The sequence below is a fragment of the Periplaneta americana genome, chromosome 3 (assembly GCF_040183065.1).
Source record: "Periplaneta americana isolate PAMFEO1 chromosome 3, P.americana_PAMFEO1_priV1, whole genome shotgun sequence".
NCBI lineage: Eukaryota > Metazoa > Arthropoda > Insecta > Blattodea > Blattidae > Periplaneta > Periplaneta americana.
This window is the reverse complement of record NC_091119.1, coordinates 75,920,632-77,051,209: the sequence shown is the minus strand read 5'-3', so window position 1 is coordinate 77,051,209 and position 1,130,578 is coordinate 75,920,632. Positions and strand designations below refer to the sequence as shown.

The following is a 1,130,578-nucleotide window of genomic DNA, read 5'->3' as shown; positions in this document are numbered from 1 at the left end:
TTAAGTTGTAACTGCTTTCTACCTTTAAATTAATTGATTAATTTTCATTGAAACTTTAAATCAATTGATTAACATTCATTAAAACATTGACACACTATTTACCTTGGTTAATATTTTGTAATAAATTAATTTTCATTAATCCACATAGAGGCTTCTTTACTTTATATTTTGCATTTCTTGAGATTACAGCACTCCAAGAGGCTAGCACTCGGAGTACTAGCACAGTCTAGTATATACAGTCACAAAGACTGAGTTTATGAGGGTACTAGGAACAATAGACTGTGCAGATACTATTTCGCATTGTCTGTAATGAGGTGATAGTAGCGATCCTAGTGGTTAGCAACTATCTATGGATGCTATTTACTACGTATTGAGCCTCTTGACTATATATCTTACTAGACTGTGGTACTAGGGACAATAGACTGTGCCAGTAGTATTTAGCGTTATTTCTCTTAAAGACAAGTTGTGTAAACTGTGAAATGTTCGTTACCAGTTTAGATAAATGTTAATAACTAAAATATAATAATTGGAATAATACTATGGGACAAGAAGGAGACGTTTGTAGGGTTGTTTCACATAAAGAAAAGTTGAAGTGTATAGTACAAAAGAGGCCTATTTAACGCCAGATGATTCTCAATGTATTGCTTAACTTTTTAGGTCTTTATGGTTTTTTTTTTTTTTTTTTTTGCAATTTCAGCTTCTTTAGAACTACATTTTTACTTCCATTTTTAATTCACCACGAGATCTTACTTGTTTCAAGTAGGCTATGCACCAATGACATCTGTTCATGTGAAGGGAAGTTTCTCGATGTTTCGTAACGTGCTGTCAGAAAACCGACGATCCTTTACACCTAAGAACCTGGAGAAGACTACTGTGCAATGTTAACTGAGGTAGTCCCCGAAGTCTAATTTCTGTAACCCTAGTGTGGTTAAGCCAGATATTCTAGTTATACTAATTTCGATTTCTTTCTCCAGAATGTCCTTTGTGGGTACGCTGAATTCATTCTAGGTGGCAAAAATCGTTCATTCTAAATCCTCCAAGTACTTTTTTAAGAAACACAGAATTCCTTTTTCAAATAATTATGTTGTTGTTTAGTCAATTGTCCAAAGATAAGTTTGAACCTCAAAAGTAACACCAATAAGGCATCACTCATGAGGTAATTAGGCTAGGAGATAATGAGGTCGGGTGGCCAGTTCATTTCCCCCCTCCAATGCATACATCGCCGATTAGCTACATATTCCACTAATCAGACTTCAGATGCATACAAACAATTGTTTTTCCTCTGACACATATCGTCAAGTGAGATGCACTGCCTGATAATAGAAACATATCAGTCAGAACATCAATCATAGTTAATCTAAAAAATATATATCTGAAAGAAGAAGCATTTCATTCACATAATTTTTTTTCGCACTGTATGTTGCATACCACCAGAATTTTATATTTTTGAAACTTTATATACATTAAATATGTAATTGAAACTAAAATTATTCATTAATTTGGATCAACTTTTTTACGTTCCTTTTTCCAGTCTTTATGCCCTTTTTAGGATATCTTTAGGTCTTTTTAAAGATATTTAGGCAATTTATAGGTCTTCAACTTTCGAGCCCTACTTATTAAACTTGCATAATATGTAATCGCTGACTACCGACCACTGCAGCTTGGGCAGCGGTGCCAAGATTAAATAAGTAAAGGAGAGTAGTGTACGTAGGCCTAATTTCATTACCCACGATCATTCGAGTCTTTTAAATTCGTCACATTTCGTTGCTTTCGTTACCAACTACTTAGTTACTTTTGGTTAGTTTTGTTACCAATAGATGTCCTAAAAAGCATTAAATCTTGCACAGTATGCAAAACTTCCAAAATTTTCGGCTCAAGTCGTCGACCTGTTGCACAATTGCCTCCCTGACAATCGCCATTGGCCGATTCATTCCGTTTTCGATACTTCAGACAGCTTGACGTGAAAGGCAACACTCACCATACATTTCTGTATTTGCTGCCACTTCTTTTGCCCAGAACAATCGCACAAAGGAGCGCTTCTCGACAACGGTACACCTGTGCAGAGGTAATATCTTGCGACTGCTGCTTCTGTGTTTCGTTTGTCACGCTTGCGAGCACATCGATCATCTTGACACCTAAATAATACTGTCATCTAGCGGTGGTGGCTTTAGACGCCTCATTCAAAAATATAGCCGCTACTTCGATTTGTAATTTATTGACTCTCCTGTGTATAAATAAAATTTTCGAAAAAAAAACTGTAGAATACTATGTATATAGAAAGAACAGTATCATGAGAATTTCTGCAAAATTAATTACATATACAAGTGTAAATCATATAATTCATAAATAAAAACAATTATTCTACTTCGCTTTTGGAGCATAAAATGCATAAAAGTAAATAATTTCACTCAAGTAGGTGAAGAGTGTTTCAGTGACAATTTCAATTAGCTATAATTCTGCGTCCATAGGTGCTTTTAAATGGTAAGTATATTGCAATGATGTACGAAATCAGGAGTATCAGTAGATATCGGCAGATTGGCTTCAATTCATCGTTATAACGTTCATTGTTATCAGTTATCATATAACCACAGTCTAGTATATACAGTCACGAAGCTTGAGTTTATGAGGGTACTAGGAATAATAGACTGTGCAGATACTATTTCGCATTGTCTGTAATCAGGCGATAGTAGCGATTCTAGTGGTTAGCAACTATCTATGGATGCATATTTACTACATATTGAGCTTCGTGACTGTAGCCTATATACTAGACTGTGATAAAACCATTCATCTGTCAGGCTATGTGAATTGTCAAAACACAAGTACATGTGCGTCAGAAAGTCCTCATGACTATATACCATGCGACATCACTTCATTCAGAAAAAGTTGGAGTGTCGTGTGCAACATCCGATCATAGGATCACCGGACTAATTTTCTTTGAAGAGACTTAAATACTGATGTATATAAGAACATTTTCACGGACTTCGTGAAGCAGATAAATGACATCGAACTTAGGCAGGAATATTTTCAACAGAATTGCGCCACAAGCCAAAACTCTCATGAATCCATGGTACGCATCAGTAACTTCTTCGAGAACCGTGTTATCTCTAAAAGGTTAGTGGCCTCCAAGGTCACCAGACTTGACGTCAGCGGATTATTTTCTGTGAGGCTATCTCAAGGAAAGACCCTACAGAAACAGATCACGAACCATCCAGATCTCTGGACAAACATCACAGTCAAAACAAACAATATCGACGTAGACATGTTAAGACGCGTGTATCTGACAACATAGTGAAACCGCAAGAATGTGTCTCCAGGAGGAGGGGGAACACCTCCAGCACAACTTGTAACTGTAAGTTATTTTCCTAGAGATAACCTCTCATTTACAATCGGTGACGTTAATGTCTTGTTATTTAGACAAACAATAAACCTATTTAAGAAGTGGAATATCCCAATGAAATATTCTATATTTTAATCTTAATATTATTACAACATGATAAAGGAATTGATTTGTTGCGGAACACGTGAAATGCATAATCTGGAACTTCGAGAAACTGTGTTTTTGTTTTACAACATATTCATTACACTTAAAATTTTACAGTCAATTCTCATCACTTTGCCATGAATTTATGCCTCTTCAAAGTAGTAAAATGTCTGAGTTCAACAGTCTTCGAATGTCTTGGAAGGCTGGCTCGGCTCGACTCGGCTCTTCGAGGGTTCTGTCAGAATAGGACCTTGCACTTGCCTTAGCCCATTGTGCGCCCTGTAAGTTATAGTACATATATGCAATGATTGTCCAAGTCCGTTAGGTGGCATTCGTAAATCCGATGTTTCCAGATGGGCCACCCTGTCTTACCACTAACAGAGTCACGTCCCATCCTCAGACGAGCGCCTAATAAGCCCCAGGGCTGAGTCCAAATCCCATCCTACATCAGCATTGTAAACCCATACTAGCCTCCAGACATAATCCTAGCCTTTTTTTTTTACTATTGCAGATGATAGAGGAAATGAGGATAAGATAGTGCGGTGGAATGATAGAGAGAAACGAGAGTTTTCCGAGAAAAACAATCTGAAATGTCTCTTTTCCTACCTAATGTTCCATCACAATCTGACCGGGCATCGAACCCGAGTCACCTGAATAGAATATCAGCTTTAGCTTCTTTCAAGATGCTCTGTGCTTGTGAGTACTCTATATCAAAATTATCTTTCGTTCTTGTTGGAAAAGAATTGCATGCTAAATCAGGTAAAATTTAATGGTAATGTTTCTGTTCTAATGTAGGCTATATTCAATTATTAGAGAACACTTAAATCCAAGAAAAAAAATGGCGCAACAACATAGCCTACATGAGGTATGCGCGTAATTACAAATACTGTCAGAGAATATAAAAGCGCCAATTAGAGAAAACTCATTAATATCAAGATTAGTAGAAACTAACATACAATTTAATTTTTATCTTATATCAGGTGTTCGGAAAGTCACTGTACACTTGCGTGAGCTTAAAATATCTTGAAAGTGATGTCCACAACATGAATACATACAGTAATTCGAGATAGTTATATTTATAATATACGACGTAACCATATTTATAGTATGAGAGACAGTTACATTTATAATATCCCATGTACTAACCACTATAGTAATCGATATAGTCGCATGTATAGTATTCGATTTAGCCACAATCGTTTAGTCACATTTACAGTAGGCTTATTATAGGAAGTCACATTAATAGTATCCAAGGTTGTCACATTTATGTATATTATCTGAGGAAGTCACTCTTACAATATTCGATGTAGCCGCATTTATAGCATTCGATGTATGAAGACCGTATGTGTATCAAAGACGACCAGCGCTCCGGTCGATCTTTAGAAAAACGTTTATGCCAGGCATAGACCTGCGTTTTTTATTACTGCTTCACCATAAGCTTCTTCAGGCATTCTTAATGTCTCTGAAGGAGATATGTGCAAAAAAACACAAAATTTGATATTTGCGCGATGCTCTATATCCCACATTCTGAAACGCGCCGAACGAATATCACGCAAACAGCAGCCAGTTGTCATACAACAACAACGACGAGTATGATCAAGAAATTTCTACGGAAGTAACGTCATGAATGATTTCAATACCAGAAACAGAAATATACCACATAACATTATTCATTTCGGAGATAAATATATATTATAGAGAATAGCCCAAAAATGTATACACTGTCTGTTCATCAATAACTTTGGAACAAACTTAGATAAAATTCTCATTTTGGGGGAAATTGTAGCTTAATGTTGTTAGTTGGCAGTGACCAGATGAGCGCACAGGTGTAGTGTGAAAACAAAATGACGGATTCAAGGTTGTCGTTCGAACAACGGAATCGATTTGGAAGTGGTATTTTAAGTTTGAAAACATTAGCGAGGTACGGCGACAATGGCGGAACGAGTTTCAAACAATACTGCCTACGCGTCTAACAATTGCGCGAATTCGGCACAAATTCGGAACCAGTGCTACTGTTAATAATGCGCATAAAGGACGTTTCGGGCGACCTGTAACAGCAACAACTGCAGCTACCTCTGCAGCAGTAATAATTTACACGTTCGCCACAGAAGTCTGTGAAACAGTTTGCACGTGAAACCGGAGTAAGTCGATCAAGTGTGCAGGGAGTCTGCAAGTGGAACGTGTACATTCCAAGACTGCTGCATGCAAGGAATGTGGACGACCCTGATCGACGAATTGAATACTGTGAGTGGTTTGAAAACATGAAGAGTTTGCGGGGAACATTGTCTGATCTGAAGAGGCACAATTTAAACTAAATGGTACTGTAAACAGACACAATTATTGCGTGTACTGAACCCCCGAAAATCCGCACATCCATCAGGACAAAGCCGTCAATTTACCGAGATCTAATGTGTGGTGTGGTTTCTCCTCTGGGTTTGATTGGGCCGTTCTTCTTTGAAGGCACAGTTACCGGTGCGGTATATGTCGAGATGCTTCATACAAAAATTGTACCTGCCATCCGAGAGCTGTATCGAGACGAGAGATTTTATCTGCAACAAGATGGAACCTCAGCCCACTACCATCGGCACGTCAAGGTGTATCTGGGTGAAACTCTACCCGGACGATGGATAGGTCGAAGAGGTACTGTCGAGTACCCAGTACGGTCCCCAGAGTTAACACTAATTTCTACCTATGAGGGACACTAAAGGATGTTGTTTATCGGAAAATGTCAGCTGCACTGGATGTGCTACGAGAACAAATCAAAATTTAACGTAATGTGCAGATATCACACTGGACATGTTACAGAACTTAGTTCGTGAAGCATTTCGACGGCATCGACAGTGTTTGGATGTTGATGATGGCCACTTCGAACACCTATATTAAGCTACAATCTCCCCAGAAACGAGAATTTTATCTCAATTTGTTCCAAAGCTATTGATTAACAAACAGTGTATAATTTTTGGGCTACTCTGTATATTCCGGAAACTTTTTGAACCGAGTATGTATGAGAGGGTGATAAGTAGTTTCTGATCACAAATAAGGAATTTAGGGATCTATCTAGCAGAAAATTCTCTCATATTCAAATCATAATGTACGATGTGAAAGACATGTTCGTAGGAATTTTTCAAAGTATCTGAGTTTGAGGTCAATTCGTCGATCGTCCAACATCACGTCATGCACGGCATCGATATTTTCTGCAGTGGTTACAGGAACAGATTTTCCAATATGGCGTTCATCTTCGATTTCGGTTTTCCCTCTCTTAAATTTCACAACTCAGAGGTTTGTGATGGTATACGAAAGACAATAATCCCTCAGTATGCCCACCATATCCGCATGAAAGTTTTCTTGATGGACAACCATTTCAAAAACAGGTACTTTTTCAGATCGCTGGATCTTTCCCCTCTTGATTACTTTCTACTGGGTTATTTGATCTGTATGGTATTTGCTACGAAGTCTGCTGATATTGAGTTGAAAAGAAGAATACGAGTGGACTACAGAAAAATACCACCAGCAGTCATTGAAAATGTTAAACAGAAATTTGTTCTGCGTCTTTCACATTGCCAGATCGTAAATAGGCAACATTTTTAACATTTAATTAATTGAATATTTGCTTCTGTAACACATTTATTTAACTATTTATTTTCTTACTATAGCAACAATTGATACCTTGTGTAACGATGGAGAATAATAAAATCCTTCAGATGGTATACAGAAAAATGCAGGGGTCATTCAAAATGTTTCCGATGACGTCACAACTCGCACAACAATGATATCAAGAATGGTTTGTTTTTATCAAAAAGTGACTTTTCAAATATTCTGCTTAACGTGTTCGACCGTTTTTCGAAAAAATTTTCATTTAGCTGTAGCAGAAAATATGCGTAACTTTTGAAACGCACTGTATAGTATTAATATATATCTGTGTGTATGTATATCACAAATTGACAGCAACATTTCATTTCGTCAAGTATCTCTGTAATAGAATAGACATTTGGAAATAAACTGTGACAAATTACTGTAAAACATACAATAATAGCAATTACGTACAAATGGCTTTCAAGGGACCCGGAGGTTCATTGCCGCCCTCACAAGCCCGTCATCGGTTCCTATCCTGAGCAAGGTTAATCCAGTTCTAGCATCATATCCCACCTCCCTCAAATTCATCTTAATATTATCTTCCCATCTACGTCTTGGTATCCCTGAAGGTTTTTCCCCTCAGGTCTTCCAACTAACACTCTAACTTATGTTGGGGTTTCGCAACAAGTTCTTTTTACAGTGATGGGTTGTTAGCCCTTCGCCCAACTCCCAAGCTGGAGAACCACCTCTTATCGGCTGTCCGCGACTGCTTATTCAATATATTCGCAGCTACCCACCATATCTGGAGGTCGTCTTCTCTATTTGCTGCCTGAAGACGCGCCGCGTGCCGTATGTTAGGAACCCACAATACACTGCAGTAATAGCAATTACGGATATCAAATGCAACAGTTGTAATTTTCCGTTGTTAGTACACATGAAACTTTAAGTGAATAATAATATTCCACACCTTTATGGGTCATTAATACTGGCAAGTGGAAGTATGCACGTCAAGAAACCTTCATATCCACTCTGAGGAACCGTTCTAGAAAGAGTAGAATTTCAATAGAAAGGTGAGAATAAGAAACGAATCAATACAAAAAGCAACCTAACAGCATATTTCCCGTACAGGTTTAATATTCTAATTTCATATTATTATTATTATTATTATTATTATTATTATTATTATTATTATTATTATTATTATTATTATCACCATCATCATCATTATATTTATTGTTATTATCATTTATTATTACAATATATATTTATTATTGTTATTATTATTATTATTATTATTATTATTATTATTATTATTATTTTCTTCCTATCATAAAACTAGCTATCATTATTACTCTCGTTGGCATTATTATCCAACTCAACATTAACTCTTCCTATCAACCACCATAATTCTGTTCACTATTGCTCTTACCACCATTAGATGGCCGGACATAATTACAAAAAACCACTTATTTGTATTTAGTGGATGATTGCGCTAAACTGGAGAATTAGCTACGGTAGCATTCAACCGTGCCGTTACGGTTACGACCAAATAAAATTAAATACACAAAGTCGCCAACGTAAGGGCATGACGTTGGCCTGTGCCATCGTTAGGAGGATAATTTTTTTAACCTCCTTCGTTTTGAACACACTGACAGACAGCACCCCTGTTACGGACAAGGTTAGATGGGGTTTGATGAGCAGATACATATATTAATCTAAATTAAACACAGGGACAGTGATAAGACTTATTAATATTTTGAAATATACTCTCGTTATGATTATGTTGTTCTTTAAAAGTATTTTGAAATATATCATGTTGTTCCTTATCAACATTTTCAAACAGGAATTGACGTTAGCATTACATACTTTTATTTTTTCTTATTTTTTTCTTTCTCTGGTTACACATCTTACATATACGAAGGTTAGATGGTTAGTTTAGGATTGTATTAACTAAGTTCGCGCATGCTCAGTTATTAGCTGGCTGTGCAAAGTATTTGAACAGTGAAATGGTTTTGAAGTGTTAGTGAAATCAGGATAGAATCAGTGCAGTGAGTGAGTTGACAGCGAAATAAGTGTAGTGCCGAAAGGTACTTGTGCAGGTATAAACCTGTCACACTCGTGGGTCTTAGTTCGAACTTAGGGTTAAGATACAAATTAGATTTACTTTAAATGTTATTTTAAGTGATCATGCTTCATTCAATTTAGGATGTTCCTTGTTATTATTATTATTATTATTATTATTATTATTATTATTATCATTATTATTATTTATCATTATTATTGTTTTTATTAGTTGTGTTCATTATTAATTGTCATTATTGAGTGTAATTAGTTACCACTGCCACCAGGTATATACCCATTTGCAGTGTGAATAAATACATACATACATACATACATACATACATACATACATACATACATACATACATACATACATACATACATACATACATACATACATACATACATACATACATACATACATACATACATACATACATACATTATCTCACAGCCAAACTGTTTCTGTCGCGAGTCGTACGTAATAAAACATTCTCGTATGTAAAACAATGATATTCCCTTAACCACACTTTTTTTTTCGTTTATTTCGTTGTGATAACCTACTGTAAGATCTTACTACATTTGCATTTTCTTTCTGTGTATTCAAAGCACCGCCGTTATACTCCGTAAACCTTGAACTTGACTAGTGGAGTGAATTATTTAAGAATATACGGTAGTCGCGAATTTTACTACCACCATTTCGATTGTCTTTTGTTTCACAAAAATCGGTACGGCCCGGTGACTAGTGGCCAGTGTAGTCGGTGTTGCTCTACCGTGCGTATTATCCAGTTGTTACTATTAATAATTTCATACTAATTTAATTTTTTAAAAGCTACAGAGTATCGCGTTGCAAACAGTAGCTTCCTGTCGATACAACAGAAAAACGTCACAAGAAAGCTGGAAGCCATTTGCTGGTTATACTAAATGCTGTCTTCTAAGATTAAGGCGTAATAGACCACATCAAAACATGCATAAATAAGATAGAAACCAATACTCTTTTTTTCAAATGTCTAAGGGGGCAAGAATTATTTCCATGGGAAATGTTTCTGTATGCACGGGTTTAAGCTCAGACTGTAACTCTCACATATTCTCGTCGAACATCCCACACTTTCAAATTGCACTTTTTCACAGGTTTGTTAGGATTTAGTTCAATGCCGGAGTAGCACGGTTTGAAAACCGGCGCCTGCCTGACATACGCAATGTAAACATCACGTGCTTACCTTACTTCACAATGCGAAGCAGATACGTATTGTAACACCAGTTTAAAATGTGACATTGGACAGAGAACTCACAGTACAGTGGGCTACTTGAAAACAAACCAGCTACAGTTATTTTCTTTCAGTTCTTGCGCTGAAGCGAAAAAATCCGACCATCATATTGACAGGCACAAGTCGCACACATCACATCGTTGTTGTGTTGTTGACATTCAACTCCAATTGCTAAGCGCTATGGATCAAAAGTAATTATGACCCCATTTGATTTTTAGATATTGCCTCTAATATCTCATCATACCATGACGGTTCCTATCTCGAATTGCATTGCCACAATATAGGTATTAATATTAAATACTCTATCACAGACCATTCCAACACAGCGTTTGAGGGCTAGGGCGCCCGGACGCTGCCCTGTGTCTGCCTAGGGCGGATCCCCACTCCTCTCTGTCGCTGAGGCTGTGGTGGTGTATGAATGCATGCGATCATCTACTCTTCCCCTCGTCTGTTCAATTGAGACTCGGAATCCAAGAGGGGCCCAATATTTAATCACTTTCAAAATTTATTTCTCATGCAAAATAATTAGTAGTAGCTTGTTGCCATGGTTATATGAAAAGATGTAATGGAGATGTACTTACGAAACAAAAAATAATTAGTCAGAGGCATTTTGTAGGAACAGCAAACATTTTTTTTTTTTCAATTTCCCAAAAGTTGGACGTAATGGACTTGGGCCCCTCTTGGATTCCGGGTCTCAATTATATTCATTCATTCATTCATTCATTCATTCATTCATTCATTCATTCATTCATTCATTCATATGGTTTACTATCGTTTGTGCTTAACTGTTTTGAATAAGACTGAAGAGAAGTACGTCGACAGTCGGTTCAGGATTTAACACCTCTTGGGAGGGCTTGTATCTTGTCTAATCTGAGGACAACAATATTCAAGTTTAATATGTCATATCAATGTACGGGCAAAACGTACAACATTAAGCGTCACTTTGAAGTTAAACATTCTGATACCCACGCTCATATTATCGGCGAAGAGACAAAGGCAATAAATAATAACGAAAATAAAGATCGAAATGCAGTTTCCTTACGACGAGGTAAATTTCATTTCAACTAATGAAGTACTAAGTACTCTAAAGGCAATATTAAACTAATTTTTATAGTAAGTTTATTTTGAACAGTTGTCAACAATGTATGAGAATTATTATAAAAAAGTTTGTTAAACTGTTAAAGGATTTTCTATCCGTTTAATTATGTACAGTATTGTATTTTTTATAGTGACAATGTCATTAAAAATTGATTTTTCCCTTTCTTTCGCAGCACATTGAGCCAAGTTCCGAAAGAGCTGTCCATGCTAGCTATATTGTTGCCCTAAATATCGCCACCAAAAGTAGCCGGCCTTTTATGGATGGAATGTTAGTTAAGGAGTGCATGATTTCAACTTCAGAGATATTATGTGCTTCCCTGGTGACGTTATTCGAGTGAATTAGTCTCTCTCCACAAACAATCTCTCGCCGCGTGCAGGAACTTGTTGAACATTTTTATGACGCCTTTTTCTGTAAATATTGAGCATGCTCCAGTCAAATTCCAAAGAGAACTGATAAGGCTTCAATGTCACACAATTTTGAAAGAAAGATATTACAACATTCCAGGCGGCCTGGCCTCCCTCTCAGCGATAGGTCTCTCGCATCCCGGGGCATCCCGGTTGCTGCCCACTTGGAATTAGAGATGGGATAAACTGTTCTTTTTAAGAAACAGTTTCGTCTGTAACTGTTTCATGAACGAAGCTGTTCCAAAATAACAGTTTCAAAGAAACAGTTTCAGAAGAATATGTTTACAACATCAGTGCCAACTGTTCCAAGTGTTCCAACTGTTTCAACCTCTCATCTGCTTCGGGAACATGTTTCAAGGCCCTTGAATCGTCTTTAAATCACCTGTTCAGTGTATTATGACGACGAAAGATAGTTTTCGTAGGTTACTGTTAAGGGTACAGTAAATAACTACAATTCAAAATGAATCGATTTTAGTAAAAATAACACATATAAACCATAGGAGAGTTTAATAATGATATTAGCCGATGATATTTTTCGCAGTATATTAATAATTAACATTATGTTAGGGCATCATGAACATATTCTCCATCAATGGGCAGCTAATAATTAGGAGATTTATTGGGAAATTTGATTCGTACAATTAAATTTCGCGATCCTGCATAGGCTACTGTTGCACGAAGGCCGTGTGGAACATGGATATTATCACTGCCATCGTGATCTAGACTAGGCCGTAATGCAGGATGTGTGATGTCACTCGATGGGGCGGGCTTTTCTATTTGAGTACACGGAGCTGAGTGAAATATATTACTTTAATGCGTATCGGTGCTCAATTTTATTTAGTGTAATGTGTGTATAAGATACGTTCACTTCTTACTGCATACTATGTTGCAGAAATAATTACATAACTGTGTTATTTTTATGTGAAGAGAATTCACCATGTTAACATAACCTATTTGCGCCAACATTTTAAGTTGAGAACGAAAGCTATTTTGAGATTTAATAAAGAAGAATATATTTAGGATAAACTTGAGAACACGGTTATCTTCCTTACTTGTAGGTAGAAAATTCACCACAGTCCCTCCTATGAAATGTACATACGGTTATATTACTTAACTACGGTTAAACGAGCGCTGAGGTACAATTCCAGTAACTTCTGAACTGAAAACAGTTGAATTTATTTTTTGTGAAGATGCATTTCATCCTCTAAGCAAGGCATAATAAAAGCCTGAACTAACCGAACTAATTAGTATATGCAAGGTGTATGAATACGAAGGGAACTACCTCAGCGCTAGTTTAGCCCTGGTAACATATTAAACTAATTAGACTGGAGTACCGTGTAGACAAATTGCATTTACAGGTTATACGTAGCGTTATGCTTAATTATGGTGAATAATTGCGAATATAGAAATAAGGCAAGTACTGATAGAGTAAACATAACCTATAATGTCAACACATCAAAATATGCGTGCGATGCAACTGAAAATTGTTGAAACGTGCTTAAATGAATGTGCAAGAATTTCGTAATGAAGCGAGCGTGCTTTATTTCAATTAATTACAATACTAGATACTGTAACGGTAATGAAAACTATAAGGTATAATTTTTCATAATATACTATATGTATCTCGCTTTTAGTTCAAATTGTGTATATTATCAAACATCGTATTATTTATAATGTAGATTATTCACACATAATAAGGGCGCAATAATTTAAATTTAATAAAACAAATACGGTAAACTAACAATAATGGATTACACAAGAGAACATCAGTAACGCTGCACTTAGGCCTAATCATAATTTACTTTACATCCCAGTCAATGTTTCACTTTCACGTGTATATTATTACCAAAGCTCGGATCTTGGGGACTTGTGTGTCGTGTGCTTGAGTAAGGTTACAGGCATAACGTATACAAAGCTCACGCTTCTAGTGCTCAGGGACAGTCGTTTGTACTAAGAAAGTGGTCACATCGAATGGCAAGAAGACGAACGAATAAACTGTGTCACGTCGAAGCCAATGACATTAAGAGAATTACAGGTAAACGGTCTGTTTGAGGAATTAGAAAATACGTGTTATTCGAATGGGTGTTATGGAAGTTTGAAAATGCATTTCTTAAATTTTAGGTACAGAATTTCGTGGAGGAATTCTGAGGAGATACATTATTTTCTTCTAATGCAGAGTTTATAATCTTGTAAGTTGTACCACACATAAACTAGAGCTGGAAACGGGCATTCATTGAAAGACATTGCAGTCCTTTAAATTGATGGAGAATTTGTCCATAGCCATGGATCAAGTCGTAGAGGAACCTTCCCTAGTAGTGATACACTAATTGAAAACTATTTGCGAGAAAAATTTAGGATATACTTATCTTTCTCAGATACGAGATCTGCTGAAAATCGAACAGGAAACAGTGACAGTGAAATATTCAGTATTTTATTTAGGCCCAAGACTTTATAATAAAATTTCAAACCATTTTCCAAATTTGAAATTTTTTAAAATTGAAACTTTTAAAAAAGAAATTTGTAAAATTATCCATGATATATAATAGTAACAAATGTACTTTTTTACCTTTTATTTCTATCGACTATATTCATGTTTTTATTGAATATCACTGGCTTCTGTCGGATTGTCAATTTATATTAAATGTGTATTTTTCTCTCGTTTTCCCTTTCTTCTTTATTCTTGCTCTTGTGTTGTACTTATTGGTTTGAATTAAGTTAATTACTGTATTTAGTAAACTGTCCTTGTAAATTTTATGTTATATTATTCACTAAGACCACACCGTACACGAGCCTGACTCTTACGGTAGTGGCTAGAAACATTTTTATTTTATAAATGCAATTTGTACTCACTAGGTAGCTAGTTAAAATAAATGAAATAAAAAAATTAAAGTTTGCTCCCGTCACTTCATGTGACGTGGAAATAAGTTTCCTTCGTTTCAAATCATGTTTAACTAACAGACGAAGAATTTATGGGTTCGAAAATCTTCGAATGCATGTAGTCATACACTGTAATGAAATGTACAGAGCAGAACTGTAAATTTGATGTATTTTGCATGTTTATTTATATATATGCTATAAAATTAGATGTTTCAACCTATCATAATATTATCATTATGTTGTTCCAGCCAGGAACCACTTTTATAGCAGACCTGACAGTACCTCCGTGCTGGAAGCGGGAGTTTGTTGACATTGAAGTCCGGTCGCTTAGCCACGTTCAAAGACACAAGTCCCCAACTTCCGAGCTTTGATTATTACACATATTTACTGTTTATAACACCAAAACTTCACTTAACCACATAAGGGCGCAATATTTAATCTAAATAAAGGCAGGTATTACACATACGAACTTTGCCTGCAACAACGTAATTTTCACACCAAAAATAATATTATACCTTACGTTGTAAGTGAATTGTGTCTCAAGTGTCTCACAATCACTGTTTAAAATTTTACTGACGCGATTACACTGCATTTCAGAGAAATATATGTTATTTTTCATGTACTGCAACTAATTGATATGGTTGAAAGACCGCCCTTCGCGATCAGCTGTTAAGCGAGTCACGTGGTCTGCCTTACGGCCTGTATTAGATCACGATGGCAGTGACATTATCAAGTATTTGATATTATATAATGTACTTTCGATTGGAGGTCAATGATAGCGCTACACGTGGCCTTTGCAGACAACAAAGAAGAGGAAAACTGTTTAGAAACTGAACTGTTTATCTCTTGGAACCATGTGGGACGTTGAAGTGATCACTGGAGCAGTGTAACTCTCTTTGGAACAGTTGGAACAGGTTATATCACGAAACTGTTTCGATACGAAACAGTTTCAATTGTGAAACAGTTTCAAATAAACTGTTCCAGCTATTTTTACCCATCTCTACTTGGAATGGTCTGCTGTATCACACTCCGGACTTCGAAGACGACATATATAGTCCCGTCGCTCGAATTTCCGGCAGCCAATCGCGTTGCAAGTCGGCTACATTTAAACGTGTGCGTCTTGTGATTCGCTGATGAAGACGTTATTCATTTCTTAAGGCTCGATAAATACTTAATATAATCGCCGCCATTTTGGCTCTTTCGTTGGCGTTCGCAGAAAGCACAAGGAGACGTTATTTGCTGCTCAATTATTTGATGAATTACAGTGCGTTTGATTTATTATCATGGGAACTACGACATGATAATGTTTAACGGTGTGGCAAATAGATTCCTCGTATGGTAGCTCGGCAACGAAAGAACAAAAATGGCGAACGATACTACCTACCTAGACTTTATAGAGCCTTCACTTCCTAAGACGTAAGCAAAGGGGAGGAGTCACGCCGGGAATAACAGCGTCGCGACTATAGTATTCAATCTGTATACAGTGATTGGTTTAAAGAGAAAGAAAGCATATGCTTCTGTAGCTCTCTGTTAGCCGGCTGGAACAGCGTTCGTATCTAAAAGTAGCACTGATCCGCGGCAGATACGCGGAGAAATGTCACGCAGAGCCTGTGAAAACTTTAGGTCAATGCTCATGAATGCACACTGTGCTTCGTAAGAGCAGCTGAGTTTAGATGGTTCTGCTCCCCCAGCAGAACTGTCACAAGATGGGCAACAGCATTCCAGTGTGGAATAATCGTTTATGAGGTGGGCGGTACTACAGCACTGACCCTACTCAACGGATATTTAACATTGTGATTATAATTTGATACCAAAATAAAAGCTGCACTGCATGGGAAACGCTTCCGTACATGAAAAGACATTATCAATGCAGTGAAGTGGGGATTGCAGTGGTGAAGCTGATGGTATTTGTCACCGTCCTCATCGTTGGCAGTGAACGATTGAAAGTCTAGATTACTTGGAGGTTGATGTGTGAGCCGAATAGGTCTACTATTCTTAAGGCGAAGGAATAAAGAAATATGCAACAAGTACGAATTGTGTGTTTTTTTCTGTCTTTCCATGCCTAAAACTCTTCATAATCTATAACAAGTTTAATAATCACAATCATATTGATTTATTTTCAGAACCAGATGATATATTTCAGAAACACTTTTATGAAAATTTGGTTAATTAAAAATCTGTCTGTCTATCTACCTATCTATATCTATATATCTATACCTATCTCTATAATTATCTCTCTCTCTCACACACATTATAATAATCAGATTATTCAGTTTACTATTGTATATGTTATAATATTCTGCTGCAAATATAAATTTGTTTTACATTATTAACTATTTTCTTCTTTTTCTTGTAAAATAAAAATGTTAAGAAGATGCTCTTATTATGGGCAGTAACGCCTGTGAACTTTCAAATAAATAAATAATAACTTTCCTAACGGATATTAATCGATAGCGTATATCGTGCCTTTCAATGTGCATATTTCGAGATTTCTTTTCAGAATTTTCTCAAAAGATTGGTTGTCATGACTTGAGTAAACAACTCTCGTATAATAAAAAATCCTCTGAGTGAAGTTCTGACTGATATGTAGACTACATCTATTATCAGGCAGTACATCTCACTTGACGACATGTGTCAGAGGAAGAACAATTGTTTGTATGCATCTGAAATCTGATTAGTGTAATATGTAGCTAGTCGACGATGTATGCAATGGAGGAAAGAAAGAAACTGACCATCCTACCCCATTATCTCCTGGCCTAGTTGCCTCATAAGTAATGCCTTTTTTATATCACTTTGAGGTTCAGACCGTCTTCGGACAGTTCATTAAATAACAAACAATATATGAAAAAATGAACAAAAATTAATTTACCCCTATAAGAACAAAAAATCCTCCCTTAAAAATAAAAGGAAAAACCATGCTTTCACCATATCCATGGATGCTACGCACCTCTTTCATCTTTGGTCTACGCCTATATTCTTGTTTGCTTGTGTTGCAGGTTGGCGATGGAAATATTTTACATCGTATTTATATTGGCAGTAACTGCTACCTGCCAGTTTTATACATTTGGTAAGTTCTTCTTCTATAAGAATATTTATTGAATGAGTTTCAGTTTAAATAACTTGTCAATATTTTTAAAACAACAACAAATATTTATACCTATAAATAATTCATTGAAGATGATAATATGTTGCTAACATTTTCGCCTATTTAGGCATCTTCAGACATATATTCAAAATATCTCATGTGGTACATTAACATTTGACTGATATTGGCATAATCATTAAACAGATAATTAAACACTCTTAAAATAAACACATTAAAACAATGCATAAAGATTATATAAATAAATTATAGTTGTGTTAATTATTCCTTTCTATTTACTTTATTTGTTTAATGGTTAAAACCAAATTAATATTCGAAATCTACTTCAATTTTATAACAATAATTAAAACAACTATTAATACATATAAGAAAATTACAATAATAATGTACATTAAAAGAGGTTCAATTTATATTAATGTGACACTTGTATTTAAGGTTCATTAATTCAGAAATTATATCTTTATTAATGTCTTGCATATGATCGTATAAATCTTCATGTATTTTGCAAATTAATGGTTTTTGTCGTCTTTTGTCATATATGTCAAGTATTTGTTGTTTTATTAAAGTTATAATTGTAACAAAGTAATATGATCTTGATGTTCATCTTCATTCCAATATTAAACCATTACATCATTTATTAATAGACGTCGGAATTGTTTCAAATAGGTCCTTCGACTTGGGTTGTGAATTAGATCGTAGCTATATTTATTAACTGGAAGTTGAGCCTAGTCGTGATGCATTTCATTCTGCAATACATGTTATATCGTAAATATTAATATAAAAAGTGAATGTTGTTGGATAATTTTTGTGAAAAAATACTTACGTTTAAATTCAAGTTACGAAAGTTGTTCGCAGACTTATGGGTTGAACATACCTTGTGTTTAAACGTTGACTCGTGTATGTATCCAGTAATCAATTTAGATTTCTGTAATGAAAGCTGTTACATAGTTCAGGGACATCATTTTATTTTTACTTCAATTTTTATTGTACTTGAGTTTTTTTAATGTACTTCACTGCCATCCCTTCTACTAGTAAACTTCCATACGTCCTCCATACAGAACTAATGCCGCATATGCGAAGTCGCCTTACAGTCACAGTAAACAGTACTGAGTAGTAAGTATAGTACGTTCCAGAAATATGTTCGCGTTTTCCAGTGAAGAAAGAACTTTCAATATTGAATCATATTTTCGCACAGTACTTTCGTCCGTTTGCCTACATCGCATCCCGGTTTCCCCCACCCGCTTCTGCTCGCCCCTCTGTAAAGGCTAGTTACTGGGCTGTCTTTGCTCTTTTCTGAAAACATTAATTTCTGTTAGGAATTGGACGTCTACGTAATATTATACAACTGTTTAAAATAACTTAAACAAAAGGACCTCGTTAAGTAATTAACTGTCGCGTGATTTCCTCCCTTTCTACGACTCTGCGACAAAACCACTTGGACGAACAGTGGATAGCATGTCTGAGTAATTTGATCTTTTCGGATCGGGCAGAAGTGAAGATTGAATTTACAGTACGTAAGATAATCTTTTATAGAGTAGGTACATAATTATTTCAACATGAGCTAGGTACTAGTACGAAAGACGTAACTGGTAATTGGAATTAGGTACAATAGTCTATAGTGCGATAATATGCACATAAGTACTGAAGCCTGTATCGAAATGAACGGCCACCATTTTCAAAACTGTGTTTCAATATCCATATTATGATTATTTTCTAATTTAACTTCATTCTCTATATTGTACGCTAATATGCTGTAGACAGTATAATATAGACCTACATTGCATAATGAATACGTCCGAATGGATAGATCAGTTCGTGAGTAAAAACACTTATTGTTAATACAGTACTGTATTTTAATTAAACAAAAACCTAATGAAAATTATCGAACTCAAAATTGCGATATTGCCTAGTTTACGTAAATAGATTAACTACTTTTCTTCCCTCCTATACCTAGTAAAGTATTTGTTTGTATTTTACGCCAGTATCATCGAACTCCAGTCGTGGAAGGGGGTAGCAAACGGTGCTTCCGGTTCTCAACCGTTAATCCAAAGGTATAGTCAGGTTAATACAGTATTAGAAATGTTAATAAAAAATTATGTCCCTGTATAAGTGGGAATAGTATTTTAGTAACCTATGAAGGATGTGTAGATATACTTACGAGAATGCTCTGGTGATGCATTGACTTCTAAGTATCATGACGACTGTGTCAGTGTGAGTGACCTGAAGTTGATTTCGTCTGTCAATATGTTAAGCGCATGAATATTATGAGGTTTGTAACTTTGATTATTTCCTTAGAGGTTGTAGGGGTTTCGGACATGGATCAAATTTTCATTAAGAATGCAATTACAATGTTTTCTAAGTTCTTATTCTGCTAAATGCAAAATCATGACAATATTCTGTAGTATTTAAATACGTTGCTGAATTGCACGGTTATTCCTCCATTATCTCTGAGGGGTATATGCAAATTTGAAATTATTTTTCATTAAAATAAAAACAACACAGACCACCTCTGTGGTGTAGGGGTCAGCATGCTGGTCTCTTACGCAGAGGGCCCGGGTTCGATTCCCGGTCGGGATGAATTCCTGGTTGAGGTTTTTCAGGGTTTTCCCTCAACCGTAAAGTAAATGCCAGGAAATTCGGGCCACAACATCCCTGAATATCACCGCCCTCATTCATCACCGAAATAATTTTCATAACAAATCAGTAATACATATACAATCGCCATCTAGTTCACAACAATACAACCAGTCTCAACAATAGTACACAGGCTTTCGGATTTCACCCAAAAGATTAACTCGCGATATGACCAAAGGTGTTAAAGCGAGTATAAATAACAGCGAGAAAAAAAAACAACATAAAGAGACGAAAAGATTGCAACTTATTCTAATTATTATTCATTTAACGTCCTATACAAAAACTGTAGTAAATATTCGTAGAAGGTGGAATGAAAACTGTTACTCTATTTTTAATCAGCATCTCTGTAACTATGAAAACTATTCAGAGATAATGGCAATTCTATTTTTAACATAATTATCAAACAACAGAAAATAATCACAGAATGCAATAATTGCAATTTTTATTATTTATTTGAGGCCATTTTAATGTACAGTTACCCTGAAAAAGAATGAGACGATTCTTGGTCGTCGGAAGTTAAAGTTCTACAGCGCGGTTCACTCGATATCGACGTAGGGATACATAACATGACAGATAGTACAAGAATTGTTACAAGGACCACAACAAGGACAAGGACCAGAATAAGGATCACGAATAACACTGCCATTTAAGGCCAGGATTTCACAACATAGCTCGAGTCCCAAAATATCATTGCTTCACTGTACCGAATGGCAAATGCCTGCTAAGGGATCTACATTCTGGACTGCTGCTATCACTGTCTTGTCTCGGTAGCTCATATAGTAGCGTGCCGGTTCCATTGTATGAGCGAAACGTCTCGTGTTCGATCCCAGGTAAAACTTTTTTTTATTGAGGTGTAATTAATTTGTTCAGAGTTCCTCGACTGTCTAATTTGTCGAAAAATATGGAATAATTTATGCCCAATTTCTGGGTCTTACAAGTGGGCTGAACCTCGTCAAAAAAAATAAATCTTACTTGGAAGTTAAAAGTATTCTTCCTCAAACAAAAATCATAAGAAACAAAAAGAGACCTGTTAACTTAAAATATTGTCCACATGCCATCAGCTTCTATTACAGCTCTAAGTCGATCCGGCATGGATGTCACGAGATTGTGGAATAAGTTCTGATCCCCGGCGAGATCTTCCCAGGTGTCAACAACTTGATCCTACAATTCGTCTCGATTTCGAGGGCGTCGGTGGGCGTAGGTGGCTATCCTTCTCTTTTGCAATTCCGCCCATAAATTTTCGATGACATTCAAATCAGGTGACTTCGGAGGCCAATTAATGATTTCGATCTCGGGTCTCCTTTGAAACCATCTTTGAATGCTTGCAGCATAGTGCACGGGATGGTTATCCTGCTGGAACAGCAATGTTCCTTCGGGAAAACGTTCTCGGGCGGAGGGAAGGAATATATTTTCCAGAATGTGCTCGTAAGTTTCCGCATTAAACCGGCCATCGATGCGTTCTATAACGCCAGGTCCATCGTAAGACATCCACCCCCAACACGATATGCTAAAGCGCCCCGATCTTTCACGTCGGTGCATATAGCGCTGATCATGTCGGAGACCATCCTCACGATAGACACGGACAGGACCTTCGTAATCACTCGAGATGGTTGTTTCGTCGGAGAAAATTACATTTCTCCAATCGAAATCCACTCGATTGGTAGCGAAGGCAAGACGGTCGACAGCTTGTGCTTCCCCCAATATTTCCATTTGCGCAGCCCTCCGGCTCCTAATACCGCGGTTCCTCAACCTGCTGATCACAGTCTGTGAAGAGCCGGGAAAGTTAGATGCTGCTCTTATTTCGTTAGCAGTCAGAAAGGGGTCCTGTCGAACTGTCTCGAATAAAAGAGCATCCTCTTCCAATGAAGAAATCCGCGGACGCCCAGGAATAGGGCGATTTTCGACCTCCCCAAAATTTTGGTAACGATGAACCCATCTCGCGGCTGTACTTCCAGGAACACCGACCAAACGGCCTGTCTCATGTCACGTCGGTTCGCCATTACGATGAGAAATGAGAGATGACGATAATACTTTAGTGTAGAGAATGACTATTTAACATGATATAGAATTATTGAAATAAGAGGCATCTTGCATAGTAAGAGTTAATAAATCAACCCTAAATTAAATATCTAAATAACAGGATATAACAGGAAGACCAATTGTTGCGAAACTAATCAAATTAAATCTAATTACATTAAGTAAACAAACCCCAAGTTATGACACCACATTGCTACAGCTAAATTGTTTGTTATTAACATAAGCGTTGAATAGGTCCGTGGTTGTGCGTTGGACGACAAAACCAAACATCGAAAGTTCGAATCTTGCCGAGAAATGTAACTTCTTGCTTTTTATAATGTAAATCAGACTTATAACTACAATCATTCATATTTCTTACATTATTTATTAATATTTATAGCCAACATTGAATTTGTAAAGAAAAGACTTTAGAAATCTGATATGGAATTTGTGATCTGTAGTGACATAAACATAGATTATCTCTCGGAACTTTTCCGTAAAAGTAAATTAAATTCACTCCTTGAAACTGGAAACCTTATCGTAGGGTCATTTTCCCATAGCATACAAGCTGAAGTAACACAGCCATTGATAAACGTTTTGTACACAGAATTAGACTGAATTCCTATTCGACAGAACCTATAATCAATGGCTTGTCTGACCATGATAAACAAATCCTATGTGTTTCCAATGTCACTGAACAATTTCAAAATATTGATTTAAAAACTAAGAAAGGATCGTAATTGCTGTATCTAGTGATTATTTACATTTATGTCTACAAAATGAATCTTGGAAAAACATATATGATACTGGTACTACTGATATTAAGAGTAAATATATTGAATTTTTCACTTAATTTCATAATCACTTCAGTGGATGTTCTCCACTCAATGTTGTGAAAAAATTCAAAAGTTAAAACATGTAGATAACGCAGGGACTTCAAAATCTCATGTATTAAAAAGAAGAATCTATATGTAATGAGTTGCAATGTAATGATCTTCATGTTCTTAAATACTGCAAGAAGTACAGTGTAATTTATCAAAAATTATGAAAGAGGGAAATAGAATATATTTGAGTAGAAAAGTACAAAATTCAGATAATGCAATTAAACCTATTCGTAATATTATTAAATTTAAACTTGTAGATATCCTAAGAAAGAAAATATTTTTTCATTAAAACCAATGATTATAAAGTAGAGGATCCCAAATCTATTGCAAATTCTTTTAACGTATTATAGTATATAGTACAGAAATATTATTGACAACTTAAATATTCAAGATTTTGCAAAAGATACTGCAATTGGTTACTTAACAGATGTATTTAATAATTATTATTAATATATGTAATTAGTCAATAACTGCAACAGTGCTTATACATTCAATCATAACATGAATAAAATTGAATGCAAACACGTAGATAAAATAGTTAAAATTAACTGCAGGGGTGAGAATGAAATAATCCAAAGCCATACTTTTAACAAAAATTGTTTTGTGCGAGTGCATTTCTTACACATATGGGAAAGCTATTAATAAATTATTGTAATAATTACTCAACAAATGACATAGCCTAAGGACTCTAAACCTTTGTAAAAGTTTGTCTATTATTATATATTTTTTTAATTTAATTTTAATTGTCAGTTTTTAATATATATGCATTTACATTGTATATATGTGTGTGTATAAATGCATTCATTAGATTAACGTTGATAATATTATAACTTGTAATTTTGTATTGTTTGCGATCATTAACACTTAATCTCAGGACTTTGTAAAACTATATTTCAACGTGACTTAGCTATTTCAACGTTATTTAGACAAAAAAAAATTGTTGTGTAGACTAAGAATCGAACTCGCACTCTTCTACACAACACGCAGAAGTCTTACCGTCTGAGCTATGGAAACGACATGAAACCTTTCCTTTCTGTGCGGAGTGTCGATCTAGTTATGAAGGTCCATTGTCGATTTAACTACACGATTTATGTATATATTTATCTTTTATTTACGTAATATTATCATATTTTTTGCAGTTTTTTAATTGAATTTCGGAACGATGCTAGTAACAAACCAAATAGCCTGAATTTAAGTAACTCAATATTCGTTATCTTGTGTATCGGTGCTCTGGTCTCCGATCATGCGCAGTGTCTTACATCTGAGACAGGAATATTCAATCGTCTCATCCTTTTCCAGGGAAACTGTACAAAGTTCGATTTAAAAAAAAAAGATAAGATGATCACAATTCGAATTCCTTATTTAACGGATTAAGAGATGATGACACAACAACAGTAATTGTAAACTGTTTATTGTTTCTTGTAAACTAAAGCACATATTATTCGGAGTTGACGAGACAAAAACTGTAATTTTATGCTTTATTTAACATTTAAATTATGAATTTGGGGAGCTACATTCAATGGCGAAATCTGGTTTCGCAAATCAGCTATAACGGCTAGATGGAGAGAGATCATCGCGAAAACTGCATTGTACCCGGATAGTGGTTGGATTATCGTTCACCTCGGTTGAAGCATGAAAAGATGACTTCGTCAGTCGTCCGGTAGGCCTTAACCCTGCGTGAGCTGTCGCGTATAGGATTTGTTTATTTTATTTGTGTCTATCACTTTGTCTCTCTTATCTTCTTTGTTTCTTTGCTTCCCTTACTCATTTAACTACTGTAGTTACTTGCTATACACCTTGTCTCTAAAGTAAGTCCCAATTTAACAATTCTTTCATTCAAATACTATCTTACCATAAGCAATGTTAAATTTCTCATATGATGTACAAGGTACCCAGGTTTTGTTTAATTAGAGTGACTCGATGTGAGCGCCGCGTGTTACGCGACAGACATCTAGGCGATAATCCAACTCCTGCCAGACTCTGGATAATATAGGGTATCACCGTGTCTGCGGCTTCTTCACTCCTCATTCGGAGTTCCAGCAGGTCTCGTGGTTAGAGACACCACAATGACTCTACCCTTTACAAAACCGCACAAGAAAAATCGCAAGAGGTTAAATCGGGGGATCGCGGAGGCCATTTCGTGAAGAATTGTTGATGTTTGCAACTCATCTATACAATGTTCTGGAAGTACAAAATTGAGACAATCACGAACTTCACAGTGATAGTTGAAAGATGCTTATCTTGCTGGTACAGGTAGTCATTAGAATCTTCATTCGATTGCGGGATTAACCACGACTGAAGTGCGACGAAACATATGTCAGTGACTATGTTCTTTGACATGGCACGTCACTGTTGTATTGTTGCGGTAAAGTATAGAAATTACAACCAAAACAAAACCGAAAGGGCTCCTCTTAAACATATAACCTGATTCATCATAGTTTATTCTGCCAATCTATGCGCTGAAAATCGCTGAAAGTAGGACTTACTTTAAAGAGACAGTGTATTTATTCATCGAGAATTATTTAATTGCAGGTGGCAATTCAGAAAGACTTGTCGAAAAAGAAGAAGATACTGACGAAGATTTAGGAGATCTGAACGACTCAGCATGGTGCTCACATAAACTAAATGAATACGCATGCAAGCTTTTTTATTCGAAAAAGATTGACTACGTGGTCCCACTAATCGAAAGCACCACATGCTGTGTTGAAGGTTTCGATGACCGAAACAACTCAATTTGGTTCTTGATGACCAAGCCGAGTTTATACACCTACTTCATGCAGATCACGTCCCACGTCTGTAACTATTTCACCCTCGACATCACCGGCAACAATATATTCCATTCTCTAGTCAACAATTTCAACTTTGAGACCTTGAAGTGGCTGTTAGAGTATATTGGAAGTAGCAAATTGCTTAGCATCACCGACGGGAAGGAAGGAGGTAGAACAGCTCTTGCCGCGTCGCATACCAAGCCCTGGGAAGTCTGCTCGCCGCTGAAAATGGACGCCGACCACGACATGCCAAACAAGTAAGACAGGTTAAGAATGCCTTACCAAAAATAATTAATTAATTGAAGGAGAACGGAGCACAAAACAAATAATATTCCATTCGTCAATTTTGTTTATTTGTAATCAGGAATAATTCACTATGCAAAAACTTCCCGATCATTCTGAATTGATTGGTTCTCATATTACAACACGAAACGGAACTTAAGCATGACGTCATAAGATCCAAACTGCTGTCAGAAAATAAACAACACATGCAATATTATCGGCTTTTAAAAATATACAAGTAAGGGTCACATCTGACTTTAAACATTTCATACAAGTTTAGAGGATGCGAAAGCATTTCTTTCTCCTTCTACTTGTCCCCCCCCCCCGAGTCCGTCAGCGACAGAGATGGTAGCTGTTACCTCTCATACCTGCAAACCCCAAGTTGGTCACACGAGAAAATAAAATATTAAATATCAAATATTAAATATCAGCTTCTTGTCTATGTGGATGACGTGAATATGTTAAGAGAAAATCCACAAACGATTAAGGCTGGTTCACAATAAACCTGAAACGGAAACGACAACTAGAACGAGAACGGAAAATATATTGTTAAAATAAATGTATTTAAATATAAGCATTCACAATTAACTGTTGTGAATGCTCCCGGTTTATTGTGAACCAGCCTTTAGGGAAAACACGGAAATTTTATTTGAAGCAAATAAAGCGATAGGTTTGCAAGTAAACCCCCCCCCCCCAAAAATAATAAAGTATATGATTACGTCTCGTGACCAGAATATAGTACGAAATGGAAACATAAAAATTGGAGATTTATCCTTCGAAGAGGTGGAAAAATTCAAATATCTTGGAGCAACAGTAAAAAACATAAATCACGCTCAGGAGGAAATTAAACGCAGAATAAATATGGGAAATGCCTGTTATTATTCGGTTGAGAAGATTTTGTCATCTACTCTGCTGTCAAAAAATCTGAAAGTTAGAATTTATAAAACAGTTATATTACTGGTTGTTCTGTATGGTTGTGAAACTTGGACTCTCACTTTGCGAGAGGAACAGAGATTAAACATGTTTAAGAATAAGGTTCTTAGGAAACTATTTGGGGCTAAGAGGGATGAAGTTACAGGAGAATGGAAGAAGTTACACAATGCAGAACTGCACGCATTGTATTCTTCACCTAACAATTAGGAACATTAAATCCAGACGTTTGAGATGGGCAGGGCATGTAGCACTTATGGGCGAATCCAGAAATGCATATAAGTGTTAGTTCGGAGACCGGTGGAAAAAAGACCTTTGGGGAGGCCGAGACGTAGATGGGAGGATAATATTAAAATGGATTTGAGGGAGGTGGGATATGATAATAGAGAATGGATTAATCTTGCTCAGGATAGGGACTAATGACGGGCTTATGTGAGGGCGGCAATGAACCTGTGAGTTCCTTAAAAGCCATTTGTAGGTAAGTAATAATAATAATAATAATAATAATAATAATAATAATAATAATAATCATAATGACAGTAATACAATAATAAATTCTTTCTTTTCTTTTTTCTCAATTTCAAATTATGCCATACTAGTGTTTAATCAACATAGATATTATTTATATACTCTACTAGGAATATTTTAATTACATTTCAAAACTCACGATTAGCTCGAAAACCTTAAGCAATGGAAATATTTTGAACATAAATTTCGAATCAGAGCGATGATTTCTATGATTTCTATGAGAATCCGCAGTTCTAACTGATAAAATTTGTCGCTCTGCATAAGAAAGTCCGCCACGCAAACCCCCGCATTAAACTCGCCGTAAGTAGCAAACCGGTACAGGTTTGAATATCAGCCACTTTTAAAAGTAATTTTCATTCTTTCTAAACATTTCTGTCGCTTTGACTCCCCATGTAACGTGAAAAGTTTGTCGCTTATCACTTTTGAAAGTGTCAATGTCTATTTTGAACGAGTGACTTCGAAGTTAGTAATTTTTTTCTCACTGTCCAAAAAAGATTTTGATTCCAAATTATTGCTATGCTTTCCTTAGACATTTATATATGAATCCTAAAAATTACAGTACAATTGATTGTCTCTCATAGCAGCTACGACATGTTAATGTTTAATGGTGCTGCTAGAGTCTAGCTGTCTAGCAGAAAAAACCGTCCACGTACAGGTTCCGTCACGTCAAAACATTCTCCTCGAGAATCCCAGACGGTCCATGACGTTGCCTGTATATGTGAACGCTACCATACAAAACACGTTGTACAATGTTTTGATGTAACGCTGCCGGTCCGTGACGTGACGTTGATGTTCCGTATACTGTGAATCGAGCTTTATGCTTCTAAAAGGCGTATATTTCCTACTTATGTAGTGTTTATTTAATTTGTATATATAATATAATAGTGTATATTAATGTATTCAAATTCTCTCTCCAAATGAATTATTGCGCTAGGCTAAGCATGCCTCTTTCAACTGATATTTTTGTAGTGAGTTGTGGGGAGACAAACGCCACCGCTCTGATTTCATAGACGGAGTTATGGGGGGGGGGGCATGAGGGCACTGCCCCCCCCAAACTTATCTGAACTCTCTTTTTTCTATTAACTTTACAAAATATTGAATTCAAAAGAGCTTTTTTGCTTTCGTTTATGCTTAAGTTTCTGTGCTTAAATTGATGAATTAATGTCTTCAGATCATGTGTCTAGACTATAACATTTATTTTAAATTTCTGAATGTTTAAGAATTTCTATACCTCATTTGAGGAATGGAAGCACTATATTGTTTCTGTACTCAAGTGTTAGAAGTCTGCAGATATTCAGGCCGACACTTGAAGATGTATGAATGACATACTGCACAATAATGCAGAAAAAAGAAAAGTGATCCTGGTATAATGTGTAAACTTAAAGACGAGATTAAATAAAATAGAGTTTACTTTACATATGATAACTTCAGGAAGGTAAGCATCATATAAAAAAAAGTTCCTGTTTGCACTGTTACGTAGTTTTATTGATGTATGCATGTGTTTCTGTAGGAGAGAGAAAAAGAGGGAGATTGTTTTAAGTTATGCCCTATTATAATTTATACTTAGTAGATCTACAGTTCAAGCCCTGCACAACTCGGTCCGAAACATCGCGGATATGAATGTAACACTGTAAGAAACATGCCCCCAGAAAATACCTTTATTGTGTTAAATGATCATATTCCTACATACTATACCACAGTCAAGCTATAACGGGGGGAGGAGATAAATGATATCCCCCATAACCCCGTTATATGGAGATTCTATGGTTTTGCTTTGCCTCTCCCCCCCAAAGCAAACGGTTCTCTCTCCGCCTATGGCTTTGACGTCGACAGATAGCACAGATGAAGGTCAGAAGTTTAATTATAATTAGACTAAGTAGGATATGATTTATCTTTAAACACATATCAGAGATAAAAACCAATTACTCACTTCTAATAATAACCCAGCTAATACTAAACGGTAGTCCACACCTGTGGAGTAACGGTTAGCGCGTCTGACCGCGAAACCAGGTGGCCAGGGGTTCGAATCCCGGTCGGGGAATTTAACCTGGTTGAGGTTTCTTCAGAAGTTATCCCCTCAACCCGCAGCATCTTTGATTTTCAGAAATTCCGGGTCATAAATCCTTGAGCTGTTTATTTTTGCAAAAGTGGTAGCAAATATTTCAGCAATTTCTATGGGACTGGTGGTCGTTACGCCATTGTTCAGAAGACCCGGAATTACAGTACTACGTTTCCCCTTTATTCGACAGACTTTGTCCCATACGATGTTAGCTGAGACATTCTTCTTCAATGAATTGACGTAATTTGTCCAGGACGTCTTCTTAGCATCGCGAAGACGTTAGGCTCGAAGACGTCTAGACAAAATTTTCTTGGGTCGGATGGCGCTCAAATTGGCATAAGGCACGTTTATGGTCTCGGATTGCACCTCTGCAGGCATCCGTCCACCAAGGGACAGGGAAGCGTTTTGGCCTGCAGGACGACCGGGGGATAGATAATTCCGCGGACTTAATAATCAGATTTGAAAAGTGCTCTACTACGGAGTCCTCACTTTCATGTCCGTTATCATCGAATGATATGGACTCCGAAAATCCGACCAAGTCCGTCTTTTTAATAACCCAATTTGTACAGCGAGATTCCGCAGGACTTTAGCGGACATACGCATTCGGATGAGGTAGTGGTCACTACCATGCAGGTCGTGAATCACAGGCCATTCGAAATGCGTGGACAAAACTGGGCTACAAATGGAGATATCTATCATGGAGTATGTACCGTAAGCAAAGGATAGATGTGTTGGTTCCCCTGAATTTTTAATATAATGAGATTTAGACGTGTACATACCTCAGCTATTTTATTTCCTCTGTCATCATCGGAATTTGAGCCATAAGAGTGGTGAGATGTATTGAAATCCCCCACTAACAGATATTGAGCAGATAGCTGTGACAGAATATGTTCAATTTCATTCACTGTGAAAGGAGTTTCTGGGGACATATATAGACATAGACTATTGATAACTGAATGGTGGGTAAATTCATTGTTGCGGCTATGCATTGATGAGGAGTGTTAATATTAATGACAGGAGAAAAGATACTTTGGTGGAGTAAGCTGGCACAACCTCCACTGGCCCGAATACCGACAAGATGATCATACCGGTGAACACTGTATCCTGATATATTCAGGGAATGTTAAGGTCGAAGATGTGTCTCCTGAAGACATAGGCTAAAATAGCAGGGTTCTCATGATAGATCAATTGTTGTAGTTCTGTATATCTGCTGCCAAAACCGTTAACATTCCACTGTACAATATCAGTCATCGCGAGGAGCTAAATCATTATGGTGGCTTTACAGGGGATTTTCTCTTTTTATCTTTTCTATGACTTCCTGCTCTTGTCTGCGACTGCTTAGCCTTCGACTGTAGCGACTCACTTGCAGTTCGTCGCACTCCTGATCGTGATCTTGATCGATAGCGTCATCTCGACCCGCCACCCGAACTAGGAGTGCGACATTCTGGTGTTCTACCAGGCCTAGAATCCTTCTCTGCTGTCACAGCAGCGATCTTCTTAGGGACGTAAGGCCAGGGGCCTGTTTCACAATGTTTACAATCTTTGTACATTGTAAATTATGCTTGTAAATTGTAAACTTCTGATTCACAATCTTTGTTTGTAATGTTGAACTTCACAAAGGAAATCAAATCTTTACAAATTAAATTTTGCTCACTTTACACGTATTCTGTTTCACAATAAAGGGTAATTTTACAAACGTGTAAACTTTACTAGCACATTTTCTACAATACCTCTGAGATGTGTAAAGTTTGTCACTGCAACAAATTATGAATAAATAAAATAAAGAAATATTTATTAAATTAATTTTTTAGTAACTGGATAATATGAAGAATTAAACTGAAGCAGTTTTGATGATATTAAGGTGTTCTAATGACTCAGAAGAAGATATTGAATTTAGGCCTAATGAAATGAAGACGTATATGTAAAATTCTCCGGCCAAGAATTAATAACACGTTCGTATCATTGTAATGAATTTAATGAAAGTTCCCGCGCTAAACTTCAGAATACCGCGTAAGTATTTATGCAGGGTGTTTCAAAAATACGGAGCATAATTTCAGGTATGTATTTCCCACATACAGACAATCAAAATAGTTCATTACAACATGTGTCCGGAAATGCTTTATTTCCGAATTATGGCCTTCACAACATTGAAATTCACCGGAACGTTTTTCTTTCCGCAGGTCGTTACCGTCAAAGGAGACATTAAGAGGGTACTCTGACAGTTCATTCCGAGGTGAAGGTTACATTCAGTGTTGTATAGGCGTTAGACTGTGCGACATGTATTCTAATCAAAAGCTGGCAGAGATACACTTCATGTACGGTAAGGCGGACGGCAATGCTGCGCTGGCTCGTCGTTTGTACCAGGAGAGGTACCCACAGCGACAATGTCCAGATCGGAAGACATTTGTACGTCTCCATTACCGTCTGTGCGAGTATGGAAAATTTAACTCTCCTGGTTTGGGAAGGGGACGACCAAGATCTACAACTCCAGAAGTACAGGAGGAGATTCTGGAGGCTGTGAACATGACTCCTTCTATCAGCACACGAAGGGTAGCGTTGCAAGTCAATGTTCCTCATACGACTGTCTGGAGACTGTTGAAAGAGTATCAATTATTGTATCCTTATCATTTGCAACGTGTACAGGCCCTGTCACCAGCAGATTACCCTGCACGAGTTAGGTTCTGTCAGTGGTTCTTGCAGCAGTGTGGTGTGGGTAAATCCGAACTTTCCTGCCTTAGTATTATTTACAGATGAAGCACAGTTCACACGAGATGGCATAACAAATTTCCACAATCAGCATGTATGTGCGTATGAAAACCCACGTGCAACTGTTCCATCTCATCACCAGGTGCGGTTCTCCCTCAACATATGGGCCGGTATCATTGGTGATCGATTAGTTGGACCCCATGTACTTGTAAACAGACTTACGGGGCAGGCGTACACAAACTTCCTGGAAAACACCATACCTCATGTTTTAGAAGACACTCCACTGATCAATCGTCAAGACATTCACTTCTTGCATGATGGCGCTCCTGCACACTTCAGTCGTACGGCTCGCCGGTACTTGGATCGAAGGTTTCCTGATCGATGGATAGGTAGAGGTGGCCCAATTGCTTGGCCTCCACGCTCACCTTATCTGAACCTTCTCGATTTCTACTTGTGGGGCCATTTAAAATCATTGGTTTATTCGTCTCCGGTGCCTGATTTGGAATCCCTTCGGAATCGAATTGTGGCATGTTCTGAGGACATACGCAATACTCCTGGAGTTTGGGATCGTGTTCGCAGGTCAATGAGACATCGATGTGAGGTCTGTATTAAAGCACGAGGTGGACATTTTGAACATCTTCTGTAATGACAACGACCTGCGGAAAGAAAAACGTTCCGGTGAATTTCAATGTTGTGAAGGCCATAACTCGGAAATGAAGCATTTCCGGACACATGTTGTAATGAACTATTTTGATTGTCTACATGTGGGAAATACATACCTGAAATTATGCCCCGTATTTTAAGCACCCTGTATAATTGTTTTAATATGAGTATACTTTATAAAGTACAGTATATGAAGTAAGCAAAGAAAATGATATTGATGTACTATCATCTCCGGCAAGCTGATAACAATCAGTAATTTAGGAATTACACATCTTATCTGAAGCCTGCTCATGGATATAATTATTATTATGATTAAGATGAAAGACAAGCAACTTTGTGCGACCAAGCGTTGAGCCGTATCGAATGAGGATAATAATAATTTTACGTATTGTATTCTTTATCTAGGATTCTATCCCCCCTCAACAAAAATCTTAATTCACACCCTGACTACCACAGAAAGAAATAATATTATAAAACAGTGCATGCACATAAGAATCTTTAAACGGCTCTTAAGGAAGCGAATGGTGTCAAAAATGTGACTGATTCTTGAATGTACGCTAAAAATTCATCTTGGATGTTCCAACAATTTTACTCGCAATATAAAGTACATTTACTTACACAATAAAGTTACTTTTATTGAATGCACGAACATGGTCTGGTAGGGCAACCTCACGGTTTTAGACTGCTTGTAATTCGAACAAACTCCAATGTGATTGGACTGGACGATCTATGGCATTTCAGTAGCGATGGAGCAGTGGACAGTTCAACAGCGTGCGTTTGTTGTCGAGACGTTTCTTTAGGTACATGTGGGAAATCCATGTCGTGTCGTTCTACAGCCAAGCATGCCATTGCATTAGGAATTTCTGATCGCAGTGCACGAAGAATTTTGTACTGAGACTTATACTCCCATTCTTATAAAATTATGGTCCTAATGATTTTCAATAACGCTATGATATTCTTATGACTGTCAAAGACCGAAATTCCAGCCCTGATCTAGCCTGACAAAGTTCGCTATGACCAGGGCCTGATTTAGGCAGGGCCCTTTGGTGCCTCTGCTCAGGACCTCGTGATCCTGAGGGCCTCAAAATCCAGGAACAAGCTTCTTTAAATGAATTATGCAACAAATCTGCCGACTGAAAATCAGAATTGAGAAAATAAGTAATTACCTACGTTAATTATTTAATATATTAGAAAACGCATCAAAATCACTTCATTCTTTTAAGTTGAGAGTCATAAGTATATTGCAGAGTTTAATGTGTTCAACTTATAAAAGTTGGCTATCATGTAGGCGTACACTTTATTCAAATTGTAACAGTAAGCCTATTTAAATAATTAATAACGAATTCAGCAGCCAAAAGTCAACAACATTGTCACTTCTCATTGTACTGAGTGTTAAATAAAGTGTCTAATGCTTGTGTTCCTTGCAGCTTATCTAATTTCTGTTGGTATAGGAATATTATCGGTGTGTAGCGGTAGCGTTAAAGTGTTTTTGTAGGAATGTTCATAGCTAAAAATAGAATTCCCAAGCAAATTTGAGTTAGGAACCATTAAAATTAAACGGAAAGCTATTGAAATTCAGCAACAGGAAAAATAATGCTGATCACTGAGCAAGTATGTTCGTTCATATGTTGCTAGCAGTAACTCCTTTACCCAGAGACCTCCAGGTTCAAAAAGTTAAGAACGTTTTAACCCAGACTAATGAAGATTTTGGCATACAGAGACAACAATACGCCACAGCTACTAAATTGTGGAGAGCCAAGGTTTTTTTTTTTTTTTTTTTTTTTTTGTATAAGCCTAAGCCATAATTTAGGAAAAATGAACATTTCTTCCAAATTTCTGAATTACTGCACTAGAGGAAACAAGGGATAATACAACCAATGCAATCAGCTTTGACCATAAGGAACCACTTTATTTTTAATTATTCTCCTCAAAATAGAGAATTAATAAAAACCTCTGTGGAATAAATACACGGTGAACGGAGATAGGCGACAGAATTATCATATACAGTATGAAAAGAAGGGGCCTCATAAAGAAAATTAAGCTCCGGGCTTCTGAAATTGTAAATCAGGCCCTGCCCACTATGACAGCCCCTCCGACCCCTTGGAATTTCTGCAGCTTCCTTGGATAGACTGGAAGAAAACCACGCTTCTAAATCCTGCTGTTTCCTATATTGACCTGAACACAGCGTTCCTGCAGGTTCGTAATTCCTATTCAGTCGACTTGAAATTGTTTAAATATGATAGACTACAATGAAATTAATGAAGGCGAAATGAGTCCGTGGTCCATCGCCGAAAGTTGCCCAGCAATAATTCTGCTTCAATTTGTTGAGGGGGAAAATCTCGGAAAAAGCCCAATCAGATTACTTGTCCCAACCAGGATCTAAACGTGGCCTCGTTCGTTTCACAATCAGACATCCTAACCGTTACTCCATTGCTGTGGACTTTGTGATTTGGAGATAATTACCTATTCGCCAACAGACTACAAACAATCAGGAAACTAAAAGACAATATTCGTCAAGAAATCGCAGCAATATCGGAAAGTATGATTAGTGGAGCCGGAATGTTTGGCAAAATGCCTTTTTTACTAGGTAGAAGTAAATCATTATTTGCATAGATATAAACTTGATTTGAAGTAAATCAAAGTGATAGGGCCAATTTTTATTGTGCCTATTTTGCTTTTTTCAGGTGTTTCTTACTAATAAATGCCTTTTTGTCATTTTAAAGCAATATTTCTTGTTTATTTGCAATTTCCTGATTAATTTTAATGTAATGTGTTTGAAATTTTAATATTTGAAACAATGACCAACTTTACTAACAATAGTAAATAAAAGTAATTTATTTCGGTGCTTAATCTGCTAATAATCGTGTTTTAATACTATTGGTGTAATATGAATAATGATCAACAATCCACAGTTACAAATATAATACAATGAAACTTCCCAATAGCGGACACCGCCGGGGAAAAAAATAAATGTCCGTTATTGAGAAGTGTCCGCTATTTAGAAAATCGTTAGTATGTATATAGTACTTTAAAATTTCTCATACATATTCAACACTATATTTTACAGTACAGTAGAGAGTGAGATTGTTTAGCCTACAGTATTCATCCAGAGAGAAATCGTACCAGTAAATGCTTTGTAAATGAAATGAACATCAGTCACTGTACCACTTCAGCTTACACAAAGAAATCTAGAATTGTTGACTTTAAAATAACATCTTTGTCTTTCAAAATTTCACTAACCTGAGTTTTTCCCACGTTAAACTTTGTGGCCAGCTCACGAACACTTAATTTCTCCTTCTCACTATGCTTTGCAATATCCACTTTCTCTTCTACACTAAAAGCCAGGTTATGAACCGACTAAACCGGAAGAAACGTTCTGTTGCTCTCCTTATAAGCTCTGTTGCCACATAGTGGCGCGATATTCAAAGCGTATTCAGCGTTTGTCACTGATATGTTTAAAATAATTACTGTATATTCTTCTCGATAACACTATCAACAATATTAGTAATTAAAATTACTGTTTTTAAGAAAGCACGAGCTAATGACGCTGGTACGAAATGCGACTCGTAATGCACGTGGTACTGCAAGTGGGCTGGGAAGTTTGGCTACATTGTCTCCGTGATTCCGTTGCCAGATTTTCGTTAGCAGACGACATTTCCACGTGAAGTCCAATGAAAAGCTCCGTACTCCTTTCCTCCTCCAACCCCCCACACTCAACGTGTCATCGCTGCAGAGGCTACCCCTCTAACCCGCACTTTCCTCTCGCCCTGCCAATTACTTCCTGTTTAGTCGGTCCATAACCTGGCTTTTAGTATAGTGACAAACGTTTACGTTTTTGTGACATTTTTAATGTGACTCTACTTCTGAACACTCAACTTGACAAACTAAGAAAGTACGGACTGCTCACGTACAGTATCACAACTAAAGTCGCGACGCTGTTATTCCCGGCGTGACTCCTCTTTGCTTACGAATGTTATGTTTTATTTAACGACGCTCGCAACTGCAGAGGTTATATCAGCGTCGCCGGATGTGCCGGAATTTTGTCCCGCAGGAGTTCTTTTACATGCCAGTAAATCTACTGACATGAGCCTGTCGCATTTAAGCACACTTAAATGCCATCGACCTGGCCCGGGATCGAACCCGCAACCTTGGGCACAGAAGGCCAGCGCTATAACAACTCGCCAACCAGGTCGACTCTCTTTGCTTACGTCACAGGAAGTGAAGACTCTATAAAGTCTAGGTAGGTAGTATCGTTCGCCATTTTTGTTCTGTCGTTGCCGAGCTACCATACGAGGAATCTATTTGCCACACCGTTAAACATTATCATGTCGTAGCTCCTATGATAATAAATCAAACGCACTGTAATTCAGCAAATAATTGAGAGGCAAATAATGTCTTCGTGTGCTTTCTGCGAATGCCAACGAAAGAGCCAAAATGGAGGGCGATTATCGGGCCTTAAGAAATGAACATCGTTTTCATCAGCGAATCACAAGACGCACACGTTTAAATGTAGCTGACCTGCAACGCGATTGGCTGCAGGAAATTAGAGCGACGGGACTATAACAACTGTGCTGCTTACCTTCAATAAGTACAAGAACGTTCAATTGCACGATAATGATTGTTGCAAAGAATTACGTTTTAATTCCGTTTAATTTACAACCGTCTTTCTCTTTTTTTTCTTTCACGCTGTCCGTTATTTGGAAGTTTTAATTGTTGTTGGGGGATACATTTCAGTGTCCGCGCCCATTATTGAGAATGTACGCTATTTGGAAGAATTTTATCATCAGGGGCCAATGTTATTTTGCAGGAGAATTTTAAAATGTCCGCTATTGAGAGGAGTCTGCTATTGGGAAGTGTCCGTTAAGGGAAGTTTCACTGTATTGTCATGTTTTCACGATACCAACAATCAGCTTTATAACTTTAAATATTAAGCTCGTTCTTATAGAAGTTGTCACGTAGCATTTCCAATTGTTTGCTTTCATATTTTCAAATCTTAATGTTATAATTCTGTGCTACACGTGTTTATTATTGTAGCAGAAAGAAATTTGAGTGAGGAACAGTCAGTTATTGTCGGGTGACAAGGTATAAGATCGGTTAGCTAAAATGCCTAAATTCAGTAAATCATTGAAAAGTAAACTTCAAGCTTACGTTAGTGAATTTGGTGCCCATGTGTTTTCAACCGATGGAACAGTTTTGTTATGTAAGGTTTGTGAAAAGACAGTTAATTACAAAAAAAAGTCTTTTATACGTTAACATGTGTCACCTACGAAGTAAATATGTGAGTTATGTTGATATAATTTAAATTTATTTCTAATATATATTATGCCTTTTTAAATTTTATAATCCCTTTTTCAAAGATTATTGTTCCACTGTTTACGTTTTTATTGCCTCTTTTGCCTGCCTATTTTAACCAGGGGCGTATTTTGCGTACTACCGGGGCTACCGGCGGTAGCCCAAGGAAATTACAAAATAAAAAGTTTATAATATAACATAATGTAATAATTTTGTATTATTAGTTTTACCATAGTAATTAAAATTAAAATAATTGTTAGATTTATATGCGCTCTCTGCTCTCGAAAAGAAACAAGTTGTCAAGGCGGCATCGCTGGAGAAACCGCTTGCTACGTGAGGTAGCCTGTGACCGTTTCGCTCACGCTGTCCTTCGCACAGCTGCCCGTCCCCCTCGCTCCCTTATGTTTCCATCGCACACTGGAGGCCGGGCGAGTTGCCGCTCTCGTGATCGGTTTCTTCGCAGGCGCGAAGCAGCAATACGCCTAGTACGCTAGCAATTGAATGTGATTGTGTTCTTGCAGTGCATTATTTTAAATCTGTGATTTGTTCGAGTGTCTAAGAGTTATATTAATTGTGAATTATTAAGTTTTCAATTTCCCAATTAAGTGATATTGTGAAAAATATGGCAGAACAAGTTTCTGGAGAGGTTTGTGTTGAAAATGACTGTGTAATAGAAGGTTTATTAAAAGTGCCTTTTAACCGTCGTACATAACAACGAGAAAGTTGAAATTGTGAAAATGGAAAGACCAACTCCTGAGTTAAATTTGTCCATGGACGTAAAAGAAAAACAGCGAGAGTACACACGCCATTTCACTTCAACATCATATGGTAAGTGGAATTGGTTGTGTGGTACTTCTAAACTGTCTAAACTATTTTGCTGGCCATGTTTGTTATTTAGCCGCGAAACTAATGTGTGGTCAAAAGAGGGGTTTTCTAATATGAACTCCCTTCGAACGGCAGTCCTAGAATACGACAAATCAAAAGCTCATATTTGTAGTAGCATGAACTTTGCAAACTTTGGGAAGACAAGAATTGATTTACAGCTAGATAAGCGAAAAGCTCTACACATAAACCAACACAATGCTCTTGTGAAAAAAAAAATCGGGAGATTTTACTGCATCTTATTAACGCAGTCTGCTTTCTAGGAAAACAAGAATTGGCTTTTCGGGGTCATAACGAGAGTGTGGAATCAGACAATATAGGAAATTATATTGAATATTTAAGCTCCTTAAGTGAATTTGACCATTTACTGGCCAATCATCTTGAGAGTTCAACAGTATTTCGTGGTACTTCTCTCGCAATTCAGAATGACTTAATATTTGCTATAAGTGGGATTATGATAAAGAACATAAAACCTTCTGTGGCCATTGTTGTTGATGAAACAAGTTACTGCTCTTATCAGAGTCAATTGTCCACTGTTTTAAGATACGTCGATAGTACTGCCAATGTTCAAGAAAGGTTTATAGGATTCACAAATGTCAGTTCGGACAAAATTGCTGCTGCTTGTTTCAGCATGTGGAAGGTGTTATAGCAGAATACAATGTCGGCAATAAGTTAATTGCACAGACATACGATGGTGCTTCAGTTATGGCGAGAAATATTAATGGCTTAAAAACAAAAGTTCAAGAAAAGTATCCTCAAGCACTATTTGTCCATTGTTACAGCCATGTTCTCAATTTAGTTTTGCAACAAACTACTTCATCCATTCCAGAATGCCGCATTTTTTCAAAACACTGTCGGGTTTAGCTGCATTTTTCTCATCATCTCCTAAAAGATCAGAAAACTCAAGGAATTTATGAACAAGAAACTCCCAAAAGTAGCACCAACTAGATTGAATTTTACATCTCGGCTTGTAAATACAGAGCCACCGGCGTGGCTCAGTCGGTTAAGGCGCTTGCCTGCCGATCTGAAGTTGCGTTCGGGCGCGGGTTCGATCCCCGCTTGGGCTGATTACCTGGTTGGGTTTTTTCCGAGGTTTTCCCCAACCGTAATGTAAATGCAAGGTAGTCTATGGCGAATCCTCGGCCTCATCTCGCCAAATATCATCTCGCTATCACCAATCTCATCGACGCTAAATAACCTAGTAGTTGATACAGCGTCGTTAAATAACCAACTAAAATAAAAAAAATAAATTGTAAATACAGTAAAGGAATACAGAGAAAAACGGACTGCTTTCTTTAGAAATATCATTTGTAATGACTCTGAAGAAAACTGGGATGATGCTGTAAATGTGCAGCCTCAAGGATATTTGAATTTTTTCACACAGTTTCAGAATATATTTCTTCTTGAAGTCTATGCTAGAGTGTTCGCACATACAGATGTGCTCTACAATATTCTTCAGACAAAACGTCTAGACATAGCATACTACTTGCAAGAGGTATCAAAGTTAAAAAAAATACTATATCCGAGTTCAGACGTAGTGGGTTTCCGTCCATATGGAGTAATATGGAAAATGAAAATTCTTCAGCCAATACAATGGAACCACCATTAAAGCGAAGAAAAGGAGATGATGAATTGAAATACAGGCAGCTGTACTACAGCATACTAGATCGTATGCACATGGAAATTACTGACAGATTTTCTGATTATGGAAAGCTTCAGTTCACACATCTTCTAGATTCTCAAAAATTTTCTGCTTATAGAGAAAACTTCCCGAATGAGGCACTAAACAAATTATTTCAGTCCTATAACAGTCACTTTGATCAAGTACGTTTTAAAAATGAATTAAGTGTAATATATTCAGCAGAAGTCTTTGATTTTTCGAACAAACCTATCCATGAAATATTATCTGCCATATATGAAAACCAGCTGAACCAAGTTATTCCTGAAGTCCTTAAATTGGCAACATTAATTGTGACAATACCAGCTACGTCAGCATCGGTAGAAAGAACATTTTCTGCGTTGAAGAGAATAAAATCCTACTGTAGATCAACTCATACACAAGAACGTTTATCCGGCTTGGCACTAATATCCATTGAAAAGTCATTTCTACAGAAACTTTGCAAGTGGCCCAACTGTAATTTCAAGGACGAAGTCATCAACGTATTTTCGTCCCAATCAAGACGTCTGGAATTCACATAAATATGCAAGGAATTTTATTATAGGGATTTTAAAATATATTTTGTGTAATAATAGGGTCAGTGGTAGCCCAAACCCTTTAACCAGTATACGCCACTGATTTTAACTGTTATAAATGCCTAAATATCCGGACTCTAATGATTAGGCACTGGAGAACTTTAAGTCAAGACTGCAAATATGTATTCGAAACCGTGGAAAACCTTTGTGCGATATAATTTTTAAGAAAAAATAATGACGTAACGAGATGTGCAAGGAAATTAAATAGCATAATTTCTAAAATATTCTTCAAAAATGAAGATAAAGTCCACTGTTTTAGTTTCATTTGAAAAACCGTCACGTTTCTCTGCCGGGCCCTATATTTTGGAAAGAATTTCCTTTATTGCCTCCTTTTATTTGTCTATTATTTTCTTCTCATCTTTTTAATACTGACTCATAATCCAATGCGATATAGGACAAAGTATTAGGTCATCCAATTACGAGTATCTTCTGATCAGACCTGCGGTGAGAACTGCCTCAGCCGATAAGATAACGCCTACGGCCGTACGAGCAAGTGGGCGGGCGAGGTAAACAGGTTTTGAATTGACTCTCACGCGACACAGTGTTGTTTGAACAGTGCACGCAACTACAGTACACATGTACAGTCTCCTAAGAATAAATGTCAAATAACAGGTCTAATAAATTATTATTTTCCACATCGAGTGTTTATTTACGATTTCTACGTCGGTACAGAAACCGCTCGTACTGTCAATAGATTATTTCAATAGAAATTCCCAGATGATCGAGTTCCAAGTCGTGATACGATTCATAATTTAGTTAATAAATTTAGAGAAACGGAAGTGTTCAAGATAAGAAGCGAAGACGACGACGACGTACAGAAGAAACTCAATTCAAATTCTCAAAGAGAACTAAGAAAAGTGATGGGTAATTTCCTAAGCAGATGCCAGAAATGTGTGAAAAATGGAGATAGCATCTCCTTGCGTGACATGGATGAGTAGTTACTTTTAAAGTGTATTAGAAATTTATTAGGCATTGTAGCATAATAAGTAACCGCTGAACTACGGACTCATGTATTGCACGGCAGGCGGGAAGCGATAGGTCATCGGCTCACACAATCCCTGTCGCAGTTTTGGTCAGACGATAATTGGATGACCCAGTATATCTCTGTACCAACACTGAAGCCAAGTTCACATTGCGAAACTCTCTGGCCTCGCTGTAAGAACTTAGGACAGATAACAAGAGACAAACAATTGGTTTGTGGGGTTTATTTGCAAGAAACAAACATCCAGTCCCATGGAATGAAGAAAAATCACTTCCATTTTTCATAAAGGAAATTGAATCATGGATTACCTAGATAAGAAACGCGTACGCTATACACAGTCAAGAATTTCTTGTGATGCAATAGGACAGAAATAAGGATCATTTTCAGTGAGCAGTGTTGGGAAAAGTCGAATGAATTCATTTGAATATTAAAACCATTCCAAATAATCGCAATGTTCAAAATAAGATTCGATTATTCAATCACTTTTCCTACAATCACAAGTCATGAAAATTACTATGTTGTACCGAAGTACAGATGATATTTCCATGCAGGAATTATGCAGTACCATGTGGTGAAGAATGGGTAGAATGGAGAAAAATTCTCTCTGGCATCGGGACATACATAGCGTTGGACATTATGTCACTGTCACGTTATTTTGTGACAGTACATGAGGCTAGACCACCAAATGGGAACAGAGAGGTAGAACTTAAACTGAGAAGGATTCAATCCGGCATCGGAACTAGAATCCGATGTGGCTTAGTGGATAAAGCGTCAGCATGTAGAATTTAAAACCCGGGTTCGAGTCCCGGTGCCGGTGAGAATATTTCTGCATTTTACCCATCCTTCACCAAATGGTAATCCAGAATTCCTGCACGGAAATATCACATGTTTTTCGGTACATCATAGTAATATGATTAGCGTAAGTAATCTCTATGTGATTCAAGACAGCGCCATGTTCTGTCGGACCCCGGCCACTTAGTCACTCGTAATGAGTGCACCTCTGTACATAGTGGTGGACAATTATGCCACTGTCACATATTCTGACACACAGTACATGAGGGTAGGCCACTAAAGGGGAACAGAGAGGTAGAACTTAAACTGAGAAGAATTCAATCCGGCATCGAAACTAGAATCCGGTGCGGCTTAGCACATAGAGCTGAAAACCCGTGTTCGAGTCCCGGTGCCGGAGAGTTTTTCTCCGTTCTACTCATACTTCACCAAGTCGTATTAAGTTACAGCGTACAATCGAAATGTTCACATTTATCATTCGATTAGACAATTCATAACGGTTATTTAATGAATTATGATTATATTGATCCTAGAACACAAAATTACAATTTATTCAAAATATATGTTATTAATGATCAGCCCCTAGGCGGAGTTATAGGGGGGCATGGGGGGCACTGCCCCCCCCAACTTGTCCGAACTCCTTTTTTATATTAACATTAGAAAATATTGAATTCAAAAGATTTTTCATGTTTTTGTTTATGATTAAGTTCCTGTGCTTAATTTGACGAATTATTGTCTTCAGACCATGTGTCTGAACTATAATATTTATTTTTTTTTAATTTCTGAATGTATAAGAATTTTTATACCTCATCTGAGGAATGGAAGCACTATAATGTTTTTTTTTTGTAACAGTCTGTACTGATGTGTTGAACTCTGCAGGTGTTCAAGCAGCCACTTGAAGAAATATGAATAACATACTGCATAACAATGCAGAAAAAAGAAAAGCGATTCCCGTTAAAGACGAGATTAAATAAAATAATTAGAATTCACATTTCATATGATATCTCTTGTCCACACGGTGAAGTACTCCGTAACTCACGACACCATAGAATTCGTTCGATGATCGCCGAACAGTTTAGATCAATAAATTTTCAAGTGTTCGAAGAAGTACACGGACTGGCAGACAATGACAGTACAAGAAGAATAGACATGATTGCCATCCCACCAAATAACAACAATGGCTACATCATCGATCCCACCGTTAGATTTGAAAAACAAAGGAGCCAACCTGAAGCTGTAAATAGGGATAAAACGACATCTATGTACCTACCGTTCCGTATTTCATGGACAAATACGGCCTACAACAAATTGAAGTAATAGGCCTTATGGTTGGAGCGCGCGGAACTATTCCCGGTTTCTTCTTCCAGACCTGGCAACGTTTCGGCCTACAGAGGAAGGCGATTGATGACATCGTTCTTGCAGCTCTGAGAGGATCAATATTTATACTCCAAAACCAGCTCTACAGTCTACGGTCAACAGTGATCTTCAGATAATTAAAGGAGCAGTCTGCGATAAAATTCGAAACGTTGATTATATTATAGGATGTTTACCTAAGTAATCCTTAGATTAACGGCGTTTGTCTCATCTCTCTACGCCTTTTAGTTTGTGAAATATTAAAGGTCTTACTGCAAGCTCTGACGTCATAACCACTGATCGCTTCGTAAGACTGCATTGTAGTTCCGTTTGACATATAGTGTAGACCGAGTAAATACAAATTCATGTTACAGTCAGTTATTATTAACTCACTTAGGACCTATCACATGCATATACTGTAATAGTAATAATAATAATAATAATAATAATAATAATAATAATAATAATAATAATAATAATAATAATAATAATAAAACTTAACCAAACTCTATCCCACTTTTATTCCCGTGTACAATGCATTCTGTTCCATTATGTGATTAGAACGACTTGGGTCTGATAAGGACTCAAACTGAAAAGGTTTAATATTTTGATCAATTATAACCTAAGTCAACGTCTTCACTGAGTGAGTGAATGTATGTGAGACGTGAAATATTCGTTATGAAGGGATTACAGATACGTGTTTATCTCACGTCAGCAATAAATTAGTACATGGTTTATATTATTATATTGCACCATAGTTGTTGAGTCACACGGTTTAGGCACCGGGGCTATGTTTGAGAGAACTTTAAAACATGTGCATCATCGAAATGCAGTAGTGGATAACCACGAGCTACTTCCAACACATTTCTCTGTATATCTTCTCTCCACGCGTTTTCCTTCCTGCTGTATGTTTTCTTTTCCACCCATCGTTTAGTGGCTTTACAGTACTGGAGTCTGGAGCCAGTAACATCTCTTTTCACGTTGTAATTATGGCCCACTATCGCAATCATAGTTCTTGTTACTATCCCATCATATGGAAAGTGTTTTCTCTTAGGAATGTAAATCAGTCTCTCGTTATGATATGATTCAAGTTTGCTGGTGTGACAAAACTGATTAGTCTGCTTTAAGTCTTTTAAAGGGCAGGGTTGCATACAACATTTTTCAGAGCATTGTAATCGTTGGGTCCAGGTTCGATCCATTCTCTCTCGCTATTGTATGGGTGAATGTGTGCACATTTTTTATATGTCCCTGTTCGTGTATATTACAAACATGATTTAATATAGAAATTAATATGTCTCCTAAGTCGTCAGAATCACCTTCACATGTAGCACATAACCACCATGAGTGATTTATGATGCTGTCTTTCCACATTTGTATTTTCTCATATGTTTTTTGCAGAGGCTTTAAAGTTTTTAGATAAGCTTTTTTGCAATGTGCCAAATGTCAAATTGATGGTCCACCATTCATATTTGGTCCTCATGAATTTCCTAATTCCTCTTTTGCGTTCCAACAGAGAGAGAGAGTAATGTTCATTTTTTCTTTTAGGCGATCTAGAACTTTTTCGCATGCTGCTTTTTCAAGATTGCCTATAATTAGGCCCTTTTGCAGAACTATGAAGTCTATAAGATTATCTGAATCGAGGTCCATTGCACTGTAAGTCACATATTTTGCACTGTGACCAGGTGAATCAAATTGGTCATCACCGCGATTCGCACGTTTTTATCTTTTAGGGAATTGATAAGTTGTTCATGAATGTGAAAATAACTACGCCTACTGTTGGTTCTACGAATTTTGAAATTATTTTATAAAATGTTGTCTTGCCGATGAAATATAGTTGTAAAGTTTTTGAAAAATTTTCAAACAATTTGTACCTTATACCTGATGAATTAGAATATGAAGTTTCTTCTTCTATTTGAAAAGATCTGTCTAAGTCAGTTTATGGCTCACTCACATCTGATTCACCACACACATTTCTTAGCGTCTCGCACCTTATCTCACACTGCACAGCTTTGTTCATATTAGGTTTCTGTGAATTTTCAGCCTCATCGAGAACTACATATACGTCAATATTTTCAGCTATAGGTGCACCACTGCAACTTTCTATTACTTCTTCGACGATCTTTTTTCATTTATAAGCAGAGGAGCGCTTAGTATTAGAACTATGTTAGGGAGATTCTCCTTTCAAAAATAAGGGCCAGCAGTTTTCTTCATTTTCATAGAAGTTCTATTGTCTTTCATTTGACGTCTTTTTAATAGACACGATTCTTCAAAATTAATTTCATGGAAATGATTGGAACACACAACAGCAGTTTTCGGTGGTGTAAAATCTTTTCTGTTGATTTTCTTCGCCCATGTTTTAAATATTTGCGGTGACTTTTCTTTGCTCGGAAATATATGAAATGATACCCCTTCTCCATGTTCTGCTGTTATTCTTCCCTCTGAACACGAAAAATCATAACACCACGGCATTTTAAACTGTATTACGATACAATTTTTTCTGTTTAGTCTACTGTAGTTCAAAGTCTTTCATATAAAAGAAAATAGCCCTACATAAAACCACGATGTTGGTATGTGCTGTTTTATGATTAAGTGAAAAGCAAAATATAACTTCACTCAATCACAACTAAGTCCGAAATTCTGTTCACGTGTATTACGGCGCGAGAAGATTATTTAATACAAAGCGCTGCACTCGGGATGTTCTCGGCCTACTACGCAATCACACCAGTTCAGTGGCTGTGACGTCATAAGTATTTGAGCGGAGTCAGTAACTCAAGAACCGTGCCTCGCATTGACATGCGGTAAATTGCATTCTACTTGGATTGAAAAATGTGTTTGATTAAAGCCAAATTAATTTTATAGCGGACTGCTCCTTTAATTAGTACCTAATTATTTATTCAACAATTTCTTGTCATTGTTGTGTGATTCCATTAAACTTAAACTATGTATGTTATTTATACTTTCAACTGTCTATTGTACAATATGCTCTGTCTTTGTGGCAGCTTGTTAATACAGGGCGCTGTTATCGTTTAGATAAATATAAAAAATAAATGTAAAATTGGTCCACTGCTGTGAAGTAATGGTTAGCACGTCTCAGAGCACTACACAACGGCCCAGCCCATGGGCTCTTCCGCACTGCACAGCACTGGGCCCCGCAATATCTCACGGAACTAGCTCGTGACGTCACTCAGCATCACCACACGGATCGGAGCGAACTGCTTGCGGAACGGTTTTGCGCTGTGGGGTTGTATTAAGGCATGGGCCAAAGTTTCCGCTTCTATCAGTTACTTATGAATTTATTTTGTGCGGGCTTGTGCTTGTGTGTGATGTTCGATCAACGATTAGCTACTGTTTCAAACATTTTCGTTTTAGTTTTTGATTTCGGTTTTTCAAGATGAGTCCAAATAATCACAAAAAAATACAGTGTCTGTGAGGTTACTATTACACTATCAAAGTTCTTTGACAAAGAATATGATAAAATATTTTATCAAAGAACTTTGGTAAAGAATAGAATTTGGGATATATTACACTACATAAAATCTGTTATAAAAGATTTTATCAAACATAACCTAAAATTAGGAACAAAAGCTCTCCGAACAATTATTGTTCCACAACAGTGAACACGTGTTCCGAGGATTTGTTTATACTAATATTTATGCGTTATGTTTATAACACCATGAATGAAGAACAGCTATAGTAAGTTCAATTATTACAATATGCATTATTATTATTATTATTATTATTATTATTATTATTATTATTATTATTATATTATCATTATTAATATTATATTACAAAAATTATTTATTTACAACATTTCATTTCCTTCATGCTCCGATATCAGAATTTTTGTGGTAACAATAGTCCAGTTACATTTGCATTCCGCCATATTTGTTTCAAAGGCATAGAAATCTTTTATCAAAGATAACAAGCTGAACTTACATTTTATAAAAGATCTTTCATGAAAGAAACGTTTATAAAAGAAAACCCGTTACACTGTCATATATTTCATAATATATATTTTATAAAACATCTTTGTCAAAGAACTTTGATAGTGTAATAGCAGCCCGGAAAACCTTTATCACAGACACCGCCTTGAAAGCATACATGCTAAAATACCGTCTCTCTAGAGAAAAAGTAGTAAAGGAGAAAATCGCTGCTAAAGAGTTTAAAACAACAGAGTAGGATGGAAATTAAAGAAATGTCATAGGGACAGTTTTTAAATCTGTGTTCGACAGCAGTGGAAAATAACTTAATTTTATAACGTGTCCGGTATGCAAGTAAATGTATGCTCATGCCACACACCAAGCGAAGGCACAACCAACGCGTGCAAGCAGGAAATCAGTAGAATGCAATCAACGGTGCAGTGCTGCGGGCTTGGGCTTGGAAGCCCAGTGCACTGGGCTAGGAAGCGGCTGCGTCAAGCAGTGTTGGTCTTGGGTGGGCTAGGCTGCTGATGCATTAGGACTAGCAGTGTTGAGCTGTAGGCCAGCCTGCACGACTCTGGCACATCTGGCCATGAAACGAGCGGCTTGGACAAGTTACTTGTTTGGGGTTTTTCAGGGTTTTTTTCTCAACCAACTGAAGCAGAATTGCTGGGTAATTTTCGATGTTGGACCTCGGACTCATTTCGCCATCATTAATTCACATATCATCCATACAATAGCTGGGTTAAGTTTATAGTGTGACGTCCTATACTTGTACAAGAGGGAGGCCGTTCGGCTACCCAATCATTCACAAAATAGAATTGGTAAGCACAGTAAGCCTCAGGCTGCAATGCAAGCCTTCGAGTCCCTCTTCCACAAGAGGGAAAAAGAAAGTAAAATTGTCTGTATATTTTGTATATTTTACTTTATATTACAATGCCTTTATTAAATAATCATATTCTGATATACTGTACCAACGTCAAGCTATAACGGGGGAAAAAGATAAATGATGTCCCCCATAATCTCGTTATATCGAGATTCTATGGTTTTACTTTGCCCCTCCCCCAACGAAACGGTTCTCTCTCCGCCTATGGATCGGCCACTACGTAGTCTGCAACGTAGTGTCGTATGCTTTGGGGTAACACAGTTAAAGCTACCGGCGTAGTTCACAAGCAAACATTCTCATGGAGGCAGATGAAAAAGTTAATTTTTTCCTTTCACCATGTTAATGATATCAAAACGAGTGCTTATACAAATTTCGGCCACTCTAGCGCGATTACAAGGAACGTCCCGAAAGTAAATTTCCCTGGAACCGTTTACAGAAAAAAACACAATTTCAAATATTTTATAGGAACAGATATAGCAATCGTTGAGCTATTTTTCAACATATTCCCCATCGGAATTGAGATATTTGTTATACCATAGGATGAAGAGAGAGGTGCAGATGGCTGTCACACACTGGGTCCGATCCTAGGCGGCAGACTTCTACGACACAGGGATACAAAAGTTGATCCTATAGTATGAAAAAGTCTCAATCCCGTTGGGAGATATATTGAAAAATAGCTTAAGAATTTCTATATCTATTCCAATAAATCTTTCCATGAAATTGTGTTTTCTTTCTGTAAATGACACCAGGAAAGCTCACTTTCTGCATGACCCTCGTAATTGTGCTCGAGTGGCCAAAATTTGTATAAGCATTTGTTTTGACATTAATAGCATGGTGGAAGAAAAAAATAACTTTTTTAACTGCCCCCACGAAAATGTTTGCTTTTTAATCGGCTAAGGCCTGCCGATCCAGAGTTGCGCTCGGGCGGGGATTCGATTCCCGCTTCTGCTGATTACTTGGATGGTTTTTTTCCGAGTTTTTTCCAACCCTAAGCCGAATGTTAGGTAATCTATGGCGAATCCTCGGCATCATCTCGCCAAATATCATCTCATTATCATAAATCCCATCGACGTTAAATAAATTAGTACCGTGGTAGATACAGCGTCGTTAAATAACCAACTAAAAAACACGGTGAAAATGACGCCCCGCTAGAAGTTCATCATAATCGTCCCCTGCAAGGCAGAGAATCGTAAACACCATTTTGGTAACTTTACAGGAGAGGCAATTACGATACTTATCATGGAAGTGAATACGATAGTCAAAGTTTAAATCAACTCATACGAGTAAAGGCTGATCTACAATAAACCGGGAACGGAAACAACGAGAACGAGAACGGAAATATTGTTAAAATAAATGTAGGCCTATTTACTGTAAATGTGAGCATTCACAATTAACGAGAAGCTTGCCGGAGTCCGTGAGCGGGAACGTGAAAGTTGATTGAGAATGCTCACATTTAAATACATTTATTTTAATAATATTTCCGTTCCTGTTCTCATTGTCGTCTCCGTTCCCGGTTTATTGTGGACCAGCCTTTAGAGCGAAAAAAATGTTTGGAGCTCACGGAACTTTTACAGTCGATGCGCAGTGCTGGGCAATTTCTTCTAAGCACCATAACTCATTTCCAGTAAAAGTGGCGCTTACGATACTTTGCCTTACAGGGGACGATATGCGTCGTGTAGTCTTTTGTGTTTATCTGAAACCGTATTGTAATAAAATTACCTAAATTGGACATTAGATTCTTGTCCTTGTCATAACTTTTATAATACGTGTCAAATGCAGAAACAGATTTAATTCATTAACTGACCAAATTTGTAATTCGTTATGAAACAAATGTATCGGAGTTACTTACCTACATAAGGTATACCCCGATATCAGTCTTAAAATTTTATTTTGAAAAAATTGAACATTTTTTAAATATTTACCTGGCGCGTGTCCCCACGCTGGACAGGCATACATTATAATTGGTCTAATTAGACTTTGGAAAATCAGAGTAAATTCCTCCATTTGAACGTACTATTGTGATTAGATAACTCGGCCGGTCATAACATTATGCGCAGTAAACCAGGCAAGTCCATTTTATAATGATAAAGAAAGAAAGGGGTGTATGGGTTAGCCGCTGTGCAACTCCTGTAGAGTTCACTTCTCTTCCTTGTGCAAGTTCGTAATATACTAACTATTGCAAAAACATTAGTATCGTAACGGAACCAAGTACGAGTGTTTGGATAGCAGTGAGTGGAAAAACTGTGATCGCCCATGGAGTTCAGGTACGTGACCAATGTTTTTCAATATAGCTATAACTTAAGTCAGTATGAATGCTGTTCTCCTCCTTCCCCCTCAATATGCTGAGAAAATGACTCACTCCACATTAGAGATGGGATAAATTTGTTCTTTTTAAGAAACAGTTTCGACTGTAACTGTTTCATGACTGTTTCAAAATAACAGTTTCATAAGAATATGTTTATAATATCAGTGCCAACTGTTCCAAGTGTTCAACTGTTTCAATCTCGTATCTGCTTCAGGAACATGTTTCAAAGCCCTTGAATCGTCTTTAAATCTGCTGTTCAGTGTATTATGACGACGAAAGTCAGTTTTCGTAGGTTACTGTTCAGGGTATAGTATATAACTACAATTCAAAATAAATCGATTTTAGTCAAAATAACGCATATAGCCCTAGGAGAGTTTAATAACGATGACATTAGCCGATTAAATTTTTGGCGGTATATTAAGAATTAGCACTATGTTAGGGCACCATGAACATATTCTCCATCAAAGGACAGCTAATAATTAGTAGATTTGTTAGGGAATTTGATTCATACAATTAATTATTCATAGCACTGTAGTAATTTTTTATCATACTGGTTGAGTGGAAGAGAAGGCCGAATGGCCTTAACTCTGCCAGTTAAAATAAACCATTATTATTATTATTATTATTATTATTATTATTATTATTATTATTATTACTACTACTACTATTAAATTGCGCGATCCTACATAGGCTACTATTGCACGAAGGCAGTGTGGAACATGGATAATATTATATCTACTTTCGAGTGGCGGTCAATGATAGCGCTACATGTGGCCTTTGCAGACAACAAAGAAGAGGAAAACTGTTTATACGAGTAAATTGAACTGTTATCTCTTGGAACCATGCGGAAAGTTGACGTGATCACTGGAGCAGGGTAACACTCTTTGAAACAGTTGGAACAGGTTAGGTTATATCACGAAACTGTTTCAGCTTTTTTTACCTATCTCTACTCCACATCACTCTTACTCAAATGTTTGCGCCTAACACCGTACTAGCTACCTAAACACAACAGTATGTTTCTCCCCAGAAAGAAAACGAATGCTATGACAAGGCAAACAATATAATTGCTGGGTACTCCACAGGAACGGACGAACTGTAAACAAATTCCTGCACCGGTGTAAGAGACGAGGCCCGAGAGCTCACAGACACAGAGGCGGACTCCGCTATAAAGAACGCGAATGGCGGCGAAACATCCCTGCATATTAAGGCCTTGAAGGAGCAGAACGCCGAGCTCGCGATGATGGATCTGAGGACACGACATGGGAAAAACATTCACCCCATGGTCACCATCTGCAGCTGTATAGCCTGACTTGATTTTAAAACTAAAATAAAGCTCTAATTATACTGTAATAAATAGATTCTGGTAAATACATCTCACTGGTCAGCAATGATTTTGTTAAATGTACAATATCTGCTATTTCTTATGTAATGTCATCTGTTGATTCAAAAATAAAGTCAGAATTTTTCTACCACCTAGCATCTTTTTGTAATTTTAGACAAATTGATTTATTTGTATTGTTATATACAATCTTTAACATGCTAATGGAAAGAAAATATTTCAAATATTTAATTTTATTGCTTTAACAGATTGACCTATAACTTTAGATCACTGTTGCCTGTGAGGTCAGAATTCATAAAAATGAATTTTATTTCTCATAAGACTGCGAGAGTTAGTATTAATTCTCAGTTGAGTTGGAACTTACAATCATGAAACAAGTTTCATAACCCGTGCTTTCTTTGTCCTAACTTGAAATGTGGTAAAAGCATCTTATACAATGAAACATACCTCGAAATACTGTGTAAATCACAATTTTTGTTACGTTTGTGGTTAATTTACTTTTAAAGCACACAGGTGAATTTTACTACATTAGTTAAAAGAGCTTACAAGTGTTCTTTTGATTGCAAGATAGATGAGGACAGGAACTGGCCCCTAAATCTGTTGTGTTCCATGTAATTCTATTAGCCTGACTGATTGGCTAAAAGGATCCCGTCATATGCCTTTTCCAGTTCCACTGATATGCTGGGAACCTAAGGATCATTCAACAGGCTGTTACCTTCTAGGAACCACAGATCAGAAGTTTACAGAGAACATGTCAGCAAGCTGATTCAGAACTATAACGTGATGGTGTATCATGTATCTCTCAAAATAACTTCTTGGATTCTCATCTATTTTTTCTTTCCTCAAAACCTTCAAGTAGTGAGTGATGACCATGGAGAGCGTTTTCATCAGGCGCTACCAGGAAAAATGGAGCCCAAATATCCTGTCAGACTACTGCTGGGCACGCAAAAGAGATGTTTCTCAAGCGAAGTATAGTCTAAACCAGTAGTGTCAGAGTTGTAAGCTCCAAAACCGGTTGTGGAGCTAGAAAATGCAGTCAGAGCGTGAACTTGCTTATGTCTGTGGAAACACCGGAGCACGCAACGAGTCATAGTGGAGCGCTCCGCTCCGTTCAGTCTCTGTCTGACAACGCTGGTCTAAACTCTGTTTCACACACATTTTAGGTAAATAAATATGATTTTAGATAAAATGTTACAGGGTATCAATACTAGAAAATTCTGAAGTACATTTCATATAATTACTCAAACACCCTGGGTGATAGAAAATTTTTGAAAACAGGCCTGAAGTCAGCACGAAAAATGCTATAAAAATCACTCATTATTTATCTTTTATAAAAATATATGTTTAATTTTGTTGACCGGCGGAATTTAACAAAATAACATCATAACATAGTACATACACTCGAAGCTCGTTACAACAATTTTCTGGGGACTAGGAAAATTGAATAATTTTATCAGGATTATTATTGCAATGAGGGATTATGAAATTTTACCAATATATGTTCTAAAAGAGAATGTAATAAAAGTATAAAACAACATTGCATACCATGAAATAACATTTACTCACCATTTGATTACCCTACTTTGCGAACGAATTTATTTAACATTCAGGCTTTCTTCTTCTTTAATTAGTAATATTTTTTTCTTCTGGTTTTAAGGCTTTCATCAATAAATGTATTTCTTATTGCTTCGAGTACAATGAGATGGTGGTATATAGAGATATTAAACCACTTTAAAGTAGCAAGGTAGTGGTGAGATGTGATTTGAAGACCTGTAATTTTGTCGCTGTCATAGGTTTGTCACTGATTACGACTGTGACTATAGTTCCAAAATCACAGCTCCGAGAAATCGCCATCTCCGACCGATAAATGTTTCATAGCGATGGCGACTGATTTACGTACATGATAGCTCCAGAGTCCACATAACTGCAAGTCAGAAAAGGACAACATATCTGGATGTAACTACTATCGTTCCACTCTAGAGGTTAACGAGGGCAACTCTCTGATACTGAAGCTATAATGACTCACCTTCGTAAACATTCTCATAACACATCGCGGTAACACAGGTCAGAGTGTGTTTTGTTTTTGGTATACTCGCCACACTAATCACTACTGTTGATATGTGACATGGCAGCGGTATATCAACTGAATTAGCAGAACAACGATAAACATAATTATAACTCGGCTCGTGATGGGAAACAGCGAAATGTTTTTATTAAATATATTGCTAATTTATATACAGTCCATATTGCTAAAGACGATTAATTTAGAAGAATTTAAAAATTTAACACTCATATATAAAATTTCAATAATCGGATGTTATGGAATATGTGAAAGAGAAGACTGAACACATCACTGGTCAGCAGTTAGAAGTAATGTTTTGGGTCTCAAAACGAACATTCGCGTTCTGTACAGTAGTGGCAAAAAAAATCGGACCGAACCTTGTAGCTGATTTCAGAGCCTTGTTCATTCCAGAGCACGATAAACTGGTAACTAAGACTTTCGTGGTTCGAATCCTGCCTGGGAAGGAAACTTTTTTTTGTTCCTTATTCAAATTTATTCCCAATACTTTTCGATTGCAGCGATAGTTTACTACTTAATTAACTTATTATTCCCAGAACATGAATTTTACCAGCAATCGAAAAGTATTGGGAATAAATTTGAATAAGGAACAAAAAAAAGGTTTCCTTCCCAGGCAGGATTCGAACCACGAAAGTCTTAGTTACCAGTCTATCGTGCTCTGGAGTGAACAAGGCTCTGAAATCAGCTACAAGGGTCAGTCCGGTTTTTTTTTGTCACTACTGTACATTACGGGCTGTACTATGTATTTTGATTGTAATGTTCGGATTCATTCTAGTTTTGTTCCGATACAGGTCTACATACCCCTTGCGAAGAACAATTACATTCCTTAAGTTTGTAAAATGACCACGGACTGAAGATTTGAAGAACCCAGACAAGCTGGGATTTGCAGCAACAAGAAAGTTCTAAATTACGACTGATGATATTACCGTTGGAATGCGGCATGTATTGCCAGCCATCATCTTTAATTAAGGATCTGAATTCTAAAACATGCTAACTCCTGGTGCTTTTTAAATTCTATATATACTAATTACACAAATATAGAATGACTCAGAATTCAAGTGGTTTCTCATGAGACCAATAAACTTGACAGAAAACAGTATTGGATTGTTTTTAACATAAGATGATATACGCCGAGACATATTTTCCATTTTTTTTTTTTAAGTTAGCATGTTTTGCAATACAGGTCCTCAATTAATAACTGTGAATGACAGGGCGTTACAACATTCGCAATGCCAAGAATCATCCGAACACAAAAATCAACTGTGACAAAGTCGCTATTATCTATCACAGCAAGTTTCCGGAACTATCACAGTCCGGAGTTGTGACAATGCTGTCACATCCCACCTCTATAGCAAGGTAGGAATGCTGCAGCAGTTTTTAAACGTTTACATTCAGGAGCCTGTTTCACAATGTTTACAAGCTTTGTAAATTGTAAACTTTGCTTGTAAATTGTAAACTTCTGTTTCACAATCTTTGTTTGTAATGTTGAACTTTACAAAGGAAATCAAATCTTTACAAATTACATTTTGCTCACTTTACAAGTATTCTGTTTCACAATGAAGGATAATTTTACAAACGTGTAAACTTTACTTGTAAAATTAGCAAATTTTCTACAATACCTCTGAGATGTGTAAAGTTTGATATTGCAACAAATTATGAATAAATACAATAAAGAAATACTTATTAAATTAATTTTTTAGTAACTGGATAATATTAAAAATTAAACTAACGCAGTTTTGATGTTATTAAGGACTTCTAATGACACAGACGAAGATATTGGATTTAGGACTAATCAAACGAAGACGTATACGTAAAATTCTCCGGCCAAAAATTAATAACATGTTCGTATCATTGTATGAATTTAATGAAAGTTTTCGAATGAGTCCCGCCCGCGCTATACTTCAGAATACCGCGTAAGTATTTATGTACCAAGACTGTATTTAATAAATACTCGCACTTAAAAAAGAAGTTCCCTGCACCAAAAATTAATAATTAAATAATGCAATAACGACACTACTTATGCGGTATTCTGAAGTCGTTTCGAGTCCCGTTTCGCTGGAATCTCTCCTACAAGATATGGGACATCATATCCAACATCCAAAAGGGAAAAGTGATGCCCTAACCTCAAAGCGAGAATTGTATTGTTTTGCATTGGTTGTATAGTAGCTGTCAGTTCCGTGCGTTAGCAGATAAGCACGGAATTTCTAAGATGTCAGTATGCAAAAGTGCCCACAGGGTAGTCGATGTTGTTAAGAGTTAAATTCGAGTTAGGTTTCTGATCACCAAAATTTTATTTACTATAGCACAGAATTTTTATGGTGCTGCTGGGATCACTAATGTTTGTGAGGTTGTGGATGCAACATTAATAAACTGATGGATCAACACAAAAAATGAACCTGATTTTGTAGTTAGACATCGTAATTATTTCATCAATTGAATATTTGTACGTGGAATAAAACTGTTATTTACTTATTTGACTGAATTTGGTGCTAACTTTGGTCATTTAAGTAATAGACGTATTGGTATACTCGACCAATCACATCATGAATTTCCATTGTCGCCAATATATAAAAATCTAAATACTTTTAATTTTCTTTAACAATACTTTATATTTTCTGTTGGTGAAATATGAATCAGCAAGCTTAGAATAATCTATTTAAGTACAAAATATAAACATATGTATCGATTGTAGTAAAAATACAGCGACTTTAGCTCTGCTCCTTAGCGATTTTTTGTAAACTGTCGTTGGCGATATTGTGTAACCAATAATGCGTATTTGTAAATTTCTTTAGCTGATTTTGTAAAGTTCGTCAAACTTTACAAACTAAAATAAGATAGCATTGTGAAACACAATTTACAAGCATTTGTAATCTTTTACTTGTTATTTGTAAATTGTTAATTGTAATTTGTAAGGATTGTCAAACGGGCCCCTCAGGATTAATTTTTCCACTTGCGACACTGTCCTCTACTTCCTTGCGTTGTTTTATGAATGTTGCGAGTATTTACTGCAAATTCATACTGTTTTGCTTCAAACCTCTATCTTAATTACTAAATGCAGCCAATTTGGTCTCCAAACTGATTTGGTTTCGTGTTACACCTGCCATCACTAACAATTACAACTATAACTCGAATGTGAAAGGCGCCAAGCAGGACAGGAACCATAAAGGCAAATCCTGTTGAGGGTCACGTGCCCTCGAAGCAGATAGAGTTCTATTGTAACACACTCATCGCACAGAATGCTAAGATCGGTCAACAAAAGTATCAAAGAGGATAGACGAAATAACGGAAAACATCTTTAAGAGGACGATACCAAGTGAAAAGTGAAATATTGAACACGAAAACCAAGTAAATTAAAAGTATATACAAGATATAACAAAAAAAGTATGTCAAAACTTTAGGGAAATATTTCTCATATGTAGAGGATAAAAATATTTTATATAAACATTGGTCTGGAAACATTTTATTTTCTTGTTAGAGCTCATTTTCTACAACTTGTCCTTCCCCAGTTTACAAACAAGAGGTTGTAAAAAATAACTTGTTTACAAATAGCTTGTAATCTCACTATAATAGAGTTTACGTCTGATTAGTGGTAGTGGGGTCGTGACGTAATTCTTATGTTCATCACCAGTGTCGTTGCAACTGTACCTACAAAGGTCGTGCGACTCCCTTTATTGCTTGACTACATCGATTGCTAAATGAAAGGTTCCGTGACAAATGGATAGGGAGAGGTGGACCAATTCCTTGGCCTCCACGCTCTCCGGACCTAAACCCACTAGAATTTTACATATGGAGGTATTTGAAAAAAAAGCAATTATGGTTTATTTAACGACGCTCGCAAACTGCAGAGGTTATATCAGCGTCGCCGGTGTGCTGGAATTTTGTCCCGCATGATTTTTTTTACATGCCAGTAAATCTACTGACATGAGCCTGTCGCATTTAAACACACTTAAATGCCATCGACCTCGGCCGGGATCGAAGCCGCAACCTCGAGCATAGAAGGCCAGCTCTATACCAACTACGCTACCGAGGGCGACTGGAGGCATTTGAAGAGTCCACTGCAAGAATGATGGATGTCATTTGGAATACATTTTTCAGGAGAAGCAATTGAAAGTTCGAAGTGCTTAGCGCTCAAAGCTTAACTTTGATTTTCCGATCATTACTGGACAATGACTATCAGTGTTAATGCCATGTAACTCTCTATATGTCTTAAGCTATACATTGACAGTCTTGGTTCATTTTCGACAAGAAAGTGACATCCATCATTCTTGCAGTGGACTCTTCATTTGAAAACTCTTGTTTATGAAACCCCTGTTAAAAGATGTAGAGAGTCGTACTGTGGTACATCAGAGTCTCTGGGATGCAATGCGACGGCGAGTTGATGCATGTATCCGTGCTAAAGGAGAACATTTTGTACACTTATTGTAAAGCAGAGTTTCATGTGGTATGTTCCTCTGTGTTTCCCATGATATGTACGCGAAGTTGTAGAAAATGAGCTATTACACGGAAATAAAGCGTTTCAGGACTCATGTTTATATAACATATTTTCATCCTCTACATATGACAAATATTTCCCTTTAGTTTTGTTACACCATGTAGTATACCGTATATTATGTTTTTATTGTTACATCTGGGTTTCTCCAAAATATGACCGTCGTTGTAATGATGGATATAACATATTTAAAACATAAGAAATACGTCCAGACCGATAAAGTTCATTTTACAACACGATTTTATCGTTATATCGTTTTTTGTCGTACGAGGTTCGGCTGTAAAACAATGAATTGGTGATTGCTAGACTGACTGAATAATTCAAAGAAGCTCCACCGACGTCATATAAGTTCGCAGTTCATGCAAGGTCGTGAAAATAGGCGATTGAAAGTAGACATTAAGAGAAATGATTGTAACCATTTTGACATCTCGTAATTATAATTGGTTACGGTACATCGACATATAAAAATGGTATACTTTGTTTCTAGACGTTTGCACGTATTCTGCGTTTGTCCATCATAGGCAGAGATAGAACGATTTCCTTGGGAGGGGGCACAATAGGACGATAAAATAAGATAATTCATAGATAACTTCATACTCTTATCGTGAGCATACAAATACAGTAAAACCTGGTTAATCCGAACACCGATAAGCCTGTCTTAACTTAGCCCGGAAAGGCAAAAAACGATGGATGAGTTTGGAAAAATTAAAGAATCTTGTTTTAAGACTTAATTTTTATACATTAGAGCTATGGAATTACAATAATTACATTCTTACATCTATGGTATTAAAATTAAGAAAAGCCATCAAGTTTGCATTAAAATAATTAAACTATACAATTCTTAACATTTTACTATACTGTATAGTGTATTTTGGCCTATGCCCTTTAAATACATTATAATAAACGTGTTTTGTTGCTATAACCAGAGTTTTAATCCACTTTCTACTGTCTTTTAGGTTATTCAAGTTATATTAATAAAACCTACAAATTCCAACCGATTGTGCTAATTCTTTCAGAAAGATTTTAATATGAATTATTAAACAGTATTCTATCACTCGTTCCGATTTTCCTCTCAAACAAAATTTTTCTAACAATTTAGTTTTTGCGAGATTTTGAGCTATTTAATCATGAATAAAAACTACAAATCCAATCGGATTTGTCTAGTTTCTTAAAAAATTGTTAAATTCGTGTGTACGCACGTATTTGTATCAAAATATTCATGTTCACGTCCAGAGAGATATGTGATTGTTAGTGTAAATCGTAAAAAGTAGAAAAATCGTCGTTTCTCGAGCTACAAATGCGTTTTTTGTTTAAACATTAATAAAACCTACACATTCCAACCGATTGTGTTAAATCTTTCAGAAGGGGTTTAATATGAATTATTAAACAGTATTTTATCACTCGTTTCGATTTTCAAATCAAACAAAATTTTTCTAAAAATTTAGATTTTGTGAGATTTTAAGCATGAATAAAAACTACAAATTCCATCGGATTTCTCTAGTTTCTTTACAAAATGTCAAATTCGTGTATACGCACGCATTCCTATCAAAAGATTCATGTTCGCGTCCAGAGAAATATGTGTTTGTTAGTGTAAATCATAAAAAGTGGAAAATTCGTCGTTTCTCGAGCTAGAAATACGTGTTTTTGTATAAACAATAATAAAACCTACAAATTCAAACCGATTGAGCTATTTCTTTCAGAAAGTGTTTAAAATGCATTATTAAACAGTATTCTAACACTCGTTTCAATATTCCACTCAAACAAAATTTTTCTAAAAATTTAGTTGTTGCGAGATTTTAACCTATATAATCATGAATAAAAACTACAAATCCCATCGGATTTGTCTAGTTTCAAAAAAAATTGTGAAATTCGTGTGTACGCACGTATTTGTGTCATTTAGTCTTGTTCGCGTCCAGGGAAATATTTGTAGTTTAGCTTACATCGTAAAAAGTGGAAAAATCGTCGTTTCTCGAGCTAGCAATGCGTTTTTGGTATAAAAATTAATAAAACCTACAAATTCCAACCGATTGTGCTAATTCTTTCACAAAGTGTTTAAAATACATTATTAAACAGTATTTTATCAATCGCTTGGATTTCCCTCTCAAACAAAATTTTTCTAAAAATTTAGTTTTTGCGAGATTTTAAGCTATATAATCATGAATTAAAACTACAAATTCCATCGGATTTCTCTAGTTTCTTTAAAAAATGTCAAATTCGTGTGTACGCACGTATTCCTATCTAAAGATTCATGTTCGCGTCCAGAGAAATATGTGTTTGTTAGTGTAACTCCTAAAAAATGGAAAATTCGTCGTTTCTCGAGCTAGAAATACGTTTTTTGTATAAACAATAACAAAACCTACAAATTCAAACCGTTTGAGCTAATTCTTTCAGAAAGCGTTTAAAATGCATTATTAAACAGTATTCTATCACTCGTTTCGATTTTCAACTCAAACAAAATTTTTCTAAAAATTTAGTTTTTGTGAGATTTTAAGCTATGTAATCGTGAATAAAAACTACAAATCCAATCGGATTTGTCTCCTTTCTTAAAAAAATTGTTAAGTTCGTTTGTACGCACGTATATGTATCAAAAGATTCATGTTCGCGTCCAGAAAAATATGTGTTTGTTAGTGTAAATCATAAAAAGTGGAAAAATCGTCGTTTCTCAAGCTAGAAATGCGTTTTTGTTTAAACATTAATAAGACCTACAAATTCCAACCGATTATGTTAATTCTTTCAGAAAGAGTTTAATAGTAATTATTAAACAGTATTCTCTCACTCGCTTTGATTTTCCACTCAAAGAAAATTTTTCTAAAAATTTCGTTTTTGCGAGATTTTAAGCTATATAATCATGAATAAAAACTACAAATTCCATCGGATTTCTCTACTTTCTTAAAAGAATGTCAAGTTCTTGTGTACGCACGTATTGATATCAAAAGATTCATGTTCGGGTCCAGAGAAATATGTGTTTCTTAGTGTAAATCTAAAAAGTGGAAAAATCGTCGTTTCTCCAGCTAGAGAAATGCGTTTTTTTGTATTAACAATCATAAAACCTACAAATTCCATGCGATTGAGCTAATTATTTCAGAACGTGTTTTATAAGCATTATTGGACAGTATTCTATCGCTCGTTTCGATTTTCAACTCAAACAAAATTTTTCTAAAAATTTAGTTTTTGTGAGATTTTAAGCTATGTAATCGTGAATAAAAACTACAAATCCAATCGGATTTGTCTCCTTTCTTAAAAAAAATTGTTAAGTTCGTTTGTACGCACGTATTTGTGTCAAATGATTCATGTTCGCTTCCAGAGAAATAGCTATGTTTGTTAGTGTAAATCGTAAAAAGTGGAAAATTCGTCGTTTCTCGTGCTAGAAATTCGTTTTTTGTATAAACAATAATAAAACCTACCAATTCCAACTGATAGTCCTAATTCTTTCAGAAAGTGTTTAAAATGCATTATTAAACAATATTTTATCACTCGCTACGATTTTCCTCTCAAAAAAATTTTTTCTAAAAATTAATTTTTGCGAGATTTTAAGCTATATAGGGGAAACCTGTGTAAAACGGCAGCCTTAATTTTAAGTGTTACTTTACACAACTTTCGGTGTGTTGAAGAGTCTAAATTTAAAGGTGTGAGTTGTATATCATCCAAGGACAGTGATATGGCATTTTTTTAAAATTTGAATAAAATATATATATATATATATATATATATATATATATATATATTGTCGAAATTAAAATTTTTCAGAAGTGTAATATAATGGCCGTTTTACACTGGCATCTGTGTAAAACGGCCCAGTGCATATTATGTTAGAAAAAATATGATAGAAAACATATTCAGTTGAAAAATACATATAGTTACACGATATTATTTATTATCGTGAAAGTGGAACATGTTAATCTAATTAACTAAGATCATATAATTGAAAAGAAAGCATTAATATAGTATCAATTATAACATGAATTAGGACATTTAAATTTAATAGACTAGCGATACAAACCGCAGGTGAAATCACCGTCTGCTATAGGATCAAGTCCAGGAAACTCTTCATGAGCCCATTTCATGCACGACATACAGCGAGCCCATCCTTCACCACTAGCTGAAATGGAGTGGATATTTTCTTGACAAAATATGCATTCAGCATCTTCCTCATCGTCTAAATTCTCTTCGCTACTTGTAATTTCAATGTTCTCAGTATTCTTCTTTTCCAAAATTATTTTATGATACGTTTCTTTTTCTAACTATTTTCTTGAACCTGGCTGCTTCAGCTCTCTCTTTTAGTTTTTCAGCACATGGCACCTATATTCCTTTCCTTGACTCGCCGTCTCAGATTGGTTCTAGACAAATCATACATTTTGCTTGCCTTTGTAGTTCTCATTTTATTTTCCTGAACAGCTTTAATGGCTTCCCTCATATTTTCCCTGCTCCAAGAATTTCTATCAGTGTTCCTAATACGTCTACTTATAGCCTAGTTGATACTAGAAAAGAAACCGAATTACTTGTAGAAGTTCTAGTGTTTCAATGTATTATGTCAGAGATATCAGAGTAAAACCATCAAGCACGGTGTAAAACGGCCAAGCACTGTATAAAACGGCTACCGTGCATGGCAGTTTTACACCGAACACATGCATCTAAACAAACTAGCTTATAGCATAACACCGACATCTTGAAGTAGTTTCGAACACATGCATGTTGAACTTTATAACCTCTATTATATCAAGCAGTAGATAAACATTTAACGTTATGTATATTATGTATGAAATTATATCAAATAATAAGTAGATTCCTTAGATCAGAACCTCCAAAAACAGTTATCACATCGAAATAATAATAAATTGTGAAGAGAGCCATCCACGACTTTACAGACCACTTTCAGAAGTAGTTCTGACGTAGTGCACTACATAATCGGCAATATGGCAATGCTGCTAAAGGTATGCTTACACATGGCCGTTTTACCCAGGTAGGCCGCTTAACACTGGTCTCCCCTAATTAGTAACAGTATCCTATTTATTCTTCTTGGAGCCAAATTTGTATCTTTAAAAGTGTGGTTACTATGTTGAAGTGTATGTGTTGTAACGGATGCTTGATTTGTTATGTATGCGAGTCAGTTATGGGATGCTTGATGTCGTCGCAATGTCGTAATTATAGTTTGATTGTGTTTGAGTGACTATTGTGTATTAATTTATGATGTATGGTACGGAAAGCTGCATATTTGTGTTATAGAAGTGTTACGTATGTATGTTGTTAATGTTTTTGTATGTTTCAAATTGATAACTGATATTTGTTTTGCAATCGCAATGCCTAATTTACGGATTGTTTATGTTTTGTTTACATCGCGTAAGCTAATTTAATTTTCTTTTCCATTTCTCTTTATGCTTATCTTTTTTGTGTATAAAACTATAGCCCTAACATACAATGTAAAATAGGGCTAACCCCCATTGGAGATACAATAATAATAATTATTATTCATATCGTTATAAAACGATAACAGAATACAAATGATGACTTGAATTTTATTTATATCTCTAAAGAACGATAGCAAAATATAAATAACGTGATATCCATAAAGAACGATAACTGGATATAAATGATAATTTTAATATCATTTACATCGCTAAAGAACGATTAAAAAATATAATGAAAACTAGTAGAAGGCCCGAACCCACAACCTTTGAATCATTAAACAAGCAGTCTACCGCTGGTCTACGAGGCGCAGATATGGAACACTTTCATAATTCCGGAATTGCTTGTACAAGCACATGCATCGTGTAACATCGCCGCGACCCGAAATGGACTTTGTTCACGAGTGCGGCCACTTTTCTTTTTTTTTTTTTTTTGACAACTGCACATACGCTACTCCCAATTTTTTATTCTTAGGGATCCCAATAAATTTATTTGAACAGTTTATCAGTTTAACAAATATCTTAATCTTCCTTGATTCATGGGGAAAGAACGAATTGATTACCCGAGCTACATAAATTCCATTTATTCCTAGCTCATCAGGTTCTAACACTGTGTAGGACTCTGCTCTAGTCCTCTCCAATGGGGTTCTCTTATCTGCCCAAGTTTACTCTTTACAATCACCTCGCTCCTCGGAGGGATCTTAACATTCTCGTTACAGTATACAGGAATCGGATCCTCGCTTACTTTTGGGGAGTCGTCTAAACGATCTGTCGTTTCCACCTCTCCTTGTCCTACTTGATGAGAGTCACCGTTCGATTTAATACAAAATCCGGTGAGAGACTGTTTTCGGGTGATCAGGCCGAAGTCTTCGCTCTGCACCCTTTCGCAACAAGTGGGCTGCTGCGACAGAGGTATCTTCCCTCGTTTAGTAAGGAGTTCTCTATTTACAATGTCGACATTGATTTCGTTCGCGCACAAAAAATCAAGATCTAAGATTCCGTCTTGTTTCACACTCAGGGACTCTATGACGAATGCATTCTCCGTTCAGAAATTCAAGGGGTACTTCCTGTGAGCCCTGTGTCAATAATCTGTGTCCCGTTACCCCAATTGCAGCCACTTCTGTTTCCTGTAACTTGCTATTTGAAACGCCTGGTTTCAATACTGATACTGTAGCGCCTGTGTCTACTATAAAATGAAACGGCCTACCTTCAACATTCACTATGACCAGTAACTCCACCGGGCCTTGCAAGTTATTCGGGCATGAAGTGTCTAATTGCGCCGCGTCGGCGGGGCAACCGTTACCGACGTAGCGTTCGCGTTTTCCGGTTCTTGGTTATCCCATTTTTTCTTTCTACAGTCTTTCATCATATGCCCTGGCTTTTTGCAATAAAAACAAGTCTGAACCCTATTGTCTAAAGTTCCGTTCGCAGTGGGGTTTCGCTTAATTTCTGAGGGTGGACCTTGCCCTCGGGGTGTCTTGTACGTACTCCCTGGCACCTTGGTTCTACAATCGCGAGCAATATGACCCTTCCGATTACAAGCATGACACTTAATTTCTCTTTTTAGCATGAAAACATTTTGTCCTTGAAATTCGTGATGACGGTTTCGTCCCTCGCTCTGCTGCTCATTATTTTGCGTCGTAACTTCTACCTGTATTGCTTCATTCATCGTCTTTGGCATACGAAGATGAACCTGGCGACCGAATTCACCCCTAAGTCCTGCTGTATAGGCGGCAAGAAGTCGTCTTTCAGCTTCTTGGCCTAATACGCGTTTCTCAATGGCGTCTTCTATTGGTTTTATTGTTTTCAAAGAAAGAGCTTTTACCCTATCAACGAATGCTTCCGGCGATTCATTTTTCCTTTGAGTTGTCGTTTGCAGTTGTGAATAGTGATAATTTTCCGGTAGTTTTTCTTTAAACCGTTCTTCGAATGCTTCGCGAAATTCTTTGTACGTATTATTAGGATCTGACAAATCGGGACGGCAATGTAGGAATTCAGCGGCCGCGCCTACTACTTTAAGTTTAGCAAAGTGTATTTTATCTCTGTCGTCCAGATTTCCCATTGTAGCGGCTGCGTCTATACTGTTAAAGAATTCTTTTACTGGGAGGCTAGTTGGGGCACCGCTCCATTCTTTTAGAGAACTAGCTATCGTTAAATCTTTTATCTTAGGTGGGGCTTCGATTAGCAATTGATATTGTTGCTGGAGGGTGGCAAGCTGTTGCCGTAACAAATCTATTTCTGCCATAGTTAATATAATAACTATCCAGAAAAATTATCAGCGAGTAACAATTGGACGGGAGGGATACAAAGAAAACAGATTAATTCAATAAACACATAAAAACAAAATCAATACACATGAAATAACTCAGCTGCTGAAAATAAACACTTGATTAACATTAGCCTGACATGTTCCTGTTCCTGATTTTAATTGTCGCGGTTAAAATCCACTTCTGACACCAAATTGTTGTGCTTGTGCCACTTCTGGCACCAAATTGTTGTTGTGCCTGTTTGTTGTTGGGCACAACTTTGTTGTGGCCGATGCTATCGGTCACGGTTATGTTATAATTAAATTCAGACACCAGATTATTATGTTTACGTCAGGATATTTCAGGATGGTAATGGTCGAGCTATTACCTTAACTAGGTACTGCGTATTCAAGAACAGGATCACAGGTTGGATCTGGCTCGAAGAATATCAGCTTAATCAAATCAAATAAATCACTTCACTGGCTATATTATAATATATTGTAAAACTTTCTTATATACATGAGTTATACATTTAGCTATTTAGTTAAGTTATGAAAAGTTGCAGAATGTTTAACAGGTCTAGTGAGTTATGTACGTTTCTTGTTACTTCACTTTTCTTTACTTTACTTTACTTTACTTTATTTTACTTTACTTAAGCAATAAAAGAGAATCTAGGATATACCTACTTGGTATACCTATTCAGTTACATGAGTTTAAATGAAAACAAAATGGTAAAATAAATCATTGATTATATTAGAATGCAATTGATTAAACAATGAAATAATATGGAAACTTCAGTGCGTCAACTTGGTTACGTAAGATGCAATTAGTCGAACAAACTTCGTAAAACAATGCAAAATCATTTAAAGAATTTACCTACAAAGGCGTTTGTTGACTCAGGTGCCATTCGGCTTGGATCCCCCAATACTAATAATAATACTGTCCATCAAAATATCTCGTGAGGTAGTACCATTCAAAAACCTCGGAATAATCCATTATGTCTTAAATAAATGTGATCAAAATATAACTTCGAAATATACACAGTTCACTGAATTTCAAGCACTGATATTTCCTTATAATATTCTATGTGGTATATTACTCTGACACTAGTAACATTTAGTAAATCTCTCTCTCGACATTAGTAGCAATTGGTATATAATAGAATTATTTAGACTTACATAAAAAGAATGTGGTGACGGAGGCAGCCGTGGTTGCCATGACTTCAGCTTCTCTTTGTCGGCTTCTACCGCTCTCCGCTCCTATAGCAGCTAGGCTCGTCTGAACTGACCCTGAATGCGCGTCGGAGGAGATCGTCGATTTTTATCATGTCGTAGCGTCGTGACGCTACCCGGGAAGCGAAAAATAGCGTGAATACTACTGAGATGTACCTCGCATATGCCTGTTTTACTCTCAATGCAAACGCTGGGTTTGCGTTAATTTGCCATACAGAAAGTCATGGGATTTCCTGCGATCAGCTGGTCTTAATATGGGTCTCAAAGCAAGAGAGGGCTATGGAAGAATCAAATCGCGCACGCGACCTAGCGCGTGGGAGATAAAGGTGAAAGAAGCTGACTTCGCGTTCTCCTCGACAATGCGAGACAATATGTTCGCGTCTTATTTGCAACGCGTACATTTCGTGAAGGACTTGCACATACATGGTCCTGTCCGTAAAACTTGCTATGAAATTCATGACAGTTGCTATGTTTAACGTCCGTAATGTATCCCTTAAATTAGCTGGGCATAACAAAGTTTTAAATTAAATTAGAAATATCCGAAGAGATTTGTAGTTTCTATTCATATTAATATAGCTTAATATCTCGCAAAAAAAATATATTTTTTTTTTTTTTAATTTTTGTTAGAGCGGAATATTGAAACGAGTGATAGAATATTGTTCCATCACGTCTATTAAACACTTTCTGAAAGAATTAGCACAATCGGTTGGAACTGATGGGTTTTATTAACGTTTATACAAAAATCGTTTTTTAGCTCGAGTAACGACGAATTTCCCAATTGGACGATTTACACAAATAAACCAATATTTCTCCCCATGCGAACGTGAAACTTTTCATATAAATCGGTGCGTTCAAACGAATTTAACACATTTTTAAGAAATTAGAAAAATTCCACGGGATTTGTAGTTGTTATTCATGTTTATATGGCTTAAAATCTCCCAAAACCTAAATTATCAGTGAAATTTCGGTATGAGCGAAAAATCTCAACGATTGATAGAATACTGTTCCATCACGCATATTAAACACATTCTGTAAGAATTAGCACAATCGTTTGATTTTATAGATTTTATTAACATTTATACAAAAATTGTGTTTTTAGCTCGAGAAACGACGATTTTCACAATTGCACGATCTCCACAAACAAACCTATATTCCTCTGCACGTGAACGTCAATTTTTGATAAAGATCGGTGCGTAAACACGAATTTAATACCTTTTTTAATAAATTAGAAAAATCCGACGGGATTTGTAGTTTTTATTCATGTTTATATAGCTTAAAATTTCGCAAAAACTAAATTATTAGAATACTTTTGGCATGAGCGAAAAATCGAAACGAGTGATAGAATACTGTTCCATCACGCATATTAAACACATTCTGAAACAACAAGCTCAAACGTTCGATTTTGTAGATTTTAATAACGTTTATACATAAATAGTGTTTTTAGTTCCAGAAACGACTATTTTCCGAATTGGACGATTTCCACAAACAAACCCATATTCCTCCGCACGTGAACGTGAATCTTTTGATAAAAATCGGTGAGTACACACGAATTTAACACGTTTTTAAAGAAATTAGACAAATCCCACGGAATTTGTAGTTTTTATTCATGTTCATAGCTTAAAATCTACCGAAAACTAAATTCATAGAAAAATTTTGGTTTGACCGGAAAATCGAAACGAGTGATAGAATACTATTCCATCACGCATATTAACATTTTAGTTTGCAATTTAAAGATTTTATTAACGTTTATACAAAAATTCTGTTTTTGGCTCGAGAAACGACGATTTTCCCAATTGGACGATTTACAGTAACATACCCACATTCCTCTGCATTTGAACGTGAAACTTTCGAAACAAATCGGTGCGTACACTCGAATGTAACATTTTTTTAAGAATTAGAAAAATCCGACGAGATTTGTAGTTTTTATTCATGTCAATATACCTTAAAATCTCGCAAAAACCAAATTTTTAGAAAAATTTTGGTTTGAGCGCAACATCGAAACAAATGTTAGAATTTTGTTCCATCACGTATATTACACACTTTCTGAAAGAATTAGCACAATCGATTGAATTGATAGGTATTATTAAAGTTTATACAAAAATTGTGTTTTTAACTCGAGAAACGACCATTTTCCCAATTGGACGATTTCCACAAACAAACCCATATTCCTACGCATGTGAACGTGAATCTTTTGACAAAAATTGGTGCGTACACACAAATTCAACTTTTTTTTTAAGAAATTAGACAAATCCGACGGCATTTGTACTTTATATTCATGTTTATATAGCTTAAAATTTCGCAAGATCTAAATTATTACAAAAATTTTGGTTTGAGCGGAAAATCGAAACGAGTGATAGAATACTGTTCCTTCACGCATATTAACACTTTCGTTTGGTATTTATAGATTTTAATAACGTTTATACAAAAGTCGTTTTTTTAGCTCTAGAAACGAAGATTTTCCCAATGGGACAATTTACACAAACATACCCACATTCCTCCGCATCCGAACGTGAATCTTTTGATATAAATCGGAGAGCACACACGAATTTAACATTATTTAAGAAATTAGAAAAAACCGACGGGATTTGTAGTTTTTATTCATTTTCATATACAGTAGCCTGAAATCTCGAAAAACTTAATTTTTACAAAAATTTTGGTTTGGGCGGAATATCGAAACAAGTGATAGAATTCTGTTTCATCACGTGTATTAAACACGTTGTGAAAGAATTACCACAGTCGTTTGTAATGGATAGATTTCATCAACGTTTATACAAAACTCGGGTTTCAGCTCGAGACACGATGACTTTCCCATTGGACGATTTACACAAACAAACCCATATTCCTCCGCATGCGAATGTGAATCTTTTGATAAATATCAGTGCGAACACACGAATTGAACACTTTTTTAAGAAATTAAAAAAACCCGACGGCATATGTAGCTTTTATTCACGTTTATATAGCTTAAAATCTCGCAAAAATTGAATTTTTGAAAAATTTTGTTTTGAGCGGAAATATAAACGAGTGATAGAATATTGTACCATCACGCATATTAAACACTTTCTGCAAGAATTAGCACAATCGGTTTGAATTTATGGATTTTATCAACGTTTATACAAAAATGTGTTTTTAGGTCGAGAAACGACGATTTTTCCAATCGGACGATTTACAGTAACAAACCCATATTCCACTGCTTGCGAACATGAATCTTTTGATATAAATCGGTGCCCACACACGATTTTAACAATTTTCAAATAAATTAGAAAAATCCGAAGGCATTTGTAGTTTCTACTCATGTTTACATAGCTTAAACTCTCGCAAAAACTAATTTTCTTTTTAAATTTTCGTTTGAGACGAACACCGAAACGAGTGACAGTATATTGTTCCATCATGTATATTAAACACTTTCTGAAAGAATTAGCACAATCGGTGGGAATTGATAGGTTTTATTAACGTTTATACAAAAATCGTGTTTTTAGTTCGAGTAACGACGAATTTCCCAATTGGACGATTTCCACAAACAACCCCATATTCCTCCGCAAGTGAACGTGAATCTTTCATAAAAATCGGTGCGTACACACGAATTTTAACACTTTTTTTTAAGAAACTAGACAAATCCGACGGGATTTGTAGTTTTTATTCATGTTCATATACTAGCTTACAATTTCGCAAGATCTAAATTATTAGAAAAATTTTGGTTTGAGTGGAAAATCGAAACGAGCGATAGAATGCTGTTCCATCACGCATATTAACATTTTCGTTTGGAATTTATATATTTTATTAAAGTTTATACAAAAGTCGTGTTTTTAGCTCGAGAAACGAAGATTTTCCAAATGGGACAATTTACACAAACATAACCTCATTCCTCCGCATGCGAACGTGAATCTTTCGATAAACATCGGTGCGCACACACGAATTTCACACTTTTTTAAGAACTTAGAAAAATCCGACGGGACTTGCAGTTTTTATACATGTTTATATAGCTTAAAATCTCGCAAAACCCATATTTTTATAAAAATTATGTTTCAGCGGAATTTCGAAACAAGTGAAACAATATTGTTCCATCACATATATTACACACTTTACGAAAGAATTAGCACAATCGGTTGGAATTGATAGATTTCATTAACGTTTATACAAAAATGAGCTTTTAGCTCGAGAAACGACAAACTGCAAAATGGATGATTAACACAAACAAACCGACATTCTTCCGCTTGCGAACATGTAACTTTTGATATAATTCGGAGCGAACACACGATTTAAACATTGTTTTAAGAAATAAGAAAAAACCGACTGGATTTGTAGTTTTTATGCATGTTTATATAGCTTAAAATCTTGCAAAAAATAAATTTCTATAAAAATTTTGGTTTTAGCGCAAAATCGAAAGAAGTGATAGAATTCTGTTTCATCAGCATAGGCCTATTAAACACGTTGTGAAAGAATTAGCACAACCGTTTGTAAAGGATAGATTTTACCAATTTTTATACAAAAATCGTGTTGTCAGCTGGAGGAACAATGAACGATTTACACAAACAAACCCATATTCCACCGCATGCGAATGCGAATCTTTTCATATAAATCGGTGCCCAGACACGATTTTAACAGTTTTGAAATAAATTATAAATATCCGAAGGGATTTGTAGTTTCTATTCATGTTTACAAAGCTTAAAATCCCGCAAAACTATTTTTTTTTTAATTTTGGTTTGAGGGTATTACCGAAAAGAGTGACAGTATATTGTTCCATCTCGTATATTAAACACTTTCTGAAAGAATTAGCACAATCGGTTGGAAATGATAGGATTTATTAACGTTTATACAAAAATCGTATTTTTAGTACGAGTAACGACGAATTTCCCAATCGGAAAATTTACAGAAACAAACCCATACTCCACTGCATGCGAACGTGAATCTTTTGATAAACATCGGTGGGCACACATGAATTTAAAACTTTTATAAGAACTTAGAAAAATCCGACAGGAGTTGCAGTTTTTATTCATGTTTATATAGCTTCAAATCTCGCAAAAACTAAATTTTTAGAAACATTTTCGTTTGAGCGGAATATCGACACAAGTGATAGAATATTGTTCCATCACGTATATTACAAACTTTCCGAATGAATTAGCACAATCGGTTGGAATTGATAGATTTTATTAACGTTTATATACAAATGAGTTTTTAGCTCGAGAAACGACGAATTTCCCTATTGGATAATTAACACAAACAAACCGACATTCTTCCGCATGCGAACATGAAACTTTTGATTTAAATCGGTGCGAACACACGAATTAAACATTGTTTTAAGAAATTAGAAAAAACCGACGGGATTTGTAGTTTTTATTGATGTTTATATAGCTTAAAATCTCGCAAACACGAAATTTTTTAGATAAATTTTGGTTTGAGCGGAAAATCGAAACAAGTGATAGAATTCTCTTTCATCACGCATATTAAACACGTTGTGAAAGAATTAGCATAATCGTTTGTAATGGATTGCTTTTATCAATGTTTATACAAAAATCGTGTTGTCACCTCGAGACACGATGATTTTCCCAATTGGACGATTTACACAAACAAACCCATATTCCACCGCATGCGAATGTGAATCTTTTGATAAAAATCAGTGCGAACACACGAATTGCACACTTTTTTTAAGATATTCGAAAAAACCCGACGGCATTTGCAGTTTTTATTCACGTTTATATAGCTTAAAATCTCGCAAAAATTGAATTTTTTTTTAATTTTGGTTTGAGGGGAAATATAAACGATTGATAGAACACTGTACCATCACGCATTATAACACTTTCTGAAAGAATTAGCACAATCGGTTTGAAGTTACAGATTTTATCAACGTTTATACTAAAATGTGTTCTTAGGTCGAGAAACGACGATTTTCCCAATCGGACGATTTACAGAAACAAACCCATATTCCACTGCATGCGATCATGAATCTTTTGATATTAGTCGGTGCCCACACACGATCTTAACAGTTTTAAAATATATTAGAAATATCCGAAGGGATTTTTAGTTTCTATTCATGTTTACATAGATTAAAATCCCGCAAAAACTAAATTTTTTGAAAAATTTTGGTTTGAGCGGAATATCGAAACGAGTGACAGAATATTGTTCCATCACGTATATTAAACACTTTCTGAAAGAATCAGCACAATCGGTTGGAATTGATAGGTTTTATTAACGTTTATACAAAAATCGTGCTTTTAGTTCGAGTAACGAGAATTTCCCAATTGGACGATTTTTAAAAACAAACCCATATTTCTCCGCATGAGAATTTGAATCTTTTGATATAAGTCGGTCCGTACAAACGAAATTAACATATTTCAAAGAAATTAGAGAAACCCGACGGGATTTGTAGTTTTTATTCATTTTTATTTAGCTTAAAATTTCGCAAAACCTAAATTATTAGAAAAATTTTTGTATGAGCGAAAAATCGAAACGAGTGATAGAATACTGTTCCATCTCGCATATTGAACACTTTCTGAAAGAATTAGCACAATCGTTTGAATTTATAGATTTTATTAACGTTTATACAAAAAATTTGTGTTTTTTGCTCGAGATACGACGATTTTCCCAATTGGACAATTTCCACAAACAAACCCATATTCCTCCGCACGTGAAAGTGATTCTTATGATAAAAATCGTTACGTACACACGAATTAACACTTTTCTTAAGAAATTAAACAAATCCGACGGGATTTGTAGTTTTTATTCAAGTCTATACAGAGTGTTTAAAAAATACGGGGCATAATTTCAGGTATGTATTTCCCACATGTAGACAATCAAAATAGTTCATTACAACATGTGTCCGGAAATGCTTCATTTCCGAGTTATGGCCTTCACAGCATTGAAATTCACCGGAACGTTTTTCTTTCCGCAGGTCGTTGTCATTACAGAAGATGTTCAAAATGTCCACCTCCTGTTTGAATACAGACCTCACATCGATGTCTCATTGACCTGTGAACACGATCCCAAACTCCAGGAGTATTGCGTATGTCCTCAGAACATGCCACAATTCGATTCCGAAGGGATTCCAAATCAGGCACCGGAGACGAATAAACCAATGATTTTAAATGACCCCACAAGTAGAAATCGAGAGGGTTCAGATTAGGTGAGCGTGGAGGCCAAGCAATTGGGCCACCTCTACCTATCCATCGATCAGGAAACCTTCGATCCAAGTACCGGCTAGCCGTACGACTCAAGTGTGCAGGAGCGCCATCATGCAAGAAGTGAATGTGTTGACGATTGATCAGTGGAGAGTCTTCTAAAACATGAAGTATGGTTCCGGTGAATTTCAATGTTGTGAACGCCATAACTCGGAAATAAAGCATTTCCGGATACATGTTGTAATGAACTATTTTGATTGTCTACATGTGGGAAATACATACCTTAAATTATGCCCCGTATATTTTAAACTCCCTGTATAGCTTAAAATTCCTCGAAAACTAAATTATTAGAAATATTTCGGTTTGACAGGAAAATCGAAAACATTGATAGAATACTGTTCCATCACGCATATTAACATTTTCGTTTGCAATTAATAGATTTTATTAACGTTTATACACAAAATGTGTTTTTAGTCTCGGAAACGACGATATTCCCAATTGGACGATTTACACAAACATACCCATATTCCTAAGCATTTGAATGCGAATCTTTTGATAAAAATCGGTGCGTACACGCGAATGTAACACTTTTATAAGAAATTAGAAAAATCCGACGGGATTTGTAATTTCTATTCATGTTTATGTACCTTAAAATCTCGCAAAAACCAAATTTTTAGAAAAATTTTGGTTTGAGCGGAATATCGAAACAAATGATAGAATATTGTTCCATCATGTATATTACAAACTTTCTGAAAGAATTAGCTCAATCGCTTGGAAATGATTGGTTTTATTAAAGTTTATAAAAATTGTGTTTTTAGCTCGAGAAACGACGATTTTCCCTTTTGGACGATTTACACAAACAAACCCATATTACTCCGCTTGCGATCTTGAATCTTTTGATACAAATCGGTGCGTACACACGAATTTAACACTTTTTTTTTAACAAATTTGAAAATTCCGACGGGATTTGTAGTTTATATTCATGTTTATATAGCACAAAATCAGGCAAAAACCTAAATTATTAGAAAAACTTGGTTTCACCGGAAAATCCAAACGAGTGATAGAATACTGTTCCTTCAGGCATATTAATCACTTTCGTTTGGAATTTACAGGTTTGATTAACTTTTAGACAAAAATCGTGTTTTAGCTCGAGAAACGACGTTTTTCCCAATTGGACGATTTTCTCAAACATACCCACACTCCTCCGCATGCGAATATGAATCTTTTGATAAAAATCGGTGCGTACACACGAATTTGACACTTTTTTAGAAATGAGAAAAATCCGACGGGATTTGTAGTTTCTATTCATGTTTACATAGTTTAAAATCTTGCAATAACTATTTTTTTTTTAATTTTGGTTTGAGCGGAATACCGAAACGAGTGACAGTATACTGTTCCAACATGTATATTAAACACTTTCTGAAAGAATTAGCACAATCGGTTGGAATTGATAGATTTATTAACGTTTATACAAAAATCGTCTTTTTAGTTCGAGTAACGACGAATTTCCCAATTGGACGATTTCGACATACAACCCCATATTCCTCCGCACGTGAATGTGAATCTTTTCATAAAAATCGGTGCGTACACACGAATTTAACACTTTTTTTAAGAAACTAGACAAATTCGACTGGATTTGTAGTTTTTATTCATGTTCATAAAGCTTAAAATTTCGCAAGATCTAAATTATTAGAAAAATTTTGGTTTGAGCGGAAAATCGAGACGAGTGATAGAATACTGTTCCATCACGCATATTAACACTTTCGTTTGGAATTTATAGGATTTATTAACCTTTATACAAAAGTCGTATTTTTAGCTCGGGAAACGAAGATTTTCCCAATGGGACTATTTACACAAACATAGCCACATTCCTCCGCATGCGAACGTGAATCTTTTGATAAAAATCGGTGCGCACACACGAATTTATCACTTTTTTTAAGAAAATAGACAAATCCGACGGGATTTGTAGTTTTTATTCATGTTTACATAGCTTAATATTTCGCAAGACTAATTTATTAGAAAAATTTTAGTTTGAGCGGAAAATCGAGACGAGTGATAGAATACTGTTCCATCACGCATATTAACACTTTAGTTTGGAATTTATACATTTTTATTAACCTTTATACAAAAGTCGTGTTTTTAGCTCGAGAAACGAAGATTTTCCCAGTGGGACGATTTACACAAACATAGCCACATTCCTCCGCATGCGACCGTCAATTTTTTGATAAAAATCGGTGCGCACACACGAATTAGTCATTGTTTTAAGAAATTAGAAAAAACCGACGGGATTTGTAGTTTTTATTGATGTTTATATAGGTTAAATCCTCGCAAAAACTAAATTTTTAGAAAAATTTTCGTTTGTGCGGAATATCGAAACAAGTGATAGAATATTGTTCCATCACGTATATTACACACTTCCCGAAAGAATTAGCACAATCTCTTGAAATTGATAGATTTTATTAACGTATATACAATAATGAGATTTAGCTCGAGAAACGACGAATTTCAAATTGGATGATTAACACAAACAAACAGACATTCTTCCGCATGCGAACATGAATCTTTTGATATAAATCGGTGCGAACACACAAATTAAACATTTTTTTCAGAAATTAGAAAAAACCGACGGGATTTGTAGTTTTTATTGATGTTTATATAGCTTAAATTCTCGGAAAAGCTAAATTTTTAGATAAATTTTGGTTTGAGCGGAAAATCGAAACAAGTGATAGAATTCTCTTTCATCACGCATATTAAACACGTTGTGAAAAAATTAGCACAATCGTTTGTAATGGATAGATTTCATCAACGTTTATACAAAACTCGGGTTTCAGCTCGATACACGATGTCTTTCCCAATTGAACGATTTACACAAACAAACCCATATTCCTCCGCATGCGAATGTGAATCTTTTGACAAAAATCAGTGCGAACACACGAATTGAACACTTTTTTAAGAAATTAGAAAAACCCGACGGCATTTGTAGCTTTTATTCACGTTTATATAGCTTAAAATCTCGCAAAAATTGAATTTTTGAAAAATTTTGGTTTGAGCGGAAATTTAAACGAGTGATGGAATACTGTACCATCACGCATATTAAACACTTTCTGCAAGAATTAGCATAGTCGGTTTGAATTTATAGATTTTATCAACGTTTACACAAAAATTGTGTTTTTAGGTAGAGAAACGACGATTTTCCCAATCGGACAATTTACAGAAACAAACCCATATTCCACTGCATGCGAATATGAATCTTTCAATATATATAGGTGCCACACACGATTTTAACAGTTTTAAAATAAATTAGAAAAACCCTAAGGGATTTATAGTTTCTATTCATGTTTACATAGCTTACAATCTCGCAAAAATTATATTTTTTGAAAAATTTTGGTTTGAGCGGAATACCGAAACAAAATATTGTTCCATCACGTATATTAAACATTTTCTGAAAGAATTAGCACAATCGGATGGAATTGATAGGTTTTATTAACGTTTATACAAAAATCGTGTTTTTAGTTCCAGTGACGACCAATTTCCAAATTGGACGATTTACACAAACAAACCCATATCTTTCCGCATGAGAACTTCATTCGTTTGATATAAATCGGTGCGTACAAACGAATTTAACACATTTTTAAGAAATTAGAGAAATCCGACGGGATTTGTAGATTTTATTCATGTTTATATAGCTTAAAATTTCGCAAAAACTAAATAATTAGAATAATTTTGGTATGAGCGAAAAATCGAAACGAGTGATAGAATACTTTTCTATCACACATATTAAATACTTTCTTCTAGAATTAGCACAATCGTTTGAATTTATAGATTTTATTAACGTTTATACAAAAATTGTTTTTTTAGCTCGAGAAACGACGATATTCCCAATTGAACGATTTACACAAACATACCCACATTCATCCGCATGCGAACGTGAATCTTTTGATAAAAATCGGTGCGCACACACGAATGTATCATTTTTTTAAGAAATTAGAAATATCCGACGGGATTTGCAGTTTTAATTCATGTTTATATAGCTTCAAATCTCGCAAAAACTAAATTTTTAGAAACATTTTCGTTTGAGCGGATTATCGAAACAAGTGATAGAATATTGTTCCATCACGTATATTACACACTTTCTGAAAGAATTAGCACAATCGGTTGGAATTGATAGATTGTATTAACGTTTATATAAAAATGATTTTTTACCTCGAGAAACGACGAATTTCCCTATTGGATAATTAACTCAAACAAACCGACATTCTTCCGCATGCGAACATGAAACTTTTGATATAAATCGGTGCGAACACACGAATTAAACATTGTTTTAAGAAATTAGAAAAAACCGACGGGATTTGTAGTTTTTATTGATGTTTATATAGCTTAAAATCTCGCAAACACGAAATTTTTAGATAAATTTTGGTTTGAGCGGAAAATCGAAACAAGTGATAGAATTCTCTTTCATCACGCATACTAAACACGTTGTGAAAGAATTAGCACAATCGTTTGTAATGGATTGCTTTTATCAATGTTTATACAAAAATCGTGTTGTCACTTCGAGACACGATGATTCTCCCAATTGGACGATTTACAAAAAAAACAAACCCATATTCCACCGCATGCGAATGTGAATCTTTTGATAAAAATCAGTGCGAACACACGAATTGCACACTTTTTTTAAGATATTCGAAAAAACCCGACGGCATTTGCAGTTTTTATTCACGTTTATATAGCTTAAAATCTCGCAAAAATTGAATTTTTTTTTAATTTTGGTTTGAGGGGAAATATAAACGATTGATAGAACACTGTACCATCACGCATTATAACACTTTCTGAAAGAATTAGCACAATCGGTTTGAAGTTATAGATTTTATCAACGTTTATACAAAAATGTGTTCTTAGGTCGAGAAACGACGATTTTCCCAATCGGACGATTTACAGAAACAAACCCATATTCCACTGCATGCGATCATGAATCTTTTGATATTAGTCGGTGCCCACACACGATCTTAACAGTTTTAAAATATATTAGAAATATCCGAAGGGATTTTTAGTTTCTATTCATGTTTACATAGATTAAAATCCCGCAAAAACTAAATTTTTTGAAAAATTTTGGTTTGAGCGGAATATCGAAACGAGTGACAGAATATTGTTCCATCACGTATATTAAACACTTTCTGAAAGAATCAGCACAATCGGTTGGAATTGATAGGTTTTATTAACGTTTATACAAAAATCGTGCTTTTAGTTCGAGTAACGAGAATTTCCCAATTGGACGATTTTTAAAAACAAACCCATATTTCTCCGCATGAGAATTTGAATCTTTTGATATAAGTCGGTCCGTACAAACGAAATTAACATATTTCAAAGAAATTAGAGAAACCCGACGGGATTTGTAGTTTTTATTCATTTTTATTTAGCTTAAAATTTCGCAAAACCTAAATTATTAGAAAAATTTTTGTATGAGCGAAAAATCGAAACGAGTGATAGAATACTGTTCCATCTCGCATATTGAACACTTTCTGAAAGAATTAGCACAATCGTTTGAATTTATAGATTTTATTAACGTTTATACAAAAAATTTGTGTTTTTTGTTCGAGATACGACGATTTTCCCAATTGGACAATTTCCACAAACAAACCCATATTCCTCCGCACGTGAAAGTGATTCTTATGATAAAAATCGTTACGTACACACGAATTAACACTTTTCTTAAGAAATTAAACAAATCCGACGGGATTTGTAGTTTTTATTCAAGTCTATACAGAGTGTTTAAAAAATACGGGGCATAATTTCAGGTATGTATTTCCCACATGTAGACAATCAAAATAGTTCATTACAACATGTGTCCGGAAATGCTTCATTTCCGAGTTATGGCCTTCACAGCATTGAAATTCACCGGAACGTTTTTCTTTCCGCAGGTCGTTGTCATTACAGAAGATGTTCAAAATGTCCACCTCCTGTTTGAATACAGACCTCACATCGATGTCTCATTGACCTGTGAACACGATCCCAAACTCCAGGAGTATTGCGTATGTCCTCAGAACATGCCACAATTCGATTCCGAAGGGATTCCAAATCAGGCACCGGAGACGAATAAACCAATGATTTTAAATGACCCCACAAGTAGAAATCGAGAGGGTTCAGATTAGGTGAGCGTGGAGGCCAAGCAATTGGGCCACCTCTACCTATCCATCGATCAGGAAACCTTCGATCCAAGTACCGGCTAGCCGTACGACTCAAGTGTGCAGGAGCGCCATCATGCAAGAAGTGAATGTGTTGACGATTGATCAGTGGAGAGTCTTCTAAAACATGAAGTATGGTTCCGGTGAATTTCAATGTTGTGAACGCCATAACTCGGAAATAAAGCATTTCCGGATACATGTTGTAATGAACTATTTTGATTGTCTACATGTGGGAAATACATACCTTAAATTATGCCCCGTATATTTTAAACTCCCTGTATAGCTTAAAATTCCTCGAAAACTAAATTATTAGAAATATTTCGGTTTGACAGGAAAATCGAAAACATTGATAGAATACTGTTCCATCACGCATATTAACACTTTCGTTTGCAATTAATAGATTTTATTAACGTTTATACACAAAATGTGTTTTTAGTCTCGGAAACGACGATATTCCCAATTGGACGATTTACACAAACATACCCATATTCCTAAGCATTTGAATGCGAATCTTTTGATAAAAATCGGTGCGTACACGCGAATGTAACACTTTTATAAGAAATTAGAAAAATCCGACGGGATTTGTAATTTCTATTCATGTTTATGTACCTTAAAATCTCGCAAAAACCAAATTTTTAGAAAAATTTTGGTTTGAGCGGAATATCGAAACAAATGATAGAATATTGTTCCATCATGTATATTACAAACTTTCTGAAAGAATTAGCTCAATCGCTTGGAAATGATTGGTTTTATTAAAGTTTATAAAAATTGTGTTTTTAGCTCGAGAAACGACGATTTTCCCTTTTGGACGATTTACACAAACAAACCCATATTACTCCGCTTGCGATCTTGAATCTTTTGATACAAATCGGTGCGTACACACGAATTTAACACTTTTTTTTTAACAAATTTGAAAATTCCGACGGGATTTGTAGTTTATATTCATGTTTATATAGCACAAAATCAGGCAAAAACCTAAATTATTAGAAAAACTTGGTTTCACCGGAAAATCCAAACGAGTGATAGAATACTGTTCCTTCAGGCATATTAATCACTTTCGTTTGGAATTTACAGGTTTGATTAACTTTTAGACAAAAATCGTGTTTTAGCTCGAGAAACGACGTTTTTCCCAATTGGACGATTTTCTCAAATATACCCACACTCCTCCGCATGCGAATATGAATCTTTTCATAAAAATCGGTGCGTACACACGAATTTGACACTTTTTTAGAAATGAGTAAAATCCGACGGGATTTGTAGTTTCTATTCATGTTTACATAGTTTAAAATCTTGCAATAACTATTTTTTTTTTAATTTTGGTTTGAGCGGAATACCGAAACGAGTGACAGTATACTGTTCCAACATGTATATTAAACACTTTCTGAAAGAATTAGCACAATCGGTTGGAATTGATAGATTTATTAACGTTTATACAAAAATCGTCTTTTTAGTTCGAGTAACGACGAATTTCCCAATTGGACGATTTCGACATACAACCCCATATTCCTCCGCACGTGAATGTGAATCTTTTCATAAAAATCGGTGCGTACACACGAATTTAACACTTTTTTTAAGAAACTAGACAAATTCGACTGGATTTGTAGTTTTTATTCATGTTCATAAAGCTTAAAATTTCGCAAGATCTAAATTATTAGAAAAATTTTGGTTTGAGCGGAAAATCGAGACGAGTGATAGAATACTGTTCCATCACGCATATTAACACTTTCGTTTGGAATTTATAGGATTTATTAACCTTTATACAAAAGTCGTATTTTTAGCTCGGGAAACGAAGATTTTCCCAATGGGACTATTTACACAAACATAGCCACATTCCTCCGCATGCGAACGTGAATCTTTTGATAAAAATCGGTGCGCACACACGAATTTATCACTTTTTTTAAGAAAATAGACAAATCCGACGGGATTTGTAGTTTTTATTCATGTTTACATAGCTTAATATTTCGCAAGACTAATTTATTAGAAAAATTTTAGTTTGAGCGGAAAATCGAGACGAGTGATAGAATACTGTTCCATCACGCATATTAACACTTTCGTTTGGAATTTATACATTTTTATTAACCTTTATACAAAAGTCGTGTTTTTAGCTCGAGAAACGAAGATTTTCCCAGTGGGACGATTTACACAAACATAGCCACATTCCTCCGCATGCGACCGTCAATTTTTTGATAAAAATCGGTGCGCACACACGAATTAGTCATTGTTTTAAGAAATTAGAAAAAACCGACGGGATTTGTAGTTTTTATTGATGTTTATATAGGTTAAATCCTCGCAAAAACTAAATTTTTAGAAAAATTTTCGTTTGTGCGGAATATCGAAACAAGTGATAGAATATTGTTCCATCACGTATATTACACACTTTCCGAAAGAATTAGCACAATCTCTTGAAATTGATAGATTTTATTAACGTATATACAATAATGAGATTTAGCTCGAGAAACGACGAATTTCAAATTGGATGATTAACACAAACAAACAGACATTCTTCCGCATGCGAACATGAATCTTTTGATATAAATCGGTGCGAACACACAAATTAAACATTTTTTTCAGAAATTAGAAAAAACCGACGGGATTTGTAGTTTTTATTGATGTTTATATAGCTTAAATTCTCGGAAAAGCTAAATTTTTAGATAAATTTTGGTTTGAGCGGAAAATCGAAACAAGTGATAGAATTCTCTTTCATCACGCATATTAAACACGTTGTGAAAAAATTAGCACAATCGTTTGTAATGGATAGATTTCATCAACGTTTATACAAAACTCGGGTTTCAGCTCGATACACGATGTCTTTCCCAATTGAACGATTTACACAAACAAACCCATATTCCTCCGCATGCGAATGTGAATCTTTTGACAAAAATCAGTGCGAACACACGAATTGAACACTTTTTTAAGAAATTAGAAAAACCCGACGGCATTTGTATCTTTTATTCACGTTTATATAGCTTAAAATCTCGCAAAAATTGAATTTTTGAAAAATTTTGGTTTGAGCGGAAATTTAAACGAGTGATGGAATACTGTACCATCACGCATATTAAACACTTTCTGCAAGAATTAGCATAGTCGGTTTGAATTTATAGATTTTATCAACGTTTACACAAAAATTGTGTTTTTAGGTAGAGAAACGACGATTTTCCCAATCGGACAATTTACAGAAACAAACCCATATTCCACTGCATGCGAATATGAATCTTTCAATATATATAGGTGCCACACACGATTTTAACAGTTTTAAAATAAATTAGAAAAACCCGAAGGGATTTATAGTTTCTATTCATGTTTACATAGCTTACAATCTCGCAAAAATTATATTTTTTGAAAAATTTTGGTTTGAGCGGAATACCGAAACAAAATATTGTTCCATCACGTATATTAAACATTTTCTGAAAGAATTAGCACAATCGGATGGAATTGATAGGTTTTATTAACGTTTATACAAAAATCGTGTTTTTAGTTCCAGTGACGACCAATTTCCAAATTGGACGATTTACACAAACAAACCCATATCTTTCCGCATGAGAACTTCATTCGTTTGATATAAATCGGTGCGTACAAACGAATTTAACACATTTTTAAGAAATTAGAGAAATCCGACGGGATTTGTAGATTTTATTCATGTTTATATAGCTTAAAATTTCGCAAAAACTAAATAATTAGAATAATTTTGGTATGAGCGAAAAATCGAAACGAGTGATAGAATACTTTTCTATCACACATATTAAATACTTTCTTCTAGAATTAGCACAATCGTTTGAATTTATAGATTTTATTAACGTTTATACAAAAATTGTTTTTTTTAGCTCGAGAAACGACGATATTCCCAATTGAACGATTTACACAAACATACCCACATTCATCCGCATGCGAACGTGAATCTTTTGATAAAAATCGGTGCGCACACACGAATGTATCATTTTTTTAAGAAATTAGAAATATCCGACGGGATTTGCAGTTTTAATTCATGTTTATATAGCTTCAAATCTCGCAAAAACTAAATTTTTAGAAACATTTTCGTTTGAGCGGATTATCGAAACAAGTGATAGAATATTGTTCCATCACGTATATTACACACTTTCTGAAAGAATTAGCACAATCGGTTGGAATTGATAGATTGTATTAACGTTTATATAAAAATGATTTTTTACCTCGAGAAACGACGAATTTCCCTATTGGATAATTAACTCAAACAAACCGACATTCTTCCGCATGCGAACATGAAACTTTTGATATAAATCGGTGCGAACACACGAATTAAACATTGTTTTAAGAAATTAGAAAAAACCGACGGGATTTGTAGTTTTTATTGATGTTTATATAGCTTAAAATCTCGCAAACACGAAATTTTTAGATAAATTTTGGTTTGAGCGGAAAATCGAAACAAGTGATAGAATTCTCTTTCATCACGCATACTAAACACGTTGTGAAAGAATTAGCACAATCGTTTGTAATGGATTGCTTTTATCAATGTTTATACAAAAATCGTGTTGTCACTTCGAGACACGATGATTCTCCCAATTGGACGATTTACAAAAAAAACAAACCCATATTCCACCGCATGCGAATGTGAATCTTTTGATAAAAATCAGTGCGAACACACGAATTGCACACTTTTTTTAAGATATTCGAAAAAACCCGACGGCATTTGCAGTTTTTATTCACGTTTATATAGCTTAAAATCTCGCAAAAATTGAATTTTTTTTTAATTTTGGTTTGAGGGGAAATATAAACGATTGATAGAACACTGTACCATCACGCATTATAACACTTTCTGAAAGAATTAGCACAATCGGTTTGAAGTTATAGATTTTATCAACGTTTATACAAAAATGTGTTCTTAGGTCGAGAAACGACGATTTTCCCAATCGGACGATTTACAGAAACAAACCCATATTCCACTGCATGCGATCATGAATCTTTTGATATTAGTCGGTGCCCACACACGATCTTAACAGTTTTAAAATATATTAGAAATATCCGAAGGGATTTTTAGTTTCTATTCATGTTTACATAGATTAAAATCCCGCAAAAACTAAATTTTTTGAAAAATTTTGGTTTGAGCGGAATATCGAAACGAGTGACAGAATATTGTTCCATCACGTATATTAAACACTTTCTGAAAGAATCAGCACAATCGGTTGGAATTGATAGGTTTTATTAACGTTTATACAAAAATCGTGCTTTTAGTTCGAGTAACGAGAATTTCCCAATTGGACGATTTTTAAAAACAAACCCATATTTCTCCGCATGAGAATTTGAATCTTTTGATATAAGTCGGTCCGTACAAACGAAATTAACATATTTCAAAGAAATTAGAGAAACCCGACGGGATTTGTAGTTTTTATTCATTTTTATTTAGCTTAAAATTTCGCAAAACCTAAATTATTAGAAAAATTTTTGTATGAGCGAAAAATCGAAACGAGTGATAGAATACTGTTCCATCTCGCATATTGAACACTTTCTGAAAGAATTAGCACAATCGTTTGAATTTATAGATTTTATTAACGTTTATACAAAAAATTTGTGTTTTTTGTTCGAGATACGACGATTTTCCCAATTGGACAATTTCCACAAACAAACCCATATTCCTCCGCACGTGAAAGTGATTCTTATGATAAAAATCGTTACGTACACACGAATTAACACTTTTCTTAAGAAATTAAACAAATCCGACGGGATTTGTAGTTTTTATTCAAGTCTATACAGAGTGTTTAAAAAATACGGGGCATAATTTCAGGTATGTATTTCCCACATGTAGACAATCAAAATAGTTCATTACAACATGTGTCCGGAAATGCTTCATTTCCGAGTTATGGCCTTCACAGCATTGAAATTCACCGGAACGTTTTTCTTTCCGCAGGTCGTTGTCATTACAGAAGATGTTCAAAATGTCCACCTCCTGTTTGAATACAGACCTCACATCGATGTCTCATTGACCTGTGAACACGATCCCAAACTCCAGGAGTATTGCGTATGTCCTCAGAACATGCCACAATTCGATTCCGAAGGGATTCCAAATCAGGCACCGGAGACGAATAAACCAATGATTTTAAATGACCCCACAAGTAGAAATCGAGAGGGTTCAGATTAGGTGAGCGTGGAGGCCAAGCAATTGGGCCACCTCTACCTATCCATCGATCAGGAAACCTTCGATCCAAGTACCGGCTAGCCGTACGACTCAAGTGTGCAGGAGCGCCATCATGCAAGAAGTGAATGTGTTGACGATTGATCAGTGGAGAGTCTTCTAAAACATGAAGTATGGTTCCGGTGAATTTCAATGTTGTGAACGCCATAACTCGGAAATAAAGCATTTCCGGATACATGTTGTAATGAACTATTTTGATTGTCTACATGTGGGAAATACATACCTTAAATTATGCCCCGTATATTTTAAACTCCCTGTATAGCTTAAAATTCCTCGAAAACTAAATTATTAGAAATATTTCGGTTTGACAGGAAAATCGAAAACATTGATAGAATACTGTTCCATCACGCATATTAACACTTTCGTTTGCAATTAATAGATTTTATTAACGTTTATACACAAAATGTGTTTTTAGTCTCGGAAACGACGATATTCCCAATTGGACGATTTACACAAACATACCCATATTCCTAAGCATTTGAATGCGAATCTTTTGATAAAAATCGGTGCGTACACGCGAATGTAACACTTTTATAAGAAATTAGAAAAATCCGACGGGATTTGTAATTTCTATTCATGTTTATGTACCTTAAAATCTCGCAAAAACCAAATTTTTAGAAAAATTTTGGTTTGAGCGGAATATCGAAACAAATGATAGAATATTGTTCCATCATGTATATTACAAACTTTCTGAAAGAATTAGCTCATTCGCTTGGAAATGATTGGTTTTATTAAAGTTTATAAAAATTGTGTTTTTAGCTCGAGAAACGACGATTTTCCCTTTTGGACGATTTACACAAACAAACCCATATTACTCCGCTTGCGATCTTGAATCTTTTGATACAAATCGGTGCGTACACACGAATTTAACACTTTTTTTTTAACAAATTTGAAAATTCCGACGGGATTTGTAGTTTATATTCATGTTTATATAGCACAAAATCAGGCAAAAACCTAAATTATTAGAAAAACTTGGTTTCACCGGAAAATCCAAACGAGTGATAGAATACTGTTCCTTCAGGCATATTAATCACTTTCGTTTGGAATTTACAGGTTTGATTAACTTTTAGACAAAAATCGTGTTTTAGCTCGAGAAACGACGTTTTTCCCAATTGGACGATTTTCTCAAATATACCCACACTCCTCCGCATCCGAATATGAATCTTTTCATAAAAATCGGTGCGTACACACGAATTTGACACTTTTTTAGAAATGAGTAAAATCCGACGGGATTTGTAGTTTCTATTCATGTTTACATAGTTTAAAATCTTGCAATAACTATTTTTTTTTTAATTTTGGTTTGAGCGGAATACCGAAACGAGTGACAGTATACTGTTCCAACATGTATATTAAACACTTTCTGAAAGAATTAGCACAATCGGTTGGAATTGATAGATTTATTAACGTTTATACAAAAATCGTCTTTTTAGTTCGAGTAACGACGAATTTCCCAATTGGACGATTTCGACATACAACCCCATATTCCTCCGCACGTGAATGTGAATCTTTTCATAAAAATCGGTGCGTACACACGAATTTAACACTTTTTTTAAGAAACTAGACAAATTCGACTGGATTTGTAGTTTTTATTCATGTTCATAAAGCTTAAAATTTCGCAAGATCTAAATTATTAGAAAAATTTTGGTTTGAGCGGAAAATCGAGACGAGTGATAGAATACTGTTCCATCACGCATATTAACACTTTCGTTTGGAATTTATAGGATTTATTAACCTTTATACAAAAGTCGTATTTTTAGCTCGGGAAACGAAGATTTTCCCAATGGGACTATTTACACAAACATAGCCACATTCCTCCGCATGCGAACGTGAATCTTTTGATAAAAATCGGTGCGCACACACGAATTTATCACTTTTTTTAAGAAAATAGACAAATCCGACGGGATTTGTAGTTTTATTCATGTTTACATAGCTTAATATTTCGCAAGACTAATTTATTAGAAAAATTTTAGTTTGAGCGGAAAATCGAGACGAGTGATAGAATACTGTTCCATCACGCATATTAACACTTTCGTTTGGAATTTATAGCTTTTATTAACCTTTATACAAAAGTCGTATTTTTAGCTCGAGAAACGAAGATTTTCCCAATGGGACGATTTACACAAACATAGCCACATTCCTCCGCATGCGAACGTGAATCTTTTGATAAAAATCGGTGCGCACACACGAATTTATCACTTTTTTTAAGAAAATAGACAAATCCGACGGGATTTGTAGTTTTTATTCATGTTTACATAGCTTAATATTTCGCAAGACTAATTTATTAGAAAAATTTTAGTTTGAGCGGAAAATCGAGACGAGTGATAGAATACTGTTCCATCACGCATATTAACACTTTCGTTTGGAATTTATACATTTTTATTAACCTTTATACAAAAGTCGTGTTTTTAGCTCGAGAAACGAAGATTTTCCCAGTGGGACGATTTACACAAACATAGCCACATTCCTCCGCATGCGACCGTCAATTTTTTGATAAAAATCGGTGCGCACACACGAATTAGTCATTGTTTTAAGAAATTAGAAAAAACCGACGGGATTTGTAGTTTTTATTGATGTTTATATAGGTTAAATCCTCGCAAAAACTAAATTTTTAGAAAAATTTTCCTTTGTGCGGAATATCGAAACAAGTGATAGAATATTGTTCCATCACGTATATTACACACTTCCCGAAAGAATTAGCACAATCTCTTGAAATTGATAGATTTTATTAACGTATATACAATAATGAGATTTAGCTCGAGAAACGACGAATTTCAAATTGGATGATTAACACAAACAAACCGACATTCTTCCGCATGCGAACATGAATCTTTTGATATAAATCGGTGCGAACACACAAATTAAACATTTTTTTCAGAAATTAGAAAAAACCGACGGGATTTGTAGTTTTTATTGATGTTTATATAGCTTACATTCTCGGAAAAGCTAAATTTTTAGATAAATTTTGGTTTGAGCGGAAAATCGAAACAAGTGATAGAATTCTCTTTCATCACGCATATTAAACACGTTGTGAAAAAATTAGCACAATCGTTTGTAATGGATAGATTTCATCAACGTTTATACAAAACTCGGGTTTCAGCTCGATACACGATGTCTTTCCCAATTGAACGATTTACACAAACAAACCCATATTCCTCCGCATGCGAATGTGAATCTTTTGACAAAAATCAGTGCGAACACACGAATTGAAGACTTTTTTAAGAAATTAGAAAAACCCGACGGCATTTGTAGCTTTTATTCACGTTTATACAGCTTAAAATCTCGCAAAAATTGAATTTTTGAAAAATTTTGGTTTGAGCGGAAATTTAAACGAGTGATGGAATACTGTACCATCACGCATATTAAACACTTTCTGCAAGAATTAGCATAGTCGGTTTGAATTTATAGATTTTATCAATGTTTATACAAAAATTGTGTTTTTAGGTAGAGAAACGACGATTTTCCCAATCGGACAATTTACAGAAACAAACCCATATTCCACTGCATGCGAATATGAATCTTTCGATATATATAGGTGCCCACACACGATTTTAACAGTTTTAAAATAAATTAGAAAAATCCGAAGGGATTTATAGTTTCTATTCATGTTTACATAGCTTACAATCTCGCAAAAATTATATTTTTTTAAAAATTTTGGTTTGAGCGGAATACCGAAACAAAATATTGTTCCATCACGTATATTAAACATTTTCTGAAAGAATTAGCACAATCGGATGGAATTGATAGGTTTTATTAACGTTTATACAAAAATCGTGTCTTTAGTTCCAGTGACGACCAATTTCCAAATTGGACGATTTACACAAACAAACCCATATCTTTCCGCATGAGAACTTCATTCGTTTGATATAAATCGGTGCGTACAAACGAATTTAACACATTTTTAAGAAATTAGAGAAATCCGACGGGATTTGTAGATTTTATTCATGTTTATATAGCTTAAAATTTCGCAAAAACTAAATTATTAGAAAAATTTTGGTATGAGCGAAAAATCGAAACGAGTGATAGAATACTGTTCCATCTCGCATATTGAACACTTTCTGAACGAATTAACACAATCGTTTGAATTTATAGGTTTTATTAACGTTTATACAAAAAATTTGTGTTTTTTGCTCGAGATACGACGATTTTCCCAATTGGACAATTTCCACAAACAAACCCATATTCCTCCGCACGTGAAGGTGATTCTGATGATAAAAATCGTTACGTACACACGAATTTAACACTTTTCTTAAGAAATTAAACAAATCCGACGGGATTTGTAGTTTTTATTCAAGTCTATACAGGATGTTTCAAAAATACGGAGCATAATTTCAGGTATGTATTTCCCACATGTAGACAATCAAAATAGTTCATTACAACATGTGTCCGGAAATGCTTCATTTCCGAGTTATGGCCTTCACAGCATTGAAATTCACCGGAACATTTTTCTTTCCGCAGGTCGTTGTCATTACAGAAGATGTTCAAAATGTCCACCTCCTGTTTGAATACAGACCTCACATCGATGTCTCATTGACCTGTGAACACGATCCCAAACTCCAGGAGTATTGCGTATGTCCTCAGAACATGCCACAATTCGATTCCGAAGGGATTCCAAATCAGGCGCCGGAGACGAATAAACCAATGATTTTAAATGACCCCACAAGTAGAAATCGAGAGGGTTCAGATCAGGTGAGCGTGGAGGCCAAGCAATTGGGCCACCTCTACCTATCCATCGATCAGGAAACCTTCGATCCAAGTACCGGCTAGCCGTACGACTCAAGTGTGCAGGACTGCCATCATGCAAGAAGTGAATGTGTTGACGATTGATCAGTGGAGAGTCTTCTAAAACATGAGGTATGGTTCCGGTGAATTTCAATGTTGTGAAGGCCATAATTCGGAAATAAAGCATTTCCGGATACATGTTGTAATGAACTATTTTGATTGTCTACATGTGGGAAATACATACCTTAAATTATGTCCCGTATATTTTAAACACCCTGTATAGCTTAAAATCCCTCGAAAACTAAATTATTAGAAATATTTCGGTTTGACAGGAAAATCGAAAACATTGATAGAATACTGTTCCATCACGCATATTGACATTTTCGTTTGCAATTAATAGATCTTATTAACGTTTATACACAAAATGTGTTTTTAGTCTCGCAAACGACGATATTTCCAATTGGACGATTTACACAAACATACCCATATTCCTCAGCATTTGAACGCGAATCTTTTGATAAAAATCGGTGCGTACACGCGAATGTAACACTTTTATAAGAAATTAGAAAAATCCGACGGGATTTGTAATTTCTATTCATGTTTATGTACCTTAAAATCTCGCAAAAACCAAATTTTTAGAAAAATTTTGGTTTGAGCGGAATATCGAATCAAATGAAGCGTCTAGAATCAAAACCCACCAAGTCCATCGAAGAAAAAAAATGAGATAATGTTATTTTTCTGTCTATCTTCGCATGGCCAATCCGATGCTGGCATTATTTTTCTGCAATATCCGCTGGATTCCTCTGAAAATGCTGGACAAAAGTTAGGGTTAGTTTCAATATCCGCTAGATCCAACTGAATTTCGGCCATTGTTAGTTTCAAAAACCTCCAAGTCCCTTTCTGCCAATCAGGTTGTGGGACTCCTTTACCCAGCATTCCTCAGCTATTCGATGTTGATTTGTCATTTGTGTGGTTAAGCTTTTGTTAAACCTTATTAAGTTTAATTTCTACTCTAATAATATTCAGTGAAATGGTGGATAGAGTGAGCAGTGAGTTACAAAAATGTTCACAAAGAAAAGCTCGTGTAAAAACACTAAATAGGGAGAAATGGAAAAAAGAAATGAAAAGGAAAGAAAGGTATGCGTGGTTGAAATTATATTTTCATTACATAGAAAACATAGTATGATAAATATAAATATTAAGTACAGTATTAAATTATTACAACATAATATTGTACGCCTATTCTTACCAATTAATAATTAATTACATAATTTTGTAGGTACTCCTCTTGTGGCTCTCCTGCTATACCAGCTTGTAAACATGCTGTTTGCAGTAAATGGAAATCCAACAGTTTAAGTTTGTTGGACATAAAGAAGTTCCATTCCGTTTTCTACTCTTTATCAGATAAACAGCAATAAGACAATTGTATTACTGCACAAAGTAAAAATACAACAATGATTGGAATGTGCTCTAAATGGCTACTCACTGAAGCACCTCTAACTATTAAAAATGGTAAATTACGCTTCATGTGGTTGGGCACATTCATTTCTCCCTCCCGATCGCATATTTGGAGTAATCTAAAAAGAAATAAGGAAGTGATTGTAGATCCTCAAGAATATAAAGATATTACAGGCAAACATGGAACAGTCTTTAATCTTGGAAGTGAAGATGTAGGCCTACCTCTTCAAGACTGGAAGAAAGAGGCAGACATAATTTTAAGATCTCCTGCCATTTTAAGTTCAGTCCCTGTAAAAGATTTATTTTAAGACGCTCTGCATTGAAAGAACAGATAACAGCGCAAGATGAGTTTAACTATAGAACTGACACCGTTGTTGCAAAGGTAGTAACAAGAAAAAACAATAGAATTTCAGAATGATTGATCCTGATATTCTAAGCCTTGGAGTGCCTTTGAACTCACTTAAGGTAAAAGACGAGACCAAATGTTTGGAGAAGCACTTTGGGCCTGATTGGCAAGAGCATTGAAATTTTATGTGGAGATTATACATTCAAGAAATACCATTGAACGTGAAGAAAAAGAAGAAGAAGAAGAAGAAGAAGAAGAAGAAACTGTTAATCTGGAGGAAGAGGAATGTGACAATATTGTGTAAAATATGTGTGAACTTAAAAAGTGCAACATGTATTCAAATTTATACTGCTGTTATGTTTAAAGCATGTGCATAATCATACTTCATTTCTGGTTTTCATTGCCTACATAATTTGTAAGTTTTAAGTTAAAATGTTTTCCTTTTTGACTCATTTTTATGCTTAGAACTAATTCTCTTACTTTCCAAAGCCTCCAAATACACTTTTCAGTTTCAAAATCAGTTAGGTGCTAATTTAATCTTACAAATTTGTTAGTTTCAATGAAGCTACAATCCTGTAATTTGTTTGAATGTATCTAATGATAATAAAATACTTGATAAAAGCATTGTTTATATCCCAAGAATGTTTATTTATATGGAACCAGTTTTTTCCATTTTCCCACAAATTTTGTTTTATGGACTTGGAGTGTTTTGATTCTAGACGCCTCAAACAATAGAATAATGTTCCATCACGTATATTACAAACTTTCTGAAAGAATTAGCACAATTGGTTGGAAATGAATGGTTTTATTAAAGTTTATAAAAAATTGTGTTTTTAGCTCGAGAAACGACGATTTTCCCATTTGGAAAATTTACACAAACAAACCCATATTCCTCCGCATGCGAACGTGAATCTTTAGATACAAATCGGTGCGTAAACACGAATTTAACACTTCTTTTAACAAATTTGAAAATTCCGACGGGATTTGTAGTTTTTATTCATGTTTATATAGCTTAAAATCAGGCAAAACCTAAATTATTAGAAAAATTTGGTGTCATCGGAAAATCGAAACGAGTGATAGAATACTGTTCCTTCAGGCATATTAAACACTTTCGTTTGGAATTTATAGGTTTAATTAACTTTTAGACAAAAATCGTGTTTTAGATCGAGAAACGACGTTTTTCACAATTGGACGATTTTCTCAAACATACCCACACTCCTCCGCATGAGAACGTGAATCTTTGATAAAAATCGGTGCGCACACGAATTTGACACTTTTTAAGAAATGAGAAAAATCCGACGGGATTTGTAGTTTCTATTCATGTTTACACAGGTTAGAATCTCGCAAAAACCAATATATATATATTTTTTTAATTTGGTTTGAGCGGAATACCGAAAAGAGTGACACTACATTGTTCCATCACGTATATTAAACACTTTCTGAAAGAATTAGCACAATCGGATGGAATTGATAGGTTTTATTAACGTTTATACAAAAATCGTCTTTTTAGTTCGAGTAACGACGAATTTCCCAATTGGACGATTTCAACAAACAAAACCCATATTCCTCCGCACGTGAACGTGAATTTTTTTGATAAAAATCGGTGCGTACACACGAATTTAACACTTTTTTTAAGAAGTTAGACAAATCCGACGGGATTTGTAGTTTTTATTCATGTTTATATATCTTCAAATTTCGCTAGATCTAAGTTATTAGAAAAATTTTGGTTTGAGCGGAAAATCGAAACAAGTGATAGAATACTGTTCCATCACGCATATTAACACTTTCGTTTGGAATTTATAGATTTTATTAACGTTTATACAAAAATTGTTTTTTTAGCTCGAGAAACGACGATATTCCCAATTGGACGATTTACACAAACATACCCACATTCATCCGCATGCGAACGTGAATCTTTTGATAAAAATCGGTGCGCACACACGAATGTATCATTTTTTTAAGAAATTAGAAATATCTGACGGGATTTGCAGTTTTAATTCATGTTTATATAGCTTCAAATCTCGCAAAAACTAAATTTTTAGAAACATTTTCGTTTGAGCGGATTATCGAAACAAGTGATAGAATATTGTTCCATCACGTATATTACACACTTTCTGAAAGAATTAGCACAATCGGTTGGAATTGATAGATTGTATTAACGTTTATATAAAAATGATTTTTTACCTCGAGAAACGACGAATTTCCCTATTGATAATTAACTCAAACAAACCGACATTCTTCCACATGCGAACATGAATCTTCTGATATAAATCGGTGCGAACACACGAATTAAACATTGTTTTAAGAAATTAGAAAAAACCGACGGGATTTGTAGTTTTTATTGATGTTTATATAGCTTAAATTCTCGCAAAAACTAAATTTTAGATAAATTTTGGTTTGAGTGGAAAATCGAAACAAGTGATAGATTCTCTTTCATCACGCATATTAACACGTTGTGAAGGAATTAGCACAATCGTTTGTAATGGATAGATTTTATCAATGCTTATACAAAAATCGTTTTGACAGCTCGAGACACGATGATTTACCCAATTGACGATTTACACAAACAAACCATATTCCACCGCATGCGAATGTGAATCTGTTGATAAAAATCAGTGCGAGCACACGAATTGAACACTTTTTTCAAGAAATTCGACAAACCCGACGGCATTTGCAGTTTTTATTCACGTTTATATAGCTTAAAAACTCGCAAAAATGGAATTTTGAAAAATTTTGGTTTGATGGAAAATATAAACGAGTGATAGAACACTGTACCATCACGCATATTAAACACTTTCTGAAAGAATTAGCACAATCTGTTTGAATATATAGATTTCATCAACGTTTATACAAAAATATGTTCTTGGGTCGAGAAACGACGATTTTCACAATCGGACGATTTACAGAAACAAACCCATATTCCACTGCATGCGATCATGAATCTTTCGATATTAATCGGTGCCACACAGGATTTTAACAGTGTTAAATAAATTAGAAATATCCGAAGGGATTTGTAGTTTCTATTCATGTTTACATAGCTTAAAATCTCGCAAAAACTAAATTTTTTGAAAAATTTTGGTTTGAGAGGAATATCGAAACGAGTGACAGAATATTGTTTCATCACGTATATTAAACACTTTCTGAAAGAATCAGCACAATAGATTGGAATTGATAGGTTTTATTAACGTTTATGTAAAAATCGTGTTTTTAGTTCGAGTAACGACGAATTTCCCAATTCGACGATTTTTACAAACAAACCCATATTTCTCCGCAAGAGAACTTGAATCTTTTGATATAAATCGGTCCGTACAACCGAAATTAACACATTTCAAATAAATTAGAGATATCCAACGGGATTTGTAGTTTTTATTCATGTATATATACAGTAGCTTAAAATTTCGCAAAAACTAAATTATAGAAAAATATTGGTATGAGCGAAAAATCGAAACGAGTGTTAGAATACTGTTCCATCACGCATATTAAACACTTTCTGAAAGAATTAGCACAATCGTTTGAATTTATAGATTCTATTAACGTTTATACAAACTTGTGTTTTTAGCTCGAGAAACGACGATTTTCCCAATTGGACAATTTCTTCAAACAAACCCTTATTCCTCCGCACGTGAACGTGAATCTTATGATAAAAATTGGTACGTACACACGAATTTAACACTTTTCTTAAGAAATTAGACAAATCCGACGGGATTTGTAGTTTTTATTCATGTTTATATAGCTTAAAATCCCTCGAAAACTAAATATTACAAATATCTTGTTTGACCGGAAATCGAAACGATTGATAGAATACATACTGTTCCATCACGCATATTAATATTTTCGTTTGCAATTAATAGATCTTATTAATGTTTATACATAAAATGTGTTTTTAGTCTCGACAAACGACGATATTCCCAATTGGACGATTTACACAACCAAACCCATATTCCTCCGCACGTGAACGTGAATCCTTTGATAAAAATCGGTGCGCACAAAGGAATTTAATACTTCTTTTAAAAAATCAGACACATCCGACGGGATTTGTAGCTTTATTCATGTTTATATAGCTTAAAATTTCGCGAAAACTAAATTATTAAAAAATTTTGGCTTTAGCGGTAAATCCAAACGAGTGATAGAATACTGTTCCATCACGCATATTACCACTTTCGTTTGGAATTTATAGATTTTATTAACATTTATACTAAAATCGAGTTCTTATCTCGAGAAACGACGATTTTCCCAATTGGACGACTTGCATAAACATACCCACATTCCCCCGCATGCGGACACGAATCTTTTGACATAGATCGGTGCGTATACGCGAATTTAATATTTTTTTAAGAAATTAGAAAAATCCGACGGGATTTGTAGTTTTTATACACGTCTATATACCTAAAAATTTCGGAAAAACTAAATTTTTAGAAAAATTTTGGTTTCAGCGGAAAATCGAAACGTATATTAAACACTTTCTGAAAGAATTAGCACAATTAGTTGGAATTTATACGTTTTATTAACGATTATACAAAAATATGTTTTTAGCTCGAGAAACGACGATTTTCCCAATTGGACGATTTAGACAAACAAACCCATTTTCTTCCGCATGCGAACGTAAATCTTTTGATATAAATTGGAGCGTACACACGATTTTAACGTTTTGTAATAAAGTAAAGAATAATCCGACGTGATTTCAAGTTTTTATCCATGTTTGTATTGCTTAAAATCTGGCAAAACCTCAATTTTTAGAAAAATTTTGGTTTGAGCGGAATATCGAAACGAATCAAAGAATATTATTCCATCACATATCTTACACACTTTCTGAAAGGTTTAACACAATCGGTTGGAATTTATAGAGCTTATTAACTTTTATACAAAAATCGTTTTTTTACAACGAGAAACGACGATTTTCCGTAATGGACGATTTGCACAAACATACCCACATTCCTCCGCATGCGAACGTGAATCTTTTGATAAAAATCGGTGCGTACACACGCATGTAACACTTTTTTAAGAAATTAGAAAAATCAGACGGGAATTGTAGTTTTTATTCAACTTTATATATCTAAAAATCTCGCAGAAAGTGAATTTTTAGAGAAATTTTGGTTTGAACGCAAAATCGAAACAAGTGACAGAATACTGTTCCATCACGCATATTAAACACTTTCTGAAAGAATTAGCAAAATCGGTTAGAATTGATAGGTTTTATTAACATGTCTACAAAATCGTGTTTTTAGCTCGAGATACGACGATTTTCCCAATTGGACGAATTCCACAAACAGACCCATATTCCTCCGCACGTGAACGTGAATTTTTTTATATAAAAATCGGTGCCTACACACGAATTCAACACTTTTTTTAAGAAATTAGAAAATTCCGACGGGATTTGTAATTTTTATTCATGTTTATATAGCTTAAAATGTCGCAAAAATCTAAATTATTAGATGAAATTTTGGTTTGAGCGCAAAATCGAAACAAGTGATATAATAATATTCCATCTCGCATATTAAACACTTTCTGAAAGAATTAGAAAAATCGGTTGGAATTGATTTAATTTATTAACGTTTATATAAAAATCGTGTTTTTAGCTCGAGAAACAAAGATTTTCCCAATTGGACGATTTACACAAATTCCTCCGCATTCGAACATGAATCTTTTGATAAAAATCTGTCCGTACACACGAATTTAACACTTTTTTTTAAGAAATTAGAAAAATCCGACAGGATTTATAGTTTTTATCCATGTTTATATAGCTTAAAATCTCACAAAACCTAAATTTTTTAGAAAAATTTCGGTTTAAGCGCAAAAACGAAACCAGTGACAGAATACTGTTCCGTCACGCATATTAAACACTTCCTGAAAGAATTAGCACAATCGTTTGTAACTGATAAGTTTTATTAACGTTTATACAAAATTTTGTTTTTAGCTCGAGAAGAGACGAAATTCTGAATTGGACGATTTACATAAACAAACCCATATTCCACCGCATGCGAACGTTAATCTTTCGATATATATCGGTGCGTACAAACGAATTTAACATTTTTTAAAGAAATTAGAAAAATCCGACGGGATTTGTAGTTTTTATTCAAGTTTATATAGCTTAAAATCTCGCAAAAACTAAATTTTTAGAAAAATTTTGGTTTGTGCAGCAAATCGAAAAAGGTGATAGAATTCTGTTTCATCACGCATTTTAAACACGTTATGAAAGAATTAGCACAATTAGTTGGAATTTATAAGTTTTATTAACGTTTATACAAAAATGTGTTTTTAGCTCGAGAAACAACGATTATCCAATTTGGACGATTTACACAAAAAGAAACTCATAATTCTCCGCATTCGAACATGAATCCTTTCATATAATTGGTGCCTACACACGAATTTAACACACTTTTAAGAAATTAGTAAAATCCGACGGGATTTCTAGTTTTTATTCACGTTTATATAGCTTAAAATGTCGCAAAAACTAAATTTTTAGAAAAATTTTGTTTGAGCGGAAAAAAGAAACAAGTGATATGATACTGTTCCATCACGCATATTAAACACTTTCTGAAAGAATTAGCACAATCGTTTGTAACTGATAAGTTTTAATAACGTTTATACAAAAGTCTTGTTTTTAGCTCGAGAAGAGACGAAATTTTGAATTGGACGATTTCCATAAACAAACCCATATTCCTCCGCATGCGAATGTGAATCTTTTGATAAAAATCAGTGCGAACACACGAATTGAACTCTTTTTCAAGAAATTAGAAAAACCCGACAGAATTTGTAATTTTTTATTCTAGTTTATATAGCTTAAAGTCTGGCAAAAATTGAATTTTTGAAAAATTTTGGTTCGAGGGGAAAAATAAACGAGTGATAGAATACTGTACCACCACGCATATTAAACACTCTCTGAAAGAATTAGCACAATCGGTTTGAATTTATAGATTTTATCAACGTTTATACAAAAATGTGTTTTTATGTCGACAAACGACGATTTTTCCAATCGGACGACTTACACAAACAAAGCCATATTCCACCCTCATATCTTTTGATATAAATCGGTGCCCACACACGATTTTAACAGTTTTGAAATAAATTAGAAAAATCCGAAGGGATTTGTAGTTTCTATTCATGTTTACATAGGTTAAAATCTCGCAAAAACTATTTTTTTTTTTTTAATTTTGGTTTGAGCGGAATACCGAAAAGAGTGACAGTATAATGTTCCATCACGTATATTAAACACTTTCTGAAAGAATTAGCACAATCGGATGGAATTGATAGGTTTTATTAACGTTTATACAAAAATCGTGTTTTTACTTCGAGTAACGACAATTTTCCCAATTGGACGATCTCAACAAAAAAGCCCATATTCCCCCGCACGTGAACGTGAATCTTTTGATTAAAAAAATCGGTGCGTACACACGAATTTAACACTTTTTTTAAGAAACTAGACAAATCTGACGGGATTTGTAGTTTTTATTCATGTTTATATAGCTTAAAATTTCGCTAGATCTAAATTATTAGAAAAATTTTTGTTTGAGCGGAAAATCAAAACGAGTGATAGAATACAGTTCCATCACGCATATTAACACTTTCGTTTAGAATTTATAGATTTTATTAACGTTTAAACAAAAGTCGTGTTTTAACTCGAGAAACGATGATTTTCCCACTGGGACGATTTACGCAAACATACCCACATTCCTCTGCATGCGAACGTGAATCTTTTGATAAAAATCGGTGCGTACACACGAATTTAACACTTTTTTTTTAGATATTAGACAAATCCGACGATATTTGTAGTTTTTATTCATTTTTATATAGCTTAAAATTTCCCAAAAACTAACTTATAAGAAAAATTTTGGTATGAGCGAAAAATCGAAACGAGTGATAGAATACTGTTCCTTCAGGCATATTAAACAATTTCGTTTGGAAATTATAGTTTTTATTAACGTTTATACAAAAATCGTGTTTTTAGCTCCAGTAACGATTATTTTCCCAATTGGACCATTTGCTTAAACATACCCACATCCCTTCGCATGCGAACGTGAAGCTTTTGATAAAAAAAATCGCTGCGTACACTCAAATTTAACACTTTTTCAAGAAATTAGAAAAATCCGTCGGGATTTGTAGTTTTTATTCATCTTTACATAGCTAAAAATTTCGCAAAAACTAAATTTTTGGAAATATTTTGGTTTGAGCGGAATATCGAAACAAGGGTTGAAATATTGTTACATCACTTATATTGCAGACTTTCTGAAAGAATTAGCACAATCTCTTGGATTTGATAGGTTTTATTAACGATTATAAAAAATCGTGCTTTTAGCTCGCGAAACGACGATTTTCACAATTGGGCGATTTATATAAACAAACCCATATTCCTCCGCATGCGAACATGAATCATTTGATTTTTTTTTTAAGAAATCGGAAAAGTCTGACTGCATCTGTAGTTTTTATTAATGTGTATATAGCTTAAAATTGAGCAAAAATCAAAATTTTAGAAAAATTTTGTTTAGAGCGGAAAATCGAAATGAGTGATAGGATACTGTTCCATCACGCATATTAAACACTTTCTGGGAGAATTAGCACAATCGTATGAAATTAATAGATTTTATTAGCGTTTGTACAAAAATTGAGTTTTTAGCTCGAGAAACGACGATTTTCCCAATTCGACGATTTACACAACCAAACCCATATTCCTCTGCACGTGAGCGTGAATCCTTTGATAAAAATCAGTGCGCACAAAGGAATTCCATACTTTTTTTTTAAAAATCAGACAAATCCGACGGGATTTGTAGCTTTATTTATGTTTATATAGCTTAAAATTTCGCGAAAACTAAATTATTAAAAAATTTTGGCTTGAGCGGTAAATCCAAACGGTGATAGAATACTGTTCCATCACGCATATTACCACTTTCGTTTGGAATTTATAGATTTTATTAACGTTCATACTAAAATCGTGTTCTTATCTCGAGAAACGACGATTTTCCCAATTGGACGATTTGCACAAACATACCCACATTCCTCCCCATGCGAACACGAATCTTTTGACATAGATCGGTGCGTACACACGAATTTAATATTTTTTTTTAAGAAATTAGAATAATCCGACGGGATTTTTAGTTTTTATTCACGTCTATATACTTAAAAATGTCGTAAAAACTAAATTTTTAGAAAAATTTTGGTTTCAGCGTAAAATCGAAACGTATATTAAACACTTTGTGAAAGAATTAGCACAATTAGTTGGAATTTATACGTTTTATTAACGATTATACAAAAATATGTTTTTAGCTCGAGAAACGACGATTTTTCCAATTGGGCGATTTAGACAAACAAACCCATATTCTTCCGCATGCGAACGTAAATCTTTTGAAATAAACCGGAGTGTACACACGTTTTTAACGTCTTTTAATAAATTAAAGAAAAATCCGACGTGATTTGTAGTTTTTATTCATGTGTGTATTGCTTAAAATCGGGCAAAAACTCAATTTTTAGAAAAAATTTTGGTTTGAGCGGAATCTCGAAACGACTGACAGAACATTGTTCCATCACATATCTTACACACTTTCTGAAAGGTTTAATACAATCGGTTGGTATTTGTAGCTTTTATTAACTTTTCTACAAAAATCGATTTTTTACCACGAGAAACGACGATTTTCCCAAATGGACGATTTGCACGAACATACCCACATTCCTCCGCATGCGTACGTGAATCTTTTAATAAAAATCGGTGCGTACACACAAATGTAACACTTTTTTAAAGAAATTAGAAAAATCAGACGGGATTTGTAGTTTTTATTCATGTTTATATAGCTTAAAATGTCGGAAAAACTAAATTTTTAGAAAAATTTTGTTTAAGCGGAAAATAGAAACAAGTGATATGATACTGTTCCATCACGCATATTAAACACTTTCTGAAAGAATTAACACAATCGTTTGTAATTTATAGGTTTTATTAACGTTTATAAAAATCGTGTTTTTAGCTCGAGAAAAGACGATTTTCCCAATTGGACGATTTACATAAACAAACCCATATTTCTCCGCATGCGAACATGAATCTTTTCATATAAATTGATGTATACACACGATTCTAACACTTTTTTTTTAAGAAATCAGAAAAGTCTGACTGGATTTGTAGTTTTTATTCTTAGTTATACAGCTTAAAATGTCGCACAAAACCAAATTTTTAGATAAAAAATTTCGTTACAGCAGAAAATCGAAACGAGTGATAGAATACTTTTCCATCACGCATATTAAACAGTTTCTCGAATATTTTGCACAATCGTATGATATTAATAGGTTTTATTAACGTTTATACAAAAACTGTATTTTAGCTCGAGAAAAGGCGATTTTCCCAATGGGACGATTTACAAACAAACCCATATTCCTCCGCACGTGAACGTGAATTTTTTCATAAAAATCGATGCGAACACACGAATTTAACACTTTTTTTTTTCAGAAATTAGAAAAATTCCGATGGGATGTGTAGTTTTTATTCATGTTTATACAGCTTAAAATCTCGCAAAAACTAAATTTTAAGAAACCTTTTGTTTTGAGCGGAAAATCGAAACGAGTGATAGAATACTCTTCCATCACGCATATCAAACTCTTTCGTTAGGAATTTGTAGTTTTATTAACTTTTATACAAAAATCGGTTTTTTACCAAGAGAAACGACAATTTGCCCAATTGGACGATTTACACAAACCCATATTCCTCCGCATGAGAACGTGAATCTTTTGATAAAAATCGGTGCGTAAATACGAATTTAACACTTTTTTAAGAAATTAGAAAAATTCGACTGGTTTTGTAGTTCTTATTCATGTTTATATATTTAAAATCTCGCAAAAACTAAATTTTTAGAAATATTTTGTTTTGAGCGGAAAGCCGAAACGAGTGATAGAATACTCTTCCATCACGTATATTAATCACTTTATGAAGGAATTAGCACAATCGTTTTAATGAATAGATTTTATCAACGTTTATACGAAAATCGTGTTTTCAGCTCGAGACACGATGATTTTCCCAATTCGACGATTTACACAAACAAACCTATATTTCTCCGCATGCGAATGTGAATCTTTTGATAAAAATCCGTGCGAACACACGAATTGAACACTTTTTTTAAGGAATTCGTGAAAACCCGACGGCATTTGCAGTTTTTATTCACATTTATATAGCTTAAAATATCGCAAAAATTGAATTTTTGAAAAATTTTGGTTTGAGGGGAAATATAATCGAGTGATAGAACACTGTACCATCACGCATATTAAACACTCTCTGAAATAATTAGCACAATCGGTGTGAATTTATAGATTTTATCAACGTTTACACAAAAATGTGTTTTTAGGACGACAATCGACGATTTTTCCAATCGGACGATTTACAGAAACAAACCCATATTCCACTGCATGCGATCATGAATCTTTTCATATAAATCGGTGCCCACACATGATTTTAACAGTTTTGAAATAAATTAGAAAAATCCGACGGGATTTGTAGTTTTTATTCATCTTTACATAGCTAAAAATCTCGCAAAAACTAATTTTCGTAAATATTTTGGTTTGAGCGGAATATCGAAACAAGGATTGAAATATTGTTGCATCACTTATATTGCACACTTTCTGAAAGAATTAGCACTATCTCTTGGATTTGATAGGTTTTATTAACGATTATATAAAATCGTGTTTTTAGCTCGAGAAACGACGATTTTCACAATTGGGCGATTTACATAAACAAACCCATATTCCTCCGCATGCGAACATGAATCATTTGATTTAAATTGGTGTGTACACACGATTTTAACATTTTTTTTTAAGAAATCAGAAAAGTCTGACTGCATTTGTAGTTTTTATTAATGTATATATAGCTTAAAATTGCGCAAAAATCAAATTATTAGAAAAATTTTGTTTAGAGAGGAATATCGAAATGAGTGATAGAATACTGTTCCATCACGCATATTAAACACTTTCTGGAAGACTTAGCACAATCGTATGAAATTTATAGATTTTATTAACGTTTATACAAAAATTGAGTTTTTAGCTCGAGAAACGACGATTTTCCCAATTGGACAATTTACACAAGCAAACCCATATTCCTCCGCACGTGAACGTGAATCCTTTGATAAAAATCGGTGCGCACAAAGGAATTTAATACTTTTTTTAAAAAATCAGACAAATCCGACGGGATTTGTAGCTTTATTCATGTTTATATAGCTTAAAATTTCGCGAAAACTAAATTATTAAAAAATTTTGGCCTCAGCGGTAAATCCAAACGGTGATAGAATACTGTTCTATCATGCATATTACCACTTTCGTTTGGAATTTATAGATTTTATTAAAGTTTATACTAAAATCGTGTTCTTGTCTCGAGAAACGACGATTTTCCCAATTGGACGATTTGCACAAACATACCCACATTCCTCCGCATGCGGACACGAATCTTTTGACATAGATCGGTGCGTACACACGAATTTAATATTTTTTTTTAAGAAATTAGAAAAATCCGACGGGATTTGTAGTTTTTATTCACGTCTATATACGTAAAAATGTCGTAAAAACTAAATATTTAGAAAAATTTTGGTTTCAGCGGAAAATCGAAACGTATTTTAAACACTTTCTGAAAGAATTAGCACAATTAGTTAGAATTTATACGTTTTATTAACGATTATACAAAAATATTTTTTAGCTCGATAAACGACGATTTTCCCAATTCGACGATTTAGACAAACAAACCCATATTCTTCCGCATGCGAACGTAAATCTTTTGATATAAATCGGAGCGCACACACGATTTTAACGTTTTTTAATCAATTAAAGAAAAATTCGACGTGATTTGTAGTTTTATACAAATTGAGTTTTTGCCAGATTTTAAGCAATACATGTTCGTATTGCTTAAAATCTGGCAAAAACTCAATTTTTAGAAAAATTTTGGTTTGAGCGGAATATCGAAACGACTCACAGAACATTGTTCCATCACATATCTTACACACTTTCTGAAAGGTTTAACACAATCGGTTGGAATTTATAGGTTTTATTAAATTTTGTACAAAAATCGTTTTTTTACCACGAGAAACGACGATTTTCCCAAATGGACGATTTGCAAAAACATACCCACATTCTTCCGCTTGCGAACGTGAATCTTTTGACAAATATCGGTGCGTACACACAAATGCAACACTTTTTTAAGGAAATTAGAAAAATCAGACGGGATTTGTAGTTTTTATTTAACTTTATATATATCTCAAAATCTCGCAGAAAGTGACTCTTTAGAAAAATTTTTGTTTGAGCGGAAAATCAAAACCGAGTGACAAAATACTATTCCATCACGCATATTAAACACTTTCTGAAAGAATTAGCAAAATCGGTTCGAATTGATAGGTTTTATTAACATATCTACAAAATCGTGTTTTTAGCTCGAGAAACGACGATTTACCCAATTGGACGATTTCCACAAACAGACCCATATTCCTCCGCACGTGAACGTGAATTTTTTATAAAAATCGGTGCCTACACACGAATTTAACACTTTTTTTAAGAAATTAGTAAAATCCGACGCGATTTGTAGATTTTATTCATGTTTATATAGATTAAAATCTCGCAAAAATCTAAATTATTAGAAAAATTTTGGTTTGAGCGGAAAATCGAAACAAGTGATATAATAATGACCCATCACGCATATTAAACACTTTCTGAAAGAATTAGTACAATCGGTTGGAATGGATAGATTTTATGAACGTTTATATAAAAATCGTGTTTTTAGCTCGAGAAACAATGATTTTCCCAATTGGACGATTTACACAAACAAACCCTTTTTCCTCCGCATTTTAACGTGAATCTTTTGATAAAAATCTGTCCGTTACACACAAATTTAACACTTTTTTTAAGAAATTAGAAGAATCCGACGGGATTTGTAGTTTTTATTCAGATATATATAGCTTAAAATCTCGGAAAAAACTAAATTCTTTAGAAAAATTTCGGTTTGAGCCAAAAATCGAAACAAGTGATAGAATACTGTTCCGTCACGCATATTAAACACTTCCTGAAAGAATTAGCACAATCGTTTGTAATTGATAAATGTTATTAACGTTTATACAAAAGTCGTGTTTTTAGCTCGAGAAGCGATGTTTTTCCGAATTGGACGATTTACATAAACAAACCCATATTCCTCCGCATGCGAACGTGAATCTTTCGATTTAAATCGGTGCGTACGAACGAATTTAACTTTTTTTTTAAGAAATTAGAAAAATCCGACGGGATTTGCAGTTTTTATTCCTGTTTACATTGCGTAAAATCTCGTAAAATCTAAATTTTTAGAAAAATTTTGGTTTGAGATGAAAATCGAAACGAGAGATATAATACTGTCCCATCACGCATATTAAATATTTTCGTTTGGAATTTACAGATTTTATTAACGTCTATACAAAAATGTGTTTTTAGATCGAGAAACGACGATTTTAACAAAATGGACGTTTTACACAAACAAACCCATATTCTTCCGCATGCGAACATGAATCTATTGATATAAATTGGTGCGTACACAAGAATTAAACATTGTTTTAAGAAATTAGAAAAATCCGACGGGATTTGTAGTTTTTATTCATGTTTATATAGCTTAAAATCTCGCAAAAACTAAATTTTTAGAAAAATTTTGGTCTGAGCGGCAAATCGAAACAGGTGATAGAATTCTGTTTCATCACGCATATTAAACACGTTGTGAAAGAATTAGCACAATCAGTTGGAATTTATAAGTTTTATTAACGTTTATACAAAAATGTGTTTTTAGCTCGAAAAAAACGACGATTTTTCCAATTCGACGATTTACACAAAACGAAACACATAATTCTCCGCATTCGAACATGAATCCTTTGATATAATTCGTGCCTACACACGAATTTAACACACTTTTAAGAAATTAGTAAAATCCGACGGGATTTGTAGTTTTTATTAATCATTATATACCTTAAAATCTAGCTAAAACTAAATTTTTAGAAAAATTTTAGTTAGAGTGGAAAATCGAAACGAGTGATAGAATACTCTTCCATCAGGCATATTAACCACTTTCTGCAAGAATTAGCACAATCGTATGAAATTAATAGGTTTTATTAACGTTTATACAAAAGTTGAGTTTTTAGCACGAGAAAAGACGATTTTCCCACTTGGACTATTTACATAAACTAACCCACATTTCTCCGCATGCGAACATGAATCTTTTAATATAAATTGGTGTGTAGACACGATTTTAACATTTATTTTAAGATATTATATAATTTCCATTGGGATTTGTACTTTTTATTCATGTTTATATAGCTTAAAATCTCGCGAAAACTAAATTTTTAGAAAAATCTTGGTTTGAGAGGAAAATCGAAACGAGTAATAGATTATTGTTCCATCACGTATATGAAACACTTTCTGAAAGAATTAGTACAATTAGGTGGAATTTATAAGCTTTATTAACGTTTATACATAAATGAGTTTTTAGCTCGAGAAACGACGACTCACCCAATTGGATGATTTTCACCATCAAAACGACATTCTTCCGCGTGCGAACATGAATCTTTTGATATAAATCGGTACCCACACACGATTTTCACAGTTTTAAAATAAATTAGAAATATCCGAAGGGTTTTGTAGTTTCTATTATGTTTATTTAGCTTAAAATCTCTCAAAAACTAAATTGTTTTTAATATTTTGGTTTGAGTGGAATATCAAAACTAGGGATAGAATATTGTTCCATTACGTATATTGCACACTTTCTGAAAGAATTAGCACAATCTCTTGGAATTGATAGGTTTTATGAACGTTTATACTAAAATCGTGTTCTTATCTCGAGAAACGACGATTTTCCCAATTGGACAATTTACACAAACAAACCCATATTCCTCCGCATGCGAACGTGAATTTTTTATAAAATCGGTGCCTACACACGAATTTAACATTTTGTTTTAAGAAATTAGAAAAATCCGACGGGATTTCTAGTTTTTATCCATGTTTATATAGCTTAAAATGTCGCAAAAACTAAATTTTTAGTAAAATTTTGGTTTGAGCGGAAAATAGAAACAAGTGATTTCATACTGTTCCATCACGCATTTTAAACACTTTCTGAAAGAATTAGCACAATCGTTTGTAATTTATAGATTTTATTAACGTTTATAAAAAATCGTGTTTTTAGCTCGAGAAAAGACGATTTTCCAAATTGGACGATTTACATAAACAACCCATATTTCTCCGCATGCGAACGTGAATCTTTTCATATAAATTGATGTGTACACACGATTTTAACATATTTTTAAGAAATCAGAAAAGTCTGACTGGATTTGTAGTTTTTATTCATGTTTATATAGCTTAAAATCTCGCACAAAACCAAATTTTTAGATAAAAATTTTCGTTAGAGCTGAATATCGAAACGAGTGATAGAATACTTTTCCCTCGCGCATATTAAACACTTTCTCGAATTTGCACAATCGTAGGATATTAATGGATTTTATTAACGTTTATACAAAAACTGAGTTTTTAGCTTGAGAAAAGGCGATTTTCCCAATTGGTCGATTTACAAAAAAAACCCATATTCCTCCGCACGTGAACGTGTATTTTTTTGATAAAAATCGGTGCGTACACACGAATTTAACAATTTTTTTTAAGAAATTAGAAAAAATCCGACGGGATTTGTAGATTTATTTCTGTTTGTATAGCTTAAAATCTCGCAAAAAATAAATTTTTAGAAAAATTTGGTTTGAGCGGAAAATCGAAACGAGTGAGAGAATACTGTTCCATCACGCATATCAAACACTTTCGTTAGGAATTTGTAGGTTTTATTAACTTTTATACAAAAATCGGTTTTTTACCACGAGAAACGACGATTTTCCCAATTGGACGATTTACACAAACCCATATTCCTCCGAATGCGAACGTGAATCTTTTGATAAAAGTCGGTGCGTAAGTGCGAATTTAACACTTTTTTAAAGAAATTAGAAAAATCCGACGGGATTTGTACTTTTTATTCACGTTTATATAAATAAAAATGTCGTAAAAACTAAATGTTTAGAAAAATTTTGGTTTGAGCGGAAAATCAAAACGAGTAATAGATTATTGTTCCATTTCGTATCTTAAACACTTTCTGAAAGAATTAGCACAATTAGTTGGAATTTATACGTTTAATTAACGTTTATACAAAAAAGTGTTTTTAGCTCGAGAAACGACGATTTTCCCAACTGGACGATTTAGACAAACAAACAAACAAATATTCTTCCGCATGCGAACGTCAATATTTTGATATAAATCGGAGCGTACACACGATTTTAACATTTTTTAATAAATTAAAGAAAAATCCGACGCGATTTGTTTTTTGTATGCATGTTTGTATAGCTCAAAATCTCGCAAAAACTAAATTATTAAAAAAATTTTGGTTTGAGCTGAACATCGAAACGAGTAATAGAATATTGTTCCATCACATATGTTACTCACTTTCTGAAAGATTTAACACAATCGGTTGGAATTGATACGTTTCATTAACGTTTATACAAATGTCTTGTATTTAGCTCGAAAAAACGAAGATTTTCCCAATTGGACGATTTACACGAAAAAACTCATAATCCTCAACATTCGAACATGAATCCTTTGAAATAAATTGGTGCGTACACACGAATTTAACACATTTTTAAGAAATTAGAAAAATCCGACAGGATTTGTAGTTTTTATTCCTGTTTATATAGCTTAAAATCTCGCAAAAACTAAATTCTTAGAAAAATTTTGGTTTGGGCGGAAAATCGAAACGAGTGATAGAATACTATTCCATCAAGCATATTATATACTTTCGTTTGGAATTTATAGATTTTATTAACGTTTATACAACAATCGTGTTTTTACCACGAGAAACGACGATTTTCCCAATTCGACGATTTACATAAACAAACCCATATTCCTCCGCATGAGAATGTTTATCTTTTGATAAAAATCGGTGCGTACACGCCAATTTAACACCTTTTTAAGAAATTAGAAAAATCCGACTGGATTTGTATTTTTATTCATGTTTGTACAGCTTAAAATCTCGCAAAAACTAAATTTTTAGAAAAATTTTGGATCGAGCGGAAAATCGAAACGAGTGATAGAATATTGTTCCAGCACGTATGTTACACACTTTCTGAAGGATTTAACACAATCGGTTGGAATTGATGGGTTTTATTAACGTTTATACAAAAGTCATGTTTTTAGCTCGAGAAACGATGATCTTCCCAATTGGACGAATTACACAAACAAACCCATATTACTCCCCAGGCGAACATGAATTTTTTATATAACTCGGTGCATACACACGAATTTAACATTTTGTAAGATATTAGAAAAAATCCGACGGGATTTGTAGTTTTTATTCATGCTTATGTAGCTTAAGATCTCGCAAAAACTAAATTTTAGAAAAATTTTGGTTTCAGCGGAATATCGAAAGGAGTGATAGAATTTTGTTCCATCACGTATATAATACACATTCTGAAAGAATTAGTACAATCGTTCGTAATTTTAGATTTTAACAACGTTTATACAAAAATCGTGTTTTAGCTCGAGAAACGACGATTTTCCCAATTGGACGATTTACACAAACAAAACCCACATTACACCTGAGGCGAACATGAATTTTTATATAAATCGGTACGTACACACGAATTTAACATTTTGTAAGATACTAGAATAATCCGATGGGATTTGTAGTTTTTATTCATGTTTATATAGCTTAAAATCTCGCAAAAACTAAATTCTTAGAAAAATTTTGGATTGAGTGGAAAATCGAAACGACTGATAGAATGCTGTTCCATCACGCATATTAGCCACTTTCTGAAGGAAATAGCACAATCGGTTGGAATTGGTAGATTTTATTAACGTTTATATAAAAATAGTGATTTTAGCTCGAGAAACGAAGATTTTCCCAATTGGATGATTTGCACAAACAAACCCATATTCCTCCGCATTCGAACGTGAATCTTTTAATAAAAATCGATGCGTACACGCGAATTTAACACTTTTTAAAGAAATTACAAAAATCCGACGGAATTTGTAGTTTTTATTCCTGTTTGTATTGCGTAAAATCTCGCAAAATCTAAATTTTTAGAAAAATTTTGGTTTGAGCGGAAAATCGAAACGAGTGATAGAATACTGTCCCATCCCGCATATTAAACACTTTCGTTTAGAATTTATACATTTTATTAACGGCTATTCAAAAACGTGTTTTTAGATCGAGAAACGACGATTTTAACAAAATGGAATTTTTACACAAACAAACCCATATACTGCCGCATGCGAATATGAATCTTTTGATACAAATCGGTGCGTACACATGAGCTTAACTTTTTTTTTAGAAAGTAGAAAAATCCGACGGGATTTGTAGTTTTTATTCCTGTTTATGTAGCTTAAAACCTCGCAAAACTAAATTTTAAAAAAAATTTGGTTTGAGCGGTAAAATCGAAACAAGTGATAGAATCCTGTTCCATAACGCATATACAACACGTTCTGAAAGAATTAGCACAATCGTTTGTAATTGATAGGTTTTATCAACATTTATACAAAAATCGTGTTTTCAGCTCGAGAAACGACGATTTCCCCAATTGGACGATTTACACAAGCAAACCCATATTCCTCCGCATGCGAACGTGAATCTTTTGATAAATATCGGTGCGTACACACGAATTTAACACTTTTTTAAGAAACTAGAAAACTCCGACGGGATTTCTAGTTTTTATTCATGTTTATATAGCTTAAAACCTCGCAAAAACTAAATTTTTTTTTTTTAATTTTGATATGAGCGAAAAATCGAAACGAGTGAGAGAAGACTTGTCCTTCACGCATATTAAATACTTTCTTAAATAATTAGCACAATCGCTTGGAATTTATAGATTTTTTAACCTTTATACAAAAATTATGTTTTTTTCTCGAGAAACGACTATTTTCCCAATTGGACGATTTACACAAAAAAACTCATATTCCTCCGCAAGCGAACGTGAATCCTTTGATATTAACTGGTGCATACACACGAATTTAACACACTTTTAAGAAATTAGAAAAATCCGACGGGATTTGTAGTTTTTAGTCACTTTTATATACCTTAAAATCTCGCAAAAAGTAATTTTTTGGAAAAATTTTGGTATGAGCGAAAAATCGAAACGAATGATAGAATACTGTTCCATCACGCATATTAAACACTTTCTGAACCAATTAGCACACCCGGTTGGAATTGATTGGTTTTATTAACGTTTCTACAAAAATTGTATTTTTAGCTCGAGAAACGACGATTTCCCCAATTGGACGATTTCCACAAACAAACCCATATTCCTCCGCAAGTGAACGTGAATTTTTTTTTATAAAAATCGGTGCGTACAATCGAATTTAACACTTTTTTAAGAAAATAGAAAAATCCGACGGGATTTGTAGTTTCTAGCTTAAAATCCTGCAAAAACTAAATTATTAGAAAAATTTTCGTTTGACCGGAAAATCGAAACGAATGAGAGAATACTTTTCCATCACGTATATTATACACTTTCTGAAAAAATTAGGACAATCGGTTGGAATTGATAGGCTTTATTAACGTTTATACAAATATCGTGTTTTTAGCTCGAGAAACGACAAATTTCCCAATTGCACGATTTACACAAAAAAAAACTATATTCCTCCCCATGCGAACGTTATTCTTTTGATATAACGCGTGCATACAAACGAATTTAACACATTTTTAAGAAATTAGAAATATCCACGGGATTTGCATTTTTTATTCATGTTTATATAGCTTAAAATATCGCAAAACCTAAATTATTAGAAAAATTTTGGTATGTGCGAAAAATCGAAACGAGAGATAGAATACTGTTCCATCACGCATATTAACACTTCCGTTTGGAATTTATAGGATTATTAACGTTTATATAAAAATCGTGTTTTTAGCTCCAGAAACGACGATTTTCCCAATTGGACGATTTACACAAACATACCCACATTCCTCCACATGCGATCGTGAATCTTTTGATAAAAATCGGTGCGTACACGCGAATTTAACATTTTTTCAAGAAATTAGAAAAATCTGACGGGATTTGTAGTTTTTGTTTTATTGGGTTATTTTACGACGCTGTATCAACATCTAGGTTATTTACCGTCTGAATAATATGGTGATAATGCCGGTGAAATGAGTCCGTGGTCCAGCACCGAAAGTTACCCTGCATTTGCTCGTATTGGGTTGAGGGAAAACCCCGGAAAAAAAACCCAAACAGGTAACTTGCCCCGACCGGGATTCAAACCCGGGCCTCCTTGTTTCGCAGCCAGACGCGCTGACCGTTACTCCACAGGTGTGGACGGATTTGTAGTTTTTATTCATGTTTATATAATTGATAAATGAGTTCTATTCAGTCAATAATTAATATTACTGTGTTTTTATGTTAAGTTACAGGAGAATGGAGAAAGTTACACAACACAGAACTGCACGCATTGTATTCTTCACGTGACATAATATGGAACATTAAATCCAGACGTTTGAGATGGACAGGTCATGTAGCACGTATGGGCGAATCCAGAAATGCATATAGAGTGTTAGTTGGGAGACCGGATGGAAAAAGACCTTTAGGGAGGCCGAGACGTAGATGGGAAGATAATATTAAAATGGATTTGAGGGAGGTGGGATATGATGATAGAGACTGGATTAATCTTGCACAGGATAGGAAACGCTGGCGGCTTATGTGAGGGCGGCAATGAACCTTCGGGTTCCTTAAAAGCCATATGTAAGTAAGTAAGTAAGTAAGTTTTATGTTAAGTATTGAATGAATTGATCAATTAGCATTGAACTTAACGGAACCAATATGCCTTTAAAATTACATGTTTATATAGCTTAAAATCTCGCAAAAACTAAATTTTTAGAAAAATTTTGGTTTAAGCGGAATATTCAAACAAGTGATAGAATATTGTTCCATCACGTATATTACGCACTTTCTGAAAGAATTAGCACAATCGGTTGGAATTGATAGGTTTTATTAACGTTTATACAAAAATCGTGTTTTAACCTCGAGAAAGGACGATTTTCCCAATTGGACGATTTACACAAACAAACCCATACTCTTCCGCATGCGAACGTGAATCTTTTGATAAAAATGGATGCATACACATGAATGTAACACTTTTTTTAATAAAAATTAGAAAAATCCGAAGGGATTTGTAGTTTTTATTCATGTTTATATAGCTTAAAATCTCGCAAAAACTAAATTTTTAGAAACATTTTGGTTTGAGCGGAAACTCGAAACAAGTGATATAATAATGTTCCATCACACATATTAAACACTTTCTGAAAGAATTAGCACAATCGTTTGTAATTGATAGATTTTATTAACGTTTATAAAAAATCGTGCTTTTAGCACGAGAAACGATTTTTCCAATTGGACGATTTACATAATCAAACCCATATTCCACCGCATGCGAACATGAATATTTTGATAAAAATCGGTGCGAACACACGAATTTAACACTTTTTTTAAGAAATTACGAAAAATCCGACGGGATTTGTAGTTTTTATTCATGTTTACATAGCTTAAAATCTCGCAAAAACTAAGTTATTAGAAAAATTTTGGTTTGACCGGATAATCCAAACGAGTAATAGAATACTATTCCATCACGTATAATAAACAATTTCTGAAACAATTAGCACAATCGGTTGGATTTGATAGGTTTTATTAACGTTTATACAAAAATCGTGTTTTCAGCTCGAGAAACGACAAATTTCCCAATTGCACGATTTACACAAAAAAAAAACATATTTCTCCGCATGCGAACATGAATCTTTTGATATAAATCGCTGCATACAAACGAATTTAACACATTTTTAAGAAATTAGAAAAATTCCACGGGACTTGTATTTCTTATTCATGTTTATATAGCTTAAAGTATAGAAAAACCTAAATTATTAGAAAAATTTTGGTATGACCGAAAAATCCAAACGGGTGACAGGATACTGTTCCATCACGGACATTAAACACTTTCTGAAAGAATTAGCACAATCGTTTGAATTTATAGATTTTATTAACGTTTTTGCAGAAATTGTGTTTTCAGCTCGAGAAACGACGATTTTCCCAATTGGACGATTTACACAAACAAACCCATATTCCTCCGCACGTGAACGTCAATCTTTTGACAAAAATCGGTTTGTACACACGAATTTAACACTTCTTTTAAGAAATTAGAAAAATCCGACGGGATTTGTAGTATTTATTCATCTTTATATAATCTAAAATCTCACGAAAACTAAATTATTAGAAAAACTTTGGTTTGACCGGGAAATCGAAACGAGTGATGGAATACTGTACCATCACGCATATTAACACTTTCGTTTGGAATTTATACGTTTTATTAACGTTTATACAAAAATGTGTTTTTAGCTCGCGAAACGACGATTTTCCCAATTGCACGATTTGGACAAACAAACCCATACTTTTCCGCATGCGAACGTGAATCTTTTGATATAAATCGGAGCGTACACACGATTTTAACATTTTTTTAATAAATTTAAGAAAAATCCGACGGGATTGTACTTTTATTCATGTTTGTATAGCTTAAAATCTCGCAAAAACTAAATTTTTAGAAAAAATTTGGTTTGAGCGGAATATCGAAACGAGTGATAGAATATTGTCCCATCACGTATGTTACACACTTTCTGAAAGATTTAACACAATCGGTTGAAATTGATAGGTTTTATTAACGTTTATATAAAAATCGTGTTTTTTGCTCGAGAAACGATGATTTTCCCAATTGGACGAATTACACAAACAAACCCATATTACTCCCCAGGCGAACATGAATTTTTATATAAATCGGTGCGTACACTCGAATTTAACATTTTGTAAGAAATTAGAAAAATCCGACGGGATTTGTAGTTTTTATTCATGTTCATGCAGCTTAAAATATCGCAAAAACTAAATTTTTAGATAAATTTTGGTTTCAGCGGAATATCGAAAGAAGTGATAGAATTTTGTTCGATCACGTATATTATACACATTCTGTAAGAATTAGCACAATAATTTTAGATTTTATCAACGCTTATACAAAAATCGTGTCCTTAGTTCGAGAAACGACGATTTTCCCAATTGGACGATTTACATAAATAAACCCATATTCCTCCGCATGCGTAAGTGAATCTTTTGATAAAATCGGTGCGTACAAGAGAAATTTAACATTTTTTTAAGAAATTAGAATAATCCGACGTGATTTGTAGTTTTTATTCATGTTTATATAGCTCAAAATCTCGCAGAAACTAAATTCTTAGAAAATTTTTGGATTGAGTGGAAAATCGAAACAAGTCATAGAATTCTATTCTATCACGCATATTAACCACTTTCTGAAACAAATAGCACAATCGGTTGGAATTGATAGGTTTTATTACCGTTTATATAAAAACCATGTTTTTAGCTCGAGAAACAAAGATTTTCCCAATTGGACGATTTACACAAACGCATATTTTTCCGCATGCGATCGTGAATCTTTTGATATAAATCGGAGCGTACACACGATTTTAACATTTTTTTTTTTAAATAAATTAAAGAAAAATCCGACGGGATTGTACTTTTATTCATGTTTGTATAGCCTAAAATCTCGCAAAAACTAAAATTTTAGAAAAATTTCAGTTTGAGAGCAAAATCTAAACAAGTGATAGAATACTGTTCCATCTCGCACATTAAACACTTTCTGAAAGAATTAGTACAATCTTTTGTAATTGATAGATTTTATTAACGTTTATACAAAAATCGTGTTTTTAGCTCGAGAAACGACGATTTCCCCAATTGGACGATTTACATAAACAAACCCATATTCCTCCGCATGCGAACGTGAATCTCTTGATATAAATCGGTGCGTACACACGAATTAACATTTTTTTTAAGAAATTAGAAAAATCCGACGGGATTTGTAGTTTTTATTCCTGTTTATATTGCGTAAAATCTCGCAAAAACTAAATTTTTAGAAAAATTTTGGTTTGAGCGGAAAATCGAAAAGAGTGATAGAATACTGTCCCATCACGCTAATTAAACACTTTCGTTTGGAATTTATAGATTTTATTAACGTCTATACAAAAATGTGTTTTTAGATCGAGAAACGACGATTTTAACAAATTGGACGTTTTACACAAACAAACCCATATTCTTCCGCATGCGAACATGAATCTTTTGATATAAATCGGTGCGTACACACGAATTTAACATTTTTTAAAGAAATTAGAAAAATCCGACGGGATTTGTACTTTTTATTCATGTTTATGTAGCTTAAAATCTCGTAAAACTAAATTTTTAGAAAAATTTTGGTTTGAGCGGAAAATCGAAACAAGTGATAGAATACTGTTCCATAACTCATATAATACACGTTCCTAAAGAATTAGCACAATCGTTTGTAATTGATAGATTTGATCAACATTTATACAAAAATCGTGTTTTTATCTCGAGAAACGATGATTTTCCCAATTGGACTATTTACACAAACATACCCACATTCCTCCGCATGCGAACGTGAATATTTTGGTAAAAATCGGTGCGTACACACAAATTTAACACTTTTTTAAGAAATTAAAAAATCCGACGGGATTTTATGTTTTTATTCATGTGTATATACCTTAAAATCTCGCAAAAACTAAATTTTTTTGAAAAATTTTGATATGAGCGAAAAATCGAAACGAGTGATAGAAAGCTACTCCATCACGCATATTAACCACTTTATGAAGGAATTAGCACAATCGGTTGGAAATTATAGATTTTATTAACGTTTATACAAAAATCGTGTTTTTAGCTCGAGAAACGACGATTTTCCCAATTGGACGATTTACACAAACAAACCCATATTCCTCCGCACGTGAACGTGAATCTTGGATAAAAATCGGTGGGTACACATGAATTTAACACTTTTTAAAAAAATTAGAATAATCCGACGGGATTTGTAGTTTTTATTCATGTTTATATAGCTTAAAATCTCGCAAAAACTAAATTTTTAGAAAAATTTTGGTTTGAGCGGAAAATCGAAACGAGTGATAGAGTACAGTATGTCTACTTATAACAGCTGTCTAGGTACCGGTACGATAAAAATGACCATTATAAGTAGTAATTAAATCTACAATGTAAAGTATACACTGTACAGTTTCTCAATCTTATATTTTTATCCAACTTGCATTATATCTCGCATGTTACGTTACAGTTCCGTCTTCTGCTATTTTTTTCTTCTTGATTGCTTTCATTTGGTTGTACCATAGGTTCAAGTTCGGTGACGACTCGAAACGCGAAATAGGGGAAAGAAACGAAGATTATGATGAAAAAGAGGAATCATAGTAATGTTAGCGAAATTAATACGATGTCCAATGCTTAATTGATTGAAAAGAAAACCTCGAAAAAGCCCCAAACAAGTAACTTGTCCATATCAGGATTTGAACTCGGGCCAGTTAGTTTCACGGTCAGACAAGCTGTTACTTCACAGTGGTAATATTTAGGCCTACAAGCTTTTTCGGTATTTTTACTCGGTTATTTACCGACCTAGGTATATCAACTACTAGGTTGTTTAGGGTCGATGTAATTGGATACAGCTTAATGGGGTAATTTTTGGATACACGGCATTCAGATATTTGTTAGTCATTTGTTTTCTTGCCCCATACTTCTTATTTCTACCACCGGACGCCCAAAAGAAGTCTTTTTATTTACCACCAAGGGCGCAAGAGGCATCCACCATAGTCAAATGAACGAATTTGTATTTCTTGTTCCAGGGAAATATTCGTCTTTTATGAAAACACTTATCTAATTTTTAGACGAATATTTTCCCTGGACCAAAATACAATATAAATGGAGTAAAAAGTTAATCAACACTTAGGTTTTAAGTCTACAACGTACTAATACAAAATAATTACCGGTACATTTAAAATAAATCGCTCTTTTAACCCTGGTGGACGCTCCTTGTGCCCTTGGAGGTGAAAGAGCATCTAAACGTTCCTTGCGCCTCTGCCGGTAGCAAAGAGAAAGATTGAAATGAGCAATGGGTATTCACACATTACCGCGAGATGGAATTGGAAAAGATGAGGCCAAGAATTTGCCATGTGGTTACCTAACATTGTCTTTACAGTTGTGGAAAACCTCGGCAAATACACTAGCCCAATTGGGAATCGAACCCATGTCTGAACGCTGCTCCACATTTGTTCACTATTGCTGATTTATGTTACAACTGCTGACTCAATTTTTTTAGCGGTCTCTCTATGGTCTTCTATCGTTGGATCTGTAGTTGTACAGTCTATATGAAATACTGTCACCACACTTCCAGTAGTATCAAGAATAAACAATTAAGTTATTTTGACATTATTATTCCATTTACAACATTAAAAATTTATAGTTATTTCCTTATTTGAAAGCATTAGTGTTTTGAATTAGTAAGTGTATCCTACAAGGGCTCCAACCATCCATCCTACAGCTCCATGTTTTTTCCTCTCTTCTACAGCTGACAGACCCCAAAGACTTACACTCCAGTCAGAGGCTTATTGTGCTTACCACTCCTGTCCTGTGAATGATACTTGTAGCCAAACAGCTGCGCTCTTGTACAGTACCCTGCATCATGAACTTAATCCAGGCTATGGTTTGATGATACGTGAATTAATGATGGAGAAATGAGTCCGAGGTCCAACACCGAAAGTTACCCAGCAATTCTGCTTCAATTGATTGAGGGAAAATACCCCAACCAGGACTTGAACTTGGGTCAGCTCGTTTTACAGTCAAACGTACTAACCGTTAATCCACAGTGGTGGATGTAGCTCAATGTTACAGTTCAGGCTTTCATTTCGCAAAATTAGAAGCTATTCCTGGCGGTAATTATGGTGGACAAGTTCGGAGGAAGTGGGCTATTCCTGGGGTTCTCCCGTTTCACTCACCATTATAAATTAAATTTCACCGATATTAACTATTCATTCTTATCTTCTATTCCTATAATTATAAAAAAAAAGTTTCAGTGTAAAATGTACAAGTTGTGGTGATGCCAGATGGAAAAGACCAGCCAGACTACTGCTGTTTTTTTTTTATATTCTCAACTCTGCATGGTGCCACATGAAGACGCTTATTTGACGATATTCTCTGGCATCTGGACATGTTCCAGGTGCCGGAAGATGAACGTCTTATAGTGACACCAGCTAGCATCCGATGGATAGTCATGGTATCAGTTTAAGGTTATCTAAGTGACGTTCTGCTGGCATTCATATGATGGTATGTGGTATCTAGCGACCAGTAGAAACCTGCGTAAGTCAAAATTACTGCATTTCCAAGGTTGAAAAGTCTCCCATAGGGTTATTAATCCATTTCATCCCTAAATTCTGGAGACTGTGTGTTTAAAAGGACCTACATGATGGTCTGCATCTTCAAGGATTTTCCTCTGTTCTCCATGTAACTTATATGCAATGCTCTTGTGTTCTATCCTCGAGTTTGACTAGAGTAATATTTTTGGTTGAAAAGATCGGAAAATTAGGCTTTTTGGGAGGAGGGTAGGGGGGTTCACTTCTTTTCATGAAAATCATAATTGAAGGGTACACAGGAATAATGAATAATGTCCATCAAAAATCGAAATTATAATAATGCCAACTGATAGTAGAAGGGGAGTACTTTAATGTGACTGCATTGGTTTTATGTAAGAAGAAAAATTGTCCTCAGTATTCTGCGTTAAAATTTCTGTATACTTTGGAAAAATGAACAATGTCACATCCACTCCAAGAAAGAATGAACCAGTGGCGGCAGGTGAGGCATTCTGGTAGTGGTGCCAAAAATGAAAAAAGGTTGCACGCAAATCATCCTAGTGAAAGGTGATAATCGCAGCTCACGTTCACATTATGTTAAATAAAACACATTCATTAAAGCAGCTATTTTACCAGGTGTGCAGTTAATAATGCTCCTAGTAACAGTTACAAGAACATTTCCGAAACTAACAACGAAATTTACAAATACAGATAATGCAAAACTTTCTCAGTACCATACTGTTAAGTCAAATACAAATAACTTTTATGACTAGTAAAATTACTGGCAAAAACACACGAAATAAACAATGATATATATATATATATATATATATATATATATATATATATATATATATATAATAAATGAACACGTCTGCACTTTATTTAAACAGACCGATGAATCCAAGGCAGCAGCCTGAATAACACATATGTTCATATCCTGCATAGATCTCATGTATTGTTAACAAAAGTATCAATATTAGCAACAGTGTACCGATATTTAGTTTCCGCAAAATGAAACAAATATTACACAAAATTAACAAACAGTGTTACATAATATGAAAAAAAAAAAAATCTTTCTAAAAAGAACCATGTCTGACAATCTCTGCATTCAGTATAGTTAAATGGATAATAATTTAGACATTCAAATCCAAGTTGTGTGCATTAGTTTAGAACTGGTAACATTACATTAAGATTTGGCGCGGAATTTTAACTTGTGTTTTTGTGCAAGTCTGCACTTGTCACGCGGATGCTTGTGTAAAGGGGGTTAAGTCAAATTGTAAGATATGTAAACTTTTCTCCTTTGGTAATGAAAACAAAACCCCTTTGTCACAAAATACGTAGGGTTGTAACTGCATCATGGATGAAAGCATGATTTAATCCCTTAACACAAGACAGAAGTAATCGTGGACAGTTCAAAACTTTACTTATCCCGTTTTAGCCAATTCATACTTAATCTCCTTTACACGAGCACCCACGGATTGTTCCCTGCCTAACGTTTCCAACAACCCTGCCATCTAGTGAAATTTCTGCATTACTGCACTCTAGCGGGCAAAATGTTAACTACTGAGTCAAATTGAATTCAGCTCAGTGTCTGCCATAAGAAACGCATATAAACTAGAATCAGTAGCCTTTTGTAAGTGTTATATGGACCCAGGCAGTGCCACACCAAAGTGGCTCCAATATTCGGAAAAACACTGCAAGATTGCATCCTGATCTGTGCGTGCGCTCGTTCAGATGAAATACGAATAAAATGTGTAGAAATAAACAATTACAACTCCTTTTTAGGGTATTATTTTTTGTTTCTTTCATTGGTGGTGCCACGACACACTGGCACTGCACCCAAAAGTCGCCCCTGGAATGAACAATGTCCATTTTAAACAGAGAACCCAATGTAGACATCTGTGACAATATTGATCATACAAATTGTTGGTTAGTTTATTTTTAGATATATCCAGGGTGCGAATTAAGATTTCTGATGAGGAGGATAGAATCCTAAATAGAGAATACCATACATAAAATATTATTATTCTCATTCGATACGGCTCAATACTTGGTCGCACTGAGTTGCTTGTCTTGCATCTTGATCATAATAATAATAATAATAATAATAATTATTATTATTATTATTATTATTATTATTATTATTATTATTATTATTATTATTATATTCATGAGCAGGCTTAAGACGAGATGTGTAATTCCTAAGTTATTGATTAGTGTTAGCTTGTCGGTGATAATAATACATCAATATTATTTTCTTTGCTTACTTTATATTTTATAAACTACATATACTCGTATTAAAACAAGTTATAGGGATAGAGGTTATTCCTGGCAGGGATGTTAATATGAATTTATGAGAGGGGGATAACTTTTCAACAAAGGGGGAAATCCCCCTCATCCTCCCCCCCCATTAATTTGCACCCTGGGTCATTAAGATTCATATTGTACAATAATAATATTATTTTATGATGTTTAGCTGTTATTCCATGTGACAAATTATATTAATTTTAAGTAGAACTTGTGAGCATTTACAAACAGCTGTACTACAGTATTTCAGTGTTCAGATATCTGTGGTAGCGTGTTGATTATTTCCACTATTATACTTTTATAGTACATATTGCAGTGTTTGTGGTTAGTGCTACTTGTTTTTAAAATGTCTGATGTTGTAGATGAATGATCCGGATCCATATCATATTCTTGAATTCAAAGAAGAGAAAAGTTACAGATGCATAAAAAATTTCGTGCTATGAGCCATATTATTGGAGAAGACTGTAAATGTTCTCGTTTTCAGAAAATAAGACAAAGTAGAAGTGATCTATTAAACATTTCAATTAATTAACATTATATGACACTCAAAATGCTCATCTTGCAGGACTAATTTCGGTACTTCCTGTGCAAAGAAGAAGATCCAGAAAAACAGAAGACAAAGCTGATTTTCATAATTTTTCTTACCAATATAAAGTGCGAATAAACAAAGATGGGCAAAATATTGATGTTCCCGTTTGCTATAAAGAATTTATTGCTCTACATGGAATAACAGGCAGACGTTTAGTCACTTTAAAAACGTCATTGGCTACTACTGGAAAAGCTCATAAAGAAACAAGAGGTAAACATCGAAACAGGCCTCACTAACTGAAAGGAGAGACTTTATCTATAATTCATCAGCACATTCAATCATTTAGGGGTCGGAAAGCCCACTACTCTCTTCACAATAGCCGAAGGTTGTATCTTCCAGAGGACTTGAATATTTCTAAGTTGCATAAGTTATACAGAAAAATTTCCTGTGAACCCGGTGTCTGACTAATTTTTGTCACTAAATACAACATCAAGGTTATTTTTTTCAAGAAAATATAATTATTGCTGTGTTAAGGTGTTACGTTTTTAAATTCATAATATTAATTAATGTTGTAAATAATGTCAAAACTGGGAGATTCGTATATTTTTAAACATAAAATTACATACTGGTACATTGTGTATAAAAACATTTGGTGTGTGTATGTATGACAAGTATTTCGCCGAAATGGTGAAACTCTTCTGCTGCTTCCCCTGCTCAGCTGACTTCTGTGGCGAATTACAGTAGATTATCATTCTTCCCATTACCATTCTTTCTTTTTCAAACCAATATCGTTAAAATCAATTTAGTAATTCAATGATCAATGTAATAAATTTTGTAAGTTTTTGGTGCTCAGAAAGGGATAATACGTCAATGAAAATTAGGATAAATTAACTACAACATGCTACAAAATTTCATTAATCAAGTAATTTCATCGATAATAATAATTAATTAAATTACTTGTCAACACATCACACTGTTTTCATAGTGCACCAATACTCTTTATCTAATAAATAAAAAAAAAGAAAAGAAAAGAAAAAGCGCGCGCGCGCACGCACGCACGCACGCACGCACGCGTGTTTTCATAGTGCACCAATACTCTTTATCTAATAAATAAAAGAAAAGAAAAAGCACGCACGCACGCACGCACGCACGCACGCACGCACGCACGCACGCACACACACACACACACACACACACACACACACAAGAACTAGATAATATTCCTGTCTGCTACATGAATACATTTGGTGACCTAGCACATTGATTTTTTATCTTAAATATATTTTTATCAGCAAAATCGTTCTCTTTCATGTCTTTTCAAATAGAAATCTATTTTATTCAGATGTGCCAAGATGAAGAAGCGACAGAGAGAAAAGGGGATTCCTTTAAAACTGTGTATTATGGGGAGTGCAGTGAATGTATTTTCTGGAAAATCTTGTTAGATGTGCTGAACTCTAATATAGTGGGTCAAAATCGGCAGATGTAATTTCTTTCTTATCCCAGATGGAATTCTTAACTTTAATATTCATACATAGAAAGAAAATGAACTACAAAAATATGTTAAGAAAATTTTGATGTGTCATGTTAGGATATTTATTCGTCAATCAACTTTACAATTGATAGTTATGGTGCATCATTACATTTCTGCTTTTCAAACCACCATCATTTTAAAATCTACATACATACCATCCCTGTTCATTGATAAATATTACTAACATTCATAGGCGGAGAGAGAACCCTTTCTTTGGGGGGGCAAGGCAAAACCATAGAACCCTGATACAACGAGATTATGTATGTATGTATTTATTCACACTGCAATGGGTATACACACGGTGGTAGTGGTAACTAATTACACTCAATAATGACAATAATAAACTTATTAATTAAAAATACAATTAATAATAATACTAATAATTAATACTAACAATAATTTATAATAATAATAATAACAACAACAACAACAACAGGGAATATCCTAAATTAAAGGAAACGATCACTTAAAATAACATTTGAAATAAATCTAATTTGTATCTTAAACCTAAGATCGAACTAAAACCCACGAGTATGATATGTTCATATCTGCACAAGTACCTTTCAACATTACACTCATTTCACTGTCAACTCACTTACTGCACTGGAACTATGACACATTTCACTGATTCTATCTTGATTTCACTAACACTTCAAAAACATTTCACTGTTCAAATACTTTGCACTGCCACTATAAACTATAAAGCTTCACTGACAGGAACACGTTTCACTTACACTACACACTTCACTGACACAACATAATTCTTCACTGATACAACACTTCAATAACAACATATCATTTACACCCTTTAAATACTGTGTATAATTACCGTCTATTAGTAAAGTCCTTAAGCCTATTTTTAAATACATTTTTGGTTGTTGGTAAAGCCTTTAGTAAGTCTGCAGGTAAAGCATTCCAGTCCCTGATAGTACGATTGAGAAAAGAAAACTTTCCAGTGTCCGTCCTCTGCCTTCTTTCCCTCAATTTATATGAATGGTCGTTCGTTGAAGAGTAATTTGGCGGCTGCAAACTATTTTTTATTTCTCTCCAGGCAGGCTCACCTCTGTATGTTTTGAACAGTGCGCACAATCGAATTTGCGTTCTCCTGTCTGTGAGTGTGTCCCATTTTAATGGTGAATTTTTCCGACAACACTTGAGAGCCCGTTTTTTAATCTTTTCCAGTGTCTTAATATGTTCTAATATGTAAGGATCCCAACATGCAGCACCATATTCCATTACTGGACGTACTAGTGATTTATATGCAATCTCTTTGGATTTATCAGAACCTTTTCTTAGTACCTTCATCACAAAGAGTAACGCTCTCCATGCTTTTCCCGCTGTGTCTGTAACGTGTTCCCCCCAGCCGAGATTACTGCTAAATGTTATTCCGAGGTATTTACATTTGTTAACTTCCGGAATGGTTTCACCCCCTAACGTATATGATGCGACTATTTTATTTCTTTTCCTTGTAAAGCTGATGGCTTTGCTCTTTCGAGAATTTATTTTCATTTTGTTGGCTATTGCCCAGTCGTTTATTCTATTGAGTTCATTCTGGAGAAGAGTAGTATCTTCATAACGTTTTATTTCCCTGTATACCATACAATCATCCGCGAATAAGCAAACCCTAGACAAGATATTAACTGGCAGATCATTTACAAAAGCCAAGAATAGAAGAGGCCCCAAGACACTCCCCTGCGGGATCCTGGAAGTAATTTCAATTGGGTTCGATAATTCCTCCCCTACCCGTACTTTCTGAGTGCGACAAGTTAAAAATTCCTTGATCCACTGAAGCACTCTGAAGTCAATCCCCGTTGATTGTAGTTTAACCAGCAATATATAGTGTGGAACTATATCGAATGCGCGTGAAAAGTCAATAATCACTGCATCTACTTGGCTACTGGAATCTATTCCATCTTCTAAATCCTGACATACAGTTACTAATTGACTCTCACATGAATAGCCCCCAATTATGGGGGACATCATTTATCTTCTTCCCCCATTATAGCTTGACCTTGGTACAGTTTATCAGAATATGATCATTCAATAAAGATATTGTAAAATGAAGTAAAAATGTAACAAAATATACAGACAATTTTTTTTCTTCTTATACGGAGAAGGGACCCGAAGGCTTCCACTGCAGCCTGAGGCTTATTGTGTTTACCACTCCTATTCTGTGAATGATTGGGAAGCCGAATGACCATGCTCTTGTACAAGTACAGTATGCCGCACTGTGAACTTAACCTGGGCTAATGGTATGGATGATGATATGTGAATTAATGATAGCAAAATGAGTCCAAGGTCCAACACCGAAAATTACCCAGCAATTCTGCTAATTGATTGAGGAAAAACCCCGGAAAACCCCCAACCAAGTAATTTGCCCCAACCATGATTTGAACCTGGACCCGCTCGTTTCATGGCCAAACATGCTAACCATTACTCCACAGCGGTGGACCAATTTTACATTTACTTTATCTGTTTATTTAAAAAAGCAAGGGGTCATATGAAATGTAAACTCTATTTTATTTAATCTCGTCTTTAAGTTTACACATTATACAGGAATCACTTTTCTTTTTTCTACATTGTTGTGCAGTATGTTATTCATATTTCTCCAAATGGCTGCTTGAACACCTATAGAGTTCAAACACATCGGTACAAGCTGTTACAAAAAAAAACATTACAATGCTTCCATTCCTCAAATGAGGTCTAGAAATTCTAATATGTTCAGAAATTTAAAATAAATATTACAATCCAGACACATGGTCCTCAATTTCAGCACAAAACCTTAATCATAAACAAAAGCAAGAAAAATCTTTTGAATTCAAAATTTTCTAATGTTAATAGAAAGAAAAAAAAGAGTTCGGCCAAGTTTGGGGGGGGGGCAGTGCCTCCTCCACCTATGCTAACATTCTATCTCTTTTCTTCACCATCATCTTGTCTTGTTCTTACCATCTATTTGTACCCCATTGTTTTGTGTTAATATATTCATTTATTATTTCCCGTTTAATTCAAATTCTTCTGTTCTAAATGCATTGCTGTCTACCCTTTCCTATCTCTCTCTCCTAACTAGACTATCTCCCTTCCTTTTCCCTCTTTCCTATTACATATTGCATATTCCTTTGATTAATTATTTGCAGTGTTACTACTACTATTATTATTATTTTATTTCCTCAATTCTCAAATCCACCTACTCATTTCTTTTTTCCCAGCTACTATCTCCTAAATATTTTGTACATATTTTCATTTTGTCTATTTTACAATACTTACATAATTTATTACTTCCATACTATTCTCTTCTATATTTATTTACATACTTACTTCTCCCTTTTCATTTCTACTCCCTAATTCCCTCTTTTATTGCGTCTTTCCTTATACTTATATCCAGAGTACTACTACACTTTTAATACACCTGCAGCACAATTCCCAGCTCCACAACAATGCTTCATATTAATTGACAATTCATTTAATTTCAATACTAATTTCTCTCTCTATAAACAATTCTATATAATTACTTTAGTTAATACCTGAGATTTTTGCACCTTTCAAGATGAATTTCCACCAAACATCAGTGCAGTTCTTAATATTTCTTTAGTTGTGCTGCCTGAAGCAACTTTAAGTATAGTGCATCTCATCATTACATTGCAGTACCGTACTGAATTAAATGATTATTATTCTCTATTACATTACATAGCTGGTAAACACTGCCCTTATTTACTGCTGAATTGTTGTACCTATTGCCCAGTGCTGTCAAGGTAATTTTTTTCCTTGACCATACACTCTATCCCATATTTTTCTCCCGTGGAATATGTTTTACCCTCTCTACCCTCCAGTCGTCATTTAATGGATGTTTTTATGTTAAAGAAGTAGGGAAATTGTTTTTCTTCACTTTTTAATTGTAACATAAGGTTGATTTAAAGAAGATCCTACAAAGCTCACCAGGGTCACCGACAGGATTTATGGGCCCCTGTGCAATATGTGCTCGGACTCCGTTGAAAAAAAAAAAGTTAAAAATGACAAGTTACCAATTATTCTGACCATAATAATTACTTGCAAAATAAATAAAAAAATAACCCCATACACAGATACGAATCTAAAAATATACACTTTTATTACATTGAAAAGTTTTAGCAAACTTTCATATTAGCACAATATATTACATTCATCACGCTTCTTTTTCAGTAGGCCCTACATAGTATGTTTTGTGATGAAACGTTCGTCTTTTCATTGTCGTTTCGTTTTCATAAAATACTATTCTTAAACATCTGTAATTTCTGACTTGCAGGCCACCATCAACAAACAACTCTCCTTGACTTCATTGATGCAAAATTATCAATTATATCATCAAAATTTAAAGACCTAGCAAGATCACTCTCCAGACTCAGGAGGCCAAGGTTACTCAGTCTTTCTTGGCACATTGTTACTCTGAATACATTTTTATTTCCTTCATTTTGTTTGAAGTTAGTGTGAAATTGAGTGTTGCTAGTGAAGGTGCAGAAAATGAACTAATCTCAAGCCCGTCTGTTCAGGTTGTCAAAAATGAAGACAGTTCATACTTAGAAGTGAATAGTGATGGTTGTGGCTGTTTAGAAAAAAATTCTGATAACAGTAGTATTGAATCAGAACAAGCAAACAATAATAAAAATGATGTGTTAATATGTGCAAGGGAAACAAATTTACACAAACCAGTTCCTAACTCTTGAGTCATGAGAAGTAACATGCGACCTTGGAAGACTAAAAAGTGGCAGACAAATTGTGTCATTGAATGTGTCGTTCGAAAAAGTACCCCCAACCTGCCTAGTAACCTTCTAAGTGACGGAACGATAGCCTTTACAGTATTATTTTCATAAATCAAGAATGAAGAATGTGTTCCCAGAGACTGGTTAGTGTGAAGTGAAACAAATCAGTCACTGCACTATTTTCCCTGATTTGTTTCACTCCACACTAGCCAGTCTCTGGGAACACATTCTCCATTCTTGAGTTCTAAAAATACTGTAATATTGTTTTTGGAAAGGCTCTTGTTTTCGAATAACACATTCAGTGACACAATTTGTCTGCTACTTTTTAGTTTTCCAAGGTCGCTCAACTTCAGACAAAGTTCTACTCCCTTTCTTAATATCTCCCAATTTTTCTGTCTCTCCTTGTGCTTCTCAGCTCCCGACTTATGCTTCTACTTGTCCACTGTCCACTGGTAACACTAATGAACAGAATTTAATAGAAAAACGACAACGAAAAGACGAAAGTTTCGTCACGAAACATACTATGTAGACCCTACTGAAAAGGAAACGTAATCCTCCGGCTTTGATTTGGGAGAGTCCACTAGCATATTGCGGTGGGCCGGCACGGGTTAGTAATTAAGAGGACAAGCCAATTGAACGTGTTCGATACAAGTGACGGAAACATATTTCAGGCAAATCCCGGAGCCCTCAGGTATCGTGTCGTTGATTGTTAATGTGGGAAATCAATATTCTATTATATAAAAGTTAAACATTTACACAATGAAGTGGTAATTTGTATTAATTCTACTATTGTTGGTTAATATGTCAGATTCATGTAACAAAAATATTCTTACAAAATTTTATAGTACTGGTATGTATCTGTGAATAATTATTCGTGATAATGAAAGTAATCAGACTCACTTAATCTGATGGCCCCTTACTGCTCACGGGCCCATATGCATTTATGCACTTGCCCCCTTTGCCCCCCCCCCCTTTCTCGGCGGCCCTGAACACAGCTATAGGTCTTAAATTCCACTTTAATACTGTAACTGTGAAATGTCTCACAAGATATATACGAAATGAAAATTGTAATTTTAAAAATTCCTGTACATTAGTAAGTTGACTTCTGACATGGTGTCCTTCATAATTGTCAAACTGAAGTACCAAATAACGTGAATGTTAACTTACTATTTATTGTTTAGCAAGCAATTTAAGTAAGAGTAAACAATGGTTTACATTTAACTGCATTTCTTGCATATCTAGCAGATAAGTAACTAAAAGAAATACTATTAAAATTGTCAGAAGTCAGCATTAAGTACAGATCTAATGACGCAAGGAATCAGTTCGTAATTCGTTCTAACCGAAATTCGTATTAACCGATAATACCTTCCATAAGAGATAATATATCCCTGCCAGGACAAATATTTCGACTATGTTAACGGAGTGTTACTGGTAAGCGAGTTCATGTTAACGAGGGTTTACTGTAATATTTCTACTCAAAATACAAGACATCATAGACAATGGTAAAAATACATTTTCATTTAATGATAATAGTATTCTACCATTCCTTAATACCTATCAGTAAAGAAAGAAAAGTATGTACCAATATTTCGCAGTTAGCAATGATCCTAAAATGATTCCTATGCAAATGTACTTTACAACCTCTACAGGAACACTATCTACACTGCATGATGTACTTCCTCTGCAGACTTGGTAATAAAATAAACTGAATGCAAAATGTGAGTACGAACAATGGCTGCAATTTAAAATAAAAAATTAATACTTTAGTACTTTAATTACTCCAAAATAATAAGAGGCACTGCAAACTTCTATTAAATTAGTACCGATTTAAGTAAATCTATATAATAAACTCGTATGTCTTTCAAATAAATGTCATGACCTTCCAAGAGAGATTTATACACTTCAGAAAATGGTAGCTGTTTTTATTTCAGAAGTACATGTGACAGTAAATTAATAATTATTCCATGAATGTCTCTCACAGCTATGGAACATGTTGTAATCTCTTGTAGTCCACTTTCTCGAGTTGAACCAGGGGACGCAGCTGCTCAGCAAAGTTCCGCATGTCCTCAGCAATGGCGTCTTGTCCACTAGGGGCTAATACACTCAGTTCCACCAAGTACGACTGGGACATGGGTTCCACACTTTCTGGAGGTTTTCCTTGCCCCATCTATAGAGAATGACACATTGTAAAATGTGGTGAGAAACAGCAGTTTATTATTCAAAATAGAAGAGAGAGGAGAAAGAGAAAATGTGGCTTGCAAGAATTGATTCGTAAAAGAAGTCATTGCTATCAAATCTTGCAAAAGCATATCATGGTCTACATTTCTGACACAAGTTTAAATTTCCTTCTTTCACAGCTGTTTCGTTACATCTTAACCCATTAACACTGAAATTATTATTTTTTTCCTAATTTTAATTTTGGCTACTTAATTTCTTGCCTAAAGGATGTCCGGAAATAAGAAAACTAGTTTTTATTATTTCTCATGTATACTTCGTGAGAATTTTTCCGTTGCCATATGGCAACGCTAGGCATCTCTGTGATCTTTTTTTAACAATTCTTTATTATGAACTTAATGATGGTTTTGTAAGCTTATAATGGCTGTAAAAAAATAGGTAGAACTTAAAAGTATAATAAATTATGAACCTGTAACACATATTTATTTTAAAGTCATCTATAGATTATACATTCATAATAATGATAAGAATATAACATCAGAATCAAATTAGCAGGAATGGAATGGAATGAAACAGTCAATGCATAAACCAACATTGCATTTTAAACATTGTGTTCTCACAATCGACTTGCATGTATTCCGAGCACATCTCTTTTTCTTCTCTTCTGTGTGTTGCACAAGATAGTCCTATCGATAGAATCTGATACCTGACTGTCTGGTGATGATGCTGGCAAAGCAGCTGGTCTTCCAGCTGTCTTCGGTAGCACTTAATACCTCCGCAGATACACATTAGCCACTTCTCTTCTGAAGTCCAATTGGGAAATTCTCTGATTGTGTGCTTTATTGTACAAGACCCCAATTGTTCTGCATGGCAACATTGAATAACCAGGTAATCAAAAGCCAGTACCATTTTTTCCCCCAGATGCCAATATGGTAGCAGATCAGATTCTGATCCATCTGATCGGTGCTGTCTATGCACGAATTGTACTTCGCTATCAATTTTGGTCTTGGAACCATTACATTTCGCTTTTGTTTTTGCGAAAACCTTTTCACTTGCGTAATTTCTTGGGTGCCGCAAGAGGTGGATATCATAGTAACAATTGTGTTATCCATCCATCGCACATACAGATGTCCGTCATTCATTTCCATAGCGGTCTCAAAATATCCTCGCTCTTTCTTTGAAAAACAATTTTTACTGGTCAGTGGACACTCTTTGAAAATTCGATTTTCACGAATGGTTCCAATTCCCATGGAATGTTAGACATGAAAAGAGATTTGCACCAGAGAACAAATTGTCTGTGTAAAAATTGAACTTCAGGTTCTTCTTTTTATCGGGAAGTTCATCAAGTAGTACAAGTAACGGACTACCAGCCTTGTTGAATACCTTTTCATAGTCCAGGTTAGATTTAGGTCCTTTTCCCTGGTTCAGTTCAAAATTGACCAAATAACTGTCCTTAGTATTTAGGCTCCACATTTTGTAGCCGGATTGAATGGGCTTACTGCAGATAAAATGCTTACAGCTGTGGCACCCGTAATATTTCACCATATTTTCATCATATGACAGGTGTTCTTCGGGTACAAAATTATCAATACATTTTTTTTTTTTCAATATTTCCATCAGAGAATGTATTTTCCAAGCTTTGTCATTTTTATCAATTTCATTGTTGTCTGCACAGTGTAAGAAACGACAGATTTGAAGAAACCTATCTCTTCGCATCGACTGAGATATAGCTGTATTTTTCATGTCATCATTAGTGTCCCAGTAACTTCACTTAGATGGCAAGGTATTGTAACCACTAACATATAAAATCGCAATGAAACACCGCATTTCATCTGCAGTTATCTTCGGATCTGTAAAATTTAGGAATAGTGCATACTTCTAGTTTCCTCAACTAAATATTCAATCAATTCACTGTCAATAAATTGCTCAAAAATTTTAATTATTGACATGTGTTCGTACATAGAATGATCTGAATTTGGAAATGTAGTTGGGTTTTCAATGTCGAAATCTGCTCCTTCTACCCATCAAACATTACAATTATTTAATTTCTCCTGTTCTCTCTCTGCCATCCAATTTACTGTATTTGTAGAGGTTGGAATTTGTCTTACTGCAGGTGATAGCTGAACACATTGTTGACCCGCAACAGACATTGTTATTGGTAGGTCTACCAATGAGTCACGGTAATTGATACCTATTCTCTCATTATTTGGAATCCTTATTTCTGCATTAGTCCATAACTGCCTGGATGATAGATTGTCGACTAGTCTGCGGAAATAAATAGAATTTAATATTACAGCCTTGGAAAAATCAGAATAAGCCTTAATTTTATGGGATAAATTGCAACTTACCCTCCCCCCTCTTCGTCTCCTGAATCCTAGTCTGTATCTACATTTGGTTCTGGAGGCTCAATAAATAAGTCGATATCCCCATCAGTGTTGACATTATAATTATATAATGTCCATTGCTTCAGTGAGAGAGAAGCCTTTTCTAAAAAGTAAAATATTGTAGCCTATATTGTAAATATCTAAATCAGACTATACAGGTGCCTAGTGTTGCCATATGGCAATGCTGAAGTAGAAAAGGGCTCCAGCAAGACCATACAGAGAGTCATATTCCATCATAATGAATAGTATCTGAAAGTTGTAGTTTCGATTTATTTGTTAGGTCATAAATAAAACAGCCATAATCAAGACTTGGTCGAATAAAAACATGGTAAATAAGTAAAACCGCTGTACAGTTTGCACCCCAGCGAGTATCTGACAGAAGATGTAAAATATTTAAAGATTTTTCACAATATCTTTTTAAATCTAGCATATGTGCCTTCCAGGTTAATTTATAATTAAATATAAGGCCCAAAAATCTCGCAATGTCTGTATACTGCAACTCTACTCCATTAATACGCAGCTCAGAATGTGGATGGAGTACATGATGGTTGTAGAAGTGGACACACTACATCTTCAAAGTAGAGAATTTGAAACCATTGTGAGGAACCCATTCAGATAACACACTGATGGCCAGTTGCAATTCTCGACTGATAGATGGAATATATTGAGAACTGTAGTATAAACTGAAGTCATCAACATATATAAGGAAACTCGCCCACTTATACAGTCTCCTATTCCTTTGATAGCAAAAAACAACAAGAACGTTTTTAACACAGAATCCCTGCCCTGCTAAATACCATTGTCTTGTAGATGTTCTCTAGAATATGGTGCCTCTTCGAATTCGGAAATACCACTATACCATGTGCTTCGCAATACATTTTGGGGACTGCCACAAAATCCTCAATTATGCATAGTTCCCAAGATTCCATAATGCCATGTGGTATCGTGAGCCTTTTCTAGACAAAACAAGACTGCCACAAGCTCTCCTTCTTGGGGAAAGCATCTCTAACAGCGGTCTCCAGCCGAACAAAATGGTCCACAGTTGATTTGTGCTTCCAAAAACCACAATGAATGTTAGACAATCAGCTTTCCAATTCGAGTACCCACATCAGATGTTTAGTTATCATTTTTTCCATAACCTTGCATACAAAGCTGGTGAGACAAACTGATCTGTAGCTTGCAAATAAAGATGGATCTTTTCCTACTTTCTGATTGTGATTACAGTGGCAGAATGGCATGTAGATAGAAAAATCAGATCCTGTTGTACATCGTCTGCAGAAAGAACTTTCCAGCTGGTGGTAGATTGTGAAGCATGCAGTTATGGATGTTGTCAGGCCCAGGGGAAGTGTCTAGTGATGCCTCCAACTCCTCGGTAGTGAACAGCGCATTGTAATATTTAGTTACATGATATAAAATTTAGATTTCTATTTTCCGCTGCCTGTTTAATTGTTAAAAATTTCAGGTCATAGTATACTATTTGCATATGCAAAAATATTAGCAAATATCTCAACAATTTCTATAGGACTGGTGGTCGTTACACTTCGTTCAAAAGACCTGGAATGATAGAACTAAGTTTCCCCATTATTCAATGATCATTTTTCCATATGATGTTACCTGAGACATTCTTTTCTAATGAAGTCACATAGTTTGCTCAGGACGTATTCTTATCATCACTAAGTGTGACAAGCTTTGGCTCGAAGATGTTTATACTGGGCAAAATCTCTTGAGTTGAATGGCACTCAAATTGGTGTAAGGTACATTTGCGTTTTCATATTGCATCTCTGCAGGCATCCATCCACCAAGGGAGAGAGAGATGTGTTTTGGCCTGCAGGACGACCAGGGAATAGATGATTCTACTGACTTGATCACCACATTTGAGAATTATTCTACAATAGAGTCCTGGAGTCCACACTATCAAGCCCGCAAGTTCCAAATGAAATGGATTCCAAAAATCTGATGCAGTCTGCCTTATTAATAACAAGGTTTGGAGTCCACACCTGTGGAGTAACGGTCAGCGCGTCTGGCTGCGAAACCAGGTGGCCCGGGTTCGAATCCCGGTCGGGTCAAGTTACCTGGTTGAGGTTTTTTCCGGGGTTTTCCCTCAACCCAATACGAGCAAATGCTGGGTAACTTTCGGTGCTGGACCCCGGACTCATTTCACCGGCATTATCACCTTCATATCATTCAGACGCTAAATAACCTAGATGTTGATACAGAGTCGTAAAATAACCCAATAAAAAAAAAACAAGGTTTGGAGAACGAATTTCCGCAGGACGTAAAACAGAGATACACATTTGAATAGCGTAGTGGTCACTACCTCTGATTATGTATAACAGATTGCTCAACTCCATGTTAAAAACGGTAGCATGTGGGAAATAACGGAAGCTATGCATCGCGTCGCCACAGTCAAGAAATGAACTTCCGATAACCTATGCTAAATGGCAGAGTACCTGGAAGCTACATAGAGTAATACTTTACGGCATTCAGATCTGCGAATTCCTTTCTCATTGTAATGTGAGGTTATGTTACAATGTGACTTTGATGTGTCGCGAAATTGTAGCATACAGAAGCCTGTTTTACCCAAATTTTTCAACACACATAGATGATATTTTGGTATATGGTTGATAAAATGTAATTTCCATTCAATACACAATCTGTCATCATTTGATTTACGATATCTAATTGTTTTATTTTCCTACTTTGTCAGTTCCCTCATATGATCTTACAAATCACTGTTAATCAAATGAAATACAATAGTTGTTTGTAACAACTCTTAGTAAGCAACCTCAATCCCTCCTGACTGCCTCCCTTACAAATTTCTTTCTCACTATCATCAAATTTCCTTTATACTTGTTCTTAAATTGGTAAAACTAGCACTGAGGTAGTTACGGTGATTTCTGAAGTGAAAATCGTTCAATTTATAAGGTTAATACAAAAACCATTTTTGTAGCCTCTCCTTATCCTAAATTGAAAATCTGAGTAACTTCATATCACGACAATCTGCAGTTAACATAATCACAGATGGACATTCTGAATAAATAGTTTGTTACAAAGACACCTTTGAGACAATACTAACACTTGAAGTTCTATATATAATTCATCTATAAGGGCTAAACCAGCGCTGAGGTAGTTTTCTTCGTACTCTGCTGACACATCTTGCATTTATATGAATCTGTGATAGGTTAGGTTTGGTTAGTTTAGGCTTTTGTTAGACCTTGGATATACGACCAACTGCATCTCAACAAAAAAAAAATCCCTTATAAATCGAACGATTTTCACTTCAGAAATCACCGGAACCATCTCAGAGGTAATTTCACCCAGGTAAGTACAGTGCGTTCGTAGCTCAGCCGTTCCGCTCTTATAAATAATAATTCCAGAAGAACAGAAAACCGTTGTCAGAATTGCACATCACATGTACAAGGGGCTAATACTACAGTTATATCAAATGGATAGATTGTGCTATTTTCAATGAATATATTCTTGACTGCTGAACTCCAAGGCTGCTGCGGAATGGTCTGGTCGAACTCCGAACCCACTATAGTTAGCAGTTAATCATTTCAAGGTCTTGTTATATTATTAAATAGCATCACACAATAGTGCCAAATTAAATGTTCCCAGTATTAAGATTACAGAGTGTAAATTTCACTTAGGACAGCTTTTGCTCTGGAAAATTAAAGGAAACAGTATATCAAACCAGTAACTCCGAAACAAAACATCTGAAAGTGGTTAAAAATTTTAATATTTCGTTCTTTCTTATTTAGTGGCATCAAAAGTATCAGATTTTTTGCAGAGCTAATATCAGAGACCCTCCTATTGGTGAATGTTTTGAATATTCTCATTATATTCTGGAAAACTACATTGGAACATCAACCTCCCCCCCCCCCCCCAAGAATTCTGGGGTGAAACACACAATTTCGAAATATACAAACTACAGACGTGGTAGAATGTTACCACAATGGTCTGCAGCAAGAATTTTGTAAGACATATCCAAATATCTACATGGTCATACAAATCTAGCTTTCAGGTAAACCTCCCTGTGAAGCAGACTTGAATAATTTCAAAGAAAAAATTGTTCCAGGGCCGGGTTTCGATCCCAGGACCTTTGGCCGAACACACCAACACTCTTACCAACTGAGATATCCAGGAACTTCACCCGACACTGTCTCAATTTTTCCCATTATGTCCACGTAACTCTAGTGGGCTAAGATGCCAGAAACCCACATCGAGTACACACAAACTCTGCGTGACTTGAAATTGTGGTTTCCTGCTAAGTACCTACAATAACGTACATATTATACAAATCTAGATTTACCTAAAAGCTAGATTTGTATTATATATATATATATATATATATATATATGTTACTGTAGGTACGTTAACAGAAAACCACAATTTCAAGTCACACTGAGTTGTGTGCACTCAATGTGGGTTTCTGGTGTCTTATCAGTCCACTCGAGTTATGTGGACATAAAGGGAAAAGTTGAGACGATGTCAGGTGAAGTTCCTGGGTAACTTAGTTGGTAAGAGCATTGGTGCATTCGGCCAAAGGTCCCAGGATCGATACCTGACCCCAGAACAATTTTTCCTTTGAAATTAATCTTCATATTCATATATGTATTAAAGTAAAAACATATACTACATGTATACATACACTACATAAATATATATACTTTATATTCCGAACTGATAAAGAGTGTTAAAAGTTGTGTAATCAAGAAGTATACAATGGTTGAGGAGCATGGGATATCATAGATTTAAATTTTCATTACTGAGTTATTGTACAATGAAATGGAAAATATTTATATGCAGAAATAAAAAAAATGAAGTGCGACAGACTGATGGCCGTTTTCTTTTGTGACACATTGTATTTCAACCTTTTGCATTTCTTAGCTAGTTCCTTGATCAGATCATTTTAATTGACAGAAAGTTGCTCATGTACAGACATGGAAATAAAATTTGGAGCTCGCTTATTGCATAAGTTTTGCTTACAACACACTGCACATCATCTATATATGCTACTTGTGGACAGTCCTGTGAAATTGTTGCCTACAGAAAGAGGAAAAGGAATTGGTTGTGTCACTGACTGAGAAGAAACAGCCTAATGAAGGATGCACTGGAAGGAAAGGTGAACAGAAGAGTTCGGGACAGAAGATATTAGATGATAGATGACGTTAAGATGGATTATATCGTTGGTGTTCGTGCAAAACGTCATATATCAAAAAATTGAAATTTTTTTTCTCCTCTAGACATGCATTATTTTGGTGCTCGCATGTAATTGCAAAATATCACAAGTTTCTGACCAATAGGAGCCGAGTAATTCAGTATTCATAAAACGTCATATGTTCTTTGTCTGTTCAGTAGTTCTTGCAAATTGTCTCACGTTAAACCAAATACTCTACAATGATAATACCGGAAAGTTCACGGTAAAAGTGGCGAATGACTCACCAGTGCTATCTAGTGGCAGGGATTGTAGGCAGCGAGGATGACGTGAAGAATAGCGCGATGAACTGTGATATGAGTTTTGTTCTTCAACAAACACATGATGTCGTAAGGATTATTCTCATTATAGTTGTACACAATGTCAGTTAAATGTGGAAACGTTTGTTCTATGTGTTGTAAAAACTATTCCTAGCAAAATAATGCTAGATCTTTCTTCAGATTTCCAAAAGATAGAGATTGGGAGTAGTCATGTAAACACCAGTAAAATATTACCGTCAAACCGTCTAGAGTCGACTGCTTTTTTTCGTACTTTTAACGCTACTTCACAGACAAAGCAATCTACTGTTTCACTGAAAATGGTATGTTATAGCACACAACTCAGAGATTTTTTTTTTGTTATTTTCATTATTTTCAGTCACTGAGGAAAACAAATTTTAAACGCCGGTTGACTCAACCCTGTACATGGTGTTAAGTCGACCACCACATTAAAAATACATGTAAATGAACGTGTGCTCTCATTCCGGTCGATATCGACCTCCTTTTGGATGCTTTTATTGTTATTTTCTTTATTATTTTTTATTTTTAAGTTATTTGGTATAGGAAAATGCGAACTTTAATTCAGTTATTTTAATGTGCATACATTAAATAGGTTAAGGCTCATAAATTTAATAGAAAATATTTAATTAATTAGCAGAATAAAATTACGTGTAACTACACACAACATTATCACATTATTAATGTACTAATTAATAAAATAGACCTGAAAAATACAGAAAATACTGTTTCCATCTCCTAATTAATATCATAACCCTGAAAATCAACACCAAATTTTAAGAATCCCTTTTTCTCCATAGGAACAGGAGCACTTAGTTTCCTTTCTACCTGAACATAGTCAATAAGACTCACATCCTCCACCTCAGGATATTTGAACTGGAATCCACCCCAATTTCTAACAAAACGAAGTTCAAGTCCTTCTCCTGGAACCAGTTCCTCAATGCAACCGACATAAAATTTAATTGTATTTTTAGTTGGGAACTTCACTAAAAGCCGATCCCCCAGTTTAGGGTCATCGAAATTTTCATTATCATTGTTATCTTCCTCTTCAACCCACTCATCTGATGAATCCTTAGTGGAATGTCGTCCGTCTTCATCACTATCACTGGACTCCTGGTACCGTATCCTCTCTGTTTTCTTTTCTTGGTGGTTTTCTTGGCTTCTCTTTTTCTGGTCTCCTCAGTTGAGACAGGATGAGAGATTTCTTCATTTGACTGAGATGTTCCGCCTTCAGTAAGCCTACTGATACTCGCAATACTTTTTCCTGATTCAATTTCAATTTTCCTTTTCCTTTTCTTGAAGCCAATTATTTTTCATATCTCATGCCCTGGAGCACTTTGATGACTGCTTCTCCCACCAATGCCTGTGTGGACTATTCTAGAGACTCTGTCAAACCAGATTGTGGTAGTTTATTAAGGACTCTTTGTGGCTCGAATGGATAAATTCCACAGGTCTGCATGGTCGACTCTGTACTGGAATACAACTTCAACTTCTGACATCTCTCAATAATATGGAAAAATATTTTTTGTTGTAAGCTTAAAATTATGATTACAGAAATACAGTTATTTTGTATTGCATTACAGTTAAACAAGGCTAAATTGTTAAAAGTTAGACAGAGTACTTTTTTGTTACTATTTTTGCTATTGGCAACAATGAATTTTACATAATTAAGGACGCACAATACGTTTGGTACTACCTTGCGAGATTGAAAGGGGAAGTGTTATCAGTCAGCTGGAAGCAAGCAGTGGCGGCTAGTAGGCAATTCTATTCGAATAAACACGTGAAATTAGAAAGTGTACACAGTGGTCGAATCTAGACCCCCAGGTCGACTCTAGACGGTTCCACGGTACTTTTCTGTTGCAAGATTATTGTTGTTGTTTTACTACTACTACTGCTTCTACTACTGGTATTACAATTATTTGCTTTTGCCTTTTAGGTGTACTGTGCTCATATAGGTAAATAAACGCAGACAGACGTTGGTTAGTGAGGTTTAATAGAGCGCGTCAGCTACTATCGCTATTTGCGTCCTTATCTAAAATTATTTTAAAAACAAAACACAAACAATATCATAAGCAAAATACGAGCACTAACAAATGCTGTCAACAGTTCTAGACGAAACGTTTAAAACTAGAGGGACAGAATATCTGTACGAAAATCACAGAATATATTCAGATCATTTTTGATTATCGGACTTCAATAACCATAATTCGAAACATTAAGAGTAAGTAAAAATAGGGTGTAATAAATTGGAAAAGAGTACCGAAGTTTCAAATCAGTTGTAGGACTGTTAATGTTTAATACTCTGTTTTTAATAACAGACTGAAGATAACAGCTATTCCTTCACACAATTTAACAGCTCCTTCTTCCGAAAATATGAGTCAAAATCAAAGCACAATGAAAGAACAGCGAGGGTCCCAAATAAACATATTAGATCTTGCATTGAGGAAGCTACAGGTTTTCTGATATCAGACAGAAACAACAGACAATACTCCTCCATCGTGTAATTAGATACTGCTGTTGTGATTCCTTCATTATACTCCTTGCAAGCCTGCCTCGACTTTTCTTTATTCTCTAGTTTCGCCCACCACATGGCAAATCTTAGAGAGCAGATGGTCATCTCCCCCTGCCTTCCATCCTCGGTGCCCTTGTTAAGGGGAATACGGTTGGCCAACCAGGCAGTAGAAACACTTTACTCCCAACGACCGGCTACTTTGCCTTACCGATATTGCATCACTCACCCTGCCAGTGCACCCCACCCAAGTAGTTCACTTTAAATTCCGCAAGAGGGCAGTCAGACGAGACACGCATCGTAAGTGGGGGAATTGCCTCCTCCCCATTGGTCCACGCCAATGTGACGTCACTAGTCACGTGACGGGTGGGGGAACCAGCCTACCCATGCCTTTATAAGCGTGTGTTCAATGCGCTAGAAGGCAGAGTGTCTCTCAACTTCAAACCAACCACTTCTCTTCTCCTCTAAGCACTCCACTCTCTCACCTTCTCTTCCCACATTCACCCCAGCTTGGTTAACCCTAGTCCTTCCTTCAAACCCCCTGCAGTGGTCGGAGTCGCGGGCCATGTTTAGCGAGCTCGATAACTGCATCCCAGCTCTTCATCGGTCAGAGTCGTGGGCCATGTTTGCGAGCTCGATAGGTGAAGGTACCTAGTTCACATCTCCCTCATACTCGCCATAGTCGCCCCCTTTTCTTTCGAGCAAGTTTAGTTTCACCTCTTTCCAGATACTCCCATTACCCCTAATTTCTTATATCTCCCGTCCTAGCTCCGTAGATCAACTAGTCTCAATCAGTCACAGGAACATGTATTTCAATATTAGATATTCTTTTAACGACACTCCCGTTGCCCCTGCCGATGACCCAGTGGAGGAACTAATTATTGAAATATATATCTGTATCTGTAACCAGAGTTTTTCCTTCCAACATCGCAACATCATCCCCCCATACAGTTCGGCCTATCTTGTCCCGTCACTCCCATTTCCCCTCTCTACACCTGCGACTACAGCATTCTGCAGAGGGACGTCCAATGGAGACTGGTGCACGACAGTGCATTAGCAATGACATATTCTCTATGTTAACTGAAACAGTTATTAAACTACATAAATCTACTTTACATTGTTCATATAAAACAACAATATACTAGAAGTAGAGAAGGAATCAAATTCTGTCTCTGAAACAGTTTCCTTTTTAGAATTCACTTTAGATACACTTCAAGACAGTTCTAATCAGAAGTACAAATCAATAACAATAAAAAGCGTAATGAAAGAGAAAAGAGAAGAAGGATACTCTCAAGAATGTGACAGCTTTGAGGAGGAAATCACATCTGTATATAGTGCTGCAAGTGAGTATCTAAAGAAGTGGTGGTTCAGTATCAGCAATTTGAACCATTGAAGTGGATGTAACTGAAAAGAGTGCCAACTTGGGAAGAAGTTGAAAACTGTATTGTTTATCTCCATGAACAAACAAATGTTAAAGTTAATAATGTAAACTGCTTTCATCAGTTCTGTAATTTCACTACATTTTTTAAAACCTATCAAAGGAAACAAAAACAATCAGCTAGTGAAGTGTGGTGTGAATACTTCAATCAGTCTCAAAGTCTTGTGTGCCACTCTGAAATTCAGAAAATTGCTGAATTTTATTTTCCTACCCCTAGTCACAATGCTAATAATACAGAACGCATCTTCTCTCTTGTAAATGCACAGTGGACCAAAGACAGGAACAGGTTTAACACTGAAAATATTAAAGCTATAGTGTGTGCAATACAACCTGTGTGAGTTTCTATGAATATTTATTGGGAAAGAAAAAATTGTTGGGGGAGATTTCACCATCCACCAAGTATTCTTGGCATGATAAAAGTGAAAAAGACGATAATGACAATGAACTATTTTGTGATTGTGAAAGTGATCAAAATGACTAAACTTGACATCTTTTGAGTAATTATCAGAAGTTAATCATATGTAAAGTAAACTGAAAGCATGGAAAATTCAATATTTTAGGGAAGTTTAATTATTGTTATTAGCCTAAATATCCATGTTCATTTTATTTTTAATTGTTGTCGGCTGGTTAACCTGATAGTAATATGATATGCATAATTTAGTTTTGTCTTTAAAAAAGATTATTATATTAGAACTTCTGTCGATAGGAAGTGTCCTCTTTTTTCTTTTTATTAGAAATGTCCTCTTTCTCAGTTACGGATGTATGGTAACGCTGTATGAGAGCTCACAAACTTTTCTATAATAGAGATACAAAATCTCTTTCTCCAGTCTTCAGATGCATTAGAAAAAACATGGTAAAAGGCATGGCTGCGAATTCGATCTATTCAATATATAGAATTAGTTTGTTCATCGCAATGTCATAATAACGGCCTGGATTTGTATATAAAAAAAAAAAATTTCCTAATAAGTACATTCCCAAAACAAAATTTAAATTTATTATCCATATCGAGGTCCAACAAACGCAAATTCCAAATTTTATTTTAGAAAAAAAGTTATCTGAATACATATTTTCGATATTCTCTCCATAAATATATATTTTAGTACTTTTCCTCGTTCTCTTTTCACAAAAATTTGTATCCCGAAAGAATTCAATACGAATGCTTCACTTCCACTTGAGGTGAGAATGATTCACTTGCAAATGCTTAATCGGGGAAGAACAGAATCCATCTCAAGATTACATCATACAGAGACCTCTATGTTAATGTGCGTATTTTTTTCTGCTTCTGTAAACAGTGACTCAATGCAGTGAGTCGGACATTCTTGCCTATTAGTTAGAATCAGATCATTAGAGCAGTTGGTTTATTTTGTGAAGTATAGCTGTGTGAATTAAAAATGCTGAAGTGAAATCATATATACGCGAGCGTCAGTAACAGTACATAACTACTAGAGTTTAAAAACATTTTTACCACCAATGAAAAAATATTATTTTGCCAGCCATGTGCAAAATCAGTAAGTGCAGACCAACGATTCCAGGTAATACAACATAGAAGTATGTCAGGAAGTAAGCACATCGCATCTGCATTGCATGTTTCATTGAGACAATTTCTTATAGGAGAATCAACACCATCCTCATTTTCCAACGTTCCAAATCACTCAGATTATTATTCAGATTTATGTAAAGCCTTTTTTTCAGCTGATATTCCCCTTTATAAACTGAACAATCCCGAGCTCAAAAAGTTTCTTACTAAATGTACGAACATAAGTTCTCCTGACACTAAGGAAAAATTATCTTCCAAAGTGCTATGATGAAACATTACAAAACATTAGGTCTATATGTGAAAATAAAAAAATCTGATTGAGTATTGACGAAACTACCAATGCTAGTGGTCGAAAAGTGCGAAATGTAATAGTAGGCATACTCAAAAATGACGAAATCATTTCCAAGCAATTTTTCTTGCTAGTTTGTAAAAAAAAATGCAAATCATGTAACAATAGCTAAGCTATTTAATCAATCTTTGGAGAACTTGTGGCCAAATGGTGTGAAATATGACAATGTATTACTGACTCCACAGCATATACAAAGAAAATTGCCGAAGGTCTTTGTGTAAGTTACCCTAACATTCATTAACGTGTGTCATTCATGCCCTGCATAGATTGTGTGAAACAATTCGATCCATTTATCCTAATGTGGACAAGTTAGTGTCCAACGGAAAAAAGAAGTCTTTGTAAAATCACCATCACGGATTGATCTTTCCAAAAAAATTAATTCTGATCTTCCATTGCCTCCTACACCTGTAGTCACACATTGGGACACCTGGCTTAATACCGTGTTGTACGGTATTATGCAGATCATTTTGAAGCATTTACATCTGTAGTAAATGAACTGGACAAAGACGATGCTTCTGCAATTGATATTTAGAATTTAATATGTGATACTATTTTAAAATGTGACTTGCCCTTCATATCTTATAAATTTCGGTTTCTTGATTCACTCAATAAAGAAACTAGAAACTTCTGTAGATTTATTGATTTATTCAGTTAAAGAAATACAGTATGTTGAAAGGCAACTTAACACTATCTCAGGTTCGAAAATAGAAGTTCTAAGAAAAAAATTTAAGCGTATGTTTGAGAAAAATAGTGGCTATCAAACCCTTTGCAAAATCGCTCACGTTTTGGAAGGCCAAAAGATAACATTGGTGTCTAATGAAAACCTCGTATGTTACTTTAATCAAAGTTTTCAGAACATTGAGAAAGCTTACTATTTTTCCATTTTGAATCTTGCGTACACTACTTTTAACACTTGAATATAATTAATTGATTAACTAGTGTTAATTATGTAAATCTGTTCACGAGTAAGTCCGCAGTTAATCAATTACTTATATTCAAGTGTTACAAGTAGTGCACACAAGATTCAAAATGGATTATCAAGACAACTCTATAAGTCAACTAGTACACAAATACAGGTCAGCGCGCATCAAGACTATCAAAGCCTCACACAACATCAGATTCAATCACATATGTTTAAACCAGCAGATCACACCAAAATACGCACAAATACACATAAAGCACATCACACATAGCTCAAAAAACTAAAACCCAAGCACAGAAACTACACATACAGAACAACATCAAACACCTACATTACATGAAAAAAAAATAAATAACACAAACGCATACAAAACATATCTACATCTAGCACACATCATTCACCATACAGAACATGAAGAAATCATAACACACACCAACGAAATAATATCGAACATCAGCCACAAAATAAAGAAACGACACAATACCAAGATAGCAAAACTAAAAACACAACAAACAAAAACACACAAATCAGAACATAAAAATTCCACCCAAAAATACAGAACACACCAAACATAACCTTCAACCGCAACGAAACCATTCTACTGGAAAAAGGATTAAAACATAACATACCACACAACAACACAGGACCAAAACAAAAAACACAGACAATCATCAACACGGAAACAGCAATACAAAACACAAAAACAGAACACCAAGAATACATTAGACAAGACATCATAAGACACACAAACAAAATACACGAACCCAACACAAATAAAAGAGAACAGATAACAATAAAAACACTAAAAGCAAAACAACAACAACATAACCTCATTTTCACTAAAGCAGACAAAGGCAATTGCACAGTAATATTACACAAACAAAACCTACACAACAAAATAAAAACTTACTTTAAACAAAACAACATCACAGAACTCGAAAAAGATCCCACCACACAATACCACAACACAGTAAAAAGCACAATCAACAAAAGCAAACATGTAATACCGCACTCAACAAAAGCAAACATGTAATACCACACAACATGAAACAACAACTCAAACCAGCAGCACCTAAACTCAATGCACTACCCAAAATACATAAAGAAAACATACCTATCACACACCTAATCAACTACAAACAGGCACCAGCACACAAACTAGCCACACACATGGACAAAATTATAATAATAATAATAATAATAATAATAATAATAATAATAATAATAATAATAATAATAATAATAGTTTTATTTTCCCTGGCAGAGTTAAGGCCATGAGGCCTTTTCTTCCACTCAACCAGGATCAAATCACATACAGAAAAAATACATACAGGTATACAAATATGAACTTAAAAATAATAATAAACATAATTAAGTAGAAAAGAGAGATTGAATACATATACACAATCAGTATTAACTTTGAAATAACAATAATAAAAAAATATATATGTAATAAAAAAAAAAGACACTGAATACATAATCACAAACAGAAAAATACATTCTAGTATACAAATATTAAGTTAAAAGAAAGAAAAAAAAAAGAAGTAGTACATATGAATATAATCTCACAACTAAAGGAATAGTACAATTAGTATGATCAGCACAGCACGTGTTACATTGAGACAATGACAATTACCTAGATATTAGTGTTAATGGAAAAATAAAGTAATGACTATGTAAAATAATAATAATAATAATAATAATAATAATAATAATAATAATAATAATAATAAATAAAAATTATACCTAAAAACTAGTTCTGTGCATTTAAAATATTTCTAAACAACCTAATTTTAAACAACTGGGGACTAAGACTACCCCTGATTTCCAGCGGCAGCGAATTCCATGAGCGGGCCATGGCTATTGAGAAAGAACTTGAGTACAGAGATGTCTGATGACGTGGTATTGATAGCAATAGATTGTGCTGTGAACGTGTATTACGACTATGATGTGAAGCTAGGAGAAACAGAAACAACATAAAATTCAGAAAACAGACAACAATAAAAAACACTATAGACCTAGTCAAAGTCAACAAAAAAAAACAAAAACACATACCACACAGTGCAACACTAGCATCTTTCGATATCATTAACTATACACTAACATACCAATACAAGACACATTACCGATACTAAAACAAATGCTCATAGACAACAACACACCACAAGAATACATCAAAGAAATCATCCAAATTACAGACATCATAACAAAGCAAAACTATTTCACACACAACAACAAATACTACATCCAAACAGAAGGACTGTCAATGGGATCACCCATATCTAGCATACTAGCAGAGATATTTTTACACAACATAGAACAAACATACATACTCAACAATGAAAACAACAAATATGCAGACAACATAATATATTGGCACAGATACATAGACGACATACTCATACTATACAAAGGAAACAAAAGACAAATACACAAACTACACCAATACATAAACAAATTACACCCAAACTTCAATACACACTGGAACTTGAAAACAACGCCATAAATTTCCTAGACATCACCATAACAAAAATTGGCAACAAACACACCTTCAAAATATACAGAAAACCAACCACCACCATCACACACATACACAACACATCTAACCACCCCATACAACACAAACATGCTGCATTCAGGACAATGGTACACAGATTACTCAACATACCCATGAGCCAACAACACTACAATGAAGAAGTGAACACAATCAAATACATAGCACAAGAAAACGGTTACAACCCAAACATAATAGACATCATAAGAAAGACAAAACAAAAACTTAACAAACACAAAAACACGCAAAACACAACACAAACACAAGAAATACATCACACTAACATATTGTGACGGCCACATGAGATTCATCTCACGATGGACGGAGAAAGGGCTAAGTCGGCCGTGTTTTGGGCGGGTTGCGCGCACATCTGCTGCTTGCCGAGAAGGGAAGGAAGCAAACTGCTACATGCGGAGTGAAGGGGGAGACGGACCCTCCCGAACAGAATCGTCCAGAAGTCCGTCGAAGTGGAAATATCCAGAAGTCGAACTTTCTCGTCTACATCGCTATGGGTATAAATTACGGCACGCGAGTGAACTTGAACAGTCAGTCAGTCAGTTTAGTTAGTTGCAGTGTTGTAGTCAATGAACAGCAAGTCAGCCAGTCTTGTGTAGCAGTGAAGCCAGCTTCGAGACCGGAGTCCGATTTGAGTGTGTCCGCAGCTGTGTGAGCATTTGAAGCCCTGAGTTCGAGTACAGTGGACCGCAGTTGGAGGACCTGAGTTCGAGTACAGTGGACTGTCTCTGAAGGTCTGTGGTTCGAGATACTGTGAACTCGAGTGACTGAGCTAGAAGAACTGTGAACTGACAGTTCTGATTTGTAAATAGTGCTTTGTGAACATTAGTTAGAATTAACAGTTCATTGTTGTTTTCATTAATCCAAGTAAATTGTCATTGTCGTCTGTGGAGTGCAATAACGAATACTGTGTTGCTGTGTGGAGAGCAAATCCTATTGTTGTGAGAATAAAACTATATTGTTTTCTAATTTAAAGTTACAATATGAAAACAAAAGCACACATAAGATCGCATCTTCATTCAGAAAGCAGAAATACAACATAGCATACAGAACAGAAAACACACTACAAAGACATCTCAACACACAAAAAACATAAACAAATAAATACGACCACACAGGTGTATACAAACTCACATGTAATAGTTGCGACAAGTTCTACATTGGACAGACAGGCAGATCATTCCAAACATGCTACAAAGAACACATCAAAGCAATAACCAGAGGACACAATACATCACACCGATCACATAACCAATGCTAACCATACATACAATAACATAAATGCGGACATGGAAATCCTACAGATACAACCCAAGAACCAAAATCTCAACACACTAGAACAATACGAAATATACAAACACACTAAAACACACCCCGATCAAATTCTCAACACACAAATCAATTTCAGTACACACACACTATTTGACTCCACTTTTCAACACTTTTCAACAATGAAACCCACCCACACAACAGGCAGAGAAGTTCGAGATGACGCCAAGATCTAGTAGGCTCTGAGGATGGTGTGATGAAGCACCGAAACAGCTGTAAGCCGCACAGACTTACATAATTAACAGGAGTAAGTCCGCTAGTTAATCAATTACTTAATATTTTTCCTAATTCCAAGTCAATCAGAGTTTTGTTGGACATTAACACATACATCATAAAAATTGTGAAATTCTTTCTGAAGGACAGTCTTCATTTCCTATAGATTTTGAATTTTGTACTTTTAAATTTTAGTCTATTTGGATACATTGCAAACAGTTCATGTCCACTTATTTTTCCCATTCTTCGTGGAAGTTCTTGAAAATCATGTTTAAGTGAGAAAACTTTCTCTTATGCTACCATCAGGGCAGTATTGAATAGCCCTTATATCAATAACATTTGGGTTGCCAGTTCTTGTTCCAGGCCTCAGAGACTTCAGTGCTTTAAGAGAACTGAACTTTTCAAAGTAAGTGTACTCAAGTACAGATTCAGTGAAGGAAATGCTAGAGTCTGGTTGACAAGTAGCATCTGCTATAAATGCATCTGGATCAGAGTCTTCAATGGCATGATCATCTTCCTAAACATTTTTCTCATTGCTACCCACCTCACTGTTAAAACTGTTTTGACATGATTCAGTATTCTCACATAAAGCAGATGCAATAGGAGTTTGAGCATTATCCTCTAGTTGAAGTTCAAGCATAAAAACAGGCACTGAAGTTAAACCAACCTGATAATCAGGACCGACAACATTAGGCAAATCTAAAACAGGAACAAAAGTAAGCCTACGTTCAGTATCAACAGATGATAAAGGAAGAGATGCTTCAAGTTCAATCGTTTCATAAACAGGTAAGTTCTGATGAAAAACATTCACCCTTCATCATATGTTAATGCAGAATTCCTGCATGGAAATATGATATGTACTTCGGTATATTTCAACAATATATGCGTCAATAATCACTTAGTGATTTAAGATGGCACTTATTCAGTCAGATCCCGGCCACTTAGTCACTTTTAATGAGTGCACCTCTGCACATTAGTGTGTTGGACATTGTGCCACTGTCACACATCTATGACACAGTGCATGAGGGTTGGCCATTAAAGGGAAACTAAGAGGATTCAATCCGGCATCAGAACTGGAATCCGGTGTGGCTTAGTGGATAAAGCGTCAACACGCAGAGATGAAAATACGGGTTTAAGTCCTGGTGTCAGAGACAATTTTTCTCCATTCCACCCATCCTTCATCATATGTTAACGCAAATTCCTGCACAGAAATATCATATGTACTTTGGTATATCACAATAATATTAATAATTTCACTATCAGCTGTAGATTCGGAAACATTAGATAATGTTATGGCATTTTCACTCAATTCTTGGACAGAAACATCTTCAGTGACTTTCTGTGCACTCGAATCCTGAAGTGATGTATGATTATCTAATGCCATTTGAACTATTTTCTGTCCACGAGACACCTTTTGCTCCACTTTCATGCTGGAAAGAGAGACAAAATTAATTAAATAACAATGAAACACCGAAACATCTCTTCATATTAACACTAAGCATAAATGAAAAGCTTGTAAATCTGTTGAAAACAATGATGAAACAAGATATGTAAGGTTTCCATTCATAATCTAACTATTCAGTGTAGAATAATTCTTGAAATTTCGTTGGTTATATTATTTATGAATATGGTACAATTATGAACAATATATTACTTCATATTAAAGAAATAATAAGCACTGATAAATCCTTACCAGATTGACCTACATCACCAATAATATCCTCAATATTACACAGCTTCATACGATAATATGTTTGCTCTCAGTGGTGAATAATTCTTACGAGGTTTTCATGACAGGATTAAAGAAAGTCAATATATATGTTTTCCATTTCTTCAACTAGAGTGCAGAAGGTGCATTGTTTCACAATTCTGTCTTCACGGGAAGACGAGATCCGATATTTTCCAATGTATGTTGCGTAAATACATTTTCGTCGAATTTCGACTTACGAGGTTTTCACTAGACACTGACGATAAGTGAACTTGATCGTGTGTATTAGTGATATACTTCTCTTCAAATATCCAAGGTTAACATCGTGTTTTTTTCTCAATATAAGGCATTGTTCTCACACAATAGGCATGGATTTATGATTCAAATCTGGTGATGACATTTGTTGTGCATTCCAACTCCAGTCAGCATTTTACATCTGATATTTAGCTGCAATTGTGAGTTTCAATATAACTTTTTCTAGTAAGTTACGAATATTCTGATGCTTTTGTTTTCATTTTCAGAAAATATGTTTTTTAGTTTCAGCACATATTTTTCCAATTTTTAGCACATAAAAAATACATATTTTTAAGTTGTTAGCAAATAAAAATCTGGTCCCTAGTCATAATCTTGTATTTATTCTGTAAACAATTTCCACTTATATTATTTGTCTTTAGTTAGTCAGTGTTATTTTTCTGATATTTTGTCTCATATATCACTGATAGAATTTACTATTGTTTTATTTACGTAGTATCAATTAATCATTGTAATCATTATTTTTCTACCTATATCGCTGTGTTATTATTGTATTTATTGTGACAGTCTATTATTGAGGAACCACTGTTGACTAGAGGGCAGAAACATGAACATTAAGACAAAGTGAAGAGCAGCAAATAGAAGCATTTGAAATGTGGATATGGAGAAGAATGGAGCATGTGAAATGGACAGACAGAATAAGAAATGAAGCTGTGTTGGAAAGAGTGGGTGAAGAAAGAATAATGCTGAGAATGATCAGGAAGAGGAAAGGGGATTGGCTGGGTCACTGGCTGAGAAGATACTGCCCATTGAAGGGTGCACTGGAAGGAATGGTAAACGGGAGAAGAGTTCAGAATCATAGGCGGAGTTATGCACTGCCCCCCCAAAACTTGTCTGAACTATGTTTTTTTTTTATGTTAAAAAATATTGAATTCAAAGTATCCTTTTTGCTTTTGTTTATGGTTAAGTTTCTATGCTTAAATTGACGAATTAATGTCTTCAGATCATGTGTCTGGACTATAATATTTATTTAAATTTATGAATGTATAAGAATTTCTATACCTCATTTGAGAAATGGAAGCACTGTAATGTTTCTTTTGTAACCGCCTGTACTCATGTGTTGGAAGTCTGCAAGTGTTCAGGACGTCACTTGGAGAAATATGAATAACACCGGTACTGCACAACAATGCAGAAAAAAGAAAAGAGATACCAGTATAATGTGTAAACTTAAAGACGAGATTAAATAAAATAATTAGAGTTTACAATTCATATGATATCATCAGGAAAGCTTGATATAAAAAAGTTTCTGTTAGTGTTACGTAGTTTTATTGATATGTTTCTGTACGAGGGAGAAAAAAAAGAGAGATTGTTTTAAATTATGCCCTATTATAATAAAATTTGTCGTAGATCTACAGTTCAAGCCCATACAATCCGGCCCGAAACATTGTGGATATGAACGTAACACTGTAAGAAACATGTCCCCCCCCCCAACCCGAAAATATCTTCATTAAATGATCATATTCTGATATACTGTACTGAACCACGGTCAAGCTATAATGGGGAAAGGAGGTAAATGGGAATTCTATGGTTTTGCTTTGCCCCCCCAAAGAAACAGTTCTCTCTCCGCCTATGTTCGGAACAGAAGAAAATATGAGATGATAGACAACATTAAGATATATGGATCATATGTGAAGACTAAGAGGAAGGCAGAAAATAGGAAAACATTGGACAATGCTGGGTTTGCAGTGAAAGACCTGCCTTGGGCAGAACACTGTGAATGAATGAATGAATGAATGAATGAATGAATGAATGAATGAATGAACATGTTTTCAGAGAAGGCAATTTCAAATAAAAGCCATCAAAACTCCGAGATACCTATGTTCCGTTTAATAAATTATCAATAACAAGTGAAGTTTACAACCCACTACATATTTAAAGTAGATTATGTTTTCAAGAATGAACGTTTTCAACCTTATTAGCTCATCTTCAGGTTAACATAACATGTATGAACATGGAAACCAGTGAAACATAACATATTTCATGGGAACTGTACAACATACTGGGTGTTTCACACCACCTGTATCAGCCTTTTTCTCATAAACTATATGATACTGGTTGTTCATAAAAAAAAATTTTGATAACCAAAACCTATGTAAAGAATCGATTTGTGGTAGTATACCATTTCACGTAACAAACCAGAAGTAGGGGTACCTGTGGTCAACTTCGAAATTTCAAATGAGAGCATGGGTCATTGAAGGTGTCATTGGAAACTACTTTTAAAAAGAAACAACTTTTACTCAAACTTTTTTTTCTAACTTTTGTTTACTCACAAAGCAACAAAAATGGTATTTCCTGAGAAATTATGTATGTTGTTTATGTACGTCCACTCTTCATAGTAAGTGTTGAAAATGTCCACTTTTCTGTGCTAAACAATGTTGATTGTATATGTTTGTATAGTTTGGCTGATGAATTGTATATGTTCTTAAAATGATTACTAGTCTGTGTAGCTCTACTGAGGAATTGGATATAGACCTACTGTAAATTGAATGGTAATATGTATAGCTCAACTGATGAATTGTTTATGATTATAAATTGAATTAATCTACTTGATATTAATTGCACAAATTTGTATAGCTTAATGAAAGTATGCTACTTTGTATTGTATATATTTGTATAGTCTTGGCCGATGAATTGTATATGCTTTAAATTGAATAGTAATCTATATAGCTCTACTGATAAATTGTTTGTGTTTGTAATTTGAAGTAGTTTGCATGATATGTATTATCAATTTCTGTATATCACAACTGGTTGAATTGTTTACGCCTTAAATTTAATTGAATTGTTTTGTATTATAATATAGCTCAACTTATGAATGATCGTTTGCGTTTGTAAATTTAATAATCTGATTGGCTATGTATTGTATACTTTTAGTAGAGCCATCGATGTAGCTCAGTCGGCAGACTCGCTGGGCTGCTGTTCCGGAGCTGCGTTCGGGCTTGGGTTGGATCCCCCTTTGGACTTTGGTTTCTTCGGAGGTTTTCCACAGCCGTGGGACTGAAGCCGGATGGTCTATGGCGAGTCCTTGGCATCAACACCTTTGATTTGATTACCCCCTTTGATTTGATTACCTGGTTGGGTTTTTCCGAGGTTTCCCCCACCGAAAAGGCAAATGCCGGGTAATATTTTGGCGAATCCTCGGACCTCATCTCATCTCACTACATCTCGCCAAAATGTAAAAAAAAAAAAAAAAAAAAAAAATTGTACAACATTGTAAAAATTGTAATTGTAATATTGTAAAATGTTGACATGTTCCACATCTTAAAGCTTCATTGCTCATGTAAGATCTATGGAATAAAATAAATGAATGAATGAATGAATCTGATCTCCTAACATCTGTGATTGCACGGAAAACTTCAGCACAGCTGAGAGACACACATGGTGTGGATTGTCTAATTCTTTGTTTCACGTCTTCTCTAGTTGTTGGACGCACCTGGTAGATCATGTCTTTAATTCTCCCCCAAAGAAGGACTGCCCATGACTTAGGATTGCACCATAATACAGTGTTTAGAATTCTCCAAGACAACAAATTTCATTCATACCATATTTATCTCGATCAGAAGCTTGGGGAACATGACTTCCAGACTCATGTTATTTTCTGCAACTGGTTTCCAAACATGGACCGTGATTTCGAGCTCAGAATTCTGTGGACTGGTGAGACAACTTTCAAAAGTAATGGTCAGGTGAATCTCTACAATGCCCATTACTGGTCTCCGGTTAATCCACACTGGCTACGTAAAGTGGATTACAAGCATGTGTGGAGCCTCAACAAATGGTGTGGCCTCCTCAGACGCTGAGTCACAGGACCACACTTTTATGAGGAGAGCTTGAATGGTAGAACACACGCTTCCTCCGAAACATTTTGCACCAGTTGCTTCATATTTTCCTTGCGCTTCGGTTAACAATGTGACTTCAGCAGGGCGGCTGTCTGGCCCACTTTCCACGTAGGGCTCGGTGATTTATTAACCGGTTATTCCCCTACTGTGAGTTGGACGAGGAGAATCAGTAGCCTGGCCTGCCCGATCTCCTGACTTCCCTCCAAATGACTTCTTCTTGTGGGGAAGAATTAAAGACATGTTCTACCAGGTGCATCCAACAACAAGAAGATATGAAACAAAGAATTAGAGAAGCCTGTATGTCTCTCACCTGTGCTGAAGGTCTTCGTGCAATCACAGATGTTAGGAGGAGATCAGAACATTGTTTTGCATAGGGTGGCATACATTTTGAACACTTACTATGAAGAGTGTATGTACATAAACAACATACAACATTTCTCAGAAAATACTATTTTTGCTGCTTTGTGAGTAAACAATAAAAGTTAGAAAAAACAGTTTGTGTAAAAGTTGTTTCTTTTTAAAAGTAGTTTCCAATGGCACCTTCAATGACCCATGTTCTCATTTGAAATTTCAAAGTTGGCCACAGGTACACCTACTTCTGGTTTGTTACGGGAAATGGTACTGCCACCAATCGATTCTTTACATAGATTTTGGTTATCAAATTTTTTTTATGAACAACCAGTATCATATAGTTTTCGAGAAAAAGGCTGATACGGGTGGTTTGAAACACCTGATACAATAAAAAAGTAAAATTTAACATAAAACATTAAGCAATTAAAAGTTACCAGGTGAAAACATACAGATTAAAATGACTAGAATTGAGGTTAGGATAATCATTTTCACATTATAAGGCAATTACATAAAGTATGAACGTGGCATTGTTATGTTGGACTATCTCAAGAAGAAGGAAAATTCATGGCTGTTTATTATGCTCAAGTAACTTTGGTGCTACCAGCCAAGGGCATAGATCATCGAGAAGGAGATGTTGTCTGCGAAACAGACATCGAGTGACTGATATACCAATGTAAAACTCTGGCACACAAGGGATAAATGCATAAATAAGAGGTTGCAAATGTTATAATCATTTTAGAAGTAGTCCTGCATTCTCTGTTCGAAACTGCTCTACACTATGCGAAAAAAATATACAGTTTCGACATTCCATCAAAAATTAATTTCTTTGGAATTTCAGCCAGTTGAATGCAACTATCTAAAAACGGATTCAGTATCCATCTGTGACTATTGAACCATAATTGTTCTGAGTTGTTGTTTAAAATTGTGCAAACTTTATTGCATGTCCACAAAACAAACTCAGTATTTGTTGTATCATATGGTATGTAGCTAAATTTTCTAAGAGTTCTTTCATACACAGAAATGAATCAAATTACTTTTTGTCAATTTATGTTGATCAGAAAACAAATTTTCTTATAAATCCGTCCATTTTACTCTCACTGTTATGGTAACATCCTGGTCTTGCGAACTACTATTCCAAGTGTTTAAGTGTTCGAAAAATATATCAGCAAGGAAGGCCAGTTCAAGAAGCCAAAGACAAATGGAAAATAGGTTTGCATCACAGACCGACATTTCTTGCACCACTCACGCCCGTGCTCGGATGCAAAGGCAGCGTGAGTCATTGTGTAGAAAGAGAGTAGTTGAGTGGGAATGCAGCGCAGCAAGTTTCTCATCTAGTTGTTGTAACGGTATGTCTGAATGGTTTGTCTTTGTAATCCGGCAGAATGTAATCATATGTATGAGTGGTCTTTCTTTATGATCTTGGAGCTTGTGCATTAAAAAAATATAAAATAACAACTTTCGATGTGGTAAATTCTGATATTTCCTCCTTTCTACGTATATGTGTCAATGCTCTTTTAGCCGCCAGCTGATGGTGCAGGCTGGAGCAGTTAGTGGTTGTCTAGAGCTCGAGTCATCAATGAAGAAGTGAACACAATCAAATACAAAGCACAAGAAAATGGTTACAACCCAAACATAATAGATTACATCATAAGGAAGACAAAACAAAACTCAACAAACACAAAAACACACAAAACATAATAAGAACACAATACATCACACTAACATACGAAAACAAAATCACACATAAGATCGCATCCTCATTCAAAAAACAGAAATACAACATAGCATACAGAATAGAAAACACATTACAAAGACATCTCAACACACAAACAAATAAATACAACCACACAGGGGCATACAAACTCACATGCAATAGTTGCGACAGTTTCTACATTGGACAGACAGGCAGATCATTCCAAACTCGATACAAAGAACACATTAAAGCAATAACCAGAGGACACAATACATCTACATATGCCGAACACATAACTAATGCTAACCACACATACGATAACATAAATGCGGACATGGAAATCCTACAGATAAACCCAAAAACCAGAAACTCAACACACTAGAACAATATGAAATATACAGACACACTAAAACACACCCTGATCAAATTCTCAACACACAGATCAATTTCAGAACACACACACTATTTGACACCACATTTCAACACTTTTCAACAATCGAACGCACCCACACAACAGGCAGCAAAGTTCGAGATGACACCGAGATCTAGTAGGCTCTGAGGATGATGTGAAGAAGCACCAAAACAGCTGTAAGCCGCACATGCTTACACAATTAACACGAGTAAGATCGCCATTTAATCAATTATTTATATTCAAGTGTTAAAAGTAGTGTACGAAAGATTCAACATGTATAGTTTTTATTTACAGTCCTAAGTTTATTGCATCTATTTATTTATTGTTAGAAATAAAATTATGTTTATTTTATTTTATATTTTTTATTGCTTTATTATTGTATTATTGTAATGGTATTATTCTATATTATATATCACTGCCACCAGGTGTATACCCAATTGTAGTGTTAATACATACATACATACATACATACATACATACATACATACATACATACATACATACATACATACATACATACATACATACATACATACATACATACATACATACATACATACATACATACATACATACATACATACATACATACATACATACATACATACATACATACATACATACATACATACATACATACATACATACATACATACATACATACATACATACATACATACATACATACATACATACATACATACATACATACATACATACATACATACATACATACATACATACATACATACATACATACATACATACATACATACATACATACATACATACATACATACATACATACATACATACATACATACATACATACATACATACATACATACATACATACATACATACATACATACATACATACATACATACATACATACATACATACATACATACATACATACATACATACATACATACATACATACATACATACATACATACATACATACATACATACATACATACATACATACATACATACATACATACATACATACATACATACATACATACATACATACATACATACATACATACATACATACATACATACATACATACATACATACATACATACATACATACATACATACATACATACATACATACATACATACATACATACATACATACATACATACATACATACATACATACATACATACATACATACATACATACATACATACATACATACATACATACATACATACATACATACATACATACATACATACATACATACATACATACATACATACATACATACATACATACATACATACATACATACATACATACATACATACATACATACATACATACATACATACATACATACATACATACATACATACATACATACATACATACATACATACATACATACATACATACATACATACATACATACATACATACATACATACATACATACATACATACATACATACATACATACATACATACATACATACATACATACATACATACATACATACATACATACATACATACATACATACATACATACATACATACATACATACATACATACATACATACATACATACATAACCTGAAATGTTTTTCTTAGAACTTCTATTTTCCAACCTGAGATAGTGTTAAGTTGCCTTTCAACATACTGTATTTCTTTAACTGAATTACTCAATAAATCTAAAGAAGTTTCTAGTTTCTTTATTGAGTGAATCAACAAACCGAAATAACAGATATGAAGGCCAAGTCACATTTAAAATAGTATCACATATTAAATTCTAAATATCAATTGAAGAAGCATCGTCTTTGTCCAGTTCATTTACTACAGATGTAAATGCTTCAAAATGATCTGCATAATACCGTACAACACGGTATTAAGCCAAGTGTCCCAATGTGTGACTATAGGTGTAGGAGGCTATGGAAGATCAGAATTTATCTTCTTGGAAAAATCAATCTGTGATGATGATTTTACAAAGACTTTTTTTTTCCATTGGACAGTAACTTGTCCACATTAGGATAAATGGATCGGACTGTTTCACACAATCTATGCACGGCGTGAATGACACACGTTAATGAATCATGTTAGGGTAACTTACACAAAGACCTTCAGCAGTTTTCTTCGTATATGCTGTGGAGTCAGTAATACATTGTCATATTTCACACCATTTGGCCACAAGTTCTCCAAAGATTGATTAAATAGCCTAGCTATTGTTACATGATTTGCATTTTTTTTTACAAACTAGCAAGAAAAATTGCTTGGAAATGATTTCGTCATTTTTGAGTATGCCTACTATTACATTTCGCACTTTTCGACCACTAGCATTGGTAGTTTCGTAAATACTCAATCAGATTTTTTTGATTTTCACATATAGACCTAATGTTTTGTAATGTTTCATCAAAGCACTTTGGAAGATATTTTTTCCTTAGTTTCAGGAGAACTTATGTTCGTATATTTAGTAAGAAACTTTCTGAGCTCGGGATTGCTCAGCTTATAAAGGGAAATGTCACCTGAAAGAAAGGCTTTACATAAATCTGAATAATAATCTGAGTGATTTGGAATGTTGGAAAGTGAGGATGTGTTGATTCTCCTATAAGAAATTGTCTCAACGAAACATGTGATGCAGTTGCAATGTGCTTACTTCTTGACATACTCTTATGTTGTATTACTTGGAATCGTTGGTCTACTGATTTTGAACATGGCTGACAAATTAATATTTTTTCATTGATGGTAAAAGTGTTTTTAAACTCTAGTAGTTATGTATTGTTGCAGATGCTCGCGTACATATTTCACTTTGGCATTTTTATTTCACACAGCTATACTTCACAAAATAAACTGACTGCTCTAATAATCTGATTCTAACTAATAAGCAAGAATGTCCGACTCACTGCAGTGAGTCACTGTTTACAGAAGCAGAAAAAAACACGCACATTAACATAGAGGTCTCTGTATGATGTAATCTCGAGATTGGATTCTGTTCTTCCCGATTAAGCATGTGCAAGTGAATCGTTCTCACTTCAAGCTGAAGTGAAGCATTCTTATTGGATTCTTCAGAGATACAAATTTTTGTTGTAAAATGTTAAAAGAGAATGAGGAAAAGTACTAAAATATGTTTTTATGGAGAAAATATCGAAAATGTTTATTCACATAACTTTTTTTGTAAAATATGTGTTATGTAAAATAAAATTTGGAATTTGCATTTGTCGGACCTCAATATGGATATTGAACTTTGTAAGTAATGCATACTTACTTACTTACTGGCTTTTAAGGAACCTGCAGGTTCACTGCCGCCCTCACATAAGCCCGCCATTGGTCCCTATCCTGAGCAAGATTAATCCATTCTCTATCATCATATCCCACCTCCCTCAAATCCATTTTAATATTATCTTCCCATCTACGTCTAGGTCTCCCTAAAGGTCTTTTTCCCTCCGGCCTCCCAACTAACACTCTATATGCATTTCTGGATTCGCCCATACATGCTACATGCCCTGCCCATCTCAAACATCTGGATTTAATGTTCCTAATTATGTCAGGTGAAGAATACAATCCGTGCAGTTCTCCTGTAACTTCATCCCTCTTAGCCCCAATATTTTCCTAAGCACCTTATTCTCAAACACCCTTAACCTATGTTCCTCTCTCAAAGTGAGAGTCCAAGTTTCACAACCATAAAGAACAACTGGTAATATAACTGTTTTATAAATTCTAACTTTCAGATTTTTTTGACAGCAGACTGGATGATAAAAGCTTCTCAACGGAATAATAACAGGCATTTCCCATATTTATTCTATGTTTTAATTTCCTCCAGAGTATCATTTATATTTGTTACGGTTGCTCCAAGATATTTGAACTTCTCCACCTCTTCAAAAGATAAATTTCCAATTTTTATATTTCCATTTCGTACAATATTCTCATCATGAGACATAATCATATACTTTGTCTTTTCGGGATTTACTTCCAAACCTATCTCTTCACTTGCTTCAAGTAAAATTCCCGTGTTTTCCCTAATCGTTTGTGGATTTTCTCCTAACATATTCACGTCATCCGCATAGACAAGCAGCTGATGTAACCCGTTCAATTCCAAACCCTCTCTGTTATCCTGGACTTTCCTAATGGCATACTCTAGAGCAAAGTTAAAAAGTAAAGGTGACAGTGCATCTCCTTGCTTCAGCCCACAGTGAATTGGAAACACATCTGACAGAACTGGCCTATACGAACTCTGCTGTATGTTTCACTGAGACAGATTTTAATTAATCGAACTAGTTACATGGGAATACTAAATTCAATAAGAATATCATATAAAACTTCTCTCTTAACCGAGTCATATGCCTTTTCGAAATCCATGAATAACTGATGCACGGTACTCTTATACTCCCATTTTTTCTCCATTATCTGTCAAATACAAAGTATCTGGTCAATAATTGATCTATTACGCCTAAAACCACACTGATGATCCCCAATAATTTCATCTACATATGGAGTAAATCTTCTCAAAAGAATATTTGACAAAATTTTTTTATGACGTCAACAAAAGTGATATTCCTCGAAAGTTACTACTGTTAGTCTTGTCTCCCTTCTTAAAGATAGGTACGATTATGGACTCCTTCCATTGTTCTGGTACAATTTCCTTTTCCCAAATAGCAAGATTAGGAAAAAAAAATTTAGATACAAATCCAGGCCCTAGTAATAAAATGCTTTCTCACAACTCAGGAACATCAAGTCTGACTAGACACAAGTGTTCAGTTCCTCATTCCATTTCTGCAGCAGTCAGTGTTAGTAAACAAGACCGGAAGAATATCACAAAGAGTTATGTACTCATATATGCAAGTAATATCCGTCCATTTGAAACTGTTGCTGGTGAAGGGTTTCATACTATGGCACAGAATCTTGTACACATTGGGGCTAAATACAGATCATAGACATTGATAAAATACTACCAGATTCACGCACTGCATCCTGTTATGTACATATATTGCCAATCGAATAACACAAGACACACTTCTTAGTGTTCTCGAGGTAGCAAGCAAATGTTTGCTGGCATCCACTACGAATATGTGGTCCGATGATTACACTTCGCGTGAAAGATCTGAAAGCTTCGAGACCGTTGAGGTTTAAACAATAGATAACGGTTTCTTGTCAGGCGTATATACAACTTGCAAAACATTTCTTTCTTTGTCAGTCAGTCGCTTGCTGGCTATAATATGCACTTATATTACATTACAGAAGTATTCAGTTGTAGCATTTAAGTGTGTGTAATATTGTACATAAAAATTGTGTATATGGAGTTAAAGTGTGTGCGTGCGTGTATTATTGGTATTTAAATTGTGTATGTAGATTATATAGAGTTATTTAAATCGTGTGTATAGAGTTAAAAGCAAATGACAGTGGCTACAGCCAAAAAATTGTGGCAGAAGCGAAGAAAATAGATATCATAGTGGTAACGGTACGTGTTTCGAAACGCTGGATAAGAAGAGAACAATTAAAAGTAATGTCTTAGAACTAGACGCATTTGATTAAAGTGTAGTGCGTAGGATAGCGTATGACTTACATTACCGAGAAACGCGTTCAAACAGTCAGTGCATTAAGAATGAAACTGAAAGATGTAATTGACTTCGATGGGGGGCAATACTAGTGTTAGAACTCTACTGAAAAAAACTGGGATTTTCTTAGAAGAAAACGAAGACAAATAGATCGTTATTAGTAGAAAAATTCGATATTAGGCAAAAGAGAATAAATTATTTGAGACAAATTTCTAATTATCGAGCTGAGGGAATAAATATTGTGCATCTGGATGAGTCATTCCACCTGCATAGCAAGTCTTGGAGCGACGACTCAGGACACGGTCTTTTAGCACCGGTATCAAAGGGACAGCACCTAATAATGATACATGTCGGAGGTGAGCGAGGGTTCATCCCCAATGCTCTACTAATTTGGAAAGCTCAGCAGAAATCCGGGTATTACCACTCTCAAATGAATCAAATTAATTATGAGAAATGGATTCGAGAGAAGCTGATTCCTAATTTGCGCCCAAATTCTGTTGTTGTATTTAATAATGCCCCTTATCATAATGTTGCATTAAATAGAGCTTCCACTTCAAATTCAACAAAAACTGTAATGAAGGAATGGCTTGAAAAAGAGGGAATTCTTTACAGTGATGACATGTTGAAACCAACTTTATACGAACTTACACAAATACACAAACCTTCGTCTGTAAAATATTCCGTAGACGCCATTCTTGAAAGCGCCGGGCATAGTCCACTTAGACTTCCTCTTATCACCCCGAATTAAGCCCGATCGAGAACATTTGGTCTATAGTGAAGGGATGGGTTGCCTCCAGAAACATAGATTGTAAATTAGATTCAGCAAGAAAACTGTGTGAGCAGAAATTTAACAGTATGACTGAACTCAATTGGCGTGATAAATATCGGTGGTATCAGCGATGATGACGATGACGGTGATTTCAGTTATGACGATGAAATGGAAGGGAAAGCAGAGCTTGAAGACTCCGACTACCAGCTCAAGGTAATATGTCAATGTTTTCAGTTAGATGTTTAGAGCGCATTTGTTGTTGTTTCCACTCTGCCTCCCACTTTTTCCCTGTGACATCAGCCACGCTTTCATATCTTTTGCGCTAGCTATACAAGAAAATTAGCTACACAACTATCACGGGCTACTACATATCAGCAGCAGCAGGTATATATGAAGATTAATTTTATCATTTGTGTTTTTTAATATTGGTGTCGGCAGAGATTGTTGGAGATTGATATTTTGTACTCTTGGCTGAGATTAACGAAAATTTTGGAAAATATAATTATTTTGAAATTGGAGTATAACTCAGTATATTACTTTCCAAATAATTAACATTAAAAGTCCGTTGGATTCTGGTAAAGATCCGGTATGGCCAATAGACAATATTTGTTGGATTGAAACTGTATTTAACATACATTCATTAAAAACGAAAAAAAACTTGCAGCCCTCAAATTAACACTTTCAAATGTATTTACTCGCGTAATTCACGCCATCGCATATTTCACGCACCCAAATTATTTACTATATAATTTAATAAATTAATTTCCTCGTATATTTCACGGATTTAATATTCGTGAAATACTGTAACAAGTATATGCTGAAACTTGAAGTAATGAGGTGTGTTATGTTGAGGAGCCCTGAATGTACGGTATCTTAAATGCCGTAACGAGAGAGTGCATAGCGGTATTTGGGACCGGACAGCTACCTGTTACAGGCGCACCCTTCTCGTCTATGAAAGTCCTTTAAAAATACCGGTATAGGGTATTGACCTCCCCCTACCATTTGAATGGGGGTGGTTTGAAAGCTTTGTGTTGGATCGCATCAGTTGAGTTTGAGATTCGAAAAGGGAAACCTGTCAAAAGCCGTCTGTTAAAACTTTTAACAATGAATTGTAAATCCCGATATTCGAGTCATACTGCGGTTCTGATGGAGAAAGCACTGATGTACAATCCTAATGGATCACTGGAGGATAGCATTTGTAAGTACCGGTAAATAAATTGTAACATTAAAAAAAATTGTAGTTTTGTCATTTTTACCCTTAAAATACCAGCTTGTGAAATTCCTCGCTTAATTCACGCACCCTTAATTTATAGATCGAAATTGCGGGGAAAAAGTGCGTGAAATATTCGAGTAAATACGGTATTAGTGAAATATTGAATTCTCCGTCTTTTGAGTTCACTAATGAAATCAGAATACCTGGATTACCATGTAATGAAGCCTACTTGGATATATAACAAATTCAAGTGAAAAAAAAAAAAAAAAAATCCGAAAAAAACTGATTATAAAATTCGCTAGAAAATGATGCAATAATAATAATTCCTGAATGTGTTCATATTTTGCTATTAGAACTCTATTTCGCGATTTGTCGCGATTGTTTTATCCACATATTATTAATCAGCAAGACTTAATTCGTAAAGATTAGTAAAAATCTATTGTATATATATTATGTTGTGATTTTGCAATCTCCATAAATACCCGGCCGTGCATATCAGAAAATTGGAAATTTGAATCCATGGTTCTTCTGAGAGCAAAATTCCCTGATGAGAACAAATCAGGTGATAACATGAGAAGAGAAATCGAGAACAGAATGATATTGATCAGTGTACCTTCAGACTTGATAAAAATTAAGTTTGTGTCAGATCAGGGCAGTAATATCAAGAAAGCCCTGAAAAATTACCAATGGTTTCCCTGTGTAGCCCATATATTGAACACTATTCTTCGTAATACCTTCAAAGAAGATTTCTTGAAAGAATGCTTACCAAGAATCTGGTCCTCCATATCAACCTACAAGCAAACTACAGCTTACATGAAATGCACTGGGCTTGTAAATAAACTTACCGAATCACTGCAACAAGAGTGAGACGTCCTTTGGAATTCCCGCCTTTTAAATTTAAAATGAGTGCATAGTCAAGATAATGATATTATAAATCAATTACTCCAACACAATGCTGCGAATAAAATGTAGAACTACGACAGAAGTCTTGTAGACAAACTAACTGAATTTTTAGATTCCTTCGAAGAGGGTTGCGAAAACTGGAAGCAGATGAATTGACACTGCCACTAGTTCTGCTGTGGAAATTTAAACTCATTAACCATTGCTCACCACGTGAAGAGGACTCTTGAGGTAAATATTATTGTCGTAAAAAAAGGTAAAGGTATCCCTGTAACATGCCATGAAGGCACTCGGGGGCATGGAGGTAGAGCCCCATGCTTTCCATGACCTCAGCACTAGAATGAGGTGGTGTGGTCAGCACCACGCTCTGACCAACTTTCACCCCCGGGAAAGACCCAGTACTCAATTTTATAGGAGTCTGAATGAACCTCAGGGCCATTCTGAAAGTTTGGCAACGAGAAAAAATCCTGTCACCACCTGGGATCGAACCCCAATATTATTGTCGTACAAAACTTAAACAATAATTTTCACTTTCACTGCTTCAGTCAAATTTTAACATCATTGTTCTATTCTCTCAGGAAATAAAACAAGTGAAAAAACATGCTGGAGAATTCAATGAAGAAGAAATTATGCTACAACTTCTGCATTACATGGTAACCTTTTTTTGTGGACTGCATTCAAACATCTAGCAATGGTATATGAGACAGAGAGGGAGAAAGTTCCCGCAGACACCCGAATGAGATGTGCTATTTATCGAGAATTGTCTGCACAAGTAATTCAGGCAGGACGAGGTATCACTATATCTTGCAACAGGTGATGCAAACTGTGATGATGACATTCTGAAATGGTGGAAAGATCATTCAGAAATATTTTCATTGCTGTCCTCAATTGCCAGGAAAGCGTTTTGTGTACCTGCAACAAGTGCAGCTTGTGAAAGAAATTTCAGTTTAGCAGGATTTCTTGTAATGAACAGACAAATATTTTATCTGAAAATGTAAATGATTTACTGGTCATTAACAACTACATGAGACATGAGTACAGAGAACTCTTGTAACTGAATGTTCCTTTTTGTAATGTTAATTCTTTATAACAATGTTTTTCTCCTATTTGAGGAATGACTAAAAACATTTACCAGTTTTCTTTTTTTACGAATACTTCTACTGTTTACAAATATACTGTTTCAAAGATTTCCAAGGTTTATATTTTTGTTGTACGTAATTTGTAGGCCTACTGAAGTCTTACTGATGTGATTTTTGCTACTGTGATGCTTTTTTTCATGTACTGTCTGTGAATTACAAATATTGTTGGTGTTCGTGCAAAATGTCTTATGTCAAAATTACCAACTATTTCAGGAAAGGGAAAAAAATGAATATTTTTGTTGGTTTCAGATCAATTACTTTGAAACTTAAAATAGGACCATAAAAACAAATCTTTTAAAAGGTGTTATCATTTTGTAACTGGTAACGGCCTCATATTTCTATTTTTGTGAACTTATGGCAATTTGCATTTCATTTGTGCACTGATTTTCACTTATGACATTTTGCAATCGTAAATAGTTGGTAATAAATTAATTTATTGAACTTTCTACCTATTTCTAAAATGAAATAATAACTATTATCAATTATAAAATGAAATTATTAGGTAAATGTGATGAAAGAATGAGTTTATTATTCACAGGTTTTTCTTTTTCCAAATGTTTCTAAAGCCGTGAAGATTCCTTTTCCTTCTGGTGAGCCTGGTACTCCTCAGATGAAACAGTACTTAGATTGTATTTTATGCATAATTGACAGTGATCTTTTCAGGTTGATAAATACCAATGTTCAACTTGTACATCAATCTACAAAACACTGACCAACTTGCTTTTTATTTATTGTTCTTAGAGAAGAAATTTTGAAATTGACTGAAAAGTTTTGCCTTATTTTCCCACATAGGTTCAATATGAAGCTTAGAAAATATCGATCTAAAATAATGTCATTTCATCTTAGGCAAACACTGAAAAAATTCCTCCACAGACATTGATTTTGGATCGACTGGAGTTTTCATTTTTTTACTCTTTCTAGTGAAGAAGGCTGAAGAATCATTCATGGAGTCATCAGCTTCATCAGTTTGTTGATCTGGACCAGAAAGCAGTATAGAAGCTGCTAAATGGTGTCCATCCACGATCTAACACTTCGTTCTCCCACCCTCAAAGTGTTAAGGATCGGAATGTGTTTTAGTACAAGTATGTTCTCCCTCTTTTTGTAGATCATACAGGCAATGATGTTTTTCTTCTCTGACTAACCTCTTTGATATCTACAAGAGTAGTGACATAAACTTTTCTTGCACATCAGTCATCCAAAAATTTTGAAATGCTGGTGTTCGATCTGTTTCAGTAATTGTTGAACATGCTAATGAATTAGTTTACATGAATAACGTGGCTTTAGTAGATTTCTTCAACTATGCTACAGTATATTTGCCATCTACTATCTTTAAACCTTTGTATTTTCCCCCCTCTCATTCTTTTCATTTTGTTTACATGTATTTCTCAGCTCTCTGGATTTGACAACTCTTTCCTGCTCCTCTTCCTCTTAGTCTCTGTTTCTTCCAGTATTCCTTCAGGTTGGCTCTCTCTATCAGCTCCAATGGTTCCTTGTACTTCAGATGCCTGCACGTCTGTTTGTAGTTTCTCTCTTCGGTCAGGTTTCCTTTTCTTCTTGTTTTTTTCTATGTTTTTTATTCATTGATCATCACTTGAAGAATCACCTGAAGCATTTTGCGGTTCATAATCATCTGAACATTCTAGTAAGTGTTGGAATACTGTACTGTTCTCATCACTCAGACATTCATGATATTGATATTTTTTGTCAGTTCTATTTTTTATTCTTTGTGGTTAGTTTTTTATTTCATAATTACTGAATCTAAATCTTGGATTGTTGACCTCTCTTCACCACTTAAAATATATTGGGACTGAGCCCTTCGATTATTTCTTCCTGATATTGTTTGTAGTTTGGTTACTTCTATACCAGATTTTTTAACGTCCTCAATGCCTCAGCCTCCAACAAGAGCTCATCACTATCATTATCAATTTATTAACACATGGTTGCAATAGGGAACGAAATAATGGCAAGATGCACATAACTTAATGAAGAAATTAATTTGCAATTAAAGAATACACTAAGTTATACATATGAAAACAACCTATTGTAAAATAATAATAACACATAACCATTTATTACAGTCAGTTATAATTAAAGAAAATATATTTTACTCGTCAAAATATCTAAGAAATTGTTGCTAGCACATGGACAGAGAGATGAGTTTAACACGACAATTTGCAGGAGCTACTGAACAGACAAAGAACGTATGACATTTTGTAAATACTGAATTACTCGGCTCCTATTGGTCAGAAACTTGTGATATTTTGCAATTAAATGCGAGCACCAAAATAATGCATGTCTAGAGGAGAAAAAAAATTTTCAATTTTTTTACATATGACGTTTTGCATGAACACCGACGGTATATCTTACAAGTTCGAAAGTATTTTTTTTTTAAGAGGCATTCTTTTATTATCGTCATCATTATTCATCACTGAAGTACACACATTATAAAATATATATATATATATATATATATTATCCAATAAACTCCGATATTTACCAGCTGATTCGCTGATGCATAAAAAAGTAGCAAGAAAAGAGAAGCTGGAGCATTCATAGATGCGAATAAGGACTGAGTCACTCACTCACTACTATTAGTGACCTGGTCTTATCAAGACTAAGCAAACTGTGAATTCTGATATCATCCAGTTATGAACAACTCAAGCTCATTGCTGTTAGTGAGTCGAGTGGTCCTGATACACTAATGGCCGTGTGCACCATTCTCGATCATCTAGCCCATTTATCAGCAATCACGGAAACATGGTTAATTCTTGACAATGATCAAGTTACAGATGCGGTGCACCGACATTTTCCCTCGATCAACTCAGTACCGTCAGCTGACGGTACGCTCGCTTGAGAAGAATCATCTGAGCACTAGGTTACCGTGAATAAAACAGCGAACGAACGCACTCTGTCAATTATCGCTTCGTTTTTGTTTGTTGGACTGCTTTCAAACATCCTCGCAATTTTCAAATAGCAAGTTTCAATAATCATGGAAGAAAAAAAGAAAAGAGCACCAAACTTCTCACAGTTCGAAGTGGGAATTCCTTTAGAACTCCTCAGCAATTATGCATCCATATTATAGAATAAAAGTACTGACGGAAGTTCTCTAAGAGAAAAGCAGGCTACCTGGTTGGATTTAACCTCACAATTCAGATGAGTTATACGTGTTTACATAATTCCACATAATTTGTAACACAGTGGTTATTTCATATTATTGATAATAATTGGGAAAATTTCAGTATACGGATATCTCACTGACAATTATCTTGAAATAGGCTACTAAAAAGAGCAGATTTGTATGTGTTTGTCGAATGCTCATCATCTTGCTTACGAAAAGACACATTTCAGTGCCAATAATAATTAATTTGGGAAAATTTCAGTATACGGATACCTCACTGACAATTATCTTGAAATAGGCTACTAAAAAGAGCGGATTTGTGTTTGTCGAATGCTCATCATCTTGCTTACGAAAAGACACATTTCAGTGCCAACAATTTATTTGGGAAAATTTCAGTATACGGATACCTCGCTAACAATTATTTTAAAATTAAAAAAAAACACACACACACAATTCGTCTGTGTATGTCGAATACGCATCATCATGCATACGAAAAGGAAGTTTTTAGTGCCAATTTATTTTGTGTGCACAAGGTTGGAATTTTGGAGTAAGAGGGAAAGGAAAATATCCTTGTTCTGAAATTTATCCATTTATTTTGTGTTCACAAGGTTGGAATTTTGGAGTAAGAGGGAAAGGAAGGTATCCGTGTAATTTCTCTTAATTCAAGCGTAAATAGCCTAATTTTCCAAAACGTCATGTAGGTCCTAATAGTTTCAAACGGCAAAGAGAGAGAGAGAGAAAAACTCATCCGGCCTTAATTAAGGATGACCACGAGGATCCGGAAATGAATAGCAAACAAATACAATTAATTAAATATGAATAGTGTTATAAAAATAAAGTGTAATAACTAAGCACCATTGATTATCAATTGTAAAATAAAATCTTAGAAGATGACTAAATTATACTGATAAAAAAAGATTTTATTTAAAATTAGCATATCCTTAATTAAGGCCTTCTGAGTGGTATAAATGAAATTGTATAATCTGCAGGGAATCTTTGAGAATTTGCGAGATAATTTTTTGAATTTCAAAAGATGATATTGATAATTGTTTTAAAAAATGATAAGTGATAATCTCGCATTCTACAAAATGGTCATTTAGTTTTGCTATATTATAACCGGCATAGAATAACTACCTTAGGTATTATTATGTTAACAAAATTGGACAATTAGGCCTAAATAATATTTTGTTCTCAAGGAAAGTCCCGATCTTCCAAAGCAGAAACATATATAAAACATTAGTCTATTTTGAGAAAAAAGAACATTTTTATTATTCATCTACAAACTTACTCTTTCTACAATAACACCAATTCTGTTATTTCCGCAGTGATTTGCATGTTCAAGATACATCATTTCATCTTCAATTCCATCAAGTACGTCAAATCGTGCCGCCATTTTGGTTTTCTCGACTTGACCATGTTCAATTCAAGATAATCAGTCCCACACCTGTGATCAAATTTGATCATCATCAACTCACTTGTTTAACTTTGATTAAGATTGATACTCTGCAAATTGGCATTGAAGATGGTCAAGTGCCGACTTAACCATGGTCAAATTTTAATCGAGAATGGTGCAGACGGGCATAAATGTCTGTCTCTGGTTTGCATATTCCAATTCCTCGTCTTGTAGGTATTGGTACATAAAAAGTTGGGTAGTATTTAATAGTTTTGAGAAAAATTATCGTTGTTTTCGACTTCATGGGGATCTGTATTTTTCAAATAGGTTTATGTACTAGTATGGTAGTGGGGGGGTCACAAACAAAGTTCCCACCTGAAAGTGAATCATACTTTCAAAAGTTTGGGAATCACTGGCTCAGACAAAAATTCCGACTTTACTGGAAAAAAATTTGAGACTGTCATTATGAGGTATTAAAAAATTATGAAGCGATTATGAAGAGCTGTTTTCCTGTTAACATGTCAAGAAATGATGCTACAAAGTCATGTGATGGTTGCAAGATTATTTAGTAAAGCAATCCAAATGTTGGGGCCAGGTGTGAAGTATGACAATGATTTACTATTACTGATAAATGGTTTAGCATATATGAAGAAGCAGGATTTAAGCCACAGTCGCATTTTACTACTCCACTTCTAAAAATGCAACAAACTTTCAATGAAAGTGTGCAAAAATGCGATAACCACATTGAACTTCAGAAACGAAGATGGTAATGGAGAAAATGAAATCAGGGATGTGTTTGAACTAATCTGAATTTAAAAGAAATGCTAATGGCATGGGCAATGTTCAAAAAGGTATTGAGCAATAAATTTAATAACCATGTTGGGTCCGATAAGTTGGATGAGCAATCAAAGTTTATTTCTAATGGACCATCAAAACTTATCTAATTGTATTATAAAATCACAATGTTTTTACTTTAGCACATTGATTATCGTATTTGGTTTAATTAAACCATCATCAGATCTGTCGCAAACCCCTTAAAATTATGAACAAGTTGTTACATTGTGAACAATCAGTGAAAAACAATGGGTTACATGAAATTCTAGGTCATGCTAATAGATGTAAAACACATGCAAGTTACTATAAAATACATAAAAAAAAATGAAAAATATAAATATCAGAACGACCCTCTATGTAAACATATAAATGGAATTGCATGATGTCTGCATTTACAAATGTCAGGTTGTACTGTTGCAAATAGCTAGAAGAGTAGAAAGGTGAATATGCAGCACCATGTATGGTAAACTATATACACAACGCTCGCAACATGTGTGGTCTTGTAATCTGAATTACATGGAAAATTCTTGTTATATTGGGGAATTTATAATGTAAACTATTATGCTTTTGATAAAGTGAAGCTAATACACAAAACCCCATAAGGAGGTATACCTAGTTAAATAAATTACTTACGGAGAAGGAGTGGAAGAAATGTGTCCAATGCTGCAGGAAGCAATTTCATAAGCAATACATAATGGTATATCTCTCTTCAATGAATATCTTCCAAACTTATATAGTCCGCTTTATAGCTTAAATTCTCCATGCACAGACAGTTTTCGGTATTCCAACACGTCCTCTCCCTCCTCCTCTACTTCTCAATATGATAATACTTAGTTGATTTGTAAATGTAACGCTCCTTCCAATTTGTGGTTCAGCTTCCTATAGCATTGGACACATTTCTTCCACACCATCTCCGTAAGTAATTTATTTAACTTGGTGTACCCACTTATGGGGTTTTGTGTATTAGCTTCACTTTATCAAAAGCATAATAGTTTACATTATCAATTCCTCAATATAACAAGAATTTTCCACGTAATTCAGATTACAAGACCACACATGTTGCGAGCGTTGCATATATACAGTAGTTTACCATACATGGTGCTGCATATTCACCTTTCTACTCTTCTCAGTTATTTGCAACAGTACAACCTGACGTTTGTAAATGCAGACATCATGCAATTCCAATTATATGTTTACATAGAGGATCGTTCTGATATTTATATTTTTCAAATCTCACATCTAATATTAGAGTAATTGTCTGCTTTTTAACATTTTATCATTTATGTACAATTTTTAATATTTTATAGTAACTCGCATGTGTTTCACATCTATTAGCATGACCTAGAATTCATGTAACCCACTGTTTTTCACTGATTGTTCACAATGTAACAACTTGATCATAATTTTAAGGGGTTTACGAAAGATCTGATGATGGTTTAATTAAACCAAAAATGTTTATTGATATGCTAAAATAAAACCATCGTGATTTTGTAATAAAATTAGATAAGTTTTGATGGCCTATTAGAAATAAACTTTGATTATTGAGCAATACATGTTCAGGAATGGATTTTATGTAAGTAAACAATTTCTTCTAATTGATTTATATAATTCCATAGCATACTGTAAATTGTGAGCGAGAATTTAGTTGTATGAATCTTGTAAAAACTGGAATTAGAAACCACCTTTCGATAAAAAGAGTTAGCACTCTGTTAACAATAAATCTTGAGGGGTCTCCTCGTAAAGAATTGCAATGTTTAGAGTGTTCATAAAATAACATGCTTTAATGTGATGTAAATTCAGCAGTAATTCATTCTAAACATACCTACATGTAATGATTTACTTACAAAAGTATATCTAGAGTGTTACACAATACAGAACTGCACGCATTGTATTCTTCACCTGACATAATTAGGAACATTAAATCCAGACGTTTGAGATGGGCAGGGCATGTAGCACGTATGGGTAAATCCAGAAATGCATATAGAGTGTTAGTTGGGAGACCGGAGGGAAAAAGACCTTTGGGGAAGCCGAGACGTAGATGGGAGGATAATATTAAAATGGATTTGAGGGAGGTGGGATATGATGATAGAGACTGGATTAATCTTGCACAGGATAGGGACCGATGGCGGGCTTATGTGAGGGCGGCAATGAACCTTCGGGTTCCTTGAAAGCCATTTGTAAGTAAGTATCTAGAGTGTGATAAGATGAATTGAAAGTAAAAAAATTCCAAGAACAAAATTACATAACTTTTTGTTTTTGCATACTTTATTAATTATATCTTCCTGTTCAATTATTTATATTGCACAAGCTTTTCGCAATTTGCACAAACATAATTTTACGTTTGTGCATTTTTGCGACAATTATTTATTTTCTAGCTTAAACCCTGTGAAGAAGGCAGTGGCAGGTCTCATTGTTAGTTATCCTAAAATGATTCAGGTTAGATGCACTGCACATGGATTACATAAAATATGTAAAGAAATTAGAACAGTATATCCTAATGTGGATAAAGAAGAATTGGTATATTCATGAATGAAAATCCCAATATATTTCTGCCACTCACACTAGTAATAACAAGGTGGGGAACTTGGCTTCCTGCAGTATAGTAGGTATCATGCAGAAAATTGTTACGGTTTTACTTCTGTCATTAATGAACTGGACAAAAATGATGTAGCTTCAATTCAAATTCTTGTTAAACGTCAGTGTTAAAAATGACTGGGCATATATTTAAGTTATGTTTTCTTTGCAGCTGATAAATTTGAAGTAGGAGGGATCCTTCTGTCACAAACAGTTCAGTATGTTCGTGATGTCAAGGAAAAAATTAAAAGTCTTTGTGGATTTACAGCACATATGTTACAAGAAAATACATAAATATGTCATCATTCATTTGTGATGGACAATTTGAGAATGAATCTCATTGTGTATTGTAATTCTTGAGAAACTGGTGAAGTATAACTTAAATTGACTTGAAGTACCACGCCTCCGAGTTAACTCTGCATCTGGAAATAATGCCAACTATGACATTATCAAAGAATGCCCCTTGTGTCTCATTGTCCCTCTCCTAGTGTACCCTTCCACTGTCTACCTAGCAGTGCCATGAGCTCCCCCTCAATGAACTCAGATTTAATTTGGTCGTGTAGTAAATAAGGCTCTAAGTATCATATTTATGAAAATTGTGTTTTTACTCGAATAACAATTTATGTATATTTATTACATAAATGCAGTAAGTATCAAAGTCCAGATTCGTTCCTTTATCGATTTATTAGCTGCTAATTAATATGTCAATAGCTTCAACATATCGATGGCCCAGAACCAGACTGTTTCAAGTCAATTTTACTTTTTTTTTTTTTTTTCAGGAGAGCTATTTTAAGCTCCTGACATTCAAAGCTTCATGAAACAATTTGGAATAGCTTCATAGCAACCTTATGGAGAGCAACAGTTACATTTTTGTTTGATTTATATATGCAGACAAGAACTGGAACACAATGAAACACAGATTTCTTTCTTATAAAAAGTTGGACTTAGAACAGTCTGGTTCTCAGCCATCGATATATTAAAGTTTGAAAATGGAACTTACATCCTTACATATTTCAAGTCTTCAATTATATTGGCGAATACTGTATGTTATTCATTTCCTTTTTTGTCACATATTTCAAGTATTTTTAGCACATAAAACATAAATATTTTCCCAATTTTTGCGCCTAAAAACCTGAGCCCTAGAACCTTATATTACACATTATGTTCGTCAAGACTTATGTAATTTTGTATAATGCAGAAACGTATTCCATTTGGAAAATAAATTAGGTCCCTTGTGATTCTGTTTTGAACAAGTTTTACTGTATCTGTAAGTTACATTAATAATATTGTATTATCTAAGCAATTTGTAGGTATACAGTGACTTCTAGCGCATCCTGAACAAATAAATTAATGATATCAGGGACATATTTAGACATTCTGCCACCCAGAGCAGTTTATATTTTGCTGCCCTGTTCTTTAATCCATTCACTGCAATGCAAACATTCAAAGCATCATTACTTCGAAAATTGCAGCAGTTATATATCATGTGTAGATACATAATTTCAAACAGAGATGTTCTGCTCTTGGAAAAAATCATGAAAAATTGACAGTCATTCAGCATAACTTACAAATGTTTTTAAAAATATTTAAATGATTGTAACAATAAGTTTTAAAAATAATAGTCAAGTTTTTTATACTGCCACAAAAGGACACATAATTTTCAGACAAACAATAAGCTTCGATTTAGCGCATTTAGTTAAGTAATATTTTTGATAAATTAATTTAACATACCTTTTACTATGTTGTTATTATCGGAGGAAATAAATTGTCCCTACCATTTACTGGCAAAGAATAATTATTGTTGTCCTTGTCATCTACTGTACCTATATGAACTGATTCAACAATATTATCACTTAAGTCAGAAGAAGTGGACACAGAAGTATCAGGTATTGGTCAAATTTTTCGAATCGCATTTCTTAAAAAAATAATTCTAGTTGTAGAATTTGTCTGATTAATTCACTGTTCCGAACAGTCTATTCTTTTGATTGTTTTCTGCATTGTGTGCCACGTAATTTAACTCTATGGTCATTCATTTTTTAATAATTAACTAATCACTGAATCACACATCAACTGACCACCCTACTAGGCAGTGGCGGTCGCTCTTTATGTGCTGCAGCACACAGTTAATTTTCTGTCCCTAGCATAATCTTATTTATGTTTTCTTTCTTTCATTCGTGTTACGCGTTCCAATGCACGAAGAATTGGGAAATGCTATTGTCTATAGCTTGTGCATCATCTTAAGTCCCAGTCACCGTTGAACTATTTATGTTAGGTTTGTTTGCAGTTGCTTATGTGGAGTGATTGTAGCCTAGTAGCAGTGGCGGTTCATATGATCGGGTATGCTATATTAAAGCCTAAGTACACAGCTGGTAACTGTTAGTCTGTTAGTCCCTTTCCATCATTGTATTATGATATTAAGTAATCTCAATGTCCTATTTTTTGTGAAACTAGCAACAGTGATTTCGAAAGTGAAAATCGTTGATTGAATTTATTATAAGGGATTGTTTGTGGAGATACAGTTGATCATATGGAAGGCATAACAAAACCTAAATTAACCAAACCTAACCTGTCACAGATTTCTATATGCAAGGTGTATAAGTAAAGTATGAAGGGAACTTACTCAGCACTAGTTTAGCCCATGTCTATTGTTGCTTTAAGAATAAGAACGACATCGTACACCATTTCACAGATGAATTGGTAATTGCTCTTTGTTGTATCAAAAGTACTTTTTCGAATGTTGTATCATGATAGTTTTTCAGAAAGAATTACATGATATAAATGTTCTCCCGATTTTTGAAGTATTTTTTTCCTCACTCATAAAAAAATTCGCTAATGTTTCGCAAAAAATGCTGCCCCAGAGTAGTTGCCCCAGTCTACCCACTGGTAAATATGGGCCTGAATGATATAAACAGCACAGCTAAACTACACCACTAAGAAAATGAAAATTGAACACGTAAGTTAATATCAAGTACCAGTGAACAATAATTAATTAACAAACTAACCATCCAACCAAATTTGGTAGAATTCTTCAATGTTACAATTGTCCTCTATTCTCTTTCCTACATAATTATGTACCTTCCTTGCATTCTAACAGTTAATCTAAAAAATTTAAAGCATACCTTGAATATTTTAGACACTGTGATCTTCATGCGTCCCTTTCGAAACATATAGCCTCTTGCAATGTACTCAAAGTCCATTCTACATCCAAGTTCAGTCAGAAACTCAACTACAGTTGAGCTGGTTCCAATATCAATGCTACTACGGACAATAGTTGGTCTTGATTTGTCACCTGCAGACATATTAAATAAATGTAAGAATAGATATATGTATTTACTTCCCTTCTGATTTCATATTTTTGTAATATTAATTTGTAATGTAAGACAAATAACACAGACTAATAAGAATACATTTTGAAAAAATGTTCGTCAAAGAATAAGCAATGAAGTAATGAAGTAAAAACCTCAAAATTGGAGTTATTTTATTGAACAAACACTGCCACCATCACTGCAACAACCACCACTATTATAACAATCCCCATTTTTTAGAAGATGGCATGGCCATTTTCTGTCAAGTTTGTCAAAAAAAAAGGAGGTGTGACAAGAAATCTACGAACTATATAAAGCAAAAAACATTCATTTAATTGTTTATTTCGTTTGTAAAATGTTCTATAGTGAATTTTTCAATATGTGGCTGTACGAGACAATTGTATCAACAAATGTGCCATGGAACGTATTGAAGAACAAGTTCTCATAGTTTCTTTGTGGATAATTATAGTGGTCGCATAGTTTAAGACCAATCTTCTTTGTGTAAGAAATACAGAGTGTTCACATGAAACCTCCCTGATTTCAAATTCTAATTTTAAGGAAACTATCAGTCTTAGAGATTTGTGATGTCATGTAAAGCAACTCAGAAAGTTTTGTATTTTCTGTTCTGTTTTTTTGTTGCTGGTGTTGATTAATTAGCAAAGATGACAACACAAGAGAGACCTCAGTGCATGCTGTGGTACTCTGAAACGAAATCACCAAATGCTGTAGGTGGCATTTAAGAAGCAGACTGTAGATCTGCCAGTTCTAGTGCCCTAGCCTGGTCAAAATCTGTTTCTGATGAGATCGTCATGTTTTCCAGTAACCTTCATCAGATATGAGGATTTCTCAACCCATATTAATCTGTATACTGGTCAGCAGACACAACCTTAAAATTGCTATTCTTACTCATGAACATCAATATTTGTAAATATTCACTAACAGACTCTCCTGACTGCTGGCAGCGTGATGCTAAGCAATGTCGCATAAAAATTTCACTCCTCTGCTTTAGGAACTATTAATCTAGTAAAGTAATAGCTTCCGTGTAACGAAATGTTGGTAAATATTTGAACCTAAATACTCCCTCTGTCCCATAATAATTGTCCGGTACACCGAAATGGTATTACAGTAATTACAGACAACGGGGCAAATGAGAAGTGCACGCATGAGGAGAAGCGCAGTAGATCAGTGCACAAGGTTATGCAGAGCAATAAAATGATCTTATTGAGACAAGCAACACACACCACCCAGAAGATTACCGAAAGTGGGTATTGGTTTTCAACTCACCGGTATGGCACTATATACAAACTAGTGTAGCAAAGCAAGCTGGAAATCGTTAGTAGAGCATACTCCTGCATTGAGTACGTACGTTTGAAGAGACATGAACATCCTGGGAACAGAACTGGCAGTAGTGAGTAACAGGGGTAGCAAGAACCTTACAGACAGTGAACGGAGGCGGTATAGGAGTTTTTGTTGAAAAACACTAGTCTACAGCTGACGTAGTGAAGAAAGGTGCCATAACAGGTGCGGCCGAGAAATGTCATGCCAGTAAAAGAACAGCACGCTGCATTTGGCAATGGGACGGCAATCTTTGGAAAGTGGATCCATGCTCATCACCAAATTAATCCCTGCAATAAATGCAAAATGGCCTCCTGGACCGCGCACAGGGAGAATTCAGGTGTCAATTCAGCAGGACAATGCGTGTCCGCTTACCACTCCCAATGACCGCACCTGGATGGAACCAGCCAGTGGAACCACTTTGGAACTCGTGTGCCAACCGCCAAACAGTCAGGATATGAATGTTTTAGTTCTGGGTTACTTCCGGGCAATTCAGTCTATCCAGCATCAGTCAGCTCCACAAACTATTGATGAGTTGATCGCCGTCATTGAAACAGCTTTCTCTCAGCTCTCACGTGACAAGCACAACAACGTCTTCAACACTTTGCAGTCCAATCTCATTAAAATAATAAAGGTCAATGACAGGAACAACAACAAGATTCCCCATATGCAAAAGGGGCACCTGGACCACCTCAACATCCTGTCATCTCGCTTGAAGTGTCCTCGGAACATTTACGACGAGGCTATAGTAGCACTGCAGCAATAGGTCTGTGGTTCTAGGAAAACTGTTAGAATGACAACCTTCCCAGTCTAACAGGCAGTTTTTTCGTCTTTACTCGTAGGAGATTGTTTTTCTTTGTTTCACTTCTTGGTCAATTTGTACTAGGCCTACTCCTGGAGTTAATAAAGTTGCATTCCTAGGAGTATTTATTTTCGGCTCAATGACTAGCCAATTTGTACTGATCCTGGAGTCATATAGTTGTACAAGTAGTATTCATGTTCGTTTTTGGCTCAATGATTGGCCAATTTATACAGATCCCGGACTAATAATTTTTTTCTTTTGCTGATTGAGTGACAATTTTGTATTACTCATTCATGTGTTTCATTTTGCTCCTATGTAAACGCTAGTGTAAAATTATGGACATCGGACAATTATTATGGGACAAGAAATAAAAGCGTACCAGACAATTATTATGGGACAGAGGGAGTAATTAACAATTGTAGCTTACTTTCATCTGTTATCTCAGTAATGCTGCTTAAGAAGTTCTGAAAAGTCTGCTTCCAGTGCAACCATCTGTTTTCTGATTCACAGTCCATATTCTCTACTTCAAATCGTTCACGGCATAAATATTTATCTATCCCAGGTTTAGTACATGTACTCCGACTAAATGTATTCTTTATGATTTTTCATATTTATTCTTTGAGGAATAAATTGTAATAAATAACCAGTTATGAAATTAAGGTTTAACACTAGAAAGACTGAACATCGGCTATACTCTAGAACGATGAACGGGGACAATAATGTCCCATGCCAATACAAGAAATATTTATACATCAAATTAAACATATATTATTGCAGATATCAACATATATTGTTGATTATAAATTATATTACAGGGTCTTTCATAAGTAACGAGTCTACTGAAAAATTAACTATTTTGGATAATGTTTTGAAATGATGTTCATCCTCATGAGAAAGAACCCTTCCCAGTGCCATACAGTAGATTTGGAAACAAACATCCTCTCCCTCGTCGCCAGAGCTATTAAACGAAAGAATGGTTAGTGTTTTAAACCTTTACTAAAACACATAAATGTAAAAAGTTTCAATTGTTGACAAATCATGGTGTACAATTTTCAAAATGTCTTCCGTTCTGCTGAATGCACAAATATAAGCAAAGTTTCAACTCTTCATGGACTCTGGTGAGCATGTTAGGCATAACTATTTGTATCGTGTGTTCAATTAGTTCCACTAATTCAGGAATGGTGCGTGACTTAGTTGAATAGACACGATCCTTGATAAATCCCCAGAAAAAGAAGTCCAGAGGAGTCAAATCAGGTGATCAAGGAGGCCAATGACTGAGTCTGTGCGACCAATCCACCTGCCTGGAAACACTTTGTCTATGGAATAAATGCTTAATTTGAATGACACTGTTTCCAAGTTCAAACCAAGCAGCCATTTTTCTCTTCTGCAATAACGTTAAGCAGCTGCGTGGCATCTTATCATTCACGTCTATCACAACAATGTGTATAAGTATGGCCATATGTCATTATCCTTGACGTATAGAAGGCCATGCTCCAGGTCATTTTAAGTCCTTGGCATATAGAAGACCATGCTCCAAGTCATTTTAAGTTAGCATCAAATGCACATTACACATGAATAGGTAGCTTCCTCTGGAGGTAGGGGGAGGGGATGTTTGTTTCCAAATTGACTGTATGACACCGAGAAGGGTTCTTTCTCGTGAGGATGAACATCATTTCAAAAAATTATCCAAAATAGTTGATTTTTCGATAGATCGTTACTTATGAAAGACTCTGTATATTCGTAAAATGCATTATTACCTTTATTTTACTAATACTGATACAATACAAAGTACCGTTATATATTTTGTACAGTTTTACATTTTACTAATATACAGTAGGTATCACATAAATTTATCAAGTTTTACTGGCAAATATATTTTTTCGAAGCTATTTTCTTTATGTGTGAGCAAGCACCATTTACAATACATATGATTATTTATTACAGCTGACACATGTAACCTTTTTTTTTACTTTTTCCCAATGCATTTACTGCATACATCTTTTTGAAGATGTGATATAAAATTGCACTTTTTCCTTCTTTACAATGTTCCCTTATTTGGCAGCATTTCCTTTTATTGTCTTGTTTAGGAAACTCAGTGTCATTGTCACTTTGCATCCCTGATTCTCTTCATTCCTCTTCAAAATGTTTGCCTCAGTTAAGTTCCTCAGACGAATTCAGCAAGAAGTTACACAGTGAATCTATGATTGCTTACTTCTTTGTACAGAACCCAAGCATTGATTACTATGTTACTGAATGTGTGCTAGGGCTACCTATGTGGTGCTGGCTTTACTGACTATTTACTTATGAGACATTTGATCAACTTCAACTCCATACTTTGAATCATAGAATGTTACTCCATCTGGCTTCTTTTTTCAAATTCGTCTTAGTAATGTCACCCTTTTTCAAGATTTAGGATTCATACAAAGAGGAGAAGTTCTGTACGTGAATGGGTATTTCTCTCCTTGCTTGGATTATAGTACCAACCAGACTTGTTCTGTTTGACTTCAGACTCTCAGCTAGTTTCAGCGAGGTGAAAAAATTATCACACGCGACATTTCGACCCTTTTCAGAAAAGGGCTCAGCAATGTTTTGACAACATACTCTGAAAGTCGCTGATTATTGGCTTCATATCATTCTTGTCGAAATAGGGGAATGCATTTACTACATATTCTGCATCTTTGTCCAGAACAACCCAAAACTTCTGCCCATATTTATCGGATTTTATCGCAATAAATTGAAAATGACAGCAAGTTTTATTGGGAGAAAGCTGCTCATCTATAGTCATAATGACTTCTGAGTTATGACAAGTTTGAGAATTCTGAAAGAAACTGTTCCAGACACCAGATAACAGAGCTAACCTGTCTTCATTCAGTTGCTCTGATTCCATTGACTTTAGAATTTCTTTGAATTGATTTTGCGACACACCTTTCATACACAATGACAACTCCTCATTTTTCGGACCATGGGGAATTCAGCTGCAGGACTCCAGATGCTCCCTGTATATACCAAATTCCAATAAAAGGCTCAAGCTCCTTCACAGTCATGGATCAACTGTCATTTTTCATCAGTTCGTGAACTTACACTTTAGTACATTTCTTGATAAATTTTAGAATTTGATCATTTTTTATCAGTTTCCATCACACGCAATACTATTATCAGTTAAATTATGCTTGGCATGAACTGTCAGCCCGAGTTTTTTTCTCGGCATCTTTTAGAATTTGCATAATCTATTATTAGTTCCCATGCATACGTAACACTATAATCAGTTATGTGACACTTGGCATGAAGTGTCGGCTCTGGTTCTTTTCTCAGAATATTTTAGAATTTGATAATCTATTATTAGTTACCATGCACTCACAACACTATCAGTTATGTATGAAGTGTCGGCTCAGATTCTTTTCTCAGAATATTTTAGAATTTGATATTCTATTATCAGTTACCATGCACTCACAATACTATTGTCCGCGCAACTTATCTAGGCACCTGGGTTCCCTAGTGCTCTCTCGCTGCCCCATAGCTATCTGCTGGCTTCTGACCATCTCTGCAGCAGTTGTACGTACAGTTACAAAAACATCATTCGGTATTTAATTTCAGTGCATTCTATTGGATATGGTAGGTGAAAGTATATGGTATCACAAAATAACAAACATAAATAAATTACATTTTTCTTCTTCTGTGTGCTATACAGTATGATCACAACTCCAATTATTACAATATTCGTATCTGGCCATCAGCTACTGATGGTAAGCGATGCATGAAGTCTTTAACTAGAAGCACAGGTCTGTGTTTTTGGGTTTCCAAAAAGTTCACTTTCACATAGTCATTATCAATATTCTTCTTCTTCTTCCTCCTCCTCCTCCCTTCTTCATTATCATCATCATCATCATCATCACTGCTGGTGTCGTCTAGACGTATTATAAAATCCATAAATTATTAGGGAGAACACTTGAAGCAAGTATAGAAATACGATTCCAAGTAAATCCCGAAAAGACGAAGTATATGATTATGTCTCGTGAGTAGAACATAGTACAGCAACAGTAACAAATGTAAATGACACTCGGAGGAAATTGAAAGCAGAATAAATAGGGGAAATACCTGCTATTATTAGGTTGAAAAGCTTTTGTCACCCAGTCAGCTCTCAAAAAAGGTGAAAGTCAGAATATATAAAACAGTATCGGTTGTTCTGTATGGTTGTGAAACTTGGACTCTCACTTTGAGAAACAGAGGTTAAGGGTGTTTGAGAATAAGATGCTTAGGAAAATATTTGGGGCTAACAGGGGTGAAGTTACAGGAGAGTAGAGAAAGTTACACAATGCAGAACTGCACGCATTTTATTCTTCACCTGACATAATTAGAAACATTAAATCCAAACATATGAGATGGGCAGGACATTTAGCACATATGGGCGAATCCAGAAACGTATATAGACTATTAGTTGGGATGCTGGAGGGAAAAAGACCTTTGGGGAAGCCGAGACATTGATGGGAGGGTAATATTAAAATGGATTTGAAGAAGGAGGGATATGATTACTGTAGAGACTGGATTAATCTTGCTCAGGATAGGGACCGATGGCGGGCTTATGTGAGGGCGGCAATGAACCTCTGGGTTTCTTAAAAGTCGTAAGTAAGTAAGACATTCCTCTTTTGCCTCTTGATTGTAACAAATAACCACTGACCTTATTAACTCCCTCTCCTTACTGTGTACGCTATATTAAAATTAATTTATGATTTATTTAACGACGCTCGCAACGGCAGAGGTTATATCAGCGTCGCCGGTGTGCCGGAATTTTGTCCCGCAGGAGTCATTTTACATGCCAGTAAATCTACGGCATGAGCTTGTCGCATTTACACACACTTAAATGCCATCGACCTCAGCCGTGATCGAACCGGCAATCTCGAGTATAGAAGGCGCATATAATCTTGTTGCATCTCGTATTACTACCGGCCTTTGCATAAATATGTCTTCACAGAACGCAAAATTACTGTAAGTACAGATCACACTAAGCAAGCAAATGTATTTTACCCGCCTCGTGGAACATCCTTCCCTCTCCTGCCCCGCTGCCGCTAGAAGCTACCCCGCTACACCCCGCATCCCGCTCTTTTAGCTGCCCAGATAAGTTGCGCGAACAGTATCATCAGTTATGTGACACTTGGCATAAAGTGTCGGCCCTAATTCTTTTCTCAGAATATTTTAGAATTTGATAATCTATTATTAATTCACATGCACTCACAATACTACTGTCAGTCATGGGACACTTGCATTAAGTGTCAGCTCAGGTTCTTTTCTCAGAATATTTTAGAATTTGATAATCTAGTATTACTTACAATGCATTCACAACACTATTATCAGTTATGTGATGCCTGGCATGAAGTGTTTGCTCAGGTTCTTTTCTCAGAATATTTTAGAATTTGATAATCTATTATTAATTCACATGCACTCACAATACTACTGTCAGTCATGTGACACTTGCATTAAGTGTCAGCTCAGGTTCTTTTCTCAGAATATTTTAGAATTTGATAATCTAGTATTACTTACTATGCACTCACAACACTATCATTAGTTATGTGATGCTTGGCACAAAGTTGTCAGTCCGACTTCTTTTCTCAGAATATTTTAGAATTTGATACTCTATTATTAGTTCCCATGCACTTACAATACTATCATCAGTTGTGTGACACTTGTAATGGAATGTCAGCCAGAGTTTTCTCAGAATATTTTAGAATCTTATAATCTATTACGGTTATCATGCACTCATAACACTATCATCAGTTATGTGACAATTGGCATGGTGCGTTGGCTAGGGTTCTTTTCTCAGAATATTTTAGAATTTGATAATCTATTATTAGTAACCATGCATTCACAACACTATCATCAGTTATGTGGCGCTTTGCATGAAGTGTCGGCCTAGGTTCTTTTCACAGAATATTTTAGAATTTGATAATCCATTGTTAGTAGGTTGCGGATTTTGCATATTTGCATGTTCTTTTCCTTAAACTTGACGATATACAGACAAAACACAAACATCTTTCTCATTGTTTGGAATTAGTATGCAGAATTTTATTGTGCATATTTGAGCATATCTGTAACGTTATGGCATGTTATACTTTTAGAGCATATATTTGCATATATATACTAACAATACAGAAATAAATATTTTATTCTGTAAAATATAAACAGTGAGAAAACAATACCCTCTTTCCCCATCTCGCTCGACAAGGTTTACTTTATTAGCACAGACTACATTGTTAAGCAGCACGTCACGTACTCGTTTTTCTTTTTTTCACCTCTTTAAAACTATCGCAGGCTGACAGTATCCCCTTTCAACAATAGAATGAATTGGTTTATATTTTAACAGTAAAATTCAAACTGACCACCAACCTTCCATGCATTCATTCGGCTTGTATGTTTCATGGTGGTTTCTTGCAATATTCATTATGCCTGAAGACAAAAGTTCAAGTAGTACTCTTCTGAAAAGCTGGATTGATGGAGAGAAGACTTTAATATCAGACGGAAAACGTATATTTTCTCAAGTTTGTTCGAAGAAAGTAAACTTTTGCACTTTTTAAAAATATTTATCCACAAACACTTTTAATATTTTATTTACAAAGACACATTATATTACATCTAGTTGCGTATTTTAAAGTTTAATGTTTTAATTAATACGTGAACTGCACAAAAAAGTTACAAGTGGATCAGCATTTGCAGACTGTCTCTCACATAAAAAAATGCAACGAAAAATAATTATCAGCCTTTGCTTAATTTGAATCCAAAACAAAATGAAAATGATACATTTAGTGCGAGGTGGTAGGCAGTGATCCACTGAAGCGGGGCAGATAATAGAGAGAGAGCAGGCGAGCGAGGTGCCAAGCGGCGAGGGTGGGGATAGCTTCCCCTACTGGCGTTCGCTGTTTTACGATTTATCCTTGATGTGTACTTTAAAATAGTTGTTTTCATAACTATTAAAAATAAATTATATTTTAATTCCTCCAAGAAATTAGAAACGACATAGGAGATTCACTTATTTGGGTTTCAGTGGATGAAACTACAGACTCCTGTGGGAGGTATGTAGCTAATGTAGTTGTAGGGAAAATGGACTCCATAGACGCTGGATCTCCTCATCTAATTATGTGCACTGTCTTAGAAAAAAAACCAATCATGCTACCATTGCAAGGACAGTGAGAGATGCATTGCGTAAGTATATTAACCTGAAAATAATTGGAAAAAAAAGAGATATCAGAGAATGACTTGAGTGTAAATTTTAATTTGTTTTTAGGTTTACTCTGGCCAACCAAAGAACATGAAGAGAGATTCCTAGCATTCTTAACTGACAGTGCAGCATATATGCTGAAAGCAAGGGGGGCACTTCAAGTTTTCTAGCCCAAAATGATCCACATTACTTGCATTGTCCACGGCCAATATCATGCTGCTGAAGAGATTCGTTCAAAGGATCCTAAGGTTAACAATTTGATTTCTTCAGTTAAAAAGGTGTTTGTAAAGGCTCTGGCAAGGACTGCACTATTCAAAGAAGAACTACCAGAAATTCTCCTTCCACCAGAGCCTGTATTAACTAGATGGGGAACCTGGATCAATGCTGCACTCTACTACTGTTCGCACATTGAAGATATTAAGAAGGTTGGTATTCTGAGTTATCTAATTTCATCATCATCATCATCATCATCATCATCATCATCCGCCATCATGTATTAGATCCTTGTGTGTCTGTTAAGTCTCGTGCTACCTATTTTTGGGTCTTCCAGTTATCTAATTTAATATATATTATTTTAATGTACCGAAGTACATATGATATTTCCATGCAAATATTCTGCGTCATCATACGATGAAAGAGTAATGGAACGGAGAAAAATTCTCTCCGTTCCATTACTCTTTCATCGTATGATGACGCAAAATATCTGCATAGAAATATCATATGTACTTCGGTACATTAAAATAATATATATATGATATGCGTAAATCACTTCGTGATTTAAGACGGCGCTTATTCCGTCGGATCCCGGCCAACTAGTCACTCATATCGAGTGCACCTCAGCACATGTGTGGACTTCGGTCCTGCGTTCATAGACATCTATGACGTAGTGCAGAGGGCGGCTACTAGAGGGAACCCAAGAGTTGGAGCTTAATCTGAGACGATTCTAACCGGCGTCGGAGTTGTATCCGGTGTGGCTTAGTGGATAAAGCATCAGCACGTAGAGTTGAAAACCCGGGTTCAAATCCCGGCGGCGGAGAGAATTTTTCTGCGTTCCATTACTTTTCCATCGTATCTAATTTAAGTTTAAATATTTGTGTTTTTCATTGATGCATAGATCCAAGTTTCACTGTAAATACATTTCTATAATTTAAATAGATAAATTATATAAACTAAATAGTAAGGGTTTTTATGCACTACACTGTATTAGTTTACATTTTCCTTGTTTACTAGATAAACAGCAATTTATTTTTATTGAATTTCATTAATAAATTTCTTGAATATATTGAAATACTAGATTTTAATACTAGGAGGCAGGCCTACAATGGTCCTTATTTTCTTCGTAATTAATTTATTATATGTTTGTTCTTAGGTGCTTCGTTTATTGAATCCAGAAGATGTAGCCTGTATTAATTCAGCAATATTGGCAGCAGATGATGTAGGAATTCAAAGTGAACTTTCGTACATAGGTGCACACATCAAAACACTTCCTGAAACAATGACCAAACTTGAGGAACGTAGTCTTCAGCTGACTACAGCAGTGAGTTTGTTGAACACTGTCACAACATCTTTCAACAAATTACCAGGATAATTGGGGAGAATTCTAACAGAGAAGATGAAGAAAACTGAGGAACGAAATCCAGGTTTGGAAACAGTGAAAAAGATTAGTGGAATTCTACAAGGTGAGCCCCAGACTGTTCAGAATTACACACCTAAAGAAATAGCAGCTTTTAAGTATTGTCTCCTAAACTCATGTGAAGTTGAAAGAATATTCTCTGTTTATAAGAACATACTTGCTGACAACCGAAAGAGATTTACATCTGAAAATTTGGAGAAATATATTGTAATCTGTTGTAATACCAATAAGCAATGAAGTTTAATGTTAATGCAAATTTACATCCTCCAATATATGGACGAAACTTATTGAGTCATTACTTTATTGTTGTAAAATGAAATACTTTTGACTGCATATTTTCAAGTTTAATGCATAATTTCTTAATTTTTTGAGCAAATTTGCATGCATATTTTCACGATTTTTAGTTCATATAAATCCGCATCCTGTTAGTTACCATGCACTCACAACACTATCATTTTAATCTTTCTACTATGAAGGCTTGTTGTAAGCAAATTTAAGATTATCAACATTAAAAGTATTTACCAGTATATCAAATGTTCGATTAATTTAAGCTTATTAATGTCTGGTGATTTTCTCACTGTGATTTAGAGATAATGTTTCAGAAAAGTTGGCAACGCTATTTCCCATCATTCAAATGCTTCTTCCAGTGTGGAAACCTTGGTGAGCTTGCATAGTGGTAGAGTTATCGTATTTACTTGTATAATTCACGAACCTGAAATTTTACCATAAATTTTTTTTATTATATGTCATCGAATGTTTTACGCATGTGCTGGTAATATTTTGTAATTTTTTCCAAGAAGTATCATATTGAGAGGAATTTCATTTAACGTTTTTTAATGGTCGATTTAGCATTGCTACCTCTTACACTGGAAGATATAAGGTGAGGGTCTTAAACCCAGTGTCCATGCGACAGGCTCCCATCCGATTTTTGTGATAGGTACTTTGTGGACAGTACTTTTACAAAAAAATCCATTTTATCGCTAATAGTATAGAACTCAACTGCATGACAAAATACATTTTCTGTAGGATCTGAATTTTTTCTTGTAAATTGTAGTGCATAACTCATGTACTCCCATTTTAGAACACAAACGTAATATAAAAAAAAAAGTGCGTGAATTACGCAAATAAATATGGTATTCAGAAGAATTACCCCAAAACATTACTTCATGAGTAGGTATGCTATAGAAATATATGGTGTGACAGCCAATACCTAAAAAAAAACCCCATTCTGTGACATAATTGATTATTAGGTTCAGAGAAGACATACATGGACACCAAATTTACCTCATATATAGTAAAATTGCACTAACCAAGTTCTGGCTGCCCGATGTATCTCAGCTGCCATGGCATGTCTTGATAATCAAGTGCTCGCCTCACACGGAGCAACAGGGGTTGGAGGCTATTCCCACCTGCAACATTTTCTTATATAGGATTAGAGTATTATGTTTTATTAGAATTCTGAGCAATGAATGAAAACAGTAGGTATAAATCGCGGTTTTATTTGTTACTGTATGCTTACGAATACTGAAGCACATCTCATGATCATTGAATGTTTCTGGTCCAGAGTCTACATTGTCGCATAAGCCACGGAGCCGATGCAATAACACCTCAACAGCAGAGTCCAACACGCTTCCTTGTAAGAGGTATTCCTGATTTGGAATTATGTTGCTCTTTAGGGCAGCCGTCAGGCTGTCCATCGCTGTACTTACTGGCTGAGACATGCTGAAATGAGATATCACTACTATAATAATCAATATGCTTCTGTCAAATTTACTACACCAGTAATCAATGGCGCCAACTTACATGGGCCCATGAGGCCTGACCCCACCCAATAATTTGTCGTGTTATTATTGGTTTGTAGGCCTACTCGTGATTCAACAATTTTTTTTTTAATTACTAACGTTACATTGTTTGTGTGAACTTTATTCATCTCTTCTCCTGCTAGTCAGATGGCTGTGTTCATAGTTTCTGATAGGTGAGACTGCAGAAGGATCTTTTTCTGCTATGAAAAGACTGAAAATAATTTTGAGTTGAATAATGTCCCAGCAAAGATTTAATCATACTGCTCTTTTAAAATATACAGTAGGTACATATGGGTAGAGCTGAAAAGTACGATTTAGGAGATGTGATATACCTATTTATAGGGAGAAACACCGTCAGGATAAAACACATTTGCAACATGCCGTGCTATACAATGATGAGTCCACAATAGGCCTATATTATCTATTTCTATTTTAGAAAGAAATCAAGTCCCTAAGTTAAAAAAAAAGTTTGCATAATTATTGTTTTGTATTAGCTAATTATGCAGAACAGCTAGGCACAAGATAATGCAGAGATTCTTTTGTACAGTATTAAGTTAATGGAAGATCTTTATATTATGGAGAAGAAATTTTATTTGGACACCGCAATTGTTGAAAAAAAATACAAAATACAAAAAATACGAACTCTTACCTACAAGTGGAATAACCCCTGAACCTTATACTTACTCATATAGTTCAAAATCGTTCTTAGATCTCCATTTTATTATTTTTAGCATCCTATAGTTTATATGCTATCCATAATAGTAATAATCTGTGACACTACAGCCCACACGACCAGTCGCTACTGGCCTCACGTCCACATGCCGAAGAAGAGATGGACGATCATCCAACTTTATACTAACTACATAGGCCTACATTTAAAAAGCGTTCTTACATCTCCATTTTGTTACTGTTAACATTCTATATTTTATACATTATCAGTAGTAATAATAATCCGTGGCACTACAGCCTTTCAAGAACCCACACCGACTAGCCGGCGGGATTCTTAAATTATAGGATATCGCTTAATTTTCGTCAAGTTTGACAAACGATTCTGACGACACAATATGGCCGACGTAAACTAACACAACGAGTAAATAAAACTCACTGAGATATCACCTCAACTAACCCACTAACCTTCTCACATACGTCGACCTCATGTCACTGAGATATCCCTCAACTAACCCACTAACCTTCTCACATAAGTTGACCTCATGTCACTGAGATATCACCTCAACTAACCCACTAACCTTCTCCCATACGTCGACCACATGACATCACCCCATTCTCTAATCTAGCCAACATATATTCTCATAAATACACTACCGATATCCTATAGTCATATAGACCCCCGATGATCCTCCCAGTCGTTATAGCTGGTTTTCATAACCGGATTTCGCTACCTATCGTAGCTCCCCAAGTGCATCATGATGCTGGGTGGGCACCGATCCCATACACTGGCGAAATTTCATGATAAAATTTCTTCCCACATGAACGCGCATTCCAGAACATGTGTTCTAGGCAGGATGCCTTAGACTACGGTACGGGACATAAACTATCCGTAGTCATATCAATATTATGAAAATTAATATTGTGACACGTGGAACCAAGGATTTATGACTGTTTTTTTTCTTTTGCGAACTTGTAACTCGAGTTACAAGTGTTTGGGCCCACCGAGCCTCCACAATGCTTTTCAAAACTTGTCACCACGATCAGCAATGTATGGGTGGCTTGATTGTGTTACGAAGCGAAGGAAAATTCGGTATTTTCGAGTCCAATGATGGTCTAATATATATGATCAGGGCCGCCGACAGGATTTATGGGCCCCTATGCAATATTGTGCTCGGGCCCCGTTGAGAAAAAAAAAAATTAAAATTGACAAGTTACCAATTATTCTGACCATAATAATTATTATTTGCAAAATAAATAAAAGATAACCCATACACAGATACGAATCTAAAATAGGCATACACTTTTGTTACATTGAAAACTTTCAGCAAAACCTCATATTAGCACAATAGGGCCTACATTGTATGTTTCGTGACGAAACTTTCGTCTTTTCGTTGTCGTTTGTTTCGTTTCGTTTTCATAAAACATTATTCTTCAAGCTGTAATTTCTGACTTGCAGACCATCATCAACAAACAATTCTCCTTGACTTCACTGATGTAAAATCATCAATTACATCATCAAAATTTAAAGACCTAGCAAGATCGCTTTCCAGACTAAGGAGGCCAAGGTTACTCAGTCTTTCATGACACCTTGTTACTCTGAATACATTTTTATTTTCTTCATTTTGTTTGAAGTTGTGAAATTGAGCGTTGCTAGTGAAGGTGCAGAAAATGAACCAATCTCAAGTTTGTTTGTTCAGGTTGTCAAAAATGAAGACAGTTCATACTTAGAAGTGAATACTGATGGTTGTGGCTGTCTAGAAAAAAAATTCGGATAACAGTAGTATTGAATCAGAACAAGCAAACAATAGTAAAAATGATGTGATAATATGTGCCAGTGAAACAAATTTACACACACCAGGCCATGGCAGGTAACATGCGACCTTGGAAAACTAAAAAGTGGCAGACAAATTGTGTCATTGAATGTGTCGTTCGAAAAAGTACCCCCAACCTGCCTAATAACCTTCTAAGTGACGGAACAAGAACCTTTCCAGTATTATTTTCAAAACCGAAGAATGGAGAATGTGTTCTCAGAGACTAGCTAGAGTGCAGTGAAACAAATCAGTCACTGTAGTATTTTCCTTGATTTGTTTCACTCCACACTAGCCAGTCTCTGGGAACACATTTTCCATTCTTGAGTTCTGAAAATACTGTAATACTGTTTTCGGAAAAGCGCTTGTTTTCGAACAACACATTCAATGACCCAATTTGTCTGCTACTTTTTAGTTTTCCAAGGTCGCTCAATTTCACACCAACTTCAAACAAAGATCTACTCCCTTTCATAACCTCTTCCAATTTTTCTGTCTCTCCTTGCGCTTCTCAGCTCCCGACTTATGCTTATACTTGTCCATTGTCCACTGGTAACACAGAATTTACTAGAAAAACAACGAAAGGACGAAAGTTAAGTCACGAAACTACTATGTAGGCCCTACTGAAAAGGAAACATAACCTTCCGACTTGAATTCGGGAGTGTCCACTAGCATATTGCAGTGGGAAGGGTTGTTAGTTAACAGGATAAGCCAATTGAACGTGTTCGGTACAAGCGACGGGAACATATTTCAGGCAATTCGATAATTGTTAACGTGGGAAACCGATATTCTATTATGTAAAAGTTAAACATTTACATAATGAAGCGGTAATTTGTATTAATTCTACTATTGTTGGTTAATATGTCAGATTCATGTAACAAATGTTCTTACAAAATGTTATAGTACCGGTATGTATCTGTGAATAATTGTTCGTGATAATAAAAAGTAATCAGACTCAATTAATCTGACGGGCCCATATGCACTTGCCCCCTTTGCCCCCCCTTCTCGGCGGCCCTGTATATGATGTTACAAAATCATTTACAATACAGGCATTACTGTATATATTATGTATTATGTCGGTTTTTGACAGTTTATGCGTAATATAGAAAGCTTGTAGCGAAAGTATAGCGGGAGGTTATGAGGAGGTAGAACAAGTTTAGTGTTTATACAATAAAATTATATATATATATATATATATATATATATATATATATATATATATATATATATATATATATATATATATATAAATTTTAGTACTCACCTTATATCTTATCTCATTCTCTGTCTTCACTCGTACTGTAGTCTATCACTGCTGTCTATTTCTTTAGTTTAAGCCAATTTGACAATAGACACTGTAAATTAGAGAATAGAGGTGGAAGAAAAAATCACTAGCTGCGATTTTTCACCGGTGGTTAAAAAATCACTCATTGCACCCAGAAACAACTGTAACGAATCACTATTTCCTCCGTTGCTTACGAGATTACACACGTGTAATCACGTAAGCAACGATTTCCTCAGTCCGTGAATATACCAGAGTAGCGCAATCACCGAGTCGGCCGCCATTGTTATTCCTTTTCAACACGCGTGGGATAGGAATATTTAAAGTAAAACTAATATATTTTTAATTTGAAGGGCAAAAACTTCTGAAGGATCTTCGGGGACGAGAGGATCGGGCCAGGATCATCAAGCGCCTGAGATTACCAAGAGCCAGGGGCCCGTTTCACAATCCTTACAAATTACAAACTAACAATTTACAAATAATAAGTAAAAGATTACAAATGCTTGTAAATTGTGTTTCACAATGCTATTTTATTAGTTTGTAAAGTCTGACGAACTTTACAAAATCAGCTAAAGAAATTTACAAATACGCATTATTGGTTACACAAGTCGCCAACGACAGTTTACTAAAATCGCTAAGGAGCAGAGCTAAAATCGCTGTATTTTTACTACTGTCGATACATATGTTTATATTTTGTACTAAAATAAATTATTCTAAGCTTGCTGATTCATATTTCACCAACAGAAAATATAAAGTATTGTTAAAAAAATTAAAAGTTTTTAGATTTTTATATATTGGCGACAATGGAGTTTCATGTGATGTGATTGTTCGAGTATACCAATACGTCTATTACTTAAATGACCAAGGTTAGCATAAAATTCAGTTAAATAAGTAAATAACAGGGAGAAACTGCAGTTAGTGTCCCGCAAAAAATTTTTCAAAGTCCAATGATGGGACACTGCGCATGCGCAAGACACAGACAAGTAAAGGAGCTACCACACCATAGATGAAGCTGGTGCTCCAACAGTAACATGTACTTAAACCCTTTTAGCAGGTACGTTTCACAATAGCTGAGACTCAACATAACAAATGGCGGCAGTTATATTGCATCGTTTAGGGCCGTTTTCTCCAAAGATAGTTAAACTTGGGATAAATTAAACCCGTTCAACTTTACTATTCAGTTTAAACATAAATATCTGACAGTCCACCCGTTTAAATTAATGTTGGCACTAGATGCCCATGGCTTCTCATGTGTTGGCTACACTGAATAACTAGCCAATCGGAGCCAAGATTACTGATGGCGCGTCAGATTTTCAATATGTCAGCCACAGATCACGATGTCAGTTGTTTACAGAGAATTAATGCTATAATCAAATCAACGCGAATAAAGAAGGAATGCATCTACTAGTTTCACAAATAAATCAATCATTTATACCCATGTGAAGTGTTGTGTATCATTTAATCAGCTGTTTTCTTGAATTTATTGGAAAGCGTTCTCGATTCCACTTTTCTCTGTTAGGCAAGATCGTACAATAATTTGTGTCTTGTGTTAATGTGCATTATCTGGTGGCATGTGTGGATCCATTTAATATAAAAATTAATTTCCTTTAGTTTATTCCTTTCCCTCCGAAAATCACGATCTTAATTAATTTCAAGAAGACAACTTCCAGCTTTTTAACGTGTTCGGTAACCCACTAAATTAGGCCTAACTGATGTACCCAGGATCTTGATAAATCTAAGGGAAATAGCTTTTATTTTTAACATTGTAGTATGTGACCTTATCTATTTTTGTAATATTCACAGGCCCTAATTTATAATTGGCTAGAATGGGCAAATACCCAGAGCAAGGGAGCAAGAGAAAGTATTTTAAAGTAGGATGTTGAAATAATTGTTAAATACATGCTCAATAAAAATGAATATTTGTAAATAATGTAATAAAAACACCTTTTTGTTTGGTGAATTGGCACAATTATTGTTTCAAATTTTTGTTTGGTAATGGAAGGGATTAAGTTAAAGAAAGAAGTTAGGGTGCCAACATTTACTCTGTCCTGTTTTCCAGTGACCTAAACCCAGGGCCTAAATATTCATAATAGGTGTCATCCTCTTGTATTATTTTTATTTCAGTAAACGGTTGGTTGCACTGTATGATTGCTTCATCGTCCATAATGAATTTTGATCAGATTATCATAAGCTGATTAATGTACACTGCAAGGTCCTGTGTTTAGACATGGAGAATTCAGGGAAGAAAGTAAGAATTTTAGTCCAGTAGAAATTGATTTACTGCTCTCTTTACTTAGTTCAAAGAAAGATATATTAGAGTGTAAGAAAACTGATAGTGTATCTTTAAAAGACAAAGAAAAAGCTTGGCAAGAGCTAGCAGAAAGTTTCAATGAAATTAGTGGAACTGTAGTACTGGTAAGAGATTAAAGGGGGAAGTATGAAAACCTCAAAAAGACCTGTAAAAGGAGATTGTCCGAAGATAAAAAAATACACATCAGGTGCAGGTGGAGGTCCGAATCAACCGAACTTAATAATAACTTATATTAAAATAAAAGAGATTATTGGCACAATACAACTTGAGTTGCTACCATCTGTATGTGACTCAGATTGTCCTGGCCAGTCATCACTACTCGCATCTGTGGAGCATCCATCTGCAAACAGTGGAAAAGCACAATTTCCTCCTCAAATCCAATCAATTCAAAATTCCAATATAATTCCCTTTTCATCTGTGAATCTGTACAAGTCTGTAGCTTCTGAATCCCAAGCATTTGTCGCAGGTGACGATTCAAATCCCACTAATCAGGTAATTGAAGATATATACCAATAGTATCTCAGGATAATATACCAATTAATGAAGTAGAAGCCATTCCATGTAGCAGTCAATTCAGTATTCGGGACCTAAGGAAACCTACTTCCACTCCACTCCTAGTAAAGAAGAAAAGACCATCACTAGACAGTGCATTGACAGGAAAGAAACTTATGGCATTATGACAAGAAAAACAAGTTCTGCAGTTACAAAAACAATCAACAGAGGATCAAATTCAGTTCCAAAGGATGGAGCATGAATTTAAAGTACCGGTAACATAAATATGAAAGAAGAACATAGAGTGAAGATGAAACTCACAGAACTTCATATTAAAAAAAATGAGTTTGATCATGAGATGAAAAGAAGAATTCTTGAACTTGATGTTAGGAATAGGGAATTGGACCTTAAAACAAACAGCTAACTGAAATCACAAGATTTTGAAGTAGTTATGGTGTTTATTTTGTTCAAGTCTATATGTTCTTTTTTATTTAAATTAAAAAATTTAATCTAACATATTAAATCACATTAGGTGCCGGTAACTTATATACTGATAACTTCAGTTTTGTAGTGGTTGTAATATGTTATCATGTCATTTTGATATTTTCATAATGTCATTCGGTTTATATCATTCACTGTATTAATAATACCATATTCAACATATCACATCAGGTTATCATGCTACTTAAAACAGAAGATATTTAAATTTGTGTAGCTTCTTAAATAATTGAATAACAAGTTAATCAGTAGGTAGTTTAACTTAATTCCAATTGAAAAACGAAATTTATTGCATGTTATCACCTATCACATAATTTATATATGGCTTATTTATAATATAGTGATAATACATGAGAAAAAAACAGTAGGCTAGGCCTAATTATAACATGACATCAAAATGTTCATAAATCAATTGTTAGTTTCATTTCTAATTATTTTAATAGACCTGAACATAATGTGACAGTATATTCCCTCCAGCTAATTTCTTATATGTTATAAAATAAACACACTGCATATTTCAAGTAATTAGTTACTTTCTTTCATTGAAATCCGACATTAATATAATTTTGATACAAATGCAGATTTATTTCAACTTGTAACATCACTGCGTAATTAAATAAAGTGGGATTTTTACATAAATTGTGACTACACTATAATGTGTTAAAATATTTATGTATCAGTAGTAATATTATATACAACACAGTTACAGTTAAGTCATGTCATCGTTAGATTCTATATTATGGCGGTTGTGTTGCATCTAAAGCTACACCACACAAGATAATATGTCAGATTTAAAAAAATAACAATTTTAGGCTTAATAATTTATGGTGTAAGTTACTGGTACAGGGTACTGCTTAATTTTCAGTGAAGTAAAGTTATAATACTTTTGAAAATATCCAAGTTTAACATGAATAATAAACAATGTTACATGTATTACAGTGAATGAAACTTACTTTATGTTAATTTCGTCCTTTTGTTTCACTGATTCACAAACAAATTTTAGTCATGAACGTACTGATGGATAAGGTGCTGGTAATGCTTAATTTCCAGTGAAGTAAAGTAAAGTTAAAGTTACTTTTGAAAATATGCAAGTTTAACATGAATAATAAACAATGTTACATATACTGCAGTGAATGAAACTTATTTTATGTTAATTTAATCTCTTCCTTCATTGGTTCACCAACAAATCATGGAAGTACTGATGGATAAGATAGTTTCGCCTGACATTATTTTCTGCTTCATTTGGGTGGTTGTTAGCTGCTTGAGGGAAGTTATGCACAGCGTTAATGGCATCCAGCTGGTCATCAGTAACAGGAGGTAAATTTTCATCCTCATTGCAAGCTATATTGTGTAAAATAGCTGTTGCCACAATTACACTTTGAATTCTGTCCAATTTTAGTCTGATTCCAGTAGCTAAAACAGGAAATCTTTTCTATACCCCATAGTTCCTCTCTACTCGACTTCTAGTCCTTATGATGGCCTCCTGAAAAAGTTGTTCCTCTGGCGTGTGTGTAATTGTCTGTGGTGTAATGAGATAATTTTGTACAGCATATCCACTATCTCCAACTAGAATGGCTGCACCAAATTCTCCATCTTCAAATCGCCTCTTAATTCTTGAAGAATTAAGAATATGTGAGTCATCAGATGAGCCTGGCCACCTAGCCACAATGTCTCGAATCAACAAGGAAGAATCAGACAATTTGCACATTGAAAAAAATTCCTTGCGATTTCTGAAGATTTCTGCATCTCCTCCACTGGTGATTGTATTTTCACATGTGTTCAGTCAATTGCACTTATATAGTTAGGAAAACGCGAAATCGTATAAATTCCGTGCTTTACCCTTGCCGTTCCTTCAGGTGTTGTTGGCATGTTGATACAACGCTGTGACAAATGTCCTATAGCTGTAGAAACTTTTGCAAGGACTGAGAGAACAGAGACTGAAATTAGAGTACAGAGAGTGGACTAAGAGTACAGAGAGTGAACTGAAAGTACAGAGAGTGAACTGAGAGTACAGAGAGTGGACTGAGAGTACAGAGAGTGGACTGAGAGGACAGAGAGGAGCCTGGGAGGATAGATAGAGCACTGAGGGATATGGAGTAAGCTAAGAGAACAGAGACTGAACTGAGTGGCAAGAAGGTGGAGAGCGAGGATGGTGCGTAGACTGAGAGACCAGATAGTGGACGGAGGGGACAGAGAGTAGACTGAGAGGAAAGGAAATGACTGAGAGGACAGAAAGTGGACAGATTACAGAGAGTGAATTGAGAGTACAGAGAGTAAACTGAGGGGCAGAGAATGGAATGAAGGGACAGAGTGGACTGAGACGACAGGGAGAGGACTCAGACAACAGTATGTAGCCTGAGAGGATAGGGAGTGGACTGAGAGGATAGGGAATGAGCAAGAGGAGTGAGAATGAGCTAAGAGAACAGCGAGTGAACTGAGAGAAAAGAGAGTGGACACAGAGAATGTTGAGTATATTGAGAGAACAGAGATTGGACTGAGAGGACAGAGAAGGGGCAGAGATTACAGAGAGTGAATTGAGAGTACATTGTGTGGATTGAAAGGACGGAAAGTGATACAAAGAAAACTGAGAGGATGGAGTGGGCTGAGGAGAAAAAGAGTGAACTGAGAAGATGCAGATTGGACTGAGAGGAGAGAGAGAGAGGACTGAGGTAGTAGAACAGGGAAAGGAAACAGAGTGGACCGATATCAAAGAGAGAGTACTGAAATTACAGTGAGTGAGCACAGAGAGTACTGAGAGGAAAGAATTCTGAATCGCAGTTTCCCCAGTTCACTCTCAGTCCACTCTATCCTCTCAGTTCACTCTCTGTACACTCAATCCACTCTCAGTTTTTCACCCCACTCTGTCCTCTCTATCACCTGAGTCCATATTCTGTACTCTCTGTCCTCTCAGACTACTCTCTGTCCTCTCGATCCACACTGTGTCTCCTCTCTGTTCTCTCAGTCTACTCTCTGTCCCTTCCCTGTTGTCTCAGACACTCTCTGTCCTATCAGTCCACTCTTTGCCTTCTCAGTCCATTCTCAGTCCACTCTCTGTCTTCACTGTCCTGTGAGTCCACATTCTGTCTCTCAGTACACTCTCTGTTCTCTCAGTCAACTCTATCCTCTCTGTCCACTCTCTCTTCTCTCAATTCACTCTCTGGTCCCTCTCTATTCTTTTAGTTCACTCGCTATCCCCACAGTGCTCAATCTATTCTCTCTGTCCTCTCAGTCCACTGCCTGTCCTTTCATTCCACTCTCTGTAGGCCTACTCACAGTCCACTCTCTGTATTTTAGTCCACTCTCTGTACTCTCAGTTCACTCTGTCACTTTTGTGCCTTCTCTGCCCTTTGCCTTCCCTCTGTCCACTCTCTCTCGTCTCAAAGTTCAGTTCATGAAGGAAAGAGGAGACTGAGAATAAAACAATGACTGAGAAGACAGTGATGACTGAAATTTAGTGGAAGGGGTTCAATATGTAAGGTTTTTTTTAGATTTAGATTTTCCAGCAAATCCTTCATACCCACATTAATGAATTTTAATTTTAAGGGGCTCGAACTAAGGAGATAACACGCTCACTAGGTTCAAACTACAGTCCGATATTTAACGGAGGGGGTTCATTATGTATACAAGTTTAGGTTTTTCCTGCAATTCTTTATTCCTACAATAAGAAATTATACATTTTCAGGGCTCGAACTCAGGGCCCGTCATTGGGTTAAAACTACAGACTGTAATGTGGCGGAAGATTTGCATTGTGTATACAAGTTTTTAGTTTTTCCTGAAATGTTTTATTCCTTTAATAAAAAATTATAAATTTTCGAGGCTCGAACTCAGAGAATAATACCGTCATTGGGTTGAAACTACAGGCTGTAATTTGGCGGAAGATGTGCATTGTGTATACAAGTTTTAAATTTTTCCTGCAATTTTTATGTCTTTAATGAAGAATTATAAGTTTAAGGGGCTCAAACCCAGGAAATAATGCCGTCACTGGGTCCAAACTACAGACTGTAATTTGGCGGAAGTCGAGCAGTGTGTATAGGCCTACAAGTTTTGTAGATTTTTCCTGGAAATTTTTATGCCTCTAATAAACAATTATAGCCTACACTTTCGGTATTCGAACTCAGAAAATATTGCCATCACTTTGTCCAAACAAGAGACTGTAATTTGGCGGAAGATGTGCATCGTCTATATCAGTGGCGTGTGGTGATAAATAATCCTGATGGTGCACAAATATTATTACGATTATGATTATCATATTATTATTATTAGTCTATTATTATAGGTACTAACTACTACATAACTATTAACATATGTTACGTAGGTATAGATTTACATAATTTTGTTAGTCAAGAAATTGCAGTTAATCAGTTTCCTATGTAGGTCCAGTAATAGCAAAGTAAAGTGTTCAATTTCTATTGCAGCACACCGTAAATAATATTTTTTTCGCTATATTGCGTTTTATAACACAGTTCACACGTTCACAAGCATTCGATACGTGTGTCGTCTCATCAGCCTTAACTGCTAAAAAGTAAGCAGCTTTCTTTATTTCTTTGAAATCTCATCATGGCATACATCAAAATGGCTTGAAAGATTTCGTTCTGTACAGTGTTTTATGTGCTCTTAAACACTGTTCCTCTTTCCAAATGTTCCTTAAGAGTCCGTCTAATTCAGAACTGAAATTAATGAGGCCAAGAAAAATACTAGCGCTTAAAGGTGAGTTTCCGTCTTCGTGACCTCTTAAAGCCAACTCAAAAGCTCCACAAAACCGCACGCACATATCTGTTCTTGGTAGCTTTATCATTGTGTAGTTCAACAATCCAATTGAATCTAATTGTGTCTGTATGTTTGTTTGACCCAACACTGCTAATTTAACATTATTGTTGATGTGTGCACCTGAAGAATCGTGCTTTTTAATTCTTTTTGTTGTTTTCACTGCTTCAAATCAATCATATCTGCAGAACGATAATCAAAATTATATAGTTACTACGCACAGTCCTAAATTCAAACAAAAAAAATAAATAAAATTCATAAAACATACTTATTTTTGTCAATAAATATTCGCTGTAGAACAATAAGCCAGAAAAACAAAATACAGAGTTTTTCTATTGGAGCCACATATTGCATTTTTTCGTAAGTCCGAATGTTGAATTTTCTTGTCACTTCTCTATTACTGCTCTTCGTCACTTATAATTTTAATTAATGTGTAGGTCTACCCATCTTCTTTATTTTGATCTTTTCGTGTAAAGGTCTAATAGAAAATTACACATTTAAAAGATTTTGCACACTATTCATTGTAACATTTATGATGGAACGAGCTTAAAAACACATCTGAAAGTGCACCTAACCCCTCCTACGCACACTGTACTGGCTCCCTACCATGCTCCAAAGCCTGCCAGTGAAACAGTACTACTGCGCATGCTCGAATGGAACAGTGTGCCGCAAGTGTCGAGCGGTAAACGTAAGTCCCAGGCGTCAATAAGAACAGTACACGTGCAGTGTTATTTTTACATAGTATTATAATAAAGAATTTTGTCGCTCACATAGTCTACTGCAGCTCATTGATATAAATTAAAAAACATGTGTTATTTGAAGATGTGGTGCTCTGCTCCTGTGCTCTTTAAGAGAAATCGCCACTGGTCTATATAAGTTTTTAGATTTTTCTTGCAATTTTTTATGTCTCTAATACAGAATTATAAATTTTCGGAGCTCAAACCCAGGATATAATGCCGTCATTGAATCCAGACTACAGGCTGTAATTTCGCGGAAGTGGAGCATTGCGTGTACATGTTTTTGGACTTTTCCTGTAATTTTTAATACCTATAATGATGAATTATTTATTTTCGGGGCTCGAATTCGGGCTTAATTGGTTCCTATGTTGGCGGTTCCATAGATGAACCGTTCCTACCTACTACAAATATAATCTTTGTAATAAGACAACAGTATTTTACACTCTTTGCGCGTCTTGTACTCTCTGCTCGACCTGCATTAGGTTTTTATCGAGAGGAAGATTGGCATAAGTAACAATTTTCGTTACAGTGGAGGGAGATGAGTTAAGGTTGGTAGCGCAAAAAGCACTAGAAATATGTTGGCACTCCTTCAGATGTTACAGCATAGCGGGACAAATACTGCAGTAGAGCCAATAACAGATTTGGTCCACGTACAAATATGCAATTGATAAAATAATTACGATGTCTAAACACAAAATCAGATTAATTGTTTGCGTTGATCCATCAGTATTTATTAATGTTGCATTCCTAACCTCTCAAACATTAGTGATCCCATCAGCAGCATAAAAATTCTGTGCTATAGTAAATAACATTTTGTGATCAAAAACCTGCCCCGAATTTAACTCTTTTCATTCATTCATTCATTCATTCATTTTATTCCATAGATCTTACATGAGCAATGAAGCTTTAAGATGTGGAACATGTCAACATTTTACAATATTACAATTACAATTTTTACAAATTTTTATAGTTTTACAATTTAGTAATTTTCTACAATTTTTACAATTTTGTACAATTTTTTTACATTTTGGCGAGATGTCGTGAGATGAGATGAGGTCCGAGGATTCGCCAAAATATTACCCGGCATTTGCCTTTACTGTGGGGGAAACCTCGGAAAAACCCAACCAGGTAATCAAATCAAAGGGGGTAATCAAATCAAAGGGGTTGATGCCAAGGACTCGCCATAGACCTCCGGCTTCAGTCCCACGGCTGGGGAAAACCTCCGAAGAAACCAAAGTCCAAAGGGGGATCCAACCCAAGCCCGAACGCAGCTCCGGATCAGCAGCCCAGCGAGTCTGCCGACTGAGCTACATCGATGGCTCTACTAAAAGTATACAATACATAGCCAATCAGATTATTAAATTTACAAACGCAAACGATCATTCATAAGTTGAGCTATATTATAATACAAAACAATTTAATTAAATTTAAGGCATAAACAATTCAACCAGTTGTGATATACAGAAATTGATAATACATATCATGCAAACTACTTCAAATTACAAACACAAACAATTTATCAGTAGAGCTATATAGATTACTATTCAATTTAAAGCATATACAATTCATCGGCCAAAACTATACAAATATATACAATACAAAGTAACATCAACTACCCTGTGGGCACTTTTGCACACTGAAATCTTAGAAATTCCGTGCTTATCTGCTAACCCACGGAACTGACAGCTAGTATGCATCCAATGCAAAATAATACAGTTCTCGCTTTGAGGTTAGGGCATCACTTTTCTCTTTTGGATGTTGGATATGATGTCCCATATCTTGCAGAAGAGATTCCAGCGAAACGGGACTCGAAAAGACTTCAGAATACCGCGTAAGTAGTGTCGCTATTGCATTATTGAATTATTTATTTTTAGTGCAGGGAAATCCTTTATTAAGTTCGAGTATTTATTAAATACAATCTTCGTATATAAATACTTACGCGGTATTCTGAAGTATAGCGCGGGACTCATTCGAATCCTTTCATTAAATTTATACAATGATACGAACGTGTCTTGCCCGGAGAATTTTACGTATACGTCTTCGTTTGATTAGGCCTAAATTCAATATCTTCGTCTGAGTCATTAGAACTCCTTAATAACATCAAAACTGCTTTAGTTTAATTCTTAATATTATCCACTTACTCAAAAATCAATTTAATAAGTATTTATTTATTGTATTTATTATCAAAAACCTGTCTCGAATTTAACTCTTTTAACAACATCAATTACCCTATGGGCACTTTTGCACACATAACTTAGAAATTCCGTGCTTATCTACTAACGCACGGAACTGACAGGACTGACAGCTAGTATATTAAACCAATGCAAAACAATACAGTTCTCGCTTTGAGGTTAGGGCACCACTTTTCCATGTTGGATGTGATGTCCCATATCTTGGAGGAGAGATTCCAGCGAAACGGGACTCGAAACGACTTCAGTGTCGTTATTGTATCATTGAATTAATATATTTTTGGTGCAGGGAACTTCTTTTTTAAGTGCGATTATTTATTAAATACAGTCTTCGTATATAAATACTCATGCGGTATTCTGAAGTATAGCGCGGGACTCATTCGAAATCTTTCATTAAATTCATACAATGATACGAACGTATTATTAATTCTTGGCCGGAAAATTTTACGTATACGTCTTTGTTTGACTAGGCCTAAATTCAATATCTTCGTCTGAATCATTAGAACTACTTAATAACATAAAAACTGCTCTAGTTTAATTCTTAATATTACCCAGTTACTCAAAAATTAATTTAATAAATATATATTTATTGTATTTATTCAGAATTTGTTGCAATATCAAACTTTACACATCTCAGAGCTATTGTATAAAAATGTGCTAACTTTACAAGTAAAGTTTACACGTTTGTAAAATTACCCTTCATTGTGAAACAGAATGCTTGTAAAGTGAGCAGAATTTAATTTGTAAAGATTTTATTTCCTTTGTAAAGTTCAACATTACAAACAAAGATTGTGAAACAGAAGTTCACAATCTACAAGCAAAGTTTACAAATTACAAAGCTTGTAAACATTGTGAAACAGGCCCCAGGTTGTTAACTGCTCATGCTGCGCATGCGCGGCCATCTCATGCACTGCCAGTGAGATCCTTACCGGTATTTACTTCATGCGAGTAGACGGAAGCTTAGTGATGGGCGAAGTTGTTCTTTTCCCGGAACAGTTCCGACGGTTCAGGTTCTGAAAAAATACTATGTTCCAAATAACAGTTCCGAAATAACAGTCACCAGTAGTGATGAGTCGGAGTCGTTCATTTCTCTTTGACTCTTGATCCTTTTGAGGAGTCGTTCAAACGAACGGTACAGTACCCTCCCTCTTCACCATGCAGCTCACATTGGAGCATTCATAGGCATGACATAGTACACATTCTTATCTATAGATGGCACTGCAATGCACATTCGAACAGAGTCCGTGTATATCCAGAGTACCGCAATCGTTTGAGCCGGCAAATGCCGATAAATCCGCCATTGTTAGCCCAGCGCGCGCTATGCAGTATACAGTTGCATAGGGAAAGAATGCAATTTAAGTGCGAAAAAATGCAATGCTGCTGTGTTCAGAAATGTTCACAGAGAACTGAAAAAAGCGTACATTTGTTTTCTCTGTGACAAGGTGAAAGAAATAAGGAAAAAGGAAAGAAGTGACTATAAATATAAAAAGGAACGATCCACTACCTAAGCGAGCATACATTGTGAGATTAATGAATGACTGTATTTTTATATTTATTTTTTCAAAAATTGGGCCCCAAAATATTTTTATTATAACTAATGTAGAATTTAAGTTGTTTCAGCAATGATATTTCTACATAAAACAAATTAAAATCACGTACCAATTAGGATCAATGTCAAATTTTTGCCATCTTCTCCCTTTCAAATCAAGCATTTCTGAATTTAATCCTATTTGCTATTTGCAAGAATGACATAATATATTTGTGAAGTTCTGAATTCATTCTTGAGGCAAGATTGGAAAATGCGGAGACCGTAGAAACTAGAAACCCTGTTAAGGTTAGACTGATGTAAAATTTCAATTTTCTAAACTATTCTAGGTAGATCTCTGAAATTTTGTACTTTTAATTTGTGTAAATTTAGGTTTTCAAAAATTGCTACTATTATGGCCAGAATTTTTGCTTGTCAGACCTTCAGAAACAAAATTTACTATACAATTTTCCTTTTATCTTACTAAAAAAAAATAATTAAAAATATTTAATGCACTAAAAGTGTAAAAACAAAAAAAAAAAAAATCAACTCGAGCGTAAAAAATAGTATTAAAAATACCTTTTATTGATATTCTGGCTGATATGCATATATATTATCAGGCAGTACATCTCACTTGACGATATGTGTCAGAAGAAGAACAATTGTTTGTATGCATCTAAAGTCTGATTAGTGGAATATGTAGCTAATCGGCGAAGTATGCATTGGAGGGAGAAAGGAACTAGCCACCCTACCCCATTATCTCCTGGCCTAGTTGTCTCATGAGTGATGCCTTATTGGTGGTACTTATGAGATTCAAACATGTCTTGGGACATTTGATTAAACAACAGCAACAACAAAAAATATGAGTGTTAGGTATAATCCTGATAGTAAGTTTTGTTAAGAACATATTCAAAAACCTCTAATGATTATTGCAATACAGTAAAGTCTATGTAAACTGTAAGAATTGTTTATGTATTTTCGCGATATGACTTCCTAAGCTAAAACGACATAAAATAAACAAATTAAAAAAACCTCTACAAAAATTCATGCACGTAGTACAAAATCTGTAGAAAGAGTTGAATATTTAGCAATGCAAAATTTATAGTAAATTAAAGTTGAGAAAATTCACTTCAAAGTTTTGGATGATAATAATGAACCAGGTCTCTGTCTTTGTTATGGCTACTAGCAACAAGCGGAATTTTCCTTTAGACAAGAGTTGTGCTCTCCTTTGTAACTGAATGTTTTTAAAGGAATGCAGCCTTTGAAGTAGACCTAACACCTGTTGGATTCTATGAAGAAATATTTCGAGAAGTCGAGAAGCTACACTGGCTCAATCGGAAATCTAATATAATAAATAATGTATGAAATAGAGCGTAATTTCCAAAATGGTCGCAGAATTCAGAGTGGAGGGTGTGGACGGAGCATTTAAATTAACAGTCAGAGCCCGCAGCCTTTTAAAAATGTGACCCTAAATAGCTGATAGACCGGTCTTATGGTCATGAAAATTGGGAGAGGGCATCTTTAGACCAAAAATGAATTTTTAAAGGTAAAAAACAAAGAAACGATTTTTTGACCAAAAATGACAAAACCTCACGTCAGTGTATCCTTGAGGACATTATACTGAAATTACTAACTTCCATATTTTTAAAGCTAAATTCACAAAATGTTTATCACTAGTATATCTGGTTGATAATAACACATGTACAAAATTTCGTCTCTCTCTATGACACTGTAAGTGGTTTGCATTTTATTAATAACTTAATAGAATAATATTGTATTGCTTTATACAAAAAGTCCCTTGCGTCACAGTTTACATTATTTTTAATTGGTATTTACTTACATGATTCTTTATATATACATTGGAACAAACATTACTATTGGAATTTTCTGTACAGCGAATGGGTAAATTACTAGGAAATTTTATGGCTATTAATTTTTTATTTTTTATAATAAAAAATTCTAGTAATTTACTGATTAATTTTACAGCAAACCCTATAGTTTTGATTCCATGTATGTAAGGATATATATATGTGAAAATCACTTAAGAATAATGTCAATTGTAGTGCAAGAGTCTTTTTATATAGTGTTTTAATAAAATAATTAATAAAATGCAAACCACGTATCATAGGCGGATGCAATTTTGTACACTTGTCACTATTAAGCAGATATATCAGTGATGAAAATTTGATGAATCTAGCTTCGTAAGTATGGTAGTTATGGATTTCACTGTTGTGAACTCTTAATACTAATGAACTTCGAGAAATTTCAGTACAGTATAGTGTCCCCTTATATGCGGAAGCCGGAGAGTTCGCACGAGGAGTGTAGTTGCAAATGTTTAGATTTATTGTTATTTTTTGCAACATTGTTGTTTTAATTTGTTACTTGTAATTTATTAAGTTCTTGTTGCTGTAATACCTACAACTGTGACGTTTATGAAGGAGTGTATTGAACACTTAAATGTATATTTATGCTATTATAATTATTAAATGAATTTTTTTACATTAGTATGTTGACTGACAATAATGCTCTATAATGTAAGAAGATCCTTTAGACGTTTTTGCCCTTCAAATAAAAAATATCTGAGTTTTACTTCAAATATTCCTATCCCTAGCGTGTTGAAAAGGACTAACAATGGCGGCCGACTCGGTGATTGCGCTACTCTGGATATCCTCGGACTTTGGCATTCGAATCGATTTTGGAAAATTTTTGTGCATGCGGACCGTTGCTTACTCGTAATCTCGTAAGCAACGATGCGAACAGAACTCAAAAGCTTAATATTTGTAATTAAACAGCTGTTGACTGCAAGGACAGAATACAACACTGGAGAGCTGGCTGGGGTCTTGGAGTGTGCCACTTCCTTTTCTTGGAAGATATTAGGCGATACCATATCGACTGGTGTCTGTACATTTACTCTCTGTGTGATGTCCTGTATTACAGTAGCTGATACTGTTGATGCCTGCTCAACTGGTTCCATTTCAGTTGATGTTGATGGTACCTCATACTGTGTAGTTACTACTGACAAACTACCATCATACAAAACGTCACCCTGATAACTAGTATCAGAGTCAAAGGCATTTTGTAAGGGTCTTACAGAATGGCCCATAATTTCTAGTAGTTTAGGGTCAATGTTTGTGGTTTTAATGTTCTTTTTTCCTCCGCCAGTCTTATATGTCTCTACTTTCTCATCTGCAAGGTCTTTGCGTAGACGTCTTTTTAAATTCTCATAGCATACTTTTAGATTTTGTGTAGACCTTTTTGTTACACCTAAAACATAAAGAAACATAAATATGTAAAAACCATGTTAATAATTATGCTGCTATATAGAAAATGTGGGTTAAATGTATTCACAGTCTCTATTAATGTATAATTTTCAACCATAAGTACAATATACTTCAAACTTTGTAGGGGATCCTGCATAATAAGCTTATTTAATTTTAGAAAGAAAGAAACTTGTGTAATTTTATTTTACTCATCACAGCTTCCAATAACTCCACATTATATTACATATTCATTATTTACAACGAGGTCAGTACTGGATTTCGTAACTTTTTTTTCTGCAAAAACCTCGATTTAATTGCTGTTTTACAAAAAGAATGTGAATTTTTTTTTGGAAATATACTCTCACTGTACAGCAAGCCTGGCTTGTCACTTTAGGTTTGCTCAGCTTAACTTAGGTTTAGTGTATTTTATTAACAGTTTTGCCAAGTGTCAGGTTTTAAAACTGACCAGCATTTTCTAAAGTTTGTCAGCTTGTCAGTTCATATCTGTTGTCAGCTTTTGTCACAATTGCTGTGCCAATGTCTATTTTGTATTAATCGGTTAATTTAAGTTTTCAATACACATTTTTATAGAAACGACAAAATGAAACTCAGAACTCTCTCTTCCATTGCATGTTGCAAATTAAACTATGTTGGAAAGTGCCCTGAACAAGTGTTTGACAAAAAATATTTTAATAAAGTCAGATGTACCACACTGAAGAGTATAATAAAAATAATTCATAGCAATCTGGCTGTATTTGTTGTGTGTTTTACATTTCAAATGCTGAATAGTTTGTTATTTTATGCATAGTAATGTATTTACTTATTTTATCTTATGAAAATAATAATTAATGGTGTCAGCTTATTTTTGTTGTTTTTAACATGAATTTCAGCTTTTTCAGAATTTTAACTCGGCAACCCTTTATTAATAGAAAAAAAGAGAAAATTGTTAAAAAAAAATATGTTTTTTTGTGTGTTTTTGTGAAGTAAAAAGTAGTTCAAAATAGTTTAATACTGACCTCACTGTAAATAGGCTATTTACCTATTACATATTATGTTCAATTGATGTAAATTATTTAATTTATCAGATAACTGTCATGTTCATTTGTATTAATGTAGACCGCTGGAATTTTTAAAAATTATAATACTACTTGATTATGATATTGAACACTGATATAAATTGCAATAAATTCATTTTATTCACTTCTGTCTAATCTTCAATTTCATTTAATCACTCCTTACACTACCCAACAGTTTTCACAGGGAGGTCTAATAATATAACGATGGCTAAAAAGTGATATGTCTCTGCAAGTTTGCAGATGAATAATAAAAATATATATATATTTTTTTGTAAAAATAGACTAATATTTTATATATGTTTCTGGGGACTTTACTTGAGGACAAAATATTATTTAGGCCTAACTGTCCAATTTAATAATAAAGTAGTTATTATATGCTGGTAATAATATAGTAAAACTAAATGACCATTTTGTGGAATGCGAGATTATCACTTATTAGCTATAGATTTGCAGTTTCAAACTATTAGGACCTACATGACGTTTTGGACAATAAGGCTATTGACGCTTGAATTAAGAGAAATTACACGGATACCTTCCTTTCCCTCTTACTCCAAAATTCCAACCTTGTGAATACAAAATAAATGGATAAATTTCAGAACAAGGATACTTTCCTTTCCCTCTTACTCCAAAATTCCAATCTCATGCACACAAAATAAATTGGCACTAAAAACTTCCTTTTCGTATGCATGATGATGCGTATTCGACATACACAGATGAATTGCCTTTTTTTTTTTTTTAATAATTGTTAGTGAGATATCCGTATACTGAAATTTTCCCAAATAAATTATTGGCTCTGCAATGTCTCTTCGTAAGCAAGATGATGAGAATTCGACAAATACATACAAATCTGCTCTTTTTAGTAGCCTATTTCAAGATAATTGTCAGTGAGGTATCCGTATACTAAAATTTTCCCAATTATTATCAAAAGTATGAAATAACCACTGTATAAATTATGTGGATGGGATAAACTCCAGAACACGGATTGCACCCTTTCCCTCTTAGTTTAAAATTCCAACCTTGTGCACACAAAATAAATTATTGGCACTGAAAAGTGCCTTTTCGTAAATATAATGATGCGCATTCGACAAACGCAGACAAATCTGCTCTTTTTAGTATTTTAAGACATAATTTGGTACGTGCAATCCATGTTCTAAAATGTTTCCGAATTATGTAAACACGTATAACTCACCTGGAACAGCGTTGAATTGTGAGGTTAAATCCAACCAGGTAGCCTGCTTTTCTCTTAGAGAACTTCCGTCATTACTTTTATTTTCTAATATAGATGCCGAATTGCCGACGAGTTCTAAAAGAATTCCCACTTCGAACTGTGAGGAGTTCGGTGCTCTTTTCTTTTTTTCTTCCATGAAACTTGTTTTGAAACCTGTGACGATGTTTGAAACAGTCCAACAAGGCGACAAACAAAAACGAAGCGATAATTGACAGAGTGCGTTCGTTCGCTGTTTTATACGCGGTTACCTAGCGCTCAGATGATTCTTCTCAAGCGAGCGTACCGTCAGCTGACGGTAATGAGTTGATCGAGGGAAAATGTCGGTGCACCGCATCTGTAACTTGATCATTGTCAAGAATTGACCATGTTTCCGTGATTGCTGATAAACGGGCTAGATGATCGAGAATGGTGCACACGGCCATTTGTTTTCGTATATAAAGTTATAAAGACATGGTAGCCAACTAAAAAAAATTAACATGACATTTAAAACATATGGTATGTAATTTCTGTTCTATTACATAATAAAAAAAATCATTAATTTTTATTTTTACTTTTCCTAATGCAGAGTTATAATAATAATAATAATAATAATAATAATAATAATAATAATAATAATAATAATAATAATAATAATAATAATAATAAATATTACAATTTCATAAATAATAAAAAAGATATATATTGGCAGTACTGAAACCTGGAAATCCCGCAGTGGGTTAGTAAAATGTTGGAAACGCATCTTTACCGAAGTGTAATTTAAACTTTGCATTAAACCTCGCTCTCCAAATCAGTACTTATATGGGCAGTTTCCAACAAATAATGCTACAACATTTTTGTTGTTCTTTGATAACAGAGAAGATATCACAAAAACTTGTGCTTGTCAGACTTAACCTCAACAAACGACATACACACATTGTAACTGAACCACTCATTACCATTTACGACTTTAAACTTACATGTACAGAATCAGCTGATCAATGAATTAATAATAGTATGCGTACTTTATGACTTTGTAGAATGTTTATAAAACAGAATTAGTCAACTAATGGTGAAATAAACTATAAAGCGTGAATTAACAATTCCCGCTGAATTGAATAGGAATGAATATTACAGATTATTAAATACTTACTATAACATTACAGATGATTGGCCAGTCTTCCAATTGTTGACATTAAAGTTCGCGCCACCGCAAGGATTTCAATTTCCATGTGTCCCCCTCCAACCACGTGAGAGTTTCAAGTACCAACTTCATCCAACGAAGTTCCAAGTACAACATAAAGAACAACGAGAACAGTGTAATCGCAGCTGACATTGGTTCATCGGAACAACCTATACTATTATAACGTCTTTGGGAACAACCAAAGAGTTTGTAACTATAAAACGTCTTTGCATCGGAACGAGCTCCGACGTTCCGACTGTTATTTCGGAGTCGGAACATAACTTGTGCAACGCGGTACTGCGAGCCCGCAATAGCTGGGCAAGTGAGTAGCTCTGAGTCGGAACACTGTTATTTCGGAACATGAGGTTCCGACCTACTGTTCATTTTTGCAACACTTCCGAGACCGGAACAGTTCCAAAATAACTGTTGTGTTATTTTTTACCCATCTCTACCAAGCTTGTTATTCGAATATTTACATGTGAATATACAAATGTGCAACGTAAATATTGCGCACCTGCCTCTAAAGACAATTAAACTGAAATATGTCACACGAATATTGCTACCTACCTCTAAAGGCAATTATTTAACTGGTTCGAAAGTCAGTGTATTTATATTCCTTAACCCAGATAAGCCTGAAACTTTTTTTACTAGAAATTTCAACATACCCTTATAAAATGTACCTAAAATATTCGTTTATATAGTTTTTAACAACCACTGTGTAATCATGGCATTGGTTTTTGAAATAAGTGGCATCCTACATATAGGTCGTTAGGATACAGGAAGAACATATGTGCAATATGCATTAGTTGTCCGAAATGTAGGAGCGAATGCAGATAAAACGAGTTGTGATCCCAATGTGAATCAAAACTACATTAATATAGTGCAACAATGTAATTTTAGACTGAATATTTAACTCATTCTTGTGATAATATGTTATAAACTGTAAACACAAATTGTTTTCTCTTATAGGTATACTCCTGAAGTGAGCAAAGTAATAATATGAACATTTAGTGTTCATTACCGTGAATTGCAACAAAATAAATCCACAAATATAATTCAGTGGTAAATTGTGCAATATTGTAACTAAGTTAATCACAGTGATAACATAAACTGTCACAAACATGGGAAGTTCTGAATATTTGCTACACATTAGTGTGATATACAAGAAAACACTTGACATGTAAGCCAATGCCATACTTCCTTCCCACAGGAAGTCTTCTGATGACACACTCTACGCCAGGGGCGTATTTTGCGGACTACCGGGGCTACCGGCGGTAGCCCAAAGAAATTACAAAAGAAAAAGTTTATAATATAACATAATGTAATAATTTTGTATTATTAGTTTTACCATAGTAATTAAAATTAAAGTAATTGTTAGATTTATATGCGCTCTCTGCTCTCGAAAAGAAACAAGTTGTCAAGGCGGCATCGCTGGAGAAACCGCTTGCTACGTGAGGTAGCCTGTGACCATTTCGCGCACGCTGTACTTCGCACAACTGCCCGTCCCCCCGCTCACTACTGTTTCTATCGTGCAGTGTAGGCCGTGAGTTGCCGCTCTCGTGATCGGTTTCTTCGCAGGCGCTTAGTACGCTAGCTCTGAATGTGATTGTGTTCTTGCAGTGCATTATTTTAAATCTGTGATTTGTTCGAGTGTCTAAGAGTTATATTAATTGTGAATTATTAAGTTTTTAATTTCCCAATTAAGTGATATTGTGAAAAATATGGCAGAACAAGTTTCTGGAGAGGTTTGTGATGAAAATGACTGTGTAATAGAAGGTTTATTAAAAGTGCCTTTTAACCGTCGTACATAACAACGAGAAAGTTGAAATTGTGAAAATGGAAAGACCAACTCCTGAGTTAAATTTGTCCGTGGACGTAAAAGAAAAACAGAGTGAGTACACACGCCATTTCACTTCAACATTATATGGTAAGTGGAATTGGTTGTGTGGTACTTCTAAACTGCCTAAACTATTTTGCTGGCCATGTTTGTTATTTAGCCGCGAAACTAATGTGTGGTCAAAAGAGGGGTTTTCTAATATGAACTCCCTTCGAACGGCAGCCCTAGAATACGACAAATCAAAAGCTCATATTTGTAGTAGCATGAACTTTGCAAACTTTGGAAAGACAAGAATTGATTTACAGCTAGATAAGCAAAAAGCTCTACACATCAACCAACACAATGCTCTTGTGAAAAAAAAAATCGGGAGATTTTACTGCGTCTTATTAACGCAGTCTGCTTTCTAGGAAAACAAGAATTGGCTTTTCGGGGTCATAACGAGAGTGTGAAATCAGACAATATAGGAAATCATATTGAATATTTAAGTTCCTTAAGTGAATTTGACCATTTACTGGCCAATCATCTTTAGAGTTCAACAGTATTTCGTGGTACTTCTCCCGCAATTCAGAATGACTTAATATTTGCTATAAGTGGGGTTATGATAAAGAAAATAAAACCTTTTGTGGCCATTGTTGTTGATGAAACAAGTTACTGCTCTAATCAGAGTCAATTGTCCACTGTTTTAAGATACGTCGACAGTACTGCCAATGTTCAAGAACGGTTTATAGGATTCACAAATGTCAGTTCGGACAAAACTGCTGCTGCTTTGTTTCAGCATGTGGAAGGTGTTACAGCAGAATACAATGTCGGCAATAAGTTAATTGCACAGACATAGGATGGTGCTTCAGTTATGGAGGGAAATATTAATGGCTTGAAAACAAAAGTTCAAGAAAAATATCCTCAAGCACTATTTGTCCATTGTTACAGCCATGTTCTCAATTTAGTTTTGCAACAAACTACTTCATCCATTCCAGAATGCCGAATTTTTTCAAAACACTGTCGGGTTTAGCTGCATTTTTCTCATCATCTCCTAAAAGATCAGAAAACTTAAGGAATTTATGAACAAGAAACTCCCAAAAGTAGCACCAACTACAGTCCATGAGGATTTACTTGTCTAGTCCCTTTTAGAAAGAGAAAGAATACTCACCATCTCTCTCTACCCTCATTTATGGTGACGGCGGTATGGTCGGCACTCCTTCCAGCGACCAGGAGTTAGCAGCGGCGGCACTCTCTTCCTCTTCAAATTCTGACTCCTCTCCGCCAGAAAGTTCCTCGTCCGTGTCCGTGTCATCCAAATTTATTACGAATCGATCGCTAATTTCGTCTACTAGTCCGTCCTTCTCCCAATAAAATTGTTCGACTTTTTCCACGTGTTCACAGGCCTTTCTCCAATTATCTTCCGTCACTTTTGCAAGAGCGCTCTCAAACAACAATTTCACATCTTTACTTTTGAACGAAATATTACGCTTCGCAACGTCATTTTTAATCTGCCCCCATATTAATTCGATCGCGTTTAAATCACAATGGTATGGTGGCTGTCTCACTACAGTATGGGAGTGCATTGTCGCAATTTGGTCGATTTCGTATGTTTTGAAATTATCTTTTTTAGTTTTTACAAGTTCATATAATACAGGTTTCGTGGATCGTAAATCAAATTCAATGTTATTGTTACGAAGCCAGGACTGCATTTCAGATTTCGGTGTTGATGAAATTGGTGCCTTATTGAGTTCTGTTGAATGATAGGGGGCATTGTCCATTACAATGATGCTATTGAGAGGAATGTTTGGTAATAATTGATTAATGAACCAGTTCTTAAATACAGTGCTGTCCATCTCCTCGTGGTAGTCTTTAGTTGATTTAGATTTGAAAGTTAGAAGCGCGTTTGGAATGAAACCTGTCGAACATCCGGCGTGTAAAATAATAAACCGTTGACCTTTTCCTATTGGGGTTTGAAGTGGGAAGTCAATTTCGTGATCATCGCTTTTCCAAACTTTGCTTTTCGTATGGTTCACATTAACCCAAGTTTCGTCTAGATAAACAACGGCGCGTCCAGTGACGCGTAATTCTTTCATTTTTCTTAAGAATTTAAATCTCTTTAAAATAACATCTGACCTTTCCATTAAAAATTTTCTGCCTTGAGTATTTTTAACATACCTAAATTTCATTTTTTTTAAGAATTTCTCTCAAACTCCATATGCTTCCAGTGAATAAGCTTTCCTTAATTAATGCGTCATTTATATCCTTCAAACTAGGCAAAAAATCAGTCCGATACAAAGAATAAATTACTCGTCTTATAGCGGCGGCAGAAAATGAGTCAATTGCAGTTTTCTGAGGGGTCCTGTTTGGGCGTTTCTTTCCTGGAGTTCGCAGATCACTTCCACTTTCTAGTGCCTCCCTTTGTTTTTTTAAAATCCTGCTAACACTACGAGACGATATACCTGTCGCTGCAGCAGTTCTTTCGATAACACTCGACACAGATATTGTTTGCTTTCCGCGTTTCAGTGCCTCATATTCTTCAGTAAAGAATTTGTGTACATTAATAACCATGTTCATACTGTCCGACTTCAAGGCTTTCCCGCGTTTTCCCATATTGCCTACCATGATTATTAAAAACAAGAGCACAACACACATTACAATGTTTAAGATAACAGGGAAACCATGCAATTCCGAAAACATTTTGTTTAAATTGTGAATTATTGTATATTATATTATATTATATTATATTATATTATATTATATTATATTATATTATATTATATTATATTATATTATATTAAATTGACACAACGAGACACACACTTACTTCACTATTCACTAAACACTACTGAATAAATGAACTCGAACAACGCCAAGACGCCACTGAGAGACCCACTAATTGGATTTGCAAAAGTGTGTTCTAGAAGGGCCAAGGGAGAAGGAGGGAAGGGAATTCCAAGAATTCTACAAAAGAAAACCTTTCCCCCCTTACATCTGTTGACAGTCGATAGACAAGGACCGCAGACAAGGATAGTAGAAATCACGCCAACTTAACCCTCATGCACTGTAGATTGAATTTTACATCTCGGCTTGTAAATACAGTAAAGGAATACAGAGAAAAACGGACTGCTTTCTTTAAAAATTTCATTTGTAATGATTCTGAAGAAAACTGGGATGATGCTGTAATTGTGCAGGCTCAAGGATATTAGAATTTTTTCACACAGTTTCAGAATATATTTCTTCTTGAAGTCTATACTAGAGTGTTCGCACATACAGATGTGCTCTACAATATTCTTCAGACAAAAAGTCTAGACATAGCATACTACTTGCAAGAGGTATCAAAGTTAAAAAAAAATACTAAATCCGAATTCAGACGTAGTGGGTTTCCGTCCATACGGAGTAATATGGAAAATGAAAATTCTTCAGCCAATGCAATGGAACCACCATTAAAGCGAAGAAAAGGAGATGATGAATTGAAATACAGGTAGCTGTACTACAGCATACTAGATCGTATGCACATGGAAATTACTGACAGATTTTCTGATTATGGAAAGCTTCAGTTCACACATCTTCTAGATTCTCAAAAATTTTCTGCTTATAGAGAAAACTTCCCGAATGAGGCACTAAACAAATTATTTCAGTCCTATAACAGTCACTTTGATCAAGTACGTTTGAAAAGTGAATTAAGTAATATATTCAGCAGAAGTCTTTGATTTTTCGAACAAACCTATATATGAAATATTATCTGCCATATATGAAAACCAGCTGAACCAAGTTATTCCTGAAGTCCTTAAATTGGCAACATTAATTGTGACAATACCAGCTACGTCAGCATCGGTAGAAAGAACATTTTCTGCGTTGAAGAGAATAAAACCCTACTGTAGATCAACTCATACACAAGAACGTTTATCCGGCTTGGCACTGATGTCCATTGAAAAGTCATTTCTACAGAAACTTTGCAAGTGGCCCAACTCTAATTTCAATGACGAAGTCATCAACGTATTTTCGTCCCAATCAAGGCGTCTGGAATTCACATAAATATGTAAGGAATTTTATTATAGGGATTTTAAAATATATTTTGTGTAATAATAGGGTCAGTGGTAGCCCAAACCCTTTAACCAGTATACGCCACTGCTCTACGCCTGGTTTGACAGTTCTGTTAGATCACCAAATGTTCGAGCCTATCGTATCTCGAATCTGTATGTTCCATTCGCGATACCTTGCTTGGGTCTCTTTTTGTTGAGCGCTTATTTGTCGTCTGAATGCCAGATGATCTAGGTTTCCATCATTATTTTTGTGGAGAAGCCACGCATTTTGCTCAGCCATGTCAATACACTGCATGATTATGGGGAAGTACCATTATTTACCACGAATGACAGTTCTATACAATGATATATTCTGATTTTCATGATCAACGCCACCCATGTGTTTGTTGTAGATAGATATATTTCTGGGCTGAGAAATTTGAATTTTCTTTTTCTCAAGTCTTGAATATCTAGAGACACTTTGCAGTGGGTTCACAGGCACTGCATTTTATGCTACAGTAATGACACTGTTATTGTTGCAAACAACAAATTTTGCTTCAGCTACTTGGAAGGCATAAGATCCTCTCTATCTTTTCTTCATCTCAAGTGTAGTCACCAAGGGGCAGTTTGACTTCCTGTTGTGTCGAATTGTAACAGTAGCTCTGATTTTTCGCTTTCCTAGTTCTACAAATAGAGGAATACTGGTGAAAAATTTGTCGAAGAAAAAGTGATAGGCTGCATCAGGGTGCTCAAACCTTAACGCGTCAGAATACTATAACACGATGCTACCTCCCAAGCTGTATTGTTGATAATCTTCTTTTACTGGGGTCGAAGCCCCTTGATATGGCTCAGACGAATCCATTGTCTGTAGCGCCAAGCCAAAATTTGAAGCCATACCTGATGGGTTTATTCTTGATAAATTGTTTGCAGCCATGGTGCTCTTGAAAATCTGCTCTTTTATTCACTATGTAACATACATATTGCTGGATTACAGAATTTTAAATATTAAAAAGACAAAATTATTTTAACAGAAATGTACGCGGATCATCCTACCGTCCTACATATAGGTCGCTTCAGTTTAGTCTATTATAAACCCGAAGTAATCACAGTAAATCGCAATCTTACTTAATATTACGTTGTATCCATGTCTTATCAGTGTACAAATAAAATTACAAGTTTTAGTTCCACTTAAAAGTAAATAAAATAAATTACACTTACAAAGTGTTTGTCATGGTAAGACACAGACAACTTTCAAACACAAGTATACTAGGATATGAACACTTGCAACATCGGCTGTCTCATCAACAACTAAATAGATGTCTGTAATACTGGTGACAGACTACAGTACTAATCACGATTAGCACTTATCGCGATCAGGCCCGATAGCGATTACCGAAAATGTGGTGGCACACTACGTCCCGTCTGGTCAACAGCTGAATTACCATAGAGGAAAGAATTTTCTCTATGTACAAACGTATATGTTTGTTTCCCTCCTGGACAACACCTAAAGTTCATACTTTTTTATGTTTGTTTATTGTTTTTTTTTCTTGCAGCTTGATGTGGGAATTTATTTGTTGAAATTGTTATATGCTTTACAATATAAACTGATACAATTTAGAAAAGAGATTTTATAACCTATAAAATTTATATCATGCCAAAAATTTATATTATTTTGTAATAAAACATTTTTAAAATCAACCTTAACCTCAACGATAGCGTCGTAATAGAAACTGAAATTGAAAATCTGAAAAAGAAACCAGTTCCAGTTTGTAATCAATTATTTATTGAAATGAAACATCTTTCAGCAGCCTTCTATCTCTCTCTCTCTCTCTCTCTCTCTCTCTCTATATATATATATATATATATATATATATATATATATATATATATATATATATATATATATATATCTGTGTGTGTGTGAATAATTCGTCTGTCATTTGTTAATATATTTATTTTTACTTTTCTCACATCTGCATTAAATTTCTCCACTGCGTCTAATGGTAGCCAAATTCATTTTCTAGCCATTCATTTCATTTTGTATTTCACATAATACAATGGAAGGGGTAACAAAATTTCACAGCAGAAGCTATCACGACTTCCTAAATAATATAAATCAAGGTGATTCGAAACCAAAGTCTACTAAAATGTTACTTTCGTCCACTGGGCCGTGCCTCAGCGCGATTATCTTGTTCTGGAAACAGGATTTAGCTCCTGATCGCGATCGCGATTAGGTCGATAATCGCGATTTGTGACTGTAGTCTGTCACCAGTATAACCACTGCCGTCGTGATCTAATACAGGCCGTAAGGCAGACCACGTGACTCGCTTAACAGCTGATCGCGAAGGGCGGTCTTTCAACCATATCAATTAGTTGCAGTACATGAAAAATAACATATATCTCTCTGAAATGCAGTGTAATCGCGTCAGTAAAATTTTAAACAGTGACTGTGAGACACAATTCACTTGCAACGTAAGGTATAATATTATTTTTGGTGTGAAAATTACTTTGTTGCAGACAAAGTTCCTATGTGTAATACCTGCCTTTATTTCGATTAAATATTGCGCCCTTATGTGGTTAAGTGAATTTTTGGTGTTATAAACAGTAAATATTTGTAATAATATACACGTGAAAGTGAAACAATGACTGGGATGTAAACTAAATTATGATTAGGCCTAAGTGCAGCGTTACTGATGTTACTCTTGTCTAATCCATTTTTTGTTAGTTTACCGTATTTGTTTTATTAAATTTAAATTATTGCGCCCTTCTTATGTGTGAATAATCTACATTATAAATAATACGTTTGATAATATACACAATTTGAACTAAAAGCGAGATACATATAGTATATTATGAAAAATTATACCTTATAGTTTTCATTACTTTTACAGTATCTAGTATTGTAATTAATTGAAATAAAGCACGCTCGCTTCATTACGAAATTCTTGCACATTCATTTAAGCACGTTTCAACAATTTTCAGTTGCATCGCACGCATATTTTGATGTGTTGACATTATAGGTTATGTTTACTCTATCAGTACTTGCCTTATTTCTATATTCGCAATTATGCACAATAATTAAGTATAACGCTACGTATAGCTTGTAAATGCAATTTGTTTACACTTCAATTGTATTTATTCGTTTCATACGGTACTCCAGTCTGATTAGTTTAATATGTTACCAGAACTAAACTAGCGCTGAGGTAGTTCCCTTCGTATTCATACACCTTGCATATACTAATTAGTTCGGTTAGTACAGGCTTTTATTATGCCTTGCTTAGAGGATGAAATGCATCTCCACAAAGGATAAATTCAACTGTTTTCAGTTCAGAAGTTACCGGAATTATACCTCAGCGCTCGTTTAACCCTAGTTAAGTAATATAACCGTATGTACATTTCATAGGAGGGACTGTGGTGAATTTTCTACCTATAAGTAAGGAAGATAACCGTGTTCTGAAGTTTATCCTAAATATATTCTTCTTTATTAAATCTCAAAATAGCTTTCGTTCTCAACTTAAAATGTTGGCGCAAATAGGTTATGTTAACATGGTGAATTCTCTTCACATAAAAATAACACAGTTTTACAATTATTTCTGCCACATTATGCAACAAATAAATGGAACTAGCCGGAACTTATGCACACATTGCATTGAATAACAATTTAATTGTATTATTTATTTGTTCCCTACTATACTGGGTCGTATTTAATTCTATTTATCTAACCTACCAGATGAAGTAACACACAACCGTACATACCTACACTTATTTCATAGGAGGGACTGTGGTAAATTTTCTACCTACAAGTAAGGAAGATAGATGTGCTAAGTTAAAATCACAATATAAATAATTCTTCTTTATTAAATCTCAAAATAGCTTCCATTCCAAACTTAAAATGTTGATGCAAACAGGTTATGTTAACATGTAAAACTCCGTTCACATTAAAATAACACAGTTTTGTAATTATTTCTGCAACATATTATACAGTAAGAAGTGAACCTATCTTATACACACATTACACTAAATAAAATTGAGCACCGACACGCATTGAAGTAATATATTTCACTCAGCTCCGTATACTCAAATAGAAAAGCCCGACCCATCGAGTGACGTCACACATCCTGCATTACGGCCTGGTTTAGATCACGATGGCAGTGAGTATAACATTAGCAACAGGACTGCCAACTTGTAGGAAGTCAAAGAGATAGATTTAAATTGAGAAAATGTATGCTGTCCTTCATATAGGTCAGTAGGTTTATCTGGGTTAAGAAGAAGATTTACGCCGGAAATATAGCATGACGATGCATCGGGATAATTTCGTCCCAACTAATTGTGAGGTAAGTATGACTAGCTGGTAATTAAGGCATATGATATGTATGAATAATGTAAATTGATACTTCATGTTTGAGGTTAGTTCAACATGCGTAGTACTAGTGTGAATAGGCCTATAAATTTGAGATTTTCTGATATTTTTAATAGTTAACTATGGAAGATGGTAATATCGGTGGTGCTGCAAGTTTCTGTCCTTGAGGAGCAGTTGGATGTCATCATATGGCAGCGCTGCTTATACACGCACATCACAATGTGTCGGTGACTGACTAGTCGTGCAGCTGGAGTGTGAGAAAGCAGAAGGAAGATAGTGAAATTAAGACTATTGAACAATTGTTCCCAGCAGAATCCTTTGAATAAGAAGCCTGCAATAGACATAAAAGATTGTGTTTTCTTCATTGAAGGGTCATCATACAGTTGGGTTTACTTCGCTATTAGGTTTAGAACATTGTGTACCTGGAACCATTTCTAGCACCATGTATGGAAAAAGTTATCTTTTCTGAGAACTACAATAGTGCAAAAGATAAAGGGGCTTTCTTAAAGCAACACTGCACCTTGTCAGATGCAGCAATTACTCTGCTGATGAGACTAAGGGGCAGACAGTAAACACTAGATGGACAGAACTCAAAGAAAGTGTAGATTTACTGCAAGTAACTTGGTATCTTACTCAAATCCTGTCAGAGGGATAGATTTCCGCCATTAGTCTTTAAAAAACTTGTTGGTTATGATTAGACATCGGATTTTTAGGCACTAAAAATTGCAGTTTTAGGCGCCTAAAATAAGCTCAAAATTTGTAAAATTAGGCTCTATTTTAATGAAAATAGGCATTTTAGGCACATCAACGTATCATATTTCTTTCACTGAAATTTTTAGTTATACACTAAAATACGCATAAAAAGTATGTTTAAACATGAAAAAAGAATACTATATTATATGCACAAATTTAATATATTGAAACTAATGAAATAATGATTATTGATATCAAGATTACTCATTTTAAGTTATTGAAATTCAGTTCCATGCTCAGACTTTATTATAATTATCTGCACAGTACACCACCAGAATTTTTTCTAAATTCTCCACAGGTAATCTTTGCCTTTTGTCACTGAGAATCATTTTGAAAGCAGAAAAACTTCTTTCAATCGAAACTGATGTGAGAGGCGAAAATTTTAAATTAGGTACAATAGAAACATCAATACTTACTGCAACATTTACACTTTCCCCCGATATCACTCTTGATACTTTTTCCAACAATGAAAATTCTACATTCTTATTTAATACGTTGTCCCACTTATTTTTAACTTTTTTCCCAGTTTCGCCCAAAGCAGAATGTATGTTCACTTGAGCTTCCTTTACTATTGCTATTTGGCTACAAAGAGATTGTTTTTCACGTTCTAATTGTTCAATGCTTGCAGGTATGAAAGAAAAATTTGATGTTATGTAGGCAATATCGTTTTTCACTCGTGAGTCATTCAGACAATCTTTCACTGCTTTCACACACGCTGCACTATCAGTTTCAGGTAATTTATCAATTACTGTGACCACTTCTTTAAAATACTTAGAATAATACACCACTGACTGAATCCAGGTTCCCCATCGTGTAACAACCAGCTGAGGTGGGAGTGGGATATCTGGAAAGTTCTCTCTGAATATTGAAATCCTGGATGGGGCTTTGCAAAAACATTTTTTTGTGTTAGAAATAAACGAATTGACAAGAGGAAATTCATTCCGGATTGTTTCAGAAACCCTGTGAAGGCCATGTGCTAGACAGGTTACATGCGTGAGGTTAGGATAAAATGTTTTAAGAAGTGGAGCTGCAGCAACCATGTATGAGGCAGCATCAGTACAAAACAACAGAACTTTAGAATCGTCTATATTACCTGAGTATAAAGACTGTAGGCCTTTATTTACAAAATAAGCAATGGCTTGGCTATTCACTTTCGAAAGTTCCTTAACACATACGAGGTGTGGAATCGAAGGTCCATCAGGACTAAGTTTTCCTACTACCATATTTGCTATATACCTATTCATAGGATCTGAGGTTTCATCCACAGATACCCATATGTAAGAATCACCTATATCCTCCCGAATGGAAGCTAAAGTTTCATTGTATATTCTAAGTAATTTTTTCTTAGGGTCGACTCAGATGGGATATTTTGTTTGCAGTATTTTTGTAAAAACTGTCTTAAAACCGGATTTTCAATTGCATTCCAGGGAATGTTAGCAGCAACAAACGCTCTGGTTAAATCAGCATAGAAATTGCTGCTGAGATTGGATGAAGTAGGCTGTGTTAGTAAAGTTTGTTGCAGTTGATTTTTCTGCTGAGCTTTAGCCTTATGAGCCGCTCCTTGCACATGCTGCTTTAGGTGGCACTTCTTTTCTTGCGAAATCTAAAAATGTAAAGTAAACTGAATTAAAATAAAATCCTAATTGTTGTATTGCCGTATTTCTATCACAAAGTTAGTGGGTTCGAACAATCAAAATTTTAATGACCTGGAAATACTTTAACTATCGGAATTTAAAAGGTTAAAGTGTAGTGGTCTTAAAAAGAATTATACCTCAGGATAGCTCAGTCAATGTATAAATATTATAGGCCTACTCATTAAAATTAATAGAATTTATATATTTCAACTATTGTTACATACCTGTTTGCTACAAATCTTGCAGAATATTATTTTTCCATCATAAGTGAATTCTGAATATTCTGTTAGCCATTGCCGGATCAATGTAGATTTTGCACTTATATTTTTCGGCATTATCGCGTTAAACTTCACAGGAAAACGTCCTACCGCTCAAAACTTCTCAACACAAATAAGGTGAGGGAAAGAGCAACTGTTAACGAGCATTCAAATGAACCGTTGTTAGTGAGATTCAATTGGACAAAAATACAAAGTTCCACTTATTGTTGCATTTCCTGGTAGTGTTAACACTAGGAGGGCCATTCTTTTAAATATTTTGTAACGGTTTACCCTACTAATTCGCAGTTTTACGACTTTTCATAAATATTTCAAAAACACTCTTTCTCCAAAAATTGTGATTTTATGACACTCTGAAGGGCAGTACAGCTAATCGGTTTCAGACCGAAAACAGTCATTTTTATAGTATAGTATATCTCTGAATCGGTAGCAGCACATGTTGTGATTGTTGCCTGCTTCAAAACTAAGGTTGGTTCTTTGTCGGCATTTATGCCTCCAAACATGTTAAATTCGGTGAAATCTATTGCGAGTGTCATGAGATTCAAAACATTTTGTTTCCTTTATCAGTGGTTTCATGGCCGGTGTGAAGCAAACTTTCCACTTTTTAAATGCCTTAAATTTCGCAGTGAATGCATGTATAAATTATAGAAAAGTAAGAGTAAAATGCGAAACTTTACAGTGAGTTAGGCATTTTTAGGCGAATATTAACAAATTAGGCTCTAATAACCGTTTTAGGGCATTTTAGGGCACTATAAAACTCTTTGAATACCTTTCAATTTCCATGAAACACAAATATTAATAATTATTTTTACTTTTCTCCTAAAGAAACAAAATAGGCATTTGCCCTAGAATCCGATGTCTGGTTATGATATGTCAAGTGTAAAAGCTGTGTAGTGAGGAAAACAGCATGAAGCAGTAGCTGTGTTAGAAGTGTCAGGGTTATTAAAGTCACAGATTCAAGCAACAGGTTTTGTGGCTTCATTCAACAGGCGTACTAGGAGCAAGTCTTGATGGACTTAATGATATTCAGGGGAAAACATGTACATGTGAAATAAAATGTCCCTATAAATACAAAAACACAACATTGACTCAGGCACTGAAAGGGGTAAATGATTATATATTGTTTGTGGATGATGATGTTTTTTTTAAATATGGACCATTATTGCTATAATCAAATCCAAGGTCAGTTGTATATGACAGGTTATGATGTAGGATATTTGGCAGTATGGGCTCCACAGCAGCCTGTTGTGTATTTCGTTGAGAAGGACTCTTCATGGGAAAAAACATGCAAATATTGCAGTCATTTTTCATTCATAAATTCGTGCCATGGTTGCACGAACATAAGAAGTAATAATGTGAATAGACTTACATTAATACCATTAACAGAAAAAAATGTGGTGAACAAATTTTCAAGTCATTGTAGTTTTCCAAATAAGGATCTGTGAAAGAAAAACCAAATTAGGAAAGAAGCTACACGTTTCATTTCACTAGAAACAACACATCCAGGTGTAGACAAATATCTGGCGTCAGGTTGCCATGGCACCAAAAAATTTTTGTATGGTGCCTGAATTTTTTTTATCGAGTTCTAACTTACCAAAATTTCAGTTTCTTTTAGGCTATGTTGTTTCGACCATATATAATGTTCACAAAAACAGTCGTAGGAAGAAGTTTAAGTGCGTAATGTGTTTTATTAATTATAATATTGTTTAATGTATTTGTAGTGAATATAGGGGCATTTTACTTCAAGTGTACATGTTTTCCCCTCAACATCATTAAATCCATCAGGACTTGCTCCTAGTATGCCTGATGAATGAAGCCGTAAACCTATTTCTTGAATATATGGGTAAAATGCAGAGTCTTAAAATTTTGAAGTTTTGTGTATATCTGTAATGTCAAAAATTATTCTTAACAGTACAGGTGAACTGTCAAAACCAAACTGAAAACTGCTGTCAAGGCGTTAACAACATGCTTAACTCCACTGTTCTATAGTGCTGCTTTTCTGTAATGTGCCGTTTTACCCCTCTATTTTGACAGCCTCACACCTACGTGGCACTCAAAAAAATTCTTAATATCATAAAAGTGGGTTTCTATTACCAAATGTTGCAAGATGATTGTAAATGTGTTAAAATGTACAATATATGTATCTGTTGTGACAATTTATTGATTGTAGCAACTGCTATGGAGCTAAAACATTTGTTTGATTTGTTCAGTCTAACATTTGGTTCAGAAAGATAATTATATTTCGTGCTGTAACTGTGAAATTTAGATCTACTAATATAATTGTTGAGGTTTTTGTTAACACCTAATAAACAGGTTAGTATGCATAGATTTACAACAGTTAAAATTTTTTCTCTGATGATTAAAGATCTATAATGTTTGTCATAAGGAAAGTCTGTATACTTTTTTTTTTTTTGAGAATGAGAAATTTGGATACATAGCACTTAAGTTACTTACTGGCTTTTAAGGAACCCGGAGGTTCATTGCCGCCCTCACATAAGCCTGTCATTTGTCCCTATCCAGAGCAAGATTAATCCAGTCTCTATCATCATATCCCACCTCCCTCAAATCCATTTTAATATTATTTTCCCATCTATGTCTCGGCCTCCCAACCAACACTCTATATGCATTTCTGGATTCGCCCATAAGTGCTACTTGCCCTGCCCATCTCAAACGTCACACCCTTAACCTATGTTCCTTTCTCAAAGTGAGAGTCCAAGTTTCACAACCATAAAGAACAACCGGTAATATAACTGTTTTATAAATTCTAACTTTCAGATTTTTTGACAGCAGACTGGATGATAAAAGCTTCTCAACCGAATAATAACAGGCATTTCCCATATTTATTCTGTGTTTAATTTCCTTCCTAGTATCATTTATATTTGTTAATGTTGCTCCCAGGTATTTGAAATTTTCCACCTCGGATACATAGCACTGCTGTACGAATGCATAAGATATTACACCATAGAGAAGTGCATAATATAAGTTTTGAAGATATGTTTGGGGATAAGAGGTTTTAAATGTCTTAATAAATAAATGAATCTTGAAAGTTTAACATATAAGGTGTTACCGTGTCAATTTGGTGTCCAGTATAATCCCTAATGATAAGAATCCCAACAGAGCTGTTCAGTGTGACGTCCATTCATGGCAATGCATTCCTCTGCCCTTCGGCATAAGGAATCACTCACCATTTGAATTTGTCTTAATATGTTAATAAGAAAGTCCTGATAACTATCCCCAGTTAATCTCTGTGGTAGCACGTGTGGCCCTATTAATCTGTCACTAAGAACGCCTGCCCAAACGGCGATTGAGGATCGGTGCTGATGCCTGGTTTCTTCAACTGCATGGGGGTTTTCATCTGCTCACACATGCTGATTATGAAAATTCACAACACCATCTCTGATGAATCCTGCTCAAATCTGCAACCAGACTTTTGTTATCAGTATTTCTTGCGACCTATCATTATTCCATGCCAGGTGTCAACTACAGTAAGATTATCTGATAGTCTACAGTATTGTAGGGCAGAGAAATGCATTGCCATAAATGGACGTCACATTGAGCACCTCCTATGAGCAAGTGTACAGAGCTCCGAAAGTATGTGTTGTAGGACTCATGTTTATTAGACATTATTTTCTTGTTTTGATGCATACTATCACCTTCTAAAATATTGGATACTTTTTTTAACATTCTGTATATTTCAGATTTTACAATGTTTCTTCAATGAAACAGACACTCTCTCTGAAAAAGTCAGAGTTAAACATTCTTTGCACTAAGTTTCAAGATAAAACATATTATGATGAAAAAGTACGAACCAATTCTAAAAAGATACAGGATATTAAAATATTAGTTAAATGTGTGAAACCTAAGGCACTAGTTTTTTTTTTTAATTCTGAAATAGCCTGCAGGAGATACTACTGCCATGGGAGGAGATGATAACAAATCAGTAATGGATAGAAAATATAACAATGTATTTGAATTTTTTTAATATATATATATATATATATATATATTTTAAATAACGACTTGACGACTTTTTATACAAGTAAACCTATTATTATCATCTAGCGAGTATTTGTTATTAATTTAGAATACCTATAGTTTAAAAATTGAATTATTATGTTTTGTATTACTACTACATAAACATAGCAGACCACTTCTCAACACTGTTTAATATTCTATAACCATATTTCAGTGAATAAAAATAAAGATATATAAAATTTCAAATGGATTCCATTGCTGGAAATCAATTTCCGTGCTAAAAGGCATTATGTCAGTTTTATATAATAATTATTTTTAAATGATTAAACAACTCCAAATATTTACCCATTATTGAAAACGTTGTGTCTGTCAGTACTCTACAATACTGAATGAGTGAAAAATGTGTACAAAAAAATCTCTTGAAAATATAACATTTTTTCCTTCTCCTGAAAACTTGTAAAAACTGACAATGCCTTTTAGCTCTGACCGATTCACTTTTACATTGCTTTATGATGTATATTTCACTGTATGAAATTTTATTTCATGATCACATGTTAGCGTCCCAGTTTGATATTCTGGGTAATTATGATTCATTCATTCATTTATTTTATTCCATAGATCTTACATGAGCAATGAAGCTTTAAGATGTGGAACAAGTCAAAATTTTACAATATTACAATTACAATTTTTACAAATTTTTATAGTTTTACAATTTAGTAATTTTCTACAATTTTTTACAATATTTTGGTGAGATGTAGTGAGATGAGGTAAGGTCCGAGGATTCGCCAAAATATTACCCGGCATTTGCCTTTTGGTTGGGGAAACCTCGGAAAAACCCAACCAGGTGATCAAATCAAAAGGGTTGATGCCAAGGACTCGCCATAGACCATCTGGCTTCAGTCCCACAGCTGTGGAAAACCTCGGAAGAAACCAAAGACCAAAGGGGGATCCAACCCAAGCCCGAACGCAGCTCGGATCAGCAGCCCAGCGAGTCTGCTGACTGAGCTACATCAATGGCTCTACTAAAAGTATACAATACATAGCCAATCAGAAATGAAATTAATATTGCTAATTTCTGTGTAATTTTTTCAGAACTTTTTGAGACGACATATTTTGCGTTATTCAAGTTCAAAGGTCAAATTACATGACCTTGCAAACTAAATGATTACAAACACAGTTGTGTTATATATATCATTTGAAAGGTTTTTTCATTAGCTTTCGATTAAGGCCTTTCCCAAGTCTATAAATTAATTAGGCCTATTATTTGAGTTATACCAATAAATAGAGTCATATGCTAGAAAATCCTTTACTTTTTAAATTGTTTGAAGTCCTGTATTCCTTATATAAGATATGAACCTAAAATTTTATATGAATATTTGCTTTAACAAGGTCTGCAAATATGCCAATTTGATGAAGATCAGAGGATGTAAGGTTGTGGGCTGATTGATTTGGCATGGAATGACTCAATACAGGAAAAGTACTCTCATCTAAATCATTTATGTCATCCTCCATTACAGTAACATTAAATTCATGAGGTACATCATTTACCACCTTTCACACTGAATCATTTACATAACTTTCATTTTGTGAAATTAAGATATTTCCTACTTTGTTCGATCTCATAATTAACTGCAAATAAATTTATACTCTTAATTTTGCTTCTGTTTCATAAACCTGTCCAACAGATATGTGGTAATTCCCACCACTCATTTGATGGTCGTTACCAAATCTGATTTCCAGGTCATCTGTTTGTACCCAACAAGTTAAAAAATAGTTCCTATGCATTATGTCGATCCAATGAAAATAAGTCAAGCAAGACAACTGTTGTGTGGTAGAATGACGACTGCCTGCATACTGAAACCTGTCATTCCTTTGCTCAACCACACAGAAAAGCGAGTCATAAATTCTGTAATATTCTGAGAATTTAGTGTATTGGTTCCTGGTACGTGTTTTTAGATGGCTGACTCCAGCAATACAGGCCTACATAGATACCAGACATCAGCAAGAACAACAGCTGATCTGACTCAATAGCTACTGAGGATAGGACAGTACTTAAAGCACTGAAACTTTTAACTTTTTAAGTGTTTTAATAGCCAATTGTAACATTTTAGTATTATGCACATTTTGATGATTTAATGGAAAACACTGTTGAATAACGACTAACAATTTAAGACGTCAGAGTTTTACCATATTTCAATAAATTGTCCTCTAGGGCATGAAGGACTTTAAGAGCAGCAAAAGAAGTCTCTCCTTCTCTGCAGCTATACCATCACAGAAACATTTAAATCTAATAGCCTGATCTGTTTGGTTCAGCCAGTTATTTCTGACATAACTTACTTTAAAATAAGTAGGCCTACACTGTCAAAAATAAAGTATAGGGGTCGCTCTGTGACATTGCTATTGGGGCATTACTAAATTATGAAACAGTATTTCTGTTTATAGCATTGTTAACTGAGACAATGTCAAAAACGTGAAAAGCTATCTCCTCCAGCTTTAAAATAATACCGCTTCCAAACATTTTAATACAAATGTTCGGCTTTTATGGTTGCAACACGCAAGATATGTGCTACATCTAAATAACTTGTGTCCAAACTTTGTGCTATAAAAACTGTGTACTTCCTTCTGCCTGACCAACTATTATTTTCCCACTCTTGTAATCAAACTGGGCTTTTAAATGGATTTCATCCACGAGCAGTAAGACAATTTTATCTTCCTCTTTTAGAAATTATACTTTCTTGGACAAATAATTTAAGAAATTTGAAGACTGTTGATCTATTATTGTATTTGTGGAAAAATTGTTGCAGATCCTACTTAATGTAATTTCAAAAGGCAACAATAAACCTGAATTGCTTCTTATGTATCTGTAACAATGTAGCCTATGGATACAGATTGTACCAGTGACCAGAAAACCATTAACTTCCATGAATATCTCGTGCTGACTTCTTACAATTTAACAGAGAAACTTGTTGAACTATAAAAATAGCAAACTAATTGGCTCTTTTCCTGGCATATCGATACACAAGCTGTAGATATGAAGGACAGTCAGGATGTTTTGAAGGCACGTATCTGAAATAAATTTTACATATGAAAATTATTTTAGATTATGGTGAAGATTTTATGCAATTCTTATTTAATTATGTTTTATAAAATGGAAGCAAAATAAACAATAAATGAAAACAATTAATGTGTCTTATTGGTGTTGAGGTCATAACCTCAAACCTGGAGCAAAATAATAATTCTGAGTCTTTCAGGATGTGAACAAGTCGCAGTACTGTATTAACAAATTACACTAGTGTATAGGAAGCTATTACAGCTTATGTAGCCTAACTAATTTCTCTTTACAAATTGCAACTTACCTTTCTTAAGACGGGGACGTTACATTTGTTGTTCATGATCTCCCAGTCTTCGACTCACACACTGATGCTTCTCTTTCAATATTCTGGGTTTCAAAATGTAACTCGCATACCTGCGAAACAAATTAATACTCATTAATTTTTGTTTCTCAAGTTAAGTTTTACAACATAGGTTACATATCAGTTAATGTTACATAACCTCTTACTCAAATTCTACTAAATACTTACCTCACATTTATTTGAGATAAAATTATCCCGATATATCTCCCTGATATATTTCCAGCGTAAATCTTCATCCTTAGGGAATAAAAATACATTGACTGACAAAATTATCCCGATGCATTACCCTGATGTATTTCCGGCGTAAATCTTCATCCTTAGGGAATAAAAATACACTCACTTTCGAACCATTTAAATAATCGCCTTTGCAGGCAGGCACGCAACATTTACGTGGCCCATTATTTTGTATATTCACATGTAAATATACAAAAAGTACATAAACAGAATTCGAATGGCAAAATTCCGTTTTCTCGCACAAAGTGAATCCCGGTAAGGATCCGCAATATTTACAGTGGGTGATCAAATTATTAGGGACACTACATAGAAAGACGCCAATGAGAGATGCTGGAATCAACATTCTTCTATGACAACCCTTCGGAGGATCAAAGAGTTAGGGTTTTCATGTCGCACTCCAACCAAGAAACCATTCCTGAAACCATACATGGTGAAGAAGCGTCTCTCTTGGGCAAAACAGCATCAGTCTTAGACTGTAAATGATTGGAAAAAAGTGAGTTGTATGTCATTCACATGATTTCTTTGTTAGTCACAATTTTACTTTGTGCAAATGTGTTTTATGAACTGTTTACTTCATTTTTCAGATGAATCTACCATACAGATACTTGGTGACAAATCTGTGTTCGTTAGAAGGCGTAAAGGTGAAAAGTACAATAATGACTGTATTATGAAGACTGTTAAACATTCTCTAAGCCTCATGGTGTGATCTGTGATTAGTGTTCATGGAACTGGTCGCCTGTATTTTGTTCAAGGAATGATGAGGCAATATCAATATATAAAGGTTCTGGAGGAACGGCTTCTTTCACAAGTCCGTGAATGGTTTCCAGATGGTGATTTTGTGTTCATGAACGACTCTGCGCCCTGTCACAAGGCAAATAAGGTGATCAAATTCCTGTCTGACAAGAAAATTAGGGTTCTAAATTTGCATGGTAACTCTCCGGACCTTAATCCGATCGAAAATGTTTGGGAGCTAATGAAGAGGCAAGTTCATTCAGAAATTACTACAAATAAACAATCTTTAATACAAAAATTTATCAATGTGTGGCATCACGGCCAAGAAATTAAAAACACTTGTATTCAATGCATTTCTAGTATGCCAAATAGAGTTAAAGCTGTAATTGCTGCAAAGGGATGTGTGACAAAATATTAGTTTTCTTGTTTATTTCATTCCATATTCGTTACTACATAATTAAATATGTATTAATATTGTTGATAAAACAATATTTTAGAGTAATAAAGCTTTTCCAGTTGAGAAAATCCAAATTACTTTTGTTTTATGTGAATTTGAAGAAGAAATATTCCTACTTTTACCAAGTGTCCCTAATAATTTGATCACCCACTGTACGTGGCACATTTGTATATTCACACGTAAATATTCGAATAACAAGCTTCCGTTTAATTGTCTTTAGAGGTAGGTACGAAATATATTTACGTTGCACATTTGTATATTCACATGTATATTCAAATAACAAGCTTCCGATTACTCGCATGAAGTAAATACCGGTAAGGATCTCACTGGCAGTGCATGAAATGGCCGCGCATGAGCAGTTAACAATCTTACAACCTGCCGTTGGTTGGTTTATTCTTGTGGACGTCCTTGATGCTATACGCATCTACCAACGTCCCTCCGTTTTCTGAATGCATTTCTTTAGTGTGAGTAGAAGACTACAATGGTGCACTGGAATACTACATTTTCATTTTAAATCTAGAGATGTGACGAAATAAACCATTATAATCGGCAGGTGTATATTAGCTAAAATCGTTGTAATAGAAATTGGTAGTGTAAGTTCTAATCTTTTCAAGTCCTGATAAAAATTTAATAATACTATTATCACAGTCTAATATACAGACTGTTTAAAAAATACGGGGCATAATTTCAGGTATGTATTTCCCACATGTAGACAATCAAAATAGTTCATTACAACATGTGTCCGGAAATGCTTCATTTCCGAGTTATAGCCTTCACAACATTGAAATTCACCGGAACGTTTTTCTTTCCGCAGGTCGTTGTCATTACAGAAGATGTTCAAAATGTCCACTTCCTGCTTGAATACAGACCTCACATCGATGTCTCATTGACCTGCGAACACGATCCCAAACTCCAGGAGTATTGCGTATGTCCTCAGAACATGCCACAATTCGATTCCGAAGGGATTCCAAATCAGGCACCGGAGACGAATAAACCAATGATTTTAAATGGCCCCACAAGTAGAAATCGAGAGGGTTCAGATCAGGTGAGCGTGGAGGCCAAGCAATTGGGCCACCTCTACCTAGCATTTCCGGACAAATGTTGTAATTAACTATTTTGATTGTCTACATGTGGGAAATACATACCTGAAATTATGCCGCGTATTTTTTAAACACTCTGTATACAGTCGCGCAACTTCAACACTTTTTTTTTGCCAACATTCACGACACTAGCGCTCAAGCGGACGTATTGTTTTCTATAAAACATTTATTAGTTATCAGTTACCTATTTGTATGTCAGGAAGGAAAGTTTAAATAAAAACCAACGAGTTAGAAAGAGAAAGATATAGAGTGGTCATTGCGCCGCCATGTTTGAAGAAAATTGAACGATCGTCGGTAATGAACTTATGCGCCCAAATCAAAGTGGGCGTGGTGATAACTGACAATAGAATCGTCAGCTGTCTTAATTTCGTTTGCATAAATCAGTTAAACTGAAGTGGAAAAACCTAGTATTTCGTCAAATACGTGCTAGGAACTTAATCTAAACTTATGTACGCTAAATTTAAAACACTTGAGCTATTCCTAGAAGGAATGCTTAAAAGAATAACCTAAGCAAAATTGTCATGTAGTATGACAAGAAGTCCTAGCAAATATACTGAAGAAAATGTTAATATTCCTAGGTTCTTTTAAATGCGACCTGCAAGATTGCCTATAAAATGAACGAGTATGATTCGGATGATTTTATTAAATAGTTTTCCCAGTCTCTACACGTCGCAAAACTATTTACTATACCATAAGATATAGAATGAACGTAGGCCCTATCTGTAGTAAACAACCTTGACCTCCAAGCTTGTAACGTGGGTGAAACATAACAAAACACGCTTTCAGTTTTTTTGTTACAGTAAAGTATAATTTTCTTCTCACAGGAAATATAGAGTTCCAATGGTTCATAAATATATTTAGGAATGAATTGAATTAACCGTCCACGCACAAACAATTATATTATTTCAAACCATGATACGTGATCAGGGCCATGATTCAGTTGTAAGGAGCAAAAAGAATTACGTTTATTCCCAGCTTCTGAAACTTGTAGATTAACTGCGTGTGAAATTCTTCTAGGATTCTAAAGTAAAATTAATAAGAACCATATACACATACTGTATAGCATAAAAATATAAAATAGATTACGCAGAACCCGTTTTCTGATGTGTTATCATATGTCATGTGCACACTTTTAACTTGCTTGCCACTAGAGGGCTGCTGTCGCGCCAGCTGTCAAATGTTGGCATATTTTATACGTATGAGTTGCGCGACTGTATATTTTAGACTGTGATACAACGGAGTCTGGGCTGTATTAAATCTTAACCGAACTATTGTAGTAGTTAATTTTCTCGGGAGATTGAATGTTTGTAACCAGGAATGACTGTAGCGTTTCTTGTATTTGACCATACAACTTAGCATGATTTTTAACGTACGATGACCATAGTTCTTGCCAATCATTCCTAATTTTCTTGTTAATTAGGGGTAAAAAGTCAGAAGTGGGAAGTAAAATATTGCAAAGCGTCCCTTGAACAATAGCATCTTTGGCTAATGAATCTACTACCTCGTTCCCCCAAATTTTACTATGACCCGGAATCCATGTTAAATATACTGTCATGAAATAACTCATAAAGATGACTACGAATATTGGAAATGTACCAACTTTCTCGTATGTTCTAATTTTGACTTAACACGGCACGTAATACACTTTGAGAATCTGAGCAAATCAATACATTATTCAAATTATTTTGTGTGATATATATTAAGACCTGTCTTATTGCAAAGGCTTCCGCCGTAAAAATTGACGTGGGTATTGGAAGCTTGAAAAGTTTGCTTGTTTTTGTTATTTGTTCATACCAAGCAGCTCCTACTCCCACATCATTTTTCGAACCATCAGTAAAGAACCAATGATTAAATTGAATGTCAGAAAATGAACTTTGAAAGATCCCATTCCGAAACCTCAAGACAGGATCAACTCCCATAACATCTATGTTTTCGATTGTAACATTGACTACAGGCCGGGAATTATAACGGAAGTTGAAATAAACTGGAAAATTATGTAATTTAAGGATCTGCGATTCTAGAGGGGTAAAAAGACCATAAGCTTGGAGTAAACCGGATTTAAATTGGCGTCTACTAGAATTTTGCTGTTGCAGTTGAACAAGGAGTTTTAGTTTGGGACTTAAACCATTATTGATGTTGGGAATTACACGTGCCAAAAATTCGCTGCTAACGCCATACATCGAAACCGAAGTGGAGGTATATTAAGTTACGTACTCATAGCCAAGAAGGAAGGATTCCCATTTAAGCCTAAAATTAATTTAAAAATCTTATGGAATTGAGACGAAAGACGGTTAGTTACTTTATGTGTAAGATTACAAAGAAAGGCACCATATTCTATTTTTGAGAGGATAAGACTTTTAAATATCATTATTAATGATTGTGTGTTCGTACCCCACCATCTCCCCGCTAAATAGAGTAATATATTTTTACCTTTCTGGATTTTTGTTAGAATTTCGGAGAAATGGACTGACCAGTTCAAATTCTGATCGAACGTTAAACCCATAGACAAATAAACCTAGAAATTTAACTTTCCGCCCCGAAAAAACTGCCTGATTTTCTATCAAAATACTCTGTCTATGATTTGTGTTTGGAGAAAATATTATATAACTACATTCAGAGGGGTGTAAATCCAGACCTATGAAATGCAAATAATCAGAAAGGTTATTAATAGAGTTTTGCCAGGCTTCGTCTGTCAAACGTTTATTGGTGGTTTTAGTATATAGCACCAAGTCATCCGCATATATCAGCATTCTGGATTGATAAATATTACACGAATTCAATTTTGCTACGTACATTATAAATAATAGTGGCGAGAGAGGCAGACCATGGGATGTAGTTTTACCGAGTATTGGATCGTCGCCTAACTCAGTTACTAACATTCTATTGGACAATAAGGTATTAATAAATTTAATCAGTTTCACCGGAATATTAAAATCATGTAACGTTTACATCAAAGAAGATAAACATACATTATCATAAGCCTGATGAATATCTAAAAAGACCGCTTGAATATATTCCTTTTGTTGAAACGCTATCTGAATGTCCGTAATGAGGGTAGCCAAGTTATAATAAGTGCCATAACCCTTGCGAAAGCCATATTGACCCCGAGGCCAACGTCACGTGTACTCCAAAAAAGTGCGAATTTGTTTGTAATGATTAATTCTAATATTTTTAGACTTGTGGATAGCAACGAAATAGGCCGAAAATGGTGAATACTAGTCATGGGTTTATTAGGTTTAGGGATGGGAATAATTTGTATCCGTTCCCACTGTTGTGGGATGATATTATGATCTATAAAATAATTAAACCAAGTAGTTGAGGCTGTAATACTTATTTCAGGAAGTGAGGCTAGCATATTCAACGAAATGCCATCCAAACCTGCTGCCGACCTAGAATGTTTACTTGATAACACAGACTGAACTTCCGAATCTGAAATTGGTTGGAACAGTTCTGCCACCTGAATATTATCTTGAAAGTCAATATCCATCTTATTTTCTGCTAAATCAGGAGTTAAGGATTTTCAAAACTCATATTTTAATTCTTGGGGAATTGAGATGTTTCTAGCTGGTTTATTATTAAATCGCCTGATTTTATTCCAAAAGTTTTTGCTAGAAGTAGAAGGGTTTAGACAACTGCACATTTCATCCCACGCATCTCTCTTAAACTTACTCAAAATTATCTTCGTAGCTGCAATTTGCCTCTTTGCAGCCAAGAAATTATCTAAAAAATTCCTGTGTTTAAATTTCTTTATGGCCATTCGGCTTTTTGCGACTGCCTCAGAACAACTCGCTGTCCACCACGGGGGTTTATTGCCAAGGCGTGGTGATCTATTTAGAACTTTAAATGGATGGAAAATATCTAGATACAAGGTAATTGAATTAGAAAGGTCCAGATAGGAATTAAGTCCATTATGAATGTCTACTCCCATCATACTATCATTAATAAAATTCCTAAAGAACTCTGAATTGTAATGTGAAATATTACTTCTATATTTTTTCGAAGCCTTTTCTGTCTGGATGCGAATAGAAAGCGTTAGAATAATGGGAAAATGATCACTACCAAGAGTGTCCGAAAATGTTTGCCAAGTAAAATCTGATAGTAAAGATGGAGATATAAATGTTAAGTCTGGAGCTGTATTCTGTTGATGGTAGTGACCTAACCGCGTAGGGGTACCTGGATTATTGACACAGATCAAATGATAACTATCGGTCAAATAAAAAATGGGATGATTAAAGTTAATCAAATTTGAAGTACTGTCCCTGGGGGGAGGAATGTTAAAATATCCTAACACGATTTTCCTAGATTTTGTAAGAAGTTGAAAAATAGACTGATAAACTTGCAGATTTTGAAAACGCCCATCTGGGTTATAATATATAGGAGCCAGTTATAAGTTATAAAAATTCAAAATAATATATTGTAAATTATGCGGAGTATTATCATCGGAATAGAGCACGAATTCAACTACGAGGTCTTTACGAATCCAGGCTAAAAAGCCTCCTCTATGGTCAGACCGGTTTATTTGGTAGGTTTTGAAGCCAGAAAGATTGTAAAAGGAAGATGATGAAGACCACGATTCCAGAATAACAATTACATGACAAGGAAGAGTAGCTAATAAATGTTGAATTTCCACTTCCTTTTGGTTAATACTATGAGCATTCCAGTGCAGTATTTTGAAGTCGTCCAACTTATCAGAGTTTGTTTACAAATTATTAATCTTCATTGATGGCAATTTCTGGAAACTGAGGAAAGGTAATATAATTTCCTTAAGTTGTCGTAAAAGTGTTTTTTGTTCATTATCTTGTGCTAAAGCAAAAATCTCCTCCAGTTGTTGCTTCACGTATTGGTCACAGTTGAACTGGTATGATGCTTTGGACGACGTCGATGAAGTCCCACCTGTAGGACGAGTAGCAGTCCCTACTCTCTCACCTTGAATTTTTTCTTTTTCTACTGGAGATCTTGTAGAAATATTGGAGTTGACTAACTCAGCCTTTTCGGTATTTCTTTCTTTGTCCCCTCTCCCAGTAGGGAAAATTAAAAACTCTTTTAATTCTTCTTTGTGATGGGTTGAGCTGGATGCATCAACTCTTCTTTTTCACGGAAGAGATGGTGTCAGTCTGGACGAAGCAACTGAAACCCAACTTTTTTTGGAGTAGCGTCTACCTGAAACGATTGTAAACCATGTAGTTTACGTTTCTGAGATATATCAGCCAACGAAAGATTTTCTTTATAAACTTCTTCGGCCTCATGATAAGGGATATAGTTCTCGTACATGTCATGAATTTTCTTCTGTGTCTGATAAATTATGCATAATTTGAAACTTGACTTATGCGACTGGAGACAAATAACACATTTGATTTCAACTTTAGTACACTCCACTGTCTGATGATTTTCTGCACAATTGTCACAGGTTGGAGGGTTTGGGCAATATTTAGCCCAGTGACCAAATTTGACACACTTCATACATTGGCGAATAGGTGGTGTATATAACTCGACATTAGACGAAGTATAGAAGACAAAGACTTTCGCTGGTAACTGTTGTGCTGCGAACGTCACTTTGACCGTTTGTGTAGGAACGTATTTCACCGCGCCCGATTCTGTAACCGTGCGTTTGCTAAACCGATACGCCTGAATGATCTTGAAACCTTCCACAGTTTTTCCATGACAGATAATGTCTTCATTAGAAATCTCCACTGGAATACCTCGAATTACTCCAATAACCTGAACATATAGCCGTGGATTGCAATATTTCTGATTTGAGAAATTTTGTTAGCCTCATTCGCAAACTTGAATTCGATTTCCACTTTATTCCTGTTGATTTTCTGAATTTGGTTGATTTGGAACTCTCTGGCCTGATTACAGCTGTTTTCCTAGCTTCATAGGATGAAGATTGCCTATGTTCTTGTTATTTCCTATCACGTCACTATGTAAGGCCCCGAATGCCAACTCGCATATTCTGCCGGAGGAATATCACTTTGTCTTTCTTTTAGAGGGTCAGATTGATTAGAATTGAGTACGGGGAGAGAACTACCGCCGACTTCCCTCAATTCTGTAGTATCCAAGTCCATGTCCTCTTTGTTATAGGAAGGTCCCTGAAACAACACAAAATAAGTCACCAACTAGCAGTATATATGAATCACTTCTCTAATAGAAAAAAAAAATATATATAATAATTATGCATAAATGAGTCAATAGCTCTAAATAGTATCCGATCTAACGTCCATAAGAAGAAACACAACGAAACATTCAAACACAACGAATTACAATAATCTTAGCTCACTACTCAGACTACCACTCCGTACGATGTCTACAGTTGAACTCCGTCGGAATACGTTGGACTGAACCTGCCGTTCCAACAAGCGGTTCATGGCTGTTGGGATGCTTTCGCGGATCGTTATGTACTGAATCCAGAGATGCTATAACTGTGATCATCTTTGCTAAGCACGGGATGCTTATTATTATCGTTTTGCAGCTAATTCTAATTGCAGAAAATAGAATTTCGATCATTTTCCATAAAAAGATGACAAAAAATATGGAAGGCAAGAATTCCGCTAATTCAATGTCGTGTACTGGGGGACTCTCATCTAAAAATAGGCCTAGTACTTTTTTTTAATTATTAATGTATGTACGTTATTTATTATACTTTTAATCAAAGCTGCATGTCAAAATTGTAATTAACTATTTCAATACCCAAATAATTTCCATTACCTTTCTTTTTGGCGAAAATTTAAATTAAATCTCTAGTTTTATTATTCGTCTGTACTGTCACTTTTTATCTTTAACCTCATTGATGTGAACAGCCGATCATGTCTTTCTTCAGTATCCAGGAGACGTTGGTGAGCTTATGCGCATGCGCGTCTCGCGTACTATTCCGTACATGCTTCAATCCACGGACTATTTCTGACCGTTCCGAACCCGTGTCTAAATCTTGTTGGAACGCCCGACAGCAGTACATGTTTCCGGTTCAGGACTGGTTAGGATTGTGTTGGAACGCTTTTTCTGTACTGCGCATTCTCACGATGGTTACGGACGGTTCCTGACTGTTGTTGGAATCTCACACGCTTGATGATCCCGACCCAAGTCTCTCGTTTTTAACTCAGAGGACACTTGAAGCATAAAGAGTCACATGACAAGTACAATAGATTGTCTTCTGTAATATAATATGAAGAAAAATTCGTCGTAGAAATTAAGGATTAACTAATCAGTTAAATATAACATTCATTCCTTCTTTATCTTTATTTCCGTGTGCATTGCTGCAATTAGAAGCAGCACACGAAATTACCATAGTACTTATTTAGCTCTACCAAACAAATGGCCACTCGTCGGGTGTTCAATTTGAGAGGATAGCACTAGCGCCAGTGAGCGGTCTATTTAGTCTATGCTGACGTCAGCGTTAGAATTGTACCTCTGACTGTTTATAGCGCCATATTTCGCCTGATGGCAAGACATAACTAATTTTTATTTGCATAATTATAAAGAATAGAAAGCGCACATTCGTGCAAAGAGGGCTTTGCCCTACGAGCGCTGTCTTCACTGTATGAAATCAATGATTTCTTTATTTCAGTGCACCATAGGATATGGTATCTTTCACAAGATTTCTTGCACAGTAGACACACGCAGCTTCCATCTGGTGAGTGATAGTTTGCACTGTTGCAGACTTTTTTTTTGTGGCACTTTATATGTCTGTTTCAATAAGTTCCAGGTCTCTTATGGACCCTTGCCTTTCGCAGTCGTATGGAGAAATATGATTATGTTACATTGACGTTTTCATCTTCCTGTCATCTTCATCAGTGATGGAGATAGGTGAGCTGAGTGTAGCAAGTGGAGGGTGATCACTGAGTTAATTCGTGCATGAGAGGGTTGATGTGAGAATGTAGCTTTTCCAGATAATTTTTCCGTAACGTTCGAACGTAGTCACTAAATAAACTGATGTTGAGGTCTCTGTACAACTGGGTATTTCGGGTGTGGTAATCTGCTCCAGTGATAGTTCTGCATACTGCACGATGGATACCGTCGAGTCTTCGAAGATGGCGGGGGTGGGCGTGAGACCATGCTTCGCATGCATAACATCATGAGTGATCTGATGACTTGTAATTTGGTTTTTGTTGGTATTGAGCTCTTGAAGATGGGATATAGGAACATGAATCGTTGAAAAGCTCTATTTCTCACGGAATGAATATGGTGTCTGAACGTTAGTCTCTTGTCAAGGAGGACTCCAAGAGATTTTGCTGACGAACTAAAGGGGACGGCTTGATTTTGAATATGAAGTGGCTCATTTATACGGGGGAAACGTCTTGTGAATATGACTACCTCTGATTTGGTGTTATTTATTTTAAGCCGCCATCTCGTTGACCATTGCGTTATTTTATCCAGAGCTTCTTGCATATGTTTGCGGGCATACTGTACATTGAAGTGCTTCGTATATATGACTGTATCATCTGCATAGAGAGCATGTTGGCATTTTGAGTGCGAAGCAATATCTTGAACGTAAGCTGAATGTAGAATTGGACTTAATATGGAACCTTGAGGTACTCCTGCAGGAATTAGTTTGGAAGTGGAAGTTTGTTTGTGATAATGGACTTGAAATGTTCTTCCTTCCAGAAAGTTTGCTATTAGGTGAATGTATACATCAGGGATTGAGAGTTTTTGTAACTTATACAGAATTCCATCATGCCAGATAGTATCGAATGCCTGCTCTATATCTAAAAATGTAGCAACGGTATGTTGTTGAGATAATAATTCTGTTTGTATGAAGTGCGTTAGCCTGACCAATGGTTCCCGAGTGCTATGTTCAGATTTGAATCCAAATTGTTCGTTTTGAATAACATATGGAGCAGTTAAGATTGGACGTAGTCGTGATAGCAGAAATTTTTACAATATCTTTCCTAGGAAGTCAAGTAAACTGAAAGGTCTGTAGCTTGTGGGAAGTGTGGGGTCCTTTCCTGGCTTGTGGATTGCAATAATTATGGCTGCTTTCCATGCTTGTGGGAAGTAAATGAATTTGAAACACGCATTGTAGATCTTCGTTAGGTGTATTATGGAGCGTCGGGGTAATTTCTTCAATGCTTGTGCAGGAATGTTGTCTGGACCAGCTGTTTTCTGAAGTGGGATTTTGCGGATTATGTTATGTACTTCTCGTGGGTTGGTGACTGGTATAGTATGTCTTGGAGGCTGTTGTAGTATGTTCTTCACAATTTGCGTGACTTCCTCTGTGAATTTAGGTTGGGATGGCTCTTCATGTGGTTCAAAACGATGTTGGAACGAATCTGCAAAAATTTCAGCTTGGTTTCGAAGATATATATATATATATATATATATATATATATATCATTTGGTGGTTGGTATTTTGTATAGGTGTGTTATGTGAGGTATTTGTTTTACCTAATAGTCTTTTTGTTAATCTGTTTTAGTTGGTGGAGAATTTTCTATTTTTGTGGCGAAGGCGTTTATTTTGTATGTTTGATGTTTTCTTCGTATGGCCCTTTGGTATCTGTAAAGTGCTCTCTCGGCTCGTGGATCCCGGAATTCCTGCCATCTTTTCCTTGCTTTAGCTTTGGCTGTAAGGAGTGGTTTCAGGTCTGGAAATTCGTTGAGTGATGGAGGCAGGGGCGGACGCAGGATTTTTTTTCGGGGAGGGATTTGAGGAGATTGTTAAACTGGAATAGTGGGAAATAAGTTTATATACTCACAATTTGTTTCCGAGTCACAAACATTTACAAGTTGGCCTGAGTAGCGTAGTATGTATAGGCTTCTGTGTTCGAAGTAGCGGGTTCTACCCCAACCCAGCTGGATGGCATTTAAGTGTGTTTGAATGTGACAGGCCTCATATCAGTTGATTTACTGGCATGTAAAAAAAGTCCAGAGGGAAAAATTCCGGCACACCGCGACGCTGATATAACCTCGGCAATTGCGAGTGTTGTTAAATAAACCATATTTTTTTAATTTTAACATTTACAATGACTCCAATACAAAAAGAATGACATTTACAGAAGAAGGCGACGAGTCTTCTTACACATTTCATCCAGTACTTCATGAACTTTTACTTCTACATTTTTATGTATATACATCAAGGCAGTGCATTTAATCTGTCTGCGCCCATCGTGCTCCTCAAGTAAGTCTTCAAATACCGCAATGTTGAGAACGACCATTCTGGTGTTGCTATAGTTACAGGCAACGTGCAGAAAAGTTTCAGCGCCTTGTGAGTGCAGGGAAAAACAATTTCATTGCACCTGTTCAAAGATGATATGAAATCAGTAGTTATTAGGTGAAGATTTTTCTGATCAAGAAAATTTCTTCTCCACATCATCATTTCATTGAAGAAAGACTCTGGTGATGCATCAACATCATTGGGCCACTGATCACTACAGCCTCAACAGCAGTTTCTAAATCTTCATCTGATGCTCGCACTATGTTTTTAGGCAGCAAAGTTTGTATGGAGTTTAAGATTCCCTTATGATTTAAAAACCTGTCCTTGAGCTGACTAATGAAATAATCTAAGAAGAGAAGGAAAATTAAAAGCCTGAAATACTCTTCATGACTCTCTGTCTTGAAGTAAGAACGCTGTGTTTGTCTCCCTGCAGTTCTTGGAATTTAACACTTTAGCAAAGAGAATTATGTGGAAAACTCTCTAATTCCTATGTACATTCACGAATTAAAATTATTATTATTATTTTTGTTTCTTGTTTCGCATTATTCTCAAAATTTCGGGAGGGGATATATCCCCTTAATCCCCCCTTTGCATCCGCCCCTGGATGGAGGTATTGGTGATGTAGTAGTGACAGAGTTGTAGGTTTCCATAATCGTGTCCGTAGATAATTGTAGTGCTGTATCTATATCCGATGGTTAAAAAATACGGAGATTTACTGGTATTGACTCGTGGAGTTGTTTTGTATATTCGTCCCAATTTGTCGTCTTTGCTATTACATTTTTCATTTCATATTTTGTGACCGATTTGTTTATTGTAATTACGATTGGAATATGATCGGAATCCAACGCTGTGAGACATTGCTGAATGGTTGGGATAGTATTGGTTTTATATAAACAGATGTCTAGAAAATCTGGTTTATGTATTTGTGACCAAGGATATCGGGTTGGCATTAATGGCCTGCAATCGCATAATGATGTTTTATAGAATGGTCCAATAGAAATTGACCTTTTGGCGTAATGATACGGGAATTTCAGGCTGTATTCTTTGCGTTAAAATCACCACAGCAGACGAAATTGTTATGGACAGAAACTAATGAGGTCATATCAGGTTCGTTCATTTGCAGATACGGTGGATGATAAACATATGTCACTAATAATTCAGTATTATCGAAATTAATGTAAACTCCAGTGGCTTCTAATATGTTGAATTGTGGTAATATTGCTCGTCTATGAGGTATATTGGATTTTATAATTATAGCGGTTCCTCCACCATTTCTCTGAAGTCTGTCTGTACGATGGATTTTATAGTTGCAGATTTTAAATTTCGTATTTGGTTCTAAGTGTATTTCAATGATGCATGTTATATCTATGTCATAATTGTTTAGTAGTTGTTGTAGTTCGTAGGTTTGGTTTTTGACTCCATTTGCATTAAAATTAAGTAATAACAGGTTTTTGTGTCCTACTATTGATTTAAGGTCCATCGACAGTGGAATTCATATTTGTGAATAGAGTAAATCCGTCTAGTAGAACCATTATTTTAGACAAAGGGTCTGGTGTTTATTATATTAATTGTACGAATAATTCCCTTTATGTTTATTCCTCGGAGAAGAGCAATAATATCTTTTAATGAATCGGCAAGAGATTCAGGAACAGATTGTGAATGTGCTGAAGATGAGCCGAAAGTGTTTTCGAAAACTGATAAATTTCTCGATCTTGGTTGTCGCAATGTAGGAAAGTCGTCTTGTGTTGGTATTGGTAGATGTTTGTTTGCTGTGGAGTTTATGGTTTGTTTGTTTCTCAGTTTCTGTCGAAGCAATTCTCGTTGTTCTTGTTGAATTGGGCACTGTCCATAACTGGCAGTATGTATTCCTTGGCAGTTGGCGCATTTAGCTGGGTATTGGATTCCTTTCGAGGGGCAGTCTGCAAATAAATGATCGTTTCCACATTTTGCGCAATGAGTTTCTAGATTGCAACGTTTTGATGTGTGTCCAAACCCCTGACATTTGTGATATTGTGTTAGGTGAGGAGTTGGTCGGTAGGCTTCAATAGTTACTAAGTGGTTGTTGATGTCGTGTAATTGATAAATGGTTCTAGAAAATTCAGTGTTTGGAAGTGTTATAACCCAGATTGGAATTGGGCGTCGCTGAGTGGATCCGTCTGGTGTATGACATGGCATCGTCATTTGTCGCACATGTTCTATTGCGTAGCCTAGTTTTTTCTAATTCTTCCTTTACAACAGCTGATTCAACAGATGCGGGGAGTGGTTTTAGTACTACTTGTATGAGTTTGTTTTCTCGTGGTTCATGGGAATAGAATTAAAGTTTTTTCATTTTGTAAGATATTATAGAGTTTGTCATAGCCAGCTCTGCATGAAGTGTAGTATTTTATGCCGTCAGATGTGTAACTAATTTTTTATGGGTTGACTCAGCCTACTTTGTATTGTCCTGTTTTGTTGAAAGAAGTTTCCATCTGGTAATTTTTTTACAACAATTGGTGGCATTCTAATTCTTTTAGTCGTATTATCTGGGGTAGTGGATTGCTTATTGTTGTCATCCATGGGTTCATAAATATGTTCTTGGTCCATTTCTTGTTCGAGAGGAGAAAATGAATTACTTAATGGTATACTTGGGTGTATATTTGACTGCCAGTGTTCGTTTCCCTCTTGGTTTAATTTTTTTTTTCTTTGTGGTTTCCGTTTGTTTAGGTTCTCTCTTTGAAGAGGAAGCTGAAGAATTGTTTATTGTCGGTGTCACTGTTGATGTAATATTTGTACTTACAGTTTTGGTGCTGTTTGTTACTGTTGTTGTTGGCGATGTTTTACTCGCAGTCACGATAGTGAATACTCCTGGTTGACTTTCAATGATGCTCAGGTTTTCCTTTGGTCGTCTGTAGACTCGTACGGGTGTAGAGGCTGTGCCATCGACAGAATCAGATGATTATGTAGTAGATTCGTGTTCCATGTTGACACGTTAAGTCGGATTGGCCATGTTGTGAGAACCTGCTATCGGGTTTCCACTTGTGGTGATGTTGTGCTGATATTCTGCCGACACAAGTTTGACGTTTTATAATCACTAATAGTTTAATTATATATATATATATATATAAATATATATTACACACAAAAGTAACACTATATAACACAACACGAAAATAGTTCTAATACACTAAGTTATCTTCAACGACTTGCTCATAAGAAGTAGCGTCAAAAAACACGTCCTTTCACCAGCAGTGTCTATCGAAGAGTACCTGCTGCAGACTTTGTGATGAAAACCATGTACAGCCATTCTTGTCACTAGATGTCTCAGCTCGTAGTTCCCATGAGTCCAGAGATCAGTTCGGTGCTGTAAAATTCAGGCCAGATATCTTCTATCTTCTCTTTGCACTTCTGTAGAAAGGCTGTGCTCGCTCTGGTAGTTGGTAACAGGTACTGGATTCTTAATTCTTCGACCAGGAAGGGCAAACAGGCACATTTCCACCAAAATGTGTATGTATCAAAACTAGGAACTTATAACCCTCAGTACTACACAAGACATCGTACACCTTTGTTCCTCTTCTCATAGTTATCTGTCAAATTTATTTTCACGCTGTTCATCCTGGTTATGACGGGAGTGCAGCATCAGCAATAATGTAAAAGTAATTAGGAACAGTCGGGAGATCACCCAAGATTTCGATACTGTATCCAAAAGTTGACGAATTAAAAAAAAAAAACAGGAAGGGCTGCCTGGTTAATTCATAAACCAGCCTCGATAGGATTGATGGTGACAGGCATAGTGCGCGTTTTAGGTAGACCCCTTTGACTTTCTCCATTTCTGCTATGTTCCCTTATGTGATGTGTGGCCATGTGAGTTCTATTCCGTAGGACAATATTGGCAGTATATTCATTTTGAAAAGAGCGAGTGCTGTGTTCAAGGACAGTTTATTCAGGCTCCGTATGTCACTCATGGCCACTATAACAGTTCTAGATTTCTCCTTCACATGCTTTGTGAACGTTGTTCCTTGCGGCTGCAGGGTGATGCCGAGGTAGCAAAAGTGACTGACGCATGATAAAGGGGTTTCATTACAATAAATCGTGTCTTTTGGCGTTATTCTGCCTCCCTTCCTGAAAACCATTGTTACCGTTTTGGTCTCATTTATTCTCAGGCCGGTTTCGGTTGCCTACTTTGCAAGATCATTATAGGCTTCTTGGAGGTAACTTTGTGATTCGGAGAGAATTGCCATGTAGTCTGCGTACACAAAGACTTGTACCTTGTCCTTCCTCACAGCCTTGATGGCATAATTCGTGAGCGCATTGCTTAATTATCATACCTACGACGTTTCGCACTCCTTCCAACCAGTTACCGAGTTAAGCCCGGTTCAGACGGTGCGTGTTTCTGTGATGGATTCCAAGGTGGCTCCGCGGATGGGTCGCCTGCGTGGTCACTCACCGGAAGTAATGCGCTCTGGTGGCTCCGTGGATGGCTAGCTTACTGTATTTCGAGGGTAGGTTCCTTGCAAAGACGTTGTAGTTATATATCTAGACACACAATTGGTGATTGTATCGTGTACAAATTTGAAACCTTTCGCGCAGGTTCGCGCGACGCCATGTTTTCGGAGCACAAATGATCGTTTCTGTAAAGAATTTGGAGTTCAGAAAATACCATTGATTATATAGGCGTTTTCTTAGCGAACATACCACTACACTGTAATATAACTAAATTTATTTATGTATTTTCTAACGTATAATAAGTAAATCTAAGTACTGTAACTAAGCATTGCTTTATATATAAAAGCTTTATATTGCTCATAAATATACTTATTAATTTATTTCTATTTCAATGACCGAATACATGGAATATTTTTACTTATGTTATTTCATTTATGTTAGAAAATGAGTAGGCTAAATAACTTATTTAAATTATATTACAAAGAGGGGGATGTCCCCTAAAAGGGTGCCTATATACCCCATTGCATCATTGTATTTTCCAAATACCTAACGCCCTGTAATAATAATTATTCTCAATGTTTTGAGAATCAGGGACGAAATGATTCTTCAGAACTTTCAACTGCAGACATTCATTACAGTTTCCTCATTCTTATAGAATGACAGAATATTGTGAAAATGTGATTCTATGCATTGCTGGCTTTGTTATTAACATTAAGAAAATACGGTGTAATAAATCTAGAGATTCAATTTATGGTACGTACTAGCAGTAAACACAATCTCTTTTCTTTTTCTTTAACGAAAGAATAATGGAAGTCTTGTCATATCATCATCTAAGATTACAGAAATATGCCGCTTAAGTGAAAGAGCGATTACACAGATTTTGACAGAGAATAATGGCATATTACCATCCAAGAATCTCTCTTACATCGTGTAACAATGTGTGAAAAGTAGAACACTTGTACAATCTTTCTACAACTATAGAAACATATTTTAGAAAATGGGTCCTCAGATTCCCCCGAGTATCACATTTTAAACTTATTAAACTGACCATAGAACTAGGCTTACATAAAGAGTTTTCGGCGTAACTCAGTCGACTAAGGTCTGTCGATCCGGAGTTGCGCTCAGGCGCGGGTTCGATTCCCGCTTGGGATGATTACCTGGTTGTGTTTTCTTTCGATATCCCAAACCGTAAGGCGAATGTCAGGTAATGTATGGCGAATCCTTGGCCTCATCTCGCGAAATACCATCTCGCTATCATCAATATCATCAATTCTAAATAATCTAGTAGCTTATATAGCGTCGTTAAATAACCAATTAATAGAAAGTACCGGTACTGCATAAAAAGCAGTCACCACATGGCTTTAAGTTTCCGGTACAACACGACTTTACATAAAAAAAAGTTGTAAGACAACATTTAACGAAGTCACTAATAATAATAATAATAATAATAATAATAATAATAATAATAATAATAATAATAATAATAATGAATCAATAGGCAAGATGTTCTGTAAACTAGACCTGAGTTCTATTGCGACTAATTCATGCATGTGACGTTTATTTCCTATTGTAGCTGTGATAATAAGCTAATGCATGTTAAGCCTATTTATATTTCAAACTAAAAATTAGGTATATGTTTTTATTTTACAGGTATCTATTATGTGAAATGGAAGCAGATAAATATTGTTCGCTTCTCGTCCAAATGAAAGCAAACCTGTGTTAGCAATATAGGCCTAATGTAATACCTTACACAGCTGGCAGTATTTTACTATAACATGCATTTCTGTTCCCTAATAACTAATACACCGTCTTTAGTTACTGTATTAAATTGTTCCAGTCTTCTTTTGTTTAATGTCAGACTAATGGTAACTACTGTAAGCTTGATTATGTCCATAACGTGATTGCTTTAAATGTTAACAGAATCTTTTAAATTTATCCATCAGATTGATTTATAAGATACACAAAACATATGAAATTGCATAGCACAGTCTTCTGCTAGTCGGCGCTTCCCCCAAAACATGGCCATGGATGCAAGCTTCAATTTTTCCCTACTCTAAACTTCTGCGCAGCCTCGGCTGTAGGGGCTTGGTTCCTTGCTATTTTTCGTGATGGTTTGCAGGCTGGAAACCAAAGATGATCATAAAATATCACCACTGAAACCATGTCGCCATGTTCGTTGTTTTCCAACTAAACCTGTTTTTTCTATATTCTTTAGTTTCTAAGAAACAACAATTAAATGTCGGACTTTAGCTGTTTTGCACTTATGGCTTAATTACTTTATTACGACATTTACTGCTATTAATGTAGGACTTTAGTTGTTTTCCACTCACGGTTTAGTTTCTTTCTCACCATGACTGTTGGCAACAGATGAAGCAGCAGATAATTTTCCAATTTGAACTGTGAAAAGAGCCAGCTCCGTGTGAACAACTACCACCACCGTAGGCAACACGGGAGCCAGCCAGTCAGCACGCAGGCTACCCATCCGCGCACCCACTTTGGAATCCATCACAGAAACACGCACCGTCTGAACCAGGCTTTACATTATAACTCGTTGCACCTCAAGGCTTTTCAACTCTCTACAGGTTGCCTCAAAATGGAGCTTGGTGACGAGGGTTATTGAGGGCAGCGGGGATAGTCAATGACGTCACACGTTTCCCGCGTATAGAGGCATTTAAATGTGTTCTGAGTGATCTTGTTGAATTGCTTAATAACATAAATGTTTACACCCAACGAGTTAGATACTATAGAGAGGCTGAATACCTCTGTTAAGCGCTCCCAGCGGAGGCCAACAGTACTATGGATCGTTCCCTACAAAACATTGCGGGACTCTTCGATAGACACTGCTGGTGAAAGGACGTGTTTTTTGACGCTACTTCTTACGAGCAAGTCATTGAAGAAAACTTAGTGTATTAGAATTATTTTCGTGTTGCGTTATTTAGTTCTAATTTTGTGTGTAATATATATATATATATATATATATATATATATATATATATATATATATATATATATATATATATAATTAAACTATTAGTGATTATAAAACATAAAACTTGTGTTGGCAGAATATCAGCACAACATCACCACAAGTGGAAACCCGATAGCGGGCTCTCACAACATGGCCAATTAGAATTAACGTGTCAACATGGAACACGAATCTACTACACAATCATCTGATTCTGTCAACGGCACAGCCTCTACACCCGTACGAGTCTACAGACGACCAAAGGAAAACCTGAGCATCATTGAAAGTCAACCAGGAGTATTCACTATCGTGACTGCGAGTAAAACATCGCCAACAACAACAGTAACAAACAGCACCAAAACTGTAAGTACAAATATCACATCAACAGTGACACCGACAATAAACAATTCTTCAGCTTCCTCTTCAAAGAGAGAACCTAAACAATCGGAAACCACAAAGAAAAAAAAATTAAACCAAGAGGGAAACGAACACTGGCAGTCAAATATACACCCAAGTATACCATTAAGTAATTCATTTTCTCCTCTCGAACAAGAAATGGACCAAGAACATATTTATGAACCCATGGATGACAACAATAAGCAATCCACTACCCCAGATAATACGACTAAAAGAATTAGAATGCCACCAATTGTTGTAAAAAAATTACCAGATGGAAACTTCTTTCAACAAAACAGGACAATACAAAGTAGGCTGAGTCAACCCATAAAAAATTAGTTACACATCTGACGGCATAAAATACTACACTTAATGCAGAGCTGACTATGACAAACTCTATAATATCTTCCAAAATGAAAAACTTCAATTCTATTCCCATGAACCACGGGAAAACAAACTCCTACAAGTAGTACTAAAACCACTCCCCGCATCTGTTGAATCAGCTGTTGTAAAGGAAGAATTAGAAAAACTAGGCTACGCAATAGAACATGTGCGACAAATGACGATGCCATGTCATACACCAGACGGATCCACTCAGCGACGCCCAATTCCAATCTGGGTTATAACACTTCCAAACACTGAATTTTCTAGAACCATTTATCAATTACACGACATCAACAACCACTTAGTAACTATTGAAGCCTACCGACCAACTCCTCACCTAACACAATATCACAAATGTCAGGGGTTTGGACACACATCAAAACGTTGCAATCTAGAAACTCATTGCGCAAAATGTGGAAACGATCATTTATTTGCAGACTGCCCCTCGAAAGGAATCCAATACCCAGCTAAATGCGCCAACTGCCAAGGAATACATACTGCCAGTTATGGACAGTGCCCAATTCAACAAGAACAACGAGAATTGCTTCGACAGAAACTGAGAAACAAACAAACCATAAACTCCACAGCAAACAAACATCTACCAATACCAACACAAGACGACTTTCCTACATTGCGACAACCAAGATCGAGAAATTTATCAGTTTTCGAAAACACTTTCGGCTCATCTTCAGCACATTCACAATCTGTTCCTGAATCTCTTGCCGATTCATTAAAAGATATTATTGCTCTTCTCCGAGGAATAAACATAAAGGGAATTATTCGTACAATTAATATAATAAACACCAGACCCTTTGTCTAAAATAATGGTTCTACTAGATGGATTTACTCTATTCACAAATATGAATTCCACTGTCGATGGACCTTAAATCAATAGTAGGACACAAAAACCTGTTATTACTTAATTTTAATGCAAATGGAGTCAAAAACCAAACCTACGAACTACAACAACTACTAAACAAATATGACATAGATGTAACATGCATCATTGAAACACACTTAGAACCAAATACGAAATTTAAAATCTGCAACTATAAAATCCATCGTACAGACAGACTTCAGAGAAATGGTGGAGGAACCGCTATAATTATAAAATCCAATATACCTCATAGACGAGCAATATTACCACAATTCAACATATTAGAAGCCACTGGAGTTTACATTAATTTCGATAATACTGAATTATTAGTGACATATGTTTATCATCCACCGTATCTGCAAATGAACGAACCTGATATGACCTCATTAGTTTCTGTCCATAACAATTTCGTCTGCTGTGGTGATTTTAACGCAAAGAATACAGCCTGGAATTCCCGTATCACTACGCCAAAAGGTCAATTTCTATTGGAGCATTCTATAAAATATCATTATGCGATTGCAGGACCATTAATGCCAACCCGATATCCTTGGTCACAAATACATAAACCAGATGTTCTAGACATCTGTTTATATAAAACCAATACTATCCCAACCAATCGGCAGTGTCTCACAGCGTTGGATTCCGATCATGTTCCAATCCTAATTACAATAAATAAACCGATCACAAAATATGAACTGGAAAATATAATAGCAAAGACGACAAATTGGGACGAATATACAAAACAACTCCACGAGTCAATACCAGTAAATCTCCGTATTTCTGAACCATCGGATATAGATACAGCACTACAATTATTTACGGACACGATTATTGAAACCTACAACTCTGTCAGTACTACATCACCAGTAACTTCATCCCTCAACGAATTTCCAGACCTGAAACCACTCCTTATAGCCAAAGCTAAAGCAATGAAAAGATGGCAGGAATTCCGGGATCCAGAAGCCAAGAGAGCATTTTACAGATACCAAAGGGCCATACGAAGAAAACATCAAATATACAAAATAAACGCCTTCGCCACAAAAATAGAAAAATCTCCACCAACTAAAAAAGATTTCTGGAAATTAACAAAAAGACTATTAGGTAAAACAAATACCTCACATCACACACCTATACAAAATACCAATCACCAAATGATATATGATCCTCGAAAACAAGCTGAAATTCTTGCAGATTCATTCCAACATCGTTTTGAACCACATGAAGTGCCATCCCAACCTAAATTCACAGAGGAAGTCACGCAAATTGTGAAGAGCATACTACAACAGCCTACAAGACACACTATACCAGTCACCACCCCACGAGAAGTACATAACATAATCCGCAAAATCCCACTTCAGAAAACAGCTGGTCCAGACAACATTCCTGCACAAGCATTGAAGAAATTACCCCGACGCTCCATAATACACCTAACGAAGATCTACAATGCCTGTTTCAAATTCATTTACTTCCCACAAGCATGGAAAGCAGCCGTTATTATTGCAATCCACAAGCCAGGAAACGACCCCACACATTCTACAAGCTACAGACCTATCAGTTTACTTGACTTCCTAGGAAAGATACTGGAAAAACTTCTGCTATCACGACTACGTCCAATCTTAACTGCTCCAGTTGTTATTCAAAACGAACAATTTGGATTCAAATCTGAACATAGCGCTCGGGAACCATTGGTCAGGCTAACGCACTTCATACAAACAGGATTATTATCTCAACAACATACCGTTGCTACATTTTTAGATATAGAGCAGGCATTCGATACTATCTGGCATGATGGAATTCTGTATAAGTTACAAAAACTCTCAATCCCTGATGTATACATTCACCTAATAGCAAACTTTCTGGAAGAAGAACATTTCAAGTCCGTTATCTCAAACAAACTTCCACTTCCAAACTAATTCATTCAGGAGTACCTCAAAGTTCCATATTAAGTCCAATTCTATATTTAGTTTACGTTCAAGATATCCCCTCGCACTCAAAATGTCAACATGCTCTCTATGCAGATGATACAGTCATATATACGAAGCACTTCAATATACAGTATGCCCGCAAACATATGCAAGAAGCTCTAGATAAAATAACGCAATGGTCAATGAGATGGCGGCTTAAAATAAATAACACCAAATCAGAGGTAGTCATATTCACAAGACGTTTCCCCCGTATAAATGAGCCACTTCATATTCAAAACCAAACCATCCCCTTTAGTTCAACAGCAAAATATCTTGGAGTCCTCCTTGACAAGAGACTAACGTTCAAACACCATATTCATTCCGTGAGAAATAGAGCTTTTCAACGATTCATGTTCCTATATCCCATCTTCAAGAGCTCAATACCAACATAAACCAAATTACAACTGTACATATCCGTCATCAGATCACTCATGATGTATGCATGTGAAGCAAAGTCTCACGCCCACCCCCGCCATCTTCGAAGACTCGACGGTATCCAACGTGCAGTATGCAGAACCATCACTGGAGCAGATTACCACATCCGGAATACCCAACTGTACAGAGACCTCATCAGTTTATTTAGTGACTACGTTCGAACGTTACGGAAAAATTATCTGGAAAAGCTACATTCTCACATCAACCCTCTCATGCACGAATTAACTCAGTGATCACCCTCCACCTGCTACACTCAGCTCACCTATCTCCATCACTGATGTAGATAAAAGGAAGATGAAAACGTCAATGTCACATAATCATATTTCTCCATACGATTGCGAAAGGCAAGGGTCCATAAGAGACCTGGAACTTATTGAAACAGGCATATAAAATGCCACCAATTAAAGAAGAAAAAAAACATTGCGGTCTATAGTACCGCCAGCAACCGCAAGGAGTGCTTATCAAAGGTACAATGTCTCTCAGCTGCTTCTCTATACTGAACTATGAAACTGAAACGACAGCGTAGTGTAGTGAAAGTAACTCTTGTTAGTTATGGTTATATGCTTAACTATAGGTTTTGTAAAAATCTGATTTATAAATGAAAAAGTAATGATTAATACTGTAAAATTTCCAAAAATGTCTCATTCCCTCGGATTTAAATGAAATGTACCATAAATCATAATATTCGTTGCTGGATAATTAAACCCTCTCAATATAGGTACCATTGCCCCAGATAATTATAAGATAACACGGACTGAGCATAAGCGAAATATCTGTATTAATAAGTTTGTACCATCAAGAATTTAGTATTTATTGTGTTTATAGGGCCTACTCCAATTTTCTTTTTATTAATGCGTAGGGCTCTTTCTGTTAACAAAGAGGAAAGTTAGCACTTGCATCACACACAATTTGTCATTATTGTTCAAAATAATGTAAGAACAGTTTTATCCTGCAAAAGCCTCTGCCTAGTTGCGAGACACGTGTGAGATCAATATTTGTTTCAAATTATATTAGACACACGATGTCTCCATCACGCGAAAAGAAGTGTAGCTAGCTGTGGCTCCTGTTGTTTCTGATAACAATGTTAATCGTAAGTATCTTATCGTTTCAATAAATGTGGTGAATTATGATCATGAGTAACTTTCTATTAGTGTCATTCTTTAATTATTGTGTTGCATGCTAAGAGGTTATTTGTAGTTTTAGTAATTGCAGTTTTCAAAAGTTCTCTCTGTTAATTCCAATTTCAAATTAATTTTTCTCAATAACTTAATTATTGGACTTTCTTTTAATTTTAGCCACTACCTTTCCTATATTTTACTCCTATTAGTTACATACGTCGTCTCTCTTGAAATCACCTGGTGAGCACTGAATTACATGATTTCTTATTAGGTTAGATTAGCTGTAAGGTAATTAAATTTGTGACGAAGTCAAAAAATTATTTATTTTTCTTCTGCCGAATACATTCATCTGTCTTTACGTGCTTTGCTTTGGTTGCATTGAGTACAGCTTGTCATTTAATATCTGGGCTATATTTAGTGAAATTAATAACACATAGGCTACAGCTGTTATAAAACGTAAAGTTTTGTAAGTATTTCACTTTTTACTTATTAACATAGTCTTAATATGTAACTCCATTCACAATAATACTAACTTCATCGCAGTCATTTCCTACAACATCCGAGCCACGCCTCTTTGTTTTGACTAACCAAAATATGGCGGACCAATGTTCAATCACAGTCTAATATATACAGTCATACGTATCAAATATGCCAACGTTTGACAGCTGGCGCGACAGTAGCCCTCTAGCGGCAGGCAAGTTAAAAGTGTGCACACGACATATGATAACACATTGGAAAACGGGTTTTGCGTAATTTATTTTATATTTTTATGCTATACAGTAAGTGTATATGGCTCTTATTAATTTTACTTTAGAATCCTTGAAGAATTTCACACACAGTTAATCTACAAGTTTCAGAAGCTGGGAATAAACGTAATTCTTTCTGCTCCTTACAACTGAATCATGGCCCTGATCATGTATCGTGGTTTGAAATAATATAATTGTTCGTACGTGGACGGTTAATTCAATTGATTCCTAAATATATTTATGAATCATTGGAACTCTATATCTCCTGTGAGAAGAGTCAAAATTAGTAGCTTCAAAATTGTAGGGTACATCGCGTGGTGAACTCTTCTCCCTTTTTCCTGAGAAATTAACTATTTTCCATACCGCAAATTGGGGTAAACTCGGCCGCTTAAGTAAACTTGAAAATAAAAAAAGGGAGGATTTAAACCTTAATATGACAGACATTGATTTATGAAGTTCATTATTTTTCAATTTCTTAAGAACTGATATTTTCTATATTATTTTGAGTCACAAATAGTGCTGATATTATGGTTTAAATTTTTATTGCAATTTGCCGCATTTTACATTACATTTCCAGTTTTCACACAGAAGTTTAATTTTAACTTATCCTACCTCTATAATACGTAAATTACATGAACTTACTGTTAATATGACGTAGGTGAGAACAAATAAATGAACACACAATTTTGTTGAAAAAATTGTAACTTCAATTAACTCAGAAAATGTAGGCCTAATTTTATTTTCAGAGCAGAAGTGGTGTAAGTAAAAAATGAGCAATGATTCTGTAAATTACAGAGCAGAGTAGCTGTTAATATTGAGTTTATTTAAACTATTAGTAGTCAGTGAATAGCACGAAGGATATATTAATTGCTACTTTGCGCTGTATTTTACAGAATTTTTACTTTAAACCTCATTACCTAATTTTGACTTACACAACTTCTGCTCTGAACGGCTCAAATAATCACTGGAAATGTAAAATAAACACCAATAAGAGTCATGCAAGTTATTACAGAAAAGATTGTTTCTTATATTGAATTAAAAAAGGCTCTTTTATTTCTTGAGAACTTAATACGTCTGCCACATGAATCTACACCAAAAAAATCAGAAATTTATCGACACAGTCTGGATTTATTCAAGAAATGAATATTTTGCAAAAGAATTATAATACGCCATGAATTGTTGAAAAATTAACACCATAATCCCTACTTGAATGCAATATACCATTCAACTTTTGAAAAATATAAAGAAAAAAACACGAATACAAAAATTATGGAATTACTTGTATTAAAAACTGTAGATACATTATCCAAAATCGGAATGGTTACACATTTACACATGATCTCTGCAAAACAATAGTATACTGTAACAGTATTTACTTTGTTTTTGTTTAAACTCTCCTTCCTGACATACAAATAGGTAACTGATAACTAATAAATGTTTTATAAAACACAATACGTAGGCCACCTACAGCGTGGATTATAGGTTATGACTGAGTTATGATTTTCTCTTGGTCTTTAGTGAATCTGAAGAACGACAAATTCGGAGATTTAAACTTATTGTAACTGCAATTTTCGTCATTGCACACATTGCCTTTATTCCGACGCATGATTAAAACGTTATTATAACGTCTCGCATACCTTTAAAGCACGTGCTGGCTGTATCAACACAATGACCAGTGCCTTGCCTGCCGCTTGAGCGCTAGTGTCGTGAATGTTGGCAAAAAAAGTGTTGAAGTTGCGCGACTGTATATATTAGACTGTGATTCAATTGTCTTCAACTTTCAGAGCTGAGAGGATAAAAAGAAAGGAGGGAGCACTCCAAGCAAATATGTTTGATACAAAGAGTTTGTAATACTTACTAGAGACGCATACCCGTGAGTGGCAGGCAAGAAAAATGTCACAAATTGAATCGGCTAGCATCCGCCATTAAAGGGAGTGTTTGCGGCGCGAAATTCGAAAACAGTGCCACAATACATTGATGTAACCTGGTGATAGACACTGTTTTAAACATCTTTTACAAAGGATGAGTCGTGATGAAAGAAACATGAATGGCAGAGGAGTGCTATATTTATTAAAGTATTATAATGATTCAACTTTGGCGATATTCTAAAAAATTAATTAAATCACCATATAAGCTTGGGATAAGTATGTGAAATATTGAATAATGGCATTGCTAACATTAATTTTCAATATTACTAATATTGTTTTAAGGACATAATAATGGATATTTACTGTAATATTTAAAATGAACTATATTTCGGTCCTTTCATGCAAAGAAAGAGGAAGGTACCTATATGGTGCTTAGAAAGTATTTAGCGGTGAAATATGAGATCATAAATATTCTGGAAACTGATTTAAATTATAATGAGAATAAATTTTATCATAAAACAATCTATTCATTGTGTAGTTTATGACCACCAAGTTAGAGGTCAGTACAGACTTTTTAATACAATTAGTAGCGGTAATAGTAGGCCTAGGAGTAGTGGTAATAGTAGGCGTAGTAGTAGTGGTAATAATAGGCCTAGTAGTAGTGGTAATAATAGACCTAGTAGTAGTGGTAATAATAGGCCTTGTAGTAGTGCTAATTGGCCTAGTAGTAATGGTAATAGGAGGGCTAGTTTGGTAGTATTAGTAGACCTAGTAGTAGTGGTAATAGTAGGCCCAGTAGTAGTGGTAATAGTAGGCCTAGTAGTAGTGGTATAAGTAGGCCAAATAGTAGTGGTGATAGTAGGCCTAGTAGTAGTGGTAATAGTAGGCCTAGTAGTAGTGGTACTAGGCCTAGTAGTAATGGTAATAGGAGAGCTAATTTTGGTAGTATTAGTAGGCCTAGTAGTAGTGGTAATAGTAGGCATAGTAGTAGTGTTAATAGTAGGCCTAGTAGTAGTGGTAATAGTAGACTTAGTAGTAGTGGTAATAATAGGTCTAGCAGCAGCAGTAATAATAGACCTAGTAGTGGTGGTAATAATAAGTCTAGTAGTAGTGGTAATATTAGGCGTAGTAGTAGTGATAATAGTAGGCCTATTAGTAGTGATAATAGTAGGCATAGTAGTAGTGGTAATAGTAGGTGTAGTAGTAGTGGTAATAGTAGACCTAGTAGTAGTGGTAATAATAGGTCTAGCAGCAGCAGTAATAATAGACCTAGTAGTGGTGGTAATAATAAGTCTAGTAGTAGTGGTAATATTGGGCCTAATATTAGTGGTAATAATAGACCTAGTAGTAGTGGTAATAATAGGCCTAATAGTAGTGGTAATAGTAGGCCTAGTATTAGTGGTAGTAGTAGGCTTAATTTTTGTGGTAATAGTAGCCTAGTAGTAATGGTAATAATAGGCTTAGTAGTAGTGGTAATAGTAGGTCTAGTTTTGGTGGTATTAGTAGGCCTAGTAGGAGTGAGACCTAGTCAGTGGTAGTGGTAACAATAGACCTAGTATTAGTGGTAATAGTAGGCCTAGTAGTAGTGGTAATAGTAGGCCTAGTAGTAGTGGTCATAGTAGACCGAGTAGCAGTGGTAATAATAGGCCTAGCTAGGCCATCAGCTATATTTTCACTAATTTCTTTGCATTTAATACAACCAAAAACTAGAAGTACATGCTGTACAAAACGGAAATTACATGATTAATTCATTTATTGTGAAACAAAACAGTTTTAGACAGATATAGTCTGCGGATTTTCTTATGCACTCTGCTATTATAATCCACTGTAATGTGATGGCACCTAACCCTTACATACATTGTTGAAATCAACCTTATAAACCTGATTAATGTGTTTCTGGAAAAACTTTATCCAAGAAGAATTCCGACATTCTGTAAATACATTCAAAGGAAGAACTGCATGTGGAACATTCTTCCAAATATTAAGATATGCATCCTTTCCTGGGCATCCTACAATAGTAGCTATGTTCGAACAGTTATTTGCGGCGCAGTATTTCACCATTTTCTTATTATTTCCCTTCAAGTGTACTTATATTTATTCGTACTCCTCAATAAGCATGAACTGCTTGGACTCTGGGCGAAGCATCAACTCCCTTTAATGGCGGCCGAACAGCGGTTCAATTTTGTACGCGAAACTAGCGCCGTTGGTGTCTCTAGTTATATATTACAAACTCTTTGGTTTGATATCAGTGCGACGGATATGACGTCAAACTACACCCGCTATGCCCGAGCCCCTACCACGCCGTAGCGGAGAACTGAGAAATATGTTCCCAAATTGAAGCAGCAGAAGGCCGCCATTTGTTAGGTAGCCGCTATTTGAATACGTGTTGTATTGCGTATCCGAAAGCTAAATGTTTTTGTTTAAAGGAACAATACTTCCTTTGCGATACCTTTAATACCGTGTTTCTAATGTCAGCAGAGTTGCTAGGTTTTCTGCGAGGGAAGTCGGGATATCAGAAGCTAACCTAAGACAGACATGTCAACAACTTAGCCTATCATAAGATTTATAGCAGTTTTCTGCAGAGTGTTCACGTGCTTTTTAATATAATAGGCCTATTCACCTCCGTGAGAAACACTAAAATACGAAGGACACACAGTACAGTGAACACTACAATATTTTTTTCTTTTACTGACCGCGAATAGCCTATGTTTTAACAATTCGCTAATAAATTAATTTTGGAACCGCTACTGCAACAGTTTCACTATCTGACGATGAATCCATGTTTAAACAAAGTTCACTAAACTACAAAACGCAGCGATTGTACGTCTCTGTTATTAGTGTAAAGTACGATATCAAAACGCTATCTTTCTTTCCAGTCAACGCACTTGAAATACACAATGTTTACTAATTGCGAAAACAGCGAATAGGGACCGGAACGGAATAATCAACAATGCGGTAGAACTAGAAGAAGTATTATTTTGCGAGTTTAGTTGCCTTACGGCAATCAGCTGGGCTACCTCATAGACTTCCTAAATATACGCGGATTATATCTAGACCTATGTTTACAAAGATACCATTTGAGTCAATATATAAATAAAATACCGGATAATGGGAAATACAGACTAATTTGCTTAAAATAATATGTTCAAGGCTAATATCTGTAAAATCGGGATTTTGTAAATCCATACTCCCTTTAATCGGGACTCGACCAGGAAATTGGGAGAATCTCGCCTAAATTGCGATACCCGACAATCCTGGCTGTCAGACATAGGTCATGGATAAATATATAATAGGATGCGAAACTCACTGAGTTTCCCGTAACGCATACTAGAGGCGCTGTTGTAGAAATTGATCGTGCTGCCATCTATATGCGGTTAGAGGCGTTATTACATCTAGCAGCGCATCAAGTAGCGAAAAGAGTAACTACTCCATGCATCCAGCAGCGCACCCAAGTTGCAAAAATAATAACTAATTACTCCGCGCATCTAGCAGCGCACCTGGCGGCGAAAAGTTGAACTATATGCAGTAAATATTCCTCCTCCCCCCCCACAAACCCCTCAATTTAAAGAAAAACTTTAAAATTTTTATTCCTCACATCATCTTTCACTGAAAATTGTTATTGGAGCCAATAGTTGGAAGAGACGGTCTATTTTACACTACCTTATAATGTAACTAATTAAAATACAGCCAAACAGGGACAGAAAATAAAAGAAAACAAGGTTAAATAATTGGGATTTTATTCTTTAGGTAATAGTGTATAGTGCACTTTAACTCTGCAAAAACTAGTTACATAATTGAAATTATTATATTACAGTATACTATTTTATAATACATTTAACAACGCAATTTTGACAAGGTCCATCATATCACTGTTTAACATACACTACATGTGCACTAGGGTTACCAGATTGTAACAATTTAAAAGCAGGTCATTTTAAATGAAAAAAAATTTTCCATATAAAAGCAGGGCATAATAGACTAACTTGATACTTGACGTGACGTCTTTTTACATTCTGTTATATAATAAAGTAATTTGTTTGTCTTTGTACAATAAAACTGATACAAAACTATTATCATGAATAGAATTGAAGTATACGGATTCTAAATTAGCTTTTACCTTATTTAATTTTCGGATTGTTAATACTTCTCTGGTGACTCGACTTGTTTGAGCAAGGATTTTACAAACATAATTCCTCTAATGGACCCCAACTCAATAGTTACTCTCTTTTGTCCATTGGGAATTGGCAAGAAAGAAAAGCAGGACAATTTCTGATTTTTACGAACCCTGGCAGGATGCAGGACATGTCAAGCGAAATCCAGAACATCTGGTAATCCTATACACAGATACATTTACATATTTAGTGTGCAGTACATTGGTAAAGTCTATACAACAAATTGAATAATTGAAATTGTGGGGCCCAGTCGGATAAGAGAAAAAGCCACATCTATATATTTATATTTTGGAATGCTCTGCCATCTGTGCTCGTTTACAGATGTAAATGATACCAATTGAATAATGTGTTGTCATATAGTTTAGTCAGAACATATTTCTTCACATTCCAATGAGATATCCTACGTATCGAAATTTATGGTTTGTCCCCTTGTCTGCCTGGACCCATCAACTGTTGTTTAGTCAACTGTCCAAAAACAGGTTTGGACCCTACAAGTAACACTCATGGGGCAATCAGAGCAGGAGGTAATGAGTAAGAGTGGCCAATTCCTTTCTCCCCTTCGTTGCATACATCGCTGACTAGATACATATTACATTAATCAGATTTCAGATACTACAAAAAAATGTTTGATAATTGAAACTGTCATATTACTATCTACTATTTTGCAACACATTTTAGAACACTTTTCTAGGATCACATCTAAGGTTCTTAGACATTGTTGTTTGGCATACACATAAAGGTAACGTATACCAAAATGTTGTATGTACTGAGGGTCGGAGTGAAATACATGAGCTGCATCACTTACTTGCATTATGTTGGGCAAAAAAGTTTACTAGGTGAACTGAAGGTATGTTAACCCCCAACTTCCAAAGTCAAATATCTCTCTTACATACACACACATGTACCACATACTGTAACTTTGCTCCCTACAATTACACAATATATTTAACATTTGCCAAAAATTTTTTTTTTCTGGGGCAAAAAAAAAATAAATAAATAAAAATTTAAAAAAATGATAAAAAAAAAAGCTATGAACTTTCCACCAATATGGTATTATACCTTTTTCTTACACACAATATGAGCTATTTACACTACTTTAAACACACTGCCGAGTTCACAGTATGCAGATGAGAGATGGGTGGGTCACTACTCTAGGTAGCTGCAATCCAAGAAGATAGATGCACAATGATGTACAGCAGTGGCAAAAAGAAAAAACGGACCGACCCTTGTAGCTGATTTCAGAGCCTTGTTCACTCCAGAACACAATAGACTGGTAACTAAGACTTTCGTGGTTCGAATCCTGCCTGGAAAGGAACCTTTTTTTGTTTCGTATTCAAATTTATTCCCAATGCTTTCTGATTGCAGCGATATTATACTACTTAATTAACTTATTATTCCCAGAACATGAATTTTACCATCTTATTTTCTAATGGCTTTCAAAATGGGCTACGTCAGCAGTCGAGACTACAACAATTTCAATAGATTACTCGCTATCTTGTGAATGCGGGGACTTTGATTATTCTGTCGGTCCGGGTTTTCTTGCCACTACTGTACATTGACGTTCAAAATATCTGGCCCTACTAATCGATATTTTTTTTGGTGTAAGTATGGCTTATTTAGTTATTACTTGTATGAATACATGATGATGATAATAGTCAGTGTTGCCAATCATACATAAATATACCCGCATTATAGAATTCAATTTTTCATCCCACACTGCTGATTGTGAAGCAACACTGAATTTAGCGGGAAACCACTGATATTGTCAATTACGAGAATAATTTATGCTCAATCTACATAGTAATTTTTCCTGACACGTTTTTAACTGCTCAAATAATGGTACCACTTATTGAGAACTAGTGGAATTCTTCCAATTTTTGTCAATTTTTAATGTCTTTGGTTCTGACTTATTCCATGATTGGAAAGTTTGCTTACATGGTCATTTAAACATAGGCCGGATATCTCTGAACGCCAGTGTACATGTGATGCTATCAACACTGTACCTACTTTCTTCTCAGAAGAGACTCAGCAATTATTTAATATCCTTAGTTTTCTCTTGAAGTCAGGACCAAAACAATGTGACTGGTTCAAAAACCGAGTCGCCCAATTAATCCTAGATACTATATACATATTAAACAAATTATTGAATTGGTCCTGACTACAAAGAGAAAATTTACAATCATTCAACACATATTTTTTCATCACAGTCCTCAAATTTTTACAATGACAGTTTGCTTTGAAATGTCTGCAGAATCAATTCTCCCATTCTCGGAACTGAGTGAAAACTTCGTTTCTGGGCAATGAAAGACTTCCAAAATCGTCATCAAATGCCTTGAAGTAAGTAAATATTTTATGGCTTTCACTCAGTTCTCTCTGGCTTTCTCCCAGAGTGAGAGTATTTTTACAGTGACCGCATTTATGTTTTTTGAGGAACCTTGAGCAAATGTACCCTGCAATGTAGTACACAGCATTATCGTCCTCAATGCTTCCATTATCACACTCTACATCCATTTCGACTATAATATCAGGAGTACAATCACTGATACAGTTTACATCTGTAACAGATGACGACTCCTGAACAGCCTTGTCACTAACAGAAATACTATTCAATTTCGTCAACACATACTCAACAACTTTTTCGCAGTTACTTCTGTGTGATAACTTGGAAAGAGAAGTAATGAGTATGTGTCGAAGACCACTTTCAAGTTGTTGGACAGATGGATTTACATTGCACCCGTGCTGTTATCTTATGGTAGCAAATGTATTCTCCAATGCATTCTGACTCAGAAATCGAGTCCTTAATTTAGGAATGTTGTACTCAGAACTAAGCTCATCGAACAAACTCAGCAAGCTCTGATTACTAATTCTCCAACCTTCGAGACAAGCTGGCTGACGCTTGCAACCCACGAATTCCAAGGACTGAATGTCGTTCAAAGTTTTTTTCAAAAATTCTACGTGAACGGAGTCAGGGGTTATGGCAAATCTATATTTAAATTTATCTGTTTTCAGTTTCGTGCTGTTGAAAGTGTCAAACAGCTTGTCCATCATCTCAATGAAGTCGGCAGTATGCAGAGCGCTGATAGGTAGCTTTCCCATTCCAACATATGCATGAATTGCAGTAGGTACAGAATAGGAAAACACCTGTGTTGCCAGCTTAACCTTCATACGAGAAAACATTTTAGGGAAAACATGGTCCTTTGTCAGTTTAGGAACTAACTTAAGTTTTAACACATCATCATGCATATCATAGATAGTTCTAATATGTGACCAAGATACAGGTTTTTCCATGTAATGCAAATCATATCGCAATAAGTTGTTCCTAATGGACTTCAAAAGGTGTGGTGGATCATACATGAAATGAATTTTATTCCCATTGACTTCAAAATACGGTCTTACTGCTGAAACCCCCAATTTAGATGCCAAACTTTGATTATTTGTACCTTGATCACATATTAAAACCTTAATATGGAACCCGATTTTGTGAAGTTCACAAACACACAAATTGACAATGTTCAAGAGAGATGTAGCAGATATAGGACCATCAGATATCCAATAACCTATTACCTGTTTCCATCCCTTCTTAATCCCTTTAACCACTGCCATCAAACAATGGTTACCTATTTTCATGGGATATCTTGCTATTCCATCGTCAGCAAAACCCTTAATCATATCAGATTTAGAGTCATAATGCAACTGCTGACGTATGGCAATTTCATCAATGATCAGTGAACATACATTCTCTGATCTGTCAGACAGAGGCCCTGCAGCAAGTGACTTAAGAGTTGTCAAAACAGGCTGCATCAGACCTGGCTCAATGTCTATTTTGTTCTGATAACTTTGAAGTGTCTTGATACTGGGCAATAGGAAAAGTTTTTTCATAAAATTATACCCTTTAGGACTGTGATAAAATAATGACAAAGAAAAATCTTTCATGACGTCACTCCAACTATATCCATGTTTAGGAATTTTTCTCATCTGCACCTGTGCCTCGTATATCTTTTGAACAATTGTTGGCAGTTGGGATGATGTGGCCATTGGCTCCCTTCTCCTTCCAACTTGATCCGAAATTCTGTCTTCTTCGACTTGTTGCAATTTTTTCTCCAGTCTCTTCACCTTTGCTTTCAGAGCTGCCATTTTTAGTTTGTTGCTCCTGGGTGAAGATGAGAAGTGAGGACTGGAGAAAAGTTTTCGTTTTGCAACACCAGAACCTAAAGATTACGAAATTAACTTCAGATTAATCTAATTGCTGGGAACTATTTTAAATAAAAAATGAAACGTGACAACACCTTTAGCCTTATTAAGTTAATGTAGGCCTTACAAAAGGCATGCAAGCTATGGATAGGCTATATAACATACTATAAAATTGACAATACATCAAAATGTGATCAATATTTACCAAGTTTGGAAAGAGGTGTAGCTGAAGCTGAAGGAAACTGTTCCATCATGAATGTATTCATGTCAGTATCTAAGGAAATAAATGATAAATTAAATTGAAGCAAGAATTGAACAGACTTTGTGTTCCATTCATTTCAAACTGCTCTTGACTGTACAAATTATAACTCATATAAATGTTAAGTAATAGTAACAATCCAAAAGTTTAATGCTGCAACAAATTTGATTGTGTTAATCTGAATTGTTCGTTGTAATGTAATATAAAATATTTTTTTGCTAATAGGCTGGGCCATAGAGGACAACTGACACTAACAGAAAGGGATAATCAGCAGAGGTGTTGGGATATTAAAGAGAAGTCAGTAAGAGGGAATGATGGTGTACTTCGTGCCAGGGAGACTTGTCAGGATATCAGTTGCAATATCGATCGTCTGGTTCAAAAGTGCGACAACTCAAAAAAAACAAGTTCAGTTGAAAGTTTCAAATAAATCTCCTAAAAAGGGACAGATTTGTGGTTCATAAACACGACAATTAGAAATGAGTCAGTATTCAGGACGAGTATATCACGATCTTCCAGTTCATTATTAATAGATTTCGAAATGTAGTAATAATGAAGTAATAAAGTCCATAGTTATAATTACTTCTAAAGGAGTTTATTTCGTTTTTATTCTTTTTGGTTGTAAATATGACTTATCTCAATATTGAATCGGAAAGAGCTCCGAAAGGGGCTTTCAGTAGTATAAATAACTAAAAAATGGCAATTTTTGAGTTGTCGCACTTTTGAACTGGACGATCGATATATAACAAGTTAAACGCCTTGCCCTGTAGTTAAGAGGATTTGTTATTATTCGCTACTGTAAAAGAATGAAGTATGAAACTGCAGACATATGGCAGGGGGCAATTAACTTAAATGATTACTAGCACGTTACCAGGCTCACAAGACAGTATTGCTTACCTTCAGCTGTGGGAACCACATTGAATAGGAGCGATGGTTGCTGATAGCCCCTCAGCTGTTCACCAATCATACTGTTCCCTGTAATAATCATAAAAAAAAGAAACATAATTAATTATGTATTTTGAAACATGTAATGTAAGAACAGCTGATGAGAAACTAAGGCATTCCTTGAAATCCACAAACTTGACTAAGTGGAATAATTACCTTGTTGGCATGCATCTTTATTCATCCCGGCATATGCCGTCAAAGCAGTAATCTTTGAAGCTGGAGTACTCATAGGAGCAGGAATTGTTTGAGGCATAGCTACCAAGCCTGCAGCCTGCTCAGTTGCAGCTTGTAAACCTATGAGACTACGCGTACCTGAAAATAAAGAAAAGAGTAATGAAATCGGAAATTTTAAACATGAATGACATAAAAACATTGCTAGTGTACTAATTACCTTCAGCAGCTGCAGAATCAATCTTCGACCTCCTAGCATACGTCCGCAAAGTCTTGTGATGCCTGAAAGTTGGGGTAGACCCCGGTGATAAGCTCGCTCGAGGCATAACTGGGCTAGATGGTGGGCTCCGGATTTTAGGGTTTGATGGCACCACTAATCCATTAGCATGAATAGTGGGCACTGCAGTTTGCTTAAGTATCACTTTTTGTGAAGAGCTATAATAGTCAGACTCAATGAAGTGGTCCATGAAGATTCTCAACCTGTGTGTGGCATCTGCGGCAACTCGATACCGGTCCTCTAGCCCACAAAATCGGAGCCACTTCCAACACCTAAAGCAATGGATTACAATTACTAATGAGATAAAGTAGAAGAAATATTGAATAGAAATCGTGCAAAAATTGGGGAAAAAAATAATAACTTATCTCCTGCATTTGTGTTATTTTAAGAGATGTCTAATGCGCATCACTAGGTGGTGAATGACCATAGGAAAACTGGTAGCAGCAACAGATATTGGGTAAAAACTAAATTAAATATTTGGCCTAAGCTTATTATTATTATTATTATTATTATTATTATTATTATTATTATTATTATTATTATTATTACACATGATTGAGAATTTCTCCAGAATGGCTAACTACATCAAAGAAGGCATAATTTTATTTTCCATAACTGTGAGATGTTTATACCGAAGAGTTTGTAATATTTACTAGAGACACATACCCATGAGTGGTAGGCAAGAAAAATGTCACAAATTGAATCGGCTAGAATCCGCCATTAAAGGGAGTGTTTGCGGCGCGAAATTCGAAAACAGTACCACAATACATTGATGTAGCCTGGTGATAGACACTGTTTTAAACATCTTTTACAAAGGATGAGTCGTGATGAAATAAACATGAATGCAGAGGAGCGCTATATTTATTAAAGTATTATAATGATTCATCTTTGGCGATATTCTAAAAAATAAATTAAATCTCTCATATACACTCGGGGTAAGTATGTGAAATATTGAATAATGGCAATGTCAACATTAATTTTCAGTATTACTAGTATTGTTTTAAAGGACACAATAATGGATATTTACTGTAATATTTAAAATGATCTATATTTCAGTCCTTTCATGCAAAGAAAGAGGAAGGTATATGATGCTTTGAAAATATTTAGTGGTGAAATATGAGATCATAAAAATTCTGGAAACTGATTTAAAATATAATGAGAATAAATTTTATCATAAAACAATCTATTCATTGTGTAGTTAATGACCACCAGGTTTGAGGTCAGTACAGACTTTTTAATACAATTAGTAGCTGTAATAGTAGGCCTAGTAGTAGTGGTAATAGTAGGCCTAGTAGTAGTGGTAATAGTAGGCCTAGTAGTAGTGGTAATAATAGACCTAATAGTAGTGGTAATAATAGACCTAGTAGCAGTGGTAATAATAGGCCTAGTAGTAGTGGTAATAATAGGCCTAGTATTAATGGTAATAGGCCTAGTAGTAATGGTAATAGGAGGCCTAGTTTTGGTAATATTATTAGGCGTAGTAGTAGTGGTAATAGTAGGCCTAGTAGTATTGGTAATAATAGGCTTAGTAATAGTGGTAATAATAGGCTAGTAAAATTGGTACTAATAGACCTAGTAGTAGTGGTAATAATAGGCCTAATAACTTAGTAGTGGTAATGGTAGGCGTAGTAGTATTGGTAATAGGAGTGGTAGTAGTAGTGGTAATAGTAGGTGTAGTAGTAGTGGTAGTAGTAGGTCTAGTTTTTGTGGCAATAGTAGGCCTAGTAGTAGTGGTAATAACAGGCCTAGTAGTAGTGGTAATAGTAGGTCTAGTATTAGTAGTAGTAGTAGTAGTAGTCCTAGTTTTTGTAGTAATAGTAGGCCTAGTAGCAGTGGTAATAGTAGGCCTAGTAGTAGTGGTAATAATAGGCCTAGTAACTTAGTAGTGGTATTGGTAGGCGTAGTAGTATTGGTAATGGGGGTGGTAGTAGTAGTGGTAGTAGTAGGTCTAGTTTTTGTGGCAATAGTAGGCCTAGTAGTAGTGGTAATAATAGGCCTAGTAGTAGTGGTAATAGTAGGTCTAGTATTAGTAGTAGTAGTAGGTCTAGTTTTTGTGGCAATAGTAGGCCTAGTAGTAGTGGTAATAGTAGGCCTAGTAGTAGTGGTAATAATAGACCTAGTAGTAGTGGTAATAATAGGCCTAAGTAGACCATCAGCTATATTTTCACTAATTTCTTTGCATATAATACAACTAAAAACTAGAAGTACATACTTTACAAAACGGAAATTACATGATTAATTCATTTATTGTGAAACAAAACAGTTTTAGACAGATATAGTCTGAGGATTTTCTTATGCACTCTGCTATTATAATCCACTGTAATGTGATGGCACCTAACCCTTACATACATTGTTGAAACCAACCTTATAAACCTGATTAATGTGTTTCTGGAAAAACTTTATCCAAGAAATATTCCGACAATCTGTAAACACATTCAAAGGAGGAACTGCATTTGGAACATTCTTCCAAATATTAAGATATGTATACTTTCCTGAGCATCCTACAATAGTAGCTATGTTCGAACAGTTATTTGCAACGCAGTATTTCACCATTTTCTTATTATTTCCCTTCAAGTGTACTTATATGTATTCGTATTCCTCAATAAGCATGAACTGTTCGCACTCCCGGCGAAGCATCAACTCCCTTTAATGGCGGCCGAACAGCGGTACAATTTTGTACGCGAAACTAGCGCCCTTGGTGTCTCTAGTTATATATTACAAACTCTTTGGTTTATACTAAAAGCCACGTGGTTTTAGTTTGCAGCCATGTGGCCTAATGCTACAATTCAGGTTTACGAGGTTTCATTTTCAGCTTTCTTGCTTTTTTTCGTCAATATTTCACATTTCGTTACAGTTTGACTGAATTTCGGAACCATCTAAATTTATACTCCTACTATAATCTTAAATAAATTAGCAGAAAGCAATGCACAGCTCGTCTAACCTACTTCGCCAAAAAATACATTGTTTTCAAGTGTAAGGTTTAGGCTACACAGGACACAAGAATAATACTAAAGCTTACCTCATAGGTTCCTGAGGAAAATAGAAAAAGTGCTTCCCTCCCACAGTATTAACAGTCTTGCATCCAGGCGCTGAGTATCTTCCTCGAATCTTTTGGATTTTTCTGGCATCCATCTTGCCTTCATAACGCTGTTGGCTGGTCACAAGGCTTTTTAACTCTCTACAGGTTGCCTCAAAATGGAGCTTGGTGACGAGGGTTATTGAAGGGAGCGGGGATCGTCAATGACGTCACAAGTTTCCCGCGTATAGCGGCATTTAAATGTGTTCTAAGTGATCTTTAGGAATTGCTTAATAGCATAAATGTTTTCACCTTATAAATATTGAATAATTGCTTAAAGTCCTGCGTTATAAATGACTTAAACTAATGTTAAATGAATTACGGCTCGTTTGGAAACATTAAACTTACGTTCCCGCGCGATTTTAATTTATAGTATTTTAATCTAATACCATTATTATTTTATCGCTGTTATGTTATGGAAAAATTAGTAAATTAATTATTTTTAAATTTCAATAATTTTGTACACCATGTATTTAATAAAATAATATGTATAACAATAATACCGATAATGATATATAGTATTCTTCCCTCCTAATGTCCTAGTCCATTTTCAGCCATGCCAGGCCAAAGATGTGCTGTTGCTATCTGCAAAAGCTTTTACCACAAAAGCAAAGGTGAACATGTTTTTTTTTTTTTTTTTTTTTTTTGTATACCTAAAAGGGAAGACATCAGGAAACAATGGATAATAGCGTGCAAAAGGCAAGATAAATTTAACCCTGATACCAGCAGAATATGTTCACTACATTTTAAAGAGGAAGATTTTGAATTGGATTTCAGGGCTTTTTACTTGGTATTCAAGTAAAAAGACCAAGGACTTTAAAACCAACTGGTAAGGCTAATAATTTAATTACATTTAAAATTTGTATAAAGAAATTAAAAACAAATATATCAAGTATTATGTCTGTTGTGAAGAAAGTTATCTATAACTTGTGTTCTCCCTGTAATACTTATGAATTTTGAATATTCCTGTTTATTATAAAGTCCCGTTTGTCAAGCTCTGCCTATAAATTATCACATGACTGATTTTTTATACTCTTATTATGATAGGCATTATTATTATTATTAATTATAATTATTAATTCTGTGTTACTTTCAGCTGTTCCAACATTAAATTTAACACCAGAACAGTCTCAGAAGACAGTATCACTTCGAAATATAAGAATGGAGAAGAGAAATCTAAAAACTATTGTTCACAATATGTTAGAAGAGGATGCTGAAATTAATGAAGTGGGTGAGTCAGTACCAGAACCTGAGCCACAGAATGAAGAAGCGAGGTATGAAATTCTACTTAAAAATTATTACACAGTTCTAGAGGAAAATAAGAAACTCAAAGAGCAATGTTTACAAAGTAGATATGAAGTTGAAGGATATAAAAAACAGATTAGCCAATTGGAAAAAAAAATTAAAAAAATATCTGATGAAATGGATGAGAAGAAAGTTCTTGCATTAAATCACAAAATTCAGGAAGTACTTTCAGGGGTTTTTAGTAAAAATCAAATAGACATAATCATGAACAAAAAAAAAAAAAAAACACGTGAAATGGTCACCTGATGATATTTCTAATGCTTTCACTATTAGATACCTTAGTAAAAGGTGCTACATATACCTTAGAGAAAAAATGAATATTCCCTTACCTGGAATTTCATCGCTTCAAAGGTGGGCTTCAAATCTGTCACTGCGACAAGGTGTTTTGCCTGATGTCATATAAATAATGGATGTTGCAGGACAGAATATGAATAACTTTGAAAAAAACAACAGTTCTATCCTATGACGAAATGAAAATAGCCAGTACTCTCGAATATGACCAGAAAGAGGATGAAGTTGTGGGACCTCATTCTTATCTCCAGATTGTAATGCCTAGAGGGCTTTTTGCGAAATGGAAGCAGGCAATATATATTGGCTTTGATTGCAAAATCACTCAGGTCATACTGGATGATATTATCATTAAATTAAATAATATTGGCTATAAAGTAGTTGCCTGTGTTAGTGACTGTGGTGGAGGGAATATGGGTCTCTGGAAGGAGCTGTCAATATCAATTCAGAATACGATCTACAAGCATCCCGTCTCACAGGAACCCATCTACTTTTTTGCTGATGCCCCCCATCTTTTAAAGTTGATTCGTAACTGGTTCCTAGACAACGGATTTACTTTGGAAAATGGAGAACAAATCAGTAGTGTTCCTGTGGAAGAATTGATCAAAAGTACTGCCACAGAAATAACTTCATGCCACAAATTAAGTGCCAGCCATGTGAAATGTGAAAAAACTAAAAGGCAAAATGTTCTGTTAGCTGCACAGTTACTCTCTCACACTACAGCCACTGCTTTGAAACATTACAAACCTGGACCTGACAAAAAGTTAGCTGAAGTAACAGGAGCCTTCATAGAACTGGTAAATGAATGGTATGACATATTTAATTCTTATACCCCTAACCATTCAGTTCCAACTAAAATGCCCTATGGAACATATCTAGAGCAGCAAAATATAATTTTAAATAAAATGGAAACAGTCATGACCACCTCACTCTGCACTGGAAAAAATAGTTTACAGGCCTTTCAGAAAGCTGTAATTGTTTCCATTAAATCCCTTCGCCTCTTGTTTCAAGATATGGTTGAAAAGCACAACATCAAATACATTTTAACACACAGACTAAACCAAGATCTGGTAGAAAATTTCTTTTCTCAAATCCGGACTCGAGGTGGACTACATGATCATCCTTCTCCATTGGACTGTATATACAGAATAAGAATGATTATCTTAGGTAAGAACCCTGGAGTTATTCAGAGGCAAACATATACAACTGATGCTGACCAGGATGAATTTATAGTAGCGAAAGCTCTAAACAAAGCTCAAATAACCATACCTGAATCAAGCTGTCTGCCTGCTGAACTACACATTAAAGATCTTGAAAATGAACAAATTTCCCATGCTGAAATTGTACAACAAAGTGAAGAGGATGGTTTGGAATATATTGCAGGTTACATGGCCAAGAAGTTTAAAGATAAATATCCGTATCTGGGAAACTTCACGCACATTTTCACACAGAACATAACTACACAGTTCCATCCTGGGTTAGACATCTTTCATACAGAGGCCTTACTTCACCTTCTGAAACCTGGCTACAAGAATTAAAAAATATTGTGTCCTCATTCACATTATTCCATAAAGACAATGTTCAACGGGGGAAAAATGTTTTAAAAAGGACCACAGACTTCGTAGCTTCAAGTGTAGGCCTACAACATATCCCTTCAGAGGTACTTGAAGCAGCTGTGAAAACTATATTTTTCGTGAGGATAAAGTATCTGAATTCCAAAACTGAAGCACACAAGAGGAAGAGGTTAGGAGTGCAGGATAATGCAAAAGCGAGACAGATGAATAAAAAGTACAAGAAAATAATTAATTAACAAGTAAGTAATTCACTTGTATGCCGTTTTAATGTATTATTATTTTTAAGTACTATGGTAGTTAAACAAGCATTTTTGTACGACAGAGTAGAAGAAACCGTTCGAAAAATTAATGTTCATATTATATTACAACATTATAAATTGAAGATCACTTTCTTGAATTTCATGATATCACTGAATTTCAGGTTGGCAAAAATATACTAAAAAGGACAGCTGAATATATTCCTATAGGCCTGCATCAAAGATATTCCTACGGATATTTTCGAAGCCACAGTGAAAACAGACAGAGCAAACATACGTATGCACTCGTAAGTATTTTATAACTACGTATAAATATCACACGTTATAATTTGCACTACTTTAAATTTAATTTCAGGGTTTCCTGAACTATCACACGAGCTGATCACTACATACATCGTATTTGTGTTATGCCTATAGGTTATGTTGTCTTTAAACTAAAAAAATAAATTTCCGCAGCTTCATAATAAAATTGCACACGCTCACACGCAATATAGGCAGAACATGGTTATGCCATTACATCATGGTGAAACCACCGTAAAACTCTGACTCGTGAATTAAATGAGGTATAACAAGAATAAAATTGTGAAAACACGAAAACGTCCTGCAGATACAGATGTTGGCCATTACCACTATCAATTCAAAAATAAACAGTGAACAACACAAATCCATAATATGTAAGTATTTTCTATATATTATATATGTATTTTAACGTTTCACGGGTGATATTTTGCATTATTTTCAATTTATTTCAACATTTCTCGGCACAACACAATATTATCAAATGATAGTCGCCATGTGCCAGGAATCGTCATACGTCACACGGGGACTGCGTTCTGATTGGTCAATATATACTGATGCAACCTGGGTAAAGTTAAAAAGCCTTGGGCTGGTCATCGGCCAACGTTCTGGACGCTGGTTCTCACGTAGTTCTATGATTTACCACCTACGACGTCGGGCGCTGATCACCTTATTTCAGAATACCGCATCTAGATCGTGCTGACCGCAGTTTCGCATCCTATTATATATTTATCCATGCATAGGTACTGTGTTCAGACTTGTATCATTTTCATAGGAACTCTGAATGTGAACATTCATAACCACGGTTAATAAAAGAATTAATATGTCAACTTTTTAATTAAATCTGTAGGTTAAACTGCTGCATGAAGTCAAAAAAGTAGTAGCAGCAGTAGCAGGAATAGTAGTAGTAATAATAGCAGTAGCAGCAGCAATAGCATAAGAAAATGTTTCATTAATCCGTAACTAAGACAATCAGTTATATTAAAAAATATATTTTTTATAATTTATGCAGTTTCTGTATGTTTAAGTTCGGTGAATAATTTTATTAGTCATGTATGCACTGAAACAACAGCTGTTTGAAGAAAACGAATGATATAGAGTGAGTGAAGGACAATAACAATGTATAACGTAGTTTGAAAGGCAATTACTATCTTCGAAATGAGTTGAACACACTGAATGATTCAATGTAGGGTAGAAATTCTCTCTGCGGATTGCACCTATCCACTTTCGGTTAAGGGAATTTTTACTCAGAGGAAACTTGAAGCATAAAGAGTCACATGGCAAGTACAATAGTTTGTCTTCTGTAACATAATATGGAGAAAAAATCGTCGTAGAAATTAAGGATTATCTAACCAGTGAAATATAACATTCCTTCCTTCTTTATCGTTACATCCATGTGCATTATTGCAATAAAAAGCAGCACACGAAAGAACCATACTTATTCAGCTCTACGAAACAAATGGCCGCTCGTCGACTGTTCAATTTGGGAACATAACACTAGCGCCAGTGAGCGGTCTAGCGGTTATTTAGTAAGTCTATGGCTATGCCCTATGATCCTCCGCGAAATACTGCCAATCGCCAAATATTCAATTGCTACTATCGGTTTCGGTCATACGCAACGAGCTAGAAGTAGAATATAGAGTGGCGATTGCGCCGCCATCTTTGAAACTTTTGAACCTATGTCCGCCATGCTTTAACTAGTCAAGAAGTGGGCGTGGTTCCTATAGCATAATACAGAAAGTGACTGTATAGAATATGTTACAACTCACGAATCTTATTTTATATCGCATTAACTTATATATTTCATTTTACTAACACTTCTTTATTTTAACAGTTGTCAGAAAACTCATGCAGCAACAATTTATTCCATTCACCTTACGTTAACATCGAAGCTTAAAGATGTGGATACAAGTGGGCATGGTTCCTACAGGACGAGGATGAAAGAGAATGTTTAGAAAATTGCATCTTGTTAATATTAGTTTATATTGCAATAATTCACATATCCCATTTTTACCAGTGGGAAGGAAAAGCCATGCAATATTTTCTTCTACACATCTCACATTGACATTGAAGTTTTAAGATGTGGAACATGTACAGAAGTGGGCGTGGTTTCTATAGGATGAAACGGAAAGGATAGTCCAGGATAGTTGCATCTTATGAATCTTATTTTATATCGCAATAACTCGTATATCTCATTTTTACTAACATTTTATTTTCAATAGTCGTCAGTAAACCTATGCAGAAACATTTTATTCCATACATCTTAGCTCAGCTAGATTAACATTAAAGCTTTTAGATGTGGAACTATAGTTACACAATTTTTGACGAGATGAGATGAGGCCAAGGATTCGCCATAGATTACCTGACATTTGCCATACGGTTAGGGAAAACCTCTGAAATAACCCAACCAGATAATCCAACAAGTCATTTTTCAGTGGGAATCTGTAAAAACAATGAACATGTTACAGAATCTTTCTATCTATTTATAATAACAGTTATATTCTTTGTTTTGTCGCTTCGGTTGCTACAGTTGTAAGACGAGCACACAAGAGGCATCTTAATAGAGAATTTAAAAATCTCCACGTGCTTATACGCCTACTTCTGCTGCAGCGAGATACTAGTTAAAACATGGTGGCCGGTAGTTCAAGCTAGTACCACAAAGAGCGCTGATACAGATGTGAACGCCACTCTATATTCTACTTCTAGCTCGTTGGTCATACGTAAACGGTTTAGAATGGATATGGAGGTAACAGGAGTATTAGCAGATTATTATATCAATGTACATTTCACTGTATATTTATTAAAAGCGTTATGGTTGTGACATGGACTAAACATTTCATTTCCACATTCTTTCTCTTATCAAGAAGGATGTTGGCATGCCTTCACATGTTAAAGCATAGGGGGACATATCAACGGACATATTCTACACTTGAGCCGAACAGAATATTAGCTTATTTACAAAAAAATAACTCCTGCTGAACTTGACTACACTTTTGAAATATTCATAACAACATGAAACAATTTGTAATCGTAATAATATGAACAAAACAGCTGATAAACACACCGGAAAAAGAGATGAACTATGGGTAATTTGACGGCCTAGTACACCTTTTTGGTTCCACCGTTTCAAGCTTATGGCCCAGGGTTGTTTCAGAGGTCTTTAGCCTCTCTATAATATCTAGCTCGTTCTTTTTACCTTATAAATATTGACTAATTGATTGAAGTCCTGCGTTATAAATTACTTAAACTAATGTTACATGAATTACGGCTCGTTTGGAAACATTAAACTTACGTTCCCGCGCGATTTTAATTTATCGTATTTCAATCTAATACCATCATTATTTTATCGCTGTTATGTTATGGAAAATTTAGTAAATTAATTATTTTTAAATTTCAATAATTTTTACACCATGTATTTAATAAAATAATATGTATAACAATAATACCCATAATGATATATTGTTGCCCCCTAATGTCCTAGTCCATTTTCAGCCATGCCAGGCCAAAGATGTGTTGTTGCTATCTGCAAAAGCTTTTACCAAAAAAGCAAAGGTGAAAATGTTTTTTTTTTTTTTACATAAAAGAAAAGACATCAGGAAACAATGGATAATAGCGTGCAAAAGACAGGATAAATTTAACCCTGATACCAGCAAAATATGCTCACTGCATTTTATAAAGAGGAAGATTTTGAATTGGATTTCAGGGTTTCATTACTTGGTGTTCTAGTAAAATGACCAAGCATTTTAAAACCAACTGGATGGTTAATAATTTAATTACATTTAAAATTTGTTTAAAGAAAGTTAAAAAAAATCAAGTATTATGTCTGTTGTGAAGAAAGTTATCATCTATAACTTGTGTTCTCCCTTTTCTACTTATGAATTTTGAATATTCCTGTTTATAATGAAAGTCCCCTTTGTCAAGCTCTGCCTATAAGTCATCACATGACTGATTCTTTATACTCTTATTATAATAGGCATTGTTACTATTATTATTATTATTATTATTATTATTATTATTATTATTACTGTAATGATAATTATTAATTCTGAGTTACTTTCAGTTGTTCCAACATTAAATTTAACAACACAACAGTCTCAGAAGACTATATCACCTCGAAATATAAGAATGGAGAAGAGAAATCTAAAAACTATTGTTCACAATATGTTACAAGAGGATGCTGAAATTAATGAAGTGGGTGAGTCAGTACCAGAACCTGAGCCACAGAATGAAGAAGCGAGGTATGAAATTCTACTTAAAAATTATAACACAGTTCTAGAGGAAAATAAGAAACTCAAAGAGCAATGTTTACAAAGTAGATGTGAAGTTGAAGGATATAAAAACAGATCAGCCAATTGGAAAAAAAAATATATATAAATATCTGCTGAAATGGATGAGAAGAAAGTTCTTGCATTAAAGTACTTTCAGTTTTTTTAGTAAAAATGAAATAGACATAATCATGAAAAAACATGTGAAATGGTCACCTGATCACATTTCTAATGCTTTCACTATTAGATACCTTAGTAAAATGTGTTACATATACCTTAGAGAAAAATGAATATTCTCTTACCTGGAATTTCATCGCTTCAAAGGTGGGCTTCAAAGGGTGTGTCACTGCGTCAAGGTGTTTTGCCTGATGTCATATAAATAATGGATGTTGCAGGACAGAATATGAACGACTTTGAAAAAACAAAAGTTCTATCATATGACGAAATGAAAATAGCCAGTACTCTCGAATATGACCAGAAAGAGGATGAAGTTGTGGGACCTCATTCTCATCTCCAGATTGTAATGGCTAGAGGACTTTTTGCGAAATGGAAGCAGGCAATATATATTGGCTTTGATTACAAAATCACTCAGGTCATACTGGGTGATATTACCATTAAATTAAATAAAAATAAAATTGGCTATAAAGTAGTTGCCTGTGTTAGTGACTGTGGTGGAGGGAATATGGGTCTCTGGAGGGAGCTGTCAATATCAATGCAGAATACAATCTACAGGCATCCCGTCTCACAGGAACCCATCTACTTTTTTGCTTTTTAAAATTGATCCGTAACTGGTTCCTAGACAACGGATTTACTTTGGAAAATGGAGAACAAATCAGTAGTGTTCCTGTGGAAGAATTGATCCAAAGTACTGCCACAGAAATAACTTCATGCCACAAATTAAGTGCCAGCCATGTGAAATGTGAAAAAACTTAAAGGCTGTTAGCTGCACAGTTACTCTCTCACACTATAGCCACTGCTTTGAAACATTACAAACCTGGACCTGACAAAAAGTTAGCTGAAGTAACAGGACCCTTCATAAAACTGGTAAATGAATGGTATGACATATTTAATTGTTATACCCCTAACCATTCAGTTCCAACTAAAATGACCTATGGAACATATCTAGAGCAGCAAAATATAATTTTTAATAAAATGGAAACAGTCATGACCACCTCACTCTGCACTGGAAAAAATAGTTTACAGGCCTTTCAGAAAGCTGTAATTGTTTCCATTAAATCCCTTCGTCTCTTGTTTCAAGATATGGTTGAAAAGCAAAACATCAAATACATTTTAACACACAGACTAAACCAAGACCTGGTAGAAAATTTCTTTTCTCAAATCCGGACTCGAGGTGGACTACATGATCATCCTTCTCCATTGGACTGTATACACAGAATAAGAATGATTATCTTAGGTAAGAACCCTGGAGTTATTCAGAGGCAAACAAATACAACTGATGCTGACCTGGATGAATTTATAGTAGCAAAAGCTCTAAACAAAGCTCAAATAACCATACCTGAATCAAGCTGTGTGCTTCCTGAATTACACATTAAACATCTTGAAAATGAACAACTTTCCCATGCTGAAATTGTACAACAGAGTGAAGAGGATGGTTTAGAATATATTGCAGGTTACATTGCCAAGAAGTTTAAAGATAAATATCCGTATCTGGGAAACTTCGCGCACAAAATTCACACAGAACATAATTACACAGTTCCATCCTGGGTTAGATATCTTTCATACGGAGGCCTTACTTCACCTGTCTACAAGAATTAAAAAATATTGTGTCCTCATTCAAATTATTTCATAAAGAGAATGTTCAACGGGGGAAAAATGTTTTAAAAAGGACCACAGACTTCGTAACTTCAAGTGTACAACATATCCTTTCAGAGGTACTTGAAACAGCTGTGAAAACTATCTTCTCGGTAAGGATCAAATATTTAAATTCCATCACTGAAGCACACAAGAGGAAGAGGTTAGGAGTGCCTTATAATGCAGAAGCGAGACGGATTAATAAAACGTACAAGAAAATAATTAATTAACAAGTAAGTAATTCACTTGTATGCCATTTTAATGTATTATTTTTAAGAACTAACTTATGGTAGTGAAACAAGCATTTTTGTATGACAGAGTAGAAGAAACCGTTTGAAAAATTAATGTTCCCATTATATTACAACATTATAAATTTAAAATCACTTTCTTGAATTTCATGGTATCACTGAATTTCAGGATGGCAAAAATATACTGAAAAGGACAGCTGAATATATTTCCATAGGCCTACATATGCATCAAAGATATTCCTACTGATATTTTCAAAGCCACAGTGAAAACTAGACACAGCAAACATACGTATGCACTCGTAAGTATTTTATAACTACGTATAAATATCACGTTACAAGTTATAATTTACATTACCTTAAATTTAATTTTAGGGTTTCCTGAACTATCATACCAGATGATCACTACATAATATTGCATTTGTATTATGCCTACAGGTTATGTTGTCTTTAAACTAAAAAATGAATTTCCCCAGCTTCGTAATAAAATTGCACACGCTCACACGCAATATAGGCAGAACATGGTTATGCCATTCCATCATGGTGAAACCACCGTGAAACTATGACTCACGAATTAAATGAGGTATAACAAGAATAAAACGAAAACGTCCTGCACATACAGATGTTGGCTATTACCGCTATCAATTGAAAAATAAACAGTGAACAACACAAATTCATAATATGTAAGTGTATTTTCTATATATTATATATGTATTTTAACGTTTCACGGGTGATATTTTGCATTATTTTCAATTTATTTCAACTTTCTCGGCACAACATAAAATTATCAGATGAAAGTCGCCATGTGCCAGGAATCCTCATACGTCATACGGAGACTGCGTTTTGATTGGTCATTACATACTGATGCAACCTGGGTAAAATTAAAAAGCCTTGGTTGTATCTCACATATACAGTATAACAGATTGTTCATCCCTATGTTACAAATGGTAGCACTTTGAAGAGAACCGTCAGAATCGCCACCCGTCCGCCGTAAACAAACACGAGATGGAAATACAGTCACAGTCTATTTATTTGTCTATGGTCACTAATGCAATTCAAATGGGAGTTATGTCGTCACTCGTTATGTAACAATTAGATGGCAGCATAGTAAACCTGACAAAAGCTGTTACCGGTACCATGGCAGCCTATAAGGCCGAGCTATATGGGCAAATACCTTAGCTAGATGTTCGGTATTATTATAGTAAGGTAGTTGATATGGGTATATATGATTCTAGGGTTATAAATATGGCCGTATTCTTCATTCATTCGCGACGATTTTCGTATATAAGTAAGGTATGTATTTAGGGCAGGTTGGACTTACAGCTCTACCAGTGATCACATCAATTTCTACTAATCAATACTATAAATCCAAGGCATCTTATTGTGGCTGGGACATAAGTAATATTCACCCTAAATCGTGTATTGTGTTGTTATAAATTGGTAGCGCGTTTATAGTACTAAAGTAAAGTAGAAAAATAGTTTTAGTAGCTTAAATGCATTTGTTACAAGTTTTGTGAATTTTTTTATGTACGTGTCTATTCAAAGTACACAAGGCTAGTTATTTCAGTATACTATACTTGTTTTTTTTTTTTAAGATAAGACATGACAGTTAAGCGGCCGAGCTCGGAACTATAGTGCCATATTGCCAATATGGACTACTGCGCTGCCAACTGATGGAAGCTAGCAATTGTATTTAAGATGGCTGACGTTAAAACATTCATCGACAATTGACGCGAAGGTAAGAAAACGATATAAAAATCGACAGAGAATCAAAGACGAAACGTACCAATGCTAACATTGTGTGCACAATAAATGTCCCCAAGAGAGCTATTAAGCACTCGCCACGTGGCAACTAAGTTTGGCAACTCAACCGTTGTTACCATAGCAACAGGCCTACCACGCTATGTGACATTCAGTTGTTTTTCCGATCGCAACGCTCCTGTCATGTCATGTCCCATAGTGATGTACCGGCAACGAGTTAGTAACTCGTTGTGTACCGGTATGGTACATCACTATGGTTGTGATTCAGCTGAATGCGAACACAAATGAAAGATTCTTGCATGTTTTTTCACTTTCTTAAAGAGAAGAATAAAGCAATGAAATGGATAAACTATCGGAATATTTATTATGTCTTTCTCGTGTTAAATTTTACCGTACCTGGTTAACATCTTTCGGCCTGCTATTGTCCTTCTTCAGAACTGGTTGTTGCTGGTCTTGGCGCCTTTTGTTTTGTTTCCTGTGTAGTGTAATGTGGAGTCAAAGAGTGTGTGTGTTCTGAAATTGAGTTGTGTGTTGAGAATTTCATTTGGATGTGTTTTTGTGTGTCTGTATATTTCGTATTGTTCGAGTGTGTTTAGTTTCTGGCTTTTTGGTTGGATGTGTAGAATTTCCATGTCTGTATTGATGTCTCTGTATGTGTGATTAGCATTTGTGATGTATTCTGCATATGTGGAAGGGTTTTGTAATTTTGTTATGGCTGTGATGTGTTCTTTGTAACATGTTTGAAATGATCTGCCTGTCTGTCCTATGTAGAAGTTGTTGCAGGTGTTACATTTGAGTTTGTATACGCCTATGTGGTTGTATTTGTTTGTTTATGTGTTGAGATGTTTTTGTAGAGTATTATTTATATTGTAGACCCAGTTTGAAAACCGCTTAAATCCACAAAAAAAAAAAAACGCAAAAGTAGTTTTATGCGGCAGCATGTTCTTTTTGGTGATGCACATAGTCATGAGAATGGAAACTAAAGCCCGGTTCAGACGGTGCGTGTTTCTGTGATGGATTCCAAGGTGACTCCGCGGATGGGTCGCCTGCGTGGTCACTCACCGGAAGTAATCCGCTCTGGTGTCTCCGTGGATGGCTAGCTTGCTGGATTTCGAGGGTAGGTTCCTTGCTATTTTTCGTGATGGTTTGCAGGCTGGAAACCAAATATGATCATATAATATCACCTCTGAAACCATGTCGCCATGTTCGTTGTTTTCCAACTAAACCTGTTTTTTTATATTCTTTAGTTTCTAAGAAACAACAACAATATCGGACTTTAGCTGTTTTGCACTTATGGCTTAATTACTTTATTACGACATTTACTACTGTTAATGTAGGACTTTAGTTGTTTTCCACTCACGGTTTAGTTTCTTTTTGACCATGAGTGTTGGCAACAGATAAAACAGCAGATGATTTACCAATAGGGATATCTTATGCGAAGTTTTACCTTCATATGGCAGGAGCGTTCCATGCGGTGTAACATGTTGTAGGGCTATGTTTTGTCATATGCTACAGTTGATTACGTTTTCCCGCTTGTTGGTTTTCTGTGCGTGTTCAAATTATATTTACAGTTATTTTGTATAACCTAGTATAACTAAATATAATTCAGTACTTTCTTACCTCATAATTTAATTTAATTTACAATAAATAATAACGTAAACCTGTATAAAGCCCGGTTCAGACGGTGCGTGTTTCTGTGATGGATTCCAAGGTGGCTACGCGGATGGGTCGCCTGCGTGGTCACTCACCGTTAATAATGCGCTCTGGTGGCTCCGTGGATGGCTAGCTTGCTGGATTTCGAGGGCAGGTTCCTTGCTATTTTTCCTGCGTCCTTCTGTGCTGGTTCAGTGTTACCAAAATAGTTGTTCTCCAACTAAATCTTTTTTTTTTTCAATGTATTTCTTAGTTTCTAAGGATAGAATAATCAAATATAGACCTTTAGTTGTTTTAAACTTCTTGTTTAATTGCTTTGTTGCAACATTTACTATTGTTAATGTAGAATTTTAGTTGTTTTCCACTTATGGTTAGTTTCTTATTTATCATGAGTGTTATCTAGACTGTTCTGGGACCTTGGGAGCGAGAAAACAACAGTGTTGAACAACCTCGGGAAGGTTGCACAAGCTACTATTTTAAGGGGAGAGGATGGTATTTTTGATGAAAAATTACTAAATTAAAAAAAAAAATTAAAATACTCTGTGATATGTGTGGATCGCCATTTTTAAACTTCCTGCATTATGGATTTTTAAATCACTCGCCCACTTTTATTGTTGTTTCCGGTAAATTAAATTAAAAAAAATGTTTTTTCTTTTCTTTAAAATACCCTTTGATATGTTGGAATACATTGCATAACATTTTGTGGGTATTTGTGCCCTTATCGGATGTTGGACCTCATTTTTAAACTTCCTGCGCTATGGATTTTTAAATTACACGCCCGCTTTTATTGGTTTCCAGTAACTTCATTTTTTTTTTTTTTGCTACGTTGCCAGACAAAATGAATATAATTTCTGAACTATTAAAGTTACATGCATGATATTTAGAGCACACATTCTTTAGACTATTAGGAAACTTTTCTCTGTAACAGAATTTTGTTAATTGATTTCATTTTAAAAATACGTGCGTTTGTTTGCAAGAAAGGAAATCAGAAAATTGTTATTAAATTTTAATTGTTTATTTTACCAACGTAGGGACTAATATCAAAATTCTGTTACAGACAGTTTGTAGAACATACTTTTGCAAATACATTGCAAAAACTGTTTGAATCTATCTTTAAAAACGGTTTAGATATATCGGTTTTAGTACAATCCTGCATTGGGTATTTTTTTTTTCAAATTTGGGCCCGCAAATAATTTTTTTTTTTTTTCAAAATATTTTTATTTGGTTGAGTTGCCACAGCTATGAGCTCTCTACATACAAACAATTAATAATTTACACCAAATAGGAAAAAAAGTTTCGAAAAATACCATCCTCTCCCTTTAAGAGAGCAAGTCGAAAATTTAGATTATGAATTCCTACGGTTGGACCAAAGATCAAGTCAGAACTTTAATTGAGGCGTACAGAGAAGAAACATGTTTATATGCTATACAAACAGCATTGTTAAGACATCTTGGCCCGTATTTCTACGCAGTAACCATTTTCGGCTCCACATTCTACTCTTTTTAATTTGCTCCGACTCCCCAGCGTTCAAAGCTAGCAAAACAGCAAAGGCTGATAAACGTCTTCTTCGTACAGCTTCACATACAGCTTCCATATTTGATGTTTACAAATCGTACCGCGCCAGCATCTCCAACTTCCAAACTGGGATCCAGCCAAAGAGTTTGTAATACTTCAAGCATGCAAGGCAGCTCCGTGTGAACGAAAACCATCACCGCAGCCACCACGGAACCCAGCACCGTAGCCACCACGGAACCCAGCCTGCTAGCCACCTTGGAATCCATCACAGAAACACGCACCGTCTGAACCAACGAGCACAGAATACAATAGAGTAGACACTAGCATCTTAATACCATTGGACGGAGTGAAGCCGGTGTGATGGACCTGACGCCATCTTGTTGCTACCAAAACATTGCAAAATAGCTATTACGTTATAGAAGATCTTATGATAATAAGAATTCCATATGTCCCTAATTTCTTGTAGGACTCACACTTTCTTGTTTGTTTCGTAATACAGAATCGCTATGCACGTATTTTTAGCAAAAATTACGAAACTGTCATCGATAAATCACATATATACAAGTTATTTAAATTGGCAGCTCTTCAAATTGCAGTATGGTATTTAATAGATAATCTGGAAGGTTAAACAAACAATAATGATAAAAAAGGAAAATAACAGTTTGACCTTATTTTGCTACTAGTCCAATAAAAATGCTACCCTATAATAATTACTTTTATAGGTTGATCCATTTGCTTCGATTTAATAATGAAACTTGCTTCTTAACGCAAATTATCATTCTCTTCCTTTTGCCAGTATTTCGTATAGATGTCCCGATTTTGTTTAGAGAAAAAATGGAATGCTCTTAACCATATAATATTTGATAGGCTCTTCGTTTATAGTATATAATTAGATTATAACGGCGAACAAAAGTGAAGTTTTATTACCAAGTCGGTCAAGTCAGTTCACGACCGAGTTAATGAAGCTACTAAGTCTGTAAAGCATAATTCTGATTTCGTGATTATAAAAATTAATTACAATAATATTAATACACTATTTCTTTTTATTCATCAAACGAATACGTGCATTCGGTTTAAGAGAAACCTCGGTACACCAGTTTTCTATAGCGCTCGACACAATCTTCCAACATGGGTTGTTAGGTTAGCTTCGCTCGTAAATGCTAAGTCTGCAAAGCATGTCTGATTTCGTGATTATAAAAATTAATTACAATAATATCAATACACTAATCCTTTCTCTTAATCAAACAAATACGTGAACAATACGAATCTAACCGACTAACTTAGGCTAAATCATTCATTACCGTATCTAGCCTACCGGTAATAAGTACATTTCACACATGCATATTTACCCGTGAAAAGTTATTCCAGGAATTTTTTTTGGAAACCTGTTTGTGCAGCCATACGCAGAACATGTAGGCATATTGAAATTAGTTAATTTATTAATTAAAACAACGATGCAACATCACAATCAACTGCCCATGTGCTAACCGGGAGCGCAATGTTTTGGTAGCATCATAATGGCGACTGTCCACAAAAGCGGCTTCACCTCCAAGCTGTTTATATCTACTCTATGCATTCTGTGCTCGTTGGTCTGAACCAGGCTTAATATTGAGCGATTCCCCGAGATGGGTGGGGAAATCTGCAGTATGCAGAATATAGATACGAGTAAATTGAATGTTCATGAACCTAAATGAGAACTTTGAGAACAATATGCACGAATAAAAAAATAGGAAATATGTCGAAAGTGAATATTCCCATGTTTAATAATTAGTATTTAAGAACCGTACGCTAAAAACAAGATATGCAGCCACCAATGTGTTTTTTTTATAGGGAAGAGACTATCGAGATTGAATTCCTTGTATTTTTTTCTGTAGTTGCAGAAAGATCAAATGCAATTTTTAATAGGATGATATAATATGATCGCAATAGTATCACGATTAGTAGTGTGTTTTGTAGGTTAAGGATATACAGTTTTGAATACTGTGTGGGATGATTTTGAAAATTTGAACTTAAAACATGGCTTTAATAATTAGGGTACAGTACATTAAAAACATAATTCACGAAATGGATTTCACTAGGGATCGTCCTGGATAATAAACATTCCAGTTTATCGAGAGTTTACTGCAGGCGTAAAATTCGGAGACTCCTACAACTACTGCATATAATCTAAGCTAACATAGCTCGCTGTCGAGGTTGCATATGTTTTTATTAATTTTTCTTTTTCCTCTTCCAAAATGAAACTGTAGTCAACAATTCCTTACTTGAAGTAGTTACTTTTATTTAATAGCTAGCACTTTCGTGGCCCAATTTTATTGCTTATATTTTTTAAGGTTTAAAGCATATATTCAGAATATATCGGGACCTGACTGAAGACAAAAAGCGTTCCCTGGTTTTTACATATAGGAACATAACAAAAATTTGCCAATTTTAGTTGTTTTTAAGAGTATTTAATATACTAATACACTACGTATATCCTCAATGTTTATATACCGAAAAACAAATGCACACGCAAAGCGCATCCCTCATAATACACGTGCGCTATCTGTTGGTGCTAGTTCATGATATCCCTATTTGAACTGTGAAAAGAGCCAGCTCCGTGTGAACAACTACTGTCACCGTAGCCAACACGGGAGCCTGCAAGTGACCACCAAAGAGTTTGTAATACTTACTAGAGACACATACCCGTGAGTGGCAGGCAAGAAAAATGTCACAAATTGAATCGGCTAGCATCCGCCATTAAAGGGAGTGTTTGCGGCGCGAAATTCGAAAACAGTACCACAATACATTGATGTAGCCTGGTGATAGACACTATTTTAAACATCTTTTACAAAGGATGAGTCGTGATGAAATAAACATGAATGGCAGAGGTGCGCTATATTTATTAAAGTATTATAATGATTCATCTTTGGTGATATTCTAAAAAATAAATTAGATCACCCATAGGCCTATACACTCGGGATAAGTATGTGAAATATTGAATAATGGGAATGTCAACAGTAATTTTCAGTATTACTAGTATTGTTTCAAGGACATAATAATGGATATTCACTGTAATATATATAAAGATCTATATTTCAGTCCTTTCATGCGAAGGAAGAGGAAGGTAGCCTATATGGTGCTTAGAAAATATTTAGTGGTGAAATATGAGATCATAAAAATTCTGGAAACTGATTTAAAATATAATGAGAATAAATTTTATCATAAAACAATCTATTTATTGTGTAATTCATAGTTGATGACTATACCAAGTTAGAGGTCAGTACAGACTTTTTAATACAATTAGTAACTGTAATAGTAGGCCTAGGAGTAGTGGTAATACTAGGCCTAGTAGTAGTGGTAACTGGTAATAGTAGGCCTAGTAGTAGTGGTAATAATAGTCCTAGTAAGTAGTAGTGGTAATAGGCCTAGTAGTAATGGTAATAGTAGGCCTAGTTTTGGTAGTATTAGTAGGCCTAGTAGTAGTGGTAATAGTAGGCCTAGTAGTAGTGGTAATAATAGGCCTAGTAGTAGTGGTAATAATAGGCCTAGTAATAGTGGTAATAATAGGCCTAGTAATAGTGGTAATAGTAGGCCTAGTATTAGTGGTAATAATAGGCCTAGTAGTAGTGGTAATAATAGGCCTAGTAGTAGTGGTAATAGTAGGCCTAGTTTTGGTGGTATTAGTAGGCCTAGTAGTAGTGGTAATAATAGTCCTAGTAAGTAGTAGTGGTAATAGGCCTAGTAGTAATGGTAATAGTAGGCCTAGTTTTGGTAGTATTAGTAGGCCTAGTAGTAGTGGTAATAGTAGGCCTAGTAGTAGTGGTAATAATAGGCCTAGTAATAGTGGTAATAGTAGGCCTAGTATTAGTGGTAATAATAGGCCTAGTAGTAGTGGTAATAGTAGGCCTAGCTTTGGTGGTATTAGTAGGCCTAGTAGTAGTGGTAATAATAGACCTAGTAGTAGTGGTAATAGTAGGCCTAGTAGTAGTGGTAATAGTAGGCCTAGTATTAGTGGTAGTAGTAGGCCTAGTTTTGTGGTAATAGTAGGCCTATTATTAGTGGTAATAATAGGCCTAGTAGTAGTGGTAATAGTAGGCCTAGTTTTGTTGGTATTAGTAGGTCTAGTAGTAGTGAGACCTAGTTAGTAGTAGTGGTAATAATAGACCTAGTAGTAGTGGTAATAGTAGGCCTAGTAGTAGTGGTACCTAATAGTAGTGGTAATAATATGCCTAGCTAGGCCATCAGCTATATTTTCACTAATTTCTTTGCATTTAATAGCACGAAAAACTAGAAATACATACTGTACAATACAAAAATTACATGATTAATTCATTTATTGTGAAACAAAACTGTTTTAGACAGATATAGTCTGAGGATTTTCTTATGCACTCTGCTATTATAATCCACTGTAATGTGATGGCACCTAACCCTTACATACATTGTTGAAACCAACCTTATAAACCTGATTAATGTGTTTCTGGAAAAACTTTATCCAAGAAATATTCCGACATTCCGTAAACACATTAGGAGGAACTGCATTTGGAACATTCTTCCAAATATTAAGATATGCATGCTTTCCTGAGCATCCTACAATAGTAGCTATGTTCGAACAATTATTTGCGGCGCAGTATTTCACCATTTTCTTATTATTTCTCTTCAAGTGTACTTATATTTATTCGTACTCCTCAATAAGCATGAAATGCTCGCACTCCCGGCGAAGCATCAACTCCCTTTAATGGCGGCCGAACAGCGGTTCAATTTTGTACGCGAAACTAGCGCCGTTGGTGTCTCTAGTTATATATTCCATCTTCTTGGTGACCACACAGGGCAGCCATCAGCGTAGCCACCTTGGAATCCATCACAGAAACTTGCACCGTCTGAACCAGGCTTAAGATAGTTCATCTCCAACCCATGTTTTTAAGCACTGACAATGTGGCCCCAGGAATGAAAAGCGTGGTTGTCCTGAACTTTCTAGATTTTGAAACCTGGTTATTAATCAGGAATGAAGAGCGTGTTTGTCCTAGTCGTGCTGAATGTTCAAACCTGGTTTTTAATATGTAGAAACTTTAATGAAATTTATAATAATAGTAAGAATAGCTAGTGCACACTTTAATTTGTGAAACAGTGCTGCCACCTACTAATAGCTTTTGCTATACTTTAATACAGTCTGGTAGGTTCAACGATGTACTTTATTTAAAAATACGAGGCCACAGTTACCTATCATGTGATCGTTGTTTCTCGGTCATTGAAAGGATGAAGAAAAAGGTTGAGAGAATAGAGGTATCACAAGGATGATATGATATGATCAGTCGAAAATATGATGTAGTCATGAAGAGGGACGATTTTAGGAAACATAAAAGAGTTCGTAAAGGGTCATTTGAAAAAAAAAATGTAACCAACAGTGGCAGAAAGTTCACGGTATCTAAGTATAAGGTACTTAACTAAAGTAATGCACACAACTTTGAGATCAAAACAAAGAGAACATGAATGGTGAGCTGTGTGAGTACTTCCGAATTTGTAAACCTAGAACAGGTGTGATCTCACTACCAAACACTCCATTGTACACAAACAGGCAGTGTGTCAAGTCTTGCAAACTGGATATAAAGAAGTTGTGTAAATATTTAAGCAAGGAAGCACAGAACTTGTACAACTCATTACCGTCACAGGAAGATGAGGATGACTCCAGTAATGGCAGTAATGCCTAACTTACTGATGTAGTGAGCTAATCTGTATTCATTCATTCACATTGTAATAATAAAATACTTCTTTAGACATCAAATGTATATATAAACTTCCCATGATACCCACAGTTCCTACTAATTATGTCCAAGAATCGAAAAGATGCAAGTCCAGGTTATTTAAACCCTCATTAATACATCCTGATTGCACACATCTGCAATAATGTATCCGGTACTGGTATGAAACTCTATAAAATGAATCCACAGTCATTACTTTTTCACAGAAAGTGATGCAGTTACAACATTTTTTGTCTCTCCTGTAAAATTTATTTCTTTGGACTTACTGCATTTTCAATCCTGGTTTTATATATATATATATATATATATATATATATATATATATATATATATATATATATATATCCTTCCCAAGAAAAACTGCAAACATGGCATGATGAGTCATTCCACAGTAAAAGATTCTGGACATAAACTATCCCCCCATTTGGATATCCAGAAGGGGATGCTTGGGAAGGACACATTGCATTAAGATATGTGGATCATATGCGGAGACTAAGAAGGCAGAAAATAGAAAAGATTGGAGAATGCTGGGTTTGCAGTGAAAGACCTGCCCATGAGCATAACATGTATGTATGTAAAGTTTAATGTACCTCTTGTACAAGTTCCTCCACAAGAGTTGACATTATAGCAATGAACAGCAAAAGAAGCACAGTTCTAATTTTAGATGTAATGTTTTCAAACTTGCACTAACCAGGTTAAAGAAGTTAATAAGGGGGGGGAAGGAATTTCAGAACCATGCATTCCCTGATTTAAGCATTTGATAATACGTTCTTCAACCAATTTGACAGTCATGACCGTCATGGGATTACTTAGGGGTAGTGTAACAAAATTTCATGGAACTTAATAAAGACAATTGGTATTAGTCTCTCACCAATGTTGAGAAGTATTATAATTGGTAGGTCTATCATCAAAGATTCTCTTAAGCATTTACAATCATCTTATTCATATTCTGTAATTATTATTTTCTATCAATACAATGACATGTAAAATAATTTTTCCCCACATTTATTCATGCCTTTTTTAGTAATAGAAAGTTATATTATTATTGCCCATAACAGTTTCTTTTAATGTAAGTTTTATGTGTGAAATATATTACTAGTTGTTCTGTATGGTTGTGAAACTTGGACTCTCACTTTGAGAGAGGAACAGAAGTTATGAGTGTTCGAGAATCAGGTGCTTATGAAAATATTTGGGGCTAAGAGGGATGAAATTACAGGAGAATAGAGAAAGTTACACAATGCAGAACTGCACTCATTGCATTCTTCACGTAACATAATTAGGAACATTAAATCCAGACGTTTGAGATGGGCAGGGCATGTAGCACATATGGGTGAATCCAGAAATGCATATAGCGTGTTAGTTAGAAGACCTGAGGGAAAAAGATATTTGGGGAGGCTGAGATATAGATGAGAGGATGATATCAAAATAGATTTGAGGGAGGTGGGATATGATGCTAGGAACTGGATTAATTCTTCCTCAGGATAGGGACCGATGGCAAGCTCATATGATGAACCTCCGGGTCCTCTAAAAATCATTTGCAAGTATTATATTGTGTGAAATTAATTTTGATATATTTTGAAAATTAATATTGTGTTACCATGATGTTAGATATGATGTCATTGTCACAGAGAGATTCAATATGATGCTGGTTTTCAAAATAAAATATTATTTGTAATTATTAATGGCCAAATAATACAAGGCCTACATAAAAAAATAATAGTGACAAATTATACATTTATTACTGTATTTAATAAATCTATACTGTATAATATTGCAGCCACATTTAATCTGAAGAATAGGAATTATGACAAGTGACTGTGAATGAATACATAAAGAAATAATAGTTTTAACGATACATCTATTATGTGTAGTACTGTATTTAATGAATCTTTGCAATATTACCACAATATTGATATTCATACAGAAAGGAAACTTAGACATGCACACACATACAACTAGCGATCCAAGCAGCAAATAACTAACACTATAAGGAAACTCAACTGGTCGACCTGGTCGGCGAGTTGGTATAGCGCTGGCCTTCTATGCCCAAGGTTGCGGGTTCGATCCTGGGCCAGGTCGATGGCATTTAAGTGTACTTAAATGCGACAGGCTCATGTTAGTAGATTTACTGGCATGTAAAAGAACTCCTGCGGGACAAAATTCCGGCACATCTGGCGACGCTGATATAACCTCTGCAGTTGCGAGCGTCGTTAAAAAAAAAACTCAACTGTTTATATGTTATGGTGACATTATAGAAGTGGGGGAAAAAAAAAATCCATACATATTTTAGTGTAGGCCTACTGGTTTCTGCTTGACGTGTGTTCTTAACATGGTTAAGTTTCGGATTTTTATCTTTTTGTTTTGTTCAATCACTAAGTTAAATTCTGCTGTAATAATTTCAGGTGTAAAACATGGCGAGAGAACCTGTTGATATAAAATATTCCAGTGCAAATTGCCGTCCATACATGCAACACTTCCAAAACAGCCAGTTTATGAATTTCAATAAGAACTTATTAATTAAAACTAAACAAGATCACACAGATGGTAACATTTGAGACTTGTATTCAGGATCCCTACTAGGTTTTTTTTATGGTTTTCCTCAAACACTAAGCCAAATATCAGATTGAAAATTTACACACCATTATTTATCACTGCCTTAATCACCAATGTCATACAATTAAAACAAAATCCAAATTAGTTATGGACATGAACACAAGTGATTTGTAACACACGACAATAGAAACAGAATCTCAACAATACTCAATGGGCTACTGATATACCCAAATATCCCACACGCGCAATATGACATTGATGTTAAAGCTTGTATAAATCAATGCTTAAAAAGAACTAGGCTGTTGTACTGACAGTATTCTTCGACGTCTCATATATTCACATTTCCCAATTGGAGCATTGAATATGAGGCTTTTATGAGTTTTTAAAAATCCTAAACTTTTGCTTGCCTAAAGTTATTAAGCTTTCAGGTGCTATTAAAAAGTGTGAATTACAGTTTTCGTCAGTTACCAGTAATCTCACGGTATGTGTATGTACATATTTTTTGTTCATGATTGCTGAATTGAATTTATTGTATGCTAATGATATTTCTATTCTATTTGTCATGTTTCACTTTAATAAAATCAGTGATATTAACCTTCCAATGAATCATTTTGGAGTAACTTGTAATAATAGGGCCTGCAGGATATTAAACCACAGCTTAAGTAACATTTGAAATTAGTGCCAGTTAAAATTCTATGCTTTTCATATTGTTCCTTTGTTTAAATTTAAGATGTCAGATATGCAATAATGTGCATCGTTTTATTTAATATTACATGTTTTGTGATGTGTGTATGTATTTTTCCAAGTTAATAGATATGGTGAGCATATAGTTAGGCCTATAGTCATTCGCCACCAGTTGCGCTTGTGATGCTCAGCTAACATGATGTCATACCCCTATTAACACACAGTTTCCTTATTGTATGAATACTTTTAGGCCTACTAGGATATTACTTCATGACAAAACAGTTGATCCAAAAACTACGAAGAAAATCTGTATACAAGTGTGACGTAATGTTATTGTAGGCCTATAACATAATTATAAGAGATCAATAATATTTATGACAACATTAACTACATATCAATAGGCCTAAGCAATAGGTGATCATTAGACATTTCCTATTCCATTTAATAAATCTATACCGTACCTTATTGCAACCATATTTAATCTGGATAGATGTGAACAACAAATAGACTAAATTCTATTCTACCTTCAATTTCCATTTTAATACTGCATGCCCAGAAATCAATAAATCAATAAAATATATACCTAAAATAATGGACAAACTATGACATTAAATCAGTAAAATAGACGGTAAAATTCTACTATGACAACTATGTGAAGATAAAGAATGTAAAAAATAAGGCATAAAGGGAATCATTTAATTAAAAAATTAATATAAGAAACTGAATAAAAGAAACAAAAGCAAAATACCAGTACTTACACAAAAAATATAAAAAAAATCTAATACATCCAAATCGTTATGGATATTAATTAATAAAGAACAAAATAAATCATAAAAAAGGGTAGGTAATATAGAATAAAAAACAATGTAATAACAAGAGATTCAAAATTAACTGGTGATATTTTCAATAACAAATTTCTAGGCACCATAAATTACACTGATAGACAAATTTAAAATTGAGCCCCACTGAATCCAAATCTGGAATTGGAAATGCTGTGTCACCTCTCATTTTCCCAGGATTTTCATTTTCATTTTTAATAGAAATTTAATTTCCTTTGTAATACTAGGCCTACATCGAAATTTGAAATCATTTTTCTTTCTTTGCTCATGAAATCAAATTTAAATATTGAAGTGAATAAATATGAAATAAAAAAATATATATAGGACTGCTCTAGGAAGAAATTTAATGCAAGGAAAAAAAAGAAAAAAAAAAACACATTTTTTACTCAGATTTTCAAAATTTTTTTCTCGAACTCTTCCGTTTGTAACTGCAACCAGAAACGTCTTCCTTGAGGTTCCAACAATAGTCTGCTAACATGTTCTGTACCGATTTTCCTGCATACCTTCTCTCCATGACAGAAATATCCTGGTGAAATCTCTCGCCGGATTCGTCATAACAGCACCCATGTTAGGGGGAAGAAGTCTAAATGCGAGTGTAAACTGTGCATTTTCAAGGATATATTGCACCCCATACGCTGATAAGACTTCAATAAGTTTCTAATAAGTTCCTTGTAGTTGTCAGCTTTCACATTTTCAAGAAAATTAGAGCATTCTTGTCTGAAAGCTAACCATGCACATTTCTCTTTTTTTTGTTACCAATTCCACAAAGTTGTCATCATGAATGATCTCATGGATTTGTAGTCCAATAAATATACCTTCTTTTATCTTACTATCACCGAGTTTAGAAAAAATTTTTTTCCTCAAGTACCCAAAACCCTGACCATATTTATCTGAAGCCTTGACAAAATTTTTCATCAACTCTAATTTTATATGCAACGGTGGTAACAGAATCTTGTCTTTCTCAATTAAAGGGTTAAGCATGGGTCAATCCTCAATGTTGCAATGTTTATCCTTTGCTCGGCTGTCCCATTTGCAAAGAAAACAACAAAATTTTGTAAACCCAGACTGCATGCCTAAAAGTATACCAATCATTTTGAGGTCTTCACATATCTGCCAACCATATTTTGCATAATTTATTAGTTTTAATATTGCATGCATATTTTCATGTTTCCTTCATGCCGAAAGAATAGGCAAGGGATACTGATGGGTAGATATTCCCAGTATTATAGAATTGGAATATATCAGTCCCCTAACTGCCCATTGTGCAACTCAAACCAAGAAATGGATTCGGAACACCTCAAAATCTGTGCTTCAGTAGCTGACCATGATAATATCTTCGAAAAATATTGGAGTGCAAGAGGTCAAATGACTTTATTGTCAAACGCCTGGCATTAGAAACCAATAACAACAGATATTCCCATTATGCAACAATACTGCTTTTAAACTAATCTTAGATGAATCTAAAAATAGTCTCCACTCGTTAGGTTGTTTGTTACTACTTCCAAGTTCTTGTAGAAGGCCTTGTACATCATTGCAGTAAGTTAACTCATTATTAACAAAAAAAAAAAAATATGTCAGAGATTGCTGGCATTTCCGATATGACACCTTAACATCATTTTATAATAAATTTCACCCTTGAAGACGACAACCTAATAATTCCACTTGAACTTTAGAAAGACTGAGGTCTCAGATTAGATTGTTTAGTTCATATCGGGAAATAGAGTGAGGTATATTTGATTCTGGCTCTGGAAAACCTGGCTCAATGTTTGAATATGAGGGTTCCTCGTCTGGAGAAGGACTGCTTAGTTCTGTTTCATCCACTGTCCATTCTTTAGGAGGCTTAGGAATTGGTAGTAAATCATGACTCATAGGTTTTTTGGTTGAAGGAACATTGGGATAAACTACAGAATGTGTTGATTTAGAACTATATCCCACTATATTCGTTAAAACAGATCTTTCTGTTCTGTCCATATTACAGGGTTTCTGAAGGGCATTGATTTATGAGTGTCATTAAGCCAACTACATAAAGTTCGCGAACAATTACAACAAATTTTACCTGGTGCCCAGCTCTTCCTCTCGTCTACTTTACTTCCGAATTATAACTCATATGCTTCTTTCACTATAGGAGTGATAGTATTTCTCTGTAACTTTGGAGTAAATTCACCGCAAACATAAAAAAACAAGTTCGGGTCATTCACACATCTGCGTGACATGGTGAACTCAATAATTAAAAAAACAGTATTATGATGAATGCTGTTATCGTTTTGTTAAAATACACCTTACACTTCACTTCACAATACGTACTTAGATTCATGAACATTCACAAACATAAAACATGGCTTCTCGCGAAGTGATCAGAAAGAAAGTTACCGCATTACTAAGAAGGCAATTCACAAAAGAACAATTTTAACAGGGAAATAGGACATTAATCTACTGCCAGATGTTTCCTTCACCAAATATTAAGGGCCATTCATAAACATACAGGATCAGTAAAAGCTTCTTATCCATTTGTTTGGAACCAAACGTTAAGCCAGATGCGAAGACCGGAAATCATAAAACTATAAAATGAAGGTGTTTTGTAAAAGATTTAGGTGATACAGCAAAACGGATGTCATATTCGTTATCACCACATCTCAATACATAAAGATCACTTAGATTTATTTAAAGGAGTATTTCATTGTTTATCAGTGTTATCTAATGAACGATATAATGTGATCCTCTATAAACTGCAAAAATATTATGGAAGCAATGTTTATGCAAGTAAAAAAATACACTATTGAAGACCATTACAAAAAATAAAAATTCAGCAGAACCTGGTGAAATATCTTCCATACTCCTCAAACAGTACTGAGTAGTTGAAGTTGACTGTGATTTGCAGTTCTGATTTAGTTAGATGTGTCGTGCTCCTGTTTCGAACATCTGTTCACTTACTGTTCTTAAGAGAAAACATTCTCTGCATGAGCTTTGCTGCTTGATATGCTTACAACATAACTCACTACTTTTTTTTTTTTTTCTAAATTTGTAACTCTCACATTGTTTGATTGTTTGAACCCTGAAACTATTTCTGGCAAGTATTACCTTCTACAGAGATTGCACATTTCTGTGCAGCTCTAGAACAAAAGAATCTGTCATACACATCACCTTTCATCACGGAAAAAATAAATGTTTCATATAAATTTTTACATTATTCAAAAATAAGGGAGAAAAATTCTCGAAGAGAAGTAAAATGCGGGAGTTGGGAGACTGTTAAGAATTAAGATTAAATATGGAAGATCCCAGAAAATACGGAGAATAGGCAACTCTAAATGAAATTCATCTCAAAGAATCTACATGCAAAGCACAAAGTTTCTTGGGTTAGAGTTGAATAATTACTTGAACTGGAAAACACATACACACAGAATATATTATTATTCCTACATTGACCTCTGCCTGTTATACATTAAGATCCTTATCTTCTACTGGTGAAATAAACACACTTAAAATGTTGTATTTTGCATACCGGTACTTTCATTCTATAATGAAATATGGATTAATATTTTGGGGCTACTCATCTGACACTAAACATATTTTTGTTTTTTACAAAAGAAAGCTATAAGAATAATAGCTGGTATGTATAAAAGGACATCATGTAAAATGATTTTCCATAATTTATAAATCTTGACCTTACATTGTGAGCACATTTTTTCCCTGATGATGTTTTATATTAAAAACCAAGATACACTTAGTCCAAATCAAGACATTCATAATTTTAATACAAGACATAAATCAGGTCTCCATCCACCCTCTGTTAGACTAAGCTGTTATAAAAAAGGAGTTCACTATTCACGAATTGCGGTCTTCAATTACTGTCTAATTATCTCAAAGCTTTGAAGGACCATGAGAAAAGGTTCAGAACAGAATATTAACCAAAGTTCTACATACCGGTACTCAAACCTACACAACTGAGGAGTTGTTTATGCTTGTAAATTGATACATACTGTACAATTTTATATAGCTCATCTAAATGGATGGTCTTGGGGTAAAAGGTAATGTCACTTTTTTTCATTTTTCAGTTTATGATAAAATATTGTAGTATTCTGAAAGGTAAATCTGTGGGTAAAAGGGAATAACTGAAAAGTTATACTAAGAGATTGAAAAGAAGCCTGTGAAAAAGGGAATAATTAGCTCATAATAGATTACTGGAGTAAAAGGGAATAAAGTGTCTGGTTTCCTTTTACCCTGAAGAGTTTTATTTTGTAATATGCATATCATATATTATGATTTATTCCCTATGAATTACTTTGAATAATATTTTATACGTTTATGGTCTCTCATCGTTTTATTTTTGTTATCCCAACATGTTTTTCTCTTCATTCTTGTGTTGGCTAAACTGACATAATTATGAACAATGTAAGTAATCTTTAAAATGATAATTCGTTTCTCATTGCTGAGGTACCGGTACTATATTTTGTAGGAGTAGGTAAGTAAGACAGAAGAGGAAAACATGTAGGAACTGAAAGTGGAGAACAGATGAGGGCTAGGTTAACTACTTATCATCTGAACTGTAGAGAGAAAATTAGTGCGGAAAAGCACAAAAGTTTATTTAAGGCCTAATGAAAAATGAGTTCTCAGGATACAAGATCATTTCATCTGTCAGGATTAATAGTTCTTCCAGAGCGGGTAGAAGAGAAAGTGACGATACTTCCACTAGTCCAGCGGTTCGTCGCAGAGCGGCGCTCGCTCTGTTTTCTGTTCTCAGTTTCAGGAGCGCTATTCGAGTCAATGCAGATGTTTTTAAAATACCCACTAGATAAAAGTATATTATAGTTTATCACAATATTTTACTTATTTAAAAAATGTAATACTACTACATTAACTACTCTTGAGTTATATCATACACTTCTGAATCGTAAATACGAGTATAATAATCAACAGTAAACTGGAACATTCTGCCAGCTTCAGAGAGAAGAACGCAAAAAAAAGTACAGCTTCGCAAAACTGAACATTTTTGTGTTGTTGTAAGTACATTTTGACAAAAAAAATTATAGTTTTCGATGTACAAGAAAGTATAATATAATATATCAAATGGGACATTATATTTTCACCAATACTTTTTTACTACTGCTTACCTATTAGTTTCAGTTGTATTTGTATCTGGTTTATTCGCAACCCAAGGGGAAAAATAAATATTACGTGAAATTCAGACTTACAAATCAAGCTTCGATATTATATCCATGTAAATGCAAGTTTTGAACTTTTGAGATACCGTATCTAAGTTTTTTTTGTAAATAAAAGTAATTTAATAGCATTACATTAACTATGTAGTTTTATGTCACTTATTAACTATGTTTGCGTTATTACATCCTCATATGTTTGATTAGAAACATCTTGTATTGTGGAAGTGTAATAAACAAACTTAATATAATTACAAACCAGATTCAACTGTAGGCCGACACATAAAGCAGAATTATACTTGTTCGTTTACTAAAATAAGTTTTACGTTAATTACGACTAAAGTGTTATTAAAAATAAAATACTAATTTTATTAAACATGTACCTTTAATGAAGTAGAATCTAGATGCTTGCGACTTTTGAGAGCTTGCGGGATGATTGCGCCATTTTTGATGACTGAAGTCCCTTCCAAATTTCCTTGGCCCGGAAAAAGAAGGGACACTTCAAATAATGGAAAATAAGTTTAGGAACTATTTCCATGGCATGTTCTTCATTGCATCCTAGCATTGGCACATGAAGTTTATACTCAATAAGGCTGTCTAGTGTATCATAAAAAATATCACCCCACAAACTACTATTTGACGCTATCTTGACAACAACTATTGTCTCAGTTTGCATTAAAACATTCATAACACCTTCAGAAGGATGCGTTAGAAAAGAGTTCGAGCTTCCATAATCTTTAATTTTGATGCGTTAGAAAAGAGTTCGAGCTTCCATAATCTTTAATTTTAGTGAAAGCTGAGACATTATGATATCTTAGTGATGCACTGCGAAGCTTATTTACGCAGAACACACAGTCAATAAATCTGGTTGCTTTATTTACGATATAACCCGCTAAATAATACACAAGGCACTCTTTTGCTAACTTGTCGCTCTGTGTAAGAGACGGCAGATTACTTTCCCAATCGTACATTTCAATTGAATTATCGTCAACCACCAACTTATCACTGATTTTCTTCAAGGCGGCGGCTTTACGCTCCTTATTTGTTTCTTCTGTAGCTCTCGCAAGGGTGCGCATTTGACTCATAAAGGAAATAAGGGGAGGTTCAATTAGGGGTTCACAATTTGCACTTGAAGAGAGCACATTTTTAACTGGAACATAGACAGATTGAAGCATGTGCAGATGTAGAAAGTCTATGGTAGACGGATGATCATCACAAGATAATGATCTTATAATTCCGAAATGTCGCTCTAGACTTCTAGAGGATCTTGGTTAAATTTTGCTGTCAGAATGTATTTAAATCCGCAATTCCATAAGAAGTCGGATATTTCGAGAGTGCTCTGAATTGTACTCTGAGTGATTCAAGGGTTCTTTCTGAGGCGAACATGTTCCTTTTACTATCAATTATGTGTAATATATTTCCTAAAATTTTATGATGGAAGGATCCTTTGTACAGGGCAGAGGAGGGAGTCTTTGAGTTTAGTGCGTCTGCAAGGTCATTCATTTGCCTTGTGAATTCTTCTGTACTTTCACTTCCCTCAAACCCATCACAATTTATGGCCCTAAAAAATTGTATGGACTTTGCCATGCTCGCACTAAACAGCTGGAATGCTAGTCTTGCGTTCATTTGCTGGAAGGAAGTAGGGTCAATGTGACTAGATGTAATTTTGGGGCATGACCTAAGTCCTGAAAATTCAGGAGATGTGTCTTCAAAATATACCCGTCTATAAACATCAAAGTTTATGTCCTGGTTACTAAATTGTACTACACCCTTGTCATGAAAGTTATTTCTGATACATTTTAAAATATGTACCGCATCAGAAGACACCCATAATTTCCTTTTCTGGTCTACGGGGTTAGGGAGAGAACAATTAACTTTTCCATTTTTTCCAGATATGCCAAGACATTTTCAAGCAGCTCTGTTTGTCTGGCTCCCATCAGATGTGAATCCAATCACCTTGACACCAGCTCGTTCTAGCTGAATAATTACTTGCAAAATTATTTTTGACAATGTGTCTCCAGGTGTAGCATTTCTACTTGCGTATACTGCAACAGGTTGTACCCAGCTGTGGAGTAATGGCACATACATGCATACAAGTGCATGATTAGCTAAAGTGTTCTTCTGATTTTCAGGTGTCACATCTCCCAAGTTAAAAAACCCTTCCACCTTAAGTGAAATACTATTAAACGCTACCTCCTCACATAACTTCACCTCATCGTAAATTAGGATTCCCATTTTTTTGTTCTCGTCAGTTTCATCAGCGAAATGCTTTTGTAATGTGATAACTGCCTGTCTATTTACACCATATGAACATTTCATGCCTTTTAAGAGGCGCCTTAAATAATCTTCTGAAGGAAGTGGTAAGAGTTCGTGGTTCAAACAATGCCTGTAAACTTTTGGGGACTTTATTTTGAACAATAAACTTTCTAGAAGAAATTCACTGTCATAACGTATGCCTCTTGCATCCTTGACCTGGCACTTCTTTACCATGGTATCGATTATTAATTTTTGTTTCTTGCTCAGGAACTTGCAATTGCATTTACATTCCGCTTTACTTTTCTTAATTTCATTAACTTCCTTCTCTAAGAGAGTTATTTTAGCCTTGGCTCCACTAAATTGATTTTTAGGCCTAATTCTAGTTAAATTTCTATTGGCTGTTTTCAATTTTCTACTTAATACAATAATTTTCTGTTTTAAATGTTCGCAATTATTGTCGGAAACATGAATGTTTATAAGTTCATCAGGACTTGTCATTGTTGAAGTATGGGCGTTATTGTTACTCACAGGTAAGGGCACATTTCTATGAGAAGGTATTAATGTCCTTTTGGTTGGGGATTTCCTCTTCTTTTCGTTTTTTGTAAGATATCGAGGCAAGTTAGGGAAAATATGTGGTATTGCATAGGGTGTTAGTCGCCAGTTTTTCCGTGGAAGTTCTACCGCCTTGCCATCAATAATAAACTTGTCGGCTTTTACGATCAAATCCTCAGAAAAATGTATATCACAGACATGAGAACGAGCATGCAGTTTTCTGTCTTTTCGTGGAATTGCTTTACACCACTTCTGAAAAACAGCCTTGTCTTCGGGTGGAAAAAAGAAACGTCTTACCTCCTTACAGCTTTTATAACCGGATTTACACCCGGGAACAAAACAACAAGGCATATTTCTACTCTCTTACTCACTCACTAATCACTCACATAAACGGCACAATAAAGATCACTCGAATACAAGAAATGTCTCTTTAACTTCGCAGCACAACGGGTTCTATCAGCTCTGTCCACAGTAAGAAGAGGAAAACTGAGATCTTACGCAGATCGTCACGCCTAAGTTTCGCTCAGTTGCCGCGGCAACAGCAGAGGGTTTAAAAGTCCCATTAGGCTCTAGCAGAGTTACCACACTTTCTCTTCTACCCACTCTGGTTCTTCATTCCCCAAAACTTTGTAGAACTAGAAGAAATACATCAGAAAAGAGAAAAAGATGACAGTGACTTATCAATATCACATTCCTGTAGAAGGAAAAAAAATATCAAAATATGCTAATCTGGTTTCTTACAAAATTTTGAACAAGAGAGCAAAATTTTTGTACAGTCTTTGTCAACAAAAACAAAACTCCCCAAAAAACATGGTAATTACAGATTAGTAAGACAAAAATTCTCCTCCCAATAAAATAGTAAATTCAAAACCAAGAATGTGCATTTTTTTTTTTCAGTTCTCTGCAATTATATGAAAGGCATAAATCTACAAATGACAGCAGTAAAAATCTTTACCATCATATGACAGCAGAATGAAGTGAGATTCTGATCATGGCAAGATCGAAAAATTAAGAAAGATACCGGTGCCACATGCCCATCACTCACTCTCACGACTGGACACAACTAATAAGATTGGCTGCATAGAAATCCCTTTGAAATCATTGAAATAACACAAGAGGATTTTCTAAATTATTCCACAGTGATGAAAACTGAGATGCAATGAAAAAATGAGACAATGTACAAAAATGTTTGTGACTACCGAACCAATGAAACTCTTATACAAAACATCAATAGGAGATGAATAAAGTTTGCTTTCTGAATCTATTACGACAACGCCAAAGAAAGTTTTGCCTAGTGGCTCAAGAGAAAAAGGAAGATTTGAGTTCTCTATAGCTATATAGTGCACCAATATTTCGACTTTCAGTCGGCCTGGATAGTGCAGTCGGTATAGTGCTGGCCTTCTGTGCTCCAGGTTCTGAGTTCAATCCTGGCCCAGGTCAATGGCATTTAAGTGTGCTTAAATGCGATAGGCTCATGTCAGTAGATTTACTGGCATGTAAAATAATTCCTGTGGGACAAAATTCTGGCACACCGGCGATGCTGATATAACCTCGGCAGTTGTGAGTGTCGTTAAATAAACCATAATTTAATTTTTCGACTTTTATAGAAACTTGGATAACTCAGGAAATGTGCATGATCGTTCCATTTATTCTAAAGATGATGATTAAGCAGAGAGAAAAAAAATCCTGAGGTCATTGTTGAAGCTGTTACAGTAAAATTAAATTAAATGATCCAGTTAATTGGTATTAGTTTTTGTACTGATTGTAATAACTAACAGGAGTGTTTTTGTGTATTACAGTCTAGTAGTATGCTGATGCAGTGATAAAAAATTCTTCGACAAAAGGGATAGTAACATTATATTTCTTCTTTCTTAATAAAAAAGGGTTTATAATTTCTATGAGAATTTTGAGATTAAAATGATTATAATTTATCAAAAAACTATTTTTCCTTAGAATAGTTAAATTAACTTCACCATATAATGAATGATCCATAAGAACCAATGACATAGTATTTCATCAATTAGCCTATTATAAAACTTAAGGTGTTACCACCTGTCTCACGTAAGCTGCTGAATAAATTGACATCGTATCAAGATAAAAAATGGAAACAAGGATCAAATTTAAGTGAAACTGTCTTTAAATACAAGTACATACTAATATTTAGCAAGTTCAAAGTTCTTAATATCATCATCAGCTATACAGGTTATAGTCCCAGAAGGACTGTTATGGACCACAAAAGTTTTTAGCCCATCTTTTCATTGGACGTCCAGTTGATCTCCTGCCTCTTGGCTGGTAATGCAGGACTGCATGGGAGATTCCAGTCTAGACATATGCCTCACATGCTGAAGCCAATGATCTTTATAGTAATATTTCATTTCAAGTTCCTTTAAGAAGTTCTTAATAATCTTTCTAAGTGTGAATGTAGAAGTGTATTTTAAGAGAATTACTTCAGATTTCAATTTAGTTTAAGACTATAGTAGTGACTTGTTACCTTTTACCTCATGTGTATCCTGTTGGGCATAAGGAAAGAAGTCAGTTTAAGTCCTTAATTTTGTTAATGGAAAAATCAACACGCATAACTTAAAAATATGTTCAATAAAATAATTTGTCCAAGTTTGAGGGACTCGAAGTAGGCTATTTCTTCATTCCTTTTTTATATGGTTTAGTTTTTTGACTTTCCTGTAATATTGATAAAAATGACTTGTTACCTTTTATCCTGAGACCATCCAAATATGCTTGTAAATTGAATTACTCTGTTTATTATGTACTGTAATTTTTGTAGAATTCAACTGATGAATTGTATTATGTTGTAAATTGGATAGTAATCTGCAGGACCTGGATAATTACGTAATTAAATGTTTTTTTTTTTCTGTTAACATTAAGATACGGGATTTGTGATATGTTGGAGTTTCATGCCAATTAGAGCCTAAAAATGTAAACTTGAAAGTACATATTTTTACATATTTATTAATATTTCCATGCTTAGTTGCAATCAGTGGCGGCTCATGAACTTGTGGATTGGGGGAGCTGCAGTAGATTTTGTTATATACAAACTTCACTTCGATATATCATGACTAATAAATATAGGACAAAAATAAATGCAGTACATGTAGCCTACCTGTATAACTTTACTCCATGCAGTATTAGCAGTAAAGAAATGGAAAAATTACCTGTGAACATTCATTTCTTGTAAGTGAAGTCCATTCTTCTGTTCTTGCACTTTATGAACTCCTCCATTACTTTTTCATTGAAGTCTATTGTCGTCTCAACAAGTTTCCTTTCAATTGTCAATATAGCAAGTGCCGACAGACATTCCTCAGACATTGTGCTACATAAAAATGTCTTAATTCTTTTCAGTGTGGAAAAGCATCTCTCAGCTTCTACCATAGTCATAGGGGTTGTTAGAACAACTTTGAAGAGAGAAACCACTTCACTTATTTTTCGAGCCCACTATCTATCAGGATCTGATACAGTTTCAGCACACCAGATTCTTCATGAAACTCTCTCCTGTCATAACATACGACTAATTCTGTTCGCAAACATTCTTTCTTTAACATTGGATACGTTGCTGCTGTGTTTTCTAACTCCTTCTCTGGAAATTCTTTGCAGCAAAGAGTGAAATGGTTTGTTTGCAAGAGTTTAGCGGCTGCAAGGTGTGCGGTAAAATCAAATCTTTCTCTGGTTTGGACACAAATCGTATCGCAAATTTCTTTTGCAGCTATGGCCGTAGTCTTAGCATCTGTTTTCCTTCTTTTGGCAGAAGTATGTTCTTCATCACAAGATTCATCGCACCACTCACTCCTGATGACCTCATAAGCAATTGTATTCAATTAGAATTAGAGTCTGGCTGGGCGGAAGAGAAGGCCTACTGGCTTTAGCTCTGCCAGATTAAATAAATAAATTATTATTATTATAAAAATATTGCAAAACTCTATTGATATTGGCTGAAGTAGCATTTCGATTTTGAAGCTGATCGTAAAGAACATCTACATGAGGGATCACTAGATGAAAAAACGACAGCCAAAACAAAAAAAATTCGTCTTCTAGTGCCCGTAAATGACCTGTTCTGGTTGATAGGTTGCGCGATATTTTACTTTCTGTAATTCTTGAAAGCATTCTTTAAGCGGCTCCAAGTTTTCATGAACAGTGTTCACAATTCTACTGTTGAAATTCCACCTAGTTGCAGAGGCTTGTGGAAGTTTTCGAGAACATACAGAAGTGCACTATGGTGATCTCGAAAAAAAGGCAGAAATTCCAGAAAGGTCACTGAAAAATATCCGAACCTGGGAGTTTTGGGATGCTCCCTGCTGCATTGTTAAATTTAGCTGATGGGCATAGCAATAATCGAAGTGAGAATTTGGATAATTTTCTTTTACAATTGCTTGGACCCCATTTTTAACCCCACTCATTATGGGCGCTCCGTCATATGCTTGAACTATTAGTTTCTCATTGTTTCCTTTAAGCACCTGTCTTAACTGTTCTAATAGGAAAGAAGATAAACTATTAGCGCCTCGAGATGACGGATTTGTAAACCCCCAAAACCTTTTTTGCACCATACCGTTATGTTCATACCGAAAACCAAAACTTCCTGAGTCTGTTGGGAGACGTCTGTGGTATCATCTGCCATGATCGCTAAAAAACTAGCACCATCAATTTAAGTCTGAATTTCAGAGTGGCAGACACTCAACATGCAATCTAACAGTTCATTTTGAACTGTTTTAGAATTTCCTTTAAAGACAGTGGCATGTTCCAAATGATTTTTGAGAGGCTCATTTAGATTACTCGTGAATTGTAGCAACCCACGAAATACACCAGGGTTCGAATAGTTTTTTTCATCATGTCTCCTAAGGGGAAGTTCATATTGGCAACAATAGCGATGTTCGAGGGAAGGAAAGATCTTCCCTGCCCTGACTCTGCAAGCCACTGCAGCGAACTATGGGTTTTAAACAGTGGCAGTTTCCCTCTGCTTCCCTTCACCTCTCTACCCCCTGACCATGCAAGACGCACTCTCTATGAGCTGCCCCACCTTGCAGATCCCAGGACGACTTTGAATGCAGTGTCAATTCCAATACATTCGATGCACAAAAATATTATGCATCAGATAATAGTACATATTCCCGGCCAGATGAAATATAAAGCAATTTACTTAAGAAAAGCTATAAAAATTCTTCTACAAATTAAAATAAATATTATTTTTATTTTCTTGACAAAGCAGGGAGTGCTGCAGTTCCACAGCTCTTATGAGCAAGCCGCCCCTGGTTGCAATTTTATTCATTTTATAAAATGCCTTTATATCCTAGAAGTGTATGGCCTTATGCAAGATCAAAAAGGTTTTCTGTCTTGAATCTCACTGCACGTCAGTTGGTCACCTTGCCACTGCATGTCCGTTGGTCACATGATGCGCACCTCATCACTGCATGTCCAAGCCATGCCATGTCACCAAGTGAAGCGTCAGTTAGTCGCAGTTAGCCAGCTAGCGCGTGTAGATTGAACAATAACCTTGTGTTGTGTGACCTCAGCATTTAATATTTTTTTAATTTCAAGTTAAATATTGTACTAAAAGATGCCGAAGGAGAAAACCTCAGTCTGTGTAAAGCAGTGGTCGTCAGCACTCACTGAAATGTGCAAAGTGTACGCGGTGCCGTGTTATGCAGCAGGGAGAGATAGAGAGCATACCCACTAGCAGCTACAGAGTGCACCATAGTGCACTGCGTTTTCTGCGGGTAAGAGAGACTAGCCCCAGCGTGCTCTGTGCTGACGACCCCTGGTGTAAAGTTACACAGAGAAATTTGACAATTTTTCCACAGATGGAAAAGTACATTCTTGCCTGGTCTGTGAGAAGAATGTGCCCTGTTCTCAATGTTTTCAATTCCTGCAACACTTATCCACGTCACATCATTGGGCCCATGCTTCAAGACCACAAATCAAAAGCAGTTGTTACTCACTGACCTCAAGCTCAGAAATCTGTTTGCAAGTGATCTGTGCCGTGCTATGGATTGTGCCGATATCCCTATATGGAAATTAAAAAATCCAGTACTGTGCGAGTTTCTTGAGAAATACACATGTGAAACTGTGCCAGATGAATCTACATCAGAAAGAACTATGTACCTGACTTATAAATGGAAACAATCAACTCTATTCATTTGGAAATTAGTGCTGATGATCCCATTTGGGTCTCAATTGAAGAGACAACTGATGTATAGGGAAGACATATTGGAAATGTTATAGTGGATGTGTTGAATGATAATGAAACGAGTAAGTCTGTGTTATTAACTTGTGAGTTGGTACCAAAATACAATCATCAAAATATTGCTAAATTATTTAATGATGCAATGGGACTTTTGTGACCTGATGGGGTGAAACACAGCAATGTCTTCCTTCTTGTGACGGATGCAGCATCATATATGTGCAAAGCTACCACAGCCTTGCAAGTTTTATATCCTAAAATGTTACATCTCACTTGTCTTGTCCACACATTCCATTGCATAGCAGAACTGGTTTGATCTAGATTTTCTAATGTTGACACACTAATTTCGAATACAAAGAAAGAATTTTTAAAGGCTTACATCAAAGTTGATAAATTCAAAGAACTGTTTCCTGAGCTTCCACTCTCTTCTCATCCAATCTTAACGAGGTGTTGAAGTTCGACTGATGCTGTAGGTACTACGTCAAGAATTTTGATCCTGTGAAACAAGTTCTCTAGCATTTTGATTCCCAAGCTGCAGTTTCTGTAGAAACAGCAAAGCAATCATTTAGGGATGAAAAGCTTAAAAATAATATTGCATACATCCAGTAAAATTTTTCGCATTTATGCATTGCCATTAAATCTTTGGAGACATCTTCTTCCAAACTCTCAGGCAGCCTTGATGTTGTTCAGTCTGTAGTCACTTCTCTGGAAAGTTTACAAGGGCCGGTTGGAACTGCGGTGAAGGATAAGCTCTCTTCCAGTTTGAAGAAAAAGCCAGGATTCAAGTACCGAAGTCTTGAAACTGAGTACACACCAGAAGATTTGTGCAAGTTTGCATACGCACCCATTACTTCATGTGAAGGTGAATGATCATTTAGTCAGTACAAACCCATGTTACAGATAACAGGAAAAGTTTTCTATTTGACAATTTGAAACATATGTTTGTTCCTTATTGTTATGGGGATCGTAATTTGAAAAATTAACAGCAATATGTAATTTTCAATTTTTTATAGTTATTTACATACATCTCCAGATTATTATACCTAGTTGTAATATTGGATCCATAATATACTACGTGTTAAGACATGTGATTCTATAGGTAGCCTATCAGCAACATGTTTCAAGAAATTCTGATATTATGTTACATATTTCTTGGTATTTTAATGATTTTATAACATATTTCAAGATTTTAATATATTGTGAAACTCTTAGGACATTTGTGGACCTTCCATCAAAATATTGGGAAGCAAGAAGGATGACTTCATTGTTAAATCCAGAGCATTAGATATACATACACACACACACACATACACATATTTTGATGGAAGGTCCACAAATGTCCTAAGAGTTTCAAAATTAGCCAGGTGCTCCATCTCCATGTCCTCTTCTCTGGTGCACAGTAAGCATTTAGGTGAATTCAGTACTCCCATACGATGGAGGTGTTTACTGAGGCAATCATGACCAGTAATCACTCTAAACATGGCCACGGCAGATTTTCGAGGTAGATCAGGAATTAGTTTTGGATCTTTGAATGATTCTTTCCATTTTGAATTTTGATGTTTTGCCTGTTCGCTGTAACTTATTCTTTTTATGACTCGCTTTATTGATTCATACGGGAACTTGAAATTTGTTTTTAAGTTGATATAAGTTCCTTCCTTTGCTAACATATCTGCTTTCTCATTACCGTTTAGTCCGCAGTGGGCCGGGATCCATTGGAAGACCACTTTTTTATTTAGCATTTGAATTTGTTTCACCATGCAATGAATTTCTTTTACTTTTTCCATTTTAGGGGATGTAGTTGAGCTGATGGACTGGATTGCAGCTTTGGAGTCAGACAGGATGACTATTTTTTTGCACTGGTTTAGCCAAACAAATACATTTTGAAGTGATGTATAAATGGCTTCATCTTCGCCATCAAAATTTGTTGTGTACTTGCCAACATTTTTATAAAGAGAAAAATATTGGCAAGTAGCTCCTGCTCCAGCTCCTTCATTTCGATCCATGAGAGATCCATCAGTGTAAATGTACAACCAGTCCTTTTGTGGATATTTTCTATTAATTGTTTGTAGGGCAATGGCTTTTGCTATTTCTGGATTTATGTATTTTTTGTTGAAGACTTCATCAAGATCAAGGCAGCAATCTACTTTGAAGTTATTAAGTGGATTATATCGAGACATCAAGTTTTCCTTTTCACTTAGTATTTCTAGAATTTGCTTAAGCTTTCCTACCTCTTGTATGTATCCATTTTGGGTCCTCAATGTAAATTTAGAATCTTCTTATTTACTCCATTTATCCCAATTTGGAAGCCTTCTTAATTTTTCATAGGTTAAAAGGGCTTGTGTTTCAAGATCTGTTACAACTGGTTTATTAGATGTGATTATTTGCATGGCTTCAATTGGAGTAGTTTTGATCAGGGGCGTATTTTGCGGACTACAAAAGAAAAAGTTTATAATATAACATAATGTAATAATTTTGTATTATTAGTTTTACCATAGTAATTAAAATTAAAGTAATTGTTAGATTTATATGCGCTCTCTGCTCTCGAAAAGAAACAAGTTGTCAAGGCGGCATCGCTGGAGAAACCGCTTGCTACGTGAGGTAGCCTGTGACCATTTCGCTCATGCTGTCCTGTCGCACAACTGCCTGTCCCCCCCGCTCCTTATGTTTCCATTGTGCACTGTAGGCGGGCGAGTTGCCGCTCTCGTGATCGGTTTCTTCGCAGGCGCGAAGCAGCAATAGCTTAGTACGCTAGCAATTGAATGTGATTGTGTTCTTGCAGTGCATTATTTTAAATCTGTGATTTGTTCGAGTGTCTAAGAGTTATATTAATTGTGAATTATTAAGTTTTTAATTTCCCAATTAAGTGATATTGTGAAAAATATGGCAGAACAAGTTTCTGGAGAGGTTTGTGTTGAAAATGACTGTGTAATAGAAGGTTTATTAAAAGTGCCTTTTAACCGTCGTACATAACAACGAGAAAGTTGAAATTGTGAAAATGGAAAGACCAACTCCTGAGTTAAATTTGTCCATGGACGTAAAAGAAAAACAGCGAGAGTACACACGCCATTTCACTTCAACATCATATGGTAAGTGGAATTGGTTGTGTGGTACTTCTAAACTGTCTAAACTATTTTGCTGGCCATGTTTGTTATTTAGCCGCAAAACTAATGTGTGGTCAAAAGAGGGGTTTTCTAATATGAACTCCCTTCGAACGGCAGTCCTAGAATACGACAAATCAAAAGCTCATATTTGTAGTAGCATGAACTTTGCAAACTTTGGGAAGACAAGAATTGATTTACAGCTAGATAAGCGAAAAGCTCTACACATCAACCAACACAATGCTCTTGTGAAAAAAAAATCGGGAGATTTTACTGCATCTTATTAACGCAGTCTGCTTTCTAGGAAAACAAGAATTGGCTTTTCGGGGTCATAACAAGAGTGTGGAATCAGACAATATAGGAAATTATATTGAATATTTAAGTTCCTTAAGTGAATTTGACCATTTACTGGCCAATCATCTTGAGAGTTCAACAGTATTTCGTGGTACTTCTCTCGCAATTCAGAATGTCTTAATATTTACTATATTTACCTTTTGTGGCCATTGTTGTTGATGAAACAAGTTACTGCTCTGATCAGAGTCAATTGTCCACTGTTTTAAGATATGTAGACAGTACTGCCAATGTTCAAGAACGGTTTATAGGATTCACAAATGTCATTTCGGACAAAACTGCTGCTGCTTTGTTTCAGCATGTGGAAGGTGTTATAGCAGAATACAATGTCGGCAATAAGTTAATTGCACAGACATACGATGGTGCTTCAGTTATGGCGGGAAATATTAATGACTTAAAAACAAAAGTTCAAGAAAAGTATCCTCAAGCACTATTTGTCCATTGTTACAGCCATGTTCTCAATTTAGTTTTGCAACAAACTACTTCATCCATTCCAGAATGCCACATTTTTTTCAAAACACTGTCGGGTTTAGCTGCATTTTTCTCATCATCTCCTAAAAGATCAGAAAACTCAAGGAATTTATGAACAAGAAACTCCCAAAAGTAGCACCAACTAGATTGAATTTTACATCTCGGCTTGTAAATACAGTAAAGGAATACAGAGAAAAACGGACTGCTTTCTTTAAAAATATCATTTGTAATGACTCTGAAGAAAACTGGGATGATGCTGTAAATGTGCAGGCTCAAGGATATTAGAATTTTTTCACACAGTTTCATAATATATTTCTTCTTGAAGTCTATACTAGAGTGTTCGCACATACAGATGTGCTCTACAATATTCTTCAGACAAAAAGTCTAGACATAGCATACTACTTGCAAGAGGTATCAAAGTTAAAAAAAAAATACTATATCCGAATTCAGACGTAGTGGGTTTCCGTCCATATGGAGTAATATGGAAAATGAAAATTCTTCAGCCAATACAATGGAACCACCATTAAAGCGAAGAAAAGGAGATGATGAATTGAAATACAGGCAGCTGTACTACAGCATACTAGATCGTATGCACATGGAAATTACTGACAGATTTTCTGATTATGGAAAGCTTCAGTTCACACATCTTCTAGATTCTCAAAAATTTTCTGCTTATAGAGAAAACTTCCCGAATGAGGCACTAAACAAATTATTTCAGTCCTATAACAGTCACTTTGATCAAGTACGTTTTAAAAGTGAATTAAGTGTAATATATTCAGCAGAAGTCTTTGATTTTTCGAACAAACCTATCCATGAAATATTATCTGCCATATATGAAAACCAGCTGAACCAAGTTATTCCTGAAGTCCTTAAATTGGCAACATTAATTGTGACAATACCAGCTACGTCAGCATTGGTAGAAAGAACATTTTCTGCATTGAAGAGAATAAAATCCTACTGTAGATCAACTCATACACAAGAACGTTTATCTGGCTTGGCACTAATATCCATTGAAAAGTCATTTCTACAGAAACTTTGCAAGTGGCCCAACTGTAATTTCAAGGACGAAGTCATCAACGTATTTTCGTCCCAATCAAGACGTCTGGAATTCACATAAATATGTAAGGAATTTTATTATAGGGATTTTAAAATATATTTTGTGTAATAATAGGGTCAGTGGTAGCCCAAACCCTTTAACCAGTATACGCCACTGGTTTTGATTGCACCAGTGATGAGACGTAAAGCTTGGTTTTGAGTGCGTTTTAATATCTGTTTATTTGTGGTTGATGAGGTTATTAGTGCTTCACCACAGTACGTTAAGATAGGCTTTATGTATGTGTTGTAAGCTGTGTTGAGTGTACTCCTTGAGCTACCCCATTTCGTTCCTGCCAGTCTTTTTAGTAATTTAAAACGATTTGTTGCCTTTGTGCTGATCTGTTCAATGTGATTTCTCCATGTGAGCTTATTGTCGAAATGTATACTCAGGTATTTTGCATTTTCAGTTCTTTGTAACTTATCATCTCTATAGTTCAGATTTATTTTCACTGGTTTCTTTCTTAATGAGAGGATAATAATAATAACGATAACGATATATGCAAAATTTTGCTTACAACAGCAAAGAAATATGTCCCACGAGGAAAGTTAGAATGTACAAACCATTTTGGTCAAAAGAGTTACAAAAACTAAAAGTTGAACGAGAACAGGCTAGGCAGGCGGCAGAAACCAACAAGGATAAGGAAAGCTTTCTTGATTGGAAAAATAAAGTTGCAAGATTTAGGAAAGGTATATTAAATATCAAAAGAAATGCATTTGATAAGTTTGTAGAAAATTTAGATTATAAACAAGATAGTAACAAAGTTTACAAATATATATCTACTGTACGGAAAGAATCTACACATAAACAACCAATAAGATATGGACACAAAAATATAACAGATGATTATAAAATTGCATCAGCTTTTAATACATATTATTCTGCTCCTAAACTCTCAAGACAACATAGAAAGCTACAGAAGTCGATGAAATTAGAAATTAAGAAGAAAATGCAGGTTCAGAATCAAAATGTTACCAGAATTCATCAAACACTTAGGCACTAACGCAAGAAGTGCATTACTTGACTTCTATAACTATGTTTGGAACACTTCCGTACCTGCAAATTGGAAAAAAAGCAATATTATTCCAATATTGAAACCAGGAAAGACAGCAGACAAAATTGAAAGCTATAGACCTATATCACTAACAAGCCATTTAGCTAAAATCATGGAAAGGATGATATCAGAGCGATTAAACTGGTTTTTAGAAACAAACAATCTTCTATCAACACAGCAAGCCGGATTTAGGAGAGACCACTCAACAAGAGAACAAATAATCTTACTAAGTCAAGCTATTAAGGATGGATTTAATAAAAAGAAAGATACATTAGCTGTATTCGTCAATTTGAAATCAGCATATGATAATGTATGGAGATACAATCTGATTACAAAGCTCCAGAAATTAGGCATAAAATCCAATATGTTAAGATGGATATCTGAGTTCATCACCCAAAGATTTTGTTCTACAACTTATGGATCAGCAAGTTCTAAATATAAACAAACTCACTTGGGCTTACCTCAAGGTGCAGTATTAAGCACAACACTATTCAACATATATATATATATATATATATATATATATATATATATATATATAGGCCTACATATTTTACTGATTTTTAGTACATATCTGGGCCCTAGTAATCTGTATAGCTCAACTGATAAACTGTTTATGCTTGTAAACTGAAGTAATCTGCATAATATGTATTATATATTTTTGTACATCTCAACAGATTGAATTGTTTATGTGTTTAAATTGAATTCACTTGCTATGTATTATATTTTTTATAGCTCAACTGATGATTATAGTTTAGGTTTGTAAACTGAATATCAGCTTGCTATATACTGTATATTTTTTATAGAGGCAATAACATAACTCAATTGACAGACTCGCTAGCCTACTGATCTGGAGCTGTGCTCGGGCTTGGGTTAGATTCCATTTAGGATGATTACCTGGTTAGTTTTTTCCCGAGGTTTTCCCCAACCATAAGCCAAATGCCAGGTAATGTATGGCGAATCCTCGACCTCATTTACATCGCGCCAAAAAATTATAATTTGTAAAATGCTGACTTGTTTCACATCTTAAAACTTAAATGCTATCTATGGATCTATGGAATACAATAAATGAAATGAAAATTATAACTTAAATTCACAGAACTTTCGAGATTTAAGATCTGAGTTGAAGTTCTATAGGGAAAGTCACAAGAGAGATTAGTAATTAATTACCAACATTCGTGTGTGTGTGTGTGTGTGTGTGTGTGTGTATTTAATCCCTACCCCACTTCACTTGCATGATTCAGGTTTTAATGAATGCTTTCCATGGGGGAAATGAGTAATGGCTCAGGAATACTCTTCGAAAGAAAGATGGAGCTGTGGAAAGGGTACCTTAGATGGAACATGTGGCTAACCCAGAAAAACTTGGAAGAAAAAAACAGTTTAAGAAAGAAGTTACGAATATTGGGAAAACCTGCAGAAAATAAAGGCTTTGGCAGGGAAGAGGGTAAAATTAAAGTACTCCCATGCCTTGTGCTCCATAAGGAATTAAATGAAATAAATCATAAGTCAAGTTGAAGTTCATCTGTTTTCTGTACGACCTATGACATGGAATGACTGATAACAAGTGAAAATATTTTTAACTACTCTACTTATGAAAGAAACAAAAATTATTCATAAAATGATGATAATGAAAATAGAGTGACTTCCTCTGTATACTGCTTTCAGCTATTGTTGATATAAAAAAGAAAGAATTGCAAGTAGTTATATTCCTGGGTATTAATCATTGCCTATAATAACTGTCATCCAAAAATGACCTGATTTCTGATCCTCTGTTTTACAGATGACTTGTAGCAAAGAGTAAGTACCAAGTAATTCCCATCTTTCTATGGTAAATTTTAATTGCAAAATCCATTATATTCAAATTGCGGATTTACATAGTGTGATATCTAACAGTTTCCCCCCTTTTTTTGTACTTGATTTTTTTTACCTTGTGTCAGCATCATTAAAATGTTACAGATGTTGCATTATATCTCTACCAATGACTGACTGTTGACTTTCAAGTGACTTATCTTGATCGTGGATATCAGAGTACTGAAAGCAAGACAAAAGATATCTGGTTTCCTTCATTCCAATGCTCTGGTCACTGCTTGCTTGAGTAAGGTGACAGTTTAGACATATTTTATCTCACGGATTAGTACAACACTTGCTATCTCTCTTCCTCCTCACCGCAAATTGTGATGTTGCATAGAGGCAGACATTATAAAAGGTTATTATGAGAATATACACACACAAAACACTTACTGAACTCACAACAGTTCTATACACACAAAACATGATTAAATAATAATGCAGCCTATTTTCTTTTGCATATGACGAAATGTACGTGTAAACTAGTTTTGAGAAATAATAACTAAAATTACAATTATTAGAACTATTCATTTGTATTGGTATTCCAGGTAACAAAGTGAAACACTAACCTAGTGATTATATAATTATTACAAAATTTTGTTTTATTAAATTAATTTTTATCATATAAAGATGAGAATTTAATACAAAGGTAAGTAAATGAGTAGGATTAAAACTGAACAAATTATTTAATGTTGAATCACAAATACTGTGTTTATCACCAACAGCTTGCAAGTGAATGCAGTTAACTCTGACATAATATGAGTCAGTTACGAAATATAAGAGATGAATATGAATATCTTCAAGACTGTGAAATGAACTTAACTGTATCACACAATATTTAATAATATACATGACGCATGTTTCTGGTTTAGAGCCTAATAATTAATTACAAATTTTATTATTTACAAAATCTAATACTGTTAGACTTCTTAAATTTATATAAAATTACAATGCATGTGTTGTGTAGCACATAAGTATCTTAAGTGCGAAAGATTACATTTACAATGACATACAATTTTTGTAGCTGATTTCATGTCAGAAAATTATGATGCGATTTTCAGCTGGATATAGGCCTATTACGAGGATCAAGCAGTAAGCCAGTATGTTACCTCACCACTATTGAAATTACTTTCGTGAACACAATATTAGAATGATCTTTAAAGTTATGTACCATGCGCCAATATCAGTAGAACCACAGGTTTTTCATAGCAAAACCATATTGGAACTGGTGACTTAAGAAATATCTGATAGTAATATTCACCAATGAAATAAGTGCCAAACATAACATCAATGACGTCTTCATCTAACAGCAAAGCAGGAATAATGTTAATGGTGGAGACGATTATAGTGTTCAATTATCTGATTATAGGACGAAAAATATTGTATTCTGTCAACCACCTCATTATCGCAACTTTCAAAACAATCTCCACTCATGTTAAATATTCTATGACTTAATGCATTCCTACTTCTCAAGTCTGCAAATTGGATTGTCCTGTACCATCTGTATGTTAACTTTAGGGCCAACAAGATCACGTATATTATTTAAACCATATTTTATCATAGTAGGTCGTTCTAAAGATAGACCCCATGCAATAACATTAGCATCTTCTGGTAGACCCATCGGCAGAAGCATTTCAGGACGGAATACTCCAGAGTTACCCACTTCTATCCATTTCCGTAAACCAGTATGATAGCAGAAAATTTCCATGCTTGGTTCTGTGTATGGATTGTATGCTGGTTTGAAGTTCAGACGAGTGATTCCTAACTTCTTGAAAAACTCATATAATATCCCTATGAGGTTACCCAAAGTGAGGTCCTGATCTACAATTAAACCTTCAACCTGGTGGAACTCGGCCAAATGAGTGGCATCTAGCGTCTCATTCCGGAACACGCGGTCGATACTGAAGTATTTAGCAGGACGGAACTCTTTCTGTGCAAGCTGGTACAGCATACGTGCACTAACAGCTGTTGTATGTGTCCTAAGTAGGTTCTTCTGTGCATCTTCTATCTTCCAATCATAGCCATATCCTTGAGACCCGTAACCACCCTGACTATGTATATTTTTCACGCGCTGGAGATAATCAGAAGGGAATTTTGTGCTCTGTCTAGGTTCTGAAACGAAAAATGTGTCGTGCGCGTCTCGTGCGGGATGTTGCTGAGGTTGAAAAAGGGAATCAAAGTTCCAGAATGAGCTTTCGACGAAATTGTTTGTAGGCATTTCTGTGAAACCCATTTCTAGAAAAATTTGTCTGAATTCATCACGCACTTTCAGTAACGTATGCAAATGTCCACGTTCAGGAGTAATTCCTAGTGCGTCCAAGTTATAAGGCTTGAAGGTTTTTTCCTTCCACGAGCCACTAGCAATCATATCTTGCGTCAACTCAGTTTCAAGTTTTTCCAAAGATGTTGTAAAAGATTTGCCCTTTCCCAGTATGAGGCTTTTTGTAATCACTTCCTGAAGAAGCTTCCTCTTCTTATAATCTTGTTTCTGTTCCTCAGTGATTTCATTGGAAACGTTGTTTACAATTAGCTTAAGATGTTCCTGAACCATGTCTTTTATGTCACTAACATTCTTTGTAACAAATGCCTCACCAGATATTTTTGTAACGGTCACCCAACCGGCAGACATTGCCTTACTGAATCCTATCTTGGCATTCGGTATAGTTTTCATCAAAATTAGCTGTGAAATTCCTCCTGGTGGTATGCTATTGTAGACAACTGCTTCATGACTTCCATTTTCTACAACATGTTTGCCTTCTTCTGTCAGCTCCCATCGCTTATGTATTTGTTGCTGTACTGTTATTAACTCCCCCATTGACTGAAGACTTTTCACAGCACCGATAATTCTCTGATGATCTTCACGTTTATATTCCGCGAATTCTAATGTATCGACACTTCCATGTTCATAGAGATGCTCTAATATTTTTTCACACAAATCTGATGTCATTTTCTGGTATTCGTTTCGAGTTAAATACTGTGTTAATTATAACCCAAATAACATTAACCAAAGAAAGACATTACACTGTACTATAACCTCCCTGCCGACTGCCACACGTCCAAATTACTTTTAGCTCATAATCAGTGTCGCCAACACATGAATTTTTTTCCGCTAAAACTTTGCTAAAATCCATGACCACACATAATAATATCACAGTCTACTATATACAGTCACGAAGCTTGAGTTTTGAGGGTGCTAGAAACAATGGACTGTGACGGTACTATTTTGCATTGCCTGTAATGAGGCGATATTAGCGATCCTAGTGGTGAGCAACTAATAAATGTTTGCATATTTACTACGTACTGAACTTCGCGACTGTATATTCTAGACTGTGATAATATTGAGCTCTATACTAAAAACCAACGAGTTAGGCTGGTTACACACTATACCGAGAAATGTGTAATGTGCAAAGAGTTTGTAATACCCTAGATCATATATAAAACAGACTGACCAAGCTTATATTAAATTTAGACGCAACTGGAAAATAACGGACGCTATGCGTCGCTAGTGTCGAGAAATGAGCTTGCAATAACAAACACTAGATGGCAGAGTACCTGAACAGTACATAGAGTAATACGACTGTGGGATGACTTTTTTACGTCATGCCACCTCCAAATTTCTTTCTCATTGTAATGTGAGGTTATGTTACATTAAGATTTTGATGTGTCGCTAAATTGTAGTATACAGAAGCTTGTTTTACCCAAATTCATCAACACACATAGATGACATTTTGGTACATGGCTGATATAATGTTGTTTGCGTTCAATATATAATCTGTCATTATTTGATGTACGAAATCTAATTGTTTTTAATTTTCAGTATACAATACCTCCCTAGCAACAATTATCACAAAATACTAAAAAGATCAGATTTGTCTGCGTTTGTTGAATGCACATCATGATGCTCACGAAAAGGCACTAATTTATTTTGTGTGAACAAGATTACAATTTTTGAATATGAAGGAAAAGCAGGTATCCCTCTTCTGAAATTTATCCGAAAGGGGAAGAATTACAACTCCCTCCCCCCAAACTTGTTTCCTCTTTTTCTAGGCCTATATGTTTTCATTTTACAGGTGTATTATATGATGCGATATGGAAGCAGATAAATAATAACTGTACGTTTCTCGTCCACATTAAATTCAACGTGTTCATAACGTAGACCTGATATATTGCTTCATGTAGACTACACAGCTGGCAGTGTTCTTTTTACGAATAAGCGGTCGTGCTAATCATTTTATTTTCATCTGAACTATTGCTAGAATATGCGTTTGTGTTTTTATTTGCTCTGTATGTTGTTAAATAACTACTGAACATCGTCTTTGGTTAACAAATTGTTCTAGTATTCGTTTTATATCAGTCTTACGGTATTGAATTATGTCCATAACGTGGGCGAGATATTATCAGGCTGGAAAATTCGCTCTGAATGCATTTTTTACACAATTTTCTAATTTTCAGCAGATTTACGATACCCTGTGCGGTTTCTCTGCCAATGCAGAGTTAATTGCAATATACGGTAATTCTGTTATTTTCCTGACACTTTTATATCCGTTCTCAAACGTACTGATTTAGATTCTTTACCCTACTGTAGGTATTTTGCTCTCTACAAATCATCGTTAGTCAAATGAAATAGCCTATAATAGTTGTTTGCAACGAATTAGTAGACAACCTCAATTCCTCCTGACCGCCTCCCTTACGAATTTCTTTCTCACTTTAATTAAATTTACTTTATACTGGTCCTTAAATTACTGAAACTAGTGCTGAGGTAGTTACGGTGATTTCTGAAGTGAAAATCGTTCAATTTATAAGGGTGAAATCAAAAATAACTTTTGTAGCCTTTCCTTGTCCTTAATTGGATATTTGAGTAACTTCATATGACGACAATATTTCTTCCTTCTTCTACAGTTAACATAATCGCAGATGGGCATTTCTAAATGAAGTTTGTTACACAGAAACCTTTGAGACAATATTGACACTTGAAGTTCTTTATATAGTTCATCTATAAGAGTTAAATTAGCGCTGAGGTAGTTTCCTTCATACTCAGCTTATTCACCTTACATACATGAGTCTGTAACAGGTTAGGTTTGGTCAGTGCTGTCATGGTAATTTTTTTCTTGGCCATACACCCCACCCCTTGTTTTCTCCCTTGAAATATATTTTACTCTCCTCTCTCTATTTCTCCAATTGTCATTTAATTATTTTTTTATACTAAAGAAGAAGTAAAGAAATTGTTTTGCTTTACAATTTAATTGTACAAGTTTGATTTAAAGAATACATCATGTAGCACCACCATAGATGCACACTTGTCTCGATGAATCTTGGAGTGTATATTTGCAGCACTTCTTGTTTTTCAACCATTATTTTATATAATTCTGGATTCCAGTGCTGAAGAGGTGGATAATTTTTGTTTATGAACATCAAACAAAATAGGCGGTAGGTACAGTAGGAACAGGAAGAGATGATCTAAGATCTGTATAGATCTCCACGTACAAAACTTAGGCACCCATGTGCCGTATGGCTCCTTACAGACAAAATTTTCATTTCCCCATACGATTAATTAAAAAAAATTGTAGGTTCCATACGATATATGGCCTCGTGTGGCCTCCATGACAGCACTGGGGTCAGTTAGTTTAGGCACTTTTACACCTTGCATGTACAATCAAATGCATCTCCACAAAAAAATTCCTTATAAATTGAACGGTTTTCACTTCAGAAATCACAGGAACCGCTTCACCCAGGTAAGTAGTTAGCAGTTAATCATTTCAAAGCTCTTGTTATATTATGAAAGAGCATCACACAATGCTGCCAAAATAAATGTTCCCAGTGTTAAAATTACAGAGTGTAAATTTCGCTTAGGACAGTTTTTGCTCTGGAAAATTAAAGGAAACAAACCGTACGTCAAACCAGCAGCTGAGACACAAAGCACCTGAAATTCGAAAGTGGTTAAAAATTTTAATATTTCGTTCTTTCTTATTTACCAGCAACAGAAGTACTGATATCAGATTTTTTGCAGAGCTAATATCAGAGGCCCCTCCTGTAGAGAAACTATTCATCTTGAATCAGTATGAACAATAGGACACTTTTTTTTGGTGTTAGTGGTATAGAATATGAAATTAAGTTGCATCAATAAGTTTTTCGAGTTTAGCATTACTTTAAGTATTTATTGTCCCCCTGTTGGAAAGATGGAATTACTTTGTTTGAAACTTGATGAAATTTTATTGTACCTTAACTCAATTTATTAAGGTACAATAAAATTCAAAATAATAACTGCAGGCCATTTTAAAATAAATCTGTTGGATGTAAATTATTTCTTAATTTATTAGGACCATAAAGGTATTGTTACAAGCGATAGATTGAATAATTTTTATCTTAATAATTTAATGTAGGATGATTATTTCGGGAATTGTTATGCTCTAAATTGTGAGGATATTTTAATACTTTTTTAAAATATAAATTTGGAATATGTTTCCAGTTAGTAAAGAGTAATTCAGAGAGACAGAGGTCTCAAGCATATTTATTGACACATGCCAGAATTATTAAATATGAAAAAAAGAATTCTTGCACTAACATACTGTTTATAAAGTAACCAAATCTTAAGAAATACAGTATATGTACTGGTATTCTATATAAAGGCATAGGAGTGAATATAAATCTGTTTTAAGGAATTCCTATTTAATATTCCTGCTATAGGAACATGACAAAATAAGTACAACGCAGCATGGAAGCTAATTCAACTCTTATCGAGTATTGTTGATGAGATGTGTTATGAAGGTAGACCGAATCATTCAATATAAATGTATAAATAGGACGAATAATAATAGATTAATTTCAGTGTATGTAGTATCAAAACTGAAAGCGGTAACTAGTCTATGAATGATGTCTTAACAAGTATAAATAAAATGGACTCTTGACAAGAGACACACATTTGGCTTCAGTAATAACTAGGACTTCAAGGAATTTATGGTAGCTCACCTGTCAGGCAAAACTCTGAATAGTCAGCATTGTCGAACTATAGAAGCGCAATTAAAAAGTATTTTTTCCCCACCCATTACATATGATTGCTTTTTTCAAGTCCCGGTAATAACATTATTAAATTAATTATCCCACATATTTGGGTGGTGCCTTTCTTTGTTTCTGACATAATTTATGAGAGTTTCTCTTTTACACTTCAATAGAGAAATACAACTTTCAGTGGACAATGAACGTGAAACTCTAATGGAACTCTAAGAACCACAGCATTAATGCATTTATGACATTTGGCACAATAATATGAACATTTTCCATTTTGGTAATAAATTAAGTGGCAAGAAAATGTTCATGTGTCACACCATATAATATTTAATATTTTTTACATTATTAATTATTCCTTTTCATTATGATTTTCTGTTTATATTTTGGAATGCTTACGTTAAAAAACAGTGATGTGTCTTTCATGAACTCCTAAGTATTTGATTAAGTATCCTGTGAAGATCATAGTTACTTCGAAAATGTTATGGAATGACCCATCAGTATTGTTAGTATTGTTACAAATTACAAAACCTGAAACCGTTAGAATGGGATCAGGAGTAGTGACAAAAAATGTAATGTTGTAGGCCTACATCAACATGACTATTTTAATCCAGTTTCTAATAGTTTTTAAGGTTTGAAGGCCTTTTGAGGTAAACAGTATTGAACATGTGAGGGAAGGGCTATTTCTTGGTAATGGATTAGGCCTGTATATTTTATAATATTATTAACTATATATTGTTAAAGTACCTAGTGAATATCGTAATATGTATATTATATAATACTGTAAACGAGACAATATCACAGGCTGCAAACTAGATTATTCTTGTTTTTGAATAATTATACGAATATGTCTGAAATAAACAAGACCACCATTGGTTAGGTTAGGATAGGATTACTTATATGTTGTAATCAGGCTATATGCACAAATTTTCCAATATACTACTATCATAACTAAATAGGTAATGTTAACATTAATTTTCATAAGTTTTTGTGGTGCAAATTAAAATAATTCAAAGTAAAGTATAACAAAACTCCGACAACATTATAATTATGAACGTCAAATTCTCTTATTTTATTTATTTTTCAGTGTTTAGTCCCTTATGTCCCATTGTTCTTTGGATTTATCATTAGTGAAATATCAATTAACGGATAAATTAAGTTATACACTCAGTTGATAATATAAATAATATTCACGACAAATACATAAAAACAGAAGAGATAACGAATCATAATTTAGCCCACCGATAACTTTATAACATGGTCTAAAAATTCTAGGTAGATTGGCTTTGCGCGAGACTCTGCATTGTATTCTATTCAATACAAAGGCGTACTTTATCTTATCTCTCCGCTTCGCCCACGTGACAACTATAATTAGAACTCCCTCGTTCCGAACTTGCCTAGGTCATATAGGCCAATAATATTTATCCATGGTCATCAATTGTCGACAGTACATACCGTTGCTTACGAGAATATCTCGTAAGCAAGAAATAATCGATTTAGACCGACCAGAAAGAAATAATCGATTTAGACCGACCAGACCGGTTCAGAGTTCGTGTCTCGTGATGGTGTTGGTCATTGTGCCATCTGTTGACGAATATTGAACTACATCAAGCCGGCCTCGACTGCAAACCCTAAAGCCTATATAAAAGAGCTATCTGTTAGTATCGTTGCTTACGGGATTATACAAGCTGGCGCATAGCACGATCGAGAGTAGGTCTCTGTGAGTCATGACAATTTCTGCCGCTAGGTTCGCCTCTCTGCCCTATGAAATGATGAATAGTACCATTACAAAGCATTGTGCATCGTGAAAATAGTTCGATTAATTGTGCATTACTGATTGAATACGAATATTATAAATACGCCAAGCATATTACAATGTTATTTGAAGTTTGTTCTGCTAAGTTATATTCGAAAATTGTCTGTGTTTTGCTATGTGAAGAACTCTGTATCAGCAGGTCGTATCTTTATAGGTTAAGGTAAATGTCAAAGTACTCTCATATAACAAGCAATGCTATGTTAAAAGTGGCGAATTGCATTTTCCGACTCTCGAATGATGTGACCCGAAATGTAAAATAATTTCATGCATTGTTTCACTTACCAAGCATTACTGATATAGGCCTAATGAAAATGTGAACGACGTGATGTAAACATTGAAGATAATGTTGTTACTGTTTTCCCTTTCTCTTTTAGAAAATACCGACAAAAGTAATGAATTATCTTCATGCTGTACTTATTAGGTAATTAATGTGTATTTGTCTGTATTTTAGACCTGTGTATTGTTACGTAATTATCAGTGAATTAGGTTAGAGAACTTAACAAGGTTAGTATGAGATTAGGTAATGCACCTCAAACTGTAACTAATAATGGCTGCTGCCGAAATAGGCTGAGGTGGTTATCGTGTGAAACAAATTATATCTGGAATATCTAGTTTTATTATATACGGATACGTAAAGTTTTTTTTTTTTTTTTTTGTTTTAGCATGTGTTTGTAATTTTGTGAGGTTATGTCTAGCCTAATTTCTTTTTATTCTTGTATCATTACCAATACATTCATTTATTTTATATTCATTTCAGGTGTTACATCTATGGTGGCAACTCTACTTATGTTAGGATATGAAGTAACAGTATATATTCAACTTCATCATTTGCTAAAAATTAAAGAAAACTGTGTGTTCGACTCATTCCATCGTCATTTCTTCTTATGTATGTGAACCACATTCGTTCTAAAAGTGCTACAATAAATGAACACTATAGACAACGTGATGGAACAATTTACAAGTTACTGTTAAAATGCTCAACATTTTCAAGTGGTGCTATACCCATTGTTTCAAAATGTACATACATATTTTTACATTTCTATAAGAGGTGTCATAAATTATTTCAGCATATTTGTAAATTCTTCAAAATTAATTCTTCTAATTAATACCATAAAGTAATGAAATAATATAGCCTAGGCCTATATGTGTGATTTTATACTACCGGTATTGATGTTGATCTTGGTAAATTAATCCAACTTCACAGTGTTGTCTTTTGTATTGTGGTTCATAACAATTATAACAGTATGTACGTGGAAATGTTTTTAAAATAATAAATTCTAGCCCATGATTTTAAGGGGTCGTTTCAATGGGAGGTTATATTGGAAAGATGATCACAAATGGATAATTTACTGCAAGATACAAGAACTGAATATAAGTGAGTGTTCCGTTGAAAGTGAAAGTGAAAATTTCGTTTTACAAGAGCTAAGTAGGCGTACACGCACTAAAATACTACAGCGTTTACTATTACTATGCTCAATAGATTAATCAGTAGGCCTTTTTCACCACTGCAAGAAAAAATCGCGCAATAATTATACTTCTCAGTTATTGTGACGTCCGTATTTTTTTTAAAAAGAGAGGGAAAAGTTAGGCCTTCTTGCAAATGCGTAATTATGAATTCAAGGAAATTAAAGATAATGCAGTACCTTAATTAGTTGCAATATCTTATTTAATAACAATATTAATAATATAAGGTGAAAAGGGTAGGCTATAGTGCGTATATGTAAGATGTCAAGTTAATTTATTTCCGGAAATGTTTGGTGTATGAACTGAAGTACAGAGCAGACAGTCCCTCAGTTTATATGTAATATGTTTTAATATCAAGAATGACAGCCTTTTATTGTAATATAATTGAGGAGTAGAAGTTTGCAAATTACGTCTATTGTCCATAAAATATTGTACGAAGCATTTAATAAGCAATGATGAGTCCTTTAAATGTCCCAAATGTCAATGTCTTTTAAGTGTTCTGCTATGAATATATAGGGCAGAACAGCGCTCCGAGCGGCGGAATTGGCATTACGAGGGAACCACTTCAGACTCGTTTTTCAAGCTCTATGCGCCAGCTTGTATAATCTCGTAAGCAACGGTTAGTATATATGATGTAGGGTAATACTTACTAGAGACACATACCCGTGAGTGGCAGGCAAGGAAAATGTCACAAATTGAATCGGCTAGCATCCGCCATTAAAGGGAGTGTTTGCGGCGCGAAATTCGGAAACAGTACCACAATACATTGATGTAGCCTGGTGATAGACACTGTTTTAAACATCTTTTACCAAAGATGGATCGTGATTAAATGAATATGAATGGTAGAGGAGAGATGTATTTATTTAAATATTATATGATTCATCTATGGCGATGTTAAAAAATAAATTATATGACCCATATATACTCGGGATAAGTAAGTGAAATATTGAACAATGGAAATGCCAACATGAATTTTCAATATTACCAGTATTGTGTAAGACCATAATAATAGATATCTACTGTAATAAAATAATCTATACTTTTGTCCTTTCATGCAAAGGAAGAGGAAGGTATATGGTGCTTAGAAAATGTTTAGTGGTGAAATATGAGATCATCAAAATTCTGGAAACAATGATTTAAAACAAAAAAAGGATAAATTTTTATCGTCATAAAACAATCTATTAATTCTACAGTTGACGACCATAGATTAGAGGTCAGTACAGGCTTTTTAATGCAGCAGTAGTAATAGGCCTAGTAGTAGTAGTAATAGTAGTAGTAGGCCTATAGTAACAGTAGGCCTAGTAGTAGAAGTAATAGTAGGCTTAGTATTAGTGATATTAGTAGGTCTAGTAGTAGTAACATAATAGAGGCCTAGTAGTAGTAGTAGTAGTAGTAGTAGTAGTAGTAGTAGTAGTAGTAGTAGTAGTAGTAGGCCTATTAGTAGTAGTAACAGTAGGTCTAGAAATAGCGGTAACAGTAGGCTTAGTAGGTAGTAGTAGTAACAGTAGGCCTAGTAGTAGTGGTAATAGTAGGCCTATGAATAGTGGTAATAGTAGGCCTATGAATAGTGGTAACAGTAGGCTTAGTAGATAGTAGTAGTAACAGTAGGCCTAGTTGTATAGTAGCAGTACGCCTAATAGTATTAACAGTAGACCTAGTAGTAGTGATAATAGTTGACCTAGTACTAGTGATATAATAAAGGCCTAGTAGTAGTAGTAGTAGTAGTAGTAGTAGTAGTAGTAGTAGTAGTAACAGTGGGCTTATTAGGTAGTAATAGTAACAGTAGGCCTAGTAGTAGTGGTAATAGTGGTAACAGTAGGCTTAGGTAGTAGTAATAACAGTAGGCCTAGTAGTATTATTAGCAGTAGGCCTAGCAGCCTATTAGTAGCAGTAGGCCCAGCGGTAGTGGTAATAGTGCCTAGTATTAGTGATGTTAGTAGGCCTAGTAGCAGTAGTAGTAGTAATAGTAATACTAGTCCTAGTAGTAGTAGTAACAGTAGGCTTAGGAATAGTGGTAACAGTAGGCTTAGTAGGTAGTAGTAACAGTAGGCCTAGTATTGGTGCCATTAATAGTGGTAGTGGTGGTACTAGGCCTAGTAGTGGTGGTAATAGTAAGCCTAGTATTAGTGGTAATAGTAGCCCAAGTATTGGTGGTATTAGTATGCCTACTAGTAGTGGTGGTGGTAATAAATTGGTTGCCGTCGGCTATACTTTCAATAATAAACTAGAAGTACATACTGTACTAAACGGGAACATAAATGATTCCATTTATTCTGAAACAAAACAGTTTTATACAGATGCTGTCTGAGGATTTTCTTGTGCACTTTGCTATTACAATCTATTGTAATATGATGGCACCTAACCAATACATACATTGTTGAAATAAACCGTATAAACCTGATTAATGTGTTTCTGGAAAAGCTTTATCCAAGAAATGTTCCGACATTCTGTAAACACATTCAAAGGTGGAACTGCATTTAGAATATTCTTTCAATGCTTTCCTGGGCATCCTACAATAGTAAGTTATGTTAGAACAATTATTTGCGGCGCAGTATTTCACCATTTTCTTATTATTTCCCTTCATGTGTACTTATATACACTCATACTCCTCAAATTAGCATGAACTGCTCGCAATCCCGGCGAAGTATCAACTCCCTTTAATGGCGGCCGAACAGCGGTTCAAATTTGTACGCTACACTAGCGCCGTTGGTGTCTCTAGTTATATATTACAAACTCTTTGTAATGTGAAACGTGTGCCGAGAAATGCGTTTAATCGAAAGCATTGTTTTAAAATGGAACGTCACACACTACAACGAGTTTCTCGCTCACCTCGCGCGAGGTAAACACATTCCTCGCTCTGATCGCTAGCCCAGCGAATTTTTCAAGAGACATTCGACCTCTGTCAGCGATTACGATATCGGAAAAACATTTTTCAGCTGTTTAAATGTTGAAAACTTAGCAAAATTGTTCTAATATATGTCAGATCGGCCATTGAACTTTTTTGGTGGCATACAAGTAAGTATGACTCACGAGACGATAACTATAATAATACTAAATTGAAGACGTCGACGGAAAAAAGGATCGTAACATCAAATTATTAAAATATGTGATGTAGGGAGGAATAGAAATGTTAAAGTATTTATTTATAACAATAAATTGAACTCAATGGTTGAATAAACTTTTATCCCTGTCTAGTGAAATTATTGTGATAGTAAATAAAGCACTAATGAAATATGCTCCTGAAATAATTTTCCTTTCCACTGAAACATGAACTTACAGTTTTGTTCGTTATGCCCTTATGCCGGGGAGGTCTTCAAATAAAAGAAGAAATCTGGAAGCAGATAACCGATTTAATCAGACTAATTAGGTTAGGTTTCTAATTTGCAATGCCAATCAACGTAAGATTGGCTATGAATAAAATTATGACTTTATTATCACACAGTACTTATCGATGAAAAGATATGATTTTATATTAGATGTTACTGTATGTATTACCCTAGATTTAGGGTATTACTTGCTATAGTGGAACACAGACTTCTGAAGTGTTCAAGGTCGTACGTAGTTTCGGCCGCTTACCCAACCTCCTCACGAACTTTTCCCTTTGCAAGTTACACTGCAAAAATAATCTCGTCAGTCTCCTTGTGCTCATCTCGTCAATTCATTCTTGATCGTCTCAGTTCCTTTTAGGCCTATAGGTCGTTTATAATTTACTAGTGAGCGTCTCGTCAATTGTGAAAGAAGGCTTATGAAATAGTGTTGTAATAACACGAGATAATCAGGAGAAAGTAACTGATAAGACGATCAGGAGTTATTAAATAATAAGTAATAAATAAATAAATCAATCAATAAATACATAAATAAGTAAATAAATAAATAAAGCAACCAATCAGTAAATAAATAAATCAGTCAATAAGTAAGTAAATGAATAAATCAGTCAATAAATAAATAAATAAGTAAAGAAAATGATTGGGGCGAAAGTGACAAAAGATGATCAAAAAGATTTAAGGCAATGGGAAGAAAAATAAAATCCGGGACTATTAGGGTAGAACGACTGACGAGACGGCGTGAAATAAAAGATTGCTGAAAAAGAGAAAAATTAATGAAGAAACAACTATAGGTGAAATGAAGGGAAGAAAAAAAAAAGATTGACGAGATTAATAATAGGCCTAGTAAACTGATTGAAGGGACGATCAAGAGGAAAATTAGATGATGGACGAGACTATGAAACGGAAAATGAATCATGAGACGGTTAGGAGAACGGAAAGGTGGGCATGGATCATTTTGTAGGGACTCAATCGCGTCAATACAAACATTTCTTAAAATGTTTAAACTAACACCAAAAGCTGTTCCCATAACTCTGAGTTTTATTGTACATGGAAGAAATAGCGAATGACTCACTGATAGAAAGATATTAAAAATATTTGTAAACATAAAAAATGATCTCTTTTGTCTGGCTATGCATATTTAGACTGTGAAGCATACTCGAAGCATAATAGTATTTATTAAGCACAAGTTATACAACTTTCAGACTTATTTTTATTTGTTCTGGACATCTGGCTTAGGATCTCGCAGAGTGACGGTGATTATGGAACATTGGTGGAATGACAATGATGACAGGAAATGGGAGAACTCCGATTAAAAAAACCCTCGCGCCCATTTTGTTCTCCATCCAGACGGGGATTGAACCCGGGTCGCCACGGTGCAAGGCAGAGAGACTAATCACTCGGCCACAGGTTATTGAATGAGTGAAAAAGTGTCTACATATATAAAACAGAATATCACAGCACTAGTTTAGACAACTCTCAGCTATACACATAACACAGAAGAGCACAGCACAAGCTTAGACAAGATACTGAATTTCGGCTTTGTTTTTGCAGCGTAGGAAGTTCAGATTTTTACAGTAGAACCAGTCCCCAGCCCATTAGGGTGGCAGGAGGGTGAGTAAGTTTGCAGTAAGAAGAAGGGAAAGTGTGTGACCTTGGCAACCATAAATGCTTGTGGACGACTATAGTCAACATGATTTTATTAAGGATTCAGTTATCTTAATTGTACTCGTGATTCAGGGGTTTCATTATTGGACTGAAGAGAATATTGTTCCTGTTCATGAAAAAGTGAACACTATCATTCCGTTTCGCGATAAAGTGAAATACAATTTCCTGCATGCCGTTTAATATAGTGAGGGAATAATGGTATTTCTCCAGAAAAATTACACCAAAGAAAGGCACAATTTTCTTTCGTTTCACTGACTTCTGCGAGTTGTATAATGTGGTAAAAACATGGTTTTGGTTTGCAGCCACAAATATTTTACTTTTAGGATAAAAAATCTTTTGATACTTGTGTATTCTAATACGATGTTGTAGCCCACACTTGTTAAAACTGTACAAATTTGATTCTTCTGTATTTTAATACATTGTTGTGGCCTCCCCCTCACTTGTTACAAATATAACACTCGTTAGGTCCAAGATGCAATACTATGAAATCTGGTCATTTCCCTAGTAATTATGCAGGAACTGTTGCGTCTTATGTTGATAATTTTGCCAAATATTTTATATAATTGGATGCCAAGAAAGAAGCTCTATCACCTCCTATATTATGACCACATTGTCATAGTTTTACTGAAGGCCGTGAAAAAATTGAAAACGCATAGTTCCAGAGCCACTGTCGCATTAAAGAATATATCAAATACACTTATTGCAGTTTTATGCAATATAAATCTTTTTCATGGTAATGGAGTAACAAACTTCTCAAAGAAAATAAAAAGTTACATAATTATGTAAACTACTTACCTTTTTAGTATTTTTAAACTGTTCGTTCTTGGTTTGATCCACTGCTATATTTTTATTAAGAAATTGGATGATTTATAAGGTTCAAACTATAGGCTACAACATAATAAACATAGAAAACACAATTATTTGTATATTAACATTTTATTTATATTATGCTGTGAATATGAATATCTCATTTATTGTACAATGAACTGCATTTACGATACTATACCATTTATATAGAGTCCGAGGATTAGGAAGAGCTGTATCAAATTCTTTAACAAAGTTATATGTGTTAGGGGAAAGAAAATTAATTGTTACCGGTACGTTTTCATCACACTGTTTCTTTTGCTTCTTACCATTAACATTTCATATGTTTCTTGAGAAGAGATAGGCCTACAAAAATCTTTGAAATGGAACGTGACATATCACAAAACTAGTGTTCAAACAAGGTTTTACTGTTTCAGAGTTTCCAACACATCTTTCAAATCATCCACTGATTTCACCACTCGCCATTTATACTGTTGCAATGTCTTATTCTTTTTTAGTACACAAAACGATCCTTTCCTTAACTTCCTTATTCTTCTTCGATAGGACCCGAATTTCATTTTCAGTATCACCTTCCAATGACATAACGGAGGTCCCAACTTCGTCTACAACCGTCACAGTAGAGAGAGGGAGAGAAAGATTTCAGCAAACTTCAGTTTTACTCTTCTTTCCTGAAAATAATAATTCATATAACATAACGAGCCTACTTTATACACAATAGAGAATAGATATACCAATATTATTCTATCAGTGTAATGCTCATATAATTACTGTGGAGGACTAGTAACTGTGTCCGTGTGAGAGGGGTCTGCCGCAACCGCGGGGAAGAGGGTAGGTACTAAAGGTTCGGGATGAGGGTGGCCTTTCTATGACATTGACAGACAACTACCAGTTCTGAATATATATTGCGAGAGTGCAGTCAACTTGAGTTTACAGTATTCTTTACATTGTTCAATTCAGAACTTCCTTATACAGTAATTACAGTAATTCTGTGTAATTCAGTGTAGTGCGTATATCTAGTATAGGATTAGTATAGTGTAGTGTAGTGTAGTGTAGTGTAGTGATAAAATAGTATAGGATGTGTATAGCTATAGTATAGGAATAATAGTGCGAGATTATAGAGCAGTGATATTAGCAAGAACGATAGTCTTAAACACTTTCGTTTAGTATGGCTAATAGAAAGGCAAACACAACTATTCATAGTGAAGCAAGAGAAATAATAGCTAACATCATAGAGAAGTACGATGAGGAAAGAGTGCAAAAACATTTGAGGATTCCCTTAAATAAATCAACTGAAAGAGCGGCCGAATACACTGGAGTAGGGTATAGTACAATAAAGAAGATTAGGAAGGAACATAAGAAAAGAAAACAGTCCGGATAGACTTCTGAAATCGCCAGGAAAGAAGAGTCGAATAATATCTCGTAATATACTGCATGTAGACGACTTCGACAAGTGTGTTATAAGAAATACAATACAAGACTTTTATATTCAAGAAAAGAGAGTGCCGACAATACCTAAACTTTTGACGGTAATTAAAGAATAAATCAATTTTCCTTGGGGCAGAAAATCACTAAACAGAGTCGTGAAAAGCATGGGGTTTAGATGGAGGACATGCCAGTCAAAACGAAAAATCTTGGTAGAAAGACCGGATATTATAGATTGGAGGGCAAACTATCTGCGTAAAATGAAGAAGTATCGAGAAGAAGGACGTGAAATTGTGTAAGTAGACGAGACGTGGGTCGATAGCAATCTAACTCACCGAAGATGTTGGCAAAGTGATGACGTAATGGGAGTTCAGGACAATATGAATTCGGGGAACAGACTGATAATACTACATGCCGGGAGCGCAAGTGGTTTTCTTGCCGGTGCAGAACTAATATACAAAGCTGGCTCTGCAACAGGAGACTACCATGGGCAAATGAATAGCGGCAATTTTCAAAAGTGGGTAGTTAATCAACTTATGCCAAATCTTCAGCCAAATTCTGTTGTCGTTTTAGACAATGCACCATACCATTGTATTCAGGTTGATAAAGCGCCATCACCCTATGCCCTCAAAGGGGACATGATAGAGTGGCTGAGAAAGAAAGGAGTCGAGTGCAATGAGACAATGCGTAAGAACGACCTTTATAAACTGATTCTTCCACTGAAACCAAAGGAGAAGACGTATAGAATAGATAACATGTTGTCAGGAGTGGACATGTTGTGATACGTCTTCCTCTATATATGTGTGATCTAAATGCCATCGAGCTCGCATGGTCGAAAATCAAGAGAATTGTAAGGGACACGAATGTTACAGGAGATTTTTCTTTAACAAAGCTGCGCGAAACTACGAAGAACGCAATACAGGAGGTAACACGACAAGATTGGGCAGGTTTCTGCCACCACGTCGCCAATTTAGAAGCAGAATACTGGGAAAAGGACGGAGTAGTTCCAGATGTAATTGACCAAATATCAATCAACTTGAACACTGATAGTGATAGTGAAGCCGGGGGCAGCGATAGTGAAAATGGCAGTTCATCTTCTGAAGAATCCGAGTGAAACGCGACTCCTTCTGCAACCCACTGCAAGTCTAGGCGAAGACAAGGTAAGAGGAAATGTTTCTTGCACGTATAATAGTACGTTTACCAATAAGCTCAACTCCCCCCTCCCTCTTCGCTTCCCTCAGAAAACCTTTTCCTCACCAACAAGACCGCGGACACAGTTACCAATCCTGTACAGTAACCTTTGGTTCTTCAGCCCCCTTTCTGATACACATATGATAAGGTCGTGGGATCCATATCCTCCTCCCTGAAGTGACTGGAACAAATTCTGCTGCGACAACACGAAGTGTTCGAACAGCTTTATCCTCAGAATCCTTTGGAAAGCTGTAACACAAGTTAAATTTAAACATTAATAAACTACAGACAACAACTCCGGATATTTACATATATAATGTCATTAGTCTCTCATACATACTCACGATAGGTTATTCCAGGTAAGTTCTTGGACACTTTATTTCCTCTGCCATATAGCACACCGGATCGACATATTTCAATTTATCAAAATATTACTAAAAAAAATAAAACAACATGACTACACCAAGAAAATACAATGATAGGTTAAATTAAGATGGCTACCGCGCGACACCTGCAACCATAGCCTGCAACTATTTTATATTCTGTACTCTTGGTTCGATTACACATTTCTCGGCGCTGTGTGTGGACAATGCTGTCTCGCCTCGCTCGCGCATTTCTCGGCACACATTTCACATTACACATCTCTCGGTATAGTGTGTAACCGGCCTTAGAAAGAGAAAGATATAGAGTGGTCATTGCGCCGCCATGTTTGAAGAAAATTGCACGACAGTCCGCCATGAACTATGCGCCCAAAACAAAGTGGGCGTGGCGATAAGTGACATTAGAATCATCTGCTGTCAAAATTTCGGGAGAAACTGCACTTGGTGTCCCGCAAGAAATTTTTCAAAGTCCAATGATGGGACACTGCGCATGCGCAAGACACAGACAAGTAAAGGAGCTACCACACCATAGATAAAGCCAGTGCTCTAATAGTAACATCACAGTCTAATACTTACAGTCACGCAACTCATACGTATAAAATATGCCAACATTTGACAGCTGGCGCGACAGTAGCCCTCTAGCGGCAGGCAAGTTACAAGTGTGCAGACGACATATGATAACACATCAGAAAACGGGTTTTGCGTAATTTGTTTTATATTTTTATGCTATACAGTAAGTGTATATGATTCTTATTAATTTTAATTTAGAATCCTAGAAGAATTTCACACGCAGTTAATCTTCAAGTTTCAGAAGCTGAGAATAAACGTAATTCTTTCTGCTCCTTACAACTGAATCATGGAATTGTTCACGTATCATGGTTTGAAATAATATAATTGTTCGTACGTGGATGGTTAATTAAATTCATTCCTGAATATATTTATGAATCATTAGAACTCTATATTTCCTGTGAGAAGAGTCAAAATTAGTAGCTTCAAAATTGTAGGGTACATTGCGTGGTGAACTCCTCTCCCTATTTCCTGAGAAATTAACTATTTTCCATACCGCAAATTGGGGTAAACTCGGCCGCTGAGGTAAACTTGAAAATAAAAAAGGGGAAGATTTAAACCTTAATATGACAGACATTGATTTATGAAGTTCATTATTTTTCATTTCTTAAGAACCGGTATTTCCTTTATTATTTTGAGTGACAAATAGTGCTGATATTATGGTTTAAATGTTTATGGCAAGTTCACCGCATTTTACATTACATTTCCAGTTTTCACACATAAACTTAATTTTAACTGATCCTACCTATATAATACGTAATTTACATGCCCATACTGTTAATATGACGTAGGTGAGAACAAATAAATGAACACACAATTTTGTTGAAAAAATTGTGACTTTAATTAACTCAGAAAATGTAGGCCTAATTTTATTTTCAGAGCAGAAGTGGTGTAAGTCAAAATGGGTAATGAGGGTTAAAGTAAACATTCTTTAAAATACAGCGCAAATTAGCAATTAATATTGCATTTATTTAAACTATTAGTAGTCAGTGAATAGCACGAAGGATATATTAATTGCTACTTTGCGCTGTATTTTACAGAATATTTACTTTATATCTCATTACCTAATTTTGACTTACACCACTTCTGCTCTGAACAGCTCAAATAATCACTGGGAATGTAAAATCAACACCAATAACAGTCATACAAATTATTACAGAAAAGATTGCTTTTTATATTAAATTTAAAAAGGCTCTTTTATTTCTTGAGAACTTAATACGTCTGCCACATGAATCTACACCAACACATCAGAAATCTATCGACACAGTCTGGATTTATTCAAGAAGTGAATATTTTGCAAAAGGATTAAAATATTCCATGAATTCTTGAAAAATTAACACCATGATCCCTACTTGAATGCAATATAACGTTCAACTTTTGAAAAATATATAGAAAAAAAACACGAATACAAAAAGTATGGAATTACTTGCATTAAAAACTGTAGATACATTATCCAAAATCGGAATGGTTACACATTTACACATATGATTTCTACAAAAAAATAATATACTGTAACATGTATTTACTTTGTTTTTATTTAAACTCTCCTTCCTGACATACAAATAGGTAACTGATAACTAATAGATGTTTTATAGAATACAATACGTAGGCTACCTACAACGTGGATTATTGGTTATTCCTGAGTTATGATTTTCTCTTGGTCTTTAGGGAATCTGAAGAACGACAAATTCGGAGATTTAAACTTGTTACTGCAATTTCCGTTATTGCACACATTGCGTTTATTCCGACGCATGATTAAAACGTTATTATAACATCTCGCATCCCTTTAAAGCACGTGCTGGCTGAACGAGACTATGGCCAGTGCCTTGCCTGCCGCTTGGGCGCTAGTGTCGCGAATGTTGGCAGAAAAAGTGTTGAAGTCTCGTGACTGTATGTCTTAGACTGTGGTAACATGTCAACGAGTTAGAAAGTATCTCTCTCTTTCTATCTCGTTGTAACATGTACTTAAACCACAGTCTACTATATAGTAGACTGTGCTTAAACCGTTTTAGCAGGTACATTTCACAATAGCTGAGACTCAACATAACAAATGGCGGCAGTTATATTGCATCGTTTAGGGCCGTTTTCTCCAAAGTTAGTTAAACTTGGGATAAATTAAACCCGTTCAACTTTACTATTCAGTTTAAACATGCTTCCATTTTCTCCATAAATATCTGGCAGCCCACTCGTTTAAACTAGCGTTGGCACTAGATGCTCATGCCTTCTCATGTGTTGGCTACACTGAACAATAACTTGATTACTAGAGTTGGGCAACGCGATTCTTTTTCAGAAGTCGATTCCAACGATTCAATCACACATTACGAATCGATTCTAACGATTCGTTCACGATTCTTCTCAGTCTGCGATTCCAACTATTCTTTTGAATCGTCAACGAGTTCACGATTCTTCCCAGTCTGCGATTCCAACTATTCTTTTGAATCGTCGCAAGACACTTTCCTTTGCAAACCACGCGTAGAACAAAAACGTTCTACATCTCTCTCATAGATGGCATAAAGGCGAGACATTGGATTGTCTCTTTCTCATTGGCTGGAACCATTCAGTATGACCTCCATTAGTCTACAAAATTACCCAAGATAATGTCTCTAAATTATAATTTATCAACTAAACCTTATTATGAAGTACATTTTTTGCATTACATCTCTATTTAACTATGCAAATTTCAGGTTTGTGTTCATTATTTTCCATACTTAACAAATGCAGTACATATTTTGATTTCACTCTCGCTCGGGAGCATTCGACACGGTTCAGAAATGTCCGTTGACAGGAAGCGGGGTTTTCCTAGCAGCGCACTTTTTATGTCGCGTATAACGTAAAACGCCAACGTAAAACGCATTACTCATTGCGCTGCGTACTGTGTTCTCCTAGAAACTTCGAAAAAACGCAGCAGATGTCGCAGACTCTCAACAGCTGTGATTGTATGAAGAGTATGAACTGAACTTCAAAATGAGTTGTGCATTAAAACGGAAAAAACTGTGTTCGTTATTGGTGTTACTTGACTTTGAGGCTGTAGAAGAAGAAATTGATTACCTGGTTCATCATTATTGCATTAGGAAGTCTGTTAGTGAAGTATTTTTATGTAGAGAAGAGGAGGGAGTTTTCAGAATACTGATCGAAAAACACCTACTAGACGATGAAGTGAAATTTAAAGCATATTTCAGATTCACCCGAGAACAGTTCTATTTCCTTGTGAACCTCATTCAAGATGATTTGTCTACAAAACCATGCAATAGAGTGAAAAGGCCTATCTCACCAGCCGAAAAACTTGCTCTAACTCTGAGGTATGTATTAGGAATGGTGTACATACATAATGATTAATTATTTCACCTCTACAGTACACACACAAAGTATTTACACGTAATAATGAATCAGCCTGTATATTGTATAGCTATAGCTTATATATTTTTAAAATGAATTTTGCATTTTTCGTACAACTACATAGGCCAAGTTTATTTATTAATCTTATACATAACACATTTAAGTTCAAAATTTCCAAAAATATCCACTCATATCTTCAGAACATTCTACATTTGAGTTTGTAAACATTGTATTGTTGTCACATGTAGATGACTCAAAAGTTGTGCTGGGTGAATACTGTGACTGCAAGCCTGCTGCTGACGACTCACCAGTGCTGCAGTTCGAGTTGTAGGATGCGTTTGAGCTTGGCCTGGAGTTCTCCGAATCAAATGTGGAAGCATTTCCCACACGTCTAGATCTGTAACTGCGGACTTCCATTTCAGTCACAAGACTAAAAATTTTCATTTTTGCTTCAGTTCTGACTTCAGGATCAAATTTTTTCACAGTCGCAGCCATGGTTCTGAAGAAGAGATCAGTTTCGTCTTCTGCTTCAGGCTTCATAATTTTTCCCAAGTATTCTCTGGTCTGTAGTCGCTCTTGTTTTCTTTCATTAAGTAAGTTCACAATGTTGTTCTTTCTGACTTTTTTGGTTTTTGTCTCAGGCGTCTGGCAAGTTGAACGTTCTGGTAAATTTTCTTTCTTTCTTTTTTCTTGATTTTCAGATTCATGTCCTGTGCTCGTAGCATACGAATCGTAAGTTAATGGATCATCCGTTGCTTCGGAAGCAAGACCACAAATCGTTTCTTCCAGGGTTTCATTACTGTTTCCGCTTTCAGTTTGCGTATTAGAAAAACTTTCTCGTTCATCTTCCACTGTATCAAGGAATCTTAGTCTATCCCAATATGATGCCCTTTTCTTCGTAGCAGCGGACCCTGTTCCTGTATTCTTTTCTTGTTTCCGCTGTCTCTTGTAATGGTCCCTAATACTTTTCCATCGCATTTTGCATTGTCCATCTAAAAGAAAAAAAAAACAAGTTATATGTACGAGGATTTTCACATAAAATATACGGTACATAAATTAATGCTTTCCATTGGAAAATTTCCTATTTAATTTTTTCTTTCCTTTCCAGATTTCTTGCAACTGGGGAGTCATTTCATTCACTGGCATTTTCATACCGCATATCTCCTTCTAGTATCTCCACATTCGTACCACAAGTACTTCAGGCGCTCAAAAGAAAACTGCTACCAAGATTTTTACCTAACCCTAATAAAATTGATTGGGAGACAAAGGCAGAAGAATTCTGGGATCGCTGGGATTTTCCTAATGTTGTTGCAGCACTCGATGGGAAGCATGTGAGAATTGTAGCACCTAACCAAACAGGGACTTTATTCTACAACTACAAAGGCTACTTCTCAATAGTCCTTCTCGCTATGGTAGATGCTAACTATAAGTTTCTTGTCGTCGATGTCGGTTCCTACGGAAAGGAAGGGGATGCTGGGAGTTTTAATAAATCTGAAATGGGTCAGCTGGTAAAAATGGGGTCAATATTTCCACCACCACGAATTTTACAGCAATCAAACATTTTGTTGCCCCATGTCATACTAGGTGATGAAGCCTTCAGATTAGATAAACATATCATGAAACCTTACTGCAGACGACAAATATTGGAAGATGAAGAGAGCAATCAATTGAGCAAAGCTAGAAGAGTTTCTGAAAACGCATTTGGCATTATGTGTTCTACGTTCAGAAATTTTTTCACGCCTATAAATGTCGAGCCTGAAACTGTAGATTTGATAGTTACAGTCTGCTGCTGTCTGCACAATTTACTGAGGGATGACTATATTGCTAAACCTCCATGTGATGGAGAGACACAAGCCATAATTGATGAACTTCCAGCGGACAACATGATTCCCTTAGCTGGGACTGGCGGTTTCGCAAAATCTGAAGGTTTCAAAGTCAGAAGCAGATTTACTGAATATTTCAACGGTAAATATTTCAAAACTAAAGCCTCGAGTAAAAGAAACAAAAGAAAATGAACATGAATGAGTGCATTGTTTGTAAAAGTAATTTTAAATAATGGCAAATTTAATTTTCTCATGTGTTTCTTTATTTTGTTGTTCATTAATAATGTAATTATTCTAGTTCAAATTTAGATATAAGTTAGCTGTTGAAAGATTGGGTCGTTGATATGTAATAAGATTGCATTCTAGAAATTTCAATTCAATGTACTTCAAAATGTAAGATATTTTCTAAAATTCTAACGACTATAATAATAACTTAAAAATAATACATTCACTCAAAGAGCCGCAAATTATCCAAACTTTTTCTGATTATAATTACATAAAATATATTGATGTGAATTAAAATTATAGGCTACTTCATTCATAAAATAAGTTACCTGACTTATTCACCATGTTTCCAATCTCCTTCCAAATTAAGTCCTTCTTTAAGGTATTCTTGAACTCTACTTCCATCATATTCCATAAAACAGGATGTCCAGCAACCATCTCAATCAGCTGTTTGTCTTCTGCGGCTGAGAATCGAACTGAAGGTGGCGCCATTGTTAAAGAAACAATATGTATGGAACAAAAAACCGAACACAACTTCTCTATTACGCAGCGCACGACGTACTAGACTCCTCTAGTTCGAGTTGGTTTACTGCGCCAAGCGCATTACGCTGGCGCACAACGTACTGCGCATCCTTACAAAACACTTCAATCATTTTTTGTTGTCTGAGTCTGCAGCGTATTACGCTCCACGTGTTACGTCGTACGTAACGCAAAATGTGCGCTGCTAGGAAAATCCGCCTCATCAAACAACGAATAGAATCGTGGGTTACGATACCATGCCGATTCCTTAATATTCTTTTGAATGACGATTCGTTACGATTCTTTTGAACGACGATTCGTTACGATTCTTTTGAACGACGATTCGTTGATACCACGAATCGATTCTTACGATTCTTTATTACAGCGTTGCCAACCGTAGCCGAATTCGGCTAAACGTAGCTTAATTTTTAGTCATGTAGCTTGTAGCAGAATGGTCGTAGCCGAATGTCAAAATGTAGCCGAATTGAGATTCGATGGAGCGACCATCTGTGAATACTCAAATTTTATGTGTAAACACTTTCTTTTAACAAATTTATTTTCTCATACTAATACCCACCAGAATTTCCTCACTTCCTCATTAGAATTACGAAAACATACCGGTAGAAACTTTGTGTCACAGATTGAATTCTGAACAATGCGACCCGCATTTATGGCAAGGATAGCATTGCTATTTTCAGTTTTATTTCCTATTATGTGAATAGCGCCTATTAACCTAACAGACAATTTCTGTACTCGTGAATTTGCAGACACCCGTCAGGGGGTTTATTAGGGGTCGCCTACCCAACAAAAGTAAACCAGTAACCTGACAGTTCCTCTGCTTGTGAACTTCCCGGCACACAGCGGAGTTTTTATTAGGGGTCGCCTACTCCGCAAAAAGAACCGTATTCCGACTTCAAAATAACAATGAAACTTAAGCCTCTTAGATTTTAAAAACTGGCCCTTCCCACGCATATCTATCCCATTGTCCACTTGCTGCGACACGTTGTCTAAAACATTGTAAACATCATAACATTGATCGTCGATTCTATTTATTACTCAATAACTGTAGTATGTACCTATAAATACGTAGACAAATATGTATAAACACATGGGCACTGTGACTTTTTTTGTATACTTATGTTAGCAAGTGTTATCAGAGGGATCAACTGGATTTCATTAGGTGAGTTAATAAATACTTTCCCTTTTTTATATTGCTGCATGGTTTGTAGATTGGGTTGGGCAACGCTTTACTAAATCTATAGAAGTGTGTTGATGCTTAGGCCTATGTATTGATTTTTCGGTTTGTAAGAAATAATAATGATTATTATAAATATTAACATTAACAACCCCATTAATAATAATAATAATAATAATAATAATAATAATAATAATTATTATTATTATTATTATTATTATTATTATTATTATTATTATATTCGTAGTTCTTTCGAATTATTTTTATTAAACTAATATAATGGGCAATGAAATCATCATTAAACGCAGCACATTGAACAACATATACGCAAATTCTCCAAGTTTTGAGCGTAGCTTAATTTCAGTTTTTGTAGCTGAATTTCGGGATGTTTGTAGCCGACTCGCTCGTGTTCAGGTTGGCAACACTGCTTTATTATTAGTCGTTCGAATGAACGATTCGTTCACGAATCGACCCAACTCTATTGATTACTGATGGGGCGTCAACATGTCAGCCACAGAAGACGATGTTATAGCTGTTTACAGAGAATTAATCCTATAATCATATCAACGCAAATAAAGAAGGAATGCATCTGCTAGTTTCACACATAAATAAATCATTTATATCCATGTGAAGTGTTGTCTATCATTTAATCAGTAGTTTTCTTGAATTTATTGGAAAGCATTCTCGATTCCACTTTTCTCTGATAGGCAAGATCGTATAATAACTTGTGTCTTGTGTTAATGTGCATTATCTGATGGCATATGTGGATCCATTTTAATATAAAAATTAATTTCCGTTAGTTTATCCCTTTCCCTCCGAAAATCAATCTTAATTAATTTCAAGAAGACAACTTCCAGCTTTTTAATGTGTTCGATAACCCACTAACTTAGGCCTACCTGATGTACCCAGGATCTTGATAATTCTAAGGGAAATTGCTTTTATTTTTAACATTGTAGTATGTGACCTAATCTATTTATGTAATATTGACAGGCCCTAGTTCATAATTGGCTAGAATGGGCAAATACCCAGAGCAAGAGAAAGTATTTTAAGGTAGGATGTTGAAATAATTGTTAAATACATGCTCAATAAAAATGAATATTTATAAATAATGTAATAAAAACAGCCTTTTGTTTGGTGAATTGGCACAATTATTGTTTCAAATTTTTGTTTGGTGATAGAATGGATGAAGTTAAAGAAAGAGGTTAGGGTGCCAACATTTGCTCTGTCCAGTTTTCCAGTGACCTAAACCCATAAATATTCATAATAGGTGTCATCTTCTTGTATTATTTTTATTTCAGTAAACGGTTGGTTGCACTGTATGATTGGTTCATCGTCCATTATGAATTTTGATCAGATTTTCATAAGCTGATTAATGTACACTGTAAGGTCCTGTGTTCAGAAATGGAGAGTTCAGGAAAAAAAAAGTAAGAATTTTAGTCCAGTAGAAATTGATTTACTGCTCTCTTTAGTTAGTACAAAGAAAGATATATTAGAATGTAAGAAAACCGATAGTATATCTTTAAAAGACAGAAAAAGCTTGGCAAGAGCTAGCAGAAAGTTTCAATGAAATTGTGGAATTGTAGTACGGTAAGAGATTGAAAGATATTAAAGGGGAAGTATGAAAACCTCAAAAACACCTGTAAAAGGAGATTTTCCGAAGATAAAAAATACACATAGGTGCAAGTGGAGACCCAAATCAACCGAACTTAATAATAACTTATATTAAAATAAAAGAGATTATTGGCAGAATAGAACTTGAGGGGCTACCATCTGTATGTGACTCAGATTGTACTGGCCAGTCATCACTACTCGCATCTGTGGAGCACCCATCTGCAAACATTGGAAAAGCACAATTTCCTCCTCAAATCCAATCGATTCAAAATTCCAATGTAATTCCCTTTTCATCTGTGAATCTATACAAGTCTGTAGCTTCTGAATCCCAAGCATTTGTCGCAGGTGACGATTCAAATCCCACTGATCAGGTAACTGAAGATATACCAATATAATAGTATCTCAGGATAATATACAAATTAATGAAGTAGAAGCCATTCCATGTAGCAGTCAATTCAGTATTAGGGATCTAAGGAAACCTACTTCCACTCCACTCCTAGTAAAGAAGAAAAGACCATCACAAGACAGTTCATTGGCAGGAAAGAAACTTATGGCATTATGGCAAGAAAAACAAGTTCTGCAGTTACAAAAACAAGCAATAGAGGATCAAATTCAATTCCAAAGGATGGAGCATGAATTTAAAGTACCGGTAATATATATTATGAAAGAAGAACATACAGTGAAGATGAAACTCACAGAACTTTATATAAAAAATAAGGAGTTTGATCTTGAGATGAAAAGAAGAATTCTTGAACTTGATGTTAGGAATAGGGAATTCGACCTTAAAACAAACAGCTAACTGAAATCACAAGATTTTGATGTAGTTATGGTGTTTATTTTGTTCAAGTCTATATGTTCTTTTTTATTTAAATTAAAAAATTTAATCTAACGTATTAAATCACTTTAGGTACCAGTAACTTATATATTTAAAGACTGTATTGATAACTTCAGTTTTGTAGTGGTTTTTAGTGGTCCTAATATGTTATGATGTCATTTTGATATTTTCATAAAATCATTTGGTTTATATCATTTACTGTATTAATAATACCATAATCAACATATCACGTCAGGTTATCATGCTACTTAAAACAGAAGATATTTAAATTTATGTAGCTTCTTAAGTAATTGAATAACAAGTTAATCAGTAGGTAGTTTAACTTAATTCCAATTGAAAAACGAAATTTATTGCATGTTATCACCTATCACATAATTTATATATGGCTTATTTATAATATAGTAATAATACATAAGAAAAAAACAGTAGGCCTAAGTCTAATTATAACATGACATCAAAATGTTCATAAATCAATTGTTAGTTTCATTTCTAATTATTTTAATAGACCTGAACATAATGTGACAGTATATTCCCTCCAGCTAATTTCTTATATGTTATAAAATAAACACACTGCATATTTCAAGTAATTAGTTACGTTCTGGCATTGAAATCCGACATTCATATAATTTTGATACAAATGCAGGTATATATCAACTTGTAACATCACTGCGTAATTAAAATAAAGTGGAATTTTTACATAAATTGTGACTACACTATAATGTGTTAAAATGTTTGTGTATCAGTAATAATATTTTATACAACACAGTTACAGTTAAATCATCATTAGATTCTATATTATGGAGGCTGTGTTGCATCTAAAGCTACACCACACAAGATAATAAGTCAGATTAAAAAAAAATAACAATTTTAGGCTTAATAATTATGGTGTAAGTTACTGGTACTGCTTAATTTTCAGTAAAGTAAAGTTATAATATGTACTTTTAAAAATATCCAAGTTTAACATGAATAATAAACAATGTTACATGTACTACCGTGAATGAAACTTACTTTATGTTAATTTCATCCCTTTCTTTCACTGATTCACAAACAAATTTTAGTCATGAACGTACTGATGGATAAGGTGCTGGTAATGCTTAATTTCCAGTGAAGTGAAGTTATAATATACTTTTGAAAATAATCAAGTTTAACATGAATAATAAACAATGTTACATGTACTGCAGTGAATGAAACTTATTTTATGTTAATTTAATCTCTTCCTTCACTGGTTCACCAACAAATCATGGAAGTACTGATGGATAAGGTGGTTTCGCCTGACATTATTTTCTGCTACATTTGGGTGGTTGTTAGCTGCTTGAGGGAAGTTATGCACAGCGTTAATGGCATCCAACTGGTCATCAGTAACAGGAGGTATATTTTCATTCTCATTGCAAGCTATATTGTGTAAAATAGCTGTTGCCGCAATTACAATTTGAATTCTGTCCAATTTTAGTCTGATTCCAGTAGCTAAAACAGGAAATCTTCTTTTCTATACCCCATAGCTCTCTCTACTGGATTTCTAGTCCTTATGATGGCCTCCTGAAAAAGTTGTTCCTCTGGCGTGTGTGTAATTGTCAGTGGTGTAATGAGATAATTTTGTACAGCATATCCACTATCTCCAACTAGAATGGCTGCACCAAATTCTCCATCTTTAAATCGCCTCTTAATTATTGAAGAATTAAAAATATGTGAGTCATGAGATGAGCCTGGCCACCTAGCTACAATGTCTCGAATCAACAAGGAAGAATCAGACACAGTTTGCACATTAATTGAAAAAAAAAAAATTCCTTTCGATTTCTGAAGATTTCTGCATCTCCTCCACCTGGTGATTGTATTTTTCACATGTGTTCAGTCAATTGCATTTATATAGGTAGGAAAGCGCCAAATCGTATAAAATCCGTGCTTAACCCTTGCCGTTCCTTTAGGTGTTGTTGGCATGTTGATATAACGTTGTGACAAATGTCCTATAGCTGTAGAAACTTTTGCAAGGACTGAGAGAACAGAGACTGGAATTAGAGTACAGAGAGTGGATTGAGAGGACAGAGAATGATCTGAGAGTACAGAGAGTGAACTGAGAGAAGATAGTGGACTGAGAGGACAGAGAGGAGCCTGGGAGGATAGATAGGGCACTGTGGGATAGGGAGTAAGCTAAGAGAACAGAGGGAACAGAGACTGAACTGAGTGACAAGAAGGTGGAGAGCGAGGATGGTGAGTAGACTGAGAGACCAGAGAGTGGACTGAGAGGATACAGTTCACTCACTGTACACCAGAGTCGTACACATTTGTCCAAATCCACGGGCTTCCCCTCCACTGACCGCAACGGGCTGAGCAGTGTTGCACAGAACTAGCCCGTGCCGTCGCCCTGCACCACCGCACGGTTCGCGGTGGACTGCTTGTGGAGCGGTTTAGTGCGGTGGACTTGTTTGTATCAAAGCATGAGCCCAAGCTTCCGCTATCAGTTACTTATGAATTCAGTTGGCGCGGGTTTGTGCTTGTGTGTATGGTTCGATCAACAATCAGCTACTGTTTCAAACATGATTTCTGTTTTTCAAGATGAGTTCAAATAATGGTGCATCGCAAAGAAAATACAGTCTCTGTGAGGCTGCTATTACACTATCAAAATTCTTTGACAAAGAATATTATGCTAAAATATTACATCAAAGATCTTTGATAAAAGATAGGATTTGGGGTAGGCCTATATTACACTACATGAAATCTTTTCAGAAGATTTTATCAAACATGACCTAAAATTAGGAACAAATCTCTCCTAACATTTGTTCCACAACAATGAACACGCGTTCCGTGGATTTGTTGATACTAATATTTACGCGTTAAGTTTACGATTTGTTTACACTGTTATTTACGCGTTAAGTTTATAACACCATGAATAAATATCTGGCCAGGGCTTAAACCATGGATTGTAAGACGTGATAAGAGGGGTATACATCTAAACTTATTGAAAGAGCTACAATGAGAGGACTTGAAAAGTTATACAAATTATTATAAAATATTATTTACTTACAAATGGTTTTTAACGAACCCGCAGGTTCATTGCCGCCCTACATAACCCCGCCATCGGTCCCTATCCTGTGCAAGATTAATCCAGTCTCTATCATAATATCCCACTTTCCTCAAATCCATTTTAATATTATCCTCCCATCTACGTCTCGGCCTCCCCAAAGATCTTTTTCCCTCCGGCCTCCCAACTAACACTCTATATGCATTTCCGGATTTGCCCTAATAATATTAATATTATATTATAAATATTATTTATTTACATTTTATTTGCTTCATACTCCGATATCAGAATTTTTGTGGTAGCAACAATCTAGTAATATTTGCGTTCCGCCATATTTGTTTCAAGCTATAGAAATCTTTTATCAAAGATAACAAGCTGCACTTACATTTAATAAAAGATCTTTTATCAAAGGAACTTTTACAAAAGAAAACTCATTACACTGTCATACATTGTATAATATATATTTTATGAAAATATCTTTGCAAAAAACTTTGATAGTGTAATAGCAGCCCGGAAAATCATCACAGATACCGGCCGTGAAAGCATACTTTCTAAAATACAATCTCTCTAGATAAAAAGTAGTGAAGGAGAAAATCGCTGCTAGAAAGTTTAAAAATACAAAGTCGGATGAAAATTTCAAAAAGTACCATAGGGACAGTTTTTAAATCTGTGTTCGACAGCAGTGGAAATTTTTTTAATTTTGTACTGTGTCCTGTATGCTTATGCCACACGCCAAGCGCAAGCAGGAAAGGAATAGAATGCAATCAACTGGTGGGATGACGTCACCGCACTGAGGAGTGCGGTGGGCTAAGCTGGGCTGCGTAACCCAGCGTGATGGGCTACGAAGCGGCCGCGCCAAGCAGTGTTGGTCTTGGGTGGGCTGGGCTGCTTAAGCATTAGGACTGACAGTGCTGCGCGGAGGGCCAGTCTGCAGGACTCTGCTGTACACTCATTCCACTCTCAGTTTTTCACCCCACTCTGTTCTCTCAGTCCACTCTCTGTCACCTCAGTCTACTCTCTGTCCCTTCCTTATTCTCTCAGATCACTCTCTGTTCACTCTATGTCCTATCAGTCCACTCTCTGTCTTCACTCTGTCCTCTGAGTCCACACTCTGTGCTCTCAGTACACTCTCTGTTCTCTCAGTCAACTCTATCCTCTCTGTCCACTCTCTCTTCTCTCAGTTCACTCTCTGGTCCCTCTCTTTTCTTTTAGTTCCCTCGCTACCCCACAGTGCTCCATCTATCCTCTCAGTCTACTCTCTTTCCTCTCAGACCACTTTCTGTTCTCTCAGTCCACTGCCTGTCCTTTCATTCCACTCTCTGTAGGCCTACTCACAGTCCACTTTCTGTACTCTCAGTCCACTCTCTGTACACTCAGTTCACTCTGTCATTTTTGTGCCTTCTCTGCCCTCTGCCTTCCCTCTGTCCACTCTGTCTCATCTCAAAGTTCAGTTCATGAAGGAAAGAAAAGAGTGAGTATAAAACAATGACTGAGAAGACAGTGATGAGTGAAATTTAGCGGAAGGGGTTCAATATGTAAGGTTTTTTTAGATTTAGATTTTCCAGCAAATCCTTCATACCCACATTAATGAATTTTAATTTTGAGGGGCTCGAACTAAGGAGATAACACGCTCACTAGGTTCAAACTACAGTCCGATATTAAACGGAGGGGGTTCATTATGTATACAAGTTTAGATTTTTCCTGCAATTCTTTATTCCTACAATAAGCAATTATACATTTTCAGGACTCGAACTCAGGAAGTAATTCCGTCATTGGGTTAAAACTACAGACTGTAATGTGGCGGATGATTTGCATTGTGTATACTAGTTTTTAGTTTTTCCTGAACTGTTTTATTCCTTTAATAAAAAATTATAAGTTTTCGGGGCTCAGACCCAGGAAATAATGCCGTCACTGGGTCCAAACTACAGACTGTAATTTGGTGGAGGTCGAGCAGTGTGTATACAAGTTTTTAGATTTTTCCTGGAAATTTTTATGCCTCTAATAAACAATTATAGCCTACACTTTCGGTATTCGAACTCAGAAAATATTGCCGTCACTTTGTCCAAACAAGAGACTGTAATTTGGCGGAAGATGTGAATTGTCTATACAAGTTTTTAGATTTTTCCTGCAATTTTTTATGTCTCTAATAAAGAATTATACATTTTCGGAGCTCAAACCCAGGATATAATGCCGTCATTGAATCCAGACTACAGACTGTAATTTCGCGGAAGTGGAGCATTGCGTGTACATGTTTTTGGACTTTTCCTGTAATTTTTAATACCTATAATGATGAATTATATATTTTCGGGGCTCGAATTCGGCCTTAATTGGTTCCTATGTTGGCGGTTCCATAGATGAACCGTTCCTACCTACTACAAACATAATCTTTGTAATAAGACAACAGTATTTTACACTCTTTGCGCGTCTTGTACTCTCTGTTCGACCTGCATTAGGTTTTTATCGAGAGGAAGATTGGCATAAGTAACAATTTTCGTTACAGTGGAGGCAGATGAGTTAAGGTTGGTAGCGCAAAAAGCACTAGAAATGTGTTGGCACTCCTTCAGATGTTACAGCATAGCGGGACAAATACTGCAGTAGAGCCAAATTTCGTTTGCATAAATCAGTTAAACTGAAGTGGAAAAACCTAGTATTTCGTCAAATATGTGTTAGGAACTTAATCTAAACTTATGTACGCTAAATTTAAAACACCTGAGCTATTCCTAGAAGGAATGCTTAAAAGAATAACCTAAGCAAAATTGTCATGTAGTATGACAAGAAGTCCTAACAAATATACTGAAGAAAATGTTAATATTCCTAGGTTCTTTTAAATGCGACCTGCAAGATTGCCTATAAAATGAACGAGTATGATACGGATGATTTTATTAAATTGTTTTCCCAGTCTCTACACGTTGCAATACTATTTATTATACCATAAGATATAGAATGAAAGTAGGCCCTAACTGTAGTAAACAACCTTTACCGCCAAGCTTGTAACTTGGGTAAAACATGACCAAACACGCTTTCAGTTTTTTTTGTTACAGTAGAGTATAATTCAGGGTTACCATACGTACGACTATAGTCGTAGGCATACGACTATTTTGACTAATTGTACGAAGTACGACCGCATTCTATGTCGTACGCAATTTTGTACGACTATTTCACTAAAGGGAAAAAATAATTGGGAACTTATAATGTTGGTTTATAATTGAATTAAAATTGATGGTAAATTCGTTCCTTTTAGACAAGTTTTCTTCATTTATTATGTCTGGACTAATATGAAAGAAACATGTTTTAAAGGGGGGAGAAATGCTTTGAAAATCGATCTCGTAACTATGCTTGCCATGCAAGTCATAATTCTTGATTGTATTGGTGAAATTTAATTATACCTGTTAATGTTACTATTGCTGCAATAGCTCCCGTTAATGGCCATGGACTTCGGTAGACCAAATGAAATGGGTGATTTGCCTGTCTTGTCATTAATTTATTTCTCAATTTGTTATCTTGAACTCTAGGTTTCACATATACGGCGCGGTTATAACAAAGTAATAAGAGTTTAATTTTATTAACATCTTTGTTTGTTCTACAAAGCAAGTCTTTTATCAATTAAACAGTACCGCAGTAGCATTAAAAAGTCTAAACGTGCTGACATTATAGAGGTGTTGGGTTTGAGTCGACTGTAGATGAATTAATTTGATATAATTTTTAGCCGCCGCATTTATTGATAATAGAATAGCCTATCTGCCGCCGCGCCGGCCAAAAATCAAATTTCTGCTGACTTTAAAATACTGTATAACCATAGTTTACTATATACAGTCGCGAAGCTTGAGGTGTTTTTTTTTTGCAAATCTCGTGATAAAGCGCTCCAAGCGGTTAGCAACTAGAAACAATAGACTGTCCATGGTCGACTTTGGACTGTGTCGCATTTCTATCGAGTGCTAGCTCGTTGCGTATTTCACATTGATGCTTGTGAAATGTTCGTATTGGTTATAATGAAAATGTTAATGGCTAAAATATAATAATTGGAATAATAATATGGGACAAGGAGGAGACGTTTGTAGTGCTATAAATTGTAGCAACAATAAGAGAAAGAGGCCAGAGTTATCCTTTTCCCGATTTCCGAAAGATTCAGAAAGGTTCCTGGATTTCCACGAAGTTCTTTGTGACTGTTAGAATACATTATATCCTTAAATTTCACAATGAAATGTTTCAGTCTAACCGAAAGGACATTAGATACCGGTTAAAGTTCTGTCACTTAGGCTGCTAAATTTCCAGAGAAATAAAGGTTAGGGCTACTTTTTTTTTCAGGGGATATATTTTTAATTGTAGCTATTAATTTTGTTATTATTTTTATGTGTTATTTTACTAAAGACGTAGAAAAATTAAGTTTGTTTTAATGAAATTTATTGATCACGTTTTACTTTCAATTCTGGTGGGATTATTGTTGCTTAGGCCTACTTTTTTCTTCAAAGGATGTGTTTTTAATTATAGCTGTTAATTTTGTTGTTATTTTTATTTGTTGCTTTACTAGAGAGGTAGAAAAAGTCTGTTACAATAAAATTTATTGATCACGTCTTATTTCCAATTCTGGTATGATTATTATTGCTTAACCTCATCCCACTTTGTTAACTACGTAAGCATACAATACAAGTACCGGTACACGTAAGTTACTCCATTAATTCATATGTCCATTATTATTGTTGCAAAGAGAAATGCAAATTAATATTTATTGGTTTCATAGTTAATTATCGCTATCGCTATAATATTGAATGAGTGAAGCTATTATAGTAAATTTCAGTTCGTTTTGCACAAACAAAAATTATATTAACTTATTTCTTGCAGGTATCTTCGAGTTTATGGTGGAATTTAATATGCATTCATTAAAATAATAAATTAACTTTATGCATTTAATATTTCAGTAATGGAAGGTGTTAATTTTTTCCAAAAGAACACGACAACGAAAGTGTAACATATTTTGTCGGCTGCTAGGAGAGAGATCTGCGATGATGAGGCGATAGTAGCGATTCTAGTGGTGGGCAACTACCCATGTTTGCATTTTTACTACATATTGAGCTTCGCGACTGTATATAGTAGACTGTGGTATAACAAAGTTGTTTCTAACCAAGCGTCATCGTGCACGTCTTACAGCGATAACAGTGTTGATGATGAAGAAATGGGTGGTGATTTGTTTCAATGCTGAATGTCACTGTTGATGTGAACAATAATTAGCAGTATTTTTAATTCGAAATAAAATTTATTGTTATTGTCATCTTGAGCAATAGGTTATTTCACGTATTACGGCGTGGTTATATCAAAGTAATACGAGTTTAATATTATTAACTTCCTTGTTTGTCCGACAAATAGGTTATACATAGGTTTATTTTGCGATTAATTGTCAACTGCGTAATGACATGAAGGTGATAGTGCCAGCGAAATGACTCCAGCGCCGAAAGTTACCTAGTATTTGCTCTTAATGGGTTGAGGGAAAACCCGGAAACAACCTTAACCAAATAACTCGTCTCATCCAGGATTTAAACGCCGGCCCGCTCGTTTCACAGTCAGACATGCTAACCATTACTCCACAGCAGTGGACTAGAAATACATTGGGAAATTGAGAAATGTACGACAATTTTCATTAGTACGACGGTTCCGATTCCTTTATCTGGCAACCCTGGTATAATTATCAAAATGTGAATGTGAGCCCAACAGCCGTCTGGTCTGTCTGAGCCTTTCAAGGGCTGTGGCACCACAGATTATTATTAGTGTATAATTAAGCACCCACGTATAATAATGGGGTAAGTACAGTAGTTACGAAATATACTGTATTCATACTTACCCCATTATTGCACGTGGGTGCTTAATTATGTTCTTTCATGTCTTTCCAGCCAAAATACTAACAACAATATGACCTGCCCCAGAGTTTTGCGTTATTTTGGATGCGAGTGTCGAAATACAATTTTAATATTTGATTGCTATTACTGGGTTTGAAACGGAATTGTAGTGGTTTTATCCGTACTTAGTTTAACTTTATTACTAGTGAACCATTTATTTGATTAATCGTTTGTCTTCGAAATAGGCCTACTTTTTAAAAGCTACAGCTCATTGTCTTCTATAAGCAGTAAGGACAGAAGGTGCAGTAATAAAGGATGCCGGTGTCGAAATACAATTTTAATATTGTATTGGTGTTTGTTTTTCACTGGGTCTGAAACGGAATTGTAGCGGTTTTATCCGTATTTAATTTAAGTACATTACCAGTGAACTATTTATTTTGTTTATGCCGGGAGTTGTTACACATTTATGCATGAAAAAAAAATGCTGCTAATTAACAAAATTATGGACTTAACTTCTTAAAATTTACATGAAATATGATATATCAGTTGTCTTTTTCCTTTTGACATTGCAGTTATATGCAGCACACACAACAGTAATGTTTTTCTTTGTTTTTTTTTTTGTAGTCCTTACCTCCGTTATACAACATTGTAAGCAGACGAATTTTTACAAAGGTGGGCGCTTAGTTCAGACACAGTCTAATACATACAGTCACGCAACTCATACGTATAAAATATGCCAACATTTGACAGCTGGCGCGACAGTAGCCCTCTAGCGGCAGGCAAGTTAAAAGTGTGCACACGACATACGATAAGATATCATAAAACGGGTTTTGCGTAATTTATTTTATATTTTTATGCTATACAGTAAGTGTATATGGTTGTTATTAATTTTACTTATGAATCCTAGAAGAATTTCACACGCAATTAATCTACAAGTTTCAGAAGCTGGGAATAAACGTAATTCTTTCTGCTCCTTACAACTGAATCTTGGCCCTGATCACGTATCATGATTTGAAATAATATAATTGTTCGTACGTGGACGGTTAATTTAAATAATTCCTGAATATATTTATGAATCATTGGAACTCTATATTTCCTGTGAGAAGAGTCAAAATTAATAGCTTCAAAATTGTAGGGCATAGCTCGTAGGGCACATCGCGTGGTGAACTCCTCTCCCTATTTCCTGAGAAATTAACTATTTTCCATACCGCAAACTGAGGTAAACTTGAAAATAAAAAAGGGGAGGATTTAAACCTTAATATGACAGATATTGATATATGAAGTTCATTATTTTTCATTTCTTAAGCACTGGTATTTCCTTTATTATTTTGAGTCACAAATAGTGCTGATATTATGGTTTAAATTTTTATAGCAAGTTTACCGCATTTTACATTACATTTCCAGTTTTCACACATAAGCTTAATTTTAACTTATCCTACCTGTATAATACGTAATTTAGATGCATTTACTGTTAATATGACATAGGTGAGAACAAATAAATGAACACACAATTTTGTTGAAAAAATTGTAACTTATATTAACTCAGAAAATGTAGGCCTAATTTTATTTTCAGAGCAGAAGTGGTGTAAGTCAAAAATGGATAATGAGGGTTAAAGTAAACATTCTGTAAAATACAGCGCAAAGTAGCAGTTAATAGTGAATTTATTTAAACTATTAGTAGTCGGGTGAACAGCACGATGAATATATTAATTGCTACTTTGCGCTGTACTTTACAGAATTTTTACTTTAAACCCCATTACTTAATTTTGACTTACACCACTTCTGCTCTGAATTGGTGTTGATTTTACATTCCCAGTGATTATTTAAGCCGTTAAATAATTACTGGGAATGTAAAATCAACACCAATAACAGTCATGCAAATTATTACAGAAAAGACTGCCTTTATATTAAATTTAAAAACTCTCTTTTATTTCTTGAGAACTTAATACGCCTGCCACATGAATCTACATCAACATATCAGAAATTTATCGACACTGTCTGGATTTATTCAAGAAGTGAATATTTTGCAAAAGGATTACAATAATCCATGAATTCTTGAAAAATTAACACCATGATCCCTACTTGCATGCAATATAATATTCAACTTTTGAAAAATATAAAGAAAAAAAAAACACGAATACAAATATTATGGAATTATTTGCATTAGAAACTGTAGATACATTATCCAAAATCGGAATGGTTACACATTTACACATATGATCTCTGCAGAAGAATAATATACTGTAACAGGTATTTACTTTTTTTTTTTTAAATTAAACTCTCCTTCCTCACATACAAATACGTAACTGATAACTAATAAATGTTTTATAGAACATAATACGTAGGCTACCTACAGCGTGGATTATTGGTTATGACTGATTTTCTCTTGATCTTTAGGGAATCTGAAGAACGACAAATTCGGAGTTCTAAACTTGTTGTTACTGCAATTTTCGGCATTGCAAACATTGCCTTTATTCCGACGCATGATTAAAACGTTATTATAACATCTCGCATCCCTTTAAAGCACGTGCTGGCTGAACGAGATTGTATCAACCCTATGACCAGTGCCTTGCCTGCCGCTTGGGCGCTAGTGTCGCGAATGTTGGCAAAAAATTGTTGAAGTTGCGGGACTGTATGTATTAGACCAAAGACGTTATAATAGTATACTAGACTCACACAGAGCGCTGGTGTGCTGTCTAAAATTGAAACCAGTCTGCGCATGTTTACGCCGCCATGCTACTGGTAGAAATAGAGCGGTAAACACGATTGTCATACTTGTCCTTTGTTTTGTCTCGGGTGTTTTTAGTGAATAGTGTGAAGGTAATGGCAATATAATTTTGAAAGATGATCTATTATCGCCGCGGACTCATGCTTAACATGTCGGCATCATACAATAACGTGCGGTGTGGTTTAAAAAAATAATTTTGCCGACCGAGTGTTGCTCTGTAGGTTTCACTCTAAGCGTCACGTTGTCACGTCTACTTTCTCGATAAGAATAAGCACTAGTTTGTTATATTGTTAAATGGCTATTATTATTATTATTATTATTATTATTATTATTAATATTATTATTATTATTATTATTATTATTATTATTATTACTTCATATACGAGTACGTTGGCTTTCTTAACTCTTAATAATAACTCTTTAATAATAAATTTTAATCGCGTACCTTAATGTTCGTCCTCAGCACAAGACATTGCAACCTCGGGTTTAGTCTACGTGGATTAGACAAGTAAGTGTCATTTAATAATAATTGAAGCAGCTTATTGGTTGCATTGTTGAAATTGAGGCGAGTGATTGGAGCGGCGACACAAGAAATTGAAAACAATAATACAATTAAATTTCAAAGACCTGCCGAACGCATGAGGCCGCCCAAAGACCTGCCGAATGTTAACCATGAGAGCGCGGCGATAATACCATCCCTGTTTAATTTTCCAAGCTATTTGCAAAAGGTACGATATAATATTATCTCTGTTGTTACAATATCAATATCATTAAAAATCAATCAGTAGTTTACGACAATAAAGAATACTTAATTGTTAGTACAGGTATATCAGACTGTAGAGAAATCCCACTGAGTGAATTATTTAGACTTACACATCAGATGTTAAAACATTAGTGGAAAGATAACTTTTTGTTTTTATTATGTAAATGAATTTATCTGCAAGATAATAAACTTTCATTCAAGATCCATATATGGATAAATAAATATACAGATAATAACTAAATAAATAGCTATAATAGCTAAGCCTCCTTTGTGAATTTATGATTCAGAGTTCACCTATAAATAACTCTTTTACATTTTGCCGGATATATTTTATTAACAAAAGCAAGGAATGGTATCTTATTGATATTGCATATGTGCATAAAAATTATGTACCATCACTCCGCAAGCAATGATAATATATCTATTTTATTTATTTAAAATAAAAATACAATATGTAAAAAATCCACACATAAAAAGTATGTGGTTTTTTTTATCTTGCATAAAGTGATTGTTTAGTTTTTAGGTCTTCACGTTACCTATTGTTTGCAATGTATTAGGTACCGATACTTTTTATAATTGATAGCATTCCCTTTATTAATTGAAGAATGAATTCAATGGAATTTGGCTACCTTCGCATATTATATTTTGCCAGATTACCTATGTCCTGTGGTCTAAAAGTATCGGTAATATAATTTATTTTTGATTCTCTAAAACTTAACAAGTCTATACTGATTATCGCATATTTATTTCACTTAGGAATTTGATTATAACAAAAACTTGTGTAATCAAGGTGCATATATTTATGTCTTGTGATCTAAGAGTTAATATGTTAATATAATTTTAGATTCTCTGAAACCTAACAATTTGCTGATTATCGTAAAATTATACAATCTATAATGTGTATTGTGTAGGCTTATTTATGGATGTATCAGTATGTTTTCTATAAATAGCTGCATACGTATTTTCTTTTCTTTAATGTTCTAACACATATCAATGAAACTTTGAATATGTTTATTTCGTCCTAATGTTACGTTAAACGTCGAAAATGGCCATAATATGTCAATTTTAGATCATCACAGCGTTAAATTGCGTGATTTACGCACTGCTATTATTTGTCTGCTCTCCAACAATATGGCGGCAAGCGCAGCGTTCAATTTGCCCCGGTTTCCTCGTTTCGCGCAGCCGAGACTGTAGGGGCTTGTATTAGACTGTGGTTCAGATCTGCCGTGTTTCGCGGTGGCACCGCAAAGAGCGCTGTACAGGACAACATGGCCACTCTACATTCTTCTCTTTCTATCTCGTTGCTAAAAACACAGTCTATACTCGTTTTTCTGAAAGATGGGACATGACCAAGAGGAGTAGAATTTCTACTCCTCTTGGACATGACCAACGAGTTAGAAAGAGAAAGATATAGAGTGGTCATTGCGCCGCCATGTTTGAAGAAAATTGAACTACTGTCGGTAATGAACTTATGCGCCCAAAACAAAGTGGGCGTGGTGATAACTGACATTTGAATCGTCATCTGTCTTAATTTCGTTTGCATAAATCAGTTGAACTGAAGTGGAAAAATCTAGTATTTCGTCAAATACGTGCTAGGAACTTAATCCAAACTTATGTACGCTAAATTTAAAACACTTGAGCTATTCCTAGAAGGAATGCTTAAAAGAATAACCTAAGCAAAATTGTCATGTAGTATGACAAGATGTCCTAGCAAATATACTGAAGAAAATGTTAATATTCCTAGGTTCTTTTAAATGCGACCTGCAAGATTGCCTATAAAAGGAACGAGTATGATTCGGATGATTTTGTTAAGTTGTTTTCCCAGTCTCTACACGTTGCAAAACTATTTACTATAACATAAGATATAGAATGAAAGTAGGCCCTATCTGTAGTAAACAACGTTTACCTCCAAGCTTGTAACGTGGGTGAAACATAACAAAACACGCTTTCAGTTTTTTTGTTACAGTAAAGTATAATTATTATTGAAAAGTGAACGTGAGGCCAACAGCCGGCTGGTCTGTCTGAGCCTTTCAACGGCTGTGGCACCATAGATAATTATTAGTGTATAATTGAGCACCCACGTACAATAATGGGGTAAGTAGTTACGAAATGTATTCATACTTACCCCATTATTGAACGTGGGTGCTCAATTATGTTCTTTCATGTCCTTCCAGTCAAAATACTAACAACAATACGACCTACCCCAGAGTTTTGCGTTATTTTGGATGCGAGTGTCGAAATACAATTTTAATATTTGATTGCTATTACTAGGTTTGAAACGGAATTGTAGCGGTTTTATCCGTATTTAGTTTAACTTTATTACTAGTGAACCATTTATTTGATTAATCGTTTGTCTTCGAAATAGGCCTACTTCTTATAAGCTACAGCTCATCGTCTTCTTGTATAAGCAGTAAGGACAGAAGGAGCAGAAATAAAGGATGCCGGTGTCGAAATACATTTTTAATATTGTATTGCTATTTGTTTTTCACTGGGTCTGAAACGGAATTGTATTGGTTTTATCCGTATTTAGTTTAAGTACATTACCAGTGAACCATTTATTTTGTTTATGCCGGGCGTTGTTACACATTTATGCATGAAAAAAAATGCTGCTAATTAACAAAACTATGGACTTAACTTCATAAAATTTACATGAAATCCTAGATCATATATGTAACAGATATGTCGGGCTTATAGGCACGTCATAATTCCCATTTAAATCGCATTAGCGACTGTGCTGCCATCTCGTGTTCGTTTACGGCGGACGGGTGGCGATCTTGGCGGTTGTTCTCTTCAAAGTGCTGCCGATTTTAACGTAGCGAGGAGTTATCTGTTATATATATGATCTAGGATGAAATATGATATATCAGTTGTCTTTTTCCTTTTGACATTGCAGTTATATGCAGGACACACAACATGCATGTTTTTTCTTCGTTTTTTTGTACTTCTTACCTCCGGTATACAACATTGTAAGCAGACGAATTTTTACAAAGGTGGACGCTTAGCTCAGATCTGCCGTGTTTCGCTGTGGCACCGCAAAGAGCGCTGTACAGGACAACATGACCACTCTATAGTCTCCTATTTCTAACTCGTTGGACATGACAGTTCAGCGGCCGAGCTTGGAACTACAGCGCTATGTTGCAAATATGGACTACCACGCTGTCAGCTGAAGAAATATAGCAATTGACGTTAAGATGACTGATGTTAAAGCACTCATTGACAATTGACGCGAAGGTAAAAAAAAAACAATACAAAAATCGACAGAGAATCAAAGACGAACCGTACCAATGCTAACATTGTGTGGACAATAAATGTCGCCAAGAGAGCTATTAAGCACTCGCCACATGGAAATTGTAAGTTTGGCAACTCAACCGTTGTTAGCATAGCAACAGGCCAAGATTATTACATTCAGGTTACCCACAATGAACGAGTCACTGGTATTGGCTCGGAATGGGTGACGTCTGCTCCCAAAGTATTACAGAGCTATTAAATTTCAACGTAGAAGTTTGTGAAAAATATCTTCCAGTAGTGAGAAAAGCCAGGCAAAATCTACACAAGCGAAGAAACGACTTAGACTGGGTAGATTAATTGACGGTAAAAAAAAAACTCCTAGCTCAGAGCAATGAGACTGGTGAGGATTGTAAATGTGTAAGATATAAGTGCTTTCAAGTTACACCGAAAGTTGACAGAGACCTGATTATTAAAAATTTCAACAAGTGAACACACAATGAACAAAATTCGTATCTTAGTTGACTTATTGCAGTAAACTCAATAAAACGCAGAAGATCTAGGAAACCTGAGGAAGATGCTATATTTCACAATTCTTATGGTTACAAGGTACGGATTAAGAAGGAGGATGCAGTGATTGAAGTCCCTATATGCAGCAATGGAATTACCAAGAAGAGGCGAGAAGTAATTCAGAGGTACTTGAAAGAAGAAGTCTCACCCAAAGATCGCCGAGGTAGCCACAAAAACAGAAAAAATCGTCTAAGTGAGGATACGTTGAAAGCTGTGTGTGTGATCATATTTCATCATATAAAGGGAGAAAGAGTCGTTATAGTTTACATGATTCCAAACGCATATATCTTTCAGAGAATTTGAATGTGACTAAGATGCATAATTACTTCTCCAAATCTGAATGTTTCTTATCAGAAGTTTATTCCAATATTTAATGAAAAATTTAACATAAAGTTTGGTTATCCCAGAACTGACACCTGTAGTGTATGTGATGAGTTTGTAACAGAAGTTGAATCTCTGAAGAAAAAATTACTTAATGTTCCAGTGTCTGATAATGAACTTAAATTAGTTGAGAAGAAAATACAGGATCTTACCACAGCCAACAGAATCCATAAATTGAAGGCTGATGTTTTCTATAAAAGGAAAAGAGCAGCTCGAATAAACAGAGAAAAATGTTCGGAACGGGAGGCAATAGCTATGGACTATCAAAAAAATTTGAATCTACCTAATGTTACGTCGAATGATGCATATTATCGCAGACAGCTTGGATTTTACAGTTTTAACATTCACATTCTATCACTAAATAGTAATTTTTTATGCTTATGACGAAACCATTGCTAATAAAGGTGCAAATGAAGTATGTTCATTTTTGCATCACTTCATCATGTGCCATATGAATCAAAATGTTCGATATCTTGTGATTCAGCTTGTGGCCAAAACAAGAATTGGACACATTCTAGACTAATGCATTACATTGTGCATCACACTAACAGATTACACTCAATCAAAATAACTTTTTCAATACATGGTGACTCATATTTAGAGTGCGATAAAAATTTTAGGCTAGTTAATCAGCATAAAAGAACTGAACTGCCAGACGACTGGATCCAGTAACTACAATCAGCAAGATAAAAACCTTGTCCTTTCACAGTACCTAACACAGGTGGACCAAAGGCTTGTTCGAAACTGGTCAGCACTTCTGGAGAAGAAATATCTTCGCAAGTGTCCTTCGTAACACGATCAGTGAAGGAAATTGTTGCAGACCGACTACATACTAGATTTTTGAAGTATAGGACCACCTGTAATGGAACATGGGAGGAGAGTGTAGTGCAAGTTGCTTCTTCACATTGCAGAGAGTTCATCTTACCAGAAAAAACATACAAAGGTAAATGAAAGTTTTTTGTTGAAATAAAAACGAGAATATTTATTGCAAACATTTCATGCTCTTAATATTTCGTTCTGTTCTTCTCTTTTTAGGTCCATTACTAGTTTCAAAGGAGAAGTACAAGGATCTTCAACAACTGAAAAAATTCTGTGGAGAGGAAGCAAGAGGATTCTATAAGAAATTGCCGAGAAAGGATTGATCCGTGTGAAAAATGTGATGTTAATTCTGTAGTGCTCGGGAAAAGTGACACAAGTCAAAAATGTTAATTTTACATTAGAAGGAAAAAAAACTGTCTTCACACAGTTAATGTCAATTTGGTTTTCTTCTGCATGTATTATTCTAATGGGAAAATACTTATGTATCTTTTCCCAAGCGATCAGATGTTCCGTAAGTTGTCAATAAACTAATAAAAATTTTTGTGGAGATTGACTTATGCCACTTTTCCCAAGCATTACAGAATTGATAAGAAAATTAATTTCATTCCATGCTAAGTTCATATAGTTAATGTGATTTCTAACAATTAAACAACATTCAGTCTTCAATAATGCAATATATACGGACATTCCCCATTTTTAACATAAAAAATGTGAGTTTGGATTCTATTTCTTATTTAACTAATAATGAATGTGTATCAAGACTATAATATACTGTTCCAGATATGTATATTTGATAAAGGTATAAGCTGAAAATAAATTAAAAAATAAAAATTCATTTTATAAAAAAGTACAAAAGATTTCCTATTCATAGACATCACACTAGCCCATGCTACGAGCGTTCTAAACTAGCCCTGGTTATAGCCAGGTTACTTTTACGGGATTCAGAGACGCCGATTAATCAGTGGCTACTTTAGTCGGCAAATTACCTTTGGAAAATGTTACACGATGCTGAAAATGCACCTGGCAATAAGGAGGGCCACCAGGTTGCCGTTATGCTATAAGTAAATCTAGGTGGTTCAACGAAATGATATTTGAAGAGTGGTTCCAAACAATAGCCCTCAGTATTTTAAATAACTGCCAAAAGAAGATGTAAAGATATTAACTGGGGATAATTTAAGTAGCCACATTTCAGTAAGCATACTGCAGGAGTGCAAGAACAACAACATTAGGTTCATCCTGCTACCTCCAAACAGCACCCACTTAACCCAGCCCCTCGATGTGGCCTTTTTTTTAGGCCTTTGAAAGGGAAATGGAGAGAGATTTTAAGTGCCTGGAAGCAGAAGAATAGAGGAACCTTGCCAAAAGACCGATTTCCTACTCTTCTAAGGAAAGTCCTTGAGGAACTGAACCAAGATAATGTTATTTCCTCTAACCTAAAATCAGGGTTTAGGGCTGCGGCATTCATCCCATTGATAGGCAGCAGGTGTTAAAGAGAATTCCTGCCTTGACTTCATGAACTTCGACTCCAGATGAAACTGGAGAACAATGGAGACGAAGTCTTCAGGAATTTCTGTCAGCAACAAGGACCAGTGAAAACACAACGAAAACCAAAAAACGTAGAACTAACGTTGCTGCTGCAAGAAGTTTAGTAGAGGAAGACCTCGCAGCTATTCATCCTGCATGTAGTAAAACCAAGGAAAAGACGCCTGCTAAACGTCCTGTAAGTCTGAATTCAGAATCTGACATAGATGAGTCTTCACTCAGTGAAGCAACATCAAATGTAGACATCAGTGCAGAAGGTAATGATGAACAGATTTGTATTGATGACATAAGAAAAGGAGAATTTGTTAAAGTACAATTGATTTATGATAAAAGCACAAAGAAAGAGCACAAGAAAACTTTCATTGCTAAGGCAGAAGAAATCGCAGAGCCAAATGCCACCCTGAACTTCACGAGAGAGTCGTCAAAAGCAGCGGGAATATTTTTTTTCCCCAACATTCCAGATGTTTCAACAATAGGTCTGGATAACGTACTGGCAATCATCAAACCTACATTCTCAAAAAGAGGTCGCTTTTGCTTTAAAAACTTTTATGATCGATTGTGAAATGTAATCACGTTTGTTTCTTTTCAATAAAAGTAGTGTGAAGGAAATTTTGTGATTTTTCAATTCATTTTCTTTCTTTCTTTACTTTTTTTAAAAACTTATGCTGTGTTCCAAGTAAACTGCAATATTTTTAACTTGGAAAGAGCATTATCAAACATGTGTGTTCCAAGTAACATCCTTATTGTGGGTAACTTGGAACACCCATGAAAATAAATATATCTCTTAAAAAATTGTGTGGAGATACCATTTGGCTTTAGGTGTCTATTCCGTATGTTAATACGGTACTATATAGATAAATGTGTAATACAGAAAATTTTTTGAATACAATAGGCATAGAGGAAGATCAAATTTCAAATGTGTTCCAAGTAACCCCACTTTATGGTAACTAATATTAAGACTATAAAGGTTAGAGATGTGAATGCAGATGCTAATTAGTCAGTGCTGATCCGTTACATCCTGCACTTCAACTCGAGTTATTTTATTCTGCTAATACACAGTTTAATAGGAGTAATCATAACCTAATACCTCTATTTTTTATTTTATTGGGTTATTTTACGACGCTGTATCAACATCTAGGTTATTTAGCGTCTGAATGAAATGAAGGTGATAATGCCGGTGAAATGAATCCGGGGTCCTGCACCGAAAGTTACCCAGCATTTGCTCATATTGGGTTGAGGGAAAACCCCGGAAAAAACCTCAACCAGGTAACTTGCCCCGACTGGGATTCGAACCCGGGCCACCTGGTTTCGCGGCCAGACGCGCTGACAGTTGCGCCACAGATGTGGACTAATACCTCTATCCTACAACTATAAACGTAGGGATTACTTAAAGCTATACAACTTACTTAATAATACTGATTGGTCTTCTGTCACAGAGCAGAATGATGTCAATAACGCAGTGAATAATTTTTATAAATTACTAACTGAAGTAATGGATGATACAATCCCAAAATACAGAGAAGACGTGGCTCGGACATCGGGCGGAGGCATAATGCCTTTTCGAGTCTCTTCCATGTAAACAAATGTATCAATGCACACAGAAAGGACGGGGTGGGGGCGCGCCAATCCGAAGTCTGGGCTGAGTCTTTTTCCAGTCACGAGCGACCTTTCAAAGCGACACATGACGTCTGACTTTATAACAAAATGTGCGACGATTTTGAATTTAATATTCAATTTTATGAAGTGATTAAAAAGTATCCACCATTATAAGACTCAATCACTCAGATTATTGTAACAGAAGTGTACAGGACAAAGCATGGTAAATGATCGCAAGAAAATTAAACGAAGCAGGTAAGTTTATTAACAATGTATTATTAGTTTCATTGCACACAAAGCATGAATTAGTGTTTTTAGCAGAAATATCACAAAATGTGTTTAATCGACGCAATATCTATCTTGTAATGGGATGGGCGTGCGCTCTTTCAAGTATTTGCAAAGATATTCCCTGATGTATTGCAGAGCTAATCTTCTTGGTTGTGGTACGTTCATGGAGTTAGGTACCTATTGTAACATTACACTTCCTTATGACATTGTGCAACACGCACATTGCACATTGATTGAATGATCACATCAATTTTAGAAGGGTGACAACAAATGGAGGTAGTCAGTGCCCTGAATTTCGATGTCAGTATATCGAATGCACATTCTATGGATTTTCGTTCTCTAGACAAACTAGTTTTAAATATTCTCCGTTCGTCCGTCCGAGAGGTTTCATGCACAATGTTTCGTATCGTGGAGTGTCCTTTCATAAAATAGAATGATAGTGTTTTAAATGAACATCCAGTCGCATAGTACCTGCAAAGGAATAAAGAATGCTATTTAATTATTTATTAACATATTTTAAAATTTATTGATGTGTCATTCTGGCAAAATAGTATTTAAATTATTAATTTTTCGATACATAAGTGGATTTCATTTGTTTTCAGTAAGCGACTGCAAGGAGCGCTGGAAAAATATTAAAGGACGATACTTCATAAAATTTATTTAGTCTTACGTAAGACTAAATAAATGTTATGGTTTTAACGAAGTGTTAACGAGAACTTTAATCAACGATACTTCAAGTACAATAAGAAAATAGCTCAGCCCTCAGGTTCTGGAGTTAAACCAGTTAGAGAGTACTATCTGGCACCACATCCACAATATTTGAAAAACTTTTTGAAATCTCGCCCTTCCAAAGGCATCACAATGACAAAACAAATGCAAGAGAAACCAAACGACGATGACGATGATAATGATAATGATGAACATGATCTGTTGCCCCAATCTCTTCTTCCAACAACATCATTTCTTTCTCCTCGTATCGTTCCTCCTAGAAAGCCGTCTCCACCAGTAGCCAGTGATAAGTATAGGAAGAAAAGAACACGAACTTTGAGTGGTGTAAATGATACTGCCTGTAACTACCTTGAAGAAAGAAGAAAAAGTTTGTTGAACAAGAACGTTACCGAACATGATCCAGATATGGCATTCTTGCAAAGTGTTTTACCAGGCATGAAAGCCATGAATTGTCATCAAATACGGAAATTTAAAATGGGAATCCTCAATTAGCAGAACAAATTCTTGAACAAAATGCTTCTAATTATTCCACGGACAACGGTTCTCTTAGCAGGGAAGTGATCGCTCCATCAAGGTGTGACATCATAAGTTTTGAATCAGTCAACGCAACTCCAACATATGCCATTTTATCAACATCGTCTGCAAACAGCACTACTTCAGGTCAGTCATCAAAAGAGACATTGATTTCTATGAGGGAGAATATGACAGAAAATAGTTTCAACTGAAGTGAATTTTTAAGTTATAAACTAGAGTCGGGCAGACTGCCTCATATTATCGCCCGTTCTCGGTTGCGTAATCATCGTAGTCTTGCTCGGTGCGCGAGTACCTAACGTAGCCAAATGACTCATTGATAGAGAACACGAGATTCTCTTGGTCCCGAGATTACCGATACTAGGTCATTCCCGACAGTCTCGGAGGTCTAGGCGGGACTGTAGTACTGATAAGCAAGCGTTATCGCTCGGGCCGTGCTCCTATAAGAAGCAATGGCTTATACATTTCCCGGTTCTTTAAATATATATCATGTCGTAGCTCCTATAATACTTAATCAATCGCGCTGTAATTTTTTGGATTGATAGCTCAATGTCTAAGGAAAACATAGGAATAAAATCGAACTGAAAATATTTTTTGGAAAGTGAGAAAAAAAATATTAACTTCGATGGAGATTGATTTGTTCAGAATAGACATTTGCAACTTCACCTTTGTAGGCTGAAAACTTTTTTGTTTTTCACGTTAGATAGGGGGTCAAAGCGAGAGAAATGTTGAGAAAGGATGGAAATTACTTTTAAAAGTGATGGCCACTCAAAATCTTTACTGGTTCTCGAATAACGGCGAGTTAACCAAAGAGCTGTTTGCGAAAGACTCATGACTCAAACGTTTGTTCCGTAAAATTTGTACGGAACCCTTCAACGCATGAAAACCCGTTATTGTACGGATGGTATTAAATGATATTTTAATATAGGTAGTTGAAAATGAGGCTATATAGTCCAAGATGATTTACACTTTACAGTAATTAGGCTATCTTTTATAGCAACTAAATAAAAAATAGTTTGTAACACAATGATATGAAACATGAAAATATTAAAAGCTGGTTCACAATAAACCGGGAACGGAAATGGCAACGAGAACTAGAACGGAAATATTGTTAAAATAAATGTATTTAAATGTAAGCATTCACAATTAACTATTCTGAATGCTCACATTTAAATACTGTAGGCTACATTTATTTTAACGTTATTTCCGTTCTAGTTTCTGTTCCCGGTTTATTGTGAACCAGCCTATACTATAGAAAACTACACTTTCTACTGGTGTGCACGTTATAAAATATTGTTACAGAACAATCCTTATTGTATTGTAGCCATGTTGCAATATAAAATGATATAGGCCTATATGGTTTACAATAATTATCCTATATGTTATAGGAACGAGAATAACAAATTAAGAATTAATAAGATTTCTAATTCGTTGTACCTAATGGTAACTTACAAGACAATAACAAATAATAACCATCATAATAATCCTGATAATCATATTCTTGATCATCCTAATGATTACGATAATGATAATGATGATAACAGTGATACTAATAATAATAATAATATAATAATAATAAGAATAATAATAATCCATCGCTGTAGAGTAACGGTTAGCACACCTGACTGTGAAACGATCGGGTTCCGGTTCGAATCTTGGTTGGGACAAGTTAACACTGGTTTACAATAATCCGGGAACGGAAACGACAACGATAACGGAAATATTCTTAAAATAAATGCATTTAAATGTGAGCATTCACAATTAAATTTCACGTTCCCGTTCCCGGGCTCCGGCAATATTCTCGTTAATTGTGAATGCTCACATTTAAATACATTTATTTTAACATTATTTCTCGTTGTCGTTTCCGTTCCCGGTTTATTGTGAACCAGCCTTTACTGGCTGAGTCTTCTCGCCTCAACCCATTGAGAGCAAATGCTGGGTAACTTTCGGCGCTGGACCCTGGACTCATTTCACTGGCATTACCATCATCTCATTCAGATGCTAGATAGCGATAGCAGTTGATAAAGCGTCGTAAAGTAACTAATTTAATAATAATAATAATAATAATAACCGTTCCCTCTTTTATACTCTGTTATGATACAGCAAATATAAATGACACTCGGGAGGAAACGCAGAATAAATATGGGGAGAAATGCCTGTTATTATTCGGTCGAGAAGCTTTTGTCATCCACCCTGCTCTCAAAAAACTTGAAAGTTAGAATTTATAAAACAGTTATATTACCGATTGTTCTGTATGGTTGTGAAATTTGGACTCTCACTTTGAGAGAGGAACAGAGCTTAAGGCTGTTCGAGAATAAGATCCTTAGAAATATATTTGGGGCTAAGAGGGATAGAGAATGGATGAAGTTGCACAACGTAGAACTACACGCATTGTACTCCTCACTTGACATTATTAGGAATATTAAATTCAGAGGTATGAGATGGGCAGAACATCTAGCAGGTATGGGCGAATCCAGAAATGCATATAGAGTGTTAGTTGGATAGTCGGAGGGAAAAGACGTTTGGAGAGGCAGAGACGTAGATGGAAAGATAATATAAAAATGGATTGATGGTAGAGATTGGATGAATCTTGCTCAGGGTAGAGACCGATGGCAGGCTTATGTGAGAGCGGCAATGAACCTCTGAGTTCCTTAAAACGCGTTTGTAAGTAATTATGATCAATTTTTGGAAGGATCTACTCTATTTAGTTATTCTGTCCTTCCTCTTGCAAAAGTGTTTCCATTTCACATTCAGCATTTTATCAGTTGGGAAACAGAAATATCTTTTGTCAGAGTCTTTGGTCCCTTATAATAATATAAATAAGTATTAATTATTTTATTTCGTCCTTACACAGCGCAATAACAACGAAACGTCCAGATGTGAACGCGCAATATAATAATAATACAGTCGTGTGATATCCATTACTATAGTGTATACAAAACACTATCGAATGATGAAATATGGAATGTCAACGAAATGCTAATAGCGAGAAAATATATCATAGCTCCAACCATAACTTATTGTTTTAGACTAGCTTAGGATTAGGTAACGACTGAAAGTGCTGCATTATTTTGCTTCTCCAGAAAGGCAATAAATAAATAGTTCATTAAAATAGTGTGACTTCTGTAAGATTGTCGACAATCATAATGTGCTGTATTATTGCATACCACACTGCTGTGCCTTCTTAAATTACTTTATGAACATTAATATTTCAGGAGTGACGAATTGCAGTGATGAGCGGCAATTAAGCCGGCAGTCAGTGTATACATTTCATAACGATAAGTCGGCCGTGCGATAACAGGCCGGGACCCGGTATTCCTCGTTCCCGAGAGTGCCAATCTCGAGAATACGATTCTCGGAACTGGCATTATCGGCCAGCTAGTCTCGCCTACGAGAACGAGCGGGAGTAAGAGGCTGTTTGCCCGACTCTATTATAAACAATAAAACAATCACGATTAAGAGGTGTGAAAGTTAAAACAATCATGATTAAGAGGTGTGAAAGTACTCCTCAGAACACTTTATTTCTTTATAGGAGTTCAGAGATGCTACAGAAATTTGGTATGGGACTTATAATTTGTAGAAAGTGATACATTCTGAAATATCCAACTTTCTTTTGTCAAAAATAGTGGAATAATTAAAAATAAATATTAGGCTGATAGTAACATAAAATGTCGATTCTTATAGTAGTCTAATATGTTTTGTTTACAAATTTACACCTCTAACCAAACAATTCTACAAAATAGGAGTTTCACCATCATCTCCCTGAAATGTATTGTAATGTATTATGTAATATAAAAATAAAATATCTGGAAATTAAGGGTTTCGTTTAACTTAGCTCAATGTTATCAAAATCCTCTCCTCTGGACAGATAGGCTGTCTCCAATTTGTACCTTTTTTTAAGGCTGTCCGTTAATTTGTGTAATGTGGCATAGAAGCATTGATGGGACATTTTATAAAAAGTCTGGAAACGGTCCGGATACATGTTCAATTCTTTCATCACATCGACTATGCATACTTCCTTCCCTTTTTCAACCACAAAGGGTGAATCCAAAATCTTCTCTATGTTTGAATATTATCCAGTTGTACGAGAGCCAGGGCATCCTCATCTTCTGAAGAAGACATTACAGAAGCTGTGTGACGCGCAAGTGTCGCAAGGACTTTTGACTCTTCAGTATGCTTTGCTCACGTCATGTCTCCGCCCGATGTCCGAGCCACGTCTTCTCTGTATGCATTGCGCCTAGGGGAGAGTGGTCCACCATGAGACAGGAAAATTTGTTAATTTTTTTACATTAATGTTTGCAGTAGATATTGACAATTATCTGTGAACAATGTTCGATCATTATTACATTTTTATAATTTATCTTAAACATTTGTGCTAATGATTTTCAGATTACAAGCTGATTTCTAAAAAGTGGCAAAATGTCTCGTAGTGGACCATGGTGTTCCACCTTGAGACAGTGACAGTTCCACAATGAGACACTATTTTATGATGGATTAATATAATTATGATATCAAAGACGTGACATATGAAGGGTACACGGGAATAACGATCAAGGTCCATTTTAGAAAGTTTCGAGAAAAACGAATTAAAGTTTACGCACTTAATACTTAGTTATGTGAGTATTTAATAGAAATTGACGTAGTGGAATGTCAAGAATGATGATTTTTTATTACTAGCTAGACCACATGATAGTACTTTCTTTCCACTATAAGGTAGCATTATTAACTCAATTTAGATTTTTGATGGACTTTGATCGTTTTTCCCGTGTACCCTTCATATATGACTTCTACAAATGAGATGAGTATATATAGGCTACATAGTCAGTTTATGTGTGAGGGAGTCATTGAATGTCACTAGCAAACTCGATGCTGCCTTTCTGTCTGACCACAAGTTGGTGGCTTTGGCAAAATCATTGTAATTTCAATTTTATTAACCAATGCTTCATCTGGCACTTCTGGAAAAATGAAACTGTTTCCTATTTTAGCACTTCTCCTTGGAAATGAAACATTGTAATTTTTAGTGCTACGAGAGAGCACTTTTCCAACCTCATTAACTTGAAATTTTACAAGAACAAAGTCATTCATATCTGCTTCTTGGGTTGTTGGTCCATTGGTGATAGAGAATGTTCAACTTCGAAGTCACTTCCAGAAGATGAATGGTCAGAATTTGCTACATCTATCTCTTCAGAGGGATCAGATATCTTCTGTGTAACTTTTTTTCTTTTTCTGTTTTAATTCTTTCTATGTCTCCTTTCCAGTTCTTGTTTTTATGGGAGTTTTCTTAAGATAGCATGCCTGTGTTTGGAATGACAAGCACATCTAACTGCTGCCGTATAAATGCTGATGTTTTTTTCTAGAAACATTTCACAGCATATTTCACACTTTCGACTGTCAAGGACCCTTTATGTATTTTAATTTTACGATTTTTAGCCGTTTCTGAAACATCAAATACGTAATTATACATAGTTTTACCGTATTAACGTGGTCCACAATGAGATAACAATTTAATAGTATCTCACTTTGCCCCACATTACTTCTTACAATGTAACAGGTCTTAATAAACTTCCTAAGATAAGTTAGGTGCTTCTAGTTACGGTAATTTGTAGTAAATGAATATGTACTTGACCTGAGATAAACCACATTTTTCTTACCTGACTGAACAGACAACTAGACACTTCAATTGCTGAGGTAAAAAATTTACATACACACAGGAAAATGGCGAAATATTTACTAAGACGAGTATGTCGAAGGTGATCGATTCGATATCTTGAAAACTACTGCCTAGTAGTTCATGTAGGCTGCCACAAGTGTGAGACACTTGTCGGCTGAACCATTCATATTTTATAGGGAATTTCTCATTGTGGACCACTCTCCCCTACATGTTTGATACACTGAGAGCTGAGGTCAAAAATGATGTATGTAATGCATTTGAGGAATATACTTTAGATATTGAACTCTATGCTTGATGGAAACTATGAGGCCTTTTGGAAATACACAAAACAGATACGTAAGTCTAACAGCAGCTTGCCATGTAATATCAGATACTTAGATTGCCATTTTGAAACACCTGAAAAAATTGTAAATATTTTTAAGAATTACTTCCAAAGTGTGTAGTATCACTTGTGAAGTTACCATTGAATATGAGTCTCGTGAATATTTTGATTGTATTAACATTAATGTTATTAGCGAAGAAGATATTATTAGTGCAATTAAGAATCTTAGATTGAAGAAATCAGTAGGGCCAGACGAAATCCCACCATATATTGTAAAGGGGTGTAAAGAATGTCTCATGAAACCTTTATTGCATATTTATAACTCATCTTTCAAGACTGAGATTTTTCCTGATAGATGGAAATTCATAAGGGTGGAGACAAGGAACAGGTTAATAATTATAGGCCTATATCGATACTGTCCATCTTTTCAAAACTTTTTGAATCTATTATATATTAAATACATTTATTTCTCAGTCAAAAACATTATTGACGACAAACAACATGGTTTTGTTACTGTAGATCAATTTTATCCAATTTAGTATGGTTTTGTGATTATGTCACTGAAAATATGGACATATGTAATCCAGTTAATGTAATCTACACAGACTTCAAAAAACATTTGATACTGTTGATCACTGCATATTGTTAAAAAATCTTGCCAAATACGGGATTATTAATTCTCTTATAAATCTATTTAGAAGTTACCTATTAAACTGCAAACAGTTTGTTGTCTTCAACAAATGTCGATCTGAAGAATTTACAGTGACATCGGGGGTCCCTCAAGGATTAAATCTGGGTCCACTTTTATTTTTATTATTTATAAATGACCTACCGAACTCGATATCAAACTCACTATGTTTAATATATGCTGATGATGTCAAAATTATTAAATCTTGTCCTATACCTAATGACTGTCACTTGCTTTAGAGAGATCTAAACTAGTTATACAAGTGGTCACTGAAGAATAAACTGTATTACAACTTAAATAAATGTCATTATATGATATATACTAGGAAAAAAACTTATTTTACTTACAGATATTCAATGGGTGAGGAATTACTAGAAATGACCGACATGGTAAAAGATTTAAGATACGATTCACTTATAATATGGATTTTTCCAGCCATATACTTGAACTTATGTCTCAGTCTCTTAAACTTCTAGGATTTATCTATAGACATACCACAAAATTCTCTTCTCAAGATAGTTTAAAAATTCTATTTTGTTTTCACTAGTTAGATCAAAACTTGAATATTGTAGTACTGAACCCCCATCAAATTAAATATATTAACAAAATTGAGAGTGTTTAAAAAAGATTCACTAGATTTTTGTTTCTTAAATTATTTGGTTACTATTCCTCCTGGAATAATGAACGTAGTATTTCGTACTCATCTCTTTCGTCTCTCTTTAATTTTGAAAGTTTGCAACACAGAAGAAATAATGTTGATATAAAATGCCTCCATAATTTATTAACAAGTTCTGTAAATAGTCATCTATTGTCTAGGATAGCAATACAAGTACCACGAGAGAACTGTAGGACCAGTAAAACATTTAATATAAACTATGCTAGGACATGTTATTATAAGTACTCTACACTTCTTAGAATCTGTTCCTTCTATAATAAACTGAGCAATATTGACATCTTTCAGGATAGAACCACACTCTTGAGAGAAATAAATACCAGTAGCTTTCAAAACACTCCATAAGTATTTTGCTAATAAATAGGTCTTAACTGGTTTGCATGTTGTATTTTTGGTCTTCTTTCTCAAATTATTTCATACCAATTATCATTACTAACTCACTCCTAATTCTGTTAACATTGCTGACTTAACATAGGTCTAGTCTCTTATCAGTTATTGTATTATTGTTATTAATCTGTGACTAGTTATTTGCATTTCGTCACTTGCTCTATTACTTTAATATAATCTAAGTTTTCTTTATACTGTAAATACTTTTGTTTTTGTTTACCGAAATTTACATGTAATATTTGCTTGATATCTTTTGTTGAGTAGTAATGGATTGTAACTGTTTAAATTTAAGTTTAAATTACCATTATTATATGTATTACTACTGTTATTTTCACTTTTCTCTACTATGTAATTACATTGTTGAGTTGAATGAATGAATGAATAAATAAATAAATGTAAACTGTATAATGGCTAATCAAATGTTTTCAAATGAACGTGTATATATTTATGATTCATATGTGTTAATCCAGTCTGCCAGCCAAGTACAGGCCAGTTTGAAACACGATTACTGGGTGTAAAAATTCCATCACATAAAACAATCCAAAATCTTCATAATAAATTTCAGGCAATGGGAAACGTTCAGCTAAGAAACAAAACAGACACTGTAGGGTTCCCACAGAAGAAACACTCGATAATACTGATCATTGATTGGAAAACAGTCTCCTAGAAAATCACAGATGCTTTTCAATGGCTCTGTGTAAAAAGCTGCTAAACTGTTAAAGTTGTATGCATATAAAATAACTAAGACACATGCTTTTCAACCGGGTGATTCTGCATGTAGGCGCGCATTTTGTGAGTGAATGCTGAATAATATTCATAACGGACTAATAGACCCATATTAAATAATTTTCTCAGACGAAGCATAGTTCCACCTCCATGTTGTGTATGTTCACAAAACAATCGTTATTGGAGTGCTGAGAAACCTGATATCGTTCATGAAGTACCCCTCCATGGCGAAGTACTCCAAGCACCTTGGAAGAATTGAAAAGTAATTTCTGTCACGAAATTAACAGGATTAATCGACAGTTAAAAAAGGTGCCAAAAATGTGTGTACTACGAAGGCAGCCACTTGGTAAATAAGACACCTTTTAAAATAGTTACGGAAATTAGTATGGTTGTATCACCGCTACTCTGCACTGTTTGCTCCCTGCCGCGAGTGCAGCAGCAGCAGCACACATTGAAAACCCTATCGCTCCTGTCCAGACCTCATCTGATTTCTTTGTATAATGGAATTACGTAATTGTCAGATCATTACAGAATAAGTATCCCCAATAAGCAGCCAGTCACAACCGCACCAATACACGCGTTGATCACACACTCAGTTCGACTACCACTGATCAAGCTCGAACTGTTCTCCGGAGACGTTGAGACTTGGGCACAATTTTGGGAGCAGTTCGAATCATCTATAGATAAGGACCCCTCCCTCTGTACAATAAACAAACATATATCTCTGTGGCTATTTGGAGGGTGAACCGAAACAATTGGTTGACGGAATTCCTGTGATTGCAGAAACATATGAGACAAAGAAAATATTACGGGTGCGCTACGGCGACAAGAGCTGGATAATTCAAGCACACTTAGATTATCTGAAGGATGTAAAACTCTTGAAGCACCGAACACTACATACAAAGAATGTCACCAGCGGGTGCAAGTCCTTTGAGCACTCGAAGATGTCAACGGATATGGAAGGATCCTCGCGCCTAAAATACTGCAAGCGTTCCCAGACGACATCTGTCGCCGGTGGATAATTCACGTGAAGAGGGAAAACTTATCAGAGGGAGATATTCCCAAGCTAATGAAATTTTTGGGCGAGGAAGTGCCCTGACTACTCAGATCTGTGGTGACACCTTCTCTTCTACCTGCATCCCTACAACAGCAACATGCGAGTCGACACCAGACAGGATCCAGATCACGAAAGAGCAGATCAGCACCTGACCCCTTTTGTGTGTTCTGTGAGTCCCGTGGTCACTGAGCTCAAGATTGTAAGATAGTCCCAGATGCCAGTGAGCGAGTGAAGAGACTGAAGAATGCTAACTGCTGTTTTCTTTGTCTGAATCGAAGTCACTCTTTCAGAGACTCCAGCAGAAAGGGCAAGGCATCATGCACTCACTGTAAGATGTCCCACCACAGGTCTACCTGCAGCAACCCCAGATCTACTGAGCCTACAATTCACCAGACAAAATTTACGTCTGTAAACAGGATAAATGCCGAAGCAACAGAATTCACATACCTGCAGACAGCACGTGAATGGGTCACGGGTCCCACTGGTCTAACTAAACTTATGCACTGCGTGTCGGACGGCGAGAGTCAGTCTAGCTTTGTCACCAAATCCATAGCTATTGCATCCTTTGAGTCGTCTCCTATGCTGAGTCCACACAGACTTTTGAGATTTTCAATGAAGAGCATCTGGACCAACTCTACTACGAGTATCACTGGATTTGAAAGCACCCATGCCTTCTCTCCGCAGTCAGCAGTACTTCATCATGTAAAAATGCTAGCACATACTAGGAAACTGGAGCTAGCTGACCCCAAAGATCACACCGAGGATATGACCCTCCTAATCAAGATTCTTATCGGAGGTGGTCACTACTGGAAGGTGGTGAAGGACAGCTCACCCATCTGTATTTCACCAACAGTGATACTTATCCCCTCCAAGTTTGGTTGGATACTAAGTGGGAATCGATCAGCCATCACCGTGGGCTCAGCAATAATTGTGAATTACATCCCCTCATACCCGGATGATGTCCTCAGGAAATTCTGGGGTCTGGAGACCCTGGGGATGAGAAAATCAAGATCGATCCAAGGATTCGGCAATACTTCAGGCTTTCGACGACGCCTACTTTATTGAGAACCAACAGTAGGTAGTCTCCCTTCCCAGGAAGGAGGGTATTATTCCGCTCTTGAATCGCTATAATGCACTGAGACTGTTCCTCAACTCAGAGAAGAGTTTACAAGGAAATGAGCACTATGCTCAGATGATGGACTACATTGCTAAGGGGTACGTGGAACTTGTTGCACTAGAAAGTGAGCCATATGACGAGTTCTACTTACCTCACCAATTAGTAAAGAAAGAGAAACATGGAAAGACGAAATGGAGGATCGGCTTCGAAGAGTCTGTCCTTGAAGGTGATGGTCCCTCACTCAATGATTCACTGGAGATTGGACTAAATTTATTACCAGAGGTTCTTTCGAATCTTACCGTATGGCAATAATTGGGGACATAGCACAAGCATTCTTGCAGCTTAAATTGGATTGGAAAGACAGAGATCTGACCAGATTTTTCTGGTACAACGTAACTCAAGATGATGAAAGAAAATATGAAATGACAAGTGACGTCACTATCTACCATTTAACACGTCTACCTTTTGGCCTTACCTGCAGTCTGTTTCTCCTTTCAGCAGCACTAAGGGAACTTGGTCACCTACACAAGTCAACATTTCTTAGTGCCGCCAGTCTCATCGATAACAGTACTTTCATGGACGACTTTGTGACTGGGAGGCAAAATGACAACCAAGTAATTTCTCTGTACTACGAATTCACAGGACTAATGAATATATTCAGCCTGCCTATGGCAAAATGGGCAACTAACTCCGAGCAGTTAAGATGTATTTGGGAGGCCGAGGATCGAAAAATCGAGACTGAGACACAGATACTGGGAGGAAGGTGGGACACGTCATCTGACACCTTATACATAGATCATCGTGACATCACAGAAACGCTCCTGGAAGGACCCACCAGCAAGAGGCAATTCCTGCGTGTACCATCCAGATTCTACGACATACTTGGACTTTTGACACCTATATCCATCACCGGAAAATTGCTATTTCAGGAAACGTGGCGCAGAGGAATGGAATGGGACGAACTCTTGCCACACGATCTAGGAACTCGTTGGCACATGTGGAACTCCAGCCTTTCAGAGTTGTCGCAAATACGCATTCTCCGATGGCTTGACACTTCCGAACGATGTAACCACCAACTTCACGTCTTTTGTGATGCTAGTGAAAGAGCCTATGGAGCAATCATTTACGTTCGCTCCACCAAGGATGACTACGTCTCAGTCAGTCTAGCCTGTAGCAAGAATAGAATCGCACCAGTAAAGAAGGTAACGCTGCCAAGATTAGAACTACTAGCTGCTCTGGTTGGAGCGCGACTGCTGAATTACTTCGGCAAGGTGACGGGCCATGATACTTCTGAAGCAACTCTACAGACCGATTCGACTGTGATATTGGGCTGGATCCGCAGTGACCCTAATAGGTGAAAGACATTAGTCTCGAACCAAGTCACCGAAATACAGACTCTGATTACTCCCTCCCAATGGAGATATTGTCTTGGTGAGGAGAACCCAGCGGATTACTTATCGAGAGGGGTTCCGGTAAACCAGTTAAAGACACTTGACGCATGGTGGCATGGACCCACATAGCTATCACAGAGCCCATGCTACTGGCCACACCAAAATTCCGCTTGCATTCCACTAACGGAAGAAAAGTCCACTAGCCATGTTCTCAACATTGAGACATCTCCACTTCTTCAGGACCCTTCGCGATTCAGCTCATACTCGAGATTGGTTCGCGTCACAACTTGGGTTCTTCACTTCCTTCACAATGTTAGAGGAAATGAAATGTACACCGGAGAGTTAACAACCACAAAACTGAGAAAATCACGCACATATTGGATTCAAGTAGCGCAGAGGCACTGTTTTCCTGCAGAATTACAAGCACTGGAGATTAGTTTACCATACCTAAGGAGTCTAAAACAGTCCGCTTTAACCCCTTTTTGGAGGACGGTCTTATACACTTGGGTGGCAGCTTACAATTTGCAGACCTCTCTCGAGAGCAGCGACACCCTCTGCTCTCGGATGGATCACATCCCTTTGTGCAGCTACTTATTTGGGAGACGCACATTAGAGTTCACCACCTAGGAGTGCGAATTGTATTGTCGGAGCTGCATTCTGAATTTTGGATACTTTGCACTCTACAAGCAGTTAAGAAGATACTACGTACCTGTCTTCCCTGCAAAATGGCGCACAATAACTTAGGTCAAGCTATAGAAGCCCCACTACCAAGAGACCGAGTAACGACATTGAAACCATTCGAACTTACGGGAATCGATTTCGCAGGACCACTCTATGTAAAGGTGGTCAGAGGGATACAAAATAAATGCTGCATAGCCCTTCACTTGTGCTGTAACATGGGCAATGCATTTGGAACTATGTTCTGATATGTCTGACACATTCCTGCTTGCGCTTCAGAGATTTGCTGGAAGACGAGGCCTACCTCACACCATCTACACTGACAATGCCAGATCCTTCCATGCTGCCAACAAGGAATTAGCTTCTATCAGGACATTTCTCTCAGCATCTTCAACCCATCAATATTTAGCCAAACATAACATCCACTAGAAGTTCATTGCACCTAGGACGGATTGATGGGAGAGAATGGTTGGCACTACTAAGAGATGTTTGCGGAAGGTTCTGGGAAAGACACAGATCAGTGAGGAAGCATTGAATACTACCCTAGTCAACATAGAAGCAGCCATAAATTCCAGGCCCATATCGCAGGACGTAGACAATAGTGATGCACTAACACCAGCCCATTTTCTGACAGGACAGCGACTTACCATAATAACCACAGGACCAGAACCAGAGATGAGGAGAAACCTAACAAAGGAGCTGACAATGCGTCAGAAGTTAGCAGACGACTTCTGTAAGCGTTGGACCAAGGAATATCTGTTGGAGCTCAGACGTTTCCATGAAATTCGGTGTCCACACGGCAGGTCACCATCTCTGAGAGTCAACGACATAGTTCTTCTCCAAGATAATCAGGCGAGGCACATGTGGAAAAGGGCTCGTGTCGAGACCCTACAAACAGGATGAGATGTGGCAATAAGAACTGTCATACTTCGCACCCCTGGTGAAGAGAGGATGGCCAGACCTGTACAGATGGTTGTTCCCCTAGAGATCGACCAGGGTGGGGAGGATGTGGGGGATTAAAGACACCCCTGCCATCTATGACCACCTTATTGAACTATGTTTATACTGAGTTAACAAACAAAATTTGATAACACAATCTGAAGGGGAAAAAATGGAACTCTCTGCATCATAATCTACAGTTAATTCCCGGTTTATCACGAAAATCGTCTGTAGCTGCATTTAATTGGCAACAGGCCAAGATTGTTTGGCCAAACACCTACATAGAATTGGAATATATCAGTCCCCTAACTGCCCATTGTGCAACTAAAACCAAGAAATGGATTCGGAACATCTCAAAATCTGTGCTTCAGCGGCTGACCATGATAATATCTTTGAAAAATATTGGAGTGCAAGAGGTCAAATGACTTTATTGTCAAACGCCTGGGATTAGAAAACAACAAACAACATGTTTATACTGTAACTTTCTATTTCGGCTATTCAATTGTTTGTTGTAGCAACAGCAGCCTTTTTCGTTGTTGTAACTTTTAATTCAATAAAGCAGTCTTTTAGTGAGTACGACATGTCTTCTCTCTCTTTGCATTCCCCACACACGCTATTGTCTGAGCTATACTGGTTGCAGTGTATTATTAATACAGTACAACCTCCTTTAACTGAACCTCTGCCAACCGAAAACCAATTTAACCAAAATGTGTAAATCATGTAACTTAATTTTTTTTAAAGTTATACTATGTAGGTATTGTATTTATGAAATACAAAATTTACATACTCATATATTTATTTTTAATTTCAATACTTTAAGGAAAATATATAAAGGCAGAGTAGAAACAGTTCTGAAGGCAAGTAGTTGTCACTATGTCAGAGGAATGCATGAATCAACAACATGTTCTATTATTTACACGAGCCGGCTAAACCCACCCCTAGCATTAAGCAGGCATGACATTGCTACCAAAAAAATATGCAACAGAAGATCCAAAATAAAATTTCGGACTTTTTCTTAAAGAAATAGTGAAGGATCAATATTTAAATTTGGTAATATTGTACCTACTGTAAGCACTGTATCATTTTTTTAATGCTTTAATGTACTTATGAATCAGTTTCTAAGATTTAAACTCTAAAAAAGAGTGTAATTTTTGTTTAATTTAACAGAGGTTTCACTGTATTTAGTTTTAGTTAAACAGCGATGGAAAAATAATATACAACGAAGTAACTTTTTTAAATTGCAATTTGAATTTTTGTTATTACATATGCCTATTTTGTGAAACTTTCTGTCATAAACACATCAAATTTAGGTCTTGTTACTAACAGTACCACTGTCAGAATTCAAGAGTACTTCTCTAAAGGATTTTATTCTTTATATAGATTGTAACAGAAAGACGGCACTGATGTGACAAAAGATCAATGCGGAAGAGGGCTCTAACAACAACATTATGTTCATTATCTAAAAAACTGTAACACAGAGTCGATTCTTGATCCAGCAATATTAATAAAGGATCAAGAAATTAAGGAGCTCAAGAAAGAATTAGCAATTCCGAGACGGAAAAATTATCTCCTGGAGCAAAAAATTGCTAAAAGCATGAAGCTGTAAGTAAAGAAGTGGTCTATTTTGTCACAGTGTTTTACACCAGGTCAAATTCGATGTTTGCTCAAAAAGAAGAAACGTGTTATGTGAAGTTCAGAAGTTATTGCTAATGCTCTAACTTTAAGAGCTCTTTCTCCTAAAGCATATGCTCATCATGAGTTATATTCTGTGAAATGTGATGAAGATAAACATCACCTGCAAAGTCAAGTTTCAATAAATTAAATTTTGACTAAGATCACAGGATTGGGGCAACAGATTGCAGTCCTGTTCCCTATGAACTATGTGATAGAAGTCTTAAACTGTTGCTACAATAGTAACTGTAGTAAATTCAGGAAGAAGTACAATCCCCAACGAAGATATTGCTACTATCATTTTAGATTTGGACACAGTTGCAAACTACAAAAATGTGCACTACCATATTGTTGGTCAGAGCAAGGAAACATGACCCAACAACTGAAAAAGCGGCAAATTCGTGATAAAAATATAACAAAAAGGTGCCAGCCTTTCGGTTCATGTTCCTCTTTTATGAAAAAGTTCTTGAATACTTCCTCATGATTTCTATGCTAGTAATAAGTTGTTTCAGGGATTAAAATAATTTTTCTATCAATCGTGATCCTAAAAGTTCTCTTTTCTTTAATGAGGCTCAAGTCGTGTACAAAATCATTCAATTTTGATAGACTAATTCAAAGCTGAAGGCACGGGTCTTATTGATAATGGCAGGTTTGGATACACAATGGTCCCCTCCTTTTTTTTTTCTTAAAACCAATATATTACATAGACAAATATAGCAGTCGTAATTATTTTATTTGTCACACCAAATCCCTAGAAAATGGGATAGATGAACGAATCCCTTTGTGCCACTGTCTTGGATTTACCACACTAGTATTAAACACGATATTGGGCATGAACGCTTTATCCTGATCCCCTAATTTGAAAATATATCATGTATAAACTTTTGGCAAATGGAATAATGTTTCTTTATCACATAACACCCATAATTGTAGCAAATTTTATTCAGATCATTCATTTGTGTTGTTTTATTGCCTCTGTGAGAAACTGAATGAAAAGGAAAAGAAATGAAAAGAGGTGACTGGTGTACTTAGACGAACATACACTAATTTAAGAATTACACAATTCAATATACTGTTGTATATCAAAGCAATAATAGACTGTGGAAAAACTCCCTTTTTAGAAGTTTACACAGTTAAAATACTTTGCTATAAGTGCTGTATGAGACGAATTTAAAAAGGTCCTATCTCACGAAAAATTACACGTTGGGATGATCATATTAGGTTATACGAGGCCTGTCTAAAAAGTATCCGACCTTTAGCCAGAAAAAATATTTCAAATACCTGACGGGGTTGGGACCCTAATCCCCTTCAAAGTAGGCCCCTTGTGCTTGCACACACTTAGCCCACCGATCCTTCCACTGCCGGAAACACCTCTGGAAGTCTTCTTTTGGAATGATGTTCAGCTCCGTCGTCGCGTTCCGTATTATCTCTTCTCTACTCTCAAAACGGGATCCTTTCAGTGGTGTCTTCAATTTTGGAAACAACCAGAAGTCGCAAGGAGCCAGGTCTGGAGAGTAGGGAGGTTGGCGAACGGTTGTAATTCCATGTTTGGCCAAGAAAGTGTGGATCAATTGGGATGAATGTGCGGGGGCGTTGTCGTGATGCAAGTGCCAGTTGTTCGCCGTCCACATGTATGGGCTTTTGCGCCGAACTGCATCACGGAGTCGCCGGAGAACATCGTGATAGTACTCCTTTGTCACCGTTTGTCCTTCCGGTGCGTATTCGTGATGCACAATTCCACGGACATCAAAGAAAACAGTCAGCATCACCTTGATTTTGCTTCGCACCTGCCACGCTTTCTTCGGCCTTGGAGACTCAGGATGCTTCCATTGCGACGACTGTCTTTTTGTTTCTGGGTCGTACCCGTACACCCATGACTCATCTCCAGAAACCCAGGATCAGTGTTGGCGGTGTCCAGAAGGTCCTGTGCAACGTCACGACGGAGGTCTTTTTGTTCTGGGGACAACAACTTGGGCACGAATTTCGCAGCCACTCGGTTCATGTTCAAATCATCACGCAAAATTGCATGTGCAGAATCTTTACTCACTCCAACCTCTTCGGCAATCTCCTGCACGGTCAAACGACGATCTGCCATCACCAAATTTCGCACCCTCTCAACAACAGCTGCACTCCAAGCAGTTTGGGGCCTGCCACAACGCTGCTCACTCTCCGCTAATGTGCGGCCATCTTTGAATCGGTTGAACCACTCCTTAATTTGTGTTACACCCCTCGCATCTTCCCCAAACACCTGCTGAATCTTACGAATTGTTTGACTTCGAGAATCACCAAGCTTTTGACAAAATTTGATGCAGTATCTTTGCTCAATTCGTTCAGTCATCTTGCGAGAAAACTAAATCCGACAAACACTTAGAACAGCACCTTACTTGGCGACCACCAGCCAGTGACTGGCACAAGCGAATGCGGTGAAAAAATTCAAGCATGCGCATTACGGTTCCTCCTTCCACCGTGCACAGTGATGCCGCCTTAGAATCACTACTTTGCGCGGGAAAATTAAAGGTCGGATACTTTTTAGACAGGCCTCGTAGTCATCTGTTTGCTATGAGCAATGAAAAAAACCTCGCCTTTCGCGACGAGAAGGACTCGAATTACAAGTTGTTAGCTACTGTACTGTTGATGTCACCTCTACCACACACTTCTCGCTGTGCAGTACAAGTTCGTATTGGAAGCGCATGTCGTAGCTAATAGTGCAATAATTGTTCCTGCAAAAAACGCGTAGATTTTGACACATCTAAGATTAAGCCCTACCAGTTCGAACTCCAGGCATCGGAATATGAAGAGGAGGATAACACTGGTGTTAAAAAGCAGAAGTGGTACCAATCAAATTGTAAATGAGGTTAAAGTAAAAGTTCTATAAAATATAGTGTAAGACTGCAATTTATACCTTCACTGTATGTACTATTCACTGATTAATGTTTCACTAAAAGTGACCATTTCATTAAAAATATAAAAACGAATATTTTTATCATGTTCACCAAGACTGTTAAAGTTACTTACATCACTTCTGCTTTCAACAGCTCGAACAAATATATTAAAAAATAAGACAGTTATGTTAGATTACATTATAATTAGCCTATACTGCTACGAAAATTAGCAGTACAGGTTTTTTTATCTGCTGTAAATTCTTGGTATAAGGCAATAGGTGTGGTATAATGATACTATTTGCCTTAACATCTTTTCTATTCAGGAAACATAGCATTTGGTTTTCATCTTCATAGCAGTCCAAGGAAACTGGACAGTAAATCCATCCATGCTGAAAACCAATATGGTTTAGCTTGATCTTCTCAGTCTGACTATGGCCATTTTAGAACATATTGGAGGCTATGGTCATTGTTGGTCTAATTCAGATGGTGTTGCAAAGGAACTACAAAATGGTTGATATTACGGAAGTTGAAGGAGCTGTCACCCACATTCAGCAAGGATGAACTTATCGTCAGATTGCCAATGACCTCCATTACTCTGTGTCAATTGTGTATAGAGCTGTCAAACGTCATAAGGAGTCAGGGCGGTATGAAAGGAGACGTGGGAAAGGATGTAAACGAAAGACAACTTGAATTCAAGACAGATTTTTAGTTCTTTTTGCTCTGCATCAGCATACATCCACTGCTCGTGACTTGTAGAACAACCTTAGGTTAGCACATGGAACAGCAGTAAGTGACCAGACAGTCAGAAATAGATTGTGGGAAGTTAATTTGAGAGCTCGGAGACCTCATATACCCCTTGTTTGGAGGTTCATCACAAGTGAGCAAGATTACGATTTACTCTGGAACAAGTAAATTTGCAACTTTGACATTGAAGGCAAGTACTGTTCACAGACGAATCAAGGTTCTCCCTGACTTCCAGTGATGACAACTACATGTCTGGAGATGTTGTGGAGGGCGTCTCGAACCCAACTTCCTTGAGATTGACAGGATTGGTGGGGGCTCAATTATGGTCTGGGCCATTGTTGATCACCATGGAAAGCAATTTGTTATATAATATAGTGTTTGAAGTTCATGGACAATATTCTACATTTTCATCATTCAATAAAAGATTAATTTCAAATCTTGTTCTGCTAATTTTTTGAGAAATATATTTATATTCTTAATTATACTTGTTATGTCAGAACTCAGAAAGAAACACACAGAGAGAACAAGAAAACAATTAAAACAAACAAATTGATGACTGAACATCATATTTATTATTTTTACTTTACTCACAGTGTAAAACTCCATGAACCTGGAATAATGAAGATGGCTCAATTCCTGGTCGGGCTACAGGTGCAGTGTATTTTGGGATATTGGTAACATAAGAATCCTCTTCTAAAGAATTATATTATACCTTCATTCTTTATAATTGCGTCCATTATACTGCCGCTCCACATGTTCTCGTCTTTCTCTTTCTGCCATGTCCTGGTCATTTTTTCTTTCTCTATCATGTCCTTGTTCCTCTTGCTCTCTCTATTACGTGTCCTGGTATTTCTCTCTCCCAATTTCATGTCATGTTCTCTCTCTCTCTCTCTATCTGTCATGGCCTGGTTTCTCTTTCTCTCTGACATATCTGGTTATTTAGATCTCTCAATTTCATGTCATATTCTCTCTTCTCTGGTTATAGTGTATTGGTCTTTGTTGTAATCTGGTCTCTATCTCTCTCTGTGTCATATTCTGGCCTTTCTCTCTCTCTTCCTGTCGTGTCCTAGTCTTTTCCTGTCATGTCCTGGTCTTTTTTCTCTCTCTCTCTCTCTCTCTAATGTATTGGCATTTCTTTCTCACTCTCTGTTGTGTCCTGGTCTGTCTTTCTCTGTTGTGTCCTGGTCTGTCTTTCTCTATCGTGTCCTGGTCTGTCTTGTGGTGGGAATATAATGGTGTAGCAGACGGTTGACTCAAACTCGTTTTCTACTGCGCATGTCGTCACTTGGGAAGCAGCAGCGGCGCGCTAATTCGCATCGCAGTGCTCGAGGAACAAAACAAACAGCTGTTGTGTGTACGTGCACGGTGTTAATTAATTGTTTATAATATATATTATATTGAATGTTATTCTTGTATCAGTAATGCTATTAATGTGACACATGCTATTAGTATGCCTGGATGTGCAGTATCTGGTTGAGTTACAATCGAAAAACAAAAGGAACTGACGTAAAATATTATAGGTTTCCGAAGAATGAAGACTTGGCAAGACAATGGTTGCATGCTTGTAGAAGGGAGGATGAAGTCAATTTACAGCATGATGAGTTTTCTCGCATGTTACTAAATTTTATTTGCTTCGCAACTCATTTGCAAAATATATTTTTATGTTAAACTTATTGACTTATTCCATTGATTGCTTTGAGGGAAAAGAAAGGGGGTAAAAATCTTAAGACTTAATGTTGTTTCAGCTCGAATATGTTCACTTCATTTTGAGGAGTCAAGTTACGAAGTACCTTTAAAGCAGAAACTCCTAAATTATGAACAAAAAAACAGTCGTAATCTGAAAATAGACGCTGTACTCATAAAAGTTCTGGCGCAGTCTTCTTGAAACGAAAATCAACAGATAATATGAGATTGGACAGATGTGAAAAATGGAGAAGGAGAAAAGAAATTTATGACATCATTGCCAATAGTTCACGTACTGTTCAGGACACTTCCAAAACCAATTCAGACGAACATGTATCAGAGGATAGTGCATTAGACCTAAATAACGAAAAGTGAGTAATTATAGCAATTATATAATTATAATAACTATTAACTGGTATGTTCCTGCGTATCATATTGTTAAAATTTTTCACATATGAGTCGCTCCGAAGAAGGGAATAATTTTCTCATAGTTCTTCAAAACTTTCTAACCTAAAAGGACTTAATTACATGTCTCATAAAATATTAAAGCTGTGGTATCTTTTAACAACTTCCAGACAGAAAAGGCTTCAGTAAATGGAAGGTGAATCCTTCAATAGAGGAGCAAAAAAAGGCGTCAATCAATGGGCATAAAATAATTATTTTCTTGCTTAACCCTAGCATTATCACAGTTGGGAAAAAATTGCCCACCCTTTTTATTTTCTAAATTCTTTTGAATTAATGAAATCTGACAGCTTTCACCTTTACTCTATTTGTCTCTAACATGATAAAGTATACACACGTGTGTTCTGTTTTAGATTTCAAATATAGCAGACTAATAATTTGAAGTATTTGTTAGTGGACAGATTTTACCCACCCTTGGCATTTCATATGACCTACACTTTTAAACATTTTAAAGTTTGAATTCTGCGATTTTTGTCCATTGTTGTAACTGTTTGTAATGCCGTTAAAGTCGTTTACTGTTTCAATTCTCCACTTTACCATTTACTTGCAGTGTAGAAACTTGAGTTGGTAAATTTGTTCTTTCTTTATTGGTGTTTATTCAAATCTAGTTGTATTCAGGGATACAGAACATAGACATGAGTTGTTTTGTGGATAATAGCAGCCTTAATGTTTTGGGTGAAAGTGATATTATAGTGCTATTGGAAATTGATTTACCGGCGGAGTTGAAGAAAGAAACTGGTAGTGAGGAAGATAATACAGAAGTGGTTGGTGAGGGTGAATCAAGGTCTATTTCAAGTACTAGCTTCTAACAAGAAAGTCGTTCACATTACGACCGTTTTTAAGTAATGTGAAAATGTTGATGATGAAACTTTATTGAACGTATTTGAGGAGCTCGGAATCAAAACGCGTTAAGTCCACATTTTATCGAAAATGCGGTTTTTTTTTTTTTTTTTTTCCAATTTGCCTTCTTTTAGGGACACTTCACCATGCTACACTTGACATTTGTTGCAATTCACATTTTTAGCCTAAAGCCAGTCTGAAATCGAAAGTCTGATTCAGGACATATTCTGTCCATCAAACCGAGTTAAGTCCATGAACTTAAGATATCTTTTAACGAAAGCAGTACACCAGAATGAACGTAATTAATTCGACACCTGCCTTTAACAAATGTTCATTATTGACTCTTTTTTAAAGTTTGCTTGTTGCTACATTTAAGTTCATGCAGTAAGATTTAAAACGACGGGTTTATTGCCTGGAATCTCTATTTAAATCTCCATGCGCAGACAGTGAATTGGTGGTGTGCGGTGAGTGGCATTTAAAGGCAAGTGGAGGTCGTTTGCAATAAACAAATTGTGATATTATACTCATAATTTGGTAATAATTTGAACAGTAAGCTTCGAAAGACTCCAGTACAAAACATTGTTTGCACTCCCACATTGTTTCGCTTCTTTCTTGTGAGATTTACAAACTTTGCAGGTTCTCGCTGGCTTCTTTTTCTGTGGGTGGTAGGTATATGATGGGAGGGGGGGAATAAGCCCAACAGTTTGCTTGTTATTGTCGTCGTAACTCCAGCATCCCCTCCCCTTTCACTAACACTGCAGTTAGGCAAGCCTGCTTCCAGGTCTAGTCGAAGATTTGTATAGATCCTTTCCTTCCTTCCTGGGTTTGCTTCCCTTCACGGTCTTACATGCAATTACGTAGACACTGAAAAGCTGAAAAGTACCATAAACATTATATTGAAGAAACATTTCTGTTGTTTTTTTTACGTATTTTCCCATAATGGAGAAGGGATATAAGACTTCATTCTGACGCTGACCTGACAGTCAACCCACAACATAACGTTATTATACTCCATTACGCCCTTCAGTTTCACCACTGTTTATTCCCCTTTATTGTTACCTTTTTTTCCTTTATGTTGACCATGTGAATGTTGTGCTTCGTAGACAGTCCTTTTCTGTCATGTCACTTTACTGCCAATAACTCTTACAAGACCTCTAGTCTGACTCCTTTTCTTAAACTTTATTCATTCCACTTGGAATGCAGGACAGAACTTCAGTGCATTTTTATTCAAACAGTATACCTTTCGCGTATATTTAGAAGAAAATAACTCTTCTTCACGAAAGATCGTTTTACAACATACAACAACCCTCTAAATAGACAGCTTGAAAAAAACTGCATTTGACAGCTTGAATGAAAACTGTCAATAAAAGTCGCAGGGTCACAAAGACGTCATGTCTAGACGGCTATGCTTTGGGAGCGCATCACGTTCCTGACAAGACGTTAGTAGGGAAGGGATTAGTTAATACAGCTTCTTGGTATTCATAATCAATTAACCTACCCCACTTCCAAAACCTTACGGAGCTGAGCTGAGCTGAGCTGGCAAGCTGCGAGAGAGTCTGCAATGCTTCCCGCGTGACATCACGTAGTAGGAGAACGGGCGAGACTGCGCACTGCTTCACCATTATATTCCCACCACGGTCTGTCTCTCTCTCTAACATGTCCTGGTTTTTGTGTCTCTTAATTTCGTGTCATATTCTTTCTCTCTCAGTGGTGTCCCTGTCTTTCTCATTGTGACTATTACAATTGAAAATGCAATAACATGCCACGATGTTGATTGTTAAGACGTGTTTCTCTTACTATTGCATACTGATCTGCAAGACCACTTATGTGGCTGGTTGGTCTGTGCTGGATAAACTACATGTGTAACTCGAGAACGGCAATTGATATCAAACTGATTTTTTCACAGACCTTGTGCTCGTGTGTTATTTTAATTATTAACCCCCTCCCCCTTTGATTTTTATCAGAGAGGTCCCTTAGTACTAAAAACTGTGCATTCTCATTATTATGTAAAAAATATAATTGTAAAAAACTATGCGATATGGAAAAATGATTATTTTTTATTATTAGGACATTCAATTTGATCTACACGACACACAATTTTTCATTCTGCAAAATCTTTGTAGGCATGTTATTAATAATCTGTTTCTGCCATTCACATCCATATAAATACTGATATCACTATTATATTGCCAACATTTCCTGAAAGTCAAGTTACTGTCAATCAAACTTTCGTTAAAGTAAATCTGCTCATGACCAGCTTCTCCATAGTATCGAATTTGTACTAACTATTCACACTACCAAATCATAATATCAGATATCTCTAATAACACATTCTGTTGACTTCGACATCTTTCCAATTTAAATCCAATCCTTTTGACCAGAGTTTGGACAGATGACCTACCCATGGAAAGAATATTTTCTGTCTAATAATGGGCAACAATTTTGGCATGGTTCAACCTTCTTTTTTTGTAAGTATGTCTTGTATAGTCCTGCATATGACACATTCATCGAAGTCATCTACTTGCATTGTCATATGAGGTGGTCTAATTTTGCATTTCTTGCCAGGAGTTGGCAAAGGTTTATAAGAAGAATTTACTTCTCATAATTTATTTTCTTCACGTATACCGGTATTTTTTATTGTAGATTCCGATTTATTACAATATAATGCTCTCCTTCTTGGTGCCTGATTCATTGGAAATGAAACAGCATTATTTCTAGCTTCACAATCACAGAACTGATACTTTTACGGCCTTCCAAGTGGATCACTTTATTCTTCTATTCTGGTGGCAGTTCAACATAACATTCTTTCAATACTGCGTAGGTATTTTTTATGATCAGTCCGTTACAATCATAATAAACATAAGAGAACAGAGAGAAATTTAAATACATACACTAATCATCAGATCATATAGCACATTGGCCTAATCGTTGAGGCAAATCTTTTTGCACGAATACTAGTCATCTCTACTCTGCCTAATGGAACTGAGACCTTATCCTCCCTTCCCTAGCTCTTAAGAGTTGTAGAGCTGCTGGCTGGACAGTATTTCACAGAAAGCAATCTTCTCTTCTTTAGATGTTTTATTTTGTCATCATTAATTATAAGACAAAGTAAATCTGAGCGTAAATAGCAATATGACAGTGAATACCTTCCAAAAGTAAACTGCTGTGATGTTTATTGTTTCACGAGAGAATTTTAATATGTTGGGTAACCTTCACGAACGCTTCAACGAATTTCATGGCATAATGCTTCTCACAAACAGTTACTTATTTACACTGTAGGTATTACATCTGTTTTACCACATGGACTGTTATCCTCCCACTCAAGATTTCGCCATATGGCTCTCACTTGTTACATGCAACATCTAAAGAAATACTAACAGAAGTATTGAACAATATAATTTAGAATCTATGATATGGTAGAATGGAAGTGTATTTCTTTGTTTCAATAATTTCTAAATGTGTTTCTATTTGGGACTGTTGATTTTACCCTATAATTATATCTGCACATTCTGTCAATACTATTAAGATGTATTCAGTTCATAATCTACAAATAAAAGTACAACAGTTAAGATTTATCAATGTTGAAGAATATCAGTTTACTTATAACTAGGCCTGCCTTACCTGAAATATTTACAATTTCAGCATTAAACAATATGTTATCTAGTGAAGTATATCAGTAACAGACAGTGGTGATATTCAGCCAGTTCGCAGCAGTTTGGACGAACCAATTGTTAAATTATTTCTAGGTAATATTTGCAATTACCATAGACATATACCATGTACTGGCTGCGAAACCAGGTGGCCCGGATTCGAATCCCGGTCGGGGCAAGTTACCTGGTTGAGGTTTTTTTCGGGGTTTTCCCTCAACCCAATACGAGCAAATGCTGGGTAACTTTCGGTGCTGGATCCCGGACTCATTTCACCGGCATTATCACCTTCATATCATCCAGACGCTAAATAACCTAGATGTTGATACAGCGTCGTAAAATAACCCAATAAAAAAAAAATATATATATACCATGTATGTGTAACATAGGTACACATGAGAGAACTGGTTATTAAACTTCTTGAATATCACCACTGGTTACGGAATTAAAAAACTTGTATAATTAATCAATGTAAAATATCTACAAATACTAACTGGCTCCGCAGTGAAGGAAGCGGCAATATTCGACCCGGCAGGAATGTGAACGTGGTACTATGAAGTGCCTTGTTTGAACAAAGGAATATTACATGTCTTTCCACTCGCTCACTCCCTATGCCATTCAATGCAGCCAAGGTCATTGACTCACTATCTGCACTGATACCAACACAACCTGGAGTCCCCGCGTTCTGCTTGCCACTTCTCCTGCAGAGCGAGTTAGTATACGCACTGTATTTTCAGTCACAATGGTTTCTCACACCACAATAGTTCTTTTTTTTTCATTTTGAATGTTACAGAAGACATCCAGCATAAAGGCTCCCTTCCCTATTCACAACCTGGAGTCCCCACGTTCTGCTTGTCACTTCTCCTGCAGAGCGAGTTAGTATACGCACTGTATTTTCAGTTACAATGGTTTCTCACGCCACAATAGTTCTTTTTTTTTATCTTGAATGTTACAGAAGACATCCAGCATAAAGGCTCCCTTCCCTATTCCATGAGAGACTACAAAGATTCAAAATGTGTGCATTGAGCTTAATACAGAACTTATATGTGTATGAATAGGTCCACTGGACAATGTTTACAAGCACCTCATTTTGCAGGACATTATCATCCAGAACTTTCCACTGCTCCATTGTACGTGTGTGGTCCAGAAATGCTCGAATCCTAAGACTAGAATTGGTTTCACGTTGACGTGAATCATAGAAAGGTAATTGACATTACCATGGAAATCTTTTAGCATAATACTGTATATGTTCATATCTCAGATTCACCTGAATTTTGAAATGCATTAGCTACTTGGCTAAATGTAGCACAAGTGAAAACATTTTAGTTCTACTGCATATTAAAAATAATGTAAATATACTTGGATCATTCAATAATGATTTGGACTCGCCGTTAATGATTTTTGTGTAGATAAGTAAAGTGAGACATAGTATAAATATTACAAGTAATCCCCACCCAACTGGATACAGCATTCCCATTTTGCAGGATGTTCGCGGATGACTGCAACAAACCATTCTTTAAAAGTACTGTGGACCCACTCATGGACAGCCTGTTATAGTTCCTCGTTGCTGGCAAATCGTCGACCACACAGGTTCTTCATCTTATTGAAGAGTGCATAATCCAATGGAGCCAAATCAAGGGAATATGGCAGATGCAGCAAAGCTGGAATTCAATTGATGCCAAAGTGTCACACGTCTGTTTGCTGGTGTGTGGTCTGGCATTGTCGTGCTGTAGAAGCATTTTCAGCGGCCATTTGCCTTTGCATCTCTGATTAATTCTGCATATCACAGGAGATGACACTGTTTATTGCCTGCCAGTTCAGAAGCCAGTGGATCATGAGTATTCTGGAAACATCCCAAACACTACGGCCATTTTCTTCTTTGGTATAAGACTTCACTGCAGCTTTTTTTGGAGGTGGACTATTCATGTGTTTCCACTCCACGGATTATCTTCTCTTCTCTGGTGTCCCAAACAGGAATACAGACTCATCATCAGTCACCAGTCATCGGAAGAACACTTCACAGTCTTCATTGTACAAATGCAACAATTCCTGGCACATTGTCATACACGTTGTTGTTTCTGCAGGTCAGTGAGCTTGTGAGGCACCCACTGAACAGTTTCAAATAGTCATGCACTATCGTGTGTAGAGTTCTCTGCCAATACCTGTTTCACGTTGTAGCTCATCGAAGATAATGCATTGATTTGTCAGTATCGCGTTGGACACCTGCTGCACTGTGGCTGATGTACAGTTGTCAAAAGAAAAAGTGGCCACTCTCCTGAAACAAAGTTCCCTTCGGGTATCTTCACTACAATTTGGAGACAGGTGATGTTACATGTTGTTGGACCACGTTGCCTGATATCTAGTTATAATTGAAGTATTCTGTGTATTATTCGATAGCGTAATGGTAGCGTTCTAGCCTCTTATTCGTGAGGTCCTGCGTTTGACTACAACCTCGTGCATTTTATGTTCTTTTTTTGTTCTGTTTTTGAGAGAGACAAACTATACATAATGGCTCCTTTCTCTTTTACGATTATTTTAGTAATTAACATCAGGTTCATTAATATATTATGCCATGACTTTATCATTATAATATTGTGGCTGCAAATGGAAAGAAAAAAGATTTTATTCTCAATAAAAATATCTTTCGTGACATAAAGAAAACAAATTTACTGGCAAATCGACCTTAAAACATTAAAAAAATTAAGCGTTCAAAAAACAAAAAAAAACTGCCACAATTCAATATTTAGTCTATCTTCCTCTTATCTCGATTTTCCAGTCGAGTGGGCATAGAATCGACTAGTATTTGCAAATAGCGACTGTTCTTAGACACGATATTCCAGGCATTCTGAACATACATACATAAGTGTTCTGCCCATGGGCAGGACTTTCATTGCAAAACCCAGCAATCTCCAATCTTTCCTACTTTCTGCCTTCCTCTTAGTGTCCGCATATGATCCACATATCCTAATGTCGTCTATTATTCTTTTCAACCAGAGACCCAACCAATTCCTTTTTCTCTTTCTAATCAGTTTCAGCATTATTCTTTCTTCACTCACTTTTTCAAACACACTTTTATTTCTTATTCTGTCTGTCCACTTCACACACACCATTCTTCTCCACATCCACATTTCAAATGCTTCAATTCGTTTCTCTTCATTTCGTCGTAACGTCCATGTTCCTTCCCCATACAATGCCACACTCCACACAAAGCACTTCACTAGTCTCTTCCTTAGTTATTTTTCCAGAGATCTGCAGAAGATCCTTCTTCTTCTATTAAAAGCTTCCTTTGTTCATGTTTGCAGTTTTTCTTGGGAAGGATAGGCCTAAATGCTGTAACATCCCGTTGCTTTCCGCACACCACTCTCTCTTTCGCATCTTATTAGATTCCAGGGGGCCCAAGCGTGGTGATGAGGAGAATGGATTTGACTAATTGGGCCCTCCGGACTTCACCGAAAGTCACAGCAAGGGTTAAATATTAGTTCTATCAGGATGTTTGACCCGATCAGAGACCAGGAAATCCCAATTAGCCTTTGCCCCCCGCATCCTGGATTAGCTTCTACGAATCATCAGAAAATCTTAAGATTGTGATTGGGCCAATTTTTCCGGAAATGTTTCCACACTTTTGCCCTCGTAGCTCAGCAGACGAACGTTGGAATTTAGATGTCAACATCTCAGGTTCAATTCCTCGTTACTCCTTTTCATTTTATTGTGGTTCAAGATAACATAATGTAATAATACAAAAAGAAAAACTGACACCAGTATTATGCAACTGGATTTTTCCAAACCTAATATTAAATTTATGTTATTTATATCACTAAAGAACTATTACAATATAAATAACTTGAATATTATTTATACAGTATCACTAAGAACGAAAACAGAATATAAATGATAAATATCGGTTTGTTTAATTAATATAAGGTATTATATAATACGTAATTAATTATGTAAACAAAATAACCTATTTTACAAAGGAAAATGGTTATTTGTGTCATAATAATTACTTACATAAAATACAGATTATTTATATTGCGAAAGAACAATAACAATATAAATAACTTGAATATTATTTTATAATGCTAATGAAGGAAAACAGAATATAAATTATAACTTGAATATTATTTATATCGCTAAAGAACGATAACAATATAAAAAACGTGAATATTATTCATATCGGAATTTCACAGATTTATTACAGATGTATTTAAGAAATTGTAGAAGAATAGTAATTTACTAATTAGTAACAGTGTCCTATTTATTCTACTTGGAGCCAAATTTGTAACTTTCAAAAGTGTGGTTACTATGTTGAAGTGTATGTGCTGTAACGGATGCTTGATTTGTTATGTATGTGAGTCAGTTATGGGATGCTTGATGTCCTTGCAATGTCGTAATTATAGTTTGATTGTGTTTGTGTGACTATTGCTTATCTTTTTTTGTGTATAAAACTATAGCCCTAACATACATATGTAAAATAGGGCTAACCCCCATAAGAGATACAATAATAATAATTATTATTATTCATACCGTTATAAAATGATAAAAGAATACAAATGATGATTTGAATTTTATTCATATCTCTAAAGAACGATAACAAAATATAAAACGATAACTGAATATAAATGATAATTTGAATATCATTTACATCGCTAAAGAACGATTAAAAAATAAAATGAAAACTTGAAGAAGGCCCGAACCCACAACCTTTGAATCATTAAACAAGCACTCTACCGCTGGTCTACGAGGCGCAGATATGGAACACTTTCATAGTTCCGGAACTGCTTGTACAAGCACATGCATTGTGTAACATCGCCGCGACCCGAAGTGGACTTTGAAAATATTCGCTGTTCACGAGTGCGGCCACTTTTTTTTTTTTTTATAACTGTACACCTTACTACTGGTCTACCATGGTCACTCTTTTCGCTACACTTTCATTTCCTATGTTGAAGTTCCTAATCCAGTTAAATACAGTGCTTCGCACAGGCGCTTGCTCACCACATACAGCTACTAGTCGTCTGTGAATTTGTGCTACTGATTGTCTCTCTTTCCAGAGAAACCATGCAGGCCACTTTTGATCATGTGCATCACCCTCCATAGAACCACGTTTACATGGTCATCTGCACTGCGTGTCACGTTCTCACAACTATGCACTCCATCACAGAATATAGAGATCACATCACCACGACGTTCCACTGTTTCTTACACTGGAACAGAAGCACGAGTCCAAATCATTATTGAACGTACTAAATATGTTTAATCAGACTCTTTTGGACATAAAACTAATCCTGCCTGTAAAATATGGTAAGCTTTTACTCTGTAATTAAACTTACTAAGAAATGATTTGTAAACTGATAGTCCATTATTCTTGTATTTTTTACTTCTAATTTGAGTATGAAATAAGTTTTTACTAAATACAGTCAACTCCGGATATAGTGAACATTAGGCTATAGTGAACCTAAATCACTGGTCCCAATCCACATACATTAAAAAGTACATTAATGCTTCTGTTTATAGTGAACTCTCACTTCGGTTATATCCTGACAAATTCTTATTTGAAGTCAGACTTTCTTGTATAAAATTGAAAAAATGTTTGAGAACAACATTCTAAGTTTCTTACTCCTTTAGTCAAAGGACAAAGGTAAGATTAGATTAATGATTCCTAGACAATGAGCAGTACTGTAAATCCAGGCAACGCGTGACGACTTTGTCACACTCTACTGTCGAAGGGTTAACATTATGTTCTCAGGCACTCTACTCTACTGTTATTTCTAATCCTCCACTGTCAAAGGGTTGCCTTTTCTTCTCAGAAACATTTCCATTATGACATATAGCATCGAAACAACAACTGAAAATGAAATTGCCTTCTTTTATTAAAAGGAGACGGACATTATGTCCAGAGCATAAATGAAGATAAGATTTCGATGGCTTTCAAACTCCATCAACCCTATCCCAGTTTCCATTAAGTAACCTGGGAAATTCCAAGGCTGAGTACCCGGTCACACCATAACAGCATTTGTCATTTGTACCTGATCGTCTGTTTATAGTGTTCCAACAGTAAATGTACTATATAAAAATGTCGAAGCATAAAGTGTTTTCTTTGGAAGATAAGGCAACTATTATAAGTGACATTGAACATGGTCTTTCGCAAGCGGACGTGGGTCGACAGCATAGTTTACGTAAATCAACTGTGAGTAACAGTATACAGTGTAATCCATTCCACAAAAATGAAATTTTTTATTTTCTTGTTCACAATTTCATTCATTTCTGTCATTTAAGGTTAGGGAAGAGAGACTTCGGATATAGTGAACGAAATATGCAAGTCCGCAGAGGTTCACTATATCCGGAATTGACTGTACAATCCAATTTTCAAATGGATAATTTTGAAACTTATGATAGAAAATGTTAACACTCTTCTGGAGGTTTTATTGAGGAAATAAGTGAGATTACATATGAAGTGCGTCAACCAACCAGGGAACACTGCCGAAATATTTGAAATATAAATATAAAAATACATTTATGACCAAGAAGTTTTCCTTACCTGTAGTGTTTCTTCTGCTGAATAAATTATTCTATATGTTATTCTCTTTCTCTCATGATGAATTTATATGTATGATGCATCTTTAAAAGATATAAACTTAAATACTCAACACAAGTGTAGTTTTTCATCGAATTCACAATTTAAATTCATGTATAACTATCAGCAATTGAATGTATATAGAGCATATATGCACTCCAATTTTTTTATATTTTATTTGCAATACACCAAGACTGTAAGATTTACTACATACAGTGACTTTCTTCTCGTAGTACTTATCCATATTCAATATTAAAATGAACCTGCTAATCTTGTATCTTTAAGATCTTTATTGTCATCTATGTACAATCTTTCAGAGTGTCTCACCTTTAAAAGTCTTTTGAACTTAACCACAAAATGACTGCATTTCAGTGATTGTCAGTTATTACAAGTATATCAAATTTTTGCACAACTCTTTGGCATGGGGCTACAATTAAGTAACAACCTCCATAAAATAACTACAATGAAATAATGTAATTTCTCACTCTTATGTCACTTGGAGGTAGGGGTGGGAATCCACTGTCACCTCTTCATTCACAGTGTCAATCACCACATGAAATTTCTCACATATTGGTACCCTATTCTTTTCATAATTAACATTTGTACGTTTCCACTTTTTAAAATAACCCATCAGTTATATAACAATCATTTCACACCTGACCAAGCAGTACTATGGAACTCGAGTTTTTTGTACATTCTGTACAGTAATAATAAAGTAGAAAATGTTTACAGTACAAATAAATACACTTTTGTAATATTTCGATGAACTGCTTGTTATGTGTCGCTTTTCCATAGTTTTATTGTTTTATCATTTTCCAGTGCTGCTGATGCAATGATATTCTCTGTGGGATGACAAGAGGTACACAGGACGACATCTGAAAAAAAGATCATAACAGAAGTTTTCATGCTACTAAATTGGTTATACTTAAGGCAGAGCGGGTAGAATAGAAAGTGACATTACTTCCTCTAGTTCAGTGGTACATCGTCGAGTGGCGTTAGCTTTGTTTCTTGACCGCAGTTTTAAAAGTGCTATTCGAGCGAATGCAAAAGGTTTTTAAAAATAACCATTATATAAGAATTTATTATAGAGTAGTTTGTTATAATATTTTACTTATTTAAAGATGTAATATTACTACATTAACAAACTGAGTTAAATGAACATTTTTGTGGGATTATAAGGTACGCATTGACATGAAATTATAGTTTCTTTTATACACAAGAAAGAATATAACCTAATATACTGTAATAAATGAGACACTATATTTTCACCAATAGTTTTTATCTACTATTTACTGATTAGTTGCAGTTGTATCCGGTTTATTGTAATTCAGGGGAAACAAGAAACATTACGTGCAACTCAGACCTATAAATTAAGCTTCAATATTATATCTATACTAATGCAAGTTTTGATCTTTTTAGATATCTAGGTTATTTTTTTGTTTTGTAAAATTAAAATAATTTAATAGCACTGTATTAACTAGGTGTATGCTACTTATTGGAGAATATTAAATTAACTACTTTTCCATGAGATATATTACTTTCCCATATGCTCGATTAGAAACTCCTTATGATGTGGAACATCATAAACAAATGTGGCCTAATATAATTATAAACCAGATTAAGCTGTACAGTAATGGCAAAAAAAAAAAAAAATAAAAAAAAAAAAAACCGGACCGACCCTTGTAGCTGATTTCAGAGCCTTGTTCACTCCAGAGCATCGGTGCATATTCCTTGGATCCGAAACCACCTGTGCAGTTGAACAACAGCCACGCAGCTGGTTACTGTTTTCGTCTTCATTGAATGGCTCAGGTGCTTGGGGCGCGCCATTATCGTGCAAACGGCCGCAGGTTCGATTCCTGTGGCAGGCAATTTCTTTTTTAAAGTATGACAGTAATATTCATTGTCACAGCTCATGGACCTAATTTCATTTTTGTAAAACAAGATGTGGATTATTATTTGGTCTAAAAAAAATAAAGATTTATTTGGAAGATGCATCTGAACTTCCTCTAACAAAACAAAAAAAAAATATATATATATAATTTTTTTTACAAAAAATACAAAAAAATAATGAAATAAAATAGGCTATTGAACTACTAATATTTTGTCCAATAGCCTTCAGCTTCTCTGACAGCTTCTGCTCGCCTAGACATGGAATCGACGAGCCTCCGAAAATAGTCAAGATCCTAAGAGATGTCCTCCCAGGCATCAAGAACATGTTCCCAGAGCTCATCACGATTCCGAGGTGGTCTGTCTGCAATCAGTTTGCGCGTCTTTCCTTTTAGTCTGACCCACGCATTTTCGGTAACGTTCATATCAGGTGAAAGGGGAGGCAGAGCAATCTCTTCGATCTCTGGTCTCTCCGACAACCATCTCTGAACACCCATCGATTTGTGTACTGCGTAATTATCCTGCTGGAACAATAATGGTCCATCTGGATAATGTTCATGGGTGGAAGGATAAAACATGTGCTGCAAAATATGAATATACTGATCCGTGCGCAGAGTCCCATCTATCTGCTGTAGCATTCCTGCTCCATCTCGAAACATCCACCCCCAGACTTTGATGCTAATGCGCCCCTGCTTTGGAGCCACATAAGCACAACTGTGCCGCCGGCCAGCCTCGCGATAGACACGAACAGGGCCTGCATAACTAGTCGAGATCTGGGATTCACTGGTAAAGATGACTGTTCCCCAATCGACTCCATCTAGACTGTTAGCATATGCCAGGTGGTCTATGACTTGCTCCTCTGTAAGAGTTTGTTTACAAGCAGCCCTATAGTTCCTAATACCAGCAACCTTAAGGCGATTGCCAACTGTCTTACAGCCTCCAGGGAATCGAGAGGCAGTTCGTAATTGACTTGCAGACATAAAACGATTACGCTCACGAATTCGGAGCAATGCCCTGTCCTCTCTTCCCATTGAAACTCTCGGACGCTCAGATCCACAGCATCTTTCAACCCCCCCCCCCACCCCAGTTTCTAGGTATCGACAAGCCCACTTCTTCACAGTAGTTTTTGCCATTCCTAGCCTATTTACAGCCTGAGATATGGAATATCCGTCATCTAGCACAGCTGTCAGTCTGATATGTGTTTCTCTAGCAGCGGCCATTTTGAGGAGAATCTGTTCATAGTATTCTCTATAGACTACAAATTTGTGATAAGGTGTAACATAGAACGTGATTTAGTAGCGAGTTTCTCAATCCAGTGATACTTAAATTAAATTAAGAGATGTAATGGAAACATTTGTTTTCACAAGTAATGCAAATTACGTGAAATTAGTTCTAATTAAAGCTACTTGTAGGACGTAGTCTCCTTTTAAATCACTTTTTGTATGACATACTCTCAACGAACGTTGGTTCTCAAGTGATTCCGTAGCACAGTGACAACACGATAGACTGGTAACTAAGACTTTCGTGGTTCGAATCCTGCCAGGGAAGGAAACTTTTTTTTGTTCCTTATTCAAACTAATTCCCAATAATTTTCGATTGCAGCGATATTTTACTACTCAATTAACTTATTATTCCCAGAACATGAATTTTACAAGCTTATTTTCTAATGGCTTTCGAAATGGGCTACATCAGCAGTCGAAACTACAACAATTTCAATAGATACTCGCTATCTTGTGAATGCGGGCATGGTATGTGCAGTGGCTCATTTCAGGGACTTTGATTATTCCATCGGTCCAGGTTTTTTTGCCACTACTGTACATATAAAGCAGCATTATACTGTATTTTTATTTCTGAAATAACTCTTACGTTAATTACGACTGAAATGCTATTAAAAATAAAATAATTAATAATTAATAATTAAACATGTACTCGTACATTTAATGAAGTAGATGCTTGGGTTCAATTAGGAGTTCACAATTATCACTTGAATACAGCATATTTTTTAACTGGCACAAAGATTGAAAAATGTTCAGATGTAGAAAGTCTAAGGTGAACATCACAAGATAATCATTTTCTAATTCCAAAATGTCGCTCTAGAGGATCCTGGTTAAATTTTTTTTTCTGTCAGGATATATTTAAATCTGCTATCCCACAAGAATTACTATATTTCGTGAGTGCTCTGGATTGCTACTCTATAAATAATACAAGGGTTCTTTCTTAGACAAACTGTTCTTTGTATTGCCAATTACGTGTAATATATTTTCTAAAATCGTGTAATGCCAAAATCCTTTGTACAGGGCAGAGGAGGGAGTCTTTGAGTTCAGTGTATCTGCAAGGTCGTTCTTTCACCTTGTGAATTCTTTTGTACTTTCACTTCCCTCGAACTGATCATAGTTTATGCCTATAAAAAAATGTATTCATTTTGACAAACTCGCACAAAACAGCTGAAATGCTGGTCTGGCGTCATTCGCTGGAAGGAATTTCGGCCTATGTAACTAGAAAATTTCGGACATCCAGGTGTGGAGTAATGGGACATATGTACATGCACACAAGCGCAAGATTAGCTAAGGTAGTCTTCTGATTTTCAGGTGTCATGTCCAATTCTTTTTTGACATGGATATTTAATGATGTTGTATCAACTACTAGGTTATCTAGCGACGATGGAATTGGTAATAGCCGGATGGTAATTAGTAACGGTACATTGTTATGAGAAAGGATTGATGTCCTCTTGGTTGGAGACTTTCTCTTCTTATTTTTTAAGGCATCGAGGCAAGTTCGGGAAAATATGTGATATGACATCCGGTTTTGGTTGCCAGTTCTTCTGTGGACAATAAATTTATCAGCGCTTACTATCAAAACTGCAGAAAAATGAATATCACACAGATATAAGACGAGCATAGAGTTTTCTGTCTTCGTGGAATTGCTCTACACCACTTCTGAAAAACAGCCTAGTCATTGGGTGGAAAAAGAAATGTCTAACTTCCTTACTGATTATATAACCGGATTTACATCAAGAACAAAACAATTAGGCATATTACTACTCACTCACATAAAAATCACCCGAACACCACAAAAAATATCTCCTTAATTCCATAGCAGAAGTAGTTCTACGTGCTCTGTCCAGAGTATGAAGAGGAAAACTGCAGTTTAAAACGATCGTCACGCCAATGTTTTGCTCAGTTGCCGTGGCAACACCAGGGAGTCCCATTAGTCCCTTGCCGAGTTACCATACTTTCTATTCTAAATGCTCCGCTTAAAGACTAATGCCTCAAGAGTCACATAAATGTTATCTATATCTGGAGATAAATTCAAACAATACTCTACTGCTAAGCAAAACAGTTTTAAGTTTTGTATTTATTTTATACACCAAAACGAATGTAAATGGGAAATGTTCTGAATAAACACTTTAACTGATTCATTAATTTTGCTTAAATCGTTAATAAATCTTTAGATAATAAAATCTGAAATAGTAATGCTACACTAGCTCCAATCATATATAATTTATATGTACAATAAATACTAACACAGTATTGCTTGTAGTATAGTAATATACTGAGTGTTTCTGTGGTGATGTCACAAAATTTAAGGGAAGATGGAGAAGGCCAAAAGCATCCATTTGAGATAAGGAACCCTGGTTTGGAAATGCCACAGTCTAAAGTTACAAGCCAAAATCGTTGTCCGTAGGTTGCAGGAGGTATAAGTGATTTGTATTTCGACATGGTTAGTCCTCAGATACGACTGTTTAGAATGCAGTCTGTGTTTACATGTTGAAGAATGCACTTGATAAGTCTGAGTGAAATGGGGTCTACAGTTGTGGAACTTGCAGGTATGGTGTTTTTTTTTTTTTTGCGGACAAGCAAATGGAAACAGTAGGATAGCAGAAAAATCGTACTGGGTCACTTATCTACATAGAAGACATCCAGCTCATACCATGTTTCCAAGACTTTTCCAATGGTTACAGATATCAGGCCAATTTCCACCACAATTCCATGACCGAGGAGGAAGATGAATTGCACAGATTCCCAACTTTGCTATTTTTCAGTTTGTTTGTGTCAGTTTCCATACAGGCCTGGTTGCTTCGACTGTACGCGATTCATTATGCAAGTCACTTTAGTTGTGACAAGGCATATAAATTTCGTAGGGCTTCTGAAATTTGTAGTTCTCACTACCTGTTTTCTAATGTAAGGACCAGTAACTGCTGGTCTCTCTGTTTTTCAAGCTACTGAACATAGTAGGAATCAAGAGTTTCATTATACTGAAACACAATCTTAGTCAGTTTAACATGGTTCGAAGGAAATTCCTACACACTCTCAGCAAAGAGTTATGCAGAAAGTATCTACTGTACTTTAAAGACAGCAACTTGCGAATCTGACACATCAACTGAAGAGAAATATTAAAGAAATGACTGGAACTGTAGAAGAAAGAAAACCACCTCCATCTTAAGAAGAAGAGGGACCAGGAAGGTGTCAGCTCTGCGACTAGAAAAGAAATCGTTAAGTCCAAGAACAGATGTAGTGTGTGTCGTCGCTATAGGGGTGAGTGGGGGAAAGCCGCACAGGGGGTAATACCGCGCACACCAGTTTTTACTAAAAGAAAACCTTAATACGTTTTCAGTCTACTGCTGCCACATAGTGATCAGAAAGCAAAGTTCAGTAGTCGTCTGAAAACCGCCAGTCAGTCTGTATTGAGAAACTATTGTGGAAAGTTGTGTATAGTGGATCTTGCTTATAAGCTGAAGTGCCGAAAAAGGAGGTATTAAGTGAGCTGTTCGACAACTGTTATAATTATTAATTGTGTTTATTACTGTCTTTATTTGAGTGTAATTAGTTACCACTGTCACCGGGTATATACCCATTGCAGTGTGAATAAATACATACATATATACATATTATGCAACTGTGACTGATTTCATCTTTATATGGTATGTAAATCGTATTTGATAATTCGTTTACTGAAGTTGTTATTACTTTCACTCATAATTTGGTAGCCCAGGAAATGAATATATTTGTGCACATATGAGCGGGGTAATGGCGCACACACTGCGCGGTATTCCCCCCTATTGTTCTTAATGACAGCAATGTCATATTTACTCTGCTCTTGTAGATGCCAAGACATTACAAAAGAGCAACGGAGCGTAAGAATTGGACCCAAGAACAGGTAGAAACAGCTTTAAAAGTTATTGAAGAAGGTTTGAAAATAAGAAAAGCAGCCAGGCAGTATGGAATTCCGGAGTTGACATTGAGGGACCAAAGAAAGAAAAGTGCTGGAGAACGTGGTCAATCCTCCCTTGGAAGAAACCCAGTATTTAATAGGGATCAAGAAAAAGAACTTAGCCAACATATTATTAAATCGGCGAAATTGTTCTATGGAGTAACGCCACTTCAGCTGAGGTGAATAGCTTTTGAATTTGCTTCAAAAAACAATATTTCTCATACTTTCAACAGCGGAACAAAGTTAGTTGGTAAAGACTGGCTTTATTTGTACTTGAAAAGGAATCCAGATATTAGTTTAAGGCAGCCAGAGGGAACCAGCATTAACAGGATAAGTTCTTTCAATGAAGTGGAAGTGAAACTATTCTTTTTCAATCTGGAGACAATCTTTTCCAAGCATGTCTTCCCTCCTGAAAGAGTCTTCAACCAAGACGAGACAGGAATTTCCACTGTCCAAAAGAAATCTCGAAATGTCTATGATGCGAAAGGTGAGAAGAAAGTAGGTGTTGCCATTTCTGCTGAGCGAGGAAAGAACAACACAGTAGTTTGTCGTATGAATGCAGCAGGAGGATACGTTCCTCCTATGATAATTTATCCTCGGAAGAGAATGGCAGCCAACCTTCAGAAGGATTGTCCAATTGGAGCTATTTATAGTTACTCCAGTAATAGCTGGATTAACGAGACGTTATTTCTTATGTGGTTGAAGCACTTCCAACAGCACCTGAAGGCAACAGAAGACGGTCCAGTGCTCCTCGAGTGTGATAATCATGCCAGCCACATTTCACTGGAAGTCTTCAATTTCTATAGAGACAATCACATCACCATGGTGATGCTACAGCCTCATACATCCCATCGTCTTCAACCGCTCGATCTCACTTTCTTCAGGCCTCTGAAGAATGCTCTGTTCAGAGAGCATGATTTGTTTATGATCAATCATGCTCATGAACGAATCACCATGTCTGATATCGCAGGACTGTTGAACAAGGCCTATGTTAAAGTGGCAACAATGGAAAAGGCAGTCTCTGACTTCAGATCTGCAGGAATTGTACCGCTAAATCCCGAGAAATTTTCTGCTGAGGACTTTGCACCTGCTCAAGAGTTCTGTAATCTAATTGTGGAAGAAGATCAAGAAGCAGAGACTACACCTTCAACTTCAGGGTCTTCAAAACAAGCAAATGCTTCTACTGACGGAAGATTGACTTCTGGCTTCTCTCCAAATTCGTCTCATGTTGTGGAGAAAGATCCCGAAGGAGAGCCTACACCCTCAACTTCATCTCATGTGAGTGTGGCTGATATTGCACCAGTTCCGAGTCACAGTGTGAAGAATCGAGTAGAAAGAGCTAAACACAGGAAGGAGCATTCAGAAATTTTAACCAGCACACCAGTAAAGAAAAGATTAGACGAAAAAAAGGAAAAGAGAGAAGCTATGTTGAAGAAAAAGGAAATGATGAATGCAAAAAAGAAACTAAACATGAATGGAGACACAAACAAGCCTGGGAAGGGAACAGAGCAAAAGAAATCACGAAGAATTGTGCCTGAAGAAACCGATGAATCTAACTATGAAGTTATGGACTTATGCGATGATGAAATGGACAGTCTGGATGGAGAAAATGGTGACAAATATCTAGTTTGTGACGAGTTTGGACAAGAAGGGGAACTTTGGTACAGGTGTACTTCCTGTGGATATTGGTCTCATGCAGTCTGCAGTGGGTGGGATTTTCCTGACAGATATCAGTGTGACTCGTGTATGAAAAAATAACATGAACTTCTAATGAGATTAAATATACAATTATAATGGGGTATTAATAGTGAATTTTGTATTTATATTTAGTAAATAATGTTTCTGTTCATTTGCTCAATATATTGTTTTGCTTCTAGTTTAAATTTATTAAATACACTGCCCGCATTCACTCACAGGGTGGGGAATACCGCATATTTACACATTTCTCCTTACATTTAATTTATTCGCGTTTCATTCAGTTTTGAGGAATTCTGTCTATGTATATTTGATCCTAATGGATAGAGAATAGCCATATGTATGTTTTTTTTAATTTTACTTTAAATTTGTGTCGAAATCTTAGAAATTTTTGTTAAGTGCGCAGTATTCCCCCACTCTCCCTTATATGTAAAGAACATATGCAGTCAACATGCACCGCTTGTGCTAATCCTGAAGAAAGTGCTGGTAGTGATGAAGCTATATAATATATATAAGATTTGTAAGATGTACATCCTTTTTCATAGTAGACACAAAAGAATCATATGCACATTCTGGAGATTATGATGTAAGATTTGATCTTATATATTTCTTTTCTTTTCTTTTCACATTAACAATTGTAATGAATAGATTAACACTGAAATCATATTTTTATAAGTTTTGATCAATAAACAGAGAAAAGTAGCAATTTCGTGTCACAGTAGAGCTTAATGACGCATTTGACCATCTTAGTTGTTTCTTTCTTTTTTTTTAAATTAATTGTACGTACTGAATAAATTAACACTGAAATGTTTTCGTAAATTCTGACCAATAAACGTTAGTAAAAAATACCAACTGACCAATAAATGTTAGTGAAAAGTTCCAATTACATTTCATTTCATGCACACGGTTGATTAGACCATGTGTGATCCATTACATAAGCTGTACGAGTGCGATCTCTCAAGGGTTAAAGGTACAATGAGTGCCGCAGTGTAAAATTACAAAAGGAAAGATTTAAGTTGTTGCTTGTTTTACAGTTGTCTGCCAGTAAGGTGGCCAGATGTTCTCTATAAGCCAGGACAATCCTTTGCTTTGAGTCTCTGTCCCGGATTTTTTTTAAGGTGAAACAGGTCTCCAAAATGTCCCTTTTTTGTGGCAATGACTTATTGGCATAGGATTTCTGTAACAATATTTCTTATATAAGGTACTCCCACAGTCTACTGTGGTGTTGAGGTGTTTTTTTTGCAAATCTCGTGATAAAGCGTTCCAAGTGGTTAGCAACTAGAAACACTAGACTGTCCATGGTCGACTTTGGACTGTGTCGTATTTCTATCGAGTGCTAGCTCGTTGCGTATTTCACATTGATGCTTGTGAAATGTTCGTATTGATTATAATGAAAATGTTAATGGCTAAAATATAATAATTGGAATAATAATATGGGACAAGGAGGAGACGTTTGTAGTGCTATAAATTGTAGCAACAGTAAGAGAAAGAGGCCAGAGTTATCCTTTTTCCGATTTCCGAAAAATTCAGAAAGGTTCCTGGATTTCCACAAGAATGCTGTGCAGAAACAAAACTGTTAATTTGAAGTTCTTTGTGACTGTTAGAATACATTATATCCTTAAATTTCACAATGAAATGTTTCAGTCTAACCGAAAGGACATTAGATACCGGTTAAAGTTCTGTCACTTAGGCTGTTAAATTTCCAGAGAAATAAAGGTTAAGTCTACTTTTTTTTCAAAGGATATATTTTTAATTGTAGCTATTAATTTTGTTATTATTTTTATGTGTTATTTTACTAAAGATGTAGAAAAATTAAGTTTGTTTTAATGAAATTTATTGATCACGTTTTATTTTCAATTCTGGTGGGATTATTATTGCTTAGGCCTACTTTTTCCTTCAAAGGATATGTTTTTAATTATACCTGTTAATTTTGTTGTTTTTTTATTTGTTGCTTTACTAGAGACGTAGAAAAAATCTGTTACAATAAAATTTATTGATCACGTTTTATTTCCAATTCTGGTGTGATTATTATTGCTTAACCTCATCCCACTTTGTTAACTACGTAAGCATACACTACAAGTACCGGTACACGTAAGTTACTCCATTAATTCATATTTCCATTATTACTGTTGTAAAGAGAAATGCAAATTAATATTTATTGGTTTCATAGTTAATTATCACTATAATCCTGAATGAGTGAAGCTATTATAGTAAATTTCAGTTCGTTTTGCACAAACAAAAATTATATTAACTTATTTCTTGCAGGTATCTTCGAGTTTATGGTGGAATTTAATATACTTCATTAAAATAATAAATTAACTTTATGCATTTAATATTTCATTAATGGAAGGAAGGTGTTAATTTTTCCAAAAGAACACGACAACGAAAGTGTAACATATTTTGTCGGCTGCTAGGAGAGAGATCTGCGATGATGAGGCGATAGTAGCGATCCTAGTGGTGGGCAACTACCCATTTTTGCATTTTTACTACATATTGAGCTTCGCGAATGTATATAGTAGACTGTGGTACTCCTTTGTTTGATGAAAACATTAAATAATATTGACAATTGCATGGTACGAATATACCCTGCAACAGTTTGGGGTGAGGCTTGGGAAAATATGCGATTGATGTAGCCGACTATTGCTGCTCTGTGCTAAGATATGACGATGTTAACCAACTAATCATTAACTTGTACTGTTTTATACTTTTATATGAATGCCACCAACAATATTGAAAACTGCAAATGCATATGCTTCCATGAAAATGAATTCATTGCAATAGTAGCTTTGGTAGAAAACAGTCTAGTGTTCTGAACTTGTGAAATACAGTGTATTTTTTTCAACTGTAAGTAATAATACATATGAAAATAATATGTCACCACTAGAAAGAAAGTGTGTTTTTAATAGTGAACTACAGAAGAAGAAAAAAAAAATTTCTGACTCAGATCTTCGATGCAATAAGTGTTTATCCAATTTCAGTATAAGCCATGGGGATGGGGGGGGGAGGGCGGCAATCAGATGTAACACAACATAAAAACAACGAAAAACATAAAAGAATTATCTGCGCAAGTACAGTACATCTAACACCCCAATCATAAATTTTTTTTAAGTGAAAGTTTCGACAATAAAGATATGAAATTAGCAACTGTTGAAGAAGCACTCATATATCACACTTTTCAGTACAACCAATCTTTCAGATCCATGGACTGTACTTCTAAACTTATCCAATGTAATTTTGAATTAACATTTACGTGTGCCTGTAGTAAAGCTGAGACAATTGTACAAAATATTTTTTGTCATTTTCGGACTAGAATCTGGTTTATAGAAACCAAATTTTATTTCAATATTGATGGATGCATCAAATCATAATGATGTAAAAATATTTTCATTGCTTGTTAGGTGCTTTAAACCTGCTGAGGGGAATCAAGTTAAAATGCTGGATCTTAAATCTTTGCCTGTAGAAACTTCAGAAACCATTGATATATTTTTAAGTGACTGTTTGGAAGAAGAAGAAGAAGAAGAAGAAGAAGAAGAAGAAGAAGAAGAAAAAAACAAACACTCTTTGTGCAGATAATACAAACTGCTGCAATTTTGGGGGTGTATCTAGAAAGGAAGGCAACAATGTTTCACAAAACTGAAAGGAAATTTAGGGCATAACTTACTTGAGGTTGAATGTTCTACTTGTATTATTCATAATGCTATTCAGATGGCTGCTGATGCCTTTCCTATTGATACTGCAAGCATTGTTTGTAAAATATATCTTTATTTCTATGTGTATACTGTTAAGGTTGAAACTGTTGTGTGTCATTTCTTTCGTGGCCGTGCGAATTCTTTAGGTCTCGTATTTTCAAGAGAGTTGAAGCAGGTCAACGCAAGTCAGTAGCAGCGATCTCCCCCTCATGTTAACACAGGATGCAGCCACCCTCCAGGCTGCAGTGCAGAGGAGGGTGAGAAATCCGGCGCCTCGTAGTCGAAAGTCCATATGGACAAGGGAGCACGAGGAGTGCTCCAAGAAACAGAGGTTTTCGCGGGGGTTCTGACGTCATGGTGTCATAACGCTCAAACCCACGCCAAAGAGGGGGAGAAGTGGCGCGAAGCCAGAGGTGTATATAAGGCGGGCCAAATGTCCATATAGACACTTGTTTGTAGGCTAGGGAGATAGCTACCACGCACTCCCTGTCACAGACACAATTTTCATTTGACACAGCGTGCTAGTATTTCGTCGGAAGTGGTTTTCACGGCCGGCATTTTTCCATGGAACAGAAACGCATCGCCGGATCTGTCTCCGCTTCCCCGACCCAGTCTCCCTAATCAGCCTATCTCCATACCAATTTTTCTTAATTACCTCCCCCCCCTTTTTTCACCTTGTCTTTACTTCACCGTGCTCTAACCCTTTTAGAAAACATTGTCTTTTCTATCTTTGACTTCCCTCTCTGTGGACGCCCATCGCCAGCCATTTGTCAGCGGAGCTCGTTAGCAGAGAGTCTTTACTTCACCGTACTCTAACCCTTTTAGAAAACATTGTCTTCTCTATCTTCGACTTCCTTCTCTGTGGACGCCCATCGCCGGCCATTTGTCAGCGGAGCTCGTTAGCAGAGAGGTCTTTACTTCACCATGCTCAAACCCTTTTTGAAAACAATGTGTTTTCTATCCTTGAATTCCCTCTCTGTGGACGCCCATTGCCGGCCATTTGTCAGCGGAGCTCGTTAGCAGAGAGTAACCCCTCCATCTCTCGTCGGTCGTCGAATCGCGGACCCTCTGGGGGGCAGAGCTTCGATAGGCGAGAACCTCCACCACCTCTGCTTCCCGTCTCAGTTCTCCTATCCACCGTATTCGCACCCCTTTTTCGAGCAAACTCTCTCTTCAGTTTTCCCCAGACACTCCCATTTCTCCTCTCTACTCTTTTCTACGTCGATAGCCCGTTCCCTTCATACCAGCCCCTCGCTACTCTCTCTCCCTCGTCTTGTCCTCGTTTCTTCCCAGGCACTCCCGTTACCCCTCTCCAATATTCTCAGTCATAACAGCACGCCTTCAAATTTGCTTCAGCCAGCATCACAGGGCCAAAAACGACAATATTCTAGATTTTCTCAGACACTTCCGTTTCCCCTGCCCAGGAACAGGAGAAGGACACTGATTATTTCAAATAAACAACTATATCTGTATCAACGTATTTTCTTCCTACATCATCGTATAAACCCCCACCACAAATTTCGTCCTCATCTATCATTCACTCCCGTTTCCCCTCTCTCCACCTGGGATCACCCCATCATCAGCAGAAGAACGTCAACGCAGATCGAAGCACAACACCTATATCGAACACCATTCTTCCCCACACACTTCAGTTCCCCTTGTCACGTCACTCCCGTTTCCCCTCTCTAACCTGGGACAGCAGTAATCAGCAGAGGGACATCAGCAGGAGGCCGGAGCATGACAAAACCTTTTAAGAATTTTGTGAATTTGTACACCAGAAGTACAAACAAGTTTTAAGATACAGCAAAACAAGATGGCTTGTTTTACTCCCTGCTGACGAATGTCTTCTAACTATGTTTGTTTCTCTGAAATCATATTTTGAATCTCAAAATAAATGTTAATTTATCATAAAATCATTCTTTGAAAATTCTTTGTCAAAAGCATGGCTGTATTTTCTTCACAACCAAACACTCTGTAGTTCAAAGAATATAGGATCAATCAATTTCAGTTTTCGAGGTCATATCAGTTTTAAATGATTTAAAGCTAATTTAGTGTCCAAAGGTGAAGACTGCTTCCTAACATCAGCTATCAGATCAATTCTTGACAAATTGGAAAAGGGGGGGGGTTGTCATCAGAGACTGTAAAATTTAAACAGTATGTCCATACATCTGATCAAAGTGTAGCTGAATATTTAAATAAATGGATTATGCCTCTTGAGAGTTTATGGGACTTCAGTTGGGTAACACTTAAAGCAGGAATATCCCAAAGGATATACAAAAGACTCAAGACTTCATTCGCGAAGTGGCTCCAGCTATCATAGATGATAGTGGTCTATATGAGTATGCGTATTGCAGAACATAACACCAAAAATACTGGAAAAATGGAAGTTGAAAAGAACATCAACTAGTGACTGTTGGATAGAAATTATTTCACATTTAATGTGAACAATGTGCTTTTTTTTTATCCAATTTTCTTAAAATATTGCAATTTTTTCACTGTTTATCTGAACTAACATCTTCGCTTAATGAGTGTTTTCTTACATGAATGGTTTATAAACAAGTGACAAAGAAAGAATGCTCTTTCCATGCGAACTTTGAAAGCTATGTTCATTAATAACGTGAACTTCAACCACATGTGTCAACTTTTATAAAATGCTTTGTGATAAAAAGCACTTACTAAAGAAGATCCATTCATCAGAAAAATATCCATGAATGCTACTTTAATTCCAAAGGACTGTTTGGTGAATTGAATACTACTACATAATGTAAGTTACACAGTTTTTGTTAATCTATTTATTAGTTTCCAAACCTAAGTATTTATGACTAAACAATTTTTAAAATATCCGCATTTTGCTGTCACCTTTTGTCGAGGAAAATATTAAAATGTTCCGTTTTGTTGTTTTAAAAATATGGTCATCTTACTTCCAATCAGTTCATATTTTCTTTAAAAGCAACAGTAAGTGCTGCAGTGTAAAAATATAAAAGGAAAGGTTTAAATTACTGCTTGTTTTATACTTGCCTTCCAATCACTTCATACTTCCTTTAAAAGCAACAATGAATGAATCAGTAGCTAAAAATATATCGGTAAAATTTTTAATTACTTTTAGTTTTTATATATACCTTTCTTGCAGTTTTCGTTGCACCAGTTGTTGCACAAAGTAGCCAGTAACATGCCAAAATTCAGTGTGCTTTTATGCAGTAAATTGCAAAATTATGCCAATACATTTGTATCTGACATATTTTCAACTGATCCGTATTCAATGGCAATAACGAGTCGACAATCAGAGTCTGCATTCGACTTATGTAACACTTTCTTTGATGCCAGAATACCTGAAATGGATGCTAGAATACGGAAACTAGAAAATCCTACATTAAGGCAGTTTTTGGAAAATATACCAACGAATTTGTGCCTGGTTAGTAACTACCATTAGATCCTTTTTTGGGAGAGGAATCAATGAAACTGTTCCCGCTTACAACAGTATCTGTAAAAGGTTAACAGTTCAACTGTCTTGCAGTTATTCATCAATTCATTAATGCTAATGTGACCTGATGAAATGCAGCACAATGTATTACTATTCTTCAATGATATCGCACCTTTTATGAAAAAGGCTTTAAAAGTGCTATTTCCAAACATGCTTCATATTGCCTGTGTAGAACATAATTTCCCCAGGGTGTCAGAAGAGGTAATTTGTTTGTTTTTTGGATGTCAACAAATTGAATTCCAGCATTAATCCAGGATTGCTTGCACTGTTAGATAGAATCTAAAAATTTGTGCTTTTCTGTCATTACTTTGTTACTGTTTCAGATGTGGAACTGTTGCTTCAACAATGGTTTCATCCATGCCTCTATTTTCATTGTTGAAATTATCGTACCCAAAGCCTATTGGCAGCATTGTTATTGAAGTGGTGCACCAAGTTAGATATTATCTAACACGTGAGTTACTGCATTAGTCTTTTGTGAATATCAGTTTAGTGGTGGCAAATTATTATTTGTATCTGTCACATCTTGAACATACACAGCCTTCAACTTAAGACGCAACCCTAGTCACGGCAGGTGGGCGAGCATTTGGCCGGTCTCTATAGTGGGAAAACCCAGCAGTGTTGGGTGGCGGCAGACAGGGAGGAAGATGGGTAGGCTGGTCTCTCAAGTGGGAAAACCCAGCAGTGTTGTGTGACCCGACATGCAATTAGTGTTAGTTTTTCTTCTGTAAGATGTGTACGTGTTTGGTCACTTTTAGTTTTCATTTAACATGTTTGGTGAACTGTGCTCTGTTTAAATTTAAATTGATCACGGTGTTTACCACTGATCAGGGAGTGTTTTTACTTTTGACATATGCGAAGAAAAAATCCTACAAAAGTTGTCATTGTAAATTTCGTCAATTCCCTGATGCAACTGTCCCAAATAAGGCCACGATTTCAAGACTGTTCAGGAAATTTTGTATCACTAGTTCAGTTTTAGACAGGTAGAAAAATAAGAGATGCATTGTACTAACAGAGGAAAAGCTTGATGATATCGGAGCACTTTTAGAGGAGAGTCCAAAAAAATCTATCTCGTATGTAGCTGCATAGAGATCATTTTGAACACCTTATGTCTTAAGGTAAGGAAATAAACACCACTCAATTAATTTTACAGAAGATAAACTAACACTACATATGGATATAGAAAGAATGCATTATGTCCTTTAGTAGTTCAATTACAGCTCAACGCCGCTAGGAGTTACCTCTTGAGAGTACGGCCTGCCTGCCAGTACCTGGGTTGCATCGTAAGTTGAAGGTGCTGTAGAACATTGGTATTTTATTCTTCTTTTGTATAATTTATGTTGAAAGTAAATATACTCGTTGTTGCATCTATGCCTCAAATGCTAGTGTGTCGGTCTTCCATCCAGATGGCCCGGGTTCGATCCCTAGCTAGGTTGTGATGGAATTTGTGGCAGACAAAAGAGACGGTTTTTTTTTTTGGGATACTTCAGTTTCCATCATACCACCAATTCTTCACCACACCCTCATTTCATCTATCATCTGCAATAGCAAAAATAGGCTGGAATGAAGTCTTTGGGGGCAGTATGGGTTTTCGATGCTGATATAAAAGCTTGGGACTCCATGCCCATGGGTCTTATCAGACTACTCATCTGAGTCATTCCACGTCAAATCACACAAAATTATACAAATTTTGACCTTCATATTTCTGATTGCGTTTATATTTTTTTTACCAACTCTATGGGTCTAATAAACCAACAAGTGTATTTTTATTTCCTCCTAAGTCCACATGTTTTTAAAATATTACATGTTAAAATTCGTTAAAAATGTCGCACAATGCAACATTTAAAGCGTCATATTTCTGACGATACTGATGTTAAAATTTTTTTGAAAAAAAAAAAAAAAAATGCATTTAAAAGCTTAAAGTACTGCCTTTTATTAAATATTTACTAACTAATTTTAATATAATTATTACAAATATTTTTTTATAATTCAATTTTTAAAAGTTATATATCAATGTGAAATAGCCCCATTAAAAATCTAAAAAAATTCTTACTAGGTGCACTGAAGTATTCTTAATAATTCCACAAAAAATCAGAATGGGATCTCCAATAGTTTAATGGAAATTTAATTACTTACGACACAATGTGTAGCGGTTGGTGCAGCAGCAGTGGACAGGAAGCGTTAAAGCGCGCTGGGAGGTTTATCAGCGCTGGATGATTGACTGAACATTGCAACATTACACGCAGTACGGATAAAGTCACTCGAGGAAACGCTGCTAATTTACTTATTATGATATCTTCAAATATTTGTACATTATGCTTTTTAAATGTTTCTTTTCATTCACACTTTAAATTTTCATTCGCCTACCTTCTTTCTTGAAAGAAAATTGTTTTACTAAATCTACAGTTTTTGACAACGGAATGAAAGAATGTAATTTTAATGTACTAGTTATTGGTTTTTGATTACGGTATCTGGCCTGCAAATTTTCAGTGTGGTTTTTGTGCTTATTCAATGGACAAAATATAAATGACACTTTAGAAACGTTTTTTGTGACCAATCAAACAGTTTTTTTTATGTTGTTATAGGATCTTGTATAGGTTGGCTCTCGTGGCAAGTTTTTTAACAGTTTCTCCAATGCCATCACATGGACCTTTACCATGCGACGTTGCAAAGAAGTGTCATTCAGCACTAATTCCATAATCGTCTTCATGTAAGCAATTATTTTTAAAATTCTTTTTATTATTATTATTATGAACTTGATCCATTGGAAAAGTAGATGATTTTTTTCATATCGTTGAATTCTTGCTTTAAGAAATTGATTGCTTCGGATTGAAAAAAGTGAAAGGGATCGGTGTCATGTTTCATGGTTTCTGAGACGACAATACTTTTGTGACGAATTTCTGATTCTCCTTTGAAATATACTACAAAGGATGTATTGTGGCTTGGCATATGTTCCAATGCACACCTTGTATTGAATCTTGTATTACAAATGAATAATATTCAGAAAAGTCTGCAATAACTATGTAATTTTAAGGTTGTACATTTCTTTGCATTCCGTCAAAAATAAAATATGGCTGACTTTTGAAGGGATGACGGTGCATCTTCTACATGAAAAACTTTACATGCTAGGGAGCCTTTTACTTTTTGAAACTTTTCACGGGGGTATCGTTTTTGTTGTAGCTTTCTTTTCTTGATAGTGGATTCTATTGACATCAAACTCTTGTTTAATTCCTCAATATTACTGATTTCTAGCACTGTATCCATAGAACTGCTAGAAGAAGAACTGGGATAATCATTTTCTCTGTCCGCACTTTCATTTGATTCATGTTTACTAATATCACAAGAACTACCGGCTTCACATATAATTTCACTTGACCTATCCGGAAACTGATTGATTTTTACACATATCACATATTTGCACGTTCAAAGACTCCTTTAAATTGAGCTTTATCAATTAGTCGCGACTTACGCGTCTTAGTGTACTTTTCTTTTTAAAAGCGTGATTAGGAAGGTAAATGGATTTAAACACTTGTTATATATTACGCAATCTTTACCATCACTCATGTTGTATAGAAGTCACGTCACTCCGTGAAATTCAAACCCAAACTGATTATATTTCTCTTCTATATTTTGTCTCCTGCCATCTGTTTACTGCCATAAAGTTTACTGCCTTACACAGCCTTGCTATAATCAAACATTTGGCTATATTACAGTATAAGCATTCAGCACTGTGAAGGGCTTCCCCTCTTAGCTGAATGACAATAAAATAACATTAGATAAGATATTTATTGTTCCTTAAGGTATTTATCATTTGATGATTAGTATGGTGACATCAGATGCAACGGGGGATTTCGTGAAACTTTCCCCGGGCAGCCTTCTAGCCTATGGCTGCAAGCAGTTCATTAGCTGGGCATCGCGAGTGCGTGCATGCCTCCGGAAAATAAATTGTTACAAATGTATGGGTGCCGATCCCATATTTATAAATGCAGTAGTTTACAGATAATACATCAGCGAACAAGTCTATATTTTTTCAGATTTTTAACTTGGCTATTTAATATAATCATTTTGCTTTGAAAAGGAAATGATTAAAACAATAGGCCAAATTTTAAATTTATTTGTGATAGGCCTAAAGTAATAAAAAGTGTTGTATTTCGTCTTTCAAATGTGCCAAACCGCAAATCTCAATTATATGTAGACACAGAGTTCCAAGTGAGTTTATGTAACAGTGCGCGCATAATTTGCGTAACTTCAAATAGTCATAACTACAGAAATAATTAATAATTGTGAAAATAAAACAATACGGGTCTCCTTATTTGATTTCTGGAATTCATGAAAAAAAATTCGACCATTTCCGAGAAGGTCGTGTTTTATTGCTGTGCGATTTGACGTGGAATGACACATCTGTGAAGTGGGATCTGGCTCTATCAGGGACAGGCATGATGGCCAATCTGCCAGCATCAGATTCACGAATGCCACCCAGACCATCTGTAAGACTTGGACAATCAAAACACATATAGGACACACAATGGCCAAAATGTGCCTAAATGTATGAACCTATCCTGGGTCCAGTCCTTGTAAAGTCAAGTTAATCCAAGTACAGTTGTAATTTATATAGTTTTAATCTGTATGCAGCAAGAATTTTGTTTATGTATTATCCTTTCTAATAAAACAACACAAGATCATTAGAAAAAGAAAAGAAAATATTTGAATTTATAAATTAATGATTATTTTTTCAGTGAAAAATGTTACAGGAATATCTGAAATACAAATTTACAATATTCTTTATTTTGTTTATTTATGGCTGGTTTCATCAAACTTGTTATTTTATTAATGCTTCTTTAAATTATTTAAGTGTTCGTTATGATGAATTTTGCATTTCTAAAATTCAATATTTTCAAAAATTTTGGATAAGTTTCTTGCCTATTATATGTCTAATAAGCAGTATTAAGAACAAGTTTTTTTTTTTCAGTAATGAACTACAACACTCAGCGATAAAATGTATAAAAATAGGATGATTGATGACTGAGCTGTTATTAAAAAAAATATGTATTACATATTAGTCGGAAAATATGAGTTTTAGACATTTGAACAGCCCTAGTTCTTAAACTAATTGCAATGGAGAGAGAGAGAGAGAGAGAGAGAGGGGGGGGGAGAGGGGGAAAGGGAGGGGGGAGAGAGAGAGAGAGAGAGAGAGACTTGTCCCAGAAAGTGTAACACGAGAAACTTGTTTTATAATATACTATTGTAGACCAGGTAAAACTTCATCAATTTATTAAACACACACTAAACAAATGGAGAGTCTATTGAGGTCAGAAAAACTCGATGTGAATCCTAATTCAAATTTGGCAGCATTGGCATAAGCTTAAAATATTTTCTAATGTCATCAGAGTTGCAAATGCATCTCACTCAGATAAGTTTGGTCTTCTGAATAATTCTGTTTTCCCTCAGTTTATGACAGGCATTTATGATTGTGAAAACCATAGTGGCACTATAAAGATGTTAAAAGATATTTATATTAAATTGGTTGATGAAGGTTTTGCAAAACACTAGCTTGCAACCAGGATTCAAGGAACCAGCAAAAACAACTGATCAGTATTTGGAGGCCCTAAAAATGTTAAGTAAGAACTGCAATTTTAGAGCTGTATTTGCAGAAGAGAAACGACACTGTATTGGAGATGCTTTTATTACTAGTCTGTGAAATCCTCAAATCGAGCAACGACTACATGAAAGAGCCAACTTGGCAACATTCATGGCATATATTATATTATTTATACTACAAACATAAATATCCTGATTGATTACAGTAATCTAGTACATGATAGTTTTTTAAGATTAGCCTATTTTTTATTTTCACTAACACCACAAAATACTGATGTCAACCCATTTGCGCCCCTGCTTACTTTATGGCGATGATGATGTTCTGAGATAGAGGCACCCATTATGTCTGATTCTGTTAGCCCTGTATGATAGGATGACATATGATTATGGAAATAGGCAAGATGAAGATTAAAGTGGTAATGACAGCAGAATGAATCCAGGGCCCAGTACCGAAAGTTACCCAGCATTTGTTCTTAATAGATTGAGAGAAAAACACGGAAAAAATCTCCTCATCCAGGCAACTTGCCCCAACCAAGACTCGATCACGGGCCTGCTAGTTTCGCAGTCAGACACGATAACCACTACTCCAAAGCAATGGATGTCATTTGGAATACATTTTTCAGGGGAAGCAATGGGAAGTTTGAAATGCTTAGCGCTCAAAGCTTGACTGTGATTTTCCGATCATTACTGGACAATGACTATCAGTGTTAATGCCATATAACTCTCTATGTACATTCTATATGACTTAAGCTATGCATTGACAGTCTTGGTTCATTTTCGACAAAAAAAGTGACATCCATCATTCTTGCAGTGGACTCTTCATATGTTATCTGTGTTACCTTTTTTATTTATTTACTGCATATTTTAGTTATTTACAATGCCTTTTTACCTACTAATTTTAAACACTTAAGCCTAAACTTCTGGTCTAATAAATAATCAACAACTACAGCTCGATTCAACGATCTTGGCCCTTGTTCTCGCTTGTTTGGCTAGTGAGCGAGCTGTGTGTTGCATCATAAGAAATAAATATAATCACAAACGTGCATGGAAGGTATGAGTAGAGAGAAAGAATGAAAATAATATCTACAGTCACACTCAAACCTCCTGACATTTGCAGGTGCGTCTGCTTATTGGCAATAGCCAATAGCAGCAGTACTGCATTGTAATGTATGAGCAAGCCTACTTGCCACTTCGAAAGTCTCAAAATCAAATAACAAGTGCGCTCGGAAAATTGGTATGTTGTAGGGACCCTGCATGTATATATGATGAATGTTTTCTGAACACACAGAAACAAAAATCACATTTCTACCCCCAGTGGTTCCAATTTTATGGGTTAATACAGTAAAACCCCAATAAAACGCTGTACAAGGGACCGTGTGTACCCGCATATTAACTGGACCATTACACAGGTATACTAATTTTGACTTATATACAGTACCTATTAGCATTTTTCTTTATTGAAATACATGAGTCATGAAAAATAATACAGTATTACTCCATTATGTAGCCTTTGTACTGTACATTAAAGACATTTACAATATGTACTGTAGTTCATTCTTTCAAAAAAAAAAAAAAAAAAAAAAAAAAGTCATGCATGTGCGTGTTCTCCAAGTCCTCATGTTAACCACACTTCACTTTCCTTCTGATGTTGCAAATGCAGTGATTGAGTCGTGATTTTTTATTATCGTCCTTAATGTCGATGATCGGATTCCTAATGAATCAGAGATGTTTCTGATTAAGAGTAGGCCTACTGTTTTCATCTTACTTTTGTGAGATTTCCAATTTTTCCGATGCAGAAAGCGCTTTTCGCATAACACTCATTGTAATCACACTCACAGACACTCAATATGCTAAAAGACAACAAATTGACCTGCAAAAATGTCCATTCAATGTCCAAAATGTTTCATTGCTGTTACAGTACATTGCTGAAAATTACATCGAAAATATTCCACAAAAATAGCATATTATGTGGGACTTGAGAGCAACAAATGAGATATTTTATAAAGGCGTTATATATGAAATGCGCAGTCATATAGTAACTGCTATTTTTGCAAGAATATGCTTCGGCAGCATGGACATAATGTTATTTAGGGCCATGTCAATTCATTTGTACAAAAAATTACTATTTCAAATTATGCCTATCATTCAATTTATTTTATCACACTGCGCCTTTGTGTTATTCGACAACTTTATTAACCCTAATAAAAATAAAACTATTACAAAACTTGACATAAATTCAGCAAGTTTGATTATTTACGACTAACTTAACTATTTTTTCTATATTTCGTGACTTTTAACCCTCAAGCAGGGGCGCCAACTTCTGTAACACAAGCAGGGGTGTGCACAAATTTTATATCATTTATTTCACTTATAACTGCTTTAATAATATGTTGTATTGACTTCTTTCTTATTGAAATAGTGTTATTAGTGTTCTAGTTCTTTTATTGAGGTTCTCCAGTCATTTAGTTCAATTTTAAATAGTTTTAATGAAAAGAACAAAAAAAAAAAAAAATTAATTATTTTTATCTATATTTTATATTGTATTTTTATTTTCACTGTGGTAGTTACACATTTACTTACAAACATTATCAATGTTGTTGTACATTTCATGATCTATTTGTCAATAACAGTTACTACATTACTGGTACATATCAATAAGAGTTACTTTTTTGCTTGATGAAACCTATCAGTTTTCCGCAACACACGAATCTTAGCTTCCTTCCCCACACACAATTATCATTTTTTAATGGTCCTGGCAAACAAACAGGTGTTACATTTCATCTGTGTCCACTTATTCTTACTTCTGCCACAAGACACACACCTACTCCTTTTCTTCATTGGAGGTTCGTCTACATTCTGATGCAATTCTTCTTCTGGAGGTTTGTACAACTGTAGAAATGCTTTGATGTCTGAGGATAAGAAAGCAGTCATTGACACCTCAATGAGCAAGAGTTTCATTAGTTGAAGGGCTAAATTCTTCAAAAATTCTCTCCGAATAACTGACCTATTTTCCAAATTAGCCTTAAAAATAATGTAAGCTTTGATACCTGCCACATTTAGCAAAGTATAAAAAAGTGCTAGTGGCCACAGTGTATGTTGCACTAACTGGTCCACAGTATCCACACCTCCCTTTGTCATGTTGTAATCTAAAATTACTTAAGCCTTTTTTGTTCCACTGTCAATCACTTCTTGGTCGTGCATAGTGGACAACAGTGTAACTGATTTGTTCTTTTTCGGAACATAAGAAACGAGTGTAAAATCTCTCTGATAGCCAAATATGCTTGAATCTACCTCCCGATCTTTGTGTGGCAGAAATTGACGTGGAATTTCCCTTTTATCTTTCCGCAAATTTCCTACAATTGTTATGACCTTCTTCAATAGAGATAAACCTAATGGATAGCTTGTGTACCAATTGTCTGTTGTTAGGTTCCTATTGGAATCACAAAATGGCAGCATCAGCCTTTCTACAATCGAGAGGCTTGTTGGAAGCATGGAATGGTCCATCAGGTTGTTTCCCACAGTACACCTCTAGGTTGGATGTGGAGAAAGTCTTAGCATCGCATAGGGCAAAAATTTTAATCCCATATTTAGCGGGATTTGTTGGGAATGTATTGAATAGAATTACATCTGCCATGAAACGGTTCCAATTTTTCATCAATCATGATGAATTCACCAGGATTGCAACACGTTTTGCAGTTATCTGTGAATGAATCAAGTACTGTACAATTGGCAGCTAATTTATCAGTTCCGATATGTCACTTCTCGTGCTTTTGTCATCGAATCTGATGGACCTGAGAATCTGCAAAAATCTGTCATAACTCATACAGGCTCTCAAAATTTGTATGCCAGTTCCATCAGATGACCATAGTTCTAGCACGTTTGTGTGACTTTCTTTCTTAGTCCCTATCAGGTACAATAAACCAAGAAAAGCATTCCTCGACACTTTCCTAAGTCTCCTATCTCGGTGAAATTAGTATCAATTTGTTTTCTTTCAATAAACAGGTTCGTACAGCAAATAATATGATCAATTATATTATCATTCATGATGCAAGAAAAAGCCTCCATTTCACTGTTTACTACCCTTGCATTCCCCTTCTTCGCGATGTTCTTCTTTTTTGTTTTGCTTTATGTGGAGTATGGAGTCTTACAGCCACATGGTAACTTTGTATCGCCCAACATAAAAATTGTCATTATCCTCTAAATCCTCATCGTAAGAAGAGCCTATGTATCCTTTTTCAGAGTCTGAATTGTGATCTGCAACGTCATTATTGATAATTTCCCTCTCATCTACGTCAGAAGGAGGATCGTCATTGTCATCTGACACTTAATTCATCACTGCTAGAATTTCATCATCAGTCATTAGAACCAGATGCTGAGTATTTGTAGGCCTATGTTTGGATATGAATAAAATAATATAAGCCCTATATAATAATAAATTATATATAATATGTATTGTAGAATATAGGCCTACAAATTTGTATTGTAGAATATATAATATATGAGGGGTTCAAAGCAACAGTGGTGTAAGTCAGTTTTTTTTTATTTTGACTTATGCCTCACATAATACAGTGGAACCTTGTCGCTTTCATTTGCAACATTGGCGTATGTCATATTTCTTAAGGTTACATGTAGACGGCAGTTGAAAGCAGAAGCATATACAAGAATCTCAATTATCATCTGAGCAACACTGGCGTAATTCAGCGCGTCAAGTGAGCCATTGTCCATGTGCTCACGCATAAGTGCAGTGTCTGTTTCATTCATTAATGTTCGTGATAATGGACAGTGACTGTGATGATCTAGACTATTTCGTTAATGGTAAATCTTTTACACCATCAGGTGAGTCCTAGAGCGAAGGTAAACTTATAGTTACTACTACTTTTACCGTAAGAATATTATATTTTACAATGAAAATATAATGCACAATGTGGGAAGGATACCATTGATGAATACCATGTTTTTTCAGTCGATCTACAAAAAGCACTTGCATTTTCAATACTCATTGCCTCAGTCGCATACTACAAACATAACTTGTACTATTTCAATTTCAGTTGTCATGATTTATCCAGTGGCGGATCTTTCATGTGTGTTTGGGATGAAACCCAAGGATCCAGAGGATCTCAAGAGATATCTTCGATCATCTGATTGGTACAATACAATTAAACAAGTTCAAAAAAGAAATGTATTTATGGTCTATGAGATGAACCAGGATGATTTCAAGACAACTAAAGAATTCGAAAAGAGTATCATATGAAGGAAGAAGAATACAGATGGAGAAAACATAAACTGGTTTCAAATTCAGTGAATCCGCTTTGACCATTCCAAACCATATACTATATTTTACAAGACCACCTTAAATGATGACATGCCAATCAGTCAGCTCGACTTGAAACCAGTAAGGAAGGAGCGCCCAAAATATTTCTCGACTGTGATATAGTCACAATTATACAGTAACAGGAGGTCCATTAGTGTCCAAAAGAAGAAATATATGCTGGATTTCTTGAAGTTCATACCACCCCTACACCACCAATATTTCACTTCATTATAGACGAGTAACAGGGAACACTTGGGTTCATTTGAATCACTGTCTGATGATGATAATGAATAGGCTGGATCTTTAACAGTTCTTTGCTCATTTGAAAACTATTGTAATGATGATAATGTTAATGAGTGTCAGAGGTTTTCAATATTTTGTTTATTCATATAAAGTATTTATTTGTCTATCGCCAGTAAGTTTTTATTTATTTAAGGTCATTTTGTTTAATTTTAATGTGTTTGAACTCGTCTTTATACCTCATAGTAACATTGATGACAATTTTTAACACGACTTTCACATTCTAGGTCCAGTTACAAAAAGCAAAGTTTACAATATCTAGGGTGACCAGACGTCCTCTTTTGTCCGGACATGTACTCCTTTTTAGGCCTTTGTTCGGGGTCCGGGTGGATTTTAAAAAATCAAGAAATGTCCTCCTTTTCGTAACTTGTATGCCTGATAATTTGAAATTATCTGATTTGACGTTTTTTTCAAGTAATTTGCCTGTGGATGGCAGCAGCATCGACGGAATATACTCTTTCTGTACTCTTTAATTTGACTTTCATATGTAGCTAACTGTAAAATCATAATTATTAAGTTTTATCATAATTATTTTGTAATGAAATAGATATTAACATACTTTTAAGTATGGTATAAGTCTAAATCTGTACTGTAAATATTTTGTAATAAAATAGATATTGACGTATAATTTAAAGTACAATATAGGCCTAAGCTTAAATCTAAATAGCCACCGGCGTAGCTCAGTTGGTTAAGGTGCAGATTCGAGCCCCGCTTGGGTTGATTACCTGGTTGGGTATTTTCAGAGGTTTTTTCCAACCATAAGACAAATGTCAGGTAATCTATAGTGAATCCTGAGCCTCATGTCGCCAAATATCATCTTGTTATCACCAATCTCATCGACACTAAATAGTCTAGTAGTTGATACAACATCGTGAAATAACCAAGTAAAAATAAATAAATAAAAGTACATAACATCTTCTGTCCTCTTTTTTCGAACAATGTCCTCGTTTTTTAACCTTTGTGTCCTCTTTTTTTTTTTATCTATGTGAATCTGGCCACCCTAACATCATATTTTGTTCTTTATTGTATTATTCAACTATTATAATGTAATATAAATGTGAAATATAATACCAAAATTATATAATAAAGCCTTTCTTTCATTTCTTATATGAAATTCATTCCTTTATTCATTTGTTAACACAGAACATTCCGTCATAATGTATCTAGATTTTTCAGTACTATGAAACTCAAACATTTCAATATCACAGTTCTTACTATTAGTGACTTATGCCACTGTTGCTTTGAGCCCCTCATATAATATATAAATGAAACGTATACAATACATAGGTTATTTATATTTAATGTAATGTACGGTACTATATACGCACATGCAGAAACATGAAACACAGCAAAAATTACTAGTTTACATGACACTTACTTGAAGGAGGCATGGCGCAGATTTGATCCATTTGTGTCGTCTCTGTTTTAAATGTTAAACACTATTGTCAGATCATCGGATCTGTGCCCCTTCAGTGCTGTCGTCGTTCTTGGAAAAGTTAATGTCTGTACTCACTCCATTCCAACCGCTTTCCTCCCACCACATTAAACAGCAGGCCACGAACCTTGCCGAATAGGGATGTTGCCAAACTTCTGTCAAACGGTGTCATAAATAACTGATACTCCGTGCACCAATATCATTTCTTTCAATCAAAATACATCTTGTATTTCTACATTTTTTAAACCTAAATCCCATGTCTCAAATCACTTTCCATAGCGTTTCTCTCCAACCTTGGAAATTATTGCTTCTCTCACAACCTTCAGTAATTTCTTCAATCTTGGAAATTCTTTCATCTACAAGAATTAAAGGTTCCCTTGGTCTGTTCTTCCCTGGTGATTCTAGCTTTTCATCTCCTGCACAGACTCTCTCTCTCCTGATTTTCTTTATTAGGAGCTCTGACCTGTCTATATAAATTACATAAAAATGTTGTATTATTAGTATTAGATAAATATGTAATTTTAATACGTAATTAATTGAAATAAAATAAGCCTCACCTGTGATTGCAGCTGCTCTTTTCGTTGCCTGATTTATAGGAAACAGGTACTGACCTGTTTGTTTCTCTTCATTGCAAAATGCTATTACGTACTTGCTTATTAATATTTCGTTCACCACTCTGTGCTACAGTATGCATGTTGAGCTGACAACACTGGACTGCAAGTGCAAATGAACTGTCCCGCAAGAAGGCTCAAAATTGTGAATACTGGGGGAGAGAAAGGGAGAGAGATAGGAATGCAGGGAGAGAAATGAATTACCGAGGCTGAGAAGGAATTAGGGTTCAGTTTGCATATCTTACAGGGGCACAGATCCGATGGTCCAACAATACTTGTGTATCGACACACACACGCCAGAAACTCAACTGACACGCTTGTTAAGATTCGATTTGAGAATAGATGTAGTGTGGTATTTTCCTTACCATTGTTAAGTAAAAAATTCGAAATATATTAATGGTGGTATCATTATTGTGCCAGCGCCCCTGCTCGAGGGTTAATTTCATTCAATGCCATCTGATGATAATATTACTATTATTATTATGAAGAAGCCTTCTGCATCTCTCTATCAAACCAATCTCAGGTAAAGGGTCGTGCTCCATAATTTAAAAATTACTGCTGCTGGGAGACAGAAACGGAGAAAGTAGTTGTGATGTTGCGCTCGCAAAATGTCAGAAGGTTTGAGCGCGACTGTATGCTCATAGCTGAGGAACACTCCATGTCAAGAAAATAAGTCGTCATAACATTTTTTAGTCAACAGGCATAGTGGTTAGTAAAGGGACATGTGGAAGAATATTGTGTTTTTAAGACGGAATGTAACGTGACATGATAAGAAGGAAGTGTTAGGTGTTATGACTGTGCGACCCAGCCCGCCAGTAGTGATAAGTAACTCGATCTTAGTCTATCTACTTACTTTTTGCAAGAGCCAAAATCCCTAAATCAAACTGTACATTCATTGCTTCTTTATTTCATATGTACCTTACATGACTAATCACCATGAGTTTTCCTTCTGCCATCACCTTATAGTCATGCTTCATACACAAAACGTACTCACCTGTGTGCCCCTGCAATTTTTGAACCACTTCCTTTGTTTGAAGATTCCATATATATACAAAGTTGTCCTCTGATCCTGACACGATCCACTGGACAACAATAAGACTGATTAAAAGCAAGTAAGGAATAAAAAAAAAATATGATAATGTCTTAAAAAAATGTTACTGTACCTTTCCTCCTGTAACTGAGAAATTTGCAAAAATGCAATACTTCTCATTACGGTGTCCAGTGTAAGTTTTGAGGCACTTTCCTTTACTGTAGTCCCAAAGTTTTAGTGTGTTGTCCAATGTAGCTGCCAAGATGTATTTTCCATTTGGTGAGAACTTAACAAATGATACAGGCGGATTGTCATCATCTATCAAGGTCTTTAAACACTGGCCTGATGCTGTGTCCCATATTCGACTGTATCAAGTGAGAATACATAAATTAATTTAACTCTAATATTTAGAAAAATTATATCTACAGGTTTCAATAAGTAAATTTAATAAGAATAAATCTTCTTACTTACCACAGCCCATCATAACTGCTGGATACTATAAGAGAGCCATCTCTGTTAAAGTGCACTGCACTCACAGGGTCTGAATGGGCTGGCAAAGTTTTAAGACACTTGCCTGTTCGTACATCCCATATACGAACACTCTCGTCAAACTGTAAGAATACACAAAAATGTATTCACTGTATTTTCTAATGGTGGGCTTCCGATATTTCACAATATTACACTACTCACCGAGCCTGACACAATGAGGTTTGATTGTGGGTTGAAGTTGCAACAAAACACGTAATTGCTATGTCCTTTCAGTGTTTTGAGACATTTCCCCTGCAGAGAAAGAGAATGAACATTTTAAACCGAAAAGTTTCTGATGTTTGGAAATTACCAAAAAATGCATAACATTCTTACTGAGCTCAGTTCCCAAATCTTGAGTGTCTTATCATCAGAAGCACTAACAAGTAGTCGACTGTCACTTGACCAAGCAACATCAGATATTCCGAGTTTGTGGCCAGATATAGTTTTCTCAAATTTGCCATCATAAGCTCCCCATATCTTGATCAACTTATCAGCAGCTGTAAGAAATAAATGAATTAAAATAGAGAAAGCATGATTTTTAAAGTAACAAAGTGTTATCTGCAGTGCTTGTAAACAATACTTGAGTTATATTTGATAATTTTTGGACGATCGTATTCTTTTGAAGAGACAAAGAGGAAGACAGAAAATAGGAAAGATCGGAGAATGCCGGATTTACAGTGAAAGAATTGTCATTTGGCAGAACACTATGTATGTATGCATGTATGTATCTTTTTGTTGTCTCGTAAGTTAACAATATCACACATTGCATACAGGCCGTCCAATGTTAAGAAAATACAACTGTGCTTACGGCTGCGGATGTCACATGTTTAGGCGAGTTGCAGCATAAACACAATGCTAGCAATAATAATAATAATAATAATAATAATAATAATAATAATAATAATAATAATAATAATAATGTACGCGTCAGGTAAGGGGAGCGAATTTGATGTCGAAAGAAATGTACTATTTTCATTTATGATAAACACATTTTAAGATTTTAACAAAATAACTATGTAGGCCTATATTTATAAATGAAATGAAGGATTAACTTAAGATAATGGTTCTATACCATCCATATCCACTTCTCTGCTGCTGCTTGATGATTCGTCTGACGAACTTCTGCCAAGTTGGATGATCAATAGTTGGAAGTCATCCTGGATCTCATCTGTTTTCCACATTTGTTCCTCGATGCCTTTTACGTGTTGCACATAGTTCATCCAGCTGCACAGTTACCGTTGCAAAACCATCTTCAACTAACTTTTCCAGTTCTTTTGTTTTGAAATGAGCATTATTCACATAAACATGGTGTTTCACTCGAGACCAAGCATAGTCTATAGGGCTTAACTCACAATGATAATGGGTAACCTAAGCACTGTGTTCCTTTGCAAGTTCATCGATTATAAACCTATCGTATTTCCATTTATTATTGTTTATTATGTCCCTCAGATCCTTCTTCAGCATGTACTCTTCATACACGATGTTGTGCGACTTAAGTCACTCTCGCATTGTCCTTTCTCCATGACTTTGTATTTTAGGAATCTGTTCCATCCTTCTACTATGATAGGAAGCATTGTCGGCAACTATCACAGATCGTGGAAGGAGGTTTGGAAGAAGCTTCTCCACAAAACACGATTTGTAGCAGTCACTATCCATTTCTTTGTGTGCATCAGCAGTATTTTTCTTACATAAGAATACCAATTTTGAATTTGGAACAAATTCATGTCCGTTGCCAGCATGAACAATTGTAAATCAAAGCCCGCAACCTTTTGGAGTCGTTAACCCGGTGGGAAAACCTGCAAGGAAGACTTGTCTGGCTATTGCAATTGTTCTGCCTGCCCATTCCTTTTCTACCATTATTCCAGTATTCACCAAAGTTTCATATGTGTAGACATGTAGACAATATTTCGACCTTCACTCCTATACACTCTTACTTGTCTCAGGTACTTGTGATGCCATGACACAATATCATCCCTTTCAATAACCATTGCCTTGTTACCCCTCCGCTCGTAAACGAAGTGCAGTTCTTTCAACAGCAAATGAAAAGTAGATTTTGTGTAGTTTGAAAGCTCAGAGTCACTGTTAATAGCTGCAAAAACTGTGTTCAATGTCGGTGGTTTATTTCTGAGAAGAATTCATGCACTTTACACCATATCTCACTCCTAACAAAATCGTTGTATTTCACTTTCCTACTACAGTGCCTTTCGCTGTTGAGTCGCCCTTTGCACGGCAGCCAGCAATAGAACTGATGATAGTCCAGTTCCCGGCAAATCAAAAGCAAAACCCCTGCTGCAAGGTGGCTGGTGACAGCAACTGATGTTACCCTCCACAGCCAATTCAGTACAAATATACAATGAACAAAGAAAATGACCATGTATAATTGAGTAAAATTACAAAGAAAAATAATCACGTATCTTATAACATGAGATGTTGGAAATGTTGTGCTCCTTCATCCACACATTTCTGGGATCTTTTTATGAAATGTGCATTTACACGTATTAATTCATCTTCCAAAATAGAGTCAATTTCACGCCTGATACTTGCTTTCGATTCTTCTAATGTGTGGGAGTTCGTTGCATACACTTTATTTGATTTAACCTTTTTTCATGATCATGTGGCAACAATTCATGAACAGCAGTGAACTTGTATGGTTTCAATTTTAAGAGTTTGGTAGCTCGCCAAATATCAAGTCACTTTGAAATGTCTAAATTGAAGACGAAATGCCATGAAACATAGTGGAGTATTCTAAGTATGTTTTCAGTAAACTTTCGTGCCTTGCAATCTCATTCATATGTTCTATAAAATTGCCTCTATTCTTTGAGGACTTGCTCTCGCCATGTCCTCTAATGCAAGACCTAATTTTCCAAAACCCTTATAGAATGCCCAAGAATTGTTCTGTTCTGTCGAACAAGTTCGCTATGTTTTTCAACAGGAAGCCTATACTGATCAATTAAAGCAAATTCAATACTTGAGGTTTTCCCAAAGAAATGCAGTTGTTTTTCAACACATACTGTGACTTGCAGAGTCTGTTGTGTTGTTTCCTGGATCTGTAAATATTATTTAAATCACTATAATCTGTATCATTCCACACAGATCTTTCACGAGAAAGTAATAAACATAGGCGCAAAAAAATTTATCATCATTAACAACACAGAAGTTCCTGATTTGGGAATCTTATCTGCAGATGTGATTCTTAAGTCACATAGGCTATTCTATCGCATGACAGTTATGACAAAATTACACACATAGGGCCTACTTACAGTTATACAGCTCTCGCAAATATTTTTTGAAAGTATTACTATTAGTATTAACAAAATATGTCATGCACGAAAAATTGAATGTAAGCACACACACATGCTGTCAAATGCAGAACCTAAATAACATCCCTCGCACACGGTATAAGTGATGTTCTTCCACTCAGCAGTTGCCTGTTTTCATATAGCTCAACTGATGCACGGGAGACAATCACATTTTGCCATACAGGCGCAGCATGCGGGTTATGTGTACTTTAAAATGCATCCTCTGCACACTGGTATAAGTGACGTCTTTCCACTCAGCAGTTGAATCTTGCTCTCACATAGCTCTATCAATGCAACATATAGTCGCATTTCTTGGGAGTAAGAACTCACCATTATAAATTGGCTTGGACGCATGGCTTTATCACATTGTGTAATGTATTTCCATTGTTGTAGCAGCGACATTTAAAATTTGAATGTAATCTTCAATTAATAATTATTATGTGCAACAAGTATAACACGATATACACAAAACAAAGTACTGGTAAATAACGATAAAATATATATATATTTTTTCAGAAAAATTCAGGGGATGTGACACATCACCTGCATCCATGCTCACCACGCCACTGAATGAGACAGAGAAGGCTACAAAATAAACAAGTCTCAACAAAGATCCCTGAAACTGTAAATCAAGGTGACATTCCTTCTTACAAATCTCGCCAAAGTTTGTCTCTAGCCGTAAAATGAGTACAAGAAAAACTACCAAAGAATCCACGCAAAAAAGCTGCTATGGTTCGAAATTTGGTACAGAAATATATGACTCCAAGAAAAAAATACTTACAAACAGAAGTGGAAATGAAATCAATAATTTGGTACGAAGTTTCTATGAAAAAGATGCTACATCTCGTCAGTCACCAATATGAAAGACGTTTGTCCCAGTTTGTTGTAGCACTCTAAAAACTAAGGCTGGGTGCACACAGAATCAGACACAGCGTGACGCAATATTTTGTCTGATGGTACTTGTCTCCCATTGATTTCTTATGATATGGTGCACCAGATGCGGCGCGATGGTCGTGAGCAGACACGGAGAGACAACATTGAATGACTGCTTGAAGTTCGTCGTGATGAGATAGTCTGATAAGTGTAGTGTACTGCGCATGCGTTAGTAGTGACTATGATTACACCCTTTCACTATCTACAAATACTACTGTTGTGTAGTGCACATTCGCGTCATGTCGGTCGAGTCATGCTGCATCTGATTCTGTATGTACCCGGCCTAAAGTGAAAACTGATATACCTTCTAAAATTTGCAAATACAGCAAAATAATGGGAATAATCAACAAAATTATGAAGCCTTCCCTAGTACAGTGACACACAAGAATACATTTGTATAAAACCTTAGAGCTATACTATGTTATGGAAGTAAAGCATGGACAATGAGAAATATAGTACTGATATCAGCAGAATAACAGACTGTGAAATGAAATTTATGAAAGCAACACAAGGTTTTATTTGCTTGAACTGCAAAAGAAATGTGGATATCATGCAAGAAATCAAATTATAATCACTTTCACAGTTTATAAACAAGTACCAGCTGCAGTGGAAGAACCATGTCCAATGAATGAAGTTAGACTTTCAAAAGCCATGCTTCAATATCATCCCCAAGGAAAGAGATCTTTGGGTTGCCCCCCCCCCCAAAAGTGGATCGAGAATGACACACTGAGACCATTATACTTCTTTGGATGATGATATGATGATGATGATGATTGTGTGCAGTTTATCGAACAAGAATTGTATTCTTCACACATGTTCAGAATGTGCTGATAAATGTAATGCATTCCTCTCGATTATGGATGAACAAAAATTATCTGAAGAAACTGGTTTCAATGAGAAAAACTGCAATGTGGTAATGTTCAGAAGGTTCAACAAACTGGAATTATTAGTATGCAAGATAAAAGATTTGCTGCTACACTTCTACATTAAGGACAGACAGTTGGATTATTTCATCACTCAATGAGAAAATATTCCTGAAAATGTGATATTGATTCAAGTCGACTTTAGTGAAAGTTACACTAAAACATAAAAATGAAGTACAGCCTGCACATTGGAGTTCATATCAAATTGTTATTTACACTGCCGTTGCCTCGAGTTCATCTATGGAAGAATCTTTTGTAATTATTATCAATTACCTTCATCATTATAAATATGCAACATCTGTCTTTAATTATATGATTATCAAGCATGTACAGTAAAACCTCGATAAGATGCGCCCGCTTATTACGCTACCCCATGTAATATGCTTTTTTTGTCCGGTCCCTGCACATTTCATACATAACACCTTTATAAAATACCCCGTTTGTTGCGCTCAAGTCCTGCATAATACGCTGTTTTTGTGGAATATTTTCAATGTAATTTTCAGCAATGAAACATCTTGGTCATGAACTCACTGGTGCCATTAACCTGAAAAGTATTGGTATTCGACCCTTTACCTGCGCATTTAAACCTTTCAAGAAGTCTTTAGTATACCCCACCCTCTTCTTACGCTCTCTTATTCGACTCCTTATCTGCGTGCTTAAAGCCTACATACAGTTACATTACCTCACCCTCTTGCTAACCCCTTCTCTCAAACAACATTCCTCACTCGGACGTAATAAAATTCTGGAAATTTTTCCTGGGCAGTTTGTTGTCCTTTTGTGTATTGAAGTGTCTGTGAATGTGATTACAATGAGTGTTAAATGAAAAGCCCTTTCTGTGTCAGAAAAATTGGATATCTTACGAAAGTACGATGAGAACAGTACTGTTACTCAGAAACAACTCTCTGATGCATTACAAATCCCATCATCGACATTAAGAACGGTAATAAAAAATCGCGACTCAATCACTACAGCTGCGACGTTGGGAGAATGTAATCACAGAAACTGAAGTGTGGTAAACATGAGGACTTGGAGAATACGTACATGGCAAACAACTATAAATGGCTTTATTTTTTTTCGAAAGAATTAAGTACAGTAATTACATAATGGAGTAATACTGTATTACCTTTCATGAATCATGTATTCTAATAAAGAAAAATGCTGATAGATATTATGTATGTCAAAATTAGTATACCCGCCTAATACATGGTCCCGGTTAATACGCATTTTACACCCAGTCCCTTGAACAGCGTCTTATCGGGGTTTTACTGTACTTTCAAAATGTCAAGATTCTGTTAAAAGGACTGACTTCTTTTCAGATGGGGCAGCACAACATTTTAGACAGAAAGGTATATTATGCAATATGACTTTAGGACATGGCGAGGTGTAAGTTGTGTGGAATTTCTTTGGTAGTGCTTATGATAAAGGGGCAGTTGATGGCACTGGAGGTACTGAAGCACCTTGTATGGTCTAAAGTTAAATCTTCAGACTTCCATTTAAAACTGCTCAAGATTTTGCTGAACTAGGAAAGAAACTGATGACAACAAAATTTTTTTTATATTGTTCAAGCTTTGAAATTATTACCATTCAAAATTTGAAACAGATTCACTGTGAAAAGAGTGCTGTATCATACATTGTTGAATATGCAATGACCTCCAAAGATGATGAATTCCAGGTCCACTATTTTAAGAAAACTGGAACATTCTTTAGCATTAGGGTTCATGAGAAGAGTCAGCTTGGAGTTGAAATTAAACTTCATGATTGGGTCCTCGTCTCATACAAATTCAAAAGGAGTATCAAGTATTATCCTGGTCAGGTTCTATCATATAACTCACCCTGGTATCAGATCAAGTTTCTTCATTGCAATAAGAGTTCTTTCTTAACTGTTCAACTGGCCTGAACAAGGTGATTTAAATACTGTAAATGTTTCTGACATTAATGTTAAACTACAAGAATCATCTATGTGTTAAAGAGGGGGATATTTATAGTTCCGTGAAAGTTTTTTATCTTATACAATAGAGCTCCGAATATCTGTCACCCTATTAACCAATTGGCGGATTATCTGACTGTCTTTCTCTCGCATTTTTTTACTACAGAAATATATGGAGTACTGCTGGCCTACATTACATTAACACATTTTTCTAGAAAGGGTTATTAGAAGACTTTAAGGCTTACACAGTATGATCTACTATTCGAGTTGTCATACTGTATAATTTATATATTAAATGTGTTCATGAGTATCAAAAGAAATCGTGTTGTGCTAAGTATAAAAAAGTGCAAATAACTGAGTGGATTAGGGAACGAGAAACTGTGGCTCATCTCAGAATACGAGATTGAAATCACAACTATGTGCAATTCAATAAAAATCGAGGATAAAGTGTATAATGTATGTCAATCTACAACATGAGACCTCCACTACTCGTATCTTTCCACAGACAGCCATAACAAAGATTTTCCTTTCCTCCTAAAAACCCATTGTTAACAACCAAACATAAATCAGTGATGTATGTCACTCTACAACATGAGACCTCCACTACTCGTATCTTTCCACAGACAGCCATAACAAAGATTTTCCTTTCCTCCTAAAAACCCATTGTTAACAACCAAACATAAATCAGTGAACTTCTGGTCCACTACCTAACATGTTGAATACAAGACCAATGAGGAAATCACGAAAGTGTAAGCATTAGTCACTAAATTTACGAAAATATTTTATGGTACGGATTATCCAATTTTTTCCATTAAACCGTTCTGCCACGGATAATAGAGGATCTACTGTAATATGAATTAAAATATGAACAAGGAAAACAATAACTTGAAGTGTGTGTCTGTAACAGATTTACGTGTGCCTGTGACAATAGTTAATATTTTTTGAGGCACCTATAAATAAATACAATGTGAATAGTATAACTTGCCATTCTAGTTCAAAATTATTTATTAGCATATTAAAACAAACGAAGATGTTATCTTTACTTGAAGGAATTAAATGTTCTTTAAGCCAAATCTTATAAATGTTGTATTGTTAAGTGTGTTTTTGTGATAGGATATATATTTTTTTGTCTTTAAATAATGGTGCATTTTGGAAATACATGACGCATCAAGGTTTGTGATATTCTTTGTTTTTGAGTTTCCATTATATTTACTCTGAGAATTGATTTGCATTTATTCATTTGTGAGGCTGTGACAAATGGAATAGTCCTAAAGCAACTCCCTCTGTGTGCAAACTTGTATGAGACAAATTGTGGAAGATTGTGGCAGAAGTCTGTACATGTGCGCTGGAGTAATGGTATGTTGTCAGAAAAATTAGATTGTTGAGGGCCGTTTTGCTAATAACATGGACACTACATATTAAAGAATAAGTTTCATGCAATAATCTCTTAAATCAGTAACACACATAATGAATTTATTGATTCAAGTTGGCTTGCAATGCTACTGTACTGCCTCCTCCAACAAATGTTACACACTATGCATTTAGTACAATAAAATATTGCTACAGAACACTTACAGGAACTGGCGAGCCACTCTCCATTAGGACTAAACTTGACAGATGATACTGCTTTTGTATGTCCTGCCAGTGTGAATTTCAGTGTGTAGTTTGGTTTCTGTAACATAAATAAGGCTTAACAGTAAACAGTAACAATGTGGTCAGATAATACAATTTCAGGCTCTGGAATAAATAGCAATTATGATTCAAAACAAAATGCTAACAATCAGGAGCACCCAAAAACAAATTTTAGTCAAATTAATTAATTTGAAATTTTTAGAACTACATACGAAATTCTAGTCATACTAAAAAAATTCAGCAATTATATAAAACCGAATGTATGTTTAAGTGTTTTATATCTTGTATTGAAAGTGTTGTAGATTCGCCATGACCGACATCTCTACCTTAAATATGCCTTCTCTTGTGATTAGTACTGCACCGAAATGATTTGTCTTCTGGTACATCTGAGACAATTACAAACTAATGCACAATGGAGGAATTCTTTGTTTAGCATTTCATTTTTATTCATTCTTGATTCACACACTTTTAACACCTGTATATGAGTCATTCCATGTCAAATCGAACACCTACGAAACATGACAATTTAATATTTGCCCCAATTTTTTTTATATATATTCTATTGATGAAATTAAATAACCCATGTGTAATTTTTTCGGACTGACACAATTATTTAGTCATTTATTAAATGTTACTTTTTCCGTAAATTAGGATGCGACGTATTATGAAAATGGTTATACTGAAGATTCTATAAATCGTAGAAATTTCGTATTTATATCATTTTAAAGTGCAATAATTGCAGTATTATATACTAATTTTTTATGTTCAATCAAAATATAAAATGGGCCCCCTTTAGGGGGTTATATTTTTAAAATACGTTTTTATATATCAGGGACTTACTTCTAAAAAGGGAAAAAAATATCATTATATTATTTGAAATGTTTTATGTAGAACTGCGTTGGTTTTAGAACGCTATTCGAATAAGAAGTCGCTGTGAAAATAATTTACTGATGATGTGTTTGGGTCGGAAGGCTCAAATTGAGTGAGACCGCGCGCCGGAGCATGCAGCTGCGATAGCTGCAGTGAGAGTGAGTAATACATTATCAGTGGTGCGGTGTTACTTTACGTAAATAAACAGATAACCTCTAGTTCTAAAAGCACGTAATGTCCTTTCAACACCTAGCAGTTTCCCTTTAATTTATCTAACAATAATTCTTAAGTCTTTCGGAGTAGGTATCATGTTGTGTTGTGTGCATGTCAAATCAAACACCTGTATACGAAACGTGACCATTTAGTATTTGCTTAAATCTTCTAAAATATGCTGTGCAGATCAAAATAAGAGGTCTGTAATTTTTTCTGGGATCATACTTTAATATTTTACTATTTATACTCTTTTGATTATATGACAAATTCATGCACGACGCAGTATGAAAATGCTCATTGTTAAGATTCTATGCATCATAGACATTAAGTGTTGGTGTCATTTGAAATGGGAACAAATGGAATATTATATTAATTGATTTATTGATGGGGTTGTTTTAGAGGGTCACTTTTTAAACAATTATTTTTTACAACAGCTTATCGGTACTTTAAAAATGCAAAAAGAAAGTATAATCTATTATATTTTACATAGAACTACGCTGATTTCAGGTTGCTTTCCATTAAGAAATAACTTTAAATATAATATACTGAAGATGTGTGAGAGCTTAGTGATGATTGAGAATCGCCAATAAAGAAGATAAAATTATCTAAAAAAAAATATCCAAAACAAAAAAATGCAGAAAGTTACAGATACACTTAAACATAAAATATTTCAAATCACAGAAGACACAACTTCAGTTGAAAATTCAAATAATTCCGATATAATACAGAAATTGATAAATTTATTTCAGGAAACAGACGACAGTAATCTCAAAATACATATATTAACAATTTTTTAAAGGTAGACCTACAGTAAAATTCAACAACATTTTAATATCACCACTCACATGATATGAATTTCTAAACAAGTAGGAGCAGAAAAGGGGATTTTGGTTATTCCTAATCCTAAATCGGGAAAAAGTTTGGGAATATTTGTAGTAGAGAAGGTTGTTCAACTTTATAATTCTGATGATGTGAGGAGGGTTATGGCTGGCGAAAAGAATTGTGTTTCAGTTAAAGAAGATGGAAAGAGAGTTCACAAAGAGAAAAGATTAATACTATGTAATCTTAAGAAAACTTACCAGTGTTTCAAAGAGCAATATCCGTATATCAAAATAGGATTTTCAAAAATTTTCAAACTCAGACCAAAGGAATGTGTACTCCCTAGAACAAGTGGCATGCACTCAGTTTGTGTCTATGTTCATCATGAAAATGTTAAATTAATGCTTGATGGAATTAATAATATCATTTATAATATTCCTTTTAAATTTTTACCATTAGTGAATACAAATAACTTAGCTATATTTTCTAATCAAGGTACCAACAAGCAAAAGTGGTACGAGGTATCTTACAACTTCATTCTTTTGTTCCACTGACACAATCTCAGGCCATGATAAAGAACTATTCACTTCAAAGTGAGAGTAAAGTGGTGGACATTAAATAGAATTGGTTGTAGGTGATTAGTTTTAAAAGTGCAGTGTTGTGTAAACTGTAGTTATCATTCTTACAAGTGTATGTTTTACAAAACCAGTATTTAAATACAGTACTATATTACATAAATTACGCGAAAGAGTGATATTCTGACTGTAGAACAGTGTAAAGTGGTCACACGACTCTCATCCAGAGCTGCACTTGCACATCATCTTGCAACAGTAATTTTGCAGCCCGTGCACTCAAGACGCGCAGCTTGGTGAATCATTTAATTATTCTTCAACGGTTGAGAGTAGTGTTCTGATTTTTTTTAAGGGTGGTTAAAATAATTTCAAGGTATTTAAGGATTTTTTTCTGTAATTTTAAAGCAAGTCTCAGCCATTAAAACATATTTTTATGTGTTTAAATGTTTTTTGAAACAAAGTTAACAAACTTATATTTTTATATTATTACTAGCTGAAAGCACCCGGTATTGCCTGGGTTTTCCTTTCTGCTTCTATTTTTAATTAAACTGGTTATTAAATTTTCGGAAATCTCGGAAACCTAACTATACACAACCAAAACGAATTGTCTTTACTAAGCTTTCCTCGCCCATAAAGAAGAATCTTTACTTAATGTCACTTACATGAATTAATGAACTCCTTAGCCAAATGCCTGCCAGGGTTAACTCAATTTAAAACAGTTGTAAATCAAGCACCAAAAAGAAAACATATCATGTGCCTGACAAACTGTTGTTTTAAATTTATTTATTTACTTGTTTTTATTTATTTATTTATTCTGGTGTAGTTAAGGCCATTAGGCCTTCTCTTCCACAGCGCCAGAAATACAAATAAAGTACTAGAAAAATCAAACTATAAACAAAGTAAAACCCAACGAAAATATAATTCCTTCTCCTCTTTCTGATCAGCTTCAGCATCGAATCAATATACAGTAGGCTATACATATATAATTTAATTTATATTGGAAGATTTTTTTACCTCTTGACTGCTGTACACCCACTTATATCATACCCAGTTCTTTTTTTTTTTAATATAACTTGAAACTATAGCTCATAAATTCAGAACATATTGTATTTTTTTCTAATTTTATACACAGAGTACAGATATATAAACTCGCAATAAGTCATTTTTTAACGTAAAGTCTAATATTCTGAGAACATATAGGACTACCGATATTTTAGAAATTAAGAGATTTTTATTTTCACAACGTTTAACATACTAAATTTGCAACGTGAACAACAATATTTTGAGAATTAATACAATGTTATTTTCAATGGGCTTATGTACATTCACATACTAGATTAGCAACATGACAAAAGTATCATTGAATTGCTTATTGATATGTGTAAAATATTTTTTTTTTTCACTTCTTTGTATAAAATATAGTTGAGGATGTGAAAAACACGTAGTTTTTAAGTTAACGTCTGCAACTTTGAGCGACTGTCCTTGAGCTTCATTTTAATATGGCCATTACAAATGCTAGTGGCATTGAAATTGCAGTTGCTTAAAATTGAATGAGTATCCTAGCAATACGTGGAATAAAAATATCTCCTTTTATTTTTGCAGTTAATATTGCCAATTCTATTACGTTTCGTATGAGTTTTTCACACCAATTCTTATTCGGGCATAGGAATTTTGGTGGGTCAATATTTCGCGATCGTACTATTGGTTATTCATTATTAAGTAAATTATGTGGCAGTAATCCTTGTAGTTTCAAAGAATTCTAGAATTCAGTTTTATAAAACAGTTTGCTCACTATCTACAAAACTGCATCGAGGAATTCATAATACGGTCCTGGACTGCGGAAAGATACTTATTGCATGAATTATCTAGTTTTAGCCTTTGCGATCTGTAACAACAATGTAATTTAATTTCGTGTTAAAATTTCCAAGGTCTCGTGAAAGTCGATGTTGAATACCAACAGACAATAATAAAAGAACAATTGACTGTAGAAGATTTTGTATTTTAATATTATACATGAAGATTTGATCTATTTATTTTTATTTTTATAATTTTAATTAATTTAACTTCCATTTGCACAATTTTAATGTAGCCTATGTTCTTCTCATGGTTATGAAGGTTAAATGTGCAAACTTTGGCACATATTGGTCAAAGCGTGTAGATTTGTATAGAGAACATACATACATACATGCCCACATTCAATTTTATATATTAAGATGAATATTTGATCTATTTATTTTAATTTTTTACATTTTTAATTAATTTCACTTCCATTTGCACAATTTTAATGTAGCCTATGTTCTTCTCCTGGTTATGAAGGTTAAATGTGCAAACTTTGGCACATATCGGTCAAAGCGTGTAGATTTGTATAGAGAACATACATACATACATACATACATACCCACATTCGATTTTATATATTAAGATGTGAAGAACAAAGTATGTAATATCACCTTCAAAATGAGACAAAGAGCAAATCTCTGTGATGATGATTATTAGTGGAGATAATCACGTTTAACAATAATGATGCGCGAACTATTTCAGAATCTTTGATAACACATATCTACTACAATAATCGATATAGACAACAATAATAAAGCACGTATTTACTTTTTAAATCCATAGAATGTGCAAAATTTGTTTTATCTAAATCAGAGACATGAAAGTCAATTCGAGGTTAAATTTGTGCGATTTGACGTGGAATGACTCGTATCATTAATGATACTATGTTAAAAACTTGGTAAATTAATAACTTTTAATAATGTACTGTGTTCATTTATTGAAACTTAAGATATACTATACATATGTGAGTAGTATATAGTACCGCTTAAGTTTCAATAGTTTATTTCGTTGCTGGTGCGGTCCAGGCCTTCAAACATCCACTATCCAGAAATTTTCGACCTACATTGGCACTAAAAATGCTTTCTTGGTGGTGTAGTTTAGGCCCCCAAACACCTATTGTCCAGAAATCTGTACCTGGACCTCTGGAGCAAACTGAAGTACATAAATTTCATGTCTCATGAGCACGTGTCATTATGGCACTAATACATCTAAACATTATTATGTAGAAGTGAATGGTTCTAGGTTATTTTGTGGAAAGTAAACCCATAGAGTTAGTACTCCATACTATTCATAGTACGTACACAAAGAGAAAATGGTGACCTACTTCTGTAAAATTTACAAACTTACTTTTAAAGAACCCAGAGGTTCATTGCCTCCCTCACATAAACTGATATCAGTCCCTATCCTGAGCAAGATATATAGTTCTGGATTTACCCATACATGCTATGCCGCCGCCGCCGCCGCCGCCACCACCACCACCACCACCATCGCTGCTATTACTACTACTACTACAACAGTGTATTTGTAGCTCGGCCAGACCGTTCTGCGGAGGCATTGGAGTTCAGCAATCAAGAATATATTCATTCAGAATAGCACAATCTATCCATTTGATATAACTGTAGTATTAGTCCATTGCACATGTGATGTGCAATTCTGACAACGATTTTCTGTTCTTCTGGAATTATTATTTATAAGAATGGTCTGGCCGAGCTAGGAATGCACTATAATAATAATAATGATGATGATGATGATGATGATGATGATAATAATAATAATAATAATAATAATAACAACAACAACGAAAAACGTACAAGTGTGTAAATATTATAGGTTGTCCTTTGTAATGATTTTTGTCACTTGTAAGCTTATAAGCTCAACATGTGATATCTATCACATGCATCCCCACTACACACTTTGTGATGGAAGCCATAAACTGCTAATCTTGTTGTCACATGTCTCATTTTCTGGTCTGCTCCAGTCCAGCTTCTGTTGGTCATAGTGCTGGTGATCAATGTCAGCTCTCTTCGAAAAATTCTCTGTTAGTTCTTTGCAACCACTGCTAGGTGGCAGCAGTATTGATTACCTTAGCCCCTCACCAAAAAATTCTTTTCTTGTGAATAGATACACTAACCTGGAAAGTATGAACTTACTCCTAGTGCTCTTTTTAGAAATGTGGCTTTTACCCTTTCTCAGAGAATGAAGTCCTTCTTCAAGTATTCCCATATGACACGGATGCCATACACCAGAATGAGTACCTATTATTTTTGCCCCAAACAAAATTTCATGGCTGTCTCTAGTGTTAATTCTTGTAGATGGGAGATGTAACTAACACCTCATGTTGCAGCACTTGCCTTTTCTCTTAAGGTGCGTCCATACTATGCAGATTGCCAATATGAAATAGGTGAGTAATTCTATGTGAAATCTAACACTTAAGAAACACTACATTTTTATAAAAAGTTGAAACTTTTTTGTATATATTTCATACATCAAAGTAAGTAGCCACACGGTGTCAATTTTAATCTAATATCGTAACATTATTTCTTAAAAGTCTATTTGCAGGCAAATTTATAGAAACTGAACAGTTAGTGTTTTATAAATGCTTGTTCCTCTTAATCTGTAAATCATACAGGTTTAACTCATAGCTCATTTTAAAGCTTAAAAAGTGGCTTTTATATCAAATGTAATTTAAACTGAAAGAAAACAAATATTTGATGTTTTAACATTACTTTTGAATATAGAAACTTAAAACAATATGCTAAAAATCTGGAGAGAAAAAAAAATCCTTGTTATTTGTTCTAATGGTCGCCCAAGTTTTAAAGTGGAATTCCTTTTAGAAGTATATGAAATAAATATTTATATGAGATGCATCACTCTGTGCTATGAAGTAAGGCTTATCAAACAATCAACAAACTCTTGATGTTCGTGGCCTACCACAAAAGAGAGGGTAAAGGAGAGTTTCCTAAAATGTTTTTAGAACTTTAACTTTATGCTTAAACAAAGGCCCAGAAATATTTATGGCACTTTGTTGGAAGATCAAAGGGAATGAAGAATTGGAACTAAAAAATCTCAGTTTTCCATTATTGTGTTGTTCGTGGAGAATATCTGTCCAGTTTAAATCTCAAGTCACTGGGTTTATACGGTATAGGCCTACTCAGTGAAATAAATAAAATACGAGTGACGCATATAGAAGGCAGTACTAATAATCTGATTAAATATCTTGAAGAAATGTTTGATGCAGAAGCCATAGAACAGATCACTTATGGGTAACAATCGACTGTACAAACTTGGAAATATTACTGTCATCTTTTGAGGATTTCCTAAATAAATTATCTACTATGGAAATATTACTGTCATCCTTTGAGGATTTTCTAAATAAATTATCTACTAAATTGTTAGTCTTGTTGCCTCATACATTTATTGTTCGATAGCAATCTTCGTTTCTGAAAGAACAAAAAGAGAATTGGAATCAGGAGAATGCATTGTGATACAAGATTCTCTTCAGGGGGTTCACTGGAATAACACGCAGGCCACGATCCACCCTTTTGTTAAATATTACAAAGAAAATAATGTTACAAAACACAAGATCTTTGTAGTACTATCAGAGAATCTAAAGCATGACACAAACATTGTCCATCTTTTTCAAACTGAATTGACAAAATTTGTGAGAAAGGAAATAGCAAACGTTAAACATACAGAGCATTCCAGCATTAAGTACCAGTTTATTCTTTGGCTGCTGGGCAGCACGGTGCTTGAGCAACCATCGGCAACTGGGCCCTTAAACTCACGGTGCTTCACCAGATTAAAACTTACATGCATACTTACTAACCATAATATATTTATTTAACATTAATTATTATACTTACTTACTTACAAATGGCTTTTAAGGAACCCATAAGTTCATTGCCGCCCTCACATAAGCCTGCCATCAGTCCTATCCTGTGCAAGACTAATCCAGTCTCGTATCATCATATCTCACCTCCCTGAAATCCATTTTAATATTATCCTCCCATTTACATCTCGGCCTCCCTCCGGTATCCCAACAAACACTTTATATGCATTTCTGGAATCGTCCATACATGCTACATGCCCTGCCCATCTCGAACATCTGGATTTAATGTTCCTAATTATATCAGGTGAAGAATACAATGTGTGCAGTTCTGCGTTGTGTAACTTTCTCCATTCTCCTGTAACTTCATCCCTCTTAGCCCCAAATATTTTCCTAAGAACCTTATCCTCAAACACTCTTAATCTCTGTTCCTCTCTCACAACCATACAGAACAACTGGTAATATAACTGTTTCTTAATTTATGGGAAATGCATGTTATTATTCGGTTGAGAAGCTTTTGTCGTCTAATCTGCTGTCAAAAAATCTGAAAGTTAGAATTTATAAAACTTGCTCAGGATAGGGACCAATGGTGGGCTTATGTGAGGGCAGCAATGAACCTCCGGGTTCCTTCAAAGCCAGTAAGTAAGTACATAAGGGTTCTGCCCAAGGGAAGGTCTTTCACTGCAAACTCAGCATTGTCCAATCTTTCCTATATTCTGCCTTCCTCTTAGTCTCCGCATATGATCCAAAAATCTTAATGTCGTCTATCATCTGATATCTTCTTCTGCCTCAAACTCTTCTGCGATTCATTGTTCCTTTCAGTGTATCCTTCAGTACACAGTTTCTTCTCAGCCAGTGACCCAACCAGTTCCTTCTTCTCTTTCTGATCAGTTTCAGCATCATTCTTTCTTCACCCACTCTTTCCAACACAACTTCATTTCTTATTCTGTCTGTCCACTTCACATGCTCCATTCTTCCCCATATCCACATTTCAAATGCTTCTATTTGTTTCTCTTCATTTCGTCATAATATTCATGTTTCTGCCCCATACAACACCACACTCCATACAAAGCACTTCACTAGTCTCTTACTTAGTATTTTTCTAGAGGTCCGCAGAAGATGCTCCTTTTTCTCTTAAAAGCTTCCTTTGCCTTTGCTATCCTCCTTTTGACTTCCTGGCTGCAGCTCATGTTACTGCTTATAGTACATCCCAAGTATTTGAAGCTGTCCACTTGCTGCTCTATTGCCTCATTTAGAATTCGCAAGTTTACCTTCTCTATTTTTCTTCCAACAACCATAGCCTTCGTCTTGTTTGCATTTTTTTTTATTTTATTAGGTTATTTTACAACGCTTTATCAACAGCTTAGGTTATTTAGCGTCTGAATGAAATGAAGATGATAATGCCGGTGAAATGGGTCCGGGGTCCAACACCGAAAGTTACCCAGTATTTTCTCATATTGGGTTGAGGGAAAACCCCGGAAAAAACCTCAACCAGGTAACTTGCCCCGACCGGGAATTGAACCCGGGCCACCTGGTTTCATGGCTAGATGCTCTCACCGTTACTCCACAGGTGTGTACATTTGCATTTATCTTCAGCCCATACTGCTCAAAGCTGTCATTTAGCTCCAGTAGCATATCCCTTAGTATCGTCTGCTCTTTTGCTAACAATGCCATATCATCAGGAAATCTTATGCACTTTATTCTTCTTCCTCTTACTTTTCTGTCTGTCTATCTATCTATCTATCTATCTATCTATCTATCTATCTATCTATCTATCTATCTATCTATCTATCTATCTATCTATCTATCTATCTATCTATCTATCTATCTATCTATCTATCTATCTATCTATCTATCTATCTATCTATCTATCTATCTATCTATCTATCTATCTATCTATCTATCTATCTATCTATCTCTTTCAATTATAGCCTATTGAATGAAAGCGAGTTTTCATAAGGTCGAGTATCAGTGACAGGTTAGGTTTGGTTAGCTCAGGCTTTTGGTATGCTTTACAGATACGCATTTTGGTCAGTACCTAGGCGGATGTGAAGGTGCTAGGATATAGCAGCCTTTGAATCTCGTAGTAATCTGACTGCGCTGTCTGCCATGATTAACCATTAAGGATGGCCTGTGCACTGCCAAATTGCACGCTGCGAGCTGGATTTTGCAATTTCACACTTTCCAGTAATTTTCACGCTATTTACCCATTTATAATCATTCCCATGGTCCTTATATATTTGTTGAGTGCAATAACATTTAGGCATTTTTAATGCAGTTCCAATTACACTGGATGACTATGTAATCAACTTTCAATTACAAACTATATTGGGAGATATATACGGTTGTTATTGATACTGTGTGGGCAAACTCACATGTGTGGAGGAGGCATGGCGGCAAACTTCCATGCATATGAGTTCATCCGCATAGTGTCAATCACAACCTTTTATCTCTTACCCTATATATATATATATAAATATATATATATATATATATATATATATATATATATATTGTAAACAAAATAAGGATGAAAGTAATTAACAGTCGCTGAAAGGTTAACCATCAAGTACTCAGTTATAGATATTTTGGTATTTCTATACTAGTGCATTATCCCGTTAAGGTACAAATGTATTTGCATCTTCTAGTTGAGTCATATGCATCGTATAAAAAGAAGTGTCGACACTAATTTCACAGCGAAAAAAAAAAAAAAACAAAGTGGAGGCCAGCGGAGAGGTGCAGGAATCTGTGACAGGTTAGGTTAGCTTAGTTTAGGCTTGTCATATGCCTTGAATATACATATCTGTAACAGGATAGAGTAGGTTAGGATAATTTAGGCTTTTGGTATGCCTTGCATATATGAATCTGTAACAGGTTAGGTTAGTTTAGATTTTTGGTATGCCTTGCACAATTTTCTAAGAACATGCACTTTTTCTTCCAAGGTATACCAAAAGGCTAAACTAACCTAACCTGTCACCGATTCGACCTTACGAAAACTCGCTTCTTCTCTGTGATCAAGGAAATGCACAGAAATGAGACGTGTTGCCCCTACCACATATCCCTGTCATCTCAATGGAGCAATCCTTCCTGCCTGCCTCTACTTTGGAACAGATGTATTATTTTTATTTGTTTATTTATTTTTGTCAGCCAACTTTACAATTCACAGTTATAGTGGACCTTCACATTTCTGCTTTTCGATCCACCATCCCTTTAATACATACCACCCTTTTTTATTAATATACTCATTTGCCGAGTATTTCTTTGTTTACTTCCTATTCTTCTGTTTTAACTGAATTGCTATATATCTTTCCCTATTCATCCTCTTCTATTCTCTCACATACCTAGACTGTCTCCCTTCCATTTCTCACTTTCCTATTAAATATTGTATTTTCCTTTTCTTAATAATTGACAATTTTTTATTTATTTTCTTCTCTCTCTCTCTCTCTCTCTCTCTCAATCTACCTACTCTTAATCACTCTTTTCCAGCTATTTTCTCCTAAATTGATTGCCTACATTTCCCTTTTCTCTATTTTACAACATGTACATCACTTTTTTTTTCATATCCTCTGTTTATTTACTTATTGATCTCTTTCTCTATGCTTCACTCCTAAATTTCCTATTTTATTACCTCTTTCCATATGCAGTGAAACCTGTTCAAATCGGAACCTGAATAATCCGGAATCCTGTCTATTTTGGAACAATTTATTGGTCCCGGCGAAATTCATACGTATTATGTGTAATTATTCCTGAATAAAACGGAAACTGTCCAACGCGGAAACGGAAACTGTGTGCTACTGTTCAAAATGGAAATAATATTTTGGACACATTACTTTAATGTAAACTATATTTTGAAACAGTATGTGCTTTCAAGGAATGTACGAAATATTAGTAGGTCACTAAAATAAAAACAAGTTTTCTTTGTAAAATTTTTGAGGGTGCGAGGGTGTGTTGGCCTGATGGTCATAAATTTTATTACCCTAATGACTAGGCAGACGAGTCCCTTCAAAGATGTTCAATGCTTCACTCCTGTATACTGTCATAGCTGGGTAGAACGCAAGTGTATTAGCGATTTCGTGATAAAAAAAAGTTGCATAAAAATGTTGCACTATCATTAATTGATGAAGGGAAAGTTATCCAGGAAAATGAGAAACGAAGAGTATGGAAAATAATGTTGAAATTTATGAATGGAAAACTCAGGTGTAACTTAACACTTTCAAAAATAAAGGCCGTATCATGAGTGAGTGGCCTGTGGTCAATAATGGTGACATAAAAAGGAAATCGAAAACAAGTGATTACATAGAAATAAATGAACTGTTGTGGGAGTGGATAGTTCTTGTCCTTTCATAGATCATGCAAATTTCTGGACCTATTCTGCAAAGAAAACCTTTGAACTGGCAAAGAAATTAGATAATCCAGAATTCAAGGCTTCTAGGCTTCTAGTCAAATTAAATAATGTGCTGTGATATACAGTACAGTATTATATTATAGTGTTAGATATTAAATTTAGTGTAATTAATAAACTTTACAGTGTTTAATGAGTGAGTTACGATACAATATACGAAATGAGATTTTCATCAAGATCATTCACCAATTAAATAAGTGACATGAAGCTGATTTAATGTCAGTAGTGAATATTTTGTAATTCCTACAGTTTGCGGCATGCCATTTTGTTTTTTTATTTATGCAAATGATAAAATATTCCATTTTAACTTCACACCTGAATAACACGGAAACCTGTCCACAACGGGAAAAAAAAATAGGACCATGTCACTTCCGTCTTGAACAGGTTTCACTGTATTTATTTCTATAATACTCCTACAGTTACAGTACCCCGATACTAATCCCAACCCACAACATTGAAAAACAAGAAATATTTTTTAATTCACTTAATTACACTTCCAATTTTTCTGTCTTCCACTTCACATTTGTTTAGATGTTTTTTTCACTTTAATTTTCTTTTATTCATTGATTGTATGTATGTAAGTATATTTTTACTACACTCTTCACTATCTTCTTACACTTAACACTTTCTTCTCTATTCACATTCAATCACTTTTGCCACTCCTAACTTTCTTGCACTCACTTTTTAGCACTCTTCTTCCTCACTAATTCCATCCTCCTCTCTAACCTCTCAAAAGCCCTATCTATTCTGTCATCACAATCACTAATATCTGCACTTTCTTGCACTCACTTTTTAGCACTCTTCTTCCTCACTAATTCCAATCCTCCTCTCTAACCTCTCAAAAGCCCTATCTATTCTGTCATCACAATCACTAATATCTGGTAGTATTCCTATGCACAGTCTTATCATGTCTTCTCTTGCATTTCCTCTGTTAGTCTTGTCTATGCTTCTGATCTCAGACAGTTCCAGGTGTTTCCCTAATCCTTCATCCGCAGTATTTTGTATCTGCCTCACGTTTTGTTTTCCTCCATGGTTTATTCTGGTCAGCTGTTTCGTACTCGAAGTCGGCATCAGTTTCCAACATTGTAGATCTTTCGTTTCATTGACGAAGTTCTGTGTCGTCTGCATTTTTTCTTAGATGTATTATAGGGGCAACTCATCCCAACAGTGAACAAAAAAAGGAAACTGAAAGTTAAGAGTTTTTAGCAATCGCTATAGACTTAATTGCACAATACCGGAGTGGGGGTACGGTAATTGTGTCGAAATCACCAGCAGTTCATAAATGTTTGAACTACTCTTACATCTCGTAGGCATTACGGTTAAACCTGATAGGCTACTCGTATCTGTTTTAGGCCTAGATAAAAGTATTTTCAAAATTTCAATTTAAATTTTTTCGAGAAATTCCTGCTTTTCCAGGACTGACTAGAATATATATCTGCAGTGCTTGGGAAAAGTGACATAATTCAGTTTCCACAAACCTTTTTTGATAATTTATTGACAACTTACACTGGTTTATGTCGAGTTGATTTTTTTCTGTATAAATTATTGCAATGGGAGAAATACTTATGTATTTTTTTCCAAGCGAGCAGATGTTCCGTAAATTGTCAATAAATTATCAAAAAAGGTTTGTGGAAACTGACTTGTATCACTTTTCCCGAGCACTGCAGATATATAGGCCTATATATCCCAATACAGTATTTTTTCACCGATTCGACCTTACAAAAACTCAACTTTTCTCTATGAATGAGTAAGGAAATGTACGGAAATGAGATGCACCTGCTTCTCCTCCCTGCCACCCAACCCTTCCACCTCACTGATAGAAAGAGAGCTCGCCTGTCCGTACCTCTCCACCATCCACCATTTTCACAGCAACTGTCTTTCGACTCATATTTTTGGTGTGAAATTGGCACCGGCATTCAATTTTTTTTGTATGACTCAATTACAAGGATATAAACACATTTGTACCTTAATGTGATAACACTATACCGGTAGCAAAGAATATTATTCATAATATACTGGGTGTTTCAGACCACCCGTATCAGCCTTTTTTCTCGAAAACTATATGATACTGGTTGTTTATAAAAAAATTTTGATAACCAAAACCTATGTAAAGAATCGATTGATGGCAGTACCATTTCCCGTAACAAACAGGAAGTAGGGGTACAGTACCTGTAGTCACCTTCGAAATTTCAAATGAGTACATGGGTCATTGAAGGTGCCATTGGAAACAACTTTTACTGAAACTTTTTTTTCTAACTTTTATTGTTTACTCACAAAGCAACAAAAATGGTATTTTCTGAGAAATGTTGTATGTTGTTAATGTATGTACACTCTTCATAGTAAGTGTTCAAAATGACCCAAAGCCTTTTCTAATTCTTTGTTTCATGTCTTCTCTAGTTGTTGGATGCACCTGCTAGATCATGTCTTTAATTCTCCCCCACAAGAAGGATTGCCCGTGACTCAGGATTCCATCATAATATAGTGTTTAGAATTCTGAAAGACAACAAATTCCATTCATACCATATTCACTCCATCAGGAACTTGGGGGACATGACTTACAGACTCGTTTGATTTCTGCAACTGGTTTCTAAACACAGATCGTGATTTCGAGCTGAGAATTCAGTAGACTGATGAGGCAACTTTCAAAAGTAATGGTCAGGTAAATCTCTACAATTCCATTATTGGTCTCTGGTTAATCCACACTGGCTATGTGAAGTGGATTACCAGCATGTGTGGAGCCTCAACACATTGTGTGGCTCCTCAGACACAGAGTCATAGGACCATACTTTTTTTTAGGAGAGCTTGAATGGTAGAATGCATGCATCCTCTGAAAACATTTTGCACCAATTCCTTCATGAAGTTCCCCTTGCACTTCGGTTAAAAATGTGGCTTCAGCAGGGTGGCTGTCCGGCTCACTTTTCACATAGGGCTCGGTGAGTTATTAACCGGTTATTCCCCTATGGTGGATTGGAAGAGGAGGACCAGTAATCTAGTCTGCCCAATCCCCTGACTTTGCTCCAAATGATTTCTTCTTGGGGAGAATTAAAGACGTGTTCTATCAGGTGCATCTGACAACTAGAGAAGATATGAAACAAAGAAATAGAGAAGCCTGTATGTCTCTCAGCTGTACTGAAGGTCTCTGTGCAATCATGGATATCAGGAGATCAGAACATTTTTTAGCACAGGGTGGCGGACATTTTGAACACTTACTATGAAGAGTGTACTTACATTAACAACATACAACATTTCTCAGAAAATAACATTTTTGTTGCTTTGTGAATAAACAATAAAAGTTAGAAAAAAAGTTTCATTAAAAGTTGTTTCTTTTTAAAAGTAGTTTCCAATGGCACCTTCAATGAATGACTCATGTTCCCATTTAAAATTTCGAAGTTGACCACAGGTACTCCTACTTCCGGTTTGTTACGGGAAATGGTAATGCCATCAATTGATTCTTTACACAGGTTTTGGTTATCAAAATTTTTTTTATGAACAACCAGTATCATATAGTTTTCGAGAAAAAAGGCTGATATGGGTGGTCTGAAACATCTGGTGTGTGTCTATATATATATATATATATATATATATATATATATATATATATATATATATATATATATATATAGATAGATATAGAAAAAAGGCTGATATGGGTGGTCTGAAACATCTGGTGTATGTGTGTGTGTGTCTATATATATATAAAATCGGATTAGTAAGGAAACACACCAAAACATTTGCGAGGAGTTTCAAAAATAGACTGTATTACTGTTTAACCAACAATGGAGCACATTTTGAACACTTCATTTAATGCAAAATAAACATTTCTTGTCAGGTGCCAGGCAAAAGATGTAAAATAAACGAATGAGGTGTATAAACAATTGAATGCTCTTTCATATTTAAGAATAAAAATATAGGGGTGCCATTTGAAATTACAAAGTGGGGGTGGCTAGAGGGTGAAATCTAAAATGCAATTAAGCATTGTTTCAGACTTCTTCTTCAATATCTAAATTGACGCGTTTTTTGTTTAAAGTGAATTCAATTTAAATAATTATTTAGAATGGGAAGTTTTGAAATGAAAGCTCTGTATATATATTATGGTGGCTTTTATTTTTTAACTTTCTATTTTTAGCTCCCACCCTCTATCTTGTTCCAATCAACAAGAAACGACCTGTGCAAATTTTCAGCTCAATCAGACAACTGTGAGACTACCGATCGACCAAGAAGTTTTGAAATTTTAGCTCAGAAAATAATTTTTTCTAATATTATTAGATAAATCTATATTACTATTATTATATGTAACTAAACACGATCTTGTCTTTGATGAATGATTTTTCAATTATTGTTTCAGAACTGTCTGTGCTGACCTGCTGACTGTTGGTATAAAGTGACTTTCAAGATGTTTTTTTCCTAGAGTTACAAAATGGCATCAACCTCTTCAGGTAGTTCGTCACACAAGTTAAGAAAAGACTTTTATGCCTTTCTTATTGGCTACATCTCCAATAAAATCGTCGGAGCCAAACAATCAAGCTTTAAGCATTTTCTTCTACAATGTAAGAGTTGTAAATCTTACAACAAAGGAAAATGTAATATTGGTGATTCAAGAAGTTTCCATTTTTTGGTAAAAAGCACGAATCCCTACTAGAAGAACTGACCACTGCATTGATAAGTTATTCAAACTCTATGATGAATGGGAGGGTTTACAGAAAAATTTGAATAGAACTGCTGGCAGGGGTGGAGGGGAGGAGATCTTTTTGTGGAAATTATTATGGCTGATGTCTTTGACATAGCTCATTTAGATGCTTGGGACAGATGAAAGGTGAAGAGGATAAGAATTTCTTAATGTTTCAGTATCAAAAAGGACAACCAGGCTGCATGATTGGCATAGATCAAAAACTAAAACACAAGGAAGAAAGAGCACTGAAGCACACTGCAATGGAAACTGCCAGGAAAAAAAAAAAGGACTTATGAAGAAATGGAATACAACATTTTACTACTCATCTGCTTGCTACATCACAAACTGATGATTCAACATTAAGCAGCCAAAGCATTGATAGTGGTGACGACAGTGAAAGAGCAACAATCGCAGCAGCAGCAACACTTCCAGCAACTCGAGGTACATTGCAGTTTTTTACTCCCTGTCTCTGAAGTTTTTGATAGGTGCAAAATCAGTGACAGAAATGGAGTTTACATACTAATGGCTGCTGCAGAAGCTTGAGGGAGTGATACTGGAAACTTGATAATAAATCACACTTCTTTTCAACACCTTAGGAAAAAACAAAGGCAAACTTAACGATTGCCAGGAATTAGTGTTGCACTGGGATGGAAAGCTGCTCCTAGCACTCACAGGTGTTAAAAAAGTTTGAGAGACCGGCAATAATAATAACTTTTCAAGGCAAGGAGCAATTGTTGGGAGTCCCTGAAGTCCCAACATCCTCAAGAGAAGAGCAAGCCATGGCTGTTCACCAAGCAGTGGAAAAGTGGAGTATAACCAACAAAATTCAGGCACTTTGCTGTGATACGACAGCAAGCAACACAGGTTGAATAGATGATGCCTGTACATATTAAAAAAATTGTTCAATCGTGACTTCTTGTACCTCCCTTGACATCATCATATTTTTCAGTTACTTTTGAGGAGCTGTTTCGACTCGATGATGGGTGCAACTTCTGGTCCAGACATGGTGCTTTTCAAAAGATTTAGAGAAATCTGGACGAAACTCGACAAGGAAGTTTACCTAACTAGTAACAATGAAGTGCCTGAAGATGTGTGCTATACCATTCTTGGATTTCTTGAACACCTTTCTATGCAGAAACAACAGCGAGATGATTACCGAGAATTGTTGGAGATAACGATGATTTTTCTTGGCATCATTCCAAAGAATGAGATATCGTATTGTATACCAGAAGCTGTAAGTCATGCTAGGTGAATGGCGAAAGCAATTTATGCATTCAAAATATACCTGTGTCAAAATCAATTTCAGTTATGTGATAGGAAGAAGGGCTCTTTAAGAAGAATATGTACTTTTCTTGCTCGAATGTATGTTCGAGCCTGGTATCTGTCATCAAAAGCAATTAAAGCACCTTATCATGATTTCCTATTCATGCGTGAACTGATAAATTATCAGGATATGAATCCAGAAATCAGTAAGGCTTCTGCAAATAAATTTTCCAACCATCTCTGGTACTTAGTTCCCAAAACTGTGGCTCTATCCTTATTTGATGACAATGTTCCAACAGTGGTTAAAGCAAATATGGCTCAAGTTATACTAAAATCAGATGAAGGTGAAGAAGAGAAAGAAGAAAATCAACTGAAGAGGTACAGTACATTCTGCACCAAAATGATTTTTCTTCCTCTACAAATACTGTATTTTGTAACTATAATAATAATAATAATAATAATAATAATAATAATAATAATAATAATCATCATCATCCGTGGCGCTACAGCCCACGAAGGGCCAAGACCGACCAGTCGGCAGCTGTTGGCCTCACGATCACATGCCGAAGCAGAGGTGGATGATCATCCAACCAGAATGGAGGTATCATGTGGTTAGCACGATGAGTCCCCCAGCCGTTATAGCTGGTTTACATAACCGGATTTCGCTACCTATTGTAGCTCCCCAAGTGCATCATGATGCTGGGTGGGCACCGGTCCCATACACTAGCCGAAATTTCATGAGAAAATTTCTTCTCCCATGAGAACTCGAACCAGCGCGCATTCTGTAATGCAAGTCTCAAGCAGGATGCCCTAGATCACAATGCTACAGCGCGGGACGTATTTTGTAACTCCAGGTACTAAACTTTTCTTCACGAGATTTTCTATCAGCACCAATTTCCTCAACAAAGACTCATCTTGAAAGGATGATACTGTTTACAAAAGTGGAATTGAAAAATTGAGAAGATAGTTGTGAACGACATTGCAGAAAGAGGAGTCAAACTCGTTCAGGATTACAATAACATTCTCACAAATGATGAAACTGAGAAACAATTTGTTTTACAGATTGTTACCAGAGACTGTAAAAAATACCAAACTGCTACTAAATCGTCTCTTAGGAAAAAATAATGTTCAATGTTCGTTTGTTTACATAATGTTTTGATTCTATAGAAATTATTGTTGTAAATAATTAAAAATATATTTTTCTTATAGAAGTTGTATGCGTTACTAAAAAACCTAATATTTTTTTAATTATCTTATTTCCGGAATTAACTTTTGGGAAATTTCATTCAGAATATTTTTAAACAAATTCCTGGGTTGCCAGGATGTCCACATAAATTTCTCTAAGAAGAAAACAGGAAATGGTCGAGATAGGGAAGGGTATACCACTTATGCATGGAATTAATCATTGCGTAGGTATACTATTTTACAACTTCAAAGCGTTTGAGAGTCACCTAGCAGTTGTCTGATTGAACTGAAAATTTGCACAGATAATTTTTCTTGTTGAATGAACAAGATTAGGGGGTGGGAGCAGCACAATTTTAACTTTCGGAAAATTACCTATAGCTAAGGGCCATCCCAATATCGCTACATGTATATAAAAATTTCTCCTGGCTTCTGCACTTTCTGCTGGATCATCACATGGGTTACGATTAATCCATTACAAGATGGAGGGAATGCGGTCATTTTAATGATACCGATGAAATGTTATGTTTAAGCAGAATGTTTCTATGAGTAATGAAATATGTTTATAAAAGATTAAATTTCAGAGCATGAGTTAAATTTCACAATGTTCTCATTTATTAAAAGAAATATATTACCGTTTGTGGTTTGTTTCTTTTAATTATTTTTATTACGGTAGGTTATTCAAATCCTTCACTAGATAATCTGGTCTGTTATTACTCTGCTAGTGCTAACTGCTAATACAGTAAAAGAAATAATGGGAAAGCAGGGAAATATGAGAAACAATACTGCAAAGCCTGGGAGAATTTTCCTGGATTTAAAAGTCTTCGTGTATAATTACTGTGCGGATCTTACTGATGGCAAGACAATTTGGTAATTCTAGAGGACGACCACTCCACGATTTCCGAACTTTCCTTCTTCTTTCTTTCTTCCTCAAACGATGATTTTATGCTGGACTTCCGAAAGGTCATAAAAAAGTTTCGAAAACGCATAATTTCGACTGTAACCTAACATAACCTATCACAACCTAAACTAACCAACCTAAGCTAAACTAAGCAAAGTTAACCTGACCTAACACAACATTACCAGGTTAGTTTCGGTTAGACTAGCTTAGTTTTGTTTGGGCTAGTTGTCAAATTAGATTAGGTTGTGATAGGTTATGTTAGTTTACAGTCGCAATTATGTGTTTCCGAATTTTTTTTTTAAATGGTGGATAAAATCGTAGTTTATAGAAAAAAATTCGAAAATCGTGGAGTAGTCTTCTAGAATTACAGACAATTTTATACGATCATCACCAAGTGCATTACATTCAATTCCAAATCCGAAAAATTACAGGCGATACAACTTATTTCATGTGGTGTAATAAAAAAAATTGCGCACAGGTATTTCTGGCGATTTCGGAAGTGAAAAATCATAGAATTTATAGGTGATTTTTTGTGTAAATGGATTTGATTGTAAATACAAGAGATTACAAAAGTCTAAACTAACCTAATCTGTCGCAGATTTGTATATACAAAGTGTATAAGCGGAGTACAAAGTGAACTACCTCAGCGCTAGTTTAGAAAAAAAAAAATGCCCTGCCTCTAGAATTTCGGTAGCACCGGTAGTCAACATTTCCACAGGAGTACGTATGGAATGTAGACGAAAATACATGAGTTAGAATCTAGATAGGCTATTGAGGGTCTTGGGTCTACGGAGTAGACGGTTGTGACCTGTCTGTAGAACATGCTGTGAAGACTATGTGATCCAGTAGGCAGTGGCTCACATGGAAGGAGTAATGAAATACATGGTAAGGACAGACCAGAACCACAGTCTAATATATACAGTCACGAAGCTCAATACTTACTAAATATGCATTCATAGATAGTTGCTAACCACCAGGATCGCTATTATCGCCTCATCACAGACTCTTTCCCTAGTAGACAATAAAATGTATTGTACTTTCGATATTGTGTTCCTTTGAAAAAATTAACATCTTCCTTCCACTATTGAAATATGAAATACATAACGTTTATACATTATTTTCATAAAATATATAATATAGGCCTATATTGTACTTTATAAACTCACCTTCCTGGATCTTTCAGAAGAAGGATAACTCTGACCTCTTTTTTTTTTTTTACAGTGCTACAAACGTCTCCTTGTACCATATTATTATTCAAATTGTTGTATTTTAGCCATTTACAGTTATTACAACCGACAACGAACATTTCACAGTTTACACAACCTTTCACAACAATGCGAAATACAGCATAGTGAATGCCTTTTCGATCTATACCAGGCTGTAATGTATGTTCGAATTTTGTTTTGAGTGTATGGAGCTCAGTGAAATATTATATTATACTTTATTGCATATCATTGCTAAGTTTTATTTAGTGTAATGTATCCTTAAGTTCCGTTTACTTCTTGTTGCATAATAAGTATAACTTATTGCAGAAATAATTAAAAAACTGTGTTATTTTAATGTGAAGAGAATTTTACATGTTAAAATAATTGGTTCGCATCAACATTTTAAGTTTAGAATTGAAGCTATTTTGAGGTTTAATAAAGAAGAATTTATATTGTGATTTTAATTTAGCGCATCCACCTTCCTTAATTGTAGACAGAAAATTTACCATACCACTCCTATTACATTAGTGTACGTACGACTGTGTTACCTCATCTCTTAGGTAGTAGATAAATACAATAATTCAGTACTCAATTGTAGTATTAAAATGCAGACAAATTGAATGTGCAGGGTATCATGCAAGACATTATGTTTAATTATAATATATAATTGCGAATATAGGAATACAAGTTAAATATAGTAAACATAGTCTATAATTTCCATATGATATAACATACAAATGTAATGGTAGGGCATTGGAGACCACTAAAATTACACAGAAAGGGGCAACTCGTACAGTAAACATAACCTAAGTTCAATATATCTAAATATGCGTGCGGTGCAACTGAAAATTATTGAATCGTGTATAAATGAATGTACAAGAATTTCGCGATATTTCATCGAAATAAAGGCAGGTATTACACATACAAACAACGTAATTTTCACACCAAAGATAATATTACACCTTAACTCGCAAATGAATTATATCTGATGTGTCTCATAATCATTGTTTTAAATTTTATTAATGCAATTACACTGAATTTTAGAAAAATATATGTTACTCTTTATGCATTCCAACTAATTTATATGGTTGAAACGCCGCCCTTTGTGATCAGGTTTAGCGAGTTAAATCCTCTGCCTTACGGCCTTATTAGATCACGATGGCATGACGTGACACAGTCTATTGTTTTATTACTCACAGCACTCCAAGCAGCTAGCAACTATCGCGAGAAATGCAAAAAATTATCCCAAGCTTGGTAACTATATGTACTAAACTGTGCCAGAACCCTTTACCATTGCTACTTCCACAATCCCGCAAGGCATTTGAGTTAATACATAATAGAGATGAGATAAACTGTTCTTTTTAAGAAACAGTTTCGACTGTAACTGTTTCATGAACGAAGCTGTTCCAAAATAACAGTTTCATTAGAATATGTTTACAACATCAGTGCCAACTGTTCCAAGTGTTTCAACCTCTCATCTGCTTCGGGAACATGTTTCAAAGCCCTTGAATCGTTTTTAAATCAGCTGTTCAGTGTATTATGACGACGAAAGTCATTTCTGTTAGGTTACTGTTAAGGATAAATAACTACAATTCAAAATGAATCGATTTTAGTAAAAATAACACACATAACCCTAGATGAGTTTAATAACGACAAGACATTAGCCGATGATATTTTTCGCAGTATATTAATAATTAACACTATGTTAGGGCACCGTAAACATACTCTCCATCAAAGGACAGCTAATAATTAATATCAGATTTATTAGGGAATTTGATTCGTATAAAAAAAATAGGTCTCGCGAGCACGGAATACCGACGGAAAGAATGCGAATGAAACACTGCGATAAGGAAGAGCGGGCTATAGGAAAGGTCACGGGAGGACTTGAATGATATTCAAGAGTACAGTCGGAAGAAAAATGACATCGACGGAATCAGTCTTGTGTTGTGATAGTTACATTACGACTTTAGTTTGTTTCATTGTATGTGAATACGTGTCTTGTATCGCACGGTGTTATTTCATTCGTAAAGATATGTTGCGCGTTTAATTAGCTTCGAATTTTTCTCTTGCTACGTTCTTTATTTCCACAGCGATGTCCTGATTTGTTCATCTTCTTGGAAAAGACAGTACTTTCATCGGCCCGCACCTCTCCCCCTTGGCGTGCCTACATACACACGTCAAAACAGACAGCAACGCCACCATTGTTTTTCGGTAATCGTTCCTTGCGCGAGCTATACAATTAAATTGAGCGATTGTACATAGGCTACTGTTGCACGAAGGCCGTGTGGAACATGGATAATATTATATAAACTTTCGATTGGAGGTCAATGATAGCGCTACACGTGGCCTTTGCTGATAGCAAAGAAGAGGAAAACTGTTTAGAAATTGAACTGGTTATCTCTTGGAACCATGTGGAGCGTTGAAGTGACCACTGGAGCAATGTAACACCCTTTGGAACAGGTTAGATCACGAAACTGTTTCAATGTGAAACAGTTTAAAAAAAACTGTTCCAGCTTTTTTTTTAACCATCTCTAATACATAACTGGCATTATGTGAAAATCTGACGGCTCCGGTATTATGCACTTATTTCGTTAAATTTACTTTAGCGATACCGTACTTGTCTCTCGTTTATGGAACGAATTGAACAAGTGGTGACATAATAAATAACGAGGTAATGTGGACGTTGTGCATGATCAGTGAAAGTAAATAGAAACATTGTTTTTAATTGCGGTAAATATACGCTGTCAAAAACAAGTCCATAAAGTTGGAACGTTTCAGAGCAAACATAACCTAAACTTTCGGAGAGAGGGTAAATCTAAAGCAAAGTTGGATAGAAGTTACACAAGAAAAAAATAGTGAAATTGTGGATACGAACGGTATCGCTTTTACTACATCTTTTACGAAACACTCGTAAGATAGTATTCCCTGTATCAATCATACAATATGACGTTGCTACGAAAATTGACTGTGACTTTAGAATATTTTAAAGTTGGCTACATATTTTGAATTTATTGCAATACCAATATATTCGTGCAATTCAACCAATCAGAAGGGAGAGGTGGCTATGGCTACATCTGTTTCGTTTACGGTACATATGACTAGACTAAAAGCCAAGCGGGTAGCATTTGTATCTACAAATATAGGCCTACTGTTATATTATAAAATACTATATTGCCAACTTTCAGACACGTGCAAGCTTGACAACTTACCACATTCGAGTTTGACTTCGTTGAACCTCCGCCAGACGAGTTCAGGGCACTTGGAGCAGTCGGTGTATTGTTTGTTCCAGGTTGAGAATGGGTAGGTGTTGGGCCTAATGGTACCATCGTTGTTTCCCCAGAAATGTATACCGGCGCGCAAAATTAAATATTTTATGTTTTATCACATAAGTCTTTGCCAAGTTGATAAATGTGATGTCTTTGAAAAGGTCACTTTTACACCTTGAAACACTAAATGAAACTTCCGTTTATATATTTACTATACAAATAATGAAATTACACATACTATGACTGCCACCGCAGAATGTCTACAGCATTCTTTTTTCGTTATCGAGGAAAGAATGTTTGTTTATAGATCGCCCTGGATGCACACCTTGTTTTATGAAATATTATGAAGGTTTTCTTTTTATTTGGTCGTGGTATTTAACACTATCCACACAATTACAATTTACATCTCTTACCGCATAAAGAATTCTTGTTAATAAAAAGCAGTTAATTAGATTTATTCACGAATAACTCAAGAAGACACACATACACAACTCCCATTTTACATTGCTTACCCAGCAGGCCCTAGTTAGTCACGTGATGGCGAGCTTGCTGGAGACCTAGTGGAGGGACGCTGTATTGAAATATGCTACAAAACAATGAAAATTATGTATAGATTGTTTAGATTATGGATTCAGCATAATAGTGACTGAACATAATATTGAATACTGTATGTATGAACCCAAAATATGCACTGAAACTTTGTTAAATATGATGAAATTGAATGGGAGTGAGGTCATGTGACATGACTGGACCAATCAGAGACTTAGAAATTTCAAAGGATTTTTCTCCACTCAAACCCGTTGGAGTAGCTGCGTAGCCATTGCTGTTTGTGTGAGAGAACGATCGTTAGTTTTTAGATCTGAAATCATCATGGGTATCGAAAAGCATCCATCTCTGCAAGGAACGAAGAAATCATCTTTAGACTTCGGTGCAGGGTACTAACATAATTTATGTTATACTTGTAGACGTAATGTGAAGTTCTGATTTTTTTTTCTGTGAGTGGGTTCCCTAGTCCCAGGGAAGACGGCCATAATAACATCAAGGAAAAGCTTCGGGAGAGGCGTAGTGTAGTGTTTTGCAAAATTTACCATTGAAATTCTACTCCATCATAAAGGTAGGTGGTTCTCCGTAATTGTCGGCACCACTGGAATATGTTAATATAATAATAGTAATGCATGGAAACAAAGGTAATGAAATGTTGAGAAGGAGCTTGTAGACCTCTCGGCTTTCTTCCCTGAAAGGGGAACCCGCCATGTTGAACTAGGAACGAAAACATAGACAGAATGTGAACAAACTCATATACAACTGTATACATAAAATTTTCAATTCAGTGATGTATAAGTGTCTAAATTGTGTATTGTGGAATATATCTTACGTCTTTCCGGCGTAGAACTAGATATATCTGAGCAGTTTGATGACTAGCATAGCACCTAAGTTATTTGACTTCATATGATTCCCTGGGCCGAAAAGGTGTGAAGTTTTTCGTTGGATAGCAAATAGTTTGTGCGTGAAATTTGGGAAGCGGTATGTGTAATTTTAGAAGTTTTTAATAGGCCTAGACTAGTTGGAGTCGATTCTTCTAGTCTATTTGTTTTCATGCTTCCATAACCCACTGATTCCGGATATGTAGGGTATTTGCTTGTCGGAAGTTGTTTTTTTAATACATGTATAGTATAATTGGTACATACGGCAAACTTCAGAACGCGGTTACCTTTTCCCAAAATTTATTGGTAGCCTACTGAAAATTGCAGTTTCATAAGCGTGTTGTGCATTCCATGAACACTGACCTCTGCTCTTTTTAATATTTTAAGCTAAATTGTTGACAGTATACTGGAGTTTTTGGTTTAAAAATTCGTTTAGGACCTACATTTTTTGTACGCCTGGCTTTCAATGTTTGTAAATCTGCTTACGTATATTTGTAGTGTGAACTTGAATTGAAGGTGTAGCCTATTTTTCTGTCTCGTTCCCCGTCAAATCAGCCAGTGGAGATTTTTTTTTTGGTAATTATCGACTTTTGTGCCAAATTGAACGTTGGTCAGTATGGTGGACATCGAGGATCAGTGACAGGTGTGGTTTGTTCAGATTTTTGGTTCGCCTAGCATATTATACGTTTTTTTTGGTAGGCATACCAAAAACCTGAATAAACCAAACATAACTTGTCAAATTGAACGTTTGTCAGTATGGTGAACATCATCGAGGATAAGTGACAGGTTAGATTAGGTTAATTCAGGTTTTTGGTATGCCTATCAAAAAAAAGTAAATATGCAAGGCGAACCAAAACCCTGAACAAAACAAACCAAACCAAACCTAACCTAACCTATCACTGATCCATGATGATGTCCGCTATACTGGCCAACATTCAATTTGGCACAGAAATAAATTGCATTTTTTTAACCTTTACTTCAGAAATTTCAATGACGTTTTGTTTCTAATTATGAAAGTAAATAAAAATTTAAAATTTTAGGGTTCTTGACTACTTAGTGTTCCTTTTGTTAATCTTCAAAACTACGAAAAACTTTAAATTTTGTGTGGTTGTCGATTACACAAATGTAACTTGTGTAACTCTTAATCATTGGTGCTAGAGAGGTCTGACAGTCTATCCATAGATACCGACGAGACATTTAGAGATAGTATATCTTTAGCTTTTTCCTTAAAAGTGTATAATGCAATGGTATCAAAGTGAAATTAATATTTTATTAATTAAACATACGTATGTACTCTAAGTTCAGTTACTATACTACAAAGGATTTTCTATTTTATAGTTAGGCCTATTAAGTTCATTATAAGTTATCACTTTTGAAGGTTGTTACAGATGGGATCTTATTTTGGACATTACAATATTGGTGCATTTAGTTTTGTGGTTTTTCTATGAACTCTAAAGGAATTTTTCTTTTTTCCTTTCAGTAATTACTTTCGCTACATTAAATTTCAATTTATTTTTATTTTATATTCAAGGTAGAGTATCCACCCGCCACTGTAAACGAGTATTGCACACTTCTATCACTGCCATTGTAGCACTGTAAACCAATTTTCAACACTTTATCACAGCTACAACACATTTCAATTTTTATTGCACTACCTATATATATATGTATAAGTATATATGGATGAAAAAAATATATAGGCCCTATATGGAATTATAACTACATTAACACATTGCACAAAACACACACTTAACTAACCTAAATATAATTATGAGCAGTGGAAAGAGAGTCGTCTTAATTTCTCCCCACCACTTCCACAGGTAGTTCCCGATACAGTGTACAGCAGGGGTGGCAACATTTGCAATGATATTAAACGTGAGGAATGTTACTACAATGTGAATGTTATGTGACAGGTTAGGTGTAGTATTATGTGAAAGGTACTGACATTGAAAACTCCTTTATTCCCTCTCTTACGTCACATTTAGGAAATGTGACTGTGTTCTTCATTTACGCACGATGAATTTGATATATAAGTAAGGTGGCCTGTGTGTTTGGGGTGGACTGCATGGGCATACAGCTCTACTAGTGATCACATCCAGATTTCACGACTCCATATTATAAATCCTAGACATGTTAAAGGTAATTCAACAATTTCCTCTAGTGGCAAGAACATAAGTAACCACCCTGTTGTTTTTTTTTTTTTTCTTCACATCTCCTTGACCAGTGGTGTCGATGGAGGGGAAATAGAAATGCCCAGGCTTCCACCACCAGTACCTCCCAAGTACCGTACCTGCTCTGATCTGACGAGCTATGCTACAAGGAATGAGTTCAGTGGTGGACACTCAATGTCATGAACGAATCGTAATAATGTTTACAAACTTTGTGTATTTGTAGTATGTGAATGTAATACAACAGTATTAATACAATTATTATTCTGTTTTCTCTGGTGGTGATTTGGAGGTCTTTGCAGCTACGAGCCGGTCAATATCAGGCTGTAATTTACCAACACTTACACGCAATGTTGTAACTAGGTTAGAATTACTTATCCTCGATCTTTTATTGTTCTTATTGTTGTTCGTAACTGAGAAGAACTGCTCGCAGACATAGGTTCCTCCAAACATGGCTAACATAAGAGAGGCGAGATTCTTCAGATTAGGATACAAATCTTTATCAATTATTCTCCATAATTCTATCCCTAGTTTTCCACTGCTTTGTATTCATGTATTCTGCATGTCAACGATCTCTAGCTGACAGGTCAGTGGAGCTTCTTCTGGTTTGACTGCAAATGGATTTTCAAATATTAACATTTCCACATTCATATCGTTGATGTCATGGAACCTGGTTTCAAACTCAGAAAAAAGCATTTCCAGAACAGGTTGGTAATAACATGAACCTTTTGGTTTTCTAATGATTGGAGACATGGAAAATGATACAATTCTGCCTTCTGCAGCTGATACAACCATAGCTTTAGTTTGCCCATAAATGACTTAATGGCATTTGCCATATCCATATGGAGTGATTTTTCGCTTGTATTTAACCGATTTAAATGATCACACAAATCCTTTAAGAAGCCAAGATCCATAATCCACTCACTATCGGATATTTCGGGAATGGCAATATTGTGTTCCTTTAAGGAGTCTACTTCCAAACAGATATTGTAGAAATGATATTAACTCTGCTTAGCCAGCGGACTTAGGAGTAGTAAGTTAAATCGTCATAATCACAACATATGTCGTGTAAATATTCTTGAAATTGTCGGTGCCGCAGTGAATTAGCTTTAATTAAATTAACAGCTTTTACAACTACTGACATTACATTTGCTAATTTTGCTGATTGTGTACATACTTTAGTGCTTCTCTGTGAATAATACAGTGTATAATTTTCACAGTTTCTAGGTATTCCTATTTCATTCAGAAATGCATAAAACTGACCCATCAATCCACGAGAGTGACCTATCATACAGGGAGCTCCGTCAGTTGTTAATGATACCAATTCCTCGCACGATAGCTCATACTTGCAAGCAACCATGTGCAGTGTCTCGAAAATATCTTCACCTGACGTATGTCCCTTTATGGGTATTCTTCAAATACATTTAATTCATTGTCTACTCCTCTAAGAAATGTAGCTAATTGTGCTGTATGCTTAATATCAGTGCACTTGTCTAAGGCTAATGCGTACCACGTAAGACCTTTTATCATAGATCTTAATTGGTCTTCTATGTCAGAGTTAATTTCTGCTATTCTGGACACTTGTGGTTCTTCCTAGGCTAAGTGTTTTAAATGAATTGATCATACTGGGGCAAATCTCCTCTGCTATGGTTACAATTAAGTCTTTTGCAAATTCTCCATCGGAAAGGGGCTTGCTGTTTTCAGCTATCAGTTTCGCAACTCTATAGCTAGCATGCAGAATATTGACGGGTGAAACTACCTGCTGGTCACGTGTTTTGCTACTATAGAAAGTCTCCTTTAGTTCATGAAGTTTTCTTTTCCGTTGTGTACCTGACAGACGAGTACCATATTCTTGGGAATAGCTATTCCTGAAATGTTGGTTGATGTTGTACCTTGATAGTACATTCAATGTTTTAGAACATATAAACAATATGGTTTACCTTCATGAAGCACAAAAAAGAATTCTTCCTCCCACTTTATGCGAAACAGAGCACTGGAGATGTTCAAGCAACGCCACAGATTATTACACTAGGTGCAATGATGCACGACGTGATTGACAGACTGCAGTCCGTGACTGCTGGCAGAACTCTACTTACGTTACATTTCGTGGAGGGGATGAACGGAGGGGGAAGCACCATCGTACGCTAAAAGGCATGACTGTCCTTGACTGACTACCATTATGTTTTGTCTCCTTTTTGCTCTGACCTATATGCTCTGTAAATAGATATTGTCCTCCCTTAACATAACTCTTTTGAAATCTTCTGCATGTCAATTTCGTCACCTTGAATATTGGTGTCTGTATATAGGCCTATGTCGCTGTCAATCGTTTTAACCCTGTTTCAGTTTTTTCGAAATCAGTAGCACTTTCTGAATTCACTATCATCCCCCTCCTACCAAACTTTAGTGTAAATCAGGTATGTTCAGTGCAGGCATTTCTAGTCTTTAAATGATGTGCAACAGTGTCATAGAATCTCGGAATTGAATGCAGGCACACTTAAAAGATGTTTTATGTCATTATTCCACCGCGTTAAAAGGCTTTTTAAGTGCCCTCTCTGAACATGCCTAGTATGTATGCTGCTTTGATACAGAAAAGCCTGGAAGTAATGGCTTGACTGGACGTGTGGTATGACATTGATGTTTTTCCACCTTGTAAGACATTTTTGTATTGGTTTATCTCTGCACTGCTTATTAAAATTACTTGGATTCCTTTGACAACATCAGCACATGTCTTGTAAAATCTTCTGCTAATGAGACAAGTACTCATCTTACTTCAACTTTGAGTTAGATGGAGAATGGAGTTTCTTCACCATGTAAAAGGAGTAGTGTGGGGAAGCCCAAGAAAGGCTAATAGTTTGGTCTGTTTAGGTGAGTAGCCAAATAAAGATTTAGTGAAAACATGTGGGTCTGTCTACATATTAAAGTGAACATGGTTCTGAAGGTGTACAATATGTTCCAGATGGGACAGTATTTTAAAATTGAATACAAATTTCATAGTTAGGATCAAGCATTAACCTTTGTGGTTATGTTAAGATTAGATTGTGTGATCTGAATACATATGCGAATAATTTTTAAACTTATAATGCAAATTGTGGCTCCCTATCACCATGGCATCATGGCATGGCTCATCCTCAGGTTGCAGATAGGAGACGGCCTCCAGATTTGGATTGTAGCAGCAAATATATTGAATAAGCAGTCATGGACAGCCAATAGGGGTGGTTCTCCAGCTTGGGGGTTGAGCAAAGGGCTAAGAATCTATCACCATAAAAAACAGCTTAGGGCCTATTACGAAACCACACAAGCCTTGGAATGAGACTGATTCTTTGGCACAACCACTGCAAATTGGGGAGGCCGAGACGTAGATGGGAGGTTAATATAAAAATAGATTTCAGGAAGGTGGGATATTATGATACAGACTGGATTACTCTTCCACAGGATAGGGACCAATGGTGGGCTTATGTGAAGGTGGCAATGAACCTCCAGATAGCTTAAAAGGCATAAGTATAATAAAAATAATAGTTATTTATGCAACAAGTGGATAATCTTGATGATTATGGCATGAGTGAATGACAATAATAGTATTATCCATGAGAATACTTTATGGCATCTTAGCATTATAAATTGTAGGAAAGAAATTCAATTCAGGATCTGTAACTCACAAATTGTCTTCATATGTTTGTATCGATTAGTTACACCTGGCTTTGGCATTGAGTAAAGAGTAATGGATGACCTTGCAGGTTATGTTACAAATGTCCCTTTATTTTGTTAATATAGTTTCTCTGAACCACAATTGTTTTATGTGATTACAAAAGTGATACAAAATTGGGGTGTGCTTGTGTACAGGGGCAGTGGCATTTCTGTACAGTTAGAGCCCAGTTTAGGTGTGTGTGTGTGTGTGTTAATCGGAAAAATGCCATGTAAATATGCGGTCTATTCTCACTATTTTCTAGCCCCTAATTTTCTATTAATACATACACGCACCTAAATTGGGCTCTAACCTTAGAGGAAATGCCACTGCCCCTGTACGGAAGCATGCCCCAAAATTGTTAAAGATTGGAAATAAATGATACATTACCTTCTGTCTTGCATTTAATTTCTTGTTACGTTGCGCATAGAAATAATAACCATGACAGCAAGCGTTACAGTATTATGTCAGAAAATACGTCATTGCTTTTATGGCAATAATGCACGTTTGTCTATGTAGTAACGACCTGTTTATAATGCTAGGATGACGTAAAAAACTTTATTGCCGTTTTGTTACAGAAGGGACAATCTGATGTAGGTCTAATTCACTAGTCATTCATATAAAAATTACTGTGTAAACCACGAAAACTACGCTGTTACGTAACAAATTGTATTTCCCTCCTTTAGTCAGGTGTTAAAAAAAAATTATTGTTATTGCTACAGGTTCACAAACTTAACCTTTCTGTACTTGACAGATTACATATACCAAATGCAAATAAGCCCAAATTTATATATATATATTTTTTTCCAAAATTTTTCTTACTCTTTAATATATTCTTAATAAGAATAACCTAGCAAAGAAGTGTCTTGAAGATTTTTGTTTTAGAGCATTTGTCCATGACTGTATAGCTCATTTTAAAGGGCTTTAATTTAATATGTAACCACCGGTTTTATGAAATACATCTTTTTTCATGTTTTCAAAATTTTTATTTTTGGAAATCCCGAAAGCATCTCTTTTTATTTCCTTCAAAAAATTATTCTTCATTACAATGGCTAATTGGATACCAGTACTGAATTTGATGGAGAAACTATGGGTCCATAGGTACGAAAATAATTTTCCAAAAATAATAGTGCATGAGTAATCGATTCACATGACATGATCAGTTTAAGAAAAATTTTGAAATCTGTCCATGTGTAGGCCTATTCCTTAAACATTCCCTTAAAATGGGCTTAGGACTTTTTTTTATACAAATCTGAATATCAGTTGCCTAACTTATCATACACTGCTTAAAATGTAATGCTTTGTTAGCCTATGACATAATAAATATTCTATAGAAGGCCTACCTGTTATACAGCCATTCTGGTGGAAAAGTTGAAGAGAACCATTTGAAAAACCCACGTTAAAAAAAGTTTTTAATACAGGAACTATCATTGATAAAAATATCTAACTTATTTCACAAAAAAATTCACTGTTCAATCACGTGTTATTAAAACCTAAGTAAAACCTCTTCTGAATTAGCACATGATACTTAATTGATAAATGAGTTCTATTCAGTCAATACTTAACATAAAAATATTGTGTTTTTTATGTTAAGTATTGACTGAATAGAACTCATTTATCAATTACCATTGAACTTAACGGAACCAATATGCCTTTAAAATTACATGATACTTGCACAGATTCTGAAAATGTTTATTTTCAAGATCTAATTTTTATTTTTTTTTATTTTTTTGCTGTTATCTCTTCTTAGGAGAGAGAGTTCTTTGTGTCTCTCTCTGTCTTAGGGTCAACCTTTTTCAAAATAGTTCTTCACATCCAGAACATCTGGTTTTGGATAGTCGTAAACAGATGTTGCAGGTTCTTCAGGATGTAAAAAAGTTACTTTGATATCTCCTGATTCTTGGGTTTTTGCCAGGATACAAGCAAGTCAAGAACCATGTAGGCCTGGTTAACAGTAACAAACCCAGCCTAGATCTGCAGTCAAACCATCTATCTATGACAAAGTCTTCCATAGATTTTTCACTACGTAGAGATTAAGGTTTTGTTTCAAAAGATTGAATCATTGCTTGAAATTAATTGTGAGTGCCTGGGATAGTTTGTGTATCATCAAAGTGTGTTGCCTGACAATTCTCATTATTGTACTGCTGGGTTGTGCATTATTTGAAATTATTGCCTAGGATGTTTTCTTGTGCAAAATTAAAGAACTGCTGAGGTGTCATATTTGTTCTCGATATGGTTGTTACAGACTTGATTTTGTTGCCATTCTTTTTATAGTTTCCCCAAGACCATCACAGGTACTCTTACCATAGGTTATAGCATAAAAAATGCCACTTCGTATCAAATCCAAAATAGTTTTTATGTAAACCGATGCTACAAATTTTTTCTATCTTTGTACTGTGTTGATGGTCATCTGAAAAGTAAAATATATTTTTCAGGTTAGGAATAGATTCTTTCAGATAAAAAATGAGCAGGTATTTGGAAGAGATTAAATGTGACAGTATTGAGTTTCAGACATTCAGAAATAAAGATATAATTTAGATGTTTCATTATACCATCTTCTCTGTTATAATTAATATACAAATGGATGGCATTGTAGCCTGACTATTGTTCCGGTGATGGGACAGAACTTCATCCTGAATAATCAAGGAATACTTTTCAGCATAGTCGCACGTGATGGCAATTTATCCTACTTTTAAGTTTGCTTTTTTATTATAAAACACCTTCTGTATGTTGGCAATAAAAGAGTGGGTTTTTAACTTAATTAGATCTTCAATAAAATCCTCAATGAAGTAATCAGGATTCTTTTATAACAGTCCACTGTACATCTATAAAGAGTGATTAATTTTTTAAACATTACCTAATCTATCATTTCGTTGTCAAATTTCTGATGAAACACATCCTTAAAGGACCTACCCCACTCTTTATACTCATTCATACAGCAAAAAGTAAGCTAGGTGGATTGGACATTATTTTGTATGGACAGGTTTGGTAATTTTGTAGGGGAGTATTATCATCTCTATCTAAAGCAAATGTTTTATTTTAAGATCCATTTATCATTAACTTAAAACTAACTAGCTACATTGAGCTGTAGTTCCTCTAAAGTCTTTCCTGGTCTGGGATTTGGCATTGACAACACTTTTTTTTTGCTTTATTTATTTTTTTTTTTTTTACAACTCTAGCTATATATTCACTAGCCCCGAATTCATTTTATATTCTGTTAAGACTCCAGATGGTAGGTAAGACAGTATTGTCATTTTCTCACTTCGACTTGAAAATTGTGAAAAGTTTATGTTTTAACTTGTTACAATTTCTGATTCTGTTCCTGGAAATCTGTGGGAAGACAGGGAAGCTTGAAGATTGGGAGTTTGGAAGGTATATATAATCCTGATTATTCTTGCACACTTGCTGAAATTTCTTTCTGTACATTTTGAGATGCAGTACAAGTAAATATTTTTTCAGTAAGTCATTTTAACATTATTATAGTAATTAATTTATATTTTTATTTATTTATTTATTTTTGTTAAAGTCATTCTAAGTTCCTTTTTCTTAATTGGTGATTTTCCTACGAGCTCTAAAGATTATTTAATTCAAAGCTGTATCAGGATCACTATACATAGATCCCCCCCCCCCACCCAAGTTATGTGCTGCACGTCACATATTTTCATTCCCATTTTTGCATTTTTTAAACAAAGCATATCCATTCACTTACATTTCTTAGCTTATCAGATTTAGTGTGTTTGTTTTTTTTTTTAAATCTTGTGTATAAAAATTTTCAAATATTAGGGTACAATAAAGTGAAACAAAATAAACACAACTTTTAAGTACTAGGCTACAATAAAGTGAAAAAATAATCTCGACTTTAACTATAATTTCAGTCAAAGTTCTGATATTATTCACTTTTTATTATGCCACAATCATTTTTATTTTATTAGTCTGACCAGAAATTTCATAGAAGGGGTGTACTAAGTATAATGGCAAACCACAAGGCACATATTAATGACATCATGCTCAACCCTCTCATTACGAATGGGGTCCATTGTCCATCCTGGATCTCATGGACCCCACTGATAATTTTTTTAAATATTTAAATCTTGAACCCCTGTCTTTTGTTATTGTTTTCTATGCCTTAATTGCTCTAAGATAAATATACACTGCTGAGGAAAAAATCGCAACTCTTGGATAAATTTGAAATATCAAACCATAATACAAATTATAACTGTGAGCCTCTATGGAACTGTTTGTGGTAGGGTAAGTGTTAATTCATGTTTTGGGAAAGTAAGTATACCCATTGTGTGATTTGTGATACCCTCTTTGCCATTTATTGTCCCTCATCCTATATTGCTGTGCCCTTAAAATTTACAACTGTAAACACAAGCAGTTAAAACAGAGTTACAACACTTGTTTTCTTTCTTTTGTGTATAATGGAATTTGTGATTTTGAGCTCAGTTTTAAACAATATTTGAAAGAGTTAAGATGCCATTAAGCCCCGAGAGCGCTGCTAAAGCAGTCACATTGGTAGAGGATGGCCACAGCTTATGTGGCTCAGGTGTTGCGTACATGGCCCCATAGCTCTTGAAGAATATTTGGAGCATGGTGACTGATATTCCTTCCTAAAATTCCCCATATGATCAATTGGCTTAAAATCCGGACTGCATGATGGCCATTGCATGAGTTGGATCCCTACTTCATTGAGGTACTGGAGGAGATATCGCGTCACATGAGGAAATGTATTGCCCTGCAAGAGCACAAAATAGTCATCAATAAATTATGCAAAAGAAAGAAAATGTTGCCCAAGGATTTCTTCAATCTTGCAATGGACATTAAGAGTCCCACTCTCCACAAAGACTAGGTTCGTTCATACAGTCAAACTGATGCCTGCCCACACCATCACTGAACTGCCATGAGATGCTGTCCTTTATGAAAAGTTGCATGGAGAATACCTTTCTCCGGTCCTCCTCCACAGTTTTTCTCTTCCATCTTGGGATCTGAGGCAGAATCAGGACTCATTTGAGAACTAAATTGTTCCCCACTGTTTGTCAGCTCGTTCCTGATGTTCCCTTGCAAACTGTAAGCGAGTTTGACCCTGTTATCTCGTAAGTTTTGGACCAGTAGCAGGTCTTCCAGAGATCAGGCCAGCATCATGTAATGTTCTCACAGTCCACTTACTGGCATTGACACCTCGCACTTGTTCTAGTCTATTTCTGGCTTCAGGCACAGTGGTGTGTCAGTTACGCAGCACTTGAAGGTGCAAGAACTGGTCATCTATTGCAAAACCTTTTCTCTACCAAATCATGATCTTTGACAATATGAACGAAGTTCTCTGTACCTTTGCACTGTACGTGAAACTGTCGACGGAGTTGTATGCAACACCTGAGTCATATAATGTAAACTGTGGCCATCCTCTACCAATGTGACTGTTCTGCGATCATTGGGTTGAACAACGTCTTCAGTCTCTTAAATGTTGTTCAAAACTGAGTTCAGTATCACAGAATTCCATTTTAAGCAAAAAAAGAAAACAGTTGTGTTGTAACTTTATTTTGGCTGCTTGTGCTTAGAATTTTAATGGCACAGTAATAACTATAGAGTAAGGTACAGGAATTGGCAAAGGGAGTGTTTCAAAACAACCAAATGGGTGGGTATACTTTCCTTCCCAAAACATGAATTAACACTTGCCTACCACAAACAGGTCCATAGAAGCACATAATAATGTTATAAATTGTCTTATGGTTTGATATTTCAAATTTATTAAAATGTTGCTTTTTTTCTTCAGTGTATATTGAAAATAATTCTCTCTTCCCACTTACGGAAATACTAAGAATGTGAACCAAAATGAACCCCATCCCGTAATAACTAGGTGGCAGATGTTGATGACCTAAAAATCTACTTAAAATGGTCAATAAAATGCCCTTAAAATAATGGAAAAATGACAAAATGAAAAGAAAATGAGATTTAAATATTATTCACTGTACTCGCACCACTTCTTAAAAATTACTCACCTTGTTTCAATGACTGCCCTGTTAATTTCGAAGAGAGGAGGCAACTTCCTGGTGTTTTACTATGATAAAGGAAAAGGGCATGCAACAAAATGAAAGTTTTAAGGGAAAATTATAATTTTAAAGAAGGTTTATAATCTGTTTAAATCAGGGGTGGTTCATGTCAGTGCCTTCATTCTCTGTCTCCTTCCACTTCTCACTTTTGTTACCAGACCTTCCAGATGGGGAGTGTAAATGACGAAACAAATTGTTGGCGCAGCATGCATTGTTACAGTCTTTGTGTTAAAAATATTGCTTACTATAGTACATCCCTTCCGAACCATATTGGGGACAGGAAACTTTGAAAGTTTCCCCCCTTCCAAACATAAATCTAAAAACACCCTCATACAGACGAAAGGACAGTAGCGTTCAAAGCCCTCACTTAAACTAAGCTGTTGTCAAGCATTTATTTTACTTCTGTTGTGTGAGATGAAGCCTTCAATGAAATGAGGGATGGACTTTAGAGTTTGTTCCAAACTATAAAACTCAAACTTCACTGTTATTCTCTTATTCAGTAGGTAATTATTAGTAGGGCCTACTACTGATCTGTTTGCTTAAAAAAAGAAGATTTAACAGGCCTATATATTGTTGTTTTCTAATGCCAGGCGTTTGACAATAAAGTCATTTGACCTCTTGCACTCCAATATTTTTCAAAGATATTATCATGACCAGCCACTGAAGCACAGATTTTGAGGTGTTCCGAATCCATTTCTTGGTTTGAGTTGCACAATGGACAGTTAGGGGACTGATATATTCCAATTCTATGCAGGTGTTTGGCCAAACAATCATGGCCTGTTGCCAATCTAAATGCAGCTACAGACGATACAGGCCTATATGTAAAGAAGGAAGTAAAATGCATTCAAAATGATCTAAAAGTTCTTCAAAATATTAATGACCAAAAGATGCCTAAAAAAATTAAAAATAACCTATTAGTTCAAAAACTTAAAAAAATGCAATATAAGAAATCAATTTTTTTACGTTGATATTAACATACAAATAGGCATGTTAATAGGCATCATCCTAATGTGAAAAATAAGATGACTTTTCATCAACATCTGCTCCATAGTAATAACTGTGATGAAGCTAGTATTCACACACAAAAATTGATTTTACACAGCTGCGACACACATTGTTGTTAGATCCTAAGCTGTTTATTGCCCTTTACAGTTATATTGGTGGCAGTTTTCCCTCTTGACGTATATGTCGACAAACTGGCAGGAGAGTAAATGTATGGAGGAAAGCATTGGTGGTCCTTCAGACTCTTCCCACATTGCATAAATGCACTCATACTTTGGCTCTTGAAGCATCCAGATTGGAAGACTAAGGTGTCCATACCTGTGGAGTAATGGTTAGTGTATCTGAGCATGAAACAAGGTGGCCCGGATTCGAATCCTGGTTGGGGCATGTTACGAGGTTTTTTCCGAGGTTTTCACTCAACCCAATATGAGCAAATGCTGGGTAACTCAGTGCTGGACCCAGACTTATTTCACATGCATTATCACCTTAATTTCATTCAGATGCTAAATAACCTGATGTTGATACAACTTCGTAAAATAAACCACTGAAAAAAAAAAAAAAACAAGGTGCTAAATCATCAACAGAATTTCTTGTTGGAACTCAGAGACCAAAAACAGTATGTTACAGAAAGAGCTTCGAATTGCAGCTTCAAGAAGCCAATTCGTGTATAGCAATGGAAGCTATCGGAATGAAATCAAACACCTCTGTGGTAATCACGCCACCCTATCAAGGGAGAAGAAAAAGGGGTGGTTGTCACATGTGTGCTGGAATACCAGACAAGAAAACAGAATTTAGGTGTTGAAAATGTCAACTGTGGGCATGCAAAAATCATTTCATAAAGAGAATTCTAATCCAATGTGCTAATTTCTATGAAGACTAGAACTGATATGAAATGTCAAAGTTGGTAGCACTGAAAAATGTTTTATTGCTCATAACGGGTCCAAAATTGATAATGTTTAATATAAATAAGCCATGTAATGTAAAACTGTGTATTGACTCTTATCAAATAAATAAGCATGGGGTCCAAAATGGACCCCATGCAGTAAAAGTTATGAATAATTCTGTTCAGTAATTCGAAGGTTAAAATACTACGGTCTATGCTATAGAACACAAAAAAAGCCATTTTAAATTACTTTTCAAAATGTTATTAATGAATTAAGGCATATATAGAAATATGTAAAATATACAAATTTCGGTAATTGGGTAAGAGAAGTCTACATTTTACATAATATATCATTTTTCCGCCAACTTAAGTACTACTTGTTTTCTTTGTGTGTTTAATTGGTTTTAATGTTTTTGTATTTATTTTTATTAAGCACCAGTGGGGGTTTGAGAGCGAGAGTGTAGAAGCAGGAGATGGTGGCGGGTGTCCTCTAACAAAATTACATTCTGAATTAGGTTGCAATATGGCTGATAGGCCTATAGTATTTTCTTAGAACATAGAACTGAAGTTGGATCGAATCTCGGCTAAGTCAGAGGTAAATGTAATTTGTAAGAAATTGAATTACATAACAATTTAGCTTGAAAGAAACTGCATATGGGTAACTCCAGTGATCGTATTCAATTTGTACTGTATTTTTGGTCCAGAGAAAATACTCTTTTGTGAATATATTACCATGGCTTACTGAAGTGTGGTGACTTGAATATTTCACTTCACCTCCAAAATAGCCCTTATAAATTCGACGATTTTCACTTTCAAAATCACCTGAACTTCCTGTGTGCTAGTTTTGCCTATCCTTACTCTGGTTTATGAAAAAAATTACTGTTTCTATTTTTACTATATTATTATGAATGAATTACGATGTGCTGTCTCACAGAAACCAACTGTTGATGCAGCAATAGTTGACTAGTGAAAGTATATACTACAATATAATTTTAATTAAAGGATATTTACAAATAAAATTGAAATTATCAGTAAAGATTTCCTTCAGATTACACAGATGAATGGTACTGGAAAATATATGATACATATTAAATGGTTTGAGAAAAAAAAAAAACATTTATGAAGCAATGCGTTAACTCACCAGTAGCTGACCACTGCATCCCAGTTGTTGAACAGTAATGTTGCAGTACTTGACCAGAGTACATATTTGACGATTAAATAACAATTTAAGACATTATAAAGCAACTAATTCAGTCGCTGTCACTAGGCTACAAAACCTTTGTCACACAAAACAATAGTATATATGATACAAAAATTTGCTTAGACATAAAGGGCCTATTTTTCTTTCACATCTATTTTACTTGGGGAAACGGTAACGAATTCTGTCCTGTGTATTTTCAATCATAGGTTGTGTTAGAACAGTTATAACATCATCATAACCTGCTACAAATATATCATCTAACTGTAATTTGAAAACAACATGTTCAGAACTTGCAGATTTACAACCCGTAACACTTATCTCAGATTTATTTTTCATTTCTTGAACAATGGAGACATATCTGTAAGGGATGGTATTTCTTTTTCCAGACATGACTCTGACCAATACAAAAGCTCCTGGAATTACATTTTCCTTTGTAGGTGGATTACCAATACACACGTTGCTTGCCTCATCATCACTAGTTGTAAATACACTGTCATCTGAGGTATCTTGCAGTTCCATAATATTATCTTCATCGGAAGTTTCACTTTCGTCACATTTTTTCCTCTTAGACAAATATGTTACTTGTGTAGGCTTATCTTGGTTTAATTTCATCTTCAGTGTTCTTGCTTTCTTTTCCTTTTCCTTTTGTTACTTTTCATCTTCCTTGTCCTTCCAGTACTTTAACCATTCCGAAGAGGTAGCAGCATGAAGTAGTCGTTTCTTTCGTGCAGTTTTGGATTTTTGTGGTGATTCTGTTGGCCAAATAATGGTGTTCGCAAATGCAGGACTAATAATGTAAGCGAAACTTATCTGGACAGCTAAAAGAGAGGTGCGGGGAGTAGAGGGGTCACTTCTAGCGGTAGCGGGGCAGGAGAGGGAAGGATGGTCTATGGGGCAGGTAAAATACATTTGCTTGCTTAGTGTGATCGTTGTACTTAGAGTAATTTTGTGTTCTGTGAAGACATTTATGCAATGGCCAGTAGTACTACGAGATGCAACAAGGTTAAATGCGTACACAGTAAGGAGAGAGAGAGAGAGATAATAAGGTCAGTGGTTGTTGCAATCAAGAGGTGAAAGAGAAATGTCTTACTTATGGCTTTTAAGGAACCCAGAGGTTCATTGCTGCCCTCACATAAGTCCTCCATCGGTCCCTATCCTGTGCAAGATTAATCCAGTCTCTACAGTATTCATATCCCACCTCCCTCAAATCCATTTTAATATTATCCTTCCATCTATGTCTCGGCTTCCCCAAAGGTCTTTTTCCCTCTGGCATCCCAACAAACACTCTGTATACATTTCTGAATTCACCCATACGTGCTATATGCCCTGCCCATCAAACGTCTGGATTTAATGTTCCTAATTGTGTCGGGTGAAGAATACAATGCATGCAGTTCTGCGTTGCGTAACTTTCTCTAATCTCCTGTAACTTCACCCCTATTAGCCCGTTAGTACCTTATTCTCAAATACCCTTAACCTCTGTTCCTCTGTCAAAGTGAGAGTCCAAGTTTCACAACCATACAGAACAACCGGTACTAACTGTTTTATAAATTCTGACTTTCAGCTTTTTTGAGAGCTGACTGGACAAAAGCTTCTCAACTGAATAATAGCAGGCATTTCCCATATTTATTCTGAGTTTTATTTCCTCCTGAGTGTCATTTATATTTGTTGCTGTTGCTCCAAGATACCGATATTTGAATCTTCAATGGATAAATTTCCAATTTTTATATTTCCACTTCGAACTATGTTCTAGTCACGAGACATGATCATATATGTTGTCTTTTCGGGATTTACTTCCAAACTTATCTCTTTACTTGCTTCAAGTGTTTTCCCTAATAATTTATGGATTTTATAATACGTTTAGACGACACCAGCAGTGGATGATGATGGTGATGATGAAGGGCAGAGGAGGAGGAAGAAGAAGAATGTTGATAATAATGATTGTGTGTGAAAGTGAAGTTTTTTGGAAACCCAACAACTACAGACCTGTGCTTCTACTTGAAAGATTTCATGTATCGCTTACCATCAGTAGCTCATGGCCAGATACGAATATTGTAATAATTGGAGTTGTGATCATACTGTATTGCACACAGAAGAAGAAAAATGTAATTTGTTTTGTGAAACCATGTACTTTCACCTACAATATCCAATGGAATGCACTGAAATTAAATACCGAATGATGTTTTTGTAACTGTACGTACAACTGCTGTAGCGACAGTCAGGTAGCCAGCAGATAGCTACGGGGCACCGAGAGAGCACTAGGGGACCTAGCTGCCGAGATAAGTTCTGTGGACAATACCTTCTTTTGTTTTGGGTGCTGTTGAAATTTGTGTTGTTGTAGGCCTAGATGGTGTTGAAGGAGGAGTTTTTGAAGTAGATGGTGTTGAAGGAGGCATTTTTGAAGTGGATGGTGCTGAAGTATTGTTTAAGTCACAGCTGTCAGATATCCAATTTTCATTCTTTTCCTTTTGAATTTGATTTGCGTAAGAGTTGTTCATATCAGAGTGGTTTGCCTGCTGCATAACCCTCTTCCGAAGTTTAAGCCATAGGTTAAACAGTTCCCGTGCAGATTCTTCACCATTCCCGATTCCTCCTCCTTCAGCTTCCCTGAACTCTTCTACCCTTCCTGACTTCATTGCTGAGTCTATATATAGAAGGTGCTCAACAGAAAATATGATAGGTTTGCAGGCAATAATTCCTGTTGCACCATTTGAATGCAGAGATTCATGAGTCATACATCTTTCATAATCCACAGCATCTGAAGAGAAAGGGTATAGACCACATTTTTGGAAACCATTTCTTATGGTCTCTGCAGTGGCTCTCTCTTCTAATGCCTTCTCCAGTAATGGTCCAAACAGTGCTTGGGTGATCTTATTTGTTTTCCGCTTCCATTCTGCTACTATGTTTGATCAACCTGCCTTTAGACTTCGAAAGACAGACACATCTGCAGGCTGTAGTAGATGAGTTGTGTTAGGCAGGAGTACATACAGTAGGACACCATTATCAGCACATAATGGCTAACATATGTCAGGTGGGATCAATGGCCATCTATTAAAAACAAAATGGGAAGCTTTATGTTGTGGTTCTTCAGCCATGGAATAAAGACGTTGGCTGTGTAACCATAAAATGCTTGTCCTGTCATCCATCCACTATCTGATCTTCCAACAGACTACTCAGGATTCAAGTTTTTCACAATATGGTGAGGAACATGTTCATATGGATAGCTTACCATTGGAGGTACTGTGACACCACTTGCCTGGAAAACAGCTAGCACTGTAATTTGCTCCTTAGCATTTCCAAATTTTATTTCATAAAAATTATTATATCCCTTTGGTCCCAAAACAAGACCTGTATCTGGAGAAATAAAAAATCCAGACTCGTCGGCATTGAAAATATGAGTTGGATCATCCAGAATGTCAACATGCTTTTCTGTTTCTAAAAATTACTTCAATTCTGCAAACCATGCTCTAATCCCGATCTCTGACACACAAGCTCGAGCTTTATTAATAGGTTCCGCATGTCTCTTAGTTCCTTATGCCTATTCATGAACAGTGAAAACCATCTTCTACCTGGTTTTCCCTTAGTAAATGGATTGGGTCTCTTATCTTTTGCCACAAGTTCTGCAACTGTTTCAAGAAGAGATGATCTTTTTAATGGGAAACCCTTCTTTGCGTTTGCAATTATCCATGAAGAGAGCAGGTTCTTCTCTGCTTCAGTCTCTCTTCAGGAACTTTTCCGTATCTACCAACATATGCACTGGCAATGTTCTGAGACTAGGAAAATGTTTTCAAGGGAGTAAAAATCAAAAGAATTGTGGAAAGTGTTCTAAGTTTCGATGTGTGAGATGTAATGTTGGCTTACATCCAAAGAACAGTTTCTTGCAATACCATTTGCGATAACAATATATTTGCTACCACGAAACAGTGCCATTGTTTACAAAATGTATCAACTTATTGTTATTAGTACATATGTAGTGTAAAACACATAAAACATCACGTGCAGCAAATATTTACTCATATGAACAGAAAATTTATTTGTACTACACACCAACGCCCAGCGTATGATTTTTCATATGGCTTAAAAACACATGTAACAACATTATTCTCAAAATAAAACCATTATATGTGATAAGTGATCTAAGGGCATACTAGAACTCAAATTTAGTACAAAAATTAAAAAATATTTCATTTCGGGATATAATGGGTTAACCAGCCTGTTGATAATGTTCGGTGGAGCTACCTTGGTATTATAGGATCCTTTGAGACTGAAAGAAAGACAGAATTTGGTTTAACACAGAAATGCTCATTGTTAAAAGAGGATCTGTGTATGTTTTATATAAGGAAGTAATGACACATAACCAGCGCCTTTTAACAATAACTGAATTACTTTTCAGTGGACATTATGGTGACAACAGTGGAATTGATAATTAATTTCATAAATCTCACTAGGAAAGGGGGAAAAATTAAGATTAGAATCAAGAGTAGGCCTATATGTTGCACATAGAGTGCAAATTAATACTGCATAAATGAAATTGTAGCAGTATCTTAAAATATGACATCAGGCTTTGAAACAAATGTTGAAAATAAGCCAAAGTTTCAATGCAATCTATCTCGAGAATTTAACAAGTTTTGAAGCATAATACCACCCTCACAGAATTCCTTGTGTTTGAAGGTACGTAAATCTAACCATATAATATTTTGTGGTACACGAGATATCTGATCATCAGACACTTCCACTTTCCTTTGAATTAGTGATGGCCTCTGATATGCCTGTCCAACTGCATGTCGTACAAAATGGTAACCCTCATGGCATAGATGTGGGAGAGGTTGGTGTATCCGAAGAGACCAACGAAATAAGCCTCACTGGGTTCTTGGAGCACCATGGTAGCTAATCCATGAAATTGAAAGTTAGTTTTTAAGTCCTATGCAATAGAAAAAAAATACTTGAAATTATCAGTGATGAGATCATCTGGCATTCTTGTATTTGAATATACAGAAATCTATCTATAGACGTCATATTTTGTTAAAAAATAGTGAGTTTTGACATGAGGTGTCTGATCATCAGAGATACCTCACCTTTTTTTGAATTAGTGGTGACCTCTGATGCACTTGTGCTGCTATATGTCTTGCAAAAAGGGGTAATCTTTGTGGCATGAATGGTGGAGAGGTTTGGTGTATTCGAAGACCAGCCTCCTGTGACACATTCTAGGGAATGATTAAATTGGTCTACACTGGCTTTGTATGTGTGATGGACAAACAGTCAAGTAATTGCCATTAGACAAAAGAAATATTTTACTTACCGGTACAAATGACTTCTGTTTAGAGAATTTATCTTTTCAAGCAATGTTTATTCCCTTTGCAAAGCTGTTGTGATTCATTCCTGTTTGTATTATTTGGTTGTGGTACTCTGTCTCAACCATGTTAGCAAAATTCACATTGAAATATAAATAATCCAACTTAACAGCACTATTAATTACTCAAATTCTATGGCAATTATAATTACCATTAACCAATCTTTTCTTCAATTTCTTGTGGGTTTCTACTCTGCAGTTTTATTGTGACAGATGCATAATCCATAATAATGATCGAAGGACCTAAATTTCTCAATCCAATAATAGCTGCCTTTCCACTCACTTCTGGCATGTATTCATGGCACCATAGTAATCTTGGCCAGTCTTCAAATTTTATACAAAAGGTTAAATCTGTACCTGTAAAAGGGAAGAGATATTTAGGTTCTAGATAGAACACAATGAAAATTACTCCACTATATACAGTTTAATAGATACATTACCAAGTACAAATCCGTCCTTGGTTCCAGCCATTCTTCTTACCACAGCAGCTCGATGCATGACTCCCTGAACCTTACCACCAACGATACTGGTTTTGCTCCACGAATATGTTGCAGAACCTATGAAGTATATATGAAATGAATAATGTTATAACATTTATTCCCTTTACTATCCTAAAATATTGTAATAAAGCCTACCATTCATAAAAATCCATGTCTCATCCAGAAAAACAACATGTTTTGGATTCTCACTTTCCATATTTCTCAAATATTTTCTTCAAAAAACAGACTCTTAAAATTAACATGTTTACTTTCACTCACGTATGAGAGACTATCTCCCCCCCCCCCCCCCCATTTAAACCTATTTCCTTCAAAATCGTCTTTAATGCTGAATGTGATTCTGGAACTAAAGTATGTGTTGTGGTTTTCTGTTAGAAGGCCCAGCACCACCTTTGCTGTTAGTCTTCTTCCTGAACAGTAATGAAAATAGTACTGGTAGTGATAAATGAGAAGTAATTATTATTGTAAAGTATACAGTCTTTGAACTTATTAAAATTCTTTAAAAAAATGTCACTAACATAATTTTCTTTACCTCGATTCAGTCTATCATATACAAATCTTGCAATGGCTTCCTCGGAAACATCATCTGATACGAGTTACAGATTGTGGGCATTTGTGTTTCCCCTTGTCAGATTTGATAATAAATCTTTCTACTCCTCTCTATGAATACTGTAGTAAAAGTATGGAGATTATATTTATTTATTTATTTATATTTACTTACATACTTACAAATAGCTTTTAAAGAACCCAGAGGTTCATTGCCACCCTCACATAAGCCCACCATTGGTCCCTGTCCTGAGCAATATTAATCCAGTCCCTAGCATCATATCCCATCTCCCTCAAATCCATTTTAATGTTATTCTCCCATCTACGTTTTGGTCTCCAACTAACACTCTATAAGCATTTCTGGATTCACCTATATGTTCTACATGCCCAGTCCATCTCAAACGTCTGAATTTAATTACTTGAAATAACATAGTGATTGTAATACAGTTATCTTCATATTATTTTCTGAGAGTCTCAGCTTCTATCATTTAAGGGTATGGTAGAGCAAAGTGATATTTGAATGTATGGCAATATTGCACATAAAATTTTCATTTGTTTGCACAGACATTATTTGGCATGAAGTAGTATACGAGTCATTCTCAGAGTGTCATAATTTCAGATACTCTCTTAGCGCTGTGAGTTAGCTCAAGGAGTGGATAGTTGGGACGGGGGAACTTCATGCTACATTCTGACCTGAAAACTTCGGCCCACTTCCTTGTCTACAAGGGAACAGCCAGACATAAAAGATTTTGTATCTTCGATGTTGTCACTATGACTGTCACTTTTTTCGAAATTTATTTTTAAGTATTATCTGTCCATGATAAATGTCTGTTGCTGTTCTTGCTTTGTATATTAACTCGCATCTCTAAACAAAGCCATTCATCTCACCCTGATGGACAACAATGAGTCTGTTGGACATATTTACGGTAGTCAGAACTTCCGTAACATCTTCATCCTGCCAGCACTTGGAAACATTAAAATTGGTGTCTATCCATATCGTGTGCATGTTACAAAATTGGTTTACCCTCTTCCCTAAGCTAGCTTTTTTTTTTTTCTGTAGACATCTTTACCTCCAATTTACAGTGTTTTTCCCTTGAATAAAACATTTTCTTCTCGATTCATACTCCTTCCACCTGAAACATATTTTCTTCAGTATTTGTCTTCATGTTGCCTTCCATTTAAAATCAGTTGGAACATGGCCAAAAGTTTTTACAGCTTGATACATTTTTACTTCGTTATTTAACGATGCTGTACAAACTACAGGGTTATTTAGGATCGATGGAATTGGTGATAGTGTGATGGTATTTGGCGAATTGAGGCCGAGAATTCGCAATGAGTTACCTGACATTTGCTTTCTGGTTGGAGAAAACCTCGGAATAAACCCAACCAGGTAGTCAGCCAAAGCGGGAATTGAACCCATGTCTCTGGATCAGCAGCAAACGTGCTACCTCCTGAGCTATGCTGGTGGTTCTCTTTCTTTTTCAAATAAAAATTCTCAATTTTATATGTTTATCAACCTCTGGTCAAAGTCATCTACATTTGAGTTTCAGTAGTCTGAATGTTTTCAGTTTTTTTTTCTCCTAGGTGTCGACAATGCACTTTCTTCTGTGCAATCTTTCATTTCATTCCTTATATGCTGTATCATTTTCATGGATAGATTACAGCAAGAATTCAGCATGTATCCAACTATGTCGAAATCAATTTTGCAGTGGGATTGAACTCTTAATGAGAGGATCCTTGATTCCACAAACAGGCAAACATTCCAAGAAAAAAATAACAAACAGTCGATCGTATATGAACCGCATTCAACCAGAACCCAAGGAAATTTGCTAGGCAGGCTGATCATAAGTTACAGATTCTCAAATCAACTGTTCATGACCTCTTTTATAAATGACTCAAACTATGTGTATACAAGCTCCAACTAGAATTGTAGACGAAATCGGTGTCGAACTCTGATAACAGATTTAAATTCAGGAAGTCAAAACATGCATTTCATTTTTGCTGTGATGTCCACATTTTATGGTAAATTAGAATGATTAATGTTGACTATTAGCAGCAATTCATGACATAAATTGCAATGACAAATCGTAGTTTGATTTTTTTTTTATTTTTTCAATTTTCTTGCTTTGTTGTATAGATTTCTAGCATTGTTGTTAAAAAAATAAAATCATGGAGAGTTTCTGCATTCTGTGCCAAACATATAATAATAAAATATCCTTCATTGATTAAAGTTCTCGTTAACACTTTGTTAAAAACATAAAATGTACACTGTCACACGTTAAAAGTGTTAAAATTGTTTAAAAAGGTGGTTCAAGAGACACTGAAGACGACGACAAATAGCGTCGAAACGGGCCGTCTGTCGAAGGTAAATACCTTTTTAAACAATTTTAACACTTTTAACGTGTGACAGTGTATATAAAATATCCTTCTATTAATAAATAGTGAACAATTATTTCTATACATCTTGATTACACAACTTTTAACACTGTATCACTTCGGAATATGTATGATAAGACTTTCTTGTGTTAAATTTTAACTTACCTTGTTTACATGTTTCGACCTATTTATGGGTCATCTTCAGAACTGGTCGTTGTTGGTCTTGACGCCTCTTGTTGTTTCCTGTGAGGATGTGTTTGTAGTGTAGAGTCAAAGAGTGTATGTGTTCTAAGACACATTTAAAATTTAACACAAGAAAGTCTTATCATGCATAATTATTTCTAGCCTGGACACAGTGTACTTTTCATTACCGTATCTCTCTCTTAACTTGTTATAATCATGTTATAAAAAATCTTTTTCATATACTCTGTCTCACCTGATACTACATTACTTACTTCCCTTAATTCTTAGTTTTTACTAACATGTAACATGGTTAATTGTGACTCCTTGCTCACTTTGCTATTTACATCATTTCACTAATTAATTTACAACCTTTTATGCTATATTTTTACACTTTAGATAATTTAAACGATTTGTGCACTTATCTTCCATTGTTCTTCATTGTGTCCTTGCAGGTCCTTTCTTTTCTCTTATCACTCAAAGCCTATTCATATCTAAATCTAATTCCCTATCCCTCACACTGCGTTTACTATTTATTACAGACCCAATTTTTTTGCTACACCAACTGTTTCAACCTTTCTTTCCTCCTTCTTAGGCCTTACTGGCATGTTCCATGGTTACTTCCTACTCCATGATCACTTTAACTCTTACATCACTTCAGTATTTCACTATATTTATACACTTCACAACCTTTATAACATCATGATCTTATCACTCTTTATCACAGTATTAATAAATTACTTTCATATTTTCAAAAAAGGATATCTTATATTATGAAATGCAAAGACCAGTCTGAATAAAATTAAAACACAATATTTATTAGTTTCTAGAAGAATTTTCAGGAACACTAGTAAACTTGTCCAATGGAGGGGGGGGGGAAAGGAACTGGCCACCCTACCCCATTATCTCCTGACCTAGTTCCCTCTTGAGTGATGTCTTGTTGGTGTCACTTGGGTCCAGACCTGTCTTGGGACTTTTGAGTAAACATTAGAGTCTGATAATAGAATTAAATGTTTGGTCTGAATTTGTAATAGAAATTAGGCTAATTCTGGCTGTGTGAACATGTTTTGACTGTGTATTGCAAGAAAGCTTGAGGCCAAACTCTTTTGATTCGGAGCAAGGACTTGCTTTTTCTATTTAATCTGTATATTAAATTGATAGGCATAGTCAGTTGAAAGAATTATATTACTATAATAATAATATTAATAATAATAATAATAATGGTTTACTATAACTGTTTTCAGTAATCCTTAGGGGACCAATTCTAGGTGGTTCTTCTGGTACTTAAATTATTTGTGACAATTAAGTTTTCGTATGTGAATTTGCAGAAAAGTAATGTTTTTACTGGAAAACGGTATCTGTGTTGCTCTATTTCAATAATGGCTACACAATCAAAATAATGAGAAAGGAGGGGGAGAGTAAGCAGAAAGGTACATGAGTGCGTGTCCTTGTAAAGCTCTGAAGACTCGATCTTAACATTTATGTGAGCTACTCTAAAGATCACACTGTCTCACATAAGGGGGTCGTGTAAATTTTGCAGGTGAAAAGTCGAAAGTTGTCAACTAGCATGAACATTAAATTAATGTCAACTAGCATTAATGCTAAATTCAGTTGCGCACATTTAATGCTGCAGCTCACTTTAGCTCTGTACACTCTCGAGCAAGGAAGAAAAGCACCAACAAAGCCAAGACTCCATTACCAGCCGTAAATAAGTGAATGCCAGAATGTTGAAATTTGGTGTATACTGGTGGGTAATAGGTTGGTTCATGGCCACTTCTTTTAGGACTCATCGTGATATTTGTCTTAACACCTTAAGAAAATCACAGGAAAACCATAGGCAGGATGAGTGATCACAGTTTAGGAGGTGAAATCTATTGATTCATAGTGGCTCTAATAAAAGTGGCCCTTTGCTGAAAGAGAACAAGAATATGCTGGGAAGCCATTATATAAGTCGCAAATCTGCTCAGACTGAAAACAATTCCAGTTTCAATATGCATATCTTTCTGGTAGACAGCAGCACCAGTATATGAGAAATATGACTAGAACTATGATTTGCATACCATGGTCACTCAACTGTAGTGAATTCAACATTGTGAATATCCAACATGCGTATGGTAGAAGAACAGTGCAGAGTTGTGCGCGTTTTCTGTATAGGATATTGGTGTTTATACTCATTTGACTTGGCATGTATATTGTCATACTATTGTACAAAATGTATCTTACATATCTGGGGAAAACAATATGGTTTGGCAGAATTCCATGTTTCACCTAACATACGGCGATTATTTAGCATATCAATAGATGACAGAAAAACACTTACAGTATATTATTGTTGTGTTTGAGCTCTTCTGGCTCAAAAGTGCTGTTGTGCACAACTTTGTTATGGCCGATGCTGTCGGTCACAGTTAGGTTATAATTAAATTCTGACACCAGTTTATTTTAGTTTACGTCAGGATATTTCAGGATGGTAATGGTCGAGCTATTATCTTAATTAGGTACTGCGTATTCAAGAACAGGATCACAGGTTGGATCAGGCATGAAGAATATCAACTTAATCAAATCAAATAAGTCACTTCACTGGTTATACTATAATATATTGTAAACTTTCTTATATACATGAGTTATACATTTAGCTATTCAGCTAAATTATGAAAAGTTGCAGAATGTTTAATAGATCTAGTAAGTTATGTATGCTTCTTGTTACTTTATTTCACTTCACTTCACTTTACCTTACTTTACTTTGCTTTACTTTACTTTAGCAATAAAAGAGAATCTAGGATATACCTACTTGGTATACCTACTCAGTTACATGAGTTTAAATGAAAACAAAATGGAAAATAAATCATTGATTATATTTGAATCAAAATGGAAAATAAATCATTGATTATATTTGAATGCAATTGATTAAACAGTGAAATAATATGGAAACTTCAGTGCGTCAGCTAGGTTACGTAAAGTGCAATTAGTCGAGCAAACTTCGTTACACGATGTAAAGTCGTTTAAAGTTTTCATCTACAAAGACGTTTGTTGACTCAGGTGCCATTCGGCTTTGATTCCCGAATACTGAAAATCATATTGTCCATTGAAATATCTCGTGAGGTAGAACCATTCAAAAACCTCGGAATAATCCATTATGTCTTAAATAAATGCGATCAAAATATAACTTTGAAATAAACACGATTCACTGAATTTCAAGCACTGATATTTCCTTATTATATTCTATGTGGTATATTACTCTGACATTAGTAACATTTAATATCTCTCTCTCTCTCGACACTAGTAGCAATTTAATAAATCTCTCTCGACATTAGTAGCAATTGGTATATGATGAAATGTTATAACTTACAGTACATGAGACGAAAGTAGTGTTGACGATGGCGGACGCCATGGTCCCAGCTTCGATTGGTTGACTTACATGCTTCTCACCGTCTTCTGACTTGCGGTCACAAAAACTGACTGATCTTGTTCGAAGTGAACACACGAAAGAGGAAGGGCCCGACTGAGTCTTTGGTATTTATGAGTTCGGTCGCGTCATGACGCTATCCCGGCCGCATGAGAAACAAATGAGTACTACTGAAATGAAGTGTATTTCGTATACGCCAGTCTTACTCTCAACGCTAGAATACAGAAAATCATGGGATCCTCTGCGAATAGCCGGTCTTACATATGAGTTCCAGAGCAAGAGAGGACTATGGAACTATCTAATCTCGCACGCGTCGTAGCTGAAATGCTGACTCCACGTTCTCCTCGAGAATGCGAGCCCACATGTTCGCGTCGTATATGCAACATGTACAGTTTGTGAAGGAGTTTTGCATACAGGGTACTGTTCGTAAAACTTTCTATGAAGTGCATGACAGTTGCTATGTTTGACCACCGTAATTTATCCCTTAAATTAGCGGGGCATAACATTATTATTGAAAAATTCGTTCCAGCACCTAGAATCGAACCCAGGATCCGTTTAGCTTGGAGAGCTGAGTGCTCAACCAACTGAACTGGGACTCCAATCCACAGTGCCATCTTAACCAAGTGAGCTATGCTGTGACCCGAACCACAGTGCCAGCCCGAACTCTCCTAGTTTACCATCTTCAATGGCCTACTCCTGCATTAGACAAACATGTCATATTTACTGGAGTGCATATGTATATGACTTCTTGGGCATTACAACAACAGTTCGTTAAACTGTTAACACACAACAGTTTGTGATACTGTTAACACACGCATGTACTCTCTGCCCTCTGTATTGAATATTTTGTATTACATGACCTACGTAGTCATCACATAATATACTATTATTACAATTTATTGGGGCATTCTTCACCAGACACCTCTCTTTACTGATTCGCTGATTCCATCAACTGGACCCTTTGTGAGATGTCACAAAGAAGTTCCAGTGAAATTTCACAATATGTGAGTGTGTAAGTTCTGAGGAGACAATAAAAAGTCAGTGTAAAAATTCTGAAATTGCCAACACCATCTGAAAATACGAATGTTTTTATATTATGAAAGCTCTTTTTTTAAGAGAGTTACTTTGAGGCACTTTCAGTGTAGTAAATACAACTTTACATAATCTGTTACATTTTACTTGTTGACGTTCATTTCTAAGATAAGCATTTTTGACTCAATTTATATCTATTCTAGGTTCATTTACAATATTTTCAGGAAAATTACCACATTCGGATTAAGCTACAGAAATCACATGAGCACATGCTACAAACCACATGGTTTTCACTAACATGTGAAGGAGCTAATGTGTCCATTCCTATGTGTAACTATCTCGATGTTTTTATAATACTTTGTCTTCTTACTAGTGGATGTGCTTTGAAAATTTACATGCTTCATTTCAGAAAATCAGTGTCGAATTCACTCATCTTGTTCACAAGTTCACAAACTGCGTCATATACTGATCATGTAACATCACAGATTAAGCATAGTTATCAAATGTTGTACACAGAACTAGAAGGAAGCTGTGTTAACATATTTTCTCTTGTTTTCTATCTGCAAAATAAAATATTAGCCTATTTTTCCTTTGGTTGTAATTCCACAGTAATTAGGCTGGACACATACTTACTGCTGTAAAAAGAAACGTTTTTGCTTAAAGCAAAAACTTTTTTATGCTGAAACGGAAAACAATTTTGTTTTGACAGAAAGCACTTTGCTTCCATATTTTAACATTTCTGCTAGAAACAAGAATGTTGCTTCCCCCCCCCCCCTCCTAAAACCTCAGTCTTGCAAAGGAAGTAGATGATGCAGTTGTAGTGTTATGACATTGGATGGCAATAGCTTGTACAGAAGACCCAGATCTATCCAAAAAATTAAAAGGGGAAGAAAACACTTTGGAGAACTTCATTGATGAACTATGGAGTGAGGATAAATTTCGTAATTTCACATAAATGTCTATAAATTAGTGTTGTGGGATTTAATCAATTAATCGATCAATTTGTGTTGTAAGATAAAGCAAACAAAAATATTTAATCAACTGATTGAGTGTATTAAAATTAATCGGTTGTACTTGATATTATTACTTTGTTAATGCAACCTCAGACTAAAAATTCCGATAATGTTCGTCTCTCAGAAACTGCTTGCTTAACACTTTGCGCCCGGCCATGGTAATATTACCATGCATTTAAATTCACCAAGGCGCCGGACATGGTACTATTACCATTACAAGTTTAAAAATGTACTACGCTAAAACCGTTTGAGTTTTCAACATGAATGTTGCACTGTATTGTAGGTCCGTCTTTCTAGTTTTAGTTTTATATAACAAAGACATCAATTTAATTAGACTTTCAAGTTATGCCCTCTGGAACAATGTACTGCTGCGTCTACAACCTCAGCGACTTATTCAAAGCTTGCGCGCAAAGTTCGAACATTCGTTTTGAGAGAACCATATGAGGTATCATTATGAATCTTGTGCCGTATTATAGCCCTGTTCATATAGTATTAGTTTTATAAAGCAGAGGGCTCTAGCTTATGGCATTTACATGCTATGCCATCTGGAGTTCAGTGCTGTACCTCTGGTAGCTTGGCATAAAGAGAAACATTTCTTGAAGTAATGTTTTTGTCAGCATTATAAGGTAACATTCTCCAGCTGTAATTCTGTGACCCCAGACTAAATATAGAATGCCTCATAAGGAAAAGTTTCATAATATCTCCAGTTGGTTCCTAGATATTACAGTAGAAGTGTGTTCGATGCGTAATGGATAAGCCAGGGACGAGTACAAATGTGCAACCTTCGCGGCCGCGATATGTAACGAGTGCTGAATTGTGTGAAATTTTGAATGATTCAGATTATGAGGTTGAGGAATCTAATCGTTTTGCTACAGCGCAAGATTTTATTCTTCCAGAAACAGAAGAGTAGAAACAGAAACTGTACCAGTAGACCCAGAAACAGAACCTATAGGCCTACCAGTAGAACCACAACCAGAGAAAGGACGAAAAAGAAAACGAGCTGCTTCTAGAAATCCCACAGAAACAAATTCAAGGTGGAACAAAAATATTCAGCTAGTAAATAAACCTATATTTTCTGGAAATCCGGGACTGAACCCAGATTTGGAAATAAACGACGAAAGCTCTGCCATTGATGTATTCAATTTATTTGTTGACAATTCAGTATTTTCGGAAATTCAATCAGAAACAAATAAATATGCCAAACAACAAATCAATATCAGAAAAAATGAAGGCCCTATCAAACCAAAATCTATATATGCTCAATGGAAAGACGTATCTATAAATGAAATAAAAATATTTTTTGCAATAGTCATTCATATGTGCTTAGTAAAGAAGCCGTCTCTAAGGGATTACTGGAATTCAGAGCCAATTCTACGCACTACTTACACAAAAACAGTTGGGATGTCTCGGGATCGATTCCTGGCAATTTTCACAATGCTGCACCTAAATGACAATGAGAGACGTGTTGCCAGAGACCAGCCAGGCTACGATCCTCTACAAAATAAAGCCATTCTTGAATATCCTCACAACGAGATTTCGAGACGTGTACACTCCAGATGAAAATCTTACAATAGATGAGGCTATCTGTCCATTTCAGGGTCGAATATTTTTTTCGAGTATATATAAAAGGAAAGCCTCATAAATATGGAATAAAAATCTATTAACTGTGCGAGTCTATCAGTGGATATGTGTACAGTCTCGAAGTTTATGCTGATGCACACGAAACAGAGGTAGATTATAATACTGCTTTCAGTGTTGTCAATAGATTATGTGAACCAGTAACAAACAAATGGCACACAGTCTATATGGACAGATATTTTACAAGTTCAAAACTTTTCGATCACCTGTGGACTGTTGAAACAAAAGCAGTAGGAACCATTATGGCAAATCGCAAAGAAATGCCAAAAGATATATTTTCAGAAAAACTAAAAAAAGGAGAAAAACTAATTGCACAAAGAGATCATCTCCTAGCTATAAAATGGCGTGATGTACGAGATGTATATTTACTAAGCACTGCACATGATGATCACATTGTTCAAACAACATCGAAAGGAGAGCATCAAAAAATAAAACCCATTGCAGTTGTGGACTATAATAAATTCAAAATAGGAGTAGATAAATCTGACCAGATGCTCTCATATTATTCCTTTCAGAGGAAATCATTGAAATGGTGGAAAAAGTTGTTTTTTCACCTCTTTGATCTTGCACTTGTGAATGCACATATTTTGCATCGCAAAAAATGTGTAAAGAAATTGACACTTCACAAGTTCATTGCAAAAGTTGCAGAGAGTCTTGTTACGAATGTAGGGATGGAAATGACGATACAATCACTTCTAAGTACTGGTGGTAGGCTTGTTGGAAGAGATCATTTTCCTCGCAGGATTCCTGGTACAGGATGGAAACAAAAAGGTCATACACAGCGTAAGTGCAAAGTTTGCGCAGATAGAGGCAAGCATCACACTGGCAAGGCCACACAGAAGTACACAACCATCTACTGTGCGAGATGCGATGTGGGATTTTGCATCGGGAATTGCTTCGAAATCTACCATACAAGAGCAAACTATTGGGAGTAGCAGTGAAAAGAAACTAATGCTAAGATAACTGAATGTGAAAGAGTGTAATATTTAGTGTCAAAAGTGTGTTTTATATCTATATAATTAGTGTGAATTATCTATGGAATCTTGGAATAATGTGCCAAAATCTGCAACAAGACGCTCTCAGGATGAAATGTAAGTACCAATACAACTATCATACACAAAAGTATATATCTTTATTTAAATCCTATTAAAATGTTATATTTTTATCTCTAAATTTATTAATTTTATTAATTTTTTTTTTCAAACCCTTAAAACTTTCCGGCACACGGTAACGAGGGTATTTAAATGGCTCCGGGCTCAAAGTGTTAAAAGTTAGTACTGTTATTTGGTAACTGCAAAGCAGGCAGTAGGTAGCGTAGGGCAAATCTTTGCATAAACATTTCAAAAAGAGAAGGAGATATGAGGACAATGATCTGGCCTACCCCTATTGAAAGTTGAAATACAATGCGAAACCCTTGCTAAGTTTTTTGGTTTTCTAAGAAAACTTCCACCTTGTTGACAGCTGTCTTCCTAGCATATGAAATACGTACTTTTCTGGGATTCACCTCCCTCACGCCTTAGTCACGGCTACACTGTGTGCAAGTGAGAGAATAATTATCTACTTCTTTTTCTAAAATTTTGTAACCTGATTACAATAGGAGCCAGTCTGCTGTTTTGACCACTGCACTGTTGCAGTTTCTTTACAGACTTTGTAGATGAAGCTTGTGTGTTTAGTTTGCTGGGGGGGGGGGGGAAATCAGATTTCTGTGGTCTGTAAAAAGTGAAAACTCTATTGTCATATGAGAATTCGAGAGGTAAACTTGGTGAAACATTTGGATTTAAATTGAATGATCATGGTTAAGTGCTTGACAGAAAAAAAAGTTTTTTTTTTGGTTTGTTTTTTTTTGTTTTTGCTTTTTTTTTTTTTTTTTTTTTTTGTGAAAATCTTGTAGTTATAATGGCTGAATTACCACTTGAAACATGTCCATCCATTACACAATACTAAATTATCTTGTACAGCCCACTCATCTCACTCGAATTTAAATCGCTTCATAGCTCGACCGATTTCTATTTTAAAAGAAGCAGAACTTACTTACTGGCTTTTAAGGAACCTGAAGGTTCATTGCCGCCCTCACATAAGCCCGCCATTGGTCCCTATCCTGAGCAGGATTAATCCAGTCTCTACCATCATATCCCACCTCCCTCAAATCCATTTTAATATTATCTTCCCTTGTGTTTTCATCATTAAAAAGACACATGTTAACTGTAGAACTAGGTCAGTAGATGCTTTGAAAATATAAATAAACGTTGCCATATTATACTTCACCAGTATTGCCAACCCATTTATGAATATCATGTGACAGAAACAAAATTATAGATTTCGACACAATTACGGTACATTTGATCATTTTGCACATTAATTGTGTTGAAAATACTTAGTTAATCGAGTATGACATAGATTTCAACTGTGACCAGCCTCATGGTCTAGTGGTCAGAGCTTCTGGCTATAGTTCATGAGGTCCCAGGTTCGATTCCCGGTTAGAGCACAGGAATTTTTCCTTAAAGGGGATTATTCCTGTGTTCGTCCATGGTCTGGAATTTAGGTTAAGTTTAGATTTAAGACCTCTCCTGGCACCACATTATCATAATCATCCTATCACATCATCGGGGTAATGTAACTCCGCCTTCCAGGCGCCCCAACCTCAGAAGTGGGTTACAACTAAGCCATGGCCAGGAGAGAAGACCAGAAATGTCGAAAAGACAACCTGGGGCCTGTTTCATAAACACAGTAATAGCATTACAATCATGAAAATAATTTTATTAACCGACTAAATTCTGTTTCATAAACGTTTTGCACGAGTCATAAAATACGTACAGTAATATTATTAATTTCTTAATGAGCGCATTCTATCAGACTTCAGTTGCGAATGGTCATGCATGGTAAACAGTGGTTATAGTGTGTTTGTATCGTTTGCAGCAGATTATTTGAGGTTAAGGCTGACAAACATAACCTATATAGTTGATCTGCACTCTACAGCTATTTATATTATCCTCTCTGTTAACAGTTGTTGAATGAAATAAGTTTTGAAGTACTATGTTTAATAGCAACAATAGAGTAAATCGTAGTATGTGTAAAGGTTTGGGAGACATTTATTTCAGATAAGATTGCAAATCATTGCAACTCGAAGTTATTGTTTGTTATTTGATTCAGTTGATTTACGAGTAAAAGAAACAATTTGATAAATCTAAAATATTGTGAACAGATATTTATCATTGCTAATTGTTCACGTCTCTGCTGTTGTAAAGTTTGCAACTCCAAAAACAGTGTATCAGTGACAGAAGTGTGTGTGTGTGTGTGTGTGTGTGTGTGTGTGTGTGTGTGTGTGTGTGTGTGTGTGTGTGTGTGTGTGTGTGTGTGTGTGTGTGTGTGTGTGTGTGTGTGTGTGTGTGTGTGTGTGTGTGTGTGTGTGTGTGTGTGTGTGTGTGTGTGTGTGTGTGTGTGTGTGTGTGTGTGTGTGTGTGTGTGTGTGTGTGTGTGTGTGTGTGTGTGTGTGTGTGTGTGTGTGTGTGTGTGTGTGTGTGTGTGTGTGTGTGTGTGTGTGTGTGTGTGTGTGTGTGTGTGTGTGTGTGTGTGTGTGTGTGTGTGTGTGTGTGTGTGTGTGTGTGTGTGTGTGTGTGTGTGTGTGTGTGTGTGTGTGTGTGTGTGTGTGTGTGTGTGTGTGTGTGTGTGTGTGTGTGTGTGTGTGTGTGTGTGTGTGTGTGTGTGTGTGTGTGTGTGTGTGTGTGTGTGTGTGTGTGTGTGTGTGTGTGTGTGTGTGTGTGTGTGTGTGTGTGTGTGTGTGTGTGTGTGTGTGTGTGTGTGTGTGTGTGTGTGTGTGTGTGTGTGTGTGTGTGTGTGTGTGTGTGTGTGTGTGTGTGTGTGTGTGTGTGTGTGTGTGTGTGTGTGTGTGTGTGTGTGTGTGTGTGTGTGTGTGTGTGTGTGTGTGTGTGTGTGTGTGTGTGTGTGTGTGTGTGTGTGTGTGTGTGTGTGTGTGTGTGTGTGTGTGTGTGTGTGTGTGTGTGTGTGTGTGTGTGTGTGTGTGTGTGTGTGTGTGTGTGTGTGTGTGTGTGTGTGTGTGTGTGTGTGTGTGTGTGTGTGTGTGTGTGTGTGTGTGTGTGTGTGTGTGTGTGTGTGTGTGTGTGTGTGTGTGTGTGTGTGTGTGTGTGTGTGTGTGTGTGTGTGTGTGTGTGTGTGTGTGTGTGTGTGTGTGTGTGTGTGTGTGTGTGTGTGTGTGTGTGTGTGTGTGTGTGTGTGTGTGTGTGTGTGTGTGTGTGTGTGTGTGTGTGTGTGTGTGTGTGTGTGTGTGTGTGTGTGTGTGTGTGTGTGTGTGTGTGTGTGTGTGTGTGTGTGTGTGTGTGTGTGTGTGTGTGTGTGTGTGTGTGTGTGTGTGTGTGTGTGTGTGTGTGTGTGTGTGTGTGTGTGTGTGTGTGTGTGTGTGTGTGTGTGTGTGTGTGTGTGTGTGTGTGTGTGTGTGTGTGTGTGTGTGTGTGTGTGTGTGTGTGTGTGTGTGTGTGTGTGTGTGTGTGTGTGTGTGTGTGTGTGTGTGTGTGTGTGTGTGTGTGTGTGTGTGTGTGTGTGTGTGTGTGTGTGTGTGTGTGTGTGTGTGTGTGTGTGTGTGTGTGTGTGTGTGTGTGTGTGTGTGTGTGTGTGTGTGTGTGTGTGTGTGTGTGTGTGTGTGTGTGTGTGTGTGTGTGTGTGTGTGTGTGTGTGTGTGTGTGTGTGTGTGTGTGTGTGTGTGTGTGTGTGTGTGTGTGTGTGTGTGTGTGTGTGTGTGTGTGTGTGTGTGTGTGTGTGTGTGTGTGTGTGTGTGTGTGTGTGTGTGTGTGTGTGTGTGTGTGTGTGTGTGTGTGTGTGTGTGTGTGTGTGTGTGTGTGTGTGTGTGTGTGTGTGTGTGTGTGTGTGTGTGTGTGTGTGTGTGTGTGTGTGTGTGTGTGTGTGTGTGTGTGTGTGTGAAAGAGAGAGAGAAACTTGCACCTCGTTATCTAAAGAAGTACCGTATGAAAATGTTAAGCAGTGAAAACTTTTGATGATAATATTGTAGCAGCCTTACGGACAGTGTTAACGACAGGGTTAATGGACCCTATAAAGCGTCTTATGGAAGATATTTCAAGTTCCGTTATACTTCGGAATACTGCGCAAGTAGGCCTACTTACATAAAAAAAGCTTAAAAAATTATTGGTGCAAGAGTAAATAAATATAAATGCAATAACGACATAAGTACTTACGCGGTGAAGTCGTTCCTAGAAAATATCGTATTTGAGTTTGAATGTGTGGATGTTGTAGAAGATTAATGTTATGACGAAATTAATAAAAATATTGAAATTGTCTTAATGGGTTTTTATTGCTGATTATGTTGTAAGTAGTATCTTCAAGAAGTTACCTGACTACCTGTGATGTGGAATTGTAGATACGGTACCTATAAATCTCGTAAGTTAATTTTAGTTTATCAATAGGGGTGGTTAAAGTAGTCCATATGTTTTGTAATACACCCACTTGTTGATATAATATGTCTGCACAAGATCTTGGCTCACCAAGATCTTCACAATGTTAATTAGTCAAGAGTACCTAATTAGTCAAGAGTACCTATATAGATTCAGGTTGTCACAAGTATACATTGAAAAAACATTTCAATAGGTGCAGCAAAAGTTAATATTACTGTATTTTGTGATATAAATGTCCCATAGGCATATATTTCTGAACAATTATTATAATTTAAAAAATGACAAGAAAAGAGGGGGAAAAAACGTTAAGTTCAAACATTCAAATAACATAAAAAAAAAATGAAAAATATACAGTAATTACTTTCTAACAGTTCTATACTGTAATTTAATTTAATTTAGGTTTAACCCTTTCCAATTGTTCCCCTTTTTCAATTAGATAAGATAGCTTTCAATTTCAGCATGGTCCATCTACATTGGCGTCTATGACAATTTGTAAGTATGGAGAGGGACTTGGTTAGTCATTCATTTTGTCTCTGATGCTTTTTAAAATGGGGAAAAGACGTGAAAATAACTTGAAGAAACAGAGTTTTTTTTTTTTTTTTTTTTTTTTTTTTTTTTTTTTTTTTTTTTTTTGCGAAAAGTTCACGAATTGAAAGGTCAACTATTTGAGGGTTTTCACCAACAGTAACAAAAAAACTCTAAGAAAGAAGCTTGGATGGAATTGCGGGATTTTTCTGTATCAATTGGCTTGGTAACGAGTGATAAAGATTATATTTATGTACGTAACGCAACATGGCCAAACATGAGAACCAGAACTGTGTTAAGTACGTAATATTTTTCTTTGTCTACAATTGTATTTTAGTCTGTTTTAATTTAATTCCATGCATGTCTGATACACAATGATATTGTCCACCACTACCCAACCAATGCAGAGCAATTTGTAGCTGTTGCTGAAAAGTTAACGATTTATTCCTTTCTGTGGGATGTTGTAACAAGTTATCAATTCTTTGAAGGACATATTCAAATGTTTCAAAATTTAAGCGAAACCTTTCATTATATTCGTAACTTTCTTGCATGGTTGTAGGATATTCGTTGTCTAAAATTTCTTGGACGTCTGACAAACACTCCCTCTTCATCACTATTCGAGTCAGAATTATCCATTTCAAATGTTTTCACGGTTTTATCTTCAAAATCTAACCCTACATTGGCATTTACTTTTACAAATTATTAAACTATTACTTAAAATACAGTCATGGAACTAACGTTCATATTATTAATAAATTTAATTATCTTTGCTGCTTTATGAAACACTTTAGTAATTTTATTATTTATTTTAGTAATTTTAGTAATATTATGAGCGTTTACAGTAATAAATAATATTAACTATTACTTTTATGAAACAGAACAGTAATAATATTACTTAATGCTATTACCATTTTAGTAATGGTATTAAATTATTACCTTTATGAAATAGGGCCCTGGCGGCATTGGATTAAAAAAAAATATCTTCCCATCTATGTCTCGGCCTCCCCAAAGGTCTTTTTCCCTCCGGCCTCCCAACTAACACTATATGCATTTCTGGATTCTCCCATACGTGCTACATGTCCTGCCGATCTCAAACATCTGGATTTTATGTTCCTAATTATGTCAGGTGAAGAATACAATGCGTAAAGAAGCAGAACTAACAAACGAAATGCTGAATTGAATAGTAAGAGATAGTCAATATTATTTCGGATGAGGGACTAAAGGATATTTTAAATGGAGCCATTTGTAGTACCTTGTATAATCTTCCTTCTAGATACGTAACAAGGCGAATTGGCACATTTTACGACATTGAAAGATCAGAATTATTAGAAGAACTAAAATACATGGAATATGTTGGCCTAATAGAGATTTCTGGACTTCAGTAGCAAATCGAAATTATTTGGGTGTTAGTGCACATTGGATTGATCTGAAGTAGGAATTTTATAAGTGCCACATTACAAGTAAAAATTGTAATAGAAGAACACGCTGTGGCTGCTTGTACTGACGTTCAAACAAGTTGTCAGCGAATGGAATTTACGAAATAAAGTTGTTTCAGTATGCACAGTTAATGCTAGCAATATTGTACTTGACATTGAAAAGTCTAAATATGTCAGATGTGCTGCCCACACATTACAGTTGAATCTTAATAAAGGAATTAAAAGTGCTTCCATAGATACTCAGCTTAGTAAATGCAGAAAAATAGTGGGGCATTTTGAACACAGTTCATACCTTGAAAATCAACTGTTCCAAAAACTGAATGATCTTAATATTCCACAATTGAAACTAAAACAAGATGTAGTGACTCAATGGAACAGTATATGCTTAATGTTGGAAAGTTTCCTGAAAGCTAAGAGCTACCCACTCATCAAATATCATTCCATTAACTGAAATTAAATGGGAAATGACAAAACAAAGTTTCAATGTCTGAAGCCATGTCTAGATATGTGATTTTCTTGGAGGAAGTAAATATGCCATGACAAGTGTTGTATTGCCTGCAATAACATACCTAAGGTTAAACTTGAAAGTCACTGATCTCGTTATGTGATCAGATTTAAAACTGCTATTGTCATGTACAGCTGTCAAAAGAAAAAGTGCCTGTTCTCTAGATACTAAGTTTCCTTCAGGTATCTCAGCTACAATTGGAGACAGGCGATGTTACATGTTGTTGAACTACGATGCCTGCTATATATAGTTATAATTAAAGTATTCTACGTGTTACACTTTTAGCATAATGATAGCGTTCAGGGGTGGTATTTGTGAGGTCATGTGTTCGAACACCACCAAGTGCTTTTTATATGTTTTTTTTGTTTTCCAGATTAAGAAAAAATATAATTTCTGCTATCTCTTTTATTTGACTCTTTTAGTAGATCTAATTAACATCAGATTCATGAATGCATTATGCCATGACTTTATCATTATTTATTATGACATGGCTGCAAATGGAAAGAAAGAAAGTAAAATTTTATATTGAACAAAAATATCTTTAGTGGCATAAACAAAACAAGCATACTGGCATCTGCCTTAGAAAATTCAAACAATTGAAAGTTAAAAAACCAAACCAAAAGCCATGATTCAATATTTAGCTCACCTTCCTCCAAACTCGATCACATTTTACAGTCGAGTGGACATGTTCTGGATGAGTTTCACAAATCATCATGACGTCTTGGAGGGGTATTGGGCGAATTTTTCCGCATATTATTATTATGCTTCTTCACGTGTGCTCCTGTGACTCAGTCGGAAGAATGTCTGAATTCAGATGTCAGTGTCTCAGGTTCAAATCCTCGTCACTCCTTTTCATTTTGTGTTACAGTATAGTATAATGTAATAATATAGGAAGAAGAAACTAACACTAGTATTATGCAACTGTATTTTTTCAAATCTAGCATTAAATTTATATTGATCAAGAAAGCTGTTAGTTTAGTGTGTCTACAAACAAATAGCTGTTGCATTATTTGTTTTAATTATAAGTTGTGGGAATGTATGATTTTAATTTTAATGTGAATTCAGTTCCTAATTATGTTTTCTTTGTGTTAGACTATTTAATCGAAGTAAATTTCAAGATTTGTTTTAAATTAATTATAAAAACCATTTCCTTAAGTGTTGCTAAGTAAACAAGTTCCTAGCAACCCATTGCTCTGAACTCTTTCGTTATAGACTATTTCTAGTGTTACATACTATTTATTACCATTTTATTAGTGAGTTATTAATATTATACATCATGATCACTAATATTAATTTAACGCCACATACTAGCAAGTCTGCATGTGTGCAGTCCCCAGCTATCAATGCTTTCGATGACACTGAATCCAATTCTGATGAAGGTTGGCAAGTAAAGAAGACTTATAAAAGATCAAGACAAGGGTATCCCTAATCCTTGAAGACTATTATTAAGTGACAGCATTTAGAAGATTCGAACCAATATGCTGTGCTAGCTACTGACAATGTAAATCAGTAGTGTCAGAGTTGTAAGCTCCGAAACCGGTTGTGGTGCTAGAGATGTCCAGTCGGAGCGTGAACTTGCTTATGTCTGTGGAAGCACCGGAGCACGCAACGAGTTATAGTGGAGCGCTCCGCTCTGTTTAGGCTGTGTCTGACAACGCTGATGTAAATGAAATGCAACCTGACTGTGGAACAGAACCTGAACAAGTGATAATGTTAATAAGAATTTACAAATGTTAGAAGATCCTAAACCCTCTCCAGTGTTTTTCTGGTGTCATGAACATTGTCATATTAATTCAGCATTTATCACTGAATGGTATTGATACAGAAAATGAAATTACATGTAAAACACTACATAATAATGAAATTAAACTTATGGCGAAAACAATTGACAGCTACAGGAAGCTAGTAAATTTTCTTTCAAAAGATAATGCAGAATTTCATACTTATCAACTAAAACAAGACCGAGCCTATCGTATTGTGATAAGGAATATACACCCTTCTAATTCTATAGATGATATAAAATCAGCAATTTAAGAATGTGGCTATAAAGTAAGAAATATCGTCAACATCAGACATCGGGCCAGCAAAGATCCCTTACCATTACATTTTATTGATCTTGTACCACATGAAAACAAAAGTATCTACAATATGGAATTCCTCTTAAATGCCAGAATTAGAGTTGAGAGCCCACGTACAGATACAAATATTGTCCAATATCATAGATGCCAACTGTATGGCCACACTAAATCTTACTGTAAAAGACCTTTTCATTGTGTTAAATGTGACCGGGATCATGACACCGCAACATGCACCAAAGCCAGGGAAACTGCAGCAACTTGTGTCCTATGTGGCTGAGATCATCCTGCAAATTATAAGGGCTGTATCATGTATCAACAAATTCAATACCTTAAAAAATGCGAAATAAAACTAAACAGTACACCAATAGATATGCACCAGTAAATGAAGAAACCAATACTTACAAACTATCGCAGTCACCACCATCACCACCACCACCCAGCACAACCAATTATGTCTGACAGGGCTTTATATTCTGATATTCTGCAAAAAAAAAAAAAAAAAAAAAAACACGCATAGATGTAAACAGTTATACTCAGTCGGAAACTGCAAATATTAAAACTATTTTGCTATCCTTCAGTAGATTGGAAGCTATAATACAAAACAAGCCGAACAAACTATGACATTAATAAACTTACTAACCACAGTTATTTCCAAATTAGCATAATGGCTCAGTCACTTCGTATTGGATTGTGGAATGCCAATGGCCTGGCTAATAGATGCCAGGAGGTTGAGTTCTTTTTAAATATATATAAACTGGACGTATTACTTATATCTGAAACCCACTTCACAGATAAAAATTATTTCAATATTCCAAGATATACAATTTATGATGCAAAACACTTAGATGGAAAAGCACATGGAGAAACAGCAGTAATAGTTAAATCAAATTTCCACCAATACGAATCGTGTAATCTTGAAGATCAGGATATTCAAGCAACTACTGTCATAGAAGATAAGTGCGGACCACTAGCTGTTTCAGCAGTATATTGCCCTCCTAACCATAAAATCACTAGAGAATGTTTCGAGGATTTTTTCCAAAATTTAGGCCACAAATTTATTGTAGGTGGTGACTACAATGCAAAGCATCCCATGTGGGGCTCAAGATTGGTAACTCCAAGGGGAAGGAAATTACAACAGTGTGTAACGAATAAAACATTTGAAACTTTCTACAGGCCAACCTACATATTGGCCAACAGATCCAAACAAAATACCTGATTTATTGGATTTCTTTGTCAATGGAATAGGGAACAATTATAATTGATGTCTAGTCTTGTTTTGATATTTGTTCTGATGACACTCCAATTATAGCCACAATAAGTGTAACAGTAATTAAGAAAATACATTCTCCTTCGCTTTACAACAAAATACAGACTGGAACTCTTTCAGAAGTTGGATAGAAAATAATATCACTCTTAATCTTCCCCTCAAATCAGACAGACATTGATACTGCCACTGAATATTTAACAAAATTAATTTAACAAGCTGCTTGGAGATCTACTCCAATTTTGAGCCCCAAAGAAGAAACTTGCATCAATTATCCAAAAGAAATAAAGAAGAAAATTTCGGAAAAAAGAAACCTACGAGCAATTTGGCAAAATCATAGACGACCTGAAGACAAAACCAAACTAAATAAAAGCATGAAAGAATTAAAATAACTTCTCTTTAAATTAAAGAATGAACTTTCAACGATTATCTGGTAAATCTTAGTGCTACAAATAGAGATGACTATTCCTTGTGGAAAATAACTAAGAAACTGAAACGTCCTCAGAGAGTGATACCTCCAATTAAAAAAAGCAATGGTGACTGGGCCAGAAGTGACTTAGAGAAAGCTGAACTTTTTGCAAGTCATCTAGCAAATGTTTTCACTCTAAATCCAGCATCTACAGTAAATTGTAATGATGATGAAATTAATGAATTTCTCAGTGTCCCACTTCAGATGTGTTTACCAATTCCGAGTTTTTCTCCAAACAATGTCAAAGCAATAGAAACAGAACTGCATCCAAAGAAATGCCCTGGCTTTGACTTGATAACTGCTAAGATTCTTTTGGAACTCCCCAGAAAAGCAATTGTGTTTATTAAAGCTCTCTTTAATGAGTGGAAAGTTTCTCAAATTATCTTGATTCCAAAACCAGGGAAACCATCAAATGAAGTGATTTCATAACGTCCAATTAGTTTGTTACCAATACTATCTAAATTATTTGAGAAGCTCTCCAATTCTTACTGACAACATTATACCTGACCATCAGTTCAGATTCCGAAGAGAACACTCTACAATAGAACACATTCATAGAGGAGTCAATAAATTGAAGATGCCATCAAAAAAAAAAAATTGCTCTGCTGTATTTTTAGATATTCAACAAGCCTTCGATAAAGTGTGGCATCTTGATCTACTTTACAAACTGAAAATCATACTTCCACAACCCTATTATCTATTACTTCACTTGTACTTAGCTTCGAGAATTTTTCAAGTAAAGTTCGGAGAACATTTCTCCTCATTCTATGACATAAATTCAGTTGTACCTCAAGGTTCAGTCTTAGGTCCTATACTAAACTGCCGAGCAAAAAAAAAAAAAAAAAAAACACACGCAACACTTGAATAAATTTTGAAATACCAATCCGTAATACAAATTATAACATTTCTGTTTGCTTCTATGGACCTGTTTGTGTTAGGCAAGTGTTAATTCATGTTTTGGGAAGAAAAGTTTACCCATTGGGTCGTTTGACACCCTCTTTGCCACTTCCTGTCCAGTACTGTATATTTATTGCTGTGCCATTAAAATTTACAACCCTAAACCCAAGCGGCTAAAACAAAGTTACAACATTATAGTTTTCTTTTTTTTTTTTTGCTTATAATGGAATTCTGTGATATTGAACTCAGTTTTCAACAACATTTAAGAGAGTTAAGATACCGTTAACCCCGAGAACGCCGATAGAGTAGTCATGTTAGAAAAAGATGACCACAGCTTACGTTATGTGACTCAGGTGTTGCATACATGGTTCCATAGCTCTTGAAGAGTATCTGGACCATGTTGACAGACATTTCTTCCTAAAATGTCCCACAGATGATCAATTGGGTTAAGATCCGGACTGCGTGACGGCCATTGCATGAGTTGGATCCCTACTTCATTGAGGTACTGGAGGACATATCGCGCCATGCAAGGACGTGTATTGTCCTGCATGAGCACGAAATTGTCACCAATAAATGATGCAAGAGGAAGAACATGTTGCCCAAGAATTTCTTCAATGTAGCGATGGGCAGTAAGAAACCCATCTTCCACAAAACAAGATTCGTTCGTGCAGTCAAACTCCCGTCTGTCCACACCATCATTGAACCACCCTGAAATGCTGTCCTTGATGAAAAGTTTCATGGAGAATACCTTCTTCCAGTCCTCCACATTCTTTCTCTTCCATCTTGGAATCTGAGGCAGAATCGGGACTCATCTGAGGACAAAACTGTTCCCCACTGTTTGTCAGCCCATTCCTGATGTTCCCTTGAAAATTGACGATGTTGTCTTGTAAGTTTTGGGCCAAAGGCAGAGCTTCTGGAGAGCAGGCCAGCATCATGTAACCTCCTCCTCACAGTTCACTCACTGACATTCACACCTCGCACTTAGTCTAGTCGATTTCTGGCTTCGACCGCAGTGGTGTGGCGGTTACGCAGCGCTTGAAGGCGCAAGAACTGGTCATCTATAGCAAGAAGTTGACCTTTTCCTACCATGTCTCGGTCTTCGAGAATATGAACAAAGTTCCTTGTACCTTTGCACTGTACGTGAAACCGTCGACGGAATTGTATGCAACACCTAGTCACATAACGTAAACGCGACTGCTCTAGCGGCGTTCATGGGACTTAATGTCATCTTAACTTTCATACATGTTGTTGAAAACTGAGTACAATATCACAGAATTCCATTATAAGCAAAAAAAAAAGAAAACTATAGTGTAGTAACTTTGTTTTAGCTGCTTGGGTTTAGGGTTGTAAATTTTAATGGCACAGCAATAAATATACAGTACCAGACAAAGTGGCAAAGAGGGTGTCACAAATGACCCAATGGGTAAACTTTTCTTCCAAAACATGAATTAACACTTGCCTTATACAAACAGGTCCATAGAAGCACACAGAAATGTTATAATTTGTATTACAGACTGATATTTCAAATTTATTCAAGTGTTGCGTTTTTTTTGCTCGGCAGTGTATATACAGCTGATTTTCCAATTTCTAATGAGGTATTGGTAGCTACTTTTGCTGATGACACTGCTATTCTTGCTTCTCATAAAGATCCATCAACAGCATCTGACAACCTGCAGAATGAATTGAGAATACAAGCGAGTGAAAACAAATCAGTTCATGTTACTTTTGAAACCAGAACTGAAAACTGTCCTCCTGTAACACTTTACAACAAATAACTTCCCGAAGCAGACGATGTTAAATATTTAGGTATGCATTTAGATTGCTGATTAACATGGCGTAAACATATTGAAACTAAACATAAAGAATTAAATTTTAAAACGTCAAAATTCTATTTTTTATTGGGACCTAAGTCAAAACTGTCATTAGAAAGTAAACTTCTTGTTTGTAAAGTCGTACTAAAACCATTCTGGACATATGGCATTCAATTGTAGGGAACTGCTAGCAACTCAAACATTGAAATACTGCAAAGGTATCAGTCTAAAACTTTATGTTCCATTGTCACTGCACCATGGTATGTCCGTAATGATGTCATTCATCGTGACCTCAACATTTGAACTGTGAAAGAAGAAATCTCTAAGTTCAGTAAAACATAACCTGCACCGATTAAATCAACACCCCAATCATTATGCATTAAATTTGCTGGATAATAGTCAAACAATAAGAAGACTTAAAAGGACCAATGCTCTTGGCCTTCCATTCATTTTTACTACAGCTATTTGAAACGTTTTTTTTGGGGGGGGGGGAGTGTTGTCATGGGATAACATCTCCACTCATGTCATATTCTTATATAATATTTACTTATTGTCTATTGTAGACAGATTGTAAATGTGGCAGGTGTTAAAAACATATTATTTATATCACTAAAGAACATAATATAAATCATAACTTTAATATTATTTATATCGCTAAAAATGATAACTGAATATAAATGATAACTTGAATATTATTTATTTCGCTAAAGAACGATAACAGAATATAAATGATAATTTGAATATTATTTTTATCGCTAAATAAAGATAATGGAATATAATTGATAACTTTAATATTATTTATAACGCTAAAGAACTATAACAGAATATAAATAACAAAAGGAAAACCAAATGTAAATGGTAACTTGAATGTTATTTATATCGGTGAAGATTGATAGCAGAATACAAATAACTTGAATATTATTTACAACACTGAAGAATTATAACAATATAAATGATAACTTGAATATTATTTATATCGGTAAAGAACGATAACAGAATATAAATGGTAACTTGAATATTATTTATAACGCTAAAGAATTGTAACAGAATATAAATGCTAACTTGAATATTATTTATGTCGCTAAAGAACGACAGCAGAATACAAATGGTAACTTGAATATTATTTATATCGCTAAAGAATGATAAAATAAAATGGTAACTTGAAGAATGCCCGAACTCTCAACCTTCAACTCATTAAGTGAGGACTCTACTGCTACTCTATGAGATGTGGATAGCGAATGACTCCATAGTTCCGAAACTGCTTCTACAAGCCCGAGCATCGTGTAACATCACCGCGATCCGAAGTGGACTTAGAAAATATTCGCTGTTCACGAGTGCGGCCACTTCTTCTTTTTTTTCTTTTTCTTTTTTTGACAGCTGTACAGCTGTCAAAAAAAAAGTGGCCGCACTCGTGAATAGCAAATATTTTCAAAGTCCACTTCGGGTCGCGGCGATGTTACACGATGCATGTGCTTGTGCAAGCAGTTCCCGAACTATGAAAGTGTTTCATGTCTGCGCCTCGTAGGCCAGCGGTAGAGTGCTTGTTTAATGATTCAAATGTTGTGGGTTCGGGCCTTCTTCAAGTTTTCATTTTATTTTTTAATCGTTCTTTAGCGATGTAAATGCTATTCAAATTATCATTTATATCCAGTTATCGTTCTTTATGAATATCACGTTATTTATATTTTGTTATCGTTCTTTAGAGATATGAATAAAATTCAAGTCATCATTTGTATTCTGTTATCGTTTTATAACGATATGAATAACAATTATTATTATTGTATCTCCAATGGTGGTTAGCCCTATTTTACATATGTATGTTAGGGCTATAGTTTCATACACAGAAGAGATAAGCATAAAGAGAAATAGAAAAGAAAATTAAATTAGCTTAAGCGATGTAAACAAAACATAAACAAACCGTAAATTAGGCATTGCAATTGCAAAGTAAATATCAGGTATCAATTTGAAACATACAAAAACATTAACAACACACATACGTAACACTTCTATAACACAAATACGCAGCTTTCCGTACCATACATCATAAATTAATACACAATAGTCACACAAACACAATCAAACTATAATTACGACATTGCGACGACATCAAGCATCACATAACTGACTCACATACATAACAAATGAAGCATCCGTTACAACACATACACTTCAACATAGTAACCACACTTTTAAAAGTTACAAATTTGGCTCCAAAAAGTATAAATAGGACACTGTTACTAATTACTAGTCTTCTACAATTTCTTAAATACATCTGTAATAAATCTGTGAAATTCCGATATGAATAATATTCACGTTTTTTATATTGTTATCGTTCTTTAGCGATATAGATAATATTCAAGTTATCATTTATATTCTGTTTTCCTTCATTAGCATTATAAAATAATATTCAAGTTATTTATATTGTTATTGTTCTTTCGCAATATAAATAATCTGTATTTTATGTAAGTAATTATTATAACACAAATAACCATCTTTCTTTGTAAAATAGGTTATTTTATTTAGATAATTAAATAAGTATTATATAATATCTTATATTAATTAAACAAACCGATATTTATCATTTATATTCTGTTATCGTTCTTTAGTGGTACTGTATAAATAATATTCAAGTTATTTATATTGTAATCGTTCTTTAGCGATATAAATAACATAAATTTAATATTAGGTTTGGAAAAATCCAGTTGCATAATACTGCTATTAGTTTTTCTTTTTGTATTATTACATTATACTATCTTGAACCACAATAAAATGAAAAGGAGTAACAAGAAATTGAACCTGAGACGTTGACATCTAAATTTCGACGTTCGTCCGCTGAGCTACGAGGGCAAAAGTGTGGAAACATTTTCGGAAAAATTGGCCCAATCACACTCTAAGATTTTCTGATGATTCGTAGAAGCTAGTCCAGGATGCGGGGGGCAAAGGCTAATTGAGATTTCCCAGTCTCTGATCGGGTCAAACATCCTGATAGAATTAATATTTAACCCTTGCCGTGACTTTCGGTGAAGTCCGGAGGGCCCAATTAGTCAAATCCACTCTCCTCATCTCCACGCTTGGGTCCCTTGGAATTTAATAAGATGCGAAAGAGATAGTGGTGTGCAGAAAGCAACGGGATGTTACAGCATTTAGGCCTATCCTTCCCAAGAAAAACTGCAAACATGAACAAAGGAAGCTTTTAATAGAAGAAGGATATTCTGCGAACCTCTGGAAAAAGAACTAAGGAAGAGACTAGTGAAGTGCTTTGTGTGGAGTGTGGCATTGTATGGGGAAGGAACATGGACGTTACGACGAAATGAAGAGAAACGAATTGAAGCATTTGAAATGTGGATGTGGTGAAGAACGGTGCGTGTGAAGTGGACAGACAGAATAAGAAATAAAATTGTTTGAAAAAGTGAGTGAAGAAAGAATGATGCTGAAAATGATTAGAAAGAGAAAAAGGAATTTGTTGGGTCTCTGGTTGAAAAGAATAATAGACGACATTAGGATATGTGGATCAGATGCGGAGACTAAGAGGAAGGCAGAAAATAGGAAAGATTGGAGATTGCTGGGTTTGCAATGAAAGACCTGCCCATGGACAGAACGCTTATGTATGTGGGTATGTTCAGAATGCCTGGAATATCGTGTCTAAGAACAGTCGCTATTTGCAAGGACTAGTCGATTCCATGCCCATTCGACAGCAAGATGATCGAGATAAGAGGAAGATAGACTAAATATTGAATTGTGGCTTTTTATTTTGTTTTTTGAACGCTTAATTGTTTGAATGTGTTAAGGCCGACTCCAGTAAATTTGTTTTGTTTATGCCACGAAAGATATTTTTATTGAGAATAAAATCTTTTTTCTTTCCATTTGCAGCCACAATATCATAATGATAAAGTCATGGCATAATATATTAATGAACCCGATGTTAATTACTAAAATAATCGTAAAAGAGAAAGGAGCCATTATGTATAGTTTGTCTCTCTCAAAAACATAACAAAAAAGAACATAAAAAGCACGAGGTTGTAGTCGAACACAGGACCTCATGAACAAGAGGCCTGAACGCTACCATTACGCTATCGAATCACAGAGAGAATACTTCAATTATAACTGTAGATATCAGGCAACGTGGTCCAACAACATGTAACATCGCCTGTCTCCGAATTATAGCGAAGATACCCGGAGGGAACTTTGTTCCAGGAGAGCGGCCACTTTTTCTTTTGACAGCTGTACATATCAGCCAGAACCTGTCTGAAGTATCTTCATATGAATGAATATGAAAGAGGGGGGACCCATTGCTTAGTACTAACTTTGATTGAACTTATTGTACCAGTCCTTTACTTCGGAATGATTGTAGAGTCCTGGTGCTTTCTTTGTAGATATCATGTCTCAACTATGTGGTGCCATCATTCAATTCGGCCATGTAGGCTAAAATGTTAGATGAAGCCCCATTAGAGTTGTCTTTGAACACCCTGGAAAACATTACATATCTTCAGGCTGATGTAATCTGTATTGCCAGTCACGACTACATCACACCACATTGTTTTATACTAATACTAAAGAGAATGATAGTGGAATGTTGGGAAACAGGAGAATCCCGAGTAAAAACTCCAGGGAACTTCGACTTTGTCCACCACAAATACGACTCTGCCATCACCAGATTCGAACTGGGGTCTGTAGTCATCGTCAGTGCTACATGTGAGCTACTGCTGTGGTTCTATAATATACAGATATTGTGGATTGCCCTTGAGAGGTTGTCGAAGTAACACACAAATGGAACTAGTGCTACTTGGTAGTGCCCCATAATTTTGGTCATTGTTCAGTTTGAAGTGCTCAGTTCGTCTGTGTGTTTGTGTAACATCCAATACATTAGGTCAAAATGATTTTTAAGGAATTTTGTGTTTTTCCACCACTGTTACCGAGGTTGAAACTATCTAATGCAAACTCTTTATCCTTGAATAGGCCTTATTTTACAGCTACCGAAATGACACATATTTAAACATAAGCAGAAATAAAGAACAAGTGCACATAGCTTGGCTGCACTTGGTAGACAGGATGCCTACAGCCTTCCCTAGTGCTGTAAGTTTGTCTGGATCTAGCTTTTGAGCAACAATCAAATTTCGTGTGAAATTCGGAAATCTCATAAGATTGAATGGTTGGATGAAACAAGTACCTTTAACCTACAGTTTGTTCTTTGTTTTATTATAAATATAAATATTATTCACCAGTCTTGGGTCATAGATATTCACAAGCAATGTATTTTAAACCTCCGAATAAATTTCTCAGGCATTGAGACAGCATAGTTTTCAATAGTAGAATAGTAAGCGGATTGATAGTTGTAAGGGAAAATAAAATACTCAGAAAAAACTTGTGCACACAATGTCTAAGTATGTGATACACGTTTAACTGTGTGATTGTGCAGTGAATGGCTCTTCATACAATGTTGATATTTCTCTCTCTGCAGTAACGTTACTAGTATTCATTAGGATAAGAAATACAGAGTGATTCACGAGGATTTACCGTCTCTTACAGAGCTTATTTCCAAAGACATTCTGAGCAAAAAATGTCATATAAACATTTGTCCTAATCACAATATTTTCAGAGTGACACTAATTTGAAATTGTTTGTAAAATATCATTATTCTTGAGTTTTAAAAGTAAAAGAATATTAGAGATAAAGAATGAACTATTCAGGAGTATCATTTCTTTAATTAGTTAATATTCTGAAGCTAAAAATGTGTTTTGAATTCCATAGTTGTTTCCTACAGATGTTATTTATTTTTTTATTTTTAACTACAAGATTACATTTTCTTACCCATTTATCACAATAATTATTACAAATCACCCCACTCTTGTAAATTCTTCAAGACTGTACATTAGGATGCATAATTAAACGGTAAAGACTCAAATTCCTAAAGTCGTATGATTTGTAACAATTTTTGTGACAAGTGCATAAGAATGATGTAAATTTTAGTTAAAAATTGAAGAACAGAATCTGTACAAAGCAACTGACAACACATTTTTAGCTTCAGAATACTAGCTAATTAAAGAAATGATACTTAGTTCGTTCTCAATTTGTAGTAAGAATAAAGAAAAAAGGTAGTTTACAAACAACTTCAAATTAGTGTAACTTCGAAAATATTGAGATTAGGACAAATATTTATATGACATTTTTTGCTCAGAATGTTTTCGGAAATAAGCTCCGTAAGTGACGGTAAATTCTCATGAATCATCCTGTATATTCTTGTTTAACAGATAATCGAAAGCATGCATTTCTATTATTGGTCAGTTTCTAAGTCTTGAGTTACCGTTTATTGTTATAAACAGTAATTATTTATTAGAGATGAAGATAATTGCAAATCAAGATTTTCAGGTATAACTCCCTGTAAAGTTGATTTGAATAATTTCGAGGGAAAAATTGTTCCGGAGCCGGGTATCGAACCCGGGACCTTTGGTTTAACGTACCAACGCTCTACCATGAGCTACTCGGGAACTCTAACCGACACCGATCCAATTTTTCACTCTATATCCACAGACCTCAAAGTGGGCTGACAACCGTCAAGCAACCAACTTCGAGTGCACACTAACTCCGTGTGACTTAAATTGTGGTTTTCTGTTAACGAACAGTGACGTGTATTATGCAAATCAAGATTTTCAGGTATAACTCCCTGTAAAGTTGATTTGAATAATTTCGAGGGAAAAATTGTTCCGGGGCCGGGTATCGAACCCGGAACCTTTGGTTTAACGTACCAACGCTCTACCACTGAGCTACTCGGGAACTCTAACCGACACCGATCCAATTTTTCCCTCTATATCCACAGACCTCAAAGTGGGCTGACAACCGTCAAGCAGCCAACTTCGAGTGCACACTAACTCCGTGTGACTTAAATTGTGGTTTGGTTATTCAAATTATTCATGAAGATAATTGCTTATTGCACCTTTTTGCTGCTGTTAATTACTGATCTTGTAATGTTTTGTGAAATGTCACTTCGTTCATAAAAGCTGTTCAACTTTTATTGAATTTAGTTGTTACCTTTGAATATGGTAGAGAACTGAAACTTTTAATATTGTTAATTGAAGGCATTAATATTATTGAATTAATCGTTGTATATCTAATTTTGAATCCCGTGAAATCAGTCATAATATACAGAATACACATTTTTTTTTTTTCCATTATCTGCCGTTATGTATTTGGTAAATATAAACATAGAGGATGAACTTCAGAAATGGAAGGTTCTTGTTTAAAATTATGACAGATTGAAATAGTAGTATGTTTGACTAGCAAATAGTTTACAGTTGGCAGTGAAGTCTCTTCTCAGATCGCAATGTATGATTCCACTTCTTGACACAGTTTTTATCATTGTTACTTATGATGTTATAAGCAAGATGATAGTACAATATATTTTTTTATATTGGACATAATTTATGTGGAAGTATTTGTGGCACCATCTATACAGAACACACAAGATTTAAATTTAATTTAAGTTATAAATCAATGTAACCACAAACATATTACTTGTGTATTCTCTGTCTTTGACAAACCCTCAATTATTGTATTAAATAAATAATTGGAATCGTATGTATTGTCTCCTTTCTTACCTAATTTATCACTAAAAGGGCCACTTGCATTGTGACGAAAAATTACAGCACTTAATATAAAATGGTATAGCTCGTACTTTGTTTTATCGTTTTAACCTTGCGTTGAGATCTAGAATGGCTCTCATTGTACAAGTATACATTTCTATAATTAGTGACAGGAATGTGGGTGACTAGGACATGTAGTGTGTTGTGTTGAATGGCATTTTCGGCAAAAGCATTGATGATTTTATGTGGAGTTGACTGCATAAAAACTAGTTGTTAATTGTAACATAAAATCACTTTGTAATGAGTTTATGGGGAGTAGTAAATTGTTTTAAAAGAAAATTATGTTTTAAAAATTGTCAGTTTCTCAATCAGCCCAATATGTTGCAAGGAGTAGCTGCTTTACTTCGTTCATGTTCTGGTATAAAATTTATTGCAATTGGTCTATACCATTTCACCACATCTTGACAGCTCTTGAAAGATAACTTTTATGTTATTCAGTTCACACTACAACCTCTCTTAGTTAGAATTTGTTGGTGCTGACTGGCTAGAGACTGGAAGTACAGAGATTCAGTCCTTGGTAGCAAAATAAAAATTATTTTCTTTGCCACTTACCAGAATGGCTCTGCAGTCCATCTAGCTTCCCAACACATGGAATGCTTTACTGGGAGGTAAGGAAGGTTGAGTGCTTAAGTCATGTATGCACTCTAAACCTCTGTAATATGGTCCATAGTCACCAGAGATAAACTTTTAAGTCTGGAGTAATTTTGTTCTGTTGTCTGGACCACGTTTTTCTTCCCAAAAAGTCCAGAAGCATACTACAGTAGAATGTTGAATACAGGGCCTAGATCAAATTCCTTTCCATTCCTTTACCTTGAAACTTGATATAGTAAAACATTTGGAAGAGATAACAAGAACTAAATTAGGGAACGCAACAGTGAGTTGTTCTTTTTTTACAGAGATTTAAACAAAGTATTGCTGCTGCAACATTGTCAACATCTTCACCGTCCCAGTCATCTTCTGAGTTAATAGCTTGGTTTTGAGCATTACTGCCATGGTACTCCATCATTCTTTAATGAATGCAGACAGGTACTGAGAACTCTAATGTAATGTCGTGGGCACAGAGTAATGACTTTGCGTGGTATAGAATTGTTCATATAGAGCTGATCATATTTTATAAATGGGTGGTTTGGTGTAGACCAGTAGCATATTCTAGGATTTTTTTTTTTTTAATTTCAAATACTTTTATTTACTTCATTAAAATATTACATTGGTTGCTAACTGCATGCAGATGGTAACATGTACATTTTCTGTAGCCTTACTCATTAGGAGACAGTGGATGCAGGATGACATCGTTGAATGTAGGTGCACTTTTACTATATGTTACATTTTTTTTTTTCATTCAGACTATTGGCTTAACAGGTTTTAAACACAAACAGATGACGTCAACATGATATTGTATCTCCTAACAGTCGGAAGGAAAAGAAAAATGACGTACTTCAGTACATACCTTGCAAGGTTCAGTCCTCATCATTGATGGAATTACCAGCGTTGCAATAAACAATATATTCTCGTAAGTTGTCGAAGCTGAATTGTCTTTGCCTATTGCTGAAACAGTTTTTGTATTGAGAGAAATGTTCTCTCTACATCACACGAAGTCAGTGGTGCATAGGAATAGTATGGGTCAGTGTCTGACATTTGTTTTTGGTCTATCAGTCTATTGTGTATACCACGCATGACTAATAACATACTGTTTTTTTTTTAATAATGCTCTGCAATTTCAATTTTACTTTTTCAGAAATTGGCCCTGGAAGTTTCTGATTAATTTTTTCCGACACTTCTTCCATTATGCGTAGAGCTTTGTTAATTTCCAAACCAGATTCTTCCAACTACTTTATAGCTTGTGGTGAACATTGAAAATTGTTTGTTTATAAACTGCAAACTTTCGATTAACTGATCGGAAATTAGTGTTTTAGCCAGTACAATCGAGAATGCTTCTTTACTGTCTAATGTGTTATTCTCTGAATGGTATAGTAATGTGTGGCGTAATAACAAGCAGCATCTAATCAAGTGCACCACCATCTTGTTAGAATCGGACTTGGGGAAGAGATAAGTCAGGTGCCATGTCTTTAAATATACATATTCTGGATGGAGCTTTTCGAAATATTTTCTTAGTGTTAGCTATGAAGCTGTTGACTTCTTGACAGGACTCATGTAGACCTTCAGCCACTCTATGAAGCATGTGCACTAAGCAGGTTATGTGAACCATGTTTATATAATGGTTTTGTAGTATTTTGCCTGCCTTAACAATGTATGGAGCATCGTCTGTAACAAAAAGCAACACATTTTCATACCGAACACCACTAGGCCATAAAAGAGATATATTTGTGAAAGAGAGTTTCAATTGAAGAGTTGTCTACTTTTTGGAGGAGCTTGGTAGTTAATAAAAATCTCTCCCCTGCTTTATTAGGTGACAAAACACCTACAATCACATTAGCCACATGTCTTCCTAAAACATAAGTATCTCATCAATTGAAACACATATTTTGTTGTCACATATATTCTCTGATTCTGTTCATGCTGTCGTTATAACACTGAGTTACAGATTTTTTACATAGCTTGGACTTGCTTGGAATCTGCTGATGTGTGTATTTCTGAAGAAAACCTCTAAAATGGGGGTCACTCAATTTGTTTAGAGGAATATTTGCACTGAGAATCATGTTGCACATGTCTTTGCAAAAGTTTTGTTTAGACCTGCACAACTAAATGATAATGTAGGTGGTTCCTCATATTTCATTTCAACGAATTTCCTGTGCAGTGTACTGTTGCAATGTTTCTCTATAGCCTGAGTTCTGGTTTTTATTTCAGTTTTACACACATTACACATGATACTGTTTTCGTTAATTTATAAAATATCACTTTCCATACTTATTAATTGCACTTCGTATCCCTGAGCGAATTGAATGTTTTGCCTTTGACCTTATGAATGGAAGTGTTGTGGGAAGAATGTTATATTTACTCCTACAAATATAATTGCAAATTGTGCTTTTAATCATTTTGGATTTATAGTTAGACCTGTAAATAGTGGCTATCATTGAATGAATCCTGCTATAATAGCAAAAAACTACTCCTGTTGATAGAACACTATTCAGTGTGTAGTAAATACTTGAGCAGGATGACACAAGTGCACATGCGTTGCAATGTTACTATGAATGGACTGGGGTTCCTTCGATCTGTATGCTGCTGTACTTGTCAAGTACACAAAAGGCGGATGATGTGGCATGTAAAACAACTTCATTTTTCCTTAAGTCATCCTGCATACACTGTCTGCTCATTAGAGTAACAATACAAAGTAGAGTCAATAATTTCGTGAACAATGGCTACCATAAACATCAAGACATGATGTGTAATCTTTTAGATATTCATCTATACTAGGGCTCCCAGATTTCAAAACCAAGAAACCAGGACACACTAAAAAATGTATGGAGTGTGTATAAAGAAAATTTTGTGAAGCTATATGGACATTGTATAAAGAAGAGTGCTGAAGTATCAATAATAAATGAAATACTGGGTCATCACTTAACAGGAGTTACTTGTGACTACTGGTGCTTGGAGCTGACTCTTCATCATTTACAGTTTACATTGCTGTGATAGCAATCATTCCCTGAAGAGTGAATCTTTTCTTGAAATTTGCTGTCTTTATAGATTAATTCATAGAATTCTGAGCATGACACTTTTCTGTAATGTCTCAAGGTTTGGTGTTGATTTTACAGTGTGTACTTGTAGACTCTTCTCCTCATCAGTCCAGAGTTTATAAACGAGAAATGCATTAGAACCTGTCAAGGTAAGGCAAAAATGGATAAGCGTAATTTTTTTAAAGCAAAATTTTTCCTTGAAATGAAAGAGCATTTCGGTCCATCTCTCTGTTTTGGTTTTGTTAGAAATGTTCAATGTTTTAATTTTCTTTTCACGCGCATACATTTTAATATGGTTAAAATCATAGAAAATGTCATTTTCACATTATAATTTAGGACGAATTTTCTTACCTCAACAGCACAGTCTATGACAGCATTCCCACTGTATGACAAACACTTTAATCATGAAATCCATTCCACTTTTTGAAACATAGTAAAAGTGTTTGCATCCATTCATCAGTGTAGTCTACTGCTATTGAGTAAAAATTTTACAACATTTTGTCAGAAAGAGCTTTCTGATATCAGGCCTTCGTCTTGTAGACTGAGCAATTCAGGAAATATTTCACTATTTATAAAGCCCACTTTTTGTCTTAAACTTTACGAAAGGATTGTCACCTCCTCCCCCCACTTCAACAGCTGAAGCATTCTCACACAATCTCTAACAAAGAAAATATTCTTATTTGAGTTCTTAAGAAAATTAGACAAGAAAAGTTCTCTTTTGTTGAAAAAATCACAAAGCATGCTTGTACATTTAACCAAGCTTAAAGGTAAAATCTGAGGGGTTTATACATTTCAATCAATCTATTCAAAACAGGCTCTAAAGGAAACAATCTGGTTTTGCTGTGGCCTAGCATAATTTTATATTCTATCTCAGCAAATTCATTGACTGATTTTAAACTCTCCACTTTAAACAAATGAAAAAATTGGAAAAACTTCCCTATAACCAATTGAATATCAATTGGTTATATAATACAAGATGTGAACAATTTAAACTTCCAAAATTATACAGACTGTCCATCTCTGTCTACTATACATGTGGAATGAAGTTTTAATTTTCTTCTATTTTGTATTTAGTTCCTAAAATACCATGTTTTTAGGATTGATAGTAGTCTAATATTTACTGCTTGAGTAAATGTGAATGTAATTGCCAGTGACCTTCTATCCAACACACGTGGACACCACAACAACGGAGTACCCTGATTTGTAAACAAGGATATCGTCACAGTTCGCTAGAACAGTGAACTTCAAATATGTAACATTCAGCTATGGGTAATACAGAGGGTTGTTCCCAATCCCTGGAAACAACTTTTGAAAGCCGTCATGTGCATCAGAAGTCATACTGCAGCTGAATTGCGTCGAGAGGTGACAGACAAGTGAGTGATCTCATAGTCAGAGTGCACTGTGTCTCACAGCAGCAATGTCCAAGAAAATCGAGCCTTTTTGGGAGAGGTACATAACGACCCTTTCTGATGCCAAGTACAGTTATGTGAAAGTCATAAGAGCCTGCATTAAATGTGGTTTCGCTATTTCCAAGAAAGGCATCTTCTGTGTAACTTAAGAAGAGAGTGGCAAAACTCGGATGGGATTAATTCGAGAGGGGGGGGGGGGAAGGCAAGCAAATCTACCCCCTCCCCAGCCACATGCTGCACCCCCCCGACAATGATACAAATTAAATCCATCCGAGCTTTTTCAGTCTTATTAAGTACACAGAAGATGCTTTTCTTGGATATAACGAAACAATTTTTTTTTTTTGCAGGCTTCTATTATTTTCACTTAACTGTACTAGACATCAGAAAGAGTCGTAATGTATCCCTCCCAAAAGGCTCGATTTTTCTTGGTCATTGCTTTGTGAGAGACTGTGCATTCTCACTATGAAATCACTCACTACTGGTCTGTAAACTCTCACCACAGTTCAGCTGTCATGTGACTCCTAGCACACATGATGCCATTCAGAAGTGGTTTGCAGAGATCAGAAACAACCTTCTGTATTACAGGATAATGTAAAAGGTATAAAAAATGAGGTATCCCCGTAACATGCCATGAAGGCAGTTGGGGGGCATGGAGGTAGAGCCCCATGCTTTCCATGACCTCAGCACTAGAATGAGGTGGTGTGGTTGGCACCACGCTCTGACCACCTTTTACCCCCGGGAAAATCCCGGTACTCAATTTTATAGGAGGCTGAGTGAACCTCAGGGCCATTCTGAAAGTTTGGCAACGAGAAAAAATCCTGTTTCCACCTGGGATCGAACCCTGGACCTTTCAGTCTGTAGCCAGCTGCTCTACCAACTGAACTACCCGGCCACCATTGTGGGATGAAGAACATAATACACAATTATCTTTCTTTTTTTTTTTTTTCTTTTTTTTTTTTTCTTTTTTTTTTTTTTTTTAGATTGTCTTGCGAAATAATTTTTTACTGAGATTAAATAGCCAAGTATGTAAATAAATTCTCTAAATTCTCTTTGTAGTATACAACAAAAGGATAAATTGTGGCCTGATTATTGTTCCAGTTGATTCCCTGTACTGAATCATGGACAACAAAATTATAATTTTCTTAAAGATTAAATCACTATGAACTATCCAGACACTAGTTTTTTGTTTGTGCTCTCTTAAAAACAAATTTTTCTGCTATGCTATAAACGTGTGAGGCAGTAAGTTTAATAATTTGTTGGACAACTTAGCTAGGAAGTCTTCAGCTGGTGACAACAGGGTTTCTAAATTTGTTCGATCCACTGTAACCCATTGTCTATAGATAATTTCTTCAAAGAGTTACCGTAAATACTGTGTTATTTTTTCAGTTTCCGGGGAAGCATCACATTTGTTTAAATAACAGTTGGATGGTGAAGGATTGCAGATCATTTGCGACAAATAGTCTTTATAATTAGTGAGAATGGGTTCTGAATTTGCAGAGAGACGAGAAATATTAATTCCATCAAGCATTAATTTAACATTTTCATGATGAGCACAGACATAAACTGGTTGCATGCCACTTGTTCCCATGGAGTATACATTCCTTTGGTCTAGTGAGTTTGCAAAATTTTGAAAACCCTATTTTGCTATTTGAAACACTGGTATGTTTCCTTAAGATTACATAGTATTAATCTTTTCTGTTTGTAAACTTTCTTTCCATATTCTTTAACTGAAACACAGTTCTTTTTACCAGCCATAATCCTCCCATCATCAGAATTATAAAATTGAACAACCTTCTACACTATAAATGTTTCCAAACTTTTTCCCGATTTAGGATTAGGAGTAGCCAAAATCCCCTTTTCTGCTGCTACTTGTTTAGCAATTCGTATCATGTAAGTGGTTACATTAAAATGCTGTTGAATTTTACTGTAGGACCAACTTAATTGTATTTTGAGATTTCTGTTTGTTTCATGGAAGAAGTCTATCAGTTTCTGTATTACATCGGAATTATTTGAATTTTCAGCTGAAGTTGTGTCTTCTGTGATATGAAATATGTGTATCTGTATCTTCCTGCATTTTTGTTTTGGATATTTTTTTGAGATAATTTTGTATTTTTTTATTGGCGATTCTCAATCGTCACTAAGCTCTCATACATATTCGATAAATTATTTTTAAAGTTATTTCTTACTTGAAAGCAATCTGAAACCAACGTAGTTCTATGTAAAATATAATAATTATACTTTCATTTTTTTTTGCATTTTTAAAGTAAGTTACAAAATATTGTTTAAGAGGTGACCCTATAAAACCCCATCAATAAATCAATTAATATAATATTCCATTTATTCCCATTTCAAATGACACCAACACCCCCCAACACTCTCAACGTGTATGATGCATAGAATCCTAACAGTGAGCATTTTCATATTGTGTTACAGATGAATTTGTCATATAATTAAAAGGGTGTAAATAGTAAAATATTAAAGTATGATCCCAGAAAAAATTACATACCTCGTATTTTGATCTGCAGAACATTTTTTAGAAGATTTAAGCAAATACTAAATGATCCATGTTTCGTATACAGTGTTTGATTTGACATGGTATGACTCACATGAACACAAAACAACACGATACCTACTTCGAAAATTTTAGGAATTATTGTTAAATAAATTAGAGGGAAACTGTTAAGTGTTGATGGGACATTGTGCTTTTAGAACTAGATGTTATCTGTTTATTTATAGTAACATGGCATCACTGATAATGTCTTTCCTTGGGACTTACGTTGCCTCCTCATTACTTCCTCTCGCTGCGGCTATTGCAGCTGTATGATCTGGCGTGTGGTCTCACTCAATCCATGCTTCCGACTTGAACACACCCTCAGTAAATTATTTGCACAGTGACTTCTTTCTTTTTCGAATAGCATTCTAATACCAACTTAGTTCTACGTGAAACATTTAAAAGAATATGATATTTTTTCTCCTTTTTAGAAGTAGATCCCTGATATATAAAAACATATTTTAAAAATATAACCCTCTAAAAGGGGCCGATTTTATGTTTTGATGGAATACTAAATTCTTGCAATTCTTGCACTTTAAAATGATATAAATACGGAATTTCTACAATTTATAGAATCTTCAGTAGAAGCATTTTCATAATACGTTGCACTGTAATTTAAGGAAGAAGTAACATATAATAAATGACTAAATAATTGTGTCTGTCTGAAAAAAATTACACATGGGTTATTTAATTTAATCAGTAGAATATATAAAAAAATTGGAGCAAATACTAAGTTGTCATGTTTCATAGGTGTTTGATCTGACATGGAATGACTCAATTGTACAATCCATGGATTTGGAGCTCTAACTGTATTTATTAGAAACGCGAAAGTGGCTTTTTTGGGCAGCCAAGTCTTTTTCCTCGTCACATATATATTTGTACTCTAAAGAATGTAGGCAATAGCTGACTTGAGTATTTTGTCGATTCTGCATTTTGTGCTTTTTAGTCTCGGTATTGTTCACAATATTTGCCCTACCTCCGTGATTGATGCTAAACACTGATCTGCTAAAAGTATACTCCAATTTTGAGTTAATTTGGTCGGATTATTTCAAGTAAGGATATTGTACTTTAAAGTTATCTGCAAAATTACACTTTGTTACTCATGATGGTATGAAACTGATTAACTACTAAACTACAGTAAAAGAAAAAATTACACTTTCTACACGTGGTGTAGATACATTTTTAACGTTCTTTTAATAATTGTTAACATTCTAATTCAGTAAAATGGTCCACTGCTGTGAAGTAATGGTTAGTATGCCTGACTATTAAACAAGTGGGCCCAGGTTCAAATCCTGGTTGAGACAAGTTGTCTGGTCGAAATTTTTTCTAGGGTTTTCCCTCAACCCACATTCAGAACTAGATAAAGTACTATTCAAAATTTTTGTTTTGTAAATGGTATACTTTGTCTTCTAGGTGATTCCTGTTTAGGGAAAGTATTTGATAATAATAATAACCGACGTAAAATAACCAATTAAATATATATAAAAAAATACAGTAGAACTTGGTTATAATGACATCCAAGGGACCTTAAAAATTATGTTGTTATAAACGAGTGTCGTAGTAACAGAGATTCACATTATCAATCTAGTGAGGTGGAAAATGAAAAATAACAAACTTAATCATACTTATTTTAGATTTATGTATTGACTTTTATGCCTACAATGAACATAATAAAATACATGTAGGCCTACAATTATAAATACAGTATTCTGTATTGAAACAGTTCAGTACTCACCAAACTATTTTACTTAGAAGTGAAGTAATCAGTCATTTTACTCTGTTTTCTTCTACTTGCCCAATACCCACTTTCTAGGGCTAAATTAATTTCTATGTTCATAATTTCAGTTGCAATTTCACTGCTCCCTTCCCTAGCTTCATAGAACATGTTCATAATTCTAATGGCTTCTAAAGCGTCACTCACTTCTTTTAGTGGCCATACTGCGTTAAAATGCGTGCACTCAGTGAAAACTTCCTGTCCAAACTAATCTAATACCGCATGAATTCAGGCAGGTTACAATGGGGTGGGGAATCCGCCTGCATTCCAGAGGTCTATGACAGAAGGAGACTGTAAAGAATTTGTCAGGATCAGATTTCAACAAAATATTTCTTAAGATACTTTGTTTCTTGGAAAATATTATTCGAAACTGAGGTTGAAAATGACATTATATGCAAGGTAGACGCATATGCGTTTGTTGTATTAAGCAAGGTAGGAAAGCATACAGTAGCAAATTAATCCGAACAACGTGCAAAAACACTCAAACGGGATAAAAAAAGGATCTAAGACATACGTCAGTAAACTATGTGGCCTCCCTTGTTCCTAATAACAGCTCTGAGACGATTTGGCATGGATTCCACTAATTTCCCACAAATATTCTTCATTTCTTCATCACGAAACCATACACCAATGAGGGCAGAAATCATCTTCTCCTTTGTAGAACAATCCATTTTTTGCATTCTTCTTTTGCAAATTGACCACAAGTTCTCAATGGGGTTGATGTCGGGTGAGTTGCCTGACCAGGGGAGTACCTGAATATTCTTGTTGAAGAATTCTGTAGTTTTTCGAGACGTATGGCATGGTGCCAGGTCTTGTTGGAACACACCTCTGCCATCCAGAAATGATTTTTGCAGCTGGGGTACGATTCTGGTTTCCAATAAGTGAATATATTTGTCAGAATTCATCATTCCCTTGATAGGTATTAATGCTCCAGGCCCTTCATGTGTAAAACAACCCCAAAACATTACTTTAGGGGGGTATTTGGGTGCTTGTTGGAGATGAGCTGTTGTTACTTATTTGGATCCTTTCCGTAAGTAAGAAACACGGTGGCCGTGGACCTCGAAATGAGACCCATCGGAAAAAAGTACTTCTTCCAGTCATTCACTGTCCAGTGTTGATGTAATTTTGCCCACATTAAGCGTTTTTTGCACATAACAGGGGTTAGCAGTTGCTTCTTAATAGGCCTCCGAGCCCTTCGTCCAGCTTCCAAAAGCCTACGCCGCACTGTTGTGACGTGAATATTCGCCCCAGTGGTAGCCATTAACTCGCGGGTTAAGTCGAAAGCAGTTAGTCTAGGATTTAATTTACTTTTCCTGACAATTAAATGATTATCTGCAGGTGAAGTCTTCCTTTTTTTGGCCACAGTTTCCTTTTTTTCTGGGGTGTGATGGATCCAGTCTCCCTGTATCGTTTTATGATCGAATTAACAGTATCCAAACCGATGTGACATTCTGCAGCAATTTGCCTCTGTGTCATAGAAGAATGCTCTGCTAATGTTATAATTTTAGACTGTTTTCATGGACTTATGTCCATTTGTGAAGACGACAGAATGTACACAGGATTGCAGTATTAAGTCTTCAACACAACTGAAATGCTTATAAGTACAAAACGACATCCAAAATGTCACATATTATAAAAAAAAATGTCAGACCTTCAACAATGGAATTACACGTACTACAGATGTCAATTAAAGCGGTATGAGCAGCTGTGAGGCCAACAATGACAGAAAGTGTAAAAATATGTCGTGTTCAGATTCATTTGCACGCTACTGTATGTCTTATGAGGAATTAGTTGGGACCACAGAATATTTGACGTTATAGGCGAGGTGTCGCACAAAACGAGGTCGCTATAACCAAGTTCTACTGTATATGAATAAAATGAAATAGGCACTTTCTCAGTCATGATGACAAGCAACTAAACTAATAATTACACTTCAAGGACTACACTATCTACACGTGGTTTACACTTAAATGCAATAAAACTAAAATAGGATGCTTACATTCAAATGTGGTCGAACTAAAACTGTGAATGCCAATTATAAAAACAATGAAAATTTGACTGACCAATATTAGAAATTGTTGGACTGTATACTCATGCTAATTGAATTCATATTAACGCATTCTCGTTGAGTATCAGAGAGGATTCTACCAGTTGAATATCTATTGCTATGGGAAATTTTAAATACTACTCCTGTTGGTATTGAAACAGTATTTTGAAAGAATCCTGACAAGTTTTTCACTATAAAGCTGTGGTAACTTTTTGTGCTGAATAAAATTTCAACCATGAATCTGATGCTATTTTTTGTTTGATTCACCATGTAAAACAAATTGGTACCACTGTGAAGTTTTAATTGGCTGGTTTTGGACATGAAAGCTCTGATACATACCAATTTTTGTTTGGCTGCAGGTTGGAAGTTATTTTGCTATAGATGACATTTTAAAATCATTCATTAATACTTTATTCAAGAATTAAGTCATGCATACAACAGAAGTGCTTCCAAGGTGATTCTGTTTTCTGACCCATCCTAATAGTGAGGAGGTAAATTTTCATTTGCCAAATGGTGTTTTTTAAATGTTTTGTAGAGGATGTTTGAGTGGAGTATAGATTTTTGAGGGATGATTGGTTGGATCTAGGCAGTCTAAGTAGGGAACATATGTTGCTCGACACACAAGCAATGCAAAATTGTCATCTATCCACCTTGAAACTAGACATCTGGCAGAGCATTTAGAGATAATGAAAATTTAGTCTGCCTGCTTCATCTGAGTCAGCTACTGCGGCGAGTAGACATAGTTGTCACATCCAATCACATTTTTAGATATTTGTATGTACATTACATACATATATAATGTTATTGGATATTATTTAAAAACTGTCACTCATTTGTATCCATCCATGCCACTACCCTTATTGCTGGAGCTACTGTCATCATTCAAATTAATTATTATTCTGTCGTCGTCATGATCTCTGGTGCAATACTTCAACTCTTTTTCCACATGCTGACACACTTTTCCAATACTCACTATCAATTTCACACGAAGAGTCCCCCACACGCTTGCATTTCAAGACTGGGGTTACATTTCTTTTTCTGGTCTGTTTTTTAATTGTGCCTGAATAAGCTCAATCGCGTTAAAGACGCAATGATAGAGGAAGTCGTAAAACCTGATGCCCATAAGTAGTAGCCAGTTCATCTATAACAAATTTTTTTCATTATATTCACTTTTTAATTTAACAAGAGGGTTGTACAGAGATTATTATTTTTTTCTAATAATGGTGTGATAGTGCAATCAAACATAATTAGCTGCTTCCATTTCCCCATCATATTACGAACAATATGACCTGGTCATAATTTAATTTTACTGTATGACCCATTGGGTACGTGCAAGACGGAGCCTGATTTGTAATTGGTAGCCTGACTAGTTACCTAGTTGGAAGGAATGCCCGAATGTTAAGCAATGGAGACATGCAAGACAAGGTCTGGTTGGTACACTGCTACGTAGCCTGTTAGCCCATTGGTAGCTTGTAGAATGAATCACCTCATTTTTTCCAGCTACCAGCCACCTAAACGTCTTTACTGTGCATGCGTCTATAGAACTTCTTCACGTGCTAAATGCCTACTGCACGTCATTTCGACATGTATAGTATATTGGGAAAGATTATTTTCAAATAATAATAATAATAATAATAATAATAGTGTTTATTGCCAGAAAAATACAATACAAAGAAATTGTAAATTTACAACATTCTAGCACTCCCATAAAAGAGTGTTCTCATGCACAGGGTAGGATTCGATACATAATAAATGTAGAGTGATAAATTATAACATAATATCTAAAAATTAATTATTACTCATAACAAATTGCTTACATACGTTTTTAAATTTTGAACTGTTGGATATAAATTTATGTATTTCTTTGTTAATTTATTTTAAATTCTAGGGCAGATATTAGTACTTTGGTTGGAAGCAGTGCTCGTTAAACACTTGGGTTCCAACAAACATATTGTATTTATGCTTTTGGTTTTGTTTGTGAGTATATGATCTGAAATATGTGTGATTTTTATATATAAAATTTAATAATGCATTGATATAAATTAGCCACCGGCGTGGCTCTGTCGGTTAAGGCGCTTGCTTGCCGGTCTGAAGTTGCGTTCGGGCGTGGGTTCGATCCCCGCTTGGGCTGATTACCTGGTTGGGTTTTTTCCGAGGTTTTCCCCAACCGTAATGTGAATGCAAGGTAATGTAATCTATGGCGAATCCTCGGCCTTATCTCGCCAAATATCATCTCGCTGTCACTCATCTCATCGACGCTAAATAACCTAGTAGTTGATACAGCGTCGTTAAATAACCAACTAAAATAAATTGATATAAATTTGATGTATTTTCAAGACTTTAAATTCTAAAAACAATTTTTCGGTAGGATAATCAATGTTTACAAATTTTGAAATCAGTCTTAACCCGACCACCAAAGCCCATATTTGATTGTGAAATTGTGACATGAAGTAAGAATTGAAATGGATACTAATAAAGGTAAAGGTAGCTCCTTCACATGCCATAGAGGACTTCGGGGGCTTGGAGATAGAGCCCCAAGCTTTTTTGATCTCGGCACTAGAATGAGGTGGTGTGAAATGGATACCAATAATAAGTAACTTTGTAAATTAATAATTGATATTTTACAGAATGTGACGATTTTAGAAACTATAATTATTGGTACTGACTTCTTGACAATTAATACATATTATTTTATCAATGCTCTATGTGTATCAGAATGAACTGTATGGGATTTCATGAAAGGGTTTTGTTATGTTGCTTTCCAGAAAAGTGGAATTATTTCCGTGGTTATTTCCGTACTGAAAATACCCAAATATCTAAGGTACGTTCAGGGGAACCTGAATACCAATACAATCCATCCTGGAACTTTTATAAATTGTTACTGTTTTTTAAAGATAATTTTGAAAAAGCAGAGTAAGTTCAGCTACACTGACTGGCAGGCGCAAACAAACTTCGTTCTCATCTCCGACCTTTTGCCCAGCCACCAACTAGCTTATGAGCGACTAACACGGTAATGAACCAGGCTCCGTCTTGGACGTACCCATAGAAACAGTTGCTTGTTGGGTAAAAAACTCATAACAAAATAATATCACTGTGTATTTTCATTCTGTCGTAACACAACACCATATTTTTTCTCCATTTTAATTAAGTCTGGTGGACACTCAGTTGTCGAAAGATGTTTATGTAGAGTACTTGCACTGGGTGAGAGCTAATTTACAATATTCCATACATATTCCAAACCTCTTTTCGAAATTGCACAAAGTGTCACAACTACTGCAATATCATTACTGTCCCAAAATTTAACATGAGCCACGAGTTGTGATTTTATGTTGGTATTCAGAAAAAAGTTGTTCATATTTAACAAATTATTTAAATTTTGATAGTTATTTCTCATGTTCTGAAATTTTTTGTTCCGATTGCAAGATTTTGTCATTTGCTACTGGTAGTTCTTTTTTGGTTTATAGTTTACTGCTCGAATTTTAATAACTTTTTAATTTATCTTCTCTTCGATATTTTTACTTTCACTTCATGTATTTGATGTATCTGGCTTCAAAACTTCACACAACAGTTTTTCCTATTGTTTAAATGAAACCTTGCATCCTGTTCGACCTTTCAAATATGACACCGTCTGTTACTAGATAACAGTAAATGAGATGCTACCGAAATCTTCAGTTTTTTTTTGTGGTAACTCTAGTAATTCTGCTTTAAGATCGCGATAATAATCAGAATTATCGAAATAATTGAATAGATAGAATATTTCAGGTCTAAAAACTATCTGCTGTTTGACCTTTTATGTACAGCCTATGCCTTTGAATAGTGGTGGTAAATTGTTTTATCAGCAGTAATCTCACTAGAGGTTTCGATTTATCTAGAGAAAATCAAAACTCGAGTGGGATTTGACTATTAAACGATTAGAAGGAAGTATATAAAGATTAGAAGAAATAAAGTACTCTAATTCAATAAAATATTAATCAACTTAATAAAATTCTTTTTCACTAATTTAGCTTCACCAAAATGTTTGAATGGAGCCGCCATTTACAGTTGACTATGTGGTAAACAAATGAGGATTGCAAAGCATGTTTTATAGTACCATAAAGAATTTTCAGTTTTAAAAGTTGACAAAGTAACATGATAGGGAGGTAACAAACGCAGAAGAATGTATATAAAGATTAGAAGAAATAAAGTACTCTTATGGCCAGTTTTCTAAGTAATGTTTAATTTGGCTTAACAAATGTTAAATTAACAGCTGGTTTATTTTTAACGTTTTGTTAAGATGTTTTCCATTTTTCCAACACAATTTTGTTTAAAATAACCAACACTTAACTTTAACTGTCGTTAATACTATTCTAACTACTCAACAGCAGTTGGTAATGATTTTGCATATGTAAGACAACTTCTTATTGGCTGATATTATTATTTAAATTCTGTACTGTAGAGTAAGTCATGAAACGTGTATAAAATCGTAACCTGTTACAGTAGCCATAATTCGTACAGTACAGAGAGTTGATAAATGAAAGTTGCATTGACTACTATTGAATAATAATAATTATTATAAGTATGGTTATATTTTATAATGCTAAATATGAATTTCTGTTTAGAAAAATCTCAGTATTATGACCACTAGGTGACAATAATTACACGAATGTGTGTGTAGTCAACTGTACACAAAACCCCGAGGAGAATTCTGTATCATATAAAATTCTCTAATTCAGGTCCATGTATAAATTATATGTAATTTCGTCCTAAAGAAGCAATTGCTGCTGAAACATTTTATTATTTACTCACTGCGTATTTTGAAGCACTATTGACATCGGCTATAGTTGAAGAGCCAGTAACATAGAATCCAGAGTTAATAGTAGCTGGTGAATTGGAACAAGTGGCCTATTTCTGTTTGTAGGATATTCAAATCTGACTTCAATTTCTTGCCACGTTGAGATCGCACATTTCCTCAATATTAAATGGATAATAGCTAAGCATCGAAATAAGCGTCAGTATGATAATTAGTTGACTTATAAAGATTATCTTCCGTATATTAATATTCCGAAATATCTTTTAAATTATATATTATCAGTCTTATGGCCTGTTTCACAAAGCTTCATTAAGGTTTTAATGATTCATTAATGTATTTACTGGTTCATTAAATCATTTTTATATCTCACCAAGCATCTTTAGCCTAACGAACCAGTAAAACTATCATTAAATTTAGTGATAGAAATTTCCGTCTTTAAATTTTTAATTATTCATTAGTTGCAATATAAAATGGCGGAACATTTCGACGCAGAATTGTTATATCTGGAACTGCTCGAAAATTAAGAGTCAAATGGAGATAATGTTAACCATTTAAAAACCGATCATTTTGAAAATTTGAATGACACAAAAATTCACAAAAGATACCACGTCACGAAGATCGTGGTACCGGTACTCAAAATTTGAGAAGAAACTGATCATAGGTTAGAATATCATAAAAACGGCTGAGACAAAGCTGAAACTAGTCAACTAGGTAACATCTGAGTTTTATTTTAAGACCTGAAAGTGATAAGCCTATTATAACAACATACCGGTACCTAAGAAATATTAGTAAATTAATACATAATGTGCATTTGAAACATAACAAAACTTAATTGGTATATTAACTTTCATTTATTAGAATTATATTATAGCTAGCGATAAGATACTGTATGTTTGCACTGACTTTAAAACAGAAGCGAAAAAGCTGGATTCATGGAATTTATAATCGTTTTCTTTCCGATGTAAATTTAATTTTCCAGCAAGATAATCACCCCACGCACACCACCATAAACGTTCAAAGACGGTTCACGGAAAAGCATGAAAAAAGAGGAGGATTGAAAAATATCGAGACATCCCACCTCAAAATCCAGATCAGTTCTGGGATCAAGTTCTGGCTACCTGGGAAGATTTCACTAAGGATCAGAACTATTTCCGCGATCTGGTGGACTCAATGCCCCGAAAATGCCAGGCAGTGATAGATGCCGGTGGCATGTGGACAATGTATTAGATCCACATGTGTATTTCTTTTATTTTTCTTTATTTGTTTGTTTATCTTAGTTTTATTTCGGGAAGAAAATTGATCTCCCAAGAGTTTTTTAAATTCTCCTAGTGGAGCCAGAGTTGCGAAATAATTCGTTCCACTACAGAAAATTAAAAAAATGAAGAAAGGTAACATGTATAAAAATTAGTTACGTTAATAAAAAAAATTGTTCCTTCCGAGAATCGAACACGGGCCCCTGGAATGGCATGCCAACTCGCTACTGACTGCTCCACCAGAGAGTCATGACGTGATTAGCGCGACGAGGCACATATAGCTGCTGGGCTTGAAGTCTACGGAGACAGTGCACATATTATAAACGTATTCGTGTAAATATTTTAATGTTCAGTACTAGTTAATGTTTCACTTGAACTGATTTACTGAAGCTTGGTGAAACCGGCCCTTACTCTAAACATTCCTCAAAGGAAACATTACATGTTATATTCACAACTTTTGTGTGAACAGCTGTGGTGTTATCCACCATGTTTAACTGTTTGTTAAATGAGTTAACGGCCTGAAATTCTACATTTAAAGTTAACAAATGGTTAAGAACCTGTTAAGCCTAAATGGTGTTGAACAAATGGAAAAACTGTATTTAACAAACTGTTGAAGGTTTAACAGTCGTTAAGTGTTCTAACAATACTTGGACAAACCGGCCATTTATATGATAAATAGACATTAATTGACTTACTAAAATTCTATTTCACTAATGTTAGCTTTACCAAAACATTTGAACGTAGCCGCCAATTTCAGTTGACTATCAATGTGGGAAACAAATGACGATCGCAAGGATGTGTTATAGTACCGTAAAGAATTCGCAATTTGAAATGTTGGCAAACAAAAGTGATAAAACAAATACTATAGTCCTGACGCTGTTATTTCTGGCGTGACTCCACCTCTTTGCTTACGTCTTAGAAAGTGAACTCTCTATAAAGTCTAGGTAGGTAGTATCGTTCGCCATTTTTGTTCTTACGTTGCCGAGCTACCATATGAGGAATCTATTTGCCACACCGTTAAACATTATTATGTTCTAGCTCCTATGATAATAAATCAAACACAATGTAATTCAGCAAATAATTGAGCAGCAAATAACGTCATGTGCTTTCTGCGAACGCCAACGAAAGAGCTAAAATGGCGGGCGATTATATTAAGTATTTATCGAGCCTTAAGAAATGAATCAGCGAATCACAAGATGCACACGTTTAAGTGTAGTCGACCTGCAACGCGATTGGCTGCCGGAAATTAGAGCGATGGGACTATAGGGAAGTGATAAAATTGTGGTGATAAACAGCCATGATTGGTTGAAACACGTCCTTTCCTACCATTTTATTGATCAAAAGTAGTATGACGTAGTAAAAGTGTAATAGTCACCACAATTTTTCCCCTCAGTTTTTACATGTTACTATTGCACAAGTGCAAGGAATTTTATAAATTAATCCTTTTTACACTCACTAAGAAATACTATACCACTACACTACAAACTTGGCGAACTAAAATTGAAAAGAAGTTATTTAAAGTATCTATAAGAAGTAAATCGATGGTAAATTACGTTTTTATCGCCACAATTTTTTCTTCTGTTTTACATGTTACTGATGCACAACTGGAAGAAATTTTTATAAATTAATCTGTTTTGCACTAGCTAAGAAACACTGAATTATCAAATATCAAACAAGAAAATATACAATAATTCAGATCTAAAACTCTTTGCTCTCTTACATATATACACACTGAATTACAAACTTCACAAAGTAAAACTAAAAAGAAATTACTTGAGAATGAAGTATGAAAGAGAAACGGGCTCAACTTTATGGATCTGTACAATTTGTTCCCCTGTGCTTTAACATATCAAGGTCTACCAACGTGCTTCCTCTGCTGATATCATGAGGGATAAATTATAAAGTTTCTCCGAGAAATCGGGTGTCAAATATATCTTTGGTGCATTGTTTTTTATAGCTTAAGACAAGACCTATTCTATTTTCCTTGAGTGCTACAATGGGATTGTTTTGGATAATGGAGCAAGTTAGATATAGTGCCGCTCCTAGGCAGTGTTAAAATTTGTCGCCTCCACCGCCAATGCCCGCAAACAATTTATGAGCAGCTATTGTACAGGTCATGTTCAGTTTAAATTCAAAATGAAATTTCATAATTCAGAAAACAAATTACTGGAATCAAAATATATCATACTTGTGAATTATAAAGATTTTCTTAGCACTTCCTTTACAGAGGAAGTATTGTTGATGTCATCAAAGTCGATCTGACGAAGTAAATCAGATTCGATACAAAGAAACATATTGAAACTTATTCACTGTCGAAACAAAATTGATTTGTGAAAGCCAGGCTGTGGTTTATTTTCAAGTATTGGTTTTGTTGTTGGTACAATTGTTACGAGTATTTGTTACTTCGATAGGAAGTATAAAGTAAATTGAAAAATAAACTCCAACTCTTCACGGAATAAATCTTTCATTATCGAATTATGCAAATGCTCGAAAGTGATGAAATAGTATTGTAGCACAGATGAAAGTAGCCCGTGTAAGTGAGTCATTCCACGTCAAATCGCACAAATTTAACCTCGAATTGACTTTCATGTCTCTGATTTAAATAAATCAAATTTTACACATTCTATGGATTGAAAAAATAAATGCATGTTTTATTATTATTGTCTGTATCGATTATTGTAGTAGATATGTGTTATTAAAGATTCTGAAATAGTTCGCACATCATTATTGTTAAACGTGATTATCTCCACTAATAATCATCACAGAGATTTGCTCTTTGTCTTAAATTGAAGGTAACAGTACATACCTTGTTCTTTGCATAATATAAAAATATAAGTTTGTTAATTTTGCTTTAAAAAACATTTAAATACATAAAAATATGTTTTAATGGCAGTGGCTTACTTTAAAATTACAGAAAAAATCCTTAAATACCTTGAAAGTATTTTAACTACCCTTGAAAAAATCAGAATGCTACTCTGAGCCGTTGAAGAATAATTAAATATTTCACCAAGCTGCACGTTTTGAGTTCGCAGGCTGCAAAAGTACTGTTGCAAGATGATGTGCAGGTGCATCTCTGGATGAGAGTCGTGTGACCACTTCACATGGTTCTACGGTCAGAATATCACTCTTTCGCGTAATTTATGTAATATAGTACTGTATTTAAATATTGGTTTTGTAAAATATACACTTGTAAGAATGATAACTACAGTTTACACAACACTGCACTTTTAAAACTAATCACCTACAACCAATTCTATTTAATGTCCACCACTTTACTCTCACTTTGAAGTGAATAGTTCTTTATCATGGCCTGAGATTGTGTCAGTGGAACAAAAGAATGAAGTTGTAAGATACCTCGTACCACTTTTGCTTGTTGGTACCTTGATTAGAAAATATAGCTAAGTTATTTGTATTCACTAATGGTAAAAATTTAAGAGGAATATTAAAAATAATATTATTAATTCCATCAAGCATTAATTTAACATTTTCGTGATGAACATAGACACAAACTGAGTGCGTGCCACTTGTTCCAGGGAGTACACATTCCTTTGGTCTGAGTTTGAAAATTCTTGAAATTCCTATTTTGATATATGGATATTGCTCTTAGAAATACTGATAAGTTTTCTTAAGATTACATAGTATTAATCTTTTCTGTTTGTGAACTCTCTTTCCATCTTCTTTAACTGAAACACAATTCTTTTTGTCAGTCATAACCCTCCTCACATCATCAGAATGATAAAATTGAACAACCTTCTCTACTATAAATGTTCCCAAAACTTTTTCCCGATTTAGGATTAGGAGTAGCCAAAATCTCCTTTTCTGCTCCTACTTGTTTAGAAATTCGTATCATGTGAGTGGTGATATTAAAATGCTGTTGAATTTTACTGTAGGACCAACTTTAAAAAATTGTTAATATTTGTGTTTTGAGATTTCTGTCGCCTGTTTCATGGAAGAAGTCTATCAGTTTCTGTATTATATCGGAATTATTTGAATTTTCAGCTGAAGTTGTGTCTTCTGTGATATGAAATATTTTATGTTTAAGTGTATCTGTAACTTTCTGCATTTTTTGTTTTGGATATTTTTTAGATAATTTTGTCTTCTTTATTGACGATTCTCAATCATCACTCACACATCTTCAATATATTATTTTTAAAGTTATTTTTTACTCGAAAGCAATCTGAAATCAGTGTAATTCTATGTAAAACATAATAGGCTAGATTTTATATATATATATATATTTTTTATTTTGTATTTTTAAAGTAAATTGTTACAAAAAATAATTGTTTAAAACGTGACCCTCTAAAACAATCTCACCAATAAATAAATCAATTAATGTAATATTTCATTTGTTCCCATTTCAAATGACGCCAACACTCAACGTCTATGATGTATAGAATCTTAACAATGAGCATTTTCATACTGCGTTGCACATGAATTTGTCATATAATTAAAAGAGTATAAATAGTAATATATTAAAGTATGATCCCAGAAAAAATTACAGATCTCTTATTTTGATCTGCACAACATATTTTAGAAGATTTAAGCAAATGCTAAATGGTCACGTTTCGTATACAATGTTTGATTTGACGTGAAATGACTCACATGCACACAACACAACACTATACCTACTCCGAAACACGTAGGAATTATTGTTAGATAAATTAAAGGGAAACTGCCAAGTGTTGAAGGGACATTACGTGCTTTTAGAACTGGAGGTTATCTGTTTATTTACATATAGTAACACCAGACCACTAATAATGTATTACTCCTTCTCGCTGCGGCTATCGCAGCTGTACGGTCCGGCGCAGTCTCACTCAATCCGAGCCTTCCGACCCGAACACACTATCAGTAAATTATTTGCACAGCGACTTCTTATTCGAATAGCATTCTAATACCAACACAGTTCTACGTAAAACATTTCAAAGAATATAATAAAATTTTTGCCCTTTTTTTGAATTAGGCCGCTGATATACAAAAACGTATTTTAAAAATATAACCCCCTAAAAGAGGCCCATTTTATGTTTTGATTGAACATTACAAATTAGTATATAGTACTGCATAAAACATCGTCTTTCAAGATTGTTCTGCAATAAAGAGATGACATAAAACAGCGAATCCGGGAGACCTGCCAGTCACTTGACCACGCCAAGTGTTACGCGTCACTGACAGTGTTAGAAGAAGAGTACGGGTGTGTGCTGCTCAGAATGGCAGACAGTTTGAACATTTATAAAAATTAATGGAATTGTCCAGTCTTTCAGTAAAATGTCAAAATTGTTATGTTTACATTTTCATCTTGTAACATTTCTCAATATTGATGGCATTACCTTTTTGTATGTTTTCTCATTGAAAGAGTAGGAATTGGTAAAAACATTTCCTGTTTTGAAGAGCTCTGTCAAATGGTACCTTATTTGACTCTGACTCCCATTTGAAATTGTAAAGTGATACGCTACTGACCCTACTTTCTGCTAGAGCTGATTAATGAAAGTTCACATGTGGTTTAGTTATAAATATTTTTTTTCTCGAAAATTTTAATGCACTAGATTCCGAAATAAATGGCATACATGTGGTCCGAATTACCCATTGCCTTTTCGTACGCTTTCTCATTGAAAGAATAGGCATTAATAAAAAATGTTTCCTATGAAAGTTGTTTGTTTTGAAGAGCTCTATCAAATGGTACCCTATTTGACCCAGACTCCCATTTGAAATTTTAAAGTGATATGCCACTGACCCTACTTCCTGTTAGAGCTGATTGATGAAATTAAGCTCGAGTGAAAGTTCACATGTGGTTTTGTAATATATTTTTTCTCGAAAATTTTAATGCACTAGTTTCCAAAATAAATTACTGTTACGGGTGGTCTGAATCACCCTGTATATTAATTCGAACTTAAAAATCTCGTCTCAATTGCAGATTTCGGTCCAAATAAGTCATACTTATTATAAATCGTGACTATTTTATAAGCTTTACTTTACAAAGTCTGACTTCATGAAGTTAAACTTATTTTTCGCTTGAGATTTTATGCCACGGTAAACTTTGAAATGAATTTAATGGTCTTAAAATATATTTATAACTGTAGTCTATAATATATGAGGTATTCAGTATATTGGTAATGTTAGGTTTCTTTAATATGCATGAAATTTCAGTATTAGTAAGATTAAATCCCTTATTGAGTCAATTTAAATTAAATTTTTGTGTATTAATAAAATGATTGGAAAACAAAGCCTTCTTAAAGTCATACTTACAGAAGGCTTTTAGAGAACCAGAAGTTCATTGCTGCCCTCACATCGGTCCCTATCCTGAGCAAGATTAATCCTATCCCTAGCATCATATCCCTACTCTCTCAAATCCATTTTAATATTATCCTCCTATCTATGTACGTCTCGATCTCCCCAAAGGTCGTTTTCTCTCAGGTCTTCCAACTAACACTCTACATGCATTTCTGTATTCACCATATATGCTACATGCCCATTTCTTTCATGAATTAAGAATCCTGTTCCAAATTGATGATATGCCATTCTCATCTAACCTAACCCCCTGTACCCCCACAAGATCTCTTCTATATCTAGCTAGTTCTTTTGCTACTAATGTTGCCCCTCCTATTCTATAAAGACTCTTGACATTCCAAGTACCAATTCTGATAATCTTATTTCTTTGCTTTGGTCGCGCCAAAGAATCAATCCCTTTTCGAGGTTTATGTTGGGGTATCGTAACAAGCTCTTTTTTACTGTGGTGGATTGTTAGCCCTTCCCCAACCCCTGAGCTGGAGAACCGACCCGTCGCTGCTGTCAGCGACTGCTTATTCAGCAGTTACCCTTCCCGGTGGTTCAGGGCTTCAAAGAGGTAGACCTCACCGAACATGCAACCACAGTAACCAATTAAGTTTTGTGTCATAATGAAGGTAAATAAATTATCAAATGTAAGGAGTTGTGGAGATATCGGCTTGACATTTTAAAATTAATAGGTACAATAGAGCCGACAAAAGGATGAGAATTAATGTAGTGGAGAGAATGTTTGGGGTATGGAAGGTAAGATTTTCTTATCTCATGGTTGGTTTAAAAAACAAACTTGAGAATGTCTCAAATATAATTTATTGTTGCCTGTGCAATGCTTCACAATTCGAGTTCGAAGATAAATGACAACTTACCAGGAGATGATCCAGATGTAACAACTCTTCCATATGAACTGATGCCTGTTGCTTCACCTGCACAGCCATCTTCGGTTTGGCTTTCAGGGAGAATTGATTAAAAGAGTGTTTAGGAGGATGATGATAGAATGTAATGTTTAGGAGGCATGATGATAGAATGTAAATAAATTTTACCATCAGTTTTCAAATATTTCACTGAAGTGAAATATTTATTCTTTTATGTGATTTACCAAAACATTGAACATGGAACATTCCAGAAATCTATCACCAAGTCAGAAGTTGCACTTTCAATATCTCGAATTGTGGTGGACACTGCTTCTGGCCCAGACCACATCCTGATGAGAGTTCTGAAGGATGATACTGCTACAGAAATCATCTCCTCTATAGCTACAAGAATGCTCCAGACCGCAAGAAGTGTTCGCATTTATAAATCTGGTGACGAAAATGGCTTTAAAAACTGGAGACCAATTGCTATTTGTTCCGTGTTATGTAGGATAATTGAACGTGTCCTCGATAAATGCCTTTGAGAATACATAAAATTCAATCCTCATCAGAGGGGATTTATACATTCTCCAGGAACAATAGTTAATACATCCCTTCTCAGGTCCATTTTAATGTCCGCAAAATCTAAAAAATGTGATGCAACTCTAGTTTTCCTTGACATTAGTAAGGCCTTCGATAATATCGGGCACTTGCAGCTATCAAACACATTAGATAGCTTGCTTATTCCAAGCTTGTTGAAAACGTTAATTTTGAATCTTCAACTAAATAATTCCACTAGAGTAGAAATCAATCATAAAAAAACTAACTCCATAGATTTACGAAAAGGAGTTATGCAAGGATCGCCCCTTTCATCCGCATTATACAATCTATGTACTGATCACATCCTTAATGAATTGTCAGAAGACTCGATCGCTGCCGAATACGATTTCAATCTTGTTTCAGGTTTAAAACCCATTACTGTACTTGGTTTTGCAGATGACACTGTTATCATAGCTAAAAAAAAAAAAAAAAACTCTGCTTTAGAACTCACAAGGATGGCTATTGATCGTTTCAAAGCTATTGGTTTATATATAAATGTCAATAAATCCGTAGCTATTAATATTTCTCGCGGTAAATTGCATCCAAATCAACTAAACATTTCTGATGACACTACTATTACATGCTTAACTGCAAATGAGCATGTACGCTACTTAGGTGTTAATTTTTCTGACGTTTGTATATTCGATTCCCAGACCGTTTTAAACGACCTGAAAACTAGATTAGATTTGCTAATTTCGTCGCCTTTATTACATCCTGATCAAAAGTTTTGTATACTATATTCCTCAATTTGCCCATCATTAATCTACACATTTCAGACAATGCCCTTGAAAACAATACCCAATACTTTTTTAGATAACGCTGATAAAATTATTAAAAGCACTCTTAAAGAAATTTTGCACCTACCAGCTGACACACCCAATTCTATGGTATATACACATAGTAAATATAAAGGTCTTGGTCTTTTTAGGGTACGCTGGGAATCCACGCTACAACACATTAACGGCTTAAGGGTATTACACAAAACTAATGATCCTTACATTACTTCCACTAGGGACCTTATTGAGGAGAGTAAAACATGTTTAAAGAGCCTTAAATTAACTCCTGCTAATTCTTTTTTAAATAATCGTGAAAATTTTGTTGACTCTCGAAAAGTTAGAGACGCTTTAAGAGAAAAAGCATTTGAAAGTTGGTGTACATTGCAACAAAAGGGTAAAGGAGTGATTCTTAACAAAGAGTTCCCCCCAGGAAACAGATGGATAAGAAATCACAAAGGTCTAACCCTCTCGGAATGGATAGACACCCTTAAAATGGTAGGGTATGTTGCTCCGGTCCGAGCTGTACCTGGTAGAAGTCGGGATGGTACCCGCTGTAGGCCCTTTGCAACATCTGTCACCATGCTGGCCGAGGCACTGAAGGAAGTAGGGTTTACAGTCCATCAAGAGGTGCAGGGACTAGCCACACAAGGAAGTGTTCGGCGAATTGATATCATTGCCATTAAGAACAACTTGGCATACCTTCTCGATCCCACCATCAGATTTGAGACATGCAGATCAACCGCATGAGGTGGACAGTGAAAAGAATTGGATCTATGAACCAACAATCCCGTTCTATAAAGATAAATATAGCCTGTCCCATATTGATGTAATAGGTCTGATGGTGGGAGCATGAGGTAAATGTAAATGTAAAAACCTGGGGCTAACACACAGCATTGTGAAGGAAATAGCCATTAGTGCCCTCAATGGATCTGTTCAGATATTGAGAAATCATTTGTATGGGAGTGATAATAGAAATTTCAAGTTATTTTAACTGATGACTGTTGATTGGTTTAGATATCAATGCCAATAAATCCGTACAATTATTTTTCTCGCGGCATATGGCATTCAAATCATTCTAACCTATCTGATGATATCCCCCCCCCCCCCCCCTTCTTAACTATAAATGAGCACAAATGCTACTTAGGTGTAAATTTTTCTGACATTTTGTATATTCAATTCCCTAATCGTTTCAAATGTATATCATTTTACCTTCTAAGTGTGTTTCGAAATTATATTATGTAATATGCTTTGTCAAATGTGGCAACCTTTTCATAAGGGAAGCTAAATTTATATATTCTATTATATATCAACAATGAATACTATGAAGTTTTACACAATACCCGATTGAAGTATCTGATAACTATATTAGTCTCTTTTCATTATGGACAAGGGGCATTTGTGAGCTCCTGATCCCAGTTGCATTATTGACTTGTAAAAATAATAATAATTACTCTAACCACCTGACCCACTTTAAAACTTGCCACGTCTAGTTTTTCTTCGTGGTGTATAAATCTAGAAATATTCTAATTGTTGCCACCATTGACTGAGATCTGGAAACAACAAGGCACTCCCAGCCAAGTAACGAAGAGCTAAATGGCAGTTAAAGCACAGCACGGTTTCGATTTCAAAGACTTGAACAACATTAGTGACACGATAATGAAAATCTTTTATATGCCACTTTTCCATAATGAAATATAGCAGTCTTTACTGTAATAAAATTATGCTTAGCGATATCAACAAATGTCCAATGTTTGAGTTGTTATATTTTTTGCAAGCACAATATCAGTAAGTTCTTCTTTCTTTTTGGCCACCCGCAACAAAATTTCCGCAGCTTCTACTTCTAATTTTGGCTTCATTCTTTTTAACTGAAATAATGAATCACTCTGTTCCTTCAAAACTACATTCCTGCACTTTCTTGTGTGATCCACTGATGCTGCTATAGTTGCTGTCACTTTTGAGCTGCAATTGAATTGGATGAAACAGCAGTAGAAGGGATTACGTCATCAGAAGGATTTGGTGTTAGACATGCTTCCTCTGCGACCACAAATGCAATGTAAACAATATGTATGTCAACTGGCTAATTATGTTGTGTAGATTTTATTCTTCCTCATGTTATCACCTGTTAGGTCTAGTTACCTATTATGGACTCGCTTCACGTAAATATGATTTGATAATTTTTTTTATTAACAAATAACAGCTAATAGGCTAAGAAACAAATTAAATGTTCAAGAAAGAATGTTGAATGTAACACTGCACACTGCTTACCTTTTAGTTCACTCGTAATCATATCGGAATTAACTGCTCCTGGAACTTGGACCAATATGCGCGGGATTATTTTTGCCACAGTTGGATCAATATCCTTCACATTTTTACTAGAAGACCATCTCGTGTAGCCATCACTGTTTGACGTTCTTTGGTCAAAACATTCCATTTGTGGCATTTGATGTTCGTTCATAGTAGCCTATCCATAGTTGTTTTCCAATTCTCTATAATCATTATAACCAAATTACGATAAAATTTCCAACTTCGTGTAAACAAACTTAATAATTTCTTTCTTTATGTTATATTATACACTTTTCAAAGAAAATATTGTATTAGGCATACTTACATGTTCCACAATTTGTGTCGACGAATTGAACTCTTCTGCAATTTTCTATCTTGAAGAAACTGCATCGATCTTCTTATTCTCTACAATCTTTGAATATTTTAGAATTATCTCCTTCAATACAGTCATCTTTCTCTATACAAGTAAAATATTTTATTTTCTTCTTTTCGTACATTACAGCAATAATTTTATTTTATCCTACACAAGGTACACATACAAATTTAGAGACAAAAGGAAATCAACTGTGATTTACAATGTGACAATGGTCTTACAATTTCTCATACCAATAAGTTCGACTTAATTATATACACATAAGTCACACTTATTAAATAAAACTTAGCAAAGTACGACTTAATAGTCAACTATTAATACCGTACTCATAAGTTAAGATGTTCCAATAAGTATAACTTAACAAAGTCATACGTATTGTACAAATAAGTCACTGGCAATGAATACCGGCCTATATGTATTATTCTAATCATATACTGTAACTATTTGCACCTTTCGATAAAGATGTTATATCATTAGGCAAGAGAAATAAAAAGGAGAGAGATGATCTGAGGCAAGTCTATATTGTTTGTAGGTTAGGTTAGCCAAATGTATAGTGTTGAGCAATCGGTGTTCTTGAGATCTTCCTTCTCCATACCGTTTCTCATTCTTCATTTCTCGCAGAAGCTACCATCTGAGCAAAGTATTGGAATACTTGTTCATGATTCGAGATATATCTCGAGAACTTAACTACATTCGAATAATTCGTGTTTTTATTCAAGTATTCTCATCACTAATTAAAATGCATCAAGACATTCTTAAGAAACTCCATTAAAAACAATAGACTAAGTAACTTGAGTATACACTCGCAATAGAGAAATCTCTATTGAATGAGTTTTCTAAGAATCAGATTCAGGGATCGTGTTGTTGTATTTGCAGAGAGGAAAGAGTGTTACATGGAGTTAATCTACAAAAAGTCTAAGGAAAGCTTCAGACTCCCTATTAGCAACTAGCTTCGCCACTAAATTCTCATAATAAGCCTTGTATAATTTTTTCTCATGATGCTGTCATCTTTGCATGTACTTGAATGATTTAAATGCACTTTGTGGACTGGGATTGCTGATGAACTAAAGCCATGGTAAAATCTGCAGAGAACCAACTCATGACTGCTGCTTTTGAGATCCTGAAGTGTGGGCATGTATCAAGATAGTTTGCTTAGTTTGAGACTTGTGAAGTTCAACATTCTTCATATGCTTGCTGTACTGGATGTGCTGGTTTGTGCTGTCTCATTGCTGTTCCTCGATATGACACATCAAACCATCATTTTCGATGAATTGTCTTTTGAATTTTTCTGAAAGTGCATACAACTTTGCTTACTTCACTTTTGGCATGGCAATGACGAATATTGGTTCAGACTGCTACAACACTAACACAACTCGAACAACTGTTATTTGTTTCAAGTGTTGTTTGCCAAAACAAGCTCTTGTGATGTTCTGTTTTTAGCTGCTGCATAGACTGTAATTATGTTTGGATATAGTGTAGTAAATATGCCAATGATGTTCCCTAAATTAGCCTGTGTATGTTTGATTGATTAAATAGACAATGCATTTCATTCCGAGTTAAAGAAATGACTTATCGTGTGTACGAATATTTTGAAAAACAATTCGAAGATGATAAACATAATCAGTTTATGATATAAAAATTATGAAAGACAATTTGCCAGGTATTCAGTGTCCATATCCTCTTCCTTTATGCGCATAATAAGTATTTATGAGAAGTTACTAAGCCAGTTTAATGACTGTGTTTACTGAAGCAATTGTGACCAGTAACAATGTGAACGTGACCACAGTAGATTTGTGGAGGTAGATCAGGAATTAGTTTTAAACCTTTCAGTGAATTTTTTAATTTTGAATTTTGGTGTTCCACTACTGAATTGCTGTGATGGTTGGAGTTAATTCTCCTTTTTATAAGTCTTTAATAGATTCATATGAAAATTTATAGTTTTTATGTTGATTTTAGTTCCTTTCTTGGAGAACATATCTTTCTCATTACCATTCGTTCCACAGTGGGCAGGGATCCATTGGAAAACCATATTCTTATTTAAATTTTTAATTTGTTTTACCATGCAATGGATTTCTTTAATTTTTCCATTGTAGGAGATGTAGTTGCACTATAGCTGTACGATCTGGGGTTCGTTACTACTCCCTGCCAAAACTCTTCGTGCTACTAAAATGCATATTATGACATGTTTACTGCATTTTGCCTGTCATGGCAAGCATTTGTTTCCTGGATGGTTATAAAATACGTTCTTGCAATAATTACAGTACTTGCCCACCTGCTCTATGCCTATCTGCCAAGAAACAAGTTTGATGAACTGTCATAGAAAAATACCCAGCTCCATCCTTGTATAATGGTTTTGTTTCGTTGCTGCACCATATGGGGTCATACTCTGACCACAAACTCTGCTGGGATTTTCAGAACTTCTAAAGGGTTCTCTGTAGAGGTGAACCATAGAATTCTACACATCAGTGAGCTGTTACGCATATGCTATTTTGCCAGTTTTGTTTACTAGTGCTGAATCATACTTGCCATTTACAAAAGTGTGGAATATTTCTAGCAGATATTTGTGTTCTGAAGAAAGTTCTTCGACATCTACTGGCATGATGTCGCACAAAATTCCTTTGTATTTGACATGGACAACCTTCAGTCTCTCAGTAATTTACTTATGAGACACCAAAAATCCATAAGTACCACTTGTACATCCAACTGTTTCTTGAAAAAGATGTGTTAGAGATAGCTCAATCAAATGTAAGAGTAAAATGCACCATTGCAGATGTTTTGCAACGTGATTTTCGAGAAGTGATATTCTTGAACCGGCTTAATATTTATACATACCGTAACATCTCATGGCAATGAAATTCCCCCCTCCCCCCAAATATTTTAAGAATGTATGGTTTTTCTTTTTAAAAGGTGACTCAGAAAGTGAAGTATGGTTGATATATTTACTGCCTAGTTTTTCGACTGGACATAGGGCTTTTCATTTTTGGTTTCTCTGACTTTTTGTCTCTATTACTGTCCATAATTTTTTTCTGCATTTCCTGTTTAACACGCAGCTTTTGATTTTTCTTCACTTCTCTTTCAGACAGATACAGTAATTTTTTTTTAACACAGGCAGAGGGATTCTCATTTGCTTGGTGCATTTTCGATTTGCAGGTCTTTGTGTAGATTCCAGTAGATATTTCCAGATGAATTCCAAATGTTACGTCTCATCATCCAGTTTGTTATTGGATTTTTTGCTGTTTCTGCTTCAAATACATTATTCACTTTATTATGGTGATTGACTACCATGCCTGTAATGGTTATTGAAATGACAGAGATTGAATCATATTTCCCTATAAAATTATATATGCCACTTTATTTGAAACTTTTGCAATTACATGTACTACAGCTTCTTCACTTCCTTTGCCTTTTAATTCTATGTGAGTAAAGAGATAATACATCATTACATGTCGATAGGTCCAATTATTCATTTCTTCTAGAGTTTTCAGCTCTGACATGTCTTCTTTGTTTTTACTACTCTCCCTATCTTCCTTTCCCCTACCTCTTCACTACAAGCTACAGCTCTATAGTACTACGGAAAGCAGGAGGCCTGGGAAACAGCAGGAGTGACAACTCTTTATTTACAGTCCTTCCAACCCTATACTTGCCCCGATGGACTTTGTACTGTGTTGCCAGTTTGAAAGTGTCTACTCGGTCATCTATGCATATATATTATCTGAACTTTTTAATTTGTATAATGGAAAATATAACGTAATTTAATTAGTTTTTAATGATTTCTATAAAACTTTGAAGCCATTGCTCCCTGGTGAAACTTTAATCAATAGCTCTCTTTTGTGCATGTTCATTAGGTGAAATGAGAACTTTTCTGCACTAAATTTTTTTAATTCCGAAAAAAATTCGATGTACCCTACTATACATTCATACAATTAAATTTCATCTATCATTCAAAACCATTGCTGTTCATTCTGAATTGCTAGCTAAGGCACAATATCTAACTAGATAGTATCACAGTCTAGTATATACAGTCACGAAGCTCAATACGTAGTAAATATGCAAACATTAGATAGTTGCTCACCACTAGGATCACTAATATCGCCTCATTACAGGCAATGCAAAATAGTACCGTCACAGTCTATTGTTTCTAGCACCCTCAAAACTCAAGCTTCGTGACTGTATATAGTAGACTGTGATGGTATCTTACCAATTTTGAAAATCTGTCTTATAATTTCTAATGCTGTCTATGGATCAAAATATTTAATTTATTAACGATTTCAATTTAATCGATTAATTGAGCTTTGATCGATTTGAAAAAAATTTTAGTGTACTGTACTATATTATAATTGTTAAATTGAATTTGTTTTCTGTGATAAGCATACATATAAAATGTTATATATATGTATATACTGAATGTTATATTATAAAACAATACTATTTTAGTTATTTATTAACATATTTATTATGTAGGCTTATAATTTATTGTGTCATGTCTCTGGGGATTTTTGAGACAAATACACAAAAGTATGAAGACTCGCCAAGTTAATACTGCTTCATCCATGATTTTAAACATGTGAGTGCATTCACATGCTCCGAATTAACTGCCTGTCTATGTTCAGTAACAATGTTTCCTGTATCACTAAGTTCTCTATGATCATTCAATTTAAGTCCAAACTTTTCATCGAGTTTACCTCTCATATTCTCCTATGACATCGAGTTTTCACTTTCCAGAGACCATAGAAATCTGATTTTTGTTTTCTTTAGCAAACTAAACACACAAGCTTCATCTACAAACTCAGTAAAGTGTAGCTGTCAAAACAGCAGATCTCCCCCCTATTGTAATCAGGTTACAGAATTTTAGCAAGAGAAGAAGATGGTTACTCTCACTTGCACACATGTAGCCATGGCTAGGGGATAAGGGGGGGGGCGAATTCTAGAAAACTGTGTATTTCATATGATAGGAAGATGAGCTGACAGCAAGGTGGAAGTTTTCTTGAAAAACCATAATAAAGTTTCGCATTGTTTCAACTTTCAGTGGGGGGTAGACCAGGTCACTGTCCTCATATTTCCATTTCTTTCTGAAGTGTGCAAAGATTTGCCCTATGCTACCTGGTACCTACTTTGCAGTTACTAAATAATGGTACTATTGTGCCTTGAAGTAAGCAATTTCTGAGAGACAAATATCGTCGGAATTATTAAGACTTGGCAGAATGTGAACTGTCCACACAGATGGGAGAACCGCAGTCCGCCATGGACTGGGGTAGTCAAACAGAATGCGGACAGTGGAGGACGAACCAGTGTGGAAACAATTGTTGGCAAGTGCAGTACTCATGATATTTTCTCGATTTTTTTTTAAATTTGTTTGCAATTGTACTTTTACTTTCGTTTATTTTTGCCTGGATTAATTAACATGTCCAGCAGCTTCTCAGATGAATAAGAATTGCTGCTTCTGTTTGCTTTGAGCCATTCATCAAAGCAGAAAAGGAAGTGAATGCATGAAATAAATGAAAAAAAAAAAAAAAGAAGAGAAATTAGACAAATTTCACAGACTGTAATGAACTAAATTTCGCTACATTTTTATAGTCTGAATACAGTGTATCATATAAAATATAAATGGACATATTCCTGCATAAGCTCAATTAATTTCTTCGTTTCATAGGTCATTTTTTTACGAGAGGTCCTCTGCGAACTCTGGAAAAACACAATTCACTATCAGTCCTCAAACCAGACTAGTCCGCGGCGTTAGGCCATGTGCTCTTTGACTAGGATGATGCAATCTAACGTAATACAGAGTTTGCAGCAGATGGTCTGCAGGGTCCACACAGACTATCCACGTTCTGTTCGACCAGACCTTTAGTCTAACAAATCATAATATCAAGTATAACCATTAATTTTAATCGATTCGATTAAATATTTCTGATTGATTAATCTTACAACAGAAATTGATCGATTAATCGATCATATTAATCGATTAAATCCCACAACACTAATAATTTCTGAACCCTCAAATGTGTTTACTTACTGTGTTATTATTTCTTCAGTTTTTTTTATCCTTCCAATTAGTGTTGAAAAATAGTTCTTCTCCTTCAGCATCTCCACTTAGTCAGCAGTTGCCCTTCATAAACTAATGTTGGTATCTATTGTCAATCCAGGAGTCCTGATCCACATTCCTGCTCTATTGCCTGGATCATGTCTCCACTCCAGGCAATTCATGGCACATCTCGATTCTATCTTCCTGGAGGTGGGGGGACTATTCAAAGACAGGGATTCGTTGATTTTGATAAGCCTTTTGTATACATATTAAGGTATTTTTTTTAGTTCTTTTGATTGGGAGTATAATTATATAAATGATTTATTTCAGACACAAGTACTATTTCATATAATCTTGCTTAAATCACACATTCATTATATCCCTATATTCTGTCCTTTCCTTCAAATAAAGGCCCATAATTATGTGGGGGTGGTATTGTATTTGATGTGCATCAGTTTCAGTTCAATAGTAAAAATGTTCATTAGTTAAACCACTGTACACAGGCAACATAAGGAAACATTTTCAGTATTAGGCAAGAACGCAGACAACATGCCTATATGCGTGTTTTATATTTCTGTGTTGCAGATTTTGATTACGAGATGCACAGTGACACTAAGGATGAGAAGCCCCAGCCGTCACTGTACATGCCGAACTGAGGGGATTATGAATAATGGGCACATACCAACAATTTGGCACCATTGTTCATGAAGCTTAGCACCATTTTATGTATATAGCAGATAGGTAAGGTGTTGAACTTTTTAATGCATACTAATATAATAAATTGATTTGTAACTGGACAATTTTTCTCAGGAGCTAAATAAGGGAAGCATTCGTCACTAAAACATATGCTGTGAAATCTACTTGGAGAGTTGAAAGCACAACATTATTATGAGAAACAAAAGCCTACCCGAACTGTCAAAGAAATCGTCTGTATGGATCAAATTTGTTATAGATATGCAAGCCCCTATGTACAACATTTGGGAAGGTGTGAACATGTTTTTAGATTACACAGATCATGTGGGATAGTGTTTGGCAATTAAAGATTTTGGAAAGCAAAACTAAGTGAAATAAATAATACTTCAACATTTCTGTAAAAAGAACTGAAGTTATGCTTAATTTTTATCAATTTCTAATTGGGGATGAAAACATTTTTTATGCAGGGAAAGAAACGCCCAATATGTGAGATAATATTTAGAAGAAGCCTTGAAGAAATGTATAGTGTGTCATTTGAATTATTTGAATCTAACATGATTTTGAAGGTTATTTCAGTGTACAAAGTGAGAGAAATATGTATTAAGGAGAGAAATAAGAATAGTACACATAATTCAGAAAGATCCTCAGGAATTGTGCGCTGAATATTCGTAAATGATGGAATACTTTACCAACATTCGAAAATTGAATGATAAACTTAACTGCATTGACATCTGTATTCTTAATTCGACAAGGTGTAATGAGTTGGTGACAAGATAAAGAATTGCTAGTTAATCTAAAACCTTAATTTAAGGGATAGGTGGAAGAAATAACATTTTATTAACTAGTTAGGCCGGGTGCACACAGAATCAGACGCGGCGCGACGCTACGTTTTGCTTTACAACGCCTCGCGACAGCTTAAAACTGTCTGATTTGGTGGCTGTGTGGGTTTGGAAAACTGGCCTAGGCTAGAAAATGGCGTCAATAATAGAGGACTGTCTATATGAAAAATTCTATTGTATTTGCATATTATTTCCTAAGGACGCAAGCTCCTACAAATCTATACGATTGAAAGAGTCTTAAAATTAAAATGTACTGCACAAACATCATTTTTTATGTTATGACTACTTCACGACTCACAATTAAGAAAAATAATATATTAAATCAATAATGAGTGATAGTTTAGAGCAGAGAATTAGGCTAACTACAAATTACACTGGTCAACAGTCATTTTGGGCCAGACATAAAACTAACAAATTATTAATAATTTCGACCTTCTGAATTAAAAAATAACAAGCAAAATGTTCCATCACTTCGGGTTTTCAAGATGCACAATATAATTAATTTTCTATGCGTCTTATTTAAAAATCACCGTATTTCGTGTGTAACTATTTTGTTTTATAAATGTGAAGACCCATTATGTGAAAACAAATGTAGTATATGTAGGGCACCATGTTAGAAGCACTTGTAGAAAGGGAAATTATTTTATTGCCCTTCTACGAGTCTATTTCGAGGGAGTGAAACAGGTTCGCGGCATAAATTCACTCGAGTTTACCTGATTTTACTTGAGATGTGCATTTCTTTCACGGTGAGCTTAATTACATTACTGTAGTTTATATTTTGCAATATATCACCATGTAAAAAACCACATCTAGAAGCGGAAATTGTTTTATTGGCCTTTTCGGTTCCATTTAGAGGGGAAGAAACAGGTTCGCCGTATGAAAACGCTTCAGTTTACCAGGATATTTCTGTGGTGTTAGTATTCTGTGTAGGACGTGTAGGCTATTTCTTTAAAGTGTGCTTTAATGATAATATTCAAAGTACGAATGGTTTATATGTGCGGATTTGAAGGTTGTAGCATTGCTTTTTGGAATGCAATTAGGCTACACAAAATTTTGCTGCTTTCTGTACGAATTGGACAGTCGCGCTCCAGACATTTTATTTTTATTTTATTTTATTTTATTGGGTTATTTTACGATGCTTTTTCACCATCTAAGTTATTTAGCGTCTGAATGAAATGAAGGTGATAATGCCGGTGAAATGAGTCCGGGATCCAGCACCCAAAGTTACCCAGCATTTTCTCGTATTGAGTTGAGGGAAAACCCAGGAAAAAACCTCAACCAGGTAACTTGCCCCAACCGGGATTCGAACCCGTGCCACCTGGTTTCGCGGCTAGACGCGCTGACCGTTACTCCACAGGTGTGGACTCGCGCTCGAGATAAGCATTATAAAATAAAACGACAATCACTAGAGCCAAAGAACAAAAATATTATACATCAACCCCTTGTACCTCAAAGCGAAGTAATTTTACCCCTTTTACACAATAAGTTAGGGTTAATGAAGAATTTTGTTAAAGGGATAAATTATAAAACTGAAGCATTTTAAAATATCCAGGAAAATTTCCTGCTATTAATAATCCGTGGCGCTACACCCCGTGAAGAGCCTAGACCGACCAGCCGGCTGCTGGCCTCACATCCACATGCCAAAACAAAGGTGGACGATCATCCAACTAGAATGGAGGTATGGTGTGGTTAGTACGATGATCTCCCCAGTCGTTATATCTGGCTTTCGCAACCGGCTTTCGCTACCTATCGTAGCTCCCCAAGTGCATCACGATGCTAGGTGGGCACCGGTCCCATACACTGGCCGAAATTTCATGAGAAAATTTCTTCCCTCATGAGGACTCGGACCAGCGCGCATTCCTTAACATTTCCTGCTATTAGTGATTCAAAACTAAAGGGGGAGTTCTCAATGGACCACAAATTAGAGAAATAATGGACAATCACTTCGAATCTTTGCTGGAAGGAAAAGAGACAGCCGTCTGGATTGCATTCAAGGAGGTTGAATTAATTTTCTGGATAACTGTAGAAGTGAGAACTATGAAGAACTAGTGAAAAATGTACTGTTGGCGTATTGAACTAGGGGTTTTAAAATTTCCCTGAAAATTCACTTCCTTCACTCACATCTTGACTTTTTTTTCCCGAGAATTGTGCGATTTCAATGATGAGCATGATGAGCGCTTCTATCAAGAAATTTCAACTATGGAAAAAAGATACCAAGGACAATGGAGTACCAATATGCTAGCAGACTATTGTTGGACTTTAGCTCGTGATGTACCTGATGCCCAGTGTAAAAGAAAATGCATAAAAAGAAAGCTGTAATCTTCTGAACAATGAATATTTAGCCTTATTGTCATTATATAAAACAATATTTTGAATAGATATAAATTCCAAAATTTCTCAAAAACCGTAACCAACAACTGTTTTTATTGTCATATTCGTATTCAGGAGGCTCAAATTATATAGAAAACGCATATCACATGCCTAGCGCAAAAAAAAAAAATGTTAACATTTGTTACGCAGTGTTATTATTATAAATTATTATTCACCTGGTGCTTTCATCTCATTTGCAATTTCTCACATGTTTTACAAACCACATTATTGTCGTGATATTGTTTCAAAAATTGTACAGAACTTATCTTTCCTGTACTAAATCAACTAATTTATCCGCATCGAGCTCCATTATGAATAATGTGCACTACACAACAATAGTATTTTTTGTAGATAATGAAAGCGTGCAATCATAGCCACTACTAACGCATGCGCAGTACAATGCAGCTATCAGACGGTCTCCTCGCGACGAACTTCTAGCAGTCATTCGATCTTGTCTCTTCGTGTCTCCTTGTGTCTCCTCGCGACTGTCGCGCCGCGTCTGATTCTGTGTGCATTGCACCATAAGAAATCAATGGGAGACAAGTACCACGAGACAAAATGTCGCGTCGCGCCGCGTCTGATTCTGTGTGCACCCGGCCTTACTTTTTTTGGTAGGATGAACGAGATACGAAAACCAATATATGGGATTTTGAGCAATATGGTGGAGTACTTGACCCAGTCAGTTTAGAATGGAGAAGACGAACTAAGAAGTTTACAGTCTCTGTAGGGAACCCATCAAACCCATCATAGTTGTAACATTCAAATGTAAAAGCCTAAGTGGAAAAAAAACCTGTAGTAAGAACCCCAAAATGCTATAAATTTAAGGGTTTTGGAGCTACCACAAGGATGTAGGCCATAGTATAGTGACCAACTTGTGCTTCTTAAGAGCACCTAAGCACTACCGATGTAGGCCATTGGGAAGACAAAGATTTCGATATTGTGGTAACTTAAATTTAGAAAAAGACATTAAGACGTTGACAATTTGTGATTGGAAGACCTGTACATCAAGAGTGCAATGGCAGTTTATTATTCCAGTGTATCATGAGATGATGATTATGATACCTGTTAAAGAATTATGGCTTAAATATGCTGATTGATTGTTGATGTGAAACTGATCTTTTAATGTATGTTTTATTGGTATAAAGATGTTAATTATCGTGTCAAATTTTATTTATTTTATTTTGCTAATACATGTAACATAAAATATAGTATACATAGATAAAATTTTATCTCATCCCTGAAAGAGTAGAACTCGTGCTCACGGAGAGATTCGCATGATATGGGTGAAACGTCTGTTTTCTCATTTTTTTAAGCTAGAGTCATATTTTATTGTATACATACAGCATTCTCGTATTAGTATTAATGCCCCCAAGTTTCATTAGTATCAGGTTAATTGTTTTTGAGGTATAAAGAATAAAATGTTTCTAAGTTACAGGCCTGAAAAAAAATTGTACAGTATCTTTGGCATGCATATAATTTAACAATAGTGCCCTAATTTGAGTTTTGAAGGTATGAATGACCTGAGAAAAAACAATCTGCTTTAACCATGCGGGAAGACATAATTTCAACCTATTACACAATTTAGGTAGGCATTTTGGTGCCAAAATGTACTGCAATTGCTCACAAACGTACGTGTGTTTTTTTGTTGTTGTTTTTATGTGGTACTGGTTGTTCATAAAAATTTTTGATAATCTAAACCTACGTAAAGAATCAATTGGTGGTAGTACCATTTCCCATAACAAACCGAAAGTAGGAGTACCTGTGGTCAACTTCGAAATTTCTAATGAGAACATGGGTCATCGAAGGTACCATTGGAAACTACTTTTAAAAAGAAACCACTTTTACTGAAACTTCTTTTTTCTAACTTTTGTTTACTCACAAGCAAGAAAAATGGTATCTTCTGAGAAATGATGTTTGTTGTTTATGTATGTATACTTTTCATGGTATGTGTTCAAAATGTACGCCACCCTGTGCTAAACAATGTTCTGATCACCTCCTAACATCCGTGATTGCACTTCAGCGGAGCTGAGACACACACACACAGACTTCTCCAATTCTTTGTTTCATGTCTTCTCTAGTTGTTGGACGCACCTGGTAGAACATGTCTTTAATTCTCTTCCACAAGAAGAAGACATTTGGAATGAAGTCAGGAGATTGGTCTGGCCAAGCTACTGGTCCACCTCGTCCAATCCACCATAGGGGAAATAACTGGTTAATAACTCATTGAGTCCTACGTGAAAAATGAGCCAACAGCCGTCCTGCTGAAGCCACATTATTAACCAAAGTGCAAGGGAACATCATGAAGCAACTGGTGAATAATGTTTCAGAGGAAGCGTGCATTCTACATTCAAGTTCTCGTCAAAAAAGTATGGTGCTATGACGATGTCCGAGGATGCTACACCATGTGTTCAGGCTCCACACTTGCTGATAATCCATTTCACCTAGCCAGTGTGGATTAACCGGAGACCAGTAATGGGCATTGTGGAGATTCACCTGAGCATTACTTTTGAAAGTTCCCTCAAGATTCCACAGAATCCTGGTCCATATTTAGAAAGCAGTTACAGAAATCAACACATCTATGCACAGTGTGCGCAATCCCAAACTATTATTAGAAATCAACACGAGTCTGGTAGTCATGTCCCCTAAGTTCCTGATGGAGATGAATATATGAATGCAATTTGTCTTTCAGAATTCTAAACACTGTGTTATGGTGCAATCCTGAGCCATGGGCAAGCCTTCTTGTGGGGGAGAATGAAAGACATGGTTTACTAGGTGCGTTAAACAACTAGAGAAGACATGAAACAAAGAATTAGAGAAGTCTGTGGGTCTCTCAGCTCTGCTGAAGTGCAATTGCAGATGTTAGGTGGTGATCAGAACATTGTTTAGCACAGGGTGGTGTAAATTTTGAACACTTACTATGAAGAGTGTACGTACATAACATACAGCATTTCTTAGAAGTACCATTTTTGTTGCTTTGTGGGTAAGCAATAAAAGTAAGAAAAAAAAAAGTTTCAGTAGAAATTGTTTCTTTTTAAAAGTAGTTTCCAATAGTACCTTCAGTGACTCATTTCAAATTTCGAAGTTGACCACAGGTACCCCTGCTTTCGGTTTGTTATGGAAAATGGTACTACCACAAATCGATTCTTTACATAGGTTTTGGTTATCAAATTTTTTTAAGATCAACTAGTATCATATAGTTTTCGAGAAAAAAGGCTGATACGGGTGGTCTGAAACACCTGGTATGTATGTGTGTATTATTATATGTTTATGTATATAATTTCCTTCCTTACACAAAATTTTGAGGAAACTGTAGTACCTATCATGATATTAAATGTCTCATTCGATTCATTACACTAGAGAACAACTGTTCTGCGGTAAAAAAGAAGGTTGGTAATTGGTATGGAAACCCATGCCCTGAGTCCGAAAATAATTTCATTTTTTATGTTTCACGTGTAGTTTTGTCGCAATTTCAATTTCTCGATATTTATTGCCGCGCAGTATTCACTATACATTAAGGCGAGATGCCCCCTAGCTGATGGCACTAAATATCCACAACTAAATTTTTTTGTTATAATATTTATCTCAGAATGATGTTTCATCATCCCATGCCCTATCACCCCATCCGCTTTTTCACTTTGCTGGGAAGTTGTTCTTTACAAAAAACCCTAATATATAGTTCTTAAATCTTGTCAGTTGAGCAGCTGGCTTACTTCTGTGAACTCGTGTGAATTTTGTTACAGTGGAGTCCCTGGAATCGTAGTGCAAAAGCGTGATTTTAAAAACTGAATATGGTGAATACATCAGGATTGCGTAGGAGACAGTGTATACAAAATCCCCAGAAGTTTTGCTATATTTGTGGGTGTTATATGTTCGAAGGAAAAGTTTGTAAAATAGATTCGTTTGTAAAGAAGATATATTTTGCTTACTTCGAAGTAAAATTTGGTGACATGGATAAATCATTTGCACCTGAAAGTGCCTGTAACAATTATGTAGAAGGATTTCGTTACTGATATGCAGGAAAACTGAAAGCAATGCCATTTGCTATACCAATGGTATGGGGTGAGCAGAGGAATTGCTATGATGACTGTTATTTTTGTATGTGTAATGTTACTGGTTACAACAAGGAAAACAAGAAATCAATTAAATATCCAAATCTTCAATCAGCTTTGAGGCCTGTTTCTCATGGACTTACCTGTACCAACACCACCAGCAAACTGGGATGACAGTGAATCTGAAAGCAGTTCCCCGAATGCAGATACTGAGATGTCTTCTGTTCCAGACGAATTTGATAATTCACCAAAAAAAATTACCCAACCCGAGCTTTGGTAAGGGAATTAGGACTCACCAAAAAGAAAAGTGAATTACTAGGCTCTAGACTGCATGAGAAGAACATGTTGGCACCTGGAATTACATTTTCGTGGTACAGGAATCGTGAAAAACTTTTCCGGAAATACTGTACACAGGAAGATAGATGGTATAATGTACAGTTGTGAGAAATCTACTAAAACAGTTGGGAGAGGAGGTATATGAGCCGAAAAGTTGGAGGGTTTTATTGATTCTTCGAAAAGTAGCCTTGAGGCAGTATTGCTTCTTAACAGCAATAAATTAGCGTCCATACCATTTGCACATTCTACAGTCCTAGTGGAATCATATGAAACATTAAGGTTGGTTCTCGAAAAAATTTAATATCATGCCACATGGGTGGCAAATATGAAGTGACCTGAAGGTTGTTGGTTTACTATTGGGACAACAGGGAGGATACACAAAATTTCCGTGCTTCCTGTGCGAGTGGATAGCAGGGCCAGGAACAAACATTGGAACATTGTATACTGGCTTGAAAGAAGGCAACTAACGCCAGCAGACAAAAATATTAACATTGTAAGTCTCGTTGCTCGTAAGAAAATAAATACTCCCTCTGTTAACTTACATATAAAACTGGGAGTTATGAAAGCAGTTTGTCAGGGCACTAGACAAAGATCTTTATTGCTTCCAGTACTTATGTACGAACTCTTCTTCATTGTCACACGCTGAAATCAGGGAGGGAATATTTGATGGCCCACAAGTTCGAAAGCTGATGATGGACCACAATTTCACCAGTACTTACAATGAAAGAAACAAAAAAGTGCATGGAACACATTCAGAGAAGTTGTGAAGAAATTGCTTGGTAATGTGAAGGATCTGTGGTACCAAGAAATTGTAGAAGACATGCTGGACAAGTTCAAAGTGCTCGTTTGTAACATGAACCTAAAGCTTCACTTTCTAATGGACCATATAGATTACTTTCCTGCGAATTTAGGAGCCCTCAGCAAAAAGCAAGGTGAAAGGTTCCACAGGTCTAAAAGAGGTAGAGCAACGCTATCAGGGACGTTGAAATGTAAACATGATTGCCGATTACTGTTGGAGTGTTGAAGAGAATTCTCCAGGACTTTACACACACTAAGATTCCATGGAAAGAGAAAAAGCGAAACCGAGGACATCTAACATAAAATGTTTTGCTTGTCCAGTATATAGGCTTAATGTTTCTATGAATTCTTAACTGTTTATTTTATTGTTATACATCGTAGAAAAAAATAGATGAACGTGTTAACGAATCAGATACATAAAATAATTATATGATTTCTACGAACACAATGTAACTTTTAATTTTATTTTGTGGCAAAATAACGTTTTGCTACATTGCCAAAAAAACCTGATGTGGTACGGCAAAACAAAATGCATTTTTGAATTCAGCACACCGAAATTAGTAAAAGTTACATATTTATAATTATATCGCAGAAAAAAAGTTCTCATTTGTTCCCTAGTGTTATTAACTCAAGAAATTTGCAACAATACTGAAAACGCAAAACTTTTGTTTATAAATTTTATAATTTAACGAATATAACAAGAAATGCATATAAAGAAGGCTTATGTTTCGTTCGTAAGACTTCAGTTTTCTTCGTTCACCATGATGTATGCATATCAGGAAGTCTTTGGTTTTGTTAGTTCAACGCTATTTTTGTGACGAGGGATTCTAAATTTTGTCACTGTTATTGCAGCTAAATCATAGTGTTGTTTACATCCAAGTTTACAATGTGAAGTGAAAAGTGTTTGTTACTTTTAAATTTAAGATATGTGTTCATCTGCTATACCAAAGCATACATAAACTACATCCTGAAGCACATGTTCCAGTGCATTTGGTAGTATAGTGGTCTGCATACTGGAGTTACACAGAAGGCTAGAGTGAAAGTACTGTGCCTGAAATTTTTTTTATTGTTACATTTACTTTCTCTAACCTTATTTAGTAAGGAATTTTGTAGTATATTCATTTTATTTATTAATTACTGATGTATTTAATTATATTAGAGTTTTGAAGTCATAGCAAGTATAGATGGCTTCATTAGAGGATTAGAGGTCCTAAATAGTGTCAGCAATGAGGGACTCTGTGAAGGCCTATAAAAAAGGCTGTGATTCAAATAATGAGAGTATGCTTTGTACCAGTTTATCACGATGTTCAACTGTTGTTCACAATCAAGATAGCAATGTGAAGTGAAAAGAGTTTGTTACTTCATCTAAATAACAACTTTTATTTAAAGCTTTTTTTTGTTATTGGAGGGTGCTTTTAAACCTTAATTAAGTTTATATAAAGCAGTGGGATAAAGAAGGTCACGTGGTTGTTTCCATCAGGTTTTTAGTATTTTTTAAAAATGTGCATAATCCATTTGGAAATGTGAGAAACTGATATTTTGAGAACAGTTGTGCTGGAAAAATATATATATAATTTGAACTTTTAATGGAAATTACGAAAAAAATGGCCCAAAGGATTTTAATGAATGACACCTCATTTTGAAGCTTGGCATCCAAGGATATGCAGAAAAATAGTTTTCAGGGAAATGTCCATTTTCGTACGTAATTTTTCTATTTTCCAAAATCCATCTGTCGTAGATTTCAGAATAAAACAGAACACACACTAAAACATTGTCATGTAGGCCATTTACCTGCGGGATTTCCAATATATTTACACTTCACATTCTCAGACATAATGTTACTAGGTCGATCTTAATTGATGTAATTTTTTGAGCACATTTCTTTATTGGTTATTAAAAACTTCGAAACTTGTTAAGAAGGTTATAATCATGAATTTACAGCTGTGATTCTCTGTTGTGTAATTTTCTGAGTACACCTGTGTATTGGTTATTAACCCTGCATTAAGGTACATGGAGTACAGGTTTATCCCAGGCATTTTCGTTATGCAATATCTTTTTTCTATATATTTTTGCGAATGTGCCACTTCAGGTACCTTTCTGCTTAGAAAGATCTATAACAGATCTGTGTGACTTCCAGATTTTAAATTATCATTGTTGTGTGCAAAAATGTTTGTTTAGTGAGCGTTACCAGTCCACACAACCTTGTAAGTTACGATAGGCACATGGAGTACAGATGTATGCCATGATTTTATTTCTTCTGTAACTTTCTTTCTAAACATTTCTGCACCTGCGTCCCTTCAGGTATCTTCCCACCAAACTGTCTACAAGAGAATTGTTCTCCTTCCAGATTTGAAATTGTCATTTTCTTGTGTAAAAATGAGGGTTCTTGTTTAGTGGGTGCCATATAACCACATAATTTTCTCAAGTTATAACTTTAGCTAAGTTTGGAGGTATGTTTTTCACTTATTTCTGAATATTTCTACAACTTGTTATTATTGTTACTATCATCATCATCATCATCATCATCATCATCATCATCATCATCATCATTCTAAAAGGAATAGTTCAGTAAGATGCAATCATCATTATTATTATTATTATTATTATTATTATTATTATTATTATTATTATTGCTCAGTTGGTAGAACAGTTGGCTACGGACTGGAAGGTCCGGGGTTCGATCCCAGGTGGTGACAGGATTTTTTCTCGTTGCCAAACTTTCAGAACGGCCCAAAGGTTCACTCAGCCTTCTATAAAATTGAGTACCGGGTATTTCCCGGGGGTAAAAGGCGGTCAGAGCGTGGTGCTGACCACACCACCTCATTCTGGTGCCGAGGTCATAGAAAGCATGGGGCTCTACCTCCATGCCCAAGAGCCTTCATGGCATATTACGGGGATACCTTTACCTTTTACCTTTTTTTACTACTGGTAAATTGTGGGATATCGTTTTTTCACAAATGTCTGAGGCAAAAAGATCAAAGTTTACCCTAAGGAAACTTCAGAACGTGATGTTTTGTTAAATTGGTTCGATGGTATTAGTGCGAATGAAGGATTTTCTGAAGATGATGAATCTGAGGGGAAGAAGGCCACGTTACAGTAAGCGATCATGAGACAGATTCGGAGCCGAAATTGTCTGATGCAGAGGAAGAAGATGCTAACGTTGCGCATTCACATAGCTATTTTATAGGGAAAGATAGAAAAAACGAGGTGGTACGAAAAAAGGCCTGAAACAAACATTCACACTCTTGCACATATTACAACAACGCATCCACTAGGTCCAAAGGGATGAGATCGAGAGTTCTCTGAAATACTATGTTAGATCTGATTTTTAACAACAATATCGCCAAAATATTCGTAAATTGAACCGACATTTGCATTGAAAAATTTGTAAGAATTGCAATAGAGCCAGGGATGCTAGCTAGACCTACTAATGAAACCGAAGTAGGGCTATATTTGTTCTTTTATGTATAATTGCTAGCTCTAGGACAAAATACTCACCAGTTGTACGTCAGTTACAAAGAAAAATGATTTCTTTGACATCACACTAAGTGAAAAGTGTTTCAGATTTGTGATACGCTGAATGTGTTTTGGTGGCATAAAGGATAGAAGTTCCAAAACAGAAACAGACAACTTTGCGTATAGGGGAGGTGTTTGAAATGGCGGTGAACAATTTTCTGAAATACAGACATCTGGAAGAAATTAAAAATAGATAATAGATAATAAAATGATATAATTTTATCACAGAAAATGAAAGAATAATGATAAACTGCATTCCAAAATTAGCGAACTGTTTGAAATTGCGGTGAACAATTTTCAGAAATTGCCTAAAAACAACCAAAAGAAATTAAAAATAGATAATAAAATAATACCAAATTTGATCATAGAAAATGAAAGAATGGACATAAACTGCATTCCAAAATTAGCTCTAAAATACAAACTTACAGTCAGGAGAGTTTTGGGGCAACCACGACAAAGGTGGCAAGATCAAGAACAACTCCAAGAGCTACAATGGAACAGGTCTTATAAAACCTAAACCGAACCAAGGTAATGAAGAAAAAGAAGAGGAAATTATGACGATATCTGTAGAGTTTCAAATAACAGTGTGTCAGTGTTAAATTCAGTCTGACTTTATTCACATACAAAGATTAAACATTAATATTATCGAACATTATAATGAATATCGTAACAATAACACTAATTTTATGTACCAGTTGCAATGTTGAAAGTGAAACTTTTTGGGTAGACATAAAAAATATCTTAAAAATTAAATCTTCATTTCTATAATTTTCCGAGTATCGGCTATACATATATGTAATTAGAAGCTACAGAACTTAGGTAAGATAATGTATAAGTGTTCTCCTCTTGGGGCAGGTCTTTCACTGCAAACCCAGTATTCTCCAATCTTTCCTATTTTCTGCCTTCCTCTTAGTCTCCGCGTATGATCCACATATCTTAATGTAGTCTATCATCTGATATCTTCTTCTACCTGGAACTCTTCTCCCATTCACCATTTCTTCCAGTGCATCCTTCAGTAGGCAGTTTCTTCTCAGCCAGTGATCCAACAGATTCCTTTTCCTCTTTCTGATCAGTTTCAGTATCATTCTTTCTTCACCCACTCTTTCCAACACAGCTTCATTTCTTATTCTGTCTGTCCACTTCACACACTCCATTTTTCTCCATATCCACATTTCAAATGCTTCTATTCGTTTCTCTTCATTTCGTCGTAATGTTCATGTTTCTGCCCCATACAATGCCACACTCCACCCAAAGCACTTCACTAGTCTCTTCCTTAATTCTTTTTCCAGAGGTCTGTTGAAGATGCTTCTTTTTCTGTTAAAAGCTTCTTTTGCCATTGCTGTCCTTTTGACTTCCTGGCCGCAGCTCATGTTACTGCTTACAGTACATCACAAGTATTTGAAGCTGTTCACTTGCTCTACCGCCTCATTTAGAATTCTCAAGTTTACCTTCTTTATTTTTCTTGCGACAACCATGGTCTTCATCTTGTTTGCATTCATCTTCAGCCCATACTGCTCACAGCTGTCATTCAGTTCTAGTAGCATATTTCTCAGTATCGTCTCCTCTTCTGCCAATAATGCCATATCATCATCAAATCTCATGCACTTTATTCTTCTTCCTCCTACTTTTACCCTTCCCATGTTCTGAAAACACTAAATCCCTCAAGTAGTTGGTGAACAGAGTTGTTGATAAAGGGCATCTTGTACTCTCCCTATTTCACTTCCTACAGACTTTTCTTCTCTTATCCTGACTTTGACTCGTTTCATATATAGGTTACTGAACAGCCTCCTGTCTTTCCAATCCACACTTATTTTCTTCAGGATGTCCATCAGTTTGTTCCAATCCACTCTGTAAAATGCCTTTTCTAGGTCCACAAATACAATGTCCATACTCATAACAAGTGCACCTCTGCACACGTATGGACATTGTGCCACTGTCATAAATCTATGACGCAGTGCATGAGGGTAGGCCACTAGAGGGAAGCCAAGAGGTGGAACTTAAACTGAGAGGATTCAATCCGACATCGGGATGGAAATCCGGTGTGACTTAGTGCGTCAGCATGTAGAGCTGAAAACCCGGGTTCAAATTGTGATGCCGGAGAGAATTTTTCTATGTTCCACTCATCTTTCATCATATGATGCAGAATTTCTGCACGGAAATATCATCTGTACTTCAGTACATCGTAATAATATGTGATATGCGAAAAAACAATCACTTTGTGATTTAAGACGGCGCTTACTCCGATCCTGGCCACTTAGTCACTCATAACGAGTACACCTCTGCACACATATGGACATTGTGCCACTGTCATACATCTATGATGCAGTGCATGAGGGTAGGCCACTAGAGGGAACCCAAGAGGTGGAACTTAAACTGAGAGGATTCAATCCAACATTGGGATGGGAATCCAGTGTGGCTTAGTGGATAGAACATCAGCACGTAGACCAGAAAACCCAGGTTCAAATCCCGGTGCTGGAGAGAATTTTTCTCTGTTCCACTCATCTTTCATCTTTCATCGTAATAATATACCAGAAAATGCCTGTTAAATAATATTGGTTAATTGTTTCGCGTAGGCTTCCGCGGCTGGTGTACATGGTGTGTGGATAAGCTTCAGGGCTTCTACTGGCAGTACTTATATATATAGTAGTCTCGATGGGGGGGAGGGGAGTACTTGCTGTGATAGGTCGTAGGTTCTCCTTCTGGATTGGACCACGTAGGACCAATCAGATGCCAGAAGGAGAACCTGTTTTCAAATGTGTAGGATAATGAGTTGACAATTTGGCAACACACATTACAAGTACTGTCTAGTGGCATAAGGACAGTTGAAATAGAGTCTCCCCTCCACCTTCGTCTTCCACTTGCCTGTCTTACCCTCACCAAGCGACCAGCTTGGCCTTCCGTATACTGCAGTGGTGGGCAAAATGAACGCAACCCACAAGACAGAATTTAAAAGGCATCTATATACTGGGGGAAGGGTTGCACTCTACAGTGAAGTGACGGATTTATACACAGTACCGCTATTACACTCCTACCTATCATATGTAATTAGAACAGTTCATTCACGTGATATTTAATTAATAATTTTTCAAAGCAATTTCTTCGAAATTGAGATTTATATCTGTGCATGCTATTTTCAGTTGCACAAGGAGATGAACATCGTTTATGCGGGATTTATGACTGGACTTTATAAATTTCACTTTAGAAAACAGCTGATTGCACTGGTAGGTTGGTGAATGCATACAGATGCCTCAAACTAGCAAGCTGTCTCATTCGCGCAGGCGCATAGAGCACTTCTCCCCTACCACTGTCCGCATACTGCTGTGCACTGTGGACTAGAATGGTACAGCTCAGTTCTAATAACAGTTGAGAAGGTTGCATAGGGAGGATACATCTTGAATACATTCTCAAGAGGTCAACTTTTCAGGTAATATGACTATACCTGGGTATCGGAGCCTAGGTGAGCCCCCTCCGTTAGCTCTACTACTTCCCCTATCCAGGCAGCTTCCTAGTTTGAGGCATCTGTACATACTCATTATTTTTTAAGCAAACTGTCTAAGCAGGGGATATGTAGTACTGGACATTTTTTAAAAAATGTTAACCCCCAGCAGACCTTTACATTCTGCTTTAAAGAAGCTATTATTCTGCAAATGCAGTAGACCTATTTCTAACTGCAATTCTGGGATAACAATTTCAATTTCAACATAAAAAGGAGTGACAAAAATATTGAAATTTTTCTCCATCCTTTGAAAATCACTGAATCTGTGTACTTTGAGCTTGTATAATAAGTGATCTATTTTAAGGATGTAGACTACTTATTTAAGTTAGCATCCTGAACATTTGTAACTGATCCTAAACATGAGAAATGAAAGAACCACCTTTCTTGGGGGGTTTAGAGTCATAACGACGTATCTACAAAATTCATGTTTTGTGATAAATGCAAAAGAAATTTTGCAACAACTGAAACACTGAATAATTTCAAGGGAAAAATTGTTCCGGGGCTGGGTATCGATCCCGGGACCTCTGGTTGAATGTGCCAGCGCTCTTACCAACTGAGCTACCCGGGAACTCCACCCGACACCGTCTCAACTTTTCCATTTATATCCATTCAACTCGCGTGGGCTGACGAAACGCCAGTGACCCACATCGAGTGCACACAATCTCTGTGTGACTTGGAATTGTGGTTTTATGTTAACGTACACATAACATAAAACAACAATTCCAAGTCACACAGAGATTGTGTGCACTCGATGTGGGTCTCTGGCATTTCGTCAGTTCACACGAGTTGTGTGGATATAAAGGGAAAAATTGAGATGGTGTCGGGTGGAGTTCCCGTGTAGCTCAATTGGTAAGAGCGCTGGTACGTTCAGCCAGAGGTCCTGGGATCGATACCCGGCCCTGGAACAATTTTTCCCTTGAAATTATTCAAATCTGCTTTACAGGGAGCTTCACCTGAAAGACTAGATTTGCAACTGAAACACTATCACTGTTACCGCCTATGTTATTCTGTGGGACATATGTGATAAGTTTACATCCGCTCAACAATATTTTTGTGTTTAAGCCAAGCGTTACGTGGGGGGGGGGGAAATATTGTGTTATAGATACGTTGTTTTGACTTTAAATAAATGGTTCTTTTTGCAAGTTGCACTTTATTTTAATATTAATGACAATAGAAAAAATGCACTGAAGTATTTATATATTATTGTTTAATTACATCTAATTATTGTGAAACAGTTTCATAAGTCTTTCTTCTTATATTGATTAGCATGATGCTGGATAATATGCCAACATGTTTAAAATACTAAACTGATGGCAATATACCATAATTTACCATAATTAACTGCAATGACTTTTGTAGAAACCTGTATCACTGAAACAATAGTAAAAAATTATTATACTGAAAAAGAAAAGTCCTCAATAATAATAATAATAATAATAATAATAATAATAATAATAATAATAATAATTCGTAGCGCTACAGCACTTTAAGGGTCCAGACAGACCAGCCAGCTGCTGGCCTCAAGCACAGATGCCTAAGCAGAGGTGGAATCTAACTAGAATAGAGGTATCATATGATTAGCACGATGGTCCACTAGCAGTTATAGCTGGCTTTCATAACCGGATTTCATTACTTATCATATCTCTCCAAGTGCATCACAATGCTGATTATCATCATCATCAACTTCATTAACTTTTGTTTCTTTCCCATCTGTAACATCATTTATTAATGACTTATAGCATTGTGATTATATTGGTCAGGAATAATCCCCATATTACGTAGATCTAGAAGAGCTTTAAGTTTTTGTTTCTGAATAGGAGCTGGAGAAGAAAACAAAGGCTGAAGTGTGAAAGAATCTCGCATTCTTGTTTTAGTTCTGCAGATTAGTATTCTTCTAAACTCAAATTCTTGAAGTCCTATTGCTGTATTTAAAATAAATGCGTTCTAAGTCTTCTTTTCTGTACTGAAACCAGGACATCTTGAGCCAATTGACATTATTTACATCACTGAAAACTTTTCTGTCCTTTATCATGTGGCGCCTCAGTTCTGAAAAATTCGGTACATGCTGAATTTCAATTATATGGTATTTTTTGTTTGTCATTCTGACAATAGTGAATCATCCCGATGTGAAATAATTTTGTTCTTTTCTCTACTGAGACATGATCAGAGTCGTACTCTATTTGTGGCCTGACTCAAAGGACGTATCATTGATTACAGGGATGTCATGATGCTAAACAGCATGCAGAAACATAACAGACATATTTTACATTTCTGGTTTGTCCACAGAATGTGTTGAAAAAGGAATACCATTCCTTACCATCTGCATTTTTTGTAGGAAATTAAAAAGACATGAAGCAACTTCTGCAGATCCACGTTTAGCAGTTCTTTCACTCCACATAGCATGCGACTTCTCTATAGAAGTTGTAGTGTATACAGTTAAGTTGTACACAGCCAATCTTCAGTCATAAAATAATGCTTTAGCATCTGTTTTGGGACAGTAGCAGACAGTCTGGAGATCAAATTCAGCTAAATGAATTTTCCAGTTGCAGCTTTTGCCTCAGTGTTGTATTTCCTAGCTCTGGCTAAACATTTCTGTTCATTGTGAGCATTCTGATCTTGGTGGTGAATTTCTTTGTCTGTGGCATTCATATGAGAAAATCTGTAGTATGTATCGCACAAATCATTTTTAGGCAAATGGAAGGGCAAGTTAAATTCTATGTTGTGAATATATTTCGATAAAATTATTCTTTTTCAGTAGTTATGCCATCATTTTCACATTTTTCAACGTACAGTTTGAACATTTTCCTATGATTTAACTAATGAGGCAAGTACTCTTTCTCTGAATATTTTCAGGCATAATGTGATAGTAATTTTGGAAATAATTAATATGAAATGTAATTCTTTCCATTACAACATCTGACTTAGCCAAGCTAGTTTGTGCTGTCCTCTTTGATCTATCGAAATTATATTATGTTCATTCCTTTTATATATACACAGAATTTCATGTATGAACGATTCAGGCAAATCGAGTGTTGCAAGAAACTAGGTCTGACAAACTTGCCCTTTTTCACCATTTATCTTCGGTTAAAAGCTGCTTATGTGTCATTTAAATTCCAAAATTCTTTATGAATTGGTAGCCACTCAGTCTGAGTAAATTTTAAATTTCATTTCTTTACACATTTTGAGCAATCTTTCGGTTTAACTGACCATCCAGCAATTGATTTGCCTTTGGTCGATATTCTGAACTTTCAGACTATGGAATATGGCCGTAATTTTCTGAATGTGCATAAAGGGATAGTTTTGATATGAAGTATGTATGTAGTGACTAATTTTTTAGTAAAATGGTATACAATCAATTATAACGCACTTGACATCTGTTGATTCTATAAAAATTCTAAAATTGAATATTAACGATGCATAATGAAATAACATTACCGGTATATAATCTTACCATTGCACGCTTCAGTATTGATCCTTGATGTTGAAAAGACATTGCGGAAATTAACTGAATCAGAATTCTTTTTAGTAACAAATTTTTCATTTTTCAGATCAAGAATTTTTATTCCTCTAACAAACACGTTGACTGCTCAGCATAAGTTCATTGAACGATATCTTTGCATGACTGACAGTAATGGTAATATGTATAATTGGAGTGCACTAGGAAAAATCATTTTTAAAATCCTTTTGTTTCAGGGATTACGCCAACAGTGAGTGAATATAAGGATGCAGATATTCTGTATTATGATTTCATATCTAAAAATAAGTGATACACATTTAGAGGCAAAACAACGGATCTGCACATATGCTGTTCTTACATTCAACACCATAGCATAAAATATGGTGCCAAATGAACATATAAGGTGATACATTGTTCTGACATTAAATAATCACGTGCATTTGTAGATATGCAGCACACTATTTCTGTAATGGTTAAACATAGACATTCCGTTGTTTTGTCATTAAATAGATTGGTTTCCCAAGTCAGTAATGATGTAGATACGTCAAAATGGCCAATTTTGTTGATACGCTGTTATGACTTTAAACCCCAGTCTTGTGTGATTTCAACAACTGTAGTTTTGCTATAAATTATTTGACAATATCAAACATGTTAACAATATTTTGGTCGCGGCCTTGCAGGCGGAGATTGAGGTGATTTACTTGTTCATAGATATCAGTGCGAAATGCCAAATCTCTGATCCAGTAGTCTTTTTTCAGTTCATCAATAACTGTGTTTGCCTGAAAAAAGAAAAGACGTCTAAATAGTAAATTTACATTTTCTGTGAAGAAATTAGGTTATTACCATTAAAATAAATAAAAGTATGTACCTTTTCCTTATTATTTCTTGCAGATTGAAGAAATGCTGAAGTATTTTGTCTTGACTCAGCCACCTAACTTCTGTATAATACATAAGGTCTTCATAATCTCCAGAAATGTCTTTCAACAAGTTTTTAAACTGACGGTGCTTTAATGAATTTGATTTTGTGTTATTCACTGTATTTATCACTGTACCGGTATCCATAATATGCTTCATATCAATAGTTTTTGCACATAAGGATTCCTGGTGTATAATGTAATGAAATGTGATTAGTTGCTCATTACATCTGATTTCGTCTAGAAATGACATCAATCTGCCGACATAACCCCTTTTTTCTCCCAATCATCACCATCAGTAGCATTCCACAAGAGTTCCTGCCATTATAATTTTTTTTGTCTCAATGGATAAGCAGAGAGCATTAAAAATATCCTCACCTGTTGTTGTTTTTCCTTCTAAAGGTATTAGATCTAATAACTCATGCTTGGAAATTTCTTCATCTGTACTGCGAATGAATATTGCTAATTGAGGAATGTCTTACATATAAGGGCCTGGGAGAACGCAACAAATTTCTGACATATTTCTTGAACTGTTTTTCAAGATAAACAGCAATATTTTCAATTTTTCTTGCAACAGAATGCCTTAGCAGTCTGATGTTTTGAAATTTTTCTTTATATTCTGGACACACAACTTCTGCTACTTTAGTCATGCAATTCTTTAGCAATTCCCCGTCGCTGAAAAGGTTTTAATGCACAAGCTATTTCCCAAGTAACGATATAACTGGCAGTACATAATTTATGTTTTTGGTTGGTTTGTTTTTCTGAACTTTCAATGACGTTTGCTTATAGTTATTTTAGTTGGTTAAAACGTTCCACACCTTTAAACATAGCATACAGTTTCATGTCAGTACTTCGAATATACACAAGTATACTGTAGAGTACAGTATGTGAATATTTGAAATGAGAACCTGTATCAAAGCATTTGTTTCCTAATAAATGTAAGAATTATGTTGTAACAACATTACCATTAATGCTAAAAAATGAAAACATAACATACTTTCGTTTTGTGCTCAAGATGTTTTTGAAGTACTGCCTTTTTATACATGTAATATGAAACCCCTACATAACTTTACAACAGAGTAGACATGTTGCATGATCTTCCATAGAAATAACAAAATATTTCTGTTCCCAATCTTTTTGGAAACGTCGCTTATATCCTCTCAATTCAGATGCTTCTGCGAAAGAAATTGTATCACTAATGAAGTTTCGAAGTATAGCAATCCAGTATCATCTGCCACGTACACTCACAGTATTTTCGTAGGGTGGAGGTAGGGGTAAGGTTGATGCTTCTCTGAGGTGTGACGTTACTGCGGTAATGCCACAGGAATGCCCACCTATAGTATACCACTAAACAGTACATAAAAGAACATTACATTTCTAGTTGAAATCTAAATGTTAATTTCCTGCTTTGACAGTGATTGAATAAGCATAGCTCTAGTAGTGTTGATAAGTTTGTATCTTGTTAATAAGTATGTTAGACCTATCTTATATTCATTTTACTTAATAGTAATTTAATTCAAACGAAACCAGTTGCCTGTTAGTCGCTCACATTACAGTCATTCACTTACAATGTGTCATTGTTATATCAAACTGAAATCTAAAGCTATTTATTTTGCAAATGACTAGTACATGACCAGTTGAGTCATTGACTACAAAGAAACAAACAAAAACAGTAATAGGAACATTGCAGCTAACTCAAATAACACATCTTCATCCTGGCTTCTCAGTAACGATCAACTTTGGAGGAGAATTGGAGGGCTGGACACTTTCCCAGGGGATGATGGTCCATCTCTTTATTAAGATTGCAGAGCATACAGTTTGGGGGTCGCATTATCCCAGTGTTATTTAGGTGTTTGCTCATTATATCATGTCCAATAGAAAGGTGGAATATGGCGACTGCTGATCTTCTAGGACCAGCAGAAGTGTTTAATATTTTGTTTCTCCAGTGGTGTTGAGATGATGCTTCAATTAATTCTTGAAAGAACTTAGTTTGAAGAGCATTTTAATCTAATGCTTCGCTGAAAGGTAAGATATTGATCACAGTTGGGGTTGCTTGATAAGGGCATCCTTCTTAGCTAAGGTATCTGCTTGTTCATTACCTGAGAGTTCGCTATGACCAGGAATCCACTTGAGAATGACATATTTATTCCTTTGTTTAAGGAGTTGTAAAGTTATAAAAGAACATTAATTTAAACATATTAAAATATTTTCATCTTCCATCATTTTCTGCAAAGTTCTGTCTGTAAGATCTTTTCTCATAATCCACTTTAAATCATATTAATTATTTTGATCATCCAGTGGTTTTGTAATTTGACTATGCAGATTTCCCTTACATACTTCACATTTACTAAAACAATGTTCTGTGGTTGGTAGGTATAAAAAGTGATTCCAGAAATTTTCAGTGTAAATGGGGAATGAATAAATAAATTTCTAACATGTTGAGAATTCACTGCAGCAATAAAATTTCCATGATAACAGTATAGGCACACTTTGTCTGGTGCATTTTATGACAGACTTAACGTGGAAATTTGCCAAGCAATGCATTGGTTTCTCTGATTGAAAAATGTGCCGATCTTGAAGTTGTGTTTAGAACCATCATTATCTTTGATAGCCACCAAAACTTTCATTCCATGTTTCTCTCGACTAATATTGTCACATTCATAAAATTGTTTAAGTTTGTTAATGGACTCTGAATTCATTTCTATGAATTGACAGACTTAAAATGGGTTGAAATAATTTTCTTAATACACACTTCCAGAGAGATGCATCAAAGCGAACATGAGAAATCGTTATCAGTCCAGGGAAGGCACTGATGGAATGGATAATGACAGAGCCTTCTTTAGTTACAAGCTGGGGCATGGGTAGGTTTGGCAACGCAGAGTGGAGGCGGGAGATTTTAGAGTGATATTGCGTTTGCTCATTGCTTTCGTTATACGTAACATGTATTTTTTCAATATTACTTCATGCACAAAGGTAAGATCAAGATTCAGAGTAATGATGTAAATTATTACGGGTTCGAAAATAGTGTTTTATTGCAATCAATTAGCCATACTTCAGAATACGGCGTAAGTAGGCTACTTACATACAAAGGCTGCCACTTAAAATAATTACAAAAAAACATGTTTTTATTGATAGTACGGAGGTAAATAAATAAATAAAAAAGATATTCCTTGCACCGAAAATAATAAAATCAATAATGCAATAAAGACGTAAGTTCCTATGCAGTATTCTTAAGTTCCATTCAGTTAACAAATTTGTGGCTAGCAAATTGACAATGTTTTGCGACTTAATGGTATTTCATGTGTGAAAGGTTTAGGATATATTTTAATATCTTCTGCGATTATCTATCGTGTTTTTCTACAAATATTTCAGATGCCTAGAAAGTGCTGTGTGCCTATATGTCGTAGCAACTACACTTATAACTAAAAAAAAAAAAAGTACTTGTTTTTTATTGATGGTACAAGGGAAAATAAATAAATACTTAAAGAAATGTTACTTGTACCAAAAATAAATAAAATAATGACGTACTTTCGCAATACCCTATTCCAACCAATTAACCATTATGTGGCTAGTAAATTGACAATGGTTTGCCGCTTAATGTTGTTTCACCTCTGACATGAAAGGTGTAGGATATCATATGCATTTTAATTTCATGTGATTATGTCGTGCTTTTCTACAAATATTTCAGATGTCCAGGAAGCCAGTTTTAGTTTGAACCTGGCCAGTCACCATAACAATACTGTGATCCTAAATTATTTGTTATAAACTTTTTAAAATATAATTTTAAATAAATATAACTACAGAAAACAAGCTAAGAATGTGAATTATGCAAATAGGCCTAAAATAAAATGTAAACAGAAGAAACTATTGACATCCTATTATAATAAAAGTATGAGGATGTAAATACAGTCAAGCCAAGTAAAACAATCTATGAAAAAATGAAAACACAGCCCTTCAACATAATACGTAACAAAACACAACATTATCTATTAAGTACTTGTATGTATCAATTAACGTAAACTCTGTGGACTTTAAATCCTGTAAATACCAAGTGGGTGAATGTAGAGTATCCAACGCCCACTGAACGAATATTTCACTTTTATCACTGCCAATGTTGCGCTGTAATCGTATATGCAAGGTAGGCTATAACAAAAACCTAAACTAACCAAACCTAACCTGTCAAAGAAACAACAAGTTATACTAAATATGTGTAAAATTGGCCTATGTCTCTATAGTGGGCGGGACATACGTAACATTGACCAAACCAACAAAGTGATTATATGCATGTACAAGTTATAGATAGTTCTGATGTATAGCAGGCATTCCGAATCTTCAACAAAACTGCAACATTTGTGGGATCACAAAACAGCTGTTTACAATGACTTTGAAAACCAACGGCGTAACTTTATTGATATAGCAGGCGAGACCCAACAATTTGATTAGAATTCTGATACACACTAATCACAAATAAGAATATAAAAATGTGGTTATACAATATTTAATAGAATAGTCAATTACTTTGTCATCCATAACCGTAAAAATTCCCAAAGACTGCAACCATTTTATTTTCATTTATTGTCTTGTTTTTTTATCACCAACACGCATTTAGTTTATAATACATCAACAATTAACGTTTGGTACGACCGCAAACATAATTCCATCGACACACACTTATATTGTAACATTAATTTACATTGGAAATCGGCATTAGCACAAACACGTGTACTGTACGGTCAGCCTCCGGGTGACAGATAATTACAGTGTTGCTGACGTGTGGCCCCGGCTTGTAACTAAAGAAGGCTGTGATAATGACCATCTATGAATATTTCCGATAAATCACGAAGTAACGAATGATCAGCCTGAGGATGAATGGTCACTGAATGCTCTTCCGGTGGTGGTAGTAGGCAGTAGGTGAATGTAGGCTCGTGTAATCAGTACGTTTTATCAAAATGAACATTGAAGATGATTCAATAGTATCAAGCAGAGAATCGGACACCATCTCTGATGATGGTAAGAGATTACAAAACTTACAACTTACTTACAAATGGCTTTTAAGGAACCCGCAGGTTCATTGCTGCCCTCACATAAGCCCGCCATTGGTCCCTATCCTGTGCAAGATTAATCCAGTCTCTATCATCATATCCCACCTCCCTCAAATCAATTTTTATGTTATCCTCCCATCTACGTCTCGGCCTCCCCAAAGGTCTTTTCCCCCTCCAGTCTCCCATCTAACACTCCATATGCATTTCTAAATTCGCCCATACATGCTACATACCCTGCCCATCTCAAACGTCTGGATTTAATGTTCCTAATTATGTCGGGTGAAGAAAACAATGCGTGCAGTTCTGCGTTGTGTAACTTTACCTGTAACTTCATCCCTCTTAGCCACATATATTATTCTCAAACACCCTTAATCTCTGTTCCTCTCTCAAAATGAGAGTCTAAGTTTCACAACCATACAGAACATCTGGTAATATAACTGTTTTATAAATTCTAATTTTCATATTTTTTGACAGTAGACTAGATGACAAGTTTCTCAACCGAATAATTACAGGCATTTCCCATATTTATTCTGCGTTTAATTTCCTCCAGAGTGTTATTTGCATTTGTTACTGTTGCTCCAAGATATTTGAATCTTTCAACATTTTCAAAGGATAAATTTCCAATTTTTATGTTTCTATTTCATAAAATATTCTGGTCATGAGACATAATCATATACTTTGTCTTTTTGGGATTTACTTCTAAACCTAATGCTTTACTTGCTTCAAGTAAAATTCCCGTATTTTCTCTAATTGTTTGTGAATTTTCTCCTTACATATTCACGTCATCCGCATAGACATGAAGCTGATGTAACCCATTCAATTCCAAACCCTGTCTGTTATCCTGAACTTTCCTAATGGCGTATTCTAGAGCGAAGTTAAAAAAGTAATGGTGATAGTGCATCTCCTTGCTTTAGTCTGCAGTAAATTGGAAAAGCGTCAGAAATTGGCCTATATGGACTCTGCTGTAAGTTTCACTGAGACACATTTTTAATTAATCGAACGAAATTACAAAACACAATGTCAAAATTAGATGCTGAAAATAAAGTTAAATTAGGAGAGTTAGTAGTAGTGGGGGGGGGGGGGGGAAGGAAAACATTTACTAGCTCTGCTTGGTCTAAATTCCGAGAAGTAAGGAATAAGAATATGTTAAAACACATGGGATTTGTTCAGTGCTGGGCTCCCTGTTCTTGGAAGACACATAAGTTCCCAAGCAAGTATGAGTAAAGTTTATGTTATGCCCGAGATGAACAAATTTTCAGTGATGCATGCGTCGAAGTAAGTGCTGCAGATATAAGATCATTTAATATGTTCAGTGGGCCACAGTCCACAAACCCCGCCAAAGAGGATGAAAGTTAACTATGATGACTGACATGAAGATATTTATGAAAAAGAAGAAATTGAAATATAGTACATCCATGGAGTTCCTCTATTTATTTGGCTGGTGGTATCAGCATGAGCAACTATTTCTTAAACTAAGACAAGTAGCCCATATAATTTTGGGTATTTCTGCCACAAGTGCTCCAAGTGAGAGATGTGTCATTTCAGTAAGATTTTTAAATATATTCGTATCTCCAGAAAATGTATATTGTTTTTGCACAGTTCCATGAAAATAAAATCTCAAACTTAGAAATGTAAAGCAAGTGAATAGGCAATTGCAAAAAATAAATTTTCAGTTATTAAAAAAAATGAAATGTGTATTAGAATACCTGTTTTGTCTATTACCTGTTGTATCCTATTATTTAAGATGACTAAGTATTATGTAATGTGTTTAAATAATTTTCACTTTGGATAACGTAGACTATGACTTAGATTTTTTCCTCAAAATCTACTACACTGAATCTTTCATTCAATTCTACGGTCGGTGGGAAAAGACACACAAGCCAAAAAAGTCGATTTTTCTGTTGTACCTAATCCCATAAGTCTAGTATTTTTTTTCTAATTTTTTAAATAATAAAATTTCTTGTATTTTAAATTGAAAAGGGTCTTACTTTAACCAACATATATGAATTTTATTATTATACTTATATTTAGTTAAGAATAAATTAAAAATAAAGTCTCTCCTGATTTTTTTTTTTTTGACCTATGTGCCTTTTTCTGCTGACGAAAGAATTATTTTGTCATGAAGTCTTAACTTCGATTAAGAAAGTTGTCCTCTTTCCCCTTCTAAAACAATTAATATAGTTACAAGTTCCATTTTTGAAGAAAATTAATAAATGCCCAAGAGCTATGGGCATTATAAATAGTGTGATGAAATCATCCTTGGTTCAGAACCACACTCGCATACGTCTCTACAACACATTAGCACAACCAGTGCTCAGCTATGTCAGCGAAGCATGGACACTGAGGAAAGCAGATAAAAGCAGAATAACGGCTTGTGAAATGAGATTCATGTGAAGAACAGCGGGCTATGCTTAATGGGATCTGAAAAGAAATTGTGAAATTTTAAATGAACTAAAAACTCAACCAGTTTTAGATTGCATTGTTCAATATCAGTCTAATTGGAAACATCATTTGGAAAGAATGAGTAATAGTAGATTCCCAAAGGCAATTTATGATTATGTACCACATGGCCAAAGATCTGTGGGTCGTCCTGCTAAGAGATGGCGTGAAAATTTTATGCGAGATCGTAACAGGCCTTGTGGCCTAACACTTGTCAGGCAGAAGAAGAAGAAGAAGAAGAAGAAGAAGAAGAAGAAGAAGAAGAAGAAGAAGACAAAGAATATCTTGTAGCAGTTAGTTTTCAATGACAGACATTTTTAGTTATCACGTATTAAAAGTAATTCTCTGGTTTTATATACATTTTATAGTAATATAACCAAAAATTGCATTTGTATTTACAGTAATTATCAAGATTTGTGTCTCAGTTTGTTTTTTAAGTATTTTTCAAGTTAAATGTTAAACTGAGTAGGAATGAAATATATTTGTACACAAAATCATTTCAGGTTGTTTCAATCTAAACAGAGAAAAATGTGCAATTAATTAAAATTCCACTAAAACATAATTAAATGATTTCTATAATTATTCCATTGTAGGGTTAAATCATTCGAATGCATGAATGATTTGTTGAATACATTATTGCAGCATATTGATTACTCATTCTATATATATCTCCTGAGCATAGTGCTCTTTTTTTCTTATCGCCATATAGGTCAGGTGTTTAATTTAATGAAGGTCAGGGTCAGGTACTGGGGCTGTACGCAACACACACACAACATTTGAAGCTTATGATCCTATTGTTGCATCATATGATTCTGAGCGCAAAGCTTTTATCATATAAAATGTAGCATATTTTATTATGTAACTTTATATGGTTTGCTGTGGTGGTAAGCAAAGTGAATGAGTAATCGAATGATATTGTGAACATTTCTATTACAGTAGAACCTCTGTTATCAGTGATAATTAAGAGAGTGGGTTGAACAGTTAATCGAAAAATCGAATAATCCGCACCATATATTTTTTTCGTAAATTTTAGTGAATAATACCACAGTCTACTATATACAGTCGCGAAGCTTGAGGTGATTTTTTTTTGCAAATCTCGTGATACAGCGCTCCAAGGGGTCAACAACTAGAAACAATAGACTGTCCACGGTCGACTTTGGACTGTGTTGTATTTCCATGAAGTGCTAGCTCGTTGCGTATTTCACATTGATGCTTGTGAAATGTTCGTTATTGGTTGTAATGAAAATGTTAATGGCTAAAATACAGTAATTTGAATAATAATATTTTACTAGAGATGTAGAAAAATTAAGTTTGTTTTAATGAAATTTATTGATCACGTTTTATTTTCAATTCTGGTGGGATTATTATTGCTTAGGCCTACTTTTTTTTTTTTTTCAAAGGATATGTTTTTAATTATAGCTGTTAATTTTGTTGTTATTTTTATTTTTTACTTTACTAGAGACGTAGAAAAAGTCTGTGACAAAATTTATTGATCACGTTTTATTTCCAATTCTGGTGTGATTATTATTGGTTAACCTCATCGCACTTGAACTACGTAAGCCTACACTACAAATACCGGTACACGTAAGTTACTCCATTAATTCATATTTCCATTATTATTGTTGTAAAGGGAAATGAAAATTAATATTTATTGGTTTCATAGTTAATTATCGCTACAATTTTGAATGAGCGAAGCGATTATAGTACATTTCAATTCGTTTTGCATAAACAAAAATAATATTAACCTATTTCTTGCAGGTATCTTCGAGTTTATGGTGGAATTTAATATACTTCATTAAAATAATAAATTAACTTTATGCACTTAATATTTCAATAATGGAAGGAAGGTGTTAATTTTTCCAAAAGAACACAACGAAAGTGTAACACATTTTGTGTACTAGGAGAGAGATCTGTGATGATGAGGCGATAGTAGCGATCCTAGTGGTGGCCAACTACCCATGTTTGCATTTTTACTGTTGGTATAGCACTGGCCTTCTGTGCCCGAGGTTGCGGGTTCGATCCGAGCCCAGGTTGATGGCATTTAAGTGTGCTTAAATGAGAAGGCTCATGTCACTAGATTTTGTGACATGTAAAAGAACTCCTGCAGGACAAAATTTCGGCACATCGGCTACGCTGATATAACCTCGGCAGTTGCGAGCGTCGTTAAATAAACCATAATTTAATTTTCTATGGCCTTGTATTCAACACTCTAGATAGTGGATCACAAGTTCACTCAAACACTCTCAAAAAAAAAAAAGTGCTAATACAATGAACAGGTACAGTACTTTATGTATTTCTGCAGAAAAAAGTGAGAGAAAGACAGATGGATAATCCACCAATCGGTTAATAGGGTGACGGATAATCGGTGTTCTACTCTACTTCGAATGGTTTTGATTATAATCTAATAATTTGAATGAATTCATTCGAATTTTGCCAATACTGTACAATGGACTAAAGCCTAAACATTGCGTAGAAGATGGATCGTATCATAAGATGCAGTGCCAAAACCTCTCTGGAAATTGGCAGTTATTCGTGCAACGAGTAGTACTGTAACCTACAGCTTCGCGTGAGTTGTTGAAACGAACACTCGTTTTGACTGGGGAGCGATCTGCCGGGCGATGTAGAGTGAGCGATGGCCAAACCCGAGCTTGAGTGATTACATATGAAGAGCATTCTCAGATATCGTTAAACATTGCTCTCTTGCTGATCTCTGCGCACTTCTCTTTCTGGGTGATTTGGTAATGTTTGTAGGGCATGAACAGTAGCTTCAAGTGAACATGAATTTTTGTGTACTACTGTTAATATTAAATTCTGAAGTGCCAATTTTTGTTTTTTCAATGTGCTGTGTCTTTGGAACTTGTTCATTAGTTTTTCTAATTTTTTCTTGTTTAAATGCTTTCCTTTTCCTGTCAATCAGTTTATCTAGTTCTTGTGTTTCTTTTACCTTTTAAGTTCTACTACCACCTTCTGAATTTTTCTGCTCGAAATAATGGCATGGCTGCAAACTAAGAATTCCAGACTACTTTCAAAACTCTGAAATGAATTCTGAAATTGAGGTAATTTTGCATATTTCTCCACATGTAAGCTATTCTAAATTCTTGTCATTTAAAATGAATTTCTAACCATTACATCTTACTTCACAGTCCTTGAACATGTTGAGAATTATTACTATCTGTGGAATTTGTTGAATGGGCCTCCAGAATAGGAAAACAATGTTATTGGTTCCTCAGCAATAAGTGGATCGTAACTGTCATATTTGTGTTAATTATGTTTGTGCATTTATTTGTTCCAGAACTGAGCACGAGATGCAGCAGGTTGAATCCGCATCCCAGAACAATACAGTAAGTTACATTTGAAGCAAGATTAACTTGTATCTAGGTTATAGCTATAAGAAAGAGAATTGAGGGATAAAAGATTTACAAAGTCCCATGAAGAGTGTAGTAGGAAGTCTTGTGAGAAGAGTGACACTTATGGTATTAATGAATCTATTTTTTATTTATTTTAGTAGGTTATTTTACGATACTCTATCAACATCATAGGTCATTTAGTGTCCGAATGAGATGAAGGTGATAATGCTGGTGAAATGAGTCCGAAATTTACGCAACATTTGCTCATATTGGGTTGAGGGAAAACTCCGGAAAAAACCTCAACGAGGTAACTTGCCCCAACCGGGAATCGAATCCAGGCCACCTGGTTTCACGGATAGACTTGCTGTTACTCCACAGGTGTGGGCTAATGAATCTATTACACAGGGTGATTCACGAGGATTTATCGTCACTTATGGAGCTTAATTCAGAAGACACTATGAGCAAAAAATGTGATATAAACATGTGTCCTAATCTCAATATTTTCAGAGTTAACTAATTTGAAATTGTTTGTAAAATACCATTCTTCAGTTTTAAGGGTAAAAAAATATTACAGGATAAGAATGAACTCTTCAGGAGTATCATTTCTTTATTAGCTAGTATTCTGAAGCTAAAAATGTGTTGTGAATTCCATAGTTGCTTCGTACAGAATTTTTTTCGATTTCTAATTACAAAATTACATATTTCTTATGCATTTATCACACAATTGTTACAAATCACGCCACTTTTGTAAATTGTTCAAGACTGCACATTAAGATACATAATTAAACTGTAAAGAATTAATTTCCTAAAATCATATGATTTGTAACAATTTTTGTGATAAGTACGTAAGAATAATGTAATTTTTAGTTTAAAATTGAAAAAAACAAAATCTGTACAAAGCAATTAACAACACATTGTTAGCTTAAGAATACTAGCCAATTAAATAAATGATACTTCTGAATAGTTCATTCTTTATTTGTAATATTATTTTACCTTTAAAACTAAAGAATAAGGGTATTTTACAAACAACTTCAAATTAGTGTAACTCAAAATATTGAGATTAGGACAAATGTTTATATGACATTTTTTGCTCAGAATGTCTTCGGAAATAAGCTCTGTAAGTGATGGTAAATCCTCGTGAATCACCTGTATATTGTATTAGTTGAAGTAGACTGTGTTGTGTGGAATAAAGTTAGTGTTGATATTAATTGAAAAGTACAGAGGGGAAAACCTGGTAAGTCACGTTTTACTGTTTTTACAGGAGAACAAGTTAAAAATTTCAAGACCCATTATATTCTATTGTCTTTAAGTTATCATTCTTCAAATTTCTTTGGACTAATGAGATTATTCTGTACAGTTAAACTACACAAATCTACACTACCTGAGATATTACATGGCATCTAAAACAGAAAATCGATAATTTTGGACTTAACAAAATTTTTCCCTGTGCTCTTCAATTGTAGTACACTTCAACTTGTTGAATTTGTGATTTTTACATATTATTATTGAATATCTTCAATTTTGATGATACACTGAAAGTGATTTCTTGGATTCATATTCTACTGTCTAGCCTTTGGCTGTACAGGATTCACAGTTAAGAATTTACAGCAAATTAAATTTTGTTAAATTTATCCAGTAGAAGAAACACTGAGTTCTAGGAAATTGACTCTTCATTTCTCATCAGCTCAGTAAGCACTTTAAAATAATGTCCAGAATCAATGTTACAATTGCCAATAAAATGTTGTGAGAAGTACAACAATTTTAAAGATGAAAAGTGAATTACTGGTACTTTTAAAAAAAAAAGCACATACTTTCTCATTTTGAATTGCACACTTAGTTAATCGGATTAGAGTGAGTGAAGAAAGAGTAATGCCGAAAATGTCAGGGAGAGAAAAAGACATTGGCAGGCCACTGGCTAAGAAGAAACTGTGTACTATCATTGCAAGTTATCTTGAACCTTACATCCCCTGAGTCTGTCTTTCGAACTGCTCGGTACGGCATGTACTCATCAACGTAACAGCACTGCAAGGATGCCCCTCCCTCGGGTAAAGTGACTCGCTTCAGAAAACGTTGGTTCTTTCACTTTACTGCTCTCTACTACAAAAGACCTTGGTTCAATACAGACATCATCATCTCACGACACTCCGGTTTTCAGAGGAGAACATGGTTTTGTAGCAGGTTTTAATTAACCTGTAATGAGTAAGTATTTAAATATAGTCGTGTGTACACTCCTCTCATATCCGGGCTGAGGACCGGCAATGGCGGAGTTACTACAGCTATGTCTGTATATTATTTAGGGCTACATGACTTGCACCTACAGCTGATATGTACATATTCTTATAACAATATTTTACAGGTTTATTATTTGAATTTACATTAATTTACAATTATACACAATGCATATCGCTATCTTTGCTGCCATCATCATCATCATCATCATCATCATCATCATCATCATCATCATCATCGTCTTCATCATCATCGTCTTCACCACTTGGTCCAAAATTAATCATTATTTCGTCAATGGCGTCATCCATTCGGAATTATCTTCTTAATCGTAAGTACTACTTTATCAACAAGATAGAATTCTTCGATTGTATCCCGAATGACATGTTGATCGAAGTTGTCCACTTCAACTTTACACAAGTCGTAATTCTGGAATGAAATAATATGTTTTGTAGCACTGTAACAAAATAATAACTTACAACAGTAATTCATTATGTCGCTCACAGCAAACTCTGGCATGTAAGAGCAAGCTCCGATAGTTTATTACAACATTTCAGAGCTTCCTCACAGAAAAAGCAAGCTCGTTTTGCTCATGAGGAAGATGAGCGAAGTAAGGTCTTCATTTTTATTAATACCTCCCAGTGTCTAGGGCTCTGCGAGCTACATTAGGAAAAAAATGAAGAAAGAAAGAAGCTCAATTTAATGATTTGAAAAATCCGGTAGAATATGCACACTAATGAATGGGTTATTTATGAAAGGGCCTAAGTCGCTAATTTTGTGAGAATGAGTTTTTAATTAATTACTGCTCTTTGGGTGTAAATACATCGATTTAGATATGAAGAGAACTAAGTTTCTCACTCTAATCCTTAGTATTGTAACCTAGCATTTGTCGTTTGATTTTGAAAGGAACTAAGTCAATGACTTAGATTGTTTCAAACTAAATGTAAGTTTTCAGTATGTTAAATAAACACATTCAATTTTTTTCTCTTAAATTGCTGTTTTGTCATTGTTGGGTAAGCGAATTGGTTATTCTGTATTGCATGCTGTCTCCCAAAAAAGAATAAGGAGACTTCAGAATCTTATGATTCTTGGAAAGTTACCAAACGATGAACGAGGACACCAGCATAATAGGAAAGAACATTCAGCTGAGATAATTAAAGACATTGTTCAACATATTCTCTTCCATTAGAGCAAAGTCGTTATACTGACGAACAGTATTTGAATGAACAACTAAATATTAAAAAGATGTTCAGCCTCTTCAGAGAAAAGAATCCAGAAATGGTAATCAAATATGAATTTTATTGTAAAAGTTTTAGGGAACGATTTGATTATTCATTTGGAAAACTCAAATTGACACCTGCTGTGACTGTGAGGCTCTGAATGCGAAAATAGAGTCCTTCTCTTAACCCTGTTGTTAAAAGGGTAGTAAGGACAGAAATGACTGTTCACAGAAAGAGAAGTGGAAAGTTTTATAAGTACATGAAAGAAATCGAAAAAGTGTGTCAAAGCTATGAACGTGTGCTAGGTCTTAGCTTTGACTTTATGCAAAACATTAGTTTACCAAACATCCTCGTCTAGGATCTATCTTACCTCTGCCAGCTATGGGGTTTTCCTTTCTGTATACACAATTTGAAGGATGGTAAAGCATATTTCTATCTTTATCATGAGTGAGAGGCTGAGAAAGGATTTGATGAAACTTGCTCGTTTCTTTTGCACTACATAAAGAACAATGTCCCTAGTACAGTAGAAAAAAAACTTCATCTCTATAGTGACTCTTGTGGGGGACAAAACAAGAATCACAGCTTGTTACGGTTTTGTCTGGCCCTGACTGATTTAAATAGGTTGGAGAAAATCATGCATAGGTTCCCTATAAGGGGACATTCATTTCTCCCTGTGTGATCGGGATTTTGGTCATGTAAAGAAAGTCTTGAAGCATGATCACTATAATACACCAAAACAAATATGTAAAATGATAATACCATCAGCATACCCTGGAAAATTCACAATAATCTCAATACTGTTTTCAATTTAAGGCTAAAATACTACAGAAAAAATTTTAAGTCCTTAGAAACTAGGGACAAGGGGCAGTGTTGTTTTATGATCAGTAATTTCATGGTGTTTCAGTACAATCATAAAAGAAAAGGTACAATCATTGCTTCACTGTTTATTAGCGGATTTCAACAAACATTTTTACTTGGTTCACGAGGCTCTATAATAATGTTGCCCATCCAGAATTCGTATCCATATGGAAAGGTGGAGATCAAGGAAGAGAACATAGAAGACATAAAGAAAACAATGAGGTATATAAATGAGAAAAACAAAGAATGGTATGAAGAAATAATTTTCTGGAACTGGTCTTAAGTCTGGCCTCATTTCCATCGCAGTACAGATGTGCTGAATTAAATGGACACCTTGAGACAATGAAATAAGTTCAATTTGCACAAAAATAGTATATATGTGTTTTTTCTCTTTAAAAAATAAAGTATTATTAAAAAAAATTGTCATTAAATATGTGTTTATGAAAGAGCCTGTGTTTTCAGATTTCAATTTTTTTTTCTAAAAAAAAATATATAATCAGCAAAATGTAAATACCTGGCTGGTAACATTCGTTTCAAATTAGAATTTGATAAAATTGTTATTTCAGCCTTAATTTCAAAATTTCAGACTACAAGCAGTTTTTCTTAAATTACAATTGCCAACAATTTAGTATTCATGACTTAGGACCTTTCATAAATAACCCATTCAATTATTAATTTATAATACATTGAATAGGTCCAATATTTCAATTAGGATATATCTCTTTTAATTATGAGGCAGCTTTAAGGAAACCTGTATGTTAAAATTTTAGATTTTCATGCATTTACATATTTTTAAGTAACTAGGCTGTTTTTGCATATAATGAGATAAAATTTTGAACACTCGTTCTTAAAAGTAGGAGAAAACATAATTTAAAATTGCATATAAATCGACATAGTAGTTTTGGAATAATTCAGATGTAAATTATGCTAATTAATTATACATAATCAATTTGATAGGTACACTTTTCAAAGAATGTATTAAGCCTAGAGACTTGAAACTTTGGAGGCCTAGTAATAATGCTTTTGGATATAATTTACTACCTTTGCTAGAATGCTGACTTATTTCTAACATTATTTAAATCAATTTCATTTTTTATAATTAATTTACATAGAAAAACAATCAATCCTGTGTGACTGGTAATGGAACTAATAATGTTAGAACAGTAATTGTGGTAGCAAACAATTACTAATATAATAATAAAGCACTGTTCCAAATTTCAGAATGATAGCTGCAATAGTTTTTTAGAAAAGTGAGAAAACAATGGATAAAGTTCAAACTTACAATTACTGTAGTAATATGAAAAACTTATTAGATTACCAGGAAACAATTGGCATTCATACAGTCCTCTCTGTAGATTGAAAACTCAAAAACGTTTCATATCCATTGTTCAAGAATTAAAACAGAAAATCAATATCCCGAATTTAAAAGAAAACCTACAAATTAAACCAAACCCTTTAACTCTATTAAATATGGAATATAATCTAAATTTAACAGAAGAAATACTAAAATCAGAAGTAAACACTGAAATACTAAAACAATTGTCTTTAGAGACAATTAATATTAGGTACCCTCCACAAAACTGACTTCATTTATACACTGACGGATCCTTGATCTCCAGAGAACAAGGTGCCGGTGCAGGTGTTACGTGCTGTCTCTTCTCACTTTATAGATCTCTTGGGTATGGAACAACAAGTTTTTATGGAGAAATCATTGCAATAAGTGAAAATCTCAGGAATCTTATATGCCACATCAATAAATTTAGGAATGCAGTTATATTGTCAGACTCCAAAGCAGCTATTCTATAAATAGTCTCTAGACACACACCTTCATCTCAAACAGCAGAAATAACTAAAATGCTCTCTCAATTAATATCACTGAATAAAAGAATTGTATTCCAATGGATACCATCCCACTGTGGAATCCTGGGAAACGAGAATGTGGATGCTTTAGCAAAGAAGGGCAGCACTGCTACTTACAGACCTGTTACTAAATCTACATATTACTCTGTGAAAAGATTTATTAAATCTACATAATTAGACTTCAACAAACAAAATTTGATAACACAATCCCAAGGGAAAGAATGGAACTCTCTGCATCAAAATCCACAGTTAATTGCCGATTTACCACGAAAATCGTCTGTAGCTGCATTTAGATTGGCAACAGGCCATGATTGTTTGGCCAAACACCTGCATAGAATTGGAATATATCAGTCCCCTAACTGTCCATTGTGCAACTCAAACCAAGAAATGGATTCGAAACACCTCAAAATCTGTGCTTCATTGGCTGGCTGGTCATGATAATATCTTTGAAAAATATTGGAGTGCAAGAGGTCAAATGACTTTATTGTCAAACGCCTGGCATTAGAAAACAACAACAATTACTGTAGTTTCAATGCATTCCTGGATTGTAATTATCTTTCTTCTCCATTTCTTCCTCTTCTCGTCTTCTTTTCTGGTTCCTCTTTGCAGTCCTATGCTCTTTTGACTGGGTTTGCACCGCTTTCTCAGCTTCTTTTACTCTTCGGATGTCGATGGCATATAGTGCACGTTCCATATTCAATCCTGGTTTTATGCCCATCAACTCCAGGACTTTCTTTCTGCTGCTACTGCCATCATTGAAAGTGATAACAGCATCCAGGACACCAGTCTTGAGGACATTCAGGCCCACAAACACTGTCTTTGGCAATCTTTCCCATATACAGTTGTTGAAACTTTCATTGGGGTTTTGGGTGCAGCCGTGTGTACATTTCTCTAACAGCTTCTTGTCAGCAAGATCTCTGAATATTGGCTTTACCTTCAACATGACAGCTTCTGGTAGGGAATGTCTGTGTCCATACACTTTATTTTGAGCTTGTGCCTTATTGTAACCGCACCACGAATCCAGACCTTTGGGACAGAGTTGATGGTATTGTTTCTCGTTGGTTGAAATTTTATGGAAGTATGTAGCCCATACACTCTTCCTCATTTCTTCCACATTCCCTGTGTTCCTTCTAATGGCTAAGCCATAGTAGGTCTGAAAGAGATCAATTTCTGTATTTGTCAAACGACCCGCTCCAGCGAGTGTCTTGCCATCATCCAGTTTTATCCCCTTTAGTTCCTTCTTTAGTCTCCCCAGTCGTGCTCCCATTCTCTTATGAACGTGGCCTATGCATTCAAATTTTTCAATTTCTACCCCCTCCCCATAGGGTTTGTCTTCTTGTACCTTTTTGAAACCCTTGCTGTCACCATCACCAAGATATTGCACATACCGAATATTCAGAGAATCCTCAGACTGCCTAAAAATGTCCAATGCACCTTGCACCTCCATTCCTCCACTATAACCTTTATAGTTTTTTTGTACATTTATGTACAGTTGCCTTTCCCTGTGAACATGTCTGACAATATTTAGTCAATATTTCCACTGCCAACACCTTGCCAGTGAGTAATGATGTTGCAGTGACAACACCATTGAGTGACGTATGCCCCTGCTTTTGCCAACTGCCATCGAAAGCCCCACATATGTCTCTGTTGTTACCATTCAGCTCCACAGTTTCCATTGCAGCTTTTCTCATTGAGGCTTCTGCAATTTCAGAGAGGGATTCATTTATAAAGAAAACTTCTCTGTCAAACCTAGCAGGCGGAGGAGGAAGATTCATAATAGCACAAAATGTTTGTGCAGCCTGTCTGCCCTTACCAATGCTTCGCATGCCATACACAAGTCTTGTATTTACATTGTACAGCCTATTTCTGTTCATTGCAGATGTCATTGTGGACTTTACACTTTCACAATTACTGCAATGTAAATTTATTTTTGTTGCCAATCCTCTCCTGGAACTAATGTTTTCAAACATTTCCATACAGTCTTCACTATTGCAGTATTTGCATTTCACATGCTGTTTTATGAAGTCAGATAGTCTACCTAAATCAATAATATATTATTATTACTAGATGATGACACATTGTGACCTTCAGTACCTGTTATAATCTCATTCTCCAAATAAACAAGTTTTTTCTTGGATGAGCTAGGTGTAGGTTCATTGTTTTTCTCTGCCGTAACCTCAATGCTGGGGGTACAACTAACACTGTTTGTATTTGTATATTGATTGCCACGGAACTTATGCTTTTTCCCTTTATTAAAACTCTTTCTTCTAGGCATATTTACACAATAAGAGCACTATAAACTATATTCACAACACCACAAAATCACAATAAACAAAGCCACGTGCTAATTCACTCTCACAACTGTAACAAGCAAAACACAGAGTAGCCAACACAATTTTCGTCTTGTACATGTTTTCTTCTTCTTCTTCTTCTTCTTCTTCTTACATGAATTCAAGGAGAAAATAATGATAGAAACAGACTGCAGTCGAACGAACTACAGAAGTGGGCGTGACGCTAGCATGCATTTATATACCCACGCACACTGAGCCATTTAAAGTCATAAAAAGACATTCAAAAAGGTCCTACCGCTAATAATGTATATATCAATCTGTTCAGAATTGAATAAGGAATAATATTAAGTAAAAATCTAAAAATTGATATTTTGGTCAATTTTAACATATGGGTTCCCTTAAATCACTAAATAAGTTTCAGATAGCGTGAGATACTATAATATTTACATTAAATTATAAGGAAAGGCTAGGATGAAATTTTCTTAATATTGCTATCCATGTTGATGTAAATGGGTCAGAAAATTGGGCTATGGAAATATCTAACAGAACAAGGATGGAAACAGAACTGAAGTTTGAATGAACATTTAGTGAACACACGCACTCACACACACACTCTTTCTCCCCCTCCCCCTCCCTCTCCCCTCCCCCTCTCTCACGCTCTCCCTTTCTCCCTCTATCTCCCTCCCTCTCCCCTCCCCTCCCCTCCCCTCAATCTCTCTCCCCCTCTTCCCCATCCTTCTCCCCCACCCTCCCCCTCCCCCTCGCCCTCTCTTCCCCTCTCCCACTCGCCCTCCCCCCTCTTTTTGTGGTCTGTTATTCTGTGGAAATTCTCCTTTCTGGCAAAAACCAATTACCTATGGGAGGGTTTCTGTTTCGCATACTCTGCAATGGGTCACTTGGCTTCTAATAGGAATATTTCATATGATAGCTATGTTACAATTTATTTTTATCGCATTGGTCCACTGAGAGGTAGCTAGTCCTTCTTTACTAGATCTCCAGGGATTAGATTTTGACCGTTCGGAAAATAGTATAACACCTTGTCTTTTTTGTGAAAGTTGTTTCAAAGAGATCTTACTGATGATCTCATAAGTTTTTCCTAACTTTTTAACATGAGGTTGACTATCATAGGAAGACGAAGATGTAAACAATGAGATATCTCGTGGGCAAAATTTCTTTTAGAGTATAGATATTAGTTTGATATTCATTGGAGGCTATTGCTTATGTTTATTTGTTGTAAATAGGCTTCCTAGGATGCTTTCATTATACCGAAACTTTGAACTTTCTGGAGGCATAGAGCATAGCATCAGGACTATCAATAGGTCCAAAAATATCTTTGACTGCGCTTTTAATAAGTTTGTCGATATCAGTAAAAAACTTTTTTTAAGATGTGGTAAGGGAGTACATTGAAGTGGATAAACAATTGTAGCCCAGGTGTATTGATTTAAAATATTTAATTTTTGTTCTTATTCAAGCAGTAGGAATGACTAGTTTGTTGATACTGTTGTTAGTTTGTTGATACTGTTGTTTTTTAAATCACTAATTATTTTCTCGATACTAGAATTCAATCTTAAACAATAAACATAGGTATTTTATTGTTCCATTATCATCATTGGATGAAATAGAAATTTCATCTGTAGTTGTAATAGTGGGCTTCATCAGTTTTTCATTTTTAATAACTACTACTTTTGATTTTGTTACATATAGCAAAAGGTTTCTTGTAAAAGACATTGATTGGCGAATTCAAACATTGATGCAGCAGATTTATTACCTGATGGGGAAAATGAACTGACCACCCTTTACGTGCCTCATAAGTGATGCCTTATTGGGTCACTTAAATTTTACAGAACAAAAAGTATGTTGCACAGAGTTATATAGTGTAGGTGTTGCCATCTTGACAGGCATCTTGTCGAATCTATTTCTAGAAATATTACGATCTACGAGATTGGATTCTGAATTGATCACTCGAAGTATTAGCTTTAGCTTTGAGATTGATACAGTAATATTATTTTAACAGTTCGATTTACCCTATGTAGTAAAGAAATCTGTAATTTTCTTGTGTTGGTTGCTGCATTATTACCTTTTCAGCATGTTTCTGAAGAATTTCACAACTTTCAAGCACTCAGTCCAGCACATCTTTCTTGCTTATGATGAAGCATCGAAGCTTTTGTGTCATGTTCACTGCTTCTTTCAAAGTTATTTTTTCAATTTCTTCTTCACTTACCTTGTCACCAGTCCCTTCTTCATCAACAGATACACTGTTTTTAGCTTCCACAATGTCTGACTTAGTATTGCCATCTGTAATACCTTGTCTGAATTAACAAAATCGTCATCTTCAACTTCTACATTGTTTTGAACACAACTCCTGTCAGGTTCTTGTCATATCAGGATTTATAGTTACACATTGTACTTCCGGTGGATTAAACACAATCTTCCTTCACTATACCTGCTTTATGGAAACAATTCACAATAAAATTGTTTGCTGAGTTTAATGTCTTCCGTGAAGCAGTGAACATCTGAATGGCCTCTAAAATGTTCACATTCAGACATTCAGATCACGGCCTATTGAAATGTTCAATAGCATTCATCTCACTAGATGCAACCTATAAGCTACCTTGGTAGCATGAAGAATTATGCCTTGATCTAGGGGTTGTAAAATCGAAGTATAGTTTGGAGGGAGAAACATTACTTTAGTATTTAAGTGTCTTGGCCCATTGTTATGTGCTGAACTATTATCAATGAGTAACAAAACTTTTCTTTTTTTCTGCCATCATTTCGTGTTCAAATGATAAAACCCATTCCTGAAATAATTCACTTGTTATTCATGCCTTTGTATTGTGTCTATATTCACTTGGTAAATTCTGTATGTTTTTGTTCTTTCCAATCACAAGTGGTCATAATTTATCTGTTCCCGTGGAAGGCAGTCTCATCTGCATTAGTCCACACCTGTGGAGTAATGGTTAGCACGTCTGGCCATGAAACCAGGTGGCCCGGGTTCGATTCCTGGTCGGGGCAAGTTGCCTGGTTGAGGTTTTTTCCGGGGTTTTCCCTCAATCCAATATGAGCAAATGCTTGGTAACTCGGTGCTGGACCCTGGACTCATTTTACCGGCATTATCACCTTCATCTCATTCAGACCTAAGCTGTTGGTAAAGCGTCGTAAAATAACCTACTACTCATCTGCATTATACATGTTAGGAGAATAATGTTCATTTACCTTCTGCAACTGCTCCTCTTTCCATGAAGATACATCAGTAGGAGCATCACGATCTTCACCACAAATAATTTTGTAACTAATAATACCATATCTCCCACAAAATCTTCGAAGCCAACCAACGCTTCCTTTGAATTCTTGTCTGAATGTTCTTGCAAATGACTGCACTCTCTTACATAAGACTGCTTTCTCTTACATAAGAGAGTGCCACTAACTGGTACATTCTTAGATCTTGCATTGTTAAACCACTTATGCTTAGCACTGGCCACTTCTTCATTGACGACCCTTCTTGTCTTCTTTCTTTGAGGTCCAGTGTTGTCAGATTTAATCTCTTTCCACGAAGATACATCTGTAGGAGCATCACGATCTTCACCACAAATAATTTTGCAACTAATACCATATCTCTCATGAAATCTTGAAAGCGAACCAATGCTTCCTATGAATTCTTGTCTGAGTGATCTTGCAAATGACTGCCACTAACTGCTACATTCTTAGATCTTGCATTGTTAAACCACTTATGCAAAGCACTGGCCACTTCTTCATTGGCGACCCTTCTTGTCTTCTTTCTTTGAGGTCCAGTATCGTCAGATTTAATACTTTTTTCACTTTTTACTCTGTCTTTGAGAGACGAAAGTGTCGATGGGGTTATGCATATTTTCTTGTAACTTCGCTTTTCTTCTCTCCTCTGTCTACTTCAATGATTTTTTTTCTTCTTGTCTAGCGAAAACTGCTTTATTGTCTTTTTTCTGCCATACCTGTTTCTTTACTTCTTCCCTCAAGAAAGTTTAGGATTAAACTACCTTCGAAAGTTCGATTTCATTAAACCATTCCATGTAAATACAAATTAAAACCACAACAATCTTGTCTATGGAAGTGCATTCAGAAAACTCACTGAAACCAAGGGTGACCAATGCCTAGCGATAACTCATTTACTTAATTTTCTTTCCAATTTATTTTAAGTTAATTTTTAACTGCTTATTAGGCCTAATTTCGTTAAAATAACATTTTTTTTTGTAGCGGGATGCATTACGTTAAACTAAATAGATAGTTACTTAAGCATTCTTTAAATTGAACATTTTTAGCATGTACTCAACATCATGACGGATGACTGGAAATGTTAGGAGAAAATCCACAAACGATTAGGGAAAAACGTGGGAATTTTATTTGAAGCAAGTAGAGAGATAGGTTTGGAAGTAAAGCCCGAAAAGACAAAGTATATGATTATGTCTCGTGACGAGGATATTGTACGAAATGGAAATATAAAAATTGGAAATTTATCCTTTGAGGAGGTGGAAAAATTCAAATACCTCGGAGCAACTTTACCAAATATAAATGATACTCGGGAGGAAATTAAACACAGAATAAATGTGGGAAATGCCTGTTATTATTTGGTTGAGAATCTTTTATCATCCAGTCTGCTGTCAAAAAGTCTGAAAGTTAGAATTTATAAAACAGTTATATTACCAGTTGTGCTTTATGGTTGTGAAACTTGGACTCTCACATTGAGAGAGGAACATAGGTTAACCCATTATATCCTAATGTATGAAATATCATACGAGAAATACGTAATTTTGTTTATTCAAATAACAATGTAAATGTTGTTTGTTATGAGGGTTTTGTCTGTTGTTATTATACAAGGATGTTTGAATTTACCACACAGAAAGTTTCACCGTTTTTGAAACTGTCTTTTGTCCTTTAGTGCAGTAGACAACATTAAGATGTCTATCAATGGAAGCAAAAAACGCACCAAGGTGAACAATTTTGGATTTATTTTATATAATACTGCAATTTTCTTGCTTTATGTAATAATATAAAGAATGATCTTTATTGCTTCTATAATCCCATTATTGACGGATAGCTCCATTACATTATTGTAGTAGGACAAGTTGAATTGTTGTGTATGATAAATCATACGTTGGGAAGTAACGAGTTTCGTATTGTTTAGGGTTCTGAAAACCAGTGAAGATTTTTTTTTAATTTAGTAGGTTATTTTACGACGTTTTATCAACATCTCCAGTTATTTAGTGTCTGAATGAGATGAAGGTGATAATGCCAGTGAAATGAGTCCGGGATGCAGCACCGAAAGTTACCCATCATTTGCTCATATTGGGTTGAGGGAAAACCCCAGACAAAACCTCAACCAGGTAACTTGTCTCAACCGGGAATCGAACCCGGGTCACCTGGTTTCACGGCTAGACGCGCTAACCGTTACTCCATAGGTGTGGACACCAGTGAAGAGATATTTAGTGTATTAGAAGAATTTGGATGGGAATGATGAAGTAGCGCAAGACATAAGAAAAGTATCTCAGAATAATTGGTTCTTGTACCACCATGTGATTATCTAGATAGCGACCAAGATGATGCTGGAAATGACCAGGAGGGGAGGAAGCACATTTTCTAGATTTATGGAGAGATGTTCTGAGTCAGGAAATGGAGGTGCAATCTGTATTTGATAATTTTCCCAAGGTACTGAAGTTTCGTACAGATAAAGAAGATTCACTTTCAGGTCATAACGAAGCATAAGGAACAAAAAGCAAAAGTAGTGTACACAAAAAACCTGAGAAAGTAAAAGCAGATGAAGTTCAGAGAAAATATACTGAAAAAATTTGGATTCTAATAATAGTATTGAGAAAATATCTGATTCCATTCCTACATACTGTATATAGGCCTAAGTAGTTTACACAATAAGGCCACATCTATTGATATATTGAGACATGTAATTGATGCAATTGTTGAACACATTGTTAGAGAAAGTGTAAAATATGCATAAAAAAAGGGTTCATGATCTAGTTGCCCTCAGAAGATGCATACAAATACAAAGCCGATTTTGCTTTTATCTGGATACTGATAATTATGCATCGTCGTATGTACCTACTGGTAGAGACGACCTGACACCAACAATATTCTTGCGAGCAACGCAATGTAAAGAAATTACTTCGATTAGATACATAGATTTTTTCGCTTGAACGATAACAATACCAGAAGACAAACTATATAAGATCCGGCCACTTATTACACATCTCAATGATAAATTTGGAAGCCTCATTGTCCCACTAGGGAATAAATTCTCTCTGGACAGAGCAATAGAACCATACTATGGGCATCACTCCATGAAACAATTTATTCGTGGAAAGTCCATTCAGTATGGATACAAGTTGGTATCTTGTTCATCCACGGGTTACCTCGTTAGTTTTCAACCCTATACTGGTGCAAGTGAAGACAAAACAGTTGGAACTGCTATTACCAAAAGACTATATATTGAATTCCTTCCTCAGAAATCTACAGTTTATATTGACAATTACGTACTTCAATTCTCTTCCTCTTTTCAAAACTTTGTCAGAAAATGGTATCAACTGCATAGGAACTACACGTAATGATCGAGTGGAGAAAGCTCCATTACACGATATGAAGAGAGATTCCAGAGGTTCATACCACGCACTACAAGATGACAGAAATTGGATAACACTTATCAAGTGGCATGGCAACAGTGTAGTTACTGAAGCTACCAACATATGCAATGACAATGTTCTGGGACTAGGAAAATGTTCTCGAGGGAGTAAAAATCAAAAGAAGTGTGGAAAGTGTTCTAAGTTTCGATGTGTGAGATGTAATGTTGGTTTACATCCAAAGAACAGTTTCTTGCAATACCATTTGCGATAACAATATATTTGCTAACACGAAACAGTGCCATTGTTTATAAAATGTATAAACTTATTAATGTTATTAGTACATATGTAGTTTAAAACACATAAAACATCACGTGCAGCAAATGTTTACTCATATGAACAGAAAATTTATTTGTACTACACACAAACACCCAGTGTATGATTTTTCATACGGCTTAAAAAACACATATAACTTACATTATTCTCAAAATAAAACCATTATATGTGATAAGTGATCTAAGGGCATACTAGAACTCAAATTTAGTACAAACATTAAAAAATATTTTATTTCGGGATATAATGGGTTAATGTTGTTTGAGAATAAGGTGCTTAGGAAAATATTTGGGGCTAAGAGAGATGAAGTTATAAGAGAATGAGAAAGTTACACAACACAGAACTGCACGTATTGTATTCTTCTCCTGACATAATTAGGGATATTAAATCCAGACATTTGAGATGGACAGGGCATGTAGCATGTATGGGTGAATCCAGAAATGCATATAGAGTGTTAGTAGGAAGGCTGGAGGGAAAAAGACCTTTGGGAGGCTGAGATGTAGATGAGAAGATAATATTAAAATGGATTTGAGGGAGGTGGGATATGATGATAGAGAATGGATTAATCTTGCTCAGGATAGGGACCAATGGCGGGCTTATGTGAGGGCGGCAGTGAACCTCAGAGTTCCTTAAAAGCCAATAAGTACTCAACATCATGAATCAACAAATATCACCATAACTACAAGACATGGCCAACTTTGAATACATCTCTTTTTAACCAAAAAGCAACACTGTCTGCCGGTCGAGGTGGGTTCCGCCAAGTTGGTGACCCGGGGGATGCAATGGTGGCTCTCGTGCTTTTCTTTTCGGACATTAATCGCCTTATCACCTCCCAGCCCTTTTCATTCTCTCATCTTTTTCATCACTGTATTTCTCCTCGCCGGCCACCATTGCATGCAGAACGCCCACCACATCATCACAGCCATTTTCACCTCTCCATCCCCGCTGTTTGTTTTGACACGTCCGCCACAACGACGGGATTGATTTGTTATGGATGCCTTGCTAGGTCGCATTCTTCTTCCTCTTCTAGTTTTTTATATACATTATTAGGTTTAGTATCTTAGGCTTACAACTCTCGTCTCACCAGCGGGGATCTTTCCTATTTCCGTGGTCCTGTCCCACAGTTTCGAGCGCGACTTCCAACTTGTGCAGCCCGACAGGTTGCCCAGCAATGAAGCAATAGTGGACCCTTCATACTGCCCCTATATGCAAGTTTAGGTGCCGAGCATGGACCAGATGTCAAGTACACTCACATAGAGCCCCTATGGGGGCCCGGGGCGATTTAAACGTCTCGGTGACCGACTCTGCTCGCCGGGACGAATATATCGCCCCGACGTGTTACCGCTGACTTATGGGTGTCGCAGTGTAATCAACCACAAGTCCCCTGAAGCTGCGTGCGGTCTCAGATTGCTCCGGCTTTGGGAGGTGGGTCGGAGTTAGCCGAGTGGTCTGACACTTGTATTCAGTGTAGAGTGGGGAGCCACGGGCGGTTATTCCCGTGGTAGGGGCATAAAGCTGCGACACGCCTCTGGTGCAGAACTTGCCGTTAGGTATGTAATGTCCAGTTTGAAGGGTAACTTGCGTGAAGTGGGTTGCTTGGGATCTGGCTGTGGGGGGGTCCCCACGTCCAGCACAGACACACAGACACCAGAATATGTTGGTGTCTTTTTCTTTCGCCCCCCCCCTCCCCCGGTGGCAGGCTGACGCCGACGGTTCCGTAGGGGGGGCCAGTTCAAAATGTCTTCGCGCTCTTCTTCCCCTCCATTAGAGAAACAACCCAAAAAACAGAAGATAGGAAAAGACAATGCGACTGGTGGTCATATGCTGAACAATGCAATGGATTTGGACCCTGAGAGAGTAAAAGTTAAAGTGCCGCCTCCGAAGTTCATCAGTATCACCTTGAATGGAACGGTAAAAACCATGAAAAACATTAGTCCATTCTACGTGAGACGTGCGCTCGATGGACTCGTTGGCAAGGTCAGAAATGCAACTCGGCTCCGTAACGGTAGTCTCCTCGTTGAGACTGCATCTGCAAAACAGAGTGAGACGCTGTTGAAAGCAAAGTTGCTTGGGTCATATCCCATCAGAGTCGAACGTCACTCCTCGCTCAAAACCACGCGAGGAGTTGTGCATACAGATTCTCTAGATGGTCTATCAGATGAAGAGATCCAACTAGAGCTGGCGGAACAGTCCGTGTCCAAGGCTTACCGTTTACTACGGAAGCGGGACGGACGGACTGAACCCCTAAGCACAGTCTTTCTGACCTTTGAGACGTCTCTTTTACCAGAACATATCTTTGTCGGCTACGAGCGTGTTCCTGTGCGTGCGTATGTGCCGAACCCAATGCGGTGCTTTAGGTGCCAACGGTTCGGACATACGCAAAAACGTTGCACAAACAATATCATCTGTGCAAAGTGCGGCGGCGGTGCTGACCATGGGGATTCCCCATGTACCGGCGCCGACCACTGTGTGAACTGTTCTTGGGACCACGCTTCTAATTCTAAAAACTGCCCAAAGTATATGCTGGAAAAGACGATTCAAGAGCTTCGAGTCCGGGAAAATATTAGCTTCTTTGAGGCACGTAAGCGTATTTTAGATAAGAAAAGAAGGCAACTGAAAAGTCGTATGCGTCTGTACTGCAGAGAGCAACAGAGGGAATCGATGCCACCACACAAACGCCACCTCTTACAAACGTACCTGGGAAGCGAATTGAGATCGCAACCCAGACATATGTAGACGCCGCTACTCAGACTGCTGAGTCAGACGACACTTGTGGACTTGACATCAGGCCTTACGTCCCTAAGAAAATTATTGCTATGACAGCAGAGAAGGATTGTAGGTCTAGTAGAACACCAGAACGTCGCACTCCTAGTTCGGGTGGCAGGTCGAGATCATGTTCTCGATCACGTCCTCGATCAAGATCGCGATCAGGAGTGCGGCGAACTGCAAGTGTGTCGCCAGAGTCGAAGACAAAGCAGTCGCAGGCAAAAGCATCTTCCCATAGAAAGGAAAAGAAGAGAAGATCCCCTGTTAAGCCACCAACATGATATAGCTCCTCTTGATGACTGATATTGTACAGTGGAATGTGAACGGTGTACGCAGCAGATATACAGAACTACAGCAATTGATCTATCATGAAAACCCTGCTATTTTATGTCTCCAGGAGACACACCTTCGGCCCGAAAAACTCCCTAAGTATCTCGGGTTACTACGTTCACCGGTACGATCTCCTTGCTGGTATTCGTGCCAACGGAGGTTGTGCTCTCCTATTCCGTCAAAGTATATTTTCCTCTGTTATCAACATCAACAGCCCACATCAATGCATAGCCGCTCGAGTCACTCTACCTTCCATCCAGTTCTCAATAGTCTCTGTATATATACCCCCAGACACACCTTTCACAGTGCATGACATTGAAGACATTTTCTCGCAGGTACCTGCTCCATATCTGGTAGTGGGGGATTTCAATGCATCCCAGCACTCATGGGGCTCAAATTCCGATGATGACAGAGGAAATAAAATAGCAGAGGTATTACCCGTCTAAATCTTGTTACCCTGAATTCAGGGGAAGCAACACATCTCTCCTTAGCTTACGGTACATACTCCATGATAGATATCTCCATTTGTAGCCCAGTTTTGTCCACGCATTTCGAATGGTCTGTGATTCACGACCTACATGGTAGTGACCACTATCCCATTCGAATGCGTATGTCCGCTTTACGTCCGGCGGAATCTCGATCTCCAAACTGGGTTCTTAAAAAGGTGGACTGGGTCGGATTTTCGGAGTCCATATCATTCGATGATAACGGACATGAAAGTGTGGACTCCCTAGTAGATCATTTCTCAAATGTGGTTATAAAGTCAGCGAAATTATCTATCCCCCGGTTGTCCTGCAGGCCAAAACGCTTCTCTGTCCCCTGGTGGACGGATGCCTGCAGAAATGCAATCCGTGACCGCAAACGTGCTTTACGCCAATTTGAGCGCCGTCCGACCCAAGAATATTTTGTCCAGTTTAAACGTCTTGAGCCAAAGCTCGTCGCATTGTGTGCGATGCTAAGAAGACGTCCTGGACAAACTACGTCAGTTCATTGAAACACAACGTCCCACCTAACACCATATGGGACAAAGTCCGTCGGATAATGGGGAAATGTAGTTCTGTAATTCCGGGCCTTCTAAACAATGGAGTAACGACCACCAGTCCAATAGACATTGCTGAAATATTTGCTACCATATTTTCACAAATAAGCAGCTCAAATAATTATGATCCGGAATTTCTGAAAATCAAAGATACTGCAGAAAAACGAAACCTGAATTTTCAATCTGACAACACTGAAGACTACAATGCACCGTTCACATCCGAGGAGCTGGAGGCGGCACTAGACACATCCCCTGACACCTCCCCTGGCCCTGATAACATCCATAACCGCACGCTTCGTCATCTTCCACGAGTTGGAAAATCCTTTCTTCTGTCTATGTACAATAGAATCTGGACTGAGGGTGTATTTCCATCTGCTTGGCGTTCTGCCATTGTAATTCCAGCCCAGAAACCGGGAAAGGACCCTTCTTTACCTGGCAATTACAGGCTAATCTGTCTCACCAGCTGTGTATGCAAGGTTATGGAAAAGATGATAAGCAAATGCCTGATGTGGGTACTCGAATCGGGAAACCGAATATGTAATATCCAGTGTGGTTTTCGTAAGCACAGATCCGCCGCAGACCATCTTGTTCGGCTGGAGACCGCCATTAGAGATGCTTTCCTCAAGAAGGAACATCTTGTGGCGGTCTTCTTTGATCTAGAAAAGGCTTACGATACCACGTGGCGTTATGGAATTCTGCAAACCCTACATGACTGGGGACTTCGTGGCAGTCTGCCAACGTTTATTGCGAAGTTCATGGCAGAGCGGTATTTCCGAGTTCGAGTAGGCACCACACTTTCTAACGAACATCTTCAAGAAAATGGCGTTCCGCAGGGTTCTGTATTAAGTGTTCTTCTTTTCTGCATTGCGATCAATGGCATTGCCCACTGTGTAGGTAAGCGAGTATTTTCTCTCCTGTACGTTGATGACTTCAGTCTATATTACAGTTCCCGATACCTTCCATCTATCGGTCGACAGTTGCAACTGGTCATCAATGTGCTATCGGAGTGATCTCTTCGCAATGGCTTTAAATTCTCCACTCAAAAGACGCAGTGTGTCCACTTCTACAACCATCGTGGACTCCATCCACATCCTGAACTGCGTCTTAATGGAGTGGAGTTGCAATATACAGACACTGCGAGGTTTTTGGGCCTTATCTTTGATTATAAATTAACGTGGGAGGCGCATATCCGTGATGTGAGAAGGCGTTGTGAAAAATTTTTTAACATTTTACGCCTTTTGTCAGGGGTTCGCTGGGGTGCAGACCGCATAGTGCTTTTACGTCTATATCGTGCTCTTATGCGATCAAAGCTGGATTATGGCTGTTTTATCTATGGCTCAGCAAATAAATCTAAGCTATGTTTCTTAGACACTATCCATCATCATGGGATACGACTTGCTGCAGGTGCCTTCCGAACTAGTCTGATAGCGAGCCTGTATTGTGAAGCGGGGGAACCACCACTGTATCGGCGACGTAATGTCCTGTTGTGCTCATATGTGGTTAAACTCCGCTCGCAGCCTGAGCACAATTCTTTCGACTCTTTCCATCATTCGTCTCTTTACGGCCGATACAGTGAAAATCCACGGAGACCTCGTCCAGCAGGTGTGCGATTCCGTGAACTGCTCTCTGAACTCGACGTCCATCTACCATCCATTCGCACAATAGAATACACCACCACTCCACCGTGGATTATGCGACGCCCCATGTTTGATGTAAGCCTGAGCCAAAGTTTTAAGAATTTTACACCAGCTTTTGTTTATAGACTTCGTTTTAGTGAACTTTTATCCCGATATCCAGATTATTCTTTAGTTTTTACTGACGGATCCCGAGTTAATGACTGTGTTGGTTGCTCCTTCGTTGCAAATGAACAGATATTTAAATATAAACTGAGCGAATATACCAGTGTTTTTACTGCAGAATTATATGCTTTTTACAGAGTTTTATTGTTTTTAATTCGAGAACCTCGGGGCAGATATCTAATCTGCTCCGACTCTTTAAGTGCCATTCAGTCTTTGCAGTCTCTCTATTCAGAGGATCCCCTTGTGTTAAGAACGCAGCAACTGTTCTACACACTCCTAAGCTCTGATTGCGAGATTGGAGTAGTGTGGATTCCTGGCCATGTCGGAATTCGTGGGAATGAGGCCGCAGATGCTGCAGCCAAAGATGGTACCACGAATGGCACTCTGGTATATTGGCGCGAGAGGTGGCAAGACTTACAAAATTATTTGAAATGTAGAATATGGTGGCAATGGGAAGGAAAATGGTCTGCACAAGAGGAAAAGAAATTACGAAGAATAAAGAATACTGTTCGAGTTTGGGATTCGTCCACAAGAGCGTCATGACACGAAGTTTTACTCACCTGGTTGAGGATTGGCCACTGTTATCTGACACATGGCCATCTGCTACGTGGCGAGCTTCAACCGGAGTGTGATCTATGCCATGTTCCACTTATGGTGGAACATTTTTTATTGCATTGTGGAAAGTATGACCGTGTCCGTCGGCAATATGGAATTCGGCCGACTCTTCGTGACGCTCTTGGAAATTATTTTAATTGTACAAATGCAGTCCTGAGATTTTTATCGAGTACTGGACTTGACAGGGTGATTTAGCTTTTGACCCGTTTTAATTATCCTCCGGACCCTTTACATCCGGAGGTTACACTTGTTATTTAGTATATAAGTTTTTTAACAAACTTGACATTCGGACCTTTTACATCCGAGTATTTTAGAAATACGCCAGATAATTTATTTATGGTAGCATTTGTATTGTTATTTTGTCTCTTTTTAAATACTAATTAAGGTCTGAGATTTTTATAATGTTTTATGGATCACCCTGTTGAAACTGCATTTGTATACCTAGTTTTAATCGTGACAACGTTTTTTTAGTTCTTTAAGCATTCTGATTATTGTATAGTCTCTGTTCTGTAAAGAATTTTAGATAAGGGCGCAAATAGCCATAGATGCTGACGCGCCCTTTTAAACACCACTAACTAACTAACACTGTCTGTTAGGTCTGATTTTAGTCATAGGTAATTGGTACACTAACTTTGAAATAACACAATGTTGCCATATATTGATAACAGTGTAGTATCGACTATATGTTTATATGACAAAATATGTTCGTTTTGGTGTATAGAATACTCTGCAATACTTATAGTACATGATTATGATTCACTCTATATGTATAAATCATAAAAAAAATTAGCCAAATGAACTGAGCGAGTTTTGGGATCACACACTTCAATTGGACGGAGTTACGCAATAAGAGACTGACAGAAACCTGTTTTCGAGATATTGATCATTGAAGTAAATCTTGTTATCTATTAAACATTTTACACGAGAGGTATTGTAACATTCATACTATTACAAAAAATACCACAGATAATAATAAAAGAGGGTTAACCGAATTTTAATAATAGACCAGCAGCTGATTTAATATTGCAAAGCAAAATAAATGAATTTTAGACGATGAAAAAATTTTGCTTATAAATGTCAGTGGAGTGCAGATATCGCATTCTGGGTTTTTCCTGAGTTAAATAATAGAGTCAACAGATTTCTGCAAATTATCTTCATTTTTATCAAATTGTCGGTTGGTCTACTATTGCAGAACTCCATCCAATTGTTCTTCCTAGGTATTGCTTAGGAAAATTGACTGTCAGGTAATAGGTCTACAGAACTGGCTTCAAATGTGTGAATGACGAAGAGTACTCACAATTAGAAAAAAAGAAAGTAATAAAACCAATAGTTGAAATATAGAAATAATGTACAAAAGACATTTGGTTCAGATTGCAAACAGGCATAGAAAAAGGATCTTCAATACAAAAAGTAGATTAAAGAAAAAAAATTGAGAACCGAAATAAATAAAGATTGGGATAAGATTCTGCTTTACCTAATGGGGGAGAGAAACCACACAAGAGAAATGAAGATATGAAACATTATACATATGTAATACTTGTAAATATTTATTGACGTTTAAACAAGATACTTTTTAACACACAAGTTATTTATGTCCAGACACTTGATACATGATCATTCATCTACGCACTTCCCAATATAAATCAGCTATACTGTAACATGTCCCTTTGTCCTCACCAGGTTCGGCTGAGGTGGTTGAATTTTCTAGTTTGAAATATTCAATGATTTGAAATTGTAAATATAATTGTTTAAGAGTATAGACGGAGTTAGGATGTTAGCGTTAGATTAAGTCGTGGGTAAAAAGAACTCGTGTCATAACAACAGCTTATGGCCTACTTGATGCTTTTGTATTCTAATATTATTTTGTGTGTGTTATCATTTGAACAGAGTAACATTCCTACAGAAAGATTTTTCAGTGTTGTGAGAAAAAACTAAACAGAATTCAGGCTTACATTAAACACAATAATACTGGAATCACTTCTGATCGAGAAAATAAAAAGCATCACAAGAAGTATGCTTCAAGTAAAAATAAGTGTAAATTTGCTGAAAACCGGCTGTCAGATGCAAAACATGGCACGATAAAATGTTTTCTAGCAGTAGAATTGACAGGGAAAGTGTAATTATATATAATTGTTTCAGCACTGACTTTTTCGAAAGAAGGGTATGAATATTATGGGATTACTTCAATAGTTTGCACTTCTGCATGCATCTCTCTTGTATATTGGGTACTATTATTTTGAGGAAGATAAAAATTAGCATGTAATGTAAGGGTACTAAGGAGATTATTGCTCATTGAGGGTGTAATGAACGGTACTTTGTACCCTCTTATGATTAATGTATTGTTGTGGAGCAAAAGTAAAACATGCATTTGAAACTGCAGTAATTATTTAGCAAATGAACAATTACTGTAACACTTAATATTATTCAGCATGTTACCCCTGGGGACAAATGCATGTTAATCATATTGTACATCGTTATATGTGCATATTATGCTGTATATTATTATGTACTTTTAATTATATTTTGTGCTGTGTTTCTACAAGGAGCAAAGTGGTATTCACGTTGAAGTAGAAACGAAACAAGTCGATGGTATTGTTAGGTTCATAAAATTAGCAGCATTAAACTCTAGTCAGTGTAATATGTAGCTAGAGCGCTTTCAGAATAAGAAGGCATATAAGGCGGAGCTAGTTCAGGCCGGTCTATGTCGACTAGCCAGTGACAGTGAAGCGGTGTTGCCTAGTTAAATCGTCGCGAAGTCTCGCTGAAGCGTCGCGTATTAGTTTCTTTCTTGCGCGCACAATACTTATGGCTAGGAATGAATTTTAAGCTATGGCATTCGATAGAGCTCCGAATTCTGAATCCAACAGTACAAGAATGGCAATTGTATGTAAACTGGTTCGCGTGTTATCGCTTTAAGACTAAACAGAGATATCAAACCTACAGCATACAACATATTTTGCTCTGAATTCCGTCCCTGTAAACGAAGATAGAATCTGTTTATTTTCAAATTCAGATGTGGACTGTTTTCTCTTGTGTGATGCGTAACTTACCGTAACAATGTCTCTTGAAGGGATTGCAATTGGCTCTGGTGTTTCTTCTGTTATACGCAAAGGGATAGTCCAACACTCACAAGCGAGGAGTATGGTATTTTTGTACATAATTTTTTCAGTGCGTGTCAGTTCTTCACAAACAAAGAATCTGACTGCAGAGACGTGTGGTTTAGAAGTGCATACGTTATCTCATATTCTCGGACAGGACAAAGAGACAATTAAAATAGGTGGTATACTTGAATTTACCTCTCCTGGAAAATAACGCAAAACAAACGTGTTAATTATTTGTACAATTTTCAGAACCGTGTATTACTTCATCGTGCGATATTTTAAATACATTAGTAGTATGTGTTAGCAGTGCCATTGTAATAGAACGTAGAAAGAAGAAGAAAGCTGAGAATAATCATAGATACGATTTTCACTTTTCATTGGGATATTATACATGGTATAAGACGAAATATTGCATAAACATGAGATATTTGGATGATATTATAAACATAAACACTCCTGCCTCTTTTTCCATGAATTATACGAAGAGCATTAACAACACTTCCTTAAGAGCATTAAAAAACTTTATAAAATGAAGCACATTAACTACATTTCACTTTTAAAATAAATACAAGCATGCTAGGAACGAGGGGATTTTATAATTCCAAAACTCAATTTTTATTTTAAAAACCTTTAGTTTTATATATATATATATATATATATATTTTACACTTTATACGATTTTTTCTAATATACAATTTTATCTTCAATATATTAACGATATTATTGGATTACGGTTTTCATATTCGCTTCTATACAACTACCTTCACTCGTAGGTTTATATTGCCACAGGCCAGAGTGATAGAACATAGAATCCTGGACTTCTAGGTAGGTATAAGCTAGAGGATTAAATTAACTTAGATAGGCTTGATTTAATAAAGTAAAAGGAAGTAATCTTCAGTTTCAATATGAGTAATGAATTAGGCCTACATATGAACAGATATGCTTATATTCTTACAGCCGGATTCTTAGCCAGAATATGGAACACTGGACCTCTAGATATGTAAAAATTATATGATAAAATAAAATTAGATAGACTTAGTTTATCAGAGAAAAATAAAATAATCTACAGTTCCAATATGAGTACTGAATTATGTATGAACACACATTATGATTACGTTGCATTATAGCCAGATTCGTAACCAGAATGTAGAACCCTGGACCCCTAGGTACATGTATAAGCTAGATAATTAAATTAAATTATGTAGGCTTCATTTAAGGGAGGAAAAATAAAAGACTTTCCAACTTCAATACTAAATTACGTATCTACAGATATGTTTTCGTTTTGTTATCGCTAGATTCTTAGGCTGCCCCTACAAACAAACTGTACCTTATCTTTCCTCTGGAGAAATAAACAATAATAAATTCAGCTTTGCTGTACAAGGAAGTCTGAGTAAGAATTAAAACATTCTTTCTCTGACATTAGCAAAGTAAATTTCTACATATCTGTCACTTTATTTCGCAAGTCATTGACTCCAAGAGCTTCTGATCTATGAAGCTAAGAAGTAATAAAAATTGAGATGAGAATTACTTCAGTAAGAGTAATTATATTTAAACATTACACACAATGAAGAAACAGGTCTCGACCCGCTCGCGCAGCGACAGAGCTGCAACTGATATGTTCTGTCCTTATCTGTAGTCTCTGTCTTCCACGTCTCGTGCACCGTGCACTGTGTGACAACGTCGAACTGTTGCTAGCACTCAATTGGCTTAGGCCATATGCCTTCTTATTCTGAAACCGCTATAGTTGACGATGTATGCAGTGGAGAGGGAAAGGAACTGGCCAGCCTAGTTACCTCATAAGTGGTGCTTTGTTGGTATCACTTGTGAGGTTCAGACAGTTGACTAAACAACAAAAAACTCTGTGTTTTGTAAATATGATGGTGGTGTGCCATTAACTGATGCTGAGTTGTTAGCATTGAAGCCATTAAATTGCTTGCTCTCCAATATTTCTCACACACAGTGTGTTTGAGGAAAGGGCTGGGCATATTATTCTGATCCATTTATTTTTTAAGCCTGCACAGTGGACGAAGTGGTGAAGAAATAATTACAATTTTGTTCAAGTGTTTTGACAGTGATGCCCTGTGAGCAATCAGAAGGATACAGTTGCACTTTTCCTTGGATACTCAGGAATTATATTTTGTATATTGAAACTCTTTCATTTTTATTATTCGGAATTTCGTGTAAATGGCATACTGGCATTCAAAATATTTGACCCTACTAATCAACAGTGATCGATAATTTGTTCATGTAAGTGTGGCTTCTTTAGTTATTACTTCTAAGAATAGATGACGAAGCTAACAGTCATTGTAGCCAATAGTACATAAATATACCCACACTATAGAATTGAAATTTTCATTCCCTCTAATTATTGTACAAAGCATTAGGGTTAGCAGGAAATCACTGCAAGAAGTCAGGACAACCCTGTTGTCGCAGATAAGGCAATTTGTGAAGGCATGGTGAAGCACTGTGTAACATTAGGCATCACTCAATAAGGTCTATAATTACAGGAAATTTGAGAAAACAAAGCTACACTGTCCAAGAAGTTTATGATCTTTTCTCGGAAGCGAGCATAAAAAAAATTGGTATTATTACCAACAAAGAAGCCAGTAATGAAGCCTATATACTGTTATAGATCCAACAATTAGACTTGAGGTGGATAGAGACCAACTGATGGAAGTTGGCAAAGAAAAGAAAGCTCTTTACCAATAAACTGTGTACTACTACAAACAAAAATATCAACTTCATGACATTGAAGTAGTTTTGCAATAAGTGAATGTCTCAGGAATCTTCTATGCCACATCAATAAATTTAGGAATGCAGTTATATTGTCAGACTCCAAAGCAGCTATTCTATCAATCGTCTCTAAACACACACCATCTCAAACAGCAGAAATAACTAAAATGCCCTCTCAATTAATATCACTCAATAAAAGAATTGTATCCCAATGGATACCATCCCATTGTGGAATCCTGGGAAACGAGAATGCAGATGCTTTAGCAAAGAAGGGCAGCACTGCTACTTACAGACCTGTTACTAAATCTACGTATTACTCTGTGAAGAGATTTATCAAATCTACATAGACTTCAACAAAAAAAATTTGATAACACAATCCCAAGGGAAAAAATGGAACTCTGCATCAAAATCCACAGTTAATTGCCGATTTACCACGAAAATCGTCTGTAGCTGCATTTAGATTGGCAACAGGCCATGATTGTTTGGCTAAACACCTGCATAGAATTGGAATATATCAGTCCCCTAACTGCCCATTGTGCAACTCAAACCAAGAAATGGATTCGGAACACCTCAAAATCTGTGCTTCATTGGCTGGTCATGATAATATCTTTGAAAAATATTGGAGTGCAAGAGGTCAAATGACTTTATTGTCAAACGCCTGGCATTAGAAAACAACAACATTGAAGTAGTTGATCTTCTAATTGGTGCTAGGAATAAACCCAAAATTCTATATTGATGTATAGAAGAAACTAGGTGTTCCACTTTATTATGAAAAATACTGTACCACTATTAGGTATTAAATGCTCTCTCTATCTCTCTCTCTCTCTCTCTCTCTCTCTCTATATATATATATATATATATATATATATGGCAAACTCGGCTAATTTCACAGTATCTCATATATTAATTAGTTGTGGAGTTCGTGTTTGTTTGAGCTTACAAAAAATACAGATAAATGCCAGAACCTGTCGGGGATGTTTCATGCAGAAAGATCCTATTGTAACGCATTGTGGCAAAAGTTATATAACTATCTGCTTTAGTATGTGTGTGATTGCTGAGATAGAGTGAGTAAATTTGCAGTGTTGTGTTTCTGGACATTATATCGTAGAGATATTCAGAACTGTAAGTATCACACTATGAATAATGAATTCTTCACATTCTTATGATTAATTTGAATCATTTGTTCTTTTATCTAATTTAGTTTGTTCGTAATATACTTTTGCCGGTACTCAATTTCTTAACTAGTTTCCGCTACTTGCCGGCAGAGCAGTTCGAGTGGCACACAGATTCGAAATTCTTTTAAGAAGAGCTATGGGCTAAGTATGCGATAGCCAGAAAATCTGTCCTACCATAGAGCATCAGACTCTACTCGCTCGAATTTGAACGATTTTTATGATGTGCTAGGAAGTGTGTGAGAAAGCAGAACTGAGTACCGAGCCTAATCTCATTTGAAATTTAGATGAAACAGGGCTTTCATTGGTTACGAAACCTAACAAAATTGTGTCTCCAAAAGAGCAAAGTCTCTACCTTCAAACAATGACAGAAAGGAGAAACAACAATTGTCTTGCCAGCGGAGGGGGATTCGGATTAGGCCGAAATAGTTCTCATAATGTTTTTTTTTTTATATTTAGCATAAAGTTTAATGCAGATATGTGTTAGATAGATTTATTAATTTACAATAAATATGCAAGCCTTTTCCTGTTATTGATAATTCAAGCTCAGTTGTTTTATATTTATTGCTTAGTTTGTTAATGTGTGTGTGCACACATATACTGATGTTTAGATTACATTAAAACAGGTTTTGAGCTAAAAAGAGTATTCTTGAAAATTACTGCGAAATTGCCCGAGCAGTACTGCGAAGTTACACGAGTTCCTGAAACACACACACATGATCTCATGTTTTAGATGGAGCTATTTCCCTGTTGAGATACACTTAAAAAACAAAATTTTTATAACACCCAATACAATTATGTCTAGTGATTAACTGCTGCATGAAGGAAATTTTTTGAAGCATTTTTGGGTATAACTATAGACAGAAAACCTTAATACTGCGAAATTAGCCGAGTTTGCCTTATATAAATATAAATAAATAAATGAATATATATAGGGGTGGCCCTTATATGTGATTTTCTGAAGTTATTTGTTTTTCTTGTCCCAACCCACGAAAAATTACTCTAAAATGTTATCTCTATCTCACAATTTTAAAATGACCCCCAAAGGCTATAAAGTTTCAGATTTTTTAATTTTCTGTGCAATTTTTGTAACTAATTTTCACCACCACCACCACCACCACCATCATTACGAAGTTGTTTTGATGCCGTAATGGGTCCAACATCTAATCCAGATGTGAACTTGTTCAAAAGATTTAGAGACACTTGGTAGACGATAGACATTAAGAAATACCGTACTCGAATGGAAGATATCCCTGAAGATGTCCGTGACAGTTTGCTGGAATTCCTTAAAATGACAAGTTAGAGATGAATACCACAAATGATTAGATTTGTCCATGATCTTCCTTGGTGGTACTCACATTCCTGGAGATATGAGCCATGCCCGGTGGATGTCAATGGCTATTTATGCATTAAAAATTTATTTAATTCAAGATCAATTTAAACTTACAAGAAGAGAGAGACTTGATCAGAAGAATATGCATTTTTATCATCAGACTCTGTTGATGAACCTGGTTCCTAGCACCATTGGCTGTGAAAGCTCGTTATCTGGATTATAATTTTTTACTGAAATTAATACAGTATGAGGAAGAAGATCCAGAAATTAGTATTGCTGGAGTACAAACATTTAGAAATCACTCAATGGTACTTATCTCCAGACAGTACATCATTTGCATTTTTTGGTGAAGTTCCAGTATACATTTAGAAACAAATGGCAAATATAATTGTGATTTCAGGAGACAGTGATACAGAAAATAAAGTAAAAAGATACATACTTAGTAGTGGAGATCTAAATTCCGTTAAAAAAGCACTATGATTTTATTTCCTCTGAATCAAAGAAGCTTTCCTAAGATTTTCAATAAATAAAAGTTTCCTAAAAGACCGCCCATCAACATGGAAAGATGTCAACTTCCAACATGGGTTGGAAAAATTGAAAAGTATTGTAGTTAAAGATTTGATTAATTTGTCCTACAGAATAATATCTGTAATATTGACAATTAATATTTGAGGAGAAAAATTCGCTCCAGCGCTGGGGATCGAACCCGGATCCTTGGTTCTTTGTACCAAGCGCTCTGACCACTGAGCTATGCCAAATTCAATCCGCAGCACGGGCCGAACTCTCCGATGTTTCCCTTTGTGGCCAGACTCCAAGTTAGGCATATACATTGACGTTTTATGTCCAAGTCAACTGCCATTATACAAGGGACGCACTCAACTGAGTGCACAGTAATCTGTACAGAAATATGTACTGCTAGCTATGTGAATATTAAAGATTACATAGCTAGCAGTGCATATTTCTGTACAGATTACTGTGCACTTAACTGCGGAATCCTGCCCAAACAGTCACTCAGTTGAGTGTGTCCCTTGTATAATGGCAGTTGACTTGGACATAAAACATCAACGTATATGCCTAACTTGGAGTCAGGCCACAAAGGGAAACGTCGAAGGAGGAGAGTTCAGTCCAGTCCTGTGGATTGAATTTGACGTAGCTCAGTGGTCAGAGTGCTTGGTACGTACAACCAAGGACCTGGGTTCGATCCCCGGCCCCGGAGCGAATTTTTCTCCTCAAATATTAAGTATTGTAGTTGTCAATGACGTGGCTGAGAGAGGAATGAAGCTTATTCAAGAATACCAGAACACTGTCAAAGGATGAAACAGAAAACCAATACATTTTACAAATTGTTAATGAATATCGAAAGAAATATCCACATGCTACCAAAACTAGTCTAATGAAGATTTAAAATCTGCATTATGTTACATTTTGTTCTTATTATTTTAATTTGCTTCATTAAGTGATTTTAATGTAATTTTGTGTTTCTTTGGTTTCAATTTTGCTCCATACTAATATTATGTACTGTCCGCGAAACTTATCTGGGCAGCTAAAAAAGAGAGGCGCGGGGAGTAATGGGTTTGCTTCTAGTGGCAGCGGAGCAGGATGGTCTATGAGGCGGGTAAAATACATTTGCTTGCTTAGTGTAATCATTGTACTTACAGTAATTTTGCGTTTTGTGAAGACATTTATGCAATGGCCGGTAGTAATATGAGATGCAACAAGGTTATACACATACACAATAAGGAGAGGCAGATAATAAGGTCGGTGATTGTTTGTTGCGATTAAGAGGTGAAAGAGAAATGTCTTACTTACTTACTTATGGCTTTTAAGGAACCCGGGGGTTCATTGCCGCTCTCACATAAGCCTGCCATTGGTCCCTATCCTGAGCAAGATTAATCCAGTCTCTTTAGTTAATCATATCTCACCTCCCTCAAATGCATTTTAATATTATCCTCCCATCTATATCTCGGCTTCCCCAAAGGTCTTTTTCCCTCCGGCATCCCAACTAACACTCTGTATACATTTCTGAATTCGCCCATATGTACTATATGCCCTGCCCATCTCAAACGTCCCTAATTTAATGTTCCTAATTATGTCAGGTGAAGAATGCAATGCGTGTACTTCTCTACTTTCTCTACTCTCCTGTAACTTCACCCCCTGTTAGCCCCAAATATTTTCCTAAGCACCTTATTGTCAAACACCCTTAACCTCTGTTCCTCTCTCAAAGTGAGAGTCCAAGTTTCACAACCATACAGAACAACCGGTACTAACTGTTTTATAAATTGTAACTTTCAGCTTTTTTGAGAGCTGACTGGATGACAAAAGCTTCTCAACCGAATAATAGTAGGGATTTCCCATATTTATTCTGCATTTAATTTCTTCCCGAGTATCATTTATATTTGTTACTGTTGCTCCAAGATACCGGTATTTGAATTTTTCAACCTCTTGACAGATAAATTTCCAATTTTTATATTTCCATTTCGTACTATGTTCTGGTCATGAGACATAGTCATTTACTTTGTCTTTACGGGATTTATTTCCAAACCTGTCTCTTTACTTGCTTCAAGTGTTTTCCCTAATAATTTATGGGATTTTATAATACGTTTAGACGACGCCAGCAGTGATGACTATGATGATGATGATGATGATGATGATGATGATGGGAAGAGGAGGAGGAGGAGGAAGAAGAAGAAGAAGAAGAAGAAGAAGACGACGAAGAATGTGGATAATGATGACTGTGTGTGAAAGTGAAGTTTTTTGGAAACCCAACAACTACAGACCTGTGCTTCTACTTGAAAGACTTTATGTATCGCTTACCATCAGTAGCTCATGGCCAGATTTGGGTATTGTAATAATAGGAGTTGTGATCATACTGTATTGTACACAGACGAAGAAGAATGTAATTTATTTATATTTGTTATTTTGTGACTCCGTACACTTTCATCTACCATATCCAATGGAATGCACTGAAAATAAATGCCGAATGATGTTTTTGTAACTGTACGCACAACTTTTGCAGTGACGGTCAGGTAGCCAGCAGATAGCTACGGGGCAGTGAGTGAGCACTAGGGGATCCAGCTGCCTAGATAAGTTGCGCGGACAATATGGAATCCCCCTTCAGCACGAGATTTTATCTCATTCAAGGGGACCCAGCTTGTATTTAATGTATAATGATTGATTACGTTTGCTAAATATTTGGTCACCTAGCAAATAATTGAAATTTCAAGGTCTTTGGTTGCTGTATTAAAATAGTTTCATTGATGTGAAATTTTTCAAGGAGCTCTAATTTATACATTGAAACAAGGTTAGGAGTTGGGAGCAAAATTTCGAATGTTGACAAATAAAGGCCACCCTAATATATATAAAAATAATTTATACTTACATTAACTAGAAAGCCATTTTCGCCAATTCCAACAATCTTGGCTGTTATACCTTTGTTATTGATAGCTCTCCATAAATTCATTTGTAAATAATTTTGTATTGATTGCTAAGTTTGCCAGGAGGCATCGTTGAACTTCGAGGAAGCAAATAAAAAAATAAATAAATAAAATGAAATAATTATTTGAACTATATCAGTTTCGTGGAACATTTACTGTACATTATTAATATGTAAGATGTGTTTACCTGATCCTAGATTTATCCCATCCACCTCGAGATATTTGTTTTTGACAAAGACACAGATCATTAAAAAATTTGTGTCAGCAATTCTGGCACAGTCAGACATCAATAAAACAATTTTTTGGCGACTACAAAACTTATATTGTTATACCAGTGTTATTGTTGTATTGAGGAGTTATGAAATTTTACACATCTTTATGGTCTGAAAGAGAATATAGTAAAAATAAGAATAAAGCAAGATTACATACTATGAAATAACATTTACTCACTATTTGATTAATATACTTGACCTACAAATTAATTTAGCATTCAGGCATGTATTGAAGGGAACAGTAATTATACTTTTGTATTTTGGTTTGTTTTCAGCAACAAATATGTTTCTTATTCCTTCGAGTACCATCAGATAGTCTGATGGTATACTAGAGACTTTTTTTTTTTTAATAATTTATTGATCGATCAGCGCATTTAGCGTTATACAGATCATTTCTAAATAAAATGTAAATACAATAAATGACACTGAATTAAGGAAGCCTAGATTGGGCTCCTCAATGAACAAAAATAATTGTTAATAAATAATTATTTACATAGGTTGGTGTGATAAATTTTGATTATAATATGAGGTCCATTGGAAATCTGCTCTTGATTCTGGTGGGAAATGTTGACTTCCTTCCAAGAGAGTAGTGGATGACGCCTGGAACATTTTCTAGGTTGTTATAGAACTTCTTAGCTTGTGAATGAATAAACTGTTTGATTGTGTCAATACCAGTTTCTCTGTGTAGTTGGCTGTTACGGACAAACCAAGGAGAATTGAGTGAAATTCGTAGGACTTTATTCTGAAATGACTGGATGTGTCTAATTTCACTTATTGCAGCTCCTCCCCAGACAGGACAGGCATAAAGCAGTAGAGGTCGTAATAGAGATGTGTATAGTAGCATGCAATTTTGTAGCTTTAGAGATGATTTCTTGTTGAGGAGCGGATATAATTTAGTGAGTCTTGAGTAGGCCAATTTAAGTTTGTTGTTGATGTGATGTTTCCATGATAGACAGCGGTCTAAGTGCACTCCAAGATATTTTACAGCTTCATCGTTTGGTTTCTATGGTATCACGTTGGTTGAAAGATTTATGCATGGAGGATTAGCAGGACGACACAAAGTAAATATCGTTGCTTCGCATTTATTGTAGTTCAATGCGATGCGCCAATTTTCAAGCCAAGGACATATGATGTTTAAGGCTTCCTGAAGGTGATTTGAGGCTATGTTAATGTTGCGATGGGTTACATAAATAGCTGTATCGTCTGCATACATAGCAATTTGTGCAGTTGGTGTTGCAGGAATGTCCGAAGTATATACTGTACATTGAATAATATCGGACCTAAGATAGAGCCTTGTGGAACGCCAGCACTAATGGTTCTAACAGAGGAGTGAGTACAACCCACTCTCATTGAGAATGTGCGATTTGACAAGAAACTAGTCATTATGTTGCATAGGTAGTCTGGAATGCCGGCCTTGTGTAATTTGTACCGAAGACCTTTATGCCAAACTCGATCAAATGCTTGAGTGAAGTCAAGAAATGCTACTGCAGTCTGTTCTTTCTTTTCAAAGCCCTGTGCAATTTGTTCAGTGATATGAAGCACTTGATGACTGGTAGAATGATTTCGACGAAAGCCAAACTGATATGGAGGTAGGATGGATGCTTGAAGTAGAAACGTATCCAAGCGTTTCAGCAAAACCTTTTCAAAGACTTTGGTTATAGTTGACAAAAGACTTATGGGACGGTAACTTGTTGGATTTGAAGCAGGTTTTCCAGGTTTATGAATTACAATTATTACTGCATGTTTCCAAGTATCAGGGAAATATTCCAGACGAAGTAGAGCATTGAATAATGAAGCTAAGTTTGCTAGAGTAAGACACTTCAATACAAAGTTTGGGATGAGATCGTATCCAGGAGATTTCTTTATTGGAAGTTTCTGAATTATTGAGTGGATCTCATTTGGAGAGGTAAAGTTTACGGGCAATGATGCTGAAGCATAATTATTCTGATAATGTTCTATTTCTTCGTTGAATTCTTTATTCATGATTGGGTTTGGTATGAAAGAAGCTTGAAAGGTGTCTGCGGAAATTTCACACTTTTCATTGTCACTTGCATATTGACAACATTCTTGTTGTAAAGGTGGGATTATACATGGCTCTTTCAATATTCTCTTTGTCTCTTTCCAAAGGGAGGAATCTTCTGGTGATAAAGTGGATAGATGACGTTGATAAGATATGAATCGGTGTTCGTCCAACAATTTTTTTTACCTCTCTGGTTAGTTGATTGAGTCGGTGATGCTGCCATGGTTCTCTACTTTTTTGCCACAATCGACGGGTTTGATGTTTTTCCTTTATTTTTGAGGGAAGAGTTTCGTGATAAGATTTTATATGTACCCATCTTGAGGAACTGTTGCTGCTCGAATAGATGAAGTAATGGCATCAGTGAAAGTACGAACTGCCACATCAGCATCGGTGATTGTTTTCAAGTTACTGGTGGGCTGCAAAACATCGTCTAGGTTTAGTTGAAAGTTGTTCCAGTTTATAGTACCCACGATAAGTCGATTGGGAGGAGGGCGAAGCATAGGGTTGTCGTCAAATGAAATCAGAACAGGACAATGATCGGAGTCTAATTCATGTAATACACGCATGTTTTAGGTGTTCTGAATATATTTGTGCAAAGCTATGTCCAATATATCAGGTAATATGTTAGGTCGATAGAACGTGGGTTCCAAAGGTGCATTGATATTAATAGAGTTTTCCTCTGAGATAGGAAAAGTCTTCCATCTTCTGTTAGGTGTGGTTACCCGACATCCCCATATTTGATGTTTACTGTTTAGGTCTCCTAAAAGTATTGTTGGTGTAGTATTAGAAAAAAGATTAACAACATCTTGAGAATTCAAACGTACTTTTGGTGGTTTATATGCTGAAATTATAGTAAACTGGGGAAGGTTATGTGAAGTTATCTTAATAGCACAGGCTTCTAAACAGTTCAGTTCTGGCAGAAGTATTGAGTGATGCTTTATATTTTTCCTAATTATAATTGCCACACCACCACTAGAGACATTAAACCACTTCAATATAGCAATGTCAATGTCTTCTGCTGTCGCAGTTTTTAAATGTTAATGATCAGGATTAATTTTTTTTTCCACTTTTGAAACTGTCCTCCATTTTCTTGCTTTTCTTTATGAATGTTGCAATGTTGACTATGCAAACCTATACCTTTTAGCTTCTTAGGCTGCTTCGGTCCCTTGTCTAAATCACTAAATGGGAGGTAATGTAGTCTCCAAACTGTTTCGTTTTGTTGTTGTATCTGTCATAACTATAATAAATAATACTCGAATGTGAAAGGTTTCTGGTAATGAGGAAGACAGTGACAGGAACCATGAAGGCAAATCTTGTTGAGGGTCATGCTCTCTTGAAGTATGTAGAGTTCTATAGTAACACGTTCCTTGTATAGAGTATCGAGATAGGTCAACAGCGTGAAAGAGGATGTATAATTGTTAGAATCTGAAAATAGCTAAAGACATCTTCACAATTTGTAGCATGTATTTTTTTTAAATAGCAGCAAGATACATGATGCTCCTGCTGTACTGTGAAATCGTTTTTGCTGAAGTGATGTTTGTTTGTTAATTTCTAAAGTGATAGTAAAATCCATAAAAATTCTGTTGTTGGATATAACTGAGTAAAATAGAAGAATGTTTCTATTTAACTTTTTAATACAGTATAGAGTCTCGACAATGCATTGTTTCGTGTAATCTGAGCCAGAAACAGTCGCCAAAAGAAAAAAAAAAGTTATTGCTAATAATAAACAGTATCCATTTTCAATATGTCTTTGAATTCAGTTATAAATTTTTCAGAGAGCTGTGCTACATTTCTATTACAAATTTGAAAGAAAAAATTGGTTGTGAGGAACATATCATGGAGCTCGACCAAATACATATCTGATCACCAGGAATGGCGACTGTTAAAAAAGAACAAATTAAATCCAGTTATAAACAGAGATAAGAAGTTCGTACCAAAACTGTTAGGTTGTGTGAGCTTGGACTATATATCCACATCTCTGAAATGAAGAATGGTAATGCAGCTCTCACCATCAACAAACCAGCAAAACAAACGTATACAGTTGAGTGACAAACAAACTTGTGTTTGTACCTCAGAATAAGAAACAAAACAGTCAAATAATATTCTATACAAAACACTAACAATTAAAATCTTCGTTATTTTCAATGTAAAATTATTTGTCCATACATACAAGAATAATAAACAAAATACATAATTCTACGTATCTAACCTTGTTACAATTAATAATATGTACATTTTCATTCTATCAAAAGGGACACTCTTCTATATTCTGGGAGGGAGGGGCTACCCTGAAAATGTTCCTCTACATTACAAAATATAACTGGAGAAAATCTGAAATATTATACATAGGGTTGTCATGTTTAAAACAAAATATTAAAAAAAAAAAAGTGTCCAAAATTGTTTAAAACAATATCCGTTGTTTTTAAATACAATGTTTAAAACTATGATATTAATTTTTAAGCCAACATAATTCTCTGTTATGTTTATGTTTAAAAAAAAAGTGTTAAAATTAATTGTTTAAAACAATACTCGTTGTTTTTAAACACATTGTTTAAAAATATGATATTAATTTTTAAGCCAACATAATTCTCTCTTATGTTTATTATTTAATTCTCCATTAATAATAAACTATGTTCAAAACTATATCATCAAAACATGTTCTCCCCCCCTCCCCCCCCCAAACCATAAAAGTTATTTCTCTCGTTGTTTGGTTGTTTTATTTTATCCTAATTATTTACAATATAAAATCATGTTTGCCTTTTATTTAGGCCTTTAAATGTACAGTTATGAATTTACAGTAGTGCTCCTTACTTTATGGAGGCAAACTTTAACGTTTTTCCAAACAAATGTTAATATTAATAAGGAATTTTTGTTGACTTGCCTCATAAGTGGTGCCATGTTGCTATCACTTGAGGTTCGAGTCTGTCTTGAGACAGTTGACTAAACAATAAAACAGTAAGAGTGCAAACAATCTGAATGCTGATATCTGCATATCTATCTAAAGCAAGTTTTGTTATACTTATAAGAAATTCACTGATAAAAGAAATTCACTGATAAAGGATTTTAAGATGCTTTTATAAAATATTGTAGTCTTGTTTACGTATCTACAAACTTATCTTAAAATTTTAAAATGGAAAAACTGAGCTATAAAATAAAAGTTTGAAAGTACACCACAGGGTACCAGTTTTTTATGTTCTACCACTGAGTTTTAAACCACGAAAGACCACTTCTACTTCATGAAATGTTTTCATTGTTGAGTGCACGAAAAAACATGCAAGTTTAGCAGCCTTCTCTGTGATACAAGTAATCATTCGACCATGATCACTTGCTCATTAATTGATACTCAACAGTGGCATCAGAAGAAAGCAGAAATCCAGATATTCAGTTTGATTGGCAGTGTGTCTTTGTATTTCTGTTGTATGGTCTAAGTAGTAAATGGTAAATCCAAAGTAATCAGTGTTTATGTATGCTGTCTAAATCTTCAGGGAAGTGAAATTCTAATGATGAGACACATCCATTAAAAAAAGAAGTGTTTATTTAAAGAGTTGGAAAGATGTGTACAATTGGCTTGTGCCCATGTGGAATCTCTCTTAAGATCACAGTGAACCACAAATGGTCAAACAGCAGGAACAGATACCCCACTGTTTTAATGAAATCAGAATTATAACTTTATGCCAATTCGAAACTGGACTATCAACTTTTTTTTATAATGATGTAAAAAATGATTTCTCACTGTTAGATCTTAGGGGAAATATAAGAATCAAACTGTAAATTTGAAAATATATATATATTTTTTTAAGAAACTAGCCATTAAGTTTCATAAAATTATTATTTTTTTGTTAGTAGGATATTAATTTTATGAATAAATAACCTTATTTAATTTAATAAACAGTGCAATAAATGTAAAATATTTAAAATGCTGGTTTCCCAAATTTCTGTACAAAAAATCGGAATTTCGCTAATTTTTACAATACTCATCTGGCAACTCTATAAAACATGTTTAATATTTAAAAAAGTCAACTTTATCATTTTCAACAGTTAAAAGATTAATTAACTCAAAATATCAACCATTTCCACGATATTTCAAATAATAGAAGATGGGAAAGTCTCAGTGTACAAAATATAATTCCAGAATATCCAAGGAAAAGTGCAGTTGTATCCTTTCGATTACTCACAGGTTATGTTTATTATTTGTCAAAACACTTGAACAAAATAGGGAAAATTTTCTTTACTACTTTGTCCAATCATTGTCATAACTTACAGCTTTAAATTTATCGGTTTTTGTATTTGTATATTTGTATAAATCTTTCTCATGCTCATTGTTATTTATTTGTCATAAGACTTACATGTCTAACATTAATTTTCTTTTATAAAAAAAAATCACAAATTGTTCCAGAGTATACTTTGTCCTGGTAATTCTCTAATGAAAAAAATTTCTGATCTATGTATCTGTAGTCAAGTGAAGAAACACAGCTTTGTGAATGTTACAGTGCATTTCGTATATGGTACATGACAGTAAACCTATAATTTTTTCAAGAACACATTATTTTTGCTTTAATGACTATTGGAACTAATGCGGATGTTTGAACAGTAATTCTTCCACGTTTTGCGGTGTCAGTCCTTTTTATATTTATGTATTTGTGAAATGCAACAGAGTGATTGCTGAAGGCAATTGTTGGAAGGGATATTGAAACAAACAAACATTATAGGCCGAGAAAGAATACAATTATGTCTACTTGGGTCAGATTTTGAAGTAGAATGTTTCTCTTTATTGTATTTTTCAAACAAAGAAATGTATTCCATTTTATATATATCACACAGAGTGTAACTAAATGTATGTCAAAACTTTAGGGGCATATTTCCATTTAATTGTTTAATTTATTGGTCTGACCCAATATTTTGGGTTTGCCCTGCGACACAGAATAGCTCACAATAAAATTTAAAATGAAAAATTATATAAACAGGTTTCAGATAAAATTGATTAAGACATAAGAAAAATAAATAGAACCAAATATAATTTAAATTGAATGTGCACCATAAAGATGCTGACGAAATATCTCTACAGAAAATTTTATTATGGTGGTGACAATGGCATCTTGAAGATCTCTCGTATTTTTCCCCTCCACTTTGCAAAGGCTTTCGGAATGGTGCCTCTCACTCCGAAGAAGAGACCGGTAACTGTAATTTTTTCTATGTTGTAGATGATGGAAAAATATTTTATGAACATTAGCCCAGAAACGCTTTGTTTCCTTGTTACAGCACTTTTTCTACAATTCTGTTTGCATTGTATGATCTGGTACATTATGAAATAAAATTAGCATACAAGAAGTGCTCAAAAAGGCTCCTGTTAGCATGGATATATGCATTAACTCTCTTGTCACATTGAATCTCAGTTGCACTAATGTATCCTTAGGGAATGTTGTATTGTCTCACCTTTCAAAATAAGGGCTTGTAGACTCCCTTCATCTTGCACTGGGGTTTCATACATAAGCTCGTTTAAATGACCCCACGAATAAAGATCTAGTGGGTTTAGGTCCAGAGAATGCAGAGGTCAAGAAATTGTTCCCTCTCTACCTATCCTTCTGTTATGGAACCTTTGATTTTAAAATCTATGAACATTGAGACTAAAATGAGCAGAAATTCCATCATGCGTGAAATACATGTTTCGCCATATTGCTAACATTTCACGGTGTAAAAGAACAAGGAAGTTGTACTGTAAGAACACTTCGTATCTTTGTTGAGTCTGGGTGAAAGAACATGAGATCCCACCAAAATGTCAGCAACAATGTCTGGTCCAAACATTATTTCCATGCGGTATGCAGTTTTTTTTCCATAATGTACGGCATAATACAATATAAGCAGAATTATAGAAAAATGACTGTAAAAATAAAATAAACCGTTTTCAGATCAAAGTTCATGTAACATTTTTTCATCTGTATGAGAAGAATATGCCCCTAAAATGTTGACACATTTTAGTTACAACTTGTATATGTAGCAATTTCGTAGCAGTGTCCCTGAATTAATATTAGTTTTGTAGAATATATTTCCACATTGCATAATTTCCCAGTAAAATTTTTTCTCTGTTTCTTTATATAAGATTATAGCATCAGCAACTCATGTACAAAAAATTTATGTTCTTCAAAGCTCAGCCTTAAGATTATGCGTACAACTACCAAAAACCACATCAACTGTTGCCCTAGAAATTGAAAGGTAATATTCAACCAATCAGACACTATATATTACAAGAGGATATAAAAATACATTTAAAATTGCAAGCCTCATCCAGATCTCAGAAGTTCTTCAAACTGTCAGATGATACCCTGTATAATTTCTATAAAATAAAAAAAGAAATACCAATCTATATCATAGACACATTCATTTCTAAAACTGCAGTTGTGAACGAAATTCCTCCATGGAAATGGGTGATTCCAAAACATAGCATACAAATTCCAAGAAATCATTCCAAAAATGATCCTCTATACATTCTCAAGTTAGATGCCATGGAACTACTCTGCAGCACATATAAGGATCACTTCCAAATTTATACAGTTGGATCTCTAAATTCTAATAATGGGACTCAGGAACAGGGTATTATATTCCAAAATATCAAAGTTATTTCATACCATGTTCATCCTCCTCCAGTCTTGACACTGAATTGCTAGCTATTGATGCTGTTCTTCAGTGTATTACTCAAATTTCTGAAAAATCTATTTGCATACTTACCGACTCCAAGGAGGCTATATTTAATATAATTAAATATGGACCAAAACTGTATGCACATAGAATTATTCCAATTCAGAAACAACTAAGTAAACTAAAAGAACTCCAAAAGTAAAAAATAACATTTCAATGGATAACTAGTCATTGTGGTATACCTGGAAACGAGAAAGTCGATAATATTACAAAACAGGCAACATATTTGCAACCAAGACCTCAAGTGATATCTCTATCCAGTGCTTTTGCTTCAGTAAAGTCTCATTTTACAAACCTATGGATCAGCAATTGGCTCTCTTCTGACAAAGGAAACATTTTACAGTCTGTACAAAAGAAACCAAATGACCTGGAAATATACAAAAACTTGCCCAGACATGTTCAAACATTTTTAACAAGAGCCAGAACAGATCACGTCACACAATTGTACCTACACCGATTTCACATTTCTGCTAATCCTACTTGTCTGTGTTGCAATAATCATGATGAAGCTCTGGAACACATTTTTCTATACTGTCCATCCATAAACCACAAAAGAAGTAAATTAAAATCATCTGTACCAGTTGCAGAAGACAGCCCTGCAGTATATATTGACTACACCTCAACTCTGGCTACTAGAAACAGGCATCTATAATGAGCACTGAACAAAATACCCCTCATTTCTTGTGAAAAACAACTGAATAGACTACAGTGGACTTTATGTTGTCAGCAAACAGCTGGATATATTAAGAAGATTGATTATATAAAATTATCAGTAAACCTTTAAGTATTGCATTAAACTTCATGTGATTGGAAGATTTAAATTCTGCCATATTAGAAAGCATTTGCTAAACTGCACAACTCCACTGTCAATGCTAGCACGTAATGAAACTGCTTTTCTATTATGCATTTTGCTGCAGTGTAGTTACAAAAGTCATTCACCCACTCTTGCGATGTACTGTTGAGTTGTTTATGTGAACAGAGTTTAATATACACAGAAGACAGCTAATGTAATAGAGCTGTGTGATCTATATGCGTGGTTGCAAACTATGTTTAGTTACGAACTTTCTAGCCCTATTTATAAATTTTTCAGAGAAGTGTGCTATATTGCTGTTACAAATTTGAAGTAAAAAGTATTGGTGAAGGACATATCGTGGAGCTCGACCAAACACATGTGATCAACAGGAAGGCAAGTGTTAAAAAATGAAAGGAACGTACATAGATATTTGGCGACATTGACAGAGATAGAAAACATTTTTTGCATTATAGGTTAACTCCAGAAACAGTATAGAATTATCCCTTTCCTGGAAGTACAAGTTCTCCAATTATACTGCACAAAGTAAATTTTCTTCTTGGGAAGGAGGAATGTATAAAAAAATCGTCTGAATCATTTGGTCCTGCTTGTGTGTTTTCCACATTCTTTAAAATATATTTCACAAGTGAATTTTAGGATCTTCACTGTTTGAATTCCACTTATTTACTACTACTTCCTGTAAAATTTTTCCTTTGTCAGAAGAGAGCCAATTGTTGATCCATAAGTTTATGAAATGAAACTTTACTGAAGTAAAGGCATTGGATAGAGATATCACTTGAAAGGGTCTTGGTTTCAAATATGTTGCCTGTTTCGCAATGTTATTGACTTTGTCGTTTGCAGGTAGACCACAATGACTAGGTATCCGTTGAAATTTTATTTTCTTTTGGAGTTTTTTAGTTCACTTAGTTGTTTCTGAATTGGAATAATTCTATGTGCGTATAGGTGTGGTACATATTTGATTATATTAAATATAGGCCTCTTGGAGTCGGTTAGTTTTCAAATAGATCTTTCAGAAATTTGAGTAACACATTAAAGAGCAGCATCAATAGCTAGCAATTCAGTGTCAAGACTGGAGGAGGCTGAACATGGTATGAAATAATTTTCTTGATATTTTGGAATATAATACCCTGCTCCTGATGTTCCATCATCAGGGAGATTCATCTGTATAAATTTGAAGGTAATCCTTATATGTGCTGCAGAGTTGTTCTGTGGAATCTAACTTAAGAATGTATGGAGGATCATTTTTGAAATGATTTCGTGGAATTTGTAGGCTATGTTCTGGAATTATCCATTTTCATGGAGGAATTTCATTTACAACTGGAGTTTTAGCAATGAGTGTGTCTGTGATATAGACTGGTATTTCTTCTTTGTTTATTTTGTAGAAATTACACAGGATATTATCTGACAGTTTGAAGAACATCTGAGATCTGGATGAGGCTTGCAATTTTAAATGTACTTTTAGATCCTTTTTTAATACATAGTGTCTGATTGGTTGAATATTATATTCAAATTATAGGGCAACAGTTGATGTGGTTTTTAGTACTCTGAAAGAAGAGGGCTAAGAAAATTTCAAATTTTAAATCAAATTCAGCCTTAGTCACTGTTCATTACGTCACTAGTCTCATCTAATGAAGTCACATCTCTCTCTGCTGCAACATCTATGTTTCTGTCATGAAGTGCATCTGTAGTGTTCGTACCGCGAATATTCCTTCAGCTTCCTCTTCCACGCACTCCTCCACGTCCTACAGTCCTTATTATAGGCCCATCCTAATGATTCAGGTCATCAAAGAAAGAGTGGTGTATGAGTGGGATGAAATTCTTTAGCTATTGCAAGTTGCTCCACTTAGCAAAAGTTATCCTTATTGGAGCACTGTATAGTTGGTTCAGCTCAATGTGTGCAGGCCTTCCACGAAGATGTTTCGAATATGTAATCTATTACCTCTCTCCATTATGGCAAATGAATTAGTCATACACAGAAGAAATGCTACAACAATATGTAAACAACGCACTTGTATTAGTTTGCCTCTCAGCCAAAACTCTGTATGCATTGTAATACAAGTGCAAGGCCAACATGGAGCAGCACTGACTGGAACTGCACTTATATTACTTTTTCTCTGAACAGAAGTGACGTTAAAGATTTACAATATATACTTATTTCACGTTTTAAAAAAATGTTACTTATATTTGCTTCTGAGTGCCTCATATAGAAATTTTATCAATTTTTGGATTTATTTAGCATAGTTTCATGTTGCTTACTAGTGGATATTTTCGTCATTTTTGTGAATGTATAATATTTTCTATATTTAAAGACTAATATAGGATATTTGCAATATCCAAAGTTTTTGTTCTCATAAATGCAAAGAGTAGGGGAATGTGTGTAGTGTGTTTTTTTCTGGTTTTTAGACAGCAGAACCACCCCTGTTTCAACAGCTAAGGAATAATGTTAAGTCGATACTCATTGGAATTCGTATTGTTGCAGAAACGTAATTTGTGTTCATTTGTTAGTGCATATTTATTGGCATATTTTGAACCTTTAAAGGGCATATTTGCATGCATGTTAATAGACTTTAGGACACGAACTTCGAGGGCCCTAATTTTATTGTGTATTGTTGTTAATGTCTGTTATTTCATTAATTAAATTTACATGATTACTTTATTTTACAACTTTAGAGTAATAGAGTTTACGAATATGATATAAATGTTAATGTCTGCAGTTTCAAAGGAGGCATATGTTCATGTTCATCGAAGCTTTGAATTTGAGATATCAGCTGGATATCAAGCATAGATTTTTAGGTTGAGTTGGAGGTAATGTAACTGACCAGATGGAATTAGACATAACATGTACAAATTTGTCTAATTTACATCTCGTGATTCGACGTATTTTGAAAGGTATATTTTGATAAATTTCCACATTGAAGTCCAATTATACTTCTTTTGTGGTAGTGTTTTATTTATACATAAATTTGTTGCAGTGTTTTGGGGTTGTTTGTAATCAGCATATGAGGCAAAAGTTCTCTCTCTGACTGCCGTAGTTAGCATTATTGTAAGGATTTTGTACATAGCATTTAACAGGAATATAAGAACTTCCTATTTCCATTGGTGTCAGTAGTATAGATTAACCCATAAAAAAAGAATTTACAGTGTAAGACATTAGAATCAGTCGTTTGATTACTATGTACGATGTTAGAACTCTAAAATGTTTATATCTTCCATATGCACAAGTCTGTTTTTAGTTGTTACGTATTACATGTATTATGTAATTATTAGGAATCGGAAGTTTAGGAAAATGCCTATTTTATTTGAATGTACGTATTTTAAGGCTGTTAATTTATGTACACGAATCACAAACATTCAAATGTTGTGAAGTTTTATATTGCCTATATTTGCCTTTTATTTTTTTTTACAGTTTGTGCCTTTTTTTGTTTTTATTTGTTCTTTTTTCCCTTTTCTGTATAGGGATATATAGTTAACGACGCTCGTTAATTTTTTTGCTTGAAACAAAAAAAAACTGATACATCTTATAGTATACAAAGATTTCGGACACTTTATTGTGATGGAGTTCTTAAGACACTCTATCTAACTAAACGGCATTTCATACAAGTTGAGAGGAAGCGAAGGCATTTCTTTCCCCTTCTACTTGCCCACAGGAAGCTGTTACCTCCTATACCTGCACCTCCCGCCCAAGTTCTACACACAAGAAAATAAAATATTAAATGAAGTACATAAATGAATGTAAAATACAGTGACACAGATGTTTAACAATTACATGTTTGAGTATATTTTAATGTCATTCTTACAATATTTTCAACTAATAATTAAATTAATGAATGTTTGTGTTATTAGGTCGGGGGGGGGGGGAGTGACAGTGTAGACTGTGCCATTGTGTATGCTATAGAGTAGCAACTAGCGGTGAAAAAAACATTTATCTTCTGCTCTTAGTAGCTTTTTAATGTGCCAGTTGATATAAACAACAATGAAATGCAATATAAACACTTAGTATAGACTCTGGAAATATAGATTACTGGTAAATATTTTCAATAGTAAGAATTTTCACTATATTCAAAGTCAATTAGTCGAACATTAGTGAGATGGACAATAGCATCTTCCCCTTCACGGATGGTAAAGAGTGTGAGTAGAGGGGAAGGCCTATCAACCAAACTGAAATGGGGATTAGTCCCATTGTTCATACCGACCAGTCACCATCTTGAGTTCAGATAACGGTTTACTTTATTATCTACTCTTCTCTTGCATAACATAGACGACGTATCTGCTTGAAGCACACAGTCTAGGATTATCTTTTTATTTAGAGAGAAGTTACCTGACACTCCCATACCCCCTGAGCCTGTTGTTAGGAGGTGGGAGACATGGGTTGAGAGCAGTAAAATACTATGTGAATAACTTTGAACAAATAGCAATTATTGTTAAGGATTTTTCAGAGAACGATTCTTTGTCAATCAAAGAAGCTCTGTGTGTGTTTCAAGAAAAGGAACTTAAAGAAGACTTAGCATATATCGATGCACATTTCACTTTTGTAGCAGATACCATTCAACAGCTGGAATCCAGCAGTCTGTCATTTTGTGAATCCATGTCCCTGTTTCTGAATGCAAAAAACATATTATGTATAGCTCCTGGCAAGTATACTGCTGAAATATATGAGAAGGTAAGAAGTATTATTTCAAGAAATCCTGGATATGAAACCGTTATTTCTGTGTGTAAAGTTCTAAGTGGGACCGGTGGTGAGCTTCCTGAGGGGTTTATTGTAGCCAGGATGGTACTGTATAAGCACATTTCCGTCACTTCAGTGCATGCTGAGAGACCCTTTTCGGCATATAAACAGATTTTGTCCAATAGACGTTACAAGAGCGAGGGTTTTAATCGTGAAAAGTTGCTTGTTGTGTACTGTCATTCAAATTATGAACATGGAAATGAATAAGTGCATACTAAATTAAACAAATACCACTTATCTAATTTTTTTAAGTGGTCATGCAGTGTTACGTTAATTTGCTCTGTATACATAATGAACAAAAAAACTAATGGCATTTAATTAAAACATCGTGTAAGGAAATAGTCCAAATTAATTATTGTGTGTGGAATAAATTTTCACTGGTTAATTTTCGCTAAATTTTTGTTTTTAGTGCCTTTTAGGTGCCTGGAATACAATTTTTAGTGCCTTTTTGGAGCCTAAAATACCATTTTTAGTGCCTTTTTAGGAGCCTATAACACCATTTTTTAGTGCCTTAACTTCCGATCCCTAGTAATTATATTCGGAGGCTGACTGTTGAGAATGAGTGATACTGAAAGTGAATGTTTCTGATATTGCAGTCCACAGCAAAGGACAGGGAGAACAGGCTGTGTACAATGAATAAGGTGAGGTTATCTAAAACATGGTGACGGTTTTGCATGCTACATGCACAGCATGTATTCATAGCACTGGTGTTGTCATATGAGTGATTTTCTGCCTACTTTATAACATGTAGTAGAACATATGACTGATGTTCATATGACTTTAAACTGAATTTTGGTGTGGTTTCTTTGACACATTTGGTTGATATACTTTTAATTGCCATCTTACTCCTTAAACATCTGTTGAGTTCTTGGTGCCTTTATTTGCAATTCACGTGTTTTACCAAAGTCACGACTGTCATGAGTGCTTGCAGTTTTTAAAACTACAGTATTCGAAGTTTTCTGTACGACAATATTTGTAATAAGGATATAGAAAGTGCTTTATAAAGCATGTTATTTTTTTTATTACAATTTTTCATTGAACAAGTGAATTCAGAAGTTCAGGTATCTGCAATGTCATAATTTCTACATATATTCTTGAATGTTTGAGAGTGGGGGAGAAAGTTGTGCATGCAAATAGGTGTCTTATGCACTGGAAGAAATATTTTTTCCCCTGCTCCTGACCACCTGAGGTTTGTATTTTAAGGGAACTCTGTACTCTGAATTTGGTGAAAAAAATTGAATATGTGTTTTAATAAAAGATAAGACCCCAATTTTAGCCTGTTACATACAATAATACTTGAAGAATAACCCCTAAAAAATTTCAAATGTGTATCTTAGCAAGTCCTGAGAAAAGTGTACCTAAATTAGATGAAATTTACATTGCTGGGATAGGCAGTACAGACTCCCCTTAGAAATTATCTAGTGTATAATCTACAGTCCTTACTTTCAAGATACGGTATATAACTTGTTATTGTGTGCCAAAACATATATTGTACTACATTATGTGAATGTCAAGATCTCACTAGGCTAGTTCTATATTGCTTTTCACTCGACTTTGTTCATACATCTAATTTTTTTTTGTGGCTACAATAATTTGTCTGAGCATATGTAAAACTTAATGTATCTTAACTAATAGGGATGAGTTTTAATATTACAACTAGGCAACATTACTTAAGCACATTGTTCTCAGGAGCTAAAAGCCGCGACTTCTATGAACTAAGTCACATGAAAAAGGGTATAATTACTGTACTGTATACCCTTAGGCTTTTATTGAAGAGATCCATATCTTGCCTTTTCCTGTGTGATGTGTGCATTATACTCCTGCAGCATTCCAAGTACTGCTGCAAGGTGATAACATTTTCTAGATTTTCTCTTTAGTTCGTTAAGTGCCTGGGTATGACAATCAGTTCCTGAATTGTTCATTCTGGATAATAAGAGTCGTTTCCTGATTTGCTGCTCATGGATTGTTTTGCTGATGTAAAGATTAGATAGCATTGAAAACCACAAGATACAGAACAATCGTGTCTGTTAGATGTCTAGTGTTTTGTAGACAGTACTGCATCCATCTTTTGGGTTGCTGAGAGAATTAGAGTTGTATAGTCATTATCAGATCAGCAGAACAGTGGTATTTGACATGTTTATTTGAATTAAATTAATTAATATATTTTATTTTTGTAACTTAATTAGAAACTGTTGTAGCCACAGGTATATCTCAGACAGTAGTTCGTATACCTGCGAGCTAATTTGGGGGTGTGCTTGGATGTGGGTTCAGTTCCTGCTCGGGCTCATTATTATCGTGTTGTTATCAGACAGGCGGGATTTTCCCCAACTGAGGCTAATGTCTGGCAATTGCGTGACAAATTCTCGGTCTCATCTAGACAAATAACATTCCATTATCACTAATTGAATTGACGCAAAATAATAACCTATTGAAGAACTGTTGCACTGAATTCTTGGAATGGCAATGTTAATCAGCATTGTCCATCATAAGACATGGCATTTATGCCGGGAGTGCCATGAAAGCAGTTGTTTTCTTTTTGCCTCCATCATAATGAACAGCCAAATGCCAGTTCGAGTATTATGCACTTTTATGTGCATTCTACCTAGGTCTTTCAACTGCTGCAGTGAACATATTGTACTCGAGCCCGATGTTCTGGGGTTATTTGCCCAACATGAGGTACTACGTCTGTTTACCTTTGTCAAACAATATCACTGCTTGTCAATATGCACGTAATCTTACGTAGTTTTGAATTTCCCATTAGGTTATGCAATGAAGAAAGTACTGTAGATGTGTGTGTTTTTCATCCATTATGTATGGTTGGCTTCATTGTCTTACCATCTTTGATATAACGAAATAAAGTTGTTGACTCTGAACAGTATATGTCGATGGAATTGTGTCACATTTATGAAAAGGGATATTTTGGATTTCGTTCAGTTCAACTGAATATGGTGTTTGCGACCACATTTTCCTTTCTTCCTGGAACTAACTCGGCACACAATATCCATGGATTGTATTGCATTTTAATGCACTCCACGAAATAGCTATGTCACCTCCTGAAACTCCTGTAGCATCATTAATGGAGGACCGTTTTTGCAAAACTTGCTAACTGAAAAAACTAAATTTTACAAGAGAGACAAAACACTATAGCAAGCAAGTTTTGCTGTATGTCTCACTTATAGCAGAAAGCAAGTTTTGAAAAAACGATCACACTTTGACACACTACAATGAAGAGAAATAACCCAATTTTACTAAGACGCTTAGAATGTCATGTAGAGGCCTGCCTTGTATTAACGAAGCCATCAAAATCTCAATTTTGCAAATTTTGCAGTTAGCAAGTTTTGCAAAAACGGTCCTCAATTGCACCCTTCTGCAAGTTTGTGCTTTTTTGAATTAGATTAAGGATTTACAGAAACGTGTTATGGCACTCAGCCATAAACTATTTCTCCTTCGACTTTCTGCTCCCATTTGAATGGATGACCGTTCCTAGATTTGTTTGGCTACCACTCAGGTAACCATTTGATTCCTGTCAACAATGATCTCTGTAAATATTGTGGTTCGCTCTATAGCAAGGATGTCGAGCGTCGCATATTGTACCCTCTGAAAAGGAGTCTAGAGACCTTCCACTTAAAGAATTGCATGAGGATAAGCTTGAACGAAATTATACATCTGTTATTCCTCGTTTAAAGGCTAGAAATGCCCTGATTTAACATGCTTGTTCTAGAATGCTGACAGGTCACGTCTGTGAAGACATATTTATGCAATGGCCAGAAGTAATACGAGAGGCAACAAGGTTATACGCGCCTTCTATATTCGATGTTGGCGGTTCGATCCCGGCCGAGGTCGATGGCCTTTAAGTGTGTGTAAATGCGACAAGCTCATGTCAGTAGATTTACTAGCATGTAAAAGAACTCCTGCGGGACAAAATACCGGTACACCGGCGACGCTGATATAAACTCTGCAGTTGCGAGCGTAGTTAAACAAACCATAATTTAATTTTAGTATAGCGTACACAGTAAGGAGAGGGAGATAATAAGGTCAGTGGTTGTTTGTTGCGATCAAGAGGCAAAAGAGAAATGTCTTACTTACGACTTTTAAGAAACCCGGAGGTTCATTGCCGCCTTCACATAAGCCTGCCATCGGTTCCTATCCTGAGTAAGATTAATCCAGTCTCTACAGTAATCATATCCCACCTCCTTCAAATCCATTTTAATATTACCCTCTCGTCAATGTCTCAGCTTCCCCAAAGGTCTTTTTCCCTCCAGCATCCCAACTAACAGTCTATATACATTTCTGGATTCGCCCTAATGTGCTACATGCCCTGCCCATCTCAAACGTCTGGATTTAATGTTTATAATTATGTCAGGTGAAGAATAAAATGCGTGCAGTTCTGCGTTGTGTAACTTTCTCTATTCTCCTGTAACTTCACCCCTGTTAGCCCCAAATATTTTCCTAAGCACCTTATTCTCAAACACCTAACCTCTGTTTCTCTCTCAATGTGAGAGTCCAAGTTTCACAACCATACAGAACAACCTGTACTAACTGTTTTATAAATTCTGAGTTTCAGCTTTTTTGAGAGCTGACTGGATGACAGAAGCTTTTCAATGTAATAATAGCAGGCATTTCCCCTATTTATTCTGCATTTAATTTCCTACGAGTGTGATTTACATATGTTACTTTTGCTGTATTTGAATTTTTCCACCTCTTCAACGGATAAATTTCCAATTTTTATATTTCTATTTTGTACTATGTTCTAGTCACGATACATAATCATATACTTTGTCTTTTCGAGATTTATTTGGAAACGTATCTCTTTACTTGCTTCAGTGTTTTCTCTAATAATTTATGGATTTTATAATACGTCTAGATGACATCAGCAGTGATGACTATGATGATGATGATGATGATGATGATGATGATGATGAAGAAGGGAACAGGAGGAGGAGGAAGAAGAAGAATATTGATAATGACTGTATGTGAAAGTGAACTTTTTGTCAACCCAACAAATACAGACCTGTGCTTCTAGTTGAAAGACTTAATGCATCGCTTACCATCAGTAGCTCATGGCCAGATACGAATATTGTAATAATTGGAGCTGTGATCATACTATATTGCACACAAAAGAAGAAAAATGTAATTTATTTATGTTTGCTATTTTGTGAAACCATATACTTTCACCTACCATATCCAATGAAATGCACTGAAATTAAATACTGAATGATGCTTTTCTAACTGTATGTACAACTGCTGAAACGACAGTCAGGAGCCAGCAGATAGCTACAGCCAACGAGAGAGCACTAGGGAACCCAGGTGCCTAGATAAGTTGCACGGACATGTAACCCTTTCTGTACATGTGACTAAAGGATAAATTTGTCCATTGTACAGGTTTGGAAGATTCTAGTAATGACGTTTAGTGTAAGTTATAAGAAAAGGTACATGAAATGTAAATGTATTTCCAAATTCCTTTTGTATGATGTATATGTCTGCGGATAAATGGTATTGTTAGAAATTTATCTTGCACCAGCCGCTCCATGTGTGACTACCAGTAATTTTTCTTTATCATAGGTTTTCCACTTTAGAAAGTTCCGACGAAGTTCAGAAGAAGTTAGATATTAATAGCACATGGGAAAATATCAGGGATAATATCAAAATTGCAGGTGATCAGAGCATTGGCTATTATGAAACTAAGAAATAGAAACCATGGTTTGTTGATGATTGCTCCGTGGTAGTAGAAAGAAGGAAATAGGCAAAGTAGAAATACTTAAACGATCCAGTCCACGTGAATAGAGGTAATTTTATTAATAAAAGATAGGAGACGAGTCATATACTTAAGAATTAAATTAGAGCTTACTTGAAGGAAAAACTAAATGGAGGTAGAAACAAATAGTGAGACTAAAAATATTAGAGATTTATATAAGGGCATAAAGGAATTTAAGAAAGGATATCGGGCAAGTGTAAATGTGATCAAGAATGAGAATGGTGACTTGCTTGCAGACTCTCATTTCATCCTGGACAGATGGAAAAACTATTTTGGACAACTACTAAATGTACATAACGCCAATTTGAAATGATCAGGATGATATTCAAATACAAACTGCTGAGCAATTCATTCTCGAACTCTCACTTTCTGAAGTCGAAATTGTGATAGAAAAGCTGAGAAAGTAGTATCCAGGTATTGATCAAATTAGAGCAGAATTAATACGTGAGGGTGTAAACCCATTATGTAGCGAAATTTATTTGCTTGCACTTTCTATTTGGGAGAAGGAAATTGTATCAGAACAAAGGAGGGAGTCCATAATTGTACCTGTCTTTAAGAAGAAGGGTAAGACTAACTGTAGTAACTTTCGAGGAATATCACTTTTGTTAATGTCGTGCAAAATTTTGTCCAATAATGTTTGTGGACCGATTAAATCCAGACGTTTGAGATCGACAGGGCATTTAGCACGTATGGGCGAATCCAGAAACACATATGGAGTGTTAGTTGGGAGACCGGATGGAAAAATACCTTTGGGGAGGCCGAGACATAGATGGGAAGATAATATTAAGATGGATTTGAGGAAGATGGGATATGATGATAACGACTGGATTAATCTTGCTCAGGATAGGGCCCAATGGCAGGCTTATGTGAGGGAGGCAATGAACCTCTGGGTTCATTAAAAGCCAGTAGGGAAATAAGTAAGTAATTAATATTTGTGGACCTAGAAAAGGTGTTTGAGAGAGTGGATTGCAATAAACTGATGGGGATCATAAAGAAAATTGGCGTGTATTGGAGAGAGAGGAATCTGTTCAGCAATCTTTATATGGAATGAGTCTGTTAGGATAGGAGAAGAAATGTCAGAAGGAAGCGAAATAAGGAGAGGAATATGTCAAGGTTGCCCTTATCACCATCCTGTTCAACATCTACTCCGGAGGATTTACTGAAGAACTGTTTACAGAACATGGGAAGAGTGATAGTAGGAGGAAGAATAATAACGTGCATAAAATTTGCTGATATGGCGTTGTTAGCAGAAGAGATGATACTAAGTGATATGGTAGTGGAGCTAAATGACAGCTGTGAGCAGTATGGAATGAAGATAAATGCCAACAAGACGAAGACCTTGGTCATAGGAAGAAAAGTAAAGAAGGTAGACTTGCAAATTCTAAATGATTCAGTAGAGCAAGTGGACAGCTTCAAATACTTGAAATGTACTATAAGTGAAACGTACAGCAGAGTCCGTATAGTTCATTTTCTGTCAGATGTGTTTCCAGTTCACTGTGGGCTAAAGTAAGGAGATGCACTATCACGTTTACTTTTTAACTTTGCTCTAGAGTATGCCATTAGAAAAGTCCAGGATAACAGAGAGGGTTTGGAATTGAACTGGTTACATAAGCTTCTTGTCTATGCAGATGACGTGAATATAGGAGAAAATTCACAAACGATTAGGGAAAACACGGGAATTTTACTTGAAGCAAGTAAAGAGATAGGTTTGGAAGTAAATCCCGAATCTCGTGACCAGAATATTGTACGAAATGGAAATATAAAAATCGGAAATTTATCCTTTGAAGAGGTGGAAAAATTCAAATACTGTCATCCTCTGAGGAGTTTAGTGCTAAGAGGAATGTGGTTCCGACTAGTCTAGCGCGGTACTGGAATGGGAGGGAACAGTGACGGCGGCAGTCTGGAAGGAAGTACAATCATACTGAAAACATTTCACTTGTATATAGAGTACCTAACACGTGCACACAGTCACACACTACTACAAACTGAAGAATGCATATTTCTGGACGATTAATACTTCCGCACTCCACTCGTCTCGGCTTGGCTGTAGCAACAAAAGAATCTACCTGCAATCCCCCTCCGCACCGATGGCAAGAACACATCGGGTCCCAGGCTAAACTCGTCGGAGGAAGGCGGTACCTGGGAGCAACAAATATAAATGATACTCGGGAGAAAATTAAACACATTATAAATATGGGAAATGCCTGTTATTATTCGGTTGAGAAGCTTTTATCATATAGTCTGCTGTCAAAAAATCTGAAAGTTAGAATTTATGAAACAGATATACTACCAGTTGTTCTTTATGGTTGTGAAACTTGGACTCTCACTTTGAGAGACGAACATAGGTTAAGGGTGTTTGAGAATAAGGTGCTTAGGAAAATATTTGGGCTAAGAGGGATGAAGTTACAGGAGAATGGAGAAGTTGCACAACACAGAACTGTACGCATTGTATTCTTCACCTGACATAATTAGGAACATTAAATCCAGACGTTTGTGATGGGCAGGGCATGTGGCATGTATGGGGGAATCTAGAAATGCATATAGAGTGTTAGTTGGGAGGCCAGATGGAAAAGGACCTTAGGGGAGGCCGAGACGTAGATGGGAAGATAATTTAAAATGGATTTGATGGAGGTGGGATATGATGATAGAGAGTGGATTAATCTTGCTCAGGATAGGGACCTATGGCGGGCTTATGTGAAGGTGGCAGTGAACCTCCGGGTTCCTTAAAAGCCAGTAAGTAAGTACTATAAGTAATAACATGAGCTGCTGTTAGAAGTCAGAGGACGAATAGTAATGGCAAAGGAAGCTTTTAATAGAGGAAGGGACATCTTTTGCGGAACTCTGAAGAAAGAACTGAGGAAGAGACTAGTGAAGTACTTTATGTGGATTGTGGCATGGTATGGGGCAGAAACATGGTCATTACGACGAAGAGAAGCTACTAGAAGCATTTGAAATACAGATATGGAGAAGGATGGAGTGTGTGAAATGGCCAGACAGAATAAGAAATGAAGGTGTGTTGGAAAGAGTGCGTGAAATAATGCTGAAACTGATCAGGAAGAGAAAAAGGAATTTGCTAGTTCACTAGTCGAGAAGAAACTGCCTACTGAAGGATGGATTTGAAGGAATGGTGGGAGAAGAGTTGGGGGTAGAAGATATTATATGATAGATAACATTAAGATATATGGATCATGTGCAGAGACTAAGAGGAAGGTAGAAAATACTGTAGGAAAGACTGGAGAATGCCGGGTTTGCAGTGAAAGACCTGTCCTTGGGCAGAACACTATGAATGAATGAATTCCTTTGAAATGATTAACTACATATGTAGATGAAATTATTAGGGATCATCAGTGTCGTTTTAGGTGTAATAGGTCGACTATTAATCAGATTTTTTGTATTTGACAGATACTGGACAAGAAATGGAAGTGTAAGGCACTGTATGTCAGTTATTCATAGATTTCAAAAAGGATAGGACTCAGTTAAGAAAGAAGTTGTATATAAATATTGTAAATTTTATTGGTAACAACAATGTAATTTATTCGTCACAACAATAATTCCTTTCTACAATTCACCTTAAACGCTCTCGTCAACAATTGGATCTTCACTCACACAGTATTCGTTATAGCACTCCACCGACGACAATGACAATTGACTTGGACTATTACGCACAACAATGAACTGTTAATCTTAACTAATATTTACAAAGCACTATTTACAAATCAGAACTACCAGTTCTCAGTTCACAGTTCTTCTATCTCAGTCACTCGAGTTCACGGTATCTCGAACCACAGACCTTCAGAGACAGTTCACTGTACTCGAACTCGGGTCCCTCCAACTGCGGTCCACTGCACTCGAACTCAGGTCCCTCCAACTGCGGTCCACTGCACTCGAACTCAGGCCTTCGGATGCTGACGCAGATGCGGACGCACACTCGAGTCGAACTCCGGCTGGCTTGCTTGCTCTGGCTTTCTCACTGACTGAATAACTGAAAACTCTGAAGACTCTGTCTAGTTCGCTGGCGCCTGCTCTTTTATAGCAAAATCATAGTTGCGAGAACCTTCTACAGGTGTGTAGAGAATTATCTCAATATCTCTACATCGACAGACGTCTGGAATAATCGGGAAGGTCGTTCCACATCCACTGCGTAGCAGCTGCGCGCGCAGACTCGTCGCGTGACGTAATACACCCTCTCTCCCTTCTCTCCACCGCGCGACGTCACTCAATGTTCCGTGGAGCCCGTGCGATCTGCTTTCTTGCGGGACGCTGGTCGTGAGTTCGATTCTCACGTCGCTGTCACATTGCCCCCTCCTTAGGGCTGCTCGTCCCGGGCAGTCCCTTGGTAGGCTGCTAATCGGTCCAGATGCACCACCATCATCTTCCCTCGAGGTTGTCGCTGGATCCGGTACACCACGTCGTTGATCCGGGTCACCACGCGGTATGGTCCATCCCAGGCACGCTGCAGCTTTGGTGATTTCCCTTTGGTCCTGGTAGGTCGATACAGCCACACCAGGTCGCCCTCCTGGAATCCTGCAGAGTTGGCTAATCTGTCGTAGCGCACCTTCATCCTGTCGCTGGCCATCTTGAGGTGCTCTCTGGCCAGTTGGTGAATTCCATTCAACTTCTCGGTGAGTTCTGCCACATAGTCAGTCGCTGGCTGGTCGGCGCTGGGTGGCGTGCCAAACAGCAGATCACAGGGCAGGCGCAGCTCTCTCCCGAAGACCATGTTTGCCGGTGTCATCCCTGTTGTATCGTGGACCGAAGCTCTGTAGGCCAAGAGGAACAGTGGGACTCTGGCATCCCAGTCTCGTTGATGGTTGGACACCACCTTCCGCAGATGCTCTTCCAAGGTTTTGATGTAGCGTTCCACCATACCATCGGACTGTGGGTGGAGGGGAGTGGTCCTGGTTTTATGCACCCCCAGACGCTCGAACAATTCTCCCATCAGGTTGGATTCGAAGTTGCGCCCCTGATCGCTATGCAATTCCCGGGGCACCCCGAATCGGCAGATGAAGTTGTCAAGCAGCGCGTCGGCCACCGTCGAAGCCTCTTGGTTGGGAATCGCGTACACCTCTGGCCATTTTGTGAAGTAATCCATGGCGACTAGCAGGTAGCGGTTCCCGCGATCCGTGACCGGGAACGGTCCAGCAACGTCGATGGCGATCCTCTCAAAAGGAGCTCCCACGTTGTACTGCTGCATGGCTCCCCTGCTGCGGGTCCTTGGTCCGCGACTGGCTGCACAGGTGTCGCATCTTCGGCACCATTGTTCCGTGTCGGTCCTCTGATGCAACCAATAGAACCTCTGCCTTAACTTGTCCAGCGTCCTGTTGGCTCCCAGGTGGCCTCCAGTCACTCCAGCATGAGTCTCCTCCAGCACTTCCTTCACCTTGCTCCTGGGCAGGACAAGTTGTTCTATGCGGGTCCTTCCATCGGCCGACTCCCAAATCCTCTTCAGGATACCGTCCTTGACAGTGAAGGATTCCCACTGGGCCCAGTAGCTCTTGTAAGTGGTGCTACGGTTGGCGATATCGGCCCATACTGGTCTCTGGCCGGACTCCACATCACGCAGTAGCTGTCCAATGGTTGGGTCCTCCAGCTGCTCCCTCCTTATGGCGGCGTTATCCCATCCTGGGCTCGGCTGGGCGGCAATTGCTCTGACTGCGTGGGCGCCATCCCGCTCTTCTACTTTCAGGCAGTGTTTGCAGCCATCCGGGCACGGACGTCGTGACAGGGCATCAGCGTTGGAATGTTTCTTCCCTTGTCGGTGTTCAGAGGTGAAGTTGTACTCCTGCAGACGTTGAACCCAACGGGCGGTCTGCCCCTCCAGATTCTTGAAGCCCAATAGCCAGGTGAGTGCAGAATGGTCTGTCCTCAGATGGAATTCCTGGCCATACAAATATTTGTGGAAGTGCTTCAGGGCTTCCACAATGGCAAGAAGTTCTCTACGCGTCACACAGTAGTTTCTCTCAGCCTTGGATAGTGTTCGGCTGAAGTAGGCAATCACCCTCTCTTGCCCGTCCTGTTCCTGAGAGAGTACTCCGCCGATGCCTACGTTGCTAGCGTCCGTGTCGAGCGTGAACTTCCTTCCAGGGATGGGATATCCCAGTACAGGAGCAGTGCAGAGCGCCTCTTTCAGCGACTGGAAGGATGACTCCGCCTCGTCTGTCCACTGGAATTGTCGTTTCTCCTCGGTCAGCTGGGTTAGAGGCTTAGCGATGTTGGCGTACCCAGCTACGAACCTTCTGTAATAAGTGCAGAGGCCGAGAAAGCGGCGCAGCTCCTGCTTGTCCCTCGGTCTCGGCCATCCTCTGACGGCTTGTAGCTTCTCCGGGTCCGTGGCCACTCCGTTGGTCCCTACTACGTGTCCCAAGTAGTTGACCTTCTTCTGGAATAGATGACATTTCTTCGGGTTCAACTTCAGTCTGGCTTGTCGCAGTCTCTCGAACACTTTCCTCAGGTTCATCAGCTGTTCGCCGAAAGTCTTGCCCACCACGATGACGTCATCAAGGTACAGCAAACAGGTGTCGTATGTCAGGCCTCTCATTACGGACTCCATTAGTCTCTGGAATGTAGCCGGGGCGTTGCAGAGGCCGAACGGCATAACGGTGAACTGCCATAGTCCCTGGCCTGTAGAGAATGCCGTTTTCTCCTTATCCTCCGGATGTAGCGCCACCTGCCAGTATCCTGACTTGAGATCCAACGTCGAGAACCACTCTGCTCCGGCCAGGGTGTCCAAGGTGTCGTCAATTCGTGGAAGGGGAAAGCAGTCCTTCTTGGTGACGTCATTCAGTCTTCTGTAGTCCACGCAGAAGCGCAGGTCGCCATTCTTCTTCTTCACCAGCACCACAGGTGATGACCAAGGGCTGTCGGATTCCTCGATGACCCCTCTTGCTTTCATGTCCTCCAGTTGGTTGTCAATCTCCCTCTGTTTAGCTAGAGGGACGCGTCGAGGAGGTTGTCTGATTGGGCGAGCATTTCCGGTGTCGATGCGGTGCTGGACTTTCTCCGTTCTCCCGTAGTCATTTTCAGACAGACTGAACACGTCCTGAAATTCTGTCAGTAGATCGTGGACTTGTCTTCTTTCTCTTTTGCTTAAATTCGCCGGCAATTCTCGAGCCAGCTCTTTCAGTGATGGGTCTAAATCTGGACGTGGTCGGTGACACTCCTCGTTTTCTGCCAGCGACGTCACAGACACCACCGGCTCGACGTTACCTAGTACAGTTCCACTAGGCACCTCCTTGTCCCGATTGGTGACATTCAGGACCCTCACCGGTACCACCTTCTGATTCGGGAGTAAGGATCTGGCCACATAAACCCCATCTATCGGAGTTGTTTGCGAATCGAGGAGCAGGTTTCTCTTAGGTTTTCCGTCCAGTCTTGCCGTCACCACCATCTCGCAGCCTGCTGGGATTGTCACTTGATTCTCCAAGGTGAGTCTGCTGGCCATGGGTTGGTCTTCGACGTCTCTCAGGAACACTTCATCCTGACCAAAACGGAGGATACGGCGCCGGACGTCCACCGTTGCATCGAAGATCCGCATGGCGTCGAGTCCCAGGATGACGTCTTCAGTGATGTTGGCGACGAACACCCACATCTCCAGTCTCCTCTTTCCCAAGGTCAAGTCCAGGAAAACCTCTTTTTGGATGGGCAGGTTCTCGCCTGAGGCAGTACGTAGCTCATACCGGCGCAGCGGCGTCCTCCCAGGTAGTCCACGCACGACTTCCGGTCTGGCGATAGTGAGCGACGCCCCGGTGTCTACCAGTACTCTGCATGGGCGGCCTCTTATCCATCCGTCAGCAATCAGCCCATCGTCGCATCTTCTGTTAACCGTCTTCAAGATCAGCCGAGGGGATGGTGATGACGGCGCCGACGTGCCCCTCATCGCATCGGCCCCTTTTAGTTTTCCTGTTTGTGACCAGATCGGTCACAGTCCCTCCTCAGGTGTCCAGGCTCGCCGCAGGACCAGCAGGTGGGCACTCCTCGTCTTCGTCGCTCGGGTGATTTCGGTTGACGTTCCTCGACGTCGGCCGCCGCGACGCTCCTAATCCGGTGCGATGCCGAGACGTTCGCCGTCAACTTGGCTGCCTCCATCCTGAGGGCCGCCGCCAGAGCTGCATTGATGGTGCGATGCTCTGCCAGGAGTAGCTGTTGCCTTATTTCCGGGTCTCGAACTCCGCTGCTGAAGGTGTAGGCCGCCTCTCCAGCGATGAAGTCATTAGGTAGGCCCCTGAGCGCCTTATGGGCCAGTTGTTCCACCGCCATCGCGAATTCTTGCAGGGACTCGCCTGACTGTTGGACCCTCGTTTTCAGTTGGGTCCTGAATGCTGCAGCAAGTTGATGGTCACCATAACGTCCCTCCAATGCCGCCATTATCTCAGCGGCTGTCCCATCTTCTGGAACGCTGTGAAGAATCTCTGAAGCCTGTCCCTGAAGCGCGGTCAACAGCTGGGTAGTCTTCTCCGCTGGCGTCCACCCATTATGTGCCGCGGTGGCCTCGAACTGGCGACGGAATATTGCCCAAGACGTCGTTCCGTCGAACTTCGGCGTCTTGACGTTGTTATGTCTCGCTGAAGGCGATGATTCCGCAGGGCCACTATATGGAGTCCTCAACTCTGTGGCCGCTTCTTGCATGGCACGTCGAACTTCCTCGGCAACTATCTGTTTATGTTCTCTAGCCTGGCGATCCACCAACGCGAGAATGTGCTTGTTTTCTTCAGCATGTCGGTCCATCACCTCACTCGTCTGCTCTTGACGACGCTCGAGATCGCGGATTTTTCCGTCGAAATGGTCTACCTCCTGTCTCAACTCGGCTACTGTCTCGTTTATAGTTGTAAAATTCTGGTTTAATTTATCCAGATCGGCCTTAAGTTCGTCTTTCACAATGGCGACAATTCCATCTACGTGGGCCGAAACACTTTCGATTTGTGTAGTGACGTCATCTTTCACTCCGCTTATGTCGCCTTTCACTCCGCTTATGTCACTTTTCATCTCTGTTTTCACTTCACTTATGTCGCCTTTCACTTCACTTATGTCGCCTTTCACTTCACTTATGTCCTTTTTCAGTTCCGCGATGGCTTGCAGGATCAGCTGTAGGTTCTCCATTGTCGATAATGTCCCACTTCTGACACCAGTGTAAATTTTATTGGTAACAACAATGTAATTTATTCGTCACAACAATAATTCCTTTCTACAATTCACCTTAAACGCTCTCGTCAACAATTGGATCTTCACTCACACAGTATTCGTTATAGCACTCCACCGACGACAATGACAATTGACTTGGACTATTACGCACAACAATGAACTGTTAATCTTAACTAATATTTACAAAGCACTATTTACAAATCAGAACTACCAGTTCTCAGTTCACAGTTCTTCTATCTCAGTCACTCGAGTTCACGGTATCTCGAACCACAGACCTTCAGAGACAGTTCACTGTACTCGAACTCGGGTCCCTCCAACTGCGGTCCACTGCACTCGAACTCAGGTCCCTCCAACTGCGGTCCACTGCACTCGAACTCAGGCCTTCGGATGCTGACGCAGATGCGGACGCACACTCGAGTCGAACTCCGGCTGGCTTGCTTGCTCTGGCTTTCTCACTGACTGAATAACTGAAAACTCTGAAGACTCTGTCTAGTTCGCTGGCGCCTGCTCTTTTATAGCAAAATCATAGTTGCGAGAACCTTCTACAGGTGTGTAGAGAATTATCTCAATATCTCTACATCGACAGACGTCTGGAATAATCGGGAAGGTCGTTCCACATCCACTGCGTAGCAGCTGCGCGCGCAGACTCGTCGCGTGACGTAATACACCCTCTCTCCCTTCTCTCCACCGCGCGACGTCACTCAATGTTCCGTGGAGCCCGTGCGATCTGCTTTCTTGCGGGACGCTGGTCGTGAGTTCGATTCTCACGTCGCTGTCACAATATTTTTTTTGAATTTGGTATTCCCAAGAAACTAGTTTGATTAATCAAAATATGTCTCAGAAGGGAATCGTGCCAGATCATGGTGCTTGAATTTGATGAAAATGCATATTTAAGCTAAATTTCGTTCGTTAAGAAACGTGATTAGTCATTTGTTTCCCTTTTTTCTCATTTACGAAACATGACTTTGAAAATCAATGTTACTTATGCTGCTTCTTGCGCGAACTGGGATCCTCATAGTTTTGCGACACCATATCACAGTTCCACATTAATGCTCTAGTCTATTTACTTTTTCTCTTAACTTACATTAATACAGTACTTTTGCTGAAATACTAATATAATTTAAATTTATAATATTGTGACAGCGACGTGAGAATCGAACTCACGACCAGAGTCCCGCAAGAAAGCAGATCACACGGGCTCCACGGAACATTGAGTGACGTCGCGCGGTGGAGAGAAGGGAGAGAGGGTGTATTACGTCACGCGACGAGTCTGCGCGCGCAGCTGCTACGCAGTGGATGTGGAACGACCTTCCCGATTATTCCAGAAATGTCGATGTAGAGATATTGAGATAATTCTCTACACACCTGTAGAAGGTTCTCGCAACTATGATTTTGCTATAAAAGAGCAGGCGCCAGCGAACTAGAGTTGTGTTGTAGAGTTTTCAGTTATTCAGTCAGCGAGTAAGCCAGAGCAAGCAAGCCAGTCAAGCAAACCGGAGTTCGACTCGAGAGTGCGTCCGCATCTGCGTCAGCATCCGAAGGCCTGAGTTCGAGTGCAGTGGACCGCAGTTGGAGGGACCCGAGTTCGAGTACAGTGAACTGTCTCTGAAGGTCTGTGGTTCGAGATACTGTGAACTCGAGTGACTGAGATAGAAGAACTGTGAACTGAGAACTGGTAGTTCTGATTTGTAAATAGTGCTTTGTAAAAATTAGTTCAGATTAACAGTTCATTGTTGTGCGTAATAATCCAAGTAAACTGTCATTGTCGTCGGTGGAGTGCTATAACGAATACTGTGTTGAGTGAAGATCCAATTGTTGCCGAGAGCGTTTAAGGCGAATTGTAGAAAGTAATTATTGTTGTGAGGAATAAATTACATTGTTGTTACTAATAAAATTCACACTGGTGTCAGAACCGGGATATTATCGACAATGGAGAACCTACAGCAGATCCTGCAAGCCATCGCGGATATGAAAGCTGAAATGAAAAAGGACATAAGTGACGTAAAAGCAGAAATGAAAGACGACATGAACGACATGAACAAGCACATCAGTGAGGTCAAGAGCGACATAAGCGGAGTGAAAGATGACGTCACTACACAAATCGAAAGTGTTTCGGCCCACGTAGATGGAATTGTCACCATTGTGAAAGACGAACTTAAGGCCGATCTGGATAAATTAAACCAGAATTTTACAACTATAAACGAGACAGTAGCCGAGTTGAGACAGGATGTAGACCATTTCGACGGAAAAATCCGCGATCTCGAGCGTCGTCAAGAGGAAACGTGTGTGCTGATGGACCAACATGCTGTAGAAAACAAGCACATCCTCGCGTTGGTGGATCGCCAGGCTAGAGAACAGAAACAGATAATTGCCGAGGAAGTTCAACGGGCCGTGGAAAGATCGACGTCAGAATTGAGGACCTCATGTAGTGGCCATGTGGAACCATCGTCCTCAGCCAGACATCACAACGTCAAGACGCCAAAGTTCGACGGTACGACGTCTTGGGCGATATTCCGTCGCCAGTTCGAGGCCATCGCAGAGCACAATGGGTGGACGCCAGCAGAGAAAACTACTCAGCTGCTGGCCGCGCTTCAGGGACAGGCGTCGGAGATTCTTCACAGCGTTCCAGAAGATGGGACAGCCGCTGAGATAATGGCGGCCTTGGAGGGACGTTATGGTGACCATCAACTTGCTGCAGCATTTAGGACCCAACTAAAAACGAGGGTCCAACAGTCAGGCGAGTCCCTGCAAGAATTCGCGATGGCGGTGGAACAACTGGCCCATAAGGCGCTCAGGGGCCTACCTAATGACTTCATCGCTGGAGAGGCGGCCTACACCTTCGGCAGCGGAGTTCGAGACCCGGAAATAAAGCAACAGCTACTCCTGGCAGAGCATCGCACCATCAATGCAGCTCTGGCGGCGGCCCTCAGGATGGAGGCAGCCAAGTTGACGGCGAACGTCTCGGCATCGCACCGGATTAGGAGCGTCGCGGCGGCCGACGTCGAGGAACGTCAACCGAAATCACCCGAGCGACGAAGACGAGGAGTGCCCACCTGCTGGTCCTGCGGCGAGCCTGGACACCTGAGGAGGGACTGTGACCGATCTGGTCACAAACAGGAAAACTAAAAGGGGCCGATGCGACGAGGGGCACGTCGGCGCCGTCATCACCATCCCCTCGGCTGATCTTGAAGACGGTTAACAGAAGATGCGACGATGGGCTGATTGCTGACGGATGGATAAGAGGCCGCCCATGCAGAGTACTGGTAGACACCGGGGCGTCGCTCACTATCGCCAGACCGGAAGTCGTGCGTGGACTACCTGGGAGGACGCCGCTGCGCCGGTATGAGCTACGTACTGCCTCAGGCGAGAACCTGCCCATCCAAAAGGAGGTTTTCCTGGATCTGACATTGGGAAAGAGGAGACTGGAGATGTGGGTGTTCGTCGCCAACATCACTGAAGACGTCATCCTGGGACTCGACGCCATGCGGATCTTCGATGCAACGGTGGACGTCAGGCGCCGTATCCTGCGTTTTGGTCAGGATGAAGTGTTCCTGAGGGACGTCGAAGACCAACCCATGGCCAGCAGACTCACCCTGGAGAATCATGTGACAATCCCGGCAGGCTGCGAGATGGTGGTGACGGCAAGACTGGACGGACAACCTAAGAGAAACCTGCTCCTCGATTCGCAAACAACTCCGATAGATGGGGTTTATGTGGCCAGATCCCTACTCCCGAATCAGAAGGTGGTACCGGTGAGGGTCCTGAATGTCACCAATCGGGACAAGGAGGTGCCTAGTGGAACTGTACTAGGTAGCGTCGAGCCGGTGGTGTCTGTGACGTCGCTGGCAGAAAACGAGGAGTGTCACCGACCACATCCAGATCTAGACCCATCACTGAAAGAGCTGGCTCGAGAATTGCCGGCGAATTTAAGCAAAAGAGAAAGAAGACAAGTCCACGATCTACTGACAGAATTTCAGGACGTGTTCAGTCTGTCTGAAAATGACTACGGGAGAACGGAGAAAGTTCATCACCGCATCGACACCGGAAATGCTCGCCCAATCAGACAACCTCCTCGACGCGTCCCTCTAGCTAAACAGAGGGAGATTGACAGCCAACTGGAGGGCATGAAAGCAAGAGGGGTCATCGAGGAATCCGACAGCCCTTGGTCATCACCTGTGGTGCTGGTGAAGAAGAAGAATGGGGACCTGCGTTTCTGCGTGGACTACAGAAGACTGAATGACGTCACCAGGAAAGACTGCTTTCCCCTTCCACGAATTGACGACACCTTGGACACCCTGGCCGGAGCAGAGTGGTTCTCGACGTTGGATCTCAAGTCAGGATACTGGCAGGTGGCGCTACATCCGGAGGATAAGGAGAAAACGGCATTCTCTACAGGCCAAGGACTATGGCAGTTCACCGTTATGCCGTTCGGCCTCTGCAACGCCCCGGCTACATTCCAGAGACTAATGGAGTCCGTAATGAGAGGCCTGACATACGACACCTGTTTGCTGTACCTTGATGACGTCATCGTGGTGGGCAAGACTTTCGGCGAACAGCTGTTGAACCTGAAGAAAGTGTTCGAGAGACTGCGACAAGCCAGACTGAAGTTGAACCCGAAGAAATGTCATCTATTCCAGAAGAAGGTCAACTACTTGGGACACGTAGTAGGGACCAACGGAGTGGCCACGGACCCGGAGAAGCTACAAGCCGTCAGAGGATGGCCGAGACCGAGGGACAAGCAGGAGCTGCGCCGCTTTCTCGGCCTCTGCACTTATTACAGAAGGTTCGTAGCTGGGTACGCCAACATCGCTAAGCCTCTAACCCAGCTGACCGAGGAGAAACGACAATTCCAGTGGACGGGCGAGGCGGAGTCATCCTTCCAGTCACTGAAAGAGGCGCTCTGCACTGCTCCTGTACTGGGATATCCCATCCCTGGAAGGAAGTTCACGCTCGACACGGACGCTAGCAACGTAGGCATCGGCGGAGTACTCTCTCAGGAACAGGACGGGCAAGAGAGGGTGATTGCCTACTTCAGCCGAACACTATCCAAGGCTGAGAGAAACTACTGTGTGACGCGTAGAGAACTTCTTGCCATTGTGGAAGCCCTGAAGCATTTCCACAAGTATTTGTATGGCCAGGAATTCCATCTGAGGACAGACCATTCTGCACTCACCTGGCTATTGGGCTTCAAGAATCTGGAGGGGCAGACCGCCCGTTGGGTTCAACGTCTGCAGGAGTACAACTTCACCTCTGAACACCGACAAGGGAAGAAACATTCCAACGCTGATGCACTGTCACGACGTCCGTGCCCGGATGGCTGCAAACACTGCCTGAAAGTAGAAGAGCGGGATGGCGCCCACGCAGTCCGAGCAATTGCCGCCCAGCCGAGCCCAGGATGGGATAACGCCGCCATAAGGAGGGAGCAGCTGGAGGACCCAAACATTGGACAGCTACTACGTGATGTGGAGTCCGGCCAGAGACCAGTATGGGCCGATATCGCCAACCGTAGCACCACTTACAAGAGCTACTGGGCCCAGTGGGAATCCTTCACTGTCAAGGACGGTATCCTGAAGAGGATTTGGGAGTCGGCCGATGGAAGGACCCGCATAGAACAACTTGTCCTGCCCAGGAGCAAGGTGAAGGAAGTGCTGGAGGAGACTCATGCTGGAGTGACTGGAGGCCACCTGGGAGCCAACAGGACGCTGGACAAGTTAAGGCAGAGGTTCTATTGGTTGCATCAGAGGACCGACACGGAACAATGGTGCCGAAGATGCGACACCTGTGCAGCCAGTCGCGGACCAAGGACCCGCAGCAGGGGAGCCATGCAGCAGTACAACGTGGGAGCTCCTTTTGAGAGGATCGCCATCGACGTTGCTGGACCGTTCCCGGTCACGGATCGCGGGAACCGCTACCTGCTAGTCGCCATTGATTACTTCACAAAATGGCCAGAGGTGTACGCGATTCCCAACCAAGAGGCTTCGACGGTGGCCGACGCGCTGCTTGACAACTTCATCTGCCGATTCGGGGTGCCCCGGGAATTGCATAGCGATCAGGGGCGCAACTTCGAATCCAACCTGATGGGAGAATTGTTCGAGCGTCTGGGGGTGCATAAAACCAGGACCACTCCCCTCCACCCACAGTCCGATGGTATGGTGGAACGCTACATCAAAACCTTGGAAGAGCATCTGCGGAAGGTGGTGTCCAACCATCAACGAGACTGGGATGCCAGAGTCCCACTGTTCCTCTTGGCCTACAGAGCTTCGGTCCACGATACAACAGGGATGACACCGGCAAACATGGTCTTCGGGAGAGAGCTGCGCCTGCCCTGTGATCTGCTGTTTGGCACGCCACCCAGCGCCGACCAGCCAGCGACTGACTATGTGGCAGAACTCACCGAGAAGTTGAATGGAATTCACCAACTGGCCAGAGAGCACCTCAAGATGGCCAGCGACAGGATGAAGGTGCGCTACGACAGATTAGCCAACTCTGCAGGATTCCAGGAGGGCGACCTGGTGTGGCTGTATCGACCTACCAGGACCAAAGGGAAATCACCAAAGCTGCAGCGTGCCTGGGATGGACCATACCGCGTGGTGACCCGGATCAACGACGTGGTGTACCGGATCCAGCGACAACCTCGAGGGAAGATGATGGTGGTGCATCTGGACCGATTAGCAGCCTACCAAGGGACTGCCCGGGACGAGCAGCCCTAAGGAGGGGGCAATGTGACAGCGACGTGAGAATCGAACTCACGACCAGAGTCCCGCAAGAAAGCAGATCACACGGGCTCCACGGAACATTGAGTGACGTCGCGCGGTGGAGAGAAGGGAGAGAGGGTGTATTACGTCACGCGACGAGTCTGCGCGCGCAGCTGCTACGCAGTGGATGTGGAACGACCTTCCCGATTATTCCAGAAATGTCGATGTAGAGATATTGAGATAATTCTCTACACACCTGTAGAAGGTTCTCGCAACTATGATTTTGCTATAAAAGAGCAGGCGCCAGCGAACTAGAGTTGTGTTGTAGAGTTTTCAGTTATTCAGTCAGCGAGTAAGCCAGAGCAAGCAAGCCAGTCAAGCAAACCGGAGTTCGACTCGAGAGTGCGTCCGCATCTGCGTCAGCATCCGAAGGCCTGAGTTCGAGTGCAGTGGACCGCAGTTGGAGGGACCTGAGTTCGAGTGCAGTGGACCGCAGTTGGAGGGACCCGAGTTCGAGTACAGTGAACTGTCTCTGAAGGTCTGTGGTTCGAGATACTGTGAACTCGAGTGACTGAGATAGAAGAACTGTGAACTGAGAACTGGTAGTTCTGATTTGTAAATAGTGCTTTGTAAAAATTAGTTCAGATTAACAGTTCATTGTTGTGCGTAATAATCCAAGTAAACTGTCATTGTCGTCGGTGGAGTGCTATAACGAATACTGTGTTGAGTGAAGATCCAATTGTTGCCGAGAGCGTTTAAGGCGAATTGTAGAAAGTAATTATTGTTGTGAGGAATAAATTACATTGTTGTTACTAATAAAATTCACAATATGTATTAACTTTGTGACTCACCTTAAATCTGATAATGTGGATCGAAATGAAGTAATCGGAACAAAGAACCATTGAACAGTGCAAACATTTTATATAGGCTGGTTTTTGCAGTCTTTTGTAACACATACACACTGATTCCAACATGCAACATTGTTACAAGAACGTTATCAAACTTTCTCACATATCCAAACATCTGAGACACGTATATATGTGTTTGAGGCAGGTGAATGAAACTGTTGATACACAACAGAATGAAATGTCATTATGAAGTCACAATATGTCTGGAATGTTTTCACGGATAATTTTATGTTAGAAATACTCTTCTGACCTTCGAATTAGAATTTTTTATTGTCTAAAAATGTACACGTTCAAGGGTTGCACAGATCTTGTAGTTTTTGGAGGTATAATTTGTATTTTAATTGTCTTACCATGTAATGTATCCAGGAATGTATAAATAATAGTTGGTCTTTCTTAACATCTGGGAGAAATACATCTCTTAACCATTTTCTCACGTGATTTTGTGTGTCTGTTTACCAGAAGTATTTGCATTGACCACGACATATTGTTTATCTTTGTCTACACGTAATTTTATATTAGGTTCAAATTCGCTTTTGGTTCTTGAAAGCATAGTATGTACAGTCGTGTTTCTAGATATTCAGCTGCATAACCATGGATTTTGACACTGTATGAATGAGTGAAAGATGCCATGGATTGCAGTACTACTGCATCAATGTGAGATAAGAGAAAGAAGAATTGAGTAGAGCATGAATGCAAGAGCTGTGTTACAGTGTCTCGGAGCTATGAGGATCTGAGCTTGTGCAAGAAGCAGTATAAGTAGCAACGATTTTCAAGTCAATATATTTGGTAAACGAGGAAAAAACGAAACTAACGACTGTCACCACGTTTCATAACAAACGAAAATTAGCTTAAATACACATTTTCACTACAATAAAGCTGCACAATGTGGGACGGTTCCTTTGTCAGTGAAACATACCACAGAATCCATACAGGCCATTTTCTGATGCTTTTTCAATTCACTGCAGGCTGAAGCAAGGAGATGCACTATCACCTTTACTTTTTAACTTTGCTCTGAAGTATGCCATTAGGAAAATTCTGGAAAACAGGGAGTTTGGAATGGAACATGTTACATCAACTGCTTATTTATGCGGATGACGTGAGTATGTTAGGAGAAATCCACAAATTATTAGGAAAAACGCGGGAATTTTACTTGAAGCAAGTGGAGAGAGAGAGAGAGAGAGAGATTTTTTTGCACGTAAATCCCGAAAAGACAAAATATGTGACGGGCTAGGATTTTGATGGCCTAAAAATGTCCAAAAAACAACGAATTTATGACCTAAGAATCTTAAAAAAATGCCCTAAAATTGATCTTGCTTCCTAAAATTGGCTTAGTAGGAAAAGAGGTTTTGTGCTACTTAATATTTAGACTAGTAATGAAATTAGTTTCTAGTACCAACATTCAAGTTTATTTAATTTTACATAACTTTCTAAGTAGTACACTTCAGTTGTTTTACCTGATGCAGTTTCCATGTAGTTCATGTTACTTTGCACTTATTGAGCAATTGCGTGATTGCAGTGTATTGTAATCACCTTATGTAAATATTCAAAATTGAAACTCTGACTATTGTCAGTTAATAAAGTCTTGTACATAGAAAATGTGCTATCTCATCTGAAACAGTAGGTGGATACTTAAAATACACAATGTCACTGACCAGTACATCAATCATTTGTCTCAAATGAAAACTGTTCCCCAGACAGAACTTTTGCTATGGAGCACATCATTGCAATAGCATACATTCTTATTTTTTTCATTTATGCAAGGTCTACCCTCTAACATGTTCACCACATTTTTCACTAATGATAAGTGTTCAACCAGCTTGACACCATTTCCTTCTGTCTCCGAGTCAGAAGAGAGTTTCTGTGCAATCCTGATGGAAACGGCATCACCACTGTTGAAAGAATCTACCACCTCTTTCACACGCTTGAAATATTCTAATATACACAGGCTTCAGTCCAGTTTCCCCACTTCGTGAGGGTAGGTGCAGGTGACATTGGTACTCCCAGGGGTCATGGCTTTGAAGGATGCTACTTTTGACGGTGTGTCCACAAACACTTTCTTTACATTGCCGATAAGTTGGTCTACCATCAGAACCTGACTTTTCACTTCCTCTTCAACTCTGTGACATGCATGGGCAAGGCATGTCAAGTGCACCATTTTCCAGTAGAGTGCCCTAAGGGAATTACCTGCTTTCACCATATATGGCGCAGCATCAGTCACAAACAAATGTACATTTTCGCAATTTATTTTGCCTGGTCACAGTAAATTCATTGACTTGTTAAAAAGTTTACAGCTTTTGGAATAGTTCACTTTCTGAAAATACTCGCTATTCAGCAGAAATGTTGAACCCAGTTCTTCTTCCTTCATGTTCCAATCACTACATTGTTTACAAATCTTCCCATTGAATCAGTGGTTTCATCATCGACACCCATATTTGATTTTTATCAACACCTTGACGGATATTCGCCATTGTTTTTTCGTAACACCGATGTATGTAGTTTTTTTCGTATACATAGTTTGAAGAGTCTGGTAGATTTTTTCCAGTGTACTTTTTCATGAATTCTGGTAGTTTCACGTTGCTCAGTTTACTCAATGGAATGTTGACACTAATGAAGGCTTCACACAGGTTCTCTTAAAACTGTGAATGATTTGATGAACACTGACTCAGAAAAACTGCTGCTTTTTTTTTTTCCTCCTGAAGACGTTGAAGTCCCCTCTCCCCCCGCTACACTTAGTACACACCCAATCCACCATTTATTATCATTACAAGCAACAAATCCTGCAATATTGATATATTCGAGTTCATCATTTAACGAAATGTTTTCTTCTTGATACTTTTCAGAGTTGAAAATATACTTTCATTATCAATTTTTGGGTGTTTATGGGAATGAAAGCATGTACTTTTTGTGTTCCAAAAATAGTGCATGCATTTCTTACTCGTTGTTGCAAGAGTTGCTCTTCTTCAGATTGTTGAGAAATGGTTATGTATTCAAGGTCACAAGTTTTAGTATTGTTTACACACACCAATTATAAAGCTGATGAGAAGTTATCTGGTCACTGTATGTCCATTATAAAATTGCATGTGCTATTAGACGTTTCACTGTTCCATCTACACCAAGGATGCAGAACTGGGAAAGGGAGGAGTGGAAACTTGCAGAAGCATTGGTTCCCATTCCACAGTCCACCGACATTGGATGACGCCGTGACGTTCTGGAACCAGTAGCGAAAATTAAATGGGTTCAGGTTGTGGCCTGTATTGATTTGACATGAAATGACCCATTTCACTTTTATAAATGGTTAAGCAATAAAAGAGGAGCTAGGTAATGACTTTCTGAATTGAAACCATGGTGTTGCCTTTTGTTAATGCTCATTACAGTTTAAATAGAAGTACATGTTTTTATGTTAATTGAAATTAAAATATCTTTGTCATTAAAATTGTGTCTGTTCATTTTGTCGCACCTACGCCACATTAACAGCAAGTACATGTAAATTATGTATCGCATAAATAGGAAAAGAAGTTAAAACTGGGCCTATGTGTGGAAACTGGAAATGTACTGTAAAGTGGGGTAAACTTGAGCATAAAACAAAACTAAATACTGTAAACCATGATATCAGCCCTAATTGTGACTTGGAATTATAAAAAAATTAAGAAATGGAGATAAATGAATGAACCTCAAATACAAATATTTTCAGTGCATCTGATATCACAATTTAAATTTTTCTGTGATCAAGTTTACCCCAATTTGTGGCACGGAAAATATTTAATTTCAGAGGATATAGGGAAGGAGTAAGCCACACGTTAATACCCTATAAGGTCTTACCCTAAAAATCTTGCCTTCCTCCTAAGCAAAACTAGATGAACCAGTGTTAAAAGGATTATTTGAAGTCCCATGAGTTAATTTTCGACCTACCACTTCCATATGCACACTCTTATTTATTTTCTGCTTATTTACATAATCGCGGATTTGGACTTCAATAATTCGTGCACAAAACATATACTATACTTATCCCACTTAAGGGAGTGGAATGGGCTAGGACTGCCCTCACACATAAACCGCTTCAATGGTCCATTGCACTATCTGAAATGGAATGGTGTGCATGTCCTAATGCCCTCCTGCTCTACAGATTTCCCTATGGCCCGCACTCAAACTCGCCTACAGTGTTATGAATCCCTATACTTTCCATGTAGTCATCACTGTGGTCTCTCAACCCCGGTCCCACTAGGTACCATGGGCACATGGGAGAGCCCACAGTATATTTATGTTGTGCGACCGTCACTTAGGTCGCACTGTTTGTTAGCCGGATGGCTACTGCGTTCGACTTCTGCTCTTTCTCAGGATTTCTGACACCACCATTGTACACAACAATGGAAAACTATTTTGCTGGAAGAGCTGGAGCTCTCAGGATACTATAGGAAAACTACATGATTACTAAACTTAGTCTGAAATGATTGCAATCTTGTAAACTCTACCTGATTTATTATATATTTACAAATGTACAACAAAACTGCTTACAAGGTATATCATTTTCCTCTGCCGACGCCATCACCGCTACCGTCTCTTCTGTGACCAAAAAAATAAATTCGATGTACACTCTCCGTCAATCTCCCCTAACTGCCGCGTTTCCTCACCAACACTTTTTATCTCGTTTTCAATTTCCCGCCTGGGGTACCGACCACGCCATCCACCAGGTGAGATGGGCTTAAAAGCACTTTTGAGTTCACGTACTTACAAATGTCATCTTAATCAAACATCTCTTACATTTAATTTAATTCAGTGCATTATAGTAATAAGTCGCTATAATGAGCCTATGCGCAAGAAAAGAGTTCGAACAATGCGTGATATAATTTTAACCAATTAAAATGCATGCTTTGTCCTACTGGACCAATCCGATTAGTCCAGCAATGATCTGAGGCATAAGAATACTTTCATTCTTGATAGTGATTTACCACACACCCAGCAAGACTCTATACCGCTGGCTAAGCATCTCAAGACCGTGTATTCCGCTGACACTGTTTCTGTTTCAAATTTAATACTCCACAGGAAATCATGCTACAGGGCGTTCTTTAGCCCTGGGGCATAACATTTATAATTTTTTTCTATATAGCACTACCACTATCAAGTAATAACCACTTAGCATGGGTTCAAGTTCAGTTGTAGCCCACAGCATTGTTTACAAGCCCGAAATGAGGGAAAGAAACAGATTATGAAAAATGGTAAGAGTGGATGATGTGTAGTTTGTTGTTGGAATGAAAGAGGGAAAGGGAGCACCCCGAGAAAAAACCCTCTGCAACATCTGCTTTGTCCGCCATTATTTCCATCACACTGTGGCTGGGGGTGGAACCTGGGCTGCCTGGTTGGAAGACCAACACACTATAATAGCACTTGAACCAAACTCTCTGCAGAAAGCATAACAGTAGCAGTGACTCAAACTACATTCTCCTCTGATGCCATAACACTCAAGATTAACTTACTGCTGAATCTTTATACTTCTTACCAGCACCATGTAAGCATTTATCTGTTGGCAAATATTGCCGCCAAATTTTTGCTGCGGAAAAACGTCTTGGTGGTGACAAGAAGCTGCGAGTAGCATCAGAACTGGCACTGTGTAAATCACGCTATATTCAAGACCAACGGCAAACCCATCACAGCAACATTATCACAGGTCTTCAAATCGCTACCCATCACTAGTATTGTGCTCTGAGATGGCGCTCATAGATTTTTCTCTCTCTCTTAGAACTTCACATATTTTCCTTGAGTTAAATATTGCAATTGACGTTCATTTTCATTTTGAAAATCTGGAACTCTGTTTCTCATAGAAACCAACAATTTACGACACAACCAGTTTCCACGTACTGAATTCTCTTTTAAACGAAATTGATGTTTCGGGAGAAAAATCACAGCAACATTGTCATAAGTCTTCAAATCACTGCCCATCACTAGTATTGTGCTCTGAGATGGCGCTCACAGATTTTTCTCTCTCTTCACGTATTTTCCATGAGTTGAATGTTGCATTTTACCTTCATTTGCATTTTGAAAATCTGGAACTCTGTTTCTCATAGAAACCAACAATTTACGACACAACCAGTTTCCACGTACCGAATTCTCTTTCAAACGAAACTAATGTTTTGGGGGAAAAATATGGATGCTTAAAGGTAGTGATGGCGGGTGCAGATTACATTTCCAATGTTAAATTGGTCACTAATTTTACCTGTTTTCCGTAAAATGTTCAATATTTGGCTATTAAAATTTGTGTAATAAATTTCACAGTATTGTAGATACTTCAAAAAAACAAATTGTGTTTTAATGGCAAATGAAAGAAATCAGAATCTATTGACGAAATATTAACAGGGGGACATTCACTGTTTGAAAATATTAAATTCAGTTTCAACCAAGAATCGTACAGGAAAATCTCAAATTATTATGACACTGCGTTGTGCTTTTGCTAGTCACATTATACTCTGGTAGCCAATGGAAGAATTTGTACCTGTTGGAAAGCAATGGAATTTTGGGGAGAGGGCGCACTATGACCCAGCACTACGACCTTTCAAATTTATTACGATAACCCTCAAGCTAGGTGCATTCCCGAACTAGAGATGGGATAAACTGTTCTTTTTAAGAAACAGTTTCGACTGTAACTGTTTCATGAACGAAGCTGTTCCAAAATAACAGTTTCAAAGAAACAGTTTCATAAGAATATGTTTATAACATAAGTGCCAACTGTTCCAAGTGTTCCAACTGTTTCAACCTCTCATCTGCTTCGGGAACATGTTTCAAAGGCCTTGAATCGTCTTTAAATCAGCTATTGAGTGCATTATGACAACGAAAGTCATATTTTTCGTACATTACTGTTAAGGGTACAGTAAACAACTACAATTCAAAATAAATTAGTTTTAGTAAAAATAACGCATATAGCCCTAGGAGAGTTCAATAATGATGACAGCCGATGATATTTTTCGCTGTATACTAATAATTAACACTATATTAGGGCACCATGAACATATTCTCCATCAGTGGACAGCTAATAGTTGATATATTTAATAGGCCTTAGTGAATTTGATTCGTACAATTAAATTGCGCGATCCTACATAGGCTACTGTTGCACGAAGGCCGTGTGGAACATGGTTAATATTATTATACCTACTTTCGATTGGAGATTAATGATAGCGCTACACATGACCTTCGCAGACAACAAAGAAGAGGAAAACTGTTTAGAACCTGAACTGTTTATCTCTTGGAACCATGTGGAACGTTGAAGTGATCACTGGACTAGTGTAACACTCTGGAACAGGTTATATCGTGAAACTGTTTCATATGGAAACAGTTTCAATTGTGAAACAGTTTCAAATAAACTGTTCTAGCTTTTTTTACCCATTCTGTCCCGAACCCACACTAAGCTTCACTGCTTACCCAGGTGTTGAGCAGGCAGACCCCACTTGTCTCTAGGCCCAGCCCCTACATGCGTCGCTAGCTGGTGTTTGGGTAAGTTCGTTTCTGTTATTTTTTGTTTACTTTCACTTGTATTAAGAGGTCCAGGAGAATAGTATACACTAGTTGCGGCCCACCTTTCGAGTATATCCATAAAGTTCATTTTTACGGATCCCTGAAACATTTTGCATAATTTAGGCCCAATAAAAATGTTCTATTCATTTAATATTACCCTAATGCAGTGAATTAAACATCGTCAATAAATTGACATAGGTATTAAATTTCAGTTGTAACTTTTGAATATAATCTGAAAATGAAAAAATGCAAATTTATTTTACGTTATATGCTGTGTAAAATGTGTGTTCATCTTTAACCATCTCTGCAGCTCATCTCTGAAACACACTATCACAACAGTCAGAGACAGTCAAACATTATCTAGTTTCAAAAATTAACTAAAGTTGCACTTTTTCAATTCAGATTTCTTTTCTCTGCGATAGTTTTGTAAAAAAATAGCCTATGTCTTTTTCTTTATTATTATTTATTTTATTTTATTTTTTTTTTTTTGTTCGCCTGATGAATTTGTTGTTCACTTCTTATTGTTGATTCTACAGTATTTGAATTTCGTATTTTTGTTATTGTATTACATTCCATTTGTTGTATTCTTCCTTACGTTTTCCCTATTAACTATTTGTACTGAGTTGCTTTTATTATATTCCAATCTTTACATCTGTATCTTACTTTCTTTTTTTCTGTTATGGTATTATTTTCATATTGTTTAGTGTCGATTTTGTTGTGTTATTTTTTTTTCTAATATGTTAGTATCCTGTTCTTTAACTTTAACTTTTTATTAAATTTTCACAGCTCGTATACTTTTATACGCTATATTCGAATACATCATACAAGTCTGTCTTGGGCTCTGTTTTTGAGTTACGATCTACATGTAAATGAAAACAAAAAAAATCAGGCATTTTTTGTGCACGTTACGTAGTCTCAAAAAATTCCATTGATAGCTGAAAAGAATTCTTTGAGTAAGGACTTGTATATTGTTCTATGCCGAGGTCAAAAATTCTGATGAATGTAGCTTAGGTTTACCAGGGGTTGTGAGTAATGGTATCAGAATGGTACTTCAGTTCGTAGCTGAATATCCTATTTTTTCAGACAAGCAGTTATAAAGTGTGCTGGAGTTAACAAAAGTGTGAGTTTTGTCCAGTAAAGTATTTTATTGTGGTGCTACTACGTCTTTTAAATTTCTAACGAATTTAAACACGGATAAAAACAAATGATAATGGTAGAGGTTTACAGTAAGTAAACGTGTGGCATATTACCCGAACATTCTGTTTGTGGAAGGACTGACACTGTTACGTCACCTGTGCAGAATGATTGCTTTCTTGCTCTAGACATACACCATGTTTTTCTCTCTGGCACAGACTAACAACATAAGCTCGCAGCACCATTGCTTACGCTCCACATACAAAATGTCAACTTCTAAAGTTCGTAGGTATGTAAACTATCCAAATAATTTGTGGTATTTATTTTGTGGAAAATTCACAAAAGAAAAACATTACACTTACTATTACAAAAACTGCTGTGGCTGTCTGCTAGGTGACCAGGATAAGCTTTGGGCTGCCAATATCTGTTGTTCTTGCTTTGTCATTTTGTCCAAGTGACGGAGAGGAAAAGATGCAGTTCTGATGATTTGGCGGGCACCTGAAGATAAGTAACTGATTGCTACTTTTGCTTGACGAACTGCAAACTTTAAATGGCTGTTTACGTTCTGGTACCCCATGTGTCGGTCCGATTTTAAAAACGTATTCACGAGATCTTTCTTTTGGCACCAATATCAAGGCACTAGCACAACAGAGTCGCAAGATATACTCTTTCAAAAATTTCATCCATGCCCACTGTAGGCTCCCATCCGTGCCTCGCATGTGAGCAGCGTCAACTCAATGTCATGCTCCCGTCATAGTCATATACCCAATCGAACAAAACCAGATTTTTTAAATCGTATTATAGCGTCGGAATGGATCACCCTACAAATGTTACATCACCTTTTCTGTCCTGTTAATCTATATGTCAGTTGGATTTAAAAGACATATTCGAGTCATAACATTACCAAGGATATTGGGATTCAGCTATGATAGGAAACCAATGGAACCACGGCTGGCTTCTCTACAGTGGAAACTCCCAATTTGAAGAGAGAGGGTGGGGGGGGAAACATACGATTCAAAGTATGAACTCTTATAAGTGTTCGCGTAGGCTTCCGCTGCTGGTGTACATGGTATGTGGATAAGCTTCAGGGCTTCTACCGCGCTGTCTTGGTGTTATTGGCTGACGTTTCGACCGCTGTGTTGTGGCCATCTTCAGAGCAGTTGTTGGATAAGGAAATAGTCTGCCAGTACTTACATATATAGTAGTCTCGATGGGGGGGGGGGAGTACTTGCTGTGATAGGTCGTAGGTTCTCCTTCTAGCATCTGATTGGTCCTACGTGGTCCAATCCGGTTGAGGTCTGTATGAAGGGGAGTATTCATATTAAATACTGGCCCTCATAAGGTCCGAAAGAGTGACCTTGATACCGTGCCCGTTGTCGGGATGAAGGGGGGGGGGGACGCAGCGTACATGTGGAGACCTGGTTTCTCGTTCCTAAGTATAGGTTGTAATTAAAACAAAAAGTAATTTCTGAATTACCGGTATGTCCATCTAATATGCATTGAGTTGTATATATTTAAGAAAACCCATGCTGATATGCAGCTATCACTAAATTGGCTCTTATCGCATATATTAATAAACAACGAACTAAATAGGTTGTACCTATACTTAGGAACGAAAAACCAGCTCTCCACATGTACGCGGCGTCCCCCCCCCTTCATCCGGACAACGGGCACAGTATCAAGGTCACTCTTTCGGACCTTATGAGGGCCAGTATTTAATATGAATACTCCCCTTCATACAGACCTCAACCGGATTGGACCATGTAGGACCAATCAGATGCCAGGAGAACCTACGACGATATTTAAGCTCCTAACCTCCCTCGTTTCTCTCAATGGCCAGACGAAGTGACGGAGTTGCTAGGATGTGTATATGGAACGCCAGGGGCCTTAGACATGATAGACATGAGTTCAGGGCTTTCCTAGACGCTAATAATATAGACGTAGCATTTATAACAGAAACGTTCCTGACACCCCAAGTAAATTTAAGATGCGCGGGGTTTAAAGTCTATAGACAAGATAGAGCGGGTAGAAGAGGCGGAGGTGTAGCGGTGTTCGTTCGTTCTACGATCGCGCACTGTGAGTATCTCCTTCCCCAGCTAGCGGCATTAGAGGCAGTGGCTATTAGAGCCTACATAGGCAGACTCCCCTTTCTGCTTATGGCTGCCTACAGTCCTCCGGGCATACTAAATGAACGCGATTTAGATATAGTGACAAGTCTATCCGATAGATTCGTAGTCGCCGGCGACCTCAATGCGAAGCACGCTAGCTGGAACTGTCAACGCCCCAATCGGCAGGGCGATAGGCTTTTTCTTAATTCTACAGGAAACGGATACGTCGTGATGGCCCCTAGGGAACCCACACACGTACCGGATGCTGCAAATCAACTGCCTGACATATTAGACATCGCTCTGGTGAAAGGTCTCACAACTAGAGCGAGACTAACAACCCTGGATGATCTTCCGTCCGACCACCTACCGGTGATAATGGAGATCATGCACCCAGTCGAACTCTCCCCAACCGCTGAGAAATTCAACTACAAGGCGGCAGACTGGGTGTTCTTTCAAGACCAGGTAGCCGCTACGCTTCCACCACTCCCCCCTGAAGTCACTCCGGCAGGGATAGATAGGTCAGTTAGCGACCTGACGGAGTGCATAAAGAAGGCAATGGTTGCTGCAATACCGAAACGGTCTTCACAACCGGGACGGATGCAGCTGCCAGCCTATATTAGAGGCCTAAAGATCGCCCGCAATAGAGCAAGAACATTGTGGAAGCATACTAGGTTAGATCAACATAGAATAGAAATGAACCGCTTGCGCAGGCGGATCAGTGAGGCGGTCCACGAAACGGTCGTGGATGCTTGGAAATCCAAGGTTGAAACGATGGACAGCAGAAACATGTCAGATGTCTGTCGTGTATCTCGAGCTCTGTCCAATCCGTCTCAATCTATTCACCCATTAGTAGTCGGTCCAGATGTCACGGCCTTTACTCCTGAGGAGAAGGCTACCGCACTGGCAGACGTTCTAGAGACCACTTTTCAACCCGTGGAACAAAATTTAAACTTGCCCCATATCAGAGCTGTTGAGGAATCTGTTCGAGACCTCCTTAGCAGGGAGCCGGAAAATGGGATACGACCTACGAACACCCACGAGGTCGCCCATTTCATTCGTCGCCTCGGCCTTCATAAGGCCGCAGGAGCCGACGGTATCCAAGGAATTATATTGCAGCATCTCCCAAGGTCAGCTATGAAGCGCATAGCAGAGATAATTAATAACATCTTGGCTTCCGGTCACTATCCCATTCCCTGGAAAGAAGCTCACGTAGTTCTCTTTCCAAAGCCCGGAAAGGATAAGACGAATCCAAGCAACTATAGGCCTATTAGTCTCCTCAGTTGTCTCAGCAAACTGGCGGAGCGGGTCATACATAGACGCCTCACTGTAGTAGTATTGCCTCAAATCAGGAACGAGCAATTCGGTTTGCACCCTGGTCGCTCCACTACACTCCAGGCACTCCGCATGACGGAGGACATTACCTGGGCTATGAGCACGAAGCGTGTAGTAGCTGCAGCTTACCTGGACATCGAGCGAGCATTCGACAAGGTTTGGCATGAGGGACTCCTCGTTAAGTTACTGGGCATGGGAGTCCCAGATGGAATGATACGCCTCATTTCTAACTACCTCCGAGGCCGTACATTCAAAACCCGTGTAGGCAATAGTTTCTCCACCCCCCGTGAAATTCACGCAGGAGTCCCACAGGGTTCCATTATCGGGCCCATACTTTTCAATATATTCATTAATGACTTCCCGTTTCGCTATATCCACGGCAGAAGTAGTCATCTGTATATCTATGCAGACGACACTGCCCTCTTGGCGATGGGCAAAACCTATAGATTAGCGTCCCGTAGATTGCAGTCGATCTTAGATCACCTCCAGCCGTGGTTCCACGACTGGAGAATCAAGGTCAATGTAGAGAAATGTCAGGCCATACTCTTTTCACTAAGAGCGAGGCTCGAAGACATACCACCACCACCCACACTTTTCGGACGAGAAATGCCGTGGATGAACCAAATTAAATATTTAGGGATCATTATGGACTCTCATCTCAACTTCCGAGATCACATCCAATCCCTTCTTCGTAAGGCCAACGGGCTGATAGTTAGACACTATCCCATTCTGGCGGCCTTAACTCCTGACAACCTGAGGGTAGGACTTACCATGTATAAGGCCCTCATTCGCTCTGTCATTACCTATGCCGCACCCGCATGGGGGTTTGCGGCAGTATCCCATCTCCGTAAACTCCAAGTTGTCCAAAACCAGGTGATTCGACTCATTACCCACCTCCCCCGAGTCGCCTCGAGAAGAAAGTTCCATGATGAACTAGAGTTGCCAACCATAGACGAGTTCATTGCTCGACTGGCTAGGAACCTGTATGCGGAAGCTCGTGCTAACCCCAACCCGCTCATATCTGGCCTCGGCCAGTATGATCCTAGGTTACGGCGTAGACACCAGACAGGTCCATTAGCTATACTATTGAGACAGGAGGACAGGGAGGCTGGCGTTACTCCCAGGTTTTGGTAGCCACGACTCAACTCCATGAGACTCCTTGGATAGTGCAACCGCTGTAAAATGACCTTGTCTTAACTGGGCTAAACAAAATCCCTCCCTAACATTATCTACTTTTGTTGATCGATGGAACTATAATAGAGCCAATTGGCTAGTATATATCCATCGATTCATAGAGTCATTCAACCTAAGAGCCAACTGGCTAGTCTCTGATATTGAGACAACTCATCCTGCCTAAGGTTTTTCCGTGGTTTTCCTAAGGCGCTAAGGCAAATGTCGGGATGAGCCCTAAAAGAAATGGGCCACGGACCTGCACTCATATCCCCATTAATCTTCCAATTACTTATATTAATTAACTAATTACATCTGTCCCCCCCTCTTCGTAATTGAGCCATCATATAGCCAAATGGCTTGTCTCAAAATTGAGACGATCAACAAGGCTCATGATAACAATCACCTCCTACATAATAGCCAAATTGGCTAGTCTCCTATACATGAGACAACTCATCTCGCCTAAGGTATTCCGTGGTTTTCCTCAGGCGTAATACAAATGTCGGGATGAGCCCTATAAGAAATGGGCCACGGACCTATATGCCCTTCCCCATATATATTCCACCTTTATTATAAATGATGTATGCCCTAGTTCAGATAATATTAATAGTCTATTAAATATACGAGGTCACTCAATAAGTCGCAAATTGAAAGGACAGGGACCTCTCAAATTGCAGATTAGATTTCACGGCGCTTCTTCCGACGGCCTTCACCTGCTTTGTCATCGAACAACAGATGACGGCGTCTTGCCATCCTAACGGCAAACACCAGCCAACTCCTCCTCGCCCTGTTCCGTGATCAATTGATCAATCTCAGCCCCCCTCGCGTATGTGGTACCTAAGAGGTTACGTCCAATTTCGGCTTCCCCTTCAAAATTTTCTAGAGCTCCTTCAGGGGAGCAGCGTAACCCGGAGTGAGACTAGTGGCCAACAGGCTTGGAGCTCACATATTTAGTTTTGTAAAGCCCCCAACCCCTTGCAAGGACGCGTTTTGCGTACCTTTTAAATTTTCCTCCCAATTCTCCTTCGATTTTTCGATTTTTCGAAGTACTGGCAGACTATTTCCTTATCCAACAACTGCTCTGAAGATGGCCACAACACAGCGGTCGAAACGTCAGCCAATAACACCAAGACAACGTGGTAGAAGCCCTGAAGCTTATCCACACACCATGAACTCTTACAGTTTATTTGAAAATCTTTATGTGCTTTGTAAGTTAAAATCATATTTAGTTCGTTGTTTTTTATTAATATATACGATAAGAGCCAATTTAGTGATAGCTGCATATCAGCATGGGTGTTCTTAAATATATGCAACTCAATGCATATTAGATAGACATACCGGTAATTCAGAAATTACTTTTTGTTTTAATTGCATTCGAATAGGTTAGATATAATAATAATAATAATAATAATAATAATAATAATAATAATGAATGAATAAATGAATGAATAAATAAATAAATGTATTTATTTATTTAATCTGGCAGAGCTAAGATCAGTTGGCCTTCTCTTTCTGCCCAGCAAGACTCTAATTCTAATTAAATACAATAGGTTTACAATACAGAAATGTGACCAGATGTAGGAATTAAGATGTTTTTTTCTAATTCAGGAGCTCAAATTAACCCTTAATCAGGTATTTTCATCGAGGTTATAGAAAAATAAATTAAAATATGTTACCTAGTGTTATTAGTGATGTTTTTTTTTTCTAATTCAGGAGCTCAAATTAACTCTTAATCAGGTATTTTCGTCGAGGTTATAGAAAAATAAATTAAAATATGTTGCCTAGTGTTGTTAGTGGGATGAGGTCTGGTTCAATTTTGTTGTTATTCTAAGTTACAAGTTTAGCTGAACATGAAATCTCTTTCTGTATCTGTTCTTCAAGAAGATCAAAACAGAAAATATTCACTGGAGACAAATGACATTTAAGATTTGTATTGCAATTCGAAAACATTGGATATGTTGTCATTCATGTAACGAATATCGCAATGGTGTCAATGCAGGAAATACTATTTATAAGCTCGAATCAAAAGATAGTTCAAATAGCTTCTCTTCTTCTTTGTCATAGGAACTATATTTTGTAAATAAGAAGGGGCTTTCACCCAATTGTTTTTTCAGAGGAAGGAAAAATTCCCCTAATTCTGATGTTAATATTCTTTATATGCCCACTCAAAGTTTCGTGAATGTAACCTGTGTGTATTTTTGTGTGCCTTTGCTTTGTTTATAGTGTGGTTTTTTCTTTGTGGTTTTTTCTTTTTATTGTATTTGTATTTCTGATGATGTGGAAGAGAAGGCCTGATGGCCTTAACTTCATCACAATAATTTCAAGGAAAAATTGTTCCGGGGCCAGTTATCTATCCTGGGATCCTTTGCTTAGCGCACGAACGCTCTTCCGACGGAGCTACCCCAGGAACTATACACGACACTGTCACAATTTTTCCTTTGTATCCATACGACTCAAATGAGCTGGCAAGACGCCAGAACTCAACTATGAGTGCACACAAATACTTGTGCGACTTAAATTGTGGCTTTCTGTTCACGTACCTCCAGTAACGAATGCATTATACAAATCTGGCTTTCAGGTAGTCGGAAGAGCGTTTGCGCTCTAAGCGAAGGGCCCCGGGATCGATACCCGGCCCCGGAACAATTTTTCCTTGAAATTATTCAAACTTGCTTTACAGGGAGCTACTTATCTGAAAGCCAGATTTGTATTCACGAGAATAAATAACGATATTGGACAAGAATTGACCATGATTCATTGCTTGAAAATCACTTAGGGTACGGCCACACGAGCTACATTTGTAGCAAGTTTTCTGCGACAAATGTAGCTGGAATTATAGGCAGCATTGAGTTAAATGGAAGCGGCCACACGGAGCAGTAAGTGTAGCAAGTTTGGCGCCGTCTGACATGTTAGGTCTATTCGTGACCAATAATTTTCCACCTTACACGAATTAACATTGTTGTTAGTTACTGGGAATTTATTATGAAATCCATATTTTTAAACTTTAAATTTATATTAATATTTATTTCCGCTTTACTAATTCCCAGAGGAGACTCAGTGAGTCAAAGAATATACATGTCAAAATACTTTTATCTACTAATTGACAATAAATAAAGAATAAACATCATGCAAAAGAAAACAAAAAAAATTGTAGTAAAAGTACAAACAACCTTGTAAAATGAATGGTTACACTTTAATTTTTTAGGAATGAGATAGCGAAAATCAAATGTCATGTAAAGGACACACAGATTAAGACTTTAAAAAGAGTGAAATAACAAATCAAAGTTATTCATTTTACAGTAGAGAATTACAATAATTTAGCGCAATGTAAATTTACAAATGCGTATGGATACACGCGTAAGCTAATTTTAAATACTATTTTCTTAATCTTACTCCTGTTTTTTTGTTACTTCACCAGAAGGAAAGTAAATATCGCCATTAAGTTCCTTTCTGGTAATTGAATTTGCAGCCAGGCATACAACACCTTGGCATTTTATTCAGGCTTAATGTATTTAAAAATAAAACAAGTGACATTGATGATTGCAGTGAAATTTGTCTCTCGAATTAGCTATAAGATATCGCAATTTGTACCACCCCGCTTATCTTTTAGCGTTAAAATTTTCTTTTGTTGGTAAAAAAACGTTATGAGACATGAAACTGTAACATACTCTAAGATTCACCTTTCAGTTTCCCCCTCCCCCGAAATTTAATAATCTGAAAAACGTGATCTATCATGTTTAAGAGGACGTAAACTCTGTTTTCTATAGGATAAGATGTAGGCCTACAATGGGAGAAAGGCATTCTCAAATTTGAAGGAAAACCCGTTTTTTTAATGGTTGAAATTCTCAGTATGTATATGTAATTATAACAACAGAATTAACTTGTGTTTATGAGGGAGTGAAGTAGAGAGGGAGCTTGACTTTTAGATGGGAAATTATTATCATGACAGATTTATAACAATACGATGCCAATATATATAACAAATTTTGTTACTAACAATACGATGCCAATAAATATTGCTTCGCTTATGTATAGTCCAGGCTAAGTTCCCTATTTTTTAACTCTCTTCAAAATATCTTTCTTTAAAAAGTACATACATTTTTCTTCTTTCAATTTCGACCTAAAGAATTCTTCAATAATAAAATGTATACAAAAGCGTTCTAGCAAACCTTTCACAGCAATTTGTTTGGTAAAAAAAATGTACAATTCTTTTGCAGGACAGACCTTACAAATCAGTATTGTTTATAAATATTATTGTGTTATAAAGACATTTCCACTTTGAGTTGTATTTTGGAATATATAAGGGTCAAGTTTAAATTGCCGCAACGTCCAGTAAGAATTCTGCAAAACCAAGAAAAAGAGAACTTTTATGATAGATGTGTTTACTTAGACTCTCTTCAAAATACCGTTCTTTGAGAGTACACATTTTTTTTCTTTCATTTTCGACCAAAGGTTTCCTTCAATAATAAAATCTATACAATAGCCTACCAGTTAACCCTTCACAGCAACTTCATTTGTTAAAAAAAGACACAATTCTTTTACAAGACATCTCTCAAATATGTTACAAACAGATTGCCTCTTTGAGTTGTGTTTTGGGTCATGTTTAAAACTCCTTTTTACTTGGAGATGCTTCAGAAATTCATGTATTGGAAAGGGAAGAGCATGTCTAATCTGTCGTACAATCCCAATGACCCTTCTACAGAACCACGAGAAATAGGTCTTCATACAGCCTTTCAGCAAACCCATCACCCACACTGTACTTCCGATTGTTACTGACGAACAATATTGCCTGTTGTAAAATCGACACAGGAATAAAAGTTAACTTTATGGCACTGCTATAAATTTTCTTCTCATGCGCATTACAATTGTGTGTGACCGTAATAATGTACACTAACAAAACACACAAAGTGACTTTGGCTTCATACTCATCTCGGAAGAAATCTTCCACTACACTAGGGCTGAGTGCTGCAAAACGCAAAAGAACTAGCTACAAATGTCGCTACGTGTGGCATGTCATGTGGCCACACGTAGCGACATTTAATGCAGAAACTAGCAGTAATTGTAGTGCCCGTGTGGCCACCCATTTTGCGACAATTACGGCAGCTTCATTTGTAGCAGAAAACCTGCGACAAATGTAGCTCGTGTGGCCGTACCCTTAGAGTAGAAAATGAGTTCCTGATTGGTAACTCAGCATCACTACAAGTTTAATATCTTCGTCATTGCTTGACTCCTATCCTGAATGTTGAACACCGTTGAAGCTAGATCCTGAAGATTGTATTTAGAGAATGCGTAAAAAAAATAAAATAAAATAGAAATATCTGTTAAGTAGGCAAGACTTGCAAGCCAAGTGAATTCTCTGAGATGATAATATCGGTAAGGCAAGAGAAGTCTCTCAGATGATATTATCGCTGTTAACAATGTGTGTCAAAAGTCTGGCACAAGCAAAAAAGGTAGTACATAGGTGGGAAAAATTAGAGATGATGATAAAGTTTTAATGAAAACACATTTGAAAACAAACCTTGTTTCTCGGATCTCTTTTAATTAACTTATGGAACCAAGTGGTCCGCGGACCAGCGGTTAGGAACCACTACAATATATAAAGTAACAGTAAATAAAATATTAAAGAGAAAAAGACACACAGGTTTCCTTTGTGTATGCTGCGAGACTAATAAGCACGTGCTTCTGTTTGCTGAAATGAGAGAATGCTGCAGTGTAACAATGACAATGTAAACAAAATCTAGTAATGGGATAGGCATGTCTAGTTTAGGAACCTTCTCCCTTCGACTCTCAAACAGGCTGTCATTCTCTTATCGAGCCAGGTTGAGTCAAGTCGGCTTCAAAATTGTTTTAAATATATCTGATTTTACTTTCAGTAATTACTGTGTTAGAAAAATTAATGTTCACGAGTAGTATTTTTTTTTCTTTATTTTCTGGACTATAGGAATTGTTTTTTACTTGCTCCATATTATATGTAATGTAAATAATATTTCTTCCTTGTTTTCTAGACTAGTGAAATTTCTTCTTACTTGCTTCATATCATATATGAAGGGTACACGGGAATAACGAACAATCTCCATTCAGAATAATTTTGAGATAAATGAAATTTAAAGTTTGAGGACTTGAAATGTATAGTTTATTGTTAACTTACTGTTATTTTTTATCACACAAGAATGTACCATTATAAAGCAAATATGTGACAAAATATTGTTTTGATTTCATGAATTACAACAATGCAAAACTGCAAAATGTCTACTTTGCTACGTTTTATAAACGGGAAGAACGAACAATGTCACAATTTAATTGAATATTTGTTGTGAATAGAATCAGGCATAATATTTTCAAACAATGTAGCACATGTTTACTTTCGTGTAGGGTATCCTTTTTAAAGGTTATAAATATTGTTGACCCATTATAAATATTTTTATCTTTGAGTGTTCATTGTTCCAAACAATTATTGAAAAACAAATCTACAAACTAATCTAATTGCACTGAATTTTCCATTGTGAATAAATAGATTGAACTATAAAATCGTCTCATTCACTGTTATTGACTTCTTGTGACTCGTCATTGGTGGGAGAAAGACTGAAATATTCTCTAGCAGTTGGAGAACAAACATTTTTCAAAATTTGTAATTCCTTGTACATTGCCTTGTAGCTTTTTACAGTTTATGAATGGTTTGGTTTCCTCCTAGAATTCGCAATCTCTTGCCTTCTGTCATCGGGTACTTCACACCTTGCTCTCTGATTGACAAGTCCCATGTTTTTGTCACATTCCATGTACGAGTGACCTCGAGTGGGAAATGTGATCCACTGAGCATCAAACCTCTTCTTAATATGTACTACATAATGACAAAATCTAAATACCGTAAAGTTCCTATTTTGTCCGGAACAAGAATCGTAGAAGATACGGAGTTCATCAACGCAGCTTGGTACAATATTCATACAGTGGTGCTATAACATAGAGCAAACTTCCTCAGAGCCTTTACTTTAAATATTTTGGTCATACATGTCTTCCTGTTGACAGCGTATGTATGTTACAAGAATAAAAGGGCAGCTGTCGACGATAATAGCCCTCAATAGTTGAAAAGTTTGGAACTGGTAATTCTTTTGGAAATCCATGCAGATAGCCTCTTTATACACCGACTTCCTGGATTTTAGACGTGCAGCCTGTTTTACTTCATAGAACTTATGTCCTTTTCTCTTGTGCAATTCATTCTTTCAAATCAAATTTTGTTTCTCCTTCTCAAAATTATCTAATTTACTTGCATCTTTTTCATTGGAAATTTCTGATTTAATGTGTGAAATGTCAGCTAATGTTGTATTTAGTGACAAAAATTACTCTGTATTGCTCGTAAGACACAGGGTTCGCAAGAAATTTTTCTAAGTGTAACTTAAGCAGCTTAGAAATATTCAAGTCCTCTGGAAGTACTACCTTCGGCTATCGTGACGAGATTAGTGGACTTTCTGACCTCTAAGTGACTGAATGTGCTGACAAATTTTAGATAAAATCTCCTTTCATTTGGTGAGCCCTGTTTCCATGTTTAACTCTTGTTTCTGTATGGGCTTTTCCAGTAGTAGTCAATGACGTTTTCAAAGTGACTAATCGTCTGCCTGTTACTCCATGTAGAGCAGTTGCTTTATAAACGGGAACATCAGTATTTTGCCCATCTTTATTTATTCGCATTTTATATATATATATATATATATATATATATATATATATATATATATATAAGAAAAATTACGAAAATCAGCTTCGGCTTGTGTTTTTCTGGATCTTCTTTGCACAGGAAGTACTGAAATTAGTCCTGAAAGGTGAGCATTTTGAGTGTCATATGATGCTAATTCATTGAAATGTTTAATAAGGTCGCTTCTTTCACTTTGGCTTATTTTCTGAAAACACGGAAAACGAGAATATTTACAGTCTTCTTCCATAATATAACTCATAGCACGAATTTTTTATGCATCTGTAACACGTCCTGTAAATTTTCTCTTCCTTGAATTTACAGAACATGGAATGGGTCCGGATAATTAATTTTCTCTAACGTCAGACATTATAAAAATAAATTGCACTAACCACAAACACTACAATATGTACCATAAAAGTATAATAAAGGAAATAATCAATACCCTACCACAGACATCTGAACACTGGAATAGTACAGCTGTTTGTATTATGCTCACAAGTAGTTCTAATGAAAATTAATGGAATTTATTGTCACATGGAATAACAGCTAAACATCATACAGTCATTTAATAATATTATTATTGTATAATACAGATTGTATTGGCATATGTAAAAAAAAAAAACTAACCAGCAATGTGCTATGACTCTAAGATCAAGTTTGTAAAAGCTGTCTGCATTAGTTTCTGTGTTTAAAATGGACATTGTTCGTTCTTTCTTGGGATGGATGTGACATTGTTCATTCTTCCAAAGTATACAGAAACTTTAACGCAGAATACTGAGGACAATTTTCGTTCTTACATAATACCAATGCAGCCAAAAGAAAGTACTCCCCTTCTACTATCAGATGACACTATTAACTCAATTTCGATTTTTGATGGACATTGTTCGTTATTCCCGTGTACCCTTCATATGTGTGAAGTATGTGAAATTTTTATTAAAGTTTTTATCATTAGTATATAGTACTGATACACAGAAAGTCATAGATGTAAGTGAAATAAGAGTAAATCTATCCTAAGAGTTTAGAAGATGAGTCTGGTTTAAATATGAATACATGAACTCCAGAGTTTTATGCATTCTGTAATAACTACAATATTATCGATCTTCTTTAATATGCACAAACAAATTTAAAACATGTTTCAGCTTTCTCTGTTGTAGGGGAAAAAACTGAGATTGCGTTCTTTGTTCTCTTTGCATACTTTGATAATCACCTTCACCTTGAGAAGCGACACATTCTACAGAAAGTTTTTCGCCCGTTAAAAAATTATAGAAATTCAGTCAGTTTTCACCTTTTGAACATTTTTCCTCATAATGTGATCAGATATGTAATAATTATTTGTAGGCCAAAGTTTTGCTTTGTGATATTTAATGTGGATAGATTCCTTTCCTCTTCAATTCAGGGTCTTAATCAAATGTTTGGAAAACGTTTGTCTTTTGTTATTATTGATATGATGACATTTAAAATTTCTCTTGGGCCATATATTACTTTGTGTAATTGAAATCTTCTGATAGGTTATTGTTTCTATGTGTGCATGTGCTTACGTGGTATGGCATTCCATATGACATTCCATTGTGTTCGCTTGGCTTTTAATAGCAAGGCATGTGTGCAGGAATGGTTTGCACTGCTAATACTTTTGTATGGGGAATGACCAGCATCGAGGTAAAAACACTGTTTTTGCACTTCTTTAATGTGTTGGAAAAGCTTTGAGACATTGCTTTATGCTTAATTCTGTCGTAATATTATTGAAGTTGACATTGCAGAGTTTACTTATATTGCGAAACTTCACTGGTTTTATCACTTTATGTATTCACGTGTATTTACATAACATCCCCTGTTCCCCAAAAGATTGTGAAAAAGGAAATTGTTTGAGTTATTGATTTGTTGCTAAATTAATATTCTAGTGCGTATAATAATAGGTAGAAAAGTGCAAAATATGCATGTATTTGTGTGTTCGTTCCAGAAACTCGTTAGTGATTCAATTCTTAGTCTGCATGAGAGGACGTGGTATGTTTCACAGGCACCTTTGCACAATTTACACACGCACTACACTGGGCTCATGGTAGCCTCTCATTTTGCAGATCTTTGAAATGAAAACCATGCACTGCGAAGCGTGTGATGGTATGTCTGAGTTCATAGTATGGTCTCTTCAACTTGTCGGACAGCATGGCCTCTGTTGTATAGAAGTCTCTCCATATTTGTGACCTCTTCCTTTCTAGCACATATAAGAAACCTACTAACAATAGGTCAAATCTTATTATCCCTAAAATAGAACAGAAAATTGATAAATGTAATCTCTGTTCAAATGTTCAAGCTGCGTCTGTGGCTCAAGATCCAGTGCACTGGTCTTCTATCAAAGTGTCCAGGTATTATTCCCTAGCCTAGTCACGATGGAATTTGTCCTGGACAAAACATAAGTTTCAGAGAGTTTTTGGTGGGGTATTTCCATTTTCCTCTCATCATTCCACCAACACACTTCCCCTCGTTTTATCTAACATATGCAATAAGCTAGGATGAAGTCTTGAGAGCAGTATTGGTTTCTAAGATAGAAAGGATTTGGGACTCTGGACCCTGAGACTTATCAGGTGCTCGTCTGAGGATGAGACATGGCTCCATGAGGCCTGAGGCAAAGTGACCCTTCTGCCGGCATCAGATTCACGAATGCCATCAAGGCCACCCTTTGTTTTTGAACAGTCACAACATATACAGAGTTAGTAAAAAGTTCCACACCATCTAAATAACTTTTGATGCGTATGGTTCAGTGACATGAAACTCGATGTGTGGGGATAACCATATACTAAGAACTCAATAATGGTATTACCTAGTTTCTTTTAATTTCGGTTTAACTGCATGTAACTGCAACTCCTTTATTTTAAATGGAATACCGAATATATTTTTATATTTTCAAATAATGCTCATTAAGAGCTTTTCGAAAAGTAGGCTATTCATAGTAGATACTTCTGTACAGATTTATTGTTGCTAAATCAAGGAAACAGAAAAGTGTATTGAATAATAAAATAATAAAGTGCTCCTTCCTTAACAAACCCAAAACAAAGATAGCACACTATCTAAGTTCTGTGTTCGAACTGGTAGCCCTCAGCTGCATGACAATATGGCAGTCAATCATAAAAACCATTTAAGGAATGATAACCAGACTTCAGGAATATCTTGCACTGCTTTCATTATTTGATACTCCAGATCTTCTAAGTTGTTGGTTCTTTCTCAATATACTACCTACTTCAAATGGCCCCACAAAAAAGAGTTCAAAGACGACAAACCTTCTACCAATCAACCGTGGAAAAACACTGTCTTCCAACTGACGAACATCCTGTCAGTAGTGAGCTGGAATTCCATCTTGTTGGAAATAGTCATCTCTGGTTAGCCTACAGTTGAGTGGATGTGGATAGCCAGTACTACGTGATTTTGAAGCAAATCCAAATGTCTATTAGCATGTAGTGTTTCTCTAAAGAAGAAAGGACCAAAGATATGATCAGCTATATCAGCCCAAACATTAAGTTGTCTGATTAGTGGAATTTGTAGCTAAATTAGTGATGTATGCAATGGAGAGGGAAAGGAACTGGCCACTTTACCGATTATCTCCTGGCCTAGTTGCCTTATAAGTAGTGCCATGTTGGTATCACTTGTGGGTTCAGACCTGTCTTCGAACAGTTGTTTAAATAACAATAAGTTTTTATGAACACTGCATATAGTTCTCCATTCTTTGTGGATTTACGTCTGACCAGTATCGACAGTTGTGTCTGTTGACGAATCCATTCAGGCAGAATGTGGTTTCATCTGAGAATACAATTTGTGTAAGAGAAACTGGATTGTTATTAATGCACTGCATCATTAATTCACAAAACTGCATTCTTCTATTTGGATTGTCCTCTGAAAGTTCCTGCAAAAGTTGAATTTTATAAGTATGTTGCTTGGCACTTTTAAGGATTCTTATTATGGAACTTCGGCTTATATTGGATTCTAACGCCAAATTTGTAGTAGGAATTTTTAGATTTTCTTGCACACGGAAGAGAACATCCAATGAAGTATTCTCATCAGTTACACTTTTCAGGCGACCTGATCTTGGTAAGTTCTTTATGCTTCCAGTTTCAGTAAATTTCTTTACAATCCTTGTCACTGTTGTATGAGAAATTGGATTGCGACCCGGATACATATCATTAAATAAATTTGCTGCCTCTTGATGAGATTGTAGCCAACCATAATTAAAATTAGAATTCGTTCAAAAGCTGAAAGTTAGAATTTATAAGACAGTTACCGTATATTATCAGTTGTTCTGCATGGTTGTGAAACTTGGACTCTCACTTTGAGAGAGGAACAGAGGCTAGGGTTGTTTGAAAATATTTGGGGCTAAGAGGAATAATGTTACAGGAGAGTGGGAAAGTTACACAACACAGAACTGCACGCATTGTATTCTTCACCTGACATAATTAGGAACATTAAATCCAGACGTTTGAGATGAACATGGTATGTAGCAAGTATGGGCAAATCCAGTAATGCATATAGAGTATTAATTGGGAGCCGGAGGGGAAAAAACCTTTGGGAAGGCTGAGACATAGATAGGAGGATAATATTAAAATGGATTTGATGGAGGTGGAATATGATGGTAGACACTGCATTAATCTTGCTCAGGATAGGGACCGATGGCAGACTTATGTGAGGGCAGCAATGAATCTTCGGGTTCTCTAAAAGCCATTTGTAAGTAAGCAACAATAAATTTGTACAGAAGTGTCTAGTATCTTAATGAGCAATATTCAGAAATATAAAAATATATTTATTATTCCATTTAAAATAAGAGAGTTGGAGATATTTCTGGTTAAACTGGAAGTAGAAAAAACTACTATTATTGAGTTCTTAGTATACGGCTATCTCTACACACTGAATTTGATGCTACTGCACCATATGTTTCAAAAGTTATTTAGATCGTGTGAGACTTTTTACTAATTTGCATAGAGCACACAATGAGCCAAAGGAACCTAAGTGCAGGGATCTGTCCCAGGTCTGAACCTGAAATGCCAAGCTAAAGTGACGGGTTATTCAGTCATGAACAAGATCTAGCATATAAGAATTTAATTTCTGTTTGAACAAGAATTAAATTTAATATTCAACTAAACATTTTCTCTTTCTGCGTGACTTAAATTAGGACAACAGTACAGTATTAAGTAATTGTGCTTGACATTAGTAAGATAACTCAAATAATGTTCAGTATGGCTTCTATATTAGTGCTAAAAATGTAACGAAGGTGACAGTTTTTACAGAGATGTTTTGTACAAGTTGTGAACTTCATTTTTTGTCATGTAATTGAGACAGCTGCATTGTATTCAAAATGTTGTCCTTGTATTCTGTTTTAATTCATTCACCTCATCTTTAACTGAAATTAACTGACTGAAAGCTCAACATTTTGTGTAAATGTAATATAACTGAATATTTTCCTATGTAAAAAGTGGGAGACCGTAAATTTTAATATCACTTGTTGCTTGATACAACATTTTGTGTTATGCACACATTCTGTGAGTGTGATTTTGTGCAGGAGACGGGAGGAAAGCAAGAGGTGAAAGAACCACCTCCAAGAGAAGAACCTCATGTGGAACCTGTGAATGGGGTAGTTCAACCCCCTGTCATCCCACCACCAGATCGGCCTGGTCGAATCACCAACCAGATTCAGTTCCTGCAAAAAAATGTCCTGAAGCCAGTTTGGAGGCATCAGTTTGCCTGGCCTTTCCATCAGCCAGTGGATGCTAAGAAGTTGAACTTGCCAGTAAGTATTGTGACACCTACAGAAACAGATAAGTTCAATATATACAATGAGAACCTCTCTCAACAAAGGATGAATTGAAATATAGTTGCAGAAATTTGTTGATGCAGTGAAGAAAGGTATAGGAACCTTCCATTTCATAGAGTATATTATCCACAATTATGTAAAGAGATATACCATAATTAAAAAAATATTCTCCTTGGTGGTCTAAGGTTACACTGTGTGTCTCTGAATCTAAGGTATGCTGATTCAATTCAGACTAATAATGAATTTTTAGACGGAAATATTCTAAATGTTGGTTTCCATGTAATGAAAAAGTCATAGTAGGTTTAATGTATGCAGAATATTTCAGTGTTCATGAATAAAAGTTTGTAAGAACAAAAGTCTAAATTCAGGTCTTTGATGTCCTTATTCTCAACTCACTGCAAAAATTATCACTGCACTAACAATTTATTATGGAGGCCTCTAATAGAGACGAGCGTAATCTCATTTGTGTCTTTTTGATATATTGAGTTGTTGAAAATGGATATCACCTAAACTAAGACTAGTTCAGAAAAAATTGCGTAATGTTATTGTCATATGCTCATTGTTATGGTACTGACATTGATATAGTAGCCATAGAATTTTACTGGTAAATGTTCAGAATACCACTGCAGGAGAATAGTGTCTTGCCAGTTGATACGGAGCTCTACGAGATAATTTTTTCTCCCACCCTGCTGTTAATTGGAGACAACACCAAAAATACAATATAATAATTTAATTATCTCACTGACACAACTAGATGTCGGATGATTACTAGATTACTAGATAATTACCATCCTGCATACAGTATATTACAATATTAACAGTCTCTTACCAATACCGATTGTTACACCAACTAGTACCAATGTCGGAGGTCAGTGACTGACCTCAGGAAGTTTATACTGTTTCTGCAGTAAAACTAGGTAAATTATATATTTTTGTAATTATTATGACTTCTGGATCATTAATATCGATTTTATTAAATTTATTTTCTTTTTACAAAGCATTTTTTCAACAGATACAAAATAAATATTTTCTGAGAAATACGCAATTTCACTTATAATATTCATGTATAATATGATAATGCGTAGTTATGTACCATACACAAATACTCGTGTAAACAGAAACAATCATTCAATTTTTGCTTCTGGACGTGGACACCTTTCGTACGGGCTGAACTTCTAAAGCAATACATATTTACATGCAATAGATAACCAGAAACCCATTATTTTCTCATATGTTGTTACAACTCATAATAGTATATTTATAAAAATAAAAAGCGATACAATTATTCAAAGGGGTAAAGTAGACATTACCATGTACTTCTGACTAGTTACTTTGTTTTTGTTATATCTTGCTCTTTGGGATGTTGAATAAAATAATCAGTTTCTCTGCTAGAAATATCAAATAAACCATGTTTCTGAAACCCCATTTCAATATCTGCGTCTGTCAAATACTTCCTCACAGTGAAAGAAAGAAAGGCAATCTTCTAACTGCAATGTTATTGAATTTAATATAATAAAATAATATGAACATTACAAATCCAATGTGCGCAAGTACCAACAACAAAGTATTACCACAGTTTAGTATATACAATTGCGAAGCTCAATACTTAACTAAATATGCAAACATAGACAGTTGAAATATGCATCCATAGATAGTTGCTCACCACCAGGATCGCTACTATCTCCTCATCACAGACTCTTTCCCTAGCAGACGATAAAATGTATTGTACTTTTGACATTGTGTTCTTTTGAAAAATTAACACCTTCCTTCCACTATTGAAATACGAAATACATAAGGTTTATATATTATTTTCATAAAGTATATATTGTATTTTATAAACTCACCTTCCTGGATCTTTCGGAAGGATAACTCTGACCTCTTTTTCTTATAATTTATAGTGCAACAAATGTCTCCTTGTCCCATATTATTACTCAGATTATTGTATTTCAGCCATTTACAGTTATTAAAACCGATAACGAACATTTCACAGTTTACACAACTTTTCACAACAAAGAGAAATACGGCACAGTCAATGCCTTTTCGATCTAGACCGTAATATATGTTCGGGTTTTCTATTTCAGTGTATGGAGCTCAGTGAATTATTATATTATAACTTTATTGCATAACATAGCTAAGTTTTATTTAGTGTAATGTGTCCATAAGTTCCGTTTACTTCTTGTTGCATAATATGTTGCAGAAATAATTACAAAACTGTGTTATTTTAATGTGAAGAGAATTTTACATGTTAATATTATCTTTTCGCATCAACATTTTAAGTTTAGAATGGAAGCTATTTTGAGGTTTAATAAAAAGAATTTATATTGTGATTTTAATATAGCACCTGCCTTTCTTGATAAAGACAGAAAATTTATCATACCACTCTTATGAAATTAGTGTACCATACGTACGATTGTTACTTCGTCTCTTTGATAGTAGATAAATACTGTGACAGCTGCAACGGGGTTTGAACACACGTCCGACAGGGCGCGCAGCAGACGAAACGCTGGTACGGTGAGCATCTGCATGCTGAAGGGCAGAGGGGGTGTATTACGTCAACGCGACGAGGGGAGAGTGCGCGCGCAGCTGCTGCTGCGTGCGGAGTGAAGGGGGGACGGACCCTCCCGACTCTTCGAGAAGTCCGTCGAAGTGGAAAAATCGGGAATTCGAACTTTCCAGGCTACGTCGCTGTGGTTATAAAAGAAGAAGCGCGAGGGAACTCGGACAGTGTGTGTGTGATTCATGATTAGTTTTCAGCTGATTAGTCAGCCAGTCAGTGAGTAAGCCAGAGCAAGCAAGCCAGTCTTGTGTACCGGAGTTCGGCTCGAGTGTGCGTCCGCAACTGTGTCAGCATCCGAAGGCCTGAGTTCGAGTGCAGTGGACCGCAGTTGGAGGGACCTGAGTTCGAGTACAGTGAACTGTCTCTGAAGGTCTGTGGTTCGAGATATTGTGAACTCGAGTGACTGAGCTATAAGAACTGTGAACTGAGAACTGATAGTTCTGATTTGTAAATAGTGCTTTGTAAATATTAGTTAAGATTAACAGTTCATTGTTGTTCGTAATAGTCCAAGTAAATTGTCATTGCCGTCAGTGGAGTGCTATAACGAATACTGTGTTGGGTGAAAATCCTATTGTTGACGAGAGCGTTTAAGGTGAATTGTAGAAATGAATTATTGTTGGAAGAATAAAATCCTATTGTTGAGTTGAAATAAATTTACACTGGTGTCAGAATCGGGACATTATCGACAATGGAGAACCTACAGCAGATCCTGCAAGCCATCGCGGAAATGAAAGCAGAAATTAAAAAGGACATAAGCGACGTAAAAGCAGAAATGAAGAACGATATCAGTGAGGTGAAGAACGATATAAGTGAAGTGAAAACTGAGATGAAAAGTGACATAAGTGAAGTGAAAGGCGACATAAGTGAAGTGAAACCGGAGATGAAAAGTGACATAAGCGGAGTGAAAGATGACGTCACTACGCAAATTGAAAGCGTTTCGGCCCACGTAGATGGAATTGTGGCCATCGTGAAAGACGGACTTAAGGCAGATTTGGATAAACTAAACTAAACCAGAATTTTACAACTATAAACGAGACAGTAGCCGAGTTGAGACAGGATGTAGACCATTTTGACGGCAAAGAGGAAACGAGTGTGCTGATGGACCAACATGCTGTAGAAAACAAGCACATCCTCGCGTTGGTGGATCGCCAGGCTAGAGAACAGAAACAGATAATTGCCGAGGAAGTTCAACGGGCCGTGGAAAGATCGACGACAGAATTGCAGACCTCATGTAGTGGCCATGTGGAACCATCGCCCTCAGCCAGACATTGCAACGTCAAGACGCCGAAGTTCGACGGTACGACGTCTTGGGCGATATTTCGTCGCCAGTTCGAGGCCACCGCGGCACATAATGGGTGGACGCCAGCGGAGAAGACTACCCAGCTGTTGACCGCACTTCAGGGACAGGCGTCGGAGATTCTTCACAGCGTTCCAGAAGATGGGACAGCCGCTGAGATAATGGCGGCCTTGGAGGGACGTTATGGTGACCAACTTGCGGCAGCATTCAGGACCCAACTGAAAACGAGGGTCTAACAGTCAGGCGAGTCCCTGCAAGAATTTGCAATGGCGGTGGAACTGGCCCATAAGGCCCTCAGGGACCTACCTACTGACTTCATCACTGGAGAGGTGGCCTACACCTTCGGCAGCGGAGTTCGAGACCCGGAAATTAAACAACAGCTACTCTTTGTAGAGCATCGCACCATCAACGCAGCTCTGACGGCAGCCCTCAGGATGGAGGCAGCAAAGTTGACGGCGAACGTTTCGACGTCGCACCGGATTAGCAGCGTCGCGGCGGCCGACGTCGAGGAGCGTCAACCGAAATCACCCGAGCGACGAAGACGAGGAGTGCCCACCTGCTGGTCCTACGGCGAACCTGGACACCTGAGGAGGGACTGTGACCGATCTGGTCACAAACAGGAAAACTAAAAGGGGCCGATGCGATGAGGGGCACGTCGGCGCCGTCATCACCATCCCCTTGGCTGATCTTGAAGACGGTTAACAGAAGATGCGATGATGGGCTAATTGCTGACGGATGGATAAGAGGCCGCCTATGCAGAGTACTGGTAGACACCGGGGCGTCGCTCACTATCGCCAGACCGGAAGTCGTGCATGGCCTACCTGGAAGGACGCCGCTGCGCCGATATGAGCTACGTACTGCCTCAGGCGAGAGCCTGCCCATCCAGAAAGAGGTTTTCCTGGATTTGACCTTGGGAAAGACGAGACTGGAGATGTGGGTGTTCGTCGCCAACATCACTGAAGACGTCATCCTGGGACTCGACGCCATGCGGATCTTCGATGCAACGGTGGACGTCCGGCGCCGTATCCTCCGTTTTGGTCAGGATGAAGTGTTCCTGAGGGACGTCGAAGACCAACCCATGGCCAGCAGACTCACCATGGAGAATCATGTGACAATCCCAGCAGGCTGCGAGATGGTGGTGACGGCAAGACTGGACGGACAGCCTAAGAGAAACCTACTCCTCGATTCGTAGACAACTCTGATAGATGGCGTTTATGTGGCCAGATCCCTACTAGGCACTTGGTCAGTAATTGAGACTCGTTCAGACATGGTTTCTTGTAAATAGTTCTTTTAATCTACCACAAAATATCTCAATATCCGGTAATTTCATCACTATAGAATTTTGTTATTGTAGGTTTAATTTGTAATTTTGTAAATACAAAAATATTCTTTGTTCTTAACTTCTATGATAAAATGTCTAGCTTTCATTAATCAGGTATTCTTGTCGTACTTTAATTTTTATTGTAATTGTAATTGTAAATTTAATATTAATTGTAATCTTATTGTTCATGTTATAGTTGTAATCCCCTGGTAGAGGGGCAGAGAAGGCCTGACGGCCTTATCTCTACCAGGTTAAATAAATAAATCTAATCTAATCTAAATCTACTCCCGAATCAGAAGGTGGTACCGGTGAGGGTCCTGAATGTCACCAATCGGGACAAGGAGGTGCCTAGTGGAACTGTACTAGGTAGCGTCGAGCCGGTGGTGTCTGTGACTTCTCTGGCAGATAACGAGGAGTGTCACCGACCACGTCCAGATCTAGACCCATCACTGAAAGAGCTGGCTCGAGAATTTGCGGAGAATTTAAGGAAAGGAGAAAGAAGATAAGTCCACGATCTACAGACAGAATTTCAAGACGTGTTCAGCTATCTGAAAACGACTATGGGAGAACGGAGAAAGTTCAGCACCGCATCGACACCGGAAATGCTCGCCCAATCAGACAACCTCCTCGACGTGTCCCTCTAGCTAAACAGAGAGAGATTGACAGCCAACTGGAGGGCATAAAAGCAAGAGGGGTCATCGAGGAATCCGACGGCCCTAGGTCATCACCTGTGGTGCTGGTGAAGAAGAAGAATGGGGACCTGCGTTTCTGCGTGGACTACAGAAGACTGAATGACGTCACCAAGAAGGACTGCTTTCTGCTTCCACGAATTGACACCTTGGACACCCTGGCCGGAGCAGAGTGGTTCTCGACGTTTGATCTCAAGCCAGGATACTGGCAGGTGGCGCTACATCCTGAGGACAAGGAGAAAACGGCCTTCTCTACAGGCCAGGGACTATGGCAGTTCACCGTTATGCCGTTTGGCCTCTGCAACGCCCCGGCTACATTCCAGAGACTAATGGAGTCCGTAATGAGAGGCCTGACATACGACACCTGTTTGCTGTACCTTGATGACGTCATCGTGGTCGGCAAGACTTTCGGCGAACAGCTGTTGAACCTGAGGAAAGTGTTCGAGAGACTGAGACACGCCAGACTGAAGTTGAACCCGAAGAAGTGTCATCTGTTCCAGAAGAAGGTCAGCTACCTGGGGCACTTAGTAGGGGCCAACGAAGTGGCCACATACCGGAGAAGTTACAAGCCGTTGGAGGATGGCCGAGACCGAGGGATAAGCAGGAGTTGCACCGCTTTCTCGGCCTCTGCACTTATTACAGAAGGTTCTTAGCTGGGTATGCCAACATCGCTAAGCCTCTAACCCAGCTTTATCAGATCATTGAACCTAGCTTCTTTTGTAAAATAGGTACAAGAGAAGGATGATGTAGGACACTCACTACTGGGTTCGGTTATCCAACCTGCTGGAACTACTGACAGAAGATGGTCTGTCTCTGGAATATGGAATACCTGGCTTTGGGTATTCAACCAATTATTTCTAATACATTTGAACAAATGCACAGAATCGAATAGTAAAAAGAGTTCCCTTTCATTATTTGCTGAATTCTTTACACTAGTTTTCAAAGAGCCTCCACACATATGCTGAAACATACCTTTGTTCACGCGATTGTTGTCTGATATAAGGCACAGAGATATGTAACCACAATTTTCCAGTACATTCAAAACTTCACAAGTCATGTTATACAATGACACACTAGTTAAATTCTTTACCAGAAAGAGGGCAATGACATCTGCATTACTGGACAAAGATGAAGATATCATAAAAACTTGAATTGTAGAGGCAATGTCAAGTTCCTTGCCTTCATTTACTGCAAGTCCTTCTATTTTACCACCCTTGTAGCTCAGTTTAGGTGTTACATAAATTTCGTCTAAACATTATGGTAACTATCTTCTCATGTTCCTCAAGCAATTTACATTTTTCTCGTAAGTATGAAACTTGGGAAGAATTTATCCCAGAGTTATTTGTCCTCATTGTACACAAAAGTCTTCTTAAATAGGAAGGATGTGGCAGTGTTAACATCTTACTTGATTGCACAAAATGATATGCACCAGGAAAAGAATAAAAAAATGTAGATGCCCACACCAAAGTCTGCAACTAATACCTCGGCTGTGTAGTTAATGCTAGCTCTAACTGTTCTTGCAAAAATTTCAGTTTATTCTGACACTTTTTGTTCAAAAGTGTCTACGTCAATATTTTGAAAGCAACTTGATAAAACAGACAACTTTTCCTTACTGTCCATATCTTCAAATTTAAAAGATTTTAAATGGCTCAACAGGCAATCAAATTTGCTCCATTTATCACACATTCCTTCATGACCTAGACACCAGTGAAACTTACTGTTGGGAAGGCTCATGTTATTATGAAAAACCTGGACTTACAGAGCTAATGAAATCTTAATGGAAACAGCTACTTTTGGTACTTCTGTAAAAGCAGTTGTCCTCAATTTTGCATAATAGTACATAATCTTTATCTATAAAAATGAAGGGGGAAATATTTCTGTTGCTCACCTGACTCTTAAATTCTTGATGTTCAACTATTTTGTCCCTTTCATTCCATTCTTCGAACTTCTGTTTGTCACGTGCTACGACAGTAGCTAAACGTTGACTGGGGTCTTTTCTTTTCTGTGGCAATTGCTTAGTTAAATAAGAAGGTAGATTTTAAAAAATTGTAGGATATGCTCCCTCTTGAAGTTTCAACTTTTTTCTAGGCACAGTTATAAACGAACCATCCGCACATGGAAATTTATCTTCTCTGATAACAAAATCAGAATCAAAATGTTTTATGCAAACCACTGAGTTGTTTGTTGGGGTAAAATGTTCACGATGAATGCTTCTTGTCCACTTATCCCTTGTATCTTTATCTTTTGGAAACAAAACTACATGTACAAACGGACTTTCTTTATCGTAATTCGATTTGCAACCTGGTACACTACACGTGCGAGGCATTTTAACCTTAACAACCTAACACTTTCAAGCTTTCTCTATGAAAACAATTTATATTATAATGTCACAATTCTATTATTATATAATAACTTATAAACCCTTCAACGATTACACTAGAGGCAAATGATACAAGAAATACAATAAACATTCACATGAAGTACGTATACTTTCACAGTTGCGTTACCACTCTATTGTCCACCATGTTTGTTTACTTCCGCTTACAGTGTCAGGTCCGGTAATATAGGAGGTCCTGCCTAGGTTTCATTTTTATGTTGTAATAATTAAAGTATTAATTGTTTGATTATATAAAATTAACGGAATTTTTAGTAATAATAGAATAGAGTAACGAAAATTCGAATTAATTCTTAACATTGAGCTTAGTTTAATAATGTTAATGCACCTTTAACTATGCAATATTAAACTCCACCTCCCACAGCAAGAATACTTGACTTCCTTATGATGAGATGAAACATGACCCCTAAAATATCCATTTGTATGTGTTATTTTAAGATGGAATAGGCTCTGTCATCATTAGCATTTTACTTACACAGTGGAGCCTCAATTGTGAGCACTTTGATTGTAGGAGGGAACACATCAACTCAACAGAGAATTGAGGCAATTTTGTAAGTTAGGTCCTAATAATGTAACAAATAGGTATTTTTTAAGGGAAAGGAATTTATTGTGGTTGAATTTAAGCATATGATAAATAAATGGACAATTATTAAAACAAGGAAACATTTTAAATTTTTGTGACATCTTTTTCGTGAAAGAATGCTGCACTCTATAATAAATAAAATAAAGTTAATTATTGCTTGTGCCACCGCATAAAAGATACTTTCTTTATATATCACAGGACATCCAGATCCATTTAAGAAAGGAAAGAAAGAGCATAATTTCTCCATTGTTTATAGTCTATAACATTTATAGTTGAATTTTCATTTCCTGGTTTACATACTGAAATGCACATTGCAAAGCTTTTAACCCCTCAGCATGTGAGAAAGGTTTTGAAGATGTACCTTGAGAGTACATTCCATATCACCTTCCTCTTGCAGCACTTGAGACACAGGCTTGTCTTCATTTAATTCCTCATGCACATTATTACAATCAGAAGAAAGCCATCGATGTTATTGACATCCATGTTTTTACAATGAGGGATTTCTTGAGCAAGTTTTGTAATGTCATTTCATTTGATTGTTGTTGACATAGCTGGTCCTTGTCTAGCAGCAAATTTCTCCATGACTTTTTAATAGCATCTTTCTTAACTATGTCCAAACATTCTGTCACTTCGTTCATAGTTACTTTTTTATTTTCTCAATTATGAATTAATTTTGATTGTTGTCCTTGATCAGAAATTTCAAAAGTATCTTTCTGCAATTGCGCTTATGTTCTGCAAGACACCCTGATCCATAGGCTCAATTAGTGGGGTGATATTAGTTGGCAGAAAAACGACATGGATATCTCTTGAACCGAAATCTTGATCTTTTAGGTGTGATGGAGAATTGTCCACTACTAATAATGATTTTGATGGAATTCTTTATTCTCTTAGAAATATTGTAGTGCAGACAATGGTTGTGAAACCATTCCTTAAACAAGCTGGAATTTATCCAGATTTTTACTTTATAAAACACAGGAAGCTTACTTAGTGCGTGATTCCTAAGAAATAATGGTTTTTTATTTGCCAATAACCATAATTGGTAATTTGCTTTTGCCACAAGCAGTGAAATACGCTAGTAAAGTCACAAGTCCTTTGTTAACTTTATATCTGGGTGCACTTCTCTCAGATTTAGAAGCCAAAGCCTTAAAAGGAAGCATATCATAATTCTACCCTGTCTCATCAAAATTATAAATTTGACTCTGCAGTAAGTCGAGTGGAGTAATGGTTTTCTGGAATTCTTGTTTGTACTTTTCTGCTGAAACAGCATCAGAAGACAATTTCTTCTGCATATTCTTAATTGTCGCACTTCATGTCGCTTCTTCCACAAATTAGGTTTACCTCCGAGCAGCTTAATATTAAGCTCACGAGTTTTTGTCTTGGATCGGTTCTGATAAAGGAGTACCTTTTTCCTTCTCTTTAGTGAACCATTCGAACAAAACTGCGTCCACATTATGAAACATTGGTTTCTTCAGTATTTTTCTATTATCAAGAATTGAACTGAAAGTAGTATAAAAAATCAGTTGGCAGTAATATTCCTCTTCCACTTGGCTAATTATTCTCTGGTATGGACAGTTCTGTAACTAAACTTGCCACACTTTCGTCTTTCTTCAATCTATCACTGCGAACACAGTTTTCGAGTATGAATTTCTTTTTCTTTTAAGCATGGTTGCTCTCAATACGAAACATCTGACTACAACCAAAAGATAACTGCACGCGAATACCTCACTCCCCATCCCCTTCCCCATCCCCTACTGTCTTAAATGGAAAGGGTAAACAAGACATTTTCCCTGCCTACAATTATTGAGGCTCCAGTGTTCTGTGAACAAGTGTGAGCAGGAATTGTGGGAACCATTAGGAGTAAAAATATGGGAATGGCACTGTGTGTGGGGGGGGGGGGGGGGAACAAACAAGCTCTTTTCATTAGAAGTATGATATTCAGTGAAGTAGTGTAGCTACTATACAGAGTCTCTCATAAGTAACGAGTCTATCTAAAAATCAACTATTTTGAAATGATGTTCATCCTCACGAGAAAAAAACACTTCCTGGTGCCGTACAGTCAATTTGGAAACAAACATCCCCTCCCCCTGCCGCCAAAGAAAGCTACTTATCTATGTGTAATGTGCATTTGATTTCAATTTAAAATGACCTGGAGCATAATGCCACATGGCCATGCCTATACACATTGTTGTGATAGACTGGAATTACAAAATGCTACACAGCTCACCAGAGTCCATGAAGAGTTGATACATCACTTACATTTGTGATTCAGCAGAATGGAAGACATTTGAAAATTGTACACTTAATTTGTCTACAATTGTAAACGTTTTTTCATTTATGTGTTTTAATAAAGGTTTAAAACACTAACTATTCCAAGACGACTGTACGACACTGTGAAGCGTTCTTTCTCGTGAGGATGAACATCATTTCAAAGAATTATCCAACATAGTTTATTTTTCGATAGACTCGTTACTTATGAAAGACCCTATAGTAACAGTAGTGGTGGTGGTGGTGATAATTTCCAATGGCTTGTCTATTCTCCGTGTGTGGCAACCAACAAAGAAGTGACATGGGTTGCATATCTTTATGTATTTTTTAAACTGATCAGTCTCTTGTCTTCAGTAGTAATCTGATGCCGTTCTCTTTCAACATTTTGTTCTGTTTATAGTACTAGTATGCTTTGTTCATGGTGGTAGTACTAGTATGCTTTGTTCAAAATTGCTATTTTTTTTTAATCGAGAAAACAGACTGTAATATCAATATGAATTCTTAACCATTTGATACTCTGTGTCGTCTAATATTTATGGTAAAAAAGTGATATGTGCTGCTGCCACCTCACAAAAATATTTTGCGGCTATTCCATTTAAAAGCACTGACATGGGCGTGTGCTGCATATATAAATATCTCCGAGCTTAAAGTGTTAATTGATTCTGAAGGTCTCATGTCAAGAATTACAATTCTAAAAGTATATTTGGATGTTAATAATAATGTACATTTTTAGGGTTCGAGATGTTTCAGACATGCTTTGCGTCTATACAACCTTCACATATAGCATTTTCAAATTAATGTACAAAAGAAAAAAGAGGATAATATTCAAGTGATTTTTTAGTTTTATTGAAAATTTGTACTTGCACAGTAATATATGAAGTTTATTTCTTTATTCTAGGATTACCATAAAATTATTAAACAACCAATGGATCTTGGTACAATAAAAAAACGTTTGGAGCACAACTATTACTGGAGTGGCAAGGAATGTATTCAGGATTTCAACACTATGTTCACTAACTGCTATGTGTACAACAAACCTGGGGAAGATGTTGTGCTTATGGCACAGACCTTGGAGAAACTGTTCCTTACAAAGGTAGTATCTCAACACAGGTTATTAGAAAATTTTAGAAAGGGTATTTGGAATGGTGAGGTGTATTAAAAAATTTAATGTTTCTGTGAAGGTTGCAAGCATGTCTAAAGAGGAGGTTGAGCTGGACCCACCTCCTCCAAAAGGTCCTAAGGGAAAGAAAGGTCGCAACAATGTAGGAAGTGCTGGAGTTGGTCAACGTGGACGTCCATCATCTAGCAGCAGTAGCAGCAACAGTGGTGGCAGTGCAGTGACATCAAGTGTTCCAAATGCTGTTGGAGCATCTCCCAGCACAGTTGTTCAGTCATCCCCTGCAGCTCCTGTTGCTACAACAACAGGATCTGGTCATCTCCCACTGGGCACACAACCTCCTACAACAGTGCCAGGGAGTACTGCTACTACCACTGTTCCTACACCAGGATCTGGAGCACTCTCACATGGCACGCACAACTCACTGCCACAACAGGTATCTAGGAAATGCATTTACCTTTTGGATTAATGCAGTAACTATTTCTGGGGGAAGGGGAACCTATAGATTTTGTACATGAAAAGTGTTTTAATCCCCCCCCCCCCCTCTTTCTTTGTGCAACGAATCTAACATAATTATAGTTTGCTCTTTGTCTCAAAAGAAATTCTGACAATTTTGTATATAACACATTTAATTTCTGTGTACAACTTACTCACAAATGGCTTTTAAGGAACATGCAGGTTCATTACCACCCTTACATAAGGCTGCCAGTGGTTTCTATTCTGTGCAAGATTAATCCACTCTCTATCATCATCATCCCACCTCCCTCAAGTACGTTTTAATATTATCCTCCCATCTACGTCTCAGCCTCCTCAAAGATCTTCTTCGCTCTAGTCTCCCAACTAATACTCTGTATGTATTTCTAGATTCTCCCATATGTGTCACATGCCCTCTCCATCTCAAACGTCTGGATTTAATGTTCCTAATTATGTCAGGTGAAAAATACAATGCGTGCATTTCTGCGTTGTGTAACTTTCTCCATTCTCCTGTAACTTTATTCCTCTTAGCCCCAAATATTTTCCTAAGAATCTTATACTCAAAAACCCTTAATCTCTGTTCCTCTCTCAAAGTAAGAGTCCGAGTTTCACAAGCATACAGACCAACCGGTAATATAACTTTTATAAATTCTAACCTTCAGATTTTTTGACAGCAGACTAGATGACAAGCTTCTCAATCGAATAATAACAGGCATTTCCCATGTTTATTCTGTGTTTAATTTCCTCCCAAGTGTCATTTATATTTGATACTGTTGCTCCAAGATATTTGAATTTTTCCACCTCTTCTCCAATTTTTATATTTCTATTTTGTACAAATATTCTGGTCACGAGACATAATCATATATTTCTGTATACAACATCCAAGAGTAGTATGTGCATTGTGAAATTATAATAGGCATATGATTAATGCTAGGGAAAATTGCTTTTTATGGAACTATTTAGAAAGAGAGCCTTTAAGAAGTCATAGCACAATTCTTTAAATGAGATTGATACGAATCTTGGTTGTAGTTTTATATAAATATACTATCCACCATACACTGTGGAATTGTATAGTAGTCGTGAGTTCACTATTTTGTGTACAGTGACGGACTTAAATATAAGTTTATTCTATAGAGGAGAGTCTTCATAAAATGAGAGGATGCCATTGAAGTGCCCGAAACTTGTATAATTAATCATAAATAATAAATCTTCTCTTTGTAGCATAACATATCATGGACTTCTCTTAAGAATTCCATTAAAACTAACCTGGAGGGAACCCTACATTTTCTGCATGTGCACATCAAAATAGTTTTCCTTAGATTGCAATAAAATTCTAGTGCATTTTTTTTTCGAGCTATTCTTGATGATTGATAGAAATAAAGATTGAAAATTTGTCATACAATTTGACACTGATTGATTTTTATGTGTACAGTAATTCTCCTTATCCGCAGAATCTGTATCTGCAGTTTGTGTGTGATTAACTGCGCCTAATGTGTTTATCTGAATAGTATGTTGTGTGTGTGTGTGTTATGTTATGTTAGGCGTGCGTCATGTAGTAATCTGCATCCCTCATATTATCTTTTAGGCAGCGTTCTGCGTGCATCATGTTTTCTCTTAGGCAGAGTTCCACATGTCATGTTATCTGTAGCAGTGTTCTGCATGCGTCATGTTATCTGGTAGGGAGTGTTCTGCGTGCATCATGTTTTCTATTAGTGGTCTGTGTATGCATCATGTTATCTATTAGGCAATGTTCTGCGTGCGTCGTGTTGTCTATTAGCCAGTGTTCTTTGGCGACTATTTCTTTTAACTTTTTTATTGCTGAAATAGGGATGTAGCGACTGTTTCAGAACCCTCTAACAATTTGAAACTTTCCTATTGTTAGCAAGGAATCTGCATCTTTTGGGGTACTCTTTGCCAACTTTTCATATATTTCAGTTGCAAAAACTGCTATTAGGTTGTTTTTACAATGGTAGACGACTTGTGTAGAACTGTTGTTACTACAGGTCTACAGTTTAAGGAAGTTAGTTTAGTATGGAAGTAACCTAAGCTTCACTAAGAATGTTCTATGCTTAGCTTCAAATTATTTTTCAACTAGCATTCAGTTAGTCTTTATCAGTGTGTGCACACAGTAAGTCTGTTCTTTTTCCGCATATTCAATGTTATTACGAGATCAATAGGTACATTCTATCAGAGAAAAAGTGCTTATTATCGACCTAATATAACACAAAGGAAAATCGTATACAATATTACGTTATTATTTACTTCTGTTGTCTTATTGTTTGTAATTGTCAATTCAATCAATCTTCTTATTGTATCCAGGTGTTTGCTGACAACATAAGATCCACTATAGTTCACTGTAGCCTTTTCAGTTCTTGTTTTTCATGGGAAATGAGGGATATTTTGATCGATGTTCATTATAGATGCCTGTTGCTAGTAGCCAGAATTGGGGTGTAATCAATATATACTGCAAAGCTGTCTTTTCTGCATCTGGTACTGACGATTTTAATTTACTTCTTTTGTGGTTTATGAATGGACAATATAGAAGAATGTGTTTCAGATCTTCATGATTATTACATTAGACAAGTAGGAGTATCAGAAAGGTGAAATCGGTGTAAGTAGAATTGTGTGAACTTCATTGTCAATTGAACTTTATGAAATTAGACTTAAATAGGCTTTGCTCGAGCAAGATGGTAGTGAATCGTGTCCAATAGCATTCTCTTGTGGAAGCCTTATGTGTCCCAGAGGCATGATAGGAATTAAGATAAGGTTCGCTATTATCTGTGGTAAGTTTTGGAATGTATCATCCACTGATATGGGGAGATTACTGTATTGATAGCTGTTGAAGACATGTTAGTGTCGAAGGAGGACATTTGGCCAAATAACGGGAGAGAGAGAGAGAGAGAGAGAGAGAGAGAGAGAGAGAGAGAGAGAGAGAGAGAGGGAGAGAGAGAGAGATTTTCCCCCCCCTTTTCTTTCTTTCTTTTTCCCTTCCATGTAGGAAATACAGAACCTAACAAAGGACTGGTGCTTCAAGAATTTGTTCGTTTAATTTCAATAATAAATATGTTTCATTCCTTCCTTTCTTTCATTTTGTTTGTTTCTTTCTTTCTTTCCTTCCTTCCTTCCTTCCATATAGGAGATAAACAACTCAACAAAGGACTAGAGATTTGATATCCGTATATTCTATTTGAATGTTCCACAAGTACACTTATTTGTAGGTGGCACCTCCTACTGGTGGCTATCATGCACAGCCTGCCCTAATGCCACAGACAATGGATGGACAGGCACCCTCTGCAGGCAGTGTACATAGTCAAGCTGTACCACCTCCGGTCATACCACCACCTCAGCCAGCCAAGGTAAAGTACATTATAGAAATTAGGCTGATTATGCTTTGTAGTGAATGTGGATACGTATAGAATTAGGTTTTTTTTTGCCTTTTTTTAAGGTGAAAAAAGGAGTGAAAAGAAAGGCTGACACTACAACACCAACAGCAAATTCTTTTGACCCGCTGTTTACACCAATGGAATCAAAATCTGCCAAGATCTCAACAAGAAGAGAGTCTGGACGACAGATCAAGAAGGTTATTTGAATTGCACATCTTCAGAGTTTAAAGTGTACTTTCACTTCTGTGCTTCCAAGCTGTATGCAGTTAACTCATTAATAGTACAATTGTTATGATCATAGAATTAATGAAGTAATCAGAGTTAATGTGATCCTGTTGCAGCCTCAGCGGCAGGCAGAGGATGGTATCCCCTTCCATCAGACTGCTCACCCCCTCTTGTCCACTGGGCTGAGTAATCAGGTGTGTATAATAAATTTTGCCTTTTAAGATACATTGACAATCGAGTTCATAAGTACTTTGTAATATCTCATTTGTCAGATGAGCTTTGGTGAAGTATAATTTTGTAAGGTCTTGTAAAAGCCGTCATATTAACAGAAGTAAATTTTTGACATCTCATAAACATAACCATTTCATCAACACCTCCGAACATTAAATGACAGTTCAGTGAGATTTTCGAGTTCATGTATACCAGGGATCCAGCTGGGGGGATCATCGTGCTAACCACACGATACCTCCATTCTGGTTGGATGATCGTCCACCTCTGCTTCGGCATATGGGCGTGAGGCCAGCAGCCGGCTGGTCGGTCTAGGCCATTCACGGGCTGTAGCGCCACGGATTATTATACCAGGGATGCAGAACTTTCAGAGAGAGGGTGGAAACATAGGGAGAGCATTTGTTTCCCTTCCACACTACACTGGCGTTGAATGACTTCTCCATGACTCTTCTACAATTATGTGACAGATTACAACAAACTTGTGCTCACAGAAAAAATGACAAAAATGTTTCCGACCCAGTAATTATATCAAAAACTGTTCACAAATGAGACAACATGCTCTGTGATTATTTTGAATTCAGAAGTATTCATTTTCCCAATTGCTCTTTCAACTAGTAGTTCCTGACCTATACTACTTCGAATTCCACCTCTAAACAGTGAGTACAAATCTTACTTGACTTAGATTCGATCACCGTTCATTGGGATAGAACAATTCTTTTGGCTGTGACAGGTAAAAGCCAACTGGATAAACTTCCAGTGATTATAATTTATTGGAAAGCTGAGGAGCAATAAAGCCCCAGGAACCGACCACATTACAGCTGAATTAATTAAAGAAGGAGGAATTGCCCTCACACTTGCAATTTATAAATTAATAGTGCGGATATGGGAGGAGGAGATTATGCCAGAAGATTGGAGAGAAGGCATAATTTGCCCAATATTTAAAAAAGGAGATAAGAGGAAGTGTGAGAATTACAGAGGCATTACACTGCTTAATGTGCTATATAAAGTTCTTTCAGGTGTTTTGAATGAAAGACTTAGGAAATATTCGGAGCAAATTCTTGGAGAATCACAATGTGGATTTCGATCAAATAGAGGCACCTCAGACCAAATTTTTACAACGAAGCAAATGGTGGAAAAGTTCTATGAATGGGACATAGATCTTCACTTGCTGTTATCAATTTTAAGTAAGCTTTTGATAGTGTAAACAAACAGGAGCTTTATGGAACGTTGGGAGAATTTGGCATCCCATTAAAAATCATAAGATTGGTACAAATGACCATGGATAATTGTATGGCATATGTTAAAGTGGGAAATAAAATTAGTAAAGCTTTTACACTCAATACTGGAATCAAACAAGGAGATGGTCTTTCCACAGTATTATTCAGTCTGGCCATACACCAAGCAATAGAAAGTGTAGACCAGAAAGGCACCATATTCACAAAATCAAGTCAAATCTGTGCGTATGCTGATGATATAGCTATTATATCTAGAAATGCTCCCACACTCAAACAGTTTATTGAATTATCCAGGAAGGCCAAAAACATGGGATTAACAGTGAATCAAGGAAAAACTAAACACATGATTATGTCCACCTCTAAGTTGAGAAGGACCCCTAAGAATATTACCATCCAGGAGTATACATTTGAAGGTGTATCCCAATTCAGATGTCTTGGAGTTATTAACAATAACTGTGATGTGAGTGGTTGTGTCAACGACAGAATACAGGCTGGAAATTGGGCTTATTACGTTAATCTTCCACTGTTTAAAAAACAGTTGTTATCAAGGATGACAAAGATTAAAGTTCATAAAACATTAGTTCGTCCTGTAGTTACCTTTGGTTTACAGACATGGATATTTACAAAGAAAGATGAGAACTCCTTAAGAAGTTTTGAACGGAAGATTCTGCGTAGAATCTTTGGTCCAGTCAATGATCATCAAGGATGGAGGATACGCTCCAACAGTGAACTTCTTAACCTGATAGGAGGTCAAGATGTTGTAAAATTTATGAAAGCTCAAAGACTGAGATGGCTAGGCCATGTAAACAGGATGCCTGAAACATGCACTCCTATTAAAATGTTGAAAGGTAGACTATATAACAGGAGGAGAAAGGGTAGACCAAAGTTAAGGTGGATGGATGGGGTATCCAAAGATCTTGAAATTATGGGAGTGAGAGGATGGACCAACATGGTAACGGACAGAGTAAGATGGAAGGCTGTTGTTACGGAGGCCAAAACCCACCCCGGGTTGTAGCGCTAACTGATGATGATTATAATTTATGGTGCATTGGATCAGTTGTTTGGGATACCTGTACTTCATTCAGGCCGTGGATAACTCTAAGCTGATGCAGTATGTCAGTTACTTGAAGACAGGGAAATCACTGAAAAAGTGCGAATGTTCTGTTTTGATGCAACAGCATTCAACACAGGTAGTTTTCAAGGTGCTTGTGTGTTCACTAGAACATAATTTATGGAGTGAGAGATTGTCTATTTGCCAAGTAGACATCGTGTATATGAGATTGGTTTGAAGGGAATGTTCAATTCTACAGTTTCTGTCTTCTGGGCCATTCATTTCCGTTTTTTAAGAAAGTTTGTCTAAGGTAAATATTAAAAGTTAAATTCTTTTTGGGTATTGGGGATAAATATGTCAAAGAAGAGCTACTGAACAGTGACGAATTGCTTAATATTGCTCTAACAAGCCTTAAAAGAAATTTTATCTCACAAGGACTACTGAGAAATGCTGGAACTCGTATAATTTTTCTTGTAGCATCTCCTCTTCGAGAAATAGTTTTCAGAATTTCAGGAGCCTTTCATCATGCGAGATGGATGGCTAAAACCTCAAAAAATATATATATATTTTTGGCATTTTTGTCCTTTCTTTTCGGCTGAATATAATGGCATCAGGAATGTGTACATATTTCCTGTATGCCTCTACATCAGGTGTTCTCAACCTTATTAGGCCTGAGATCATTTTCATGAAATTAGTATAAAGATCAATTAATATCTATAGCTATATGATACACAAAATCACAACTAGAGACTATATTAAAATTAAGCACACTAATAATATAAATACATTGTTAATATTGAAATGTTGCATACCGTTTTTCACACACAGAAAAAATAAATAAAGTAATGTAGTTATATTATAAATGTTTATAAATGAAACTCCATGATAATCTTCAACACAATGTTGAGAAGGTTGGCTTTGCATAAAATATAAAAGTTTGAATATTTTGTCAAAACCAACCTAACACAGTCTGAAAGGTGAGAGTCAGTTAGTTTGTTTCTACACTTAGATTTCACAATGTTTAACACAGAAAATACTGATTCGCACAGGTAAGTTGATTCGAAAAATTAAAAGACATATTATGACGTCACTTTCATAATGTTAGGATATTTTTGTGCACTCACTAAACTTCAGAAGTCGTCGTCTTTGTGTTCTGCTTTTAATGCAATATCAGTTTGTAGACCAATTATTTCATTTTCAAGTTCAGATTCACTGCACAAGAACTGACAGCTGTTTTTACTTGAGACATTTTCCATATCCATTTGTTGGAATGACTGGACTATAAAAGTTATAACAGGTTCCATTGCTTTGGAATCTGAAAAACATGTTCCAAATTCTGTCTTGAGTGCTGTGAGATTGGCTCCACACTCCTTTGCAATTTCATTATTCAAAGACTTTTCCTTTCATGCGAGTTCATCAGTGGTTGAGGGATATGTTTCACATTAAATTCCTGCACTTGTCATATACAAAGATCGAGTTTTAGCATAAAGCTGTGTATAGATGACATAAGAACCAGGATAGTTTGGTGTTTTCCGTGAAGTTCCTTGTTTAATTCATTTAATTTAGCTGTCATGTCAGTTAGAAACTCAATATCCAACATCCATCTCAAGTCGTACAGTTCTTTCAGACCTTTATCTCGTGTAGAAGTTCCATTAATCTGCTTAAAACCCTACCTCTACTTACCTATTGGACTTCAGTGTGCAACAGTAACTCCCCATATTTTGTAATAACCATTATGATACGTGCATCATATGGGATATTGGCTATTCAACTCTTCTAATAACACTTTGAACTTCCTTCTTTCCAGTGATTTGAAGCGAATTGAATTCATAATTTTAATGGCAACACTCATTACACGTGTAATTTTCATAATCTGTTCATAAAGAACTTGCTCGATGCAGGATACAATGATAGCTAAAGGAGGACTGAAAAACGTTGTCATTATGGCATAACTTAATAAATCCTCTGTGTTTGCTTACCATGGAAGATGTGCCATCAGTGATAATAGATGCCAATTTCTCAATCCTTTCCAGCGATGAAGGATTTAAATGAATTGTAGAGTCTTTCCCACGTATGGTATCTTTCAAAATCAGAATTGTAAGTCCTCTTTGACACTGAAATCTGCAAATACCAATCTCACAAAAAGTTGTGCTGAATCAATTTGATCTATTGACTCGTTCAATTATATCGAGAAGCACATGCGAGACTTCAAATCTGTTTTCAACTGATCTTCCACATGTTTTGCCATTAATTCCTTGTAACGCTATTTATGCCTTGACATAGTATGTCTTTGATGGCTGCTTTTCGAAGGAGTTCTGGAATTAGGTCTTGTGTTTTGACTTTGTCTACGTTTAATTTTGTAGAGATCTATTCTTTGTGTGTGTGTGTGTGTGTGTTTTTTTTTTTTTTTTTTTTTCTTTCCTCTCCCCTTCATGTCACATTTTGTTGATAAATCGTTCACATTTCTTTATTTATATTTTACTGTAGTACTTTTTCTTTACCCACGAAAGTGTCCAATGTTTCATTCCCAAGTAAGCTGCAATATGAAGGAATTCGTAGTATTATAATTGATCTGTAGAGTTTTCTGATCTTATCATGTCACGTGTGAATTTGATTTTTCTCTATATTTACTTGAAGACTGCTTTGTTAATTTTTTTTAGAATTCAGGAATCTGATGGAATTACTGACTTGGTGAATTCGTTAGACTGGCTGCATGGTTAAATTTGTTTGCTCCATTAATCAATGCTGGAGGTTTGTTTTCATAGGTTGAATTTCCTCCATCAAATGCTGTTTTGTTTTGTCCCATGTTTTTAGAAAAAAAAAATAGTATTTTATATGTAGTCTTTGGGCTGCTTCCTACTTAATGTAATTGGAGAGATCTATTGGTATATATATGAATTCACCAGTCAGAATATCACCAATCCCCAGAATATTCTCTCTCTCTCTATATCTCTCTCTCTCTCTCTCTCTCTCTCTAATGGAATTCTGTATGTAGACATTTTGACTAGGCCAGTGGTTGTGAGCACTTGCTGAAATGGGTAATATGCAATAGCTGCAACGTAATATGCTTTGTCATGCAGAAGGGAGAGATAGAAAGCATACCCACCAGCAGGAACGGAGGCATGCCAGTGCAATGTCTTATGCACGGGTAAGAGAGGCTAGCTCGAGGGTGCTCTGTGCTGATGACCGCTGGACTAGGTGGTCATGCCAATTTTTCCCGTATTTACCAGTTGTGCAAGTGATATTCATCTGGTTTCGTATATTTGTTTCTTTTATGTAATTTTTACATGTCGCTTGCCGAGCGTCTTGGTAGACAATGTCTTGCAGTCAATTTTGAATTAGGTTCTTGATTCGGAATTTTGCATATCCCTGTCTATAGTAATTTTATAATGTACTACCAAATAATAACTGATGCACTAGACAAAAAATCCTTGCGAGCTTATTTTTAGTTATGTGGTCACATCATTTTGTCCATTATCACAATGACAGGTAATATAGTCTTTTTAATGGGTCATGCTTTACAATGCAGTAGACAATAAAATTCAGAGATTTCAATGTTCTTAGAGCTGCTTGTAGCAGAGGTGCCTACTATTAGGGATTCTGCGTAATATGAATTTCCTATCACTATTACGGGCAAAGGGAAAATTACACTTGTTGACAATGTTTTTGTAACATGGATGAAAAATAAGTATCTTAAGTTAATTCTTATTTGCTGTTAACAAATAGGAGTGTCAAAATGTTCCTTGATCATTCATTTTTTTATTTTGAAATATATTAAATAGAGGGGGGGGGGGGAAGGTAAGATGCCGTGTACAGATTAAGAAAATCCTTCACGCCCAAATTCAGCCATTTATTTAAGCATAACTATTACTTGTAGTGCATTCTTTCTATTATTCATCACTGTTTTATTTTGCCATTTTCAATTTGGCAAATTATGTATTACTACTCCTAGATACTTGAATCTGAAGACTTCTTCAATTCTTTCCTCATTTACATTTACATTGAAGAACTCTCTACATATCTCAGCCATTATGTTGTACATTTCTAATCTCGATTTTCTGTTCTTCGTATACTCCAAAGACAATCAAATTCTAATTTTCTTGATTATTTACTCTCGACTTCAGTGTTTTCATCTCTCTCATAGCTTGTCCACATTCTCTGCATTCTTCCCCATTTCTTGTCGCAATCCTGTCACAGCGAGATTTAGTTGCATTGATAAGTTGTCAAAAAGCATGTCTCTTTTCTAAATATACTGTATCTAGATCGCCTTTAGATACAAGATCATTCAGGGACTCTTCTCGTCTTCTTGGCTCAGAATTCATCTGTACTCCTCTGATTATAACCAACACTGCCAGAATCACTTCTATTTGAGGGCTTTCTCTGTCACTTGAACATTTATTTTCAGTCTTCTTCCATTGAAGCGCCAAATTCTATTTCTCCACACCCATATTCTCACATAGTAATAATATACTGATCTGTAACCCTCGAAAAACACACGCAGAACACTAGTATTTTATTAAAACCCCGTAATCACACAAGTAATCTCATTTGATTGCATTACACTACCCCAGTCACTCTGAGTAACAACATTACTTTGCTATGTCAGTGTCTACACCTTACAGAGCAAATTGCTTACCGACTGAATCCTTCAACTGCAGAATGATGAGTGTTCTGGAGAAATAATTTTTTCGTCATGAATACTTGCTAATTTTGACTTTAATATGTTTCCGACATTCCAATATTAGCAGTGCGTTATGCAACATGGGATTGACTATTTTTATCAAAAGACTTCCATTACGTTTCTGATTACTTCACAAATTCTTGCTATAGGCACTGCAAGCTATGCGAGCACTGTGATCCTGGAACTAAGCCTAGGAGAGAAAACACACTGGCAATATGTGTGTGGTTTAACACTCCAGTTTTTGTGCTTAGTGGAGGGTAAAAATCGAGGGGGAAAAGCAAAATTTATATTGTGTAGTGGGTTGTTCTGATATACAGTATAAAATAATATGGATGATGTAGGTCCTGTTTCATCCATTTTTATATAAAGAGCACAGAAATAGAAGGAAAAACCTGGATTCAGGCTGTGAATCACGTACAATATTATTGCCACGCGCGATTTTTCTAAAGCAGTTATTATTTAAATGAATTATATAAACTACTATAGGCCTACTAATTTACTAAATGTCCATTTCTATTCTTATAGGTCTGAAGCTTAATGCCATTAATTATAACGTAAAATAAATTTTGTTTCTAGACCAGATGGTTCACAGTGGGAGTCAACTGAAAGTTCAAGTATATGCAATATCCACTTTGTTGGAAACAGAAGGTCTGGTTAACCCTAAACCTTGTCTTTGTGCCCACCATATTTCCAGGAATTTACAGGAATAAAGTATTTCATTAAAGGAGTTGTTGGATAGTAGATTCCAAAAGCATGTGAAAACAAATGAACTTGGACATTGTGACAAATTAATTAATTTCGAGAGAGATAAAATAAATGCGTTCACAACTATGCGATGTTTATGGTAGTGAACTAATTTTCTGTTACAACACTAATGGAAATGGTCTGTGTACACAAGAAACATACCTGTAAGAGCTGATACAATTAAATGTTATTAAGAGTTGTGAAACTAATGATAGTGTTAACGTAAGTCTAGGGTTTAGGACTATTCTTCCATGTATTAGAGATAACACAGAATTGCGTGACTTGACTTCAGTAACACCTGAGGTAGTTAACTTCAACTGTTACCAGAATTGAAGGGTTATGTCTTAATGAAAATCGATTAATGCTGTTTTTAATAAATATAAAAACAGGTTTCTCCAGTTCAGCTTTGAGAATAATATTCGGTATGCATCGACCCCATGTATTGTGGGTCCCTATCCCCATGGCATGGCGCATCTTCAGGTTGCTGATAGAGGAGACTACCTCCAGATATGGAGGGTAGCTGCGAATATATTGAATAAACAGTCGTGGACAGCCGATAAGGGGTGGTCCTCCAGCTTGGGGGTTGTGCGAAGAGCTAACAACCTGTCACTAAAAAACAGCTTGTTACAAAACCTAACATTAAGCCTCGGAATGTGACTGATTCTCCGGCACAACCACAGCAAAGGAGATTTTTTGTGTTCAACAGATATTGGAGAAAAAAATGGGAGTATAAGGGTACAGTACATCAGTTATTCATAGATTTCAAAAATGCGTATGACTCGGTTAAGAGAGAAGTATTATATAATATTCTTATTGAATTTGGTATTCCCAAGAAACTAGTTCGATTAATTAAGATGTGTCTTAGTGAAACTTACAGCAGAGTCCGTATAGGGCCAGTTTTTATCTGATGCTTTGCCAATTCACTGTGGGCTAAAGCAGGGAGATGCACTATCACATTTACTTTTTAACTTCGCTCTAGAATATGCCATTAGGAAAGTTCAGGATAACAGGCAGGGTTTGGAATTGAACGGGTTACATCAGCTTCTTGTCAATGCTGATGACGTGAATATGTTAGGAGAAAATTGACAAACGATTAGGAAAAACGCGGAAATTCTACTTGAAGCAAGTAAAGTGATAGGATTGGAAGTAAATCCCGAAAAGACTAAGTATATGATTTTGTCTCGTGACCAGAATATTGTACGAAATGGAACTATAAAAATTGGAGATTTATCCTTCGAAGAGGTGGAAAAATTCAAATATCTTGGAGTAACAGTAACAAATATAAATGACACTCGGGAGGAAATTAAACACAGAATAAATATGGGAAATGCCTGTATTTATTCGGTTGAGAAGTTTTTGTCATCTAGTCTGCTGTCAAAAATTTGAAAATTAGAATTTATAAAACAGTTATATTACTAGTTCTGTATGACCGTGAAACTTGGACTCTCACTTTGAGAGAGGAACACAGATTGTGTTTGAGATTAAGGTTCTTAGGAAAATATTTGGGGCTAAGAGGGATGAGGGTACAGGAGAATGGAGAAAGTTACACAACGCAGAGCTGCACACATTGTATTCTTCACCTGACATAATTAGGAACATTAAATGCAGACGTTTGAGATGGGCAGGGCATGTAGCACGTATGGGCGAATCCAGAAATACATATATAGTCCCGGCAGTTGTTCCGGCAGCCAATCGCGTTGCAGGTCGGCTACATTTAAACGTGTGCGTCTTGTGATTCGCTGATTCATTTCTTAAGGCTCGATAAATACTTAATATAATCGCCAGCCATTTTAGCTCTTTTTTTTTGGCGTTCGCAGAAAGCACACGAAGACGTTATTTGCAGCTCAATTATTTGGTGAATTACATTGCGTTTGATTTATTATCATAGGAGCTACGACATGATAATGTTTAACGGTTTGGCAAATAGATTCCTCGTATGATAGCTCGGCATTGTGAGAACAAAAATGGCGAACGATACTACCTATCTACTACTACTACTACTAGTAGTAGTAGACTTTATAGAGCCTTTACTTACTAAGACGTAAGCAAAGGGGCGGAGTCACGCCGGAAATAACGGCGTCGGGACTATAGAGTATTAGTTGAGAGACCAGAGGGAAAAAGACCTTTGGGTGGGCTGAGACGTAGATGGGAAGATAATATTAAAATGGATTTGAGGGAGATGGGATATTATGATAGAGACTGCATTAATCTTGCTCAGGATAGGGACCAATGGCGGGCTTATGTGAGGGTGGCAATGATCCTGCGTGTTCCCTAAAAGCCATTAAGTAAATAAGTATGCATCGAACCACAATATCACGAATATTGTTAAAAACTGAGGGAATTAGTGTCAAGAACAAACAAATTTATATTCTTTCAAAGTAAACTAAGTGCTCAAGAAACCATGCTGGCTGCCTTTAAAAATAAGTAATGAAATTGCAGAACAATAATTTGACTGTACTGGGATTAAAGAAAGCAGCCACATAGAATAGATGAAGGTGAAATTCTTAATCGCTGTCACTCAAAGTGGAATGATCTGTTTTAAATCCAGTTTTGTTATTATGATGGTAGAACTAGTGATTCTTTGATAACAAATAAATGTTAGTGGTCTGCTGATGTTATTGGGCAAGGAGTTGAAGTTCTGTCCGATAAAGGATTTCTGGAAATGAAAGCAAATCTTTTGGTTTTGTTATGACACCTTTATTCTTCACGAAGAAAATTTAACAGCTGATGAAATTGACACAACATACAATGTAGCAAGTGTAAGGAAGAATTGATGTGGAAAGTTGATTTGAGAAGCTAAAAAAAATACAATATTTTAAATATTTACCAATTAAACTTCTTCAGTAGGCCTATATTGATGGCTTTATTCACACGTGTTGTATTTTAACAAACTTAACCTATAGGTTCCAATAATACAATTATGTTGAAAGACGTTACAGTCGCGCTCAAACCTCCTGACGTTTTGCAAAAGCCAGTAACATGCGAGCGCGATGTTGTCACAACTACTCTCTCCATCTCTGTCTCTCAGCGGCAGTACTTTTAAAACTGTGGAACGCGACCCTTTACCTGAGGTTGGTTTGATAGAGAGATGCAGAAGACTTAATAATAACAATAATATTTATTATTATTATTATTATTATTATTATTATTATTATTATTATTATTATTATCATCTTCAGATTGCATCGAATTAAATTAAAAGTCACAAAATATAGAAAAATTAGTTGAGTCAGACTTAACTCGCTGAATTTATATCAGTTTTGTAAGTTTTACTTTTATTAGGGTTAATAAAGTTGTCGAATAGCAGAAAGGCGCAGTTTGATCAAATAAATTGAATGATAGGATTAATTTTAAATAGTAATTTTCTGTACAAATGAATTGATTGAATTCACATGGCCCTAAATAACATTATGTCCATGCTGTCAGAGCACATTCTTACAAAAATAGCTGTTATTATATGCCTGTGTTTCGTTTAAGGAAAATGATGAATTAATAAAACGTACCTTTTGTGCTCCAGTGGCAGAGCTAATGGTGAGCCAACATCGTCATCGTCAGCCCCCTCACCATCAGTTTTACTGTCATCTGTGTCACTGTCTTCTTGTAAATTAATGACCACTGGTTCTAAAATGTTTTCCCGACCTAACTCTTTAGCGAAATCTTCCTCTTATAATTTCACCGCATGTTTCACGCATTTTATCCAGTCCTCAATTGTCACATTATCAAGTTCCTTGTCACATTATCAAGTTCCTCAAGTTCACATCCGACATTTTAAAGTTTTGTTGTTTCTAGCGACCTCCCTTGTCACCCGGATTCAAATTAGTTCTATTGCATTATTTAGAGGAGGTATTTGGTGTTCTATTAATGCTAACGGAATGGTATGGAGCATTTTCCATTATAATTATACTCCCTTCCTCCAGATGATATAGAGATCTGTTTAAGAACCAATCGCGAAATGATTATGCGGTCTTTTCTTCGTGATAATCACTGGTTTTCTTTGATCTGAATACCCATTTAGTACCTGGAACGACAACTGTTTCAGCTGACCCTACATGGCAAATAATAAGTCTACCTCCCTTTCCTAAAGGCACTTTAAGACCTCCATTTCTATTTGAGTATTGCCAAACATATTTCAGAGAATGATTTTTGTTGACCCACGTTTCATCAAGGTAAAATGTGGGTCGAATGTCACCTGATGATCTGATCATGTGCATTTTGCGCAGAAACTTCAGTCTTGCGGCAAGGATATCATTCTGTTCCATTAGATATTTTCGCCCATCATTGGTTTTCCTGTAGTGGAATCCCAACCGATTCAATAATCTTTTAGTGTAAGAAACTGAACCTGAGTAATTAATTTTTTTTCTAAGCAGTAGGCTTATGGTTAGTTTGTCAGCAGTTGGAAATTTTCCGTTATCGTAAAAGTGAAAAATTGTATGTCGTACGTCTTTTTGGAAGTCGTCTAGATTTGTAATTCTTTTAGGAAGATTTATATGCTTTCTAGGAGAATGGAACTATTTATCGGCACCCTGTATTTGCGATCTTTTAACTTCTCTGCATACCCGAGACACTATAGAGACACTTAAAGAACACTTCTCGGCAGTCGGTGCTTGACATTTTGAAAAGTTAGATTTTTACGCATTTCTTCAGAAGAGTAGGTATTTCATAAAGAAATTATAAACACGAAACACCATTTTCCGAATTTTACTGTCATATCCACTCGATCCACCATTCCCACTTGTACTGGGCTCACTAAGAGACATATTAATTGTTTTGAGAATGCCAAATTGCCAACACACGAAAAAGATATTACATTACACTTTCATATCCCGTACTTTAAACAGAGCCAACTGCACACAACACCATCAGAAATCGAACTGACATTTCAATTTAGTGGTCTCTCTTCTCTCTCCTCACAAAGAGATAATTCTCTTTATATTCTGAAGAGAGCCTTTGTTTGAAGCTGTAAGTTTATGGTCCTCAAAATTCTTACATATGATAAAGATTCCTTATCGCATCGCAGCTGTATAAACATCGTCCACTGCTTCATTGCTGGAAGTCCGTACAAAAGTAATGAGACAGGGGCAACTGTGACGGAAAAAAATGGAAATCTTACGAAATTACGATGAAAACAGTACTCTTAATCAGAAACAACTCTCCGATTCATTAGATATCGCGACTTAATCTCTGCAGCTGTGACGTCAGAAGGATGTAAGTGCAGGAAAGTGAAGGTGATAAACATGAGGACTTGGAAACACACACGCAACAAATAACTATAAATTACTTTTTTCGAAAGAATTGAGTACAGTATACAGTATATTGTAAATGTAAATGTCTTTGACGTACAGTATAGTAATTACATAATGGAGTAATGCTATATTACCTTTCATGAATCATGTATTTCAATAAAGAAAAATGCTAATAGGTACTATATATGTCAAAATTAGTATACCCGTCTAATACATGGTCCCGATTAATACAAGGTTTACACGCGGTCCCTTGAACAGCGTCTTATCGGGGTTTTATCATATTAACCATAAAATTGGAACCACTGGGGGTAGAAATGTGATTTTTGTTTCTATGTGTTCAGAAAACATTAAACATTCATCATATATACATGCAGGGTCCCAACAACATACCAATTTTCCCAGCGCACTTGTTATTTGATTTTGAGATTTCTAAGCGGCGACTATGCGGCGAGTCTGCGTAGCCCATATGTTGCAACGCAGCACTGCCGCTATTGGCTATCACCGATAAGCAGACACACCTGCAAAGGTCAGGAGGTTTGAGCGCGACTGTAGTAACAATATCACATCAGCTGTCATAATATGCTTCGTATATAATATTCTTCCATATTATGTGCAATTAACAGTAAAATTGACTTTCTTGTGAAAATGTCAATATTTATATCTAATAAGGTTTTGGTAAGTGACAATAAAAATGAAGCTCTTAAATCTTAGGGAGGCAATATTGATTGAACCCCTAATCTTTCGTATGGAAATGTTCAACTACTGAGTTTTGCTATAAATATATGTATACAGAAGTGAGACACATTCTAACCTGTTATGTACATACACCTTTGATACTGTGTGTAATAACAAAATATAATAATGACTTTTCTTTATGATGAAGTTTTTCCCTTTATTCCAGCAAAGATGCTTTACTTTATTTAATAGGTCCATCATTATCCTATTCTAGGAGGTTTTGCATTATGAAGAACATTTCACCTCTTAATACATCTTCACGCATTCCTTCTTTCCTAATAATTGTTATTATAGTGATGATGATGGTAATATTATTGCCATGATTATTTAATGCTTACATATAATTTTACTTTGTAAGATACAGTAGTCTGATTACTTTGCTAAAATGAAACTGTGCTGACATTTTCACTAACGCAAATATTTTCCCTCTTTCAAGTGAGCTTTAAAAAAAAAACTGCCTATAAGTCCTATTTATTGATTGAAAGTAGCATTCGATGACATTATCGCACATTTCCAGTGCCCATAGAAGTACCTGCTTAGTTAGTTATGTATGTTTAGATAACGATGTGTAATATACCAGTTTGAAATGATTAGCCTACACTAATGGTTTAAGTCATTGCTGGAGGTTAGCTAACATATACCATAATAAGTCAGAAACAATGTATACAGATGTCTTACACAAACAACAAAATTCATTCCAATTATTTTTTACTACATGGTGTATTTTAAGGAACACGTGCACTGAGTGTATTTGCAATAAAAGGGAATATTCTATGGCAAATGTATTTTTCCGAAAATGAATGTTTGTTTTGTAATTAATTCACTAAACTTAAAATGTGTTGTATATTACAGTTTATATATTGTTATTAACTAATGCAGAGTTCTTGGCAGTAAAGACTTGAACTCTCTTGCTCTCCAATATATAGGAGAGAGATATAGGCACCATATTTTTACGTAGACCATATTTTTATGTTAATGGAGAATATATCACCTACATGCAACCTCCAATTGGAGGACTACACCTACTGCTGGGTAGTGTGTTCATATGACTAGTCAAAAGGATTGTCAGACAGCTCCACTGTCCATATCCCCTCTTCGCCACTTAGGGGACGCTTATGCACGCCATGGCATGTCAGCAGCATGCTGAAATGGCATTACCTCCATTTTTGACAGAACACTTATACTGTTGTGACTTTATTCACAGAGCCTCATTTGTTAAAGACAAGTTGCACCACAGGAAGGTGAGGATGGGATTTGAGTAGAAGAAGAGAGGTTATTGAATGCACTTCACTACTCCATGCAAAGCAGTTAATAGGTTCCAGCACGATTTGGAATCGATTCTGAACTGCCTGCTCATGCGCAGTAGCCCAATGTGCGTTCCAACAAGACTAGAACTATTGCGAACCAATACTGAACTCCCAGTTCCCTGTTCCAACGTGCTTCAGAACTCGTTCGAAACGAGTGAAATTGGTTTTGGATTAAGAGCAGAACTGGTAGTTCTGAACTGTTGACGCATGCACAGATGGTTTAATTTAAAATTAAGGTTAAAATGTGTCGAAACTAGGAAGATAAAAAAAAAATAGTCGATCATGAGTGGTTTGGAAGGTGATAATGATACATTTTATGACGAATTAAGTTCGGAAGGTGAACATAATTTTAATATGAGAAGAAACTCCGAAGGCCTTGAAAGAACAGTTCAAGAAATGTTCTAACAACATAAAATCCCGAACTAGTTGTGACACCGTACACAACTGGCGCATGCGTCGAAAGAAATTCAGTATTAGTTCGGAGCACAAACCTTATATATTGTTGAGTAGTATCACTGTAAGATTTAGGAGGTTTATAAAACATTCGACTAAATCACCTTCTGCACTTTTATTTTTATTTATTTATTTTTGTTGTTTCAGGCACAACCCAGTGGTGGAAAACCGAAGGACAAGCTAAACGATTCTCTTAAAGCATGCAATGAAATCCTAAAGGAACTCTTCTCCAAGAAACATTCGGTTAGTGCATAGAATAATTTTTACAGAGAGATCCATTTGCATATTAAGAGAGTGAGATTCCTGATACCTGCAATGAAACTTAGGAACAAATTTTTAATATATGTTTAGAAAACTCGCAGAATATGTATCCAAGAGAGTGATGGCACTGTATAAGAATGTGAAGGGGCATCATGACCGATCTAAGCTGGTGGAATAAATATATCGTATTATCATATCAATACATTTTTAGAGTTTCTATTCTGCAAATTAGTTTGCATTAGAAAAATTATCTGCCTTATACTGTACCAAACCACTGCTGTAAAATGACGTGCACTTTTGTGTGGTAGTGTCAGACATCATAGGTTTGGCATTGTGTCTTTGCTTCCATTAGGTGATCCCCTTTCAGTGAAGGAATGCATATAGTTTCAATGTGATAGTTGCCCAGCACATTTCACATGCTTCATTTGTGATGTCTGCACACGAACTATTTGTCTGAAGAAGCTTCGTAATGGGCTTTATGTAACTTTCGTTGCAGCACCACTTGGTTACATAAATGTTCCAGACTTACCCTGCCATGATGCAGTAGAAATGTTGTTAGTGACTGGCCACTTACACAAACTATGTAGATAACCATCATCTGCAACATAAAGGAGTCTATCATAACAGAGATCACCTGTAAAGATGTCCTTTGTCCTACTTTGAATATAGAAGAATTTAAGTCTGAAGCAAAAAACGAATTGAAAACATCCACGTGCCTGGCCGTTAGATACTACTGCTATTGCTGCTGATTCATTCATTCATTTATTTTATTCCATAGATCTTACATGAGCAATGAAGCTTTAAGATGTGGAACATGTCAACATTTTACAATATTACAATTACAATTTTTACAAATTTTTATAGTTTTACAATTTAGTAATTTTCTACAATTTTTACAATTTTGTACAATTTTTTTACATTTTGGCGAGATGTAGTGAGATGAGATGAGGTCCGAGGATTCGCCAAAATATTACCCGGCATTTGCCTTTTTGGTGGGGGAAACCTCGGAAAACCCCAACCAGGTAATCAAATCAAAGGGGTTGATGCCAAGGACTCGCCATAGACCATCCGGCTTCAGTCCCACGGCTGGGGAAAACCTCCGAAGAAACCAAAGTCCAAAGGGGGATCCAACCCAAGCCCGAACGCAGCTCCGGATCAGCAGCCCAGCGAGTCTGACGACTGAGCTACATCGATGGCTCTACTAAAAGTATACAATACATAGCCAATCAGATTATTAAATTTACAAACGCAAACGATCATTCATAAGTTGAGCTATATTATAATACAAAACAATTTAATTAAATTTAACAATTCAACCAGTTGTGATATACAGAAATTGATAATACATATCATGCAAACTACTTCAAATTACAAACACAAACAATTTATCAGTAGAGCTATATAGATTACTATTCAATTTAAAGCATATACAATTTAAAGCTGATACTGCTAGGATTCATCCTCTTTCCACACAGGTAGATTGGTTGTGATTGACCTAGGAGAATATGATTTGTGCTATTCCTGAAATATTTTACGAAAATCTGACAAATGATTTGCTGTTGTGAGCTGTGTTTAGAGGGTGATGGTTGTCATCATCTAGAGCACTCTTGGAGCTTTGGACTAGATAGGTATGCTACTCCTGTATTCAGCAGGATAATGTTTCACATTGTGGCTCTAGCAACGGTTAACAGCATATTACTAACCCTGTGTTGTCGGATGAAAAAAATTCGTTATTTTCCTCCACTCTTCTGGCACATTGTAAAATTGTTGCAATGAATTTAGAATCACAATATACGTGACTAGTGTTTTATTATGCATTACGAAAAGATTTACGCATTTTCTACATTTCATTAATTTAATCAGAGACGTTTCAAGAAACTCGAAGTTTATCTTTGTACACATGAATTATGGTTCTCTTTTTTTGTCATGTTAACTATTTTTACTAGGTTGTAATCGTGCAACATAGGATGTATGGTATACACACACATACACAGGGCAGCACATGAAAAGATGAATAATTTGTTTCTAGTGTTAAGACAATACCACAGAGCAGGGGTCTTCAAATGATGGACTCTGGACCCCAAAGGCTTCTTCCCTGGACCATCACGTTTTATACAATGTCAAGAGAGAGAGAAAAAAAGGAAAATAATTACAATAATAATTCGAACTAGTAAAAATATTTATAAACATGAGTGTTATATTGTTCATTATTTAATTGAACGTCTTGACTCTCTCTTGATAATAATTCATACCCTAAGTTTAAAAATATGACAATGAGCACTTGCGGGACTGTTTGACCATTACTGGAACTTCGTACACTCTGGATCGAAAAATTTGTTTATGCGTGTATGCACACACTCCACTGGTTGAAATACAAAAAAATTAATATGCAAAAGTTACGAAGTGCAATGCTAATATAAGCTATAGTTACTTTCTGTGTAATTATTCTATATCTATACTACCATGCAATTATGTAGAGTAACCAGTGACCGTAAGAAAGACCAGCATCTGTTGTCTTACTCAACCAAGTGTTTGTTGCAATATCCCAACAATCTGGACCCCAAGGAAAAATAATTGAAGACCCCTGCCATAAAGGGAGATATTTAGAACTTTGTATATAAGTGCAGTGGTTTGTGTTGTTCTATAGAATCTGGGGTAGATAGTCTATAATTTGGCTGGCATGCAAAGAATAAAGCTGGAAGCGATAAGTGTGATTGTTGCACAATTTTTTAAGAGGAGCTGCAGCCGAACTCTCGTCACTTCTTGCTCTATTCAGCAATTTCTGTTCGAATCTTCATTTGTCCTTGTACAGGATAATGGTGTAACTTTCCCTGGCTTAACTTGCAACTTGTGGCTTATAACCACCTGAAGGATGCTGTCAATAAGAACATCAAATTTTGGGCTGCAGAACGACCACAGAACTTCATGAAAGAGACAATTGCAGGGAGAAAAGTTTGTTTGGAATAAATCTGCTTGTACCCATGGCAATGATAGGACCTTCCTTTGTATACAAAATAGTCACTGTTAATTGGTACTTGTACATGATATGAAACAACTTTCTTATGGTACTGGACTTCCAATGCACATGTTGTGGATGATGCAGGATGGAGTTTGACCATACACATATAACACAGACCTCAATTTTCTGTATGTAATGTTTCATGAATCTGTACTGTCCAACAACTAGTCATTGCCATGAGTATGAAAAAGTGTGGCTATATCACAGTTCTGTCCTTTGAGTCTTGAAAGATGGACTGTTGAATAATAAGAATATTAATGGAACTCAGAGCCCATCCTATGCAATTGTGCAGCACAATTAATGAAGATCTGTGTGTACGAGTATTGCAGAATGTTATTGTTCATCTTTAAGAAACAATGTGACAAAACTGTGCTAAATAGAGAAAGTCTTCTGAGTGAGGGAGGGACAGACAGATTTCCATGCTTTTCTGTTTCGAGTATGATGATTGTAAACTTTCTGTCATAATATATAATACAAAAATTCAGTTTAAATGGTAGAACATTTTGTGCGTGCGTGCGTGCGTGTGTGTTTTTCTCTCTCTCTCTCTCTCTCTCTCTCTCTCTATATATATATATATATATATATATATCTCTATATCTATATATATATATCTCTATATCTATATCTGTGTTAAATTTTGATATATATGTTTAGGGATATGCATGGCCATTCTATAAGCCAGTTGATGCAGAACTGCTGGGATTGCATGATTACCATGACATCATCAAGAAGCCCATGGATCTCGGAACAGTTAAGGTATGTGCACAGAATGAACAAGGTTCTGAGATAATTGCTTTGTTATAACTGGAGTCCCGAATTTCTGGCATTTATTTTGGTTAAAATAGATACTTAAAATTCCGGAAATACGCAGTGAAGTAACGAAAATATCAGTTGAAAAATACGACAGTGAAATAGTCAATAGTAATTTTAATACACCTCTGTATCACTTTTTAGCACTTATGCCCGGTTTCTGGTACACATCAGTTAACTTCTAGTTATTGAACTTCTCTTATAAATTTAACTGCACTGGTAACGTTCATGAGTTTCTGGAAAGTTAAAAGTGCAGTATGTTTATCAGCGCTGGTAACTAACAGTTGAGGTAACTTCAAGTTCAGTATCTATTGTCGTCCATAGATGTTTCCACTAGTATTTTGTTAGTGATTTTTTTTAGTTACTTTTGTTTGCAGAAATTTTCATTGATATGGCTGATAGGTACAGAGTGAGCTCTGTACAAGTAGATGCAAAGCTTTTTAATTAAAGAACTGTGTGATAAATGATGATGTACATGTACACTGTCATCTCAATCATAACAGGATTAAAAATACAATAATTGTTGGTGTTTGGCGTGATTATCGAGGTAAATAATACTACAGTCCCATTGCTCTTATTTCCGGCAGCCAATCACGTTCCTGGTCGACTACATTTAAACGTGTGCATCTTGTCATTCACTGCTGATGACGTTATGCACTTCCTAAGGCTTGATAAATAAATATAATTGCCCACCATTTTGGCTCTTTCGTTTGCATTTGCGGAAAGCACACGAGGATGTTATTTGCCACTCAATTATTTGCTCAATTACAGTGCGTTTGATTTATCATCATGAGAGCTACGACATGATAATGTTTAATGGTGTGGCAAATAGATACCTCGTCTGGTAGTTTGGCAACGAAAGAACAAAAATGGCAAATGATGCTACCTACCCAGACTTCACTTCCTAAAGCGTAAGCAAAGAGGAAGACTCATGCTGGAAATAACAGTGACATGACTATAATGGAGAGAGATCTAGGTGTAACTTCTGCTACAAAACTGCAACCGTATTAGCTGTGGTGGCTATGGCATCATATTGTTAAACATATTAAAATAATTCACATCTATTCTTATGAATGTTTTCATGTGTTCAAATGGACTTTTCGGATCCAAAAATATCATTGGCATTTGTAGAGGACCTAAGAATAATATATTTATTGACTAACAACATAAAATCAGAAGTCGATGATGGAAATTAGACTTGAGATATTCTGTATTGTCTTCACAAACACACATTATTATCCTAATATGTCATAGAAAGTAGAACCCTAGATCATATATGTAACAGATATGTCAGGCTTATAGGCTTTGAGGTTAACAACTTTTGTCAGGATTACTACGCTGACATCTAGTTGTTACATAAGGAGTCACGTCATAATTCCCATTTGAATTGCATTAACGACTGTGCTGCCATCTCGTGTTCATTTACGGCGGACGGGTGGCTGTCCTGGCGGTTGTTCTCTTCAAAGTGCTGCCGATTTTAACGTAGCGAGGAGTTATCTGTTACATATATGATCTAGGGTAGAACATTTGCTGTAAGTTACGCAAATAAAACTCCAAAATTTTTAAACTATATTTTGATGTTATTTTATTATTTATAGTTTACGAAACAGTTGTGCAATGCGCCTCATGTCAGTATATGTTTGAATCAATACTAACAGTCAAGTAATTACAGGCTAAGGCACAGTTACCAGTTGAAGCACAGATAACTGTAAAGCTGATAATAACTGTTGTTTCAGAAACTCATTTTAAACATCAGCACATTAAATCGTAGATAACTTTGTATGTACAGGTAACAGAAACTAAGCATTAATCTTACTTTTCTTCATTAGATGCTGTAAGATGTTTATTCAAGTTCTCCACTGTCGTAGTCAGCCTCCTGTTGGAGAGAACCTTTTTCATCTTTGGAAAAGATCATGTAAATCCACCGAAATTATTGAAGCACATTTAAAACATGCTATTGTGGATAGCCTCATTTCAGTAACAGTAGAATTTTCACGTTTCAGAACATCACTGATGTATTTAAGTTTTTCTAGGTTTCCATTATCATTCATAACATATTTACACTTTCCACTAACAGCCAGCCCTATGGCTCTCAGTGCTTCAGCAACGGACTTATGTACTTTCAGCGATCGCAATGGATGACACAAGTGTTTCATCTCTGTTCTTCAGTTCGTAGTTGCTTCTGATGAAACGATGTAATGTGCTTCTTTAAATAAGAGATTATTGTTGATTTATTCTTGGGTCTGGAGTTTTTTTACCTTGTGAATTGAAGCATCTTTGTCTTGTGATATAGTGCTGATTATCTCACATGGGTTCAAATTATTGGCGTAGATAGATCCAGTGAGTGGCATACATCCAGAATCTCCAAGTGGTCAAAACCAGTCGTGGAGGTAAAATAAGATCTGTTGCTACATCCTTAAAAATTCGGTTTTGGGAGGGAGATTTTAGGAAATTTTTTTGATGTTTTAAAAATAAACTTGTCTCTGTCTGGATACGAACTTGTTACTTCTTCTTCTTCTTCTTTTTTTTTTTTCTTATTCTTCTTTGGTGATTCTGCAATTCATCAGCTAGACATATGAGATGGAGTATATTTTCGGAAAAAGAGCTTTCAAGGCTTTCTCAGCTTTTTTCTATAAAAGGTATCTCTTTCTGCCGAAGCAAATAAAGTTTTTCTAAATAATAATTATTATGCCACTGTGAAACTGTCTGCTTTCTCTGTCTTTTCTGTCCTCGGTAGAATTATTGTGGGCACACTGTGAATTGCACAGTGATCCAAAATCCGTGACGAAATTCAATTTTTAGACTTTCCCTGAGAGAAATCTGTTGTATACTAATGTCTTAGTAATTGTTGTGACTAATACATTTTGTAAGTTAGAATCTAGTGCCTCTTATAACGTTCCAAAGTAAGAGATTTCAATTTACTGAAATTTTTCGGATGTGATCGAAGTATAGGGCCTATAAATATAATTCATAATTTTTGCAATTTAAAATTATACAGATATGTATGTTATTTTCTGACTTATTTAGCGTCATTAAACTTAAACTTGTAGTTACACGTTTTTTCTTCGCAAAAATTATCTTTTGCTTTTTTGTGTAATCCTCTGTGTATATAGGTATATGCATAGCTACCAAAAAAGTGGCAGATGGTGGGGTTATACTCTTTACAACAATATGTTTCCTGTAATGTTCTAAACGAATGCATAAAAAATATTTTGCATATATGTACAAATTTCGAGTGTGGACGAAGTTTCGTATGCAGAGTGGAAGATAACTGATGCACCAACATAGGTGATTCTACATGTTAAGGGAGTGAACAGGTGAAATATTCAAATTATGCATTTGTGATGCTAATTGACTGAAATTTTTACCACAGAGTGCTGATGTGTATTTAAAACATCCCTATAAATTTCATCAATGTATCTTGATTAGTTTTGAAGAAATTAATTATTTACCAATTAATACTAATTAATATTTAAAAAATGCTGCACGATGAACGCTTAACATTATTAATTAAAAAAAAATATAGAACAGTTCCTCTAACAATAATAAAACATCTATCACATGATTTTTAGTTAGCACTTCTTAGTTTCTGAGAAAAAAATTCAAAACTGGGTGAGTGCCAATTTAAAGAAAAAAATTAATTTCATGCATCTTAATCAATTTATATCTTGGCAAATAATAAATATTTTAAAAATCCATGTGACAGTCTTTTTCCTTTAGGTAATGTGGGCTTGTGGTAAAAATTTCATCACAATTGGTTAAGAAATGCATCATATGGAGCAATTTGAACATGTTAAAATGTAATAAAATTTAAAAGGGAGAAAATCAAGTTTTAAAGTACAACACTATGTTTGAGTACTTACACGTTATGGAAATTGCTTAAAACCCTCCTGCCTGATATGTTGACCCCTCCTGCTGCTTTTTCCTACTTTCAGTGACACTTTTTGACAAACGTAGCTTCTTCCTGCCTGTTTTGAAGTTCTCACTGGTTGAAGTAGCCGCTTGCTGCAGTCGATGCTTGTCTCTCCTATTGCCAATTTTGTATGCTGCAGGAGATAATTTCACTGTTGACACTAAATCTCTCATGGAAATGTTTGCTGTACAACCCATGTTAAATTCAGTCACAGCAGAAGTAACAGCCACTTCAAGTTTTTTTTTTTTTTTTTGATACAAAAATTTCTTTTGGGCACTTCCGCCATATCACACTATGAACACTTTCATTCACATTTTGAGTTTTTCCTGCATTGCACTTGGTAAGAAGTTCATCACTAGCTAGTCTACAGTACACTGGCATGATTTTAGCCACAACATCAGGTCTCAACACTGTCTTCATGGTTTTCAAGTCATGCTTCGGAACAGCTTCTTGCTTCGCAATGGCCCGGTTGAAGAAGCACCATGACTTTTCACCACTAGGGCATCTTGAATGCAGGGGCTTGTCATCCGTGGACATTGCATGGTCAAATGTTGCATAGATGGCTTTCTTCATCTTGTTTACATCGGGGATATTATCAATAATGGCCTTTCTGTAGTAATTTTGCAGTCGAGGTATCATTTCTGCAGTCAGACTTCCCTTTTTTTTGCCTCCGATTGAGGAATCTGTCCCTCTCCATTCCCTAACAATATTCTGTAGACCTTTACCTACTCTCTTAGCAACGTGGTTCACACATTCTTCTTTTCTAATGTCAATGCCTTCACCATAAACTTGAAGCTGCTGAAGGTGATGGTGTGTTTTTGCATCCCTGTCAGACAATAAGGTTGTGTACCTCATATTACACAACCTAATGGACCGGGTCCAGAGAATTTCTGCAGCTTTCATCTCCATGGCATTTGAAGATCCATCAAAATTTTTCTCACAAACACTAGCATCTTTGTGACTTTGATACCACTGTTTATATTCGTCACTTGCAACATCCATTTTTTTTTCTGTCTTTTCACAAGTACTGCAATATTTTGACATTATTTCAAAATCTAACACTAGCCCTGTTAAAATATCTATGACTAAACCTAAACCATACTTTGATGTATGTTCACGCTTCATCCATGTACCATCGTATGACACACCAATATTTATAACATCACTATCACTAATAGAACTGTCCACTTCCATGTGAGCTCGTCTAACTGCAGAGTGAGCATTTCTCAACACATGTTGTCTAACAAGTTTGTTTTCTTCCGTCAGTTTTATCAGGTGAGAGTTGAAGGATGGTGAGCTCAAACCTGCCATACCCATAGCCATACAATGTTGTTCCATAGCAGAGTGTCCTTTTCCCATGGTAACAAAGGCGTTGACCATTCTCCTATTTACATCGAAGGGAGGTCGAGTTGACTCAGTGTTACCTACCTTAGGGCTTGTATACATTTCATTCAACACTGTGTTGCAATTATAACACTTCACTATCACTTTAAATGCAAAGCCTGATGGTTCAGTAAGCTCAGCTTTTGCACTATCCATTCCACATTCACCACATTTTACTCCTTTATACAGTTCACTCCACAAACTTATATGCACTAATGTGTAGTCTTCACTACACTGGGGGGCACTTATATTTGAATTCTCCTGCAAGTTGCCATATTTTATCAACTTTATCTCACTAGCACTTTGTTTATTATTTGGTTCTTTTGACACTTGATCTTCATTATTACCAACTAGGCCTAACACATTTTCTTGTTGCACACATTCCACAATAGTTTTGGCATTCTTCCACCTTATATTTGCTAAATTTTTAGCCCTATTAGCATATTTTGATCGTTTCTTGCCCTTATTATGAATGTCACTTAGTCTATTCATGTTTAGAAAACTAAAACTATGCCTAAAATGCTAAATGTTGAGTTATACACGTGGTCTTGAATGTTATTGTGACGATTCCTAACCTAATGCACTTATACTAACTTATTCACACTAATATATACAACTAATTGAATACAAAATTAGTGTAAAACTTTAATAACATCCTAAATAACACGAAATCAGCAAAACAAGTATGAATATTCACGTACAAACGCACAAACTCGAGAAGAAACGATCCACAAACAATATTTTGCCGTTCACAGTTTCAAAACAAAGTATTTGCAGGGCTGACAGGCAAGCTGATAGTGTATTCAGGAGTGACAACAAACTTAATTTCACTAGATACACGCCAGAAAAAAAACTAGCCCGCTTTATTCAAATTACAAAACTCAACATAAACTTTAGAGCTGACAGCTCGTTTAAAGGGCAACGAAGCACGTGCAAGCAGACATTTAAACGTCATGTGACACGGTTTAAAGGGCTCCCAAATAAGAAATGAGGCCATATTATGAAAGTAGAAGGTTTAAATAAAATTATGAACATAAAAACAAAAATTTGTATTTTTTTTCCATTTTTCCACATTTTTCACCTGTTCGTTCCCTTAAATATAACAAAACTTTTTATACGCTTTACCTTTGATAAAGAACCGTTAAGCAGAAAAAAATAGACTTTGTCCAATATCTGCATTGCTCCATTGCAATAATGGCCTGATAGAAATGGCTGATTGCTATAATCATAATAAGTAATGTCTTGGATCTTCTTCTTTTTTGCATATTAAACCATTTAGCCATGAATTTGAATTGAATAACTATGAAAAACCTTTTAAATAAATCTTGCAATGGAGGGCACTGTAATGCATCATTGAGTACAGCAGAGGGTGAGGGGAAGGTAAGGAGTATAGTAGCCGTGCTGTTGCCAAATGCTTAATAGAAAAATAATGATTTTCTCTAAAATGGTAAATGTTGGAGGAAAAAACTTCTTTAGATTTTTGAATCTCTCCTCATGATCTATTATCAAATTATTTTGGTGCAGAGATTAATATCCATTCTGTATATATATTCCTGTAGTCAAGCGTGTGCTGCACTCATCTAAGGGTAGTTGTGAGGTGAATTTAGGATTATGCCAAAGTCAGAGGGTCAGTTGAAGTTAAATATATGTGACTGTAGGTTGTCTTCTCTTTTACTTGTTTCATAGTTTCAACTTACATTGCGTTGTTTCATAGTTTCAACTTTAATTGCGTTTTCGTAAATCGTGGGGAGAGCTCTATGAAAGGAGGAAAGAAGCTGATATTTATTCTTCATATCACCGAATATTACAAGCTAAAAATAGGTCGTATTCCTGTCGTTCAATTAAATATGTGCAAAAGTTAGACTACAGAATTTATTGGACCAAACTACCAGTTCAATAGTAAACGTGCGGGTTTCGGTCATTAAAACATTAATTGGACTTTCCACATTTTCAATTTTGTGTATTATTTAATGAAAGGGATTGAGAGGGATCCAGCCGACAGTCTCAATATAAACAAAATTTTATAGATATATAGTATAGTGATAGTAATGTTGTTCTAACTAGCCTCGTACCGATTCAAGTATGTATTGGGGAAGAACTTGCTTACAAGTGGCTTTAAGGGACCCACAGGTTCATTGCCACCCTCACATAAGCCTGCCACTGGTCCCTATCCTGTGCAGAATTTATATAGTCTCTATAATATTCCATCACCCTCAAATCCATTTTAATATTATCCTCCCATATACGTCTGCCTCCCCAAAAGTCTTTTTCCCTCCGGCCTCCCAACTAACACTCTATATGCACTTTTGGATTCGCCCATATGTGTTACTTGCCTGCCATCTCTGTAACTGGAGGTAAAATCCACGCCCACCTTCTGCCAGGTACTGCTGACCAATCAGCAGTGGAAAAAGGAAACTACTACTTCGTCATTAGAAGAAGTGGCCTACGTAGAATATCAGGTATCTACACTTCAGTCAACAATAGTCACTACAAGTACAGATTGGGAGGGGTCCAGTGGACAGTCTCAATATAAACAAAATTTTATAGATATGCAGTAAAGTGATAGTAATGTTGTTCTAACTAGCCTCGTACCAATTCAGTTATGTATTGGGGAAGAATATACTTATGTAACTGCAGGTAAAATCCACGCCCACATTCTGCCAGGTATTGCCGACCAATCAGCACTGGAAAAAAAGGAAACAACTACTTCGTCATTAGAAGAATTGGTTTACATAGAATACCAGATACTACACTTCAGTCAACAATAGTCACTACAAATACAGGACAAGAGCTCAGTATTAAACACGCTCTTGTTATGACGATGATTGATGGCAAGGTCTGCAGCGCTATAAGCAATACCCCTTCAACACAATCATGGTTCATCTGTGTAGCCAACTCTCGACAAACGAATAACTAGAGAGAATGTATAAAAGGAAAAATTAAAACTGCCAACCTGGTTCATGTGTGGATTAGATTGTTTAAATGTATTTTGAACTTATTGTCTTGTTGTCAGAAAGTAGCAAATAAAATGGCAAGAACACAAAACTAATGGAGAAAACTGAAAAACCCACATGATGTCTAGATTAAGAGCTGAAATGAACTTACTTGTGGACCAACCAAAAGTCTGGTAATGGCACAACAAATGAAGGAAACACACCTCGGTCATTTTCGTACAGTGCAGATTGAGCTGCATTAATCACAGGAGTTATTGAGTGCCCAATTGGAAGCTTCTCAACAATTTTTAGAACCCTGTCATGTGACTGTGACAACAATGAGGGAGCTTACGAAGAATGTGCCGTACAAACTGCGCGCATTTTTGTAGCAAAAAACCCCTGATACTACACCCCAGCATCAGTGTGCAAGGTGCTTTTACATGCATCAGTAGCCAATTCTGTTGCTCTCCTTCCAATTGATCAGATGTTAGAAGACTCTCATGAAGCAAGAAACAAATATATAAAATCATACCCAGAACACTACCAGATTTCCGAAACTGCTACAAATGTTGTTTTCTGAAGGATTCTGCTAACATCCAACCCCCATATTTCTTCCGTTAGACATTTTCTAAAGAAAATTATGGGATCACTGTCGACTGATGTAGTTAATCTTATGAAGACACCCAAATCTACCAGAATTGCAATAGATCTTCCATCTTCAGATGAGGAGGAGTTGAGGAAAAAGGAAAAGTAGAAGGAGAGGAAACTTATCTAGCTAGGCACATTTTAAGCTATGTAAAAGCAATGTCTGTTTGTTAATCGTTTGCAGCATGGATAAAAATAATGTATGCTGATATATAGATAATGATGTGAAGTTAAAGGAGCAGTCCACGATAAAATTCCATATTCGATTATATTATAGGATGTTTACTAAAGTAATCCTTGGATTAACGGGGTTTGTCGCATCGCTCTACGCCTTTTAGTTTGCGAAATATTAAAGGTCTTACTGCAAGCTCTGACGTCATAACCACTGATCACTTCATAAGACTGTGTTGTAGTTCAGTTTGACATACAGCGTAGAACGAGTAAATATATACATATATATATATATATATATATATTCATACGTTACAGTCGGTTATTATTAACACACTTAGGACCTATCACATGCATATACTGTAATAATAATAATAATAATAATAATAACTTACCCATTTTTAATTTCGTACTCATAGTGATTAGAACAACTTGGTAAGGGTTCAAACTGAAAAGGTTTAATATGTCGATCCATTATAACCTAATTCAACGCCTTCACTGAGTGAGTGAATGTATGTGAGACGTGAAATATTCGTTATGAATGGACTGCAAATACGTGTTTATCTCATGTCAACAATAAATTAGTACATGGTTTATATTATTCTGTTGTGTCATAGTTGTTGAGTCACACGGTTTAGGCACGAAGTTATGTTTGGGGGAACCTCTAAAACCTATGGATCATCGAATTGCGGCAGTTGATAACCAGAACTACGAGTACTTCCAAGACATTTTTCTGTATAGTATCTTCTCTCCACGCATTTTGCTTCCAGCTGTATGTTTTGTCTTCCACCCATCGTTTAGTGGCTTTAGAGTACTGGAGTCTGGAGCCAGTTACATCTCTTTTCACGCTGTAATTATGGTCCATTATCGCACTCATAGTTCTTGTTACCATTCCACCATATGGAAAGTGTTTTCTCTTATGAGTGTAAAGCAATCTCTCGTTATGGTATGATTCAAATTTGCTGGTGTGACAAAATTGATCAGTCTGATTTAGGTCTTTTAAAAGGGCAGGGTTACATACAACTTTTTTTCTCAGCATTGTAATCGCTGGATCCAGGTTCGATCCATTCCCTCTCACTATTGTATGGGTGAATGTGTGCACATTTTTTATTATGTCTCTTTCTCCCCATTCGTGTATATTACAAACATGATTTAATACAGAAATGAATCTGTCTTATAAGTTGTCAGAATCACCTTCACAATTAGCACAAGACCACATAGGTGATTTATGATGCTCTCTTTCCACATTTGTGCGGCGGCTTTAAGCTTTTTGCCATGTGCCAAATGTCAAATTGATAGCCCATCCATTCATATTTGGTCCTTATCAATTTCCTAATTCCTCTATGGCGGTCTGATAGAAAGAGGGTAATGTTCATTTTTTCTTCTAGGCGATCTAGAACTTTTTCGCATGCTGTTTCGCGTACAATTAGACCTTTTTGCAGAACTACGAAGTCTATAAACTTATCTGAATCGAGGTCCATTATACTATAAGTCACATATTTTGCACTGTAACTAGGTGAGTCAAATTGGCCATCACCGCGATTCGCATGTTTTTATCTTTTAGGGAATTGATAAGTTGTTCATGAATCTGAAAATAAGTACATCTGACTGTTGGTTCTACGAATTTTGAAATTATTTTATAAAATGTTGTCTTGCCGATGAAACATAGTTGTAAAGTTTTTGAAAATTTTTCAAACTATTTGTATCTTATATCGTAGAAGTATAATGCAGAACTCACTGCTATGCTTCATCTCTGTTCGAACTTCCACTCCCAATTACGGGCATTCTTGCACACTGCATTAACTTTCAGCAATGGTCCTATTGTTTCTACCAAATATTTGTAAAAGAGGAATGACAAATATTACAGAAGAAAAACAAAATTTGTAACGCTGACAAAAAAAAAAAAAAAAACACTTTTCGGCTTCCTATTTACTTTCTGTTTCATGTGCAGCGTCCTCGGAACCTGATGAATTAGAATTTGAAGTTTCTTCTTCTATTTGAAAATATGTCTAAGTTTCTGCTCCCCACCACATTTGATTCACCACACACATTTCTTTGCGTCTCGCACCCTATCTCCTGTGAATTTTCAGCCTCATCCAGAACTACACACACGTCAATATTTTCAGCTATAGGTGCATCACTGCAACTTGCTATTGCTTCTTCGACGACCTTCTTTCATTTATAAGCAGAGGAGCGCTTAGATCAGAACTGTCTTGGGGAGATTCTCCTTTCAAAAATAGTGAAGGGACAGAAGTTTTCTTAATTTTCATAGGAGTTCTATTGTCTTTCATTAAACGTCATTTTAGTAAAGACGATTCTTCAAAATCAGTTTCACGGAAATGACTGGAACACACAACAGTAGTTTTCGATAGTGTAAAACCTTTTCTGTTGATTTTCTTCACCCATGTTTTAAATCTTTGCAGTAACTTTTCTCTGTTCGGAAATACATGTTCTGTTTTTGTTGTTCCCTCTGAACACGAAAAATGACAACACCACGGCATTGTAAACTGTTTTACGATACAATTTCTTCTGTTTAGTCTACTGTAGTTCAAAATCGTTGGTATAAAAGAAAATAGGTCTACATAAAACCACAACATTGGTATGTGCTGGTTTTATGATTAAATGAAAAGCAAAACACAATCATAACTAAGTCCGAAATTCTGTTCACGTTTACTACGGTGAGAGAAGATTATTTATTTTAATACAAAGCTCTGTGCTGCACTCGCCGATGTTCTCGGTCTATTACGCAATCACACCAGTTCAGTGGCTGTGACGTCATAAGTTTTTGTGCAGAGTCAGTAACTGAAGAACCATGCCTCGCATTGACATGCGGCAAATTACATTCTACTTAGATTGAAAAACGTGTTTGATTAAAGCCAACTTAATTTTATCGCGGACTGATCTTTTAATAAAATCGTATAATTTAAAGATATTTTACGAGAATTCTGATCTGTAATAATACACTAGTATAACATGGTTTATATTGGTTATAAAACATGCAAGACACGTTTCTTTCTAAAAGATCGTTTTAAAGTGATTTTTGCAAATAACACTAGTCAAGACTGAACATGCTTCAGAGATTAAAGTATTATCAATTTCTACTAAATTTGGGCTGCTCGTCACTAATGTGACTTCAATTTTTATGAATTAGTTCACGTTGTGAAGATATACATTATGACAGGATGTGCTCCATCATTTATAAATATTACGCGAAATCAAAGTTTGTAGTAGTTTACCAACCTTGAATGAGAAGAGGTTCGTTTTAAGACTTTCGGCTTGTCTTAACAACGACAAAGTGAGCTTCACAACACTAGGCAGTTGCTATTGAATATCTTGCGAGTGAAATCGTGTTTTCTTTGCTGTGTTCCCTTATGTTTTGTTCAGCTTTGCACACTCGTAAGAGAAGTACGCCAGTTCGAACGGCTAAAATAGAGTACAAATGCATTTAAAATATGGAGCTGTGTCAAGGTTATTTATCTCTAGAACTCCGGACTTGCGTGCAATCGATGTTTGAAGAATGGCGAATCTAAAGACTAGATAAGCACAAGTCACTGTAGAAACAATACCATGTAAGAGACAGTTATGTCAAGCAGATCCAAAAAAGACGTAAATGAGGTATTATTTGACATAAAGCTACACGGTACATTTGCTTTAAACAGTTATATATTAACACGTGCAGTATGTACCTGTTTGTATTTCCCGAACTAGAAGATGCTGTATTGTGGTACATTCTTCCCTTATTCGGCATCAAAGTGCAAATGTGGAGTTTCAATGAAGTGATTAAAACACAACGGAATGGAACAGTGTGCACACTTGACAAGAGCAACATGTGGACATGCTACATTGTCTTCAATGTATCCGCACTTCAGTAGTCCAGTATCAAAAGCCACAGTGATAACACTATCAAATGATGCAACAGGAATATCATCTTCGGAAATATACCTTTGCTACACATATGAGGGAGGACCCACAAATAACCGGAATGTTTTTTTTTTTTTTTTTTAATTCTACATTCACAGTAGACTTCAACAAACAAAATTTGATAACTCAATCCCAAGGGAAAAAATGGAACTCTCTGCGTCAAAATCCACAGTTAATTCCCGATTTGCCACGAAAATCGTCTGTAGCTGCATTTAGATTGGCAACAGGCCATGATTGTTTGGCCAAACACCTGCATAGAATTGGAATATATCAGTGCCCTAACTGCCCATTGTGCAACTCAAACCAAGAAATGGATTCGGAACACCTCAAAATCTGTGCTTCAGTGGCTGGTCATGATATCTATGAAAAATATAGGAGTGTAAGAGGTCAAATAACTTTATTGTCAAACGCCTGGCATTAGAAAACAACAACATTCACAGTACTTTAGTCTCCTTCAAAGTATTGTCCATGTGCATTAATGCACTTGTCCTAACACTTTTGCCACTGCTGAAAACAGTGCTGGAACTCTTGAGGTAGGATATTGTTCAAAGCTGTTAGCCTATTTTCATTGACGTCATCCACATCCAGAATCGCTTTCCTTTCAGACATGTCTTCATCTGTGGAAACAAAAAAAATTCCGACAGAACCAGATGGGGTGAGTAGGGTGGATGAGGCACAAGCACCATGTTGTTGTTTGTCAAAAACTGTGGGACCGTCAGAGCTGCGTGGGCTGAAGCATTGTCATGGTGGAGCAATCAGTTCCCATTTCTCCACATTTTGGGCTGTTTTTGTTGCACAGTCTCTCGTAGCACATCCAAATAGAAATGTTGGTTCACTGTTTGTCCTGGCGGAACGAACTCTTTGTGGACAATGCCATTCACATCAAAAAAACAAGTCAACATTGTTTTCACATTGGATCACACTTGACATGCTTTCTTGGGTTGCGGTGAATTTGGAGTTTTCCAATGGCTCGATGCTTACTTTGCTTCTGGATTGTACCCATAGCTCCAAGACTCATCTCCAACCACAATTTTTTTAAGAAAAAGAACTTTGGATCAATCTGCACTTCACTCTTCAAGTCGCGGCAAACTCTAACGCGGTTTTCTCTTTGGTTAAAATTCGCTGGACCATGCTCCATGACAGGTTTGTTTGCTCAGAAACTTCGTCAATGGTCTTTCGACAATCTTCATCAATTGCACGTTTGATTTTGGCAATGTTTTCGTAATTTCTTCCTGTCGAAGGACGTCTGGGGCGTGGCATGTCTTCAGTTGTTGTGAAGCTCACTTTGTCGTTAGTAAGACAAGCCGAAAGTCTTAAAACGAACCTCTTCTCATTCAAGGTTGGTAAACTACTACAAACTTTGATTTCGCGTAATATTTATAAATGATAGAGCACATCCTGTCATAATGTATATCTTCACAACGTGAACTAATTCATAAAAATTGAAGTCACATTAGTGACGAGCAGCCCAAATTTAGTAGAAATTGATAATACTTTAATCTCCGAAGCATGTTCAGTCTTGACTAGTGTTATTTGCAAAAATCACTTTAAAACGATCTTTTAGAAAGAAACGTGTCTTGCATGTTTTATAACCAATATAAACCATGTTATACTAGTGTATTATTACAGATCAGAATTCTCGTAAAATATCTTTAAATTATACGATTTTATTAAAAGATCAGTCCGCGATAAAATTAAGTTGGCTTTAATCAAACACGTTTTTCAATCTAAGTAGAATGTAATTTGCCGCATGTCAATGCGAGGCATGGTTCTTCAGTTACTGACTCTGCACAAAAACTTATGACGTCACAGCCACTGAACTGGTGTGATTGCGTAATAGACCGAGAACATCGGCGAGTGCAGCACAGAGCTTTGTATTAAAATAAATAATCTTCTCTCACCGTAGTAAACGTGAACAGAATTTCGGACTTAGTTATGATTGTGTTTTGCTTTTCATTTAATCATAAAACCAGCACATACCAATGTTGTGGTTTTATGTAGACCTATTTTCTTTTATACCAACGATTTTGAACTACAGTAGACTAAACAGAAGAAATTGTATCGTAAAACAGTTTACAATGCCGTGGTGTTGTCATTTTTCGTGTTCAGAGGGAACAACAAAAACAGAACATGTATTTCCGAACAGAGAAAAGTTACTGCAAAGATTTAAAACATGGGTGAAGAAAATCAACAGAAAAGGTTTTACACTATCGAAAACTACTGTTGTGTGTTCCAGTCATTTCCGTGAAACTGATTTTGAAGAATCGTCTTTACTAAAAAGACGTTTAATGAAAGACAATAGAACTCCTATGAAAATTAAGAAAACTTCTGTCCCTTCACTATTTTTGAAAGGAGAATCTCCCCAAGACAGTTCTGATCTAAGCGCTCCTCTGCTTATAAATGAAAGAAGGTCATCGAAGAAGCAATAGCAAGTTGTAGTGATGCACCTATAGCTGAAAATATTGACGTGTGTGTAGTTCTGAATGAGGCTGAAAATTCACAGGAACCTAATATAAACAAAGCTGTGCAATGTGAGATAGGGTGCGAGACGCTAAGAAATGTGTGTGGTGAATCAAATGTGGTGGGGAGCAGAAACTTAGACATATTTTCAAATAGAAGAAGAAACTTCAAATTCTAATTCATCAGGTTCCGAGGACGCTGCACATGAAACAGAAAGTAAATAGGAAGCCGAAAAGTGTTTTTTTTTTTTTTTTGTCAGCGTTACAAATTTTGTTTTTCTTCTGTAATATTTGTCATTCCTCTTTTACAAATATTTGGTGGAAACAATAGGACCATTGCTGAAAGTTAATGCAGTGTGCAAGAATGCCCGTAATTGGGAGTGGAAGTCCGAACAGAGATGAAGCATAGCAGTGAGTTCTGCATTATACTTCTACGATATAAGATACAAATAGTTTGAAAAATTTTCAAAAACTTTACAACTATGTTTCATCGGCAAGACAACATTTTATAAAATAATTTCAAAATTCATAGAACCAACAGTCAGATGTACTTATTTTCAGATTCATGAACAACTTATCAATTCCCTAAAAGATAAAAACATGCGAATCGCGGTGATGGCCAATTTGACTCACCTAGTTACTGTGCAAAATATGTGACTTATAGTATAATGGACCTCGATTCAGATAAGTTTATAGACTTCGTAGTTCTGCAAAAAGGTCTAATTGTACGCGAAACAGCATGCGAAAAAGTTCTAGATCGCCTAGAAGAAAAAATGAACATTACCCTCTTTCTATCGGACCGCCATAGAGGAATTAGGAAATTGATAAGGACCAAATATGAATGGATGGGCTATCAATTTGACATTTGGCACATGGCAAAAAGCTTAAAGCCGCCGCACAAATGTGGAAAGAGAGCATCATAAATCACCTATGTGGTCTTGTGCTAATTGTGAAGGTGATTCTGACAACTTATAAGACAGATTCATTTCTGTATTAAATCATGTTTGTAATATACACGAATGGGGAGAAAGAGACATAATAAAAAATGTGCACACATTCACCCATACAATAGTGAGAGGGAATGGATCGAACCTGGATCCAGCGATTACAATGCTGAGAAAAAAAGTTGTATGTAACCCTGCCCTTTTAAAAGACCTAAATCAGACTGATCAATTTTGTCACACCAGCAAATTTGAATCATACCATAACGAGAGATTGCTTTACACTCATAAGAGAAAACACTTTCCATATGGTGGAATGGTAACAAGAACTATGAGTGCGATAATGGACCATAATTACAACGTGAAAAGAGATGTAACTGGCTCCAGACCCCCAGTACTCTAAAGCCACTAAACGATGGGTGGAAGACAAAACATACAGCTGGAAGCAAAATGCGTGGAGAGAAGATACTATACAGAAAAATGTCTTGGAAGTACTCGTAGTTCTGGTTATCAACTGCCGCAATTCGATGATCCACAGGTTTTAGAGGTTCCCCCAAACATAACTTCGTGCCTAAACCGTGTGACTCAACAACTATGACGCAACAGAATAATATAAACCATGTATTAATTTATTGTTGACATGAGATAAACACGTATTTGCAGTCCATTCATAACGAATATTTCACGTCTCACATACATTCACTCACTCAGTGAAGGCATTGAATTAGGTTATAATGGATCCACATATTAAACCTTTTCAGTTTGAACCCTTACCAAGTTGTTCTAATCACTATTATTATTATTATTATTATTATTATTATTATTATTATTATTATTATTATTGTTATTATTATTATTGTTAATATTATTATTATTATTATTATTATTATTATTATTATTGATGTTCTTAATGATATGTAGGGTAAAGGTTGGTAATATTGTGATACTAATAAGATAGTACTCTCTGAGAATTTTTTTACAATTTTACTGAGTGAGAAAAGGACCAGGTTTGTGCAGAAACTTATCCATGAACATTCCCTTGATACGTTGACGCAAAAAACCGATCTTCCTCTCCCTCAGTAAAATTGTAAAAAAATTCTCAAACTGAAGTATTATAATGTTATTAGTATGACAATATTATAAACCTTTTCACTATTTGTATTATCAGGGAGGGACTATATCTCACGTACGATGTGTATCCATAATGTTATTAGTATGAAGTATTACCATACTTCTATTATTAGGCAGTACATCTCACCTACGATGTGTGTCAGAGGAAGAACAATTGTTTGTATGCATCTCAAGTCTGATTAGTGTAACGTGTAGCAATCGGCGATGTATGCAATGGCAGGGGGAAAGAAATGGCCAACCTACCTGTTATCTTTGATCTAGTTGTCTCATAAGTGGTGCCTTTTAGGTATCACTTCTGAGGTTCAGACCTGTCTTCGGACAGTTGACTAAAAGCAACCTGAAAATTGAATGTATCTGTGACATTTACCAATTTGCTGAAACTGCTGGGAATAGAATCTATAGTCTTCTGGAGAAAGTTGAATGGGGCATTGGTGATAACATTTCGAATTCGTTCTTCTAATTTTTTCAGTGTGCGAGGTTTTGTACCCCACACCTCATCTTTTGCCCAGCCCCACAGGAAATGGTCACAGAGAGTGGGATTTGGACTTCTTGGATGCCATTTGTGAAGTCCATGTTGACCCAACCAACGTCCCGGAAAATCACCATTTAATCATGCATGTACGACATTTGTAAAGTAAGGTGGTGCACGATCCTGCATGAAAATGTCGATATTTTCTCATCCGTACATAACTTTCAAGCATCTGAAGATACCGTTTAGAGTTTATGGTGTCATGCAGAAGATATGACCTGATGAGATTTGTGGCCATCATTCTGCACCACACGGTCACTTGGGGTATTATGCATCTTCTCCACTGTTATACCGGAATCATGTTCCCACAGTAATGACAATAGTGTCAATTGATGATACCTCCGACATGGAATATGACCTCATCACTCAGAAAATGTTCTGAAACAGCTGAGGCCAATCCTCGTGCCTATCCTGCATCAACTCCCCATACTGTGGTCGTAGTCTTCAGTTGTCAGCACCAGCACGCGATGAATTTTCCTTGAATGATAATTCAATTCTTCCTGTAACACCTTACATTCTGTGTACCTTGTGAATCTGCTTTTGTGAGCTACTTGACATGTTCATTTAGCCAAGGTGCAATTGAACATTTCCTGCACAACCAACACATTTTACTCAGATCGGGAAATTGGTGGACATTTTTACCTGAATCTGTGGTCAATAGCTTCAAGTGACACTTATTTATTATATCCAGACATATTGTGGCATTCCTTCCCTTCATGAAAAACCATCATATTTGAACAAGAACAATGGAATTCCACACTTTATAGCATGCATCAATCATTGTTCGCTCTTGAACAAACGACTGTCTTTGCTATCATTCTGCATACTGTCTCATGGTGACTTCATGCACTACAGATGTGCGGAAGTTCAAGTCCTATTTAATGAGAATAACAACATATATGTACACAATTTTTTCATTATGATTACATTGATATTAAAAATTCTAATACCTTTGCTGTCGTTCTGCATACTCTTGTCTTATGATCACCGCCTGTTCTACCAATGCGTGCAAGTTGAAGTCCTCTTTAATGATGATAATGACGTATATGTACACACTTTTTTTCATTATGATTTCATAGATATTGAAAATTTTACCGTCATTAATACCTAGTTACACGTGTGCATGTGCGTGCAGCTGCCATCTTGCTGTGCTCTTCTTTCAAAGCCTTCTCTCTTATACATCCTGAATTTTCAGGCCCCTAGTTTCCATATTCTATTGTATGTTTTTCCTTCTTATACCCTCCTCTCCCACTGTTCTCTGGTGGTTTCTATTCATGAAGTATACTTCAGAAAAAAAAAAGTATTAGATTTACTCATTTTAACTTTAACATTATTTACCAATGTATTTCATTAGTGACATTTTAAAATGCCGAATCGACTTTAAATTGGTTGTTATACATATTTTGTACACTTTCTAAGGATATACATCTTTTTTTAAAAAATAGCGTTACGTGTATGTATGTGGTTGGAGGTGTTTGTGTGTTTTTTACGCAAGAAAGAGTTTAAATTAGCTAATAAATTAAATTTTTAAGGTTTTAAGAGTGCAAGTAGTTGAAAAGTTTCTTGTAGTTGCTTGTTTTGAAATGTTACAAAGATAATGTGTTTTTCAGCAAAAAATGGACAGTCGGGAGTACAAGACAGCAGGCGAATTTGCAGCAGATGTGAGATTAATTTTTACAAACTGCTACAAGTACAATCCCCCTGACCATGACGTCGTGGCCATGGCCAGGAAGCTTCAAGATGTGTTTGAAATGAGGTAAATTTTGTGAAGAGTCTTTATTTTTCTTGCTGCTCCAGTTACTTGAAATTTCATTGCTAGAATATACTTACTTGAAAAACAAAATACATCTATGTTCATTTGTTGTTTTAATAAATTGTTGTTCTGGAACGTAACTAGTCTTGGGCAGGTTTTATCTCTGCATTTCATTTTTGTAACTTTTGTCTTTTGTCCTCTTGTTGAACTGTCTTTGTCATAATATTTTAGAACTTGCCGTACCCGCGCGCTCCGCTGCACCTGTTAGAAATAAATATAAAGTAATTACATAATTGAAATAGGACGTTTGATCCAGGGAACATTCGTGTTTGATAGAAGGATAAATCGTTTAATATGTTACTTAATTTAAATTGCATCCAAATAATTAAAATGCGATCATTTTGGTCCAGAGATACTCATTTGGTGCAATGACAATTCCTTTAACATGCTTCTTAATTTTTATTACATGCAACCATAGTTTAATGAAGATTGATATCATTAAGATTTAATGTGTATATTTTATTTACTTGTTATAGGTTTCCATTGAATTATGGTAATAACTTAATTTTAATCCTTGTTTTCTACGTATTCAGTAAATGGCACTTGGCCCACTATGGTTCTGAACCCTTCAAATAACTTAAATTATATAATATAATATTACATATATTATATTATATTATATTATATCATATCATATCATATCATAAGTTACTGTAATAACAGTATAGCATTATGACCATCTAGAGGAATAAGAATTAATTATACAAATCTGTTAATTTAGCTTCCGATATTACTTAATACAAACACAGAAACATTCTCTGTAGGCTATCTTTCATAGTTTTCGATTGTTGCTGCCCAAGGCCCCTTATAGACGAAGTCATTTGTTTTTTAATTCATTACACGGCCTTAGATGGCAGTTATTTTAATTTTAAAACTCATTTATCTCATTAAATATCAGTCCTATAAAATTTTTTCAAGAAATAAAACTTATCGCAAATTATTTTTAAAGAAACTTTTGTTATGTAATATTTTTCACAAAAAAATCAATAATAAGCGAGATATTTCGATTTATTTAATTCAGGCCCCCTTATAACCCCCCTTTAAATAATGTATTTTGAATGCCGTATAGTCTAAAATCTAAGTTACAACGAATTTAATATATATTCCAATTTTCATCGAAATCCGTTCAGCCATTATCGTGTGAAAAGGTAACAAACATACAGACAGACAGACATACAAACAAAAATTAAAAAAAAAAAGCGATTTTCAGTTTCAGGGTGGTTAATTATATATTATGTTAGGACCAATTATTTTTGGAAAATCGAAAATTACCAGAAAAATTTCGGCTACAGATTTATTATTAATATATATGATTTCCATCATTATTTAATTACTATGTATTATGGTCAACAATAGTGCGAGTTTGTAAATTCAGCGAGAAATTGTACTTTGAACTCAGCTGTTATATGTAATGATGTCAGCAAGTAATAAGATGAATGGGCATTTTTCACTTTCATTGTTTGCAATTTATATCACATGTTATTTGCAACATCCTGGAAGTATTTTTGTGTTTATAAACTGCATTTATTATTAATAACACTGGCCAACAAAAAAAATTTTTTTGAATGTTTCTTGCACTTCATGAGTCAATTCTTACTAATTTTCGGTTGAGAAAAACGAATATGACAATGAGTATTTCAGTTTAACGGATTAACAGAAAAGGATACATTTGAATTACATATGCCAGCAACATTGAAAGTGCATTTAATTTTTTTTAATGGCAGTTACATTCTAAGAGTTCTAAATTTATGGAAGAATACCTGGCAGATGGTTGGGTCTGAAGAGAATCATGTGTGGCTTCATGAGATCGTCGTCTTTTAGCTTGCCTCTTGTAAGTGAGTTCCGGAGCATCCCTATGCAAAGACAGCAGTAATCCGCAAGCATTGTTTCATTCCAGCGGCCCTGATATCTTTGTTCCATAACAGAAATATCGTGATGGAAACTTCCTCTGTGTTCCTCACTGAAAGCTCCACAACTAGGAGGGAAAAAGTCTAGGTGGGAGTGGAGAAAATGGATTTTAAGGGACATTTTGCATCCGAGTTGATAGTATTTTTGGAGGAGCACTGTCACCAACCGAGTGTAGTTATCATCTCTTTTGTTGCCTTAAAATCCATGAAGGCTTCCCAAACTTCCCTTCCTTTCCCCACCAAAACTTGGTCAAATGCAGGATCCTTTACAAGTTCTCGAATTTGTTGCCCGACAAAAATACCTTCCTTGACTTTGGCATCACTTAATTTCGGAAATTTCTCTCTTACGTACTTAAAGGCCTGTCCTTCTTGGTTTATACCTATGACGAACTCGTATTATATCAAACCCAGCTTAATATGCAGGGGTGGAAGAAGAACATCTTTTGGGTCCACGATAGGCTCGGAACAACATTTTTCTCGCTAGGGTTATGATTTCTTGCAGGCCAGTCTGCCTGAAATAATGTGATTTCCTATCCCTGCTGTCCCACATACATAAAAAGCAGCAATATTTTGTGTACCCCAGTAGCATTCCTAAGAGTACAGCAATGAGTTTTAGATCATCACAGATTTTCCACTTGTGTTCATGATATTCGATTGAGTCGAAGAGGGCTGTCATATTTGCATAAATCTCCTTCATGTGAACTCCATGACCAACAGAAATAGAAGGAAGACGGTTGCCATTGTGAAGTAATACAGCTTTGAAACTAAGCTTGGAGGAGTCTATGACTAGCCTCCATTCAATTGGATCATGGTTCAAATTCAAACATTAATGTCGCAGCAGACAAGATTGTTTTTCTTCTTAATAAAGGGAAGCAGATCCCTGTGATGTTGTCTTTACTGTGAGACCCTGACATCGCATTCGAGAAGATTCCGTTGCTGTAGTCTAGACCCTAGAATTTCTGCCTTCTTCTTTGACAGGTCAAGGTCTCTAATGAGATCATTCAATTCCGCTTGACTCAGTCTGTGCTGTTTATCATCTTTTTTTCCTCAAAATCAGGGTCCTGGGATGTGGAAGGCTTGTTGGGTTCTTCTTCTTCTTGTTCCACGCTGCCTTCATTTTCTACTTCAAACACACAATTTTTACAAATTTTACGCTTTAAAAACACTTCCAAACCAGAAATTCTGCATTAATTACAGCAGAAACAATATGAAATTCACAGTGACAGCAACAATACCTATGTTTGTAACTTACAAACAGGTGAAGAACATTTGTGTTTTATTTGACAGGTGTGCCAACTCCCAAAACAAAATTTCCCCCAAACTGAAAATGTTGACTCTAAAAAAATGAAATGTCACTTTATCCACAAAGCAAGAGCTAATATGTCATTTTTATGGTGATTTTTGAATTCAGCAGTTGGAAATACATAAGAATTAGCTATTTTTGAGCAAGAAACATTTTCATTGTTGACCAGTGTAATTAGTCTGTGTCACTTATTCTACTGGACTGTGAGGATTAATATATTGCTTATACTGTTCATCAGAAACATTTTCTTCACAGCATGATGGATCTGATGCCAAATGATTGATTCCACTAGGAATTAAAATACGGCGTGATGAATTATGATGTACTCCATTTTTCTTTGCTTTGCCTAATTACAGCACTATCGATGGATCCATCAATGAATTTACGAATTCACCCATACTTGTAGAATTTATGTATGATGCAGGATATTAGCATGTTAATTACGGAATTTGCATTACAAGAAAGAAGAAAATCTAATGTAATGAAAAGAGTAAAGAAAAATACAGTAATTTAATCATGTCCCATTTCAAGTTAAATATCTTGCGGATTGTGTGGTGTGAAAAATAGTGCAGATAATCCATATATATCTTGTGTTAGCAGTTGGTAAATATGTCTGTTGTGACTACTTACACATTTCGTCCATTGAGGTAAGCATTCACTTATTTGCATCACACAAATCACAGTATTCCAGTGAATTACATTCATTGATCAGCATCATCATCTCAGCACACACCATTTTTTTTAATACTCTACTGACTTTCACTATGCAGTGATAGAGAAGAAGTTAATATGAGACTGTACCTTGCTTACATCAGTAATTGAATGTGATACCAAAACTCACTCAGTCCATTTGGCCATTTTTATTATTTATAAATGTGTATGATTATGTTTGGGACTTATCAGATTTTGAGTAGGCTATGTTTTCTTCCAATACAATGTGGTTGTGTTATTGTGCATGTTACTTGAAATCCATCGATAAACAAAACTACCCCAGACCTTTCATAAAAATGGACTTAACATGTTTTGGAATCACAGTCTTCAATTACTCACTAACCAAAATATACAATGATTCTGGTAACTTGGGTTCACCGATAACCAAAGTTTCAGAGAATCGCTAAGACAACCTGCCAAAAACGATTTTGATACTAATAGCCGCAGTTTGAAGCTGGATTGAATAGTCCTGTGAAGAAATGAGTTGTTTCACTGAAATCATTGTTTGCTCACTAATTGACGAAGAAGTAAAGAAGACGAAGGGACATGAAAGATTTAGAACAAGAGAAAGACAGATAAATCAAAGGAAAGACTTGAGCTTATTGAGTGTATGGTCATACACATATCAAGAAAAGTTTTGCATCACCTTTGAACTAAAACATACAAGGCACTTGTCACAAAATTGGGTGTGTTATGAAAATGCTACACATCTGCAATACATATTGCTCTTTAAATGAAAAACAGATCGTAATGTAATCAGAAACAGAACTTTATTCTCTCACTGTAAACTTAAATAAGTCAGTCCAATGAGGTTAACAATCAGTAGTTCGTCCCCTTGCATTAAGACATATTTGAAATCTTCTTCACATACCATACTTCAGTTCATTAAGCCACTGTTGATTCAAATTTTTCCATTCTTCAATGGCAATTCTGCATAGATCTCGCCCATTGCATGGTCAGTCAGGACGTTCAGAAACAGCATGTTTTAAATTATCCTGGGCATGCTTAATAGGGTTGATGTCTGGGGAACAAGCTGGCCATTTCAGTCGGACAATATCTGCATCACGAAGTTCATCATTGACAGTGCCTGCACAGTTGTGCGAGAGTTGTCGTCAATGAAGAGGAAGTCTTCTCAAAAATGTTGACGATATAGTAATACTATAGGGCAGAGAATATTGTGCCTGTATTGTAGAGTATTCAGGTTGCCCTCAATGACCGGAGAGGCATGCAGTGACCCCATGTAATGCCACCCTCAAAACATCACTGAGCCTTCACCTTGTTGTACTCATTGTGCAGTGTGTCTCAAACATGCAGCATATCCTGATTCCCTTCAAACATGTTGCTGACGATCGTCAGACAGAAGATGCGAGTTTCATCAGTGAACAGCACTTTGTGCCAGTTCTCGACAGTCCATTCTGCATGATTTATTGCCCATCTGTAATGTACTCCTTGATGGGTAGGTGTATGAATCTGAGCTCTCCATGGTCGTCTTGAAAGAAGATCAGCATGATGCAATCTGTTTCTTATACTTTGATTAGATACACAATGCCCTGTAAGAAATCATTATTCAAACCTGTAGCATTGGCTGTGTGATTTCTCAGAGTCAAAATTTTCAGATAGCAACCTGAGCGAGGCAAGTCCTCAACAGTACCTATGTTTTTGTCCATACCACATTGCTTTGATTCACATGTACATGTCTAGCAACATTCCTTGACGACAGTTCTTCCTGACATAGTGTGACTATTCAGACACAGCCAAATGTCGGGATTTGTTTTCTTGCCATAGCAGTAAGTGAGTAATGTCCACACAGTGATCAGACCAAGTCTGTAATGCTTCCTTCCCAATGTTACGACTGCAACTGATATTCTCCTTATGCTTTGATGATGTTTTATTTTCGAAAGGTATGGTGCAGTACAAGTTTATGCTTAGAAACAGTTAAAGGGACTGATGTGTACATGTAACATAAATAGTGAATATAGGAGAATGCTAATGATACTTAGAGAGGTTTTCTGATGTTTATATTAGCGCGACAAATTAATTAAGAGGAACAAAACAGATTGTTACTAAATTTTATTGTTCATAGTAGCGTGCAGTCAGTTAAGAGGAACCAAACAAGTTGTTAGAAAGTAAAATTTATTGGGGAAACTGCATTTAGTTTGGAGGTAAATGTCACGAAGGACAACATAAGACATTGCAAGAGGTACTGCATTAGGTCAGAGGATACTATTAGTGTTGAATGAATGTCTCTGATCCCTGAAATAAAATGGTAAAATGATGGAATATAGATCACTGTAGTTATTTTCAGTTCATAACTTTTAATATTTACTATTCCCCCCCCCCTCCCCCCATTAATGCTTAATTGTATTATAGTAAAACTCATTTAAGACGACACAATACGAGACTTCTCCTGTGTAATAGAGCAGAATAATGTACCAATATTCTCTATATTATTAACATGTACTCAGGCCCGGTGAGAGGGTATGGAAGGCATGGCTGTATCCTGGGGGCCCGGGTAACATGCTGATAGTACTACGAGGGAGAGTCAAAAAGTAACCTTAATAATTGTTTTATTAATTGAATATGTACATTAAGACTACAAACACTTCATCACTTTTCAACATAGTGTAACAGGAACACTTGCATTGAACATACTGGGGACTATGTTGAAAAGTGATGAAGTGAGTGTTTGTAGTCTTAATGTACATATTCAATTAATAAAACAATTATTAAGGTTACTTTTTGACTCTTCCTCGTATATAGTTGTTAATTAAAATGTAAAACTGAAAGTAATAATATTATTTAATTTTTGCGATATTTTTACACACACGGACAATAGTGAAATCGTTGCATTTGGCGTGGAATTTACCGGGAAAACAGTCCTCTACTACGATAGATCAGTACATGCTTGTTCCATCTTCATTCCACGCCACACACAGACTAAAAGTCGTTTGGTTGGCTTATTCGGAAGCTGACAACCATGTATGTTAATGTTTTAATCAATTTTGTTTGCAGATCGTGAGTTATCATTTTCTTTACTTGGTTATTTAACGACGCTGTATCAACTACGAGGTTATTTAGCGTCGAAATTGGTGATAGTGAGATGATATTTGGCAAGATGATGCCGAAGATTTGCCATAGATTATCTGATATATGCAAGGCCCTACACCATTGGCTGTGCAGACCATACGGGACAGGTCAAATAGAATGCTGCGCACGACACCATTACTGTGGCAGTTCAAGCTAGCAGGCTATTAAGTTTCTAGCTACAAATATGACAAATATAAGTATCCGGACCCTTAATAATACATCAAAATATGATAAACTGTGAAATTATTGTTTATCCTTACTATAATAAAATAATAAATGCACATTGCGATTTATGAAACCAATATAACTGGATTACATTCCGTCAATAAAGTTTCTTACGAAGGCCTGCCTACTGCACTTGAAGAAATAAAGTACCTACAATATATGCTGTATAATTATATTATTTTTTTCAAAACTGACAATCCTCTTGATATTCATATATTAAATACTATACAAGTGTTATTGTGACAAACAAAGTGACAATAAAAACGGACAGGAATGAAGAAAATGTAGATCTACTATTTATCCTAAAAAAAAAGTAAAGAGACTTTATTATGTTGAGTGCTATTAATGAATCCACTAAATCATATTTCAAAATGCATTAAATTGGAATCTCAATAATAATAATAATAATAATAATAATAATAATAATAATAATAATAATTTGAGGCTATTATATTAAATATATTATTATGGGATATTGTAGCTCTCTTTATTAAATCAAGCATCAGATCTGAAAAATTTGCTCTTTACAATGTCATTCAAATTTTCGTTAATCAGGTTATTTTTCCTTCAGTTTTTTAGTCAAGCTTCTTAAGTTTGATATTATAGTTGCATTTCAGTCACATCCTCTGATTGAGGTTCTGGCTGATATGTATGCCTACATTTATTATCAGGCAGTACATCTCACTTGACGATATGTGTCAGAGGAAGAACAATTGTTTGTATGCATCTGAAGTCTGACTATTGTAATATGTAGCTAGTCGGCGATATATGCAATGGAGGGGAAAATGAACTGGCCACCCTACCCCATTATCTCCTGACCTAGCTGCCTTATTAGTGGAGCCGTCTTGGTATCACTTGTGATGTTCAGATCTGTCTTCGGACAGTTGACTAAATAACAATGTGTCACATTTTCTTTTACAAGCCAGATTTTCATTTTTCAAACTCTTAATCTGTTCATTCTCTTTCTATAACTCACCTTTTCCATTAATCTCAATTTTTTTTGAGACTGAGCATATAATTGTGTGCCACACTAATAGTATCAGAGACGTGTGAACAATTCGCAATAGCAGTTACATTGTCTGGTTCTTAGACTCCAGTACTTTACAGAATCCTCATAGGATGTTTTCCTACCTAAAAATAATAATATACCACGAAAAAAAGGAATTCTACTGAATAGTCTATACTTTCAAAAGATCAAGTTCAAGCTAATGGAAATTAGGTCTATGTGAACTTAACTTCTTTCAACAATGAACCTATCAGCATAAGATGTTCTGAAAAATTAAAGAGGAATGAAACTGCGTGACTTTTCTCTTTATGTAATTTCCAGAAGCAATCTTCTGTGACATGTTCAGAATGCAATTTATATTGTCATAATTTATTCAAATAAAATTATCTCTTCTAATGGCAGTACTGCTATTTTTTTAGGGGGGGGGGGGAAAGCTAGAAATAACGATTTTTTATAATAATGTTTCTATCATATTAAAAAAAATAGCAGCAGTGTGTTTGCCGAAATAGTTTTAGTGTAAGCTAACAGAATCATTCAATCTACATAAAAGTTCTATTTATTGCCTGCATTAATTGCACCTTAAACTATTAGATGCATTTAAATATCGTTATTTACGCAAGAAAAGTGATGCTGTAGCCTTTCCTGAAGCGATTTGTGCAGTTATAAGCGTTACAAAAATGAATCATTATGATAGATTCATCAAATGCACACTGGATATACTTGCAGTCACTATCACAACTTACCTGTTAAATGCCACGCTTGCCACAATGATGTCGATGCACGAAGGGTTTGAATTTTGTACAGCATAGCAGCGCTCACTGTGCATCTAGATAGGTAACTATAACGTTATTGGATATATGCCTTACAGTTGGGGAAAACCTCGGAAAAAATCCAACTAGATATCAGCCCAAGCGGGAATCGAACCCACGCCCGAGCGGAACTCCGGTTCAGCAGGCAAGTGCCGTAGCCGATTGAGCTACCCTGGTGGCTGAGTTATCATCATAAATATGGTGGTCAGAAAAAAGAGGAGAAGGAGACGAAGGAAGAATTATCCAAGAAAGAACAGAGAACATTTGAAAGCTTTGGTTTTGTGTTGAAGAAAGCTAGAACATGTGAGCAGGAAGAGGAAGTGGAAAGTGAATCTTTGGATCAAAGAAAAGATATTCAAGATGAAGACGAAGTAAAATCAGGATCTAATGAATGTTCCGAATCAGTAAATACAACACAATCAGATTTTTCTTGCTCCACTAGTAGCCTCTCACCGTGACCAATAACATCATGGGCAGCAACCTCTAGACCTTTTGATTTTGACATCGGGACACTAGAAAATTAGCAGCTTCGTTGGCTTAAATCACTCGCTAAAGAGTTTCAATGTGACATGGTTAGTAATTAATTTTCTCATTGTGTTCTGCAATGCACCTTGAAAAATGGAGAAAGCGTACCAAGAGACTGACTGCCATATCTTCAGCAAGTTGCACATTCAGTATTATGTTCTCTTGGAGGTTTTACTGGTGGAAGAGACTCTCTGATAAATTACCTACACATAAAAATAGTGCTAGCCATAAGTCATGTTATCTAGAGTGGCTTGGAGAAACTTTTCAGTGACGATTTAGTCATTGATATGTTACATTCTAAGACCTTTAAGAATATAGTGGACAATTGGAGTAAGATTTTAATCCGTATTTTGGATGTAATTCTGTTTCTAGGTGAAAGAGGCTTGTCACTGTGAGCGGATATCCACCTTATTGGTGATCCCAGGAGGGGCAACTTCCTTGGGATCTCAGAAGTAGTCTTTTCAACCAGTAAAATTTAAGAATAATTCTTTTAACTCTTGAATGTCTTTACTCAACAGAAACTAATCAATCTATTCCCGAATTCTGCATTGCTTTGTGCATATTTACTACATTGCCATTAAAAGTTGTTTAGCCTGTTGGCGCTTGCGAAGGACATATTTCGTTCAACAATGTCGCAAGGGAGACTAACATGTCTTTGCACCTTAGCTTTGGAAAGCAGCCTTCCGCGAGAGTTGGACTTTGAAGAAATAATAGACTATTTTGCGAATCGAAAGGCAAGAAAAGCTCCCCTGTCGATTTCTTACAAGTAATGTTCTCCTAAAATGTAAGAGAGAGAGAGAGAGAGAGAGAGAGAGAGAGAGTGAGTGTGTGTGTGTGTGTTTTTTTAATAAACAATAGAGAATAGAGTAGCGTAAAATATTTGTTCCCTTTTGTAACGTCCATAATAAAAGATTAAAATGCATTGTTCAGTGTTATGCTACTTCACATACGAGTGTTCTCAATAATCGTATATCGTTTGAAAGGGAGGCCCGTAGAATCTTAGCCAGGGGGCCCATTTCGGCTCTCTACGGCCCTGCATGTACTCTGCCCTTGAAAGAATTTCCCGTCCATTAAGTAAGAAAATAACTTTAATACATTTTCTATGTAACAAAATTAATAATTTCCGTGGTTTTCACTTTCCCTATTCGAGAAACTAGTGAAATAGCCATGAGATGAGAATAAGCTGCACAAATATTGTGGTGGTAGATCACAATGGAAAAACAAGAAGAGGAAGACACGACATGAGTAACCAGAAACCACTGACAACATGTCAGGAGCCATGGAGTTTTGGACGTTGGCGTGTACTAGGGTACATCACAAAAAGTCTGTGGGAACTAAACTATTATAAAGCCAACTTCTATGAAAGAGTGCCAAACAATCGGACAAATTCTTAATTAGGTTAGATTAGCAGGATAAAAAAAAAGTATTTTGTATCTTATATTGAATTCATCGGTTTTGCCTTCAGGAATGTACTACCTTCAGTTACACAATATCAGTTCTTTTTCCACTGAAATTACCATGTCGAATAACTTTCTATTTGGTGTCACAAAGAGAATGTCATATTCATGGCACATTTCTTCGTGTAAAGGAAATTCTTAAGAACAGCAGCTGCAGACTTGTTTTTCAACACCATTTTTCTCATGATTTGACAGGTCTCTTTCTCTGGATTATAGTCCCTGAAGGGGGTGTAAAAATATTACTAAAATCCACACCATCCTGATCGTTATTGGTTTACTCCAATAATTCGGAATTTCTTGTAGGCCTTTAAATGTTGAGGACAAAGGAATATTTGTGTTTTCTCGCCAGACATATAAAAAAAACACTGAACAATTGTTTTTCAAACTCTCCCCTAAAAAATTTCTAATTATAAACCTCTTCTTATCCTCTGAATGACATTCTGACTGATATATACTTCTATTATCAGGCAGTACACCTCACTTGACGATATGTGTCAGGGGAAGAACAATTGTTTGTATGCATCTGAAGTTTGACTAGTGTAATATGTGGCTAGTCAGCAATGTATGCAATGGAGGGGGAAAGAAAGCTTTCCACCCTACCCCATTATCTCCTGGCCTAGTTGTCTCGTAATTGGTGCCTTGTTGGTATCACTTGTGAGGTTCAGACCTATCTTCGAACAGTTGACTAAACAACGGAAAACCTCTTCTGAAGAGAAATCTTGAATGACCGAAGAAGTAATGGAGGGACCAATTTTCAATCAGAAGCAGAACTAATTAAGAGGCCTAATCCATCATTGTTAATGATTTTTCGAATTTTGGAAGTTTGACTTTTGTACCTGCCTGTGCACTCTCTGTTTTTCGAAGTTTTAGTACTTTACAGCTATTTTCTCTTAAACTGTCGACACTGCTTAAGTGCAATATGCCAGATAGTTCATTTGTGTAATTTGAAGTAAATTTTAAAGTCAAGCTTACATCAGACCCCGTGATGTAATATTTTTGTAATATAGGTACTTGGCAAGTCGTACACTTAGGAATAAAAAGAGAGGTTACTTGAAGGAAAAACTGAATGAGGTAGAAACAAATAGTAAGAATAAAAACATTCGAGATTTATATAAGGGTATAAAGGAATTTAAGAACGGATATCAGCCAAGGGTAAACGTGATCAAGGATGACAATGGTGACTTGCTTGCAGACTCTCCATCAATTCTAAACAGATGGAAAAACTATTTTGCGCAACTACTAAATGTACATAGGCCAAATAGAAATGATCAGGACGAAATTGAAATACAAACTGCTGAGCCATTTATACCTGAACCCACGCTTTCAGAAGTCGAAATTGCGATAGAAAATCTGAAAAAGTACAAGTCTCCAGGTATCGATCAAATTCCAGCAGAATTAATGCAAGAGGGTGGAAGTGCATTATATAGCGAAATTTATAAACTTTTACTTGCTATTTGGGAAAAGGAAATTGTACCAGAACAATGGAAGGAGTCCATAATTGTACCTATTTTTAAGAAGGGGGACAAAACCAACTGTGGTAACTTTCGAGGAATATCACTTTTGTTGACGTCGTACAAAATTTTGTCCAATATTCTTTTGAAATGATTAACTCTGTACGTAGATGAAATTATTGGGGATCATCAGTGCGGTTTTCGGCGTAATAGATCGACTATTGATGAGATTTTTTGTATTCGAAAGATAATGGAGAAAAAATGGGAGTATAAGGGTACAGTACATCAGTTATTCATAGATTTCAAAAAGGCATATGACTCGGTTGAGAGGGATGTATTATATGATATTCTTATTGAATTTGGTATTCCCAAGAAACTAGTTCGATTAATTAAAATGTGTCTCAGTGAAACATACAGCAGAGTCCGTATAGGTCAGTTTCTGTCTGATGCTTTTCCAATTCACTGCGGGCTAAAGCAGGGAGATGCACTATCACCTTTACTTTTTAACTTCACTTTAGAATATGCCATTAGGAAAGTTCAGGATAACAGGCAGGGTTTGGAATTGAACGGGTTACATCAGCTTCTTGTCTATGTGGATGACGTGAATATGTTAGGAGAAAATACACAAACGATTAGGGAAAACACGGAAATTTTACTTGAAGCAAGTAAAGCGATCGGTTTGGAAGTAAACCCCGAAAAGACAAAGTATATGATTATGTATCGTGACCAGAATATTGTACGAAATGGAAATATAAAAATTGGAGATTTATCCTTCGAAGAGGTGGAAAAATTCAAATATCTTGGAGCAACAGTAACAAATATAAATGACACTCGGGAGGAAATTAAACGCAGAATAAATATGGGAAATGCGTGTTATTATTCGGTTGAGAAGCTCTTATCATCCAGTCTCCTGTCAAAAAATCTGAAAGTTAGAATTTATAAAACAGTTACTGTATATTACCGGTTGTTCTGTATGGTTGTGAAACTTGGACTCTCACTCTGAGAGAGGAACATAGGTTAAGGGTGTTTGAGAATAAGGTGCTTAGGAAAATATTTGGGGCTAAGCGGGATGAAGTTACAGGAGAATGGAGAAAGTTACACAATGCAGAACTGCACGCGTTGTACTCTTCACCTGACATAATTAGGAACATTAAATCCAGACGTTTGAGATGGACAGGGCATGTAGCACGTATGGGCGAATCCAGAAATGCATGTAGAGTGTTAGTTGGGAGACTGGAGGGAAGAAGACCTTTAGGGAGGCCGAGACGTAGATGGGAGGATAATATTAAAATGGATTTGAGGGAGGTGGAATATGATGATAGAGACTTGATTAATCTTGCACAGGATAGGGACCGATGGCGGGCTTATGTGAGGGCGGCAATGAACCTTCAGGTTCCTTAAAAGCCATTTGTAAGTAAGTAAGTAAGTAAGGCAACTGGAAACTCCTAATGGCAAAGTGGGTTTAGATTGAAATGGAATTTCATTGAGGGTAAACATACAGATTGAAGCATCTCTGCATAGTGATCTGAAATTTTTTGTTATAAAAATTGTTTTGGTACTGTTTTGTTACCTTAGCAATTAATGCTAATTATTTATATGGCTAAGGATGTAGGCGGATATTGTAAGAATTGAGATGAAAGCGTTTTCAACAATTCAAGTGTGAGACGAGCCTTACACAATGGTACATTAAATATTCCTTTCAGTTAACCACTACCAGAAAGTGAAATGTTCTTGACACACACAATCAAAGGACGAAGAGTTCCTGCTATTTAAGGAGACCAGATCCTAGTGAAAAAGTTAACTGCAATGAAGAGAAAAAGTATTCAGTTATTGATTGAACTGAGCTCTAGTAAGAAAGTTAGTATTTGAACATTGAATATCCTCGTCACATCAACATGTAAATATTCTATATTCATTGTGTAATGGCTCCATAATTTTCTGAGGGACTATACTTGTCATTGGCCAAATGATGAATTACAGTAAAACCTCGTTAATATGCTCCCGCTTATAATGCTATTCTGTTTATTATGCTCTTTTTGTACAGTCCCTAGACTTTTAATATTATATAATCCTGCATAATTTTACCGTCTGGTAACACTATCAAATCCCACTTGTAGAACTTTTTTCGGATCAGAAATGGGTAAAAAATTCCGTATAAATTGCAAAACTTACAGTTTTAAAAATGAGATGAAGAAATATGTTGCTGTGACTATACTGAGAATCATTGCACCATGAATGCAAAAAAAAAAAAATAAATAAATAAATAAAAAAATAAAAAAAAAAACATCCAGTCAGTACTGTCCGAAGATGTATTTACTGGTACTTTCCTTTGTATGAAAGGATTTAACACTTAAATGTCTTCCTGTCCTTTCTGTAAAATTTAGTCAGTTTTGAATTCCGTGGAGTATGCAGTATGTTCGATAGTGCAATTGAGAAACCAGAAATCTCTGTCTATAAGTGAAAAATTACATGAATGTTGCTTCTAGGAGTATATCAAGTGCAGTTCAAGTAACTACAGAGAAAATGTTATTCATAATAGCAGTACTAACATACGACAAACAACAATTGAATATTTTTTTGATATGAGATGAGCTCTTATTTGCATTTTGCACTGTAACTAATGCACAATAAAATATGTTTCCTATGAAGTAGTATCTAAATTGTTTTCCCCATTTCATAAATCTTTTCCCATCTGTAGCGCTGTCCTGCTTATAACGCTTTAAGGATACAGTCCCTTGACAAGCTTATTAATGGGGTTGTACTGTAGATTATCAAATCTGATACGAGATAAGATTATTTCATTATTTCTCCTACCTCTTTCCAGACTGTAGGTTTTAGAGATTGTAGAGCTCTTCATAATTCTGTAGAAGACTAAAAGTGTGACATCTTCCATTCCATTTGTTTCTGAATGCTTGCTTTGTCAGACTTGATACTTGACTGGAGATAGTGCTGACATTCGATTCTATTTCTGTGATGTTCACTAACTAGAATTCGTATATGGCATCACCAAGTAGCACACGTACCAAATGAGTTCCTCTACCAAGAATGCAAGTAGTCGATTTGTGTGGTGTGGACCAGGGAATGCTTTCCTTCAGTAATGCACATGCAGTGTATTATTTTGATCTCCTTAAAAATTACAAAATAAAATTGTGTGAGTAAGAGGGATTTGCAGAGCTATCATTATAATTTCATTAATGCACAATGATTTTAATTTCTCTCTGCTACATTTTTATTTATTTGTCTATTTATTATTTTTTCTTTCTTTTTTTGTGTGTGGTTTGGAGTAGGTATGCAAAGATACCTGATGAGCCAGTGAGTGGGACTGTGGGTGTCGAAAAGTCCAGCACGTCCAGCACATCAGGATCAGAATCAAGTTCAAGTTCAGACTCCGAGTCAGATGATTCTGAAGCAGAGCGTGTTCGCAAGCTTGCACTACTGCAGGAACAGGTGAGAATGATGAGACACAATGTAGACTGTGGAATGAGTGTGTATGAACACATACGCTTTATCTGAAAAGTACATGGTGTCTTCTATGTTTAATAGCTCATGATTTTAATGTGCAGGTGAATTAATTTTATGGTTATTAATCTTCATCAGTCCTTCTATGACTCGAGATATTGAGGACATTGAACATCCATGTGACCTAGTCATTCCTGTTAATATAAAATTGAAGTAGATGTTTATTGGTCTGTAATATCAATTTTTTTTTTTAGATTCTTTCATAAGTGATTGATATTTTGATATTAATAGTAATAAAATTGTTACTGTTATTCATTTTTAGCAATTTTATACGAATTGTTGTTAGTGTTAAGAGTTCGTGCACCTAGCACTTCATATCTGTTGTCACAAAATAGGCAAAATGATACTGTTGACAGGGAAATAAATTGTATGATTGTTACGAAAAGATGGCATTATTCCATTGGAAATAATTACATTATACGAGTACACATATAACATGAAGTTTGACCTTCCTCAGAACAATGTGATTTAAGTATTTGTTTGCACTTACACGATCCCCCCCCCCCCCCCAAAGGTTTTTGTTGCACACTTGAATCCATTCTTTTAACACTCCACCAGGGAGCATCTAACATGTGCATTGGTTTTTAAGCTTATATGATAACTTAATACATTTTCGTAATTTAATTTTGTGACATGTTTGTATTCTATACTGTTTGGGAAATGTCAGAATCGACCTGTTACTTTAAATATTTAAAAAACGCAGTCAGTATTATGTTTATGTTAGCATAATTATAGTGTTGTGAGGTTGCGATCGCATTTGTTATTACAGTTTGAATATTTGGAGATCACAGCATTGGAGGTAGTTGTGACATAATTATGAGCAGCTAAATAGTGCATAATTAACACTACAAAATAGCTTTAGGATTCATTACGTAGCTAGTGACAATTCTTAGCCTCAATAATGCATCAGTATGTAAATTCTTCGAACATATTTTGTTATGTCGTTAGTGAATTTACTACTTAATGTCGATGTTTATTCTTTCATTAAGATGTTTATTCTATCATTAAAAAGCAAACGAATTTCGAATTGGTTTTTTTAGTTTTAAGATGTTTTTATTAAAAGTACCAGGTCTCTTGGACCCTTGCCTTTTAAAAAAATATGATTATACAAATAATTGAAATATAAAATAGGTTACATTAAAGAAAATTTATTAAGACCTTCAAAGATGTAGAGATTGTAACAGAGATGTGTCCGATATTTGAGAGGCTGGTTAATTGGTGCCCATCCTGCAATGCCATTTACTTTTGAAGTGTAATGTAATGTGGAGAATAGGACACCGATATTTCATACTTACATTTCTGTTTGACGCAGATTTCTGGCTTTTCTTAACAAAGACATTGAGTGGTTTATCCAGATCTGTCTTCAGTTATCATACCTATTAAACATAGAAATCCTTTCGCAATTCTTAAGCATTCTCCAAAGTGGTCTGTACATAAAGTAATGTCGAATTCTTTCCGTGAGGTTGATTTTGGGTTAAAAAAATCGCATTCAATTTCAAAATTAGAATTAATTACCTTGTAACAGATTTAAATCCCACTCATAGACAAGATGAACTACAAGGATAACATCTTTCAGACCCAGGCATTGAATCAGTGGCTTAATAAATGCAAGTATCATAGTACTCTGTGGTCACATTTCTCTAAAAAGGGGAACTTGTTTATTGGAGTGATGTAAGTGGGATTATATGTCTGAATGTGTAAGGGAACTTGGCATCTCTTCATGAACTACTGTTAAGTCACCTGTAAAAGTTCTGTTGCTACACAACAGAAACATTTATTTCTTGGTACCAATGGCTTATACTTTGAATGTGAAAGAAGTACGTTAGAATGTGAATATTCTCCTGAAAGCTGTGAACTATTGGCATCATATAGAAAACATGTGAGGACCTGTAGTTACAAATAGAATACAACCAGGATTCACTAAATTTTGTTTCTTCCTATGTGAGACAGTCGGAATAAAAAATGTTACAAAATCAGAGTTGCCTTTGAGAAAAACTTTAGTACCAGGTGCTATGTCACTTGTGAGTATTGATAAAATTTCCTTACCAGCACTGTATCAAGTAGGATTAATGAAAAACTTCTTTTGTTAATGAAATGCAAAAAAGTGAAGCAGATTTCAGTATTTAATGCAGAAGTTCTTGACATAAGTGAAGGTAAATTAAAGAGAGAATTTTCTTTGGTCCTCAAATCCATAGTCATGGGATCCCTTTGGTCGAGATATTTATGATATTAAAAGACAAAATATCTATGCTTAAATAGCTGTAGGGTTATTAAGTTGGGCTTGTTTCACATCACTGTGGTTTTGCTCTTGCTTCTTTCATGCGGTGTTAGCAGTCTGTCATGGACATTCACAATGACAGTGTTACAAAGTGTTAGTCATCTAATTTGTCCAAGAGGGTGTTGAAATTGTCTGTCCTTTGCCAATATAGGTGTCATTGAATTAGATCAGCATTTCTCAAAGTGTGTTCCCCAGAACCCCGAGGTTCCGTAAGCAACTGTTAGGGGTTCTGCCAATTCCTGATATGAAATTATTTACTTTTTAATCTCTAAAATATAATGTTATAAAAACATGAAACTATAGGCTAAATATTTGCACTTAATTTATGAAAATCTTTTACAGTATGGATTATTCGATTTTTTCGATTAATAGTTCAGCCCACCCCTTCATTACCACGGATAATAGAGATTTACTGTATTATTATTGTTGTTGTTATTATTATTATTATTATCTACATAATTTTTCTTAACACCTTGATGGTACCAATAACTAATTTATCTTTGTTAAAAGAGTGAGAATTACACTAAATTAATTGCCAAATACATAACATACATCCCAATAATTACATTCATACAGTATGTAATTCAGTAAGTTTAATTTATATGATTGTTAAACTTAAGGGGATAATAAGTGAAATTTTGATTATTTTTAGTAAAAAATCGCATTTTCGTTTTCTTGTAAAAAATGAATCACCACTGTGTTAATATGTTGAGCAAGTTTCAATTCTCTGTGGTACTCGAAAACATAAAAATTACGCAATATATAAATGGCTGCACCCTTGAACTGCAATTCCATGCAAAATTTACAAGCCGTTTTCTTACATTTTGTTTTGCACATTTCGTCATGTTCAAAGTGTAAAGCCTCCTACAATTTTGATTATAAAAACATGCAATTTTTACTGCATGTTCTACATACTGTGGTTAACGAAATAGCGGATGGGTTTTATGATTAAATGAATAGTTTTTTAAATAAAAAATTAAATATCTATAGTGACAATGGAAAATTTCTATTTTCAAGTATTCTGTGGTTATAAAATTTTTTTTCCCCCTTTTGTACTAAAAATATAGGAAAATTAATGCGTGATGTTATTCTAAATATACCACTGGTCTTGGAAAATAAATTTGAAACATTTTACTGAAAAACTGAGTGACAATTTCATTTTGAAATATGCAAATTTTTCAAAAACATTTTTGTTACTAAGAAACTAAAATTCACTCACAGAAATGAAACTCACCACATCATTATCTATTCCACCATGATTATGTGTACAAAAAAAATCAAGGATGTAGCTTGAAAATTGTAGAACATAGAAATTTCATCCTTTAAACAAGTGCACTATACTTTTATTTGCACTTACTAATTACAGTGTGCTTTTGGTTGTTTTCGTTAGCTTTGTTACTGGAAACACAACTTTCTTGACTTCACCTTTTGTAGTTTATTTTTTTCTTAACTTGTTTATATTGTAATAAAGTTACCTATAAAGTAACAGCAAGTTTTCCTCCAACTCTAATACACTCCTGCATTAAAGTATCTTTATTCATCAGACTATCACAGACAACAGATACTTGAATGAGTTCAAAGACATTCTATAGCGAGCATCATATAGGCCTACCAGTATTATTACCAGTTGTAGCGTGGGTATTAAGTATTAGAGGGGAGATCCGACTGCTCTTTTGCATGGGACGAAAACGAATCTGCGGTGAATGGCACTGATTTATGTCTATAGTTCTATACAAATAATACGACAGTAAGAAGTAATAAGTAAACGTTATATTGATCTTACTGCTTACCAAAGTGTGTGTTAAAAATGATCTCTATCTTTCTGGACGCAAGAATTACATCCCAAAACCTTTCAGACATTCAGGCAAGATACAGCTTAGTCCTAGGACATCTTCATGCTGATTAGCCCAATAATACGACTTGTCACAAAGACCAGCATTAAGAGGACTGAAGATGCTGCATAGTGACAGTGGCCTATAGATAACACTGTTACTGCTTATAGTACACTGCAATCATTTGAAGTTGTCCATTTGCTCTATTGCCTCATTTAGAATTCGCAAGTTTATCCCTAGAAATTATTGACATTACTTAAAGTTCACCCTGCATATTTAATTTTATCTTCATTGGTAGTTAGCTCTGCTAGTTTCTCTGACATTTCTATTATTCTGAAACATTTCCTGTAAGACAGGTAGATTAGTTGCTATCAAGCCTATGTTATGTAGACCTCGAAATTTTAGGCATGAAAAATTGACGTTTTAGACACCTGAAATAGATTACAAAATTATGTGATTAGGCACTTTTTAGGCAAGAAAAAAAAATTATTTTTGGTATCTAAAATGGCCACAAAACGTTTAGTTAGGCATGAAAATAAATATTTTTACATTTTTATGTGTGGAACTATAAGCATCACATGTTATTTGTTTTCATAATTAGTAGCACAAAAAAAAAATATATATATATATATATATATTGTAAAGATTTTTCCCAAATTTTCAACAGACTATGTCTTTTGTCTGTTAAAATCATTTTATTTAAAATTATTCTGCATTTAATTTCCTCCCTAGTATAGTTTATATTTGTTACTGTTGCTCCAAGATAAACTCCAAGGAAGATAAAGTCTACGATTTTACATTTCTTATAAATAGACTTGGTAAAAACGTAGCATGGCGAAAGCCAGTAGGGGAAGTTATCCCCACCACCGCCGCTCGGCACCTCGCTCGCATGCTCTCTCTACAATCTCTCTCTATTATCTGTCCCGCTTCGATGGATCACTGCCTTGTCTTGCACGTATTTCATAACACGTACTAACAAAATCGCTTCATAACACATACTAACAAAATTGGGGCATTAGACAACAATGTAATGTGTTTTTTTCATTAAACAACACTCACCTGTTAACTTCGCACTGCCCCATTGTCCAATGCACACCATCAGTAGCATCGTTTTTCGGCGCTAATTTCATATTTTTCCCACAGGTTGGACACTCGTAATGACTAGCAAGTAGTCCATGGTCCTCACAGTACCTTACTGTATCCACCTTCAAATTCTCCCTGCACAGTTTGAGGAAGAAGTACACGTCTACACATTGTTACGTCTGTACACGAAGCTGGACACGGACACAATGAAGCTCCACCAGCACGCGTTAATACTTATGCCACCTCTGCAGTCAACCCCTACCAAGCTACATTCACAAGCCCGCCACTTTCTACCCTCAGTCATTGTCCACCGCGCCATTCTTCTGCAGTACGTTGTGGCAGTTCCCTTAAACATAAATATATTTATTTTCCCTTCTACCCCTAACTCGCCTCGGTAGCCGAGAGGTCTAAAGCGTGTGTTTAGATGTTTAGTTACGAACTTCCTCGGATCGAATCTTTCCCACTGCGAAGTCATAAGACAAAAAAAAAAAAGAGAGAGACATGAAGCAAGGAACAGAGAAGGAGAGGCTAGAGAGAGAGGGAGGGGGATATATATATATATATATATATATATATATATATATATATGACGAAATTCCTCTTTTGGTTCATAGATGTCGCATTTATTCTTTTTGTTCCACTTTCCTACACTAGATGTCACCCCACCCTAAACCCCTATTTCCACTCTTTCCCGCTAGAGTGTGTGGTGAGCTTGTAGGGGAAAAGTGGAAAGGGGTCGTGGGCGGAGCTCAGCGTTCACCGTATTACGTTTTTACCATAGACTTTGGCTAATTTGTGGCTGGGTGTTAGCCTTAAATAATCTGAAAACACCACTGAAAATTAATAAATTAGTTACCAGCTTGCCTACTGTAACAAAGAAAATGTCTAATTCTTACCTGTTTGTTACATAAACAACAGAAAATTATTTTTCCATCGTAAATTAGATCATTATAATCCACTAACCAGTAACGAATTACAGAAGCTTTCGAACACTGTCTTTCGGCATTGTTTCTTTTCACACAGCTGTGCAATGCAGCTAACACAATACAGGATATGAGCACTAAACCAGACACACAGAGAAGAGAAGTGGAAATTAAATTTAAGCTATGTATTGTGTATTGTCGTTGAAGCATTCAAAATGGTTGGTAGTTAAAACGTTAATGAGAAACATATCAATTGTTGGCGACAAACTGTAAATAGGTAGCTTCTCACTGTTGACACAAATTTGCTTGTAGTCTTTGCACAACAATTTGGTGTCATTCTGTGCATGAGACTAATTTTAAAATAAATAATATGTTGGCGACCAATCGTAAATAGGTAGCTTCTCACTGTTGACACATTGCTTGTAGTCTTCGCACAACAATTTGGTGTCATTCTGTGCATGAGAGGAATTTTAAAATAAATAATTTTTTAGTAACCTAGAATATCAGTTCTCAAAAGTTCTTGACATTCTTAAAAAGACCTTAAGAATTACTTGTTTAGGCAGGTTTAGAAAGAAATAGGCACTGAGCTCCTTTTTAGGTAATTTCAGGCACTGCAAAACTCTTCCCAGCAAGTATAATTTTCCATAAATTGGAAACATCTGCAATTATTTTGCTTATTTTCCCAAAGGAACTAAATAGGCATTTGCCTAAAAATCCGCGGTCTAGTTATGTTAATAAGCAAAAGATTTAGTCTTGTATTGTGTAATAGGTCTACCATTGAAATTAAGTTCCTTGAGTACTTTAGTGCTTTGTTAAATAATAATCCAGATAGGCCATCTCCCTATCTTACTCCATTAGTTGCAAGGAAAGTTTTACTTGTTATTCCTTCTATAGTTACTCTTGTATCACTGTTTTTTTGGTTTCATATTTATAAGTCTTATAAGCTTATTAGGTATAATGTATTCACTCAATGTTTAAAAGATCTACTCTAACAATACTATCAAATGCTTGCTTGCCTCAAGTCCATAAAGTAATATCTGTAGAGGGTATTATTTTCATAGCATTTTTCTATAATATGGTGCATGACTGAGATTGTTCCGTGGTACTTATACGGTATCCTGTTTAAATCCACATTTGTAAGTCATGTTAGAAAATTGTTTGATTTTGTTGAAGAGAGGTAGGGTTTTCTGTCTATTAATTTGCAACTGTGTAACAGCCGAGTAAAGTGAGAAACAATTATTTCTCAGCTTTTCAGTGCTCAAAGCTGTGCCTAGTCTCTTAAGAGACCCTACATGTTAGCTGTAACTGTAATAGTAATGTACATTACAAGAGCGGTATGTTGACGTTTTCATGGTCGAGGAAAAGATTGAAAAAGCGAAACGTAGTTGAGCTTTTTTTAATTTCCGAGAACATGAAAACATACATTCCGCTCGTGTATCGTACATTATTTTGTGCGAAGATCGTTTATTACATACCTGAAAGATGAATTTCTAATTAGTTGCAATGAAGTCTCCATGCTGGTTTCTGTTTAATGGCAGCAACTTCGGAAAACCAAAATATCTTTCTTCAACATTGTTGCTATAAAATGTTTTCTGTGTTTATTATACTCCAGCAGGCCGTGATATACGTCTGTCTTTTTTTTTCCCCCGGTCTATAAATGCGAACTTAAAACAAACAGTAAGGTTATGTAATGATTTATTTTTCATTTTAATATTTTAACAATATTATTTATATAACATATTGCAGTAATAACATCGGCATCTGGAATCTTGTTGATTTTTTCACGGCTTCCTTAATGTTACTTGTATCAGGAATTCAATAAGTTTCGTGGATTAGTAGACTTTACTTAATTTTTGCAAATATTTAAAAACAATAATTAACGTTGCAATTTAGGTGAAATTGCAGTGGTAAGTTTCCAATTTATAATTATTACTATGTTAAACGTCTCTAAAAATAATATGTTAAAAGCCTAAAGCAGTAAAATGAATGTCGCGCTTAAGCGGTAAGAAGAAGGAAATTGTTATGTGTGTTACGTTGGGAATACTGAATGTGGTATTTCACACTTACCACGTATTGGTTCTGTTCGGAAAACAAGCAAATACGCGCGATCTCGCACAAAACAAATTTTTCCTGCATTCGCATTATAGAGCTTGTAGGCCAATTTGTAGTTACTTAATCATTTTGTGTGACATGAATAACAATAATTTGATCAGTTTAAGGAATATTATTTTTGATTCATTATTTAAATACCTGTTTATTCTAACTAGCTGTCCCATGTGTTTCGCTGCATGTTAAAAGTAATATCATTGACTTAAATCTATTATGCAGGGTGATTAAGGCCACCTGTAACAGTCATTTATTTCAGAAACTAGTGCATTAAAATTTTCTTTTTGTACGTTTTTCTCATTAAAATTGTAGGAATTGATAAAAACGTTTCCTATGAAAGTTATTTGTTTTGAAGAACTCTATCAAGTAGTGCCTTATTTGACCTGACTCCCATTTGAAATTTGAAAGTGATATGCCACTGACCCTACTTCCTATTAGGACTGATTGATGAAATATCATTTCAATGAATATCTAGTCATTGTGGTATACCTGGAAATGAGAAAGTCGATAATATTGGAAAACAGGCAACATATTTGCAACCAAGACCTCTTCATGTGATATCTCTTTCCAGTGCTTTTCCTTTAGTAAAGTCTCATTTTATAAACCTATGGATCAACAATTGGCTCTCTTCTAACAAAGGAAAAATTTTACGTCCGTACAAAAGAAACCAAATGACCTCGAAATACAGAAAAACTTGCCCAGACATGTTCAAACATTTTTTAACAAGAGCCAGAACAGGTCACATTGTCACACAATTGTACCTACACCGATTTCACATTTCTGATAATCCTACTTGTCTGTCGTGTAATAATCATGATGAAGATCTGGAATACATTCTTCTATACTGTCCATCCATAAACTACAAAAAAAGTAAATTAAAATTATCAGTACCAGTTGCAGAAGACACAGCTTTGCAGTATATATTGACTACACACCAACTCTGATTACTAGCAACAGGCATCTATAATGAACACCGATCAAAATACCCCTCATTCCTCATGCAAAATAAAAACTGAATAGAGTACAGTGGACTATAGTGGACTTTATGTTGTCAGCAAACAGCTGGATACATTAAGAAGAATGTTTGATTCCGAAATAAATTACTTAAGGGTAGTCTGAATCATCCATTGCTTTTTCGTATGTTTTCTCATTAAAAGAGTAGGAATTAATAAAAATGTTTACTATGAAAGTTGTTTGTCTTGAGCTCTATCAAATGGTACCCTATTTGACCGCGACTTTCATTTAAATTTTGAAGTGATACACCACTGACCCTACTTCCTGTTACAGCTGATTGATGAAATCAAGCTCAAGTGAAAGTTCACATGTGGTTTAGTTATAAATATTTTTGTCTCGTAAATTTTAATGCACTAGTTTCCGAAATAAATTACTGTTGCAGGTGGTCTGAATCACCCTGTATTTTCAAATACGGCTATTACCTAGTGAAAAATGGGCTTATTATAAGTTGTAAGTCTTGTGTTCCTAATATTTTCAAATTTGTATTATTGAAAACTATTAATAGAACTGTTATCATCATCATCTGCAGTTCAATGAATTCCAGTTTTTTTGTTTTACCTTCGTACTCCCTAACTACATTGCAATTACCAGTATATAAGAAATAACAAAATATTAGAATTGATGATATATGCAAATTATTATTATTATTGTTATTATTATTACACATAGAGTAGTTAGTGATGAAATAATGATTGTAATGGATCTGGTAAAATTTACTGAAGGAAAGGAAAAGAAGAGTTGATAATGCAAAGGAAAATATTTAAACTGTAATAATTATCAACAAGTATAATAAAATAAATACGATATGTTGTCATATTACATATTGTGTAGTCCAGTGATCATCAGAACACTGCATTATCAGACTAGCATCTCTTACCCGCAGACAAGACATTGCCATAGCATGCATTTGTGGCTGCTGACGTGTATGCTGTGTGTCTGTCCCTTGTGCACGACGGAGCAAAGTTTCTTACCCTCCATGCACTCTACCCATTTCACCGAGTGCTGACGATCACTGATGTAATCAGTGGGATGTGTACTCCTTGAAACAACCATAGATTGAATATCACTTGTCTAAGGCATCCTCCCTAGGTCTTGTGTTACGGAATGTGTGCTAGTTCTCATGGGGAAGAAATTTTCTCGTGAAATCTTGGCCAGTACATGGGCCCACTCAGCATCGTAATGCACCTGGTGAGCTATGGTAGGTAGCGAAAATCGGTTATGGAAGCTAGCTTTAATGACTAGGGGATCATTGTGGTAACCACGTAATGCCTCCTTCTGGTTGGATGTTGTAATTGCATTGATTTAGATTGTTAGTAACTAGGGTTGCTACCTTGTGTATTTTTGTTTGTGTCTTTGAATTTCCTCCTACCAATTCGTTTAAAATGGATTACTTATGGAGTAAGAAATGTATTCCCTGCTTCTAATGATTGGCAGGTATAAGTGTGTAATTAAAAAAAACAGTGTGGGAACTGCTATCCATCGAAACAGAAAGGCTTGGAGAGAAATTCAATCAAGATTTAACAATGAACCCAATGACACAGAGGTAAGACTATTTTGCTACTATTTTTAACTGTTTATTGCCATTGCATTAAAAGAAATATTTATGTGCCCAGGAGGCATTCATTATTGCTGTATTGTGGTAAGTAGATCTCTGTTTATTGCATTTTATAAGAAATGTGATCTGTTTTCAGAGAAGATTTGTCAAGTTGCAGAAATATTGAGACAATATTAAAACGAAAAGAAAGAGGGATTTGGCTGCAGTCAAACCAGGCATATTTGGAATGCGAGGTGGTCCTTCAGAGAAATCAAGAGGGGAAGGTGATGATGGAAATGGATTCTTGTATATTGAATGTAACAAACATTAATACAAGACAGCACTAATAGTGACACAGTGATACAGCTTTTAGATCCTTGTGTAAGGTGTAAATCATTAGAAATTTTCCTGCAATTTTCTCAAATTTAGTATGCTCTATAGCAGAATTCTGTGCCCTATCAGGCTTCTGATTCTTGTCCCACTGCCTACATGGGCTGAAAGAATCAGTGGTAGGCATTGTATAGCTATGGTGCTTGTTATCCCTGTGGGTATATGTTGCATTGATAGGACATGAACCTGGGACTTTTTATGTTAGTTTTAATAAACATTTATCGGAACATGTAATATGTACACATGTTCTTGTTCTTGCAGGCAATGTGGTGGTGGTGGTGATCACGAGATGGGGTTGATTATTACAGTAGAGTCCTGATTATCTGCCTTCTGTGTATCACTTTTTTTTTAATTACAGTAGTGTATATACAGTATTGAAAAATAACAGTTTATTAAAGTCAATTATGTAATATACTGTATTCTGAATAAAAACTCATTTATTATGAACATGTGAATAACGTCTTTCTACATTACTGGGTCCTACCTTTGTCTCTTTAAGATCACAGGATCAAAAACCACATAGCGCTCACCCTCCATATTATCTGGATTTTTTTAAATCTCGATTGCTCTCAGCCTGGTTGGTCCAGATAATCGGGACTCTTCTGTATTATGATCTAATGATAATTATAACAATGATAATGATATTAATGCCTTAACAATACACCGAAAACGTAACATTTTACCTTAAATTTCGAAAAATAATGAACATGAATGTGAAGTATCAGATAATTTTAATATCTTTTTAAATAAAAATATATCCATTTAACTCATTTAACAATGTTGGCATAATATTACAAACATTCAAATGCAAAATGTAACGAAGTATTTCGGAAATAGAGGCATTGTTAACATTGTGTTAATTCATAATATTCTTGAAATAATCAATCTGCTCTAGCTTCTAGTTTTGGTTTTCTTGGTCTTTTGATATGCACTATTTCTCAGTGTTGGGGTTAGGAACTGGACTGTGCACAATTGGAGAGTATATTCGAGATTATAATCTAAGAGATGACTTCTCAGGAGTGGCTTATTCAATTTCATGTCAGGAAACAAGTGCTCACAGACATAGGTATAACCAAGCGTACTTACTGTAGAATATGAATAGCAAGTCTATGCATCCCAGGAAATCTTGTTTAGGGAAAATTTCTCCAAAACATAGACTTTCCTAATTCTGATGTTTGTCCTTCATCTAACAATCTTACTGTAACTCAATCAGTTATGATTGAAGAGTTGCTTGGAATAAGGATGTAATTCTAATTACAGCATTAATTTATAAAATAGTTCTATCCATGCTTTGGTGACGTTTCTACCAACAACAGCAATATTATGCAATATTGCAATAGAAAGATATTAATGAGTTGCATACACATGCCAGCTCAAAACTATGGTTTAAGGACCAGTGAAGGGAGTTTCAGTGGTGTCTTTTTTTGTGATGAATGTTCTGATTTATTCTGTCTTTCGCCTAATGAAAGAGAATGCAACCCTTCTGATGATTAAAATAGCAGTGAAAATAAAGTACATACGGCAAATGTTTAACAAACTATGGAAAAAAGATTGTATCAAGCAACAACGAAATTGTAGCGAAGGATACATAAGTAGGTCAGGAAGAAAGGTGAGTGAAATACGGTATTAATATTGGTGTTTGTTGATGGAAAATGAATGTAAGATATTTTGTGAATGGATAATAAATATAAGGTACTAATAATATAGGTCTATGCAGTGCTACGTGTTAGATCTTGGCCAGCAGTGTCAGTCATTTAGAAGCAACTACATTTCGTGCAGGTTAGTTGCAAAATATTTAAGCCAGTTGAACATTGCTGCTATTGCTATTAATAAAAAATTACAAGTAGGAGAGATATTCTGTGATCTCTCTAAAGCTTTTGATTGTATTAACCATAAAATTCTACTACAGTTACAACAATTTCTAAACAGCAGTATCTTAAAGACAATATATTTTGCCTATTTTCATTCCATTATGTCCTATGGAATAATATTTTGGGGAAATTCTGTAGATAGTAAAAATATATTCTTATTACAAAAAAGAGCCATTAGAATAATAGTTGGAGCAAAGGCTAGAGAATCATGTAGATTATTTTAAAAAAAATTAGAGATTCTAACAAATCAATACATATACTCTACAATAAATTCCCTCTTATGTAATAAAGAAAATTTTCCAACTAACTCAGCCATACATAGTATAAATACCCGCAGAAGGAATGATTTTCATACACCATCATCAAATTTATCATGCTTTCAGAGGGGAGTACGTTACATGGCGATAAAAATGTTCAATAGTCTTCCTGAAGACATTAAGAATCATAGCCAAAACCCTGCATTATTTAAGGTAAAACTAAAAAAATTACTTAATATCTCACACTTTCTATTCTGTAGATGAATTCTTGACATTTCACAGTTCTGTGTAAATATTATAATACTATTATATGGTAAACATATTACATTGTATAAAATATTGTTATTAAGGTATTATTTCTGTACATATTTCATATTTGCATTTTATACTTTTTGCATTTTATTGTTAAACGTAAGAATGGACATGTTCTTTATTCTATGCTATAAAACAAATGTAAGAATATTATGGAACGAATAAATAAATCTATCTATCTATGTATCTGTCTAAAAGAAATGTTATGAGAAGTCTACAGAGGAACAAGCCATTCTTCCATGTATGATTTTGGGAAAATGGAAGCAAAAGCCAAAGATAGACCTCTTATGGTATACTTGGAGAAGAGGAGTATTAAGCAAAGTCATGCAACTGTAAAACCACATCACCGAGACTGTTTTTGGGCATACAGTGTCATGTGTGACATAGAAGGGTTTGTACCCTGTAAGTTCTTTATTCTGTGATTGTTTCAAATATCTGTATAAAGACTGAAATTTCAAATATCTTAATAAAGACTGACAACTGTAGAAAATAAAGTGAAGGTGGGTGATCTCATAATAAAATATGAGTGGCAAACTCTCCAATAGGCCTTACAAGATTCCAGCTAAAGTTTGTTAGTTTAGTAGACCATTTAAAGTAAATGTCAAGTAGCACGTCACTTTATACTAACTCAACACAAATGTTTTAATAATCCTTATATAAAAATAAAACTGGAGATCACAAATTCATTCGACATAACATTTTTTTTATCTCTTCGTCAATAGACATGCTGTTTTTAGCATCTACTATTTCTGACACAGTATCGTCATCTGTAATATTTTGTGCGACACTAGTTTTTTTTTGTCTGAATTAACAAAATCGTCATCTTCAACTTCTACGTTAAGTTTTAAACAAAACTCTTGCCAGTTTCTTGTCATAGTTTGTCTTCCATGGAGCAGTTATAAGAAAGAAGTGCATACAGACGTCCAATTTAGTTTGGTATGAGTTACTTCTCTTTACTGTATTCCACCAGTGACTTCGTTCTATTCACACATTTACTAAAATTATATTTTGGACTCGCTTCATTGCACAGTTTGCACATGCATTCGGGGGAAGGTTCGTGGTACTCTGATCTTCTGCACAGTTGTTGGTGAAAACTGTGAACTGCTAGCCTTGTTATGGCACTTTGTAACTTGTTGTTCAGCCCTGTCCAGTTGCGGTTTATCATCGTGTCTGTTCCATAGAATTCACTTTCTATTTCCGACTTCTTCTCTTGCATGACCATGCGTAGTCTAAGTTCTGCTGCAGTAGATGGCAGCATGAGTCTGCTTTGTAGTTCCTCTATCATGAAGGGTTTTCGCGCGAGTTGGTACGCCATTCTCAAGGGTGTATATTTTGACATTCCCAGTGCTGATTTTAAGAACCTTGCTTTGATGTTCTCCATGGTCTTGAGGTCATTGTAGTTTAGCAGGGTCCATGTGATGTCCAGTCCATATGACAGTATAGGGAATATCTTGGCATAGAAAAGCTGCATGGCTGGGTAATGTTTGTTATGTCATGGCTAGCTATTACTACGGCTGTTGCTCGTTCTTGAGTATGGATTCTAAAGGATTTTGCTGTCAACTGTATCATTACACCGAGGTATTTAAAAGCCTTTGTAATTTGCAGGGGTCGATTTTGTAGCCAGATTGTGTCACTTTTTGCTATTCTTACTCCCTTTCTGAACACCATTTGTACAGTTTTTGACTGGTTTATGAGCAGACCATTTTCGTCAGCCCAAGCTGAAAGGTTGTTCATGGAGACCTGTAACTCTCTTATGTTGGTAGACCCGAGCACCATGTTGTCTGCGTACATATACATCACTGTTGAGGGAACCTGTGTCTGTATTATGTCTGCTGTCATGATGTTGAAAAGGAGCAGGCTTAGAGGGTCTCCCTGTGGTACCCCTCTAGTTTGGCAGACTTCCTTGGACTTCTGGACTGTATTGTCTATTTTAATGAAGTTTTGTGCTAATAGATTGTGGACCAGGTTGAGGACGTGTTTGTCCAGGCCTTGCATATTGTTGAGCTTGTCCATTAGTCGCTGCCTGTTTACACTGTTGAATGCTTTGCAGTAGTCTACAAAGACCACATAGAACTTCTGCTTCGGTACTCTCAGGGCCTCTTTGACATCTCCGAGGAGCGCCGTCACTGCTTGAAGGGTCGAGTGCCCCTTCTGGAAACCAAATTGTTGTTCGGGAATTTGTGGTTCCAATACTTTTGTTAGCCTGGTAGCTAGGATGTTGGTGAGCAGCTTGAAGGGGGTTATTTTCCAGTGCTATCCCCCTGTAGGAGTTCGGGTTGGTTGTAGGACCTTTCCCTTTGTACAACATTTTCAGGGTGGCGTGTCTCCATGAGTGTGGAGTTTCTCCGGTTTTTTAGACATTTATTATAGAGTTCTACCCACGTTTCTATTAGTATTGTGCTGGTGTCCTTTATTAATTAGTTGAAAATTCCGTCCGGACCGGCTTTGTCTTTTTTGAGTTTCACTATTGCAGTGGTTAACTCCTTTGCTGTGGTTGGTTGGGATGTCGCTGTTTGGATGGGATCTATTTTCGTGTAGGCTTGTTCTTTCCCGTTTGGGTTTAGGATTGTCTGGAAATGGTTCCGCCAGGTTTCCATTCGAATATTTGGAGAGTGGTTTGAGCTCCTCCTCTTTAACACTACGAAAGGATCCGTTCTTGCAGCTTCTGCTGTCTCCCGCCTTATTCTTTCCGTGTACTCATCTTTCTTATGCTTTATGAGTGATTTGAAATCCCGCCTGACTTCAGCATAGTAAGCTAAGTCCTGAGGGCTATTTGTTGTTCTTGCAAGATGTAGTGCTTTCAGAGTGCGATTTCTTTGACAGTGGCGTTGAGCATCGAGCCAAGGTTTAGCTTTTCTCTGTGACGCTTGTGATGTTGCCGAGCTGATGAGAGTTTCAATTTTGTCCATTGCTTCTGTTAGCTCATTGTTGTGTATGTCTTTCCTGATTGACTTTGGCATTTCATTTTGTGGACTGTGAGTGGGTGGATCTTGAACGTGGTGATCACCTGGAGGTGTTTTCTGAGTGGGGTCAGTGTTGATGTTGCGAGAACCTCTTGTCTTTGTACTTATATGTCGTTTCCTCTTACAAATGCCAGGTCTATTGTGCTGCTGTCGTTAGAGGCGATGTATGTTTCCTCTTCAGCCTTGTTTATGAGCGTGAAGCCTTCTTCTTCTAGTGTTTCTGTTAATATCCTGGGTCTATGGTTGTTTATTTAATCTACAATTGAAATCGCTGGCTAGTATAATTCTTTCATTTGGAGTACTTTTGATGGAGTTCATAGTTGTGTCCATGACTTGTGCGATATTCGTTTGAGGCCTGAAGTAGAGGCCTATAATTGTGACGAAGTTGGTCTTCATGATTACTATGTTTTCCTCTGTCTCTTCAAAGGTTTTTTGGCTTATTCTGGGGCTGGTGTAACAGGATACTCCTCCTGAGGGCCTGCACTCCATTGTCTATATTGCTGGTGCGTGGGTGGCATATCTTCCAGAAATGTCGACAGGTACCTTCGCAAGGGTTTCTGTACGGACTAAAATGTCGCAATTTTTTAATATGTTTTCCGGGACAATGCTCTTTACATTTCTTTGGCCTTCTATATTCCACAGAAACTTAGTCCATTGCGCTCTTCCACTGTCTTGTCTATTTCGTAGCGTGATGTGTTCTAATCGAGGCGTGCTCCCCTGCCTCTCCGAAAGAAACGAAAGTGCCTCACATTTATTCCTGCTGGCCAAAACTCATCCTTGCTGACAGTCTCCAGGCTGTTGAACGGAATTCCTACCTTGAATGCCTTGGTGCTTCCTCTGGTTGGTAGTTCCTCGTATATAATTTCTTCGGTGATTCCCTTCGTATTTAGAAAGTTCTTCACTGACTTGGGAGTTGATTCATGTCTCAACCTTCCCACAAAGAACCAGGCCTTTCTCTCTGCTTCCTTTAGGTCGTTGTCTTCCGTTCAGGTGCCTGTCAGCGTACCCGAGCATCTGGGTTGTTGCTGTCTCCTTCTGGGTCTTGCTTCCGCCCATAATTCTTCATCGCTGTTTTGCATTTTGTCTTGGGCGGCATCTTCGATTTCAGTTGTGGTCCTCTCATAGCAGTGAACATCTGAATAGCCTTTATTTTACTGAAACCCACTGCTTGTAGGTGATCTTATCAATCATTTCCTCTAGACTCGTCTATAAGACTTTCTTGAAATCATCAATGCTAGGACATGAATCACAGTCTTCCATCATCCATAAGTCAGTTTTGTGTTCAAGCAATGTTTGTTTGACTCTCAAGAAATATAATTTTCTTGCAGGGTTATTTTTTTAATTTCATCAATCATGAGCTTTATATTCTGATGTCTCTCACACACACCCACACGCACTTCTGCGATATACCAGTTCCTTGGTCTTAACTCAGTCAATTTTGAAAATCCAATCTTTTCAGATGGGTACTTGATTCATGTTCAATTTTCTTACAGGACTAACTTTTTGGTCAAACTGTTGAAACTAGGAGCTTTTCATTTTTGTTTGAAGTGTCAAATTTTTCTTTCAGTTGCTGAATCATTTCTAAATGATAACTGTGATGATTTTTTCCCATCTGAATCATCTCTACAGGTCTCTTTGTAGGCTCTTTTAATCTTCTCCATCTTGTGTTTGCAATACTTCCTAGAACTCAGTTTCTTCTTACACAGGAGATTGACCAAGGGAGGTCAAGAAGACATTTAAGTGGTGTAAAGTTGTAACTGGATCCACATATTCGTCCTTATTATGACTAGGTCCTGGACGCTCTACATCCTCAACTAGAATTTCTTTTTCAAATCTATTGTTGTCTAAGTGTTACATCTTCTTTCCCAATTGTAATTTACATGAAGTGCACTGCCAAGAAGAAAATTTGTATTTGCTTTGTATGTCACCATTGAGATACCAGTCCACACTTGTGGAGTAACGGTCATCGCGTCTGGCCGCGAAACCACGTGGCCCAGGTTCGATTCCTGGTCAGGGCAAGTCACCTCGTTGATGTTTTTTCCTGGGTTTTCCCTCAACCCAGTATGAGCAAATGCTGAGTAACTTTCGGTGTTGGACCCCATACTCATTTCACCGGCATTATCTCCTTCATCTCATTCAGACACTAAATAACCCTGAGATGTTGATAGTGTCGTGAAACAACCGACTAAAAAAAAATGAGATACCATCTTAAAATTTGGCCTGAGTAGCTGGAAGACTTGCACCTTTAAGTGTAAATTAAAAAAAAAAATTAAAATCCCATTTTTGTGGAAACTCGAAATTAAGAAAAGAATGATTAGTGAATTTTGGAAAAAGTCCGCAATGATGTCATGTTATATCAAATTAAAGCCCTAATCATAAGCTTTGAAATGACACCTGTCCCATATCTGTAACTATTATAGTTTTCTAATAACTGACATTTAAGTATATGGTGGTTAGCAAATTATGGGGTTTTTAGGCAATTTAAAAAGAAATATGAAACTGGGTGGTTAGAATTAAAAAAGAATTAACATTTTTAAATATTTTATGGTAAGGTACAAATAAACAAAAAATTAACAAAATCCATGTTGTCACGCTCCGAACTAAATTCTTTGTTGGTTGATTTGACATGGAATGATCCTTCTTTTCTCTAATATAGCAGCAGGAACCTATCTTTCCCATTCTCAATACAGCTTAAATCTCTCTGTTTTAAACGTGTATTGTGTTGTGAATTTTATGTGTGGAAAAAATTTCAGATTCGAGTGGTATATCTAGAAGAGGCTATGTGAACAATCCAAACAATTTTTGTTACATGTGTGGGTGTTATGTGATAAAGCAACAGAGTAGCAGCATTATTCCATTGATAAAACTTTGTATCTGGCCTATTCTAAAATGAAATTAAGAGAAGGACAAAAATTTTGCTCACACATATGTAAAACTTGTGCAGATAATTTAGTACAGTAGTACAGCGGTGTAACGGGGTTTGTTTATCTACATATGTATTTTGCTGTTCATATGGTTTGGACTAAACAAGAAGATTATTATAATTACTCTTTATTTTTGTGCATGTACTGTGAACTGAAGATGTGCTGTATTTTATTAGGACTACAAGGAGAGTACACCAAATGTAACGATTTTGTGTGAATGGGAGTCTAGGGAGTTACAGATTTGCCGAAGAGAAAATGCTTGGTACCAGGGACAAGAAAAGTTATAAATCGCTCACTAATAAACTCACATTTAGTGAAGAACCGTTTTCAGTATATAAGATTTGTTGATGATATGGCATTAACAGATGAGGAGTTGATACTAAGGAAAATGCTGCTGAAGCTAAATGACAGCTGTGAGAAGTATGGAATGAAGATAAATGCCAACAAGACGAAGGCCATGATCATAGGAAAAAAAGTAAAGAAGGTAAACTTGCGAATTTTAGATGAGACAGTAGAGCAAGTGGACAGCTTCAAATACTTGGGATGTACTATAAGCACTAACATGAACTCCTGCCAAGAAGTCAAAAGGAGAATAGCAATGACAAAGGAAGCTTTTAATAAAAGGAGTCCACCTGTGGAGTAACAGCGTGTGTGGCCGTGAAACTAGGGGTCCGGGTTCGAATTCCGGTCGGGGCAAGTTACCTGGTTGAGGTTTTTTCTGGGGTTTTCCCTCAACCCAAATTGAGGAAATGCTGGGTAACTTTAGGTGTTGGACCTCGGATGACTGATATGAGCTTAGTGTGAAAACTATGCTCGAGAAGTTAAAAGCGCTCATATGTAATATGAATTTGAAGTTACATTTTCTGCATTCTCATCTTGAATGTTGTGATTTTTAAACTATGTTTCCTGAGTTATGTCCGTCAACCTTACCATTGTAGATTTTAATAAAATTGGGTGTAAATAAGTAGACATGTGGGATTAGTATTTTTTTTTTTTTTTTTTTTTTTTTTTTTTTTTTTTTTAAACTGCCTGAAGACAGGTTTGAACCTCATAAGGGACACCTATAAAACATTACTCATGAGACAACTGAGTCAGGAGATAATGGGATACAGTAGCCAGTTCCTTTTCCTCTCCAATGCATTCATCACTGACTAGCAGATACATATTACACTAATCAGGCTTAAGATGTATAATTATTTATTAACAAAACCACTTTCCACTGAAGGTAGCAAAATAGGAAGTATGTATACAAATGCATAATAATTATCAAATTTAAAAAAAAAGGGAACTACGTGTAAATATTTATTAATTTTCTAGTTACCGACTTCACAAAAGAAAAATAAATAAACTTAAGATTTCAGAAGGGTGACACTTTTGTCCGCATATTAAACATTCATTACTAAGAGCTTAATTTTTTATTTTACCCATGGCATGCTTACTTTTATTACTTTTCTAAAGTATCACTCACTTTTAAAGCATCTTCAGAATCCTGTGTTCCCATCTCTGGCTTCATTGAGAGCTTTCAGCCTCTGAGACATGGTGGCATACTCCTGATATAGACCGCAATATCATCTTGGGAGATTTATTCCATTTTTCTGTAAGGGCTTCTTGTAACTCTTGAAGAGTATCTGGAGCATGGTGACGGACATTTCTTACTAAAATCATCCAGAGATACTCAATTGGGTTATGATCCGGACTGTGTGATGGCCACTGCACGAGTTGGATCCCTACTTCACCTTCACTATAGTGTTGGAGGATACTTCGCACCACTTCCAGACGATTGTTGTCCTGCATTAGCACGAAATCGTCACCAAGAAAAGAATTACATGTTGCCCAAGGATTTCTTCAGTGTACCGATGAGCAGTAAGAGACCCACTTTCCCCAAAGACGAGGTCTGTTCATGTAGTCAAACATATGTCTGTCCAGACCTTCACTGAACTGCCATGAAATGCTGTCTTGATGAAAAGTTGCATAGAAAATAGCTTCCTCCAGTTCTCCTTCACACTCATTCTTTTCCATCTGGGGATCTGAGGCAGAATTGGGACTCATCTGAGAACAAAATTGTTCCCCACTGTTCATCAGCCCATTCCTGATGTTCCCTTGCAAAACTTAAGCGAGTTTGATGATGTCGTCTAGTAAGTATTCTCGAAGACAAAGATCAGGTAGAGAAGATCAACTTCTGCAAGAGATGACCATTCCTGTGTCTTCAAATGGTGCATAACCACCACACTATTGCTATATAAACTATGAATTCAGTGATACTGTTATGTGTTGCGTTAGCTCAGTTGTGAAGTATGAAGTGCTGATCGCTAGCTACTGAAGAATATACAGGTTCAAATCCTCTTCATGTGATTTTTTATAACATGTCATTATTTCATTAAATGACTTTAAATCAACATTTTGTTTTCATCCTCGTTCTTTCCTAATATAAAATATATTATATATAATCTCTTTCGGTCAGTTTTAATTGCGACATTGTTAATAGTCATGTGGTATTGTTTGTACACACATAAGAAGCAGCATATGACTGTTTTGTTTCCTGTCATACTGAGTTCTACCATGGCTGATCACACACATGCGAGGAAAACGGTTCCTACTCATGTTAAAATCGAAGGTTACTTGATTTCCCAGGCTGCAAGGAGAACTGGCATCTCTGTATGTACAGTGCACAGGTGGCTGCATTTATCAAGGGAAGGGGTTGAACACTGGAAGATGATGTGTGTCCACTCCTGAGCAGAATGAGTCCTGGTTGCAGAAGCAGTCAGGAATCCTCACGTCTGCTTCTGCAATTAGAACTAATTCTCATCTCCCTGGATTTTCTCGACAACTCTGCGGCATTTAACACTTTGCATCCTGTGATTGTACATATACAACCTCATTATTACAGACCAAAATTATGTATTATATATTATGTTGATTTTTTAAATTTTATGTAACATAAGGCTTAATTAAAATAAATTAAAATAAAAAATCATCATAAGCTATTTCGTTTCATGTTTCCAAAGAAAATGTCAATCAGAAATGGAATAGCCACACACTGATAAAGGGAAATTTTCTTCTACATGTGGTGGGGAAATGATTGCCTACAATCCATGAGAAGCCTGATATGATGAAAGATACATCATTAAGCAATTTCACTGAGAACATGTATCTACGTGTTGTAATGGTCTGGGTGTTTTGTGGATGTTCAACGAAACACTGAATAGGGAACAATACAAGGTCATCCTTGAACACATCATGATTCCGTCTGTCAGGATGTGTTATTCGGATTGAGTCATTGATTTGGAACAGGATAATCTTTTTCCATACATCCAATGGGTTTCATATTGATTTTTCGAGAGACAGGACATCATTGTGATGGACTGGCCTTCCAGTTCAATTGATTTAAATCCAATTGAAAATGCATGGGCAGCAGTAAAAAGTAAGTGATCGAATTGGCTTGCAAATCGACAAAGGACACCTTATGGGATCAAATTTATGTCTGGTATACAGTGTTGACACGTCGTTGATACTGTAGAAATTTGATTTCATTCATGCCTAAAGGTTGAGGCAAGTAATTCGGGTTGAGGGGTCACATACGCGAAATTAGAAGCTTTCCCTCCCCCCCTCCCTATGTGAGAATATTTTTCATTCGGATTTTTTCCCTCGTTACTTTCGTTGATCTTAGATTAAAAAAAGAAAAGGTTTGTGTGTGCGTGCGTGCGCGCGCGCGCGCGTTTTTTTTAGCCCCCTCCCCCTCCCCACCTTTTTTTCTTAGGCTGTACATATTCCTTATTCTTTGTTACAAATTGCGTAGTTTTAAATATCTTAATTATTACTGAAACTTGTCTGTTACTGTACCTTTATAATATCTTGTGGGCTACTTTACATACTTTTTAGCATTGCATATTGTATTGCAGTTATTAAATGCTGAGTCACTGAATTCTATTCTTAAAATTATTATCAGAAGGATATCTTTAATGTAGGCTGTATGATTTCTAGGAAATTTTATTTTTAAATTATTAAAAAATGACCAATATTGTGTAAGTTTTTTTAGTGATAAGGTGCAGTGCACTCCAAGTGCTGACTACCCACAAAGACAGAAATCAATTCAATATACTTTGTTTCAGAGAAAGACCTACTTTTATCAAAACCTTTTTAGGTCGAATTTTGTTAAACCGTATTGAATTTATAGTCCGAATTCGGATTAACGAGGATCTACTATTCTAAGAATCACAAAATACAGTATTGTGTAAAACATACTTCGATGCAAGATGATCTGTTACAGAGTGGCTCAAGAATCAACTGATACCCATTACTATGTTCCAAACAGTCATGATAAGTGGTCTGCGGCTCAGGATTTTTTCTATCTTGTATATCTATAATTTACAAATTAAACATGCTCACTGTAATAAAAAAAAAACAGTTGTTTTCTAATGCCAGGCGTTTGACAATAAAGTCATTTGACCTCTGCACTCCAATATTTTTCAAAGATATTATCATGGCCAGCCATTGAAGCACAGATTTTGAGGTGTTCCGAATCCATTTCTTGGTTTGAGTTGCACTATGGGCAGTTAGGGGACTGATATATTCCAATTCTATGCAGGTGTTTGGCAAACAATCATGGCCTGTTGCCAATCTAAATGCAGCTACAGACGATTTTCGTGGTAAATCGGGAATTAACTGTGGATTTTGATGCAGAGAGTTCCATTTTTTCCCTTGAGATTGAGTTATCAAACTTTGTTTGTTGAAGTCTAAGTATGAAGATTTAATAAATCTTTTCACAGAGTACTACGTAGGTTTAGTAACAGGTCTGTAAGTAGCAGTGTTACCCTTCTTTGCTAAAGCATCCACATTCTCGTTCCCCAGGATTCCACAATGGGATGGTATCCATTGGAATACAATTCTTTTATTCAGTGATATTAATTGAGAGAGCATTTTAGTTATTTCTGCTGTTTGAGATGAAGGTGTGTGTTTAGAGATGATTGATAGAATAGCTGCTTTGAAGTCTGACAATATAACTGCATTTTTAAATTTATTGATGAGGCATAGAAGATTCCTGAGACTTTCACTTATTGCAATGATTTCTCTATCAAAACTTGTTGTTCCATACTCCAGAGATCTATAAAGTGAGAAGAGATAGCACGTAACACCTGCACCAGCACCTTGTTCTCTGGAGATCAAGGATCCGTCAGTGTATAAATGAAGTCAGTTTTGTGGAGGGTACCTAATATTAATTGTCTCTAAAGACAATTGTTTTAGTATTTCAGTGTTTACTTCTGATTTTAGTATTTCTTCTGTTAAATTTAGATTATATTCTATACTTAATAGAGTTAAAGGGTTTGGTTTAATTTGTAGGTTTTCTTTTAAATTCGGGATATTGATTTTCTGTTTTAATTCTTGGACAATGGATACGAAACTTTTTTGAGTTTTCAATCTACAGAGAGGACTGTATGAATGCCAATTGTTTCCTGGTAATCTGATAAGTTTTTCATATTGAATCAGTGCTTTTTCTTCTATTGTCATTTTGATGCTGTTAATTTTAGTGAGGAATCTCATAGAATCTATTGGGAGTTGTTTTGATTCCACCAGTAATGAGTCTGAGAGCTTGGTTTTGAACATATTCTATTTCGTTTATGAAAGGTGAAGTAATTAAAATTTCTCTGCAGTATGTCAGCACTGGCTGTATAAACATTTTGTATGTAGTGTTCAAAGTATTCCTGGAGCATCCCCATTTCTTTCCTGCTAGTCTTTTTAGAAGGTAGAATCTTTTACGAGCCTTTTCAGAAATGTATTTCAAATGGTTGCTCCATGTTAACTTACTATCGAAAATAACTCCCAAGATATTTGGATTCGTAAGTCCTAGGAAGGTGTTGGCCATTGTATTGGATATTGAATTCTCTTTCTTTTTTACCAAGTGAAAATATTTGATAGTTACTTTTGCTTAAATTGAGTGTCATCAAATTTGATGTATTCCATTCATGTAGTTGATTTAGAGCTTTAAGAGCAGAATTTTGAATTTTGTCTGTATGTCTGTAAGATCCGGAAGTCCACAAAACTATATCATCTGCAAATAGTGCTGTTTTCATATTTGATTCCTCTAATAGGGAGGGTAAGTCATTTATATAAATATTGAATAAAGTTGTGCTGAGGACAGCGCCCTGAGGTAGACCTCGATATGTTTGTCTGTAACTAAAAAGTGAGTTACTGAATTTAGTGGCAATGAATCTGACTAAGGAATTCTGATATCCATCTGAACATATTGCTGGAGATACCTAATTTCTGGAGTTTTAGTAATAATTTATTTTTCCAAACAGAGTCATATGCTAACTGAAAGTCAATAAATATTGCCAAGGTATCTTCTTTCTTGTTAAAACTATCTTTTATTTCTTGGCCGAGGCATATGACTTGTTCATTGGTGGAGTGTAGTTGTCGAAAGCCGGCTTGTCTTGGTGATAAAAGATTTTGGGATTCTAAATACCAAGTTAATCTGTTGGAGATCATGGACTCCATGGTTTTTGCTATCATGCTTAACAGTGCTATTGGTCGATAACTATTAACATCATGAGCAGGTTTCCCTTTTGTGTGAATTGGTACAATGATTGCTTTTTTCCAAGCTGCAGGAATTGAGGTGTTCCATGATAAATTGAAAATGGATAGAAGTACAGACTTGACTTTTTTTCCCCAGATGTTTCAAAAATTCGGAATGAATGTTGTCGGGGCCAGGAGATTTCTTGGTTTTTAAATTTTGTATAGTTATATTTAATTCTTTGGAAGTAAAATTTTGATGAAATATTTCAGGTTTTGTACTAGTAATAGTGTTTTTATTATTTTTATGTAATTCTCTTTTGATAAATTTGTCAGTTTTTTTGATGTTGGGATGTAATCTGTGAGAGTTTGAGTAGTGTTTATTAAATGCGTTTGCTATATCTGTACAATTTGTTAGTGTTTTGTTATTATGAATAATAGGTTGGCTAGTATTTTCCTGTGTATTGGAAATATTCTTCAGAAATTTATATGTTTTAGCGCTATCAGTTCTGTAATTAATATTTTCAATAAGTTTATTAAAACTGTTCTTTTTTGCTGTTATGATTGCTTTTTTAAGAATGGCAGTCTTCTTCCTCCAATCTTGAGTATCTTCTGGTGTTTTGCTATGTTCTGCTTTGGTTCTTGCTTTATCTCTATCTTGTTTCAATAAATTCAGGTTTTCTGTCCAGAATGGGGTGTATTTTTTTGGTTTGCCTTGTGGAATGTGCTTTTTTTGCAATTTTAAGAACAGATTCACAGAAATATTTGTTCAATCTATCTGAGTTTGTATTTTCCATTAGTGGTGTGTTGAGCTTGAGGTATTTGTCGAGTTCTGTTGTAAATAGTTTCCAATTCGCTTTCTTAAAGTTCCATGTTGTTTTGTTATTGTAGGGTTCTTTTCTTCGGTTTTGGTGGAGATGGATAGAAGCGATGATGACTCTATGGCCAGATCCAGGGTCTTCAATTATTTTTTTCTTGGTTTCGTGATGGATATCTGATGTTACTAGTAATAAGTCTGGATTTGTACCAGGACCAGAATAATGAATGAAAGTAGGGGGATCTTCTTTTCTGCGGTTGTAATATTTAGGAGGTCCATGATCATTTTTCCAGGTTGGTTTACATTATCATAGCCCCAAAGTTGGGAGTGGGCGTTAAAGTCACCAATTATGATAGTTTTAGGTTGTATATCAAACAAAGTTAGATCAAGGGGATTATTAGGTGGATTATAGGCACTGTAGATTTTGAAATGTTGTTGATTTTTCCATACTTCAATAGTAGTCTATAGGCTTTTCAGCATGAGATTCTATGGTGTAATACTAATAACACAAAATTATTGTGGGTGCCCATGACATCTTGAGCAGCGGTTCTCAACCTATGGTACATACACATATGTGAGCCACTCCTGGATGGTAGTTTAACTTTGAAATAAAATTATAAATTATAATAAAAATATAAAAAAAATATGTAGCTATTTTCTGCATATTTAATAGGATACTCCACTGAGTAACTGTTTACTTATTAAACAGACCATGGGAATGACACATGCCGTTTTTCATAATACATTCACTTAGTGGTACAGCAAATTTCTCAAGTTAAAAATAGTGGTATGCCATTGAAGAAGGTTGAAATCTGCTATATAGAGCCTTTGTTTAGAAAAATAAATTATTTCATCCAAGATTTGTGGAGTTTTGACATTAAAACATTCAGATTATAATAGCATGGCACATACGGATTTAATGTATTTTTTCAAATTCAAAATTTGAAGGCTTTTTTGAAAGAAAATTTGTTTCAAGATGCATCATAAGATTCAAGTGGCTGTAATGCGAATTTTGAGATTTTATTATTATTTAATTCATCAACAACTCTTACAATATTTCAGATATAGAACTTCGTAAGCCTTCCTTCTAAGTAGTGTGTTAAAGAATTATTTTACGCGTAATGAAAATTTGTGGCAGAAGGTTATAAGGCTTGTTAATTTTACATGGAGTGACTCTATATTAAGTAATATTAAAATTGTCACATATTTTATCAAATGTTTTCAAAATACTAACCATCATATTCTTTGACTAGGAGGAAAGTGCATTAAGAGCTTGGCAGATAGATGACACAATTGTCTTTTTGGTAGTGAAACCTACATACTACACAATCTTTTCCCTCATGCACAGTATACCACCTGTTAATCTACAATATGAAGGGAAATCTTTAGTCCAAACAGAAGACCCAAAGTATCTTGTTTTATATTTGGATAGCAAAATGACATGAAACATATTTCTAATGTGATAGAAAGAGTGAGAAGTAGACTCGTCATACTTAAACGTCTGGCTGGAAAGAAGTGGGGCTGCTCTTTATCTGTTCTGAATTCCACATATAAGATATACATTAAACCAGTTGTACTCTATGGATCTGAAACTCTAATATCAGCGAATTTCTCTGACTTTCAGCTTGTACAGAATCAGCCCATGAGACCTATCTTGAGTGCGGTGAAAACTAGTGCACTCCTGGCTTTACAAGCTGCTACTGACAATCTGCCACTCACTATGGAAGTACACCGTTTAGCCATCCTGCAGTATAAAAAGCTGAGACGAATGCCATTAAATTCCTATTGGATCAGCTACGAAAATATCCCTAGATGGCTAAAGAGACAACAAGGCTTCATCTGCCATGTTCATCAAATAGGAAAAAACTATGTCCCTTCTGATATTAAGGAAGACCTCTTTCTATTAGTGTGTCCTTTAGATGAACGAACCATTATATAACAAGAGTTGATCTTGGGGAGAATTTGACGAAAGCAGATGCTAGCATTCCAAAAAGGCTTATAGCACTGCAGGCTCTTAATGACTGGTATTCTGAGTTCAGATGGCTGCAGATCTTCACTGATGGTTCTTTCTGCGAGAGCAAGGAATGTGCTGTGGCTGGAATCTACAGTAAAGCCTTCAGCTTCTACAAGATGCTAGGACAGTATCAGTCGCACTTCGATGGCGAATTGGAGGCCATAAATCTTGTCTTAAAGCAATTGCTTGGAAGACCGACTTTCCACAGTCATGTTGTCATTCTCTGTGACTCTCAATCTGCCATTATGACAGTGGCATCTCTCCCACATTCTGTAACATGAAGAGTTGTCGAGATCAGAAAATCCCTTGCCTCACTCAAAGCATTAGACGTCGTCGTCCTCCAGTGGATACCTTCACATGGTGGTATTTCAGGGAATGAGATCATGGACTCTCTAGAAAAACAGAAAAAAAAGGGGGGGGGGACTGAAATATTGTTACAGATGAATTCCCAACTTTCTTATCACAACTTGAAACGATTAGTTAACCACTCATTTAAGAATGAGCTCTCAGATCTTCAAATAAAGTTTGATAGCAAGAAATGGGATGGTCTTGTAGACAAGTCAGAGATACTTCCTGATTACCTGATTAAGGATTGCCACAGGATACGACTGGTGGAATATTTATATAAACTGGGTATTTTACCATCACCTCAGTGCATTGTTTGTAATGAGGAAAATTCTGTTACGAATTGGGAACATTTAAATGTTTGTAAAAAAAACTTGTAAATTTTAAATCTTCTATGCGGACTTTGTGGTGGTCTGCCAGAAACCAAATGAAATTGAATCAGTAGTTGAGCAGTAAATACATACATACATATTTTATCAAATTGATTGTATTAGAAACAATCAAAAGTTAGGCCTAAAGTTTTCCACATATTTTAAAATACGTTTATATTTGTTTTAGCTAAAACTGCACCAAATTCAGGCATAGGACAAAATTAAAGTTCGTATAATGCAGTCACCTGTTTTAAGTAATGAGAGTAGAGAAAATAATGATGTGAATGGTTTTTGTTATATTATCATAATAATAAAATCACTGTAGTACATGGATTTGACTCATTGGTTGGTCCTTTCCTGCTTCAATTATTATCAAATAGCATTTTTAGAGTTCTACTTTATCTCACTACTTGTTTTTTTTATAGACCTGTGCAAACCAATTATTTTTCTGTTCCTAAATGATGTGCCTTTTTTTTTAAATCTGATTATCTGACCAAGTCTAGGTATATTGTCCATTTTTTTTTAAATAAATTTCATTTCAGGTGCTCTCTTGCAGTCATTATTATTACTATTACTACTACTACTACTACTACTACTACTACTACTACTACTACTACTACTACCACCATCATTAACGATTGTCATTTTCATTTATCATGTCTATCTATAAATTTATTGCTGCATATTGCTTTAAGTTTCTTGTGTATCTGTTCTCCCCCCATTTAGGCCCTGAAAGAGGGGCAAACTGTTAGGGCACAGAAAGGAGCCATAAACTTGGAGCTCTCATCTCGGCAGTAAGATTCAAAGATTGAGGAATATATTTCTACTCCCTTCCCTATCACAGATTCCTTTGGAATGTTTGTCTTATTCTTGTTCATAGTTTCTGTAAGTAAGTTTCTGGTCTAGGTGATTTTCTGTCCATTCACAACTTGTGAAGAAATTCTCAGTCTTCTTTTCTAATACCAAATAAAGGAGGCACTATGTTACAAATTACTCTCATCCGTTGATTTTGTTCTTGTTCGCCTCTCTTTCCAATCTATACCTGCATATTATGGCTATAGTAGGTATTGACATCGGCGGATACCGAAATCTTTATGCTTATTTTTCTGAATTTGATTTCATGTGTTTTCTAAATGGACATCAACCGCAAAATGGAATAGGTTGTTTATCAATTATAATGTACTCTATTAGAGTACATGCACGTCGAAAATTACTTACAAAGATTTCAGAATCTTCTCGAAATGGAGCTAATTTATCATTTTCCTATTTTCATTACAATTAATTTCGTCATCAAAGTGTAAGTAGCAAAGACATTGATAGAATTGTCATAGGACATTGTTGCGGGAAATACAAGTCTACAATACAGTCTCTTTACAATGCACAGTTCATACACAGGTTCCTTAACGTTTTTTAGAACACCACAGAGAATGAAGATTCCAATAGAAGGAGAATATAGTTTATTCTTTGTAACATTTTTTCAGTCCTTTTTTTTTTTTCTTCTGTTAACTTTTTTTTTTTTATATATGCCATAGGTAATTTTCTTTACATTCTAAATTGTGGCCCCTTTCATATACTGTTGTGAAATTATAGCTTGTATGGCTGCCCTTAAGTCTGATTACATGACTTATTTTGGAATTTATTGAATCTATATAAAAGATTTTGCAAAGATATATATATATACAGTAGAACCTCCTCGATTATCCATCTCCCGATTCACTGTCTTTCCTGTTTAACTGTCAGGCTGGCCGGTCATCAAGTTCCTCCAATTTTTTTTTATCCTTTTTACAGCATTTTTATTAGGAAATTGTGTTATTTTAGTACACAGCAATAGATGGCGACTTCGTGAGCTCCTCTCCTCGCCACACCTGCCGAGCGCATCCCACTGCTCACCTGACTCCACACATTCACCCACTACCACTAACCCGCTGACTTTTGCTAACAACAACAATTTTACATACTGTACTTGTGTTGTTTGTAGGTATGTAATCTAGATTGTACGAGGGGGATCCGAAAATAACCTCTTTTTTTTTTTTTTTTTTTTTTTTTTGCACTCTGTATTCACAGTACTTTAGTCCCCTTCAAAGTATTGTCCATGTGGATTAATACACTTGTCCCAGTGCTGGAACTTTTGAGGCAGGACACTTTTCAAAGCTGTTAGCGTGTTTTCTTTGACGTCGTCCACATCACTGAATCGCTTTCCTTTCAGACATTTCTTCATCCGTAGAAACAAAAAAAAAGGTCCGACGGAGCCAAATTGGGTGAGTAGATTGAATGAGATTCAAGCACCATGTTGTTTGTCAAAAACTGTTGGACCGTCAGAGCTGCGTGGGCTGGAGCATTATCGTGGTGAAGCAATCAGTTCCCATTTCTCCACATTTTGGGCCGTTTTCGTTGTACAGTCTCTCGTAATCTTTGTAACACATCCAAATAGAAATGTTGGTTCACTGTTTGTCCTGGCGGAAAGAACTCTTTGTGGACAATGCCATTCACCCTAAAAAACAAATCAATATTGTTTTCACGTTGGATCGCACTTGATGTGCTTTCTTAGGTCATGGTGAATTTAGAGTTTTCCACTGGCTCAATGCTTGCTTTGGTTCTGGATTGTACCCATACCACCAAGACTCGTTCCCAGTCACAGTTCTTTTAAGAAAATTTGGATCGTTCTGCACTTCACTCTTCAAGTTGCGGCAAACTCTCACGCGGTTTTCTCAAATTTTGCAGACACCCATCTCATGTGCAAATCTTCGGTTAAAATTCGCTGGACCGTGCTCCATGACTGGTCCATTTGTTTCTCGTCCCATAAATAAATTTAAGCATTTTAACTTAGTCAATGGTCTTGCGATGATCTTCATCAATTGCACGTTTGATTTTGGCAACGTTTTCGTCATTTCTTCTTGTCGAAGGATGACTGGGGCATGGCATGTCTTCAGTTGACATGTTGCCAGATTTGAAACGGGTAAAGCACTCTTAGACCTGTGATTTCCTCAGAGCATCATCATTAAAGGCTTGCTGAAGCATCCCAGTGGTGTCGGCTGCAGTTTTCCCTAACAGAAAAAGTTTCACACACACTCTTTGTTCCTTGTGCTCGGCCATCTGACTAATCGCCAAATGGTTGAAACATGGTAGAATTTGGAGAAAGTAATTTTTTTGTGTGAATGCAGTGTGTTTAAACAAAAAAAATAAATAAATAAAATAAATTAACTAAATTTTTCAAATAACTATAATTTGACATATTTACATGTACTGTTTGTAGTACTTACTGTACTATAGATTATATGATAGTAGATATTAAAACACACATAAGATTTGGAGAGAGAGAGAGAAAAAAAGGATTTCTTGTGAAAATTTTCCCTTTCTTGCTTAACCATCTTTTCGATTATCCATCAAGGCTCCGGTCTTGTGACTGATGGTTAATTAAGGTTGTGCCTAAATAGCAGTAACTTCTCCTTTTAAAATTTGTTGTATATTCTCTTACATAGTGGTAAAACGAAAAGAAAGGTCTTGTTCCTTCAGCTCCTCTTGAAAGTAATATTAAGAATCCATGTGTATAGATTTGTAACCATTTCTTATGTGGTATCTTGCTTCAATTGTTTCTTATAGGCAGAGTTTTCAGAACTAGTTTCTTGTTTCAGATTTTTTTAACATTATCCATAAGAACAAAACTGTGTTCGATGTGAATGGTATATAATGGGTTTTCTTTAATTTCAGAAATACTTAGATCTTTTGTAATTTTTTGTATTACCTTATAGAACCTTTGTTGTTTTTTTATCTATCCATAGTTCACATATTGTACCAACTATATCCTGTATATGGCAGTGTTAATTTCTTATACTGTGTTAGTGTTTGTTCTTTCAATTCCTCAATTATATTACGAGTATTTCTAAAGGAATGTTAATGTACCCTTTGGGTTTCCTTTAGTATTTAAGAAAAGAAACTTCCTCTTTGTTCATCTTATAACAAAAGGGAAAATTGGCAGTGTAAGGAATGTTTAAGTCTTCTTTAAAAATTATAGAAGTCTTCATTTTGAAGAAGCTTTCCTTACGAAATAAGGAAGGTTTGAGAATAGGGAGTGCTGTGTAATGAGGTCAGATTTAAGTGGAGAATGTTAAAGGAGTGTTCAGGAATTCTGCCATTAATGTATTGGGATAATTAGAAAATAGTTTTTGTGCATTCATCCTACTTTCTCGATGTGTAGTAGTACTGTGCAGTGAACTTTTGTTTTTAATAAATTCAGTTAGGGGTGGTAGTGGATCTCTAAACTTACTACATAAGTAATCTACTGATGTAGATAAAGTAAATTTGGAGAAAATGAAGTTACGTAGTTATAGTACTGAACTCGTATAGTTTTGTTTTAAATGTAAACATTTTTAGAGGTTGTCATTGATAATCTATGGAATATACGTTTAGAAATTTGAAGAATTGTCATATTATGTTTGCTTGATCATGCTTCTCTGGGAATAGTAGTGTGTATAGTGAATATATATATATATATATATATATATATATATATGTACAGGGTGATTCAAAAGTCACGCGACATAGACAAACTCCATTATTAGTGCAGATAGCGAAAAATGTAAAGAGTTGAAAGTTGTTGGAAATAGGTAGTTTACAATCTAATGTGCCTGAATTTTGAACGTAGAATACACCGTTGAGGCTGTATACTAGTACGACACACCCGCCAATCCCAATGTTGCGAAATTAGTGGATTTTCCGCTAGTTTTACCGGATTTTAGATTTGTAGTGCATCGGATAAATAACGAAATGACGATTAAATTAGCAGTGTAACCAATACATGTTCAGGGAAAACTGCCAAGCAAGAAATATGTATCTGAAATTCAGTAGAACTAGCCGAAAAGCCACTAATATGGCAGCATTGGAACTGGCAGGTGTGTCGTACTAGTGTACAGCCTAAATGGTACATTCTACATTGAAAATTCAAGCACATTAGATTGAAAACTACCTATTTCTAACAACTTTCTCCTCTTTCCATTTTTCGCTATCTGCACTAATAACAGAGTTTGTCTATGTCGTTTGACTTTTGAATCACTCTATGCGCGCGTGAGTGTGTGTGCTCGCGCGCGCGCGCATTTAAATACAGTTTACTGTGAATAATAACTGAGTTCCTTTATTTACAGCTTAAAGCAATGCAGGATCAGATGAGGAAGTTGGTTGAAGAAAGTACTGTGAAGCGTGGTAAAAAGAAGAAGGAGGAAAAAGAGAAGAAGAAAAAGAAAAAACCTGAGAAACACTTAAGTGGTGTGAAGGAAGTGCGATCTTCGGTGGTGAATGACAATGTGGGTGCTAGCATTGCGAGTGTTGCATTGGGGGCGGGGGATGTTAAACTGCCAACAGACTTGCATCATAATGTGAGCACAAAGCAGTCAGGTGGTACCCATCACACAACCCCAGCAGGTCCTCCTGCAGCTCCAACAACTGCTGCTACAACAACCGGAGCAAAGAACACTAAAAACAAGACAGCTCGTGGTGCTGCCAAAGGAGCAGGGACAAATGCGCAACCTAAGCGGCCTAAAGCCAATTCACGATCAGCTGGCAGTAAGAAGAAGAACTCTGTGGTGCCTCAAGCCATGCAGTTTGATTCAGAAGACGAGGACAATGCCAAGCCAATGTCATATGACGAGAAGAGGCAGCTCAGCCTTGACATTAACAAACTGCCAGGTATGTTGTTTTTGAGTTATGAAATGCATGCAGCTGTCAGTAGAGTAATACATACATACATACATACATACATACATACATACATACATACATACATACATACATACACTCAGAATGGAGGATTACTTCATTCTATGTAAAGAAGAATGTTATCTCATTTATCATCCTAATTTTTTTATCTCTGAGCAATTCCAAAAATGGATTGATTATCCTTTCCATTTTACTGTGATAATGTAATAACAGATGAGAAATTATTAGCTTGTTCAGGTTTCTGTTTCATCCCTCTTGGTGGTAAGATGGAGAGAGGGTCGAAACTTTGGAATTAATTTAGAGACGATGTGATAATATAATCAGGAAAGAGTCTTAACGATTGACTTATTGAATTGCTTAGTTTTTCATCACTGGCTGCCTGGGCAGGGGAAACGGGAGTGCTGTTGTAAAAACCTCTTGACTGAAATTTCGTGACTCCAATATGTGCTAAGATGTATGACAGCAGAACTAGAGATAAAGGAAGTGAGGGGGAATGGGAGTATTTCTGAGGAGAAATGAGACCAAAAATGAACAATGCGAAGATGAGAAAAGAAATGGACGGGCCAGATATGCAGAAAAAAAGGAAAAAGGATGATTTGTTTATTATTAATTTCATTAGTAAGTTTGAAAAAAAAGTTCCAATTTCTCCTTGTGGCATATGTTCTCCAAATGACATTTTCATTATATCTACTAGAAATGAGTATTTGACTCTTGATTGTGAATGATCATTTGGTCAGTAGTTCGGTATCTTGTAGAATTTCGTTATTAAATATTGTTGCTGTACTGGCACCTTGAGTGCAGGTTATTGAATGTAGAGTAATTATTTTGCATACTGGACTTCATATTGTTATGGAATCATCTAAAATTGTGGTTTTTCAAGTAAATGTAAATATAAAACTGGGAATGTAATAAAGATGTACAATCACTATTTGTAGATTTTTTAAATTTGCCAATTTGTCTAGAATTCAAATATGGAATGCTTATGAGAATGTCATACCGGAAAAACTAGTCTAGTTAATAAAATTGTGCATACAAGATTGCCTATACAAGGTTTAATAAATTGCAGGACAATTACCAGAGAATTTTAATGTTAACACAGGTGTAAAACAGGATGATGGCTTACCACCACTTTTTACAAGGCGCATCCAGAAAGTAAGTTTCCCGATTTTTTCCCCTTGAAAGTAAATGTAATTAGCTGTGTCAATTGTGCATGCGTAACAGATCTATGACATATCAATCATATGCCAGCCGGACAGTTCCCGCCTGGTGCCAGTAGTGTGGCAGCAGTTGTCTGAAATGGAAGCTCTTATTCCTTCTCCCGCCACCTGCAAGGTTCAGTCGGTGATAAAGTTCTTTAATGCACAAAGCATTGCGCCAATTGAAATTCATCGGCAGCTCTGTCAGGTCTGTGGGCTGAACATCATGATTAAGCAGATGGTACGTTGCTGGCGTAGGCAGTTTTCCGAAGGTCGTCAAAGTGTCCATGATGAAGAGCGCAGTGGGCGACTCTCCCTCATCAATGATGATCGTGTTGAGCTGGTTCGGCAGTGCATCATGGAGAACCGTCGTTTCACGATTACGAAGCTGAGCAGCCATTTTCCGCAGATATCGCGATCCTTGTTGCATGAGATTGTCACTAAGCACCTGCTGTTCAAAAAAGTGTGTGCCAGGTGGGTGCCGAAAAACCTGACACCCCAACACAAAATGCAACGTTTAGGAGCAGCACTGACATTTCTGCAACGGTATCACGATGACTGCGACGAGTTCCTCGACAGGATCGTCACAGGCGATGAGACTTGGATTTCCCACTTCACCCCGGAAACCAAGCAGCAGTCAATGCATTGGCGGCATAGTGGATCTCTGGTCAGGACGAAATTCAAACAGACGCTGTCGGTACGGAAAGTGATGTGCACGGTGTTCTGGGACAGGAAGGGCATTCTGCTCATTGACTTCCTTTCAAGAGGTGAAACAGTGAACGCTGACCGTTACTGTGAAGCACTGCGAAAATTGCGACGTGCCGTTCAAAACAAGAGGTGTGGAATGCTTACTGCAGGTGTTGTGCTCCTCCATGACAATGGTCGTCCACATACGGCTCGGCGCACAGCAGCTGTTTTGACGGAATTTGGCTGGGTGTTGTTTGATCATCCACCCTACAGCCCTGATCTTGCTCCCAGCGATTTTCACGTTTCCTTGCACCTCAAGAAATTCCTGTGCTCCGGTGAGCGTTTTGGCAACGATGTAGAGCTGAAGACGTCTGTCACACGCTGGTTCCATTCACAGGCGGCAGAGTTCTACTACAGAGGGATACAAAAGTTGATCCCACAATACGACAAGTGTCTAAATTCTGATAGTGGCTATGTTGAAAAATAGCTGAAACATTGCTGTACCTTTTGCCAATAAATGTTTTCCTGAAAGTGTGTGTTTTTTTTTTTTTCTTTTTTTTCTTTTTTTTTTTTTTTTTTCTTTTTTTTTTTAAATAGGGAAACTTACTTTCTGGATGCGCCTCGTAATTTTGTCTTGGAAAAAAGTCTGAAAAGAGTCAGTTTTAGTACACATTGGGACAAGTTTTATATCACTTCTATAGTACTAATAAGCAAAACAAAGAAGAGGGTCCAAAGTTTAAGGAAATAATTATTCAAGTCTGCCTGTGTAGCGTAGTCGGTATAGTGCTGGCCTTCTGTGCTCGAGGTTGCAGGTTCGATCCCAGCCCAGGTCGATGGCATTTAAGTGTGTGTAAATGCGACAGGTTCATGTCTGTAGATTTACTGGCATGCAAAAGAACTCCTGCAAGACAAAATTCTGGCTCACCGGTGACGCTGATAAAACCTGTGTAGTTGCGAACATTGTTAAATAAACCATAATTTTTTTAATAATTATTCATAAATCCAGGAAAAATTAAATACAAGAAATTAACAATCTGAGACAACAGTAAAGATACACATAAGATAGGTAATCTAGAATTTTTTAAAATTTTCATTGCATCTCAAAAGTAAGCATTTTTTTTCCGCCTTATATTATTCATGATTTACAAAATTCTTACTACAGCCATAAAAATTAGGTGTTAGAAGAAAACAATAATAATTCTTCCCATTTTAATATGCCGAGCAGAAACATGGATTTTTACCAAAGAAAAGGGAATGCACGAATAATTTTTAGACCATAATATTGAGAAAGATGTTTGGTCTCATTCAAAACAATTGACAGAGGCAAATTAGGAAGGATAGGGAAATAGCCTTTACCTGGAACTAGATGTAGTAATAGTTGAAAGTAGACTCCTTGGCTGGTAAGGATATCTAATAAGAAGTGAAGAATAATTCCTATTGCCTAAAAGTTACTTGGACAGAAGTACCAAATGGAAGGAGACTTTGGGGCGACCCGGATTCCGATGGAATGACCAGGTGCAAAGATATCTGCAAGGAATAGGAGGAAATAGGACCCTGGCAGATGGTAGGGAAGCGTGGAGGAAAATTGTGACTGAGACCAAAAATCTTCTAGGATTTGATGCGCCACATTGATTGATTGATTGATTGATTGATTAATTGATTGGTTGATTGGAATGAATGAGTGTAAATATAAAATGTGTATTTTGAACTAAAGTATATGTGTTGAACTCTTGGGTATATTATCTTTTCGTTTTGCTGCTTCACCATCTTTAATAAACGATAGTGTATGCTTCATTTGTTTATCCTCGTGGTGTGTGTTGCTTATCTGCCATAATAATGTCGAGAAAGTCAACCCCGTGTTTAAACATATCGTAGTTTTACTACGGAATTTCCTGCAAAAAATGAGTTAAGAAAAAGTGCAATCTTTGCTTTCTATACAACTTCCAATGTATGTAATATTGGTTATTATGATGTGCTCAAGCATGTTAGACGAAAAAGCATATCATCATTGTTTGTTCCTGGAATAACTCCTATGTGCAAAATGTAAAATCTTTCAAGAGGAAGGAAAAACACATTCATCCTGTGGCAGCCGTGCATAGGAGATCGTGAATTCTTACATTTTCGACACGAAGATGTATTATTACATATAGGAGATTTTATTATTTGCTGTATCACTGTTTAAGTTATTTAATAGAGCAAAAATCTGAAAATCGATAAATATGTCACATAGTAGTTATTGCAGGAACAACACTATATAGAAAATTCTGATTGCATTGAGAAAACAGAAAACTAAATTTTAGTGTTCAAATATAAAATGATAATGGTATGATAAGGGCAGAAGTTGTCTTAATTTATTACTGGACACAGTTTAGCCGTGATCTATTCAGACTGTGCAGGTCCATTCGTGCAAATATTCCCTGACACTGAAATCGCAATGAAATATTTGCTGTGCTCTTACCAAAACCTCAGCAATTACAAATGAAGTGGGGATTGAAGAGAAGATGAAAATAATAGTGTGTTAGCAGCATGGACCATTTTCAGTCGCTACACATGGTGGCAATCAATCTGAATCCAGACTCTATCCAATTTCTGTTACTTGTTACAATTCGGAAACTGTGCAAGCATGAAGTTCTTTACTTCCACTTTCTTGACTGAAGGGAGATGCAACTGTTGTCAGCATAGTGAACAACTTAAAATCAGCTAATATACCTCTTTAAACTTGTTTGACTTTGAGTGCTAATAATGCCTATGCAATTGTTGGGCTGTTGCCGGCTTGGCAGAACCTTTAAAGAAAGATTTTAATAATTTGTTAATTTTTGCCTATGCCAACTAATTTGGCAGGTGAAAGGGCAGCCACATGTCTTCCAGCAAAGAGTGATGAGTATTTAGTGCATATATTTTTCTGCTTAGAGGAAAGTGTCAAAACAATAAATTAAAACCATTTAAGGAACTCTATGACTGTGAGTTGAGATGTACTCGATGGCTGTCCCCATTGGAAAGTTTGCCTCAACTTCTGCACATGTTAATGTATTTTTGTTCAGACCCAGAAACAAAATTTGGGCCACCTGAATTTTTAAAGTTCCAGTGATAACATACTGCACATGCTCAGTAAGCACTGACTATGTTATAATGAAACTTGGAAAATTCAGGTGGCCCAAATTTTGTTTCTGGGTCTCTACTTCCCTCCTATCACACTCCACATCCCTCGGTCAATGGATTGCCACATAGATATATTTCGTAACTTTCCTTCTGAACTTATCTGCTTGCCTGTCCGCCTTTCAGCCGACTGACTGCTTTCAGGGTGAGAGAAGGGGAATGTTATTATTTGCAACATTGCACTCAGGCTTTGTACATTCCACTAGAGATGTCAGTAGCCGAATCTTTCTCTGCAACCACTGTCATCTCCTACCAGTTCGCCAATCTCTCAACATGGGACTTCCAATCACAGCTCACTAGTTACAATCTTCTTCTTCTTCTTCTTCTTCTTCTTCTTCTTCTTCTTCTTCTTCTGGCATACAGCTGTTATAATTTAGCTAAAGCCTCCTTTAAAACAATAGCCCAATCACTTCTGTCCTTTGCCCTCTGTCCTCTTCCTCCATCTCTTTATTTCCACTTCCTCAAAACAGTCTAACCATCTCAATCTGGGATGACCCCTATCTCTCTTTCTCTCCAGTGTTCCAGTGAAGGTCATCTTCGCCATTCTTTCGTCCTCCATTCTAAGTGATTACCCATTCGAGTCCACTAGTTACAATATGGTTTCCCAAACAACATGGTGGCTCTCTTCTTATTAAGTGCTTTATAAAACTCGAAGTTTGTGGTTTTCCTACGTCTTTTTAATTTTTCATTCCAAATGTATTGCAAATTCAGCGTTTTGATATTTAAGAATATTTTCTGGACCTATATGCATAATATGTGGAATTTACGGTTTAAGTAGAGATAAGTGAAGAACCATGCTTATATCTTTAGAAAAGTAACGTATTTCAATGTAATAATATTTCACTACAGTAAAACATCTGTTAAACTATAATACACTGCCGAGCAGAAACAATGCAACACTTGAATAAATTTGAAATATCAGATCATAATACAAATTATAACATTACTCTTTGCTTCTATGGACCTGTTTGTGTTAGGTGTTAATTTATGTTTTGAGAAAGATAGTACACCCATTCGGTGGTGTGTGACACCCTCTTTGACTTTTTCTGTCCCTTACTCTATTAAAATTTATAACTCCAAATACAAGCAGCCATAACAAAGTTACAACATTATTGTTTCCTTTTTCTGCGTATAATGGAATTCTGTGAGATTGAACTCCGTCTTAAACAACATTTAAGAGAGTTAAGAATTCCGTTAAACCCCATGAATGCCACTAAAGCAGTCACATTGGTAGAAGATGACCACAGCTTACGTTACGTGGCTCAGGTGTTGCATACATGGTCCCATAGCTCTTGAAGAATATTTGGAGTATGGTGACGGACATTCCTTCCTAAAATGTCTCACAGATGATCAATTGGGTTAAGATCTGGACTGTGTAATGGCCATAGAATGAGTTGGATCCCTACTTCATTGAGGTACTGGAGGACATATCGCGCCACACGAGGACGTGTATTGTCCTACAAAAGCACGTAATTGTCACCAATAAATGATGCATAAGAAAGAACATGTTGTCCAAGGATTTCTTCAATGTTGTGATGGGCAGTAAGAGACCCACTCTCCACAAAGACAAGGTCCGTTCGTGCAGTCAAACTGATGCTGCCTCACCATCACTGAACCACCATGAAATACAGCCCTTGATGAAAAGTTGCATGGAGAATAGCTTCCTCCAGTCCTCCACACTCTTTCTTTTCCATCTGGGGATCTGAGGCAGAGTCAGGACACATCTGAGAATAAAACTGTCCCCACTGTTTGTCAGCCCATTGCTGATGTTCCCTTGCAAATTGTGAGTTTGACGATGTTGTATTGTAAGTTCTGGGCCAGGAGCAGGTCTTCTGGAGATCAAGTCAGCATCATGTAACTTCCTCCTCACAGTCCACTTACTGATATTCATACCTCGCACATGTTCTAGTTGATTTATGACTTCGACTGTAGTGGTGTGGCAGTTACACAGCACTCGAAGGCACAAGAATTGGTCATCTATTGGAAGAAATTGACCTTTTCCTATCATTCCCAGTCTTCGAGAATATGAACGAAGTTCTCTGTACCATTGCACTGTATGTGAAACCGTCGACGGAATTGTATGCAACACCTGAGCCACATAATGTAAGCTGCGGACATCCCCTACCAAGGTGACTACCCTAGCGGTGTTTTCGGGGCTTAACGGCATTTTAACTCTCTTTAATGTGTTTAAAACTGAATTCAATATCACAGTATTCCATTATATGCAAAACATAAATCATAGTGTTGTAACTTTGGTTTGACACCTTGTCTTTAGGGTTGTAAATTTTAATGACAAAGCAATAAATATAGGGTGAGGGACAGGATGTGACAAAGAGGATGTTATAAACCACTCAATAAGTATACTTTCCTTCCCAAAACATGAATAAACACTTGCCTACTACAAACAGGTCCATAAAAGCACACAGTAATGTTATAATAGAATGTTTGATATTTCAAATTTATCTAAGTGTTGCGTTTTTTCTGCTTAACAGTGTAGATGGAGCTGATCCCATTTCGGATAATAAATATTATAACCTTCCCTTAATTGAAAAGTCAGAAACTGACTTGTAAGTTCTGCATATACTTATTGAAAAAAGAAGAAAAAAAGTGATACAATATGTACAGTATTACCAAATCTAAATATTGATTCTTCACTATTTCTTTAAGAAAATGTTCGAATTCTTATTTTCTGCCAGAAATGTCATGCCTGCTTAGTGCTTAGGGATGTATTTTGCCAGTTCACGTAAACAATGGGACTTGTTGCATCCTACACATTCTCCTGACATGTTAGTGAAAACTACTTTTTGGGACTACTTTTTCTTGTATCTACTGGCAGGTCTTTGAAATTAAGAAGAAATGTAACTTTGGTGTGCATACGTCATAAGTAAATATTATGTTTCATAAATACCTATACAGCATATCGTATAACTTTTTAATGTCTTTACAAAAGTTCTTGCGTGACTTCAATGATTTGGTTAAACTGGTTTTCAGTTGACTTCAGGGCTTACTGTGTAAGAAAGTAATTTGAGAGGTCACTATGATTGTGTGATATTGGTATTCTACTTTGGTTGTTGATCAGAGACATGGTCATTAATGAAAGGGCAACTTCGAAGAATAGAAGCAGCTGAAATGCGATTGCTAAGACCTCTTGCTGTATATACTCTTTACGAGTATAAAAGGAACTCTGACATCCTAACAGAATTGAATATCACCCTCATTATGGATACTATAGAATCTTACCGCAACAACTGGTATGAACATGTATTAAGAATGCCCAACAATAGGTTACCTAAGAGACTATTGGACTATACACCTCATGAAAAACGAGATACCGGAAGACCAAGGAAGAGATGGAAAGACCCACTTTCTTCTGGAAGTGGAACAAGCCAGGAGGCCTAATCCAGGACTGTTATTGATGATGATGGTATTCTACTTTACTTTAATCATCTCCAGATTTCATACTCACCAGCAAAAAGTACTGAACATCCTTCTTCTTTGTAATGTCTTCAGTATTTTCCGTCTGCAAGGAGCAAAATCGCATGTACAGAATATCCAGTTCTTAGTCCACATCTTTTTCTTTGCAGTTCAAAATTGCAGGGAATCTTTTAACAAGAAACCGAATATCTTTAAATTATTATTTTTATTTATAATCTGATACAAATACACGTGTTTCCCAAAAGAGATCAGTATTTATAGTTTCATAGTGATGCAGATCTTGTATAATCATATAAATTATGACATTCTTTTTTACATGCATTAGAAGTTCAAAAATATATAAATTGTACACTGCCATAATCTTTTCATTTTTGAAAAGAGATCTCTATGATAGTCTGGGTGGTGACATTGTTAAAATACGAACTGTCTTTTTCTGCAATAATAGAATGTTTGGAAGATCAGAAGTGTTTACATATGAAAGTAATCCATATCTAATAATATTTTCAAATAATGCATAGTAAACTTGTTTTAAATAATGTTTAGGAATCTTGTACATGAGACTTCTCAAAGATAAATTAGTCTAGAAATTCTTTTACAAACATAACTAACATGGCTGTTCCACCTTCTCTAAATAAATTTATATATCTTCTCACCATTCATGAGCTGCCACAAGGGACAAAGAGTATTTAACCATAGAAATTTTTTACAAGTTCATGAAAAACCATTAATTTAGAATCCAGATACATACCCAGCATCTTTATAGACTCATTTATCACATTATTTTGAGTTTGTTTCAAACAAAGAGTTAACACATGAGTTTTTTTCATCATTAACAACAAACCTTTCAATTGAAAACCACTTTCTTATTTCAGTAAATACAGCTTGCGTCATAAAATCTAACTCAGCAATATTATTATGTATGATAACAAAAGTTGTATCATCAGCATACATTATAGTTTTAGCCGACACAGTTTATGAAGTCATTTTTTCATAATAAGAAACATGAATGGAGCCCTGAGGAACATCACATTTAATTGGACCTACAGCACTTTTTTTTTCCATTTACATCAACGATATGGGAATGTCCAAGCAAATATAAAGGGATAAATATTTTCTCTATCCCTCTTATGCCATAGTATGCAAGTTTCATTAACAATACATCATACGGAATGTAATCAAATGCCTTACTTAAATAATTAAATATAGCATATATTTTCAAAGGATGTATATATAGTTCTCAATAGTTTATCAGAACCCAAATCATGAAGGAATAATAAGATCATGTAGTTCAAAATATTCTCTCAACTGTAGGAGTACTAGTATTTTACCAAAAATGGGTGAAATAGCAATTGGTCTATAGTTTCCAGTGTAATCTCTTTCACCTTTCTTATAAACAGGGACAGTTTTTGCTACTTTAAATTTACGAGGAAAAATTCCATACTTTAAACATGTGTTAATGCAAACAGTAAGTGACAAAAGTATATGATATATTTTATATTTTTTACTAAAGTATTACTTACACCATAAATATCCCTACTATTGGAGTTGTAATTTTTTAAACTACATTTAAAACCTCTATTTCTGTTACTGGACACATTGAAAACTCATACTTTGAGCAACGAGTTATTAAATAACAGACTTTGAGCTGATACACCATAGGTGTCAGAAACTAACTTTGTTTCACAACATATATCAGTGTTCTGCAACTGGTGTGCCTCCACAAGGTGAAAAGTGTGGCACTAACTTTTACCTATTATTGTAAGATATTAATAACATTAATTAAAATTAATTTCTCTCTCTAGTGACACAATTAGCCGCTGAGTTAGTGACATGTCCAGTGACATCCAAGACATTATGAAGGAGAAAATAAAGAGTAGACAGAAGTTCTCACTCTACATCGACGATATTAGTGGTCATGCACAACATCTTTTCTACATTCGGTACATTCATGGGGCTGTAATTGCATTTTTTTGTGGAGAGAAGTGCCCGAGCGAGCAACCAGTGAAGAAATATTTCCTACAACTAATCAATATGTGGTCCGTAATGAATTAACATGGGAGTATTGCGTTGGCGTTTTAGAGATGGAGCCATTTCTATGAAAGTTTTCGTGGCTAAAGTACATGAAGTATTATCATAACATATGGAGCGACCATTGCCTCATTCGCCGTGAAGCCATTGTTGCTAGGTCTTTGCCATCTCTGAAAATTGTGATGCACGAAGTAGTAAAAGTTAATAGGTTATTGTCATTTTCAACTACATATATGTCTGAACTGGGCTCTTCGATGTTAACTGAAATTAAAACATTAAAGTGGGAGAGATTCAAATCCATCAATGAAGAAATTAGGCTTGCATTGTCAACAATTCCACCTTGGATCAGCCACCTGGTGCAGTTAAGCACGGCCAAGTATCACATTGAAAGTATGAGTAGAGTTATTTACTTTAATAGAAACGTGTACTTTCTACAGTGAATTAAAGTTCATGAATGTTAATAAATTGCAAGAGTCGATTTCTGTTTGACAATAATAATAATAATAATAATAATAATAATAAATTTGATTACATTATGTAATTATATTGAATGAGTCACATCCTATATTTTTGAGGGGATTAGCATTTTGGTGTGCCGAGTTGAGTCTAGACCTGTCTATGGTGTGCCATGAATAGAAAAAGATCGCAGAACACTGACATATATCACTAATACAATCTGAAAAATAATTTACAAATTCGTCTGGAGAAATAGATATAGGAATTTATGAGTTAAGCTACCTGTTTCAGTCTTTATAATGTTCCATGCAGCTTTACATTTATTATTAGACTTTTCAATGTAATTCATATTGTTAGCTAACTTATCATTCCTCAGAGCTTTCATATATGTATTTCTATATTTTTTATATAACATTGAAGATTCTTGTGATTTTGTTACTTTCAAAACGACGTTTAATGTCATTCCCTTTTCTTCATTTGTTCTAAATTGGTATTATACCATTTATTTGATGTTCTAACTTTCTTTCTTTGTTTAGTATTGTTTACATTTATAGCCGTAAGTGGAAAACACGTTTCAAAAACTTCTAAGAATGTATCTAAAATTCTGTAAATAATTTCTCTGCATTTGACATATCTTGTCATCATTGAATTATTCTTAATAATATAATAGTTATACCGATTATTAATAATTCTTGATTATATTGGTGAAATCATTTAATTATGCCTGTTATTCTATTTAATAGGTTTTTCCAAGCTATATTATTCAAACAAGATATAAAAGCAACAGTATAATTTTCAAATAAAAATTGTTTATACACTATCGAATGACTATGATTAACTACATAATTAATTCCAGTTGGTGATAAAATTAAAGCTGAATGGTCTGAAAGAAAGGGGTCTAATACCTCTACAGTGTATCTATGTCTCTCAAGATTTGTTACAAAATTGTCTAAACAAGCTTTCATCCTTGTAGGTTCATTATTGACACAAAAATAACCCATAGTTCTAAATATTTTTTTTGCAGAGGATTATTATTAAAATTAATTGTATTCATATTAATAAGGCTTTCATTTTCTTTCTATTAATCATTAAAAGCATAGCCTCAAGGTTGTTAAAAAATATATCAACATCACCACTTGGTGAACGATATAAACAAATTATAAAGAGATTAAAATGTATTACACTTATTGCAGTTACCTCACAATGTTCTTGACAATAATCAGACAAATCAGTTACATTAAAATCAATAATTACAACTGTATTACACAATGTGTCAAATGTTCGTAAACTTGACAGGTTTGAATTCATTCATTCATTCATTCATAGAGTTCTGCCGAAAGGCAGGTCTTTCACTGCAAACCCAGTATTCTCCAATCTTTCCAATTTTCTGCTTTCCTCTTAGTCTCCGCATATGATCCATATATCTTAATGTCGTCTATCATCTGATATCTTCTTCTGCCCCGAACTTTTTTCCTGTTCACCATTCCTTCCAGGTCATCCTTCAGTGTGGAATTTCTTCACAGCCAATTCCTTGTTCTCTTCCTGAGGTTTGAATGTATGTCACTTAGTATATTGATAGCAAAGCTCAGCAGTTGAACATTTCAATTGAAAAAGATACAGAGTTGATTCAAGATTGTGTCTCTAAAGTTCAAATGTTCTATTGTTATTATTATTTGCCAGAACTGTGTTAGACACAAATATTGATATTTTCAGAAGAGAGTCAGTTTCTTTGTTAATTGCACAAATGCTTTACAACATATTTCACTGTATTTTTGAGGACTGCTAATTAGTTAAACACACTTGATGAATGTCATCTACACTGAAGTAGTTTAGTTGGTAATTTACACTCAAACTGAGATATCTTGAATAATTGCTTTGGGAAATATATATTGAAAATTCGAGATACAGAAAATATGTCTTGAAGCTGCAATTATCATGACTGCATATATACAATAATTAACTTCAGATACAAGATGGATCTTGGGGAATAGTACAAAATAAAAATACGAATATCAGAACATATTCATAACTACAAAAATTTTATTTATGGCAGTCAAATGTACATTAATTGCCATTTTATGTCTTCAATGTAACATCCTGCAAATGGCCTCCATCGGCATAGATGCAATGCTGCAAGCACTCTGGGAAATTTCTCATGACAAGTTGAATCATTTCATTGGGAATTGCATGAATGTCTTCTTGAATTAGTATTTTCAAATCCCGAAAATTGTGTAGCCGCTGGTAGAAAAAGTTCTTTCTTTGAGATAACCCCAAACTGTCATATCTGAAGTCCTAACAGGCTATGCAATATCTCCCAATCGTGAGATCAGTCGATTTGGAAACAACTGGTGCAGTGCAGCCATTATGTTACTGGCTGTGTGGGCTGTAACCCATTTTGTTGGAAAAATGTTGTGTTGAGATTATTCATTCTTATGTAGCTAGTTGGCAATGTATACAGTGGAGGGGGAATGGAACTGGCCACTCTACCTCATTTATCTCCTGGCCTAGTTGCCTCATGAGTGATGCATTGTTGTTGTTGTTGTTGGTATCAATTGTGAGGTCCAGACTTGTCTTAAGACATTTGACTAAACAACAAAGGTTCTGGAACAAAAAAGTTTTCTATCATGTTCCCATACCACTCGGCGTTGACAGTGAGTGGACGTTTTGCATAGTCTTCAAAAAATATTGTCTGGCAATGTCATTGAAACTCTAATAGCGCACCAGACTACGACTAGGACCTTTTGACTTTGTAGAGGTTTCTTATGAAGAAGTTGTGGGTGTCTGTCTGCATAGTAACGAAGATTTTGCTTATGCACTAATTTGCTAAGGCGAAAGTTCGCATTGTTAGACATTGCCAGAGCAGACAAAATAGTCTTACCTTGCTGCACTCTTTCAAGAAATGTTGTGCAGAATTCTAGCCTATTCTATTTTCCGGCCACAGCTCTTTACATACCTGTAATTTGTAAGGATGGAACTTCAAGTCAGACTTCACAATCCTATGCAGGGAAGTGCAAGACATGCATATTGTTCTTGTATGGCAAGGAACTGATCGCTGAGGACTTTGTTGCAGACCCACATGGACACGGATATTTTTAGCATATGAACTGTTTTCTTCAGCCCCTCATGTTTTGTATTCACGACTGAACCATTTGTTTCCACTGATTCACCCACCTGAATATAGTCCTTCTGTCTGGAATACGGTGGTGACGGTTCTTTCCATGTCGCAAGTCACATTGAGTGAAAATAACACTGTTTCCACGAATATATGCTTCCACTGCTCTGACACGGATCTTCTGCAACCAACGGTTCAAGACTAACAAAATGTTATTAATAGTTGTCTTGTTTGGGCAAAACAATTGACGGAAGAATCCATTATTAACTACATAATTACCAATATAAAATGTACTATTTCCGTAGCCCACCATGTATCCCCTAATACTATCATTACTAGTAGTACACAACTAACTACGAATTGAATTGAATTGAATTGAATTGAATTGAATAAGTAAAAATCAATACTTTTTTTCGATCAGCTTCATAGTAATACATTTAATATTTGATACACCCTTTTCTTTTTGCTCCTTTTTCCTTTTACTGCAAATGAATTGCACTAATCCAAAATATTGTGACTACCTCTTCCTTAAATTATTTTATACAATTGTATGATGTTACGTAGATTTCCGATTGCGTACAACAAATATTTTCATGAAAGATCCTAACAGCTCAGCCACTGCAAAGGGGCCAGGAGAAAAGGGTAGGGGAAACCGGAATGTGACATAATGACTGATGGACAGTACCATATTGATAGTACTACCATTGCAAGTGCTAACCTAAAGTAGCCAAATTTTTCCACTTGGTTCAAAATTGTACAGTAAATCTTACCTGAGCATAGGTAAAAGTAATAAACTTTTCATGTTTTATTTATGAAACGGTGGAACTTCAAGATCGTCTATAGAGAAGTAGGATTAGTTTTGTTTCCTGTGTGTGTCATCTGTGTTCTGTCATCAACTTACCGTATAGGGGCAGTGACATTGTTCACTTCTTTAGAATGTTTGCATTGAAAGAGAACCAATAGGAACTACTTACAATGCTCACTAAAGTAATGGAACTTCATCTGTTTATTTTATACATTATTATTAAATATTTTCATCTGATCTTCGCATTAGAGATAAATGTTTTACGGTTAGGCATGAAATATCCTTCAAGATATCGGAAAATTCGAGTAACAGAACTTCGAGTATGAATTTTACACAGAAGTTATATACAGTGGAACCTCGATTTATTGTTCCCGGATCCATCATTCAAATTCGTTGGTCCCTGAACGTATTCTATTTAAACTAAGACTATAAAGCCCGCATCTATCGTACCTCGATTTATCGTTTTCCCGCATCTATTGGCCAGATTTTTTAGCCCTGAAGTTTGTAAATCCCGGATTGATCAGTTTTAAGAAATGGCAACAAGCTTACAAATGCTTGTAGCAGTTGATGTCTTCAGAATGTTGTGCTGCAAGCTCCAATTGTGAAGTTTTATGGTTATTGGCCTGCTTACACAGCTTGCCTGGCAAGACAATGTAGAAGGGTCCATGTGTCCTATCGATCGTTTTCTATTGTAAAACATTCCAGTCCGCGCTTATCTTGGCCTGCCACCTTCAACTCTAAGTTGCATAATGGCAAAGAAAATAGAAATCAGACAGCAGGCTGATAACTGTGGTACAGCAGCCAAAAAGAGGAAGACAGGCAATGAGTCAACTTACAGTGAGCTCGAAAATGTCCTCTTTTCCTGGTATCAACAGGCACGAGCATCAGGCATTCCCATTAATGGGACCATCTTGAAGGAGAAATATCTGAAAATAGCTGAAACAATGGGGATTGAGAACTTTTCTGCATCGAACGGCTGGATCTCTCGTTTCAAACAACGCCATGGCTTGGTGTTTAAGAAACTGGCTGGGGAAAGTGTTGCTGTGGACACCAACGCCACGGATCTCTGGTTCCAAAGACTCCCGGAGCTGCTGGAAGAGTACGAGCCTCGGGACATCTATAATGCAGATGAAACAGGCCTCTTCTTCTACTGTCTTCCAGACCGTATGCTGGCACTTAAAGGAGAATCCTGCCACGGAGGCAAAAGTGCGAAGGAGCGACTGACTGTACTGCTGTGCACAAACTCCAATGGCTCAGACAAACAAGTTCCCATCGTTATTGGCAAGTCTGCAAAACCACGGTGTTTCAAAAACGTGAAGAAACTACCTGTGAAATACTATGCTAATTCCAAAGCATGGATGACATCGGAGATTTTCAGAGACATTCTTCACGCTCTTGATAAATTCTTTGGTGCAAAAGGCAGGAAAATCCTCCTTTTTATTGATAATTGTCCTGCACATTCTCCAGACACATCCTCGTTGAAGAATGTGAAGGTGATATTTTATCCCCCAAACTGCACCAGTGTTGTACAGCCACTTGATTTAGGAGTTATAAAGAACTTCAAGCAGGCGTATAGGAAGCACTAGTACAGAGGGCATTATGTTTGATGGATGAAAGGAAAGAGGTAAAAATGAAGATAGACATACTACAGGCCATTGATAGACATACTACAGGCCATTCACTTTATTGTTTCGGCATGGCAACATGTGACTCAGTTCACAATTCAGAACTGTTTCGTAAAATGTGATTATGGTGACAGAAATGAAGAGTCAGACATGTCGGAAGTCAACAGAAATGATGAAGACGAAGACTGGACTCAGCTGGAGACAGGAACCGCTGGCGTTGTTTTCGACGCTTATGTGTCTGTGGACCAAGAACTTGCGACATGTGGTGTGCTGTCTGTGGAAGAATGTGTGAGGAAGTGGCGAGTGGAAGTTCCATGGAATAGGGACAAGTCGACAGTGACGATAATGATGAAGTTGATCCCAAACCAGTGCCGAGTTTTCAAGAAGCACTAAGTGTGTTAGAGACCATGAGAGAATTCATTTATGCTCACGAGATTGCCGACAGAGACCAAGTAAACATTATTAATATTGAGAAGCTACTGTTTAGCTTAAAAAGTAAAGGTGCAAGTAAGCAAATGAAAATTAGAGATTTTTTCAACAAGAAATAAAATGAGTTAATCAGAAAATCATTCATGTACCACACATTCTTTAGTATATGAATACATGTGTACTATAAGTAAATTTGACTGCTTATAATCATTTTAGACAGGTTCCCGTATAATCGTTTTCCCATTTCCACAGTTTTTTTTTTTTTTTTTTTTTTTTTTTTTTTTTTTTTTTTTTTTTTTTTTTCCAGAAGTCCAGAACAAAACTATGAATCGAGGTTTCACTGTACAGTGCTGCTGGAAAATTTGTATTGCCTTGAGATATCGGCAATTTGAGATGTAGAAGTTAGACTATATTTAAAATATTGTATATTTTTATCCTTGGAATAAATCTTTCTGCATGAATTCTTATACTTGCTGTACTGTATGTTTTTCATTTCACCAGCTGTTAATGTAGGTGTCACTATAACATGGCCAGAAAGGTTTATCTGCTATAACTTTATCTCCATCCAGTCCACTACACTATCATTTGTTATGGCCCTGTTCAACCATTGGATTTAAAACTGATCACTCCACTTTAAATCACAGCAATTAAGAATTTCATTGGGAATACAAGAAAACTCTTTCATGTATTCTAGGTTACTGTTCTACTTTAATCTCGGTACAGTCAATTATGGTTCTGCAGTTTTGGTATTTTAAATGCAGTTGGCGTAGTTCATTGAACACTTTGTTCACTTTGGTGGAATATAATTTTTTTTGTTCTCGATGCTAGTTCCGTCATAATTTATACAAATACTGGGGGCACTGTGGTTCGATGTATACTGAATATTACTCTCAAAGCTGAGCAGGAGGAACCTGTTTTCATATTTATTAAGAACAGCAGTAATCATTTTTCATTAGACATTCCATAACCCTTTATTCTGATGGAGCTTAAGTAGTAAGTTACTGTAAATACCTCAGGATTACTGAAGTCAAGTCTTGCAACTCTAATTTCTAATAGAAGAATATCCCTGAAAACCTAGTCTTATGTTAACATCATCACTAGTTTCACAACTCATCACATTTAATTCGGCTAGCACTTACAGGTTATGTTTGCTTGTCCAATCCTGATGCATTACAAATTTAGTTCACTGTCATATACATCACACACTTGTCAATGTATTTACTTTATTGTCTCTCGAAGTTAATTAATTTGGTCAAGTTATTTTATTTTTTTTGTCACTAACTTTTGAATCTGTCGAATGACTGCTGTAATGAAATACTTTTTTTTCCTATAAAGTTCTTTTTATCGTTGAATTTTTATTGTGATCCATCATGAATAGAACCAATAAAGTATAATTTAATATTTTAATGAATGATATATTAAGCTTTATAAGAATAGGTGACTGGTATTTAGTAATTTATAATTTAGTATAGTAGTTTATATCGTGCATTTAAACCATGGATGGGCATCGTGCCTCACTTGAGAAATAATGCCTCACTGACCTTCACAGAGCTTATCGCTCTGAGTGACATCACCTTCACAGTCCCCGTCCCTCCCTCACGCAGCTCTTAGGCGTGGGCAGGTTCTATATCAGTTTCATAAGCAATATCAGTGGTGGCATAATGGCATTATCAAAGCAGTGTGTACGCTTTAGATTACGATTATTTCATGAGAAATGGGAGGAAGAGTTATTTTGCTGTTTAGAAGGGAAGAACATATGATGTACAGTATGTTATGCTCGAAAATCCTATTAGGCATTAATAAATTTAATATATAACGACATTACTCCTTATGTCATAAAGAACATGCTGAATTAGAAGGTAAGACAAATTAAATGTTATTTTTCGTACTATTACGAAGACAATTTATGATCTTAACATTTGCATAGTATACTAAATACGACATTATAACTTAAACACGTTGCATTTAAAGGTACGGGGAATTAAATGTTGTTTGTACATATTATTTCCAAAAGAAATTTATAAAAAAAAAATATATTAAATGTGCGTAGAAAACGAAATATGATTTTCTGAAATTATTTTAGGTCGAGAACATGCAAGTCTATTAAGTAATCTTGATAAATGCCAGAATATTCCAGAAAATAAACGTAGACAAGGTGATGGAATATTATTGGCTAGTTACGCAATTTCTTGCTTGTGTTTTAAATCAATTCAATGATGGAGAAATTGTAAAGAGGTTTATGATTAAAGCTGCCGAATTAATTTGCCAAATTGAATAAAAGTTTTCGAGTCTCTCACGTTAACCAAGTGCTTTCCTAGTAATTTGCCACTGACCGCCTGTGCGATTATGATAAGGTGATGCAGGTCACAGCAGTTTATATATCCCATCCTACTCTGCAGTCTCCTCTCCTAGTAAACAAACTATTTCAAATCGAGTGCCTCACGTAACCGAAAATTGTGCGCAGGTATGATTTAAGCAATACTGCTTAGAAAAATCGGAGTTGGCAGTAATATTACATTATATTTGATTTTTCAGCCTGTAGCTACTGGTTTCTTTGTTCTACTTCTATGCTCTTTTTTATGAAATGTATAAAATACTACAATATCCGTATTATTGTATTAGAAATCTTCAGTGAGGCCTGATGTAACTAGTTTACGTTACAGGTTTATTATTGATGGCATTATTATTATTATTATTATTATTATTATTATTATTATTATTATTATTATTATTAATTATTATTATTATTAATATTAATGACTTTCGTTTATATGACGTCATTCCATTTTCGACCAATGAAGTGTAATGAAATTTTGAATTGCAACCAATCATAGTCACACTTTACGATAATTTTTGCAGCTAGATTTATAGCTATCAGTTTATCGCATGGTCGTTATTTTGTTTAGTCGTTGTCGCCAACTGTTTCCCCGTAAATTGATGATCATGAATACATTAAGATGCAACTACATGGTTAAACTTTTCTTTCAACTTTAAAGCAATGAATGCAAGATTGATATTTAATATTAATTAATATATTTACACAGTGAAGACGACGTTCAAAACGGCGCACTATGTAGACACAAAATCTTCATGCTTCTTAATTGAACGTACCTTTTAAACTTTATTCTTTCAATATTCTTCCCAGATTGCACGCATATGTGATTGGAATATTGAACTATGTAGATGCAGCTTTAGTCCCGTTACACACTACAGTGAGTATGCGTTTGTCGAGCTATAAAAAATGCTTTCGTGTAGCACTGATTGTAACGGTCCTGCCCCCACAAGTAACTTAACCTATAATTGTAGCCTATAAAATTTGTATTTTGTGAATGAAATGAAACAATTAATAGAAAGTCAGATGTTCAAATTTATGTAGGCTAACATCATCGCATATCAAACCCAAAGACTTTGCATAGTAATAATAAGATCTTTTGATCAAACTGCCTTCCGTATGGCGTAATAAAATTCGTGTTTTAATTAGGCCTATCTATACAGAGATGGTTTCACTGTGTAGCAACATGTCTCACTGTGAATACATAAGCATTGGTACATAGCTGTCCCCACTGTTACTGTTAAATTAAATTATGATTTCAGCAGATAATGAAAATGTATTTATGTTATAATAATAAGAGAAAAGTGCAGTACATGTAATTAACATTGTTAAACCTGTATTTCGCAATTGGCATTACTGAATAATAACATCGAATTTATTTATTGCAGTAATCGATATTCATCTACGAGTATTTCAACTTCACAATATCTGAATAGGTTAAGTATTCGTTAATATACAATTATTAACATTTTGTGGTCGAATTTTAGGGATATATTATTTACATTTTTATTTTCTTCACGAAATAGTCCTAATAAATGTCACTTGATGTCTTAGATTTTCCAGATAAATCCAGTTTCTTTGCTCGTGGATGTTTCGGCAAATCTCAGACCTCTCGTGACATTACTACAGAAAAATAATAAAAGTCATTCTCCAAATACACTGCTATTTATAAAAAATTGACCCTGCTCTCCTTTGCAAACCACATCCCTTTATTTAATATTTGAGGAGCAAAATTCGCTCTGGCGCTGGGGATCGAACGCGGGTTCTTAGTTCTACGTACCAAGCGCTCTGACCACTGAGCTACACCGAATTCAATCCACAGCACCGGATCGAACTGTCCTCCTTCAGTGTTTCCCTTTGTGGTCTGACTCCAAGTTAGGCATATTTGTTGACGTATATGTCCAATGTCAACTGCCATTATACTAAGAGCACACTCTGCTGACTGACTTGTTTGGCCAGGAATCTGCAGTTAAGTGCACCTTAATCTGTACAGACATATGCACTGCTAGCTATGAGAATATTATAGATTTATTAATTTGTCCTACAGAATGATACCTGTAATAATATTTGAGGAGAAAAATTCACTCCTGTGCCGGGGATGGAACCTGGGTCCTTGGTTCTACGTACCAAGCACTCTGACCACTGAGCTACGCCAAATTCAATCCACAGCACCGGATCGAACTGTCCTCCTTCAGTGTTTCCCTTTGTGGCCTGACTCCAAGTTAGGCATATATGTTGATGTATATGTCCAATGTCAACTGCCATTATACTAGGAGCGCACTCAGCTGAGTGACTTGTTTGGCCGGGAACCCTAGTATAATGGCAGTTGACATTGGACATATACTTCAACATATATGCCTAACTTGGAGTCAGGCCACAAAAGGAAACTCTAAAGGAGGACAGTTCGATCCGGTGCTATGGATGGAATTCGGGGTAGCTCAGTGGTCAGAGCGCTTGGTACGTAGAACCAAGGACCCGGGTTCGATCCCCCGGCACTGGAGCGAATTTTTCTTTTCAAATATTAATTGTCAATATTACAGATATCATTCTGTAGGACAAATTAATATATCTATAAAATCCATTTATCTTTCCTGTGCCAAGATCCATTGAAAGCTCGCATTTTAAAATTATCTTTCAGAAAAAATTCAGTGATGGTGTAGGTTTGTCTCTATTTAAAACTTTCTTTCTTTAAATTAATTTTTTTCTCGAAAAAGGATACTCTTAACAATGAATTAATTATATCATCACTATTGCTGTCGCATCTGTTTGTTTCCATTTTCCCAGAATACACAATAACACTGGACTGCACTCACTACTGTACTAGTTGTGAAGTACAATAATACAACACCCTCGCGTAAATCATAAATTGAGATACCAGAGAAGAGGATAGTGTGGACTCGCATCTGCTAGACAGTGAGAATTTTTATGTTATTTGCATCTTATTTAGGAAGACAAGTCAACACTGCTTCTCCATCTTCCTCATCCGCATCCCTTCCCACCCTTATGACGACCATTGAGAAGAGACCAGTCTATGGGTCATAGTGAATGGTGTGTGGATGGACATTGATCAGGCCAAAAGAATTGGGTCTGAGTTGCAGCATTTCAAGTGCAACCTCAAAACCCGTGAAAACATATGAAATGTAGAAGTCATACCTGACCAGAACATTTCTGGCCTCAGGAACAAATTTTACTGCAAGACAGGTGTATGTACTGTACATCACAAAGTTTTCAAATACTTATACAATGCTACGTGCTTCATTCGAATACGTAATATGTTACATATATAAAAACATAAAATTTGAGTTAATTTAAGCCAGTGATTGAAGCCTGGCCTCATTTGCATAAGCCAGTTGGCCACCACTGCCACAAACTCATTGTCAGTGTGTTGCCTCTCCTGTGTTAAGTTCCAGGACCACAAGGCTCGCATAGATTGCACAGTGCCTATAAACACACAACTCAATAACATTACCAACCTTACTGGCCTTACTAACCTTAGACAGGATAGTGGTGTTAGTATAGGAAGCATTTCTCCAACATTGTCAGTAGATTTACAATAAGACTTGCGTCTATTTAGCCTTTTGAAATGCCCAAAATGAAATCGAGTTTTAGATAGCATCTTCAGCAATATGTAGATGAATTTAAATCCATCTTTACTAGTGACAGAAAAAGATTTTCTCACTGTATGGTGAACCAGTAAGTACAGATCACTACTTCAGATAACTCAACATTTGTCTGAAAACAAGCACATAGCTGCTGCCTCACACGTGCATTCAGAAGCTAGTGCTAATAGATGAACCAGGTTCTTCCAACGTAGAACTGTCAAAGTGTTGTGAATATTATTTAGATTTATGCAGAACATTTGTTGCAGCCAATATCCCACTCCATGAATTAAATAATGAAGAACTTAAAAATTTCCCTAACTAAATATATCAGTATCGAACCTGCTAAGGAATCGAGATTAAGGAAACATTACTTCCCAAAATGTTACGAGGAAACTTTGCAGAAAATTCGGTCAGTGTGCGAAAGTGAAAAACTGGAATGAGTATTTACGAAATAACTGATTCAAGTGATGGAAAAGTAAGAAATGTTGGTGTGTTAAAGAATGGCGAAACTGCTTGTGAACATTCGCTTTTGCTAGCATATAAAGGAATATCTGCAGCAAAACATGTCACAGTAGCTAGGTTATTTTACTTGTAACAAAGCTATGCATTTACTGTGGTCAAAACTAGTGAAGTATGACAAATGTGTTACTCCTATTTACAGATGGTACAGTATACAGTGCACGCCACTTACTGTAATCATGGACAATGTTATCATTCAGCTAATGTAATTAATAATTTAGTTTATATTCTCACCTTTTGTGCCTATTTATGGATTTCTTCCTTGAATACACATTGGGAATACTGTACTGTAAGACGTGTCTCCAGTCAATGTTACAATCTGTCAATGACAATCATCAGTTGAAGGGGTGGTTTACCTCTCAAGCAATTAAATGCACGTTGTGCTGCACAAGCTTTCAAGAAAGTGATGGGGATAGGGGTGATTCAAACACAATGCAGTCTCATTTGCCCCCTCCCTTTAACATCCTAAAAATTTTATAGGAGCTATGGTAGCTTTCTCTTTTTTCAAACTGTGCACTAATAGCTGTAAAACCAATCATGTCAACAGTTTGACTTCAGCTTTTGATTTGTGATCATCATATTGATGCAGTGAAATTATGGCAAGCGTGTAAAATAAACGTAAAGATTTAAACAAAGATAAACTTTCATTTATTGAATGCTATGACAAATTACTGAAAATGAGTCGACGAAATGCAACAGTGCAGTTATAAATTTCACAGTCACTTTTGCGCAAGCTGTTAAAAAACTGAGACAGTATCCTAAGATCAACAAGGGACAATGGAAACTTAAACTGTAAGTGAAATCATGGTGGGAAAGACAGTCAGGTGGGGTCAGCTTTAAAACTATGTTATATCATATAAATTAGTTTTTTATTTTTCACTCAATCACTTATCATGTTAAGATGGCAGAAATGGATTCTGTTACATCAAAATACAATGTTAAAATATGTCACGAATATTTTCGACTTACTTTCAAGTCATCTTCAGGTGATAGTTTTCTAACAAACAAATATTTGAACTAGGTGAAAATATTATTTAAACACATTTATAAAACACTAGTAAATAGTCTGACCATGCATACTTTACATAAAATGGTTGAATGGTGTACATAGTCTTAAAATTAAAATTGACATATAGATAGAAAACCTTCCAATGAACATAATTATAATACAATATATTGAGGTGTATGCAGTGTGCCTGAATTATGAAATTAAAATCGTTTAAAATTATTATTTATACAACTGAAGACTAGGCTTGTTCTTTATGACGTTCAATGTATTGGAAGACTGTATGAAGTGGATGTAAAAGAAAATCTCGGTCTATTCGCCATGGTGAGAGGCATTATATGAAAGATGTACAGTGGAGGTTTTCAGATGATGTGACCTTCTCATCTTGGCGTTACATCTCGGTCTACCATCTGAATGGAAGTTATTGTGAGAGCGTAGCTGGATCAGTGAAAGTAAATGGTCAACATTTTCAGTTGGTAGTTCAAACGGGCTTTTCCGTAGTGACGTCACTGAAGCTTCTAGATGCTCTGTCCTTGATGTACAGCTGTCAAAAAAAAAAGTGGCCGCACTCGTGAACAGCGAATATTTTCAAAGTCCACTTCGGGTCGCGGCGATGTTACACGATGCATGTGCTTGTACAAGCAGTTCCCGAACTATGAAAGTGTTCCATATCTGCGCCTCGTAGGCCAGCGGTAGAGTGCTTGTTTAGTGATTCAAAGGTTGTGTGTTCGGGCCTTCTTCAAGTTTTCATTTTATTTTTTAATCATTCTTTAGCGATGTAAATGCTATTCAAATTATCATTTATATTCAGTTATCATTCTTGATGGATATCACGTTATTTATATTTTGTTATCGTTCTTTAGAGATATGAATAAAATTCAAGTCATCATTTGTATTCTGTTATCGTTTTATAACGATATGAATAACAATTTTTATTATTGTATCTCCAATGGTGGTTAGCCCTATTTTACATATGTATGTTAGGGCTATAGTTTCATACACAAAAAAGATAAGCATAAAGAGAAATAGAAAAGAAAATTAAATTAGCTTATGCGATGTAAACAAAACATAAACAAACCGTAAATTGGGCATTGCGATTGCAAAATAAATATCAGGTATCAATTTGAAACATACAAAAACATTAACAACACACATACGTAACACTTCTATAACACAAATATGCAGCCTTCCGTACCATACATCATAAATTAATACACAATAGTCATACAAACACAATCAAACTATAATTACGACATTGCGACGACATCAAGCATCACATAACTGACTCACATACATAACAAATCAAGCATCCGTTACAACACATACACTTCAACATAGTAACCACACTTTTAAGAGTTACAAATTTAGCTCCAAGAAGAATAAATAGGACACTGTTACTAATTACTATTCTTCTACAATTTCTTAAATATATCTGTAATAAATCTGTGAAATTCCGATATGAATAATATTCACGTTTTTTATATTGTTATCGTACTTTAGCGATATAGATAATATTCAAGTTATCATTTATATTCTGTTTTCCTTCATTAGCATTATAAAATAATATTCAAGTTATTTATATTGTTATTGTTCTTTCGCAATATAAATAATCTGTATTTTATGTAAGTAATTATTATAACACAAATAACTATCCTTCTTTGTAAAATAGGTTATTTTATTTAGATAATTAAATAAGTATTATATAATATCTTATATTAATTAAACAAACCGATATTTATCATTTATATTCTGTTATCGTTCTTTAGTGATACTGTATAAATAATATTCTAGTTATTTATATTGTAATCGTTCTTTAGCGATATAAATAACATAAATTTAATATTAGGTTTGGAAAAATCCAGTTGCATAATACTGGTATTAGTTTTTCTTTTTGTATTATTACATTATACTATCTTGAACCACAATAAAATGAAAAGGAGTAACGAGGAATTGAACCTGAGACGTTGACATCTAAATTCCGACGTTCGTCCGCTGAGCTACGAGGGCAAAAGTGTGGAAACATTTTCGGAAAAATTGGCCCAATCACACTCTAAGATTTTCTGATGATTCGTAGAAGCTAGTCCAGGATGCGGGGGGCAAAGGCTAATTGAGATTTCCCGGTCTCTGATCGGGTCAAACATCCTGATAGAATTAATATTTAACCCTTGCCGTGACTTTCGGTGAAGTCCGGAGGGCCCAATTAGTCAAATTCACTCTCATCTCCATGCTTGGGTGCCCTGGAATTTAATAATATGCGAAAGAGATAGTGGTGTGCGGAAAGCAACGGGATGTTACCGCATTTAGGCCTATCATTCCCAAGAAAAACTGCAAACATGAACAAAGGAAGCTTTTAATAGAAGAAGAAGGATATTCTGCGGACCTCTGGAAAAAGAACTAAGGAAGAGACTAGTGAAGTGCTTTGTGTGGAGTGTGGCATTGTATGGGGAAGGAACATGAACATTACGACGAAATGAAGAGAAACGAATTGAAGCATTTGAAATGTGGATGTGGTGAAGAACGGTGCGTGTGAAGTGGACGGACAGAATAAGAAATAAAATTGTGTTTGAAAAAGTGAGTGAAGAAAGAATGATGCTGAAACTGATTAGAAAGAGAAAAAGGAATTGGTTGTGTCTCTGGTTGAAAAGAATAATAGAAGACATTGGGATATGTGGATCATATGCGGAGACTAAGAGGAAGGCAGAAAATAGAAAAGATTGGAGATTTCTGGGTTTGCAATGAAAGACCTGCCCATGGACAGAACACTTATGTATGTGGGTATGTTCAGAATGCCTGGAATATCGTGTCTAAGAACAGTCGCTATTTGCAAAGACTAGTCGATTCCATGCCCATTCGACAGCAAGATGATCGAGATAAGAGGAAGATAGACTAAATATTGAATTGTGGCTTTTTGTTTTGTTTTTTGAACGCTTAATTGTTTGAATGTTTTAAGGCCAACGCCAGTAAATTTGTTTTGTTTATGCCACGAAAGATATTTTTATTGAGAATAAAATCTTTTTTCTTTCCATTTGCAGCCACAATATCATAATGATAAAGTCATGGCATAATATATTAATGAACCTGATGTTAATTACTAAAATAATGTAAAAGAGAAAGGAGCCATTATGTATAGTTTGTCTCTCTCAAAAACATAACAAAAAAGAACATAAAAAGCACGAAGTTGTAGTCGAACGCAGGACCTCATGGATAAGAGGCCTGAACGCTACCATTACGCTATCGAATCACAGAGAGAATACTTCAATTATAACTGTAGATATCAGGCAACGTGGTCCAACAACATGTAACATCGCCTGTCTCCGAATTATAGCGAAGATACCCGAAGGGAACTTTGTTCCAGGAGAGCGGCCACTTTTTCTTTTGACAGCTGTACATACATTATTTCAAACTGTTCGAGTGTACCTGAAAGTGGATAGGTTGGTATCAGATGGAAAAAAAGTACTTGTTAAATTAGTTTCAAGAATTGATGGTATTCAGACAAATATCCAGATGTTTCATTTCCTCTTTTGCCCATGGATACACTCTGAAGTAGATGACCAAGTGCTGTTGTACACCATACAAGCAAATTTGAAATGTCTGCAGCGGTTGTGAATGAGCAGAACAAAACAACTCATCAGTTGCTGTCCTTCAAGATTTACTGGAAGAAGGTTGTTCGAAAAACTGTTTGACTTTCCTATCAGCAACTCTAAGCTTTTTGTATGATACCATAAAAAAACTCGAAATCTCCACAAAATGTCTTGTCGGAAACAGTTATGGAGGTACACTTAACGGCAAAAAGAATGAGCCGTCGACAATTTCTTAAGTTCCAGACATAACATTGCACATGCTTGTCTCGTCAAAGCTGTAGTTCACCAGGTAACACATAATTAAACCATTTAAATTTGCTGTATTTTGTTTAAGAGTCTAAAAATGTTATAAAATCGAATGTAGAGTTGATTCTAGATACATCAGGGCCTCTGAATAGTGAAATAATAATAAAATTGATAAATACGAAATCAACCGAAGTGAATATGCGGAAACAATATTAACAGTTTCAGTAGCGTAAGTCGTTACTGCATTGGTAGGGTAGATTGAATGATTTAGTAATAGTAGCGCAAGGTTCGAATCTCCCAGAATCTCTTTTTAATTACAAATTTGCCATCATATATGTCTCGCAATGCTATATGTGGTGATATCTCTTAGAATATGCCCAAACTCTAATAAATAATAAACCTCCCTCTCTCTTTCAAGCAATACTGCTATCTGTTAATACAATGTTCTGTCTTGTCATTACGCTTGAAGATGGTACAGAGACAATAACTCATTGCCCTGGTTCGCATAGGTTATTCTGCATATGCTACTCTCCGACAGAATTTTGATTGGAGAAAAGTCATTTTCTCTGACGAGGTAATTGTCTCCAGTAGCAACGTTAGTACTGCCCCAGTTTATCATATGGATGGCCATCGATATGTTGAATGCTTCGTGAGACGACTTAACAGGTTGGGTTGCGTGAGGTTCGCGTGTTGGTGGTGAATGTCTTACGATGGGGCAGGACTTCTGGAATGCATCCACAGTTGGTTTACGGCACACTTTTTGGCAAATGTAATGATCCCTTCCGCCCGAAAACGATATCCAGAAGAACACTTTTGTTCCAGCAGGATATCATCTGATACACACAACCAACAGGATTCAAAGATGGTTTACAAGGAGGCGTGATGTCCACCCAGTCGATTGGCCTCCAAAATCACCAGATATGAATCTGATTCAAAATTTGTGGGCTACAGTCAATTGGGCAGAACAACCACCCATTTGGACACCTGAGTAATTGTGGGACAGAGTTCTAGATGCGTGGGAGGAGATGGCCAAGAATTTAGACCTGTTTCATAATCTTGTGGACTCCATGCCACGCAGAATGAGGGCAGTTGTTGACGCAGGTGGTTTGTGGACGAGATACTAGTCACCACCACAGGCCTTTTTTTTATGTTAATGTATTAACAATTTTTTGTTTTTTTGTTTTTTTTTTATTTAATTTATTTGTGTTTGATACGAGTCCAGTTTTTAGGACGTGAAACAAGTATTTTTGTTTATATAGGCCAGGTCTGTTCTATTAATAGCCCACAGATGATGGGCAATATTATTTTTACAAGGCAGGCATAACGAAGTTTGTTAACACTGGGGCTTGGTACTCTGATAAAAGGAGTTGCATTTGTAGAGAAATGTCACCAGTAAAAAGTAAAAATCATTGCACCTAGAAAGGAAAATGTTCAAGAATAAAGAAATGTTAACCACTATTACAGTTTTGAGATCAATTTTCAGAGGATATTTGCAAACACCTGTTTTCTCAGCATATTGGATAAACATGAGAAGTTTGTTAGGCATGTCATCTATTCTGATAATGAATCTATAACCGAAATTTTTCTGGTAATTTTCGCTTTTCCAAAAATAATTGATCTCAACAAGTATAATTAATCATCCTGAAACCAAAAATCGCTTTTTTTTTTTTTTTTTTTTTTTTTTTTTTTTTTTTTTTTTTTTTTTTTATGTCTATCTGTCTGTTACCTTTTCACGTGATAATGGCTGAACTGATTTATATGAAAATTGGAATATAAATTAAGTTCGTTCTAACTTAGATTTTAGACTATATGGTATAAAATACGGGGGGGGGGGGGGTTATAAGGGGACCTGAATTAAATAAATTGAAATATCTCCCTTATTATTGATTTTCATGAAAAATGTAATATAACAAAAGTTTCTTTAAATATGATTTCCGATCAGTTTTATTGTATGCAAAATTTTGTTAGTACTGATATTTAATGAAATAAATGGGTTTTAAAATAGCAATGCATTTTATTATTGCCACCTAATGGGTTGTAATGAAATAAAAACAAATGACTTCGTCTATAAGGGGTCTTGGACAACAACTAACTGAAGCCTTTAACATACAGAGAATGTTTCTGTGTTTGTATGAAGTAATCTCAGAAGCTAATTAACCAATTTGTATAATTATTATTTCACCATTGGAAAGTGTAGTTTCCCTAGATGGACATAATGCTATAATGTTATTACAGTTACTTCTGAGTGAATTGAGGACAGGTAAGATTAACATACTTTCTTATGCATAGAAAACTTGATAGGCTATTATGTATATTCGTTTCCTGTATTTTTTAAAATGTTTATGTACCACGTACATCTCAGAGAATTAACGAACGAGAGTGTATTGATTTAGTATGCAATAATAGTATGTTACCTTAGCATTCCATTATTTTATAATCCACATTTTAACTATGCTTAATTGAATCGTGTTAAAATAGATGAAATGAATAAACTATGGAATAAATGCAATGCAAAAAAAATTGGGTAATAAGTCACGCAGATTATGTTGTGCTGTTTTAAAAGTTGTTCTTCCTGAGATTCAAGAGCTCCCACAACAAATTAAAAACTTACTTATCGGAGTACATCAGTTATCAACATACTTTTTAAATATAATATAAGACGTTACAACATCTTATTTCAAGTGACATTTGGTGCAAAAGAATTACATAAAGTCAATTCTAAGCCGTCATTTATTAAAGTTCAAGCATAGGCTTATCATTTAATTGGAAATCTTTCAGCTGAGAGTAAGAGCTTTCAGTTCATACAAGTATATTTTATTTCAGACGCTGACGAATTGTCTATTAAATCTAATATAGTAACAATTTTTTTTTTTACTTTTTTTTTTTTAGTAGGTTATTTTATGAAGCTGTATCAACATCGTAGGTTATTCAGCTTCTGAATGAGATGAAGAATGCCAGTGAAATGAGTCCGGGTTCCAACACTGATAGTTACGCAAAATTTGCTCATATTGGGTTGAGGAAAACCCAGAAAAAACCTCAACCAGGTAACAAGCCCCAACCGGGATAGTATCAATCTTAAAAGTGTAGTTGACTGAACAATTCCAGGAAGTATTGCATAGTAATAACAATTAAATTCATAGTTTTAAATACAACTTTCAAAATGATTCAGGAGTAAACAACTTACAACATACAAAAAACTATTATTCACTAAGTATTTACAAAACTGTATTTAGATTTGTCAATATTTAATTCTAAGAAGTGCAGTGAGGCGCACAGGTATGCTTAGTTCTGAATAAAAGGCTACTGAAAATCCCCACAGCCACAGGCAGGGAAAACATACCTTGAAACATAAGAAGAGTGAGGAAGAATTTAATGAAGCGCAGTTGTGCAATTTATTTACTGAAGAGAGGCAGGCTAGATTAGTGCAGAGTAATTAATAGATGAATAAATAAATACAAAATACAAATAGAATAAAATAATTATACATATAAGAAAAAGCTGAGTATATAATTATATTTAATAAGTTTGACCAGTAAGAACTCATATTTTGTCTTTCTTTTCTTATGAAATTCATTATACCAGAACCTCCGTTATTTGAGTACTGAAGATTTGTAGAGTATGGTGTATGATCAGGAAATTGCTGAAGAAAAATGTTTTTTGTTTCCCATACCCGACACAATCAGTCGAGAGACTGGCGAAGACAGCTATGCATGGCCTGCGTTTTGTGTTGAAAAAGGAAGATACATTTATCAGGTCTGCACTTGATACAAGATAACTCCAATCTCATGAAATGACGTTATTTTTTCGGAGAGCAAAATGAAAATAAGCACAAAATAAACAAATAGTAGTTCGTGAGTGGGTGAATGGAATTCATTAGCAACCATCTTCTCGTGGTGAGTTCTGGGTTTATGCAGCTTGTAACATATTGTAAGTTTTATTTTGCATTCCTGCCATCTCTTGGAACTTAATTTTTATTTTATTTGTCAATAATATAATCATAGTAGTCCGCATCAAGTAAATACTTGCAATCATGCTTATGTTAGAAAAAATATGGTAATCAGAAGGAATACCTCTGCGGCTCTGTTAAAAGTGTTTCTAGGAAGTCAAAAATTTTTGTGCAAGACAGCACTATTATGCAACATTTGCGAAACCCTAAATGTTTAATTTAAAAAATAAATAATCCACCTTAACATGCCATGTGGTTTCTTCTGAATTGCTCTCCTCAGTTTGGTTAGTGTCTTAACAATGTATGCCAGAGTTCATTGTTGTGCCTCATTCCTCATGTGACAGACAAGACTGGAATTAACTTCCTGAACTATCTTCGTACTTTCATTTGAATACTGATTAATCAATTTTCTGTATTTTCTTTGATTAAAGTTTCGTAGACGTGTTTTTATTTTGAGGTGACAGCATTTTTTAATGGTCTGGGGTGGCAATAAATACACTCCTGCTAACTATCAATAGATTTTGTTAAGAATTATGTGATATACTGATTGAACCATAAGTAATGTAATTAATTTCAAGGGGTTATTCTTTGAGATATTTAAAGAGAAAAGTTTAATAGAATTTTGCTCTTTTTTGCTACATTTTCGAGATAAAAATAGTTTCATATGATGTATTTCATAACGTGTTTTGGGAAAGCCATTGATTTAATTCCCAATATGCTCAATCAATTTAAGAGACCAGTGTATTATGGTAATAAATGCTTGAAAGATTTTTAGTTTTGTTCATTAAATGTGCAGAAATATGATCTCAACAAATGTAACTTTTTGTTCTGCAGAGGAAACTTACTAAGATATGTTCTTTTGGATCAAATTTCTGCACATTTAAAGAACAAAACTAAAATTATTCCTGTAATTTATTATCATAATACACTGCTCTCGTAAATTGACAGAGCATATTGGGAATTGAATTAATGATTTTCCCAAAACATGCTATGAATTTTTTTATGTAAAACATTTATCTCAAAGAGGAAGCAACAACGAGCAAACTTGTATTCAACTTTTTTGTTTGGAATATCTCAAAGAATAACCCCTTGAAATCAATGGCATTGTTTATGGTTCATCCTGTATAATGTGAAGAACAAGGACTACAGACAAGCCAAGTGGAGCAAAATCCGTGTTGGGAAATTTCACGATGAAGTGAACATAAATAATATAAAAAATTGAAGTGCTAGTTCCATCAACTGAACATTAATAATAATAAAATGTTACTAGGGCTTCACTAATTTGATAATGCCATCCATGTAAAAGAAACACTCTGTGACAGTTCATTCCTTTAGGAGAGTGAATTATGAGAACATTTTGCGCCAAAAGTGATAACTTTTCTAACTTCACGATAAAAATCACATGACTTGATCATGTCTGCATAACTATGTTGTTTACTGTTAGTACAGGTAATCTGATTGTAATTTGTGGTTGTGTTTGCATACTACTCTGAATCAGTAAATACTTGTAGCATGTTGAATACAATCTGAATCTTGGCTTATGTTAGTCGCAAAAATGAAATATTTTTCAGTTCCTGAAAACATGTATAATATTTATTGATCTAAAATGCTACATTCTCTTAATACTAACATTCTCTTTAAATTTAAAAACAGTCTTTAAGTATTACAGTGACTTAAGTTAACATTCAATTGCGACTAACGTAACATTAAAATGATGTTATATTAGTCTTGCCTCGTGTTGAAAAGTTATAAGCTAACAGACCTAGTCTTTTCCTTCCAAAGTCTTTCTGTCATTACGTACTTTTATATTGAGTTCTAGAGCATGGCAAAGACTTCCAAGGGGAGAAAGCAAGACAGTCGTGCACTCAGGATGCAGATAAAATAGCCGAAGAAAGGCAAAAAGCAAAGGAAGTTATGAGACGATACAGAGAAAGAGGAAGAAATAATGAGTTCAATAAGAAGGAAGCAAAAGTGGGAAAAATCTATATCCGTAATATCAGAGAGAAAAAAGCTAATTAAAGAGCAATGTTCATAGCTCTTCATTTCCCATAGAAATCGCCAGTGAGGAAGTGAAGTGTGAGTGATGTCTAGCGGCAGATGAAGTAATTGTGGAAGAAAAAGGATAGGAATATCAGGAACCAGCGACAACCCACGGGAAGTGAATAGTGGAAAATATTAGATTCATAGCATTTTAAAACTGAGATAACGTTAGCTAACAACAAAACTACCCACAACCGTGAGTAAACAGTCCAAAACCTAGTGCATGCGGACACTTAAGTCGAGGCAGCCATATTGAAAAGCATAATACATATAAGACACACGCGGTCATGACACCGGAAACGAATCTCTACATGTTGGGACACCTATTCCACAGCCCACTAGACGACATGACGGACGAAAGTACACAGCACACATCGAAAAGAGACAACCCTGGGAGAAACGACATTTGCCCCATCTGCGAGCGGAAGGTCGAAAGTGGCACCATATGGCATGTGCAGATCTACAGAAAGGTCAGCTGAAGGCATTGAAAGAAACCAGCAAGAAGAAATCAAAACTCATGTGGCTATGTTATGACTGCAGCCAGGACTTTCTAATGTTTAAAGCTGGAAAATCCATGCAAAAAGACCTAGAAGCACTAAGAGCAGACATAAACGAGAGACTCGACATTATGACAAATGCTGTAAACAGGTTACAGGAAAACTCAATGCGAAATACCCGCGGAACTGATATCAAGATCACGCCTTCTCAACCAGAAACCAAATGGAAGGCACCATGCCCACCTGAGGAGCAGAAACAGGAGAAAAGGAGCAATGAACACCAAACTAAGGATACAGATGAGCGCACAGGAACACAGAGAAGGAGAAGCACCAGATGAACAACCAAACGAGCAGGAAAACATGGCCAGCACTGACGAAAGCGAGGAGAACAACCAGGGCCCTGGATTGATGCTACAAGACGCGGGCAAAACCGCAGAGCAGAGATAAGAGGCACTAGAAAAAATCAGAATGGCAATCTGAAGGCAGTGGACAGGACAGGATGGCTATACGTGGGAAAAGTACACCCATCAATGAAGAAAGAAAATGTAATGGAGTACTTACAAGTAAACAGAATAGGCGATGACATCGAATGCGAACATCTGGATACGAAAGGTTACAACAAATCATTCAGAATTGGGATACCCTTCAACCATCCAGACTTTTGGCCGGAAGGGATATTGGTTAGAAATACATTTTTCGGAACTCAAGGAACACAGGAGTACGGCTGGCAACAGAAGCCCACAGAGAGGAAACAAACTAAGGTAAACGCCCGGACAGGAACAGACAGCAAGAAACTGAGATGCCTAAGCTGGAATATAGAAGGCCTACTTAACGCTGTCGACCAAACAGATGACATATTCGAAAATTATGATCTCATAATTCTTGTAGAAACCTTCTTGAGGAAAGAATGGGATGCCAACAGTTTTTATGCAATACATGTGTTAGCAGAACAAAGCCCACTTGGAAGACCAAAGGGTGGAATCACCTGTCTGATACACCCTAAGCTCTCGCCTTTCCAAATGATCCACAAAACGGACCACGTACTCGCCATAAGAACAAAGACCTGCTGCATCATAGGTGTCTACTTTCAACCAGAACTCCGGCAAGACCATATTGTAGATGAGCTAAGCAATGCTCTACTGAAAGTAACAAGAAACGAGATGCTAATATTGGCAGGAGATTTAAATTGCCGAATCGATCTCCCAGACCTGAAAACAACCACCATAATAAGCTTCCTAGAGTCGGAGGGACTGACATTGATTAACAACAAAGACACCAAGACATACATTGGACCAAATGGGAGCAGTACAATAGATCTCGTCTTCGGGAATATGAAAGGAGCAACCTTGGACTGCCAAAGAGTACTAGAAAACATCATTATAAGGAAACATCTCCCGGTAGAAAAAAATTTCCACCTAGAAGAAAAAACTGGCATCGCAGATAAGAACAAGCTTCCTGACACCCACATATCGCGGAGGATAATCACTGACAATGTAACAAAACTGGCCGAAGTAGTTCCCAACCTCATAGTCCCTGTTTACACTAGCTCAATGTCGTTCGACTTATAGCGTGGGCTCATGCGCAGTACAGATTTCGTTCCTTCTTTTTCGACATCTGCTGGGTAGGAGCTGTTTCTATTTCTGTGCGACATTTCCGTAGATGGCCCAGCCGAATTCACGCGACAGGACCCGAACATGGTTCGGAAAAGGCAGTAGCAGACAACTTTCAGCTGTTTCTCTGTTTCCGCGCGCTTTGTAGCGTCATGTCAGAGTGGAACAAAAACCAAGTAATGAAATTAATCAAGCTTTACGAGCAATGTCCATGCTTATATGACATCTGAAATAAGGACTATGACAATAGGATTTGTAGGGAAAATGCGCTGGAGTTTTATTTGTAAAAATTTGGAGTCTGTTCGTTCCAATGCTATTCCGTCCAACATCAAAACAAAAATAAAGAACATCAGGAGTCAATATGCAAGAAGAAAAAATTAAATTGACGATTCATTTTAATACAATAAATATTTATTAGACAATTTTATTCCATTTTGAAATCTTTACTGAGAACATGGAATAACCCTTTCTCCTGCCTTCTGGATATCCATTTCCTTTCCCAGTCTCTCTTTGTTTTTTTTTTGTTTCCCCCCCCCCCATTAGTGCAAGCTAACAAAACACTTGAAGCTGCAGAAGCTAAAACAGCTGCTTTTCTATTGTTCAAATCCATTCTGTTCATTTAAAAGGCTCACCACATCACTCACACGTTGCTCGAGCTCAACAACTATAGTAAAAGCCTCGAGTAGCAGACGAGAATTCTACCAAGAGTGAACGGTAATACTAAATTTATCCGACAGAAAGCGCTTGATTTAGGACGTTGCTCGACGACTTGCGTGGACGAGAAATCTGCCAAGTGTAAATGGTGATGCTACATATAGCCGACAAAAAGCGCTTGATGTTCGCGACAAATAGCAAGTGTAAATAGGGACATAGAGACTATTCAGAAAGAGAACCTAAACAAATCAGCAAAAAGATTTGAAGAGACAATACAAAACTCAATAGCGACTACGCCCATCAAAGAGAGAAAGGCAAAGCCATGGTTCGACGCAGCATGCTTCAATGTAAGAACTGTACTGGAGGCTCTACACCAGTCAATCAAAACTACATCAGCGGAAGATCTACAAGAATATGCACAAAAGAGACGTGACTATAAACAATAAAGGAAAAGAAAAAACAATACTTAATTAAAGGAGGAGTACCGGATGGTTAAAGAAGCAGAGGAGAACCCTTTCAGTATATTACACCACAGGAAGCCAAGATTTCCTAGGAACATCGATATGGAGACATGGACGACACATTTCAGCGAAGTACTACAGCACAAGGAGACTAGGCCAAAACCCGTGAGAGACATCAGCAAAATAGATAATGCAGACCTCTTTACAGCAGATGAGATCATGGAAGTGATCGCACAAACAAAAGACTGGAAAGCTTATGGACCAGACAAGATACACAATGTACATCTCAAGACAAGTGCCGCAGTTCTGAAAGATGTATGGACGGAACTTATAAACCAATGTATCTGTACGGCAGACATCCCAGACAACTGGAGAAACTCTATTATAAAGGTCCTGTACAAAGGCAAGGGAGACACCGGAGACCCTCATTCCTACAGAGAAATTGCTCTAGAATGCGCACCTTTGAAGATCCTGACCAAGCTGCTGACCAACAGGTTAACCAAACTGGTAGACCACCACATCCCATATGAACAATTCGGCTTCCGAAGAGGACGGTCCACACTACATGCAGTGCAGTGCCTGCATCAGGATATAGCGAAGGCGTTAGAGCAACCAAAAGGCAAGCTTTATGCACTGTTCATTGACTACTCGAAGGCCTTCGACTTCATAAACAGAGAGAAACTAGCTAACAAAGTGGGAAACCTACTGGGAGAAGGACACTGCCTAACAAGAATTATCCAAAACATACTCACTAACAACTCGGTGCAGATAGATGACAATTTAAAAAGATCCTGCCCGCTGGTGCAAACAAATGGGGTACTCCAAGGGGATCCCCTAAGCCCGCTCCTCTTTAACATAGCAACAATGGACGTAGTCAGAGCAGCGAACCAGGGTACTACACAGATGTATATGTACGCAGATGACATGGTGCTGACATCCAGATCACAAGAAGAACTTCAAATTGCTTTCGACCGTCTGACGGAATGGGCTAATGAAAATGATCTACAGCTGAATGACAAGAAAACGGTCATGATGGTGTTTCGAAAGGGCGGAAGATTACCAAGTAACACTGGCATAACATACAACGGCACCGCGTTAAAGGTAGTGAACAGCTTCAAATACCTAGGGGTGACACTCCAAACTAAAGGAAACATATATACGGAACATTTCAAGGAAAGGTCGTCAGCAGCTATCATCGCAATGAACGACATCAAGCTCTTAAACAAGATGTCTCTGCAAACACACTAGACCTCCTCTGGCTGAAAATCACCCCCATCACCACTTATAGCATAGATATGGGAGCATTTGAAAAAACGAGACCTTATGGAGCTAGAGAGAATAAAATCGACGTTCCTAAAGAAAGCCACGTCTCTCTCAAAATATACATTATCGCGGTTGGTATACGAGCTTGCCAAACAGCCGTTCTATATAGAAGACCTCAGACATCAACTGCTGCTGCCATCCACAGCCCACTACAACACTACACTGATGGAGCTGAAAAAAAAGAAGAGGCACATATGGAGCGACTTCTATTCTACTGATGCCATGTCCACAACAGAATGGATGCAGGGAGGATACGATCTGCGTCATATAATGACCCGGCTAGCAGTACATGGCTTCCACTACATGATTTGCCAGAACAAGAAATTCCACCCACCCACCAACCAGACGCCGACTGTGTGTGTGAACTTTGCGGCGAATTGTGTGACCGATATCACGTTATGACGTGCAAACACAGAGCTGTGTCATTGACAAAATTTTGCAACGGTGACTGAATCGGACTGTCTTGTCCCTACACGATAAATGTTGCACATTGTGCGCTTTTCTTATTATTATTATAGAAATTGTCACAAACATTTGGGAAAGCTGTAATATGAGTTCACACTTCACTTCCAGCAAGTCCATGCAAGAGAACAGATGTCCTGAAAAAGCTTGTGTGTAAAATGAGGAACAAATAAAAACTAAGAGAGTAGACTCCATATCAGACTTTTATCAACAGGATAATGATATATATTGCATTAGTGTCCTGGCAAGAAAGACTATAAAATTGTAACAGATCCAAAATAAAAAAGTAGTTAGAGATTCAAAAAAAGGGCCTTGATGTTCAATTTTAATGAAGGTTTTAGTTATTCAAGCAGAATATCCTCATATACGAATTGGCTTCACGAAATTTCAGGAATTCAAACCACTACATGTAGAATTGTTATCATGTAATTATCAACCTGTATGCTGCGAGAATTTATTGTTCGTGTTACAAAAGTTCTGCTTTCAAATCAAATGCTATAAGCCTTAGAGAATTAATTTGTATGGTTGTTTGTAATCAAAGTAATCCAGAATGCACTCTGACATGGACTTGTCAGAGCTGCAGTAACAAACTTGACAATACTATATCAACTGCTATAAAGAACACAGATGATTGCAATGAAGCCATTAGTATTCATCAGTGGGTTGGAGGAATAATTGAGGAACAGACCAAGATGTTGAAGGAACTTATCTAAAAAATTTTGGATCACAATTTTCACACAATGACAAGCACTCGAACTGAGAAAACAAAAATAAAACTCGAAGCATGGGGCAACATTTGTCTTGACAGATTTTACCGAAAACTACCAGCTTAAGCACCAGACTGAAGTTATGGTTGCCCATCAAACAACAAATCAACATGAATGAGTTACAAATTACACTGAATATATATATATTACAAGACCGATACAAATTACACTGATTATATATATATTACAAGACCGATGAGAATGATTATTTACAAATTGAAACCATTGGTGTTATTTCGGACACAAGTTCAAACACAACATCAGAAGTGAACTTATGACTTCAACAAAAGGCATAGTTCTGTTCAGGAAGCAATCTTATGGTCTGATGGTGCTCTAGCTCATTTTAAAAATCGCTACTCAATGGCAACACTCGCATCAGGTCAAAGATACATTTCCTGTAACTTCTTCTAGTCCTACCCACAAAAAGAGTCCCCATGATGGCAGTAAGTCTTCAGAAATAAAGAGATTGTCCCCATGATGGCAGTGTCTTCAGAAATAAAGAGATTGTCATTAGCAATACAGAGACCTTTTATGAAGAAGTCACTACCTCTAACATAAAAGTTAACTGCTTGTGTATACACCGATCTGATATGGAAGATGAAAATGAACTTGGAAATATGTTTGCTCAAGTTAAGTCCATACACGGAATAAAGACATCCCACAGTGTAGTGAAAGTAGGACATCTTTACATTAACCTCTACAGGAATACAGGAGACGAGGAGGCAGCTGCAACAGATGTGAAACTGTTATAAGATTCTGGCCATAGGAGTGTCTGTTTCCATATGGATATTAAACATTATCTATTAATTGATTAAATATTCATTGTAAAAACTTGCACATATGAAACCTTAGATAGAATATGTAATGCTATTCTTCTTACCCAGTAGTAAAACTTGTCCAGTAATTGCATATTAAGTTACTTTTGTACTTGTTACTTTTTGTTATGTTAGTCTACGACATGTATTGACATATTCATATACTGGGTGACCTAGTCATAATTGAAATACGAAATTTTCAACGAAGCTTATCTAGAACACATTATTAATCATGCAATTTATAGTTTCATTTTATAAACAACCAAATAACAGAAAACTTGTTTAATTTGTATGCCTATTTTCAGAGGGTACTAAAAATGTTATGTTTGTCACACTACCTAAAATGAGTATTGTATAAATAGAGTAGGCATTTAAAACATTCCTTTTATTTCCATCATTAGAGCTTTATGTAAGCCACTGGTATAGCTAAGGCGCTTGCCTGCTCATCAGGAGTTGCGCTCAGGCACGGGCTGATTACCTTGTTGGGTTTTTCCGAGGTTTTCCCCAACTGTAAAACAAATGTCAGGTAATCTATGGTCAATCCTCGGCCTCATCTCGTCAGATATCTCGCTATCACCAATTCCATCGACGCTAAATAACCTCGTAGTTGATACAGCATTGTTAAGTTAAAAAATTTTATGTACTAAATAATATGGTACTAATATAAAGATACCAGCATTTATTATGTTTCATGTACATATCCACAATTTTTATATGATTGTTACATTTGTCACTGTGAAATACCCCTGTTGTGAAATCAATATATTCTGAATAAAATAGATATCTTACAAAATATTTTTCATTTTTTATGTTGAAACATTAAGATTGAAATAGTGAAGACACAAATAGCGATGCTAATTGTAATCTGGAGGACTGGTGACGAGTACTCTTTACAGATGAATCAAGGTTTGGTTTATGCTCCCCAGATGGATGTGATAGGGTGTGGAGAAGACAAGGACAGCATTTTTCTCCATAAATCCTCAGTTCACGTGTCATTTTCTTAGTTGGATCGGTAATGGTGTGGGGTAGCATTTCTTTTGAAACTCGCACAAAACTCCTTTTCATCAATGGAGTTTCTTTGACAGCTCCAAGGTATCAATCAGTGAGATTCTAATTGAGCATGTGGTACCATATGTCCCATTTATTGATGAAGAGTTCCTGTTAATGCATGACAGTGCCCATTGTCATGCTGCAAGGAACCTGGATCAGTCTTTTCATGGCATTGAATTGACTTGGATGACATGGCCAGCACCAATTTCCAACATGAATCCTATTGAACATGTGTGAAACAATGATAGACTCACCTCCTCGTGGTGTACCCTGGAAACGTTTATAACAAACGGCTAAGTAGTCTATCACCTAAGCAGAAGAATCAATGGCAACAAAAAACCGCCCTTTTCAGGGTGACTCTTTGAGATTATTACAATGGAACTGTGGAGGCCTCTCGCAATCGAAGAAAGCAGAATTGTCTAAAATAATATCCACAAACAAAAGAGATGTATTTATCCTCCTTGAAGCCAATAAAACTACAGAAGACGTGGAGAATTTCCAGTTCCCTGGTTATACATTACACATCCTCGAAAAACATAGGCAAATTGCCAGCGGAATTGTTGTTGGAGTCAAACGTAACATGATTGCTGACTTCAAAATAATCAAATCTATGGGCAGCACCGATGATAAAATGGAGATGATAAATCTTCACATTTGGAAAGCTAGTCAGAGTTTTAGCATTTATGCAACGTACAATCCACCTAACAACAAAGCGAATTTCGACATAATAAATGTAAACAGGAAAACTATACTTATAGGTGACTTTAACTCACCTTCTGTAATGTGGGGTTACAATTACACAACGCCACCTGGAGATATTCTTGAAGATTTCATAAGCAGTACTCACTTGCAACTAATCTACAACCCAACAGACCCACCTACCTTCCTCCATTATAATGGAAAAGGGACAAATCCTGAGAAGGTCATAGAAGATCCAAGGAAGTGGACATCGTATTATCATAGCAAATATTAAACTAAAGAATGCAGGTCCCCGCCAAGGTCCATCAAAAGTTTCGTGGAACTTTCTGAAGCCCAACTGGCCCAAGTATACTAACACCGTTGAATCTGAATTAGACATTTCCAAAATCAATTTCACTTTGCACCCTGATAATATCTGCAAACAAATCAAGAGCATAATTCTTAACACAGCCAAGAAATGCATCCCTCTTTGAAGACAGACCCATTATAAATGTTTTTGGAATAGCAAACTTCACGCCTTAAAGAAACAACGGGATGAACTCAGAAAACGAGCAGAAGAAACACAGGATCCGGAAGATGTACAGAAGTGGAACAATCTTCTGCAGTTTTCAAACGTAAAATCTTAGTTGCCAAACATTCCAGTTTTGATACTTTTATTTCCAAAATCAACTATCGAACTGATAGCAAGAAAACATATAAATTTATCAACAAAATTCAGAATAAAAATACAACTCCTAAAGAGGAACTAATGCAATATGGAGACAGACTTCTAACCTCTGATGAAGAAATTGCCAACTACTTTGCAACCTATTACTCTTTGTCGCAAAAGAAGACACAGCACCTCAAAACACATGACAGGACTGTCCGGAGACTTCTGGCAGAAAATATCAATCAACATTCAAATACAGATAATAACGACACTGAACATGAACTTTTCAACGCCAGCTTTAGCATGCAAGAACTTCTCAATGCCATAAACAAAATCAAAGCCAATAAGTCACCAGGTCCGGATCTTATATTCGCAGAGTTCATACTCCACATGGGACATAATGCCAAATGCACATTATTGCATTTGTTTAATATCATCTGGAATTCTTCAGTCCCTTCACAGTGGAAGAAAGCCATCATCATTCCTATACTCAAAAAGAATAAATCTCCTGCAGACCCGGGAAACTTCAGACCCATCTCTCTAACTGTAGCCCTCTCCGATCCCATACTCTATCAGCCTTGGCAGTTTCCCTTTCCTTTATGGTAGTTTGGGTATTACAAGAACTTACAAATGTTGCCGCTCGGAGCGCTGAATACCGACTGTTGTTTTGTTGGCGCGGTGTAGAGTTTTGTACGGAAGCATGTTACCACGCGGATGTGCAGTATCTTTTTCGTGTTACCGAGTCTTTATTTTTTGTTCAGTGGTATTGTTAAATTGAATTTTAAGTGATATTATTTCATTGTGTTGGTGAATGTAATGTTATGTGATTATTTTTAAATGTGTTGGCGAATTTAATCTTCCACAAGATAAGCAATGATACTGGCAATGATACTGATTTATATAGGCCTAAATATTGTAGCTCTTATTAATCATCATGCAATGACGTTTAGTAATTATTTTATATTCTTGTAGTAGAACACCTCGATTAAATGAGAGGAGCTAGGAATCAAAACACGTTGTGTCCACAAATCAAAACTTTTCAGGAGAGTCGAAAAACTAAAAGCTTCTGATAAATTTAAAGTTTTGAAAGAAATAACATAATTAGAATTAAACTCAAAGTTAGGTGGCACTATTGCGCAAAATAAAAAAAATTATCCAAGCGTAATATTTATATATGACGTTTTGAAAAATCATGGACTTAATTCGTTTTGTTCCGAAATTACGGACTGAAATGGTTTTGTTACAAACATATATTCAAAACACTCATTTAAGTGGATTTTTTTAAATTGTGGCCACATTCCTTTCCAAAGACTTATACAAATACAAAGTTAACCTTAAAGAGAATTATTAAATTATGTTCACCTGTGTTAGCAAGCAACATAGGATGAAAATTTAATTTATTAAATTTAACTGTCATTGTTCAATTTAGTTCAGTCTTGATCATTGATAAGCGAGGTTCTTCTTCCATACACTCACACTCCACTATTTCATCCTCCTCACACTGATCTTTGTTGCAACAACTTTTTATATCCAACAATTTTCTGCTTTTATTTTATTCCTTAGTAGTACTAAGGCTGGGTCAATCCTCTCATTATTTTCAATGGCATGATCTCCCTTAGGTAGTGACACTGGACATTTACTTACGTCACCCATTGTGTAAGTATACTCCAATTTCACATGGATTTAATGTTTGCTTCCTTTCATTATTTTCCTGAGTCTCTTTTCATATCACTTATACCAACTGGCTTTTTTACGTAGCCTAATCGCACAGATATCTGAAATTGTGAATATGCTACTACTTACTCAATATATGAACGACACCGACTGTACCGTAAATATCATGATATTCTTTTGTTTCCTGAGGTTTTTCTCCAAAATACCATACATCCGGTTTGTTTGCAAAAAGGAATGCTCTCGCACAGAAAAAGTCATACATGTTTCCATCAAGGAATCTGGAGATTTATTCAACAACCACGAATACAAAGCATGGACAACATGTGCATTTCGATTTTGACCAGCGCAATCGTCGGAAAGAGTCTCAGGAGGGAAATGTTTTTTTTTTCTTTGAAATTATAATTTGTTAGGAAATGAGACAGAGCAGAGCTAACTTCAATCGCCCCTCTTTTTGCCTGGTTTTCTGTCCAGCAGTAAAAAGTTGGGAAATGTGTTATCAATGACAGTAATGCACAAAGCATAGTAAGAAAGCTGTCGTGCGTAGTGTGCCTCCCCAATTGCTAGTTTTGTTTCGATGTTCCACTCTTCCGACGTTTTCGAGCTCCTGTAGAGTGCTCCCCAACTGGCGCACCTTCTTCCATGATTTTATAATATGCTTAGTGCTTAAACTCTAGTAGCCCTTTCGTGTAAATTCTTAGAAAATATTAAATCTTTCACTTATTTAGCAGAAGCTGTATTAGTTAACCCTTTGCCTACTCAAATCTTGTCAGGAACTTGATGCGCTCCCAAAGCATTGCTGTCTAGACATGACGTCTTGGAACCCTGCGACTTTTATTTACAGTCTTCTTTCAAGCTGTCAATTGCAGTTTTTTCAAGCTGTCTATTTAGAGGGTTGTTGTATGTTGTAAAACGATCTTTCTTGAAGAAGAGGAGTTATTTTCCTCTAAATATACGCGAAAGGTTTTCCAAAATTCGTAACTGTTTGAATAAAAGTGCATTGAAGTTCTGTCCTGCATCCCAAGTGGAATCGACAACGTTTAAGAAAGGGAGTCAGAATCGAGGTCTTGTAAGAGTTATTGGCAGTAAAGTGACATGACAAAAAAGGTCTGTTTACAAAGCACAGCATTCACATGGTCAACATAAAGGAAAAAAGGGTAACAATGAAGGGGAATAAACAGTGGTGAAACTGAAGTGCGTAATAGAGTACAATAACGTTATGTTGTGGGTTGGCCGTCAGGTCAGCGCCAGAATGAAGTCTTACATCCCTTCCCCATTATGAGAAAATACGTAAAAAAGACTACAGAAATGTTTCCTTCAATATAATATTTATGGTACCGGTACTTTTCAGCTTTTCAATGTCTACGTAATTGCATGTAAGACCGTGAAGGGAAGCAAATCCAGGCAGGAAAGGATCTATACAAATCTTCGACTAGACCTGACAGGCATTTTATATAGGGTTAATCTTGCCTACTAACTGCAACTAACTCTAACTACTAACTTTAGTAACTGCAATGTTAGTGGAAGCGATGCTGGTGTTACGACGACAATATTACAACCAAACTGTTGGGCTCATTTCCCCCCTCCCATCATATACCTACCATCCATAGAAAAAGAAACCAGCAAGAACCTGCAAAGTTTTATTAAATCTCACAAGAAACAAGCGAAATAACGTGGGAGTGCAAACAATGTTTTATACTGGAGTCTTTCGAAGCCTACCGTATTGTTCAAATTGTTACCAAATCATGAATATGATATCACAATTTTTAGTAAAAGACCCGTCTTTATTGTAAACGACCTCCACCTGCCTTTAAATGCCACTTACCGCACACCGCCAACTCAATGTCTGCGCGTGGGGATTTAAATAGAGTTTCCAGGCAATGAACCCGTCCTTTTAAATCTTACTGCATGCACTTAAAGGTAGCAACAAGCAAACTTTAGAAAAGAGTCAACAATGAACATTTGTTAAAGACTGGTGTCGAATTAATTACGTTCATTCTGGTGTACTGCTTTCGTTAGAAGGTATCTTAAGTTCATGGACTTAACTCGGTCTGATCCATTCAGGGTGATGGACAGAATACGTTCTGAATCAGAACTTCGATTTCAGGCTGACTTTAAACAGGCTAAAATTGTGAATTGCAACAAATGTCAAGTGTAGCATGATGAAGCGCCTCTAAAAGAACGCAAATTCGGAAAAAATGCATTTTAGATAAAATGTGGACTTAACGCGTTTTGATTCCGATGCTTAGAAACTAATGCCATTCAGTTCCTTGAAATAATACGAGTAATTTGCGACATGGGTTTTAGGACTATAACAATATTACATTATTAACGAAGTCTTATTTATGTTATTTTATTACAGATGCCTAATTGTTGCGTACTGTTCTGTACAAATGAAAGGGGAAAAACGAAGGGGATAAGCTTCCATGAATTTCCTGTCGATGAAGATTTGAAAGACAAATGGTTAAAAGCAATTTCCAGAGATAAGTTTGTACCTAATTCATATTCAAATTCGTCCTTAGTCTGTAGCGAACATTTCACTATAAGTGATTATACACCGAATTTGAAAAGGAAAGTTCTCAAACGAAGTAGTGTTCCAAGTAAATTCCCTAATTATCCTGCACATAAAGTACCACTAGTTTTAAAACCAAGGCGTAGTATAATGCGGCATAATTTGGAAGAAAATACTAAGAAGCGTAAAAGGAGCAACAGTCCACAAGAGGAAGAAGATTTTATAGCCGATACCACGGAATATAAATCTACTGATGTTCAGACAGATGAGGATTTTGATCCTAAATTTAAAAGTCTAGAAAAGGAAAACAGAGCTTTGAAAACAAAGATTTGGCGTCTGAATCACAAACTTGCTCGCGTCGACCAAAATTTAAGAAAATTATCAGACCGGGCAGAGTATTTAGAAAATAACGAATACCATAGGAATCTTGAGGGTATTCTGTCAGAAGAAAACCACTCTAAAAAAACGATTTTACTGCTGGATATAATTGTAAATTATAACAAAAAGACACCATGTTGGAGTGAGGAAACAGTAAAACAATGCGTCATATGGCAATACTGCTCACCTAAGGGCTATAAATATGCAAGGGAGTACATATTAACACTTCCTAGTACTCGAACTCTCTCTCGTTTCGTTGGAGATGTATCACTAGAAACAGGAGTAACCCCATTAATAAAATCAAGACTTACTGCAGAAGCTAGTTCTTTGAAGAAGGCAGAATTGTTATGTAGTCTTGTAGTAAATGAAATGTCTGTTAAGCAGCAACTCCAGTACGACAACAAATTGGATTCATTTTTCGGGGAACGTGATCATCTCCCTAGTCAAAAATCAAATGACAGTAATAATTCAGAGAAAGGAAAGGTTCCAGTGCTTGCTAATCGACTCTTATGCTTCATGATTTGTGGTTTATCTACGAAATATAGATTACCGGCAGGATACTTTTTCACAAAACAGCTTACTGGCTCGCAGTTATACATGTTGACAATGTCTGTCATACATCACATAGAAGAGTGTGGCTTTATTCTTTTCCGTTTAGTTACGGATAACCATAAAACGAACGTCACTATGATCAAAAATTTTCTGGGAGTAGAAGTTTAAAGACTGACGTACCCCACCCAGAAGATCCCAAGCGCTCTCTCTTTCTTGCTTTTGACCAATGTCATATTTTGAAAAATTTGAGATCCCTTTTTTTGGAAAGAATTATGTTCGATGGTCATGAAATTATAACTGGAGACTATGTAAAGAAATTGTATGAAATTCAGGAACTGCAAACAATCACACCCATTCATTTTCTATCAAGGAAGCATGTAGACCCTACAAATTCTGAAAACATGGATGTGAGAAGAGCCAAGGAATTTTTTTCCGCCGATGTAATAGCTGCTTTAAAATTTCTGAAAGTTAATCCACATGTACATTCTAAAGCTGAGGCCTTTTCATCTTCTGGGGTGACAATAGCTTATATGGAGAACATTTTACGGTGGTTTACCCTCCACGATGTTAGCAGCACAACACACCATAGTCGCATTAGAAATCCAGACAAAATGCACTATTTTTCTATTCACGATGAAAGACTGAACTGGTTGGAAAATGAGTTCCCTCTGTATTTGGAAAGCATAAAAAGGGAGAGTCAGAAATCTGAAAAACAATTTCTGACAAATGAAACTTTCGAAGCATTGATCCTTACAACAGCTTCCACCGTAAAGTGTGTACGCTATTTGTTAAATGGTGGGTTTCATTTTGTCCTGACAAGATCTTTTAATTCAGATCCCATAGAATTATTTTTCAGGGGCTTACGTCAGACAGCAGGTGGCAACGATATGCTAGATTGCAGAGCAGTGACTTTTAGTATGAACAGGATTTTGAAAACTGGCTTAATTTCTATACCTTTTTCTACAAATGTTGATGTACAAAATAGGTCACTCTCTCTATGGAATAGTGACAGTTTTCCCAAGACCACAGCGACTAAGGAAAACAATGGCGCATCAAGTACACTGCCTAATCATGTGGTAAAAATTCTGACTGGCTTGGAAGAAACGCAACGTGAGTTATAATATTTAGTTTCTAAAATTAAAATTGATTGTGTTAATTTTTTATGCAATTGTCATTCTAGTCTTTAAAATTATTACAACTGGAACTATAATACGAGTAGTTTTAAAATGTTTATAGAATTTCATCACGCAATTTTCATGAAACTAGGAAAAATATTACTTTTTATTTATTTACAGATCCCAACATAGACAGTATCCGGCTTTCTTCAATAGCCTATGTTGGCGGATACATGCTAAAAAAAACTATTAGGTGATGTGAAGTGCAGTTTATGCAGAAATGTAATTGCTACGTCTTCCTGCAGTTCAGTTCTCATGGATTTAATATATAAGCGTGATGTTAGTGGAAACAGTTTATATTACCCCACACCTTCTTTTGTAAATGTGTTAGGTATTACTTTAGAATTTGTTGAGAATGCTGTGAGATACTTACCATCATGTGGTGTGAGGAAACAATTACAATCATATTTAATACCAGAACTAAATAAGTTTTTTACTGCTGCGTATGAACACTGTGCATCGCAAGACCATTCAACAATTCTATCAAGTGGTGTGTGTAAATACGTTTTGCCTACAGTGTTAAAACGTGTGGCATCTGTTCAAACTGAGGCTTTTGAAAGACCGAAATATTTAAACGCAAAACCTCTTGGTCGCAAGGTGTTACGTTTATAGCAGCAGACCGCGACGAGGAACAGTCGGTGATCAGCGCCACAGCGGAGGAAAAGGAAACTACGTACTATAACATAGAGAGGTATGTATTGCCAAGGCTGGTAGAGCATAATAATACTGTATAGGAGCGGGCTATGCTCTAACTAGTATCTTAGCCAAAGTTATGGAGAGAATGATCATCCATAGGTTAAACTGGTTCCTTGAAAGCAACCACATCATACACCCTGCCCAAGCAGGTTTCCGCTGTCATCGTTCAACTGATCAACAAGTAGTAATCTTCACTCAGCACATTAAAGATAATATGGACAAAGGTCTCATCACAACTGTGGTGTATGTTGACTTCAAGAAAGTCTACGATTCCATCTGGAAAACAAGTTTACTTCTGAAACTTTCCAAAAGTGGAATGAGAGGGAAAATGTTACAATGGATTAGAAACTTCCTGGATCAAAGATACTGCCAAGTCCATTTCGGTGACACTACATCAAGATTTAAACAACTCCAAACAGGACTTCCACGAGGTGCAGTTACAAGCTGTTCCTTTTTCAACTTATATATTAATGACTTGGTTTCACTACTGACTAAGAACACAAATGTTCACGCCTTACTTTATGCCGACGATCTTGTCCTGTGGACTGCTGCCCCAAAATCACGAGCCAAGAGTGCTATTGCGAATACTCTTAATCACGTTCTTGAAGACTTACACAAATGGTGCCTAGATAACACTATGACCGTGAACACTGAGAAAACAAAATGTCAAACTTTTTCTCTATGTCACAATCAGTTAACACCGGCCATAATCTACAACAATATACAACTGGACAATGTCCATACATTCAAGTATCTGGGCGTCACTCTTGATAATAAGCTCACATGGAAAGATCATTGCTCCGAGATAGCTTTAAGAACCCGTGGTAGATTATTCTTACTAAAGCGGCTTGCTGGAACCAATTGGGGATGTGCTACATCTACGCTAAACTGCAGAGATGAACAGTTGTTAGAAGTGGTCATTTTTCATAAGAACAATAAAATTTGAAATGACTGTAACAGCTTGTGCCTTTGTGTTTTCATTGTTCATTACCTGTTTCAGTCCTAATAGCCAAGGAAAAATGTTTTTAATCCTTTGTGCGACAGCCAATAGAGGGGAAAAGGCTCGGTAGCAAACTGCTGACCAGTATTGTGCTAATGTGTTGTTAGCACAGTGATTACTTTTGAAACCGAAATTTCTATTCATTTATTGAATTTTAAATGTGCTCTAAAATGAGAAATTTGGACTAAAATATGATGTATAAACAAAACCAGGAATTTTACAAATAAAATTTGCCTTAAAGTTATGCCAGGTAGTACAAGTTTATTTGAAAGATTTATGTGAGAATGAAACAGATACCATTTTACCGTGATGTTAATACTTATAGTTTTGTTGAGGGATATGAATATTTTCATATTCAAATTATTCAAACTATTTGATACAATGAAGATGTGGACTGTGTGCAAAAGTTGTTTGCTTAAAAGCTTAAATATCCGCGCAAACAGCTCTGGAATATATTTGGGGTTCTATCAACACTATAGGTGCAAAAAGATTTTTTAGAAAATTCAATTTATTAAATAAATAATTAGTATCTCTCTGAAAGCATTATTTTAATTCTGTACTGGTAACAAAATGTACAGGTGTGTTGTATCATTTCTTTCAATGTCACTGATTCATGAACATGATTAACAAGGTAATAAATAATTACTATCTTCCACATTGATATTTTCAAAAAAGATCATATATTAACCTAGAGACAATGTGTTCCTTCAGAATGCTAAATGACGAGTGTATAAATGCTACGAAATGTAAATCTCTAATTTCAAATTGCTAAAAATCACCACCTCTAACGATTACTTAACCAGTATTGTGGTAATGTATTGACACAATGATTCTAACAGCCATTGTAGCTTACTTTTGAAACCGAATTTTCTGTTCATTGTAGCTTCCAAATTCATAATGATTTGGGATGATCACTAGCCCAGAGACAAAGCCACAAAAGATCATGAGAGAATTTCTTCCTTCAGCACTCATTCCCTATGACGAATAGAAGGCATGACACTTTAGATCACGTGGCTATGACGTAGGACACAAATTATTGCATTGTATATAATACTCATATTTGCGATTCTGAATTCAGTGACCTCATACTGTTTGTATTTCTTGTTGCAGTGGAGTTAAAAGGGACAGAATTTATAGTCTTGCACAATACTCTTTGTAGTTTATCTGATGATAAGTCCTGTTGCTTTTACGTTTTGCATGCAAGAGTTCCAGTCTGTGTGTGTCACATTATCTCTTTCTTTAGTAATGTCTTTCAGACTAAGTTATTTATATCTTTAATTGTTTACTCATTATTTGAAAACTTGCTTTTTATAAAAATTTTCAGGAGACACAATATAAAGTAATTATTGGAGAGTTTACGAGGGCATTTCATAAAAAATTGTTCATCTATCAAATGGTTCAGGTAGTGGTGACAAAGCAGAGCTCTTCCAGAAAAGCAAAACAACGTCCACGCATAGGTTCTTTCAACTTTGAGAATAAGTCGAAGTCTGATGGACTCATGTCCGGACTATAGGGAACATGTAATACTTTACTTCTATATTTGCGCAGCTTTTGGGTTTTAACATTCCCGATTCACGGGCGAGCATTGTCATGGTGCATCAGTGGCCCAGCTTTGAGCAACGTAAGTTGGTTTTTGTGCATTTTTCTGTGCAGATTTTGCATAAAGTTACGATAATATACTGCTGTGACACTTTTTCCACATGGGACTCTATATGTCATGATGATTCCTTGATGATCATAAGCAAAGATCATCATTTGCTTCACCTTTGATTGAAGTGATCAAAATTTGTTTGATCATGAGGAAGCTGAACCCCTCCACTTGGATTGTGACTTCAAGTCCAGCTCAAAGTCTCTAATTCAAGTTTCATCAATAGCGACAATTTGATGCAAGAATGCTTGAACTTCATTGAATCTTTGTTTCAGTAAGGTTACAATGTCCAGGCATTTCTGCTTTTGTTCAGCAGTCAAGCAAGCAGTGACGAACCCATTGTGGAAAAATGTTTTTCTTCTTTAAATCGTATGTCAGAAGAATATGGAATACTGACGTTGGTGGAATCCCCGTGGCTTCAGAAAGTTCCCCACATGTTGCATGACGATCTTCTTCAAGACCATCTGTCACAAGTTTCACACTTCGTTCACCTTTTGATGTTTTCAGTCTTCCTGGTCTTGGATCATCGTCTGTGCTCGTATGACCACCACAAAAACGATGAGTCCAACGAGAAACTGTGAACTCACCACAAACTTCTCTTAAAGCACTATGGATTTCTGTGGGGTTTTTGTCATGTAAAGTTTGATCTTAATGTACGGCCTTTGATCTTCAACAGTAACAATACCTGAGACACATGCAGGCTCCATTTCTAGCTCTCATTATTTAAACACAGAGTACACTGGATGAAACAAAACACGTCCTTCATCGAGCTTTTAGCTGCAAATGACGTAATTTTCACTGTTGTTACATCACTCAATCTGTAATATTGCTAATCTATGCATTATTTGTAAAATGGCCCTTGAACAAAAAAATTCGAACTCCATGTAGAACACTTTATTGTAGCATTTTATACCTGTCAGGTGCAGAGTGTATGTAACTAAAACAAATACTTAATTTTACTGATTTTTCCAAAACTCATTTTTGTGGAACACCCTGAAATGGCAATATTTAAAGACTACGTTTTAGTTTTGTATTATAGTCTACTTCCCCACTTGTATTTTCTTAATCACATCATATTTACATTGGTATGATTGCCCCCTCATTATGCTTTCATAGAATGTATTGGCTCCACGATTTACTACTTCGATTTTTGGAGCTGTGTCTATGACCGACGGAATTATTTCCTTTTCTGAGGACTTCCACATTCATTGACTCCCCACTTGTGTATATTTAACTGAAAAGTGGACCTTGAAATTGCTATATATGTCCTGGACTATTGTGATGGAATAACAAGTTTTGCCTTCAAAATACTGTCCTATTTTTCTTTGATGTTATATAAAATATATATTCTAGCCTTTTGTAACATTTTGGCTTCTCCGTATTCACAAAGTTGTGATACTGCTTAGTTAATGTAAGTCTTGTTTCTCCATATATTATTTCTCTGTATTCGCTAGCACTCGATTGTGCAGCATAAAGCTGGGCTCTCACATCAGATGAGAACATAATGTTCAATATTGATAAGAACTATAGACTTTTTCTATAAATATTGCAACAGTTGCCAATATAATGCTATTCTTGTTTTGGGAGATGCAAGAGTCAGAGAAAAGCTTATGTATTTTCTTTCGAGCCCTGTCCTTTAATAGGTTATTTTGTATGTGTTCAAGATAGTCTTTCTCTCCTGAAGCTATTTCCTTGTAGAGGAATTTTGTTACATTTATTGATTGTGGTTTAATGTACCCATGTCTCCTGAGTAAAATATTTCTTATTGCCAGAGACCAGAATTTGATGTCATGTGCTTAACAATTTTAACCTAATTGCTATGAAGCTCTTCCTTCTATATAAATGGCCTTCCTATATATCTGTATTCTAAACATCGCAATATCGTGTAAGTGACGAATTAAGTATCTTCTTATAAAACTTTGGTTTATAATCCATTTTCCCTCTGCACCCCTGTTTATAGGATTGGTAATTCATCTTCATTGTTAAAGTCGAAAGCAATCCTCCTCATTAAGTTAAGACTGTAATCTTCTTACGGATGTTCAGTATGTTCTCAAGATGACACAAACACTGTAATAGGCATTCTAGTAGGGCGACTTCTTGGCCTCTTTCAGGCGTTGTAGTAGCGTTGTGTATTCCAAAAGTTTCTGTGATGTATTATATTACTTTGAAAGTGAATTTTTCAATCATTTCTTTGAAGCAGAATTAGTAACAGTAGTACAGTCATTTTTAAAACCTATTGTAAATAGGAATAACATCATGCAAAATTTTGTCCAGTATTCTTTTGAGAAGATTAACTCCATATGTAGATGAAATTATTGGGGATTATCAGTGTGGCTTTAGGCATAATAGATCCACTATTGGTCAGATTTCTGGTATTTGATAGATATTGGAGAAAAAATGGGACTATAACGGTACAGTACATCAGTTATTCATAGATTTCAAAACAGCATATGACTTAGTTAAGAGAGAAGTTTATGTAATATTCTTATTGAATTTGGTATTCCCAAGAAATTGGTTCGATTAATTGAAATGTGTCTCAATCAAACTTACAGCAGAGTCCATATAAGCCAGCTTCTGTCTGATGCTTTTCCATTTCACTGCAGGCTAAAGCAAGGAGATGCACTATCACCTAGACTTTTTAATTTTGCTCTAGAATATGTCATTAGAAAAGTCCAGGATAACAGAGAGGATTTGGAATTGAACGAGTTACATCAGCTTCTTGTTTATACCAACATGTTAACGTGAATATGTTAGGAGAAAATCCACAAACGATTAGGGAAAACGCGGAAATTTTACTTGAAGCAAATAAATTCTGAAAAGACAAAGTATATGATTATGTCTCTTAACTAGAATATTCTACGAAATGGAAATATAAAAGTAGGAAATTTATGCTTTGAAGAAGTGGTAAAATTCAAGTATATTGGAGCAACAGTAACAAGTATAAATGATAACTCGGGAGGAAATTAAACGCAAAATAAATATGGGAAATTCCTGTTATTATTCACTTGAGAAGCTTTTGCCATCTGTTCTGCTGTCAAAAAATCTGAAGGAATTTATAAAACAGTTATATTACTGGTTGTTCTGTATGGTTGTGAAACTCGGACTCTCACTTTTAGAGAGGAACATAGGTTAAGGGTGTTTGAGAATAAGGTTCTTAGGAAAATATTTGGGGCTAAGAGGGATGAAGTTACGGAAGAATTGTGAAAGTTATATAACGCAGAACTGCATGCATTTTATTCTTCACCTGACATAATTAGGAACATTAAATCCAGACATTTGAGATGGGCAGGGTATCTAGCACAAATGGGCAAATCCAGAAATTCATATAGAGTGTTAGTTTGGAGGCCAGAGGAATAAGACTTTTGGAGAGGTCGAGACGTAGATGGGAGGATAATATTAAAATGGATTTGAGGGAGGTGGGATATGTTGGTGGAGACTGTATTAATGTTGCTCAGGATAGGGCCGATGGTGGACTTATGTGAGGGGGCAATGAACCTCAGAGTCCTTTAAAAGCCATAAATAAGTAAATATTGTAAAGAGGAATGACAAAAGCTTGAATTTGTAAAATATTCAAACCAATAATATTATGATAGATTTCTAATGTGGCTGGCTTATTTTAAAGGGGAATATTGCCTTGTGGTTACTCTGAGTCGCTGTTTTGCCAACATGTTAACGAGTCTGTTATAGGTTAAATAAAAATGGTCAGTACAGTGAAAAATTAGAGAAAAAAGAAAAGTGGTTTGAACGTTTTGTTCAGAATTTTGTTATTTGGCTTATTAAGGGGACACTCAACTATATTTTGGAACTTTTTTCCTATTTGACCAATGTTTTTCAAATTTGGAGAAAAAGTTTAATATACACATGGAAAGTAACATGCAAAATCTCAGCTCATTAGATCCAATACTTTTCAAAATAAAAAATATTTCAATTTTTAATCAATCATTAATTGAAATATCATTTTTTATTTTTTGGCTTTGTGCATTTGACTGTGACTTCTCAATGAATAGGGGAAGAATTCTGCATATTGATTTAGTTCTGTCACGTATATTAGTGTAGAAATTTAATGTTTCATTTCTGTGACACTTTTTCTCCAATTTTTGAGTTGAGTGTCCCCTTAAGTAATCCTTATGAAATAAGATTTCGATCCAGTGAATGACATAATCAGAACTTCTCTACACAGAATTGTACTCAACACCAGGATATACATACAATGTTGCAAACTTTTGTTTGCCTGATACTCAAGGCTTCTCAGTCAGAGAGGAGGCCTGGTGAGATTTCCTTCTATATTTTAATTAAATGTATTCTTTTGCAGGTGACAAGCTGGGAAGAGTAGTTCACATAATTCAGTCCCGAGAACCTTCATTGAGGGACTCAAATCCAGATGAGATTGAAATTGATTTTGAAACGCTAAAGCCATCTACACTGCGGGAACTAGAGTCGTATGTTGCATCCTGTCTTAGGAAAAAGCCACGTAAGCCATACTGTAAGTTTCGTTACTAACGACACACCAATGTGTAGTGTTTTCAGTGCTGACCAGTAGCTCTGCTGTAGCAACTTGTCTCATTGAAACATTATGCGGTGTGTGTGGTTCTGATAGTTGTGCACGAATTGCATGTGCTAGACGAGACAGACAACAGAGTGAAAGGAATAGGTAGACTTGCTTGGTGCCTTAGCACTGTCATGTTGCCTGTGCCAGTGTAACTAGTAATGATAAGTTTGAATGAAATTACCATTGGATGGTGATGGGTGTGATAAATTGAAAATATATATCAACTCTCTGCTGTCATCATATAATGCTCAATCGGAGAGTGATGAAAGAGCATGTACTTTGGAGAGAAACTTCCTACTTTGAAGTTGACAATAGAGACAATGTATATAAATTATTGGCCATATATTTGCTTCATTTGATTATTCATGTACTTTCCATGATGCAAGCCTTGATTGCTACCTATTTCAAGGTTTTGTGTAGTCATTTGTCTATTAGGATGTGTTTTGCTCTAGAATCCTGCGATGGTGTATTAGGGATGTGATACAATGCAGTAGTTTTTTATTGCTATCTACATTACTGATATTGGCAGTGTCAAAGTATAGTAGAGTGATGACATGGTGACTGGAAATACAGTAGAACCCCTATTTTAGATCATATCCATTTAAATGATGGAGTGATGACATGGTGACTGGAAATATAGTAGAATCCCAATTTTATATAATCTCCATTTAACGCTAAATTTTGATGGTCCCAATATAATATGATTAATGTATTTCTTTATTCGATTCAACATTATTTTCGCTGTGAAACCTGTACTTTACAATAAAAATTGTTCTTAAATGATTTTTTAAACCTTGACTAATGCAAAAATAAGTGCATTTTGAGTCAATCCGTAAAATACAATTTTTTTTAAGAACCAATGACTTGGCAATGCTGTTGCCTTGCTGCCAGATGTTAATCAAATGGAGAACATAATCCCCAATTCCTCCTTGTGTGTACACGAAGCTGTGTGACTGCTAGTCTGCTAATTATAGCCCTTTGCGAGAACCAGTCATGAGCAGAATAACACACAGTAGAACAGAACCCAAGCAGTCTGCTAATTTCGGTACTTTGCAAGAACCAATTACATTCAATGCTGGACATAGCACAACTTACATCGTCATTCGCTTGTCTTTGTTGTGCTTGCTAAGGTGCATTGTGTCAGTGCTACTATAGTGAAATGAAGGAGGAAACCCCCCCCCCCTCATCCGTATCCTTCTTTGCTTACACTGCCTTATAAACAAATGCTAAGGCACTCTGCATCAGTGGTTGAATTCAGGCAGCCATCGAGAGCAGCTATGTTTAATAATATCATCTTGTAATGGCACTTGATATAATAATTTAATTATTGACACATCAGTTTGGTATTCTGCATCTGTAATAACACATACTCGTACGTAGTTTAAAATATATTTCCCTTATTTTATTCTTTTCTGACATAGTACTCTCTTGGACAGCCCTTGGGACTAACAAACCAAGAAGAGAAAGTAAGCTGAACTAGTTACATCGCTGTCACATATTTCTAGTTTCATCAATGGCGGAACTTTTTTTTTTTTCACTAGGAGGATTTGTCCCATTTTAACAAAAACTAAACAAAAGAAATAACATTTTTCTCTTGAACTACAGTTGGAAATTCGGGATCACTGAAATTGAAAATACTTCCTTGCTAAATATGATTTTTAGTAACAAAAATTCTGCCTTGGATTAATGGTGATATAATATTGGCACTAGGTGAACTAGGTGTGAAGTAACGTGCTTGGTTTTCAGGAAGCGTGATATTAGATTTCCGCATTTTCCGTGTTTTTCTTTTTCAGTTCTCCCCCATCCCCCTTCCTTCTCAGTATCTCATGATCATCCTATAATCTGTGATCTATTGAAAAAGCTTCATTTATATTGTTACCGGTAAGTGAAACTGTAGAACAGTCAATAAATCCAAAGTCTTAGTACTCTTTATTCAGTTTAAGACTTAAATTCTGAAGGTCAGTTTAGATCTGGTTGCTTCGTTTAGTTTTATAACGTCTACGCAGTGTAGTGACTGAGCTTGTATTCAGAACAGGATGTATTGCAACTGTAGGTTATTTCATAATAAACATCAAAAGTATAATTTCTCATAAATATCTGTATGTCAAATAACATCATTTATCACCTATGGTACTCCACAATCAAATAATAATTTTGATGTCTAAGTATTTAACAAAAGAACTGTAGCAAAGCAATATAGTAGAATACCACATTGAAATATGATTACAATGTACAATAATACTAATATTCGATTTTGACAATCACCACGTAGGACATGGGTGAATTGTAGTAATAGTGGTATTCCCATATTTGAGTATTTTCGTTATAGGAAGCCAGATTGTCAGCTATGAAGAGGTCCTAGTTTTGGAGAAGGAATGGGGAGAGATTCATTATCTAACTTCCAAAGTAAGATTTAAATGAAACTTGATCCAAAGACAAAGTGCAGTGATTGCTTATTGTATAGGAATGTTTGATGGTGACAGCTTATGAACCCCCTGAGTGACACGTTGGATGACTTGTAGTGTTTCCAATTTTGTAGCTTTAATTCTTGTAGACATTTTTGTTAGATACATCATCTGAATAGTGGAGAATGTGTACAACAGTCGCAGAACCACGCACACACAGCTAACAGGTGGTGGTAAAATTTCAAACAATTCCTTTTCTGTTAAGTGTGACTAATATTGAAAAAATATATATATATTTATTTATTTGTTTATTTATTTATTTATTTATTTATAATGTATAATTGAAAATTGAATAAAACATTATTCACAGAACATAAAATGTTTATGTAGAATCATGATTCAGACATTTAACGCTGTGACTGAAATTTGCAAAAGATATAAAAGGGAGACAGTTTGTAGAGAAAGTGTTACAAATATAGAATACCATCCCCCCCCCCCCCGGTTTGGAACTTACATGTTTTGAATACTGTCCTGTTTATTGCTGAATGTCCCCGTGAATGATACATCAGACTTGGAACTTCGTAAGATGTTATAAAATGTATGAAAAAAAAATAATTTCCTCAAAATCTAACATATTTCCTTCATAAAAATGGAGGTACACATATGGAATACTGTTAAGAAGTTAAAAGATCAACAAAATTTCAAAGTTAAAATGGTATCTACTGAGAAAAGCGCAGAACAAACGTTCAGCCAACCATAATACTCAATCCAGATGAATCGTCCGTATCTCGAACTTGTTTTATGACTTCTTGCATTGCCTTTTCATTCCACTGTTTTCTAAGTTTGTTGGTTTTCCCTCCTCTTACAGTTGCCAACACTAGTAATGAAACAGAAAACCAGCGTATAAAGATGGAATACTAATAATATTAGTATTTCATATTTGTGACACATAGATGTAAGTCATTCAAAACATATCGTGATTTTAAAAATGAAATCAATTAAACATACATTGCTATAAACGTAGAATATTTCTCTTTATGAATATACTATATCATTAATATTTCTAACATTGTTATTTCTCAATGTGTATTCCAAAAAAATAACTTATTGCAAAAATTTTCACTTTTCTCGAAAACACAATAGTGATAAATGTTTCAATAGTTCAGCATCTAACTGCAAACTAACACATTTCTGCAAAAGAGAGTATCAGTGCGTAGTAATTTGGAAGGCATCTGCTATAATATAATTCATCTCAGGTCGTATATTACACCTTCATTTGTACCCATATTTCATATTTGTAACACTTTCTTTACAAAAATAATTTGTACTTAAATATTCACTTTGAGTTTTTAAGCGACATTATTTATTTATATAAGTTGAAGAGAGAAACTTCTTTGTTAGCAATTTCCTATGCTTTTTTAATGTTTATTGATTTATTCTTTTTTTTCCCCGTTAAAAAGTAATTTTATATCAACACTGATAACCGGAGGGGGAAAGGAACTGGCCACCCTATCCCATTATCTCCTGGTCTAGTTGTCTCATAAGTGGTGCCTTATTGGTATCACCTGTGAGATTCAGACATGTCTTCATACAGTTGACTAAACAACAACTGATAACCGAAATTGATTAGTGTAAACATAAATTTAGTTACTTTAATTGTAACTGGTTGTATATTTCTACCGTTTGTGTGCCAATTGTTCATACTTTCCTATAGACGGTATAAATGAATGTCCAGGCAATGTGGTGTTTTACATATACATCTTTTGTGTATACGTAGCTGGAAATACAGTAAAATCCCTCGTAACTGGCACCCAAATAACCAGCAATATCAAAACAACTGCACTTTTGGCTAGACCTAAAAAAAATTTAAATCTGCCACATTGCCACAGTCAGGGCCATCAGTTTTGCCATATTTGAAAGTTCGCACGAACTTTCGTTTTCACTGATTATTCGGACTTAAAATAGCGTATTATTTGTGTTGTGTGATGTGTTTTAATAAAGAAAATCCACACAGTTTTTATGTTTATTTCGTTATGTTCGGACTGTCAATGTTGCCACATTAGAAGTTCGCATGAACTTCCATTTTCAGTGAATATTCGAACCTAACAGTATATTATTTATAATGTGCGATGTGTTTTAATAAGGAAAATCCACACTGTTTTTATATTTATTCAGTTATGAGCAAGTGATAGAGAAATTAGCTTCACATGGATGCAGTCAACATTTGGCACCATGAAATACGACCTTTTTTTTATATAACAGCATTTATTCAATTATCCGGGAAAATCTTGTATCTGGAACTAGCCTGGTTCTTTGTTGCCGGTTAAGAGGGATTCTACTGTACATTAATTAGAAGAGATAACAATATTATTGTTCATCTTCTGTGATGTTTCATAATTATGTGCTTGTGTATTTGTTTGCATGCATGTTTTGTTTTTCAGTACTTTAATAACTATTGAAATGCTGAAATATTTGAAGTTTTCAGTTGGTAACACGACACCCATGAAACATGGCAGGTATGCATTGAAGTATTGGTATTGCTTCACTTTTCAACAATCTTGTTCTTTTTTTTTTTTTTTTTTATTTATTTTTTTTATTCTATGACGTTTTATCAGCTGCGATGGTTATCTAGTATCTGAGTGAATGAAAGTGAGAATGCCAGCGAAGTGAGTACTGTGCCAAAAGTTTTTTTTACGATGCTTTATCAAGAAGTACGCTTACCATTACTTTACAGCAGCAAACGGTCAAAAGTTACCCAGATTTTGTAGTGTTGGGGCATATGTTAATATTTCCTAATTGTTGTTGTTGTTTTCTAATGCCAGGCGTTTGACAATAAAGTCATATGCTCTCTTGCACTCCAATATTTTTCAAAGATATTATCATGGCCAGCCACTGAAGCACAGATTTTGAGGTGTATATTTCCTAATTGTGGAATTGATATGAACGAATAGAATGACTGGGGATGCACTGCTTATGAGCCACACAATTGCATACTACCAGTGTTTTGTCTGAATATGTGATGGAGGGCCTGTGTGACATCATCATTTCAAGATAGCTGACATCACAGGCACTCGTATCTCTCTCTCTCTCGCTCTCATGATACCAACAAAGCACCATTTATGAAGCAACTAGGCCAGGAGTTAATGGGAGTGGGGTGGCCACTTCCTTTCCCCTTTCATTGCATGCATCACTGACTAGCTACATATTACACTAATCAGACTTCAGGTGCATACAAACAATTGTTCTGTATCTTATTAGGAACAAAAAAATTGTATCAGGACAGTTGTCGTAGAACTGACCTAAAACAAGTTACAGAGATAAAGAAAGATGTCTGTGATGTCAGCTAGCTTGAAATGATGACATCATACAGGCCCTCTGCCACAGATTCAGAAAAAAACACCTAGTTGTACTTGACTGTGTGGCCCATAAGCAGTACATCCCTAGTAACCTTACTATGACTTCATTTAAAATCCCACGGAATTTCATAAGCCTCTACACTAACTCTTAATGCATTGAGGGTAACACCCCAGAAAAACCTCAACCAGGTAAATTATTCCAACTAGGATTTGAATTGAAACATGTTTATTTCATAACTTCACAGCGATGGACTTCAACATTCTTAAGTTGTTTTAAAATTTATTCTTCTGTAATTTGGGCTTTCAAGAAATGTATTTTATATGCAATGCTAAAAAGTGAATTTTCATTTTATTTCGATACACATTATGTGATTTCATTTCTGTATTTCTTGTAATTATGGACCAAGAAAATCTACAATATTATTGGCAATTAATAAGTTACAAGTAAGCTAAGGGACATCATCCCCTTCATGCACCATGTAAGTGCGTGATGGGCATGAAGATAAGAGTTCCATGACCTTGGGACTCAATGAGGTAGTGTGGTTTGCGTCCTACAGCAACCATCTTTTTACCCTTGGGAAAGGCCCTGTACTGAGAGGACTGAGTGAATGCTGGGATTGTTGAAAAAAAATTTGTATGGATTGAGTTTGGGGCCTTACAGGCCATAGCAATTGATCTGCCTGGGCGAAAAAAAAGTGTATATATTGAAATGAAAATCTGTAATCCGTGATATTATTGTATGGAGTGGGGCAAAAAAGGTGGTAACCGAAATAGTTTTACTGACCAAGAAATGTTTATTGCACAATTAAGGTGCTGGATACAATAAGAGCTTAAGTTGGAAATCCATAACATGAGAAAAATAATCTCAAAGTTAGAACAATGTAGACTTTGTTTAGTACATATCTTCACATCATTTTTGCATAATATTTTGGACTGTATAAATTATTAAAATCCAATATAAGTCATAATTTAAACACAACCCATTTTTAAATGCCATCATTATAATCTTCATCATCCAAACATGTGTTAGGCAGGGGTGTAGCGTCCATGGATGTGGGAGATGTGTTACATACCCTGCAATTTCCTTCAAGGTGACTCTGAATTATAATATTGTGACATATAATCGTTTTCGGACAGATCAAGTTTCCCCAGAATGTTTGATTTTGAATTCGCACTATGTTTTAATCACCTTGAACAGAAGGCGCGACCATTAGTAAGAATTATACTGTAACTCTATGGACACGGCCCGCTTGATGTTTAAAAACACTTCGCAACGTCTCAACAACATCTATCATCAGCCCGAGGAAACTCGTGCAGTGAGCATGCTTGTGACCCTGGGGATGTATAGCGTTGTAATACATATTGTCGTATAGTCATGCTTTTGTTATAATATTATTTCCAGTGACTTATAAAGAATGATGAGTGAGTTATTTGTTCCATTTGTGAACACTGAAGACTGTTTTGAAAGCTTAATTGTTTAATGTTGAAATAAATTATTTAGGTTAAGATCTTTGTGTTACGCGCTTATGGGCTCAAGATATGTATGCTGACAATATACATCCAAGAGGTCACGCAGTGAGTGAAAGGGAAATTGTTTCGTGTTCATTGTCGCAATGCATCAAATATGGAAACAAATTGTTGTATAATCGACAAATTGAAGGTAAGGAGCTTCCAGACTTTAACGTTCTGTGAAAAAGAAGACGTAATTAAAGCAGGCCGTTCAAAACCAGTACTGAATATCACTACGAACATAAAAAAGTGTGTAAGATATTTTAATGTAAAGATTTATGAAAGTGAGTCGTGGCTGTGAGGTTGTAAGACTTTAAACAAACTGTTTTACTGGTCTTGTCTTCTCTTTTCTAATGAAAAGTCCGTTTGAAATACCAATGGCTATGAAGATTTAAATAATATTTATAAGGCAGCCAAGAAACATAACTATTTTTGTAACCATATAATATTTGAAAAAAAAACGACTAAAAATGTTCGGGGAAACTCCAAGGAGAGCCACCGGCATAACTCTGTTGGCTAAGGTGCTTGCTTGCCGATCTAGAGTTGCAATCGGGCGTGGGTTCGATTCCCGCTTGCGCTGATTACCTGGTTGGGATTTTTTCGAGGTTTTTCCCAACCGTAAGGTAAATGTCAGGTAATTACGGCGAATTCTCGGCCTCATCTCGCCAAATATCATTTTACTATCACCAACTTCATCAACGCTAAATAACCTCGTAGTTGATACAGCATCGTTATAAACCAAGTAAAAAAACTCCAAGGATAGTAAACGTGAGTTTATTAATTTTATTTTTACTGCATAGTCCTAAACTAAGTTTATTAAAACACTTTTCAGTGTGTGTATTATTTGTCGATGTTTTACTAGGTACGTAATATAAGTTACCTGTAAATTTGTATTAGCAAGGAAGAATGTTAAAATGTTATGTTTTATTTAACGACGCTCGCAACTGCAGAGGTTATATCAGCATCGCCGGATGTGCCGGAATTTTGTCCCGCAGGAGTTCTTTTATATGCCAGTAAATCTACTGACATGAGCCTGTCGCATTTAAGCACAATTAAATGCCATCGACCTGGCCCGGGATCGAACCCGCAAAGCAAGGAAGATATATGCAGTGTTTATACTACATGATACAATTGTATTCGGTATATACGCTATGCTGGATACAGATATGGGAAATTCCATTTTCAAACTATATTAACTGGGTTACATACCCCAGTCTGAAAACCAGGCTACGCCACTGGTGTTAGGCCATGTGGCCTGTAATGGACTTGATCCATCTTTTTGCGGGACGTCCTATTGATGTTTTCCCTGGAGGTCTGTAACGGAGTATGATTTTTGGGATTCTGCTACTATTCATCCCATTACATGGTTTATCCATTTTACTCTCTTGTTCCTGTATATTTTTATATTTATTCGATCTGAAGTTCATTGAGGACACCTTCATTTTTCTTGTGGTCTCATTTAGTGTATTTTGTCGTTCTTCTCATAAATCACATCTCATCCGTGGTTATTCAAGTCAAATCTCTTTTCATAATTGTCCATGCTTCACAACCATAAGTCAAAACTGGTCGAGCTAAGGTTTTGTGAAGTCTTATTCGTGTTTGCTTTTGGATGAGTGTTAGCTTGTTGATAAGAATTTATGGTACCCAAGGTTTAATAAATTTAGTAATTGGATTTGAAATATTTATGTCATTCATTGTTAGTGAGTAGCCTAAATAACGGAATGAATTTATTCTTTCTAGTGAAATATTATTTAGGTATTGGGTCTTTACCATTGAAGGCTAAAATTTTTGTTTTTGTGGTAGATATTTCTATGTCATATTCTGTAGTTACTTTACCTAAGCTATGCATAGATCTTTGCAAATCATCTTTTGAGCTGGCTAATAGTACATGATCATCAGTGTATACTAACTTGTCTAATTTTAACCAGAGGTTGATATTTAGCCTATACAACTATGTAGTAAACATTTCCATTTATTTATGTGAGAGTTCTTATATATGTATATATATATGTGTGTGTGTGTGTGTATATATATATATATATATATATATATATATATATATATAATGGTGATAAGCCGCAGACTTTATGGACTTCTCTATTAATTGGTTTGCAAGTAGGTATGTTTACAAAAATAAAATATGGAAAACTTTAAAGTTGTTAATGCATCGGAATTCTAATTCTTCTTAATTGGAATATTTAGGCATTAAAACCTGTAGAAAAGTCATATTTCACTAGCATACACACATTTTATTGAACGAATAATAGGAAATAATAGCACATTAAGGCTTCAGCTAATCAAAATACTACACAGTAAGCATTTTTAATTGATAAACCCTTACATTTTTATGGAAATAAGATAACATTTGACATTTGTTTTAAATTACTAATAAAAACAGAAGTGTATTAAGAACATAGTTCTAAACCTATACTATAAATGAAAACCCCTAAAATCTCATATGTTCACTGATTTCACTTTCCGGATGATTTTCATCCAGCACTGGTTCAGAATGCAAAGTATTTTGAAGACAGGCACACCCAGAACTATGGTTTTGGAGAAGGGGCTATTTGTAATCATGACAATATTAAGGCTGTATAGTCAGTGTTGCCAGGCGATATGTTAATTTTCTTTTTGTCCAGTAATTTTATCCAACAAACTATATGCCATTATGGTATTAAAAATCCTCCCTAAAATACGATAATTTCGAGTCAATTTTTCAGATTATAATAAAATAGTTTTTTTGTATCATTAAGGTGCTCCATCACATGATACGAGCTCCATGAGCTTAATTAAAATCTGACTTAAGAAACAAATTGATAAAAACATTGACTGCCTCCTTTACATTAAAAATGACGAGCAATTGTTATGGGGCAAGTGATTCGAAATTGAACAAGTGGTTTATTAGTAGTATTTAGTAGTAGTATTTATTTATTTAACCTGGTAGGCCATCAGGCCTTCTCTTCCCCTCTACCAGGGGATTACAACTATAATACGAACAATAAAAGTGGTTCCTTTGCGACATGGTGCAGGTGTGGATTGTTGACCTCTGCAAAGCAGTAATTGTTATAATCTTAAACTCAGGTCGAATTTAGTATTTCTTGTATAATTGAAACACGTATGTTTACCTAGATGGTGATGACGATAAGTGAGAATATTTAAAATTATATCTTTATAGTTTTTAACTCGAAAAAATAGCCTAACAATATTTCTAGTAGCCCAAAAAGTCACGAATAGTCCATTGTAAAAATTAATAGCCCAATCAAATTGAAAGAACCCTAAATTCGCTACTTTTCGCCCTAATCTGTTAACCCTGAACCAACACAATTCTCTTGTCGCAATGGTGATAAGAGTTCCAGCATCCAAATATATGGTACTTATTTTTGATCTCTTTCTCTCTGTCCCCCTCCCCCTTCCCTGACCACATGCACAAAAGATCTCTTAATACACAATATCGAGGAGGATATCATTAATAATGTACAGTACCAGAAGAAAGCAAGAGCCGAGTCTTGGTGGAAGTCCTCCTGTATGTATGCAACAAATTTAGCAAGACTCCATAAGTATCAGATGTACAGACACTCTTGTTTATTGGACGTGCATCTAGAACTTAGTAAAGTTAGGCCACCCATTTCTTTTTTTCTGGAACTGTACATTAGTGTAAAACAAACCAAGAATCCCCTGTTTTTTGAAAATGTTGATATCTGTATGGTAGTCACTTAAGAATAGCAATTTGTATGGGGGAATATGTGAATTATAAAAAGAGAGATAAATTTATTTTCTCTCATTTATATTGCAAGCGAATACAATAACAGGTTCTGCAAATACTGAACCTAATTATGATTAGAGAGATCATGCCCCTTTTTGCGTGAATAATGTGCTCTACATCCATTTCAATATTTTCTACTTTTAGTCTCAAATCTGGATCAACATTGTATCTATTCCTGCGTTTGTTATTCTTGTAACTAGATTTCAAAATACTTTCCCACAAAGATAGGCTATGTGGGAAAAGCATCTACCCAGAATAGATGTAGTGTCATGATTTCAAAGAATTGTCACACATCACAATATCTGACAAATAAGTACTTTAAACATTTCAGTACTTCATAACATTGCATTATACCTATTGGTGTGATTTTTTAAATGTATTTTGTAAATTTTTTGTCGCAAAGAATTATTTTAGTTTTAATATTTTGTTTAAAGTGAAGTCTTATGATAATGTTTCTTAAAAAAACAATAATTTTATTATCATGTCACCAGGAATCCCTGTGTATAGATGTATCCTTACGTGAAGCATGGGTGATTTGAGAAGCACAGACTGTATCACTGAGATGTGACTGGCTGGTTGGAGCTGCCAGACACACTCCAAATAAAAGTTACAGAACTTCGAATATTATCGAAAATTCGAACTTAAAAAAAATGTTTTAAAAAGCCCTTTCACTTACAGGCCTGTTTAAAAATAAATATTTCAATGATCGCAGTTTTCCACAATACATACAGATACGTCAATGCATTAAATAGCGTTCGTCTTCCCTTTCCTTTTGTTCGGTTGGGGAGAGTGGGTGGACTTGAGCCTCCTGGCCCCCACCCATGGGTGAGCCACTGTCTGAAGAGAGCATGCATTTTCTGTTTTCAAGAATTTCAGTAATGAAATATCATTTTTCTTTGATACTTTTAAGCCAGGACGTGGAGGAGTTTTTTAGATTAAGCTCTTTCTTTGGTGGTACATTATGTTCAACTGAGAAATGGTATTGTAAGTACATGATACTGCCGAAGACTCTGTTATATGAATCATAAGTGTAACATATTTTTGTATGACACGTTTTGAACCTTTCGACTTTGGCATTTTATGAAACAAGTGTTGTAACACCTCACTCCAGTCTTCCACAAGGTGAGGTTCCTTGAAAATCTCAAACGGAGTTTGTATTTTTCGAGCTTCTCTAATGATTGAAAGATAATCTACCATCTCAATGCTCTCCACTCTTCTTTACATACTTCCATAGAGTCCAAAGTTTCTGTCATATTGACAGTAGGAATATTCACAGACAAGAAAGAAATGTGTAAGTTTTACTTTGTTTGAGATAACCAAGAACAAAATCTGAGATACTGCTATTTTTATTCTGGGTGCCTGCTGCACTGACAAAAAAATTATGTCTCGAGTTTTTTAATAATGAAATGGAAGAGTTGGCATTCTTCTTTGCATCTCATTCTAGGAAACAATAGAATCCACTTGAGGAGTCATGTTAGCAGTGAATATTAAAAATATTTATCTATAATAATCGTTTATAGAACTGAGCTGTAACCGTAAGTTTAGGTAGAGGAGGGTTTTGACCAATGTCAAATTCTAATACCAATATATCACCGTCTTCACCCATACTTTTTACCTTTTTTAAATATTCATCTTTCAGTGACTTGTATTTTTCACCTTTGGCAAATGTAATCTGTACTTAATTTTACAAGCATCATTAGGGTTAACATTTAACAAATTCTTCGACTGGATTCAGAAATTACACACATTAATTCTGGGTTGTCTGAAACAATACGTGCTGTTTTCCCTGAAATATCTGTTGTAGTTGGAATATCTCGTGCTTAGAGTACTTCCTGTTTTTTTTTTTTTTTTAAATACTGCTGAAAAGAAGTGAAAAGTATTTTCACATTTAACTCTGAATTCTCTAAATACTTCCGCTGTGTGTGACCTCTACAATAGTGTGATTGTTCGCTGGGAAATAAAGTCCAGTGTTGCTCTACTTTTGTCCACACATCAGCATAAATTTTTTTGGGGCATGTAATGTGCTTCCCTCTATATTCTTTGAATACTGGGTTCCCTGTAAAAACAAACAGTACTTGTAGGCTTCAATTTGTTGTTAGAATTTTTCAGGCCAATATGCAAGTAATGAACCTTGTATCATAGAGATCTGTTTGATTAAATAAATAAGAGGATGGATTCAAAGGCAACTGTTTATAAAGACACCTATAGCACTTGAAGGAAAAAAAAACTTTGCGGACCACATTTCTGTCAATATCATTATCAAAATGATATTCCCATGAATATCCCGTTTTCGCCACTGGAATGACTCCTCTTACATTTTATTTCCCTTCTATCAACACATCCATAAAGGTAAGTATCTTGAACTATTTAGTCTCTCAGTTCTCAAAACATATTGAACAACTCTTTCTACTTTTCTGTATGAAAATTTATGGCAGTATTTCTTACAGCAATTTTCGATTATTTTAAAAACCTTCTTATGAACTTGCTTACCACCAGCACCCTTGTAACTACTGCCACGGTTTTTCTTTGCGTTGTTTTGAGTTTATTACCATGAGTCACATCTATTTTCCTTTATTGGTATTTTTAAAAATTCGTTTATTATTAGTTATGCCACTTTCACTGTCATCTATCTCCTGATCCATCCTTCTGAGTTCGTATCACAATTAGACCCACTTAAAAAAACTCGTACAAGTTACTACAAAGTAAACAACTGCAGCTAATATCCTAACTTGAATTTATGGTGTGCCTTATCTTCAAACAGCTGAACAATTGTATGATCTCTACCTTCAAGGTAGACATGTATGTCTATTGAGAATATCAAATCGGGAAAAAAGGCAAAGTCACTGATCCATTTATCATCTTCTAGTTCTGGGACTTAACTACCATTAATGTCCATGTTCTTCACGCAAAGTGAAAAATGGTGAAGGTGCTTCCGATGACTGACTACACATTAGTATTTTGGGTCCTTTAACTACTCCACAATTGTGATTCTTGCATAGTTTTTTAATTTGTTGTAATCATTAACATGACCCTTGTCATAGTGACACTGCAGGTTATATTTTCTCATCACTTTGAGGATCTTATTGCAAATTAAACATATCGTAACATTTTCAAACTCTGTAAAAATATGTTTCCTTCCATGAAGGTTTAAACAACATAGGAGTAGAATATATATGTAAACATAATCGAATATTCTCCACTCTTCACCCAAATCAACTAAGGAAACTTCCTACCTCTCCCATGCACCACAGTGCATGCTCCAATAACCTGTTATCTGTTTCAGCGTGTCCTGATCTGGTCTAGATTATAAAAAAAAATATGCTATCAATGCCAGTCTGACAAATGTGAAGTGCAAAAAAAATTACATCCCTCAAAACGAGCAAGATTCAAATAAGAGTTTTCTAGACACAACGAAGAATTTTGTGGAATCTAACATTCTGATTATAAAACGTAACCTGCTCTTAAGAACTGGATGAACATATATGGGCGTGGTGCTTGTGAACTGCCTTTATCTATTAGGGAAAGAAAAAAAATAAAGCATGATGTTAAGGAGAAAGAGGTTTTCATCTCTTGCAATGAAACTACTGATCAGAATGAAAATTGTATTTTTAACATCCTTATTAGGTCTTCTGTGCCCGCAGAAGCAAAGACACATCTCTCAGCTTCAATGGTTTTTTATTTATGCAGCCAATCCTGCAAACCGTGCCTATGCTATTCTCAATACCATGCATAATTATACCATTGAAAAAGAGCATATTCCTGTTGTGGCTGATTCGACAATGTTTAAGACGAAGTGTATTCACACATTGCAGTGAAAAATGTAAATCATGTTCATTGTTGGACAGATATAGTCAATAACATCAGCAGTGTCTTTGACGATAAGATGGATGCCTAGAACACTTTTTGTTATGGTTAAGAAAGATTTCCTTAACACCAGGAAGAGGAGGTAGAATTTCTGTGGGAGACTCAGATCATGTATAAGATATGATTGCTGTGTTTCCAGTGCCAGCATCTACGAGGTGGAATGCCTGGTTGTGGTCTGCTCATCATTTAGGAACTCATACTGAAGACATTGTTGAATTAGTCACTCAACGATGGCAATGAATTCACTGTAGAAATTCAGAAAATTTAATTGGAAGCTGTATTTATTGCTAAAATTTGCCTCCTTATAATGGATTATTTTCTTCCTAGAATCATCTTATCCATATTCTCGCAGGAAAACTGAAAGTCTTGAGTACAAATATTCTCCAGGAACTTCAACTTCCATTGAAGACATCAATAAAACATAGTTTACACATGCTTCACAATCAGTTTTAGTGGAACTACAGAGATTTGGGATCCTGGTCCCAGCCAAGAACATTGTGGAATCTATAGGAGCATCGTTTTAGCTCCCTAGTGCTGCAAGAACCAAGTCTCCAGTGGAGTTGGTTGTCTTACAAACACAAAGGAATGTTAAAACAAATAGCCAGCTGAATGAAATAACATGTTTCAAAATAAGCTTCTGTAATCACTTTTTTTTTATGTCTTTAAACTTTGATGGTGGAGTAGCATGGTTCATATCATCATGATTAGGGCCTGGAAGTTCATCCCCTAAAAACTACTAAATATTAATGCAAATATGGACGGAAATTATGTTTTCTGTAACAATACGAATGGTAATGAGTATGAACTACATAAGGTTATGGGGGAAATTTTAAATAATGTTAATTCTTCCATAGAGAGATAAATCTTTTGGTACGATGGTGAGTTTCCTTTGAGAATACCACATAACTGTTGGTGTTCAAGATTTTGAAATAATGTTAGTCACTTTTTTCTTTACTTTTGCACTACACTGCCAGGAACAAAACTGAGATTAAATTTAGTGTCAAGGGGCTAGTGACGCTTTTAAGGGTGTACCAGCAGTTTCCAGTCATGTGATTACGAGTACTTTTGATAAACCAGAAAAATGAGCAGATATAAATACAAGGGTCTCTTGCAACTCATTGTTTGACAGTATATTTTGAGCAGTTTCAGTAGATGCAACATTATTCCATTCTAACAAATTAACCATCTTTTAATTGCTCAAGTGGATACTGAGCATAATATAATGCTGCATTAAGCCACATTCCCCATCAGCAGGGCCAGGTATTTATGGAGATCGCGAAAATCACAACATAATAGATACACAATCGATTTTTACTAATCTTTACGAATTAAGTGATTCTGATTAATAATATAGATATTATAGATTATAGATTAATGGTATAGATATCAGCAGATTATGAGCAGCTGAAATGAAATATCTGCGACGAACTGCAGGATACACACTTCTGGACCACAAGAGGAACGAGGATATACTGCAAGAACTCAACATGCAACCATTAGAAGAAAAATTACAGAATATAGAAATAGATGGCTTGAACACATTTCTAGTATGGAAGCTGGCTGGACACTCCAAGAAATCCTAAAATACCACCCTCAAGGACGACGACGACCTGGACGTCCACAGAAACGTCTATTGGATCCTGTATAGCTGGAACCGAAACAGGCCAACAGTGGCCTAATTTCGTGCCTGGAATATGATGATGATATGATTAATAATATGTGGATAAAACAATCGCAACAAATCATAAAGTAGAATTCTAATAGCGAAATATGAACACATTTGCAAATTATTACTATTGCACTGTTTTATAGCAAATTTTATATTCTGAGTTTTTTTTTCCGGATTTTTTTTTTTTTTTACTTAAATTTGTTATATATCCAAGTAGGCTACATTATATAGTATTCCAAGTGTTCTGATTACATTAGTGAACCCAAAAAACGGAAAATTAAAGATTTCACTAATAATTTGAAAGCATTAATTTGAGGGGTGCATGGTTGTTTTTTTTTTTTTTTTTTTTTTTACACTATAACCGCCGAAACTGGTTATATACCTACAACTGTGGATGCGGTCATTCTGACTCTTTATTTCTAAACACATTATTACACCATTTTCTTGCAATTTAAGGTTAATTTTTATTTTCATAATGCTGTTTAATAGTGGAATTATGCAAAGTAGTAGTAGTAATGAAGTTCTATACATATATTAATATTTTATTTTCAAACCATACAAATGATGTTAGTAGTTGCAGACATATTTTCTTTGATCTTTTTACAATGTTCATTTATTAATGGTATGAAATACAATGCAATGAGCACTTACAAAACTTAGTAACATAGCTATGAAGTCTTTCTATTATTTTCATTTGAAACAAACTATTTCCTTTATCACTTTTCCTGTACAGGATCCACAAAAACTCTTGCTACATTTGTTGCAATGTATATTTGTATTGTTTTGGCATTTCTCCATTTGGCACTGCTGTCTTCGACTATCTTTTTTGCAGGTCTTTACCTCTTCGACTCCATCTTCATCTTCTGTCCTACATGAATGTTTTCTGGATTCAACATACTCTGCACATAGTTCTTCCGCAAGTTGCAGAATAAAATTTTTCTGCCTTATCTTCTGTCATATCACATTCTTGAAAACAGTCCAAGAGTTGAGGACAGGATGTTGTATAAAAACATGTACTGGCCATTGACGTGTCCCAGAATGAACTGAATATTTCCGTGGTCTATAACGTGTACAGCAAATTTAGGCCTGTTGTAGAAACGAATTGTCTCAGTAAGTAGTTCAGTACTGGTTTTCACTTCAACATTGGAATGCATGGTACAGTACACAAGGATATTTTTGTCCCCCCCCCCCTCCCTCCGATAAATATGAAGGTACCATCTTCGTTCTTCAAGAGTGTAGAGAGGATTTTCCATTTTCTGATGGTGTTAGGAATTTCTTTTCTCTCACGTTTCATAGTACCAAGAAGACTTGTGCCCTTTTCTTTCAGTTTATTTCCAAGTTTGGCTGTAGTAAAAAAATTATCTGTTGTCGTGTTTCTTCCCTTATTGAGATATGGTGCTGCTAATCTTCATGGAAATGTTTTCTGGAAGTGTTTCATCATCTGGTCTTTGCTCATCTTTGCCGAGATAAGGGAACCCATTACAAAGATATTTAGAATCAACATCTACAAGCAGCCAGAACTTTATTCCGAATTTATTGGGTTTGTTTGGCATATATTGCAGAAAGGGGCATCTTGTTTTGCTAGGGATAAGTTGCTCATCTGCAGTCATATATTCACTGTGGATGAAACAGTTTTCAGTGGACCTATCCCATGTACTTGATATCATTTCTAATTTGTCTGTTTTCAAACATTGTCCATTTGTGCTCTTTACATCAAAACGCAAAAATTTAAATATTTCTCGGAATCTATCTCTGCCCATTGTCTCACTGAAAAATGACAGTCTGTACAGTCCACACTGTGATGCCATCCTTATCCAATAGTTTTGGTCCTGGTTCAGGAAGCAACTCCGTATCTCAATTACCCCACCTATGTTGAGTTTGTTTTTCTTCAGGTTCAGGAGGTTCATCTATATTACTTGGTCCAGGTTCAGCATCTGTATGAAAATAATATATACCATTTAGAATTATGCTAATAAAATGCTAATGATAAAATAGTAGTAACAACAGCAACATTATTTTACCTTGAACTATTTGACTTTCAAACTGAACTGTGACTGACTCTCTATCTGTTTTTCCATTTCTGCATTTTGCTGATCCAGTTTTGGTAGGTGCTATTCTCTTTCCAGAATCTGTATGTGGCCTCTGATCTAAGTTGTAATTACCACTTGGTCCAGGTTCAGCATCTATATGAGAATATATGTAGCCAAATTAATAACTTTGCTAAAAAAATAAATAATAATAATAGTAATGTTACCTCCAAGAATTTGGTTTTCACATGAAACTGGAGACAAATATCCGTCATCCAAACTGCTACTAATAGAATCAACTGAAGGATGGTAGTCTTTCTCTGAGAAAATATCACTTTTTTGTCACATCCTATATGCCTGGAGCATCTTCAATATCCGATTTATCTTCACAAATTTCTTTCAAAGCTTTCAACAGGTTTTTATGTGAGAGAGGCTTTGATCTGCACAACCATGATGGCTGTGACATGTTCACAATTCAAATGCACTGTTTTTTGCAATATAAACGCTACAGTCATGTTGAAGTTGTCTAGTACATTATTGGGTATGCGATTTTAGTTCTAAGTTTGAATTACTGACACAACAATCATTATGAAATCTGTTATAAACATTTAAGTAATGACAGTTATTCTGACCATTCTGCGGTTCTAGGTATACGTGCCGACAAATACAATAACAACAACAAATTCCACAATTTGGGACATCTGGCCGAAATCTACGGCTGACCACTAGGATCCAGAATACAAAGCAGAGGTTAAATGAAAAATACAATATGATTGCGGAGAGAATGCGAAACAATGATACATTTTAAAATAAAGTACAATTTGATTTCAGAGAAACATGAGATAAAAATATATTGAAGAGTAATGAAATGAAGTAGAAAAAAAAAATTACATAGTATTATACAAGTGATTGTGTAAAATGGATAGTGAATCTCTCAATACCATTAGACAAATTTTGTTAATGTCCTCATGAGAAAATTTAAGAGAAAGGAGAATGGTTTTGGTTAACTTAAATGAAGTTCCCCTAGCGCCAAAAAGAAGTCCTTTCACTTCCCATGTATTAATATTCATTTTGTATCTCACTGAAGTGAGGAATACATGGGTTGTAAATAGACTTCTTTTCATCGTTAGCGTTATTGGCTTGTTGATATCCTTCTCAAAACGGACAGTGGGGTCAAGAATGAGGCTTCTTTGATTCCGATGATCGATGGCTTTGCTCGCTTTCATTATTACTGCTGTTTTTCCTCTCATCAGTTAGACTACAATTAAGAGGGAACACAGGATTTTCTGTTTTATCTCTTTCTGAGCTCTCATTTTCTCCTCCTGATAACACCACCTTTTCTTCACTGGAATGTTGATTTTGGTAGTTTTCAAAGTCTGAAGCTTTTACATTTTGACCAGGGAAAATGTACGTAAACTCGTCATTTACATGTATCATATTTCACAAGTAGATGATGTTAGGCACTCTATGACTACAAACATTACAGTTGCGAACCCTACTTTTATACGCGAAATGCCATACTTCACATCAATTACTTTGGCCTCATCCTTGTTCAGCCCAGAAAGTTTCGTGGTGATTTTTGTTGGAAGGTCCGAAAGCATCCCTTGTTAGAACACGATCTTTGTTCATTAGAATGATTCCCGTCTTTTCGAAAACACTTTTTATATTTTTGCTATTCTATCAATATTCTCTAAACACACACCTTCATCTCAAACAGCAGAAATAACTAAAATGCTCTCTCAATTAATATCACTCAATAAAAGAATTGTATTCCAATGGATACCATCCCATTGTGGAATCCTGGGAAATGAGAATGTGGATGCTTTAGCAAAGAAGGGCAGTACTGCTACTTACAGGCCTGTTACTATATCTGCGTATTACTCTGTGAAAAGATTTATTAAATCTACATACTTAGACTTCAACAAACAAAATTTGATAACACAATCCCAAGGGAAAAAATGGAACTCTCTGCATCAAAATCCACAGTTAATTCCCGATTTACCACGAAAATCGTCTGTAGCTGCATTTAGATTGGCAACAGGCCATGATTGTTTGGCCAAACAAACACCTGCATAGAATTGGAATACATCAGTCCTCTAACTACCCATTGTGCAACTCAAACCAAGAAATGGATTCAGAACACCTCAAAATCTGTGCTTCAGTGGCTGGCCATGATAATATCTTTGAAAAATATTGGAGTGCAAGAGGTCAAATAACTTTGTCAAATGCCTGGGATTAGAAAACAACAGCATATTTTTGGATTGATTTCCTGCAATTTTAAGTCTTTTCAGTAACTTTTTGGAAAAGATTATTTAGGGACAGAAGTGTAGTTGCAGCATACTTTCTGTTTGCAGTAACTTAGCAGTTTTCTCCAGGCACATTTAAAAGGCCTAAGGAAAGCCATTCTGAAGGCTGTGTAATATGTGTTTAATATGCAGCCATGAAAACAAACCCAATATTGTGGTTCTCACACATTTTAAATTCCAGTTTGGTGGGTGAGATGGGATGATATGTTGTTCCTATAAGGACTTTTTTCTTTGGTAGATGTTGTACATAAGGAATTACAACTTTCTGTAGCCAGTCTCACTCTTTTTGTACAATGCACTTTGTGTACAACCGATGCACCAAGTGTTATACAGATGTAGAGCCTTATATAACGTAAAAAGTGTTAAAATATTTCCATCACCATTGCAAGCAAACATTATTGATGTGAATGTCTTGGTCGAATTCATAATCCTTTCAGGATATTTGCAACTCGTTTTGGTGATAACCTTCTTGCGACAAGAGTCATCTTCACAAAGATTCATTTCATCAAAGTTTATTCTACTGCATTAGATGTAGGGGCTCCTTCTAGAGTCTCCTGAAGCTTTTCAAAGTATTCACTGATGATAATGTATCTGTGAGATCTCGTAATGCTCTGGCATAACCTTTGGAGAGAACATTTTTTGTGTCACTTGAGAAAACTCAGTGCAAATTCATGTCCTGGCATATTTTTCTTAAAATCTTCCACACGAATCCTCCCACCTGTCAAGATAAGACTTAATTAACAATACACCTAAGGTCATATGAATCTATTGGATAACGCAAGGGTGAAAATTTAACAAGCCTCTAAACCAAATGAACTGCATTGAACATTGTGTCCACCTTAATCCCAGTAGCCCCAGTACCCTTTTTACTACACTTCATTATGATGAGCAGCACTGTTGTAAGAATTCCATATTTCTGAGAGGATTTTCTACGAGGGTGATCCAGGAAATGACCGTTCGCGCATACCCGCCACGCAGCTGACTCCCCTTCCTTGTTTGAAGGTCAACTGGCTTCCTTAACATGTGTTCTCATAATGTTGTGAGTAGTGGTTGCAACAAGTCGCCATTGTGCATTTTGTGTTACTTCAAAATGAACGACGTGATTGATAATCCCGCCGACTGTGAGGTGAGGAGTGTGATTCGATTTTTGAATGCCCGACATTTGAAACCTGCAGAAATTTACCGGCAATTGAAAGAAGTGTATGGTGATACTGCAATGAATGAAAGAAATGTGAGAAAATGGTGTGAAATGTTCAACAATGGGCGAACAAATGTCCACGATGAAACTCGACCCGGACGCCCATCACTCATCACAGAAGACCTGAAGACTAAAGTGAACGACAGAATCTTGCAAGACAGGCGCACATCACTCGACGAACTGCATATTGCCTTTCCTGACATTTCTCGTTCTTTGCTTGGTGAAATTGTGTCGCAACATCTTGGCTACCACAAAATCTGTGCACGATGGGTTTCACGGCAACTGAGTGACCAACACAAAACTCAGAGAATGGCCTCAGCATTGATATTCTTGATGCGATATCACACAGATGGAGACGCCTTTCTTGATCAAATTGTGACTGGTGATGAGACCTGGGTGTCTCACAACACCCCAGAGACCAAGCGGCAATCACGTCAGTGGCATCATCCCTCATCACCCAAGAAACCGAGAAAATTCAAACAGACTCTCTCAACACAAAGTCATGGCTACTGTCTTTTGCGATCGCAAAGGTGTTCTTTTGCTGGATTTCATGCCAAAAGGCACTACGATCAATGCAAATCGTTATTGTGAGACTTTACGAAAACTACAGCGAGCCATCCAAAACAAGAGGCGATGAATGCTTTCGAGAGGAGTTGTGCTTCTTCATGACAACGCCCGCCCGCACACTGCTGCTTCAACTCGAGAATTGCTGGATCAATTCGGTTGGGAAATCTTTGATCATCCGCCCTATAGTCCAGACCTTGCTCCTAGCGTTTTCACCTTTTCACTAAGCTGAAAGACTTTCTGGGTGGTACGCGTTTTGGAAGTGATGAAGAGTTGAAGAAGACAGTGAACACCTGGCTTAATGAACTGGCGGCAGAGGAGTATAACACGGGAATTCTAAAGCTAGTGAACAGATACGACAAATGTTTAAATGTAGGTGGTGATTATGTAGAGGAGTAAAGGAAGCTTCAGTTATGTAACAGACTTTGTTTTTTCAAATAAATATATATATATTTTTTTAATTATTACAACAAAACGGTCGTTATTTCCTGGATCCCCCTCGTATATGATGTCCTTTGTTTAATGTCCTCGTAGGCAGCAGCAATAACTTCTGCAACATGCTTTTTGTGATACTTTCCTCTACCTTCAGGTTTATTTCTCAGTACCTATCTACCAATAAACAATTAGACTTATGTTACCTAGGCATTGTTTTCTGTAGCCAATATTTTGAAGTTAATCATAATTTAGGTTTATTAAGCACATTTTTTAGTGTTCCTATTCACCCAATTTTTTTTGGTAGGTTATTTTATGGCACTGTATGAACATCTCAGTTTATTTAGCATCTGAATGAAATGAAGGTGATAATGTCAGTGAAATGAGTCCAGGGTCCAGCACTAATGGTTACCAGCATTTGCTAATATTGGGTTGAGGGAAAACCCCGGAAAGAAACCTGAACCAGATAACTTGCCCTGACCGGGATTAGTACCCGGGCCACCTGATTTTGCGGCCAGACTCGCTAACCGTTACTCCACAGATGTGAACTAACCCATTTTAATATCAAATCTGTCGAAACTTAAAAAGATACAAAAATATTAATGTGCGTTTTAGTATAGGAAATGATCCATTATTTTATAAATTAACTTCAAGTCGTGCTTATCTTTAATAAACTCTCTAAACCAGAAAAAGAAAAGGTTTTTGAGGTCACAATTTTCTTACCAAAAAAAAAAAGTCATCTAAACAATGAAGTTCCCAACTTCGTTCCAGCATGTAAACTCAGAAATTGGCGGGAATATACAGTCTGGTACTCATTAAAGAAAATTCCCTAAATCATATTTCAAGTACTTTTTCTGGGATTGAACTTTTTTTCGAGAATTGTTCCTATTCATCCTGTTTTACGGTACTTTGTCAGTTAAAAATAACACTTTTATTTTTTATTAAATACAATCTGTATTAGTAAGTGTTGTAAGTGAATGATTTTTTCTTTCCCCCCCCCTCTCTTTTCTGAATTTATGACTACATTATAATGATATTAAAACTTATACTGATGTTTGGGAATAGTCGAGAATAAAACTGAGGCACCCCATTTTGCATTTTAATTCAAGAAATTAAAAAGAAAAAAAAAACACCATTTTCGAATGCTCCTAATGTGATCACATTGTACAGCCTGCAGAATAACAATAATATATATATATATTTTTTATTATTCAATGCAGTGGCACTTGACTAGAGTCATTGGCCATACAATGGCGATAAAAACTAAAAGGAAAGAAAACGAAATAAAGTGAACGATGTCCAAGGAAACTATGAAGGAGTGGATGTCAGCACTGCTGCATTCTGTCTCTGGCCTCCCAGTACCTATCCACAAAGCCGACAGATGAAAGAGCTGGACAAGTCTTAATGTGGTTTGAGTCCATGGTGTCGGAACATCCACAGAGCATGCAGTGGGGGCTGGATAATACACCCAGGCGGTGGAGGTGATTAGCCAGACAGACAATGACGGACTGCGGCGCGGAACGTCACAACAGTTTCTCTTCTGGGCCATTCGAGGAGAGTGGAGTTTAGTGCGTCCTTCCAGTGTTTATCTTTAATTTGGTCCTCCAAACTTTTATGGAAACGTTGTCTCACTCGACTGCTTATATTTGTAGATGCTCTATGGAATGGCAGCATGTTAGAATATGAAAGGGGGATAGTTGTTCCTTTCTTTGCTAGAAAGTCTGCTGCTTCATTCCCGGCAATACCGCAGTGAGAAGGCATCCATTGCAGATGTACAATTTTATTTAGTTTCTTGATGTCTTCTCTGCATTGTTGAATGTCATCATTAGCTGGTTGTAGTAAGTAGTTTCCAATTGCAGATATCGCTGCTTTTGAGTCACTGAGGAGGACAATGTTTGGAAATGGAAAGGACCTGCACAACAGTTGTTTCACAGCAGTACATATGGCTCTTACTTCTCCATCAAAAGGTGTATGGTTGTTGCCTAGAATGAGATAGGTAGAGAACAGTTGGCAATGAATTCCGGCTCCAGTGGGCCTGTGTTTTTCTATTTGGGAGCTGTCAGTGTACACATGCAGCCATTTGTCTTGTGGGTAGCGGATATGTAATGTTTCTAAGGCAGAAAGACGGAGTACTTCACTATATTCGTCCTGTTTATTTTCTATTGCAATAAGATCTAGTGCATAGTTAATATGATATAACGCAAGTGGGTTGGTTGGTAGTATCATTTGCTGGGGTTTTCAGGATAGATCCAGATTATGCCTTTCAGTGATTACTTTTTGCAGGAAACCCTCTTGGGTTTTTAATCTGCGGTTGGTGTGTGAGGAGCAAGGGGAGTATTCAATATCAGACAAACCAGTGAGTTTTTCATGAAGCTTTAATGCTGATTGTCTTATTTCTGATTTGATGTCCATGTTATTGGTATGGAGCAATAGTGAGTTTATTGGTGTTGATTTTACAGCACCAGTAATCAGTCTCATTGCTTGATTTTGGACACAGTCTAGCTTACTGATTGTCTGATCAGATGCAGTTACAAGGGCACCACAGCACTATATCATGATTGGTTTCACACATGTCTTATAAGTACAGTTTAGCGTAGATGTAGCACATCCCCATTTGGTTCCAGCGAGCCGCTTTAGTAAGGATAATCTACCACGGGTTCTTGAAGCTATCTCGGAGCAATGATCTTTCCATGTGAGCTTATTATCAAGAGTGATGCCCAGATACTTGAATGTATGGACATTGTCCAGTTGTATATTGTTGTAGATTATGGCCGGTGTTAACTGATTGTGACATAGGGAAAAAGTTTGACATTTTGTTTTCTCAGTGTTCACGGTCATAGCGTTATCTAGGCACCATTTGTGTAAGTCTTCAAGAACGTGATTAATAGTATTCGCAATAGCACTCTTGGCTCGTGATTTTGGGGCAGCAGTCCACAGGACAAGATCGTTGGCATAAAGTAAGGCGTGAACATTTGTGTTCTTAGTCAGTAGTGAAACCAAGTCATTAATATATAAGTTGAAAAAGGAACAGCTTGTAACTGCACCTTGTGGAAGTCCTGTTTGGAGTTGTTTAAATCTTGATGTAGTGTCACCGAAACGGACTTGGCAGTATCTTTGAACCAGGAAGTTTCTAATCCATTGTAACATTTTCCCTCTCATTCCACTTTTGGAAAGTTTCAGAAGTAAACTTGTTTTCCAGATGGAATCGTAGACTTTCTTGAAGTCAACATACACCACAGTTGTGATGAGACCTTTGTCCATATTATCTTTAATGTGCTGAGTGAAGATTACTACTTGTTGATCAGTTGAACGATGACAGCGGAAACCTGCTTGGGCAGGGTGTATGATGTGGTTGCTTTCAAGGAACCAGTTTAACCTATGGATGATCATTCTCTCCATAACTTTGGCTAAGATACTAGTTAGAGAGATGGGTCTGAAGTTTCCCGGGTCTGCAGGAGATTTATTCTTTTTTAGTATAGGAATGATGATGGCTTTCTTCCACTGTGAAGGGACTGAAGAATTCCAGATGAGATTAAACAAATGCAATAATGTGCATTTGGCATTATGTCCCATGTGGAGTATGAACTCTGCGAATATAAGATCCGGACCTGGTGACTTATTGGCTTTGATTTTGTTTATGGCATTGAGAAGTTCTTGCATGCTAAAGCTGGCGTTGAAAAGTTCATGTTCAGTGTCGTTATTATCTGTATTTGAATGTTGATTGATATTTTCTGCCAGAAGTCTCCGGACAGTCCTGTCATGTGTTTTGAGGTGCTGTGTCTTCTTTTGCGACAAAGAGTAATAGGTTGCAAAGTAGTTGGCAATTTCTTCATCAGAGGTTAGAAGTCTGTCTCCATATTGCATTGGTTCCTCTTTAGGAGTTGTATTTTTATTCTGAATTTTGTTGATAAATTTATATGTTTTCTTGCTATCAGTTCGATAGTTGATTTTGGAAATAAAAGTATCAAAACTGGAACGTTTGGCAACTAAGATTTTACGTTTGAAAACTGCAGAAGATTGTTCCACTTCTGTACATCTTTCGGATCCTATGTTTCTTCTGCTCGTTTTCTGAGTTCATCCCGTTGTTTCTTTAAGGCGTGAAGTTTGTTATTCCAAAAACATTTATAATGCGTCTGTCTTCCAAGAGGGATGCATTTCTTGGCTGTGTTAAGAATTATGCTCTTGATTTGTTTGCAGATATTATCAGGGTGCAAAGTGAAATAGATTTCGGAAACGTCTAATTCAGATTCAAGAGTGTTAGTATACTTGGCCCAGTTGGGCTTCAGAAAGTTCCACGAAACTTTTGATGGATCTTGGCGGGGACCTGCATTCTTTAGTTTGATATTTGCTATGATAATACGATGTCCGCTTCCTGGATCTTCCATGACCTTCCTTGATGTATTGTCAAAGATGTCCAAGGAGACGAAGAGGAGGTCAGGATTTGTCCCTTTTCCATTATAATGGAGGAAGGTAGGTGGGTCTGTTGGGTTGTAGATTAATTGCAAGTGCGTACTGCTTATGAAATCTTCAAGAATATCTCCAGTTGGCGTTGTGTAATTGTAACCCCACATTACAGAAGGTGAGTTAAAGTCACCTATAAGTATAGTTTTCCTGTTTACATTTATTATGTCGAAATTCGCTTTGTTGTTAGGTGGATTGTACGTTGCATAAATGCTAAAACTCTGACTAGCTTTCCAAATGTGAAGATTTATCATCTCCATTTTATCATCGGTGCTGCCCATAGATTTGATTATTTTGAAGTCAGCAATCATGTTACGTTTGACTCCAACAACAATTCCGCTGGCAATTTGCCTATGTTTTTCGAGGATGTGTAATGTATAACCAGGGAACTGGAAATTCTCCACGTCTTCTGTAGTTTTATTGGCTTCAAGGAGGATAAATACATCTATTTTGTTTGTGGATATTATTTTAGACAATTCTGCTTTCTTCGATTGCGAGAGGCCTCCACAGTTCCATTGTAATAATCTCAAAGAGTCACCCTGAAAAGGGCGGTTTTTTGTTGCCATTGATTCTTCTGCTTAGGTGATAGACTACTTAGCCGTTTGTTATAAACGTTTCCAGGGTACACCACGAGGAGGTGAGTCTATCATTGTACCCCATAACAATAATATTAATATGAATATTCAAAAGTGTTAGTGGTTTATGAGATGTCCACATAACTGCCAAGCAAATACTAAATAAAGGATTAATAGAAATGAGTGAACTCATTTCCCCTTTCCAAGCAACAATGTGTTATGGTCACTGACTTCACAAAAGTAACTGTTTACAGTATCTTTGAAGACCAACCCCTAATAGATACTCATGGTTTTTGTAATGTTTGCGATAGAAATAAATAGTGATCATTAGAGTTTATTTCGTATACATTATGCTTACCAGTCAGTCATCCTTGGAATATCCCCAAATTTAATAATTTGTTCCTAGATATCCTCAGATTTTCAATATTATTAGAAATTATAATTTTATGAATGCCTGAGATAAGATATATGGATGAAATAATTTATTTTATGAAATTTCTTACTCGAAGATATGTGTGACTTCAAAGAAAATAGCAAAGTGGAATAAAGAAAATGCTGACTTTTGGTTAAAATAATAGATTGGAATTTTTAAATTTTTCTCTGAGAAAATTATTCCCTATGCACAACTCCTGAGGTTGATTGAACTATCTCTGTCTCTTGCTTGAATAATACTTCAGTGGAGAGAATTTTTCTACAGTGGACATCCCAAAAATCCAGAATAAGTTTAGAAACTTTTCCAGCCATGCTTGTTATCTTAACCAACTTCAACAAGACCTGTTAGGAATTTGCTGCAAAATTAGGATCCAGAGAAGATCAGACTTTTAAATATTAGTTCATATAAATGACATTAGAAAGGAGCACTCGTTAGTATATCATTAGATGAATGTGCTAGTGACATCATGGCGGCAGTGTGCTGTGGTGTTCCCAGATCTTCTGTTGAGTGTGTTTTCATATGATTGTTAGCAGGCTTTGTTCACGAGATGCAAATTTCGAAATTTGATTAAAATGCCGAACAGTAAAGTAGTACATATTTGTGATGTGAAGAGTATAATGAAGAGGGTTTGTGTTTGATAAAACTGTTTTAATGTAAGAATAAATTGGGAGATGGACACATGTGGAAAACACTTGAAACATTTTGACGTTCACTAGAAAAAGAAAGCAGAAAGTCAACAGGGAGTAAAGCGCCAAGCTTCAATTGCATATTAATTAAATGCTGCGTAAAGGTTACAGATTCATAAGTTGATAAGCAAGAATTTATAATGAATACCACTAAGGTTTTTGTAGAGACAAATATTCTACTGAAGAAATTAGACCATCCAAGTATAAGAGCCTGGATGAATAAATATATTTCAGGTAAATATCATAGTTCCTTCATGCTAGTATTAAGTTATTAAACATGAGAAAAAAAATTCTTTCTATATTATTAACGATTTTATAATAATAATAATAGATGAGATGCTACTACTGGTGATTAATTGTTATCATGGAATAAGCTTGGTCTTAATTATTTTATCATTATGAAAATAATATAGTTATTTTGCATTATACTAATAATAGTAATGCTTGTTCATTTCATGCAGAAGCTGGCAATCTACTCCAGGTGGAAACCTGTATACAGAAATATATTTCTGCAATCAAGGCAGATTTTAAGAATGAAATGAACACTGTGAATGATAGAATGATAAGTATTCAGTGGAAGGAAACGAGCAACAGAAAAAAAGAGAAGCTGTGTTCATAATCCTTTTTCATCTTCTACCTACAAGTTCTGCTACATTTCATCTCATCTGCTAGTGTCTGTGAACTTAAAAGCACAAACTCTAGTGCTTGTTGTCAAACTTTGGTGAATACTATCACTAAATTATTCCATTCCTTACAGTAATATTTTAGGCATTACCAGTGACGTGTCAGGTACATGAAGAAGTGTGTACAAACTTTAAAGGGACTAATTTCTGACAATTTAATTCGTGTGCAATGTTTGGCATATAAAGTAGATTTAGTTTTGAAGTTTGTGCCAAAGTTTCTTACATGCCTAAATAGGGGCATCTCTATGACCAACAAAAGTTTTAAAAACACCAGAAAATGCAAGCATCTGTGTCTGAGTTTTCATCGGCACAAATACGATACTGCAAAGGAAGTTAAATCCTTTCCTGCTTCCATACTGATCCGTTGGGGTTCATGGATCAAAGCAACATATTGCTGACCCTGCTTTGCTCAATTCAGTGACACCAATGTGCAGTGTCATATTTCCGTAGTCTGTTAGACAATGAGAAGAAAGCCATTATGTTTGAGGCTGCCTTCGTCAAAGGAAACTCATATCGCACTGCTCACAAATTGGTTCCCAAAGTGAATTCTTTGATCAAGAAACTTGATGTGGTGAACAGGCTTCTTCTAGGTGAAAGGTCTTTTGCTGCACTTGAAGCACTTTGCAGTGAGAGAAGAGAGCAAGAAGAGAAAAAAAAAAAAAGAGCCTTGCAGAAAAGGGGATAAGCAAACTCAAGAAAATATTGGAAGAAGACCTTGCAGGAGAAGTTTTCGAAAGGATTTGCAAACTCTATTATTCATCCAGTTTAGTAACCAACTCGATAAATGAAGACATGCAATTATTTGGAAAAAATTCCAATGCTGAAGTGTGTTTCTCAACAAGATTTCGTACATGGGTACTCCACTTTTCAGTCCCATGTAAAGGAAGCTGCAGTTCATGGCAATGATGATCTTTTAGCTAATGTTCTTAAAGATTTGCATGGAGATCTTGAAGTCTGCAGATTCTTTGGCTTCCTACCACAAACGTAGACTCCGAAAGGGGTTTATAAGCCTACTCTAGCATTGTGACAACAAACAGGAAATATTCATATGTTTGTGTTTTTTTTTACACAAAATTGTTTGATATTGTGTCTTATTTTATGATAACTAGTAATTTTAATCTTCATTTCATATTAGCTAGTTATATTTATTTGTCTTAATTTTGAATCTGCTTACTTTATAGCATTTTGTATTTTTCTGTTATTCTACAACATACAACTTAAGAAAAAGTTAAATTTTATTAATTAAAGAAGGATAAAAAATTGTATTCATTGTATAGTGACTTAATATCAAGAAATTAAGGTATTTTCTCTGTGGCTAATTTTTGTTTAGTGATTTCTATCTAAATTTTTAAACATGAGATAGTCACTGCTATAGACTAATTTATTTTAGTGTCCAACAATGTTTGAACATGAGAGAGGCAACCAAGATGTTACAAAATTCGTTTTATTCCACATAGAAAACTAATAGTATGATATGCATTAAAATACTAATGCTGTTAAAACATGAATGGGTGGATATGAAGGACAGCGAATATTTTCATAACAAGGCTGAACAAACAAGACAGACTGCTTTCTACAAAGCGAATATCTTACTTCACTGTACTCGACAAACTTGAACTGAACATAGTGGCTGAAATGCACGACGGTAATTTATTTCACCATAAAATAGGGTCCCTAGTTAGAAGTCAATTAGTGTGGATATTTTTTAAGGTATTGTCTATACATTTATGTTATTTGTAAGAAACCGTGTAAAAAGGAGAGAAGAGTTATTTCTGTGCTCATAAAAAAAAAAATAGATGACTTACAATTTTACTCCTTCCCTAGTGAAATACTTGTTAATCTTATATTAAATAGTTTTGTTTCATGTGTCAATTTAGAGTTAATATGATTAAAATGATCCTAGCAATGATAATACATAGATGCCATGCCCAAAACCACTTTTAGACTCTGAAGTCTATATTTTCACGAAAGACATGTTTTTTTTTTTTTTTTTTTTTTTTAAATCAGTACTGGAATATTTTCTCTTTTTACGTAATATAATTGGCAAGCAAACATTGTTGGATAATATTTGCAAGGCACAAAAATGACATAATAGAATATTACTATATTTATCCAAATATAAAATGAACATTATGTTGGAATGCTTTCATTAGAGCCTCACGACAGTGTACATTTTTTCCTTCTCCTACCAATTATCAGCTGTTCTTTTTAACATCCCTCTTACTCCATCAGCTGCAGATTTTTCATGACCAGCTTCTGTGAAGTTCTGTGTTATACGTGTCAGTTGTGGGAAAATCTTCGGCAAGTAACCACCAACTAAGGCAAACATTTATGTTTTGCTATACTGTGTTGTGGGACTGTTACAGATAAGATGTAAATGAGTTGTTTGAGTAAACATTCTTAGAGCTTCATTAATAATTTGTTTCAAATGGACAATTATAACAGCTGGATCATGATGCAAGTTTGAAGCAAGCATGCAAAAACTTGTTGTAAAATGTCTAGAATACATCGGATCTGTGTGTAATGCAACTTGTTCCCAAGAGGAACAAAGAACTGACGAGACTCTATAGCATGTTTACATGCATTATGAGTGCTGAGTCTTAAACATTACTTCTTACATTTCGAAGGACATGTCATGAGTGATTATATGTAAATGTTCAGTGAATGAATTACTCTGTCGTATAAACTCTTCCTTCAGTTCTGCTATTATTATACTCTCCACTTCCTTCTGAACTGTGTAGAGCACTTCTATCTGTTGTTTTGTCTTTACAACGTATCTCTTCTCCTTCACAGTGCTTCAAGTTGTATATTACTCAAGCATTATCAACTGGTAACATTTGGTTTCGTTATTTTTTACAAGAACTGCATACTATTCTTAAATATCCATCAGTAACAGTGCAATGTTGTTGTTTAGTCAACTGTTTGAAGACAGGTCTGAATCTCACAAGTGATACCAACAAGGCAATTATTTGGAAAAAATTCAGGTAACTAGGCCAAGAGATAATGGGATAAGGTGGCTAGTTCCTTTAGCGATTTAATATAGTATTCAATATTTTTTGCTAACGTATGCCCAAAATACATTTTTTTTCTACCTTCACATCCAAAAACTGCATTGTAATGATATGAGAAATAACAAAAAACAATGAAAATATGTAAACTGCAATAATAAATTATCAACAAATATAATAAAATATGTCAGCATTTTTACATATGTAGTCAGTGGGATGCTTGCTTCTTGAGACAACTCCGCACACCCCTGACAGTACGCATATCTTAGATTTAATACCACTGGTTTAATACATCAGAACATGATTTTCCTTCAATATGTGCATTATGCAGAGGTAGTAGCTTCATGTCTCCATGTTTAACACAGCAACATATTTGTCTTCAATGCTGACTTTTGCCTTTACAAACAAAATGACCTAAGGGGAACAAATGTTTGGTAACTGACTTTGAAACTCTATGCTGAAGTAATAAATTGCGCAAGTAGTTCCTTCATGGTATAGTTCAAATTTCAAATGTTTTCTTGCATTTTTTTTTTTTCTTATGATGCAATCCTTGCCCAGAGCATGTCGCTATTTTCGTCATCCTCATAGGTATTTAATTCTCTTGCACATGACTTGCCTGCCTATACCTTAAAATGTGACTATTATTTTTTCTGTAGAAATTATTCTGATGAACAGCTGTGTGAGAAAGTATTCTCTTACAGTGCTAAAACATTCTATACTTGTTATATTACCACATATGATGAGGCTTAATATTTGTTTACTTATATATCGTTCGGAAGAAAATGAAGATTTTCATTATTGTTAAGCACTTCTCCAGGGATCAGCTTCTTTTTTATGTCAGGAGCAACTGTGAGCTCTCTTAGCATAGTGAGAACTAGTGTGCAGGGAAAATTGGTTGACTTCTCGGTAGCACGAGGTAGAATAGAGAATTGGTATATTTCAATTTTTTTATGCATGAACAAAACTTTTTCTCCTAAACGTTTAAGCTTTTAGTTTCATATAACATTACTCCTTTTTATTAGCAGATCTTTTTGCTTTCTTTCCCACATTATGATTATGTTCGTGAATACGTTTGGTTTCCCTTAAATCTTCGTTGGTCATGGTTGAAACTGTTTTAATTTTTCCTTGTTTCTTCTTCTCGGATCATCAGCATCCTTTTCAGGACCTGGTTTTCGACCCATCAGCATCCTTTTCAGGATCTAGTTTTATTCTTTTCTGCTGTAAATGCTCTGCTTCTCGTTTCGACTTTGGCATTTTTTGAATCACCAGATTTCTTACTTTTTTTTATTTTTTGTCTTTAAGCTTTCATTTCTCGTCCATTTCTTTTTTTTTTTTTTTCTGTGCTCTAGTTAGTCTACCACCATTCATCCTGTATTACGTATATATGATACAGTTGCAATATTGTATCCATATATAACTACGTAATTCTTAATATAGTTTTTTTTCCATCTACATCATAAACGTCACGTCAATATTAATTGTCATGGACAGTGAACTAAATATTCCGATCTAAATAAATGCAGGGTGTTTATGATTAAGGTGTCACATTTTAAACTTACACTTGTGTGCTCTAATAATTACTTTTAAGTATATTAATTTTTCCGATCACATTTGAGAAGTAGCCTGTAAAGTCATTACTTACCTTGCAGTTGGTAATGCCCCCTTGCCTATTTGAGCTGACATGCAGTTGGTAATGCCCTCTTGCCTAGTTATTTAAAAAAATGAACACTTTCTATTCGATGTTGCTTTTGAACTTTACACAAAATACTGATTGCTATATGTCTGTTTCCCGAATGTTCTAGTGCCAAACTGAACTTCTCCAAAGTGAAAAATAATCCATTTCATGGCAAAGCATAAAACTCGTGGACAAAAACTATACCACTTATATAGTGACACTAACACTTCGATGAAACAGTTGCATACGAGGTATTTACTTCCTTTAACCAACTTTTCAATACATTGTTTCTTTATAATTTAAACGTGATATTCATTTAAATTTATATTTTCTAGTGTGGAACATCCAAGGTGTCCACTTGTTGGAGTAGATGACTGGGTGGAATATTCCTATACTACTTGCACTATAGACATTTTTCAAGTTACATGCTATTATTGGAGAGAGAGAGAGAGAGAGAGAGAGAGAGAGAGAGAGAGATTTTGTGGGATTTAATTGATCAATTTCTGTTGTAAGATTAAGCGACCAAAAATATTTAATCACATAATCGAGTTGATTGAAATTGATTGTACTTGATATTTATTTATTTTTTGTTAATTCATACTCAGAGTAAAAATTCCGACAATATTCGTCCCTCAAACACCATAATAATGTTATTTTGTAACTGCAAAGCAGGTAGCATAGAGCCAATCTTTTGCACAAACACTTCAGAAAAAAATTAAGATATGAGGACAGTGACCTGGTCTACACCTATTGAAAGTTGATACACAATGCGAAACCTAGTAAGTTTGTCAACTCGTCTTCCTAGCATATGAAATACCTACTGTTCTGGAATTCGCCTTCCTGATCCCTTGGCCATGGCTACACTTCACTTTCTAAATTTTGTAACCCGATTATAATAGGGGCCAGTCTGCTGTTCTGTTGCAGTTTCTTTACCGAGGTTCTATGTGAAGCTTGTCTGTTAGTTTGCTAAAGAAAAAAAATAAAATTTCTGTAGTCTGTGAAAAAAGTGAAAACTTTATTATACCAATGTTCCGCAACCTTTTTCTACTCACGGCACAACCTAGACGGCCCTAGACTCAACTCGGCACACCAAAATGTTAATCCCCTTAAAAACATATGATATGACTCTCTTAATATAATTACGTAATGTAATCAGATTTGTTGTTGTTGTTGTTGTTATTATTATTATTATTATTATTATTATTATTATTATTATTATTATTATTATTATTATAAAACAGAAAACGACTCTTGCTTTTATTAACAATTTACGAACTTTAATTCACTGTAGAAAATACACATTTATATTCCTAATATTAAAGTAAATAACTCTACTCATACTTTAAATGTGAGACTTGGGCCTGCTTAGCTGCACACAGATGACTGATCTGTGGCGGAATTGTTAACAGTGCAAATCTCATTTCTTCATCGATGGATTTCAGTCTCTCCCTCACTGATGTTTTATTTCAGTTAACTCGAGAAGCCCATTTGACACATATATGTAGTTTAAAATGACAATAACATATTAACTGCCATCTCGGAGTTCCCCGGATATTCACTCCTTAGTGACTACCAAAATGTTTCTGAAGGTACTTCGAGAAGTTTTAATTTCAATGTTCTGTCTGCTATTAAATCTGCCAGTTCCTCTTGTACGAGTAGCCTATATTATTCGGAAGATATTTTGAATCCACAATGAGTGGATCACGGACTCAGTCGAAATCTTGAACACTCTCCAAAATAATCCTTGAACTTCTGCTGCAAGATTACTAAATGTTCTTTCCATCAACACTTTATTACCTTCAGCAAGGGGCCATACAATTGGAATCATCTCAAACGACCCATTTTCAATAATCTGTATCCACAAATTCAACTTATTCACAAATTCTTGAATCTTATCCATACTAGTCAAAATATTTTCGTTCCTACCTTGTATTTTTCTGTTAAGCTCATTCAAATGTACGAAAATATCGGAAAGGTATGCCAACTTCGATATCCATTCATCATCTGCAAATAAATCCGCGTACTCATGCCTCTCAACAGTAAAAATGCAAGTACCTCCTCACATTCAAACATTCACGTTAACACTTTACCTCGTGATAACCATCGCACTTCTGTATGTAGCAGGAGTATAGTGTGCTCTGATCCCATTTCCTGACACGAACTGGAAAAAAGCCGCGTATTTAGGGGATGCGATTTGATGAAGTTCACGATTTTTACTACTTCGTCCATTACAATTTTCAGAGGATATGGCAGAGACTTAGCAAGAATGGTTCCGCAGTGAATGAAACAATGGTCACTCCGTATGTTACTATTTACTTCACGTACAAACCATGAATCCTTTCACTCAGCTTGTCTGTACAAACACTAATGCAATCCTCCCATGTCAGTTCATTACAGACTACATATTCATTAGTTGGACGAAATATTTCTTCACCGATTGCTCTTTTGGGCAGTTCTTTGCAAAAAATGAAATTACTTGCAATTACATTCCCATCAATATACTGAATGTAAAAGAAGTTGTAAGTGACCGCTAATATCGGTGGACTCTTCTATCCAAAGTGAGAAATTCCAACTGCTCTTTATTTTCTCCTTCATAATGTCTTCGATGTCACTAACTCAGCTGCTGATTGTGTCAGCAGAGAGAGGAATTTTTAAAATTCACCAGCAGCTTCTGAACCCAAGATTATTTTCACTATTCCTTTACATATAGGCATTAACAGTGTTTCAGGTATTGTGCATGGTTTTTTTTTTTTTTTTTTTTTTTTTTTTTTTTTTTTTTTTTTTTTTTTTTACACGATAAGTTCGGCTATCTTATAGCTAGTTTCATGTACTTTTTGCAAAATACGTACTGACGACGTCATGAGCGTCATTTGTTTTTTATTTTGTTCCAACAACCAACGAAAATAATTCACGTCTTTGCTCGACAGAAAGGAATGTTTTGTGAAAACAAATGTTTCAATCGACTGGGAACCATAGCAGCATTACTGTGTTTTTCACCATATACAACACACTCGGGGACTGGGCATGTTTTGTCACCATACCATTTTAATTTTAATTTAATTTAAATTAATTTTCGCTTCACACCTTTCACCTTGTGAAAGCACACTAGTGTGTCATGGTACACTGGTTGCTGAACACTGTATTATACTATAGGCCTATTTGAGAAGTAAACTCGGAGAAACATTTGGATTTAAATTGAATGATCTTGGAGAAGTGCTTAACAGGAAAAAAAATTCGTGTTTAGTGATGCAGGAAACATTGTTACTAAACATAGAGCAGCACTTAATTCGGAGCATGTGAATTTACTCACATGTTTAAAATCATGGCTGAAGCAGTATTAACTAGATGAGTCTTCATAATTTTTTAATTTGTGTTTGTCTGAAAAATCCCCGGAGAATTGACACAAAAAATAATTGTAAGCCTACATAATAAATATGTTAGTAAATAACTAAAATAGTATTGTTTTGTAATATAACAATACAGTATATACAAATGTCCTTGGTTAGTCAACTGTCTGAAGACAGGTCTGACCCTCACAAGTGATACCAAAAAGCACAACTTATGAGGCAACTAGACCAAGAGATAATGGGGTAGGATGTCCGTTCTTTTCCCCCTCCATTTCATATATCACCAATTAACTAAATGTTACACTTCAGATGCATATAAACAATTCTTCCTCTGACACATATCGTCAAGTGAGATGTACTGTCTGATAATAGAGGTACATATCAGCCAGAACGTCAATCAGAGGATATATATACTACATTTTATACTTATGTTTATAACCAAACACGAATTAAATTTAACAATAATTGTGTATTACAATATATTAAAACTTTTTTCAAATCGATCAAACGTCCATTAATCTATTAATCTATGGATTAATCAATTAACTATTTTGATTGATCGACAGCATTATAGACACACACAACACGGGTCATTCTCATGAAATCCACCATATATATATATATATATATAATATTTCGAGAATGGGAGTACTATGTCAACCCTATTTGCTTTTATTTGGACCCAATGGCAACTAAGCTGATCAAACATTCACGTTCGTCTTTTATATCATTGGTCTTAGTGTGGTTATAGCAGCCATTGTCATAATGAAGTGTTTGCAAATGAAACAACTCGGTTCTTTGTGCACTGCATTTGTCTGTTAATATATGTATATTATTTTAATGTACCGAAGTACATATGATATTTCCATGCAGATATTCTGCGTCATCATATGATGAAAGAGTAATGGAACGGAGAAAAATTCTATCTGGCGCCGGGATTTGAATCCGGGTTTTAAGCTCTACGTGCTGATGCTTTATCCACTAAGCCACACCGGATACAACTCCGACGCCGGTTAGAATCGTCTCAGATTAAGCTCCAACTCTTGGGTTCCCTCTAGTGGCCGCCCTCTGCACTACGTCATAGATGTCTATGAACGCAGGACCGAAGTCCACACATGTGCTGAGGTGCACTCGATATGAGTGACTAGTTGGCCGGGATCCGACGGAATAAGCGCCGTCTTAAATCACGAAGTGATTTACGCATATCATATACATTATTTTAATGTACCGAAGTACATATGATATTTCCATGCAGATATTCTGCGTCATCATACGATGAAAGAGTAATGGAACGGAGAAAAATTCTCTCCGGCGCCGGGATTTGAACCCGGGTTTTCAGCTCTACGTGCTGATGCTTTATCCACTAAGCCACACCGGATACAACTCCGATGCCGGTTAGAATCGTCTCAGATTAAGCTCCAACTCTTGGGTTCCCTCTAGTGGAGAGTTGGAGCTTAATCTGAGACGATTCTAACCGGCATCGGAGTTGTATCCGGTGTGGCTTAGTGGATAAAGCATCAGCACGTAGAGCTGAAAACCCGGGTTCAAATCCCGGCGCCGGAGAGAAGTTTTCTCCGTTCCATTTCTCTTTCATCGTATGATGACGCAGAATATCTGCATGGAAATATCATATGTACTTCGGTACATTAAAATAATATATATGATATGCGTAAATCACTTCGTGATTTAAGACGGCGCTTATTCCGTTGGATCCTGGCCAACTAGTCACTCATATCGAGTGCACCTCAGCACATGTGTGGACTTCGATCCTGCGTTCATAGACATCTATGACGTAGTGCAGAGGGCGGCCACTAGAGGGAACCCAAGAGTTGGAGCTTAATCTGAGACGATTCTAACCGGCGTCGGAGTTGTATCCGGTGTGGCTTAGTGGATAAAGCATCAGCACGTAGAGCTGAAAACCCGGGTTCAAATCCTGGCGCCGGAGAGAATTTTTCTCCGTTCCATTACTCTTTCATTGTATGTTAATATATGGTTTTGATTTATTGTATTTTAATTCCAAGTGTTTTTTTTTTTAACTGAACTGTGTCATTACTCAAATTGCATCTGTTAGCAAGAAGACAGCAGTGTTACAGAAAAAATATTGATACTATTATGTGAAAGAATTACCATGTTAATTCTCCTTGCTAAAGTTGGATGCTTTCTATCTGAGGAGAGGTTCAGCTTATCATGCAGCATATCCTTAAATTTATGCATGTGGCAATGCTTTAATGACCCTTCGTCTTTCAAATATGATGTTGCCATATTTGTTTTGTATTGTTGGATGCAGGGCATTTGATCCCTCAGAAGTATTGAAGTAATGTGATGATGTAATATCTGGTGAGTTTGCGAGGCAAAACTACTAACTCATCTGCTAAAAAAAATCGTACTGAAACTCAGTCCAGCACCTGGGCTAATTCAGAATCGGAGAAAAAACTTGATAATGCTGCATAGCTAACAATAACACACTCTATTATTTAATCGCATATATCTAGCACTCTATTTTCTCATTGTGTGAAGTTATGGGTGGGGGGGGGGGGATCTCCGCATATATATTGCATTACTTTCTTGGCAATGCTAGTTTGGGGCAGTTTCTGTTGGTACTTGGTAGAAGACACGAAGAAGCTTCTTGAAGAAATGAAAATGGACCTTGTCTTGATTCCTAGCAACTCACACATTGTCTATAAGCGCTGGATGTTTCTGTGATCAACCCCTTTAAGGACAGTGTATGAAGATTGTACACCACTTGGATGGTGGACATGAACTGACTCTGGCTGGCAAAATAGAGAGACATCCATTGAATTAGTTTGTTTTTGGATTATACGGATGTGCATTATGGTGTCGACAGATGTTGTTATGAAGAGTTCTTTGAAAAGAGGCATCGCAAATGCACTTGATGTGAGTTACGATGACGCAGTATGGGCTGACAACAATGAATGTGATGCACACGAGGGCGAAAGTACTCTGAGGTTGCCAGCAGTAACAGTGACGATGAATAAGGTGAGGATGCCAGTCGCCATATTAGATCTGTTAGCTGTGTGAGGATATACCAATCATCATTATCATAATCTTCCTTAACAAGGTATGGATACTGCTTTCCCAGTTTTGAAGCAACACGTTCGAAATTTTGATCTCTCCATTGAGTCTTTCAATAGATCTGGTGCCCCTTGGTCTATGGCGAAATACATTTCTAGGAATCTATCTCTTGTCTTTCTACACTGCTCAAAAAACATTTTGCACCACTACAATTTTTTATAGATGCTATAGATAAGCGATCATTTTAAAATGAATATAAATACAAGATGTTACCTCGAAACAAATGAGTATCTGTTATTCAATTGTTCAATATTATACACCATTATTGCACACTTTCTTGATTGACAACAAAGTCAATTATTGGGCACAAGTCACCTCATCTAAAACGTGATTTTAAGCAGATTTTGAGTTAAATTAGCAACGTATGGAATAGCACAAGAGCCTATTCTGCCCTTTGACAGACAGAAGATAGTCTTTCTTTGTCAGCAAGGCTTCAGCATGAGGGAAATTGATTGTGGGATCAGAAGAAGTCATAGTGATGATGTTGGGGCATGGGACCACTATTGTATGACAAAAAATATTGAAGACTTGCCTTGGAGTAGTCACCCACGATCAACATCAGCTGAAGATCGGTACCTGCAAATAACAGCTCATATAAATCGAGAAGCCAATGCAACGCAGCTACACCATGCCTTACTGCAGGCAACTGGAAGTGCTGTGACAACCCAGTCAGAAACCATCTTCACATAGACAACTTACACTCCAGGAAACTTTAGCGAGCAGCAGCAATGACCCCTCTGCAACGTGGTACCAGAAACAGATGGGCTAGGGAGTGCTTCGATTGGAATCTGAAACAGTGGCCTGAAATTTTCTTCTGTGATGAGTGAAGAATTTGATGCTTGACAATCATCAAGAGAAGAGAGTGGAGACCCAGGTAGGGTCATGTGTCTCAGGTACTCAGTTCCATGGTTCCAGCAGGAAGGAAGATCAGTAACGTTTTGGGCTGGTATCATGTAGGCCTATGGATGTCGCTTATCCAAAGAAATTTGACGTCTATACAGTATTGGGATACGATTCTCCAGCTCATTGTTGAGCCATATAGGCAAGAATTTGGAGACTTTGTTTTTCAAGATGACAATGCACATGCACACTGTTCCTGCCTTGTAAACACCTTCCTTCAGAAGGCAGGAGTCAGTTAGATGGAATGGCCTGCGGTCTCCAGACATGAATCCTATTGAACATGCCTTGGACCAACTGAAGTGGGCAGTGCAACACGTAGAAATCCACCCCAAAGCCTAGATGAACTTCTGAAAGCCGCTATCGAAGAATGGTACAGGCTGGACCAAAACTGCCTCAATCATCTTCTGGACAGCATGCTGCAAAGGGTCTGAGCATGCTGTAATGCATGGGATGGGGTAACAGGATACTGGAACTAGGGTCATTCCATGTCAGTTTATCCAGAAAATTCTGAAAGTGTCACCCCTATGTCAGGGATTTTCATAAAACGTGTTGAATTGTGCTAAAACCATATCTATGGATAGTCTTACAATTTTAATGGAATTTGCTGATTGGTTGCAGAGTAACTATTGGAAGTTACATACTTAGGATTGACAATTGTTACATGTTAACACAACATGTTCTGTATTTTCTACAGTTTTTGAGCTAGACATTTGATCATTTGAAATGAAACTGTAAAATGACTGTCTTCTGAATCAGATAATGTAGTTTATTAATTTGAGTTCTGGTTTATGCAATCAGCCTCTACATGTAAAATTTAATTGCGAAAGTTGACTTTCTTTTCATATTGCCACACCTTCAAATATCATGAAATGTCTATGGAATAATTATGTACTCATAACGTTTTAACAGGAAAAAAAAAATGTTTTGGAGAAGCAATGAGTAGTATTGGAATAGCATGTTTTCAATAGAAGGGAAAATGTTAGAGCGCTTTCAGAATAAGAAGGCATATAAGGCGGAGCTACTTCAGGCCGGTCTAGCTTGACTAGCCAGTAACAGTGAAGCAGTGTTACCTAGTTAAATCGTCGTGAAGTCTCGCTTAAGTGTTGCGTATTAATTTCTTCCTTGCACGCACAATATTTATGGCTAGGAATGAACTTTAAGCTGTGCTGTCGATAGAGCTACGAATTCTGAATTCAACTGTACAAGAATGAAAATTATATGTCAACTGGGTCGCCTGTTATCCCTTTAAGACTAAACAGAGATATCCAACCTACAATATACAACATATTTTGATCTGAAGTCCCTTTCTGTAAATGAAGATAGATTGTTTATTTTCAAATTCAGACATGGACTGTTTTCTCTTATGTGGTGTGTAACTTACTGCAACAATGTCTCTTCAAAGTATTGCAAGTGGGTCTGATGTTTCATTTGTCATACGCAAAAGGAAGTTGTACACTCACAGGCGAGGAGTATTGTTTTTTCTGTATATACTTTTTCTAAAGGACTAGCTTATGATACAGTGCGTGTCAGTTTTTCAAAACAAAGAATCTGACTGCAGAGGCGTGTGGTTTAGAAGTACATACGTTATCTCATAGTCTCGGACAGGGCAAAGGGACAATTCAAATAGGTGGTATACCAGTATTTACCTCTCCTGGAAAATAACGCAAAACAAACGTGTTAATTATTTGGACGATTTTCAGAACCGTGAATTACTTCATCGTATGATATTTTAAATAGACTATAGTAGTAGTGTATGTTAGCAGTGCCATTATAGAACGTGGAAAACAAGAAGAAAGCTAAGAATAACTACAGGTACGATTTTCACTTTTCATTGGAATATTATACATAGTATAAGACGAAACACTGCTTAAACATATGAGATATTTGGTTGATATTGTAAACATAAACACTCCTGCCTCTTTTTCGATGATTTATACGAAGAGTATTAACAGCAGTCTTCCTTAAGAGCATTAAGAAACTTTATAAGATGAGCAATTTAATTACATTTCACTTTTAAAGTAAACACAATAGAGGCATGCTAGAAACGAAGAGATTTTACAATTCCAGAACTGAATTTCTTTTTTAAAATCCTCACTTTATATATAGTATAATAGATTTTATACATTTATCTAATATACAAATTTACCTTAACAATATTATTGGGTTACGGGTTTCATATTCACTTCTATATAACTACCTTCACTCGTAGGACATGCCACAGGCCAGAGTGATAGAACATGGAACCTTGGACCTCTAGGTAGGTATAAACTTGAGGATTAAATTAAATTAAATAGGCTTGATTTAACAAAGTAAAAGAAAGTAATCTTCAATTTCAATATGGGTACTGAATTAGGCCTACATATGAACAGATATGCTTATATTCTTATAGCCGGATTCTTAGCCAGAATATAGAACCCTGGACCTCTAGATATGTAAAAGTTAGAGAATAAAATTAAATTAGATAGATCTAGTTTAACAGAGAAAAATAAAAATATAATCTACAGTTTCAATATGAATACTGAATTATGTATGAACACATATTATGCCTATGTTGCATTATAGCCAGATTCGTAACCAGAATATAGAACCCTGGACCCCTAGGTAAGGTATAAGCTAGAGAATTAAATTAAATTAAATATGCTTCATTTAGCACAGGAAAAATAAAATACTTTTCAACTTCAATATCAATACTAAATTACGTTTCCACAGACATGTTTACATTTTATTATCGCTACATTCGTAGGCTCCTCTCGTCTTTCCTCTGGAGAAATAAACAATAATAAATTCAGCACTGCTGTGCAAGGAAGTCTGAACATTTGGGTAAATTTTCTCGCCCTCATTTTTTCCAGGAGAGTATTTCCACATATCAGTTAGTACAATACAATATGCAGCATTCCTTTTTTAAATTAAGACATTCTTTCTCAGACATTAGTAAAATAAATTTCTACATATCTGTCACTATTTTGCAAGTTAGTGCTCCAAGATCTACTAGTCTGTGAAGCGAAGAAGTAATAAAAATTGGGAAGAAAATTGCTTCAGTAAGAGTAATTATGTTTAAACATTACACACAAAGAAGAAACAGGTCTCAACCCGCCCACTCTCTGCAGCCAGCAGCGACCGATAGTTTCTGTTCTTATCTATTGTCTCTGTCTTTCATCTCATGCACTGTGCACTGTGCACTGTGTGACAACATTGTACTGCTTCTAGCACTCGATTGGTGTAGGCCATATGCCTTCTTATTCTGAAACCACTATAGTTATAGTTTCATTTCTGTTGTCATTCTCTTTAGGTAAATTTGAAGGTCATTGAAGCAGTTGACAGGACAGCCACTTTCGCTCAGATATTTGTGTACAAGCCAAATAGTTGACAGGATTGCCAATTTATCTCTCATATTGTTTAGAAGCCAAGATGCCAGATGATGGTTGTAAAGATATATGAAGTGAAAATTTAATATAACACCTTGTAAGTATATATTATACGGTATCTCTCTAAAAATCCATACTTTACAACATATAACATACATGGTTATTCTGTCAGTAAATACAGTATCACAACTCAATTGAACAGATTACAATATCTGTTTGTTTGTTCACTTCTAGGTAAATAAGATGGAAGATAGCAGTTACCCTTGCATTCTGGGAAGCTTTCTTGGGGAAGAATGCAGTGGTGGTTTGAAGGTATTGAATACATTGACACACGAAGAACAGGAACTTTTGCTCTAGCATAGTCATATCCAGTCTATACCTCTAGATGACTCCGTTATTTGTTCAAAACACATAAACAAATATCTATGCCAATTTGCATTCCATCAGAGGTTATGCTGTGACATTTTCAATATTCACAAGTGTCCAATTAAATCATCCCTACGTGAAATAACGTTCAAAAAGAAGTGAAGGAATTAAGATACAGTAGACTAGTTGTGACTCCTGGGAAGAAGCTCTGTCCAACATGTAGGAAATGCTTGTGGGAAGTTCGTAGCATACTCACAACTCAAAACACAACATAGTCGTCTTCTGGTGAAGAAGTTAATGAGTCTACAGATTTGATTCAAGAATCACCAAGTAGACTGAACACCAGTTCACTTCCGTTAGACATATCCCCTATACAATTGCACAGCTGATCAGTTGCAGCTAAGCGAAAGTTTCAATCAACAGCACAAGCACTTCAAACTTAAATCAGTAAAATTTATGATACTGAATTAGCTGCCGAACCAGAACTTGACACTACAGAAAAGAACGTGCAAGAGAAAGCATAACATTTTGATTAGTTTATGGGGCAAATTAAAGGTAAAATTTAATGTCTCAACATCTGTGAACTATTTAAACTGGTATCACTGTCGTGGCCTAGAAATAAAGGTTAGTGAAATGTTTCACGTTTCTAAGTATATGATATGCCAAGCACGTGCACTTGTGACTGAGAAGATTTTCTAGCATTGTCCGAACCAAGGAAAGGGAAGAAGCTATCAGAAGAGACAACCAAGAAAGTGATTTTTACTTGAATGACAACAATTCAATAATAATGCCTGGAATGATAGACAATGTAAGCATAAGTAAAAATGTTTATAAACAAAAACTGCTTGTTTTAAGCAATCTGTTAGAGCTGCAGTCTTAGTTCAAGACAATTTTTCCTCATGACAAGATAGGTTTACCTAAATTTGCAATCCTCGGATTTAGAGTGTGTATGCTTGTAGGATCCTCAGGTACACATGCTATCTATGTGTACAATCCATCAGATTGTTCAGTTGCTTCTAGAAAGTATTCATATGAAATGAATTTACTATGATCTGATTAAACTAATAACTTGTGACATACATAACAGAATTTGCATGCTACGTCTTTGTAAAAAGTGCCCTAGCAGTCTTGTCCTAAAAATCATATTCAACAACAATTCCCAGATAACTTTGATCGTGACGAACCAATCCAGTACAGACAATCAGTAGCAACAGATAGTTAAGATGGTTGTTCAAGTAAGCACTTCTCTGAATTGTGTGATTTACTAATGCAGAAAATTGAGACACTAATTCCACATTCATTTATAGCAAAAGCAGTTTTCTTACTTGAAAATGTTAAAAGAGAACCTGGATAATGAATCTGCTATCATTTTGTTGAATTTCATTGAAAACTACAGTTTTGTAATTCAAGACGAGGCCCAAGGGTTTCATTGGAGCACAGTTAGCTGTACATTTCATGCTGCAATGGTATATTACAAGAAAGATGAAAAACTTTATAAAAGTGCTTGTGCCTAATTTTTTATGACAAACTCAAAATATAATCAATTTCTTAAAAACAGAGCTCTCTCTCTCTCACATGTTGAAACTGTAGAATACTTCTCAGATGGTTGTGTTAGTACTAGAACCACAAGAATTTAATTAATATATGAAATCATGAAACAAACTTTGGTATCAAATGTAAATGGTCATTTTTGCTACTAGCCATGGAAAATATCCTTATGATGGAATTACAGGTACTTTGAATAGAATAGTTAACAAAGCCAGTTTACAAATACCATTTAATGAACAAATAACCACTGCATCACAAGTGTTCAACTTTTGTAAGGAAAATCTGAAGGAGATTACTATGTTTTTTGTAACTAAAGAAGAAATGGTTCAAGTCCGAAATGATCTTGCTGAACTGTTTGAAAATGCAAAATCATTCCTGAGACACTCTGCTTGTATCAATTTGTGCCTTTATCTACATATGAAATTGGAGCAAGCAATTCAGTTCTGACAAGGACTACATTGTGATATTTGACATATTTAAATCTGTTTTGAGTCCAAATCTCGAGGCAAATTCTTACATAGTTTGCATGTATCAATCTTTGCAGTATGTGGGTTTTATTGAAAAAGTTATATTATGAAGAAGGTGATGGTACAATAAAATTCATACATGCACATGGGTCCTCTTTGTCATTTTATTGACCTGACAATGAAGTTGTGAAGTCCAATTTTCAAACATTTTGTGCCAAATTGATGTCAGCACAGTCACAGGAAGGACCTGTGCTTTAAACCAAGATTCTTACAAGAGAATTGAAGCCAAACTGTCTCAGTTGTAAAAAGTTACATTTTGTTCTTATTTTGAGAAATGTTATGTCTTACACTTCTATATTTCTCTGCCAAAAAGTAAGTTATTTCCCTATTATAAATTTTCTTGTCTACAGATGTAACACTGTGTTCTTATTACTATACATAATTTTCTAAGGTGTGGCAAAAAAAAAATGTTAATTCCCAATAAACGCAAAAAAAAAAAATCTTAAGTCTCAGCAAAATTGGAAACAGTGGGTGACATGGTCTGAATGAATTGACATGGAATGACCTGCTAGCCAGGAGTAGATAGTTTAATCTCAGAGTTTTAGAGACAGATACACTTTTCCGAATAATGCCTTTGTTTTTGTCAGTGTTTTGTTTTACCTTTAGAATAAATCTTTATTTCTGTTTCAGAGGGTTTGTGTTTCCTTCAGGTCAGCTTCACTGTCATTTTAAAAATCAAAGTGGTGCAATTTTTTGTGCAGCGTATGTACATAGTCTTTCATTTCCTTCGGTTATGTTTCTATGTCTGTAATGATGTTTTGTACTCCTAATTGCTGATGAATGCTGTCGTTTCTAATATGATATCTTCTGGTTACCCCTATCAGTGATCTCAAAAATCTCATTTAGGCAGCTTGATTTCTTCGTTCTTCACCCAAGATTCACTTCCATATAATAGCATTGGTTTGCATACTACATTGTAAAATTTTAACAATACTTCATTTTATACATACATACATACACATAATGTGTGTATGTATAGAAGCATAATGTCTTAAATGCTTTGTTTTCCAACAAAATCTTTTCACACAAAAATCCCCACATATAACACGCACCTGAAATTTTCCCCATTTTTCGGTAAAGTGAGAGTATAAACGCGAGTAAATACGGTATTATGTTTTGGGTCAGGCACAAGTCTTGTATATGGTCTGTGGAGAAACTTCAGGGCTTATACCGCATTGTCTTGGTTGGATATCCAACTGCTTTGTGGATGACCACAACACAGCAGTTGAAATGTCAGCCACCAACATCAAGACAACGTGGTATAAGCCCCGAAGTTTCTCCACAGACCATGTACACCAGCCGCTGAAGCCTACGTGAACACAAGTCTTATATAGTTGAGTGAATGAAGTTGCTTAAGCTTTGTGAGTACTATAATTGCTTCACGTGTTAGGCAGTATATATTTGTGTGATTTTTCGGTGGCTGATGGTGGCCAAGATGACATAAGATATATGGATTCAACTAAACATAAAAACATATGGACAAATGAAATCAGAAAACAATGCTATTTCATGATTGATTAATTTTTCTCAAGTTATGAGTCATGTGAGGATTAATTTGAACTATTTATTTATTGAGAGAATTGTTCTGTGATTCTAAAGCAACACACGTATGGCTGTACGAGAACATAAACCTCTATAGTACTTAAATATGTAAATAGGTGAGACAAAGAAAGAGATAGAACTTTTGCAAGAAACACTGACTACTGATGGTAGTCCTAATACAAATTCAGCAAAACTTTATCCTCTAGTTGAATCTTAAATATTCACTTTCCTTTCATAATTTCAAGAGAGTAATGTCAGCACAGGAGAAGATATTTTCCCTATTATTGATAATGAATTGCTTTCCCTTGGCATACTTTAGGAAAGTTGTGTGTGTTTTTCTTCTGACAATGTCTATACGAAGTTGGTGCAAGAACAGATGTTGCCAGATGTTTGAAAGAGATGCATTCTGCTATTATTTATGTTCGGGGTTGTGATTGTCATCATGCACACATTTCAGCTCAAAAAACTATTTTACAGTTACCAATGTATGTAGAGAACGTTGTGGTTCAGTTATTTTATTATCTTAAGAAAAGTTGTAAAACGCAAAATGCTTTTTCAAGTGTATCAAGATTTGTTTGTGTCAGAGTTGCACAGAGTTCTTTAGCAGTGGGAAGCTTTAACACCGCAACAGAAAAATTAAAACTACTGAGCAGTTTGAAATTGTCAAGACTTAGTATGAGGATCCACACACAAAATTGTAGTGTTATGTCTTCTGAGGAGGAAACATTTCCGTATTGTTTTTACCTATTGGTCAGATTTTTTAAGCCCTCCTCTCAGTTTGATTCTAGCTCATTTTCCGTTGTTGAATTCGAAAAGCTGGAATACTAGAAAAGCCAATGAGAAGTTTGCAATTGGAGCAAAAGCCAGAGCACACTTGAAAAAAAAAATATTCTGATGAATTCTGTTAGAGAATTTTATATCATGGGCTTTCTGCAAAAAGTTGGTAACTACATGAGTAAGCAATGAGACATCTTTTTCCAGCAAGTCCATGTTATAGTTGCACGTAGCTACTTTCAGAAGAAATGTCCAATTAATTTTTTAAGCATGCAAAAGTTGTAGATATTGTATATAGAAGAAATGTTTCATATTCATCCCCTTAATATTGTGGCAACCCTGCCAGAAACTACTCATTGCCTCGGGATTCGAACGTGCGCCAGGCGCAATAGACAAGGCGAACTCCGCAGAGCGCTGGGGGGCGCGGCATGAGGGGGAGACAAAACGCTTGCCGCTGCTGTGTGGTACAAAGCAAAGAGGACGCAAAGCTGCAGGTGGTTCGCTTATGTCACTTTTTACGTCTGCCTTTACTTCACTTATGGTCTTTTTCAGTTCCACGATGACTTCCAGGATCTGCTGTACGTAGGTTCTCCATTATCTCTATAATATCCCACTTCTGACACCAATTGTGACTTTTAATTCAAAGGAATACTTTAACTTTTTTTTCATAACAATAATCACTTTCTATAATTGAATTTAAACACTCCCGTCAGCAATGGGTATTTCACTCCACACAGCAACACAGTATTCGTTATTGCACTCCACTGACGACAATGGCAATTCACTTGGACTATTGAGAACAACACTGTACTCCTAATCTCAACAAATGTTCACAAAGCACTATTTACAACACAAAACTGTCAGTTCTAAGTTCACAATTCGTTTGCCTTGGCCAGTTCTTCTAGCTCAGTCACTCACGTTCACAGTATATCGAACCCAAGACTTACAGAGTTAGTCCACTGAACTTCGAACTCAGGACTTGGAGGCAGTCCAATGCACTCGAACTCAAGTCTTCCAACTGTGTTGCTTCCACCTGGACGCTGCTCAAGTTCACTCGCGTGTCGAACCCTAGACTCCTGGGCACTGGCTAACTCGCTGTCCAATACTAACAACTGACTGGCTCCTTCTCCGCATCTCCTATTTATCACTGAACCATAGTTTCCAGAAACTACGATGCTCGAAATTTCTACTTCTACAGACTTCTGTTTTCGTTGCTTCTTCCTGGACGATTCTGTTCGGGAGGTTTCGTCCCCCCCCCCCTTCACCTCGCACAGCGAAGCACCTGCAGCTTTGCGTCCCCTTTGCTTCGTACCACACCGCAGTGGCCAGCATTTCGTCTCCCCTCCGTGCCACAGCGCACTGCTGAGCTCACCTCGTTTATCACGCCGGACGCACGTTCGAATCCCGAGGCAACGAGAAGTTTCTGGCAGGGTTGCCACAGTATTTTATCTACAGATTCTGAAATTTGCGTAATGGAACATGAGAGACTTGAATAGGAGTTTGCAGCTTACCAATGATATACTTTTCGTGAATACATTCCAAATGAGTCTAGAACATATTGTGTAAATTGGGCCAAATTTCAGATTTCGTATGAAAGTGAAAAAGTAAAGTATAAAACATTAAGTAAAGTTGTGCTAGCAGTGCTAAGTGTGCCTCACAGTTAGGGTGACCATATTCATGTCGATAAAGAAGGGGACACAAAGCTTAAAAAAGGAGGACAGAAAAGTATGTATTTTGATTTAGGTTTAGGCCTCTACAGTAGTATACTTGAAATTACATCAATATCTATTTTATTACAAAATAATTATGATAAAACTTAAATAATAATAATGATTATTATTATTATTATTATTATTATTATTATTTTACAGTTATAATATGAAAGTCAAGAGAACTATAATATTAAAGAGGACAAAATATATCTCCTTAGATTTAGGATCAGACCTATATTATACTTAAAATAATGTCAATATCTATTTTATTACAACATACTTATAATAAAACTTAATAATATAAAATTATTTTACAGTTAGCTACATATGAAAGCAACGACCATAACAAGTAGGAGCAAGGAGAGTTGGCAAAGAGTGTATTCCGTTAATGCTGCTGCCACCTACAGACAAATTACTCGAAAAAGGCGTCAAATCAGATAATTTAAAAATATCAGGCATACAAGTTACGAAAAGGACATTTTTTTATTTTATTTTTTTTAAATTCGCCCAGACGAAGGCCTAAAAAGGAGGACATATCCAGACAAAAGAGGACGTCTGGTCACCCAACTCACAGTAAATCTCCTACAGAAAATGTTTTCATTGTGTGGGAAAAATTCAGATAGAATTCAGACTTAAACACTGGACTCACTTCTTATATAGAAGTTCCAGATGGCCTCCCTCACAAGGAGAAGCATGCTTCAAAATTAAATTTGCAGAAAAGCAACTGCTAGATGTAAATCATGCTACAAAGCATTTTTATCACAGAAGTGTCAGATAACGTGTAATTAGTTTTAGATCTCACTTTGCCAGGAGGAGGAGTGACACAGGTGTGCGCAATATGGGATTACTGAGAACACACTTGAAATGTTGGCAGCTCTGTAAGAATAATGAAGCTAGCACAGATGTTGATAACTTAGGTCTCCAGTACTGAATCTTACAGTGTTGCAATGCGTATATGTTATTATATACACAATGATCATTCATGAAACGTTGTAATAGTGCTTTATAGTATCCCAGTAACATGACATAATGTATCGTATGTAAAAGGAAGCAACGATTCTGAATTTTATCACCATTATTTATTATTGCAGCATTGATGAGATTTTCTTTTATATTAAACTTTCAACATTTCAGAACTTCCATTGAGCCTAAAATTTCCTTGTTTCTACAGAGGAATAAAGTTTTCTCTGAACATTAAAATAATAATCAACTTGTTAAATTAACGTAAAGATCAATTTTTTGGTCCTACAGAATTATCTGTTATGGTTACCATTGGTTAAGAATGGAGATTAATTTGCTCTGGCGTGCACTCTAACCACTGAGCTATGCCAAGGCTCAATCCACAGCACCGGATCGAATCTTTCTCCTTGGTATTTTCCCCTTAATGGCCTTACTCCATGTTCGACATATACAAGGTGAACCAATGAAATGGACGATTTTCAGATTCTTGTCTTTTTGGCTGTTGACGGGTATTTTAATTGTTACATGCTACAATCTATTCTTCATTCAATAGCATTTGTTTATAATGGATCATTGGATGGGTGAACAACGTGTGTTTGCTATGAAGATGTATTACAAAAATAATTATAGTGTATTGCTGCATGACGACTATTTCGATGTCATTACAATATCCATTGCAATGATCAGATACCATCAGCCCATGCAATAAAAATCTGGATTCAGAACCTTGAAGTAACTGATTCTGCATTAAAGAAGAAGTCTCCAGGTAAACAAAGATCTGTACATAACCCAGAAAACATCAATGCTGTAAGAGTTGCTGTGATCCGTAGTCCTAAATGTTCTGCCCATTGTCATGAAATTTCACTTGGCTTGTCAAACACCAGTACACAAAGAATTCTTCATAAGAATTTAACACATGCATCCATACAAAATTCAATTAGTGCATACATTAAAAGATGCTGATGAAAGTAAATTAGCATTACTTTTTTGCCAACAATTCTTGGATCTAAATGTTAATGAAGACATTGCCCACAATATGCTGATGAGTGATGAAGCTAACTTTCATCTCTCTGGATAAGTCAATAAACAAAACTTTGGATACTGGTCACCAACTAACCCTTATGAAATGCATGAGGAACTATTACACAGTGTCAAAGTCACAGTTTGGTGTGCTATTGCACATTGTTATTTGAAATCAGTCCTTATTTCTTTGAGGATGATAATGGAACATCTGTTACTGCAACATCAAAGCGATATGTCCGAATGATTAAAAAATGTTTGTCTCTACAAATAAAATTGCCAATAATCCTCTCATCAATATGGAAGAACTCAAACAATTCCCCATGAAGTTGCTGAAATTCCTGTGGACATGTTGCGTCATGCAATGGGAAACATACAACTTAGACTTGAAGAATGTGTGCAATGAAATGAGTCCCGCCTGCGGGATGTAGTGTTCAGAAAATAAGAATTGCGTGAGCTACAGGTAAATGCTGTTGTGTATACTTTAAATGTAAAGTGAAAGTTTCGTTTCAAAGTAATCAGTGCAATAATTATTATAGTTAAAAAATCGCCCATTTCATTGGCTCACCTTATATTACATTAAGTCAACCGTCATTACACAAGGAGGCACTCATTTGAGTGACTTGGTTGCCGAAATTCCACAGTATATACACTGTTGGGCGAATGATCTACGTAAATATTAATTTTTTGGTCCTATAGAATTATCTGTTCGTGGTTACCATTGGTTATTAATGGAGAAAAATTTGCTCTGGCACCGGGAATCGAATCCAGAACCCCCAGTTCTATGCATTGGATGCTCTAACCACTGAACTATGCCAAGGCTCAATCCACAGCACTGGATCGAACCTTTCTCCTTTGGTATTTTCCCTTAGTGGACTTACTCCGTGTTCGACATATATACAGGGTGAATCAAAAGTCTAGAAGCATATAAATATCTTCCATATGCTTGATTTTCGATTACTATAGGTGTTACCAGTATTTGTAAGACCAAATGCTCTACCAGTAACACATTCGATTCTAGCCTTCAGCTATCTCATTGCAATGGATATTGTAATGACATCGAAATAGTCGTCGTGCAGCAATAAACTATCATTATTTTTGTAATACATCTTCATAGCAAACACACGTTGTTCACCCATCCAATGATCCATTATAAACAAATGCTATTGAATGAAGAATAGATTGTTGCATATAACAATTAAAATACCCGTCAACACTGAGCTAACACAACATGTAGCAATATAACTTAGTTCATAAGTTCATACCTTATATCACAATTCAGGCTAATTACATGTCAAAGAGTAGATTTCTATTATGAGGCAGGTGCATGGCCAAGTACGACTTTGATGAAATCTGACTTTGAGTCTTCCCCCCTCTCGCTTTTTTTAGGGTGTACATATTAACATATTACTGCCTACTGAAAGATGCACTGGAAGAAATGGTGAGTGGGAGAAGAGTTCGGAGCAGAAGAATATATCAGATAATATACGACATTGAGATATATGGATCATAGGCAGTGACTATGAGGAAGGCAGAAAATAGAAAAGATGGAAGAATGCTGGGTTTGCAGTGAAAGACCTGCCCATGGGCAGAACACTTATGAATGTATATTAACCGAAACGAAATTCACAAAAAAGAACTTGGATAACCTCTTTTAGTTATTACATAAACTATGAGAAAAGCAGTGGTATTAACACATGGAATTCTATATTTATCAGAACTTTTTGAAGATAGAAGTATAAGTACGAGTAGTTAGAAGTTACCTGAATCTCTGATTAAAAGTGCACCAAAGCATTCCATAGTCAACTTATTTTTTTAATTTTCAGTGCAGTGAATATTTCTAAGGCTTTTAGTGCATAATTACATGCATACTTTGGTAGGTTTTGGCTCGTATAAATTCTGGTACTTATGATATCCATTCACTCACTTCACATACTTTGAAGAGCTACCTGGAAGAAGGGCATAAGAAAGTAGCAAAGAGCTACTGCTATCGAGTTTCATATAGTTGACAGTATTTTGTTCTGCAGCATTGTAAATATATTGAACATTGCTGGAAAAATTATACACCATCTGATGAAGCTTAACAGAAGCTTGTTTTTGCAACAGGTACCAGCACACTGTGGATTATCTGGTAATGAAGCTGCTGACCATCTTGCTAAGAAGGGAAGTAAAATCTTATAAAACCCCATGTCAACTTTATCATTTTCAGCAATTACAAAATTAATCAAGTAAAAATATCTAAATGTAACATCATCTTCACGAAATTTCAAATTAAAAGATTGGAGTGTCTCAATGTACAACAAAACATAATTACTGAATATCCAAGAAAAAGAGCAGTTTCGTCCTTTCAATTATTCACAGGACATGACTGTCACAACACTTGAACAAAATAGGAATTTTTTTCTTCACCATTTTGTCCATTGTGTAGTCTTCAGGAAGAACTGGATCAGAATAATCTTCAGTGATGTCCAGCTCTTTCCTCTAAAGTGTCAAACTTGCAACCCATGGGCCACATGTGTCCCTTTGCAATTTGCATGTCATTTTCCTGCCTTTCCCACCTAAGTCATTGTTTCTTGTACCAAGAGACAGTTCTATTGCAGCAGATGGTAACTTATAAAGCTGTAGCAGTTTCAGAATAAGAAGGCATATGGCCTATGCCAGTCGAGTGCTAGCAGCAGTACGACGTCACACGGTCCACAGTGCACGAGACGAGGAAGACAGAGACAACAGATAAGGACAAACTATCAGTCGCTGCTGGCTGCAGCTAATGAGCGGGTCGAGACCTGTTCCTTCTGTGTGTGTAATGTTTAAGTTTAATTACTCTTACTGAAGTAATTTTCATCCCAATTTTTATTACCTCTTCGCTTCACAGACTAGTAGATCTTGGAGTCACTAACTTGCGAAATAAAGTGACAGATATGTAGAAATTTACTTTGCTAATGTCAGACAAAGAATATCTTAATTTAAAAAATGAATGCTGCATATTGTATTGCACTATCTGAAATGTGGAAATTTTCTCCTGAAAAAAAGAAAAAAAAAGGCCGTGAAAATTTACCCAAATGGTCAGACTTCCTTGCACAGCAGTGCTGAATTTATTATTGTTTATTTCTCCAGAGGAAAGATGAGATACAGTTTGTTTGTTCGACAGCCTACGACTCTAGCGATAATAAAATGTAAACATGTCTGTGGACTGTAATTTAGTATTGATATTGAAGTTGAAAAGTATTTTATTTTTCCTCTGCTAAATGAAGTCTATATAATTTAATTTAATTCTCTAGCTTATACCTTACCTAGAGGTCCAGGGTTCTATATTCTGGTTACAAATCTGGCTTTAATGCAACGTAAGCATAATATGAGTTCATACATAATTCAGTATTCATACTGAAACTGTAGATTATATTTTTATTTTTCTCTGTTAAACTAGGTCTATCTAATTTAATTTTATTCTCTAACTTTTACGTATCTAGAGGTCCAGGGCTCTATGTTCTATCACTCTGGCCTGTGGCATATCCTATGAGTGAAGGTGTATGAGTATATAGAAGTGAATATGAAACCTGTAACCCATTAATATTGTTAAGGTAAATTTGTATATTAGATAAACGTATAATATATATATTATATATAACATGGGGTTTTTAAAATAGAAATTGAGTTTTGGAATTGTAAAATCTCGTTTCTAGCATACCTGTACTGTGTTTACTTTAAAAGTGAAATGTAATTAAATTGCTTATCTTATAAAGTTTTTTAATGCTCTTAAGGAAGAATGTTGCTCATACTCTTCGTACAACTCATCGAAAAAGAGGCAGGAGTGTTTATGTTTACAATATCAACCAAATATCTCATACGTTCAAGCAATATTTCGTCTTATACTATGTATAATATTCCAATGAAAAGTGAAAATCGTATCTGTGGTTTTTCTCACCTTTCTTCTTGTTTTCCACTTTCTGTAATGGCATTGTTAACACATACTACTACTATAGTTCATTTAAAATATCGTATGATGAAGAAATACACGGTTCTGAAAATCGTCCAAATAATTAACACGTTTGTTTTGCGTTATTTTCCAGGAGAGGTAAATACTGGTACACCACCTATTTGAATTGTCCCTTTGCCCTGTCCGAGACTATGAGATAATGTATGTCTAAACCACACGCCTCTGCAGTCAGATTCTTTATTTGTGAAAAACTGACACGCACTGCATCATAAGCTAGTCCTTTAGAAAAAGTGTGTATAGAAAATATAATACTCCTCACCTGTGAGTGTACCCAGTAGTACTATCCTTTTGCGTATAACAGATGAATCACCAGAGCCACTTGCAATACCTTCAAGAGACATTGTTATGGTAAGTTACACATCACACAAGAGAAAACAGTCCATGTCTGAATTTGAAAATATAGAGAATCTATCTTCGTTTACAGAGAGGGACTTCAGATTAAAATATGCTGTATATTGTAGGTTGGATAATTCTGTTTAGTCTTAAAGCCATAACACACTACCCAGTTGACATATAATTGCCATTCCTGTACAGTTGAATTCAGAATAAGTAGCTCTATCGAAGACACAGCTTAAAATTCATTCCTAGCCATAAATATTGTGTGCGCAAGGAAGAAACTAATACGCGACGCTTCATCGAGAATTCGCGACTTTAACTAGGCAACACCGCTTCACTGTTACTGGCTAGTTGAGATAGACCAGCCTGAAGTAGCTCCGCCTTATATGCCTTCTTGTTCTGAAAGCACTTTAGTTAAGTAATAATTTGATAAACTCATTTCATTTTGAGTTATACTTATTCATATTTACGTAATTCTAGTGTGATGTCACTTTTCAAGGTGTCCAGAAGAAAAAGATTGTTAATGAACAGAGAAAATTCCAAGGAAGATGGGAGCACAGTTGTTTTTGCATGGAAGTGAAAGGTAAAATTGTATAATGTTATTTGCAGTACATCTATAAGTGTTGTCAAAGTGTATATGTTAAACGACACTATGATACAACCCATAAAGAAACTTTTTTTCTGCATTGAAAGTAAATTAAAAGAAAAAAATTAAAGGAAATTGAAAATGAATTGCAAAGATACGAAATTGCACATATTTATAAAAATGGATAAAAGTAGTGAGTAGTCAGCAGTGAAAGCCAGTTATGAAATCAGCTGTTTACTGACAAAACATTCTAAACTTTTTAGTGAAGACTCCATGGTTAAGGAATGTATAGTAAAAGTGGCGGAAAATGTCTGTCCCGAAAGAGTGAAAGTGTTCCAAGAAACACACAGTGGCTCAAAAAATAACTGAAATAGCTGAAGACTTGCGTGAATGACTACAAGAAGTATCTTCATCGTTTCAATGGTTTTCAGTAGCACTTGACGAAATAATGACAGTGTTGATGTGGCACAAATTGTGTTGTTTCTTCGAACCTGTGACAATAGTTTGAAAGTAACTGAAATGTTTTTGGAATAAATATTCATTCATGGAACTACTACTGGGAAAAACATTTGTGATGCTGTTGGGAAATTTTACAAAAATGCAGACTTCCTCTCCAGAAGCTTGTGGCTGTAACTATGGATGACACTCTAGCGATGATCGGCAGATACAAAGGATTTACAACAATGCTGGAAAAAAAGCTGAAAGACGAGTGTCCAGAAAAATCAAGACTGCAAACTTTCCACTGCCATATTCATCAGCAGTACCTTTGTTCCAAAGTGCTGAAAATGGACGATGTGCTCAAGATGTGTGCAACAGCACCAGTTTGCTGAAGTCCTTCAGGATGCAGACAGTGAATTTGAAGGGCTATTGTACTACATGGAACTTCGCTGGTTGTCTTTCTACAACATACTGAAGAGGTTTTTTTTTTAATTTACTTTTGGAAGAAATAATAATGTTCCAAGAAATGAAAGGTGAGGATGTGATTTTTTTTTTTTTTTTTTTTTTTTTTTTTTTTTTTTTTTTTTTAAGGTTACAAGATCTGGCCTTCCTAGTAGATATAACACTTAAATGGTCTAAACATGAAACTACAAGGAGGAGACTAATTGATAACTCACATGTTCGACACACTGGCTAGTTTTTAAAAAAGATTGATCTTGTGGTAAAATAATTTAAAAGAAGGTAATTTGGCTTACTTTTGTACTACATGTGAACTATTCAAAATCAAAAGTATATTTAAAAAAAATACTGTGAGAGAATACAAAATATCAAGGAAGAATGTGTATGACACTTGGACAAGTCAACATGCACGAGGACAACTTCACTCTTTTCACTGGTCCCTTTTCTTATGTCAACAGTGCTCCTATTTCCTTACAAATGGAACTAATTGATCTGCAAAATGATTAAATTTTAAAAGAAAAAAAAAACACCAAAAAGTTGGAATCCCACATTTACTCATATTTAAGGCAAAAGTATTCACACGAGAAAGTTTGCAGCAAAAATCCTGTGTTTCTTTGGGAGCACATGTTCATGCGAAGAGCTGTTTTCATGTATAGAAGCTATCATACCAGCTCACAGATAAAGACTAACAGATGCCAATCTTTCTTCCATAATGAAGGTTATGTCTTCGGAATCTCTTACTCCAAAATTTGCAAAACTGGTTGCAAACAAGCAGTGCCAAGTGTCTGGCTAAAAGTCATCAAATATTTTCAGTTTGTGGTGTTGTGTTTCTGATGAAATACTCTGTTTTATAAATTTTCTTCTATGATTTCTTCTTTTCTAAATTGAAATTTATATCCTGGATTAAACTTGCTTTTCATAATATATTCATAATAGTATTATATTGTATTAGTTTAACATATTTTTATTTCCATTGCAACAGTTGTTAATACATTATCATATATAAATATGAATCAGCATCAAGCAAGAACTCTGCTAGTTACAAAATATTGATAGGTTTAGAAATGACCTGCAAGAGGTTTAGTAATATACAAAACGGCTTGTAGCCCAAATGAGTTTGTCACACCTGCTGTATACCCACTTTGTGGAGAGCAAGAGAGTTAATGGCTCTAATGCAAAGAACTCAGCATTAGTTAACAACATAACATAATTTTGTTTCCGATTTTGTATTTCCTATCTTTGCATTCTAATACATTATTGAATTCATGATAATGGGATGGATGACATGTAAGAGAATCAAAACTAATATAATATTTTGATCCCTTTATCAAAGAGATTGTGACCAGCACCAAATTCATAGGGGAAAATTGTAACCACAATTTAAACAACCAAAAAGAAAATCATTACAAGTTACGTCACAGATAGTGGCTAGAACAGTGATGTGGAAACTTTACTCACTAGGGAATCTCAAGAGCAACCATTGGCATTACGCAGCCTAAACAGTACTGTGTGATGTCATAAACCTATATGAGTGAAGTGCCAGTCTAATGTGCTCACTTCTAGTGAGACTGCCATTTGCTAATAACTCAGCATCTGCACATCACTGTCCTAGTGAAAGTAAAATATAGAATTACCAATTAATAATCAATCAGTATAAATATTTCTAATAGCATTTATGCAAAAGTGACAATTGGGACTGATGTTACCAGGGTGGAAATGGTGCTTGGTGCTATCCTCTTCATCTTAAAAGTGTCATTTCTAGAGGAACTGAAGGTCATCATACAGTGCATGTGTGCACACACAGCGTAAAAAATATTAAATTGTTCTTTACATTGTTCAGGTACATTTCACCCTAATAAAATAGACGACGAAAATCAATCCTCCCCTTGAAGGGAGCCATAAATACTGAGCAGAATGATACACTGCACTTTTCAAACTTCGAGTGTGCGAATTATTAATGAAAGTGAATGAATTGTGCAAATATAAAACATTTTTTAACAAATATTCAGAATTATAACAATGTTTTGGTTTCACAGATTGTGGATTGGTCTTTTACTTCGTGGTTGAGGTATTTTGGAGAAATCTTGCATGGACACTCCATAATGTGTTGTTTTTTCCAAATGAGACATTTTTCAGTTCAAATATTAGAATGTACTTTTCTGCATACATTCCATATAGCTTTACTTTAAACTGTATTGGTAGTTGTATGTTTATTCTCTATGTTTGCGTCCATTAGTGCTCTACAGTGAAACTGCTGTAATTCCTTTTTGTATGTACTCTCCAATTAGGGTTGCTAACCCTCCCGTATTTTCTGTGATCTCCTGTATTTAAGCCTAATTTTTAACAGTCTCTTGGCTCCCATATTTTTCTTCTTTTCGAGCATTTTTTTCCCTTATTATTGCATAATGTTAAAATGATTATTCTAAACAACATTTGATCTTGCCATGAATGGTGATTGTTATATGGTGAATTTTGTTGTTCAAGAGATGCATTGAAATGTGCAGTCTTTGTAGAAGGTAATACTTGCGAGAAATGGGTTATAGTGCTCACTCGTTTAAAATCAAACAATATTAATATTATAAATTTAGACAAACTGGCTAGTTTTGTTCCAAGCATACCAAGTAGTAATGCTCATACAAAGAGGATGTTTTATCTCCTGAACAATAATTGGACAGATGTTCGAAATAGGAGCACAACACATCTAATCAAATCAGAGTTGCAAACTGCAATCGACTTCAACTATTATGTGAGACAAAATCTGTCTCAAAATACTCTTAATTTAAGCGTGGTGGCAAAGTGTAGGATAAAGTTTTTTTTAGTAACTGAACAGAATAATTTGTCAATTTTCTTTGTGAAATTTTGTCCGTTCCTTAATCTCCCGTATTTTCTTAAAAAAAAAAATTGGCAACCCTAATTCAATACATTATTCATTTTGTGGATACTTGGAAGAGGGTACTGGTAAATAATGTAAAATTATGCATTAGTAGTTCATAATTCCTGGCCCCAAATGATAAGTATTTCTGGAACAAGAGCTTTAGAGAAATAAAAAAAAATCTCGTTAATAGTACTTTTGTTACCTGTCTAACTATAAGAACAAGAGATGGTAAGAAAACTTCATAATAATGGTTTGTAACAAACTATTATTTAGCTATTAACATCATAACAAATCCAGTTGAGAAGCTTGGTGCAATAAGAGAGAGCTTGTTAACACTGTTATTGCATGCATAGCTGTTTTTAAATTATATACATTATAATATCTCTAATTTTATTAATATAATTATAATCCATTAACTTAAACCCCAGGAGATGCAAAAATGCTATTTATACGTTCTAAATCAATTTTGCTCCAAATTAGGTTTACCATGAAAATGCATTATGTGTTCATTGCTAAGATTTCACCAGCTTTGAAATACGTAGCTGCCCATGGTTTTCCCCTACTAATCTTGTGTCTTTTAATGACGCTGTTAATGCTTTAAAAACATTGAAACATTTTGTAACTGAACAAATTATGGAACAATTATCACAATTTTGAGGGCATGGTTTGTTTGTTCCTTAGGTGCAAGCAGTCCAAATAACCGACTTTTTGTAAAATAATCACATGTTATTAAATGAAAATCACACTGCAAGAACAAGGTAAGTTAATGTCGTAAATTTATCGGGATTGGAGTTTGAAATGTATCAGCCAGCTTTGGCCCTAAACAATTATCTCATATTCCTCATGTACGTGTGTTACAAATTTGAGTGCTATATTATAGACTTAAAGATGGTTTAACTATCGAGTCCTAAATTACTCTCGTGAAAATTTTACTAAGTGAACTTAACTTGTTCTCTGCATATAGTCTTGCAACGTTGTTTCAGATCATATTGTATGTAATTTCAGTTGTATGTTTTTCTTCAGACTCCCATAAAATGTATAAATGAAGTTTTACTGTACTTCCATTAATACATAGTCATCTTAAATTAGCAAGCTATGTTCATACACTTGGCAATGTTGCTACTGCAGTGTATAGTGGTCCAATTGCTGAAAACATAGCAGACACTTTACAAACAAAATTTCGTTTTTTAATGATTTCATAACCGTAAAAGCTTATGAGCAATTTCAACATTAAAGTGATTAATGATCAATATAGAATGAGCCGTAAGTAATGTCATTAATTTCAGGGATTATTCTTTCAGATATTTCAAACAAAAAATTTAATACAATTTTGCTGGTTTTTGCTTCCTTTTCGAGAAAACAATTCTTTTATATGAAACATTTCAATGTGTGTTTTGGGAAAGTAATTGATTGAATTCCCAATTTGGTCAGTGAATTTAAGAGAGCCGTGCATTATAATAATAAATGATTGAAATAATTTTAATTTTGTCCTTCAAATGCGCATAAATTTGATTCGAACAAATGTAACATTGAAGAATTCCTATGCAGAATGAAAACTTATATTTGTTCTGATGAAATTTCTGCACATTTAAAGGACAAAACTAAAATTATTTCAATCATTCATTATCTTAATATACTGCTCTCTTAATTTGATTGAGCAATTTGGGAATTAAATCAATGAATTTCTCAAAACATGCTATGAAATGTTTCATATAAAACAATTTTTATCTGGAAAAGGAACCAAAATTGTATTAAACTTTTTTTTTTTTAATGTCTCCAAGAATAGCTCCCTGAAATTAATGACATGACGTATGGTTCACTCTGTATACATTTTATTCAATAATAAGTAAATATAAATACAAAATCTGTTTTTTATGATATGTGCAGTTGCACTGTAGGCAATTGATAATGAAGTTATAGACCTAATTTAATAAATAATTTCTACCACACACTATTTACACAATAAAATGAAAACATTAAGCAAAAATAATGGTTCATCTTTTTGTGGTTTGCATTTAAATATGAACTAATATATTAAAAAATAAAATAATAGAAAAATATTGGAGAGCAAGAGTGCTAATGGTTTCACTGCCAAGAGCCGAGCATTAGACGACAAGAACGTTTAAAAAGGATGTTTTAAAAATCAGTAGACCTGAACCTGAAGTCAGCCAATAGATCTATCAAATTATCGTGGACTATATTACTATGATGATGATGATGATGATGATGATGATGATGATGATGATGATGATGATGATGGACTTTAAAAGAAAATTGTATTAGACAATAATTTGAAATTTGCATAATCTTAAGTATAAAATATAAGTGATAATTGATTGATAAATTAAGAGAGTAACTATGTAATAACCTAATGTAAGCTTAATGTTTTCTATTGTTCTGCTGTGTGATTTATATTACTTAGTAATTGTTCAAAATTGTGTTGGCAAACACAGAACAATTTGGGAATTGTTACATTAAATTGCTACCCATATACACACTGTTCTTCTACCAAAAAACACTTTTAGATTTCAAACTAAACTCTGCCAATTGAATAAGAAGCACATTCTTCAGATAATTTAAAGGAATCTCACTGTTTTTTTTTTTTTTATTTATTTTTAAACTTAGGTTGTTATAAATCACAATGTTACTCACTATCACCTTACTGTTTCACTGACATATTAGTTTAATTTGTATAGTCATACACAATCATCATTTTGTTTAAAGATCCATTTTCACAAACTTGAATTTGTAGGGAACACTTTCTTTTTCCTTGTGTAATTTTTTATGGCTTCTCTTCTAGAATTTGGGTTAGATCTATTTCTTTCAGTATGAAATTTACGAGACAATACATTGTTCGAAAGTTTAGGATACCTAAGAAGAAATTTCGTAAGTGTGCCATCAGGTTATCTGTAGTTGTAAAGAATCATATCTTTTTCGTTAAAGTGGTTAATGCATACAGATGATGAGGTAGAAGTCCAATCTTTCTGAGATACGGTACTGCATGAATTCATGGGTCTTCTATTTTGATTTTTTGGGGGATGTAAATGTTGTTGTAGGTATGCATGATTTTAATGTACTCTCATGGTAGAACACAGCATTGTCAAGACATCTAAAATATAAATAATTCAACTTAAGTCTGGTAAGTTAAATAAATATTAAAAAAACTATTATAGCAATTCTTACAATTATATTTTTCCCATAATACAGTAAAAAGAAACAAGCAGCTGTTAAAAGCGATATGCAACATTATTTTTTATTAGAAACTTTCCTCATTACAGGATTTGCCACATGAGGACAAAGTAGTATACTCTAACAATTTGTAAAAGAAAATTAATGTTACATATATAGTCTTATTGAAAACTAATTACAATGAGTATGACAAAATTTATACAAATACAAAAATATATAAATTTGAAGCTGTCGGTTATAATAATGATTTCATAGAAGAGCTAACAACACAGTAAATTTTAATTTATAGCTTTTTAGACTATGTTTTTGCCAAAATAATTTTACAAAATGAGAAATAGTTCTTCTGGCTCCTATCACAAGGCCTATTACTTTGATTTCTCTAAGTTTATATTTTTCTAAATAATAAGAGGCTCGTAAATACTTTTCTTTGTCAACATCATCAGGTTGAACACTGCAACTTTTGATGCGAACAGTTGGGTTATCACTAAGTCAGTATCAGAATTGCTTTTATAGGTCATTATGCCAATTCTTCTATTGCTTCCATTTTCTACCAAACCAAATCGTTCCTCATGTATTGTGAATCCTACATCTTTAAATGCACTGGCAATTTCAGATTTAATTTTATTTGTTATGCAGAACCTCTCCATAAAAACAGGATCCCAGGACGTGTCCACGAGTTTCGATCTCTCTTTGACATCGTCTAAAGAGGTTACCATCCTGGAATCTGCCTGGAATGGAGCAGACTGCGCATACATTAAATGTCATTTTGATGGCCTCACACCATTTGCTATCCGATAAACCTTTATGATTTCGGACCTATCTGTTCACGGAGTGTACGAGTATTCATTAAAGACAGCCATTCCTTTCCCGTGATAGTGGTAAATTGTACCATTTATGATATTCTTTGTTTCTAAGCTCCTGCCTTATTTTTCGTGCTGTCAGTAGTTGCTTGTGTTTATCAATAAAGTCTCCTCTCTCTCTTCAAGTCCTAGATGTTGTAGGCAAGTTCTACTTTCTGCCAAGTGGTCTCTTGTTGAATAGATGTACTCATTTCCAGTCATCAGAAGTAATCGACATGTATTTATATGTTGTAGATATAATTCCCAACTGCCACAAAAACGACTCAGATCTTTGACCTTAGAAGAAGAATAAAGCATGGCATTTGGCACACTCATATATATATATATATATATATATATATATATATATATATATATATATATAATTTGAACTCGTAATGGAAATTACGGGAAAACGGCTGAATAGATTTTAATGAATGACCCATCATTTTGAAGCTTGGCATCCAAGGATTTTCAGGAAAATAGTAACTTCCAGTGAAGCGTTAGTTTTGCTACATAATTTTCCTATTTTCCAAACTCCATCTTTCGTCAGTTTTGGGAATTGCATTTCAGAATAAAACAAAACAGACACTACAATAAACAATAGGCTATTACACGAAGGCCATGACCTGCAGGATTGCTGACATATTTAGAGTTCAAATTCAACCGGTTATTAAAAACTTCAAGATACTACAAATAATAATTTACAGGTCTGATTTTGCGGTATGTAATTTTCTGAGTACATCTGTGTATTGGATATCAAAATCTACAAAACTTGAAGTGGTTTGATGACATTATCACCATTATAAATGAAATATTATAGTTAATGCCATGATGTGACTATTTGTCATTATTTATATATATTAATGTTATATTAATGATATGAAAGTGAAATTTTTTGGGGTTATATAAGTAAATGTAGATAATATCTTAAATTAGATCTTCATTTCTATAATTTACTGAGTGTTGGCTATATATATATATATATAACTACAAAACTTACGTAAGATAATATTGTTATTAAAAATCAAATTATTTATAGTTATTAATCAAGTGGGGTTGGGTCTTTTTCATATAGGCTTACTTAACCATTAGTGCCCAGATAAAAAAAAGGAATTCATAATGATATAATTTTATAATATTATAATTGTTACACCTTACTGAGTACAAATACACAAAAATTACAATTTTGTCTCTTCCGGTATAGTAGATATGACCTGTATGATATAACATACGCTGGGCCCCTACAATGTAAGAAAGGAATTTTGAACTAATATTTGAACAATATATCCATGTCTAATCACTTTAATTATTATTTTAGATACTTCAGCAACATTATTTTTCGGTTTCCTTCATTTTATATGATATTTTAGAAACCAAGTATCAGGATGAAGATCAACATTACATTGACGCAACAAAATTTAGCACATTTCCCTCGGTAAGCACATCTGCGCCGAGTGCTTTACCAGACAACTAGGTGATCAAGTCTATAATAACGTATTTCATTGAGAACTTGGTTTCTCCCTTTAGGTGTTTCAGTCTTAGAAATGCCCATTAGCGGTATTGCAAGCAATGACTTTACAATTGTCTTGTGAATTCGAGCAAAGATATTGTCTTCTGATATTGTCTGTACATCATCCACAAGTTGACTACTGATCCGTTGATATAAAATCTGATAAGTGGCCAGTACCATTTCTTGGACCATAGTCGAAATCGATGGAGTCCTCTCAATTTGTCAAACATGTCCACACCACCAATACACGCATTATACATTTTTATAACTTCCAGTTGTTGAACAATGATTTTTCTCTTATCTTTAGTTCTCCACCATGAGCATGAGCCTAAAGAAACTACATCTAGTGTTGCTGCATTTGTTGCTATAGTGACCTGAGCATTGTCATTCCATCGTCAGATTAGTAGATGTGTCTTTGATGGCATGGCAAATACCTCTTGGAGGTGCCTTTTCAATTCTCAGCTGTTATAATTCCAAAGCACGTGATATTTATTGAACATTTTTACAATAACCCAAAGGAAGTGAAATAATTGTCTATAAACAGCTTACTGTCATCAGGTAGCAATCCAACACAAGGCATCTATGTAATAGCATTTCCTAGGGTCACCCCTGGTGCTCGTTCGACTCTCCCTTTAAACAGTTCGAACTTTATAAGGTATCCTGCAGGCATCGTCAAGCACGAAGCTTATACCCAAATGTGATTGTTTTTCATCATATGAATTGCTTGATACTATGATGACAAAAATTTGGTTCCATTGCTTTGTCAACTGAATATGAATTGGAACAATGTCAATCATATTCTGGAACATTTCATTTAGATGATTGATGAGGGGCCTAAGTTTGTATATTTTATCATTCTTGTCAATTATGTTATTGTGACTGAAATGAAGGAAATGATGAATTGTTTCAAATTTGTTTTTGGTGATACAGTTTGCAACTAAAATGTTATAGCTATCAGGACGAATCCCAGTACATTCTTCGCGACGGCAATTAGAGATATCCAGACAAAAACAAAATGCCAAGGTATTGATATATTTATGTCTTCCATTGATCCTATGATATGTGGATAACCATTCATTACGGCATATTTTACAGTTTCTCGAATTGTGTGAGTAATAAACAACAGTAAGCTAAATGCCATCACTGTGTCAAGTAGCCTACTCACTCACCGTGTGCGGAAGGGATAATACGTCAGTATTCCGTAGTGTACCCCTTTCACCTCTTTCCAGGGGTTGGAGTTAAAACTTCACTTTTGAACACCTCTACTCTAGGCTTATAGTTTGTAGGTTTTTTGCCGTCCATTTCACACAAGCTCCAAGGAGAATTCATCTAACAGAATATACAGAAAATGATATCGTTACTGCTCAGCGTATGATATATCATACCATATTTAGAAACTGAAATTGCTATGCTTCTATACAAAGATACATGTACACCAAATGGCCTGAATTATTCACGAATACCTAACAAGTAATATTAGCACTAGTTTCATAATTCATGGTACAATTTATATTGAAAATAAGTAACTTTATTCCAATCAAAGTTTTCTTTTCTTTAAGATCCAAACTCTAAACCTCTTACCAACAAAAGAAACGATCACAGAGCATTCAACAATGCCTGAATCTTAAACCACATCCATGTACTGCCTACATGAAAAAAAATTGTTAACTTGAAGTCAAAGGGAAATGAATGAAAAAATATTTCTCACCCCGTATCTTTAATCATACGCTGGGCATTAATGGGTTGGCAGTGTGATGTAGATATTTATATTTACTTCAGTATTGGCTCAAGAGAGCGCAAAAATTACAGTTCCTAAGGAAATACCAAACAAAAGGTTTTACTTACTGATAAAATAAGAGACCTATAAAATTTTGTAGTCTCCCGATCATTTCAGCAAGATCTCTTAGCGGGATAAAATGATTTTACCCTCTACATGCAGCAGCTATACCAAGATGCTATGGCTATTGTTCGAAAGCATAGCAAACCTGACATTTTTTAACTTTCACCTACAATCCACAATGATCTGAAATAGATATTGCTTTAGTCCCACATGAAAAACCCACTGATCGTCCTGACATTGTTACTTGCGTTTTCGTGTTGAAACTCAAAAACTAAGGTGGATATGTTCAAGAAAAAGTATTTGGCATTAAAAAAAACCATTCAGAAGGAGTATGTTTCATTATTATGGAAGCAAATAATTTTCAAAATGTCTGGTATTCTTCATTGAAAATAAATCTGAAAAATCTTTATTTGAAAGTCTAATGAACTTAGTTTGCAGCATTTGCTGCACAGGTTGAAGTTTAACAATAATCTTAATTGAAATATGTATGTCATTATTATATTGATTAAGGCTGCTAGAGTGAAAGAGAAGTCCTTATTGTCTTAACTCTGTCAGTGAAAATAAAACATTCTACTAAATCTTTGATCATTCTCCTGCACTTGACTTTAAACTTCAGCTCAGAGTCACTCGCCTTGCTATTTAGGTATATCCCCCATCCACAGCCTCCCCCCCTTCCCTAAACCCTCAGATCTCATTTAGGATTGGTGTTTGTAACATCTTGTACAATTCTCAATTAGTAGTTTCAGTAGTCGAGTGTATGTTAAATATATTTTCTGAGCAATAATTTATAAATTATTAGTCCCATTACTTTTCTTAGTTGATTATTTAGGGTGTGACTGCAAACTTTGGAGTGGAGATGGATTGGAAGGATATTCATGGTAAATTGTGGGGATTTTTGTTTCAGATAAGAAACTTCCTGGGAAGTCAAAAGATGAGCAGATGGCTGAAAAGAAGCAAGAACTTGAGAAGCGGTTGCAAGATGTTACAGGACAACTCGGCTCTGCAAAGAAACCTCCAAAAAAAGGTAATGTAGGCCATGTCTAAGTTTGCAGATTTTATTTCATAAGATATTCAGTTGATACAATATACATATCTAACTGCATGTATAAAGGAATATAATTAGTTGTAGTTAATTCGTTTGTTTTCAGTATTTGGATTTTAGATTTCTCTCGTTGACTTTGTGTGTTGCAGAGGAGAATAAGTCTGTGGATGTAGGAGGTACTTCCCGACTCTCTGCCTCCAGTTCCAGCAGTTCAGACACAGACTCTAGTACTTCCAGTCTCTCCAGCAGCTCATCCGACTCAAGTGACTCAGAAGCAGGTTAGACTTTTCACACAACACTTTTGTTCTGTGTGTTGAAATGCCAAATTTTGCCCAATTCATGTAGAGACGACATTCAAACTAGAACCCATGTGCCATCTTCACATGAATTGTTGGGTGTATTCAGCTTTGTGAATCTTGTATTTGAAACTTGGCACAAGCAGCCATAATTCTTATTGTGTATCTGATACTCCGGCTGATAAGCATAGTTGGCATAAACACATAGTACAAAGAACAGAAGGTGCTGTCATAGTATTATTTTATAATTAATATAGCCAAGAGTGCAGAATGTGTTGTTTGGGGTCAGTCAGCCAGCTGTCGTGTTCTATCAAACTGGTTGAAAAATGCTGGTGGATGCTACATGAAGACGAGCTTGTTGAAAACCTTGGCAAGAAGCTGGACTCTACTATGCGCAGTGTCAACAGTGTATGTGATATGCAGACAATGTGAATGGTGGCTGGACGACTTAATACTGCACCTCTGTTGTAGAGTCATACTCGAAAGTGGTGTGTGTTGTTGTAACTCGAAATATGTCTGCAGAATAGAGCTTAGTCATAGCTGCATGGTATCGTGAACTCTTGCTGCATGTTGGGCCTCAGTCGGTGCAGTGTCAAGTCGTATATCTCTTGAATGGAAGCTAGCTCGTTGCATTTCGAAGGCTATGTACGAATCACGATGTTGGCTTGCTGGCCTCCAAGCACATTGTTTGCACTCCCTGGCTGCTGCTGCTGTGTCTCGTTTTAATTTATATGTCAAACAGAACAAAATTTAATATGTGTATGTTTTGTTTTGACTTGTGGCAAAGAGGTCTTGTTTCTAGTTATGATGTTTTAATATTGCCAAGGAGTTGAGTGAAATGTGTGAAACTGTTGCAGTGAAAAAGAAGAAATATGTATCTTGAAAGACAGCAGAACACTCTTAAGAAATACATAATACCTTCAGCAGGCACGTGAAGCAAGATTCGTGATGGTCGAAAGAACAAGCAGATGATGAACAGAACTGTGTTGTGAGGCAGCCCTTACTGTATAGGAACGAGGGTTGGTTTTATTGCGTGTGCTGTAGTTTCATTGATGTGTCTGTACATTTTGAAAGAGGGAGGGGGTGCGTATTAAATGAACATAACTTTTACTTTGTGACCATTGACTGTACTTTAGTATTCAGTGTCTGTAGAACATAACAATCTTGATAGCAAGACGTCTGCATCAGTCCGACACGTGGCATTGGACATTTTAATTTTGTTGATGTGAATAACCTGTAGCAAATAATGGGCATGGATTTGTCCAAACTGTACAAATTGGTTGCAGGTTGGATCAAATGTAACTTGTGTGTGCGTGTGTGTGTGCTTGCGTGATTGTATGAGCAAATGAGTTCTTTGCCAAGGTTTTTTGATGCCATAAATAGTAATTTAACCCACCTAGAAAACATTTTGCATAGAAGAAATAAATAAAAATTAATGGAGTCTGTAGGTCTGGTCACCATTGTACACAGTAGCTGAGGAGATTTTCACAAGTTTTGAAGTTGGTTTTTTTCCTGCAAACTGAAGGTATTGTGTTTTAGTCCTTGTTTTAATAGTAATTATTGTTAATGAACTTAAGCTATATCAGTTGGAAAGGGGGAGAAAATTCTAACTCAAAGTTTGTTGGAAATTTTGTGGAGCCTATTTGTACTTGAGACTTACTGTGTCAATATTAAAATTTTATATATTTTTATTTTATTTTTTTTTTTTTTTTCTGTGCTGATGTGTGAAAGAGTGTTCTATCTCTGATGCCGCACCTACAAGAAGTGCGGCTCTTCCTCTGTGTAACGATACGTGCATTTAAAGCACCAGTATGTGATTGCTAAACTCCCAGCATTTTTCATCCCACAATATTTGTATATAAATTATTATTATATTCTTCTTTATAAAAAGAAAGTGTAAGCATGTGACGTGAGCTGTTCTTTTTGTAGTCGTTTTCTGCATTTTCCGTCTGTACTTTTTTTTAATAAATACAATGAAGATAAACAATGTTGTACACAGTGAAAGTAATATGAAATAAAAAAATTATATAGAACCCATTGTAAATGGTGGTTGTTGTTGCTACTGCTGTACCCCAAGAATCACATTCTGCACTCGAGTATGTGTTAGTGATGTAGTGTGCACATTTTGTGCACTGGTGTCTCATGTAAATTTGTTTATATGAGGCATTAGATGTGTGTCAGAGGTAAGTCTGTATAATGTAAGGCCAGTGTTTTGTTGCATTCCCTTTCCAGATACCATATTGAAAGAATTGCATGTTAACTGCACAGCTGTCACGATATACTGTTGTGCACTATGTTTGTTGATGAGAGCTTAGGTACTCATTCTGTCTCAATTACTCCAATTATCATAATAATGACAGCTGTGGCATGCATTTTAAGAGTCACAGTACTCACTTATTATTACATACAGCATTCACACAGAACATTTTCATCTTTTATGAAAGCATCTTCTCCGCAGCAAGTCCAATAAACACAAGGGAGTGCAATCCCCTGTTGAAAGTTGTTTCCAACTTACTATTCATTATCAGTAGATCGATCATAAATCTTAATTTTCAATTCAGCCCTTCTCTAAATACGCTGTTTGTTGCTCCGTAATAACTTGTAGCTTTTAATTGAGATTGCATTGTTTTCTTTGAAAATTGTTCTCTAGATAAGTAAACTAATTGAGTTCCCAAGTAAAACAACAGCCCAAGTCTCCTATCTTGCGAAATCGAGATTTATTTAGATGTTAGCTTTGCTAAGGCAGAATGATCTTCTGCCGACAAGAAATAGCTCAAATCCATGTTTTTATACATGTTTGTGATGTCTTCATCCTTTGTTCCCATGTAACCATATCCCAAGTATCACTGTTGGCAGTACCAACTTAGGATTGTGTTGCTGCCTATTCACTGGGTTGACAGATCTGGAAAATGGAGGGCACTCACCAGTTGAACAAAATTTCATGTGAATCTGATTGTGAAATTCGTCTGAAAAAAAAAGTACTAAGCTTGCAGAATGGAGACAAAATAAGTGTAAAATAATGATAAAGTGTGGCAAGGAGCAAAACTATACCCAACAACGTCCACCAGAAAGCATACAGAACAAGAGTAAAGGCTGGTTCACAATAAACCGGGAATGGAAATGACAACGAAAAAGAGAAAGGAAATACATTTATTTTAACAATATTTTCGTTCTCGTCGTTTCCATTCCCAGTTTATTGTGAACCAGCCTTAAGGCACTCGAATATTTTCGGTTTTCTTCTCCCCCTCCCACCACAATAATGTCAATTATTATGCTTTTGGCCATGCAAAATCTTTTGTCTGTAGAAAATGTGAAGAGTCAGGTACCAAAATTTTGATTGAAAAGAACACAGTTCTTGACATCTAGAAAAGGAGGAGCATTCTTCATCAAAGAAAAGCAAACAACTAGGATCACTAGGGTATTTTTACGAAGTTATGGAATTTCCTTATCGATGTTTAGAAGTAGGCGAATTTGCTGTTTTTGTCAAATGTATTTTGTGCAGACATTTTTTTTATCGTTTATGTGAATTTATATTCGTTTAGTATATTTATAATGAAGCAAAGTTTAATTCAGAGTAGCAAAGAAGAGCTAAAATAAAACAATGTGCCAAGTCAAGCTTAAATAAACCTTAGTTATTATGTATCCAACAAGCACACAAACATTAAAAATTAATGATATATGCAATTTGACTATGTAAAACTATAACCTAAAACTAGTTAATAAAATGTAACCCAGAAATGAATAATTTAAATAAAAATTCTCCCTTAAAAATGTAGTTTTCTGAACTTGGGCTGTTGTATTATTGAGGACCTCAATTACATATATACGTGGTGCATTTGAAAAGTTAATGGTCTCACATAGATGGCATTGAATACATGTTAACAATGCCGCCATTGTTAGTGGCCATTTTACATCATAATTTCTGTTGACTACGTTTTATGTAGTTTAATTTTGAATTCAAAGCACTGAAGAGATTGGCAAAAATGGAAAATATCGAGTTTCATGCTGTCATTAAATATTTCATAAAAAGAGGGAAGGGGAATGAGTTCAACAGAAATTAAAGCAGACATGGATACTACACTGGGGGAATCCGCTCCAGCATTTTTGACAGTGAAAAAATTAGCAGCACTATTTAAACATGGTCGAGAGAGTGTGGAAGATGACCTCCCACAATGGACGTCCAGTAACAGCAATAAGTGAATAAATCGTAAAAAAAAGTCCGTGTTATGGTGTTCAATGACTGTCAATTGAAATTGGGGATAATTAGTGAGGCTATGCATATCTCAACTGAATGGGTGTGCCATGTCTTATTCAATGTCTTGGTTATGTTCAAGGTCTCTACAAGGTGGGTTAACACTGGAACAAAAGTACATCTAGTTTCAAATTTCGAGAGATTGTCTGGCTCGATTCGAGAAAAATATCCTGATTCTTTTAGGCGTTTTGTGACAACCGATGAAACCTAGATTCACTACTGCACACCAGAGACAAAACATCAGTCATAAAAGTGAAAACACAGTGATTCTCCACCTCCAAAAAAAAAGTAAAAGCTGTTCAATCGGCTGACAAAGTTATGGCGTCCATGTTCTGGGTTTATAAGGGAATAATCATAATTGACTATCTAGCAAAAGGAGAACAATAACTGGAGAATATTGTTCAAGTCTTCTGCAGCAACTGAAAGGGAAAATTCGCGAGAAGGGGCCAGGTATGGCAAAGAAGAAAGTGTTGTTTCATCAGTCAATTATTGGTATTAGTTCATTATAGCCCTGGAGCAACACTTTAAGATTTGCCACTATAAATGTGGTTAGTGGTACAGCTAATTTTTTAAATAAGAAATAGTGGTACATCATCGAAAAAGATTGAGATTCGCTGGCTAAGATGATGGCAAGTTGGACTCATGATTTGAGGCTGCGCTTTGGATGTAAGTTCAAATCTTGCTTGAGCTGATTACTTGATCGGATTTTTTTCTTAGTTTTCCCCAACTGTATGTCAAATGTAGGTAAACCTAAGGTGAATCAGATTTGTCTCACTATAACCAATTCTACCAGCAAGCAAAATAAGCATTCAGGCTATAGTGTATTTGGAACATAGAAGAACAGCTTTGCATTATTTCACCACAGACTCATTTAACCAAATTAATTTCTCCATACTGAATTGCATATGACTAATATTCCTTTAAGGAGTTAGGTACAGCTTACAGCAGTAAAATTTTGGAAATAATCAACATTTTCTTCCTCCATTACTATATCTTGTACAATAATGAAAATTAGAATGTGTAAAACATTGCCCTTCTGCTATATGAAAAAAAAAAATATATATATATATATATATATATGATTTAAAAAAATTACCTTTTTTTTTCTCTCTCACCCGGCCCGGTTGCAGAAACACCGATCAAAATATGATTGGCGATCCAGGAGGGTTTGATTGACCATCAGTTCTATTTCTGTTGCAGAAAGAACAATCAGAGTTTGATCGGAGATCAGTCTTCCATCAGATTTGATCAACAGATTTTTGCTGGTTATGTCACTGATCATCGATCAAGTAGGCTATTTATGTTGTTCTGTTTATAATGCAGTTACTGTAATTATATAGTAAATAGTTATAGCGTTGTTTTCGACATAATGGTTTCTTCTGATGAAGAAATTTTAGAATGAAAAAAAAATATTAAGAAGACGGCGTTTCCGTGATAGACATGAATTGTCTTTATGTATAATGACAGAGAATTTGAGCAAAGATTTAGGTTAAGTAAGGATTCGTGTGTATTGTTACTTTCAAAAATTGAAACAAATATATGCAGACAGACAAATCGAAACCTTTCACTTTCTCCTATGAACCAAGTTCTAATAATGCTGAGATTTTATGCTGTTGGAATTTTTCAGGCGGTCTTGGGTTATCTTGTTAGGGTCCACAAATCAACTATTTGCCGAGTAGTTAGGAATATTACGTATGAAATTGCTTTGTTATGGCAGGGTCTCATAAATTCCCAAACTTCAAACAGGGAACGATTTGAAATCCAGAGAGAATTTTCAGCCATGTCAGGATTTCCAAGAGTAGCCTAATATTGGTTGTATAGACTGCTCACATCCCCGTCCAATCACCTGGTTGAAATAATGCCGAACTTCATCGAAATATAAAAGGTTTCTTTTCTGTGAATATACAGGCAATATGTAGTCTACACCATCAATGAAATTCTGGAATGTTGTAGCCCGTTGGCAGGGTTCTACACATGACAACACAATATTTTTAATGAGTAGGTTACGAGCTACATTTGTAAACAGAGAGATGGGAAATTGAATTATTTTAGGTTATGGAGGCTATGCATATTCAAATTTCTTGCCGACTCCCCTAGCAAATCCCACAACAGAAGCCACCTCACTTTTTTTTTTTTTGTTTGCTTCATTTCCCCCCCCCCCCCACTATATTGTAGTCTATATACAAATAGAATCCGCCTGTTTACTTTCTACAAAAAGCAACAAACCAGCAAAACATTCACTTGTTTTCCTAGTCACCGCCCACTTGATGCATTCGTTTCACGACTTTTAAAGAGCATCAAATAGGCTGTGATTGCTAAATAGCGCTGTTGTCAAATGTATTTCTTTTCCAAATCAGCAATTAGTAAATTGAGACAAGTTGATTGGAGATTCACGTTTGTGCAACGCAATGAACAATCAAATAAATCAGACATCAACTGACTGGCGATCAGGGACTGATTTGATTTGCGTTTCTGCAACCGGGCAGATTCAGTTCACTGTGCAGTGATGAAGCGTTTCCCACATAACTCGAAAACTATCCAACATTCTGTGATGAGATTTTTTGTGTGTATTTATGCATGTCATATCTACAATATGATGGAAGATCACTTGATAGAGTGTCTGATAAAAATAAATTCATTTTAAAAAAGGTCAAATATCAGTATTTTCTTCTAACACAAAATAAAAAAAATATATTTTTTTTTGAGGAATGTAGTTGAAAGAGCATGATATTGTAAACATGAGTTTCAACAATAAAATAAAAAAGAGAGAACATGAAAAAGGTAACAAGTTTATGAGTTACGAGGGAAACGCTTCATCACTGCACAGTAAACTGCCACCATTTTTAATTTTGAAAAAATATATAAATAATTTTTTTAAATCTTAAATAATATTTTTTTTTTTTTTTTTTTTTTCGTATAGCAGAAGGACAGTGTTTTATGCATGCCAATTTTGATAAATTGTATAAGATGCAGTAATGGAGGAAAAAATGTTGAATATTTCCAAAACTTTTACTGCTGTAAGCTGTACCTAATCCCTCAAGTCTTTGCACACCGAAGTCTAGTAAACAAGCATATAAACATTGGCCTTTTGTTTTTAATGTTGTTCTAAGTTTAAACAAATAGAAAAGATGAAAATCAAATTCTTCTTGTTTTGAATTTGTTTTTGTATTGTACTCTCATTCTTAGTTTTGTTAATACAAGTTTGGTTTTTCGTTGTTTTCGGATTTGATTATCATGAGTAGGATACTGACACAAATTACGTAGAACAAGCTGACCAAATTCTTGCATATTATATATTATTAAGTAATTGATTTATAAGAGGGCATCCCATTATCTCATGTACATGGTGGAACTTTACTTCATCAATCTACATACAGTTCTATAATGACATCTTTCATTTCCCCAACTCCGTATGTATAGAGTTTCTTTTAGACTATTTTATACTGGGTATATAATCCACAACTGCCACACAATGTGTTGCTGTTGGTGGACAAACCAGTACATGCTGGCAACATAAGCTTATCATTGGCATTAATGCAACGTGACACAACCAATTCCATAATAGAGTTTTTTAAGATGTGTGTACTTACTTCCTGAACTAAAAAGTAGATGCTTGAAAGTATGGACCCTCTTGTACCAGATATCTTTAACACCTTCTGACGAAACTAATATCACTCTCAGTGCTTCCATTTGAGGAATGGTTAGGATCTGTATCTCTATCTTCAACTTTATTTATCACCCATTCACAAAAGTCATCCCTCTGTTCATAACCAGTTGATCACCAAGATCGTAGTTCCTGCATCATAGTAATTTTATACTATTTTAACTTTAATAATCTCATTGACCTTTGGACTCAATCATTATGAAACATCCATTTATTTGTTACAAGATGCTCCATAGAAATTTGGTGGGCACATCTTTCAAGTTGAAAGCCATTGCCATCCAGATTTTTCTTTTGGCTCTTGTTTAGACTTTTTATCTTTAATGCTTCCCATGTCCTGCAATTTGTTCTAGTTGTATACTGTGGAACGGTATGGAATCCTAATGCCAGCTGACTCTACAATTTCGCGTGCTGACCCTTGTAATCCTATGAATTTCACATGAAAACTCTTTGTGGAATGGAGTACTTTAATTGACCCATTTCACTTTGTTCGAAATTCATTTAAGCTAGAAATACATATTGATCACACAAAAGCACGTGTTCAACTAAATAGCTGTTGGCTTCTGCATGTACAGGCCAGCATTCTTTGTCCTGGCCTGATGTTAACGTGGCAGTTGTCAGCGTATACTGGCTTGCCCGCGAATAGCATATATACCACATTTTGATAATTTGCCATCTGGATCACTCGATATATTACATTAATATTTTGTTGATGTTTACAAGAAGAATGTAAGATCTTTAATTATGCCATCAAAATTACTATGCAAGATATGTATCGTTTTCATATATAAAAAATTAATTATTATTGTAGCTTATGACATTAGTAATGCAATTACTCCAGCACATTTATTTTGGGAGAGTATTGTTTTAATTCTGTGGAAAGGTGAATTGTGTTAGTGATTGTTTGTTGGCAGTGTTGCATTTCAGTTTTTTTTTTTTTTTAATTTACTTTGATTTTCCAGTATTAAATGTATGGAGAGAAATGGTTTTCAATTACTCTTTTTTAATTTTTCAGTAATTAATTGATCAAGTTTGTAGATTTCAGTTCACATTTTTGTTTACTTCCGAGGAAATTTGAAGAAATAATACAGTCTACTCATACCAATTCCATATATACTGTATGGGTTACCAGACATAATGTCCATACTTTAAAATGTCCATGGAATAATGTCCACGTTGAAAATGTTCATGTTAAATCGTCCAGAGTCAAAATGTCCATAGTTCTATAATGTCCACTTCACTCTGATGTCCATAGTTCTATAATGTACACTATATCCATTGTTCAAGGTAATTATAGTAACCTATGTAAAAATTTTCAAATATAGAAGTAACCAGAACAGAAATTTTTAAAGATGGAACGAAATCCTCAGTAGAGCCATTACAGAAGAGTAAGCCACTTCTTTCTTTTTGTGGTTACCTGTACCAACATGACTTTAATAGAGATAGGACAAAAATATATTGGCGATGCAGATAAAGGAAGATTTGTAATGCTGCAATAACAACTAACAGCAACCTGGATAATATTCGGGGTTTTTGCAGGATGGCACAGATAAGCATTTACATAGTGCAGATGAAGCAGGTATAGAAGTAAAGCCCATCTTGAACCGTGTTAAGGCAAGAGGAAGAGTGAAGCCAAATAGCAACTCTCGGTTCTCCTGTGGCGGAGGTAGCACAAAAGATGCCTGAGTGCAGAAGTTTGAAAAGAACAATAAACCGTATACAAATCCATGAGCGGCCTCCCAATCCAACAACACTAAATGATTTAGTCATAACAGCTCCTTATGACCGTACGACAAGGGGTCAACAGTTTCTATTGCTTGACTCAGGCCAGGATGACGAAAATAGAGTTTTAATATTTTCTTATTATGATTCTCTAAGGGTTCTGTCTCAGTGTAATATGTATTTTGTGATGGGACTTTCAAGTGTTCACCCCAGTGGTTTGCACAATTGTTCACAGTGCATGGGAGATATCTCGAGTCATGCAGCGCACAAACAACACGATAGAAGGCTGGCACAAACATCTTTAACGCGTGGCTGTACATTATCCATCCATTTTGTGATTTATACAGTGCCTAAAGCACGAAGAAAATTAAATTTGGAAACAAATATTGCAAGCAAGAGGGGGCATACACAAATTAAAGAGATGGTAAATGAAACGTATTTGATGAATCAAAGACAAATTCTCCAGATTGTGAGAAGCTACAACAGGTACAAAGAAAATGGAGAAATTCTCATATACCTTAAAAGTATTGGTTACCATCTTAAAAGTGGGGCTCTGGTTTCCGATGATTAATAACTTATTTGTACGAATTATGGAATAAGATTTATTGTGTTCTATTCAATTCAGACATTATGGACGTTTGACACTATGGACATTTTGACCTTACGGACTTTTATCGTATAGGCTTTCAGTTGTATGGACATTTTCACCGTATGCACATTTTGACAATATGGACATTTTGGTCTTATGGACGTTCTGTAGTATGGACTGTATATGGTTGAAGCACTGTATGTAGTACCTGCAAAGATTTTATAGTATTTCCGTTTTAGTACTGCTGTGAATCCATAAAGTATCTCATTGCAAATATGATTTTACATTATCCCAATTGTGTGTTCATTCATGGTTATAAAATATCATTAGCAGCATCACGCATTTAGTTGATTTTATATGATCGTTCATATTTAATTGCCTGCCAAGTTTCACCATGTTAATTTTCTTCGTTTTCTCAGTATGGAAAAATATAATAGTCATTCCATGTCAAATTGCATGAACGAAACAAATTTTGACTTTCATATATCTGATTGTGTTCACATTTTTTTTATTAACTCTATGGGTATAATAAAATCAGGATAGGGGCCAATGGCGGGCTTCTGTGAGGGTGGCATTAAACGTCCAGGTTCTGTAAAAGTAATTTGTTACTAAGTAATTATGAGTATAATAAACTAATACCTGTGTTTTTATGTCCACTGAAGTTCATTTGTTTTAAAACTACTGCATGTTAAAATCCGTTAAAAATGACGCTCAATGCAACATTTAAAGCATGTTTCTGAGCATTTTTTTAGTGCATTTTAAAGCTTGAAAACTATCTTTCACTAAATATTTACTGATTTTAATATACACTAATGTTTGTGGAAGTAGCAGTACCAAGAAGGTTACATGTGACTGAAATGAAATTGATACCACAGATTAGGTACATGACAATACACAAATGATTAGAATTACAGAACTGTACCTGATCTGTGACCGTGAGATATCAGTATGGTGTGAAGCCTCCATGTGCTGCAATCAGAGCCTCTAAGCATCGTGGCATGAAATCAAAGAGAGCCTAGATATGTTCCTGGGGAACCTCCCTCTGTGCAGTTTGTAAGCGAGTCCACAAAGAGTCAAGAATGGGTGCTGGAGGACCGTGACGAACAAGTGCCTACCAACCATATTCCAGACATGTTCGATGGGCGAAGTATCTGGCGAACGTGCAACGTGATACCAGTCTTTCGAAGAAGGCTTGCACAGTCCTAGCCACATGTGGCTGGGCATTGTCCTGCTGAAATATGGCATGTGGAGTTGCCTGAAGGAGGGGCAGTACTTTGGGCTCTAAAACCTCCCTAATGTAGCGGTTGCTGTTTAGATTGCCTTGAATACATAGGAGGCAAGATTGCATATTGTATCCAATGACGCCCCAAACCATCACACTGTTTGTCCACTATGCCACTCAACAATGCAGGCTGTCAGATTGCGTTCACCACGGTAGCGTCTAACACGTATGCGGCCATCATTGTAGGACAAGTTGAAGTGGGACTCATCCGAAAATACTACATTTTGCCACTCAGCACGCCAGTGACGGCATTCACGTGCTCATTGCAGTCTGAGGCATTGGTGGTTTCTGGACAATGGAAGCCGACACAACAGCATGTGAGCCAGTAGTCCAGCCCTCAAAAGACGACAATGAACCGTTGACGCAGACAGATTCACACCCATTACAGTACTCCTACGTCGACTCAACACTGTGGATGATGCTGTACAGTCCATCACGGCAATGCAGACAAGATAGCGGTCATTTCATGCTGTGGTCCAGTACCTGCTCGACTCTGCATACGACCCTCTTCTATTCACTGGCTCCATATACACATGTCCTATAGGAGCCGAAATGACAAACCTGCTTCCCAGAGACCAACCATTCTGCCCCGTTCGAACTCGAACTCACGTGCTGATATTGCGCCCTTCCACGTCGACGAGGTATACCTGCACTCACTTTAATGTTTCCACTTCGTTTGGAAGCTCTGCACTGACTGAGCAAGGCATAACACTGACCTTACTGGTGACACAAGAGATATCACTGTTGGGCCTATGTGTACGCCATGTCTCTGGAAACGTAATCAATTATTGGTGGTACACAATTCTACACATCTCCCGAGTTTGGAGTCGTTTGGACCATTCTTTCTGGGTGGTGCACTTTTCACAATCAGTAGTGTAATTATTGAAGATAATTTTTATGATGGAGTTTTTAAAAGTTAATCAATATGAAATGAGTATATTAAAAATATAAAAAAATTCCTTACAAAACAATATGTAGCAGACTGAAGCAGCAGCAGGGGACTGAAGAAACTTTGACTGTGTGCAGGATGATTTGTCAGCAGTATACCTACTATATGTGATGCTGGAGGATCAAGTGAATGTTGCTGTGTTTTAGGAACTATTGGCTTCACATATTATTTCATTTTACCGATGCAGAAATTGATATACTTTCTTTATGGCATGAATCAATATTCACATGTTTAAAGACTCTACTAACTTGAGCTTTATCAGTAAATCACGACTTAACATTTAGTGCATCTTTCTTTTTAAAAGCATAATTAGGAAGGTTAAATGAGTTTAAAGACTTGTTATAACAAACATTACATGATGTTCCAGACGACGCATCACAAGCATTAGTATTTGACAGAGAATTTCATTGATATTCAAGCACTGACTGATTATTTTTTCTTGTATACTTAGTCCCTTGCTATCTATTTATTGTCATGACGTGGTAAGACCTCACCAAGCTTTTTTAAAGGTTAGCCTAGGCTTTAGTATAAACATACAACATTGTACAGGGTTACCCTCTAGCTGAGCTGGCAATAATAATATAAATTTAGATAAGATATTTATTAGTGATGTGCAGAATCGAATTATCTGTTCTCGAATACTTTTATCATTCAAATTACGATTTGATTACTCATCTCGGTTGTTCTCAAGTAGTTGTCGCATCTTTGTTCTCTTACCCAACTTGACAGCAATAACATTAGGAGCGACAGCAGTGTATTGTGCAAGCACATGAGTTTATATTTTTTTATTATTATTATTATTATTATTATTATTCTAATCACATGCTGTAGTAGCTATCTGCAGTTTCTGATAAAGATGATGTATTTCTGCACCCTGTAATTAGACGAAGAGAGATGATATGGAGCAAGTCTTTATTGCATGCAACTACTAATGTTCGTAGGCTAGGTTAGCCGATTGTGTACAATTGATTAGCAATCAGTATTCTCGAGAACTTCCTTCTATGCTGTTTCTTTCTATTTGTATTCTTCACTTCTTTCAGCATCTACCATCTGAGCAAAGTATTTGAATACTTGTTCATGATTCGAGATATATCTCGAGAACTTAAAAGAATCGAATAATTAGTATTTTTTTATTCAAATACTCCCATCACTAATATTTACTGTTTCTTAAGGTGCTAGTAATTTGTTGAATGAATCCATTTGTTGTGTAGAGGCCCGCCCAGTTATGTATTGGAATTTCGTAAAACTTTCAATAGCAGATACATATATGAAAGTGATTCCTTAGCTGTAGATTGTAAACACGTGTATGCCTCCAGAAAATAAATTGTTGCAAATGTAAATTTGCAGATCCTACACTTTTGAATGCTACAGTTTACAGATAAAGGAAACAAATCACATATATTGAATTGTATTTAATCTGGCAAATCTCGAATCTTAACTATATATAGACTCACAGTATCAAGTGAATCTTATGTTACAGTGCAAGAATAAGTTGCATAAATTCAAATAGTCATAACTGCACAAATAATAAATAATTGCGGAAAGAAAAAAAAAATGTTTCTCCTTATATGATGCCTGGAATTCAATAAAAAATTTCAAACATTTACGAAAAGGTCTTGTTTTGTTGATGTGTGTTTGATGTGGAATGACTTATTAAGGTTTTAACTCCCCCAAGAAGTTTGAGAAGGTGCTGTACTTTGTAGTATTCACATATGGAACACACTTCCACTCCCCATGTGGCCCTCTAAGCTCTGGGATGTGAGATATATATGAACTATTGCAAGAAGTAATACCTGATAAAGATAAGTTGATAATTCTGCTATATCTGCACTCCATACTATTGTATTGGATATAAGGAAAAGAAACCCACATGGTCTGATACAGATTAGTTGATAATTATACAGTAATCTACAGTATATTAATAGTAATCTTTGTTTCTTTTCGGTCTTATAAGTTCTAATACTGAATTGCTTAGTCCAGGAAGAGGTAGAAAGAAATTTAAATAACACATAAAAATTGGTACCACATGTGGGCCTATGTGCATGTGAAACTAAGTTGACTGAATAATAAAAAGAAATTTGTGTCAGTATGGAGTTCGTTCCCCTCAGTGCTGGTGTAGCTTGCAATTGTTCCTTGCAGGTCGATCAGGGAGGCCACCACGCAAGAAAAACAAGAAGAACAATCATCAGACTGTAAGTACCTGAAATTAGATATTTGTGTTCCTGTTCAGCAACAAAAAAAAATACTTTTTACATCTAGTGAAGTAACAATGGTGGGTGTTTATGTCGAATTATGTCTGGAAGTAGTGACTAAGTAAATGTACCTTCTCCGAAATTTTTAGCCCTTTTTGGGTTGACTTCTTATACATAAAATGGATTGGCAGTCACTAGCATTTGGTGTTAATTAGTTGTACCAGACTTCTACTTTTGTGTTTCATCTTGTTAACAGTTTTATCAGTGTAATGGCACACAGTATATTCAGTACACAAACTTCGAAGAATGGTTGGGAAGACCAAGGCAAACCCTTATTGTCAATTAACATGGTGTTAGCATTGGATCATTATTCCACTGTGGGTTGACTAAATTGTCTGAAGGAAAAAATTACGACTTAACTAACATTTCTTTAATTATAATTTTGTTTTAATTGTCCTCATTATACCTAGAAATAAAGCATACAGCAGAGCCTCTCTTTTTTCAAATCCTCAGGAGTACCTGGACTGTTTCTGCTGCTGTCTTGAGCATAAATCAGAGTGCCCATATGAACCTCACTCCCCCCCCCCCCCTCAAAGTAGTTCCAATAAGTAAGGTTTGATCTTGATGGCCAAGCAAACAGTCCAGCATAATTCGATGGCGTTAGGGGAAATGGGGTTAAGTCATAAAAATGTGTTTTGAGGTAAGTGAAAATCAAATTTCGAACCCTTTCTACAAATCGGAGAATATTTGAGAATATTCTTTGTAAAAATTAAAACACATTAAATGACAGTGTAACTTTGGTTTTTACACAAAACTGACAAGTAATTTGAGATTGAGTATATTTTTAAGTGAAAATCCATATAAACTACAGACTTAACATTCCCCCCCCCCCCCCCGAATAAACTGATGACATATCCTTTTGTATCTTTAAATAATTATGTCTAGTGAAATAGTGTAAGTGTAGGAGAATGAAATAACCATATTGTGACATGTGTTGATGGTCTGTAATTTATTTATTTTAAAAATAACAAAACATGGACTTTTCAATACACAAGGCAGTCTCGATAAGTGACAGAGATAAAACTAGTAATATACCAATACTAATGATAATGTTAAGCTACTTATATAAACAAATTTTATAACTGCACTGTGTTAAATAATGAAACTGTTGTGGTATTTTACCTAGTGATTAGTTTTTGCGGGACTTTTCTATTTTCAAACTTCTAGTGAGGTTTTATGTTTTCTTCATGTTTCTTTTTCTTGGTGTCCTTGTGGGAAAGTGTGTGATCAGGAATGAGTATATATTTGCAAGTAGTAATGTTGTGTCTAACCACATACTCCCCCAACAAAATACTATGAAAGAAGAAACTGAAAGAACGCGTAAGACATCACTAAAAGTTTTAAAATGGTATAAAGTTCCACCGAAACTAATCACTAGTTAAAGTAATATTATTTAACACAGTGAAGTTATGAAGTTGTTCATTTAATATTATTATTAGTAACATACGAGTGTTAAAAGTGTGTAACCAAGAATGAAAACCAGTAGACTACTCTTAATATTACATTTAGTCGTGAAAGTGGCATAAACAAGGTCATTTTTATATATTTGCTGAGTCTTGTAGACATAATCTTTCTCCCTTTAATTTTAATCATTTTTCTTCCTTATCATTATCTCAATTTTTGGAAAAATGTCCGGAGTTTTGTTAGAAGTCCCTCATAAATGGTGATGTATGTGGCAAAACAAGACAAGAAGATCGTTTTTTTTCTGCACTAGAATCAAAACTGGTCAGTTGCAAGACTGATGAGGTATTCGTCAATTATGACTTTGGCCTTGTCTAGACAAAGAATTTTTTTTTAATTCTGCAGAGGCATTCAAGAAGTTTTTGTAGACTAAAAAAGTTGACCTCTTCACATATCTCAGCCATTTAACTTCTTTCTCTATCATCATTGTTTTCTTCATTCGCAGCACATTTTGTATACAAATCAGAACAGCCTTCTCCAAGAAGTGTGCCTCAATCATCAGGTATACTTTAAAGGGATGAGTTTTTTCACAAGAGCAAGCAAGATGAATCTAATCGTGCTGGTGGTAAACTAGAATGTAGTTATTTTTCCCCTCCCCCTTTTCATTTAATACATGGTCAGTATCACATTCTGTATAGGTCTGTATACCTGGGATCAAGAACTATTGGTCTATGTTAATGGGAGCAATTTCTTAATGTAGACATGCACATATTAAAATGGATTTGAGAGAGGTGGGATATGATGGTACAGACTGGATTAATCTTGCTCAGGATAGGGATCAATGGTGGGCTTATGTGAGGGCGGCAATGAACCTCCGGGTTCCTTAAAAGCCAATAAGTAAGTAAGTAAGTAAGACATGCACATTTCCACCAGTTCTCCCCCCCCCCCATCTGCATGTATCTGAATATATTAACGCGATATTGTGAACATTCCCAGGACGAACTTTCAAATTTCCTGTTTTTAAATTGAAAATCCTGTACCTTCAAAACATTTCCTTTACATTTGAAATACTTCTACAAGAAATATAAAATATAATTGTGAAAATAAAATCTTACTTGGTAAGAATGTTACTACACCACATGTTTCAAGTCAGTTTCAGTACAATATGTAAAAAGAGATAATCTGACTTATTCCCTTTCCTCAGTAAAAGTGTAATGTGTGAAAGGAGGTAAGTGACATAGTTCCTTTTACCTAAACCAGTATTACAGTTTTTGGATTGAACCTTTTTTACGCTTGCATAGTGGCCATACCGAAAGAGCTACGATTTAATTCTTCATACCCACTTGTGGACTTTATCTTGTGTATTCTCTTGGGAAACGAAACTCCATTTCAGGAAAAAAAAATCACTTCATCCCCTTTACCCAAGCACTATTGCTGGAAAATGTGGCATTTAAAAATTTACGAACACACATACAGAAATGCACTGGACAACCATAATTCTGATATTCGATTCCTGCTTGGGCTAATTACCAGGTTGGGTTTTTTCCAAGATTTTTTCCAACCGTAAGATGAATGACAGGTAATCTTTGGCGAATCCTCGGCCTCATCTCGCCAAATACCATTTCATTATCATTAGGGCTAGGATTTTGATGAAATTGCATCTTTTTTCTATTAAGCCAGAAACATAGCTGCATTAGTATTTATATGTTATGCAATAAACTGAGTGTTTTAAGATACATTTGTTAGGGAAATTTTTTGCATTTTTTGCCTGTTTCAATTCATAAGAGCATCGGTCATTTTTTAGGCATTTTCGTTTAATTTTGGCCATAAATCCCGATTATTAATGTAAAATAACGTTTATTTCCTTTGACATTTTCTTTACATATTTTGTCCATTAATACCCATTATTTTGTATAATATTTTAATCGTTTTTCTACACAAATATTGCCATTTTAACATAGTACACCCCATGTAATGGATCAGTCCAACCACCCCTTCAATATAGACTCCACTATACCTGCTAGTTCTGGATAAGAGTGGACTTATGGTAAACTACATGGAAACTAAAAGTAAAGTAAATCCATGGCGCTACAGTCTATGAAAGGCTAAGACAGACCAGCCGACTGCAAACCTCACATCCACATGCTGAAGCAGAGGTGAACGATCATACATGGAAACTACATCAGGTAAAATAATTAATTAAAGTGTTCTACTTAGAAAAAAATTATGTAAAATTTAATTTAATTACTAGTCTAAATATTAAGTAGCACAAAACCTCTTTTTCTAGTAAGCCAATTATGTAAGATCAGTTTTTAAGGCATTTTTGAAAGATTTTTAGGTCATAAATACATTGTTTTTAGGACATTTTTTTCAAGGTTTATAGGTCATCAAAATCCTAGCCCTAGTTATCACCAATTGCATAAACGCTAAATAACCTGTAGTTGATAGTGTCGTTAAATAACCAACTAAAATAAACATCAAGCAAGAGAGAGAGGACATTTCCTGTTGAAGAAAATGAATGTTGTCACTGTTATATCATGCCGGCATTACGTAATCACTGAAAGGCAACCCCAGTAATTACGTTGCACTCCTGCCTTTGGATTTTCAACTACTCAGGCGTGGTTCTTATAACTGTTGAACAGGCCATCCCATATAAGACATTTCAGTGGAAAAAATACTGTTCAAAAACCTGATTATGTCCGATTCTTTCTTATATGAACCAGCAGATAAACTCAACCTGTTATGGAAAGTCGAAAGTATGGACACGCGGAAATCAGAATGGGTGACTTGTCATTAAAAACAACTCTCCACACATGAATGGTTGTCTTCTTTTCGCGCACAACTTCATGAGTTCTTATTGGTGTTTTATCAAAGCATTCCAGAACTTCCTCTTCAAATTCAGGAGTGCAACCATTGTGCAGGCTCCCACTTTCACATCAAACCACAACACTGCCTTTTAGTCTGAGACAGTGGTCAACTACTAAAATGTTGGACAACATACACCTGGATATAACATAATATCATTGTTGCATGTGAGTTTTTGTGGGTTGCTGAATGAATGTCTACTAATTTTACTTATGTATAATTCATCTATAGCAGGCGTAAACAATTCTCAGCTAGACTGATGCAGTCCAAGAAATGGTTAGGCATCAAATGTAAATGTAGGAAACCAGTTACACTGGTAACATGGAGTACAGACACGATTTTATGGTAAAATGCGAAATGTATTAATATGCATAGTAAAAGATTAAATTAGATATTCAAATGGTTTATGACCATTAATACCTAATTTCATGGATGCAGTAAAACACAAAATATGTAATATATTCGCGAATTCCGACTTTTTAAAGGCATTTTGTGCAAGAGCATTGTACTTCAACTACAGAGATGATCACTTGCTTTCAGGGCTCATCTTATGCTCTTGCCCGTAAAGTAGTGCCCAAAGTGAATGAGCTTATTGGCGAGTACACATTGGTGAAAAAGTCCGTGTTGAAACAGGGTACTTTGAAAACCATGGAGGATCTGACACCTGGAACGAAGGTTAGTGTAATGAAGGGATTCGAAGCTCTAGGTGTAGTATGTACAGTAGGGCATGTCATTTAAAAGAGTGAAATTAAATGTTTGACTTTTTTTTTTATAGTGAGAGGTTCTAAAAAAATTTGTGTTTGAATGTAAAGAATTCAAATATGCTATTATTCTTTAGCTTGGCAAATTTACGTTTTTTTATTATTATTATTATTATTATTATTATTATTATTATTATTATTATTATTATTATTAAAGATCACTTAACTGACTCTCAATGAAAGAAATAAAATGTTAATTTACCTGCAGAAAATGCCAAAAAACAATTAACATTTTATTTTTGAATGTAAGTCATATCATTATCATGAATAAATATTATCCTAAAGTAGTACTGAAAGGTAAAGGCAATAAACATTGTAATTAATCCTCTGAAAATGGCAAAAAAATATTAAAACAATTGAAACAGTTTTTGTACCAAAATATATCATATCATAATTACTAAATATCCTAAAAGTTATATTTGAAAGTAATTTTTACATTCCATAAAATATTTAAATAAGTTCGAGTCTTGTTTGTATTCATTTTTAGCCATCAGCCATTGACTTGCTTCTTGGTCTCCAATGTAGCCCTCATATTTCTCATGTGTATAAACCTGCCTGCTGCCTCCGTGGCTTGTTTCACACATCTCTCTATAGACTGACCTTGGTAAGACCACTGTGGAACTTGCATGGGCTTGTCATTGAACTACTTTACTTCTGTTGTAGTCAGTTTACATGTCAAAAAAGATTCATATACCCTATCAGACCAGTCTTATCGACTCCAGCAGAGATGAAGCACTGGGGTTGATGGAAGATGTTTTTTTGTACGTACTGAGAGATCTCCTAGCATGTCATAATCTCTGTCCCTCAAGTCAATGATCTTCTGAACATCGATCGGCTTTCCTATCCACACGGTCATCTGCACAAGTCTGGATAATCACTTAGGTGAATGCATACCATGCTGAGCACTGGATGGTTGGCAAAACAGCTTTCACTACAGCCTTCTTATGTAGCTGAAACAAGATGTGACGTGGTCTTTTCATCCGAGAGTGTAGATATAGAACAGGGATTGCAAAGTCAACCCAAGTACGAAGTCAGTCTTTATTTACGTGAGCCGAGTTACGATGCGCTGGGAGAGAGAATTGAGGAAACAAGTGAAGACAGCAGTGGTGTATTACTCAACATTGTTACTGTATGCATAGGTGTCGCTCTCTTTCTCTCCCCTCAAATAGTCAGTAAAACACTCGCCATATTAATTCAATGTTTGAACAATATAAATGCTAATTACAATACAATAATTGCCAAATATGCTAGTGTTCTTGATTTTAAAAGAAAACTGTTCATAATTTACAACATCCTTTTTGTAATGCAATTAATAACTTAATATCTCTTTCCTATATAACACAGAATTAGAGGAAAATGTGAGGCGTGTTCTTAAAGTAAGTTCCAAAAGGGTGTAGTAAGTAAGTGGGAAGATATTTACAAACCATTTTTTTTGCATTGTATTCCCCACACTTCAATTACTTCTCAACATAATCTCCACCATTATTGAGGCATTTATCGAGTCGTGGCACAAGTCTTTCTATCCCCTCATTGTAGAATTCGCCTGCCTGTGATGGGAACCACTCCTGCATTGCTGTGTTCACTTCATCGTTGCCATCAAAACGTTGACCACCGAGAAACTTCTTGAGGTGCAGGAAGAGATGAGTCACTCGGAGTCAAATCCGGGCTGTAGGGGGGGATGGTCAATCTGCTCCCAGCCAAATTTCGAGATGAGATTTTGTGTGTCACGAGCTGGGTGTGGCCGAGTGTTGTCATGAAGCAACACAACTCCGTCGATCAGCGTCCCACGTCTCTTGTTCTGAATTGTGCGACGGAGCTTCTTCAAGGTATGACAATAGGTTTCTCTATTAATGGTTTCACCCCGAGGCAAAAATTCGATGAGTAGGACTCCTTTTCTGTCCCAAAAAAACAGTGCACATGATCTTGCGTGTTGACATGGTTTGTTTGAATTTTTTTTCCTTGGTGATGCAGTGTGCCTCCATTCCATGGACTGCTGCTTCAATTCAGGTGTCATGTGAGACACCCAAGTCTCGTCACCTGTCACGATACGGTCAAGAAACTTATCGCCTTGCTCACTGTAACGTGTGAGAAAGCTCAATGCACTGGAAGCTCGTTTGGTTTTGTGTTCCTCAATGAGCATCTTGGGTACCCATTGTGAGCACAATTTTCGATATCGTAATCGATCTCTCACAATTTTGTAGAGAACACTCTGCGACATTTGTGGAAAATTCAAGGAAATCGAAGAAATTGTAAACCTCCTGTCATGAATTTTTTCATCGACAGCACGCACCAAATTGTCATTGATCAAAGATGGCCGACCAGTACGCTGCTAATCATGCACAGAGACGTGGCCCTCATTGCACTTCCTAACCCATCTCCTGACCATTCCATCACTAATGGCATCATCACCATACACCTCACAAAGTTGAAGATGAATATCAGCTGGTTTGATATTTCTCGCATTCAAGAAATGGATAACAGACCGCATCTCACAGTTGGTGGGGTGCTCGATCACTTTAAACATTTCAACTGAGCACAACTAACGACACACGGACTGAAAGTCTGAAACTGCATGCACAGTTTGCTTTAGGACTGAAAAAGAAAACACTCATGTGCAAAATAACAATTGCAGCGATGCGACGGCTATAATTGAAAACGGAACTTACTTTAATAGCACGCCTCGTAAATAAATAATAAATCTGAATTTGTGAACCTAAACTGACATTTCTAAATTTACGACATCTACCAATCTTTACTTTAGTCCAAAGTCTCCTGGCCCCGACAATATTCATTCAGAATTTTTTTAACATCTGGGACAAAAAGCCAAGTCTGTACTTCTATCCATTTTCAATTTATCATGGAACACCTCAATTCCTGCAGCTTGGAAAAAAGTAATCATTGTACCAATTCACACAAAAGGGAAACCTGCTCATGATGTTAATAGTTATCGACCAATAGCACTATTAAGCATGATAGCAAAAACCATGGAGTCAATGATCTCCAACAGATTAACTTGGTAATTAGAATCCCAAAATATTTTATCATCAAGACAAGCCAGCTTTCTACAACTACACTCTACTAATGAACAAGTCATATGCCTCAGCCAAGAAATAAAAGATAGTTTTAACAAGAAAGAAGATACCTTGGCAATATTTATTGACTTTCAATTAGCATATGACTCTGTTTGGAGAAATAAATTATTACCAAAACTCCAGAAATTAGGTATCTCCAGCAATATGTTCGGATGGATATCAGAATTCCTTAGTCAAAGATTCATTGCTACTAAATTCAATAACTCACTTTCTAGTTACAGATAAACATATCGAGGTCTACCCCAGGACGCTGTCCTCAGCACGACTTTGTTCATTATTTATATAAATGACTTACCCTCCCTAGTAGAGGAATCAAACATGAAAACAGCACTATTTGCAGATGATATAGTTTTGTGGACTTCTGGATCTCAGACATAGAGACAAAATTCAAAATTCTGCTCTTAAAGCTCTAAATCAACTACACGAATGAAACACATCAAATTTGATGACACTCAATTTAAGCAAAAGTAACTACCAAATATTTTCACTTGGTAAAAAAGAAAGACAATTCAATATCCAATACAATGGTCAACACCTTCCTAGGACTTATGAATCCAAATATCTTGGGAGTTATTTTCGATAGTAAGTTAACATGGAGCAACCATTTGAAATACATTTCTGAAAAAGCTCGTAAAAGATTCTCCCTTCTAAAAAGACTAGCAGGAAAGAAATGGGGATGCTCTAGGAATACTTTGAACACTACATACCAAATGTTTATACAGCCAGTGCTGACATACTGCGGAGAAATTTTAATTACCTCACCTTTCATAAACAAAATAGAATATGTTCAAAACCAAACTCTCAGGCTCATTACTTGTGGAATCAAAACAACTCCAATAGATTCTATGAGATTCCTCACTAATATTAACAGCATCAAAATGACAATAGAAGAAAAAGCACTGATTCAGTATGAAAAACTTATCTGATTACCAGGAAACAATTGGAATTCATACAGTCCTCTCTGTAGATTGAAAACTCAAAAAAGTTTCATATCCATGGTTCAAGAATTAAAACAGAAAATCAATATCCCGAATTTAAAAGAAAACTTACAAATTAAACAAAACCCTTTAACTCTACTAAATATAGAATATAATCTAAATTGAACACAAAAAATACTGAAATCAGAAGTCAACAATGAAATAATGAACGAATTGTCTTTAGAGACAATTAATATTGGGCACCCTCCACAAAACTGGCTTCGTTTATACACCAACAGATCCTTGATCTCCAGAGAACAAGGTGCCGGTGCAGGTGTTACGTGCTCTCTCTTCTCACTTTATAGATCTCTTGGATCTTAGATATGGAACAACAAGTTTTCATGGAGAAATCATTGTAATAAGTGAAAGTCTCAGGAATCATCTATGCCGCATCAATAAATTTAAAAATGTAGTTATATTGTCAGACTCCAAAGCAGCTATTCTATCAATAGTCTCTAGACACACACCTTCATCTCAAACAGCAGAAATAACTAAAATGCTCTCGCAATTAATAACACTCAATAAAAGAATTGTATTCCAATGGATACCATCCCATTGTGGAATCCTGGAAAATGAGAATGCAGATGCTTTAGCAAAGAAGGGCAGCACTGCTACTTACAGACTTGTTACTAAATCTACATATTACTCTGTGGAAAGATTTATTAAATCTACATACTTAGACTTCAACAAACAAAATTTGATGACACAATCTCAAGGGAAAAAAATGGAACTCTCTGCATCAAAATCCACAGTTAATTGCCGATTTACCACGAAAATCGTCTGTAGCTGCATTTAGATTGGCAACATGGCAACAGGCCATGACTGTTTGGACAAACACCTGCATAGAATTATAATATATCACTCCCCTAACTGCCCGTTGTGCAATTCAAACCAAGAAATGGATTCGGAACACCTCAAAATCTGTGCTTCAGTGGCTGACCATGACAATATCTTTGAAAAATATTGGAGTGCAAGAAGTCAAGACTTTGTCAAACGCCTGGCAATAGAAAACAACAGCAACTTTATTCCAAAGTCATGCATGTAGAATAGGAGGGAGATCTGATTGCATAGACACACTCTTTCCTTGGTGAAAATTGACACCTGTTTCCCAACACCAATGTATCCAAAGTAGGTGTTAACATGTGTGATGTAGGAAACTCTCTTAAGCTCACGAAAATATTGAAGGCTTATGCGATTTCTTTGCTTTGTTTTGTTCGAATTCATTATCGAGAAAACTTGTTCGCACAGATATATGATGCCTGGACATCATCAAACTACAGTAACTAATCTATACTAATAATACATCTGTAGCCGAAATTTTTCTGGTAATTTTCGATTTTCCAAAAATAATTGGTCCTAACATATATAATTAACCACCCTGAAACCGAAAATCGCTTTTTTGAAATTTTTGTTTGTATGTCTGTCTGTCTGTCTGTCTGTATGTTTGTTACCTTTTCACGTGATAATGGCTGAACGGATTTCGATGAAAATTGGAATATAAAGTAAGTTCGTTGTAACTTAGATTTTAGGCTATATGGCATTCAAAATACATTATTTAAAAGGGGATTTATAAGGCGGCCTGAATTAAATAAATCGAAATATCTCGCTTATTATTGATTTTTGTGAAAAATGGTACATAACAAAAGTTTCTTTAAAAATGATTTGCGATAAGTTTCATTCCTTAAAAAATTTTGATAGGACTGATATTTAATGAGATAAATGAGTTTTAAAATTAAAATAACTGCCATCTAAGGCCATGTAATGAATTAAAAAACAAATGACTTCGTCTATAAGGGGCCTTGGACAGCAACAATCGAAAGCTATGAAAGATAGCCTACAGAGAATGTTTCTGTGTTTGTATGAAGTAATATCGGAAGCTAAATTAACCGATTTGTATAATTAATTATTATTTCACCATTGGAAAGTGTAGTTTCTCTAGATGGACATAATGCTGCAATGTTATTACAGTAACGTCTGATATAATATAATATAATTTAAGTTATTTGAAGGGTTCAGTACCATAGTGGGCCAAGCGCCATTTACTGAATACGTAGAAAACAAGGGTTAAAATTAAGTTATTACCATAATTCAATGGAAACCTATAACAAGTAAAATAAAATATATACATTGAATCTAAATGATGTCAATCTTCATTAAACTATGGTTGCATGTAATAAAAATTAAGAAACATGTTAAAGGAATTGTCATTGCACCAAATGAGTGTCTCTGGTCCAAAATGATCGCATTTTAATTATTTGGATGGAATTTAAATTAAGTAACATATTAAACCATTTATCCTTCTATCAAACACGAATGTTCCCTGGATCAAATGTCCTATTTTAATTATGTAATTACTTTATATTTATTTCTAATGGGTGCAGCTGAGTGCACGGGTACGGCTAGTAATATAATAAATAGACATCGGATTTTTAGGCACTAAAAATTGCAGTTTTAGGCGCCTAAAATAAGCTCAAAATTTGTAAAATTAGGCTCTATTTTAATGAAAATAGGCATTTTAGGCACATCAAGGTATCATACTTATTTCTTTCACTGAAATTTTTAGTTATACACTAAAATACGCACAAAAAAGTATGTTTAAACATTAAAAAAGAATACTATATTATATTTATAAACAGAGCTGCACAAATTTAATATATTGAAACTAATGAAATAATGATTATTGATATCAAGATTACTCATTTTAAGTTATTGAAATTAAGTTCCATGCTCAGACTTTATTATAATTATCTGCACAGTACATCACCAGAATTTTTTCTAAATTCTCCACAGTTAACCTTTGCCTTTTGTCACTGAGAATCATTTTGAAAGCAGAAAAACTTCTTTCAACCGAAACTGATGTGAGAGGCTCAAATTTTTAATTAGGTACAATAGAAACATCAATACTTACTGGAACATTTACACTTTCCCCCGATATCACTCTTGATACTTTTCCCAACAATGAAAATCCTACATTCTTATTTAATACGTTGTCCCACTTATTTTTAACTTTTTTCCCAGTTTCGCCCAAAGCAGAATATATGTTCACTTGAGCTTCCTTTACTATTGCTATTTGGCTACAAAGAGATTGTTTTTCACGTTCTAATTGTTCAATGCTTGCAGGTATGAAAGAAAAGTTTGATGTTATGTAGGCAATATTGTTTTTCACTCGTGAGTCATTCAGACAATCTTTCACTGCTTTCACACACGCTGCACTATCAGTTTCAGGTAATTTATCAATAACTGTGACCACTTCTTTAAAATACTTAGAATAATACACCACTGACTGAATCCAGGTTCCCCATCGTGTAACAACCGGCTGAGGTGGGAGTGGGATATCTGGAAAGTTCTCTCTGAATATTGAAATCCTGGATGGGGCTTTACAAAAACATTTTTTTTGTGTTAGAAATAAACGAATTGACAAGAGGAAATTCATTCCGGATTGTTTCAGAAACCCTGTGAAGGCCGTGTGCTAGACAGGTTACATGTGTGAGGTTAGGATAAAATGTTTTAAGAAGTGGAGCTGCAGCAACCATGTATGAGGCAGCATCAGTACAAAACAACAGAACTTTAGAATCGTCTATATTACCTGAGTATAAAGACTGTAGGCCTTTATTTACAAAATAAGCAATGGCTTGGCTATTCACTTTCTAAAGTTCCTTAACACATACGAGGTGTGGAATCGAAGGTCCATCAGGACTAAGTTTTCCTACTACCATATTTGCTATATACCTATTCATAGGATCTGAGGTTTCATCCACAGAGACCAATAGGTAAGAATCATCTATATCCTCCCGAATGGAAGCTAAAGTTTCATTGTATATTCTGTCTAAGTAATTTTTTCTTAGGGTCGACTCAGATGGGATATTTTGTTTGCAGTATTTTTGTAAAAACTGTCTTAAAACCGGATTTTCAATTGCATTCCAGGGAATGTTAGCAGCAACAAACGCTCTGGTTAAATCAGCATAGAAATTGCTGCTGAGATTGGATGAAGTAGGCTGTGTTAGTAAAGTTTGTTGCAGTTGATTTTTCTGCTGAGCTTTAGCCTTATGAGCCACTCCTTGCACATGCTGCTTTAGGTGGCACTTCTTTTCTTGCGAAATCTAAAAATGTAAAGTAAATTGAATTAAAATAAAATCCTAATTGTTGTATTGCCGTATTTCTATCACAAAGTTAGTGGGTTCGAACAATCAAAATTTTAATGACGTGCAAATACTTTAACTATCGGAATTTAAAAGGTTAAAGTGTAGTGGTCTTAAAAAGAATTATACCTCAGGATAGCTCAGTCAATGTATAAATATTATAGGCCTACTCATTAAAATTAATAGAATTTATATATTTCAACTATTGTTACATACCTGTTTGCTACAAATCTTGCAGAATATTATTTTTCCATCATAAGTGAATTCTGAATATTCTGTTAGCCATTGCCGGATCAATGTAGATTTTGCACTTGTATTTTTCGGCATTATCGCGTTAAACTTCACAGGAAAACGTCCTACCACTCAAAACTTCTCAACACAAATAAGGTGAGGGAAAGAGCAACTGTTAACGAGCATTCAAATGAACCGTTGTTATTGAGATTCAATTGGACAAAAATACAAAGTTCCACTTATTGTTGCATTTCCTGGTAGTGTTAACACTAGGAGGGCCATTCTTTTAAATATTTTGTAACGGTTTACCCTACTAATTCGCAGTTTTACGACTTTTCATAAATATTTCAAAAACAGTCTTTCTCCAAAAATTGTGATTTTATGACACTCTGAAGGGCAGTACAGCTAATCGGTTTCAGACCGAAAACAGTCATTTTTATAGTATAGTATATCTTTGAATCGGTAGCAGCACATGTTGTGATTGTTGCCTGCTTCAAAACTAAGGTTGGTTCTTTGTCGGCATTTATGCCTCCAAACATGTTAAATTCGGTGAAATCTATTGCGAGTGTCGTGAGATTTAAAACATTTTGTTTCCTTTATCAATGGTTTCATGGCCGGTGTGAAGCAAACTTTCCACTTTTTAAATGCCTTAAATTTCGCAGTGAATGCATGTATAAATTATAAAAAGTAAGAGTAAAATGCGAAATTTTACAGTGAGTTAGGCATTTTTAGGCGAATATTAACAAATTAGGCTCTAATAACCGTTTTAGGGCATTTTAGGGCACTATAAAACTCTTTGAATACCTTTCAATTTCCATGAAACACAAATATTAATAATTATTTTTACTTTTCTCGTAAAGAAACAAAATAGGCATTTGCCCTAGAATCCGATGTCTGATAATAAAACATTACACAACAACAAACTTACTGTTGTCTGTCTTGCAGTTTTTAATCCCTGAATCAAATCACATGTTTCGTTTTCAGGAACATGTCCATTTCAGATTTATGGTATCTGCCATAATGATTTCGATTAATATTACTAATCCTAATACTTGAAAACACTTTCAGGCATAGAAGACATAATGGATTACCATTCACCTCTATAAACAAATGCTTTTCATCCCACGGATATTGAAAATATATTTCATGCACTTTTGCCTGTTGTGTAAGCGGTCTTGAATTGGTGGAGTCAGACGTTCTGCTATCCACCACTGTGCACAGATAAAATTGACAGACTGCAATTGGCTCTGAACTTCAAGAGTACAATTGAGGAGTCTCTTGACTGATATCGGGCCGCTTGGCAAAATCTGATATACAGAGTGATTTATATAGAACTAACATATTTCTTTATTCCAAAACGAATGATGCTAGCCACAATTTGTTATATCTCAAATGTAGAGTATCTTTGGGAGATTACTAATCTCTATAGCAAATATCGAAAAATGTTCCCGGTCTCCTGCGACAAATGTCTTAGGGCCGTATTCATAGACATTCTTAGTGCAGGCTTCCGGTGGATGATCAGCAAACTAACATTTTTCGTATTCATAAACCAGTGTTAGCGATATGATATGAATTCCGTACAATTACCAGTCCATAGCTGGGGCTAGTTTAACACATTCGTAGCACAGGCTAGCGAAATGTCTATGAATTGCACCCTTCATGACTTATGGGGTGACCGCTCCAGTCGTGTCCAGACGTCCACAACAACCATTGGCAGTCTAGAAGAACGATGTTTGCCTTTTTCACTCACCAGAGATCCATTTGTTTCCAATTTGTTTACCAGTCCCAGTATTGTGTTTCTTTGAGGGAGATTACGAACACCAAATTCTCTCTGGTATGCCCTTTGAGTAGCTGTAATTTAATTCTTAATCCAGGATTGCTTCACAAGGAAGAGCCGTTGATTTAATGTATACTGCATTTTCAGTGACTAAAGCAAAATGTCGAAAACAGCTGCCAACAATAAAGAATAAACAACTGCACATTTTGTGACAGGGAATCAAAACTCCTGTTTAATTTGATGCTAAAAATTGGTCATTAAGTGAATTTCCAGCCGAATAAATAAAGAATTTTCTACATTTTTTATAGAGGTTAGTAATCTCCCAAAGATACTGTACATTTGAGGTATAACAAATTGTGGCTAACATCATTCGTTTTGAAAGAAAGAAAGAAATGTGTTAGTTCTATATAAATCACTCTGTAGGACTAGCGGGAGTAATACACACCAACGATGAAATTCACTCTCATTAAAACTCTACTGCACAATAATTATACATAAATCATTGTTTCAAACAAATCTCAACATGAAAATACCATAACTGTTTAAACTTCAATCATGAAAGTTACAAATATACTAAGGATAAAGTACATAAGTTACACTTGAAAATGAAACAATTTCAATTAAGATATTTATTGATACAAAAATATAATTTCTCTGACTAAGAATAATGTAACATATATAGCCTTGAGATATTTCAAGGTCAGAAGTAGTAACGGTCAGCGTGTCTAGCCGCGAAACCAGGTGACCCAGGTTCGAATCCCGGTCGGGGCAAGTTACCTGGTTGAGGTTTTTTCTGGGGTTTTCCCTCAACCCAATACGAGCAAATGCTGGGTAACTTTCGGTGCTGGACCCCGGACTCATTTCACCGGCATTATCACCTTCATTTCATTCAGATGCTAAATAACCTAGATGTTGATACAGCGTCGTAAAATAACCCAATCTGTACTTTCACAATCAAAACCATCTATATCATCATCTATTTCAGGACCACACTATAGAAAGATTATGCATAATTTGGAACAGATTTCATGACAGCGAGCGTAAGTGATCAAGCTTCACTTCGAAATGGGTTTTCCATTAACCTGTAGAAGAGTCAATAGATCATGTATAACTGTTGTGTTTTCATTTTGAAGCTGACGACCAGCTGTAGATTTTTTGATGTTCACTTTAATATCTTGTTATATATGAAATTGAGTTTTGAAAAATAATGCTATGAGGTACATCAGTGTCTTCTAGATAAATGGATACTATTTTCTCATAAAGAATAATCATTAAATCCACATAAAGCAATTTTAAACCTTGTAAAAAAAAAAAAACAAATCTTGAGGGCCTCTATACACGCATTTAAAAATATATACGAGGTGTGATCATTAAATTCCGAGATTGTGTCTGCTGTGGTCAAAGGGATCACATGATTGGCATGTGCATGCAGCAGTGATGCTATATGACCTCAAAGAGATGCGACACAAGGTTTTGTTAGCACGTGCATCCGCACATTTGCAAAAACATGATGAACTCGAAGCTGGAGCAAGGAGTCAACATCAAATTCTTCGGGAAATCGACAACTGAAACCCATGGAATGATGAAGCAAGCCTACGGGAATAAATCATTGAGTCGAGTGAGGTAGTTTTGAGTGGGATTTGCATTTCAGAAGTGGCAGAACGTAGCTGGAAGACAAGAGCCCAGGTCGACCACATATGTGCAACACTGCCGAAAATATCGACAAAAATTCGACAAATTGTGCATGATGATTGACATCGTCAACATGTCATTGGAGAGGTTCAAATGATCCTCACATACATTTTTAACATGAACGACCACAACTGGACAGAGAACAAATGGATGCTCCATGACGACAATGTGACAGCTCATGTAACACGCCAGTTTTACACCTGTAACAAGATGGTCATCGTTCCTCACCTTCCGTATTCATCAGATTTGGCCCCCTGCGACTTTTTTTTTTTCCGAAGATGAAATTGCAGCTAAAGAGTCGCCGTTTTGGCATGATGGAGGAGATCCAACCCCAAATAGCAGAAGGTGCTTGACAGGATTCAAGAACGTGACTTCCAGGAGGCATTCCAAAAATGGCAGACGCGCTGGAATCAGTGTATAGCTGCTCAAGAGGACTACTTTGAAGAGGGTGCCAGTCTAATTTAAATCAGGTAATTTTATTTCCATTTATGGTACAAGTCTCGGAATTTAATAATCACATTTCGTATCAACACAACTGATACACATATATTGCAACCAAAGTTGTTGGTCACTTTCCTTTAGGACTACTGCTGACTGTCCTTCATCAGATTCTTTCAAAGCGGGTACAACTGTTTCATGTGTTATGTCCTAAAATAAAAGTAATAGTACAAATTACTTAATATTTAAGGAAACTTAGCAAATAGACCTACACTGTGTAACATTTATATTGTGAACTTCATTTAGCATCATGTATCATGATATGGAGTGATACATTGTCATATTATTTAGTTATTAAAACTATCAAGACTAATCAGCTTACCACAAATTCACATAATACAACGAAGGAAGTTCGATGCCCTTTTTACCGGACTCAATGTTATGAGGCCCTCAGTTTGATTGCCACTAATCTGTGTTAAAAGCAGTGTTGCCAGTTCAATTCTTAAAAACCTGCTATGAAACAGTGCATAAATTGCTGTACTGTCAATATGCTGCTAAATCCCTGTATCGGTATTTATCTTTCCTTTGGAAGAGGGCCCTTTGGACAAGCACTGCAGCCTGTAGGCTTATTGTGCAACCTTTATATAATGGGATAGTTTTTGAAGTCCTTAGAATCACTTATTTTCAAGCATGTGATTCACTATTTGGTGCCATTGTATCGATTCGACCACAGCTTCCAGGTCTGACAAGAGACCATACATCAGCCTCCCTGTGATGTTCCTCTACAGCAGACGTGGGCATCAGTAGTACATGTTGAACGGAGTCGAACGCAAGGTCGTGATCTCCCTCCCTCCACACCCCTAGCTGGAGTACCTGTCCGACCGGTTGAAGCATTGGCGGTCAGCGGTGGATTTCACTAAAAAAATCGCTCACTAAGGAAGCTCCTGAAGTAAAAAAAGCCCAAAAATATTATTTCCACAAAGAATGGAAAAATGAATTATTTTGTTGCGAAGAAGGGGAAAGCGTTAGGTGCTTATTATGCTACAAAATTTTACTAGCACGTTGAGCGACATTATGAAAAGACTCGTTTTAATGGAACAAATTTTTTTATTTTATTTTTTATAATAATAGTAGTCCACACCTGTGGAGTAACGGTTAGCACATCTGGCCGCGAAACCCCAAGTGCTAGTGCACAAATATGGCTGGTTTAGATGTATATAAGCTTAAACAATTTTGCAAAGTAAAATATTCACATCTTCGGAGTTTTGTTATGAAAATTGCTTCTATGTTTGGCTCAACCTTTATTTGTGAACAGTTTTTTTTTTCTCTCAGTTGGCCATTGTACAATCCAAATCAAGATCACGCATTTCAGACGAAAACTTATTCTATCAGCTCACAATTACAATGTCTGACATAACTCCCAATTTTGAAACACTTGCTGATTTACGTGACGAACAAGAATAAACGAATCCTTTCTTTTAAGGGCATGAGTCAATTGACGTAAATTGACGAAAACAACAAAGAACTACAGTAAGAAGTTTAAAAAAATAGCCTAATTGTTGTTTTTCTGTTTCTTTGTAATCTACTTGATATTTTGTTAAGAATCTATTTTTCCTTAGTTTCTTAATTTTATTTTGAAAGGATGCAAATTGGTGACTGATGCCCTTTCAGAACAAATAGGTTCAGATTATGGCATTACTTTTTAACTGTTGTGGAATTTTACGTTTTATATCATTTTATAAGGTTTTTACAGTAATTGTTTAAATTAGAAATACAGTTATGTTTCAGCTTTTTGTAAAATAGTTTGTATTTGTTTTGGGAAATTTGTTTACTTTCATTGTCATTATTCATAAAAATAACATTTGTAGAAAACTGTGTATGTTTTTGTCCTGTGTAATTACTTAACGTTTCGTGTTTCAATACTTCACTCGATCCACCGCTGAGTATTACGTTAACAGGTGATGTGTGTTGCAGCAATCAGATTAGTATGGCGCATCTCTTTAAAATGCCCACGTCTGCTCTACAGCCTTCTCAGATTGATGGGATCTGTTCGCAATTCATACTGTATCAGCAATACAAATTTAATAAATTTGACTTTCTAAACTGATAAATGCCAGATATAGCAGGAAACTCACTGAATTGGTAACAATGGTTAAAAGAGATGTAGCAACTGCAGGTGTGACTGGTCTCTCTGTTTTTACTTCACTTTCCTAAGATGGAAGTAGCATGGTTATATACAACTTATTTAAGAACAAATAAATGAAATTTTAATTAATGAAAAAGTATTGAATTTTACTAACCTTTAAGTAGCTGACTCTTCCTTAGTAGAATCATATATTCTGACTGAGGTATATGCGACTCCATTGTTCTCTGTATTTGAACACGTATTGGAGATCTCGATTGACCAAACAAGATTACCATACTAAAATGGTTAAAAATTGCAGAAAAGCAAAACTTGGAAGTAACTTCAACACAATATGATCAATCAGTATAGCTTAGGGGGAAACATGTTACATGAGAATTGACAATTATCATCATATGATTAAACAACAACACATTGTCGCATGGTCATTTGATTCGAAATTCAGGCATAGAAAAAGTTGTTAGTCACTTGATGCATTCTTAAACTGTACAATTAATCTATTGGCATTTGATCAAAATTAACCTCTTGCAGAATTATGTTGAGAGGCCAAAGAGGAACAATTTTTATAAAGAGTTTTCACCTTTAGCTAGTAGATGGAACATTAATCTAAACAAATCAATTTTGGTGCTTGGTCAGTTGATGCATAACACCATGATTCTTGCGTTCAGAAAGGCGAACATCATTTTCAACATAGGCTTTGCTAAAAAGGCCATTCACAATCTATTCGTTTTCCTCCTGTGTAAGAGAGCAGTCGGATCTCCCCACTAAACACGTGTACTTACTTACATAATTACAAATAGCTTTTAAGGAACCCACAGGTTCATTGCCGCCCTCATATAAGCCCACCATTGGTCCCTATCCTGTGCAAGATTAATCCAGTCTCTATCATCATATCCCACCTCCCTCAAATTCATTTTAATATTATCCTCTCATCTACGTCTCAGTCTCCTCAAAGGTCTTTTTCCTTCCAGTCTCCCAACTAACACTCTATATGCATTTCTGGATTCACCCATACGTGCTACATGCCCTGCCCAACTCAAACGTCTGGATTTAATGTTCCTAATTATGTCAGGTGAAGAATACAATGCGTGCAGTTCTGCTTTGTGTAACTTTCTCCATTCTCTTGTAACTTCATCCCTCTTAGCCCCAAATATTTTCTTAAGAACCTTATTCTCAAAGACCCTTAATCTCTGTTCCTCTCTCAAAGTGAGAGTCCAAGTTTCACAACCATACAGAACAACCAGTAATATAACTTTTATAAAATCTAACTTTCAGCAGATTAGATGACAAAAACATCTCAACCAAATAATAACACGCATTTCCCATATTTAATCTGTGTTTAATTTCCTCCTGAGTGTCATTCATATTTATTACTGTTGCTCCAAGATATTTGAATTTTCCCAACTCTTCGAAGCATAAATCTCCAATTTTTATGTTTCCATTTCGTACAATATTCTGGTCACGAGACATAATCATATACTTTGTCTTTTCGGGGTGCACTTCCAAACCTATCACATTACTTCAAGTAAAATTTCCGTGTTTTCCCTAATCGTTCGTGGATTTTCTCCTAACACATTCACGTCATCCGCAAGAAGCTGATGTAACCTGTTCAATTCCAAACTCTGTCTGTTATCCTGTACTTTCGTAATGGCATATTCTAGAGCGAAGTTAAAAAGTAAAGGTGATAGTGTATCTCCTTGCTTTAGCCCGCAGTGAATTGGAAAAGCATCAGGTGGAAACTGGCCTATACGGACTCTCTGTAAGTTTCACTGAGACACATTTTAATTAATCGAACTAGTTTCTTGGGAATACCAAATTCAATAAGAATATTATATAAAACTTCTCTCTTAACCGAGTCATATGCCTTTTTGGAATCTGTGAATAACTGTTGTACTGTACCCTTATATTCCCATTTTTTCTCCAATATCTAATACAAAAAATCTTATCAGTAGTTGTTCTATTACGCCTAAAATCGCACTGATGATCCCCAATAATTTCATCCACATATTATGGAGTTAATCTTCTCAAAAGAATATTAGACAAAATTTTCTATGACGTCAACAAAAGTGATATTCCTCAAAAAGTTGCTACAGTTGGTCTTGTCCCCTTTTTAAAAATAGGTACAGTTATGAACTCCTTCCATTGTTCTGGTACAATTTCCTTTTCCAAAATAGCAAGTACAAGCTTATAAATTTCGCTAGATAATGCGCTTCTACCTTCTTATATTAATTCTGCTGGAATTTGATCTATATCTGGAGATTTGTAATTTTTCAGATTTTCTATCGCAATTTCTACTTCAGAAAGTGTGGGTCCAGGTATAAATGCCTCAGCAGTTTTTATTTGAATTTCGTCCTGATCATTTCTATTTGGCCTATGTACATTTAGTAGTTGCCCAAAATAGTTCTTCCATCTGTTGAGGATTGAATGAGAGTCTGCAAGCAAGTCACCATTCTCATCCTTGATCACGTTTACCCTTGCCTGATATCCATTCTTAAATTCCTTTATACCCTTATATAAATCTCGAATGTTTTTATTCTTACTATTTGTTTCTACCTCATTTAGTTTTCCCTTCAAGTAATCTCTCTTTTTATTCGTAAGTGTATGACTTGCTTCCCGTCTTTCATTGAAATAATTATCTCTATTCTGCTGAACTGGATCCTGTAAGAATTTCAATTTTGCCTGTTTCCTTCTTTCTACTACAGTGCAACAATCTTCATCAAACCACGGTTTCTTTTCTTAGTTCCATATTAACCTATGCTCTGCTCAGCTGCAGTTTTGATACTATCTCTGATATTTTCTCACATGCTATTAACATCTAATTCTTTCTCTACTTCGTTGCAACTTCCAAAAGCAGCGAACCTATTCCAAATTTTGATCTGATAATGTTGCTTAGTTTCCTCGTCCTTTAATTTCAGAATATTAAATCCACTAATATTTACTTGTTGTTCTACTTGCTTGGCTACTGACAGTCATTCTCTTAATTCTCCAATTACTAAATATGGTCAGAATTACAGTCTGTCCCCCTGAAAGTTCGAATTCTACTATACTAGTATGTCTCCATTTATCTATCAAGATATGATCTATTTGGTTGTGTCAATCCATCTGGGGAAGTCCAAGTATATATATATATATAATATATATATATATATATATATATATTATATATATATATATATATATATATATTATATATATATATATACTTGGACTTATGGGGAAATGTTGTACTTTTTGACAACTAAATTTTTTGATGTCGCAATGTTGACTAACCTAACTCCATTGTTATTACTAGTTACGTGTAGGCTCTCTTTTCCAATAATCGGTTTAAAAATATCCTCCTGTCCTACTTTAGTGTTGAAATCCCCCAATAAAATTTTCATGTGGTATCTAGATAACTGATCGAAAGTGTGATCCAATTCCTCATAGAAGCTATCCTTTATATGATCATCTTTGTCTTCTGTAGGGGCGTGAGCATTTATAACTATGATATCGCACCATCTACCCTTAAGTACTAAATACGATAACCTGTCACTGATAAATTCGACCTTTTTTACTGCTGATTTTATTCTTTTATGAACAAAGAATCCTCTTTAATATATCGATTCGTAACAAGCTCCTTTTTTTACGGTGGTGGGTTGTTAGCCCTTCGCCCAACTCCCAAGCTGGAGGACCACCTGTTGCACTACAATGATTATATTGCCTGTAGGTTGTATATGCTGCACACTGTATTTGGAAGGTATTAAGAAGTGCAATGGCCAAAATATAATAATCTCAGGTGCTGTCTTTGGTTCTTTGCGATTGATTCTCTAGAAGCTTGACAAACTGTTGATTGCAGTGTCCTTTCTTAATCCCTGAAAAAAAAAAAAAAGAGACAATTTTCTTATTTTTACTTTAATAGGGTAAACTGAGGGGAAATTCATACAGCAGTCTGCTTCATGTTTACAAGTCTTCCCCTACTCACGCGTCTATTAATGTACAATTTCTGTAAACTAATATTTTATGGGTTCTAAATTTCAAAATATGCTTTTGTTCTCAATTCTGTCTCCTTTTTTGTTATAATTTACCAGAATGGCATATTTTGTACATAAGTAAGCACATTAAAATGACGCTTGTGTGTGTCTAATGTGTTTTGTTGTAATCCAGTCCTTTTATTATGATTACCAGTTATATTCCTTTCACATTACTCCCATTCATAAACCCAAATAAACTCAATATGTGCACAAAAGGTATTTTACTGAATGAAACAATAATCGTCCATACCTAAGTCCACTGTGACTACGCAGCATCTAAGAGACACCATACTAGTACTAGTTTAGTTTCGTCAATGAAGGAAGCATGTAAGTCCATTGATTAAAATTGTCCTCTGCATTTCAAACAACTGTTTATGATTTTAACATATGACAGGGAAAGCGTACCAGTCCTAGTCAAACTCATAGTTGTTGTAAATCATTGTTGTGTAACTGTCAACAGCATCTGAGAAAGCGACTCGACCTTTACTGTTACAAATGCATCTCATATCATTAAGACAAAAAATTGAATAGGAGATAATTATAATCTCAAATACTCTAATGGTAGAAAATTGTACAGAGTTTAGTAGAGGAAGTAGATCAATCAGTCAATCTTCTTAATGTATCCAGCTGTTTGCTGACAACATAAAGTCTACTATAGTCCACTCTAGTCTCTTCAGTTGTTTTTCACGAGAAATGAGGGGTATTTTGATCGGTGTTCATTATAAATGCCTATTGCTAGTAGCCAGAATTGGGATGTAGTCGATATATACTGCAGGGCTGTGTCTTCTGCAACTGCTACTGATAATTTTAATTTGCTTCTTTTGTGGTTTATGGATGGACAGTATAGAAGAATGTATTCCAGATCTTCGTGATTATTACACCACAGACAAATATGATTATCAGAAATGTGAAATCGGTGTAGGTACAATTGTGTGACAATGTAACCTGTTCTGGCTCTTGTTAAAAATGTTGTTGTTTTCTTCTAATGCCAGGCATTGGACAATAAAGTCATTTGACCTCTTGCACTCCAATATTTTTCGAAGATATTATCATGGTCAGCCACTGAAGCACAGATTTTGAGGTGTTCCGAATCCATTTCTTGGTTTGAGTTGCACAATGGGCAGTTAGGGGACTGATATATTCCAATTCTATGCAGATGTTTGTTTGGTCAAACAATCATGGCCTGTTGCCAATCTAAATGCAGCTACAGACGATTTTCGTGGTAAATCGGGAATTAACTGTGGATTATGATGCAGAGAGTTCCATTTTTTCCCTTGAGATTGTGTTGTCAAATTTTGTTTGTTGAAGTCTAAGTATGTAGATTTAATAAATCTTTACACAGAGTAATACGTAGATTTAGTAACAGGTCTGTAAGTAACAGTGCCCGCCCTTCTTTGCTAAAGCATCTGCATTCTCGTTTGCCAGGATTCCACAATGAGATGGTATCTATTGGAATACACAGTGGCATGCGGTGACCATTCAGACAGCCGAAGCACTGAATATTATAATTGTTAGGTAAACAATAGTAAATCAAGGGGCTTGCCTTGATAAAATCACAACTGATAATAATTTAAAAGAACATATATTAAAATAAGTAGATCTAATATCAATTTAAGTTTCTTAAAGCTACCATTAAACAACATTTGATATAAAATAACAAGCTTCTGGCTTTAAACTCACCCTTGGCACTTCTCACAGCAAGATCAACGGAACTGAAATTCAATCCTTCTCTCCTGGGAAGCAAATTTGGTAACCATCTCATCAAAGAATTCTTTCTTCTTCCTGAGTTCTCCTAGTAGGCGCGCTTCAATTGAAATAATTCCAAGATGAGATAGTCTCTCTTCTCCAGTAGAATTTCGAGAGTAGCTTTTGATTCTCTTCAGCGTTGAAAACGACTTTTCTACTGAAGACGTACTCACAGGAATTGTACACAGTAATGTCACTAACACATTAAACTGCTGAAAAAACTGCTGAAAACTTTTTTTCAGCATTGAATTAGTACTCAATAGTTTTGCAAGTTCACTCATGGTTTTATTTCTAAACTCTTCACTGCTGTACACTACAATCAGCTCATTTTTCAATCGAATGATGTCGAAAAATTTTCCATATGTATCTATGAGACTTTGAAAGCAACTTTCTGGGAATTGGTTAGTATATTTTTCGTAGTTTTGAGGCGACAATAAATTTAAAAATTTCAGTTTAGAATAATCTTGAAATCTTACATTCAAGTGGTTATCAATATTATCAAACACTTCGCAATAGATGCGTTTATAGTTGATATTTTTTCTCTTCGGAGGCTCACCTACTTGAGACACAGTTTCTTGGAAAACCCCTTCATAATCATCACGTAATGCGGCTATGGAACGGCGAATTTCTTGTATTTTCTCTTGACAGTATAGAATATCAATAAATTTAAAAATTTCAGTTTAGAATAATCTTGAAATCTTACATTCAAGTGGTTATCAATATTATCAAACACTTTGCAATAGATGCGTTTATAGTTGATATTTTTTCTCTTCGGAGGCTCACCTACTTGAGACACAGTTTCTTGGAAAACCCCTTCATAATCATCACGTAATGCGGCTATGGAACGGCGAATTTCTTGTATTTTCTCTTGACAGTATAGAATATCATTTGCTTGGTTCTGTAGGATGTTGTACAACACATCGGTGAAGGTAAATATTTTGTCAAACGTATTTAAGAGAAAAACAAATTGGAAATCTTCCAAAAGTGTCAAAAAGCCATTATTTGGTGCTAAAATATCTGACTCAATTTCTTGAGGGTGTTCTAGCATAGCACAAAATACATTACAAAGTTGAATTCTGTTCTTGCACACAGTGTTTACCAGTCTTGATGAATAATTCCATCGTGTTGGACAGACGTGTGGTAGACGACGTTGCAAAAATTGATCCAAAAAGTTAGCACGTTTCGGCGATCTTGAAAAAAAAAGCTGCAAGTCCATTAAGCGTACTAAAAAATATTTTACACTCAGGTATTTGGCTGGTGCTTTGAGACAAAACGAGGTTAAGTACATGGGCATAACAGTGAAAAAATAGGGCTTCTGGATGTGTGACTTTGATTAATGCTTGTACTCCATTCAAATTTCCCGCCATCGTCGCTGCACCGTCATACGTTTGTGCAATCAATTTTTCATTACATCCGAATTCTGATAAGAAGTGCCGGATAAGTTCGGCAATAGCTTGGGCATGTTTGTCACTACTTATATCACAGAACCCCAAGAATCTTTCCTTTATCTCTCCTTCACGCACATAACGCAGGACAATAGAAAACTGTGCTTTAGTTGCCACATCTGAAGTTTCGTCAACCATGAGGCTACAAAAGGAACTTCAATAATTTCCTGCTTTATAGCAGATAAAACTGTTGAACCTACACCTTGGATTAGATCATTTTTAATTCGATTAGAAATTCCTTTAAACACAGTAGAGGTTCCTAAATGCTCCGCTAAAAGAGGATCATATTCTGCAGTCTACTTCAGCAATTCCACATAATTGCCCCGATTAACAGAATTTTCTGTTTCATCATGGCCTCGAAAGGCCAATTCTTGTTTTCCCAGAAAACACACTGCATTAATAAGCCTTTTAAGGATGTCCCTGTTCCACTGTACCTTTTGATTGTGTAGAGATATTTCATTTTTAAGCTGGTGGTCAAGTGCAGTTTCTATTCTATTGTCCCCAAAAGCAGCTATAGCTACAGCCGATCGTAGGTGGTTAACAGACAGCCCGTGCTCGGCTATAGATTTTACTAAATTTCCCAAATGCGTGTACCCAGTTCTGGTCCAACTAGTATTTCTATCCTTTCCAAACAACAGACAGTACCAGCAAAACACCGCATTTAGCTCAGCGCTGCCGGCTAACCAGTCACATTTGCTATACATATTAGACTGAAAATGTCTAGTAAATTTACTGGTCTTGTGAACCAAGTTCGGTAGCTCTGGTGTTGGCTGTCCATTTTTAATTATCTTTCTTTTTTTCTTTTTTTTTTTTTTTTTTTTTTTTTTTTTTTTTTTTTTTTTTTTTTGTGTGTGTGGAAAGATTGAGCGGAAAAGGGCTCCAACACAAGCTCTTTTATAATACATGTAGATATTGTTCTATATTATATCGTCGCCTGAATGCAAGCACTAGGTAATGTGATTTTTCATATTTTGTGACATTGCCAATTTACTTATTTATTGCACTAAGGAATATGTCTCACTTTCTTTTATCTATTTGTTATATTAGAAAATAGATGTCGCTAGTATCGTTCGATCAGTTACCTAGATCCTGGATTACATTTTGTGCGATTTTTGCTATGCTATGAAAGAGGTAACTAAAAACACAAATTTCGAGTTACCTAGTTCTTGCGTTCAAGTGACGATATAATGTATTGTATTATTAGTTACTACCTGGTACCTTCACGAACTAAAACATTTTCACACACATTCGACAAACATGTACACTAAAGAAAACATATACAACTTCTCACATGTGATTCGAAATTACCGAGAATGCTTCTGAGCGCGACGGTCTGAACAACACTACAAAAAAAAATAGGGGCGAAGTGTGGCATCTTACTGCTCTAAAAGAAAGCAACACACAGGTAGACTATAGTCGGTGACTCGGAGAAGACGAGTGCGGAAGGGAACAGAAGAAAGGGTGGTAAACAGATATTATTACAACAGTGCAATACTTGTACTACTAGTAGACGGAAATAATCTTTCCACTCACTAGTAGTACAAGTATCGCACTGTTGTCGTAATGTAATCTATTATCCACTCTTTCCCCTCACTGCATGCTCGTCTTCTTCTGAGTCACCGACAGTACTCGTCTCCATGCTCTTGCAGGCATTCTCTTAGTTGACACGCATAAGTGACGTCACAACCCATGCTAGCTTCGGATTGTGGGGTGCACACACACATAGCCTGTGGCCTTCATCAGAGGTGCGCTCGCAATTCCTTCGCTGTTCAGCCGAAGTAGAAGTGACAATGCTTCGGTTCGCTCACAATGCTCATATCAATAATGTAACGTATTAAGCTCTAAGTTCTATACGTTCTGAAGAAATCTGACGATTTTATACAGATATTATTCAATAATCCTGTAATTATAATGACATAATATATTGTAAGTTTTTTATACTGAACAACAATGTAATTTTATTCTTAACAATTACTCTTCCCTTTCTACAATTTAATTCCACTCCCGTCATCAATGGGATTTGCTCTCCACACAGCAACACAGTATTCGTTATTGCACTCCTCAGACGACAACAATGAACTGTTAATTTTTACTAATGTTCACAAAGCACTATTTACAAATCAGAACTGTCAGTTCTCAGTTCACAGTTCTTCTAGCTCAGTCACTCAAGTTCACAGTATCTCGAACCACAGACCTTCAGAGACAGTCCACTGTACTCGAACTCAGGTCCCTCCAACTGCGGTCTACTGCACTCGAACTCCGGGCTTCAGGCTCCACAGTTACGGACACAACTCAAGTCACGCTCTGGTCTCGAAGCTGGCTTCACTGCTACACAAGACTAACTCGCTTACTGTCCAAATCTGCCTGTAACAACACTGGCTTACTGACTGATTGACTGACGTTCACTTGCGTCTTCTCTTTTATAACCAAACTATAGTTTCTGGAGAGTTCGCGAAAGATTCCACTCTCGAATAATCTGGATTTCTCTCCTTTCTGCTGCGGTCACTCTCTCCCCTGTCTTCTCTCCGCCATAGCACATGCCCCAAGAAGCAGATGCGTGCGCAACCCGCCCAACACAGCCGACTTAGCCCTTCCTCCGTCGGTCGTGAGATCGAATCTCACGTGGCCGTCACATTGCTCCCTCCTTAGGACTGGCTGCCCCGGACAGTCCCTTGGTAGGCCGCTAGTCGGTCCAGATGCACTACCATCATCTTCCCTCGGGGTTGTCGCTGGATGCGGTACACCACGTCGTTGATCCGGGTCACCACGCGGTATGGTCCATCCCAGGCACGCTGCAGCTTTGGTGATTTTCCTTTGGTCCTGGTAGGTCGATACAGCCACACCAGGTCGCCCTCCTGGAATCCTGCAGAGTTGGCTAATCTGTCGTAGCGCACTTTCATCCTGTCGCTGGCCATCTTGAGGTGCTCTCTGGCCAGTTGGTGGACTCCATTCAACCTCTCGGTCAGTTCTGCCACATAGTCGCTGGCTGGTTGGCGCTGGGTGGCGTGCCAAACAGGAGATCACAGGGCAGGCGCAGCTCTCTCCCGAAGACCATGTTTGCCGTTGTCATCCCTGTTGTGTCGTGGACTGAAGCTCTGTAGGCCAAGAGGAACAGTGGGACTCTGGCATACCAGTCTCGTTGATGGTTGGACACCACCTTCCGCAGGTGCTCTTCCATGGTTTTGATGTAGCATTCCACCATGCCGTCGGACTGTGGATGGAGGGGAATGGTCCTGGTTTTATGCACCCCTAGACGCTCGAGCAATTCTCCCATCAGGTTGGATTCGAAGTTGCGCCCCTGCAATTCCTGGGGCACCCCGAATCGGCAGATGAAGTTGTCAAGCAGCGCGTCGGCCACCGTCGAAGCCTCTTGGTTGGGAATCGCGTACACCTCTGGCCATTTTGTGAAGTAATCCATGGCGACTGGCAGGTAGTGGTTCCCGCGATCCATGACCGGAAACGGTCCAGCAACGTCGATGGCGATCCTCTCAAAAGGAGCTCCCACGTTGTACTGCTGCATGGCTCCCCTGCTGCGTGTCCTTGGTCCGCGACTGGCTGCAAAGGTGTCGCATCTTCGGCACCATTGTTCCGTGTCGGTTCTCTGATGCAACCAGTAGAACCTCTGCCTTAACTTGTCCAGTGTCTTGTTGGCTCCCAGGTGGCCTCCAGTCACTCCAGCATGAGTCTCTTCCAGCACTTCCTTCACCTTGCTCCTGGGCAGGACAAGTTCTATGCGGGTCCTTCCATCGGCCGACTCCCAAATCCTCTTCAGGATACCGTCCTTGACAGTGAAGGATTCCCACTGGGCCCGGTAGCTCTTGTAAGTGGTGCTACGGTTGGCGATATCGGCCCATACTGGTCTCTGGCCGGACTCCACATCACGCTGTCCAATGTTTGGGTCCTCCAGCTGCTCCCTCCTTATGGCGGCATTATCCCATCCTGGGCTCGGCTGGGCGGCGATTGCTCGGACTGCGTGGGCGCCATCTCGCTCTTCTACTTTCAGGCAGTGTTTGCAGCCGTCCGGGCACGGGCGTCGTGATAAGGTATCAGTGTTGGAATGTTTCTTCCCTTGGCGGTGTTCGGAGGTGAAGTTCTACTCCTGCAGTCGTTGAACCCAACGGGCGGTTTGCCCCTCCAGATTCTTGAAGCCCAATAGCCAGGTGAGTGCAGAATGGTCTGTCCTCAGATGGAATTCTTGGCCATACAAATATTTGTGGAAGTGCTTCAGGGCTTCCACAATGGCAAGAAGTTCTCTACGTGTCACGCAGTAGTTTCGCTCAGCCTTGGATAATGTTCGGCTGAAGTAGGCAATCACCCTCTCTTGCCCGTCCTGTTCCTGAGAGTACTCCGCCGATGCCTACGTTGCTAGCGTCTGTGTCGAGTGTGTACTACCTTCCAGGGATGGGGTATCCCGGTACAGGAGCAGTGCAGAGCGGCTCTTTCAGTGACTGGAAGTATGACTCCATCTCGTCTGTCCATTGGAATTGTCGTTTCTCCTCAGTCAGCTGGGTTAGAGGCTTAGCGATGTTGGCGTACCCAGCTACGAACCTTCTGTAATAAGTGCAGAGGCCAAGAGAGCGGCGCAACTCCTGCTTGTCCCTCGGTCTCGGCCATCCTCTGACGGGTTGTAGCTTCTCCGGGTCCGTGGCCACTCCGTTGGTCCCTACTACGTGCCCCAGGTAGCTGACCTTCTGGAACAGATGACATTTCTTCGGGTTCAACTTCAGCCTGGCTTGTCGCAGTCTCTCGAACACTTTCCTCAGGTTCGACAGTTGTTCGCCGAATGTCTTGCCGACCACGATGACGTCATCAAGGTACAGCAAACAGGTGTCGTATGCCAGGCCTCTCATTACGGACTCCATTAGTCTCTGGAATGTAGCCGGGGCGTTGCAGAGGCCGAATGGCATAATGGTGAACTGCCATAGTCCCTGGCCTGTAGAGAATGCCGTTTTCTCCTTGTCCTCAGGATGTAGCGCCACCTGCCAGTATCCTGACCTGAGATCCAACGTCGAGAACCACTCTCCTCCGGCCAGGGTGTCCAAGGTGTCGTCGTCAATTCGTGGAAGGGGAAAGCAGTCTTTCCTGGTGACGTCATTCAGTCTTCTATAGTTCACGCAGAAACGCAGGTCCCCATTCTTCTTCACCAGCACCAAAGGTGATGACCAAGGGCTGTCGGATTCCTCTATGACCCCTCTCGCTTTCATGCCCTCCAGTTGGCTGTCAATCTCCCTCTGTTTAGCTAGAGGGACGCGTCGAGGAGGTTGTCTGATTGGGCGAGCATTTCCGGTGTCGATGCGGTGCTGAACTTTCTCTGTTCTCCCGTAGTCATTTTCAGACATACTGAACACGTCCTGAAATTCTGTCAGTAGATCGTGGACTTGTCTTCTTTCTCTTGTGCTTAAATTCTCCGCCAATTCTCGAGCCAGCTCTTTCAGTGATGGGTCTAGATCTGGACGTGGTCGGTGACACTCCTCGTTATCTGCCAGAGACGTCACAGACACCACCGGCTCGACGCTACCTAGTACAGTTCCACTAGGCACCTCCTTGTCCCGATTGGTGACATTCAGGACCCTCACCGGTACCACCTTCTGATTCGGGAGTAGGGATCTGGCCACATAAACACCATCTATCAGAGTTGTCTGCAAATCGAGGAGCAGGTTTCTCTTAGGCTGTCCGTCCAGTCTTGCCATCACCACCATCTCGCAGCCTGCTGGGATTGTCACATGATTCTCCATGGTGAGTCTGCTGGCCATGGGTTGGTCTTCGACGTCCCTCAGGAACACTTCATCCTGACCAAAACGGAGGATACGGCGCCGGACGTCCACCGTTGCATCGAAGATCCGCATGGCGTCGAGTCCCAGGATGACGTCTTCAGTGATGTTGGCGACGAACACCCACATCTCCAGTCTCCTCTTTCCCAAGGTCAAATCCAGGAAAACCTCTTTCTGGATGGGCAGGCTCTCGCCTGAGGCAGTACGTAGCTCATATCGGCGCAGCAGCATCCTCCCAGGTAGGCCACGCACGACTTCCGGTCTGGCGATTGTGAGTGACGCCCCGGTGTCTACCAGTACTCTGCATGGGCGGCCTCTTATCCATCCGTCAGCAATCAGCCCATCGTCGCATCTTCTGTTGACCGTCTTCAAGATCAGCCGAGGGGATGGTGATGACGGCGCCGACGTGCCCCTCATCGCATCGGCCCCTTTTAGTTTTCCTGTTCGTGACTAGATCGGTCACAGTCGCTCCCCAGGTGTCCAAGTTCGCCGCAGGACCAGCAGGTGGGCACTCCTCGTCTTCGTCGCTCGGGTGATTTCGGTTGACGCTCCTCGACGTCGGCCACCGCGACGCTCCTAATCCGGTGCGACGTCGAGACGTTCGCCATCAACTTTGCTGCCTCCATCCTGAGGACCGCCGCCAGAGCTGCGTTGATGGTACGATGCTCTGCCAGGAGTAGCTGTTGTCTGATTTCCGGGTCTCGAACTCCGCTGCCGAAGGTGTAGGCCGCCTCTCCAGCGATGAAGTTAGGTAGTAGGCCCCTGAGGGCCTTTGGGCAAGTTGTTCCACCGCCATCGCAAATTGTTGTAGGGACTCGCCTGACTGTTGGACCCTCGTTTTCAGTTGGGTCCTGAATGCTGCCGCAAGTTGATGGTCACCATAACGTCCCTCCAAGGCCGCCATTATCTTAGCGGCTGTCCCATCTTTTGGAACGCTGTGAAGAATCTCCGACGCCTGTCCCTGAAGCGCGGCCAGCAGCTGAGTGGTTTTCTCTGCTGGCGTCCACCCATTGTGCTCTGCGATGGCCTCGAACTGGCGACGGAATATCGCCCAAGACGTGGTACCGTCGAACTTCGGCGTCTTGACGTTGTAATTTCTGGCTGAAGGCGATGGTTCCGCAGGGCCACTATGTGGAGTCCTCAACTCTGTGGCCGCTTCTTGCATGGCACGTCGAACCTCCTCGGCAACTATCTGTTTATGTTCTCTAGCCTGGCGATCCACCAACGCAAGGATGTGCTTGTTTTCTACAGCATGTTGGTCCATTAACATACTCGTCTTGTCCAGCAACTCACTCGTTTCCTCCTGACGATGCTCGAGATCGCGGATTTTGCCGTCGAAATGGTCTACATCCTGTTTCAACTCGGCTACTGTCTCGTTTATAGTTGTAAAATTGTGGTTTAGTTTATCCAAATCAGCCTTAAGTTCGTCTTTCACGATGGCGACAATTCCATCTACGTGGGCCGAAACGCTTTCAATTTGCGTAGTGACGTCATATTTCACTCCGATTATGTCACTTTTCATCTCCGTTTTCACTTCACTTATGTCACTTTTCATCTCCGTTTTCACTTCACTTATGTCGTTCTTCACTCCACTTATGTCGCTTTTCAATTCCGCGATGGCTTGCAGGATCAGCTGTAGGTTCTCCATTATGTCGATAATATCCCACTTCTGACACCAGTGTAATTTTTTTATACTGAACAGCAATGTAATTTTATTCTTAACAATTACTCTTCCCTTTCTACAATTTAATTCCACTCCCGTCAACAAAGGGATTTGCTCTCCACACAGCAACACAGTGTTCGTTATTGCACTCCACAGACGACAACAATGAACTGTTAATTTTTACTAATGTTCACAAAGCACTATTTACATATCAGAACTGTCAGTTCTCAGTTCACAGTTCTTCTAGCTCAGTCACTCAAGTTCACAGTATCTAGAACCACAAACCTTCAGAGACAGTCCACTGTACTCGAACTCAGGTCCCTCCAACTGCGGTCCACTGCACTCGAACTCTGGGCTTCAGGCTCCACAGTTACGGACACAACTCAAGTCACGCTCTCGTCTCGAAGCTGGCTTCACTGCTACACAAGACTAACTCGCTTACTGTCCAAATCTGCCTGCAACAACACTGGCTTACTGACTGATTGACTGACGTTCACTTGCGTCTTCTCTTTTATAACCAAACTATAGTTTCTGGAGAGTTCGCCACTCTCGAATAATCTGGATTTCTCTCCTTTCTGCTGCGGTCTTCTCTCCGCCATAGCACATGCCCCAGGAAGCAGATGCGCGCGCAACACGGCCGACTTAGCCCTTCCTCTGTTGGTCGTGAGATCGAATCTCACGTGGCCGTCACAATATTGTTACCGAAGCAGTGCTTCAGTAGCTTACCCTGAATGCACGCCACTGGGAATACAATTCTTTTATTGAGTGATATTAATTGAGAGAGCATTTTAGTTATTTCTGCTGTTTGAGATGAAGGTGTGTGTCTAGATACTATTGATAGAATGGCTGCTTTGGAGTCTGACAATATAACTGCATTCTTAAATTTATTGATGTGGCATAGAAGATTCCTGAGACTTTCACTTATTACAATGATTTCTCCATCAAAACTTGTTCTTCCATATCCAAGATCCAAGAGATCTATAAAGTGAAAAGAGACAGCACGTAACACCTGCACCGGCACCTTGTTCTCTGGAGATTAAGGATATGTCGGTGTATAAACGAAGCCAGTTTTGTGGAGGGTGCGTTTCATTATTTCATTGTTTACTTCTGATTTCAGTATTTTTTTGTGTTCAATTTGGATTATATTCCATATTTAATAGAGTTAAAGGGTTTTGTTTAATTTGTAAGTTTTCTTTTAAATTCGGGATATTGGTTTTCTGTTTTAATTCTTGAACCATGGATGTGAAACTTTTTTTAGTTTTCAATCTACAGAGAGGACTGTATGAATTCCAATTGTTTCCTGGTAATCTGATAAGTTTTTCATACTGAATCAGTGCTTTTTCTTCTATTGTCATTTTGATGCTGTTAATATTAGTGAGGAATCTCATAGAATCTATTGGAGTTGTTTTGATTCCACAAGTAATGAGCCTGAGAGTTTGGTTTTGAACATATTCTATTTTGTTTATGAAAGGTGAGGTAATTAAAATTTCTCCGCACTATGTCAGCACTGGCTGTGTAAACATTTGGTATGTAGTGTTCAAAGTATTCCTAGAGCATCCCTATTTCTTTCCTGCTAGTCTTTTTAGAAGGGAGAATCTTTTACGAGCTTTTTCAGAAATGTATTTCAAATGGTTGCTCCATGTTAACTTACTATCGAAAATAACTCCCAAGATATTTGGATTCATAAGTCCTAGGAAGGTGTTGACCATTGTATTGGATATTGAATTGTCTTTCTTTTTTACCAAGTGAAAATACTTGGTAGTTACTTTTGCTTAAATTGAGTGTCAAACAAATTTGATGTATTCCTTTCATATAGTTGATTTAGAGCTTTAAGAGCAGAATTTTGAATTTTGTCTCTATATCTATGAGATCCGGAAGGCCACAAAACTATATTATCTGGAAATAGTGCTGTTTTCATGTTTGATTCCTCTACTAGGGAGGGTAAGTCATGAATATAAATATTGAATAAAGTTGTGCTGAGGACAGCGCCCTGGGGTAGACCTCGATATGTTTGTCTGTAACTAGAAAGTGAGTTATTGAATTTAGTGGCAATGAATCTTTGAGTAAGGAATTCTGATATCCATCCGAACATATTGCTGGAGATACCTAATTTCTGGAGTTTTGGTAATAATTTATTTCTCCAAACAGAGTCATATTCTAACTGAAAGCTAAATATTGCCACGGTATCTTCTTTCTTGTTAAAACTCTCTTTTATTTCTTGGCCGAGGCATATGACTTGTTCATCAGTAGAGTGTAGTTGTCGAAAGCTGGCTTGTCTTGGTGATAAAAGATTTTGGGATTCTAAATACCAAGTTAATCTGTTGGAGATCCCCCCGCCCCTTCACACAGACTCCAACCGGATTGGTATCGAGGTCACTTTTCGGACCTTATGAGGGCCAGTATTTAATATGAATACTCCCCTTCACACAGACTCCAACCCGATTGGACCACGTAGGACCAAGCAGATGCCAGAAGAAGAACCTACAACCTATACTTAGGAACGAGAAACCAGGTCTCCACATGTACGCCCCCCCCCCTTCATCCGGACAATGGGCACGGTATCAAGGTCATTCTTTCGGACCTTATGAGGACCAGTATTTAACATGAATACTCCCCTTCATACAGACCTCAACCGGATTGGACCACGTAGGACCAATCAGATGCCAGAAGGAGAACCTACGACCTATCACAGCAAGTACTCCCCCCCCCCCATCGAGACTACTATATATATAAGTACTGGTAGACTATTTCCTTATCCAACAACTGCTCTGAAGATGGCCACAACACAGTGATCGAAACGTCAGCCAATAACACCAAGACAGAGCGGTAGAAGCCCTGAAGCTTATCCACACACCAGATAAGAATGTGATTTCAACAATATGGGACCACAGCAAGTTATGCTCTAACAGCTCGCCAGAAACTAAATGAGATGTTCGGTGTGCACTGGGTTGAACAAGGTGGAACTTAGTCATGGCCTCCACGGTCACCAGACCTCACACCCCTTCATTTCTTTCTATGGTGATTAGTGAAACAGCACGTTTTCCAGACGGAGTCTACATCTGTAGATAATTTGAAATAAAGGAACATTCATGTTATCCAGCAAATCTCACCTGCACCACTTTTAAGTGTGACAGAAGAATGTCAGGATCGAGTGAGACACTGTCTCCAGGTAAATGAAGCTCATTTTGAACATTTGTGGTAGTGAGCATACTGTATATAATTGTATTTCCACTTCTACTTCTTTCCTACTTGTTAACTGACTTCTGTGTCACACGGTAGGCCTATATATATGAATGATTTCAAGAAACAGAAGTTGTGCAGAACGAGGAGACGCATTTCTGATGAAATATTCGGAATGGTTGAAGGCTGAGGTGAAGGTTCTTCAATAGAAACTCAATGGAATAGCTGAAGAACCTTGCATCTCACTTGTCAGAGGAAGGGAGAGACATTTCAATCGCGAGCATAAGTGTTTTTCAGAAATTCCTTTGTAAGCAAAGGATAATTTGTTTTGTTTTGAGTTATATTACATGAAACGATTTTTTTGGGCCATCCAATACCCAAGACTGATGGCAATGCATCTCGTAATATTACACCACTGCTTTCTATTAAGGAAAATTCACTTCAGCCTTCAAATATTTCGAATATTTTGCCAGAAACCTGCCTTTCTCTTTATGCCCCGCACAACTTTTACCATTTCTTAAAATCAGTCATAAAATAAATAGATCTCTTAATTTCCTTAAAAACTCTTTCTGAACACTCTCCTATGTATAATGATTCAGAAGAGCTTTTCTTCTCGAGCATTATTTCCAATAACTCTTCATGAGTCGCTGAAGAGTGATTTTGCTGGTAGTCATCTAAAATAAAAAAAATATATTTTGAAAAAGGCGTGTGTTTGCTGTTAAACCACAATATGGGATTATAGCCCAAATGTTGTTTTGTATTTTGGTAACAAAAATGCTGTGAGAGTAAGCACCATTTTTTTTTAAATCTCAGTATATGATATGATATATGATTTATTGTCACTCAACTGTTTGGTAGTGCCAGCCCTTCACATTCCTGTATTCGGGCCAGCATTCCTGTTCTTATATTACTTACATCATTTATAAAACTTAGTGGACGACTCATCCACTTATCCTCCTTTATTTAACACTGTGTCCCTTCTTTTTTTGTATCACTTCATCTATTTTGTACTTCAGACATCTGACATTATATATTGTTCTAAAACCTATCTAAAACTAATTCTCATATCCTTGACACTTCTTTACTATTTAGTCCCCTCTCTTTTTTTAACAACCTATACTGTTCATTACCTTGATTTTACGCAGAAGATATAGGCTACTTATTTTTTCATATCCTCTATCCCACCTCATATGATATTCCTTACTTTCCTACTTTGTTCTTACTGACATGTATCTTGGTTAATTCCTACTCCTAGCTCACTTTGTTTTTTTCTAGACCACGTTCCTATTTCATTTACTATCTTTACACTATATTCTTACACACTTCTATAATATTATGATCTTTTCACTCTTTTTCCCCCACTACACTCCATTCTTTTTCTTTCAATAAGCTTTGGCAATTGTTCACCACTTCCACACCATTTTCTTAAATTATAGGTTGGTTTTTCTTTACAGTTGCACACTTGCTTTGACTCTCTGTTTGCTTATCATCTGTGCTTCCCTTTCTATTCGACCCATTTCTTCTTTTCACTTTATTTTCTTTTCTGGTGTTCTCTTTACTCTTCACTTGCTGACCTATATACCTATATTTAGATTACTTCGTCTGCAGAAATTTTCCCTGACTTGCCCTCTCATAGTCTTCATTTTTCTCCCTCTTGCTCGGCCTTGGGATGACATGATCAATTGTTTTCTCCGATTCTCGAGCTAATCCCCATTCTTTTCCTGTTATCACTCAATTCATTTATTACTTTCATTGTCATGCATGTTGAGTTTCTTGGCCTCACGCTTGTGGAATTTCTGGAATCTACTCTATCTAGCTGTTTAATCACCTCGGCCCTCTCATATGTTCTTGACCTCCATCTTCATCTGTTTCAGCCATTTTTCCCATTGAATGTTTCTTCACTACTACTCATACCTTGACTTTCAGGTCTCTTCTTTTTTCTTTATTTACATTTTCTCCTAATTCTGTCCAGTGTATACTTTCCAGACAAAATTATATCGAAAAACTCGCCATTAATTTTCAGTTTATCTTTATATAGTCTCTGCAGTATATATTGACTTCATCCCAACTCTGGTTACTAGCAACAAGCATCTACTGTATAATGAACACCGATGAAAATACCCCTCATTTCTCTTGAAAAACAAGAACTGAAAAGACTATAGTGGACCTTATGTTGTCGGCAAACAGCTGGATACATTAAGAAGATTGATTGATTATATAACTCCTCTCAAAGTGCCCATCTCATTTCGTATTCAAAGTTATTTTCCATACCAATGTTTGAGTCTTTAGTAATTTTCTCTTACCCAACACCTTTTCCTTTGTTATTAGATATACGAACTTCACCAACATAGGCCTATTTTTATTTCCTCTCACTAACCTGGAAACTTCTTTCCAATGTCCAATCCCAACACATATTCACTATCACTTCTTAAGTTTTCCATAATTGTTCTTTTTCTTTTTCTTCTACACATAAGAATATCAAGTTTTTCTCCTGTAATGTCTCTGTCTTCTTATTTATTTTATCAATGTTCGTCCTTATGCTCACTGGATCCATTGTGTTCAGTTCCTTTCCACTCACTTCTTCCATACTTCAGGACAACTTGCACACTTCGCTATGATTGTGGGAGTTGAGTCACCATACTTCTACAATGTGTCGCTACACGATGAGAGCTCGAATCTCAGTATAAAAATAAACTTCATGACCAAAAAATTCATTTAACTTTATGTAAACTAAATGTACAGCCTTGGACACAAAAATGACTGGTCTCCTGTAGTGTAAATTTGTTTAAGTCCACATCGGGCAGCACCTGGTTCACATGACTAGGGAAAGTATGTTTATTTTGCACGTAATTCACTCATTGAATTTATCTTCGTTATTGATTATTCATAACACTTGACCTATAAACAGGCAGAAAAGAAAAGAAACAATAAAAAAAAAACAGGAAAAACAGAGAGGAGTTCTGCATAAGAAATTCCATCACGTGTAAACCTAAGCTCTCACAGAATCAACTGAAGTCTTCTGAAGGGGACTTAGCCTATGGCAGCCAGTTTTTTTTTTTTTTTTTTTTTTTTTTTTTTTTTTTTTTTTTTTTTTTTAAAGACTGCATACCTTTGGGCAGACTTTCCACGTAGAATTAAAAAAAAATGTGCTTAAGCACAGCACAGAACGATCTTCCCTTGCATCGCTCCAACTCACAATTGGGTGCAGACCATCTGAGTGTTTATGAATCACCAACTTCCGCTATGTATCTGCTGTTGTTAATTTTTCCGAATTCGTTTCTTTCCAGATAGATTGTTATTCTGGCCCACTGTGTATTGTAGCCAACTGTTGCTTGCTTTGAAGTTCGAATCACCAAGTACACTGGCAAATTGAAATGCTTTTCGGCACACAATAGGGCCTGTTATGTAAACATTAATTGCCTAGTTGGATAGCTGGCTTTATAAGGGCTAGACCCAGAATGGGTTTGTACACTTAGGCACATTTTGGTCCATTGTGCACTCTATACGTGATGATTGTTCAAGTCTGACAGCTGGCTGGATGACATTCTTGAACCCGACGCTGACAGCTGGGCCATCCTACCTCAACCAGATCCCTTTTCGTAGATGAGTAGCCTGATAAGCCTCAGGGACGTGGAGCCCCAATCCCCTAACAGCCGATGCTGACAGGTGGGCCAATCCTGCCTTAGCCCCTGATAGAGCCAGGTCCCGTCTGCATATGAGTAGTCTATAAGCCCCAAGCCCTTCCTATATCATCATAGGAAACCTGTACTACCCTCCTGAGTCTTCATCCCAGCCTATTTTTACTATTGCAGATGATGGATTAAATGAGGGGGAGGTGGAGAGTGGTGGTGGAATGATAGAGGGATATGGAAGTACCTTGAGAAAAATTCTGTGCAATGTCTGCTTTGTTCACTACAAATTCCATCACGACCTGACCAGGGATCGAACCTGGGCCGCCTGGATGGAAGACTAGCACAGACATAGTGTTAAGTGCCCCCATCTCATTAAACCACTTCAGGGAGCAATGTCAACGTCTTCTGCTGTTGCTGTTTTTAAATGCTTGCATTCAGGATTAATTCTGCCACTTGCGACACTGTCCTTTTATTTCGTTGTGTTTCTTTATGAATGTTGAGAGTGTTGACTGCGCAAATCCATACGTTTAGCCACTTCATTCTGCTTCAGTCCTCTATTTAAATTACTAAATGCAGCTAATTTAGTCTCAGACTGACTTGTTTTTGTATTACAACTAATACTGGAATGCAAAATGCGCCAGTGCCACAGTGGGCCAGAATCGACTCAAAACGGGACAAAATTATTTTATGTCTCCAATGTTCTCTTGGATGCATAAAATCAATAGTTATTCAATAGTTTTCACTTTTTCTTTAAGTTAAAAGCACTTTCACAACATAACAGTTTTTTTATTCAATATCTGATTCCTCATTACATTTTCATTACTGACATTTTCTTCATGAATGGCACGTTCTTTTTCTTCCTCACTAGAGTCTTTCAGTAGATGTAATGCTTCCTTCCACAAGGGAGTTTTGTGTTTTTTACGTGACTTTCTGATATTTGAAATGAGAGGATCAGAAGATATGAGAAGGTTGTTGACTAAATCTATCATTGTGTTTTTATGAGAACTTTTCCTTGTGTGGGGCTCTCGGTATATCTTAGTATCTTTTTAATATGAGCCTCCTGAGCCTCCTCAGATAACTGTCTAATTTGAAGCAGAGCTGAGTTAATAATCTGAGACCCATGGATGAGAATTTTGTGTAAGCTAGCTGGGAGGTTAAACCAGGGATACTTCTGAAAGAACAATTTTGCATTTTCTAGCGCACATTGATTGAAAGAATCAACTTCAATATCTCTTCCACTAGAAATTACTCGAAGAACAACTGGAAAACGTATAATTAAGTCTTTGTCTATCCTGGTTATGGGTGATGTTAATTCGGGATTTGAGAAGAAACTTCCAGGAGAATTCCCATTGTTTGAGTTTCCAATCCCCCTGGTTTAGATTTGTCCACAAGAAGTCCCATCTGATTTCGAAACCGACTCTGAATTTCTACCTTTCTCCTTTTCATAAATTCGTCTGGCTGTATGATCTAATAGGCTCTGTAACTTCACTTCTGCACTTATTTGTCATAGTAATATCACATGAATAGCAATGCAGCTTTGCTTCTCGTACTTCATTGCAAGTTGGATATAAATCTACATTTCTACGTTTTGCTTGTAGTCTCAATAAAGTGTATTAGATAATTTCGCATCCATTATCAGGGTTAAAACGTCATCACCACTATATTTTATAACATTTTTGCAGGAACCACTATGCTCGTTATATGCAGTTAGAATTTTTGCTGCACGGGGTGGTGTATTTTGAGCATTTTCCATTAGTTTAGCTGCTTCTTTTTACCAGAAGTCTTCAGAATTATCTGAATAGCAACAGTAAGCTCAGCAGGATCAGCAGCTTCTCTGAGATGTTCAGTTTCCCTCTTAGTCTTCTTAGATGTTTCAGAGAACAATTTTCTTGGATGCCCAGAATGGCTATACATCCAGAAACATGTTCAACATGAAATTTATTACATGGGGGCAGCTTAAATTCTTGATCCAACGAACTGCCATATTTTTCTTCATATTTATTTTTCATTCTGTAGTAATTTTGCTATCATTTATTAAAATACTGGAGAATGGACTATTTTTTTCTTTAGTTCTGAAGAAAAATCTTGTTGACAATTTTCACGTAATCCTAATTATGAAATAACAAACTCGTGAACAGCTGTCTTATCATTATTATTTTGTAGCAGGGCTTCCATGATTTCACAGTATAAAAACAGTGGTCATCTGGAATAGTAATGAATAATACATAAGTATCTGAATTTTCGCACATTGAACATTAAAGTGCAAGTAGCTGCAACTGAATACTACTTTTCTGCAATCTATAGGGTCTGTTTGAACCATCAATACAAACGTTTTCGTAACATCGAGTGACACGCACTTTATAACCCTCTTTAAATATTGAAAACTAAAATATATTAGCTTAAATTGCATCCCTCCAAGTTATCGCAAATAGTTACACTTTGTTTAAACCAATTCAAAATGACATATATTCCTAATAAAACTTACCCTTTGTTCTAACATTCTCACCCATTGTTATTTCTTTATTCATGAATATGACCACGTAACACACACCACTGTCTCAAGCCAGGGGCATATTTTGCGGACTACCCGGGCTACCGGCGGTAGCCCAAGGAAATTACAAAAGAAAAAGTTTATAATATAACATAATGTAATAATTTTGTATTATTAGTTTTACCATAGTAATTCAAATTAAAGTAATTGTTAGATATATTTTGTGTAATAATAGGGTCAGTGGTAGCCCAAACCCTTTAACCAGTATACGCCACTGTCTCAAGCGCACTGCCTAGGACTGACTGGTGCGGTATCGCCTGGTTACAATAGCTCTCTTTCGAGGATGTAGCCACAGTTGTTAAAACATGTTATCGACGAAGCATCATGAGTTTAGTGCTCACCAACATCCCTACTATGAGTATACACTGTCAAAAGTATCGTAAAAAAAGTCACTTTTTCAATTTTGTCCCATTTTTGACTCAGTCTGGCCCACTGTGCAGTGGCAGGAACTATAAAGTCAAATCCTGTTCAGGGTCATATGCCCCTGAAGCAGGTTGTGTCCTTGCACTGAATGCCAAGATCAGTATTGAACATGAAAATCAAGTGAATTAAAAAATATCGGAATTTTTTATCAAATTTGACCGTTGTTGTAATGAGGGATAAAACATATTTAAAATATAGGAAATATGCTGGAACCTATAAAATTTATCGTTGCAATAGGGTTTATCGTTATATTGGTTTTAATTGTACAGAAGTTCAACTGTATCTCTTCTTGTCTCTTTAGGTTTTCCCTATAAATTCTCAGCTTTTCTTTTGGTGTTAGTGAGATTTCTAATGTCAATCTGCAAATAACATGAATATAGAACAGATACAGAAATTCATTTGCATTAAATTAAAATTATATTGAGGCCAGCAATTTGTAAACTTACCTGTAACTTAACTATTTAACTCTATCTATGACCCGTTTTCGAGCCATAGCCTCCCCAATTCTGCCTCTCCATTCTTCTCTATCCCTTGCTGCTACCTTCCAGTTCCGCAATCGCAGCAAACTGGTAGTATCTTCTTGAACCATATTGTCCCTCTAAAGTTCTCCTTGGTATACTATTTAACTCTCCACTCTGCATTTCAGGATCAATCACACTTTTTATCCCATTTGCTTACATAAGGATTTAAACCATTGGTGGCTAACATGTTGACTGCAGTATAATAGTCGACTGCCAAGTTACGAATTGTAGCCCACGGTGATCTGTATCAGAACTGACCTTTCTCTACAAGTGACAGCCCCTGGCTTCTAGCAGAGAAGTAGGCATTTATCAGCCAGAGAGTATTTACTCTCTGGCTTACTTGTGAACCCTCTGAAATTCCTTTCAGCAGTCTGAATTAAAAGGCTTTCAGGTTGGCAATATCAATTCCTCCAGAAATTTCGCAGTCATACAGACTATTTACTTGCTGCAACTATAAATTTAATACAGTAGACAAGTGACGTGCAAGTTAGTTGTGTAACAAGAGGTCGAGCTGAGTTCTTAATTTGTTACAGTACATTCCTGTGCTGTTTCTTCTATATTGTCTATCCATAAACCACAAAAGAAATAAATTAAAATCATCAGTACCAGTTGCAGAAGACACAGCCCTTCAGTATATATTGACTACACCCCAACTCTGCTTACTAGCAACAGGCATCTGTAATGAACACCAATCAAAATACCCCTCATTTCTCATGAAAAACAAAAACTGAATAGACTATAGTGGACTTTATGTTTTCAGCAAACAGAAGATTAAGAAGATTGATTGATTCCTCTACTGTGTTATGTCAATATGTTGACAGTTAAATTCCCACCAGTTGTGTAGAAGTTCTAGTCGAAATGAGTCAGCCAGGAGTAGGCTGGTCATTTTCAAATTTCTAAAGAGAAGGACACTGAACTGAATTCGGTATCAGCACAGTTTGAAAGAAATTTAGGACCTCCATGTTATATTATGTATACTAGATCAGGGGTGTCGAACTTAAACTGGTGTGTGGAGCATATAACGTAATCAAGAGAGCACAGCAGGTCACTGATTGAGACAAGGAAATTTCGGTGTGGGTTTATAGATCTACTGTATATAGTTTATTGAACTTGGTATCATGTAAAGGCTACTTTATTAGAAACTTATGTAAGTGAAAGTGGTACAAATATAATACATTAAAATGAACAAATAGTATATTAAAAGAACAGACATACACTGCTATGTGAACATGCAATTAAAAAAGTTTACATTGACATATAGGGAAAAAGAATTATTTTTTACGCTACTGGAAGTCTAACATCACTTCTCACTCACCAGATGTTCTAAATGTAGTGAAATGTTTTGGCTTGATAATAATACTTTTTAAATGTTCATCTGTAAACTGACTTCTTCATTTGGATTTGTTCACTTTTAAGAGAGAGAAAAACTGTTCGCAAATATATGTACTGTCAAATCTTGGAAGCATTTTAGCAACATTCATTTTTATTGTGAAATACTTTACACCTAACTATTTTGAGTAAAATTCTGGTAAATGTACACTTGTAAATGCCTCTTGAAGGACTGAATCACACTGGTAATCAATAACTTCAAGTTTCATTTCTTCTTTAATGCTTTCAACATCAACTGTAAAAGGAGCAGAGAACAAAGAAAATGAGATGCCAGATGTTAAAAATCATTAAATCTCTCATGAAATTTATTTCGGAAACCTGATATCAATGTTACATAATAGCTATATCGGACATATCCTCATAATTATCATTGGTGCTCTTTAATGATGGGAAGTGTACAAAGTTATTACAGTATTAGAGATCTGATTTTCCCACAATCTAAGCTTGGTTTGAAAAGCACGAATATGATCACATAACTGTGTGACAATTTGATTGTTTCCCTGAAGTAGCAAATTTAATGAATTGTGCTGTGTGATGTAAACAAAAAAAAAAGCTAAATCAGTTACCCAAGTCTTATCATACAACTCTTCGATTTTTATATTATTTTTTAACTAAGAATATTTCAACACAGTCTTTAAATTCGTAAAATCTTTTTAAAACTGTGCCCTGATTTAACCATCTAACTTTGGAATGACTCACCAATCTCCTCCAAAAACGTGATAAACTGTCGGTGGTTACTAGCACGAGAATTAATAACATTGACAATTTGTATCACAGTCTTTGTCCACATTTAGAATAACACTGCTAGCTGTGCCATGTCTTGTATGTCACTGCTCTCATCGACTGCTATAGTAAACGATGAAAGAGTAATGGAATGGAGAAAAATTCTCTCCGGCGCCGGGATTTGAACCCGGGTTTTCAGCTCTACGTATCCGGTGTGGCTTAGTGGATAAAGCATCAGCACATAAAGCTGAAAACATGGGCTCAAATCCTGGCGCCGGAGAGAATTTTTCTCCGCTCCATTACTCTTTCATCGTATGATGACGCAGAATATCTGCATGGAAATATAATATGTACTTCGGTACATTAAATAATATATATGATATGCGTAAATCACTTGTGATTTAAGATGGCGCTTATTCCGTCAGATCCTGGCCAACTAGTCACTCATAACGAGTGCACCTCAGCACATGTGTGGACTTCAGTCCTTCGTTCATAGACATCTATGACGTAGTGCAGAGGGCGGCCACTAGAGGGAACCCAAGAGTTGGAACTTAAAACTGAGACGATTCTGTCCGACGCTGGGGTGGTATCCGGTGTGGCTTAGTGGATAAAGCATCAGCACGTAGAGCTTAAAACCCGGGTTCAAATCCCGGCGCCGGAGAGAATTTTTCTCCTTTCCGTTACTCATTCATCGTATGATGACGCAGAATATCTGCATGGAAATATCATATGTACTTCGGTACATTAAATAATATATATGATATAGTAAATTCAATAAAATTAGCCGTAAGTTCCATTAGTTACTCTTTTAAATTTCCTGAAATATCACTGATGCGCTCAGAAGCTGTATCTCTTGAGCGGCTTATGTTTGAAAATGATTTTTTTTTTTTCTGGACATACTAATTCTGCAGCAGCAACCAAACACTTTTAAAAACTCTCCCTCAATGAAGGGTTTTGATGCACATGATATTTTATGAGATATACATAAGATCCTGTAATGGCAGACTCTGCGACTTTATTTGCCTGTTTAAACTCTGTTGCTTTGACAATTCAATTTTTAATTTATTCACTTTGTCCATGTGAACTTGATCGGTTGTTTTTTCCACAAAATTCACGTTGTTTAGTGTCAGTGGCATCTCACGTTTTATTTTTTTACCACAGAGACAGCAGAATTACGAATAAGACATGTAGGCATTATTAGATAGGAATATGAAATTTACCATGCTTCACTGAACACTATACTCCTTGTCAACATTTCTCTTTATACCAGTTTTATTGAGCCTCATTTTTAATCTCGAAGAAGCAAATTATTGTCAGATGTTATCTTTAAAGCAAGTAACTGCAGACTGAGAGGCAGAGCATTTTGTGCTTTTTTTTTTTTTTTGCACATGTGTACAGGTTTAAGCATGTAACACTATAGACCTATGTCATAACTGATATTCAACTAAGCCATGTCACCACTGACAAACATTTAACAACAACATGTTAAATATAACATATTGAATTTAACATGTATATGGACATTTCAAGTCTCAATTGACTTCACTGAGTATGTTGAAGTTAACACTTTTAACATGTTGGTGTGTTTTCCAGCAGCAATGGAAAACATATCAAGTCAATTCACTTGCTCATGCAGCGTCGGTACAGTTTGGCAAAGTTCGTACATTTTCCATAGCAACAACTAACTTCCGATTTTGTGATGCGTATCTTGATCATTTTTATACGATCATTGCTATTGGCTGTAAGTTGTTCGAAGTAATGGAGAGAACGGAAGAAAATACGTTAGAATAAACTTGATTAATGCACTGATGGAAAGGCCTTCTTTGTGGGATGTGTCTGCAAAAGAATAGAAAGACAAAACAAAGTTTTTGAATCCAAATCGATCTTCAACTTTAAGCTTGTTTAGAATGTCTTCGCATTGTGTCTTACTAAGATATTGCCGCACCCACATTCTCATTTTCTTCCTTTCCAATGTATTGTAACAAGCAATAGAGGCAATTACAAAAACCAAATCATCATCTGAGTCCATTGTTCAAGGTTTGAAAATAAGACACTACCTACATTAAAATCTGGTAGACTGTTTATGGTGGACTACACAAAGAAAATCAAGTTTAATGTGTGGACAAAGTGTTAAATGAAATTAGCATTAACATGTTCAAAGTGTTGGGATGTTAACACTAAACAGTTTAACATTTAACATGTTGTTGTTAAATGTTTATCAGTGGAGAGGAGGCTGACAAACAAAGCTGTTTCTACATCCGTCTGCTGTTTCCACCTGCTGAGTTTAGAGTGAACTACAATCTACATGCTGCGGGGTCTTGTTTCTCTAGGAGCAAACATACTATCTCTGATAGCAAAATGGAAGACAGCATAGCTAATTTTCTGTTCCAATATTAGAGTAATTAATTACTAATATCTGCCAAAGAAGAGGTATTCTATTCTGTGATTTATTTATATTTGGTTCTTATAATCTGTTAAGCAAAAACTTAATTGATTAGGGCCAAACTTAATACAAACTTAGTGCTAAATCCTACCCCCCCCCCAAAAAAACGCTGTTGAAGATATATGCAACATTACAACAATGACTTACTTCCAGTAATACATAACCTGTTAACAATAATGGCAACTCTCTCTGTAACTACTCATACTCCTGAAAGATGATTTTCATCACTAGGGAGCGGATATTGATGAAAAGTCATCTTATTTTTCACGTTAGGATGATGCCTATTATTAGGTAAGAATCCTTTCTATGTTAATATCAACATAAAAAAGTAATTTCTTATATTGCATTTTTTTTTTTTTTTTTCATTTTTTGACGTTTTTTGAACTAATGGGTAATTTTTATATTTTTTTCGGCATTTTTGGTCATTTTTTTACTTTGAAGAACTTTTAGATCATTTGGAATGCAGTTTACTTTTTTCTTTGCCGATAGGTCTGTTAAATCATTTTCTAACCAAATAGGTCAGTAGTAATTATCTACTGAATAAGTGAATAATAGTGAAGTTTGAGTTTTATAGTTTGGAACAGACACTAAAGTTCATCCCTCTTTCCACTGAAGGCTTCGTTTCACACAACAGAAGTAATATAAAATGCTTAACAGCAGCTTAATTAAGTGAGGACTTTGACCACTACTGTTCTTTTGTTGGTACGAGGATGTGTTTAGAATTTATGTTTGGAAGGGGAGAAACTTTCACCATGTCCTGGACAGGACGTTGTGTCCTCAACATGGTTCGGAAGGGATGTCTACTGTAGAAGACAGTATTTTTAACACAAATATTGCAAGAACGCACGCTGCGCCCACAATTTGTTTTGTCATTCACTCCCCCTCATCTGGAAGATTTGGTAACAAAAGTGAAGTGCGGAAGGAGGAGGAGACGGGGAATGAAGGCACTGACATGAACCACCCCTGATTGAAACACATTGTAAACTCTCATTAAAATCTATAGTTTTCCCTTAAAACCTTCATTTTGTTGTATGTTCTTTACCTTTATCTTAGCCAAATTCCAGGAAGTTGCCTCCTTTCTCCGAGATTTGCAGGATATGTCATTTTTCCGTTAGTTTAAGAGCATTTTAATGATCATTTTAAGTAGGTTTTTAGGTCAAAAACATCCTCCCCCTATTCATCACTAATAAATCGTAGGTGTAGTATATTACTATCATAGTGTGCAGTTTGGTGCCTCCTTTGAACACCCATTTAACAGTTTTACGACTTCCTACACAAAGACCTTTGACCATCCCATCATGTCACCCAATTCCTATGCTCACAGTTGCCACATTCAATGATACTCTTGTGCTAACTGACGGGATTCTTGGAATTCGGAAAAGATGGACAATGCTCCCTCCATGTGGATATGAAGGGAGCCTGTCAATTTTTCTAAACAAGAGTTGGGCAAATCGTAAAACAGTGAACGCTAAGCTCCGCCCACGACTCCTTTCCACTTTCCCCCCACAAACTCACCACACACTCTAGCGGGAAAGAGTGGAAATAGGGGTTTAGATGGAACAAAAAGAGTGAATGTGGCATCTACGAAGCAAAAGAGGAACTTCGTCCTGTCTCCCTCTGTTTTTCTCCTCTCCCCCCCTCTCTCTCTCTCCAGCCTCTCCTTCTCTCTTCATTGCTTCATGTCTCTCTCTTTTTTTTTTCTTATGACTTTGTGGAGGGTAATATTCGGTCCATTGATCTTCCTAACGAAACACACACACACTTTTTGGTCACGCTTCAGACCTCTCGGCTACTGAGACGAGTTGGTGGTAAAAGAGAAAATGAATCTATTTATGTTCAAGGGAACTGCCATAACGTAAATGACCGAATAGCGTGGGTAAAAAGTGGCGGGCTTGTGAATTTAGCTTGGTAAGGGTTGACTGTGGGGGTGGCATAAGTATTAATGTGCTCTGGTAGATCTTCATTGTGTCCGTGTCCAGCTTCGTGTACAGACGGAACGACGTGTTGTGATAAGCCGTACCGAAGACGTGTTATATTCTAAAATATGAAATACGTGCGAGGCAGTAGGCAGTGATCCACCGAAGCGGGGCAGATAGCAGAGAGAGAGCAGGCGAGCGAGGTGCCTAGTGGCGAGGGTGGGATAACTTCCCCTATTGTCGTTTGCTGTTTTATGATTTATCCCAAGGGTTGTTTTTGGATACTAACAGGCGAAGACAAGATTTCCGTCACAGCAAGGAAGACACTTATTTATGACAACCAATTAGTAGGGAGCAGTAGAAGGTTTGTCGGTAAAGTCCTTTCTATGAAACTGCACTCCATGATATAAAATAAATTATACCTTAGGAACTGCACAGGGAAGAAGTGCCTTGGACTGGCTGTCATCTACATATATACATGAGAAAGTTTCTGTGAATGAAAATGATGTGCTGAAGGTAGTAGCTAAGAAACGCAACACTGTGCCCGCCCGATACAATAAAACAAAATGGCCATCAGTCATTTTATCGCATTTTATAGATATCTTGTTTGAAGTGTATTGTTCATATTGATTCAAGATTAATGATTCCTTAGTGTTTGTCCTTTTCGCTTTGTCCATTTTGCTTTTTTTACTGTCCTTCCTATTTCTCGCATTTTTAAACCTCACATGAAGTATGTGTTTTTATTTAATACACCTATGACCATGAAGATAAGCGGATGTCTTAGAAAATTCATGCTTAGTCCATTGTGGTAACATTTTGCCACATCTGTAGCTCGTACAGTTCGAAATTGTGGTGCTTCTGTCCATAATTCAGGGGGAAAGATTGATGTTTCTATATAGTTTTCCAGAATATAATGAGAAAATTCAAAACATTCACTAACAGGAGCAACCTATGATATTAGTTCTGCAAAAACATCTGATACCTCTGATGCTGGTAAATAGGAAAGAGCAAAAAATAAAAAGTTTTTAATGTCTTTAAAATTTCAGATGTTTTTCCTTTAATTTTTTTAAGCCAATTCTGGCCTAAGTGAAATTTACACTTTGTAATCTTAACACTGAGAAAATTAATTTTGTCACATTATGTGATGCTATTTCATAGTTTAACAAAAGCTTTGAAATGATCAACTGCCTTCCATTATTTGGAGACATAATTTCTTCAGGAAGCACTACATGTTGTTATATGTTTGGGTATTAGCATTTGGAAAAAAACAAACAACCACACAAATATTGAAAGCATTAACACACGAATGTATGATGTACCACGGCTGACTTGATGCTCGCTTTGCTTCTCCTTTACCGGCCTTGACAATTCATTTTGATCCCTGTGTTAAAGCTGTAATCGAGAAAATATGAAATTCCCGCCAGATGGCACTGACTCCCAAGGTTCACTGAGGAATGTGTGTATGGTTTCTTGTACGATTATAATTAGTAATATTGTGCTTCTTTCTACTGCTATGTGAGTTTATTGTGATATTCAAAATGATGTATTGTTGTGTACTATTGTGTACTTCGAATAGAAAAAAAAAGAGTGAAGGAGCAATATCATTCCGAGTGACAGGAAAAGATGATTATATTTCGTGACCATAATATTGTACGAAATGGAAATATAAAAATTGGAGTTGTATCCTTCGAAGGGATGGAAAAATTCAAATATTTTATTTCAGTAATTACTTTACGAAGCTTTATCACCGAAAGTTACCCAGCATTTGCTCATATTGGGTTGAGGGAAAGCCCGGAAAAAAAACCTCAACCAGGTAACGTGCCCTGACCGGGAATAGAACCTGGGCCACCTAGTTTCGCGGCTAGATGCGCTAACCTTTACTCCACAGGTGTGGACAAAATTCAAATACCTTGGAGCAACAGTAACAAATATAAATTAAATTAAACGCAGAATAAATATAAGAAATACCTCTTAATATTCGGTTGAGAAACTTTTGTCATCTAGTCTGCTGTCAAAAAATCTGAAAGTTAAAATCTATAAAAAACAGTTATATTACCAGTTGTTCTGTATGGTTGTGAAACTTGGACTCTCACTTTGAGAGAGGAACAGAGGTTAAGGATGTTTGAGAATAAGGTTCTTAGGAAAATATTTGGGGCTAAGAGGGATGAAATTACAAGAGTATGGAGAAAGTTACACAACACAGAACTGCACGCATTGTATTCTTCGCCTGACATAATTAGGAACATTAAATCCAGATGTTTGAGATGGACAGGGCATGTAGTATGTATGTATGGGCGAATTCAGATAATATGCATATAGAGTGTTAGTTGGGAGGCCAGAGGAAATATGACCTTTGGGGAGGCCAAGACGTAGATGGGAGGATAATATTAAAATGAATTTGAGGGAGGTGGGATGTGATGATAGAGAGTGGATTAATCTTGCACAGGATAGGGACCAATGGCGGGCTTATGTGAGGGCGGCAATGAACCTCCGTGTTCCTTAAAAGCCATAAGTAAGTAAGGGAAAGATGCGAAAATGGCTTAAAGCTATTTCACGCCGAGACTTTGTTCCTAAAGCAACTCCCCCTCTTCAGTCGTTTGTAGTTTACATTTCAGGGAAGAAGATTATTCTAATAATGGGAAATTTAGATTATTAAACCCAAATGCTGTGCCAACAATATTCCCTCATTATCCTAGGTATAAGTGACAGATATCAGAAGACCATGACGAACAGTTACTAAAACTGATCTCCCTCCACCCGAGAAGCGCAAATCTTTTAGTAATATTGGTTTTTCACTATTTGAACAAGATGTTCCGAGTGGCTCAGCATCAGTTAATGACATTCCCTTCTTGCCAGTTGAAAATGACCATAAAGTGACGCAAACAGACGTTGTCAACTTAATCAGGTGTTACAAGAGAAGCAAGATGAGATAACGAAAACAACCGAAAAACTCCAACTAATTGAAAGAGATCCGTTACATAAAGAACAAGGAAATGTATGGAAAGAGGCCGATGATGGCAATATTCATGCAAAATTGATTCTAGATCATCTGCTTAATCATTGAAAGAGAATACCAAACAAGAATATATTAGAAAATTTGTGTTCAGAAATTGAGCCATTACTGTGTAGATGCTCTCTCTTGCAATGCCAATTTGTGATGAAGACGGCCAAAACGGACTTGCTAATATCATTACTGTGAAATTTGTTAAGCCGCTTCTAGATAATATTGCAGCAGCTTTAACTGAAAAGCTTGTTCCTTCGAAGAATGCGGCTTAATAATCTATTGAGTCGCAAAATCTTGAAACTATGATTCTTGAATCTGCAATATCAAGTGGAATGTATCAGTGCAGTGAGTGAAATTATAAAACTCAGTACAAGTTTTGGTAAATAATTACCCAAGTGATTACTTTGAAACATCGCAGTTTAGCCTAGGGGTGCTACTCAGTGAATGAACTACAAAATTACGCCTCTGTCATCATGTTACTTAAACTGAACAGGTTACTATGTGGTACCTTCCCTGCTTTTAAACTCACGCTTTTACCATAATTAACAGAACTAAACATAATAATACTTATTATTTTCTTATTTATTATTTGTATAAGTGTTATTATTACTCTTTAATCATTTATTTTAATTCATATTGAGTATTTCTTCTGTGGACACCAGAGCTTCGCAGACAGCGCCTCGTGGTGGAATTGAGAAATTATCCAATTTCAGGAAAATATTACTATTGTCAAGGCCGTATACAAAAAAGCGAAGGGAACATCAAGTCGGCCGTGGATGTACATTTAATAGGAATGGTTTAAAGCATCACCAAAAATACTGTCAGCCAAAACAATGATGCATTCATTATTCTTGAGAAAAGTTACTCTTGTCCTCTGCTTCTTTTGATTATGTCACAGTCCATATTTATAAAATCTTATGTAAAAGGGCATTTGTTTATAAAATTTTAGCACATTAAAATTTATGCTTATTTAATCTCTAAAAGAGCATTTGTTTAAAATAAATTCGCTAAAATGCTTTGGGTCTATATTGAAGCCATGTTAATTATCTAACCACTATACAAAAAATAGAATGCGTTACTATACATTACCACTAAGACTAAGCCAAGGGACTCTTTGCCTGCCCAATAATTTAAACTACAGTAGCGTACAATGTACAGTAGTGGCAAAAAAACCGGACCGACCTTCTAGCTGATTCCAGAGCCTTGTTCACTCCAGAGCACGATAGACTGGCAACTAAGACTTCCGTGGTTCGAATCCTGCCTGGGAAGGAAACTTTTTTTTTGTTCCTTATTCAAATTTATTCCCAATACTTTTCGATTGCTGGTAAAATTCATGTTCTGGGAATAATAAGTTAATTAAGTAGTAAAATATTGCTGCAATCGAAAAGTATTGGGAATAAATTTTAATAAGGAACAAAAAAAGGTTTCTTTCCCAGGCAGGATTCGAACCACGAAAGTCTTAGTTACCAGTCTAGCCTGCTCTGGAGTGAACAAGGCTCTGAAATCAGCTATAAGGGTTGGTCCGGTTTTTTTTGCCACTACTGTACATTAAACAAAGTGTGATGAAATGAAACCTGTGTCTTATGGCTAAAATGTGACGAAATGAAGTGCAGTCAGAAAGATTTACATTTCATGTTTTTCGCATCAGCACAATAAGCAGGATCTGGTGTGAAAGATAAATTCAAAAAGGACTTTCTTATTATGATAATGCATTGTGCATGTACGTAACTGCATTGTTGCTGATAAAGCATATGCTGTATTTGTGGCCATGTGAACTCAGCAGTGAATGGATTTCCGTTTGCTTTAGTTGTGGACCTATTTAGTCCAATGATAAGTTCTGTTTCATTCAAACTGTAATTATAAAATAATGGCACATAATGACCCCTAAGTCTAATACGTGAAATGGTTATGATGATATTAATGTTTTGTTACCGTATGTATTATAGTCAGTTTTTTTTTTTTTTTTTAACCCTCCCTCAGAACCAAATTGAGGCTTCACCACTGAAAAAAATTATATTTTGTCATAATTTTAAAACCGCATTGGAAAACAGATGATATATGTAATTCAGTTATTTCTTGCCTATTTTGTGTGTAACTTATTCACCACATGTTTATTGAGTTTGGGTCTCTACTTACATTCTGCATTTAGTATCAACATTTAAGATAAAAATGATATCCTACCTTGAAATTATTAATTTTATTACAGTTACAAATAACATTTAATTAATTAATTTTCCAGCATCAAGTAATATTTGATCATTGGCATATTATTTCATGTTTTGAAGTAAATTTTAATTCCCATCCATACATCCACCATTGTTTCTGAGTTTTAACTTGTATATATATATATATATATATATATATATATATATATATTTTTTTTTTTTTTTAATTACGAACATTAGTAACTATGTAATTAATTTTATACTGTACCATCTGCAAGTTGCTCCACAGTAGAGAAATCACGAGAACTGCTAGGTACTAGGAATGGAATGGTAATCCTGGCTGTATGTTGGAACAGTGGCAGACTGGTTAGAGTTAATTAAAAAAAAACAGTAAAAGAAGAGAAAATCAAATATACCTAATAATAGAGTAGCAACCAAAGAATAATAGTAATAATAATAATATAATAATAATAATAGCAATAATAATAATAATAATAATTTTCTCATTCAAAGAAGATGCTGAAAATATCCCCCATATTTTCTGAAAGCATAGATCCATCCTTACTTTATTATTAAATACTTGAATTAAAGTTTATTTTGTAACTAAATTTGTAATGTGTATTTTCTTACTGCCTATTTTAGGGTTTTTAGGTTGTCTACTGTCGATTTATCAGCACCCAAAAGAAATAAACCCGGTTGAAATCAGATTCGGGAATCTTGGAGGCCTTAACCCTTGCGAAATTATCCTTTCTCTGAAAGTGTCTCCATGGATTCATGGATTATATGAGCTGTAACATTATTCTGTTAAAAGCCATTTAGTAGCTCTTTTTCATTTAACTGTCCAATAAATAAAAACAGAATATTGAAACAGTAAGCTGCTGAACTGATGATCATATTAAAAAAAAATTGGGCTAATAATTCGGGATTGGTCTATTTTCTTGGGATACAATTTGGTTTCTTTCACTACATGTAAGTTTTCAGATGACCAAATTCTGGTATTTTGGAAATTAAGATATCCTGGTGAGTGAGACCAGGCTTAATCTGTAAAAAAATGTTCTATCCAACACTTCAACACCATAGTACAAAATCATTCTTTGAAATGATTTGCAATAATGTATACGCTTCTTGTGGTCGACAGGCTTGAATTCATGCACCACTTTGCAAGGATAAAAAATTGTTGGACTTTTAAGCATCCTATCAGAGATACCTAAAAGCTTCTCTTCTGTTAACTAGGTGGCCTGCCACTTATTGCAGCATCATTTACTGCACAAACTGTATTTATTAAATCATAGAAAGTATACCTATATTGTAATTTGAAGTCTGGATACTGCACTATAATTTTTTTTTTTTTTAACTTCTTCTTGCATTTCCTGCTTTCTCTAAAAATATTCTTCACTAGCAAACACGTTGCTCCAGTGTAAATATTGTCATAACAATGAGTTGGTTGGGAAGATACCAGTATCACTTAAGCTTCTTGTCCTTGACAAAGTCGAAAGGAAGCGACCTACTGCTCTGAGGTGTACTGACTGCTATACTACCTGCTGTACTGTGGACCAACTAAAAGATCACAGTGTAGTATTATAATTAATTATAAACATATTAAATTTCACAAACTTCACTGGCTTCTGAGTTTTTTCTGAGCATGTTGAAACAAAAATAATGTCAAAAAATCTAGTATTTTTTATACCTAATGCACTTAAATTATCCTTCAAAATGATTACAGAAACTTGAATTATCCTTTAAATTGAATTAAATTGAATTAAATGAGGTCATAATGATAAAGATTATGTTTTTGTTCAAATTGACAGAAAGCTCCAAATGTAACAACAACAACAGCAGTAACAGTAGCAGCAGCAGTGTCAGCAGTAGCAGTAGGACCAGCACCAACACCGCCACCACCATCACAACCACCACCACCACCTCCCATCTCGACAGTGGCTCCTGTGTCAGCTCCTGTTCCAACCCTTACAATGTCAACATCAAGTCACATTGTGGGTGGCACACAACATACAAGTCGCAAACCACTAACACCCACTTCAGTACATTTGAAGCAACCTTCCACTCCTGAAGCAGGTTTGTACAAGAATAAAATTCATTTTGTTAATTTATTTTTTATTGGTGTCTCCTCTTGTATCAGAATATGTAGTGTGCTATACAGTCATTTGGGATAATTTTGTATCACTTCTATCATATTTTTATACTTACCTGAAATACTGTCTATTGAAATTGATGTTTAAAAATAAATTCTTTCAGAAATCTACTTATTATGTGGGTTGAGACATAATAAACATCAAAAATCATATTTTAAATAGGTGAAATTTGGCATTTAATGATGGTACAGAGTTACATGGCTAAGTGGGGAAATTTTGTATCACATATGTGTTTTCCTATTAAATTCAGTTCTTTATATTCCTCTTCAAATTCAAGGTAACTTTTGACCATGCAATAACAAAATACATTAAATTTGTTGTTCTGTAATGCCAGTCATTTGACAGTAAAGTCATTTGACCTCTTGCACTCCAATATTTTTCAAAGATATTGTCATGGTCAGCCACTGACGCACAGATTTTGAGGTGTTCTGAATCCATTTCTTGATTTGAGTTGCGACAATGGACAGTTAGGGGACTGATATATTCCAATTCTATGCAGATGCTTGGCCAAACAGTCATAGCCTGTTGCCAATCTAAATGCAGCTACAGACTATTTGCACGGTAAATCGGGAATCAACTGTGGATTATGATGCAGAGAGTTCCATTTCTTCCCTTGAGATTGTGTTATCAAATTTTGTTTGTTGAAGTCTAAGTACGTAGATTTAATAAATCCTTTCACAGAGTAATATGTAGATTTAGTAACAGGTCTATAAGTAGCAGTGCTGCCCTTCTTTGCTAAAGCATCCCACATTCTCATTTCCCAGGATTCCACAGTGGGATGGTATCCATTGGAATACAATTCTTTTATTGAGTGTTATTAATTGCGAGAGCATTTTAGTTATTTCTGCTGTTTGAGATGAAGGTGTGTGTCTAGAGACTATTGATAGAATAGCTGCTTTGGAGTCTGACAATATAACTGCATTTTTAAATGTATTGATGTGGCATAGAAGATTTCTGAGACTTTCACTTATTGCAATGATTTCCCCATCAAAACTTGTTGTTCTATATCCGAGAGATCTATAAAGTGAAAAGAGACAGCACGTAACACCTGCATCTGCACCTGCACCTGCACCTTGTTCTCTGGAGATCAAGGATCCGTCGGTGTATAAATGAAGCCAGTTTTGTGGAGGGTACCTAATATTAATTGTATCTAAAGACAAATTCATTATTTCAGTGTTTACTTCTGATTTCAGTATTTCTTCTCTTAAATTTAGATTATACTCTATATTTAATAGAGTTAAAGGATGTGGTTTCATTTGTAAGTTTTCTTTTAAATTAGGGATGTTGATTATCTGTTTTAATTCTTGAACCATGGATATGAAACTTTTTTGAGTTTTTAATCTACAGAGAGGACTGTATGAATGCCAATTGTTTCCTGGTAATCTGATAAGTTTTTCATATTGGATCAGTGCTTTTTCTTCTATTGTCATTTTGATGCTTGTTAATATTAGTGACGAATCTCATAGAATCTATTGGAGTTGTTTTGATCAACCAGTAATGAGCCTGAGAGCTTGGTTTTTAATACGTTCTATTTTGTTTATGAAAGGTGAAGTAATTAAAATTTCTCCGCAGTATGTCAGCACTGGCTGTATGAACATTTTGTATGTAGTGTTCAAAGTATTTCTAGAGTATCCCCATTTCTTTCCTGCTAGTCTTTTTAACATACTGTCGAAAATAACTATTTTGGCTAGTTCAGTCTTATACCACCAGCATTCCATTGTAAGATGTTTAGTTGATTTTGTACTATTGAAGTAGTCCCCGCCCAGAGATTCGATTGGAGGAGTATTTTACCTCCAGATAGTTTTAGCTTACTGGTACTCATTTCATATTGGAGTGGTTAAATGGCAAGTTGTAGCCGATTTAAGTGAACACCATATTTTAACGTTTTGGTGGCTACTTCATCCACACACAGCCCCCAGAATGTCTGGAGGACCACACCTGCTGTTGGTCATCGGATCTACTAGATCTAGTTGGAAGATCTTGTTGATCACAAGCTTTCCCTCCTTAAGCCACTGGGGGACGATTTTAATGCCATAGCAGTTCAGCACTAGGAACAGAAAAGTAGAAAGGGTAGGAAGGAAAGTGAAATGAATCCCTAGGCCTCGAATGCTTTAATACTGTCGGGGTCGAAGAAAGTAAGAGTTCAGTCAGAGGACTGGATAGGAAAGGGTAAAGAGAGAATTAGGTATTTAATAGAGGAAAATTATACCAAATTCGGTCATTAACTCATCAAGCTGACCAGTGCTAATTGATGAGTAGCCCCTCCCTTTAGTTCAGCTTGTAAAATTATTCTTACTAACAGCTGCAGTCCACACCTGCGGAGTAACGGTTAGCATGTCTGGCCGCGAAACCAGGTGACCCAGGTTCGATTCCCAGTCGGGGCAAGTTACCTGGTTGAGGTTTTTTCCGGGGTTTTCCCTCAACCCAATATAAGCAAATGCTGAGTAACTTTCGGTGCTGGACCCTGGACTCATTTCACCGGCATTATCACCTTCACCTCATTCAGATGCTAAATAACCTGAAATGTTGATAAAGCGTCGTAAAATAACCTACTAAAAAAAATCAGCTGCACCACTGGAAGGTAGGGATAGGACATAGGGTATTTGTCCAGTTTGGTTCTTTAAAGCCTTCAATGGGAAGGATTAATGGCTCCCCCCCCCCCCTGTATTCGACAAATACCATTTTGCAGCCATACATGAAATTTTGTTTCATATGAAGTCACAAGAAAAAGTTTACTGAAAACATAGAACATTTACTATAACAATAAAAGAAGTCTTGGGATGGAATATAAATGTGCAGCTTCTCGTTGACCAAGTTTTCCAGTGTTTATATCACTGGATATCTTGCATTCATTGCATACTGTCTTCTCTCTGGAGAATCCTTTTGACCTCTTGCCATCTAAAAATTTCAATGCATTATGGAAATCCAAGATGAGTTTAAAAATTAGAACAGTAATTGAATAAACAAGGTCAAAGAAATTTCATTAATAAGCCAACTGTGCGGTACTGTAAAAAAAATTAATTCTTCAATATAAACTTGTTTGTAGTAGTTATAGTTTATATTAATTTTATGTAATAATTATCTCACGTTATTTAATAAATAAATAATAAATAAATAAATTATGTTTATTTATAATCAATGCTATCATCCAGACTTTGTAGCGGTACAAAGTAACCATGAAATTGAACGAAAACAGCACTGTTGGATTAATTTTACAATTTAGAAAACGTAGGATTATGTATGGCACGAGGTAGTTAATGTATTTTAAAGAAGAAAGGTTAGGTATTACAGTCTATACAAAACTAGAAAGGTATTGACAGTTCAGCAGCTTGAATGCATCACCATGGCAACCGCTCAAACTAGGTAATCAGAGACCATGACAACAGGCCGATGTTGCCAACTGTTTCGCAGCGAGAACGTGGTAGTCAGTTGCTTTGTTTGGAAGTGTTGAATCTTCGTTACTGTGTTTCAGCAAGTATTGGTGTTCTTTCGTTGCTATTGTTTTCGTAGAGATTTTGTTGCTGATGAAGGATTTGATTTAATTGTTGAGTGTATTTGTAATGCGATTAATGGTGTCTGTGTGTTTCACTTATACGATGTCGCAAGGCATCACTCCTATAGTTAGCAGCACAAAACGAACCATGGGCTCAGAGGGAGAAAGGTGTGCTACTAGAGACAGCAAGAGGTCTAGAAGTAATGGAAAAGGTGCTCCTCTTACAAGTCAGGCGAGAGAAATGGTTTGTAATGTGCAGGACTATTTCGAGAAAGAAGAGACAATGGTGGGCCTCTTATTCCAATACAACAGATGGTAAATAGTACTGCAGAGGCTCTCAAAATAGGAAAGAACACCATCATTAAAATAGGAAAGGAGAAATTTAAATTGAATGAGCAAGAGGATGGACCTTTCCAAATTGAAACCCCGGGAAAGAAAAGGGAAGTACAAAAGCAGGTGATAAATTTAGATGCCTTTCAGAAGGCTGCAATCCAGCAGCATGTATATTTATATTACCGACGGAAGGAGCATCCTACATTAAAAAAGCTGAAAACTTCGCTTCGAGATGCTGATCTTTTCCACAGCAATGTTTTTTCTCTGCACACTGTCTTAAAGAATTTAGGTTTCAATTATAAAAAAAATCATTGGTCGTAAGGTATTAATGGAGAGAACTTATCACTTGCACACTATGTACATTTATTTGTCTATGCTATGTACCATATTCGCATTCATTCATACGTTTGTTATTATTATTTATTATTATTATTATTATTATTATTATTATTATTATTATTATTAATATTAATATATTAGTCTGGTCAAAGATTACCATATGATATAAATTTATGAGTTTACGATTTTGTGTCAGTTGCTTAGTTACAACACTGCAGACAGGCGGCACAAAGAGCCACATTGCACTACTGCACAACTTAACAACGTCACTCCCTTCCCACTTGTGGGAGAGAGAAGTGTCATTTCTTTCCAGTTTTGTATAGACTGTAACAGTTACAATAATTTTAACGGTAAGATAAAATTATATACTTATAATATAAAGTTGAAAATCGTTCATAAACCAGCTACTCTAAACAGAATGCAATATTTAACCATGTGGAGCCTTAAATATTCTTCAGGGACCAGACATAATACTTGGAAAGCAAAACATAGAGATCGCAGATTATGGATGTGGCCTCAGTCCAAAGATGTCACACTTAGAAAATGTGAAATTAAATCTTCTATTAAAATTGGGAACTGGTACAAAGTTACACTGACTAGTACAAAGTTACCCCAAATGATTGTAATATTTCTGGCTACAGTTCAGCGACCTTGCCATCATGTATTCAATCTTGTCATAAACATTGATGGTTAGCCATATTGATCATATGACCAGGAAAATCTATTGACTAGTGAAGTCCATTGCTACTGAAAATATTCATTAAAAAAAAAATTAAAAGTCCTAAGTTTTAAAACATTTGATAACATAGATGTGTAACAATTTTGTAGCACAGAATATTTTTTGTCATAAAACTCACTTGACATTATGTTTTACCGCTGTCTGTCTCTGTTCTAAGATTGTCATATTTTTAATTTAGGGTAAGTTCTTCCCATGACCCTATCTCACATCTATCTCTGAGTCATCGGGTTCCCATATCATAAGCAATAAAGATATTGGAGAGGAGATAAAAATTATTTTCTTTAATATAACAGCAGGAACCTATATTTCCCATTTTTACATCTTAAATCTCGTGTCAATGGTTCTGTTTTAAATGTGTACAGTATTGTGTTGTGAATTTATATATGGAAAAAATGCCAAGTTCGAGTGGTACATCTAGAAGAGGCTGTGTGAACAATACAAACAATTTTTGTTACATGTATGGGTGTTACGTGATGAAGCAGCAGAAGCAGTACTATTGCATTGGCCAAGAGTTTGTATCTGGTCTGTTTTGAAATGAAATTAAGAGATTAGAACAAAAATGTTGCTCTACATATCATATGTAAAACTTGTGCAGAAAATATAAGACAGTGACAACTGTGTTCGTTCATGTATGGCCTTTGGTGTTCTGTGGTTTGGCTTAAGCAACAAGATTGTTATAATGACTTATTTTTGTCCATGTGCTGTGAACTGAAGGTGTGCAGTATTGTATTGGGACAACAAGGATGATATACCAAATTTTCATGTTTTTTTTTTTTTGTGTGTGTGTGTGTGTGTGTGTGTGTGCGTGCGTGCGCGCGCGCGCGCGCGCGTGTGTGTGTGTGTCTAGAGCCAGAGAAAGAGACTGGGAAGTTACAGATTGGCCGAAAGGAAAACGCTTGGTGCCAAGGACAAGAAATGTTATAAATTGCCCACTAATTGACTCTCAACAAGTTTTGCTACTCCCTTGATGCTGATTTTAGAAATATCATGACTTTGAAAACTATGCTCGAAAATATGTTAAGATTAATTTTTGGTCCTACAGAATTTATCTGTTATGGTAACAATTGTTATTACTTACTTACTTACAAATGGCTTTTAAGGAACCCGAAGGTTCATTGCCACCCTCAACAATTGTTATTAGAGAAGAAAAATGCTCTCTGGCACCAGAATCGAACCCGGGCCCTTGGTTCTACGTATCAAGCGCTCTAACCACTGAGCTATGCCGAAGTTCAATCCACAGCACAGGATCGAATCCCTCTCCACAAAAAAAAAAAAAAAACATTAGAGGAAAGGGATTCGATCCAGTGCTGTGGATTGAACTTTGGCGTAGCTCAGTGGTTAGAGCACTTGGTACGTAGAACCAAGGACTCGGGTTCGATCCCCAGCACTGGAGCGAATTTTTCTCCTCTAATAACGGTATGCTTGAAAAGTTACAGGCACTCTGATGTAATATGAGTTTAAAGTAACATTTTCTGCATTAGTATCTTGAATATTTCCCAAAAAACTTAGGTGTACTAAGTAAAAAGAAATGTTAGAGATCCCATGAGAACATGAAACAGGTGGAAACGAGGTATCAGATTAGATAGGGCTACTGTTGGTGTTGAATAAGAGGTAAACCTCGTCAGGACCAGAAATGCTTGTCAGCTGAGCGTTCATTTTCAAAGAAGCAATGGAAAAAGTATGTTCGAAAGTTCGTGATTAATTTTAACCTGTTGTATCTGTACAGTTGAGATTTTATCATATTTTGCATTGTTTCACGCATATTAAAGTGTATGTAACAATTATAAATTGCTAAAAAAAAATATTTATTTTCTGAATGACAAAATAATTGTACATGATGCGAAAAAATGGTAAGCAGATTTCAGTCCAGCACACCAAAATATTAGGTTTAGAAAGCTGTTCAACTCTGTGCCACAAAACAAAAATTTAATTTCGCAGGCCTGTGTAATTACTGTATTATGATAAGGTTAGTAGTTCAAAAACCAATTTGGGTCCGATAAGCTGTACAAATTATCAAGGTTTTATTGTTAAGATCGTCAGATTTACCAAATTACATGTGTGATAAACACAAATATGCTGTTTTTTACGTAATAGATTAACATTTTCGGTTCCACTGAACCATCATCAGATCATTAATAAACCTACAGATAACTTATAAACAAACAGCGTAGACATAGGTCTTAAATGTGAAGTAGACCTGAGTATATAATAGAATACAATGATACATATTATGAAATCACAAGTAGAATAGGTTAAAATGTTAAATATTAGCTATAAAATTTGTATATAAAAAATTTTTAAAATATGATTAATCATTCTAATTTATATAAAATAGAACTTTGTAGAGAAAGGTAGCAAATTTAACCATTTCATCTTCTTGAATGTAATATTCTCTACCATAGAGAAAACTCTTTCCACATCTTCATTTCCATGCGACATGTAACTGTTTGAAAAAATGTGATCCCCTTGAAAGTTTTTTACTTTTTCTGTAGAGGATCAGAAATAGGAACACTCTTCAAACCCAACAACTGCTCTTTTTTGTATCGTTAAGAGTACATTGGAAACTTCTTAAACTCATTTAAAACGTTTTTTTGAACAATTATTTTATATAATTTCGAGGGAAAAATTGTTGCAGGGCCGGATATAGAATCCAGTCTCTTTGGCTGAGCATGCCAACACTCTACCGACTGAACTCAGGAATTATACCAGACCCTGGCTCAATTTTCCCCTTATATCCACATACCTCAAGTGTGTTAACAGATCATCAGAGCACAGCATTGAGTACACATTTACTGTGTTCGATACCCAGTCCTGGAACAATTTATCCCTTGGAATTATTCAAGTCAGCTTTACAGGGAGCTATACCTGTAAAAGACAAATTTGTGTAATTATTTTATACTTCATTACAAATTCTGATAATAATTCGTACTTTTGATACGAATTTAGAATCAAAGCATTGTTTGGAACAATGAAAGCCATGTTCTTGAATGGATTGAATGGATCGTTACTTATTTGGAACCTTTTGTAGAATTCACTGATATACTTTCAGTAAAATGTATGATAGATATGCTTGATTTGTATTGATCTGTAGTATTACTCTTCCCTATTTCTTCCACGACATGCTTCCTAACATTCACTTTTCAAAAGGAAGCAGAATATAAACAAACAAATACATTTAAATTATCAAATTTTTACTTGTTAGACAAAAATAATGTTGTTGTTGTTGTCGTCATTAACTAATGCTTTGTTTTTGGCAGTAAAGTCATTAACTCCCTTGCTCTCCAATATTTCTTCCATAAAGTGGGTTTAGAAAAGAGGGCTGGACATAACTGAAGATGATTCTGTTCCATTTCTTCCTGAGGACTGAACAATGAACAAAGTGGTGAAGAAATACAGTCAAATATCTCATAACCGCCACCAAAATAACCAGCAATACCAAAACGACACTTTTGGCTGGGTCTAAAAAAAATTTGAATCTACCACATTGTCACAATCCGGGCTGTCAGTTTTTCCATATTAAGAAGTTTGCATGAACTTTCATTTTCAGTGAATATTTGAACCTAAAATTAGTGTATTGTTTGTGTTCTGTGATGTGTTTTACTCGTAATAAAGAAAATCCACACAGTTTTTATCTTTATTTAATTGTGTTCGGGACATCAGTATTGCCACCTTAGGAAGTTAGCATGAACTTTCGTTTTCAGTGAATATTCACTTTCATTTCCAGTGAATATTCGAACCTAAAATTTGTGTATTATTTGTGTTATGTGGTGTGGTGTGTTTTAATAAAGAAAATCCACACAGTTTTTATGTTTACTTAGTTATGTTTGGGCCGTCAGTGATGCCACATTACGAAGTTTACACGAACTTTAATTTTCACTGAATATTCGAACCTGGAATTAGTGTATTTTTTGTGTTGTATGATCTGTTTAATAAGGAAACTCCACACAGTTTATTCATTTATGAACAAGTGATAGAGAAATAAGCTTCACATGGCTGTAGTTTCAACATTTGGCACCATGAAATACGAATTTTTTTATTATTATTATTATTATTTTTATTTTATTTTAATTTTTTTTACCGGTATTTATTCAATTATCTGGCAAAATCTCGAATCCGGAACAAGCCTGGTCCCTTTGGTGCTGGATAAGAGGGATTCTACTCTAATTCCAATGAGTAATCAAAAGGATGCAATTGACTTTTCCATGGATACACAGGAATTATATTTTGTTGTACATTGAGACACTCCCATCTTTTAATACCTACTTGAAATTTTGTGGAAATAATAAGATATTATATTATGATGTTTTTTTTTAATTCTTTAATGTTTTAACTGTTGGAAATGATAACATTAACATGGGGTTTTGTAAAATATCAATGAAGTGTGTACAGATACAATATATATATATATATATATTATAGGTGAGATTGGTTGTTAGATACATAGATAGATTTATTCATTCCATAATATTCATACATTTGCTTTATAGCTTAGAATAAAGAACATGGCCAATTCTTATGTTTAACATATAAAAATGCAAATATGAAATATGTACAGAATTAATACCTCAATAACAATAACATATTATACAATGCAATATGTTTACCATTTAATAGTATTAAAATATTTACACAGTACTGTGAAATGTCAAGAATTCATCTACAGAATAGAAAGTGTGAGATATTAAGTAATTTTTTAGTTTTACCTTAAATAATGCAGGGTTTTGGTTATGATTCTTAATGTCTTCAGGAAGACTATTGAAAATTTTTATCGCCATGTAATGTACTCCCCTTTGATAGCATGATAAATTTGATGTTGTATGAAAATCATTCTTTCCGCAGGTATTTATACTATGAATGACTGAATTAGTTGGAAAATTTTCTTTATTACATAAGAGGAATTTTATTAAAGTCTATATGTACTGATTTGTTAAGGTGAGAATCTTTAATTTTTTTAAAAATTGGTCTACACCAGTCACTTCCAACTCAATGCTCTGTGACATCATAGCAAGCTTCTCTCGTTCTCCATAGCAATCCATGTAGATTCTTGGAGCACACCGCAATGCCAGTCCCTATCGAAGCAGTGGTATATGCCAAACCAATTTAACTTGGCGTTTACAGTACCTAATAATTATATATTAATATCTTAGGAACGAGATAGGTACACGCTACTATACTTAAATAATTTTGGTATCTTTCTGGAATATTTAATGTACTCTAAGTTCATGTGGACTGACTTTAAGATTAAAGTATAGTCGTGGACGGCTTGGTCTTTTATTAAAAACTCTTTGTGTCAACCCAAGCTAAATGCATTTATTTAGTAGGTAGATAGAAAGTCACCTGATATAACCTAGAGATCAGAAATATATGTCTTTAAATAATTTTATATCTTATTTATGTGAGATAGGATCGTGGGAAGAACCTATAGAGGATTTCAGGTTAAGAAAAATGCATTGAGTTTATAGGGCTATTCCATCATAGAAACGCCTACCTATCACAGAACTTCTACAAACCAATGCTTTTTTCTTAACCTGGAATCCTCTATACCAGGCCTGCCAAGATTTGTGCTCTCTGAGTCAGCTCACAGCTCGTGAGCAGAATATTGGTATTGGTACCACTCTGTTTAAGGGTGGACTAGAAGGAGGGGTAATCTCGTACAAAATGTATACAAAAAGAAGTACAAGTATTCATGAAATGAATTCTAGTGATGGAATGTGATTTGAACACCTGTGATATTGTCACTGTGATTGGTTTTCACTGGTTCCAACTGTAACTACAGTTCCAAAATCATAGCTCCGAGAAATAACCATTTCTCTGCCCAATATGTGACTCACAGCATTTAGCAACTGATGTATGTGGCAGCTCCAGAGTCCATACAACTGTAAGTCAGAAGATTAACTTGAAGGACAACATAACTGGGATCTAATTAAATTTCGTCCCACTCAAAAGGCAAAAGTTCAACATCAACTTTTTGATACTGAAGCCATGCACTTGCTATATTCTTACACAAATGATTCATTTACATTCATAAACATTCTTGGACGAAACACACATGATTAGGTCAATAATACAATGTTCATTGATTTGATAAAAATACATTAAAAGTTATATGTTTCAGTTGTATGAACACTATTAGTGTTCATACAACTGAAACATATCACCTTTAATGTATTTTATTCTTGGACGAGTATACGCACCCACACATTGCATTAACAGCTCAGAGAATTTTTTTTTTTTTTTCCAATATACACGCCTCGCTAATCACTATTGTTGATATAAGGGTCATTCCATATCAAATCACCAAGGCGCTCAACCCAACCAACTCAGATTTCTTTCAAAATTTGAGGGTTTGTTTTATCTGCCTAGTTTTATATCTCCTGTCGTATTCCTTTTCTATCAGTGGCATTTCAAACATGAAGGAAAATCATATTTTTGTAAGCATGCCACTTCAATTAAAATTATATATCTCAACAACGTCTTCAGATAAATTTACAAAAATTTAGTGATACATTCTTAATATGTGATTGTTTCTATTGCTTATATTGTTTTTTGCAAGTATTCAATTGGACTGAAAAAAAAACATGGTAAAACAGTTTTCATATATTCATATTTACAAATGCAGGCCTTCTATTTTAAGGAAAAAAATATATAGTACACCTCAATTAGTCATGTAATGAACTGATGATTTTCAACTTGGGATCATCGTAGGTTACAAAGATAGAAATTATTATGTTACTGCAAGCATAAGTTCGCGATAATTATGCTCCACACACTCGTATTTCATTATATTTGATCATACTCTTGAATGTTGCTATGTAATTTAACATGTACATAATTCGAACTTTTTCAGTTGTCACCTCAAATAAATTATTGGTCACATGGATTTTGTTAAACCTGAAGTTCTGTAAGAAATGCTTACCTTTCATTGTTGAGATGAAATCGCCTGATCGTCTTTACAGACAGGATGCAGGGTTGTTTCAGCTGCATTTGAAAACTGCTTAGCAAATATAATACCCATCCTAAATGGCAGGACTGTATGAAACTTGCATGTTCCAGGCACTACAGTAGATTTTGCAAATTGAAGAGCAAGCATTTTTTCCTCTTCATCATAGCTTTTTTTCAGTCACATAATAGTACATTATGCAACGAGCCTATAATGGTAGTAATTAAGGCGCGAGTATGTTTATGAAACGAGCGCTAGTTTCATAATTTTCATACGAGCATCTTAATTACCATTATAGGCAAGTTTCATACGACTTTTGAAAACAACAACTCCATAAATTTCCTAGACATCACCATAACAAAAATCGACAACAAACACACCTTCAAAATATACAGAAAACCAATCACCACCACCACCACACACATACACAACGCATCTAACCACCCCATACAACACAAACATGCTGCATTTAGGACAATGGTACACAGATTACTCAACATACCCATGAACCAACAACACTACAATGAAGAAGTGAACACAATCAAATACATAGCACAAGAAAACGGATACAATCCAAATATAATAGACAATATCATAAGGAAGACAAAACAAAAACTTAACAAACACAAAAATACACAAAACACAACACAAACACAAGAACACACTAACATATGAAAACAAAAGCACACATAAGATCGCATTTTCATTCAGGAAACAGAAATACAAGATAACATACAGAACAGAAAACACACTACAAAGACATCTCAACACACAAAAAACACAAACAAATAAATACGACCACACAGGTGTATACAAACTCAAATGTAATAGTTGCGACAAGTTCTACATAGGACAGACAGGCAGATCATTCCAAACACGCTACAAAGAACACATTAAAGCTATAACCAGAGGACACAGTACATCTACATACGCCGATCACATAACCAATACTAACCATACATACAATAACATAAATACGGACATGGAAATCCTACACACACAACCCAAGAACCAAAAACTCAACACACTGGAACAATATGAAATATACAAACACACTAAAACACACCCTGATCAAATCCTCAACACACAGATCAATTTCAGTACACACACACACTATTCGACTCCACAATTCAACACCTTCCAACAACAAAACACACCCTCCTAACAGGCAGAGAAGTTCGAGATGACGCCGCGATCTAGTAGGCTCTGATGATGGTGCGTGAAGCACTGAAACAGCTGTAAGCCGGACAGATATTTCATATTTAACACGAGTAAGTCCACTAGTTCATCAATTAACTAAATCATTGCTCGTCTCTTTCTTACTCCTCAACAAAATTCCGAACTGTTGCCGGACCATGAAGTACCACATGCTGAAAATGATTAGTTTCAGTTAATTGTATGTGTTTGCGTAAGGAACAGAATTGTCACAACGACAATAATACAATACGTAAATTCTCTTCTTGAGTCTATGTCAGCTTCTTTATCACATATCTCCGTAGAGCTCGAAAATTATTTTGAAAATTCATGTATGCAGATGTTAAAAAAATACTGGTACCCTTTTGATACAGGGTAAAAATAGAAATTAATAACAATTTGTTTTTTATTCTTAAGAATGTACCAGGATTAATAAATTCCATAACAATAAGCTATATATATATCAAGGAATAACATCTTCATAAACATTATTACAGAGAGCACACAGCAATAAGACAAAACTCACAGAGGAGTAACATGCACCACAGCATAGAAAATAATTAATTTAGGATATTTTCGCATGTTTCTGCAAAAAGAGGAAACAGGTGCCATTACAGGAAATAACTTTGAATATAATGGTTAAAGTTTCTTTGTGAGTCCATGTAAGTCTCTATACTGTAAGCTTCATTAAAACTTGAAAAATATTTTTAAAATGTGTATTTACAGTCGTTATAAAAACCTGTTGTGATACACAGTAGAATTAAAAGAAGAATGGAAATACGTATGTTATCATAAAGAACTTATTTGAATTAACAAATTCCATCACAGTGAATCAAATTCATCACACAATAACCACCAATTAAACGTTCTTACAAAGAGCGCTTTGCATGAAGACTTAATTCGCAGCGGAGGGTTGGAGCTATAAGGCAATGTTTAACTAACCTATAAGTAATAAATGGCTGACACAGTTGTAAAAGGACTGCACTCTAACATTCTTTGTACAATTAAAACCACAAATTAATACTCTTAGGCCTATGTGCTGAAATCAGAAAGTCGAAAATTGATTTTTGTCCAACTAGATAACGCAAATTGCATACTGTGCAACAGTGGAAATAGTCGAGGGATACAGTTAAGTCTTCCCAGATAGATTCTATGGACCCACAGATCAGACAGATGTGGCTCTCCTTATTGGGATTTGATTATGGACAATACGACCACCAACTCTTAAAACCAAGGTGTTCTCAAATGGAATGGTTTGTAATTTGCTCAGGAACATTTTTCCCAAAGCAAAATGTTGTGGATTATTAGTCTCCTATTCGATTCTCCACGTAGGGACAGCTTTGGGAATGAAAAGAGGGGATTGAATGTTAATTTCAGTACAATAGGGTATTTGTCATTGGAGATCAAGTTTTTAATGAAAAACTGGAGATTGAAAACAGGGAAATTAAGACAGTAAATTCAAATATTTTGGATTAATATTAGAGGATAATGGAGCAAGTGCATGTGGAATAGAAAAAAAGAGTAGGCCTAAGTGAAGGAATAAAAATAATTGGAATGCATAATTGAGCACTGTATAGTTGAAGTATTTTGAATAAAACGAAAAACTTGCAAATCAAACTTTCAGGTATAACTCCCTGTAAAGTTGATTTGAATAATTTTCGAGGAAAAAATTGTTCTAGGGCCGGGCATCGAACATTGGTACGTTTAACCAAAGGTCCCGGGTTCGATGCTCGACCCCAGAACAATTTTTCCCTCTACAATTATTCAATCAAAAAAAAACTTGTTAATAACGCATTAGTACAGACCCAGAAACAAAATTTGAACCACCTGAATGTTCCAAGTTCATTGTAACAAACTGCGCATGTTCAATAAGCCCAAATTTTTTCTTCTGGGTCCTTACAAAGTATTTTACTATATGAAGAGTTTCAAGCCAGACATGATTGTCCCATAATATCACAATATTTTTGAGTGTCTTATCTTAATTCATTTTGTAGTAAGGGTTGCAATTGTGAGATAAAGTTTGACAGCATGGATATGGATTTAACCTCTCACAGTTGAACTTAAAACCTTGAATATCTTCAGAACTGTTTCATGTGAATTAGTATGTCTAGTTTGAAACACTTCATATGGAGTGGAAACGTGGACACACAACAAGAAAAAAGACCATTAATAATCGAGATGGGTTTATGGGGAAGGGCCTCTCGAAAATCATAGAAGGAAAGGCTAGAAATACAAAAATAGAAAAGTTATGGATGTTAAAAAAAAGTCTTTGCACTGATAAAAGAAAGAATATTAATATGATTTGAGCATGTGAAGAAGACAAATCATAGAATATCAAATATGATGCTGTATGGGAAGCAGAGAGTAGTAGAAGATGGAGAAGACCTAAGAAACAATGGATAGGTGGGGTTTGAAGAAGTATGGATTATAGAGGGTTAACCGAAGACACAGGGGATAGGACCGTATGAAGAAACACAATTGCTAACAGATTATAGGAAAATTACTGTACTATAGAAAACTCTAAATGAAAAAAAAAAAAGATCATTGACAAACTAACTTTCCTGTCATGGGTCTTATAGATTTTTAGACAGTCTGTCTCTTCCTCTTCTTCTGCTGCAGTTGTTATTGCTTAGTCAAATGTCCGAAGACAGATTGGAACCTTATAAGTGACACCAATAAGGCAGCACTCATGAGACAATTAAGTCAAGAGATAATGGGGTAGGGTGACCAGTTCCTTATTTGAAATTCCGTAATTCTGATTGTGTTTCTTTGGTCCTAGGCATTTAGAATTAACGAGTTTTTACTATAATTATGTGCTTCCTTTATTGTTTCAGCAATGACTGCAAAACCAGTGGCTGTAGCAAGTCATACCCTGCCACCACAGCCTGCTCGACCTACAGCCACTGCCACTGCAGCCCCCATCAAGAAGTCTGCTCCTCCTCCCAACACTGTCTCTGCACTGCCGAAAGTTAACATTCCTCCTGTGGAGAAAGGTAGGCCATATTCCCAACGTGATGCAAACGTATATTAGAGAATAGAGCCTGTCTGACTGAGTGATTATGTTACAGCTGCTGCTGATCCCATAATCTCTGTCAAGAAGGAGCCAGTCACGCATCCATCTATAGCAGTAACAACGAGTACAAACAATATAACCACCACAGTCTCTGCAGTTGTTTCCACAGTCACACTGACACCAGTTCCAACAGCAAGTCTCATGCCTCCTGAATTCAACAACAAGCCAGCAAATGCATTGCCACCTGTTGCTCCCATCTCAGCCCCAGTGGACCCCCTGGCCTCCAATCTTCCTGCCCAGATTCCTCCAACTGTAACAACTACATCCAACATTGTGAGTGCTCCCATAACAATGCATCCAGGCTTTGATTTGTCTCCATCAGCCCTTCAACAGCATTCCAGCAATGGGTTCTCACATGTCACCAATATGCCAGCTGTCCAGCCAATAAAGGAGGAATCGAGCCCGCCCCTTGGAGGTTACAACAATGGTGTACAGATGGCAACAGGTGTGCCATCGATCTTTGATCCACTTCCAGCAACAAGTCTTGCACCAACAGTGATGTCCACTCAGGTTCTGAAAAAGGAAGAGAAACCAGTGTTATCATCTATACAACAGCCTACATCACATAAACCAATGAATGATGGTAAGCATTGTTTTATAAATGAGGTAAAAGAGTTTTCTGTGTATATCTTTGTTGTATGTTAGAATCTTTCTCTGTATGTCTTTGTTGTATGTCAGAATCTTAATATTAACGAGGAGAGCAGATTACTGATATTAATACCATTATTCTAAAATCAAGTTTCCAGGTCAATTCGTCCACACAAAACAATGTCCAATATACAATATCCAGAAAGTCCATTCGTGCAATGTCAAGGTCAGTTTGTCCATAGCACAGAACCCAGTACATGGAAAGTCCACAGCAAAAATGTTCACAACTGAAAATTCATTATATGCTCAATTAACGAAAATATATTGACATTTAATGAAGTGGAAACTTTATCCTAATAGCCATTCTTAAAAAAGCAATCATAATAGCAAAAAAGAACAGTTTTAATAAATTTATTTAAAATATTACTTACAGAACCGATAGCGCTAAAAACATATAAATTTCTGAAGAATATTTCCAATACTCAGGAAAATACTAGCAAACCTATTACACTGTACAACATGAAATTTGTCCTTTTTATAAAAATATATGTATTCAATGTATTCTGTGGTCACAAAAACAAATTTGCAGTTAGTGAAATGTTGCACTACTTTCACCTTGTGAGATGCAACATGTCACTGAAAGTACACTTTCTTGACAGCCACTTGGACTTCTTTCCAAAAAACCTTGATGCTGTAAGCGATGAACACGGGGAGAGATTTCATCAAGAAATATCTACTTTCGAAAAGCATTTCAGTGGAAGGTGGAATGCAATTATGCTGGCTGAATATTGCTGGTCACTCATCATAGAGATTGCAGAAGCTGTCTACAAACATAAAAGATCAAAAAATACATTTTAATTTGTGAATTTTGGCCAAACAAAGGTTGCTTTATATGCTAGTATAACAAATTTGCGTAAATAAGTGAAGTGCGTGTACCATAAAAAATGGTATTACAAAAATTTTGGTTTTCTGACATGAACTCAGCATCTCTCACTTAGTTAAAATTACATAGCTTCATCTGAAGGACAAAAACAAAGTTTAAATGTGTTGTCCAGTGTTATTCATAATAACAAAACACTAACAGATAGTAGAAATATAGCAAATGCGTTCAATAAACAGTACTCAAACTCTCACAGATTACATCTCAATATCAAAAAAAAACTGACAAATTTATCAAAAGAGAATTACAGCAAAATAATAAAAACAATATCACTAGTAATATCACAAAACCTGAAATATTTCATTAAAATTTTACTTCCAAAAAGTTAACTATAGCTGTACAAAATTTAAAAACCAAGAAGTCCCCTGACCCCAGCAACATTCATTCAGAATGTTTTAAATATCTGGGAGAAAAAGCCAAGTCTGTACTTTTATCCATTTTCAATTTATCATGGAACACCTCAATTCCTGCAGCTTGGAAAAAAGCAATCATTGTACCAATTCACAAAAAAAGGGAAACCTGCTCATGATGTTAATAGTTATCGACCAATAGCACTATTAAGCATGATAGCAAAAACTATGGAGTCAATGATCTCCAACAGATTAACTTGGTAATTAGAATCCCAAAATCTTTTATCACCAAGACAAGCCACCTTTCTACAACTACACTCTACTAATGAACAAGTCATATGCCTCAGCCAAGAAATAAAAGACAGTATTAACAAAAAAAGAAGATACCTTGGCAATATTTATTGACTTTCAATTAGCATATGACTCTGTTTGGAGAAATAAATTATTACTAAAACTCCAGAAATTAAGTATCTCCAGCAATATGTTCAGATGGATATCAGAATTCCATAGTCAAAGATTCATTGCTACTAAATTCAATAACTCACTTTCTAGTTACAGATGAACATATCGAGGTCTAACCCAGGGCGCTGTCCTCAGCACAATTTTATTCAATATTTATATAAATGACTTACCCTCTCTATTAGAGGAATGAAACATGAAAACAGCACTATTTGCAGATGATGTAGTTTTGTGGACTTCTAGATCTCACAGACATAGAGACAAAATTCAAAATTCTGCTCTTAAAGCTCTAAATCAACTACATGAATGGAACACATCAAATTTGATGACACTCAATTTAAACAAAAGTAACTACAATCAACATTCAGTGTATTCCATCAGAATATAAGAAGTATAAGAAATAAGACTGATGAACTCCTTGCATCCTTAGATTCTGAACATTTAAATCCGAATGTGCTATGTATTACCGAACACCATATGAAACAACAGGAAATATTGTCTGTCTCACTGGAAGGATATAAATTAGGTACTAGTTACTGCAGACAAACTCTTGAGGATGGAGGCATGAGTATATTTCTCAGATCTGACCTTAATTTCAAAAATATTGATCTTCCACATTTTTGCAAAGACAGGGATTTAGAAATCTGTGCTGTTGAATTAGACAGTGAAACATATAATTTCATTATAATATGTCTATATAGAGCACCATCTGGAGACTACGAAAATTTTATTCACTTATTAGAAAAGACACTAGAATACTTACAGAAACTGAAATGTGAATGCATTATTTGCGGAGATATCAATGTCGATTATCTAACAGAAAGCAATAGGAAAGATCAACTAAATTCATTGCTAGTATCTTTCAATTTAATTTACACAGTAAACTTTCCGACGAGAATACAAGGGGATTCAGCTACTGCAATAGACAACATATTCAGCGGAAAAGAAAAAAATAGGTATATCTCAAACAACCTCAATAATTAATGGTCTTTCGGATCATGATGCTCAACTCCTAAGTATAAATATTAACACATCATCAAAAAAACAAACTAAAGTGAGGTTCAGAAATATAAACAGGGAATCATTAAATAATTTTGAAATAAATCTTAAAAATGAAACATGGGAATCGGTATATAGTCAAAGTGATATGAACAGTAAATTCAATGAGTTTCATAAAACATTTCTAAATATTTTTGAATCCAGTTTTCCTGTAAAGTATAAAAATGAAACAATTTGTAACAACAGATGGATTACACAAGGTATTAAAATCTCATGCAAAACCAAGATATCATTATACTTACAGAGCAGAAATAGTAATGATGCAAACTTAAAACAATACTATAAAAATTATTCAAAAATATTACACAAAGTAATCCAAAAAGCTAAAGAATTACACTATAATACAACAATACAAAACTCTGATAATAAAATCAAAACAACTCGGAACATAATTAAATAGGAAAGTGGACGATCAAAAAGTAAAGTAACAAACTATATCCTTATATCTAACAATACAAAAACGTCAGACCCAAATGAAATTGCAATTATATTTAACAAATATTTTCTTACAATAACTGATAACCTCAACATCCCCCAAGATAATGTTACTAACATAGATTCTTTAACACAATATTTTCCGACAAAATTACCAGATATTCAAATATTTCCAACAAACAAAAAAGAAATAATTGCAATTATTAAAAACCTAAAGTCAAAAAACTCCTCAGGGTATGATGAAATAACAAGCAAGATATTAAAAGCGAGTTCACATATTATTGCTCGGCCATTAAGTTATTTATGTAACTATTCACTGTTCAATGGTATATTCCCCGAGAGATTAAAATATTCAGTGGTTATTCCTATCTTCAAAAAGGGAGAAACAACATCTCCAGAGAATTATAGGCCCATATCACTTCTACCAGTCTTCTCCAAAATCTTTGAAAAAGTAATGTATAAAAGATTATATCATCACTGTATAAATCATAAAATGCTGCTAGACAAATTAGATTATTATGGAATTAAAGGTGTTGTACACCAGTGGTTTTACTCATATCTCATAGATAGGAAACAGAAAGTCGAAATCAATACAACTATGAAATCTGCCTCGGCATGGGAAACTATTAATAATGGAACTCCTCAAGGATCAATATTAGGTCCCCTACTTTTTCTAGTGTGGTTAAATGGCAAGTTTTAGCCGATTTAAGTGAACACCATATTTTAACGTTTTGGTGGCTACTTCATTCACACACAACGTATTACTCTGTGAAGAGATTTATTAAATCTACATACTTAGACTTCAACAAACAAAATTTGATAACACAATCCCAAGGGAAAAAATGGAACTCTCTGCATCAAAATCCACAGTTAATTACCGATTTTCCACAAAAATCGTCTGTAGCTGCATTTAGATTGGCAACAGGCCATGATTGTTTGGCTAAACACCTGCATAGAATTGGAATATATCAGTCCCCTAACTGCCCATTGTGCAACTCAAACCAAGAAATGGATTCGGAACACCTCAAAATCTGTGCTTCATTTGCTGGTCATAATAGTGTCTTTGAAAAATATCGGAGTGCAAGAGGTCAAATGACTTTATTGTCAAACGCCTGGCATTAGAAAACAACAACAACAACAACTTTTTCTAGTGTTCATAAATGATCTTGCCTCCCTAATAAAAGATGTAGGTCATCCCATATTATTTGCAGATGATACAAGTATAGTAATTACAGCCAATAACTCTAACATATTCCAATCTTCAACTGAGGAAATTCTCCTCAAAATATGTGACTGGTTCTCAGTCAATAAATTAGTATTAAATTGTAACCAGACTAACATAATTCAATTTAAATCCTGTCCAAATTCAACCTCGCAAATTTCTAGTGCAATAATTAACAATAGATCCCTATTAGAAACAACAACCAAATTTATTGGCTTAAAAATCGATAATGTGTTAAATTGGAAAAATCATATTAAGGAAATTACCCCCAAACTAAATTCAGCATGTTTTGCTATTAGATCTATGCAAAAGATAGTAACTATCAATACCTTAAAAACAATATACTTTGCATACTTTCACTCGGTAATGAGTTTTGGAATAATATTCTTGGGAAATTCCACAGATAGTAACAGTATTTTCCTATTACAAAAAACAGTAATGAGAATAATATTAGGTGCCAAATCTAGGGAATCTTGTAGGACTATTTAAAAAAAAACTACAAATAATGCCCATGGCTTGTCAGTATATCTTTTCATTAATAATCTTCCTCTTAAGTAATCATGAAAACTTTGTAACTAATTCAACAGTTCATAGCATAAATACACGTCAAAAAAATGATTTTCATACTCCATCGGCAAGTCTATCATGCTATCAAAGAGGAGTGCATTATATGGCAGTAAAAATTTTTAAAAGCCTCCCTATCGATATAAAAAATGAAACTCAAAACATAAGATTATTTAGGGCCAAATTAAAGAAGTACCTAATTTCTCACGCCTTCTATTCTGTAGATGAATTCATGACATTCAGTAACACTTCGTGAAATTGATACTAAAACTTTGTGTTGTACTAGTAGACTATATTGTAAATCTCTTCTGTATATATTTCATCTAGACTGTGACTATAAATTAAGACTTTATAATGGTATTAAGTTTTTCGACTTGTTCCTTATTCTAGCTGTGAAGCAATGTATGAATACCATGGAATGTTAATAAATACAATACAATATAATACCAAATATTTTCACTTGGTAAACAAGAAACAGAATTCATTATCCAATATAATAGCCAACAGCTTCCTAGAACTTATGAATCCAAATATCTTGGAGTTACTTTCGACAGCAAGTTAATATAGAACAACCATTTGAAATATATTTCTGAAAAAGCTCGTAAGATTCTCCCTTCTGAAAAGACTAGCAGGAAAGAAATACTTTGAACACTTACTTACTTACTTACTTACTTACTGGCTTTTAAGGAACCCGGAGGTTCATTGCTGCCCTCACATATGCCTGCCATTGGTCCCTATCCTGACCAAGATTAATCCAGTCTCTACCATCATACCCCACCTCCCTCAAATCCATTTTAATATTATCTTCCCACCTACGTCTCGGCCTCCCTAAAGGTATTTTTTCCTCCGGCCTCCCAACTAACACACTATATGCATTTCTGGATTCGCCCATACGTGCTACATGTCCTGCCCATCTCAAACGTCTGGATTTTATGTTCCTAATAATTCACAGTTTACTGTGCTTGCAGCTCTGCATTGTGTAACTTTCTCCATTCTCCTGTAACTTCATCCCTCTTAGCCCCAATTTTCCTAAGAACCTTATTCTCAAACATCCTTAATCTCTGTTCCTCTCTCAAAGTGAGAGTCCAAGTTTCACAACCATACAGAACAACCGGTAATATAACTGTTTTATAAATTCTAACTTTCAGATTTTTTGACAGAAGACTAGATGACAAAAGCTCCTCGACCGAATAATAACACGCATTTCCCATATTTATTCTGCGTTTAATTTCCTCCCGAGTGTCATTTATATTTGTTACTGTTGCTCCAAGATATTTGAATTTTTCCACCTCTTCGAAAGATAAATCTCCAATTTTTATAGTTCCATTTCGTACAATATTCTGGTCACGAGACATAATCATATACTTTGTCTTTTCGGGATTTGTTTCCTAACCTATCGCTTTACTTGCTTCAACTAGAATTTCCGCTTTTTCCCTAATCATTTGTGGATTTTCCCCTACCATATTCACGTCATCCGCATAGACAAGAAGCTGATGTAACCCATTCAACTCCAAACCCTGTCTATTATCCTGAACTTTCCTAATGGCATATTCTAGAGCGAAGTTAAAAACTAAAGGCGATAGTGCATCTCCCTGCTTTAGCCCGCAGTGAATTGGAAAAGCATCAGATAGAAACTGGTCTATACGGACTCTGCTGTAAGTTTCACTAAGACACATTTTAATTAATCGAACTAGTTTCTTGGGAATACCAAATTCAATAAGAATATTATATAAAACTTCTCTCTTAACCGAGTCATACACCTTTTTGAAATCTATGAATAACTGATGTACTGTACCCTTATACTCCCATTTTTTCTCCAATATCTGTCGAATACAAAAAATCTGATCAATAGTCGATCTATTACGCCTAAAACCACACAGATGATCCCCAATAATTTCCTCTACATATGGAGTTAATCTTCTCAAAAGGATATTCGATAAAAGTTCGTACGATGTCAACAAAAGTGATATTCCTCGAAACTTACTACAGTTAGTCTTGTCCCCCTTCTTAAAAATAGGTACAATTATGGACTCCTTCCATTGTTCTGGTACAATTTCCTTTTCCCAAATTGCAAGTACAAGTTTATAAATTTTGCTAGATTCTTGTATTAATTCTGCTGGAATTTGATCAATACCTGGAGACTTGTACTTTTTCAGATTTTCTATCGCAATTTCGACTTCAGAAAGTGTGGGTTCCGGTATGAATGGCTCAGCAGTTTGTATTTGAATTTCGTCCTGATCATTTCTATTTGGCCTATGTATATTTAGTAGTTGCCCAAAATAGTTTTTCCATCTGTTCAGGATTGATGAAGAGTCTGCAAGTAAGTCACCGTTCTCATCCTTGATCATGTTTACCCTTGCCTGATATCCGTTTTTAAATTCCTTTATACCCTTATATAAATCTCGAGTGTTTTTATATTCTTACTATTTGTTTCTACCTCATTCAATTTTTCCTTCAAGTAATCTCTCTTTTTATTCCTAAGTGTACGACTTGCTTCCCGTCTTTCATTGAAATAATTATCTCTATTCTCCACAATTGAATCCTGTAAGAATTTCAATTTTGCTTGTTTCCTTCTATCTACTACAATGGAACAATCTTCATCAAACCATGGTTTCTTTTTCTTAGTTTCATAATAACCTATGCTCTGCTCGGCTGCAATTTTGATATTATCTCGGATATTGTTCCACACGCTATTAACATCTAACTCTTCCTCAGCTTCGTCAGCAGTTGCTAAAGCAGCAAACCTATTTGAAATTTCAACCTGATAATGTTGCTTAGTTTCCTCGTCCTTTAATCAGCGGCGGTTCCTCAATACGTGCTACTGTGCTGCAGCACGCTTCTAAAATCTCCTAAATAATTCAATCATAAAATTACTTTCGTTTTCGAAAACTGTACTTCAGTTTAAATGGCCCTCTTTCTTTTGTAAACAATATAGTGGGTCAGCGAGGCCGGCCTGCGAGTTTGAATTTTGTACACTGTGATGTTGTTCGGCTGCACATAGCGCATTCTGCACACATAGCTAGTAACTAACTACGTGCTCACTAAAACTGAGCACATGGAGAATGCTGTTTTAACATCGCGTTTCCCCTCACGTCTTTAACCCCCAGCCCACTGCTGCTACATGTGAGAACCGTACTCTGGCGTGCTCTTTGAAGAGTAGCGCGGTTAGTATTGTTAGTATAGTAGATAATCAGGTGTTGGAAAACAGTGTGATTTCGTTTTTGTAATTAGTGACTGTTACAGAACAATCTAGTGAATTAGTGAATGTGTAATGTGAAATATTAAATCTGTGTAAAAGCATTAGTGAGAGCTGCTCAACTTGCGAATATTTGACATGAATTCCGTTGATTCTTTATTAAAGAAACCGTTCTCTTCTAGAACGTTAGAGGAGAGGGTTGAAGTTAAAAATTTAGGTAGACCCACACCATACTTAACCATTGTTCAACAAGCTAAGGGTAGTAAATCTCGTTCTTATAATAGACAATTTAAAAGAGAAATATATTAACGATATGAATGGTTGTGTGGATGTGAAATTCGAAACACTTTATTTTGTTTCCCTTGCTTACTGTTTGGGAGTACTGATTCCTTGTCGAGGGGTGGCGTGAAGGATCTTGGACACTTGTATGAATATGCTAAGAAACATTCGCAGAGTAAGAAGCACATTAATAATGCCGTCGATCTCAGTGCGTTAGGCAGAGTAAACATTGCAGTTAGGCTTAGTCGCGCATACCAGGAATCCATAGAGAAGCATAATCAACGAGTAGAAAGAAATAGATATATTTTATCTAGAATTATAGATTGCATAAAGTTCTGTGGTGTTTTTGAACTGGCATTGCGCGGTCACGATGAAACAGAAAGTTCCGAAAATCCGGGAATATTTCGTGGTCTTGTTGACTTAGTCGGTAGCATTGACAGTGCTGTGAAGGAACACATGGAGAGCAGTACTGTATTCAAAGGCACCACTAATATTATTCAGAATGAGCTGTTGGAATGCATGTTAGAAGTGTGTCATGACAAAATCAAGAAAGAACTGCATCAATCTGACTTCATAGCTCTCATGGCAGATGACACTACAGACGTTTCTGAGCATTTACAAGCAGTTTTAGTGTTCAGATACGAACTCGAAGGAAAAGTATACGAGCGATTTTGGGGTTTTTTTCAATCCTGAAGGCCAAGGAGCCACAGAAATTTCTGAATGCATCCTTAAGGAATTAAAAGTTTTTGACACCGATGCCGCTCGTAATAAAATAATTGCTCAGACATATGATGGAGCATCAGTTATGCGGGGTTTAGTTAATGGGGTGCAGTCCAAAATAAAAGAACATTTTCCTTTGGCACATTATGTCCACTGTTACGCTCACCAATCCAACTTGATAATGGAAAGAGCTGCGTCACAAAACCAGTCGGCAAGAATATTTTTTTGCAATCTCTCTGCATTCCCAGCTTTTTTCTCACGGTCGCCACAACGTGTAGCTGCATTAGAAAATGTGACATTGCGACGCATACGAGGTAGTTCGGTTACTAGATGGAATTTCAAGTCAAGAACCGTAAATTCTGTGTATGAGAATTTGGAACCATTGAAAGAGTGTTTTTCTGAGCTAGAAAAATCCTACTCCAAGAACACAGTTAATGAAGCCCAAGCTCTTCGCCGTAATTTAGAAGATAGTGAATTTCTGTTCTGGTTGCAGTTCTTCCATAAAGTTATGTACCATGTCGATATTCTCTACAGCCAAATTCAGTCTAGGCAAATCGACACCATAAAAGTAAAACATAATGTAAAAAATTTTATCACTGCAGTTGAACGTGTTCGAAATGAAGTGAATGACATCATGATGGAAGAAACGGCTAGTGAAAGCAAGCGTCGACGAATTGAATCATGCCGTGTACCGGATGCAAAGGAAGTCTGTGATCGCATTACTACAGAAACACGCGATTGTTTTGAGAAAACAAGTCATCTTGATGCAGCAAAACTCCTGGATTCTGCGAACCTCGAAGAATTTTCTAAGAAATTTCCTCAAAATATCCTTAATCTGACAGTAGAGAACTACCCTATGTTAAACAAGGAAATACTACACACCGAACTCTCTGTGCTGTATGAAAGACCAGACTTTAAGAATATTGATGGCGCCGTCCCTCTTCTTCAGCTTATTTATAGTAGCAATCTTCAGAATACATTTAGTGAAATTACAACCCTCCTTAAAATAATAGTGACAATACCCATGACAACAGCCGAACCCGAAAGATATTTTTCAACTTTAAACAGGATTAAGACTTTTGTCAGAAATTCTATGCACCAAGAACGGTTAACAGGTCTTGCTATGCTTTCAATAGAGAAAAAACTTATTAATAATATGGGAGATTTCAATACCAAAGTGATAGAGAAGTTTGCCAGCAAAAAAAGCCGGAGAATGGATTTTAACTTTCGCCTTTGATGGGTAAGTCAATAATAATTTTTTTGTAGCACGCTAGTTTACTAAGTTCACGAGCCGCTACTGCCTTTAATTTCAAAATATTGAATCTACTAATATTAGCTTGTTGCTCTACTCACTTGGCTACTGATAGTCTTTCTCTTAATTCTCCAATTACCAAATAATGGTCAGAATTACAGTCTGCCCCCCTGAAAGTTCGAATGTCTACTATACTAGTGTGCCTTCTTTTATCTACCAAGATGTGATCTATCTGGTTATGTGTCATTCCGTCTGGAGAAATGCACATATATTTATGTATATCCTTATGGAGGAATGTTGTACTCTTGACGATTAAATTTTTTGATGTGGCAAAGTTGACTAACCTAACTCCATTGTCATTACTACTTATGTGTAGGCGCTTTTTTCCAATTGTTGGTTTAAAAATATCCTCCCGTCCTACTTTAGCATTGAAATCCCCCAATAAAACTTTCATGTGATATCTAGGTAACTGATCAAAAGTGTGTTCCAATTCCTCATAGAAGCTATCCTTTATATGGTCTTCTTTCTCTTCTGTAGGGGCGTGAGCATTTATAACTATGATATCGCACCATCTACCCTTAAGTACTAAATACGATAACCTGTCACTGATAAATTCGACCCTTTTTACTGCTGATTTTATTCTTTTATGTACAAAGAATCCTGTTCCTAATTGGTGATTATCGTTTCCTTCCCCATAATACAGTAAGTAATCGCCTATTTGTGATATGTCATTTCCATCTAACCTAACTTCTTGTACTCCCACGAAGTCTATTCTATGTCTAGCTAGTTCTTTCGCTACTAATGTTACCCCACCTGTTCTATAAAGACTAGTTATGTTCCATGTACCAAATCTTATAACCTTTTTCCTTTGCTGTGGTCGTGACGGAGAATCAGTCCCATTCCGAGGCTTACTGTTAGGTTTCGTAACAAGCTGTTTTTTACGGTAATGGGTTGTTAGCCCTTCGCCCAACCCCCAAGCTGGAGGACCACCCCTTATCGGCTGTCCACGACTGCTTATTCAATATATTCACAGTTACCCTCCATATCTGGAGGCCATCTCCTCTATATACTTTGAACACTACATACGAAATGTTTATACAGCCAGTGCTGACATACTGCGAAGAAATTTTAATTACTTCACCTTTCATAAAGAAATAGAATATGTTCAAAACCAAGCTCTCAGGCTCATTACTGGTCGAATAAAAAAAGCTCCAATAGATTCTATGAGATTCCTCACTAATATTAACAGCGTCAAAATGACAATAGAAGAAAAAGCGCTGATTCAATCTGAAAAACTTATCAGATTACCAAGAAACATTTGGCATTCATACAGTCTTTCTGTAGATTAATAACTCAAAAAAGTGCCATATCCATGGTTCAAGAATTAAAACAGAAAATCAACATCCCGAATTTAAAAGAAAACTTACAAATTAAACCAAATCCTTTAACTCTATTAAATATAGACTATAATCTAAATGAAAAGAAGAAATATTGAAATCAGAAGTAAACACTGAAATACTGAAACAATTGTCTTTAGAGACAATTAATATTAGGTTTCCTCCCCAAAACTGGCTTAATTTATACACCGATGGATGCTTGATCTCCAGGGAACAAGGTGCAGGTGCAGGTATTACGTTCTGTCTCTTCTTACTTTATAGATCTCTTGGATATGGAACAACAAGTTTTGATGGAGAAATCTTTGCAATAAGTGAAAGTCTCAGGAATCTTCTATGCCACATCAATAAATTTAACAATGCTATTATATTGTCAGACTCCAAAGCAGCTATTCTATCAATAGTCTCAAGACACATACCTTCATCTCAAACAACCGAAATAACTAATATGCTTTCTCAATTAATAACACTCAATACAAAAATTTGTATTCCAATGGATACCATCCCATTGTTGGAAACACTTAACATTCACAAGCTTTTCAAAAAAAATTTACTCCACTGAAAATCTATTGTTTCCGAGAAAAATGTCTCACCTTGCTTCAAAACAAAATCTTTTAGAACACAGTATTCATCAAGCAATTTCACATCACCCAATACAACACATTCTGGTTTTCATTTATGTACTGAATAGAAGGGATAATATCATTGAAACTACAGTCTTTCTCTTCGAGATCTTTCATGTTTCATATTCAACCAATAAAAACACAAATTCATTGCACTGAACTGTTCATTTATGTAAATAATCAGAATTTATGGAATTGTTAACTTCAGCTTCTAATCCATCTTCTCTTAGATTCTCAAGTTTTTGGAAAACTTTGTTTAGAATAAACTTACATTGCAACCAGAAACATCTCTAAATTCGAATTATATCCAGTGAATAACTATATTCCTTTTCCAGATTTTTAATTGTAGTGTGAAATATATCCAGAAGTGAATGAACTAAATAAAGATGGAATTCAGAAAACTCATCTTTCAAGATTCTTGGGACTCTAGATTCTAATAAAAAGTAAGATTTCAAAGCAAGATATAACTTAAGGATTCTCTTATTTGCTGGAAAAAGACTTAGCCAGCGTGTTTTGCAATGATGAGCAATTGTTCATAACTTATACTGACAAAATCACAGAATTCCTTCAGCTTTTCAGTGTGAACAGTGCATATTGAAAAGAAGTTGAAAATCTTTAGAACTTTTGACTCTATGTCAGCAGCCAATAAATCAGTTCTGAATATGAACAAGACATCCTATTCCTGTAAGGTCATTTGGCAAAACATTATTTAGAAGGGCAAAAACAGTGTTTCCAGAAGCAGGTCTCTTGACATCTCCAAAATTCACATTCGTGTTATCACAACAAAATGAAATATATATTTATGACTGATATCGTGTGTTTCTAACAAACTAATCAGAAGATCTGATATGGTCTTGGGAGTTTCATTGCCACAGCCACTTAAATCTATGACTTTAGGCACTATACCTGTTTTCCAATCGAAATATTGAACAATCATTGGAAATAATTTCAAACTGCCATGATTACTGGCATTAATTGCAAAACCCAGAAATGTAGTGTTCTCAATAGATTTAAGTGCACATTCGAGAGAATTCGGAGACAACACTTCGTTTCATTTTTATTCACACACATGTCAGTTTTTTTTTTTTTTTTTTTTTTTTTTTTTTTTTTTTTTTTTTGAGATCTCCGAATCTTCAAATAGTTCATGAAGTAATGATGCAGTGCAATCCATAGATCTGTAAGTCTGATGGTGACTTAGAGTATGAAATGCCAATGTATCCTCAGCAACACTTTCATCTATCTTCATGTATTTTTATTCGAATTAAGATGTCAGCACTCGAAAGAAGGATGAACTTTCAAAGCATGTAATATGCTTAGTTGCTTTTAAGTGACCTTCCAAAACATCGCATCTCTTGATGCCACAGATACATAACAGTCACATGCTGTGCATTTTACTTGCGTTTCTGCACAATCCTGAGTGAAGCACAGGTATTTACATCTAATAGAATTGCTGAACTTCCACTTTATTTTATTAACATCTGGTTTTCGAATCACTGCCTTACCTTTTTCTATATGTAAAACTTTAATTAAACATGAACTCAAAGAACATATTACTATATATTGCTGACCGAACACAGCACTGTAGCAACTAATGCATTCAGTGATGTTTGTATGAGACATATTTTTAAAGTGAGTACTGATAAATTAAAAAAAATAAAACAACATTATTTTCAAATTCTTTCATTTTCATTGGATTCTGCACACTTTAAACTGCTTATCCACATAGTTTCCACCATTATTGAGGCACATGTTATAATGGGGAACCAATTTGTGTAGCTCTTCATCATAGAACACTGTCACCTTTGATGAAAGCCATGTAATTTTGTATTAAGATAGTTTTTTTTTTTTCCTATAACACATATATACCTGTAGATTTCATTATACTGGAAATAAAAACTAGATTCCATGTTCATGTATAGAAAATTAATTTCTGTAATTCAAATTTTCTTTTATTTTGGAAAAATTTCTAATCTATTATATGTCTGATAAACAGCATTAGGAACAATTTTTTTTTCTATATAGAATCACAATACTCAATGATAAAATGTATAAAAATAAATGCAATGATTGATGACTCTCTTGTTAAAAAATATAATTTATTAGTCGAAAAGTATGTACACATATCAAAAAAAGTGTTGCATCACCTCTCTAAGAATCATTAGCATTCTCCTATATTGACTGTTTATATTACATGTACACATCAGTCCCTTGAACTGTCTCTAAGCACCTGCACTGCACCCTACCTTTCGAAAACAAAGGCGGTCAGAGCGTGGTGCTGACCACACCACCTCATTCTAGTGCTGAGGTCATGGAAAGCATGGGAGTCTACCTCCATGCCCCTGAAGTACCTTCATGGCATGTGATGGGGTTACTTGATCTTAATCAGAGATGTAATGCCATTTTCATTACTTGAAATGAAAGCAATGTCATCAGCAAAAGCAACGACAGAGAGATTGTCTAGAGTAGGATCTAATGAAAAACCATGGGCATGCAATACTTCATTATTAGTAAGGTTCTTAATGATACCGTCGATTCCTAAGTTGAATAGAGTAGGAGAAAGTGGACTGCCCTGAAGAACATCTTTTTTTACCTCAATGGGCTTAGTTTTCCCGTTTGAAATTTCAATTTAAATCTGGTTCCTTATTAATAATTCGATTATTAAATTTCGTAAGTTACAGGGATAGAATTTATAGCTAGTGATCTTTTAACATGCTCATGTTCTATGCAATCGATCTCTTTGCTTACATCAAGAAAAGCAACAAAACAATCAGACTTAATATTTTTCGCGTGCTTTAGACAACCATTAATTAATGAGGTGTTAACATGGGTCCCTGGTGTAGAAACCCCTTTGGTGAATGGAAGTGAAAATATAATGTTTTAACATAAAATCTAGTACTTTCTCAATAAGATGTCGCACTACCGAGAAGATCGTAATAGGCCGCCAGTTTTTCAAATCACTGTGGTTACCTCCTTTGTAGATCAGGATAGTTCTTGCCTTCCGAAGGGGAGCAAGTACAACTCCAAAGTGAAGCATAGCTGATCCTAGCAGTGACAGAAATTTCGCTGGCTTGAGGTGTTTAAGAACTCGGACAGTAATTCAATCAGGTCCTGGAGCTGTATCAATCTTCATTTTAGTGAGTGCGATATTTATTTCTTTTTCAATAATCATTATAGAATCAGATGTATCACAAGAAGGGAGAAAGGTTAATCGAAGTCATATTATTGGAATGGCCAAATATATCAGTAAAATGATTTTCAACTATATCTTTAGAAAGGGAACAAAATCGTTGTTTTTCAGTGTTCATTATTTGTTTTACTACCTTCTTTCGGTTATTGTAGAAATTATATTGCGCTAAATCATAAGCGAATCTTTCTCTGTTTTTATCTTTTTGTCTTTTATTCCGCTTTTGTGGGTTGGAAGTTTCAGTATAGGTGTAGTGTTTAAGTTTCCCATGACGACAAAGATTAAAATATTTGACTGGGTGTTGAGGTCCAGGAAAGGAAAAAATTGACTCAACAATAAATTGGAAAGCTTCAGAAGTAACTTGATCAAGATCTTGAGGGATATTATTAGTTATAATGTGCTGTAATTTATCTTCCCATTTTTTGCAAAAGAGATAAGGATGAGTTTGTAGGTGTAACATTATTATTACTAGTTGTGGTAGATTGATTTTGATTCTTGTTCGAAGAACACGCATCTGGATTTAGAATATCAATAGCAGATAAATTAGTAATACTGGAATCTGAATATTTGGCAGTTAGAGATTGTCTGTGTTCAGAAGGGTGTGCCTTACTTATGTGAATATTAACAGATTTGTAATATTTACCACATAATGTACACTGTTGTTTAGACTCGTCTTGGAGCACCTGAGAGTTAACAGAATCAGTCATTATCCAGAAAAAGAAATTCCTTGTATTCTTGTTAGTAACTATGCAGTGAAGTAAACAAACTCTTCTTCAGATCAGAACAAAATTATTCAGATTAAGATTATGCAAGTCACACATATAATCTTGCCTTACTAACACTTCTAAAGATGTATCAATCACCAATTCACATTAAAACAATATTATAAATATCTAACAGTGCAATAATACTATAAAAAAATCAATAAATATGTCAGAACAACACACATTGAGATCCAACATCAGACATGGTCTCCTACTTTTTTTTTAATATATGTTATACATCACATTAATTCAGTATTAATAATCAGTGTAAATATATGTAAGATGTTAAATAAATTTGTCAACATTTTATCGTCCTCCAAAAATTTGAATTCATTTTAGATTGCATTCGTACAAAATAATGTAGTGCTTATGATATCTCGTGAAAAGAACAATGGAGAGAGGTGTCTCATTGCACTCAATATTCCTGGGAATTCAGAAATGTAACATGACTAAAATCAAAGAGATCAGGGTAATCTGTTCACAACTATATTAGTAGCAGTAAGTTAATATCTTGCAGTGGTCACTATTGCCTTTATAGGAGAGATGAGCCTCCAAAACATTGACTGTCTTCACTTGCAGGAAATGAACTTGAGGTGACATAGTTATGGGGTCAACATCTGATATAGTGGGCTGAGACAAGCTAACTAAATTTTGGTGAAGAATCGGTATAACAGAGAAAAATTCTCTCTGGCACTGGGACTCGAACCTGGGTTTCCAGCTTTATGTGCTGGCACTTCATCCACTAAGCCACACTGGATTCAACTTCCAATGCCAGATTGAATCCCTCTCATTTTAAGTTCTACTTTCTGTGTTCCCCTTTGTTGGCCTACCTTCATGTACCATGTCACAGTATGTGTGACAGTAGCTACAATGTCCAACCACAAGTACAGAGGTGCACTCATTACAAGGTGCCAGGGTCTGATGGAACATGGCACTATCTTGAATCATAAAGTAATTACTTACGTGAAAAGCATAAGTAATCACTTTGTGATTCAAGACCGTTCCCTCCCCCACAAGGAAAAAGTTTGTTCCCTTTCACATTTCGAAAAGTATTTTTTGGTTCTGTTATTGCATAATGTAAAATTAATTAGAGAATATCTTGAGATTATATTATTGTCTTGAATGCTGTAATTTAATTTCATTTCACAGGGTTGTTGAACAACTCCATGCCAGTGGAGAAGAAAATGACTCCTCCGGAATCAACCAGGACATCTGCTGCAAATTTTGCATCTGCTTTTAAGAACAAGGTAAATTTATTATTGCTGACAGTGTTTGTAATTCATTTCATCTGTAGACATGACAGCAGCATGCATTACTTCCAAGATATGGGTAGGCTGTAATTTAATTAGTTTTCTCTCTTTTTCTAATATTCATATTAACAAAGTACGCAGTATGTAAACTGAAAGTCAAAGGTTATAAGTACTTTCTATTTCCCCATGGTTTATGCAGAAGAGGAAACAAGAGTATAGGTTATGTAAGTTTGGAAGGAAACGAGTAAGATGCTTTCTGAGAATTTATGTAATTGAAGTCAAGTTTAGGAGGGGAGGGGGAAGTTTACCAAGACTCTCTATGATGTCCATACTACATGGGAAGGGTGAGAGAGAAAACAGGAGCCCAAATGGGTAAGTAGTCACAACAGAGTACATGTTATTATGCCAAGACTCAAACTGAATTGGAAGCTGTGGAACTGCAGTTACCTGTGACATAACTGCTGGAGATGGAATTAATTTGTGGTTAAGATCAAGATTGACGAGGATAGTTGGGAGAAAAATGCATGGAAAAGAGAGTTGTTGATCTTTATTTCTTGTAATATAGTATATCTCAGAGCTGATGGCATATCAGTGTGAGCGCCAAGCATGTTGGTCACTTGTCTCACTTCAGAATATGTTGTTTGACTGAAGGAACTTAAATAATTTTGATAGATAGAGTTGAAGTTAAAATGAGAATACAACCTCCAATAATAGATATAGATAGAATACAACCTACTGGACAATATGAAAGTAGGTACAGGGCCACTTCATATTCATTGATGGTTGAGTAGCACACCTACCCAGTTATCAGAATTCCTACTGTTGTGGAATTAATTGTGTCCAGCTTTATACAGAATTTCTGGCAGTCATCAGGTTTTCTTGGCCGAATGTTGTAGGGAAGAGGGGTTCACATTAGAACAAATTGAATTTCTCGCCTCAACACATAATTTTCATTAAGTTGCCAGTACTCACAGCAGAAGGCAGTCCTTCTGATGTACTGGCTGCCGTTTTCTTTCCACTTAATTTATTGATGTGAACTCAGTGGATGGTCTTGTGTTGAAGTACTTAGAAAGTATTATTTTTTCCGAACTTCGTAAGGATATTCTGACATCATGAACGTTAAAAGGTGAATTTTATCATGTAATATTAGAGCCTAATGAATTCACTTTTCGAAAATTATTGTAAATCTGTAATATTTACTTCTTCCTTTTAATGAATGGTCCTACTTGATAGGATCATGTGGGGCACATTTGAACAATATCTTGAGGTAACATTTGAACAATGTTCAAAACTACTCCATAATATTAATTAAACAATAATGTGAAAAAGTATTAAAAATATAATGTAACGATTTTATTGATATTATATTCGTTTTTAGGGTATAAAATTGTTCGGACATTTATAAAGAAAAGAACAACCATGAATATTATCCAATGAAGTTATTCAGCAAGCAGCAAGGTCTGCCAATGAAAGAAAACTCAAAGATTTGCAGCTTCAAAGTAATGACATGTGTCACACGTCATTATTTTACCAAATGAAGTTTAAGAAGGTGATGATGTAATAGGCGGAAAATACAGTTCGCGATACATGAGCCAACAGGTATTCACTGAGGAGCAAGAATCCCAATTAGTTAATTATATTATTAAATGTACTAATATCAATAATGACATGACTTACACAAATATACGTCACTTAGCATATGATTATGCTCGTCATTTAACTTCCAAGTATACCGAAGTATGGGATATAACAGAATTGACACTGACTTTAGGACTTCATGAAGCTACATGACAATTCAGAATGAGAAAACCTGAGATCATCAATATGTCAAGAACTACATCTACAATGTCAGGTTTATGTGGAACTACAAGATATAATAGTTGTAGAAAGAAATGACACCAAGGAATTTTTTTGCTGATGTAATGTGCAACAAAGTAAAGTTTCCTATGTTGAATAACTGGAAGAGTTAGAGGGACAATGTCAGATTTATGTAGAGGTTTCGACAAACGTGAACTTTACATATCCTAAAACTGAAGACTGCAGTAAGACAGAGAAAAGTGATGTCATGAAATTAACATAACCGGAGAATTCAGGAGGAAGTGCTCGCACTATGACAATGAAACACTTTGATGTGGACTTCTGTAGTTTTAAAGAAAAAAATAATGTAACCATAGTAGTGCTCTTTACATAATATTTTTGAGAATTAATTAGTTGTTTACCAGATGATTTGGGACATAGTTCAAAAGTGCCCCATATATGGGGCAGTTTTGAACATGTTACAAAAGTTCTGACTTAATTTATGTTTCAGATGTAATTTCTGCAAATATAAAATTCTGAGGTGTTTATTAAACAATGTCTTATAAATCTGTGCCACTTAAAGTTAAAAAATTGATAATGAATGTGAATAAAAAATGTAAATAGAAAAACTGTTCAAATGTGTCCTCTTCTCCCCTAGTAAAATTTTACGCTAAGACATAACTCGTTTCCAGGGAAAGTGAAAGGAGAAAATAGAACTGGTCTTCATTGTGCAAAGGAGAAGCACTCTTAATAACAGTAAACCAGAAGGAGGATTACAAAATTCCTTCATTAGAATGTATATGGTTGTGATTGATGTTCAATTGGAGTTCACAACACAATCCATCTTATATGTTTATTTGCTTTTTAGTGTTGTCCAATCATAATCGAGGAAATTAACTTTCTCCACTTTATGGAAAATAGTACTTTAATTTACAATAAAAATAAAAGTTTTTGTAAAGGAATCATTATTTATTTTGAAATTAGTTTATAATGTTATACTTAATTGCATGAGTCAGTGTTTAGGTTCCAGGATTCCTACATTCCGGAAAGTTATGTGAAATCAGGGGGAAAAATAAGTCGGTGAAAGTCATGAAAATGAAAAATAAGATAATTTATGATAAATGTTATATTCAACGAAAAATGTGTTCTTGATCCATTAAAAGATTAGAAAGAGGGATGAATTTGCTGTGCTCGAGCTTATCAAAACACAGGTTGTTGCATTTACTTTCAGCAGTCTTATATGACGGCATCCTGTCACTATATAGACAGATCATGAAGATTACGTAACTTCAGTTTCTGATTGAGTAAATTGATGATCTGCGGGGGATAACAATGAACATAAAAACAACAAGCAAATATGTTCATTTTGCTTAGTTTCTGAACTACAGTCATTGTTTGTAGTGTACAAATAAAGAGAGAGAGAGAGTGAGTGAGTGAGTGAGCGAGCGAGCGAGTGAGTGAGTGAGTGAGTGAGTGTATGCATGCTTGTGTGCGTGCGTCTAATGCTCAATGTTTCACATTGAAGTCATTCTCCTTCTTGCTTCCCAATATTTAGATGTAAGGTCCGTAAAATTTTCCAGAGATTTACAGATTTTTAGATGTTCCATGTCCATGGCAGATAAAGTTTAATTGACAACTTACACGAATTTTCTCTTTATAGAAAATTCTGTTTACATTTTATTTCCATTCATTTCAATAATAATGAAGTTATGAGCTTATCAATTGAAAATAATACATAAGAAGAATTTGTTTACGAAACAGAAACTTCTACAAAAAGTGCTCAAAATGGCCATTATGAGATCTAATACAGGTTTCTAAGCACTGCATCATCAACTGCCTTACTCTGTCCCATATTTCAGGTGTCTACCATATCTGCTGACATCCTTATTCATTATGCTCTTGAAGAATTTCCGCTTTGCAATAGGTTTGGAATACACAGTGGCCTTTAAATGACCCCATAAGTAAAAATTCAATGGATTGAGGTCAGGAGAACAAGCAAGCCACCCTGTCTGTCCTCCACGACCTATCCATTTGTTTGGGAATCACTGATTTAAAATCGCTCTAGCAGCAAGAGCAAAATGAGAGGGCAAATTTTGTTCAGTGAAACTTCTTCCAATAAATCATTTAAATGGGTTAGTAAGAAATCGCAATATGCTTTTCCTGTCAACATTCCATGTAAAATGAATGGATCGAACAATGTGTCGCCAATTGAATCATAATATTGAGAAACCCCACATGTCCATTTTTTCTCGAAATTGAGTTATATATGATTTCATATTATGAAGAGAAACCCCACATATTCCCGTCAACATTCATCTTAGCTAAAGTGTTAAGAAAAAAATAATAAAAGCACCTGAGATGTTTTTTGTATCTCCTGAAAAGTTTAGTTTTCTAGACATGTGAGATTTCTCAATATTCCGGTTCAATTATTCCAGCCCATTCATGATTTTTGTGAAAGTTCTGCAATCCATTCCTGGTAAACTTCACTTAACCATGAAGAGCATGGCAGGGAGAAAGTGTTGATCCTGAGCACAAGTTTGTTGTGATCAGGTACAAAATACTTCTCTGGGTGGAAAGCTATTTTCACTAAGACTTTGAACTCTTTGAAAGTGAAATGGATAAAAGAGCTGCCCTCGTAGGATTCTCCATTCTGTTATATGACTCAGATTCTCTGTTGTTACTATGTCTCTGGTGCTGCTTCTGCTGTTATTCTCAATATGATTGAGATCTCGTTCAACTGAGTTTGGTGTTCTGGTGCTCTTTGGTCTTCCACCATCTGAAACACTTTTTTTTAAAAGAGCCTGATTCCAGGAGACGTTCATGTGTTCTGTGGAATGTCTTGCTGTTGGATCGGAAATTGTTCAGCACACAAACATCTTGCTTCATTTGCATTAGGCTACATTAAGCGCATCCTTACATAAGGCACAGATCTACCATTTCCTGATTAGAATAGTCGAGAGGTTTCCCACATGTTAGGTATACCTTGTATTGTATGATTGCAGTAGTCTCTCAATAATTCTTGCTGGGTGGGATCAAGTGTACTTCGGATTACCGGTACCACAAACTTACTGAGGGTCATCTCCAGTTCCTTCTCCCATTTTCCCTCTCCTCTCCTCCCCTCCCCTCTCCACTTCTCTCCCCTCCCCTCTCCTCTCCCCTCTCCTCTCCCCTCCCCTCCCCTCTCCTCTCCTCTCCATAGGGTGCGTCAGATTATATGGAGCATAGGATTATTACGACTATACCATAATATTTCCATATCCTAATATTAAAATTAATTTTACAGGTAGTAGGTGCAATGTTTGTTAGGCTACTTTAAAGTAGGCCTACAACAGAGTCTAAAAACATATTGTGTTAAATCAGGTGTGGTTGGACTCGCAACATTTTCCTCAGTTCGCATCATGGTTTAGTGCTGTGGACAATAAAACTCAAGCTTATTGTAAAGTGTATTATTCTGAACCAGAGCAGTTGGAAAAGCAAGCTTCAGTGTCTCACACATAAGGCCCAACTCATGTGAAAATTATTGAAAGTATGACACACCAACAATCTTTGTCAACATTTTTCCGAGCAAAATCAAGTGGTTCTTGTTCTTAACTAATGCAGTTTTAGCAGAAACTACATTACACATGGAAATTCAGTCCGAAAGGAAGTAATTCAACATGTTGTTTTAAATATTTAATTGTTGCATCAGAGACTGTTAAACAAGAGAATGGAGGTGTTAAAAGAAGTGAGAATAATGTAATATCTTAGAGAAACCTTTACACTTTCATTTTAAAAGACAATGTAACCAAAGCAGAAATCATTTGGGCATCACAAGTTGCTACCAAAAGGTTTTTCAATTCATGCCATAATACAGACAAAACTTTCTTTCCAGATTGTCCAATAGCCAGTAGCTTCAGTCTTGGACCAGACAAGACTAATTATTTCGTTATTCATGGTTTGGTTCCATACTTTCAGAACAATTTATTGGTTCGTCTAAAATTATGTGACAACTTTGTTGTGTGTTTTGACGAAGCATTGAATAAAGTTATTGAAAGAGGACAGATGGATATCATTATCAGATTCTGGGACAACTCAAACAAGAAAGTCACCAATTGCAAAACAGTATGTTCCATGATAAAAACACTTCTCAACATTTTTTAAGTGTTTCTTGGATGGCATTTCTCCTCTACCACTATCTAAGTTGATGAAGGTTTCAATGGACGGCCTTAATGTCAATCTTAAATTCTTAACACTTCTTCAAGATCACATCAGATGTATTTCCAGTGATGAAAAAAGTCTGCTAATTTTAGGAATATGTAGGCTGCATGTTATGCATGATGCCTTAAAAACAGGAATAGAATCTGTGAACTGGGATCTGAGTAGTTTCCTACATCATTTGTATTACTTGTTTAGTGAATCTTTCCTTTGAAGTTCTGTGGTATGTGTTGATTGGAGAATTCAGTGTGTTTTGAAAGAGCTTTACACATGTTTGGTAATCTGGTCCATTTTCTTGAAGAAATAAAACTTTCTGCAACAAGAACTGTTGCAAGTCCTAAGCAAGCAGCAAAGGATACATTTGGAAAGTGTAAACTTCCTTTTTTTTATGACACTGATGAGTGCCAGCTTTTTTACAATATTTCCGAACATCTAAACCAATACCTTTTTGGGTCAATAGGGAAACTGCTTAGAGACTGAATAGTTGCGTAAAACCTGGACTCTTGATGTATACAGGACCAAATTTAAAGTTTAATTTAATCAGGAAACCTAATTCTCAGTAAAGATGTGTACTTAGGATTTAGAGCCAGGCATTTGTTTGGACAAACGGGAAACACTGTAAGTAAACAACAGAATGTAGGGCTATTTTCTTCATGAGAGCCACCGGGTGGCTCAGTCAGTTAAGGTGCTTGCCTTCTGGTCTGAAGTTGCGTTCGGGCGCAGGTTGGATCCTCGCTTGGACTGATTACCTGGTTGAGTTTTTTCCGAAGTTTTCCCCAACCGTAAGGTGAATGTCAGGTAATCTACGGCAAATCCTCGGCCTCATCTCGCCAAATACCATCTTGCTATCACCAATATCATCAACGTTAAATAACCTCATAGTTGATACAGCGTCGTTAAATAACCAACTTTTTAAAAAAACTTCATGAGTGCCACATTGTGTTAACTGCCATGATTCAGAAACTCAAAGCAAGAAAAACTTTGAAATACAAGCCTGTGAGAGGTCTTGTCTTCTTTCGATCCTTACATCATTCAGTATTCACCTCAACTTGGGCAGAAAAAGTCATATTTCTTTTGAGGAACTTCATAGCATCAACGTCATTCATGTCAAGAAAGTTTATGTCAAAGAGGCCTTGATTCAGCCTACAGCTTCCTGATTGAAAATGCCAATGAATAACACACTTAAATTTTATAGGTTCTGAATGATATAATTCGTAGGTTAGGACCTAAAATTTCCTATTTTGTTTGTCAGAACCGAAAAGACCTAATTCGTTGTATTTAACCTGTATATGTATGTATTTTACTTATTTCACAGTAACAGTGAAGCTCTCTGAAATAGTATTACCATTCATTGCAGTGTAAATTCCTTATTGTCGGTGATATTCTTTGGAAGGAAAGCTCTACAAAACAGCTATAATGTACCGGTATACAAAGGACGACAATCTGTAGAAACATCGAAGAACAGGCACATGTCATAGTTAAATGTGGTACAATCACGTGATCGTGACATGGGCAAAGAACAGTCAGTGTTCTCTCTACCAGTCCATCTGACATGAGAAGTTTGTTCAGTTATTGTCCAGTAGTGAACTCTTGATACAGAATTCAACATTGTTATTCGTACAATATAATTCAGTTTGCTCAAATAAAGGGACTTTTTATTAGGCATGATTACTTTAATTGAGCAAACTTAATTGTATTATACAAATAGCAACCCACTCTCGCAGCAGACTACTTTTTGAGGATTTATGTGAGGAGGTTTTACTCTTGAAACTCTATCAAAATATTTCATTGTTCAGTAACATATTAGCATTAATTAAATGAGTGGTTTGCGGGTGTAATTATTTAATACAGATATAGTGTAGTAATCATAATACTTACTTACTTACAAATGAAGAGTTCGCGGGAAAAACGATGAATGTCACAGTTTTGTTAAGGTTGATGTCATTATCTAATTCAATGGATCACTACGAAATTTAATGTTGTTCTTACGAAAAACGGTAAAAAGGAGAATTATCACCACGAATACAGTAATCCTTTCCTTTATTTTCTATAGAAACAGCACTACATCTTGGCAGTTATAGACTCTATTAGATCATTACCTAACCTTTAACAGAAATGAGACATTCATCGTTTCTCCCGCGAACTCTTCAAATGGTTCATTGCCTCCTTCACATACGCCTGCCATCGGTCCCTATCCTGTGCAAGATTAATCCAGTCTCTCTCATCATATCCCACCTCCCTCAAATTCATTTTAATATTATCCTCCCATCCATATCTCGGCCTCCCCAAAGGTCTTTTTTCCCTCCGGTCTCCCAACTAACACTCTATATGCATTTTTGGATTTGCCCATATGTGCTACATGCCCTGCCCATCTCAAACATCTGGATTTAACGTTCCTAATTTTGTCAGGTGAAGAATACAATGTGTGCAGTTCTGCGTTGTGTAACTTTCTCCATTCTCCTGTAACTTCATCCCTCTTAGCCCCAAATATTTTCCTAAGAACCTTATTCTCAAACATCCTTAATCTCTGTTCCTCTCTCAAAGTGGGAATCCAAGTTTCACAACCATACAGAACAACAGGTAATATAACTGTTTTATAAATTCTAACTTTCAGATTTTTTGACAGCAGATTAGATGACAAAAGCTTCTCAACCGAATCATAACACACATTTCCCATATTTATTCTGTATTTAATTTCCTCCCGAGTGTCATTTACTGCCCGTGCCTCTCTTCCTGAGCTGTTTCTTTGCGGGGCGAGACGCAGAGGGGGGAGTGGGAGGTCCTGGGTACCGCATGTGCCTACTACCCTACATTCAACACATCGGCCTTTTCAGGATTTCTTTCGTCAGCTATGGAGCAAGATCAGCCATAGACAAGCGAATGTATAGGCTGTCCTCTCACAAAACAAATGATGTCCTTCTCATCAATTCCTGTAACTAAACACTAATACCAGTGGTAGACTACAGTCTCTACTTGAGACTATCGACCTAATGGCAATTACGGTTGTCACGTGTACACATCCGTAAATTCTTTCCTCTATGGCAGTGTTTCTCAAACTTTTTCCACCACGAAACCCCTTTTAATCTAAAGTGTAACTGCGGAATCCTTTTAATATTTTATTAGTATTTAATAGTTAACAGACAAGTGAAAGCTAGTATCTCAATAATTCTGTTCAGTGGGACGAATGTATTTGCTTTTTAAGCCCGCAATCTGATTTTATGGCGGAAAGTGGTTGTCTCATTATTTTCTACTGTACTTCTGCATTTTCTCTTTTCGGTATTTTGTTTTAGTGAACACATACGCAGAGAATCCAGTGATGAAAGTGATAAGTATTATGGGTATTTTCCGTTTTAGATGTTCATTAAACATATTGTTACTACGCATATTATTGGAATATTATTATTATTATTATCATCATCATCATCATCATCATCATCATCATCATCATCATCATTATCGGTGGTTTCATGTTATTATTGATTAATATTTTCGTAACATTTATATATTTTTATAATATCACTAAGTATAAAATAGCCACTGGAGTAGCCCAGTCGACTAAGGCACTTGTCTATCGATTCAGAGTTGCGCTCGGGCGCGGGTTCGATTCCCGCTTGGGCTGATTACCTGGTTGGATTTTTTCCCGAGGTTTTCCCCAACCGTAAGGCGAATGTCATGTAATGTTTGGCGAATCCCTGACCTCATCTTGCCAAATACCATTTCGCTATCATCAATCCCATCGATGCAAAATAACGTAGTAGTTGATACAATGTCGTTAAATAATCAAGTAAAAAAGGTATAAAATAACATTTAAAATCATATACGGCTCACGGAACCCCAGAACATACATTGAGAGACGCTGCCCTATGGTAATTCAGCAGTTGTCCAGACTGAACGAAGAGTGGCCTAGTGTGTACATACATTTTAGGAAATCTCCATCAGAGATAATAGTGATAGTGGTAACCACGATTACAGTATCCAGTATTATAAACAGTAAAAACCCCTGCACTGGCATAGGATAATGTTTCCCGCACATGTAATATGCTGCCGTGCCGCCACGCTGCAGCTGCCGTGCGGGTCCGAGCAGACCTAAGAGGCGTGGTTATAAGCGAGGCGTGGTTATAAGCACTAGGAAACTCTCGGTTCAGGACATGAGACACGGGCAGTATATTTGTTACTGTTGCTCCAAGATATTTGAATTTTTCCACCTTTTTGAAGGATAAATCTCCAATTTTTATGTTTCCATTTCGTACAATATTTTGGTCACGAGACATAATCATATACTTTGTCTTTTCGGGATTTACTTCCAAACCAATTGCTTTACTTGCTTCAAGTAAAATTTCCGTGTTTTCCCTAATCTTTTGTGGATTTTCTCCAAACATATTCACGTCATCCGCATAGACAAGAAGCTGATGTAACCCGTTCAATTCCAAACCCTGTCTGTTATCCTGAACTTTCCTAACGGCATATTCTAGAGCGAAGTTAAAAAGTAAAGGTGATAGTGCATCTTCTTGCTTTAGCCCGCAGTGACTTGGAAAAAGCATCAGATATAAACTGGCTTATACGGACTGTGTTGTAAGTTTCACTGAGACACATTTTATTTAATCATACTAGTTTCTTGGGAATACCAAATTCAATAAGAATATTATACAAAACCTCTCTCTTAACCGAGTAATATGCCTTTTTGAAATCTATGAATAACTAATGTACTGTACCCTTATATTCCCATTTTTTCTCCAATATCTGTCGAATACAAAAAATTTGATCAATAGTCGATCTATTATGCCTAAAACTGCACTGATGATCCCCAATAATTTCTTCTACATACAGAGTTAATCTTCTCAAAAGAATATTTGACAAAATTTTGTACGATGTCAGCAAAAGTGATATTTCTCGAAAGTTACCATAGTTAGTTTTATTTATTTATATTTATTTATTTATTTATTTATTTATTTAACCTGGTAGAGATAAGACCATCAGGCCTTCTCTTCCCCTCTACCAGGGAATTACAACTACAATATTAAGAATACAATCACAATTATAATTACAATTAATATTAAATTTACAGATACAATAAAAATCAAAGTACTAAAAGATTAACTGATTAATAAAAGCTAGACAGTTTATTGTAAAAGTTAAGAAGAGAGAAGCATTTCTTTTATTGACTAAGTACAAATTAAACCTACTCTGCGCAGTAAGAAAATGCTTAATAAGCTTGCTTTTGAACGCTACTAAATTCCGACAGTCTCTGATGTCATTGGGTAGGGTATTCCACAAGCGCGAGAGCGAGATTGTGTTTGATGATGAATACGATGATGTCTTATGTGTTGGTATGGCTAGTATGCGGCTATTTTGCGTGCGTTTGAAGAGATTACGATATGATGACAGGTAACTGAAACGGGAGGCAAGGTAGGTAGGTGAAGAAGTGTGAAGGACTTGGAAAAGGAGAACAAGAGAATGAAAATTTCTATGTTCATTAAGCTGTAGCCAGTTTAGAGTTTGGAAGGATGGGGTAATGTGGTCAGCGCGACGGACGTCACAGACGAAGCGAACACAAGAATTATGAACTCGTAATTTTTGCGACTGGTTGACATTGAGATCAGTCAGTAGAAAATCACAATAATTGAAGTGGGGCATTACTAGTGTTTCCACTAGTATTTTCTCGAGTGATAGCGGAAGGAATTTTCGAATACTGTTTAAGGAATGTAGTATGGAAAGCACTTTTTTGGTAATATGGGTTACTTGGTTATTCCAGTTTAAATGTGTATCAAAGTAAACTCCAAGGTTTTTAACACAGGAAGCAAAAGGGATTATTGTGTCGTTTAACTTGACTGGAAGAGCAGGGGTAATATTGCATAATAGACGTTGATATCCCACTAGGATTGCTTGTGATTTTCTTGCATTGAGAATCAAACCAAACTTTCTGGCCCATGCAGATATAGATTCAAGGTCCTCGTTAAGATTTTGTATTGCGTCATTGAGTGAGTCAGGGGTTGTATGGATATAGATTTGTAAATCATCTGCATAGAGGTGATGCTTACAATGCTGTTGAGTCGAGTAAATAGTGAACAGTAGTGGTGATAGAACAGATCCCTGTGGGATTCCAGAATCAACGATACGCCATGAGGAAGTTCGACTTCCAATGCAAACACACTGCTGACATTCGCTGAGATAAGAGGAGAACCAAGAAACTGTGCTTTCTGATAGTTGAAGTGATCGTAATTTTCTCGTCAGTAAGTCGATATTTACAGTGTCAAACGCTTTACTGAAGTCTAGTAGTGTCAACAGTGCAGTCGCTGTACTGTGTCAAGTCCTGAAACCTGACTGATGTGTGTCCAAGAGTTCATATCTGTTTAGGTAGTCAATGAGTTGTCTGTGTAGGCGGCGTTGGGGGTAGTCGGCGTTTTAACTTTGGATATAGGGCGCACAAAGGCATTTTTCCAAACTTTAGGAGAAATGGATGTCGTCAGCGAAGCGTTGAAAATGTGTGTCAGTGTTGGTAAGATAACGTCAATAGGTTTGTTTATCATTGCGATACTAATGTCGTCAGAACCTGTCGCTTTGGATTTGTTGCGTGTAAGAGCTTTCTTCATGTCAATAGGTGTAACGTATGAAAAGTAAAATCTGTCTCTGAGTGGGTCAACTACCTGAGGTTCTGCCATTGTCTGTCGCTGTGTGTTATGGTCAGTATTGTTAGTTGGTGGAGTAGTGAAGTGTTCATTGAGGCATTCTAATGAGATGCTGATTTGTTGTGTCTGTCCTTTTGTGTTTCCAAATCCCATTGAGTTAATATTTTTCCACATGGCCCTAGTGTTTACATTTGACCCAATTAGTCCGTGCATATATTTCAGTTTGGTATTTCGTATTTCTTGATTCGTCGTATTTCTTAGTCTTTTGTAATTTCGTAGGTTGTCATCAGTTTTATCCCGTACATATTTTCTGTAAGCGGCATCCCTATCGGTCATCAGGTCTTTTATCTTAGTTGTCATCCATGGTGCCGGGCACCTTGTAACATGTTTAGTTTTCCGTGGAGCGTGTTTGTCGTACAGTGACACAATAAGTCCGTTAAGAATGTCCACTTTGTCATCCACTGAGCGTGCAGTCCAGATCATGTGCCAGGGCAATTGCACAGCATCCTCATAGAAACTAGTCTCGTCAATGCATTTCAAGTCGCGGAATGTTATTGTATTTGGCTTCATTTTAGGGCATTGTAGTGAATATGTTAGGTAAATGATGTCATGAGCTGATATGCCTGGTGCAGGTAATTGTCCGTATGACAGTACCCTGTCCGTGTTCTTAGTAATAATCAGGTCTAGTAACGTCTCGGATGTTGCAGTATGATGCGTGGGCAAAAGTGGTAAAATGGTCATATTATACGATTCGAACATTGTCAGAATTTCTCGAGTGGCGGGCGACTCGGTGGCTAGCAAGTAGGTATTGAAATCTCCCAAGATTAGAACAAGAACGTGTTCATAATGTGGTGATAAGTCCAATAATGCGGTTTCAAACTCCGTCGACATACTAAGTCTGGGGGGCTTGTATACTACACTGATTAAACATTTCTGATAGGAAGCACAAATTTCTATAAACATAAATTCGGGACGAGCTGCATATGGGTTGGGTGACTGGCGTAAAACTCATGGTTGCAGGTCTGAATGCACGTAGACAGCACAACCACCTCCCCTTTTTCCAACTCTGTCATTTCGACAAAGAACGTAGCCAGGTAAATCCACTAGAGAGGAGGAGAGGGAAGGTTTTAACCACGTTTCAGGAATGAGGATAGCGTGGATGTTCAAGGGAGCGAAGATGGAAAGTATTTCGTGATAGTGAGGTATTAAGCTTTGGGCATTTAAATGGGCTATCTGCAGTGCGAAAGTATTACTATTGACCAAGTCTGCTTTCAAAATGTCCGTTGTTGTCTGTGCCGGCATCAAGATGGGAGGGTAAGGTTGTTAAAGTTGTCATTGTCCGCAGAGACTGTCAGGTGCTGCCGATAACTGTTTACTGAAATGCTGGCAACCTAATCTATTAAAAATAGGTACAATTATGGACTCCTTCCATTGTTCTGGTACAGTTTCCTTTTCCCAAATAGCAAGTACAAGTTTATAAATTTTGCTAGATAATGTGCTTCCACCCTCTTGTATTAATTCTGCTCGAATTTGATCGATACCTGGTGACTTGTATTTTTTAGATTTTCTATCGCAATTTCGACTTCTGAAAATGTGGGTTCGGGTATAAATGGCTCTGCAGTTAGTATTTGAATTTCGTCCTGATCATTTGTATTTGGCCTATGTACATTTAGTAGTTGACCAAAATAGTTTTTCCATTTGTTGAGAATTGAATGAGAGTCTGCAAGCAAGTCACCATTCTCATCCTTGATCACATTTACCCTTGCCTGATATCCATTCTTAAATTCCTTTATACCCTTATATAAATCTCGTATGTTTTTATTCTTACTATTTGTTCCTACCTCATTCAGTTTTTCCTTTAAGTAACCTCTCTTCTAATTCCTAAGTGTACTGTACAACTTGCTTCCTGTCTATCTCTATTCTCCTCAGCTGGATCTTGCAAGAATTTCAATTTTGCCTGTTTCCTTCTTTCTACTACCATGCAACAATCTTCATCTAACCACGCTTTCTTTTTCTTAGTTTCATAATAACCTATGCTCTGCTCAGCTGCAATTTTGGTACTATCTCTGATATATTCCCACATGCTATTAACATCTAACTCTTTCTCAACTTCGTCGGAACTTACTAAAGTGGCAAACCTATTCGAAATTTCGACCTGATAATGTTGCTTAGTTTCCTCGTCCTTTAATTTCAGAATATTGAATTTACTACTCACTTGGCTACTGATAGTCTTTCTCTTAATTCCTCAATTACCAAATAATTGTCAGAATTATGGTCTGCCCCCCCTGAAAGTTCGAATGTCTACTATACTAGTATATATCTGTTTATCTATCAACATGTGATCTATTTGGTTGTGTGTCAATCCATCTGGAGAAGTCCAAGTATATTTATGTATATCCTTATGTGGGAATGTTGTACTTTTGACAGTTAAATTTTTTGATGTCACAAAGTTGACTAACCTAACTCCATTGTCATTACTAGTTACGTGTAGGTTCTCTTTTCCAATAATTGGTGTAAAAATATCCTCCCGTCCTACTTTAGCATTGAAATCCCCCAATAAAATTTTCATGTGATATCTAGATAACTGATCAAAAGTGTGTTCCAATTCCTCATAGAAGCTATCCTTTATGTGCACCATCTACCCTTAAGTACTAAATACGATAACCTGTCACTGATAAATTCAATCTTCTTTACTGTTGATTTTATTATTTTATGAACAGAGAATCCTGTTCCTAATTGGTGATTATTGTTTCCTTCCTCATAATAGAACAAGTAATCTCCTATTTGTGATATGCCATTCTCATCTAACCTAACCTCTTGTACTCCCACGAAGTCTATTCTATATTTAGCTAGTTTTTTGCTACTAATGTTACCCTTCCTGTTCTATAAAGACTAATTACGTTCCACGTACCAAATCTCATAACCTTATTCCTTTGCTGTGGTCGTGCCAGAGAATCAGTCCCATTCTGAGGCTTATTGTATGGATTCGTAACAAGCTGTTTTTTACGGTGATGGGTTGTTAGCCCTTCACCCAACCCCCAAGTTGGAGGACCACCCCTTATCAGCTCTCCATGACTGCTTATGCTGTAAAGTAGTGGAAAACATAGAATTCACGTGAAAATAAAAAAAATGTGGAAATCGCGGAAACTTAATGATGCAAAGTAGCCCGCATGTCTAAAAAAATGTAGTGTTAAAACTTCAGTACCCACATTTTTTATTGAATCTTGATCTCACTACATACCACATACTGTATATCTGAAGATACCTTGGCAATATTTATTGACTTTCAGTTAGCATATGACTCTGTTTGGAGAAATAAATTATTACTAAAACTGCAGAAATTAAGTATCTCCAGCAATATGTTCAGATGGATATCAGAATTCCATAGTCAAAGATTCATTGCTACTAAATTCAATAACTCACTTTCTAGTTACAGATGAACATATCGAGGTCTACCCCAGGGCGCTGTCCTCAGCACAATTTTATCAATATTTATATAAATGACTTACCCTCTCTATTAGAGGAATCAAACATGAAAACAGCACTATTTGCAGATGATATAGTTTTGTGGACTTCCGGATCTTACAGACATAGAGACAAAATTCAAAATTCTGCTCTTAAAGCTCTAAATCAACTACATGAATGGAATACATCAAATTTGATGACACTCAATTTAAGCAAAAGTAACTACCAAATATTTTCACTTGGTAAAAAAGAAAGAGAATTCAATATCCAATACAATGGCCAACACCTTCCTAGGACTTACGAATCCAAATATCTTGGAGTTATTTTCGATAGTAAGTTAACATGGAGCAACCATTTGAAATACATTTCTGAAAAAGCTCGTAAAAGATTCTCCCTTCTAAAAAGACTAGCAGGAAAGAAATGGGGATGCTCTAGGAATACTTTGAACACTACATACAAAATGTTTATACAGTCAGTGCTGACATACTGTGGAGAAATTTTAATTACTTCACCTTTCATAAACGACATAGAATATGTTCAAAACCAAGCTCTCAGACTCATTACTGGTGGAATCAAAACAACTCCAATAGATTCTATGAGATTCCTCACTAATATCAAAATGACAATAGAAGAAAAAGCACTGATTCAATATGAAAAACTTATCAGATTACCAGGAAACAATTGGCATTCATACAGTCCTCTCTGTAGATTGAAAACTCAAAAAAGTTTCAAGAATTAAAACAGAAAATCAATATCCCGAATTTAAAAGAAAACTTACAAATTAAACCAAACCCTTTAATCTAAATTCATCACAAGAAATACTGAAATCAGAAGTAAACACTGAAATACTGAAACAATTGTCTTTGCAGACAATTAATATTAGGTACCCTCCACAATACTGGCTTCATTTATACACCGACAGATCCTTGATCTCCAGAGAACAAGGTGCCGGTGCAGGTGTTACGTGCTGTCTCTTCTCACTTTATAGATCTCTTGGATATGGAACAATAAGTTTTGACGGTGAAATCATTGCAATAAGTGAAAGTCTCAGGAATCTTCCATGCCACATCAATAAATTTAAGAATGCAGTTATATTGTCAGACTCCAAAGCAGCTATTCTATCAATAGTCTCTAAACACACACCATCTCAAACAGCAGAAATAACTAAAATGCTCTCTCAATTAATATCACTCAATAAAAGAATTGTATTCCAATGGATACCATCCCATTGTGGAATCCTGGGAAATGAGAATGTGGATGCTTTAGCAAAGAAGAGCAGCACTGCTACTTACAGACCTGTTACTAAATCTACATATTACTCTGTGAAAAGATTTATTAAATCTACATACTTAGACTTCAACAAACAAAATTTGATAACACAATCTCAATGGAAAAAATGGAACTCTCTGCATCAGAATTCACAGTTAATTCCCGATTTACCACGAAAATCGTCTGCAGCTGCATTTAGATTGGCAACAGGCCATGATTGTTTGGGCAAACACCTGTATAAAAGTGGAATATATCAGTCCCCTAACTGCCCATTGTGCAACTCAAACCAAGAAATGGATTCGGAACACCTCAAAATCTGTGCTTCAGTGGCTGGCCATGATAATATCTTTGAAAAATATTGGAATGCAAGAGGTCAAATGACTTTATTGCCAATCGCCTGGCATTAGAAAACAACAACAACATATCTGATTTTCGTTGCGTTTTCTAACTCATCAAATTACACTGAGTGATGGAATAAATACAGTACACTGAATTTGTTGTTGAAAAGTTTCTTCAGAATGGCTGTTGTGCGGTCCATGAACTTGAAGCTGTGATTGTGTATCGCTGTATGATATACGTAAGTTGCTTCCTCTGCTGCAATTGAGAACTGTTTCTTCATCTCACTTTCAGCTCTTGCAATTAGGAAATTGTTCATACTTCTGCTGGAAGCCTTACACTGAACAGCACTTTTATGTTTTTTTTTTTTGTTTTCACGTGGTTGACTACATCTGACCGACAACCATGTGAAATACAAAATCTAGAATTGCACAATGTACATTCCACATTTTCATCCGCACCTTTAATGAATGGAAATTCTTCTGATGCTATCGTTTATATTGCACTTACGTTTCAGCATGTTGAAAAACTATACAAAATTAATGCACTGTTCAACCTCAACTTTCGGCTATGGTGCCATGATACTGAATATAACCGGGAACGGAAATTATAACTAATACTGCCAGCATAAGCATGGCGAGTGAGAAGAAAAGAGCGTCACTCTAAGTATCACCAACATTGCAATAGAAACAATGTTATATCAATTAGTCCACACCTGTGGAGTAACGGTCAGTGCGTCTGGCCGCGAAACCAGGTGGCCCGGGTTCGATTCCTGGTCGGGACAAGTTACCTGGTTGAGGTTTTTACCGGGGTTTTCCCTCAACCCAATATGAGCAAATTCTGGGTAACTTTCGGTGCTGGACCCTGGACTCATTTCACCGGCATTATCACCATCTCATTCAGACACGAAATAACCTGAGATGTTGATAAAGCGTCGTAAAACAACCTACTAAAATTTAAAAATATATATATATATATATATATGTATATCAATTAGCCATCAGAAGCACTACTTATTGAAAAGAGAATATTAGAACAACTTTTGTAATCCATTTTTTTTAGGAAGTCTATTTAAAAGCGGGACATTTGAAAAAAAAGGTGGGACATCGGGACATATGATCATAAAATGGGACTGTTCTGGGAAAAACGGGACGAATGGGAACCCTACTCTAGATTCGTATGCTACAACTTTGAGTTTGGAATAATTTTTCTTAGGTTCTCAGCCAGGTGAGTTGGATAGTTGCTTCCAAGCTTTTGATGACTAGCTCTGACTAGGAACTGACTCCTGATTGGCCCGCAGCAGAAAACCCTACAGACAACTTATATACTGGCTAGACATGGTTCCACAGCAGTTCATTCCTTGAAAAAGATTGTAGAACTAGTCATCGAAAGCTTGAAAGTAACTCTCCAATTAAACTGGCTGAAAGCCCGAGAAGAATTATTCCATATCCAACATCGGGAAAGCCTCAAGTCCTACACTGTTCAGGTTATTTTCAATGATTTGATTACGTTTTTTTTTCTCCCATCTGTAGTGTGTAGTGGAAATGATTTTAATCGTGAAAAAAAACGTAATATCACTCTTGAAAGTTTCCATGAAATATTACTTGATTTCACTTGTAAGAAGGAATAAAAAAAAAGAATCTTTCGACATTAAAAGTTAAATACAGTAAAATCCCTCATATCCAGCACCCAAATAACCGGCAATACCAAAACAATGGTGAAAGAGAAGAGTCAGACAAAGATGTGAGTGGTTTTCGTGGATTGCACATGCCGCATATTGTGTTTGCTCTTTACATTGTTCACACATGAAAACGTAGACAGAAAACCTCAGTATGTCCCTGAAGTAGATCGGGTAACATCCATAAGCTGTCACTTGGTCCTTGCAAACAATGCGAAGAGACAATATCTATAAATTTACCACTTGAACTCGCCTGTTTCGAAGGGATGTTAGACGAGTCTAAGTAGGGAAGTGTGAAATTCTCTGTTCCTACAACGTGTAAAAGTTTCGTTCAAGTGATAGATAGTATCATGACAGTTACAGCTAAGCGCTGCTGTTGCACAATGGATTCCGCAAAATACAAGCGAAATGTTCTTACGCTCAAACAGAAGTTGAAATGGACAAGGGAGTTAGTAGGACAAAATTAATAGAACAATGTCATGTGGGAAGTTCAACGCTGTACAATATAAAAAAGCAGGCAAATCTACTTCGACAGTTCGTAATTAAGTCAAAATCTTCGAAAGCAGTAGAAAGTCGAAAGAATCTTCACCAGTCGCATTGTGATGATCTGGATCATGTGCTCTATGAGTGGTTCTCGTTAAAGAGAAGTGAAGGTGCGTGTATATCAGGGCCAATGCTACAAAACAAGGCAAAGAAATTACACCAGAAAATGAAAATTCCAGGTGAGTGTGCTTTTTCTGTAGGATAGCTAAACGTTTTCAAACAGAAGCATGGCATTCGGAAATTGGATGTATCGGGTGAACAGCAAAGTGCCAATGAAGTATCTGCAATTGAATTTATTGAAATGTTTAAAAAATTAATTCAGGAAAACAACATTACTGCTGAACAGATCTACAATGCTACAATGTGGACGAGACGGAATTGTTGTGGAGATGTCTCCTCACCACGAATCTCGCATGTGAAAGTGAAACGTCACCTAAAAGCTTTAAACACAAAGATTGTGTGACCATTCTCCTTTGTGCAAATGCCGTAGGTACACACAAAGTGAAACTACAGTAGTGAGCAAATTCCGAAACCCACGATGTTTCAAAAGTTTTAACAACCATCCCTCTTGACTACAGGTCACAAAAAAAAAAACACATAGATGGATATGGACATATTTCAAGCTTGTTTCGGGAAATGTTTGTGCCAAGTGTAAAAACGTATTTCTGCAAAGGATTACCACCCGAGACAAAAGCTTACTTATTACTGGACAACTACCATGCTCACCCTCCTGCTGAAGATTTAGATTGTCATAACGTTGAAGTATTATTCCTCCCCCCGCCATTGTAACAAGTCTTATACAACCATTGGACCAGGGTGTGATACAGAACTTGAAAATGAATTATCACGCTGATTTCATGTGAAAATGTGTGAACCATGAATGTACTGTACAATATTTAAAAGAAACTTACACATTAAAGGACACTATTTTTAACAACAATGGCATGGAAGGAAGTTAAGTCTATAACCCTGCAACATTCCTGGCATAAATTTTGGTCAGCTGTGATGTTCGAGAATGACGAAGAGGAGGACTTCCAAGAATTTCATTCGTGGCCAGAAAGAAGCGGCATGTACGAAATTGTCGACATTCTCCATTCGAAAAATCAGCCTCTAACTGAAGAAGAAATCAATGAATGGATCGAAGTGGACAACACCGTTCCCATGACACTTTCCATCGAGGATGATGAAATTATCGAGCATGTGCTTGGAAATGGAAATGAAGAGGAGGATGAAGATGACACTGTGTCCACCATGCGTGTATCATGGCAAGAAGCAGATATTGGGTTGTCCACATTTATTTGCTTTGCAGAACAGTCTTCATATAAGTCAACACACGACTGATGAATGTATTCAGTACTAAAAGTAAACATTGTACGTATTTCAAAATTTTTAAGTATCTATATGAAAATTACTAAATTTCAATACGGAAAAAAAAGTTTGTGCAGTACAGTACCGGTATGTCTTTACATAACCTATAAACATATTTTCCAATTATCTGACACTGGCTTCGTCCCACAGTTGCCGGATACGAGGAATTCTACTATATACTGTATACATGAGACATCTGTTAATGTACTCTCCTGTGATTGATGTTCACCTATACACTGTTCCACTACTACAACATGCACGTGCCACAGTGGCTGAGTAATGTCTTGTTGATCAAGTCAATTTTATATGAACTTCTTCGAGTTCCATCTTGAGATTTTGCATACATACTGAAAATGAAATGGAGAATGCAACACTATATTGTTTTAGAGTAGTTAAATTCCTTAAATTTTAAAATAATTATAGTCTACAGATAAACTGCTACATTTTATCTATTCTAATGCTATATGTGTCGAAAGTGTATTTAATTAGGTTTAAAATTATCCTGAAATGGTGCTCCAATGACCATTAGAATTTGAGATATTAAAGTTAATAATGAGATAATAAGCAGACTTTTATGGAAATTTATATATTTTGTAACTGTTATATTAAAGGTGTTTGGGGACAATAAAAACAACTGTATGTATATTTTTACTCATAGAATGCCAAAAAATATATATATATATATATTGGTGGCATGAAGACCATTTCTCTCTTAAAACTGTCCAAATTGACGTGGAATGTCTTATATAGAAGATTGTATTGTGTGGTAATTGATATTATTAAAGAGAAAATTAAGCACAGGTTTACAGATAATGGTCAACTTCTTCATAACATTCTCGAATCAAACAATTTCTCCGTGTTTTCACATAACTTTCTAGAACAATTATTTGCTTCTCTGAAAGTATCGTATTGATATTTTGTTTCTCTCGGCTGAGAAATGAACCTTATTCAAACAAAGAATTCTGTAAGAGAAATGTTTCCCATCTGCTTAGGTATTTATGCACAACTGATCTAGGTGACACCATTTCAGAAATGTTTAAAACTCGCCAGTCTTGCAGTAACAATTACATTCTTGTCTAAAGTGCATCAGCAGAAAGATAATTTTCTGCTCTGAAGAAAGTAGAGACATACTTATGCAATTCTCAGAGTGAAAACATATTGTTGGCGCTTTGTTGTCGATTGAAAAGACATTGCCTTTAACACTGGAAAGAAATCTCTTTTTCTACATTTGAATGATTGATTTATTTTTCAAGAAACCAGGACGCATTGAGCTTTCATATGAACATTAACAAGTAATTCTCGATTCACAGTTTTTAAGGATAAAATATAAAAAAGTGTGTGATTTTCACCTTGTTTTTTGTTTCTAGCTTATAATAAGTAATAAAATTTGTTAGGTCTTAATTATAGAAATAGAATGGTACCATTCTCAATACAGTAAGTAAAAAATTCTTCCGCAACAAAGCATATCATTGTTGATTTTATGAAACCTTCTTGTGACAGTACAGAGCATAATCTTTTGAGGAGGAAGGAAAATGTAATTAAATATCAACAGACCTACATAAGAATATTAGATAAATCGATAGAAAACGTTTGTGAATATGATGACATCATTGAGGATCATGTAGGCCTGTTGATATTTAATTACTTTTTTCTTCCTTCTGAAAAATTATGCTCTGTACTGTTACATAGGAGATAATCAACTACGATATGTTTGCTGGTCAATTTCACCGAATTCTGGAACCCTGTTATCATTTAATAATATATTAAATGTACACAGAGGATTATTACATTAATATTTACACAGTACTGTGAAATGTCAAGAATTCATCTACAGAATAGAAAGTGTGAGATATTAAGTAATTTTTTAGTTTTACCTTAAATAATGCAAGGTTTTGGTTATGATTTTTAATGTCTCCAGGAAGACTATTGAAACTTTTTATTGCCTTGCTCCTTTTTGATAGCATGGTAAATTTGATGAAGGTGTATGAAAATCATTCTTTCTAAAGGTATTTATACTCTGTGTGGCTAAATTAGTTGGACAACTTTCTTTATTACATAGAAGGAAGTGTACTAAACACTATATATACTGATTTATTAGCCCTAGCACTACTAAGATTCGATCTGTCACGTGGATGGCTAAGGGGGGGGGGGGGGGAATTGCCTGCGCTTTGTTTTGACTTTTTAATACACTAGGAATTACTTTACTATGTTACTACACAATTTTCTATATCAGGAACAGTAAAAAAGAGATCATATTATAAAAGTTTATGAAAATAGTCTTATAAAAACGTGTATTTCTCATATAGGCTAATGCTTTGAATATTTAAACTTCAGACTTTTCTGTACTAAGTAATGAACAAAAATATTATTTTAATATTTAGCCTACTACACAATTGCCTGTATCAGGAACATTCTAAAAGACATACATATGAGTTTTTGAAAATAGTCTTATATATAAACCTATATTTCTCATATAGGCTAATGCTTTGACTTCTTAAACTTCAGATTTTTCTGTGCTAAGCAATCAACAAAACTATTGCAAACCACAAATAACAAAACTAAAAATCAAAGTCATAAATTACTCAATTCTCAAGAGCTTATTTTTTCCACTCACTTTCACTTTCATTTTCACAATTGGTGCATATGATTGTTTTTGCAGAATGAGTGGAACAAACATATTTACAACACCTCCAGCAAACTATAGATACTTTTGTCATTTTGTCTTTTTCCCTTTTAGAGGTTTTAGTCTTCAAGCAGAGATGACATTTTCCCCGTGAATACGACACACCAGAAGGAACAACTACACTAGTACGTGGTAGCGTTTTCCCTAGAACGCTTTCCATTGGAGAGATGATAGGCTTTTGCAAACCTAAAATATTCTTGGCTCTCTCTTTCACAACTGGCCTAACTAGTTGTTGACCCAATTCTAGCATATAGAACCTTCTTACATTATGCTTCTTCTTATTCCAGTAGGGGATGTTTTTCATGAAAATTGTTCTGCCATTGAGACATGCAATATCTATCAAGGTGAAAAATATAGATAGTGGCCACTTTCTAGTACCCCGCTTCTCAAATTGATGTCGCGTCATTTGATCAATGCTGTCTATACCTCCTTTGGTTTCATTATAGTAGAGATTGATGTCTGTTTTCTTTTTCTCTGTCGATCCATCCACTTTTATATCATTATGTTGTGTGGATAGAAGTAGGAGATTCTTAGTGGGCTTGAGTCTGGTGATGTATGAAACCAAGGTAACTGGTGCCTTTCCTGTTTTCGGGCCTGTGAATAAGAACCTAGAGGAATATGGCTCTCGACCCTGCGTCTTCTTTAGCTCTTCCAGTATGTGCTTTCTGTTACTCTTCAATGTCCCCACCAAAGTCAGCTTGTCAATATTGTAAAGTTCCTCCGCTAGCTCGATGGATATATAATAACGATCCGTTGTTACATTTCTTCCGGTTCCTTCCAGCAGCTTCAGTAGGGGTCTAACAACTTCTTTTGCACTCCGTTCCTTGGCGGGTCACTCGTCCTTTCCTGCATAGACCTCCATTTTCAGAATGTACCGGATGTGTGCATCCAATAACATCCTAATCAATAGGCCATATTTGTCTGGCCTGTCTTTCATAAAGACTTTAAATGGACATCTTCCTCGAAAGAGCGAAAGCATTTCATCGATTGTTAGATGTGCACCAGGTATGTAGTATTTCATAAACAATTCGTCAAATTTTATGGAAAACTTCACGAAGGTGGCAAAACTTATCTTGCTTTCGTCTTTCAGTTCTTGTTTCCTTCTCATCAAATCTAATCAAGGACAGAAGTTCTCCAAATCGAATACGACTCATTGTAGCTGTGTAGATATTCTTGCCCAGTACTTTTCCCCATAAATGCTCAATTGGTAGTTCACTGTCATTATTTGCACCCATGAGTATCAAAATACCGATGAAGGCATATAATTCTTCTTTGCCTGTAAGTTTTAGATTCCTAATACTAGCTTCTTCGTTAGTATGGTGCACAATAATGCTCATTATTTCAGGAGTTATAAACTTTTTGAAAGATTCTGATGCGTTAGAAGTCAAACCTTCATGAAAACTCACTATATTCTGTACTGATCTGCGGACTTGCCTTCGAGGTACAGTAGTATATTCCCTACCGCTTCTTGCTATAACAGCGATGCTGATCAGGGGATAAACTTCGCGAACTTGAATCACTTTCAATTTCTCTGTGATATTCAGTGTCACTGTCGTATGTCACAACATTATCATCTTCTTCTGGATCACTTGCATCATCTACATTATCTTCATTTACCATAGCTGTCACCTCTTTTTCTGTGAGAAAACTCTAAGGCATTTTGATACTCTGATTGTTACGAGACATTTTCACACAACTATTTTCAAACTGTTCCAGTTTGAATAACAAGACAGTTATTAATTTAAAAGCAATAATGACAGCATAATTTGAATTAAATTTGTATATCCAGTGGTATCAACCAAACAATGAATCTTAATCTGATCATTAATAAATATTTTCAGACAGAAAAATTGTCACACCCATGTCTAAGGGTGGCAAAAATTAACCGCACTATAACTAAAGATTGTAGGCAGATTTAAATGATTTATAAAAATTATAAATCCATGTCATTATATACTTGAGATATTAATCTACAACTACCTAAAAACTTGCTTCTTCAGTTCAACAATTACTTATATTACACAAATAAAACCAATAGTGCGGGCAATTTTGCCCCCCCCCACCCCCCCCTTAGCAGTGCTAGGGTTAAGATCAGAATTTGTAATTTTTTAAAAACTGACCTAAACTATTCTCTAGGATTTGCTCCAACTACACTGACCAAAGTCAAAACCAAAGTCTCAGAAGTATTGTCTATGAATAGGACTTTCAACAAAGTTAAACTTTGCTATGAAAATACACGAGAAGTCTTCATCCACCCCTAAATCTGAATTTATAATCCAAATTGCCCCATCACATACTATTTTCTGGGGGAAGTGAATTGAATTTTTTATGAAAAACTTCTTTTTCTTTTACTTTTCACTGCTACTGATAAAAATACAACAGAATAGGGATTCAAAATGCATCATAATACTTGCAAAATGTGTCCTGGATACAAAAATAATGTTACATAGTTTGAAACACAAACAGCACAACAACAATAAAAATATTTTATGTGTATAATGACAAAAATCTCGAAATCTAAAATTATCATTTAAAAGGATTTTCTAGATGACTTCCGTTTATAACTAGATCCAGGACTGTCTTTTACAAGGAACGAACAATAGTCTGCAACCATGTTGGATAATATCTTTCATTATATCGCTTTTCCATTTCAGATCTTTATTGATGAAATCTTTCCCCATTCTCGTCACTTACTGCTCCAAGGTTAGGAAGAAAGAAATGCAAATGAGAATGTAAAATGTGTATTTGAGAGACATATTACACCCCATTTTCTCATACGCACTTAACATGGTTTCCACAAGTTCTATGTAGTTATCTGCCCTAGAATTTCCAAGGAAATTTAAGCAAACATCTTCGAAAGCGCACAATGCCATTCTTTCTGTAATGGAAAATTTTTCCTCAAACAGTCAGCCATAACTTTGCGAATTTGTGGACTGATGAAAATGCCCTCTTTTAATTTGCCTTCACTCAAACTGGTAACATTTTCTTTTAAATACTGAAAACCACACTCCTGTGTGTTCATTGCATTAGACCTCACTTTGAACTATTACGAAATTGACTGAATAGAAGGGACCAATATCTGTTTATTTATTAGAAGTGCAAAAGAACATGCCAGCAACCATAAGAAATCGGAAATAGGAACTCATAAAATGCATTAGCTTTTGTTTTGGTTTACAACCATCAACCCGCACCAGGGCACTTATCGAAAAGTGAAATCATAGTATATCTTCAAAACCTTACGTGATAAGAAGAAAAGAAATCCATTTTCGGATTCAGCGCACTCCAAACCATAAGGGACATATAGTTTTAAGTCGGAGCAAAATTCTTGTTCAGTGTAATCTACGTGTGTAAATATAAGTTGATTTGATCATTTTTCAGTCTTATGTATTCTACAGTGCGTTCATAGCTCAGCCGGACCAGAATAAGACTAGAAGCTTAGGTCAAGTCACCATTTCACAGCCCATAGAAAGTCTTATGAGAGCTTTGTATTGTACGCACTTCTAAAAATATCTGGTTATTAATTTTATATTAGAATGACATATAATAGGCTACATGTCAAGCAGTGTATTCTACGGAACGGTCCGGCCAAGCTACAAACACACTGTATATGGGTCTGTCCAGTGTTAGTATCCGGACATTTCTCAGATGTTTCAATTACAAAACTTGATATCACATACAGTATATAAATTAAACAACAATGTTTCTGGTATGAATCTGTTAACTATGTATCCATCTTGTATTTTTAGTTCTTTCATTAACATTTTCCCACTTGTATATTGAATAAAACACACATGTATCTTCCGTTAGTATCTGGAAAAGGAACTTGGTAAGATAAAGTGGTACATAAATTACGGTGAAATCTCTCCTCATTGTAATGATTTATTAATGTTTTCGTTATCAGGGAATACTTATACAACATCTGTTTTATAATTAAGCATAGTTATTTTATTTTCCAATAATTGCATTATTGTGAAATATGAATAGCTACAAAGTTTCGCTTGTTAGTATCTGGACGTTAGTATCAGGACAAATATTAATACCCGAAAACAAATGCAGTAAATAATGTTCGTGTTGACACTAAACTTTAGTAAATCTTTAAATCAGCCTTTGGAATTACAGAAAATTTATTATGTGCAAGAAAGACAATAATTAACCAAAATAATTATAAACAATTTTGAATTTAAATCAATGTGACCAAATTTGAAATGATACATTCTGTTCTTCCCTTATTCCTTTCAATATTTTAAGATTCTCGTATTTACAACCTTCAGATTAGTTTCTGAGTCCACTGAATGATATTTAAAGCCAATAACATAAGGGGAAAGAGCAGTCACCTGGTGAATTTTTTTTGTGTACCTTTAATTGTAATTATGGTTTCCTACTTTTGATAAAAAAAAATGTTATATTTTATTTAACGATGCTCGCAACTGCAGAGATTATATCAGCGTCGCCGGATGTGCCGGAATTTTGTCCCGCAGGTGTTCTTTTACATGCCAGTAAATCTACTGACATGAGCCTGTCGCATTTAAGCACACTTAAATGCCATCGATCTGGCCCGGGATCGAACCCGCAACCTTGGGCATAGAAGGCCAGCGCTATACGAACTTGCCAACCAGATCGACACTTTTGATCAAAGTTCGTCTTACAAGATTCAATTTTAGTTAGTGGCACAGAAATAGTAGAAATAGTGAGATTTTTGCAGAATTCATGGAAGTAGCATTACGAACCAATGTTTTCTGCGAGTGTACATTATTCCAAACATGGAGCTTTGCCACTGCTCCAATACCATCTACAGCACCCTTCCCGTGAGATGATGCAAAAAAAAGTCCATTTGAGACTTTTCAGATTGAAATCATCTTTCAAAGGAATATTATTGGCAAAATTGTATTTATGTTTGAACTGCGCTGCAGCTCCATCTGATAATACACGCAGATATTTGAACAGAGGATTCTTTTCGCCATGGTTGCACAATATAGCTCGCAGAAACATGTCAACACAATATCTATCATGTGATATGTTGTCAGAAACTACTACATAACTGTTCCATGTATCTTTTCCATACCATACCATAGCAGTAAACAGCGCTATTTGGGGATTCGACCAATGTGCAGATTGTATTCTCGTCTTGATAGTTGCAAGAATAGTTCTCTGCGAAATCCACTTGCATCGCAACATTTTCACTTAAGACATATTCCTGATAGTCTTAAAGCATCTTTGTGATTGCTCTTGATTAAAATGTGAGTCATGAAGAACGGTAACTGCTCTTTCAATTCATCAGTGGCATCATGTAATCCTTCCGCCAATGAAATGTCTTCATACTGCTTGTCAACCATTCTCCACTGGCGATACTGCACTTGAAGGCTACATTTTTCGTCATTTAGGAAATCTTCAGAGTGATAAACTTTGATTTACACACAGCACAATTGTAATTCATACAGTTCTTATCACTTGGAACACAAACAATGGAGTGGACAAACTAGAAATAAATGATTTCGAGGGAAAAATTGTTCCGGGGCCGGGTATCGAACCCGAGACCTTTGGTTAAACGTACCAACGCTCTCCCAACTGAGCTACCCGGGAACTCTACCAGACACCGATCCATTTTTTCCCTCTATATCCACAGATCTCAAAGTGGGCTGACAACCATCAAGCAACCAACATTGAGTGCACACTAACTCTGTTTGACTTAAATTGTGGTTTCCTGTTAACGAACAGTGACGTGTATTATGCAAACCAAGCTTTCAGGTATAACTCCCTGTAAAGTTGATTTGAATAATTTTGAGGGAAAAATTGTTCCGGGGCCGGGTATCGAACCCGGGACCTTTGGTGTTTAGAATTCTTAACCAAAACATGTATAATTAAAATTAATTACATTTTGTGTGAATTCATGTATTATTATTATTATTATTATTATTATTATTATTATTATTATTATTATTATTATTATTATTATTAAGAAAATTCAAAATATTGATTTCGATTTATATTAGAAATATAGAATATCTGCAGTTTTCTTTTTGTAGACTTCAAGATTTAACAGTTAGTAATCGTAGCCAATCGGTGATGTTTGCAATGGAGGGGGAAAGGAACTGGCCACCCTACCCCATTATCTTTTGGCCTAGTTCCCTCATGAGTGATTCCTTATTGGTTTCACTTATGAGGTTCAGACCTGTCTTCGGACAGTTGACTAAACAACAATCATAGTTAAGTAGAGGACTTCTGTGGAAAGGGAAGTCTTTTGCTCCATTATTAACGTAGCATTTAATGAACTTGGAATGAGAAATACCATAATTTCCTAGACAAAATTATTCTGTACATTTGTAGGAGTAAACATGTGAGAGGGCTTGAAGAGTGATTGGCAGTAGTGCATGTGCTTGCATGTTAGAATAAATTAGACTTAGTGCTTGGTTGTGTGGGATCTGTAGTATTGACATATCTGTGGGGGTGTTGTGCACTGTACTTTATAGCTGTCGTCACCTGTTCTGGAACAGAACGTGAAGAACGCCAGCTCCTGGTCATCTCTAGCCCAAGCTTCATCTCCACAAAACACATCTGGGCCTACAACGTCCTCGCTTAAATCCACTAAGGACAGCTTTCAGGCCTTCAAGAAGCAGGCAAAGGAAAAAATGGATCGGGTATGTTTAGTTGAATTTTGAAAAAAGGAGTAATGGAAAAATATTTAAATTCTAATAAATCTAAAGTCCAGGAAGTAGTTTAGATTCATATTTGAAGGGCTTCAGGTGTCCCTGAAAAACATGTTTCTGAGATATTTAGTATTTCGTTAGATTTCTTGTATCTTAGCATAGAGAATGTTAAACATTACATAATAAGTGTGTTATATGGTTAGATATTGAAGTAATTTCCTGTAAATATAGGTTTTTATTATTAGAAAGTTTCACTTAACTTATGACATACAACAAAAGATGGATAGTAACTTTTAAACACATGATTGAATAGATGGCTGCAATATGGACAAAAGTTTAAATTGTAACAAGAGGTGGGAGCCAGCTCATAACAGATACTAGAGACATCTTGTTATTGGCTTTGCAGCTGGATACATGTATTAAAAAATAAGTAAGTAAACATATAAATCTGAACAGTATTTATGTTTACCAATGTATTCTGCTTTACACCTACTGTTGTCTTCTTCTACAATCAGGGATGAGGCTGAAGCCTGTTTTCTTTTCACATCTGTCCATCTGTCCATTGGTAGCTTTTCTTTACCCTGCTGCAAGCTGACAGTCTTAAGGGTTTATATCACTGTATAGCATGGACCATAAGTTACTCCATTCATAAGAATTGCATGGATATTATCATTAATATAACATAAATATTTGGAATACTATCTGCTAACATTTCTCGTGTTATACCAATAATAAGAACAAAACAAAGAAGCATTAATTAGCAGTGAATGGTGAGATAAACATCACGCCAATATAACAAACAGTTTTTAGTTGTGCGGAATCTTGGACTTGTGACAATAAAATGAGAGAAACGAGTATTGGTTCTCCTTCTTATTTGGGCATACAACTCTTATAGTTTAGCTAAAGCCTCGTTTAAAACAATAGCCCAATCACTTCTGTCAATGAGTGTTGGATTCTCTCAGTGTCAAAGACAGCCCTTGAAGTGGTTGACTAGTCAAGAAATTCAGTTCATATGTTGGAGTTGCCAAATTCATCGAACAGCCACTTCACGAATTGACATGGAAGTTAGTATGAGGCTGGAGTACCACATTCAACAGAAGGATTTATTGGTGAATTCATTTTGATCTGTTTTCGTCAATAAACTTAGTGATGCTGATATGTACAGCTGTCAAAAAAAAAAGTGGCCGCACTCGTGAACAGCGAATATTTTCAAAGTCCACTTCGGGTCGCGGCGATGTTACACGATGCATGTGCTTGTACAAGCAGTTCCGGAACTATGAAAGTGTTCCATATCTGCTCCTCGCAGACCAGCGGTAGAGTGCTTGTTTAATGATTCAAAGGTTCTGGGTTCGCGCCTTCTTCAAGTTTTCATTTTATTTTTTAATCGTTCTTTAGCGATGTAAATGATATTCAAATTATCATTTATATCCAGTTATCGTTCTTGATGGATATCACGTTATTTATATTTTGTTATCGTTCTTTAGAGATATGAATAAAATTCAAGTCATCATTTGTATTCTGTTATCGTTTTATAACGATATGAATAATAATTATTACTATTGTAGCTACAGTATCTACAATGGGGGTTAGCCCTATTTTACATATGTATGTTAGGGCTATAGTTTTATACACAAAAAAAGATAAGCATAAAGAGAAATGGAAAAGAAAATTAAATTAGCTTACGCAATGTAAACAAAACATAAACAATCTGTAAATTAGGCATTGCGATTCCAAAACAAATATCAATTATCAATTTGAAACATACAAAAACATTAACAACACACATACGTAACACTTCTATAACACAAATATGCAGCTTCCCGTACCATACATCATAAATTAACACACAATAGTCACACAAACACAATCAAACTATAATTACGACATTGCGACGACGTCAAGCATCCCATAACTGACTCACATACATAACAAATCAAGCATCCGTTGCAACACATACACTTCAACATAGTAACCACACTTTTAAAAGTTACAAATTTGGCTCCAAGAAGAATAAATAGGACACTGTTACTAATTACTATTCTTCTACAATTTCTTAAATACATCTGTAATAAATCTGTGAAATTCCGATATGAATAATATTCACGTTTTTTATATTGTTATCGTTCTTTAGCGATATAAATAATATTCAAGTTATCATTTATATTCTGTTTTCCTTCATTAGCATTATAAAATAATATTCAAGTTATTTATATTGTTATTGTTCTTTCGCAATATAAATAATCTGTATTTTATGTAAGTAATTATTATAACACAAATAACCATCTTTCTTTGTAAAATAGGTTATTTTATTTAGATAATTAAATACGTATTATATAATATCTTATATTAATTAAACAAACCGATATTTATCATTTATATTGTGTTATCGTTCTTTAGTGATACTGTGTAAATAATATTCAAATTATTTATATTGTAATCGTTCTTTAGCGATATAAATAACATAAATTTAATATTAGGTTTGGAAAAATCCAGTTGCATAATACTGCTATTAATTTTTCTTTTTGTATTATTACATTATACTATCTTGAACCACAATAAAATGAAAAGGAGTAACGAGGAATTGAACCTGAGACGTTGACATCTAAATTCCGACGTTCGTCCGCTGAGCTACGAGGGCAAAAGTGTGGAAACATTTTCGGAAAAATTGGCCCAATCACACTCTAAGATTTTCTGATGATTCGTAGAAGCTAGTCCAGGATGCGGGGGGGCAAAGGCTAATTGAGATTTCCCGATCTCTGATCGGGTCAAACATCCTGATAGAATTAATATTTAACCCTTGCCGTGACTTTCGGTGAAGTCCGGAGGGCCCAATTAGTCAAATCCACTCTCCTCATCTCCACGCTTGGGCCCCCTGGAATGTAATAAGGTGCGAAAGAGATAGTGGTGTGCGGAAAGCAACGGGATGTTACCGCATTTAGGCCTATCCTTCCCAAGAAAAACTGCAAACATGAACAAAGGAAGCTTTTAATAGACCTCTGCGGACCTCTGGAAAAAGAACTAAGGAAGAGACTAGTGAAGTGCTTTGTGTGGAGTGCGGCATTGTATGGGGAAGGAACATGGACATTACGACGAAATGAAGAGAAACGAATTGAAGCATTGGAAATGTGGATGTGGAGAAGAACGGTGCGTGTGAAGTGGACAGATAGAATAAGAAATAAAATTGTGTTTGAAAAAGTGAGTGAAGAAAGACTGATGCTGAAACTGATTAGAAAGATAAAAAGTAACTGGTTGGGTCTCTGGTTGAAAAGAATAATAGACGACATTAGGATATGTGGATCATATGCGGAGAGTAAGAGGAAGGCAGAAAATAGGAAAGATTGGAGATTGCTGGGTTTGCAATGAAAGACCTGCCCATGGACAGAACACTTATGTATGTATGTTCAGAATGCCTGGAATATCGTGTCTAAAAACAGTCGCTATTTGCAAAGACTAGTCAATTCCATGCCCACTCGACTGCAAGATGATCGAGATAAGAGGAAGATAGACTAAATATTGAATTGTGGCTTTTTGTTTTGTTTTTTGAACGCTTAATTGTTTGAATGTTTTAAGGCCGACGCCAGTAAATTTGTTTTGTTTATGCCACGAAAAATATTTTATTGAGAATAAAATCTTTTTTCTTTCCATTTGCAGCCACAGTATCATAAAGATAAAGTCATGGCATAATATATTAATGAACCTGATGTTAATTACTAAAATAATCGTAAAAGAGAAAGGAGCCATTATGTATAGTTTGTCTCTCTCAAAAACAGAACAAAAAAGAACATAAAAAGCACGTGGTTGTAGTCGAACGCAGGACCTCATGAATAAGAGGCCTGAACGCTACCATTATGCTATCGATAACACACAGAATACTTCAATTATAACTGTAGATATCAGGCAACGTGGCCCAACAACATGTAACATCGCCTGTCTCCGAATTGTAGCGAAGATACCCGAAGGCAACTTTGTTCCAGGAGAGCGGCCACTTTTTCTTTTGACAGCTGTACAGACATAGCAAAGGATATGCTTTATCTCGAGAAAATGCCATCTTTAGAGATGAGTGTGTCATTTACTACAGTATGTGCAAATGCAGTGTCATTTTGTGGGCAAAGGAAAATCCGCACTTGACATTGGAGTGGGAATGCAATCCCCACAAGTTATATTGTGGGATGTTAACAGATTAACCCACCTACAAATGCAGCAGACTTTGTTGATACCTCAAGTGTCTGAAAATTGAGTTACGGATCAAATATGGTTCCAGCATAATGGTGTGCCAGCCCATTTCGCACTAACTGTTCGTGACTTCCTTGTTATGGAATGGAATTTACGGAAAGGGGACACTATGGCCCAGCACTGCGACCTGTTACAATCTATTGTGCTAGTCCTCAAGCTAGGCGCATTCCCAAACTCACACCAACTGACTACACTAAGGTTCACTGTACAGTATATCCGGGTTTCGAGCAGGCAACCCCCCTTGTTCCTATTCCAGCGCCTCTATGCATTGCCAGCTGGCAATCGGGGAATGCTATTAAATGATGACAAAATGGAGAAATAGTGATGGATTGATGTAAATGCCTAATAGGGGGAAAAATGGGAAAACCCTGAGAAAAATCCCAACTGCTGCCTTGTCCGCCACAAGTGTCACTATGGAATCCCAGATCTGACTGAGACTCGAACCTGACAGGCTGGAGATCTGACCACTCAGCCACTGCAGAAGTGACTTCCTTGATAACTTCTCAGGAAGATGAATTGGCTCTGGATCTCCAACATCACTAACTATTATCATGGCTTCCATGAAGTCTTGATTTAACCAGACCAGACAACAGGCTGTGGAAATACATCAGAGAGATAGTAGCTGCAAATCGCTATGAAACTACTGTCTGATCAAGTGGTTATGTCGCATCTCGATTTCCCCCACCCATTTCTGCTGGCTTCTCTGTAAAGTCTAGTGGCTGGGGTGTTAGGCTCTTTCCTGAAAATGTTTGCATTCTGAATAGAAAGTCTACGTAATATCATACAACTATTTAATATAATTAAACTGTCATGTGATTCTCCTGTTTCGCCAACCCTGCGACATAACTGCTCAGTCGGACAGTAATGATGAATTATGATCTGCTGTGAGAGCTACCTAGCAACCATAACACCAGTAAAGTTCTTGGATGACGCCGACAAATTAATAAAAAGTGCACTGAAAGAGGTACTGAATCTGCCTACAGACATTCCTGATGCAATGATTTATAGTCCCAGGAAGTACAAAGGACTAGGAATTTTTCGAACAAAATGGGAAGCACTACTACAACAAATTAATGCCCTTCGATGTTTACACAAATCTCAAAACCCATACATCATACAAACACGTCAGGTTCATGAGGAGAGCATTAGATGTGCCCAATATCTGAACATTGTTCCAGAAGATGCCTTATTTCATAAGAATGAACATTTATTAAATGTTACAAAGATTCGTAACCTTCTGAGGAACAGAGAATTTGATATTTGGTGTCGTCATCCACAGAAAGGGAAAGGCATAGTTTTATTTAAACAATATCTTGGTGCCAACAAATGGATTTGTAAACACGAAGGACTCTCCAACAGCGAATGGCGCGATGGCATTAAAATGGTTGGAAATGTTGTTGCAGTACGTGCTGTGCTGGGAAGATCTCACGACAACCGTTGTAGGCATTGCCACTATGAGGTTGAAACTCTTGCACACGTCCTGGGATCCTGTCCGCACGGCAAAGCTCTGCAAAATGCTAGACACCACCAAGTACGATCAATTATAGCCACTGCCCTTAAACATGCCGATTACAACACCTTTGAAGAAGTACATGGTCTCTCCGTCACTGGCAGTACACGGCGTATAGATATAATAGCTTTCAAGGAATCTACAAGAACTGGATACATAATTGATCCCACTGTGCGTTTCGAAACGGATGAGGAACAGCCAGCAGAAGTGGATAATGAAAAAAAGAATATCTACAATCCTACCATTCCCTATTACCTCAAAAAATACCAGCTAAAAGAGCTTGAAGTAATCGGAATTCTGGTTGGAGCAAGAGGTACAGCTACTCTCTTCATGAAAGATGTGTTTAAGAGGTTTGGAATACCTACATCTATTATTCTGATTGTAACCTTAGCTGCATTGAAAGGATCAATTTTTGTCCTGAAGAATCACCTATATTCGAAATCAAACTAAGTGCAGTAGCATTCTTTACTTTTTTGTAACACTTACCTTTCTAAAAATAGGTATATTTCCACTAATCTCAAAAAAAAATTATTTGCAGCTATATACTTGTAAGAATTTCATTGTTAAAACAAAATTAATGGTTTTTCATGAACTTGTAAAAATTTCTATGGTTAAGTACTCTTTGTCCCTTGTGGCAGCTCACGAATGGTGAGAAGATATATATATATATATATATATATATATATATATATATATAAATTTAGTAAAATTTAGTATGCACAATGTCACAAAGGCCTTGGAGACGTATCCAACTCTTCAGTGGTAATGCTGGAGCTCACACAAATCCACATAGTGACTGCGGCCCAATCTGTATGTTTACCATACATCTACTTTAAGCCCACAAAAGGAATCTCAAAATGGATGCTTTTTTAAAATCCACTTTTATACTAGAACAGGTTTTATTTCTGTTTGTTAATTTACTTGTTAAAGGAATTAACTTACAAAATCTCCTCTTTGCATTGGATTCTATTTTCTTGGATTTCTGATTAGATGTGTCCATTTCTGAGAACTATGCACTAGAGCCCTGCATTTCCTAATTTCGCTCGAGCAAGAGAAAGTGACTATGTAGTTGGCTATTAAACTGCTAGCTGCTGTAAATGTACAAAACTTTATCGCTTACTAAACTTTGAGCGAGTGACGCTCAAGACAAACAAAACACACTTGACTGTTGCCCCAGTAAACATGAATGGGGAAACTATATAGGTTGTGAAAGCTAACCTTTTAAGTCACGAATACAAATTGAGCAAGCCATTAGACCTTAAAAGTGATGTATGGGAAAAATTTGTTACAGAACGAACATAAATGTTTCTTTAATTTTCTTGCTCTTTATTGTTATTTTTATTTTCCAACCAAAAACGCAATTTAATATGGTATTCTTGTGTTATTTCTATTTTTGATCTAAAGACATAATTTAATGTAGAAATTATTTAAGTTTCTTGTAATTTACAAGATGCAAAACATACAATTAATTATCACTGATACAGCATTTAAAATACAAGAAAAAAGTAAAATTGAGCACAAAATATAGTTAATAGAATGACAAATTCTAACAAACATAAATAGTATTTCATTATCCCATAGAACATATTGTCGTCGTAAAGTCAAAACCTCGTACCTCTCTCTCTCTCTCTCTCTTTTTTTTTTTTTTTTTTTTTTTTTTTTTTGTTGAGAATAATAAGGTTTAGCATCTGATTCCGTTTCAAATTCTAAACTTCGTATTACACTGGAAGAAAATGTGCACGCACAATGATAGCATATCTGAAAGTGCTTGTGAACAAAATGTTAAAACCTCATAAAACATTGTCGCTTGTGTAAAAGGCTTAACATGGAAGAAACTTGTGATTGTTTCTGCGTACATTGTTGTAAAAATAGAAGTGTTATATAAAAGTCGTAAATAATGGTATGTATTATATTCTATTTTACAATTAGTGCTCATCATGAATAATTTCTTAGAATGTTTATATAAATTGCGTAATTGTGCATGGAAATTATGTGGTTATTGTGTTTTAAAAAGTTACAGTGTTGGTAGAAATTTATTTTCTGAGCAAATTATTGTTTTATTCCAATTTAAATTGCAGAAAAGACAAGAGGATATTTAACATTTCATAAAATATTTTGATATATAAGATCTTGAAATTTAAACTTTGTCACATAATTTTGATTAAAGGAATGTGTTACGAGGTTTTCACATTATTTATTATTGAATTATATTATTTTTCTATTCCTTTCAGGCATCCCGAGTTACAAAATTTGAAAATGACACTGAAATAAAATGCAGATGATATGCCAATGATGTGTAACTCAATTGATTTAAATTTAAAAAAAATCATTCTATCTATCTATCTATCTATCTATCTATCTATCTATCTATCTATCTATCTATCTATCTATCTATCTATCTATCTATCTATCTATCTATCTATCTATCTATCTATCTATCTATCTATCTATCTATCTATCTATCTATCTATCTATCTATCTATCTATCTATCTACCTACCTACCTACCTACCTACCTATCTGTCTGTCTGTCTATCTGTCTAAATACCAGCCAGAAAGTAGCTCAAAGTATAGAAATGGGAACCGCTTTAAGAAAGAAATGCTTTACAGGAAGCCACGAATATTCCATCAACTAGTTGGAAGAAAAAAATGCGTCATACATATCAGTAGCAGCCAGTTTACCCACTGACCAATGAAGATAACCACTACTCTTTATCAGATTAAAGGATTTAAGATTTTGGATAAGATTGTTTCCCAACAAATGATTCAGAAGACTTTTGCAAGCATTTCAAAATAGAGGAAAAACGCAAAAATTGTTCGAAGAAAATTACGGAAAATTCCAGTGAAAACTAGTAAATGATTTAAAACTGTTATTGGAAAATACTTCGAAAAATGATGATGAGGTAAGAAGAAAAAAAAAAGGCCAAAAGGAACAGGGTGACCAAAGTAATAATACAGTAGTATAGAAGGAATAAGTCAAAAACACTGAGGATGAAGGGCATAGTGTACAAAGCACAAAATAGAGGAAAATGGCTCAAAATACAAGAAAACAACAAAAGCTGTAGAAAAAAGGGGAAAGGTGTAATTGAAAAAAATATATATAAAAATTCTAAAGATAAATGACAGTGCAATGAAATAACTGGTGATCAAAAGGAATTGTTCAATATATTTTGGTCTGAAATGAATTGGAAACAACGGAGAATTTTTGTTGTTGTTTTGTTAATAAAGCTCCAACTGTTCAAACAAGAACCAAAAGGAAGTCTCTTCGAGAGTTTTCTTTATTTTACCACCTAAAGTTAATGATGTCTTCATTTCCAAATAGGAAAAAGCCATCAAAAAAAAAAAAAAAAATCTGCAATCAGATGAGTAATCTTAAGGGACAAAAAAAATATAATCCGTTGTAATCAGTGAAACTAGATATGAGTTTTATGACTCTTTAAGAAGATTCTAATTTGCTTCTTTTTTTGTATTTTGAAAGATAAAGCTTTTGGTGTTATAATAAAAATATTACATAGTAATTAATGCAACAGCGGTCTTAAGTTATTGTCTGCTTTGTATTGTTAAAGATAAATGTTCTTGTCAATAAAAACATTACAAACTAATTAATACGGAGAGTTGTTTCCGATCTCTGGTAACGAATTTAAATGAATGTACATCAGGAATCACACTGACAGCTGAATTGCGGCGAGAGGTGACAGACAGTAGTGAGTCATTTCATAATCAGAGTGTATGGTGTATCACAGTAGCAATGCCCAAGAAAATCGAGCCTTTTTGGGAGGGGTACATAACAACTCTTTCCGATGTGAAGTACAGTTACGTGAAAATCATAGGAGCCTGCAAAAAACGTGGTTTCGTTATTTCCAAGAAAGGCATCTTGTGTATACCTAATAAGACTGGCAAAGCTCGGATGGGAGTAATTCCAGAGTGGAAAAAGCAAGCAAATCCACCCCTCGTCACAAGGCAGCACACCCCACGTGATGATACAAATTAATTCCAGTCAAGCTTTACCAATCTTATTAACCCTTAGAAGCCAGAAGACTTATGCCACTATTGCACGCAAATGCCTGACTCTTAATCATGGGTTCGTATACCTGAATAACCTTAATGTTATATAAAATTAAAGAATATCAACGTATTTTATATATAACATACAATTTATAACATATTATATCACGTCATGACCATAATACTAGCTGACCACTATAATGGACACACGGCTCCTAAAGGTTAAGTACACAGAATATGCCCTTCTTGGAAATAACGAAACCTCGTTTATTGCAGGCTTCTTTTATTTTCACTTAACTGTACTTGGCATTGGAAAGGGTGGTAATGTACCCCTCTCAAAAAGGCTCAATTTTCTAGGGAACTTCTGCTGTAAGTAGCCGTGCACTCTATGAGATCACTCACTACTGGTCTGTCACCTCGCATCACAGTTCAGCTGTCGTGTGACTCCTGACATACATGTCATTCAAATTCGTTACCAGAGATACGAAACAACCCTGTAAAACAGGATTTTAATCATTCTTAATCCTTGTATCTGAAAAACATGTTCATAGTCTAGAAGTGACACCTGGTAACTTTTTCTCATTTTTTCTCTCCTTTGAATTTAGTAAATTATTATTTACATCACTAATCAATTCTATTGCCATTCCTTCAAGCATTCCTGAAAAAGATCAAATAAATATTATAAGCAAATATTAATTATTTTGAGAAGTTTTTTGTGTTTCCTGAAAACCTATGATATATTAGATATGAGGTTTTGACTTTATGACAAAGATGTATAACTCATTAGGCCACTGTAAAGAATACTGTAGAATATGTGAGCTTCCAAGCAAAAATTTTAATGATTCTCGATAGCTTCCTGCAATCTTTCACATGACCATAGTTCGCTCATCAACACAGTTTAGAGCACTCTTCATTCCAAGGAAATGCCCTTGATTGTGGAACCTTCAAACGAATTCAGTCAAGCAAAAAATTTGTATTGCAGTGCACTACTATGCACGTCTGAGTACTTAAGTTTAGCCTCCCCATAATGTCACGCAAGGAAAGTATATGTCTTGAAACCTATTTCAATCATATGATATATATTTTATGTCAACATTTACGTCCATGTAATGTGGACCTCACAATTTGTATCCGGTCCCACAATTACATTCATTACAGTTATACCTTTTGTAGACACTCTTATAATTTAACTTTCGACCCCATTTAGATCATTCAAAATTGACACTTTTACGACTCTGTTCTTGATTTCCAGTACACTTATATCGAACACACACTGTTTCTAATAATACTTGTTACTAAAACATACTACATCATTGTCCAATATGTTCGTTACTATGTCTGTTTCTTGTGTACATTTCATTTTAAAATCTCACTAATTTTCTACATATTGTACTTCACTATGCTAGCTAGCCTCCCCCACCATACTCCTCACCTATTTTCATTATCTCTATCGTTTTACTTAACTTCCTATTACACTCCTCTAATTCATTCAACATTGACACTTTTATGACTCCGTTCTAGATTTTCAGTTCACTTAGACTATATCGAACACACACTGTTTCTACTAATACTTGTTACTAAAACATATTACACCATTGTCCAATATGTTCGTTATTATGTCTGTTTCTTGCGTACATTTCATTTTCAGATCTCACTAATTTTCTACATATTATACTTCGCTATCCTTGCTAGCCTCCTCCACCATACTCCTTACCTATTTTCATTACCTCTATCATCTTATCTAACTTCCTATTATACTCCTCTAATTCATATTTTAGTTTATTTACTAAGTTCTTAGTTGTCTCTTCCTTAGCTGTCTCTGTACCAGAAACATTCACTTCACCATTTTCTGTTATAAACTCGTCATTCTTTTTCTTCACTTCATTTCTCACCATTTCAGCTCTTGCACTCACAGAAACAATTTCAATTCTCCTCTCGGCACTGACCTTCCTTCCCACTAATCTGGTTAAATCACTTCCCAAAACACTTGAATTTTTACTTGTGTCACTAAACTTCATTGCATTTGTGGTACTTAAGCTGCTCTTATCTGATTTCTTCACATATGTTTTCTTCTTCTGTATTCTTGATCTCAGCATTTCCTGGTTCTTTCTCGCTTCCTCCAGTGTGATCTGCAATTCAGCTAATTCTCTGTCGTCTACATGTCCCTGGTCAACGATCTTGTTATGATAGTTACTTTCCACCACAATTGCTGGTTGAGCAGACTGTCCATCACATGTCACGTATATTTTGTCCCAGTTCGAATTCCGATCTTTGCTTAACATCTGTTTAGTTGGGCTGGTCGGTATTAATCTATGTCAGTGATTTTCTTCAATTTCCCTACTTTCCAGTTCATGCAATAACTGCAGTTGCTTCATTTATTTCAATCATATACATTCAGACACAATAGTAAAGTTTTTATTTTGTCTCACACGAATCATTGTACAGAGTACTTTTATCATGTTTCCTTTTATTTTAAGGATAATTTTGAGTAAGCAGCTACATATTCCATATGCTCTTCGTCCTGCATTAGATTCCCAAACACGCATAAGAGCATCATTGATATTGCAAACATAGGTAACGAAGTCATATTGTTGAATGTTGTCTTAAATGAAATACAACTTTTGTCAGAAACTTGTGTAGATAATTCCTGTGCAAATTCTTCGCTATGGAAAGAGTTTTTATATGCCAGAACAGATTTTTTAAGATGCAATCTACGACTTAAAGATGTAACTTAAAGAGGAGCATTTTCTGCTTCATCACATACTTTGCAAGTGTCCTTCCGTGGTGGTGTAAAACCTAAAGTGAAGTTGTGATCGAAACAGTTCCAGCTTCATCGCAGCAGTCTACTTAGGTCTATAACCTGTACATTTCTACTGAGTTGACGTTGGAAATTACCGCTTATGTGGATTTTGTGAGAGAGAATAATACGACCTGATGTTTTTCAGCATTACATTATCCTCTTGTTTGCGTGTGTGACGTTTTCTGCTGTTATCTTTTCATTTCTTGGAATTTCTGTTATTATTTTGCCTCATCTCGCCAAAAAAAAAAAAGTATATAACCCTTGACTTGTTCCACATCTGACAGCTTGGTGTAAGATCTATCGGATACAATAAATGAATTGAATCATTTGTCTGAATTTCTTCATTTTCACCTGTTATAGGCACTATCTTGCCTTCAACGTAGCTCGTAGCAATTGTCGTCTTGGATTTGGTCCATCTAGCGTTAACTTCATTAAATTGAGGCTATCAAATGCAAAACTCGCCTTATCCATGTAAAGTGATTTGTCAGAAAACAGAAAAAACCATTATGGATATGGACAGTTTTGCATTTGATAGTAGTTTTCTGAGTCCTATGGAAGAGGAATTAGACAAGATTTGCACAAACCGACTATATCAGTAGATAGAGAGCTGCAAGAAGTACAACATCCCACATGTAACTTTTTTTTTTAATTTTGGATAAGGCGAGTTTTGCACTTGATAGCCTCAATTATTCTTTTTACGATGTTGAGGTGTCGTCCCAATGACCAATTCTGACCAGAATTTGTCTGAGGTTGTTTCTTCTAGAAGGGTTGCTTTCACCACAACTTTGGAGTCCCTTCTAACCCTCCCACAACCCTGCGACCAGGTACTACCTCCCTGGTCAGGAGAATCTGGAGCTTGCAAAGGCAGGATCACTACTCCCTGTAGTAGGATTATCTCCGAGGAGAGTTTCCATCTGTTACCTATTCTGTTAATTCAAATTGTAATTATTCTTTCATCCATTCATAGTTTTCTGCCCAAGAACAGATCTTTCACTGCAAACCCAACGTTCTCCAGCCTTTCCTATTTTCTGCCTTCCTTTTAGTTTTTGCAAATGATCTATATATCTTAATGTCGTCTATCATCTGATATCTTCTTCTTCCCCGAACTATTTTCCCATTCACCATTCCTTCCAGTGCATCCTTCAGTAGGCAGTTTTTTCTCAACCATTGACGCATCCAATTCCTTTTTCTCTTCCTGATCAGTTTCAGCATCATTCTTGTAATTATGATCTAACTTTTAATTATAATTATTAATAAAATTAATTATATGGCTTAAATATTGTATTTACATTATGTGTCATATTGTATTATGTTAATCATAGAACTTTATACAGTATATGAACTTTAATTATATAACATTTCCCTTCAGATTGATGCTAATCACCAAACACATTATACAAGCATTATAATAAAAATGTAATAGAGGGAAGCCCATATATATGAACAGATTTCTTCTTATGCTAGTAAAATTGACGAGTCCTTCACACTAATTCTGCTGCCTAACTATTTCATGCTATGTCTTTACACAAAGGATCCTCACCACTCAAGTTACCATTCTCTGAACCTTATTGTTTATAGCTTTATAACACTAACACACAAATTACGACGTGGTAGTAACATAATACAGCATATAGCAAACGTAAAAACACAGCAGTGTCCCACATAACACCAGCAGCTGATAGAACATGCTACATTCTGATTGGTTTAGAATGCTACTACACAGCATTCTTCAAATTTTTCATAGGAAGGGTTTCCAATATAAATAACAATGTCAAGTGCAAGGTTACAGTGGCTGGGTATAGCTAGTTTTGCTCTCTGTTTAGATATCTTTTTATATAACAAATCAGTATACCTTTGACATAAAAATATTACTTTTGTTTTAAAAAGTTAAAGAGAAACAAATCATTTTACTCATTTTATATTGAGATTTTGTGTGTTGTGATTAAAAAATGTCACTTGTCTTGAACAGCAACGTGCGCTGATTGAACAGCAAGAACTTCGTCGTGTTCAGAAAGAGCAGCAAGAAAAGGAAAGATTACGTCTTGAGAATGAGAAACGAAGAGAACGTGAAGAGGAAGAGGCCCTGGAGAAAGCAAGGTGAGTGACTTGTATTGTTTTATGATGCAGATGTTCTTTGAATAAGTAATATTCTGGTTTCCCCCTTTCCCTGTTCTGCATGAGCTGTCTCATGGAATGAGAGTAAATAATTTAACGTAATTGAATGTAGCATTTATTGTCGGAATAAGGAAGTTGTCCTTGGTGATCAAGTGTTTGTAACCAAAATGTAAAGATTCAAATATGGCAAATGGTAATGAATCTTTAAGCACAATAAAAATTCCTAGTGTACATTCTGTCAAAGAAAGTAAAGCTGGAACTTGCAGCATAGGTTTATCAGATGTAAAAGAATCCACTCCCTGAATGAAAGGGCTTCAGACAATTTATATATTCTGGGCTTACTGGAAAAAGTTACTAACTACTTGAAAAGCAGTAAGACTTACCAACTTATTCCTGTAAACCCACAATATATTTCCACAAAAAAAAAAAAAGGGAACATTTTCCTCTCAATACATGTGTGATCACTAGGATCCAGAAAACAGTAACACAAAAATGTTTCATGAAAAGTTAACAATTTTGAACTTACAGTAGTCTCATTTTCATTATGGATAAGCAGTATGTAAAATATTTCCGTTATTGCATCACTATTATTGTTCAAGTCTTTGAAATCTGAACTGTACCTCACTTTAACTGCCACTTGGCTCTTCGTCACCTCACTTGGAGTGCCTCATTGTTGCTGGATCTTAATTAATGTAGAGTGCTATTGATTTTAAAAATGTGGAGACTGGGAAAAGTCAAACGAAAACAAACAAGCTGCGGATATGGAAATTATGAGTAATGAACATTTTTTTCTTTTACGGAGGAGAGACCTGAGGGCATGTGCTACAACCTGAGGCTTATTGTACTTACCACTCCTGTTCTGTGAATGACATTTGTAGCTGAATGGCCACGCTCTTGTGCAAGTACAACACACTGCACTGTGAACTTAACCTAGGCTATGGTATTGATGATGATAATTTGTGAATTAATGATGGTGAAATGAGTCCGAGACTCAGTGCAGAAAGTTACCCAGCAATTTTGGTTCAATTGATTGAGGAAAAACTTCGGAAAAAAACTCCAACCAGGATTTGAACCCGGCCTGCCCATTTCATGATCAGACATGCTAACCATTACTCCACAGCGGTGGACATAGTAATGAACCTAGTACTTTACAGTGTTCGTGAAAAAGAAAAACTACCTATGCCTTGTGGAAGAACACTCAACATTTAGTTCTTACTGCTTATGAATATGTACCTAGTTAGTAAAAAAAAAAAAAATGGAAAAAGGCTCTATTTGTGAAACAGCAAAGATGTTTAAATTAAACAGACAAACCATTAGTAAAATTGTAAGCAAGAGAGTTCCTACAACACCAGTGAAGAATTTTTATTGTAATAGACATTGCTTGTTCCAATAAGTTTCTTATTCATTTACTTTTTATTCTGTATAGTTCCGTCATTCTACTAAATATAAAATATTTAACAGATATGCAAGTGCAAAATGCTTATAATATAAAAATATTTAAACCATGTACACTTATAATAATTATAAAATGTATTGTAAGTCTACAAAACTTCAAAACAGGATGTGTATATTTCATATTTACATATTCTCAAATTGATCATGATTATTAACATGTTATTGACTATATGGTTAAGTATTAATGTATCCTATTATCCTGTTTGATTTCTGTGTCGCAGTTGAAAATTACGTAAGATGTAGCATTATGTTCTCATGCTAGTGATTAATATGATCTGGAAACAATAGTTTATATGTGAGTTGCCACATTATGTGGAAAATATAGATTAAAATGTTAAATATTGAAAATAATCGAACTTAAATTTTTGTTGATCATTGAACTGGAGAGGTCTGACTGCGACAAGTTGTAATTTTCAACTGTGTTACATATGTTCTATAGTTTAGTGGACTGACAAGTTAGCATACTGCGATCTGAACTACATTTTTGTGTTAAGATTGCAAAGGGGGTTACTTGTGTTTTCTAATGAAATATTATAGTAGAGTTAACCATAATGAAGACGAAGAATTTATACGGTAATTAATTTGGTTGAAAGCAGTGCTGATGACAACTAAACCAATTAAATTTTTTCTCTTCAAAATTAATCAATTTATTAATGTGATAATAATAATAATAATAATGTATGACTTGAGGCTTTCCCAGCGCTTGATGTAGAATAACTTTTCTCGGGTCCTCAGCCAGATGAGTTGGAGATTTGCTTCCAAGCTTTCGATGGCTAGCTCTGCCATCTTCTTCATTCTGAGAAGAGTTATAATAGTAATAATAATAATAATAATAATAATAATCTCTTCTTGCCATATATTGGGCTGATGGCTTGTCACAGTCTCATTCCATCATTTCAGTGGACAAACCAAAGATATAATAACAACATAACAATAATAGTAACAACAATAATAATAACAACATATAATAATAATTAGAATATTTATAATTTTGGACACCACAGAGAAAAAGTAAACATGACAGTGCCACACACTTTTTTTTAAAATAGGGCAGGTGGCTGGCTACAGTAAATTATTATTTTTAAAAGTTAATGCAACTGAGATCGGCTGCTGCTTGTCCATAATGAAAACAGGACTACAGTACATAAAATTAATTTCAAGTGCATTGGTTATTTGTGACAGAGTTGATAATTAAGAATATATGCAGGGCGATTCACGAAGATCGTGCTATATTCTAGGCTCAGATTTCTGACATCATGATGAAGAAAAAAGTTCATGTAAATATATGTCATATTTCTAAAGTTGAGTGAGTTACACCTTCCTGAATGTTAAATATAAACGTGGAAATTATTAAGATTTAAGCATTTCAATTACGAGAATGCTACTGGGTGTATTATAAATTCATTACAGAACATTCACATTATTACTCACCTGAAAAATCTGTATTGAAGTCAGTTTTCAAAGACCCCACCTTCTGCAGCAATACATGAAATCCAAATGAACTGCACGCACCATATTCCCTAATTTCCATTGTTTGCCATCAATCTCCTCGGATGCTAGTTAGATATGTTATACCAACTCCTCTCGCGTGTTTACTATCACACTGTACACATTGTCTATAAACCATCTCACAAGCAATCATCTAATGTCATTGCAGCACTGGAGAGTGAATCAGTATCTCTTAGCGACTGAAACGTACGAACGAAAACACCACGTGATGGCATTCTACTAACTGGAAATCTTCTTCGATATTCGTCCACAGCATTTCTAGCATTTCTGTCACAAAAGCCAGACATACACATAAATCATATCTGGGTACTCGATATTGGAAAAGTGAAATGACATTTTTGCTAACACATATGCACTGAATGAGAGACAATGACTGACTGCTACAGTGATCTTGTTTTGTCCTATTGTGTTATCTCTAACCCTGACTCTGATGTCACGAGACTTTGTGTCACTGCTATCAGTTATACTGTAACACACAGTTCCAGACGTCCAGAGAGAGAGAGAGAGAGAGAAGTTCACAAGGATGCGTGTTACAGAAGAAAGAATCGTGATTTTATCCTAACTATTCGAAATCAGACACATGTATATATTGTGGCAACCGTGCTGGAAGGTTTTCGTTGCCTCTGGAGTCGAGCGCGCGTCCGGCAGAAGGGAGGGCGCGCGGGAAGGAAGGAGGCGCGGGAGACGAGGCTCGAGCTCCGGGGGGCGCTGGAGATTGTGTGGGTCTCTGGCGTTTCGTCAGCCCACGCGAGTTGTGTGGATATAAAGGGAAAAGTTGAGATGGTGTCGGGTGGAGTTCCCGGGTAGCTTAGTTGTCAGAGCACTGGTCCGTTCAACCAGAGGTGCCAGGATCGATACCCGGCCCCGGAACAATTTTTCCCTTGAAATTATTCAAATCTGCTTTACAGGGAGCTTTACCTGAAAGACTAGATTTGCATAATTGGGGTGAAGAATTTTCTCAACATCTATAATGCATTAGTTGAATCAAAAATATTATATAATATTGAGATCTGGGGTAGTAGATTATCCAACAGAAACATCGATAAAGTAAGAGCCAAAATGTGTAAAAAATTTCTAGGAATACCAGAAAATGCTTCTAACATGGCAGCGTTACTAGAGATGGGAACCGATTCGAATCTGGGAATTATTCTAGAAAGAAAAATTAAATATTTAGGTAATATTCTGTTTAGGAATGATTCAGTAATTATGAAAACATGTATCTTCTGTATGGAAGCTGCTAATTGGAAATCGAATTGGCTGAAAGAGCTGGAACGAGAAATAAACAGATTAGGTCTAAATTGGCTATGGAGAGAACTAGGGTCTATAAACACGAAAACTATTGGAAGAATAGTAAAAGAGAGGGCAAACGAAATTTCGAGACAAGATATTTTTAGTAATATTAAAGACCTAGGATCACTGAAATACTATAGGGATGTTAAACAGTTTTGGGAACAGGAAGAATATATTAGACTAAATTCCACGGAAGAGAGAACAGGAATGGCATGGTGGAGATTAGGTATCTGGAGGCTCAAGAATAAGAGAGGGAATGTAGAGAAGGATAAATGTCATTTGTGTGGACTAGCAGAAGACGCAATGCATATTGCGTTAAAGTGTCAGGCAACGAATGATTTGAGACACAGTTGGGTGGATAAAAAATTTCTACAAATAAATGCTATAGTAGCTTATAAAAAAATGAATGGTCCCCTTAACGCCAGCAGTCTGCATAAATTAGGAAAATTTCTTTTTAGAGTTAAAATTAGATGGGAAGAGAAAGTCAAAGCTCTAACGGATGAGTAGTCGGACACGATAGAAAACTACGAAAAGTAGTCAATGAAGTTAACAGAATAATTTTTAAAACATTGAGTATAGAAGTGAAAAAGCTAAAGTAAGAGTTTTAAATACAAGAGCTATACTTATTATTAGTTTATTGTTATTATTATTATTATTATTATTATTATTATTATTATTATTATTACTAGCCGTACCCGTGCGCTCCACTGCACCCGTTAGAAATAAATATAAAGTAATTACATAATTAAAATAGGACATTTGATCGAGGGAACATTCATGTTTGATAGAAGGATAAATCGTTTAATATGTTACTTAATTTAAATTGTATTTAAAATATTAAAATGCGATCATTTTGATCCAGAGACCACTCATTTGGTGCAATTACAATTCCTTTAACATGTTTCCTAATTGTTATTACCAATTATTTTTGGAAAAGCGAAAATTAACAGAAAAATTTTGGCTACAGATTTATTATTATGTTTATATTATATTATATTATGAAAAAGTGTGTTGATAACGGATGTACTCGAATTAGAAAGTTTTTAATTTGTTGTGGGAGCTCTTGAATCTCAGGAGGAACAACTTTTACAACAGCGCAACATAATCTGCTTGGCTCATTACCCAATTTTTTTGCATTGCATTTATTGCATATGTATTTTATGTATTTTAACACGATTCAATTGAGCATAGTTAAAATTTGAATTATAAAATAATGGATTGCTAAGCTAACGTACTATTACTGCATACTAAATCAATACACTCTTGTTGTTCGTTAATTCTCTGAGATAAAAATGAATATGTTCATAAACATTATTATAAGAAATACAGGAAATGAATACAGAATAACCTATCAAGTTTTCTGTGCATAAGAAGCTATTTTAATCTTACCTGTCCTCAATTCACTCACAAGTTATTATAATAACATTATAGCATTATGTCCATCCAGAGAAACTACACTTTCCAATGATGAAATAATAATTAATTATAGAAATCGATTAATTTAGCTTCTGATATTACTTCATACAAGCACAAAAACATTGTCTGTAGGCTATGTTTCATAGCTTTCGATTGTTGTATCCAAGGCCCATTATAGACGAAGTCATTTGTTTTTTATTTCAATACACTGCCTTAGATGGCAGTTATTTTAATTTTAAAACTCATTTATCTCATTAAATATCAGTCCTATCAAAAATTTTTCAGAGAATAAAACTTATCAGAAATCATTTTTAAAGAAACTTTTGTTATGTAACATATTTCACAAAAATCAATAATAAGCGAGATATTTCGATTTATTTAATTCAGGCCCCCTTATAACCCCCCTTTTAAATAACGTATTTTGAATGCCATATAGCCTATAATCTAAGTTACTACGAACTTAATTTATATTCCAATTTTCATCGAAATCGGTTCAGCCATTATCACGTGAAAAGGTAACAAACATACAGACAGACAGACAGACATACAAACAAAAATTTCAAAAAAGCGATTTTCGGTTTCAGGGTGGTTAATTATATATGTTAGGACCAATTATTTTTGGAAAATCGAAAATTGCCAGAAAAATTTCGGCTACAGATTTATTATTAGTATAGATTATTATTATTTTTATTATTATTATTATTATTATTATTATTATTATTATTATTATTATTATTATTATTATTATTATTAGGGTGTACAGAGGATACTTACAGGTTCAATATGTAATAGTTCTTCTTGTAATGTTTGTATAGAGAGTGATGGCGGATTAAGAACTGGAACACATCTAATCCACCATGACGTGAACAAAGATTGATTAAATAAATATTTAGTAAAGTGAAGCGATGTGCCTCTTGCTCCAATAAGATGGCCCTTTACTTCTCATGCATAATGAAGCGGGTACTCACTATATTAATGTTTTGATTGAAATCTTTAATAAGTTCAGAAAATTCCAAAAATCTATAATGTCTCCTTTTATTATTTCCTTCACACAACCAAATAGATCACATCTTGATAGATAAACGGAGACACACTAGTATAGTAGACATTCGAATTTCAGGGGTGCAGACTGTAATTCTGACCATTATTTGGTAATTGGAGAATTAAGAGAAAGACTATCAGTAGCCAAGCGAGTAGAGCAACAAGTTAATATTACTAAATTCAATATTTTTAAATTAAAGGACGAGGAAACTAAGCAAAATTATCAGGTCGAAATTTCGAATAGGTTTGCCACTTTAGAAAGTTCCGACGAAGTTGAGAAAGAATTAGATGTTAACAGCGTGTGGTAAAATATCAGAGATAGTATCAAAATTGCACCTAAGCAGAGCATAGGTTACTATGAAACTAAGAAAAAGAAACCGTGGTTTGATGAAGATTGTTGCATGGTAGTAGAAAGAAGGAAACAGGCAAAATTGAAATTCTTACGGGATCCAGTTGAGGAGAATAGAGATAATTATTTCAATGAAAGACAGGAAGCAAGTCGTATGCTTAGGAATAAAAAGAGAGATTACTTGAAGGAAAAACTGAATGAGGTAGAAACAAATAGTAAGAATAAAAACATTCGAGATTTATATAAGGGTATAAAGAAGAACGAATATCATCCAAGGGTAAACGTGATCAAGGATGAGAATGGTGATTTGCTTGCAGACACTCCATCAATCCTAAACAGATGGAAAAACTATTTTGAGCAATTATTAAATGTACATAGGCCAAATAGAAATGATCGGGACAAAATTGAAATACAAACTGCTGAGCCATTTATACCTGAACCCATGCTTTCAGAAGTCGAAATTGCGATAGAAAATCTGAAAAAGTACAAGTCTCCAGGTATCGATCAAATTCCAGCAGAATTAATACAAGAAGGTGGAAGTGCATTATATAGCGAAATTTATAAACTTGTACTCGCTATTTGGGAAAAGGAAATTGTACCAGAACAATGGAAGGAGTCCATAATTGTACCTATTTTTAAAAAGGGGGACAAAACCAACTGTGGTAACTTTCGAGGAATATCACTTTTGTTGACGTTGTACAAAGTTTTATCCAATATTCTTTTGAGAAGATTAACTCCGCATGTAGATGAAATTATTGGGGATCATCAGTGTGGTTTTCAGCGTAATAGGTCGACTATTGATCAGATTTTTTGTATTCGACAGATAATGGAGAAAAAATGGGAGTATAAGGGTACAGTACATCAGTTATTTATAGATTTCAAAAAGGCATATGACTCGGTTAAGAGGGAAGTATTATATGATATTCTTATTGAATTTGGTATTCCCAAGAAACTAGTTCGATTAATTAAAATGTGTCTCAGTGAAACATACAGCAGAGTCCGTATAGGTCAGTTTCTATCTGATGCTTTTCCAATTCACTGCGGGCTAAAGCAGGGAGATGCTTTACTTTTTAACTTCACTTTAGAGTATGCCATTAGGAAAGTTCAGGATAACAGGTAGGGTTTGGAATTGAACAGGTTACATCAGCTTCTTGTCTATGCGGATGATGTGAATATGTTAGGAGAAAATCCACAAACTATTAGGGAAAACACGGAAATTTTACTTGAAGCAAGTAAAGCGATCGGTTTGGAAGTAAATCCCGAAAAGACAAAGTATATGATTATGTCTCGTGACCAGAATATTGTACGAAATGGAAATATAAAAATTGGGGATTTATCCTTCGAAGAGGTGGAAAAATTCGAATATCTTGGAGCAACAGTAACAAATATAAATGACACCCGGGAGGAAATTAAATGCAGAATAAATATGGGAAATGCGTGTTATTATTCGGTTGAGAAGCTTTTATCATCTAGTCTGCTGTCCAAAAATCTGAAAGTTAGAATTTATAAAACAGTTATATTACCAGTTGTTCTGTATGGTTGTGAAACTTGGACTCTCACTCTGAGAGAGGAACATAGGTTAAGGGTGTTTGAGAATAAGGTGCTTAGGAAAATATTTGGGGCTAAGAGGGATGAAGTTACAGGAGAATGGAGAAAGTTACACAACGTGGAACTGCACGCATTGTATTTTTCACCTGACATAATTAGGAACATTAAATCCAGATGTTTGCGATGGGCAGGGCATGTAGCACGTATGGGCGAATCCAGGAATGCATATAGAGTGTTAGTTGGGAGACCGGAGGGAAAAAGACCTTTGGGGAGGCCGAGACGTAGATGGAAGGATAATATTAAAATGGATTTGAGGGAGGTGGGATATGATGATAGGGACTGGATTAATCTTGCACAGGATAGGGACCGATGGCGGGCTTATGTGAGGGCGGCAATGAACCTTCGGGTTCCTTAAAAGCCATTTGTAAGTAAGTTTATTATTTCCTTTCTCTTAAACAGAATTAACAACAAACTTTCAAAAACAAGTAACAAGAATATCTTGAATTCGAACAATTACTAATCAGTTAAAAATCAGGTCATTAAAACTTGCTTTATCTCATCCAGCAACACCCTTTTTACATGTCCATTAAACTCTCTCTCAACCCAACATAACCCATGTCACAATAACAAACTCCAGACTTCCCGTGTAACCTTATTACATAACAAAGTCATTCCGAACCCAGTTGATCTCTCCAGCTCAATTGATTCTCTCGTATTAACCGCCGTATCAGGGCAGATCTCCAACTGCCTCGCATTCCAACTGTCCTCCATACGACGATCCTCCTACCCTCCACCATCCAGGTGGGAGGCCAAAGGTGATCGATGCATACGCACGGAAATAGTAAAAAAACTGATACACCGGAAGTCATTTTGTAAACATACATATTCAAGAAAGATACCCAAATTTACATTCTGCTGGATTACAATATAAACCATCCAAACATACCATTACAATAATTAACACAGTTATAGCTCTCACATACGTGAAGAATGCAGAGTTCATAAATTTCCTTTTTTTCTTCATTCACTCACTAGACTGATTACCATCTATTTCCCATATAGGATAGGTAGGATCCAAAATAAGCCCAAGTCCCTCTTCATGGTAACATTGTCAATTACTTACTTACTTACAAATGGCTTTTAAGGAACCTGAAGGTTCATTGCCGCCCTCACATAAGCCCCCCATCTGTCCCTATCCTGTGCAAGATTAATCCAGTCTCTATCATCATATCCCACTCCCTCAAATCCATTTTAATATTATCCTCCCATCTACGTCTCGGCCTCCCTAAAGGTCTTTTTCCCTCCGGTCTCCCAACTAACACTCTATATGCATTTCTGCATTCGCCCATACGTGCTACATGCCCTGCCCATCTCAAACATCTGGATTTAATGTTCCTAATTATGTCAGGTGAAGAATACAATGTGTGCAGTTCTGCGTTGTGTAACTTTCTCCATTCTCCTGTAACTTCATCCCTCTTAGTCCCAAATATTTTCCTAAGCACCTTATTCTCAAACACCCTTAACCTATGTTCCTCTCTCAGAGTGAGAGTCTAAGTTTCACAACCATACAGAACAACTGGTAATATAACTGTTTTATAAATTCTAACTTTCAGATTTTTGGACAGCAGACTGGATAATAAGAGCTTCTCAATCGAATAATAACACGTATTTCCCATATTTATTCTGCGTTTAATTTCCTCCCGAGTGTCATTTATATTTGTTACTGTTGCTCCAAGATATTTGAATTTTTCCACCTCTTCGAAGGATAAATCTCCAATTTTCATATTTCCATTTCGTACAATATTCTGGTCACGAGACATAATCATATACTTTGTCTTTTCGGGATTTACTTCCAAACCGATTGCTTTACTTGCTTCAAGTAAAATTTCCGTGTTTTCCCTAATCGTTTGTGGATTTTCTCCTAACATATTCACGTCATCCGCATAGACAAGAAGCTGATGTAACCTGTTCAATTCCAAACCCTGCCTGTATCCTGAACTTTCCTAATGGCATATTCTAAAGCGAAGTTAAAAAGTAAAGGTGATAGTGCATCTCCCTGCTTTAGCCCGCAGTGAATTGGAAAAACATCAGATAGAAACTGACCTATACGGACTCTGTTGTATGTTTCACTGAGACACATTTTAATTAATCGAACTAGTTTCTTGGGAATACCAAATTCAATAAGAATATCATATAATACTTCCCTCTTAACTTAGTCATATGCCTTTTTGAAATCTATAAATAACTGATGTACTGTACCCTTATACTCCCATTTTTTCTCCATTATCTGTCGAATACAAAAAATCTGATCAATAGTCGATCTATTACGCTGAAAACCACATTGATGATCCCCAATAATTTCATCTACGTACGGAGTTAATCTTCTCAAAAGGATATTGAACAAAACTTTGTACAACGTCAACAAAAGTGATATTCCTCGAAAGTTACCACAGTTGGTTTTGTCCCCCTTTTTAAAAATAGGTACAATTATGGACTCCTTCCATTGTTCTGGTACAATTTCCTTTTCCCAAATAGCAAGTAAAAGTTTATAAATTTCGCTATATAATGCACTTCCACCCTCTTGTATTAATTCTGCTGGAATTTGATCGATACCTGGAGACTTGTACTTTTTCAGATTTTCTATCGCAATTTCGACTTCTGAAAGCGTGGGTTCAGGTATAAACGGCTCAGCAGTTTGTATTTCAATTTTGTCCCGATCATTTCTATTTGGCCTATGTACATTTAGTAGTTGCGCAAAATAGTTTTTCCATCTGTTTAGGATTGATGGAGAGTCTGCAAGCAAGTCACCATTCTCATCCTTGATCACGTTTACCCTTGGCTGATATCCGTTTTTAAATTCCTTTATACCCTTATATAAATCTCGAATGTTTTTATATTTTTACTATTTGTTTCTACCTCATTCAGTTTTTCCTTCAAGTAACCTCTCTTTTTATTCCTAAGTGTATGACTTGCTTCCCGTCTTTCATTGAAATAATTATCTCTCTTCTCCTCAACTGGATCCTGTAAGAATTTCAATTTTGCCTGTTTCCTTCTTTCTACTACCATGCAACAATCTTCATCAAACCACGGTTTCTTTTTCTTAGTTTCATAATAACCTATGCTCTGCTCAGCTGCAATTTTGATACTATCTCTGATATTTTCCCACACGCTATTAACATCTAATTCTTTCTCAACTTCGTCGGAACTCTCTAAAGTGGCAAACCTATTCGAAATTTCGACCTGATAATTTTGCTTAGCTTTCTCGTCCTTTAATTTCAAAATATTGAATTTAGTAATATTAACATTGTCAATACATTTATTATTACCATCTGACAAAAGACAATGGACCTCCTCATGTACTTCCCTTTCGACAAAATTCGAGAATATGATCAAGTATGTCCGATTCTTCACATCCCAATGACATCTACAAGTAGAACTCAAATATCTGCCTGGAAATGTTCTCACTGCTGCTGTATTGAATGGTGGCTTAATTTAATTAGCCATAGGGTCTTCTGCAAATGTAGAAACTCCTTTACCCTTTATAGGAAGATGACTCCATATATCAAAGACCTTCATGCACAATTGTTTTCTTAATTATCATCCAGACTGCGTCATAACATCATTATAGGGAATGTCCAGATTATGTAAAGCAGTTTTAATCCCAGATCCCAAAATTCTACATAGGTGTTATAATGTTCATCAACCACTACTAGAAGACGTTATGTTGAAATGTTGAAGAGATGCTTCCCATTCTGCTTTAATTAGACTCTTCCATCCATGTCATCCTAACTATAGTTGCCTATACTTATACAGTGTTAAAATTATGGAAATGTATGTAATATGCCTAAATCGCTTCACCAATTTCTCACCTACATCAAAATTCAATTCTGCTAGTTTTCATCCTCACCTATCATCATGCCATGAGAAGCAATAAATTTAACTTTAAGGTATTCCTATTGCATAAATAGTATTCCTATTAACATAGCCAGCCAGATTGGTGAAGTTATCAAAGTATTATTGGACCATATTTTCTGAAGGAGCAATCTAATTTGGGGGGGGGGGGGGGGGAAGCATTAGATTCTTTGATTCTGCATTTCGAAAATTTATATAAATTATGAAGAACTCTTCTTGTAAGTGTAACAGTTTTCTTCTCAGAATTTATCCCAGATGTAGTATAAAATAAAAATGTTATTGTCCAATTGAAAGCAAGAGAAAGCCCACTGACTTCGAGTACAAAGTAGCTTCTACTTTTCTGGTATTCACAGTCAGAAACCATGATGATCAAACTTTGCAACCCTTGTTTCTTTACTTTCACCATAGAAAGAATTTGCATAAATTAAATATAACAGGGTGTTCACCCATAGGGAAAGCAGGAAAAATGTCACGGAATTGAGGAACAAGTTTGGAAATGTATTCTTCTGCCAAATAAAATGGACGTATTTGCCTATAACTGAAACAAAAGTAATTTTACCGAATTTTTAATGTTTAGATCTTCGGTTCACTATAAATATCCTGTCCTTTTGCCAAGTCTGATCAGTCATATTGGTTGCATTCAGCCAGGATAGTGCTAAGACAGCAAAAATATTAAATGCCTTGCTCACAGACAGCACTTTGGCTTTGCTGTAACACCGGTCACCATTTCTCGTAGCAATTTTTTTCTCTGTACTTCCGCTGCTCACTCAGCAAAGGAAGAAGGGTGTGATTGTTTGTAAACACAGTGGACATTTTGGAATCAGGTAGTTCAGCTCTCACAGCTGCTGCCACTCATCAAAAATTAATAGCCGAATTAGCACTGTCCTGGCTGAACATGACCATTGTGCTTACAGCTTTCTTAATCGTCCTTTTTTTCATGCAATGGACATTGTTTTTTTAGACTGGAGAGACAATAGAATGCTATGATATCAAGTGTGTGCAGTTTTGTGAATATAGATCAGTATTTAAATAAAGTATCGTTCAGGGTGCTTACTGATTTCCAGTGGATCAAATTCATGACTTTTCCATTACCTCTTTAGTTAAATTCTTGACCTGTCGGCAATGTGCATAGCACAATGACAAAGATTGTCTTTTTTAATGAACCCCTACCTGAAAGGCAGTTGAGATGAGAGTTGAATGTAATTCTTATGTCACTAAAATTGCCTGTCATCATGAATAATGTTATTATGTATGACTTGCACTATACCATTCATCAAATTCTACGTGTTTAGAGAAATAAAAACATTCAACTCTCAGCTAGAATGGGGTATGACTATTTTTAGATATATTTATCATTACATCTATTAAGATACAAATTATTTTAACATGTTAATGCTGTAAAACTTACAAGTTTCATTAGGGCAATTTATAAAAATTATGAAAGTACAAAATTTATGGAGAATATTACATTTCACAGTAAAATACTTAGTGTTAAGTATCTTAGCTAAACTTGAAATCTCAACATCCAAAACTTCAGCTTCTTCGTTTGCTTTTTCTATAAGCTTTGTTTTCTTATCTTTATTTCTTGAAGCGTTCTTCTTTTTTAAGGCATGTATTCTTTTTGATGAAGCATTTTTCACAGCTAGTATAATTGATTTGATGTCCACATTCAGTTCTTTCTCACTATTAAGTAAACCATCTAACGATTGTATTGCATTGTAAACACTTCTTTCTGCAACAACTGTATCTTCTAAGTTTTCAATTAGAAGTTCTTTGTTAATAGAAAAGTTTCTTCGAGCCTTGAAATCATAGCATTCTATCGTCTCTCCAGTCTAAAAAGCCTGCCATGAACCATGCATACAGTTTCTGTAAGAATTTGATAAAGTCGTTGTTTTTTCAGAATATTCCTTCTCTTTTTATGCACTGTGAGGAGATTTGAGATTTAATGTAGGTATATGGATGCACAATTAATAATTAAAATTTGTGCACTGCCACATCTCCTAGTCCCAAGGCAGAAATGTTACACGAAAATTTCTGACATTTTACATTGCTTCCATGACCATCTGTTCAGTTTCATTACTTTTTCATGACTTTCATGACAAGTAGACACCCTGTCATTACATTGTAAAAAAGAAGTTGTTTGTTGGGTTGGAGTTACTTGACTATTCAAAGCTTTATACAATATGCTTATGCTACACATTTTTCTACATTTAATAATGTCTTCATCAAAACCAAGGAAAACATTGTTTAATGAAAGATGGCTGCTTGATGATATTTTCAGAACGTGGTTGAAACCTATGCCATGGATCAAAACACATGGTAATCTGAAGACGCAAAATCAGGGTATATGCTGGGTGTGATAGCAGTTCAGTTTCTCCATAATGTGGGGATCTCGCATTGTCCTGTTGCAAGAGAATTTTATTTAAATTAACTAATGCCAGGTACCTCTCCCAAAACTTCATGAACTCATTCTACCTGTTAGGAATAAATATCAGCATCGACTGCATGTCTGTTTGAAACAAACTCCCAGTGAATCACACCTTCAAAATTCCACCAGACACATAACATTACTTCGGGGTCAAACTGGTTATGTTCAACATCAACTTTGACAGGCTGACAGCGATCAAGCCATTGTTTTGGAGTATCAAGGTTGCGGCAATACACCCATTTTTCATCACATGTGACAATTTCTCCTCAGTATCGCATTGAGTCTGTTCAGGTGTTAATCCATGAGGTACAGATCTGTAACTTCTTTAATGTTTTTTAAAGCTTCATGATGTGATGAAGTACTCATATTGCATCTTTCGAAGCACCAAGTTCTTCTGACAACCTGCTTATATTCGCAGTATTCCATGCATTAGGCCTTCCAAGACTTTGTAAATCTTTAATGTCTCCTTCTCTATTATTGAAACAATGAAACCATTGTTGTGCTGCATGCTTACTAACGACACCTTTACCCACGATTTCACATTTTCTTCGAGATGCGACAGCAACTTTATAATCTTGTTTCCATTAGTGTTTTAGAAGAACCCTAATCTAAAACTTTATCAGCTCATTTTATATTCTTTGTATTAACAGTTGACGACTGTACCAAGCTCATAATACGCAATAATAACCATAGTATTGCCCAATTAAAGGAAATCATTAAAATCTTGCAAAACATCGAACTTACTGTAAAAAAAGACACTACATATGAGATCACTTAATAATTTTATTACAGTCACATAATGGTACCATATTATCACTTTACTTATTGACATTGTTCCTGATGCTTTGCTGGTTGATGTATTTTAAAAAAAATCAGAGTTGGCTCATCCTTTTAGTAAAAGTCTTGTGCTTCACAGAATAGAAGTATGTCCTTAAATTGTTAATTTTGTTACGCTTTTGATTCTCAGGAAAGCAGCTCAGGAACAACAGCAGCAGTCAAGACAAGAAGACGTGAAGACATCGCCACCTCCAGAGAGTATAAACCCCAGCCAACAGATCCAGGATAAGTCAGCAGCTGAACGTGAACGCCAGCGACTCCGTGAACAGGAACGACGTCGCAGGGAGGCTGTAAGTGATAGTTCATTTTCTTGTTGAAATGAGCTCTTCGTCTGTTGTGCACATTTTATACTTCTCACTGTGCACATTTTATACTTCTCACTATATGATAGATATATGAAGAGTGAATATTGTAATGATTGATTTAAAGATTTTCACAGATATAAACATGCTTTCAGCATCCCTGATTACGAAAAAGTGGTTTGATGATGTCTGTCTCTGTGTACAGCAATTTTTTTCTGAAACTATTAGTTCGATTTTGTTCATATTCAATATTTATAAATATATTTTACCCGGAAATGATGCACATAAAATGTAATAATTCTAATGAAAAATTAATAGGATTTTCGTTGTGATTTTTTTTTTACTACTGGTACATAGAATAAACTGACAATCAAATTACAAGAGCTTATACAGGGTCCGACATTTGGTTCTGACGAGTTTCAACGTGCTGTTGTAAAGGGATTATAAGGTTTAAAAATTAAAACATAACACAGTATGTAGCTTGAGTAATGCAATTTATTGGAAAGTCTTCATTTTTTGAAATTACACATTTAAAGTGGTATCTTATGACCTGTTGTAATCTTGCATGAAAATTGTTCATGACACTTTGCAATAAACCTGGGGTTTCGTTGATTTCTTGCACTTCAGCCTGTATCCTGTTCTTCAGATCCTGGATAGAGTGTGGTCTGGTTTGAAATATTCTTGCTTTGAGGTGTCCCCACAAAAAGAAGTTAGGAGCTGTTAGATCTGGGGATCGAACTGGCCAGTTGATATCTCCAAACTAAGAAATTATGCGACCTGCAAAGAAATTTCTCAACAATCGCAGTATGTCTCTGGCAGTATGGGCCGTAGCCCCGCCTTGTTGAAACCACATGGGGTCATTCCACATCAAATCAACAAGGCGCTCAACCTGACCGACTCAGATTTCTTTCAAAATTTGAGGGTTTGTTTTACCTGCCGTGCTAACTAAAACTGCCGAGTTTCATAGGTCCTGTGCTTTTCGTTTTCTGTCAGTGGCGTTTCAAACATGAAGAAAAATCATATTTTTGTAAGCACGCCGCTTCAGTTTAAAATTATATATCTCAACAACGTCTCCAGATAAATTTACAAAAATTGAGTGATACATTCTTAATATGTGATAGTTTTTATTGCTTATATTGTTTTCTGCATATATTCAATTACACTAAAAAAAAAACATGGTGAAACAATTTTCATATATTCATATTTAAAAATGCGGGGGTTCTATTTTAAGCAAAAAAATATATAGTACGCCTCAATTAGTGATATTATGAACTGATAAGTTTCAACTTGGAATCATCATAGATTACAAAGATAGAAATTGTTATGTCACTGCAAGCGTAAGCTAACCGTATAAGTCGCGATAATTATGTCCCGCACATTCGTTGTATTTAATTATATTTGATTATATTCTTGAATGTCACTATGTAATTTAACATGTAGTACATAATTCGAATTTTTTAAATTATTACCTCAAATAAATTGTCACATGGATTTAGTTAAACCTGAAGTTCTGTAAGAAATGCTTACCTTTCATTGCTGAGATGAAATAGCCTGATCATCTTTCCAGACAGGATGCTCCATTGTTTCAGCTGCATTTTAAAACTGCTTAGCAAGTATAATACCCATCCTAAACAGCAGGACTGTGCTCCAGGCACTGTAGGTGGATTTTGCAAATCAAAGAGCAAGCATTTTTTCCTCTTCAGTATAGCTTTTTTCAGTCACATAAACAGTATTAATGTTTGGAAGATGATCCCTTGTCCAGTCGTACAATTTCCTAGGTGTAGTTATTTGTTTATCGGATGGTCTCTGCAAACTAGCACAAGCCGCAAACCTTTAAAGTGTCCCACCTACAACGTCGCATGCTCTTTTGCCATGCGATATGCAAAAATATGCAATTCTGCTGGAAATCCAAAATCTTCTTCCTGTAATGTGAGGTTCAGGAAATTTTGTTCTATTTTTATACTGAGCAGAGAATCCATCAGAAAAATACGTAATTTTTGTGGTGAATTACAGATGTTTGTTTTAATGACTCCATAAGATATTTTTGAAACAGATGTACAGCTGTAGTGTCATGTTTCGGGCAGTGTGAAATTATTACCAGATTTTTAATAGAGACTGTATCGGATGACGATTCGTTATAATATATTACGAAAGTAAGAATGGTTGTCTGCACATTAGTCCTGTGGTATGACTGAATTTCATCTTGGATTACGAAATAAAAGTTTTCAGCGAAGTCACATAACACAACAAGCTGGCATGGCTGTAGAAATGATTTCATATCACGTAGAAACTTACTTTGTTCAGATGATATAAATGAGTGAGTCAGTAAATCACCAAGTTTCTCCAAGAGACAGTCGAAAAATTTGTCTTTGGGTTTCACTATGGTCTCAAGCGTTGATCGGTCAGTCGTCATCCTCTGCTTGTAGGTCACTGATTCACTGAAGTTTATTCGAAACAATTCTCTAAACCCTCTCTTATTTTGAATGGTCCAGGACATTCTGTACATTTCCTGAACAAGCAATTTATATGAGGAGGATTGCACACCATAGTAGCCAAGAAATGTTGATAAGTTGGAAGGTATAAAGAAAAATTTTCTAGAAATCCACGTAGACCTGAAACTTTAATAAATTGCTTCCGGCATGAGTTTTACATTCTGATGAGGACACAAACACAGACAGTATAGTCCCACTAACTCCAGCTAGAATACAATTTCTTGGTCTAAGAGCTGAAAATTTGGAGAATATTACCTCCATTTCAGGGTTAGAATTTTTAAACGCTGCATATAATTAATTTCTGCTCATGTGATTTACTCCCTGATTCTTTAATCATAACAAATATTTCTTACCAGGCATCATTCTGCTAATCTCGTCATAACAACAGAATTCTTTAACTTTACCGGCAACAGCCGTGGGCAAGGGTTTTCCAGGTTTCGGATTTGGTGAACACAAAATTCCCTTTTCCTTTGCCAGGACTTTGGCTTTCCGAATTATGTATTCGGAAGCTGAAATAAACTTTTTTATATATATTATTTATGCTCCGGCCGGGTAGCTCAGTTGGTAGAGCAGCTGGCTACGGACTGGAAGGTCCGGGGTTCGATCCCAGGTGGTGACAGGATTTTTTCTCGTTGCCAAACTTTCAGAACGGCCCCGAGGTTCACTCAGCCTCCTATAAAATTGAGTACCAGGTCTTTCCCGGGGGTAAAAGGCGGTCAGAGCGTGGTGCCGACCACACCACCTCATTCTAGTGCCGAGGTCATGGAAAGCGTGGGGCTCTATCTCCATGCCCCCCAAATGCCTTCATGGCATGTTATGGGGATACCTTTACCTTATTATTTATGCTCCAGCTTTTAGATAGTAGTGTTAAAATGGCGATTTTCTCACTTTTACCTGAATTTTGAAAATTTTCCTGCAACTGTGGCAAAATTTCAGAATCAGGACTTGATGAAGGTCCTGGTTCCTCGGCGTCTTTAATATCGAAGACTTTATCTTTTAAGACTTTTTCAATATTTTCAAATTTCTGTCTCTTATATTTCTCTTGTTGTAGCCTTTTTTGTTTAATAAGGAACACACCTTGGTCAAAAATACTTGTATTTAATGAACTTACATTTGCTGTAGAATCGACGTATTCTTCATTTCTAGAGTCATTCTGAGGATTCTGCGTAATAGCATCATATTATATTTTTTTATTTCTTTGCGACACATAGCGCACACCTTTTGTTCCTGTTTTAAATCAGGATATACATTAAGCATCCACGATATAACGCTTCTTAAATTTTTCCTCTAATTACAATGCCCTGATTTCTCGAAGGGATTGCAGCAAACATATAACTTAAAATGCGACTCCTTATATCGCACCAAACTACCACATATTACAAAAACTAACGAAACTGCACTTGAAATAGATCGCACGTTTTGTATAAATTTAACACTGTATAAACTATAACTCATGACGGCCTGACAGATCGACGATGCAGATAATCAGACAAGTACGAACTCGCACGCATGCAGTGTTGGTGTAAGATGGGTTTAAGTGATACAAACCAAGACATTGATATATTTTTTTACTCATATTCCTGAAACGTTACCAAAATGAAACTTACACAAAGGGGAGAATGCTGTTACCTCTATAACATATATTTTTCGCGAAATAATTTGTGCCCCACATTTTTAGATATTCAATGTTAAAATGTGATTCACGTGACCATTCAATAAAGAATTCGATACTTTGATGCAAACCTATTTTTATTGAAAAGTATGATTCGTTAGCTTTAAAATAAGCCCAAGTTTAAGATTCTACCTCAATTAGAAGAGAAGTTACGAATTATTTTTGTTGACATAGTATGCAACATTTTTACATTTTTTCTCATATTGACAGAATTGCTGTATGGATATCGTGCATTATTGAGGGCTAAAATTTTACATAATTAATTAACTTACGGTTCTTTACCATCCCACCAAATTTAATGAAAATCTGAGGTGGTCGGGTTGAAAAGTCCACTTTTTTGTGTTGATTTGACATGGAATGGCCCCATGTCATCCCTGTTTAGTGCGCCTCTAAATGTCTGTAACATCTGTTTATACCGTTCACCATTCACTGTAACAGCTCTCTCATTTACATCTTCGAAAAAATAGGGACCAATTATGACTGCAGCAGAAACAGCACACCATACAGTCACTTTTTCACAATGTAATGGCCGTTCATGCAATGCCATAGGATTTGTGTGACTCCAGTATCGGAAATTTTGCTTGTTGACGAAGCCATTTAAGTGAAAATGTGCCTTGTCCGACATAAACAAATTATTCAACACATTATCATTTTCTTGAAGAATGGCACCAAATTCCATTGCAAAATGAAACAAGAGGTCCGATCTTGTGGTTTCAACTGCTGAGCAGCTTGAATCTTGTAGGTATGAAGTTTTAGATCTTTGTTCAATATCCAACGAATGTACTGTCCGATATGTGCAAGGTTCCAGCATGTCGCATTGCAGATCTTGATGGACTTCGTTGCACAGCCAGTCTCACTCTTTGGATATTTTCTGGAGTATGAACATAACCCCCACTACCATGAAAAGAAGGTTGTAAATTGCCTCTGACATTAAACATGTTAAACCAACTCACTATTGTGTTCCTCAAAGGAATCCAACTGTGTCTCTGAACATTGACCTCATGGCAAAATCGATGTGTTTGAACAATTGACTTACTTTCAATATATATACTGATACCACAAAAATGCGTATGTTAACTGGCCAAGCATCCACAATTAACAAAATTGCATGTTTGGAAGTTCATGTTGCCTTGACAACATTTCATTTTCACTACTCTCATTTTATTTTACAGCTCTACCAAACTAATCAGAACCAACTGCCAGATCTTGTGCAAGGGAAAAATTTTATTCTGAGAGAAATGAATTTTCATGTACAGAATTACTTATACTTACTGTTTCAATTTTAGTCTTGAAGTTCCTACTTCCTCCAGGTAACTGCACAGGTAGCAGAGGTGACCCTTTCTTAATAGATTGTCGGTCACTGGGAGTAAATCCCATTGGTTCTTAAAGGTTCACCAGTCCCTCATTATAGACCTTCTTGTTATGTGTGGATTAAATTCCACAAAAACAAGATCTTACAAAGTGGTTCAAATGAAAAGGAAAGAATGCTTTTGTCTCATAAACCAATTTATTTAATGTTTATACAGTATCCCTTTGATATAATATTAATATAATATAAATGAGGAGATAGCTAGCGACATGACGACAAAGTATGTGACAAGGTTAGTGGGTTAGTTTTGGGGATATTTAAGTGATGTAAGGCCGAGAAAAAGGTTTCAATGATTTGAGTATGTTTTCTCTCCCTATGTAGTGTGGGGAGATACCTCATTTAACTCTGCAACGACACCTACTAGTAAATTACTAATATTTTTGTTCCTCAAATTAGTAGATTTAAACGATATTTCCTGGACCACATAATATTTCTCCTTCATTTTGCTGTGGTAACGTGTTATGATATCTTCGAAAACATGCATTTCCTTTTTGTGCTTTACAAATTCCCCGTTACACTTGCACTTGACTAGTGCAATGAATTGTTAAAGAATATAGTCATGCATTTTACTAGTAACATTTCGATTCTCTTTTGTCTAACGTGGCTTGGTACGGTCTGGTGACTAGTGGTTAGCATACGAATAGCTAACAGTTTTATGTTTGTCTGAAATAAACTGCATCTATTTAAACCATACAATTTATAAAAGAAATCAAATATCTTACTTGCGAATCTGGCTTCCAGGTTTGGCTTCCTGTAAAGCTGATTTGAATAATTTTAAACGGAAAAATTGTTCTGGGACCTGATATCGTTAACAGATAGTATGACAATAAACAAACCCAATTTCAAATTATTGATGGAAACATCAATAAAATTCACTTTGCTACCTTTCGTTTACGAAATATGTACATTTTGAAAATGAAGCATTGTTGACCCTTACAGGAACATAACCCTAAAGTTATTTTGGATGTCAGAGTATGTCTGTAATCCACTAGATGTCGTTCACAGACGATTTGTAAATCAGTACAGAGGCAGTAAACAACAATTTAATGCTTCATAAGCAATCAAATAGGTAACATTGTGATTGTGCAGTTTGAAAGTCTGAAATGGGTAAAAGACAACTTTCAGCAGGAAAACGTGCTGCAATAATCAGCTTACATATAGCAGGTCACAGCATGCGTCAAATTGCCAAACAAGAACATATTTCCTTGGAAAGTGTCCACTACACTGTAATGAGGTATGTAACTACTTATAGCAATAAGGATCTTTATTGGAAGGGGAGATTTAAGGTCACTTCGAAAAGTGAGGTTAAAATATTTAGTAGTGACCAGGAAACGTGATCTCTTCAAAACAGCATCCATCCTGACAGCGAAAATTAACCAGTTGAGGGATGAATCTGTGTTTCTACAGTAAAGAGAGGACTTCAGGATGTACAGCTTAAAGGTTGCATTACGGCAAAGAAACCCCTATTGAGGGCTGTCAATAAACAGAAAAGATAATGGGCCAAACTACATGAACATTGGACGGTTGATCAGTGGAAAAATGTGTTATTCACTGACAAATCAAAGTTTGAGCTGTTTGGTACAAAATGTCGCCAATTTGTCCAACATGCAAAAGGTGAACGCATGTCACCTCAATGCATATCCCCTACAGTCAAGCATGGCTGTGGTTCGGTGTTGGTAAGGGGTTGTTTTGATGGCTATAAAACAGGCGATATTGTGAAAATAGACAGAATTATGAAGAAAGAACAGTATCACAACATTCTCCAATACCATGCAAAACCATCTGGAACACGTTTAATTGGCAAGAGTTTCACTCTGCAGCAGGATAATGACCCCAAGCATACATCTTTGCTCTGTAGAAGATAATTATGTTGAACAACTGGAAGAGAGCCAAGACCTGAAGAACATGGCTTGGCCCCCTCAAAGTCCAGACTAAGTTCCACTGAACTCCTTTAGATAGAGAAGTCAGAAAGAAACCACGACTAATGTAAATATACTGTGGAGCCATTTGCAATATGTATGGAGGGAAATTTCCGCAGAAACACTGGCACACTTGATAACAAGGATGCCCAGAGTGTACAAAGCAGTCATTAAAACAAGGGTAGGTTACATTGAAAGCAAAATCTAACATGTATTGTTTATTTTCATTAAATATATCTTTATGAATATATACTATACCTTTTTGATTCTATTTTTCCAATAAATCCTGAAAATGAGGGGTGTTCAAAAACGTTTGAGTGGTATAGAGAGAGAGAGAGCGTGCGTGTGAGTGTGTGTGTGCTTGTGCATGCGTGTCCTCACTTAATGTTGAGGTTAGATTCTGAAAAATGCCAGCGTTAATTGAAACAACGTAATGGGAGACGATTTTTCATATAAGAAACAATAGCAAAAGAAGAGGTTAGGTTCTAAATTATACTGAATACATTATGAAATACACAATTCTAGCATACAAAATATTTATTATTAGTACCTTACAGTACTGTACATGTTGCTTACATTCTATGCCCATTAATCCTTCACAATAATTTCTGAACTGTAGGCCTATTCATCGTTCTTTAGCTGCAATCACTAGTCACTTTCTAAGTCGTCTGTTCACCTCCTGCCTTGAAGAATGAATGGAGGGTTGACTGTTTCGTTGCACACTTCTTCTTTTCTTGATAGATTTCTTGATAGCACTTCAGATCGTCCATCACATTACACTGAACTTTTGAGAAACGTTCATGATCCGAGTCTTCGTCACCTAACATGTGGAGCCCCTCCTCAAAAAGCTGAAATGTTGCTGCCAACCCCTTCATTGTCAAATGTCGCTTCGGTTCTTCTTCTTTCTTGTTGCTTTCATTTTCTTCAGGATTTTGAGAGAGTTCTGTCAGATCCTCATTTCTAAGTTCTTCTGCATGACTTTATAACAATTCTTCTATGTCACTTGGTTCCAGTTCCGGGAAACCTGCCACTCTTGCTATATTCAGAGTTTCTTGATTCACAATGTGTAAATTGTCTGAGACATGAAATTGTGTGGCACACTGAGGCCATAGTTTTTTCCACACATCATTTATGCATATTTGAGAAACCTCCATCCAGGATTCTGCAATGTTTTCTATTGCTTTGAGGATATTATAGCTCCGCCAGTATTAATGAATGGTTTGTTTATCTTCATCGTTGGTGGCCTTGACAAGGTGATCAAAAGTCTGGCATAGGTAATATGCTTTGAAAGTGGCAATGACGCCCTGATCCATCGGTTGTATTAAAGCTGTAGTATTGGGTGGGAAGAAAACAACCTTCACATTCTCGTGCAAATCATCTAGATTTACCAGGTGTGATGGTGCATTGTCGATAAGGAGCAAGATCTTAAAATCAGCATTTTCTTTCGCATAATATTCTTTCCAAGCAGGCACTGCTTAACTTGTCAGCCATTGGCTGAAAATGTCTCCAATGATCCAGGCCTTTTTGTTTGCCTTGTAGATACAGGATGGTGTTCTTTTGAATACCCCTTAAAAGCACGCGGATTTTCAGCCCTAGAAATTAACAATGGCCTCTTCTTGAAATCACCATACGCATTTTCACCAAGAAGCAAAGTCAGACGATCCTTCGCTACTTTAAATCCTGTAGCTGTTTTTTCTTCTTGTGAAATGTAAGTTTTAGAAGGCATGCGCTTCCAAAATAGCCCTGCTTCATCAACGTTGAAAACTTGCTTTGATGTGTATCCACCATCTTCAATTATTTTCTGTAATTTTTAAATAAAATCATTCACTGCAACACTGTCGGAACTTGCAGCCTCACCAGTAATTTAATGTTGTGAAAGCTATAGCAGTGTTTGAAGTGCTGAAACTATCCTTAACTGGCATTAAATGAGCCGTTCATAGCAAAAGTGGCGTAAGTCAAAATTGGGTAATGAGGTTTAAAATAAAAATTCTGTAAAATACAGCGCAAAGTAGCAATTAATATGTCCTACTTGATATCCACTAACTACTAATAGTTTAAATAAATTGAATACTAATTGCTATTTTGTGCTGTATTTTACATAATGTTTACTTTAACCGTCATTACCCATTCTTGACTTACACCACTTTTGCTCTGAATGGCTCAAATGTTTCTTCATTCTGCTCTCCACCTTCACTTTTCACATGTTCAAACAGTGATTTAGCTTTGCATTGTATGGCCACTAAACTAACTGGAGCATTGCGTTGGTTTTGGTCTTCATTGCAAGCATTTTCTCCATTTTTTCCATTATCACGTTTCGTGTACGAGTTACTTTACAAGCACTGACAGCAGAGGCACTTTCAACACTTGATTTTATTTTTTCTGTGCTGTTCCTTATTGTACGGACAGTAGTGGGTTCAGGTCTAAAGTAGATGTGATGTCTACAGCATACTCACCCGCTTCAAACTGATGTATTATATCTATTTTCATCGACAAGTTTAGATTTCCTGCTGTTCTTCGCATTCCCTGAAGTAGAAATAGATGACTGATGTTTTGAACTCATTCTCTTACGTATAACTCAGCACAATTAAATCACTATCGTACACACTGCACTGCAAAAAATAACTTAAACATACAGAATATAGACTCCCTTCTTCACGCCAAGTGTAAACTGTTTTAAAATGTCTGTACAATAAGAGACTGAGAAAGAAGTGAATATACCTACTACAAGTCTATAAGCTTACACTTCAATGCTTACTCATTACGAACAATAACAAAAGAAACATTCCTACCAACGTGCAGCAGATATCTTTCCGCTTCATTGCATTCCTGTTACGCCAACACTTACTTACTTACAAATGGCTTTTAAGGAACCTGCAGGTTCACTGCCACCCTCACATAGGCCTGCCATTGGTCCCTATCCTGTGCAAGATTAATCTACTCTTTATCATCATATCCCACTTCCCTCAATTCCATTTCAATATTATCCTCCCATTTACATCTCGGCCTCCCCAAAGGTCTCTTTCCCTCCAGTCTCCCAACTAACACTCTATATGCATTTTTGGATTCGCCCATATGTGCTACATCTCAAACGTCTGGATTTATGTTCCTAATTATGTCAGGTGAAGAATACAATGCGTGCAGTTCCACGTTGTGTAACTTTCTCCATTCTCTTGTAACTTCATCCCTCTTAGTCCCAAATATTTTCCTAAGAACCTTATTCTCAAACACCCTTAATCTCTGTTCCTCTCACAAAGTGAGAGTCCAAGTTTCACAACCATACAGAACAACTGGTAATATAACTGTTTTATAAATTCTAACTTTCAGATTTTTTGACACCAGACTAGATGACAAAAGCTTCTCAACCGAATAAAAACAGGCATTTCCCATATTTATTCTGTGTTTAATTTCCTCCCGAGTGTCATTTATATTTGTTACTGTTATTCCAAGATATTTTAATTTTTTCACCTCTTCGAAGGATAAATCTCCAATTTTTATATTTCCATTTCGTACAATATTCTGGTCACGAGACATAATCATATACTTTGTCTTTTCGGGATTTACTTCCAAAACTATCACTTTACTTGGTTCAAGTAAAATTTCCTTGTTTTCCCTAATCGTTTGTGGATTTTCTCCTAACATATTCACGTCATCCGCATAGACAAGAAGCTGATGTAACCCGTTCAATTCCAAACCCTCTCTGTTATCTTGGTTATACCAACACTAGCGACATTAAACCAAAACCACTACCAACTTTAAAAGAGGACTGGCGAGTAAAGTGTCACTACGCAATAACAAAACGATGTTCATTGTGGAAATGTAAACCGAGGACCTCCTGTATGTGTATATATATATATATATCTGGCTTATTCAAATTAGCTTTACAGGAAGCTAAACCTGGAAGCCAGATTCGCATAATATACGCCTCTGTTCGCTAACATGAAATCACAATATTTAAAGTCACATAGTATAGTGTGCACTCTGTGTTGGGTCTTTGACATCTGTCAATCCACTTGAGGTATGTGGACATAAAGGGAAGAATTGACCTGGTACCTGATGTAGTTCCTGGGTAACTCAGTGCTCAGTGGTAGAGCATTGGCATGCTTAGCCAAAGACCCTGGGTTTGATACCCAGTCCTGGAACAATTTTTGCCTTTAAAATTATTCAAATATCTTACTTACTGTTGGAATTATAAAGAATACATTTTTTGTACAGTCTAGAGGACAAAAGTTTATTTTCTTCTTTGGGAACATAGTAAATGATTTCATTCATGTATGTCGTTTGAATAATGGTTCATGAAAATAAAGAACAGATTTGGTGTAACATGCATAAAATGTATAATGAAAATGTATGTACCATTTTCGTGATACTCATTTTTCCATTATTTAGTGATGAAAAGAGGTCAAATAAATGTGGTTTACTGTGAATTTCATGAAGTGTTAAAATCACTGAGCTCTTTGGAGTAATAAGTAATGGATAGAACAGAGGAAAATTCTCTCTGGCACCAGGATTCGAACCCAGGTTTTCAGCTCTATATGCTGACGCTTTATCCACTAAGTCACACTGGATTCCATTTCCAGTGCCAGATCGAATCTCCTCAGTTTAAGTTCTACCTTTCAGTTTTCCCTTCGGTGGCCTATCCTCCAGTGTACTGTGTCACAGAATATGTGATAGTGGCACAATCTCCAACACCTATGTACAGAGGTGAACTCACTGCGAGTGACTAAGTGACCAGGATCCAATGGGATGAGCGCTGTCTTGAATCACTAAGTGATTACTTATGCTTATCATATGATAAAGAATGGATAGAACAGAAGAAAATTCTCTCTGGCATTGGGACTGAAACCCAGTTTTTCAGCTCTGTGTGCTGATGCTTTATCCACTAAGCCACACCGGATTTCAGTTCTACTTCTCAGTTTTGCCTTTGGTGGCCTACCCTCATGTACTGTGTCACAGAATATGTGACAGTGGCACAATCTCCAACGCACTATGTACGGAGGTGCACTCATTGCGAGTGACTAAGTGGCTGGGATCCAACAGAATGAGCGCCATCTTGAATCACTAAGTGATTACTTACGTATATCATATTAATATGATATACCAAAGTACATATGATATTTCCGTGCAGGAAAACCTGGTTTCAAGTCCCGATGTCTGAAAGAATTTTTCTCTGTTCTGTCCATCCTTTATTATATGGTAATGTAGAATTCCTGCACGGAAATATCATATGTACTTCGGTACATCATAATAACATCTTTTTAGTAAGTTTCGGTACATACTGACTTAATTTAAATAATTTATTTCGACATGAGGCATTCACACTAATCCCTTTTTCCAGATGGCCGGGCAAATCGACATGAACATGCAGAGTGATCTAATGGCTGCTTTTGAAGAATCGTTATAATGAAGGCAAAAATTAAGAAGATAGTTAAGTGACAATATACTTTGTCAATTGTTTTCATTTGTGTGAATGGTGCGAGTGAATCATGTGTGGAAAAACCTTGTACATTGAGAAACGGGCATAAGTCTTTCGTTTTGAATTACCAAGTATGTATTAATTTATGTTTCTGACATTGTGTCGATGTTGGAACGGTGAAATGTAGGTTCCACTTTTCCTTTATCAACTAGATGGTTCGTACTTTGTAAATAGGTAGAGCAAAGAGAGAAACTGTAATTTATTATTATATGGGCTGTATGAAGCCTGTCCACTTCTCGTGATCGTGTGTGTGGTTGTCGTCATTCTGCATAGAGTGAAGAAAGTAAACTTAGAATTAATTTTGGGGTTCCTATTATTTTGTACTTTCAAGTTTTAATCAACTCCTCCATAATCACAGCATTGCTCATAGGGTTTGGATTGCACAATGTGGCAGGGCAATCATTGTGTTATAGTGTGACAAATCAGGTGTTGACACAATCATTGAGTTCTCGTTCTGTTGGTATGTACAGCTGTTGTTAAATCTATTTTTTATATCCGAGAGTTATTGTTTACAGTATATTTTTATGATTCCTTTTTTCCTCACTTTTTTATATTTAAATTGATTTCAATGGATGAATATCAGCAAGCAGTTTCTCTTGAATGCATTCCATTCCAGTAATATTGTACACAGTGCTGAAGCAGACATCGCAAGTTTTGTATGAATAATCAAAGAACATTTTAACCACATATTACCATCAGTTGCTGTTGAATAAACTTATTTTGTTTTAATTTTTTCTTTTTATAATTGTTTGCACATATACGATATGGTTTCTTCATGATTTGCAGCTGTATTCTTTTATTTTAGTTGCATATATATTCTTGCGTACATGTCTATTAGTGATGAGTAGCATACTCAGATTATTACTGTGCGCATAATGTGTTGCCTTCCACACTAAAATAAAAGAGTGACAGTTCTCTTCCCATATCGAAAGACTTCCATTTCCAAGGATATGCAAAAATACGTGGTGAGTGATTTGGGGCTTTTATCACATCTTTGAATAATTATGAATGAATTACAGTTAAAATCTATAATCAAAACACTGATGTGCTGTGCTTACTGTGAAGTTTCAAGCTTCAGATATGTTTGAAGACGAATATGAATTCTTCATATAGATATTATAAGTACTATAACTTACAGATGAAACAGAAAATGTAGAAGGATAATGAAATGCATACATATGTATGTTTTGGTTATGTTGCTGATTAGAAATCGTTATTGAAAACAAACAAAATACCGAAACTTGTCATCACTGTCAGAGGAAAAGGTTGTGCAGGCATATGTATTTCATCATGGAGTTTATCGGAAAATGTATCAGATTTTCATAATAATGTGGCAATGTCAAAAGAATTTTGACTATACATTATTATGTAATTACTGTTATCTTTCTTGAGGGAAGAGATGGAACTTTGACTCCTTTTGTGAAAGAAAAATATTAGTTGACAAAATAATAATAAAAATTAAACAGTAGAAGAAAAAAAAATATAGCGAAATGTGAAAATCCTTCAGTTGATGGTCGTCCAAGCATTGTGTTGATTTATAAAAATAATGAATATGTGCTAGATAGTTAAAAAGTTCATGAGACACTTTAACAGAAAGTCACATGAAGATGATCAGCTGAGACAGAAATAAGAATTTTAGAATTGAAATGACCTCAGAATGGTAGTATTGCTTTTGAATTGTAAACAGAGGTTTCTCCCAAGTTTTTATTTGCATAAAACATACTCCATTTACGATGTGATGAAAGAGTATATATACTCCATTTAGTTTAATTGCAGTTTCAGAATCCTGAAGGACATGTGTGCAACTGTAAAGTAGTTGTCTCAATACATCACCATTTCCAAATTTCTGTACTTATTTCTGAATCCCCTACTTATTTTATAGCATTAATATATCTGCAAATTGTTTCTTGCCTTTATTTAATATGTTTTCCTTCCTAAAGAATGTCTTCGTCCTTTGTCATATGAATTTCATTATTGTGGTCATTTGATGCACAAAAATTTGAAAAGTAGCAATGCCTTTACTTAATTATAACACGTAATAACAGATATGTTGATTTTCAGCATCTTTAGAATCTTCTTTGGTACATTTGTGCAAGAAGTCTGATAATATCATTTGAAGTTAGATTATAATGATACTTTCTAGTATCTGAGGCCGTGCTTTGCATACTGAAGCTGTTTAGCTGCTTTCTGGAAAGTGCAGTTAGCATTCAGACTTATTTCAGCATTATCTCAGTGCTCTTTTATTACTTTATTGACATTTGTGTTATCCCTAACATTCTTTATGTTTTTCTGTTAACTTTGATGACACATGAATAGTGTCTGACGTGCATCTGAGAGCTGATATCTCTAAATAGAGTGTAAAATAATATGTAGTTATGAGAAATGCTTATGTACTTTATATTTTAAAGCAATTGATAAATTTAATTAAATTGATGTGTTAGGGGAATTTAGTTTCTTCCATTCATTTTCATAACTAAATTTTGTTGTCTGTATTTCACTTAACATGTTCAGTGCATTCGTGATGAAATATTACAATAATTTAATTGTGTTTTATTCTAAAAACTATACAAATAAGTCCAATCAGCTTTCTCAACAACCAGTCCACCCCGTCAGGTGGAGAAGTTTAATTTTATATACCTGGGAAAGGTGTCACATATTGTAATTACTAAAAGGACAGAGACAACTTTATTTGAATTGTCTTGTACATGAATCTAGTGGCTGTGATGAGATGGAGGGTGGTAGGACATCTGTAAGCTCTTCGATAATGCTTCCTAGTCCAGCACATGTACCAGTATTAGGGGTACAGTCTGTAACTTGTTGCATTCAAGGAAATGAGCTTGCTGTACTCTTATCCACACTTCAAGGAAAATATAATAAATGTGTTTGAATGTTTGTTATTCATTGCAGGCAGTCCTTCCTCACAATGCTGTTTTGTTGAAAACATATCCATTGGAATTCATGAAGCTTGCTGTAGTGCATAAAATTCGCAGCACATGATTCAGCAATATATGCACACTTTACAATTATTTTATTATTTGTTATCATTATTATTGTGACTTTTATGAAAAGACACTGCTCGATATTTAAAGTGTTTTTCTTTAAAAGCAAGGATCGCCTGTAGTGGATCAGTTGCAGTGAAACTGCTACAATGGAGTGCTGAGCACTGAAATGTTTGTTGTGCCAAGTCTATGAAATATAAACTGACAGCATTTAGAATATCATCTTGTAGTCAGCCAGCAATGCACAGTTCTTCATCATAGTTCTAATTTCTTGGTTGCTCAGATTCTAGTAAAAGCATTTTTTGTGCATGGGAATGTGATGTTAATACTACTGTGGACTATTGTCTCCATTAAAGAAGTTGGGGAAATGCTGTCTACACTTCGGATTTGTCATTTTTCATACAAAAGTATTGGTGTCAATATGTCAAGTAAGAAATGTGCACGGCTGTTTGACACTTGTGCTGACAATTGTTTCCTGGTTGCATAGACTGACAGTTCGGTGCCAGCTGTGTTTTGCTTTCACTATGGCAAAATGATGTCAAGCCATACACAACCCAGAAAACCAGGGACTGTCCCCTCCTTTGCCTCTCCCCCCCCCCCCACCCTCCTGTAGCTGCAGAAATGTGACACTGATATGTAAAAAAATTAATAAAAATGTGTTTATACTTAGGCTGCATAATAATTACGCGAAGATAATTTTTTACCCTCATTCCTGGTATCTGCTACTTCTGGATTCCTCTTCTTTCAAACTTCTCTCTCTCACTGTTCAATGAATGTACTGTAAATCTACCAGCCAACAATGTTAGGAAAGCTCCATAGCATGTTGTTCGTGATTTGTTTCAAAAGATTTCATGAGTTCTGTTTTACAACATTTTTGAGATTAAAGTGAAAGGACTATCAGTGTAAAGAAGAGACAATTGACTTCTTTCATGGTTTAGGGCAGAGATCAGTTGGCAAAATAGCTATTATGATGACAGTGTGAATTTGACGTCAACAGGTGCAAAGACTGGATCTCTACCCCTTCTCTTGTACCTGCATAGCTGGGAATCAGCTGTGGATCTACTGTCTCTATCAAAGTGTGTACCTTTCAGTTCCGTGAAGAGTGGATGGAGTCATATTTTTGTTGCACAAAGGGTAAAAATTTGAGATGTCTACTATGCTCAAAAATGATTACAGGAATTTAAAGGGAAACATTGAACAACAGTATGAAAACTGTCACAAAGACCACCACAGTCTCCCACGTAATCTGTACTAATAATAAAACTAACCTAAATTTTTCTGGTAATTTTCGCATTTTTTACATTTTTGTTTGTATGTTCGCCTGTATGTTTGTATCTTTCCATTCGATAATAGCTGATTGCTTTGAAAATTGGTATGTAACATAAGTTAGGTCCCACTTTTATTTTAGATTATATGGCAATCAAGGTACTTTCTTTAAAAGAGAGGTTATAAGGGGACCTGAAGTAAATCGAAATATCTCGCTTACAGTATTATTGATTTTTAAGAGAATACATAACAAAAGTTGTTTTAAAAAATGTTTCCGGCAGGTTTTATCACATGCTAAATTTCGATAGGACTGATATTTAACGAAATATTTGAGTTTTAAAATAACAATGCGCTCCATAAGTTAGTGCCAACGTCATTCAGACTAATATATTGAAGTGAAACAAATGACTCTGCGTTTATTTAAGGCCTGAGTTCTTGATGCATGATCTGAGAAGGTGCCTACCTGATGTGAACATCGATGGTCACAGTACTGACATAGAAAACTGTTGCCATTTACAGCTACATGACTGTATTTTCACCAATGGCGCCAATCCCTTGGTGAACTACAGTTTATCGACAACCCAGGCCTCCAATGCCAACATACCGAATAAAGACTATGCAGCAGAAACTATTATTTCTTTGAAATGCCTTGGTTCATTGAATGAAATGAGCCAAAACTAAACAAACTACATTCAAATTGTAAATAGCGTCAATGGCAAATCAGGAAAACTGTTCTTCACAGAGACACCCAGAGATAATGGGAAAATGTTTCTGATTAATTTAATACTGAGCAAAATCCGATTCAATGGCAAGATTGCTCTTGCAGTGGCAACCTTCAGTATGGCTGAAATGTTGCTGGACTACAATGAGAGCCACGTGTGTGGTATTTCTAAAAATAGCAATAGTGCAAAAGTACTCCAAGAATCTGTTCTCATTGTATGGGACGAGTGTATCATGGCCAATAAAGCTTTTGAAGCACTAAATCGAATGCTCCAAGATATAATATATGAAAATAAAGTGACATTCCTAATCCCTGGATACTTTGGTCAGTCTCTGTCATCTCTGGCTTCATGTGGAGAAGCTCTTGCTGACAGTCATATGAGAGCTCGCACAAGAATTTGCACATATTCTTTTGAAAATAGGAAAAGGTTTATGACCAATGTCAACAGTAAAGTAAAACTTTTCCATTCGTCACTGATCATACTTCAGAAGTTTACCCTGATATGAAGAATATTTCTGTGAAAGGTAACACTTGGTTTTGCAAGAGAGCAATCTTGACACCAAAAATGATCAAGCAGCATTCATTAACAAGAACTTTGTGAACATGTTCCAGACTCCCAAAATGACAGTTAAGTCCATAAATTTTGTCTTAAATCAAAATGATGCAACCAACTACCAACCAAGTTTCTTAATTCGCTTAAGTGTCTCAGACGTCCTGTACACGAGATATTGTTGAAAATTGATGCGCCACTAATGTTCTTACGTAACTTGAACCATCCGAAGCTGTGCAAAGGGATTCAGCTGCTTTTAAAGCTAGCTATTACAAGCAAACATGATCAAGGTAGCCATACTCACCAAAGAAGGCGTTTTCATATCTTGGATACCTCTCATTCGAAACAATTATCCATTTGAGTTCAAATGCCTATAGTTCCCCATCAACGTCTGTTTTGTAATGACGATCAACAAATCACACAACTTATTCATTTGCTCTTCAGGAGGAATAACAATGTACTATATAAAGAAGTATTATGCTGATTAAGTATGTATGCTGAGTGCACCTGACAAGACATTTAAATTCTAACTAAAATAGATACATTCAAGCAAATGAAATTCACTTAATTATTTGGCATCTGGTTACATGCCAAACGTGGAGTTAAATGCCTCAAATTCGCCAAAAAAGTCTATTGTAATTTTTATTGCATAGCTGAAATCCATTATGTGTACACCTGTCAATAAACGTAGCAACAGTTAGACTTTAACGTGAGCAAAGCCATGGGCATTGCTAGTATTTAATAATTTTAATTGACACTATACAAAATTATAAATCAATATCAAATAAATTAATGAATTACTAACCTGTCTTTTAATTGTAAACTTTAAATATTTATTATTAACAAATCCTTCAGTTTGAATAGTCGCACTTCAACAGGAATACAAAACTGCTACAATTGTGGCAGAACGTCACAAGCTGGAACATGTAACTCATCCCTTCCCTTCAACCCTCGCGTCATTGCAGGGTAGGGAAAGAAGAGATAGGGATTCAGTGTGCTTGCCAAAGTCACATATACGGCCTTGTGAACAGGGGAACAAACTCTTTCCCCATGCTTCCACCCCTCTCTTCTTCAGTTCTGCATTCCTGCAATATAATATATTGTACATGTCGGCCATCTGTAAATGCACATGGCTGGAGTGCATAAATCAGTGATGTCAACGAGAGTGCAAGTGTGCCTCATCACCCATATGTGCACTTCAGAACACATAGGGTACACAAGTACAAGTCACTGGTGAACACACGGGTTGTGTGACATCAAAAACTTTTTCCTTACATTTTTATTGTACTACCTTGTTTTTTGACTACCATGCAGACTTTGCTTAATGGTAAGTTTTAGTTGCCATGGTAATATTTTACACTGCATAGGTACAATCAGGACATAGTTAAAAATGCAAGGAAAAAGTTTTTGATGTCACTTTACATTAGACATTAAAGAAGAAGTCATACAGTAAGTTCCAGTCTAACTGGACCCTTGACTTCTTATGTAATGAAAGTGAGGTGAAAATAATTATTTAGATATAAAGAGAAGCAGTGTCAAATGTCTGAAATTATTAGTCGCTCTACACAATGAACTATTGAAATTTTGTTGTTTTTATTGTTATTAAATAGTATTAAATATATGTGTAGATGTACTGTAGAGGTACTTCCTCACTGCACTGCATTTATGTTTACAGAATGAAGTGCAAACAAATGGGTGTGTGCTAATAGTGTATACTGTTATATGTCAGTTACAGGCTGTGTCTAAAAATTGCCCAGACATGTCGTCCATAGATTCTCAGTTTGACTATGGTCCTTATCATTGTCATGTCCTTTGGTTAACCCAAGAAAATTTCTGTCCAGGTTCTTTGAATTGCGTGAATATATATCGGAATTTATGGTAGGAAAAAATAGAGAAATTCAAGAACTAGTTCACTCTACACAGATCGAGGAACTTAACTTTCTGCTGGGTATATTTGGGCAACTGAATGCTTTGATTTCGAGATTGTAAGGAAAGAAACAATTCATTTGTGACTTGATATATATTGTGAAAAGCTTTCAGATGAAGATTTCGTTGTGAATATCACAGATTTTACAGCACAATTTTATCATTTTCAAAGCCTTCAGTCATTGAACTCAGTGCCGAACAGTATTAAATAGTGCAGTGTTTTAAAAGATCTCAGGGAAGAGTTCTATAGGCAATTAAAGGAAGTCCAAAATTTACCGAATTTGATGTTTACCTGACAAGTTGTGTTTTGCATAGGCTACCATTCTGCGACAAAGAATATTTCAAATCCGACTCCAAGCATGTGTTTTTGAATCCTTATTTGCTTACTTACAAATGGCTTTTATAAACAAGAATGCATTGTTAAAAATCAAATTGGATGTGTGTTTATTATTTATTGCTATGAACTCTTAGTTATATTTCCAATAATATATCGTCAACAATACTATTTAATCACTTTCCAGCATGTGCACTATATAATTCGATATGAACAGTTTATTCTGCAAAGAGTTGGAATTGACTTTGATGACATCATCAGTGATTTCTCTGTGAAGAAAGTGCGAAGTAAATCTTTATAATTCACAAGTAAAATGCATGTATTTTGATGCCAGTAATTTATTGTCTTCTGAATTGTAACATTTCATTTAAAACTAATTTAAACTGAACATAATCTGTATAATAACTGCTCATAAACTGTTGGTGGGAGTAGGGAGGGGGAGGGGGGGGGGGCAGAAAATTTTAGCACTGCCTAGGGGCGTCACTATACCTAAATCCGGCCCTGCCTGAAATCTATTTAAATTTTATCCTCCCATCTACGCCTTGACCTCCTCAAAGGTCTTTTCCCCTAAGGTCTTCCAAGTAACACTCTATATGCATTTCTAGATTCACTCATACGTGCTACATATCCTGCCCATCTCAGACATCTGGATGTAATGTTCCTCATTAAGTTTGAATCCTACAAATATGTATTTCAGTACTCCTATATTGCAAGCCAACATAGTTTCTTTGCTCTACTGAACAATTTCCTTCAATAGACTTGGGATGTTTGCAAATTCAAGTCTTCCAGTAAAAATTATTAACTTGATCAATGATGCATCAGAAAAGACGTTATGATCGTAAAGATATTCTCGTATTTTACAAAGCTTGAAATCCTGAAATATATCCAGGAGTACGAAGATTTACAGAGCAAATTATTTCTATATTTCGCAGAACATATGTATATGAGCAATTTCTTTCACTTATGAACTTCGCAAACCCAAGATTATCAGATGATAATATGCGGGCTGTGCTACATCTTGCTGCAGGAAACAACATTTAACCAGTTGGTGTCGACAAAAGCAGAAAGAGCACGTCTGAATTAGGCGAGAAGTTAAGAATTTAAATTTGTTTTTAGAAATTTGATGTTCATATAATAAGTATGAGATTATGTAACAGTTACATAACAATTAAGTAGATAGGCCTCATTATCTAGAACTGCTTAAGTTAAAGAAAATATATGTTTATTATTTGTTTTAGGCCTATTATTTCATTTTTCCATATGCATATTCATATTCATTTATTGCAGCCAACTGATCACATGCATGATATGGGACATGTCAAAAGTAACACATAATTACTAAGCTACAACAAAATTAAAATACAACATACGAGGCCTGTCTAAAAAGTATCCGACCTTTAATTTTCCCGCGCAAAGTAGTGATTCTAAGGCGGCGCCACTGTGCATGGTGGAAGGAGGAACCGTAATGCGCATGCTTGAATTTTTTCACCGCATTCGCTTGTGCCAGTCACTGGCTGGTGGTCGCCAAGTAAGGTGCTGTTCTAAGTGTTTGTCGGATTTAGTTTTCTCGCAAGATGACTGAACGAATTGAGCAAAGATACTGCATCAAATATTGTCAAAAGCTTGGTGATTCTCAAAGTCAAACAATTCGTAACATTCAGCAGGTATTTGGGGAAGATGCGATGGGTGTAACACAAATTAAGGAGTGGTTCAACCGATTCAAAGATGGCCGCACATCAGCGGAGCGTGAGCAGCGTTGTGACAGGCCCCAAACTGCTCGGAGTGCAGCTGTTGTTGAGAGGGTGCGAAATTTGGTGATGGCAGATCGTCGTTTGACCGTGCGGGAGATTGCCGAAGAGGTTGGAGTGAGTAAAGATTCTGCACATGCAATTTTGCGTGATGATTTGAACATGAACCGAGTGGCTGCGAAATTCGTGCCCAAGTTGTTGTCCCCGGAACAAAAAGACCTCTGTCGTGACGTTGCACAGGACCTTCTGGACACCGCCAACACTGATCCTGGGTTTCTGGAGATGAGTCATGGGTGTACGGGTACGACCCAGAAACAAAAAGACAGTCGTCGCAATGGAAGCATCCTGAGTCTCCAAGGCCGAAGAAAGCGTGGCAGGTGCGAAGCAAAATCAAGGTGATGCTGACTGTTTTCTTTGATGTCTGTGGAATTGTGCATCACGAATACGCACCGGAAGGACAAACGGTGACAAAGGAGTACTATCACGATGTTTTCCGGCGACTCCGTGATGCACTTCGGCGCAAAAGACCAGACATGTGGACGGCGAACAACTGGCACTTGCATCACGACAACGCCCCCGCACATTCATCCCAATTGATCCACACTTTCTTGGCCAAACATGGAATTACAACCGTTCGCCAACCTCCCTACTCTCCAGACCTGGCTCCTTGCGACTTCTGGTTGTTTCCAAAATTGAAGACACCACTGAAAGGATCCCGTTTTGAGAGTAGAGAAGAGATAATGCGGAACGCGACGACGGAGCTGAACATCATTCCAAAAGAAGACTTCCAGAGGTGTTTCCGGCAGTGGAAGGATCGGTGGGCTAAGTGTGTGCAAGCACAAGGGGCCTACTTTGAAGGGGATTAGGGTCCCAACCCCGTCAGGTATTTGAAATATTTTTTCTGGTCAAAGGTCGGATACTTTTTAGACAGGCCTCGTATTACATTAACTAAAACATAACATACAACATTTCAACATTAACAAATAACAACCACAAGAATACATATAAGACTTTACAAGATAAATCACACTTCATTTAGCAGTCTGGAGTCAATTTCGACCAATGCATCCTTCATGAGAAGACATCCTTCTCGAAGTCCGGATCTAGAAAAGAGGAAGTAAATTTTTTTTTTAAGTAAGGCGTTCTTTTTCTATTCAATAAATTCGTTCATACTGTAAAAGCAATTTTGTAAACAGCTTACTTAAATTTATGATGTGCAGATATTTCTTTAAGATAATTTGGTATCCCATTATACATAAGAAGACCAGTATAAATAAAACTGTTTTTATATAGGGTTGTGTTAAAATTTCAATAAAAATATTATCTTTATTTCTTGTATTGTGCTGGTGTGTGCAGGGGCGAAGCGTCAGGGGAGACAGGGTAGGCAGCGTGTACCCTAACATTTTGTAAACGAAAAATTAGAATATTAATGTTTCCAAATACATGACTTTACTGTATTCCCCGCTTTACCTATCTTCAACTCACTTCGGCAAGGCTTGCGCACGTTGCTATAGTAGACAAAAGTAGACGCTGACAGTCTGTATTTTCCCTTTGGATTTCAAAGCGTTCAGATAGAGCAACATTAACGCTATCTGTAGGTGCTGGCTGTGAAACTATGACTTTCCTTTAGCAAGATTTCTCCGCCCAGTATAGACAGTCACACCACCGTTTCTTCTTGCTCTCATTGGCTAGTATTTGAATCTCAGTAATAAATGTGCTCTTATTGGTTACTATCTCAGGCATGCTTTTAATGTAATTAATTTGAATTTACTTTATTATAAGACACATCTAAAATAAAATAATGATATAATAATATAGAAATACGAAGTATAGCAAACTTACGAATAAATAAATGATAGCATCAAACCATTCAAGTACATGCCTTTTCTTGCCCGCCAATATTAGTTACGGCAGGACGAATAGAAGAAATAGTGTACGCACCAATGACGTTATAGTTACTTACCTAGACGCACAGCGAGTGCTGCTGTGCTATACAAAATTGAAACCCTTCGCGCATCGACATCATTGTGGCATTTAACAGGTAGTTGTGATAGTGACTGCGAGCATATCCAGTGTGCATTTGATGAATCTATCATAATGATGCATTTTTGTAAGGCTTATAACTGCACAAATCGCTTCACGAAACGCTACAGCAGGGGTCGTCAGCACAGAGCACGCTGGGCCTAGTCTCTCTTATTCGCAGAAAACGCAGTGCACTAGGGTGCACTCCGTAGCTGGTAGCGGGTATGCTCTCTATCTCTCCCTGTTGCACGACAGTGCACACGGGACAGCACCGCGTACCCTTTGCACATTTCAGCGAGTGCTGACGACCACTGCGCTACAGCATCACTTTTCATGCGTAAATAACGATATTTAAATGCATCTAATAGTTTAAGGTGCAATTAATGTAGGCAATAAATAGCACTTTGGGAAAAACGTAATACGGCGAACGCAAAGCTCCGCCCACGTCCCCTTTCTACTTTTCCCCTACAAGCTCACCACACACCCTAGCGGGAAAGAGTGGAAATAGGGGTTTAGGGTGGGGTGACATCTAGTGTAGGAAAGTGGAACAAAAAGAGTAACGACACCTACGAAGCAAAAGAGGAACTTCGTCCTGTCTCTCTCTCTCTCCTTCTCTGTTCCTTGCTTAATGTCTCTCTCTTTTTTTTTTCTTACCACTTCGCAGGAGGGGAGATTCGATCCGTGAAAGTTCGTAACTAAACCTAAGCGCACGCTTTTTGTTCACGCTTTAGACCTCTCGGCTACCGAGGCAAGTTGGGGGTGGAAGGGAAAATGAATCTATTTATGTTTAAGGGAACTGCCATAACGTATTGTAGAAGGGGACAATGACCGAATAGCGTGGGTAGAAACTGGTGGGCTTGTGAATGTCGCTTGGTAGGGGTTGACTACGGGGGTGGCTTCATTGTGTCCGTGTCCAACTTCGTGTACAGACGTAACCACGTGTAGTGATGATCCGTACCGAAGACATGTACTCATTACAAGTGACCAACCTGTGGAAAAAAAAGACTATTGTGTTACTTTGAGGACGTGCAAAGTTAACAGGTGAGTGTTGTTTAATGAAAACCACATTACATTGTGTTGTGTTGTGTCAGTACATGTTGTCGACAGTTGTCTAATGTGTATTGCATTGTGGTTGTGGACAGTTGTCTAATGCATATTGTCTAATGCGTATTGCATTGTGGTTGTGGACAGTTGTCTAATGCGTATTACATAGTGGTAGGCAGTGATCCATCGAAGCGGGACAGATAGTAGAGAGAGAGAGCATGCGAGCGAGGTGCCGAGCGGCGCGGGTGGGGATAACTTCCCCTACTGGCGTTTGCTGTAATACGTTTTTGCCAGCACTTTTATGTAGATTGAATTATTCTGTTAGCTTACACTAAAACTATTTCGGCAAACATATTGCTGCTATTTTTTTTAATATGATAGAAGCATTATTATAAAATGTGTTATTTCTAGCTTTCCCCCTAAAAAAAAAAAAAAAAAAGCAGAACTACTGTTGCGATTGGTTATCTGCCATTAGAAGAGATAATTTTATTCGAACAAATTATGACAATTGTATTCTCAACATTTCATAGAAGATTGCTTCCGGAAATCACATGAAAAAAAGGAAAGTTACGCAGTTTCATTCCTCTTTAATTTTCCAGAACATGTTATGCTGATAGGTTCATTGTTGAAACAAGTTAAATTCACATAGACTTAATTTCCATTGGCTTGAACTTCATTTGAAAGTATAGGCTATTTAGTAGAATTTCTTTTTCTCGTGGTATAATATTATAATATAGGCCAGTTTCTATCTGATGCTTTTCCAATTCACTGCGGGCTAAAGCAGGGAGATGCACTATCACCTTTACTTTTTAACTTCGCTCTAGAATATGCCATTAGGAAAGTTCAGGATAACACAGAGGGTTTGGAATTGAACGGGTTACATCAGCTTCTTGTCTATGCAGATGACGTGAATATGTTAGGAGAAAATCCACAAACAATTAGGGAAAACGCGGAAATTCTTGTTGAAGCAAGTAGAGCGATAGGGTTGGAAGTAAATCCCGAAAAGACTAAGTATATGATTATGTCTCGTGACCAGAATATTGTACGAAATGGAACTATAAAAATTGGAGATTTATCCTTCGAAGAGGTGGAAAAATTCAAATATCTTGAAGCAACAGTAACAAATCTAAATGACACTCGGGAGGAAATTAAATGCAGAATAAATATGGGAAATGCCTGTTATTATTCGGTTGAGAAGCTTTTGTCATCTAGTCTTCTGTCAAAAAGTCTGAAAGTTAGAATTTATAAAACAGTTATATTACCGGTTGTTCTGTATGGTTGTGAAACTTGGACTCTCACTTTGAGAGAGGAACATAGGTTAAGGGTGTTTGAGAATAAGGTTCTTAGGAAAATATTTGGGGCTAAGAAGGATGAAGTTACAGGATAATGGAGAAAGTTACACAACGCAGAGCTGCACGCATTGTATACTTCACCTGACATAATTAGGAACATAAAATCCAGACGTTTGAGATGGGCAGGACATGTAGCACGTATGGGCGAATCCAGAAATGCATATAGAGTGTTAGTTGGAAGGCCGGAGGGAAAAAGACCTTTGGGGAGGCCGAGACGTAGATGGGAAGATAATATTAAAATGGATTTGAGGGAGGTAGGATATGATGGTAGAGACTGGATTAATCTTGCTCAGGATAGGGACCAATGGCGGGCTTATGTGAGGGCGGCAATGAACCTACGGGTTCCTTAAAAGCCAGTAAGTAAGTAAGTATAATATTATTTTAGGTAGGAAAACAACCTATGAGGATTCTGAAAAGAAGTACTGGCGTCTAAGAACCAGACAATGGAACTGCTATTGCGAATTGTTCACACGTCCCTGATACTATTAGTTCGGAACACAATTATATGCTCAGTCCCAGGAAAAGATTGAGATTAATGGAAAAGGTGAGTTATAGAAAAAGAATGAACAGATTAGTAGTTTGAAAAATGAAAATCTGGCTTGTAAAAGAAAATGTGACAGATTGTTGTTTAGTCAACTGTCCGAAGACAGGTCTGAACATCACAAGTGATACCAAGACGGCACCACTTATGAGGCAGCTAGGCCAGGAGATAATGGAGTAGGGTGGCCAGTTCCTTTCCCCTCCATTGCATACATCGCCGACTAGCTACATATTACACTAGTCAGACTTCAGGTGTATACAAACAATTATTGTTCTTCCTCTGACACATATCGCAGTGGCGTATACTGGTTAAAGGGTTTGGGCTACCACTGACCCTATTATTACACAAAATATATTTTAAAATCCCTATAATAAAATTCCTTACATATTTATGTGAATTCCAGACGTCTTGATTGGGACGAAAATACGTTGATGACTTCGTCCTTGAAATTACAGTTGGGCCACTTGCAAAGTTTCTGTAGAAATGACTTTTCAATGGATATTAGTGCCAAGCCGGATAAACGTTCTTGTGTATGAGTTGATCTACAGTAGGATTTTATTCTCTTCAACGCAGAAAATGTTCTTTCTACCGATGCTGACGTAGCTGGTATTGTCACAATTAATGTTGCCAATTTAAGGACTTCAGCAATAACTTGGTTCAGCTGGTTTTCATATATGGCAGATAATATTTCATGGATAGGTTTGTTCGAAAAATCAAAGACTTCTGCTGAATATATTACACTTAATTCATTTTTCAAACGTACTTGATCAAAGTGACTGTTATAGGACTGAAATAATTTGTTTAGTGCCTCATTCGGGAAGTTTTCTCTATAAGCAGAAAATTTTTGAGATTCTAGAAGATGTGTGAACTGAAGCTTTCCATAATCAGAAAATCTGTCAGTAATTTCCATGTGCATACGATCTAGTATGCTGTAGTACAGCTGCCTGTATTTCAATTCATCATCTCCTTTTCTTCGCTTTAATGGTGGTTCCATTGTATTGGCTGAAGAATTTTCATTTTCCATATTACTCCATATGGACGGAAACCCACTACGTCTGAACTCGGATATAGTATTTGTTTTTAACTTTGATACCTCTTGCAAGTAGTATGCTATGTCTAGACGTTTTGTCTGAAGAATATTGTAGAGCACATCTGTATGTGCGAACACTCTAGCATAGACTTCAAGAAGAAATATATTCTGAAACTGTGTGAAAAAATTCAAATATCCTTGAGCCTGCACATTTACAGCATCATCCCAGTTTTCTTCAGAGTCATTACAAATGATGTTTTTAAAGAAAGCAGTCCGTTTTTCTCTGTATTCCTTTACTGTATTTACAAGCCGAGATGTAAAATTCAATCTAGTTGGTGCTAGTTTTGGGAGTTTCTTGTTCATAAATTCCTTGAGTTTTCTGATCTTTTAGGAGATGATGAGAAAAATGCAGCTAAACCCGACAGTGTTTTGAAAAAAATGCGGCATTCTGGAATGGATGAAGTAGTTTGTTGCAAAACTAAATTGAGAACATGGCTGTAACAATGGACAAATAGTGCTTGAGGATACTTTTCTTGAACTTTTGTTTTTAAGCCATTAATATTTCCCGCCATAACTGAAGCATCATCGTATGTCTGTGCAATTAACTTATTGCCGACATTGTATTCTGCTATAACACCTTCCACATGCTGAAACAAAGCAGCAGCAGTTTTGTCCGAACTGACATTTGTGAATCCTATAAACCGTTCTTGAACATTGGCAGTACTGTCGACGTATCTTAAAACAGTGGACAATTGACTCTGATTAGAGCAGTCACTTGTTTCATCAACAACAATGACCACAAAAGGTTTTATGTTCTTTATCATAACCCCACTTATAGCAAATATTAAGTCATTCTGAATTGCGAGAGAAGTACCAAGAAATACTGTTGAACTCTCAAGATGATTGGCCAGTAAATGGTCAAATTCACTTAAGGAACTTAAATATTCAATATAATTTCCTATATTGTCTGATTCCACACTCCCGTTATGACCCCGAAAAGCCAATTCTTGTTTTCCTAGAAAGCAGACTGCGTTAATAAGATGCAGTAAAATCTCCCAATTTTTTTTTCACAAGAGCATTGTGTTGGTTGATGTGTAGAGCTTTTTGCTTATCTAGATGTAAATAAATTCTTGTCTTCCCAAAATTTGCAAAGTTCATGCTACTACAAATATGAGCTTTTGATTTGTCGTATTCTAGGACTGCTGTTCGAAGGGAGTTCATATTAGAAAACCCCTCTTTTGACCACACATTAGTTTCGCGGCTAAATAACAAACATGGCCAGCAAAATAGTTTAGACAGTTCAGAAGTACCACACAACCAATTCCACTTACCATATAATGTTGAAGTGAAATGGCGTGTGTACTCTCGCTGTTTTTCTTTTACGTCCATGGACAAATTTAACTCAGGAGTTGGTCTTTCCATTTTCACAATTTCAACTTTCTCGTTGTTATGTACGACGGTTAAAAGGCACTTTTAATAAACCTTCTATTACACAGTCATTTTCAACACAAACCTCTCCAGAAACTTGTTCTGCCATATTTTTCACAATATCACTTAATTGGGAAATTAAAAACTTAATAATTCACAATTAATATAACTCTTAGACACTCGAACAAATCACAGATTTAAAATAATGCACTGCAAGAACACAATCACATTCAGTTACTAGCGTACTAAGAGTATTGCTGCTTCGCGCCTGCGAAGAAACCGATCATGAGAGCGGCAACTCGCCCGCCTACAGTGCACGATGGAAACAGGAGGGAGCGGGGGGGATGGGCAGTTGTGCGAAAGACAGCGTGAGCGAAACGGCCGCCTTGACAACTTGTTTCTTTTCGAGAGCAGAGAGCGCATATAAATCTAACAATTACTTTAATTTTAATTACTATGGTAAAACTAATAATACAAAATTATTACATTATGTTATATTATAAACTTTTTCTTTTGTAATTTCCTTGGGCTACCGCCGGTAGTCCCGGTAGTCCGCAAAATACGCCCCTAACATATCGTCAAGTGAGATGTAGGCCTACATATCAGCCAGAACCTCTATCAGAGGATGTGACAGAAATGCAACTATAATATCAAACTTAAGAAACTTGTCTAAAAACTGAAGGAAAAACAACCTGATTAACGAAAATTTGCATGACATTGTAAACAGCAAATTTTTCAGATCTGACGCTTGATTTAGAAGAGAGAGCTACAATATCGCATAATAATAATAATAATTTAGGAATATGTATAGGAACTTTCTTGTGTTAAATCTTAACGTACCTTGTCAACATGTTTCGACCTATTTTCGGTGATCTTATCATACATATGTATTCCGAAGTGATACAGTGTTAAAAGTTGTGTAATCAACATGAATAATAATTTAATATAATAGCCCTAAATTATTATTATTATTATTATTATTATTATTATTATTATTATTATTATTATTATTACTTACAAATGGCTTTTAAGGAACCCGAAGGTTCATTGCCGCCCTCACATAAGCCCCCCATTGGTCCCTATCCTGTGCAAGATTAATCCATTCTCTATCATCATATTCCATCTCCCTCAAATCCATTTTAATATTATCTTCCCATCTACGTCTCGGCCTCCCCAAAGGTCTTTTTCCCTCCGGTCTCCCAACTAACACTCTATATGCATTTCTGGATTTGCCCATATGTGCTACATGCCCTGCCCATCTCAAACATCTGGATTTAATGTTCCTAATTATGTCAGGTGAAGAAAACAATGCATGCAGTTCTGCGTTGTGTAACTTTCTCCATTCTCCTGTAACTTCATCCCGTTTAGCCCCAAATATTTTCCTAAGCACCTTATTCTCAAACACCCTTAACCTATGTTCCTCTCTCAGAGTGAGAGTCCAAGTTTCACAACCATACAGAACAACCGGTATTATAACTGTTTTATAAATTCTAACTTTCAGATTTTTGGACAGCAGACTAGATGATAAAAGCTTCTCAACCGAATAATAACACGCATTTCCCATATTTATTCTGCGTTTAATTTCCTCCCGAGTGTCATTTATATTTGTTACTGTTGCTCCAAGATATTTGAATTTTTCCACCCCTTCGAAGGATAAATCTCCAATTTTTATATTTCCATTTCGTACAATATTCTGGTCACGAGACAATCATATACTTCGTCTTTTCGGGATTTACTTCCAAACCGATCGTTTTACTTGCTTCCAGTAAAATTCCCGTGTTTTCCCTAATCGTTTGTGCATTTTCTCCTAACATATTCACGCCATCCGCATAGACAAGAAGCTGATGTAAGCCGTTCAATTCCAAACCCTGCCTGTTATCCTGAACTTTCCTAAAGCGAAGTTAAAAAGTAAAGGTGATAGTGCATCTCCCTGCTTTAGCCCGCAGTGAATTGGAAAAGCATCAGATAGAAACTGACCTATACGGACTCTGCTGTATGTTTCACTGAGACACATTTTAATTAATCGAACTAGTTTCTTGGGAATACCAAATTCAATAAGAATATAATATAATACTTCCCTCTTAACCGAGTCATATGCCTTTTTGAAATCTATGAATAACTGATGTACTTATACTCCCATTTTTTTCTCCATTATCTGTCCAATACAAAAAATCTGATCAATTGTGGTCGTGCCAGAGAATCAGTCCTATTCCGAGGCTTATTGTAGGGATTCGTAACAAGCTGTTTTTTTTACGGTGATGGGCTGTTAGCCCTTCGCCCAACCCCCAAGCTGGAGGACCACCCCTTATCGGCTGTCCACGACTGCTTATTCAATATATTCACAGCTACCCTCCATATCTGCAGGCCATCTCCTCTATCCGCAACCTGAGGACATTATTATTATTATTATTATTATTATTATTATTATTATTATTATTATTATGTCTTTTTACTTTTTTTAGCATAAATACAGTAGTAGGTGCACATTTTCTTCATTCCTGTCCGTTTTTATTGTCACTTTGTTCGTCACAATAACACTTGTATAGTATTTAATATATGAATATCCAGAGGATTGTTAGTTTTGGCACACATAATATAATTATAGAGCATATATTGTAGGTACTTTATTTCCTCAACTGCAGCAGGCAGGCCTTCGTATGAAACTTTATTCACGCAATGCAATGCAATCCAGTTGTATTGGTTTTATAAATCGTATTGTGTACTTATTATCTTATTATAGTAAGGGTAAACAATTATTTCACAGTTTATTATATTTTATGTGTTATTAAGGGTCCGGATACTTATATTTGTAGCTAGAAACTTAATAGCCTGCTAATTGAGCTGCCACAGTAATGGCGTCGTGCGCAATGTTCTATTTCTCTTTCTAACTCGTTGATTTGACCATAGACTTTAGACCGCTCACTGGCGCTAGTGTTATGTTCCCAAATTGAACAGTCGACGAGCGGCCATTTGTTTGGTAGAGCTGAATAAGTATGGTTCTTTCGTATGCTGCTTTTATTGCAGCAATGTAAAGATAAAGAAGGAAGGAATGTTATATTTCACTGGTTAGTTAATCTTTAATTTCTACGACGATTGTTTCTCCATATTATGTTACAGAAGACAAACTATTGTACTTGCCATGTGACTCGTTATGCTTCAAGTTTCCTCTGATTAAAGATTCCCTTAACCGAAAGTGCAATCCGCAGAGAGAAATTCTACCCTACATTGAATCATTCAGTGTGTACAACTCATTTCGAAGATAGTAATTACCAGGGAAAGGATTTATATGTAAATACATATTTACTTATAAAGCTAATATAATTTATATTTTGCATTATCTTTATGTTTCACAATGTGTAGGGTTGAAAAATCCTACTTTTATTTTCCATATTTTTCCATATTTTAGAGTTTAGTACATATTTTCGTTAATTTCCATATATTTTCCATATTTCATATAAAACAGTCCATATTATATTAGGTTTAACAATAAAACAAAACAAAATTCCATTAACTTTTAAAAATACATTTCAACAATAGAGATTTAAACACATGTTCAGTAATCCCTTTAACATCAGAGTTATTTGAAAATTAGCAGTCCTATCAACAATGGGAAAGTAAGTTACAAAACTGTATTAATTTAATTTAAAATTTTTAACAGACTTCAGTTGTGCAGCTCAACAGTTAAATGCCAGTCAGAGTACACATAGGTTCAGTTTTGTAAATCATACTATAAAGACGGTAAATATGCCAAAAGTACGTCATTCAGTCAATTTAAAATCAAAACTAACAAGTTACATTTCAGAATTTAAAGAAGATGGTTTATCAACTGACAATAAAATATTATTTTGTAATTTGTGTCAGTGTGCAGTATCATCTACACAAAAGTTCCTGGTGCAACAACACATTACAACTAGTAAACATCAGGCCAACAAACAACTAAATTCCAAGCAGAGACAATTGTTTTTAACACAACCAACAACATCGAATGTAAGATCTGAGTTTAACATCGACCTGTGCCGTTCTCTCATCTCTGCTGATATTCCTCTCTACAAACTAAAGAATAAGGTCTTCAGGGAATTCCTTGAAAAATATACTCAACATACAATCCCGGATGAGTCAACACTTAGGAAGACGTATGCTCCATCCATCTACGATGAGACAATACAGAAGATAAGAGATGAAATTAAAGATAGTTCAATTTGGGTTTCCATTGATGAGACTCCCGACAAAGAAGGTAGACTTGTTGGTAATGTAGTTATCGGTTTGTTAAGTGAACAATATTCTGAACGAATTCTTTTACATTGTGATGTTCTAGAAAAGTGCAATAACAAAACTATAGTTAAACTGTTCAACGAAGCTATGGGTATCCTGTGGCCAAAGGGTATTATGTACGATAATGTGTTATTCTTTATTAGCGATGCTGCCCCTTATATGGTCAAAGCTGGACAAGCATTATCTGTTGTATATCCTAAATTGACTCATTTTACTTGTGTGGCGCATGCATTTCATCGTGTGGCAGAAGTGGTCAGAGACAATTTCCCTAAAGTAGATTTGTTGATTTCATCAGTGAAAAAAGTATTTCTCAAAGCTCCCAGTAGAGTTAACGTGTTGAAAGAAATGTACCCTGAAATTCCATTGCCACCAAAGCCAATTTTAACT

The 1,130,578-nt window shown here is 35.9% G+C and overlaps 6 protein-coding genes and 3 long non-coding RNA genes across 25 annotated transcripts; 4 read left to right on the top strand and 5 right to left on the bottom strand.

Annotated features, from left to right (window-relative positions):
* Nucleotides 1-133,981: 133,981 nt before the first annotated feature.
* Nucleotides 133,982-199,090, bottom strand: MED18 (mediator complex subunit 18). 3 transcript variants are annotated; one of them, XM_069820812.1, is made up of 6 exons: nt 198,886-199,090; nt 198,616-198,706; nt 194,595-194,797; nt 194,386-194,496; nt 181,913-182,082; nt 133,982-134,243 (listed from the first exon to the last, which is right to left on the bottom strand). In XM_069820812.1, the coding sequence occupies exons 3-6, from the start codon at nt 194,794-194,796 to the stop codon at nt 134,058-134,060; spliced, it is 669 nt and encodes a 222-aa protein (XP_069676913.1). In that variant the 5' UTR covers nt 194,797; nt 198,616-198,706; nt 198,886-199,090; the 3' UTR covers nt 133,982-134,057. The 3 variants fall into 3 exon arrangements, with proteins under 3 accessions (XP_069676913.1, XP_069676912.1, XP_069676914.1); XM_069820811.1 differs by lacking the exon at nt 198,886-199,090 and having other exon boundaries at nt 198,616-198,873; XM_069820813.1 differs by lacking the exon at nt 198,886-199,090 and having other exon boundaries at nt 194,386-194,484; nt 198,616-198,870.
* A 27,822-nt stretch (nt 199,091-226,912) lies between these two features.
* Nucleotides 226,913-232,129, top strand: LOC138696186 (uncharacterized). The gene is made up of 2 exons (XR_011331275.1): nt 226,913-228,044; nt 228,187-232,129. It is a non-coding gene; the product is annotated as an uncharacterized lncRNA (long non-coding RNA).
* A 4,055-nt stretch (nt 232,130-236,184) lies between these two features.
* On the bottom strand, nt 236,185-239,881 carry LOC138696185 (uncharacterized). 3 transcript variants are annotated; one of them, XR_011331274.1, is made up of 4 exons: nt 238,461-239,881; nt 238,289-238,380; nt 238,064-238,173; nt 236,185-237,773 (listed from the first exon to the last, which is right to left on the bottom strand). It is a non-coding gene; the product is annotated as an uncharacterized lncRNA (long non-coding RNA). The 3 variants fall into 3 exon arrangements; XR_011331273.1 differs by having other exon boundaries at nt 238,289-238,357; XR_011331272.1 differs by having other exon boundaries at nt 238,289-239,881.
* An 84,401-nt stretch (nt 239,882-324,282) lies between these two features.
* Nucleotides 324,283-328,972, bottom strand: LOC138696184 (phenylalanine--tRNA ligase alpha subunit-like). Its single transcript, XM_069820809.1, has one exon. The coding sequence runs from the start codon at nt 328,841-328,843 to the stop codon at nt 327,359-327,361; it is 1,485 nt and encodes a 494-aa protein (XP_069676910.1). The 5' UTR covers nt 328,844-328,972; the 3' UTR covers nt 324,283-327,358.
* A 19,546-nt stretch (nt 328,973-348,518) lies between these two features.
* LOC138697117 (putative nuclease HARBI1) lies at nt 348,519-351,240 on the top strand. Its single transcript, XM_069822704.1, has 2 exons — nt 348,519-348,853; nt 349,999-351,240. Exons 1-2 carry the CDS (start codon nt 348,519-348,521, stop codon nt 350,903-350,905), a joined length of 1,242 nt encoding a protein of 413 aa, XP_069678805.1. The 3' UTR covers nt 350,906-351,240.
* Nucleotides 348,841-351,375, bottom strand: LOC138697118 (transcription factor Adf-1-like). The gene is made up of 2 exons (XM_069822706.1): nt 351,268-351,375; nt 348,841-349,882 (listed from the first exon to the last, which is right to left on the bottom strand). The coding sequence occupies exons 1-2, from the start codon at nt 351,344-351,346 to the stop codon at nt 349,056-349,058; spliced, it is 906 nt and encodes a 301-aa protein (XP_069678807.1). The 5' UTR covers nt 351,347-351,375; the 3' UTR covers nt 348,841-349,055.
* An 18,756-nt stretch (nt 351,376-370,131) lies between these two features.
* LOC138697116 (uncharacterized) lies at nt 370,132-373,259 on the top strand. The gene is made up of 2 exons (XR_011331524.1): nt 370,132-372,552; nt 372,645-373,259. It is a non-coding gene; the product is annotated as an uncharacterized lncRNA (long non-coding RNA).
* A 36,276-nt stretch (nt 373,260-409,535) lies between these two features.
* On the bottom strand, nt 409,536-474,322 carry wds (WD repeat-containing protein wds). Of its 5 annotated transcripts, none has more exons than XM_069820805.1 (8): nt 473,721-474,320; nt 448,694-448,790; nt 440,370-440,533; nt 440,199-440,288; nt 439,980-440,119; nt 439,642-439,873; nt 439,473-439,560; nt 409,536-410,138 (listed from the first exon to the last, which is right to left on the bottom strand). In XM_069820805.1, the coding sequence occupies exons 1-8, from the start codon at nt 473,835-473,837 to the stop codon at nt 410,038-410,040; spliced, it is 1,029 nt and encodes a 342-aa protein (XP_069676906.1). In that variant the 5' UTR covers nt 473,838-474,320; the 3' UTR covers nt 409,536-410,037. The 5 variants fall into 5 exon arrangements, 4 of the variants coding, with proteins under 4 accessions (XP_069676906.1, XP_069676907.1, XP_069676908.1 ...); XM_069820806.1 differs by lacking the exon at nt 473,721-474,320 and adding an exon at nt 471,803-471,847; XM_069820807.1 differs by lacking the exon at nt 473,721-474,320 and adding an exon at nt 470,249-470,278.
* A 9-nt stretch (nt 474,323-474,331) lies between these two features.
* On the top strand, nt 474,332-1,112,639 carry fs(1)h (female sterile (1) homeotic). Of its 9 annotated transcripts, XM_069820797.1 has the most exons (29): nt 474,333-474,712; nt 529,155-529,284; nt 563,477-563,632; nt 594,133-594,181; nt 643,012-643,056; nt 691,379-691,606; nt 703,636-703,830; nt 703,919-704,290; nt 707,547-707,684; nt 707,774-707,908; nt 708,053-708,130; nt 723,761-723,856; nt 727,548-727,649; nt 747,340-747,485; nt 763,311-763,470; nt 798,222-798,762; nt 855,925-856,095; nt 926,903-927,022; nt 927,190-927,318; nt 941,931-941,983; nt 946,850-946,984; nt 999,950-1,000,214; nt 1,016,164-1,016,322; nt 1,016,398-1,016,985; nt 1,034,581-1,034,678; nt 1,065,108-1,065,275; nt 1,079,801-1,079,928; nt 1,095,862-1,096,021; nt 1,108,821-1,112,639. In XM_069820797.1, the coding sequence occupies exons 3-29, from the start codon at nt 563,616-563,618 to the stop codon at nt 1,108,884-1,108,886; spliced, it is 4,542 nt and encodes a 1,513-aa protein (XP_069676898.1). In that variant the 5' UTR covers nt 474,333-474,712; nt 529,155-529,284; nt 563,477-563,615; the 3' UTR covers nt 1,108,887-1,112,639. The 9 variants fall into 9 exon arrangements, with proteins under 9 accessions (XP_069676900.1, XP_069676898.1, XP_069676899.1 ...); XM_069820799.1 differs by lacking the exon at nt 529,155-529,284 and having other exon boundaries at nt 474,332-474,712; nt 855,925-856,083; XM_069820798.1 differs by lacking the exon at nt 529,155-529,284 and having other exon boundaries at nt 691,382-691,606.
* Nucleotides 1,112,640-1,130,578: the final 17,939 nt, after the last annotated feature.

What these genes read in the sequence shown, in the direction of transcription:
- LOC138697117 (XM_069822704.1), top strand. Translation starts at nt 348,519, where the DNA reads ATGAGTTGTGCATTAAAACGGAAAAAACTGTGTTCGTTATTGGTGTTA. An exon ending in AAACTTGCTCTAACTCTGAG is followed by an intron (nt 348,854 to 349,998) that starts GTATGTATTAGG and finishes TTTCCTTTCCAG; the next exon opens with ATTTCTTGCAACTGGGGAGT.
- MED18 (XM_069820812.1), bottom strand. Translation starts at nt 194,796, where the DNA reads ATGTCTCAGCCAGTAAGTACAGCGATGGACAGCCTGACGGCTGCCCTA. An exon ending in TGAGATGTGCTTCAGTATTC is followed by an intron (nt 194,497 to 194,594) that starts GTAAGCATACAG and finishes ATCCTATATAAG; the next exon opens with AAAATGTTGCAGGTGGGAAT. An exon ending in CATCGGGCAGCCAGAACTTG is followed by an intron (nt 182,083 to 194,385) that starts GTTAGTGCAATT and finishes ATATGTCTGCAG; the next exon opens with GTGACAAATCAAGACCAACT.
- LOC138697118 (XM_069822706.1), bottom strand. Translation starts at nt 351,346, where the DNA reads ATGATGGAAGTAGAGTTCAAGAATACCTTAAAGAAGGACTTAATTTGG. An exon ending in AAACATGGTGAATAAGTCAG is followed by an intron (nt 349,883 to 351,267) that starts GTAACTTATTTT and finishes TTTTTCTTTTAG; the next exon opens with ATGGACAATGCAAAATGCGA.
- wds (XM_069820805.1), bottom strand. Translation starts at nt 473,837, where the DNA reads ATGGTACCATTAGGCCCAACACCTACCCATTCTCAACCTGGAACAAAC. An exon ending in AGAGTGGCTCGCCAGTTCCT is followed by an intron (nt 440,534 to 448,693) that starts GTAAGTGTTCTG and finishes TATTTCTTACAG; the next exon opens with CTGCTGATAAGTTGATCAAG. An exon ending in AGATTTGGGAACTGAGCTCA is followed by an intron (nt 440,289 to 440,369) that starts GTAAGAATGTTA and finishes CTTTCTCTGCAG; the next exon opens with GGGAAATGTCTCAAAACACT.
- LOC138696184 (XM_069820809.1), bottom strand. Translation starts at nt 328,843, where the DNA reads ATGACATCAGATTTGTGTGAAAAAATATTAGAGCATCTCTATGAACAT.